We start from the raw sequence: 1,153,433 nt of genomic DNA on the forward strand, positions 1-1,153,433 counted from the left end.
ACCACGGCCAGACACGCAGGTCACCCGTTCAGGAGGTGTGTACCCCCAGTTTCACTTACTTCAAGGCAGAGAAGCGCGTTCACGTGGGGTTTCCTATGTTTGGCCCGTGGTATTTAGCCCGCCGCTCCTGATTCTATGGTTTTGGCCCGTGGTATTGTTTTATATTATTATTATTATTTTTGAGCCCCATGTTTTTGGGCCCCTGGTATTGGTTATCTATGGTATTGATCCATGATTTTAGGAGGAGCTTGCCTATATAAAGCAAAGGAGATCACTTGGCTATGCATCTTTTACAAATTGAATATCTTAAGATCTGAAATATTGGGTTATCGTCTTAAAAGTTTGATCTATATGAAAGTGAAGTTGAAAGCAAATCTGTGAAGGGTGATCTCTCACCCTTATGCAGGGTCCGCTAAGTGTAGCTCCAAATCTCACTCTTATGGTTTGTGATGCTGCACTTATGGCCTAGGGCAACCCCTCCTTCCAGACCTGGTCCAAAAATTTAAAAAACAGTGTTTTATTCCCTATACGCGACATTGCCCTGTGTTAAACGCTTGTACACGCGGGTCTGTCATACCCAACCCGTGTGTATCTATTAAAACACTTAAAAAAATAATAAATTCCTCTTTTTCGGGAGGGGATTGCGGGTTTACCTGCTGGATCACCTGTTAGTGCCCGTGGCCCAACTGTTCCCAACCAAATCCTAACTAAAAAACTACTTTGGAGAGGGTATAAAAAGACATCAAAGGGAAGGCCAAAGGGAGAAAAAGGAGAGAAAGATTATTATGCTGAGATTTTTCCCTTAGACCAGGTCTGAAGTCCTTGGTGCATTCTGCACTTCCCCCACTTTGCATAGGAAACCCTTGTTTCCATGTGTATTGGTGATCATTCATCCTTGATATCATCATTGAGTAAGACTTGGAAGGAGCTCTTGTTGGAGGCTTGAGGCTAGAACGAATCCGGGAGGAAGCTTGCTTGGAGCCTGCTGAAGGTGTTCAGGTGATATCTTTCCGATATATGTACTTTATTTGCCTTTATATATAAAGAAACACGTCTTTGTTCCCGAATAATCTTTCTTTATGCTTATGAGATTCTTGTGTTGAATTCTTATGAAAGTGGTTACTTAAAGATTTTTTATAACTAACTTTATAGCATAAAGATGATTTATACATAAGTATCTGTACATGTACTGTTGTGTTCTTTGATTTGTTTGTCTTGCAGGTCAAAGAAAGAAGAAGGGAACTCCAAGAAGGGTTTGGACCCTTAAGGTCTTCTCGAACGTAGGACCTTAGGTACGTACCCTTAACATTAGCATTTGCTTAAAAGTAAAAATGATGGCTGTGTGTGTGTGTTTCTTTGAATAAGCAATTTTTAGTCTGGTAGAGTCTTAGCCCAAAGGACCCTAGGGGTACTTTCCCTTCAACCAGAATTGGTGACTCCGCTGGGGACAACACTCTTGTTGTTCCTAGTTTGGGTAGTCCTCAAGCCAATCAAGGCTCAGCCCCTCTGTTTGTTGGCTCTGACTGTCTGATCTTTTCCTGAAATCCAAGCTTTTCCAGTTTTTCAGTCTGTGTTTTTTTATTTTTCTTGAAAGACTTCAGATACGCTCTTTGTCTGGATTACAGAAGCGTATATACACAAGTTTCACTAAGTGAACCCGCGTATATGCAGGTTTCCTTAGTTATAGTCGCGTGTACACGCATTCTGCAAATAATTGCAGGCGCGTATATTCCATAATTTTCAAGATTTATAATTTTTCTTTTTGCTGAATGTCTGTCTGGTGGTTTGGGTCAGTTTAAAGCAGTCAATTCCCAGTGACATTTTTCTGTTTAACAGGGGGCATCTTGTTCTGAACTCTCTCTAGTTATAAGGAGTACTAGTCTTGTTTTTTCGTTGATTGCAAGCGTCATTGATTTTTGACACACAAGATTTCTGTTTAAGAATCTTGATTGCCCTGTTTCGGCAGAGTGGGAAGATTGGGTTCAATCTTTGTGTCCATTTTGTTTTCATGACACTTTTGTTTGCTTAACGAAATCATTTTTATGACCATTTGCTCCTTCGTTTCGGGAAAGTTGTTTGTTACCATTTTCTTGAAACTTGTCTTTTGATATTTTGGACTTTCATTGCTGCTTTTGATTGTCAAAAGCGATTTCGAACACATTTTATTTTTGTTGAGTTTTCATCATTTGAAAGGTGTCAATTCACAAAAGTGTTTGGTTGCTTGTTTATCAATCATTGGTGTCAGTTTTTGAGAGCTTTCCTTTGAAAAAGACTTTTTGGTTTGATTGAAAGAAAATCTTTTGAAAGTTTTGAGTTTCGCTTTCTTAAACTTGCTTCTCATTTGATTTCCTTTTTGCGAAGTGAAAGTGCTTTGTTTTTATCTTAAAACTTGTTTTTATTGTTTGGACGAAATGATTGGTAACAAATCATCTTCTATCTAAGCATTTTAGTGGCAAGACAAAATTTGGTAAAGCAACAACTTTCCTTCTTTATTTTTAGAGTAGTCTTTGAATCTTGCATCCACATATAGTTCTTGCATTAGGGTAAGATTTGCATCTCTTTTTAGGCATATTTAGTTTTGTTAGTTTTTGTGAGTGTGGAGTCTGAAAAGAAAAAGGAAAAATTTTTGTTTATATTACAAGTGCCTCTGAACCTCATAGAAATTGCTCTTCATCGAAAACAAAAGTGCATGTGCATGTAGCTAAGTTTTATTAATTTCTTTTGCGTCCATAAAAACACCACAAGTTTCACCTCCATTACCTTTGACTTAAAGAATAGCCTAATAAAATCAAGCGCTTATTAAAATCCACTAGAACTTTTTGTTTTAGTTATTACACCAACAAGTTTAGGATTTTAGGGCCTTGGATTAGGCGAGTGGAGAGTTAACTCTCCAAGGCCACATAAAACGTCAAACATAAGAGTCTGATTAACGAGAGTAAATCCAATAGTGTTAGGAAGACCAGGAAAGCTCCGGATCTGGGAGTTAAGCACGAGGGTCTGTGAAGACAGGGAAGAGAGATACCCCCTCTCCTACTTGTCCGAACTTACCTCACGACTGTTCCGCCTGGCTTCTGCGACGAGTTGGTACCCATAGTTGCCTCTCCTAGGGATCTGCATAGGTGGCTGCGGAGGGGAATCCCGTGGCACCTGAGGTCGACGTTGTATCACTCTCGACAATACTTCCGGAGGGCACCCTTGCGAAGCTTGGGGGCTTGCACCGGTGCAGGCTGTTGTTAGGAGGTCAGCGTAACTTCCTCTGATACCTTCGCTGATAGGATTGGGCCCTCATCATCCCAGACTATCTTCGGAAGGCCCTTTGATTCACTTTCTCGTATTTTGGTGTCCGGTCCTAATCACCCGGAGCGGAAATACGTGGAAGTTGTTTGACTGGCTGTATCTTTAGGAACTTTATAGTGTGTGCTCTGTGCTCCTAGTTGGCCTAGATTTTGATTTTTTGAGTCTTTAGTTAAGATCATAACAAGAATTTCAAAGTGGCTGACCGGTCTCCAAGACAGTCTCGAAGACTTCGTGGTCTCTCGCCACCTAGTTTAGAGCCTTCTCCTAGAAGGCGCAGAGGGAATACTACCGGTGGGGTCCGTCCCACGCCGGTTGACGCATCGGGGATTGATCCTCCTCTCGGGGACATTAGCGGCCAAGCAAGGCCTGGTACTTCTGAGCAAGAGAGGGACACTCCAGTCCTTTCTCGAGTTCGCTTTCAAGCGGAGAATAACGTAGAGGTAGAAGAACTTTCAGAATCTCTAGTGATTCCAAATTCTCCACTACCATCTAGTTATCCGGACGTATTGCAGTACGTTGGGCCTCCATTATATAGACCATCGAGTCCAGGTTACGCTACGCGCTTACCTTTTATGATCACTACTGGAAGCATGGCTTCTACGAGTGCTGCGACTATGCAAACCCCAACATCGGTGCAAGGGGGAGGAACCATTTCCATCCCCTCCGCTTCCTTGTTTGGATCGTTTGCTAGCACATCTTTGGTGGGGTCTACTTCCATTCCGTCCACGAGTGGAAATGCCCAAACCAATGCTTTTAGTACTGGTTCCTTCCTTTTTGGCACTCAATCACAGGGTATTCCATCAGTTCCATTCAGTGCCGCTACGTCCATGATGGGCGGATCGGCTTCATTCCAGGGTTTTCCTTTTGGAAGTGGTCATATCCCACATTCCAACCCAACTGTAGGATCCATGCCTTTTTCTTCAATAGGACAAAGCAGCAATCCTTTCCAAGGTTGGAATAACCCTGGGGTTAGTAGCGCAGGAACTGCGAATCCATTTATTGGCCAACAAGGAAGTAGGCTGTATTCCACGGTTAGCATGTTTCAAAGTATTCCTCCCCTCACTTCGGCTTGGAACCCATATCAGGGGTTATCGACTCCTTACAATTCTTTAGGAGGAAACTTTGCAGGCTATGGAGGTTATACGGCAGGAGTTGGTCAAACTCCGAATTTTGCTGGACCACAAGGCTTGCCTTTTGGTTCAGCCGGTTCTACTGGTCACTTCGGGTAGCCTGGTGCCTCCCAAATCCCAGGACAATCTTTTCAGAACTTTGGGAGTTCTGCCCAGTCTGGGTGGAATCCCCTAGGTCCTCCTAGGCTTCCGTTTCTGGCAACGTTAAACTTGCCAGATCTCACTAAGCTAACAAACGACCCTATCAGATACAATCCGGCCTGGCCTCCGGTCCCAACCAAACTCCCTTCGGACATACCAAAATTCGAAGGGAAGAGTGGTGAAGATCCGGGCGACCATGTAACCACATTCCACTTGTGGTGCTCATCTAACTCCCTCGTCGAGGATTCGATAAGGTTGAGACTTTTTCAGCGCACCTTGACTGGTAATGTGGCTAAATGGTATATAGAGCTGCCAGGGGGTAGCTTTACATCATTCGCTGACTTAGCCAATATCTTCTTGAATCAATTCCAGTTGCCTGTCCGCTATGATGCCGGAACTGAACTTCTGGCTACCTTTCGTCAGGATAAGGCAACCCACATTTCTGATCACATCCAGGAATGGAGACGGAGAAAGAGGCTCATTAAAGCCAAAATCCCTCTGGAGTACCGTCTAGAGTGGTTTTTGAAGTCTTTGCAACCCGAGATCTCCAAGGATGTCTCCATGTCTGGGGTCTATTCTGAGGAGCAAGCCATTTTCAGGGCCCAGCAGTTAGAACTGATTTACTCTCAGTCTGGGATCCTCCAAAAGTACTTGCCAGATGCTCCTGGATCTAAGGTTGATTTAGCTAAGCCAAAGCCAGGTCCACACGCGGATGGTATCGTGGGGTCAGTAGACTTGGCTACAGTGAACTTGTTGAATCAATTGCAGCAGTTGTCATTACAAACTGCTCCTAACAACCAAGTCACAATGTCTAATCCTCCCGCTTCCCAAAATTCTTCCATTAACGCCGTCCAATCCGATAACCCCAAAGGAAATCAAAATTCCAATGGGAAAAAGAAAGGACGTGGTAAAAAGAAGAACTCGGATGGGAAGCCCGATGCAAATAAATCCGGCAACAACGCTGGTGGTGGTAAAGGTGAGTCGAGAAAGAAAGTTAAGTTTCCTTGCAAGTTATGCAGTGGGGACCATCTAACTCATCTTTGCCCTAGAATTGAAGACGCTCAGCGCTTGTTAGGACAGCAAGGGACTTCTAGTTCACAAGCTGTGTTGACTAACCCGTTTCCCCAAGGGCAGCAACTTCTTGCTGGCGCAAATTCGAATCCTGGGACCTCCTCAGGGGGCAACCAGGAAGGGGAAAAAGCATCAAATGTTTTTATGATGGGTTCAAACGTTAACGTGACTACTCGGTCTCGTGATTATGGTGAAGCCGAAACATCTAAGGATAAAACGGTTCCCGGAAGTAATGACCTTCATATTGAGCGACCTCTTGTTGAGACTATGCCTAGGATACCGAAAGGTTCCGCCAAATGCGCGACAATTAACCCTAATGCTAGGGCCGCCCAAAATTACTCCATTGTGGAGGATTTGGCTCAAAGCCCATGTGCTATGTCCGCTTTGGAAGTTCTCCAGTCGTGTCCGTCTCAGAGAAGTGCTTTACTCTCCGCCATTGGAGCAGTCGATCCAGCTAACTCTCTAGTGCTCTCTTTTGACATGTCAAATGTCAAAAAGAGACTCCCTCATCATATGGCTTTTCAGGTAAAGTCAACATACCGAAAAATCAATATTTTTCGCACCGTTATAGATGAAGGAGCTTCCACATGCGTCATGTCCATGTCATGTTGGAAGGCTATTGGTTCACCTTCGGCTGTTCCTTCACCAACCGTCTTAACTGCATTTGATGGCCATTCTCACAAGCCGCATGGGATTATCCCGGCCTTTCCTATATGTGTTGGAGGGAAGGTCGTTAATATCGAAGTTGAAGTCGTAGATGCTAACCTAGACTATAATCTCCTATTAGGAAGGAACTGGGTGTACGAGATGGAAGCCGTTGTTTCGACTCTGTTTCGTGTCATTTGCTTTCCTCATGAGGGGAAAATCGTTAAGGTTGATCAATTGGACTATGCTCCAATCGATCCTCAAGCAACCTCCGACTCTACTGTTCCTTTGGTGGATAACCCTCGCCCGCCGACTGAGAATTTAGGAGTAGGGATGTATTCCTCATTGATGGGTACGTTTGATCTTCCCTCTCCTTTTGCAAGAATCAATGCTATTTCATCATCCAAGGAGTCTTCTCGAGAAGAGTTCTTCCGAACTCATCATTTTTCCGACCCTTGGACCTTGCCTTCACCTACGACCACATTAGTTGAAGGGCAAGTTAATGGAATGGCGTTTCCTATATCTGCAGCTGAGCTTAGGTATCAGGCTATTGTAGACTCTGCAGATAACCATTATACTCCTATTTCCGAAGAGGAGTTAGATGGTCATGTGGCCCCCGCTTGGAGCTTTGATTCTAACTCTGCCTTGGATTGCTTAGATTCGGTTCTACCTTCTGAAGAAGCAATCCTCGAAATTATGATGGGTATAGATCGACCTTGGGAAGACTTACACCATCGCTCATATTTTCTTCCTCCATTGCAGGAAGTAGAATCTAGATTCTCCGAGCTCGTTGGTAGTGATGTTTGTACGGTGTCGAACCCTTTGGCTCCAACACACGTGCGTGCCGAAGGTAATATGTCGGTAATCTCAAAAACGATACCTATAAACATCTCTAAAGATCCTAACATCATCGAGAATATCTTCATCGGAAGTGAGTGTTCCCCTGAAGAAATTCAAATTTACACCGACCTATTCAAGGAATATCGTGATGTATTTGCTTGGTCTTATGAGGAAATGCCCGGCATTGATCCTTCTATAGTCCAACATGAGATCAAGACGTACGAAAACGCAAAACCGATTCGTCAAAGGCTTCGGCCAGTTAACCCTAGGAAAGCAGCAGCTATCAAAGCTGAGGTTGAGAAGCTGCTAAGGGCGGGTTTTATATACCCTGTTCCTCTTACGGATTGGGTTTCGAATCCAGTCCCTGTGGACAAAAAGCAAGGAACAATCCGCGTATGCATCGATTTTAGGGACTTGAACAAGGCTTGTCCAAAAGACAATTACCCCACGCCATTCATTGATCAGATTATCGATGAGTGTGCGGGTAATGAAATTTTTTCCTTCATGGACGGTTTTTCGGGTTATAATCAGATCTCCATCCGTCCTGAAGATCAGCATAAGACAGCCTTCATATGTCCCTGGGGTACCTTTGCATATCGAAAGATGCCTTTTGGTCTTAAAAATGCTGGAGCCACCTTTCAGCGGGCTATGTCTTACGCTTTCCACGACATCAAACATATCATCGAGGCATACTTAGATGATCTCGCTGCTCGTTCTCGAAAGAGAACTGATCATCCTAGTCATCTTCGATTAGTCTTTGAGCGATGTCGTTTTTACAAAATCCGGTTGAATCCTAATAAGTGCGTTTTCGCGGTTACATCGGGTCGGTTGTTAGGGTTTATAGTTTCCAATGAAGGGATTCGGGTTGATCCCTTCAAGGTTGAGGCAATAGTTCAGTTGCCTCCCCCGTCTTCAATTCGTCAACTTCAAAGTCTTCAAGGGAAGGCCAATTTCTTAAGAAGGTTTATAGCAAACTACGCCGAGATCACTAAAGGGTTCATGCGTTTGCTACGGAAAGGAGTTCCATTCTTGTGGGACGACTTTGCGCAGCGGTCGTTTGATGCTTTGAAAAAGGCATTAGTCTCTGCCCCGCTTTTGAGTCCACCGGATTATGGTAGAGACTTCCTTTTATATCTCGCTGCAGCAGAATCTACCATTGGTATGGTTCTAGTTCAGGAAGACGATGCTCTTGTCGAGCACGTGATTTATTATTTGAGCCGAGGCTTGATAGGCCCTGAACTCCGCTATTCTCCAGTTGAGAAGTTGGCCTTGGCAGCGGTCCATGCTGTCCAGAGGCTCCGTCATTACATTTTGCTACGCAAAACTTTTGTCTTAGCGGCGGTCAATCCATTCCAATTTGTCCTCAGTAGGCGAGTGATTGGGGGCAAATATAATAGATGGATAGTCATTTTACAAGAATTCGATCTCGAGTTCTTGTCCGCCAAGTCTAAGAAATCTATGGTCTTCGCGGAGCTAATTTCTGAGCTTCCTTGTGGAGAAGATATTTTTTATGAGGAAAGTTTACCCGACGAACATATATTCCTCATCTCTTCACAAGACCCTTGGTATGGAGATATCATTGTTTATCTCCAGACTTCGAAGTTTCCCTCTACTTTCTCCAAGGATGAACGTCGCAAATTACGTCACCTGGCTAAAAACTATGTTATCATTGGTGACACATTATACCGTCGAGGGGTTGATTCAATTCTTCGACGTTGTTTAACCTTAGAGGAAGCAGAGTCTGCTCTTAATGATTGCCACAGTGGAGCTTGTGGCGGTCATCTATCCGGGCTTGCTACAGCCCAGCGCATCTTACGTGCCGGCTACTTTTGGCCTTCACTCTTTAAGGACTGTGTGGAAGCGGTCAAACGCTGTCACCCGTGTCAAATTTTTACTCGCAAGATGCGCGCGCATCCAGCTCCCCTTTTTCCCGTTGTCACCGTCGGTCCCTTCACTAAGTGGGGTATTGATTTTACGACTTGTAATCCGCCTTCAGCGGCGAATCACAAGTACATTATCGTGGCTGTAGACTACTTCACGAAGTGGGCTGAGGCCATGCCTACTTATAAGAACGACAGTGACATGGCAGCTTTGTTTCTTTTCAATCAGGTTATCTCAAGATTCGGTATCCCAAGAGAGATTGTCACTGACCATGGCAGTCATTTCCAAAATCAGCTAATGTCCGAATTGGCTTTTAAATTAGGTTTCCGTCAGGAGCATTCATCTCCTTACTATCCTCAGGCCAATGGACAGGTCGAGGCGGTCAATAAAACTCTTAAGACGATACTCCAATGGACAATCGATAAAAATCGGTCCAATTGGCACATTATGTTGTATCCGGCTCTTTGGGCATACCGAACCTCCGTTAAAACGGCTACTGGTTTTACTCCTTTTCAGTTGGTTTACGGGATGGAATCTATCTTTCCGGTCGAATGTGAAATTCCATCTCTGAAATTGGCTGTCGAGCTTCTTCCTGAGACTTCGAGTCTCGAGGAGCGCCTAGTTCACCTGGAACATCTCGATGAGCAGCGTCGAGATGCCGCCACGATGAATGAGGCCCATAAGAAAAGGGTCAAAACTCAGTATGATAAGTCTGTCCGTCCTCGTGTCTTTTCTGAAGGTGACCTTGTCTTGGTCTATGACCAAGATAAGGACGCCTTGGGGGCAGGCAAATTTAAGCCTATGTGGTACGGTCCTTTCATTATAAAACGAGTCTTAGAAAAAGGATCGTATGAGTTAATTGATTTCGAAGGAAACAAGCTGGCGGAGCCCCGAAATGGGCTCTATTTAAAGAAGTATTTTGCTTAGTTTTACCAGGCAATGACTTCTTTGTATTTTATGTATATTTGTACATATCTTATCGAGCGTTTTCTGATATCAGCACTTTTTGGTCTGCTTCGGCAGGTGTTGATGGATGATTTGGTTTATTTTGGATTCGCCGATGGTGCTAGTCGGCACACTCGGAATCTTGCTTCCGCAGCTTGGGTACTTTATTACCCAACTGGTCAGTTGATGATATCGAGAGGCGTGTGTATCGGTCCTGCTTCAAACAATATGGCCGAGTATACAGCTGTTATCAATTTATTATCCAAGGCAATCTCTCATGGGATCGACTCGTTGGTAGTATATCTTGATTCTCAATTGATAGTGTCTCAGTTAAATAACATTTATCGGGTTAGAGATCCATCATTATATCGCCAATATTTAAGGGTGAGGTTGTTGCAAAGATCATTTATTTACATTAATTATTTGCACATTCCAAGATCTCAAAATTTGTTAGCTGATTCTATCGCTAATCAAGCATTAGACTGGCATATCAATCATTCAGCATCATAAAATCATGCATCAAAAAGTCAAACTGTATATATATATATATATATATATATATATATATATATATATATATATATAGATATATATATATATATATATATATATATATATATATATATCGCAAAGCGTCTCGAGTGTACATATGTGTGTCCAAAAATATACAAAATTGGGACTCAAATGCCCATAATCATGTCAGGCATATCTAATGCCTCGGCTCTGGATGAGTAGCTAAATAACTAACTATAGCATTGGCCACGCGCCGAAAAACGTGAACCCAGTCACGTGGCATCCCAACCACATGACGCTGCATATATGGAGGAAGGTCCTCTATCTCGGCCATCGGTACTTGGTAGCTCAGTCTCGCCAAGTGTCGCTGGACGTTGGCGAGGGTCCTTTCCGCATCCGCAGCCGCCTCTTCGGCTCCTCGGCCACGCCGTCCATGCCGTGGGAATCCATCTAGTCGCACGGGCCCAATGTCTGGAACATGATCATCATATTAGCCATTTGAATCTCATCAATTTTTTTTTTTTCAAAGTTCATCATTATATTTGAAAAATCCTAAAAATCCTAAAATCATAAAAATCAAAAATCTTACCAATCTCGCCCCATGCTGCATCCAGTGGTAACACTAGATCAGGATCTCCTCGGAAATCCAGTCCAGCATAGGGGTAGTCATCTATGGCGATGATCTGTTGCTCCCACCAAGCAAAAAAGTCATCGTCGAATGCATTCCTAGGTACTTCCCCACCCCCCAGACGTCTCATCAAGTCAGCCCACCGGCCCATGCGTGGATCACGTGGACTACTGATGGGAACTGCTACCCTGGGGCGGAGTGCGGGAACCTTCTCGAAGAAGAAAGTGCATAAAATGGTTCCGTACCCAAAGTTTTTGGTCTGTCCCCTCTTGATAGAAGCAAGTTGTTCCTTCATGTTGGCAAGAAGAGGAGTACACCAGTCAAACACCGTGGTGAGACAGTCCACTGCTACGCTCATGTTTACCCGTGATGCCTGATGTAGCGAGGATGATCCGTTCACTCGAGCTATGGTGAACAAGATTATCCGCAGTGACAAACTCGCCACGTGTGGGATAGAGATCTGGCTCCCGACCTTCCGATGACCTGGGCAGTAAATCTGAACATAGTCGTCTACACTGAGACTATTCCGGGTCCTGCCCCGGGAGTGTACTACCTCTCCCCTTCGGGAAAGGCCTGTGATGAAATATATATCTTCCACTTCTACCCTGAGTGGCATCTAATCAATCACAAAAGCTTCTTCCTCGACATCCCAATAATCAATGAGTCTCTCGAGCAGACGCACGTTTGCTTTCATATTTGGCAACTTGAAGAATTTTAGCAATCCGCATCCCCGTAGGGCATCTAATGCCTCATCATTGTTCATAACTTCATTATCTACGGTTGAGTGCTCTCTTTCACGCCATGTGACAGTCATCCTGGAAGAAAAAATCATTTTCATCCATTAGTTTTATGTATAAAAATTTTTCGCTGCGCACACGCGGGTTACCCTATACACAGTCGCGTGTAGGGCCGTCGTATACGCGATTTATATACATCCAACCCGCGTGTATGCCGCAGAACGATTTTTTGCAAAAGTCTAACGGTGAAACATTAATTAAACTTCCTAAAAACTATCACAATTGATTGCAAGACAAGTTTAGTGCTTACCTGGAAGTTTTCGGCAAGTTTGAACGGTTGAATAAGTCACGGGGAAGTTTGCTCCTTTTGCTCCACAATTTTTGCTCTCCAAGTCAAACGGTGAAAATGGTAAGTCCAAAATTTCTTTTTATAAGTTTTGAAAATGCAAAATTTTTTCAAAATTTTATTTTGTTTGGTTTCATGTCACTTTTAACTTGGGAGCTTGGAATGTCGAGATTGAGTTGTTTTTCAGGACATTTTGGACATTTTTCGACGGTTCGAGACGGTTCCATGACTGCTAACCCGTCATGGCAGGTATCGTGTTCTCACTGGCATATAGGTTAGGGACATCATTTTTTCCGTTGCACTATGCATACTAGCCTCCATTTGACTGATACATCTGCCGTAGGGCCGACCCCATCATGTTATGGTTCGCAAGCCATTTTCACTCGCCGATTCTTTAAATCATGACATGATGGTAGAGCCATCCTTTTACATGGGCATCCTAGTTAGCACCTCACTGACATTTGTTGCCCATGCTGCTTCATTTTGAGTAGGCTCGGGAGTCCTCTGTAGTCCCGCCTTGACTTATGCGTTGAAGACTCATTCTTCTTTGCTTCTTCGCTTCGTTCTGGCCTTATACCCTAGAGGCTCCTATGTGTGTTGAGTTGTACTTCTGCATTGCATGTTGACCATTTGCACCTTTTGGCCTATAGCCGGCTTCACTTGGACTCGTGTTTAAGCCAACTTTTGACCATGACATCTGCAAAATCAACCTTGCATACCCTTGACCTCTGCAGCTTGACATACCCAGATCCGTGGAAGGAACATACCTCTGAGTGTCACTGACCAGTTTTTCACCTCCCTGCATTGAGCATAGGAACGTTCCTTTCCCAGGAACTAGATCATCTGTTTCACCGACACTCGTTCTTTCCACTGTACCATAGCATTCTTTTATTCTTTTTCCGGCTTATCAGAAAAAGACAAAAAAATTAAATATTCCAAAAAGAGCAGGAACAGGGACATTATTTCCATTTATTGTTGGCAGCTAGAGTCAGTCGTGTCGCCCTTGAACAAAGCACTCAAAACAAAGTCTCCTCCACATGGGTGGGATTTAGTTTGACTTAGGTAAGCCATAACTTTGTTATCGAGTCAGTTCTCCCCCGATTGGTTATCTCTTCCAATCATATGGAGGGTTCGTTCGTGCCTCCTGCATGACGAACTTATACAGATTCATTATATGCTGCCACATAGTCACATTGAGTCGTGCTTTTGTTCAAGGGAAGTTAGCCTGAGTCGACCTTTCTGCGGTGTCTCTTGACTCATTTTTCAGTCGGCCATCCCTGGTTGTCAGTGTCATGTCTATCATCACATCAGTTATATTGGTCCTTCACTCGTGCCGGTTTGAGAAGGTCCCCATTGACTTCTTGCTGGCGGGTCTTGTCCTTATCGACGACGACACATTGCTCTGAGGGTAGACCTAGAGACCGCACCCTGGCCCTATTTTCATTATTGATAGGTCACCTTGTGCTCAGCATCGATCAGTATCATGGGTCTTTGACTGAGTGGTTTCCCTTGTGTTCGACATCAGCATACATTATCACACATTGGGATTCGTGCAGTACCTTGGTTTCCATTTGACCCTATTGGTGGATACCTCGCCTCTGTGTCAGCTTTCATTATTGGTTGGTTCAGAGGGTTTCTGCCGTGCGCTAGCCACATCTTGTGTACGCCGGAAACGTACTTTGGTTGGGTTACTACATCTTTTTCGTCTGATTCCTTCCACATTATTGGCCTACGGGTTACACTCGCGCTAGATTGATGGAGGATGCCTTAATGCCTTCCTTCTAGCGGATCTTTCCCTATCGACTCCGACTCGTTGCTCTGGGGCAAAGATCTAGAGTCCATTTGGCAGTACCTTGGGGTTTGCAGTCATTAGTGGCAGATTCCTCGCTATCGACAGTGGGAAACCATCATTGTCTCCTGATCGATAGATTCTTGCAGGTGTTCGACTTCAGCTCATCTATTCACACTTGTTAGATTGTACTGGGTACCTTGACGCTCATTATCATTATCGGTGAGTAGTCTCGCGTTTGTTAATGGTATACATCAATGACCGGTAATCAAACGATTTCTCACATGGTCGACTTCAGATCATTTATTCCCATGGTGTAGAAATGTACCACGGCGGTCGGTGAAGACCTCAGGTTGTATCAGCATTCATTGGTTCACTTGACAGTTGCTCCTGTTGCTGCTAGTTGATACTACTCCACCTTATATGTTGCAGTCAGTCATGACTACATTCTATATACTGGCACCTGAGTTTGCAGTGTAGTACCATCCTATTCCATCATGTTCAGTTGGTACCTTTTGGGATCAGTCTTTGATATCAGTGATCCGTTGCATCTTTCAGCATCATTGACAGTTTTATATGTGATATTCAGACATGTACTTACTCATTATGATCAGATGATCCATTATGTATCTTCCAGTCATTCATACTTGTATACTTAGTGGATCTGCTTGTATTTGATATGCGGACATGCTTTACTTTTCCTGAGCATGGGTATGCCCGCCTCAGACAGTGTTTCTTTCTGATCTCCTTTCGGTGGCTTGGCAGGTTGAATTTTGGTGAAGTCCTCCTCGGTTTTTCGGCAGAGTTCCTTTCCTTGTACTTACTTAATATATTTCAGCCATCATGTTCCCCTTCTGACCTCATACATTAGGGGGCATCTGTTATAGCTCCAAATCTCACTCTTATGGTTTGTGATGCTGCACTTATGGCCTAGGGCAACCCCTCCTTCCAGACCTGGTCCAAAAATTTAAAAAACAGTGTTTTTTAAATTTTTGGACCAGGTCTGGAAGGAGGGGTTGCCCTAGGCCATAAGTGCAGCATCACAAACCATAAGAGTGAGATTTGGAGCTATAACACTGGGTGCGTGCCTACAGTAACAGTACGCAGCGCTATTGAAGGAGCAGTGCGTGGGTACGCGGTGCAGCAGAAGGCTCTCTGCGTGTATATGCAGGGAAGCAGAAGGTGAAGTGCGACGCAGGCCAGAGAAAGAAAAACTGCATATTTGTCTTAAGATCTTTTGTTGACTGAATTTTTCTGTTGATAAGGTGTTCTGGTTTTAGTTCTGTTATTGTTGATCTGGTTACTGCAGTTGACTGTGTAATTTACATGTACTTGATGATCATTTGATCCAGTTTGAAAAGTGGTCCTTGTAAGAAAGGAAGTAGGGGGTTGTAGCTCCCTTCCAGGAGAAACTGGAAAACGAGAGAGAGTTGTAGCTCTCTGCAGGTTGCAGCCTGTGTACTGGTAAAGGACTGCACCAGTACAAAATCATTGTAAAAGGAGTTTCTAATTTGAAAGAAGATAGAGACATATTGCAGCAGGTGGTTTTCACCCACATTGGGTTTCCACCTTATATCTGGTGTTCTTTGGTGTGACTATCTGTTTTTCTTGTTCATGCTCATTATTTTATGGTACTGATATGCAAAAATAATTCAAAGTATAAATAAGGAAGATTTGTTAAAAGAACTTGATAATACTGATTCACCTCCCCCTCTCAGTATTATTTCCAACAATTGGTATCAGAGCAGGTCCTTCGGAGAAGCTTAATCGCTTGAAGGAAGATCATTCATCATGAGCAACTACGAGAGGGAAGCATCAATCAGGCCACCAATTTTTGATGGGACAAACTTCAATTATTGGAAGGTAAGGGTTACTGCCTATCTTCAATCTCTTGGTACAGAAGTTTGGGATATCATAGATACAGGTTACACTTTTCCTTCAGCTACTCCTATAGGTAGGGCCGAAAAGAAGAAATATGAAACAAATGCTAAAGCAGTCAATACTTTGCTGGGATGCTTATCTCAAATAGAATTCGTAAAGGTTATTCAATATAAATCCGCAAAAGAAATATGGGACAAGATTGTCTTGAGCTACGAAGGAGATGAACAGGTAAAGCGTGCTAAACTTCAAACTCTCAGGATTCAGTATGAGAATCTCAGGATGTATAATGATGAAAGTGTGGCTAACTATTTTCTTCGGGTAGATGAGATTGTTAATTGCATGAAAAACTTGGGTGAAGAAATAAAAGAGGCTATTGTGGTTGAAAAAGTTCTAAGATCATTGTCCCCCAAGTTTGAATCTAAAGTGTCTGCAATAGAAGAAAAGGAAAATCTACGAATTCTTACTATGTCTCAGCTACATGGAATACTAACTGCTTATGAAATGAGAAAGGGAGGTCCATCAGACAGAAGAGAAGCTTCTTTCAAGGCATCAGGCAAAGGAGATTATTATGAAGCAAGTCACGTGCCAGAAGAAGAAGAAGAAGAATCAAATTTTGTCAGAAATCTTCAAAGGGGTTCTGGAAGGTTCAGAGGTAAGTTACCTTTTAAATGCTTTGCTTGTGGAAGAGTAGGTCATTATGCTACAAAATGTCCTTATAAGGATAAAGGAAAGGAACCTGCTAGATGGAACAAGAAACAGGGTGCAAATAAGAAAAGCTACTACACTCATGAAGATAGTGATGGTCTATCAAATAGTGATGAAGATGAACGAGGTAATGACTATAAACTGTTAATGGCATTTGAAGATGATGATTATATGGATGCTATAGATGTGGATAGTGTCACACGGAATCAGTCAAGAGTGCGGACACAACCGACCTTCCTAGAAGTCTAAGACATTCTAATGACAAACAAAACAAACTGGAGCTATCCTTCTCTAAACATGCATTATGATATGAGAAATCAAGTTTTTCGTTCTTACCTTTGTCCAAACGCTGTTGTAGAAGTCCAAGCTTTGTTGATCTGGATGAGTTCCTCCTTTTCTCCAAAACCTGCAATCACCAACAGTCAAACAATTAAATAGCACCTGATTATAACATAAAACAAAGCATATTCAACATATAGACCAAGGAGTACATGAAATAACCCATAAACAACAAGTTATTGAGAAGAATGGACCAATTTGCATTAAAGGTAATCAAAAGGAACCATTACAACCTGAGCCTTGGTGTTGTGCAAGCTCCTTCCAGGGTCCACAAGAGTCTTCCTCTACTTTGACAAAGCTCACCCACTTCCAAATAGAACAAGCAAAGATGGCAATCTCTCCTCACAAGCTTCTAAATGGGAGTCCTAATTCCTGCAGCATTTACCCTTAGAAATGTATAGCTTTCAACCTCTCCTCCTTCTGGCCCAATGCCTATATTTATAGTGCTCAAGAGGAGGTTAATCAGGTCCACCATCAATGGGATAATCCCCTCTTTGGGTGGGATAACTCCCTTATTGATGGGATACGTTCCTCTTTGATAGGAGTGCATGAACCATCTGGAGGCGCGTAATACACGTCGAACAACCTTCTAGAATGCTCTAGAAATGACCACAAGTAACTTTTTAAAGATGAAACTTGCGCATTCTAACCTTTACAGGGGGACGCACCTGTCCCTTTACATACAGAGCGTCTTTGGACGCAGCTTTTGTGAACATTGGGAGCGTCCCCGCAGGTAAGGTTGAGAGAACCTGCGTCCCCAGAGATAAATACATTTATACAAGACTTTCTCTCTTTTTTGGAGTTTGACATGGAGAGCAGAGGCATAAGACTTGCCAAAGAGGGTAGCATGACTGTTGATTGAGCCATACTAACTGTAAATAGTCATGGTGACATTTTTTAGTGTAACAGATTGCCCCCTAAAGTGCGAAGCCTGGAATAGATTAGGGTTTGTAATATCTAGGAAGGGTGAAGTGCTTTATCATTTCAAGGATTATCTCGTGGAGAGCCTGGTTGGAACCTGCAATTTTCAACACAAAATACATGTATAAGATTATATCATCACTGAGGTAGGCATTCCCATACTCAGATTCAAAACTTTAACTAATGGACTAACTACTCTGATACAGGAATGATCTTGCAGTACATCATTTTTATAGACTTTTGTAGACACAGTATGGATGCAGCCATCTGTTTATGATTAGTCTACATAGATAATGAATACAAAACTCCTCGCAGCCTGGATGGTAGAAACTAGATCCAGGGTCTTCACTTCTACTTCCTGAATTGGTACGATTCTAGCCATGTGATTAAATGATTTGATGTCGAACATGTTAGAAACCACTTGATTACCAGTCGATGATGTAAACTGTTAACAAGCGTGAGAGAGACCACCAGTAATGTCAATGGTTCTCAAAGTACCAAGCACAACCCGTGAAATGTGAATAGATGTTTTGATGTCGAACACTTCGCGGAATCCTTTGATCGAAAGTCAATGATGTAAACTGACGTCAAAGGCGAGAAACCTGCCATTGATGCATGCAGACTTCAAGGTACTGTCAATTCCTAAGTCATCTTTCTAGATAATGTGTCGATGTCGATAGAAAGCGACCCGTTGCAGGCAAGCCTGCAACACGAAATCATTGTTCAAGTTGAAGAAATGTTGCTGTAAGGACTGACTCAGGGATGGTCAAATGGATGACAAGTATTTTGCAGATGAAAGTTTTGCTTGCAGACCTCTTGAACACATAACGACACGACAGATGGCTTGGTGACGAATAACTCAAAGTTAATCCCCGGAACCCGGTTAAAGACTTTCAAAGTGGTTTGATCAACTGTGAGGTAAAAGATTTCCCAACCCAGGTGAATGAAAAAGTGTCGTGTTCAAGAGTGGTAATAAAGTTTCTTTCGAGACAAAAGGTAACAAACAGGTTCATTCTTCTCTCTTTTCCCCCACCATTTCTGGCAAGTACCTCTTTATTTTTAACAAGCTTGAGGAGGATAACATATGCTTGATTATAAGCTCATCCTTCGGATGAGTCCAACCTAGTTTTGATTCGAACCCTAGGAAGGAGTGGTTCGTTCCTGTTTGTAATTGAACAGGTCCTTTACTGTGAAATGTTTAACGAGCCCAGTATAGGAGAAACTCGGTGTTTTTCAATTTTAGAGAGTCTGAAAAACTTAAGAAGACTCCAAGTTGAACTTTTTCGTAGATTTCTGTCCCTCAAGACCGAAAAAGTATAAAATAATACCTGGGGGAACCGCTTGATCTTGTGACCAAGGAGTACTTTCATAATTAGTGTCACTGACCTGAAAAGTAAAAAGCGATCAAGGACACGTCGTTTTATTTCCATATCGAGTTTGAAACGACAAAAACCCGGCAATCTTTTCCTGTTTTTACGGTCAGAAAAGGGCTATAAGGGGACCGTCTTTTAATTCCGTTTTAACGAGTGTAAAAGAAACGCTCGACAATCTTTTCATGTTTTAGGAGTCTGAAAAGGGCTTAAAAGAGAACTCCAAGGTTTCACTTTTTCGTAAGTTTTAACGAGTTCGAAAAAGGGATAAAAATGTACTCATGGTTTTCACTTTTTCATAAGTTTTAATGAGTTCGAAAAAATGATAAAAATGTACTCATATGGCCGACTTTCAATTTAATTTACGAGCAGGAAAAGACGGAAAGAACTCGGCATTTTCATTTGTTTTACGAGAATGAAAAATAGCAAAATAATCTCGGTATTTTCATGAGTTTAATGAGTCTTGAAAATAACTAAAATTGACTCGAGATAGGTTTCATTTTTACAAAAGCTTGAAACAGACAAAAACTATGCTTCAAAGTAGTTTCATTTTTTCACAAGCTTGAAACAAAGAGAAAACTGTGCTTGATGCCCCCTAAGCATAACTGCTAGAGCGCATTCCCCCCAGCTTCATTTCATTCAACCAGTTGGATGAAATGAGGTTTGAGTTACGAGATCATTTGAAAGACTCGACCTAAAACTGTAAAAACTGAAATAACTAACCTAAACATACAACCTAACATCTATGAGATCTAGTCAATCTCTCGACTCAAGTAGAGGAGGATTTGTTTCATTTTTTAACGAGCTTGACACAGGAAAAGAACTATGCTCGGATCCGATTTCATGTTTACGCAAGCTTGAAACGAAAAACTATGCTTGTTATAAGTTCACATGCCCCCAGCATAATGACGCAAAACAAGGTACATGCCCCCCAAGCTTCATTGCATTCAATGAGGTGGATGGAATGAAGCTTTACTTTCAAGATCTTGGAAAGATTTGACTTGAAAAGGGAGTTGTTTCATTTTTTAACGAGCTTGACACAAGACAAAGAACCATGCTCATAACTACACTCTACGATCTACCTAACAATAAACTCTACTCTAAAAATCTTGATTCATTTTTTAACGAGCTTGACACAAGACAAGGAACTATGCTCTTAAATCCTTGATTCATTTTTTAATGAGCTTGACACAAGACAAGGAACTATGCTCATGCCTACTATCTACAATCTACCTACTAAAAACTCTACTCTAAAAACCTTGATTCATTTTTTAACGAGCTTGACACAAGACAAGGAACTGTGCTCTAAAATCCTTGTTTCATTTTTTAATGAGCTTGACACAAGACAAGGAACTATGCTCATGACTACTCTCTACAATCTACCTACTTAACCTACCCTTGTTTCATTTTTTAACGAGCTTGACACAAGACAAGAAACTATGCTCAAAACGTTCGCATGCCCCCAGCATAATGACGCAAAGCGAGGTACATGCCTCCCAGGCTTCATGGCATTCAACCATATGGATGGAATGAAGGTTTACTTTCAATATTTAACTTGAAAAGGGAGTTGTTTCATTTTTTAAGGAGGTTGACACAAGAAAAGAACTATCCTCATACTTGATTCATTTTTTAACGAGGTTGACTCAGTAACAGGAACTATCCTCAAAAAGTCCTACTTTTTACAGTCTACCTACATAACCTAAAATCTACCTGATTCATTTTTTAATGAGGTTGACTCAGTAAAAGAACTATCCTCATTACAGCCTATTTCATTTTTTAATGAGGTTGATACAGGAAAAAAACTATCCTCGTAACATTGATCATGACTTCCAACTGGAAGAAAGACATGTCAATGGACACACCTTGATCATGGTGTCCAAGAGGTCTTCATCAGAAGGAAGAATAGTTTTTTGGAAGGAACACATGTCAAGGGACTCAAAAGGGATAAGAACATCGTGTTCAAATAATCCCATAGAGTTTTCCATGTCAATTACCGGATCTAAATCAACAGTGAGAGGCTCACTTACATCGGTAACTGAAAACATGGGACCAGTTGCCACATAATTAACCCGTGGCAGGGTAGATACCACTTTAGAATCAGGAACATTTAGGGGTGTCATATTATTGGTAGTTGAGACAAGACTAGGGAACGAAAGCTAGTCTACAGTCACAATACTGCCATTGTGAGGGAAATACATCACGTGAAAGAGTGTCGATACGACAACTTTCATTGCATAAACATAGTCTCGTCCAAGGAGTAAATTGAAATCCAAGGGACCTCGAACTACCATAAGATCAATACAGACAGTTTTACCTTCCAAGGTAATGGAAAAATTAGGAAGGATCCCTAAAGGTTCACTAATGGTTCTGTTAAAAGCTTTCAGATTCTATGTAATAGGCGCAAGTTGAGGGGAACCCAAAGCTTTCCAAACAGTTGAGGATAAAATACTAACAGAAGCACCTTCATCTACCTGTGTACGATGTATGTCCCTACCACCAGCCTTGACAATGATTTGGAAAGGGATGGAGGAAGGAAGACGAGGTTCTGTCAGTTTATTCCAATCAAAGGAAAAGACCTCAGTGCTTGGAGGGGGTTCTGTAGAAACAGGTGAAATGCCCCCCGGCATAGAAGAATCTGATGTAACAAGAAGAACATCAGCGGTATGAAATTTACTCTCGAAAGGGAGAGTGTGATCGACCGAATGTGAAATTGAATCGACCACTTGATCAACTAATGGATCATCAACCTGAGTGACATGAGTTTCACTCTCCAATGGAAGAGTGTGATCGACTGTACTTGAATTTAGATCAATCACTCCGTCAGTTGACGGTAGGTTGGGAGAAAGTTTACGGTAACCAGTTGGAAATTCTTGCTGTGGAACAGTAAGTTTTTCCAACAATTTGAGGCTTCATCCATGTGAGGGAAAATGTGAGTTTGATGACTCCCTTTGCATAACTTACAAGGAAACCTAACTTTACCCTTTTTCCCAGGAACCTGACTATCACTGGTTGATGGATCAATGGAAAGTTGATGAGATTTTTCTGACCATACTTCCAAGACCTTTGGAATACCAGGACAATTGACAAGGAAGTGGTCACCCTTACAAAGCCTACAAGGGTATTTGGGTTTACGGTGCATGTCGGAATTTTCCTCAACACAACTAACACTTACAACCATGGTTGGTTGGTTGACTTCTTTCTTATCCTGCTTCTTCTTCTTCTTCTTCTTCTTCCCTTTCTTCTTCTTCTTAGCCTCCTGGTTACTAGCATCAAGGCTTTTACCAGGCGAAGAGGAAGAAATGGAGGAAGAAAAATTAGGCGAAGAAGGTAAAGGGTCAACAGAAGGTTGGTGATGTTGAGATGGTGAACTCTGTTGAGGTGAAGCATCCGGTTGAGGTGGAACAATTGGAGTACTTTGGGCCAACGAAGTTGAAAATAACCATATCGGTAAACCTATTGTAAATCTAGGTAATGACAAAGTAGCCATATAAGGAGGACCAACATTTCCAAAGTAAGGAAAAGTACTAGGATTCTCATTAGGAGGGGTTCCTAGGTTGATAAATTCAGGAACATTTGCCATTATATTCAACTTCAGTGAATTTTATTAACAATTTAAAACTAAAATTAACAATGCACAATTCACACCTAACAATTAAAATTCACAATTCACACCTATGGTCTCTAAAAGTAAAAACAAACAAATTAACACGCACTATCAAATCTAGGAGTCAAACCACACACAAACAGTAGCCTTCCGGACCGAAAACACTAGTTGGTGATGAAATCCAACATCGCCGAATTCAGTACAGAAGTGGAGGGTGGAACAGTTACCCCGGCAACCTGCTTAATGAATAGACCGGCACAAGTTCCTCCACTTTAACCGTCTCGAAGTGAAGCGAACCCCCCGGAAAATCCAAGTGAGTATAACCGACGTCTGCTCCAGGTACAGTGGGATCTTCCCTCCACCGTCACCTTGGGTAGAATCCTAAAGATTATGGTCACTAAGGTTACCAACGGCCACAAGTACACCTGGGGGAACAGTCTAAACTCTGACAGCACGCAAGGGCAGAGTAGCAAGCTCAATCCCCTTACCGGCTCCTTGACAGTAATCCAAGGTTTACCGATAAGTGACCCCTGGCTCCTCGACAATGGTTAATCTGAGGTTTACCGTTTGTAATACGTACTGTCTGGCGTCGTTCCCAACGAGGGAGGATGGATCCCCTCACTGGTTCGGACACGAGCTCGTGCTTCTCCTTTAAGAGGAGCTTTCCCAGAGTGTAAATGTAACAATTGGATTTGATTCTATCACAAGATCAGCTACTTGTTTGGTTTTACTGTCTTGGAGAGTTAAGTACTCACCTACTCCAAGACACTAGCCTAAGCTATGTTGGTGCTTCAGAGCCCTAGAAATGTAAAAATTACTAGATGAATTTTAATTAAGCGCTGTGTTATTAAGGCTGTTATTACTCAAATGGGTAAATGGATACGAAACCAATGGTGTTATGACCCGACTCAACTGAATGCAATCGAATATGATAATGTAATCTTTTCAATTCGATGAATCCTAACTAAAGTAAGGAGAGAGTTTCCATTCACTTCCAACAATGCAAAAAATTGATCACTAAGAGAAAATATAACAAATTCTCTAATGCACTAATTTCATCAAGAAAAACTAATGCAAATCAATTCCAAACCAAATTTTTTTATTTTTATTTTTGTGTAAATTCAAATCAAAGAAATCTGATCTAAATCTACAATTGATTTTTCAGAATGTAAACTATGCAATGGTAATCTAAACACAATTCACTTGAAAAGTATGCAAATGTAATCTATGCACATTTTTCATTCATATTCTGAAAATGAGAATTCTAATTACGCAAATGTGATCTATGCAAGAGAATTCTCAAACACAAGATGATTCTAATGTAATCTAAGAACCAATCAAGTGCAAGTTGAGAAAATTGGTTGAGAGTTCCAAAGATCAAAAAATAAAAACACTCAAAGGCGATTAACACTCATACACAATTTAGCCCCCCCCGGCGAATGAGGGGGAAATGTTTTTGCAAAAACACAAGCAAAAAGATGCAAAATTGTGAAAGGACTGATAGAAACCTCCAAGTAATGACCAAAGGAAAATAAATCAAGAATTTCTCAAAAAAGAGACTCAAAACACCCAATTGATGAAAGCTTAAAGCAGGAATGCCAATGAAACAAGCTTAGGTGAAGATCTTTGACAGGAGACTAATGGATCTGGGCAGTAAAAACTAAGAAAAAGCAAAATCTAAGAGAAAAAATGCAAAAAATGGAATTTTCTTAAATTTTAGCAGGGGGACGCAGGCAACCCGTTAGAACAAGTGCGGGCCCGCTCTATGCACACAGCAAAAGTGCGTCCAGGGACGCACTGTGCAGCACTCAAAGGGTGCGTCCTACTGAAAAACTCAAGAAAAACTAAAAGGATTCTAACTCTAAGCTAACCCACCCAAAGACAAAGTCACAGAGCCAAAAACCAGAAAAATAAACTAATTTTCTCAGAGCAAAGTTCATTCAAAGGAAAAGACTTTAACATCAATGGAATCCCCAGTGGAGTCGCCAATTTGTCACACGAAATCAGTCAAGAGTGCGGACACAACCGACCTTCCTAGAAGTCTAAGACATTCTAATGACAAACAAAACAAACTGGAGCTATCCTTCTCTAAACATGCATTATGATATGAGAAATCAAGTGTTTCGTTCTTACCTTTGTCCAAACGCTGTTGTAGAAGTCCAAGCTTTGTTGATCTGGATGAGTTCCTCCTTTTCTCCAAAACCTGCAATCACCAACAGTCAAACAATTAAATAACACCTGATTATAACATAAAACAAAGCATATTCAACATATAGACCAAGGAGTACATGAAATAACCCATAAACAACAAGTTATTGAGAAGAATGGACCAATTTGCATTAAAGGTAATCAAAAGGAACCATTACAACCTGAGCCTTGGTGTTGTGCAAGCTCCTTCCAGGGTCCACAAGAGTCTTCCTCTACTTTGACAAAGCTCACCCACTTCCAAATAGAACAAGCAAAGATGGCAATCTCTCCTCACAAGCTTCTAAATGGGAGTCCTAATTCCTGCAGCATTTACCCTTAGAAATGTATAGCTTTCAACCTCTCCTCCTTCTGGCCCAATGCCTATATTTATAGTGCTCAAGAGGAGGTTAATCAGGTCCACCATCAATGGGATAATCCCCTCTTTGGGTGGGATAACTCCCTTATTGATGGGATAAGTTCCTCTTTGATAGGAGTGCATGAACCATCTAGAGGCACGCAATACATGTCGAACAACCTTCTAGAATGCTCTAGAAATGACCACAAGTAACTTTTTAAAGATGAAACTTGCGCATTCTAACATTTACAGGGGGACGCACCTGTCCCTTTACATACAGAGCGTCTTTGGACGCAGCTTTTGTGAACATTGGGAGCGTCCCCGCAGGTAAGGTTGAGAGAACCTACGTCCCCAGAGATAAATACATTTATACAAGACTTTCTCTCTTTTTTGGAGTTTGACATGGAGAGCAGAGGCATAAGACTTGCCTAAGAGGGTAGCATGACTGTTGATTGAGCCATACTAACTGTAAATAGTCATGGTGACATTTTTTAGTGTAACAGATAGCCTTTATGAAGAAATTACTAGACTCAAGAGATGTATAGAAGAAAAGAATATGATCATTGATACTCTACAATTTCAATTTGATGAAAAGGAAAAACACCTTGAAAAATTAGAAGGTGAAATTGTTGCTCTTAGAAAAGAGATTGAGAAAACAAAAGCTATTAATCTTAAGTTTGTCAAAGGATCTGAAACTCTGGATGAGATTATCAATGTTCAGCGTTCTCCTCTAAACAAGACAGGTCTGGGGTATAATGGAGAAACTTCTCAAGCATCCACTTCAAAAAGTTATCTTGATGCAGCAAAAAGGAATGAGAAAAAGCACAATGGAGACTATCAGGTAAAGCAGGGACGAATTGCAAACAAAGACTATCAGGGGCAATTCGTCTTAAGGGTGAACAAAAGCTACAACCAGCCACAGGTAAGATCTTCTCAATTTGGTTCAAGAATGGATGACAATAGAAATCACAATCACTTGGCTGGTAGATTTGATAACCGCAGAAGTTTCTTCAATGGACAATGTTTCTCTTGTCATAACTTTGGTCACAAAGCAGCTCAATGTGTTGCATATAAAACAATCATGACTAGAGAAGCTCAAAAACAAAGAAGTATGACCGGGATTACAAAAAGGACCTATAACAATTTTTCGGCTCTTGAAAATGAAGTTGAATGTTCTATTTGCAATAATTTTGGTCATGAAGATTCTGAATGCAGGAGAAGGTTTCAGCAGAAAAAGGAACAAGCCTCAAACACCAAAACATGGAGAATAAAGGAACCACAAACAGAAAGATGTGGGATAGAATTTTATGCAGAGGGACAGGAAAATCTATGGTACATTGACAGTGGATATTCGAAGCATATGACAAGTGGTAAAGAAAAACTTGAGTCATACTCTGCTCTTGAAAAAGGAAGAGAGTTTCTTTTGGAAATGATACTCCTGCAACTATAAAAGGAAAAGGCATTGCTCAGTTAAAAGAAAAGGTCAAGGCTGGAAATGTTTTGTATGTTGATGGATTGAAACATAATCTTCTAAGTGTCAGCCAGATGTGTGATCAAGGAACAGAGGTGATATTTAGATCAAACGGATGTCGTGTTCGTGATCTTGATACAGGGGAAACAGTGATCAAAGGTAGAAGAACTCCAAATAATCTATACATATTTGAAGAAGGAAAAAAACAATGCTATCTAAGCAAGGATGATGAACACTGGTTATGGCATCGAAGGTTGGGGCATCTAAGCTTTTCACAAATAAGGAAAGCATGCAAATATCAAGCAGTTCGCGATCTTCCAGATATCAAAATTCCAGACAACACCATATGCAAATCATGTTAGTTTGGAAAGAAAACCAGAACTAACTTTCCAGAAAAGGAAGGATCAACTAGCATGCCTCTTGAGCTAGTACATACAGATACATGTGGTCCATTCAGGAAAAGGACACCTCGAGGAGAAGAATACTTGATATTATTCATTGACGATTTCTCCAGGTTTTTTTTGTTAGGAATTATGAAGCACAAAGATGAAGCATTCGAAAAATTCAAATCCTTCAAAGCCTTGGTTGAAAATGAATCAGGATACAAAATTAAGTGCCTCAGATCTGACAGAGGTGGGGAGTTTACCTCAAATGAATTTTTCGATTTCTGTGAAGAACATGGCATAAGAAGAGAATTCTCTACAGCTAGAACTCCTCAGCAAAATGGAGTTGTGGAAAGAATGAACAGAACAGTTCAACAAATGGCTCGTGCTATGCTTGATGAGTCGAGAACTCGCGCAACTTTTTGGGGTGAAGCTGCACATGCTGCGGTTGTTATTCTCAACAAAACAAATGTCCGGGTGAACAACACTCAAACCCCTCATGAGCTCTGGAGTGATGAGACTCCTTCGGTAAGCACTTCAAAATCTTTGGGAGCAAATGCTATATTAAGAATACTGATGAGCAGCTTGGCAAACTTGAACCTAGAGCAGATGAAGGCATTCTCCTTGGTTATTCTCCACATAGCAAAGCATACAAGTGCTACAATAAAAGACTTGGCAGAATTGTTGACAGCATTGATGTAGTGGTTGATGAGAAGGGATACGTTCCTAGGCAAGTACATCATGAAGACATCGAAGAAGATGAAGGCTACCCTCAAAGACAGAATGATGAAGAAGAAGAACCTCAAGAAGAACCAGAGGAGCAGAAAAGAATAGAAGAGAAAACTCCATCCAGATATGTTCAGAAGAATCATCCAGAATCTCAGATTGTGGGGCAGAAAGAAGCAGGTGTACAAACAAGACGAGCAGTTGCAGAAGCTTCAAGCTATTTGGCATTACTCTCCTCCACTGAACCACAAAATGTGAAAGAAGCTTGCAAAGATGAATGTTGGGTGAAAGCAATGGATGAAGAACTTGAGCAGATCGAAAAGAACAACACTTGGGAGCTGGTCCCTAGACCAAAGGATAAGAATGTTATCGGAACAAAATGGGTCTTCAAAAATAAATTGAATGAAAATGGAGAAGTAATTAGAAACAAGGCCAGACTTGTTTGTAAAGGGTATGCACAGCAAGAAGGAATAGACTTTGAAGAAACCTTTGCTCCTGTTGCAAGACTTGAGGCCATCCGAATGTTCCTTGCTCTCTCAAGCTTTCAAAACTTCAAAGTATTTCAAATGGACGTGAAATCAGCCTTTCTGAATGGAGACTTGGAAGAAGAAGTATACATTGAGCAGCCAGATGGGTTCATTCTTGGAAATGATCCAAGTCTTGTATGCAGATTGAAAAAGGCTCTCTATGGTCTCAAACAAGCTCTAAGGGCTTGGTACTATCGTTTGGACAAATATCTTCATCAACAAGGTTTTTCAAAAGGATCAACAGATAGCAATCTTTATATAAAAGTTGAAAATGACAAATTACTAATACTTGTTGTGTATGTAGATGACATTATCTTTGGCAGCAATGAAGAAGCTATGAGTCAAAGCTTTGCCTTGGTGATGCAGAAATAATTCGAAATGTCCTTGCTGGGGGAACTGACATATTTTCTTGGTTTGCAAATCCAACAAAAATAAGGAGGAATCTTTTTGTCTCAAACCAAGTATCTCAAACAGATTTTGAAGAAATATGGCATGGAAGATGCAAAACCAGTATGTACACCCATGGTCACAGGATGTAGCCTCAGTGCAAATGATGAATCCGCAGCAGTGCATCAACCAACCTACAGATCTATGATTGGAAGTTTACTTTATTTGACAGGTACCCGACCGGACATCATGCATGCAGTTGGAATAGTTGGAAGATTTCAGGCAAATCCGAAGGAGACTCATCTTCAGGCAGTGAAGAGAATTTTCAAATATCTTCAAGGGACTCAAAATTATGGCTTATGGTATCCTAGAGATACAGATCTCACACTTCATGCTTATACAGATGCAGATTGGGCTGGAAGCGTGGATGACAGGAAGAGCACAAGTGGTGGTGCATTCTTTATGGGTTTCAGACTAGTATCTTGGTTCAGCAAGAAACAGAGTTCGATTGCCTTGTCTACAGCTGAAGCAGAATATGTTGCTACTGCATCTTGTTGTACTCAACTCCTTTGGATGATGCAGACCTTGCAGGATTTTCAAATCACTTGTACACCACCTATCTCCATCTTATGTGATAACACAAGTGCAATCAGCATCTCAAAGAACCCAGTCATGCATTCAAAAACCAAGCACATACCAATCAAGTATCATTTTCTCCGGGAACAAGTGCTTGAACAGAAGGTCAAGTTGGAGTATGTTCCTTCTAAGGAACAAGTTGCTGATATACTCACCAAACCATTGCCCAGGGAGACTTTTGAATACCTCAGGTAAAAGCTGGCGGTAGTTGATGCATCATCTTATTGTTGAAACTCTTCTGATTAATGGTTGTATGTATGGTTCATCTGGGGTATATGCGTACATATGCTGGGTTGCGGATTGATTGAATATTGAATGGCACAGGTTCAGGGGGAGCATATAATGCATTGTTGGCATTATGGAGGATGTACAGAAGGAGTTCATGGATGCTGGTCTGAATATAGCTGCAATATGTCTCTATCTCTTTCATGGTCATTTATGGTGTTAGGTGGATTATGGTTCTTCTTTGCAGATCTGGTTCATATTCAGGGGGAGCATGTTCTTAGGGGGAGCATAACCCTTTGCCCTTGATGTCAAAGGGGGAGAATGAAGTTGAAGATCTTGAGGTTGCCATCAAGTCCAAAGGGGGAGATTGTTGGCATTATGATTCTGGTATGGCTCTATGTTACAGATGTTGTACTTGATGGCAACACCCTCAAGTGGCAATGCTCTGATCAGGCTTTCAAAATGTTGAAAATTAAGAAGTACGCAGGAGAATAGTTCAGAAGGTGCGTATACGTAGGTACACCATGAAGGGACCGTGGCCAGACACGCAGGTCACCCGTTCAGGAGGTGCGTACCCCCAGTTTCACTTACTTCAAGGCAGAGAAGCGCATTCACGTGGGGTTTCCTATGTTTGGCCCGTGGTATTTAGCTCGCCGCTCCTGATTCTATGGTTTTAGCCCGTGGTATTGTTTTATATTATTATTATTATTTTTGAGCCCCATGTTTTTGGGCCCCTGGTATTGGTTATCTATGGTATTGATCCATGATTTTAGGAGGAGCTTGCCTATATAAAGCAAAGGAGATCACTTGGCTATGCATCTTTTACAAATTGAATATCTTAAGATCTGAAATATTGGGTTATCGTCTTAAAAGTTCGATCTATATGAAAGTGAAGTTGAAAGCAAATCTGTGAAGGGTGATCTCTCGAGCGCATGATCAGATCTGGGCATCCGACTAACTGTGGCACACTGGTGAACTGTCAATTCGGCCCTAATCAAAAGTACGCAGGTGATTAACGGTGCAAGTGCGTGGGTACGCAGAGGAGAAACAGGAGAGTTGCGTGGGTACGCAGAACAAAAGAAGGGGCACTGCGTGGGTACGCAGAGAAGAAGAAGGAGAACTGCGTGGGTACACAGAGCGACAGAGGTTCAGGTGCGTACGCACAGTAAAAGTACGCGGCGCGATAGTGTCTATGGGTGCGTGGCTACAATAGCAGTACGCGGCGCGATAGTGTATCTGGGTGCGTGCCTACAGTAACAGTACGCAACGCTATTGAAGGAGCAGTGCGTGGGTATGCGGTGCAGCAGAAGGCTCTCTGCGTGTATACGCAGGGAAGCAGAAGGTGAAGTGCGTAGCGACGCAGGCCAGAGAAAGAAAAACTGCATATCTATCTTAAGATCTTCTGTTGACTGAATTTTTCTATTGATAAGGTGTTCTGGTTTTAGTTCTGTTATTGTTGATCTGGTTACTGCAGTTGACTGTGTAATTTACATGTACTTGATGATCATTTGATCCAGTTTGAAAAGTGGTCCTTATAAGAAAGGAAGTAGGGGGTTGTAGCTCCCTTCCAGGAGAAACTGGAAAACGAGAGAGAGTTGTAGCTCTCTGCAGGTTGCAGCCTGTGTACTGGTAAAGGACTGCACCAGTACAAAATCATTGTAAAAGGAGTTTCTAATTTGAAAGAAGATAGAGACATATTGCAGCAGGTGGTTTTCACCCACATTGGGTTTCCACCTTATATCTGGTGTTCTTTGGTGTGACTATCTGTTTTTCTTGTTCATGCTCATTATTTTATGGTATTGATATGCAAAAATAATTCAAAGTATAAATAAGGAAGATTTGTTAAAAGAACTTGATAATACTGATTCACCCCCCCCCCTCTCAGTATTATTTCCAATAGATTGTGTGCCTCACATTCAGTATTGTTGAATGTATCAGGGGAAGATACGGTGAAGGCTTTGTGGGACAAGTTAGGGACTTTGTACCAATCTAAGTCTGTTATAGACATTTTTGTGCCTTACAGCTATAAGCATGAAATGTCCATAATCCAAGGGATCCAAAGTCCCTAAACATGTTGTTCCTACCAATAGAGGAACAAGGCTAGCAAACCACAACAATTCACAGAAGTTCTCCACCAGAAACTGCTCAAAAACAGTCAAATCAGGGATCATTTCAGTGGCTCCACTGGCCACCTGCGTTGCAAAGCACCCCAGTACACTAGCTAGGTGCATTGCAACGCACCCAGATGCACTACCAGGGTGCGTTGAGCGGGAAATGACAAATGGCAGGGTCTCTTATGCGAGGTGTAAAGACTGTGGAAGCTTCCAGAATCTTCCTCCATGACACTTGCCTTGCTGAGTTCGACTAAGTGATGAGTAAGAGGCTCTTAGTCTCCAAGTGGAAGCAAGAACTGACAGAGAGAGAGGACACTAGTCAGATCACAAGCTGACTCATCCTCTCTCCAAACATCTATATATGGATCTCTTCTCCATGAGATCCAGAGGCTGGAATTTTGTTATTGCAAAGAATTGCTGTTGGTTTGAGATTGAGATCATTGGGTGCTTAATGCTTTGAAGGGAGGTGAAGAAAGGATTTCATTTGCTGGGAGGTAGATGCTGGATTGGAACTCTCTTGGTTGTATCTCCTCCTGAACCTTGTTATTTCATCAATAAAGCTATTTGAGTTTCTCCTACATGCTGATGTGTCTTTGATGTATGATTGCATTAGTATGTTTAGTTTATTTCTAATCCTGAACTAGTTATGAATATGAATCTATGTCTTTGTGTAGTTTTCCCCTTGTTTGATCTTGCAGGAACTTGGTGAAGCTGGGCGAGCGAGAAGGAAAATAGCTGGGAGCTCTCAAAGAGAAGAGAAACTGGATCGAGGGACAAACAGAAGACACCGGTTAGTCCATCCCATCTCTCTTCATTCTCAATTCATAAAGGAAGAATACTAGAATAGTTGTTTCTGTTTGTTGCTAAGGCACTATCACACCTTAGGTGGATAGGATCGTCCTGCATAGGCATTTTTCCCCACAACAAATTGGCGACTCCACTGGGGAGATCTGCTTAATCATTTTATTTGTGTTTCTATCATTGTTTGTTTCATAGACTCAAGAGCAGCAATCGAACTGCATCTGCTATTTTCAGATGCAAAGTAGACAACTGCTGCTTTGATCCAATCACTGGATTTGTCTATGATCTGAACAATGGACTCACAAATGATTTGATGATCCTTTGTGATAGATCTTAGCCCTCCTTCAAATCATCCCTTTGATTGTACCTTGCTTGTTGCTTTTATTTGGCCTGAAACCGTAGGTTAATCAGCAGACCGTGACCCAGAACCCGGAGAAGAAATCTCGTTTCTGCTCCAGCGCAGGATCTGTGAAGAGACTCTGCATTTCAACACAGTTCCCGAGAGGGCCACCTGCGTTGCAATTCAGTTTCTCTGTTATACAGGTGCGCTGATCAGCTTATGCCTTGTGCAGCTGAGGTTCTTTGCTCTGTTTTGCCTTGTTTTGATCTCTGATTTTTTGCAGCCTGTAACCAGCATAGGTACCTGTCTGATAACCCCTTTTCTCTGCCTTAATTCTGCCTCCTTTGTACAAAAAGACTGTGAGTGTTTTTATGTGTTTGTGGCATCATTTACAGTTTTCCATTGCAAGAGTGAAATAGTCATCTTGTAGCCCTTGATTCAGATCTGTTGATTGTGATCTTAGGAGAGAGTTCATTGGCTGTTTACAGTTGATTATACGTTTACTTTTGCTTTTGGTTTGAGTTTGTCTCTTTTAAGTGTCGAAACAAGTGTCCATTTCGAAAATCGTTAAGTGTTGTAATCTCTTCTACCCTTTTTGATTTCGAAAAAGTAAGCTTGTTTGTATTAGTCATTTAAAAGCAAACTCAAAGTTGTACAAAAACTTTCTTTTTAGGCATCAATATTAAGAAAGCGAAAAACAAACACATGCATTGTGCATTTGCATATTGATAGTTTGCATGCTTGATTTAGGAAAAGTGCATTTAGAGTGTGCTGCTTTCTCTTTGAGAAAAGATGGTGTCTTTCTTTTCCCCTTGTAGCTAGGATTTTCATTGTTGAAAAAGAGATAAAGATTTGCTTATCATCTTTTAGATTGCATTTAGGAATTGTATCTACATCACGTGGTGAACCTCAAAAGGCAAACTTCTAAGAAAGATCAACATAAAATAAACTGAATGAACTTAATAACTCTTTGTAACATAACGCACAACACAGAGGTCTAGGCTAGAGACGTGTTCCGGCGTCGTAAAACCTGGTATCTGTTGGCCTCGCTGATGGTTGGGTGATTCCTCCTGAGGGACCAAAAGTGCCAGTATGGATTGTGCTCCCACGTACCATCGCGTATATATTGGGAGACCCCTATAGGCTTATAACCTTTATCCTTAGGAAGCCGTGTCGACCGCCCTACTGATTGCAATGCACCGAACACAGCATTCGGGATGATTGACTACCGTACCATAAAACGTATTCTGCAGTTTTGTGATTGGTTTGGCACACCCTCTACCTAGATCTCCAGAGCAGTTCCTTTTGGCCTTTTTCAGACTCTATAATGGAAAAAGTCCATCCGAGCATTTGTCACTTCGGGCTCGTTAAAACATCGAAGGAGACTAGAGTCATCTTTTGTTTTTCCTCGACTCTTTAAAACTGAAAAAACAAGTTATGTCTAAAAGTGTCTAAAATTCATTCAAAACGGAAACATACTTCCCCTTTTTATTTTAGTTGATCGAGTAATCCGCAATCATGGAAGAAATTCAATTGAAACCCCGTCGTTCGCGGAGACTTTCGAGTCAACCGTCTTTGTCTCCGGAATCGAAGCCAGTACGGACAAGGCGAACTCGTTTAACCGGTTCCAAATCTCCACTTAAAGTTAGAACAAGTGTTCCAACGACAACAGAGATTCCGGTTACTCCAAACATTTCTGGAACCCCTGCCTCTATAGAAGAAGTTCAACAGTCACAGAGGGACAGTGATACTGATCCTAGTTTGAGAATGAACACTTGTGTTACCGAACCAGTTCCATCAGTAACCGGTCCGGAGAGTCTTACTCTTCAAACATCTGTCGCTGTCGATTCAACCCCTTCTTCGGCACCAGAAATATTTTACGGACCTGACGGTCTTCCCCTTCCACCTGGTCTGATTGCGATTGAAGAAATTGTAGAAGATCCTCCAGCAAGTACTCCAACTCACTTTGGTGTCGGGGTCACTCTATATCCTTCGTTGGAAGTTAGTCTACCACCAGCGGAAGTTCCTGTAGAATCGTTAGGGAATCTCTTGGATAGACTACAGATGTCTGAACAACCGTCAACATCTAGGACTGTGGCACCTGACACAGCGACAGTAGAACTCCCTGCCGTCACTCCGACAATGTTCGCCGGCACACCATCTGTCCCGACTAGCTCTCAACCGCTAGAAGGAGCCCACTCAAGGGCTGTTACGACAGTATGGTCTGTTCCCATTTGTTCCTCCGGAATAATACCCGGCAACTCTTATGTTGAGACTCAATAAATTGATCCATTTGGAGGTCAATTTGGGCAATCCGGTCCCCAAGGGCAAACAATCCCCTTCAGTTCCGGATCACCGCCGTATGGGGGGCAGTATGCCCTTTCATTACCCCCTCCGGGAGGTTATCCATACGGGAGTTCACAACAAAGTTTAGGTTACACTGGAATTACTTCAAGTGGTTGGGTACCTATGCTACCTCAACAACCAAGGATTGTCTATTCAATGCAACAGTGTGTACCTATGTTGAACATCCCAACTACACCAGCTATTGTGACAGTGTCACAAGTTCAAGCGCTGCCTGTTGTATGCCAACCTCAGATTTCTCAGGTTGTAATGCAACAGCCCCTTGACCCTGCGACTCAACCACAATCGCCAACTAGTGGGGCGACACAGGTCCAGACGGGTACAATTACCCCACACCTTGGTCCAACAGTTAGTATGGCGCAACAACACATGGCTTCACAACCATGGCTGGTGCAATACCAACAACCACAATTCCAACAAGTGTACCAAGGTTCTGAGCAGTAGATCTTTGCGAACAGTGGACAACCGTACATTCAAAACGGTCAAAATAAACCATTTTACAATGGTCTTGTCCACCAACCTTACCAGTCATACCAACATCAACTACATTATGCTGGCATGCAAAGACCAACTGCTTAGGCGATCCCGTCGTATCCTGGGTATGCTTCGCCTAACCTGAGCCAACAGTTACCATTCGTGGCAACTCTAGAGTTATCGGATTTACACCGGTTAACAAACGATGCAATTGCTTACGCCCCTTGGTGGCCAGCGATTCCGCACAAACTTCCATCAGATATTCCTAAGTTTAATGGAAATCCGGGTGAAGATCCATCGAATCATGTGATGACATTCCATCTATGGTGTTCATCTAACACCTTAAATGATGATTTGATAAGACTTCACCTCTTTCAGAGGACGTTAACGGGTCCAGCGGCAAAATGGTATATTGAATTACCTAGAGCTTCGTTCGACAATTTCAATACCTTACCACAACCTTTTTAACCCATTTCCAATTACCTATAAGGTATGAAACGGGAACGGAAATCCTTACCAACTTCAAACAGACAACGACCACTCACATATCTGATCATATACATGAGTGGCGTCGTCGTCGTAGGATGGTAAAAACATACGTTCTCGATCAACTGCTAGCTGAATGGTTTATCAAGTCATTACTTCCTACCATCACGGAAGATGTGGCAAAGGGGGGAGTCGTAACGGAAGAGCAAGTTATAGCTCGTGTGCAATATCTGGACTTGGTCTATACCCAGTCCGGCATGCTCTACGACAAAATACCTGATGCCCCTAGACCGAAATTCTCAATTCCTCCTCCTCCTAAATCAAACAATGACTCTCATGCCGGCGATGGCGTGATTGGCACGACAAATGCGAAATCGACAAAGGCTACATCCAAGAAAGCCCGTAAGGTTTCAGATCAAGATGCAAAAGACAAAGTTCTTGCTTCGGAAGTAAATGCCGTATCGACAGATAAGGGCAAAGAAACCAAACAACCAGGAAGCAAGAAGAAACAAAACAAAGGGAAGAAGAAGAAACAGGATGAGTCATCACCTGAAAAACCTTCTTCAAACCCTCCTGGAAATAGGAAATATCCATGTCAGATATGTGACGAGGATCATTGGACGAGAGATTGTCCATACAAAGCTGAGCTTAAGAAATTCTTTAAGAGTTCGAAAACCTCAGCAGTGTTAACTGATCCGTTTCCAAATCCAGGAACAAATCTGGTTGATAGTGGAAATGCTTCCCCGTCTCAAGTGCTAATGTTGTCGGTTTCAAAACAGCAAAATGATGCTTTGATTTCGACAAGGAACAAAGATTACGGGAATCCGCAGCTGTCGAACAACAAGGATAAAGATCAACCAAGTAGTTCGACAACAACTTCGACAAAAGTTGTAACGCCACCAATAATACCTGAATTAACAATAAAACCGCCAAAGGGAGTAGTACACAAGTCGACATTTAATCCTCGCACTAGGGCAGCGCAGCATTATAACATAGTGGAAGATTTGGCCCAATCGCCATCCACTATGTCGACTCTTGAAGTACTACAGAATTGCCCATCCCAAAGGCAGGCTTTGTTATCAGCTATCGGTGGGGTTGACCCAAAGGATTCCAATCTTGTATCCTTCGATCATAAAGGATACGATCCTCAGTTACCAGCTCAACTAGTTTTCCTTATTCAAGTGAAAGCCCTCAACAAAATCGTTCATCGAACGATTATTGATGAGGGGGCATCCACATGTATTATGTCGATGAGTTGCTGGAAAACTTTAGGATCTCCAACCTTGTCGCGATCTTCGACAACATTAAAAGCATTTGATGGACGATCATATACCCCATATGGTATACTGAATAACTTAAAATTTGTACTAGGAGGGAAAACGGTAGAAATAGATGTCGAAGTCATTGATGGGAACCTTGACTACAACATCCTACTAGGAAGACCATGGATCTATGACATGGCAGATGTCGTGTCGACCTATTTCAGAAAGATTGCATTCCCTTTCCAAGGAGGGATTACGATCGTCGACCAGCAAAACTTCCTCCCTAACGGTTCTCAAGTTACGGGAAGCATTCCAATGATCCATGGAAGCACCCATTCGCTTCAAAATATCGGAGTAGGCCTACTGAAAGACCCCGTATTAATGGGAACTTTCGCACTTCCACCTCCAATCTATATAGGAGATATAGCGTTGGTAGGAACCTGCAACATGATATCTTCGACGCAAAAGATTTCAGAAGACGATATTGACATGGATCATGCAATGGTTTTGCCCCCAAGCCCAATGGAAATATTGTAGCAATCAATGTTCCTAGCATGGGAGGCAAACCCAAATCAACGCTCATCATGCGTTTGGGTAGATAGGTCTAGAGAATATGGTACCCCATTAGATCCTTGGTCGCGAGTGCATGGAACTGACGAAGGAATCATACAGTCAATGTTGATTGAGGGGGCACCATGGAATGATAGCCACCATCGTTCCCTTCTTGCGAATTGTGAAGAAGATACTCAAGATGACCTTTATCATCTTTCAGTCTTTGAATTCCTATCAAATACTGTAAATACGGTGGATTCCGAGCGAAACCTATCCAATATTGAAGAGACTATAGCCATAAATATCTCAGCCAAAACAGATGTTGTAGAGAATATTTATGTTGGCAAATGTTGTTCTCCTTCAGAACTGGAAATATATAACGCTCTTTTTCGCGAATTCAGAGATGTCTTTGCTTGGTCATATGATGAAATGCCAGGCATCGACTCGAATATCGTTGAACATGAAATTAAGATGTATCCTGATGTCAAACCGGTAAGACAACGACTACGGCAGGTGCACCCCAAGAAAGCCGCTGCCATTAAGGCAGAAGTTGAAAAACTTCTCCATGCTGGATTCATCTACCCGGTTCCCCTAACCGATTGGGTATCGAATATTGTCCCTGTTATGAAAAAACAAGGAACAATTAGAGTGTGCGTCGATTATAGGGATGTAAATCAAGCTTGTCCAAAGGACAACTACCCTACACCCTTCATCGACCAGATAATTGATGAATGCGCCGGATGTGAAATCTTTTCATTTATGGATGGATTCTCCGGGTATAATCAAATAAATATCCGCCCACAGGACCAGTCAAAGACTGCATTCATTTGTCCGTGGGGCACATTCGCATATAAAAAATTACCCTTTGGTTTAAAGAACACTGGGGCGACGTTTTAGAGGGCAATGAATTATGCCTTCCATGACATCAAGAACATCGTTCAACTGTACCTCGATGACCTTCCGGCTCACTCGCGAAAGCGGACTGATCATCCGCAGCATTTAAGAGCGATATTTCTACGTTGCCGACACTACAAGATACGACTCAATCCACACAAATGTGTATTTTGCGTCAGTTCTAGTTGTTTACTTGGCTTTGTAGTCTCCAAAGATGGGATTCGTCTCGACCCCTGTAAGGTTCAGGCAATCATAAATTTTACTCCACCTTCAAATCTGCTTCAGATTCAGAAACTCCAAGGGAAAGCAAACTTTCTGAGGAGGTTCATTCCAAATTACGCAGAACTTGCTAAAGGTTATACTCGTCTTTTGAAAAAGGAAGTACCTTTTGTCTGGGATCAGGTTGCGCAAGCTTCCTTTGATGCTTTGAAAGATTCCCTAGTAAAAGCATCATTAATGTATGCCCCTGACTATCAAAGTGACTTTAACCTGTATCTGGCTACAGCGGATACGACCATTGCAATGGTTTTAGTTCAAGAAGTCGATGGAATTGAACATCCAATATATTATTTAAGTAAAAACTTAAATGATATAGAAAGCAAATATTCTTACGTTGAAAAGCTAGCACTCGCTGCTGTTCAAGTGATACAGAGATTTCGACATTATGTCCTCTTTCGGAAAACTACCATTCTATCAGATTGCAACCCCATGACTTATATATTGTCGCGACAGTTGCTGGGGGGCAAATATTCAAAATGGATAGCAATCCTGCAAGAGTTCGATCTGGAATTTGTAAAATCTAAATCGAAGAAAGCTCTAGTTTTCGCAGAATTATTATGCGATCTCCCATCGTCGTCCAAGGATGAAACATCCCAAGAATCAATCGTGGACAAAAGTTTGTTTCTGATATCCACAAGCGATGAGTGGTATGGAGATATAATTGTTTATCTCCAAACCCAAAGATTTTGGCCAAACACCTCTCACTCAGAACAAAAACGTATTCGATACCAAGCAAAAGACTACATGATCGTCGGTGATACACTTTACCGTCGTGGTGTCGATACAATTCTGAGAAGGTGCCTCACCCATGAGGAAGCCGAAAAAGCCCTAAATGAGTGTCATTCAGGTGCCTGTGGGGGGCATCAATCTGGATATGCTACAGCACAAAAAATCTTACGAGCAGGATACTTCTGGCCAACCATGTTCAAAGATTGCATAACCGCAGTCAGAAGTTGCCATGCTTGTCAAATTTTTGATAGCAAAACCAGAAGACCACCCGCTCCGCTACAGCCAATAGTAGTTGTGGGGCCTTTCACTAAATGGGGCATCGATTTCATGACATGTAACCCCACCTCGACCGGGGGGCATGGGTATATCATAGTCGCGGTTGACTATTTTACCAAATGGGCTGAGGCGATGCCTACATTAGATAATACTGGTGAAACAGCTGCCCTATTCTTTTTCAATCATGTAGTCGCCAGATTCGGCGTACCACAGGCCATAGTTACAGATCATGGATCGCATTTTCGCAATCACATGATGGTCGAATTAGCTGCCAAACTAGGGTTGTCTCACGACAGCTCTACCCCTTATTATCCGCAAGCTAACAGACAAGTTGAAGCGATCAACAAAGTCCTGAAGCGCATGCTGCAAAGGATGATTGGGGTTCACAAAGGAAGATGGCACCTAATCCTGTACTCAGCTTTGTGGGCCTACCGAACATCGGTAAGGAATGCAACTGGATTCACACCTTTCCAACTGGTGTATGGCCTGGAAGCAGTCCTACCAATCTAGTGTGAAATCTCGTCTCTTAAACTCGCAATTGACCTCCTCCCCGGAACTTCGGAAGAAGAGGCTCGTTTCTTGGAGTTAATCCAATTGGATGAAACTCGTTGTGACGCCGCTTTGGCTAACGAAGCCCATAAGAAACGAGTCAAGGCGCAGTTCGACAAAAATGTCAAACCCCGTGTCTTCTCAGAAGGTGACTTGGTCTTGCTTTACGACCGAGAATCTGATAAATTGGGAGATGGTAAATTTAAGTCTTTATGGATGGGCCCCTATATTGTTAAAAGGGTATTAGCGAAAGGAGCCTACGAGTTAATGGATTATGACGGAATTCCACTGGCGCAACCTCGTAACGGGTTGTACCTCAAGCGTTACTATGCCTAATAGTAACCTGTATGCTTTTGTTATATTTTTGTTTTCACTAAAGTGTTTATTTTGGTCAAGTAATCCACTTTTACATTTATTGCAGATGTCAAACCCATTGGAACCGTGTGTTGGATATGCTGACGGAGCGAGTCGTAGTTTGTGGAACCTATCCGCCGCAGCCTGGGCCATCTTTGATCCATGTGGCGAGTTAGTAAGTTTCAGAGGCGTTTGTATTGGTCAATCAACAAATAACATCGCTGAGTATAGCACGTTGATAGAACTAATCTCTGATGCCATCACCCATGGTATACGCCGACTAGTTGTCAGGCTAGACTCACAACTCATAATACTACAACTCACTGGTATCTACTCTGTCCGAAATCCAGCTATTTATCGCATGTTCCTAAGGGTTAAGATTTTGGAAAGATGGTTTGATCTTATTCAATATCAACACATTTCCAGAAACTTAAACACATTAACCGAATCATTAGCAAACTATGTGTTAGATAGACATTTGCAAAATTTATAAAAAGAAACACATCATCAATGTTTCACATGTGGATCATATAAATCAACCAGAATAAAACTCCGAAAATAAAAAATGTATATAGCTGTTTATGGTTTACATATAATGTTCTGTAACCAAGACAAAATTGGTCACGCGACCCAAAAACTCAAAATGCTAGGGGGCACCCTAGTCTAATGATGCTCGTGATAGCAAGTCACGGCCTGTGCGATCATGCGTAAGAGACGAGTCCATCGTCTAGGCACACCAGTGGTATGCCGCTGTAACTGCAACGGCAGCTCGTCAATCCTCACATCTGGAATACCGAGAGTAAGGCTCTCAACCTGCTCCTGCACAGCTGTAAGGGTCTCGGCTACATCGAGGTCACGAAGAATAACTCTTCCGGCAGCCTCTCCTGCTGGGACGGCGGCTGGCGCTCTCAGTCGAACTACTGGACGAACAGGACCAACATCTGCATGTACACATGAGTTTGATTAAAGTCTTGATAGAGTAAAGCACAAGAACATTATAAGCAAAAACAGTAAACAGTGATATGGTCAGAGATTTTACCAATAGCACCCCACTGCTCACCAGCCGGCAGTACTAAATCTGGATCACCCCGGAAATCCATGCCAACATATGGATACTCGGCATAAAACATCTCCTGACGATCGAACCACCTGAAGAAGGTATCAGAAAATGAAATCTGAGACTGGCCTGCATGCCTAGACATGTGGTCAACCCATCTCTGCATACGTGGTTCAGTAGGAGAAGGTAAGTCGAGTGCAATGTACTGAGGCTGCATCAGTGGTATCTTCTCCAAGGCAAAGGCGGTCAAAATAGAACCAAACCCAAAGTTCTTCAACCGCCCGTTCTTTACCTTGGTCAACTGTTCTTTCATCACATGAAGCACTGCATCGCACCAGTTGAACACTTTCGGTTGGAGGCACTCCAAGGCATGCTGCATATAGGATCTGTTAGCTACATGAAGGGATGCACTACCAGCCATCCTACCAAAAATAAATAGGATAGCCCTAAGGGGCCTATCAGTGACATCGTGGATGATGATCTTGCCGTCTTTGCTCGGCTGAGATCCTTCCCTGCAGTACTGGCGGACATAATCTCTCACAGAATCGCTCCCCCGGACCGAACCTGACAAAGAGATGGGGGCACCTCGCCTCGACAAACCAGTCAAGAAATAGATGTCCACTGCTGTCAAGGGGATAGATTTTCCCCTAATCTGGAAAACTTGGTGGTCAGGATCCCAAGCATCGAGCAAATATTGCAGTAGGTTGATCTGCTGTCTCATGCTAGAAATGCGGAAGAACTTCAGCAAGCCACAGTTCCGCAGCGCGTTCACTGTAACTGGATCATGTAGGGCAATCATGTCCTCTTCTTCATGTTCTCGTTCTCGCCATGTAAGGGTCATTTTGCTCAAAGATCCCTGCAAAACAAACAAGAGAAGGAGTAAGATCCTGGTTTTGATGAGAAACAAGCAAAATTTTCATCAAAAACTGTGCAACAAATTCCTCTTTTTCGCCCAACGCACCTACAGTGGTGTTCCACCTGCGTTGAATGTCAAACTACCTTTATACTGGCCAACATTCAGCGCAGGTTTTGATAGGGACAGGGTGCGTTGATGGCAGAATGAACCCATCAAACCCCAGGGGCTCAGAAAAATAGGAAAAGAAGCATAGAATGCAAAAAGGAAACCATGAAATGAAAGAGCTCGGGTTTAGCTCCTACCTGGTCCAGATGGCGCCGAGAATCGTCCACAGAATCTCCCGAAATCACAGAATCGAAGGGGAAAAGCACCTCCAAAGCTCCAACAAACCAAGTTCAAATGAAATGGTAAAATGAGAGGTAAAAACACTTTTTAATTGCTTTTCACGTAGTTCAAAGTAAAATATTAGTGTTTTAGTCTCATTTTCAAACAAATATTGTTCATTTCTGACTAATTTGTTGAAGCAGTTGAATATGCAGTACTATCTCTGAAAGAACAAAGCTATTAATGGTAAAAATCAAAGCAAAACCATATAATCGAGCAGTTTTAGCACATAGTTCATGCTCGTTAAAAAATAAACGCAAGATTCGAGCAGTTTTAGCACACAGTTCATGCTCGTTAAAAAATAAACGCAAGATCCGAGCAGTTTTAGCGCATAGTTCATGCTCGTTAAAAAATAAACATAAGATCGAGCAAATGTTTCCACCCGCGTTTAAGCTCGTTAAAAAATGAACTATTTCGGTAAATGACCACCGTGAATGTAGCATCATCAGCCATTAAAGCCTTGGTTGTGTTTGCCCATCAGCTCCACTTTTCCATTGGCCGATCATTCACCTCCATATGATTGTTTACCCATTTTGAGGAACAGCTGCGAAGAGTGATTTCACTAGCCATCCTTGTGACACTGCCGTGATTTGGAAATTCCAATCCTTCCCTGGAATCAGCTGCTACCCATCTTATCACTCGTTCCTCAAAAGATGAGCCTTCTTTAAGCTCTTTTCATCTGACTCGTAAAATATGAAAAGATTGCCGAGTTTTGGCCTTCCAGCTTGTCAAAGTGACCGGAAGTGGTATCCCTCCTCTAGATTTTAATCTTTTTGGACCTGAGGGATTATTGCACAAGAAGATCGAGCGCTTGTTTTGTTCGGCTCGTTAAAGATATCGAAAATTCATCCCTTCTGTATTGTTTTATACTTTTTCGGACTTAAGGGATTAAGATGACGAAAAAGGACTTTTAGAGTTAACTTTACGTACCTTTTCAGACTCTCTAAAAATGAAAAGGACCGAGTTGTCTTTGTCGCTAGACTCGTTAAATGCATTAAATAGCGACAAACTTGTCTTTAGACGAGAACGAGTTTCACTATCGCTAGGCTCGTTAAAACATAGCGATGGGTTTGCCCGAAGGGAAAATTATAGAACAAGCATATGTTATCCTCCTCAAGCTTGACAAAAATAAAGAGGTACTGGTCAGCAATGACTGGGGAAAAATTGGGAGAAACTCAAAGAAACTTTGATGGTAGCAAGTCGCTCTTGAACATGACACTTTTCCTCCGTACCACAATCGGGTTGGGTTGTTTCATTCACCGATCACATCACCATGGTCTCGCCATACCATCCATATTTGGGGTAAATGCTACCAATCCATCGCATAAGTGTCGCCATATGTTCAAGAGAAGTCGTTCAGAGAAGTCACCTGTGTCCCATCCACTACCATACATTATACTCTTTCATGACCGCCACCCTGAATCATATATCATCAGATCGTTTTCACCTCCATCAAAATCATTAGCTCCATTCCGTGTCATTGATGTGGGATTCATCAAGGCCCTCCTTTGACGGATCGCTTCTTGTCGACATCAGCTCATTATCCAAGAAGTTGATCTAGGAACACCCCCTTCAGTACTTTGAAGCTTGCATGCCTCAATGGCAAGTTTCTCACTTCCGGCGACAGGTATACATCAATGACCTTCGACCGAAAGATTTTGCGTGGTGTTCGACACCAAGTCCTCTATTCACACCACGTGAATTGTACTGCAGTACCTTGAGGGTCATCATCATTATTGGTGATTCCTCTCGTGCTTGTTAACAGTTTACATCATTGACTGGTAATCAAGCGATGTCTTTCCATGTTCGACTTCAAAACAATTCTCACATGGATCGACTTGTACTTAGAGTGAAGATTGGACGAGATTGAAGACCCCAGATCTAGTTTCATCCATCCGGGTTGCGATATATATTCAGGAAAATAAAGACATGGAAATGTACAGCTTTGCAGCACGGATAATCATCCTACCAAAAGGATGATGGCTCTATCAGAATCATCAGTCTATCATCAGACGATTGTCTGTACTATGTACATGAAAATGAATTTATAAAGCTAAGCATGGGAATGCCTGCCTCAGCTAGATCATGAAAAAAGTATGAAAATAATGTATTGTATTGTATTTATTACAGGTCTCCTCCCGGCATTGAAAGAACCTCGGATCCTCCTAATAAAGCATTTCACCCGATAAATGGCCTCATACTTTAGGGGGCAACTGTTATAGACATTTTTGTGCCTTACAGCTATAAGCATGAAATGTCCATAATCCAAGGGATCCAAAGTCCCTAAACATGTTGTTCCTACCCCTAGAGGAACAAGGCCAGCAAACCAAAACAATTCACAGAAGTTCTCCACCAGAAATTGCTCAAAAACAGTCAAATCAGGGATCATTTCAGTGGCTCCACTGGCCACTTGCGTTGCAAAGCACCCCAGTACACTAGCTAGGTGTGTTGCAATGCACCCAGATGCACTACCAGGGTGCGTTGAGCGGGAAATGACAAATGGCAGGGTCTCTTGTGCGAGGTGTAAAGACTGTGGAAGCTTCCAGAATCTTCCTCCATGAAACTTACCTTGCTGAGTTTGACTAAGTGATGAGTAAGAGGCTCTTAGTCTCCAAGTGGAAGCAAGAACTGATAGAGAGAGAGGACACTAGTTAGATCACAAGATGACTCATCCTCTCTCCAAACATCTATATATGGATCTCTTCTCCATGAGATCTAGAGGCTGGAATTTTGTTATTACAAAGAATTGCTGTTGGTTTGAGATTGAGATCATTGGGTGCTTAATGCTTTTAAGGGAGGTGAAGAAAGGATTTCATTTGCTGGGAGGTAGATGCTGGATTGGATCTCTCTTGGTTGTATCTCCTCCTGAACCTTGTTATTTCATCAATAAAGCTATTTGAGTTTCTCCTACATGCTGATGTGTCTTTGATGTATGATTGCATTAGTATGTTTAGTTTATTTCTAATCCTGAACTAGTTATGAATATGAATCTATGTCTTTGTGTAGTTTTCCCCTTGTTTGATCTTGCAGGAACTTGGTGAAGCTAGGCGAGCGAGAAGGCAAATAGCTGGGAGCTCTCAAAGAGAAGAGAAACCGGATCGAGGGACAAACGGAAGACACCGGTTAGTCCATCCATCTCTCTTCATTCTCAATTCATAAAGGAAGAATACTAGAATAGCTGTTTCTGTTTGTTGCTAAGGCACTATCACACCTTAGGTGGATAGGATCGTCCTGCATAGGCATTTTTCCCCACAACAAAGTCTCTGGTGAATAAACTGTTCCTATGGAAAAAGTTGTATAACCTGAGGATGAAAGATGGAGACTTGGTGAAAGAGCATCTGAACGCATTTAATACTGTGGTAAGTTAGCTAGCATCTGTTGATATTAAAATTTCAGATGAAGATAAGTGCATTAGTTTGTTGTGTTCTCTACCAGATTCGCAGGATAGTCTGGTTATTGTAATAGGTAGCAATGCAACTGCCTTGCAGTTTGATGAAATAGTCTCATCCTTGCTGATGGAGGAGATGAGATGGAAAAATATGGAGATCCAGAATGGTGATGCCTTGTCTGTACGAGGACGGTCCCAGAATAGAAACAAAAATAAGTCATTGAGTGGGAGATCTAAATCTCCAGGAAAACCTGTAAAGGTTGTGTGCTAGAAATGCGGAAAGGAAGGACACTTCAAAAGGGACTGTAAATATAAAACTCCTGATAAAGGAAAGGGATCTAATGATGCTCCTTCTGTAGAGGCGAAAACCACCTCAAATGAAGGTGGGGATGTGTACTTGGCTTCTTCAAGTACACATGTAGATCATGAGGCATGGTTGATTGACTCAGGTGCATCCTTTCACTTCACTCCCCATAGAGAGTGGTTCTGCGAGTATGAGGAATACGATGGTGGGGATGTCTTCTTGGGGGATGACAGGAAGGCTAGAATCGTTGGTTGCGGAAAAGTAAAGTTGAAGTTGCAAGGTGGAAGGGTTAGAACACTTCCAAGTGTTCTGCATATTCCTGCATTGGCCAGAAATCTGATTTCTATAAGCAAGCTGGATGATGCAGGTGCAAAAACAATGTTTGAGAAGGATACCTACAAAATGGTTCGGGAAGCACTGGTATTGATGCAAGGAGTTCAAATTGGAACTCTGTACAAGCTGCAAGGTAGCACTGTTATTGATGGGTGCAAAAGTTTTGTGGTTCCTGAAAGTGGAACAAAAAATCTAGTGGTCTCTGGAGAGAAGACCATGTTGGGGCATCAAAGGCTTGGACATATTGGAGAGAAGGACCTTCGAATACTTCATGGTAAAGGTATGGTAGAAGGTATGAGTAATAGCTCTCTGGATTTTGATTTCTGTGAAAATTTTGTGTATGGGAAGCAGAATCGGGTTAGTTTCCACTCTGGTAGTAAGAGGGTGAAACAGATATTAGAACTTGTGCACAGTGATGTGTTTGGACCTGTGAAGGTTCCATCACTGGGTAAGTATGTGTACTATGTATCATTTATAGATGACTTCTCAAGGAATACATGGATATATTTCCTTAAGAAGAAATTTGAAGCCTTTGACAAGTTTAAAGAATTTAAGGCTCTCATGGAAAATCAGACAGAGAAGAAGATAAAGGTGTTGAGGATAGATAATGGTGGAGAGTTTTGCAGCACGGAATTTGAAGAATTCTGTAAGAAGTGTAGTATAGCATGACAGAAGACTACTCCATATACACCTCAACAAAATGGAGTTTCAGAAAGAATGAATAAGATGTTGATGGAAAGGGCAAGAAGCATGCTCAGTGGTGCCGGGGTGGGACAGGAATTCTGGGCAGAGACGGTGGATACTGCATGTTACCTGGTCAACAAGCCACCTTCATCAGCGTTGGAGGATAAGACTCCACAAGAGGTATGGACTGGTAAGAAACCCTCTCTTTCACATCTAAGGGTATTTGGATGTGATGCATATGTACATGTTCCAAAGGAGAAATGAACCAAGTTGGATAGTAAATCTGAAAAGTTCATCTTTATTGGGTATAAGGATGGTTTAAAGGGTTATAAGCTTTGGAACCCAGTCACACGGAAGGTTGTGTACAGCCGAGATGTGGTGTTCAGAGAGGTAAAAGATGTTATTAAACATGAAGTCCAACGAAAGGAACCTGAGAATATAGAGTTTGATCTAAAGGAGGAAGAATCATACTCTACAGCAGAGGAGGAATCAGAAGATGAAGAGCCACAAACTCCAGGTGTAAGAAGATTAGTTCGAGAAAGAAGGCAGCCAGAAAGGTATAGTCCATCTACTTTCTATTCAAATTTTGCTTTATCTATTACTGATGATGATCCCAGAACTGTGAAGGAAGCGGTAGATTCAGAGGATGGAAAACTTTGGAAAGAGGCCATGGTTGATGAAATGGCATCTTTGCACAAACATGAGGCTTGGGATCTGGGGGAGTTGCTGGCTGGAAGGAAACCCATTGGTAGTAAATGGTTGTTCAAGAAGAAGACAAATGCAAAAGGAAAGGTGGAGAAATACAAAGCTCGGTTGGTAGCAAAAGGTTATTTCCAAGTGTCGGGAATTGATTTTGGTGATATTTTTTCTCCTGTTGCTAAGGTAACTTCTATTAGGCTACTTTTATTTGTTGCTGCCGCTTTTGATTTTGAGATAGAAAAGATGGATGTGAAGACAACATTTCTTCACAGGGATCTGGAAGAGGAGATCTACATGAAGCAAACTAAAGGATTTGTGGTGAAGGGTAAGAAAGAACTGGTATGCAAGTTAAAGAATTCTCTGTATGGGTTAAAAAAGTCACCAAGGATGTGGTATCACAAATTTGATACATATATATGAGGTCTTGGCTTCACCAGAAGCAAGGAATATCACTGTGTGTATTTTAAATTAATTGATGGCCGTGTTATTTATCTAGTCTTGTATGTGGATGATCTGTTGCTGGTTGTAAATGATAAAGAAATTATCTAGGATTTTAAGACCCAATTGTCCGCTAAATTCGACATGAAGGATCTTGGTGCTGCAAACTATGTTTTGGGCATGGAAATTAAAAGAGATCGGGCAAAGAGGAAGCTCTGGTTAAACCAGAGGAAGTATGTCGAGAAAATATTGCAGAGGTTTAATATGCAGGATAGTAAACCGATGAAGGTTCCTATTTCTATAAGTGTGAGGTTATCTGCTAAACAGTGTTCCAAAACACGAGAAGAGGAAGAGGACATGTCCCGTGTTCCATATGCAAGTGCAGTCGGTAGCCTGATGTATGCAATGGTCTGTACTAGACTAGACATTGCACACGCAGTGGGAGCATTGAGTAGGTTTATGTCAAAACTAGGGAAGGAGCACTGGACAACAGTGAAGCGGGTTTTCAGGTACTTGCGTGGCACTAGTGATTATGGTTTGTGCTACCAAGGAAGATCAGGATTGGGCAGAATGTTTGATATTCATGGCTTTGTTGATGCAAACAGGGTTGGAGATCTGGATCAGAGAAGATCTACAAGTGGGTATGTGTTTAACCTATTTGGAGGTGCAGTCAGTTGGATGAGTAAGAAACAATCTGTAGTGACACTATCAACTACAGAGGCAGAATACATGGCAGCCACTCATGCAAGAAAGGAAGCAGTTTGGTTGCAGAGATTGTGTTCAAGTATGGGGTTATTACAGGGAACTATAAGGATAGACTGTGACAGCCAAAGTGCAATTTTCTTGGCAAAGAACCCTGCATATCATTCAAAGACAAGGAACATTGATGTTCAGTATCACTTTGTGAGGGATATGATAGAAGACAAAAAGGTGTTGCTGGTAAAGGTGGACACTTTGAAGAATACTGCAGATGCATTGACAAAATTTGTGAGCTCTGAGAAGTTCTCTGGGTGTAGAGAGACAATGTGCGTTTCAAGGTTGGAAAAATGACTAAGCTCTCTTGTGGCCCCCTGTGGAAAGAAAACAAAAAGTGGGATAATGTTGGGTTGTGTTATATTCTTTCCATGAATAGCCCACGTATTTAACCGGGGGGTTAGAGGGGGGGGGGGGGAGTCCCCCTTCGTTGCGTCGATTGTGGACGCGATGGTTTTCAGTTCATGGTATTGGATGCGATGGTTTTTCTGTCCATATCGGATGCTTCGGCATGTATAAATATGTATTATAACATTGAAAGGAACATAATGAAAAATCAAGCTGGTAGTCTTGGTTTTGGGATCCAAGGGAAAATCTCCGTGTATATGTGTTTTATGTGTTATGCTCTCGCATTGTTTATTTTCTGTGTTTTAGAATTCGTATGCAGGTAATTTCTGTACAGGGTTAAAACCTACAAAGCATAGTACATGGATTCTAGCTAAGAAGATTTTGAAGCTATTTGGATGAGGAACATTGTTGTTGGGTTATTTGGTCAGATGATGGATCCCACCGTGATTTACTATGACAACCATATTTTTATCAAACTCTTTGATAATCCAATTTTCATGATCGATCCAAGCATATCGACATTCGGTATCACCATCTACGAGATTATGTGTAGAGGAGAATCATGTTGTTGGAGTACAATCCTATAGAGGAACAAGATGTAGATATCTTCACAAAGAAATTGTCAAGACAAAAATCTGAGTTCCATAGAGGCAAGATTGGGGCAGTAGATAATCCCTTTGTTGTTGTGAGGGAGTGTTGAAAATGGAAACAAGAAAATCCTGATTTAATTTTCCCTTGAATTAAATTAGGAGAAAGTTGTAATTCCACATCACAAGATAATGTGAATGAGTTAACTAGGTTAATTTCACTTATTTGGATTAGTTAATTTGAGTTGAGGGTCTAACTTGAGTCATGTAGAGTGTTTCCTAAATTTTAGGAGCCTAAGTTGAGTTTAATTTGAGTTGTAATAGCTTAATTTAGTTAAACCAAGTTAATGTCAGTTAAACTAGTTCCAACTATTGAAGGAACTCGTAGGAGGTCTAGCAGTGGGGTGAAACTTCATGTGTTCAACCAGTTAGCTGGTAAATCAACCATAATTAACTCATGCATGCATGAAATTCGAGTTACCCGGTTGAGATTGGAGTTCAAGGGAAATGTACTATCAATTGTATAATTTTATGAGTTGTGCATGCAGTCAGAGAAGGGCCTATAGGGATTGAACAATTCAAGATGGGTATTTCCCTAATTAATAGGGGGGTAATTCCTTGATAAACAACACAAGGAAATAAGAGCTTGGTAGGTAGCAAAATTGGGTAATTATTGTCCAAAATCAGCTTTTGAGGTAGTGAGATAGAATATACTTGTGCAGAGATTGTTCAGGTTGAACAAGCATTGTATCTATTATCTATTTTTTCTAATCTAATGCAATATACAAATAGGAAGGGGTTTTGAGCAGCAAGATATCCCCTTAGATAAATCTTTGAGCATATGTGATTGAATCTTGTCTCATGTTTATGTTGTTATTTCTCGATAGATTAATTTCTTCCATTAATGAGTAGAGTAGATTCAAGTCTTTTGTTTTAGCATATTACATAAGTAGTTTGAATCTACAAGAAATTTCTACAAAAATGATAGTAGTATAAGGATAGATATGAGAAGAATTAAAGGAAAATGAACATGACAAAGGTTCACATAGAAGGAAGCATGGTCCTACAGGGAGATTAGACTGTCCGATCTGCAAGATATTTTAGGAAATGTTGGAGCCATTTGTAAGAGCTTATGTACAAAGAAAGCATGGTACCGTGGGAATACTTCATTAGTTTCATAGGAAAATTCACGAACATTTGGAAACTATTGGTAGTAACTTCCATATGAAGAACATAAGCATAGTGCCAAGGGGAAATGTATCAGGTCAACAGGGAAGGTTAGGAACAATCGAGAACATTGATAGGAAACATGGTTTTAGGGGGAGAATCCATCAAGTATATAATAAAGTTCTAAAGCAATTAGAGAATCTAGACATTGATAGACATGGTGTTATGAAACTAGCTCACAAAAAGATAGAAAGATAGATCCATGCCTTAGAATTCAGCCTCTTCGAGGGGGCAACCTCCTTTACATCACACAAATGAATGATTCTTTGATGATTCAAATGACAAAACCTCATTTCTATATATAGGAGTCTAAGGAGTCATAATATAACCCAGCCGACCTAACAATAATAATATAAAGCCACAAAAATAACAATAAAGGGATTCTATGGGGCACAGTAATAACAATATGGGGACAATAGGGGCACAACAATATTAATAAGGGATACAACTACAATAGTAATGGGGTAATCACTAGTATTATAGGAACCTAACATGCCCCTCTCCTTCAAAAAAGTGTTGTCCTCAACGCTTGAGTAGTTCTGGATGCTTATGTATAAAATTCTCATCCTCCCATGTGGAATATTCAGCGGATACGTTCTTCCACTTGATGAGATACTCCAAAATTGATCGATTTCGTAGCTGTCAAGTTCTTGTTTCTGTGACTACTTCCGGTTCCAATATAATTTTTCCTTCCGCGTCAAGTTCTGGCAGTATTGTTTGAACTGGGAGCTTGTCGCCTATAACCTTCTTTAAACATGAAACATGGAAAACTGGGTGCACTCAAGAAGCTACAGGAAGCTCCAATTTGTATGTGATCGTACCAATATTTTGCAACACCTTGTACAGACCATAATACTTTGGTGATAATTTATTATCCTTCTTAGCTTGCTTGAGGGACATATGTTTATATGGCTGTAGTCGTAGGAATACCCAATCACCTACATTAAAAATTCTTTCGCTGCGATGTTGATCTGCCTATTGTTTCATTCTATTCTGTGCCAACATGAGGTTATCCTTTAAGAGTTGGAGGACTTGTTTTTGATGTTCGATGTGATGTTCCACTACTTGAACCTTAGAATTTTCTCTTAAATATGATGTGATGGATGGTGGCTGATATCCATAAAGTGCCATAAATGGGGTCATTTTTGTTGTTGTATGGAAGGAAGTGTTATACCACCATTCAGCTAGAGGCAACCATTTGACCCATTGTGTTTGTTTATTAGATACAAAGCAACAAAGATATCCTTCCAAACATTTGTTTACTATCTCAGTTTGCCTATCAGATTGAGGATGATAAGATGAACTATGAGCTAACTGAGTACCAAGATAAGAAAATAATTCTGTCCAAAAATTTCCAGTGAAAATGGGATCTCTGTCACTTACAATAATCTTTGGATTTCCATGTAGCTTTTGAATTGTTTCCATAAATGCAGTAGAAACTGTACTGGCTTTAAATGGATGTGATAATGCGCAAAAACTGTGCATACATGGTAATTCTGTCAACTACCACCATGATGACACTCTTTCCCTCAGACTTGGGTAAACCTATGATAAAATCCATTGAAACCTCCTCCCAACATTGGCTTGGAATGGATAAGGGTTGTAATAGACTCGGGGTCGTAATTGTTTCAACTTTATTTTGTTGGCAAACCAAACATTCCACCACAAACTTTTGAATAACTGATTTAAGGCCATCCCAAAAAAATTCCTTCTTAACCCTGTGGTAAGTTTTCAAGAATCTCGAGTGCCCTCCTAAGGGAGAAGTGTGAAATTCCATAAGAATATTTTGTTTGAGTTGGGAATTCTTATAGAGGTATAAGTGATCTTTATACCATAACGAATCATTTTGCCAGCTAAATGTATCGTATGTACTGGAATCTTGTTGTAACTTTCGAATAAGTGCCCACACTTCTTCATCTTTCTTCCATTCCTCCCTTGCTTCATTTATCCAATCTGGTTGGATAATAGAAATGGCGCACAACAATGCTTCCACGTCCTCATCCTTTCTTGAGAGTACATCTACCACCACATTTTGCTTCCCTTTTTTGTAGGTGATTTCAAAGTCATAGCCCAACATCTTTGTGACCCACTTTTGTTGCTCTTCAGAGAATAATATTTGTTCTAAAAAGTATTTAAGGCTATCATGATCTGTTTTTATCTTGAAGTGTCTTCCCATTAGGTAGGGTCGCCATTTATTAAGTGCATGTAGTATTGCCAACATTTCCTTCTCATAAATAGCTTTGTGTAAAAACTTTCCCTTGATTGGACGACTTTCAAAAGCAATGGGTCTTTCATCTTGCATTAAAACAACACCAATTCCATTTCCTGAAGCATCACATTCCACAATAAAGGTTTTTGTGAAGTCCAGTGTAGCTAAGACCAGTGCTTGGCACATTGCCTCTTTAAGATGTTCGAAGGTCTTTGTTGCTTCCGGAGTCCATGAAAATTCATCTTTCTTCAATAATGTTGTTAGAGGTGCTGCTATTCTCCCATAATTCTTAACAAACTTGCGATAATACCCTGTCAACTCGAGAAATCCTCGCAGATGCTTTATGGATGTGGGGATTTTCCATTCCTTAATGGCTTTAATTTTTCTAGGGTCTACCTTAACTCCTTCATGAGATATAGTATGACCCAGATATTCCGCCTCTTGTACTCCAAAGAAACATTTGGATATTTTTGCATATAATTGTTTCTCCTCCAATAGTTGTAGCACCCTGTCAACATGTTCAACATGATCCTTCCAAGACTTGTTGTAGATTAGTATGTCATCAAAAAATACTAACACAAATTTTCTAAGGAAGGGTTTGAAAATGGAATTCATCAAACCTTGAAATGTAGAAGGTGCATTGGTAAGGCCAGAAGGCATGACCAAAATTTCATAATGATCCTCATGAGTTCTAAATGCTATTTTCAGAATGTCTTTAGTCTTCATTCTAATTTGATGATATCCTAAACGAAGATCCAACTTGGTGAAGTAAATTTATCCATGCAATTCATCCAGTAATTCATCAATGACAGGAATGGGAAACTTATCTTTAATAGTGAGCTTGTTGAGATCCCTATAATCCGGACACATGCGCCATGATCCATCCTTCTTGTGCACCAATACTACTGGAGCGGAGAAAGAACTTAGAATAGGTTTAATTATACCAGCCTCTAGCATTTCTGCAACCATACGTTCAATTTCACTCTTTTGGGCATAGGGATATATGTGCGCCCTGATGTTTGGAGGAACACTTCCTAGAATCAGATGAATAGCATGATCATGATCACAAATAGGTGGGAGACCTTTGGAAGTCTCAAATACCTTGGAATGATTGTCCAAGACTTTTTGGAGATCTAGAGAAATAGATGATTCCGATGTGGAAACATCTAGCAAACATAATTGTGCAATTACACCTCTTTGTTACTTTTTTAGAAGCTTTGTCATACCGTTAGAGTTGATTATCTTTCCCGGTTTCCCTGCAATACCCCTTAGTTCAACTTCCTTTCCTTCCATGGAAAATTTCATGAAAAGTTCTTGAAAATTAAAAGCTATTGTACCCAAGGATTGTAGCCATTGGATTCCTAGTACAACATCAGCACCTCCCATTTCTTCCATTGATGAATAGAGTAGATTCAAGTCTTTTGTTTTAGCATATTACATAAGTAGTTTGAATCTACAAGAAATTTCTACAAAAATGATAGTAGTATAAGGATAGATATTAGAAGAATTAAAGGAAAATGAACATGACAAAGGTTCACATAGAAGGAAGCATGGTCCTGCGTGGAGATTAGACTGTTCAATCTGCAAGATATTTTAGGAAATGTTGCAGCCATTTATAAGAGATTATGTACAAAGAAAGCATGGTATCATGGGAATACTTCATTAGTTTCATAGGAAAATTCACGAAAAATTGGAAAATATTGGTAGGAACTTCCATATGAAGAACATAAGCATAGTGCTAAGGGGAAATGTATCAGGTCAACAAGGAAGGTTAGGAACAATCGAGAACATTGATAGGAAACATGGTTTTAGGGGGGAGAATCCATCAAGTATATAATAAAGTTCTGAAGCAATTAGAGAATCTAGACATTGATAGACATGGCATGAGCTTGTATATGAATATAGAATTATCTCAGGGGAAGACTCTATTAACAATAGGATCAAGTGCACACATAGTCATGGAAGCATTCCATGTCCCTTTCCTATTGATGTCAAAGGGAGAGAGAGAGTAAAACCTCCCCACATTTACCCGCTTTTTCAAGCCCTCTGGGTAAATGTGAAGCGAAGTGCCACTATGACCTGACCTGACCTCCTATATCTAGTTAAGGAAGTGGGGTAGACAACTGAGACTTACTGAACACAAATTAACATCCTATAGGGCTTACAGGACACTCATGGACCAAAGAACCACCCCAAGTGATCAAACCCTGAGTTGGAGCTCGTTTTCACTGACCTAGACTCCTAGCCACATGCATAAGCCTCCAAGGGTGTGGTTATAGGGCTCCAACCACACGCATAACATTGCCTCCATGTGTTTATAGCCCAAATTTTCCAGTTTAGAGGGTACGGTCCCAAGATTTGATCCATAATTCCAGGCCAACCTCCAAACCCTTACCCATAACTGCTTGTAACTTTGCATAACAATAAATGACATAATGAAAATGTCATTCTTATAAAACTTGAATAAGAACTTGAGCTAACCATGCCTAACCATGACAATCATTTCGCCAAACATATGGTGAACATGTAAGCTACAATTCATGAATTCATATATGATCATAGGAGTCTCAAGCTTATATGAGAATCACCAAGAAGGTCTAATGCCCTCTCATAATAGTTGTAATAGCACTTGTTAGCCCATTCATTCATTAACCATCAAATACTCATCAAATCCTAAATAAGTCATAGCTAGAGCACATTACAAATCCCTTCTCATAACCAACATATAACCAGATTACTAACCATGACATAACAACCATCAAATAATCATAATAGCAAGTACAATTGCTCATAGATAGGATAAAAAATCTTATTAACTGATGAAAAAGCCAGCCAATTTAGGGACTTCCACGTACCACTCAACCATAGATTGGGCTGAACCAAAATTTTCTTTCATCCAATCACCCCCATGCCATATTACAAGCATGAATGTGGGATCTCAAGACATAAAAAGCAAGGGCTTCCCGAATATTAAACCACCTCCACCATCAGGCTACAATGATCTCCCAAAAACTGGCCAAGAGATCAAAAAGGCCAAAACAAGCTTGGATGCCTCATAGTTTCTTCACCAATACCTTTAGGAATTTTGTTATCTCCACCAATCCGTAAAGGGATTCCTAGAAATTAAACCACCTACACATTCGACCCTTGGGAATTTTTCTGAGACCACCTCATCTGGTTCCAAAACTTTCCAGTAATCTAAAGCTCAACTAAGAAAATAATCCCATCACACCATGGTTATCCAAGAAATGGCAAGGAAAGGTTGAACCCACTGTCAAACCAGGAAAAACCCATGTCAATTGTAATGAATGAACCAAATAAACAAATGAATGTAACATGCATTCACATGTTAGCTAGGAAATCACATATGCAACCTATCACCTATAAAATCCTCTTGCTAAAGTTGCTTGATCCAACCTTCCTTTCTTGTCCTTTTCCTTCCTTTACTTTCTTGCTTGATTTCTCCTCTTGGTGCTCTTCTATCTCTAAAAATAATTCCAAAGAAAAACTAACAAAAGTTGTGAACTAATCCTCAGAAGCCTTTTTATCATTGAGGCCTCTATTTTCTTCATTTTCCTCTATTTTCCTTCAGTTTCCCTTCCATACAAATATGTGACCCTTCATCTCCCTTTTCTCCCATTTCCTTTATTTTCATAATTAAATGCCAATTAATGCATCTTTTCCTTCGCTAATGTCTTTTCCAATTTCCTTAGCCATAAATAAACTGAAAATGACACCTAATAGGATTTTTTTGCCAATATTCAACTTGGAATATGTGTCTCATGACCTTGGTCTTATTTTTCTTTTATTAACTTTTATTACATGAACTTTTAACTTGGGGATGTTACAAAGAATGCAAACATTGACAAAAATTAACAAGGAAGAAATTAGGGGAAAGAATGCATATATTAACAAGGAATACATCAAAGCAAGGAAATATAGAAGGAGAAATCTTCGTATTTAGATAGGGGAAGTCCCCAACATTATGTTATGGATTTTTCAGTGCATGTAAATGAGAGTTTGTCCCATTTCCATCGATGACCATCGATGTTTGGTGGTGTTTCCATCAATGACAAAGGGGGAGATTGCTTCACATAGTATTGTCATTGATGACATGTGTCATTCATGTCAAAGGGAATACCTAAGGAAGTAGTAGTGTCATTCATGAATCAATATGATATTTGATATATGAATGACCTCATCAAGTTAAGTTAAAGAGGCTTGAATTTTAATGAGTTTTTATCAATGTTATGATGTCCTAATGATCATATGGATGACATGGTTATACAATCCTCTTTGAAACCTTCCAATGATATATCACACTCTGAGAAACACCTCTCAGATGAGAAATTATGAGAATTTGAAGTTGGTATCTATAATGAGGACCATAACCAACAAATTTATGTAAGGTCACCAAATTTTTTAAAGGTCGCACATTTTGATGGCTGATCTTGTTAAATTGTAGTAGGAAAATGCTTCATTTGACTTATTCCTTAGTCAAATGGAGAAATTTTAATTTACACATCAACAGGATGACTTGAGGTGCAGTTAGTAGGAGTGACATGGCCAAGTCACTTAGTTAAGTTTGTCAATTCAAGCTTGTGAGAAAGAAGTAGAGTTTTGCATGACTTTATTGCTAAGATCTAACAATCTAGTGGAGTAATAGTTAATGAAACTCATTTATCTTAGCTCTAGTCATGAATAGAGTCAATCTGAATTCATTTGAGTAGTTGTAACTATTGTTAACTCACTGATCTCTCAATTCACTAGTCAATTTACTAAAAATAGGCCTAGTCATGCATGCAATTCGAATTTCCTTGTTAAGTGGAATGAAAATGCATAATTGTAGTTATTGTTGTATACTAGAGAGTGTACAAAGTTTTCATGTACTAGGTGAGCTCATTCTCTTGGGATTGTGTAAGAAAATATGAGCTCTTCCTATTCTTTAGGAGTAGGAATTGTGCAAGGGAATAGGAGGAAACATGAGTCCTATTTTGGATAAGTATTGGCCAGAGAAAACTCAGGAGGAGATTGATATTGCAATGCAGGTTGAGATTCAAGGATTGAAGCGGTCATTGTAATAGATCTATATTCTTATCCGATATAATAAAAATAGAGAAGGGGTTTTTCCTAGTTGGGCTCCTCAGTAAAAATAGTGTGTTCATTATGATTGAATGATTGCATGCTTTTCTATTGTATGTTTTCCCTTCCACAAATTGAGTAGAAGAATTTTTTGTCTATTGTTTTTAGCATGAATTCATTCGCAACTGCAAATTTTGAATTATTTCTACATGGTATCCAAGCTATTGAAAACTACATAGAAACTAGGTTTCTAATCATCTCTCAAAGAAATTTTGAGTAACATATTTGTGGTGCAGGAATTTTCTTCAGTGTAGGAACAATGTCCTTCTATGGATTAAGGCTTAAGTATGCATTGGAGGGAAATTTTAATTTCATTGCTTGGAAAGACAAAATGGAAGTTGTTTTGGATGGCAATGGAGTATTGGATTACACAAAAATTGATATTCCAAAACCAGCAACATCAGATGCATGACAACTGGGTTAGCGGAAGAAAGATACTGCAAAATCCAAGAGGATTATCTTGGAGGGAGCTAGAGACCATGTGGTTTAGAGTTTGCATGGAAATAATATTGATTATGAAATGTGGAAAAACCTCATAGAGCTATTTGAAAGTAGCAGTGATGACAGGAAATTGGCATTGAAATATAAGCCCAAGAACATTCGAATGCAGAAAAATGAAACCATTATTCAGTGCCTATCCATATTCACTCAGGTTAGAGATATACTTGGAAGAGTAGGAGATTTTGCACCACCATTTGATCTTGTGAGCTTAGCACTCCTTGACCTTCCAAAATCCTAGCACCACTATCAGGATTTAGTTAATTGTAGAGACAAGCTCCCAAAATGGGAGAGGCTTTAGTTTGACTTGGTGCAGGAGGAGATTAGAAGAAACACTAAAGATGGAGTCTCATCTAAAACTAATGATGAAAAGTACTTTTCTCTAGTTGGCAAAGGAAAGTATGTCAAAGGAAAGAAGGCCCAAGGCAAGGCATAATCCATCCATAACCATGGAAAGAGGAAAGACCTCAATAAGATTAAATGCTTTCACTGCCATGAGTATGGACATTATGCAACCAAGTGTCCACATAAGAAATCCAGTAAGGAGCCTACAGAAGCAGTAGGAGGAGATGCTCTCACATCGCAATTTGAGTTTGATTTTACCCTCATTTCTTGCATGAAAATCATAGTAAGAGGGAGTGAGGGGTACCTAAGCTTTAGTGCTTCATATCATATGAAATGAAATAAGGAGTTCTTTAATAACCTAGAGGAGAAGTGCCTACAATTATCCATAGAGCTTGGAGGTGATGGGAGATATAATACCAAAGGATTGGCACTATCACCTTTAAGAGAGAGTAAAGCTCTCATCTTATCCTAAAGAATGTAAGGCATGTGCATAGTCTGAGGAGAAATTTGTTGAAAATAGCAACAAGAAATGATAAAAATAGAATCCAAAAATTCTAATTAAATTTGTCCTTGAATTAAAATGAGAATTAAAATCAAATTCTATTCTCATAGAAACTTGTAATAGTTAACTAGAGTGAACTAACTTAGTTAACTTAGGAATTTTGAGTTGGAAGTCTTTCTGAAGTCATGTATATGTTCTCCCTATATTATAGGGGTCCAGGGTGAGTTAAGTATGATTTGTAATTAGTTAACTCAATTTACTGAGTTAAGTCGAGTTAAATTAGTTCCAAACTATTTGAGGAACTAATAGTGAGTTAACAGTCAGTTGGTGCACTAATGAATCAACTAGTGCTACTCCAATTAACTGAAGATTCCCTCATCAGAAACTCATGCATGTCGATTACGAGAAATAACCAATTGAGACTAGAGCGCGTGGACAATGTACTATCTGTTGTATAATTTTCTAAGTTGTACAAATGGTTCATGCAATGAGGAATTGAACCTTGAAGGGATTTCATAGTTTTGGATGCACTAGTTTCCCTTTAAGATGGGATAATCAGCCATAGGAATTACGTAAGGAAATAGGAGGCTTGGAGAGGAGAGAAGAGGCGTAGATTTGGCTTGAACTTGCTTGTGATATGGATATTGATTTTACTGAGTGATGGGATTATTCTTGTGAGAAAAATTATTGTATTATCATATTAGAATTATGATTAATGCAATACAGATAGTGTGGTTTTGAGATGTGGCTTTCCCCGAATATTTATTGTGTTATGTGCCATTGATGTTCTTCCTCTTGTCGATTATTGTTTTCATCGATCTTTATGGGCTTCCACTGTAAAGAGTACAAGTAGATTCTTATCTCTTGTTTTAGTAGATTACACGATATTTTGAATCTATAGGATAATTCTTCTTGGTATCAGAGCAGAGAAAAATATACTAGAGGAGATTTCAAAGTTTTGATTTTGGGTTACAGGTGAAATTCAAATTTTCAATACATACTTCAAGATTGATAGATGGTGTTCTATGGTTTGCGGCTTGAGTATGCCTTGGGTGGTAGCTCAAATTATATAGCATGGAAGTACAATATGGAGGCCGTGTTGGAAGATAATGGATTGAAGGAATTCATTGATCATGACATTCCTAAGCCACCAGCATCAGATGCTTAGAATATGGCCAAATGGAAGATGTGTGTGGCAAGGGTGAGGCGAATAATCCTTGAGGGAGTTCAAGACCACATTTTCTCGAGTTTCCATGGGAAGGAAACTCTGCATGCTATGTGGAAAGCATTGAAGGACCTTTTCCAGAACATCAATGACCAAAGGAGGTTGGAACTGAAAGATAAACTTCAAAAAATCAATATGGAGGCGGGAGAATCAATTCCAAATTACTTGACCAAGTTCACTCAATGTCAGGATGAAATTAGAAGTGTTGGAATCACAGTTGTCGAGGATGATATGGTGAGTCTTGCTCTTCTATGACTCCCAAAGAGTTGGCATAGTTATATGGACTCTGTCAATGATTGGGAGAAGCTACTATATTGGGAACAACTGTGGTCGGACTTGATGTAGGAGGAAATCAGGAGGAACACCAGAGATGGACCTCTTCCAAGGAAGTGGAAGAGGATTTTTCCTTAGCGAGTAAGGCAAATAAAGCCAAGGGAAATAAGTCCCAAGGTGAGGAGGGTGGAAAGAAGATGGATTTGATGAAAGTCAAGTGTTTTCACTATCACGAGCATCGACATTATGCCAAGAACTGCCCACAGAAGAAAGCAAGCAAGAAGGAGCCGATAGTAGCAGCAACAGGTGAATCTCTAGCTACACAATTCGAACTTGAATTCACTCTCATTGCATGCATGGCCAACACTGCCATGCGAGGCGTGTTGTATCTTGACAATGGTGGCTCATTCCATATGAGGGAGAATAAATATCTCTTTAGTGATTTTGAGAAGAAAGACCTCAAGAAGAGCATAGAGTTTGGAGATGATGAGAGGTATAGATATATCGGGATTGGTACAACTACCTTTTAGAGGGAATCTAGCTCCCCTCTCAAGATCACATATGTGATATATGTTCCACGACTAAAGAAGAATCTTGTTTCGGTTGCGGTATTGGAAGACCATGTTTATGATGTGGTTTTTAGTAAGGGAAAGGGTTTCCTTAGGAACATCATTAAGGGACAGGTGAAACAGATCAGTGCACAGGTCAAGAACCTATATGCTTTGAGGTTCAAGATGCATGCAAAGCCTTGAGGAGCAAGGAAAAGTTTAGAGACTTGGTGGTTGAGAGGGAGAGTAAATTACCTCTCAACATGCATCCCCAGAAGAAGCCTTTGAAGCAGCTTCAGGAAGTTGTGGAGTAGCCACAACTAGAGAAGTTGAGAGGAGAAAAATTGGAGAGATCCACTTAAGCAGAGAAGAAGCAATCTCAGACAATTGTAGAGAAGCCAAAATTGTAGAAGATGAGAGAAGACTGAGTGGAGGCATCCAATCATGCAAAGACCTCCAGTAGGGGAAATTTCAAGCCAAGTGGGTAGAGGGATCACATGCAGCCATACCTCTAGGTGTGAGGTGGGGTGATGTGAAGTGAAGTCCCAATAGGATAGAAATTGGGCAGGGTCCATTGAGAGGTTTTATCTCATGGATCATACCTTGCTATAGGAGCCCAAAGTACATAGTACTGGGAGGAATCAATTGGATTCATGTAGTCATAGATCAAAGTGACAAAGGCTAGAGCAGTTAGATACTGAGGAAGCGTAGAGAAGGGTTGACAACAGTGAAGAATGGTACATTCAACAGAAGCACAGAGTTTTCAGTTGATAGAGGCAATATCAGTCAGAGACTTTGATGACAGAGGCATAATTCTGATTCAGGTTGGATGTTTTTTCGTTTCTGGAGTTGTTGGAGCAACAACACTAGAGAGAAGTGTTCTATGCAAAACATTCCAAAGGTTCAGGATCGAGATCGAGTTGGATTCCTTTATTGTTGAGAGGGAGTGTTGAAAATAGAATTAATAAATGATAAAAATAGAATCCAGAAATTCCAATTTAATTTGTCCTTGAATTAAACTGAGAATTAAAATCGAATTTTATTCCCATAGCAACTTGTAATAGTTAGCTAGAGTGAGTTGACTTAGTTAACTTAGGAATTTAGAGTTGGAAGTCTTTCTAAAGTCATGTATATGTTCTCCCTATATTATAAGGGTCCAGGATGAGTTAAGTATGAGTTGTTCAGTTAAAAAAGTTCCAAATTGTTTGAGGAACTAATAGTCAATTAACAGTCAGTTGGTGCACTAATGCAATAACTAGTTCTACTCTAGTTAACTGAAGATTCCCTTATCAGAAACTTATGCATGTCGATTTTGAGAAAGACCCAGTTGAGACTAGAGTGCAAGGACAATGTACTATTTATTGTATAATATCTTGAGTTTTATAGATGGTGCATATAGTCAAGAACTGAACCTTGAAGGGATTGCATAGTTTTCGATGCAATGGTTTCCCTTTAAGATGGGCTAATCAACCATAGCAATTGTGCAAGGAAATAGGAGGCTTGGAGAGAAGAGAAGAGGCCTAGATTTGACTTGAGCTTCTTGTGAGTTGGAGATTGATTTTACTGAGTGATGGGATTGTTCTTGTGAGAACACACATTGTATTATCATCTTGGATTTCTGATTAATGTAATACAGATAATGGGGTTTTGAGCTATGGCTTTCCCTAGATATTTATTGTGTTATGTCCCATTAATGTTCTTCCTCTTGTTGATTATTGTTTTCATCGATCTTTATGGGCTTCCACTGTAAAGAGTAGAAGTAGATTCTTGTCTCTTGTTTTAGTAGAGTACATGAGCTTGTGAATCTACATGATAATTCTACAAAAATTAGTTTCTTTAGCTGTACTTAAAGACCATGGATATGATGTGGTGTTTAGTAAAGAAAAATCTTATCTAAAGCATGTTGCTACTGGAAAAGTAAAACAAATTGGTGTTCGGGCTAAAAATATCTACAGGCTAGAGGTATATTTCGCCATGCATGCAACTATACCTCCAGGAATGAGATGTGGAAATGTAGATACTTAGTCTTAGAGTTGCAAAGATTTGGGAAGGGTCCATAGGATAGCAATAGAAGTTGTAGTATACTATTATCATGGACCTTACCCTTGCTACAAGAGCCCATAATATTCAGAAGCAAAAGGATTAGTGCCAGTTGATGCAGTCAGATCTTGAGTGATGGTGCAAAGGATGGTAGCAGTCAGAGACTCAAGAGATAGTTGCTGCTCAGAGACACAGTTTATTAAGTATTTGGGATGCTCTCATTTGCACTTTTTGCAGTAGTAACAACAACATTGAGAGGGATTTTTATTTGTGTTACAGTATATTCCTACATAGGAGAAGGATTGGGGTTGTGCATAACCCTTTTCTTGCTTAGAGGGAGTGTTAAATTGTAGCAATAAAAGGATTCATTTGAATTATGCCTTAGTCAAATGGAGAAATTTGAGTTTCCACATCAGCAGAATGACTTGAGCTTTAGTTAGTAGAATTGCAATGGCCAAGTCACTTAGTTAAGATAGTCAATTCGAGTTTGTGCGCAAGAAGTAGAGTTGTGCAAGAGTTTATTTCTAAGATCTAGTAATCCAATGGATTTATAGTTAGTGAAACTTAATTATCTAATCTCTAGTCATGAATAGAGTCAGTATGAGTTCAATTGAGTAGTTATAACTATTGTTAACTCATTGATATCTCGATTAAGTAGTCAAATTACTAAAAATATCCCTAGTATTGCATGCAATTCGAATTGCCTAGTTGAGTGGAGGGAAAAGGCATAATTATATTTATTGTTGTATACTAGAGAGAGTGCAGATTTTGAATGTAGCAGGTGAGCTCATTCTCTTGGGATTACACAAGAAAATATGATCTATTCCTATTATTTAGGAGAAGGAATTACGCAAGGAAATAGGAGGAAGCAAGAGGCTTAATTTGGCTAAGTATTGGCCATAGTAGACTTAGAAGGAGATCAATATTATAGTGTATATTGAGCTTCAAGGATTGAAGAAGTCATTGTACTAGATCTATATTCTCATCCGATATAATACAAACAAAGGAGGGTTTTTTTCCAGTTGGGTTCCCCAGTAAAAATATTGTGTTCATTGTGATTGAATGATTGCATGTGTTTATATTGCATGTTTTCCCTTCTATATATTGAGTAGAAGAAATTTGTGTCTATTGTTTTCAATATGAATTGATTAGCATCTGCAGCATTTCAAGTTATTTCTACAAATCCAACATTGGAAGATCAATCAATGGGTTTGTATGGGAAAAATTGTGCACTTTTAAACACAGTTAAACAACATGCATATTTTGGTTAATCTAACATGATAAAAAAACATAAATTTTGGATAATAAATAAAGATGCATGGCATTCAACTATTTTCATCAAACCAATAAGATGTTGACACATGGCAGGAATTCAAGGGAGGTAAAGGTGGCAAATCCAAGCGGCAGTTTTAGGACACATGGTGTCTCATGATAAGTCCACATGGAAGTGAAGGCTCACGTGGCGTAATGCATGATGTGGTACCCTAACATGTGGCATGCCAACAAGGCTTATTTGGTTGGCCAATAAGAATGAATTTGGATAACACATGGCCCACTCAAATTGAGCCACATGACATGTATATATCATGATGACATTAGCAATTAAAAGCACAATAACTCTTATCCCTTGGGTTTCATTGAATGGTTCTATGAGTTGGTTTTCTCCTTGATTTAACGGCTCCATTACACACACACACACACACACACACATATATATATAATGGCTTGGCTTGTGGTTCATATGCAACAAAGTGAACAAAGAGAAATAACAGAGAGTTTGACTATCATGGCTAGTCTATGGTGCGTTTGTTTGGTCGATTGCAAAGTTGAAACCCTAGAGAATGCCGAGGGCATGATGGTTGTTTGACTATGTGGATATGTTTGCTCACATTATATTGAATCAGATTGTCCATGTTGTGGATACCAACTAGAGTGTGTTGAAGGGCAAAAATTTTGTTTGATGTGGATATGATTGGATCACATTGTATTGCCTCGTACTCTCTGTGACATATCTTGTTTGACGTAGATATGATTGAATCACATTATATTGGCTCGGGCTCTCTATGACATGGAAGAAAACCTTTGTTTGACATGGCTATGACTGGATTGCATTGTATTGGTTCGAACTCTCTATGACAAATCCTATTTGATGAGGATATGATTGTCTTACATTGTACTGGCTTCGATTTTATGTCACATATCTTGTTTGGCATGTATATGATTGGATCATATTGTATTGTCTTGGAATCTCTGTGACGTATCTTGTTTGATGTGGATATGACTGACTCACATTGTATTGGCTCAAACTCTTTGTGACGTGGAAACAAATCTTGCTTGGCATGGATAATTAGCTCACATTATATTGGCTTGGTATCTCTATGACGTGGAAATGTTGGCTCGCATTGTATTAACTCAAACTCTCTATGAAATGGAAACAAACATTATTTGATATGGATATATTGGTTGACATTATATTTGATAAGACTCTCTATGACATGGAAACAAACCTTGTTTGATGTGGATGATGGGCCCCATAATTGTCTATTTTATTAGGTCCATTTGATTATTTATAGACAGTTAAAACATGTATTTGACCCCCTTACTTCCACATCATAGAGTTAATTTTTATTAGTAATGGGTCCTTTGGAATTTCATTTATCCTTTCTTATTATGTGCCTAATATTATTTATTTTTGTAGAAAATTGTGATAATATTGGCCAAATTATGAAGATTTGGAGGATGTGATCATTTAGGAACTTTCTCTCTACTACAAGAGGATCAAGATTGGATAATAAATCAACAGGATATGATGAAATTATTGCACAAATTCTGGAGCTCTAGTGATTGAGAAAATCTAGGAATGTGTTCCCTGTCATTTAATGCAGATTCCTAGTGTTGGGAACCAGATCCACTATTTGAGGGATTTTGGAGGGGAAAGCTTCCTCCTTTCAAGGAGAATGCTTCCTCATCATTTTGTATAAGTACCAATTCGAATTTTCCTCTAGAGGCATGTATTTCTTAGTCTTCTTGTGGATAAAACTTGTATTTTTGTAGCTCCACTTTCATTTCTAGCAGGGATGTACTTGGATTGATTCAAATAATGAAGTTTGGTGCCATTTTTAGCTTCTAAAGCTTGGTATCCTTCATAGGAATCTGAGTATCCTTGGGCTTGTCCATCCCAGGAGCCTTAGATCCCTTTTGTATAATTTTTTTTCTTATTTTCACTTCTTATTCACATGCATCTCTTATTCTTATTTTTCCTATTTCTGCATTTAGTATTGATGCTTCTTTTGTTGTAGGATTGGGTTAAATGATTGAAGTAAGTTATTTTGCAGGTTATTTATAGATTCAAAAGCATGATGCATCCTTATAACAACTTTGAAAAGTCATATTCATCATTGAGCTACTTGGATTGGTTTACTAGTTCACAAATCTAGAATTCCTAGAAATCTCTTGTAGCAAAATATTAGCTATTTTATGCTATTTTTTAGAATGTGTTAATGAGCTTCATTTGATTTTATTCTAATTGTATTAGGTCATAAAAAATTCAAGTTAATATCAGAATTTATCCCATTTCATCTTCACTTGATTAGGTTAGTCATTTGATAGGTTAACTAGCTCACTAGTTCTTGAATTTCCAATATTTAGAGTAGTAATTTTCTACTATTTTTTAGCACGTGTTAACAGGGGTTTTTTTGGAGTGATTCCACTTGGAATGGAGACCTAAGAAATCCTATTTAATAACAAAAAAATTTCCATCCCATTTTAATTTTATTTAGTTGGGCATTTAACAATATTCTCGCTCTTGTATCATTATAGGGCTCTTGTAGCAATCGCTTGTATCAAACCTGTAGCATCACTTTCCTTCATCAGTTTTGATTCCGACTACAACTTGTACTTAGTATAGATTAATAATGACCCATAGTATCTACATCCATGATTAGGTAGACATAAATACCACTCTAGATCCCTCCTTCCTCCACTGCAAGCACAAAACAAAGAATAGAGTTAGGAAGCCATTTTCACATTTGAAACTTTTCAATGCAAGTGAAGTAGAATTAGTTTCTAAATTTCCAAGTTATTTGTTGCGGATTAAATTTCTTTTTTCCAATAAATTTTCAATTATATTAATGATTTCCATTTTTCAAGTAGAATAATTGATTTGATTTGTTTGCAATTAGAGTAGCATGGTTTATTTATACAACTAGTTTAGGTTAGATTTTATGACATTCACTTCATTAGATCAATGAAAGAAGGACACGTTGCATGCCACACATACAATGTTGACACCTCTTAAGTTTGTATGAACCCAGGGTTGATAATTTAAGTTGGTATCCTTAGGAGTTGCAACATTCTTGTTGCAATATTGGGGCTCATCACTTTTTTTGTGTTGTTCTTGGGGAGGTGTCAAAGTACGCATCGTTTTCTTTCCTAATTGATTCATTTATTTTACTTTATACAAAAACATACAAAAAATGCATTAGGAATATTTCATTTCAAAAATATAAAATTGCATTGCATTAGTGTTTTCATTCAAAAAAATCATGAAAACAAAAAAATTCTTCAATACCACACCCCCCCTTATTTGATGACTCAGTGCAGTAAGAACCACATCACCATCCACTTTTGTAGGTAGAAGAAGAAGAGGTGGAAAAGAAGGTAGAAAAGATAGATGGAAATGATGGCAATGAAGAAGATCCTCATGGATTTCTCATTCAAGATACTGATATCATCGTTGATATAAAGAACATACCTTCATCCTTCCTTCCCAACTTCCATGGTATGAGGTCAGAGGATTTGGAAATCTTTTTCTTTGAATTTTAAATCCTTTGTAGATCTTATGGTTACTAACTAAACACTAAAAATTTGAGATTGCTTTTAGAAACATTGAAGGATAGAGCTCTTAAATGGTTCATGAGTTTAGGGAATAATTCAATAAGATCATGGAATGACATGCAACAGATATTTCTAGAAAAATATAAAGACCATGATATTATAGAAGAAATCTTTAGAATGAATAAAAAAGAAGATGTGAGCCTTGAGGATCTAATAGAGAGGTTCATGTATAATGTTAAGAGGAAAAACTACATTTTTTAGGATATGACACACAAAATTACCTCTTACTTTGAACAATTACGGATGAGTGGATTGATCTCCTTAATCTCATGAGTAGAGGTGATGTATACCAATTATCATTTGAAGAAATTTTTAAAACAAGCAAATACATATTAAGAGGAACGGAAATAGTAAGTAAATCAACATCAAGATCAGTAAGTCAAGCTGAACTTGGAAATTTTCTTGATAACTTTAAAACATCAATTCTTAGCAATCTAAGTGAACAGGTAGAAATGTTAAGAATGCAAGATGAGAAAAAAGAATATGTTGATATTTGTGTTGTCCATGCAGAATCATATTTCCCATCATTACCAAGTTTGAAGGAAGTTTACCAAGAAGACAATGGAGCAAGTTAATCACCAAAGAAGCTATGTTATGTAGCTCAAATAAGACCATGGTAGCCTAGTCAACCTGATATGATGCAAAAACCTAATTCACAATTTCAAGGTTATGCACATCCATCTCAAAGTAATTGGAATACACCCTTTCCTTGGCAACCTTGGTCATCTCAACCCCAAAATCAATCTTGGAAACAAGGTTGGAAAGGACCTTATGGGAGAAATCCACAATATCCTCAATATTTTTCCTCATTATCCTACATACCCAACTCCATGTTATCCCTACGATCCACCTCCACCACAACCACATCCTTCTCAAAGATCCACTCCCACTCAACTACCTATACCACCATTTCCAAACCCACATAAGGAAGTATCTCAACCCGCTTACAATGCTAAGGTACAACACTTCCTAACATCTCCTCTTGATCTCAATGATATTCATCTTAACTCAAGAATAGTATTGCAAAAAAGAGATTCTCTTGATGTCATTGAAGGACAACATTCAAAAAAATAAGATTCAAATGAGAAGACCAAATAATTGGGTTGCACTTGATGAAGAGTAGACATCATAATGAGAGATTGATGTTGGGTGTGGAGCCTGATTATCTTCTTTATTCAAAGGTATCAACATATTGGACCCTAGTTCATAATGTGGCGGCTACACCGCTCGTAATATTTGTGATGCAAGGGGGGTCCAGGTGGGCGGTTGCACTCTTTGGGAAGCCCCCCAACACGAGATCGGGGGAAGTGCCCCCAAAGCTAAAAATAGATGTAAATTTTCCTTGTAAAATGTTGTAATTTCATAGTCAATATGGGCCAATCATTATGCAGAGATTTGACGATAGAAGTTATGTTTAATTTAGGGTTTTTTTCCCTAGAAGACAACCCATTGCTATATGTGAGGAAATTGTATTGCGTCTATGTAGATCTGTATTCTGAGTGAGAAACAGAGAGGATACTGTGTGAGATCAAAGAGGGTATAATAGTAGATCTGTTGTAGGTTGTATCTCTTCAGTTTGCTGGATAATAAGGAAGGACTGGTTGTTTCTCCGTGGACATAGCCCAAATTGGGTGAACCACTTATATCTGTGTCTCTCTTGTTTTATGTGTTTTCTGTATTTATATTTCTGCAATATATTTTATGTGTTCCATTACTCTGTAATATATATAATTTTCTAACAATTGGTATCAGAGATGAAGGTCTATTTGGCTGATAAACTCGTAGGAGAGAAGGGTTCCTGGTTCGAGTGGGAGCAATGGCAGAAGATGGTAGGTTTAGGGTCAAAAAATTTAATGGAAAAAAAACTACTAGCAACGGAAGATATAGATGGAAGATTATTTGTATCAGAAAGATCTGTACCTACTGTTAGAGTCAATCTGATCATCCCTCCATCAGAGATCAAAACTTTTTTTGCATTTCATGTTTAGGTGTCCCATCTTTCTTGATTAGTTGCATTCCGTTAGGAGCATGCCATAAATCTGTCGGAAGGGCTTTTGTCATTCATCCCCCTCGTGCTTTACACTGCTGGATCAGGTCTGTTTATCAAAATCAAGTCTTAAAAGTCATTTGCAGTCCTGTTTCATTTTGTAGGTCATAAGAGTCATTTTAGTCATTAGGTCTAGGGTTAGTCAAGCTGTGTCTTCATAAGTTCTAATAAAGCCAACAGGCCAGAGGGAGGTTCTTGATAAGTTGTTATTTCAAAATGTTTTTATTGTCATATGGATGGATTATGACTTTTCTTCAAAACTTTGTTTTGAAGACAAGTCGACATTTTTCTATTTGTAATAATTTAAAAAAAAATTCAGTTCTTGAATTCTTCAGAAGCAACCCTGGTCTCCTTTGCAAAATCCCATGTCAGCTATCCCTGCAAAAAATTGCCAAGAAATTCATCATTTCAACCAAAAAATCAAGGAGGAAACAAAAAGTCAGAGTTCTATTAATTGTCAAAAAGTGCCAAATTCAAAACATTACAAAATGGGTTTGGAGAACCAAAAATCAAATTGATGTCTTTATAAAGGTTTTTCCATGAAGATGAATGTCATTCTACATACCAAGGTCGAGGAAAAGCTTTCAAAGCGAATTGAGTGAGCAAGTGTGTGTTTTGGGGCGAAAGAGCTTGCAGCTAACCAGCGCGGTGCACATAACAGGTGGCGCGGCACACTGGAAGCGCGCGACGCACTGGGAGTTTTCACCCAGTGTTATTTTGAATGGGCACGGTGCACAGAGAGCGCGCGGTGCACTGGGCTCTTGGCGCGGCGCATATAGTCCAAAGCCCGATATTGCATGAAACTTCACCAAATTGCTCATTCTTTGCGTGAATTTGCCAGGTAGGCTTGTTGTCTTGATGTTGCATCAAATTTTATGATAAGAGATGGTGGTGTAAGGGTGATAAAGGTTGAAACAAAACTTCAAACCCTCTTTCTATAAACATAAACAAATTTGATGCCAGGGTTTCAGAGCTCACAGTTTTTCCACCAAAATCATTTCTCCTTCCCCTTGTTCCCTTATCTTCACCAATCCCTAATTCCCTATCACCTAAATTCAATACTCCCTTCTCCTACATATTTTATCCCAAATCCTCCAACCTCACACCTCAAAACCTATACAATAATCCCAAACCCTAAACCCTATTCCCATACATCAAATCCCTCAAGCCCTCTCCCATATTTACCTATTAAATTTCTCCCAATAATTCTCATTCCTCACTATTGTTTCCCCTTCCTAACAATCCCTAACAGTCCCTATTGCATTTATTTTTCCCTTGGTGACAGAATTTGAATACAACACCAAAAAGAGCAGTCCAAGTACAGTTTATATACAGCAATAGCTTGGTCTTCAAGCTATTTTGTACAACAGTCATGGCATCTGAGCATTCATCGAATTATGAGGTGGAAATTCAAAGTGACTCTCCCTTGGAAGAATAGGCACCCCGTAGGCCTCATAAAAGTGGCAGACATGTTAGGGAAGAACCGATCACCCTAACCAAATTGCAGGCCTGCCCTCTTTCTATGCAATGTTTTCAGCATCAGTCATGCTATGAGTTTTGTCAAAAGGTGGCTAGTGTCCAATTTCCTCATGAGCTGGCTCATCTTTTTATGTTGCACTTGCACGGAAATCAAGCTATCTTGGCTGGTGTCACCTTCACACTTACACCAGAATCTGTCTCATTAGCAACCGGTAACATTGGTGAACCATGGCACAAGAAACAGAAGATTGACCGGTAGCATTATGAGCCATACATCAAAACCAGTTTCTTGAGGCAGCTCAAGAGAGTGTTCCCATTCCGGTATCTGAAAGATGAATATGCTCCGCTAATGAGATTGATCACGAAATATTTTAGCTGCGAGGGATGGTTCTCTCGTCTTTATGCTTATCACATCAGGTTTCTCATGCATTTCACCAGGGTACGGATGATGAACATTCCGTATTTCATTTTCCGGAACATAGAGAGGATGACCACCTTTATACAACATAAAACCCCTCAGCAACAACTTAATAGTGTTTATCATTTTTCTCTTATTAAGATTTTGGTGGTTCATCAGCTTGGATTGCAGGGCGTCACTTGGGATGATTTCATCTCTCGTGACTTCTTCAGAGCTTCACGGAGATTATTAGAGGTTAGGCATGAAGGTGAACCTTCTCATCGGTATGAGCGCCATGAGATTGCTAGTGTGCCAATATTCATCACATATCAGAAAGGCACTGGACATTTGTTTGCAGCGACAAAGCGAGTGTTATCTCCACCCGCGGTGGAAGGGGCCTCGATGCCTCCATTAGCATCATAGGTACAAGACAAAGGCAAGAGCCCAATGCAAGATGAGGGGCCATCAGGTGAACGAGAGACTGACTTCATTCTCCTTCATGATGATGATACAGATACGGATCCGCAAAGTGCGCAGCTCAAAAAGATCATTCAGGAGCAGCAAACAGAGATCCAAGCCTTATCCCTTGACTTGGAGAGAGCTAAATGGAATATGAAATGCCTGGAGCAGAGGAACAAACAACTTGAGGATCGGAAAGCTGAGATAGAGTTGCAACTGATCAAGGAAAACCGGCAACACATCATGGTAGCACAAGGTAGACCTATGGAGCAAAGAGATGAGGATCGGTAGGCCAATCTCAAGAGAGTTAACATGCACTTAGAGAGGCTATTGGAAAAGGCCGACAAAGACCATGCTTTTCTGAGACACATGGATTTCCACTACATGGCACAAAACAAGGTGTGCAAGGCCCGAATCAGGAATTTGAAGGCAAAATTGAGGAAGGCAACCAGGAAGCAAAAGAGGCAAAGGGAGCTCGATCGTCTTCAGATATTGGCCGAAGCCTCTTTAGCCCAGCATAACACTTGATGAAGAAGCTCTAGCCCAAATGTTAAGAAATTTGGGGCATTTTTGATAATTTTGTAAATTTTTGTGCAAAAAACAGCGTTTTGCTCCCTGTGTGCGCGCCACGTGGCGCGCGCTTACGATAGGAGGCTCCAAATGAAAAAAAGTTTATAGTTTTGGATTTTTCATGAAAAATCATGACTGTTGGTGCATGGCCAAGAAGTTTTGGCAAGTTTTGAGTCCTCAGGAGGTCAAAAACACCCTAAAAATGACCTCTTTGCCCCTAATTTCACACACAGGAAGCAGTCTTGGGAGATTGAGGTTTTGGAGGGGAAAATGGGCACCAAATCTAGAAATTCCACTTGGGTTGGAAAGTAGATAGGCAGGAATTTCCAACAAGCACACTTGGGCTCAATTTGGACTTCAGAAAGTTCCTCAAAAACAACATCAAAGTGGTGTGACGCATACAGAAATTGGTGCGACGCACAAAGGTTTTTTGACCAATTTTCCACCTTCCAGCTCAGAAATTCGGCCAGTTTGACTAGTTTTTCTTTGTGACGTAATTTTTGACTTATCTTGATGTAATTGGGTGAACATGATGTAATTTTGGTACTTGTTTACTTGTTCTAGAGGATTCATTCATAAAAAAGTGAAAATTTAATGAATGAATCAGTTTCCTACCTTATAGAGGCAAGTTGTTTTGACTGCCTAGATTTTAGTGCTTTGTTTAGAATTGGTTGAAACAGCTACTAGAATGATGAGCTCGACCCCTAGAGGCAATGGAATGGGTTGGGATAGTCTATATCATGTATTTTCTAAGTCATTGTCAGGGTTGGACACTTGGGATTGCTTTGGCATATCATTGTACATTCTATCTCTGCATTTTTAGCTAAGGAAAGACCAGGGTTTTGCAGCACTGTTTGGGATCCATGTGGCTTTATGTTTTGATGGTGTGCTTCTCTGAGTAATTGTAAGTTCATTAGTGTTATGTATAACATTTTCCTCTCTTTTCTTCTGAATTTGAACAAATGAGTGATTAAGGTGGAATCCATTAGCTGTTATGCTCTGCCTTTGAATTTGTTTAAATTTTCATGTTTTCATCTGTTTAAGGAGAATTCTTGAGACTCTCATGCTCTCCTTAGTTATTCACTAGTCTGATCTATTCATTCACTCAATTTAAAGCATCAAAAAAATTTCCTTCCTTGCCCCAATCAGAACTCTGCAGAAACTGTGCCTCATCCCCGGACCCAAATTTGCCTTTCCCTGTTTCCAACACAAAACCCCCAAAAAACTCAAAACAAATCCTTGTACTTAATACCTAGCCTAAAATTAGCCTTTATTTCAGTCATCTCGAGCCCCAACGCTTGTCTTTTGCTGAGATTGACCCAGAGAGAGCCCTCTCCTGTCGTCGTAGGGCTAGCTACGAGGCTGAGTGCAGTTTGATGTGGACCTAGAACCTTGTCTGTTCAGCCTGAGACAAATCTAGGCTCTAACATAGTGGCGACCATACTGGGCAAGAAAATGGTTTTCTTGTTGATGTCATTGGTTTTCTAAGCTGCAGACGGAGCCTGAAGTTATGCCAGGTAGCCTTTGAAACGCTTTTGCTTTGCATTAGCGCAAGTAGATAAATGCTGCTTCAGTCAATCTCTGGTCTATCTTGTAAACGTGACATCTAACTTGTTAATTGCCCCAGTACATGTATCAAGTTCAGATCTGATTGTTGATGGTGGACAACGATCAGACACAGCAAGGCTGAAATCATTCACCTGGCGACTTCATTTACTGCAAAATCCAGAAAGCAATGCTTCGTGGTGACTCCACTGTAGAGAAATCTGTAGCTTTGAGATTTTCAAGATGGATCGGGTTGCAAGAAGATACGCTCCCATGAGCCGAGATCACATCCCAGGTTTTCCAAATAAAATGCCCAAGGTGGATTGGCTTCAGAATTTGCCTTTGTTTAGAAATGTGGAAGGTAATGACGCTGCTCTTCATCTGGTGAAATTTCACATTCATGTGCATAAATTAAAGAGCAATTTTCTTGAAGACTGTTTGATGAAAATGTTTATGGCTACTCTGGAAGACGAAGCCTGATCTTGGTATGAAAGTTTTCCACTTTCTTCTATTCATTGTTTAAAATATTTTCATACAATATTCTTTGAAAGGTATAAAGAATCATATCCATCCTTGACTTTGGTTTAGAACTATTGTAGCCATGTTCATAGTTTTATTGAAGATCTTGAGAATTTTTATGGGCGTGATGACTTAATGGACGAAGAGATCATGGAAGTCCTGTATGAAAATCCATTTTAGCAGCACATAGAAATCTTAGAGGATACTTGCCAAGATCAGCAGGCTGAAGATTTCCATATGGTTGAAAGTGATGAAAGAGAAAATGTCGTTTCAGATATGTCCATAGAAGAAGACAACATGCAAGTAACGCAGGAAACTAATGTTCCAATCTCAGATAATGGGGATGATAAATCAGATCGAGAGACAGATTGTGATGAGGAAAAAGAGAGTTGCATGGTTGAGGCTGCTTCAAATGGAAAAAACAGAGTTACAGACCTAACTGCCCTTACCTCACCAGCACTAGATCTTCATGAGGAGGTAGTTCATTTCCTCTGTGAAAAACAAGATGAGATCTTTGTTCAAGTAAGTGAAACAGTTTTTCTGGATGAATTTATGGTAGATGATAGAAATGTTAGTGTTGGATTTCAAGAATCATCTGAAGTTTCTTTTCTCATGACTGATGAATGTGATGAATGTAATGAGAATCTGGCTGTCATATCATGTCAAGATGATCAGAAATATATTCAGACTATAGCCGATCAGACCATGCAGGATGCCATTTCAGATTTTTCTTCCTATGTTTCATGTTTTGAAATGTTCTTTGAGGAGGAAATATACTCATCTATTTGTTCAGAAGTTTTTGAAGACCAGGAACATGCTTTTACTGAAGTACATTATGAAGAAAGATCAGAATCAAAGGAGAAAGACACCTTTCTCTTTAAGCAAGAGGAAAGACTTCATGTTTTTTAGGATCTAATGGCAAATCTGTTGCAGCCAGCAGTGAAAGTGATTATTGTAGTATTCAGTGATGAAGGAGATCATGGTCAGCTGTGTTTTTGGATGCCTAGTTACCAGTATCTATTGTTGACCAGAAGATCTGATCGGAAGAATTAGTCAAGAAGCCATCTTCTTGATTGGTTACATTGGCATTTTGATATAGTTTGATGATATATTGTCTTGTAAGAAACACAGGTGGTCAAGTACTGCCACCAAGCTTTAAGTTTTAAGTTCAGGTCTTAGTATTTTGAGTTAGTTTGTTAGAGTCAAGTTTTTTCAGTCATTTCAGTATTGCATCGAGTTAGTTTGAGTCAGGTTTCAGTCAATAAATGAGTCAAATTCTTGTGTTGTTTGTCGAGATAATGACTCCATAACCCAATGGACGAAGGCATTGTCTAGCTCTTCCAAAGATCTGCCGTTCTTGGCACCTCCGAGGAGCTAAAATCCCCATTGGAGCCAATGTTAGAGTCGGTCTGGTCATCCCTCCGTCAGAGATCAAAACTCTTTTTGCATTTCATGTTTAGGTGTCCCATCTCGCTCGATCAGTTGCATTCCTTTAGGAGCATGCCATAAATCTGTCAGAAGGGATTTTGTCATTCATCCCCCTTGTGCTTTACACTGTTGGCTTAGGTCTGTTTATCAAAATCAAGTCTTAAAAGTCATTTGCAGTCTTGTTTCAGTTTCTAGCTCATAATAGTCATTTTAGTCATTAGGTCTAGGGTTAGTTAAGCTGTGTCTTCACAAGGTCTAATAAAGCCAGCAGGCTAGAGGGAGGTTCTTGATAAGTTTTTATTTCAAAATATTTTTATCGTCATATGGATGGATTATGACTTTTCTTCAAAACTCCGTTTTGAAGACAAGTTGACATTTTGCTATTTGTAATAATTTTCAAAAAAATTCAGTTCTTGAATTCTTCAAGCACAGCCCTGGTCTCCTTTTCCAAATCCCATGTCAGCTATCCCTGCAAAAAATTGCCAAGAAATTCATCATTTCAACCAAAAAATCAAGGAGGAAACAAAAAGTCAGAGTTCTCTTAATTGTCAAAAAGTGCCAAATTCAAAACATTACAAAATGGGTTTGGAGAACCAAAAATCAAATTGATGTCTTTATAAAGGTTTCTCCATGAAGATGAATTTCATTCTGCATACCAAGGTCGAGGAAAAGATTTCAAAGCGAATTGAGTGAGCAAGTGTGTGTTTTGGGGCGAAAGAGCTTGCAGCTAACCAGCGCGGCGCACATAATAGGTGGCACGGCGCACTGGGAGTTTTCTCCCAGTGTTATTTTGAACGGGCACGGTGCACAGAGAGTGCGCGGCACACTGGGTTCTTGGCGCGGTGCATATAGTCCAAAGCCCGATATTGCATGAAACTTCACCAAATTGCTCATTCCTTGCGTGAATTTTCTAGGTAGGCTTGTTGTCTTGATGTTGCATCAAATTTTATGATAAGAGATGGTGGTGTAAGGGTGATAAAGGTTGAAACAAAACTTAAAACCCTCTTTCTATAAACACAAACAAATTTTCTACTAGGGTTTCAGAGCTCACAGTTTTGCCACCAAAATCATTTCTCCTTCCCCTTGTTCCCTTATCTTCACCAATCCCTAATTCCCTATCACCTAAATTCATTACTCCCTTCTCCTACATACTCTATCCCAAATCCTCCAACCTCAAACCTCAAAACCTATACAATAATCCCAAACCCTAAACCCTATTCCCATACATCAAATCCCTCAAACCCTCTCTCATATTTCCCTATTAAATTTCTCCCAATAATTCTCATTCCTCACTATTGTTTCCCCTTCCTAAAAATCCCTAATAGTCCCTGTTGCATTTGTTTTTCCCTTGGTGGCTAAATTTGAATACAACACCAAAAAGATCAGTCCAAGTATAGTTTATATACAATAGTAGCTTGGTCTTCAGGGTATTTTGTACAGCAGTCATGGCATCTGAGCATTCATTGCATTATGAGGTGGAAACCCAAAGTGACTCTCCCTTGGAAGAACAGGCACCCTGTAGGCCTCATAAAACTGGCAGACATGTTAGGGAAGAACCAGTCACCCTTACCGAATTGCAGGCCTACCCTCTTGCTATGCAGTGTTTTCAGCATTAGTCATGCTATGAGTTTTGTCAAAAGGTGGCTAGTGTCCAATTTCATCATGAGCTGGCTCGTCTTTTTGTGTTGCACTTGCACGAAGATCAAGCTATCTTGGCTGGTGTCACCTTCACACGTACACCAGAATCTGTCTCATTAGCAACTGGTATACCGAACATTGGTGAACCATGGCACAAGAAACAAAAGATTGACTGGCAGCATTATGAGCCATACATCAAAACCAGTTTCTTGAGGTAGCTCAAGAGAGTGTTCCCATTCCGGTATCTAAAAGATGAATATGCTCCGCTAATGAGATTGATCATGAAATATTTTAGCTGTGAGGGACGGTTCTCTCGTCTTTATGCTTATCACATCAGGTTTCTCATGCATTTCACCAGGGTACGGATGGTGAACATTCCGTATTTCATTTTCTGGAACATAGAGAGGATGACCACCTTTATACAACATAAAACCCCTCAGCAGCAACTTAATAGTGTCTATCATTTTGCTCTTATTAAGATTTTGGTGGTTCATTAGCTTGGATTGCAGGGCATCACTTGGGATGATTTCATCTCTCGTGACTTCTTTAGAGCTTCACAGAGATTATCAGAGGTTAGTCATGAAGGTGAACCTTCTCATCGGTATGAGCACCATGAGACTGCTAGTGTGCTGATATTCATTACATATCAGAAAGGCACCAAACGTTTGTTTGCAGCGGCAAAGCGAGTGTTATCTCCACCCAGGGTGGAAGGGGCCTCGCTGCCTCCATCAGCATCAAAAGTACAAGACAAAGGCAAGATCCCAATGCAAGATGAGGGGCCATCAGGTGAGCGAGAGATCGACTTCATTCTCCTTCATGATGATGATACAGATACGGGTCCGCAAAGTGCGCAACTTAAAGAGATCATTCAGGAGCAGCAAACAGAGATCCAAGCCTTGTCCCTTGACTTGGAGAGGACTAAATGGAATATGAAATGCCTAGAGTAGAGGAACAAACAACTTGAGGATCGGCAAGCTGAGATAGAGTTGCAACTGATCAAGGAAAACCGGCAACACGTCATGCAGCACAAGGTAGACATATGGATAAAAGAGATGAGGATCAGGAGGCCAATCTCGAGAGAGTTAACATGCACTTAGAGAGGTTGTTGGACAAGGACAACAAAGACCATGCTTTGTTGAGACACATAGCTTTCCACTACATGGCACGAAACAAGGTGTGCAAGGCCCGAATCAGGAATTTGAAGGCAAAATTGAGGAAGGCAACCAGGAAGCAAAAGAGGCAAAGGGAGCTCGATCGTCTTTAGATATTGGCCGAACCCTCTTTAGCCTAGCATAACACTTGATGAAGAAGCTCCAGCCCAAATTTCAAGAAATTTGGGGCATTTTTGGTATTTTTGTAAATTTTTGTGCAAAAAACAACGTTTTGCTCCCTGTGCGCCGCGCCACGTGGCGTGCGCTGACGATAGGAGGCTCCAAATGCAAAAAAGTTTATAGTTTTGGATTTTTCATGAAAAATCATGACTGTTGGTGCATGGCCAAGAATTTTTTTCAAGTTTTGAGTCCTCAGGAGGTCAAAAACACCCTAAAAATGACCTCTCTGCCCCTAATTTCACACACAGGAAGCAGTCTTGGGAGATTGAGGTTTTGGAGGGGAAAATGGGCACCAAATCGAGAAATTCCACTTTGGTTGGAAAGTAGACAGGTAGGGATTTCCAACAAGCACACTTTGGCTCAATTTGTACTTCAGAAAGTGCCTCAAAAACAACATCAAAGTGGCACGACACATACAGAAATTGGCGCAACGCACAAAGGTTTTTTGACCAATTTTCCACCTTCCAGCTCAAAAATTCGGCCAGTTTGACTAGTTTTGCTTTGTGATGTAATTTTTGACTTATCTTGATGTAATTGGGTGAACATGATGTAATTTTGGTACTTATTTACTTGTTCTAGAGGATTCATTCATCAAAAAGTGAAAATTTAATGAATGAATCAGTTTCCTACCTTATAGAGGCAAGTTGTTTTGACTGCCTAGATTTTAGTGCTTTGTTTAGAATTGGTTGAAACAACTCCTAGAATGATGGGCTCGACCCCTAGAGGCAAGGGAATGGGTTGGGTTAGTCTATATCATGTATTTTCTAAGTCATTGTCAGGGTTGGACACTTCGGATTGCTTTGGCATATCATTGTACATTCTATCTCTACATTTTTGGCTAAGGAAAGACCAGGGTTTTGCAGCACTGTTTGGGATCCATGTGGCTTTATGTTTTCATGGTGTGCTTATCTGAGTAATTGTAAGTTCATTAGTGTTATGTATATCATTTTCCTCTCTTTTCCTCTGAATTTGAACAAATGAGTGATTAAGGTGGAATCCATTAGCTGTTATGCTCTGCCTTTGAATTTGTTTAAATTTTCATGTTTTCATATGTTTAAGGAGAATTCTTGAGACTCTCATGCTCTCCTTAGCTCCTCACCAGTCTGATCTATTCATTCACTCAATTTAAAGCATCAAAATGATTGCCTTCCTTGCCCCAATCAGAACTCTACAAAAACTGTGCCTCATCCCCGGACCCAAATTTGCCTTTCCTTGTTTCCAACACAAAACCCCCAAAAAACTCAAAAAAAATCCTTGTACTTAATACCTAGCCTAAAATTAGCTTTTATTTCAGTCGTCTCGAGCCCCAACACTTCTCTTTTTCCGGGATCGACCCGGAGAGAGCCCTCTCCTGTCTTCGTAGGGCTAGCTACGAGGCTGAGCGTGGTTTGATGTGGACCTAGAACCTTGTCTTTTCAGCCTGAGACAAATCTAGGCTCTAACACCTACCACCGAGCAAAAAAACAAAGAAGTCGACGAGTATGACAGACACAGAATGGGATATTCTCAACAGAAAGGCACTTGGAACAATACAATTGTGCCTAGCGGTGTTGACAGCCTTTAATATTTCAAAGGAAACAACAATAGAGGGTTTAATGTTGACATTAGCCAAAATATATGAAAAACCCTCGGCCTCAAATAAGGTATTTCTTATGAAGCATTTATTTAATATGAAGACGTTAGAAGGTGGATGTGTTGTTGATCATTTAAATGAATTTAATACAGTTACCAGTGAGTTAAGTTCTGTACAGGTAACTTTTGATGATGAAGTTAGGGCCCTGTTATGTTTGTGCTCATTGCCAGAAAGTTGTAATGGTTTAGTTATGGCCATTAGTAACTTTGTCTCTGGATCTAGTACTTTAAAGTTTGATGATGTTGTCAGTGCAATCCTTGGTGAGGAAATGCAATGGAAAATCTCCGGTGAGACATCAGGTAATGCTTTGACTGCAGAGACTAGGGGAAGAAAAATGGAAAGAGGAAAGAGCCGAAGATATCGCAGTAATTCAAGGAAAGGTAGATCCAAGTCCAAATTGGGGATAGTGTGCGGGAAATGTGGGAAGAAAGGACACCTAAAGAAAGACTGCAAGTCTTGGAAGGGAAAAGAAGGAGATGTGCAGTAAGAAAACAATCATGAATCGAATGTGACAGGTGATGTGTTGCAAGATGCTTTGGTTATTTCATTAGAAAATATTATTGATGCCTGGGTGGTAGATTCAGGGGCCTCATTCCATGCCACACTTGATAAGAAAAATTTTCATGATTATGTTCAAGGAGATTTTAGACAAGTTTGATTGGGTGATGATAAACCCTGTAAAATAATTGGAATTGGTACAATTTTCATAAAACAGTAGAATGGAAATTAATGGTTATTGAAGGAGGTAAGGCATGTTCTAGATCTGAAGAAAAATATGATTTCAACAGGGTAGTTGGGAGGTGAAGGTTGTGTAACAACTTTTACAGATAAAAATTGGAAGGTCACTAAAGGATCCCTAGTAATAGGAAAAGGAGAAAAGGTTGGTACATTGTATTTATGCAATGGTATATCTAATTTTGTTAATGCTTTAATATTTACAGGAGAAGATACAACATTGTGGCATCATAGGCTTGAGCACATGAGTGAGAAGAGGATGTAGATCTTCACTCCAGAAATTTGTTGCCAGGTTTGAAACATGTTGATTTAAAATTCTATGAAAATTGTGTTTATGGAAAATAGAAGAGAGTCAAATTCCTCAGAGTTGGGAAATAAAAGAAGAGCGAAAAATTAGAGCTTGTGCATATAGATGTATAGGAACCTTCTCAGGTATCATCTTTTGGTGGCTCTCGTTATTATGTTACTTTTGTTGATGACGCAACCAGAAAAACCTGGATTTATTGTATTCAAAATAAATATGATGTATTTGATAATTTCAAGAAATGGAAAGCTTTGGCTGAAAATGAGACATGAAAAGGTTGAAGTGTCTTAGATCATACAATGGAGGTGAATATTGCAGCAAAGAGTTTGATAGGTACTATTCAGAGAATGGAATTCGAAAAGAGAAGACAGTTCCAAGAACACCACAAGAAAATGGTGTGTCAGAAAGGATGAACAAGACAATCATGGAGTGTGCAAGGTGCATGAGATTGCATGCATGATTGCCTTTACAATTTTGGGCAGATGTTGTAGATATTGTTGTTTATCTAATAAAAAAAGGGCCTTCAAGTTCCTTGGATGGTGGTATTCCAGAGGAGGCATGGATAGGTAAAAAGGTAAACTACTCATTTTTAAAGACTTTTTGTTGTGAAGCCTTTGTCCACATTAATAAAGAAAATAGAACAAAGCTTGAGGAAAAATCAAAGAAATGTACATTGGATATGGTGTTAATGATTTTGGTTATCACTTTTATGATTATGAAAAACAAAAAATCATTAGGAGCATAGATGTCATATTCAATGAAAATGTTTTGTATAAGAATCAGATGCAAGGAAAGAAAAAGGAAAAGTAAAACATAGAATACACGGTTCTTGATGACATCACAGAAAAAGTGAAGGTGCCTAAAAATCATAATGATCAACAGGTAAAACAACAACAACAACCACAACAGCAACAAGCACCTAAAACACCTGAAAGTGGTGTTAGAAGATCTACTAGGATAAGTAGACCCCCTGAACGATACTCTCCTTCATTATATTATGTATTGTTGACTGATTCTGGTGAACCAAAATGTTATGAAGAAGCAGTGCAGGTAGAAACCAGGAAGAAGTGGGAGCAAGCAATGAAAGAAGAGATGGACTCCTTAGCACATAAAAAAACTTGGGACTTAGTCAGGTTGCCTACAGGTAAAACAACATTGCAGAATAAATGGGTTTATAGGTTGAAGAAAGAACATGGAGGTAGAAAAAGGTATAAAGTTGGACTTCTGGTGAAGGGGTTTGCACAGAAAAAGGGTATAGATTTTGATAAGATATTTTCATCTTGAGTAGTTAGATGTAAATACAACCTTTCTCCATGGGGATTTGGAGGAAGAGATATATATGCAACAACCACAAGGATATGAGGTAAAAGGGAAGGAGAAACTAGTGTGCAGGTTGAAGAAGAGTTTGTATGGCTTAAATAGGCTCCAAGGCAGTGGTATCTAAAATTTGACAAGTTTATGTCCGAACAAGGTTATACTAGATGTCACTCTAATCATTGTGTTTATCTCAAAAGGAAAAGTGATGGAAGCTATATTATATTGTTATTTTATGTAGATGACATGCTTGTTGCAGGTTCTAACATGTAAGAAATAAATGTTCTCAAAATAAAATTGGCAAAATCATTTGAAATGAAGGATTTGGGTGTTGTAAAACAAATCCTTAGTATGAGAATAACTAGAGACAGGAAGAATAAAAAATTAAAATTGTCTCAGAGTGAGTACATAAAAAAGGTGTTGAAAAGATTTAATAAGCAGAATGCAAAACCAGTTAGTATACCTTTGGCTAGCCATTTAAAAATAAGTAAGGAGGTGTGTCCCAAGGCTCAGGAAGAAATGGCCTATATGTCTAAAGTTCCATATGCATCAACAGTTGGAAACTTAATGTATGCAATTGAATATACAAGGCCTGATATTGCACATGCAATGGGAGTTGTAAGAAGGTACATGAAAAATCAAGGAAAAGAAAATTGGATGGCAGTGAAGTGGATTCTCAGGTATTTGAGAGGTACCACAAATCAAGCATTATGATTTGGTGGTTCAAACTTTGCTATTCAGGGATATTTTAATGCAGATATGGCAGGTGATAGAGATAACAGGAGGAGAACAACATGGTATGTGTTTGTTGTAGGTGGAACAGTTGTCAGTTGGGTTTCAAAACTGCAAAGTGTTGCCACACTCTCAACAATGGAAGCAGAGTATGCTACTGCTACAGAATCTAGTAAAGAAATGATTTGGTTACAAAGGTTTCTGGATGAATTGGCTAAGAAGCAGGAGTTGGGCAGGTTATATAGTGACAGCTAGAGTGCCATACACCTTGCAAATAACTCTGCATTTCATTCCAAGACAAAACATATACATATCAAGTATTATTTCATACGATTAGTGATGGAAGATGGACAATTGAAGCTAGAAAAGATACACACTAGCCAAAATCCTGCAGATATGTTAACAAAAATTGTAACCAGGGAGAAACTGAGATTTTGCTCAGTTTTAATTGGTCTTCAAGTATGATGAAGAAGCTGAGAAACAACTAGGTCCAAAGTGGATTCATTGTCCAACAAATGAAGCAGCGGTGGGTTTGCTATAATCAGTCTCCAAGTGGGAGCTTGTTGGGTTTGGAGCTTGATTATCTTCTTTATTCGAAGGTACCACCACATTGGACCCTAGTTCATAATGTGGCGGAAACATCGCCCGTAATATTTGTGCTACAAGGGGGGTCCAGGGGGGGCTGCAATCTTTGGGAGACTGCCCTTGGCGGGGAATCAGGGGCAATGCCCCCGAAGCTAAAAATAGATGTAAAATTGCCTTGTAAAATGTTGTAATTTCGTAGTTAATCTGGGTCGTTCATGAGGCAGAGATTTGACGGTAGAAGTTATGTTTAATTTAGTGGTTTTTTACCTATAAGGAAACCCCTCGCTATATATGAGGGAATTGTATTGCGTCTATGTAGATCTGTATTCTGAGTGAGAAAGAGAGAGGAGATTGTGTGAGAGTGAAGAGGGTATTACAGCGGATCTACTATAGGTTGTATCTCTTTAGTTTGCTAGATAATATAAAAGGAAGGACTAGTTGTTTCTTCGTGGATGTAGCCCAAATTGGGTGAACCATGTATATCTGTGTCTCTCTTGTTTTATGTGTTTTCTATGTTTATATTTCTGCAATATATTTTATGTGTTCCATTGCTCTGTAATATATAATTTTTTAACAATTAAGAAAGGTCCCTCATGTTTACCATCAGATCCTCCATGTGTTCAAGAAAAACAATCTGCAAAAAGAGGAAGATTTCAATGTCATGGTAGAAGAAGACATGAAGAATGATCCAGATGAGCAAGTGAACCAAGGGCATCAATGATATATTGAGGTTTGGTTCTAGAAAATCAACAGGATGGAGCATCACTCTCTTCTTCAACTATGCTTGATATCGTCAAATTCAAAGCATTTGGTATCTGAAATTAAGGTACATGTCAAAGCATATATTTCGAGCCAACACATCAGTATATCTATCATCTTGATGTGCACCAGGGAAAATTTTAAGAACCCCCCCTAAATTTACATGTATAATAAATGGGCGAATCTCCTTGGTATCTAGGAAAAATGGAAGGCGATTTTATCAATAATATGATATGTATCTATAATTTTTTAGCGAATCTCTCACTAGGCATGGCAAATATTTTACTCAATTATAAAATCTTGTGTTTATTGAATACACAAATGAAATCATTGCATTTATTTAAAATATCTTTTGAAATCAAAATTACCGAAATTACATATCGATAACCTAGTGGGTGTAGGATAAAATTCACCAGTGCCATTCACATAAAGCATGAGAAAAAACCTAATACTATATATAAAACCAAGAAAAATTCAAATTCATCACTTCTAGGGACCTCGTAACCACCCTGCCAATACACAAGTATGTTCCTGTTTGCAATTAGAAAAATTACCCAAATTACAATCTGTTTACTCCAGCATATGTTGGAAAGTTATAGAAGGATGATTAGTGCAATCAATCCATTCCTTTTAGCCATGGATTTGTTTCAGTTTAAAACAGAAGTATACAAATATACTTGTCCAATGTCTATGCTTTAACCATTCACCTTAAGATGTTTTTACAATATAATTTCCTAAGTCTATTTAATATCTTCATTATCATAAAAACCAACCTATATCCATCTTAACTCCACATCTACCACCCTTAGGGGGATGAAATCTCTATATCCATCTTAACTCCACATCTACCACCCTTAGGGGGATGAAATCTATTTATCCCTCTGAGCACTTGGTAGACCCAGAATTAAGATGGATCTAAGATGATAGAATTTCCCCTTTGAATAGTCTATGCTCACATGAATACCATGGTATTACCATGGGTTATCATAAACCTGGAGCTTAAAAATTACTATTAGTAATTTATAAAAATTAATAAAATTAAAAATTAATAAAATTAAAAGTTAATAAAATTAATAGTTGATTTTTATTTTATTTTTTATTTTAACCAAGCTAAAATGTTTAGCATACATTAAATTACAACATCCATTTTTACTCTTGATCGGATCAAATATTTTTTCACTCTATGCTAGTTTGCATATCATGATATTTGATACCTCTTGAGGGTTAGTAGATCCAGAGTAAAGATGGATCTATGTTGGTTTAATTCCCCCATTTAAATAGGCTACATTCCAAGTGAATACCATGGGTCAATACCATGTGCCATTTTGGTGAATACCATGTGCCATTTTTATTTTTATTAATACTAATATTAGGGTTAATAATGTTTTTTTCATGGTATTAATAACAATCTAGTCCACGGTATTTGTCCCATAGTATTTTTCCCGTAGGTTTCACCTAAATATAAGGCATTTTTTTAGTGTTCGTAAATATAAGGTGACTTATGGAGTAAATATAAAAAAAATAAAATTATTTGTTTACCATACCTCTCGTTTATTTATATTTTTATTAATTTACCATACCTCTTTTATAAATATGGTATTTGGCCCATAGGATTCACTTAAATAAAACCTCTTTCTTCAGCCTTCATAAATAGAACGAGGGTTATGGACTAGATATAAAAAGAGGTTTTATTTATTTACCATGCGTCTAGTTTATTTATATTTTTATTTATTTACCATACCTTTTGAGTAAGTATAAAAAGACGTTTTATTTATTTACCATACCTCCACTTTACTTATATTTTTATTTGTTTACACCCTTGCATGTATATAAGGTGACTTATTGAGTAAATATAAAAAAGTGTTTTATTTATTTACCATATCTCTCATTTATTTATATTTTTATTAATTTACCATACCTCTTTTATAAATATGGTATTTGGGCCTTTGGCCCATAGGATTCACTTAAATAAAACCTATTCTTGAAAATGGGTGAATGGATTCACTTAAATAAAACCTATTCTTGAAAATGGGCGAATGGAAGGTTGTAACTCCTAATTTCAAGGGCTAAATTTACCTTTTTTACCCTCTCCCTTAAAATAAGCTGGGCTATTTGAGGTGATTTGTAAAAATGTACTATGATACAAAATATTCGCCCACTAAAAATTTAAAACCCCTTAATTTCGCCAAAGGACGAACATTCGCCCCTAAAATTTTCTATGATGTGCACATGGCTCCATTGGAAGTATTCCTATACTTGAAAGAGATTTTGTTTTTTTCAAGTAGAGTAGGATAACGAAAAGAAATTTAAAAATGAAAAAGTAAGAGGAAAAATAAAATCTCAGGTGAAAACCTCCTTTGAGGTGCCTGAGATTGGCTCATTGATTGAAAACCTCCATGAGGTGGTTAATGAGTTGGAAAAAGAGAAAAAGAAAGAGAAAAAGAAAAATCCTAGGTGAAAACCTCCTTTGAGGCGCCTAGGCAGACCTACTAGTTGAAAACCTCATTGAGGCAACTAGTAGGCCTAAAAGAAAAAAATGAAAAAATTATTTTCTCCATGTATCTCTCTCTAATGAATGCAAGTGCTCTCCAACCTTTGCAAGCAACAAAAACAAGCTAGCACCAAAATAAAAAGTTCGTCAAACATCTAGTCAAAGGAAGTCAAACTTGGAATTTCTCCTACTTTTCTCAGATGCTCCAAAAGGACCAAGGTCATTTCAATCCATCACCCTCATCCATTTCCAGCATACACCCATTATTTCCAAGACTTTCCCATTCATTTTCCTCGTTGTCCTAAAATGCTACAAGAGGGTTAAGTTCCAAAATACATAGAGCATAAATTTTTTTAATCATATATTTAAAACCATGCATTCATTTTCCGAGATGTTTCATGGGGATATACATATGGATAATGGTAACATGCTCAAGCAATATCAACAAATTCCAGTGCACACTTTTTGAGAAATTGGTCTCCATCACCTATAACCATTTTAAAGTTTTCTCTAGATTTGTGCATCCATTGGCAAATATTTTTATAGGGAGGTGCATAAGGATGATGGAAAGATGCTCAAACAATTTTAGATCAATCCATTCTATCGTTTGAGAGATATGAATAAAACAATTCTACTACAGGAGATTGTCCTGAAATGCTATAAGAGGGACCATAATTTTTATAGAAGCTCACCTACAAGCTCTCCTTCATACTTAAATCCATACCATCTCATATACATATCCCTCATTCATATAACCATCTATCTCCACCCTCCAATCAACTAGAAAGTCAAATTTCACCTCCTCACTATAATGCTACAAGAAGGTCCTGTAATGCTACAAGAGGTCCTATAATGATACAAGAGGGAAATCCAATGGTAAGAAAAACCCAAAACGCCATTTTTCCTCTAGGAAATGATAAAGGGGGGTAATCCAATGATTCACTCATCACCCATCCATCACCTATCCATTCCATTTCACTAAAACTTTCTCAAAATTTCCACTTTGTCCTACCTCTAAAAAAAGACAGAGAGAAAAACCACAGAAGCCACTATTTTCTATTTTTCCAATGTCTACTCTACTCCCTCAGGAATCCAACCCTGTCCTCATGGATTTTCACCATTACCCTCAACACCATCATGCAATCTAAAGACTTAAAAGTAGGATTAAAAGGCTACTATAGGAAGAAAACTCCTCCAACAGCAACCTTTACAGTCACAATAGAATTATATGAGATCTTTTTTTCCACCAACATGAGCATGATGAAGCCATGTGTGCAACCAAGAAGGGACACATCATCCTTCAGAAGGAATTCCACCATCAGTAACTACCTATACATCATAGAGGCACCTACACACACACAACAAAGTTATCAGTCAAGGTATAATCAAGTTCTGAAGACATGCACCAGGAACAATAAAAAGAGTCAACTCCATCTGATATCATGATGTATATGGCCCAACTCCAACATGCAATCACCTCCAGCAATCTGATCCACAAGTAGGCAAGGTATGTAATCGAATACTTTGGGCTTCATGAGTGCTATGTAATTTCTCTTTTATGTGTCTAAGTATTGGGGGTCAATAAAGGCATTCATACACAAGCTAAATACTTCACCAAACTCAATATTTACCTAGCCTAATTTTTCGTCTCCCACTAGCCTCGTCTTCATCTAACTTTTTTTTCATCACCATTAGTCTCATTTTCATCTAGCCTCATTTTCATCACCCTTAACCTCCTTGAATGGTCCTCGTCAAAATTAAAGAGTTAGCTAGCCAACAAGAAACAAATTGGGGCCAAGAGAAGGGAAATTTGAGGAGAACACCTTCCTGAGCCAACGGTAAACAACCCTTGACATCCATGACAATCCCAACCACTAGATCAACCACAATTAAGAAACCAAAAGCAAAAACAACCTTTCTATAGGAGAAAGCAAGGGTGCTACAAGAGAAAGACATAGATGCTACAGGAAGGAAAATTTTTAGAAAAAGTGCTACAGGAGGAGGAAACAACATCAAAAGAGGTAGAAATAGGCCCCCAAGAACTCCAAGAGCTTGAAGCACAACCTAACCTAGAGTCCTATTATAAATTTGTGAAAGAAGGAAGGATTATTCCTGAGAAATTTGCAGTACCCCTCTTATTCAAATTGGAAAAAGAAAGGGGCATAACTCACAGATGGATGCACAAAATCAAAGAAGGTAGAGGATGTGGCACAACAACACCAAGTTTTCCCATCAAACTAGTATCAATATCATAGGTTCCACCTAGAGCAAGACAATCCATGGCTGAGTTCTATTCAGAAGAAACTTCCTCTACAACTGCCTAAGGAATTAAGAAGATACCAAAGGACACCATGACAAAGGAAGGAAAGAGGAAGAAGGTCATATTACTCAAGGGTGAGCAACGGTTTCAGTAGGGGGGAGATGATGGGCCCTAGAATTGTCTATTTTATTAGGCCCATTTGATTATTTATAGACACTTAAAACATGTATTTGACTCCCTTACTTGCACATCATAGATTTAATTTGTAGTATTAATGGGTCCTTAGAAATTTGGTTTATCCTTGATTATTATGTGCCTAATATTATTTATTTTTGTAGAAAATTGTGAGAATATTAGGTAGATTATGAAGATTTGGAGGATGAGATAATTTAGGGACTTACTTCCTATTACAGGAGGATCAATATTAGATGATAAATCAACATGATATTATGAAATTATTGCACAAATTCTTGAGGTCTAGTGATTGAGAAAATCTAGGAATGTGTTCCCTACCATTTAATGCAAATTCCTAGCGTTGGGAACTAGATCCACTATTTGAGGGATTTTGGAGGGGAAAGCTTCCTCCTTTCAAGGAGAATACTTCCTCATCATTTTGTATCAGTACCAATTCCAATTTTCCTCTAGAGTCATGTATTTCTTAGCCTTCTTGTGGAGAAAAATTCTATTTTTGCAGCTCCACTTTCATTTCTAACAGGGATGTACTTGGATTGATTCAAATAATGATGTTTGGTGCCATTTTTAGCTTTTAAATTTGGTATCCTTTATAAGACTCTAAGTATCCTTAGGCTTGGCCATCCCAAGAGCCTCATAGCCCTTTTGTATAAATTTATTTTCTTCTTTTCACTTCTTATTCACATGCATCTCTTATTCTTGTTTTTCCTATTTTTGCATTTAGTATTGATGCTTATTTTTCTATAGGATTGAGTTAAATGATTGAAGTAAGTTATTTTACAGGTTATTAACATAGTCATAAGCATGACATGTCCTTATAATAACTTTGAAAGGTCATATTCATCATTGAGCTACTTGGATTGGTTAACTAGTTCCAAATCTAGAATTTCTAGAACTCTCTTGTAGCAAAATAGTAGTAATTTTCTGCTATTTTTTAGAATGTGTTAATGAGTTTCATTTGAGTTAATTCCACTTGTATTAGGTCATAAAACATTCAAGTTAATAATTTTTTTTTATCCCATTTCATTTTCACTTGATTAGGTTAGGCATTTGATAGGTTAACTAGCTCATTAGTTCTTGAACTTCAAGTTTTTAGAATAGTAATTTTCTGCTATTTTTTAGCACGTGTTAACATGGGTATCTTGGGGTGATTCCACTTGGAATGGAGACCTAAGATATCCTACTTAATGAAAAAATAAATCCATCCCATTTTAATTTGATTTACTTGGGAATCTAGCAATATTCTCGCTTGTGTAGCAATCGCTTATAGCAAACATGTAGCATCACTTTCCTTCACAATTTTATATCCCCACTGTGGCTTTCACTTGGTCTAGATGAATAATGACCCCTAGGCTCTAAATCCATGATTAGGGAGACCTAAGGACCACTATAGACACCTACTTCCTCCACTACAATCACAAAACAACAAATAGAGTTAGGAAGCAATTTTCACATTTGAAACTCTTCAATGCAAGTGAAGTAAACTTAGTTTCTGAATTTCCTAATTGTGTTGTAGATTAACTTTATTATTTTGAAGAAATTTGCAATTAGATTAATGATTTCCATTTTTCAAGTAGAATAATTGATTTGATTTGCTTGCAATTGGAGTAGCATGGTTTATTTCTACAACTAGTTTAGGTTAGATTTTATGATATTCACTTCATTAGATCAATGAAAGAAGGACACATTGCATGTTGCACATACAGTGCTGACACCTCTTAAGTTTGTAGGAACCCCTGGTTGATAATTTAAGTTGGTAGCCTTAGGAGTTGTAACATTCTTTTTGAAATATTGGGGCTCATCAATGGATATGTTGGATCACGTTGTATTAGCTCAGATTCTTTGTGATGTGGATACATAATGAAGTTTGTCAACCATCCATTCGATCAGACATGGTGATGTAGTCATGGTGACATGGATATTAGTACAAGTAAAATTGTTTATCCTCCCTTTACATGAGATATTGTATAGCATAGTCAGTTGAAACATTGTTTGCTTCTTAGAAGGTCAGGGGTTCGGGCCTGCAGATGTTTTATTGTTTTTATTTCCAATGGGAATACTTTTTTTGAAAAATTTATTCAACCAACTATGGCCCTTTTGTAGAATGTTACTCTGATTTTATCCATTTTGTAGAGCACACCTAGATTGTGCCATTATGTTGATAATTTAAAGTTTTTTTTTTTTTTTTTTTTGTTTTTTTTTATGGTTTTGGGGGATTTTTGGGCTCATCAAAATAAAATTTGATTCCGGAAGAAGAATGGTGAACATTCTTGTAGGCATGAAAATCCTTGATGATGTATTTTTAATGTCCAGAATCAATGGTATGTGTTTTTAGGGCTTATGAGAAAGTTGTAGTAAGTCTCATGTACTTGATCACAATAGGTTTTAGATAGAGATTTATGTGACCAGATTGATGAAGTGGTTGTAACAGGGTATGGACATGATATGATGGGTGGATGAAAACATTGTGACAAATACATAATCAATTTTGATGACTTATATTGTTTGAAGAGCATATGGATGTAGTTTGAAATATTGTAAAAATGGTCCACATGATGTTAAAGAGGTAGGTGCCTCCACTGAGGTTCATGCCTCAATCAAGTTGAAGCCTATAGTAAATTGAAGCTTACACAACTCTAAGGTTGGTCCCTCAATTGGGTTGTATCCTATCGTGAGTGGTTACTTGTACTTTTCCAAGGTTGGTTCCTCAATCAAGTTGTAGCCTATTGCAAGTAGTTGCTTGCACATATTTGGGGTGGGTTCCTCCTCTAGGTTGATGCCTACAAATATATATAATTAATTGAATAAGAAGAAGAAAATAATTTGTGGTTTTCTCCTATAATGTTTTCCACATAAAAGCTTGTGTCCTCTTGCATCGATGTGATGATCACTTCTTGATGCATGGTTTTATTTATTGTTATGTTGCAAATGGTTATGGTACACTACTACAAGTTGTTCATTGATTTTGAAATAATGAGTTTTCCATTACACTAATCCACCTCCACTCTATGTGTGATCTTTTGTCTAACATGGGATTCACAATAGAATAAATTTTGGAATGTTTTAAAAGATGAAAGAAAAATTATACGAGGGAGATCCTAGTGGATCTACATTCTTGTGGGTACTAAAAATACTTAGCAAAGGATAAATTATTATATTAGAGATAGCAATAATTAGTTTCATACTTGAGTACTAGTTGTAGGGAGCATAAAATTTCCTACCATGGAAGGAAAGTGTTACCTTGTCGTTGAAGGAGAATGAAATTTGGAATATTGTGGATTAGGAGATCCAATGGCCATAATATATAGCATAGATGGAAGCCCACAAAAAGAAGAACATTATAGATCAGCGAATCATCATGGATAACATGAAGGATCACTTGATTCTTCACTTGGTATAGAAGAAGATGGATAGGGATATTTTCATGGCTTTAGTGGACCTATTCTAGAGCAACAATATGAATAGGAAGATGATCTTGAGAAACAATATTAGATCCATATAGATGCTAAGGTTTGATAATGTTACTAGTTACTTTATGAGGATAAACCAAACATAGGATCAACTTGCAACAATTTGGGAGAAGGTAGGGGACATAGAGCTCATGAATGTCGCACTGAATGGTCTTCCCAAGTTGCAAGGACCATTTTTTAAATGAATATACCTTTGGGAGCACCTTCCCAACTACAAGAACCTTTGGGATGACTAAATGCAGGAAAATACTTGAGAGCGGTCTAAGTTAAAAAAAAAAAAGGGGAAAAAAAAAAGACAAAGAGGAGAACATGGCCTTGGTTGATATGACCAAGAATGGAAAAGTAAAGGGTTCTAAAGGTAACAATGAAGGGGAAACCTCTTAGCTATGGAAGGATAAAGGACTTGAGTAAGATCGATAGCTTTAGTTTCCATAAGTTTGAACACTATCCATCATACTATTAAGAGAGGAAGAATGGGAAGGGGAAGTTGTAGCAAGCAACATCATCAATAGTGGTTTAATGCGATGATTTTGCAACGAATTTCAAGAAGGACTTCTCATCCGTCTCTTATCTATATATTGGCACCAACATTAGAAGTTCTTGGTACCTAGATAATGTTGTATCTCACTATGTGACAAAGGCATGAGATCTATTTTTCAATCTAAGGGAGAGTGGCAAATATTTACATGTGGATCTTGATAATGATGCCAAGTATGTAGTGAAGACAGTTGGAACTATTGAGTTTCAACTAGAGTCAGGAGTGATGTTGGAATTCAAGGACATGAAATTCATATTAGGATTGAAGAGGAAGTCCCTCTTAGTATAAATCATAGAGGATAAAGGATTTGAGATCATATTTAAGAATGGGAAATTTTTCATTCATCCAAAGGAGTCTAGCCCAGACATAACATAGGCCATTAAGGTTAGAGAGAGAAGTTTATATAGGTTGACATGAAAACCTGTTCAAACATTAAGGGATGCTTAGGAGCATGTGGAGGTGCATAGAAGTACATTCAAGGAGAGCAAGACTCTGAAGATGAATATTGTGCGAAGACTATATGGATAGCCAAATTTAGGTGGCTCTTTAGGAAATACCTCCCTTGCTAAGAGGGTGTGTTGATTTTTTTAGCTCGCATAGATACTTCTACACAAGTGTAAGTGTATAGGCATGGAGAAGTTTCCTAATACACCCTTAACACTAGCAATTAATTTATTGATTAAATTATTTTGTTTTATAAGAAAAAAGTGAGTTAAGTAGTGAATTAGATGAATCTCAATTGTCAATCTGAAGTGAGGTGAGCATGAGAGCTTCAATCAATGAACCTATGACATATTACGTGCATTCATGGCATATTAAACAATACCCATAATTTGACTACATATTGGAAAATACCTCTAAAAATCACATTATTTAACCCCATACCATTCAAACCCAATCACGGGGGCATCACTCAAAGAACCTCTGATATATCACGTGTGTTCATGACATACTAAAAAATACCTCTAATTTGACTACATATTGAAAACTACCTCTAAAAATCACATTATTTAACCCCTTACTAATATGAACCCAATACACCTTCCCAATTTATAAAACCCATAGTTTCACTAGATATTGTAGGTTTCCATTTTTTCATTAACATTTTTTATACTCCTTTATATTTTTTCATTAATTCTGAGGTCCATTTTTTATACCTTCCAATATAAAAACCCTTTACCCCCTAATATATGCTCAATATATTATGTCATTTTTTCCTCAATATATATCCCCCAATATGAATGCACGTGGTATGGTATTTCTCCCCCAATGAAGCCCTCGTGAACCCAATACACCTTCCCAATTAAAAAAAAAAAAACCCTACTTTCACTAGATATTTTAGGTATCCATTTTTCATTAACATTTTTTATACCCCTTTATATTTTTCCATTAACTTTAAGCTCCATTTTTTTATACCTGCCAATATAAAAATGCTTTATCCCCCTAATATATGCTCAATATATTATGTCAATTTTTCTTCAATATATATCCCCCAATATGAATGCATATGGTATGGTATTGCTCCCATAGTGAAACCCCCTTGGAGGTGAGATATGACTTTCTCAATCATCAATCGCTTTGGAGATTAGGGTTATGGATTTGGTCATAACTAAAGCTTATAAAAGAAAGGTTAGGGAAAAGGAGAAGACACATAAGATATTGAGTAAGCACAAGACATTGAGAGAAGAGCATCTCAATTATTGGGTGGAGGACTTCCATTCAAGTTTTCCAATTCAAGAAAGTGCAAGGAATAGTAATCCAGATCAACTAGTATAGATGAAAGGAGAAATCCCAGGCTTGATCACCTGGATCAAATCCATGGTACTATTGTATATAGAATTTCCTTAGAGGGCCATTTTTCAGAGTAAGGGAGCTTAAGTAGGTTCATAAGTTAAATTTAATGAAGAATTTTTTGATTGGTCAAAAATGGTGTATCATGTCTGATTGAAATTGGTTGTCATTTTTCTTTTATTGTTTGTGATTTATTAAGAGCTCACTCGTGCTTTTATTTTGTAGATTTGTAGTAATTTGCTAGGAAATAAATTAGTAGATTATTGAGTTCAAAGAAAGTTTAACAAAATTTATGTTAAACAAAGAAGTAATTATATATCTACTGCTTACTAAATCACCATTAAGATATTTTAACTATAAGCAATTTTCTACATTTAATTACCTCATATATATATATATATATATATATATATATATATATATATATATAAGTTAAAGTGAACATTGCAATTACACATTTTCTTCAAACTCAACTTTAAAAAGTCTTTATATCTATATATATATATATATATATATATATATATATATATTACTTTCCGTTTCTTTATATTTAAAATTAATATTATAATTATTTTCCATCACTAATATTCAATTTATAAATGATAATATTTTTTAATTTATAAATGATTTTTTTTCAATTATTTTATATATAAATAAATTTAAAATAAACATTAAAATAATTTATTTATATCTCACGTTATCATATTTATTTATTTATTTATGTTAACTATTATGTATCAACTATATATATAATTAGAATTGAAATAACTTTTCTATACCAACATATAACATCTACCCCATACTAAACTAAAAAACACCATTCAAACAATAACCTTATTAAATATTCAAATAGAACATACAAATATACACTTCTGAGTTTCAAAATATCCTAAATATCTACCTACACCTCCATATGAGGCCTCGTAATTTTTCTTGTGCCCAGATCAGATAAGAAGTTTGGCATAAAACAGTTCAAATTCCAAATATCTGAAAAATCAGTGCAATTATCAAAATCTGTGCAATCCTCAAATCAGTGAGTGTAATTTTTTATTTATCAAAAGTGTTAACATTTATATTTATATCTTTATCTTCATCTTATTTTTCCGAAACCTATTACTCAAAAAAAAACCTTATTATTAATCAAATTGACAACTCTTCTCTTATTATTATTTTTCTGAATATGCAAGTTGGCCTTATTATTAATCATACTGACAACTCTTCTCTTATTATTTTTTTTTTGAATATACAAGTTGCTCCCATTAGAATATGCAAGTTGGCCTTATTATTAATCATACTGACAACTCTTCTCTTATTATTATTTTTCTGAATATACAAGTTGCTCCCACTAGAAACCAAATTTGATCACTGATACAGAGTTACAATATCAGGCCATGTGTTTTAGTTCCATTTATTATGTTAATTCAGTTAGAGCATCATTTGGCCTAGTGAACTTCACTTTCACAAATCTCATCATTGCAGATTTAGAAACACCATTAATAACCATACTCGTTGGTTCGAAATGCGTTGACAAAAATTTTATGATGTGATTTCTCCAAAAATATTTCCATAAACTCAAATTATGAATCAAAGAAGCTTAAATTCAAATACCATTAATAACATTAAGGCTCCAGAGGGATTGACAACTGAGTATATATTAATGAATTCAAAGAAACAGGCCCAATAACAATTCCAAATTAGTTGTCATAGTTCATGCTACACCTCAGAATGAACAACTGATTCAAATGATTTGGTGTGGGACAAAGTTAGCGTAAAGGTAGTTCAAATTATTGCTAGTGCACAATGGGTAAGTTGGTATAAAGATTCTTATACCAACTTACCAATATCATTTCTATTATTGCTTGTGCACGATGGGAAGGTCACTTATGAAAGCAACTTTAATCATAGTCTCACTTGGTCTGGGAGGGCACAAGTGATGGCATATTCATGTAAATTTCACTATGCCACTATCTTCTCCAGGATGGAAGTGGCACTAAATTTCACTTTTGTGAATTTTTTTTTCTTCTAATATTTGTACATCAATTGATAGAATTGGTCTTGCAATTTTAGAATTAATTTGAAAGTTAGTTTTAATTATGAGATACTAATATGCCATGTCCAGGATGACATCTAAATATTTGGAATTTCACTCTGACTTTCAACTTTGACTTGTAATTTATAAACATTACATTTAACATATCTCAAACACTTCACTAATGATTTCTTGATACAGCTAACATTACAACTCCTTTCCCTTAAATGATGTGTTGATAAAGGGGTGCTATATTGCTTTAAAGAATTTGCAAAATTCAAATTTGTAACATTAAAGTAAAATACAAAAAGATAAAGCCTTGCATTCATGAATACAAATAAATCCCAACCCAGAAATAAAGCCTTGCATTCATGAATACAAATAAATCCCAACCCATGCAATGCACATATCAAATTGTTAAAGCACCTTTGAATTGACTAGGACTTGTTACGTCGCTTTAAAGACTCTTCAAGATTCAAATGTGTAGCATTAGAGTGATACAAAGAATGGAAATTATGTAATTAGAGACCACATAATTTCCAACTCATGCAATACATTTATCAATTTATTAGAGAATTTTTTTTGAATATTAGACTTTGCTGAAAATTTACTCTCAAATTAAGAAAAATTAATTTAAACACTTAAAAAAAATTTCAAATTAAGAAAAATTAATTTAAACACTTAAAAAAAATTAAACATAATTGATTAGTTGTTTTGAATATAATGCAGAAAAATAATTGTAAATATTAATCATGAACAATGTTTCTTTTTGTAAGTTTTATTGGTGAAATATGCCCAGGAAGATTGAAGGATTGAACTTTATCACTTAGATGGATTGAACTTGATCACTTAGATATACAAGGGGGATTGAACTTGATCACTTGGATATACAAGGGTTTGCCAACATGTTTTTTCCAATTGTGCTACAACCATAGATAACCATGAAAAATGTTTTAAATATAAAGTATTGGAATATTTAAAAATATAAACCTAGAATTAATGTTTACATGTGATTGTGAGTTTCTAGGTTACTATCTTTAGCTAATCATATCCACTTTCTTAGGATATATATATTGCTAGAAATATGTCATTTATAAGCTATATGCAACCTCTACTTGTCTATGGAGTATAGAGTGATTTGTGTTTGGCATGTAACTATGTTTGCTCTCTCATTTTCTAAGTTGGTATTAAAGTTGGTTTAACCCTAGCTCTCTCAAGAAAGGGGTTGTGATCATGCCAATTCTGCAAGTTTAAGTCCTGGTACATAGGTTAGCCTGTGAGATCAGATTAACTTAGTGTGTGACATTTTCATGTGTGCCTATATGTTTTGGTTTTGTATTAATCGTGGATTTGTGTGGAGGTGTAGAGTCTGTAGGCCTCTTGCAAAAGGAGTTCTGCATTCGACATGCATCTCTATGTTGCGACAAATACGTGAGAAGTTTCTTGTGACTCCAACAAGCAAGAATTCAAGCAAGGCCCAATTCTTGAAAATTAAATGGATCATTGATGATGACGATATTCACTAATAGTGTTATTGTGGCTACCTTGTCCTTCAAATCAAAATGACCCCTTTCGACTACTCCTCTTATGGGTCATTCTTTATCAGCATCGATGTGACAATCCAAAATTCGTATGATGTGGTGAACATTTTGATAACTCACAAATCATGTAGTATAGATTTAGCTAACGAGGATTTGGAATTGAAGCAATCCATTCACTCCTTTGGAGGGGCTAATTTTTTAAAAGAGAGGGAGCAGTGTTCCTAGTGTGTAGCAAAGAATGAAGTTTATTAAGCTAGGAAACAAAGAATGGCATTAAAATCAGTGTCAGAGATTATGCACTCTTTTAGGCTAGTAATGCACCACCTTTCATTGGTATTATTTGTTGGTTGACTTCAAGCATAACAAAGTAAAAAATAGATCAAAAGATCATATAGAATTTGTTGAAGCTAGAATTTTAATTGCAGTTTTATTATGTGGCGTGGGTTGCAATTTTCTTATGTTGTAGTATGTTATTATTATTATTGAAGTGTGCAAATATCAAAATGAAGAACCATTCAATGAACAAAGTAACATAATTAAGTTGGTAGTTCTCAAAGCCTCATGAACAAAATGTTGATTTAATTATGACTATAGTCTGTTATAAGCCAGTAGCCTCAGCTATAAGTTGTTTTTTGTACCTCTGTGAAGAAGGGCTAGTGGTTCTTGATATAATATGGAAGCTTCGGTTTTATGAACATGAATTCTTATGTTTGTGCGTTTAAGAGGTCAAGTTGTTTGATTGACTTTTGAATACATTCAATATCCATATTTCCTTCCTAGAAACTGACAGATATTCGTAAGCTAAGTATCCAACAAATTGAGCTATGTCCATAAAATGATTCAGTTACTTGACAACTTTTCTTACAAAATCCTTGATGAGCCGAGTATGTAAATATTATCAATTCTACAAGTACGTCAATGATGGTCATAAGCAGTTATATTTTAAATTAGTCAAGTGGTAGCTCAAAGTTGATGGTGAATAAAGAGCATTGCCTCTTAGATTCCAGAGTGGGTGTAATTGCTAATGAACACCAGTCATAAAAATATTTATGTTATTATTGTAATTTGTGATTTTAATATTTGTGATGTAAGCATTAAGGGAGAGACATAGAATTAATTCTTACATATGTGTTACATGTGATTGTGATTTTCTAAGTTACTACCTTTAGCTAATCAGATCCACTTTCTAATGATCTAGATTGCTAGAAATCCATAATATATAAGCTATATTATATCTAACCTCTACTTGTTTATGAAAAATAGAGTAATTTGTGTCTGGTGTGTAACTATGTTTGCTCTCTTGTTTTCTAAGTCATTGTAGCTTGATTAAAAGTGTCAGTTGAAACACATTTTAAGATGTTTTGTAATACAACCATCAACATTATTTTAAAATATATTTCAATACCAATTAATTTGAAAACTTAAAATCATGTTATTTAAATAATAATAATATATATTTAAAGTTAAGCTAAATATTAAATTGATGTTACGTGACTACTTTATTTTTGAAATAGAGAATTTTCCTCATACAACTATCTAATTGCTAATATATATATATATATATATAAATATATATATATATATAACTATAATCTTTTATAAAAAAACTCAAATTCTCAACTATTAACAATAATCAAATATTTTTCATTAGTTATACCATAAAAATATTCAATACTATAAAATTAATAAACCATCATAGAAACATAATTTCTTTAAAAAAATTAAAAGTTAATTAATGAAACTTCCTAATCTTCAGCAAAGAAATCTTATCACATGAGTGTAATCTTTGAATGAAGAGTCTCTCACCATTTTTCTAAATTTACGAAGATGATGAAAGGGCTTTCTAATGAATCGTCATCTCAAAGGAAGCTTAGATGACATGATTTAATGGAAAATAATAAATATATGTTTTTATATTTTTGGAAAGTGGTTAATTTAAGGTATTTTAATATTTGTTTTTAATATATTAATAAATTAATATTATTTTTTAAATATAATTATTATTTGAAATTATGTTTTTACGTTGCTCTCTATTTAAGTCTTTACCATGGTCTGCCTCTTCATATCTGGTCTTGATGATAAATCACACCTATTAGTTCGAAACGCATTGGCCAAAAATTTCTCTTATGTAATTCCTACCAAAAAACTTTACTTAAATATTACTTCTGTCACAATCTTATAAATCTATAGACTTTTTTCATAATTTAAAATACTAAATAATTAGTTAACCAAAAATTTGCATAATAACAATTTTTTAATTTAATAACATTTTTTATAAGTTAAAACTAAATAATTTGTTAACCAAAATTATAAAAAAAATGTTTTAAATCAAAATCTACTAATATTTTTCCTAAGTTAAATTAGGAAATAATTACTAACCAAAATTATAAATAAAAGGAATTTTTAAATAAAAGTCTAGTGTATGCGTAGGAGGTTGCTGTGCTCAAACTAACTGTTATGGGTTGGTATACTTTTTTGTCACCTAGGATTCCAAAATGCTAATCAGTGGTTACAAACTTTATAATTAGTTAAATGATTTTTACAAGTTTAATAATTAGTTAAATTATTTTAATCTAGAAAAAGAGTTTATTAGTCTTTGCATATTAAACCAAATACTTAGTATAAATATCAATTTTGCACAAAACTCAATTCGATTCTATATTAGATTTGGATGTAAAACAAACTTTACACCCTAAACAAAGTCAAGCTTTCTCTAAATTACTTTACACCCTAAACAAAGTCGAACTTTCTATAAATTAGTTTCATTTAAATTTAAGTAATAAATTAACAAAATCTATGATATGTAAATGTAATAAAACACAAAAACATTACATTTGTGAAACAAATTAACTTAATATTTCACCAACCAAAAATTAAAATAAAATACATTATCAAAAAAAGATAAGCTATGCATCATATCAAAATAGTCTCATAATATCAAAATAGTCTCATAAGGAATAAAATACACTGTTAAAAAAAAAACTATGCATCATATCAAAATAGTCTCATTCAACAATAAGGAATCATTCATTTGAAAAGGTAAATTCAAAAGAAAACAAATCATAATTAAAGAGGCTTCATTAAAAATTTAAAAATAAATCCTTATTTCAATCCAATCAACCTAGTGAGGCATTGAGTTCTCAAGAGATCATTGCAATAGAGTTGTTATATTGCATCTATAGGTCTTAATCATTGATTATAATGATATCAAAGGAATATATGGTTATTTATTCACAACATTTTTTTAATATATATATATATATATATATATATATATAAAGTTAATAAAAGCATTTTTTGTAAGCAAAGCATTTTTTATTAACTTATAAGAAGATTACATTGGGATGGCTCATATGTCATAGTGCTACGGCTTTGTTTTTACTAAATTTGTTGGCTAATATATATACATAGAAGTAAATTGATATGAACCTAACAAAACTAAAAGGCCATATGTTAATGGCCCAACAAGACTAAAATTGAGCAAAAAACAAAATACATCCAATATGGTTTATTACACATCTGCATTGTTGGGAGCTTGAGAAGCATTACTATCTTTGTCAGATTGACGAAAAAAAACATCATGAACATGAGATTCCATATAGGCCATATAGCCCTCGAAACTCTCCATCCAGTCTTGCAATCTCTTTTGGTTGCACCAAAGGGAGTCTTGAAGGTCCAAAATGTGCCATTGATTGTGCTATATATCATTGAGAAAGCTTATTACTTCATTCTAGTCATTGTGGCAGTCTTGTGCTTGTTGGTCAACCGCTGCTTGCACCAAATAAATTTGGGCTTTGATGGAGTCAAAGGAGGGCGGGGCGGGGGTTCAATCAACTCTCCCGGGTAAGCCACCGAGAGGCTGCTTCAACTCACCTTCATCAACTAGTGGCTACCCTTTTGAATGTTCTCCTTGGCCCCATTGGCCCTTACCCCGCTGAGGATGACCTCTTTGTATTTGCATGATGGACCCTCACAAGCGATGGTGCAGACACCTAAAAAAGAACCCCCTCACTGCACAACATACAACCTTTTGTCCCCATCGACACACATGCTTAGAAATGAGAGGCTAAACGAGTGCCACATAAGTCTTTGCAACACCGACGATAATACCACACTGAAAAAATAAAAAATAATCTATATATATATATATATATATATATAATAAAAAATAAAAAAGAAGAAGAAGAAGAAGAAGATTGCACTCACCACCCTTTTGGACAAGCTACAAAAGCTGAGAGATAGAACAACAAAGAAGTCCCAATGCAAGATTCCTTCCAAACTTTAACTTCACAAACTCTTTTGTGCTGCTACCCACTCGTCGAGCCTTGGCTATGGGCCAAAAAAAAAAGATGGCACTCACCACGCTTTTGGACGAGCTACAAAAGCTGAGAGATAGAACAACAAAGAAGCCCCAATGCAAGATTCCTTCCAAACTTTAACTTCACAAACTCTTTTGTACTGCTACCCACCCGTCGAGCCTTGGCTATGGGCCACCACCACTAACGTTGATAAGAACTTAAATAGGAATGCAACAAATTATAGATATAACCATAAATACAGAGATGCACTAGAAATAATAATTTATTTCATTAATATCAAAATATTGAAATATGCTTATAAACGAAGTGGAAATAAACTAGCTCAGGGGATGGTAGCTTATCTCTGAGAAGAGATGTGGCGGCTACATACCTTTGAACTATGTTACAATGAGGCTCAAGGGCCTATCTATTATTGAAAAATAAGATAAAATCCTAAACAACCAAAACCCTAACCCCAAGAGATGTAATGCCAAGAGTTTGTGGGCCTCGTTGGGGTTAGTTGGGAAGCCAACTTCCCAGGGTCGTAACTTAGTCATATTATCTCTGTTTAGCGCGTATGATACCTTGTTGGAAAAGTCTCTACGAGTACTAGAGGATTTATGGTAATGGACTTGTAGCATACCTCAAAAAAACGTTGTTTAGGGGGTCAAAAATGCTCTAGAGGTTTAGGACCCGAAAGATTGTTGAAAATAGTAAATGTTGAAATAAACAAGGAAATAGATGAAACCGGCAGGAGGTCTAGGTGGAATAGGCAGGTGGCCACCAATCTCCACCTGGATCAGACGTCCACTTCCAATACACTGTTGGGCAAAGGGAGCCACAAACACCCTTAAAGGAGACACAACATGAAAGGGAAGAAACTACACACTAGGGCCCCTCACACCAAGAATATAAAGCTATTCCAAACCAACTTAACCAACATGTTAGACATGCACACTGAGTAATCCATGCAAAAACTGTTATCGACCAGGTAGAGAATATGGTTACCTGTGTCAATTTGACCGTTGCCCACCCCAAACTACTTGTTGTTCTTCACACTACTAGCTGACGAAATTTCTTGCTCGACTCACCTACACTCGAGACAAATTTCACTCAAAAATTAGAATCCCAACTGCAGGATGAGCCCAAGTCCCAAATTGTCACTTGATAAATTATATACGACCACAATTCACAATCCTTCCACAACTAAAACACTAATGAGGTTGCACACCAACCAGGGTACAGGTTTGGCACTCCAGAGAAGCCACTTGTAATTCCTGTGGAGACAGATCCTCCCGCAAAGTGAATTTTCATCTCCCAAAGCCTGAGAATAATCACCATTAGCACAACCACCAAAATTAAAACTTGGTTTGCCTCAAGAATGTTCTGCCTCTCGCCTTGAGGCTTTTCTCTTATCACACATTTCGATGGCAAGAGCTAACGAGCCTGTCATAGGGCATTAAATGCCCGCTTAGCTGCAAGCTCGATAGCCATATAACTTTCGGTGGGGACGGAGTGTTCGGAAAGTCACTACGCGCGTGTGTTATATATGGCTATCAAGCTTGCAGCTAAGCGGGCATTTAATGCCCTATGGCAGGCTCGTTAGCTCCTGCCCATTTCGATACCATTATTGCCGTGTGGGAGGCAATAATTACCCCTGTCCCGGGATCCTCTACGTTTGTCACCGCAACAAGGATAATAAAATAATATTTTATAAATGAATTATATTAATATTTAATTATTAATAATTTTGTATAATAATATATATTTTTTGATAAAATGTATATTTATAAATGTGTCCATATGCTTTTATATAATCTATTATTCTTTTATTATTTAACTATTTGAATCTTTTGTTTTAGATTATTTATTTGAAGTATTGAGGGGTTTTCACAATGCATTATATTATGTTATATATCATTTTTGGGATTCAATTGTGTTAAGTAAGTCATTCATCTATGACCATTTCTATGAGAGGTAGTCGTAACTGACTAATTTATCATGATTTTTGAATAGTTCACTTGACACGCATTGCATTGGGTGATGGGTGAAGAAGTGGGATTGAAACTAGTGAAATGAATCACATAGCGTCAATCATCACTTTTGGGGCTTGCCCTCGGTAAACTAGGACTTCCTGGGGGGTCACCCATCCGAAATCGTCTGTGGCTCAAGTGCGCTTAACTGTGGAGTTTTCCCACAATCAAACTCACTTAACTTGCTACCCCAAAAATGCTATCTATTATTTATTTTATCATTTTAAAAATAAATTAATATTAAAATTCCTCATATATTTTTTATTTAAATATTTATTTTATTATATTTGAATTGAGTTTACATGGGTTAAAAATATATTTTCATATATGTCATAATGCAGTTCAATATCCTACTTTATCAACAGTTCGGTTACTAAGATTTTCAAATTAGTTAATAACTTTGGGAAAACTTAATTTGTGGAAAAATCGATCCTTTTCCGGTAAAGAGTTTCATTACAAATTTGGTAGAAAGTGCTTACAGTTATATCACCACTTCTCTTTGATAGAACTTCACTCATGGAATTCTTTATTATTAGTTTTATTTCGTCCAGAAATAATCTGGAATACCAAAATTCGAAAAAATTAATAAAGGTAAAGCAACGAATGTCCGTCCCAGAAAAATAAACTCGTTTGTTTGTTTGTTTGTTTTTTTTTTCTTCAAAAGGTGGAAAAACCTATCAAACTCAGTTTGTCAAACCAACATTGAGGACAGCCATCTTTGGCTGCTATCCGCGAATGTCAGTTGACACATCACTGTTATCAAGGAAAACCACGCCACCTGAAATAACCCGCTGGTGGTCCGTAAGGGAGCAGACTTTCACTCCTGCCAGATGCCTCTGGGTCTTGGGCCGTTAACCTGTTTCCTTACGTCCGAGGAAGACGAGCTCTTAGCCAAGCAGAAGCAGTTTTAGGGCATACTCCAGGCCCAAAAAATAAACTCGTTTAAAAGGTTCAGTGTATTCGTAAACTATTAAAATAAAGTTTTAAAAATATGTTAATATTATATCTATATCTATATATATATATATATATATATATATATATTTGTTATAATAATAATATTTGTGAGTGCTAAATTTATCTGGCATTAAAAACAATAATTTTATTAAGTCAAAATTCCAATTTTGATAAGAATTACATAATTAAATTTTGATGATAATATAATAAATAAATAAATTAAAAATTAATCATTAATATTAAAAATAAATAAATTAAATTTAAACTTATTTATGTGGTCTACGTTAACCTATATAATAATTAATTTATTAAATTTAATTAAATAAATAATAATAAAATAGTGTAATGAAGGTGATTAATATGGTAAATTACAAATAAATCGGCCTGGAGTATGCCGTAAAACTGCTTCTGCTTGGCTAAGAGCTCGTCTTCCTCGGACGTAAGGAAACAGGTTAACGGCCCAAGACCCAGAGGCATCTGGCAGGAGTGAAAGCCTGCTCCCTTACGGACCACCAGCGGGTTATTACAGGTGGCGTGGTTTTCCTTGATAACAGTGATGAGTCAAACCGACATTCGCGGATAGCAGCCAGAGATGGCTGTCCTCACTGTTGGTTTGACACCTGAATTTGATAGGTTTTGCCACCTTTGGAAAAAAAAAAAAAATTACAAATAAAAAGTCTTAAAGTCAAGTTCGACACTATGTTTATTTCATTAAATTTAATATATATAGATATATATAATAAAATTAAGAGGAGAGTAGAGTATGTATATCTCTATAGATTTTAGTAGTCAAATCATTGCATGAACGTGGGTTCCTTCTCCCACAAACAGGGGGTCCCACACACCAATTTGATATTTAGTTTTATTGTGACTTTAAAATTATATTATTATTATTATTATTATTTAGATGCAAAATCAGGTGTGGGAGGGGTTTCCCACTTACCACAAAGGAACAATGGGGTTTTAATAAGCTTGGAATCTAAGCTTTTCCTTGAAAAATTAGGCAGAATCCTATGCTTTATTTTAGAGAATAAATTTAGGTATCATCCTAAACATTAAAAAATATAATTATTGTCAGGGACTCCAAGAACATCATTACCCATCTACATGCAAGAAATTATCCTCAATACATCAAATTAGGTTCAATCTTTTGAATAATTCATTGTGGATTGAATGGTATACCTATTGTGGAATATTATCATGTGTTGCAAGGTAACAACACCCAAGTTGATTCGCTATCAGAAGTGTCACATTGATATGATGAAGGTCGGCAATGTAAAAGGTAAAGTGATAAGGATTACTATATCCTGCGCACTTGACAACCATACATACTAGTGGTGCATCCAACTACATTTATGAGAAGTTTCATGATGGTAGGTGTCTAGTTTAGTTATTTAGAAGCCTCAAAACTCATGGCCATTCATGCGAGTACTCTGTATATCATCCTTATAATAATAGAGGAGTAGGTAGAGGCTAGTCGGCTGGAAGGAAATTGATGGAATATGTGGAAATGGAAATATATGTTGAATTGAAATTACTATTTCCCTAGTATGCAACTTTTTTGGTCAATATGGCTATCTATTAATTTTGGTGCAAAGTTGGCAGTGATTTTATTGCAGTATTTTAGATATAGGCTAGGAAATGTTGTAGGAGATAGTTTTGCATATGGTTAAGTAACTTGGTGTTAAGGAAGTCTTGCTTTGCTTTCTATATGGGTTCCTTTTTCTTCTTCAAAAATATTATCACAAGCTACAATTCATAGAGTTCTCCTTGAAAGGATGGTTAGAGTGTTTTCCCCCTCCTTCATTTATATTTGGTTGTTGGTTTAACTGCTTTTCACTTGGCTCATTTCTATGTTGTCTAGTCTTTAGTTTATCATTGTGGACACCTTTGGGGGTAAGGATTTCACTGGGCCTAAACTCTTACTTTTTTTTGTTGAAGTGATCAATTTTCCTTCCTTATTTTTCATGAGTGTCTCGATTGGTTTGCTATTTTTTTTTGTTGTTGTTAGAGAAGCAAATGATCCAAGCTCCTAGTGTGTTACTCCTCTATGGCTTGCCCTTTTATATCATCTATATCCTTGTGGGAGGAAAAGGTTGGATCCACTTTTTCTAGTTGCTACATTCCCTTATCCCTAGTATTTTCTCTTTATGCTATTTGTCACAATGTGTAGGATCCATCATTCCTCTAGACATAGGGGTCTTCGTGGGGCCTAAATCCCCCCCCATCAAGAGCTCAATCTACAACTTAGCATTATGTTGCAACATATATAGCTAATATTCCTCTAAATATTCCTAGATAAATACACCAGGTAAAGGAAGAAGCTTGGGTTGAGAGACAGGGTGGAGAGACAGTCAATCCATGATGTTAAGATTCGAAAAGAACTAGTTTGATTTCTGAGATTGTAATACTCTTATTAGAAAAACTCATTATATGTGGACAATGGATTTGTGTTTCACAACTAAAAATGATGACAGGGAAGATTTTGGTGGAGAGGTTAGATATCCAGTAGGAAATAATTTTATTTATTAATAAAATTTAGAGACATATTTGGAAATTGGATGACAAGGTATCCATCTTAGCAGAGAAAATCACAAACCTACAATTCTACAATTCTAGGGAGGAATCTAAAGTTCCGACCACCATTTAGGTGGACTCTCCATCAACTTAAAATGTTTATCTTGTTAGCACATGTTTTTTGTCATAGAAGCAATAAGGATACCAATTGAAAACTAGATAAGGCTTCATTTCATGGTTTTAGTTCAGTCTCTATTAAACATTTTATTAGTTTTGAGAACTTGATATCATACTTCCTGCTAGCATGTACAAAATCAATATTTTATGCTATTGGTCTAGTTTTCCATGTGGCGAGCTAGTAGAAATACAATGGATTCAATGCCCTTTTTTTATTAATCATAATATAAAGCTTTGCATAGCCTTACAAAAGAATAAAAATAACACCTAATTTGATTTCCATGCCAATAAAGTGATAAAAGGAGAAGAGTGGGAAATCTCAATGAGCTCCAATATTTTCTATCAAACAATCCCTTAATTCTCTCCTTGATGAATCATGTGCATTCAATAGTAAGGAAATTCACTAGATTCCAAATGGATTGTTCATATTGGTTAACATGAATTAATGTAGGTCATATGATGTTCATACAAAATTAGCAATTTTATTGTGGGGTAATGATATCGATCTAGGTGATGGATTGGATTGTGTAGAGGGTTCATCATTTTAAAATGAGGGGAGTAAGTGCAGATGCTACTTTTACTAAGGGGGGGTTGAATTGATATGATCATATGGAATTTGTTAGGCTTTTACAGTTCTTTGTTCTTTAGGATCCATTTCATGCATTTCACTTTATTTTCTCGATTGTATGAGGTATTCCTCTATTTTCTAGTGGCATTTCCCTTACAATTTTGTTAATGGTTGACCATGATAGTTAGGAATTTTATGGGATTCTCTAGCAACATGAGGAACTTCTTGATGAGTTATATAAATTGATGGGGTGATTTCAAGTATGTGATGATAATTTATTAGCATAGGTTATGGCAACAATAAATATCCTCATTCAACAGAGGTAGAATCTTCACCAAGTGGAGGAATAATATGGGTTTCTATGCTGAAAATTGGATAACGTATTGGATCTCTAACTGGTTTATGGTATCCATTACCAAATTCTAATTCTAGACTTGGGAATATAGGGCACTCTATCACCCAACTTCTAGAGTTGAATGAGAAAACACTCGAGGGAGACCGAGAGGTAACCCAGAAGGTCAACAAACATTATGACCTAGGTTTCATTTGATGTGTTACACAATTTGTAGAATATTAGGTATATATTATTGGCTATATATATTTAGGTATTCCCATGAAACTTTGTTTCTCTTTCTTAGTCTTGGATCACTCTAAAAAAAAAGGTTGTGTCTTGGCATACTAAATGCTCTTAAACATTTATCTATATTTGTAACTTAGATATGTGATTTAGCCACAAATTTTAATCAATATATGTCCTTTGTTTATTATTATAAAAAATAGGACATAAAATACAAATCCAAATATCTTTTTCCTTTCCTTCAGATCCATATGAAAGTCATAAGTTTTAAAAGGGATAATTAATGGAGGAAACAACTTTTATGCTCATTTTGAATGTGACACTCACTATTCGAGATGAACAAGAAAATTACACCAAACAAGCACAATTATTGACTATATTGTCACCTTTGAACAATTGGAAATCTACAAAAAGGGTCTATTTAATGAAATTATTTAAGAATGTTTCATTAGTGCTCTCAAAGAAGAAATTAGAGAACACACCATGATGCAACACCAACAAAACATGGTTGCAAGATTGTGAATGAAATAAAGAATCTAAGATGGTGATAAATGTCTAAAATAGGAGACTTTATTCACTACTTGCACTATCCCCCTTGTGGAAACTACCCATAGTCCCTCTAAATCATAGTTAGTGAGAATCCACAAGTTATTTCGAAAGCAATAGTTGAATTCCAATATCTCTGCATTTTCTATGATGATGTTGAGTGAAATCTCAAAGGGAAATTTTTAAAGAAGATAAATTATTTCAAACAGATGTATCCCCATAAGAAAAATTGAAAGACATGTCCACTAAAGACGTTGTTGAACCAAATTTAGATGATGACACCCATACTCCAACCCCACAAGAAAAAGAGTACAAAACTTTGCAAACTCCTCGCAAGGAACCACAAATTTATTTACAAGCACTATTTAGTTTCTCAACATGCCAAACATTGAAGTTGATTAGTTATATCAAGCACTACAAAGTGATTGTATTGATTTACAATGGCAACACCCATAAGTGTATTCATAAGAAAGTGGATAAAGAAGCGCATTATTATGTCCATCCTATACCTAATTTTCAAATTAAGATTTCTAATGGTAGTATAATTAAATATGGTGGCTAATGTGAAAATTTCAAACTCCAAATGGGTGAGTATGATCTAAAAAATCATATGTTTTCTATTGAAATGGTTAGTTGTGATGTAGTTATTGGGGTATGTTACACAGTATTTTGTCACGCCTCCTGCACTTCCCTGTGTCATACCCCGAAGTGCCCGAAACTTAGCAATCATGCAATGTACCCATCTTGATATGCAACTCAGACTCCCTAAAACACTGATGGAAACATGCCTTGAGCCTTCTCTGAAGAAGTAATCTCTAAAACCCTAATTTCAGGACTAGAGCGAGCATGACGCTGGAAAATCATGATGATCGCTAGTTTCACTATAACAGCCTCGTGATGCTAGTGCAATTTTTGCTTAGATACTCACACTGATCCCTAAAAGGCAAGTTTTCCCAAAGAGGACAAGAAGCTTCATGATCTAGAGGCTTCCAGAACGACGAGCTGGAGGATGTTTGGTGTGGATGTGGTCAAATTTTCCTAATATTTCCTTTAGATCTTATCCCTATGAGCTACCTCCTCGAGATGAGGAACTTATCCTATCTTTGGAGAGATCCTAACTCCCTTTCCTTGCCTATATCTTCATCGTCTCCCATTCCCAAATGGTTGGTCTTTGGCTATTTTCACATAGTGCATACATGCTACTCATTTGGCTTGAAGAAGGAGTGCTTGGAGAGCTTGAGCTTGGACTTGGACATTCACTCAATGAGATCTTATTGACATAAAGGGTTGGTTGTATGCTTCCTCCTTTATTTTATTAATATATACAACTGTTGGTTCACTTTCCATAAAAGTTTGTGTTAATGCATCATTTATCTTAATACTCCTTGATCTGTTAAGTGGATTACTTTCGATTATGCTATTTGTACTTGTATGCTTCGTTGTGCATTTGATCCCTTGTGAAGTTATCCATACATTGTAAGCAATAGAACTGAGCTTGAGGTGCAGGTGATTCGAGGTCTTCAACAAAGTAGTACGCTATAGTATCAGAACGAGGTAGGCCATCTTCCTCTTCTCTCATTTCAATTGTAATTTAGGAAAGTGTCCTTGTAGATTGTCACGTAGGTTGCTAGTCCCACTCATTGGGCTAGAGGGATCATCTATGTCCGCAGAGAGGATTTGCCTAGACAACAGGGTAGAATCACTATGTAATTTGGGACCTATTACCGTGGATTTTAAGGTTTTGTTGGAGGGGTTATTTGACTTAATTTATTAAGCCCACAAGTTGAGTTATTCTACTAGGCTCTTAATCAAATATGTAAGTTAGGTCAGCCTTCCATTTGAATTGACCCTCTAGTTTAGTTGAATTCTTTGTCGGGTCAATTGATTTATTTAGTTTAGATAGATAATTAGTTCTAATTATAAAGATTATATTACAAATATAAATGTGCCTTATGAGAATGTATTGGATGATTATTGTGGATTAATACAAGAGGTGTTTTTTCTAGTCTACCACTTCTTTTTTCTCTTCCTACTCTATCTTATATCTTCTTGGCCTAAGGATATGCAAGTTACTAATGCATGAAATTCACTAGATTATAACATTGTTTTTCTTGCTAGTAGTTCCTGAGCTTGAGTTAATCCAAAATTCTTATCCGAACCTAAATAGGAATGCAACAAATTATGGATATAACCATAAATACATAGATGAAGTAGAAATAACACTTCATTTCATTATTATCAGAATACTAAAATATGCTTACAAACAAAATGGGAACAAACTAGCTTGGGCAATGGTAGCTTATCTATGAGAAGAGATGTGTTAGCTACATGCCTTTGAATTGTGTTACAATGAGGTTGAAGGGCCTATTTATTATTGGAAAACAAGGAAAAACCGTAAACAACCAAAACCCTAACCCTAGGAGATGTAAGGCCAAGAGTTTGTGGGCCACGTTGGGGTTAGTTAGCCAGCCAATTTCTTGGGGTCGCAACTTGGTAATATTATCTCTTGTTGGTACATATGATACCTTTTTGGAAAGGTCTCTCTGATTAATATAGGATTTGCATCAGGCCCCTGGCTATAACTATGGACCTATGGTGAACCTAAAAAAATGCCCTTTAAGGGGTCAAAACTACTCCAAAAGTTCAAAACTCGAAAAATTGCTAAAAATAGTAAATGTTGGAATAAACAAGGAAATATATGAAACTAACTAGAGGTCTAGGTGGAATAGGTGGCTGGCCACCAATATCCACTGGGATCAGTCCTCCCCACTTAGGAAGCAATGGTCCCCATTATGTGCAGATCCTCCATGGCATGAGGAATTTTTTTTTGAACCTAGTCCCTAGTGAACCACTTGCCCTAGTGAAGGAGTTGGCTTACTTTGAGCACTCGATATAGCTGAATCCTCTATTGGTGAGTGTTATTGATTTGTGTATCCATGATTTGATTAGTTGTGGCCTGTTCCATGAAGTATGGGTTTAGCTCTGTTTGTGTCAGTTGTTCTGTAATGTCGAATGTGTCGAACAATGGTGGAATGTATGGCTCAAGGCAATCTACATTGAACACTAGGTTCAGAGCAAGGAATGGTGGAATGCCAAGCTCGAAGGAATTTTCCCCCACAACCTTGGTGATTGTGTATGGCCCATATTGGAGCCAGAAAATCTTGCGGTGGGGTACAATGAGGTGCTCCTTTTGCAGATGTAGCCAAAATTTGTCACCCACTTGGAACTTGTGCGAAACCTGATGTTGATCATGGCACTGCTTGTACTTAGTATTGGCTCTATCCAATGTATCATGGACCTATTGGTGTATGTGTTAAATGCGCTCATTGAAGTTGTCATCCCTATCAACTTCAAATTGGACATGAGATGAATCTGCCTAAGTAGTTGCAAATGGTTTGTTCACATTAATGGGACATAGTGGCTGAAATCCCAGCCCGACCTGAAAGGGGTTCTGGCTTGTTGAGCTATGGAAAACTCTGTTGTAGCTGTGTTGGACATAAGGGAGGATTTCATCCCATGTGCACGGATACTTCGAGTTCTACATGCACAGAATGTGTATGATCATCTTGTTGACGACCTCTGTTTGGCCATCAGTTTGGGGATGGAAAGTCATGGACTTAGTAAGTTTGGCATCCAAAATCAACTAAGACTTGACCAAAATGTACTTAGGAATCTGTTGTCCTGATCTGAGACAATGGACTTTGGGATCCCAAAATTTACCCACACTCACTCAAATAAGATATTATTAGTGGCCTTTGTTGTGATACTCTTCTTACAGGTCGCCATAATGGCCATCTTAGAGAATCTGCCAACAACCATGAAAACACAATTGTTGTCATGCTTAGAAGAAGGAAGCCTTGACATGTAATCCATGGAGATGGATTACCAAGGTTGACTAGGAGTAGGAAGAGGAGTGTATAGGCCTTGCTTTTTATGGTTGGTTTGGAAATGGTGGAGGCAGTGCAGGATTTAGTGTACCTCCCAACATCCTGACAAAGGTTCGTCCAATAAAAAAAACTTCTCCATGACTACCACTATTTTCTATACTTCGAAATGTCAATGACCCGACTGTAGTGTGCCTCCAAAACCATGTTGGCACGCTCACTTGAAGTAACAAATATGTGTCCAAGGTGGCATAATAATGCATCCTGGAGTTGAAAATTTGGAACTTGCTTACCTTTCAGGAGTGTCTGGTATGTGTTGGTGAATTCTGGATCGCTCTTGTAAAGATGTGGCCACCACGAAGTCTCATGCCCATAGGAGTCGAGCATAGTGATCAATGCCATGATTGGCTATCGGTTGTGGCAGTCAATAACGTTATTGGTGTTGCCCTTCTTATACTTAATATTCAAATGGAATTGTTGTAGGTACGTGGACCACTTCTGATGGCGATCATTCTGCAACTTCCCTTATGTCTGTATCAACTGCAGGGACCAGTGGTCTGTGTGGATGACCATTTCCTTCCCCAGAATTTATTGCTTCCAGTGGCAACAGAACTGCACAATACATTTCTTTGTCATAGGTGGGATACTTTCAAATTGTGTTTGAAAGTGTCTCACTGTGATAAGCCACTCGATGCCCCTGCTGAATAAGAAATACACCAATAACATAGTCAGAGGCATTTGTCTCAATCTCAAATGGTCGTTGCAGGTATGGTAATGTGAGCACTGGTGCAAAGAAGATACACTGCTTCAACTCAGAAAACACCTTATGCTGGGTCTCGGACCAAAATAACTTTGCTTTCGCTTCACCCTTGGTGACTTGACTTAAAGGCTAAATGATATGAGAGAACCCCAACATGAACCTGCGATAGAAATTGGTAAGGCCCAGAAAGTTGCGGAGCTCTTTTAGAGTGGTTGGTGATGACCAACCCTGAATGACTTGCATCTTGACTAGGTCCACATGCACACCTTTCTCATCAATGATGTACCCCATATATTGAATCGGGTGTTCATTTGGAGTTATCTCCTTGTACGTCTCGGATTCTTCCTCGCCAGTTGTTTCCACCTATGGCTTCATAAGGTGAGATTTTAACCTCTCCTCAAGGTTCTCTAGAAGTCTTCACTACACACTCCTAATGTTGATGATGAGTCTGAATATGACTTCCCTCCGGAAGGATTACCTTATGTAGGAAGAGTTCCATCTCAATCATCTCCTGAAAATAGTGGGCCTATGCTTCCACTTGGTTATACAAACTTGGCTCAATTAGTTTTAGGAACTCCCAATGCTTCCTCTTTATACCAAAATCCCATTTGGTCATCAAATGCTATGCCTAGTTCTGGTCTATTTATTCCTTATGTGACCTCTCAGATACCTGTACAAATTGTCGTTACTTTAGTTTCGATTCAACCAACAATTCTATCACAACCATTACCTTCATTTCAACCTTCCATTCTGGTGCAACCAATTGTTTCATTTTATACATATCTAAGTTCCTCCATCCCTCCATCAAGTCGACAGAATGTACCACCGCCTCATTCACAGCCTGGGGGAAAATCCAAACTTTCCTCTTATGTCTGGTGGAACCCATGTGAGTGGATCACAACCTCACATGGTTGGAGTGAGTCAACCTAATCCTAGTGGTATTCCTAATCCATTTGGTCCATATGAGGTAGGTGATATCCAATATCAATAGCCTTACATGGCCCAGATACCCCTCCAGCAGTATTATGTTCCATATCACTCACAACCACTACAAAATCCACCTTATATTCCACAAGCAGGTCCTCAAGTACAACTTGGTCCAAATTCTATCCCTGGTGCATCTCTTCAAATCCCATTTGGAACTTACCAATACCCATAGGGAACCCTCAAGGAACTTTCCAACAACCTTTACTACAAAAGGGAAACCTTTACAGTAGCAAGGGAAACCTTTGCAGTAGCAGGGGCATCCTTTGCAACAGTTTCAATAGCCTTTGCAACAACAAACATAGTTTGTTCAACAACACAATCAACCCTTGAATCTTCAAGGTCAACCATTACAGCAACAAGGTCAACCCTTGCAGTAGCAAGCTCAACCTGTATACCAACAAGGTCAAACCTTGCAGTCACAAGGTAAACCCCTGCAACAACAGAGCTAGCAACTTTATTACCAGGGTCAGCAGGTGCAACAACCTCATAATAGATATGCCATGCATAATGTTTATCCTCCTTATGGTTACCAACATTCTATGGCAGGTCAATATCTACCCTACCCTGGACAGAATCCGCCTTATGGTCAAGGTACCCCTTAGTGGGGGAAAAATCAAGTCCCTTATGGTCAAAATCCCCCACTTTTGGGGTATAATCCTTACTAACAAGGTTGGAACCCACAAACTGGGCCTTATCAAAGGCCTTATATGCCTTTTAATCCACAATTTCCATTCTTAGTGACATTGGAACTACCTGATGTCTCAAGGCTTACTAGTGATCCAATTCTTCATTTACCTTATTGGCCTCCAATTCCCACTAAAATTCCAAGCGATTTCCCCAAATTTGAAGGAAACGCTAAAGAGGACCCTCAAGCCCATGTGATGACATATCACTTATGGTGTTCTTCCAATTCTTGCGTTAATGATTATGTTCATCTTCGCCTCTTTCAGCGAATCTTGACAGGTGTTGCCACAAAGTGGTACATCGAATTGCCTCAAGGTACCTATCCAGACTTCAACTCTTTGGCTATGGATTTTCTCACCCACTTCTAGCTAACAGTTCATTGTGAAATTGGTACTCATTTTCTCACATCTTTGAATCAAGATACGACGACTCATATTTCCAATCATATCCATGAATGGAGACGTCAGTGTCACCTCATCAAATTTGAAATCCCTGATGAGTTGTTGACTGAATGGTTTACCAAATCATTCGTAAAAAAAATTGCTAAAGATATAGTAATGGATGGTTGTGTTATCGAGGACTAATCTATTTTCCGTGCCCAGTATTTTTATTTGGTCTATTCCCAATCTAACAGGTTATATGAAATGTTGCCTGATTCTCCAAGAACATCTTCAGATCTGGCATCTTCAAAGTCTCCCGATGTACCACTTATTGATGGTATAATAAGATCAGTATCCTAAACTTCCACTAAAGCTTCTTCGAAGCAAAAATCTCTTTCGAATACTAGTTCTCATCATTCTTCGAACACCCCATCGAATCTTGGTAAAACCTCCGAGGTCAATACCATTTAGTCTACCATGACAAATAAAGCCTCGAAAGGTAAGAAGAAGGGTAAAGGTAAAGAAAAATCTGATACCTCGAAATAATATCCTCCTAAGAAAACTGTTGATGATGCCTCTAAACGAAAGCTGAAATATCCTTGCCTCCTTTGTGAGGAAGATCATTATATAAAGGATTGTCCCTGACGTGTAGAAGTTAGTCGTTTATTGAAAGGGACCTTGAATTTTTTGAAAGATCCTTTCCCATCTCGACAGACTCAATTGGTAGACCAACCAAAATCCTTTGCCTCATCTAGTTCTCAGGTTTACATGATGATGGGTTCATTACTTATCTCTATAGCCACTTGATCGAAAGATTATCAAACCCCTCAAAAGAAAACGGTGGAAAAGGAAGCCACTGATATACCTTCTACTTCTGCTCCACCCAGTTCTGGTCCTCTCCATATTGAGAATAGGCTAATAATTAATCCGTTATCTAACCACCTTCGAAAGGTGTGCTTCGGAAGTCCTCCTATAATCCAAATGCTAGAGTTGCTCAACATTACAGTATTGTCGAAGATTCAGGTCAAGCACCTTCGAGGATGTCTATTTTGGAATTTCTCCGAACATGTCCAATGCAACAGAAATCATTATTGTCTGCTATAGGAGGCATCGATCCTACTGATTCAAGCTTAATTAATTTCGATCTTGAAAACCATGTTCGTAGTCTTCCTCATCAGATTTACTTTTTGATTCAAGTCATTATAAAAGGAAAGGCGATCCATCAAACTGTCATTTATGAAGATGCTTCCACTTGCATCATGTATGTTTCATGTTCGAAAGCCATTGGCTCTCCACCTCTTAACTAGTCCCCGAACACCTTGGAGGCCTTTGATGGAAGAGGCTCCCATCCTTATGGTATTCTCACTAGTTTTCCCATAACTTTGGAAGGGAAGACTATTGAGCTAGAAGTGGAAGTTGTAGACCCGAATCTGAACTACAACCTTCTACTTGCGTGAAGTTTCACCCATGCCATGTTTTGTGTGGTTTCTTCTTTGTTACGGATGCTCTGTTTTCCTCACGAAGGAAAAATTGTCACCATCAATCAATTGTCGTTTTTCTCTTTTAGTGCCTCAAATGGCAACGTTCCATATGTGGGAAAGACCGATATTCCATATGAAAGTGTGTGGGCAGGTATTTTCAAATATTTTGCTTTAATGGGAGCTTTTTTTGTCCCACCTCCGCATGTTGTCTTGGTCAAAATTATCTCTATCTCCTCTGACCCGTGGATCATTCCTTCTCTGGATCAGGTTGATTTGTTTGGTGACGCTATGTCGCTAAGTCCTTTGGAACAAGATTATCATGAAATTGTCTTGGCTTCAGCGGCAACTTTGGAAAGTCATGTTGTTCTCAGTATGTACATAGATACTTATTCGCAATCTCCTTGGCTTGGTTCTTGGGATTCTCCAGATCCCTTGAACGAGATATTCCCCATCGACGAGAGTATTGTTGAGGTTATGTCTCTTGATGAAACTCCTTGGAATGATGTCCATCATCAGTCTTCGTTTCTTCCAAATCTAAGTGATATTCCTTCGTGTCTCAAAGATTTTGTTTCTCATAATCCAATGCACTCACTTCAAACACTTGTTTTGGTGCATGAAGTTTTGTCTGAAGGTAATGTAGAGCTTTGAAATTACACCTCTCCTACACACTTTCCTATAACTTTTTCCACTCACCTGGACATCCTAAGCTATCAAAATCATTGCATATTGATTCTAAAAGAGAATTTAACGTGGTTTTCTAACTATGTTTTTGTGTTTGTTGTTTGAACTAGATTTTTCTCATTAGCTATGGAATCTAGTCACTTTCCGCAGCTGTTTTTGTTGAACTCTATGTTGCAGGTGTCACCAGGCAAAACAAGCCACATGGGCAAGTTAGAAATGACCTGGACATGGATTAGGTCCTATTGGTTCAGCCGAATTCATCAAGGGAAGCTATGGTCAACGATGGTCCTACGTAAGAGTCCTACAGCAACCAGACTCTTTTTTCAAAAATGTGAAGGATTCTGAAGGATGCGTGGCCGTTCCTAACCCTCTGCGGTCTGTTGCCACCTGTAGAATGACCCGTGATGAGAATCTAACAACCACAAGTTGATAGATTTAATATTTTCGACAACCAGTACGCTAAATCCATGGACACTATCTTTTACGTGTCCCTTGTTCACGCAGTTCTACAAGAAAATAGTTATGTAAACTTTGTTACAAATAACGCGTTTCTATAACTTATAGTTTTAGTTTTTTGAATGTAATTTTTGTTGTTCAAGCCCACTGTGCAGTGACACTAGTTTTAATGTTGTAACTGTGTTATGAAATATATGAGAAGACTATGTTTCTACATGAATGCGTGAACATAATCTTGGATTGATAGCCTGTTGACCGAGGCTGTGCAGAGGTCCCTTGTATGCTGAGGTTTTGTTTCTCTTGTTGCTGTAAAGTTTCCTGCATTGTTTTCTTATTTCCATTTGCATATATTTCACCTGTGTATATTTCAATTGTCATGGTATTAACATTCCACTTTTGTTCATGATTTTACAGCTTTGTATAACACTGATCAGTGCATGTATGTTTCAAGATAGAGTAGGCAGCCTGGGCATCTGCATATAATTTTCACAATGACTAATGACATGGGATTAATTCTCTGTTGTCTTTGCTTTTCCTAGTTTTTAATTCTAGTTATGTTTTGTTGATTTCAGTTTTGTTTCCTTGCTTTATTAGTTAGCTTAGATTTTAAATTGCTCATAACATTGATGGTTACCTCCGAAAGCCATAGCTAGACTACTAGCGAGGGATCAAATTATGAATGTGTAATTTGATTTTAGTTTTACTTTTCTGCAATTAGATATTAAATTGCTCATATCATTGTCGGTTACCTTCGAAAGCCATAGTTGGTGATCCAGGTGGATGTTGGTGGCCACCCACCTATCCCATTTGGACCCCCACAACTGTCTCTTTCAGTTTTTCAGTTTCCTTAATTATAGCACAGTTTACTATTTTTAGCAATTTTTCATGTCCTAAACTTCCGGAGCCGTTTTGAGGCCCTAAACGACGTTTTTTGGGAAATCTACTGCCAACAATTTTTCTACCAAAAAATTGTCTTTTTCGTCGTAGTCCTTGGAGAGATCTTTCCAATGGGCTATCATGCGCGTCAAATGGAGATAATACGACCAATTCGCGACCCCGGGAAGTTGGTTGTCCAACTCACCCCAAAACAAGGCCCACAATTTGGCTTTTCATCTTCTAGGGTTAGGTTTTGGAATGTGAAGGGTTTTCCATTGTTTCTAAATAATAAATAGGCCTTCAAGCCTCATTGTAACACAGTTCAGAACAGTTCAGAGGCATGTAGCCACCACATCTCTTCTCAGAGATAAGCTACCATCGCCCTAGCTGGTTTATTTCCATTACTATTTGTAAGCATATTTCAGTGTTTTATATTAATGAAATGAAGTATTATTTTCGCTGCATATCTGTGTTTATGGTTATCTCTGTAATTTGTTGTGTTCCTGTTTAAATCCGGATCAGTGGTATCAGAGCGGTTTTCTTTTTCTTTGTTTTTCTTTGCATGTCCCCAACGAGGTCGGGATATAAGGAGTTAGGGCTTGAACTGGTCGAACCTTTGCAAGACCAGCCTCGAAAATCTCGACGGCCTCCCATGGCGGATGAAAAGAAAGATGAGGGGGCAGGAGATCCTATCAAAATCTTGCTCGAAGAAGCCCTCGAGTGGCAAAGGAACGTGATGATGGATAGCTTTGCGCAGATCCTTCAGCGGCTACCCAGAGGCGACGCATCGGCTTCCAACAGCTACTCTGGAAATGCCACACCATTTAAGGTACAAGTTAATTTTGAAATCCCCATCTTCAAGGGTGAAATAGACGCAGATGCCGTAGATAAATGGTTAAATCTCCTAGATGGGTATTTTTCTGTTCATGAATTTTCAAGTCGGGAAAAGATTGTTTTCGCTCTTCTCAAAGCAGCCCCCCACGTCAAGGACTGGTGGGAAACCTACTGCGAGTAGAAGGATGAAAGTACAGGCTCACTGTTTTCAGCCGCACCCACTTGGAATGACTTCCGGGATGCCATCAAGGAGTAGTACTACCCTGTCAAAAGCTATGAGGAAAAATACATCAAATGGACCACACTGCGACAGGGATGAGACCAAGGTGTGCCAGAGTTCACAAACATTTTCCATACCCTTCGCACACAGTTGGGTATCAAATATTCTGAGCTGCATCTGGTACTCAAATACCGCAACTGCCTACATAGATACATCCAGGAAGAGATGGAGTTCTTGAACATCTCCTCACTCGGCACAACATACTGATACGCTATCAAAATCGAGCAAAAGTTCAAACAGAAGAAGCGAGACTTTGGATCTGCAAATCCGAAGCCTAAAGGACAAATCCAAGGCAGGGTGACCTAAGACAACCCCTCGAAGCCACAAGAAAAGAACAACACCACGAAGCCGAAGAAGGACACAGGAAAGTGGTGTGAGTTCCACAAGAGTTCCACTCATAACACAAGTGAGTTTCAGACCAAGCAGTCGCTGGTGGCCGAGTTGAAGGCTTCCGAATCAGATGCATGTTCTGACCCTGAGCCAGAACCCGACAAGGGGAATGGCAAAGGGAAGCAGATCATTGATGCGGAGCCCAGCGCCACTGTTGCTACTACCAAGATCCAGAAGAATGAGCCAGAAGACCTAGAGGAGGGGGAACATCTTTTCCACTCACAGATGTGGGTGAAGGGTTTGCCGCTGCAATTCATTGTCGACAGTGGGAGCCAGAAGAACGTAGTTTCAGCAGAGGTCATGAAGCGGTTGGGCCTACCAACTACACCACACCCGCAGCCATACAGTATCGAGTGGCTTCACGAAGGACGAGATCTCAAAGTTCCCTAGCAGCGCCACCTTCCCTACAGCATCAAGCCCTTCACAGACGAGGTATTGTGTGATGTTACACCTCTGGATGTTTGTGATGTACTATTAGGCTAGCCATACTTGTGGAGGCGACATGCTGTGTATGAGTCAAGGCCTCGTGCTGTCATTATTTCTTTGGATAATTCATTATACAGGATACCGGAGGTAGCCCCACCTACTGCCACCTCTTTGATCACTGCTAAGAAAGGCCACAAGCTCATCTCACAGACTAGGAAATTTATTTTTTGTCTGGTTCGCTCCCAAAGTAAGGGGAAGATCGTTGCTACATCCATGACCCCAGCGAAGGGTTCCTCCACACAACAGCAACAACAGAGGGATACAGTCATGACAGAACACAAGAACAACTTCTCCTTACCCAGAGGGGTAGCACACAAGTTTCAGGTGGGCAACAAAGTTTGGTTACATTTGCAAAGGGAGCGCCTTACCAGAACCCATTAGAAACTCAGACCACTTCGACATGGTCCTTACACCAGTAACAAGGCTATGGGCAACAATGCTTTGAAGCAGAGCATTCCTCCATTCCTTCGCTTGCACCGAGTGTTCAATGTGGACCGTTGTCGACCATGCTCCCCACCATTTCTGGACACATCAAAGATTGAAGAATAGCTCACCAGAGACCCAGCTCAGCAGAAGCTCCCTCATCCCAGGGAGGAACTCAACGTAATGGGGACCATTGCTTTCTAAGGGGGGAGGAATGATCCAAGTGGATGTTGGTGGCCACCCACCTATCCCATTTGGACCCCCACAACTGTCCCTTTTAGTTTTTTAGTTTCCTTAATTATAGCATAGTTTACTATTTTTAGCAGTTTTTCGGGTCCTAAACTTCCGGAGCCGTTTTGAGGCCCTAAATGACGTTTTTTGGGAAATCTACCGCCAACAAATTTTCTATCAAAAAATCGTCTTTTCCGTCGTAGTCCTCGGAGAGATCTTTCCAATGAGCTATCATGCACGTCAAACGGAGACAATAGAACCAATTCGCGACCCCGGGAAGTTGGCTGTCCAACTCACCCAAAAACGAGGCCCACAATTTGGCGTTTCATCTTCTAGGGTTAGGTTTTGGGATGTGAAGGGTTTTCCATTGTTTCTCAATAATAAATATTCCTTCGAGCCTCATTGTAACACAGTTGGGAATAGTTCAGAGGCATGTAGCCTCCACATCTCTTCTCAGAGATAAGCTACCATCGCCTTAGCTGGTTTATTTCCATTTCTGTTTGTAAGCATATTTCAGTGTTTTACAGTAATGAAATGAAGTATTATTTCCGCTGCATATCTGTCTTTATGGTTATCTCTGTATTTTATTACATTCCTTTTTAAGTCCGGATCAACTGGACTACTGGCGAGGGATCGAATTATGAATGTGTAATTTGATTTTAGTTTTACTTTTCTACAATTAGATATTAAATTGCTCATATCATTGTCGGTTACCTCCAAAAGCCATAGCTGGACTACTGGCGAGGGATCGAATTATGAATGTGTAATTTGATTTTAGTTTTACTTCCCTTGCAATTTTTAATTTCTTTGAGTGCAGTAGCTTAAACCATTTTTCTGTATTTAGACAGCAGCAAAGATGATAGTTTCATGATCAGTAATTCATTATTTACATGTTTTAGATAACAACACATTATTTACTTGTTTTAAATAGCAGCACATTTTCATTCTTGTTCAAGTAATACTTTCATCACTAGTATGTTCTAAGACCTTCTGAAGTGTTAAGTTTTGGGAATCATTATAGAGGACACAATCGCCTTAAAATCTATAACCATACTTGCCTTCTAGGGACTCAGGAATAGGAATTCAATTCACACTATAAAAACCCCCAAAACAAAATAAAAATTGAAAAACGACAAAAACATAAGAAAGAGGCTATCTTGCACATATAGTGTGCCACACTTCATCAGTTTACGACTCCCAGATTGATAATTAATGTAGCAATGTAGGAAACACTAAATTGACCAAACATTTTGGCGCCGTTGCAGGGGAAGTGTAACTAGGTAGCCAATCTCTTAAAAAAAGGGGGAAAAAATTGATAACTTCTTGAAGTATGCTCTCCTCTTGCACCTAGTGTGTTCTGGAGGATCATAAAAGAGAGTTGTTAGTTTAATAATTTCTTGATTATGCTCTTTTCTTGCACCTAGTGTGACTTGGAAGATCAGAAAGAGAATTATTAGCCCGACTTTGAAAAATAAAAATAAAAAAATGACATGCAAAGGGCAAGAGATTCTAGGGGAAGGTTTATAGCTAGGGCCAAAAGTTCAATTTTTACAACTCCAACTACTTTAAGGCATAGACAAGATACACCTCCATCATCTCCAACTCACACTCCCAGCCTTAGGATTCCTGGAATTCAAGGGGCAACAACTGAATTAGGAGACTCTCCCACACTATCCATCAAATCTGACCTAGGGAAAGAACCTTTCTTCACTTCTACAGGGGAACATATTGTAATCAAAGAAGTAGAATCACCTGAAGAAGAAGAGGGAGAAATTCCTCCTCGTTCGCCATTAATAGAAGAACCAAAGGACTCTAAGAACTATGAGGAAACTATCATGACAGAGGAAGTAGTAAACGGATTTGGAGGAGGAGGTAGAGGTTGAGGTAGAGGAGGAGGAAACAATGGAGGAGGTAGAGGTAACAATGGGGGAAATAGGGATGGAGATAACTCATTTGGATTTCCTATAGCCGATAAGGAGACCCATACAACAATGAAAAATATTTCACCATCTGTCCTCCCAAACTTTTATGGGTTGCGAAGTGAGGATCCTGAAACATTTCTATTTGAGTTTGAAGTCTTGTGCTGAACCTACGACTATATGGAAGACTCTCAAAAACTCAAACTATTTCCTTCAACATTGAAAGGAGCGGCTTTGAAATGGTTCATGGGATTAGTCGCTCAATCTATTAGAACTTGGAATGATATGAAACAAACATTTTTGGATAGATACTTGGATTATTGTACGCCCACCAATCATAAGGATGAGGTATTCAAGATGATGCAAAAAGAAGATGAAAACTTGGAGGATCTACTTGAAAGATTTCAATACAACTTAAAGAGAGAAAAAATGAGTAATTTAGATGAGGAAACCTTGAAAGCCCTTCTATTGAAAGCCATTAGAGATGAATAGATAGATATTTTAAATATGATGGGGAAGGGAGATATTTCTCAACTTCCACTCCATGACATAGCAGAACTATGTGTCCATCTCTTAAGGGGAAAATCTAAAAATAGAAAAGGGCCTAGAGATCCTTCTCTTATTAGAGCAAACAAATCTGCAATCGGATCAGTAAGTAGGGCAGAAATTGGCAATATGCTTGATGAGTTCAAAACTGATATTCTAGGGAGCCTTAGTGAACAACTAGACACCCTTAAAATACAAAACAAGCAGAAAGCAAAAGCCGAAGCCTTAGCCATCTTTTGTCCAAAATGTAGAAAGAAACATGCTTTAAGGGAATGTCCCTTCGATGCAAAAGTTATAGAGACATGTGTGATTTGCTTAGAAAGCCACGAGACCAAGGATTGTCCTTCAATTCCTGGGCTCAAAGCTGTCTTTCAGGAAGATCCAAATTCAGTAGAATCCCTTTGTTTTGTTTCAAGAAGACCATGGCAGGGGCCACAAAATCAAGGATTTAACAATCCTATGAACTTTCAGCTCCCACCAAATTGGAATTCTTGGCAACAACCTTGGCCCCAATCTCAAAATCCATATCAATCATGGGCACAAGGGATGCAAAATCCTTATGGGAGATTTTCTCAATTTTATCAATATCCTCCATCTTTTCAAAATCAACAAAATCCACAAATTCCAAATCAAAACCCACAACTTTCATTACCATTTCCACAACAACAACCTTCTCAACAAAATCCAAATTCTCAACTCTTGCTTCCATTTCAACAAAAGACAAATCAACTACCAGCCCAGCCATTGCCAAATCCCAATAACAAAAATCCTCAGAATGCTTACATGGTAGAAGGACAACAATTTCCTACCTATATGATTGTTCCTCTCAATGATGTACAACTCAGGTCTGGTAGAGTTTTAGAAAAACCTTCTATAGATGTTCAAGAGCAAGATACCTCTGAGGAGGATTCTCTTAAAGCCAATAAAGGTTCTGAAGAAGCATCTCTTCAAAACCCAACCATTCAAAAAGAAAAATAAAAAGAGTCAACCCCCACAACTCCTGTAGTTGAGCAACCTACATCTTCATCCACACCTCCTTTCCCTAAAAGATTACAAATTGACAAAGGAGTGGAAAAACAAATCTTGTTGCCTGACTATGATTTCCTAGATGAATTAAAGAATGTCTGTATCAAGATTCCCTTGCTACAAGCCATTAGAGAGATTCCTATTCTAGCAAAAACAATAAAGAAGTTGAGTCTCAAAAGACCAGGAAGGAAACCAAGAGATACAAGAAGAATCCACCTGGTAGGAAAAATTGTAGATATCATGATGGGAAAAATTACCATGCAGAAATATGTAGATCCAGGAAGTCCAATTGTCAAGACACACATAAATGGGATATAAATTCCAAATAATTTGATTGACTTAGGGGCTGCTATCAACATTATGAGTAGACAGACTATGGAACAGATAAAACTTCCTAATCTTCTTTTTACATCTACCTTACTGCAACTTACAGATAGATCAATAATCAAACCGGATGGTGTATTAGAAGATATTTCAGTCTCCTTAGATTCTTGGGAATATCCAGTAGATTTCATGATTTTGACTCCCAAGAATAATTTAGGAGGACACCCACTCATCTTAGGAAGACCTTGGCTAGCCACAGCTGATGCTTTCATTAGTTGTAGATCTGGGGATATGTACATTTCTGATGGTAGTTCGACAAAGAAATTCAATTTGTATCCTCCAGAAAAGCAATTACAGAAGTAGGAGACAATGAATGGGTCGATGATGAGGACACTATACAACCTGTCTTTACCATTTCTGAAATCAATGAAGATAGTCAAATTCTGAACACATTAAAAAATTTTGACACATGTTCAGAATATGACCACAGACAATTTCAGTTAGATTTTGACATGGAGTATTTATCATCAAGACAAATGTCTCTTTACTCTATGGAAGAGTTTGGTAGTTCTACCATTGAGATTTTTCCAGGAAAAATATTGAATATCAACAAAACTTGGAAAAATCACAACAGGGAGAGCTAACCAAAATCTTGCAAAAACATTCTACTGCATTTGCATGGGAGTATACTGATATGAAAGGTATTGACACTAAGACTTGCATCCATCATATCTATATTGAGGAAAATATTAGACCAATCAGACAATCTTAGAGAAGGATGAATCCAAATCTTAAGGAGATAGTGAAAGAAGAGCTCCAAAAACTACTCAATGTAAACTTCATTTATCCATATTCAAATAGCCGATGGGTTTCTCCTTTGGTTATAGTACCCAAAAAGAATGGTAAATGGAGGGTATGCATTGATTACAGGGAATTGAACAAAGCAACCTTGAAGGATCACTTTCCTTTACCCTTTATCGATCAAGTATTAGATACATTAGCAGGCAAAAAGTACTTTTCATTTCTGGATGGTTTTAGTGGTTATAATCAAATTCGGGTAGCACCTGAGGATCAGGACAAGACCACATTTACCTGTCCATGGGGAAATTTTGCTTATCGAGTGCTTCCTTTTGGATTATGTAATGCACCCACAACATTCCAAAGAGCAGTACCAGGAATCTTTTCTAATCTAATCCATGATTGTGTAGAGGTTTATATGGATGATTTTACAGTTTATGGTAATTCGTTTTAAGAGGCATTAGAAAATTTGGAAAAAGTCCTTATAAGATGTAAAGAGACAAACCTTTCATTAAGCCATGAAAAATGCTTTATGATGTTTACTGAAGGTATTGTTTTAGGACATCATATTTCAGGGGATGGGATTAAAGTTGATAGATCAAAAGTTGAAGTCATCTTCAAATTTCCTATTCCAAATTGTCAAAAAGATGTTAGAAGTTTTCTAGGATTTACTGGATACTATAGAATATTGATAGAAAACTTCACTAAAATAGCATCTCCACTCTTCAAACTGCTTACAAAAGACTGTGAATTCAAATGGGATCCTGATTGTCAATCAACATTTGAAACTTTGAAAACAAGAATATCTGAAGTGCTTATCTTGAGAGGACTAAATTGGAAACTCCCTTTCCATATTTCTACAGATGCTTCAAATACAACTCTAGGAGCTATGTTGGGCCAAAAATATTTAATTCCTTATGCCATTTACTATACCAGTAAAAATTTGACTCCCACTGAGTTGAACTCTACTGTAACTGAAAAAGAATTCTTAGTTGTTGTTCATGCAATCAATAAGTTTAGACACTATATAATAGGCCATCAAACCTTTATTCATATTGATCATTTTGCGATTAGATATCTAATGAATAAACCTATTACTAATGGCAGAGTTACAAGATGGCTCCTACTTTTACAGGGATTCAATATTACTGTGTTGGATAGACCAGGGAAACAAAATACAATAGCTGATTTCTTGTCTAGGATTCAGAATACTAAAGAGGATTCTCCTGTAGAGGATAAGTTTCCTGATGAATATTTATTTGTAGTAACTACTAAGAATCTTTGGTATGCAGATATAGCTAACTATTTGGTTACAGGGAAACTACCTCCACATTTATTTCCTAGTGAAAGAAGAAAGATTATTCAAGAGAGTTCAAAATATTCATGGATTTCTAACGAATTGTTTAAAACAGGGCCAGATCTTGTGATCAGAAGATGTGTTAGGGAAGATGAAATGCCTGATATCATCAAAGCATTTCATGATGAACCATGTGGCGGACACTTTGCTGACAAAAGGACAGCCTATAAAATCCTCTCTTTAGGATATTTTTGGCCATCCCTCTTCAAAGATGCAAAACAATATGTCAAAAGGTGTGATAGCTACCAAAGAGTAGGGAAACCTACCCTTTCAAACGAAATGCCATTGCAACCACAGGTACTCATCGAGCCCTTTGAAAAATGGGCTTTAGATTTCATTGGACCTATTAATCCACCATCTAAACAAAGAAAGTATATATTGGTATGTACTGATTATGTCACTAAATGGGTAGAAGCCAAATCATTATTTTTTGCTACTGAAAATTTAGTTGTTAGTTTTCTTTATGAGGATATTTTTACTCGCTTTGGTATTCCAAGAGAAATTGTGACAGATCAGGGAAGTCAATTCACATCCAACCTGGTGGAGAAGTTGACGGAAGAATACAAAATCAAGCACGCAAAATCTACTCCTTACCATTCGCAAGCAAATGGTCAAGTGGAGTCTACAAACAAAGTTATTGAAGCCATCATTACCAAAATTGTTCATCTACACAGAAGAGATTGGGCAGAAAGGCTTCCTAAAGCCTTGTGGGCCTAGAGAACTACATGGAGAAATACAACAAGACATTCTCCCTATGAACTTGTTTATGGGAAAGAAGTCCTGCTCCCCATTAAGTTCCAAGTCAAAACTTTCAAGATGGCAGTTTAGTTGGGAATGGATCTATCAGAAGCCCAAAAGCATAGAATGGAGCAGTTGAATGAGCTAGATGAGATCAGACAAGAGGCAATCCTAAGAACTGATATAGTTCAATATCAAAGAGCTAAGTGGCATGACAAATACATCAAGGAGAAAAAGTTTCAAGAAGGAGATTGGCCATTGCTATTTGATTCCAAGTTCAAAGATTTTAAAGGAATATTTCAGACTCATTGGCTTGGGCCATATGAGATTGAAAAAATCTTTAGCAATGGAGTGGTAAGAATAAAAACCATTGACGAACATCAAACTGCTCTTATTGTGAATGGCCACAGATTAAAGATCTATCATAAGCCACTCTCAAAAGAGGAATTTGTCAAAATCTTTCAAGATAGTTCTGCAATGAGGCTGGTGAAGAAAAATCCTTCTTCTCCACCAGCCTAGCCTTTGTTCCTTTCTGTTTCTAAAAAAAAAAATATGTATAAGCCTGAAAACCAATCACTGATTGGCAGTCTTATACAGAAAATACAGGGCGAAATCAGGAACTCCTGACGCCCTATATTTTCCAAAAAAAAAATTCTCTCTCTCATTTCATAGTATTGTGATACTCCACTTCATTTCATTCCACTCCACTTCATTTCATTCCACTCCATTTCATCCATTTCATTTCATTCCGCCAATAAAAGTTTTTTTCATGACCATTTTCATTTAGTCAGTCATCATTTATCCATCTCCATTCAGTCATATGATTGTTGTGACAGTTTCCGCAGCCAGAAGCAGTTTTCGCAGCCATCACTCTGTTTTTCAAAACTGACAGTTAGATGTTAGTTAAATGATCATGAAAATCAAATGCAGGTATGACCAAGGACCTATTTTGAAGATATGAGGCACCTAAAAGCATCAACAAGGAGTAGCTGATCAAAGGTTAATGGACGAAAAGTGGCAAAAATTCCAAGGTATGGGTAAGATTTATTTCAAATAGCATTTAAAAACACATTTTACATAGTTTTGAAACCACGGCTCCATTATATGCAATGATTGGCGTTGATAGCTCCATAACCGTTCCACGACCTCTATATGATTCCTCCACAAGCCTTGCATTTATTTTCAAATGGCCTCATGATCAAGCCTCCGGTTTTAACTCGTGTTTGGCTGTACTTTGACACTCCACCTGTAATTATGGGACGTGGTTGATTTGATCACGGCTTTTCTCCGCCGCACAAATTCCGCAGCCATTTCTTGAGCATGTTTACGTCTACTTCAGTTTAAAACTCTGCCGGGCTCATTTTACTCCCCTACTATCCTATTCAAGTCACGTTTGTATTCCTACCCTATTCACATAAGCCTCTACTCTGCTGCATAAACTCACTCCCGCTACCTGTTCTCTGTTTTCCATCTACAGTCACTGGTTTTTCTCCATAAATCCTGTCCATTTCATGCTAACCCAGCCGTCTCACTTATGTTCATCCAATACCCACGCAGACGTGTTTAAGACAGGAGGAAAGAATGGATCCTCTGTTGAGAGTAGAACCAGAAGGGCCCAAATTTATGGAAGGGTATCTGCAAGTGAAAGGCATGCTAAGAAAGGCCCGGTGGTTACAATTTATTCAGAAGTTCAAAGGCTACAACAAGGAAGTTACGAAGACTTTTGCGAGGTCCTTTGACGGCATAGAAGCGGAGATTGGAGACATTAAATTCACAGTCATGGAGGCATCCATAGCAGCTGCAACCGAACTTCCATAGGAGGGAGAATGATGGTTCAAAAATAAGAGCTTTGACGAAAGGGCATGGAGGGTTATCCTATGAAATCCAGGTATGGATGTAAGCATCTTTAATAAAGGAATCCCTGTTTCTGCTTTACAAGAAAAATGGGCTAGTTTACTATTAATAATCTAGAAATTCATTACCTGTGAGGGATGATTTGGGTCAATGTACATGTATCACACCCAGCTGCTGATGAATTTTCTAGAGAACTAAACTCTTAATTTGCCCTATTTCTTGCTAAATAGCCTGAAGAAAATGTCCACCACAGTCCAAAAGAATCTGGGGGACATAGAACCCCACTTGTATCACCACAGCCTTATGAAAATCTTGATAGAAAAACAATTAAAAGAAAAGAAGGACACATGGGAGCAGTTTTTGGTCAGAAATTTCTTTAAAGATCCACAAGAAACCCCTAAAAGCAGCACATCAAGGAGAAGCAGAAGAAAGAGAACAAGTGATAAAATTCAAGGTACTCCTACTAACATAGTTGAAGAAACTAGTAGAGAAGAAAGACTATATGAAAGTAGGAAGGAAAAGACTGAGGGTAAGAAGCCAAGAAAATGAAAAGGGAAAAGAAGTATTGAGGCTGTCCATCAAACCCCAGAACCTTCCTCAGAAGAAGACCATCATGTAATGTCTGAAAGACTAGTTTACCTTCGGGAACAGTCAGCTGTAGCAAAGAAGAAAGGGAAAGAAAAACAGAGTGGGAAGAAAGAGGACACCAACTCACAAAACTTAAGGAGAAGTTCTAAACTTAAGGGGAAGTTGAGAAAAATACAAACTAAAGGACCCCACTTTATTGATTTAGGAGGAGAAACACTGGAGCAGCCTTCAGCAATCCCTCATGGCCATAGTCCCCACCATACTCCTATCTCCCAGCCAGATTTTGACGTGAGTCCTTCTCGGCCAGATTTTGAAATCAGCCCTTCTCAACAGGATTTTGGGGTCAACCCAAGAAAGACCGCACCTGAGATAGACCCGAACCAGCAAGAAATGTATGATTATATAGAGTCCTTGGAGAAAACAGCCAGAGACCCAGGCACTTCATCTACCCAGCCTAATACAACTCAAGAAGCTCAAATCTAATCACTGAAACAGGAAGTTTTTGAGTTGGAGGTCTTAAATAGACACATTAAAAATGAAAATGGAGCATTGAAGGAACAAAGCAGGTTAGATAAGATCATTCATGACAACACCATGTTGCATCTTGGGCTATGGTAGAAGAAAAATAGAAAATTAAAGAGAAAGAACAGAAGGTTGAACAGGGCTCTCATCAACCTCAAGTTCAGGTGTCTAATGAGGAAGCTAAGGATGGTAGTGGTCCCAAGGAAGAAGAAAAGAAGACTGGATGTATTGGCAGAGGTCTCAAAACACATGAACTGAAGGAGGATGATCAAAGTTTTGGTTGCATGGGGACATGCAACACCTTCACAGTGGGGGTATGTAGAGCTTTGAAATTACACCTCTCCTACACACTTTCCTAGAACTTTTTCCACTCACCTAGACATCCTAAGCTATCAAAATCATTGCATATTGATTCTAAAAGAGTATTTAATGTGGTTTTCTAACTATGTTTTTGTGTTTGTTGTTTGAACTAGATTTTGCTCATTAGCTGTGGAATCCAGTCACTTTCCACAACTGTTTTTGTTAAACTCTATGTTGTAGGTGTCACCAAGCAAAACAAGCCACATGGGCAAGTTAGAAATATCCTGGACATGGATCAAGTTCTATTGGTTCAGAAGAATTCATCAAGGGAAGTTGTGGTCAACGGTGGTCAAACGGTGGTCCTACGTAAGAGTCCTACGGTAGCCAGACTCTATTTTCCAGCACGTGAAGGATTCTGAAGGATGTGTGGTTGTTCCTAACTCTCTGGGGTCTGTTACCACCTATAGACTAACCCATGAGGAGAATCTAACAACCACAAGTTGATAGATTTAATATTTTGACAACCAATATGCTAAATCCATGGAAATTTTCTTTTACGTGTCCCCTGTTCACGCAGTTCTACAAGAAAATAGTTATGTAAACTTTGTTATAAATAACGCATTTCTATAACGCATAGTTTTAGTTTTTTAAATGTAATTTTTGTTGTTCAAGCCCACTGTGCTGTGACACTAGTTTTATTGTTGTAACTGTGTTATGAAATATATGAGAAGAATCTGTTTCTACATGATTGCGTGAACATAATATTGGATTGATAGCCTGTTGACCGAGGTTGTGCAGAGGGCCCTTGTATGCTGAGGTTTTGTTTTTCTTGTTGTTTTGTAAAGTTTCCTGCATTGTTTTCTTATTTCCATTTGCATATATTCCACCTGTGTATATTTCAATTGTCATGGTATTAACATTCCACTTTTGTTCATGATTTTACGGCTTTGTATAACACTGATCAGTGCATGTATGTTTCAGGATAGAGTAGGCAGCCCGGGCATCTGCATATAATTTTCACAATGACTAATGACATGGGATTAATTCTTTGCTGACTTTGCTTTTCCTAGTTTTTAATTCCAATTCTGTTTTGTTGATTTCAGTTTTGTTTCCTTGCTTTATTAGTTAGCTTAGATATTAGATTACTCATAACATTGATGGTTACCTCTAAAAGCCATAGCTAGACTACTAGTGAGGGATCGAATTATGAATGTGTAATTTGATTTTAGTTTTACTTTTCTAAAATTAGATATTAAATTGCTCATATCATTGTCGGTTACCTCCGAAAGCCATAGCTAGACTACTGGTGAGGGATCGAATTATGAATGTGTAATTTGATTTTAGTTTTACTTTTCTGCAATTAGATATTAAATTGCTCATATCATTGTCGGTTACCTCCGAAAGCCATAGCTGGACTACTGGCGAGGGATCAAATTATGAATGTGTAATTTTATTTTAGTTTTACTTTTCTGCAATTAGATATTAAATTGCTCATATCATTGTCGGTTACCTCCGAAAGCCATAGCTAGACTACTGGCGAGAATTATGAATGTGTAATTTGATTTTAGTTTTACTTCCCTTGCAATTTTTAATTTCTTTGAGTGCAGTAGCTTAAATCATTTTTCTGTATTTAGATAGCAGCAGAGATGATAGTTTCATGATCAGTGGTTCATTATTTACTTGTTTTAGATAACAGCACATTATTTACTTGTTTTAAATAGCCGCACATTTTCATTCTTGTTCAAGTAATACTTTCATCACTAGTATGTTCTAAGACCTTCTAAAGTGTTAAGTTTTGGGAATCATTATATAGGACACAATTGCCTTAAAATATATAACCATACTTGCCTTCTAGAGACTCAGGAACAGGAATTCCATTCACATTATAAAAACCCCCAAAACAAAATAAAAACTGAAAAACGACAAAAACATAAGAAAGAGGCTATCTTGCACATATAGTGCACCACACTTCATCAGTTTATGACTCCCGGATTGATAATTAATGTAGCAATTTAGGACACACTAAATTGACCAAATAGGTAATATGGGAAATATTACTCCAACCTTGCCCATTGACATTTTAGTTCCATCTGACACTGTCAAAATCTTCCAATTGGGGGCATCTTTTCCTTGTCATAAGGTTAAGATTTTCTCGCCTCCTTACATGAAATTTTCTCAATGAGTTTTTATCATTTTCCCATTATTGCAATGGGGTATTCTTCGTATGACTCGTAACCCTCACTTGCCCAGGGGGTATGGGAGCATAGCCATTTATGCATGTTATTCCATTATTTGGCCAAGTCGATGCTTACATGTCATGTCAATGGTGAAACTTCATTTTCATTCTCTGTTGATTGATTACCTGAGTCCGAAAATGGGCTCTATCTAAACTTTTTTATGCGTGAATTTCATGTAATTACTTTTGTACATTAGTGTGTGAATTCATTAGTGTGCAGTTTTAATTTTTGGTGTGATTGTTTACTTTGCAGAAATGTTCCTTCTGCTTACCTTGTGTTCCACTCGGTTTGCAAATGTCGTCAAACCATTATGTTGATTTTGCTAATGGTGTTTGTCAAAGCACACAAAACTTATCTACCACAACTTGGGAACTCTATCCCCCTGATGGTGAGTTGATTGATTTACAAGGTATTTTCCTGGGATGAAAAATGAATAATATTGCCGAGTACAGTGCAGTTATTAAGTTGTTATCAAAAGAAGTTTCTCTTTCCATTAGAAATTTAGTTGTTAAGTTGGATTCACAACTCGTTGTGTTACAATTAAATAATCATTATTCAGTAAGAAATCCACAAATTTTACGTATGTGTCTACATGTTCGGTTACTTGAAAGAAATTTTGATTATATCACATATCAACAGATTCCACGTAATTTGAATACATTAACAGATGCATTAGCAAATTGTGTTCTTGATAGACATTTCCGTAACTTATAAAACTGATTGCATCATCATGATACATGAACACATAAGTAGAAGATAAAACATACATACATACATACATACATACATACATACATATACATACATATATATATATATATATATATATATATATATATATATATATAGATAGATATAGTGTCTGTCAAAGTTTGTTCATCAAAATCTCAAAATAAGTGTTCTGGGACACATGGCTTTCAAAGCCTACAACAGTGCAAAAATCACGACTAGAAAAGGATATTTGCCCACATGATGCTCTCGATAGCATGAGACCACTCTAATCACTCATCCTAAAAGCCGACGCAATCTCGCAAACACTCCTACTATATGCCTCTAGTATCGCAGTGGCACATCATCTATAGTCGCATATTGTGGAATCCCTCAAGTGATCACTTCTAGATTTCATTCCATCCCCACAATAGGATCTGCTCCTTCCTCGTAAGGAACATCCTCTATCTAATGTGATATCCGTCGTGCTATTAGCGACACGCCAGGGGGACTTTCTGGTCCCACATCTACACATTTATCACAAGTAAACTTTCAGATTCACCTTAATAAAAACTCATAAAACTTGAAAATTTTCCAAAAAACAAGTTCTACTTGCATCAATCCACTGTTCACCCAGTGGTAGAGGTATCCCATCTAAATTATGTGTCTGCATAGGCATAGACATCCACAATGATCAGTTGTCGGTGCAACCAATCGAATAACTGTGGAGGAAAATGCATCCATTGACTCCCTCCTCCATGAGGCATGAGCTCACTCCATTTGACCAGCCTTAGATCTTGTGAAGCTGGATCTAACACCTTTGTCTAGTGATACCAAAATAGGGGCATGCGCTCCAAAAATAAAGTGACCAAAATCGAATCGAAGCTGAATTGCTTCAAGTTTCCCTGCTTTCCTTTGGTCAGTTGCCTCTTCATGTTAGCCAACAATCCCTCGCACCAGTTGAAAATCGTTAGAGTAAGGCAGTGTACCACATACTGGCATTGAGATTTTGAAACCTCGTACAAAGCCTACAACCCAGCTATACTAGCCATGGTGTGTAGAATTGTCCTCAAGGGAAGACTGTCGACAATTAATATCTTCACCTTCCCGCTCATTGTTGTCTATGTAACCAGACAATTCCTTTCGATTAGGGCATTGGTGATCTCACCTCCAGCATGAGGTCCGAAAAGTTGAACCCTTTCCCCTCTTTTGGAAAATCTAGTATTGAAGCAAATGTCTGCCACTTCCATCACCAATTCTTGGTCTCCAATGAGGAAGATCTCCTTATCAACATCCCATAAACTGATTAGATAGTGTCGCAGCTTGTTTTGGGCTCTGAGTCGTATGGTTTGAAATAATTTCAGTAGCCCACTGTTCCTCAAAGAATTGATGCATTCACAATCTTGGACAGCTTGGTGATTTTCTGCCTCATGGCCTCTTTCCTTCCATTCGATGACCATGTTGTTGAAATTTCCTGCAAAATAACCATTAACAATGATTAAATTCTTTTTCATGGGATAAAAACCTAGAAATTTCACTCGAGAGTGAGGATTTCTCTTCAATTTTTCAGCCAACTCAGCTATTTTAATTAATTGTGCGCTGTCAACATGAGAGCCTTTCCGGCTCAGGGGCGATCATGTGAACCTGATGAGAAAACCCACATTGATCGCCCCCGATTTAAAATTTTGAAATCCTCCCTTATGGTTGTTAAAAACCCTAAGAAATGGCATGAAATTAAAATGAAAAGTAGGGGAAAAGGAAGTGCTCTTACCTACAACTGACTGTTCGCAAATTGATGCCTTGGATCTCCCAGATTTCTTGCTTGAAGAATAAAGGAAAATAGGGAAAAATGTGCTCTCCAATTTCTCCAAGTGAAAATGGTAAAAATGTTTTTATTTTTAGTTTATTTATAAGTTTTAAATATATTTTTACCAATATTTTAGTATTTTCCTCGATATCAGTGATGTGTGGTTGTCTTTGTGCAGTTACAGGTATTTTTCGGTGATTATTTTTTTACTGATTTAACGAGTTTTTGTTTTATCTCTTTTTCGGACTTGTTAAAAATCAATGAAAAAGAAACCCCCCTGGAGTCATCTTTAAGCTCTTTTTTGACTCTCTAAATATGAAAATATTGTTGAGCACTTGTCTTTTCGAACTCATTAAATTAAATGAATTGATGTTGTCTTAGTATACGTTTACCCCTTTTTTCAGGTTGGAATTGACTGTTTACGAAAAAGGTACACCTTGGTCAACATGGTCAAGAGGTTCTGTCAGATATTGTTTTCTACCTTTTAGGATTCGAGAGACAAATTATGAAAAGGGACATGATGGAGTTTTATTTTTCATCTCTTTTTGAAACTCTCTAAATATGGAAAAGACACCGGATTATTCTTTCATTGGACTCGTTAAAAATTAAATGGTGAAAGACTTTTCACCATGACGAGATCCAATTTCTCCTTCCTAGGACTTGTGAAACTTACTAGGATGGATTCATTCAAAGAATGAACTTACACGACAAGCATATGCTATCCCCTTCAAAGCTTGTGAAAAAAAAAAATTGGGGTACTCGCTAGAAATAGCAAGGATAAATGAAAGTGAAACATTTCTTCTATAGGCAACATGTCACTCTTGAACATGACACTCATCTGCATCTCGTGTTAGGTTTGGGATATCCTCACTCAGTCACTTGTCTTCCCAGGTTTGGATGATCCATTTTTCCTCTCATCTGACTATTCTACTTCATCATCATGACCCATGGTCCTATGTTGAGTCAAATATTGCCACACTCCAGATTCTTGTCACCAATATGTTCAAGGGAAGTCCTATCTACAATTTTTTACATATACATTGTCTGACCTTTTGCTATAGTCTTGATCATACTCATTCATTTCACTTTATTCCTTGTTTCATGTCGATGATGGGGAATCATCATGGCCCTCCTTCGACTGGTCACTTCTTGTCGACTTCATCTCATTATCCAGGAAGATGACTTAGAAACTCCCTTTTAGTACCTAAGAGCTTGCATGCCTTAATGGAAATTTCTTCGCATTAGATGACAGGTTTTCACTATTGACCTTTGATCAGGTAACTCCACGAGTGTTCGACATCAACTTCATTTTCACATTCACAAATCGTATTATCATACCTTAAGGACCGTTATCATTATTGGCGATTCCTCTCTTGCTTGTTAGCGGTCCACACCATTGTCCGGTAATCAGGTGGTTTTATAGCATTTTCAACTTCGACATATTCATTCGCATGTTAGAATTCCTACTTTGATCAGGTTGGGATGGAGCGCAAGACCTTGAGTTTTGTGAGACATAGCTCAGGCTACGTGGAGTTATGTATTATTCATGATTGTACACATGTTTCTTCTATATGGACGGTTGTGACTATATCGTGGGACTTTATATTTATGATGATGATCCTTCTATATCGGATGGCTATGTCAATACCTTGGATCTTAGATTTATAGATGATCATTTTTCATTTGGATGGTTGCACCCATACCATGGATCCTTTCACATAGTCCTTTTTATTCGGATGGTTGCGTCCATACCTTGAATTCATGTTTTGACATCATATATGTATATGTATATGCGTCCTTGATTTGCACGTCTCCTGACAGTGTTTGTTCTCATCCTTGCAAAAGCTCGTAAAGCATCTCAACCAACACTCCTTGTTCTGCTTTCATGCTTTAGGGGCATATGTTAAACATTATTTTGTCACATCTCCTGCACTTCCCTGTGTCATACCTCAAAGTGCCTAAAACTTGGAAATCACGCAGTGTACCCATCCTTGTATGCAACTCAGATCCTCCCTAAAACACTGATGGAAACATGCCTTGAACCTTCCCTGAAGAAGCAAGCTCTAAAACCATAATTTCAGGATCAGCGCGACCCTGAAACTGGAAAATCGTGTTGATCGCTAGTTGCATTATACTAGCCTCACGATGCCAACGCAATTTTTGTTTTGATACCTGAGTTGATTCCTAAAAGACAAGTTTTCCCAAAGAGGACAAGAAGCTTCGTGATCTAGAGGCTTCCATAACAATGAGCTAGAGGTTGTTTGGTGTGGATGTGGTTGAATTCTCTCGATATTTCCCTTTTATCTTATCCCTATGAGCTACCTCCTTGAGATGAGGGCCTTCTCCTATATTTGGATAGATCCTAACTCCCTTTCCCTACCTATATATTCATCGTCTCCCATTCCTAAATGGATGGTCTTTGGCTATTTTCACCCTTATGCTGAGATAGTGCCTACATGATACTCATTTGGCTTGGAGAAGGAGTTTTTGGAGAGCTTGAGCTTGGACTTGGACATTCAATCAAGGAGAGCTTATTGACATCAAGGCTTGGTTATATGCTTCCTCCTTTATTTTATTAATATATACAACTATTTGTTCACTTTCCATAAATGTTTGTGTTAATGCATCATTTATCTTAATGCTCCTTGATCTATTAAGTGGATTACTTTTGATTATGTTATTTATAATTGTATGCTTTGTTGTGTCTTTGATCCCTTGTGCAAGTATCCGAATGTTGTAAGCAGTAGAGTTGAGCTTGAGGCGCAAGTGATTCAAGGTATTCAACAAAGGAGTACGTTATAGCATCAAAATGAGGTAGGCCATCTTCTTATTCTCTCATTTTGATTATAATTTAGGAAAGTGTCCTTGTAGATTTTCACGTAGGTTGCTAGTCCCACTCATTGGGCTAGAGGGATTGTCTCTGTCCGTAGAGAGGATTTTCCTAGACAATAGGGTAGAATCACTACGTAATTTGGGACCTATTACCGTGGATTTTAAGGCTTTGTTGGAGGGGCTATTTGACTTAATTTATTAAGCCTGCAAGTTGAGCTATTCCACTAGGCTCTTAATCCAATATGTAATTTAGGTCAGCCTTCCATTTGAATTGACCCTCTAGTTTAGTTGACTCCTTTGTCAGGTCAATTGATTTATTTAGTTTAGATAGTTATTTAGTTATAATTATAAAGATTATATTATAAATATAAATGTCCCTTATGAGAATGTATTAGATGATCATTGTGGATTAATACAAGAGGTGTTTTTTATAGTCTACCACTACTTTTTTCTCTTCCTACTATATCTTATATCTTCTTGGCATAAGGATATGCAAGTTACTAATGCATGAAATTCACTAGATTATAACATTGTTTTTTTTGCTAGTAGTTCCTGAGCTTGAGTTAATCCAAAATTCTGATCCAAACTTAAATAGGAATGCAACAAATTATGGATATAACCATAAATACAGAGATGTAGTAGAAATAACACTTCATTTCATTATTATGAGAATACTGAAATATGCTTACAAACAAAATGAAAACAAATTATCTTGGGCAATGGTAGCTTATCACTGAGAAGAAATGTGTTAGCTACATGCCTCTAAATTGTGTTACCATGAGGCTTAAGGGCCTATTTATTATTGAAAAGCAAGGGAAAACCCTAAACAACCAAAACCCTAACCCTATGAGATGTAAGGCCAAGAGTTTGTGGGCCACATTGGGGTTAGTTGGGTCACGAACTTCCTGGGGTCGCAACTTAGTCATATTATCTCCTATTGGCACGTACAATACCTTGTTGGAAAGTTCTCTTTGATTAATACAAGATTTGAGGTAGGCCTTTGGCTACAGTTATGGGCCTATGGCGAACCTAAAAAGACACCGTTTAGGGGGACAAACTATTTTGGAAGTTCATGACTCGAAAAATTGCTAAAAATAGTAAATGTTGGAATAAACAAGGAAATAGATGAAACTGACTGGAGGTCTAGGTGGAATAGGTAGGTGGCCACCAATATCCACCTGGATCAGTCCTCCCCCCTTAGGAAGAAATTATCCCCATTGCGTGCAGAGCCTCCATGAGGTGAGGAAATTTCTGTTGAACCTAGTCCCTAGTGAACCACTTGCCCTGGTGAAGGAGTTGGTCTACTTTGACAACTTGATATAGTTGGATCCCCTATTGGCGAGTGTTATTGATGTATGTATCCATGATCTGATCAGTTTTGGCTTGTTCCATGAAGTATGGGGGTCTAGCGAGTTCCTCCTTCTGCAAATGTAGCCAAACTGTGTCGCCCACTTGGAACTTGTACGGAACCTGATGCTAATCATGGCACTACTTGTACTTAACATTGACTCTATCCAATGTATCATGGACTTGCTAGCATATCTGTTGAATGCGCTCATTGAAGTTGTTAGCCCTGTCAGCTTCAGACTTGACTTGAGTCAAATCTGTGTGAGTGTTTACAAATGGTATGGACACATCAATGGGACATAGTGGTTGAAATCCTAGCTTGTCCTGAAAGGCATTGTGGCATGTTGAGCTGTGGTGAACACTATTGTAGCTGTGTTGGACATAAGGGAGGATTTCATCCCATTTGCGCCGATGCTTCAATTTTTACATGCATAGAATGTGTATGATCATCATGTTGAGGACCTTTGTTTGGCCATCATTTTAGGGATGGAAAGTCGTGGACTTAGTAAGTTTGGTATCCAATATCGGCTAGAGACTTGACCAAAATTCACTCAAGAATCTTTTGTCTTGATCTGAGACAATGGACTATGGGATCCCAAAGTGTACCCACACTCGCTCAAAGAAGAGATTATTGGTGGCTTCTGTTGTGATACTCTTCTTACAAGCCACCATAATGTCCATCTTAGAGAATCTGTTGACGACCATGAAAATTTAGTCGTTACCGTGCTTAGAAGAAGGAAGGCCCGACATGTAATTCATGGAGATGGATTACCAAGGTTGACTAGGAGTAGGAAGAGGAGTGTATAGGCCTTGTTTTTTGATGGTTGGTTTGGCAATGGTGCAGGAAGTGTAATATTTAATGTACCTCGCAACATATTGATAAAGATTCAGCCAATAAAAATACTTCTCCAAGACTTCCACTGTTTTCTCTACTTCAAAATGTCCAGTGAACCGATTGTAGTGTGCCTCCAAAATCATCTTGGCACACTCACTTGAAGTAACACAGATGTGTCCTAGGTGGCATAATAATGGATCCTGGACTTGAAAATTTGGAACTCACTTACCTTTTAGGAGTGTATGGTATGTGTTGCCGAATTCTGGATCACTCTTGTAAAGATGCAACCACCACAAAGTCTTGTGCCCACAGGAGTTGAGCATAGTTATCAACGCCATGACTAGTTGTCGATTGTGCCAGTTTGCAACATTATTGGTGCTGCCCTTCTTGTACTTAATGTTCAAATGGAATTATTTTAGGTATCTGGACCAGTTCTGATGGCAATCATTCTGCAAATTCCCTTGTGTCTATATGAACTGTAAGGGTTGGTGGTCTGTGTGGATGACTGTTTACCTCCCCAGAATGTATTTCTTCCATTGACAGCAGACTTGCACAATGGAATAAATTTATTTGTCATAGGTGGGATACTTTCATATTTTGTCTAAAAGTGTCTCACTGTTGGTAAGCCACTCGATACTCCTTCTGAGTAATAACTACACCAATAACATAGTTAGAGGCATTTGTCTCAATCTCAAATGGTTGCTGCAAGTATGGTAATGTGAGCACTGGTGCAGAGAAGAGGCACTACTTCAACTCAGAAAACTCCTTATGTTGGGTCTCGGGCCAAAACAAATTTTCTTTCACTCTACCCTTGGTGACTTTACTTAAAGGCCATGTGATATGAGATAACCCCAACATGAACCTATGGTAGAAATTGGCAAGGCCTAGAAAGTTGTGGAGCTCAGTTACAGTGGTTGGGGATGACCAATCCCAAATGACTTGTATCTTGTCTGGGTCCACATGCACACCCTATTCATCAATGTTGTACCCCAGATATTGAACCTGGGTCATGCTAAAAGTTCATTTTTCCAGATTGTCACATAAATTGTGTTGTCGTAGGGTTCGAAGGATCTGTTGAATATGGTGGAGGTTTTCTTCCAAACTATGGCTAAAGATAAAGATGTCATCTAAATACACCACCCACAAATTCATTGGTGAAGGGTCAAAATATGTCATCCATCAATCTCATGAAGGTTGCGCAGGATTTTTTCAACCCGAAAGGCATGACCAACCATTCAAAAAGGCCCTCCTTGGATTTGAAGGAAGTCTTCCACACATTAGAGGGTTTGATAAGCACCTGTTGATAATCGAAATTCAAATCAACCTTTCTGAAATATTTGGCCCCCTTGAGCTGGTCCAGAATGTCATCAATCTGTGGGATTGGGTATCTATTTCGGACAGTGATCTTGGTCAGTGCCTGATACTCAATACAAAGTCTCTAGGTTGCATCCTTCTTCTATACCAATACAATTGGGCTCCTACATGGTGATGAGATTGGCTTGATGTGACATTTCTGTAATAGCTCTTGAATCTGCCTCTTGATCTAATCATTCTCCAGAACGGAGTGTTGATAGATCAGTCCATTGGGCATTAGCGTGCCCAGGGTTAGATTGATGGGGTGCTTGACCTAATAGTGCAAAGGTATCCCTGCAAGTGAGGGGAAAATGTCCCTGTACTCATCCACTACATTTTCCATCTGCTGCTACTGTGTGGAGGAGCCCTGTCTGGAATTCATGGACACAAAATTCTTCTTGGCCTGAAAGCGAATCATAAGGAAAACAAATTTCCTAGTCTAGGAAATGATCTTACTGCATTTCTTTGTAGCGATCAAAGAGATGGATGTAGGTGGGGCTACCTCCGGTATACTTTACAACTTATTTCCCAAAGTAATAATTACATAGCGAGGTCTAGACTCATATACAACATATCGCTTCCACAAGTATGGTTGTCATAATAAAACATCACAAACTTCAATAGGAACAACATCACATAGCACCTCATCTGTGAAGGGCTTGATGCTGTAAGGAGGGTGACACTACTGGATGACGCAGAGATCTCGTCCTTGGTGAAGCCACCCGATGGTGTATGGTTGCGGATGTGTTGTTGTCGATAGGCCCAACCACTTCATGACCTCTGCTGAAATGAGGTTTTTTGGCTCCTATTGTTGACAATGAATTGCAGCAGAGAACCTACACCCACATCTGTGAGTAGAAGAGCCGTTCCCCCTCCTCTTGATCTTTAGGCTCGTTCTTTTAGATCTTGGTGGTGGCCACGGTGGCACTGGGCTCTGCGTCAATGATCTACTTCCCTTTGTCATTCCACTTGTTAGGTTCTGACTCAGAGTTGGAACATGTGTCTGATTCGGAAGCCTTCAACTCGACCACCAGTGACTACCGGGCCTGATACTCACTTGTGTTGTGAGTGGAGCTCTTATGGAACTTACACCATTTTCCCTTGTCCTTCTTTGTCTTCGTGGTGTTTTTCTTTTCTTGCGGCTTCAACGGTTTTTCCTAGGTCACCCCTCCTTGGCTTTGGCCTTTTCTCTGTGGTTTGGGGGCACCTTTTCCTTGCTTCAAATTCACAGATCCAAAGTATCTATTCTTCTGTTTAAACTTTTGTTCAATCTTGAAAACGCATCGATATGCCATGTTGAGAAAGGAGATGTCCAAGAACTCCATCTTACCCTAGATGTACTTGTTTAGACAACTATAGTACTTAAGTACCAAATTCCGCTCAGAATCCTTGATACCCAAATTTGTGTAGAGGGTATGGAAAACATTTGTGAACTCTGACACATCTTGGTCCCTTCCTTGCCGTAGTGTGGTCCACTTTATCTATTTATCTTCATATCTCCCGATAGGGTGATATTGTTTTTTGATGGTATCTCGAAAAGAATCACAAGTGGGTGCGGCTAAAAATAGTGAGGATTCCGTCCTTTTGTTCACATTAGGTTTCCCACCAGTCCTTGACGTGTGGGGCGACTTTGAGAAGTGCAAAAGTGATATTTTCTCGATTGGAAAAGTCATGAACATAAAAATATCCTTCCAATAGATTCAACCATTTATCTACCACGTCCGCATCTATTTGGCCCTAAAATATGGGAATATCAAAGTTAACTTGTACCTTAAAATGAGTGGTGCCTCCAAAGTCGCTGTTGGATGAAGATGTGTCGCCTATGGGTAGTAGTCGAAGGATCTAGGAAAATTTATCCATCATCGTGTTCCTCTGTCACTCAATGGCTTCCTCGAGCAATATTTTTATAGGATCTCCTCCCCCCTCATCTTAGTTTTCTTCCACCATGGGAGGCCATTGGGGTTTGCGAGGCCGGTCTTGCAAAGGTTTAACCAAATCGAACCCTAACTCCTTATACCCTAAGCTCTTTGTGGACATGCAAAGAAAAATAGAGGAAGAGCAAACCGCTCTGATGCCACTAATCCAAACTTAAACAGGAATGTAAAAAATTATAGATATAACCATAAATATAGAAATGCAATAGAAATAACACTTCATTTCATTAATATCATAATACTAAAATATGCTTACAAACAGAATGGAAACAAACTAGCTCGGGCAATGGTAGCTTATCTTTGAGAAGTGATGTGTCAGATACATGCCTCTAAACTATGTTACAATGAGGCTCAAGGGCCTATTTATTATTGAACAACAAGGGAAAAACCTAAACAACCCAAACCCTAACCCTAGGAGATGTAATGCCTAGAGTTTGTTGGCCTTGCTGGGGTTAGTTGGGAAACAAACTTCTCGGGGTCGTAACTTGGTCATATTATCTCCATTTGGCGCATATGATATCTTTTTCAAAATGTCTCTCTGAATACTATAGGATTTGCGGCAGGCCCTTGCCTATGGCTAGTGGCTAGAGGATATGAGAAAGTGGATTCCATGAAATCCCTTAGAACAATAGTGATGAATGATACTAAAAACAATCATTGATGGGTGAACCTAAAGGGAAAAAAATTATGGCTCAGATTATTATTCAGAATAGGTTAAAGGAAAGTAGACCATTGATGTAAAATCCATTGTTACCATTGTGACAATAAATATTCAACCAAAAGAGTCACAAGAGCTTTAGGAGAGGAGCACCTCTTCCATTCATAGATGTGGATGAAGTAGACCCCACTACATTTTATTGTTGAAAATGGGATCCATAAGAATTATATATAAGTTGAGATTATCAAGATATTGAAGCTACATATACACACGCCAAAGATACACCATTGGTTGGTTGAGGCACAGATGAGATATCCATGATGACTAGCAGTGATGCCTGTCTTACAAATCAAACACTTCAAAGATGAGGTATTATGTGAAATGGTTGCACCTGAAGTTTGTGATATTCTTTTTGGATACCATTATATGTGGAAACACCATGCTATCTATGATTCCCATCAACATAGTGTCATTATTACTTTAGGGGGTCAACTCTACATGGAACCAAAGGTAGTTCTTACTACCACAATTTAATTGATCTCAACAAAACAATGCTAAAAATTAATCTCTCAAACTGAAAGGTTTTCCCTCTTTATGGTTTGGTTAGAATATGAACAACAAGTCACTAAAACCACCATAACTTCAACACAAACACCATCTACAAAGCAAACACATGTGTTCAAGCTTGTAGAAGGGTCTAAAGACATATTCAACTCACATATGAGGGTACCTCTACACTTCCAGGTCAAGCATCCACATATATGGGATGAAAACATTATATATGCTTGAGATGGCTACAATAGATCTCTTTCCAACTCTATTAGCCATAGTTATTTTCATATGTGTTGGGGGTTCTAGCCAGCAATCCCCATAGATGTCACTTTTATGACTGCAACTTCACCAACAAAGTCCTCCCATGCTTAGGCCAAAGAAATTTGAACATCCAAAATTGTTGAAAAAATCCAACACTTCCAACAATAAGTTCATGATGCTCTTCCAAAAATGAATTCTAAGTGCAAACAATGATATGATTGGCATAGATTTCTAGATAAGTTTCAGGTTGGTGATAAAGTATGATTGCATCTATATAAATAGCACTTCATTAGCCCTCATAGAAAGCTCAAACCATTCCATTATGAGCCTTACAAAATAACAAAGCATGTGGGTGAAAATGATTTGGAATTGAATATTTCCCCTTTCCTTGGCTTGCACTTGTGTTTAATGTGGAGCTTCTTAACCCATATTTTCCACCTTTCTTGGACACCGCAGAGGAAGCTAAGAAATTTCCCCTATAAAACTCAATTCTTAATTTTTTGAACAAGATACAAATGACTAAATTTTGGAAACCAAGACAAAGGATACTTGCTAGTAAAACATACAACTCTATCAAGTTGTCAAAGTAGGGAAACTTCTTCACAAGGGAAAGTGGCTCACTAGGAGAAAATTTTAGTTGACATTTCTACATATGATGAGGGAACATGACGTAATGAAGACCAATTATTTTTAAGGTGGTAGGATTGATCTAGGTGGATATCGGTGTATCACCACAATAAATAATTGTTTTCTACTACTGGTAATTTACAATCGTATGCTTTTAGTAAATCGTGGTATGCACCAATGGTATTTGAGAGGTGCAAGAAAAAAATCTAAAAAAATATAATCATACAATTAGTTTTTACCATAGTGATTTATTGTATTCACCCATTGTTTTTTGTAACCCATCATATTTGAAATAGAATGAAACTGCATGACTCTAGGTGAAAAGGCACTCATAAATAATATAATTACAAGCCTTCACCATTATCAAAGCCATCAAGTTTCTCATGATGCAATCTCACGATATTGTTTACCATTTAATAAAACTTATTAAGCTTTTTTCATATTATTTCTTTAATTCACTGGTGATGTTTTTTGTTGCTAATATTTAGCCCCATTCCTTAAACAACTTGGATCACTTATGTTGGATATGTGATTTTAGATGTCAACTCAATCAACAAGATTGATATGAAATAGAACAAGTGGGTGTATGAGATTAGACATGTAGGTTAGTTGGCTTTTTGGAGAAGTTGATATGTGGGTGCAAGCATATGATGGGTTGGCTCAAGTTCAAAGAAGTAGACATGTGTGAGAGCACGTATAAATACATGAGCTGTGGTTGATTTGGATAAAGGAATTTTCAACCAAGCAAGGTCGCACAAGAGGTGCAAATGCGGAAATTGCAATTCACAAGTGATAAGTTCAGCGACCGAGGTGAGACAAGTCACAATACAAGTGGGTAAAAAATTTCCCGAGTGGGAAAACAAGTTTTTACACAAGGGAAATTAGTTGCACAAATTCTATCGTAGCTTGGAAATAGAAAGAGGTATGAGCTGTTGGGTGATACAAACAATAAGTAGGGAGAGGTTTGCATGGTAGTACCTTCCTTTGTGTGTGTAACCACCCAATACTAGCATTAGTTGGGTCAGTTGTATGGGGTATGTGACAATACAAGGGTTATACATTGAAAGGGAAGTTTTTTTGTATTTAGGAGTCACATGACTCTAGGGGATTATCATTTGTATGACCTTGAATCCTCATTGTACTATTTTCACTTGTGCAAGTGTTAGGCCATGTTGGGTCACCTAGTGATTAAAAGGACTCATGCACATATATGATCTTGTATATTGTGGTTATGTTGTCTATGGTGTGTTTTTTCATAAGATTGTTAATGATAAATACAATGAACATGATAACATTTGTAACAAGCTTAAGTGAGATTCAGTAGGCATAGCCTAAACTCCAGAAATATTAAATCAAACATTTTGACAAGATGAAACAAATTGTAGTGCCACACACCAACAATAATGAATGCCTCGAGAGCATAAAGCAAAATTAGGTACCTAGTGTGACTTTGAAAGCATGACAACAATCATAAAAGTCATGCAAATAATAATGAAGAAAAACTTAAAAAAATATATATAAAATAATCATAAAAATAGAAAAAATAATAATTATAAGCCAATCATCAAACATTGCCAAGGCCTAAACAATATAAAGTAATCTTTGAACATGGACAAAACAATGGCAATATAATGACAATATAAAGTAATCTTCAAACATGGACCAAACAATGGTGAAACAATCTTCAAACGTAGACCTTACGTTTTAGGATTCAAATAAGAATCTTAGTGACCTTAAGAACAACGGGCTGTAAGACTTACCAATTCTAATGAAATGTTCAAACAATACCTTTGAGTCTTTATTTATTTCATCTTTTAACAATTTAATGTAGCTTGGCATAATAATTTAATTTAAGATAATATCTCTCCGTAAATTTAATTATATATCTTTTCAGTGTGAACATATTCCATCTAGAATGTAAAATAAGTTCCGGTGTTTCATATTTAAGATTTTTTTCCAACTTGTACATATTCAAGCTTGTAATTTTCCCAAATCTACTAAGTTCAAAAGTTCTATATAGCAATTTTGTAAGATCTATGCACATTGAAAGACTTTCCCATATGGATTACTTTTTCTAAATTTTGCATAGCTACCGTAATTCTACAATTTCGTTTGCAGTGATATAACGCATGGTTACCAAATTTTCTCATTTGACGTCAATTACAATGGAAATTCAAAAGTGTGATTGGTGGCATAAATTATTTTGTTTAATTTCATTTTTTCTCATTCATCTCATTTTTTAATTCAGTTCTCATCCAATTTCTAAATTTAAGTCAGCGCAATTAATTTCCCAAGAAAACAGTAAAGGATGCTCACTCCGATCAACTTTCGCCAACTTTCTCGGCTGACTTGTCCAGTGACTCGACTCGTGTAAGACTAAAAGTCACCATAGATTTCTTGTATCTTCTCAAAGTTGGTCTAGTAATTTTTTGAGATGAGTTACATTACAGTATAGTTTTTGCCTATCACTAACTAATGAAATCAAAATTCCACATTTTTGTTTCCACACATGTTTCTTGTGCACACGCTCTTTCCACACACCTTTCTCCACACAACCATTTTCTACACATGTTTACTCTGCACAACCACCTCTACACATGCTTTCTCTGCATAGCCACGTTGCCACCAATGACTTATTCAATGTGTGAGTTACGTACTTTCATATTAGCGTTTAATTTGAAGTATGCAAGTTTTACAAATCAATTTACAAATACTTGCCCAATAGTTGACACTATGAAAAGATTTGTGAATCTTATGTATTGTTGTTATGTTGTTTACATTAAAATGTAAACATGAATTTATCGGTTCCTTATACATCATGTTTCATAATTACTTATTAATATATAATATGTTAATTTATTCTACGATAATAATATTATTCATATTACAATGTATAATTATCACTACTTATTAATATATGTATATCTAAAAAGGGTCTTCTCACACAACCAGGCATCTGGAATATGGAGGTAATTTTTGAAGCAGAGAGATTTCCTATTCAGGAATTCTCTCTCCCTGGTACATAGCACTTTTTTCATTCAAAAGCCCAGGTATGTTTATCCTATTTTCTATACTTTTGTATTTTGTATATGCCACTTTTTTGTCTTGCAAGTGGAAAACCAAACCTATATCTTCTTGAATTTTGATGATGTGGCATATTCTCCTCCATCATTCTATCATCAGTGTGTATCTTCATACACTGCATAAATGTTGTATTCTAACTATAGGCATATTGTGGATATATTGGATCAGTCCTATCTGGAGTTTATTGTATTCAGATTAGGCGAACTTATTACTCAGATATGATGTAATTATTGGTCATTATATATCTTATATAATACTATTGAGCTTTTTCTTCTGAAAAGAAATATTAAACTAACCCATGTAATTAGAATAGAACTATTACCCTATAAAAACACTTTCATATAGAGAAGTTACAATTTAAAAACACTTTCATATATTTGAAACTAATTATTCATACACGTCAACCGATTCTCTTAGAAAGTAATTCATATTATTAAACAAAAATATTATATCGTATGAAACTTTAAAATAGTGCGGGAGTGGTTCATTTGTTCTCCCCCACAAATAAACATATTCGGCGAAATAGATAGGTTTCCAATATTCATCATGGAGGTTTAAAATATTGCGAGAGAAATATCAAATAAGTCCCAACACTGTTGGAAGTTCAATGTTGCCGATGATTGCAATAAATGAAAGACGTGGGCATGAATATTAATTAAATTCTCGCACAAACCCCATGTTATAGTTATTGCTTTATAATTAATTGACAAATAATGTTAATTAATGGATAAAGAAACTTTTCAGTAAGAAAAAGCTTCATAGTATTATATTGAGACAATATAAAATATCCAGATGGTACAAAAATGGCTCAAAAAAGAAGCCAGAAGACCTAGATATAGAGACAATGTGGCCAAAACTTGAAGGAAGAGAACCTTCCAGGAAGCGGAAGCCTGTATCACTAATCCAGAAAAAGACAATCGGGAAAAACAAAAACCAGAGATATGAGCATCACATGACGAGTACATATTACATATGAGATTGAGTTTTAGGACAGCTAAAACTCATGATTTATACAAGAAAAGACAAAAAGGTTGAAGAAAAGAGAACCTGTAACAAAACCAAAGGAGTCTCAAAAACCAGGGATAGAGAAGTCCTGGATGAAGCAGGAATTCTCTCCATCTATAACCTTCATGAATGGATAAAGAAACTTATCCATTAAAGATTATATTATTTTGGATAAGGCTATCTATTGTCAACTATTATGATTAATTATAGTGCTATTAGTTTAGCTAGCTATACCCATAATAAAGTTAATCTAGGTAGTGACAATATCATATTAATGGGTTACTTATAGTTAATTAACCCATATATTAAACTATTAATGGTTTTTTATTTAACGTATTAGCTTATAATTACCACTAATCAACTTAAGGATTTCATTCGTTACCATTGTGGATGAACCTTGTTTCCCAAATCCAAATCCCTTTGTAATTAATGGTGGTGCTGAATTTAGCTCTGAATCGCTAAATTTTTCCAAGTGTCACTTTAAATGGTTGAATTTCTCCAAATTTAGCTCTAAGTAGCTAATTTCTTCAAGTTTAGCTCCAGACAGTGGAATTCTCCCACATTCACGTCTAAATTGCAAATTCCAATTCCAATATAGAGAATTGCAATTGATTTGTATTGTAACAACTCCAAGTGTTTTTCTGAGCTAAAACCATGTAAGTACACCCAACTAGTTCAAATATTGAATTTCGCAATGATTTCCACAACGACCATGGAGTAATTTACGTATTGGCTAATATTTCTAGCTCTCAATATTGAAGATTAGTAATAAAACTTATTGGAGACCATGCAACATTTTTTGAGTTCAAAATTTACCCTCACCAAGTATTTCAAGGGAAACTCATCCAGTGGCTCCAGAAATAGAAGTGGCCTTGAAAAAAAGCTCACATTTCAAAGTCATCATATTGAAGTGAAACTAGGACCAGATCATAGTGCTCGTCGCCCTAATTCAAACGGTGTGAATGACACTCAAATCTGAGTTTGTATGCTCAAGATATAGTCGGTCAAAGTTATGGTCAAACTAGGCCAAGTCGCAGTCACTAACGAGGCAACGATTTGGCAAAGAGATGGTGCATGGAATCCGGCGATCAGAACGAGTGAATTTTTCGCCTCTTTAATTTTTCCAATGACCCTTAAAATCCACCAACGAATTTTTTTCCATTATTATACAATGGGTTATTATCAAAATATTAAAAAAAATATGGGTCGGGCCACTGGGAGATCCAGGCCTACCCAAACGAATGGCATGAAGGCATGTGGAGAGGTCGGCAGGGTTTGAAGGCATGCGGAGAGGTCGGAGAGGTAGATAGATCAAGGTTTATTTCTGGATTTAGCAGATTAAGGAAGATGAGGCCAAGATCCAATTAGCATCTCTTCAAATGAGTGGCACCACTCTCATCTGGTGGGAGAGAAAGTTGCATCATGGCAACAAAAAATTGGGCAACCTCCTTTCTTCTTGGTCCAATTTTATTTTTGCATTAAAATATCAGTTGTATCCTTTGGGTTATCAGCAAAAGGATTTGATGGAATGGCAATATTTGAAGCAAGGAAAGGGTCAAAATGTACAAAGCTTCACAAAAGGGTTTAGAAAACAAGCTTTAAACTTGGTCATTTCACTTGATTCACCCGAAATGTAACAAAGTATATTGATTTTTTATATAGTTACATCATGAATTCTTTGTTTTTATTTGATCCTACTACTATTGGTGCGGTTAGTGTGAAGGCCATTCACCTTGAAAGTAGGGGAAAGAATGATAAATAAGAGCAACCGAAGAAATCATATTTCAAACCTCATAATGGCAAGTTCAAAGGAAAAGGCAAGGGAAAGGACAAGAAGGAAGCTACAACCAAGAAGGAGGAAGAAGAAAAGCCATCTTGTACACATTACAAGAAGGAAGGCCATGATGATGAACATTGTTGGAAGTTGCATCTGGAGTTGAAACCAAAGAGAATTGGTGGGAAGCAGAAGAAAAGATGGTGGCAACCATGCAAGAGGACCTTGGATCCGATTTTAGTGACAAGACACCAATCACAACAATGGGCATGCAAGGTACTCTTTCTCTTCATGCTAATGAAAATTTTGAATTGCACGCAAGTACAAGTTCTTCAAATGAGGCTCGTGTTAATGAATGGAAGAGAACTGAATTGTTCCACATTAGAGTCATAATGAAACATACTAAAGTGGAAACCTTGTTTGATTCGAACTCACAAGCAAATTTCATTTCAGAATCCTTGGTTAAGAAGTTAGGGTTAGAAACTAAGCCTCATATGAAACTCTACCCTCTTGGTTGGGTGTGTGATAAAGCCAAATTACATGTAACCAAATAGTGTAGCGCTAGATTTGTGATTGCATCCAAACTAGTAGATGAGGTTGATATTGATGTTGTACCCTTGGATATCTATGGTATTGTATTGGGGAGTCCATACTTGTAGGACAAGAAAGTAGTTTTCTTTCGCCATGAAAACAAGTATCATATCACAAAAGATGAGGTGGAATACATTGTTACATCTCATCGTGCCAAGATCAATGCCAGTCTTGTAAGTGCAGGTCAGATGAAGAGATTGATAAATTATAGCAAAGGGTGCATGTTCATGGTCGTGAGAGAAAAAGATGAAGAGGCATCTAAAGCTTTCCGAGGTTGTGATCCCACTCATAAAAAGGAATTGTATGAAATTTCTTCTAACAAGAATTGTTGAACCAAGTCATAGGGCCAAGTTCTTCTCCATGTGGCTCACCCATCGTGTTGGTGCCGAAGAAGGAATGACACATGGAGGATTTGCATGGACTACATGGCACTCAACAAAATAATAGTGAAGCATTGATACCCTCTCCCTCACATTGATTATTTATTAGATTAATTGAAAAGTGTTGTCTATTTCACAAAACTGGACTTGCACAATAGTTATCATCAGGTCACGATTGCAGAATAGGATATATGGAAGACTGCATTCAAGATGAAATAGGGGTTGTTTGAATGGTTGGTGATGTCATTCAGACTATGCAATGCTCTAGCCACATTCATAAGATCATCAAATATTTTTTGATGATTTTGTACTTGTGTATCTCAATGAAATTCTTGTTTTCAGTAGGACATGGGAAGATCATGTGAGTTATGTTAAAAAGGTGTTTGATGTTTTGAAAAAAGAGAAATTGTATTTCAATATGTCTAAGTGTGAATTTGGTAAGACCTCTTTGGTTTACTTGGGTCACATTGTTGGAGGTGGATGATTAAAAATAGATCCTTCTAAAATTGATTTGATTGTAAAGTGGCCTAAACCCACCAATGTTACAGAAGTGTGTAGATTTTTTGGTGCAGTAAAATACTAGAGAAGGTTCATTTCCAACTTCTTCATCATTGCATCCCCCTTACATGAATTGACAAGTGTGAAGAAAACCTTTCAGTGAGGAGGAAAGCAACAAAAATCCTTTGATACATGGAAGAGAAGATCAATACCGTACCAATTTTGGCCTTGCTTGACCTCTAGTAGCCTTTTGAGATCAAGACATATGCTAGTGGTTACGCCACGGGAGAAATGTTGATACAATAGAGGAAACATGTATGTTAGCATTCAAATACATTCTCCCAAGTTTATGTGAACTATCCCACATATGACAAGGAGTTGTATGCCTTGGTTCAAAGCGTGAAGAAGTGGAAGCACTATTTGATCGGAAAGAAGACCATCATTTAAACAAATCACTAGCCCTTGCAGTAACTCTAGTCGCAAACCAAGCTTCAACAAGCACATCATCTCAGATGGATGGGATTCCTTCAGCAGTTTCACTTGCTAATAAAATACAAGAAGGGCACCAGCAACAAAGTGGCATATATTCTTTCTCGCCCTCCTATTTCTGCATCTATAGTTTTTCAAAATGCTTCTTTGTTTTTTGAAAGTTATCATGAACAATATGTTGATGATGAATATTTTAAGGAGATTTTTCAAAGTTGACTCATGTATCGCAAGTGGACAATTACCATTTGTAGGGAAATTTGTTGTACCACCTTGGAAAACTTTGTATCCCCACCAATGAGAGAATACATGTAATCAGAGAGGCACATACCTCTCTTGTGTTAGGTAATTTTGGTGTAGGGAAAACTTTGTGTCATTTGCAGAGGTTGTGTTGTTGGCCTCTCAGGAAAAATATTGTGACTTGATATGTAAAGGGATGTGTGTTGTGTTCAATTAGCAAGCACAATAATAGAAAATTGGGGCTTTACACACCACTCCTTGTTCTAATTCATCCATGGGAAAGTGTGTCAATGGATTTTGTAGGTGGTTTTCCTTTGTCTAGGAGAGGTCATGACTATTTGTATGTTGTTGTGGATCGATTTAGAAAAATGTGTGTCTTAATGCCTTGTAAAAAGCAGGTCACTGCAGAGCAGACTATTCATCTCTTCTTCCAATTTGTATGGGTCCATTTTGGGTTGCCCACATCCATTGTGTCCGATCAAGACTCTCTCTTTCTTGGAGAGTTTTGGACTAGTTTTTGGAGAATGATGGACACCGAGCTTAAGAGGGGCACGACATTTCATCTATAGACTGACAGAAATACAAAGGTTATCAAATGCATAATGATACACTTACTTTGAGGCTATTGTGGCAAGCATCCCAAGGTGTGGGATGAGAAACTTCCCTATGTACAACATGCATACAACTAGGAAGTGCACTCATCCACTTAGAGATCACCGTTCGAGACATGATTTGGATATTTTCCAAAGGATCCCTTAGACATGGTCTTTGGGACAGATGAAAATTCCAGTTGGCAAGATGACAGGGACAAAGCACAAAATTTCATTCAGTGAATTCAGATGATTCACCAAGCAGTGTAAGAGTAGTTGGAGAAAAGTCAAGCTCAATACAAAGCTCGACATGACAAGCACTGAGTTGATCACCAATCCAAGGTTGGAGACAAAGTGTGGCTCAACATCAACAAAAACAAAATGAAAGGGGAAGGAAATAAGTTGAGACCAATCTGATATGGCCCATTCACCATATTAGAGAAGATTGGAGACAATTCTTTTTATCTCAATTTGCCAAAATATATGCAGATGTACTCAGTAGTGAATGTTGAAAACTTGAAGCTTTATGAGCCTTTGTTGATCATGGACACCAAAGAGGTTAGATAGATTCCTACAATGGACAACTTTACACCTAAATAATTGGACAAGCTACTTGAGGACATCATTCTTGATAGGAAGATCAAGACTTCACAATGGGGAGACGTGGAGTACCTTCATATATGTTTCAAAGGAATGCATCCAAGTAAGGCCCGATGGATTGAAAAGGGGAAAGTGAGGGAGAAATTCTTTCACCTGCCAATTGACTGATAAAGCTTTTGGCGACCCAAAAGCTCATTAGTGGGCAGGAATGATCCAGGTGGCTCCAGAAATAGAAGTGGCCTTGGAAAAAAATCTCAAAAATCAAAGTCATCGCATTAAAGTGAAACTAGGACCAGATCATAGTGCTCATCGTCCTGATTCGAACGACGTGAATGACACTCAAATCTGAGTTCGTATTCTCAAGATATAGTCAGTCAAAGTTCTAATCAAACTAGGCTAAATGGCAGTCACTAACGAGGCAACAATGTAACAACCCTAGTGAAAATTCCATGTATATATATATATATATATATATATATAGATATATATATATATATATATATATATATATATATATATATAGATGGACATGGTGATGGGACAAATATTCCAAGCTGAATGGTGGGGAAAACATCCTAGTTGGTGTTGATTCAGTGTATTATGGCTAAGGAAATTGGCAAAGGCAATGACTAAGGCTTTGAAAAGGCATGAGGCATTAATTGACATTTTATTTATGAAAATAATGGAAATTAGGAGAAAAGGAAGATAAAAAGCCACAGGTTTCATGTGAGGAGGAAAATGCAGGAAAATAATGGAAAATGAAGAAAATATAGGCCTCATTAATAAAAAGGCTTCCGAGGATCAGTTGGTAAGTTTTTGACAATTTTGGTGGAGCCCTCTTCTATTCTCTCTCTCTCATACTCTTGGATACTTAGAGTTTTCTTGGAGAACTCTTGGAGGGTGTGGAATACTTGGATTTTTGGAGCAAGAAGGAAAAGGAAGAGTAGGAAAGCGAAGGAAGGAAGTAGGATCAGCAACTACAACAAATTTTCTTGCAGGTGTCGAGTTGCATGTATATTTTCCTCACTAGTTTTGGCATGCATGGCACATGCATGTGGTTTCTTGCTTATGATCTGTCACTAGCATGGAGGATTGCCTAGATTGAGAGTGGATTTGCCTACCCTTCCCATTTCCTAGATGGCCATGGTGATTGTGGTTTTACTTTCATTGTTTGTTTTTGGTTGGTTCTCATGTTTCCTTAGCTTGGGTTGAGTTACTAGTTCCTAGAACCTTGGTTTGAAAAATTCTCTGGAGCCCTGTAACGGCTTGGGTTGAGTTACTAGTCCCATAGCCATGGTTGGACAAACTCTCTAGAAGCCCTATAACAACTTGGATTGAGTTATTAGTCCTCAAAGCCTTGGTTGGACAAACACTTTGGAAGCCCTTGGTGGGTTGAGTTACTAGTCCTAGAAGCCTTGGTTGGACAAACGCTCTGGAAGCCCGGTAGCAGTTGTGGCTTGAGTTACTAGTCCTAGAGCCTTGGTTGGACAAATGCTTTGGATCCTGGTAGCAGTTGTGGGTTGAGTTACTAGTCATGAAAGGCTTGGTTGGAACAAACTCTCTAGAGCCATGGAAGGCTTGGATAGAGACTAATCTGATGTTGGTTTTTTGATGTCCGACCATGAAGTGGAATCATTGTTTGATTAGTTGAGGTGGATGGCTTCTGGAAGCCCTGGATGAGTTTTGATTGATGTGTTCTATGAGATCCCACATTCATGCTTGGAATATGGCACATGGGTTAATGGTTGAAGAGAGATTTGGCTCAGCCATTCTACGGTCAAGTGGAACGTGGAAGTCCCATCCCGAGTTTAGTTTTTGCATCATTAATGACTATTATGATGGATTATATGTGCTTTATATGGCTGAGATTTCATTGGTTTTTGTGTCCCCATTATGTTGGTTATGTATGTATTTTATGACAACAACTATGTATGGAGCTCATCATGTTCTTAATTGTTATTGAATGATCAATGTATCTATGACCTAATGGATGAAATGGAAACTAATGTGATAAGGAGACAATGCTTCATAGAGAATCTCAGATAAGTATGAGACCCATATGCTCAAAACTATTAATTACACCTGTATATTACACATTTGTAATATGTTTGAAGAAATGTCTGTCATGGCTAGTAGGGGTCCAGTTAAGGTCTTGAACAAGTATTTTCTTTAGTATTGTCATTTCCATGTTATTTTATTGATCTAAAGAGATCTTTCAATTTTGGGAAGTGACTTGGGCTCTGGGCTTGAAAAAGTGGCCCAAATCCTGGAGTCGCTAGCATAACATTAACAATTTGGGTCTCTAGTCACTGGAAGACAAGCTGATGAGAGCGACTTTGAGTTTCTTGTCGTACTCGTGCCTATAGCATGGGAGTGACTAAGGCTTAATTTGTCCAAAAGTTTAGTGGGACCCCAAGGTAAGCTATCTAAAGTATTGGATTGGTTTTTGAGGGTCCTGTAGCTGATGATTAATGTCTATATGGTGTGTTTACGTCGGTTCCACTTCCTTAGCGTGACTTAGGAGTTTGAATCATATCATAGTGGCCTCTCGTCGCATGTTTACCTCGGCTAGCCGGTTGCTTGGGTAGATGTTGGAGGAGGGTGTTACAGAGTGGTATCAAAGTGTAGTTGTGCTCTCCTTAGGTGAAGGTGCTTGGTCATGCATGCATGTCAGTTACATTTCTATCTCTTACACTTGCATCCCATGTGCTTGTTTCATTGCATCATGTTGATCATGGTTGTAGTAAGGTTATCATGAGGAAATTGACGTTGATTTTGGTGGAATGAATCGTCATGAGTATATGATTGGTTACATGTTGTTATATGTCATTTGATTACATCCTTGTATGGTAGGTTGCATTATTGTATGCTCGATTACATGTATCAGTCTTGTAGGTTGGTTACAAGAATTGATCACTTATGGTCGACTACATGCAGTCATGCGTATGTGTAGTTGATTATGCATTGCTTATGCATGTCGATGGTTGCACGTGGAAATGTGTACAATGGAGTAATGGTTGTGTGATGCATGAGGTAATGGTTTGTGTAGTTGATATGGTCATGCATTGATGACTGGACTCTAGCTAGAATGAGGTGTATATGGTTTGGTACTTATATTTTATATCTCTATATGCAGTTGTTATGCATGTATGGTATTGGTTACAATTATGAATGAATAGTAGGTCAAACATGCCTTGTGAATTCATGGTATGCAATTTAGGTCGTCAGGGTGATATTGGTATGTTTTGATGCTAATGTGTTGGCTAATATAGAACATGAGATGCATATCATCATAATGAGGTTGCAACATTAGACTTTGGGGTAAGAGTAAATCTTCATACATGTATTGTATATTTGGAATGCAGTTATGTAAGTCAAGAATGGTTATATGCATTAGGTTTATATACATTAGGTTTATGTACATGTATTTTGATGTTATGGTTACATTCATGATAGATGTTAGTTGATTAGTGTAGCTATATCCACATGTGTCAGATAATCAAGAATGATAGTAACCTGTAGTTGTCTGCATTGTTATTGTTGTTTTATATTAGATAACCTGATGATTATGTCATATGTTATTGATGAAGTATCTTATAGGTTAACTTAGGGTTCTTTCATTGATATCTTGATGTTGTGATTTGGATTGGTCATATGCGTGATGGTTATGTTCATTGCATTGAAGATATTGATGTTATATGTATCGTGTTAACTTGGTTTGACCTGTGCAGATGGTTATGGTTACGATATTCAGGTATGAACTGGCATATTTATGATATGGTGTCATACTAATCTAGACTAATTGCACATATGTGATTTTTATGCATGAATGACAAACACTCATGAGCTTATGATGTGAACATGTTAGTTAGTTACTGTTATGGATATCTTGATTTATGTTTGAGTTGATATGTTGTGAAGTTATATCTTGCTAACTAGATTTATTGTGCAGACAAGACAACCTCCCCTCAGGTACACTAAGGTATGAGTTTCTTTATGTAGCATATTGGGTGCTTCATTATTGATTATGTCGTCTATTTGGTGTTTGAGTGTTGGTGCCTATTATGTCGTCTAGTTGATTTACCTGACATGGTGTGTTCAGAGCTTGCTTGAATTTTTTATGAGTTGCATAATACGAGTATGTGTTCCAATGATCTTGTTTGAAGATGATTGTACTAATACATATGTGTCAAGACAGTTAATATGTACTTGCGTGTAAGTAGGTGATAGTTGTAGCATTATGTCTAATGACTATGAGTTGACTATGGATTATGGCATGATTTTTAGTTGTGCTAAATGTTGATTTCAAATTGATAGATATGATTGTCTTGGTATTTTAAACATGTGGTTGACATGTGTGAGAAGTTGCAGGAAGCATGCTAGTATTAGCCTAACAAGGTAATAGTTTATGTGTTTATATCACTAACAGTCAATTGATGTGACAATGCATAGTAACACTCAATTGCAACAAGGAAAAGGTTAAAAAAAGGAATTGCGCAAGAATTCTTTTGGATATGTTTGGAAACCCTAATTCCATACAAATGAGTGCTTTGTATACATGGAGTCTTCTTAACCTTGATTTTGTTTGACATTATATGGATATGTGGTAGATTCATGAACATGTGATTGATAGGTATATTAGCGAGTCTTTAGTTATAGGTGGATCCATCAAAGGATTGGAATCCCTTGAGAGATGGTGTGGATGTGTTCAGTTTCAAGCAACATGCTTGGCACAACAAGATGAGGTAACTGGTGTATTGTTATGTTTATTTATGCACTAACAATTATGTGTTAATGACAACATGATGTAGGGAGTTGCATGGCAAGAGAGGTTTCCCTGAAATCTTGAAGAAGGCTCAAGCCGAGCTTTCCTTGGGAACCATGGGGATTGACTCATGGTGTCTATTGTTAGTCTTGCGCTTTTGGTATTTTGTGATTGTTACGCTTAATTTGCGATTTTGATTGTGTCTGGTGCATAGCTATGCCACTTTCTTGTTGATCCATGTGGATATTGTGTAGAAATTTTGAATAATATGACACTTATTCACAGAGATTATTCCGATTATACACTATTACGGAATACATGCATAATACATAACCTCCTCTACATTGATCATCAATTTAGCAGCATTAAAAACAATGAAACATCAGTCGCATGCGCACATTAACACAATATGTAACTCGGGGAAAGCATACAGCTGAAAACCCCACACTATCTGTATATTAATGATTGAGAACATGTAATAATACATAGTACAATACTCCTCACAAGTACTTAGTACTATCTCCACCCATTACACACAAAACTAGCTCAGATCCGAACAAGTCACAGGTTCAAATCTCCTCCGCTGCATTTCCTGCCTCCACTGCGCAATCTGCAAGAGAAATCATGTGAGCACAAGCTACAATTGCCTTCATATTGGCCCACACTGCGCAGTCCTCATTGGCATTACTCAATCCATGCATGTGCAAAATCTCATGCACAACTGATAGTCACAACTCACCCTTTCACTTACCTCTAACACCTGTCTCTGTTGAACTGTCCATGCACTGAGTTAACTGATGTATTCTTTAGTTTCTTTATGAGTTAATAATTAGTGAATTAATTAATAATCAATTCACACAACTCATCACTAGTGTATTCTTTAGTTAGACTAAATACAACTAGTTCAACTAAGTCAAACTGAACACAACTCCATCAACTCCACATCCAACTCCACAGAACTCACATGCATGAGTTCTAACTGAAGTCCTCCATGCAATAGCTCAACTAACGCATAAGAAACCACATGATTCCTTTTGTCAGCTGCATGTGCCACATCCGTAGCTCGAATTGAAGTGCTCCAAGAGAATAAGATAATGTTTAGAGTCCAAATATTACTAAGGGCTAATAATATTTGATTGTTTCTATTTTTAGCCTGGCAGTCTAAAAATAGACTCTGATCACTCCGCTGTGAACCAAAAATAGAAGTCCATCTATTTTTCCCAACATGACCAATCATCCATAAATAGCATCCTGCAACTCATAGACCATGATCCATATGTCTAAAAATAGACATAGTCTAAAAATAGGCTTTGCACCAAAAATAGCCTGCGGCCCACTTAGTGAAGGCGACTCCTTTCCACTAAGCTCCATCATCTTGTTGCATTCTCAACACTCCCTCTCAACAAGATATGGATTATCTGCAACCCCTATCCTGCAACTCTGGAATGTTCTGCATGCAACACATTTGCCTGGTCCACTTGCTCCAACAACACTTGGAACAAAAACACTCCCAACTAACATCTCTGTTGGGCTAGGAACATACTCTAATGCTGAAGCTCTACCTGCTGCTGACAAGTGCTCCCTCTCTGACATCTGCGCTACTGCAACATCTCCAGGTATCTTGCACCATTGCACACCTCTCTGTGCCACCTAGCACTGTGCAAAACACTTGTGTCTCTCGCATTGCTGCAGCCTGCTAGCTATGCGCTGTCCTGGGATTCCCTGCACTATCGCTCTCTGTGCCACTCCATCCGCATTTGTCTCTACCCAATCAGTCAGTTCCTGCTACTCCACATCGGGGCTCCCGTAGCAAGGTCTCATCCAAGAGGTTGGGTACCGCAAGGATCCTGCCCCTCCTCCTTGGGACGATCAATCCACATCACCCCACCTCCTACCTGGAGGTATGGTTGCATGCAATCCCTCTGCCCAGTTGGCTTGAAGTTTCCCCCTACTGGAGGTCTCTGCATGAGTAGATGTCTCTACTCGATCTCCTCTCAACTTCTCTAGCTGTGGCTGCTCCACAACCTCCTAAAGTTGCTGCACCAATCGTGGCTCCTCCACAATCATCTTAGAATTATTTTGGCTCTGCATGTTGAGAGGTAATATATGCTCCCTCTCAACCACCAAGTCTCCATCAGTTGCCTTGCTACTCAAGTCTTTGCATGCATCTACATGCAACTGATAAAGGTTCCTGACTCGAACACCTATCTTTCGGGTTTCTCCAGTTGTCTTGCTGTGCAGGAAAGCCTTTCCCTCGCTAAAGACAACATCATATCCCTTGTCTTCTTACATCGCCACAGAGATAAGATTCTTCTTTAATCCTGGAACATGCATCACTTCCTTCAATTTGAAGGGTTTACCAGACTCCCTCTCAAAGGAAATGGTACAGATACCAGTTGCACTGTATCTACCATCATCGCTCATCTCGATGTGCACTCTAAGATCTTTCTCATCTAGATCAGAAAACAAATCTTGATCTCCTGTCATGTGAGAAGATGCACCACTATCCAAGAACCATATTGATCCCATCACACTTGATACCAAGCATGCAATCAGTGAAAAATCCAGCTCAAACTGCAAGGCTAAGGCCTCTCCCGCTGCAGATCTAACAACTTGCTTATTTTTCTTCTTCTGTAGATAATCTGTGGCATCTCCATTCTCAGATTTGATGTTTCTGATTTTATCCTTGAGCGGCATTCCACCAGCTCAAAACTCAACTGCTTCTGATCTAAAATTCCTGAGAGCAAAGTGTTTCTTGTACAGAGATCAACTGTATGGGAATTCACCGGATATCTCACCTTCCAAAAGAAGGATGAATCCAGAAGCTACCTAGCTCGATTACAGACTCTGCCTGAAGAAATAAAATGTAAACACTTCTTGAATAATAGATCTAATGATCAACTCTGCTCTGATATCCTGTAGAACTTTTTCTGCAAATCAACCAGCTCCGATACCATGTAGAAATTTTGAATAATATGACACTTATTCACAGAGATTATCCTGATTATACACTATTACGGAATACATGCATAATACATAACCTCCTCTACGTTGATCATCAATTTAGCATCATTAAAAACAATGAAACATCAGTTGCATGTGCACATTAACACAGTATGTAACTCGAGGAAAGCATACAGCTGAAAACCCCACACTATCTGTATATTAATGATTGAGAACATGTAACAATACATAGTACAATACTCCTCACAAGTACTCAATACTATCTCCACCTGTTACACACAAAACTAGCTCAGATCCGAACAAGTCACAGGTTCAAATCTCCTCCGCTGCATTGCCTGCCTCCACTGCGCAATCTGCAAGAGAAATCATGTGAGAACAAGCTACAATTGGCTTCATATTGGCCCACACTACGCAGTCCTCATTGGCATTACTCAATCCATGCATGTGCAAAATCTCATGCACAACTGATAGTCACAACTCACCCTTTCACTTACCTCTAACACCTGTCTCTGTTGAACTATCCTTGCACTGAGTTAACTGATGTATTCTTTAGTTTCTTTATGAGTTAATAATTAGTGAATTAATTAATAATCAATTCACACAACTCATCACTAGTGTATTCTTTAGTTAGACTAAATACAACTAGTTCAACTAAGTCAAACTGAACATAACTCCATCAACTCCACATCCAACTCCACAGAACTCACATGCATGAGTTCTAATTGAAGTCCTCCATGTAATAGCTCAGCTAACACATAAGAAACCATGTGATTCCTTTTTTCGGCTGCATGTGCCACATCCGTAGCTCGAACTAAAGTGCTCCAAGAGAATAAGATAATGTTTAGAGTCCAAATATTACTAAGGGCTAATAATATTTGACTGTTTCTATTTTTAGCCTGGTAGTCTAAAAATAGACTCTGATCACTCTGATGTGAACCAAAAATAGAAGTCCATCTATTTTTCCCAACATGACCAATCATCCATAAATAGCATCCTGCAACTCATAGACCATGATCCATATGTCTAAAAATAGACATAGTCTAAAAATAGACTTTGTGCCAAAAATAGCCTGCGGACCCACTTAGTGAAGGCGACTCCTTTCCACTAAGCTCCATCATCTTGTTGCATTCTCAACATATTGGTGGCCACCCACCTATTCCACTTGGGCCCCCACCATTATTTCTTTCATTTTTTCAGTTTCCTTATTTACATCACAATTTACTATTTTTTGGCATTTTTTCGGGTCCTGAACTTCTGGAGTTGTTTTGAGGCCCTAAACAACGTTTTTTGGGGAAAATCAAGGCCAACATGGGCCATTCATTGATGTTGGCCACTCAGAAGTTATTTTCCTCGGATAGATATTTCTAACGAGGTATTATGCACATCAAACGGAGATTGTATGTCAAAGTTACAACCCCGGGAAGTTGATGTACCAATTTACCCAAAACAGGCCCATAGTTTGGTGCTTCATCTCCTAAGGTTAGGCTTTTGGATGTTTAGGGTTTTCCATTGTTTCTCAATAATAAATAGGCCTTTGAGCCTCATTGTAACACAGTTCAAAGGCATGTAGCCGCCACATCTCTTCTCAAAGATAAGCTACCATCGCCCGAGATAGTCTTATTTCCATTCTATTGTAAGCATATTTCAGTATTTGATATTAATGAAATGAAGTTTTATTTATGCTACATCTCTGTATTTATGGTTATATATGTAATTTGTTGCATTCATTTTTAAATAGGGATAAGTTGCGGTGTCGTATTGATTTTGGTTTTCATGGTCTTGTTGTTGTTGCTTCTATCATTTCCTTTTATTGTTTTGCCTTGGGAACTAGTTGGGAAAGAGGAAAGTTAATGGATCTCAGTAGAGTTGTGTGGTACCCAACAGATGATGTAAGACCTAGATGAATCTATGTGCTTGAGTAAGCACAGTGGAAGGTAAGACTATGATAGTTTGATTGGACTGGTTGGGTCCATTGTGGTAAATGGATGGTGGCAGTATAGACATAAGAAAGGTAACCATAAAAGGTAAAGTAAATATATCTAAGGTGTGAGATGCCTTGGTTATGTTGGGAACTGCTATTGTGCACAAATAAAGGTAGTTCTCTTAACCTTGACCTTGATATCTAGTAATTATGTTATAATCATGATTATGTTGATGTCTATATATGTATACATGTAGGTGTATATGTATGTCATGTTTGATAGGTTCGTCATGGATCATGATTATTAATGCTAACATTTATGTGTATATATATGTATGTATGCATATCGTTGTCTGACAGGATCATGCTTTTTTATGCTAATGTTTACGTATATGTATGTATGTATCAATGTATCTATGTCATTGTCTGACACATCATCAGCAACTGTTCTTGTGGTGGAATGATTGCTTATGCTATAAAATGACATGAAGAAGTTCTTGGATATGAGCAATCAAGTGGGAAGAGTGGTCATGACAAATATATAAGGTCAATATCATGTGAATATGAATTTATATTGTATGCTTGTATTAAGCCTATGTTTATGTTATGGACAGGTCACACCGAGGGATACAACAACGAAATGAAAGCAATGTGGTTTGCGACATGTTAGGACAAGCATGGATAAGACACTAGAAGTAGGGTTTCTTGGGAGTGTCAGTGTGGTTTTGGATGTGTGGTACTATTGTTGTGCATATGTTGTATATGTATGGTACATGTTTCATCTATGATGTTGTGTGTATGCAATATGGTGTATATTTAATGTGTGTACATGTGGTGTTGTGTGCATGTTTTACATTGGTATTGTGTACATATGGTGTGGTATGCATGATTGTACAAGTGATGTTGTGTGCATGTGGTATTGTGTACATGTTGTACAAGTGGCATTGTGTGAAGGTGGTGTTGTGTACATATCGTGCATATGACATTGTGTACAAGTGGCATCACATACATGTCATACGTGTGGTACTGTGTACATGTGGTATTGTGTAAACATTGTACAAGTGGTGCAGTGTACATATGGTGTTGTATACACGTTGTGCAAGTGGTGTTGTGTACATGTGATGTTGTGCACAAGTTGTGCAGATGGTTGCAGTGTACATATGGTAATGTGTACCTGTGGTACATATGGTACTGGTGTACATGTGGGATTGAGTACATGTCGTACATGCTGTGTTGTGGGAATGTGGTACTATGTATGTGCATCATGTAGTCATGGTATCATGACATATGCATTCATTGTGTTGTACTCTATGTGGGTACATGTATTGTGTGGCGTTGTACATCAGGTATAGATGTATGAGTTGTGTTGTATATCAAATGTATGTGTATGCATTTTGTGGTGTCTCACATTGTGTGCAGATGCATGTCTTGTGATGTACATTGTGTACATATACGTGATGTGTTGTGTTGTACACTGTGTGTAGGCGTATGTATTGTGTTGTGTTGTACACTGGCTGTAGGTGTATGTGTATGTATTGCATGGTGTTATATGTTGTGTGTGGTGGTATGGGTGTGATGCACACTATGTGTAGGTGCACATGCTTGAGGAGAAGGCACTGAGTGTTGTCGGGTGTGGAAATCGATCTGTTTTGTGTACAGAAAGAACAAAGGCAGAAGTAAGGATTGATGAAGGACAAGTATTGGTATTGTATTTCATTTTTATTATGCATGTGATCTATGATTTTGGTTTATGATGATTACATGTGATCTATGATTATGGTTTATGATGGTTACATGTGATTTGTGATTTTGATATACGGTGGTTGTGTTTTGAGCTAACATGATGCGATATGTTTATACATGATGATTTGATCAAAGATGCTAGTTTGACTTGTTGTGACAGGAAGTAAATAGGATTGCAAGTGTACCTTATTGACGAGCCACCAATGACGTATGACGTGAATTATTTTTAATCTATTTTGAATCTAATGGAAATTATTTTCTTGGTACAAGAATGCATGAACATCCCGAGTTGGGTGGTTGAAATCAACTGAAAGTATTAGCAGAAACAACAAAATAAATTGGAACATGCAGTAGTATGTTGGTAAAGCACTTCAGGAGTAGGGTCCATTATGGGACATTGGTACCCAATCGTGACCATTGATTTCCATTAGCATGCTATGACTGGTATGATGATTTTAAGTGAGGGATATGCCTTGGTTTTTGTATCTTCCGATGTGAGGAAGTCTTTCCAAGGGATGGACTACCCGGGATGGGGGTGCTAGTGAAACTTTGAAGGTGTGTGAATACACGGAAGGGGATGATCGGATTGCTCGAGGGACTATGTAGTAGAGAAGGGAAGATTGGGGATGGATTTGTTTTGGTCATTAGCATTGCTAGATGGAATCATATGCACATTGGGAGTGCACCCTAGAACAATGAGTCGAAAATTGTTCACTGAGAGGAAAGGTGGTGCAGGATTATAGCATTAGACATTGGATGCAGATTTGATTTTCAAATGGATTTTGGACTTCCTGGAAAGGAGGTGAATCCTAGTATTACTTCGAGGGTGGAGGTGTGCACCTCTGGATTCCCTTGTTGCTGATGAGGGCATTGTATCCTTTTTATTTGTTGGTTGATAAAATGTGCATATGCGTGTATTGTAAATATTGTATTGAGCTCAATTTATAAAGATCCATAGACAGTATGGTTATTTTCTAGTTGCAGAAAATGTGTATGTGTATATGTGGTTATTGTAAATATCGTAATGAGTTATGTTATAAAGCTCTAGTAAACAGTATGTTTGTCATGTTTCAGCAGTGGTCATTGTAAATACTACAATGAGCTATGTTATAAAACTCCAAGGGAAGTATGTTTTGTTTTTAGCAGTCTTGTTGGTTATAGGTGTCATTGAACACCGGGGACGGTGTTCCCCCAAGGGGAGGGTTCTATAACAGCCCTGGTGAAAATTCTAAGTAAAAATATATATATGGCCACAATGATGGGACACGTATTCCGAGATAAATGGTGGGGGAAACATCTTAGTGGTTGTTGATTCAGTTTATTATGACTAAGGAAATTGGCAAAAACGATGGCTAAGGATTTGGAAAGGCATGAGGCATTAATTGACATTTTATTTGTGAAAATAATGGAAATTAGGAGAAAAGGAAGGTGAAAGGTCACAGGTTGCATGTGAAGAGGAAAATAAATCAAAATAATGGAAATTGAAGAAAATAGAGGCCTCATTAATAAAAAGGCTTATGAGGATCAGTTGGTAAGCTTTTGAAAGGTTTTGGTGGAAGTCTCTTCTATTCTCTCTCTCTCTCTCTCTCATACTCTTGGATACTTAGAGTTTTCTTGGACCACTCTTGGAGGGTGTGGAATACTTGGATTTTTGGAGTAGGAAGGAAAAGGAAGAGCAGGAAAGCACAAGAGGGCATCAGGATCAACAACTACAACATTTTTTCTTGCAGGTAGCGAGTTGCATGTATGTTTTCCTCACTAGTTTTGGCATGCATGGTGTACATGTGATGATGTGCACAAGTTGTGCAGATGGTTGCAGTGTACAGATGGTATTGTGTACATGTGGTACATATTGTACTGGTGTACATGTGGGATTGAGTGCATGTTGTACATGTGGTGTTGCAGGAATGCGGTACTATGTATGTGCATTGTGTTGTCATGGTACCATGACATATGCATTCTTTGTGTTGTACTCTATGTGGGTATATGTATTGCGTGGCGTTGTACATCGGGTATAGATGTATGATTTGTGTTGTATATTGGATGTATGTGTATGCATTTTGTGGTGTCTCATGTTGTGTGCGGATTCATGTGCTGCAGGTAAGGGTAACACCCGCACACACCCATAGTATGCGTTTATCACAATAATGCATCCACAACTATCCTAGGATATTTAACTCAACGAAGGAGTTAAATCTTCAGACCTTAAATGGTCAAGTGGCCCTCTTATATAGTTCCTTTCTATAGGAACTTCAATCAACCCGCTTGAAACCTCCTCTCGGGAATCAAAACCCTTCAGAGAATTTCAAATCCTTTTGTCCACACATAAATATGTAACCAGCCCTCTCGACCTTGGTTAATATTAACACATAAACTCCTCATATATATATTTCCTTTTTAAACCCTTTGTTCCGTGTGGATTAACACACGAAAACACTATTGGCGCTTTTACCCTTATAATCCTTTTATAAAGGAAAACCTATGCAAACATGCCTTTTTCGCCTACCGTACAGTCTCACACAGATTCCGAGTTTAAAAACCTCTATCGCAATCGCTATCACTATTGGAACTTCCACAGGTCTTACCACATATCACCCCTTCGATTTCAATCCTTGACTATCGGAATCATTACACCACTTTTGTGTTAAAATCTTGACTCTATGTAAACTATCAGAATTATGAAACACTCGAAAATACAAAGGAATTCATGCCCAAACTCCATACACCAGATTTCAAATACTACCCACCCATATATATAATATCGTCGGTTCTGCCCCGACGCCGATCGTCGATAAGCCCGACGCCGATCGCCGATAAGCCCTGATGTCGATCGCCGATATATCGCTATCGGCGATATCGCAACATTCTTACACTGCTGACCCTTGGCGCCTCCGATCGCTGATATGCAACTAAATCATGGTCGTTGATCTTTGAAGATCCAACAGCTATTGAGCGTCGATTCTTTACTTATCTGCTCATCCCTTTACTTCAAATTTACGCCATTTTCAATGGTTTCTGTGGCTCTTTGGGTTCTTTAAAGGTTTCAGCCTTCTGCTCATTCGCAGCTCAATTCATTATCATTTGAGCTTAACTCTGCGGACTCCTTCTATCACTGTCCTTTGGGACATTAATCACTCCCTTGAATGGATTCAAAGGTCCATTATAAGTCTTTGTTTCGCTGCATCTCTAGAGCTTCCTCTGTCTCTTCACTTGGATTCGAAATCCATTGTGATTCCTATGAATCACTCTGTCCCTCTACGTCCTTTAGAATTCCGCCTACAACTTGCAGAGCCTACAAATTCATAGTACATCATTCATGTATGAAATACTTCAGTATTCTAACACAAACAGGAACCAATCTTGCATATATTAATAAAAAGCACGGATTACATTGAGACACTTCGGTCTCATCCACACACACATACACAGGCCAGATTCTACTATTGGTGGCCTCTTCTTATTGAATGCACAGGTTCACTTATTTATAAGAATGCATTGGATTGGATCATTGGAGGATCCGATCACCCCTCTAAGAAAAGCCCTAAATCTCTCTGCATGCATACATATGTGGCAGACTTTATCCACTCCATCTTTTCCCTCTGTTTTAAAGCAGAAAAGTCTCCTTATCAGCTCAATGGTCCATATCTACTCTAATTAATTCCTAAAAGCTCTCTCTTGCTCCTAGAGAGTTGGATTTGACTTCTACCACTCATGTTCTCATTTATTTATTTTGAGAGCATTTACATATTCTCCCATTATCTAATTAAATCACACTTTAAAGCCTGAATATTACATTGACTTGGAACTTAGGAAAACTATTTCCTAAATTGCATGACCCCCTATGTCTACTATTTACAATGGTTTTCCTTGGGCTGAATGCTCCCGCATCAGACTCCCAAAGTAGAAAATATTCATGATCTCCTGATCATGTGTCTTTTGGTCTTGGTCTTCCTGGATCCCACACTTTGTTCTGTAACTATCTAGATGCTTCGTTCATTTGCTGCTGCTGCACTTCTATTGTCTTTTGCTCCATTTTCTTCTTCCTGTCAATCAGGTTCAACTTCTAATTGATCTTTCTTGTTGTTGTTACATTCTCGTCCATTTGAATTCCTTCATCATCTGCTTTCATATTTCTTCAATTTCTATATCCAGCATATCTTTTGGCTAGTCCATATTCTACTCCTTACTTCTTTCTCTTTCTTTGTGTTCCAGGTTGTTGCTGCTGTATTCTACACTGGCTTTGCTTGCTGCCATTGTATACATTGCTATAGACTTTTCCTCCACATTTTCCTTGCTTTCTATGCTGACTCCTGCTTGGCTTGCTTCCATTTTTGCTGCCTCCCTATCTTCCTTACCCTCTTTCACGATTAAATCATGATTGTTCAGCATTCTTTCCAGCAAATTAACTTCTCTACTCCATGGATTGAATTCTTCCATAGAATCTCCTTTTTCCATCTTTATTTGGCTGTTTATCTGTGCCAAATATCCTTCAGCACTTGCAACAAAACCTGCGCTCACAAACCACTTGTTAGAATTAAAAACACAAGGTTGTTGTGCCTTGTTTTCTTTTGGTAACAATATAGTTTGCTTCTTTGTTTTCTCCTCCTCTGTCAACATATCAGTATGTTGATTTGAATTCTTAGTAGAATTTCTGAGACTATTAGTTAGTCTCTCTTCCACACCATCCGTTCTAATGATGTCTTCCTGCTTGGGTTCACAGTAGTGAACTTTTCCTCCTTTAACCTACTGCTGGTTATCTTCACTTTGAAATTGTTTGATTCCATCTTCAAACAATCTTTGCTCAATCTGTCTGATCACACACTCATACTCATTCATGCTTTTTAATGAACCTGCAAACAAATTATTGCATCTTCCTATCTCCATGGCTACTTGAGACACATCTTCTTCTTTAGAAACTATAACTGCAGCTTCCGTTCTACTTGTTATCATCCTAATATTTTTGTTTCTAAACTTTGGAAAGTTTTCCTTGTTTCTAGTCATAGTCTTATAATAGGTTTTGAGTCATCTCATCTCAATAGTGTCATTCTCTTTTCCAAATAAAGTTTGACAGCCTCATTCCATGTCCTAGAAGCCTCACCATGTGTTTAGAAGCCATATCTCACATCATTTTGAAGAAATTTTGGAATTAGCGACGCATCCACGTTTTTGTAGCGTAGACAGTGTAAAAATCCTGTTTTGTGCTACGAAATCACTGAACTAGGAGTTTTCATAGCGCGCTACGAAACCACTGAAAAGGCATGTTTCAGCATAAAAGACTCTGTTTTCTGCTTTTACTAGTCAACTTCACGGTTCCTGAGCAGTTGAGAACTCAATTTTGAAAACTAAAAGAGGCTTTCCTTCCTAACATACTTAAATACAAAAACCTCTTTTGGTTTCTTCAAATTCACTATGAGGTGGGATAAATTTATGGTTAAACTTGCGCTACAAAACTGCTGAAAGTCAAGCTTTGTCTTTTGGTTTTAGGAGTATTTTTCAAGATCAGTTTCTGGTCACAGGAAAAGGTATTTTGGAATTTTGAAGGAGTTTCTATTCATCAACTCTCCATCTACAATAACCTATCTCACTTTCTTCATAAGTGTTATCAGTTGGGAGATACTAAGCTTTCTTTGAAACCCTAATTTCAGAGAACAGATTTTTCCTGTTTTACATGTGTTTTTCAAGGACAGATTCTGGACAGCTGGAGAAGTGTTTTAAAAACCAAGAGAGTTTTTTGTTCTAGACAACATGTAATACAAAAACCTCCTTCAGTTTTGTAAAATATGTCATGGATGAGAAGATAAAGGCTCTGTCCCACGTGCTAATTTTCAAAGATCCTAAACCTAAAAACAGGGAAACATGTTCCCTAATTTCTAGGGTTTATCATCAGCAATAAGGTGACAACGTGGGAGGCTTCATCAAATTTGACCTCATGAGGTTGCAGCTGTCAAAGAATGCATTCAATGTTTAGTTAAGGTGGTTTAGTCATAATAAAGAGTTACACTCCTAGTTGTATTAGGTCTCTAGGACTGTTAGTTAACAACTAGTTGTAATTAATAGTTTGTTTTAAGTATGAGTAGGTGTCAGATCAAGCAAATTCGAATTCTCTTGATGAAGGATCATGGAATCCTTATTGTAAAAGCTATATATGAAGCAAGAGATGAAATTAGAAGGAGTTGGAAATTTTCAAAGAAACAAGAACATTGTGTTATTGTATGTGACTGTATGTTTTCAGGTTAATACAAAGAGTTGCTTTCACTACTTAAGATTCAGAAAGGGTTTTAATGTTCGATTTTCCTCATGGCTTCCTTCATATACTTACTTGCTGTGGTATAGACACATGTTACTTAGAATTCATTGATGATGCTCTAACTTCCTTCATGTGTTTGTAGGCTGTGTTCTTTACATTATATCTTTGTTTTGTTTTTATGTTAAAACCCTCTATGCCTTGACTTCCATGTGAAATTGATCTTACTGTTGTACTGAAACACACATTGACTCCATAGCCCAATGGAATTTTGTTAATTGGTATTTCAACCATTTATACATTGTTGTTCAAATTTTCCATAGAGTTAGCCATCAACCTTCAAAGTAAAATCTTTAACCCAGTGAGAGAGCCCTCTCAGGTTGAGGAGGCTAAGCCTCAGCCAAAAGTTTGGTTTGAAATAGTTACTCAAAGTCTTCCTGATCAACAGCCTATCAAGGTTGGGTTTTGTGATAACATTTTGGTGCGTCTGCCGGGAGTCTGAAGCTTAATCATTCCCAAAATCAAGAAGTTGAACTTTTGAAGGTAACAGGAGCTTAGAAATCTTTTTGAGGCTGCAAAACTACCTTGGCAATTCCATTGTTGAAGAATTCACAATTCATAGATTCATGGTGATTCCACTGGAGTTATGAAGAACTTAGATGCTACCATTCTTATTTCAAGGTATGCATGCATAAATTTTTCAAGAATTCATGGTTTCCCAAATCATTTTCCCAAGGATACATATTTTCTAAGGAATGGTCCAAAATTCAATGGAGAAGATTTGAGTTTAACTTTGAAGCATATATCAAATTTCTATGATTTTACTAAGCTTCTTAGAGTCAAACATGAGGATGTTTGCATTATGTTGTTCTATGATTCATTTCAAGGGAAATGTAAACAATGGATTGAAAGCTTTCCTGCCAAATCTATTAAGTCATTTGTAGACTTTTGGCTTATGGTTTTGGAGGAATGGATGGATAGATCAGATTTGGTGGCAAACTCTCCTTCAATTCAAGGTTTCAAACAATGGAATGATGATCATATTAATGAAGAAATAGATGAAAATTTTTCTTTGTCCTTGTCTTCTTATCTAAAATCATTTGAGTGCAAGACAGAAGATAAGATAAAATTTTTGGATGGAGTTGCTAAGAACATTGAGAAAGACATTGAAGGTTTACAAGGTCTAATTCAATCATATATTCTTCATGATCATGATCATACTTTTCAAAAGCTTTCTATGGAAGAATACAAAGAGAGGGTGTTGATTCCTTTCTCTTTTGAGATTGAGGAAGAATACATTATTTTTGAAAATCATTTTGAGGAGCAGTTTGAGAGCACACAGCTGAAGCCTTATGCAGATGATCAAAGTATTGGTGAGTTGTCCAAAGCTGCAGAATATCACAAGAAACATCAAACTCACCATGTGTTTTTTGACCCTATAGCTAACTACATGGAAAATATTTATTATTCAGGCTTCCAGTTATATTTTCATCTTGAAGAACAGTTACACCTCATGCTGCTTTGGTTATTTCAGTATCTAGTTTATTTTTTCTTCAAGCACAATCAGAAGATTCAAGTGTTAGATCAGATCGATGACTAGCTTCATTGGAAGTTTCATGTTCCTTGAGCTACAAGTGGAGATTGCAGCTGATAGGGTAGGTAGGAATGTGCAAATAAGCTCAGGGTAGGTTCACTGAGCATCTGTTTTAATAGGTGCAATTTGAATTCCTCTTACAGAAATCATTAAAAGCTTGAGGAGTAGATTGGGCAGAAGTTCAGAGTTTTATTCTAGAGGATGGATAGCGGCACTGGAGCTACAGGTTCTTAGTGTACCACAAGGGCACACTGTCCCCAGTGGAGCCACTGTTAACATCCTAAAATTTTTGTTTCTAAACTTTGGAAAGCTTGCCTTGTTTCTAGTCATAGTCTTATAATAGGTTTTGAGTCATCTCATCTCAATAGTGTCATTCTCTTTTCCAAATAAAGTTTGACAGCCTCATTCCATGTCCTAAAAGCCTCACCATGTGTTTAGAAGCCATATCTCGCATCATTTTGAAGAAATTTTGAAATTAGCTACAAATCCACGTTTTCATAGCGCAGACAGTGTAAAAAGCCTGTTTTGCACTATGAAATCACTGAACTAGGAGTTTTCGTAGCGCGCTATGAAACCACTGAAAAAGCCTGTTTCAGCATAAAAGACTCTGTTTTCTGCTTTTACTAGTCAACTTCCAGAAGGGTTCCTGAGCAGCTAAGAACTAAATTTTGAAAACTAAAAGAGTATTTCCTTCCTAACATACTTAACTACAAAAACCTCTTTCAGTTTCTTCAAATTCGCTAGGTGGGAGGAATTTATGGTTAAACTTGCGCTATGAAACTGCTGAAAGTCAAGCTTTGTCTTCTGGTTTTAGCAGTCTTTTTCAAGATCATTTTCTGGTCACAGGAAAAGGTATTTTGGAATTCTGAAGGAGGTTTCTCTTCATCAACTCTCCAGATATGATAACGTATCTCACTTTCTTCATAAGTGTTATAAGTTGGGAGATATTAAGCTTTTTTTGAAACCCTAATTTCAAAGAACAGATTTTTCCCGTTTTACACGTGTTTTTCAAGGACAGATTCTGGACAGCCGGAGAAGTGTTTTTAAAAATCAAGAGATTTTTTTATTCTAGACAGCATGCAATACAAAAACCTCCTTCAGTTTTGTAAAATATGTCATGGATGAGAAGATAAGGGCTCTGTCCCACGTGCTAATTTTCAAAGATCCTAAACCTAAAAACAGGGAAACATGTTCCCTAATTTCTAGGGTTTATCATCAGTAGTAAGGTGACAACGTGGGAAGCTTCATCAAATTCGACCTCATGAGGATGTAGCTATCAAAGAATGCATTCAATGTTTAGTTAAGGTGGTTTAGTCATAATAAGGAGTTACACTCCTAGTTGTATTAGGTCTCTAGGACTGTTAGTTAACAACTAGTTGTAATTAATAGTTTGTTTTAGGTATGAGTAGGTGTCAGATCAAGAAAATTCGAATTCTCTTGATGAAGGATCATGGAATCCTTATTGTAAAATCTATATATGAAGCAAGAGATGAAATTATAAGGAGTTGGCAATTTTCAAAGGAACAAGCACATTGTGTTATTGTATGTGACTGTATGTCTTCATGTTTATACAAAGAGTTGCTTTCACTACTCAAGATTCAAAAAGGTTTTTAATGTTTGATTTTCCTCATGGCTTCCTTCATATACTTACTTTTAGTGGTATAGACACATGTTACTTAGAATTCATTGATGATGCTCTAACTTCCTTCATGTGTTTGTAGGTTGTGTTCTTTACATTATATCTATGTTTTGCTTTTATGTTAAAACCCTCTATGCCCTGACCTCCATGTGAAATTGATCTTACTGTTGTACTGAAACACACTTTGACTCCATAGCCCAATGGAAGTTTGTTAATTGGTATTTCAACCATTTATACATTGTTTTTCGAATTTTCCATAGAGTTAGCCATCTAACCTTCAATGTAAAATCTTTAACCCAGTGAGAGAGCCCTCTCAGGTTGAGGAGGCTAAGCCTCAGCCAAAAGTTTGGTTTGAAATAGTTACTTAAAGTCTTCTAGATCAACAGCCTATCAGGGTTGGGTTTTGTGATAACACTACTGTCAGGTTCTCTCACCAGTTTCTCCAGCAATTTAATCTCTTCTTCACACTTAGCAAGCATTTCATCGCAATGCTCTCTTCTTCCAGCTTCATCCTTCACATGCTGTGTTACAGTATTAAAATATTGTCATCTTTTAACCCTTGTAATCTCAAGGTCTCTCTGTTGTATCAAATCACAACTTCCCTCATTCAAGAGGTCTTCTCCATTATACTATGTTCTCCTAGAGTACTTCTCTAGACTTTCAACATCTTCAAAAGACTGTCCATCCTCTTCAAACCACTCCTTTGTTAGTGTTCCTTTTCCCAAGGTTAAATCCTTTGCATAGGTTTCCTCCTTCTTAACATCTTTCAGTAGATGTCCTTCTTCCCTACTGTCTGTCTCAACAATTTCCAAGGCTATCTCCACTGTGCCTATCATCATAGTGAATTGATGATCCTTTACTATGTTTTCAGCTAACATAGTATCTTCTTCAAGTTTGCCTTCAATCCCTTGATGTTTATCTTCTCTGAAGTGTAGAAATTTTGAATAATATGACACTTATTCACAGAGATTATCCCGATTATACACTATTTGTAGAATGCATGCATAATACATAACCTCCTCTACGTTGATCATCAATTTGCAGAATCAAAACATTCGCATGCGCACATTGAAACACATCAATAACACATATCAACACAGTATGTAACCCGAGGAAAGCATACAGCTGAAAACCCCACACTATCTGTATATTATAATGATTGAGAACATGTAACAATACATAGTACAATACTCCTCACAAGTACTCAGTACTATCTCCACCTGTTACACACAAACTAGCTCAGATCTGAATCAATCACAGGTTCAAATCTCCTCCACTGCTTGCCTGCCTCCACTGCGCAATCCTGCATGAGAATAATGAGTATGGCTGATCCAAACTCGTATTTACCTTGGCTGAACCACACAATCCTCATTGGCAATACTCAATCCACTGATTGTGCAAATCTCATGCACAACTATAGTCACAACTGATAGTTGTCTTGCCCTTTCACTCACCTCTAACACTTGTCTCCACTGAACTGTCCATGCACTGAGTTAACTGATGTATTCTTTAGTTGCTTTATGATTTAATGATTAGTGAATTAATTAATAATTAATTCACATCACTCATCACTAGTGTATTCTGTAGTTAGACTAAATACAACTAGTTCAACTAAGTCAAACTGAACACAACTCCATCAACTCCTCAATCAACTCCACCAAAACTCAACCAATTGAGTTCTAATTGAAGTCCATCATGCAATAGCTCAACTGACCGATAATAAAAGCGTATTTCCTTCTGACAGCTGCATGTGCCACATCCGTAGCTCAAACTAAAGTGCTCCAAGAGGATAAGATAATGTTTATAGTCCAAATATTATTAAGAGCTAATAATATTCGACTGTTATATTTTTAGCCTGGCAGTCTAAAAATAGACTCCGCCCATATGTCTAAAAATAGAAGTCCATCTATTTTTACCAACATTACCAATCGTCCACAAATAGCTTCCTGAAACTCATAGACCATGATCCATATGTCTAAAAATAGACATAGTCTAAAAATAGACTTTGCGCAAAAATAGCTTGCGGGCCCACTTAGTGAAGGCGACTCCTTTCCACTAAGCTCCATCATCTTGTTACATTTTCAACACTCCCTCTCAACAAGATATGGATTATCTGCAACCCCTTATCCTGCAACTCTGGAATGTTCTGCATGCAACACATTTGCCCGGTCCACTTGCTCCAACAACAATTGGAACAAAAACACTCCCAATTGACCACTTTGTTGGGCTAGGAACATACTCTGATGTTGAAGCTCTACCTGCTGCTGACAAGTGCTCCCTCTCTGACATCTACACTACTCCAACATCTCCATGCATCTCGCACCATTGCACACCACTCTGTGCCACCTAGCACTGTGCAAAACACTTGTGCCTCTTGCATTGTTGCAGCCTGCTAGCTATGCGTTGTCCTGGGATTCCCTACACTGTCGCTCTCTCTGCCACTCCATCCGAATCTGTCTCTACCCAATCAATCAGTTCCTGCTACTCCACATTGGGGCTCCCGTAGCAAGGTCTCATCCAAGAGGTTGGGTACCTCAAGGATCCTGCCCCTCCTCCTTGGGACGATCAATCCACATCACCCCACCTCCTACCTGGAGGTATGGCTACATGCGATCCCTCAGCCCACCTAGCTCGAAGTTTCCCCCTACTGGAGGTCTTTGCATGAGTAGATGTCTCTACTCGATCTCCTCTCAGCTTCCTCTGTTGTGGCTGCTCCACAACCTCCTGAAGCTGTTGCACCAATCGTGGCTCCTCCACAATTGTCTGAGACTTCTTCTGGCTCTGCATGTTGAGAGGTAATATATGCTCCCTCTCAACCACCAAGTCTCCATCAGTTGCCTCACTGCTCAAGGCTTTGCATGCATCTTGAACCTCAAGAGCATACAGGTTCTTGACCCGTGAACCAATCCGCTTCACCTGTCTAGTGCTGATGTGTCTAAGGAAAACATTTCCCTTACTGAAGACTACATCATAGCCTCTGTATTCCAGCATCACGATCAACACCAAGTTTCTCTTCAGTCCTGGTACATACTTGACATCGGTCAAGGTAAGGCGAGCTCCATGCTCCCTCTGAAAAATAATCTTGCCTACACCTGAGACACTATACTTCTCATCATTACCCATCGCTATGAGTATCTGGAGATCTTTCTCCTCCAAGGTATTGAACAAACTCTTGTCACCTGTCATGTGGAAAGAAGCTCCACTATCAAGAAACCAACCACTTCCCACCATGGATGAAACCATGCATGTGAAGAGTGTGAAATCCAACTCAAACTGTGAAGCAAGTGCCTCACCTTGAGATCCTTCGCCGGATCCCTTCTTGGATTTCTTCTTTGGGCAATTAGTAGCATAATGGCCCAACTCATGACAATGAAAGCATCGCACTTTCGATTTGTCAACCTCCTTCCCATCATTGGAAGAACTGGATTCGGAAAGAGAACCCTTCTCCTTCCCCTTCTTTGCTTTGGCAGCCAAAGCATAATTTTCTTCATCAGATGCCTTTAATGAAGATCCGTCCCTAGTATTCTGCCTGATCTCCTCTTGCACAAGATCTGACCAAAGTCTCTCCCATCCTGGCAATTTCTCCTAACCATTAACAGAGTCCTCATAGGAACGCCAACTCTTCAGAAGACCAAGGAGAGCCAAGCTCACCAAGTCCTCATCATCAACAGTCACCCCCACACTTCCCAGCTCATCTCGGCATTGGGTGAACTTCGTAAGATACCTGGGCATACTGTCTCCATTCTCACACTTAATGTTTCTAAGTTTATCCTTGAGCGCCAACTTCCTCTAGTCGCTCTTGCTTTGGAATAAATTTGTCAACGCTTTCCACATCAAGTATGGAGAAGCCTTTCCATGCAGGTTGGACACAATGTGATCCTTCACGCCCTCCAACAGAATCCTTTGACACTTTGTTGTCTTCTTTTGCCAAGCCACAGCTTCAGCAGCATCAGTAGGCTTTGGGACCTCAGCCTCTATGAACTGCTTCAGCCCATTGTCATCTAACACCGCCTCCATCCTATCTTTCCATGCAATATAATTCGAGTTGCCCTCAAGAGCATACTCCAATCGCAATCCGTTGAAAGACATTTCAACTTTGACACCAAGAAAACACTGCTGCAAATTTGAATTCCACCAGCTCAAAACTCAACCGCTTCTGATCTAAAATTTGTGAGAACAAAGTATTTCTCGTACAGAGATTGACTGTATTGGCTTTTACCGGATATCTCACCTTCCAAAGTAAGGATGAATCTAGAGGCTACCTGGCCCGATTACAGACTCTGCCTGAAGAAATAAAATGTAAACACTTTCTGAATAATAGATCTGATGATCAACAGCTCCGATACCATGTAGAAATTTTGAATAATATGACACTTATTCACAAATATTATCCCGATTATACACTATTTGCGAAATTCATGCATAATACATAACCTCCTCTACGTTGATCATCAATTTGCAGAATCAAAACATTCGCATGTGCACATTGAAACACATCAATAACACATATCAACACAGTATGTAACCCGAGGAAAACATACAGCTGAAAACCCCACACTATCTGTATATTATAATGATTGAGAACATGTAACAATACATAGTACAATACTCCTCACAAGTACTCAGTACTATCTCCATCTGTTACACACAAACTAGCTCAGATATGAATCAATCACAGGTTCAAATCTCCTCCATTGCTTTCCTGCCTCCACCGCGCAATCCTGCATGAGAATAATGAGTATGGCTGATCCAAACTCGCATTTCCCTTGGCTGAACCACACAATCCTCATTGGCAATACTCAATCCACTAATTTTGCAAATCTCATGCACAACTATAGTCACAACTGACAGTTGTCTTGCCCTTTCACTCACCTCTAACACTTGTCTCCACTGAACTGTCCATGCACTGATTTAACTGATGTATTCTTTAGTTTCTTTATGAGTTAATAATTAGTTAATTAATTAATAATTAATTCACATCACTCATCACTAGTGTATTCTGCAGTTAGACTAAATACAACTAGTTCAACTAAGTCAAACTGAACACAACTCCATCAACTCCTCAATCAACTCCACCAAAACTCAACCACTTGAGTTCTAACTGAAGTCCATCATGCAATAGCTCAACTGACCCATAAGAAAAGCGTATTTCCTTTTGACAGCTGCATGTGCCACATCCGTAGCTCGAACTGAAGTGCTCCAAGAGGATAAGATAATGTTTATAGTCCAAATATTATTAAGAGCTAATAATATTCGACTGTTCTATTTTTAGCCTGGCAGTCTAAAAATATAAGTCCATCTATTTTTACCAACATGACCAATCATCCACAAATAGCATCCTGCAACTCATAGACCATGATCCATATGTCTAAAAATAGACATAGTCTAAAAATAGACATAGTCTAAAAATAGACTTTGCGCCAAAAATAGCCTGCGAGCCCACTTAGTGAAGGCGACTCCTTTCCAGTAAGCTCCATCATCTTGTTGCATTTTCAACATGAAGATATCTTCAAATGGTTTTTTTTCTCCTACAATATCTACTGTCATACACAAACTATTAGTTTTAAAAATATAAGACCCTATGGTCTCACTTGATGGTTCAGCCATCATATCTCCTTGTTGTTCTAAATCATTCATATGATTCAGAAATTCTTTGATAGTCTCTTCTTCAATCTCCTCAAGCCCTTAACTTGGTTGCTTGATATCTTTCTCCAGCTATATATGAGATCTATCTATCTCATCTTCTTCCAAAACAGAATTTTGATTCTGCTGGTCTTTTTCATTTCTATGAAAATATCAACGAATTGTCCTTCACTTGCAAACATACACAAATTATCAGATTTAAAATCAACAGACCTTTTGCTTTCACTTGAAGTTTTAGTCTTCAAGTCTTTATCTTCACCTTCTCCCAGAAATTCTCCTTGTTCTAGTTCACAAGTGGATTCTTCCATTTCTAACTCAACTTCCTTGAATTTTTCCTTTAGCCACCTCACTTGCTTTTGCTGTAGCCTTCTCTGCATCTCATGCCATTCCACTGGCTTCTTCCTCAAGACCCAACCTAGTCTCTGACTTTCGTCAAGCATTCTCCTTAATGCATTGATTTGTTCTTTTAATTCAACAACTTCCTTGTCAATTTATTCTTGACTCGTCCGCTTGCCATTTGCCTTGGCATCCTCTTTCTTATATCCTCTGTTGTGGCTTCTCTCTGAACCTCTGCTATGACTAAGCTCTCCTCACTCAGTCTTTTGGTAAGCATAGGTGCTCTGTCTGGAACCTCTCTTGAGCAACACCTTTGCTCCTTCTAAACTTCTACAATCTCTCACTTCCTCTTGAGAACACTTCAGTTGTCCTCTCCGTCTGATATCTTGTTGGATTCTTTAGGTTCACTGCCACTTCTTCTTTTAGAGTATTCTCCTTATTTTGTCTTCAAGAGCACACCTGGTTCTTCTCTCATAGCTTCTCTTGCTGTCACCTATGCATTAGTATAAAAACACACATTCTTAATTTAAATAGAACATATTACCTCACCTTCAAGATCTCAGCATGATCTTGTTTCACCCATTCTTCTGCACTTTGAATGGATTTTCCTTTGGTTGGTTTCCAAGTCCTCTGTTGGAACTGCAACAGTGTTCCAAGAACTTCAAAAGTTCTCCTTTTACAGATTACAATCTGCTCTAATACAAACTTATGCTCTGATACCACTAATGGTGCAGGGTAAATGTAACACCCACACACACCCACAGTATGCATTTATCACAATAATGCATCTACAATTTTCCCGGGATATTGAACTCAATGAAGGAGTTAAATCTTCAGACCTTAAATGGTCAAGTGGCCCTCTTATACAGTTCCTTTGTATAGTAACTTCAATCAACCCACCCGAAACCTCCTCGGGAATCAAAACCCTTTAGAACCTTTTAAATCCTTTTATCCACGCATATATATGTAACCAGTCCTCTCAAACTTGGTTAATATTAACACATAAACCCCTCATATATATTTCCTTTTTAAACCCTTTTTTGTGTGTGGATTAACACACGAAAACACTATCGACGCTTTTACCCTTATAATCCTTTTATAAAGGAAAACATACGTTTACAAAGGAAAACCTCTGCAAACATGCCTTTTCCGCCTACCGTACAGTCTCGCACAGATTCCAAGGTTAAAAACCTCTATCGCAATCGCTTTCGCTATCGGAACTTCCACAAGTCTTACCACATATCACCCCTCCGATTCTGATCCCCGACTATCGGAATCGTTACACCACTTTTGCGTTAAAATCTCGACTCTATGTAAACTATCAGAATTATGAAACACTCGGAAATACAAAGGAATTCATGCCTGAACTCCATACGCCGGATTTCAAATACTATTCACCCGTATATATAATATCATCGGTTCTGCCTAGATGCCGATCGCCGATATATCACTATCGGCGATATTGCAACATTCTTACATTGCTGACCCTTGGCGCCTCCGATCGCCGATATATCACTATCGGCGATATTGCAACATTCTTACATTGCTGACCCTTGGCGCCTCCGATCGCCGATATGCAACTAAACTGTGGCCATTGATCTTTGAAGATCCAACTACTGCTGAGCATCGATTCTTTATTTCTCTGCTCATCCCTTTACTTCGAATTTATGCCATTTTCAATGGTTTTTGCGGCTCTTTGGGTTCTTTAAAGGTTTTGGCCTTCTGCTCATTCGCAACTCAATTCATTCTCATTTGAGCTTAACTCTGCGGACTCCTTCTATCACTGTCCTTTGGGACTTTAATCGCTCCCTTGAATGGATTCAAATGTCCATTATAAGTCTCTGTTTCGCTGTTATAGACAATTTTGTGCCTTGCAGCATTAGGCATGAATTGTCAATAATCCAAGGGATCCAAAGTCCCTAAACATGATGTTCCTACCCCTAGAGGAACAAGGTCAGCAAACCAACAGCTCTCAGATCAGTTCTCCACCTGAAAACACTCAAAAACAAGCAATCCTGAAATCAAAGCAGGTGCTCCACTAGGCTTCTGCGCTGAAACTCAACTCCTCCATGGTGTACCTGCGTTGCAAAGCAGGTAGAACAAAGGCCACCTGCGCTGAGCGAGATGGGACAAGTGGCACACTGAGTCATTGCTCTGGAATCTTCCAAAAATGACACTTGGATCAGGGATTTCACCTTGTGATGAGTCAGAGGCTCTATTTCTCCAAGTGGAAGCAAAGTTCTCCAAGTGGATTCAAGAACTGAAGATCAACTGAAGAGAGAGAGGACACAAGGCAGCTACACATCAGTTGCAAGCTGACTCATCCTTTCTCAATTCATCTATATATTGAGCTCTCTCCTATGAGCTCAGGAGGCTGGAATTTTGTGCAAAGTAATGATATGCTGTTGGTTTCACTATAGAATTATTGGGTGATTGCTTGAAGGAGGTGAAGAGGAGAAATTCTTTCTGCTGGGAGGTGTTGCTGGATTGGGACCTTCAATGGTTTTAAACTTCTCAGAACTTTACTTCTTCCATTAATAAAAGCTATTGAGGTTCTTCTATATGCATTTGTTTCAATAATGTATTGTGATGATTGTATATTTGATTTATGCTAATCCTTGAATCAGTTATGAATGCATGCTTCTTGTAGTTTCCTTCTTTGTTATTTTGCAGGATCTCATTATAGCTGGGCCAGCAAAAGAGCAAAGAGCTAGGAGCAAGCAGCAAAGAGAAGAGATTGGAGCAAATATTAAGTGCAAGGCAACGGTTAGTGCATTTCTTCATTCTCTCTTGCTTTCATAAAGAAGTAAACCTTAAGTAGTTTTGTTTACAGTTGTTGCTGAGGTACTATCACCCTTAGAGTGGGATAGGGTCATCCGAATCGGATACTTTTCCCTACAACATTCGCTGCGTCTCCAGAGCTTCCTCTGTCTCTTCACTTGGATTCATATTCCATTGTGATTCCTATGAATCACTCCGTCCCTTTGCGTCCTTGAGAATTCTGCCTGCAACCTGCAGAGCCTACGAATTCATAGTACATCATTCATGTATGAACTACTTCAATATTCTGACACAGATAGGAACCAATCTTGCATATATTAATAAAAAGCATAAATTACATTGAGACACTTCGGTCTCATCCACACACACATACACAGGCTAGATTCTACTATTGGTGGCCTCTTCTTATTGAACGCACAGGTTCACTTATTTATAAGGATGCATTGGATTGGATCATTGGAGGATCCAATCACCTCTCTAAGAAAAGCCCTAAAGCTCTCTGCATGCATACATATGTGGCAGACTTTATCCACTCCATCTTTTCCCTCTATTTTAAAGCAGAAAAGTATCCTTATCAGCTCAATGGTCCATATCTACTCTAATTAATTCCTAAAAGCTCTCTCTTGCTCCTAGAGAGTTGGATTTGACTTCTACCTCTCATGTTCTCATTTATTTATTTTGAGAGCATTTACATATTCTCCCATTATCTAATTAAATCACACTTTAAAGCCTAAATATTGCATTGACTTGGAACTTAGGAAAACTATTTCCTAAAATGCATGACCCCCTGTGTCTACTATTTACAACGATTTTCCTTGGGCTGAATGCTCTTGCATCAACATGTCTTGTGATGTACATTTTGTATGTATGTGTGTTGTGTTGTGTTGTATAGTAGGTGCAGGCATATGTATTGTGTTGTTTTGTACACTCGGTAGAGGTGTATGTGTTGTATGTCAAGGTGTAGGTGCATGTATTGCATGGTATTGTATGTTGTGTGTGGTGGTATGGGTGTGATGCACACTATGTGTAGGTGCACATGGTTGAGGAGAAGAAATTGAGTGTTGTCGGGTATGACAATCGATCTGGTGTGTACACAAAGAACAAAGGAAGAAGTAAGGATCGATGAAGGACAAGTACCATATTGTATTTCAATTGTATTATGCATGTGATCTATGACTCTGGTTTATGATGATTACATGTGTTCTATGATTATGGTTTATGATGGTTACATGTGATTTGTGATTTTGATATACGATGGTTTTCTTTTGAGTTAACCTAATGTGATATGTTTATACATGATGATTTGATCAAAGATGCTAATTTGACTTGTTGTGACAGGAAGTAAATAGGATTGCAAGTGTACCTTATTGACGAGCCACCAATGAGGTATGATGTGAAGTTATTTCAATTTATTTTGAATCTAATGGAAATTATGTGCTTGGTACAAGAATGCATGAGCATGCCCGATTGGGTGATTGAAATTGACTGCAAGTATTAACATCAACAACAAAAGAAATTGGAACATGCAACAGTATGTTGGTAAAGCACTTCAGGAGTAGGGCCATTATGGGACACTGGTACCCAATGGTGACCATTGATTTCCATGAGCATGCTATGATCGGTATGATTATTTGTTAGGCCCCTATACTACTAGTGTAACCCCTTATTGTTATTAGTACAACCCACTTATTATATTGATGTACCCATGTAGTGCCCATATTGTTACTATTGTGCCCCATAGAAGCCCACTATTGTTATTATTGTGCCCCTACATTATTATTGTTATGTCGGCTCTGATTATGTTATGACCCCTTAGACTCCTATATATAAAAAGGAGGTCTTTTCATTTTTATCATCGAAGAATTGTTCATTTATGTAATGTAAAGGAGGTTGCCCCCTCGAAGAGGCTGAATTCTAAGGCGTTGATCTATCTTTTTGAATTCTAAGGCGTTGATCTATCTTTTCTTGAGCTGGTTTCATAACATTATTTTAAGTCAGGGATATGCCTTGGTTTTTGTATCTTCCAATGCGAGGAAGCCTTGTCAAGGGATGGACTACCTGGGATGGGGGTGCCAACGAAACTTGGAAGGTGTGTAACTACACAAAAGGGGATGACCGAATTTCCCGAGGGACTATGTAGCAGAGAAGGGAAGTTCTGGAATGGATTTTTTTTGGTCATTAACATTTCCAAATGGAATCATATGCACATTGGGAGTGCGCCCTGGAACAATGAGCCGAAAATTGTTCACTGAGAGGATAGGTGGCGCGGGATTATAGCGCTGGACATTAGATGAAGATTTGATTTTGTAGTGGATTCTGGACTTCCTTGAAAGGAGGTGAACCCTTTTATTAATTTGAGGGTGGAGGTTTGCACCTCTGGATTCCCTTATTGTGGATGTAGGTATCATATCCTTTTTATTTGTTGGTTGAGAAAATGTGCATGTGCATATTATTGTAAATATTCTATCGAACTGGATTTATAAAGATCCATAGATAGTATGGTTATTTGTTGGTTGAAGCAAATGTGTATGTGTATATATGGTTATTGTAAATACTGTAGTGAGTTGTGTTATAAAGCTCTAATAAATGGTATGTTTGTTATGTTTCAACAACGGTCATTGTAAATAGTGCAGCAAGCTATGTTATAAAGCTCCATGGGCAGTATGTTTTGTTTTCAACAAACTAGTTGGTTATAGTTGTCACTGAACACTGAGGATGGTGTTCCCCCAAGGGAGAGGGTTCTGTAGCAACCCTGGTGAAAATTCCATGTATATATATATGGCCACGGTGATGGGACATGTATTCCAAGCTGAATGGTGGGGGAAACATCCTAGTGGGTGTTGATTCAGTTTATTATGACTAAGGAAATTGGCAAAGACAATGGTTAACGATTTGGAAAGGCATGAGGCATTAATTGACATTTTATTTATGAAAATAATGGAAATTAGGAGAAAAGGAAGGTGAAAGGTCCCAGGTTGCATGTGAGGAGGAAAATGAAGGAAACTAATGGAAATTGAGGAAAATAGAGGCCTCATTACTAAAAATGCTTCCGAGGATCAGTTAGTAATCTTTTGATAGGTTTTGGTAGAGCTCTCTTCTATTCTCTCTCTCTCATACTCTTGGATAATTAGAGTCTTCATGGAGTACTCTTGGAGGGTGTGACATACTTGAATTTTTGGGGAAGGAAGGCAAAGGAAGAGCAGGAAAGCATAAGAGGGCATTGAGATTAGAAACTACAACATTTTTTCTTGCAGCTATCGAGTTGCATGTATGCTTTCCTCACTAGTTTTTTTATGCATGGCACATGCATGTGGTTTCTTGGTTATGATCTATCACTGACATGGAGGATTTCCTGAATTGGTAATCGATTTTCCTAGCCTTTCCATTTCCTCGATAGCCATGGTGATTTTGTGTTTACTTTCATTGTTTGTTTTTTGTTGGTTCTCATGTTTCCTTAGCTTGGGTTGAGTTACTAGTTCTTGGAGCCTTGGTTAGACAAATGATCTGGAGCCATGTAATGACTCAGGTTGAGTTACTAGTCCTATAGCCTTGGTTGGACAAATGCTCTGGAGGCCCTCTAACAACTTGGGTTGAGTTATTAGTCTTGGAAGCCTTGTTTGGACAAACACTCTAGAAGCCCTTGGTGGGTTGAGTTACTAGTCCTAGAAGCCTTGGTTGGACAAATGCTCTGGAAATATGGCAACAGGTGTGGGTTGAATTATTAGTCCTAGAGCCTTGGTTGGACAAACGCTCTGGAGCCCGATAGCGGCCATGGGTTGAGTTACTAGAACAAAAAGCCTTGGTTGGAACGAACGCTTCAAAGCCCTCGAAGGCTTGGATAGAGACAAATATGTTGTTGGTTTTGTGATTTCTGACTATGAGGTGGAATTATTGTTTGATGGGTTGAGGTGGATGGCCTCTGGAAGCCGTGCATGAGTTTTGATTGATGTGTTCTATGGGATCCCACATTCATGCTTGGAATATGGCACGGGGGTGAATGGCTAAATAAAGATTCGGCTCAACCATTCTATGGTCGGGTGGAACGTGGAAGTCCCATATTGGATTTGGATTTTGCATCATTAATGAAAGGTTATTTCTCCTGGTATTTCTATGAGTATTATTATGGATTATAAGTGGTTTATATGGCTAGATTCCATTGGTATTTTTGTCCCTATTATGCTAGTTATGTATGTATTATATGACAACAACTATGTATGGGCCTCATCATGTTCTTACTTGTTATTAAATGATCAATGTATCTATGATCTAATGGATGAAATGGAAGCTAATGTGATAAAGAGACAATGCTTCATAGCAAATCTTAGATAAGTATGAGACCCCTATACTAAGAACTGTTAATTACACCTATAGATTACACATTTGCAACATGTCTGAAGAAATGTTTGTCATGGCTAGTAGGGGTCCAGTCAAGGTCTTTAATGAGTATTTGCCTTAGTACTATCATTTCCATGTTATTTTACTGATATGAGGAGATGGTTCAATTCTGGGTAGTGACCTGGGATTTGAGCCTGAAAAGTGGCCCAAATCCCGAAATCGTTGGCATAGCACTGACAAGTTTGGTCTCTAGTCGCTGGGAGGCAAGTCTATGAGAGCGACTTTGGGTTTCTAGTTGCACTCATGCCTATAGCATGGGAGCGACTAAGGCTTAAGTTGTCCAAAAGTTCAGTGGTACCCCAAGGTAAACTGTCTAAAGTATTAGATTGGTTCTTGAGGGTCCTGTAACTGATGATTAATGTCTATATGGTGTGTTTCTGTTGGTTCCACTTCCTTAATGTGACTTAGGAGGTTGAATCATATCATAGTGTCCTCTCGTCGCATGTTTACCCCGACTGACCAGTTGCTTGGGTAGATGTGGGAGGAGGGTTTTACAAACAATTTGGGAAAGGGACAACGCACAGAATCTGACGGTCAGAACAAGTGAATTTGTCACCTCTTTAATTTTCCCTTGTGGTCCTTAAAAACTACAAATGGAATTTTATCCATTATTATATAAAAATAAAAGAAAATATAAAATTGGGTTGGCAGGCCTCCACCCCCATCACCCCACAACAATAATGGTTATTATAAAAATATAAAACAAATAAGGGTTTGGCCACCGGGAGACCCCGGCCCACTCAACCAAATGACACGAATACATTTGGAGAGGCTAATAGGGTTCGAACCCATCCGATTGAGGTGGGTCAGCCCGCCAATGGGCGGCCCCGAACTTAACAACGCCAACCGTGAAACATAACCACCGAACTATATAAATGTAAATGACATTAATTTGAAACAAAATCATGCCATATGGGGTGCAACAGGGGTTTGAACCCAATCCGCCCTTGTCCTAATTGGCTCGCCACCAACGAGCCAATGACTCATACATTGGTAACTCTGTCGACCACTTCTATATGAACCCAAACATTTTGTCATATGAGGGGAGGGCATGGCGGAACTGGGACAACAACGAAACGTTTTGTAGGTGGAACCAAGAGTGCCCATGCCTGAACTAAACATAGGTGGACACAAAATTCGAGAAATATTAGCAGGGAATCTTTGGGGAATTTTTTCGCAAGGAATCTAAAGATTCTTTGGAGATCCAGATATCACCTGCTCATAAATGGTCAAATTTATAGTCGTTTGACATGATTTCGCACCACGAATCCAATGGTGATGTTTGTTTCTACATCTGAGCTTTGTATTTTTCGTCCATGACAGAAATTGGAGGTATAAGGATAATTTATGTAAAGTTGATTGTAATTCATTTTTACTTTCATTTAATAAAAGAGGCATCCCCACTTTGAACAGGGCCCGGAGACATAGCCCACATTGGGTGAACTTTGTAATCAAATCGTTTTGTGCCTTTCATCTCATGGTTGCTTTATGATTTCCACTTCTTTTTCATGTGTTTAAGTTACTTGGTTACATGCACTTTTATATGAATCCATGAAGTAAAATATCTAGATCAACGACAAGGACAAATTAAGCATTAGATCCATGAAAAAGTTTATGAAAAGCAGAGAATTACACGTTGACAATTTCTCTTAGAAAGGAATATGCTTTTAGAAGGTGCTTATATAAATCTTATTATGAAATTTAGTTTTAATTGTTCATTGTGCGGGAGAATTTTGATTGTGCGGAGCTTCCACATAATGTTGGGGCCCACATTTTTGCATGCATCATATGTGTGTGTGTGTGTGTGTTAGTTGTGCAGGAGGAACTAATTATGTGGAGCTTCTATACTTCTGCACAATGAAAGGCACTAGAGAATGAAAACAAAAATATCATTATTAAACAAAAATAAAGGCATATTTGAGAAAGATGAACGAATTGATAGGAATTGACCAGTGGTAATTGAATCCAATTATGGGATGGATTCATCATCCTCCTCCTTTATCACAAGAAAAAAAGAAAAGATGATCTAGTGCTATTAATTTAGCTAGCTATACCCGTAATAACGTTAATCTAGGTAGTGACAATATCATATTAATGGGTTACTTATAGCTAATTATTCCACATATTAAACTAGTAATGGTATTGGTTTAACGTATTAGCCTATAATTACTGCTAACCACAATATTACCTTAATGGCGTCATTCGTTGCCATTATGGATGAAGCTCATTTCCCGAATCCAAATCCCTCTCTAATTAACAATCGTGTTGACTTTAGCAACCACTGAATTTCTCCAAATTTAGCTCTGAGTAGCTAACTTTCTTCAAATTTAGCTCTGAGTAGCTAACTTTCTTCAAATTTAGCTATAGAGAATGGAATTCTCCCAAGTTCACCTCTAAATCGCAAATTCCAAATCCAATATAAGCAATTGCAATCGATCCATCCTGTAACAACTACAAGCATTTTTATGAACTGAAACCATGTAAGTACTCCCAACTTCTTCAGATATTGAATTTTGCAATGATTTTCACAGAAACCACGGAATAATTTAAATATTGGTTGATATTTCTAGCTCTCAATATTGAAGATTAGTAATAAAACTTATTGGAAACCATAAAGTGTTTTTTGAGTTCAAAATTTACTCTGACTAAGTATTCTGAGTGCGACAAGGACATAAAACATTAGATCCATGCAAAAACTTATGAAAAACAGAGAATTACACGTTAGTCGATTCTCTTAAAAGTTGAAAAATAATTAATATTATGTTGTATTAATGGAGAAATGGTTATTGTATTAAGGGAGAAATGGTTACATGGTTGTAATGTAACTCCTTAAGTTAGGATTAGTTCCTAGGTTGTAGGAGTTTGTTCTCACCTCCCTATTCCTTTGTGATGTATTTATTGATTCATATTTGATTAATTGACGTGAGTATGTACGCTCTAGTTTGTGTAGCCTCTAGGTGCAGCTTGCTCACCTGTGAGCTGTTGGTTAATTTAGTTCATTTCTTTTCTTTCTAGTTTTCTAACATGTTATCGGAGCTGAGATCTAGTGAGCTTGATTTACCTACAGAGACTTATTGGATACATTAGAGCTCTAGTGGCTACAAAACCTTCGTGGCTACAGTGCTCCAGTGGCAACATCGGATCCTCGGTGCTCACAGTTTCGGAGTCTAGGTGGTCGGGAGTGGACATACCTTACTCACAGGAGAAATTTACTTTCTCACAGGTCTCAGCTAATCATCGTGGTTTTTGGAGTAACAAAAGTGATGATAATTGTGGATCTCAAGGTCTAAAGCGTGATGATCCCGCCATCACTTAGAGCAATTTTGTTCATTGCCCCCAAAAATCGCATTTTTCTGATATGAAGGAGTGGTGACTTATTTTTTATGGTTTTGTGCATGAGATCTTGCTAGATCGGTGGCAGATCTGAGTTAAAACACAAAGGTCATGGTAGATTGGTGGTGAATTTGTGATCGATTCGAAGGTTTTGGTATGTGTTGAGATTATTTTTTTTACTATAGCTTGTAATTGTTCACTTGGTTAGAATCAACTGAAGATTAGGGGATCTAGAATCCGATCAGTCGAAAATGAACAATTTCGCAGAAGCTTATCTCAACGAGACTAAGAAATTCGATGGGACCAATTATACCAATTGTCAATTCAAGCTACAAACATTGCTTGAGGGATCGAGCGCATGGTTGATCATCAGCGTTGATGAGCAAAAGCCGATCATTTCGGTAGGTGGTACAACAACACTAGTATAGGATTAGGATAAAAGGGAGAATAAGGCGAAAGTCTTATTGAAGATGTCTGTTAAAGACAACATTATCCCACATATCAGAGACTGTAAATCGTCTAGTGAGATATGGACTACACTCAAGAACCTTTACCAGATGCAGAACACCAATCGTGTCTTGTCGCTCAAAGGCAAGTTGTTTTCCATGAGGATGGAGGAGAATGAATCTGTCATTGGATTCATTGCATGGGTCAAGGACCTAAAGGACAGATTGGGTGACATCGGGGAGAAGGTGTCTAATTCCGATCTTGTCACAATTACATTGAATGGGATGATGGATGAATACCAGATGTTCATCACAGGCTTGTCTGCAAGGGAGAAAGCCCATGCATTTGAAGAGCTAACAGGAATCCTGATACAGGAAGAAGAGTGACGATAGAATTTGAGACCACAGAGTGCCGATCTTGCTCTGATGGCGAAGAAGAAGCCATACAAAGGGAAACAACCACAGGGACAGAAAGGTGACGAAGTTTTTCAAAAGAGACCATTTATAGGTATGTCTCCAAGTAACAGTGGTAACAAATCTAACATTAAATGTTTTTACTGTGGGAAAAGCGGCCATTTAGCTAAGTTTTGTTTTAAGAGACAGACAGATGAGGGTAGAAATAAACAGAGTAAGAACACTGGGCACTTTTCCGATGAAGGTCACAATCATGATCTTTGATTGTTTGTAGCTGACTATGCTCTTTCATCTCTTAAGGAGGATGAGGCCGAAACATGGTTCATAGATTCAGGCGCGTCATTACATATGACAAGTACTAGACACTAGTTCAAGAATTTTGAAGAAACTACTTGTGGAGCTAACATATATCTAAGTGATGACAAAGGTTATCAGATTAAGGAGTACAGTGATATTCCGGTGATTTTGCCTGATGGTAATATCAGATATATTAAAAATGTGATGTATGTACCCAAGATCAAGAAGAACTTGATCTCTGTTTCAATGATGGTAGATCAGGACCTACAAGTCGATCTCTTCAAAACATACTGTGTCATAAAGGACAACAAGAAGGAACCAGTTGCATCAGGAGTGCATGTGGGAGGCCTATATAGGTTGAACGTCAAGAGCATGCCACACCAAGCTCTGGCTTCAACAGGATTGACAGCCAAGAATCTTTGGCATCATAGATTTGGTCATCTTAACCTATAAGATCTCATGCTGCTAAAAAGAAAAGGTATGGTTGATGGACTACCTGCTTTTTAGAATGTTCATTTAGATTGTGATGGAAGTGCATTAGGGAAAATTCATAGGGAATAGTTTTCGTTGAATGCTGATAGGAAAAAAAGAGATATTCTGGAGCTTGTTCATACATATATATGCAGACCTACGCATACTAGGTCGTTAGGTGGTGCATATTATTTTTTACTCTTTACTGATGATTGCACTAGATTCTCTTGGGTATACTTTATCAGGAAAAATAGCCATACATTTCAATGCTTTAAAGAATTTAAGAATATGGTGGAGAAGAAGACACAAAAATTCATTAAGATTCTCCGCTTTGATCAGGCGGGAGAATACAAGTTGGGAAAGTTCATAAAATTCTTAAGGAATCATGGGATTATTCAACAATTCACAGTACCTCACACTCTGTAGCAGAATGGAGTTGTTGAACGAAAGAATAGAACCCTTGTGGAGTGTGCATGAAGTATGCTTCAAGGTAAGGGTCTATCCAATGGTTTTTGGGCTGAAGCCATCAACACTGCAGTATACTTGAAAAATAGGAGTCCAACTAAATGTCTCAATTTTAAAACTCCTTTTGAAGTGTTTTATGGATATAATTCTGCAGTGAATCATTTAAGGTTGGGTCAAAATCCTTTGCCCATATTCCCAAGGATGATAGGAAGAAGTTAGATCCTAATGCCACGAAATGCATCTTTGTAGGATACTACACTGAATTTAAAGCTTATAATTTATTTAATCCTTTAACTCATAAAGTTTTTGCGAGTCAAGATGTGCTATTTCATGAGCAGGCTAATGAAGGAAATAAGGAGAACAACGTTAAAGAATGGCACATTCCATTGTTGATGGAAGAAAGTAGTGAAGACAATTAGCAGCAGCAACAACAACAAAAAGAAGAAGAAGTAGGTGATGTAATCAGTGAGTCAAGCTCGCTAAGGTCTGAAGCAGACAGATTTGAGGTGAGTCCCCTACCAAGAAGATCAGGTAGGTAGACTCAACTACTAGCCAGATTGAAAGACTATGCTTTAATGTCAAACATTTTAAATATTATAGAGCCCACAAATTATAAAGAAGCTAGTCAATTTCATGAGTGGAGGGCTGTAATGAATTTGAATTTGAATTTATTATTAGAAACAATACTCGGGAACTAGTTGAATTGCTTGAAGGAAAAATACTCATAGGTTGCAAGTGGCTTTACAAACCTAAATTTAATGTTGATGGTAGTATAGAAAAGTTTAAAGCTAGATTCGTAGCAAAGGGTTATTCACAGAAAGAGGGAATTGACTATGAAGAAACCTTTGCTCCTGTAGCCAAACTGCATACTATTATAATGTTAATCATTGTAGCTACAAAACATCAGTGGAAGCTACACCAGTTAGATGTTAAGTCTACATTTCTAAATTGTGGTTTAAAGGAAGAGGTTTATTTAATGCAGCCTGAAGGGCTTGTTAAGCAAGGGCAAGGGTATTTAGTTTGTAGATTGAAAAAGGCCTTTTATGGTTTAAAATAGGCACCCAGGTCTTGGTACGAGAAGATTGATTCACTTTTCTTATAGCATGGTTTTCATATAAGTAAGAATGATCCAAATCTATATACCATGTATGATGATCACAGACAGATAATTTTGATTTCCTTGTATGTGGATGACATGATTATAACAGGTAATGCAAATGCATTAATCAAATAAATCAAATTGCAAATGTCACAGGTTTCTGAAATGAAAGACCTCAAAAGTTTACATTACTGTCTAGGTATGCAAGTGTGGAGAGACTCTGGGCAAACTTTCCTTACTCAAGGGAAGTATGTTAGAGGGTTGCTTAAAAAGTTCAGAATGGAACAGTATAAGACAACATCAATACATTTGCAGCAGAACCTGAAATTGTGCAAAGACGATGACTCTAAGGAGGTGGATGCTACTTTGTACATGCAACTAGTTGGTAGTCTGATATATCTAACTACAGGTAGACTAGACTTAACATACTTTGTTAGTGTGTTGAGCCAGTTTATGTCTAAGCCTCTTGAAAGTCATTGGGTGGCAGCAAAGAGTGTATTGAGGTATCTTCATGGTACTTGTGATTATGGTATTTTATACACTAATACATCTGATGTTACTTTAGCAGGTTTTTCAGACTCTGATTGGGTAGGTAACCTGGATGATCGACGATCTATCACGGGTTATGCATTCAGTGTTGGATCTGGAGTCATAGCATGGCGCAGTAAAAAGAAGAGCATTGTCTTTATCTTCATGTGAATCCAAGTACCAAACAGTATGCACAACCACATGTATCTAGTTGAGGAGGCTTCTCCATGATGCAAAAGAAGAGCAAAAAGAAGCGACCGCCATCAATTGTGACAATCAGAGTTCCATTAAGATGGCGAACAACCCTGTGTTTCATAAGAATACGAGACACATAGATACTCAGTGTCACTTTGTAAGAGAAAAAGTCTAGTCAAAAGAAATTTTTATTGAATATTGTAAAACATGTGGCAATGTGGCTGATATTTTTACAAAGCCTCTTGGGAAAGTGAAGTTTGAATTGTTTAGGGGGTGTTAGGACTTCAAGATAAAGTTTTCTTCATTAACGGGGACAGTTGAAAATAATTAATATTATATTGTATTAATGGGGAAATGGTTACATGGTTGTAAAGTAACTCCTTAAGTTAGGATTAGTTCCTAGGATGTAGGAGTTTGTTCTCACCTCCCTATTCTTTTGTGATGTATTTATTGATTCATCTTTGATTAATTGACATGAGTGTGTATGCTCCAGTTCCAAATGCAACTTGCTTGCTCACCTGTGAGTAGTTAGTTAATTTAATTCATTTATTTTCTTTCCAATTTTCTAACATTAAAAAAAATCCACTTTTAAACCGTGTTTTAAACGGTATTTATATAAATATTATTATGAAATTTAATTTTATGTATTCATTGTGCGATAGAGTTGATTGTGCTGAGCTTCCGCGCAATGTTGGGCGCACGAAAACAAAAATATCATTATCAAACAAAAAATAAAGGCATATTCGAGCAAGATGAACCGATTGATAGGAATTGACTAGTAGTAATCGACTCCAATTATGGGATGGATTCATCCTCCTCTTTAATCGCCAAAAAAAAAAAGTTATTCCACCATCGCCCAGCGACAGCTTACTTTCTAGCAGATGAGGTTGAGCGACCACTAGATCGGGGAAAACAAAGGTAGGAGCGTCCTTCCTTTCTTTCCGTGTCATAGCTGCGGACCTACACAAGAATCAGTGGTTGGTAAGGATATGCGCATAGCATCAATTTATTCAACGTGATCGAGACAAGATAAAACAAGAATCAGTGCTTGGTAAGGATATGCGCATAGCATCAATTTATTCAACGTGATCGAGACAAGATAAAGTAGCTCCATTCCAAGATGCATGCATATAGAGGTGCATATCCGTACTAATAGGTAGTAGATCCCATTCCGCCTAGGGCACAAGTGTCAGAGGCCAAAGGGGAAAAAAGGGAATTTGCATATATTACGTTAAGTTATAACTCATCAACAAAATTGGTTAGTGGATTGCATATCTGATGGAAATGGCGCGGTCAAAAAATCGACTGTACCCAATTCCGTCATTCTGGGATATTTAAAAAATCTGCAATCGACTTAACCTCAGGGTAAAATTCATCCCAAACTGAACAATAAATCTCAAGACGGGAGGCTTCTCTAAAATGTTATCCCAATCCCTACGGTAGCATGACAATCCAAGCTCAGGTGGATGTCTATTCCACCAAGCTCACAACTCAGGTGGATAAATAATCTAGTTGCTACTTATAGTGCACATTCAAGGTCAGCTCGAAAATGTCACCATCCGAGCTAATGGTTGGATCATTCAAATTCACAAATGAAAATGCCACGTCATTCGCTCAGGTGATATCCCCCCGGAACGAGAACAGTAGAAATTCTAGCTCGATTGAGGCATCTGAGAAGATAAATAGCTTCCAGATCGCTCAGTGTTTCGCCATTAGCGAATACAGGGTTTCGCTACGATCTTCAACTATCTGACTAAGGCAACTAATATTTACCAGTCTATCTACTGTAAATACATTGAGGTATATCTCCATTAATAAAATTGAAACAATTACATTATCCAACCGTCAACATATACTCCACCACTTATTAATAGTGCTCAGCTTATTAATGGTTGAATAGGCTGGTAAATATGCGTTGCCTCTGGCTCGTTTCCATTCTCTACCGGATTGACCCAGAATTAGTAAAGAGCTCATTAGCTCCTTACGACCGGCCTTTTGGCTTTCTCGGGCATTCAGCCCCGTTAGTGGGGGCTGCATAGTCTTTGTAATTTAATTAAAAAATAAACATATAATGTGAATAATTGATTTTTTTGGGTTCGTATTCAGGTGTAATATTCTAGAAAGGGTAGTCGATGTCCCCAAAACAACATCCAGGTTTACGTGAATATTGTTTAATACTTTGGCACTTTATCTGAATATTGTTAACATTTTGGTATTTTAATTTTGGAAAAGAATTTTGCATAGTGTTGGCGATTTGTTAGAGCGACTTCAATGTGGTGTTGTTTATCGTCGTGTGCGTGGTCAAGATGGGGCTTCACAAGACACACACAGGAGGGCTGGTGGAGGCTCAAGGGTTGCTCTTCTTTGGTGGCTAGATATGCACACGAAATAGACGATAAAAAAAAGCAATCACTTTGCTGGAAGTAAGCATGTCTTCCTTTCATTCTGTGTGTTAAGCTAACGCATAAAATAGGCGCTAGTCTAACGAATCAAAAGGACATTATTTATGTACGCGAAAACAACATTGCAGTAACTGAATGATTGAAGCAAAACATGCAGTCAAGTTCCATTCTGTAAACTACACTTGACCCTAGCTGTCGAAAACACATAGCTTATATGAATCACACAACTGTTCGGAAGCAATATGGTGTCGCCCCAGATAAAACCACAGTGCCCCTTCTCACGATGAAAAGAATATATAATCTGTTCATGATTTGTAGCGGCATAACTTTGACAGAACAGAAAGAGACAGCGCTTGGAATGGAAGAATGAAGGTTGTAAAACGACCCGATGAGACAACTTTGGTCACATCTTTGCTGGTTCATAATACTTACTGGGTGATATTGGTGATTCATTTAATTCTGGATTTAATATGAGCGGAAAGGGATCAAATTTTTTCTGGTGAATGTTTTTTAGAATATAAAATATAACTTGTAATTTCTCATTGTTTAAAATGTAATTTTAAATGCTATATAGATTACACAAAGTTAGATATCTTACTTGTACATATTTTTTACTTCTAATTATTCTACATGAAAATGTTGGAAAGTCCGAAGAGAGATAACACAAATTCCGGAATAAAACATGATACTTACAATGAACTCAGTGAAGGGTATTTATCCTTTTCCAAGTAGCGACTTGCCTAAAATATCTTGACATGCATCCACATTCAGCCACACACTAAAAGTTGTCTATCACTTAACTTGACTTAACACTCAATCACTCAATGAACTCACACTCTAAATATGGATTGCACTTAACACTTCATCCATCACTCAACTTGACTAAACGCTTAGTTAACTGACTCTCTAATTTTAGCCAACTCCTCATGCAAGAGTAATTACAATTTCTAACACACCCCTCAATTACCACTGTATGACTCAACATAACTCAAACATCACTCAACTATGCCTATTAGGTTTATAATAGAAATTGACTCAATTATCACTCAAACATGTATGCTAGTCTATGTCTCATCTAGGCTTACAATGACTCAAGGCTTTCACAATTTTGTATTTTATTTTTCTCTTCTTCCAAATTCTATATCTTCAAAATTGCCTCATTCTCTATTGAACTTTCTTGTTGTAGGCTTTGTTCACTTGCTGTTGCTGCAATTTTTCTTTGACTTGTTTTGAAATTGTGTTTAAATACAATTTGATTTGTCTACTACATCTACCTCTTCAATTAAACCATGGACTACTGCCATAACATTGCATTTTCAAACTGTCTTCTTTCCTTTGGTTCTCGTGCTTCATATTTCTGACTTTCTTTCTGCCATATTTCTTGATAACAAAATCTTATATCTCCTTGACTCGATTGCTGAAAAATGGTTTCAATGCATTCATCTTTGTCTTTCATATCATTCTTTTCACTTTCATCATCAGGTACTACTGCTTTTTTCCTATAATTTGCACACTCAAGATTATTATTCACCATTTCATTCAATTTTTTTATTCCAATTGTTGCTTTAAGAATCACATCAATTTTTTCTATTGGTTTCTTAATCCATTCTTCAATGAGCTTAAAATCTGCATCAAATTTATTAACAACCTTGTTTTCAACTTTTTCGCCCATGCTATTTTGAACACCTGCATATTCAAAAACAATGTTAAAAGCATCTTTATTATTCTCTTCAGTGAGAGTTTCTTGCTCTACATTTTCCTTCTTTTCAACTGCATGAAGGTTGTCTTCCACTGTTATGTTGTTGGTAAATATTCTATTAAAAAACACTTGAATCACTTTATCCTGTTCTTCATCATCAACTGCTACCAGATGACATACTGCTTCATGAGCAGTTCCAACTACTTCATATCTTGTTGCTACAGTGACAGCTTCAACCTTCAATGTTTAATCAAACATTGCGCTTACCATATTGTCACAATCAATTCTTATTTCAAAAAAGAAACCACACATATCATCAACATAATGTTCATCCACACTATGGTGGAATATCCAAGCATCCATGTGCTCATTATCAAATTCATTAACAATTTCAACTTCACCAAATCCACGAGTTGCCACTGGATTCACCAATTCACATATAACATTGCAGTCATCATCCACGTGTGTCTCATCACACGGGATTCACCATCATCTATATCATCCACATTACAGTGGATTCTTTGAGAATTAATTATCTCTTGCTCTGTTTCACACACAAAGGCTTCAACTTCTCTCTCTGCAATCTTTGTTGCATATTCTTCATCCATATGCATGCTTGCATAAGGGGTTTCAATTTTATGGTCTTGACAACCATCATCCACTTTTGAGTGGGATTCTCCAAGCTCTGTTTTCCTCTTAGAGTCTTTCTCATTTACTCTCAGATCTGTGGCTGACTTCTTTGCTTGTCACATAACCTGTTGTTGCATGTCACTCCCCCTTGCGCCAAATTCTTCTTCCAGGAACTTCCATGCTTCCTTGGAAGTTGCAGCCTTTGCTACCTTGCATAAACACTTCTCATCCAATGCGTGTTATATAAAATTCAATGTTAAAACATTGCATACTTCATCATATGGGTTATTAGAATCATACTCAATTAACTCTGTAACTCGAAGAAAAGCTAACATCTTGAAAACCCAATGATCAAAATATTTACCTGTAAACAATGGAGGTGGTAGCAAATCAAAGCTACACCAATCACCCTCAATTTCTTCTTTGTCTCCTGCAATACTTCTCAGTTCCTCAGCTACGGCCTGAACCTCTCTAACTATGGCAATGATCTTTGCCTCTTATTTTCAATTTATTTTCTTAATATACTTCAATTGCGCTTTGCCACCTGCCAAGTCCACTTGGACTCCCGCCATTTTTTCTCTCAGCATTTTCAGTTTCCTTAATTGTAGCACAACTTACTATTTTTAGCAGTTTTTTCGGGTCCTGAACTTCCAGAGCTGTTTTGAGGCCCTAAACGACATTTTTTGGGAAAACTGGGAGCAACATGGGTCCATGGACCGATGTGTCTCTTCCCAAAGTTGTAGTTCTCAGATAGATATTTCTAATGAGATATTGTGCACGTCAAACGGAGATCATATGCCAAAGTTACAACCCCAGGAAGTTGATGTACCAATTTACTCAAACAGGGCCCACAATTTGGCGTTTCATCTTCTAGGGTTAGTTGTTTGGATGTTTATGGTTTTCCATTGTTTCTCAACAATAAATAGGCCTTCAAGCCTCATTGTAAGACAGTTCAGAGGCATGTAGCCGCCACATCTCTTCTCAGAGATAAGCTACCATCGCCCTAGCTAGTTTATTTCCATTACTGTTTGTAAGAATATTTCAATATTTTACATTAATGAAATGAAGTATTATTTCCGCTGCATATCTGTGTTTATGGTTATCTCTGTAACTTGTTGCATTCCTATTTAAATCTGGATCAGTGGTATCAAAGCAGTTTGTTTTTTTTCTGTGTTTTTCTTTGCATGTCCCCAATGAGGTCGGGATATAAGGAGTTAGGGCTTGAACTGGTCGAACCTTTGCAAGACCAGCCTCCTGACAGCCTCCCATGGTGGATTAGAAGAAAGACGAGGGGGCAGGAGATCCTATCAAAATCTTGCTCGAAGAAGCCCTCGAGCGACAAAGGAATGCTATGATGGACTGCTTTGCCCAGATCCTTCAGCGACTACCTAGAAGCGACGCATCGGCTTCCAGAAGCTACTCAAGAAACACCACGCCCTTTATAGTACAGCTTAATTTTGAAATCCCCATATTCGAGGGTCAGATAGATGCAGATGTCGTAGATAAATGGTTAAATCTGCTAGAGGATTATTTTTCTGTTCATGAATTTTCAAGTCGGGAAAAGATTGTTTTCGCTCTTCTCAAAGTAGCCCCCCACGTCAAGGACTGGTGGGAAACCTACTGCGAGCAAAAAGATGAAAATACCGGCTCACTATTTTCAGCCACACCCACCTGGAATTTATTCTGGGATGCCATCAAGGACCAGTACTACCCTATTGAAAGCTATGAGGATCAATACATAAAGTGGACCATGTTGCGGTAGGGAAGGGACCAAGACGTGCCAGAGTTTACCAATCTTTTCCATACCCTTCGCACAAAGTTGGGTATCAAGGATTCGAAGCAACATTTGATATTAAACTACTGTGGTTTCCTGCACAAGTACGTACAGGAAAAAATAGAATTCCTGAACATCTCCTCACTCGACACAGCATACCGATATGTCGTCAAGGTCAAGCAAAAGTTTAAACAAGAGAAGCGAGACTTTGGATCTACGAATCCGAAGCAAGGGAAAGGTGCCCCTAAACCACAGAACAAAGGACAAAGCCAAGGCGGGGTAGACCAAAGCAACCCGCTAAAGCTGCAAGCAAAGGATAGCGCCGCGAAGCCGAAAAAGGACATGAGAAAATGGTGTGAGTTCCATAAGAGCTCCACTCACAACACAAGTGAGTGTCGAGCTAAGTAGTCACTGGTGGCTGAGCTAAAGGTTTCAGAATTAAATGCATGTTCCGACTCTGAGTCAGAACCCGACAAAGAGAATGACAAAGGGAGGCAGATTATCGATGAAAATCTCAACGCCACCGTTGCCACCATGAAGATACAAAAGGAGGAACCCGAAGATCCCGAGGAGGAGGAGCGTCTCTTCCACTCCCAGATGTGGGTAAAGGGCTCCCCGCTATAGTTCATTATTGATAGTGGAAGCCAAAAGAACCTCATTTCGGTAGAGGTCGTGAAGCGATTGGGCCTACCGACCACATCATATCTACAACCGTACACCATTGGGTGGCTTCACCAAGGACGGGATCTTCGCGTGAGTTGGCAGTGTCGCCTTCCATACAACATCAAGCCCTTCATGGATGAGGTATTGTGTGACATTGCTCCCCTTGAAGTTTGTGATGTATTATTAGGACAACCATACTTGTGGAAGCGACATGTTGTGTATGAATCATGACCCCGTGCTGTTATTGTTACATTGGGAAATAAGTTGTACAGGATACCGGAGGTAGCACTGCCTACCACCATCTCTTTGGTTACTGCAAAACAATGCAGTAAGCTCATTTCCAAAACTGGGAAATTTATTTTCCGCCCTCAAGGAAATAAGAAGACGGTGGCCACGACCTCCAGATAGGGCCCCTCCGCACGACAACTACAGATGGACAAGGTCATGGAGGAGTACGATGACATCTTCACCTCCCCCACATGGGTTCCTCCACACTGTCAGGTCAAGCACTCCATCAATCTGACCCCAAGTGCGCCGCTACCCAATGGACCAATCTATCGACACTCCATCATTAATCAAGAGGTAGATTCAGGAGCTACTGCAGAAAGTTCACATCTGTTCGATTTCATCGCATTGTGGGAGCCTAATCGTGTTGGTACAGAAGAATGATGGGACTTGGAGACTCTGTATTGACTATCGGGCGCTGAACAAGATCACTGTCTGTAATAGGTACCCAATCCCGCGGATTGATGACCTCCGGGAAAAATATTTTACTAAGATCCATATGAAGTCAGGATATCACCAGGTACCAATCGAACCCTCTGATGTGTGGAAGATTTCCTTCAAAGCCAAGGAGGGCCTTTTCGAATGATTGGTTATGCCTTTCGGATTGACGAATGCTCCTGCAACCTTCATGAGGCTAATGGATGACATCTTGCAGCAATTCACCAACTAATTTGTAGTGGTATACTTGGATGACATTCTGATCTTCAGCCAAAGTTGGGAAGAGCACCTCCACCACATCTGACAGGTTCTCCAAACACTGCAGCAACATAAGCTATGTGCCAATTTGGAGAAATGTACTTTTGGCATGACCCAGGTTCAGTATCTAGGATACATTATTGATGAACAGGGGGTGCATGTGGATCCAGCCAAGATCCAAGTCATTCAGGATTGGCCATCTCCAACCACTATGACAGAGCTCCGCAGCCTTCCAGGTCTTGCCAAATTCTACCGCAGATTTGTGTTGGGGTTTTCTCATATCACTTGGCTCTTGAGTCAAGTCACCAAGGGAGGAGCGAAAGCAAAATTCTTTTGGTATGAATCTCAACAAAAGGCATTCATAGAGTTGAAAGATTTCCTCTGCATGGCACCAGTGCTTGGGTTACTAGATTTGCAAAAACCATTTGAGGTCGAGACATATGCCTTTGACTATGCTATTGGGGTAGTCCTTACTCAACATGGGCATCCAGTGGCATATCACTCTGAGGCACTTTTAGACACAGTCCGGAAGTATCCCACTTATGACAAAGAAATGTATTTCATTGTGTAGGCCTGCCGACAATGGAAGCATTACATTTTGGGGAAGGAAACAGTCATCCACACAGACCACTGACCTTTGCAGTTCATACAGACCCAAGGGAAATTGCAGAATGATCGCCATCAGAAGTGGTCTACATGCCTGCAATAGTTCCATTTGAATATCAAGTATAAGAAGGGAAGCACCAATAATGTTGCAGATTGCCTCAGTCGACCACCGATCATGGCGTTAACCACCGTGCTCAACTCTTGTGGGCACGAGACTTCTAATTGGCCACTTCTCTACAAAAGCAACCCAGAATTCGGCCACACATACCAAACACTCTTGGAGGGTCACCATGTTCCAGATTTTCACCTCCAAGATGCCTTGTTATTCCACCTGGGTCACCTTTGTGTTCCTTCAAGAGAGCGTGCCAAGATGTTTTGGGAAGCACACTACAGTCGGGCTGCTGGGCATTTTGGGGTTGATAAAATGATGGCAGTACTGCAAAAGTATTTCTATTGGCCGAATCTTCGACAGGATGTCGGGAAGTACATCAGATCATGTATTGCCTGCGCCACTGCCGAACTGACCATCAAGAAGCAATGCCTCTATACCCCACTTCCTACCCCTAGTCGACCTTGGGAATCCATCTCCATGGATTACATGTCAGGCCTTCCTTCCACTAAGCATGGAAACGACTGTGTTTCTGTGGTCGTCGATAGGTTCTCAAAGATGGCCATTATGGCAGCCTGCAAGAAGAATATCATAGCAGAAGCCACTGTTAAACTCTTCTTTGAACGAGTGTGGGTGCACTTTGGGATCCCACAGTCTATCATCTCAGATCGGGACAGTCAGTTCCTCAGTACATTTTGGTCCAGTCTCTGGTCAATGCTGGACACCAATCTCACTAAGTCCACAGCCTTCCATCCTCAAACTGATGGCTAGACAGAGGTTGTCAACAGGATGTTTGTACACATTCTGCACATGTACAACTCAAAGCATCCACGCACATGGTATGAGAGCCTCCCCTATGTTCAGCACAGCTACAACTGAGCTCTTCACAACTCGACTACCCACATCCCTTTTCAGGTGGGCTTGGGATTCCAGCCACTATGCCCCATTGATGTGGCCATGCCACTTGCAGCTACTCACATAGATTTAGCTCATGTCCAATCCGAAACAGACAAGGCAACTAGCTTCATTGAGCACATCCAACATATTCGTCGGCAGGTCCATGACATTCTGGAGAAATCAAATGCCAAGTACAAGCAGCGACATGATCAACATCGGGTGCCACACAAGTTTCAGGTGGGCGACAAAGTATGGTTGCATTTGCAAAAGGAACGCCTTACTGGAGCCTATTGGAAACTGAGACCACTCTGATATGGTCCCTACACCATTACTAAGGCTGTGGGAGACAATGCATTTGAGCTCAGAATTCCCCCATTCCTTGGCTTGCACCCAGTGTTCAGTGTGGACCACCTTCGGCCATACTTTCCACCATTACTAGACACATCCGACATTGCAGAACATTTCACACCCACGGAATTAAATCTAGCTTGCATGGAACAAGCTGCAACTGATAGGATCATGGAAACATAAAACAAGAACACTCACCAACAGAATATCCAACTGTATCGAGGTTTCAAAGCAGGCTAACTCCTTCACTAGGGAAAGTGGCTCATAAGGACCAAGTTCAGCAAAAGTTTCCTCATCTCATGGAGGAACTCAACGCAATGGGGACCATTGCTTCCTAAGGGGGGAGGAATGATCTAGGTGGACATTGGTGGCCACCTGCCAAGTCCACTTAGACCCCCACCATTGATTCTCTTAGCATTTTTAGTTTCCTTAATTGTAGCACAATTTACTATTTTTAGCAGTTTTTTCAGGTCCTGAACTTCCATAACTGTTTTGAGGCCCTAAACGACATTTTTTGGGAAAAATGGGAGCAACATGGGCCCATGGACCGATGTTTCTCTTCCCAAAATTGTAGTTCTCGGATAGATCTTTCTAATGAGATATTGTGCACGTCAAACGAAGATCATATACCAAAGTTACGACCCCAGGAAGTTGATGTACCAATTTACCCAAATGGGGCCCACAGTTTGTCGTTTCATCTTCTATGGTTAGGTTTTTGGAAGTTTAGGGTTTTCCATTGTTTCTCAGTAATAAATAGGCCTTCAAGACTCATTGTAAGACAGTTCAGAGACATGTAGCCGCCACATCTCTTCTCAGAGATAAGCTACCATCACCCTAGCTAGTTTATTTCCATTACTGTTTGTAAGCATATTTCAGTATTTTACATTATTGAAATGAAGTATTATTTCCGTTGCATATCTGTGTTTATGGTTATCTCTGTAATTTGTTGCATTCTTGTTTAAATCCGGATCTCCCTCGAAAAAAAATATAATTTTCAATATGCGCCTCGTAAGGCAACATTCTTCACTAAAAAAATATCATGCTTGACAAAACATCAAAAAAATTCACTAATAGATGAACTTTAGCAAAGCCCTAAATTCTCTTGCCAATAAACCCCTTTTTTTTCTTAATTCTCTTTCAATCAAAGAATATCCAACTCTTATAATAAACTTTTATACCATATACTTTTTTTTAAATAACTTTTTTTTGTTTTTTTCCAAAAAACGTATGCCATATATCTTTTGACCCTTTAAAACAACATTCAAAAACTTCTTTAATTAAAACACCTTTGGAATAAGGTCAAACTTTGTGACTTAAAAAAAAAAAATCACATATCTCCTTAGGACTTGTGCATAGGAAGAATAGCATGCTAATTGACTTTTCATATCCTTCGATTGGTGAATGGTGAATTCAACTTATTCCTTCAGCGGCTAGTGTGAGAGGAGTTTGCAACCCACACGTGATGTCGACGGAAACTCGCGACTCTCTTAACCACCAGTTGTTGAAGATAATGGGGAATATCCTAGAATAGTGTGAGTTGGTTCACGTGACCTCAGAATAGGAATTAGTTTCTATTTCTTAGGTTATTGTTCTAACTTCCCTAAAACCATTATTACTATATAATGTGTGATGTACATGAACAATGTAGAGCATTCTGCAGAGCCAGACTCTCCTGGTTCAGACTCTCTTTCGTAGAGTTGACCAGTGGGTTTTATTTCTTTTAATACAACATTGCCATTTTTATCATGGTATCAGAGCGTCAAGGCCGAGGAACCTATACGCTAAGAGGAGGGTGTGACTCAACTGAAATAGTCGTAGGTTTCAGGAGAATAAATGTGACGATTCACCGTCTCTATATTAGGTGTATAGCTGCGATGACGTCGCAGATAAGTGGTGTACATCTGTGATGATTTCTCAGATAAGTGGTGTACATCTGCGACGATCGTGTAAACAAAAAAAAGGCTCCGTGGAGGCCAAGAGAAGGCTGCAGAGGCTGACAACAGAAGGTTGTCTAGAGGATGTGAAGGAAGCCACAATGATCTGCGGGTGTGCTGTGAGATCAAACAACCTTGAACATCAGTGATTTGTCTTTGTCACAGATCTGGGGTAAATCTAGCATCTTCTTTTACCTGTCGAATTTTTTTTATTTTTTAATTTTTTTAATTTTTTTTAATTTTTAATTTTTTAATTTTATTTAATTTTATTTAATTTTATTTTTTTTCTCTGTCTAAATCGCCAAGATGAATAATAATATGTTTGAAGCATGCTTGTATGAGCATAACAAGCTTGATGGTTCCAATTATGCAAATTGGAAATTCAAGATGCAGACTTTGTTAGAAGTGCAGAGTGCTTGGACAATTGTAAATGGGGATGAGTCGAAGCCAGCTGCTGGATCAACTTCGATCCCAGATTGGGAGAAGCGAGAAGATACAGCAAAAATGATGTTGAAGATGTTAGTGAAATACTGCATCATACCACACATCAGAGAGTTTAAGACAACTAACGAGATCTGGGGAATTCTGAAGGATCTGTATGAGATCAGGAATACAGTTCGTCTTTTGTTTCTGAAGAGCAAGATCTTATCCCTGAAGATGGAGGAGAATGAAATAGTTTTTGCCTTCATAGAAAGGATCAAAGATCTGAAGAACAAATTGGCAGACATTGGCCATACAATTGATGATACAGATCTTGTAACAATTACCATGAATGGTGTGATCAATGACTACCAAATGTTCATCACCGGGATAGAGAGAAAATCCCGAAGTTTGAAGAGCTAATAGAAATACTGATGCAAGAAGAAGAAAGAAGATCGACTCTGAAGCCCCAGAGTGTTGATCCTACATTTATGGCAAAGAAGAACTTCTTCAAAGGGAAAGGAAATCTGCAACAGCAAAATGGAGGACATTCACAGAAAAGACCAAATCAGACCCAAGGTATGCATCCGAATAGAAACAACTCTGAAATTAAATGATTTTATTGCAGAAAACTTGGTCATATTTCCAGGGAGTGCAAGAAGAAGAAATATCATGAAGAACAACAGAAGCAGAAATGACATGCAGGTCATCTCACGAATGAAAATCATGTGCAGAATTTTAGATTGTTGATGGTAGATTTTGATGAGAATGTTGATGTAGACATCTGGTATGTAGATTTGGGAGCATCAACAGTTCGAAGATTTTAAAGAAATCAACAAAGGAGCACAGATTTACCTAGGTGATGATAGAAGTCATTAGATCAAATGGTGTGGGAAAATTTCTGTCACTCTACCTAATGGTAATGTAAAACAAATTCATAATGTCATATATGTGCCTGGTGTAACAAAGAGCTTGATTTTTGTATCCATGATCACATATCAAGATTTTAAAGTTGATTTTTTAAAATCTAATTGTTATATTAAAGATCTTCTTGATGGCATGAAGACAATTGCTACAGGAATCCAAACAGGAGGTCTGCACAAGTTGGATGTAATACCTGCACCAGTTCAAGCCTTGACATCTGTGAGTTTGACTACAAAAGAGATATGGTATCAGAGATTTGGTCATATCAATTACAATGATTTGTTGTTACTACAGAAGAAGGAAATGGTAAGAGGTCTTCCTTTGCTAAAGTAAGTAATGATTGTGATGCATGTACATTAGGAAAAATGCATAAAGAAGAATTCCCTATTCGAGTAGAAAAGAAACAACGGGATATACTTGAATTAGTGCATACAAACCTATGTGGACCCATGCAAACAAAATCATTAGGAGGTGCACTATATTTTTTTACTCTTTATTGATGACTGCACAAAGTTTTCTTGGGTGTATTTCTTGAGTAAGAAGAGTCACACATTTGAATACTTTAAGTAGTTCAGGAATATTATTGAAAGGCAAACAGGGAAACAGATAAAACTTCTCTGGTCCGATCAAGGGGGAGAATACAGGAAAGATGAGCTTATTAGGTATTATAAAGACCATGGAATGCTGTAGTAGTTCACAGTACCCCATACTCCATAGCAAAATGGAGTAACTGAAAGAAAGAACAGAACACTGGTGGAATGTGCTAGGAGCATGTTGAAAGGTAAGAATCTTTCGAATGGTTTTTGGGTTGAAGCATTGAATACTGCAGTTTATTTGAAAAATAGGAGTCCTACAAAGAGTCTTGAGTTTAAAACTCCTTATGAAGCATTATATGAATTTAAGCCTGCATTAAAACACTTAATAGTTTGGATCTAAAGCATTTGCCCATATTCTAAAGGAAGACAGAAGAAAACTAGATTCAAAAGCCATCAGATGTACCTTTATAGGGTATTGTTCACAACATAAAGCTTATAGATTATTTAATCCCTCTACTCACAAAATTTTTGTTAGTAGAGATGTCAAATTCCATGAATAGGATCATGAAGAATCTGATGAGCACAATGAGGAAAGGGATATTCCATACTTGGTGGAAGAAGAAGCAGAAAACAATCAGGATCAGCAGTAGACAAAGGCAAAAGATGAACAACAGCAGTAGTAGCAGATACAACAATAGCAGCAACAGTGGAAAGAAAAAAAGAATGATGATTAGACAAGGTTTGAGGCTACCCCACCTCTCAGGAGATCAAGTAGGAAAGCTCAATTGCTTGCAAGATATAGGGAAAATGCTTTTATAACTAGTATGATGAATGTGGTTGAACCTTCTAGTTATAAAGAAGCAAATGAATGTAGAGAATGGAAAACAATCATGGAACAAGAATATGAATCAATAATCAGGAACAACACTTGGGAACTAGTTGAACTTCCTAAAGGAAAACAAACCATAGGTTGTAAATGGTTATATAAATCAAAGATTAATACAGATGGAACCATAGAAAAATTAAAAGCTAGATTGGTAGAAAAGGGGTATTCAAAAAAAGAAGGTATAGACTATGAATAAACCTTTGCCCTTGTAGCTAAACTAAACACTATCAGAATGTTAATTTCTTTAGCTACTAAGAAACATTGGATGATACACCAATTAGATGTAAAGTTTGCATTTTTAAATGGAGAACTAAAAGAGGAGGTTTATTTAGAGCAACTTGAAGGGTTTGTCCAGAAAGGGAAAGAACATTTAGTCTGTAGATTGAAGAAAGCACTTTATGGACTAAAGCAAGCACCCAGGTCTTGGTATGAAAAGATTGACTCATTTTTTCTGCAAGCTGGCTACAACAGAAGCAAAAATGACCCTAATCTTTACACCATGCAAGATGAACAAGAGAACATAGTGATGATTTCTCTGTATGTAGATGATTTGATCATTACAAGTGATGCTACATATCTGATCAAAGAAATCAAGCAACAGATGTCACAGGTATTCGAAATGAAACACCTTGGAGAATTAAGATATTGTTTGGGTCTTGAGATCTGGAGAGATTTAGGACAAACATTTATGTCCCAAGGAAAGTATGTCAAAGGCCTATTAGAGAGATTTAGGATGGATCAGTGTAAGCCTGCAACAATACCATTACAACAAAATATCAAACTACAGAGTGAAGATGGCTCAAAGGAGGTAAATGTGACACTTTACAGACATCTTGTTGGGAGTCTAATCTACCTAACCACCATTAGACCAGATTTGGCTTATGCAGTCAGTGTGCTAAGCCAATATATGTCCAAGCCACTTGAAAGCCATTGGAATGCAGCGAAAAGTGTTTTGAGGTATCTACAAGGTACTATAGATTACAGTATTATTTACAGTGACTCTTATGATGTTAGATTGACAGGATTTGCTGATTCAAATTGGCATGGAAATGTAGATGATCGCAGATCCATAACAGGTTATGCATTGAGCGTTGGATCCAGGGTGATCACATGGAGCAGCAAGAAGTAGAACACAATCTCCTTGTCCTTAGCGGAAGCAGAGTATCAAGCCATGTGTGCAGCAACGTGTAAGGCAGTTTGGTTGCAGAGACTTCTCCAGGATGTCAGGGAAGAACAGATAGACAACACAACAATCAAATGCGACAATTAGAGTTCAATCAAACTTGCTAATAATCCGGTGTTCCACAAAAACACTAAACATATTGATACACAATTCCACTTCGTGAGGGAGAGAGTGCAATCCAAAGAAATCCATTTGGTATATTGTAATACATGTGATAATGTTGTAGACATTTTCACTAAGCCTCTTGGTAGGATTAAGTTTGAAATGTTTAGGGAGATGTTAGGCATATTTGTGAACCCCTTCTCCATTAAGGGGGGGTGTTGAAGATAATGGAGAATATCCTAGAATAGTGTGAGTTGGTTCATGTGATCTTAGGATAGGAATTAGTTTCTATTTCTTAGGTTATTGTTCTAACTTCCCTAAAACCATGATTACTAGATAATGTGTGTCGTACATGGACAATGTAAAGTATTCTGCAGAGCCAGAATCTCCTAGTTCAAACTCTCCTTCGTAGAGCTGACTAGTGGGTTTTATTTCTTTTAATATAGCATTGCCATTTTATCACCAGCCACTGCTTTGCAGTTTATTAATGCTTATATTTTCTAGTCCTCCAACTTTGTTCATGATGGCGAGGATGGAGGATTAGTTGCTTACAATGGCGACTAGCACACATGGGATTTTCGTGATACGGTGGCATTGCAGGCCAATAAGGAATTCACAGCTCTTAAATAATAACAAAATAGTAAATTGTGCGACTCTTGTAGATTGGTGTTGCATTTCTCAGATACACAAAGGCCTAATAAACCTTGGCTCTTTCTCGACTCAGCTCCAATACTAATTTGTTGGAAAGGCAGAGAAGACAAAACAAAAATTCACACATAAAACACACGATCTGCAGCTCTTCTATTGATCACACAAAACATGTTACTTACAATGAACCCGGTGAAGGGTATTTATCCTTTTTCAACTAGCGACTTGCCTAAAATACTTTGACATGCATCCACACACTAAAAGTCGTCTATCACTTAACTTGACTTGACTCAACACTCAAACACTCAGTTAACTGACACTCTAAATATGGGTTGCACTTAACACTGCATCCATCACTTGACTTGACTCAACGCTTAGTTAACTGACTCTCTAATTTTAGCCAACTCATCGTGCAGGAGTAATTACAATTTCTAACAAAAAATATATTGTGTCATATGGAAAACTATCTAAACATACATCGCATATTCATTTTTATTTTTTATTATAGCCGATATTGATTTTTCATTTAGAAAAATATTTTATTTTTATTTTAAGAAGACAATTGTCAACTCCACAATGAGCACAGACATACTTACACATCACCATCACACTCGGTTGTAGAATGAACTATCAACTAAATGCTGAAAAAGACTAGTTGTCATCTATAGTTCAATCGACAAAAAAATACCTAGATTGAAAGTGGTGAATCCCTTGCCATCCTCAAACACGTTTTTGGATTCCTGTGCTTAACTTTCTCTTTGTTTGCCTCTATAAGGAAGGTAAAGCATAACATGAAGGCAATGCCATTCTTTGTGTCGTATGTGTGGAGCTCTCTTAGAGCTAAAGGCAGAGACACCTCTAGTAGATGAAGGCAAAAACCCTATTGATCATGTGTGGAGCTCTCTTAGACCTAAAGGCAGAGACACCTCTAGCAGATGAAGGCAAAAACCCTATTGATCCCGAAGTTTCAAAGCCAGTTGTTTGTGCTTTTCCTAAAGATGAGCATCGTGATAAACACATAGTCGACTTGCAGCCACCAAATCCTATAACTCTGTGATGAATTGCATTATACTCTTTGAAATGCAGTGAATTGTTTATTTGGAATGCATTAAACTTAATGACCGCAACTTAAACTCCATCAAGTCCACGTGTCCATTACGGTGATAGAACTGTTAGACTTGTGTGGTCAAGCCGTGTGAAGAGCTTAGCTTGTGTGGAGCTTTCTGTTTAGGTAGAAAGCTCAGCACAAGTGAAATTAATTGGTAAATTTTTGTGATTTAATAATTAAGATAACAAAAGAAAAATATATTGGGTAGTGTATCAAACATCATAATAATAATTGTAAATTTGTTCAGCCTGCAACTATTTCAGTTCTTGCACTATTGGCCAAAACAATAGCATCAAAGCACTCACTGATGGAATGATCAAAGTGCATCAAACATAATAATAATAATTGCAAATTTGTTCAGCTTCTTTCTTCAGCTTCCCTAAAGGCCTTGCAACTATTCCAGTTCTGACACCATTGGGCAAAGCAATAGAATAATAGTGTCAGTGTCAAAGAACTCACTGATAGAATGACCATTCACAAAATTATTATTTTTTTAATTTTAAAATTGAACGACCATTCACACATCTTTCTTTTTTTTTTATTATAAATTTTAAAATGAAATGACCATTCAGAAAATTAGTTTTTTTTTTTTTTTAATTTTAAAATGAATTGTCAAGACTCACAAATTGAGAAAATAAAAGGTAGTCTACTAGGGAAATTATGTCCCATCAAAGCTACTTTAGCCAATAATAAATTAGAATTTTTTTTTTTTTATTTTCTTTTCTTCAGAAAATTAGAAATATTATTTTTTACTTTACTTGAAAGTAGAAATATTAAGCATTTCCTTAAAACTTTGGTTAACCCGAAAATTGAAAATAGAAATATTAAGCATTTTCCTAAAACTTTGGTTAACCCAAACATAGAAATATTAAGCCTTTTTTTGAAAATATGGTTAAAATTACAAACCACATCAATATAATGCAAAGTCAACTCATTTTGAGAGCAAAGCCAATGCTATATCCCTAAAACTTTGGTTAACCCAAAAATAAAAATATTAAGAATTTTTTTGAAAAATAGAAATGAGAGCAAAGCCAATGCTATATCCCTAAAACTTTGGTTAACCCAAAAATAAAAATATTAAGCATTTTTTTGAAAAAAAGAAATATTAAGTATTTTTTTGAAAATGTGGTTAAATTACAAACCACATCAATATAATGCAGAGTCAACTCATTCTAAGGGCAAAGCCAATATTATAGTCCTCCCATAGTAATTGGAAAAATCATCAATGAATGTTCTAAAAATTGAATAATTAATATAATCATATAAATAATTTTAATTGTTCTAAAAATTGAATAATTTTTTTTTTTGTAAGGCTGGGGTGGGACTCTCCGATTTACATGTCCATTATGTACCCCTCTACGGGGGCAGGGTAGCCCAAGATTTGAACCCAAGACTTCCAGTTCCGTGAGACTTCATTTCCACGGCCCTTGCCGCTTGAGCTACCCCATGTGGACTGAATAATTAATATAATCATATAAATAATTTTAATTGTGGTTGATATGGGTTTATTCATATTATTTATCTCTTCAAATTAATGTTTCTCATTTCATTTATTATTTAAGACTTTGTATAATAAATATATAATGTATTAATGGGTGTGGAGTATGTCTTAAAATTGCTTCTATTTGGCTAAGAATTTGTCTTCTTGAGATGGGTTGAGATGGATTAACTACCAAGGTCAATATAAGTAGTGAAAGTTTTTCTCTTAGTTTTCCTTGAATAATGGTAATGAGTCTGTGATGAGTCGAGGAGTCTTCACAACTGATTTGATCACGAAAGAATTATAATAAATTTTCCTGCCGTATAAAAAATTATACAATTATATTAAATAAATGTTAAAAAAATAAAAATGAATAATAAATGTTAAAAAAAAATAAAAATGAATTTAAAAATACGAAATAGTTAATATTTGAAATTTAATTTGTGCATGTGAAGACAAAGACAATAAAAATATACCAAAAAATATTTTTTTAGTTATCATTATAATATAAAGACGTGCATCAAAAGAAAATTAATTTCATTATTTAATGAAAACGCGTATTGACCTAACTAAAAAAACTATAAAGATAATGGAATCACACAACACTCACAAAACATTGGAAAATGCAAGGTAGATTGTCAAGGCATCCTATTGGTTCACAATATTTTTCTGTTATCGCACCATTAAATTTAACTTTGATCGATTTATCCATGAACATAGTTTAGTTTATTTATAGAAACATGCACAAGTTTACATCTTGTGACTAGTCATAGAAGTTAAATTCAAACTGAATACCTATAACCAAATAATCAATTACATTCCAGGTGCATCCTGATATCTAACCATCTGATCCAAACGCCCATCCATTATCAACCCGTTTTGCGATGGCCCCTTCACCAGCTGCACCCAAAGCAACCAGCAATGGATAAAACCTCTGGCTAAATGGATGGATTTTTCGTGCATGACCGGGGCTTCTCCTTTCAAACTGAATAATGTTTTCAAATCTGCATACCAAGATATTCCAATAACCCAATAAGAACTCTATTCTGATTAATCAATTTCCAATATAGTAGTGCATGAATTATAGATATTCCAATAACCCAATAAGAACTCTATTCTGATTAATCAATTTCCAATATAGTAATGCATGAATTATTTTCCTTTACAGTCAAGAAATACCTGTTAGCAGTCAGGCAACAATTGAGCCAGTTATCAAAGGCCATAACGAATTTATCTGCAGAACCGTTGGTAGCTGAATTGCTGGGACCATTATTTTTTACAGCAGCAATGCCGGAAGCCAGAATGAGAACACCCTCCTGCTTTAATGGTGACAGCACCCGTCCTAGATTATAATGATAGACTCCATCTCTCTTTGATTGGACTGTTAATTGGCACACGGGTGTATCCCTGTAAATATTTGCAGGCACTTGTACTCCAGATGCAGCTTTTATTCCAGCTTTCAGTAACAATTCTTTCGCTCTTCTGACTAAATCAAGACCTGACTGCATGGCAAATTTTTCCTGCAAGGACAGTTTATATCAGTTGAAAGATTTCGATCAATTTAGAAACATTTCCCACACAAATAAGAAAATGTTAACCACCACGCAGACCAATTATTGGCTTATTGCTTTACATCTCAATAGTTAAATAAAAATAAAACAAGATTATTGGCTTATTGCTTTTACATCACAATAGTTAAATCGAGATAAAACAATAGTTAAATCGAAATAAAGCAAGATTTAATAGACAAGATGAAAATAAACTGAGATTTAATGAACAAATTGTATAAGCAGTAAGCTAATTACTACCTAGTATGGTATTAAATATTTCCACACAAGGTAGAAAATTAATTCATCAATAAGTTATATTATAAAATTATGAACAAAAAGTTAGAACGGGATCATTGAGCAGTGGCCAGATAAAATAAATATAAATTAATAAGTAGCAAGAAGATTATGAAATAGTAAAAAGATAAAAATAAATCAACTGAATAAGTTATATTATAAAATTATCTCCAAGAAGATAGAACTGGATCATTGAGCAGTGGCCAGATAAAATAAATATAAATTAATAAGTAGCAAAAAGATTATTAAATAGTAAAAAGATAAAAATAAATCAACTGAATAAATTAAGAAAGAATTATATATATAAAAGAATCAAACTAATTATGAGGTGTGAAGATTAATAACAAAATGAAAGGGGAAACGGGAGGGTACAGAATAATGGAAGGAGGGGTCATAAGGAAATATATTGTACAGTGTGCGCTAAAGAAAAGGATAAAAATGGGGATGAAAGAAATTAATGAGTAAGCAGGAAATAGTTCTACTAATGAAATTATCTAGCAATGAGTATCTAGAGATGATACTAATCTAGGAAACTTAACTTTAATCTAGGATGAGTTGAATCAAACTAATTATGAGGTGTGAAGATTAATAACAAAATGAAAGGGGAAACGGGAGGGGACAGAATAATGGAATGACTTTAATCTAGGAAACTTATAAATTAATAAGTAGCAAAAAGATTATTAAATAGTAAAAAGATAAAAATAAATCAACTGAATAAATTAAGAAAGAATTATATATATAAAAGAATCAAACTAATTATGAGGTGTGAAGATTAATAACAAAATGAAAGGGGAAACGGGAGGGTACAGAATAATGGAAGGAGGGGTCATAAGGAAATATATTGTACAGTGTGCGCTAAAGAAAAGGATAAAAATGGGGATGAAAGAAATTAATGAGTAAGCAGGAAATAGTTCTACTAATGAAATTATCTAGCAATGAGTATCTAGAGATGATACTAATCTAGGAAACTTAACTTTAATCTAGGATGAGTTGAATCAAACTAATTATGAGGTGTGAAGATTAATAACAAAATGAAAGGGGAAACGGGAGGGGACAGAATAATGGAATGACTTTAATCTAGGAAACTTATAAATTAATAAGTAGCAAAAAGATTATTAAATAGTAAAAAGATAAAAATAAATCAACTGAATAAATTAAGAAAGAATTATATATATAAAAGAATCAAACTAATTATGAGGTGTGAAGATTAATAACAAAATGAAAGGGGAAACGGGAGGGTACAGAATAATGGAAGGAGGGGTCATAAGGAAATATATTGTACAGTGAAGATTAATAACAAAATGAAAGGGGAAACGGGAGGGTACAGAATAATGGAAGGAGGGGTCATAAGGAAATATATTGTACAGTGTGCGCTAAAGAAAAGGATAAAAATGGGGATGAAAGAAATTAATGAGTAAGCAGGAAATAGTTCTACTAATGAAATTATCTAGCAATGAGTATCTAGAGATGATACTAATCTAGGAAACTTAACTTTAATCTAGGATGAGTTGAATCAAACTAATTATGAGGTGTGAAGATTAATAACAAAATGAAAGGGGAAACGGGAGGGGACAGAATAATGGAATGACTTTAATCTAGGAAACTTATAAATTAATAAGTAGCAAAAAGATTATTAAATAGTAAAAAGATAAAAATAAATCAACTGAATAAATTAAGAAAGAATTATATATATAAAAGAATCAAACTAATTATGAGGTGTGAAGATTAATAACAAAATGAAAGGGGAAACGGGAGGGTACAGAATAATGGAAGGAGGGGTCATAAGGAAATATATTGTACAGTGTGCGCTAAAGAAAAGGATAAAAATGGGGATGAAAGAAATTAATGAGTAAGCAGGAAATAGTTCTACTAATGAAATTATCTAGCAATGAGTATCTAGAGATGATACTAATCTAGGAAACTTAACTTTAATCTAGGATGAGTTGAATCAAACTAATTATGAGGTGTGAAGATTAATAACAAAATGAAAGGGGAAACGGGAGGGGACAGAATAATGGAATGACTTTAATCTAGGAAACTTATAAATTAATAAGTAGCAAAAAGATTATTAAATAGTAAAAAGATAAAAATAAATCAACTGAATAAATTAAGAAAGAATTATATATATAAAAGAATCAAACTAATTATGAGGTGTGAAGATTAATAACAAAATGAAAGGGGAAACGGGAGGGTACAGAATAATGGAAGGAGGGGTCATAAGGAAATATATTGTACAGTGTGCGCTAAAGAAAAGGATAAAAATGGGGATGAAAGAAATTAATGAGTAAGCAGGAAATAGTTCTACTAATGAAATTATCTAGCAATGAGTATCTAGAGATGATACTAATCTAGGAAACTTAACTTTAATCTAGGATGAGTTGAATCAAACTAATTATGAGGTGTGAAGATTAATAACAAAATGAAAGGGGAAACGGGAGGGGACAGAATAATGGAATGACTTTAATCTAGGAAACTTATAAATTAATAAGTAGCAAAAAGATTATTAAATAGTAAAAAGATAAAAATAAATCAACTGAATAAATTAAGAAAGAATTATATATATAAAAGAATCAAACTAATTATGAGGTGTGAAGATTAATAACAAAATGAAAGGGGAAACGGGAGGGTACAGAATAATGGAAGGAGGGGTCATAAGGAAATATATTGTACAGTGTGCGCTAAAGAAAAGGATAAAAATGGGGATGAAAGAAATTAATGAGTAAGCAGGAAATAGTTCTACTAATGAAATTATCTAGCAATGAGTATCTAGAGATGATACTAATCTAGGAAACTTAACTTTAATCTAGGATGAGTTGAATCAAACTAATTATGAGGTGTGAAGATTAATAACAAAATGAAAGGGGAAACGGGAGGGGACAGAATAATGGAATGACTTTAATCTAGGAAACTTAACTTTAATCTAGGACAGAATAATGGAATGACTTTAATCTAGGAAACTTAACTTTAATCTAGGATGAGTTGAATCAAACTAATTATGAGTTGTGAAGATTAATAACAAAATGAAAGGGGAAACTGGAGGGGACAGAATAATGGAAGGAGGGGTCATAAGGAAATATATTGTACAAGTGTGTGCTAAAGAAAAGGATAAAAATGGGGATGAAAGAAATTAATAAGCAGGAAATAGTTCTACTAATGAAATTATCTAGGGATGAGTATCTAGGGATGACTTTAATCTAGGAAACTTAACTTTAATCTAGGATGAGTTTCCTAAATGGTTCAAACATTAAAAATTATAAAATGAGATAGAAGTTAAAAATTATAAAATGAGGCAGAACATTAAAAATTATAAAATGAGACAGAAGTTAAAAATTATAAAATGAGGCAGAAGTTAGAATTTTAGATTGATGAAAACAAACCGAAATTTTATAAAATAAGGTAGAAGTTAGAATTTTAGATTGATCAAAACAAACCGGAATTTTAGATTGACCAAAATAAACAAGGTATTTGGAACTGAAGAGTGAAGGGTGTCTAGAGAGAGCACAGACTTTGATCCCATCTCTCTAGACTTTGAGACTTTGACACACTTACACCCCATGATGATTGGTATCCGCTATAGTTTTTTTCATTTATTTACCTACTACCATTATGAAATTACAATACTATTATAAAAGTTTAAATAAAAATTATTAAATAAACATCATGTAAATGAGAAAAAAATGAGGTCCATAAGTATATACCAGTACATTTGATTATGCTAATTTTTAGCTTGACAAAAAGTGTTTCTCACCATCCAAACATAAATTCACATAAATTCGAATTCTGACTACGATCGTGATCTTGCCCTTTTGCAGAGCTACTGCAAAACACGCAAACAAACAACAACGCAGAGATCGCTGCAGAGAAGACGAACGATAACACTGTCTTGCATATCATTTTCAAGCTAGCAGAATGTTGCTCACGTTTCATTTTTTAACTGAGACAAAATACCACTCGCAAATTTCCATAGAGATATCATTGGGAAATCTAAATATGCATGGGATAGGATTGGATTGTCTTGGGATATTATTAGCAGCATATGCATGTTCTGACTGCTGCCCAATGACCGTTGCCGAATCAAGGGTGATCCTTATTGAAAGGATTGTAACCTTAACCATACTAACATTAAATCCATGAAAATCAACATAGGTAATATACATAGATTAACGTATAGCAAGGATGTTTTAGCAGCTCAAACTATGTTACATTATGGAGAAACATGATAGTAAACATACACATAAAATCACTGCTTTAGAGTTTGAAAGAAAAGTTTGATTAACAATAAGAAATGTTTTAGGGTTGGCTTTTCATGCATATGAACTAATGATTAAAATGTATTTTCAACTATCAACATTCATACTATTCAAATTTATAAAATTAAAAGAGAGAGATCATATTCATTCTGAGGTCATGGTTCTTCCTAACCAAGATGATATACATCATGCGGATGTCAAAATCTGCATTGTTCATTGCAGTTAGTTATATGCACAATACAAATATCAAAATGTGCATCGTTCAGTGTAATTAGTTTTATGCAAACATTTGCTTCAACATTGTTGGTTATTTCCTATCCTCGCATCCTATAGCTATCCCAATCCTATCAGCTTGAACTAATATTTGGATGATAACATTTCATATCAGCCTCTCGGAGTGGGTAAAGGAGGTTAAAATTCAATGTTATTTTATTCCTATCCTCGCATCCTATAGCTATCCCAATCCTATCAGCTTGAACTAATATTTGGATGATAAAATTTCATATCAGCCTCTTGGAGTGGATAAAGGAGGTTGAATTGGATAAAGGAGGTTAAAATTCAATGTTATTTTATTCCTATCCTCGCATCCTATAGCTATCCCAATCCTATCAGCTTGAACTAATATTTGGATGATAAAATTTCATATCAGCCACTTGGAGTGGATAAAGGAGGTTAAAATTTCATAGCATCCTTTTGGAGTGGATAAAGAAAGACACCAGGCACCCCAATCCTATCAGCTTGAACTAATATTAGGATGTTCAAATTTCATGTCAGCCTCTTGCAGAGTGAATAGAGAAAGGCACTAGGCACCCCAATCACATCAGCTTTAACCCCAATCACATCAGCTTTAACTAATATTAGGATGTTCAAATTTAATGTCAGTCTCTTGGAGTGAATAACGGAAGGCACCAGGCACCCCAATCCCATCAGCTTGAACTAATATTAGTTTGTCCAAATTTCATGTCTGCCTCTGGGAGTGAATAAAGAAAGGCACCCTTTTGACCACCCTAAGTAATTGACCTACCGTTTTCTAACATCTTTTATGCTTTTGCCTTTAGTACTTCCAAATGCAGCTTATCCATGTGTTATGGATTTGTTTCAGTATTTCCAAAGGAAATTCATCTTTACCATCATCCTTAAAACTGACTTAATCTCATTGTAACAAGTTAGTTTCTTTGATGTCATTCTGAGTAAATATAATTTTGAGAATTCTGCGAGTTAGGTGAGTTAGGATAGATGAAGCAATACTCCCCTATTTTGCTCATTTTTCAATCGGTTAAAATATAAATCAACTAGTCACCTAGAGCTAGCATGGTTTAAAATTTAATTATATCTATAAACTTGGTCCTTCTCAGTTTGGCCATTTCTAGCCAGCCAGAACCCTGTGAAAAGGTAACGGATTCAAAATAAGAAATGAGACCAGAAACAGGTTTTTGGTGTAGTTTATTGGTGGTCCAATACCAAGAAATGAGCACCTGAGTTTTTGTTAGATGGGTCTATTCTAATACTAGAGTATTAATGAGAGAGAATTTTATAACACATTTCTGTATATGGAGCTCTTACTTGATCTTTTTCAGCAGCCAAGCCTCGAAAATCCATGCTTGTCACAATATTGCCGCTGCTAACATTGTGGGCAGTTGAAGTCTCTGAAGCTTGGCAATTGGGCAAGATCACTAGCACGGCCTTGGGTCTTCTGGGAGTCATCATGTTTAGCAAATTACCTAATAACTCTTTCGTTGGTGGCCGAGAAATGTAGTACGTGTTCATATCAGAATCCAAATTTCTCCCTTCTTTCTCCCTCACTGCTTGCACTGATTCCTCTGCTGCCAAATTCATTCTGATATCTTTCTCCATCATGATATCTGATTCTTCTACTGCAATCGGTCCAGACTCGCCCATCTCCACCAGCATCCAGTCATCTTGCAGGTCATAATTACAATTTTGCGCCATTATGAAATCCCTCAGTGTTCATATACAAATCAAACTCTGTAAATCTTCTCAGAATTCGCCATTCTTGGCCAAATACAGAGGTGCTTATATAACAAATATAATTATAAAGATGGAGGACTGGATAAAGATATATGAATTTTCAAATCAATGGTGACAGATGGAAACGTGGGTGATAATGCAATGTGCATGGCAAGAGCTATCTTGGGTGGTTGAGTCTAGATAGGAAACTACTAATTCCTATAAGTCAAGAATCCCTGCTGAAGAATTTTCAGGGACACTCTGGTTAAGGGAGTAACACGTATTAGCTTTAGCTTTTTCTGGGATGACACGGCAGTTCTAGAGGCCTCCTCGCAACACGTAGAAAGCGCATATGCGAGAAAAGCTCTTGTATAGCAATCCGAACAAGATTTTTGCTTTGGTGGCAAAACTATAGAGATAACATCTCCATCTTGACTTTTAAAAGGCATCGATATTTGGCAATCAACGTTTCGTACTGCTCCATTCTCCATTTGGCCACCCTCATTTGTTTGCCTCTTCCTAAAGTATTCGATATTTGTTTTCAACCTATACATTAATGATTCATGATTCAAGGTATGATTCATGATTCAAGTTAAAAGAACATGCAATTTATAATAATGTAATTTATAATATATACCATATATATTATTTATTTTATTTAAAAAATCAAATTATTAATAAAATATTAATTAATATTTAAAATAAAATTAATAATTTACTATAATTATTTAAAATAATAAATATATATATATATATATATATAACACTATTATATAACATTCACAATAAAATAACATTAGTTGTAACATTCATAATAAAATAACATTATTGCAAACTAGTTACCATTATTGTTAATGCTTTAATTTGTCCTCCTATATTTACCTAAAATGTCAAAGAGCTCACTAACATGAGTAAATATCGTTTTTGAAAAAGAATATGAAAAATTCTCACAATAAAAGAGTTGAGTATTTCTTAATAATTTGTTTAAGAAGTGTTTTTATTAAAGTTGATAAAAAGATAATGTCATTTTAATACTTATTTAGTATTATTAAAAAATTATATAAATAATTTTAATATTTACTTGATAAATTTTCTCAGAAATATTTAAGTATTTATTTCAAGGATGTCATTTCATTAAAGTATATTAAAAGTTTTATAAAGATTCAAGCAATTTAAGTTAGTGGTTATAAGGGATGTCAGTGGAATTTTAATTTATGGTTCATATAATATATTATGTTATCATTTTAATTATTGTACTAATTAAATATTATGGTTGAAGTTTTTTTTGGTATTGTGTTATAGTTATGATTGGGTGTGATTTATGTTATATGCATGGTATAATATGTTATTACAAAATTTGAAGTATGAAGTGAAATAAAAACATTATACTAAAAAAAAAATAGGGTTAATAATAAGAAATGTTTTTCTTTGGATTTAATAAGCAAAGTATTACTTTGAGCATTACTAGATAGGGTATTAAGAGAGAGAATGGTGGGTGCTACAACTTCATTAGAGGGAGTGATGGCATTGGAGAATGTAAAGGTGAGGAGGGGCTATTTAAGACTCACTAGCATTCATGAATCACCTACCTCCTAGCAACCTCTTTGAATGGTTGGTACTAGAACTATCACAATAGATCATGGAGTGACTTCTCCTTAAAGGCCACTACTCAAAATGATAATGGGTAGGGAAATGCATGAAAATAAGTTTGGCGTATCAAGTTTGAACAAAATGAGAGTGCATTTAGAAGGATTGGTGGTTTATATTCACTTGGAATGATGGTGGGGACGAGGGATTATCTTTCTCATGGTTTATTTTGTATTTATATCCTTGACCTACAACAAACCAATATTGGTTTGAAGGCCCTCGACATAGGGAAAAGTAGTGGGAAGGAAGATTAACAAATAGGTAAACAATCTAGATGTTGGGGATGAGAATAGAGAGGAAAATGACCCTCTTCTTGTAAGAAGAAGGAAAGGGGCATGAAATGATTATTTCTTCATAACAAATAATATTTAGAAGTTGTGAGAATAAAAGTTGAAACCATAGAAGATAGAGTATGAAAATGCGGAAACCCCCAATTATTGATGTAGATGAAAAAATTAGGACACTTATTCTATACATTGGATTATCTAGAAGTCAAGAATAAAAATATTATACTGAAATTGCATATTTGTATTGGCATACCAAGGGTTTACTGATGTGTGAAATTGGAGAAAAGGACCTCAATACAATGTTGTTCTTCATAGGTTGGAAAAACTAGAATCCAAGCATGATTTACTAATTCATGATATTTGGGGCATTGATGTACAAAATGATGAAGCAATGAATAAGTAGTAGAAACAAAAGTGAATGTAGAGGTAGAGGAATCAAAGAGATATAGAACAGTCGGTGAAGGAGCGTGTTGTTAAGGCGCTCCGTATGCAAAGGTCACTGGTTCTAGTCTGGCCGATACCAAAAAATCCAACATGGTTTCCGCTGGTGCAGCTCAGGCCGGGTGCGATCTCCGGGTGAATTTGACGGCTTAGATGCCCCTGAGTCGTGGCCTCTCAGCCACAGGGTAAGAGTGATTTTCAGGATTCACCCACTTATCAACAAAAAAAAGAATGTAGAGGTAGAGGAACCATCAATAATAAGTAAAGCTAATGCAATGATATTAGAGGAAGAAAATGAGGAAAAAGAAGTGACAAGCACTCCAATAACTCCAATCAATGTGGATTTAGATCCCAAAAAGTGATTCTTAAATATAAGATATTCTTATGCACATATTTTCTTTTACGTTTGATTAATACCTTAACATAATCTTAATAATCTCTTCTTAAAATAAAATTTAAAAACTTAAAATTTATTTAAAGTATATCTTAAAACTTTTATAATTACTTAAAATAATAAATAAACCTTCTATATATTTTTTAAAACTTAATAATAAACTTACAATCAGACACTTTCAATACTATTAACTAACTAATTAACTAAATCATCATTGCTTTATCAAATATTAATAATTTTATTATAACATTCTCATATATATTTTACGTTTACTTATAATGTAAAAAAAGCTCATCCATGTGATAATCAAACTTAAAAGTACCATAATCATCACACTTAGTGAAACAAGGGATGAAACAAGGGATTTAGGTTATGCTCATGATTTAAGTCTTCATGTGAATCTTATTATGTTCACATATTTTATCGATTGTTTTTTATAAAAATATTTTAAAACCAAATAAATAGAATTTTGTTTCGTTTTTAATTAAATTAACAAATATGGTTTAATTATAAAAAATGTTATTAAATGTAATTTTATTTTGAGATGGGAGGCTTTTGTGAGGAGAGAAATTTTGATTTTACATTTTTGAATGTTCACATAAATTTTTTATTTTTCATTTTTGGAATATTCACATTGAAATTTGTTTTTTCTATATTTCAACCCATTAAATATAATTTTAATAAAATTTAATTGTTAATATTTTTTAAATAAATTTGTTTTCTAAAAATAAATTATTTATAATGGTTTATTCACTCAAATTAAATTATTAATCATTTGGGAAATTTTGTTTGTAAATAACTAAAAATGGTTTAACCTAATTTATTCATCTAAATCAAAGTCATTAATTAAAAATGATTCTTAAAGAGTTATTATAATAAGTATTATTTGGTAAGGGTAATATGAAAATAAAGAAGTTGATTGATTTTATTTAAATAATAATAATATTTAAAAATAAATATTACTATTTATTTAATAGATTATTTGGTTTTTAAATATAAGTAAGTGTCATTAATGTTTAATTAAATTAATATAGGTTTTAAATTATTATTTTTAGTGTTTTATTAGCGAAGCCCTAAGAGTGTTCATAGAACTGAATCCATTACTTTTCAATAAAAAAAATATGTTTTAGTAACGAGGACTTAAACTATTGAGCCAACCTCTGGAATATTTTTTGATCATTTTTTTCTAATGTAATTCACTAATTCTACCGATCAGAGATGGTTAACATTTATAACAGAGAGACCCACTCAAAAAAATCACTTCCTATTTAAATAAATTTATGAGAACGCACATTCAATATTCAATATCCACGTAGACATCTACGACAGCACGAGTGCATTTTGTTTTTCTCTTCCATATGCCCACGAGGTACACACAACACGCTTACAAGGCTGGAAAGTCCGCGCTGCCGATCAGATTTCGATATGCTTCCGAGCGAAGAAATGGAGGCGAAAATATCTGATGATCAGAATTGTCATTCTGTACGTAGAAAAAAGAGCCTGCGTAGCTTGATAAAATTCTAACATTTCATCAACGAAGGTTATTTTTTATATTATCCTCTTTATTACTAGGTATCCTCTAGATCACATGTAGTCATTATCCTCGTATGGGGTGTGCTTTAGATCACATGTATTGACTTTTTTCACTTGATGTCTGTAGAATTATGTGACATGTTTGGAAAGAAATCTCACTAAAACTAAGGTCATCTGTAATCGTCACCTCTTGACTCGTGAACTTCAAAACAAGAGCGTTGGATAAGCAATTTGCAATTTGCCCGGTGTCTTTTAATAGGATAATAGTGTCGGTGTCTTTTAATAGGATAATAGAACACTGAATGTTGTTGTCATTTGAAAAGTTGGATGGATAACATATATTACACAATGTTATTTTGAAAATTTTTAATCCTAGCAATTGCATCACATGTTGCAATGGAAACGCCGTAAAACTGTAGTATATTATAAGAACTTTTAGAAATATTATAAGAACTTTTAGAAACTGGATAAATATTGAAAAGAAAATATTTAATTGAATCATCTATATGAAGTTTTCTTTGACTTCTTACTAAAAGAATATTTTTAAAAACTTATGAGGGATATAGCCAAGATTTTTATAAGTATTAAAAATGATGAGCTAAGCCATTATGGAGTAATTTAGTATGTTTTTGACTCGTGATTACATCGCTTGCTTGTATACTAAGTAATAATAAAGTTAAAAGGAAATCATAAATGTGGGCACATCAATTTTGTGGCCCATGATATTAGAGACCGTGGATTATATGTGATGAAGTTGTTAAAAGCTTGACAATTCTATATTGTAATATTCCTAAATTGAGTGGAGGGCTCACTTTGGTTGGTTTGGCTTCTTTTAAGCCATGAGAAATAGTAGATATATTATTCATGAGAAATAGTAGATATATTATTCAATTTTCTCGTAAGGGATTCTAGGGTAAAATATGGTGTTCATGTATTTTTAATTGTTTATGTGTTATCATGTATTATAAAAGGTATTTATTTCTATTTCATTTTTTACTGACAAGTGGTTTCAAAGCCAAGGGATTGTTACTTGTAGAAGGAGACTATGGTTGCAAATGTCGAAACATTATATGTTGAGGCTAAAACTAAAATAAAGAAGCATCATTAGGATTTTACCTACATACATGAATATTGTATGAGAGGAAATAGAGGTCTAGTAGGATGATATGCAACTACAAAAGTGAGATCTAGTGAGGAGATCAACTGTGTGTTAAAATGAGAGAATAGAGAATAGCGTACTGAATAATAATAACAAAAAAAGATCATTTTGGAAATGAACTTTGTAAATTATTGAATAGCAATAACAAAAAGAAATATTACTTTGGAGATGAAAATTGTAAATTACATGTATATGGGACCCAAATGTAAGATGGTTGCAAATGTCAAAGCATTATATGTTGAGGCTAAAACTAACATAGAGAATGGGGATTGGGATTTTACCTACATACATGAATATTGTATGAGAGGAAATAGAGGTCTAGTAGGGTGATATGCAACTACAAAAGAGAGATCTAGTGAGGAGAGCAAATGTGTGTTAAAATGAGAGCATAGTAGCATAAGTACTGAATAATAATAACAAAAAAATATTACTTTGGAAATGAAATTTGTAAATTATTGAATAGAAATAACAAAAATAAATATTACTTTGGAGATGAAAATTGTAAATTACATGTATATGGCACCCAAAAGTAAGACTTGGCCTATCCTTTCTTGTGAAGTCTTCGAGTAGACCTAGGTGATAGGAGAGAAGGGCATGCAAATGTTTAAAGGGGTGATTACATGAGAAGAATCAAATATTTTAATATCCTTTTTCGTGAAGTCTTGGAGTAGACCTAGGTGATTGTAAAGAAGGGCATGTAAATGTTTAAAGGGGTGATTTCATGAGAGGAATCAAATATTTTAATTAGTAAATATCTTTTTTTAAATGTTGTCATTCATATATATATATAATTTAATCTTATGTTGTTAATGGAGTAGATTTGTAGCCCTCAAACAACTCAACTAATGATGGTTGTGTAAGTAAATGAAGTATTATATGTGAAGAGGTTTTTGGTTCACATCACCCCAATTCACATATATATGCAGAATGGTCATATCTAAGCGCCTAGCCTAGAGGTTATAGTAGTAGTGGTTGGAAGATTGGTCCAATTGCCAATTCCTCTAGATACAAAGGAAAAAAGAAGAAGATAGATTAGATCTACATGTTTTTATTTTTTCAATATAATCTTATGATTGTTGAACTTTTTATGTAACATTATGTTTTCTTGAAAACTTCTCTCCATATTGAAAAACACCTAACCCCCTTAATTGTAATACACAATTAAAAGAAATATATTCTTTAAATATTTAGATATAAGAAATAGATCTTACACACTAAAAACACCCTACTAAGATTATTTGCAACCAAAAAACAAGAAAAAAAAAAACATAAAATTATTAGAATTATTCTTTCATTAATAATAAAACAAGTTATTCAATTATATAAAATTCCTTTTACAATGGTATAAAAATAATCTAATTATTTTATTACTCTTAAAGTTAAAAGAAATATAATATTTGATAAAATAATCTAATTATTTTATTACTCCTAAAGTTAAAAGAATTGACTAAATAAACAAAAATATAATTTAAAAACCAAATCCATATTAAAAGTATTAATAAAATTGCAATACATATACCAAAGTGTCAAAAATCCTAATATACTATATGATTTATATGATTTCTTACTATCTAAAGTAGAAATAGAAATCTCATAGAAATCTCTTAGCTAGAATGAGAAACAATGTACACTATAAATTCCAACAATCTAATATAATTTTTTTTTAAATATTCAAGAAAAAAATAATAAACAAATTGAGAAGAAAAAATAATAAATAACAATGTGCATTATAATTTATTACAATTTAATTTAGAAATTTCTTAGACCTGAATGAAGAAGAAACAACAAGGAAACACTATGCACTATAAATTCCAACAATTTAATATAAAATTATTTAAAAAATAATAAAAAAAATAATAATAATAAAAATAAAAATTGAGAAAAAAAATAATAAATAGCAATGTGCCTTATAATTTATTACAATTTAATTCAGAAATTCCATATACTTGAATGAAAAAGAAACAACGAAGGAAACCAATATTCGAAAAGAACAAACAATGCAATGTAAATCTGAAAAAGAATAGAAAAATAATATTTTAACATTGAAAAACCAATCCTTTGTGGTAAGTGTTTAATTTCTGAATTTTATTTTTAAACTTCTCTTTACATGATTTTTAAAATTTATTTTATTAAAAATAAATAATGCTAATTAGTCCTTTTAAAGGCATATATGCTAAACTGGCATAAAAAATTACTACCCTTAAAAATAAATAATGTTAATTAATCCACATCTATCTTTACATGATTTTTAAAATTTATTTTATTAAAAATAAATAATGCTAATTAGTCCTTTTAAAAACATATATGGTAAACTCGCATAAAAAATTACTGCCCTTAAAAATAAATAATGCTAATTAATCCACACCTATCACTGGCATATCCAAAAATTACACCTATTTTAATTTTAAAGCCTGCCTCATTTAAAATAAATAAATTATTCCAAAACCATCTAAACTAAAGTTTCTTCACAAGAAAATAGTAATAACTTTCCACATTGGAATTTGTTCCACCTTGGAATTTGTTTATTCAAATACTTCATTATAAAAAATATTCAAAAATTGCAATAACATTCCACGTTGGAATTTGTCTGTTCAAGTACTTCATCATAAAAAATATTCAAAAATTGCAAAAGAATAAAAAACGAATATTCCAGAAAAACAAACAATGGAATGTGAATCTGAAAAAGAATAGAAAAATAATATTTTAACATTGAAAAACCAATCCTTTGTGGTAAGTGTTTAATCTCTGAATTTTATTTTTAAACTTCTCTTTACATGATTTTTAAAATTTATTTTATTAAAAATAAATAATGTTAATTAGTCATTTTAAAAGCATATATGCTAAACTGGCATAAAAAATTACTACCCTTCAAAATAAATAATGTTAATTAATCCACACATATCTTTACATGATTTTTAAAATTTATTTTATTAAAAATAAATAATGCTAATTAGTCCTTTTTAAAGACATATATGGTAAACTAGTATAAAAAATTACTGCCCTTAAAAATAAATAATGCTAATTAATCCACACCTATCACTGGGATATCCAAAAATTACACCTATTTTAATCTTAAAGCCTGCCTCATTTAAAATAAATAAATTATTCCAAAAAACATCTAAACTAAACTAAACTTCACAAGAAAATAGTAATAACATTCCACCTTGGAATTTGTCTATTCAAATACTTCATCATAAAAAATATTCAAAAATTGCAATTACATTCCACCTTGGAATTTTTCTGTTCAAGTACTTCATCATAAAAAAAATTCAAAAATTTACAAAGTTTTAGAATAAAAAATGAGTATTCGAGAGGAACAAACAATGCAACGTAAATCTAAAAAAAATAGAAAAGTGTTTAATTTAAGAATTTTATTTTTAAACTTCTCTTTATATGATTTTTAAAATTTATTCTATTAAAAATAAATAATGCTAATTAGTCCTTTTAAAGGCATATATATGCTAAACTGGCATAAAAATTTATTACCCTTAAAAATAAATAATGTTCATTAATCCACACCTATCCTTACATGATTTTTATAATTTATTTTATTAAAAATAAACAATGCTAATTAGTCCTTTTAAAGACATACATCGTAAACTGGCATAAAAAATTACTGCCCTTTAAAAATAAATAATGCTAATTAATCCACACTTATCACTGGCATATCCAAAAATTACACCTATTTTAATTTTAAAGCCTGCCTCATTTAAAATAAATAAATTATTCCAAAACACATCTAAGCTAAAGTAAACTTCACAAGAAAATAGTAATAACATTCCACCTTGGAATTTGTCTGTTCAAATACTTCATCATAAAAAATATTCAAAAATTGCAATAACATTCCACGTTGAATTTGTCTGTTCAAGTACTTCATCATAAAAAATATTCAAAAATTGCAAAGTTTTAGAATAAAATATCTAGAAAGCTTATCAATTGTCTCAAAATGTGTCCAACTCACAACTTTTCATACTAAAAGCTTTCAATGAAATCATTTTCAGAGAGAAAAAACATGATGATATTATATTAAGGAAATATAATGAGCATATAAATATAAAGCCATATGGAGCTGGCCGGCACACAGGCCAAAAAAGGACTAGAGCTGTTGAGATCAAAACCAATACAATCCGAGAGAGTAGCATAGATTAGCATGAGACCATAACATTTTAACATAGAGGAGCTGTCCATAAAGAGATCAGACATAGAGCAGAAAAAGGCGATAAAAAAACAGCAGGATCAAGTTGGGTCGATCATAGCAGATATATGGATCAGAGTGGAGGAGATAGGAGCCTTGGACTCCTGGAAGATGCAAGCATTCCGCCATTTCCACAGGGTCCAGCACGTGTAAATGAATAAGTATCTCCATGCAGGCCGTTGATCCGACCACCATCTGAAAGCATCCTGAACAGAAGAGAATATCTGGTAAGGAAAACCATATGAAGAGGAAAGATCATACCAGATTTGGGACGATGCCGGGCATTGAAAAAACATATGGACGTTTGTCTCGGGCGCTTGACAGCACATGCAGCATCTTCCGGGGCTCGTCCAGCCTTTCCTTTGAAGAACCTCCCATGTGAGGTTCCTGTTATAGAAAACCAGCCAGGAGAATAAAAGAGCCTTGAGCTGAACTGTAGACTTCCATAATTTGAAAGGAAAAGGGGGGCCAGGAAGCGGCGGGAGAGAGGAAGAGACAGTTGCATATATGTCTTTGACGCGCGCGAGCTGGTTGGCGGTCCCCATCGACCAAACTACTTCATCTTTGAAACCTGTTTGAGAAATACCTTTCCCTTCGAAACAATTAACAGCAGCGGACCATGTGGACCGTAGAGGAAGGGGCAAACCAAGGTCATCCCCATCCCTCCAGATTGGCGAAGAAGACGACCAGGAGCGGATCAATTTATTCCAAGTAAAGATCCCCTTCGAGTGTAGAAATGATATGAGCTCAGGGGTGAGCGAGGACTCCAGTCCATAAACAGTCGGGTCGATACCAAGCAGGATGCCAGAACCAGAAAAAAAGGACCATTTTAAGAAAGACATAAAGAGCGGCTGAATCTTTCTAAGGCTGTGCCATATGGCGGACCCTCTTTTTGAGCCGAGGGACTGCCTTCTGAACCAATGAGCGATCGGCCTACCTTTCAAATATTTTTGCTTGATGATTGAGCTCCATATGCCGTCTCCGAAGATGCCTCTGTGCAAAGACTTACATAGGAGGGCCATGCCGAATGACCTCATATGTAATAGGCCCAACCACCATCCCGCTTCGGTCTTGTGATTTCAATGAAATCATAGCAAACTCAAAAACCTAATAAAAACTTTAAAACCCAAATCTCCCATTAAAAAATAAGATCTTTAAAACAAAGTAATAATAATAGTAGTAAATGTAAAATATATTTGTATAGCCAATGTGTTTAAAACAAAATAATAATAATAACAATAAATGTAAAAGAATTTTTTTATAAGCAATGTGAATGTAATTACTCTCTAGAGGAAAAATTGTTTAAAACAAACGCAATAATTGTGAAGTAAAATTATATAATATTAATACATAATATACAAATTTATAAGTGGAAATTGGCTTGAATTGGATTTAGTACTCATCCAATTTCAAGTTCAAACATTATGAAAAAAGATTGAAAATGAAATCCACATTTAAAATAAATAAATTATTCCAAAAAACATCCAAACTAAACACTCAATCTATTTAGAAAACAAAAAACACCCTCATAAAATTATTTATGAGTTTTAGTGTCAATAGTTTAAATGGGAAGCTAGCCAATCCCATTCAATTGTTTAAAAGAATATTTTAACATTGAAAAACCAATCCTTTGTGGGAAGTGTTTCTGAATTTTATTTTTAAACTACTCTTTACATGATTTTTAAAATTTATTTTATTAAAAATAAATAATGCTAATTAGTCTGTTTAAAGGCATATATGCTAAACTGGCATAAAACATTACTGCCCTTAAAAATAAACAATGTTAATTAATCCACACCTATCACTTGCAGATCCAAAAATTACACCTATTTTAATTTTAAAGCTCGCCTCATTTAAAATAAATAAATTATTCCAAAAAACATCTAAACTAAACTAAACTTTATAAGAACATAGTAATAACATTCTACTTTGGCATTTTTCTGTTCAAATACTTCATAAAAAATATTCAAAAATTGCAAAGTTATAGAATAAAATATCTGAGAGGCTTATCAATTGTCTCAAAATGTGTCTAATTCTTCATATTAAAAGCTATCAATAAAATCATAACAAACTCAAAACCCAAATCTCGTATTAACTCAAAACCTAATCTTATATTAAAAAATAAAATCTTTAAAACAAAGTAGTAATAATAACAGTGAATGTAAAAAGTTACAAAGTAGTAATAATAACAGTAAATGTAAAAAATAATTTTATAGCCAATGTGTTTAAAAAAAATAATAATAATAATAATTCCATTTATCTATGTGAGGACCAGTATAACCCCTAAAAGCAAAGGGAGGCTGGAGGAGCCATGGGCATTGTTGCTAATAATTACGGCCAATGGAGTTTTAGATGTTCGTCCAAAAGGATGTTGGACAGCTTCGCCTCGCAGTGAACCATGAAATATCGCAGTGAACTATAAAATTGTTGCAGCCGTGATAAAGGTACTCCAAAGCAAAAGCCATACCCCACTCCATAGGCTTGGCAGATGGGTGGATAAATGGTGTGGGAGGACACTGGGTTGTCGCAAAGCGGGAGATGGGCGGATAAATGGTGTGGGAGCGGACACTGGGTGTCACAGAGCGGGAGATGGGTGGATAAATGGTGTGGGAGCGCACACTGGGTTGTCGTAAAGCTGGAAATTTGAAGGGCTCTGTTTTAGCAGAACATTTTTTTATGCCAAGGGCAGCGGATTTGGTTATTGTCTTATTTTTTTTATAACTAACTCAACTATTTTCAATCTGATCGCGGAGACAACTGACTCAACTATTTTCAATTCGATGGCAGAGACCATTTCCATCGTCTAACAATGAAATCAATCATTTCAATCGTCTAACAATGAAATCAACGACGAATGAAATAATAGGTGGCATGGGAGGGAAGTGGGAAGTGTTTCCCAAAGGGAAACCTTTGGGAATATAATTAATTAGGAAAAAAATTTCCAATTACTTCAGAAAAATAATTAATGATGATAATGATAATAAGTTTGAACTAGATATTTTTTGAGATAATTTAATTTTCCCATAATTTCCATACTCAATTTCTCCACATATAATTTAAACCCAAAACTTAACATAACTCACACTAAAACCAGTGAAATTAACTCATCTACACCTTGTAATAAACAACTCTCCTTTTAAAATAATAACATTAAACTTAATTTAATTGTACATTTAAATAATATTTTAAAATTTAATAAAGAAACAAATCAATAATTTTTTTATACATAAAATTCTTAAATAATTCCAAAATCTATAATAAAAATAAAAATATTATATAAAATCACTTATCATTATAACTATTTTCATATATTAAATCGATCAGTACGGTGTCGGGAAAATGCGATTATGGATAAGAATAAAATAAATAATATCTATCACGACATGTTTAACATCATTGTTATCTTTCATTCTGTAAATCTTATTTTTTTTAATTGTATTTTAGTTGAACGGAATTTTAAAATTAAACTAAAAGTTGTTTTTAGTGATTTTTTGAATTTTTTAGTGCTTAAATCTATCTGAAAAATTTGAAGTGAAATTTTGATTTGTATTATTTAAATTATTTTTTGACTGTATATATAGATTAAGCACCCTAAAAACTTATGGGACACTTGGATTGTGCAAGGTTTACCCATCAAAGTTGTGATTTCAATAAATTCTTGTCCGATTTTAAAGAAATTTGACCAAAAAATCACACTAAAGACAACTCTTTAAACTAATATGTATTTGTATAGAGATGAAAATCAAAAAGAAAATCACTCCTGATAAAATAAAATTTGAGATTCATCATAAAAATGTTAAAAAATCTATCAATCTTCAGTTTTATTTTTATATATATATATATATATATAAAATATAAAAAAGTATTATTAAAAAAAATTATAAATTGAAAAAACATATTAATATATAATAAGTTTAATATATATTAAAAAAAAAATCATTCATTACTATTAATATAACTATGTTGAGTTTGATTCCAAAATGATAATTTACATCCTTTTATTTTAAATTTTCTTAAATAAGTCAAGATTGATGTGTCTCTATCTTCCAACAATTTTATTTTTATTTTTTTTTTATTTTTTTTTTCCTGGTCAAGTAAGAGTGGAGCCTTCAATTAACCGAAAAAAAGTTACATATAGTACACATTTTTACAAGTATAAAGACCAGCAAAAGACATACCCGTTGATGATAAACAAACCACAAGGTCAACAAAACCCAAAACATTATACACAAAAACAAAATTAAACTTCCTCGGTTCCTCTCTTTCCCAAGCCTTTCCGTTGTTCTTCAATCTCCGTCATTGATCAGCTTCACAATCCAACAGTCGACTCTTCATCACATTCTCGGCTTATCGCACATTGTAGTTTTCACAAGCCGCCAACACTTGATTCCTGCGAAATGCGAGAGTTAACCTTCGTCGTTCGATCAACCCTTTGATCTGACAGTCCATAGTCCATCACAACATCACAAACCTCAGCTCATCGCAATATCACAAATCTGGGTTTATCGCTGACCAGACTCTTTTACTGAATGTGATTTGCGATTAAATCTTCGTCATCGATCTGGTTCTTGATCTGACGGTTGTCACAACATCGCATCGAGAACTTGTGCGACACTTAACCACTTCCCGAAGCCGATATAGATTATAAACCTTGGTCTATAAAACTTCAGGTCCACTCTTAGACTTAACCTCCAACCACTTTAAAACCTTATATCCATTCGATAGCGGAGGCGCTTAAATCCTACGGTCTACGGCCTTTCAAATAGCACGCAGGTTACAAATAGCTGAACCCTCATAGTCACTTCTAACGTCAGCGTTTGGAAATAAGATCGACGGTCAGGATTTATTGTGGCACTTCAACCAAGCTCAAGGACTTCCACCCTCTCCTACTCCCGCTAATCTTTTCCACCATTTATGTTCGTTGATCTTACATGATCTAACGACTCCTGTGCATCGCTACCTCACCTCTTTGTCCTTCTCTTCACTTCGAGTTTATGTCATTCCTTCAACTCCCGCTAGTCTTCCTCCTGCTCATTATTCATGGTCTGGAGGTATGCCATGTCTTTGGCTGCCTGTCGTTGACAATCATCACACAGTTTACTAGAGGGTATAGACTCCCAGTCGTACCGAATATAGCTTTCCTTACATAGCACCATTTAATTCGCCAAACAATTAGCTAACATATTGTCTTTTCTTCGCACATGAACGAAGCTGACGGTTCTCAGGGTTTGCAAGTGGGAATGAATACGTTGTAAGACCTATGAGAGCCTCCAATGTTTCGACACTTTTCCAGGTGTTGTTCCATTACACATTTTCTTAGCTGCATTAATGACCAATTCAGAGTCAGCTTCAATGATGGCATTGTGTAAATTTGACTCCATCAGGATTTCCAGGCATTGCTCTAAGGCCATGAGCTCCGCCATGTTATTAGTGGCAGTCCCCAAATGACTGTGAAAGATATCCTTTATGCGCCCCTGCTCATCTCTTATGACACTGCCAAATCCAACCATCCCTGGGTTGCCCTTAGAGGCCCCGTCTATATTGATTTTCAAAAAACCATGAGGAGGAGGCTGCCATATATCTTTACCAGCAGTTGTTTTGCTCACACCCTTGACAGTGCCTTGGGGAACTAGAGAATGGAGACCCAACTGCAGCAGTATGTGAGCATCCTGGGGCGAAGGAGGGTCCTCAGGAATTTTCCACATAAGGGCTCCTACTGTATCTTGAGCTATCATAAAATTGGACAATGATGTTCTGGGTCGAGCCTGTTTTTTTCTTGAAAATTCAGCCATTGTGTTCTTTCCATACATCCCATATGATAAAGCCTGGAACCAGAGTCCAAGCCTTGTTAATGATTTCATTACCTGAGAAGTATTTCCTCCAATTCTTCAAAGTGTTGGTGATGCTGAGTCTATCCCTGTCGGTTTGCCTGAAGACTAAGGTCGCCCAATCCCACAGGGTAGAGGTGAAGGGGTAGAGGTTTAGTAAATGTTCCATCGTCTCCTCCTGTAAGCAAAGATAATTTTAGGGGCGAATGTTCGCCCTTTGGCGAAATTAAGGGGTTTTAAATTTTTAGTGGGCGAATATTTTGTATCATATTACATTTTTACAAATCACCTCAAATAGCCCACCTTATTTTAAGGGAGGGTAAAAAAGGTAAATTTAGCCCTTGAAATTAGGACTCACAACCTTCCATTCGCCCATTTTCAAGGATAGGTTTTATTTAAGTGAATCAATTCGCCCATTTTCAAGAATAGGTTTTATTTAAGTGAATCCTATGGGCCAAATACCATATTTATAAAAGAGGTATGGTAAATTACTAAAAATATAAATAAATGAGAGGTATGGTAAATAAATAAAACATTTTTTATATTTACTCCATAAGTCACCTTATATACATGTAAGGGTGTAAACAAATAAAAATATAAGTAAAGTGGAGGTATGGTAAATAAATAAAACGTCTTTTTATACTTACTCAAAAGGTATGGTAAATAAATAAAAATATAAATAAACTAGACGTATCGTAAATAAATAAAACGTCTTTTTATATTTAGTCCATAACCCTCATTCTATTTATGAAGGCTCAAGAAAGAGTTTTTATTTAAGTGAATCCTATGGGCCAAATACCATATTTGTAAAAGAGGTATGGTAAATTAATAAAAATATAAATAAACGAGAGGTATGGTAAACAAATAAAACATTTTTTTATATTTACTCCATAAGTCACCTTATATTTACGAACACTCAAAAAATGGGTTATATTTAGGTGAAACCTATGGCCAAAATACTATGGGACAAATACCATGGACTAGATTGTTATTAATACCATGCAAAAAACCATTATTAACCCTAATATTAGAATTAATAAAAATAAAAATGGCACATGGTATTGACCCTTGGTATTCACCAAAATGGCACATGGTATTGACCCATGGTATTCACCTGGAATGTAGCCTATTTAAATGGGGGAATTAAACCAGCATGTAGCCTATGCTAAGATTCACTAGGACTTTACAAAGTTTTATTATTTAGTGAAAGACTCGCCAAGATCTTACAAGATTTTATAATTGAGTAAAATATTCGCCATGCCTCGTGAGAGATTCGCCAAAAAATTATATATACATATTATATTATTGATAAAATCGCCTTCCATTTTTCCTATATACCATGGAGATTCACCCATTTATTATATTTATAAATTTAGGGAGGGTTCTTAAAATTTTCCCTGCCTGTAAGCCACATATATGGCATTCGAATGGGCCAACAAAGGCCCTTTTCAGAAGATTCTCCCATGTGAGAATTTTCCTTTCGTGAACTAACCACATAAACAACTTGATTTTCATCCACTGCGAGTTCTTCAAAGGTCATTCCAAACCTGATCAGGGTTTGGATAATCGAAACCTAGGGCCATGCATTTAGCTTCTTTGAGGTTGAGGTGCCTTCGATGTTTCGACTCCATCTCAGTTGGTCAGACGAGAATGACATCAAAATCTTCCTCTGCTTTAAGTCAAGAGCAAGAGACTCTGCCTAGGCCTTCAAAGGACTCTCTTCACTATAACCAAGATCCTTCCACATTCTCCATTTACCATTGTTCCTTAACTGATCCTAGAAGTCACTTACCATAAGTAAACCCTTTTTGTCAGTGTCATTTTTGAGAGAAGTTAGTCCTTCCCTAAACAAATTTGGTTCCTGATGCCAGTTATCCTCCCAAAACCATGCAATTTTCCCATCTCGGATCTCCCAGAAACTATGCTTCTGGACAATGGCTCTATTCTCCCAAGAAAGGTTCCAAATGTGGGAGCCCTTGATGAGCCCTGACATTTGTATATGATCCCTCTCCTGCCAATTATTTGCATATTTCTGCTTCCAAAGCTTGGCCCAAGGGGTGGCTGATTCCTTGAGCCACCTCCACCAAAGTTTGGCTCCCGAAACTCTACTAAGGATTTCAAGGTCATGTAGCCCCAAACCACCATGGGCCTTAGGTTTACAGAGCTTGTCCCAAGCTACCAAAGCCCACTTATTTTTCTCTTCCCCTTTGCCCCAAAGAAAATCTCGTTGAATACTCCTGATTTGTTGCATAACTCCTTTAGGAGTAGGAAGAGCTAAAAACATGAAAATGGGTATAGCTTGTAGGATAGCCTTAGTAAGCACAAGATGCCCCACCATATTCAAAAACCTGTAGGTCCATTTCTTGACTTTGTCCTGAAGTTTATTAGTTACCGGCTTCCACACTCCCTTGCTCAGAGGTTTGCTAGTAAAAGGCATTCCAAGGTACTTAGAAGGTAACTGGTCCCTTTGAAACCCAAGAATTATAGTGAGGTTCCTCTGAATAGCAATGTCAGTGTTAAAAAAGAACACCTTTGATTTGTCAAGGCTTACCTCTATACCAGCAAACAATGCAAAGTCGTTCAGGATTTCTTTAAAGGCTATGGCTTCCTTGACCATAGGAATGCCCTGTAGCATTGTGTCATCAACAAAGTGTTGATGAGTGGAAGCAACACCATCCAGAGTAAGTTTCAAACCCTGGATTTTTCCTTCAGAATTTTCCATATTGATTGTTCAGGATTTCTTTGAAGGCTATGGCTTCCTTGACCATAGGAATGCTCTGTAGCATTGTATCATCAACTAAGTGTTGATGAGTGGAAGCAACACCATCCAGAGTAAGTTTCAAACCCAGGATTTTTCCTTCAAAATTTTCCATATTTATCGCTCTGCCTAGCCCTTCCATCATGAGAACAAAGAGGAAGGGGGAGAGCGGATCCCCTTGTCTGAGACCCCTAGAAGGCATAAAGGTTCTAGAGGGAGAGCCGTTAAGCAGAAATGAAAAGTTGGTCGAGGATACAAGGACCATAACCCATCTTATCCAGTTGTGGTCTAAGCCATAAGATCTTAACACTGCCCTGATGTAAGACCAGCTTAGCTTATCATATGCTTTCACTAGGTAAAGTTGCATGATCATACTAGCATGCTTATTGCTCTTAAGAGAGTGTACCACCTCGTGAGCTTGTATGATGTTGTTGAGAATCTGTCTTCCTTCCACAAATCCAGTTTTCTCCTCTAAGACGAGAGCAAGAAGAAGAGGCTTAAGTCTATTAGCGATCACTTTGGAAATAATTTTGTACACCACATTACATAAGGTTATGGGTCTGAATCTGTCAGGTGTCATAGCTTTTTCCTGCGTTGGAATCAAAGTTATGAAAGAGGCATTAAGAGCCTTCAAAACAGTTTTGGATCTTCTAGAGTCTTCCACAACATCAAGGATATCTTGTTTGACTGTTTTCAAACAAGCTTTGAAGAAGTCCACATTGAAGCCATCAGGGCCAGGAGCTTTCCCATTTGGCATCTCATTGATAACTTCACTAACCTCCTCTTCAGACATTGGCCTGTTAATATTGTGGTTGTCTTCCCTGGTTACAAGCTTAGGAATGAACTTGGTGAATTTGTTAATGAACTAAGATCTATCAACGAGAGGCTCCTCTGTTATGCTAAGGAAGTGTTGAATTAGGACAGATTCCATTTCTTTGTGAGAGATTAGCTCTTTCCCTTGAGAATCTTTAAGTTTTGAAATTCTGTTATGAGATCTGCAATCCAAGGTTGATCTATTAAGAAACTTCATGTTTCTTTCTCCTTCTCTAATCCACTTCACCCTCGATTTCTGTCTCCATAAAATCTCCTCTTGCTTGCACCGATTGTCCCATTCATTCTAAAGAGAGTCAGCCTGAATTTTCCGTTCCTCAGTAAAACCTTCTGAGATGATGATCTGATTAATCTCCTGGAATTTCTGCTCAACTTCTCTTTTGGCTTTAAAAATATTACCAAACTCTTTTTTGTTCCAATCTTTAAGCCTAGATTTGATGTGTTTAAGTCTCGGCTGCAACATGAACATTTTAGTGCCATGAACAGGCATATCTTCCGCCCACCATTTGTCAATATTGCTAGTGAAGTCAGGGTGAGAGAGCCAGACATTTTCAAACCTAAAAGGAACGTTCCTTGGTGTACCCATGAAAGTAGCTTCAAGCTGGACATGCCAGTGGTCCGAGCCTCTAAAGGGAAGGATTGAAGTTGACATATCAAGGCCTTTGAGAAAGAGGTCCTCTGAGATTATGAATCTATCTCATTTAGAGGTGACTTGAAAATCTGCTCCCTCTTATTATTCCAAGTATAAGTGCCATTAACTGTTTCGGTGTCCACTAGCCCCATGTTATTCATGAAGTTCTGGAAGGCAATGGAATCTCTACCTAGTTTTCTGGTGCCGTCCTTTTTCTCTATAAGAGATCTGATCATATTGAAATCCCCAGCCAGAATCTAGGGCATATCAGGATATCTCTCTCTCAGCTTCTCAAGGGAGGTGAGAAGCTTAAGTTTGTCTTCTAGTTTTTGAGGACCGTAGACGTTAGTGATCATGTAGATCTCCTTATCACCCAAAGGTTGAATCACCAGCGATAGATAGTTCCTAGAAGCTTCAGCATGCAGGATTCCAAGTTTTTGGGGATCCCATAGAGTAAGAATCCCACCCGCCAAGTTATCCTCTTTAACCTCTGGATAATCATACTTGATTAACCATTTGTTGTGTATCTCTCTGATCTTGTCCATCAAACATTTTGTTTCCTGAATAAAAACCATATCTGATTTTTCTTCTTTCATTCTACTGCTAAGAGTTCTTTGTTTCCTTTTACTTCCTAGACCCCTAATGTTCTAGGTTGTAAGATTCATTAAGAAAGGTTTGTAAAGGAGTAACTGGTAAGATCCCTCATCTTACCTGAGTTAATCATAAGTTTCCCACATTCAGTCAGCAACTCATTTTGTGTTTTTCTTCCTCTTTTCCTACCCGGGTTCTTGGAAGAATGCATCAGTGTATCCTCCATCATTTTCACTCCCATATTCTCCTGGCTAACATGGTTTCTTTTGACTCCAGAACACTTCGTTTGTGATCTCCAGAGGAAGAGCTGTTGAACCCTGTCAAACTCCTCTTTTGGCAGAGAGTCTACCCCTTTGGTGATTCCCTGCTCCAGAAACTTTTCTAGATCTAAATTCTCCCTCTCTAGAATTTCCTGCAGTTCATGGTCTTCCGTTCCATCCTCACTTGGGTTCATCTCATGGTCCTTACTAAGCTCCATAATGCTTGACATATCATCCTTTTGTTTGTTGTTTCTGGTATATCCTCCATATTAATATCCCTTTCCTTCTTATTGGGAATATTCTCCGATTCCTAGTTTGTCCCATTGTTTTCTCCTTCTTCATCTAAGATCTTGAAACTATTGTGACTCGGTTTTCCATTTCCATTAAGTTTCTTTTGGTACCACTTTCCTCCTTTCCCTTTACCCCCAACCTTAGTAAAACCTTTGGGAGCCTTACCTGTAGTGGCTTTCGTATTGCTCTCCAGCTTGTTCAATGGGCAGTCCTTGTATAGGTGCCCGTGCTCATGGCACTTACGGCACCTAAATGGACGTGTTCATAGTCCACCGCCTCCACCCATTCCTTATCATACACTTCTAAAATGATTGCATCCGGAAATTCCCCAGATAATTCCATTTCCATACATATTCAGGTGAAGGAAGTGTATTTACCTCTTAGAGTAGCATCTGAGATCTTTATAAAATGCCCTAGCTTGTTGCCAATAGCCTTTAGAGACTCCAGCTGCCAATAATATAAAGGAAGGGAATAGAGTCTTATCTATACTGGCACCGAGGTGAAAGTTTCTTGTTCTGGGACAAAGTTCATTACCCATGGTCTCATATAAAGGTCTGCAAAAGCATAAAAATAGGGCCCTCCCTCGAACACTCTGTCTTTATCCTCTAAGTTTGTGAACACCACCGTGAAGAAGCCCTTGGACCCAAGGTGAAGGTCAATTTCCCCCTTTGGTTTCCAGTGGTTCCTTATCCATGCTTGCAAAGCCTTCTCTGTCGGCCAAATACCCATAAATTTACAAATAATAGCATACTCCAACATGTGGTCTCTATGTACCTACAATGCTGGGTCACTTAAAACGACTCGAGGAATAGTGGTCAAATTGGGTTTACAAACCCCTAATGTACTCATAGGAGCAATTTTTGGACTGCTAACCTCTTTCGTCTTCTCCTTACTAGCTTCCTCATGATTCTCTTCCTGTCCTTGAGGTCTAATAGTTTTCGATTTTTCTATATTTTGGGCCTCTGTTGGCTTCTTGAAGTGATGCAATCCAACTCCCTTGCCTCTATCCACAGTGACTTAACTATAGGAGGGAGCTGATCTCCCTCCTCCACGCCCCACCGTGGTGACCAGCGACAAAACCCTAAAGCAAAACCCTCATGGATCCCAACCTCTGAGCTTTCCCGCATACAAAAATAAAAACTTTCTATCTTCCAATAATTTTAATAGCTTACGACTCTAGATGATAATTTGTTACACATTAAAATAATCTCATAAATCTCTTATATATAACATTTTTATTATCTAAAAAATAAATCATATTATTTTAAATATATAAATCTTCTTCTTATATAAAAAAAAATTATTAAATTAACATATTATTACTATATTAATAAAGCCTTGGTCGTTACATGCAAGCAACCTTATTGTAACAATTTGTTGATTTTCTATATAAATAAAATAAAAAAACTAAGATCATGAGACACTTATTCCAAGGTGAATGGTGGACAAAGATTATAGTGGGCATCACTTGTGGTTTATTAATGACTATGGAAATTAGTAAATGCATTAGCAAGGGATAAGAGGCAATAATTGACATTTAATAATGAAAATAAAGGAAAATAAAGGAAAATAGGAGAAAAGGAGCATGAAGAGACACAAATTTTCATGCAAGGGAAATTAAAAGAAAAATGAAAGAAAATAAAGAAAAATGAGACATCAATAATAAAAAGGAATTAGAGAATCAGTTGCTAGTTTTTGGTCATTACAACTTTTGTCAGTTCAGTTTCAGTTCTCTCCTTCCACACTCTCATTCTCTCATACTCTTGCGCACTTAGAGAATTATTGGAGCATTCTAGATTCACTTGGATTTGGAGACAGAAAGCAAAGGAAAGCAAGAGAGCATAAGAGACAGTTGGATCAACAACTACAATAGGATTACTTTGTAGGTAATAGGTTGCATGTGTAATCTCCTTGTTGTTTCTTTCATGCATGGTATATGCATGTGGCTCCTTGGTTATGTGTTGTCATTGGCATGGAGATTTTCCTGGAGTGACAATGGTTTCAACATTTCATTTCCATTTCCTAGATAGTGATGGTGTATTTGTTGAAAATGGCAACAAGAAATGCTAAAAATAGCATTGTTATAAATAGCATTTCAGGATATACTCCGAATCTGTTGGAAATAGCAAAAAATAAAAATGCTAAAAATAGAATTGCTATAAATAGCATTTCGGGATATATTCCAATTTTAATTAGTCCCTGGATTTAAGTTGAGAATTAAAATTCGAATTTGGTCTCAGCAGTTGTTTGAAAAATAATTAATTAATTTATCTTGATTTAATTAGTTGGAGAAATTCAAACATGAATTCTTTGTGAAGACATGCAATAGTTATCCCTTTGATTGAGGAATTTATCCCTTAATTAAGGAGATAAGGATGAGTTGTATTTGAGTTGTAATTAGTTAGCTCAGTTAACTGAGTTAAGTCTAGTTAAATTAGTTCCAAACAGTTGGAGGAACTAATTATGAGTTCAGTCAGTTAATGCATGCATGCATGCAACTAGTGTACTCCAGATAACTGAATATTCTCTCATAAATAACTCATGCATGTCAGTTCAGACAAAGACCCAGTTGATATTAAAGACAGGGACATTGTACTACCATTTAGAGGAATTTTCCTATAAAGGAAACTCATCCATGTAGAAGGAATTATCTCCTTCAGGATTGCGTAGTTATTTCTGAGTTTGGTGAGTTGTGTGAGAGGTGAATTCACACAAGTGGCAGCCAGAGGACCCAGGAGAAACTACGCAAGGAAATAGGAGGCTTGGAGGACTGAAGGAAGGCATATGTGTTGTTTATTCTGTCTATGAGCACCAGTGAGGGATTGTACTGAGAGCTAGATAGCTTGTGAGCTAAAGCTTTGTGTAATCCTCAGATATTTCCACGTGTATGATAATACATATAGCGGGGTTTTTAGCTGAGGCTTTCCCCAGAGTATTCTTCTGTGTTCATGTGTGATTGATTTCTCATTCTCTGTTATATGTGTTCTATTTGATCTTGCTCAAAATCGATTAAGCTTCCGCAAGTTTGTTTGTAGAAGTAGATCAAGTATTTTGCTTTATTATATTGCATTATTAGGTGATCTACAGTGAGAATTTCTACATGCTATCAGAGCTAGCTAATTCATGGAGCTGAGTTTATCAGAGCAATGAACAATATACTAGAGGAGATTTCAAAGTTTTGAGTTTTGGGCCGCGAGTTTTCAGAGCAGATCTGAAAATTTTTGTGCAAAATTTTTAGAAACAAATAGCAGATCTGGATTCCTTGCAGAAAAAGACCCAAATTCAAAAAAAAAAATCGACTGAATCGGAGTTCGGATGAGGGAGATATCGCTGATTTAAAATCAGCTCTTTTTCCAGAAAATTTCATGACGACGGGAAAGATGAAACAGATTGGTGTGCTAGCCAAGAACCTGTATGCACTTGAGGTACAAGATGTATGCAAAGCCTTGAGGAGCAAGGCAAAGGTTATATACTTGGTGGTTGAGAGGGAGAGTAAATTACCTCTCAACATACAGCCCCAAAAGAAGTCTCAGACAATTGTGGAGGAGCCACAAGTGGAGATGCTAAGAGGAGACCAAGTGGAGGAATCCACTCATGTAGAGACCTCCAGTAGGGGGGAATTTCAAGCCAAGTGGGCAAAGGGAGCACATGCACCCATATCTCCAGGTGTGAGGTGGGGCGATGTGAAGTGATAGTTCCTGAAGGCTTAAATAGGGGCAGGATCATTGAGGTACCCAACCTTTTTTATTAGACCTTGCTACGAGAGCCCCGACAAGGAGTAGTAGGATTGGCTGAGTGGGTAGAGACAAATGTAGATGGAGCAACAAAGAGAGCTATACTGTAGGAGTCCCAAGACAGTGCAGAGCTAGCAGGCTGCAACAATGTGAGAGGCACAAAAGTGTTGTACCAGTGCAGGATGGCACAGAGAGGTGTGCAATGGGGCGAGATGCAGGGAGTTGTTGTAGCAGCACAGAGGTTAGAGATAGAGCACTTGTCAGTGGCAGAGGGAGCTTCAACATTAGAGGGTGTTTCTAGCCCAACAGGGAGGTCAGTTGGGAGATCAGTTACTTACTTCTCAGTAACTGAGTTGCAGTGCAGTAGTGGGCAACACGATGCAACATGATGAGAGGAGGTGCAGTGCTGGGAGATAGGACCAGCAGCAGCACGGATGCAGCAAGAGGAATCAGTGTGATTGATGCAGTCAGAGATCAAAGTGATAGAGGCTAGAGAAATCAGATACTGAAGAGCACAAAGGTGCAGAGTTTTCAGTTGACAGAGGAAATAGCAGTCAAAGACTTTGATGACAGAGGCATCATTCTGATTCAAGTTGGATATTTTTTGTTTCTGGAGTTGTTGGAGCAACAACACTTGAGAGAAGTGTTGCATGCAGAACATTCTAAAGGTTCAAGATCAGGTTCGAGTTGAATGCCTTTCTTGTTGAGAGGGAGTGTTGAAAATGGCAACAAGAAATGCTAAAAATAACATTGCTATAAATAGCATTTCAGGATATACTCCAACTCTATTGGAAATAGCAAAAAATAGAAATGCTAAAAATAACATTCCTATAAATAGCATTTCGGGATATATTCCAATTTTAATTAGTTAAAATTGAGAATTAAAATTTGAATTTGGTCTCAGCAATTGTTTGAAAAATAATTAATTAATTCATCTTGAGTTAATTAGTTGGAGTTCAATCAGTTAATGCATGCATGCATGCAACTAGTGTACTCCATATAACTGAATATTCTGTCATAAATAACTCATGCATGTCAGTTTAGAGAAAGACCCAATTGAGATTAAAGACAAGGAAATTGTACTATCATTTGGAGGAATTTCCTATAAAGAAACTCATCCATGCAGAAGGAATTATCTCCTTCACGATTGCGCAGTTATTTCTGAGTTTGGTGAGTTGTGTGAGAGGTGAATTCACATAGGTGGCAGTCAGAGGACCCAGGAGAAATTGCGCAAGGAAATAGGAGGCTTGGAGGACTGAAGGAAGGCATATGTGTTGTCTATTCTGTCTATGAGCAACGTTGAGGGATTGTACTGAGAGCTAGATAGCTTGTGAGCTAAAGCTTTATGTAATCCTCAGATATTTCCACTTGTATGATAATACAGATAGCGAGTTTTTTAGCTGAGGCTTTCCCCAGAGTATTCTTCTGTGTTCATGTGTGATTGATTTCTCATTCTATGTTATATGTGTTCTATTTGATCTTGCTCAAAATCGATTAAGCTTCCGCAAGTTTGTTTGTATAAGTAGATAAAATATTTTGCTTTAGTATATTGCATTATCACGTGATCTACAGTGAGAATTTCTACAGTATTGGATTCCCCATTTGGTTTTTTTTATTGGTTCTCAAATTTCCTATGGCTATGGGTTGGAACAAATTCCTTGGAGCCTTGAAACAACTTGGGTTCCCTGGAGGTTGTGGTTTGAGTTACTAGTCCCTGGAGCCTATGGGTTGGAATGAATTCTCTAGAGCCCTAAAACAACTTGGGTAGAGACCAATCTGGTTTATGTTAGTGATTTCTAGACAATATAGGTGAAATCATTGTGGTTGAGGGTTGAGGAGGTTTGGCCTCTAGAAGCCCTAGTTGGTTTATTTTGGTATAACCCTTGTAATATCACATTCATGCTTGGAATATGGTGCAAGGGTGATTGGTTGAAAGAAATATTTGGTTCTAGCCTATTCTATGGTCAAGTGGTACGTGGAAGTCCTTGACTTGGTCTGCATTTTCATATGTTAATATGAGTTATTTTTCCTATTATTATCCATGAGCACTTGTACTAGTTATTATGGTGACCTTATGGTTGATTTGTCATAGTTTCTATTCTAGTTATATGCATGGTTTTATGATGTGCTCTAGCTATGACTCTTGTTCATGATTTGATAAGTTACTAGATGGATGATAAATGCATGGGCTAACAAGTGTTGTTGCAGCTAGCTTAAGAGGGTATAAATTCTTCTTGGTGATTCTTATATGAAGTTTAGAAGTTTATGATTAGATATGCATTCATAACCAATAACTTTTTTGTTTACTATCTATTTGATGAAATGTTTATCTTTCATTAGGCATGTCTAGACCAAGATCTTGCTCAAGCTTTAATTGTTTAACATTGTTATCATCATTTTCATGATTCTAGAAAGTTAGAGATAGTTCTATGCAATGGTCTTGAGGATATCATGAAAAAGTGGCATAGATCTCTCGGCCGCATGGTCTGAACTGAGGAATTTGGTTCATAACTACATGCAAGCAAGCTTATGGGTGTGGTTGGAGCCTCATATCCGCATGTAAGGTGTGCCAAAGGTGCAGTCGAGGAGTAAACCTAGTGAAAATGAGTTCTATCTTAGGGATTGATCACCTGGGATTATTGGTAGGCTCTAGAGTGATTTGTAGTCTCTAAGGGATGGCAATTTACTTCTAGTTTGTAGGCCCCACTTCCATAACTGAAACTTGGAGGTAGGGTCATATCATAATGACACTGAACTCATGTTTACCCTGGATAGCTTGTAAAAGTGGGTAAATGTGGGAGGGGTATTTAAAGGGTGGTATAAGAACATGTTTTATTCTCTTTGGGTGATATCTGATACCACAGGGTGGTATCAGAGCTTCGACATTCAAACACTTGGATTGGATGGGATAAATGCATATTGTTATACATGCATGTTAATTGTATATGTGTCTACTATGCATGCATTGTGATGGTTATGGTTATTATGCATGTGACCATTATTATAGTTTTTTTTTATCACGCATGATGTTGATATGTTGATGTCATTATGTATCTTATTGTGCTAATTTGGATTCATTTTGCAGATGAGATAACCTCCCCTGAAACACACTAATGTATGATTTTTATTATGTCTTTATTTGGTTAATCTAACATTACATGTTTGCAAGAGATAGAAGATCGGAGATGAAGAGAAAAATGGTGGACTATAGTTCACATGACTCCCCTTACAGGCTTGATGTGAATTCTATGGAATGGGAAAGGTTAGTTGGGAAACAAGGAGAAGAGTACTCTCCTAATTTAGTAGATACACTGAGAAGTTTGAAGGAAGGGATCAAAAGTTGTAAGGAAGATAATAACATGATGATTAAGGCACGAGAAAGGTTTGTCTAAGCTCAGGAAAAGCAAGCAAAAGTTAATGCAATCATCCTACAGAGCCTTTCATATTTTCAGAAGTAGGGACAACTAGGGATCAGTCATGGATAGGAGGAGAAGACTAATGGGGTATATGGAAGTAGATATCATAGAGGTAATAGGTTGGATAGGGATGAAACAGTCAGAGGTGGCAGATATTTGGATAGATCTGACAAGCAAGCAAGCTAATGGATTTTATTCTGGTTCCATTTCTGAGAGAAAACATCATTATTACCACCAACATCCTTATAGGAGGAGTGAGAAGCAATATTTTCCAAAGGAGTTCAAGAAATCCAAGCCTCCTAAATTTGATGGGGATGTGAAGAAATCATTAGATGTAGAAGCATGACTATTTGGGATCAAGAAGTTCTTCAGATTGCATGATTATTAAAAGAATATGAAAGCAAAGATAGGTATCTTCAGTCTCAAGGGAAAAACATATTTTTGGTGTCAATTTGTGAAGCATGTCTGAGGCATCAGAGTAGAGGAGTTGAGTTAGAATGAGTTTAAAAGACTCTTCAGGAAGAAGTACTTGTCTGAGAGATATTATGACGAGAAGCCAAAGGAGTTTTATGAGCTTAAGATGGGTTCTATGATAGATGAAGAGTACACAACCAAGTTTTTATAGTTGTTGAGGTATGTGCCCTACCTCAAGGATGAGAAGACAAAGGTCCAAAGGTTAACGAGTGGATTTTGTTTAGCATTTAAAGATCAAATTGAGTATGATGATCCTCGATCATTAGAGAAATTCATCGAGAAGATGAAATACTGTTATGAGCAGTCTAAGTGCAAGTTTGAGCCTAATTAGGATTGGAGAAGTACTTAGAAGACTAAAGGAAAGTGGGCTAAGAAGAGAGGAAGATCTGAAGATGCAGGTAAAAAGGAGAACACAGTGTTGTACAAGAAGTTCAATGCAGTTGATAGAGGACATGGATTTCAGCCCGAGGAGAAGAATAAGGGTAATAATAGGAAGCCTTTAAGCTATTGTATTTGTGGTGGAGATCATTGCAGGAGCGAGTTCCCATTGTACTAGGGTGATAGGCCTTAGATTTAAAGTGCTTAGGAGGCATACACAATTGGAGATGTTGGGAAGAGTATTCCTCGGATTTATGCAGTAGTGGATACAGGAAGGATAATCATCAAGCATCCACTATTGAGATGGAAGGTAAGATTTGTGATCAAGTTGTTTCCATTTTGATCGATCTTGGATCTAATTATAGTTATATTTGTCATGACCCGGTGGAAAAGTGTTGCTTGAATAAAGAAGTGCATGCAGAATCTTGGTTGGTGTAGTTGGCTATAGGGACCAAGAGAAGAGTTCATCATTGGGTGAGATCTTTTGCATTTGAGTTGAATGGTATGCCTACATCAACACATCTAAATGTGCTTCCTTTGGGATCATATAGTATGCTTTTGGGCATGGATTGGTTGTTCATTCACAGGACCAAGGTAGACTACTATGACAAGGCTATTGAGTGTCTAGATGATGATGGAGAAAGGAGAGTCTTGCAAGGAAAGAAGAAGCCTACATCAATGAGAATTGTTACAACTATGCATGCAAAGCGCAGTTGCTGGAAGGGATGTGTATTGTTTTCAGTTCATATTTCTAGTGATAAAGGGAAGGATGTTGAGGATGATGAAGTCCTAAAGAGGTATCCTATTTTTTAGTAGTTTTAGGATGTGTTTCCTGTAAAGTTTTTATAGTTTCATCTTCATAGAGAGGTGGGATTTTCTATTGAGTTGATGTTGGGAGAAACGTGGGAGCAACACTAAAATCTAAGGCACCATACAGGATGAGCACTCTATAGTTGGTGTAATTGAACTTACAGGTTAAGGAAATGCTTGATAAAGGATATATAATGCCAAGTGTGTTGCCTTGGGGTGCACCAATATTGTTTGTAAAGAAGCAAGATGGTACTATTAGATTGTGCATTGATTACAAGAAGATAAACAAAATAACTATCAATAATAGGTATCAATTGTCCCGGATTGATGACTTATTTGATTAGTTGAAGAGAGAAATAGTGTTTTCAAATATTGATTTGAGATAAGGATATCAATAGATCTGCATCAAATAAGAAGACAGCTACAAGACGACATTCCACACAAGGTATGGACATTATGATTTTTTGGTGGTTCCTTATGGTCTTACCAATGATCTAGCCACCTTCATGTGTTTGATTAATAGTGTGTTGCATCCTTACCTAGACAAGTTTGTGATAGTGTTTATTGATGATATATTGATATAATCTAAGAATGAGGAAGAGCACGAAGAGTACCTGGCAGCAGTGTTGAGATTGTTGAAAGAGCATCAATTGTATGCCAAGCTCAACAAGTGTGGTTTCTTTCAATCTCAAATTCACTACTTAGGACATGTTGTTTCTAAGGATGGGATAAAATTGGACCCGAAAAATATTAAAGCTATCATGCAGTGGCCAACTCCTAGGAATGTGGATGAGGTCATATCATTCATGGGACTAGCAAGTTGTTATAGGCAGTTCATCAGGAACTACTCAAGGATTGGCTATCTTATTACATCTTTGCAAAGAAAAGGGTTCAAAAGGTTTGAATGGACTGAGGATTGTGCAACTAGTTTTGAGAAGTTGAATCATTTGCTTACAAATGCTCTAGTTTTGAAGATTTTAGATCCTAATAAGGAGTTTGTGGTTTGTACAAATTCTTGCAAGGAATGACTTGGTGGAGTCCTGATGTAGGAAGGGCAGGTAGTATTTTATGATTCAAGGAAGCTGAATGAGAACGAAAGGAACTATGTGACTCATGATCTTAAGTTGGAAGCTATCATTCATGCATTTAAGATATGGAGATATTATTTTCTTGGCAAGAGGTTCATCTTAATGAGTGATCATATTGGGTTGAGGTACTTGTTTGACCAACCAAATTTGAATGCTAGGAAAGCTAGATGGTTAGCTACCCTCAGTGAGTTTGACTTTGAGATTAAATACATCAAGGGTAAGGAGAACAAGGTTACATATTCTCTCAATAAGAGAGAGTAGGTGAATCATATTTCAATTGTGAGCTCTTATGGGATAGATTTATAGGAGCGAATCTTGTATGCATAGCACCATGATGAGAGGTATCAGTAGCTAGAGCAGATATTGCAACAAAAGGGTGAAGGTGATAGAGATGAGGATTATCACCTCATGGCATATGGCATGGTCATATTTAGGGAACAAGATTTATGTGGAAGATAATAGTCAGCTCAAGAAGCTTATCTTGAGGGAGTTTCATGTCAAACCATATTCAGGCCACCCAAGTTATCAGAAGACTTTGATAGTTGTTAAGAAGCTTTATCATTGGATAAATTTGAAGAAAGAGGTGGTTGAGTTTGTTGCAAGATTTGTGGACTGTTACCAAGTGAAAGTAGAGTGTAAGTATCCATCTGGTTTGTTACAGCCTATTTCGATTCTAGAATGGAAATGGAAGGTTATTTCCATGGAATTCTTATAGGTTTTCTAACAACATCAAAGTAGCATGATTCCATCATGGTTTTGGTTGACAAGTTGAGCAAGGTATCTCACTTCATTGTCATGAAATCTACTAATTCAACTAGTTAATTAGCTCAAATCTTCATCAGGGAGATAGTAATTTTTCATGGAGTTCCCAGGAAGATCATATCAGACAAATATGCTAACTTGACTTCCAAATTTTGGAAGGAGTTGTTTGCAGGCTTGGGGACATAGTTAGTCTTCAGCACAACTTATCATTTGCAGATAGATGGACACACATAGAGGGTTTACAGGGTTCTTGAGGATATGTTCAGGATGTATGTCATGCATCCATAGAGGAATTGAGAGGAGTATCTTCCACCAGTGGTGTTTGCATATAATAATGGGTATTGGGAATCCTTGATGATGAGTCCAATTGAGGTTCTTTATGGGCGAAGTTCTAATAATCGTATCAACTAGAGTGGTTCAGTGAATAGGGTGTTCATTGGACTAGATATGTTGGCTAAGATGGAGCAGGAGATGCAGGTTATTAAGAGGAACCTAAAGGCAACATAGGACATGCATAAGAATTATGTAGATCAACATAGAGAATTCAAGAATTTTTAGCTTCGAGAGAATGTGTACTTACGCATCAAGCCTAAGAGGAGGTCCTTGAGGGTTGGTCATGTGTCAAGTTGGCACCTTGGTATTGTGGGCCTTCTGAGATCCTGGAGAGGATTAGACTAGTGGCATACCAACTTGCACTATTGCCAATAGTGAAATTCCATGACGTTTTCCATTTTTCATTACTTAATAGATATGTCCAAGATGTTGATCATGTGATTGATTGGTTTGTATTCCGGATGGAACCAGACGGAGAATTCCAGCCAAATACTTAGTGCTTTATGTAGCGAAAATAGCTCATGCTCTCACATCCAAAAATAGAGCAAGTTAAAGTGTAGTGGAAGTACTTTGGGCTTGATGAAGCTACATAGGATATGGTTGATGGGATGGGGCTTTGCATCCTTCCTTATTTGCTAATTGATAAAATGTGTTTGGTTTATGTGTTTTGGTTTATATATATGTGTGTGTGTGTGTTGTAAACACTACAATGAGTTGTATTATAAAGCTCTAATAAGCATTATGTTGTAAGTATTTCATCACATTGTGTTATAAAGCTCCTATAAGCAGTATGGTGTTCATGGTTTGAGAAGTTTGGTATGATGTAAATGTTGCATCGAGTTGTGTTATGAAACTTCATGGGAAACATGTTTTTCTAGTTATAAGAGTCATAGAACACCAAGGATAGTGTTCCCCTAAGGGGGAGTGGTTTGTAATAGCCCCTGATTGACTTTCTATGTAAATAAAATTAAAAAAACCAAGGTCATGGGACACGTATTCCAAGATGAATGGTGGGAAAACATTATAGTCTCAATATCTTATGGTCTATTAATGGCTATGCAAATTGGTAAAGTCATTGTCAAGGGAAGAGATGCAATAATTGGCATTTAATTATGAAAATAAAGGAAAATAAGAGAAAATGAAGGTGAATAGACACAAATTTTCTTGCAAGGGAAATTAGAGGTAAAATGAAGGAAAATGAAGGAAATGGGGACATCAATAATAAAAAGGCATTAGAGAATAAATTGTTATCTTTTGGTCATTACAATTTTTGTCAGTTCAATATTGGTCTTCTCCTTCCAAACTCTTATTCGCTCATACTCTTGCAGACTTAGAGAATTCTTGGAGCATTTTAGCATTCACTTGGATTTGGAAACATCTCGGGTTCCATGTAGGCTGTGGGTTGAGTTACTAGTTCCTGAGGCCCTGGACATCTTAGGTAGAGACAAATTTGGTTGATGTTAGTTATTTCTAGACCATATAGGTGAAAACACTATGGTTGAGGGTTGAGGTGGTTTGGCCTTAGAATCCTTGATTGGTTTATTTTGGTTTAACCCTTATGATCCCACATTCATTCTTGGAATATGGCATGGGGGTGATTGGCTAAAAGAGAGATTTGGTTCATCTGAATCTATGGTCGGGTGGTACATGGAAGTACCTAACTTGGTTGGAATTTTAATATGTTAATATAAGTTATTTTTCCTATAGTGATCCATGAGCACTTGCACTGGTTATTATGGTGATCTTATGGCTAATTTGTCATAGTTTCTATTTTGGTTATATGTTGTATATATGCATGATTTTATGATGTGTTCTAGCTATGAATCTTGTTTATAATTTAATAAGTTATTGGATGGTTGATGAATGCATTGGATAACAAGTGTTGTTGCAGCTAGCTTAAGAGGGAATAGATTATTCTTGGTGATTCTTAGATGAAGTTCAAAAGTTTATGATCAAATATGCATTCATGACTTGTAGTTTCTTTGTTTACTGTCTGTTTGACGAAATTTCTAACTTGAATTAGGCATGTATAGGTAAAGGTCTTGCTCAAGATTTGATTGTTAGCATTGTTATCATCATTGTCATGTTTATGCAAAGTTGCAGACAATTCTGGGCAGTGGTCTGGAAGCTATCTTGAAAAATTAACATAGATCTCACGACTGGAATCTCTGAACTGGGGAATTTGGGTCATAACTGCATGTAGGTGGGCTTATGGGTGTGGTTGGAGATTGATAACTGCATGAACAGTGTATCAAGGGTGCAGTTGGGGAGTAAACCTAGTGAAAAAGAGTTTCAACTCATGGATTGATCACCTAGGGTGGTTGGCAGACTCCTAAGTGATATGTAGTCTCTAAGGGATGTCAGTTTACTTCCTCTTTGTAGGCCCCACTTCCATAACTAGAAATTGGAGGTCGGGTCATATCATAGTGACACTCAACTCATGTTTATCCTGGAGATCTTTTAAAAGTGGGTAAATGTGGGAGGGGTAGTTACACCCATGGTCCGAGAGGCAAAGGCTGTAAATAAAATTTGACATGACTTCATGTTGGCCTAAAGTATTTTGTCAACCCTTCTAAATCCCAAATATTTTTCTTCAACACTCATCCTACCATTCAAGCCCACTTTGCTCAAATCTTGGGTTTTTAGCGATCCTGTCTCTTCGTTATCTACCTCAGGGATCCTTTGGTTAACAACTCTCTAAACACAGTTAATTGGTAGCATCTTATTGATAAAGTTTCTACAAAATTAGACAACTTAACTTTCTTAACCACGTACATAGCTAGAAGGCTTGTCCCTCTTAATTCTATCCTACTATTGTCGTTGTGACAACACCCTCCAAAAATTTTTCAACACTTGAATTTTGGATCCTACTGTGGATCTTGTGATCGGTCATTCCATAGTCACTTATTAGTTGGTTGATGCTTGGTTAAGTCTTTGGTCTCCCCTCTTGAATTGTAAGCATCAAAGTCACCTGACCACGCATGCTCAATCCGCAACAAGTTCACGAACACATACTTTTATGCAAGTTGAACAAGACCAACATAGTCCATCAAGATAGTGTATGTGAAATGTTCAAACTAAGTCGATGGTCAGCATGCACTTTCAATTAAGTTTCTTTCACATTTTCTTGCGATCATCTCTCTATTTCGGGGAGTTTCTTCAATTGTTTATTTTTACGCACTTTCACCGTCGAAAGTGTCATTTTCACGTTTATGATTGTTTCTTTCACTTTATTTCACTTTACAAGTTTTTTTTTCATGTTATCCTTGCTCTAGAATGTGTCACTTTCACCGTGGTTCGCATATTGCAAGTGGTGTTCACCCTTTTATTTCCATATCACAAGTGTTGTCTTTTGGCATGGGAAATCATGCAAAGTGGAGTTCTAGCTTGTTTCAAAGGGTTAATTTGGTGTTGATGAGTCCTTCTAGTCATATAGACATGTTTCACACTCATTCCCAAACATTTATGCAATGTCCCACAAGTGTCGTCACTTTCGTCGCAAAGTGTATCTTTTGTGTCACACTTGGAGAGGTATGTTGTATTACTATTATATTGAGGGAATCATGTTGTTCTTATCTTATGAGTTATCAATGTTGTATCATCGAATGTTTCGAGTGTGTGATCATGATCTAGTTTTTTATTTTTTCACTTGAGCCTCACTGATCCCACACTTAGACTTATCCAAAAATTTTCACTTTTGAGCAACTTGACCTCACTTAACCTTCTTGAACTGCACACTACGTAGTCTCAACCCTCAATCCTTGACATTTCCTCTTCGAAATATGCACTCAGCAGTCTCAATGCCCAGTCCCAGTCCTTAAGTTCTATAACTATGAAATTATTGCCTTCAACAAGCCTTCTCTGCACACTATGCAGTCTGAAGCATCAAGCCTCAACCTTGAGCTCTTGAACTACACAACTGCATAGTCACTTCGTATTTGTCCCTCTAGAACTATGCATTGGGAAACTACAAGCCATAAGCTTCTATTTTGAGCCCTTTGAACCTGTCAACTAATTATTCTCCTAGATTGTTCTCCTTCCTGAATTGCGCATTGGGCAATTTCAAGCCTCAAGATTTAAATATCGAGTCCATCAATTGCGCAGTGCCTCTATCCAGACCCCCAAAACTATGCATTGCACAGTCTCAAGGTTGAAGCCTCCAGCCCGAGTCCTTGAGTCCTTCAACTATGCAATTATTTGACCCTGGCCATCCAGAACTGTGCATGGTGCAATCTCAAGCCTCAGTCCCACACCTTGGCCTCTAGAACTGTGCAATCTCTGAGTCAATCACTCAACCAGTCATCATTCCATCCCTAACAAGTGATTTCATGAAACATGTTAGACCATGGGTTTATCAGGCTGATGTTGTCTTGTCATGGGTGGATTGAAGTCACAATTATTCTATTATTTCATGACAGGATGATGATGAAGGAGATGGAGAAGGAGACTATGCTTGAAGACACCTAAGGAGCTGAGGAGATAAGATGATCACCAGGCAAGAAGATGAAAGAACACAGGATTATAACAGAAAATGGAAGATCAAGACTGCATGAAGACTTCATACTGATTCACAACCCTTTATATGGGGGATATAGAGAACAAATCATGTCGCTTACAAAGATGAAGTATTGGATACATCTCTTATCGAAAGAAGCAACAACAAAGAGTGGTCTAGCATTGCCATGTCATCATGCAGTCTATATCATCAGTTTCATGTCATGTCATGAGTCATCATGTGTCGCTTTTTTATGGATTATGTAAATTATATAATAGAGAAATATAATGTAAAGTGGAAGTCCAAGAGTCATTCATGTAATGTGAAAATTCATGTAGGAAGTCAAAAGGTCATAGAGAAGTCGAACAGTCATGAGGGTAGTCCAAGAGTCACAAGGGAGGTGAAGGATCACCCCATTTGTTATATATACACCCTCATTATACAAGAAAAGGAATTTTCACCTTGGCTCCTCCTACCAGGCATTGGAGAGGAAGATAGTTTTTTTGGAGGAGCAAGTGACTAATCTAATGCTCCACTATCAGGGATAGTGGTGTTCACTATCTTGATGTATCTTGGAACTTTTACTTAATTCAGAAGTTCATTGAGCCAACACGCTTTCATGCATATGTCGTGAATATTAGAAGACTATTCTTTGAATGTTTGTGATGTATGTTGTTTTCATTGGTACTAAGGAAATTGAACTATTTAGGTGGCTTTGGTACTTATCTTGTTGAAGGTATGTTGTATTTTCTTTAACAATCGTTGCTTCCTTGTGAACTATTTTACTGATTGATCAACGATTCATTCATATGTATATGCCCATGTGCCTTTTTAATATTATTACAATTAATTGTCTTTAAAGGGCCCACTTTTCTCTTCCCTTCAGTAGAAGTACCTTGATATTATTCACATCTGAACATTTCACAAGGCATACTCACTCGTTGATCCAAGATTACTTATGCATTACTCCCTTGTGCTCAAATTTGTAACCAAGGAAAATATATAAGAATATATGGCAGTTGGGCCAATACCTTGGATGGGGATCCTATTCCAGAAGGTGTGAGGTCTAATTGGGGCTTCACATCAAGGATACCCCCTTGGTTGATGGATTTCCATCACCCATCAACAAATGGAGCTAGAAGGAGGGCCATATGACAAGTTGTGCATGTTGATTATGTGTTTAATCTCTTTTCTTAAATGGCTCATCCTAAAATCATACTCTCGAGGTGTTTTTCTAACCTATCCCATGGTAAAATTTCAATCCCCGATGAGCATCTTTATCACTTGTCCCAATTGAAGTTTGATGGTGAGGATGGAATGTCCATAACTAAGCACATTTCTAATTTTCTTAAATTTTGTGAATATTACGAAATTTATGATGAAGATTTTGCAAGTGTGACTTTCTTCCTCACCCTTGAAGGTCATGTTAATTGATAGTTTCATACCTTACCATTTTCTTCCATCCATTATTTTAATCATTTCCTCCAGGAGATTTATCAAGCCTTCGATAGGTATGAGTACCTAGATGTTCTTTAATGAATTAATCAATTAAGAATGAAGCCTAATGAATAAATTGAGGATTTCTCTAATCGATTACTTCACCTTTGTTGTGAATTTCTTGAAGAAGATACAAATTTCTATTTCTTGAAACAAAAGTTTTAGTGTTTGGTTCATATGTCGTTGCATGATGAACCTGAACCCCCTGATGTTCCTACTCTTGTAAATAATGAGACACGTCTAATTTCATAGGAGGAATTTACTACTCCTTTTGTTCCTTTCCATCCTCCTTTTCCAGTTCCTCCGTGCAATGATAATAAAGTTGGGAAATATGCACATCAAATTCCTAATCCAGCTTCTCATCCTCCTTCCACTTTTCATGATTCAAATTAAATAGAGGAAATCTTGTAATGGCTCATGAAGCCTATGGTGAAAAACAATTTTTCCATTCCTCAAGATGGTATTAACACTCATAACTGTAGCCTTGAATATTATTTGGATTTTTGTTATCCTCTATCATCTACATGCCATAACTCTTTGTACCTTGATCCACTTGATCAATATGCTCCACCATCTAGTTTTTCACACTCTCTTGATTTTCAAGTTGTTGGTCCAAATAGTGATCAAGTTAAAGATATTCTCTTTCTTCTCTTTTTCAAAATCCTCCATCTGAAGATGGTGTTTCCTCATTCTTGGATGATATTGAATCTGGTAATCTTGGTAGTCAAACAAATGCAACCAGTTTGCATAATCAATCTCAAGTATTGGGCAAAAAACGTTCTAATGAGGATGACTTCATTAATATATATGATGACAGATGTCCAAGTGCACCAATTGATCTTCTAGTTCCTCAAGAAGATTTTAAATTCGAAGATTTAGATTTAGAATATGATCTGGTCAAAGGAGATGTTCTTACCAAAACATCCTCTTCATCCCACTATCCCTTGTGCCCTACTATTTGCGATGCATCTACCTGTGATGGAGACACTCCATGCTCTTCAAGTTTTTCATCCAATGAATTAACTTCTCAATTGGCATAAGGTGGTGAGGATATCCATGATAAAAGAGAAAACAATCAAATCATTGAGTATCCTTTCCATCCCTCATCATCTCTTGTTTTGCATAAAGGCATTCTTCAAATCATCTTGCTCAGAAAATTTCCCCGATTCATTCATCTTCGGATTTGTGATCAAAAAAATATTTCAACTTGAGTAATTTGGTTGTTGAAGCTGTAAAATCTGATCAAATCAGTGACATAGATGGTTTCCATCTAGTTAGTAGTAGTCTTATTGAAATCAATGGTAGTATTTATCCTCACACCATGCACGATCTGGTTCAATATTCAAAATGCGATTTTACAATCCTTGAAAGTTATGGGACTTTTCAGGGAGTCGAGGCACTTCAACTTCCAGTAGTTGTTATGACAGGATCTCGTGACCCTAATAAGGTCCCCGAACTAAGTCAGATCTAGTTTCTCTCATGAAATCCTTCTCTTTGCATGGTTTCACTCGATGAAAATGTCTTCTTGAAAGATTATTGGTATTTCATATGTAGTCTTTTGAGATTTCAAGGTTTCATTTCTGATCGGATTCAGGAACCTTCCTCATTTGATTCATCTTCATTAAAATATATCGTATCAAAATTGGGTTTGGAATGTGAATCTCTCATAGAATCATGTAACTATGAAGTTAATCATTTCAAAAATGAACTTTGGCCAAAGAAATCATGCCTATCAGATTCATTTCAAAATAATCAGCTCCTGTTTTTTCTTTTGAATGTTATATCACGAATATTTTTCTTCACCACACTTGAAATCCTCTTGAGTGCTAATGAATGCATGAGTTATTATGTGAATCAAACTCTTCTTCATTCATTGTATCGTGATTGGTCTCATGCATTTGTTTTATTGGTATTCCTTTTCACTTTTTTTTTATGATTACCATGTCAGTACAACATGCGACCAGTCACAATGAAATCATTTGTTACATTTATCATGTGAGCAAGATGATTCACATATTCAAGGAATTCAAAAATATGTTCAAACTAGTCTATATTTTTTATCTTCTAACAGAGAATCTCTTTCCACAAATGGCCCATTTGATCATAATATTAACTATCATTCATCTTATCATTTTCCCACCAGTATATTTGATGACATTTGTTTCACATAAATCAATCTTTATGGTTTATCTCACCATTCAGATACTTGTCAAGCAGCCGAGGAACTTCATCCTTCGCTTATGGTTATGTCATGCCTTCACTATCTTGACAAGCCTTCTGAATATGATCAGATTCATTTTCCCTTACAAGATTCTCATCCTGATCCAGTACTTTTAACTGCAAATTCATCTATTCAAATATTTTAGGATTCTCAAGAGAACCATTTCAAGTTTCATGATCCAATCGTTAAATGGTTGCAGTAATATTACCTAGCACAATTAGCCATAAATAACAAGTTTCAACCTTTTCTCATGCTTGCTAAGTAGTATAGTGCAAATGAAGATACATTTGTAAGAAGCCCCCAAGGTTTGTCTTCTTACAATTTTAAGAAAAAAAGTAAGAGTGAAAAATGGTTAGAAATAGTGGTTGTGACATATCTTTCTATTAACAGGAAATAACTTGAATTTGTTGTTCAGAATATTCAAGCTCTTATATTTTCTATTGCACATTGTTTTATCTCATTTTTAATCAATCATATATTTGTGATTACATGTTGGGAACAACTACGGTGGCTACATTGGAAATTTGATTATACGTGACCCTGACCTTCTAGCTAATTAGGTTAGGAGTAGGTCTAGTTGCATTTTAGTTTACTTTCACATTCATCTTGCATTCATTTTGTCATTTTGGTTTCACATAATCTTTTCAGTTAGCCTCCTTTTGTTTTGTCCTCCTAGTTTTGATTCCTTCTTTTGTTTTGTCTTTTGTGTTTTGTTTAATGAGACTTTGCATGAAGGGTGTCTTATTTGGGCTCGAAAGACAGTGTGGAAAACTAGAAAAGGACTTTGTGACGTTGAAACATTTGGATAACTCTCTATCCTTCTTCCTTGTCTTCGTTACACCATTTGGTCGATGATGTTCCAACGGAAAATATGATCCTTGCATAAGAAAAGCCTTGTGTCAAACCATGATCTCAATGTCTATTCTAGAAACCTCTTGCCTATGCTCGGGTCTTTATGTTTCAGTGTTTTCAGGATGATCCAATCATGTAAAGAAGGACAAGGGGAAAATATAAATGAGAAAACCAATATCAGAGGTATTATACATACTTCTATGAAGGGACAACCTATTTTTCTCTCAATAAGTCGGGATCCTCTTTTGTCCATGAAATAAAGAATTTCCAATGTACAGTTACATATAAAATAATTAAATAAAGGGTGAAAGAAGAGAAAGGCTTCCTATGCAGGGAGGTGAAATAAGCAACTCCTCCATGGTACTGTCCAGGCTCTTTAGCAGTGGAGCGATTCCTGTGTTCCTCAAGTGACTCCGTCGGGGTACTGTCTAGGCCTGTTGGTAGCGGAAAAACACTAGAGATGAAAAACTATACTCTAAATATCTAAAACTTGTGTGCTACATTACCCTTGCCTTATCTTCAAACATTGTGATACTGTTGGTTTTATGTTTGTGTTTAACCGAGGAGGAATGAAGGGGACTATGTTTATGCACATGGTAAGTGGGGAAGCAAGGGTAATCTTAATGATGAATCAATACTTCCTGAAGAACTAGACCCTACACAAATAATTTACCAAGGCAGAGAAGTTGGAGTTATACCAATGTGTCACCAAGTTTTGTCGCTGCAACAACACCATCCAAAAATTTTCCTACACTTGAATTTTGGAGCCTACTATAGATCCTGCAATCAATCGTTCCATAGTCACTTCTTGTTCAGTTAATTCTTGGTTAAGTCATTGGGCTCCCCTCTTGAATTGTAAGTGTCGAAGTCACTTCCTCACACATGCTCTGCCTGCAACAAGTTCATGAGCACATTCTTTTATGCAATATTGAACAAGAGTAACTATTGAGCCTCATTATTGAGTAATTATATGGGCCTTAATTGGCCTTAATTCACCTCCTAGCTTAGTCAAACCAACTATTCTCACAACTTATTGCATACTTTTGATTATATTTTGTTTATGAAATGAGTTAGAGTTGGATATTTGGCTTTATGGTCTAATGTGCATTCAATGCAGGAATAAAGGATAAAATCAAGGAGAAATGCAGGTATAAAGGATAAAAGCAAAGAACTATAGCAAAGACCTTGGTCAAGACTCGAATGGGACAAGGTAGAGGAATTATAGGAGGTTAATCATCCTCATCTACTACCCCTCCATTCAAATATTCCTCCATCATCTCGGAGTGTAAACAACCACATCATGAGGACTAAAAGACAGCCAAGCAAGTGAAAAGGACAGAAAGCAGTTTATTTTGAGTTGGGAGCCAAACCACCCTAATTTGGAAGGAAGTTGTTGGAGACTTCATATGTATAAATAGAGAGGCTTAGGACCTCACTAAGTTTCAGACTTCATTTGTAAAATTCTGTTTTATTTTTGAACTGCAAAGACATGTGAATTTGCTCTGTAATCCATGGTTTCTGTAATAAAGATGAGTTTTGTTTAAGCTAGCTCTGAGTTAAACTTCGAGGGCTGAAGCTCTTGGGTTAGGGTCCGACCCAAGTAGCCACAGCTCCTCTTTAATGTACTGTTATACTAGCATAGAGTTATGTTCTATTTATTTGTTTAAGTAGTTTCATGGTTTGTTGGTTCATTTTCTCAAGAAGTTTTTGGTTCTGTTCATTTGTTTGAATAGCTTCCTATTTCTGTTCATCTGTTTCGGTAGCTGCATTTGTTGTAGTTTACTTTCAGTTGTGTTTTTAATTCACAGGTTAGTTAGAGGAAAAGATTACTATCAGGTTGTGCACAGGTGTCTCGGCCTCATCTCCTCCCTCTAGGACCATGACTTGAGGCAGAGACCCTCCAGCAACCCCAAAAACACAGTCTCTAGTTCTCGCATGGGTTATGGAGTTCGTTGTTTAAGTGCAGTTAGCTGTTTACCCACACTGGTTTTCTCTGTCATTTTCCTTTGAAACCGCCTCCAGCACGTTCCCCCTCCATCGCTTCCTCATCGTTCGATCACCAACAAACCTTCACAATCACCATCCAATTCACTATTTTCTTCAACTTCCGCCTCATGTGGAGTCCACCATTCATTTTATGAACTTTAAGTCCCCACCGTCGATCTGCCTTGCCTGATCCGATGGTTTTCGCTTCACCCGATCACCAACTAGCTTGGTTGATCTCCACCGTTGATCAACCCCGCCTGATCCGACGGCCATCACGTGATATCATGTGGATTTCTGTCCAACCATTATTCGCCTGAGAGCATGCGAGAAAAGTGGTTTCTTTGTGCTACGTGTCGCCTAGTTAGGCTAATCGCATGAAATTTTAGAAAACATCTTACAGCTTTGAGGGCACATGAAATACAACTTACTTCCCTTTAAACCCGCTCCACCATTTCCACACATTGCTTTTTCCCACCTGTCGTCCATCTCTTGACTTCACCTACACGATAAGATCTTAGCTAATCATCGCTCCTGTTAACCTCGCCTGTCCATCTCTTGACCTCACCAGCGTGATTAAATCTCAGCCACTCATCTCCTTTGTTCCCTTGTTCGTCCATCCACTCACCTAAAACCTTCGCAATAAGATCTTAACCGTCCATCCCGTTAGTAACCATGTTCGCCCACCTACCTACATAACCTCCTGCGATCAAATATCTGTTGTTCATTACCTTTCACCTGACTGATCCAACAGTTCTTATGCGATGTTGCTCCCTCACATCCTCCTTTCACTGATTTCGACCTCCGATCGCTTTTTCCACCTAAAACCCTATTTAACCTAAGTTTATTTGTTACCCCTTAGTCTAGTTTTAATGTTTTTACTTCTGCAACATAGATGATTAGCATTAGGTTATGTTAAATTAGCAATTCTTCTTAGCGTAGTTTTTTGATTGATTATGTTAGGTTATGGTGCAAGTTTAGCATTTCATGTTGTTTTCTTCATTACTGCAGTAGAAGTATCTCTCTCTTAGAATAAGGTTTTCTCTCCTTCCATCAAAGAAATAAATCTTCTTTTGACTCTACAAACAGTGACAACAGGCAGGACCTTCACTTCTACTTGTGCATATAGCACTGTCACCTCCAAGTTTGTACGAACCCCAGGTTGATAAGTAAAGTTGGTAGCCCTCGGAGTTGAAGCATTATTCTTACAATACCTAGGCTCATCAGTAACACAATCCATCAAGATAATACCTGTGCAATGTTCAACCTATGTCGACAGTCAATGTGCACTTAAAATTGACAATCTCTCACTTTTCTTTGTGATCGTATTTATATTTCGGGGAGTTTCTCCAACTATCGTTGTTTACCCAATTTCACTGTCGCAAGTGTCATTTTCACATTTATGAATGTCAATTTTTCTTTCTTTCACTTTAACAAGTATCATTTTAATGTTATCCTCGCTTTGGCATGTGTCACTTTTACCGTGATTCACATATTGCAAGTGTCATCTTTTGCCATGAGAAGTGTCACTTATCCTAAAAAGTGGATTTATGGCTTTCTTCAAAGTTTAAATTTGGTGTTGATGAGTCCTTATAGCCATATAGACATATTTCAGAGTCATTCCTAGATATTTATGCATTGTCGCGCAAGTGTTGTCACCTTCGTCGCAAAGTGTATCTTTTGTGTCGCGCTTGGAGAGGTATGTTTTATCACCACTGTATTGAGGGCATCATGTTGTTCTTGTCTTTTGAGTGATCAATGTTGTATCATTTATTTTTTCAAGTGTGTGATCATGATATAGTTTTGTCTCTATTTAGCTTAGCTTCACCGATCCCACACATAGCCTTATCCGTAAAATTTCACTTCTGGGTAACTTGACCTCACTCAGCCTTCCTGAACTATGCACTGTGTAGTCTCAACCCTCAAGCCCTAACCTTGCCTCTTGGAACCGTGCACTGCACATTCTTTGTGCTCAATCCCAGTCATTGAGTTCCAGAAATGTACAATTCTTGCCTCCTGTAAGCCTTCTCTGTGCACTACGCAGTCTCAAGAATCAAGCCTTAGCCTTGAGCTCTTGAAATGCACAATAAATTGGTCTTTTTACCTCCAGAGCTATACATTGGGAAACTTCAAGCCTCAAGCTTGATCCCTTGAACCCCTCAACTGCATAATATCCTAACTTGCTCTCTTGCCTGAACTATGCATTGGGTAACTTCAAGCCTCAAGCTTAGCCTCCTTAGTCCCTCAACTGTGCAGTCCCTCTACCTAGGCCTCCAGAACTGCACATTGCGTAGTCTTAAGTCTCAAGCCTCCATCCTGAGTCCTTGATTCCCTCAACTATAAAATCCTTTGACCCTCACCATCCTGAACTACGCATTTTGCAATCTCAATCCTGAGTCCCACACTTTTGCCTCTAGAACTATTAAATCCTTAAGTTAGTCACACAACTATTCACAGATCTAGCCCTAACAAGTGATTTCATGAAGTATCGTAGGCCAGGGGTTTATTAGAATGATTTCTTCTTATCATGGGTGCATTGCAGTTGCAGGCATTATATTATGTCATGATAATATGATGATGAAGGAGATGGAGAAGGAGACCATGCTAGAAGACACCTAAGGAGATGAGGAGATAAGATGATCATCAGGTAAGAAGATGAAGGAACACTAGATTATAACAAAATATGGAAGATCAATGCCACATGAATACTCCATACTGATTCACAACCCTTTGGAGGGTAGATAGAAAGAACAAATCATATCTCTTACAAATATGAAGTATCAGATACATCTATTATCAAAAGAAACAACAGTGAAGAGTGATCTGACATTTCCATGTCATCATGTAGTATGTTTCTTCAGTGTCATGTCATGTGTCATCATGTGCAGCTTCATTTTGTGGATTATGTAAATTCTATGATGTATAAGTATAATGTAAAGTGGAAGCCCAAGACTCATTCATGTAATGTGAAAAGTCATGTAGGAAGTCAAAACTTCATAGAGAATTTAAACAATCATAAGGGTAGTCCAAGAGTCACAAGGAAGGTGAGGATGACCCCATTTGTTATATATACGCCCTAGTTGTACAAGAAAAGGACTTTTCACCTTGGCTCCTCCTACTAGGCATTGGAGAGGAAGATAGTTGTTTTGGAGGAGCAAGTGACTACTCTAATGCTCCACTATTGGGGCTAGTGGTGTTCATTGTCTTGATGTATCTTGGAACTTTTACTTAATTCAGAAGCTCATTGAGCCAACACGCTTTCATGCATATGTCGTGAATATTGTAAGACTATTCTTTGAATGTTTACGATGTATGTTGTTTTCATCTGTACTAAGGAAATTGAACTATTTCGGTGGCTTTGGTACTTATCTTGTTGAAGGTGTGTTGTATTTTATTTAACAATTGTTGCTTCCTTGTGAACTATTTCATTGGTTGATCAATGATTCATTCATATGTATATGCTCGTGTGCCTTTTCTAGATTAGTAATATTATTTTCCTTTAAAGGGACCATTTTTCTCTTCCCTTCAGTAGAAGGACCTTGATATTATCCACAAATGAACATTTCACAAGGAATACTCAGTTGCTAATATGAGATTACATGTGGATTACTCTCTTGTGTTGAACTTTGTAGCCAAGGAAAGTCTATAAGAATATATGGTAGTTGGGCCAATTCCCCATATGGAGATCCAATTCCAAACAGTGTGAGGTCCAATTGGGACTTCACAACAGGGAGACCCCCTTAGCTGACAGATTTCTAGCACTTGTCAACACCTACAATCCCTTCACATCTATAGGATATCTGTATTGGCATCCCCCAAGGGGGTTCTTCACTCCATTCACAATTTACATCACTCTTTCCTATCAAGTGGAGAAACACATGAATGCAAATGGGCCTTAGTCACATGGGATAAAATATTCTTTCCCAAACAGAGAGGAGGCCTTAATCTAAGATACCTAGAGATGCTTAGTAAATTTATCGGTCCCATGCTCTGGCAACAATGGCTCCAAGGGGGAATAAACCTCTCCAAAACTGTATGGAACAAAAGATACGTTCAGGGACTAAGTATGGTCTCCAAACTTTGAAGAAGGAACCATAATGTGGGTTGAGAAATTCGAAACCTAGTGGACTAGAATAGGACACTACTACATCAACACTTCTTTCAGGAAATCATAAATGGGGGTGTTGCCAAATTCTAGGACCAATCATGGTAGAAATTTTCAATGTTGGGCTCATAGGAGTAGTACTTTCAGTTGGAAAAGTTTATGAAAAATAAAGGTTATACCCAAGTTTCTCAGTATTGGAAACCTCAGGCAGAAAATTCCACTTGGCATTCATGGAAAACCAAGGAGGACTGGGGCTTTGAATTTCCTCAATATGAATGGTCTCTTCTCAAGGAAATCTTCAAATAGACAAAATCCCAACTATAGAAGGGGTATATAAGCTAAGGTGGTGATATAAGCCAACTGGGAAATTCTTTGTCAACGAAGATTACTTTCATGCATCATCTTTCTATCATTTCCTCAAAGGAAAAATATCAAATTATATTTGGTAGTAAAAAATTTGAGAAAAGTTGGTGTATTTCTTCTAGATGATAGCTAAAAAAGGAACATTAACTTCGGACCATATATAGTGCAGAGGATTTGAAGGTCCTTCCTATAATTACTTATGCAAAAATTCTCAAGAGATAGTAGACCGCCTTCTTAAAAATTCCTATTTGCAGAGGTGTAATATAACAATTTAGCCACAACTTTTGGAAAAATGGATTACTACTACATAGACATTCTGGAAACTATATCTTCTTGGAGTTCCTCCACCTTCGAAAATCCCATCCTAAACATAGCTTGTGCCAATTCCCCAACATCCATTCTTTGGGAACATTGCAAAGAGAGAAATAATCACATTTTCAAGGGAGCTTACATGGAAAGGTCCAATGGTCTTGTTATGGGAAGTTTTAGTGTCTACGGATAAACGCTTAAACCCCTAGACTAGTAGCTAAGTCTAGAAAAATAGTGCAAATCATTCTCTACTTTTTCTATGACCAACAGATTAAATAAGAGGTGAAGAAGCCTACCTGAAGCTTTCGCTTACTCCTTATATCCCTTGACCAATTTTGTCACTCCTTTCCATACTTAACCTGCTCGAAGAGTACATGCACACAGACAGAAGACAAAAGTCGATCAAAGCATATGATAATGATCTATTGATTAAACATAGCATGGAGTCAAGTACATAGTACACATACGAAATAATCAATGAATAAAACAAGCATATGGAAAAAGCTTTGAACACTTTGTTAGTAAAAGGAAGAGTTACAACCCAATTTGCTTGATTCAGTATCGCTCCTCCAGTTCAATCCCATCCTCTCCTCATAACAAGCAAGACATTTTTACATCATTACAATACTTGAAATCAACTCAAGTCTCATACTAAGAACATATCCCTATAATTCAATGATTTCCAGCCCCTGATCACTTAGATGAGTGGTCTTTTTATAAGTGAATGAAGGAAGTTATGCCATAAATGGTGACAATGAATGCCCTCCCAAACTTAGGATTTAGTTCCATGGAGGAAGGGATAAAGGGATTGATGTTCCTTAAATCCCTACCTCATCCAAATTCGAGCTCAAAGGAGTAGATAAACTTGGGAAACTTCTAGATGCATCCAATGGATAAGAATATTCCCAAACCCCAATGCAATTTCGCTCAAATTCGCCCAGCACAGGCCAAAGAGGGCTCAAGTGCACTGCATAGCACCCTAGCAGTGTACTAGACTGCACTGCAGTGCACCCTAATGAAGGCCTGCATGCACTGATCTTCTTAGAGGTAGTTTTTGGATGATTTCAATCATGGAACTTCTTGGGAAGCTAAGCATTCTGATGGTTGACTTATTTAGGGCATGTAACAACTGAATTATGGTTTGATGGGCCCTAATAGTACTGATCTGTAAGTTGGGGTTGATGTGCCCAAAAGGATTTGTAACAGGTCTATGGAGGACTGATATGGTACCCCCCTACTAAATCTCCTATCCTAAAGAAACCATATTTTCCAACCCTTTTATCTCTCTCATTGGGCCCTTGTCCCTTGGAAAAATCCTCCTATCTTGTGTCTTGTTCCCTCCCTCCCAGGATCTCAAGTTACAATGGCATCTTCAGAGACTATAAGGGGAACCCAATCCAAGTAATAACTGAATCATGGGGATAAACAAAAACAATGTATCAAAGCTTGATCTCATGATTGAAATGGGCCTTCATGTAGAAAAATCTCAAGGATTCAATAAATTATTGGTGGCATGGAATCTAACAATGTAATATCAATGTTAAAGAGGCTGTTGAATGGATCTTCATTTGAAATAATTTCATTGAGTTGGAAATTGGAAATCTTTATTCATAGAATAGAAATGTTGATGCCTCACATATATGTCATCATTTCCTCTCATGTTCGACATAGAGGAAATAAGGTATTTGATAGAATTGCAATGTCATTGCCTCACATATCTATTATCATTACCTCTCATGTTCGACATACAGGCAATAAGGTAGTTGATTGCTTAGCTAATTTTGGATGCACTAACTCTAATACGTCTATCTCATCCTCTTGGGGAAAAATTCACTCCTCCACCATGCTCTTTAACTGCAAAATGTTCATAGAGAAAGATATAAAGTAGACAACATCCTCCACAAAGAAATCACCCACAAACACCATTAATCAGGATAGTAATCTATAAAAATAGGTGATAGGGGCGGGGGGACTGGCCCTCTTCTGCCACCTCGCTCCATGGGAGGGTAGGGGTCATCCCACCCTCCACATACAAATTGTAATTAAATACCCATGCAAAAATTGGCATGCACATCAAGCTATCTAGTACTTGATTTGGTTGCGGAGGGAAGGGGAATTAAGTGAGTGAGTTTGGAAATGTAGTTGGTGTCATGACCAATCATTACCATTCCTGAGAGGGGAAGTAGGCAATTTTCCACCCTATGTCTAATTCTTTTCTTTGTGTTTCTATTTCCTTAATTTTGGGAGGGGAAGGCTTAGGTCCTTCTCACTTGGCCTTCCTTGTGCATAAGTCATCTACTATGAATTCCATTGTTTCTTTTCCAATGAACGCCACAAAAACAAGTTGGAAACAGAGGGCATACATTCCTACGAATGTTAGTATTTCGTGGCACATAGTAGATAGTGGAGAACATTGACTCTGAGCTCTATGACCGAGGTGACATTCCCAAATTGGAGGCACTTGGATTCAGGTGACTCCTTATCAATCATGACGTTTTATGCTTAATAGAAATTGGGTTGGATATTATTGTTACTATTATCTTTGTAAATTAAATTCTTACTCCTCTCTTCACTCTCTTGTATTTGGTAACATGTTGTGTCATTTTTTTTACACCTCCATCTAGTTACACAAAGGGTGTTAGGAATCTGCCTCATGTGCCCTATCGACATCCCAAAAAGTTTACAACTAATTCACTATCTCCCTCACTATGCCCTCCTACCTTGCATTTGGACTTCCTATTTCTCTCATCACCTATAGACTATATTTTTCAGTGATAGTCTCCCTAATCGTTGAATCCTTTTGCTTTTCCATATGAGGTTTACCTGGGTTTGGTTCTCAACACCCTTCTTTTTCCATAATATTTTCCCAGCCCATTCCATTAATCATGCATCACCAGTGCATGAGAAGCAGGTGTGGCTCCTCAAGCAGAGGCAAGGGGAGTTCTTGGGATTGCTTTAGGGCTCAAGTTGTTGCGTAGAGATTTTATGAGCACACCCCTGAGCACATTCATCATGCAATGAACGAGGCTATGATTGAAGCCATGCAGGAAATAAATGAGCACGTTGATGAGGAAATGATCCAGGTGGATTTTGGTGGCCACCCACCTATCCCACTTGGACCCCCACAACTGTCTCTTTCAATTTCTCAGTTTCCTTAATTGTAGCACAATTTACTATTTTTGGTAGTTTTTCGGGTCCTAAACTTCCGGAGCCGTTTTGAGGCCCTAAACGACGCTTTTTGGGAAAACCGAGAGCAACACATATTTTAAATTGATGTTGCTCACTCAAAAGTTGTAGTCCTCGGATAGATCTTTCTAACCAGGTATTGTGTGCGTCAAATGGAGATCGTATGCCAAAGTTATGACCCCGGGAAGTTGATGTACCAATTTATCCAAATGACGCCCACAGTTTGGCGTTTCATCTCGCAGGGTTAAGTTTTTGGATGTTTAGGGTTTTCCATTGTTTATCAACAATAAATAGGCCTTCGAGCCTCATTGTAACATAGTTCAGAGGCATGTAGCTACCACATCTCTTCTCAGAGATAAGCTACCATCGCCCGAGCTAGTCTTATTTCCATTTTGTTTGTAAGCATATTTCAGTATTTGATATTAATGAAATGAAGTGTTATTTCTATTGCATCTTTGTATTTATGGCTATTTCTGTAACTTGTTGCATTCCTGTTTAAATCTGGACCAAGAAATCCTTTCCTCAGTGGGTGAGTGGTTTCTAGATACATGCCACACTCATGGTAGACAAAACCATTACCTTTGCATGGTAGAACTATATTGGCACATTAAAACTCTTATCAGTAAAGCTCTTGAGGACAATGATGACACCAAACAGAAGCTCTCTCTTTAGCCCAGTGCTACTTAAGAAGAGAATTGGGCAATGTCACTCAAGCATAGGGACATGGCTCTTTGTGTAGCATGAATTGAGGCCCTCCTCTCAATAGAAAAGGCCTTACTTCACCAAGCACAATGACAACACCAATTGACGTGTCAACTTATACCTAACTATTTCATGACTCTCCTTTTTATTTACAACAACACTTTTACTTGGGCATGTAGACTGTAATGCCCCATAATAATAATAATAAATTAAATGATATTATGTATAAGTAAATAAATAATAAATAAAATAATAAATAAATAATGAAGAAAATATAATAATAGTAAATAATAAGCTAAAGTCTAATTAAATGTATATAAAAGTAAGCTATAAAAATAATAAGAATAAGTAAAGTTAACAAAAAGTAAAAAGGAATAAAATAAGAAAGAGTTAAATTAATAAAAATATTGAATTAAGTATACCTTAAAACAAAGAAATAAAAGTGGCATGTTGACACATGGATTGTGTGCATGCCGATCTCTTTCAATTTTTGGAACTATTTGTTCTATTTAATGGACGAAAAGGGGGATGAGAATCATTATCCATTCCTTTGGAAGAAAGTGTTGTAAGACAAAGGATCCCCTAGCAGTAGCAGTTGATTGAGGGCTCGAGGGTGGCCAACTATAGAAAGATTATGCGCAAATGTGTTAGGCCCCTATACTACTAGTGTAACCCTTTATTGTTATTATTACAACCCCTTATTATATTGTGTACCCATGTAATCCCCATATTTTTATTATTGTGCCCTTACATTATTGTTATTAGGTCGACTTGGTTATATTATGACCCCTTAGACTCTTATATATAGAAAGGAGGTCTTGTCATTTGTATCATCAAAGAATTGTTCATTTGTGTAATGTAAAGGAGGTTTCCCCCTCAAAGAGGCTGAATTCTAAGGCGTTGATCTATCTTTTTATCTTTTTGTGAGCTAGATTCTTAACATTTGGTATCAGAGCTGTGGATTTTAGGGTTTCGTTGCTCCAAATAGATCATCGTGGCATTTTCGCTATAACCTCTTTTTTGATATGTTTCAGAAGCGAAAAAAACAACCTATTTGAGATGAAATCGTGTTAAACCTCAGGTCCAAATTTCAGAGCTTGTCTCGCTATATTTTCGGAGATATGATTTGAGAAAGTTAGGGTTTTTGCAAGCTCCAAAATTTCAACTAAAACAGGTCAACATGAGATTTTTGCTATAACTCTTTCGTTGCAAAGTTTCAGAAGCTAAAACAAAAACCCATTTGAGAAGAAATCGCTCTGAACCTTGGCTCTGAATTTCAGATCTTGTTTCACTAGAGTTTCGGAGATATGGTCTGAGAAAGTTAGGGATTTTACAGACCCCCAAATTACATTCCAAACAGGTCACCTTGGGAAAATCGTCATAACTGTCTCTCTGAGCATCAGATTGAAATTTCGTAAGAGGTTACAGAAAGAGGACGAACTATATTTTCCTTTTTATATTTTTCAGATCTAAAGGTCAAAACAGTGACATGTGGCACTTCATACAAGTTCGCTTTTATGAAACGGCATATAATCAGGTCATCTTGGGCGATTGTGGATAACTCTTTCTTGGAGAATCCTATTTTGATCAAACTGGTGGCATTGGAAAGAGGACATAGAGGACTACTTCAGGTCACAATTTCAAAACTAGAAGAACTGAAATTACATATTTATAGTCGTTTGAATATCAAGCTCCTAAAATCAAGAAAAGGCGATATGAGGAAGTTTAATGGCAAGGATCCGGTAAATTGGATACGATAGATGAAGCAATATTTTGATCTACATGAGATGCAACTGTTACAAAAGGTATATATTGCATCTTCATATTTAGAACTGGATTAATTTTTATGGTATAAAGGGCTTTGTTCTCGTAAACCACTTGTTAGGTGGTCAATTTTCACGGAGGAAATGATAGCACATTATGAGGATACAAAGAGAAACACCTTCTTTAGCCAATTGATAAATCTCAAACAAAAGTGTTCAATGACAGAGCACATTGAGGACTTTCAAAAATTGAATATAAGAGTAAATGATATTCCAGAGAAGCAAAAAATTGATGTCTTCACAGGTACTTTAGAGGATAACATTGAACATGAGGTTTGTGTTTGGGAACCTGATTCATTGGAGAAGGCATTCAGGTGGGCAAGAAAAATTGAAAGAGAAATTATGGAAACAAGGAATCCCACCCCTCATGACTATCAGTATGGAAGTGTTTCTTCTCCTAGCCTTCCACAACCTACAAGGTTTGCACCACAACCTACAAGGTTTACACCACAACAATTGTAATAACAAATCCACTAAAGGTCATAAGTGTGCTGAGAAGAAATTATTTTACATAGAGTATGAAGAGGAGGAAGAAATTGATCAAGAAACATCAAAAGAAGAGGATATACACCAAGACCCAACCCCGGAGAAAGAAGAAATGAATCCGACCATATCTTGTAAAGCATTGGCAAGAATTACCACTCCTCAAACTCTCAAGATAGAAGGACATATCAAGAAGAAAAAGGTTCAAGAAGTGAAAGATCACATCGAGAAAGAAGAAATGAATCCAACCATATCTTGTAATGCATTGACTGGAATTACCACTCCTCAAACTATCAAGATAGAAGGACATATCAAGAAGAAAAATGTTCAAGAAGTGAAAGATCACATCAAGCATCAAGAAATGAATCCGACCATATCTTGTAAAGCATTGGAAGAAATTACCACTCCTCAAACTCTCAAGATAGAAGGACATATCAAGAATAAAAAGGTTCAAGAAGTGAAAGATCACATCGAGCATCAACAAAAAGTTCTCCAACTTTTAAAGGATAATGCCACTTTGGTACAGAATTGAATGAAACAACAAGTAGATCAACATCGCAGTGAAAAAAAATTGATGTAGGTGATTGGGTATTTTTACGGCTACATCTCAAGCAAGCTATTTATGAGAAGGAAATGTTGCAATACTACTTGCACTTAAGAAATGGCGACCTTATCCAATGGGAAAACACTTCAAGGTAAAAATGGATCATGATAGTATTAAATACTTCTTAGAACAAACATTATCTTTAGAAGAACAAAAAAAATGGGTCACAAATATGTTGGGTTATGACTTTGACATCATCTACAGAAAATGGAAGAAAATTTTTGTTGCAGATGCACTCTCAAGAAAGGATGAGGATGTGGAAGCATTGTTTTGTGTTATTTCTATTATCCAACCAGATTGGATAAATGAAACAAGGGATGAATGGAAAAAGGACAAAGAAGTGTGGCCACTCATTCAAAAGTTGCAGAATATCCCAATTCAAACAATATTGCGAGAACTTGAAGAGGAAGGAAAAATCATATTGGAACCTGGAGTAGTCACAGAAACAAGAACCCGACAGCTACGAAATCGATCAATTTCAGAGTATCTCATCAAGTGGAAGAACTTACCCATTTAAGATTCCACATGGGAGGACAAGAATCTTATACAAAAGCATCAATAACTACTCAAGCGTTGAGGACAACACTTTTTGAAGGAGAGGGGCATGTTAGGCCCCTATACTACTAGTGTAACCTCTTATTGTTATTAATACAACCCCCTTATTATATTGTTGTACCTATGTAGTCCCCATATTGTTATTATTGTGCCCTTACATTATTATTGTTATGTCGGCTCTGATTATATTATGACCCCTTAGACTCCTATGTATAGAAAGGAAGTCTTGTCATTTGTATCATCCAAGAATTGTTCATTTCTGTAATGTAAAGCAGGTTGCCCCCTGGAAGAGGCTGAATTCTAAGGTGTTGATCTATCTTTTTATCTTTTTGCGAGTTGGTTTCCTAACAAAATGAGCCTACGATTAGGTGGAGAGTCATCCTCAAAACTTTGTTGCGGTTAGCGAGTTCAAATAGTGTTACAACTCCGAAATCACAAGACATATTGTCGCTACATGTAAGTCTTCTCTGTTTGTAGTTTTCGAAACTCTATACTAATTCATTAAATAGTTTATGGAATGATTATTAGTCACATAAATTGATGTAATTAATTATATGTTTAAATTATGGATTATCACATATGATATCAAAGTGAAACTTCAACTTTTTTAGACATTTCGATTTGAATATTCTTATTTACTCATAATTATAAATTATATTGTATTTTTTTTTTTAAATATAATTCAAATTATTTTTATAACATAGTTTTATAATTTGAGATGGGAATTTAGCATGTGGAAATCGAAAGCATAATATAATTTTCCCTTTTATTGTTAAAAAAATAAACACAATTTATCTTTTAAAAAAAGGATGATTTTTTTAAAGAAATTAAAGTTATAATGATATGAATCTATTATAATTCTCAAAGCTTTTAGAAAAAAGGAAAAATGTATTTTAACGGACACATAGTGGTAAATTAATAAATATGGTTAATTCCTGTTTTAAAATCCCAAAATTAATAAAGTATTGTTAATTCCTGTTTTAAAATCCCAAAACATTACATATGCTTTTAGCACTAAATAGCAGTTTTTTACTATGCATATTTATTTTATTCAATTCTCTCCGGATATCGGATGGCTCTAGGCATATGATAAAGACACTAACAGATTTAAAAGTACGAGCCGCTGAATAATTATAATAGTGGAGAATAGTAATTATAATAATGAAAATTAGTGGATAATGGTTAGGGTTTGCTTGTGAGCAGATGACAGGAGTCAAAGTTGAAATTGGCAACTAGATTCAACCTTCATTCTTTATTCAAAATATCAATAATCGTATAAAATAAGTGTTGTTGTTTATTAGGAATGAGGTGCATATTTAGTGATAATTATGTAAAGATGTATAAATAGTTAAATATAAGGTATGGGATTATATATTTTAATTTTGATAATTTGTATAATAATATTTTGAATATTAGTTATATATATTATTAATATAATTTAACTTTAGGTTATGAAATTAGAATGTGAGGTTACGAAAGGGAATTTTAAAAATATATATGTTAACTATATTTTAATAAATATAAATATATAAAATGAAATTTAAGTATAAAAATGGTATAAATATATTATTAATAAAAAAATTATTAATAATAAATATTATATTATATTAATATATAGAATATTTAAAAGTGTATTATCAGATATATTAATTTTTTATATATTTTACGATTAAGTTAAAAAAAATTATATGAAATAATTTAAAAGTATGACTGAAAATCACGAGATTTTTTATATGAATATTTATGTATAGTTGTTGAGTTTGAACATATTTTTACTTGTGATGTTTAATTTTTGGGGAAAATAAATAGTAAACATATTTTTAGGATAAATAGTAAATATAGTGTAAAGGTAATCTAGATAAAAATAACAATTTTATGAGGTTATGATTTTAGTTATTTGTTACGTCAATATGGAATGCAGAAGTATAATATTGTATTGATGTTTCATGATGTGATGATTTGTGGGAATTGGAAATAGTTCTGATGAGAGGTTAATGATGACATGCATAAGTGGTGCTTATTTACTAATTTGTTATGATAATGATGTTGTATGCTCATGATGGATATGATATGCAAAATATGGCATATGGATTAAGATGTTATCATATGAGGTTATATTGACATGTGGATCCATTTATTTTGTGATGTCATGATATATTTTTGATATATATATGTTGATGTTATAACTAATGCATTGGTTGCATGTTGACATGTGGTGATTAATAGGAAATCCACAAATGGGAAGAGAGGGTCAATTTATTTGATGATCTTGTGGGAACCCATACCTGCGATGGAGAATATGTAACACCATATGGGTTGGGGACAGATTTAATCAACACTACATATGGTAGTGGCTTCTTTGTCTTGTATAACTCTAGATGAATAACTCTTGAGGGGCTATGGGACCATCTTGAGGAGGTTGAGTGTCTGATATTGGATTGGGATACCAAATGCTAGTGGAGCTGTAAGGACTTCGATGTCTAGGGCTATGCACCTGAGTGAGTGTGGAGGGAGTGGGTCAACCTTTCAAGATGCCTAGAGTACTGCTACATGGAGCACTTGTAGGTTTTAACCCTGTATAGAATTACCTACAGATGAATTCTAAAAAACAAAAAATAATAAATAACGAGAATATCAAAATAATACACAGAAATTTCCGTGGATCCCAAAACGGGACTACCAGATTGATTTTCCATTATGTTCCTTTCAATGTTACAATACATATATATACATGTCGAAATATTCATAAACCCAAATCCATTAACCCTGAATTAGAATGTAATTGTAGTTCTCTTGACCAGATCTACAAAATACCATAGTCAAAAAACCATCATGCCCAAAACCATGTGTAGAACCCATGCATAAAAATATAGGTAGGTTCGGCCACCTAATATAAGGTCCAAAAAAAAATTCCCAAGGCATTGCCCTAGACCTCGTGTAGGGGGGCTACCGTCACCCTTAAAACCTCCAACATGCGGGGTCATGCCCAGTGCAACGAACAGGGGGGGGTTTGAGCCCCCTACTGCACCTAATGCAACGAAAAGGGGGCGGACGGCTAGTCGTGGAAAGAATATAACACACACCCAACATTCTCCCACTTATTGTATTCTTTTCCACACAGGGGGTCACAGGAGAGCTCAGTCATTGTTCCAACCCTGCAACACCCATTGTTTCTCTACACCAATAAAACTTCTCAGTGCCCACAGACTTCATCAATGCATCTACAACATTCTTCAAAGTGTTTACCTTCACCAACAAAACCTTTTTGTCCTCAACCATATCCCTCACAAAGTGATACTGAACATAAATGTGCTTTGTCTTTAAATGATAAGCAGGGTTCTTTGCCAAGAAAATTCCACTTTGGTTGTCACAGTTTATCCTTATAGGTCGCTTTACTAGGCCCATAATTAAACAAAATCTCTGCAACCAAAGTGCTTCCTTGCTTACGTGAGTGGCTGCCATGTATTCTGCCTTTGTAGTTGAAAGTGCCACTATAGACTGTCTCTTGCTCATCCAACTAACTGCATCTCCAAATAGGTTAAACACATACCCACTTGTAGATATTCCCTAATCTAGATCTTCAGCCTAGTCTACATAAACAAAGCCACATATGTCCAAAACTCCATCCAATGTTGGTCTTCCTTGGTAGCACAAACCATAATCACTAGTTCCACGCAAATACCTGAAAACCCACTTTATTGTTGTCCAATGCTCCTTCCCTAGTTTTGACATAAACCTGCTCAATACTCCCACTGCATGTGCAATGTCTAGTCTACTACAGACCATTTCATACATCGGGCTACCAACTACACTTGCGTATGGAACACGGGACATGTCCTCTTCCTCTTCTTTTGTCTTGGGACACTATTGAACATATAACTTTACACCTACACGAATAAGAACCTTCACCGGTTTTCTATCCTGCATATTAAACCTCTACAACATTGTCTCGACATACTTCCTCTTGTTTAACCAGAGTTTCCTCTTTTCTTGATCTCATTTAATTTCCATGACCAAAATATAGTTTTTAGCACCAATATCCTTCATGTAGAATTTGGAGGACAATTGGTTCTTCAAATCCTCGATAGTTTCTTTTTCATTTCCAATCAACAACATATCATCCACATAGAAGACCAGATAAATAACATGGTCACCAATTAATTTAAAATACACACATTGATCTGCTTTGCTTCTGGTGAAACCAAGTCCTCATATATATGTATCAAATTTCTAACACCACATCCTTGATAACAATTTTAACCCATACTAAAACTTTTTAAACCTGCATACCAATTATTTCATTCCCTTCACCGAAAAGCCTTCAAGTTGCTTCATGTAGATCTCTTCTTCCACATCCTCATGAAGACATTAGGGGAATTTTGAGGTATAAAATGGGCCTCCTAAGAAAAATGTACAACCAAAATATAATTTATAAGAACCAATAGGATTCAAGATGATGATGTCAACTATGGGGGATGATTCACCATTTTTGGAGTAAAAAAATAAAAAGTTTAAAAAATAATAAAACTATTTTTTCAACTCGTATTTTCAACTTATCTCCTTAAGGTTTTACTCAAATTTCAATTAGGAGTACTCGTTAGATATAAAATGTAATTCCTCATCCAATGAGTACCCATGTTGCATACTTTTGATGAATCCCGCTACATGAAAAATAATAAATACATGAAAAAACATGATTGCAATAACGTTTTTCATGTATTTCTCATTTTTAGTGTAGTAGGGTCCATCGAAAGTATGCAACATGGGTACTCCTTGGATGAGGAATTACATTTTGCATCCAATGAGTGTTGTTTCTCGAAATTTGAGTAAACCCATAGAGAGATAAGTTGAAAATATGAGTTGATTTTTTTATTTTTTTTTCTCTCGAAAATTTGATGATGTAATCTACTCTTATTTTATTATTTCCACTATTATTTTATAATTTCCTTAGGAGGCCTATTTTAGACCTCAAAATTCCCTTAATGAATGTTTTTTTCACATCCATCTGTGCTACCTCAAAATAAAAAGTAGAAGCAAAAGATAAAAGTAATTTAATAGAAGCTACCTTGGTAACACGAGAAAAAATATCACCAAAATCAATTCCCGTCACCTAGGAATAAGCTTTTTCTACCAACCGAGCTTTGTATTTTTCCACCTTGCCTTCTCCATTCATCTTTTTCTTAAACACCCATTTTATTCCAATGGGATTCCTTCAAGCCCGTAACCCCTCCATATCCCAAACCTCATTTTTGTCCAAAGATAACATTTCATAAACCATGGCCTCTTTCTAGTGCTTTCCATCCTCTGAATCTACTGCCTCCCTGACAGTTTTGGGATCATCAACAGCACTAGATAAAGCAAAATTTGAACATAAAGCATATGGACTATAACCGTATTTCCTTCTTTCTCAAACTATTCTTCTCATAGCTAGAGTTTGTGGCTCTTCATATTCTAATTTCTATTATGATGTAGAGTTTGATTCTTCCTCCTTTATCTCAAACTCTATCTTATCAAGTTCCTTTGGTAGACCTTCATGTTTAATAACACATTTCACCTCTCTAAACACCACATCTTGGTTGTACACAACCTTCCTTGTTTCTGGGTTCCAAAACTTATAACCTTTTAAACCATCCTTATACCCAATAAAGGTGCACCTTTCAGATTTAATATCCAACTTGGTTCTTTTCTCCTTTGGAACATGTACATATGTATCACAACCAAATACCATTAGATGTGAAATAGATGGTTTCTTAGCAGTCCATACCTTATGTGTAGTCTTATCCTCCAACACTGACGAAGCTAATCTATTAACTAGGTAACATGCAGTCTCCACCACCTCTACCCAGAATTCATCTCCTAACCTGAAACCATTGAGCATGCTTCTTTCCTTTTCCATCAACGTGTTGTTCATTCTTTCTAGAACTCCGTTTTGCTAAGATGTGTATGGAATAGTATTTTTCCATGCTATACCACACTTCTTATATAACTCTTCAAATTCCTTCTTGTAAAACTCTCCATCATTATCTGTCCTCAGTACCTTTATCTTTTTCTTTGTTTGTTTTTCCACCAAAGCCTTTTTAAACTTGTCAAAGATTTCAGATTTCTTCCTAAGGAAATATATCCATGTATTCCTTAAGAAGTCATCAATAAATGACACATAAAACATATACTTACCCAGCGATGAAACCGACATAGGTCCAAACACATCATTGTGCACAAGATCTAATATCCCTTTCGCCCTCTTAACACCAAAGGGGAAACTCACCTGATTCTGTTTCCCATATACACAATGTTCATAGAAATCTAAATACAGAGAGAAATTAGACATACCTTCTACCATACCATTACCATGAAGTATTCAAAGGGTCTTCTCTACAATATTTCCAAGCCCTTCATGCCATAACATTGTTTTTTCTCTAGAGACCACTAGATTTTTTGCTCCACTTTCAGGAACCACATAATTGTTGCACCCATCAATAGCAGTACAACTAAAAAGCTTGTAAAGAGTTCCAATATGAACTCCCCACATCAATACCAGTGCTCCCGAAACCATCTTGTAGGTATCTTTGTCGAACACTATTTTTACACATGCATCATCCATCTTGCTTACATAAATCAGATTTATGGCCAATGCAAGAATATGCAGAACACCTAGAAGTGTTCTAATCCTTTCACCTTGAAACTTTGGCTTAACTTTTCTGCATACGATGATTCTAGCATTCATATCATCCCCCAGGAATACATCACCACCGTCATATTTCTCATACTCGCAAAACCACTCCCTATGGGGAGTGAAGTGAAAGGATGCACCTGAAAAAATAAACCATGCCTCATGATCCACATGTGTACTTGAAGAAGAAGGAAATTACACATCCCCACATTCATCTAAGGTGGTTTTTGCCTCTACAGAAGGAGCATCATAAGATCCCTTTCCTTTCTCAGGAGCTTTAGATCTACAAACCTTTTTGAAGTGCCCTTCCTTTCCGCATTTTCAGCACACCTTTACAGGTTTTCCTATAGATTTAGATCTCGCTCTAGATTTAGATCTCCCTCTCTAGGAATTATTTTTGTTTCTGTTATGGGACTGTCTTATTAAAGACAAGGCATCTCCATTCTGGCCCTCCATATTTTTACGTCTCATCTCCTCCGACAACAAAGATGAGACTATTTCATCAAACTTTAAGTAGTTGAATTGCTGGCTATTACAACAACCAGACTATCCCATGAATTTGCTAGAGAACACAACAAACTGATGCACTTATATTCATCTGAAATTTTAATATCAAAAGATAACAAATGTCTTACCACAATATCAAAGGCTTTCAGAAGCTTTGTCACTGAGTCTGATTCAATATTGTACGTCCACCCACGTAATATAAGGTCCAAATTTTTTTCTTGGTCTGTTGCCCCGGATCCTGTGCAAGGGGGCTATCGCACCCTTGAAACCCCTCGATAGGGAGGGTTGCTGTTATAGGGAAAAGTGTCTATATAGAACTGCTTTATCCCACTAAGGTGTGACAGCTACCTTAGAAACAAACAGAGAAAAGCTACTTATGTTTTTCCTTTATGGATTATAGATAGAGAGGAACAGAAAGACCAACCTCTGTCTTGCGCTAATCCTTCGATTCGATCCCTCTCTTCTTTGATAGTCCCCAGCTACCTGTTCCCTTGCACGCCCAGCTTCAAAAAGTACCTGTAAGATCACATAAGCATAGCACTATACAAAGACATGGATCTATAATCATAAACAATCTAGGATCAGATGTAAATTGACCATACAAATGTAACAAGCATCAATGATACAAAAGCATGGAGGAAAACTCAAATAGCTTTTATTGATAAACAAAAAAAGATCCAGGAGCAGTTACAACCAATTGTTCCGACCCAGCATCAACCTCCCAGCAAAGAAGCCCCTCTTCACCTCAAACAAAGCTTAGATCATCCAACAATCTGATGTTTGTCTCTAGAAACCAACAGCAATTCCTTACAATATGCAAAATTCCAGCCTCTGGATCTCTGGGATGAGGGATCCATATATAGATATCTGTAAGGGGGATGAGTCAGCTTGTGATTTGATTAGTGTCTTCTCTCTGACAGTTCTTGCTTCCACTTGGAGACTGAGGGCCTCTTACTCATCCTTGGTCGAATTCAATTAGGGAAGTGTCACAAGAGAAGATTCTGGAAGCTTCCATTGCCTCTCCACCTCGCGGAATGACACTGCCATTTGTCATTTCTTGCCCATCGCACCTCACAGAAAGGACTTTTGAAATGCAACGCACCCTCACAGTGTATTTGGGTGAGATGCAACGCACCTAGCCAGTGGAGCAGCTGCAATGATCCTGTTTTGACCAATTCTGAGTAGTTTCTCATGGAGAACTTCTGGGAGAAGCTGTAATCTGTTGACCTTGTTCCTTTAGGGGTTAGAACAACACATTTAAGGACTTAGGAGCCCTTTGTTTATGGACATTTCATGCTTGGGTTTGTAGGGCACAAAAATGTCTATAACAGTTGCCCCCTAAAGTATGAGGCCGTTAACCTTTTGGTGTCGGGTGAAATGCTTTATTATGAGGATCCGAAGTTCTTTCAATGTTGGGAGGAGACCTGTAATAAGATACAATACAATACATTATCTTCATAATATTTTCATGATCTAGCTGAGGCGGGCATTCCCATGCTCAACTTTATAAATTCATTTTCATGTACATAGGACAGACAACCGTCTGAGTGTAGACTGATGATTCTGATAGAGCCATCATCCTTTTGATAGGATGATTATCTGTGCTGCAATGATGTACATTTAATGTCTTTATTTCCCTGAATATATATCGCAGCCCGGATGGATGAAACTAGATCCGGGGTCTTCAATCTCGTCTGATCTTTACTCGAAGTACAAGTCGATCCATGTGAGAAATGTTCTGAAGTTGAACATGGAAAGACATCGCTTGATTACCAGTCGATGATGTAAACTGTTAACAAGCGCGAGAGGAATCACCGATAATGATAATGACCCTCAAGGTACTGCAGTACAATTCACGTGGTGTGAATAAAGGACTTGGCGTCGAACACCACGCAAAATCTTTCGGTCGAAGGCCATTGATGTAAACCTGTCGCCGGAAGTGAGAAACTTGCCATTGAGGCATGCAAGCTTCAAAGTACTGAATGGGGTGTTCCTAGATCAACTTCTTGGATAATGAGCTGATGTCGACAAGAAGTGATCCATCACAAGAGGGCCTTAATGAATCCCACATCAATGACACGGAACGGAGCAAATGATTTTAATGGAGGTGAAAACGATCTGGTGATATAAGGTTCAGGGTGGCGGTCATGAAAGAATGGAGTATAATGTATGGTAGTGGGTGAGACACAGGTGAATTCTCTGAATGACTTCTCTTGAACATATCGGTGACACTGATGTGATGGATTGGTAGCATTAACCCCAAATGTGGATGGTATTTTGTGACCATGGTGATGTGACCGGTGAATGAAACAACCCAACCCGACTTGGACACGGAGCGGAAGTGTCATGTTCAAGAGCGACTTGCTACCAACAAAGTTTCTTTGAGTTTTCTTCCCAATTTTTCCCCAGTCATTGCTGACCAGTACCTCTTTATTTTTGTCAAGCTTGAGGAGGATAACATATGCTTGTTCTATAATTTGCCCTTCGGGCAAACCCATCGCTATGTTTTAACGAGCTTAGTGATAGTGAAACTCGTTCTCGTCTATAGACAAGTTTGTCGCTATTAATCTTTTTAACGAGTTTAACGACAAAGATAACTCGGTCCTTTTCAATTTTAGAGAGTCTGAAAAGGAACGTAAAGGTAACTCCAAAATTCCTTTTTCGTCATCTAATCCCTTAAGTCCGAAAAAGTATAAAACAATACAGAAGGGATGGATTTTTGATACTTTTAACGAGCCGAACAAAACAAGCGCTCGATCTTTTTGTGTAATAATCCCTCAGGTCCAAAAAGATTAAAATCTAGAGGAAGGATAGCACTTCCTGTCCCTTTAACGAGCTGGAGAGGCCAATGGCTCGGCAATCTTTTCATATTTTACGAGTCAGTTGAAAAGAGCTTAAAGGAGACTCGTCTTTTGAGGAACGAGTGATAAAACGGGTAGCAGCCGATTCCAGGTAAGGTTTGGAATTTTCCAATCACGGAAGTGTCACAAGGATGGCTAGTGAAACCACTCTTCGCAGCTGTTCCTCAAAATGGGTAAACAATCAAATGGAGGTGAATGATCGGCCAATGCAAAAGTGTAGGTGACGGTGCAAACATAACCAAGGCTTTAACGGCTGAAGTACTACATTCACGATGGTTATTTACCGGGGAATAGTTCATTTTTTAACGAGCTTAAATGCGGGGGGAAACATTTGCTCATGTCTTATGTTTATTTTCTAACGAGCTTGAACTATGTGCTAAAACTGCTCGATTAGATGGTGCTATTTTGATTTTACCATAAATAGCTTTGTTCTTTCAAAGATTGTACTGTATTTTCAACTCCTTCATCAAACTAGTCAGAAATGAACAATATATGCTTGAAAACGAGTTAGGACACTAATATTTTACTTTGAACTACGTAAAAAGTAATGAAAAAGTGTTTTTACCTCTCATTTTACTATTTCATTTGAACTTTGGTTTGTTGGAGCTTTGGAGGTGCTTTCCCCCTTGATTTTCATCAGCTGATTTTCGGGAGATTCTGTAGACGATTCTCGGCGCCGTCTCGACCAGGTAGGAGCTATACCTGAGCTCTTTCATTTCATGGTTTCCATTTTGCATTTTGAGCTTGATTCCTAGCTTTTCTGAGCCCCTGGGGTTTGAAGAACTCGTTCTGCCTTCAGCGCACCCTCTGTGTATCGAAAGCTGGGTTGAATGTTGGCATGTCTAAAGGCTATCTGACATTCAACGCACCTAGAACACTGCTGCAGGTGCGTTGGGTGCAAAAAGGGAATTTGATGCACAATTTTTGATGGAAATTTTGCCTGTTTCTTACCAAAATCAGGATCTAACTCTTCTCTTGTTTGTTTTTCAGATATCTTTGGAGTAAGATGACCATTACATGGCGAGAACGTGAGCATGAAGAAGAGGACATGCTTGCCCTACATGATCCAGTTACAGTGAATGCACTGCGGAACTGTGGCTTGCTGAAGTTCTTCCGCATTTCTAGCATGAGACAGCAGATCAACTTACTGCAGTATTTGCTCGATGCTTGGGATCCTACCAATCAGGTTTTCCAGATCAGGGGAAAATCTATCCCCTTGACTGCAGTAGACATCTATTTCTTGACTGGCTTATCGAGGCGGGGTGCCCCCATCTCTTTGTCAGGTTCGGCCCGAGGAGGCGACTCTGTGAGAGATTATGTTCGCCGGTACTGCAGAGAAGGATCTCAGCCGAGTAAAGACGGCAAGATCATCATTCGTGATGTCACTGACAGGTCCCTCAGGACTATTCTGTTTACTTTTGGTAGGATGGCCGGTGGTGCGGCTCTTCATGTAGCCAACCGATCTTACATGCAGCATGCCTTGGAACGCCTCCAACCGAAGGTGTTCAACTGGTGCGACGCAGTACTTCTTGTGATGAAAGAACAGTTGACCAAGATAAAGAGTGGGAGGTTGAAGAACTTTGGGTACGGTTCTATTTTGACCGCCTTTGCCTTGGAGAAGATACCACTGATGCAGCCGCAGTATATTACACTCGATTTACCTTCTCCTACTGAACCACGTATGTAGAGATGGGTTGACCATATGTCTAGGCATGCTGGCCAGTCTCAGATTTCATTTTCTGATACCTTCTTCAGGTGGTTTGATCGTCAGGAGATGGTTTATTCTGAGTATCCATACGCTGGCATGGACTTCCGGGGTGATCCAGATTTAGTACTGCTGGATGGCGAACAGTGGGGCGCCATTGGTAAAATCTTTGACCATATCCCTGTTTATCGTTTTTTGTTTATAATGTCCTTGTGCTTTATTCTATCAAGACTTTAATCAAACTCATGTGTACATGCAGATGTTGGTCTTGTTCGTCCAGTAGTTCGCCTGAGAGTACCAGCTTCTGCTCCAGCAGGAGAGGCCGTCGGAAGGGCTATTCTTCGTGACCTCGATGTGGCCGAGGCTCTCACAGCATTACAGGAGCAGGTTGAGGGCCTCACTCTTGGTATTCCAGATGTGAGGACTGACGAGCTACCTTTGCGGTTACATCGGCATACTACTGGTGTGCCAAGACGATGGACTCGTCTCTTACGCATGATCGCATAGGTTGTGACTTGCTATCACGAGCATCATTAGACTAGGGTGCCCCCTAGCATTTTGAGTTTTTGGGTCATTTGACCGATTTTGTCTTGGTTACAGAACATTATGTGTAAACCATAAACAGTTATATATATTTTTGATTTTCGGAGTTTTACTTTAGTTAAGTTACATGATCCAAATGCAAACATTGATGGTGTGTTTCTTTTTATAAATGTTGCAAATGTCTATCTAACACATAATTTGCTAATGAGTCAGTTAATGTGTTTAAGTTTCTGGAAATATGTTGATATTAAATAAAATCAAATTGTCTTTCCAAAATCTTAACCCTTAGGAACATGCGATAAATAGTTGGGTTTCGGACGGAATATATACCATTGGGTTGTAGTATTACGAGCTATGAGTCTAGCTTGACAATTAGTCGGCATATACCATGTGTGATGGCATCAGAGAGAAGTTCTATCAACGCGCTATATTCAGCGATGTTATTTGTTGATCGACCAATACATACCCCTCTGAAACTTACTAACTCGCCGCTTGGATCAAAAATAGCCCAGGCTGCGGAGGATAGGTTCCGCGAACTACGACTCGCTCCGTCGGCATATCCAACACATGACTCCAATAGGTTTGACATCTGTAATAAATGTAAAAAGTGGATTACTTGACCAAAATAAACACTTTAGCGAAAACAAAAACATAACAAAAGCATACAGGTTACCATTACGCATAGTAACGCTTGAGGTACAACCCATTACGAGGTTGTGCCAGTGGGATTCCGTCATAATCCATTAACTCGTAGGCTCCTTTTGCTAACATTCGTTTAACAATATAGGGGCCCATCCATAAAGACTTAAATTTACCTACTCCCAATTTATCGGATTCTTGGTCATAAAGCAAGACCAAGTCACCTTCTGAGAAGACACGGGGTTTGACATTTTTGTTGAACTGCGCCTTTACTCGTTTCTTATGGGCTTCGTTAGCCAAAGCGGCATCACGACGGGTTTCATCCAATTGGATTAATTCCAAGAAACGAGCTTCTTCTTCTGAAGTTCCGGGGAGGAGATCAATTGCGAGTTTAAGAGACGAGATTTCACACTGGATTGGTAAGACTGCTTCCAGGCCATATACCAGTTGGAAAGGTGTAAACCCGGTTGCATTCCTTACTGATGTTCGGTAAGCCCACAAAGCTGAGTACAGGATTAGGTGCCATTTTCTCTTGTGAACTCCAATCATCCTTTGCAGCATGCGCTTTAGGACCTTGTTGATTGCTTCAACTTGTCCGTTGGCTTGCGGATAATATGGACTGGAGCTGTCGTGAGACAACCCTAGTTTGGCAGCTAATTCAACCATCATGTGATTGTGAAAATGCGATCCATGATCTGTGATTATAGCATGTGGTACGCCGAATCTAGCGACTACATGATTGAAAAAAAATAGGGCAGCTGTTTCACCAGTATTATCTAATGTAGGCATCGCCTCGGCCCATTTGGTAAAATAGTCAACTGCAACTATGATATACCCATGCCCCCCAGTCGAGGTGGGGTTACATGTCATGAAATCGCTGCCCCATTTGGCGAATGGCCCGACGGCAACTATTGGCTGCAGAGGTGCGGGTGGTCTTCTGGTTTTGCTATCGAAAATTTGACAAGCATGACAACTTCTGACTGCGGTTATGCAATCTTTGAACATTGTTGGCCAGAAGTATCCTGCTCGTAAGATTTTTGCACTGTAGCATATCCAGACTGATGCCCCCCACATGCGCCTGAATGACAATCATTCAGGACTTTTTCGGCCTCCTCATGGGTGAGGTACCTTCTCAGAACTGTATCGATACCACGACGGTAGAGCGTGTCAGCGACGATCATGTAGTCTTTTGCTTGGTATCGAATACGTTTTTGTTCGGAGTGTGAGGTGTTTGGCCTGTATTTTTGGGTTTGGAGATAAATGATTATATCTCCATACCACTCATTGCTTGCAGATATCAGAAACAAATTTTCGTCCACGATTGTTTCTTCGGATGTGTCATCGTTGGACGACGATGGGAGATCGCATAATAATTCTGTGAATACTAGAGCTTTCTTCGACTTGGATTTTACAAATTCCAGATCAAACTCTTGTAGGATTGCTATCCATTTTGAATATTTGCCCCCCAGCAACTGTCGTGACAATATATAAGTCATGGGGTTGCAATCTGACAGAATGGTAGTTTTCTGAAAGAGGACATAGTGTCGAAATCTCTGTATCGCTTGAACAGCTGCAAGTGCTAGCTTTTCAACGTAAGAATATTTGCTTTCTGTATCATTTAAGTTTTTACTTAAATAATATATAGGATGTTCAATTCCATCGACTTCTTGAACTAAAACCATTGCGATGGTTGTATCTGATGTAGCCAGATACAGGTTAAAATATTTTTGATAATCAGGAGCGTACATTAATGATGCTTTCATTAAAGATTCTTTTAAATCATCAAAGGAAGCTTGCGGGACCTGATCCCAGAGAAAGGGCACTTCCTTTTTCAAAAGACGTGTATAACCTTTAGCAAGTTCGGCATAATTTGGAATGAACCTCCTCAGAAAGTTTGCTTTCCCTTGGAGTTTCTCAATCTGAAGCAAATTCGAAGGTGGAGGCAAATTTATGATTGCCTGGACCTTACATGGGTCGAGACGAATTCCGTCCTTTGAGACTACAAAGCCAAGCAAACGACCAAAACTGACGCAAAACACACATTTGTGTGGATTGAGTCGTATCTTGTAGTGTCGGCAATGTAGAAATATCGCTCTTAAATGCTGCGGGTGATCAGTCCGTTTTCGCGAATGAGCCGGAAGGTCGTCGAGGTATGGTTGAACGATGTTTTTGATGTCGTGGAAGGCATAATTCATTGCCCTCTGAAACGTCGCCCCTGCGTTCTTCAAACCAAAGGGTAATTTTTGATATGCGAATGTGCCCCATGGACAAATAAATGCAGTCTTTGACTGGTCCTGTGGGCGGATATTTATTTGATTATACCAGGAGAATCCATCCATGAATGAAAAGATTTCACATCCGGCGCATTCATCAATTATTTGGTCAATGAAGGGTGTAGGGTAGTTGTCTTTTGGACAAGCCTGATTTACATCCCTATAATCGACGCATACTCTAATTGTTCCTTGTTTTTTCAACTTCTGCCTTAATGGCAGCGGATTTCTTGGGGTGCACCTGCCTTAGCCGTTGTCGTACTGGTTTGACATCTGGATACATCTTAATTTCGTGTTCAACGATACTCGAGTCAATGCCTGGCATTTCACTGTATGACCAAGCAAAGACATCTCTGAATTCGCGAAAAATAGCGTTATATATTTCCAGTTTTGAAGGAGAACAACATTTGCCAACATAAATATTCTCTACAACATCTGTTTTGGTCAAGATATTTATGGCGATTGTCTCTTCAATGTTGGACAAGTTTCGCTCGGAATCCACCGTGTTTACAGTATTTGATAGGAATTCAAAAACTGAAGGATGATAAAGGTCATCTTGAGTATCTTCTCCACAATCCGGAAGAAGGGAACGATGGTGGGAATCATTCCATGGTGCCCCTTCAATTACCATTGATTGGACTATTCCTTCGTCGGTGACATGCACTCGCGACCAAGGATCTGAAGGGGTACCATATTCTCTAGACCTATCTATCCAAACGCTTGATGAGCGCTGATTTGGATTTGCCTCCCATGCTAGGAACATTGATTGCTACAATATTTCCGTTGGGCTTGGGGGAAAAACCATTGCATGATCCATGTCGATATCGTTTTTTGAGATCTTTCTAGAAGATATCATGTTGCAGGTTCCTATCGACGCTACTTCCGCCAGATTGATTGGAGGTGGAAGGGTGAAAGTTCCCATTAATATAGGATCTTTTAGTAGGCCTACTCCGATATTTTGAAGCGAATGGGGGCTTCCATGGATCATGGGAATGCTTCCTATAACTTGAGAACCATTGGGGAGGAAGTTTTGTTGATCGACGATTGTAATCCCTCCTTGAAAGGGAATTGCAATCCTCCTAAAATAGGTCGGCACAACAGCCGCCATAGCATATATCCATGGTCTTCCTAGTAGGATGTTGTAATCAAGATTCCCATCGATGACTTCAACATCTATTTCTACCGTTTTCCCTCCTAGTTCAACTTTCAAGTTTCTTAGGATACCATATGGGGTATATGTCCTTCCATCGAAAGCTTTTAATGTCGTCAAAGATTGTGACATAAATTTTTCCAACAACTCATCGACATAATGCATGTAGATGCCCCCTCATCAATAATTTTTTCGATAAACAGTTTTGTTGAGGGCTTTCACTTGAACAAGGAAAGCTAGTTGAGCTGGTAATTGAGGATTGTATCCTTTATGATCGAAGAATACAAGATTGGAATCCTTTGGGTCTATCCCACCAATGGCTGATAATAAAGCCTGCCTTTGGGATGGGCAATTCTGTAGTAATTCAAGAGTCGACATAGGGGATGGCGATTGGGCCAAATCTTCCACTATATTATAATGATGTGTCGCTCTAGCACGGGGATTAAATGTCGACTTGTGTACTACTCCATTTGGCGGTTTTATCGTTAATTCAAGGATGATGGGTGGTGCAACTTCTGTCGAAGTTGTTGTCGAACTACTAGGTTGATCTTTATCCTTGTTGTTCGACAGCTATGGATTCCCATAATCTTTATTCCTTGTCGATATCAAAGCATCATTTTACTGTTTTGAAACCGACAACATGAGCACTTGAGATGGGGAAGCATTTTCAATTTCAACCAGATTTGTTCCTGGATTTGGAAACGGATCAGTTAACACTGCGGAGGTTTTCGAATTCTTGAAGAGTTTCTTAACTTCAGCTCTGTGTGGACAATTTGCGATCAAATGATCCTCATCGCATATACGGCATGGATTTTTTGGTTTCCTATCTCCAGGAGGGTTTGAAGAAGATTTTTCAAGTGATGATTCCTCATGTTTCTTCTTCTTCCCTTTGCCTTTTTTCTTGCTCCTTGGTTGTTTAGTTTCTTTGCCTTTATCTGTCAATACGGTGTTTACTTCCAAAGCAAGAAGTTCATATTTTGCATTTTGACCTGAAATCTTACGGGCCTTTTTGGATGTAGCCTTTGTCGATTTCGTGTCTGTTGTGCCAATCACGCCATCGCCGGCATGAGAGTCATTGTTCGATTTAGGAGGAGGAGGAATTGAGAATTCCGGTCTAGGGGCGTCAGGTATTTTATCATAGAGCGTGCCGGACTGAGTGTAAATCAAATCCAGATATTGCGCACGAGCGATAACTTGCTCTTCTGTTACGACTCCCCACTTTGCCACATCTTCCGTGATGGAAGGTAGTAATGACTTGATAAACCATTCAGCTAAGAGCTGATCGGGAACATACGTTTTTACCATTCTACGACGACGTCGCCATTCATGTATATGATCAGATATGTGAGTGGCCGTCATCTGTTTGAAATTGGTAAGAAGTTCTGTTCCCGTTTCGTACCTTATTGGTAACTGAAAATGGGTTAAAAAGGTTGTGGCTAAGGTGCTGAAGTTGTCGAACGAAGCTCTAGGCAATTCGATGTACCATTTTGCCGCCGGACTCGTTAACGTCCTCTGAAAGAGGCGAAGTCTTATCGAATCATCATTTAGGGTGTTTGATGAACACCATAGATGAAAGGTCATCACGTGATTCGATGGATCTTCACCCGGATTTCCATTAAATTTAGGAATATCTGATGGAAGTTTATGCAGAATCGCTGGCCACCAAGGGGCGTAAGCAATTGGATCGTTGGTTAACCGGTTTAAATCAGGTAACTCCAAAGTTGCCACAAAGGGTAACTGTTGATTCAGGTTAGGCGAAGCATACCCAGGATAAGATGGGATTGCCTGAGCAGTTGGTCTTTGCATACCGGCATAATGCATTTGATGCTGGTATGTTTGGTAAGGTTGGTGGACATGACCATTGTAAAATGGTTGATTTTGACCATTTTGAATGTACGGTTGTCCACTGTTAGCAAAGATTTGTTGCTCAGAACCTTGGTATAATTGTTGGAATTGCGGTTGTTGGTATTGCACCAGCCATGGTTGTGAAGCCATGTGCTGTTGCCCGATACTAATAGTTTGACCAAGATGAGGGGTAATTGTACCCGTTTGAACCTGTATCGTTCCACCGGTCAGCGATTGTGGTTGAGTCGCGGGGTCAAAGGGCTGTTGCATTACAACCTGAGATATCTGAGGTTGGCATACAACAGGCAGCGCTTGAACTTGCGACACTGTCACAATGGCTGGCGTAGTTGGAATATTTGACGTAGGTAAGCATTGTTGCATCGAGTATACAACTCTTGGTTGTTGAGGTAGTATAGGTACCCAACCGCTTGAGGTAATTCCAATATGACCTGAATGTTGTTGTGAACTCCTGTATGGATATCCTCCCGGAGGGGATAATGAAAGGTTATACTGCCCCCCATACGGTGGTATCCAGAACTCAAGGGAATTGTTTGCCCTTGGGGGCCGGACTACCCAAATTGACCTCCAAATGGATCAATTTGTTGAGACTCAACATAAGAGTTTCCGGATATTATTCTGGATGAACAAACAAGAACAGACCATACTGTCGAGATAGCCCCTAAGTGGACTCCTTCTAGTGGTTGAGAGCTAGTCGGGACAGATGGTATACCGGCGAACATTGTCGGAGTGATAGCAGGGAGTTCTGTCGTCGCTGTGTCAGATGACACAGTCCTAGATGTTGAAGGTTGTTCAGACATTTGTAGTCTATCCAAAAGATTACCTAGCGATTCTACAGGAGCTTCCGCTGGTGGTAGACTAACTTCTGACGAAGAAGGATATAGAGTGATCCCGACTCCAAATTGCGTTGGAGTACTTGTTTGAGGATCTTCTACAATTTCTTCTATGGAAATCAGACCAGGTGGAAGGGGAAGACCTTCAGGTCCGTAGAATATTTCTGGTGCCGAAGAAGGTGTGAAATCGGCAGCGACAGATGTTTGAAGAGCAAGACTCTCCGAACCAGTTGTAGATGGAACTGGTTTGGTAACACAAGTGTTTACTCTCATACTAGGATCAGTATCACTGTCCTTCTGTGGCTGCTGAACTTCTTCTATAGAGGCAGGGATTCCAAAAATGTTTGGAGTAACTGAAGTCTCTTGTCGTTGGAACACTTGTTCTAACTTTAATAGGAGATTTGGAACCGGTTAAACGAGTTTGCTTTGTTCGTACTGACTTTGATTCCGAAGACAAAGACGGTTGACTCGTAAGCCTCCGCGAACGACGGGGTTTCAATTAACTTTCTTCCACGATTGCGGATTACTCGATCAACTAAAATAAAGGGTAAGTATGTTTCCGAATTAAATGAATTTTAGACGCTTTGACACAACTTGTTTTTTCAATTTTTAAGAGTCGAGAAAAAACAAAAGATGACTCTAGTCACCTTCGATTTTTAATGAGCCTGAAGTGACAAGTGCTCAGATGGACCTTTTCCGTTAAGGAGTCTGAAAAGGAACGAAAGGGACTACTCTAGAAGTCTAGGTAGAGGGAGTACCAAACCAATCGCAAAACTGCAGAATACTTTTTATGGTACGGCAGTCAATCTTCCCGAATGTTGTGTTCAGTGCATTGCGATCGATAGGGCGGCAGACACAGCTTCCTATGGATAAAGGATTAAGCCTATTGGGGTCTCCCAAAATATACTCGACGGTACGTGGGAGCACAAGTCCGTACTGGCACTTATCGTCTCAAAGTGGAGGAATCACCCAACCATCAGTGAGAACAACAGTTACCATGCTTTACGACGCCAGAATACGTCTCTAGCCTAGACCTCTAAATGTTGTGCGTTAAGTTCCAAAGCGTTGTTAGATTCATTGAATTTATTTTAAGTTGATCTTGTTTATGAAGTTTGCCTTTTGGGTTCACCACGAGATGTAGATGTAATTCCTAAAATGCAATCTAAGATGATAAACAAACTTTTTATCTTCTTTATGCAATGAAAATCCTAGCTACTAGGGAAAAGAAAGACAGAATCTTTTCACAAAGAGCAAAGAGCACACTCTAAATGCACTTTTCCTAAATCAAGCCAATCAGACTGTCTATATGCAAATGCACATGCATGTATTTTTTTTCGACTTTCTTAGTATATGGATGCTAAAAAGAAAGTTGATGCACAAATCTGAATTTCTTTTCAAGCGACAAATATCAACAAGCTTCTTTTCGAAATCAAAAAATGGAGAAGATTACAACACCTTACGATTTTGAACTGAATACTTGTTCTTGACACTAGAAAATTACAAATTCAGACCAAAAGCAATAGTAACAGGATAATCGACCATCAATAGCAATCAAACTTTCTCCTATGATCGAAATTGACACTTGCGACAGATTCAAATCAAAGGATGACAGTACGACTATGCTACTTTTGCAAAGGAGAACTGTAAATGACTCAACAAACACACAAAAACATATACAGTTATTTTGTACAAAGGAGGCGGAATAACAGAAAAGAAAAGGGGTTTCAAACAGACATATACTGATCACAGGCAACAAAATTCAGGAATAGAACTGGAAAGAATGAATCACAGAAGCCACAACTGCACAGAGCTAGTCTAATCAGCGCACCTGTAACAAAGAGAATCTGAAATGCAGCGCAGGTTGTCCACTCGGGAAGTGCGCTGAAATTCAGAATCTCTGAACAGTACCTGCGCTAGGCCAGAAACGAGACTCTGTTTGGGTTCTGGGTCACAGTTTGCAGTTCAGTTCTTGGTTTTTGGCCGAGTAAAAAGCAATCAGTAATGCAACAATCATGGGTAGATCTAAGGAGGATCTAAGAGCTATCACAAGGGCAATAAGATAGTTTGTGAATCAGTTGTTTAAATCATAAACAGATCCAGTGGATGGATTGAAGCAGCAGTTATCTACTTTGCATTTGTTATGGCAAATGCAGTTCGAATGCTACTTATAAGTTTATGAAACGAACAACAAAGAATGATAAACAAACAAACTAATTATCTCCCCAGCGGAGTCGCCTTTTTGTTACAGGGAAAAGTGTCTATATAGAACTTCTCTATCCCACTAAGGTGTGACAGCTACCTTAGAAACAAACAGAGAAAGGCTACTTATGTTTTTCCTTTATGGATTATAGATAGAGAGGAACAGAAAGACCAACCTCTGTCTTGCGCTAATCCTTCAATTCGATCCCTCTCTTCTTTGATAGTCCCCAGCTACCTGTTCCCTTGCACGCCCAGCTTCACAAAGTACCTGTAAGATCACAGAAGCATAGCACTATACAAAGACATGGATCTATAATCATAAACAATCTAGGATCAGATGTAAATTGACCATACAAATGTAACAAGCATCAATGATACAAAAGCATGGAGGAAAACTCAAATAGCTTTTATTGATAAACAAGAAAAGATCCAGGAGGAGTTACAACCAGTTGTTTCGACCCAGCATCAACCTCCCATCAAAGAAGCCCCTCTTCACCTCAAACAAAGCTTAGATCACCCAACAATCTGATGTTTGTCTCTAGAAACCAACAGCAATTCCTTACAATATGCAAAATTCCAGCCTCTGGATCTCTGGGATGAGGGATCCATATATAGATATCTGTAAGGGGGATGATTCAGCTTGTGATTTGATTAGTGTCTTCTCTCTGACATTTCTTGCTTCCACTTGGAGACTAAGGGCCTTTTACTCATCCTTGGTCGAATTCAGTGAGGCAAGTGTCATAGGAGAAGATTCTGGAAGCTTCCATTGCCTCTCCACCTTGCGGAATGACACTGCCATTTGTCATTTCTCGCCCATCGCACCCCACATAAGGGACTTTTGAAATACAACGCACCCTCACAGTGTATTTGGGTGAGATGCAACGCACCTAGCTAGTGGAGCAGCTGCAATGATCCTGTTTTGACCAATTCTGAGTAGTTTCTCATGGAGAACTTCTGGGAGAAGCTGTAATCTGTTGACCTTGTTCCTTTAGGGGTTAGAACAACACTTTTAGGGACTTAGGAGCCCTTGGTTTATGGACATTTCATGCTTGGGTTTTTAGGGCACAAAAATGTCTATAGTAGTTGCGCTTCCCTAGTGACCCCCGTGTTACCCCCAATGTAACAAACAAGGGCGACAGACCCCCCTGATGTACCTGACACAACGAACAGGGAGGTATATATCCCCCTTGTGACCCCCCCACGTGTGCTAATAGTCATGGAAAGAATATAAAACACACCCAACATTATCCCACTTGTTGTTTTATTTTCCACACATGGGGTCACAGGAGAGCTTAGTCATTGATCCAACCCTGCAATGCCCATTTTTTCTCTACACCAAGAAAACTTCTCATTGATCATAGACTTCGTCAATGTATCTGCAGGATTCTTTAATGTGTCCACCTTTACCAACAACACCTTTTTGTCCACAGCCATATCCTTCTCAATGTGATACTGAACATCAATTTTCTTTGTCTTAGAATGATAAGTAGATTTATTTTCCAAGAAAATCTCACTTTGGTTGTCACAGTCTATCCTTATAGCTTGTTGTACTAACCCAATACTTGAACACAATCTATGTAACCAAAATTCTTCCTTGCTTGTATGAGTGGTTACTATGTATTCTTCCTTTGTAGTTGAAGTTTCACTACAGACTGTCTCTTTCTCATCCAATTGACTGCACCTCTAAATAGGTGAAACACATACCCACTTGGAGATCTTCTCTGATCTAGATCTCCAACCCAGTCTCCATCAACAAATACATGTATGTCCAAAACTTTTTCTAATCCTGGTCTTCCTTGGTAGCAAAAACTATAATCACTAGTGCCACACAAATACCTGAAAACTCGCTTTATTGTTGTCCAATGCTCCTTCCCTGATTTTGACATAAAGTTTCTCAATAATCCCACTGCATGTGAAATTTCTAGTCTAGTATAGACCATTGCACACATTAGGCTACCAAATGCACTTGCGTATCGAACACGGAAAATATCCCCTTCCTCTTCTTGTGCCTTGGGACACTATTCAGCAAATAACTTTACACCTACATGAATAGGAAACTTAACCAATTTACTATCATGGATATTAAACATCTGCGGTCTTACCTTGACATACGTCCTCTGGTTTAACCAGAGTTGTTTCTTTACCTGATCTCATTTAATTTCCATGCCAAAAATATAGTTTGCAGTACCAAGATCCTTCATGTCAAATTTGGACACTCAATTCTTCAAATCCTGGATTATTTATTTTTTCATTTCCAATCAGCAACATATCATCCACATACAAGACCAGGTAAATAACATGGTCACCAATTAATTTAAAATACACATAGTGATCCTGTTTTCTTCTGGTGAAGCAAAGTCCCCATATATATGTATCAAATTTCATATACCACATCCTTGGCAACTATTTTAATCCACTTGGTTTTTTTTAACTTGAATAACAATTATTTCGTTCCCTTCACCGCAAATCCTTAAGGTTTCTTCATGTAGATATCTTATCCCAAATCCTCGTGTCAACAGCGTTGGACCTACGAACATGTCAAGGGATCTCCCCGGTAAGAAGTCCCAACTAGACCCTAGACCATTGGGAGTAGGAGTCCCAACAGTGGGTAGTAAAGTTGTGCCTTGATTGTGGTACCACGCAGAGGTAAGTATGATAACTTTGTCGGAAGCAAGTGTGTGACCTTACAGCGAGTCAAGTGAGATGCATGGGGGATTCTAACACACATAGGTGAAAAGAAAGTGTGTCCCTTAGAAACCTGTAATAGTACGCATCCTGAAAGGAACACACGAGTGGAATGACATCACAGAATGGAAGCGGAATAGTCCACAATCCAAAGTGACAGGTTAATACAACAACATGTCTTCAACAAGATTCATAAAATAACATGCAAAATAGTTCATACACAAATGTGTAAGCTAAATAACATACATTGCTAAAGTAGCTAGAATAGTCAAACTACAATAACAACATATGCATGAAAATGTATTGGCTCAATTATATTATTAAGTGAAAGTTCCATCCATACATACACCATTGGTAGCCACTAGCCCCAATAGTGGAACATTACAGTCAACATCGCCTGCTCCTCCAAAGAGATGTACCCGCTCTATGTGTGGAGAAGCCAAGGCTCGTCACAATACACTTCAAGCCTTCTCTAAGCCATGCCTAGCCAAAATCTTGACTCCCCAAAAGCCTGTACTATGAGTTATGAGGTTATATTTATAACAAAGGGTGGGGTGACCCTTGACATCCCCCTTTGTGAATCTTTGACTACCCTCATGACTCTTCAACTTCCTTACAAATAACTCTTTACATTACATATTGACTGTTCACATTCCACTAATGACACTTGGATTTTCACTTACAACACAATTACAAATAATACACATTTTCAACGTACCCATGTGAGACAAAATAGGCTAAAGACAGCCTAACAAGACAAAACACTATGACTCCGGAGTTTGGAGAAAGACCAACTCAAAATCATCCACTTGATTCTTCTCAGTCATGTACTAATGCCAAGCTTGGTAATGTGCTATGATTTCCCCAAACTACTTTATGTTTTCTTGCTGAGAGCGGGCTCTTGCCTCCATGGCATCCGGTTATATGGTCATGGAACCTATGTCCAAATTGTCCTGAAGCATGTACAACATGGTGTAGACCATGATAGGACCACTAGTATGTTGCTGCATGTTTTGTGCGCTCAGCTCCATGTCATCCCTGGTGACCTCTCACCTTAGCTTCTCCATATACCTGTTGACCTCCAACCAAACTCAGTTCCTGTGCTTAGCTTTGGTGAGGGAACTTGCATCTATTCACTCTCTTCTTGAGCTGTTGGCTTGTCCAGCTCATCAACCTGTATTGGTGTTGTTTTCTATGTCATTACACCTTTCCTTTGTTCTTCTTCCTGTTTCTGCTTATTTTCCTGTTCTTCCTTCTCGACTCTCGTTCTTCCTTCAATTCCTATTCTACTTTCTATGATCTCAGTTCTACTCCCTGTAATATATGCTCTTCTCTCTTCCTCTACTCTACTATATGTGTCCTATACTTCCTTTTTCTTCTACTATCAAAGTCATTTGCATGAAAATTAAATCTTCTTTCACTCTGAAACTTTGTTTTTCCTTTATTATGTCAACAATTTCCTCTTTCCCTGATCCTGTATTGGCTTGCTGCTTTCTGCCACTACTGCTAGTTTCACTACCATGTTAGTGATGACTCCTTTTCTGTAAACAGTTGGGCATTTGTATATATTGGCAAGTAAACTAGCTCTTGCACAACTCCTTCCCCAGTACTACTTTCAGTGGTCACTCTTGAAACATCTCTCTTTGGTGCCATGGTGTAATGAATGTTGGAGAGAAGTGCTTCACAAGTGTGGTACCTATGGCAGAGAATAGATACTCATGGAAAGAAAACATTGGATCTTGTAAATCTAACTTCACAGCATGATCAAGCAGCAACTAGGGAATCTAATGATAGGAGCTGTGCAATTTTGACTAACAGGAGTGACTGAATGATTGTGGCAACTGTGCAGTGCATAGTCCCAACAGTCAGTTCAGAAGCTTGATGACTGGAACTATGAAATACGCAGTTCAACCTGGGTCAAGATTTGGGAGAGACTGCACATTGCGTAGTCTCAATGACCAAGTTGGGAAAATGGCTCTTGGAACCACAAAATGTGTAGTTGGAGCCAAGCTAGGATAGGCTTTGCATAATTATAGAAGCCAAGGCAGAGGCCTTGAGGTCCCAGATTGTGCAGTGCATGCAGTGAAGTGTGAGATCTGGGCAAGGGGAGCCTAGATCTGTCCATGGGGAGTGTGAAAACAAGAAGATATGAAGGATGATGTAAGGATGATTTTAGATCTAACTAAGTGTAGATGTATGTATGTAGAATAAGTGGAGTAATCGATTAATTTGAAGGAACATAAAGCATGTGAAGGGAGTCGCCACAACGACGACCATTGCTGAAAAAAAGAAGGAAAAATCATGTGACACTTGAGAAAGGCAATCTATAACTTGAAACAACACTTCTACAAGTTAAAACGCCAGCGATCGTTATACAAAACAAGTGAAACAACACTCTCACAAGTTAAAAAAGCAAAAGCGAATGAAAAAGTAGCAAAATGAAATAAAAGCAAAACTCACCCCGAAAAGTGATGACAATGCTCCAGAGGCTCCTTGATCTCCTAAGGAAGCTATATTTTGATGATCAAATGTATAAGTGAGCTCTAGATGCATCCATTACATAGATTGAGAAAATGGAGTTCACGACGTGTATGCTTGAGATCAAGGACAACAACGACACTTGGAAGAAAATTCTAAAGATGGAAATGTGACACCTTCAGGAAACTAATAATAGATCCCTACTTACTAGGGATGTTTTTCCTCTTAGCTTCTTACTTTTTTAGGAAAGACTACCATGCATGCATGGAGAAATTGTGCAGTTCTGGGGAGAACTTCTCAACTCACTGACACATGCATCAGACAATAGCTGAGGGAATTCTTTTGCGAAATTCCTGGGTTGAGTGGCTCTGGCTACCTCTCATGCTCTACACAATTTCCCAGCTGAAGACCATCTACCAGTTGGTTCTGTGAAATTTTAGAGCTGAAGGTTCACTTGTTGGTTTAGACTGTTATGCGCAATTTCCCAGCTAAAGCAAGCTGCCAAATGAGTCTGCACAATTATGGAGCTGAAGCTCATTGCTGGGTTGCATTGCACATTTCTAGAGAGAAAGGTTGGTTTCCCTCAAGGATTGTGCATATCATCAAGGTAGTGCTAGAACTGGTTTGGAACCAAGTCACGTGCAAGTCATCTTGTGGTTAATCAACAAAGAAAGTAAGCAAACACAAGATATAAGGCAAAAGATAAAATCAAATGAAAGCACAAGTACCTGGGCAGCGTAAGATAAGTTGTTTGGAATTTAGGAGGGAGGATCCAAAATGAATGGAACACAAAATTTTGGAGGGTAGTTGTATCCGCTACAACATTGGCGGCACACTGGTAGAACTCCAGCTCTATGTATGGACCTTGTCTAGTGTAAAGTGAGCTAACTCTTCTGGAAGTATTATTTGATTCTTTGATTGTCATGGATCCTTTACTAGCTTGAGTTAAATATATAGTCCTTGCCATTCTCTTGATCAGTCAACACACATACCAAGCCAAGCCAATTGATTTGTTTTGATTGGGAATGAGGGGTATATTGATGCACAAGTAAAATAAATAGTCAAAGTTTAAGTTTCATCTCTGGTGTTGCTCCACTGACAGTAGGCCTAGACAATACCCCAATGGAGTCACTTCAGGAACACAAGCATCACTCTGCTACCGATGAGCCTGGATAGTACCCCAACAGAATTACTTGCTTCACCTCTCTATGTAGGAAGCCTTTCTCTTATTTCTCCTTTAATTTGTTTTTTTCATTTTTTCAAAGAACTGTGCATATGCACTTATTTATTTTTCATGAGGTAGAAAAGGGATCCCGACTTGTTGAGAGAAGAAGTGGTTGACCCTTCAGAGAAGTATGTTATATATACCTTTGACATACTTGTTAAGTTTTTCCCCCTCACCTTACTCTACTTGACTGAGTTGACAAGGATTAACCAAAAATAGAATACTGATTAAAGTAGGTGGTACTAGTTAAGAGTGCAAGTGTTGTGTTTTCACCAAGACTCACTCTGAAAGGAACATATTTTCCATCAAGGCGTCAACATATTTTCCATTAGGGCGTCATCAATTGAAAGAAACACAAGATATTCATAAAGAGAGGGGATAAATAGATAACCAAATGTTGATATTTGTACAAGTCCTCTTGTATTTCACCCTACTTGTCTCAAGAAACCAAACACATTTTCATGGGAAACTAATCATATGGGTGCGTAAACAAGAAAACAAACAAGCAAGCAAAGGACACAAGTAAAATGAAATCAAAGCAAGTAAGCGAAAGAAAAACATGAAAGCAAAAGAAAACAAGAAAGAAAACACTAATCCTACTCCTAAGCTAAATAGTGCATGGGCCTACTCACGTGAAGTGATATTTCCAATGCATCCACTAGCACATTGGTTGGCCCATGTAGGTGAAGGCATTGTTGACAATAAAGATATTCAGGCAAACTAATAAGCAATAAAGATATAGCGATGAAAACCAACACACTCGAAGTTTAAATGCGTCCACGGAAAATAAAGAGTAAAAGCACATGACAAACACTCTATGAACGTATGATAGTGTTGCATCACATTGTGCGCAAATGACAAACATGCAAACTCTTTTGATATTGACAAATGAGAAAACATGCAGAAAGGAGAAAACTTTCTCTTAGCAGCATGACTTCCTATGTATGACTCCTATAATGCATGAGCAATAGGATCGTGAGATTCTGGTGGAGGATGTGAAATTTGTAGACTAGATTGATTTTTAATGTAGACAAGAGAGTGATGAGGATCTTGGCATGTTTCAACATATTTCTGATTGGTAGTGGACCTAACCTCAAAACAACAAGAACCTGACATAACCATCATCTCAAGTTGAAGTGCCTCAACAAATTGAGGGGTTTCCACTTCATTAGCAGGTAGATCATCAAAGACCGGTGGCTTGGAAATATCAACAACGAGTGAATCAAAATCGTGATCGAATGAAGGAGTGAATAGATCATGACATCCTCATGATTTGACGAATCATACAGAGGGGTCAATGAGAAACATAATTTTTCATGCTCTAAATTTCCAAAAAGAAAAGATTATAGATTGGGTGGATTCGGAAAGAAATATTTGTCCTCACTGCAATCATATGAGGGACTGACATCCTGCGTGTCCTATGAATGATCGAAAGTAGAAACATCCAGGAATGAATTTTCACAAGGAAAACAAGAAATGGCAGGATCACAGAAGATGTCAAGATAAAGCGAATGAGGTGCAAAGAGAAGGAGGTCATCCTTCACCGCGACTTCTTCGAATTCCCACACATACTCATCAAAAATGACTGCGTAGGTTGGTTGCTCAACACCAACTTTGTCGAAAAATTTATCCTCGTGAACTATAGATGTGGAGTCTGGAGCAGATGAACATAACACAGTACAATCTAGAGGATCAAAGGAACCATAGGATCGAGGTTAAGAATACAAGACCTTGTGAAAACCATAAGGGTTGGAGTCCAAATCTGCGCAAATGTTTAGAGAAGGTGGGGTGGGAGGATGTGACAGTTCAACAGATGGGTTCACAAATTCTCCCACCTCATCCTACAGAGCTAGAGATGTTTGATGAGAAGAGGATGGAAGATCACTTGTGACAGCAACCCTATCCGTCTTAGATTTGGAAGCTCTAACACTGAGGTATGCTGGGAGGGGTTTGAATGATTCCAACTCATGTGTATTTTTAGATACATGAAGAAGATATTGAAACCTTTCTTTGAGAAATTTCCAATCAATTTCATCTTCAGGGATTTGAAAAGCGAGATTACAGAAGCGATCCCAAAATTGTGCAATAGATTCTTCAGGTGCTTTCTGTAAGTTCTGATATTTTTTATGAGTGCTTTGCGGTCATAACAATAGAAAGCACGGATTAACTCTCTGATCATGTGACCATACGAGTGAATAAATATTGCAGGAAATGTGCGACACCTTTTCTCACCATGCCCTTCGAACGTGTAAGCAAACAACCCATAAGAAATATCATTCGAGCGGACTTCATTCCTCTCATAGAAGCCTAAGAAGGAAACTTCGTGTCTCAACAGGGTTGTTTCGACTTCACCATTATACTTGATTCATGACAAGTCATCGATGACATCCTTTGATGCTTTGTGCATGAGAAAAACACTCCGGAGTTGAGATTCTAATGAAAGTCATGAATTATGTGCAAATATTCAAAACAGACTTTGAGGGCTCAACTTGTCATCTGGCCCACATTCTAGCGCCAAAAAAGTTGACGATGTTGGACCTGCCAACATGTCAAGGGATATACCCAGTAAGAAGTCCCAACTAGGGATGTTAATTTTTGCAACTAGGGTGAAATTCCACATCGGACAACTTAGATGACCAATATGATGCTTGCATTAAAATCCTCTTTTTCAGAGGACCAAAATCAACCTAAAGATCACCTAATTTGGTCAAGATGAAGTTAAGCTTTGAATTATTGTATTCATATATTCATTATGGAACGGATCGGCCCTAACCACGTGGGTAATGACTTGGGTCAGTCTTAACACCAAGTAAACCCTCAAGAAAGCCTATAAATAAAAACGACCTCAATTTCATTAGAATAGGTCATTTTGGTCCCTGATCGTTGGCACAGAACAGGGTATTTTGGTCTCTGGTCGCCGGCACAAAATAAGGCATTTTGGTCCCTGGTCGCTGGCATAGAATAGGGCATTTTGGTCCCTTGTTGCTAGCGCAAAGTGGGAAAGAGAGTGACTAAGGCTCTCTGGTCGCTGGGAGATAGGCTTATGAGAGTGAATTTGAGTTTAGAAGCAGATTTGAAGGTTTAGGTCCCTGAATGCTCGCACATAGTAGTCCTGAGAGCATCCAGGCCATCTTGAACGCTCACACAACAACCGTAAGGGAGCGACTCAGGGTTTTAGGTGTATTTCACCTCGGTCACACGCATAGAGACTTCCTGAGTGTGACTATGTAGTCACAATCACCCTCATACAGTGTTTGAGAGAGCGACCCAGGAGTTTCGGTCGCACATAGACAGTTTTGGTGAGGGCGACCTGAGTTTAGATCTAGGGTTTAACATCTTGGCTTTAATTGACTTCAATGGCCTATTAGATCTGGGTTTCTCTCTGTTGTTATACAAATCTATTGATCTATAGATTTAATTTGTTATTATCTGCTGCAATCATATATATTGGGCTCATTGTACTCTCTACTAATATCTTTTTTATGAAGATCTACTAAAGAAGAAGATTTGAAAGGGTTTCCCCCTAGTGGGGTTTTTCCATGGTCTTGGACCAATATGTTGTCTCTTATGGTTGTGTTGTTGTCTTCTTTGCCACTATGTATATTGTTATTTCTTCAGTTATGTTTATGATTGATTATACTACTTATAATTGGATACATTGTTAATGAAAAGATAAATTGGGCTAAAGTAATTGATACAACATAGGACAATCAGAAAATTTAACACAAACAAGAAAAGGATTCTTTCGCTCAAATCAAGAAAGCTATTGTTGATGCACCTGCGTTATTCAGTCCTGACTATTAAAAACATTTCCTATTTTATACATTTTCTTTAGGTTCTTCTATTGCATTCGTATTGACTCAAAAGGATACCAAAGGAAATGAATGGCCTATTTATTTTATGAGTGCCAGCCTACAGGGGTCATAATTAAATTATCCTTCCATCGACAAACAAGCATATGTTGTATACAAGGCGATTAACTAGTTTAGGCCCTATCTTTTAAAAGATCACATGATTATTTTCATTCCTCATCTAGCAGTAAGAACACTCTTCATGCAACAGGATCTGAGCGAGAAGAGGCAAATTGGATGACCTTTTTACAAGATTATGATCTGGAATTTAAACTAGCTCATACCATAAAGGGTCATGGCCTCTGTAAGCTAGCAGCTGAAACAAAAGAAGCTCCTAAGCAAGATATTTTAGGTTGGGATTAGGAGATAGAAATGCATAATGTTGAACATGTTCCTTAGTCCATGTCTACAATGCCATGGTATTCCAATATATGGAAATTTCTAGAGCATGGCACCTTTCCCATGCAATTATCGAATAAAAAAAGAAGGGAAATTCGTTTAAAATGTTTATCCTACCAGCTAATTCCTAGAGTTTCAGAAAGCACCACAATGGTTTCCTGCTAAGATGCCTTGAGCCATAGGATACAGAGAATATACTTAGATATTTTCACGATGGACCAATAGGTGATCACAATGTGGGTGACAAAACATTGCATAAATTCATGAGGGTTGGTTATTATTGGCACACTCTATTAAAAAATTCTCACACTTATGTCTGCAAGTGCCTAGCTTCTTAGAGATATGTCAGTCGAGATCAGAGGTCAATCGCCCCACTATTACCAGTAGCAATTGAGGAACCTTTCCAACAGTAGGGCCTGGATGTTATTGAAGAAAATTTTCCTCACTCGTCAAAGAAACACTGATATATTTTAATAACAATAGAGTATTTTACTCAATGGTCAGAAGTAGTTCTCTTAACACAAGTAAATGACCAGGAAGTCATCCACTTTTGTGACAAAACATTATAACTAGGTTTGGCATTCCAACGTCACTTGTCTTTGATAATGTGACTTACTTTTCATCATTGAAACTTTATGAATTCACATTAGAAAATGGGATTGTATTAAAGCATGCATCTAATTATTACCCATAGGGAAATGGTTTGGCTGAATCAACAAATAAAAATATCATCCGCATAATCAAGAAAACCATCTTCTTTGAGAAAAGGAACTGGCACAATGCTTTGACCAAAGCATTATGGGGTAACCGTGTAACTCTTAGCCTTCCCTGAAGACCTTGTCATACTTTCTGGTTTAGGGTAAAGAAGTTATATTTCCCTCAAACCTATATCTCCTAGCCTTGCAACTCTCCCAACAGTCCCAAGGTAGACCTTAACTTTTGGTTCAATGAGAGATAGAGACTTTACTCGAACTAGAGGAAGAAAGGCTCAAAGCCAAAGAGAGATTTTTTGTTCACCAAAACCGCGTTAAGAATTGATTTGATAAGAAATCCATAGGGGCAAAGAGTTTCGATGTGGGTGACCTAGTACTGAAGTGGGATAAACCCCACGAAGAGAAAGGAAAACACACGAAGTTCCAATCTTTGTGGATTGGCCCATTCACTATCGAAGAAAAGCTCAGTCATAATACATTCAAGTTGAAATACTTATACGAGAGGATTGACCCCCTTCCCATAAATGGACGACTAAAACATTATTTTCAGTAGTAGGTACATGTTATGCTTCCTGTACAACTTATTATTTTCTTTCATTTTCTTATATGTCAATAATATGTGTATTATGTTAGTCATGTCCTCTCTTGTCGTGCTTGTTGATCGATGTTAAGTCCCTATACTACTAGTGTAACCCCTTATAGTTATTAGTACAACCCCCTTATTATATTGTTGTGCCCATGTAGTCCCCATATTGTTAATATTGTGCCCCATGGAAGCCCATTATTGTTATTATTGTGCCCTTACATTATTATTGTTATGTCGACTCTCATTATATTATGACCCCTTAGACTCCTATATATAGAAAGGAAGTCTTTTCATTTGTATCATCCGAGAATTGTTCATTTATGTAATGTAAAGGAGGTTTCCCCCTCGAAGAGGCTTATTTCTAAGGCTTTCATCTATCTTTTGTATCTTTTTGTGGGTTGGGTTCATAACATTTGGCATCAGAGCTTTTGATTCTAGGGTTTCGCTGCTCCGAACAGGTCATCATGGAATTTTCGCTATAACATTTTTTCTACAATGTTTCAGAAGCTAAAAACAAAACCCACTCAATACAACATCTCGCTGAACCTTGGGTCTAAATTTCAGAGCTTGTCTCGCTATATTGTCGGAGATATGATCTGAGGAAGTTAGGATTTTTGCAAGCTCCAGAATTTCATCTAAAATAGGTCATCATGGAATTTGCGCTATAACTATTTCGATACAAAATTTCAGAAGAGAAAAAAAAATCCATTTGAGAAGAAATCGTTCTGAATCTTGTCTCCGAATTTCAGATCCTATCTCGCTATATTTTCGGAGATATAATCTAAGGAAGTTAGGGTTTTTGCAAACCCCCAAATTACATTCCAAACATGTCACCTTGGGAAAATTGTCATAACTTTTGTTCTAAGCATCACATTGAAATTTCGTAAAAAGTTTCAGTAATAGGACTTCTTGTAGTTTTCTGTATATCAATTTCAGGTACTAAGGTTGAAACAGTGAGACGTGGCACGTCATACAAGTTCGCTCTATGAAACTAGTCTATAATCAGGTCACCGTGGGATATTTGGCATAACTCTTTCTTGGATAATCAAATTCTGATCACACTTGCGCGGTTAGAAAGAGAACTCAGAGAGCTACCGCAGGAAGAAATTTTAGAACTTTGAGATATGAAATTACAGAGTTACAGTCATTTCAAGATCGAGATCCTAAAATCAAGAAAAATCGAGATGAGGAGGTTTGATGGCAAGGATCCGGTAAATTGGATACTACAGATGGAGAAATATTTTGATCTACATGGTGTACCACTATTACAAAAGGTATTTATTGCATCTTCATATTTAGAACAAGATCAATTTTTATGGTATAAAGGGCTTTGTTCTCATAAACCACTTGTTACATGGTCAATTTTCACGGAGGAAATTATAACATATTATGAGGATACAAAGAGAAACACCTTCTTTAGAGAAACACCACAACAATTGGAATAAAAAAGAGAAAAATGGCTTTGTTACAAAGTGGAAAGAAAAATTATGGCAACAAGGAAGTATACCCTCACAACTCTAAAGATGGAAGTGTTGTTTCTCCTAGCCTTCCACAACCTACAAGGGTTACACCACAACAATTGGAAGAAAAAAGAGAAAAGGGCTTTGTTACAATTGTGATAAAAAATACATTAAAGGTCATAAGTGTGTTGAGAAGAAATTATTTTACATTGATTGTGGATAGGAGGAAGAAAAGGATCAAGAAACGTCAAAAGAAGAGTATATACATCAGGAACCAACCCCGAAGAAAGAAGAAATGAATCCGACCACATCTTGTAAAGCATTGGAAATAATTACTACTCCTCAAACTCTTAAGATAGAAGGACATATCAAGAAGAAAATGGTTCAAGAAGTGAAAGACCACATCAATAAATAAGAAATGAATTCGACCATATCTTGTAATGCAATGGCCAGAATTACCACTCCTCAAACTATCAAGATAGAAGGACATATCAAGAAGAAAAATGTTCAAGAAGTGAAAGATCACATAGAGCATCAAGAAATGAATCTGACCATATCTTGTAATGCACTGGAAGAAATTACCACTCCCCAAACTCTAAATATAGAAGGACATATCAAGAAGAAAAAGATTCAAGCAGTGAAAGATCACATCGAGCATCAACAACAAGTTCTCCAACTTTTAAAGGATAACGCCACTTCGATGTAGAATCAAATGAAACAACAGGCATATCAACATCGTAATGAAATAAGTTTTGATGTAGGTGATTGGGTATTTTTATGGTTACATACATATAAACAAATGTCCCTCAAGAAAGCTATTTATGAGAAGGAAATGTTGGCAATATTACACGCACTTAAGAAATGGCGACCTTACCTGATGGGAAGACACTTCAAGATAAAAACGGATCATGATAGTATTAAATACTTTTTAGAACAAAAATTATCCTCTAAAGAGCAACAAAAATGGGTCACAAAGATGTTGGGTTATGAATTTGAAATCATCTATAAAAAATGGAAGCAAAATGTTGTGTCAGATGCACTCTCAAGAAAGGATGAGGATGTGGAAGCATTGTTGTGCACCATTTCTATTATCCAACCAGATTGGATTAATGAAACAAGGTATGAATGGAAGAAGGATGAAGAAGTGTGGCAACTCATTCAAAAGTTGCAGAAGATCCCAATTCAAACAATATTGCCAGAACTTGACAAGGAAGGAAAAATCATATTGGAGCCTAGAGCAGTCACAAAAACAAGAACCTGACAGCTACGAAATCGATCAATTTCAGAGTATCTCATCAAGTGGAAGAACTTATCAGCTGAAGATTCCACATGGGAGGACAATAATTTTATACAGGAGCATCAAGAACTACTCAAGCATTGAGGACAACACTTTTTGAAGGAGATGGGCATGTTAGGTCCCTCTACTACTAGTGTAACCCCATATTGTTATTAGTACAACCCCCTTATTATATTGTTGTGCCCATGTAGTCCCCATATCGTTATTATTTTGCCCCATAGAAGCCCACTATTGTTATTATTGTGCCCTTACATTATTATTGTTATGTTGGCTCTGATTATATTATGACCCCTTACACTCCTATATATAGAAAGGAAGTCTTTTCATTTGTATCATCCAATAATTGTTCATTTGTGTAATGTAAAGGAGGTTGCCCCCTCGAAGAGGCTTATTTCTAAGGAATTCATCTATCTTTTGTATCTTTTTGTGAGTTGGGTTCATAACAATCGATGTACATAAATAAGAGCATGTTTAAAAGGTGTGTTATCACTATAAAATAAAAAAATAAAAAAAATTGGACAACTTGTATTGTTCCAAAGTTGTAACTCAGTCTTGGTCAATTCATTTTGATTGTTTTTGTTTAAGGAGTCTAAAACATAGAATAGAGTCTTGTTCCCATTGTCAAATGAGGTCAAAAATCTTGTTTCAACTATCATTAGTCCCACATTGGTTCATAGGTGTCATTTGTCAAGACTCTTTTAAAGATGGCATGCGCTACGAAATCAACTAGGAGTTTTCATAGCGCAAACTCATAAAAATACACTATGTGCACTACGAAAACAGGGATCCGTAATTAGGAGATTTCCTAGCGCAAAACCCAGAATTTGCACTAACTACGCTACGAAATCGAGGATTCGTGCTAGATCTTGTCTAGCTGTCTAATCCATCAAAATCCATTAATGTTTCATCACCATGTGTCATTCCATGAACCTTTCTTATCACATGTAGCCATTCTTTCTCATCATTAGATTCGTTAGGGGTCTTGTTCCCACTCTTTTCAAATTTCCAAAAAGTAAGGTGAGGTGAGTTAGTCTTGGTCTTTCCTATGTTCCTTTCATGCATAAAAAGACAATTGGCAAGCTTAGGGACGACATTCACCAGAACTTTTTGAAAGCTCAAGCGAGGCAGTTCTCTGTTTCAAATTCAAGCGAGGCAGTGTTCAAACCAACACAGTGCAGGTTTATCTTCAAGTTTCCTTGCAGGGGTTTCATAGACATGTCTGAGGAAAGGAAAAATCATAGATCAGGCCAGTGTCTTAGAGCTGAGCCTGAAGGTTTAGATGTGCTCATGAGAAACAGAGAGGTTGAACATGCATTCAAATAGGTGGGCTGTTGGAGATTCTGTGAAAAACTTCAGGGTGGTCACATTCAAGTAACCAAAGATTTTTCCTTCAATTTCACCGGTTTGAATTCAAGAGTCAGAGTGCTAGAAATACCATTTTCTTCTGAGTTTATATCTATAGTCACGGAGATACCCAGATGCCAGGAAAGATGGTTCAAGAATTTTAAATTTGAAATGGCACGCTGCCAAGAATATCTGAAGCTAGAATTCATAGGCTCAGACTTAACCAAATCAGTGCCCAGAAGCTATGTAAAAGATTCATATGCCAACTTGCTGACATGCATCCAAAGATATTTTACCTGTGAGGGGAGATACCATAAGGTGTACTCTTACCATTTTAAGCTCCTCTTACATTTCACTCGAAAAATATATCTTGATTTACCTTTTTATCTATTTCGTAGCTTAGGCAAAAATGTCTGATCAGGTTCAATTGAAGAAAGAAGCTTGTGAGACCTCCCTGTTCCATCATGGGTTGATCAAGTTGATTGTTTTACATGAGCTTCAGAAGATTGGAAGAGAATGGTCTGCTTTCTTGTTTATGACATGCTTTAAAACTGAAACAGGATTTACTCCTAAGGCTAAGGAGATTTCTTCACCAGCAGTAAGTCATTAGGAGGAAACAAGATCAAGTATATTTGTGAAATTGAAAGCCAGAAAGTAGGTGAAGGGGTCTATGACACCACTAGTAGTTCAAGGCACTCCTCAACAGTCATAGAGGAAGAAGGTTCAGATCAGTGAGGTGGTACAAGAGTAGTCCGTTGATAAAACTGTCCAAAGAAGAGTAACAAGAAGTCAACTAGCCAAGGAAAAGGGGAAGACTCTGATTGTTGATGGAAGCCCAGCTTCAAAGGGAAATTTGAATGATCTCCTCCAGGATATCGACATAGAAGAGACTCCTCTGGTCCAAGCAGATATACTTGAAGTAGGTAAGAACAAAACAAAAAGAGTTGAATCTTCTAAAAAGCTTCAACTTGATGACCAGGTCCCAGAGTTTGTGTTCAAGCCAAGAAGACCTATGACTAGTCATTTAAGAAGGTTACAAGAGGCAAAGCTAGAAGCAAGTGAGATAGGGGAGGTATTAGAATTCCTTGAAGAGCCTGTGGTTCCACCAATACAATCATCACTAGTTCACAAAGATGATAGAGGCAAGACAGTTATCACTCATGAGGAACAATGTAGCTTTGAGGAGGTAAAAAAGAAATTGGTGTCTGCCAATCTTGAGATTGCCCAACTCAAGGAAAGAGCAAGCAAACATGCAGCTTAAAAAGAAAATTTCAAAAGAGAAAAAGCCAGTTGGGAAGATGATAAAGTTTCAAGATATGAAGTAGTGGCTAGTCATGCTCAATATTTCACTTGGACCGTCCCTGTAATAAAAGAAGAAAGATATGTCATAAGGGTTAATGAAAAATTAAGAGCTAGAATCTGAATGATGAAAAGATAGATTGAATATTTGAAGATTAAACTGAATGAACCAGAAGAACAACCCCAACATAAATGAACCTAACAGTAAGTGAAGAAATTTTGAGACAACTTTGATGTGAAATTTACTTTTTGAAGATTGAAGATTCTTTTGGATAAACAATGTCAGTTTGTTTGGCTCATTAGCATGTGGAGAAGCCATCAAAAAATCCCAAAAAATGACAAAAAACTGTGTTCTTGATTCACACAACAGTTTCGTAGCGCGCTACAAAACTGCTAAAGATGACATATAATGCACAACAGTTTCGTAGCGCGCTACGAAACTGCTGAAGCTACCATTTTTGTTTTTTTGAATCAATTTTGAAATGAAAAGGGGAACCATTATGAAAGAATGTTGCTGCAGAAGACACAAAAGGGCCACCTCAGAAGTTTTGAATATAAAGCAAAGGAAAATTCAAAGAATGAGAAGCATATAATAACTCCAAACTCTGCGCTACGAAAACAGCAGTCATTTCGTAGCTCAGACAGATTGTCATGCTTCAGGCAACATCTAAGGGGTTTGTCTTAGCACGAGTATATGAGCAGGACCTTTGGATAAATTCAAGGCATCACATGTTATTAAAGGGGATAATATGGTTAGCAGAATTCGAGGAACCACTTTGGAGACCAAAACAGAAAATACAGGGGCAGTTTTCCTAGTATCCAGGGACAGTCAAAGAACAAGCAATCAAAGGCTAGCATGAAGTTTAAAGTCATCACTTAAGCCAAATATGAAGAGGGACAGATGTCAAAGAACAAGTTTATTTTCATAGTTAAGGTTGTTGCCAGCATAAATAAGGAGTTACACTCCTAGTCAAATTAGGTCTCTAGGACTGTTAGTTTACAGTCAGTTGTAATTAGTAGTTTGTTTAAAGATCAGTAGGTGTTAGGTCTAGAGAAATTTGAATTCCCCTCTTGATGGAGGAAGGAATCCAAGCTTGTAATGAAACTCTATATATGACAAGAGATGTAATGCACCAAGGGTTGGAAATTTTTGTGAAAAAACACTCATATTGTGTCATTGTAGAAGACTATGTTTTTATGAATACAGAGTTTGGCTTCACTTCTCAGGATTCAGAAAGAGTTCAATGCTTGATTTTTTGTCCTCATTTCCTCATTTGTAGTAGTATAAATGTATGTTACTTAGAACTCATTTTCAATGCTCTAACTTCCTTCATGCATTTGTAGGCTATGTTTCCTACATGTTCTCCTGTGTTAACTGATATATTGAACTCTTGATGCCTTGACTTCCATGTTAAGCTAATATTGTTGTCATATTAAACATTTTCTGACTCCACAAGCCCAATGGATGTTTATTGACTGTGTTTCAACCATTCACACTCCTTCATTTGTTTTATAGAGTTAGCCATCTAATCCTTAATTTAAATCTTTAACCTAGTGAGAGCGCCCTCTCAGGTTGAGGAGGTTAAGCCTCAGCCAAAAGTTTGGTTTGAAATAGTTACTCAAAGCCTCCCTGATTAGCAGCCTATCAGGGTTTGGTTTTGTGATAACAAGGTGCATGGCTCAAAAAAACTTTGCCATGGAATAAAACAAAATTGTGATAACCAAAACAATTGGATTTTTGTTTGTTCTCCTTCTTTGTTTGGGAAAATGCCATAGGTTGAGCTAAGTCTAGATGGAAAATATGATATGTCAAAAATGAGAACCTTGAGGGAACCTATTAGATCAATTCCTATGTTAGTATTTAAACTAATCAACTTGGTGTAAATCTACTTGTGTGTTAATTCTTGTCCAATGTAGTGGAGAAAGTATAAGGGTAAAATCTAAGGCAAGAAAAGTTATATCAGAGGTCTTAAAATACTTCTCTAAAGGGGCAACCTCCTCTACTCTTAATAAGTCGGGATCCCTCTTCCACCCATCGAAAATAATAAGTGTTGATCCATAGTCCCATTAAGTAAATAAATAAAGGGTGAAAGAAGAGAAAGGCTTCATGCACAGGGAGGTGAAGCAAGTGACTTCACCATGGTACTATCTAGGCCTACTACAAGCGAACCAATGTTTTTTCTCCTGAAGTGACTCCGTCGGGATACTATCCAGGCTTGCTGGAAATATAGAAACACCAGAGATGAAAAATCATACTCTGAATATCATAAACTCGTCGCACACATTACCTTTACCTAGATTGAAACAATTGTGATATGGTGTATCTTTGTGTGTTCAACCAAGTGGAAGAAAGTAATGTACTATATGATAACTGGGTCGAAAGGGGGAAGTCAAGGAAATCCAATTTGTGAATCAATACTTCCTAAAGGGTTGGCCCTTTAACTGAAAATTATTCCTATATAGAGAAGCTGAAGCTCGCCCACTGTGTCACCAAGTGTTGTCACAGTTGCTACAACACCCTCCAAACATTTTACTACAATCAAATTTTGGATCCTACTTTATAATTGTATCTAGTGTTGCCTTGGTCATCAAGTGTTATTTCTTGTAATTATATATGTTTCAAGTTCTCTTAAGTGTTTGCAAGTGTCATCACATTGATTAAAATATCTTTACTGCATTTCATGGTCGTAACACCTTTGTTGTTGTAAAACGACACTTTTTCATCACAGTCGGACACACTTCATCCGTTGTGCTTGGGGAATGTTTGTAAAGTGGCATTTTGATGTTTACTTATCATTGTTCAATCTTGTATAATTTTTCTTTATTAGTTGGTATGTGTCGCATTTTATTTTATGTCTAGACTCATCATACTTAAACAATTTTTGGTTGCAAAGTGAACCCATTGAGGCAAGAAGTGCATGAGTGCACTCTTAAGCCTTGATCGGGAATCCTTCATTGTTTTGAAGTGTGCCATGCACCCTCCAAGAGTGCAAAGTGCACTCCTTAATCCTTTCCCCCTTCCTTGTTCCAAACTGTGTCCTTTTAGAAACCAAGTCTTCCTTGAGCACATGAGCACACACGCGAAGGCCATAATCTCCACCATTCAACCTTCCACAATGTACCATGCTCCCTCTTGATCCCTTGAGTGCATGATCACACATCAAAGGTGCGAATCTTCATCCTTCAACCTCCAGATGTGTTCTACGCACCCTCCCAGGCCTCTTGAGCACATGAGCACACCTCGAAGGCCTGAAGCCTCAATCCTTCATCCTTCAAGAGTGCACTCTATGCCCTCCTTGTCTCCCATGTGCACACAACACACTTGGGAAGCCCAAAACATTTCCTTTCATCCTTCAAACTTGTGCCACACACCTTGCCTTGATTAACTCATTCTCTTGAGTGCATGAGTGCATGCCCAAACCCTAAAGCCTCTTCCCTTCAACCCTTCAACGTTTCAAAGTAAATCGTTCTGCCCATAACCTCTAATTGTCCCCTTCAAGTGCATTGATAAGGCATGAACATAAAATTTCCATAAAACATGTTAGAATAGGATATTTTCAAGTTGATGTTTCCTTGTCATGAGTGATTGTATATACATATATTCCAGTAATAACATGGCAAGAATGCATGAGGAAGATCAGGTAAAGAAGGCATACAAAGGAAGCATTGAATCATAAATAACACTTTGAAATTTTGATGATCAAAGCACCCGACTCCATCAAATCAAAGACCCTTTGGAGGGTGAATTCATCAATGACTAGAATCCACACAAAGAATGAAGACATGAGTGGCAACCATGTCACCAATGAATAAATTTCATGTCAATAGTCACTATTAGTCCTAGTCATTAGGATAGTGACACGTCACGTCTTCATCACATGATGATGTGGAAGTTATGATGTAATCATTTTAAGACAAATAAGTGGAAGTCCAAAAGTTATGTATAGACAAAAGAGTCATGGAAGTCCAAAGGACATGTAATACTAAGAGTCATATGTAATCCAAAAGTCATTTGGAAGTCAAAAGGTTGTAGAAGTCCAAAGGTCATTAGGAGTTAGAAAGTCAAGTGTCATGAGAATGTGAAAGGTCATGCCTGAAGTTATAAAAGGATCCTCATTACTCATGTAAAGGAATTTTAAACTTAGCTTCTCCCACAGGGAATTAGAGAGACAAAGTTAGTACTTTGGGGGAGCAAGTAGTAGCTTTAATGCTCCACTATTGGAGCTAGTGATGTTCATTATATTTATGTATCTCATAACTTTTTCTTAATATTGCAGCCTTTCAAGGTAGCACATTTTCACACATGGATTGTGGATGTTTCTAAGACTACTCTTTGGATGTTTATGATTCATGTTTTCTTTCACATGTACTGGAGTAATTGAACTATTTTGGTGACTTTGGTGCTTAAATTATTTGAAATCTTTTGTAATGTTTATAACGATCGTCGCATCTATGTGAACTATTTCGCTTGATGTTAGACGACCCTTTCTCATTCATGTGTGTCTCCAATAGGGTAGTACTATTACTTATTTCTTAGAGGCTCACTTTATTCCCCCACTACAGTAAATTAACCTTGATACATCTATAATCGAACATTTACAATGCACACTCGCTTGCTCATTCAAAAGCACATGTGTGCTTCTCTCTCGTGTTAACAACTAAAGCCATGGGATATCTTTAAGTAAACAAAAGTCGGGTCATATTCTAGATGGGGCTCCTACACCAAACAGTGTGAGGTCTAATTGGGACCTCATATCGGGGAGATCCCATGTATGTCGGTTGTATCTAGCACCAACATCAGATTCACAAGTAAATTTCAAGGCTAAAGAAAAATAAGATATAATAGTTTCCATTTTACATTTTTTAACATGGTATCAGAGCTAAGGTGAGCAAGGAGGATATTTGAAATGACACTATAAGGAGTTGTTACTTTTCATGGGGAAAGGAAAAAGGAAACTGTTATGAAACCAGCTCAAGAAAAGATAGAAAAGATAGATCAACGCCTTAGAATTCAGCCTCTTCGAGGGGGCAACCTCCTTTACATTACATAAATGAACAATTCTTAGATGATACAAATGACAAAACCTCCTTTCTATATATAGGAGTCTAAGGAGTCACAATATAATCCAGCCGACCTAACAATAATAATATAAAGCCACAAAAATAACAATAGAGGGATTCTATGGGGCACAAAAATAACAATATGGGGGTAATAGGGGCACAACAATATAAATAAGGGGTATAACTACAATAGTAATGGGGTAATCACTAGTATTATAGGGACCCAACATGCCCCTCTCCTTCAAAAAAGTGTTGTCCTCAACGCTTGAGTAGTTCTGGATACTTCTGCATAAAATTTTCATCCTCCCATGTGGAATCTTCAGCGGATAAGTTCTTCCACTTGATAAGATACTCTGAAATTGATCGATTTCGTAGCTGTCGAGTTCTTGTTTCTGTGACTGCTTCCGGTTCCAATATAATTTTTCCTTCCTCGTCAAGTTCTGGCAATATTGTTTGAACTGGGAGCTTGTCACCTATAACCTTCTTTAAACATGAAACATGGAAAACTGGGTGCAATCGAGAAGCTGCAGGAAGCTCCAATTTGTATGCCATAGTACCAATCTTTTGCAACACCTTGTACGGACCATAATACTTTGGTGATAATTTATTATCCTTCTTAGCTTGCTTTAGGGACATTTGCTTATATGGTTGTAGCCGTAGGAATACCCAATCACCTACATCAAAACTTCTTTCACTGCGATGTTGATCTGCCTGTTGTTTCATTCTATTTTGTGCCAACACGAGGTTATCCTTTAAGAGTTGGAGGACTTGTTGTTGATGTTCGATGTGATGTTCCACTGCCTGAACCTTAGAATTTTCTCTTAAATATGATGTGATGGATGGTGGTTGATACCCATAAAGTGCCATAAATGGGGTCATTTTTGTTGCTGTATGGAAGGAAGTGTTATACCACCATTCAGCCAGAGGCAACCATTTGACCCATTGTGTCTGTTTATCAGATACAAAGCAACGAAGATATCCTTCCAAACATTTGTTTACTATCTCAGTTTGCCCATCAGATTGAGGATGATAAGATGAGCTATGAGCTAACTGAGTACCAAGACAAGAAAATAATTCTGTCCAAAAATTTCCAGTGAAAATGGGATCTCTGTCACTTACAATAATCTTTGGGTTTCCATGTAGCTTTTGAATTGTTTCCATAAATGCAGTAGAAACTGTACTGGCTTTAAATGGATGTGATAATGCACAAAAGTGTGCATACTTGGTAAGTCTGTCAACTACCACCATGATGACACTCTTTCCCTCAGACTTGGGTAAACCTGTGATAAAATCCATTGAAACCTCCTCCCAACGTTGGCTTGGAATGGATAAAGGTTGTAATAGACCCGGTGTCTTAATTGTTTCAACTTTATTTTGTTGGCAAACCAAACATTCCGCCACAAACTTTTGAATATCTGATTTAAGGCCATCCCAAAAAAATTCCTTCTTAACCCTGTGGTAAGTTTTTAAAAATCCTGAGTGCCCTCCTAAGGGAGAAGTGTGCAATTCCATAAGAATCTTTTGTTTTAGCTGGGAATTCTTACAGAGGTATAAGCGATCTTTGTACCATAACGAATCATTTTTCCAGCTAAATGTATCAGACGTACTGGAATCTTGTTGTAGCTTTCGAATAAGTGCCCACACTTCTTCGTCATTCTTCCATTCCTCCCTTGCTTCGTTTATCCAATCTGGTTGGATAATAGAAATGGCGCACAACAATGCTTCCACATCCTCATCCTTTCTTGAGAGTGCATCTGCCACCACATTTTGCTTCCCTTTTTTGTAGATGATTTCAAAGTCATAACCCAACATCTTTGTGACCCACTTTTGTTGCTCTTCAGAGGATAATCTTTGTTCTAAAAAGTATTTAAGGCTATCATGATCCGTTTTTACCTTGAAGTGTCTTCCCATTAGGTAGGGTCGCCATTTCTTAAGTGCATGGAGTATTGCCAACATTTCCTTCTCATAAATAGCTTTGCTTAAAAACTTTCCCTTGATTGGACGACTTTCAAAAGCAATGGGTCTTTCATCTTGCATTAGAACAGCACCAATTCCATTTCCTGAAGCATCACATTCCACAATAAAGGTTTTTGTGAAGTCCGGTGTAGCTAAGACCGGTGCTTGGCACATTGCCTCTTTAAGATGTTCAAAGGCCTTTGTTGCTTCGGAGTCCATGAAAATGCATCTTTCTTCAATAATGTTGTTAGAGGTGCTGCTATTCTCCCATAATTCTTAACAAACTTGCGATAATACCCTGTCAACCCAAGAAATCCTCGCAGATGCTTTATGGATGTGGGATTTTCCATTCCTTAATGGCTTTAATTTTGCTAGGGTCTACCTTAACTCCTTCATGAGATACAATATGACCCAAATATTCCACCTCCTGGACTCCAAAGAAACATTTGGATCTTTTTGCATATAATTGTTTCTCCTCCAATAGTTGTAGCACCCTGTCAACATGTTCAACATGATCCTTCCAAGACTTGCTGTAGATTAGTATATCATCAAAAAATACTAACACAAATTTTCTAAGGAATGGTTTGAAAATTGAATTCATCAAACCTTGAAATGTTGAAGGTGCATTGGTAAGGCCAAAAGGCATGACCAAAAATTCATAATGACCCTCATGAGTTCTAAATGCCGTTTTCGGAATGTCTTCAATCTTCATTCTGATTTGATGATATCCCGAACGAAGATCCAACTTGGTGAAGTAAATTGATCCATGCAATTCATCCAGTAATTCATCAATGACAGGAATGGGGAACTTATCTTTAATAGTGAGCTTGTTGAGCTCCCTATAATCTGGACACATGCGCCATGATCCATCCTTCTTGTGCACCAATACTACTGGAGCAGAGAAAGAACTTTGACTTGGTTGAATTATACCAGCCTCTAGCATTTCTGCAACCATACGTTCAATTTCACTTTTTTGGACATAGGGATATCTGTACGGCCTGATGTTTGGAGGAACACTTCCTGGAATCAGATGAATAGCATGATCATGATCACGCATAGGTGGGAGACCTTTGGGAGTCTCAAATACCTTGGAATGATTGTCCAAGACTTTTTGGAGATCTGGAGAAATAGATGATTCCAATGTGGAAACATCTAGCGAACATAATTGTGCAATTACACCTCTTTGCTCCTTTTTTAGAAGCTTTGTCATACCATTAGAGCTGATTATCTTTCCTGGTTTCCCTGCAATACCCCTTAATTCAACTTCCTTTCCTTCCGTAGAAAATTTGATGAAAAGTTCTTGAAAATTAAAAGCTATTGTACCCAAGGATTGTAGCCATTGGACTCCTAGTACAACATCAGCACCTCCCATTGGAATGGAAAGCATTGGGCTAGTCAATACATATTCTCCCATGGATAGCTTGATATTATGGCACTTTCCAGAGCAATTTATTGTTCCTCCATTTGCAATCATCACTTGACACTCTGGTGCTGGATATAGGAAGCAATTCAATTCTTTTGCTACCCTACAATGAATAAAATTGTGGGTGCTTCCTGAATCAATCAACACTATTACCTTTTTCTTCTTGATTTGTCCTTCTATCTTGATGGTTTGAGGAGTGGTAATTCCCGCCAATGCATTACAAGATATGGTCGGATTTATTTGTTCTTCATCTAGGCTTTGTTCCTGGAGTATATCTTCTTCTTTTGACCTTTCTTGCTCCTTTTCTTCTTCCTCTTCACAATCTATGTAGAATAATTTCTTCTCAGCACACTTATGACCTTTAGTGTATTTGCTATCACAACTGTAACAAAGCCCTTTTGCTCTTTTTTCTTCCAATTGTTGTGGTGTCAACCTTATAGGTTGTGGAAGACTAGGGGCAACAACACTTCCGTCTTTATAGTTGTGAGTGGTATGCTTCCTGGTTGCCATAATTTTGCTTTCCATTTTTCTTGCTAACCTGAATGCCTTCTCTAATGAATCAGGTTCCCAAAGGCGAACATCATGTTGGATATTATCCTTTAAAGACCCTATGAACACATCAATCCTATGCTCCTCTGGAATATCTTTTACCCTTATGTTCAATTTTTGGAACTCCTCAATGTGCTCCATTATTGAACCCTTTTGTTTGAGACTTATCAATTGGCTAAAAAAAGTGTTGCTTTTTGTATCTTCATAATGTGCTATCAATTCTTCCGTAAAAATTGCCCAAGTGATAAATTGTTTACGAGAGCAAAGCCATTGATACCATACAAACTGATTTGGTTCCAAATATACAGTTGCCATACGTACCTTTTGTGTGTTTTGCACATTATTGAGATCGAAGAACTGCTCCATCTGTAATATCCATGTGGCGGGATCCTTGCCATCAAACTTCCTCATATCGATTTTTGGAATATGGTGGGTCTTCGATCCAACATTAGAGTCTATGGAATCATGATTAACATTTCTTTTGTTCGCATCATGAGTTTCCTTTACTACCTTTTCACCATTAGTAAGTATTTCTTGTAGAAAATTTGTCAAATCTGTCTTCAAATCTGCCATGTCTGTCTTCAAATCTGTCTTCAAATTTGCCATGTCTCTCTTCAAATCTGTCTTCAAATCTATCTTCAAATCGTCCATCTTAGCTTCCATGCCATTTATCTTAGATTCCACGACATTTATCTTAGATTCCACGCCATTTATCTTAGCTTCTGTTAGCTTTTGTGAGCGTGACATTTGTTGCACTTGTTCTTGTAATTTTGATATATCATGTAGCATTTCTTCCTCTTCTTCATGAGTCATGCTAGAGCTTTCAGGTTCCTTACTAGGTGTTTGCATTTTCTTTCCTCGGGGCATCAGTTACCGATAATAATGCTTTACTATGCCCTTTGAATTCCGTTAAACCAAGCTTACACAAAAATTTAAAAAAAACTACACACCTTTTTTCACTTTATAGAAGCCTGATATTGAATCTGATGTATCTCTGTAATTTCAGATCATCCAATTCTGAAATTGTGACCTGTAGTAGCCTTCTGTGTCCTCTTTCCAATGCCACAAGTCTGACCCAAATTGGATTCTCCAAGGAAGAGTTATGTGAAATCTCCCACAGTGACTTGCTTTTAGACTAGTTCAGTAGAGCGAACTTGTACGACGTGCCACGAGTCACTGTTTCAACCTTTGGATCTAAAACACACATACAAGAAACTACAGTCCGTCCTCTTTTTGTACCTTCTTACGAAATTTCAATCCGATCCCCAGAGAGAAAGTTATGACGATTTTCCCCAGGTCACCTGTTTTGAATGTAATTCAGGAGTCTGCAAAAAGACCAACTTCCTCAGATCATATCTCCGCAAATATCACGCGAAAAGCTCTGAAATTTGGACCCAAGGTTCAGCGCGATTTCTTCTCAAATGGGTTTTTTTTTCGACTTCTGAAACGTCACAGAAAAAAATTATAGCGAAAATGCCACGATGACCTGTTTGGAGCAGCGAAACCCTAGAATCCAAAGCTCTGATACCAAATGTTATGAAACCAGCTCAAGAAAAGATAGAAAAGATAGATCAACGCCTTAGAATTCAGCCTCTTCGAGGGGGCAACCTCCTTTACATTACATAAATGAACAATTCTTGGATGATACAAATGACAAAACCTCCTTTCTATATATAGGAGTCTAAGGAGTCACAATATAATCCAACCGACCTAACAATAATAATATAAAGCCACAAAAATAACAATAGAGGGATTCTATGGGGCACAGAAATAACAACATGTGGGTAATAGGGGCACAACAATATAAATAAGGGGTATAACTACAATAGTAATGGGGTAATCACTAGTATTATAGGGACCCAACAGAAACTCTCAAAATCCTGAAGAAGGATGACTACAAGGAAGATTATCTCTTAAAGGATTCTAGTTGAAGACTTATTGGTAGAAGACCATCTGGTCTAGGCTTTCTACATTGAAGAAGATCAAGTACTACATGAATCTCACAAGAAGGGTGTCGATCTTGCAAGAAGAATTTTGTTTTGAAGGCATCAATCTTGGAAGCTATTGGTGGAAGAATCCTAAGGGAACATCTTTCAAGGAAGTCTCCTCAAATATCTTGAAGCAATCAAGAAGGTTGGAGACATCATCAAGAATAATCTTGGTCATCAAGTAAGTATCATACTATTACAATGTGGTTGAATCTTTAATTGATGTGAGTTCTTTCTGCAAGGAGATCAATAAGATAAATGGGGCATCAAACTATCTAGTATGGAAGAAAAGAATTGACTTGACACTGATAGAACAAGAAGTTATGGAATATGTCACTGGGAAAATTATTGAACCTAGCAAATAAAGGACATAAGAACTAGAAAAGTACAAGAAACGGGAAGTAAAGGCACAAAGGATCATAATCAAATCAATCAAGGATTCTCTTGTTCCTTTTGTGGAAAATTTGAAGACTTCCAAATAAATGTATGATGATCTATTGAATTTGTACTTTGTAAGTACAACAGGTCAAAAGATGTATTTTCAAAACAAACTATATATAATGAAGAAATCAAAGGATGAATAGATGGCATACTTTCTCATGAGAGTATATTAGTTAAGAGACAACTTGCAAGGACTTGGGGAACTGATTACTAATTCAAGAGTAACCATATGTGTTATGAACGCATTGCCACCATAATGGAGTAACTTCGCAACAAGTATCTACTCCAATAAATATTCAACTCCATTTGATGAGTTTTGGGCACAATGCATTCTAGAAGAATCAATGATCAAGGTCAACGATGACATTGGATCTGATGAGAAAAATCAAGACTTTCTAGCCCAAGTCAAGAAGATGAAGAAGGAAAAGTTTGGCAAGTCCAAGAAGAAAGATATTTCTAAGATTCAATGCTTCATGTGCCATGAGTTTGGACATTACAAGAGGGACTATGCAAATCAATAGAACAATAAGAGAAAGGATATAATTGAAGACGTGAGAGACCCTAATAAGAAGGTAAAGAAGAAAGAAGTGAAGGATCTTTACTACTAAAGAAGGTTCACTAACTTCAAGGTTATCTAAAAATGTTAGTTTTTTTCTTTTGATATATTATGCATTAGCATCATATGATAGAAGCATATGATGATAGCATATTTTCAAGTTACATGATTAAGTTTCTTAGTATAAATCATCTAGGATAGAATGTTAGACCATTTTTCATAGTGGTTGTCCAAATATTATCTAACATTATGTTATAGGTTGCCATCTTGCTTAAATGGATCATTATGATACAAGAAGGACCATCATCTTGGAAATTCCTTGGGAAGAGCATCACAATAGGAATAATATGTATTCTATGTAATGTGGAATCATGCCAGTAAAAAGGGATGAAGGATTGAAATGGGTCAAGATACATACATTTTGTGAAACATATGGATATCTAGATGATTAGATGAAAAGCATGGGAATGCATGTTGTAAAGATAATTTTGGATAAGATTCATGTGTATGAGAATCTTGTGGAATAAAGTTGGTTAGAAATATATGCTTAAGTATTTATGATGCTGGAAAAGAATAAAACTTGACTTACTTAAGAATGTATAAAATATTAGTACTTTCTCTAGAATATGTATTTGGTATTGATTAACATCTAGTATAGTATCCAAAAGAAACATTGTAACTTGGTAATCAAATTTGATCCTTAGGAACTCTTATGCAAGAAGGAAAATTCAAGTGGAGACGGTCGATGAAGATGTTGATAGAACAAGAAGGTCACCATGGTGAGGTAAGTCTATTTCATTTTGGTTTGGTTATCTGATTAACATATTATTTTTCTACCTAGTATAATTTTGTAGAAATACATGATGACAGTTGAGGCAAGGTCAACTGTATGGATGAAAATTATTGAGGGAAGCTCAATATTTGGAACTTGGAAAATATGAAGTCAATATGTGTTCATCTTAGAAGGTATCAGTGCAAGAAGATAACCTAAATCTCAAGAACATCATATTCATAAATAAAACCACGATCAAGAAGTTTGGGAAGGCTCAATACAATTCATTCATGTCAAAGATGGAAAGTGATGAGCAAGGGAAATGTCATGGATCCTGTCATAAGAATGAAGAGTGGAGATGGTTTCATGATACCTCAAAAAGAAGTAGGATCGATGAAAAATATGTGAAGGGAAGAAGTATCCATGTACCTATGAAGAACTAATAGCTAATACTCTTCATGAAGACAAGCTATAAGGCTTGTGTTGTTGACTTTAATTTCCTCTAGATTTGAAAAGGATTAAGAGAGTCTCTTTGAATAAGGAGAAAAGTTATATTCTCAATATTAAGGGAGAATATGGATGTCCTCTCGGTTTGTCAAGGAGTGATATTTGATATCATATGTGCATTCTCCTCTTCAAGTGATGAAGACAGAATGACGAAGGATTCGATCAGCACATGTGGTTTCCTTGAGGATATAACTTCCAAGAAAGGAAAGGGGCCAACACTCTTTGAGGATATTACAAGAATCCAGTAGAAGAATGGTTGAAGTGGACCAATATTCTTTGAGGACTCAAGTATGGAGATCCAAGATAAGAATAGTCCTAAAACGACATACCTTTTGGACATTTGAATGGACTATGTGCCTTAGAGAGGTAGTGTGGTATCACACATAAATATTTCCAACATAATTCTCTTGAATAAAGAAGAGCTTGTCCAGTTATGCCTCAGGGACAATGTTGTTCATAATGATTCTTACATTATGTCTTATAAATCTGAATCTTCTTGAGATCTCTTCATCTTGAGATGTGAAGTTGTGCAATTATGAATACCTCCCTAATTAAGAGGGAGTGTTTAGAAATGTAGCAAGTCTTGGTCTTCATAAGTGTTGTACTCATTTCAATATGTATAATATGTAACAAACAAGTAAAATAAAGAAAAGAAGTCAACATCACGTTTATAGGACTCTTCCAAGCAATCTATAATTGTAAAATAAAAGAATTATTTTTTAGTCTAGAAATTCCTAGAATCATCAAGAGTACAAGTCTTCCCTAGGAACATCAAGTCGGCCTAGAGGAGGTAATCTGACCCCTTGAGAATACTATAAAAGGAAGCAATTCGACCTCATTTAGAGATACACACACTCACAAGTTCGATCTACAAGAAAGAGTTTGATCTATAGTTGGGTAACATGAAGAAGGAGAGAAAAGGTCAAGAAGAAGGAAGAAGGATGAAATTTCTTGGTTTTTGGGCTCTATATCTCTCACACGTGTGAAATTCTATATTTTCTTGGTTGCAGGAAGAGGCCAAATTTGCAAGACCAAATTACAGTAGGATGAAGTACAACATATTTTAGCTGGAAGGAAGGAAACTTTTTCTAGACCTTGTTGACCTTACGAAGAGTTGTCTTGCTCTTGGAAGATCTCAAGAGGAGGCTAAATTTGGGTTTCTTCAAGAGTTGCAAGGCTGAAAATTGCAGTGTCAAATTTTCATGTCGAGTAGCAGTGTTGTAGTTGGAAGATCGAAGTTGCAGTGTGTAGTACTTTGGTGCAAATTCAAGAAGGAATTGAGGAAGGGACGACTTGATGTTGGGAGGAGGACTTGGTCTAGGGTTTGGGTCTTTGTATCTCATTTGAAGAAAATTCTAATAAGAGGAGTTTTCAAGTTTTCCCCTTGTAGGGGTTTTTCCCTAGCTGAGAGGCTATATTTGTATCCTCTTTTGTTGTTGTTGTTTCTTGATATTGTTTGATGAAAAGATCTAACTAAATAACATAAAGAATATAATTAACATTCACAATCAAGTATCAAGGCTAAAGAGAATAAGATATAATAGTTTCCATTTTACATTTTCTAGCATGTTATTGCAAGGCTATTACGCAAAATATATGCAAGGGAAAATGATGACTAGAACTAATGAATTTGAAACTCAATCATTGTAATCACACTCTAAAAAATCAATAATTTGGTTGTTACGCTCTCAAAAAATAAACACATAACACAGAATAAAACCATTATGCCACACTATCACTCTTATTCAGAAAAAGGGAGTACTCATGGAAACCATTTTCTCAATAAATGTTGAAACACACATTCAAATGAAATGAACACACCAACAAACTATATTAGGAATTAAATAGATTTCAAACTAAAAAAGGGACTGGTCCATGACCTATGTTGTTACATAATACAGTGGTTAGAATTCAACAATTATTAAAGCATGAACAAGACTAATAATAACAATCACACTACACATCACACAAACTAGTCAATAGAGAGGTATGGTGCCACCAATGATTGAGACTAAATTAATGAAACATACATGATTAAAATGTTGGTGATCTCCCCTCTATCACTGTCTATACTCTTCTATATGTCTATCTCATGTGGGTAGAGAGTACGCCTCTTTATAATTTCAGATGGAAATGATAAGATCATCATGAGAATCTCTCGATTCTCATGTGATCTAATTCGAGAATACACATTAACAATTTGATAATAATTTCCAAGGCTAGGACAAAGTCATAATATCCTTTCCATATTACAATAATTATCAATAGAAAATCCTAATTGTTTCAAATTTGTTGTCCATAAACTTCTCCTTTGGCAATCGAACTATCTTTTGACCAGATTCTTTCCAAATTGATATTCATACCTAATTGAAGGAGGTCAGCAAGTCCAAAATATATCTTCATGTGTAACAACAATGCTTAGTGATTCCTTGTCCTATCATTGGTGAGGCAAAACTGGAAAGTGTAATCCTACATGAGCTTCTCAACAAACCACAAACCTTGTAACAACCCAATTTTTAGTTTTATGAGAGAAATAGCCTAAAACATTAGTTCTCATGTTAAATTGCAAGTAGAATTGGATCATAAGGATGGCATATAAAAAGAGACATACCTATCTTGATAATGGTTGTTATAGTGGCAAAGTATTGTATTGAGAATCAAAAAAGGTAAAGAAAAGGTAGGAAAATGAGTGCAAAAAGATGTCAATTTCACATCCCAACATCTCCCCCCAACTTAAGTATCACATGTCCATATCTGCATGATTTCACGTCCCAACATCTTCATCTCGCTCTACTTCAACAATTGGTTCTTGTGTAACAACAACATCTTCAATGAGTTCTTGTGGAGAAATGGTTTGGGATTCTTCATTTTTCTCTCCAACTCGAATTCTAACTAAAATAATGGTTGGCCTTTCATAACCTTCTTCCTCTGGCACTTCCTTACATCCATCACATAATCTAACTGGCATTACTTCAACCATTTCTGTCGGGGTTTCTAATCCATTTTTTTTCTAGACTGAAGTTTCCATTCAATCATGGTAAGTTGTTTCCTTAAATTATCATTTTCATCCTTTAATCTATTAATTTACTGAATAAGGAGGTCACTTTCAGAATTACTTGGAAAAGAGACATATTCTTGTTCCTTTTTTAGCTCCTTCTCTTTCTGTTGTTCCTCAGGTTCCTTTGATTCAGGTGGAATAGCATGAACTTCAGGTGCCAGGGTATGTTCTTTTACAAATTCTTCTTCTTTCTCTTCATTCTGTTATCCCTTAGACTCCTTTGATTATGTTGTATCTATACATTCCTTATATATTGGGGTAGTTGATGGTGTAATAATTACCTTCACTCTCTTCTTGGGATTCTTTCCACCGAATGGATTCTTCAATTTCTTCTTTTTCACCACAACTTGTATCGGAATAGATTTTTCAAATGCTTTCTTAGATTCCCCGAGAATTTATGTTTCAAGAACCCCTGCTTTAGTTGACTTGTTCCAAGTGCCCCTATTTAAACAGTCTTTTCTTTAGGCCCTTCTTCTTCAATAGGGCATTCATGATAACTATCCTCAAAGTTTCCACTAGATATACTTATAGGTTATTAGTGCGTGCTCTTTTTCCTTCAGTATATGTACTAGTACACATACTTATGGAACACCATCTCTTAGGGTTTTTGGAATGGGGTTTAGGAATTGTAACCACTCTTCTTTGTCTAGGAAGTGTAGCTACTGTACTTTTTCTGGGAGGTGTAACTTATATACCTTTTGGTGTTGTTACAACACTTACCTCCTATTTTTCGCTTTCTAACTTCTTTGTTTCCTATTTTTCACCGCAGTTTATATAGGAGTAGATTTTTTGGATACTTCCTTAGATTCCCCGAGTACTTTTGTTTCAGGAACCCCTACTTCAGCTAACGTTATTCTAGGTGCCCCTATTACAAAAATCTCTGGCTTAGACCCTTCTTCCTCAATAGGGCATCCATGATAACTATCCTTAAATTTTCCACAAGATATATCCATGAGCTCTTTAGTGCATGCTCTTTTTCCTTCAGTGGATGTACCAACAAATGTTCTTATGGAACTCCATCTCTTATTTTTTTCTACAATGAGGTCTAGGATGTGTAACCACTCTTCTTTTTCTAGGAAGTGTAGTTGCTCTACTTTGTCTCGGAGGTGTAATTTCTCTATCTTCTGGTGTTATTTCAACACTTAGCTCATGTTCTTCACTTTCACTTTCCTCTGTTACAATGGCTAGTGCATGTGACTTTTCCAATAAACTAGACCATGTGCTTCCCTGCTATTGCAGTGAATGAACTATGATCAAATTGATGAGCACACGGTTAGTTAAGAAACTCTTTTTATGTTTTTCCATGTGCACTTCCTCTGCCATATGTTGTAAATATTTTAGAAAATAATAGGAAAAATTATCACTTGTTCATTACGAAGATGTGCCAATAACTGAAAATGATAATTGAATATTATCCCAAAATGTCCCTCATAAGTAATGAACTTTTGAATAAAGAAATCCACATCATCCCAAGGGTGAGGAAGGGATGTTCTATCAATACCTTTCCTCTTTCTCCTTTTTTACTCTACTCACTGTAAAAATGTTGTCCTAGTTGTTGGAATTCTTATTCTCCTAAAAACCAACGAGCCCCTATCTGAGGTAAACTTGTTACCCTAGAAATTATGTCCTCTGTAACAACAATTTTGAATCCTCTAACCTCTTAATGTTGCTCCTGTAGAGCATGCGTGAATTCCATATCAATATGTTCTCTGAAACACCTGCAACTTCTTAAAATAGACTAACCACCCTGCATTCCTAAATATTTCTAGGGCTTATGGATGGTGTAGGAGCGCATTAATGGAGTTTGGTTCATGATGAATCACCACTCCTCCCATGGTTGTTTTAGAGACTATTACTACTCAAAACTACTGAAATATTGTTACAAGGTGGCACTTGGTCACTACAAACACTTGGGTAGAGAATATCAATCGAATGAAATTTGGCAATGGATAGGGCATAATAAGGTTTCCCTTTTAATGAATTTAGGCTTTCAATCATAAATGATAACTGCCAAGAATATTTCCAAGTAGTCATATTGAATTTCATGAACAATGGGTAATTATTGATTTATGACAAGTGTATTGTGCGTCCAACACATGGTAATTAACAAATATGGCTACAGTCATAATGTATCGTATGATACATGTCGTACACTCCTCCCCCCAACTTAGTTACAAAAGTTTTCCTCTACATGTGTAACAAAAAAATTCATATTCAATGCCATAACATGGAGCAAGATATAATGTTATATAGGCAACTAAAAACGAAGTTACAAAAGAAGCTAAAAAGGAATCTAAAGTGGATGCTAAAAATAATGCCATAACCAAGAGAAAAATATGATGTTGCATAGGAAGTTATACATGAAGCTACATTAGGAGCTAAAGAATAAGCTAAATTGGGCACTTTGGTCGGTGCTAAATAGCGTCAATTGTCTATGATCGACGGGAAAAATGCCAAAATTATCGCCTTCCCACTAAATAGCAATGATTTTTTCAAAAAGGTGGATAAAATACACTAAAACAATCAGTGGAAGCAAAAAAGGAACTAAAGACGAATCTAATTGCAGGGATTTATTGTAGTGAATCGATGAAAGAGGACACTCGAAATTTTACATAGTGTTACATGAAAAACTATAGTCCAAAAAATACCTCAAGTTTGCAAGAACTGTAGATTGGCTCCAGACACAACAATACAGAATCTTGTTGTGTCAACTAAAGAATATACATTTGATTCTATTGTAACTACAATTATATCATGTCACCAAAAAATAGAAAATTTGAACTGCATATCAAAAATGGTGAAACTGTAAATGATATAACAATTGTAAGTATGTCATTCTAGCAAATGCTCCTTAGTTTGTATTTCAAATCCATCAATAATTATCCCCATGATTTTCCTTTTGCTAACAACTCACATAGAAAAAAGATTCTCCTTTGAAACTTTTCAAATTAGTTAATACTCATACTCATGATCTTCTCTAACACAAAAAAATTACAATTGAATGAATATCGTAAAGAACATTTGCTAGCCATAAAAAATCTATTTATTCAAAAACATTGTTAGGATGGCCGAAAAGGATCCCAAGTGTTTCTATCTGCAATAGCAACATTCACTAATGTTCTCAATGATAAATGTGCAAAATCGCATTTGTTATCTCTCATCAAATCAAGAACACAAGTGTTTAGCAATTCTTTCTTTTTTCTTTTTCTTTTTTGAATTTAATATATACATAATTTTTCTCACAATACCATCATAGTACTCAATAATTACAGTTGCTTTTGAAACAAGTGCAAGGAATACTTAAAGCAAAATATGTTTTCACACCACCCTATCAACAAATATGCAGTAAGTGTGCAGATGTCATGCTTCCAAATAATTCAACTTGCACATTTTGTAAGGTAAGTACAAAATCTCGTTATTTTCTTAATGTGGAATGCACATTGGAAGCACATGATGGAAAAATAGATTGCATTATGCAAATGCCACAAGTACAAAAATATTTTCTAGCCATTATTGAGATAAGTTTTCAACAATACCTTGAAGAACATTTCATCCATAGTCTTTGCCCTTAGAAATCTTTCTGTCCAAGGGATTTTCACATTGACGCTCGATAACATCATCATTGAAATTAGGCCACTGCAAAGAATCGTTATAACATCATCAATTGTTCCAATTTCTTTGTTATCAATGTATATGTCCTCATAAAACACTTTGTTTCATAGTACATTTTATTTTCTTGTAAAACATTTTGAAATACATTATTCTTGCACTAAGATTAGTTTTATTTGACTAATATTTCTTTCATTACCCATTGCCACAAATTTTGTTCGAGTTACATGTGAACATATTGTTTCAATTACACTACAAGTCTATTGGCCCAACTACCAATACTATGCATATCTAGTATGTAATTTTTTTTTTTTCAAAATCTTGTACTTAATGTGCTCCTGCTTATGAAAAAAATGCAACAATAAAAAAACTTTTCATTTTTTTTTTTTGTATAAATTGAACAACGCATACAGTTTGTTTAGATTTATTTGCTTGTATTTTCGCTAGTAACAATGTCATTTTATTTTAAGATTCTTGAAATTTAAACTCTTATAATATTATGGTTTTTACATATATTTTATTTTTCTTTCTTCCATTTAACTCCACATGTCTAACATTTTAGTAATCAATGTCAATTTTTTATGTTTATTAACATTATTATCATTTTATACTAAAATGATATTCATATTACAAGTGAATCAATAATATATATTAAATTCATATATTTTTTTATTAAATTCATATATTTTTTACCACATAGTTCTGGTTTAATTAGATATAATTATAATATGGCATTTAAATGTAAACAAAGTTTTTTTCCACTTCCATGTATGTGAATGGAAGGATAGTTTGTATGGTAATTGTTAATTTTTTTTAGAGCTAGAGAAATTGTTTCTATTCTTTATTAGAAATCTTCTCTGACAGATGTAGAGAAGAAGGTGATTCTTTCAGTTTCTAATGATGGATCATGTCTTAGGCATTGTTGCACCAACTACATGATAAGGCTCGTGAGAGATACTAGCTTTATGTAAAATAACATGAAGAATTGTGGTTATCGATGGTCTCCACTGGATAATATTATGGGGGTTAACTATAAATCCATAAACATATTATTTTATAAAAGTCAATTACAACTTTCAACGTCATAATCACAAGTAGTGACCATGTGACTCTCATGGCCCACATGAATAGGGGCATGTGAATGGAACACCACTCCTTTATATATGCATTGAGAAGGTTGTGGTGCTATTTATTACATCTGCATAAATAAATGAGCAATGTAGGTTATATTTAATGATTTTATTTATTTTTAAAGTATTTGTTTGTATTTATCTATGTTATTGTAAAGAAAGAAACCAGAGTAAGAGTATAAGTGTTTTGTATTGGGGTTAGATTTGTGTTTTGTATGGTGTTAGATTAAAATTATTAAAGTATTTGTTTGTAGTTATCTATGTTATTGTAAAGAGTAAGAGTATAAGTGTTTTGTATTGTGAATAGATTAAAAGTATTAAAGTATTTGTTTGTAGTTATCTATGTTTTGGTAAAGAAAGAAATAAGAGTAAGAGTATAAGTGTTTTGTATTGTGGTTAGATTTGTGTTTTGTGTTGATGTTAGATTTGTGTTTTGTTTTGGATGATATAGTTTTTTTTTTTAATGAAATTGTAATTTTTAATTATTTAAAATATTTTTTTTGAATTTATAAATAAATTTAGTTTTTAGTATAAATTTTTTTAGATTTTGATAAATTTAAACAATGATATATAATAAAAAAAATATTTTTCAGTGTAAGTTAAAAAAATTATAAATTAATTCTTAAACTCAAAATAATAAGAATAATCATATTAAAAGAAATTGATATATTTAAGTAAAAAATTAGTAATACTCATTTTAAATTAATGGAAGTGCAAATATCAATTACTAATATTACAAAATTAAATTACTATAATGGTATTTGAAGTGTTTATCCAATTTTAAGATGAATAATTGTTATCTTCTTTATCTAAGTCTATTGTCTACACGTGATATGATAAAATCATATTAAAAAAATTGTTATATTGATTTCAAATCTTCTTGTTTCATGGCCTTGAACCTTAAAAATATTTCACCTTACCTACAAACTAAAGTGGGGTGTTTTATTTTATTTATATACATATATGGAATGAAAGCACGAGGATCCCCGCAGTATATATATATATATATATATATATATATATATATATATATATATATATATATATAACTTAGAATGAAAGCACGAGAAACCCCGAAGTACTTCTGTTGGGTCCGTATAATACTAGTGATTACCTCATTACTATTGTAGTTATACCCCTTATTTATATTGTTGTGCCCCTATTACCCCCATATTGTTATTTTTGTGCCCCATAGAATCCCTCTATTGTTATTTTTGTGGCTTTATATTATTATTGTTAGGTCGGCTGGATTATATTGTGACTCCTTAGACTCCTATATATAGAAAGGAGGTTTTGTCATTTAAATCATCCAAGAATTGTTCATTTATGTAATGTAAAGGAGGTTTCCCCCTCGAAGAGGCTGAATTCTAAGGCATTGATCTATCTTTTCTATCTTTTCTTGAGCTGGTTTCATAACATTTGGTATCAGAGCTTTGGATTCTAGGGTTTCGCTGCTCCAAACAGGTCATCGTGGCATTTTCGCTATAACTTTTTTTCTGTGACGTTTCAGAAGTCGCAAAAAGACCCATTTGAGAAGAAATCACGCTGAACCTTGGGTCTGAATTTCAGAGCTTTTCGCGCGATATTTTCAGAGATATGATCTGAGGAAGTTGGTCTTTTTGCAGACTCCTGAATTACATTCAAAACAGGTGACCTGGGGAAAATCGTCATAACTTTCTCTCTGAGGATCGGATTGAAATTTCGTAAGAAGGTACAGAAATAGGATGGACTATAGTTTCTTGTATGCATTTTTCAGATCCATAGGTCGAAACAATGACTCGTGGCACGTCGTACAAGTTTTCTCTACTGAACTAGTCTATAAGCAAGTCACTGTGGGAGATTTCGCATAACTCTTCCTTGGAGAAACCAATTTGGGTCAGACTTGTGGCATTGGAAAGAGGACTCAGAAGGCTACTATAGGTCAAAATTTCAGAACTGAATGATCCAAAATTACAGAGATACATCAGATTCAATATCAGGCTTCTACAAAGTGAAAAAAGTGTGTAGTTTTTTTTTTTTTTTTTTTTTGCATAAGCTTGGTTTGAAGGAATTCAAAGGGCATAGTAAAGCATTATTATCGGTAACTGATGCCCTGAGGAAAGAAAATGCAAACACCTAGTAAGGAACCTGAAAGCTCTAGCATGACTCATGAAGAAGAGGAAGAAATGCTACATGATATATCAAAATTACAAGAACAAGTGCAACAAATGTCACGCTCACAAAAGCTAACAGAAGCTAAGATAAATGGCGTGGAAGCTAAGATAAAGGGCTTGGAAGCTAAGATGGATGATTCAAACATAGATTTGAAGAGAGACATGGCAGATTTGAAGACAGACATGGACGAATTGAAGATAAATATGAATAAGTTGCTACAAGAAATGGGCACTAAGGATGAAAGGGTACTAAAGGAAACTCATGATGAGAATAAAATAAATGTTAATCATGATTCCATAGATGCTAATGTTGGATCGAAGACTCACCATATTCCAAAAATCGATATGAGGAAGTTTGATGGCAAGGATCCTGCCACATGGATATTACAGATGGAGCAATTCTTCGATCTCAATAATGTGCAAAACACACAAAAGGTACGTATGGCAACTGTATATTTGGAACCAAATCAGTTTGTATGGTATCAATGGCTTTGCTCTCGTAAACAATTTATCACTTGGGCAATTTTTACGGAAGAATTGATAGCACATTATGAAGATACAAAAAGCAACACTTTTTTTAGCCAATTGATAAGTCTCAAACAAAAGGGTTCAGTAATGGAGCACATTGAGGAGTTCCAAAAATTGAACATAAGGGTAAAAGATATTCCAGAGGAGCATAGGATTGATGTGTTCATAGGGTCTTTAAAGGATAATATCCAACATGATGTTCGCCTTTGGGAACCTGATTCATTAGAGAAGGCATTCAGGTTAGCAAGAAAAATGGAAAGCAAAATTATGGCAACCAGGAAGCATACCACTCACAACTATAAAGATGGAAGTGTTGTTGCCCCTAGTCTTCCACAACCTATAAGGTTGACACCACAACAATTGGAAGAAAAAAGAGCAAAAGGGCTTTGTTACAGTTGTGATAGCAAATACACTAAAGGTCATAAGTGTGCTGAGAAGAAATTATTCTACATAGATTGTGAAGAGGAAGAAGAAAAGGAGCAAGAAAGGTCAAAAGAAGAGGATATACTCCAGGAACAAAGCCTAGATGAAGAACAAATAAATCCGACCATATCTTGTAATGCATTGGCGGGAATTACCACTCCTCAAACCATCAAGATAGAAGGACAAATCAAGAAGAAAAAGGTAATAGTGTTGATTGATTCAGGAAGCACCCACAATTTTATTCATTGTAGGGTAGCAAAAGAATTGAATTGCTTCCTATATCCAGCACCAGAGTGTCAAGTGATGATTGCAAATGGAGGAACAATAAATTTCTCTGGAAAGTGCCATAATATCAAGCTATCCATGGGAGAATATGTATTGACTAGCCCAATGCTTTCCATTCCAATGGGAGGTGCTGATGTTGTACTAGGAGTCCAATGGCTACAATCCTTGGGTACAATAGCTTTTAATTTTCAAGAACTTTTCATCAAATTTTCTACGGAAGGAAAGGAAGTTGAATTAAGGGGTATTGCAGGGAAACCAGGAAAGATAATCAGCTCTAATGGTATGACAAAGCTTCTAAAAAAGGAGCAAAGAGGTGTAATTGCACAATTATGTTCGCTAGATGTTTCCACATCGGAATCATCTATTTCTCCAGATCTCCAAAAAGTCCTGGACAATCATTCCAAGGTATTTGAGACTCCCAAAGGTCTCCCACCTATGCGTGATCATGATCATGCTATTCATCTGATTCCAGGAAGTGTTCCTCCAAACATCAGGCCGTACAGATATCCCTATGTCCAAAAAAGTGAAATTGAACGTATGGTTGCAGAAATGCTAGAGGCTGGTATAATTCAACCGAGTCAAAGTTCTTTCTCTGCTCCAGTAGTATTGGTGCACAAGAAGGATGGATCATGGCGCATGTGTCCGGATTATAGGGAGCTCAACAAGCTCACTATTAAAGATAAGTTCCCCATTCCTGTCATTGATGAATTACTGGATGAATTGCATGGATCAATTTACTTCACCAAGTTGGATCTTCGTTCGGATATCATCAAATCAGAATGAAGATTGAAGACATTCCGAAAACAGCATTTAGAACTCATGAGGGTCATTATGAATTTTTGGTCATGCCTTTTGGCCTTACCAATGCACCTTCAACATTTCAAGGTTTGATGAATTCAATTTTCAAACCATTCCTTAGAAAATTTGTGTTAGTATTTTTTGATGATATACTAATCTACAACAAGTCTTGGAAGGATCATGTTGAACATGTTGACAGGGTGCTACAACTATTGGAGGAGAAACAATTATATGCAAAAAGATCCAAATGTTTCTTTGGAGTCCAGGAGGTGGAATATTTGGGTCATATTGTATCTCATGAAGGAGTTAAGGTAGACCCTAGCAAAATTAAAGCCATTAAGGAATGGAAAATCCCCACATCCATAAAGCATCTGCGAGGATTTCTTGGGTTGACAGGGTATTATCGCAAGTTTGTTAAGAATTATGGGAGAATAGCAGCACCTCTAACAACATTATTGAAGAAAGATGCATTTTCATGGACTCCGGAAGCAACAAAGGCCTTTGAACATCTTAAAGAGGCAATGTGCCAAGCACCGGTCTTAGCTACACCGGACTTCACAAAAACCTTTATTGTGGAATGTGATGCTTCAGGAAATGGAATTGGTGCTGTTCTAATGCAAGATGAAAGACCCATTGCTTTTGAAAGTCGTCCAATCAAGGGAAAGTTTTTAAGCAAAGCTATTTATGAGAAGGAAATGTTGGCAATACTCCATGCACTTAAGAAATGGCGACCCTACCTAATGGGAAGACACTTCAAGGTAAAAACGGATCATGATAGCCTTAAATACTTTTTAGAACAAAGATTATCCTCTGAAGAGCAACAAAAGTGGGTCACAAAGATGTTGGGTTATGACTTTGAAATCATCTACAAAAAAGGGAAGCAAAATGTGGTGGCAGATGCACTCTCAAGAAAGGATGAGGATGTGGAAGCATTGTTGTGCACCATTTCTATTATCCAACCAGATTGGATAAATGAAGCAAGGGAGGAATGGAAGAATGACGAAGAAGTGTGGGCACTTATTCGAAAGCTACAACAAGATTCCAGTACGTCTGATACATTTAGCTGGCAAAATGATTCGTTATGGTACAAAGATCGCTTATACCTCTGTAAGAATTCCCAGCTAAAACAAAAGATTCTTATGGAATTGCACACTTCTCCCTTAGGAGGGCACTCAGGATTTTTAAAAACTTACCACAGGGTTAAGAAGGAATTTTTTTGGGATGGCCTTAAATCAGATATTCAAAAGTTTGTGGCGGAATGTTTGGTTTGCCAACAAAATAAAGTTGAAACAATTAAGACACCGGGTCTATTACAACCTTTATCCATTCCAAGCCAACGTTGGGAGGAGGTTTCAATGGATTTTATCACAGGTTTACCCAAGTCTGAGGGAAAGAGTGTCATCATGGTGGTAGTTGACAGACTTACCAAGTATGCACACTTTTGTGCATTATCACATCCATTTAAAGCCAGTACAGTTTCTACTGCATTTATGGAAACAATTCAAAAGCTACATGGAAACCCAAAGATTATTGTAAGTGACAGAGATCCCATTTTCACTGGAAATTTTTGGACAGAATTATTTTCTTGTCTTGGTACTCAGTTAGCTCATAGCTCATCTTATCATCCTCAATCTGATGGGCAAACTGAGATAGTAAACAAATGTTTGGAAGGATATCTTCGTTGCTTTGTATCTGATAAACAGACACAATGGGTCAAATGGTTGCCTCTGGCTGAATGGTGGTATAACACTTCCTTCCATACAGCAACAAAAATGACCCCATTTATGGCACTTTATGGGTATCAACCACCATCCATCACATCATATTTAAGAGAAAATTCTAAGGTTCAGGCAGTGGAACATCACATCGAACATCAACAACAAGTCCTCCAACTCTTAAAGGATAACCTCGTGTTGGCACAAAATAGAATGAAACAACAGGCAGATCAACATCGCAGTGAAAGAAGTTTTGATGTAGGTGATTGGGTATTCCTACGGCTACAACCATATAAGCAAATGTCCCTAAAGCAAGCTAAGAAGGATAATAAATTATCACCAAAGTATTATGGTCCGTACAAGGTGTTGCAAAAGATTGGTACTATGGCATACAAATTGGAGCTTCCTGCAGCTTCTCGATTGCACCCAGTTTTCCATGTTTCATGTTTAAAGAAGGTTATAGGCGACAAGCTCCCAGTTCAAACAATATTGCCAGAACTTGACGAGGAAGGAAAAATTATATTGGAACCGGAAGCAGTCACAGAAACAAGAACTCGACAGCTACGAAATCGATCAATTTCAGAGTATCTTATCAAGTGGAAGAACTTATCCGCTGAAGATTCCACATGGGAGGATGAGAATTTTATGCAGAAGTATCCAGAACTACTCAAGCGTTGAGGACAACACTTTTTTGAAGGAGAGGGGCATGTTGGGTCCCTATAATACTAGTGATTACCCCATTACTATTGTAGTTATACCCTTTATTTATATTGTTGTGACCCTATTACCCCCATATTGTTATTTCTGTGCCCCATAGAATCCCTCTATTGTTATTTTTGTGGCTTTATATTATTATTGTTAGGTCGGCTGGGTTATATTGTGACTCCTTAGACTCCTATATATAGAAAGGAGGTTTTGTCATTTGAATCATCCAAGAATTGTTCATTTATGTAATGTAAAGGAGGTTGCCCCCTTGAAGAGGCTGAATTCTAAGGCATTGATCTATCTTTTCTATCTTTTCTTGAGCTGGTTTCATAACAACTTCCCCACATTTAGTGGATGGTAAACTAGGTAAATTGTCTACTTCTAATTAGAGAGCCTCACCCCAAGGAAATCGAAGAGAGTCAAACCTGTGATCAACAGCAACTAATAACAATATCATAGAACTTCATGTCTAGCTCTAAACCACTTGAGCTAACCCTTGGGACTACACACACACACGCACACACACACAGAATAATTTTAATTTATTATTTATTATTATGTTTAAAAAAATAATCGTAAATCTTTTAAGTAATGATAATTTTTTATATATATTTTTAATCTATTCTATGTTTCATTAATTTAGGATTAAAGTGAATTTATGTTAATATAAATATAATTCTTAGCTCTTGTTGTTTGATGCCATTGAACTCTAAGAAAGTAACTTGCTTTACCTATGAACTAGAAGGTATAGTGTTTTGTTTTATTCTTAAGCATTATTGTTGTCAAGGCTTGGAATTGATGAAATTCTCACTATCAATTGCCTATTTCAACAATCCATTCCTTGCACCTCAAATAGTACTAGAAGACAGGCAAATGGGGGAAGCTCTTGATGGAAATCAAGAGAAGTCGGTGGATGTTAAGAATGATGAAGGAGAAAATGTTTCAGCATATGAGGGTCATGATTCGTACATAGAGGATCCAAAGAGAACAAAGGAACCAGAGCCACAACCCTTCATCATAAAAAGAAGAGTAACTAAGAGCATGATGAAAGGAAATACCATCCCCTCATCCTCTTTTGCACCTTATGTAACCCTTACAGATTCCCCTAATAACTTTGTTCTTGTGGCCAAGTCATGTACGTCATCCCCTCCTCATTCAGTGAATAATTCATCCCTTTGCCTATACATCGTCCCTATACTTCACTTTCACCCCATTGTCCTAGTCAACCCTTGGATCTGGGTAATTTTTTCTCCTTAAGCCCAACTTTTATTGTTCATCTCTCCTCCTAAAAGAAAGAGCCCTTGCGGAAAAGGCATACGACAAGGTCAATAGTGTTCAAGACCACTGGTCCTAGTGCCTCTATGGTTTAATAACCCAATACTTTGAGTATTTTATCAACTTCGATGAGCCCATGAATCCTACCATGCCCTCTGTTGAGTCTTGAAAATGTCATTCATTTCCATTACACTTTCACTATTATGTCCACTATATCACCTCCATTTCACTACTATGTCACCACATTCATCCCACTTTCATTATCATTGGGCCACATTTATGTTTTTCCAATCTTTATTAATTCTAAGCCTTTTAAGTGAATTTGTGGTTAAAAATTAGAAAATAATGTGCATATGCTTATACCTAACAAATGGGTTGAGATTGTTGACATGTGTAGGTTGAAAGGAGGCTTCTAGAAGACCCTTATGTGGCACTCTAAGGCCAAATTCGAATTTGAGGGGAAAGAATCATGGGATCATGAGGATATGTGTCACATCTCCTAATTATATTGTAACTCTAAGAAGACATGTGTCTTATCAGTTCCTATTTTGATTAGGACTCTAGAGGTAGAGGGAGAGATTCATGAACTCTCATTAATGACATGGCTTCTCATCTTTTTGTATAAATAGGAGATCTCTCTCCTTCATTTGTTAGTCTTTTAGCTTGTGAGCGTATTAGCTTGGCTTGGCTTTTAGTTATTTAGCTTGGAGTTTGTAGTTCTTCCTCGATGGCTTTTGAAAGCTTTGGAGAACTTTGTTGTACTTTGTAATTTTGAAGAATTTGAATAAAGCTTTGATGTTCTCAACATGGAAGGAGATGTGAAGTAGATATCATGGAGCATATTAGAATGTAAGGTAGAGTAGATTTCATGCTGTAATTTTGCTTTGATTTCATTATGTCATTTGATTGCTTTCAAGTTTGATAGTTTAGATTTTCCATTCATGCAATTTTAATTCATGTAAGTGTGTTCAACCGGTTGATCATAGATTAGTTTCTTTTCTTTACATGTTTTTGCATCAAATAGTGACATGAGATTTGCCTCTCTGTTGACTTTGTTTTTTTTGCTTTTCAATTTCAGTTATGCTTTGATTTCAGTTTTATTTACTTGCTTTGTTAGTTAGTTTAGATATTAGATTGCTCATGTCATTTTCAGTTACCTCTTATAGCTAGAGCGATTCGAATGGTGAGGGATTGAAGTATGAATGCGTAGTTTGATATTAGTTTATTTTTCTGCAAGATAGTTATTGAATTGCTCATGTCATTTTCAGTTACCTCCTATAGCCAGAGTGAGTCGAATGGTGAGGGATTGAAGTATGAATGTGTAGTTTAATATTAGTTTTATTTTCTGCAAATTAGATATCAAATTGCTCAAGTTGTTTATGATTACCTCTGATAGCCAGAGTGAGTCGAATGGTGAGGGGTCAAAATATGAGTTGATGTAATGTGATTTAAGTTTACTTTCCTTGCAATTTTTGATTTGTTTGAGTGCAATAACTTAACTTTTATTTTCATACAAGCAGCAGAGACAGTGGTTTCATGCTCAATATTTCATCTTTTGTTTGATTGAAGTAGATGCATACCTACACTTTTGTTTAAGTACTAATTCCATCAATAACATGTTTTAAGATCTTTTGAAGTGCTAACTTTTGGAAGTTACCATTAGGGACATAGACTTTGTCTTGAAATCTACATCCATACTTGACCTTTAAAAGTATTCATAAGACCTTAGAATAGGATTTCCATTTGCATTAGATACTTTAGGAGATCAACAAGAACAAAACCGCAAAACAAAATAAAATCTATAAAACAATGAAGTAAGAAAAAGGTTAACTAAGCACATATGGTGCACCACACTTCATCAGCTTATGATACCCGGATTCATAATTTATGTAGCGCAATTTAAGACGTTAAATTGACTAGACACCCTCCATTATTCCTATTAAGTCTCAAGTTTAGAAGTTGAGGAAGGAAAACAAAAGGTTGAAAAGTTAAAACTGAAGATTGGAGAATTTAGAGTTCTTGACAAGTGTGTCAAGAACAAAAATATTGTTTTGAAGGCCAAGAATGAAGAGCGTAGGGAGGAAATTGCAATATTTTCTAAAGAGAACAAGAAATATCTCAAGTTAGCCAGAAAATGGCATGGGAAAAACTTCTACTTGCAGGTCTGAAATAGAAATCTGAGGAAGAAACATAAGGTTGTACAAAGGGAAAGTAAAACAAATGCCAATATGGATTTTCATGAGCTCAAAAAGGTATTTAAGTTATGGCTAATTTTGTTACAAGGACACCCACTAATGAATTTGGCTTTAACAGACATAGTCCTTTTTGTGTGAGGGCACACAAAAGTGTTTACTATTTTGAATGCATTTAAAGGACTTAATTATAATTAAAATCTTGCTAATGAAGGTTTGAGTAGGTTTTGTAACCTCAAGGGTTCCTACAACTAGGCTCCGCGTTGGAAATGGATATACATCCCTTGAATATAAATTGACAAATGAGTTCTCTAGAAAGTCGGCCTTGAGATGATTTTCTACCTACCAGATTAGATTTCTAGTTCATGTTGAGCATCCAATTTGTCTTCCACTTTAGTAGTCAACCCTAGCAAGATACAATTGAGAATGTGTTCCTTTGTATGAGATATCCTCAGTTTGGTTACAGTTGCTCGACCTCATTTTGGGTATTTTGTTACCTCTGCATTGTAGATTTGCAGAGATCATTAGATCTCCTAAAGCTTCACCCAAAATAAACTCTTATTCATGGAGGGTATCAAAATCATTTTGTATCTCATTATGTATAAAAACCAAACATTGGCTCTAAGCCAGTTTAGTGGTGGTAGTTTAAGACATTAGTTTTGTTTCATATTTATAATACCTCTCTCTATTGTGACCATTAGGGTCACTCATGTGTATTGCTCCTTATGTAATCTATGGGTTTTTAGTGGAAAGATTATTGCTAATGTTTGACCTCTACATTTCGTGTTGAATTGTGGTTTGAGTTAAATCTTAATCAAGGCAATGTTGCTAGTTGGCAAGGGCCCACTGACCCTGTGTGTTGCCTCGTTGTGCTATGTGATTTTGATGTGAAATTTGGTTTGTTTTTAAGATTTCATAAGTAGACTCTATCTCATTGTTGATTCATTTCATTTCATAAGAAGATTGCTCGATTAGTATCTAATGTGTGATTTTTATCTCTAATCATAGTTTGTGTTTTGGTATATGTGTGGATCGGCCATAGTATAGTCTCATTTAATTTATAAGCAAATATATGATCTATGTCATGTTGTTTTATATAACACAAAGGTGTTCCTTTACTATCATTAAGCTTTTCATTTTGATGGGTAACTTTCCTTATGATATGTCAATTTTATAAGTGCATGTCGGTTTCACTTGATCTGTAAAACATAGATCTATAGTCTTGATATTTGTTGCGTGAATTTTCACTTCGATAAAATCTTTGTTATGTATTCAATGTATAATCTGACTTGGTTATGGTCAAATCTCATTGATGGAGGTAGACCTGATTTATATTGGTTGCATTTCATATAGATCGTACCAAGATCTCTCCCTTGCAAAGAAACTCATCAAATTGATTAGAAATCTACCTTTATCAAATATATAAATTAGATGTGAATGGTTGCATTTGGTTTACAAAGCATAGGTCTGAATAGTGGATGGACGCTATATTAGTAAACATATCTAACTATCATTGTTTGTATTTTATGGAAATAATATAGAGATCTATTTCTCATCCAACAGACTTAACATATGGTTTTGTTTTGCCTTGCATTATAATTACTTGATATCACATGATATAATTTGCAACAATATTTTACCTGAGGAGTTAGGATTTATTTATATTGATATCTATACAATGGTGTTCCAAGCTTACTTTACATTTTTGTGATTGGAAACATTACACATAGATGACAATCTTAAGTTCTTTTAATGCCTTGATTCCTTCCTTTATTCCAAATTGTTTCAAGTTCATCGTAGATTGATCATTGAAGGATATCCTTGGAGCTTTGTAATATTTTGAGGTTATGGAAACATGGTCCTCCTTTGGGTGTGAAAAAACTTTGTCCTCAAAGGAAGGGCCTTACAACAGGAACCCAATGGTCCACTTAGCTTAGGTTTCTTGTTTGAGTAGAATAAGAAGTTTTTCCATTTAAGGTAGCTAAGTTGCTTTTAACTTTGCACAAGATGCTTGGTGATTGAGAGTGAACAATTGTCTAAGAGAAATATTTCTATGTGAGGAATTTGTAATAGGAGCCCAAAGGAATTCATATATTTTGTATTTCCTTTCCTTGTTTGAGTGTTGACAAGAATAGGAGTGAGGATTGTTGAAGACAAACCTAGGGATAGCCCGTAGGAATTGGTTTTATCCTCACATAAGCCACAAGTCCTTAAATCATTTTCCAATAATCAAACATCCTATCCTTGATATAGAGATTAGGATCCTCATTGCAACAAAATACTAGTTCCTAGGCCTCCACACATACAATGTAGTGCCTCAAAGTGTACATTCCCAGATTGAAAACTCATGTTATGAATTTGTTGTAAATAAATTCACCCAACAATTGTTTGATGGCATTGAACTCAAAAATATATTACCTTACCTACAAACTAAAAGGTGGAGTGTGTTGTTTCATGTTATATATATATATATAAACGAGAAAAAAAATTATTAGTTATTATCATATTTAAAAAAAATATATCTTATTTAATATCTTTTAAGTAATGAAAAATTTTATATGGTTTTTTATTCTACTTAACTTTCATTAATTTAAATTTAAAGTTAATCTATGTTTTTTTTTTTCTCAATCTTTCTACTCATATTATTTATACAAAAAAAATTACAGCAAGGCCACAGCCTTGAAAGTCTTGCCATGAAGTTGGCATTTTACAAAAATGATCATGATCTCAGTACACAGTAGACCTCCAGCAGTAATTTGACTTCACATAAGACTCGAAACAGTGCTGAACAAAAACTAAAACAAAACTTACACAGCTAGACAACGGTAGACATAAACGAAACATTGACAGACAGAGACCTGAAACATGCATTAACTTCGATATTCAAAACAGAGTCGAGCTCCTACTTCAGAAACTGCAAAGAGCGGAAACCCGGGTGGGATCAGTCATCCTCAGAGGTGTATGGCTCCTCAACGACCCTACACCCAAATTGTAGTGAGTCCTCCGAGTCAGAATGATGAACCGCCGAGCCTATAGGTTCTCCTCGAGCTGGCGCACTTGGACCTACAGGGACAGCCGGATTTACCATAGAGGGACCTCCCATGACCTGGCACTGATTGTCAGTCGGATTCACCATCCTCTAGTCTGCAAGAGCTCCATGATGGGCCACTCCCGAACCCTGGAAATCTTCACATTTCTCAATAGTGACTGAGACTATAAAGGTGGAGTTGGCGAGAGAACACAGGATGCGGTAGCGAACAGTGGGGTGGGATGCATGCTCACAATCAACCATCCTAACTCGCCCACGACCCCTGCCTCTGCCACTTCTGGTGACAGGGGGACTGCTTCGCCCAGGTTCCAGCGCGTCCGAGGAAGAGTAAGAAATGGGGGTGGACCGCTGAGAGGTGGCACGACCACGGGAGCCACCACGTCTGCTCCCCATCCTGGGCCGTTCGCGCGGCATGGCAATGTACAGAGAATTGTCGAGAGAGCGAATACACGGAGAGGAGTGCCCAAAGTGAGGCAAAAACGGAGCCCCAATTGGACCGTATGAACCTGGAACCAGAGCCTAGTGTTTGTGGAACGCTCTTGAGCCTAGAAAGGGAATGAGGGCCTAATCTCTCTTGTGGAATAGCTCAGAGAGACACACAACATTGCAATCCATAAAGCCGCAGAGGTATGCGACGAAGCCGCGGGAATGATGAGCTTATGGAGCGCCATAGCACAGTAAACCATGAAGCGAATGGAGGAAGTAAATGCCTGCATTAATAGGCTTGTACGAGACTAGCTCACCCGTCCTGCGCGATAACCCGTGGCGTGCTTGGGCTAACACTTGCCCATGTAATACGACATCTTCGTACCCTCTGATCTGTCAAGCACCCGCATCCAGGAAAAGTTAATCTATGTTAATACAAACATAATTCTTAATTAAGCTTGCTTAATGATATTTGATACATGTTTGAACTCATATTTTGTTAAAAGTACTTTGTTTATTTAGAATTGTGACCTACTTTGTTTCTTTGGCTAAAGCATAGACCTAGTTTTCTTTCATCCTTTCCCTAACTCACTTTGTGTTTTTGTTTCATTTATAGTCATGCCCCCCAAATAGTCCCTTTTGTTCCCTAACCAAAATTGGCTCTTGCCTTCATTCTACTTACATGGATAGGAATTGATTCACCTTCATATTTTGTCATTCAATTTTGAAGGAAGGTGTCACCTAGTGGTTGTGCAAAGATTGCATCCCTTTATGATAAATGGGTAGTGCCTCTAAAGGATGTGTGTCAACTATTGTGTACGAGTAATTTTCCACCTTTCTTAGTTTAATATTCCATAGAAGCTTCCCACCATACAAAGTAGGAAAAATCCTTGTCCTTATTAACCTTATTGGGGCTTCACTTTCTCCCACTAAATGCCTAATCATAGAGAAAATTACTTCAATTTTAGTTATTTCCTTTAGATAAAAGGTGTCTTGAGTTCCACCCCTTTTGCTAGATCATAATAACTCTATTCATAGGAATAAAGGCTAGTCACGTGGGTGTATTGTCAAACACACTAGTTTGTGTTTTGTCAAAGCATCTATATCCATGAGTAAAGTTTCTTGAGTTCTACTGGTAAGTAAAATTGTTTGGTCACAACAACTCCAATCATGAGATTAAAACACTAATAGTGTGGATACCTCACTAAACACCTTGGTCTAGTGTTTTGGTTAAGGATCCACATCCACAAGTATTTAAAGGTCTCCAATTCCACACCCAGCAATCTTGTTACATTGTAACAAATCCATTTATAAGAATATGAGGATAATGATGTGGATGCCATGTTGAACACTGCAACCTAATGTTTGTTTAGAGATCCATATCCATTTGTAAAAGACCTATGGTTCAATTTCCCTAAAATATCTTACTAAATTATAACAAATCATCTTACTAAATTAAAACTAATCTATTCATAAGAATAAAAAAACTAATAATATAAGATGTTATTGAATACTTCAATTAAATGAACACTCCAACTCAATATCTTGATTTAAAAATTATTTTCACAAACAAAAAAATATCAAATGCTACCCTTAAGTATTATTATTAAATTGCACAATTCATTTTGATAATTTAAATAAAATAATGATGAATATACCTTATTATGCTTGTGTAACGCCATCATTCCACATCTACCCAAGTAACCGCCCAACCAAGGTAAATATGCGGTGAGAGGCCACTATAATGGGATTCAACCTCCTAGGTGACCTTAGGGAAGTGGAATCAACGGAAACACACCATACAGACCTTCCACATTAGCAACAAAACTCTCAGGAGCCATCTCAACGACTCAGGTAACCAACCCCTCAAACCAACTGAAGTTTTAGACCATTAAAACTCTTGATGATCCCTTGATATGTGCATGCATGTGTCCAAGAGGCTTTGGATGCTCCCACAGCATGGGTATGCATGCGTCCAAGGAATTTTCTTCCCAGTGTTGTGCATGTGTCCCCAGGATTTGAGCCACTGCCCATAACTCAATGACACTTTCAGAAATGAATTTACGCAACATAACAATGATGCATTAAAAAAAACAATGATAAGGTCTAGACTAGACCCCTACTAGCCATGAAACGCATTTCGTCAAACATGTCGCAAATATGTAATCTACAAGTGTAAACAACAGATCTAAGCATAGGGGTCTCACACTTATCTGAGAATCGCTAAGAAGCATTGTTCCTTTATACCATTAGTTACATTATCATATATTAGGTCATAGATACATTATTCATTCATTTTAAAATCAAAACATGAGGAGAACCATACATCATCATTGTCATAAAACATGCTTATAACCACCATAATAACAACAAAAATGTTATATCTAAGACTTTTGTGATCCATAATGTAGAAATCAGTCTTTTAGAACTAATGTGATTAATCCTAACAATATGATTAATCTGAAAGACTGATTTTAACAACAGAAATATCAAGAATACATCAATCATAGAATACACATATAAACCAGTACATTTACACATGAGATGTCAAGGAAATAACTTCGTATTGATGAATGAAAAATCCAACCTGGTATGAGACTACCACATTCCACCCGACCATAGATTGGTTGAGCTAGATCTCTCTTCATCCAATCACCATCATGCCATATTCCAAGCATGAAGGTGGGACTCAAACCAAAAGAACCAACTAGGGAATCCTGAGACTAAACCACCTCACCCTCATCAATATAAACTAGGTTTTATGCAATCCACATAGGATCACTAGCCCAAAATAATAAACATGTAACAATAGGATTTACCATGATCTCAACCAGATCACTAGGCCAAAACAAGCATGGTTGCCACCTGATTTCTCCACCTACATCATGAGGAATTTTCTTGTCTCCTAGTCTCTCAAGATTTACCACAATCCACAGTCTGATCCAGGGATCATGAGGCCCTAAACCAAGACTCCACCCTCTAGGATTTACCATATATAATGTCATTAACTGATCAAGGATTCCTAGGCCCACCGAGGCACACAATACCTGGCTTTATCGTAATCCAGAGTCTGTTTTAGGGGTCACTAGGCTAGTGGATTTACCGCAATCCATAGTTTGGTTCAGGGATCACTAGGCCATGTGTTATTTCTTTCAGAGATCCATCTGGAAATCTTGATCAACCAAAACATGAAAACCCTATCACACCATGGCTAACCAGAAATGGAAAGGCTAGGCTAAAAACATTGTCACACCTAGAAAAACCCATGACATAATAGCAAAGAACCACATGCAATACCATGCATGTCAAATCTAGTAAGGAAATCACACATGAAAATCGACACCTGCAAATAATCTTGTTGTAGCTACTTGATCCTACTCTTCCTTGCTTTCTCCTTCTTTCCTCTTGCCTTCTTTGTCTATCTTGATCCAATGCCAAAGTGCTCCAAGAAAACCTCTAAGTGTCCAAGAGTGAGAGAGAGAATAATGAGAGAGCTCCAAAACTGAACTGACAAAATCTTGATCCAAAAGCCTATCAACTGATCCTCAAAAGCCCTTTTATCAATGAGGCCTCTATTTTCTTAATTTTCCATTGTTTTCCTTCATTTTCCTCCTCACATGCAACTTGTGACTTTTCACCTTCCTTTTCTCCTAATTTCCATTATTTTCATAAATAAATGTGCCTTTCCAAATCATTTTCCATTGCCTTTGCTAATTTATTTTAGCCATAATAACCGAAATGAACATCCACTAGGATGTCTTGCCCAACATTCAGGTTGGAATACATGTCCCATGACCTTGGTATTATATATTTTTACATGGATTTTTAACCAAGGTTGCTATAGAACCCTTCCCCTTGGGGGAACACTATCCTCGATGTTCAATAACACCTATAACTAGCAATACCATTGAAAATAAAACATACCACCCATGGAGCTTTATAACTTAGCTTGTTATAGTATTTACAATGACCACTGCTGAAACATGACAAACATACCATCTATTGGAGCTTTATAACATAGCTCATTACAATATTTACAATAACTACATATACACATACACATTTGCTTCAACCAACAAATAACTATATTGTCTATGGAGCTTTATAAATCCAACTCATTACAATATTTACAATAATACACACATATACACATATGCACATTTTCTCAACCAACAAATAAAAGGATACGGTTCCTGCATCCGCGACAAGGGAATCCAAAGGCTCACACCTCCACCCTCAAAGTAATACCAGGATTCACTTCCTTCCTAGGAAGTCCAAAATACACTGTCAAATTCAAAGATGCATCCAATGTCCATCACTACAATCATGTGCCACGTGTCCTCTCAGTGAACAATTATTGACTCATTGTTCCAAGGCACACTCCCAATGTGCATTTGATTCCATTTGGCAATGCTAATGACAAAAAAAAATCCATCGTCGGCCTTCCCTTCTTTGTTACGCTGTCCCTCGGCCAATCTGATCACCCCTTTCATGTAGCCACTCACCTTTCAAGTTCCCTGACATCCCCTATCCCAAGAAATACATCCCTTGGCAAGACTTCCTCGCATTGGAAGGTCAAACAACCAAGGCATATACCTACCTCAAAACCATCACCAATCATAGCATTCTCATGGAAATCAATGGACATTATTGGGTACCAATGTCCCACAATGGCCCTGCCCTAAATGTTTTACCAACATAGTACAGCGTATTCCAATTTCTTTCACAGTTGTTGCTAATTCTTGCAGTTAGTTTCAACCACCCAACCCAGGTATTTCCCATGATTTTTTATACCAGGCACATAGCTTCCATTAGATTTAAAATAAATTAAAATAAATTCACATCATACCTCATTGGTAGCTCGTTAATAAGGTACAATTGCAATCATATTTACTTCCTGTCACAACAAGTCAAACTAGAATATTTTACCAAATCATCATGTATAAACATATCACATTAGGTTAGCTCAAAGCACAACCATCATAGATCAAAATCATAAATCACATGTAACCATCATAAACCAAAATCATAGATCACATGTAATCATCATAGACCATAATCATAAATCACATGCATAATAAAATTGAAATAAAATTCCAATACTTATCCTTTAATCAATGCTTAGCTTCTACCTTTGTCTTTATTCTGTACGTACTTTGGATCGGTTACCACTCTCGAAAAACACCCAGTGCCTTCTCCTCAACCATGTGCACATACACATAGTGTGCATCACACACATCATAAAACACCATGCAATACATTCACCTACACCTAACATACAACACATACACCTACACCTAGTGTACAACACAACTCAATACATATGCTTGCGTCTGTTGTACACCACCACACAATACATACACCTACACCCAATGTACAACATAATACATACACACACACATAGAGTACAAAACAACGAATACACATGTCATGATACCATGACTACACAATGCACATACATAGTACCACATGTACACAACACAACATTTACGACATGCACATAATACCACATGTACACAACACAACATGTACGGCATGCACATAATACCACATGTACAACATGTACACAGTACAACCTATACATAGCACCACCTACACAATGTGTACACAACATCACATGTACACGACACCACCTGCACAATGTGTACACAATGCCACATGTACATCATACCCCTTGTACAATGTGTACACAATGTCATACGTACACAACAGCACATGCACGACATGTACAAGACACCACATGTACACAACACCATATGCACGACATGTACACAACACCACCTGCACACAACACCACATGTACAACATGTACATTGCACCACATTCTCACAACACCACTTGTAGAATCATGTGCACAACACCGTATGTACATACCACTCCATATCCAACATGTACATAGCACCCTATGTAAACAACACTGCATATCCAACATGCGCACAACACCATATCCACACAACACCGCATATCCATCATGTGTACAGTAAATATGTACACAACACCACATATCCAACATGTACACAACATCATCTATACCTAGCATTGCATATGCAATATTCACACAACACTATATGTACCACCCTATACATAACTTTGCATAAACAACATGTTCACACACTATTTATACACAACACTACATGTGCACAACATCACAAATGAAACATGTATAACATATGCACAACAATAGTACCACACATCCAAAACGACATGGTCTCTACCAGGCAACCTTGCTTCCAGTGTATTATCCATGTTTGCCTGCGTATGTCGCAAACCACACTGATTTCATTTCATTGATGTATCCCTCTGTATAGCATGTCCATAACATATACATAATATAATCACATAATATCAACTCATAACCACATGTTACTGACCTCGTAGATTTTTCAGGACTGCTCTTCCCACTTGATTCCTCATAAACCAGGAACCTCTTTATGTCATTTACCTGCATAACAAATCATTCCTCCACAAGAATGATTCCTAATGACCCTATCAGATAACAAGGTACATACATACATATATATACATATAAATATTAGCAATAAACAATGATTTTCTTGTCAGACAATAACATACATATATACATATGACATTAGCATAAAAAAAATCATGATCCATGATGACCCTATCAGAAATGACACACATACATACATGTATACATACATAGACACCAACATAATCATGATCACAACATAATTACTAGATATCATAAGGTCAAAGTTAAGAGAACGCTCTTTATTCATGCACAATGTGGAGAACAATAGTTCCTAACATAGCCAAGGCATTTGAAACCTCAAATCCATTTACTTTACCCTTTATGTTACCTTTCTCATGATTGTCCTATCACCATCCATTTACCTCAATGGACCTAACCAATCCAACTAGTTGTCATATGCTTGATTTTAGCTGCCCTTATACATGCATTGACCTTTATCAAGGCCTAACATCACATGTTGGGTACCACACAACTCTCCTCGAACTCCATTAACTTTCCTCTTTTCCAAACCAATTCCCAAGACTCAAAACATAAAAGGAAAGAGAAGAACGAACAAGAAGAAAACCATCAACATCAATAACAATACGACACCACAAACAAAGTGGCAAGGCCTTGCACTAGACATAACAAAGATGCAATCAAGTACAACCAAATCAAAAGCACAAAACTAGAAACAGATACCATGACTCCATCCCCATGGTTCCTAGTGCCTCCAAGTGAAAGCTCAACCCGAGCCTTCTTTAAGATTTCATGGCAATCTCTTTTGCCATGCAATCCCCTGCATCGTATTGCTATAAACACATAACTGTCAGTATGTAAACATAACAACATACTAATTACCTTACATTTCATACTAATGCCAAGCATGTTACCTTGCAACTGCTCATACATGTCAACCACATGTTCCAAATATCAAGACAATTGTATTTGTCAATTTGAAATAAACCTTTACCAAGACTAGCAATCATGCCATAATCCATAGTCAACTTATAGTCATTAGACATAATGCTTCAATTGTCATCTATTACACTCAAGTACATGTCACATATCTCAACGCATAATGTGTTAATACAACCATCTTAAAACAATACCACTTATTCATGCAATCTTACAAACACATACTTATATCATGCAAGTAATCAAACATTCAAAAAACAGATAGATAACATAATAAACACAAAACCCTTTAATATATATCTCTTTGTTTGACAAAAATCTCATTAAATTAAAATTCTTATTAATCAATTAAAATAATAAAGTATAACAAAAATCTTATTAAATTGATGAAAAATATATTTATTTATGATTAAACTAGGTAGTGACTCATTTACATGATTAAGGATTGTTTAATTAAATTAGAGTTGGTCAAAATGTTTACTCTTGCTTAATTTTCTTTATTATTTAAGTTGGTTGAAATAAATCTTATTTTATTTATCATTTAGTTGAAAGGTCAATTTTTTTTTTTAAATTTTAATGATTTGAATTGTTTTATAAATATTGCTTTCATCAATTTACTAAGATATTTTGTTAGACTTTATTATTTTACTTGATTAATAAGAATTTTAATTTAATGAGATTTTTGCCAAACCCTTTAAAATATATCTCTCTATACTTTAGACGGAAAATGTAAAACTTTCTAGAATAAGTTAAAATGGTAAAACTTTTTAATTTTCAATAAACACATTATCACAACAACAAGACATTATTATTGTAGTGAGTTAGGATTATATTCTCCACTACCACAATGCAAAACTACAATTAACAAAATACTTCAATAAGTAAAACTTAAATTGATTAAATTCTAAACCTTAATACTAATTTGAATTCAATATTTTTACTTTAATTTAGCTATATTTAAAATAAGTAGCAGGTACTAACTACTATATAGCACTTATTAAAGGTTCCATTTGTTAAAAATTACATTTTTTAAGAACCTACCTCCATCTTCCATTCCCACTCTAAATAATTTTATAAAAAAACTTTATCGAATACCTTATTATAAGATTTCGATTAAAAAAATATTTTTATAAACAATCAAATGCTACCCGCCCAACAATCTGACTCGATTTCATTAACTCTATTCACGTAAATAAAAGAGTAATGACATAACAACATTACCAAACACGATGAAATGATATTTTAATTAAGAATTTCATGTAAACAATTAGGAACTCTGTGTTGTTTGCAATTCCTATGTTTTGACATTAATAATCTCCTTACATGGTCATGGGTTAGGCATGCAATCAATCACCAAACGCCATGCCTTTTTTTGGGAATGCTTAGAGGAGACTCAAGACAAACATGGTACACCAAACCCAAGTTTTGTTCGTGTGGTTTCCTCTTCTTAGGAGAAGAACCATATGTCAGCAAACAAATAGTTTATTCTTAAAATCTACTTCACCTTTTTGCTTAACTTTCACATGAGCTATGGTTATGGCTTGTATTCACCCCCAACAAGGCACATGACCCCACATTGAAGCATGCTTTGTGTTTAACCTACCAAAGAGTTATAAAAATAATTTTATATAAAAGTCCCACAAAAAGGCAAAAGCAACCTACAAAAATTTGGATAATGGTGAACTTTATAAACCATATTGCTCAAAAAAATTGTATCATTGCTTAACTTTCACATGAGCTATGGTTATGGCTTGTATTCACCCCCATCAAGGCACATGACCCCACATTGAAGCATGCTTTGTGTTTAACCTACCAAAGAGTTATAAAAATAATTTTATATAAAAGTCCCACAAAAAAGGCAAAAGCAACCTACAAAAATTTGGATAATGATGAACTTTATAAACCATATTGCTCAAAAAAATTCTATCAATATAAAGTTATGTTTGGAAAAGGTTTTGCAAATTAAGGATGTGTTACAACTATAATCAATGTAAAATATCAAATTGTATTACTATAAATCAATTCACAATGTTATTAGATGCGGTTGGTGAAGGTGTTTTAGTGGTTGTACAGAGTCTATTCACATTTTACATATTTATAAGATTATTTATATATCTTTAATTCATATATTATTACAATATATTATTGGGTAATAATGAAATGCATACTGAATTTAAATTTAAATGAATTAATGTTTGATAATATTAAGAAATTTAAATCACAAAGCTATGCACTATTATTAAATTTAAATGATAAATAAATACTTACTCTCTTTTGATAACAATATTAAGGGATTTTTTTATTTTACTTGGTATTAAAAAAAATCATGGGGATAATTTTTGTTGTTGTTGTGATACACTCAAAATGTATTTATATAAAATAAATTAGTAAAAATATATATGAAAAATATTATTTTTCCAATAAAATTATATTTTAATAATATATTTGTTTTTTTAATCAATATATTTTTATATTAATACTGGTGGATTAAAAAAATACATCATAAGAGTTAAGTCAATTAAGCCAAATTGAAAATTACATACTAGTTTTATATGACAATTTACCTCTTAATAAATAAATATGAATAATCAAAATATAAATAAAACTCTCTATATTCATATCACAATCTTTGTATAATAAATAAAAAAAATTGTATATAAAAATAATAATTTTTTATTTTGTTTAATATTTTACTATATTTTTTATATTTATATTTATATATAAATATGTTTAGATGAAAATGATGATGATGATTAACCTCCAATAAAACTAATGAGGTATATCAGACTTTCAAAAGTAAGAGATTATTGGAGACTTTTTAATATTTATTTCTATGATTAAAGAGAAGAGAGGGAAGTATTCTTAGGTTACTATAGTTTCGCTGACTAAACAAGTCTAGAAGGTTGGTAGTGTGGCAAATGTTTCGGAAATGAGAACGGATGTGAGTAAGCTCTGGGCAATCTAAGACAGTTTTTTTCAGCTTCAACCCTCTTAGTATCACACAATTGACAAATTCTTTCATCCCAAGGTGTTTTGGGAATAGACCAACTCATAGTTTCACTTCAAAGCTCATGACAATTAAGTAATTCTAGTAGTGAGAATGGGGTTGATCACCTCCTTATAATACATTAGGTTCTTTTTCCCCTCTAGCTCCTTATCATCCCACAATTTATACTTAAATTTGAAAGTAATAGTATTTTTAATATTATCTTTATTCTCCAAGATTATCTCCTACTTATCATCTCAATGGAAATAATAATGTTAATATAAAGTCAAATGTGTGTGTGTGTCAATTGAGGTTATCATAGGTGGTTGGACAGAATGGTTATTATCTCATATTCTTGTATTGACGCTCACTCTTGCTCTCTGACTAACATAAAATGATTTGTTATATATATATATATATATATATATATATATATATATATATAACACGACTACATCTTCAACATGTCCAATATATCACCCCGATCGAGACGAGGAATTGAGCCAGTGACTTCACATCAAGGAGCACCTTAACAAAGCACCCAATCACCATCTATCCAAGACCCGTTGACTAATTTATAATAAATTTTAAATATAAATAAAGTGTGACTTCACATCAAGGAGTGCCTTAACAAAGCACCCACGGTCTATCCAAGACCCCATGAGCTATTTTATAATAAATTTTAAATATAAATAAATTTGAAAATAAATAATAATTTTGAAAATAATTTTCTTTATTATAATAAATTATTAATTAACATATTTTTTATTATTTCAAATGTTACATTAAATTAAAAAAGTTTAACTAAATAATTATGAATAAGCAAACTTTATTTTATAAAATTTGATTGAGAGTTATATATGGTTTCAATCAATACCTAAACATTAACATACATCCACATTAACGTAGATCCATCTTAACTCTGGATCTATCAAACGCCGAGAGGAATCAAACTTCTCGAGGTGCAAACATTTCCTTAAATTTTGCACTCAAAATAGAGGTTTGCACCTTGAGTGATTTGATCCCTCTCCTTAAGTTTTGCACTCAAAAAAGAGGTTTACACCTTGAGGGATTTGATCCCTTTGGACACTTGATGGATCCAAAGCTAAAATGAATCTACGTTGGTTAAATATTAATTCTATAAAATAAAGTCTATGTTTATAAGATACCTGATTGTTTAAATTTAAAAACTTTGCTATAAAATGCATAAAAAGCAACTATAAATTATAACTTAATATATGGGTTTTAAAAACTCATTACACATATAAGTAAGCATGTGGTTGATTGAATTCTTCCTAAATCACAACACTGGCCCTAAAATTATAACGTAATATAAGGGTTTTAAAAACTCAATATACATATAGCTCATAGTGTTTTTTACCTAAAATATGTGGTTGAAGTACAAGTTCTGAAACATGTGGCTAATGTATGAGTTTTGTTACAAAACTTGTCCTTCTATGACTTGCCTCCAAACTTGTTCGAAAACTTAGTTTATTTTTTTAATTACATATTTGATATTTAAAATCAAATTCATTTCTTTAATAAAAGTAAAATTCATTAAAATTTTATGCCTTTAAATATGTTACATTAAAGAAGAACATGTGGCTAATGTATGAGTTTTGTTACAAAACTTGTCCTTCTATGACTTGCCTCCAAACTTGTTCGAAAACTTAGTTTATTTTTTTAATTACATATTTGATATTTAAAATCAAATTCATTTCTTTAATAAAAGTAAAATTCATTAAAATTTTATGCCTTTAAATATGTTACATTAAAGAAGAATTACCATGGGAGAAGCATGGGTTGTCAAAATCATAGGAAAGGGTTTTGAAAAGTTGGATTTCTATAGTTTAATTTATTTAACTTTTTATTATAGTTAGAATTATAATTATTAGATAGACTACAAAGAGTACCACCTGGTAATTTACTTTATTCAACTTTGTAATTATATGGTGGAAATTATAATTATTTATTTTATTTTATATTTTCCGATGAGTGAAAATCTGGGCAGATCAACCCAAAGGGATCACATCCCCCAACTAAACTAGCAAGACCTAACCATAAAGGCATCAAGGAGAATTACCCAATAACCTCCCAATTGGAAAAGTACTTAGCAATGAAACCAATTGAGCTAACTCTTGGGGTTATTTTTTATAATTCTAATTATGCAAATATTTTTGTTTCTTATTTAAACTATGGGTTATCAAAACCATTGTGGGTTATCATAATTTTATTTTAAATTATGGTCTAATCTTTTTAATAAATATACCTTATTTAATTTAATTTCTTTATCTTTATTTTATTTTATTTAAAATTGTGGTTAAATCTTTTTATATTATGGTCAAATCCTTTAATATATTGTGTGTGAAAATTTCATCTATCATAACAATTAGAACTTATTTTCCTAATTGTTAATTTATTTAACAATTTATTTGCAGTTTTCTACAGTAAATATCAAATAATTCACATTGTGATTTTCACAAATAAATTATGCATAAGAAAAAATAGCACTGGAAACTGAGAAAATCTAACACACATGCACACATAAAATTTACATAGTTATTTTTGGATAAAAGTCCCCGGAAAAACCCAACTTAGGAAAACTAGTGCAACAACTAAGGGTTTTATTATTATGCAACAGTGAAATCTGAGTACAATCTATGGATGCCCAATAGGCAATCCAATCAGTGGGTATTTGACATAAATAATTATAGAGAAAATTCTCTCACCCCACAAGCAATCCTGGCAGTGGCTCCTTCAGAAAAATTGGTCATACAAACCCCAACATAGGCCCTTTGCTCAGTCCCTATGTTTCCTCTCACATGTGTGGCTCGAATCTGCCTTTGAGCAAGCCATCTATCCTATCTCTACTGCTCGAAGTGATTCTCCGAACCCTTTCGAAGACTTTCCCGACCTATGGAAGCTTAATCGACTTCCTTCCTAGTTAATTCAAACTGTCGTGCTCCAACTACTACGCAGTCTCTACACTACTTGTGCATAGATTACTTCTATCACTTGTCGTTACCTCTCTGGATATGGGAAACTTCCTTTGGATCACTGTCTCTACCCCTCATCGACTCTGCGTCCTCACTGAATCTCAAACCCTCCCACAACTAACTTCTACTACTCTGGAAAATCGAATTCTCCAAGTGTCTATGGTGAAGTGTCTTTTCCAAGTGCCCATCGAATTCTTCTTATAATCCTCTATTGGAGCGCCAACAACCAAGATTAAAAGTTAATCAAGGGTTAATATCATTTTGAAGTCGATCCGTGTGAATTTCTAGACTATTCTCACATTGACAAATAATTAGTTATAATTAATTAACCATATTCCCTAAGTTTAGACTTAGGAAATATTTAAAAATCGACTAATAATCTAATTAAGCCATCTCTAGATGGAATTTCCAGAAATGATTTCTAGGTTATAGAGATCTCATGTATCCTAGCCTCTTCACCAAGTTTCGTTTCTAGAACACATCCAATGCTACAAAAGCTAACACTCCCTCTTAGCGAGGATTGTATTCTAGTGTTGCACACCCTGCCACAACACCCTATCTTTGTATCATCTCCTGTCACATTGTTGATGTTTGGCTGCTACTTCCCACCAACCACTACGCAACTCTGGTGTTGTATCTATGTTGTTGTTGACAATGTTATACTGCTTCAAACTTTTCATTTTCACTACAACTCCATCTCATATGTTGTTGTTGCAACTGCAACTGAGAATCATCCAAAATACTAAATCATTTGTGTTCAGTATGATGCATTTGTCTCCTGAGTCTTGACTTCTACTATCTTCTCCACTGTCATTGAAGAATATGTGTTGTTTCTAACTCTACACTGAACCACCTGCTCTGTTGTCAACATTTCACTGCGCTCCTCAGCATCTGACTACTACTAGTTTGTAATTGTCACTTTGGTACTGAATGCATCAACTACCACTGATCCATCCTACTACTGAACACTGTGGGCCCCCCCATAGCCAGGTAATGATCCATGAGGTGGACTCCTCAAGGAACCTTCCCACTCTCTATAGCTCTCTAGGGCTACAACACCAAATCACCCCACCTCACTCCTGGAGGTATATCTGTGAACATAACAAACTCTCCCTCTAGCTTAGAGGAAAGCTTGTCTATTTCCACGGATCTACCCGTTGGTCTTGCTTCTTCTGCTTGTCCTTCTTCCCGAGAGGACACCGGGTATTGTAGTGGTTGAACTCACCACACTTGAAGCACTTGGCATTTGACCTATCCTTCTTCTTCTTCTTCTTCTTCTCCCTTTGCCCCTGATTGGGACCCTTCAATGCTAGAGCCACATTCTCCTCCTCCTTCACACCCTTTGATCTGTTGTCATTGTTTTTACTGATGGAGCTCTTAAGAAAGCTCACTTCATTTCCTCCTGCTGCAAATTGACCCACATCTTGTCCCATCTAGGTAGTGTGTCTCTGCCCAATATACTTTGGATGAAGACTTGCCAATCCTTCGAGACATTGTTTAGTGCCAACCATACTAGCTTTGGTGGTTGAGGCACTGCCCTAATAGCTACAAGTTGATATCGGACCTCCTGAATCTTGGTGAGGAAGGGACCTATGCCTTCTCCCTTTTGCATCTTGATGCATCTGAGCTTTTCTTCTAGGAACATCTTCCCCTGCTCGGAAGAATTCTAATATAGCGTGGAGAGAGTTATCCACATTTCTCTGGTTGTACCTTTGTCTTCCAAATGTGAGACTATATGATCTCAGACTCCATACAAGACCAATTACTTCACCCTTTCCATCTCCTTATTGTATTCTTTGAGCTAATCCACATCCTTGGTAGCTGCCACCACATTATATATGTAGGCTTTCAGGCCAGATTTCATCTAAAAGGAAGGACATCCTAGCCTTTCAGATGACATAGTTGGAAGCTCCATCCAACCTATCTCGATCTCTTAGCCCGACTGTGGCCGTATCTAGGTTTGATCTAGAAATTCCCTCTTCCTATGCTTGGCTATTTCTCTGCTACTAACACTCTTGGAATGCATAGATCTACTAGTTGCTACTACCAATCTGCAACTGGGAAAATCATATTTCTTGGCTAGAAACCCTCTGAGAGAAATCTCCCTCTATGTGTGCAATTTCTCTTCCACCTAACGTTGATTCTACTACTGCAAAACCTTCTGCGTCCAACCAAGGAATCTGCTTAGCGAAAATATAAATTGTTGCTGGTCCCTCTGACTGCTAGAATCACTATCCTTGGTAACTCAAATTTTTTGCCAACCTGCAACTAAAAATCAAATTTTTTCCCTAGCAATTCGGCCTGCCTATCAATGAACTGTGTAGCCTCTAGGAATTTTAGCCTACTATTCCCACTGAGCAACAAAATTTACTTCTTTGCTTCTAAGATTCCCAACTGATCACTCACGCTCCGATACCATGTGAATATTTCATCTATCACAACAAACTGGATATTATTTTCCTAATTGTTAATTTATTTAATAATTTATTTGTAGTTTGCTATGGGAAAAAACCAAATAATACACACTGTGATTTTCCAAAATAAGCACTATGGAAGAAAAATAGCATTGGAAACTTAGAAAATCTAATGCACACACACATAAAATTTACACAGTTAGTTTTGAATAAAAGCCCCGAAAAACCCAGCTTGGGAAAACCGATGCAACAATTAAGGGTTTTATTATTATGCAATAGTGAAATCTGAGTACAATCTATGGATGCCCAAATGGAAATCCAATCAACAAGTATATGACAAAAATAATTAGATAGAAAATTCTCTCACCCCATAAGAAATCCCGACATTGGCTCCTTTAGAAAAATTGGTCATCCAAACCCCAGTGTAGGCCCTCTGTTTAGTCCTTGCGCTGCCTCTCACATGTGTGGCTCGAATCTGTCTCTAAGCAAGTCGTCTAGCTTGTATTTGCTGTTGGAAGTGGTTCTCCAAGCCTCTGGAAGACTTTCTTGGCCTTTGGAAGTTGAATCGACTTCCTCCCCAACTAATTCAAATTTCTCTACTCCAGCTACTGCACAATCTCTGCTCTACTTCTGCGTGGATCACTTTTGTCACTTGTTACTACCTCTCCATATCTGGAAAACTTCCTCTGGATCACTGTCTCTGCCCCTCACTAACTTTGTTTCTTTAGTGAAGCTATAACTCTCCAACAACTGATTATTGTTACTCTCAAAAATCGAATTCTCCAAGTGTCTCTCGTGAAGTGTCTTCTCCAAGTGCCTATCGACTTCTTCTTATAATCCTCTGTTGGAGCACCAATGACTAATATTAAAACTTAATCAAGGGTTAGGATCACCTTGAAGTCGATCTATGTAAGTTTCTAGACTATCCTCAACTTGACTTAATTTTTTGTGATTAATTAACCATTATCCCTAAGTTTAGACTTAGGAAATATTTAAAAATAAGCTAAGAATCTAATTAATCTATCTCTAGGTGGAATTTCTAGAAACAATTTATGGGTTATGGAGATCTCATGTATTCTAGTCTCTCCACCAAATTTCGTGGCTAGAACACATCAAATGCTACAAAAACTAACATTATGGTCAAATATTTTTAATAGACATATTTTATTTCCTAAAAATATGTTTTAACGAAAATATTAACAGCCACGAGTTGATTATTTCTTTATATATACCCCATCACTCTTTTATGATCTATCGTGATTTACTTGAGCCCCTGGTGATGGGTGGTGAGACCACTCCAAATGTAGGACATCAGTAAACTCACACATAACATATATCCAAAAACTTATATCGACATATCAGGGTTGTCAAAACTTGGAGTCAAATAGTTAAAGAAGAATACCATGGCAGAAACCATGGGTTGTCAAAACCATGGTTGTGAAAATGTGGATTTCTATAGTTTAACTTATTTAACTTTATGATTGAATAGTTAAAGTTATAATTATTAAATAGGCTACATTAAAGAAGAAAACCATGGGAAAAGCTCGGAGTCCCATAATTTAATTTATTTAACTTTATATTTATATAGTTAACTAGTAGTCTTTAAGTGCGACTTTTTGGAAAGTTTTCCTGTTTATTTTTCGATCTCATTTGTTTAGAATCTGGCAGGGATTCATTGAAATCATAAGTTTAACAAATGAACACTTCACAATTGAAGTGCCCCTGGGATTTTTGAGGGTGTTAACACCATATATGCAATAATAAAAAAACTAGTTTAAACAACAAAAATCAAGATTTGACCACAATTTTTTCGTTGGATTCCAGTCAGAAATATGCCAAAAACTCCAAAAAGTGGAACTTAAAAACTACTCATATAGTTAAAATTCTAATTATTAATTTTATTTATGCAAATATATGTGTCTCGTATTTAAACTATGGGTTATCAAAACCATCCGGGTTGTAGAAAATTGGAATCCCATAGTTAAAGAAGAATACCATGGGAGAAACTATGAGTTGTCAAAACCATGGGAAAAGTTGGGCCGTGAAAAGTTGGGTCTTTGTAGTTTGATTTATTTAACTTTATGATTATATAGCTAAAATTATAATTATTGAATAGGCTACATTAAAGAAGAATGTTGTGGGAAAAACGACCATAATTTAATTTATTAAATAGGTTATATTGAAGAAGAATACCATGTGAGAAATCCAAACCATAATTTAATTTATTTAACTTTCTAATTATATAGTTAAAACTATAATTATTATTTTAATTTTTATAATTTAAATTATGCAAAGATTTGCACCTCTTTTTTTTAAAATGTAATTTGACCAAGAAAAAATGTTTATATAACATAACAATACAAGACAAGGCAACATCTCTTTCATACTGGGCTGAAGACTCGAGAGTGCTTCTTCACGCATTAAGCACAAACATCAACATTTACCTCTTTAGAAAAACTTCATGTCATTAAATGGATGCAAAACATTGAACTTGCCATATCCCTTATGAAACAGAACAAATGGTTATCGCTTTTCACATTATGTTATAAATAAAACTTGAAAATGTTAGGTTTTTTTGTTTTTCATTTTCATTTTCTCCTATTACAAAGCAATTACTAATGAGACATGTTTCTAGACTTTATAAATTCAAAGGTTACTTTTAATTTGATTTTTTTGCTAAATTATTATAGGCAAAAGACATGATTCCAATTGATGATGACGATGATTAATTATTCACTAAGATCTATATGGTTTACTAATGAGACATGTTTCTAGACTTTATAAATTCAAAGGTTACTTTTAATTTGATTTTTTTGCTAAATTATTATAGGCAAAAGACATGATTCTAATTGATGATGACGATGATTAATTATCCACTAAGATCTATATGGTTTATCATACTTTAAGAAGGTAATAGATTAATCAAAATTCTTTAACATTTTATTTCTATGCTTAAAGAAAAGTGAGAAAAGGGTTCCCAAATCACCATAGTTTTGTTGAATTAAATAGTCAAGATGGTTGGTAGTGTGACAAATATTTTGAAAATTAGATTGAAAGTGAGTATAAGATGGACAATCTAAGAGAGTTATTTTCATCTTCAACCTTCTTAGGATTGCACATGTGACAAACTCTTTCATCCAATAGAATTTTGGGAATTGACCAATGCCTGGTCTTTCTATGAAGCTCATGAGGATTAATTCTAATCTTGGCAATGTTCATTTTCTTCTTAACCCTATTCAAGACAGAGAGATAAGTTTGGTTTTTGAGATTGGAGTTGATCACTTCCTTATAATATCGTAGTTTACTGCCCCCCTCTAGCTCTTTGTTATCCCACAATTTCTCCTTAATTTTGGACATAATAATGTTTTTAATATTATCAAGATTCTCCAAGATTATATCCTCCTTTATTCCCCAATGCTCTAGACAAGACATGGCATCCTTATGTCATCCTCACTTGAGTCAAAGGTGGGGGATTTGGCTAGATTCAGAAGCAATTTTACAAAACCTCTTGGCATCCTTGTTGTACAACTTCTTATACATAAGATACCTAGTGAAATCATAATTACCCATCTCTTTAAAAGATATCATGTTATTAAAGAGATTTAATTTTTAGTGAGAGTAATAACATTTTATTTTTATAAATTTTCACTTCCTAAGACTATGTTCACCAAATTTAAAATCTTAATCATTTTGTTAAAATAATGTTTCTTCAATTGTCATTTATAGTCAAGTGTAACCTTTTTACATATAATAAGAACTAGTAGATATTTATACTATGTGATTTAAAAAGGTAGAGACTAGCATCAATCAACAATGATGCAAATAGGTTAGCGAGGATTGAAGCCTACAGTCACTTAATATTGCATATCCAAATTGTTAATTAGGGGAGGCAAAAGCTAGCTAGTAGATGTTCAAAATAAGTGTGTACATCTACTAGCTAGCTTTTGCCTCCCTTAATTAACAATTTTGGTCGATATGTAATATTAACTCATTATAGGCTTCAATCACACACACACACACACACACACACACACATATATATATTATAGGCTTCAATCCACACACACACACACACACATATATATCTTACAAAAAGACCCTAAAAAACGTAAAAGTACTTTATAGTACATTAGCTAGGAGGTGGAGGAGGAACACCAAAATTCTCTAATGTCCCTGTAAGATCCAATGAAAAAGAGCCCTTTCCTAAAACATTAAGGCTTGAAAGGTTGGATTGCTCTATTTTCTCTTCTACCTTGATGTCAGGATTGATTGGATGATTAGGGGACGAACTATATAATATTGGGATAGTGAGGTGATGATGGAGCAAAGAGTGGCACATTTAACTTCCATCTTGCTAACCTCCCTCTTGAGTTTGACCAACATATCCTTGACGATGCTATATTGTTTTGAGGTTGAGAAACCTTATTATTGAAACCACTTAGGAGAGTGACAAAAAAGAGGTGCAAATGTCCTTGATTTTGAAGTCATGATGTTGCAAAACTATCCACAGTCAATTCTAGATGTCCATGAATACCCACAACTAATTCTAGAAGTCATGTAGAGGAAATTTTAGCCTAAAAGTGCCCATGAAAATTTCATGTAATTTCCATGTCATAATATATAAACCAATAAAAATACTTTAAATTTAAAAAGAGGTACATGTAAATATTTTGGAGGGAAAAGAAGAAAAACTAATTTTTTTTTAGTTGTATTTTTGGCTTATTTCCCTATAGGTTTACTCAAATTTCAAGTGCAGACACTCATTGGATGCATAATTAAATTCTACATCCAACAAGTACCCATTATGCATACTTTTGAGAAGACCCACATTGATAAAAATTAAAGATACATTAAAAAACATTAAAAATCTTCAATTTTTATCAATGTGGGTCTTCTCAAAAGTATGCATAATGGGTACTCGTTGGATGTAGAATTTAATTTTGCATCCAACGAGTGTCTGCACTTGAAATTTGAGTAAACCTATAGGGAGATAAGCTAAAAATACAATTAAAAAAGTAGTTTTCTTCTTTTCCCTCCAAAATTCATCTCTTATTTTATTATTTTTCCTTAGGAGGCAACTTTTAGGCTAAAATTTCCTCTAATGATGAGGGTCCACTACAAAGGATTGCAACCTATATGAGGAGGCTTGAGAGAAGACTTGCGTGAGCTGCTAAAAATTGAGGAAAACTTGGGGGAGGTTGAGGTGGGCCATCTAGTCCAAACATAGAGTCAAAAGTTCTTTAGGATAAGGGGGCCTTGATGAAAGACCAACCAAATTTTGGATGAATAGGGGAGGGCCAACGATGAACCACAAAAAAACCAAGCCACCAAGGCATCTCTAAGAAAAACCACAAAATTGGTTACCCACCATCATGACCCATTGACAAGCCATCATCAAGGAAGCCACAAAATGGATGAGCCTCCATTGTAAGAGCCACCAAATAAAAAGGTCACCAAGGTACCTACACACATATTTTAATAAGATTGGGGGATAGACCATGAAAAGAAAACCATGAGGGAAGAGAACCTTAAATTGTTGGGGTAGTGGAGTAGACTGATGACTAAGGAGTGGGACACTCCCTCAACTAAAACCTTTTTGAACTTGCTTAGATCCCATCATAAACTAGATAAGTTGATTCTTTGCACTAAGGAGTTATGTTGTCATGCATCCCCAAAATAACCATCCCACTTGCATCATGCGAGCTAGGGACATCAAATTCATAATTAAGTTGATATTAGCATGACGTTAGAGGCATGAGAATTTTGTGTCACTCCTACTCTTACGAAGTCTCATTCATGGCATTGTATGGATGTCATTTGGTTCTTAAATTGTGATGTTATATTTTCTATGAGATCATTCATGCTTAGGGGATTGGATGATAATTATGCCTATCATTGGGATTAACTAAACCCTATTTTCCCTAATGCCTAAATTAACCTATAGATCTGATTTTTTGCTAATTTCTTAGTAAGTGTGAAAACCTTTACCTCAAGGATGCTGAACAATATCTATCTAGTCTAGGCAAGAATTATTGCTTCCCTATAGTCAATTGGATTTGTTTCAAGGACTATGTGTCAAATTTAGCCAATTTCCCACTATGATCAACTTGAGGATTTGGAGATAGGATGCAATTCAGACTCCCTGAAGGAGGGTGCAAGTTTATGCAAGTTTGTTTGAGGGGTTCCTAGCCTCCAAGAGTAGGTGCACTTGATTGTACCTCACAAGTCTAAGAGAACCCCACTTACACATACCACCCTAGATAGCTAGGTGTAACTTTTCCATAATACTTTTGTTGATTTTTTGCATTGGGGAGTTATATTGTCACGCATCCCCAAAATAACCACCCCACCTACATCGTGTGAGCCAAGGACATCAAATTCATAATTAAGTCAATGGATAGGCATGGCATCAAAGGCGTGTGAACTTTGCATCACTCTTAAGCATATGAAGTGTCATTCTTGGTATTGTATGGGTGCCATTTGGTTCTTAAATTGTGATGTGATATTGTTTATGAGACCATTCATGCTTAGGACATTGGATGATAATTATGCCTATCATTGAGACTAATTAAATCGTATTTTCCCTAATGACTAAATTAACATATAAATCTGATTTTTTGTTAATTTCTCAATAAGTGTGAAAATTTTTACGTCAAGAATTATTTGCAATACTTGTCCACTCTGGCATGAATTATTACTGCCCTATAGACATTTGGATTAGTTTCAAGGACCATGTGTCAAATTTATCCAATTTCCCACTATGATCAACTTGAGGATTTGCAAAAAGAATGCAATTCAAACTTCTTGAAGGAAGGTGCAAAGTTCAACTAGATTGTTTGAGGAGTTCCTAGGCTCCAAGTGTAAATGCAATTGATTATACCTCTTAAGCCTAAAAAAACCACACTTGCACCTACTACCCCAAATAGCCAATTGTAACTTATCCGTAATACTTTTATACCATTCTAATTAAACATGTAGTCCCATAACCACCCAACACACATTTATATAAACATAACTAAATGTTAATATACATACTTTTGAAAATGTGTACCTTTAAATAAACAAAATGTGTACCACAGTTAAGCGTGCTTGAGCCAGAGGAGTTCTGGGATGGGTGACCTCCTGGGAAGTCCTGGTTACCGGGTGCAAGCCCCGGAAGTGATGATTGATGCTATGTGATTCGTTCTCCACATTTCACTAGTTTCAATCCCACTTCTTCACCCCTGTGAGCATCACCCGATGCAATGAGTGCTTAGTGAACTATTCAAAAATCATGAGAAATTAGTCACTTTACGACTACCTCTCATGGAAATGGTCATACTTTGAATGACTTACTTAACGCAGTTGAATCCCAAAAATGATATCTAATATAATGCACTGCGAAAATCCCCCATACTTAAATTCAAAAAGAGTCAAGGGATCTCTACCTGAATGGTTCATGAGGCACAATACTTGCTAAGGTTTTGCAAATGGGGTAGCAAGCTAAGTGGGCTTAATTGTGGGGAAAAACTCCACAGTTAAGCGCGCTTGAGCCAGAGGAGTTCTGGGATGGGTGACCTCCTGGGAAGTCCTGGTTACCGGGTGCAAGCCCCGGAAGTGATGATTGATGCTATGTGATTCGTTCTCCACATTTCACTAGTTTCAATCCCACTTCTTCACCCCTGTGAGCATCACCCGATGCAATGAGTGCTTAGTGAACTATTCAAAAATCATGAGAAATTAGTCACTTTACGACTACCTCTCATGGAAATGGTCATACTTTGAATGACTTACTTAACGCAGTTGAATCCCAAAAATGATATCGCATGCTTAAATTGAGTGCTTGAAGTTCATGAACAATATTGCTAAAAACTTGGGTGACCTCCTGGGAAGTCCTGGTTACCGGGTGCAAGCCCCGGAAGTGATGATTGATGCTATGTGATTCGACATTTCACTAGGTGAGCATCACCCGATTTGAGTGCTTAGTGAACTTCAAAAATCATGAGAAATTAGTCACTTTACGACTACCTCTCATGGAAATGGTCATACTTTGAATGACTTACTTAACGCAGTTGAATCCCAAAAATGATATCTAATATAATTTTAATATAACAATCCAGCAATATACCAAATTATTAAAAAAAAAAACCATTTATTTATAGGACAAAAAACCCTATTTACATGATAATTTCATTGCTAAATTCTACCAATATATACATATCCTTCATTACTAAAGTCTACCCATATATACATACCCTACCACGTGAATTTGAACATAAAATTTCCTAAAATGAAACACCTACCTTTAAACATTAAAACACTCAAGTTATTCACGTTATCCCTTTGAAAAAAAAAAAGTAACTCTTAAGTGTAATTTAAAATAATGTAATACTTTTCAATAATTAATACACACAATTTAAATCCATGAAAATTAATTCATAATAATATATCACGGAATTCAAGCATTTACACTAACTGGTTAATCATAATATTTTTTGCCTCCTCCAGTAAGATGCAGACATTCCTTATTTAAATCAGATATTTTTTTCACTTAGGAGACAAAGTGATTCGAGTACTTGCACTAACTTGTTAATCATAATGATGTTTACCCACTTGGAAATATATTTCCTTATTAAAATCATAAAAAATATAGTGGTCATCTGTTCTACAATAAACCGACGGAAAATATGGTGGTCACTGACCAATTGATGTAACCGTTATAAACCTAATTATGACACCATGGATTAGAAGCCTAATCTCCGTGCACTCCACCGTATTCACAACCATTCCTACGCTGTATATACGTCACGAAACCCTTGCGTGCTAGTGCATGTTGCGGTATCTACTGTGTCTGTTGCCTAATGCAACGGTTACATGAAGCATATCCCAGACCAGACATTAATTACAGAAGGGCGGGGAGCCTTTATAACTGATTAGAGAATCGTTGTGCGAAGTATAAGCAGGGAGCTTGCATTGACCAGAGCTTTGTGGGTGAAAGGATTTACACAGAGATTGTGATAAAGTACATTCAGTGAGTGTTACCAGGACTCTGCAAAAATGTGTTGTGGCACTATTTGTAAGGTGTGTTCATGCCTTATTTTTCTGGCTGTTCTGATAGGTCTCTTGTTTGGTTTCGGTGTCTTCAAACGAGCGTTCCACCATGCAGAGCAATGCCTTCATGACTGCAGTGGCAAATATGAGGTAGCACTGGCTCCTAATGGAAGACCCTTTCTGAGACATCCATGATGCATTGATAGCCTCAGGGCTCAGAGATTTGCTCTGTATTTCAGTTTACAGTGTTGGATGCTTAGGTGTATATATATGTTAATAAAGTAAGAAGAGTACATCAGCTGAGACATCCCCATGATGGTTGAAAAGAGATTTGGCTTGCAGTCTATAGGGTTTGTTGATGGCCTGATGCATCTTCTCCTCCACAAGCTATGTGGGTATTGCTAAATCATTCTTTTTAGTCATTTTTTGGGTATTCATAGGACCATAAGAGCGGATCCATGGCTATATAGCTGGTTCACTTCCATGGATCAGTATATGAATTTTTTCTGTTATGTAACATGCTATTCAGTATTTGGGTTGTTTACTGACTCTGATTTTTCAAGAAGTATGATAAGTTTCGTGATGTCCATCAGTATGTCTTATTTGCTTATTCTAGTACTTTCATGGCAAATGCAATGGTTGATTTTGAGCATATGCGTTGTAAACATGTTGGGATGAGCTATATGATTCTAAATTCTTCAGACTGAATTCCTGTGCAATATTAGGAGCCAATAGCATATATCGAAGTCAAGAGTCAAGACAGGCATTCTTCTTCATCATTTGACGCCATCAATACCCGAAGAATATAGTTGATGCATTATAATATTGCTTAGGACGTTTTCCTTAAATCCACGGTTTCTGTTGTTTCGTTGACTCATGGCATGTTCTTTCATATATGTCTCTGTTGGAACTTGCAATCTGCAATTTGATAAATGCCTGTCATAGAATGGATGATATAGCTCAGTGGTGAGGCAACCTGAGGCGCCAGGGGCAGATCTTGGATTTGATTCTTATTTTGTTCAGTTTTCAAAAATATCCCCTAGGCTATATAGATCAAAAGCCCTGACTACAGAAATTGTTCCTCTACTCCACCCCTCCTTTTAAACTGTCTGCCTGTACATTGGCGTGATTATATTAATGGAAATAACTTCTCTACTAATATATATGAACAATGTGTAGTAAAAGTGTTTGGCATACCAACAGGAATCAAACAAAAAGATTCATTATATAAAACTGCTTTCTAAGTTTCTAACTAGCTCAATGAACACGGCACTTGGATCTTCTGTTATTATTATATACAAATCTGTCCGCTTAGAGCAGCAAATGTGATTCACGTTCTCCGTTCTCCATCTTAAAGGTAATCAGCCGAACAAATCAGACACAAAGTTAGTACAGGGATTTCAGATGATGGGTTGAAAGCTTTTGGGGTTGAGCGCCAGAGAGCATGTGTACTCTAGCCTCTCATTACCTGTCTCATCTGCAAAATCTGGCAGATTCTGTTAATTCTAGAGCTCACAAATTCTAACTGTGTGAGATGATAGAGAAATGTTATAATTCCGCATTCCAGGAATTAAGTATCAACCCTGAATTGTTCTGATTGTTTGATGCATAAAGTTGTGATTATTATTTATAGGTGACAACTGCGAGCTCTAGAGATATTTTCATTTTATGTAATGATATGTTCATTCATTTAAAAAAAAAATATCTGCTGAAATTCTAAATATAATTGCTCCCACTCTGAAAGGGAACCTGCCTGCTGAACTCCTGAAACAACCTTTTATATAGAGAATGTAATTAAAATAAGGCTATCAGCAAGCATTAAGCAGAGAATATAAATTGTGACGACTTAGTTTCCCCAAAGTTTGAAGTTAGTGCTTATTTTGTTGAAATCCCTTGAGCAGCAATCAAATGCTAATGAACCACCCTGTGACTCTAACAGACTTGTGGCTATACTTGCGAATTTTACCAATTTCAGTACTTGCTTATTAGGAAACTAGCACATAAATAAGGGATCAAAATAGTGGTAATTCTCAGAAGTCTGAGCATCTAAATATATGCCCATCACTCTGATCCATGGCATTCGGCAGGTATTCGAAACTCAAGTAACATAGACTACAGTGGATTCTACCAATTACATCCAGTCCTTTTACCTACCATATTCCATCCATGCAACCATTTTAAGCACTATAAACTGCCTTGCTGTGTAAAGATACAGAATGGAAATGACTACATCTTTATCCCTGGCCATTCATACAAAGCAGACCCTCCACAGAAAAATCACCATTTCCAACATAAGAGCATCAAATCCTATCCTCCCAACCATATTAGTCTTCGCAATATCGACTCACAATCCAAAATAGGTGGCATCATAGACAGGAATTGTATAAGAAGAACAGGCCTACAACTAAAAACATTTCATGTTCTCCGTGTTGATCCAATATGACCAAAGACTTCATAGAAAAATAAAAACACTGCTAGGAAATTGAATTTTTGGCTTTAAATGCCATCACTGTTGAAAGTCCTGTAATTTGTATTCCATAAACGCACAGAGATACAGCCATCCTTAGTACATAAGAGCAGGCCCTGGGAGCTCTGATTCCAGAATTCAAAGGTCAACCAACAGAGTGACAAGCATTGTCCGAGCATTAACCAGAGCATTAACCAGAGTGACAAGCATTGACCGAGCATTGGCCAAGGGAAATGGGTCAGCTGAAAATAATTCTGAGTATGCTTTTAATCATGACTGGTTGGTTAATATATTGGCCTAGTGCATATCAAGTTTCTCATGCAACCTTATTACTTCAAGATAACTCCACCAATACCTACTGAAAAAGGTGGCTAATCCTTTGCTTATAGGAAGCCCTGCCTGTGAGAAGTCGAATCACTCATTCACGTGAGTCCTCCCCTTGGCATTTCAAAAAGCATGCACGAGGGAGCAATATTTAGTCAATTTTGCCTAATTTTTGTTCGGCCATTGGAGCATCTTTGATAGTATGAACAAAATATAACACTCTTTGTTCAGAATCGTTCAGATGCATGAGAAGATATGATGCAGCTGAGTCATTGAGGTCGATTTCCTTTTTTGTATTAAGGGATGCACATTGCACATTGCACATTGTATCCAGATTCCAACTACAAATCCACGGATTAATCTATCTTGGTCCAATCCAAGAAGGGCTGCATAGATTAGTTCATGGAGTTGTAGTTGGATATAAAATGCAATGTGCATCCTTTTATACAATGTACAAATAGATAAATCAACCAAAACGAGTCCACTGTACCATATCTTCTTGTGTTGCATGCATCTAAACAAAGTGTGCTGCAGCCCTTCTTGGATTGGAGCGAGATGGATTAGTCCATGGAGTTGTGGTTGGATATAGAGTGCAATGGGTGAGATGTAACAAGGGATAGCATGAACAAAATATATATGTAACAAGGCGTTTGGAGCTTTTGATAATATGAACAAAATATAACACACTCACTTTGTTTGTGCAACATGAGAAGATGCAAAATGATGCACATTGCACTCTATATCCAACTACAACTCGATGGACTAATCTAATAGAGTATTTCTATAAGATGTAACAAACCCATCCCTCAAGGTCGCATCTCTGCCATTTTTCCTTCTTTATTAATTCAAAAACTTAAATCAACAGCATCCACAGCAGATGGGAATGGTCTGGCTACAAACAGCATGTAGAGTACAATCTCCGAAGCTCAGATGACAGCATGTCTCTTGTTTCGTTTCTTGGCCTTCTTGTTTAGTCAATTGGTTTTACACTGTCATTGTAATGGCCTAATACTGCAGTACAGTGAAGAGTACTAATTCTCCGCTGCGGTGCAGTTAAGAGTGGTAGTTCTTTAACTTCTTTAATAGTTAATAAAATTTTAATTGCACAATGAATTAGTGTCTGTGAGGTGCACTCATTTATTTGTGTACAAAACCACATAATACGCAAGGTTAGACCTGTTCTAAACATCAAGGAATAGCCACTCTGGTACGTTGATGTGGTGTATTTTGTTTGGCCACATCAATGCTTAAAAAGAGCTCATCCCCGTTAAATACTGTTGAACAATTGTATTCACTATGATCACGTAATATTCTAGTGGGTGCGACATGGTGACCCCTTTTAAGAGTCTTTGCAGGTGCCATTAATAATTGTCAAGTGATATATTTAATGGTATTCTTGAAAGTATGCCAATACTACTGGTGGGCACCATTCCTTGAACAGGCCTGATCTTGACTCAATTAATCTAGCTTTTTGCTCATGCAGTTTGAGCCCTTACCTATGCGTGAACTCACTAAAGGTGAGACATACATAGTTATTTCTTCACCAATGAACGAGTCTTCAAGAGCCTGGTCACGTCTTTTGCCTTGTGGACTTGTCGCCTGCATGAAGCAGTTCAGCTTCAGCGTAAATGTTGTAGGTATAAGACTTTTTTTTTTGTATTGCTTTGTATTGGTAATTCTTAATGGGGGATCCATAGTTCATCCAGCGAACGCTTTTCCCTATGATCCTAGTAGCAAAGCTCATTTCCCTTAACTATCAAGTCGCTTACCATTGGAAACAGAGTGGGAGATGTCAATGGGCATCCAATTCTGCAGGAGAAGGTGCAGCTGATCATTGAGGCCATCCTCATACCCAGGCGCAGGATTCCTATGTATGAATGTTGGTCTGAGTGACATGTCTAATGTAGGTCCCAGAACCTTCTTTGGAGGCCCTGTTGCCGGGGGCTATGAGTTTTCCTCAAGTCAGACTCACTACTACTTCTATACTTCTCTGTGGAAGGCCATTGGTTAGGTTCAGATCTGGCCATTTCCTCTTTGACATTAATTGCATACATTCTTATTCTGACCATTTTGATGATACAGGGATAAATGGGTAGGTTTGTTGAAAGTCCTTTTGTTTTAATATCAGAATGTGTATTAATTATATGGTTTTCAAGGCTTCCAGTTTGAATAGTTATGGACGATTCTCTTTCTTAACATATGTTCAAAACTTCTACATGGAACCCTGGAATCATATATTGATCAATGTATGAGTTTTCCTCAAGTCAGACTCACTACTACTTCTATACTTCTCTGTGGAAGGCCATTGGTTAGGTTCAGATCTGGCCATTTCCTCTTTGACATTAATTGCATACATTCTTATTCTGACCATTTTGATGATACAGGGATAAATGGGTAGGTTTGTTGAAAGTCCTTTTGTTTTAATATCAGAATGTGTATTAATTATATGGTTTTCAAGGCTTCCAGTTTGAATAGTTATGGACGATTCTCTTTCTTAACATATGTTCAAAACTTCTACATGGAACCCTGGAATCATATATCGATCAATGTATTGTTATGTGTGGCATACAGTTATGTGCAATGCAACTTTGAACGAGCATTCACTTTTGAACACCGATTTCATTTGCAGCTTGCCAAGATATTTTGCTTGCGGTCCCAGAAATAGCATAAAGAGGCTGGAAGCCTATTTGTGTCCGTGGCAGTTACATCCCTTCCCAAAATCTGTCTGCAGTGGTACAGTCTTTCTCCTAAGTTTGGCTCTTTACTTCTGCAAGTTAGTAGACCAAATCCTTCAAAGGCAGAACTCTCCTTCCATCGTATTTATGGTAAACCCCTTGCCCGTTCTAGTCACTGTAATTCTTCCCGTTACCACAGTAAGCCTGGACAAGCCCAAGAGAATACAATCACTATACTTACAAGGTGTTTTAAAATTCTCGAGTCATTCTTTCGTTAGACTACAATAGGGATTGTCAAGGTGAAAAATGGTCATATCAGGTTTATGTTATACTGGTACATGGAAGAAATTTGGTGGTTATTGGTCTTGTTACTTGTATAATGTTTCAATGCATTTGTCTTTTTGGTTACAGATTCCGGGAGCCCAAACACATGAGGAAATGAAATATATGAATTTTAGCTGTAATTGGAACCTAAACTCTGTTTTTCAACACTTCATTCTCGTGGAAATTGACCGTTAAAGTAAATCTAGAATGCGGAGCCTAATCCCCAGTCATGTAGTTCTGGTATGCTTTGATTACACTTCAATTCATTCATCCTATGATTGACCAACAAACATGTGTTAGTGTTCAGTAGTTGAAATAGGTTTGCCTTTTATAATGGTTGGGTTTGGTCATCAAGGTGGAAAGTCTTGCAGTTTTGGTATGATAACAAACAAACATGTGAAAATGAAGATGTAAATTTCAGTGTTAGTATCAGTAATTCAAATAGGTTAGGATTGGTACGGTCATCAAAGTGGAATCCCCGGGAGGATCTCAATATAAAATGTAAATAGTAAATCATGAAATGTTTTGAAAAGAAAACTGTTAATGTACCTTTCTGTCTTAAGATTTATGGCCTACGAGTAATGAAGGCCATACCTATAGACACCTTTTCCTCTAGATAACTGTTAGAGCAGGGTCGCGCATACATTGAGGAGAGTTGTAGAGCGTTTTGCAACTTATCTAATACATAGCTGCCATGATACAAAATTGTCCAAATGTGATGGACCTGTGATAGATGGCACGATAACAATGGCCAATACCATGTTATGTCATGCCCTGAATCTATTGTTATAGAAACGAAGCACTTTGAATTTTCAGAATACTAAATTCACCCAAAACTAGACATCTGATAGTCTTTTCTTCTCATCTTAGAGGGACCCTTCGATTTGCCTAGAGTTGTCTGCTGAACAGTCGGCAAAATTTGTCTATTTGAGAATCTCTCAGCATCCAATATGCTTGGGGTTGCAGTTACCTGGAGAACTATATGTCTATCTCTGTTAATGAACACAAAGAAGAACCTAGATGAATGAGAGAGGTAAACCGCGTATAGATATTGTGCTCATGTCTTATTGTCAACATATCCTAGATACACTAACGGTGAAGTTGGATGGAAGAGAGGAAGTCTTCTTACGATGTAGCATGAGTGACAGTTGTACTGCGTATATCTCTAGGCATTTGAAATTGTAGTTAAAAAATACAGTGGGCCTATTGGTCAAACACTTCATGTTCTTTAAGACCGGTTTATCATATCAATGACAACAATCAGTATTTTTTGTTTTTTGTTTTTTTTAATAAAGATTTAGAGGAATCGGTAACTTATCAGGATTCTTTGGGTGAGGTTCAGATTCAAAGTTGATTGACTGTTGCTATAAACTTTAGGTTACTGCTAACAGTCCACAAGCTAGCACACAGCAGGAAACTTATAACTTAGCAAGAGTCAAGGTGTCCAGAGGCACACTGGGGTCTGAACCTCTATTTAGGGCCATCTACCCTTCAAGCTTTATAACAAGGCAACATTTCACTTTGTAAGAATTGAAGCCATGCTATGTAGAGATGCACCCCCCATGCTTCTGACATTGCTGGGATGGGGATGTTCCCACACCCTCTGTGAAATTTGGTGAAATGTTGTGGGACATTTCCCTTTTGTGAGAAATTCTTGTGCAATACCTCTTTGAAAAGGGGATCCCTGGATATCTCCCTAAAATTTTTGTCCCATGGCTTTAGAAAATATATATATTTTTAAGATAGAAAATGAAAAACTTTAAAGTAATGTGAATAGTTGCTTCATGTTTTCATTGGTCATGTTTGTGACTTGTCATTGTTATCATATATATATTTATTTATTTTTTAGGCTTTTAGACAGAATCCCCTATATTTGGGACTCCAATGTTTTCCATGATGTTTCTTACCATTTGGGAGGTTTTTCCATACATCCATCAAACATGATTCCCTGTTTCCATCTCTTCCCTTTGCCTTGGAAACTTGGTGGAACATCATGATTAAGTTGAATTAACACATGTTTTGTTTCTACAAATTATTAAAGTGAATTAAATGAACATGTTTTGTTTCTACAAATTGTTAAAGTGAATTAAATGATGGTTATCAATGGTATGCAAAAAGGTCTAGTTCCATGGGGACGATAAGATATGTTGCGCCTATAAATTATTGGTCATTAAATGTAAACATTCTTATCATTGCAATGTGTATGACAAGCCATTGATGTGTAAATAGTGATGCCTCTAGAAAGTGAGCATGGAGTTTATCCTTGATAGCGAGGTAGGTCCTTGACACCTTATGATCACAATCAATGTGAGATTGTTAATTTCTTCATTATTTGTTCATGGCATGCGAATAGGTGGAACAAATGGAAAGACAAACTCATTTTGTTTATAGAAAAATTAAACCTTTTTGATATTTCTCTACTCAACTATTCAAATTTTGTTTGTTTTTGGGTGGCTTGTTTGGATTACTTCTTGACATGCGAACAAACCATTTTAAATCCATTTTCCTAGATTGTATTGCTTATGTTTTCATCTATAAGCATTGTATCTTGGAAAGTCTAAGACATATATCATTATTATAAGCCCTTGCGATTATGGTTGACATTGTTACCTTGACTTCTATTCATAGTTAGCTTTGTATAACACAACAAATAAATATGAAGCTAGGTATTCTATCAATAGTGTGATTATTTTTAGCCAAAGATAGAGCATCTCAATATTCCTTATGGAAAAATGATAGGTTATGCTAAATTTATAGATTGATTTAGTGATGTTTTCAAAAAATAAGTATTTTAGCTAAATATATAAAGGTTAAATTGCAAGTTGTATAACTAGTTCTTAGAATTTATTGATACATCATCATTTCCTTAATGTGATTTCAATGCTTATTATTTCAACCTGGTGCATAGGAAGTAGAAATGGTGCTAGAAGTAGGGGCATTGCATAGCTATTCATTGTGCATAGGAACAGGGATTTGTCACTCTTTAAGACAATGATCACATATGTTGCATAGAAACAAGGTCTATATCCATCTATGTCATGTTTGATTGGGTTCTGCAACATAGTGTATATCATGCATGTTTAGATTTTATGGATTATGTGTTAATTATGTGGCTCAAATGTCATAATATTCTTCTTCGTATAGAGTGAGATCTCCATTCTTTGTTTCAAACAAAAAAAGTTGTATTTTGAACTTCTTGATTTGTGCTTACAATTATAATGACTTTCTTTTCTTGTAAAATAAAATACTTGCTTCCATTAGCCTTCTTTACTTGTGATCTTTGTCGCACCATAAGCATGTTATAATCTAGGCTTTCGTTTCTTGTAATTACATTACCTATTCCCTTTGGGTTTTGTGATTAGCTTCACTTACCAATGTCAATTTCTCTTTGAAATCATTGTCATGCACATTGCCTTGCAAAGAAAACTAATGGTCAAAAGACTTGAGGTCTATGTGAAGTTATATCATACATTTTCTTTTTAATACAAAATTTCCATGATATATAGTGTGTCTCACATTGAAGTAATATGCATGATTTAAGGACAACAATGATAGAGCGAGTTTGAAATGGACCACTTTATGTTCATTGAATGATTATTTCATACATAGACAACAATAAAACCCTTTTGATAACTCAGACTAGTTGTACTAGTACAATATCAATTATACCGATTATAAGATATTTCACTAGGTTCCCATTTCAAATTTATTACACATCTTGATTAGCTTTAAGGTGCACTATTAGATGATCATATGATTTACACAAGCTCATAGTAAGCCATTGTAATCCTCAATCAACATATAAAGAGTAGACATGCATACACTAAAATGAAGGTTCCTTGAACTTGAATTCAAACCAAACATGTCATCAATCACAAGTCATTTTATTTTATTGTGACTTAAGAGTCAAACAATCTAATGATTAATCACTTACATAAATGTTCCCTCTATTCTCCTTGATGGTCCTTGCTTTCGAAATAGGGAAGATGACTCAATTTCAAGTGACTCTCAACAAGAGGAGCTCACCCCTACACTCACAAGTTAAGCCATGTTTCATCCTTTCACCTTGATGGTCCCTACATCCAAAGAAGGATGATGAATAAATTCCAAGATTGACACTTGAACCTATAATAATGTTGGGGAAGCTCATCCCTATGCTTATAGGTCGAAATCATGTTCCCTCCATTGGCATTGGTTGTCCTTACATATAAAGATGAGAAATGACTACTTTCAAAATTGACACTTGCATATATTCTAATGGGTTGAAGCCATGTTCCTTCTTGACCTTGATGATCCTTAGATCCAAAGAGGAGCCATTACTAAACTTTCAAGACTAACAAGACATAGTATATTAACCACCTTCCTACTAAGACAAATGTTCGTTAGGAAAGCAATTCAAACATGTTTTCATATCGTTATTGCCTTTCTCAAATCTCCTTGAGCTCTTTCATTTTCCCACTACCTTTTCTTGTACTCCCCTTAAATCCTTTATTGCTCCTTTCTATACTTTCTCTTGATTTTTTGAGCGCCATTGTTACTCTCTTGCATGTCTCTTCCATTTACATTGAATCGTTTCTTGTTCCCTATGCTACCTTCCTCTATTCTTCTAATATATTTCTCCTCTCATCTAACCCAATTAGTAGTTTCATATAGCCTTTGCATATGAGGATCTGCAATTTACAACTAAGATGAATTGAATTGTCCATGGTTGCTTGTGAAATATCATTAACTTTATCTTTTGAGAGTTTGAGAAATTTAGATAATGAGAAGTCCCATCAACATTAAGGCCCTCTATTCTTTAAATGTCTTCATGCTCTCCATTGTCAAGATAGCAATGAATCAATAGTGAGGGTTAAGAACTGGGTGGAATAAAAGGCATGGAAAGACTAATATTTTGTATTTTTTGGGGTAGTTTTCTACAATGAGTCAACATGCTTTGAGAATCAAGATGGACCACTTCTTATTGGGTTTGCTTCATTTTATATGGTTTGAGACTACTGTTATTTTCCTTGAATTTAGTCAATTGGATAGATATATGCTCCAAGCATTAGAAACAAATATAATTATGAAAATATATCACCAGAAGGAATCCAATTTCAAAGGCTAAGAAACCATAAAGATTAATTAAGCTTGTATGCAAAGTCTATGGGGCAATTCAAACTACCCTAATTTTTCATTTGATCTTCATCAAGGAGAATAAGTGCCCTTTGGCCAAGGGAAATGGGTGAGCTGAAAATAATTTCACTTATGCTTCTAATCATGACCATGGTTGGATAAGTTATTGGATGAATGTATATCACATTGCTCATGAAATCATAGTAACTAACTCTATCCATTGTTATTGATTATGTGACTAATCTTTTATTTATGGAAAACCTTACACAAATTCTTCTTTTTGCATTTCATGTAGTTCTTAGCCTTTAATGGTACCAACAAAAATTATATAATAGTCATTTTGTTTGGATGCATGCAACACAATAAGATATCGTAGCAACCTCAATGAAGTTTTTTCATGTCGAAAATACCTTTATATTCCATATGAGGAATATACATGTTCCCATCCTCTAGGATTCATTTTGAACAACACGGCTTGAAGCCATTACATCAAATCTCATCATGCATCCCAATCATTTCTTTGAACCACTTGAAATAAACCCAATTGATACCTCAATGAGGTTGGTTTCTCTATTTGTAAATTATCCAAAGAGATGCACCCACCATCTTGAAGTGGAACAAGATAGACAATTCCACTGAGTTTGTAATGACCAATCTTATAAAGTTGGTCAAAACCTATGTTAATTTTGTATTGCAGTTCACTAATTATTTATTTGGTCTAACCAGTGATAGAATTACGGTTGAAACCTATCTTAAATTTTTATTACTATTTACTAATTATTTATTTTTGAGTTCTATGAAAAGAAATAAGAATCCTTGTGTGCATTTAATTATGGGTATTACCTACATCAGTTTCATATAATCATTTGAAAATTGATAATTAAAATAGAGGTTAAGTAAGTAAATTCATCATTCAGAGAACTATTACCCACAAGGCTAGAGACAACGTAAAAAGACAAAACACTAGAACACCAAGGGAAAAAGATGGCGGAGCTCTAGGAATTTTACCCTAGCCGCGATCACGGTTAACTGTAGACATCTGTAACCTTCCACTGACCATCGCTGGCTCCCCCTACTACCGATTTCCCTCTTCCTGCACTCCTGCCTTCGCGATCCGACGATCAAGGTCTTCATTCCCAACTACAAGATGGAAGACATGAACCTCGAAACGGTCGACTACTCACCGGACCCTTACCCTGATCAAGCTGTTTTCTGGCGCCCTAACCCTACGCCGACCCTAGTTTCTTATCACTCTTCTGTTGCTCCATCGCTTCCGAACCCATCTCCAGTTGTCTCCCTCCCCAGGTTGTGTGCATCCACTCTCCATATTGCAACCTTATCCATCGATTCCCCGAGCCTCGTTTGGCCCCCGCTCTCTCCCGGGACCCTCAATCTTCTAGCCGCCTGCTTGCCCTCATCCCCATCTTTCGACCTTGTGCCTCCAGTGGATCACCTCTTCCCAGAAAACCATTCCCCTCCCTCAGGTCTCGACATTCCTATGGAGCCAATACGACAGTTCCAAGGTCACGGCTCCCCCATTGGCTCTGCGACGATGACCTCTTCGGCTCCTCCATCTGGATGCTTTGAAACCTCGGTCATCAAAGTAAGGACTGCGGCGCAACAAACTCAACAGGAGAATCTGAGTCCTTTGGATCCTTTGCAGGACCATCCAATCGCGCCCAGATCTGGGAAAAGGAAAATAAATTGTGTAAAGGCCCCCGGGAAAGACTTCAATATCAAATTTGGGGAAGGGCTCGCCATGGGGGAAGTAGCAGACACAACAGACAAAGTTCTGATGGGTAGGGTTCGTGGGAGAACCTATTCTGCGGAGCGACTTGGACCATGGGTAAAAGAGATATGGGGAAAAATCTTTAAAGAGTTACCTGAGGTGCAGATCTTACCTTGAGGATGGTTTGTGCTCCATTTCGCCATGGAAGAGTAAACAAACATGGCGTTTTCCAGGTATTAGCACATTGAAATGGCCCTAGTTCTGCTAAAACGATGGATTCCACACTTCGACTCGGAAAGAGAGCAGATTGGGGTAGGACCTCTTTGGGTAAGATTGCCTGGCATACCCCTTCAATATTGGTCTGAAGAGGTTTTTGTGCATATCGTGAATACCCTGGGCACCTACCTGGACTATGACAAGTCCTTTATACAGTAAAAAAATCACACTCCTGCTCACATCCTGGTGCACTTGGATACTAGGGAAGGTTTGGAGGAGAAAATAACCCTACAATGGCGGGACTTCACAGGATCCAAATCTTAGACTATGAGGGCATGTCGTTCAGATGCTGCCGGTGTCACAAAGTAGGGCATCTATTTAAAGAGTGCCCCTGATTCGAAAGTCTCCTGATCCGCTAGTGGGAAAAGATGGGGGGATGGGCAAGACTACTGCATCTACCCCTGAGAAGACTCCATCAAAAGCGGTTCCTTCGACCGGGAAGGATACCACAACTCAGCAGGCTCCTGTCAACTACCCTCGTCCACCATCTCTGTTGATGACTCGATCAAGGGCAACAGCAGAGGCTGCACACTCCTCAGGTAGTCCACTCTTTTCCCACCCTGTTTTTTCTTCTACTATTGCAAGTACCACACTCCATCTGCACAATGCATCAATTTTGGATTAGTCTGGCATCCTACCTCCCATCCCTTGCCCCCTGACCTTCCTCCAGCTTGTCTTCTCTACTACCTCCCCATCCCTCCCTCTTGAAACCCCCTTTGCTCCTCCCCCTCCACCCTTTGCACCATCTGACCCCCCCCCCCACTCATACAATCTTCAACCACGCTCTCTCTCATCTGAATCCTCCCCCTCCCACTCTGGATTGGGCCTTTCCACCCATTTGCTACCCCTCAAACCCCCCCGCGGCCGCAAATCCTTCCTCTCGAAAGCCATTCTTCAAGCAGGGGCCGAGGTGGTCTCTGGTAGACAATCATCCCTGGACCGGGTTCTTAGAGCTTTGAACACCCACGACCAATTACCTCCATGAAGTGGCCCTCGTTCAACTGTAGGGGCATGACTAGCTTGCCCAAAAAGTTAGCCCTCTGTAGAATTTTCGATTTTGAGCCTGTTGACATCATATTCCTACAAGAAACCCTTGGCAAGGTGGATTACATTACCCATATTCTGGGATCTCTGAAACCTGGTTGGACCTTCCTCTCCCTCGATGCATCTGGGAGATCTGAGGGTTTGGCTCTGGGATATAACCCTCGTTCCATTAACCTGAAGTCTACTTGGGGAGGCATGGGATTCATTGGGATAGACTTTTTCTCTGCTAAGCTTGGTATGGACCTCCGGGTCATTAATGTATATGGGCCCTGCCAAGGGCGAGAGGCCTTCTGGAATCACCTCTTAAACATCTCTATCACCTCAGTGGACAATCTCATCATTGGAGGAGATCTAAATTTCTCCTTAGGATATGGCGAGTCCTGCTCTCTGAATCCATGGAAGCTTTGTTGGAACTCACCCATATGACTGATATCCCATGAATAAAATGTTGCCCACTTGGAGAAATAGGAGAGTGGGGGAGGCGGCATTAGCCAGGAGATTGGAAATTTTTTGATCAAGACCCTGTTGTTACAGAAATTATCTCTCTATAGACAATGGGTTGGCTCTGGAGGTATCTCAGATCACTCCCCTATCTTCTTGGAAATCACTGGTCCTCCAAAAAAGCCCAAGGCACCATACAAATTCAATTCGACCTGGCTACAAGATCCGTCCTATTCCAAATTAATCATCAATTTTTGGCTGGCAAACCCTCCCTCTAGGGGACGCTCCCTGGCTGAAGGTTTCTGCTACAACCTTTCTCAGCTCAAGCGATTATCTATCCAATGGGCAAAGGAAAAAACCTTGAAGGATGACAACACCCTCGCCACTGTCGAGTCATCATTGGCTGCTCTGTTGGATGACTGGAATAGGGGCTTCATATCTGCAGATGCAAAGTCCCATCTTATAGAATTCGAAAATCAGAGATCCAAAATCCTAAAGAAAAGAGAGGAAACATGGCGTCTCAAGAGCAGAGTGACTTTGCTACAAGCTGGAGACGAGAATACTAAGTTCTTTGAAAATTATTCCAAGGGGAGAATAGTCTCCAACACCATCTAGAATATGCCCATGCATGATGGAGGTACTGCTAATACTTTCAGCCAACTTTCAAATTTCGGGAACTCTCACTTCCAACACCTCTACAAAGCATCACCCGCTACAAATCTTGCGGAAATTATTCGTTGGCGGGACATTTTCCTTGCTTCGTCGATATGGACACTGCTGAAGAGATCACTGCTCCAGTCTCCTTTGCAGAACTCGAAGGGACTATGAAATGGTTTAAAAAAGACAAAAGCCCTGGACCAGACAGATGGTGTATTGAATTCTATTTATCCTTTTATGAGCTTATAGGACAAGATCTCCTCAAAGTGGTCGAAGAATGTAGGATCACAGTTAAAATGTATGAGGCCATAAACTCCACTTTTATTGCCTTGATCCCAAAATCAGACTCTCCTACATCTTTCAATGATTTCTGCCCCATCTCCCTATGCAATTCTCTGTATAAAATCATTGCCAAGATAATTGCAAATAGGCTCCGCCCCATTCTCTCACACCATATATCTCCTGAGCAATTTGCTATCCTACAGGATCAACAGATCCACGAGGCCATTGGTATGACTAAGGAAGCATTACATTCTATCAAAGTTAAAAATTTGAAAGGCATAATCCTAAAGATTGACCTGGCAAAGGCTTTCGACCGGGTTAGTTGGCTCTATATAAAAATGATTCTTATCCACCTGGGTTTCCCCTCATCATTCACGCACTGGATCATGTGCTGTATCACCTCGACATCCTTCAACGTTCTCATAAATGGATCAGCCTCACATTTCTTTCATGCGAAACGGGGCCTTCGACAAGGATGCCCCCTCTCTCCCCTTCTATTCCCGATTGTGATGGAGGGCCTCAGTAGGCTCATTGCAACATCAAAAAGGGATGGTAGGCTAAAAGGTTTGAAAATGAGTGACCTCTGCTGTCTCACTCATCTCTTATTTGTTGACGATGTCCTTATCTTTCTTGATGGCAGCATCTGGGACTCCAACACATTCCATGAAATCTTATCACTCTTTGCACATGCCACGGGTATGGAAGCAAATCAAGCCCAGTCTACTATCACTCTATCTCACACCTCCCCACAGGAAGACAGAGCCACCCTTCAGTTTTTCCCATACCAACTGCATCCTCTAGCAAATGACCTAAAATATTTGGGGTTTGGATCAAACCACATAGCTACAGGATTGTAGACTGGATCTGGCTGGTGATCAAAATAGAAAAGAGATTGACAAATTGGAACCATAGATTCCTTTCCAGAGCTGGATGCCTTGTCCTCATCAAATCTGTTCTGGAGGCCACACTTGTGTACTAGATGTCGCTAGCTTGGATCCCTCGAGGAATTCTTACCAGCATCCAGAGGATATGTTGCAGATACCTCTGGAACAGACAAAAAGAAGGAAAAGTTTTTTGCTTGGGTTGGTTGGAAAAAAATTGCATTACCAAAAAGATGGGGAGGTTGGGTTTAAAGGATCTGAATGTCTTTGCACAAGCACTAGCAGCAAAGATGGGCTGGACTCTCCTCACTGCATAGAACCTTTGGATCACTGTCACATACCACAAATACATCTGGCCACAACAGATAATGGATTGGGTTCGTTTGCCAAACTGGCCTCACACTGGCATTTCTATTGTTTGGAAGGCAATACTGCAAACTATGCCTTTTATCAGAGCAGGCCTGGCATGGAGAATAAACAATGGCAATCAGGTGCGCATTGGTATGGATCCATGGACCGGGGGAGGCAAGAGATATCAACTCCCTCCTGACTTAATACACCATCTACATCAAAGAGACATCAAGGTGGTTGCACAAATTGCAGACATGGAACACATCTTTTTATTCGATCAAGCATGGTTATCAGCTCATAATATTGGAATCCCTGTACAATGGCAACAATCTTGGGGGGGATATTTAAATGCTCTGACCAAAGCGCATGTTCGTATAAAAGATGGACCAGACGAACTTGTTTGGACTCCGACAAAACAGGGAAAATACACCCCGAAAATCGGCTACCTCTCCCTCCTATCGGATCGCAAACTAGAGGAAGTACAAGAATGGTGGCGCCATCTTTGGAAGTTGAAAGCACCTCCTTGTGCTCGTCTGTTTATGTGGAGTGTACTTAGCAACAAAACACCCACGGGAGAATACCTCACCCACAGATCTATATATGGGTTGCATTGGTGTGTAATGTGTAAACAGGTATCTGAAACAAATGTGCATATGTTCCTTCACTGTCCTACTGTTGATCATCTGTGGCAACCGATTGTTCGCTCTCTATGCATCCAGGGAAGGTGGCAGGGACCCTCTATCAAACATGCTTGGAACTCCTAGTTTGCTGCTCACCATGGCGCTAAAAAATTATGCTTACCGCTCCCCCTGTGTTGGACCATTTGGCTTACCCGAAATGACATCATTTTCAATGGAGTTGTGGCTCGATGGTCTCTTATCATTGTGAGGGCAGTGGCATCATACCATGAAATCTCGGAGGTTGTCCATCCCCCCTCTCGGTGTACTCTCTGCCCGGGACCGATCGACAAATCCTGCCCATGGTCGTTTTTTGATGGCGCTGCCCAACCTCACGGTTGTGGAGGGGGTTTCATTTTGTATATATCAGAACAACATTCATATAAAGTCCAACTTGGTTTGGGGGAGGGGACAAACAATTTTTCCGAATTAATTACCCTCAGACACCTATTGCATTTTGCTTTAGCACATGAGTGCACAACCATACAGATTTTCTGGGACTCTAAACTCACTATAAATTGGTTCAACAACACAAATCTCTGTCATGCTCATACTCTTAGAAACATATTGGATGAAGTTACCACCTTCAAAGCAAATTTTAATTCAATTTCATGTCAACACATTTACAGGGAATATAACGAAAGTGTTGACAGGTTTTCCAAGGAGGCCACGACACTACCCTGAGGCCTGTGGATGATCCAGGAATAGGATGGTGCTGAACAGTACCAATATTATCATCGCCCATATATACATCAAGCATATCATAGGGTGGACAGGGCCTAAATTTTTTGTTTCTACATGTACATATTTATATGGCTCATTAGAGTGAACTAGTTTCGAAACACTCTGCGAGATGAACTTTGTATAGCTTTTTTTTTTGGCTATTTTTTTGGAAATGGCGATCGCCAAAACTTATCTACTGATATGTATCTAGTACTGGCCATGGACCAACAGTTAGGCATATGCCATGGACATCTACTATATGTAATTTTTTAACATGAATGAAAAATTACAATTTTTTCTTTAGAAAATAAATAAAAAAATTCATCATTAAAATAGTATTAAAAATTAACAATTTAAATAAATTAACAATTTAAATACTATATGGGAGTATTAAAATTCAACAATTTAATTATAAAAACTTCTAAATAGATAAAATAAATCATAATAGGTTACCTTTCCAACCAGAAAAACACCTTAAATCAAATTCTACAGCGCAATTAACCAATAAACATAAACAAATTTATCAACAATTCGGGGACATCTGACTATCCTCCTAGTCAAACCCTTAAATCAAAAGATTGAGGCCACTGCATCCATAGTCACAGAGGCTATACCAGGCTTCCCTCTTTTACACACAGTTTTCTCAATCCTTTCATTACATTGATCACATGGAAATTGCATGTTATAGGTTGGTTCTTAATCTTCTCCAATTTTCTTATTTTCCTTTTTTGTTTTCGTAACCGAATTATTAATTTCGGCTTTTATTTTCTACTTTCACATTTTCATAATTGAAATATTAATTCTGGTCAAAAGTTAGTGTAAAAAAGTATGTGAAGTAAATAATACTAAAATAAAAGGATGTCAATGTATTGAGGTTTTGTCATGGTTATCCAGTCAAGTTTGCTAAACAAAGAGTTAACGTGTTAAAAAGTTAAGAAAGAAAAGCCCTGAAGAAGAGAAGCACTTGGGGATATTCACCCAATAGTGGCACTGTCATGAACAGGTGGAATTAAGGTTAGAACAATTAGAATGGGAAACAGAAGCAACATGGGCATCTAACCGTCAAGACCTACCTAGCAAAAGGTCTCTACCATTGGTTGTTCTCTATTCCATCCCATCAAGTGGGACTTGTATCAAAATGAAGCCCAAGGAACAACAATCCTAAACTTCGGACAAATCTAAATTCTCTTTATAATGCATGTTTAAATACTGCTTTTTTGCCTTGAAAATCTTGGAAATTCCAGTAAAATTTTGATAAAATCTGGCAGGGATTTTTGTAAATTAAAGTAACAATCGTCAAGATTTTGGGTGGCCCATAAAATTTTTGATGCTACTGAATCCATTTCCGCTATCAAAAACATGATTTAAACACTGCTACTACAAAATCTTTTGAATTTTTTTGCCTCAATTCGAACCACTTTTAACTGTCGAATCAATTAGTCCACTCATTATCTTCTTCTTAAATGCACAGGTCATCCTCCCTCTTGGCCAGTATAAATATGACATCCGTTCTGTTCATTTGAAATATAATTCGCAAAGCAGAGAAGACATAATTCGTAGACCAGAGAAAACATAATTCACAGAACAGACGAGACATAATTCGTAGAAAAGAGGAGATATAATTCGTTAAACTAGAAGAAAGATATTTGCGGAGGTCTCCAGGTTCTTAGGTGAAAAGGCCGAGCTTTTTTCTCATGAATTCGTAATAATCAATTTAATCTGCGGAGAACAAACTCGTTCTGAGTTCGATGACTAGGATCATTGGCAGATGGAGACGTCCCTCAGAAATATGAATTAAGCTATTCATTGAGAAAGACCTTGACAGATTAATTAGAGAACTGCAATTTATGGATTGGATTGGATCAATTTATGTGAAATTTTTATTGCAGTTAATTTGGTAATTATTTTCTAATTTTTTAAAAGATTATTTGTCTCAGTGAATTAACTTATTATAATAAAAATATAAGTGTAAATTTTATTAGTCAAACAAATCATAGGAATCGAGAAAATACACACGACAGGGAAAATTCTAATATGGGAAAACTAATTTTGTAGTTGAGGGCTTTATTATTCTTCAGGGAAACTGTTTGCTATAAAATGTTACTGCTTGTTGTAAAATGGTAAGGCTTTGGAAAATTATTTTCTTCACTTCTGCAAGTTAATTCAACCTCCCTCTAGCTTTAAGAATTTCAAGGTCACTATGAAGAAATCTTTCGGACAAACCTCTCCTCAATCACTAATGAAACCCTCTTTTGATGTCCCAAGCTATCAATGAGCCCTTGCTCAATCAAATTGTCTTTGTCTCCAAGATGCCCATCCACTTCCTTTTATCCTTTTATAATCTTTCGTTGAGCAATCAACGACCAATATCCAATCTCGATTGATGGTTAAGATCATTTTGACTTCATCAAAGCACTTTTCTAGAAGTCACTAGAGAGAAATCAACTTGTCTCAATTAATGCTAATTAATTAACTATTTTCCCTAAGTTAGACCTTAGAAAAATAATTAAAAACTAGTTAATAATCTAATTAAGACATTTTTTCACTTAGAAGAATAAACCAAGTTTGGAGACAATTAATCCACTTGTGTTCTTAGCCTCATTTACACCTCTTGAGACTAGAACACCCATCTGAGCTACATAAACTAACACACTGTTGTAGCATTATGGGTGGGTAGAACTTACCCTGGTTGCCTAAATATATCCAAAAGGTTTCCATTCATGGTTTGGATCAGTGTTGGTGCACACTAGGCTTAGAGAACCAAATTATGCTTGATAAATTCGTAAGGACTCTGAAACTTAGCTTAGTTAATAAGGATGTTGTGATTTATGCACATTGGGCAGAGCATGTCCCTATAAAGGAAGTGTTGTTTTTTTAGGTAGTTGTGGGATCCTGTATTCCCCAGCTACATAGTGGGCTCATGAAATAAAATTAAAAGAAAGAAAAATTAAACTTGAATTGCTTAAGTCGGCCCCAAAAGTACATGTCAACCTAGCAAAGGGACATGCCCCTCGGGCACCTCATGAACACTATATATAGGCATTCGACCTTATCACTTGGACACTCACTCATCACTCACATTTTTCTCTCTCACATGTGGGAACCAATATGAGGAAGGGGCCGAATTGCTAAGCAGAAAAATTTATGAAGCTTGACCTATGTTGACTAGCGTTGACCTAGACTTTATGAGATCTATTTTGACTAGATTTGACCAAGTTTTCTAAGGTCTGTTTGACCTGAGTTAATCGAGCTGATTTGTGATTTGTTTGACCTGAGTTAATCGAGCTGATTTGTGATTTGTTTGACCTGAGTTGATCGAGCTGATCTCTGTTTTGTTTTACCTATAGTTGACTAAGTTTTACCTTGCACGTGTGGGCCACATTGTTTGAATGTTTGATCGACCATTTATGGGCAGTTTGATTGAGTTTATTTGTCGCTGAAAAAGGCCAAATATCAACCTATTTGACCAATTGTGTGATTTTGGTCTCGTTTGACCAAGTTTGATTTGAATTGAAAATTCTATCTTAGAAAATATTGTTAGGTTTTCTCCGAAGTTTGGGTTTCTTAAGGCAAAAATTTTGTGTCTCTTGTGCATGGCTATTCTACTATGATATTTACTTTTTTTCTATTGCATTTATAGTTAAATTTTATGAGTGTAATTGCTTAATGATGTTCTGGGGTTGATCCGGACTTAAACAGGAATGCAACAAATTACAGAGATGACCATAAACACAGATATGCAGCGGAAATAATACTTCATTTCATTAATGTAAAATACTGAAATATGCTTACAAACAATAATGGAAATAAACTAGCTAGGGCGATGGTAGCTTATCTCTGAGAAGAGATGTGGTGGCTACATGCCTCTGAACTATGTTACAATGAGGCTCGAAGGTCGATTTATTGTTGAGAAACAATGGAAAACTCTTAACATTCCAAAACCTAACCCTAGAAGATGAAATGCCAAACTGTGGACCCCGTTTGGGTAAATTGGTACACCAACTTCTCGGGGTCGTAACTTTGGCATACGAACTCTGTTTGACGCGTACAATAGCTCGTTAGAAAGATCTATCCGAGCAGTACCACTTTGGGAGGCAACATCGGTCCATGGACCCATTGATGAGCCCCAATTTTGGTACAATTCGGGCTCATTTTGGCCTATTCTATTTGCTCAAACCATTCACTTTTTACTGCTTATGCATGCATTTCTTAGTTTATTCGTGTTGTTTGTAGGAATAAGGGTAGACACTTTATCTACGTGACTAATGCATTATGATTTCAGGTTTTTTGCATTAAAAGGGAGAAAAGACCACGTGAAAAGGAGACAAGGAGGCAATGAGGTGGCACTGCTGGTTTTTAGGAGAGGATGTCCACGGTCTTGGGGACATTCCTCGTGATTCCCACCAAGAACTCCGAGCTCCAATCCATCTTCCCTCCAAGCTTAGAAGCAGCCAGCTGTTCTATAGGAACAACAGTTATAAACTGCTCTACAGGAACAACAGTTATGATCGTCCTACAGGATCTGCAGTTGAACTCTAGTTGGACAGCCGAGCTCCTAAAATCAAGGACACCTGTTGGATAGTCGTTTTTGCATAAATACTGAGGCCGTAGCCTTGTAGAGAGGCTTTTTTGAACCTTGTCATTACTCTTGTAATTGAAAAGTACGAGCTAGAGCTCAGTTTTTGTTCCTTTTTGTAAGCCAATTTGGCATAACATCAGATTATGAATAAAGAAGGCAGATTTTGATCTAGCTTTGAGTTTTCTTAAGGAGTCTATAGCTCTCAGGTTAGGGCCCAACCTGAGAGCCATAGATCCCCTCTGCTGTAGTGTTGTTTCCATTTCGTTTCAGCACTTTGAGTTTTCCTTTTCACATGCAATTCGAATTACAGGTTGCTAATTTAGTTGTTTTCATGAGTTTAGATAGGATTTGCTTATGGTGAATTGGTTTACAGTTGCTTAGGTTAGAAGAGGATAGATACAATCTATTGGAGCTCCAACAAAAAGGTTGTTAAGGCTCACTGCCATCTCATCTGGGATTGGAGTGCAGTCCATGACTAACCACCAAAAATACGCATTTCTTTATTCCATGATTGCTGCAAACACAGTCATGTTATGTTAGATGCTTCCACATGATTCACACCTGCACCACACTCCTTTACCACAACTTCATGCACATTCTCCTTCGCGTTTAGATTGCTGTTCATTGAATTTATAAGCACAAGTAGTCTAAGTTAATGCATTTTCGGTTTGGTGATAGTCACAAGCATTTGTTCCATTTACACTGCTTTCTCTCGTTCCATTACTTCGTCCTCCATCTTGATCACGCATTCAAACACATCTTTGACCTCTGCTCCACTCTGTTATCTCCCAAAGTCTTTCACTCCTCACGTACTTCCATTCTCTAGCCCTTTCGTTGACCTAGCCCTCTATCTTCCAACCTACTCCCTACATTTACTCCCTATCCCATTCCTCCACTTCTACAGCCATCACCAGCCTCATTCCTACCTTACACATCTCCCCCTACCATTTCATCACCCCTCCATCACGCCAAACACTCACGGTAGGTCATCCTGTAGCTGTTGGTAGACATCCTGTAGAAACCAGAGTATCCTGTAGGATCCCCTGCAGACTTCCTATAGGAGACCACTCACTCGGTTGCCGAGCTTCTGAATGTGAGGAACCTCTGTGGATGGATGCTAAGGATCCCTAGGGACCTCTCCTAGCCTCCCCAACCTGTCCCACGCTTTCCTTCCTTCTCCATCCCATCTGCACAACCAAACCCTAGTTAGCACAAGATCACAATCATTCCACACACTTAAAGGAAAAATACAAAAACATATCTTTCATGATGCAAGTAGTTTAGATCCATGCATTTGCACTTATTAGAGGTAACAGCAGCATTGGTAGAAGTTTCATTCACATTTTTTGCATTGTAGAGGTTAGACTAGTTAAATTAGGGTTTCCTAGGTTTACATGCTTCGATTTGCTTTCAGTCCATTTTGTCAAGTAGAGTAGTTTTCCTTTGAGAATAGCTTTCGTCCATCAATTAGCAAGCTTCTTCTGAGAGCCTATAGAAGTTGGCTTGAGCCCTAGCGGACTTGTGCCAGCTGACCAAGTGACAGCTGCGACAAGAGCTAGTACTTGTGCATATAGCACCGTCGCTTCCAAGTTTGTACGAACTACCGGGTTGATAAAATGAGAGACAGGAAGCCCCAGGAGTTGTAGCATTATTGCTACAATACTGGAGCTCACCATCTTTTTGGCGCCGTTGCCGGGGAAGCGACAGAGTATTAGTAATTGTTGCTTTTCTTCTACTTTCGTACTCTTACTTCTGCTCAGTAGTTTATTTCATTTCCATTCTACAAAAGTAGCTTAGCATTTCCTGCTTTCCTAGATTAGCATTTCCTGCTTTCATAGATTAGCATTTCCTGCTTTCCTAGATTAATATTTCTTGCTTTCCTAGACTAATATTTCTTGCTTTCCTAGAGTAATTTTTCTTGCTTTCCTAGATTAGCTTTCCAATTCTGCAATTTCATTTGAGCAATATAGTTAGTTGTAGATCACTTTGTTTCAGTTTTGCAGGTACCAAAGAAAAAGCAAAAGCACTCAAAAAAGAAAAGTCCTTTCCATTTCATGCCTCGTAGGAATCGAGATAGATCAGGCAAATTCCTACCAAACACCCCCACCACATCACTGAGTCACCCTTCTCTCTTCTTTGGTGACAGTGACCCAGAGGAACCTATAGGTGAACATCCTGAGATATACCAAGACCCTATAGAAGAAGAAGAGTTAGAAACCACTCCATCTGAAGCCATGGCTGATAATAGGAGAGAAGATGAGAGAATAGAAGGAGCTTTCCCCATCCGAGAGACCAATGGAGATATGAAAATGAAAAACATTAGCCCCTCCGCCTTGCCTCACTTCCATGGACTGACCACTGAGGATCCTGATACCTTCTTGTTTGAGTTTGCTGTCCTTTGTAGAACCTATGACTATACTGAAGATGAGCAAAAGCTGAAGCTTTTCCCTTCCACTCTTAAGGATGCAGCACTACGCTGGTTCATGGGATTACCTGGGAATAGCATCGCTACTTGGGCTCAGATGCAGCAAGCCTTCAATACCAAGTATAGGGATTATTGTAGGTCCAAGGAAACCAAGGGAGAGATCTTTCGAATGACCATGGGGAATGATGAGTCTTTAGAGGATTATGAGGAGAGGTTCCAACTTAGCTATAAACGGGCCAGGTGCACACTTGACCCTGAATCCCTCAAGTTGGTTCTACTCCGAGGAGTCCCTGAAGATCTCTTAGACACCCTTCACATGTTAGCTGGGGGGGACATTTACCAACTGCCTTATGAGGACATCAAGACTGTGTTTCGAAATCATTCCAGGGCAGCTAGAAAACGAGGTAGAGGAAATCTCCTCTCCACTGGTGTCCCTTTCTCCAAACATGAGTTTACAAACCAATTAGAAGATCTTAAGAGTGAGGTGAGACAGACCATTTCCATGCAGCTGGACACATTCAGGATCCAGCAGAAGAAAGAAGAAGCTGAGAGAGCCTTGGCTGTCTTCTGTCCTAGGTGCACCAGAAGACACCCTAAGAACGAATGTCCATTGCATTCAGTTGAAGTGTGTTTCGTTTGTGAGGAGGACCACCCAACAAATCAATGTCCAACCTTACCTGGGTTTAAAGCCATGTACCAAGGAACCGAAGCCCCCACTGAACCTCTCTACTTCATCAACCAAAGGAGGCCTCAAGGATCTAGACCTTATCAGCAGGGGATGCAAGGGGCATCTCAAGCTTATTACAACCCCAACCACTCGACTCCCATGCCTTCCTGGGGTCCCCCTGCTCATCCTTCTTGGTCCATGCCTCCTCCATGGTCTTATCCACCTCAGTACCCTACTCAACTTACTTCTCATCCATATCACTCACATACCCAGTCGCAGCCTCAATGGAGTGCTCCTCAGTCGGGGTGGAGGCCCCAATACAACACTCCTCCTGCCATTTTGCCTCCACCACCAGTTCAACCTCAGCCTTTACCTCCTGCTCCTCCAAGGCAACCTCAGATGCCTGCTCAACCGAACCCGAACCCCAACAATAGACAGGCTCAGCAGGTATATACTGGGGAGACCTCATGCCCTACCTATGCTGTGGAGATCCAGGAGATCAATCTTAGATCTGGAAAGACTCTTCCAGATCACCAACCTCCTCCCCCAGAGGATGAGGAAAACCATCAGGAGAGTGAACCAAAGCCTATTCCATCCTTTCCTGAGAGACTAACAGCCACCACACAGCCTAACCCAGAAGAAGATGAGCTTTTGGGTGAGCTCAAGCAGTTGTGTGTAAAAATCCCACTTCTCCAAGCCATCAAGGATGTGCCAATATATAACAAGCTGGTTAAGGAGAAGTGTTTCAAACACCCAGGCAGACGGAAGAAAGATGCCTCAATTATCAATGTCATAGGACAGCTGTCTGACCTTATGCTAGGACAAGTCATCTGCCCAAAGTACCTAGATCCTGGAAGTCCTGTAGTAGATGTTCACATCAATGGCACCATTATCCCCCACACCTTGATTGATCTGGGGGCGGCCATCAATGTGATGACCAGGGATACCATGCTTAAACTCAATCTTCAGGGTTCCTTGAGGAAGACCTCGACAGTACTGCAATTAGCAGATCGCTCCACCGTGACTCCCGAAGGGATTGTGGAGGATGTCTTGGTCTCTATCGATTCTTGGGAATACCCTGCAGACTTCCTGGTTCTGCAACCAAAGGCCAAGCTTACTGGATATCCTCTCATCTTGGGAAGGCCTTGGTTAGCTACTGCAGATGCTTACATAAGTTGTCGGGCAGGAAACATGACCATCAAAAATGGTCCCATGTCTAAGCAGCTAGTCCTATACCCTCCTGCCCAACCTTCTTTAGAGCATGATTTACCACTCTGGTTGGAGGAAGGAGAGGAAGACGAGGTGTACTCTGCACCTCTGTGCACCCTAGATACCACTAGAAGAGACCCTCCTACCGAGGATGATTTGATTGAGACCCTGATCCAGAATCCACCTTCCAGTGCACTATCTTTAGAGAAGTTGGTGGAGGATGCCCAAGCTAGCACCTTAGTGGACCTTTGTACAACCAGCCCTGTCACTCCCAGAGTCAAAAGTGTGGAGTTCGGCCCTGAGAGAGCATTAAAGATCAGCTCCTCCCTATCTCCTTCCCAGGAGAAGGAGTTGTGTAGCCTATTGGCCAGCCACTTAGATGCTTTTGCTTGGAGCTATAAGGAGATGAAAGGAGTCCATCCCTCGGTCTGTACCCATCATATATACATCAAAGAGGATTGTAAACCAGTTAGGCAACCCCAGAGGAGAATGAATCCAGCCCTTAAGGACATTGTCAAGGAAGAATTGCAGAAACTGTTGGATGCTGGATTCATCTACCCCATCTCAGATAGTGAGTGGGTGTCCCCTCTGGTCTTGGTTCCCAAGAAAAATGGGAAATGGAGAATCTGTGTAGACTACCGAGATCTGAACAAAGCTACCAAGAAAGACCATTTCCCTCTGCCTTTCATAGATCAAGTGTCGATGGACTGGCAGGAAAGAAGTTCTTCTCTTTCTTGGATGGGTTTAGCGGGTACAACCAGATTCAAATCAGCCCGGAAGACCAAGATAAGACCACCTTCACTTGTCCTTGGGGTACCTTTGCCTACCGTGTCCTTCCCTTTGGGCTATGCAATGCTCCTGCTACCTTCCAAAGAGCTGTCTTGAGCATCTTCTCGGAGTTGGTCCATGATGCAGTAGAAATCTATATGGATGACTTTACTCCTTATGGGGCTAACTTCCAGGAAGCATTGTCCAACTTGGGAAAGGTCCTAACCAAGTGCATCGAGATGAACTTGTCACTTAGCCCTGAAAAATGTGAATTCCTAATGACTGAAGGGACTGTGCTAGGCCATACCATCTCTCGCCAAGGGTTACAGGTGGATCTTAACAAAATCGCTCTAATAAAAAAGGTTCCACCTCCACAAAAGGTAAGGGATGTTAGGAGTTTCTTGGGATTAGCAGGATATTACCGAAGATTCATTAAAGATTTCAGCAAGCTAGCCTCGCCATTGTTCGGTCTGTTGGCAAAGGATGTGGAGTTTAATTGGACTGACGATTGCCAGAAGAGTTTGAATGAATTAAAAGACAAGTTAGTGTCAGCTCCAATCCTGAGAGGTCCAAACTGGGCCCTACCTTTCCACATCCACACTGATGCCTCGAACAAAGCCATAGGTGCAGCCTTAGGACAAGTTGAGCAAAAACTTCCATATGCCATTTACTTCGTTAGCAAAAACTTGTCCAAAGCAGAGCTGAATTACACTGTAACCGAGAAGGAATTCTTAGCTGTGGTCCATGCACTGAACAAGTTCCGACATTATATTACTGGTTACCAGACTTTTGTACATACTGACCATGCTGCTATTAGATATTTGATGAATAAACCAGATGTGAATGCTCGTATTATTAGATGGTTACTTTTATTGCAGCAGTTTGATCTAACCATTGTTGATAAACCAGGGAGAGAAAATGTTGTTGCTGACTTCTTGTCTAGATTGGATTTGTCTACAGATGAAGATGGGACGGTGGATGACCAAATGCCTGATGAGCATCTGTTTGCTATCTCAGTACTCTCTCCATGGTTTGCTGATATAGCAAACTACCTTGTTTCAGCTCAGTTCCCTCCGCACCTCTCTTCAAAAGAGAAGAGCAAAATCATCAGAAAGAGTGCCTCATTTACATGGATTGGGGGCAATCTGTTCAAGCTTGGCCCCGATCAGATCTTAAGGCGTTGTGTAAGGGAGGAGGAAGTCTTTGACATCCTCCTCACCTGTCATGATGGGCCTTGTGGAGGACATTTTGCAGCAAAGAGAACTGCCTTCAAGATCCTGCAGGCAGGCTACTATTGGCCCACACTTCATCAAGATGTCAGAAGATATGTCAGCCAGTGTGACCAATGCCAAAGAATGGGGAAACCGACCCAAAGGGATGAGATGCCTCTCCAACCTCAAGTGACTCTTGAGCCATTTGAGAAGTGGGGCATGGACTTTGTGGGTCCAATCAATCCCTCTTCGAGGCAAAGATCCTACATCATTGTGTGCACTGACTACCTGACGAAGTGGGCAGAGACCAAAGCAATCAAAGCAGCAACAGAAGAAAAAGTGGCTGAGTTCCTAAGAGAGAACATCTTCTATAAGTTTGGCTATCCAAGAGAGCTGGTCACCGATCAAGGGAGCCAGTTCACCTCCCACCTGGTTGAATATCTCCTAGCTCATCACAAGATCAAGCATAGAACCTCCACTCCCTATCATCCTCAAGCAAATGGGCAGGTGGAAGTCACCAATAGAGCATTAGAAGGGATCTTGACTAAAGTGGTGAGCAGCAGCAGAAAGGACTGGGCAGATCGCCTGGTTGAAGCCACATGGGCTTACAACACCACTTGGAAGACCACCACCGGCTTCACACCTTATGAGCTGGTCTATGGGAAGAAAGCTTTGCTGTCCATTGAGTTTGAGTATAACACTTTGAGGATGGCAGCTCAGCTGGATCTAGATCTCAGCCATGCACAACAAGAAAGGCTATTGCAGCTTAATGGACTGGATGAGCACCGCATGCAGGCCCTTCTTCACTCAGAAGTGGTTCAACTTCAGAGGAAGGTGTGGCATGACCAGCATCTCCATGACAAGCAATTTCAGCCGGGAGATTGGGCTTTGTTGTATGATTCCAGATACAAAGATTTCAAGGGGAAGCTGAGAACCAGATGGCTAGGGCCATATTCAGTGGAAAAATGTCATGACAATGGATCTGTTCTTATCCGGACCATTGATGAGGAAGCCATCCCCATGCTTGTCAACGGGCATCGATTGAAGATCTACAGGAGGCCTCCCTCCAGACAAGAGTTCATCAAAACTATGGAGAAAGCAGTATTGGTCATAGAGAAGGGTCCTGCCCCTGCTTTGGGCACACCCTGAAGAATCTAAAAAAAAAAAAAAAAAAAAAAAAAAAAAAAAAAAGAGGAAAAAATAATAAAGATCCTTGGGTGAAAACCTTCCTGAGGCGCCCAAGGTAGGTGGTAGGGGTGAAAACCTCATCTGAGGCGCCCCTGCTATCTTTAAAAAAAAAAAGAGAAAAAAGAAATAAAGATCCTTGAGTGAAAACCTCTCTGAGGCGCTTAAGGCAGGTGGTAAGGGTGAAAACCTCATTGAGGCGCCCCTGCTATCTTTCAAAAAAAAAAAAAAAAAAAAAAAAAGAGAAAAAAAACAAGATCAATAAGCTATTATGTGAAATTTGCATGCAGATTGCAGGTGTTCTATGGAGGAGAGGAAGCCTCTCAAGTCAAAGTCAAAGGTCCTTCTCATGCAGCCAGGACACCTCACAAGCTCCTCCTCCAAGAATGCTTATGTTTTTCAAGGTATGTGCAATTTTATCATGGTTTGAATCTTCTACAGGAAACTGCTGTCTTTCTACAGGAAGGCACAATTTTTCTACAGGAAGGCACGGATTCTCTACAGGAAAGTGCAGACTCTCTACAGGAAGGCCGAACTTTCTACAGGAAGCTCTGTGTCTACAGGAAACTTCCTGTAGGAGTTTTGGGCGGCCAGAATTCGTCGTAAAAGGAGATTTCGCGACCATGGCTTGGTTTGGATGCATGCAAGCCTCTGTTAAGCATCCTTGCACGTTGCTGTCACCATGCTCCACCACCTGTGTCGACATGCGGCCAAGTCCCTGCACAAACAAAGGAAATCGATGAGTTCTCGTGAGAAAGCCATTTCCAAATAGAAAAATGATGGGATCTCATACCACAGGCATCAAGAGCTCCGGGATCGTGATCAGAACCGACATCGTGCAGCATGCACCCAAGGAGAAAGGACTGTTACGAGACCCCTCGCGGGGATCCTGTAACAGTTCAACCTGCTCAAGTGGATGCCATTCACAGCACCGTCATCTGAGATGAAACGCGGGCGCATGCAAGCAAATCCGTCTACTCCAGCGTTGGCATCCGGTTACCACGAGCTTCCGGGTCTGTGTACGCCGCATGCAGCAGGTAGATCCGCTCCCCGTCGTCCAAAAACCGAAAAATCGTGTGCAGCCGCACGCAGGTAAGTGTCTTCCCCTTCATTCCATCAAATCGCATGAATCTAACTTTGAATTTGTTTGCAAAGCGTAAAATTGAATGGTTGAGCGGCCGTATGGCCAGTCGACTGGCCACGTCGGCTAGTTAAAGTGTAATTGGGTGATTGGGTGGCGGACATGACAAAGAGAATGAACGACATGCACGTGGGAGCACTCTCGTCAGAAGCATGAGTTTAACAGGAAAGGCGGCGGCAAATCTGAGGAAATGAATGCAGCAGTGAGTGAGAACGCAGGCGGAGGATGGATGACGTCGCCCAACGGTCCACGGGGACAGCTCATCCCCCGCGCCATGGATTGCGCCGGTTCAAAATCCAATCGGCTAAATCAATCGCACGCATTTATCATCCAACACTTCAACTCGGCTAAGCCATTCTGATTTCTTCTGCATTTTGATACGCCGAGTTGTTGGCTACCAGAACGCTGGTCAAGCACACAGTGAGCGCGGCCAACTACAGTCCTCCCCGAGAATTGCGCGTGGCTTCTACAGGAACGCAGTCCTACAGGAAGCAGTCTCTACAGGAACGCGGTTCTACAGGAAGAGGAATTCCTCACGTAAGAAAAGGTGGCAGAAAAAAGGTAACCCTAAAACTCCTTCCGCAATTGGCTTTCAAAGGTGGCAAGATCATTATTCACAGTCTGGTCATAAAAATATCGGATTGCTGTGCCTATACTATCGCTTCTACAGGATAGCAGTATCATTAGACTGTGTTTTGTGAATTGTATGCATGCTCTGCCTGGAATAGACCGAATCTCCTTTGCATTTGTCACCTTTAGTCAAAACCCCCGTGTCCATCATGCCGGGTGGGTTTATAAGACGAGAGCCCACTGATTCAAATACATTAAGGAGAAACCCGACAGTGGTTGAGCTCTTCACCAGAGCACAATGGATGCCTTTTTGTGATAAGCTACAGGGCTACGATGATGAAGTAGCTGAGGAATTCTTGCAGGCTCTGCAGCCTAAGTCCCAGACACTGGCCACAGTAACCTTCAGAGGTCTAAGCCTCAAACTCACCCCAGAACACATCAGTCGGATCACAGAACTTCCTATGGGCCTGCCGTGGGACAAAGACGAGAGAAAGCTGAGTCAGCAAGCCAAGAAGGAGTTCTTCCCACCTGAGGAAGAATTCTCTGAGGATAAAAACGGGGTGAGGAGGACCAGCCTGTCACCACCATGGAACGAAGTCAGTTTGCACATTATGAAATATATCACTTGTGAGGGGCGTTACAGCATCATATATGCATATCACTTCCGGCTGCTCAGTGAGCTAAGACATCGGCTTGATCTTCCCGCAGAGCAGAGACTGAGCATTCCTTACTTTTTACTGCAGTCCCTAATGGAGTGTGCTACAAAGCTAAGACAATGCATCCCTGATCAGATAGCCCATCATGGGTTAATAAAATTGCTTGTGGAGGATGCACTGCACTCATATAAAGTTCCCCTCTCCTGGGAGTCATTTAGGAATCTAACACGAGATGGGGACATTAAAATGTTGATCGAAGATAGTGGCTCCTCCAGCACTGAAGACAAGGAAGCGGTGGCTGAGGAAAAGAAGGCTGAAGAAAAAGCTGACTCCCCCATCCTGTCAGCAAGAGAAATAAGGTCAAAAAGCAGAAGAGACAAAGTTGGGGCAGGCCATGTCAGCCCAATTACCTCTTCAGCACTCACAAGCAAACAAAAGGATCAAACCCCTACAGCAAAGCAAGTAAAAGTAAAGACACCTGCCACTACAGGAAAGAAGAAGCGAGCTTCTACAGGAAGCCAGACAACACAAACTCAGGCTTCTACAGGAAGCCCAAAAATCATTGAAAAGCAGGCTTCTACAGGAAGCCCAAAAGCAAAGACCAAGGCTTCTACAGGAAGCCCGAAAATCGTTGGAGAAAAGGCTTCTACAGGAAGCCCGAAAGTGCAACCATAGGCTTCCACAGGAAGCCCGAAATCTGAAAAAGAGGGACCCTCTACAAGGAGCTCTGAGAGAGAAAAACGCAAAAAAGAGAGGGCTGGCATTCTCGAAAAGAAGGCTGCAGCGGCGCTGGCTGCCCTCAGTACACCTCCGAAACCGAAGGAGAAAAGAGAGAGGGAGACCCCTCTATAATCTGAAGCCAGGAGAAGCAAGAGGATGACCACGGGCAAGCCACAGCCTCCACCCAGCAGCCAAACCACTTCAGGGGACGTCCCTACTTCACCCAGTGCAAGAACCCCTTCTAAAACATCAGCCACCCCCGAAAAGGGGAGCCCAAAAATAACTTTCTGGACACGAAGGATAGGCCAGTCGCCTTCCGAAGCCAGGCTCAAGGAAATAGGAAAGGGGAAGGAAGCATCACCTTCGTCACCACCAGGGGCAGCAAAGGCAGGGCAGCCAAAAACGAGAAAAGAAGAAGCGCCACCCTCGGCAGAGAAGGCAGCACCACCAAAATCAGGGAAGGAAAAGCATGCTCCGGGCTCTAGTTCTCGGCCAAAGACGAGGAGCCAGGGCAAGGTTGCTCAAGGATGAGCAAATGGTTCAGCTGGGGGGTGATGATGAGCCCCAATTTTGGTACAATTCGGGCTCATTTTGGCCTATTCTATTTGCTCAAACCATTCACTTTTTACTGCTTATGCATGCATTTCTTAGTTTATTCGTGTTGTTTGTAGGAATAAGGGTAGACACTTTATCTACGTGACTAATGCATTATGATTTCAGGTTTTTTGCATTAAAAGGGAGAAAAGACCACGTGAAAAGGAGACAAGGAGGCAATGAGGTGGCACTGCTGGTTTTTAGGAGAGGATGTCCACGGTCTTGGGGACATTCCTCGTGATTCCCACCAAGAACTCCGAGCTCCAATCCATCTTCCCTCCGAGCTTAGAAGCAGCCAGCTGTTCTACAGGAACAACAGTTATAAATTGCTCTACAGGAATAGCAGTTATGACCGTCCTACAGGATCTGCAGTTGAACTCTAGTTGGACAGCCGAGCTCCTAAAATCAAGGACACCTGTTGGATAGTCGTTTTTGCATAAATACTGAGGCCGTAGCCTTGTAGAGAAGCTTTTTTGAACCTTGGCATTACTCTTGTAATTGAAAAGTACGAGCTAGAGCTCAGTTTTTGTTCCTTTTTGTAAGCCAATTTGGCATAACATCAGATTATGAATAAAGAAGGCAGATTTTGATCTAGCTCTGAGTTTTCTTAAGGAGTCTATAGCTCTCAGGTTAGGGCCCAACCTGAGAGCCATAGATCCCCTCTGCTGTAGTGTTGTTTCCATTTCGTTTCAGCACTTTGAGTTTTCCTTTTCACATGCAATTCGAATTACAGGTTGCTAATTTAGTTGTTTTCATGAGTTTAGATAGGATTTGCTTATGGTGAATTGGTTTACAGTTGCTTAGGTTAGAAGAGGATAGATACAATCTATTGGAGCTCCAACAAAAAGGTTGTTAAGGCTCACTGCCATCTCATCTGGGATTGGAGTGCAGTCCATGACTAACCACCAAAAATACGCATTTCTTTATTCCATGATTGCTGCAAACACAGTCACGTTATGTTAGATGCTTCCACATGATTCACACCTGCACCACACTCCTTTACCACAGCTTCATGCACATTCTCCTTCGCGTTTAGATTGCTGTTCATTGAATTTATAAGCACAAGTAGTCTAAGTTAATGCATTTTCGGTTTGGTGATAGTCACAAGCATTTGTTCCATTTACACTGCTTTCTCTCGTTCCATTACTTCGTCCTCCATCTTGATCACGCATGCAAACACATCTTTGACCTCTGCTCCGCTCTGTTATCTCCCAAAGTCTTTCACTCCTCAAGTACTTCCATTCTCTAGCCCTTTCATTGACCTAGCCCTCTATCTTCCAACCTACTCCCTACATTCACTCCCTATCCCATTCCTCCACTTCTACAGCCATCACCAGCCTCATTCCTACCTTACACATCTCCCCCTACCATTTCATCACCCCTCCATCACGCCAAACACTCACGGTAGGTCATCCTGTAGCTGTTGGTAGACATCCTGTAGAAACCAGAGTATCCTGTAGGATCCCCTGCAGACTTCCTGTAGGAGACCACTCACTCGGTTGCCGAGCTTCTGAATGTGAGGAACCTCTGTGGATGGATGCTAAGGATCCCTAGGGACCTCTCCTAGCCTCCCCAACCTGTCCCACGCTTTCCTTCCTTCTCCATCCCATCTGCACAACCAAACCCTAGTTAGCACAAGATCACAATCATTCCACACACTTAAAGGAAAAATACAAAAACATATCTTTCATGATGCAAGTAGTTTAGATCCATGCATTTGCACTTATTAGAGGTAACAGCAGCATTGGTAGAAGTTTCATTCACATTTTTTGCATTGTAGAGGTTAGACTAGTTAAATTAGGGTTTCCTAGGTTTACATGCTTCGATTTGCTTTCAGTCCATTTTGTCAAGTAGAGTAGTTTTCCTTTGAGAATAGCTTTCGTCCATCAATTAGCAAGCTTCTTCTGAGAGCCTATAGAAGTTGGCTTGAGCCCTAGCGGACTTGTGCCAGCTGACCAAGTGACAGCTGCGACAAGAGCTAGTACTTGTGCATATAGCACCGTCGCTTCCAAGTTTGTACGAACTACCGGGTTGATAAAATGAGAGACAGGAAGCCCCAGGAGTTGTAGCATTATTGCTACAATACTGGAGCTCACCACCCATGTTGCTCCAGATTTCCCAAAAAACGTCGTTTAGGGCCTCAAAACGACTCTGGAAGTTCAGGACCTGAAAAACTGCTAAAAATAGTAAGTTGTGCTACAATTAAGGAAACTGAAAATGCTGATAGAAACAATGGTGGGGGTCCAGGTGGACACCAATATCCACCTGGATCATTCCTCCCTCCTTAGGAAGCAATGGTCCCCATTGCGTTGAGTTCCTCCATGAGATGAGGAAACTTTTGCTGAACTTGTTCCCTGGTGAACCACTTGCCCTGGTGAAGGAGTTGGCCTGCTTTGACAACTCAATACAGTTGGATATTCTGTTGGCGAGTGTTCTTGATCTGTGTGTCCATGATCCGATCAGCTGCAGCTTGTTCCATGCAATCTGGATTTAGTTCTGTGGGTGTGCGCTGTTCTGCAATGTCAGATGTGTCTAGCAATGGTGGAAAGTATGGCCGAAGGCGGTCCACATTGAACACTAGGTCCAGGCCAAGGAATGGGGGAATGTTGAGCTCAAATGCATTATCTCCCACAGCCTTAGTAATGGTGTAAGGACCATATCAGAGTGGTCTCAGTTTCCGATAGGCTCCAGTAAGGCGTTCCTTTTGCAAATGCAACCACACTTTGTCGCCCACCTGAAACTTATGTGGCACCCGATGTTGATCATGTCGCTGCTTGTACTTGGCATTTGATTTCTCCAGAATTTCATGGACCTGCTGGCGAATATGTTGGATGCGGTCAATGAAGCTGGTGGCCTTATTTGTTTCGGACTGGACATGAGATGAATTTATGTGAGTAGCTGCAAGTGGCATGGCCACATCAATGGGGCATAGTGGCTGGAATCCCAAACCCACCTGAAAAGGGATGTGGCCAGTCGAGCTGTGAAGAGCTCGGTTGCAGCTGTGCTGAACATAGGGGAGGCTCTCGTCCCATGTGCGTGGATGCTTTGAGTTATACATGTGCAGAATGTGCACAATCATCCTATTGACGACCTCTGTCTGGCCATCAGTTTGAGGATGGAAGGCTGTGGATTTAGTGAGTTTGGTGTCCAGCATTGACCAGAGACTGGACCAAAATATACTGAGGAACCGACTATCCCGATCTGAGATGATAGACTGTGGGATCCCAAAGTGCACCCACACTCGTTCAAAGAAGAGTTTAGCAATGGCTTCTGCTGTGATATTCTTCTTGCAGGCCACCATAATGGCCATCTTCGAGAACCTGTCGACGACCACAAAAACACAGTCATTTCCATGCTTAGTGGAAGGAAAGCCTAACATGTAATCCATGGAGATGGATTCCCAAGGTCGACTAGGGGTAGGCAACGGGCATAGAGGCCTTGCTTCTTGATGGTCAGTTTGGCAATGGCACAGGCAGTACATGATCTGATGTACTTCCCAACATCTTGTCGAAGATTCGGCCAATAGAAATAATTTTGCAGTACTGCCACTGTTTTCTCGACCCCGAAATGCCCAGCAGCCCGACTGTAGTGTGCTTCCCAAATCATCTTGGCACGCTCGCTTGAAGGAACACAAAGGTGACCCAGGTGGCATAATAGGGCATCTGGAGGTGAAAATCTGGAACATGCTGACCCTCCAAGAGTGTTTGGTATGTGTGGTTGAATTCTGGGTCGCTTTTGTAGAGAAGTGGCCAATCAGAAGCCTCGTGCCCACAAGAGTTGAGCACGGTGGTTAACGCCATGATCGGTGGTCGACTGAGGCAATCTGCAACATTATTGGTGCTGCCCTTCTTATACTTGATATTCAAGTGGAACTGTTGCAGGTATGTAGATCACTTCTGATGGCGATCATTCTGCAATTTCCGTTGGGTCTGTATGAACTGCAGGGGTTGGTGGTCTGTGTGGATGACCATTTCCTTCCCCAAAATGTAATGCTTCCATTGTCGGCAGGCCTGTACAATGGAATACATCTCTTTATCATAAGTGGGGTACTTCCGGACTGTGTCTGAAAGTGTTTCACTGTGATATGCCACTGGATGTCCATGTTGAGTAAGGACTGACCCAATAGCATAGTCAGAGGCATCTGTCTCGACCTCAAATGGTTGTTGTAAATCTGGTAACGCGAGCACTGGTGCAGTGCAGAGGTGATCCTTCAACTCTATGAATGCCTTCTGTTGAGATTCAGACCAAAAGAATTTTGCTTTCGCCCCTCCCTTGGTGACTTGACTCAAGGGCCAAGTAATATGAGAAAACCCTAGCACGAAACTGCGGTAGAAGTTGGCAAGACCTAGAAAGATGCGAAGCTCTGTTAGAGTGGTTGGAGATGGCCAATCCCGAATGACTTGGATCTTGGCTGGATCCACATGCACCCGCTGTTCATCAATGATGTATCCCAGATACTGAACCTGGGTCATGCAAAAAGTGCATTTCTCCAAATTGGCACATAGCTTGTGTTGCCGCAGTGTTTGGAGAACCTGTCGGATGTGGTGGAGGTGCTCTTCCCAACTCTGGTTGAAGATCAGAATGTCATCCAAGTATACTGCTACAAATGAGTTGGTGAATGGCCGCAAGATGTCATCCATTAGCCTCATGAAGGTTGCAGGAGCATTCGTCAATCCGAAAGGCATAACCAACCATTCGAAAAGGCCCTCGTTGGATTTGAAGGCAGTCTTCCACACATCAAAGGGTTCGATTGGTACTTGGTGATATCCTGACTTTAGATCGATCTTGCTGAAATATTTTGCCCCCTTTAGTTGGTCCAGGAGGTCATCAATCCGCGGGATCGGGTACCTATTACAGACAGTGATCTTGCTCAGCACCCGATAGTCAATACAAAGTCTCCACGTTCCATCCTTATTCTGTACCAACACGATCGGGCTCCCACAAGGCGATGAACTCGGATGGATGTGACCTTTCTGCAGGAGCTCCTGAATCTGCCTCTTGATTTCATCGTTCTCCAGAATGGAGCACCGATAAATTGGTCCATTGGGTAGCGGCGTGCCTGGGGTCTGATCGATGGAGTGCTTGACCTGACAGTGCATAGGAACCCCTGCTGGGGAGGTGAAGATGTCCTCGTACTCCTCCATGACCTTGTCCATCTGTAGTTGTCATGCAGAGGGGCCCTGTTTGGAGGCCGCGACCACAGTCTTCTTCCTTCCTTGAGGGCGTATCATCAGGAAAACAAATTTCCTGGTTTTGGAAATGAGCTTACTGCATTGTTTTGCAGTAATCAAAGAGATGGCGGTAGGTGGTGCTACCTCTGGTATCCTGTACAACTTATTTCCCAATGTAATAATAACAGCACGGGGCCTTGATTCATACACAGCATGTCGCTTCCACAAGTATGGTTGTCCTAATAATACATCACAAACTTCAAGGGGAGCAATGTCACACAATACCTCATCCGTGAAGGGCTTGATGTTGTATGGAAGGCGAAACTGCTGGCTCACGCGAAGATCTCGTCCTTGGTGAAGCCACCCAATGGTGTACGGTTGTGGATGTGCTGTGGTCGGTAAGCCCAATCGCTTCACGACCTCTGCCGAAATGAGGTTCTTTTGGCTCCCGCTATCAACAATGAACTGTATCGGGGAGCCCTTTACCCACATCTGGGAGTGGAAGAGACGCTCCTCCTCCTCAGGATATTCAGGTTCATTTTTCTGGATCTTGGCGGTAGCAACAGTGGCGTTGGAATCTGCATCAATGATCTGCTTCCCTTTGTCATTCCCCTTATCGGGTTCTGACTCAGAGTCGGAACATGCATCTGATTCTGAAACCTTTAGCTCAGCCACCAGTGACTGCTTTGCCCGACATTCACTTGTGTTGTGAGTGGAGCTCTTATGGAACTCACACCATTTTCCCGTGTCCTTTTTCGGCTTCGCGGCACTGTTCTTTGCTTGCAGCTTCGATGGGTTGTCTTGGGCTGCCCCACCTTGGCTTTGTCCTTTGTTCTGTGGTTTAGGGGCACCTTTCCCCTGCTTTGGATTCGCAGATCCAAAGTCTCGCTTCTTTTGTTTAAACTTCTGCTCGACCTTGACGGCATATCGGTACTCTGTGTCGAGCGAGGAGATGTTCAGGAATCATATTTCTTCCTGGATGTACTTGTGCAGGCAGCCACGGTATTTGAGTATCAAATGATGCTCCGAATCCTTGATACCCAACTTTGTGCGAAGGGTATGGAAAAGATTGGTGAACTTCGGCACGTCTTGGTCCCTTCCTTGCCGCAGCGTGGTCCACTTTATGTATTCATCCTCATAGCTTCCGACAGGGTAGTACTACTCCTTGATGGCATCCCGGAATGAATTCCAGGTGGGTGTGGCTTAAAATTGTGAGCCAATACTTTCATCCTTCTGCTCGCAGTAGGTTTCCCACCAGTTCTTGACGTGGGGGGCTGCTTTGAGAAGAGCGAACACAATCTTTTCCTAACTCGAAAATTCATGAATAGAAAAATAACCCTCTAGCAGATTTAACCATTTATCTACGGCATATGCGTCTATCTGACCCTCGAATATGGGGATTTCAAAATTAACTTGTACCTTAAAGGGCGTGGCGTTTCCAGAGTAGTTGCTGGAAGCCGATGCGTCGCTTCTGCGTAGCCGCTAAAGGATCTGGGCAAAGTTGTCCATCATTGCGTTTCGTTGTCGCTCGAGGGCTTCTTCGAGCAAGATTTTGATAGGATCTCCTGCCCCCTCGTCTTTCTTCTCATCCGCCATGGGAGGCCGTCGGGATTTGCGAGGTTGGTCTTGCAAAGGTTCGTCCAGTTCAAGCCCTAACTCCTTATATCCCGACCTTGTTGGAGACATGCAAAGAAAAACAGAGAAAAAGCAGACCGCTCTGATACCACTGATCCGGACTTAAACATGAACGCAACAAATTACAGAGATGACCATAAACATAGATATGCAGCGGAAATAATACTTCATTTCATTAATGTAAAATACTGAAATATGCTTACAAACAATAATGGAAATAAACTAGCTAGGGCGATGGTAGCTTATCTCTGAGAAGAGATGTGGTGGCTACATGCGTTTGAACTGTGTTACAATGAGGCTCGAAGGCCTATTTATTGTTGAGAAATAATGGAAAACCCTTAACATTCCAAAACCTAACCCTAGAAGATGAAATGCCAAACTGTGGGCCCCGTTTGGGTAAATTGTACACCAACTTCCCGGGGTCGTAACTTTGGCATACGAACTCCGTTTGACGCGTACAATAGCTCGTTAGAAAGATCTATCTGAGCACTACCACTTTGGGAGGCAACATCAATCCATGGACCCATGTTGCCCCAGATTTCCCAAAAAATGTCGTTTAGGGCCTCAAAACGGCTCCGGAAGTTCAGGACCTGAAAAACTGCTAAAAATAGTAAGTTGTGCTACAATTAAGGAAACTGAAAATGCTGAGAGAAACAATGGTGGGGGTCCAGGTAAACTTGGCAGGTGGCCACCAATATCCACCTGGATTAGGGGCGTGCTAAAATAATATTATATATCATTGAAAGTAATTATCAGTTGCAGAAAATTATGCTTGTCAAATTAACACTAGAAAATCAACATGGTATCAAAGCTTTGGTGAAGAAAGACAATTGAGATAACCCCTTGAAGACACCTATTCTATAATTTGATTTGTGATTAGATCCTTGACTAAATGGATCCCTCTATCAATCCTGAAGATAGGCTAGAAGCTGCAACAAATTTTAGGGGTTGGAGGACCAAAATGGATCTCATTCTTGAAGAGAATGATTCCATGGAATATGTGGAAGGCAAGATTGCCGAATCTCAGGATGATGAGGGAAAGGCCAAGAACAAAAAGGAAACTAAGGCCAAGAGGATTCTTGTTGAATCCATCAAAGACCATTTGATTCCAGTTGTTATTGGGATGAAGGCTTCAAAGAAAATATATGATGCCTTAGTAGGGCTATATGCAATCAACAACATTGGTCAGAAGATGACATTGAGGAATCAAATTCGTGATATTTGGATGTCTGGATTAAATATTATGGCTTCCTACTTCATGAGGATCTTTCAGCTGAGAGATCATCTCAAATCCATTGGAAAAAATATTGATGAACCAGAACTTGTGACTATAACCCTGAATGGGTTTCCATATTCATAGGATTCATTTGTATCAAGCATTTGTGGTAATGCGTATATTCCAAAATTTGATTAGTTATGAGCTTTCTATACCCAACAGGAGTCTAGGCTAGTATCAAGGGAGAAGTTTTAGAGACCTCGAGATGGTAAGTCCGAAGCATTTGTAACTCATACGAAGAATGGTAAAGGAAGAAGAGATTTTGGAAAATTTCTTAAAAGGAATATAGGTAGAAGAATTGCTCCCATTTAAGATCAAAAGAAGGATATGTAAAAGATTCCAATGTTTCGATTGTCACAAGTTTGATCACTATAAAAACAAGTGTCCTGAAGGGAAGAATGATAAGAAGAGGAAGGGCATGCAACATGCTTCAACAAAAAATATTGATGATGATGAGCATCAACATCAGAAGATATCTAGGAATGATAGTACATATGCTACATACTATTTCTTCTTTTCTGCCCTTATAGGCACTGTTGTAGATCACAGTGACATTTGGTTAGTGGATAGTGGTTCCTCCAGACATATAATGGGAAACCATGACAGTCTCACAAAATTGGTAGAAAGGAAGTCAACAAAGAAATTGGAACTTGTTGAAAATACCAGGTATGCAATCAAAGGTGTTGAGTCAACATATTTCTAGTTGCAGTCAAGAGAAAATATTCATATGAATGATGTGTTGTATGTACTAGGTTTGAAAAAGAACCTGGTCTCTATTTTATCCCTAGAAGGCAAAGGGTATAGAGTTGCACTTTTTGATGAATAAGTCCTTGTATGGCATAAGGGCTCAAGAATAGATTCTACAAAGGTGTTTGGTGTTCGAGAGGGAGGCTTATATAGACTCTTGGGATGATCAACTCAAGCATTGGTACATGATAATACCAATCTATGTGAGTTATGGCATCGAATATTTGCTCACACACTACAAAGATTTTCCAACATTGAGGAATATGGTTACAGGTCTTCTAGAGCTCTAGGTAGAGCATGAAGGAGTTTACAAGGGTTGTGCACTTGGAAATAATGTCAAGGGATCTTTTCTGGGTAGTAACAATAGGTCTAAGGGGATCCTAATTCTAATACATTTAGATGTATGCAAACTAGTGACAATATCATCTTTGGATGGTTTCCTGTATTATGTGACATGCATCAATTATTTCTCCTAGAAAACATGGATCTACTTCATGAAGACCAAGGTTGGCACCTTCCGCAGGTTCCAAGAGTTCAAGGCTTAGGTAGAGAACTTGCAGGGAAGAAGATCAAGGTTTCGGGGTCAGATAATGGAGGTGCGTATACTTCAGACGAACTCATTTCCTTCTACAAGGAAGCATGGATTATGAGGGAGTTAATAGTACCTTACAACCCTCAACAAAATGGGGTTGTTGAAAGGATGAACATGTCCATTGTGGAGGCTACTAAGGTAATGAATAATGATCCAAATTTACCCAAGTTCTTATGAGAAGATGATCCAAAACAACAATTTATGTTCATAATATAAGTCCTCACTGAATTTTGGAGAATGAGACTGTTGAAGACACTTTCATAGGTGAGAAACCAGAGGTCGGGACTTTGAGGATATTTGGTTGTCTAGTCCAAATTCATGTACCCAAGGAGAAGAAGATGAAACTAGAGCCTTCATGGAAGAAGGGAACATTTTTCGGATACAATGAGACATCAAAGGCTTACAAGATCTATGTTTTAGGACAATGACAAGTTGAGATAAGCCAGGACGCTAACTTTTATGAGGATGAAAACTACTAGAGATCCAAAGGATATCACATGGATATTGATGATGAGGAGCAAGAGCCTCCTAAGAATGTGGGTTCAAGTCCTTCTGTACTTGTGGAACATCCTTTAGATCATCAGGAAGAGCTAGAAACACCCATTAAGCCAATGGACCCACATATGGTCATTGTTCTAGAATCTAAGAAGAGGTCGACATGGCTTCAAATTACATTGCAGGATGTAGAGGGGAATGAAATTCCCCATGGAACTTTCAAGGAAAGAAAAATCCCTAAGACTTACTTAGGATATGTAGCACTAATGATTCACATCATTTATTCTGAGCCATCCAACTATGAGGAAGCAACAAGGGAGCAAGTTTGGAAGGATGCCATGATGGAGCAATATCAATCAGTCATGATGTGTGGGAAATTGTGCTGAGACTTGAGGGGAAGTCAGTGGTGACTTACAAGTGGATCTATATGATCAAGAATGTGGTGGATGGAAGCATAAAGAAGAAAAAACTGAGATTCGTGGCAAGAGGGTTCTCCCAAAAATAGGAAGAGAACTATGAAGAGACATTTTCTCCTGTTGCCAGGTACACTTCTATTAAAACTATTATTTCTAATGCTTTTGTTACGGGTTGGAGGTTACATCAGATGGATGTAAAGAAAATTTTCCTCAATGGATTAATTGAAGAAGAAGTGTACGTAGAACAACCTCTAGGATTTGAGGTACATGAGAGGGAGTTTCATGTCTACAGATCGAAGAAGGATTTGTATAAACTCAAGCAGTCACCTCAAGCTTGGTATTCTCAGATTGATGGATCCCTGATGAGTCTTGATTTCACTAAGGGTGATGCCAATCCAAATATTTACTACAAGGTTGTTAAAGGTGAGCCTATGATCTTGTTATATGTTGATGACTTTTATTTGACAGGAGCAAAAAATCTGATTGTTTAGTGTAAGAGGTGTTGGCCTCTGACTTCGAGATGAAGGATCTAGGTTTGATGCATTACCTCTTGGGATTGAAAGTGTAAAAAAATCTAGGTGAGATATTCTTTGGTCAAGGGAAGTATATTATTATGATCCTTCAAATATTTGGGATGATGGAAAACAAGTCCATGGCCACTCCCATGGTGACCAATCTAAAGAAGCTAAGGGACTCTAACTCAGATTTAGTGGATCACTCTATGCATCAATGGTTGATTAGATCCTTGATGTATTTAACTAATACCAGACCTAATATTTGCTTTGAAGTGAAAACTCTAAGCCAGTTCGTGGTGGAACCTAGGCATGTGTGTTGAATTGTGGCAAAACATGTGTTGAGATATCTGCATGGTGCAGTTAATTATGGATTGAGATATGTCTCAAATGGTGAAGTACAACTACAAAGATACACAAATTTCGATTAGGACGATAGTGTTTGATCTGAACTTAAACAAGAATGCAACAAATTACATATATAACCATAAATACAGAGATGCAACAGAGATAACGCTTCATTCCATTAATATCAAATAATGAAATATGCTTACAAACAAAAAGGAAATAAAACTAGCTCGGGCGATGGTAGCTTATCTCTGAGGAGATATGTGGTGGCCACATGCCTCTCAATTGTGTTACAATGAGGCTAGAAGGCCTATTTATTATTGAGAAACAATGGAAAACCCTAAACATCCAAAAACCTAACCCTAGGAGATGAAGCACCAAAACTATGGGCCCCGTTTGGGTAAATTAGTACATCAACTTTTCGGGGTCGTAACTTTGGCATATGATCTCCGTTTGACGCGCACAATACCTCGTTAGAAAGATCTATCTGAGGAATGCAAATTTCGAATGCAAACATGAGGCAAAGACTCATGTTTGCTCAATTTTCCACAAAAAACGTCATTTAGGGCCTCAAAACTGCTCCGGAAGTTTAGGACCCAAAAAAACTGCCAAAAATAGTAAACTGTGCTACAATTAACGAAACCGAAAAATTGAAAGAGATAGTGGTGGGGGTCCAAGTGGAATAGGTGGGTGGCCACCAATATCCACCTGGATCAGTGTTGAAGGCAGGAAGAGCACATCAAGATTTCATTTCAATTTGGATATTGTTGTGATGTCATGGATGAGAATGAAGCAAACATTTGTCGCACTCAACACTTCAGAGGCTGAGTATATTCTAGCTAGTCAGGCGAGTTGTGAAGTAGTGTAGTTTTAGAATCTACTCACATGATTATTTGATTAGGTGTTGGTAATGACCATGATACATTGTGACAATAAAAGTTGTGTGAAGCTTTCATAAAATCCAATTTTCCATGACAGGCCGAAGCACTTTGAGATCAAGTACCACTACATCTGAGACATGGTACAAAAGGGACGAGTAAGGCTCCAATAAATTTCTATGTATGCGAAGGTTTATAACATTCTCACAAAGTCTTTGTCCCAAATGAAGTTTGTATACTTCAGGGACAAGTTTGGAGTGGTTGAGAATGTCTCCCTTGTTGAGAGGGAGTGTTGATGTTGTAGCATCAAGTAGGACATTCTCCCTAGGTCAAGGGTATTGACCAGGTGCCATGTAATGTGGCTAGGAGGAATGGCTCATATAACATCAATTCTCAGAGTGCTCCCCTAGTCAAAAGGTTCTAACTATATTTCCAAGGGTTACTTGGCTAGTGGGTAGAGTGATTTCCTCAAAGCATCAGGAAAGTAGTTTTACCATTCAAGTGCCATGTGATGACATGGAGGAATGGTAAATGGGTCAAGGTTTCACCACTAGTCAGGGAGATTTGACCTAGTTCCAAGTGAATCCTTGGTTAGTTGGTGACCTAGGGCTAGTTTTTTTTTTACCCCGATCACTATGTACTTTACCATATTGCCAAAGTTTATTTGGCTAGTGGGTGACTAGATCCTTTGCATGATGCTAATGCAAGATTCTTTACACATGGTTCTAGGATGGAACATGAAGTGGATGGATAAATTAACATAGCAGGCTCATTTAATATTTATTGGGATGGAGAAATTTTCCGCAAAAGTGGACATCTGAGTAAGTCAAGGTGAATACCTCCCTAGCTAAGAGGGAGTGTTGATTTTTTAGGTAGATGTGGGAGGTATTCCTTATCTACACAAAGTCGTATCATGAAAGAAAATTAAAATAGAGAAAGATTAAATTTGAATTTCTCAAGTTGGCCCCAAAAGTATAGGTTGGCCCAACAAAGGGATGTTCTCCTCAGGGATCGCATGAAGACTATATATAGGAATTTGACTTCCTCACTTGGAAACTCACTCATCTCTCACATTTTTCTCTCTCACATGTGGGAAGAAATTTTAGGAAGTTATAAGGAACTGAATTTTTGAAGTTTGACCAACGTTGAGCAATGTTGGCCGAGACTTTTTGAGATATGTTTTGACCAATTTTGATCAAGTTTTTTGAGGTATGTTTGACCTATGTTGATCGAGCTACTCTATTATTTGTTTGAACTATGGTTGACTGAGTTTTACATCACACATGTGGGCCACATTGTATGACTATTTGACCAATCATTTTAGGGCAATTTGACGAAGCTAATTTGTTGTCGCAGAAGGTCAAATTTCGGCCTATTTCACCAAGTTTGACTAGTGCTGTGATTTTGGTTTGGGTTGACCAAGTTTGACTTGAAAATATCAGATTGTACTTTTGCTAAATTGAATAATTTCTCCTAGAAAATATTGTTGGGTTTTCTCCTAGTTTGGGTTTCCGAGGGAACACTTTTGGTGTCTAATGCGCATGGCTATTCTACTATGATCTTTACTCTTTCTATTGCATTTACATTAGAACTTATTAAGTTGTAATTTCTTAATGATGTTCTGGGGTGTGCTAAAATAAATATCATATATCATTGGCAGTAACTATCAGTTGTAGAAAATTGTGCTTGTCAAATTAGCACTAGAAAGTCAATAGGATGAAAGTTTGTGATCAAGGGACCTGTTCAAGGATCATTTGGAGAGGATCTCCCGATTCTATCACGGGACTAAATTTTGAAGATCAGGTTAAGGTATGTAGCAAGTGAAAATGACAAGTTCATATTGAAGAAACAAAGATAAGGATGTAGGTTGAAAAGAGCTGATGGCAGGAGATGACAAAGTAAAGGACTAGTGGTTGAGTAGAAGCCTGAGCTAAAAAGGACTGAAAAAATAGAAGACTAGATCAAGGATCAAAACAAGAAGTTGTAGCTTGGTGCCTATGAAGTTTCTAAGTTGGTGCTCAACTAGAAGATTGGTGTCTCCTATGGGTTGGTGCCCACAAATTTTCTAAGTTGGTGCTCAGCTGGGGGATTGGTGTCTCCAATAGGTTAGTGCCTACAAAAGTTTCAGTTGGAGCTGATAAACTTGATTGTAATTTTTATATTAAGAAAAGTGAAATGATCTTCTTCTATTTATAAATATTCAATGTTTGTATATTTGATATCTAATGATTAATGTGGTGATTTATTGATTAAAAATTAGTTAATTGACTAAATATTGATTCACCCCACCTCTTAGTATTTACAACAATTGGAATCAGAGAAATTTCCTTCGAGCATAACCTAATAGCTAGAAGGTATACCCCATGAACATAGATGGAAAGGTCAAGAATGAAATCCTCCAAACCCTCTGAAGAAACATCCTTAGTCATGAATTCAAAATTCAATTGGGTTGGTAAAACCCCCTTGCTTAATGGAACAAACTATGTATCATGAAGCACACGAATGCAGTTCTATTGCTACTTATAGGATATGGAGTCTATGATTCAATTGTTATAAGGTACACTATAAAAAAAAATCCATCAATAGATGTAGCTGCAAAAGAGTCAAGGGAAAACAACACAAAAGGATTGAAATTCATCTTGAATGTCCTGTTAGATTTTGCGAGAGTCAAAGTGGGACAATTCTAATCAACCAAAGAAATTTGGAAAAAGCTTCAAAATATCTAATTGAAGGAATCCTCTCTTGTGGCCATAGAACCAGAACGTGTGGATCAAGAATACAAGGATGAAGGAAAAAGTGAAAACACCAAAAACATGGAAGTCTATGAAAATGAAGAAGACTCTGAAGAAGAGGCTAAAGATGATGCTAAACCAGAGCTTGTGGATTCTCTAAAAGAAATAAATAGACTGAGAAGAAAATAAACATCTTAAGAAGTTGATGCAATACGTTGAAGAAAATAATCATGACATTGCTGGTACAAAAAAAGTTGTCCTCCTAAGCCTCGAATTAGAAGAACAAGAAATAAGAGAATGAATTTTGACAAGTCATCTCAAAGAAAAGTCAGAGGACTTGAACAAACTTGAAGCAAAATTTGTTCACCAAGAGAAAAATTTAAAGAAGAAACTATTTTTCTTGAATACCCAAATTGAAGAAGGATGAAGAGCCGAAGATGTAATGAAAATCCAAATGTTGAATAAAGAATAAGGTTGCGAGAAATGTGAGAAAGTTGTCTCACTAAGGGTTGAGGTTGACAAGATCAATAAAAATATGAATAACACACAAGTATTAGATGACATACTTATTCACTGGAGATCACAATGTGACAAAAAAGGTCTTGGTTTTACAGGTGAGGTAAGCTCCAATTTTTGAAAGGTTAAATATGAATATAAATAAGAAGCCATCATCCATCGTAAGAGACCTAGGAGTGACATTACATACAATACATTACTTCTTATTTTTTTGCCTTATAGGATTTTTTATTGATCATAGTGAAATTTAGTTAGTGGACAATGGTGCCTCCAGACACATGACAAGTAATTATGACAATCTCATAGAATTGGTAGAAAGGAAGTCAACGCAGAAAGTGAAACTTGGTGACAATACCAAGTATTCAATCAAAGGTGTTGAGTTAACATCTTTCCAGTTGGATTGAGAAGAAAATATTCATATAAATGATGTGTTGTATTTAGCAGGTTTGTAAAGGAACATGATCGCTATTTCATCCTTGGGAAGAGAAAGGGTATATAGTTGAATTTTTTGATGGACAAGTCCTTGTATGGAATAAGGGCTCAAATGTAGATTCTGTAAAAGTGATTGGTGTTTGAGAGGGAGGTTTGTTCAAACTATTGGGATGATTATCTCAAGCACTGATACATGACAACACTAATATTTCTGAGTTATGGAATCACATATTTTCTCATGTACGCTACAAAGCTTTGCCAACATTGAAGAATATGGTTAAAGGTCTTCTAGAGCTCTAGGTAGAGCACGAAGAACTTTGCAAGAGTTGTTCAGTTGGAAATAATGTCAAGGCATATTTTTCGAGCAGTCACATCAGGTGTAAGGGTATCTTGGATCTAATACATTTATATGTATGCAGACTGTTGATAGTATCATCTTTAGGTGGTTTATTGTACTATGTGACATTCAATGATGATTTGTCTCGGAAAGCATGGATCTACTTCATGAAGACTAAGGATGAGGTCTTCAGCAGGTTTCAAGAGTCTAAGGCTCAGGTAGAGAACTTGATAGGGAAGGAGATCAAGGTTCTAAGGTTATATAATGGAGGAGATTGTACTCCCGAGGACCTCATTGCCTTCGACACATAAGCATGGATTTAGAGGTAGTTAATAGTTCCTTACAACCATCAACAAAATGGGGTTGTTGAAAGTAAGAGCAGGTCCATTATGGAGGCTACTAATGCAATGATTCATGATCAATATTTACCCAAGTTCTTATGGGGAGAGAAATCCAAAAGTATAGTTTATGTTCATAACAAAAATTCTCACTAGATTTTGGGGAATAAGACACCTAAAGAGCTTTCACAGGCAAGAAACCAGAGGTTGAGAATTTGAGGATCTTTGGTTGTCTAGACTACATTCATGTACCCAAGGAGAAGAGAAAAAAGCTAGAGCCTTATGGGAAAAAGGGAACATTTTTTCAAATACAATGAGACATCAAAGCCTTACAATATCTATGTTCCAGGATAGCCACATGTTGATATTAGCTGGGACATTACCTTTGATGAGGATGAAACCTATTGGAGATGCAAATGATCTCACATAGATATTGATGATGGGGAGCAAGAGGCTCCCAAGGATGGGGGTTCAAGTCCTTTTGTACATGTGGAACATCCTTTAGATCATCAGGAAGAGCTAGAAGGGCCCATTAAGCCAATGGATCCACTTAGGGTCGTTTTTCTAGAACCAAAGAAGAGTTCAGAATGGATTTGAAGTACATTGTAGGATCTAGAGGAGAATGCAGCTCCATGTGGAAATTTCAGGGAAAGAAAATGTCATAATTATTACTCAGGAGATGCATCATTGATGATTCGCATCATTGATTTCGACCCATCCAAATATGAGGAAGCAGCATGCTGAAAAGTTTGGAAGAATGCCAATATGGAGGAATATCAGTCAATCATGATGAGTGGGAAATTGTACTGAGACTTGAGGGGAAGTTAATGGTGACTTCCAAGTGTACACTTCTATTAGAACTATTATTTCTATTACTTTTGTTATGGGTTGGAGATTACAATAGATGGATGTAAATACTGCTTTCCTCAATGGAGTAATTGACAAAGAAGTGTACATAGAACAAACTCAGGGATTTGAGGCGCATGAGAGGGAGTCTCATGTTTTCAGACTGAAGAAGGCTTTCTATATACTCAAGCAAGCAGCCCAGGCTCAGTATTCTTGGATTGATGGATATTTGATGAGTCTTGGTTTCACAAAGAGTGATTTCAATCCCAATGTTTACTACAAGGTTGTTAATGGTGAGCATGTGATCTTGTTGTTATTTGTTGATGACATGTTTTTGACAAGAGCAAAAAATCTCATTGTTTAGTGTAAGTGGGAGTTGACCTCTGAGTCCGAGATGAAGGATCTAGGTTTGATGCATTACTTCTTTGGATTATAAGTGTGGCAGAAGTTGGGTAAGATCTTCCTTGGTCAAGGGTAGCATAATATTAGTATCTTTAGAGTTTTAGGATGATGGATTGCAAGTCCATTTCCACTCCCATAGTGACCAATCTGAAAAAGCTAAGAGACTTTATCTCATATTTGGTGGATCCCTCTATGGATTGATGATTGATCAGATCCTTGAAGTATCTGGTTAGTACAAGACTTGATGTTTTCTTTGAAGTGAACACTCTAATCTAGTTCATGGTGAAACCTAGGCATGTACATTGGATGGTGATAAAGCATGTGTTGACATATCTACATGGTACAATCAGTTATGGATTTAGATATGTCTGAAATGGTGAAGTACAACTCCAAGGATACACAAGTTTCTATTGGGTAGAAAGTGTTGAAGACATGAACAACGCATTCGGATGTTGATTTAGTTTGGGTTTTGCTATGATATCCTGGATGAGCAAGAAGTAGAAATTTGTTAAACTCAACACTGCAGAGGCTAAGTATATTTTGTAGCTAGTCTGGATAGTTGTGAAGTAGTGTGGTTTCAAAAGCTACTCACAAGATTGTTTGATTAGGTGTTGGAGACGACCGTGATAGATTGTGACAATCAAAGTTGTGTGAAGCTTCAAAAAATCTAGTTTCCCATGATAGGTCGAAGCACACTGAGATCAAGTACCACTACATCCAAGACATGGTATAGAAGGGAGCTGTAAGGCTCCAATACATTTCTACACATGAGCAAGTTGTTAACATTCTCAAAAAGCCTCTGTCTTGGATGAAGTTATTTTACTTTAGGGACAAGATTGGAGTGGTTGAGAATGCCTCCCTCATTGAGAGGGAATGTTGATGTTGTAGCATCAAGGAAGACATGCTCCCTAGTTTAAGGTTATTGATTGGGTGCCATGTAATGTGGCTAGGGAGAATGGCCCATATAGCATTAGGGCCTGGAGTGCTCCCCCAATTAAAATGTTCTGACCATATTTCCAAGGGTTACTTGGCTAGTGGTAGAGTGAGTACCTCAAAGAATCGAGTAAGTATTTTTACCGTTCAAGTGTCACGTGACAACATCGGGAAATGGTACATGGGCCTAGATGCTCACAGTATATTTTGATTAGGTGTTGGAGATGACCATGATACATTGTGATAATCAAAGTTGTGGGAAGCTTCAAAAAATCTAGTTTTCCATGATAGGTCGAGGCACATTGAGATCAAGTACCACTACATCCAAGACATGGTATAGAAGGGAGTAGTTCGGATCCAATACATTTCTACAGATGAGTAGGTTGCTGACATTCCCATGAAGCCTTTGTCCTGGATGAAGTTTGTATACTTCAAGGACAAGATTGGAGTGGTTGAGAATGCCTCCCTCATTGAGAGGGAATGCTGATGTTGTACCATCAAGGAAGACATGCTCCCTAGGTCAAGGGTATTGAATGGATGCCATGTAATGTGGCTTGGGAGAATGGTCCATATAGCACCAGGGCCCGAATTTATCCCTCGATTAAAAGGTTCTAACCATATTTCCAAGGGTTACTTGGCCAGTGGTTAGAGTGAGTGACTCAAAGCATCAGGTAAGTATTTTTACTATTCAAGTGCCATGTTATGACATGGGGGAATGGTAAATGGGCCTAGGGCTTCACCATTTTTTAGGGAGATTTGATGTGGTTCCAAGTGATGACTTGGTCAGTTGGTGACCTAGGACTGGTTTTTTTTTTTACCTCGATCAGGGATTACTTGACCATATTTCCAAAGGGTATTTGGATAGTGGGTGACTAGATCCTTTGCACGATGTTGATGCAATATGATTTACACATGGTTTTAGGAAAGAACATGAAGTGGATGGATACATTAACATAATAGGGCCATTCAATATTTTCTTGGGATGGAGAAATTTTCATCAAAAGTGGACATTTGAGTAAGTCAAGGTGAATACCTCCTTAGCTAAGAGGGAGTGTTGATTTTTTGGGTAGATTCGGGAGGTATTCCCGAGCTGCACAAAATTGGCTCATGAAAGAAAATTAAAATAGAAAAATAAAGTTTGAATTCCTCAAGTTAGCCCAGCAAAGGGATGTACCCCTTGGGTACCTGATGAACACTATATATAGGCATTTGACCTCCTCACTTGGACACTCACTCATCACTCAAATTTTTCTCTCTCACACGTGCGAAACAATCTAGGGAATATGTCAAAGTTCTAAGGAGCTAAACTTATGAAGTTTGACCAGCATTGACCAATGTTAACTGAGACTTTCTGAGATTTGTTTTGACCAAATTTGATTAAGTTTTCTAAGGTTTTTTTGACCTACATTGATTGAGATTCTTTGTGATTTGTTTGGCCTAAAGCTTACTAAGTTTGACCTTGCACGTGTGGGCTACATTGTTTAACTGTTTGACCGAGCATTTACAAGCAGTTTGACTGAGCTAATCTATTACTGCAAAAGGTTGAATTTCAGCTTGTTTGACTAGGTTTGACCAGTGCTATGATTTTGGTTTGGGTTGACCAAGTTTGACTTGAAAATATCATATTATACTTTTTCTAAACTAAACTATTTATCCAAGAAAATATTGTTGGGTTTTCTCCCGAGTTTGGGTTTCCTAGGGAAAATGTTTGGTGTACACTGTGCATGGCTATTCTATTTTGATCTTTACTATTTCTATTACATTTATAGTTGAATTTTCTGAGTGTAATTTCTTAACGATTTTCTAGTGTGTGCTAAAATAATATCATATATCATTGGAGTTAATTATCAGTAGTAGAAATTTGTGCTTGTCAAATTAGCACTAGAAAATCAATAGGAAGAAGGCATCAGCTAAAAGCTACTGATCAAGGGACTTGTTGAAGGATTAGTTTGAGAGGATCTATTGAGTCTATCACTTGAATAAATTGTGAATATCAAGCTAAGGCATGTAGCAAGTGAAAAGGACAAGTGCATGTTGAATAAATAAAGAGAAGGATGAAAGCTGAGAAGTGCTATTGGCAGAAGAGGATAAAGTAAAGGACTAGTGGTTGAGCAGAAACCTACGCTAAAAAGGATTGACAAATAAGAATACAAAATCAAGGACCAGAACAATAAGGTGTAGGTTGGTGCCTACGAAGTTGCTAAGTTGGTGCTCAACTAGGAGATTGGTGTCTCCTATGGGTTGGTGTCCACAAGTTCAATGAGTTGGTGCTCAACTAGGAGATTGGTGTCTCCCATAGGTTGGTGCGTATGAAAATTTTAATTGGAGATGATAAGCTTGATTGTAATTTTTATATTAGGAAAAGTGAAGTGATTTTATTTTAGTTATAAATATTTGATGTTAGTGTGTTTAATATCTAATGATTAATGTGGTAATTTATTAATTAAAAATTAGTTAATTCTCTAAATACAAATTCATCCCCCTCTCAGTATTTACAACAATCAGAATCAGATCAAGTTCCTTCAAGCATAACTTAATAGTTGGAAGGTAGATCCAAGGAACATAGATGGAAATATAAAGAAGGAAATCCTCCAAACCCTCTAAAGGAACATCCTCAGCCATGAATTCATAAGTCAATCACATTGGAAAAGACTCCTTGTTCGATGGAAGAAACTATGTATCATGGAGCACAAGAATGGAGCTCTATTTGATGGCTCTAGGATATGAAGTATGGGATTCAATTGTTACAAGGTACACAACGTCAAAAAATCTATTAATATATGCAACTACAAAAGATTCAAGTGAAAGCAACACAAAAGCATTGATATTCGTCTTGAATGGCCTATCAAATTCTGTGAGAGCCAAAGTGGGACAATGCTCATAAGCCAAAGAGCTTTGGAAAAAGCTTCAAAATATCTACTCAAAAGAATCCTCTCTCATGACCATAGAACCAATGCATGTGGATCAAGAATACAAGGATGAAGGAAAAAATGAAAACACCAAAAACATTGAAGAATATGAAAATGAAGAAGACTATGAAGAAGAGGCTAAAGAAGATGCTAAAATAGAGCTTGCGACTACTATAAAAGAAATAACAATATTTAAAGAAGAAAATAAAGATATTAAGAAGCATATGCAAGACGTTTAAGAGAATAATCATGATATTGATGGTAAAAACGAAGAATTTGTTCTCTTAAGACTCCAATTAGAAGAACTAGAAAGAAGAGAAGGAATTTTGATAAGTCATCTCAGAGAAAAATCTAAGGACTTGAACAAACTTGAAGAAAAAATTGTTTGCCAAGAGAAAAAGAATTTGAAGATGAAATTAATTCCTTGAAGAAGAAAGAAGAGTCGAATAAGTAATGAAAATATAAATTTTGAATAAAGAAGAGGATTGTGGGAAATGTGAGAAAGAAATTGTCTCACTAAGGGTTGAGGTTGACAAGCTCAATAAAAATTTGAAGAGAACACAAGTATTAGATGACATACTTAGTCAGTAGAGATCACCATGAAAAAACAAAGATCTTGGTTATACAGGTGAGGCAAGCTCCAAGTTTCCAAAGGTTAAATATGAAGATAAACCAGAAGTTATGGTCCTTTAAAGGCAAAATCTCAATGAAAGCTTGAATAAGGATGAAAGTATTACTAGTCCAAGAAATTATGTTGATGCTCTCAAGGGATCCATACACAATGCAAGAAGTAGTAGAAGATTAAACCTCCTCCAACGCAGAACAACTTTAGAGAATAATGCTCATCTAGGTACCCAAGGATATTGTCTGCATATTGTTATTCATGCACTAATTTTATTCAAAAAACAAGAGATTGTAGGGTGTACTACATGAAAGATTATAAAGGTTATCATCAAAATCCTAGAAGTAAGATTACAGACAAACAAGACAAAATCCCTAAAGGCTATGACAATAGAAATTACAACTTAGTTGCACCATTATTCAAGATTGAATGCTATCAATGTCATAATTTTTTACATATAGCATGAGATTGTAGAAGTAGAATGAAGTGGGCTCCTAAGAAATTCGAAGAAAAAAAGTTATCTGAAAATTCCTGCAAAGTTTGGAGAAGAAAACAAGAAGTATATGCATCCCACCACAAACACTTTGAATCTGAGTTAAATCCATAAAAATTGCTTCCTATAGTAGTGGTTATTTCACTTGACAGAGATGATTAAAATATTCTTGAAAGTAAGGACACCAATAGACAACATAGTAATCAAAGCTCATCTACAAAAGTGCTTACTTATAAGTGTTTATCTAGTAAGTAAGTTACAAAAGACAGTGAACAACCAAACCATGGTCATTTTAGCATCGTTCCAAAAGTTGAAGTTCAACCAATCCGAATTCAGTGTGAGTGGGAGTCACAAGAGTGAAATAATTAGCAGACAAGTTGACAATGGAAGAAAATTAGAAAGGTCAAAAAATTCATAGGATAAGGGTTTCAATTAAAAGGGAAGCAAGCAAATGTTGAAAATTTGTATAATAACAATAAAGAGTAGGTTGATTGTTCTTCCAAAGTCACCCCTTACGAGTGATGATTGATCATTGTCATGATATAGGGTTGCTGGTTGCATCTTGAATAGCGTTATCTAGAAGGGGTAGACCTAGAGTTCTACTTGATGTAATGTTGATGTTTGATATATGCATTTTCTCGGCTGATATTGGAAGACATTGATGGAAACTTAACTAAATTAAGAGGGGGATGAATCAATTTAGTACATTCATGGATGAATTTTTCTTTTCTTCTTCATGTTTATTTGAACTATTTAGTGAGCAATTTAACACCATATAAAATGCAAATTTAATCTATGAATAGTATTTAATATGTGAACCATAACATAACAACTTTCATGGCAACACAAAATCAACACAAAATCATCACATATGGACACTAGATATAAGTGGAAACCTATAAAGTGAGAATATCGTGACTTTGTTATTGTTATGATGCAAAGTCAAGCTCCTACTCCCTTATTACATCTAATTTTCTGTAGGCTTCAACCTACAGGAGGCTACTGGCTCAATTTTTTTGCAAGCTACAACATGCAAAGAAGCTCCAACTCCCATAAGTTCTCTATAGGATACAACCCTCCTACCTCAACAAGATCCAACATGTTATTCATCAAGCTACAACTTGAAATGAGACTACAATCTGTTGATACAGACAAGAAACAAAAATTTGTTAGTTACCTGGTTTATAAACATGCATACCTCCATCTCTATTCCTTCTTCTTCTCCTCAAATGCTTCACATCATCTCTCTATATGTGCTAAGTAATTAATAACGAACACTTAATCAAATCTCACATTCTCTAACTCTCTAAAAATTCAACTCTCCAACCTCACACACTTTTATAATTTAAATTTGATGATTGTTAGTATTCTACACGCATTAATATGAAATGACAAAACTTGTCTCTTTGCATTCCAGAGGTGTCTCTTCAATTCCAAAACCATTTAACCTCTTGAATACATAAAAATAATTTCATCATATTCAAATGACATGCATTCATATTCTTCAATATAAATTTCAACATATTCAAATAACATGAATTAATATAGTCCAATATTAATGCAAGTGCTCCAAGAAAACCATGTCATCAAAGAAACCCATATGAAAACAAGCTCCAATGAGTTGTTCTCCTTCACCTCCACTACCTACATCAACAAAATAATGCCATCAACAATATTTGTTCAATTTTACATATATTAACTGAGTTATCATACTTTTTTGTTATTTTCCTTCACCCTTAGCATTATAACTTCTTCAACATTTTGAACTTAACCTCTGCAAACATGACATATTAAACATAATTTGTTGTTGCTCCATTGCCATCATCCTTTGCATCACAACTTCTTCATGCCTTTGCCTTAGCCTTGCATCACAACATCTCACTCATCATATGCATACATGTTTACCATTAGCCACTAATCCACATGCACATAATCTTCCTCACTAATAAGCACTAATCAACATATGTAAGAACAAACAACCTTTCACCAACACCCTTTGCAACACAACAAACATATGGTTCAGCAAGCTTTAATAATCAATTCTCCTTCACCTCCAAGGCATAACAATACCTTCTCACATGCATATGGTGATCACACTTCATGTTGCTCCTTTGTCATAACAAATCAACGCAACAACAATATAACCATATATGCAATCAACAATATAATCAACCATATAGCAATATAATCAACAACATATATGCAAGCATCAATAGGTTGCCTTACTGCTACTTCTTTGTTGTTCCTTTTCTATTCATATTTCCTTCATCTCTCGTTTCTCCTTCTACTAATCAATCTCTGGCTCAACAACAAAGTTCCATGTAGACAGAATGTACAATTCAACATGCCATATCTATGTTTTGTTTTTGTTACTCCTTTGTTGTTCCTCAACCGCTCCTTTTCTTATCCTTTGCCTTTGCTGCTCCTTCTCCTTTGTTGTTATTTTTCCATCAATGACAACAATGCCATCAATCTCCTACTTTGGCATTGATGGAAACACACTCCTTTCCTTAGCTTACCTACCCTTTTGACATCAATGACAAGGGTACAATAAGAGATTTATCTCTATTTATTATGTAGAAGACTATATGCTCAATCAATGTGACACTCAACCTTCTTACCACTCACCACATAATGAGAGCCCTCAATAGTTATGGAAATTTACTCCTCTTCCTATGACTTCACTTCACTTATAAGGATGTGCTTACCGAGAAGCATTTCTCTAGTGGTTTTTCTTAAGAGCTACATATAATGTTTGCATAAAGTCTCTAGGAAGTGATGCATGATTATTCTTCCCATCAAACTTTGAAGCAATCTTAAGGCTTACTTTGAACAATTTCTCATCTTTGCCACATGCTCCTCCTCAACAATTAAAACCACATAATTGATGGGCTTCAACATTAAGTGCCAAAATTCCTTTGCTAGATAAAGAAACAATGAAATCCACTTTCTCCTTTTAAAATTCAACAACATTGTATAACATCTTTAGACCAACAAAAGCCATCTTTAAAGAGCATTGAATAAAAGGTCAGAGTTCTTTTCAACTAATTTGAATCCTCCTTTGGTAGTTGTGATCCAACCATTCAGAAGGGAATTGAGTGAATGTACAACAATTAATTCAAATGTACAACAATTAATTCAAGTAAAGAATAGAACTGAGCCTTTAGACCAACAAAAGCCATCTTTAAAGACCATTGAATAAAAGGTCAGAGTTCTTTTCAACTAATTTGAATCCTCCTTTGGTAGTTGTGATCCAACCATTCAGAAGGGAATTGAGATGAATGTACAACAATTAATTCAAATGTACAACAATTAATTCAAGTAAAGAATAGAACTGAGCGTATCACTAATGATTCTATTACATTGAAGTTATCTGTAAGTGGTCATCAATAGAGCATACAAATCAATGTTTAATATAAACGAATAGAAGGTGAAGCAAACTCTTTGGATGTGGTAATATATCAATCAACATATAATAACCATTACAATTGGTCATCAATAGAGCATACAAATCAATGTTTAATATAAACGAATAGAAGGTGAAGCAAACTCTTTGGGTGTGGTAATATATCAATCAACATATAATAACCATTACAATTCATGCTGATCACTTTGGTCAAATAGCACGAAATTAAGGCACAAAACCCTAATTCACAAAAAGCACCAACTATTAAAGGGCAACAAAATTTTACATTTTGTTACCATTTTACCATTCATTTTCATTAGTTCTCTGCATCAAATTCCATCTAAATCCATCATACTATGCTGGTATTATAATAAACAAAATTTTACATTTTGTTACCATTTTACCATTCATTTTCATTAGTTCTCTCCATCAAATTCCATCTAAATCCATCATACTATGCTGGTAACGCAAATGTTATAATGGTGTCACAATGTATTTAATGAACATGAAATATATATGCATGAAATATAAATTCCAGCATGGCCAACAGAAGCCAGAAAATCTTTGGTCTTGGAATTGCCATTGTTTGAATAAATCCCATTGCATGGATAATTTCCAGCACCAAACACATGATATTTTATTGGGTGCGAAGGTATCTGAGGTATATAATCTATCCAGTACAATTATATTGGTGACCTAAGTGCATTCCATCGATGGCTTTGAGCTGGCTAAATATAAAAGGGCAATGGCCCTTCAAACGATAAAGGTCTGTAATCATTTGTGGGTCTATGTCAATGCCAACGCCATATCTATTATCGGACCTACTCATGTTATTCACCAATGCATTTAATAAAAAATTCATAATTGTATTGGTAATATATTGCCATTGTAATAACATTGTCGCACTGTCATAACATTGCACTTGGTAATAACATTTCCGCACTTGTAATAGCATTGACAAACTGCATTGGTAATATATGCCGCAGACTGAACGGACTGTATTTTTGGCAGGAAAATAGATTTTTTTTTTAAATTTAGATAAATTTTGGTAGAGATTTTTATAAATTTAAGTTACAAATGGTAAAACTTCAAAATCGTAAATGCCCAAATTTTTTTTAATAATACTAAATCTAATTTTTAATAGTACTAAATCTATTTCCACAAGAAAAAAAATATGATTTAAACACATCCACAACAAAATTTTTAATTTTTTTTGCACAGTCCGAACTCCTAGTCCCGCTATCATTCTTCGTAATATATTGCCATTGTAATATGTATCAAGCATCAAATGTATTTTAGCACCAGATCAACCATCGAAGATATCCACCAGCAAATATGCCAACATATATCGCATAGGCAACGTATATGTCATGATATAATCCAATACATAACACTGTCACTATTCGCTACCAGCACCATAATTCAACGCGCCATAATCTGACAAGATGCCACACCAATACAATCATTAACCACACCAGGAATATTATTAGCCAAATATAACGCTTGTGGAAATTATATCTGTGGAATATATGCAGAGCAACACTGTATTGTCATTGTCATAAAGCTGTCAGATACACTATTAGCATGCGGTTCGCACTACACTGACCTTCCAAATATCCTCAACTCAAGAAATCCTTTCTGGTGCAGTGTCAAGTAACCTTCGTTCCACTCATCTATGCCATAGATCTGTACTATCACTGGCATATTCGTGTATGCTATATGTCAGAGACTCCTCAAGTATGTAACTGATCATGTAACATATGCCAGTGTTCATGAATTCAAAGCACATGTCATACTGCTTGGAAATATTGTCAACGCCAATATTCTACAGAGTAATGCCAATGAAACTAATCATTTAAACCTCCAACTCATTTCGGCCATCCACCAATCAATGCGAATAATTAAGCCAGGCCTTAATTCAGTGATGAATGCCAATCCCCCAAATAAAAAAATTATTGAATTGTCATCGAGAATTCCTTAATGTCAAATGCCACCATGTATTTAATAACATATGAGCGCACATATGAATACTTTCATTTCATTATGGGCCAGTCTTCTCCATTTACGATACTAACTGGAGCGACAATTGGAATGCTTCCAGTGAATCATCTTAATAGTATATATTGATCCAATGAGGAATTGGTGATTTGGGATGTCCCATTGGAGTCTGCTGCAATTATTTTGTAGAATGAAGAATGCCTTTTAAATCTTCAGTCTATGTTTCTTAGAATGGAAACCAGGTTGAGGATGAAAGCATGATCACAAAAGGATTTCTGATTTGATCAATGGAATTTGAAACCTCTAGAGAAAGTTGGCACTCTGGAATCTGGGTTAACTGTTCCGCCTACAGATAGTTCCCATAAAATTTTCTAAATCAAGGTGGCAGGGAAAGGAGGATGGTGCAATGAGAAAATTTCCAAATGGATCATTCCATCTTTAGTGTGCCATTTGTAATAATATTCATAGTATTAGTAATTATATGTTATGCGCATGTTCACGAAATGTAGTGAGACATAAGATCCTTTGTACATTGACATTAATGATTTTGGATATATAACCACACTCTTCTTCCCTATACTGATTGCTTTGTGTTTGTTTCAGGGTTCGAGCTTCTCAATTTCATGTCTTCCCTGATCATATAATCAGTATAATGTTAATGCGCTATTTCCAGTGTTGGCTTCATCACTCTTTCTCAGGTGATTGATTACTCGGGATTTTTCATAATAGTTGTAAAGCTATGCACGCAATCTCTCTTCCTGTACACAACCATTCTTGCCACGAAACCTGTAATTTTGAACTTTATACACCTTTGGACGTCCTGAATTTGTACCAAGAAAATCTTGTCATCTTGAATCTCCACAAAGAAACTTGCAATTCAAAGAGTCATTTAAGTATGTGCCCATTATTTCATTTGTATGAACCCTGTAAGAGTGGCTTTCATCTCTTGTCTAGGGTTCTTTAGGGTATATGACAACTTACAATCTTTGGCTTTGTGTCCAAAGTGATCACGCACATAACATCTTGTGTTGCCAAGAAATGCAAGAAATAGTGTGTTTGTTCTTGAGTTAATTCTTTTCTTTGGTTACAATTTGCATTCAATAGTGTTATGTCCAAATTCATTGCAAAACCAACCTTAACTATAAATGGAATCTCCCAAATTTGATCAATTCATCTCTTGGAGAAATTGGTCTTTTTTCAAAGAACATTTTCTTTAAACCATTCTTTTCATTTTGATTCTGCTGCTTGTCTTGATTTTCTTCCTTGCTATTCATGTTGTTTGTCCCTTCTCCTACATGTATTTTTTGTGTTGTGTTATCTTTAATGGTTGCCTTATCTGTCATGGAGACAATCTCGTCTTGTATCATTTTACAAAGTCTATTCTTTTCATCTAGTTCATTCCTTCCTGAACCAAACTCATCTTCTAATCTTTCATATTTTTCTTCTCTCTCTTTTAGCCAGGTGTTGATCATTTCTTCAATTTTTCGTGATTCTTCCAATTGTATTAGAATAATAATTTCTTCCTTGTACTCATGCTCCCTTTCATCACATATCTGCACCAGTTTCTTCAGATATTTTTTTTCATTCCTTAGTCTTTCTATTTCATCTAGGATTGAGTCAATCTCGACTAGCTTTTCACACATGAAGAGGTCTCATTCAAATGAACACTTTCCTTTTGAAAGGGATTTTTCTTCTTCCTCTATCTTTTCTCTTTTTCTAGATTACCACCACTATTATCTCCTTCATGCATGAGCTACAACCTTAAGGTCTATAACCGTCACAAGATCCTTATTATGGAGACTATTATACATTGCACATTATGCCTTAGCATTCCACTGTTGTTCTTGAATAGAGGGGGTGATCTGTAAACTGTAGTTGATATTCCACTGGATATTTCGCCACAAAAGATATGATAATATTATTGTTACACATCATTTTGTCACTGTCCCTGTACTCCTCATTCCTTGATCCTGGAGGACCTCTACAGTGAACCCTACATGCTTTCCCTTCACCCCCATTGTGTCCCTCTTTTGCCCAGTTTAAAAGATCGGTGCTAATGGCCCTTGTCTTCCTCACACCGATATGTAGGGATTAGCATTGTCCCTAGCATCGACCAGAGCGACTAAGCTTTGTTTCAGTCACGCCGATCCTCTTATGGAAATTTTTTTAAATAAGGAGCTAAAGCTTCCAGCTTTAGAAGCTTTGTAACAGAAGTCTGGTAAATGGTTTGGCTAGATGGGGTCGAGGATGTCACTTTGGGCTCATTTCCCCTATAATAATGGAACTACCTCAAGGGATAAGATCTTATCCCCTGAGAAGAGGATCCATCTCCCATCCATTCATCCTATATAAACCTCCTTTTTTTCCCTAGCACAAGCTAGTGTTAATGTTGGTGTGCTAGTGCTAATTAAGTTTGGAGTAAACAACAAGCTATTCATAGTTGTAGCTCTCTATTTATGTGAGGAAGAAGTGTGAATTTGGTTTGGAGTGAAACCTAAAGGGAGGAGCCTTAAAATTGTTGTTGCTAAAGCCATCATGGAATGCTAGCAGAAGTGTGTGGGAACCTGGTCTTGTCAGAGGAGAACAACAACATCAAGGCAATGGTTGTAATCTCTTCTTGATTCAATATATATGCAACTATCCATTGATTTCCTACATGGTTTGTCATCTTACATATTCATGGCTTAATGTTTCTTGAATTGTTAAGTAGATTGAATTACAATTTGTCTATTATCAGTTGTTGTTTGTTGTTGTTTACTTGTTTTAGGTGTTTGAAGAAGGAAAACGAGAGATAGCTGGTGCAAGCAAGCAAGGACATCATCAAACAGGATAAGCGTACTAAGAGGTAGGTCCTCTTAATTGGTTCTAACCTAAGGAAATATTCCATAGAATGTATCAGTTGTGGCTAGACCCATTGTCAAGCTAGAGGAATTTGTTTGTGTTCGCATTTATAATTTTACTTCACCACAAATATATTAAAAATTTGAAATTCTACACTATTTCAATTTTATTAAATTTCTACAATTCTAGAGAATGAAAAAATAAAATTTCACACACTCACATAAAATACAAAATATTCCCTGTGAAACCCTTTCCAAAGAAAACTTGTCTAGAAGGTGAGGTCACTCCACTCTCTTTCTCTGTCTCCAAATATGGCTGTAGGTACAAAGAAGTGTGGCTTGTGGCCCATGGACTATTACAAAGAACAAATCCTCTCTGTGTGCTCTACCTCCTATCCCTCTTAGCTATGGAACAAATGCACTCGAAAGAATGGAATGCCTCTTCCTCTTAGTGGGTCGGTTATAACACAGCTCGATAGCCTACTAGTGGTTATGTTTGACTACCTAAACTCCTAACCAAAGTTACAATATAGAATCTTCTAGAGTATTTTACATCAAAATCACCTGGCTAGCCATTTTTCCATGAATAATGGGGGCTAGTGCAACATCTTCCCGAACCATGGTGGTGAAAACATGAAGGTCAACTTCTAAGTGGCATAACTTTTGCATACAAACTATGATTGACGTGCTTCTTGCACCATTGGAAAGATATATGTGTGTAGATTAGCATGAAAATGTGTGATGATAAAGTCCCCAAAAACATCATTTGATACCTCAACACTCCTGGAAGGTTTCAGACCCCATTTTACCAAACTGGGTTCCGCTGGTAAAAACAATCTTGTGAGTTGATTCCTCCACTTTTTCCACTCTGAAAGCACCAAGATGGATGAAAAATAATATAATGATCTAATCTAGATTAGGGGGATAATATTTGTTGTATCCATCACATAAAAGCTTCCAAACACTAGGTCCATAAGCTAGTTTTGTTTTAACCTTATTCATGAAAGTTTGTTGTATTAAACACATGTACACTTTGATAGTCCATGAATCTACCAGATCTACCTTCAAGTTGTTATGCTTACAAAGAAATAACCTTCTTTGACACCAATTGATGGAAACTTAACTAAACTAACAAGGTGGGTGAATCAATTTAGTACATTCATGGGAAAATTTTTCTTTTCTTCTTAATGTTTATCTGAACTATTCAATGATAAGTTTAACACCATGTAAAATGTATATTTAATATGTGAACAATATGTAGTATGTGAACCATAACATAATAACTTTCATGGAAACATAAAATCATCACATACGGAGACTAGATATAAGTGGAAGCCCATAAAGGGAGAAAACCATGCCTTTGTTATTGTTGTGATACAAAGGCAAGCTCCTACTACCTTATTACATCTAATTTTATGTAGGTTCCAACCTACAAGAGGCTATGTGACACCACCTCCTCATAGGTCCACCCAAGCAACCTACCAATCGGGGTGAACATGCAACGTGAGAGGATACTATAAGAGATTCAACTTTCTTGGTGACCTTAAGGTAATGGAACCGACGGAACATATCAAACAACCTCATCCACATCAATAACAACACCCTCAAGGGACATGTCAGCCACTCAGACATCCTGTCCCTGAGTCCCACTGATGATTTAAGCCTTTTAACGCAGAGTTGCTCTCCTGCTATAGGCATGACAACATCTAACAACCTGAAGTCGCTCTCATAGGCCTATGCACTAGTGACAGTGGACTTTTCTCAATAGACTTGTGCCAACGACCCCAAGATTTGAGCCACTTTTCCAGCCTAGAATCCCGACCTCTTCCCATAACTTGCTACAACCTTTAGAATCCATCAAAGACATGATAAAAATGCAGATAAATCAAAATCAACCTCAGGACTAGGCCTAAGCATCCCCAATCGGGACTGACATTCTGTCAAACACTTGGCACCAATGCAACCTACAGGTCTAGGATACAAGATAGAGCATAAATGACTTATAGAACTTATGAAACATAACTAGAAGGATCACCTCCTTCTCAATTGAGCTAGTACATCATCAATTAGGTCTTGCATCCATTCATTTAATAGTTACAAGTAAATAAATGAATAACCATGACATAAACCAATCATTAAACCATGCTTATAACCAACATAAAACCATATAAATATTAGAGATATGACAATCATTAAATCCACATATAAACTAGTGCAAAAGCAAGGGAACTTAGCTTTTATTATTCATAGGAAAGTATGACCAGGTTCGGGACTTCCATGTATCACCCGACCATAGACATGGCTGAACCAAATCTCTCTTTCAACTAGTCACCCCCGTGCCATATTCCAAGCATGAATGTGGGATCTCATAGAAAAAACAATCCAAGAACAACTAAGGGAATACAGAGGTTAAACCACATCCACCCTCATGAAACTATTGTCACACCAAAACCACTGCTCCAATCACAACTGAACCAAACTTGGAATCCATCTGGAATCCATCACTATCCTTGAGGAATTTTCCGTCTCCTTGTCTCTCAGGCTTTACCGCAATCCAACCTCAGATCACTAGACCCTAAACTAAGACTAGTTCCTCAGGATTTACCGCAATCCACCCAGATCACTGGGCCCTATACCGAGACTTCTCCCTCAGGCTTTACTGTGTATCCCGCCAAAACCGGTCAAGGGATTCCTAGGCCTTTGGCAATGAAATTGAGACCACCTCTGCCCCGGATTTCGAAATCCATACAACAAGCCAAAGCTCAAAATCGAGATAAACATATGAAAATACCATGGAATCTAGAAAAATGCAAGGTTAGACTGAAAACCACTGTCATAACCTAACAAAAGCATGCCACCGACTGCAAGAGAACCATACACCGACATGCAAATCCATGCATGTCCAAACGAGCTAGGAAATCACACATGAAAAAGGTTACCTGCAAGTATTCCTGCTGAAGCTACTTGATCCTGCTTTCCTTTCTTTGATCCTTTCTTTCCTTCTTTTCCCTTTGTTGGCTTTTCCTTCCTAGATCCAAAGCTAGAGTGCTCCAAGAAAACTATAAGTGACCAAGAGTGTGAGAGAGAGATAAAATAATGAAAGAGCTCCAAGCTTGAACTGAAAAAAAGTTAGCAAAAGACTACCCACTAATCCTCAAAAGCCTTTTTATTAATGAGGCCTCTATTTTCTTCATTTTCCACTATTTTCCTTCAATTTCCTCCTAGCATGCAACATGTGACCTTTCACCTTCCTTTTCTCCCTTTTTCCTTTATTTTCATAAATAAATGTGCCAAAAATATTTTTTTTGCGTTTTAATGCCTTTGCCTTAGACTTTACCAGTTTTCCTTATACACAACACACATCCAAGGATGCCCACTAGGATAGCTTTGCCCAACATTCATCTTGGAATAATTTCCCCTTAACCGTGGTCTTATTTTACCTTTATTAACTTTTATTACATGAACTTTTCACTAGGGCTGTTATAGAACCATCCCCCTTAGGGAACACCGTCCTTGGTGTTAAACCACACCATGACCTCAGCAAAACCGCTGACAAGAAAACATACTACCCATGGAGCTTTATAACTTAGCTCATTTCAATATTTGCAATGAAAGACGTGCTCAAAAGAAAAACATCATTAAAACATGGCAATATAACAACCATAATAACATGACACCCATATAGCTTATTGGAGCTTTATAACTTAGTTCATTACAGTATTTACATCCGTATACATATACATACACATACCAAAAAATCAATGAAACATATGCCAAATATATACCAACATTAATCCAAAACCTCTTTGCCTCAACCGATAAACAATGAAGAATATAGGGCTTGCATCTGATCCACCATCTCCCATGTAACTTCTTGAGGCCCAAAGTGCTTCTACTACACTTTAACTTGTTCTATGGCTCTCTTCCTGAGCATGAGATGTTTCCACTGCAATATGCGCTGAGGCTCTGGTGGGAACTCGCCTTCTTGCTCCACCTACAATACAGACCAATCAATAACATGCTCAACATCCTTTATATACTTCTTAAGTAATGAAATATGGAAAACTGTCAGGCCAGGAGGTAACTCCTCAAATGAGATTATTATTATTCATTTAGGCTGTTCATTATTATATACACGAGGGAGTGGCTATTGAGTTTCATCTCCCAATGACTCTCCATTTTCTCTATTACTTATTTACACTATTTAAAGTTGTTCACCCAATCCCTGTGATTAGGTGTCAGCATTCCCCCCCTTAATCTGAAGGGATGTTGGTGAGTCCAAGCATCGTTTTGAATCTTTCAAGCTTTTCTATTTAAAGTGTTTTGGTGAAGATGTCTGCAATTTTCTCGTTCATGGAACAATGCCGAAGATGGATTGTTTTGGCCTCAACATAATGTCGAATCAGATGATATTTTGTATTGGTGTGATTCTTTCGATCATGAAACTTTGGGTACGAGTGGATTCGAATGTACTTGTTTTACCTGCAAATCTTCTAGAATTTTCCTAAGCCACACAATTTCTTTTGTTGCCTCAACTGCTGCCACATATTCTACCTCTATTGTGGAATCTTCTGGAACTGATTGTTTGCGTGATCTCTAAGAGACAGCTCCTAATCCAAGATTCATAGCATAACTTGAAGTAGATGCCCCAGTTTCTTTGTCTCTATTGAAGTCTAAATCAGAGTATCCAATCAAGCTGAAGTCGCCCACCTGTGTATACTTGAGTCAAAAGTCTTGAGTTCCCTTCAAGTACTTTAGAACTCTTTTTGCAGCAGACTAATGTCCCTCACAATGATTTTGAATAAACATGGAGAGGATTCCAACAACAAATGAAATGTCTGGTCTGGTAGTATTCAAGTAGTTGAGACTTCCTACAAGCTGTCTATACTTTGTTGCATCCTCAAATTCTTTTCCTTCAATGGATGTTACCTTTAAGTTTTGTTCCATTGGAGTAGTCATAGGATTGCATTCAAGCATGCCAAACTTGTTTAACATATATCCAATGTACTTCTTTTGAGAAAGGAATATGGACTTCGGATGTTGAGTTTCTTCAATACCAGGATAGTAATGAACATAGCCCAAATCAGTCATTTCAAAACCTTTCCTCAATTCCTTCTTTATGGATGCAATGTAGCTCTCATTATTCCCTGTCATCAAAAGATCATCTACATATACCACAAGATATACAACTGTTTTTCCAACTTTATTGACAAGCAAAGTTACATCATCAAAATCACAATGTTTGAAATTGAGTTTCAGAAGATGCTCAGTTAGTTTTTCATACCAGGCTCATGGTGCTTGTTTCAAGTCATACAAGGATTTCACAAGTTTGCATACTTTATGTTCATGTCCTTTCACAGCAAATCGTTCAGGATGGGACATAAAAACATTCTATTTTAGATCTCCATTCAAGAAATCAATTTTTACATCCATTTGATGGACATTCCAACCATTCTGAGCTACTAGGGAAAAGAGTGTCTGGATGGTAGCTCATTTTGTTGTGGGGGCAAAAGTATCCTCATAATAGACCCCTTCCTTCTGTGCAAAACCTTTTGCCACAAGCTTGGCTTTGTGCTTGTCAAGTGAGCCATCAGCTTTATACTTTTTCTTGTAGACCCACTTGTAGCCAATTGGTTTGGTTTCCAATGGAGGATCAACTAGTTTCCAAGTGCCATTCTTTATAAAGGAATCATACTCCTTTTGCATCGCTTCTTTCCATTCATCGTGAGAAGAAACTTCTTTGAAGGATGTTGGTTCAAAATCTGTAGACAAATTCAATTCACAATCATAAGAAACATCCATATCAACAGGTGAATCAAAGTCATCTACATCACCTCTATTTTGCCGAGTTGAATTTCTAGTTCCTGTCTTTCCAACCTCATCAGGATGAACACTTTCAAGTGTCTTTGTAAGCCACTTTGGGGGACCTTTCTGAGATGGTCCATATTTCTTAGTTGACTGAGTTAGGACTGAATCAAGATTGAGTCTCCCAATTCTGTCAATCACATCACCCAAAGTATCATCCATTGTTGAAGGTTCATGCGGGGGAGAGAGTGCTTCAGAATGAGATTCCACAGGTTGATATAGTATAGGAATCCCCCCTTCAAGATGTGGAATCTGATTATCAAATTCTTGAAATTATTTTGCATTTGTGAATCTATCCAAGCGATCAAGTTGCCACTCAACAACATTGTCAGATTTGGATGTTCAAGAAAGATTACATCTCTAGATACAACAAACTTTTTATTGACTTCATCATAGATACGGTATGCTTTGGATGTGTTTGAATACCCGAGGAAGATACACTTACGACTTCTTGCACCATGTTTGTTTCTATGTACCTTCAATATCAAGGCATAACATGTGGAACCAAAGACCCTGAGATGCTTTACCGAAGGAATGTGTCTATACCACATTTCATAAGGAGTCTTGTTTCTAATAGAATTAGATGGACATCTATTCTTTACATATATAGCACATAGAACTGCATCAGCCCAAAACAACAATTTTAAATTTTTGAAAAAAATCATGGAGCGCATCATATTTAAGATTGTCTTATTCATTCTTTCAGCTACTCCGTTCTGTTGGGGATTATAAGGCACAATTTTTTGATGTTTCCCATGTTGGCGAAGATAGTTTTCAAATTCATTTGAAGTGTATTCTTTTCCATTATCAGTCCAATAGAGGCAATATGAGATTGTGCATCATTTTCAATCCATGAATGAAATTTCTTGAATGTTTGAAAAACATCAGATTTGTTCTTCAATAAATGAACCCAACACATTCTGGTGTAGTCATCAATAAATGTCATCATATATTTATTTCCATTTGTAGAAGGAACATGCATTGGACCATATAAATATGAATGAATGAGTTCTAGTTTTCTATGTGCCCTGGAATGTGAATCATAAAATGATTGTTTGCTATGCTTTCCTAGAATGCAAACATCACATTGCTTAAGTTTCCTAGGAATTGTAGGCAAACCAGTAACACCATTTTTCTTCAACAAGCGGAGGCTGTCATAGTTCAAGTTTCCAAATCTAGCATGCCATAATAAACTTGATGGAAATGTACCTTCATCATAATGAGAATTGTATCAGAAATTTTGTGCACGAGCAGAGGTACCCTACAACTTGAGAAGCATTTCTTCTTCTATCCCCGTCATGACAAGTGAGTGGTATGATGCTTTTCTCACCTCAACCTTGACATTAAACATGTGAATGGAGTGTCCTTGCTGGCAGATGTGGACCAAAGACAACAAGTTTCTCCTCAGTTGTGGGAGATATAAAACATGATGCAGAAGAAAGGCTGGAAGACCAGGCAATTTAAGCCTAATTGTACCAAGCCCTGATGGCTTGAGTTTTGATTTGTTTGCAAAGTATATTTCTCCATCAATATTGTCAGTAAATTCTTGAAAAAAATCTCTTCTAAAAGTCATGTGGCAATTTGTTCCTCAATCAAGCAACCAATCATTTTTCCAAGAAGCGAGCGAACATTAAATAAGTCTTCATTTACTCCAATATTATAATGTGCCACAACATAGTGAGTGGATTCAGGTGCTTTATCTTTCTCTTTGTCATTAGTTTTACCCTTGGGTTGGTTTCTTTCCTGCTCAATTCTGTCCCAAGGCAACTTGCATGTGGATGCATCATGTGATCCATCTCTTTTGCAACGTATGCAATGTATATATGGCTTTTCTCCTTGAGAGTGTGGTAGAGGGAATTACTCCCCTAGGGCTTTTTGGGTGAAACCCTAGCAGACTGAAAGTTGTCTATTCAAAGAAACATGCATTCATACAACCATTATGCTATTATAAGCAAATTCTATGATAAGGGTACGTACCTTCGGTCCTACGTTTGAGAAGACCTTTAGGGTGCAAACCCTTCTTGGAGTTCCCTTCTTCTCTTTTGTCCTGCAAAACAAACCATTCAAAGAACACAGTAGTACATGGACAAAAACTTATAAAGAAACCATCTTCATGTTATAAAGAAAGGTAGTTAGTTATGAAATTCAAACAACCATTTACACATGAATTCAAAACATGAATATCATTAACATAAAGAAGATTCATTTCGGGAACCAAGACATGTGTTTCTTTTATTATAGACAAATAAAGTACATAAAAAGGAATATGTTCACCTGAGTTACCTTCAGCAGGCTCCAAGCAAAGCTTCCTTCCGGATCTGTTCCAGCCTCAAGCCTCTAACAAAACTCCTTCCATGCCTCTCTCCATGATGTCATAAATGGTGGATGAACATCAACACACAAGGAAACAAAGGTTTCCTGTACAAAATGGGGGAAGTGCAGAAGGCACAAGGGACTTCAGACCTGGTCAAGGAAAAAATCTCAGCATAATAACCTTTCTCTCTATTCTCTCCTTTCTTAGGCCTTCCCTTTGAGGTCTTTTTATACCATCTCCAAAATAGTTTTTTAGTTAGGAGTTGGTTGGGAACAGTTGGGCCACGGGCACTAACAGGTGATCAGTAGGTAAAACCCGCGATCTCCACCCGAAAAGAAGGAATTTTATATTTTTTTAAGTGTTTTAATACATACACGTGGGTTGGATATACACAGACCCGCGTATACACGCGTTTAACTCAGGGCAATGTCGCGTATAAGGGATAAAACACTGTTTTTTAAATTTTAGGACCAGGTCTGGAAGGAGGGGTTGCCCTAGGCCATGAGTACAGCATCACAAACCATAAGAGTGAGATTTGGAGCTATAACAGATGCCCCCTAATATATGAGGTCAGAAGGGGTACATGATGGCCGAAATATATTATGCGAGTACATGGAAAGGAAGTCTGTCAAAAACCGAGAAGGACTTCACCAGAATTCAGCCTGCCAAGCCACCAAAGGAGATCAGAAAGAAACTCTGTCTGAGGCGGGCATACCCATGCTCAAAAAAAGTAAAGCATGTCCGCATATCAAGTACAAGCGGATCCACTAAGTATACAAGTATAAATGACTGAAAGATACATAATGGATCATCTGATCATAATGAACAAGTACATGTCTGAATATCACATATAAGACTGTCAATGATGTTGAAAGATGCAACGAATCACTGATATCAAAAACTGATCCCAAAAGATACCAACTGAACATGATGGAATAGGATGGTACTACACTGCAAACTGAGGTGCCAGCATATAGAATGTCGCCATGACTGACTGCAACATATAAAGTGGAGTGGTATCAACTAGCAGCAACAGGAGCAACTGTCAAGTGAACCAACGAATGCTGATACAACCTGAGGTCTTCACCGACCACCGTGGTACATTTCTACACCATGGGAATAAATGATCTGAAGTCGACCATGTGAGAAATCGTTTGATTACCGGTCATTGATGTATACCGTTAACAAACGCGAGACTACTCACCGATAATGATAATGAGCGTCAAGGTACCCAGTACAATCTAACAAGTGTGAATAGATGAGCTGGAGTCGAACACCTGTAAGAATCTATCGATCAAGAGACAATGGTGGTTTCCCACTGTCGATAGCGAAGGATCTGCCACTAATGACTGCAAACCCCAAGGTACTACCAAATGGACTCTAGATCTTTGCCCCAGAGCAATGAGTCGGAGTCGATAGGGAAAGATCCGCTAGAAGGAAGGCATTAAGGCATCCTCCATCAATCTAGCGCGAGTGTAACCCGTAGGCCAATAATGTGGAAGGAATCAGACGAAAAAGATGTAGTAACCCAACCAAAGTACGTTTCCGGCGTACACAAGATGTGGCTAGCGCACGGCAGAAACCCTCTGAACCAACCAATAATGAAAGCCGACACAGAGGCGAGGTATCCACCAATAGGGTCAAATGGAAACCAAGGTACTGCATGAATCCCAATGTGTGATAATGTAAGCTGATGTCGAACACAAGGGAAACCACTCAGTCAAAGACCCATGATACTGATCGATGCTGAGCACAAGGTGACCTATCAATAATGAAAATAGGGCCAGGGTGCGGCTCTAGGCCTGTCCTCAGAGCAAGGTGTCGTCGTCGATAAGGACAAGACCCGCCAGCAAGAAGTCAATGGGGACCTTCTCAAACCGGCACGAGTAAAGGACCAATATAACTGATGTGATGATAGACATGACACTGACAACCAGGGATGGCCGACTGAAAAATGAGTCAAGAGACACCGCAGAGAGGCCGACTCAGGCTAACTTCCCTTGAACAAAAGCACGACTCAATGTGACTGTGTGGCAGCATATGATGACTCTGTATAAGTTCGCCATGCAGGAGGCACGAACGAACCCTCCATATGATTGGAAGAGATAACCAATCGGGGGAGAACTGACTCAATAACAAGGTTATGGCATACCTAAGTCAAACTAAATCCCACCCATGCGGAGGAGACTTTGTTTTGAGTGCTTTGTTCAAGGGCGACACGACTGACTCTAGCTGCCAACAATAAATGGAAATAATGTCCCGTTCCCGCTCTTTTTGGAATATTTAATTTTTTTTGTCTTTTTTTGTTAAGCCGGAAAAAGAATAAAAGAATGTTATGGTACAGTGGAAAGAACGAGTGTCGGTGAAACAGATGATCTAGTTCCCGGAAAAGGAACGTTCCTATGCTCAATGCAGGGAGGTGAAAACTGGTCAGTGACACTCAAAGGTATGTTCCTTCCACGGGTCAAGGTGTGTCAAGCTGCAGAAGTCAAAGGTATGCAAGGTTGATTTTGCAGATGTCATGGTCAAAAGTTGGCTTAAACACGAGTCCAAGTGAAGCCGGCTCCAGGCCAAAAGGTGCAAGTGGTCAACATGCAATGCAGTAGTACAACTCAACACAAAGGAGCCTCTAGGGTAAAAAGGCCAGAACAAAGCGGAGAAGCTAAGAGGAATGAGTCTTCAACGCATAAGTCATGGCGGGACTACAGAGGACTCCCGAGCCTACTCAAATCAGAGCAGCATGGGCAACAAATGTTAGTGAGGTGCTAACTAGGATGCCCATGTAAAGGATGGCTCTACCATCGTGTCATGATTTAAAGAATCGGCGAGTGAAGATGGCTTGCGAACCATAACACGATGGGATCGACCCTATGGCAGATGTATCGGTCAAATGGAGGCTAGTATTCATAATGCAACGGAAAAATGGTGTCCCTAACCTATATGCCAGTGAGAACACGATACCTGCCATGACGGGTCAGCAGTCATGGAACCGTCTCGAACTGTCGAAAAACGTGCAAAATGTCCTGAAAAATAAACCAATCTCGACATTCCAAGCTCCCAAGTTAAAAGTCACACGAGGCCAAACAAACTAATATTTTGAAAAAATTTTGCATTTTCAAAACTTATAAAAAGCATTTTGGACTCACCATTTTTACCATTTGAGTTTGAGAGCAAAAGATTTGGAGCAAAAGGAGCAAACTTCCCACAGCCAGATTCAACCGTTCAAATTCGTCGAATACCTCCAGGTAACCCTTATACTTAGCTTGCAATTGATTGTGATAGGTTTTAAGATTTTTGGTTGATGTTTCACCGTTAAACTTTTGTCAAAAATTCGCTCGCGGCGTATACGCGGGTTGGTAATATTGAACCCGCGTATACGCGAGCCCTACACGCGATTGTGTGTACAGGGACCCGCGTATTCGCCGCGAATCACATTTAAACAAAAACTAACAGTTTAAACTTGTTTTTTTCTCAGGATGCCTATCACGTGGCATGAAAGAGAACATGCAGCGGTAGACAATGAAGTTATGAACATTCCAGAAGCATTAGATGCACTCCGGGGATGCGGTTTGCTTAAATTTTTCAAATTGCCAAATATGAAAGCGAACACGCGATTGCTTGAGATGCTCATTGATTATTGGGATGTTGATGAGGAAGCTTTTATGATAGATCAGATGCCGCTCAGGGTAGAAGTGGAGGACATCTATTTTATCACGGGCCTTTCCCGAAGGGGAGAGGTAGTACAGTCCCGGGGCAGGTCACGGAGTGCCCTCTCGATAGAGGACTATGTACAGATATACTGCCCTGGACATCCCAGGAAGGTTGGGAGCCAGATTTCCATCACACATGTGGCGAGTTTGTCACTTAGGATAATCCTGTTCACCATGGCTCGGGTGAACGGATCATCCTCTCTGCATCAGGCATCACGGCAAAACATGAGCGTGGCAGTTGACTGTCTCACTACTGTGTTCGACTGGTGTACTCCTCTTCTGGCCAACATGAAGAGCCAACTCACTTCTATCAGGAGGGGTCAGACTAAAAACTTTGGATATGGAAGCATCTTGTGTACTTTCTTTTTCGAGAAGGTTCCCGCACTCCGCCCCAGGGTAGCAGTTTCCATCAGCACCCCACACGATCCACGCATGGGCCGGTGGGCTGATCTGATGAAACGTCTTGGGGTGGGGAGGTCCCAAGGACTGCCTTCGACGATGACTTCTTCACCTGGTGGGATCAGCAGATCATCGCCGTGGATGACTACCCCTATGCTGGACTGGATTTCCGAGGAGATCCTGATTTAGTGTTACCACCGAATGCAGCATGGGGCGAGATTGGTAAGATTTTTGATTTTATGATTTTTTGGATTTTTCAAATATAATGATGAATTTTAAAAAATATTTTTTGATGAGATTCAAATGACTGATATAATGATCATGTTCCGAACATTGGGCCTGTACGACCAGATGGATTCCCGCGGCATGGACGGCGTGGCCGAGGAGCCGAAGAGGCGGCTGCTGATACAGAACGGACTCTAAACAACGTCCAGCGACACTTGGCGAGACTGAGCTGCCGAGTACCGATGGCCGTCATAGAGGACCTTCCTGAGGATATGCAGCGTCATGTGGTTGGCATGCCACGTGACTGGGTTCGCATCTTTCGGCGCGTGGCCAATGCTATAGTGACATATTTAGACGCTCATCCTGAGCCGAGGCATTAGATATGCCGGACATGATTATGGGCATTTGAGTCCCAATTTTGTATATTTTTTGGACACACATATGTACACTCGAGATGCTTTACGATATATATATATATATATATATATATATATATATATATATATATATATATATATATATATATATACAGTTTGACTTTTTGATGCTTGATTTTATTGTGATGAATGATTAATATGCCAGTTTAATGCTTGATTAGCGATAGAACCAGCTAACCAATTATGAGATCTTGGAATATGAAAATAATTAATATAAGTAAATGATCTTTGCAACAACCTCACCCTTAAATACTGGCGATATAAAGATGGATCCCGTACCCGATAAATGTTATTTAATTGAGACACTATCAATTGAGAATCAAGATAAACTACCAACGAGTCGATCCCATAAGAGATTGCCTCGGATAATAAATTAATAACAGCAGTATACTCGGCCATATTGTTTGAAGCAGGACCGATGCACACGCCTCTTGATGCCATCAATTGACCAGTTGGATAATAGAGTACCCAAGCTGCGGAAGCAAGATTCCGAGTGTGCCGACTAGCACCATCGGCGAACCCAAAATAAACCAAATCATCCATCAACACCTGCCAAAGTAGACCAAAAAGTGCTGATATCAGAAAACTCTCGATGATATATGTACAAATATACATAAAATACAAAGAAGCCATTGCCTGGCCAAAACTAAGCAAAGTACTTCTTTAGGTAGAGCCCGTCAGGGGGCTCCGCCAACTTACTCCTAGGGATGTTTATAGGTACGATGATCGAACCAATCAATATACTCTCTTCGGCAAATGAATGTGTTGGAGCCAAAGGGACCGTACAAACATCACTAGTCGAACTGGAGGACCGAGATTCGACTTCATGCACAGGGGAATGAAAGTGTAACCGACGATGTAAATCTTCCAAAGGTCGACCTACGACCGTCATTGCTTCGAATACCACTTCATCCGATGGAAAAACAATATCCGAGCAATCCGATGCAGAGGTGGAATCAAGGGTCCGAAAATGAGCCACATCACCATCTATCTCCTTCCCAGAGGAAGAAGTAGAATGGTTATCTGCAGAGTTATCTATAGATTCACATCTAAGCTCTACTGCAGATATAAGAGATTCTATTCCACCCACCTCGTCGTCACCTGATGTGGTCACAGATGAAGCTAAGGTTCCAGGATTCGAAGAATAAGGAGTTTGGATAAACTCTCTCCGTAAAGGATCCCTGGAGGATGAAATTGTATCTATACCAGCTGCAGGAGGGGGAAGATTAAACGTACCCATCAATGAAGAGTACATCCCGACTCCTAAACTCTCAGTAGGTGGACGGGGGTTACCCACTAAAGGAATAGTAGAGTCAGAGTTTGCTTGAGGATCAACTGGGCAATAGTCCAACTGATCAACCTTAACGATTTTCCCCTCATGAGGAAAGCAAATGACGCGAAACATATTCGAAACAACGGCATCCATCTCGTATACCCAATTCCTTCCTAAGAGGAGATTATAGTCTAGGTTAGCATCTATGACCTCTACTTCAATATTCACGACCTTTCCTCCAACACATATAGGAAAGGCTGGGATAATCCCGTATGGCCTATGAGAATGACCATCAAATGCTGTCAATAGGGTGGGTGAAGGAGCAACCGACGGTGATCCAATGGCCTTCCAGCATGACATAGACATGACACACGTGGAAGCTCCCTCATCTACAACCATTCGAAAAATATTCGTTTTCTGGTAGGTAGACTTTATCTGGAAAGCCATGTGATGAGGAAGTCTCTTTTTGACATTACTCATATCAAAAGTGAGAGCTAAGGAATTACTTGGATCGGCTGCCCCCATTGCCGATAGCAAGGCACTTCGTTGAGCAGGACATGACTGGAGAACCTCTAACGCGGACATAGAACATGGACTCTGAGCCAGATCCTCAACAATGGAGTAATTCTGGGCTGCCCTAATATTAGGGTTGATAGTCGCGCATTTTGCGGAACCTTTCGGTACCCGAGGTATAGTCTCAACAGAAGGTCGCTCAATATGAAGCGGGTTGTTAGTTTCAGGAACTGATTTACCCTTGGAAGTTTCACCTTCACCATAATCACGTGACCGAGTGGTCACATTAGCGTGAGCACCCATCATGAAGACATTTGATGACTTGTCCCCTTCCTGGTTGCCCCCTGCGGAGGTACCAGGGTTTGAACTCGCGCCAGCAAGAAGTTGCTGCCCGTGGGGAAATGGGTTAGTTAACACAGCTTGAGAACTAGAAGTCCCTTGCTGTCCTAACAAGCGCTCAACGTCTTCAATCTTGGGGCAGAGATGAGTTAGATGGTCTCCATTGCACAACTTGCATGGAAACTTGACTTTCTTTCTCGACTCATTTCCACCACCACCGGCGTTGTTGTCGGATTTATTTGCATCAGGCTTCCCATCCTGGTTCTTTTTCTTACCTCGTCCTTTCTTTTTCCCATTGGAATTTTGATTTCCTTTGGGATTATCAGATTGTACGACATTTATTGAAGAAGTTTGGGAAGCAGGGGGATTAGACGATGTGACTTGGTTGTTAGAAGCAGTTTGCAAGGACAACTGCTGCAATTGATTCAACAAGTTCACGGTAGTTGTGTCTACTGACCCGACGATACCATCCGCGTGCGGACCTGGCTTCGACTTAGCTACATCAACCTTAGATCCAGGAGCATCTGGCAAGTACTTTTGTAGGATCCCAGACTGAGAGTAGATCAATTCTAATTGCTGGGCCCTAAAAATGGCTTGCTCTTCAGAATAGACCCCAGACATGGAGACATCCTTGGAGATCTCGAGTTGTAAAGACTTCAAAAACCACTCGAGACGATACTCCGGAGGGATTTCAGCTTTAAGGAGCCTCTTTCTCCGTCTCCATTCCTGAATATGGTCAGAAATGTGGGTTGCCTTATCCTGACGAAAGGTGGCCAGAAGTTCAGTTCCGGCATCATAGCGGACAGGCAACTGGAAGTGATTTAAGAAAATATTGGCTAAGTCAGCGAACGATGTAAAGCTGCGCCCTGGCAACTCTATATACCATTTGGATGCATTACCAGTCAAGGTGCGCTGAAAGAGTCTCAACCTAATCGAGTCATCGATAAGGGAGTTAGATGAGCACCACAAATGGAATGTGGTTACATGGTCGCCTGGGTCTTCACCACTCTTCCCTTCGAATTTTGGAATGTCCGAAGGGAGTTTGGTTGGGACTGGAGGCCAGGCCGGATTGTACTTGATTGGGTCATTTGTTAACTTAGTGAGATCTGGCAAGTTTAACGTTGCCAGAAATGGAAGCCTAGGAGGACCTTGGGGATTCCACCCAGACTGGGCAGAACTCCCAAAGCTCTGAAAAGATTGTCCTGGAATTTGGGAGGCACCAGGCTGCCCGAAGTAACCAGTAGAACCGGCTGAACCAAAAGGCAAGCCTTGTGGTCCAGCAAAATTCGGAGTTTGACCAACTCCAACCGTATGACCTCCATAACCAGCAAAGTTTCCTCCTAAAGGATTGTAGGGAGTTGATAACCCCTGATACGGATTCCAAGCCGAAGCAAGGGGAGGAATACTTTGGAACATGCTAACCGTGGAGTACGGCCTATTCCCTTGTTGGCCGATAAACGGATTCCCAGTTCCCGCGCTACTAACCCCAGGGTTATTCCAACCATGGAAAGGATTGCTGCTTTGTCCTACAGAAGAAAAAGGCATGGATCCTACCGTCGGGTTGGAATGTGGTATATGACCACTTCCGAAAGGAAAACCCTGGAATGAAGCCGATCCGCCCATCATGGACGTAGCGGCACTAAACGGAACCGATGGAATACCCTGTGATTGGGTGCCAAAAGGGAAGGATCCAGTACCAAAAGCATTGGTTTGGGCATTTCCGCTCGTGGACGGAATGGAGGTAGACCCAACTAAAGATGTGCTAGCAAAATATCCAAACAAGGAAGTAGAGGAGATGGAAATGGTTCCTCCCCCTTGCACCGATGTTGGGGTTTGCATAGTCGTAGCACTCGTAGAAGCCATGCTTCCAATAGTGGTCATCGATGGTAAGCGCGTAGCGTAACCTGGACTTGACAGTCTATGTGTCGGAGTCCCAACGTATTGTAATACGTCTGGATGACTAGATGGTAGTGGAGAATTTGGAGCCACTAATGACTCTGAAAGTTCTTCTACCTCAACGTTATTCTCCGCTTGAAAGAGAACTCGAGAAAGGACTGGAGTGTCCCTCTCTTGCTCAGAAGTGCCAGGCTTCGCTTGGCCGCTAATGCCCCCGAGAGGAGGATCAATCCCAAATGCGTCAACCGGCGTGGGATGGAACCCACCGGTAGTATTGCCTCTGCGCCTTCTAGGAGAAGGTTCTAAACTTGGTGGCGAGAGACCACGAAGTCTTCGAGACCGTCTTGGAGATCGGTCAGCCACTTTGAATTTTTTGTTATGATCTAACTAAAGACTCAAAAAATTGAAAGCTAGGCCAACTAGGAGCACAGAGCACACACTATAAAGTCCCTAAAGATACAGCCAGTCAAAGAACTTCCAAGTATTTCCGCTCCAGGTGATTAAGACCGGACACCAAAATACGAGAAAGTGAAATAAGGGGCCTTCCGAAGATAGTCTGGGATGATGAGGGCCCAGTCTTATCAGCAAAGGTATTAGAGGAAGTTACACTGACCTCCTAACAACAGCCTGCGCCGGTGCAAGCCCCCAAGCTTCGCAAGGGTGCCCTCCAGTAGTACTGTCGAGAGTGATGCAACGTCAACCTCAAGTGCCACGGGATTCCCCTCCGCAGCCACCTGTTTAGTTCCCTAGGAGAAGCAACTATGGATACCAACTCGTCGCAGAAGCCAGGCGGAACAGTCGTGAGGTAAGTTCGGACAAGTAGGAGAGGGGGTATCTCTCTTCCCTGTCTTCACAGACCCTCGTGCTTAACTCCCAGATCCGGAGCTTTCCTGGTCTTCCTAACGCTATTGGATTTTCTCTCATTATTCAGACTCCTATGTTTGACGTTTATATGGCCTTGGAGAGTTAACTCTCCACTCGCCTAATCTAAGGCCCTAAAATCCTAATCTTGTTGGTGTAACTGACTAAAACAAAAAGTTCTAGTGAATTTTAGTTAGCGCTTGATTTTATTAGGCTGTTCTTTAAGTCACAAGGTAACGGAAGTGAAACTAGTGGTGTTTTTTTTGACGCAAAAGAAATTAATAAAAACTTAACTACATGCACATGCACTTTTTCATTTTTCGATGAAGAGCAATTTCTATAGGGTTCAGAGGTACTTCTAATAAAAAAAATTTCCTTTTCTTTTCGTTAATGCACACTTCACACTCACAAAAGCTACCAAAGCTATGTATGCCTAAAAGGGGATGCAAATCTATCTTAATGCAACAACTATATGTGGATGCAAGATTCAAAACTACTCTAAAAACAAAAATGAAAGTTGCTTGCTTATCAAACTTTATCTTGCCACTTAAGATGCCTAGATGGAATATGAGATGTTTCCATTCATTTCGTCTAAACACTAAAAACAAGTTCTAAGACAAACATAAAGCACTTGCACTTCTCTAAAAGGAAACCAAATGAAAAGCAAGTTCAAGAAAGCAAAACTAAGATTTTCAAAAGGTTTTCTTCAAAGCAACAAACAAAAAAGTCTTTTCAAAAAATGCTCTCAACAACACTGAAACTTGTGATTGAAGAATAGGCAATTAAACACTTTTGCGAATCAACACCACTTAATGGATGAAAACCCAACAAAAATAAATGTGTTTGAAATCGCTCTTAACAATCAAAATCAGCAATGAAAGCCTTGGCAATGAAAACCAAAAAGATCAAAAAGACAAATTCCAAGAAAGTGTCAAACAACAACTTTCATGAAACAAAGAAGTAGATGGTCACAAAAAGCGATTTTGTCAAGCAAACAAAAAGTCACCAAAAGCAAAATTAACACAAAGATTGAATTCAATCTTCCTACCCTGATGAAACAGAGCAGCCAAGATTCCTAGCAAGAAATCTTGCGTGCTTTAGCCAAAAACGATGACGCTTGCAATCAACAAAACACAAGACCAACACTCCTTATAATCAGAGAGAATTCTGAACGAGATGCTTGCTGTAAAAAAAATAACTGATACTGGAAAATCATTGTTTCAGACTGACTCAAACCACAAGACAAACCTTCAGAGGCCAAAAAGATTTACAAATCTTGAAAATTGGAATATATACGCGACTGTACTGTAGTACAGATTGCGTGTATACGCGACTGTTTTTGAGGAAACTTGTGTATACGCGGGTTCACTCAAAGAAACAAGCGTATATACGCCTCTGTATCTAAGAAAAACATCATATATGAAAAGCTTCAAGAAAAATAAAAAAGACAAACTGAAGAAACTGGCAAAGCTTAAAGTTCAAGAATAGACCAGACAGTAACAGCAAGCAGACAAGGCAGCTGAGCCCTGATTGGCTTGAAAAATACCCAAACTAGGAACAACAAGAGTGTTGTCCCCAGCGGAGTCGCCAATTCTGGTAGAGGGAATTACTCCCCTAGGGCTTTTTGGGTGAAACCCTAGCAGACTGAAAGTTGTCTATTCAAAGAAACATGCATTCATACAGCCATTATGCTATTATAAGCAAATTCTATGATAAGGGTACGTACCTTCGGTCCTACGTTTGAGAAGACCTTTAGGGTGCAAACCCTTCTTGGAGTTCCCTTCTTCTCTTTTGTCTTGCAAAACAAACCATTCAAAGAACACAGTAGTACATGGACAAAAACTTATAAAGAAACCATCTTCATGTTATAAATAAAGGTAGTTAGTTATGAAATTCAAACAACCATTTACACATGAATTCAAAACATGAATATCATTAACATAAAGAAGATTCATTTTGGGAACCAAGACATGTGTTTCTTTTATTATAGACAAATAAAGTACATAAAAAGGAATATGTTCACCTGAGTCACCTTCAGCAGGCTCCAAGCAAAGCTTCCTTCCGGATCCGTTCCAGCCTCAAGCCTCTAACAAAACTCCTTCCATGCCTCTCTCCATGATGTCATAAATGGTGGATGAACATCAACACACAAGGAAACAAAGGTTTCCTGTACAAAATGGGGGAAGTGCAGAAGGCACAAGGGACTTCAGACCTGGTCAAGGGAAAAATCTCAGCATAATAACCTTTCTCTCTATTCTCTCCTTTCTTAGGCCTTCCCTTTGAGGTCTTTTTATACCATCTCCAAAGTAGTTTTTTAGTTAGGAGTTGGTTGGGAACAGTTGGGCCACGGGCACTAACAGGTGATCAGCAGGTAAAACCCGCGATCTCCGCCCGAAAAGAAGGAATTTTATATTTTTTTAAGTGTTTTAATACATACACGCGGGTTGGATATACACAGACCCGCGTATACACGCGTTTAACTCAGGGCAATGTCGCGTATAAGGGATAAAACAATGTTTTTTAAATTTTAGGACCAGGTCTGGAAGGAGGGGTTTCCCTAGGCCATGAGTATAGCATCACAAACCATAAGAGTGAGATTTGGAGCTATAACAGAGTGTCTGCCCCCCCTGCGTCTGAAATTTATTCTTCCTCTTCCTCTTCAAACACCTCTTTCTGTAGAAGAATCTTGAGTAAGATTCTTCTCTCTATGTGAAAGACACACAACCTCTTCAGAAGACTAAGGAGTTGCCTTCTTCCCAAAAGCTTTCTATCTTTCAACAAATTTTTTCACGAGTCAAAGGTAATATCTTTGAGGTTTCCATTTGCTTGCAATGACTCAAGATAATTTGAGTAAGTGGGATAAAGTGCCTTGAAAAAATCTATCAAAGGAACGTCCAGTTCAACATTAGCGACTTTGATATATCATGCATAATATATTTTACTTATGATGCAAGAGCAAGAATATCATCATTTTGTAATTCAAGGATGAACAATTTAATCATGGGTTGAACAACTTCAAGTGCAGAGTGTAAGTCATAGAGTTCCTTCAGTTTTTGTAAGGCTTCGGAAGCATTTGAAAATGGTGAAATATGGCGACTCACCTCTTCATTTACTGATGCTGCAATCAATGCATAAGCCTTGCTGTTCTTATTTTCCAAAATGGCGAATTCCTTGTCTGAGGTAGGTGTTTTGGGAAGTTTTAGTTTCTATGGATAAATGCCTAAACCCCTAGACTAGTAGCTAAGTCTAGAACAATAGTGAAAAGCATTCTCTACTTTTTCTATAACCAATAGATTAAATAAGACAGTAAAGAAACCTACCTGAAGCTTTCACTTACTCCTTATCTCCCTTGACCAATTATGTCGCTCCTTTCCGTACTTAATCCGCTTGAAATGTACCTGCACACATAAAGAAGACAAAAACCGATCAAAGCATATGATAATTATCTATTGATTAAACATAAAATGGAATCAAGTGCATAATACACATATGGAAGCATCAATAAACAATACAAACATATGGAAAAAACTTTGAACACTTTATTAGTAAAAGGAAGAGTTACAACCCAATTTGCTTGATTCAGTGCCACTCCTCCAGTTCAATCCCATCCTCTCCTCATAACAAGCAAGACATTTTGACATCATTACAATACTTGAAACCAACTCAAGTCTCATACTAACAACATCTCCCTATAATTCAATGATTTCCAGCCCCTGATCACTTAGATGAGTGGTCTTTTTATAGGTGAATGAAGGAAGTTATGCCATAAATGGTGACAATGAATGCCCTCCCAAACTTAGGATTTAGTTCCATGGAGGAAGGGATAAAGGGATTGATGTTCCTTAACTTCCTCCCTCATCCAATTTCGAGCCCAAAGGAGTGGATAACCTTGGGAAACTTCTAGAAGCATCCTATGGATAAGAATATTCCAAACCCTAATGCATATTTCACTCAAATTCGCCCAGCGTAGGCCAAAGAGGGCTCAAGTGCGCTGCAATGCACCCTGGAAGTGTACTGGGCTGCACTGCAGTGCACCCTGATAAAGGCCTACCTGCATTGATATTCTTAGAGGTAGTTTTTGGATGATTTCAATCATGGAATCTCTTGGGAAGGAGGCATTTTGATGGTTGACTTCATTAGGGCATGTAACAATTGAATTAGGGTTTGATGGGCCCTAATAGTACTGATCTGTAAGTCGGGGTTGATGTGCCCAAATGGATCTGTAACAGTTGCCCCCTAAAGCATGAAGTCGTAAATATGTATGTCGAGTGAAATACTTTACTATGTGGAGAGGAGGTTTCGAAGTGGAAGGTGACCTGCATCAACTACAATACATATGTCATGATAATTTGATTTTTTCTCATGAAATTGTTGAGGGGAGGCATACCCATGTTCAGCTTATAAACTTTCATTACATGTACAAATATTGTCGTCTACAGATATAGACCCATGAATGGATGACCATGAATTTAAGGCCATTGTAAATTTGATTTAGTACTCCTGAAAATATCGTAGCTCGGATGGATGAAACTAGATCTGAGGTCTTTAATATCGTTCAATCTTTCGGTCAAGTACAAGTCTAACCATGTTAATAGATGATCTGAAGTCGAACATGGGAAGACATCGTCTGATTACCAGCCAATGATATAAGTCGTTAACGGACGCGAGATGAATCACCGATAATGATAATGACCCTCAAGGTACTATAGTACATTTCACATGGTGTGAATAAATGATTTGATGTCGAACACCATACAAAGTCTTTCGGTCGAAGGCCAATGATGTCAACCTATCGCCTGAAGCGAGAAACCTGCCATTGATGTATGCAAGCCTCAAGGTACTGAAGGGGTGTTTCTAAGTCAACTTCTTGGATAATGTGCTAATGTTAACAAGAAGAGAGTCGTCGCAGGAGGGCCTTGATGTATCCTACATCAACGATATGAAACGAGGTAAATGATTTTGGAGATGAAAATCAACCGACGATAGAAGGTTCAGGAATGACAGTCATGAAAATGAAGGTTTATGGTATTGCAAAGGATGAAGTTTGAAATGAATGACTTCTCTTGAACATGTTGGCGACACTAAAATGAATTGATAACATTGACCCAAAACAAAGTAATGGATGGTATGATAGACCAACAGTGTGATAACCATCAAGCTGAATGACCCAACCCACATAGTCATGGTGATGAGGTGAAAGTGTCATATTCAAGACTGACTTGCTAAAATAAAGTGTTCTCCCCTTTTTCCCATTTTCCCCAGTCATCGCTCACTAGTACCTCTTTATTCTTATCAAGCTTGAGGAGGATAACATATGCTTGTTGTATAATTCCACCCTGCGGGTGAATCCATCGCTATTTGATGCTTTAATGAGTCTAGAAAAAGTGAAACTCAGTCTTGTCTAGAGGGACAAGTTTGTCGCTATTTGATGTTTTTAACGAGTTTAACGACAAAGATAACTCGGTCCTTTTCATGTTTAGAGAGTTTGACAAAGGACGAAAAGGAAACTCCAAAAGTTCTTTTTTGTAGATTTTTCTCTCAAGTCCAAAAAAGCATAAAACAATATGAGAGAGAACCTATTGACCATGTTCGACCAACGTATTCCTTTTTCGTAGTTAATCTATCTTAGCCCGAAAAAGTGGTTAAACTTATAGTGAGTAGATATCAATTCCAATCCGTTAACGAGCTGGAAATGACAAGCGCTCGAAAAATTTTTCATGTTTAGAGAGTCTGAAAAGAGCTTAAAGAGGACTCCATTTTGAGAAATGAGTGGTGTCTAGGGTAGAAACTGGTTCCGATGATGTTGGAACTTCTCAAAACATGTTTATTTATGTGAAGAGGCTGGCTAATAAGACCACTCATTGCAACTATTCCTCAAAAAGGGTAAAACAACCAAGTGAAAGCGTATGATCGGCCAAACGGATGGTGGTGATGGGATGAAAACAACCAAGGCTCATCTGATGAAAAAGGCTGATAGAATGGAAATCATGAGGGTTAAAATGGAAATGGGTTCATTTTTAGACAAGCTTGAACCATAGGGAACTGTGCTTGGATTCAGTTTCATGTTTACACAAGCTTGAAATGAAAAACTATGCTTGGATTCAATTTCATTTTTACACAAGCTTAAAATGAAAAACTATGCTTGAGATTAGTTTACATGCCCCCAACATGATGAAAGGAAGAGTCTTCTATAACCAGATGGAAGTCCCTGCGGTGAAGCAGGATGGTTATCCAACACCTTTTTGGCTTCATCTAGATAGGGACAAAGGTGAATGGGGTGATTCCCTTCACATAACCTATAGGGAAACTTAACTTTACCATTAGGTGCATGCCCCCCAAGCTTCATTACATTCACCTAAGTAGACTACTCATGGCTATCAGGTGGATGGAATGAAGGTTCTTTTACGAGATCAAGTGAAAGACTCTACCGGGATGTTACGAGATCTAATCAAATACTCGACTTGGAACTTGGGACCTTGTTTCATTTTTTAAATAAGCTTAACAAAAGACAAGGAGCTATGTTCATACTCCTTGTTTCATTTTTTAACGAGGTTGACACAAGACCAGGATCTATCCTCATATTCTTTGTTTCATTTTTTAACGAGGTTGACACAAGACAAGGAACTATCCTCATGGACCTGTTTCATTTTTTAATGAGGTTGACACAGTAAAAGAACTATCCTCATACCCTTGGTTTCATTTTTTAATGAGGTTGACACAAGACAAGGAACTATCCTCGTACTCCTGGGTTTCAAAACTCATAAGAGGTCATGAAGGAGATATTTGGTTCCAATGCCCTCAGTACATGATGTACAACATCACTGAATTGGTCGTCAGTTGATGTAGGTATGGAATAGGTTTCCACATAATTAACCCGTCGTGGGGATGATACCATTGGTACAAAAGGAACATTTAGGGAAGATGGTTGACTGGAAGCCATATTTGGACTGGGAAATGAAAGCTGGTCAATGGTGACAATTCTTCCTTCATGCAGGAAAAAAATCACTCAAAAGAGTGTTGAAAAAATAGCTCCCATGCCATAAACATAGTTACGCCCAAGAAGTAAATAGTAATCTAAAGGTCCTGGGAATACCATAACGTTCAGATAAATGATTTTTCCTCCCAAAGTAATATGTAACTGAGGGAGGATCCATAATGGTTGACTGGTTCCTTTGTTAAAAGCCAACAAATTCTGGGTAACAGGCACTAGCAGCGGAGATCCAAGCGCTTGCCAAGCAATTGAGGAAAGGATACTCACAGATGCACCTTCATCTATAATAGTGCCTGATACAATCATATTACAAACCTATACTATGACCTCGAAAGGCACATATGAAGGAAGACGAAATCCTGCCAGTCGATTTGAATCAAAGGAAGTGGCTAGACTACTTGGAGGGGGTACCGCAAGAATGGGAGAATTAACCCCTTGAGTTACGAGAGCGGGAGGATTTTCCTCCTGTCTTGATGGAACAGGAGGATTCCCCCCAATCTCATTTGAATCTGAAGAAACAAAAATAAGTCGAGTGGTATCATATTCACTCTTTTCGGGAAAGGTATGATTTACTGAAGGTGAAATCAGGTCAACTATTACCTTGACCTGTTGATTTGGTTCGGGTATAGACTCTTAGGATTCACTTTCAGAGAGAGTGGGTTTGACCGACAATTGATTTTGTTCAGTGAATTCCTCAACTAATGAAGGATTTATGGAGAGTTTCCTGTAACTAGATGGAAGTCGCCGCGATGAAGCAGGATGGTTATCCAACACTCTTTTGGCTTCATCCAGATAGGGACAAAGGTGAATGGGGTGATTCCCTTCACATAACCTACAGGGAAACTTAACTTTACCCTTATGTCCATGAAATTTACTACCACTAGTTGATGGTGTGTCACCAACATGATCTCCAGAAGTTGATGACATAGGATGATGTGAACAGGAAGACCATTCTTCTAAGATCTTAGGAATATCAAGACAATTTCAAAGAGGATGGTATCCCGCACAAAGTTTGCATGGATATCGAAATTTTTGAGGCTTGTTGGATGGTTTCTCATCATATGTTGCATTCAAAGCAATGTCCCTCTGTTGAATTTGCTTCTTCTTCTTCTTCTTCCCTTTATTCTTCTTCTTAGCCACCTGGTTACTAGTACCATACTTTCACTAGGTGAAGAGGAAGAAGGGGAGGAAGAAATGACTGAGAAAGAAGGCAAAGGGTCAACCTTAAGATCAACTGGAGGTTGATTTTGTCCAGTTGGAGGAGTATTCAATTGCAGAGAAATCATGACATTTTTGAACCAAGGAGGTTGAAAAAAACCATATTGGCAAGCCAACGGTAAGTCCCGGTAGGGATAATGTAGCCATATATGGAGCACCAATATTTCAAAAAGAAGGAAAAGGAGTATGATTCCCATCAAAAGGAATTCCTTGGTTGGTGGACTCCGGATTTGTTGCCATATGTTTCAACCTAAGATCAACTAAGGAGCGAGCATGGAGGATGTTATCAACGATCAATTAAATTTGTTTTAATCAAATTAACATAACAAAACAAAAGAGGGATAATTTAGGCAAAAGGTTTACCAAGTAACTGTGAACTGTAGATTACCTCCTAGCGAACGGAGAAGTACGAGCAGGCAATCTCCCCGAATGCTATGTTCGGTGTAACACAGTGTACAAGGTGGCTGACTCGGTTACCTAAGGATGGATAGCAACCTAGTGTGGTCCTCCCATATATACCCAGAAGTACGTGGAGGCCCAATCCGTATAAGCATTGTCTAATGCAAAACCGCACAGTGAGAGCATTCCCATATACTTTATGTATTGTAACACTGTCCTATAAACCTGAAGGTACGCGGATGAGCTATGATATACTCACATACGTGGAATGAGGTATCACACTTGGGATGTATTGCAAACAAGTTAGTGACAACTGCTTTGTTTTACGACACCGAAACATGTCTCTAACCTAGACCTCTAAATGTTTTTCGTAGGTGACAATGCTCCATTAGGTAAATTCAGATAAATTTTAAGTTAATCTTCTTTATAATTTTCCTTTCAAGGTTCACCACGTGATGTATGTTTGCAATTCCTAAAATGCAACTAATATGATAAGCATTCTTTCCATTCAATTGAACATTGAAAATCCTTAGCTAGTAGGGATAAAGCAATCATATTTTTGACAAAGAGAAAAGAGCACATCTAATTCAATTTCCCTAGCTATTCCTTTCAAGCATTCACAAACTACAATATCTATAATGAAAAATGCATGTATTTCTTTTTTATTTCCCTTAATGAATAAAAAGGAAAACTAATGCACAATCGATCAATAAACTCTTTTCATAAAAATGATGATTTTGCGACAATTTCTTTTCAAGGAAAGGAATACTTTATGACAATTTTGTTTTCAAAGAAATGAGGAACTACGACACTTTCAATGAAAATACTAGTCATATGCACACATCAATCAATCGATCTTTCATGAATGAAGACTTTACAACAATTCAATTTTCGAAGGAAAAGACGATTTTATGACACTTTCTTTCGACAAAGATCAATCGACCAAAAAACTAACTTTCGACTATAGATTGAAAATGACAAAGTAAATACATAAGAAACATTTATCAATCCTAGTCTAAGTAGGGCCAGCTAAGGAGATGAAAAACTATTTTCAAAGACAAGACATCATTGACATTCAGCAAATCATTCAAACAGGAGAAAATTGGCAAAAAACTTCAGCTCCTAGATGGGAAACTGACCCTCAAGGGATCAACGCAGGCTGCAGTGAGAGACAGTGTGCTTTAGTGCACTGGCTCTATGTGGGAAGTGCATTGCAGTGCACTGTGTCCTTCACTGGGCTGCACTGGTGATAGTAAGCCATTTTTGAAGGCAATTTGACACAATTTTGACTCAATTTTCAATGAAATAAGATTGAAATTCAATCAACGACCACAAGTACAGTATGTAAAAATATCTTAAGAGGCTGATAAGCTACTAAGATGGATAATCGATCCCCAGTGGAGTCACCAATTTGTTTTGGGAAGTTTTAGTGTCTATGGATAAATGCCTAAACCCCTAGACTAGTAGCTAAGTCTAGAACAACAGTGCAAAGAATTCTCTACTTTTTCTATAACCAATAGATTAAATAAGACAGTAAAGAAGCCTACCTGAAGCTTTTTCTTACTCCTTATCTCCCTTGACCAATTATGTCGCTCCTTTCCGTACTTAATCCACTTGAAAAGTCCCTGCACATAGACAGAAGAAAAAAACCGATCAAAGCATATGATAATGATCTATTGATTAAACATAAAATGGAATCAAGTGCATAATACACATATCAAAGAATCAATAAACAATACAAACATGTGGAAAAAGATTTGAACACTTTATTAGTAAAAGGAAGAGATACACCCAATTTGCTTGATTCAGTGCCACTCCTCGAGTTCAATCCCATCCTCTCCTCATAACAAGCAAGACATTTTGACATCATTACAATACTTGAAACCAACTCAAGTCTCATACTAACAACATATCCCTATAATTCAATGATTTCCAGCCCGTGATCACTTAGATGAGTGGTATTTTTATAGGTGAATGAAGGAAGTTATGCCATAAATGGTGACAATGAATGCCCTCCCAAACATAGTATTTAGTTCCATGGAGGAAGGGATAAAGGGATTGATGTTCCTTAACTTCCTCCCTCATCCAATTTCGAGCCCAAAGGAGTGGATAGCCTTGGGAAACTTCTAGAAGCATCTTATGGATAAGAATATTCCAAACCCCAATGCATATTTTGCTCAAATTCACCCAGCGTAGGCCAAAGAGGGCTCAAGTGCACTGCAATGCACCCTGGCAGTGTACTGGGCTGCACTGTAGTGCACCCTGATAAAGGCCTGCCTGTGCTGATCTTCTTAGAGGCAGTTTTTGGATGATTTCAATCATGGAATCTCTTGGGAAGGAGGCTGGTTGACTTCATTAGGGCATGTAACAACTAAATTAGGGTTTGATGGGCCCTAATAGTACTGATATGTAAGTCAGGGTGGATGTGCCCAAATGGATCTGTAACAGTAGGTTGTTTTGGTTCTTTGTCTCCTTCTCCAACACACACTCCTTTCCACAACTCATTAAAAATGAGAGTGTGTTTGATTTTCCGAGAGCAGGAAAAAAAACTCAATGTTTGTGTACACGTTGAATTATATGACTGCACCTCTTACCAAATGCCAAACAACGTGATTAGGAAATATGAACATCATGTTCCCATCTTTGAAGGAGGCAATGGTCATTCAACGCACAGTCTCCCCATTGCTACTCTCTCAATGCTAATACTAGTCTTTCAATTCTGTCACTCTTCAATTGTAACGCTGTTGTTGGTCTTCTTAAGCAGGAAGAGAGTTGCAACACGCCCGAACTGAAGATAATTTCTAGCCAGTTGTACACTCTTTATAGCCAATAAATCACTTCATAAAATCAGTCCCTTAGTGAGGTAGGTTCAGTGTCACACTCAGAATTTAATATGGCTCTCAATAGTGATAGAATCTTATCCCTTCAGCCATAAACTCAACTAAGAACTAAGGTGATTCTTCCCATAATAAAAGTGTTTTTCATTTATTCTTAGAGAACCACATCTAGACTGTAGTAAATAGTTGCGCTAATACAAGAGGGAGATTAGATTTCCTTTAAGGGAGAACTGGTGCCATCAGAAACTAGAACTCGGCCTTGTCTCTTTACCCAAAATATGACCTCTATTCTCAAGATTCGACTAATAGAACTAAAAGGGAATGCTGCCATGAAAAATATAGTAGAGTGGCCATGGAGTTCAACGCATTTTAATGCATGACATTCAATGCACAATCCAACATCCAACGTACACAACAAACTGGCAAGCAACACGTTCAATATTAAGCTAAAAGAGCATTCAATAGACAAAGAATATGGCAGGGATTTTAGGAGTTACAAAAAGCCTAAATCTAAATTTGGGAGTTGGTGTAGTGGGAGGAGGTGGACTGCAAGGACAGAGAAGGAATGTCAGAGTGCACTGAACATAATAATACAACATCCAATTAATGCAACACAGAGAAGTAATTTGGCTAGAGGACAGATAGAATAATGGTAGATATGACAGATTAGGAGTTACAAGGTAGAGAGGGAAGCCAAATAATGACCATGGCTCTGATACCATGTCAGGCCAGGAGGTAACTCCTCAAATGAGATTATTATTATTCATTTAGGCTGTTCATTATGATATACATGAGGAAGTGACTGTTGAGTTTCATCTCCCGACGACTCTCCATTTTCTCTATTATTTATTTACACTATTTACAGTTGTTCACCCAATCCCTATGATTAGGTGTCAATAAAAACATCCTGGAATTTCACTGTTGGAGTTAGTGCAAATTGATATGCCATTGGTCCAATCCTCTCAAGGATCTTGAAAGGCTCGGAATACCATGGTTCCAACTTGGCACATGAACCAATCCTCAAAGAGATTTTCTTGGGCTTGATGTGCAAATACACATTCTCCCCAACCTAGAAACTCCTTGAACACCCCGTGTTGATCCACATAAATCTTATGTATATATTGTGCTGCCTTCAATTTCTTCCTTATAACCTGCATTTCCTCCTCCATGTTTTCCAACATTTCTGGTCCATTAAGTACTCTATTCATTGGATCACTATAGCTGATGGAAGTGTTACAACTCTGCCCATGTAATGCCTCGAAAGGAATCATCCTTAATGATTCCTGATAATCATTTTTGTATGTGAACTCAACCAATGTAATATACTCCTCCCATTTCCTTTGCTAGTGCGTCACGTACATCCTCAACATATCCTCCAAGATCCTGTTGACCCTCTCTATTTTTCCATATGTCTGTGGATGATAAGTTGTACTGAAAGCCAACTTTGTACCCAAGCCTGGAAATAGCTTCTTCCAAAACTTGGAAGTGAACTTTGCATCCCTATCTGACACAATTTTCTTTGGAACACCATGCAGTCTCACTATCTCTTTGATGAAGACCTGTGCTACATCATTATCTAAATATGTAGTCTTTACTGGAATGAAGTGAGCTACCTTGATCAAACTGTCAACCACGACCATAATAGAGTCATGTTGCCTCACTATCCTCAGAAGATCTGTGATGAAATTCATGGAAATGACCTCCCATTTCCATTCCAGAATTGCTATAGGCTGTAGTAAACCACTTGGATGCTTGCATTATGCCTTGAACTGCCTACAATCTAAACATCTAGCCACAAAGTCTGCCACTTCCTTCTTCAGATTCGGCCAATAATAGAACTTCTTAACCGCCGTCAATGTCTTCTGATATCCTGGATGACCCGAGTATGGATTTATGTGAAACTCCCTCAAGATAAGCTTCTTGAGCTCATTGTAATTCGCCACATAGATCATGTCTCTAAATCTCACCAAACCATTTGCCGTGAGAAGATAGTCTGCATCCCGATCACTTGTACCTATACATGTAACTGTGGTCTACTGTAACCTGTGCATAATCTCCATATATTTTTCATCCCATTATCCTATCTGCAAGATCCTATCTTGTAACTCTGTACCATAAGAGCTCATAGCTACTATATGATTTACCTGTACCTTCCTGCTAATAACATCTGCAACTCGGTTCTCCTTCCCTTTGATGTATTTGATCTCAAAGTCGAACTCACTAAGGGTAGCGAACCATCTAGATTCCCTAGATTTTAAATTTGACTGATCAAACAAATACCTCAACCCACTGTGATCGCTCATCAATGTAAACCTCCTGCCAAGAAGATAGTGCCTCCACTTCTTCAATGCATGTATAATCGCTGCTAGATCAATATTGTGCGTTGGATGGCTCTACTCATGAGAAATCCACCAAGTTATATCTTGCAAGAATTTGTACACACTACAAACTCCTTGTCTGGATCCATAATATTTAGCATTGGTGCATGTGTCAACAATTGCTAATGCTGATAAAAACTAGCCTCACATTCTTTTGTCCATTCGAACTTCTTACCTTCCCACTGTAATGACGAGATATGATATGAAATGTGTGAGAATTTCTTGATGAACCTCCTATAGTAACTTTCCAATCCCATAAATGATCTCATCCCATCCACATTCTTGGGATTTTCCCACTCCATGATGGCCCTTATCTTCTCTGGATCCACTGCTATGCCATCCTTGGAGAAAACATGCCCCAAATAATGTACCTCAGTTTGAAAGAAGCTGAACTTGCTAATTTTAGCATACAACTGATGCTCTCTATGTAATCTTGATATTGTTTCTAAATGTTCGACGTGTTCTTCCTCATTCTTAGAATATACCAGTATGTCATCAATGAATAGGATAAAAAACTTGTCCAGATAAAGAAGCAACACACTATTCATCAAAGACATAAATGTAGTTGGAGCGTTAGTCAAACCGAATGGAACAATGACAAACTCATAATGCCCATACCTGGTCTTAAATGCAGTCTTGAAGATATCCTCTTCCTTGATGTGTACCTGACGGTATCTTGATCTCAAGTCGATCTTAGAGAACACTGCCGCTCACTTCTACTGATAAAAAAACTCATCAATCCTTGGAAAAGTGTACATATTCTTTATCATTACCTTGTTCAACTGCTTGTAGTCAATGAACAATCTAAGAGTACCATATTTCTTCTTCATGAACAACACGGGTGCACCACAAGGTGATACACTTGGCCTAATGTACCCCTTTTCCAACATTTCCTTCAGTTGCAACTTTAATTCAACCAAGTCAGGTGTGCTCATCCTGTAAGGTTCTTTTGATGTTGGGGCTGCCCCTAGCACCAACTCAATAGAAACGTCTACCTCCCTATGAGGTGGAAACTCTATAATTTCCTTAGGAAGTACATCATTAAATTTCTGCAAAACTGGGTACCTTCTCAATACATTTGCATCCTTAACCTCCTTACCCTTGTCACTAGAAATGTGTACTTCAACCATCACACAACCTTTTCTGCAACTACGTTTAGCTTGCATAGCAGTAACCATCCTCACTAATGTAGGCTTCTTATTCCCATGAAAATTCCTATTTTCTCCACTATCATCCAGACACTCAATGGCCTTGTCGAAGCAATCCACTTTGGTTCTGTGAAGGTATAGCCAATCCATACCTAAAAGCATACTATATGATCCCAATCACAATACATTCAAATGTGCCACTTTACGCATACCATTTAACTCAAATGCACAAGCTCTTATCCAATGGTGAACTCACTTCTTTGTACCTATAGCCAACTGTACCAACCAAGATTCTGAATGCACTTCTTTTCTCAAATCACACTTATTCACGAGGTCAGGGTTAATATAACTATAGTTATATCCATGATCAATCCAAATAGAAACAAATTGATCACAAAGCTTACCATCCATCTCAATGATCGATGCTTGATGATCCACTTGCCTGTTGTCCACAACTGCATAGATCCAAGGAATGTTGCGAAGAACATCACCAATTGTATGCACTTCCTGAGCACTATAAGATCTAGGGTCTACCACCACTTTGATACTACGGACAATCCCTCTTATGATGATCCTTACAACATATCGAACACTGTAATGGTTCCCTACCAATACCTCTAGCTTGCTGCTCTCCACGTCATTTCTCAGTTGTATTGAACCTCTTGTAAGGAACTTCATTTTATTTCTCACTTGCATCTTGAGGTCTTCCTCTCTTTGGTGGCCATTTTCCTTTATATTTCTCATTTCTTTTCAAGTCATGCTTAGGCTCAACTTTGCGCTTCGACTACTCATAATAATGCTTCAACTTTAATATGGCCTCCTCCAACGATCTAGGCTCATCGAACTCAATCTGATCTTTGCATGCAACTGGATGTCCACTGATGAATCTTTGAACCTTGGCCTTCTCCTCCCTAAGGTAAGGCACATATATCAACAACTCCAAAAATCTTCTAGTATACTCATCATCTGTCATAGAACCCATCTGCAACTCATAAAACTCCTTAGCTCGATCATCATAGTACCCCTTAGAAAAGTAATTCTTCTTGAAGATCCTTTCAAATGCATGCCAAGTCAAATCTTCCTCATGTATACCTTTGACATTCTTCACGTCTTCCCACCAAATATACGCTTTAGCTTTGAGACTGAAAGTTGAATCTTTGCTTTTATATTTTCTAAATAATCTTGCAATCTAAAGAATTTCCGCATACCATGCAACCATGCTTCTGCATCTTATGACTTCTTCATCTCTCCATTAAAGGTAGGTGGCTTTGCCTTCTTAAACTCATATGGAAAGTATCCCCTATCATTTCTCCTATAAGGATGATGATGATGATGATCATGATTCCTGTCATAAACAGAGCTGGAATAGTACATGTAGCTATAACCTCTCCTATCATTGTTTCCAACAACCTGCCATCTTTGATCATGTAAGATCTATCTGACCTATGTCTACTACGATACCTACTGCCATATGTCCCATTAGTTATGTCCTCATTTCTATATCTAATTCGAAGTTGTCTATGTTGCTGCAAATCTGACAAACTTTGAAGTAGTATCACATTCAACTCTTCTTGTTTCTCGTATGCATGCATGATTTTGCCATTGTCTGCTTTGAAACTCCTTATTTATCCCTTCAGGCTTCTCAATGTGTCTGCCAAGTCAGAAGAGTGCCCCACACCACGTTGACCATCTCTTGCATAGGGAGATTCTATGTGGTCTACCACCTTGCTAGCCATCTGATCTCTTTCCTGCAAGACATACTATGTTAGCTAAACCAAATCACAATAAACCAACGTACCTTAGCATAATTTAGGGAGGATACCTTGTTTGCAAGATTATCAAATCAACGTGATACATGTATAACATAATCATAACATCTATAGAAATATATCAAATAAGTGTATCAATGCATAAACATCATTCTAGTTAGGGTCCAGTCAGCAATGCAAGGTCATATCAACAATGCATGCTATGACCTCATGCATGAAAACAACCATTACTCCATTTCACACATTGCCACATGAAACTATCTACATGCACAAACAATGCCTAATCAACTACACATATGTATGAACACATGTAGTCGAGCATAAGCAATCAATTCTCGTAATCAACCTACAAGACTGATACATGTAATAAAAAATTCAAGAATGCACCTGACCTACAAGGATGTAGTCAAGTGACATATAATCAACATGTAAGCAACACATAACAATATGTAACCAGTCATATACTTCTGATGGTGCATCCCACGAAATCACATCAAGTTCCTCATGACAACCTTACTATAATCTTGATCGACATGATGAAATGCAACAAGCACATGGAATGCAAGTGTAAGATACACACATGCAACTGGCATGCATGCATGACCAACACTCTCACCCAAGGAGAGTGCAACCATGCTTTGATAGCAATCTATAAACCCCCTCCTCCCAGGTCCACCCAAGCAACCTGCCAGCCAAGGTAAACATGTGATGAGAAAGGATACTATAAGGGATTCAACTTCCTTGGTGACCTTAAGGAAATGGAACCGACAAAACATATTAAACAACTTCATCCACATTAGCAAAACCACCGTCAAGAGACATGTTAGCCACTTGGACATCCTGTCCCTGAGTCCCACTAATGATTTAAGCCTTTAAACCTAGAGTCACTCTCATGCTATAGGCATGAAAACATCTAGCAACCCAAAGTTTCTCTCATGATATAGGCATGACAACGTCCAACAATCCAATTTTGCTCTCATAGGCCTATGTGCGAGTGACTGTGGACTTTTCTCAACAGACCTGTGCTAGCGACCTCGATATTTGAGCCATTTTTGTAGCCTAGAATCCTAGCATATACACATAACTTGCTACAACCTTTAGAATCCATCAACGACATGATAACAATGCTAATAAATCAAAATCAACCTCGGGACTAGGCCTGAGCATCGCTAATTGGGACTAACATTCTGTCAAACACTTGGCACCAATGCAACATACAGGTCTAGGATACAAGACATAGCATAAATGACTGATAAAACTTATGAAACATAACCAGAAGGATCACCTCCTTCTCAATTGAACTATTACATCATCATTTAGGTTTTTCATCCATTCATTTAACATTTACAAGTAAATACATGAAATAACCATGACATAAACTAGTCATTCAACCATGCTTATAACGAACATAAAACCATATAAATATCATAGATATGACGACCATTAAATCCACATATAAACCAATGAAAAATTAAGAGAATTTAGCTTTTATTATTCATAGGAAAATTCGACCAGGTTTGGGACTTCCACGTACCACCCGACCATAGACATGGCTGAACCAAATCTCTCTTTCAGCTAGTCACCCCTGTGCTATATTCCAACCATGAATGTGGGATCTCATAGAACAACCAAGAGAATCCAGAGGTTAAACCACCTCCACCCTCATCAAAATGTGATCACACTAAAACCGATGCTCTGATCACAACTAAACCGAACTTGGAATGCCTTCCGAAATCCATCACTATCCTTGAGGAATTTTCTGTCTCCTCATCTCTCAGGCTTTACTCAATCCAACCCCCAATCACTAGGCCTTAAACTGAGACCAGTCTCTCAGGATTTATTGCAATCCAAACCAGGATCACTAGGCACTAAACTGAGACTTCTCCCTCAGGATTTACTGTGTATCCTGCCAAAACCGGTCAAGGGATTCCTAGGCCTTTGGGAATGAAACTTGAAATCACCTCCACCCCGAATTCCGAAATACATTCGGAAAACCAAAGCTAAAAAATGAGATAAACATCCTAACATAACATTGCATCTAGAAAAAGGCAAGGCTAGGCTGGAAACCACTGTCATAACCCAGAAAAACCATGCCACCGACAACAAGAGAAACATACACCAACATGCAAAGCCATGCATTTCCAAACCAACTAGCAAATCACATATGCAAAAGGTTACCTACAAGTATTCCTACTAAAGCTGCTTGATCATGCTTTCCTTTCCTTGATCCTTTCTTTCCTTCCTTTCCCTTTGCTTGCTTTTCCTTCCCTGATCCAAAGTGAGAGTGCTCCAAGAAAAATAAGTGACCAAGAGTGTGAGAGAGAGATAAAATAATGAGAGAGCTCCAAACTTGAACTGGCACAAAGTTAGCAAAAGCTTGCCCACTAATCCTCAGAAGCCTTTTTACTAATTAGGCCTTTATTTTCTTCATTTTCCACTATCTTCCTTCAATTTCCTCCTCAAATGAAACTTGTGACCTTTCACCTTCCTTTTCTCCTATTTTCCTTTATTTTCATAAATAAATGTTCCGAAAATGCCTTTTTTCCTTTTATTTTATTTTCCTTAGCCTTTACCAATTTTCATTATCCACAACACACATCGAGTTATGCCCACTAGGATATCTATGCCCAACATTCAACTTGGAATAAGTGCCCCTTAATCATGGTCTTATTTTTCTTTTATTAACTTTTATTACATGAACTTTTCACTAGGGCTATTACAGGCTACTATCTCAATTTTTCTGCAAGCTAAAACATACAAGGAAGAACCAACTCCCCTAAGTTTTCTGCAAGCTACAACCCACAAGAGGCTCCTACCTCAAGAAACTCCGACATGTTATTTATCAAGATACAACTTGAAAGAAGACTATAATCCCTTGATACAAACAAGAAAGAAAAATGTGTTGGTTACATGGTCTATAAATTTGCATATCTCCATCTTTGTTCTTACTTCTTCTTCTCCTCAAATTTGCTTCACATCAGCTCTATATATGTGCCAGGTAATTAATGAAGAACACTTCAATCAACTCTCACATTCTCTATCTCTCTAACAATTCATCTCTCCAACCTCACACACTTTTATAGTTGAACTTTGATGGTCGTTAGTATTCCACACACGAATCTGAAATGGAAAAACTTGTCTCTTTGCATTCCAAAGGTGTCTCTTCAATTCCAAAATTGTTTAAACTCTTGAATACATAAAAATAATTTCATCATACTCAAATGACGTGCATTCATATTCTTCAACATATTCAAATAACATGTATTAATATAGTCCAATACTAATGCAAGTGCTCCAAGAAAACCATGTCATCAATGACACCCATATGAAAGCAAGCTCTAACAAGTTGTTCTCCTTCACCTCCAATACCTACATCAACAAAAGAATTCCAAACAAAAATATCTTTTCAATTGTACATATATTGACTGAGGCATCATACTTTGTTGTTATTTTCCTTCACCATTAGAATTACAACTTCTTCAACATTTACAGCTTAACCTCTACAAACATGACATATCAGACATACTTTTCTGATTCTCCTTTGCCATCATCCTTTGCATCACAACTTATTCATGCCTTAGCCTTGAATCGTTCATCTTGCCTTGCCTTGCATCATGTCTTTGCCTTGCTTTTTCCTTGCATCTCAACAATTTTTTTGCATCACACAATCTCACTCATCATATGCATATGTGTTTACCATTAGCCACTACTCCATACGCACACAATTGATCCGAATTGGATCCTAAACACTCTCTAAGTTTTCTTAAACTCTTTCAAATTATGCCAAAATATTCAAGTCCTAGAAAGATCGAGCTATCAGAAGGAAACCTCGTGACATTTGCAATTTGTGATCAGCGTGGAGCAACGAGGACCCTCGATTGAGTGCGCAAACTGTTGGCCCATGGTAACGCGCACTGACGCAAATTGGAAAAACCAGAGGCTAATTCAAGAAACGGGGGTAGTTTTTGTTAACGTTAAACCGCTAATCATGTATCGCAAGGCGTCCCCCTTAGTGAAGGAAAGCCTCGAGCGCCCAGACCCGAAATGACTATGAAATACGAAAAAGTAATTAATTCGGTTCCGTAGAGTGGGATTCCACAAAATCGGCAGGATATCGAAAGGCCTCGAGGCGGTAAGCAGTTTCAACCGAGTCCCGCCCGATGCCACACATTGAGTGACATGCGTAGAGTGGAAGAGAGAGAAAACCACTCACATCGGATGGGTAAACTTTGTGCTACTTACCCGCCCAATATGAACGACGACTGTAGGATTTGGGGGACCCAGATCAACGACAGAGGCACGTCCCGATAAATGACTGGATTTGACAAGGTTATAAAGAAAGATTACATGGCATTTGAAGTCCGACATTGATGATGAGTTGGCAAAAGATTCGTGTTTCGCGGGTGATCTTGGATCAAACAGAAATAATGGCCGTTCAAATGTGTCCAAGAAACTTGACACACTCACCCGTTATAGAATAGGTGGCCACCTTCCTGTGAAGCGTTACACAGTGATGATGATGCAGAACAGGGGAATTCAAACGGACAGAGGAAGAAGAACCAGAATGTTAGGAAGCGGAAACGAACAGTTAGAAAGCAGATTGGCTTTAAAGCCACGAACTGACAGAGACAAAGTAAGCAACTAGAAAAGAGAAAAGCCAGTAAGAAACCTAAGAGCAGAGAACAGAGAAAGTAAGTCGAGCTGACCTGCAGAGCAAAGGCAGCATCTAGACAGATCTAGAGAGAGTCAGAGAGTCTGTGCACTCCAGAGAAGGCTTGAGAGGTTCAAGCGAACTCCTCGACATAGGCCTGTCTTGTATGAGTCTCAGTTTGGGCTCATACTACTGTGACCATCAGTGGTCAAGTTTTAGTAAGGAGAATTTGTGTACTCCGGTCCTATTGATTTATATTTGTTAAGTGAGACTCAAATTGAGCTCACTGCTTTAAAAACTCTGCTTCGAAAACATAATAGAGAGGCCACCACTGAAGGCTGGACCAGGAGACGTAGCCCAGGAGTATTGGGTGAACTCCTCATTAAACTTGTTGTATTTACATGTTTTCCTGTTGTGTTTTCTCTAACTGCTTCAATGTCTATGTATTTTGCAATCTTATCTATCCGTTGCATAAAGTAACATAGGCACATACATGCACATGAGTCTATAATAGCTCTAATTCTTTGTTTTGGATAAATTCTAGATCAAGTGGTATCAGAGCTCTAGGTTACTAAGGTTAGACAAGATTGTGCTGGATTTTGTTGTTGAATGCTAACTAGATCAAAGCCTAGATTAGGGAAGGAGAGTTGGTTGAAACTAACCCTGAAATTGGAAGAGTCTATCCTAAGAGGAAAATGTCAGAAGAAAGTTCCTTGGAATCAGACCCTCAATTTATGGATAGTTTCATGACCATGAGAGCCATGGTAGAGGAAATGTATAGATAATTTAAGAAAGGTAGAGAGGAAGATGCATCAAACTCCAAATGAGATAAAGGAGCAGAAGAATCTCTCCTCCATGACCACTCTAAAGGCAAAGGGAAAGAAGAAAAAATTCCCACTCCTCCTAGTAGCCTTGAAAACAAAAAGAAGACATATTTGATTAAATTAGATGTTAAATTTGATTTACCAATATATGATGGAGATTTGAATGCAGAGAAGCTGGATAATTGGATTAGACATATTGATGTTTATTGCAGAGTGCAGAGCATTCATTCAGACATTAGTAAGATTCATCTGGCCATCCTACGCCTTGGAGGCACAACCTTGGTATGGTGGGAAGGAAGGACGCAAGCTGACTTGAAGAAACATGGTAAGATTCTTTCTATCTGGAGTGAATTTGTTTCTGCAATTAAAAAGAAATTCTATCCATTAGCCTATATGCAGCAAGCCATGATGAGCTGGAAAACTCTTCACTAGTTAAAAGGGCAAAGTGTACAAAGTTACACTCAAGAATTTAGGAAAAGAGCTTTGATTCTAGGGATTTATTTAGACTCACCTAAAACTCTGCTGAAGTATATAGGTGGTCTACATAGCGACTTAAGGCACACTATCCTCATGTTTAATCCCATTAGCATAGATGAGGTATTTGTTCAAGCTACACATCTAGAGGCTAGAGGTAAGAATGTGAACCCAAAAGTTGGGGGATCATCAAAACCCATTGCAAGCAAGAATAAGGAGAAAAGAAAATAGAAATGGAAAGAGAGGAAGACAAATACTGTACAAAAGACCAAGCCTTCATGCACCCACTGCAAGAAGGATGGGCATGATGATGAACACTGCTGGATTCTGCATCCAGAGCTGAAACCCAAGAAGTACGATGGTAAGAAGAAGAAGAATTTGCAGCTATTCAAAAGGATTTGGGGTCAAACTCAGGAGATGAAACAATAATTGTGGCCATAGGTATAAAGGGTAAAAATTATGAAGCATCTACTAGTAATTCTACACAATCTACTGATAATGAAGAAAATGAGAGGAAAAGACATGAGCTTTTTCATATTAGAGTTGTTTCCAAGCATCAAAAGATTGATACTTTGTTTGATAGTGGCTCACAAGTAAATTTAATTTGTGAAGCAATTATAAAGAAGTTGGGATTACTAACTACACCTCAAAAAAAGCCATATCCATTAGGTTGGTTATGTGATAAAGCATAGCTACAAGTGACTAGACAATGTAAACTTAGGTTTTCTTTTGGGTCAGCATTTGTAGATGAGGTTGAGTTAGATATTGTTCCCTTGGATATATGTGGAATTGTTTTAGGAAGTCCTTACTTGTATGATAGAAATGCCATTTTCTATAGAGCTAAAAAAAAGTACCAACTCGTTAAAGATGGAATTGAATATATTGTAAGAGCTCATAAGCTCAAGAATTATTATACTCTCATAAACTTAGGACAGATGAAAAGAATTGTAAATTCATGCAAACAACTTTTACTAATGGTTGTAAAGGAAAAGAAACCTGATAAAACCAATGTATTTGAGGGTTGTGATGCTAAATAGCAAGTTGATTTAGAAAAATTTGTTTCAGAATATGATATATTATTTCAAGAACCTAAAGCTCTGCCACCGAAAAAGGAAATAGTAAATGATATTAATTTACAGCAAGATGCTCCATTGCCTAACATCGGAATGTACAGGTTGTCTGCTTTAGAGAATGAAGAAATCAAGAAGAAGGTACAGGAGCTGCTCAAAAAAGGGTTCATAAGACCTAGCACATTGCCATGTGGGTCTCCAATTGTCTTGGTGAGAAAAAAAGATGGCTCATGGAGAATGTGCATTTATTATCGAGCATTGAATAAAATAACGATAAAAAATCGTTATCCTCTTCCTCGCATAGATGATCTATTAGATCAGTTGAAAGAAGCTGTTTATTTTTCCAAGTTGGACTTGCATAGTGGATATCATCAGGTTAGAGTTGCAGAGCAAGATGCATGGAAGGCTGCTTTCAAAACAAAGCAGGGATTGTATGAGTGGTTGGTTATGCCTTTTGGATTTAACTAATGATCCTGCTACTTTCATGAGAGTAATGAATGATGTACTTAGACCTTTTATTGATGATTTTGTCATTGTATATTTGGATGACATTCTTATATTCAATAAAACATGGGAAGAACATTTAAAGCATGTTAAGCAGACTCTAGACGTTTTGAAAAGAGAAAACCTTTATGTTAAAATCTCAAAATGTGAATTTGGCAAAACATATTTGAATTATTTGGGTCACATAGTAGGGGGTGGTGAATTGAAGATGGATCCCTCTAAGGTTGCAATCATTGTAAACTGGCCTAAACCCAAATCTGCTATGGAAGTTAGAAGCTTACTAGGAGCAACACAATACTAGAGAAAGTTTATTTCTAACTTTTCCTTAATTGCAGCTCCCTCACATGCTTTAACAGGATTGAACAAGGTGTTTTAGTGGGGAGGCAAACAGTAGAAAGCCTTTGATACCTTGAAAGAAAAGATTAGTACAACACCAGTACTAGCACTGCCCAATCTTCAAAGACCATTTGAGATTGAAATGGATGCCAGTGACTATGCCATGGGAGCAGTGTTGATGAAGCACCATAAACCCATATGTTATCATTCTGAGACATTTAATTCTACAGTAGTTAATTATCCCACATATGATAAAGAATTGTATGCACTAGTACAAAGTGTGAAAAAGTGGAAACATTACTTAATGGGCAAAGAAACAATTATACACACTGATCATCAACCACTTCAATATTTACACTCCCAAACTAAGTTGCAGTATTCAAGACACTATAGGTGGATGGGTTTTCTACAACAGTTTCATCTTGTCATCAGATATAAAAAGGGAATACACAATAAAGTTGCAGACATGTTGTCCAGACCAATCATAAATGCATCTACTATACTTATGCATAATTCAGTATTGCATGAAAGCTACATTGAACAATTTCTCAAGGTATAGATTTTAAATATGTATATGCAACTTTAAGTCAAGGAAAACAAGTAGGAGAATTGGATTATCATGTGAAGGACCAGTGCTTGTATCATTTTGGGAAGCTATGGATTCCTCAAACAGAAGAGTAAAGATAACTCGAGAAGCACACACTTCTCTAATATCAGGTCAGTTTGGGGTAAGTAAAATAGTTGCACAGCTGCAAATATTTTGTTATTGGCCAAAAATGAATGAGATAGTTTCTAGATATGTAAGAGGGTGTACCATGTGTGCTAAAAGCAAGCCCAACAATAGAAAACTAGGCTTGTACACTCCACTACCAATTCCTTCTCATCCTTGGGAAAGTGTTTCTATGGATTTTGTTGGGGGACTGCCTGTTGGACCGTTAATATGCCATTGTTATTATCAGTTTTGAACACTTATTCCACCCATTTCTACTAAATCTTCATCATGTCATTTATTATAATTTATTATATAAATCCATTTTATGATGATTTATGCTCTTATAAACAAATGTTATTTATTCTCCTTTATTTCTAATAAATTGATGATTATGCATGATTTTATCAATGATAGTTTTAATAAATCAGTTGTAACATTATCCACCATTTTTAGCCTCCAAGATAATTTCCAGATTGAAGATTTGATCATTAAAAGTGCCAACTCAGAAATTCGCTAGAATAAGAAGTGACGGTTTTGCGGTTGAGATTCTAAGCAAATGAAGCAGAATCTGGAAAATCCGGAACATGGGTTTTGTCCAGAACGGACCCAATTAACTTATTTAAAGAACGGTTTTCCCAAATTCGGCTTGTATTGAGAGAAACGCAGGGTTCTTTGAGCACGATTTTCTTATATTTGTTGTTGCGGCCGTCCTCCAAATCTCAGCTGCAAAGCCAAATTTGTCTTGCTCTTGTTGAAAGCTGGATGGAAATATATCTTTTTGTTTATCAATTGGTTGGAAACAATCCAATTTTGTAATGGAAATCATGTTGTAGTTATCTCTATTGTAACTGCTCTCTGATCTCTCTCTATTTAAATTAGAACAGAGATCAGAGATGGGGATGATTGGGGGATGAAAAATGATGGAAAAATGATGAAGAATGATGGTGGATTATTCATGATAGGATAGGGATTGTTGCATGTTGTAATTCTCAAGCTTTTGTTGTTGTAATGATTCCACAATTTGTTGATTGATACATGATTTGGGAGTTGCTGTTCATTCTTTTCATTCTGAAGTAATCCAGCAGCGTCTGCTGGCGGATAAGGGCCCAGCCTCTGGTGGAGTACGCTGCTGCTGTTGTGTATCATATCTTTACAATTGCTTTCGTGTGATGGTTTGATTCCCTTTTCATTTCTTTAAATTGTTTTGTTCAGTAATCTTTTGTTTATGAACATTTCATTGAAATCATAATTGGATTGCGTCAGTGATAGAATTCTTAATTATAACTTGAAATGTCCTGCTGATAATTCTAATCTAATGCTGCGCTATCTAATTAAGACTATGGTTCATTTAATTGTTGCTCATTTATAATTGCAATGGATGTTCAATTAAGTTACTATTCAATTATAACTACGATTGTTGTTGCTTCAATAACTGTGATTAATGTTCATGCTGATAGGTTGCTGATTCAATTACATTTATAGTTGATGTGTCTTTCTAATTACTTAGTTTTTTTGTTCGGTTCCATTTAAGATTGTTGTTTAATTCTAGTATTTTAGCATTGCTATTCCTTTCCATTAATAAATCATTTTTGTTAGATGAAGCTTTGCTGTTCATTTCTATTGATTCATTGCAAGAGTGCTTTTAAAGAGTTTTCCTAGTTTACTTTCAATAGCAGCTTTAATTCAATTTCGATTTCCTTTTAATTGCTTTAAAGCAGGACTCTCAACTGTAGAGAACATTGTTTATTGCTTCCTCGTTCCCAGATTGATTGTCTTGTTCTGGTTTGATTTCAATTGCATCAATCTCTAGAGGAATGAGTTATCGCTACTGTATCCTCGATTGATGGTTGTTTGAGTGAATGATTTAGTTTAAGAACATTCCAGTTTCTTGCTATTCCATTTCTTAATTGTTGTTCCATTTCTTATCTGCCGTTCCATTTCCTGTTATTCGCATTATCTTTGCTTTGGTGTGAAGAACGATCTGAAACTGTAGTGGGCATTGGCATTTGCTGTCTAGTCCCCAGATTGATGATCTGTTCCTTGATTACTTTTGGTTACATCAGTTTCCAAAGGGATGACTTATTGCTACTGGACCCTTGACTGATACATTGCTTATTTTTCCAAATGCATGATTTAAGTCTTAAAGTGCTTTGTTGTAAGTAGATTTTATTTCCATCTTTCATTTACTTTTGGATTTTGAGCACTATACTACAAAACATTACTCTTGAGTAAATAGCCGCCTCAGACTGAGTACACTCTTGAAATAAAAAGTCATCCCTGGGTTGATAATTAATGTGAAGGTAATTAGGAGTTCAAAAGACACCTTTTTATCGCTCCACACTGCCTAAATATAGAAAAGGTCATGACTATTTATATGTTGTTGTGGATAGGTTCAATAAAATGTGTATTTTAATACCTTGTAACAAACAGATTACAGCTGAACAAACTACAAAGTTGTTCTTTCAGCATGTATGGGTTCATTTTGGATTACCCACTTCCATTATATCTAATCGAGATACCCGATTTGTTGGGAAATTTTGGTCAAGTTTGTGGGAACTGATGGACACCAGACTAAATAAGAGCACAACTTTTCATCCGCAAATAGATGGCCAAGAAGAAGTGGTCAACAAGACAGTGATCCAATTGCTCAGAGGCTATTGCAGCAAGCATCCCAAGCTTTGGGATGAACATTTATGTTATGTGCAACATGCTTACAACCAAGCTAAACATTCTTCTACACAGAGATCTCCTTTAGAGACCTGTTTTGGTTTCACACCAAGGTCTCCCTTGGATTTTCTCTTTGGTAAAGACATAGTGGTTGATGGACATGGTGATGTGGACAAGGCAACCAAGTTCATTGAACAATCCAACAGATTCACCAGGCAGTATAGGAATAGCTGGAAAAGAGCCAAGCCATGTACAAGGCAAGGCATGACAAGCATCAGATGGAGCATAGTTTCCAAGTTGGTGATCAAGTCTGGTTGTACATCAGCAAAGACAAAATGCAAGGTGAAGATAAGAAGCTGAAGCCAATAAGGTATGGACCTTTCAATATACTTGAGAAAATTGGTGAGAATGCTTTTCGCCTTGATTTACCAGCATACATGCACATCTACTTAGTTGTTAATGCAAACAACTTGAGACTATTTGAACCTTCATTAATTGAAGATCCCGAAGAGCGGAGTAAATTTCCTTCTATTGATGATCTGTTGCCTGAATATCTTAATGAGTTGTAGGAAGATATAGTTCTGGATAGGAAGGTGAGAACCACGTGCAGAGGGGATGTTGAGTACCTCAGGATTGGACTCAAAGGTTCAAAACCAAGCAGTGCAAAATGGATAGAAATTGGTCAAGCGAGGAATCTGTACCCTCACTTGATTGATGCTTAAAAACCAACTTTTGGTGGTCCAAAAGCTTTTTCAGTGGGAAGGCCATCCGAATTGGATCCTAAACACTCTCTAAGTTTTCATAAACTCTTTCAAATTATGCCAAAAGATTCAAGTATTATAAAGATCGAGCTATCAGAAGGAATCCTCGTGACAGTTGCAATTTGTGATCAGCGCGGAGCAATGAGGACCCTCGGTCGAGCGCACAGACTGTTGGCCCATGGTAACACGCACTGGCGCAAATTGGCAAAACCAGAGGCTAATTCAAGAAACAGGGGCAGTTTCTGATGCGTGATTAGCGCTATCATAGGGGGTCCCCCTCAGTGAAGGAAAGCCCCGAGTGCTCAGACTTGAAATGACTATGAAATGTGGAAAAGTAATTAATTCAGTTCCGTAGAGCGGGATTCCACAAAACCGACGAGATATCGGAAGGCCTCAAGGTGGTAAGCAGTTTCAATCGAGTCCTGCCCAATGCCACACATTGATTGACACACGTCCGGCGGAAGAGAGAGAAAATCGTTCACATCGGATGGGTAAACATCATGCTACTTACCTGCCTGATATGAACGACGACCATAGGATTTGGGGGGCTAAGATCAACGACAAAGGCATGTCCCAATAAATGACCAGATTTGACAAGGTTATAAAGCAAGATTACAGGGATTTGAAGTCCGACATGGATGATGAGTTGGAAAAATATTCGTGTTTCGCAGGCGATCTTGGAGCAAATGGAAATAACAGCCATTCAAATGTGTCCAAGTAACCTGACACACTCACCCGTTGCAGAATAAGTGGCCACCTCCCTGTGAAGCGTTACACAGTGATGATGACGTAGAACAAGGAAATTCAAACGGACAGAGGCAGAAGAACCAGAACACCGAGAAGCAGAAACGAATAGTCAGAAAGCAGATTGGCTTTAAAGCCACAAACTGACAGAGACAAAGTAAGCAACTAGAAAGGAGAAAAGCCAGTAAGAAAGCTGAGAGCAGAGAATAGAGAAAGTAAGTCAAGTTGACTTGCAGAGCAAAGGCAACATCGAGACAAAGCCAAAGATATTTAGAGAGTTTGTGCACTCCAGAGAAGGCTTGAGAGATTCAAGCGAACTCCTCGACATAGGCCTGTCATGTATGAGCCTCAGTTTGGGCTCATACTACTTTGACCATCAATGGTCGAGTTTTAGTAAGGAGAGTCTATGTACTCCGTCCTACTGATTTATATATGTTAAGTGAGACTCAAATTGAGCTCACTGTTATAAAAAATATGCTTCGAAAACATAATAGAGAGGCCACCACTGAAGGCTGGACCAGGAGATGTAGCCCAGGAGTATTGGGTGAACTCCTTATTAAACTTGTTGTATTTACATGTTTTCCTGTTGTGTTTTCTCTAACTACTTCAATGTCTATGTATTTCGCAATCTTATCGATATGTTGCATAAAGTAACATAGGCACATACATGCACATGAGTCTATAATACCTTTAATTCTTTGTTCTGGATAAAGTCCAGATCAACAATTTGCCTCACTAATCAACACTAATCAACATACGTAAGCACATCAACCTTTAATCAACACCCTTTGCAACATAACAAACATATGGAAGCAAGATTTAACAATCATTTCTCCTTCATCTCCAAGGAATAACAATACCTTCTCACACACATATGGTGTTCACACTTCATGGTGCTCCTTTGTCACAACAATAATATAACCATACATGTAGTCAACAATATAATCAACCATATAACAATATAATCAACATCATATACATAAGAATCAACATGTTCTCTTGTTGTTGCTCCTTTATTGTTCCTTTCTACTACTCCTTTGATGTTCCTGTGCTGTTCATATCACATTCATCTCTTGTTTCTCCTTTTGTCAATCAATCTTTTGCTCACCAGCACAATGCCATGTATACAAATTGTACAAATCAACATGCCATATATATGTTATATTATTGTTTTGATACGGATTTAAATTGGAATGCAACAAATTACATATATAACCATAAATACAGAGATGCAACAGAAATAACACTTCCTTTGAATAATATCAAATAATGAAATATGCTTTCAAACAGTATGGAAATGATACTAGCTCAACGATGGTAGCTCATCTATGAGAAGAGATGTGGTGGCTACATGCCTCTGAACCGCTTTACAATGAGGCCCAAGGGCCTTTTTATTATTGAACAATAAGAGCAAACCCTAAACAAACAAAACCATAACTCTAGGAGATGTAACACCAAGAGTTTATGGGCCCTGTTAGGGTTAGTTGGGCAACCAACTTCCTAGGGTCGTGACTTGGTCATATTATCTCCATTCAACTGCATGTTTCCTCATTGGAAATATCTGTCCGAGAAATAAAATGGAAAAAATGACTTGCCAACAATTCGTTGGCAGTAGATTTCCAAAAAAATGTCATTTAGGGCCTTAAAACAACTTCGTAAGTTTAGGACCCGAAAAACTGCTAAAAATAGTAAACTGTGCTACAATTAAGGAAACTGAAAAACTAAAAGAGATAGTTGTGGGGGTCCAAGTGGGATAGGTGGGTGGCCACCAACATCCACATGGATCATTCCCCCCCCCCCTTAGGAAGCAATAATCCCCATTATGTTGAGTGCCTCCATGAGATGGAGAAACTTCTACTGAACTTGGTCCCTAGTGAGTTGTTCTGCAATCTCTGATGTGTCCAGTAATGGTGGGAAGCATGGTTGAGGGTGGTCCACATTGAACAATCGGTGCAAGCCAGGGAATGGGGGAATTATTTGCTCCAAAGAATTATTTCCCACAACCTAGGTAATGGTGTAAGGACCATATCGGAGTGGTCTGAGCTTCCGATGGGCTTTTGTAAGGTGTTATTTCTATATATGCAACCAGACTTTGCTGCCCACTTGAAACTTGTGTGGCACACGATGTTAATCATGTCATTACTTGTACTTGGAATTTTATAGAATGGAGTGATGATATATTAGCCCGTTGGGTAGAGGTGCTCTGAGAGTCAGATCGAAAAAGTGCTTAACCTGATAGTGTAATGATACCCTGTGGGTGAGGAGAATATGTCCCTGTATTCTTTCATGATCGTATCCACCTTCTTCTGCTGCATGGAGGAACCCTTCCCAAGGGCCATGGATGTTGCTACGATCTTCCCCTTACTTCGAGAGCGAACCAGAAAGAAAATGAATTTCCTAGTTTGGGAGATGATCTTACTACATTTCTTAGTAGAGATCAAAGAGGTGGCGGTAGATGGGGCTACCTTCGGTATCCTGTATAATGAATTACCCAAAGAAATAATCACAAGAGGTCTAGACTCATATATAGCATGTCGCTTCCACAAGTATGGTTATCCTAATAATACATCACAAACATCGAGAGGAGAAACATCACACAATACCTCATGTGTGAAGGGTTTGATGTTGTATGGAAGGCGACACTGCTAGCTGACTTGGAGATCTCGTCCTTCGTGAAGCCACCCGATGATGTACAATTGCAGGTGTGATATGGTCGATAGGCCCAACCGCTTCATGACCTGTGCTAAAATGAGGTTCTTTTGGCTACCACTGTCGACAATGAATTGGAGCAGTGAAACCTTCACCCACATTTGTGAGTGGAAGAGATGCCCCCCCTCCTCTGGATCTTGGTGGTGGCAGCAGTGGCACTGGGATTCGCGTCAATGATCTTATTCCCTTTGTCATTCCTCTTGTTGGGTTTTGACTCAAGTTTGGAACATGCATATGATTTTGAAGCCTTCAACTCGGCCACCAATGACTACTTGGTCCAACACTCACTTGTGTTGTGAGTGGGGCTCTTATGGAACTCACACCACTTTCTTGTGTCCTTTTTTGACTTCGTGGTGTTGTTCTTTTCTTGCGGCTTCGACGAGTTGTCTTGGGTCACCCCACCTTGGCTTTGTCCTTTGTTCATTGGATTCACAGATCCAAAGCCTCACTTCTTTTGTTTCAACTTCTGCTTGATCTTGACAGCGTATTGGTATGTCGTGCTAAGTGAGGAGATATCTAGGAAATCCATTTCATCCTCGATGTACTTGTGTAGGTAGCCATGGTATTTGAGTACCAAATTCCGCTAAGAATCCTTGATACCCAACTTTGTGAGAAGGGTATGAAAAATGTTGGTAAACTCTGGCACGTCTTGGTCCCTTCCCTGTCGTAGTGTGGTCCACTTTATGTATTTTTCTGCATAGCTCCTGACAGGGTAGTACTGCTCCTTGATGGCATCCTAGAACGAATTGCAAGTGGGAGCGACTAAAAACAGTGAGTTCATACTTTCATCCTTCTGCTCAAAATAAGTTTCCCACCAGTCCTTGACGTGCAGGGCTACTTTCAGAAGTGAAAAAGTGTCTTTTACCGAATGGAAAAATCATGAATGAAAAATATCCTTCTAGCAGATTTAACCATTTATCTACAACGTTTTCATCTATCTAACCCTCAAATACGGCAATGTCAAAATTAACTTGTACCTTAAAGGGTGTGGCGCGTCCAGAGTAGTTGCTGGAAGTAGATGTGTCGCCCCTGGGTAGCCACTGAAGGATCTGGGGAAAGTTTCCATCATCGCGTTCCTTTGTCACTCGAGGGCTTCTTCAAGAAAGATTTTGATAGGATCTCTTGCCCCCTCATCTTTCTTTTATTCTACCATGGGAGGCCGTCGGGATTTGCGAGGCTGCTCTTGCAAAGGTTCAACCAGTTCAAGCCCTAACTCCTTATATCTCGACCTCGTTGGACATGCAAAGAAAAACATAGAAAGAGAAGACCCCTCTGATACCATTGATTTGGATTTAAACAGGAATGCAACAAGTTATAGATATAACCATAAATACAAAGATGCAACAGAAATAACACTTCCTTTGGTTAATATCAAATAATGAAATATGCTTACAAATAGTATGGAAATGAGATTATCTCGGCGATGGTAGCTTATCTTTGAGAAGAGATGTGGTGGCTACATGCCTCTGAATCGCGTTATAATGAGGCTCAAGGGCCTTTTTATTATTGAACAATAAGATCAAACCCTAAACAACCAAAACCCTAACCCGAGGAGATGTAACACCAAGAGTTTATGGGCCCTGCTGGGGTTAGTTGGGCAGCCAACTTCCCGGGGTCATGACTTGGTCATATTATCTCCATTCGACTGCATGATACCCCGTTGGAAAGGTCTCTCCAAGGACTACAACAAAAAAAAATGACTTTCCATCAGGTCGTTGGTGGTTGATTGCCAAAAAAACGTCGTTCAGGGCCTCAAAACGGCTCCGGAAGTTTAGGACCCGAAAAAACTGCTAAAAATAGTAAATTGTGCTACAATTAAGGAAACTGAAAAACTGAAAGAGACAATTTTTGGGGTCCAAGTGGGATAGGCAGGTGGCCACCAACATCCACCTGTATCATGTTTCTCCTTTGTTGTTTCTCTGTCGCTCCTTTTCTCCTTCATCTGCCTTGTGTTTTGGGTTTCAATATGGTTTCTAGATTGTATGGTTATTGTCTTGGAATGCTAAATATGAGATGCTTAGAAATTATATTTGACACTTATTATTTCCAATGCGATGCATTGTTTTGAAGACCACATCGAAGTTCTTAAACATAATATTTTAAAAAAGGTTGATCCCCAACAAGTTTTTGAATTGTCAGTAGAGATAAAAAAATATCAAAACATTTCACAAGTCCCCTCAAAACAATATAAATGCATTTTTACAATTAAATGCACAGGTCAACCTCCCTCTTGGCTGGTATAAATATGACCTCCATTCTATTCATTTGAGACATAATTTGTAGAATAGATTAGAAATATTTCACAGAATAAAGGAAACATAATTCACAAAATTTAGGAGATTTAATTTACATAATACAAGAGATACAATTCATTGAATTAGAGGAAAAATATGTATGGTGGCATCAGGATTTTTACGTGAAAAGTCAAAGATTTATTCTCATGATTTCGTAATGATCAATTTAATGTGTTGAAAAAACTCATTCTGAGTACGACTATTTGGGATCATTGGTAGATAGTGATGTCCCTTGAACTTTTGAATTAAGATATACATTGAGAGACTCCATGACAAACCAATCTAGAGGACTTCCATTCACGGATTGAACCAGTGGTCATTGTTGTAGCATTATGGGTGGGTAGAACCTAATATGGTTGCCTAAATATGTACAAAAGGTTTCCATTTGTGGGTTGGACCAATGTTGGTGCACACTACGCTTAGAGAACTCGAACTCTACTTGCTAAATTCATAAGGACTTTGAAAATTAGTTAAGTTAAGGATGTTGTAATTTATGCACATTGGGAAGAGTATGTCCCTATAAAGAAGGAAGGAAACAAAAGTAATCTAGTGATCAAGGGACTTGTTAAAGGATTAGTTGGAGAGGATCTGTTGAGTCTATCATAGGACTAAATTGTTAATATCATGCTAAGGTACGTAGCAAGTCAAAAGGATAACTTCAGTCTAAAGAAACAAAGATAAGGATGTAAACTAATAAGATCTACTGGCAAAAGAGGATAAGGTAAAGGACTTGTGGTTGAGTGGAAAACTGAGTTAAAAAGTACTGACAAAAAATAATACTAGATCAAGGAGCAAAACAAGAAGGTGTAGGTTGGTTGCTACGAAGTTGTTGAGTTGGTGCTCAGCTAGGAGATTGGTGTCTCCTGTGGGTTGGTGCCCACAAATTAGTTGATTTGGTGCTCAACTAGGGGATTGGTGTCTCACTTAGGTTGGTTCCTTCAAAAGTTTCAGTTGAAGTTGATAAACTTGATTACAGTTTTTATATTAAGAAAAGTGAAATGATTTTCTTCTAGTTATAAATTTTTGATGTTCATGTGTTTAATATCTAATGACTAATGTGGTAATTTATTAATTAAAAATTAGTTAATTGAATAAATACTAATTCACTCCCCCTCTTATTATTTACAATACATTATAAAAATTAAAATAGCTTATGACCAACTTGCAATGTTGGTCATTACATCTGGTATCAAATCGCAAGTGTATGAACCTCACTTAGATTGGTGTTGGTCATTTTTGTTGCACGTGTGTGAATGGACATTCTAGATTGTTAAGTTGCTTTGGCCCATTGGTAAGGCACACTTCAAATAGACACCTTGGCATATTAACAAGGTGTATCTTGGGTAATTAGTTTCCTTGACCTGCGGCAAGGCACACTTTCAATGGTGGCACATTTTGGTTTAATGGCAAGATGAACTATGGATAGAACACCATAGATGGACTTGGCTGCACTTGTGTACAAACAAGGAACATTATAGAGAAAGGCAAGACAAACATACCAAAGGAGTTGGAGTGAGTTGGCTAGAAGAAAAATAGGTTGTTGCGGGCAACCTTGTCGGTAGCATGTACTTAACATGATGGACATGTTGGACTAGACAACTTGATGATTTGGGTGTCTAGAATTATACAAATTAATGCAATTAGGCAATCTGAACTTGGGGTTTATGACAAATAGTTGAGATTCATTTAGAAACAAGTAGATTTGTATATGAACATTGGGGGGAAATCATCTATCATGCTCCATTGGGAACACATCCATCTTTTGAATGTTTGAAATACCTTTAACATAGTTAAATTGACTTGGGAAATTGGGCATGGACACACAAACTTGGATGAGTTGTATGCATTTGGGAAAATTGCATTAACTAAGTGGATGGAGTTTCCTTCGAATGACTTGATATGGATCGATCACATCAACCCACTTGGGCTCACTTGGGCATATGGATGACTAAAACAATTTGATAGACAAGAAAAACTTGGTGGGCTTGAGATGATCTGGGTGAATAAAATTACCTAGGTAGGCAAGATGACTCAGTGGGCTTGATGACTTGAGTGGACCCAACATTATTTGGATTGATGTGATGAAACAAGATGGGTTGAGTTGAACTTAGGTCCACATGGAATAATGTTACTTGCTAACTACATGGTAAGGCTTATATAAGTAAGTGGATGCCTCATTGTGCCAAGGAATACAAACAAATGGAGATAAGAAGATATCACACAAAAAGGAGAATAAGGAGTTCTATGATTTTTCCAAGTTCAAGTTTGGGCAAAATGTAATGAATCCCTTGGTGAGACAAAGAGTGGAATGGGACTTATAGGAGACAATCCTGCAGAATGTTGTTGACAATCTTGGAAAAAGGAAGTTTGTATTTCTTTCTTTGTACTATGTAATTGAGTTGTAGGTTATAGTACGAGCTCCCCCATTGTATCATGTAAACATTATTTGTATAATGAAGTGTTTAGGAACATATCTTGGGTGTCGATCATCATAATCTTGTTATTTATTGTAGATACTTTATTGTCTATTGGATGTTGCATACTATTATAGTAAAATTGTTGTATTGCACAATGTTTTATGGTTGTGGTTGGATTCATGCATATGTTCTCATTTGATGAACTAAGTGTCTTAGTCTTGGTTGGGAATCTAACTTGTTGTATCCTAATGTGTATTCATGGGCATACCTTAGGTGAGAAGAGGCGCAATTTGGTTGTATTAGGCAACTTGCAAAATAATGTGGCTAAGGAAAGATAATGTCACACAACCATAGGTGTTCAGATGAGTTGGGTTCACCCAAGTTGCAAGAAAAAATCTAGGAAGATTATAGATCAATGACATTAGGGCTTTAAAAGTAGGGTTTATAGACCTTTCAAACCAAAAAAAAAAATTATATACACTAAAATGAGAGAGATGACATAGGAAGACTAAACCCATGATCTCTAGTGTTGTTAATAGGAGAAAACGTTACAAATAAAATTCTGAATGGAATGTATGAATAAGTGTTGGTATTTGAACCCAAATCTCTTGAAAATTAGTTAGGGCCTTTCTTACGCCACAACCATGAATAAAGGGAAATTAATAAGAGCCTTTCTTAGGACACACCCATGAATAGAGAAGAAAATTAAAAATAAATCTTATGGACATAGTCTACCCATGAAATGATACTTTGGAATGGCTCCACACCTTACCAATGAAAAGAAGGGGGGAAACCAGAAATGAAAATAAATGGACTTGAAGGCCCCACTTTGAGCCCACCTACATAGTTTTCATGGCCCAATTCTACCATCCAGGTGTTTCTAATAAGTGTACATTTATGTGAAGCCATTAAAATAAATTAGGAAGTAAATTAAACATGTGAACATTCCTACAATTAAGAAGAGAAAATCCCTATAATAAATAATAGAGATAAACTAGTAAAACAAACAAAAGTAGTGAATAAATAAGAAAATAGTAAACAATGGTTACCTATGGTTGCCATAATATCCATGGAAGCCTCATAGAAGCCCCGTAAAATGAAATTGAATAAACCTTAGAAGGAGAGGAGGAGAGAAAATGAGAGTAAAATGAAGATTTATAGTTTTTAATCCTTTTTCAATGGCGACATACTCTAATTTACTTCAGTAAATCATTAGTAAATAGTAATTTAGAAGTTCAAATAGGTTATAGAGTTGTGGTTGGATATAGAGTGTTTCTTGCATGTTGTAACAATGTACCCACACCCACCCATATTGCAACAACAAGAAACATTTAGATTACAATTTCTAAAGTTCTCAATGGAAAGCAATTGTAGTGTTGTTATAATGCTTAGAGGACTACATGTCTCTTACCTTTAATTTTTTTCTCTTATGCTTAGTCAAAAGGTTTTAGAATTTTTTTATAATGATGTATTACACCAATGCAATCAAGAATTAATAAAATTTTAACTTCACAAATTACCAAGTTTGTGAAGGTGCACCAACTCTACCAAAATTAGGGAAAGGGGCCAATGGTTATGCACCCATTGTTTATGAATGTATAATTCCATATCAAATGAAATGCAATGTTGGAATTGTTTTAAGCATTAGTGAATAAATTCTAGTATGTTAATGTGTCATATTTCATATTTTCATGTTTATATAAAATATTGATGGACAATTGTATTAAACACAAACACGTTAGATATTAGCGGGTGTGACACAATAAACTACTTAATAATTTTTGGATGAGCCACCAATAATGGCCATGTATTAGTGTTAATTATATTCAATTATTCCAATGCATGCCTGGTAGGCACCATTCATCACATATTATTGATCTTGGGTCAATTATTCTAGTGCTTTACTCATGTAGAGTTGATACTTTAATTATGCGCGAACTCACAAAGGCCATGATGGAGATAGCGATTTATTCAGTGTATAATAACAAGTAGGTAGACACATATTATCAAGGTTTTGAGACCTTAGTAACCTTTTTTTCCTCATACACTTGTTCCCCACATGAAGTAGTACAATGTCATTGTTTAAAACATGCTCAACTTCAACATTACAAGTATTAGAGCTTGGTTTTTGTATTTCATGTGTAGACTTGATTCTTAATGGGGATCCCTAGTTCATTTAGCTAATACCTTCCTATTATATTACTAGTAGGGAAATCCCATTTCCCTCTTGCTACACCTCATTGGTGATTTTAATCTAACTTTATAGGGGAGAGTGTCAAAGGTAGTCAATGAGGCTAGCACCATTTACAAGTTCATGATTTAAATGGCATGTCTAATGTAGGTCTTAGAACATGGTTTAGAGGCCTAATTTCCAGTGCTACTGTTTTTTTCATGTTAGAGCCTCTATTGCTCCATTTAGTAATTCTTTAGTACCATATAGGCCATTACTATTTTTTTTTTTGGTTTCTTTGAATGATTTTTTTTGGATCTTGTATGTTACAACAATTTTATTGTCATATATAAAGATCTCCATCATTGTATCATACATAAAAAAAATTTGAGCTTGTTGATTTGTAATTACACTTCTAATAATTTTTTTTGCTTATAAAATACTTATACTACTAGTAGGTTTCTTTACTTCTTATGTTGTTTCCACCATATAAAATAGGCATATCATAACCTAGGCTTTCTTTGAATGTAATTATATTGGTCTGGGACATTGTTATCCAATCCATTGTAATACCTTTTTCTCTTTTGGTTCTGAGAATACCATTTCCCCATTGCTACACCTCATTGGTCATTTTCATCTAAATTTATAGGAGAGAGTGTCAAAGGTAGTCAATGAGGCTAGAACCATTTCCAAGCTCATGATTTAAGTGGCATGTCTAATGCAGGTCTTAGAACATGGTTTAGAGGCCTAATTTCTAGTGCTACTAATTTTTTTCATGTTAGAACCTCTATTGCTTCACTTAGTAATTCTTTTGTTCCATGAAGGCCATTACTTTTTGATTTTTTTGGTTTCTTTGCATGATTTTTTGGATCATGTATGTTACAACAATTTTATTGTCATATATAAAGATCTCCATCTTTCTATCATACATAATATGTGTTTTGAGCTTGTTGATTTGTACTTACACTTCTAATAGTTTTTTTTTCTTATAAAATACTTATACTACTAGTAGCTTTCTTTAATTCTTATGTTGTTTCCACCATATAAAATAGGCATGTCATAACCTAGGCTTTCTTTGATTGTAATTATATTTGCCTTTGAAATTATTATCCAATCTATTGTAATAGCTTTTCTCTTTTGGTTCTCAGATTAGTTTCACTAACCATTGCTAATTTCTCTTTAAGGTAATTGTCGTGTACACTACTTTCCATAGAAAGGTGTTGGTCGAAAGTTTTGAGGTCTATTAGAATTCTTTCAATTCATCTCACATGGAAATTATGCATGATTCAAATATGAAAATTATAGAGAAAGAGTTTGGAATGTATCACTTTATGTTCATTGAATAATAGTATGCCTAGACAATAGAAAAACCCTTTAAGTTTCTCTAACTTTGTATTTTTACTAGTATAATATATATTATATTAGTAAAAAAGAATTAAAATTATATGGTATTTCACTGTTTTTCATCTCAAATTTGTTATTAGTATCCATGAACTTTGAGGTTTAGTATTTTTAGTATTGGTGTTTAGCTTATATGGAAGTTGTTCTTCACACCAAATTTCAACTTGTAAACATGGTCACACTTAAAACAAACTTTTCCAAATTGTTTAGTAATAGAACCTCATTAAACTATCACATGATTCAAAATAAGTTTATTATAGGCAATTATAATACTCAATCAAATAGCTCCTTTGAGGGAACCTATGGCTACACAAAATTCATAATAATAATAAAAAATGGATAGTGATACATAACACCAAAGATGTCTTAGAACTCATAGTTGAACAAAAACATGTCATCCATTGAATACATTTCATAATTGAAACCACAGAGTCCAACACAATAATGATTGATTATTTAAATTTCCTTATTGAAATGCCCCCTCTATTGGTCTTGATGATCATTGCTTCCAAATTGACATTATTATTAAATTTCCTAATTAGTACTTGAACATAAAATAGTGTTGGACATGTTAAGATCTACACTCACAAGTGGAAGACATGTTTCCTCGTTTATCCTTCATGGTCCTTAATTATAAAAAGGACAAATCACTAAAGTTTCAAATGACTCTTGCACCCACAATTGTATTAGTGGAGTTTATCATACTGCCATTGGTTGAGGCCATCCATATGCAAGACATAGTATACTAATAAGCTTCCTAATAATGTGTTTATTAGTCAAAAAGTTCAAACATGTTCTTGTATTCAAGTTACTTTTCCAAATATATTTGTAATCTTTCAATTTCACTTTGCATTCCAATGTGCTCCCACTAGATCCTTTCTTGCTCCATGTTATCACTCATACTCTCTCTAAAGGAAAATATTTGACATCGCTCAAGGGGAAATCCTAAGGACACATCAAGAAGGTCACTATTTGTCACTTAGTGACTCATTCCAATCTTTAGGCCTAGAAAAATTACAAATCCAAGGGGGGTTCCCTTAACTAGTCCTAATCTTGTCACAAGTATAAAGGGAAGAACACCCAGGATTAGTTTCTACCTAACTATCTCACCTTGAAATATGGTATTCAAAGACATCTACATACTAGGAAAATTTCATGGGGTGAAAAGATCCAAATTTCAAATGGTGACTTTATATATGAGTGAAATTTGTATAGGATTATGGTGTTTCTAATGCATTTATTATTCATTAAAAAGGTAGAAAAGGGGTGATATTGATTATTATGGTGTTTCTAATGCATTTATTTATTATTATGTCATACCATGAAATGTTCAACCATAAATGTCCCTTGAGAGATTGTAAATTTAAATTTCCAGCAAATATTGTTAATACATGGACAAGCATTCATGTTTGTGAAATGTGGTCTATGGTGCATATCATGACAACATTACAAGCAACATTGAACCAAATTTCAAGTAATTCAAAATGTAAACTTATGAAAATGTTGAATATTGTAAATGTTAAATAGAAAGTCTCAAATTTGTTTATCATGCCATGAACATCCACATTTATAGGAATAATACCATCATCAAAATAGAACCATAGGCCCTGTTGTCCCTTAAGGAACCAATTTCTTGGCTGTGTAGAAATTGTGCTTAAGAAATTAATGTTTATTATTCTTGTCACTTATTTGTTTGATGTATCCTCAAGTGAAGGGCCTAAAGGACCTAACTAGTAACCCTTAATACTTAGGTGAATGAAAGTCTCAGAATGCCATATGATTGCTAAATATAAATACTGAGTGAAGAATGCATTGAGAAGTTAGAGACAATATGATGTTTTTCACATAAACTATTATATGTAACGCTTTGAGAAGTTAAAGACAATATGTTGCTTTTCACATAAACTATTATCTATAACTTAGAAGAAATGTAGAAGTAGGGACTTTAAGTACATGAGCGCTCTTTTAAGGAATTTTAATTTCATTCACACAAGTAAACAAATACTTGCAGCTTCATTAGCATACTTAAAGAAAGGAAGATACATGATGACACATAATAGAGAAATTACAAATGATACCCAACAATGTCTGGAAAACTCCCGATTCTTTCATTAATCATCAATTTTATCAAGAATACAATAGCCTAGTTGTGATGTTCTTCAAAATTCGCACCCTTTTTCTATAATTTTTCCTATTTTTATACATCATGGGATAGTTGGTAATCACCAAAAGTGTCAAACTGCTTAACTATCTCCTAACTGTCTAAAGTAAAAGTCATTACAGAATATTACATTTGAGGGTAAAAGACACCTCATTCTTCTCAAGAAAACAAAATAAAAAGAAGTAACATAAATTAGAATATGATTGGTGATGGCTGCTCGTTGTTCGAATCTATGGCTTAAGTATCTGCAAGTTGTAATCTTGTAGATGTCTGATGACAACTAAACTGCTTTAACACAACAAAGTTGCATCTTTACAAAATTATGTGCATGGACTTATGGATTACGGGCCCATGTATATATCAGAAATGTTTCGGATTGGCAGAAACACAAAGAAACCCATATGGCCCAAGTATATATCGAAATTGTTTTGATTGGCAGAAACACAAAGAAACCCGACTAATCACCGTTCCTTTGGAGTTTCAGTCATCCGCCTTTTAGTTATTCTACTAAAACAATGAAATTGATTGATTTATGTGGAATATGGCAAACCTTCAGTTACCACGGAACCGAAAGGAAACAAGAGTCTGGCTCATAATCTTATCGCATCCGCCTTTTCCAAAAACCTTTGCCTTCCCCACGGAACCAAAAAAAACAAAATTGTAATTCAAAGACTTCTCAGGTCCGAAATTTATAATAAAACCTGTGCACTTTTTAATGCGATATCCGTCGGATCTCGTCCCTTCCAAATGAGCGACTGTGATTGATCTAGACTTCAACAAATTAAATCACATTCCATAAACCATCACGTCTGTTTTCTGGATTAAACCTTGTCCTTGTTAACCACATGATTACTATCGGATCTGAATTCTTCAAGCGGACAACCCTAATTAATTGAGGTTTTAACTTGGTTTAATAACTTCTCGTGTCCGATTTTGGAGTAAACCTCGTCCTTGTTAACCACACGATTACCATTAGATCTGTTGCCTGTCGATCGGATGGCTCAGATCTTCTCCTCGTTTTCTCATGTTCAAAAGCCATCAATAATATAAAATACATCATTTCTTTTGGATTTCCACATTTTATTTTAATTCTGTTAGAACATAATATTTTATTTTATTTTTCATTTTTGCGATAAAACTAAAAATAAAATTAAAATGACAATGGATGTTACAACAGGACCATCAATAATTTAGTGTTTTTCATGCTTTTTGAACCATAGAATAGATAATAACAACATTAATCATGAGATTTATGCACTATAAGGTAATAACCACAATTATGAAAAAAGTAAAATACCATTCACACATTAGTAATCAATCAAAATATTGTTCATTTTGATCTTAAGAAAGGAGAATAAGTGCCCTTTGTCCAAGGTAAATGGGTAAGATGAAAATTATTTTAATTATGTTTTTAATCATGATTAGTGTTGTGTAATTATTAACTAACTCTAGATCACCTTGTTCATAAAATCTCATAATTCAATGCAGTCCCACCCATGCATTTCTAATAGTTGTCTAATCCCATGCTTATGGAAAACCCTATGTAAATTATCCCTTTGACATTTCAAAAATCATGCTTAGGAAGAAATGTTTTGTTTATTTTATATAGTTTCACTTTGGAAATTAGTGCATCTTTGATAGTAAGAACAACCAATAACACATTTATTTTGTTTGGATGTATGCAACACAATATGATATGGGGCTGGGCTCATTAAGGTTGTTTTCTCTAGTTGTAAATTGTACAAAAGGATGCACCCACCCTTTTTGGATTGAAGTGAGATAGATTAGTAGATGGAGTTGTAGTTATTTGTAGAGTGTTTCCTACAAGACATAAATCCATATCCCTAAAGGTGGCATCATTATTATTTTTACCTTCTTTTTTATATTTAAGAGGCTAAATTGACAATGAGCAAGTGTTCTAACTACATGCAACATGTGGACTATAATATTTGAAGCTCTCAAATGATAATGTTTATATTGTTCTTATAATGCTCAAAGGACTACATGTCTTGCGTTTCCTTTCTTTTCATTTGTTTTTAGTCAATGTATTTTAAAATGTTCAGGTAATGGCTTAGTACAATAGTGCAATTAAGAGTGAAAAACTTGTAAATTTTATAATAATTAATCAATTTTAACTTCACAAAGAATATGTGCTTGTGAGATGCCCAAGTACAACCAAATCAGCAAGAGGACCTAATGGTTGCACATTCATTGTTTATGGTTTAGTAATGTTGTATAATATGCAAGGTTCTTTTTTTTTCTAAGCATCGATTTATATCTACTAGTACATTGAATTGACATATCTGTATTGTTAATCAATGCTCTAAAAAAATATCTTTTGCATAAAATATTGATAACCAATTGTGTTTACCACAAACACATAACATTATAGCATGTGTAACATGGTGACCCCCTTATAGTATTTGAATGTGCTATTAATATTTCCCATATATCATCCTTAATGGTATTTAAGTGTGGCAATATTTGGGTACCATTAATCGAACATTCATGATTTTGGGTTGATTAGTCTAGTGCTTTTCTCATAGAGTTTGAGTGTTTAAATGTGCATGAAAAACTAAGGGTTAGATATTAATAACCTTTATTCTCCACCAATCAATAGATAGGTGCACATATCTTCTAAGATTTTTAAGACCAGACTCATGTTTTTTTGTCTTGTATGCTTGTTGCTACATGAAACAACCAAGTTATATTGTCAAAAACTTGTTCAACTTCGACTTCTGAGGTAAAACATGATAAGTATAAGGATTTGGTTTGTGTATTATTATGTATTGATTTGACTCTTAATGGGGGATCCATAGTTCCTTCAACCATTCCCTTCCCCTATGATCCTAATGGAAGGAAAAACCCGTTACTTTGTTGCAACACTTTATTGGCCATTTGAGATAGGCATCTAACTTTGTAGAGGAAAGTGAAGCAACTAGTCAATGAGGTTAACACCATCCATAAGTTCATGTTCTTGAGCATGAATGATGGTCTAAGTGGTGTGTCTAATGCAAGCCTTAGAAAATGTTTTGGAATCAAAATACTTATAGTTACTGGTTTTCCTCAAATCAAACTCTCAGTTGCTCCCTTCAATACTTTATCACAATATTGTTGGAAGAATTCTTGTTATTAATGTTAAAGGAGACACCATCTTGAGAACATTTTGGCATATGCTTGTAAAGGACTTCAAGCCCTTTCCAATTAGTATTTACTCACCCTCTATCTCCTATTTGTTGAAGAGATATTAAATTTCTAAGTCAAAGAACCATATTTTTTTGTCTCCATTAATGTGTTGGAAATAATACTGAGGGGGGGGGGGGTGAATCAGTATTATCAGATCAGTAAAACCTTTCCAATTTCATACTCAGAAACATATACGCTACTTCAATTAAGTGAACCCGCGTGTACACGCTACTGTGTCTAATGCAACCAGCGTATATCTAGAGATCTTATAATTCAGTTAGCTTAATCTTCAGTAAATGCATCAGAACATTATTAAGCATATTAACAGTAAACAGGTGCAGTATAACAGAACAGAACATCACACAAGAGCCACACACATGAACACCATGATATAAGGTGGAAACCCAATGTGGGTGAAAACCACCTGCTGCAATTCGTCTCTTTCTTCTTTAATAAGAAACTTCTTTTACAATGTATTGGTGCAGTCCTTTACCAGTACGCAGGCTACAACCTGCAGAGGGCTACAACCCTCTCTCGTTTTCCAACTACTTCTGGAAGGGAGCTACAACCCCCTCAGCTCTTGTACTAGCCGATCCATTTACTAGTACGTAGGTGCTGACCCTACAACCTTATTTCCTTCAGGGACCACGTTTCATCAATTTTCAGACTGGATCCAAGAGTACAAAACAAACATTACAGCAATACAATCATCAACTTATACTTGCATCATAATTCATTAAACAACCCAATACTGAATCACTGAAACCTTGTCATCAAGAACACAGAACCCAAACCAGAGCCCAGAACTCTGCAACAACCACCAGAATCAACAGCAACCTGAAATATCAAATCTTATTATGCATACGTTACTTCACTGTACCAAAACCGCGTGTATACGCGCTTTCTCCAAAGGTAACCCGCGTGCAGATCTAGAAATAATTACTTATGCCTTCGCTGTCAGATCTGACCCTTGCCAAGCATCCCGAACAGATAAACAGCAATACCAGATCTTCTCACTTAGTCAGACACACCTTGCTTACATCGACTTGCCTAATGATCTTCTCCTTATATAGCCTTAGGCCCTTTACAATACCATGGTCCAAAACCATAGTAACACAATACCATCAGCTTCAAAACTAGGGATCAACACGTCCGTCGAGACACCATGGTCCAAAACTATAGGCACAACTTCCAAGGAATAACCGCCACGGACCAAAGATAAGTTTTCCACATACACGCTCTTTTACTGAAGCCAACCTGCGTGTACACGCGACTTGGTATATAGCGAACCTGCGTATACGCGACTTGGTATATAGTGAACCTTCTTATATACGCGACTTGGTATATAGTGAACCAGCGTGTATATATTTTCTCTTCATACTTGTAGTTTGATCATCAATTCCTTCTGCACTATGATTTGTCATCAGTGTGAGTTGCCATCAAGGACAACACTTGTCTCATAATGCCAACATAATGTCAGCCTACATGAACTCGAGTCGACCCCTCCAAGAGACATGTTTATTCAAATTATGGTCAAATGAGTATAAATATAAGCAATACATCCTCCATTCAACCATCTAGCTTGGCCAAGAAAAGGAATACAAGCATTTGAATTGAAGTGAAGAATAAGCTCATAACTCATGAACTTGGTGAAAAGCTAAAAGAAGAATTCATTTTTGGAGTTGGATCTGATTTTTTCCTGTATAATTTTGGTTTCTCTTTTTGAAGATTAATTGTACTAGTTTCATTAATTTTCTAGCCTCCTTTTGGATCGAAAGTTTACCCTTTTTAACAAGAATTTTAGAGAAAATTATTGGCCCTCCCTTGATAAAATTGTAGACCTTGCGAAAAGCTAATTTTTTGTAGCTCGTAGAAAGTCAATTTTCTATACCTCATACACCTTAGAGAAAGGCGATTTTTCTGTAGTTCACAGACCTCACAGAAATATGATTTTCTATAGCTCACAAACCTAAGAGAAAATAGACTTTTTGTAACTCACAAACCTTAGATAAAGGTGATTTTCTATATCTCATAGACCTCATATAAAGAAACTTCTGTATCTCGCCGACCTCAGAAAAAAGTGAAGTTCTATAATTTGCATAGTTTAGAGAAAGACAAGTTTCGGTAGCTCGCAGACCTTAGAAAAATGTGACTTTCTATATCCCGCAGAAACATGACTTTCTATCTTGGCGTTGTCATAAGGGTGAAAGCTTGAATATGGGTTATACTTTTGGGCCAAATGTGGCAATGAAATTTCAAGTTTTTCCTCTTCTATTGAATTGAAACCCTCAAAATTCATATAAGCACTGTGAATTTTGAATGAGAGTAAAAAGATAAATTTTGGAGAATCTTGTTGTTGTCCTAATGATATTTTTTTCAAAAATATTTACTATCGTATATGATCCGAACTTAAACAAGAACACAAAAAATTACAAAAATAACCATAAATGTAGAGATGCAGCAAAAATAACACTTCATTTCATTAATATCAAAATACTTAAATATGCTTACAAACAAAATGGAAATAAACTAGCTCAGGCGATGGTATCTTATCTCTCAAAAGAGATGTGTCAACTACACGCCTCTGAACCATGTTACAATGATGCTCATGGGCGTATTTATTATTGAACAACTAGGGAAAACCCTAAACAACCAAAACCCTAACCCCAGCAGATGGAACACCAAGAGTTTGTGGGCTCCATTAGGGTTAGTTGGGTAGCCAACTTCCCAGGGTCGTAACTTGGTCATACTATCTATGTTTGGCGCGTATGATACCTTTTTGGAAAGATATATTTGATTACTACAGGGTTTGTGGTAGGCCCTTACTTATGGCTATGTGACTGATGCAGACCTCAAAAAATGTCGTTTAGGGGGTCAAAATTGCTCTAGAAGTGCAAGACCTAAAAAAATGCTAAAAATAGTAAACGCTGCAATAAACAAGGAAACATATGAAACCAAATGGAGGCCTAGGTGGAATAGGTGGGTGACCACAAATATCCACTTGGATCATTCCTCCCCCCTTAGGAAGCAATGGTCTCCATTGTGTGTAGAGCCTCCATGAGGTGAGGAAATTTTTGTTGAGCCTAGTCCCTAGTGAACCACTTGCCTTGGTGAAGGAGTTGGTCTACTTTGACAACTCGATATAGATGGATCCTCTGTTGGCGGGTGTTATTGGTTTGTTTATTGTGATTTGATCAATTGTGTCTTATTCCATGCAGTCTAGGTTTAGCTCGATTGGTGTGAGTTGTTCTGCAATATCAGATGTGTCCAACAATGGTGGAAAGTATGGCCGAAGGTAGTCTACATTGAACACTGGGTGCAGACCAAGGAATGGTCGAATGCTGAGCTCAAAGGAATTTTCCCCTACAACCTTGATGATGGTTTATGGCCCATATCAGAGCGAGGAAAGCTAGCAGTGGGTTTCAACAAGGCGATCCTTTTGCAAATGTAGCCAAACTTTGTCACCCACCAAGAACTTGTGCGGAACCCAATGTTGATCATGGCGCTACTTGTACTTAGCATTAGATCTATCCAATATATCATGGACCTGCTAATGGATGTGTTGAATATGCCCAATGAAGTTGTTAGCCCTGTCGGCTTCGGACTGGATGTGAGATGAATCTGCATGAGTAGCTGCAAATGGTATGACCACATCAATGGGACATAATGGCTAAAATCCCAGCCCTCCCTGAAAGGGCCTATGGCCCGTGGAGCTGTCGAGGGCCCTGTCGCAGTTGTGCTAGACATAAGGAAGGATTTCATCTCATATGCATGGATGCTTCGAGTTGTACATGCGTAGAATGTGTATGATCATCCTATTGATGACCTATGTTTGGCCATCAGTTTGAGGATGAAAAGACAGGGACTTAGTAAGTTTGGTATCTAGCATCGACCAAAGACTTGACCAAAATGCACATAGGAATCTATTGTTCAGATTTGAGACAATGGATTGTGGGATCCCAAAGTGTACCCACACTCGCTCAAAGAAGATCTTAGCAGTGGCCTTTGCTGTGATACTCCTCCTGTAGGCCGTCGTAATGCCCATCTTAGAGAATATATCAATGACCATGAAAACGCAGTCGTTGTCGTGCTTAGAAGAAGGAAGGCCCGACATGTAGTCCATGGATATGGACTCCCAAGGTCGACTAGGATTAGGAAGAGGAGTATATAGGCCTTGCTTCTTGATGGTTGGTTTGGCCATGGAATACGAAGTGTAGGATTTAATGTACCTCCCAACATCCTGATGAAGGGTTGACCAATAAAATACTTTTGTAGTATTGCCATTGTTTTCTCTACTTTGAAATGTCCAACGACCCGACTGTAGTGCACCTCCAAAATCATCTCGACATTGTTTCTTGAAGGAACACAGATGTGTCCTAGGTGGCATAATAGTGCATCTTGGAGGTGAAAATTTGGAACTTGCTTACCTTCTAGGAGTTTCTGGTATTTTCTTCCAAATTATGGATTTCTCTTGTAAATATGTGTCCACCCCGAAGTCTCATGCCCACAGGAATCGAGCACAGTGATCAACGCCAAGACTGGTGGTCAGATGAGGTAGTCTGCAACATTATTGGTGTTTCCCTTCTTGTACTTAATGTTCAAATGGAATTGTTGTGGGTATGTGGACCATTTTAGATGACGATCATTTTGTAACTTCCTTTGTGTTTATATGAACTGCAGGGGTCGATGGTGTATGAATATGGTCATTTCCTTCCTTGGAATGTAATGTTTCCATTAATGGCAAACATGTACAATGGAATACATTTCTTTGTCATAACTAGGATACTTTCGGACTGTGTCTAAAAGTGTCTCACTGTGGTAAGCCACTGGATTCCCTTGTTGAGTAAGAACTACACCAATAGCATAGTCAGAGGCATCTATCTCAATCTCAAGTGGTTGTTGTAGGTCTGGTAATGTGATCACTTGTGTAGAACAAAGGTGATGCTTCAACTCAGAAAATGCCTTTTGTTGGGTTTCAAATTTTTTCTTTTCTTTTCTTTTTCTTTGCCCTTAGTGACTTGACTTAAAGGTTAAGTGATATGAGAGAACCCCAACATGAACCTGTGATAGAAATTAGAAAGACCCAGAAAGTTGCGGAGCTTTGTTAGAGTGGTTGGGGTTGGCCAATCCCGAGTGAATTGTATCTTGGCTAGGTCCACATGCACACCCTTCTCATCAATGATGTACCCCAGATATTGAACATGGGTCATGCCAAAGGTGAATTTCTTTAGATTGGCGCACGGCTTGTGCTTTCGTAAGGTTTCAAGGACCTTTTGAATATGGTGGAGGTGCTCTTTTTAACTCTGGTTGAAGATCAAGGTGTCATCTAAATAAACCCCCACGAATGCATTGGTGAAGGGGCACAGGATTTCATCCATCAACCTCATGAAGGTTGCGAGGGAATTCATCAACCTAAAATGCATAACCAACCATTCGAAAAGGCCCTCCTTGGACTTGAAGGCAATCTTCCACACATCAGAGGGTTCGATAAGAAGTTGGTGATAGCCAAACTTCAAGTCAATCTTGCTGAAATATTTGGGCCCCTTGAGTTGGTCCATAAGGTCATCAATACTTGGGATTGGGTACCTATTCTGGATAGTGATCTTGTTCAACACTTAATAATCAATGTAGAGTCTCCAGGTCCCATCCTTCTTCTATACCAATACAATCGAGCTCCCACAAGGTGACGAGCTTGGCCTGTTGTGCCCTTTTTGCAACAACTCTTGAATCTGCCTCTTGATCTCATCATTCTCCAGAACAAAGCATCAATAGATCATTCCATTGGGTAGCAGTGTGCCGGGGGTCATATCGATAGAGTTCTTGGCCTGACAAAGTAGAGGTATCCCCATAGTTGAGGCGAAAATTTCCCTGTACTCCTCCATGAACTTGTCCATCTACTGTTATTGTGCGAAGGAGCCCTAGCTGGAAGTTGTGACCACAATCTTGTTATTTTCCTAAGGGTGAATCATATGGAAAACAAATTTCCTGGTCTGTGCAATGATCTCATTACATTTCTTTGTAGAGTCAAATAGATGGCGGTAGAGGGGGCTACCTCCGATATCCTATACAACTTGTTTCCCGATCACAGAGCATGGTCTAGACTCATATATAACATGTTGCTTCCACAAGTATGGTTGTCCTAATAATACATCACAAACATCAAGAAGATCAACATCACATAGTACTTCATCTGTGAAGGGTTTGATGTTGTAGGGAAGGTGACATTAGTGCCTAATGTGGAGATCTCATTGTTGGGAGGCCCAGTTGCTTCACACGCTTTGCTAAAATGAGGTTCTTTTAGCTCCCGTTTTCGATAATGAATTGTAGTGGAGAATCCTTCACCCACTTATGTGAGTGGAAGGGGCGATCCCCCTCCTCTAGATCTTCAGGCTCATTCTTTTGGACCATGGTAGTGGCCATAGTGGCAGTGGGGTCCATGTAAATGATTTGCTTCCATTTTTCATTCCCCTTATCAGGTTCTGACTCAAAATCAGAACACGCAACTGATTCAAACACCTTCAGCTCGACCACCAGTGACTGCTTGGCTCGGCACTCACTAGTGTTATGAGTGGAGCTCTTGTGGAACTCAAACCATTTTTCCGTGTCCTTCTTTGTCTTCATGGTATTTTTCTTTTCTTGTGGCTTTGGTGTGTTGTCCTAGGTTGCCCAACCTTGGCTTTTTCCTTTAATCTGTGGTTTGGGGGCACCTTTTCCTTACTTTAGATTCACAAATCCAAAGTATCACTCCTTCTATTTAAACTTCTACTCAATCTTGATAGCGTATTGGTATGTCGTGCCAAGCAACGAGATGTCCAAAAACTCCATCTCGTCCTATATGTACTTGTATAGACAACCATGATACTTCAGTACCAAATGCCACTCATAATCATTGATACCCATCTTTGTACGAATAGCATGGAAAACATTCGTGAAATTCGCATATCTTGGTCCCTTCCCTACCGTAGGGTGGTCCACTTGATGTATTTATATTCATAGCTCCCGATAGGGTAATATTGTTCCTTGATGGTGTATCGGAAATAATCCCAAGTGGGTGTGACTAAAAATAGTTAGGATTCCCTCTTGTCCTTTTGTTCACAGTAGGTTTCCCACCAACCCTTGATGTGTGGGGCTAATTTAAGAAGTGAAAAAGTAATATTTTCCCGATTGGAAAAGTCACAAACTAAAAAATATCCTTCCAACAGATTTAACCATTTATCTACGACGTCTGCATCTATCTAGCCCTTTGATGTATGCTTTCTGCTCCTGATGTGTGGCTTGTTTTCTATGTGCAGGTTCCTTCGTGGCTGGATCTAATCTTCAGGAATCTGCTTCAACCTTCAGATTTGCACCCTCATGCTGCTAATGCTAGAATTTAATGGGACAATGACTTGTTTTGTTCATTTCTCCCAAACAGTAGACTGGATTGACCTAAAATTTTCTAAGCATGTTTCCATCGTCATTATGCACCTCCCCATGAAACAGTTTTTTGAATGGATGCACGATTTTCAAGTTAAGGAAAAAAACAAATTTCTGCTCTATGTATTTTTGTATCACAACATCCTACAATTTTTGGACAGTAAGAAAAATGAGCTTGGGGTGTGATGCAAGCTTGGAAATGACGGAAGAGAGGTTTGAAGACTACAAGAGGATTTATAACCCCTTTATGAAGCTTCCCTATTCCCCAAATTGCTTTTAAAATCCATTTCTAGCTCTCTATAATTTCTACAGGAGCCTCCTGTAGAAAACACAATTTTCAGAAAAGAAGCATAGTGAGGTGGGAAGAATGTCAAGAATGATGGGGTAAGGTGAGGGAAGGTAGGATAGGTGTTCTTATTGGTTTCAGAGCTCTTTTGGCACCTGCTGCTACTTCCTGAAGTTCTCTTGCAAACCTGCAAGACAACTGGAAATTCATTTTTTATTTTTATTTTGAAAACAACTAGGGCGCCTCAAGGAGGTTTTCACCCTAATTTCCTATCGTGGGCACCTCCAAGGGAGGTTTTCACCCAGGGATCTTATTCTCTTTTATTTTCTCTTCTTTCCAACCCATTGACTGCCTCATGGAGGTTTTCAATCAATGAGCCAATCTAAGGCGCCTCCGAGGAGGTTTTCACCTTAGATTTTTATTTTTTTTCCTCTTATTTTTCATTTTTCATTTTTTTTTTTTTTTGTTACCCTACCGTACTTGAAAAACAAAATCATTTTCAAGTATAATAATACTTCCAATGGAGCCATGTGCACATCAAGATGATAGACAAAATAATGTGGAGGCTTGAAATGTATGCTTTGACATGTATCCGGATTTCAAAGACCAAATGATTTGACTTTGAAGGGATCAAGCATAGTTGAGGAAGAGAGTACTAATACAACTTAATGGGTTTCCGGAATCATATTTGAATATAGTTGTTATGTCCTTGGTACTTTTGTTGATCTAGATCATTCTTCATGTCTTCTCCTAGCATGACCTTCACATCTTCCTCTTTTTGTTGATATTTCTATTGAATACATGGAGGATTTGATGGTAACCATGAGAGAGCTCTCTTGAGCTCTGATTCTGATGTCTTCTCTTCATCAAGTGTAGCCCATGGTTCTTTGATCTCTTCTTTTGCATCTTCTTCTGCGAGATGTGGTCCTTCAATGATATCAATATAATCTCTTTTTTTCCATACTCTTCCTGAGCTATGGTGAATATCATTGAGCTCAAGAGGAGTTGTTTGGAAGTCTTGTACCTCAGCATTGTAGTTGGGTTGAGTTACTCCAATGTGCGGGGTTGGAAATGGTGGTTCCACACTATATACTTGTTGGGCCTATCCGTTGTTCAGGTTCGAGTTCGGTTGGGCAGGCATTTGGGGTTGCCTTAGTGGAGCAGGAGGCAATGGTTGTGGTTGAACAGGTGGTGGACGAAAAAGAGCAGGAGGAGAGGTGTATTGGGGCCTCCATCCCTGGTAAGATGCATTCCACTGAGGTTGCAGCTGAGCATATGGTTGAAATGAATGGGTGGCTGGTTGGGAATGATATGGAGATGTGAAGGACCAAGGAGGAGGTGTAGACCAGGAAGGATGAGCACGGGGGCCCCAAGAAGGTATGAATGTGACTTGGTTAGGGTTGTAGTATGCCTGAGATGTCCCTTGCATCCCTTGCTGGTATGGTCTAGGTCCATGTGGCCCCCTTTGGTTTATGTAATAGATTTGTTCAGTGACTCCTTCGACCCCTTGGTATACATCTTTAAGTCTGGGCAAGGACGGGCACTTGTCTGTAGAATGATCTTTTTCACATATTAAACAAACCTCTATAGATTTCAATGGGAATTCATTCCTAGGATGCCTCCTGGTGCATCTAGGGAAAAAAATGGCCAAAGCCCTCTCTACTTCCTCTTGTTTTCTTTTGATATGCATGGCAAAAATCTGCAGCATCTCACTCTTGAAGTCTTCCCACATGTTTCCAATTTCACCTTTAATAGATGATTTGGAAGAAAAGGAACTGCTCCCAACATTTCTGTTTTCAGCTATTGGCTCCAGATGAATGTTTTATTCTTCTTATTCCCCTATAGGTTCTTTAAATATGTCTGACCGTTACCTTAGGGTGTTTCTTGATTGCAGCCACCGAAGAAGAGAGAAGGTTGGTTGTGTGAAGCAGTGGGAGTGTTGGGAAAACATTTTTTTGAATTATCTCTACTCCTACAAGGCATGAAAGGAAATCTTTTTGGGTGGTTTTTGTTTTTTCTGCTTGTACCTGCAAAACTGAAATTGAATGAACAAAGAAATTGCAACTAATCTGAAATGAACTTGCTGAAACGAAATTGCAGAATTGAAATGAAAGCAAGGAAATGACTAATCTACTTTTGCTGGAATGGAAATTGCAGAATTGAAATGAAAGCAAGGAAATGACTAATCTACTTTTGCTGAAATGGAAATTGTGGAATTGAAAGGACTAATTTACTTTTCCTACAATGGAAATTGCAGAATTGAAATGAAAGCAAGGAAATGACTAATCTACTTGTGTTGGAATGGAAATTTGAAAATTGAAAGGACTAATCTACTTTTGCGGAAATGGAAATTGCAGAATTTAAATGAAAGCAGGGAAATGCCTAATCTACTTTTGCATAATTGAAAAGAAACAACTACTCTACTTTTGCTTAAATAAACTACTTAGCATAATGTTGCAGTAGAAAATAGAAGAAAAGCAGTAATCACAAAATACTCTGACGTTTCCCCAGCAACGGTGCCAAAAAGTGGTGAGCACCAGTATTGCAGCAATAATTCTGCAACTCCTGGGGCTTCCTACTTTACTTTTATCAACCCGGTAGTTCGTAACAAACTTGGAAGCGACGGTGCTGTATGCACAAGTACTAGCTCTTACTGCAGGTTGTCACTTGGTCAACTGGTGCAAGATCACTAGCATCAAAGCCAACTTCTATGAATTCTCAAAATAATCTTTTAACTGTGATGAAAGAAAGCTAACTCTATGGAGGCTATTCTATTTGCAGAAAGAGAAAGAAGACTGGAATGTAAGGCAAACCCTAGCAAACCCTAATTTATCCAACTAACCCTACCTTTGCAGAAAAAGAGATAGAAACTAATGCGATGAGTGCCATTGACTATTGAAAAAGGTAAATTACATTTATTCAAGCTACCTCTGAAAAGAAATGAGAAGAAAACATATTTTTGTGCTTTTAAGTGTTTTTATGTGAAATTATTATGCTTGTAATTTATCTGATTGTGATTGTGCAGAGGTTTGGTGGTGAAGGAAGATGGACTTGGTTTTTTCAAAGGTGGAGGAAGGTGTGGAGAGGTCCTAAGAAGCCCCTAGTACGCTTCTAAAGACTTCCATTGCAATCAGATTTCGAAAAACCACTTACAGGGAATTCTACAGGAGGCTACAGGGGATCTACAGGAGGATCTATAGGAGGAGGCCAAGAGATATTTTTGGAGGTTTTGAAGATGGAAAAATGATGGGAAAGGGTAACTGAAGGCTAGATGAAGGTGTTGAGGTTTCTGGAGCTTGTCAAGGAAGATCAAGAGGGAACATGATCGTTGGATTTGTTCAAATGGCAAGAGGGAAGCTTATGGAGAAAAATGCATAAATTAGGGCAGATTGGCGAAATGTTGCGAATGACTTGGGAAATCTATGGGAAGTGAGCTGGTGCTGGTTTCTTTATGGATGTATGGTGATCTGAGGTGTCCTTCAAGAGATCTGCACATCTACTTACCAAAACTGATCAAAGAAAGGACTAACTATACCATGAAAACAAATCTTTTTCTAGCTTAACCTAATTTCTGACCTACAAACAGAAAATGTTGAACAGTAAACTTTGAACAGAAAAGCATGTAGAGAGATCTATTGTAAAAGAACAGGAAATGATCTAGGCAACTGAATCTGAAGCAATACATTAATCTTTCCAAACCAAGTCATCACACTAGAAATTGCACGGGAGAACAAAACTGTGTTTTTGGTGGCAGCAGTAGTGCCTTGACGTCCAATCATAGTCCCAAAAAGGGAGAAGGAGATCAGGGCCTGCTATTGGCCTTTTTGAACCTTAGTTTTTCACTGCATTAACCTACTTGAGCAACTGAAACAAAAACAGTTATGCAACCCATCAAAAGCAACCTAATCTAAACAAGGTAAAATGAATCTATGTAACAGAAATTAACTTATGAACTGAAGCAAAAACATATAAGTACAAAGAAAGAGGTGTTGGGCAGCTTGGGTTGGGCCCTAACCCAAGAGATTCAGCCCTCTGAAAGAGATCAGAACTAGCTTAGGAAATATTTCATCTTCATTATAAAAAATAATAGTCGCAATACATGAGTTGTTCTAAAAAAGAAACTCGAAAATGAGCTGAACAAGTGGTGCACAAAAGTACGAAGATTCTACTAATGACTAGCTAAAATCCAACTAAAAAACTGAGCACCTAAGCCCTACTATTTATACAACTTGAGCCTCCAACAGCTCTCCTAAAATCAAGGGGCTCAGCTTCCCAAAACTACAGATAAACAACAGTTCTTCTTTACTTGCTCGGCTGCCCCTTGCATGCACTCACGTGGCTGCTTATGCTCTGAGTTTCTGATGGAGAATTCAAGGTAAGGGTTCATAAATGAAGGGGACATCCCCCTACAAATCCTCTTTCCTATTTTCCTCAAATATTAGCTGCCCAATGCTCATAAATCCTTTGAATTTGTCCAAAATTGACCAAAAAATCTGCATAAAGCACACATTAGACTACATAGCAAAATGACTAACCCAATTCACTCTATTAGCATAAATATAATTAAAAACATGCAATAAACTAATGAGAATGGTGGATTAAGTCAAATTAAGAGGAAAAATGAGCCCATATAATTACCCATTTCAGGAGCTCATCACGTAGCATGGTCCACTCGATGTATTTATCTTCATAGCTCTCGAAGGGGTAATATTGTTGCTTGATGGTATATCAGAAAGAATCCCAAGTGGGTCCAGCTGAAAACGGTGAGGATTCCCTCTCGTCCTTTTTTTCACAATAGGTTTCCCACTAGTCGTTGTCGTGTGGAGTGGCCTAGAGAAGTGAAAAACTAGTCTTTTCCTGATTGGGAAAGTCATGAACTGAGAAATATCCTTCCAATAGATTTAACCATTTATTTATGGCATCTGCATCATTCTAGCCCTCAAAGATGGGAATATTAAATTTAACTTGCACCTTAAAAGGAGTGGCTACTGGATGAAGATGTGTTTCCTGTGGGTAGTCATCGGAGGATCTGGGAAAAATTATCCACCATCATGTTCCTTTGTTGCTTGAGGGCTTCCTCGAGCAGTAAATTGATAGGCTCTCCTGCCCCCTCGTCTTTATTTTCTTCCACCATGGGAGGCCATTAAGGTTTGTGAGGTTGGTCTTGCAAAGGTTCAACTAGTTCGAGCGCTAGCTCCTCATACCCTGACCTCGTTGGGGACATGCAAAGAAAAACAGAGAAAGAACAGACCACTCTGATACCATTGATCTAAACTTAAATAGGAACACAAAAAATTACAGAAATAACCATAAATGCATAGATGCAGTAGAAATAACACTTCATTTCATTAATATCAAAATATTGAATCATGCTTACAAACATAATGGAAATAAACTAGCTCGGGTGATGGTAGCTTATCTCTGAGAAGATATGTGTCCGCTATATGCCTCTGAACTGTGTTACAATGAGGCTCAGGGGCCTATTTATTATTGAACAACCATGGAAAACCCTAAATAACCAAAACCCTAACCCCAAGAGATGGAACGCCAAGAATTTGTGGGCCTTGTTAGGGTTAGTTGGGCACCCAACTTCTCGGGGTCATAACTTGGTCATACTATCTCCTTTTGGTGGGTACGATACCTTGTTGGAAAGTTATCTCTGAATACTACAGGATTTGCGAAAGGCCCTTGCTTATGGCATTGGGGTGGCTGAAAACCTCAAAAAAACGTCGTTTAGGGGGTCAAAACTGCTCTGAAAGTCTAGGACCTGAAAAACTGCTAAAAATAGTAAATTCTGCAATAAAAAAGGAAATAGGTGAGAGAAGCTAAAGGCCTAGGTGGAATAGGTGGTTGGCCACGAATACAAAACTTGATCATTCCTCTCCCCTTAGGAACCAATGGTCCCCATTTCGTGTAGAGCCTTCATGAGGTGAGGAAATTCCTATTGAACTTGGTCCCTAGTCAACCACTTTCCCTAGTGGAGGAGTTGGCCTACTTTGACAACTCGATATAGTTGGGTCCTATGTGGTTGAATGTTCTTGATATGTGTATCCATGATATTATTAGTTGTGGTCTGTTCCATGCAGTATGGGTTTAGCTCTGTTAATGTGATTTGTTTTGCAATATTGGATGTGTCCAGCAATGGTGGAAAGTATGGCTAAAGGTGGTCTACATTGAACACTAGGTGCAAACCAAGGAATGGTGGAATTCTTAGCTCAAAGTCATTGTCCCCTACAACCTTGGTGATGGTGTATGGCCCATATCGAAGAAGGAGAAGATTGCAGTGGGGTTTAGTGAGGCACTCCTTCTGCAAATGTAACCAAAATTTGTCACCCGCCTGGAACTTGTGTGGAACCCGATGTTGACCATGGCGTAGCTTGTACATAGCATTGGCTCTATCCAATATATCATGGACCTGCTGGTGGATGTGTTGAATGTGCTCAATGAAGTTGTTAGCCCTATCGGCTTTGGACTGGACATGAGCTGAATTTGCCTGAGTAGCCGCAAATGGCATGGCCACATCAATGGGACATAATGGTTGAAATCATAGCCCTACTTGAAAGGGGCTATGTCCTGTTGATCTATGGAGAGCTCTATTGTAGTTGTACTGGAAAAAGGTAGAATTTCATCCCATGTGGGTGGATTCTTCGAGTTGTACATGAACAGAATGTGTAAAATCATCTTGTTGATGACCTCTGTTTGGCCATTAGTTTGGGGATGGAAAGTTGTGGACATAGTATATTTGGTCTCCAACATTGACAAGAGACTTGAAAAAAAATCACTTAGGAAACTATTGATCTGATTTGAGACAATGGAATGTGGGATCCCAAAGTGTACCCACACTCACTCAAATAAGAGCTTAGCAGTGGCCTCTGCTGTGATAGTCTTCTTACAGACCGCCATAATGGCCATGTTAAAGAATCTGTAGATGACCATGAAAACGCAGTTGTTGTCATGCTTAGAAGAATGAAGGCTCGACATGTAATCCATGTATATGGATTCCCAAGGCCGACTAGGAGTAGGAAGAGGATTATATAGGCCTTGCTTCTTGATGGTTGGTTTGGAAATGGCATAGGTAGTGCAGGATTTAATGTACCTCCCAACATCTTGACGAAGGATCGACCAATAAAAATACTTCTGCAGTACTCCCATTGTTTTCTCTACTCTGAAATGTCTAGCACCCAAGTGTACTGTGCCTCCCAAAAAATCTTGGCATGCTTGCTTGAAGGAACAAAAATATGTCCCACGTGGTATAGAAATGCATCCTAGAGGTGAAAATTTGGAACTTACTTACCTTCTAGGAGTGTTTGGTATGTGCTCCTAAATTCTGGATCGCTCTTGTAAAGATGTGGCCACCTCCAAGTCTCGTGCCCACACGATTCGAGCATAATGATCAACGCCATGACTATTGGTTAGCTAAGGTAGTTTGCAATATTATTAGTGTTTCCTTTCTTGTATTTAATGCTAAAATTGAATTGTTACAGGTATGTGGACTATTTCTAATGGCGATCACCCTGCAACTTCCCTTGTGGTTGTATGAACTATAGGGGTCAGTGATCTATGTGGATGAGTGTTTCTTTCCCCATAATATAATGCTTTCATTGACCAAAAACTTACACAATGGAATACATTTATTTGTTGTAAGTGGGATACTTTTGGACTATGTCTAAAAGTGTCACTATGGTAAGCCATTAGATGCCATTGCTAAGTAAGAACTACACCAATAGCATAGTCAAAGGCATTTATCTCAATCTCAAATGGTTGTTGTAGGTATGGTAATGTGAGAATTGCTATAGAACAGAGGTGATGCTTCAACATAGAAAACACCTTCTGTTTGGTTTCGAACCAATTTTTTTTTCCTTCGCTCTGTCCTTGCTGACTTGACTTAAAGGCCGAGTGATATGAGAGAACCCCAACATGAACCTTCAATAGAAATTGACAAGATCCAAAAAGTTGTGGAGCTCTACTAGAGTGTTTTGGGATGGCTAATCCCAAATAACTTGTATCTTGGCTGGGTCCACATGCACACCCTACTCATCAATGATGTACCCCAAATATTGAACCTGGGTTATGCGAAAGGTGCATTTATCCAGATTGGTACACAACTTGTATTTCCACAGGGTTCTAAGGACCTGTCGAATATGGTGGAGGTGCTCTTCCCAACTCTAGATGAAGATCAAGATGTCATCTAAATACACCACCATGAAGGCATTGGTGAAGGGGCACAAGATGTCATCCATCAACCTCATGAAGGTTACGGGGGCATTTGTTAACCTAAAAGGCATGACCAACCATTAAAAAATGTCCTCCTTGGATTTGAAGGCAGACTTCCACACGTCGGAGGGTTCAATAAGTGCCTGGTGATAGCTGGACTTCAAGTCAATCTTGCTTAAGGTCATCAATCTATAGGATTGAGTACCTATTCCGGATAGTGATCTTGTTCAATGCCCAATAGTCAATACAGTGTCTCCAGTTCCTGTCCTTCTTCTTTACTAATACAATCAGGCTCCCACATGGTGATGAGCTTGGCCTGATGTGCCTTTTTTGCAACAACTTCTAAATCTGCCTCTTGATCTCATCATTCTCCAAAATAGATTATCGACAAATCGGTCCATCAGATAATAATGCACCCAGGGTCAGATCGATGGAGTGATTGACCTGACAGTGCAAAGTTATCCCCATAGGTGAGGCGAAAATGTCCCTTTACTCCTCCATGACCTTGTCCATCTGTTGTGGTTGTGAGTAGGAGGCATGTTTGCAAGTCGTGGCCACAATATTCTTATTGTGCTGAGGGCGAATCATAAGGAAAAAAAAAATTCCTGGTTTGTGTAATGATCTTACTACATTTCTTTGCAAATATCAAATATATGGAGGTAGGCGGGGCTACCTCTAGTATTATGTACAACATATTTCCCAAAGTAATAATCACAGAGTGAGGTGTAGACTCATCTACATCATGTCGCTTCCACAAGTATGGTTTTCCTAATTATACATCATAAACATCAAGAGGAGAAAATCATACAATACCTCATTCTTGAAGGGCTTGATGCTATAGGGAAGGCGACACTACTGGCTGACACAAATATCTCATCCTTGGTGAAGCCACCTCATGGTGTACAATTGCAGATGTATTGTAGTCCGGAGGCCTAGACGCTTCACGATCTCTGCTGAAATGAGGTTCTTTTGGCACCCGTTGTCGAAAATGAATTGTAGCAGAGAAACCTTCACTCACATCTATGAGTGGAATAGGCGTCCCCCCTCCTCTAGACCTTCAGGTTCATTATTCTAGATCTTGGTAGTGGCCATGGTGACACTAGGCTTTGCGTCAACAATATTCTTCCCTTTTCTCATTCCCCTTGTCGGGTTCTGACTTAGAGTCGGAACATGCATCTGATTTAGAAGCCTTCAACTACTCCACCAGTGATTACTTGGCTCAGCACTCACTGGTGTTGTGAGTGGATATCTTATTGAAATCACACAATTTTCCCATGTCCTTCTTTCTCTTCGTGGTGTTTTTCTTTGCTTACGGCTTCGGTGGGTTGTCCTGGGTCGCCCTACGTTGGCTTTGTCCTTTGATCTTTGGTTTGGGGGCATATTTTCCTTTCTTCTGATTCGCAGATCCGAAGTCTCGCTTCTTATATTAAAACTTATGCTCAATCTTGACAACGTATCGATACGTCGTGATGAGTGAGGAGATGTCCAAGAAGTCCATCTCGTCCTAGATGTACTTTTGTAGATAGCCACAGTACTTGAGTACCGAATTTCACTAAGAATCCTCAATACCCAGCTTCGTACGAAGAGTATGGAAAACATTTGTGAACTCTCACACATCTTGGTCCCTTCCCTACTATAGCGTGGTGAAAATTAGGGGAATTGTGAGGTCTAAAATGGGTCTCCTATGGAAATTATAAAATAATAGTGGAAATAATAAAATAAGATTAGATTACATCTTCAAATTTTAGAGGGAAAAAAAAAACAAAAAATATTTTTATCAACTCATATTTTCAACTTATCTCCCTATGGGTTTACTCAAATTTCAAGCAAAAACACTCTAAGGATGTAGAATTTGATTCCTCATCCAACGAGTACCCATGTTGCATACTTTCAATGGACCCCGCTACATGAAAAATGACAAATACATGAAAAAGATTATTTCAATCACATTTTTTCATGTATTTATCATTTTTCGTGTAGAAAGGTCCATCAAATGTATGCAACATGGGTAGTCATTGGATGAGGAATCAAATTTTGCATCCAATGAGTACTCCTGCTCGAAATTTGGGTAAAAACCTTATGGAGATAAGTTGAAAACACGAGTTGAAAAAGTAGTTTTATTATTTTATTATTTTTTAATGTTTTTCCTTTTCTACTCCAAAAATGGTGAATCATCCCCCATCATTGACATCATCATCTTGAATCTTATAAATTTTATTTTGTTTGTACATTTTTCTTAGGAGGCCCATTTTAGACCTCAAAATTCCCCTAAAGCTTGATGTATTTATCTTCATAGCTCCCGATAGGGTAATATTGTTCCTTGATGGCGACTCGAAAAGAATCCCAAGTAGGTGTGGCTAAAAATAGTGAGGATTCCCTCTCGAACTTTTGATAACAGTAGGTTTCCCACCAATACTTGACGTGTGGAGTGACTTTGGGAAGTGAAAAAGTAACCTTTTCCCGATTGGAAAAGTCATTAACTGAAAAATATGCTTCCAACATATCTAACCATTTATCTACGACATCTACATCTATCCAAATATGTAGTAGAAATAACAATTCATTTCATTAATATCAAAATACTGAAATATGCTTACAAACAAAATGGAAATAAGCTAGCTTGGGCAATGGTAGCTTATCTCTTAGAAGAGATGTGCTGTCTACATGCCCCTAAACTGTGTTACAATGAGGCTCAAGGGCCTATTTATTATTAAACAACCACGAAAAACCCTAAACATCCAAAACCCTAACCCTAGAAGATGGAATGGCAAGAGTTTGTGGGCCCTATTGAGGTTAGTTGAGCAACTAAATTCCCAAGGTCGTAACTTGGTCATAGTATCTTCGTTTGGTGCATACGATACCTTGTTGGAAGGATATCTCTGAGTACTATAGGATTTGGGGCATGCCCATCATCGCTACTGCGAACCTAAAAAAACGTCGTTTAGGGGGTCAAAACTGCTCCAGAATTTCAGGACCCGAAAAAACTGCTAAAAATAGTAAATGCTACAATAAATAAGGAAATATATGAAACCAACTGGAGGCCTAGGTGGAATAGGTGGGTGGCCACCAATACCCACCTATATCATTCCTCGCCACTTAGGAAGCAATGATACCCATTGCATGCAAAGCCTCCAAGAGGTGAGGAAATTTCTATTGAACTTGGTCCCTAGTGAACCACTTGCCTTGGTGAAGGAGTTGGCCTACTTTGGCAACTTGATAAAGTTGGATCCTTTGTTGGCGAGTGTTCTTGATCTGTGTATCTATTAAATGATTAGTTGTGGCATGTTCCATATAACCTGGTTTTATCTCTTTTGGTGTGAGTTATTCTGCAATATCGGATGTGTCCATAAATGGTGGAAAGTATGGCCGAAGGCTGTCTACATTGAACACTCGGTGCAGACCAAGGAAAGGTGGAATGTTGAGCTCGAAGGCATTTTTCGGTACAACCTTGGTGATAGTGTATGGCCCATATTAGAGTGGGGGAAGCTTGTGGTGGGGTCTAGCGAGGTGGTCCTTCTGCAAATGTAGCCAAACTTTGTTGCCCAGCTGGAACTTGTGTGAAACCCGATGCTGATCATGGCATTTCTTGTACTTAGCATTGACTTTGTCCAATATATCATGGACCTACTAGTGGATGTGTTGAATGCGCTCAATGAAGTTTTAGCCCTATCAGATTCAGACTGGACGTGAGCCTAATCTGCCTAAGTAGCTGCAAATGGTATGGTGCGGCTAAAAATAATGAGGATTCCTTCTCATCCTTTCATTCATAGTAGTTTTCCCACCAATCCTTGACATGTGGGGTGGCTTTGAGAAGTGAAAAATTAATATTTTCCTGATTAGAAAAGTCATGAAATGAAAAATATCCTTCCAACATATTTAACCATTTATCTACGACATTTGCATCTATCTACCCTCAAAGATGGGAATATCAAAGTTAACTTGTACCTTAAAAGGAGTGGCACCTCCAAAGTGGATGCTAGATGAATATGTGTTGAATGTGGGTAGCCATCAAAAGATCTGGGAAAAGTTATCCATCATCGCGTTCCTCTGTCACTTGAGGGATTCCTTGAGCAATATTTTGGTAGTATTTCCTCCCCCCTCGTCTTTCTTTTCTTCTGCCATGGGAGGTTGTCAGGGTTTGTGAGGTTGGTCTTGCAAAGGTTCAACTAGTTGGAGCCCTAACTCCTTATACCGTGACCTAGTTGGGGACATGCATAGGAAAACATAGAAAGAGCAAACCGCTCTGATACTACTGATCCAAACTTAAATAGGAACACAACAAATTATAGAAATGACCATAAATGCAGATATGAAGCAGAAATAACACTTCATTTCATTAATATACATATACTAAAATATGGTTACAAAGAAAATGGAATAAACTAGCTCGGGCGATGGTAGCTTATATCCTAGAAGAGATGTGTCAGCGACATGCCTCTGAACTATGTTACAATGAGGCTCAAGGGCCTATTTATTATTGAACAACAAGGGAAAACCCTAAACAACCAAAACCCTAACCCTAGGAGATGGAACACCAAGAGTTTGTGGGCCCTGTTGGGGTTAGTTGGGAAACCAACTTCCCGAGGTCATAACTTGGTCATATTATCTTTGTTTGGTGCGTACAATACCTTGTTGGAAATATATCTCTAAGTACTACGGGATTTGTGGCAGGCCCTTGCCTATGGCAATGGGCCTGTTGCAAAACTCAAAAAAAGGTCGTTCAGGGGGGTCAAAATTGCTTCAGAAGTTCAAGACCTAAAAAACTGCTAAACAATTATAAATGTTGTAATAAACAAGGAAACATATGAAACCAACTAGATGCCACAATGGAATAGGTGGGTGACCACCAATACCCACCTAGATCAGTAGAATATGTCAATTTTCCATTAAATGAAATGCTTGTCCTTGTAACTTTTCGCACATTTTAAGAGGTATGTGTGTGTTCAGGTAGCACAACTTAGTCTAAAATGTGTATATATTTATATATATATATATATATATATATATATATATATATATATATATATATATATATATATATATATATATATATATATATGAGCATGATCTAAACAAAGAGAGCTGAGTTTTTCATATTAAAAAAAAATATGCAAAAATATGTGTTTCGTTATTTTTCGAAGTTGGTGAAGTAATATTTAAATTGCATTTTGTATGCACATGTGTTCACATAAAGTTTTTTTCCACTTTTAAATAAATTGAAAAAACAAAAGTACCCATTTGAAGAGGACTCGTAAACAAAGATGTTCGTGTTTTTGAAATTTTTTAATTGTGTATATTTTACGATATTGACTTTTTATTCAACCTCTTTAAAACAGTTTCAAAAAATTCAAGCATTATGTTTAAAAGAAATTAGATGAAAAATATCATATGAATTCAAAAATGTCAAACTTGGATGCCATTGGATAGAGGATTCTTTCATGAAACCAACATGATCAACTTCGCCACCTGAGGACAAATTTATCCCTAAGTTCGCTAGGGTACAAAATGTAGTTGCAGAAATTTTTGCGGAAGGGGTGCTAAAATCGCTGATTTTAGGACTTAATAGGCTCGATCGAGCTCTTAAAGTGCTCGATCAAGTGCATAAATTTGAAATTTAAATAGCTCAATCGAGGGTTTTGTAAACCCTTGATCGAGTCATTTACAGAGCTAACAGGAAGTCAATCGAGCCTCTAAAAGTTGTTTTTTGAATAATCTAAAATTAAGCTTTTACCTCATTTTAAAATTCCAAATCTTATTAGAATTTTTGTTATAATTTCATGTAAAAACCTTATTCAATCTATTATTATATTAAATGAATATAAGTTTATTATATTAAATTAAGTGATAAAATTATATTAATATAAAAATATATTAATATACTTTAATGTTAATACTAAATTTATTAATTTTGGATTAATACAATATTATTAACTTTAATATAATATAAACTTTCTTATATTATAACATATATATATATATTAGCACAACCACATTAATATAGGAATCAACAAAAGAGTCATTAACGCAAAAAGAGTCATACAAGTTGACTCAATATATATGTTACTAATTTTATTTAACCTAATTTTTTATAGATCTAACATAATAAAATATATATAGATCTAACATAATAAAATATATATTATTTTTAAAATCTTAACGTAATCATAACCTAAAGCTACCTTTAAATAAATAAAACCTAAACAGTTTCAATTGGAAGACATGAAGCATTGTATGTATATTTTATGGAGGTAGTTGGAGCATTAATATATTAGAAACTTTTAGATAATATTTCCAAGGAAAATTATCATTTTCCCTCAAGGTGAATGTACAACACACATTTTAAAGATGTATTATGTAAAAAAATTAAATTGTTGTACGATATATGTATTATATAAAAAAATTAAATTGTTGTACGATATATATATATATATATATATATATATATATTAATTGTCAAAGTATTTTAAATTTTTTGAAATATAGAGTGAGCAAGAGTGGGAGAGAAGGGTAAGAGAGAGACACACACACAAATATGGAGAGAGGGAGAGGAGGAGAGAGTCTCCGAGAAAGAGAGGGAACTCGAGAGGTGGAGTTGGAGGAAAATATAGGGAAGGAAGAAGTTCAAGACATATAGAGAGAGAAACATGGAGAGAGAGAGAGAGAGAGAGAGAGAGAGAGAGAGAGAGTATGTTTGGGGGTGAGATAGAAGGACAAACAAGGACTCTAGATGGAGAGAAGGGTGAGAGAGAATGAGAGAGGGAGGGAGATAGTCAACGGAGTTGCAGGACGAAGTTCGAGAGAGAGAGAGAGAGAGGGAAGGAAGAAGTTCAAGAAATATAGAGAGAGAAACATGGAGAGAGAGAGAGAGAGTATGTTTGGGGGTGAGATAGAAGGACAAACAAGGACTCTAGGTGGAGAGAAGGGTGAAAGAGAATGAGAGAGGGAGGGAGATAGTCAGCAGAGTTGCAGGACGAAGTTCGAGAGAGAGAGAGAGAGAGAGTGACGTGGGGGAGAGACAAAGGGAGGTGGGATAGAAAGGAAGAGAGAGAGAGGACTTGAGAGGGAGGGAGAGAGAGAGATGGAGTTGGAGTTGGAGGAGGAGAGAGAGGGAGGTAAGAAGAAATACATATAGAGAGACAAAGGAGGAGAGAGAGAGAGGGGGAGTGGCAAAGGAGATGTGGAGAGAGAGGGAGTGACAAGGGATATGGAGGGAGAGGGATAGAAGAGATTAGGAGGGAAGAGAGATATAAGGGGAGACAAAGGGAGAGAAGGGGAAGAGAGAGAGAGAGAGAGAGAGAGAGAGAGAGAGAGAGAGAGGGAGGGAGATATAGATAGATATGGAGAAATAATGTTGTTTGCACGATGATGTAGAGAAATGAATAAGGAGAGATAGAGGGAGATAGAGATATAGATGGAAGGGGGAGTGAGGGAAGAAGATAATTTCCCTTCATATTTTAGTTTTTAAAAATTGAATGAAACTTAAATTTCCATCATAAGGAATTGATTGAAATACTTGGATAATTACTTGTAAATTTAAGAATGTTGATACCATTATATAAAATTATAGAAATGTTGTCATATATTGTTGTTTGAACTTTATATTAAATTTCAATATGATTGAATTATATCACGTTATGACTAAGCTCTTGTAGATAATCTCAAAATAAGTAATGCTAAATAAAACCTATTTGTTGTTTACATGACATTTTTTAATATTAAAATTGAATAAAACTTATTTTAATCATATTTGTGTTTTGTAATTGAACCTTGAGATAAGAAATTGATTGAAATACTTAAAAAGGTCGTCCATGCAATGGTATATGGGTGGGTCACAAAATTTTTCATATATAATGACTTTATAATTCAAATCATTTATTTTTAAAATTGAATTGTAGTAACATACATGTTGATTGCACTAAAAGACACTTTCTACAAGCCAATATGAAGCATGATTGGAATTATTCCCATGTTAAATATTAAATTGATACATGATATATTTTAGTTCATTTTAAGTATCAAAATGATTTACATCATAACTTTTAATATTGTACTTATTTTCTTAGTTTATGAAACTAGAAATCAAAATTGAACATATATTTTACTAATAAAAGTTATAGTATATAGAAAAATGATTAAATTAGTGAAATAATTTTAACAGATTCATTTAAAATTCAAAAATTAATGAGCATCCATAAAAGGAATTAGTACAAATCGATAAATTGAAATAGTGAATACATGTACCAATAAACTATCCATATGAAAATATATACAAATTAGAAATATCACAGGAACATCCATAAACTGAAATAATAAGCATCCATAAAGTAAAATTATGTCCATGATGTACATCCATAAACTGTCCATGTATGAAAATATACAAATTCGGTATCACACATGTGAATATGCCATATGAAATGAGCATGAAAATATACAAACTATGACACTCTAAGTACCACCAAAACTCCTATGTGAGTTTTTTCGCGCAAGGTAAGTGCCCGTAAGAGGGTATTGCAATATAACACATTCAAATTCAAACTAATTAGATCATTATTTGTACAAAATAAACAATAAGGAAATAAATTATATTGAACCAAATTTTTAATTACATATGTACATGAATCTACAAACCTTAGTCAAGTCCAAATGCAAGGCTGGTAGGATGGGAGTCTATTCGTGAATCTAGGTTTGGTGCTCCCCTTCCTGTGGCTTGATGATTGGGGTCTGCATCGATGGACCTGCATCATCAGTGCTTCTAAATCCATCATCTCACTCATGTCTCCAGATAACAATAGCATCAACGACACTCTTCATATGGGCCTGTGTACACAATGGCAAGGAGAAATTATAATTAGTCTACAAATTAATTAACATATTTATGTAATTCAATCAAAGAAAATGTTGAAATATTAGGAATAATTTTTTTTACCTCAATTGTTGGTCCATGTGGTTGTACACACTGACTCTCCTCCACATTAGTGAAAATATTATAGGGTGGAGGTGGAGGTGGAGGATAATCCATGAGGATGCCCTAATTGCTCAACTGCCTCATCAGATGACCTCATAAGCTCATCCATGTAGTTGGTACATGTCTACATGTTATCATGAAGTTATTAATATAAATTCTATCTAATACAGATTAGAAATTTTAATATAAATAATTATGCATAATTTGAAAATAAGAGTCAAAATTTTTGTATATATATGTACTTGGACTGTGTCACGCAGGCCATGCATTGTCCAAGTCTCGCGAATGGCATCACGATACATACATGTATGTGTCAAAAGATAATAAAATGGTAAACTCGCGAGAAATCTGTCATCATATAAGGGAATTGTTCGGTCACGAGGAAATTGTGGTGGTATCCTAATCTCTCCATGTAATGCAACATGCACACTAGCCAATGACGCCCGCATGCTGTCTGCAATAGTCTCCCATCTCTCACCACTGAGTTGCGACAAATCATGTAGCTCTTCTAGTAATATCAAGCTCCGAGATGGTAGTGGGAAGAATCTCGGAGGTGGTGGTACATGCCTAGGGTTCCTATGAGCTCCCTCGCACTCATAGGTACATCCCATGCTGGTACGATAAAACGAGATCTGGCATCAGTGTAATACAAAGTTATTTGTAACAAAAAATCATCATATAAATGTTTAGCAAATTAAATGGAAACCTAGTCATGGTTGGGGAACTTGCCCCAAGCTCCAATGAATCTATCATACACGAAAGGGGTTGCATGAACATTACTAAAATATTTATGTGGGAGGAGACCTTTTTTTAGCAAGGGGATTCATAGGGATGTCAAACAACTCCCCCGAACATCAATGTCCTTGGTAGCCTCTTTCACCACCTCCAAAGAATCTGGGCCTCTAACCTCATGCCTCTTGACCCTATGTATGAAAGTTAATATGTGGCTATGTGGGCCCAACCTATGGTATGTCTCAATCAACCTAGTCATGCTATCTAGCAGCAAACACAATGCAAGATGAGTAAGTGAATTGACAAGCATATTTTGTATCTCTGTTGTGATCCATGTATTATAGCTCATAACATCCTCTAATGTGACCTGAGTTGTAGCATCATCCCACGAAGGGATTGATGTTGCACTCTGATCCTCAGCTTAGGCCTGTTAAGGACCTGTAAATCATAAACTTAATTTAACATATATATAATTAACAAACTAGAAGAATAATAACATATACATTAAATTCAGACACATGAGTTGAAGACAATTTAAAGACAAACACATAATGTTTAAAAAGGATTAAAAAATGCAGGAGGTGTACCTGAAATGGGTGAAGAAGGTCCATTGGATGTAGCATGGTCATGAACAGAGATAGAAACACTGCCTCTGACACTTGGACTGGCGTTGGAGGTAGACTTTACAATGGGAACATGAACTCTCTGTGGGTTACGTGATCTATCATGAGCCTGACCGCGTATAAGAGAACCTCTCGCACTATGATTCCTGTAGTTGGGGCGCGTTTATGGGATAACTCATCATATTACATATAATACATATAAACTAATACAAGAAAAAAATGTTCACCAAAAAACCGTTTCTAAACTCAAGAAGAATAATCTAGCCTGTAGTCCTATACTTTAGAGCCAATTTTTTGATAATTTATCAACCAAAGTACATTGAGTTCCATGTAAACACAATCGAAAGAAGTGATCAAATCTAACCTCACATTGTTTTGTTTCTAAATAATGCATTTTATTCATAGCGCATAAATATGTAAATAATTGAAATAAACCTATTTACAAAACTAATAAAATTTCATGCCAACTAAATACTACAATACACTTTAAGTTCTTAATTTTTGACATTGACACATGACATGTACTAGGTGCAAGCACATAGAGACGATGTTTCTTGTACAACACACTACATAATCAAACAGTATGGTACAAATTAGAAACTTGAGTCTAAATGCTTTTATTTACTATACCAAATACACTTTTCATGATGGATTTAATGTATTTATCAATGATGCATTGTTGAAACATATATATATTAAATAACTTTATATTATTATGATAAATAGTTATAGTTACATGTTATGTTACGTTATATTATTTTATGTTATGTTATCTATATATATATATATATATATATATATATATATATATATAACATAACATGTAACTATATATATATATGATGTTATAGTTAAATATATAACTACATGTTATGTAAATTGTTATAGTTATATATACTTGCTGACATGATGTTATATATAAATAATAAATAACAAAATATTATTTTTTAGATTTTAACTTTAAATATTAATATTTTATTTTTAAAAATAGAATCGTACTATATTTATTATTAAAAAAATTTAAAATATAAATTAAATTTAAATTTAAAATAATAAAATAAATTAAAATTTCTTATTTTATACATAGAGGTTCATTATGAGCAACCATATTCATCATGTCAATCTCAAGCTCATAATTTACTTATTTATTGGTTATAGTTTCATTTTTTATGTTTTGGAGTTTTTTGAGGTATATTTTTTGTCAAATTTGCTAGAATTTTTTTTTTTTTTTTTTTTGTAAGCTTCGGTAGGACCCAATTACATCATTTTCCACTATTTTACAACCTCGCAGGATTCGAACTTCGGTGGGGGGTGTGAAAGCCATCCGCCCCAGCCATTACATCATGCACGTCATGTGCAAATTTGCTAGAATTTTAAAATGCATTTTAGATAACAAAAAACTAAAAAAAAATGAAAATTTATTTCACAAATTTCAGAAAGAATTAAAACCTAAAATAATTAAAAAAAAAATGTTTAAATTACCATTCAAAATCAGAAAATGTGCATTTAATACACAAAACATTGCAAGTAAGAAACAACTGTAAAACCTAAATTATAGTTTTTTTTGTGGTTTCAAAGTGTTTTCTAGGTTTTTTTTTAAGGGTTTTTTTTTTATGATTTTCTAGGTTGGTTTTGTAGTTTTCTAAGTTGTCTTGAAGGGTTTTTTAATGGTTTTATTGGTTGGTTTTGTGATTTTTTAAGTTTTTTTAAGGGTTTTTTCGTAGTTTTTGTATGGTTTTTATTTTTACTTTTTAATTAATTGGTTTTCATGGTCCCCCCCTCCCAAAGGAAAAATCGTAATTTTCAATATGATAAAAGTTGAAAATTACTTGTTGTATGGTTCATATGACATAATAAAAAAATTTGATTGGTATCATCCGAATCAGTTCCATCATCCTAGCATATAACAAAAATATATACATCATGTTAACAGAGTTTTGGAAGTAGAATCCAGTATATGGGTGTTGTCACTGATATCAAATATGAAGATCATCTGTGTTGGTGGTCCATAAGTGCCAAAAAGGATCCAAAAAATATGTTCAAACATGTGTGACTGCATCTGCCTATTGACTGTTCATGAATGTGTTAGCACATCATAAATTTTGGCAAAATTTATGCCCTGGACATGATTAGTTTGGTATGCAGAGTTTCAAGCTCATTTATGAGGGTCTGGCTAAATAAACAAAATTTGCTTTTATACCCAATTTTTAATTGCCCTCTTTAAAGTTTTATTCAAGTTTATATTAATTTTATTTGGGATATAAAATCATTATGGAAATGTTATTTAAAATCTATATTTTTCCCCAAATGTTTTGTGACAATAATGAAGTATTCAAAAGATGATGAAAGGTAAAAACGATAGAAATAGAACTCAAAGGGTCAACTAGTTACTACAAATGATAGAGCAATCAGATTTAAGAGGGAAGTTAGTAGATTTTGTGAAGACAATTTCAACCTTTTTCTAGATTTCAAGGGCATAAAGATATCTAAGACACCTAGCAGCATAATATCAACATATTGAGGATCATATTGCATATTTACAACATTCATAAACTTAATTCCAGAGTTTAATGAACAATTCAATGTTTCTAACAAATAAATTGGAGATATTACTGTATTCTTAATTATTATTCAGGATTTTATTCCAGAATTACTGTAATAGTTTAGGAGAGTTTTATTCTATATATTGTTTCATTTGTAATAAACAAAGTGTTGGGATTTGTACTGAGAAAGACTACCATTAGTTGTAAAGTTGTTCACTGAGTTTAAGTGGCCATTTTCATTAATACAAGAAAGTTGTTTACAGGATTCATGTGTCATAACTATATGGTGAAGTGCTTCTTGTTGTAACCTTGGTTTTCTTTTGTTTTCATATGTCATTCAGTTCTTTATTGTTTTTAAGAAAAATTAGTTCATAATTTGTTTCAATACACTATGCGCTGGCTTAAAGCAATATCAATGTTTTCCACTAAAATTTAAATATAGCGCTCTATATTTACAGTGAATCTTTATCTATTCTTCCTCCTCCATTTAACAAATTTCAAAGATCCAGTAGCGTGCCTACCTTTCCCTGTTACACTTAAGCTTGATATTTCCGCAAATTAATCATTCTAAGCCCCTTTGACTCCATTTCCCAATTACTTTCCATGCTTTTAACCAAACCATTTTAAAAACCAAACTCTGAATTTCACATCTAACCTAAAATCTTACAAAGAAAAGAAAGCTAAATCTGACAAAGAGTGATGAGCCCTAGTATTGCAACAAGGATGTTGCAACTCCCAGGGTGACCAACTTTACTTTGTCAACTCGTGGTTCATACAAGCTTGGAGGTGATAGTGCTATATGCACAACAGATGCAACAAACTACTCTTGTCACTTCTCAACTGGGGTGATAGACTACTAGGGTTTTTCAAACCAATCTTATATTGACTAGAAGGAGGCTCAGTACTGAAAATGAATGTAAATCTATCTTTAATGTGGAAAGTAAATGCTTTCCTATGTTAAGGAAATGAAAGTGGTGAATAGAAAGTGCTATGAAAATGACAGGAAATCACCTAGCTAGGAATTAACACACATTGCCTGCAAAAGAGACCTAATTTAACCTTGCATTCTACCATCTAGTTATCTAGACTAGTAGGCATGGAAATGATCCTAATATTGTTAAGACTAGTATATGCATGCACTAGCTAAATATTGTAGAAAAAAATATTTTGGTTTTCAATTTAGAAATGTAAATGTTAAACTAATCAAGCTAATATTTTGTAGGGGAGAAAGGTATGGGAAAACTAGTAAAAAAAAGTATTGAGGGGTATGGAGGTCAAGTAGCAGGCCTACCCTAGGCTTTGATCATTATTCCTACCCAAAACCATCTAAAACAGGTTGCTACAGGGTTTCTTGTTGTTGCTACAGGATTTCCTGTAGTTACTATAGGATGTCCTAGTTTACTACAGGAAACCTAGCTGAAAGTTATAGGAAGGTAGGGAAGGTGAAAGGAAGTGTTGAGAAGGTGGATGATCATGGAATAAGGTATGGAGAAGGTGCACACTACCCAAGGATCATCCCAACTCTTCAGGATGGTTGGATTTTCTCAAGGTGGTTTTCCACGGTGGGCTACAAAACAAAAATCCGAATTGATGGTTGGTAGGGTTTGGCAAGAGATGGTGAAGACTTAGGTGAGGATAGTGGAATGATTTCACCCTGTAGATCAACAACTCCCACAACAACACATATTCATTTCTTTAATTATGCACGGCTTTATGTAAATGTGGATAAGATGAGTTGAATTTAAGAAACTGATTTATTGATGGCTAGTGGATCAATTCTATGGAATGGAATGCTTTCTAACCTACAAAAAACTTAATAAGCCAAAATAACGATTGCAAGTGATTCTAAGAAATCATGAACAATGACCTACTCAACAAGAAACCCTAAGTTATGCAATAATCAAAAGATAACTTTGTTTTTGAGACTGTGAGAGTGGGGTCTTCAAACCATGATCCCATGAGGGAGATGAGTATGAGTCCATTGTCACAAGATTTTCTAAAGTCTTTCATTTCCCTACTGTAGCACTGATCTACTTCTCCAACTAATGGAAGAAAAACTAACCAATCATTCAAATACTTACAAATTAAATAAAATAGAAATAACTTCAATAGCTAATCTATGATTCTAATCTAAGAATACATGTACAAAAAGAAGAGGAAAATATGCTGCTAGGTTTGGGCCCTAACCCAAGAGCTTAATCCCTCTGATTCAACTCAGTGCTTATCAAAGAAACACTTTTCATTATCACCAAAATGTCAAAAAATTCACATGAGAATAATAGTCACAATATCTTAAGCTCAAAATTACCTCTTGGCTACAATAAAAAGTCGCATCCTAATGAGGCCCTGGGCATTCTTATTTATACAACAGAATCTACCAGCAAATTCCTTAAAATTAGGAGGATTGGCTTCCAAACTCGAGATTAACTTCTCTTAAAATTCATTGGCTTGGCTGCCAATGAACTCGGTGGGCTTGGCTGCTTGTAACTTCGAGCTGATGAGATCTAGTGGAGGAATATTCTAGTGGTTGAGGAGTTAAGGAGTGAGGCCCAAGCTCCTAAGATCCCTCTTTCTTGTCTACTTTGAGTCCCTACACTTAAATTATCCAAAAACGGCTCCAAATCCTGCAATAGACCACATGACATAACATCTCACCTTTACCCTTCTCACTAAGCAAAATATAATAAAATATGTAAATAAATGTGAGAAAAATTGATTTTAATAAGCTGGAAAGTGGAATTAAGGTCTATATAATTTACCTATTGATGAGCCTCATCATCACCCCCTACTGAAAGTGTTTCTCATCCTCTAAGAAACTTAGTCTATGTCCATGTATTTCATAGATCTTGTGGCCTCTCTGACATCCCAGGCCTTTGTTGATGGAGTTTCCTCTTGTGGATAAAATCTTGCATGCTTGTCTATTTCCTCCCACTTATTTCTTTCCTCTTCCTCCTTTCTGCCTTCTAGAATACCCAATAGCAAGGGTGGACTGAGTTTCAAACCAATCCAGTTGATTTTGAGTCTCTATAGTGCCTTCTTATACAATGGGGTCCTTTCTATTTCATCTCTCATTCTTTCAAGGGAATGATACTCCCCGATCGTTAGGTTGTATGATAGGGTGCACCATCTCCTTTGGCATGCTTGCTAGCTTTCATCCCCTAGAAATCTCAAGGTGTCTTCAAAATGTGTGATTTCTTGCTCTGGTGTAGTTATGTATCTTGGTGCAAGATGGGGATCACTGGAGATCCGGATTTAAACAAGAATGCAACAAATTACAAAGATAACCATAAACGCAGAGATGCAATAGAAATAATACTTCATTTCATTAATGTAAAATACTAAAATATGCTTACAAACAGGAATGGAAATAAACTAGCTAGGGCGATGGTAGCTTATCTCTGAGAAGAGATGTGGCAACTACATGCCACTGAACTACCTTATAATGAGGCTCAAAGGCCTTTTATTATTGAAAAATAAGAGCTATCCCTAAACAACCAAAACCCTAACCCAAGGAGATGTAACACCAAGAGTTTATGGGCCCCATTGGGGTGAGTTTGACAACCAACTTCCCAAGGTCGTTACTTGGTCATATTATCTCCATTTGACGTGCATGATAACCAATTGGAAAGATATCTCCGAGGTCTACGATGAAAAAGGAGTTTTTTGGCAGAAAATTGTTGGCATTAGATTTCCCAAAAAATGTCATTTAGGGTCTCAAAACGCTCAAAACGGCTCTGGAAGTTTAGGACCCGAAAAAACTGCTAAAAATAGTAAATTGTGCTACAATTAAGGAAACTGAAAAACTAAAAGAAGAAATGGTGGGGGTCCAAGTGGAATTGGTGGGTGGCCACCAATATCCGCTTGGATCATTCCTCCCCCCTTAGGAAGCAATATTCCCCATTCAATTGAATTTCTCCATGAGATGAGGAAACCTTTGTTGAACTTGGTCCCTAGTGAGCCACTTGCCCTGGTGAAGGAGTTGGCCTGCTTTGACAACTTGATACAGTTGGATATTCTACTGACGAGTGTGCTTGATCTGTGTGTCCATGATCTGATCAATTGCAGCTTGTTCCATGCAATATAGATTTAACTCTGTGGGTGTGAGCTGTTCTACAATGTCGGATGTGTCTAGTAATGGTGAAAAGTATGGCCGAAGGCGGTCCACATTGAACACTGGGAGCAGGACAAGGAATGAGGGAAGGTTGAGCTCAAATGCATTGCCTCCCACAACCTTGGTAATGGCGTAAGGACCATATCGAAATGGTCTGAGTTTCTGATAGGATCCAATAAGGCATTCCTTTTGCAAATGCAACCAGACTTTGTCGACCACCTGAAACTTGTGTGGCACCCGATATTGATCATGTCGCTGCTTGTACTTGGCATTTGATTTCTCCATAATTTCATGTACCTACTGGAGAATATGTTGGATGTGATCAATGAAGCTATTTGCCTTATATGTTTCGGACTGGACATGAGCTGAATCTACGTGAGTAGCTACAAATGGCATGGCCATATCAATGGGACATAGTGGCTAGAATCCCAAGCCCACTTGAAAAGGGTTGTGGCCAGTCGAGCTGTGGAGAGCCCGGTTGTAGCTATGCTGAACATAGGGGAGGCTCTCATCCCATGTGCGTGGATGCTTTGATTTGTACATGCGTAGAAAGTGTACGATCATCCTATTGACAATCTCTGTCTGGCCATCGGTTTAAGGATGGAAGGTTGTGGACTTAGTGAGTTTGGTGTCCAGCATTGACCAGAGACTAGACCAAAATGTACTGAGGAACCTACTGTCCCGATCTGAGATGATAAACTGTGGGATCCCAAAGTGTACCCACACTCGTTCAAAAAAGAGTTTAGCAGTGACTTTGGCTTTGATATTCTTCTTGCAGGCCACCATAATGACCATCTTCGAGAACCTATTGATGAACACAAAAACACAATTGTTTCCATGCTTAGTGGAAGGAAGGACTGACATGTAATCCATGGAGATGGATTCCCAAGGTCGACTAGGGGTAGGCAGCGGGGTATAGAGGCCTTGATTTTTGATGGTCAGTTTGGCAATGGCATAGGCAGTGCATGATATGATGTACTTCCTGACATCTTGTCAAAGATTCGGCCAATAGAAATAATTCTACAGCAATGCCACCATTTTCTCGGCCCCGAAATGGCCAGCAGCCTGACTGTAGTGTGCTTCCCAAATCATCTTGGCACGCTCGCTCGAATGAAGACAAAGGTGACCCAGGTGGCATAACAGGGTATCCTGTAAGTGAAAATCTGGAACATGCTGACCCTCCAAGAGTGTCTGGTATGTGTGGCCGAATTCTAGGTCACTTTTGTAGAGAAGTGGCGAATCAGAAGTATCGTGCCCACAAGAGTTGAGCACGGTGGTTAACGCCATGATCGATGGTCGACTGAGACAATCTACAACATTATTGGTGCTGCCCTTCTTATACTTGATATTCAAATGGAACTATTGCAGGTATATGGACCACTTCGGATGGCAATCATTCTGCAATTTCCCTTGGGTCTGTATGAACTGCAGGGGTCGGTGGTCTGTGTGGATGATCGTTTCCTTCCCCAAAATTTAATGCTTCCATTGTCAGCAAGCCTACACAATGGAATACATCTCTTTGTCATAAGTGGGGTACTTCCGGCCTGTGTCTGAAAGTGTCTCACTGTGATATGCCACTGGATGCCCATGTTGAGTAAGGACTGCCCCAATAGCATAGTCAAAGGCATTTGTCTCAACCTCAAATGGTTGTTGCAAGTCTGGTAATGCGAGCACTGGTGCCAAGCAGAGGCAATCTTTCAACTCTGTGAATGCCTTCCTTTGAGATTTAGACCAAAATAATTTTTCTTTCGCTCCTCCCTTGGTGACTTGACTCAAGGGCCAAGTGATATGAGAAAATCCCAACACGAACCTGCGGTAGAAGTTGGCAAGACTTAGAAAGCTGCGGATCTCTGTCAAAGTGGTTAGAGATGGCCAATCCCGAATGACTTAGATCTTGGTTGGATCTTCATGCACCTCCTATTCATCAATAATGTATCCCAGATACTAAACCTGGGTCATGCCAAAAGTTCATTTCTCCAAATTGGCACATAACTTGTGTTGCCAAAGTGTTTGGAGAACCTGTCAGATGTGGTGGAGGTGCTCTTCCCAACTCTGGTTGAAGATCAGGATGTCATCCAAGTATACCACTACAAATGAGTTGGTGAATGGCTGCAAGATATCATCCATTAGCCTCATGAAGGTTGCAGGAGCATTCGTCAATCCAAAAGGCATAACCAACCATTCAAAAAGGCCCTCCTTGGCTTTGAAGGCAGTCTTCCACACATCAGAGGTTTCGATTGGTGCCTGATGATATCCTGACTTCAAATCGATCTTGCTGAAATATTTTTCCCCCTTCAAATGGTCCAAGAGGTCGTCAATCCGTGGGATTGGGTACCTATTATGGACAGTGATCTTGTTCAGTGTCCGATAGTCAATACAAAGTCTCCAAGTCCCATCCTTCTTCTGTACCAACACGATCGATCTCCACAGGGTGATGAACTTAGATGGATGTGACCTTTCTGTAGCAGCTCCTGAATCTGCCTCTTGCTTTCATCGTTCTCCAGAACGGAGCACCAATAGATTGGTCCATTGGGCAGCGGCGCACCTAGGGTCAGATCAATGGAATGCTTGACCTGATAGTGCAAAGGAACCCCTGCAGGGGAGGTGAAGATGTCCTCGTACTCCTCCACAACCTTGTCCATCTGTAGTTATCGTGCAGAGGGGCCTTGTCTAGAGGTCGTGGCCACCGTCTTCTTCTCTCCTTGAGGGCGTATCATCAGGAAAACAAATTTTCCAGTTTTGGAAATGAGCTTACTACATTTTTTTGCAGTAACCAAAGAGATGGTGGTAGGCAGTGCTACCTCTGGTATCCTGTACAACTTATTTCCCAAAGTAACAATAACAGCTCGGGGCCTTGATTCATACACAGCATGCCGCTTCGATAAGTATGGTTTTCCTAATAATACATCACAAACTTCAAGGGGAGCAATGTCACACAATACCTCATCCGTGAAGGGCTTGATGTTGTATGGAAGGTGACACTGCTGGCTCACGCGAAGATCTTGTCCTTGGTGAAGCCACCCGATGGTGTATGGTTGTGGATGTGTTGTGGTCGCTAAGCCCAACCGCTTCACGACCTCTGTCGAAATGAGGTTCTTTTGGCTCCCATTATCGACAATGAAATGTAGCAGGGAGCCCTTTACCCACATCTGGGAGTGGAAGAGACACTCCTCCTCCTCTAGATCTTCAAGTTCCTCCTTCTGGATCTTCGTGGTGGAAATGGTGGTGTTGGGCTCTGCATCGATAATCTGCTTCCCTTTGTCATTCCCCTTGTCGGGTTTTGACTCAGAGTTGGAACATGCATAATATTCTAAAACCTTTAGCTCGGCAACCAGTGACTGCTTGGCCCGAAACTCACTTGTGTTGTGAGTGGAGCTCTTATGGAACTCACACCATTTTCCTGTGTCCTTTTTTAGCAGCGCAACACTGTTCTTTTCTTGCAGCTTTAGCGGGTTTTCTTGGGTCTCCCCAACTTGGTTTTGTCCTTTATTCTGCGGTTTGGGGGCACCTTTCCCTTGCTTCAGATTCACAGATCCAAAGTCTCGCTTCTCCTGTTTAAACTTTTACTTGACCTTGATGGCATATCGATATGTCGTGCCAAGTGAGGAGATGATCAGGAATTCTATTTCTTCATGGATGTACTTGTGCACGTAATCGTAGTATTTGAGTACCAAATGCTGCTCTAAATCCTTTATACCCAACTTTGTGCGAAGGGTATAGAAAATATTGGTAAACTTTGACACATCTTGGTCCCTTCCCTGCCACAGCATGGTCCACTTTATGTATTGATCCTCATAGCTTCCAACAGGGTAGTACTGCTCCTTAATGGCATCCCAGAATGAATTCCAAGTGGGTGCAGCTGAAAATAGTGAGCCTGTACTTTTATCCTTCTACTCGCAGTAGGTTTCCCGCCAGTCTTGGACATGGGGGATTGCTTTGAGAAGAGCGAAAATAATCTTTTCCCGACTAGAAAAATCATGAACAGAAAAATAAACCTCTATCAAATTTAACCATTTATCAACAACATCCGCGTCTATCTAATCCTCGAATATGGGGATTTCAAAATTAACTTGTATGTCAAATGGTGTGGCGTTTCCAGAATAGCTGTTGGAAGCCAATGTGTCTTCCCTGGGTAGCCGCTGAAGGATCTAGGCAAAGTTGTCCATCATCGTGTTCCTTTGTCACTCGAGGGCTACTTCTAGAAAGATTTTGATAAGATCTCCTACCCTCTCGTCTTTCTTTTAATCCGCCATGGGAGGCCGTTAGGATTTGCGAGGCTGGTCTTGCAAAGGTTCGACCAGTTCAAGCCCTAACTTCTTATATCTCGACCTTGTTGGGGACATGCAAAGAAAAATAGAGAAAAAAAGCGTATTGCTCTGATACCACTGATCCAGATTTAAACAGGAATGCAACAAATTACATAGATAACCATAAACACAAAGATGCAATGGAAATAATACTTCATTTCATTAATGTAAAATACTGAAATATGCTTACAAACAGGAATGGAAATAAACCAGCTAGGGCGATGGTAGCTTATCTCTGAGAAGAGATGTGGTAGCTATGTGCCTCTAAACTACCTTTCAATGAGGCTCAAGGGCCTTTTTATTATTGAACAATAAGAGTAAACCCTAAAAAACCAAAACCCTAACTCGACGAGATGTAACACCAAGAGCTTATGGGCCCTGTTGGGGTGAGTTGGATAGCCAACTTCCCGGGGTTGTGACCTGGTCATATTATCTTCGTTTGACGTGCATGATAACCCATTGGAAATATATCTCTAAGGACTATGACGGAAAAGATGATTTTAGACAGAAAATCGTTGGCAGTAGATTTCCCAAAAAATATCATTAGGGCCTCAAAATGGCTCCAGAAGTTGAGGACCCGAAAAACTAATAAAAATAGTAAATTGTGCTATAATTAAGGAAATTGAAAAACTGAAAGAAGAAATGTTGTGGGTCCAAGTGGAATTGGTGGGTGGCCACTAATATCCACCTGGATAAATTGGTGATGATGTTGTGGGTGCTAATGATAACCATAGAATTTATTTGTTCTGCTCTGATGTAAAGAGGCTCTTTTTCTTCTCTTTCCAACACTCCCTTCACCTCCTTAGCCCTAGCCTCCTCTTGACTCATCCATGATGCAAGGGCCATTAGTTGTAATTCCCCCAACTTTGCATTGGGGTCCCACACATTCAAGTCAGTTAAGGCCAAGTTGTGCAAGTAGAATTCAGATATCTTGGCCTTATCCTCTAGGGTGCTTTGGTCACATAGCTCAATTAATTTCCTATAATATTGGAAAGCCATATTCCCCCATAGTGCTAGTGTTTTTATCTGAAATTGTAGCCATTGATCTTTGAGGTACAAGGAATATGAATTTTGTGGCATCCTACACTGGAGTGCCTCCATGGAGAGGCTTACCATGGTGGCCAATTGGCTCCCTTTTCCCTGTACTTGCCTCCTTATCCATGTGTTTTCTGCCTCTATTTGAGATCTCATAGTTCGTTCCCTGTCCCTTATCCTACTCAACTCTTTGCCCATATCTATTAGCTTCTCTTCCATATGACCCACATCCTCTACATTCTTTGATTTAGAAATTTGCATCCATCGATGTGTCCTTCCTCTCTCCTTCTCAATCTCAAAGAAGAGAGGGATGACAAATTTCTGTGATATTACTCTGCCTCCCTCGATGAATATGTAATAAGAGTTTAGATTGCGTTGTGGGCTAGGTACATGCAGCTCTTGTGATTCTCCCTTAGATGTCTTTGGAGAATCTACCTCCTCTTGCACTTGTGTTGCAACTTCCTTGCCTTTCCTCTGTCCTTGTTGTCCTTTCTATTGCTCTTTCTGTGTTTCCTATAGTGCTGGCAGAGTTATTGTAGGACTTTCTGAGTTTCCTATAGGAGGATTTTTCCTTTCTGAAATGGGATCAAAGGTGTCATGTTTTGCTTTGTTGATTCTGACCTGGTGATAGGCCTCGTAACATAAGTGATGGGAGACTTTGGGGAAGCCTATTTTGAGGTGCCCTCTTCACCTTTTGTTTTGGTGGAGACTAGATTTTCTTGCTCTTTTGGTGAGTCCTCAATAATGATAGGAGTCCTAGTGGGTTTTTGTGGTTTCTCTTGTTTGATCCTAGCGCTCCTCCTTGTTTTGAAATATAGGGGAGTCTACCTCTGTCTCTTCACTTTTGATTTGACAGGTGTGCTTAGGGAAGTCAAGGTAGTAGTTGCCTCTGTCTAATTTGGTTTAGGAGATAACCTTGGAGATTCCTCCCTTTCCTCAGTGTGTTCCTTGGGGCTTACCTCTTCCTCCTTCTCTTTCTCTTCACATTTCTCCTCTTCTCCTTATTATTTTTCTTCCTCTTCCTATGTTTTCTCTGTTTCTACCTCTTGTTCTTACTATGGTTCTTCTCCTTCCTCTTCAGGTTCTTCTTCTTCCTCTTCAGGTTCTTCTCCTTCCTCTTCAGGTTCTTCTTCTTCCTCTTCAGGTTCTTCTTCTGCCTCCTCTTCAACACTAGAGGCATTTTCCCTATCATATTCAATGGCTTGTATATCAATCACATCCTCTCTGTCCATGTCTCTGAATGTGGATGATTGAATGGGGATTATGAGTTGGCTTAGGGCATCCTCTAGTTTTAGCTTAATAAGTCCATGGTGTGCCAATTGTTGATGTTTTCCCTCTTGGAATTTTAAGCTCATGTCTATTATTGATTGCAGCAAGAAGTAGGGTATATTGAGTCTTTTTTCATTGGGTATCCCCTCTCCAAATCTCAACTCATGGAAGAACCTAAATGGATAGCCATAGACTATATTGAGCCTCCCTTCACAAGAGATATATTTGAGAGTATGATAGCTTACCTCGTTCCAAGGGTAGGGGAGGATTTCCCTTCTTATCCCATTTTTATCCTCAACTAGCTCTTCATCCCTTAAGAATTTTTTCTTTGCAAAATTGCTTGCAGCCTTATCCTCCTTTCTCCATGGCATCCCTTGAGGAATTGTGGTGATTCTGCTAATTACTTCTGGAGTAATTGTAATAGACAGTCCTCTTATCACCGTGGTAGCACTAATCCTAGCCTAAGGGTTAAGTGTCATGGCAAACTCTTGAGCTACATCATCATCATACCCTTTGAGCAGCTCAAATAATCCCAACCAATTATGTCTTCTGAATATTTCTACCACAGGGGGATGGAGGTGTATCCTGGATGTCTCTGTGGGTTCCCTTTTGTTAAACCCTCCTGTCATGTTCCTTTTCTAGTTGGATGATTGTAAGGAGTCTAGTAGGCTTAGCTTTAGTTATTAGGGTGACTAAGGGTGGTGAATGGCTGCAATTTTTCCCCTATCTCCACTCACTTTCAAATTGTTCACATTGTTTTTAACTCCCAGGCCCGCTGTAATCAATTAAAAACCCAATTTTTTCTGTTCCTAGCTATCAATTCAAAGCATAGGAGATATGGGTCACTTACCTTTCACTGTGATGCTTTGGATGAGGAGAATTTCTTAGTAGCTAGACCCTATGCACCTCCTTTTAGAATTCTCTATGAATTTCCACTATTTATTGTAGTTGTTGTTTCTTGTGGTTGAAATAGGTTTGCCACCTTGATGGATCTCCAAGGTGGGTCCGGTCCTCTTTGATCTCGAAATGAACAAGTGGTGCATGAGATTTCATAATATTTTCCTTTTATGGTCAATTCCTTGGAGCGTTGTATTGGCTCGCAATATATGAGAATTCCTCTTATGGATCATTGGCCCACCGTTCGCTATCATGCAACCTCTCCTCGTAATCATCACCGACTCTCCCACAAATTAACTTGACCACCTTCTCAACTCATTTCTCTTTAATGAGATGGTTCCACATGTCAGGCTGAATAGGAGTTCACCTTTTATTTTCGAGATGAGGGAGGCCAAGTTAACTGGCCACCTCCAGCTTATAAAATCGACTTTTTCATATTCCTACACGTCTACTATATCGTAACAAGGAAGAACTCGAATGAGGTGCCATACATGTGCCTTCCTTGGTTTGGTTGCTGCATGCTGGAGGATGGTTTTGTTGTGCCTCTTTTTGTTCAAGTAAGTGATTTTCCTTTGGTCAGTTTCTGCATATTTCTTCCTATTGATGTGGTTTTCCTCTTTGTTGTTGTGTACAGGTGCTTGGTCTTGTTGTTGCTATTGCTGAGCTCTAGATGGGAGACATAGTGTTTCCAGGGGTGTTTGAGCTCCTTTCTTTCCTTGGTGCTGAAGGAGAGTGCATGGAGAGCTGTCGTTGTGAGAGTAAAAGCTGCTAAAGGGGTTTCCTGTAATCTCTATAGGAAACTTGTAGCTGCCTTTTTCATCAATTTTTTTGTTTTTTTTTTTCACTTGGAGGAGGAATAGGTGGTGATGTAGGAGTGGAAAGGGTGGAAATGGGGGAGATGGAGTGGTAGGTGAGTGAGGCCAATGATGGCATGGCCCTTGGACTTTTCTATATTCTTTTTTTTTTGTGTATATATATATATATATATATATATATATATATATATATATATATATATATATATATATATATAGATATATAGATATTATGAGTGGTTTTTGATGGACATAGAGGGTGGTATGGTCATGAGTTGGTGTTGGGTGAGAGGTGGTGAGGTGTATGGTCCCCTCTTTCAACCCATAACAAGTCTGCATCATCATTTCCCAACCATAATTCCATTCTTATAGAGTTTGAGGACATCCTGTAGTACTATAGGAAACTCCTGTAGTGCTATAGGAAACTCCTGTAGTGTACAAGAAATCCTGTGGAAGTTAGAAAAATACCTGCAAACTGGTTTTTGATGCCTAGAAGTGAGGACGGATGATGGAGACATGGTAGGCATGGGAGATATGAAGTGAATGTAGGAAGAATGGGGTGCTTCTTGGCTTTCTTTCCTCTGAACTTTGTGTCCTCTGTTTCCTTTAAAAAACTGCAAAAATCACAGAATTGTATTAGTGGGTAGGTCCTTGCCATGTTATTTTTCTTTTCTTTTCTCATTTTCTCATTTTTTTTAAAGACACACAGGTCGCCTCAAAGGAGGTTTTCAACCTGTCTTCCTGCCCTAGGCACCTCAAGGGAGGTTTTCCCATGGATCTTTTGATTTTCATTTTTTTTTCACTCTTGGGCTACCTTAAGGAGGTTTTCAACCAAAAAGTTGGTCGCGGGTGCCTCATACAGGTTTTCACCTAAGTCCTTTATCATTTTTTTTTTTATTTTTTTCAAAACTTAAATAGTCTTCAAGAATTTGGTGAGTTGGAAGCTCAGACGCTTCCAAGCACATTCACTTCCTTCCTCATGTTATTGATGAACTCTTCCCTTGACAGAGTGTTGTAGCAGCTACAACCACCCTCCAAAATTTTTCCTTAGCTTCATTTTGGAGCCTCCATATGGACCATCCTTAGTAGCATGTCTTGAAATGAAAAGTACATATGCTTCAGTTGAATTTCAGTGGCTTACCAACATTTGCTTTTTAGCTTGTTTGCCTCCCACCCGCAGGTTGACATTTCGAAGCTTGGTCACTTTCTGGCTATTATGTTCACCTGGAAAATTGTGCAATTCTAGAGGGGAACCAACCTTCCTCTCCAAAATTGTGCAATCCATATAGGCTACCTGTTGCTCTCGAGAAATGCATAGAACAGGCAGGTAGCCTTCCCTGTGGAAATTGAGCAAAGAAACCCATCACTAGGCTTGCTCTCAAATATTTCGAAATTCTGACTGACATCCAGGGATTTAGTCCAGAAATTTCACAGAGCCTCAGGGACAACCAGACTTGCTCAGCCCAAAAATTTTGTAAAATTCACTCCAAGGCTTGCAGGCTATTGCATGTGTTCCCAAGTTCACTGATTCCCTCCAGGACTAAGAAATCTTGGTTTGCATGCATGGGCTGCTTTTCTTGAAAAAGAAAAAAAATTAGAAAGCATCTGTTGATTTAAGGGATCCATTTTTAGCAGCTGGGGGTTAGATGCAAAAGTCATTTTAGAAACCTCCCGCTAAGTGTTGTTTTTCCTAGATTTGTGGCATGCGCATCATAAGCCTCGATCTTATCAAACTTATGTATTCTACACTTAAGATCTCATTCCTCACATCGACCTTAGAGCTTCGGAATCCCACATCGCATTTAGGAGCATTCGACACATTCAACAACTATTTTTCTTGGTAAGTCTGCTTTTCATGTCTTTTTTTGCTTTTCTTTCGCTCTTTGTATTTCAATTTTTGTGAGTGTTGTTTACTTGGTTTTCTTGAACACTTGTTGTCATTTTAATGCATGTTAGCCTGTAGAAGCTCTATTTCAAGTTTTCATTGCATCTCACTGTTGTCGCATGCATGACACTATTTCTGCATTGACGGTTGTCGTTGCGGCGACTTGCTTCACACTCTTTCTTGTTTTCCAATTTTTTGAATCTTGCACTCACTATTTTCATGCATGATCATTCACTCTTTCCTGCACTCAAATTCACCATGCATTCAGACTTTACATGTTTTCAGTCGCTCGTCAGCGGGTCTGAGCTGCCTTGGCCCAGACCTTGCCTTGCCCGACTTCCACTATGAATTTATGAGAGTGAAGGTTCAACCTTCCTCCCATAAATTGTGCAGAGTTGGCCCAACACTGGAATCTAGGCTTTCTCTATGTAATTCTGAGAGGCAATGCCTTTCTGGCTCCCGAAATTGAGAAAATGCACTTTCTGGGTTGTAGTCATTGCTGACTGAAACTGCACATTACATAGTTTTAGTCCTCAACAAGCAAATCTACAATGTGCATTGCGCTATTTCAATAGTCAATCAGCCCACTGAAAGTCTAAAGTGTGCTTTGCACAATTTTGGGAGTCAGTCTCCCAGCCTCCTGATGAAAATTGCGCAATCTTTCTAGTTAGTCACCCAGGTGTGTTGCATGTTAGGCCTCAAGTTGTTTTGGTTTTCAAATGATAGATTGCTTTCCATGAGTGTTTCTCTATCTCCAGGTATCATAGGTGTTCGTCTATTTCTCAGCAGTACAGGTACAATGGCTTCCAAGAGAGCAGGGTCAAAGGACACCGTCGAGAGTGCAACTAGAGATGTAGTTGAGAAAGTGTCTATGAGCTTGCCCATCTATGAAGACACTAAGATGTTCATAGAAAAGGATATCAAGATGAAATGATAGGACATCAATGACACCTTTTTAGGCACATTTGAGGAGAATTTGGAAGACCATGGGTCTATGTCAACATACAAAAGTATGGCTTGTACCGAATTGCATGCAAGTATCCCACATTTCCATGCATGAACATGGTCCACTGGATGGTCTCACATATTGATCCAAATACATGGTGTTGAGCAGTGTCAGTGGAACAAAACTTTCTACCTTTAGGGCAAATGATTTTTAGGAGATAAATCACTTGCCACATTCAGTGATCACGATGGATACACCCCTCACCAGACCGAGCAATAGTGCAAACTCAATGGACATCTTGAAGAGTTGGGTGGAAGAGCCATCCAAGTTCAGGAAAACACCCAATCACATTTACAAGACAAGGATATTGCGAAAGGAATATGATCTCCTGGTCATCTTTGCATGCCGCTTATACAGCCAAGAGAGCATAGAAATCTTCCCTCAGAGTTGGGTGATTGTATTAGATTAACTGACGAGCGAAGGAAGACCTTGTAATTGGTCCAACATATTGGCTCTCAAGTTGAAGGAATAGGTAACAGAATCCCGGCATTTGCCCAAGGGTTAGTAAGTGAAGATATACATGTGTGCTTACATACTTAATGCAGTTTGTGCCTGTCAATAGTTCCCAGGCTTGGGTTGGGCATGGACACCTTCAGAAATATCTGTGCACACTTATTACAGGTTTTTCTTTGAATGCAACTTTCGTGGAGTTATCATACAATTATCATACCACTTCGTCACCCCAGTATATAGGATGATATTTGAGTAGGGTCCACCTTTCATGTTGGAGGCAGCGATGGAGGCATTGATCAACATAGCAGATTGGTATGCCTCACCCCTTGGCACCTTCATCCGAATGTATAATGCAGAGAAGGCTCTACATGTTTTACTGAATTTTTCCATGGATAAGCTTGTCATGCAAGAAGTGCCATATCATATCTTGAGAGGGTTGTCAGCGTGCTTGCATAGGAAGAAGAAAGCACCTTGGCCTACTCTTCCTTTGTGGATCGGGTTGTATGAGATCCAGAATCTCAAGCATACTAAGGTTGAGATGGAGGAATTCAAGATATTCACCTTCAGCACCTGAAGTTTCAATACGTATGACCTGCATTGCTTAGTGAAGCACCACTGTGTAAGAGTGAAACATCCTTGGATCCACGGGGAGTGTCATTGGCTTGAGGAAGACCCGTGAAGATACTACTATCACTTCTCAAGGCTCAATGAACCAGTTAACATAGTTGTAGAGTGGTTAGCAAAGAAGAAGGCAACAACATAATCATCAATAGCAGAGGATAGTAGACCTACATGTGACAAAGGAAAGAGGAAGGTTGTTGACAGTGCAGAGATAGAGCAAAGCTACAAGTTCAAAGTAGATCCACTTGTGTTGAAAGAAGCTTTGGAGATTGAGGCCAAAAGGTGACAACGCAACAGAATGATCATGCAAAGGAAAATAGAGAAGAATAAGCTAGAAGAAGCAAAAAAGGAGTTGTAGGAGTTGAAGCAGCAACTTAGGGAAGAATAGGAGCTACGCAGAAGAGAGAAGGAATCACAACAGGGAGAAGAATAGCAGGAGGCACAATGTGCATAGATTGATGAAATTTCACCCATATAGGTTATTGACTCATCATATTCGAGCAGCTAGCACATCACTGACAGGGTGAGCAGTCGCAGGAGAAGGACTTGGCTCAAGAGATTGAACATATGCTAGAGAAGATGGACATGGATATGGTTCAGTTAGAGCAGACCAGGATATTGACCTCATGCCTCAGAACCAAGAGGCCACCCCATTGGCTTCACCAGATCCAGAAGAAGAGCAAGTCCCGAGCGATCAAGGAGACACAAAAATCCTTGAAGACAATCTGGAAGCAGAGATGCACAACATATCTTTCGACGAGTCACAACACAGAGTTGTGTGGTCACGCATAGTGCCTACTCTGGATGTCCATATATCTCCTGCGCAATTTGAAGAACGAGTGATCATGTCTGATGTTCGTAGACATTCAGCTGCATTTTCAGATGCTACCAAATCATATGCCAAAGCCACCAGCTCAAGTGTTAGATTCTTAATATCTAAGAATGAACGCATGGCTAAGGAGTTACAAGCGGCTAAGCAAGGATGAGAGTAGGTTATAACATCCGTCAGAGCAGAGTTGAGGGGAGCGATACTAGATGAAGTATCATATCTCGAGACAATCATGTGGAAGTTGTACTCCAGATTTGTCACCGTAGATAAGTCAGTTGTCCATCTCAATAGTTGGCAGCAGCGTTGTGCTAGGAGAGCATGCATCCTGTCAGATCTGCACACCGTTGTCAATCACATGCAAATATGGACAATGAGGTACAGAGAAGCCCCATTGCACTTGCCAAATATGATGAAGCCAAAGGCGGTAGAGTTGAAGGCACACATCCAGAGTTAGATCTAGAACTATGAGGAACTCTTGTAGTTCATCACCAGTTTGTAGGCTTCACATGCACGAGTGTTCAGGAGCATGGATGTCATTGTGTGCATGCATGTGATCCCATCCATTGGCACACTCACTAAGGAAAATTCAAAGAACCAAGTCCTACTAGAGCTACACGTGTAATTTAATCAGTTGATGCGCATAGCCACTAGCACATACTTGCAGATGAGTGCAGACACCATGCATTAGTATGTTGCTAGTCCGACTGCACTCAAGACTATGATGCACATGTTATCTGATGAGTTGGACAAAGGTGTCAAATCAGTGTACCCAGATACAACATAGGTAAGAGTTCTCTTTCAGAAGGATGTCACCACAGAGTACACAGACACGATAACAGAACACCAAGCTTGGCATCAGTTTGCCACCATCGATCATCGTGAGGCTGTCAAAGAGTTAGTCTTCCCACAAATGTCTGAGTCTTAGTGATGTCTTGCATGGATTAGTCAAGCCTATTTTGTCTCACATGGGTACATGTGTGATCCAAGTGGATATTGGTGGCCACCTGCCAAGTCCACATGGACCCCCACCATTGTTTCTCTCATCATTTTCAGTTTCCTTAATTGTAGCACAACTTACTATTTCTAGCAATTTTTTGGGTCCTGAACTTCTGGAGCCATTTTGAGGCCCTAAACGACGTTTTTTGGGAAATCTGGGGGCAACATGGGTCCATGGACTAACATTGCCCTTCTCAAAGTGGTAGTGCTTAGATAGATCTTTCTAACGAGCTATTGTATGCGTCAAATGGAGATCGTATGCCAAATTTACGACCCCGGGAAGTTGATGTACCAATTTACCCAAACGAAGCCCACAGTTTGGCATTTCATCTTCTAGGGTTAGGTTTTGGAATGTTAAGGGTTTTCCATTGTTTCTAAACAATAAATAGGCCTTTGAGCCTCATTGTAACACAGTTCAGAGGCATGTAGCCACCACATCTCTTCTTAGAGATAAGCTACCATCGTCGTAGCTGGTTTATTTCCATTACTATTTGTAAGCATATTTCAGTATTTTATGTTAATGAAGTATTATTTCCGTTTCATATATGTGTTTATGGTTATCTTTGTAATTTGTTGCGTTCATGTTTAAATCCGGATCAGTGGTACCAGAGGGGGTATAATTTTTCTCTGTTTTTCTTTGTATGTCCCCAACGAGGTTGGGATATAAGGAGTTAGGGCTTGAACTGGTTGAACCTTTGCAAGACCAGCCTCACAAATCCCGACAGCCTCCCATGGCGGATGAGAAGAAAGACGAGGGTGCAGGAGATCCTATCAAAATCTTGCTCGAAGAAGCCCTCGAGAGACAACGGAACGCGATGATGGACAGCTTTTCCCAGATCCTTCAACGGCTACCCAGAAGCGACGCATCGGCTTCCAGCAGCTACTCTGGAAATGCCACGCCCTTTAAGGTACAAGTTAATTTTGAAAACCCCATATTCGAGGGTTAGATAGACGCAGATGCCATAGATAAATGGTTAAATCTACTAGAGGGTTATTTTTCTGTTCATGAATTTTCAAGTTGAGAAAAGATTGTTTTCGCTCTTCTCAAAGCAGTCCCCCATGTCAAGGACTGGTGGGAAACCTACTACGAGAAGAAGGATGAAAATGCCGGCTCACTATTTTCAGCCACACCACCTGGAATTCATTCTGGGATGCCATCAAGGAGTAGTACTACCCTGTCGGAAGCTATGATGATGAATACATAAAGTGGACCACGCTGCGGCAGGGAAGGGACCAAGACGTGTCGGAGTTCACCAATATTTTCCATAACCTTCGCACAAAGTTGGGTATTAAGGATTCAGAGCAGCATTTGATACTCAAATACGCAGCTGCCTGCACAAGTACATCTAGGAAGAAATAGAATTCTTGAACATCTCCTCGCTCAGCTCAACATACTAATATGCTGTCAAGGTCGAGCAGAAGTTTAAACAAAAGAAGCGAGACTTTGGATCTGTGAATCTGAAGCAAGGGAAAGGTGCCCCTAAACCACAGAACAAAGGACAAAGCCAAGGCAGGGTAGCCAAGACAACCCACCAAACTTGCAAGCAAATAACAACTCCGTGAAGCCAAAAAGGGACACGGGAAAATGGTGTTAGTTCCATAAGAGCTCCACTCACAACACAAGTGAGTGTCGGGCCAAGCAGTCACTAGTGGCAGAACTAAAGGTTTCAGAATCAGATGCATGTTCTGACTCTGAGTCAGAACCCGACAAGGGAAATGACAAAGGGAAGTAGATCATTGATGTGGATCCCAACGCCACTGTTGCTGCCGCCAAGATCCAGAAAAATGAACCCGAAGATCCAAAGGAGGAGGAGCGTCTCTTCCACTCCCACATGTGGGTAAAGGGCTCCCCGCTACAGTTCGTTGTCGATGTCGGGAGCCAAAATAACCTCATTTCGGCAGAGGTTGTGAAGTGGTTGGGCTTACCGACCACAGCACATCCACAACCGTACACCATCGGGTGGCTTCACCAAGGACGGGATCTTCACGTGAGCCAGAAGTGTCGCCTTCCATACAACATCAAGCCCTTCACGGATGAGCTATTGTGTGACATTGCTCCCCTTGAAGTTTGTGATGTATTATTAGGACAACCATACTTGTGGAAACGACATGCTGCGTATGAATCAAGGCCCCGTTCTGTTATTATTACATTGGGAAATGAGTTGTATAGGATACCAGAGGTAGCACTGCCTACTGCCATCTCTTTGATTACTGCAAAACAATGCAGTAAGCTCATTTCCAAAACCGAGAAGTTTGTTTCCTGATGATAAGCCCTCAAGGAAAGGAGAAGACGGTGGCCACGGCCTCCAGACAGGGCCCCTCCACACGACACCTATAGATGGTCAAGGTCGTGGAGGAGTACGAGGACATCTTCACCTCCCCCGCAGGGGTTCCTATGCACTATCAAGTCAGGCACTCCATCGATCTTACCCCAGGTGCGCTACTACCCAATGGACCAATTTATCAGTGCTCTGTTCTGGAGAACGATGAAATCAAGAGGCAGATTCAGGAGCTGCTGCAAAAAGGTCACATCTGTCCGAGTTCATCACCTTGTGGGAGCCCGATCGTGTTGGTACAAAACAAGGATGGGACTTGGAGACTCTGTATTGATTATCAAGCGTTGAACAAGATCATTGTCCGTAATAGGTACCTGATCCCACGGATTGATGACCTCCTTGACCAACTAAAGGGGGCAAAATATTTCAGCAAGATCGATCTGAAGTTAGGATATCACCAGGTACCAATCGAACCCTCCGATGTGTGGAAGACTGCCTTCAAAGCCAAGGAGGGCCTTTTCAAATGGTTGGTTCTACCTTTCGAATTGACGAATGCTCCTGCAACCTTCATGAGGCTAATGGATGACATCTTGCGGCCATTCACCAACTTAGTTGTAGTGGTATACTTGGATGATATTCTGATCTTCAGCCAGAGTTGGGAAGAGCACCTCCACTACATCCGACAAGTTCTCCATACACTGTGGCAACACAAGCTATGTGCCAATTTGGAGAAATGCACTTTTAGCATGACCCAGGTTCAGTATCTGGGATACATTATTGATGAACAGGGGGTGCATGTGGATCCATCCAAGATCCAAGTCATTCGGGATTGGCCATCTCCAACCACTCTGACAGAGTTCCACAGCTTTCTAGGTCTTGCCAACTTCTACCGCAAGTTCGTGTTGGGGTTTTCTCATATCACTTGGCCCCAGAGTCAAGTCACCAAGGGAGGAGCGAAAGAAAAATTCTTTTGGTCTAAATCTCAACAAAAGGCATTCATAGAGTTGAAATATCGCCTTCACACGACACCAGTGCTCGTGTTACCAGATTTACAACAACCATTTGAGGTCGAGACAGATGCCTCTGACTATGCTATTGGGGTAGTCCTTACTCAACACGGGCATCTAGTGGCATATCACAGTGAAACACTTTCAGACACAGTTCGGAAGTATCACACTTATGATAAAGAGACGTATTCCATTATGCAAGCCTGTCGACAATGGAAGCATTACATTTTGGGAAGGAAACGGTTATCCACACAGACCACCGACCCCTGCAGTTCATACAGACCCAAGGGAAATTACAAAATGATCGCCATCAGAAGTGGTCTACATACCTGCAACTGTTACATTTGAATATCAAGTATAAGAAGGGAAGCACCAATAATGTTGCAGATTGCCTCAGTCGACCACCGATCCTGGCATTTACCATTGTGATCAACTCTTATGGGCACGAGACTTCTGATTGGCCACTTCTCTACAAAAGCAACCCAGAATTAGGCCACACATACCAGACACTCTTGGAGGGTTGGCATGTTCCATATTTTCACCTCCAGGATGCCCTGTTATGCCACCTGGGTCACCTTTGTGTTCCTTCAAGCGAGCGTGCCAAGATGATTTGGGAAGCACACTACAGTCGAGTTGTTGGGCATTTCGGAGTCGAGAAAATGGTGGTAGTACTGCAAAAGTATTTCTATTGGCCGAATCTTCGACAGGATGTCGGGAAGTACATCAGACCATGTATTTCCTATGCCATTGCCAAACTGACCATCAAGAAGCAAGGCCTCTATACCCTGTTGCCTACCCCTAGTCGACCTTGGGAATCCATCTCCATGGATTACATGTGAGGCCTTCCTTCCACTAAGCATGGAAATGACTGTGTTTTTGTGGTCAGCAACAGGTTCTCGAAGATGGCCTGATCAGGTTCTCATGTCCTAAGTGTCGTAAAATGCTCAAAATTTAAAATGCTCAGAACTAGTTCAAAGTGGAATGACTGGAAATTGCTCATCCTCCTGATTCCAGCGCCATGAACGGTTCGAAAAACGGTCGCCGTATGAGAAAGTTATGGCAAAAAGAAGAATTTCTCAGTAACATTGGAAAGTTGAATTTTTCAAAAAAAATTAAAAAAAAAAGAGAATATTCCATGGAATATTCCAAGGAATATTCCTTTTGGGCAGCCAATCACAGGTTGCCACGTGGCAGGCCCAGAGGCGCCACGTGGCCCAAGGTAACGTCATCAAGGGTATGGGCGCATATTAAAATTTGTTGGTGAAATTGTGGTTTGAACTCGTGACCAACTCTACACAAATGTCAAGCCTTACCAACGTGCCAGCCCCCCCATTTGATTTGTATTGGGCGGGGCCCAAATGGGGCCAGCCCCCCCATGCCATACGACCAGCGCCCAAAACCATGGGCCTAAACCCCCACCGCCCGGCGCGAAATCCAATGTTAACCGCCAACCGGATTTTGTGGTCACATGCGCATTTATTGTAACTGCAGTCAAGTTGGCGGGAATAATGGCAGAGCGCCAAATTTGGCGGCCGCTCCAAAATTGGCGGGTTTATCTGGCCTCCAACTATAGTTAGCTGGAGTTTTTCTAGGGGCAGACTGGAGAAACTTTAATTGGCCATAACTTTGGCTAGGAAAAGCGGTTTTGGACGATTTTTTTTTTTTATTTGGGTATTTTCGACCTTCTGAAGCCATTGGTGTAGGTCTTACAGCCATTTGAGGTCATTTGCAGAGGTGTTGGAGCCGTGAAAGTTCTAGGAGCCACCAGGGCCTATTATTGTGAAGACTGTATAGGGTTGCAGGTATCCATTGGAGGTGAACCAGTAGTCAATCCTGAAGGATTCAAGTGTTATGAATCAATTTTTACCATCTATTCCACCTATAGATGATTCTATTCAGCTGTATATTCAATTTGAGCATTTAATTAAAACAAGGACAGGCCCAGTTGGGAGCTTTGGACCCAGCAGACGTAGCCCAGGAGGGGTGAACTGCTTTATCAACTTCTTTTGCATCTGTGGTTGATTTATTTTGCAGAAAAAATTCGTTTTAGTGTGTTAAACAGTAAAAGGAAATAAATCTGCTAAGCTTAAATGGGTCATGAACAGCTGAAATTTTCATTTGTTTTCTTTCTGTAAGACATGGACATCTTTTAAATATTTATATATCTGAATTGAATACCTTGCAAACCATTTACAAGTAGTTTCAAATTCAGATCAAGTTGGTATCAGAGCTTGGTTTTGTGCAAATATCTTCTAACTGTCTTGCAAGTATTGATGCTTACCAGGTTGAAACTTAAAAGAGGGGAAGGACAGTTGACTAGAGAAGGAGAGAATCCTCAGTCAAGGAAGGCCAGAGAGACATCACCTCCACCTTCAATTTCACCCTCAAGAGTCTCAGCAGAAGCTTCAAGAATGTCTGCACATGAAGGAGAAATTATTGTAGATATGGATCCAAAAGAAGAAGAAAGAGTCTTCAGAAAGGCTTTCTTGGACCTCACTGAAATGGTGAGGATATTGTATCAAGAAAGAAATGAGAAATTGGATGGAGAAGGGTCCAAACATCCACAGGAAGGAGAGGGATCTTCAGGAGGTAAGAAGGATGATGATCATTCCAAGAAAGGACATGGAGGTAATGGTGATCCACCACCCCCATCGTCACCTTCTTCCTCTTCATCCTCGTCTTCTTCTTCTATGCATAAGCATAGATCCTCTGGAAAAAGTCCTTTTTTGAAGCTTGATGTAAAATTCGAATTACCTATGTTTAATGTTGAAGTGAATGCAGAAAAGCTTGACAACTGGATTAGGCAGTTGGAAGTTTACTTGAGGATCCAGAATATGCATGATGATGCCACCAAGATTCAGTTGGCTTCTTTGAGAATGGATGGAGCAGCATTGGTTTGGTGGGAGGCCAAGACTAAAGAGGAGATCAAGAAATTTGGTAAGGTTACCTTAACATGGCCTGAATTTCTGTTAGCCATTAAAAAACAGTTTTATCCTCTTGCTCAGATGCAGAAAGCCATTATGAACTGGCAAAATTTCAGACAACTTAAGGGTCAGAGTGTCCAAGACTACACCCAAGAATTCAGGAGAAGAGCTCTCTTGTTAGGGGTAGATTTACAGACCCAGGAAACCTTGTTGAAATATATTGGTGGCTTGCATAGCTACCTTAGACACACCATCTTGATGTTTAACCCTACTAGCTTGGACGAGGTTTGTGTGCAAGCTACCGATTTAGAGGCAAGGGGAAAAAACACATTTGAAGAGGGTAGAAACAATCCCCCCAAGGGGAAAAACAAAGAGAAAACCTCCAAGGGAAAGGGCAAAAAGAATGCATCTGTCAAACAGGAGAGTGAGAAAGTGATCTGTAAACATTGTTCTAAACCAGGCCATGAGGAGAAAAACTGCTGGAAATTACATCCTGAAAAAAGACCTCAATTTAACAAATCCAAAGGGAAACAGAAAACTGTTGCTACTACATCTACACCATAGGATTTAGGGGATGATTCAGGTGATGAAACCAAAATTGTAGCCATGGGTTTGAAAAACTTGAAGGGAAAATAAATTGAAACTCAAGTCAGCACTAGTACCTCAAACTGCCATGTACAAGCTCCTAATGAGGAAGAAAGAATTGAACTGTTTCATGTGAGGGTGATTTCAAAACATACTAAAATTGACACACTTTTTGATAGTGGGTCACAAGCAAACCTTATATCAGAGGACTTGGTCAAGCAGCTTAAACTTGAGACCGTTCCACATCCGAAGCCATATCCACTTGGATGGATTTGCAAGGATGCAAATTTGCAAGTTTCAAGAAAGTGCACATTGCACTTTGCAATTACTGCACATTTTATTGACACAGTTGAACTTGATGTGGTACCTTTTGATATAGCAGGAATTGTTTTAGGAAGACCTTACTTGTTTGACAGGAAAGCTATCTTTCATCGCCATGAAAACAAATATCATCTTTTCAAAGATGGCAAGGAGTTCATTGTTAGAGCTCATCGCAAGAAGACAAATATAGCAATGGTGAATGCAGGACATGTAAAAAGGCTAGTCAATTCAAGTAATAATTTTGTTCTTCTTATGATTAAGCCCAAGGTTGATGTGAATCATGAGTCATTTGACAACTGTGATCCAAAACTTAAGTCAGAACTGTATGATGTAGTTGATGCATATCATGAGATGTTTCAGGAGCCAACAGGTTTGCCTCCTAAGAGGGAGATTCAGCATGAAATCCATTTGCATCCAAATTGTCCTCTTCCAAACATAGGCATGTACCGCATGTCTATTATGGAGAATGCTGAAATAAAGAAGCAAATCAAGGACTTGTTGGAAAAGGGTTTCATAAGGCCAAGTATATCGCCATGTGGGTCACCGATTGTATTGATTCCAAAGAAAGATGGCACTTGGCGTATGTGTGTTGATTTCAGGGCCTTGAACAAGATAACGGTAAAGAATCGTTACCCACTCCCAAGGATAGATGATTTGCTAGACCAGCTGAAAGATGCTCGATATTTCACTAAGCTAGACTTGCGCAGTGGATATCATCAAGTAAGAATTGAAGAAAGTGACATTTGGAAGAGAGCATTTAAAATCAAACAAGGACTCTTTGAGTGGCTTGTGATGCCGTTTGGTTTGTGCAATGCACCTGCAACTTTCATGCGGGTAATGGATGATGTCTTGCGTCCTTTTCTTGATGATTTCGTTATTGTCTACTTAGATGACATCTTAATTTTCAGCAAGTCTAGAGAAGATCATGTCATGCATGTTAGGAAAGTACTTGATGTTTTGAAGAAGAATCAGTTATTTCTTAAAATGTCAAAGTGTGAATTTGGAAAGACTTCTTTGGTTTATTTGGGACACATAGTAGGAGGAGGTGCTTTGAGAATTGATCCTGCTAAGATCGAGGCTATTGTGAAGTGGCCTACTCCCAAATCCATAACAGAGGTAAGAAGTTTTTTGGGTGCAGCTCAATATTGGAGGAAGTTCATCTCTAACTTCTCTTCTATAGCAGCTCCTATGCATGCGGTGACAAGTGTGAAGCATGCTTTCCAATGGGGAGGAAAACAGCAAAAAGCTTTCGAATCTTTGAAAGAAAAGATTAGTTCAGCTCCGGTCCTTGCATTACCGGATTTGAGACAGCCATTTGAGATACAAACCGATGCTAGTGATTATGCCATGGGTGCAGTTCTTCTACAGCATGGTAAGCCTATTGCTTTTCATTCTGAAACTTTTAATGGTGTTGTTGTAAATTATCCTACATATGATAAGGAGTTGTATGCGTTGGTACAAAGCATCAAAAAGTGGAAACACTATTTGATGGGAAAAGAAACTGTTATACATACCAACCATCAGCCCTTACAGTACTTGCAATCACAAAGCAAGTTACAACAGTCACGACACTTTAGATGGATGGGCTTCTTGCAACAATTCCATTTGGTAATAAGGTACAAGAAAGGTACTCTGAATAAAGTTGTTGATATGCTTTCAAGGCCTATTATTGGTGCTGTTAATTTACTTAAGAATGATTCCATTGTACATGATAGTTACATAGAACAATATGCATCTGATGATGACTTTAAAGATGTGTATGCTAACTTGAGTAAAGGGAATCATGTAGAGGAAAATGACTATCACATGCATAACAATTCGCTGTTTCATTTGGGCAAGTTGTGTATACCACAGGGGGAGAGAATAAATGTCATAAGAGAATCTCATTCTTCTCTTATTGCTGGCCATTTTGGGGTAAGCAAAACAGTTTCACATCTACAAAGGTATTGCTATTGGCCTCGCATGGTAGATTCTGTTTCAAGGTTCATAAGAGGATGTTCATTATGTGCTACAAGCAAGCCTAGTAATAGGAAGCTTGGCTTGTATACTCCTTTTCCGGTACCTTCTAGACCATGGGAGAGCATCTCTATGGATTTTGTAGGAGGTTTGCCAAAATCTAGAAAGCAACATGATTATTTATATGTAGTAGTTGATCGTTTCAGCAAAATGTGTATACTTATGCCTTGTAAGAAAACTATAACTGCTGAACAAATTGCTGAATTATTTTTTCATCATGTATGGATTCACTTTGGTTTGCCTACTTCCATTATTAGTGACAGGGATTCCAGATTTGTGGGGAATTTTTGGTCCAACCTATGGGAGATGATGGACACAAAGTTGAAGAAAAGTACTGCTTTCCATCCGCAAACAGATGGACAAACAGAAGTTGTGAACAGATCCATTGTGCACCTCTTGAGAGGATATTGCAGCAAGCGTCCCAAGCTGTGGGATGAACATTTGCACTACATACAGCATGCTTACAATCGTGCCAAGCACTCTTCCACAAACACCTCACCGTTTGAAGCTTGTTTTGGTTACTTGTCAAAATCACCTCTTGATTTCATTCTTGAGAAAGATGTTGCCATTGAGGGACATAGTGATATTGACAAAACTCGTTCATTCATTGAAAGAATTCAGCAAATTCAAGAACAGCTTGAGAAGAGTCAAGGCAAGTACAAGGAAAGACACGACAAGCATAGAGTTGATCACAAGTTTCAAGAAGGGGATGAGGTATGGTTGTACATTAGTAAGGAAAGGATGCAAGGAGAAGGTAAAAAGCTGAAGCCTATTCGTTATGGTCCATTCAAAATCCTCAAGAAGGTTGGAAATAATTCTTTTCAATTAGATTTGCCTTCCTACATGCAAATGTATTATGTTGTCAATGTGGAGAACTTACGTTTGTATGAACCTCCTTTGATTGCTGATCATGAAAGTGTTGTTCAGCTTCCATCTATAGGAGATTTCTCGCCAGAATTCTTAGATGAGCTGAAAGAAGATACAATCCTTGACAGAAGGACACACACTTCAAGGAGGGGTAATGTAGATTATGTTCGGGTTGGTTTCAAAGGCAGCAAACCGAACAAGGCAAAGTGGATGGAGGTGGACAGAGTGAGGGAGCTGTACCCTCACCTCTTTAACATGTAGTTGAAGGCTTTTGGGGTCCAAAAGCTTCCCAATGGGGAGGCGTGATCAGGTGCTCATGTCCTAAGTGCCGTAAAATGCTCAAAATTTAAAATGCTAAAAACTAGTTCAAAGTGGAATGATTGGAAATTTCTCATCCTCCTGATTCCGGCACTACAAACGGTTCGAAAAACGGTCGTCGTATGAGAAAGTTATGGCAAAAAGAAGAATTTCTCAGTAACATTGGAAATTTGAATTTTTCAAAAAAATTTAAAAAAAGAATATTCCATGGAATATTCTTTGGAATATTCCAAGGAATATTCCTTTTGGGCAGTTAATCACAGGCCGCCACGTGGCCCAAGGTGACGTCATCAAGGGTATGGGCGCATATTAAAATTTGTTGGTGAAATTGTGGTTTGAACCCGCAACCAACTCTACACAAATGCCAAGCCTTACCAACACGCCACAGGGATGAGATTTGTCATATGGGTGGCATAAACTTAATTTGAACTTTGATTTGTGTTGGGTGGGGCCCAAATGGGGCCAGCCCCTAAGGACCAGCCCCCCCATGCCATACGACCAGCGCCCAAAACCATGGGCCTAAACCCCCACCGCCCGGCGCGAAATCCAATGTTAACCGCCAACCGGATTTTGTGGTCACGTGCGCATTTATTGTAACTGTAGTCAAGTTGATGGGAATAATGACGGAGCGCCAAATTTTGCGGCCGCTCCAAAATTGGCGGGCTTATCTGGCCTCCAACTATAGTTAGCTGGAGTTTTTCTAGGGGCAAACTGGAGAAACTTAAATTGGCCATAACTTTGGCTAGGAAAAGCGGTTTTGGACGAATTTTTTCTTTATTTTGGGTGTTTTCGACCTTCTGAAGCCATTGGTGTAGGTCTTATAGCCAGGTCATTTGCAAAGGTTTTGGAGCCGTGAAAGTTCTAGGAGCCACCAGGGCCCAGTAGTGTGAAGACTGTATAGGGTTGCAGGTATCCATTGGAGGTGAACCAGTAGTCAATCCTGAAGGATTCAAGTGTTTTGAATCCATTTTTACAACATTGAGCATGAAATGTCCATAATCTAAGGGATCCAAAGTCCCTAAACACGTTGTTCCTACCCCTAGAGGAACAAGGCTAACAAACCACAGCAATTCACAGAAGTTCTCCACCAGAAACTGCTCAAAAACAAGTCAATTCAGGATCAATTCAGTGGCTCCACTAGCTGTCTGCGCTGAATGTCAAAGCCAACACTGGCTACCTGCGCTGAATGTCAAAGCCAACACTGCTACCTGCGCTGAGTGAGAGTGGACATGTGGCAAGTTCATTCCACAAGGTGTCAAAACCCAGGAAGCTTCCAAAATGACACTTGCCTCAGGGAATTCGACTGGTGATGAGTAAGAGGTTCCAAATCTCCAAGTGGAAGCAAGAACCTCCAAGTGGAATCAAGAACTGACAGAGGGAGAGGACACTAGTCAGATCTCAAGTTGACTCATCCTCTCTCCAAACATCTATATGGATCTCTCCTCCATGAGATCTAGGAGGCTGGAATTTTGTTATTGCAAAGAATTGTTGTTGGTTTGAGATTGAAATCATTGGGTGCTTAATGCTTTGAAGGGGGTGAAGATAGGAATTCCATTTGCTGGGAAGGAGATGCTGGATTGGAGCCCTCTGGGTTGTATCTCTTCCTGAACCTTGTTATTCATCAATAAAGCTATCTTGGTTTCTCCTATATACTGATGTATTTTTGATGTATGATTGCATTAGTATATTTAGTTTGTTTCTAATCCTGAACTAGTTATGAATATGAATCCATGTCTTATGTAGTGTTCTCTTCTTGTGATCTTGCAGAAACCTCTTGAAGCTGGGCGAGCGAGAAGGCAAGTAGCTGGGAACTCTCCAAGAGAAGAGAAATCGGATCGAGGGACAAACGGAAGACACCGGTTAGTCCATATATCTCTCTTCATTCTTAATTCATAAAGGAAGAATACTAGAATAGTTGTCTCTGTTTGTTGCTAAGGCACTGTCACACCTTAGGTGGATAGGATCGTCCTGCATAGGCATTTTTCCCCACAACAAATTGGCGACTCCGCTGGGGAGATTTGTTTAGTCATTTTATATGTGTTTCTATCATTGTTTGTTTCATAGACTCGACAGCAACAATCGAACTGCATCTGTTATTCCCAGATGCAAAGTAGACAGTTGCTGCTTTGATCCAATCACTGGACTTGTCTATGATCTGAACAATGGATTCACAAATGATTTGATGATCCTTTGTGATAGATCTTAGTACCCCCTCAAAGCATCCCTTTGATTGCACCTTGCTTGTTGCTTTTATTTGGCCTGAAACAGTGGATTAAATAGCAATCTGTGACCCAGAACCAGTGAGAAACGAGAGTTTCTCCTTCAGCGCAGACCCAGTGAAGGGATTCTGCATTTCAACACAGATCCCGTGAAGGCTACCTGCACTGAATGTCAAAACCCCTGTGTTGAGGTTGCGCTGAACCAGTTTGGCCTTGTGCAGCTGGGGTTCTCTGCTCTGTTTTGCCTTGTTTTGATCTCTGATTTTTTGCAGCCTGTAACCAGCATAGGTACCAGCCTGATAACTCCTTTTCTCTGCTTAGATTCCGCCTCCTTTTGTACAAAAAGACTGTGAGTGTTTTTATGTGTTTGTGACATCATTTACAGTTTTCCTTTGCATGAGTGAAATAATCATCCTGTAGCCCTTGATTCAGATCTGTTGATTGTGATCTTAGAAGAGAGTTCATTGGCTGTTTGCAGTTGATTATACATTTAGTTTTGCTTATTGGTTTGAGTTTGTCTCTTTTAAGTGTCGAAACAAGTCTTCATTTCGAAAATTGTTAAGTGTTGTAATCTCTTCTACCCTCTCTGATTTCGAAAAAGTAAACTTGTTTGTATTTGTCATTTAAAAGCGAATTCAAAGTTGTACAAAAAGCTTTATTTGTAGGCATCAATACTAAGAAACCGGAAAACAAACACCTGCATTGTGCATTTGCATCTTGATAGTTTGCATGTTGGATTTAGGAAAAGTGCATTAGAGTGTGCTGATTGCTCTTTGAGAAAAGATGGTGTCTTTCTTTTCCCTTAGTAGCTAGGATTTTCTAAGTTGAAAAGATATAAAGCTTGCTTATCATCTTTAGACTGCATTTAGGAATTGTATCATACATCTCGTGGTGAACCTCAAAAGGCAAACTTCTAAAAAGATCAACCTAAAATAAATTGAATGAACTTAACAACGCTTTGCAACATAATGCACAACATAGAGGTCTAGGCTAGAGACGTGTTCCGGCGTCGTAAAGCCTGGTGACTGTCGATCTCGTTGATGGTGGGTGATTCCTCCTGAGGGACGATAGCGCCAATATGGATTGTGCTCCCACGTACCGTCGCGTATATATTGGGAGACCCCTATAGGCATAAAACCTTTATCCTTAGGAAGCCGTGTCGGCTGCCCTACTGATCGCAATGCACTGAACACAGCATTCAGGAAGATCGACCGCCCGTACCCTAAAAAGTATTCTGCGGTTTTGCGAAAAGTTTGGCACACCCTCTGCCTAGAACTCCAGAGCAGTTCCTTTTGGCCTTTTTCAGACTCTATAACGGAAAAAGTCCATCCGAGCATTTGTCACTTCGGGCTCATTAAAACATCGAAGGAGACTAGAGCCATCTTTAGCTTTTCCTCGACTCTTTAAAATTTAAAAAGCAAGTTGTGTCTAAAGCGTCGTTAAAATTTATTTTAAACGGAATAATCATCACCTTTTCCTCGTTGATCTTTGAAGTTAGTCTCCCTTCATCACAAGTTCTTGTAGAATCGCTAAGAAATCTTTTGGATAGACTAGATATGTCTGAACAACCGTCGACATCTAGGACTGTGTCATCCGACACAGCAGTGGCACAGCCTCCTACTGCTACTCCAACGATGTTCAATGGTATACCATCTGTCCCGTCAAGTTATCAACAACAAGCTGGGGTCCCACCAGGGACTGCTTTGACGACATGGTTAGTTCCTATTTCTTCATCCGGATTATCATCTGGTATTTCTTATGTTGAAACTCAATAAATTGATCCAATGTGTCTTCAAAGGCCAATCTACCCTTTAAGTACTGGATTGCCACCATATGGAGGCCAGTATGCCTTTTCATTGTTCCCTCCCAGAGAACAACCATATGAGAGTTTACAACAAAGTTCAGGTCAAACTGGAATTACATCCAGCGGTTGGGTACCAATACTGCCTCAGCAACCAAGGGTTGTATATTCAACGCAACCAGTCCACCCTGTGTCGAATATTCCCACTATACCTACTATGGTGACTGCGTCGCAAGTACAAGCGCTACCTGTTGTATGTCAACCCCAAGTTTCTCAGGTTGCAATACAATAGCCTCTTGTCTCAACGACTCAATCACAACCTCAGGTAGTGACTCCTTATCTGGAGCGACTCAGGCTCAAACAAGTACTATGACTCCTCATCTTGGTCAATCATCCAGTATTGGACAACAGCAAATGGTCCAACAACCAAGGCTGGTTCAATCTCAACAACCGCCATTCTAGCAATCATATCGAGGACCTGAGCAACAAGTCTTTGTAAGTAATGGGCAACCATATTATAGTGGTTATGCCCATCAACCTTGTCAAAGTTGCCAGCATTATGCTGGTATGCAAAGACCCACTGCTCAGGCGATTCCATCTTATCCTGGGTATGCTTCGCCTAACCTGAATCAACAGTTGCCCTTTGTAGCAACTCTAGAATTACCAGATCTAAACCGGCTGACGAATGATCCAATTGCTTATGCCCCTTGGTGGCCAGCGATTCCACATAAACTTCCGTCAGATATTCCTAAATTTAATGGAAATCCAGGTGAAGATCCATCTAATCACGTGATGACATTTCATCTATGGTGTTCATCAAACACCCTAAACGATGACTCGATAAGGCTTCGCCTTTTTCAGAGGACGTTAACGGGTCCAGTGGCAAAATGGTATATTGAATTGCCTAGAGCTTCATTTGACAACTTCAGTACCTTGGCCACGACTTTCTTAACCCATTTTCAATTACCGATAAGGTATGAAACGGGAACGGAACTCCTAACCAACTTCAAACAGACAACGGCCACTCACATATCTGATCATATACATGAGTGGCGACGTCGTCGTAGGATGGTGAAAACGTACGTTCCCGATCAGCTATTAGCTGAATGGTTTATCAAATCCTTACTTCCTACAATCACGGAAGATGTGGCAAAGGGGGGAGTCGTAACAGAAGAGCAAGTCATCACTCGTGCGCAATATCTGGACTTGGTCTATACTCAGTCTGGCACGCTCTACGACAAGATACTTGACGCCCCTAGACCGGAATTCTCAATTCCTCCTCCTCCTAAATCAAACAATGACTCTCACGCCGGCGATGGCGTGATTGGCACGACAGACACGAAATCGACAAAGGCTACATCTAAAAAAGCCCGTAAGATTTCCAGTCAAAATGAAAATGAGGAACTTCTTGCCTCGGAAGTAAATGCCGTGTCGACCGAAAAAGGCAAACAACTGAAGCAACCGGGGGGCAAGAAGAAAAAGAAAGGGAGAAAAAGGAAACCCCCTGCGGGGTGTCATATATGCGATGAGGATCATTGGACGAGAGATTGTCCACATATAGCTGAAGTTAAGAAACTCTTTAAGAGTTCAAAACCCTCAGCATTATTGACTGATCCGTTTCCAAACCCGGGAACCAAACTGGTTGCTAATCAAAATACTTCCCGATCCCAAGTGCTTATGTTGTCTGTCTCAAAGCAGCAAAATGATGCTTTGACAAGGAATAAAGATTACGGGAATCCATAGCTGTCGAATAACAAGGCTAATGAACAACCTAGTAGTTCGACGACAACTTTGACCGAAGTTGTGCCACCCATCATTCCTGAACCAATGATAAAGTCACCAAAGGGAGGAGTACACAAATCGACATTTAATCCTCATGCCAAAGTAGCACAGAATTATAATATAGTAGAGGACCTGGCCCAATCGCCGTCCGCTATGTCGACACTTGAGGTACCGCAAAATTGCCTCTCCCAAGAGCAAGCTTTATTATCAGCAATAGGTGGGATTGGCCCAAGGGATTCCAATCTTGTGGCCTTTGATTATAAAGGATATGACCCTCAGTTACCAGCTCAACTAGCTTTCCTTATTCAAGTGAAAGCCCTCAACAAAACTGTTCATCGAACAATTATTGATGAGGGGGCATCTACGTGTATTATGTCGATGAGTTGCTGGAAGAATTTAGGCTCACCACCCTTGTCGAGATCGTCAATGACGTTAAAAGCATTTAATGGACAATCATACACTCCATACGGGATTTTAAGTAACTTGCAAGTTGAACTAGGGGGCAAAACAGTAGGAATTGATTTTGAAGTAATTGATGGAAACCTCGATTACAACATCCTACTGGGAAGGCCCTGGATATATGCCATGGCTACAGTTGTGTCGACCTACTTCAGGAAGATTGCATTTCCCTTTCAAGGAGGAATTACAGTCGTCGACCAACAAACTTTCCTCCCCGACAGTTCACAAGTTACGGGAAGCATTCCAATGATCCATGGGAGCAATCATTCGCTTCAAAATATTGGAGTAGGTCTCCTAAAAGACCCTGCCTTAATGGGTACTTTTGCCCTACCGCCTGCAAGTAATCTGGCGGAAATGGCCACAGTGGAAACCTACAATATGAAATCTTCTATATCTAATGGATTTGGAAGATTCCTAAACATTTTGTCAGCATGGATCATCGCCCTAATAGAAATACTGTAAATACAGTGGGCTTCAAGGATGGTTCTTATCTCATGTCGACCTCGTTAAAAAATGAAACAAGGAGTCTTGAGGATGGTTCTTTTACTGTGTCAACCTCATTAAAAAATGAAACAAATTCCCTTTCCAAATCTCAAAGGTAAACCTTCATTCCAACCACCGAGTTGAATGCAATGAAGCTTGGGGGGCATGCAAACTTATCGAGCAGTTTTAGCACATAGTTCATGCTCGTTAAAAAATAAACATAAGTTCGAGCAGTTTTAGCACATAGTTCATGCTCGTTAAAAAATAAACATAAGACCGAGCAAATGTTTCCACCCGCGTTTAAGCTCGTTAAAAAATGAACTATCCTAGTAAATAACCACTGTGAATGTAATATCATCAGCCATTAAAGCCTTGGTCGTGTTTGCACCATCACCTCCACTTTTCAATTGGCCGATCGTTCACCTCCATATGTTTGTTTACCCCATTTTGAGGAACAGCTGCGAAGAGTGATTTCACTAGCCATCCTTGTGACACTGCCGTGATTGGAAAATTCCAACCTGTACCTGGAATCAGCTGCTAGCCTGTTTCATCACTCGTTCCTCAAAAGACGAGTCTTCTTTAAGCTCTTTTCAACTGACTCGTAAAATATGAAAAGGTTGCCGAGTCCTTGGCCTTCCAGCTCGTTAAAGGGACAGGAAGTGCTATCCCTCCTCTAGATTTGAATCTTTTTGGACCTGAGGGATTATTGCACAAAAAGATCGAGCGCTTGTTTGTTCGGCTCGTTAAAACTATCGAAAACTCATCCCTTCTGTATTGTTTTATACTTTTTTGGACTTAAGGGATTAGATGACGAAAAAGGACTTTTGGAGTTAACTTTATGTACCTTTTCAGACTCTCTAAAAATGAAAAGGACCGAGTTATCCTTGTCGTTAGACTCGTTAAAATCATTAAATAGCGACAAACTTGTCTTTAGACGAGAACGAGTTTCACTATCGCTAGGCTCGTTAAAACATAGCGATGGGCTTGCCCGAAGGGCAGGTTATAGAACAAGCATATGTTATCCTCCTCAAGCTTGACAAAAATAAAGAGGTACTGGTCAGCAATGACTGGGGAAAAATTGGGAGAAACTCAAGAAAACTTTGATGGTAGCAAGTCGCTCTTGAACATGACACTTTTCCTCCGTACCACAATCGGGTTGGGTTGTTTCATTCACCAGTCACATCCATGGTCTCGCCATACCATCCATATTTGGGGTAATGCTACCGATCCATCACATCAGTGTCGCCATATGTTCAAGAGAAGTCGTTCAGAAAAGTCAACCGTGTCTCATCCACTGCCGTACATTACCTTTCATCCTTTCATGACCGCCACCCTGAATCATATGTCACAGATCGTTTTCACCTCCATTAAAATCATTAGCTCCGTTCCGTGTCACTGATGTGGGATTCATTAAGGCCCTCCTTTGATGGATCGCTTCTTGTCGACATCAGCTCATTATCCAAGAAGTTGATCTAGGAACAACCCCTTCAGTACTTTGAAGCTTGCATGCCTCAATGGCAATTTTCTCACTTCCGGCGACAGGTATACATCAATGACCTTCGACCGAAAGATTTGTGTGGTGTTCGACGCCAAGTCCTTTATTCACACCACGTGAATTGTACTGCAGTACCTTGAGGGTCATTATCATTATCGGTGATTCCTCTCGCGCTTGTTAACGGTTTACCTCATTGACCGGTAATCAAGCGATGTCTTTCCATGTTCGACTTCAGAACATTTCTCACATGGATCGAATTGTACTTAGAGTGAAGATCGAATGAGTTTGAAGACCCCGGATCTAGTTTCATCCATCCGGGCTGCGATATATATTCAGGAAAGATAAAGACATTGACATGTACATCATTGCAGCAGATAATCATCCTACCCCAAAGGATGATAATTTCATCAAAATTATCAGTCTACCACCAGACGATTGTCTGTTCTATGTACAGAAAAATGAATTTATAAAGCTGAGCATGGGAATGCTCGCCTCAGCTAGATCATGAAAGCAGTATGAAAAATAATGTATTGTATTGTATCTTATTACAGGTCTCCTCCCAGCATTGGATGAACTTCGGATCCCCCTGATAAAGCATTTCACCCGATAAACGGCCTCATACTTTAGGGGGCAACTGTTATAGACATTTTTGTGCCTTACAGCATTGAGCATGAAATGTCCATAATATAAGGGATCCAAAGTCCCTAAACATGTTGTTCCTACCCCTAGAGGAACAAGGCTAACAAACCACAGCAATTCACAGAAGTTCTCCACCAGAAACTGCTCAAAAACAAGTCAATTCAGGATCAATTCAGTGGCTCCACTAGCTGTCTGCGTTGAATGTCAAAGCCAACACTGGCTACCTGCGCTGAATGTCAAAGCCAACACTGGCTACCTGCGCTGAATGTCAAAGCCAACACTGGCTACCTACGCTGAGCGAGAGTGGACATGTGGCAAGTTCATTCCACAAGGTGTCAAAACTCAGGAAGCTTCCAAAATGACACTTGCCTCAGGGAATTCGACTGGTGATGAGTAAGAGGTTCCAAATCTCCAAGTGGAAGCAAGAACCTCCAAGTGGAATCAAGAACTGACAGAGGGAGAGGACACTAGTCAGATCTCAAGCTGACTCATCCTCTCTCCAAACATCTATATGGATCTCTCCTCCATGAGATCTAGGAGGCTGGAATTTTGTTATTGCAAAGAATTGTTGTTGGTTTGAGATTGAAATCATTGGGTGCTTAATGCTTTGAAGGGGGTGAAGATAGGAATTCCATTTGCTGGGAAGGAGATGCTGGATTGGAGCCCTCTGGGTTGTATCTCTTCCTGAACCTTGTTATTCATCAATAAAGCTATCTTGGTTTCTCCTATATACTGATGTATTTTTGATGTATGATTGCATTAGTATATTTAGTTTGTTTCTAATCCTGAACTAGTTATGAATATGAATCCATGTCTTGTGTAGTGTTCTCTTCTTGTGATCTTGCAGAAACCTCTTGAAGCTGGGCGAGCGAGAAGGCAAGTAGCTGGGAACTCTCCAAGAGAAGAGAAATCGGATCGAGGGACAAACGGAAGACACCGGTTAGTCCATCTATCTCTCTTCATTCTTAATTCATAAAGGAAGAATACTAGAATAGATGTCTCTGTTTGTTGCTAAGGCATTGTCACACCTTAGGTGGATAGGATCGTCCTGCATAGGCATTTTTCCCCACAACACTATTCCACCTGTAGATGCTTCTATTCAGCTGTATATTCAATTTGAGCATTTAATTAAAACAAGGACAGGCCCAGTTGGGAGCTTTGGACCCAGCAGACGTAGCCCAGGAGGGGTGAACTGCTTTATCAACTTCTTTTGCATCTGTGGTTGATTTATTTTGCAGAACAAATTCGTTTTAGTGTGTTAAACAGTAAAAGGAAATAAATCTACTATGCTTAAATGGGTCATGAACAGCTGAAATTTTCATTTGTTTTCTTTCTGCAAGACATGGACATCTTTTAAATATGTATATATCTGAATTGAATACCTTGCAAACCATTTACAAGTAGTTTCAAATTCAGATCATGGCCATTATGGCAACCTGCAAGAAGAATATCACAGTAGAAGCCACTGCTAAACTCTTCTTTGAACGAGTGTGGGTGCACGTAGGGATCCCACAGTCTATCATCTCAGATCGGGACAGTCAGTTCCTCAGTACATTTTGGTCTAGTCTCTGGTCAATGCTAGACACCAAACTCACTAAGTCCACAGCCTTCCATCCTCAAACTAATGGCCAGACAGAGGTTGTCAATAGGATGATTGTACACATTTTGCACATTTACAACTCAAAGCATCCATGCACATGGGATGAGAGCCTCCCCTGTGTTTAGCACAGCAACAACCGAGCTCTTCACAGCTCGACTGGCAACAGACCTTTTCAGGTGGGCTTGGGATTCCAGCCACTATGCCCCATTGATGTGGTCATGCCACTTGCAGCTACTCACACAGATTCAGCTCATATCCAATCCAAAACAAACAAGGAAACCAAATTCATTGAGCACATCCAACATATTCACCAGCAGGTCCATGACATTCTAGAGAAATCAAATGCCAAGTACAAGCAGCGACATGATCAGCATCGGTTGCAACACAAGTTTCAGGTGGGCGACAAAGTTTGGTTGCATTTGCAAAAGGAACACCTTACTGGAACCTATTGGAAATTGAGACCAATCTGCTATGGTCCTTACCGCATTACTAAGGTTGTGGGAGATAATGCATTTGAGCTCAGCATTCCCCCATTCCTTGGCCTACACCCAATGTTCAATGTGGACCGCCTTTGGCCATACTTTCCATCATTGCTAGACACATCCGACATTGCAAAACAGCTCACACCCACAGAATTAAATCTAGATTGCATGGAACAAGCTGCAACTGATCGGATCATGGACACACAGATCAATAACAATTGCCAATAGAATATCCAACTGTATCTAGTTGTCAAAGCAGGCCAACTCCTTCACCAGGGCAAGTGGCTCACCAGGGACCAAGTTTAGCAAAAGTTTCCTCATCTCATGGAGGAACTCAACGCAATGGTGACCATTGCTTCCTAAGGGGGGAGGAATGATCCAAGTGGATATTTGTGGCCACTTGCCAAGTCCACCTAGACCCCCACCATTGTTTCTCTCAGCATTTTCAGTTTCCTTAATTGTAGGACAACTTACTATTTTTAGTAGTTTTTCAGGTCCTGAACTTCCGGAGCCGTTTTGAGGCCCTAAATGACGTTTTTTGGGAAATATGGGGGCAACATGGGTCCATGGACCAATTTTTCCCTTCCCAAAGTGGTAGTGCTTGGATAGATCTTTCTAACGAGCTATTGTATGCATCAAATGGAGATCGTATGCCAAAGTTACGACCCCGGGAAGTTGATGTACCAATTTACCCAAACGAAGCCCACAATTTGGCATTTCATCTTCTAGGGTTAGGTTTTGGAATGTTAAGGGTTTTCCATTGTCTCTCAACAATAAATAGGCCTTCGAGCCTAATTGTAACACAGTTTAGAGGCATGTAGCCACCACATCTCTTCTTAGAGATAAGCTACCATCGCCCTGGCTGGTTTATTTCCATTACTTTTTGTAAGCATATTTCAGTATTTTATATTAATTAAGTATTATTTCCAGTGCATATATGTGCTTATGGTTATCTCTGTAATTTTTTGCATTCCTATTTAAGTCCAGATCAATGTGCAAATTGTAATGTAAACCTGTTGTAAAAGTGAAAGACCAAGTGTCGATAGTAGAATGTAACAGTCATGTAGTAGTTGAAGAGTCATGAGGTAGGTGAAGAGTCACAAAGCGATAGGTCAAGGGCCACCCCACCCTTTGATATTTATAGAACCTCATAGCTCATTGTACTTGCTTTTGGGTGCCAAGATTTGTATAGGTGTAACTTAGAAAAGGCTTGGTGTGTATTGTAACGAGCCTTGGCTTCTGCATAGTGCAGAGCTAGTACATCTCTTTGGAGGAGCAGGTGGCAGTGACTGTAATGTTCCACTATCGGGGCTAGTGGAAGTCATGGTTGTATGTATGATTGCATCTTTCACTCTTTAATATAACAGAGCTAAAAAATTTCATGCATATATTGTTATTATAGTTTAGTTATCCTAGTTACTCTAATGATGTATGTAGCTGTAATTTACGCATGTATGTATGGACTATTATGTATGTGTTTGTATGAATCTTATAGAAGTGTGTTGTTGATATAACCCATCACTTTGGATCATCAGTTATCCTTCTTTCCATATCATGACGTCTTTCTACTCATGTGTTCCCTTTCAAGCGATGTGTTATCATAGGTTTCTAAGCGTGCACTCACTCCCCCTTCCGTGTGTTAGAGCCTTTCATGCACCTTCTATTGGGTTGTGTTATATTCTTTCCACGACTAGTCCACGTAGTTTATCAGGCGGTTAGAGGGGGGGCGGAGCCCCCCCTTCGTTGCACCGATTGTGTAGCGGGGGGTCACAGGGGGTGCAGGTAGCCCCCCTCTATGGGGTCTGGGGTAGCGCCCCGAGAAAAAAAAAAAAATTGGACCCTATATTAGGTTGGGCGGACCTACCTATGGTTTTGTACGCGATGGTTTTTGGTCCATGGTTTTGGATAAGATGGTTTTCGGTTCATGGTATTGGATGCTTCGGCATTTATAAATATGTATTGTAACATTGAAAGGAATATAATGAAAAATCAAACTAGTAGTCCCGGTTTTGGGATCCAAGGGAAAATCTCTGTGTATATGTGTTTTATGTGTTATGCTCTCGCATTGTTTATTTTTTGTGTTTTAGAATTCGTATGCAGGTAATTTACGTATGGGGTTAAAACCCACATTTGGTATCAGAGTTGTTTTGGCTTCAAGGGGACGCCTTTGTTACTGAGGGGTTTCGCTCAGGCCTGTGGTAGACCCTGTTGAGTGGGAGATTTGTGAGATCAATTCTGGTGGTGAAAAAAGATGGCGAGTAGTGGAAAGATAGAGATCGAGAAATTTAATGGTCGAAGTTTTTAGTTGTGGAAACTCAAGATGGAGGATCTGTTGGTGGATAAAGATTAGTGGATCACAGTAGATCTGGGTACTAAACCAACAGGAGTGTCCAGTGAAGAATGGAAGAAGTTGGATCATAAGGCAAAGAGCACAATATGATTGTGTGTCTCAGATTTAGTATTGCTTAATGTATCAAGGGAAGCTATGACTAAGGATTTGTGGGACAAGTTAGGGAATTTGTACCAATCTAAGTCTTTGGTGAATAAACTATTCCTACATAAAAATATGTATAACCTAAGGATGAAAGATGGAGACTCGGTGACAGAGCATCTGAACGCATTTAATACTATGGTAAGTCCGTTATTATCTATTGATATTAAAATTTCAGATGAAGATAAGTACATCAATTTGTTGTGTTTTCTACTGGATTCATGGAATACTCTGCTTATTGCAATAGGTAGCAATGCAACTACCTTGCAGTTTGATGAAATAGTCTCATTCTTGTTGACGGAGGAGATGAGACAGAAAAATATGGAGATCCAAAATGGTGATAAGCTCCTGACAAAGGAAAGTGATCTGATGATGCTCCTTCTGCAGAGACGAAAATCACCTCAGTTGAAGGTGGGGATGTGTACTTGGCTTCTTCAAGTACACATGTAGATCATGAGGCATGGTTGATTGACTCAGGTGCATCCTTTCACTTCACTCCCCATATAGAGTGGTTCTACGAGTATAAAAAATATGATGGTGGTGATGTCTTCTTGGGATATGACAGGAAGGCTAGAATCATTGGTCGCGGAAAAGTAAAGTTGAAGTTGCAAGGTGGAAGGCTTAGAACGCTTCCAGGTGTTCTGCATATTCCTGCATTGGCCAAAAAGTTGATTTCTGTGAGCACGCTGGATGATGTAGGTGTAAAAATAGTGTTCAAGAAGGATACCTGAAAGATGGTTCAGGGAGCACTGGTATTGATGTGGGGAGTTTGGATTGGAACTATGTACAAGCTGCAAGGTAGCATTGTTGTTGATGGGTGCAATAGTTCTGTGGTTCCTAAAAGTGGAGCAGAAAATCTAGTGGTCTCTGGAGAGAAGACCATGTTGTGGCATCAAAGGCTTGGACATATTGTAGAGAAAGGCCTTTGAATACTTCATGGTAAAGGTATGGTAGACGATATGAGTAATAGCTCTCTGGATTTTGATTTCTCTGAATATTGTGTATATGGGAAGCAGAATCAGGTGATTTTCCCCTCTGGTGATAAGAGGGAGAAACAAATATTAGAGCTTGTGCACAGTGATGTGTTTGGACCTGTGAAGATTCCATCACTGGGTAAGTCTGTGTACTATGTATCATTTATAGATTACTTCTCAAGGAATACATGGATATATTTCCTTAAGAAGAAATATGAAGCCTTTGACAAGTTTAAATAATTTAAGGCTCCGGTGGAAAACCAAACAAAGAAGAAGATAAATATGTTGAAGATAGATAACAGTGGAGAGTTTTGCAGTAAGGAATTTGAAGAATTCTATAAGAAGTGTGGTATAGCACGGCAGAAGACTACTCCATACACACCTGAGAAAAATGGAGTTGCAGAAAGAATGAACAAGACGTTCATGGAAAGGGCAAGAAGCATGCTCAGTTGTGCCGAGTTAGGACATGAATTCTGGGTAGAGGCGATGGAGACAACATGTTACCTAGTCAACAAATCACCTTCATCAGCGTTGAGGATAAGACTGCACAAGGGGTATGGACTAGTAAGAAACCCTCTCTTTCACATTTGAGGGTATTTGGATGTGATGCATATGCACATCTTCCAAAGGAGAAGAGAACCAAGTTGGATAGTAAATCTGAAAAGTGCATCTTTATTGGGTATAAGGATGGTAAAAAAGGGTTATAAGCTTTGGAGCCCAGTAACAAGGAAGATTATGTACAGCCGAGATGTGGTGTTCAAAGAGGCAAAAGATGTTATTAAACATGAATTCCAACAAAAGGAACCTGAGAAGATAGAGTTTGAGCTTAAGGAGGAAAAATCAGACTCGACAATAGAGGAGGAATCAGAAGATGAAGATCCACAAACTCTAGGTGTGAGAAAATCATTTGAGAAAGAAGGCAGCCAGAAAGGTATAGTACATCTGCTTTCTATTCAATTTTTTCTTTATTTATTACTGATGATGATCCAAGAACTGTGAAAGAAGCAGTAGATTGAAAGGATGGAAAACTCTGGAAAGAGGCCATGGTTGATAAAATGGCATCTTTGCACAAAAATGAGGCATGGGATTTGGTGGAGTTGTCGGCTGGAAGGAAACCCATTGGTAGCAAATGGGTGTTCAAGAAGAAGACAAATGTAGAAGGAAAGGTGGAGAAATACAAGGATCGGTTGGTAGCAAAAGTTTATTCCCAGGTGTCGGGAATTGATTTTGGTGACATTTTTTCTCCTGTTGCCAAGGTAGCTTCTATTATATTACTTTTATATGTTGCTACTTCTTTTGATTTTGAGGTAGAACAGATGGATGTGAAGACAAAATTTCTTCATGGGCATCTGGAAGAGGAGATCTACATGAAGCAACCTAAAGTCTTTGCGGTGAAGGGTAAAAAAGAACTGGTATGCAAGTTAAAGAAGTCTTTGTATGGGTTAAAACAGTCACCAAGGATGTGGTATCAAAAATTTGATACATTTATACGAGGACTTGGCTTCACCAGAAGCAAAGCAAATCAATGTGTGTATTTTAAATTAAGTGGTGACCGTGTTATTTATCTAGTCTTGTATGTGGATGATATGTTGTTGGTTGGAAATGATAAAGAAATTATCCAGGATTTGAAGACACAATTGTCCTCCAAATTCGACATGAAAGATCTTGGTGCTGCAAACTATATTTTGGGCATGGAAATTAGAAGAGATCGGGCAAAGAGGAAGCTCTGGTTAAACCAGAGGAAGTATGTCGAGACAATATTGCAAAGGTTTAATATGTAGGATAGTAAACGGTGAAGGTTCCTACGTAAAGCTATCTCTGAACAATGTCCCAAGACACAAGAAGAGGAAGAGGACATGCGTCGTGTTCCATATGCAAGTGCAGTTGGTAGCCTAATGTATGCGATGGTCTGTACTAGACCAGAAATTGCACATACAGTGGGAGTATTGAGTAGGTTTATGTTAAAACCAGGGAAGGAGCACTGGACAATAGTGAAGTGTGTCTTCAGGTATTTGCGTGGCACTATTGATTATGGTTTGTGCTACCAAGGAAGACTAGGATTAGACAAAGTGTTGGATATTTGTGGCTTTTTTTATGTAGACTAGGCTGGAGATTTGGATCAGAGAAGATCTACAAGTGGGTATGTGTTTAACCTATTTTGAGGTGCAGTCAGTTGGATGAGTAAGAAACAATCTGCAGTGGCACTATCAACTACAGAGGCAGAATACATGGCAGCCACTCATGTAAGCAAGGAAGTAGTTTGGTTGCAAAGATTGTCTTCAAGTATGGGGTTAGTACATGGAGCTATAAGGATAGACTATGACAGCCAAAGTGCAATTTTCTTGGCAAAGAACCCTGCTTAGCACTCAAGTACAAGGCATATCGATGTTCAGTATCACTTTGTGAGGGATATGATATAAGACAAAAAGGTGTTGTTGGTAAAGGTGGACACTTTGAAGAATACTGAAGATGCATTGACAAAATCTGTGAGCTCTGATAAGTTCTCTTAGTGTAGAGAAACAATAGGCATTGCATGGCCAAATAAATGACTAAGCTCTCCTGTGGCCCCCTGTGGAAAGAAAACAACAAGTGGGAGGATGGTGGGTTGTGTTATATTCTTTCCATGACTAGCCGACGTAGTTTACCGGGGGATTAGAGGGGGGGCGGAGCCCCCCCTTGGTTGCACAACAGGGGGGTAGCAACCCCCCCTATCCGAGGGATTTGAGGGGGGCAGGCAGCCCCCCTCTACGGGGTCTGGGGTAGCGCCTCGAGAAAAAAAAAAATTTGGACCCTATATTAGGTTGGGGAAACCTACCTATGGTTTTGGACGTGGTGGTTTTTGGTCCATGGTTTTGGACATGATGGCTTTTGGTCCATGGTATTGGATGCTTCGGCATGTATAAATATGTATTATAACATTGAAAGGAATATAATGAAAAATCAAGTTGGTAGTCTCGGTTTTGGGATCCAGGGGAAAATCTCTGTATATATGTGTTTTATGTGTTATGATCTTGCATTGTTTCTTTTCTATATTTTAGAATTTGTATGTAGGTAATTTTTGTACAAGGTTAAAACCTACACCTTCCTTGGCTTGCTACAAGGTCACACCCTTGCTACCAACAAGGACATATTACTTACCTCTACACGCAACCACATTAAAGGTGATACTGTACTACCCACTGCTAGGAATGCTACTCCAAATAGTCTGAGGTTTAGTTGGGACTTCTTATCGAGGAGATCCCCTGACATGTTGGTGGGTCCAACACCGTTAACCTCTCTGGCACTAGAAGGAGGGCCAGATTACAAGTTGAGTCCTCACATCCTGTTTTGAATCGTCACACATCTATCATGTATATTATTAGAGTCCACTCTCCACGATGTCTATCTAATGCACATCCCTTCAATATCATGAAGGATTTTTATGATCTCTTGTCCGAATTGACATATGATGGTGGAGGCGAAGTGGCCTGGATTGAGCACTTACATGACTTCCTTGCATTTTTGGAGGATTCAGAGGAGTTTGATGAAGAAGAAGTCAGCATGTTGCTTTCAACCACGCTTCGCGAATCCCCACAATGATGGTGTGCAACCTACCTCACAATTGTGTGCACTCATTTAAGCAGTTCAGTGATATAATCGAATCTGGTTTCCATCATTTTGATCCTTAACCTCTTGACAAAAACTATTAAAACAATGGAAGGACCCTTATGAATCATCTATGGATTTTTGGCAGCGCTTCTATGTACTCTAGTTTGAAGCTCCGAAAAACCAAATGAAATTCCAATATATTTGGGACAGATTTGAATATTGCCTTCACAAACCATTCTATCCCAAAATTAAGTTAAATTTCAAACTCCACTCAACATACCTCGGTGATGGATCTGCGCAATCAAAAGCAGACATAGTTTCCGTCACAAGTGATTGTCCACCTTCCCCTTATCAAACAGCCCCACCCTTGTAGAGTGATGTGGGAGAACATGCACACACTTTTGTTCAACTGTCACACCCTCCCATCGTCACCACTCTTAATTTTGCGCAGATTCGGTTGGCAAGCCCATGAGTTGTCACATGCACTTGTTGCCTTAACCTCCGTCTTCGTGTTCTGCTGATCCTTCGAATTATACTATCTTGTGTTCTTTCGTTCTGGACTCTACACCTGTTGTGAACAAGGATCAAGCCATCGAAGGAGTTGATGTTGCACAACCAACTTGCGTTGTCACTTATGACGAGTGTGACTGGGGATCTGAACATCAACCTGCGGTGAAGGAAGATCTCCTTCTATCCACTCCTCCTATGCTTTTTCCTAATATATTTGGTGATTCTGCTATCTCTGATTTTCCTTGTGTAAATCCATCCACAGATGTATCTACCTCTGATCATTCGCAAGACACGCTCGATATCAGTACATCATTCGGTAGTAGAGAGGATAAATTCTTCATTGAAAATCCACTTGATTTTTCATCTAAATTTTCTAGAAAAGCAGAGGGTGAACATTCTTGCTTCTCATCTACCCCTCTATTTGATTTATCTGATCATGAGGATGTCGATGAACTCATTGACTTTTCTGATCGTAGCTTTCATGATATTTTTATTCTCGTATTCGATCACGATGTTGATTTTATCGTTATTGATCTTTTAAAGCCACTTATTTATGATGATCTATCTTTCGATGAAGTTGAACCTTGCAAGCTGCCAAGGCACTTCAACCCAAGCTGATGGTTATGTCAGGCCCTCATTGTTCTAAGGTTAGTTTCACTTCTGATCTGGAAATTTTTGAAACACCCAAGGCTCCTCATCACTCATCTGTATGCATTGAAGATCAACCCAACACACAGATTTCACTTCCCCCACCTAAATTAGATGATCCCATCACTCATGCATTGGAGGAGCCTTACACAATCGTAAGTTGTCTATGTTTCTCATGTTTTCTTGCATGTCACATTCAAGAGAGTGCATATGCTTAACATCTGCACGTAGTGTATTACAACACCATGGTAAGTCCACAAAGTGCATGTCGTGCACTTTCACTTTTTTCTTTTTTGTGGATGCATTTAAAATCGAAGTGTGTTTATCTTCATTGCTATATCTTTCATGTTTTCTGGTTCACCTAACTGTATTGTTCGCGAACCATGCCTTCACCAACATGATTCAACCAATGCACCGGTGGTTGCATTGGAAATATCACTTTACGTGGTTCGGCCCATGCACTATTAGCTTAGGAGTAGTAGTGTTTTCTTTATGTTGGTTTGTTTGCATGAATGTTTGCTTTCTTGCTTTGTTTATTTGTTTTCTTGGCTGCTTTCTTTTCTTAGTCGCTTTTCTTTCGCATTTTCTTTTTCTTTATGTTTTATTTTGTTTGCTTGCTTACACCCGCAGGTTAGTTTCACATGAAACCGTGCCCAACTCTTGAAACAAGTAGGGTAAATTACAAGAGGACTTGTTCAGCTATCAATACTTAGTTTTATGTTGTCTTCTCTCTTTATGTTGAACTTTTTGTCTTCAATCAATGATACGCTAATGGAAAATACGTTCTATTCGAATTAAACCTTGATGAAAACACAACGCTTGGGCAATAACTAGTACCACCTACTCTAGTCGGTTGTTTTGGGTTAACCCCTGTCAGCTCAGTCAAGTAGAATAAGGCAAGGGGGAAAACCTTAACAAGTATGTCAGAGATATATAAAAAATACTTCTCTAAAGGAAAAACCTCTTATGCTCTCAATAAGTCGGGATCCCTCTTCCGCCTCTGAAATAAAGAAGTGTTTATGCACAGTTCTTGAAAAAAAAAAAATGAAAAAAATGAAAATGTGAAATTTTTTGAAAATGAATAAGGTGAAAGAAGAGAAAGGCTTCCTACGCAGAGAGGTTATGCAATTAACTCCTTCGGGGTACTGACCAGGCTCGCTGGCAGTAGAGCAATTCTTGTGTTCCTGCGTGACCCCATCGGGGTACTATCCAGGCCTGCTGGTAGCAGAACAACACTAGAGATGAAACTTAAACTCTGACAGTCATATTTCTTATGTACCAATATAACCCTCATCCCCACTCGAAACAACTTTGTTGACTTGGCTTGGAATGTGTGTTGACAGATCAAGAGCATGGTAGGTGCTACATCTTTCAATCAAGCTAGTGTGGAAACCAAGATGATCAAAGAACCGAACAATACTTCTGGAGGAGTTAGACTTTATTTTCATGAAACAAGGTCCATTCAGAGAGATGGAGTTCTACCAGTGTGTCACCAAGTGTTGTAGCATCTAAAAACCACCCTCCAAAATTTTTCCTTAGTTTCAATTTAGAGCCTCCCTACCAACCATCCTTAGCAGCATGTCTTGCACTAACAAGTACATATGCTTCAATTGAGTTTCAGTGGCTTAGCAACATTTTTTTTTCAGCTTGTTTGCCTCCCACCCGCAAGCTGTCATTCTGGAGCTTGGTCACTTTCTGGTTGTTATGTTCACTTGGAAAATTGCGCAATTCTAGAGGGGAACCAATCTTCCTCTCCAAAATCGTGCAACTCATATAGGTTGCCTGTTACTCTCCAGAAATGCATAGAACAACCAAGCAGTCTTCCCTTTGGAAATTGCGTAAAGCAGCCCATCACTGGGCTTTCTCTAAAAAATTGTGCAATTCTGACTAACATCTAGGGATTTAGTCCAGAAATTGCGTAGAGCTTCAGGGATAGCCAGAGTTGCGCAACCCATAAATTATGCAAAAGTCACTCCAAGGCTTGTAGGTTGTTGCATGTGCTCCCAAGCTGACCAGTTCCCTCCAAGATTGAGCAATATTGGTTTGCATGCATGGGATGCTTTCCCGAAAAAGAAAAAATAAAAAAATCAGATAGCATACCTTGATTAGGGATCCATTTTTATTGGATAGAGGTTACATGCAAAATCCATTTTAGAGACCTCCCTCCAAGTGTCGCTTTTTCCTAGATTTGTGGCATGCGTGTCAAAAGCCTCAATCTTATCAAACTTATTTATTCGATGCATCAGAGCTCATTCTTCACATCAATCTTGGAGCTTTGGCATCCCACATCACATCTAGGAGAAATCAGCACATTGAGCTCAATGTTTTCCCGGTAAGTCCGCTTTTCATGTCTTTTGCTGCTTTTCTATTGCATTTTGTATTTTGGTTTGTGTGAGTTTTGTTTGCTTAGTTTTGTTGAATGCTTGCTATCTTTTTAATGCATGTTATCCTGTAGAAGAATCATTTCAAGTTCTCATTGCATCTCACTGTCATCGCATGCATGACATTGTTTCTGCACCGACGGTTGTCATTGCGGCAAATTTCTTCACACACTTGCTTGTTTTCCCGTTTTTTGAATCTTGCACTCACTGTTTTCATACATTATTTTCACTCTTTTCTGCACTCAGCTTCACCATGCATTTAGACTTTACATGTTTTCAATCGCCCATCGGTGGGTCTGGGCTGCCTTGGCCTAGACCTTGCCTTGCCCGACTTACACTATGCATTTCTAAGGGTGAAGGCTCAACCTTCCTCCCAGAAATTGTGTTGAGCTGGCCCAACAATGGCCTCCAGGCTTGCTCTGCACAATCTGAAAGGTAGTGCCTTACTGGCCCCTAGAATTTCACAAATGCGCTTTCTGGGTTGCAGTCATTGCTGATTGAAACTGCGCATTGCATAGTTTCAGTCCTTAGCAGACCAAGCTAGACTATGCATTACGCAGTTTCAGCAGTCAATCAGCCCACTGACAGTCTAAACTGTGCTTTGCATAGTTTTGGCAGTCATTTTTTCATGTCGCTCATACGACCAAGAGCACACAGAAACCTTCCCATGGAGTTGGGTGATTGTGTTGGATCAACTGGCGAGTGAAGGAGGACCTTGCAACTAGTCCAACAAATTGGCTCTTAGGTTGAAGGAACAAGTAAGTGTTGTAGTGGCTATAACCACCCTCCAAATTTTTGCCTGCACCAATTTCGGAGCCTCCCCTAAAGAGTTTCACTTGATGACTGCACACACTCAGGTTCACATCGTGAGCTCATGTGAGTCTTTACATCCGCCTTGCCTATTTATCGCATTCAAGTCTCTGCATGCTGATGTCTAAGTCATGCTTGCGACCATGTTCTAGTTATGCTTAAAGTCTTTGCTTCATATGTGCTTGTTGTGTTCGCTATGAAATCATCTGCCGCGCTCACACACGGAGTTACGTTCACTGTCGCACAAGCATTGTCTTGATCAATGAACGATCAATCATGAGTGTCACGCTTGTCACTTACACCATCGGTCAATCTTGTTGAGCATGTGTGTCTGATGGTTTGGCCGTTTCATTGTCAAGTCATGCGAGTGTGTATTCATATGATCACCTATGCATCTTTCGATTACTCACACACTTAGCCATTTTTTCTTAAGGTTCTGATGACCTGACTCCCATCTGACAGTTGGACCATCACCCTGCCATCCACTCAATTGATTGTCAACTAGAACAGCGCAGAAGCACCACGATGGTCTTTTCAAGCTATGCTTCCCGCAAGTAATCCAATCAACTCTCATGTTGGTCACCCAGACAGTCAGATCTGGTAGTCACCTGGGACCGACTCCCCTCAAAAATTACGTAGAGGCCACTAACCCCAACCGCTCAACTGACTGAGGAAATATCACAGTTTTCCCAGTCATTCATCCTGATAGTTGACCAAATGTTCATCTTAGAAATTGTGCAATGTTCATAAGAAATCCTTTCATTGCCCATCAATCATCTTAGCTCAGAAATTGCGCAGAGATGATCAGCATGTCAGCCTCCTAGCCTCAATGCATTTTTCCTTCCCAGACCTTGTAGATAGCCACTGTCGACTCAGATTGCCTGTCTCCATCTCTCAGTGACTCTTGTGCAGTTTTCATCAGCTGTTGCCCGGAGCCATAATCCTGCATCACAGCCTTGCTGCCTCTCCCAGTCACCTGCACCCGAATGATCATGTGTCATGGTAGACTAGGAGGTTTTGAATTTGATGTCGTCTCCGTCATGAGTGACTGCAGGTACAGGTACACCAACGAACATGGCAAGATGACGAATGGGATGAACGAAGAGAGCACATGTAGAATGATAGGTTCACCAACGGATGAACAAACGAAGCATGCGAAGCAGACGAATGTGACGAACAAGCACCTTCGCGAACAGATGAGACTTTCAAGCCTTCCAACATGCAAGCAAGGAACAACATGCTAAAGCTTCATCAAGTGAACCAAGGACCATTGAAGACTCCGCGCACTTCGCCATGTGGAGGTGAAGCTATGATACACCATGAAGACATCCATCACCTAGCATCACTATAGCTCGACATGCACTCCAATAGAAACATGAATGTACCAACATTATTAGGTCGAGTCACATCATGAGTCATGTCGCCCACATCCACACTGTGGGTTTGTTGTCAATCAATGTGATGTAACATGGAAGTCCCAGAGGCCCACTTATTGAACAAAGAGTCGTGCAAGTTGAAGATTCATGGAAGTCAAATGGTCATGAGGGTAGTTGAACAACCACAAGGGTTAGTCTCACCCTTGGCTATAAATACCCCCTCATTTGTACATGAAAAATACTTTTTCACCTCAGCTCCTCCCATATAGCCAAGAGATTCTGTAATCTTTTCTTTGAGGAGTAAGTAGTGGCTCCAACGCCCCACTGATGGGGTTAGTGATGTATGGTGTAACGATGTGTCTTGGATCTTTTACTTAATCCAGAATCCTATTAATAGGCCAACATGTTTTCACACATGTATTGTATCTATTGTAAGACTAATATTTAACACTTGTAATGCATAATGCTTTAACTTGTGTTCTACATATGAACTATTTCATTTTTTGTAGTGCATAATCTATTAATGGAAATGTGTTGTATATGTTGTTAATGTTGTCATGTCCATGTTGACTACTCTGACAGACATTAGACGGACCTTTCACCTAGACCTTGTTGTAACAACCATTGCATTCATTCGGACTGTTCTGTGAGTGTTGTACGTGTTATCTTACCTTGTATGTTGTGATTTCCGCATTTGAGTGGACTGCTCCACTGAAAGCTATGTATGTCCTATTGTGTTGTGTGTTCCTAGCTAAGTTGGGACTGATCCCTTTCAACCTGGAACTCACCTTCACCTTCTTCCGCTCATAGTGAAAGAACCATTTACACAAGTACACTTACACTCACCAGGCACACGGACCTCACTTCTCGAAGACAAAGCGAACCACTCTCCTGTGCTTACAAGCAAGAGTTGAGGCAAATCCTTAAGACAATGGCAACTAAGCCATCATACTGAATGGGACTCCCACACCAAATGGTGTGAGGTCCAACACCGTCAACATTTCTGGCACTAGAAGGAGGGAAGCCAATTATACACGATTGAAATTCCCCTCACACTCACTCATCAATCATCTAGTCAAGGTTGTAACTCGCACTCCCTCTCACATGACTCTGCAGTTGGTTACTCCTCACCTCCCAGAATTGAACATGATATTCTATATCAATACCTTCGCTCCATCTGTCCCATCACTTGCCAGTTTGCGAAAGCATTCAGACTAATCCCAAGCATACAACACCTTCCATACGCATCAAATAAGTTAAAATCCACTCTCACGGGAGTTGTTGTGTCATCGGTGGAAGAAGAAGTCCTTGCCACACTTGAAGGTTTGGTAGAAGCCATCGAAGATAGAGAGGAACCTATGGTATTCTCGCAAGGCGAACAGGACACTCTTATGATATTGGGATCAGACTTCGGTATAGGAGTCAGAGGCAAAGGCAGCGAAGGAGGTGGAGGTGGAGACAAACCAACAGACTCAGAGTCGAAACCATCAGACTCCAAAAGAGAGGAAGAGGATGAAGAAGAGGAAGAGATGGTTGACCCAAATCTTGAATGGATGACTCAGGGACCATTGGCTCTCCCTTCCGTCTTGCATAAGATGCCGAGGCGAGCGGAGAGAATGAACATCAAGTTCGACCCTGACAACACGGTAAAGGCTGAAGACCACTTAGACAATTTCTACTTACAGCTGTAGACCCTTGAGGTACGTTATGATGATGTAGCATGTAGATTGCTCCCATGTACCTTGGATGGTGGCATAGCTGCCTAGTATCACAGCCTTCCACCCAACTCCATACAGAATTTGGGTTCATTCAAACGAATGTTCCTTGAAAGGTTTTTTGATGACAAGACCCCAGCTATGCTGCTCAAAGAATTGGGGAGCCTCGAGATGGAGGGAAAAGAGAAAGTAAAAAATTTCAATCAGAGTTTTATATGTATATTGAATAAGTTCACAGCAGACACTGATCCTCATGACTCCATCGCCACTAGGTACTGCACGTCCACACTGCCAACCAGGATTGTGTATTTCGTCAAGCGAGCTGCGAAACCAACACTATTGGAAAACTATGAAGAGGTTGTCAGTGTTGAAAAATACCTGTGTGCAATCAGAGTAATAAATGATGATGAATTGGAAAAAGACTCCAAGGATGCGAGAAGGAAGTCACAAGCAACGGCGAGCAAGGGTAGAGACAAGGAAGCAATTGACATTGAGATCCTCACTCGTCTTGTCAAGAGTTTATCCATTGAGATGTATTAACTTGAACAACGTAAGACGCACACATTTGCAAGCAGTCACCCGCCTAGGCAGAGACAGGAAAGTAGCACATCAAGAAACACCTTGTTCGTTTCAAAAGCTACGCAGAATCCTGTGTTCCAACTCGAACAGTGTGCTAATCCAAAAAAAAAATCCTTCCATAAAGATCATCATCTTGAGAACTTTTGTTCGGGCTGGAAGCAAGTCGCAAATGCTTTTTATAGTCGTACACTTGAGGTGGGGAGAAATATGTATGAGCAACCGGAAGACACAACAATGATGAAGAGGTTGCACCTGATGGGCCACCAAGCTCTTAGCATGTCCTGAACACGTATCATTGCTCACAAACAATGGTAAAGATGAACACTGAGAAGAAGCCCCGAAAGCGAACTAACCATTACAATATTATACGTAAAGGGGTTCCCCCCACACTTGGGGAGATGCAAGAAAAGATCAAGCTACTGATTAGGAAGACCGATCCACTGGCCGGACCAAAGCAAAAAACACAAAGCAAGTCTAGGAGGACAGCAGCGGACAAAAACACATCCATGAGCAATAAGCTGCAAAACACTCCGTCAGATAACATGAACACTCATTTCACCCCGGACACCTCGGTAAGTCTACCAACTCTAGATTACAAAATTGTTGATGATATGAAGAAAACTCAGGCAAACATCAGTTTGTTTGAGTTGGCTAAGATCCAGAGCCAGTGAGATATCCTGTTGCGCGCGTTGGGACAGACAGGGACAGACAACGCAACCTCTACCAAAAGGGAAGCAAGCGCACCTCCCAGATCACTTTTCATTTTCTGTATACACTCCAGATGGAATAAAAACACTCAAGTTGCCCTTCATTTCTGCTATCTTTTGAAATTTTCAACTGCAATGTTCACAACTATTTGGTTGCTTTTGGCGTGGCAGCCAATGTTATGCTACTCTCCATTGCCAAGAAGATCAATGCATGGTGGAGCGAAACATCTGTGAGAATCATCCAACTTGATAGAATTTTAGTACCAGCGATTGGTGAACTACGAGACGTGATCATCTGACTATCCCATGACAGTCGAGTCCACCAATGCATCAACATAATTGTTGTGGACATACCGGAAGCATATGGCCTGCTACTCAGCAAAGACTGGTCCGGCAAGCTAGATGGATATTTTGCTATAGACATGTCTTACATGTGGCTTCCATACAAGGGAAAGTGGAACCAAATATGGGTAGAATTTGAGAGGTACATGAATCATAATGTCACTCCCATCAATAGCGAGAATGAACCATTGGCTTTCGCAGAACTCATGTTTGGTAGCTACCTTCTTGAGAAAACATTGGGGTGTTATCCTACACGGCCAGCTCCAACCCCACCAGACGCATAGTTGGGACTCCTTCCTTTCCCAACTGATGGTAATGAAACTTGTACAACACATTGTACCAATAGTAGTAGTGGTAGCAGCAACATCACTAGCACATTAAGTGGTCCTTGTATAGATGAGTTTTGGACCATGTACTTCGACTGGTCAAAGACATAAGACAGCTTAGGAGTCATGTGTGTCCTAATCGACCCTTGCAATAGGAAGCATTTTTTGTCAAGCCGCTTGGAGTTTAAGTGCATGCACAATGTAGCAGAATATGAAGCACTGGTATTGGGCTTGCAGAAAGCCATCAACCTCAATGTGGTTATGCCCAAAGGGGTAGGTGATTCAAAGATAGTGGTATGATAGGTACATAACACCATTCACTATTTATCACTGCATCTCAAAGGTTAAAAAGAAGATTTATGGCGACTAACTTCAAATTTCCAAGCATTTAATATCATTGTTGTACCATGTGCGTGTAATGCAGCTGCTAATGCACTAGCAAATGCAGCCTCAAGAATGTCACCGATTAAGGGTAGATTTACTATTGAAATTTTTTATAAACCATGTATCCCGAACAACATAACTAACTTAAGTGTGTTTAATGACGATCAACAGATACTACATTTTATGGTCAACGCTAACGTTTTCAAAGATGCAACAATAGATGATGACGAGCACAAATGCTCTCTGTAAGCAGAAGTTGGTGAGATGAAGGGCCACATTATCACAAAAGGTGTGGCATCATTGGAAAAGCTATATGACTTGCAAGAACAGTTCCAAGGGCTAAGGAACAGTAAGACCCACAGTTCAACCATGAGGCACGAACTGATAAACCTGGGAATAGAATAGGATCTGAAGTTTGTCAATATTGGTACATGTTGTACACAGTAAGAATGACAAGACTTTATCCGCTTGTTCAAACAATATTGAGATGTGTTCGTGTGGACGTACAATGATCTGAAAGCTTACGACACGCGAATCATCCAACATATCATTCCAATCAAGGAAGGGGTCAAGCCATGTCAACGGAAGCTGAGAAAAGTACATCCGTTGCTTGAACCCCTTATACAAAAGGAGTTTACTAAACTGTTGGATGCATGGATCATATGCAAAGTTTGACATTTTACTTGGGTCTCCAACCTTGTGCCTATACAAAAGAAGCCCGAGAAAATCTGCTTGTGTTTTGATTTCTGGAACATAAATGATTGAAGTGGATGTTGGTGGCCACCCAACTATCCCATTTGGACCCCCACAACTGTCTCTTTCAGCTTTTTAGTTTCCTTATTTGTAGCACAATTTACTATTTTTAGCAGTTTTTCGAGTCTTGAACTTTCGGAGCCATTTTGAGGCCCTAAACGATGTTTTTTGGGAAATCTTTGAGCAACATGGGTCCATGGACCGATTTTTTTCTTCCCAAAATTATAGTTCTCGGATAGATCTTTCTAACGAGTTATTGTACGCGTCAAACGAAGATTGGGTGCCAAAGTTACGACCCCGGGAAATTGATGTACCAATTTACCCAAATGGGGCCCACAATTTGGCGTTTCATCTTCTAGGGTTAGGTTTTGGGATGTTAATGGTTTTCCATTATTTCTCAATAATAAATAGGCCTTTGAGCCTCATTGTAACACAGTTCAAAGGCATGTAGCTGCCACATCTCTTCTAAGAGATAAGCTACCATCGCCATAGCTGTTTTATTTCCATTTCTATTTGTAAGCATATTTCAGTATTTTACATTAATGAAATAAAGTATTATTTCCACTGCATCTTTATGTATATGGTTATCTCTGTATTTTTTGTTGCGTTCCTGTTTAAATCCGAATCAGTGGTATCCGAGCAGTCTGTTTTTTCTTTGTTTTTCTTTGCATGTCCCCAACGAGGTCGAGATATAAGGAGTTAGGGCTTGAACTAGTCGAACCTTTGCAAGACCAGCCTCGCAAATCCCGACGGCCTTCCATGGCGGATGAAAAGAAAGACGAGGAGGCAGGAGATTCTATCAAAATCTTGCTCGAAGAAGCCCTCGGGCGGCAAAGGAACGCGATGATGGATAGCTTTGCGCAGATCCTTCAGCGGCTACCTAGAGGCAACGCATCAGCTTCCAACAGCTACTCTAGAAATGCCACACCAGTTAAGGTACAAGTTAATTTTGAAATCCCCATCTTCGAGGGTCAAATAGATGCAGATGCCGTAGATAAATGGTTAAATATGCTAGATGGGTATTTTTCTGTTCATGAATTTTCAATTCGGGAAAAGATTGCTTTCACTCTTCTCAAAGCAGCCCCCCACGTCAAGGACTGGTGGGAAACCTACCGCGAGCACAAGAATGAAAATACAGGTTCACTATTTTTAGCTGCACCCACTTGGGATTCATTCCAGGATGCCTTCAAGGAGTAGTACTACCCTATCAAAAGCTATGAGGACAAATACATCAAATGCACCACCCTACGGTAGGGAAGGGACCAAGATGTGCTGGGGTTCACAAACATTTTTCATATCCTTCGCACACAGTTGGGTATCAAGGACTCTGAACTGCATTTGGTACTCAAATACCACGGCTACCTACACAGATACGTCTAGGAAGAGATGGAGTTCCTGAACATATCCTCTCTTGGCACGGCGTATCGATATGCTGTCAAAATCCAGGAAAAGTTCAAACAGAAGAAGCGAGACTTTGGATCTGCAAATCCGAAGACCAAAGGACAAAGCTAAGGTAGGGTGACCCAAGACAACCCGTTGAAGCCACAAGAAAAGAACAACACCGCGAAATCGAAGAAGGACACAGGAAAGTGGTGTGAGTTCCACAAGAGTCCCACTCATAACACATGTGAGTTTCGCACCAAGCAGTCACTGGTGGCCAAGTTGAAGGCTTCAGAATCAGATGCATGTTCCGACCCTGAGTCAGAACTGGACAGGGGGAATGGCAAAGGGAAGCAGATCATTGGTGCGGAGCCCAGCGTCATTGTTGCCACCACCAAGATCCAGAAGAATGAGCCCGAAGACCTAGAGGAGGGGGAGCATCTTTTCCACTCACAGATGTGGGTGAAGGGTTTGCCATTGCAATTCATTTTCAACAGTGGCAGCCAAAAGAGCCTTATTTCAGCAGAAGTCGTGAAGCGGTTAGGCCTACCGAATACACCACACCCATAGCCGTACAGTATCGAGTGGCTTCATGAAGGATGAGATCTCAAATTTTTCCAGCAGTGTCGCCTTGCCTATAGCATCATGCCCTTCAAAGACGAGGCATTGTGTGATGTTACACCTCTGGATGTTTGTGATGTATTATTAGGCCAGCCATACTTGTGGAGGCGACATGTTGTGTATGAGTCAATGCCTCGTGTTGTCATTATTTCTTTGGATAAATCATTATACAGGATACCGGAGGTAGCCCCACCTACCGCCACCTCTTTGATCTCTACTAAGAAAGGCAGCAAGCTCATCTCCTAGACTAGGAAACTCATGTTTCTCTTTGATTCGCTCCCAAAGTAAGGGGACGATCATCACCACATCCATGACCCCCGCGAAGGGTTCCTCCATGCAGCAATAGCAGCAAAGGTATACGGTCATGACGGAACACAGGAACAACTTCTCCTCACCCATAGGAGTACCACACAAGCTTCAGGTGGGCAAAAAAGTTTTGTTGCATCTGCAGAAAGAATGCCTTACAAGAGCCCATAAGAAGCTTCGACCACGTCGACATGGTCCTTACACCATTACTAAGGTTGTGGGAAATAATGCTTTGGAGCATAGCATTCCTCCATTCCTTCTCCTGCACCAAGTGTTCAATGTGTACCGCCCTCGACCATGCTTCCCATGATTACTGGACACATCCGAGATTGCAGAACAGCTCACCAGGGACAAATTTCAACAAATGGAGGAACTCAACATAATGGGGACCATTGCTTCCTAAGGGGGGAGGAATGATCCAGGTGGATGTTGGTGGCCACCCACCTATCCCATTTGGACCCCCACAACTATCTATTTCAGTTTTTCAGTTTCCTTATTTGTAGCATAATTTACTATTTTTAGCAATTTTTCGGGTCGTGAACTTCCGGAGCCATTTTTAGGCCCTAAATGACGTTTTTGGGAAATCTGGGACCAACATGGGTCCATGGACTAATTTTTCTCTACCCAAAGTTATATTTCTCATATAGATCTTTCTAAGGATCTATTATATGCATTAAACGGAGATCGGGTGCCAAAGTTATGACTGCAGGAAATTGATGTACCAATTTACCCAAACGGGGCCCACAATTTGGTGTTTCATCTTCTCGGGTTAGGTTTTGGGATGTTAAGGATTTTCCATTGTTTCTCAACAATAAATAGGCCTTCGAGCCTCATTGTAACATAGTTCAGAGGGATGTAGCAGCCACATCTCTTCTCATAGATAAGCTACCATTGCCCTAGCTGGTTTATTTCCATTTCTGTTTGTAAGCATATTTCAGTATTTTACATTAATGAAATGAAGTATTATTTCCACTGCATCTTTGTGTATATGGTTATCTCTGTATTTTGTTGCGTTCCTATTTAAATCTGGATCAGTAAACTACGCCTCAAACAAAGACAACTACCCCATACAATATATGGACCATATTTTTCAAACAGTATCTGGGGCACATATGCTCTCTCTCCTTGACGGTTTCTCAGGATACAATCAAGTTCTCATAGCAGAACTTGACAAACTCAAAACCACTTTTCATATCAAGTGGGGTACGTTCGCTTATAGACGAATGTTGTTTGGGATTATAAATGCAGGCACAACATTTCAGCATGATATGGACATCGATTTCCACGGACTCATTGGGAAAAGTGTGGTAGTATACCTCGATGATGTGATTGTGTTCTCCAGAAAACGAGAATACCACGTACGCCATCTTAAGAAAAATTTGAGCGATGCCGAAGATACGGGATTTCCTTGAATCCCAAGAAGAGCATATTTTCCGTGTCAGAAGGAAACCTCCTCGGACACATCATTTCCAAAAGCGGGATCAAGGTGGATCTGGACCAAGTCCAAGCCATCATACAGATTCCTTTCCCAATCCACAAGAAAGCCATGTAGTCCTTCTTGGGCAAGATAAACTTCCTTTGGAATTTCATCTCAAATTATGCACAGATAGTCAAGCCTATACAGGACATGATCAAGAAAGATGTAGTTTACACCTGGGGTAAGAAAGAAAATCATGCATTCGCCTAGATTAAGCAGACCATTGCTGAAGCACCTGCACTTTACAACCCTGATTTCAAGAAGGATTTCATGCTATACACCTTCGCTTCTGATAAATCACTAGTTGTGGTACTCACTCAGAAAGATGAATCTAATAATGAACGTACCATCTATTTCATGAGTGAAAGCATGCAAGGACCAAAGCTTAACTATCCTGCCATTGACAAACAAGCTTATGCAGTTTACAAGGTGGTAAAACACTTTAGGCCCTAATTGTTTAAGAACCATTGCGTAGTCTTTGTCCCCCACCCAGCAATCCGTACGTTGCTAGTATAACAAGAGCTGGGAGAACGACATGTGAACTGGATGGCAGGTTTGCAAGAATATGATCTTGAAATCAATTCAATGCACACGATCAAAGGAAATGGGCTCTGTAGACTTGAAGCTAAAGTAGTGCACGCTCTGGAGAACGAAGAAGAGCTCGAGGGTTGGGAGAAGGAGATTGAAATGTACAACATAAGGTGAGAAACACCCATGGAAAACGGAAACCTCTTGGTACATAGATGTATGCCAGTACCTTGAGCATGGCACCATACCCTCTCACTTTTCTATCAGACAGAAGATGGCATTGTGCCTTAAATCCTTATCATATCAGTCGGTACATGGAGTGCTCTACAGAAAGCACAGTAATGGAGTTTTACTTAGGTGTTTGGAGGCACAAGAATCAGAAAAGGTACTTCAAGATCTGCATGACGGACCCGTCGAGGGTCACTTTGCGGGAAATACCACTACACACAAGGTTATGCCAGCCGGCTTTTACTAGCCCACATTGTTCAAAGGTGCGCATGCTTATGCTCACAAGTGCCCGGCTTGTCAGCGATGTTCTGACAAGACACGAAGATCAGCTACCCCGCTACACCCTGTTGGAATGACTGAACCATTCCAACAGTGGGGCCTGGACATTATTGGGGAAATTTTCCCTCATTCGTTAAAACAACACCACTATATCCTAACAACAACTGACTAATTTACATGGTGGACAGAAGCAGTTCCACTCAAACAAGTGAACGATCAGGAGGTCATTGTCTTCCTCCAGCAGAATATCATCTCACACTTCGGTGTTCCGGTATCACTTGTTTTTTGATAATGTAACTTGTTTTTCGTCCTTGAAACTCTATGACTTTGCATTACAGAATGATGTTGTGCTACAACATTCTTCGAATTATTATCCGCAAGGAAACGGTCTAGAAAAGTCTACAAATAAAAACCTCATTCGTATAATCAAGAAGACCATTTTCTCTGAGCAGCGTAACTGGCATACCACCCTGACGAATGCACTATGGGTTGACCATGTAACACCTAAACCCTCTCTGAATACCTCACCATACTTCCTGGTTTACAGTAAAGAATCCATCCTCCCGCCAAATATCTACTTGCCTGCTCTTCAGCTTTCCCATGAATCCCAAGGCAAACCTTGCTAGCCAGTTCGACATAGGATGGATGCTCTCCATAAGCTTCAGCAAGAAAGGATGAAAGCAAAGGAAAAATTCACACTCCACCTGAACCATATCAAGAGGTTGTTCGATAAGAATTCTGCAGGGAAAGCTAGCTTCGATGTGGGTGACTTAGTTATGAAATGGGATAAGCCCCATGAAGACAAAGGCAAACATACGAAGTTCCAGTCCCTGTGGATTGGCCTGTACACAGTCCATGAGAAGCTTTGCCCACACATGTATCATTTGCGATCATGTAGCATTATTTTTAGTAGGCTCGGCCACGCCCGTGCCATGTACATAGTCTGCTCGCTACTTGTTGTTTTCATCATGCTTTCTTTTCTTATTATCTTTGTTTTTGATTTGTTGGATTATGTTTAATATTTTTGTTCACGTTCATTTTGTTTGTTTGATATATTACAATTTTTGTTTCTGGAAATAAGTGTTTCCAACTACTAAGCCCTTGCATTTGAATAGAGTATGTGGCTGGAATTTTAGGAAACTCGTGACACTGCAACACTTGGCCAATATTGTGCTCGTCTTCTTTGTGCTTGGTTGTAACATTTGGCCAATGAATTATTAATGGAAAATACAAACCATTTGCAAGGGAATTTTTGGTCCAACCATGAACCTGTGTCCACACTAGGAAGCACCATGCCTGTACTCAACCTTCTGCTCTGTGTGTTCAAGCTCATCTAAATAGTAGAAACGATGAAGGGGAAAATATAGACGAGAAAACCTATGTCAGAGATATTACATGCTTCTCTGAAGGAACAACCTCTTCTGCTCTCAATAAGTTGGGATCCCTCTTCTGCCCCAAAAATAAATAAGTGCCTATGTACAGTCCTCTTGAAAAATACAAAGGCGAAATAAGAGAAAGGTTGCGCGGAGAGGTGTTGCATGCAACTCCATTGGGGCACTGACCAGGCTCACTGGTAGTGGAGAAATATGTGTTTTCCTGCGCAACTCCACCAGGGTACTGTCCAGGCCTGCTGGCAACAGAGCAACACTAGAGATGAAAATTTATACTCTAAAAATCTTCAACTTCCGAGCTAAACTACCCTTCCCAGATTCGAAACATTGAGATCTAAGTTGAACTTTTGATTGTGTTTGACTGAGTTGGCAAAGGGTGAACCACGTATGTCCATGGGGTAAGTGGCGAAACTGAAGTAACCTACAAAATGATTCAATACTCCCCGAAAGACCAAGGCCCTGTGCTAGAAATGAACCGAAATAGAGAAGCTAGAGTTCTACTAGTGTGTCGCCAAGTGTTGTAGTGGCTACAACCACCCTCCAAATTTTGGCATGCACCAATTTTGGAGCCTCACCTGAAGAGTTTCACTAGATGACTGTACACACCCGGGTTCACTCTGTGAGCTTGTGTGAGTCTTTACATCAGCCTTGCTTGTTTATTCCATTCAAGTCTTTGCATGTTTACGTTTAAGTCATGTTTGCGACCATGTTTTGGTTATGCTCAAAGTCTTCGCTTCGTATGTGCTTGTTGTGTTTGCTATGAAAGAATCTGTCACACTCACACATAGAGTCACATTCACTATCATGCAAGTGTCGTCTTGATCAATGAACGATCAATCATGAGTGTCACCCTTGTTACTTACACCATCAGTCAGTCTTATTGAACATGTGTGTCTGATGGTTTGGTCATCTTTCAATTTCTTACACACTTAGCCATTTTTTCTTAAGGTTTTGACGGCCTGAGTCCCCTCTGACAGTCAAACCATCACCGTGCCATTGGCTTGATCGACTGTCAACCAGAACAGTGTAGAAGCATCAAGCTAGTCTTTTCAAGTTGTGTTGCCCGCAAGCAATCCAATCAACTCTCATGCTAGTCACCTGGACAGTCGAACTCGACAGTCATCCCGAGACTGACTCCCCTCAAAAATTGTGTAGAGGCCACTGACCTCACTTGCTCAACTGATTGAGGAAATTGCGCAGACATGCCGGAGAAACACCAAGTTCCCATCCCTATCTCCCTTAGAAAATTGTGCAGTTTTCCCAGTCAGTCATCCTGATAGTTGACCAACTGTTCATCTCAAAAATTGCGCAATGTTCATAAGCAAGCCTTCCGCTTCCCATCAGTCAGCTCAGCTCAGAAATTGCATAGAGATGATTAGCAGGCTGGCCACCTAGCCTTAGTGGAGTTTTCCTTACCAACAGCCCCTAGCAGCAAATTGTTGGTTCCCTCTTGGAATTGTGCAGTTTCTGTTGTCAGTCTCCTGGGAAGCCAACTAGCATTTCCCTCTGGGAATTGCACAGTTTTGGCTACTAATGACCCTAGTAGCCAACTGGCAATTCCCTCTTGGAATTGCGCAGTTTTGGCTGCTAGTGACCCGAGCAATTCCCTCGAAAAAATGTGCAATCCCTGCATGTTGACCCTTCATACAGCCCAGCCCATTCCTCTGGAGAATTATGCAAATTTGTTTGTCCATCCCCGCCACCCATTCATTCTGAAAAATGCATGGAGCATTCTTGCCTTTCCTTCCAGTAGCCTGATTTGTTCCTCCCAAAATTTGTGCTTCTTTTCCTCCCAGCTGAGCTAGTCCTTGCAGACACTCACTGTCGACTAAGATTGCATGTCTCCATCTCTCAGTGACTCTTGCACATTTTTCATCAACAGTTTGCCAGAGCCATCATCCTACATCATAGTCTTGCTGCCTCTTCTGGTCACCTGCACTCAAATGATCATGTGTCATGGTAGACTAGGAGGTTTTGGATTTGATATCATCTTGTCATGAGTGACTGCAGATATAGGTACACCAATGAACATGGAAAGACGATGAACAGGATGAATGAAGAGAGCACATGTAGAATGACAGGCTCACAAACAAACGAACGAACGAGGCATGCGAAGCGAACAAAAGCAATGAATAAGCACCTTCGCAAACAGATGAGCCTGTCAAGCCTTCCAACATGCAAGCAAGGAACAACATGTTAAGCTTCATCAAGCAAACCAAGGACCATCGAAGACTCTGCGCACTTCGCCATGCAGAGGTGAAGCTATGATACACCATGAAGACATCCATCACCCAGCAACACTATAGCTCTAAATGCACTCCAGCAGCAGCACAAATGTACTAGCGTTATCATGTCAAGTCATGTCGAGTCACATCATGAGTCTGTAATATTTTCTTTGAGGAGTAATTAGTGGCTCCAATGCCCCACTAATGGGGCTAGTGATGTATGGTGTAACAATGTTTCTTGGATCTTTCACTTAATTCAGAATCTTATTAATAAGACAACACGTTTTGACACATGTATTGTATCTGTTGTAAGACTGATCTTTAACACTTGTAATATGTGTTTCTTTAACCTGTGTTCTACATCTCAACTGTTTCATTTGTTGTAATGCATAATATATTAATGGAAATGTGTTGTATATGTTGTTAATGTTGTCCCATCCACATCGACTATTCCGCCAGACATCAAACAGACCTTTCACCTGAACCTTGTTGTAACAATTGTTGCACTTTTTTAGACTGTTCCATGAGTGTTGTATGTGTTATCTTACCTTGTATGTTGTGACTACCGCATCTGAGTGGACTTCTCTACTGTAAGCTGGGTATGTCCTTTTGTGTTGTGTGTTCCTAGCCAAGTTGGGACTGATCCCTTTCAACTGGAACTCACCTTCACCTTCTTCCACTCATGGTGAAGAACCATTAACACAAGTGCACTTACACTCACCAGGCATGTGAACCTCACTTCTCAAAGACAAAGTGAACCACTCTCCTATGCTGACAAGAAAGAGTTGAGGCAAATCCTTAAGACAATGGCAACCGGTCCATCATACCGGATGGGACTCCCACACCAAACAGTGTGAGGTCTAGTTGGGAATTCATACCAGGGTGATCCCCTAAACTTTGGCAGGTCCAACACTGTCAACAGTAAGAGAATCCCAACATCCACCCAAGGGTCAACAAGTGAAGATATACATGTTCGCATACATACTTGATGCAGTCTGTGCCCGTCAACAGTTCCCAGGCTTGGGTTGGGCATGGACACCTTTGGTAACCTCTGTGAACATTTATTGCATGTTTTTCTCCGAATACATCTTCTGTGGAGTTACCATACAGTTACCATTCCACTTTGTCACCCTAGTATACAGCATGTGAGCAGGATCCACCTTGCATGTCACAGGTAGCGATGGAGGCATTGATCAACATAGAAGATTGGTATGCCTTACCCCTTGGAACCTTCATCCGAAGGTACAACGCGAAGAATGCTCTGCATGTTTTACCGGAATTTTCCATGGATAAGCTCATCACGCAAGAAGTTTCATATCACATCTCTACAGGGTTGTCAATGAGACTTCATAGGAAGAAGAAGGCACCTTGGCCCACTCTTCCTTTGCGGATCGGGTTGTATGAGATCCAAAATCTCAAGCATGCTAAGGCCGAGATGGAGGAATTCAAGAGATTCACCTTTGGCACCAGAAGTTTCAATCTGTATCACCCACATTTCTTAGTGAAGGACCACTATGTGAGAGTGCAACATCCTTGGATCCACGAGCATGTTATTGGCCTGAGGAAGACTAATCTAAAATGATCATAGACTAAAACTAATGTAGAATTGCTTAACCATTAATGAATTGAATGTTAGCTGAAAGTGTGGAAAACGAGGAAAACTTCTTGAGAAGAAGAATTTATGACAACTGATTAAACACAAGAAATATGCATAATAAAAGTGAAAATAGTAAAAACACAGTGATACCAGACAACAAAGTTGATTACAGAGTTCATCCCTGATGGACTACATCTCTGGGTCCGCTTTCAAGATGGGTGAACGCTTTGTTAGGATTGAAATAGTAGAGGTCAATCACACAAATATTTGATTAGACTGAATATGCATACATGCACCTCTGATCATTGTCAACATATATCTCTTTGAACCAATGCTTGTCATGGTTCCCAATTCCAACTCCAAATGCTCCTGTTACACTGAAAACAAAACTACCTATGACCTCCATAATTTGCATACAAAAACTAAAAACCACTCTCCCCCTGATCAATGAAGAAAAACCACCTCTTATAGGCCTGCAAGTACATCAAAACCTCTTTTGGCTAAGTTCGAGGTGAATTGGTTGCATCTAGATGAGTTTTGGAGCTCGTTCTAACTAGAATTTGACACATAGTATTAAGTTACATGGTGGAGGAATTAAATAACCAAAACTTTTAATACAAAACCCAAAAATAACCATATGATATAATTGAACCCACTGGCGGTCAGGTTAACTGGGCAGAGTTTGGACAACTCATGTGAGCAAGTGTTATCACTACAGTTAACTCGCCAACGGTTTCGCTAACAGTGCTCCGAGACTTGGAGGTTACCACTCGACGGTCAACACATGACTGGTTCAACAGCAGCGAGGGCCGGCAGTTAGACCTGGCGGTCATCTGTTAACTGTGCAGTGAAGTTCCGATCACATGCCTCCATATTTGCTACGGTTAAGACTGCAATCAATGCTAACCCGACGGCTATCCCTGATCTGATCACATGTCTTATTACCTCCGATGCGGTTAGGCTGCCCGCGCAGTCAGAGGTGATGGTTAGGGCCTGTGGATTATGATTTATGCAATGTTTTATATGTAATTAAGGCCGAGAGCTAATACAAATAGGTTTTGGACTTAGGCAAATAGATTTTGATGTTAGGATTTTTGTATTAACACATATTTTTGGTGATGTGATAGGTTAGCACTTAGGTTTTAGATGGTTTAGAACTTAGGATAGGCTTAATGTATTTTTAATACATTTTTTTAATGTTGCATTTAATTCTAGGTTTAGGGTTTACAATACATTGTGTAGGTTTTTATAACACATTTGTGACAATGTGACATAAAACCAAATGCACATTGTCGACACAAGTGACATTTGCGACAAAAATCCTGACGACAAACCATATTGAACCCCTACAACGGATGACACAACCCAAATCCTGAGAAGTGAACGACAAATACATGTCAACGACCAATCCTGGCGGAGCTGACAATAAACTCATGTCAACAACCAGGTGTTAAACCATCTCAACTAAATGCCATGAAAAACCATAAACATTACCTAGACAACCTGATCCATAACCAACACTTTCGAAACTGTTGAAATTGAACTGAATGCTGACGATGACACAGAACACTGACGATGACACTGAACACTAACGATGACTTTTGCAACTGATCTGACAAGATTCTCTAGGATCAATCCTCTCCACTTGAAATATTTTGGACCACAAAAGTTTTGACTAAACAAATAGTCGATGAGTGTAGAATTCCCTCATTTTCCACCTTGACTTGATGATGTACCAACACATTCGAACAATCACCTGCAAGTGATGACCCTGATGATGTTGACCATGACACATTTTGAGTCGGTGACCTGTTCCATCCATCTTCATTATGAACAACTTGTGATGATGGGAAAACAACATGTTATGAACATGACAATTGATTTCTTTCCACGAAGAACCATGAGTTAGAGATTCATAATCATCTTTGAAAACAATCCCTACTGGATATTGTTCAATACCATCAACATGTATTAACAATCTATTTTGTGGAATGACAGAGACAATCAAAGATATTCTTGACATCAATCTAGCTATACTTTCCTGATTCCTGATTACTAAGTGAACTTGGTGCCATAAACCCATCAAACTGGAATATGGAAATTGTTGCAACTTAGTTTGTCTTCGAAAGTATTGAATTAGTTGTTGATTTTTTTGAATAACCTTTTCCTTATTCATTAATTGATGTTTCCATTGATTAGCACTTTCCCCGGATGCATAAGTTTCCCTTAGATACTTTGACACTTCTTTAGAAAAAGGCTTTGATATGAAAACAAACAAATTTACTCTCCAATTGAAAAGAGGTTTCCAAACTGTTCAAAACATGAAATGGCGACACAATACAAGAGAAATTGGACACTGACTTTCCCCAATACTGACCTATATCCCTGTAACTGTTAATTTCCAAACTTGAACTAGTTTGATTCATTCTGACATTAGGAAGAGGAGCTCTAGGCACAAATTGTATTTCATGTTGTATTCGCTGCTTATGAGTAAGATGTTTGGTTTTACATAGAACTGGAATAGTTTTTATCTCTTTAATCAAATCATTTTTAAGCTGAGTCTCATAACTTAAATAAGCATCATGTTGATTGTTATGTTGCTCCTTTACACACATGATTACAAATCTCTTGTTTGAACTTATTAATCGCTTCATCTTATTAACATTAACTGAATTCAAGTGATTTTTGTTTTGATGTGCCCTAACAATAAATTCAACCCCATCTTTCTTAAGGTTATATTTATGTTCTCTCTTGTAAAATACTATATCACGATCATAAAGATAAGGACTTCCTAAGACAAATCCACATATGTCTGTTGGAACCACATCTAATTCCAGTTCATCAATGTAATTAGTTGTTATGGCAAATCTTAATCAACACTATTTGGTGACTTTTGTTTGAGTTGATTTATTTAGCCATCCTAATGGGTAAGGTCTTCGATGATTCTGTGTTTCCAAACCCAAACTTTTAACTAAATATTCAGATATTATATTGGCCTATGATCCACTGTCAAACATTGTATCTATCTTTGTATTCTTAGAAGTTATCCTTACGTTAAAAAATTCAACTCTTTTATCCTCATTTGAAGGATTTATGTTTGGTGAAGGTGCAATAGTTTTCGAACTTGAACCAGTGTCAGAAGTTTTACCTATCGTAACCATGGAGATTATCCTCCTTTCATCACCTGAATTTGAACCTAGATCTTACTAGACTGCTGCAATTTCCTTCTTTTCATCCTTCTCCTTAAAGAACTTTTTGGGCTTAAGTTCTGGATGAAGTTTCCAACACTTAGATTCATCATGATCGATTCTCTGGCAATGAGAACAAGTAGGTCTTTCCTTCTGAACAATCATTGATTTCTTTCTCTTCGAATTGTTCTTTCCGTTACTGTCACTGGAATATTTGATTTCCAACTCTTTGGATGACTGCAATGAAAACTTGAATGGTTTGCCACCTGATTCAATAAGTATGGCCTGAACACACACTTCATCAAAATCATTAGGATTAAACATCAATAATGTATGATGCAAATATGAATGTAAACTGTCGATGTGTTTTAACAAAGTTTCATGTGTATCCAATGAAATACCAAGTGCCAATGCTTTCTTTCTGAGCTCCTGAGTAAACTCTTGAACACTCTGCCCTTTACCTTGCCTCAGATGGTACCAATCAATAACAACTTGTTGCATGTATCCTAAATGATAGAATTGTTTCCTAAGAGCTTTTAAAAACTTAGACCATGAAGAGATGACTTTTCCTTTACGCTTTACATCTATCTGAGTTTTACTTTCCCACCATATTAAAGTTGTTCCCCCATTCTAAGTGTAGCTAACTAAATTTTAGTTTTATCGCTAGAAATGTTCTAAATGCAATAATACACTTCTAACTACTTAATCCAGTTATCTATATTTTCAGGATTCATTTTTCCATCATAAATAGGTAACTCAAATTTTACATCAAGTTTCAAAAGAGATGTTTTCTTAGGTTTCTTATCTATTTCAGATTCTGCACTGGAAGAAGAAGAAGAAGATGATGATGATGATGGAGATGTTGGAGGTGAAGGTGTTTTATCAGCCTTTCCTTTACCTTTGTCCTTCTTTGATGTCTTTGAAGAAGAAGCAGCATCTCTCACCTTATTGTCTTCGTACAGTTCTCCCAACATCTATTGCATAGTCAAGAATGCTTGCTGAAACTGTTCATTTCTCATCTTAGTTTCAGTGTTTTCACCTACATCAGATCCTGTCATGGTCGACTTATGAATGAATCATCGCTTTCCAATCTATGGACTGATCTGCTGAAGGATTCCTTCTCCTCGTTGTGACTTTGACCTGGTTAACATTCAATGGAAAATTCTACAAATGCAACCTGCTCTAATACCAAACTATATGATCTGGAAATATCATAGAATAAAACTGATGTAGAATTAATTAACCATTAATGAATTGAATGTTAGTTGAAAGTGCGGAAAACGAGGAAAATGGCTTGAGAAGAATACTATACGACAGTTGATTAAACACAAGAAAGATGCATAATAGAAGTGAAAACATTAAAAACATAGTGATGCCAGACATCAAAGTTGATTACGGAGTTCATCCCTGATGGACTACGTCTCCGGGTCCACTTTCAAGATGGGCAACCGCTTTATTAGGATTGAAACAGTAGAAATTACACAGAGATTTGATCAAACTGAATGTGCACACAGGAACCTCTTATCATCGTTAACAGATAGCTCTCTAAACCAAAACTACCTATGACCTCTAGAATCTGCGTAAAAAAACTAAAAACCACTCTCCCCCTAATCAATGACCGGTTCCGCTGCAGTGAGGTCCCGTGGTTAGATTTGGAAGTCATCTGTTAACTGTGCGGAGATTTTCCGATCACATTCCACCGTAGCCGTTGTGGTTAAGGCTGTAGTCAATGGTAACCCAATGGCTATCCCTACTTTGATCACATGTATTATGACCTCTGATGCGGTTAGGCTGCCCGTGCAGTCAGAGGTGATGGTTAGGGCCTTTGGATTATGATTTATGCAATGTTTTATATGTAATTAAGGCTGAGAGCTAATACAAATAGGTTTTGGACTTAGGCAAATAGGTTTTGATGTTAGGTTTTTTGTATTAACACATAGTTTTGGTGATGCAATAGGTTAGGACTTAGGTTTTAGATGGTTTAGAACTTAGGATAGGCTTAATGTATTTTTAATACATTTTTGAATGTTGCATTTAATTCTAGGTTTAGGGTTTACAATACATTGTGTAGGTTTTTATAACAGATTTGTCATAATGTGACATAAAATGAAATGTACATTGTCGATACAAGTGACATTTGTGATGACAACCCTGACGAAAAACCATATCGAACCCCTGTAATGGACAACACAGCCCAAATCCTGAGAATCAAATGACAAACACATGTTGATGACCAATCTTGGTGGAGCTGTCGACAACCAGGTGTTAAACAATCTCTATTGAACACCCTGAAAAATCATAAACATTACCTGGACAACCTGATCCATAACCAACATTGTCGAAACTCAACTGAATGTTGACGATGACACAGAACACTAACAACAACACTGAACACTGACGATGACCTGTGAAACCAATTTGACGAGATCCTCCTAGATCAAAGACCCATGGAGATACTACTATCACTTCTCAAGGCTCAATGAACTGGTAATAATAGCTGTAGAATGGTTAGCAAAGCCGAAGGTAGCAACATTGCAAAGAGCAGCATCATCATTAGCAGCAGAGGGTAGCAGCCCTGTGCATGACAAAGGCCAGACGAAGGTTGTTGACAGTGCAGAGGCAGAGCAAAGCTGCAAGTTGAAAATAGATCCACTTGTGTTGAAATTAGCTTTGGTGATTGAGGCTAAGAGATGACAGTTTAGCATAAGGATCGCGCAAAGGCAAAGAGAGAAGCAGAAGCTGGAGGAAGCAGAAAAGGAGTTGCAGGAGTTGAAGTAGCAACTCAGGGAAGAACAGGAGTTACACAAAAGAGAGAATGAACCACATCAGGGACAGGAATAACAGGAGTCACATAATGTAAAGATTGATAAAACTATGCCCATACAGGTTATTGACTCATACAATCAGTTCACACAGAGCAGACAGTGTGAGAAGTCGCAGGAGCAAGAATTGGCTCAAGAGATTGAACAGATGGACACAGATATGGTTCAGCCAGATTCATATCAAGATATTGACCTCATGCCTCAAAACCAAGAGGTCACCCCACCGGCTTCACCAGATCTGGAAGCAGAGCAAGTCCCAAGCGATCAACATATCTTTCGATGAGTCACAACAAAAATATGCATTCATGCAGAGTGCCTACTCCAGACTTCCATGTATCTCCTGCACAGTTTGAAGAGTGAGTGATCGTGTCTGATGTGCACAAACATCCAATCACATTGGCTGATGCTACCAATCCATATGCCGAAGCCACTAGCTCGAGTGTTATATTCTTGATATCTGAGAACAAGCACATGGCTAAGAAGTTACAAGCGACCAAGCAGGGAGGAGAGAAGGTTACAACATTCGCCAAATCAGAGTTGAGGAGAGTGATACTAGATGAAGTATCATCTTTAGACATTCATGAGGAATTTTTGTCATCGTGCACAAGTTAGTTGTCCATCTCAATGGTTGGAAGCAGCGTTGTGCTAGGAGAGCACACATCTTGTTAGATCTTCACACTGTTGTCAATCACATGCAAATATGGACAATGAGGTGCAAAGGAGCCCCATTGCACTTGCCAAAGATGATGAAGCCAAAGGCAGTAGAGTTGAAGGCACGCATCTAGAGTTAGATCCAGAACTATGAGTAACTCCCACAGTTCATCACCATTTTGCAGGCTTCACATGCACGAGTGTTCAAGATAATTGATGTCATTGCCTGCACACATCCGATCACATCCATTGGCACACTCACTGAGGTGAAGTCAAAGAAACAAGATCAACTAGAGTTGGACATGTACTTTGATAAGTTGATGCGTGTAGCCGCCAACACAGACTTGCAGATGATCGCAGACACCATGCATCAATAAGTTGTTGGTCCAGCTGCACTCAAGACTATGATGCACATGTTATCTAATGAGTTGGACAAAGGTGCCAAATCAATGTACCCAATTGCAACGAAGACAAGAAATCCCTTTTAGAAGGATGTCACCACAGAGTATGCAGACACCATAACAGACTAACAAGATTGGCATCAGTTCACCACCATCGATCATCACGAGGATGTCAAAGAGTTAGTCTTCCCACAGCTGTCTGAGCCTTAGTGATGTCTTGCATGGCTTACTCAAGCCTATTTTGTCTTGCATGGGTAAATGTGCAGATTGTAATGTAAACCTGTTGTAAAAGTGAAATACCAAGTGTCGATAGTAGAATGTAACAGTCATGTAGTAGTTGAAGAGTCATGAGGGTAGATGAAGAGTCACAAATGGAAATGTCAAGGGTCACCCCACCCTTTGTTATTTATAGAACCTCATAATTAATTGTACTGGCTTTTGGGAGCCAAGATTTCTATAGGTGTAACTTAGAGAAAACTTGGAGTGTATTGTAACAAGCCTTGGCTTCTCCATAGTGCAAAGCTAGCACATCTCTTTGGAGGAGCAGGCGACAGTGACTGTAATGTTCCACTATAGGGGCTAGTGGAAGTCACGATTGTATGTATGATTGGATCTTTCACTTTTTAATATAACAGAGCCAACACATTTCATGCATATATTGTTATTATAGTTTGGTTATCCTCGTTACTCTAATGATGTATGTAGTTGTAATTTACGCATGTATGTATGGACTATTCTATAGGTGTTTGTATGAAATCTTATCGAAGTGTGTTGTTGATATAACCCATCACTTTGGATCATTGGCTATCCTGCTTTCCATCTCATGATGTCTTTCTGCTCGTGTGTTCCATTTCAAGCTGTGTATTACCATAGGTTTCTAAGCGTGCACTCACTCCCCCTTCCGTTTGTTAGAGCCTTTCATGCACCTTCCTTAGCTTGCTGCAAGGTCACACCCTTGTTGCCAACAAGGAAATATTACTTACCTCTGCACGCAACCACATTAAAGGAGATACCATACTACCCACTGCTGGGACTCCTACTCCAAATAGACTGAGGTCTACTTGGGACTTCTTACTGGGGAGATCCCTTACACGTTGGTGGGTCTAGCACCATAAACACAAAGGTATTTTATAGGATTTCAATCTATATCCATTAACCAGCAAGGGGATACCTTCTTCATAAATGGTCCTTACTTGCACAAACCCATTGTCATGGAATTATCGTATATGGGCCTAGCCACCTGGAATTTTCCTTTGAAGTCCTTGAACCTGGAGTCATATAGCAGAGTCCAATCACCTTCTTGAAAAACTTTTTCTTTGAACCGTATCAAGAGGTTGTTCGATAAGAATTCTGCAGGGAAAGCTAGCTTCGATGTGGGTGACTTAGTTATGAAATGGGATAAGCCTCATGAAGAAAAAGGCAAACATACGAAGTTCCAGTCCCTATGGATTGGCCTGTACACAGTCCATGAGAAGCTTTGCCCACACATGTATCATTTGCGATCATGTAGCATTATTTTTAGTAGGCTCGGCCACGCCCGTGCCATGTACATAGTCTGCTCGCTACTTGTTGTTTTCATCATGCTTTCTTTTCTTATTATCTTTGTTTTTTATTTGTTGGATTATGTTTACTATTTTTGTTCACGTTCATTTTGTTTGTTTGATATATTACAATTTTTGTTTATGGAAATAAGTGTTTCCAACTACTAAGCCCTTGCATTTGAATAGAGTATGTGGCTGGAATTTTAGGAAACTCGTGACACTGCAACACTTGGCCAATATTGTGCCCGTCTTCTTTGTGCTTGGTTGTAACATTTGGCCAATGAATTATTAATGGAAAATACAAACCATTTGCAAGGGAATTTTTGGTCCAACCATGAACCTGTGTCCACACTAGGAAGCACCATGCCTGTACTCAACCTTCTGCACTGTGTGTTCAAGCTCATCTAAATAGTAGAAACGATGAAGGGGAAAATATAAACGAGAAAACCTATGTCAGAGATATTACATGCTTCTCTGAAGGAACAACCTCTTCTACTCTCAATAAGTTGGGATCCCTCTTCTGCCCCAAAAATAAATAAGTGCCTATGTACAGTCCTCTTGAAAAATACAAAGGCGAAATAAGAGAAAGGTTGCGCGGAGAGGTGTTGCATACAACTCCATTGGGGCACTGACCAGGCTCACTGGTAGTGGAGAAATATGTGTTTTCCTGCGCAACTCCACCAGGGTACTGTCCAGGCCTGCTGGCAACAGAGCAACACTAGAGATGAAAATTTATACTCTAAAAATCTTCAACTTCCGAGCTAAACTACCCTTCCCAGATTCGAAACATTGAGATCTAAGTTGAACTTTTGATTGTGTTTGACTAAGTTGGCAAAGGGTGAACCACGTATGTCCATGGGGTAAGTGGGGAAACTGAAGTAACCTACACAATGATTCAATACTCCCCGAAAGACCAAGGCCCTGTGCTAGAAATGAACCGAAATAGAGAAGCTAGAGTTCTACTAGTGTGTCGCCAAGTGTTGTAGTGGCTACAACCACCCTCCAAATTTTGGCATGCACCAATTTTGGAGCCTCCCCTGAAGAGTTTCACTAGATGACTGTACACACCCGGGTTCACTCCATGAGCTTGTGTGAGTCTTTACATCAGCCTTGCTTGTTTATTCCATTCAAGTCTTTGCATGTTTATGTTTAAGTCATGTTTGCGACCATGTTTTGGTTATGCTCAAAGTCTTCGCTTCGTATGTGCTTGTTGTGTTTGCTATGAAAGAATCTGTCACACTCACACATAGAGTCACATTCACTATCATGCAAGTGTCGTCTTGATCAATGAACGATCAATCATGAGTGTCACCCTTGTTACTTACACCATCGGTCAGTCTTATTGAACATGTGTGTCTGATGGTTTGGTCATCTTTCAATTTCTTACACACTTAGCCATTTTTTCTTAAGGTTTTGACGGCCTGAGTCCCCTCTGACAGTCAAACCATCACCGTGCCATTGACTTGATCGACTGTCAACCAGAACAGTGTAGAAGCATCAAGCTAGTCTTTTCAAGTTGTGTTGCCCGCAAGCAATCCAATCAACTCTCATGCTAGTCACCTGGACAGTCGAACTCGACAGTCATCCCGGGACTGACTCCCCTCAAAAATTGCGCAGAGGCCACTGACCTCACTTGCTCAACTGATTGAGGAAATTGCGCAGACATGCCGGAGAAACACCAAGTTCCCATCCTTATCTCCCTCAGAAAATTGTGCAGTTTTCCCAGTCAGTCATCCTGATAGTCGACCAACTGTTCATCTCAAAAATTGCGCAATGTTCATAAGTAAGCCTTGCGCTTCCCATCAGTCAGCTCAGCTCAGAAATTGCATAGAGATGATTAGCAGGCTGGCCACCTAGCCTTAGTGGAGTTTTCCTTACCAACAGCCCCTAGCAGCAAATTGTTGGTTCCCTCTTGGAATTGTGCAGTTTCTATTGTCAGTCTCCTGGGAAGCCAACTAGCATTTCCCTCTGGGAATTGCACAGTTTTGGCTGCTAATGACCCTAGTAGCCAACTGGCAATTCCCTCTTGGAATTGCGCAGTTTTGGCTGCTAGTGACCCGGGCAATTCCCTCGAAAAACTATGCAATCCCTGCATGTTGACCCTTCATACAGCCCAGCCCATTCCTCTGGAGAATTATGCAAATTTGTTTGTCCATCCCTGCCACCCATTCATTCTGAAAAATGCATGGAGCATGCCTGCCTTTCCTTCCAGTAGCCTGATTTGTTCCTCCCAAAATTTGTGCTTTTTTTCCTCCCAGCCGAGCTAGTCCTTGCAGACACTCACTGTCGACTAAGATTGCCTGTCTCCATCTCTCAGTGACTCTTGCACATTTTTCATCAGCAGTTTGCCAGAGCCATCATCCTGCATCATAGTCTTGCTGCCTCTCCTGGTCACCTGCACTCAAATGATCATGTGTCATGGTAGACTAGGAGGTTTTGGATTTGATGTCATCTTGTCATGAGTGACTGCAGATATAGGTACACCAATTAACATGGAAAGACGATGAACAGGATGAATGAAGAGAGCACATGTAGAATGACAGGCTCACAAACAAACGAACGAACGAAGCATGCGAAGCGAACAAAAGCAATGAATAAGCACCTTCGCAAACAGATGAGCCTGTCAAGCCTTCCAACATGCAAGCAAGGAACAACATGTTAAGCTTCATCAAGCAAACCAAGGACCATCGAAGACTCTGTGCACTTCGCCATGCAGAGGTGAAGCTATGATACACCATGAAGACATCCATCACCCAGCAACACTATAGCTCTAAATGCACTCCAGCAGCAGCACAAATGTACTAGCATTATCATGTCAAGTCATGTCGAGTCACATCATGAGTCTGTAATATTTTCTTTGAGGAGTAATTAGTGGCTCCAATGCCCCACTAATGGGGCTAGTGATGTATGGTGTAACAATGTTTCTTGGATCTTTCACTTAATTCAGAATCTTATTAATAAGATAGCACGTTTTGACACATGTATTGTATCTGTTGTAAGACTGATCTTTAACACTTGTAATATGTGTTTCTTTAACCTGTGTTCTACATCTCAACTGTTTCATTTGTTGTAATGCATAATATATTAATGGAAATGTGTTGTATATGTTGTTAATGTTGTCCCATCCACATCGACTATTCCGCCAGACATCAAACAGACCTTTCACCTGAACCTTGTTGTAACAATTGTTGCACTTGTTTAGACTGTTCCATGAGTGTTGTATGTGTTATCTTACCTTGTATGTTGTGACTACCGCATCTGAGTGGACTTCTCTACCGTAAGCTGGGTATGTCCTTTTGTGTTGTGTGTTCCTAGCCAAGTTGGGACTGATCCCTTTCAACCTGGAACTCACCTTCACCTTCTTCCACTCACGGTGAAGAACCATTAACACAAGTGCACTTACACTCACCAGGCATGTGAACCTCACTTCTCAAAGACAAAGTGAACCACTCTCCTATGCTGACAAGAAAGAGTTGAGGCAAATCCTTAAGACAATGGCAACCGGTCCATCATACCGAATGGGACTCCCACACCAAACAGTGTGAGGTCTAGTTGGGAATTCATACTAGGGTGATCCCCTAAACGTTGGCAGGTCCAACACTGTCAACAGTAAGAGAATCCCAACATCCACCCAAGGGTCAACAAGTGAAGATATACATGTTCGCATACATACTTGATGCAGTTTGTGCCCGTCAACAGTTCCCAGGCTTGGGTTGGGCATGGACACCTTTGGTAACCTCTGTGAACATTTATTGCATGTTTTTCTCCGAATGCAGCTTCTGTGGAGTTACCATACAGTTACCATTCCACTTTGTCACCCTAGTATATAGCATGTGAGCAGGATCCACCTTGCATGTCACAGGTAGCGATGGAGGCATTGATCAACATAGAAGATTGGTATGCCTTACCCCTTGGAACCTTCATCCGAAGGTACAACGCGAAGAAGGCTCTGCATGTTTTACCGGAATTTTCCATGGATAAGCTCATCACGCAAGAAGTTTCATATCACATCTCTACAGGGTTGTCAATGAGACTTCATAGGAAGAAGAAGGCACCTTGGCCCACTCTTCCTTTGCGGATCGGGTTGTGTGAGATCCAAAATCTCAAGCATGCTAAGGTCGAGACGGAGGAATTCAAGAGATTCACCTTTGGCACCAGAAGTTTCAATCCGTATCACCCACATTTCTTAGTGAAGGACCACTATGTGAGAGTGCAACATCCTTGGATCCACGGGCATGTTATTGGCCTGAGGAAGACTAATCTAAAATGATCATAGACTAAAACTAATGTAGAATTGATTAACCATTAATGAATTGAATGTTAGCTGAAAGTGTGGAAAACGAGGAAAACTTCTTGAGAAGAAGAATTTATGACAACTGATTAAACACAAGAAATATGCATAATAAAAGTGAAAATAGTAAAAACACAGTGATACCAGACAACAAAGTTGATTACAGAGTTCATCCCTGATGGACTACATCTCTGGGTCCGCTTTCAAGATGGGTGAACGCTTTGTTAGGATTGAAATAGTAGAGGTCAATCACACAAAGATTTGATTAGACTGAATATGCATACATGCACCTCTGATCATTGTCAACATATATCTCTTTGAACCAATGCTTGTCATGGTTCCCAATTCCAACTCCAAATGCTCCTGTTACACTGAAAACAAAACTACCTATGACCTCCATAATTTGCATACAAAAACTAAAAACCACTCTCCCCCTGATCAATGAAGAAAAACCACCTCTTATAGGCCTGCAAGTACATCAAAACCTCTTTTGGCTAAGTTCGAGGTGAATTGGTTGCTTCTAGATGAGTTTTGGAGCTCGTTCTAACTAGAATTCGACACATAGTATTAAGTTACATGGTGGAGGAATTAAATAACCAAAACTTTTAATACAAAACCCAAAAATAACCATATGATATAATTGAACCCACTGGCGGTCAGGTTAACTGGGCAGAGTTTGGACAACTCATGTGAGCAGGTGTTATCACTGCAGTTAACTCGCCAACGGTTTTGCTAACGGTGCTCCGAGACTTGGAGGTTACCACTCGACGGTCAACACATGACTGGTTCAACAGCAGCGAGGGCCGGCAGTTAGATCTGGCGGTCATCAGTTAACTGTGCAGTGAAGTTCCGATCACATGCCTCCATATTTGCTACGGTTAAGACTGCAATCAATGCTAACCCGATGGCTATCCCTAATCTGATCACATGTCTTATTACCTCCGATGCGGTTAGGCTGCCCGCGCGGTCAGAGGTGATGGTTAGGGCCTGTGGATTATGATTTATGCAATGTTTTATATGTAATTAAGGCCGAGAGCTAATACAAATAGGTTTTGGACTTAGGCAAATAGATTTTGATGTTAGGATTTTTGTATTAACACATATTTTTGGTGATGCGATAGGTTAGGACTTAGGTTTTAGATGGTTTAGAACTTAGGATAGGCTTAATGTATTTTTAATACATTTTTTTAATGTTGCATTTAATTCTAGGTTTAGGGTTTACAATACATTGTGTAGGTTTTTATAACACATTTGTGACAATGTGACATAAAACCAAATGCACATTGTCGACACAAGTGACATTTGCGACAAAAATCCTGATGACAAACCATATTGAATCCCTACAACGGATGACACAACCCAAATCCTGAGAATTGAACGACAAATACATGTCAACGACCAATCCTGGCGGAGCTGACAATAAACTCATGTCGACAACCAGGTGTTAAACCATCTCAACTAAATGCCATGAAAAACCATAAACATTACCTAGACAACCTGATCCATAACCAACACTTTCGAAACTGTTGAAATTGAAATGAATGCTGACGATGACACAGAACACTGACGATGACACTGAACACTAACGATGACTTGTGCAAATGATCTGACAAGATTCTCTAGGATCAATCCTCTCCACTTGAAATATTTTGGACCACAAAAGTTTTGACTAAACAAATAGTCGATGAGGGTAGAATTCCCTCATTTTCCACCTTGACTTGATGATGTACCAACACATTCGAACAATCACATGCAAGTGATGACCCTGATGATGTTGACCATGACACATTTTGAGTCGGTGACCTGTTCCATCCATCTACATTATGAACAACTTGTGATGATGGGAAAACAACATGTTATGAACATGACAATTGATTTTTTTCCACGAAGAACCATGAGTTAGAGATTCATAATCATCTTTGAAAACAATCCCTACTGGATATTGTTCAATACCATCAACATGTATTAACAATATATTTTGTGGAATGACAAAGACAATCAAAGATATTCTTGACATCAATCTAGCTATACTTTCCTGATTCCTGATTACTAAGTGAACTTGGTGCCATAAACCCATCAAACTGGAATATGGAAATTGTTGCAACTTAGTTTGTCTTCGAAAGTATTGAATTAGTTGTTGATTTTTTTGAATAACTTTTTCCTTATTCATTAATTGATGTTTCCATTGATTGGCACTTTCCCCTGATGCATAAGTTTCCCTTAGATACTTTGACACTTCTTTAGAAAAGGCTTTGATATGAAAACAAACAAATTTACTCTCCAATTGAAAAGAGGTTTCCAAACTGTTCAAAACATGAAATGGCGACACAATACAAGAGAAATTGGACACTGACTTTCCCCAATACTGACCTATATCCCTGTAACTGTTAATTTCCAAACTTGAACTAGTTTGATTCATTCTGACATTAGGAAGAGGAGCTCTAGGCACAAATTGTATTTCATGTTGTATTCGCTGCTTATGAGTAAGATGTTTGGTTTTACATAGAACTGGAATAGTTTTTATCTCTTTAATCAAATCATTTTTAAGCTGAGTCTCATAACTTAAATAAGCATCATGTTGATTGTTATGTTGCTCCTTTACACACATGATTACAAATCTCTTGTTTGAACTTATTAATCGCTTCATCTTATTAACATTAACTGAATTCAAGTGATTTTTGTTTTGATGTGCCCTAACAATAAATTCAACCCCATCTTTCTTAAGGTTATATTTATGTTCTCTCTTGTAAAATACTATATCACGATCATAAAGATAAGGACTTCCTAAGACAAATCCACATATGTCTGTTGGAACCACATCTAATTCCAGTTCATCAATGTAATTAGCTGTTATGGCAAATCTTAATCAACACTATTTGGTGACTTTTGTTTGAGTTGATTTATTTAGCCATCCTAATGGGTAAGGTCTTGGATGATTCTGTGTTTCCAAACCCAAACTTTTAACTAAATATTCAGATATTATATTGGCCTATGATCCACTGTCAAACATTGTATCTATCTTTGTATTCTTAGAAGTTATCCTTACGTTAAAAAATTCAACTCTTTTATCCTCATTTGAAGGATTTATGTTTGGTGAAGGTGCAATAGTTTTCGAACTTGAACCAGTGTCAGAAGTTTTACCTATCGTAACCATGGAGATTATCCTCCTTTCATCACCTGAATTTGAACCTAGATCTTACTAGACTGCTGCAATTTCCTTCTTTTCATCCTTCTCCTTAAAGAACTTTTTGGGCTTAAGTTCTGGATGAAGTTTCCAACACTTAGATTCATCATGATCGATTCTCTGGCAATGAGAACAAGTAGGTCTTTCCTTCTGAACAATCATTGATTTCTTTCTCTTCGAATTGTTCTTTCCGTTACTGTCACTGGAATATTTGATTTCCAACTCTTTGGATGACTGCAATGAAAACTTGAATGGTTTGCCACCTGATTCAATAAGTATGGCCTGAACACACACTTCATCAAAATCATTAGGATTAAACATCAATAATGTATGATGCAAATATGAATGTAAACTGTCGATGTGTTTTAACAAAGTTTCATGTGTATCCAATGAAATACCAAGTGCCAATGCTTTCTTTCTGAGCTCCTCAGTAAACTCTTGAACACTCTGCCCTTTACCTTGCCTCAGATGGTACCAATCAATAACAACTTGTTGCATGTATCCTAAATGATCGAATTGTTTCCTAAGAGCTTTTAAAAACTTAGACCATGAAGAGATGACTTTTCCTTTACGCTTTACATCTATCTGAGTTTTACTTTCCCACCATATTAAAGTTGTTCCCCCATTCTAAGTGTAGCTAACTAAATTTTAGTTTTATCGCTAGAAATGTTCTAAATGCAATAATACACTTCTAACTACTTAATCCAGTTATCTATATTTTCAGGATTCATTTTTCCATCATAAATAGGTAACTCAAATTTTACATCAAGTTTCAAAAGAGATGTTTTCTTAGGTTTCTTATCTATTTCAGATTCTGCACTGGAAGAAGAAGAAGAAGATGATGATGATGATGGAGATGTTGGAGGTGAAGGTGGTTTATCAGCCTTTCCTTTACCTTTGTCCTTCTTTGATGTCTTTGAAGAAGAAGCAGCATCTCTCACCTTATTGTCTTCGTACAGTTCTCCCAACATCTATTGCATAGTCAAGAATGCTTGCTGAAACTGTTCATTTCTCATCTTAGTTTCATTGTTTTCACCTACATCAGATCCTGTCATGGTAGATTTATGAATGAATCATCGCTTTCCAATCTATGGACTGATCTGCTGAAGGATTCCTTCTCCTCGTTGTGACTTTGACCTGGTTAACATTCAATGGAAAATTCTACAAATGCAACCTGCTCTAATACCAAACTATATGATCTGGAAAGATCATAGAATAAAACTGATGTAGAATTAATTAACCATTAATGAATTGAATGTTAGTTGAAAGTGCGGAAAACGAGGAAAATGGCTTGAGAAGAATACTATACGACAGTTGATTAAACACAAGAAAGATGCATAATGGAAGTGAAAACATTAAAAAAATAGTGATGCCAGACATCAAAGTTGATTACGGAGTTCATCCCTGATGGACTACGTCTCCGGGTCCACTTTCAAGATGGGCAACCGCTTTATTAGGATTGAAACAGTAGAGGTAAATTACACAGAGATTTGATCAAACTGAATGTGCACACAGGAACCTCTTATCATCGTTAACAGATAGCTCTCTAAACCAGCTTTCCAACACCTCTCATGGTTCCCAATTTCGACTACGGATGCTCCTGTTACACTAAAAACAAAACTACCTATGACCTCTAGAATCTGCGTAAAAAAACTAAAAACCACTCTCCCCCTAATCAATGACAGGTTCCGCTGCAGTGAGGGCCCGTGGTTAGATTTGGAAGTCATCTGTTAACTGTGCGGTGATTTTCCGATCACATTCCACCGTAGCCGTTGTGGTTAAGGCTGTAGTCAATGGTAACCCAATGGCTATCCCTACTTTGATCACATGTATTATGACCTCTGATGCGGTTAGGCTGCCCATGCAGTCAGAGGTGATGGTTAGGGCCTTTGGATTATGATTTATGCAATGTTTTATATGTAATTAAGGCCGAGAGCTAATACAAATAGGTTTTGGACTTAGGCAAATAGGTTTTGATGTTAGGTTTTTTGTATTAACACATAGTTTTGGTGATGCAATAGGTTAGGACTTAGGTTTTAGATGGTTTAGAACTTAGGATAGGCTTAATGTATTTTTAATACATTTTTTGAATGTTGCATTTAATTCTAGGTTTAGGGTTTACAATACATTGTGTAGGTTTTTATAACAGATTTGTCATAATGTGACATAAAATGAAATGTACATTGTCGATACAAGTGACATTTGTGATGACAACCCTGACGAAAAACCATATCGAACCCTTGTAATGGACAACACAGCCCAAATCCTGAGAATCAAATGACAAACACATGTTGATGACCAATCTTGGTGGAGCTGTCGACAACCAGGTGTTAAACAATCTCTATTGAACACCCTGAAAAATCATAAACATTACCTGGACAACCTGATCCATAACCAACACTGTCGAAACTCAACTGAATGTTGACGATGACACAGAACACTAACAACAACACCAAACACTGACGATGACCTGTGAAACTAATTTGACGACATCCTCCTAGATCAAAGACCCATGGAGATACTACTATCACTTCTCAAGGCTCAATGAACTGGTAATAATAGCTGTAGAATGGTTAGCAAAGCCGAAGGTAGCAACATTGCAAAGAGCAGCATCATCATTAGCAGCAGAGGGTAGCAGCCCTGTGCATGACAAAGGCCAGACGAAGGTTGTTGACAGTGCAGAGGCAGAGCAAAGCTGCAAGTTGAAAATAGATCCACTTGTGTTGAAAGTAGCTTTGGTGATTGAGGCTAAGAGATGACAGTTTAGCATAAGGATCGCGCAAAGGCAAAGAGAGAAGCAGAAGCTAGAGGAAGCAGAAAAGGAGTTGCAGGAGTTGAAGTAGCAACTCAGGGAAGAACAGGAGTTACACAAAAGAGAGAATGAACCACATCAGGGACAGGAATAACAGGAGTCACATAATGTAAAGATTGATGAAACTATGCCCATACAGGTTATTGACTCATACAATCAGTTCACACAGAGCAGACAGTGTGAGAAGTCGCAGGAGCAAGAATTGGCTCAAGAGATTGAACAGATGGACACAGATATGGTTCAGCCAGATTCATATCAAGATATTGACCTCATGCCTCAAAACCAAGAGGTCACCCCACCGGCTTCACCAGATCTGGAAGCAGAGCAAGTCCCAAGCGATCAACATATCTTTCGATGAGTCACAACAAAAATGTGCATTCATGCAGAGTGCCTACTCCAGACTTCCATGTATCTCCTGCACAGTTTGAAGAGTGAGTGATCGTGTCTGATGTGCACAAACATCCAATCACATTGGCAGATGCTACCAATCCATATGTCGAAGCCACTAGCTCGAGTGTTATATTCTTGATATCTGAGAACAAGCACATGGCTAAGAAGTTACAAGCGGCCAAGCAGGGAGGAGAGAAGGTTACAACATTCGCCAAATCAGAGTTGAGGAGAGTGATACTAGATGAAGTATCATCTTTAGACATTCATGAGGAATTTTTGTCATCGTGCACAAGTTAGTTGTCCATCTCAATGGTTGGAAGCAGCGTTGTGCTAGGAGAGCACACATCTTGTTAGATCTTCACACTGTTGTCAATCACATGCAAATATGGACAATGAGGTGCAAAGGAGCCCCATTGCACTTGCCAAAGATGATGAAGCCAAAGGCAGTAGAGTTGAAGGCACGCATCTAGAGTTAGATCCAGAACTATGAGTAACTCCCACAGTTCATCACCATTTTGCAGGCTTCACATGCACGAGTGTTCAAGATAATTGATGTCATTGCCTGCACACATCCGATCACATCCATTGGCACACTCACTGAGGTGAAGTCAAAGAAACAAGATCAACTAGAGTTGGACATGTACTTTGATAAGTTGATGCGCGTAGCCGCCAACGCAGACTTGCAGATGATCGCAGACACCATGCATCAATAAGTTGTTGGTCCAGCTGCACTCAAGACTATGATGCACATGTTATCTAATGAGTTGGACAAAGGTGCCAAATCAATGTACCCAAATGCAACGAAGACAAGAAATCCCTTTTAGAAGGATGTCACCACAAAGTATGCAGACACCATAACAGACTAACAAGATTGGCATCAGTTCACCACCATCGATCATCACGAGGATGTCAAAGAGTTAGTCTTCCCACAGCTGTCTGAGCCTTAGTGATGTCTTGCATGGCTTACTCAAGCCTATTTTGTCTTGCATGGGTAAATGTGCAGATTGTAATGTAAACCTGTTGTAAAAGTGAAATACCAAGTGTCGATAGTAGAATGTAACAGTCATGTAGTAGTTGAAGAGTCATGAGGGTAGATGAAGAGTCACAAATGGAAATGTCAAGGGTCACCCCACCCTTTGTTATTTATAGAACCTCATAACTAATTGTACTGGCTTTTGGGAGCCAAGATTTTTATAGGTGTAACTTAGAGAAAACTTGGAGTGTATTGTAACAAGCCTTGGCTTCTCCATAGTGCAAAGCTAGCACATCTCTTTGGAGGAGCAGGCGACAGTGACTGTAATGTTCCACTATCGGGGCTAGTGGAAGTCACGATTGTATGTATGATTGGATCTTTCACTTTTTAATATAACAGAGCCAACACATTTCATGCATATATTGTTATTATAGTTTAGTTATCCTCGTTACTCTAATGATGTATGTAATTGTAATTTACGCATGTATGTATGGACTATTCTATAGGTGTTTGTATGAAATCTTATCGAAGTGTGTTGTTGATATAACCCATCACTTTGGATCATTGGCTATCCTGCTTTCCATCTCATGATGTCTTTCTGCTCGTGTGTTCCATTTCAAGCTGTGTATTACCATAGGTTTCTAAGCGTGCACTCACTCCCCCTTCCGTTTGTTAGAGCCTTTCATGCACCTTCCTTAGCTTGCTGCAAGGTCACACCCTTGTTGCCAACAAGGAAATATTACTTACCTCTGCACGCAACCACATTAAAGGAGATACCATACTACCCACTGCTGGGACTCCTACTCCAAATAGTCTGAGGTCTACTTGGGACTTCTTACTGGGGAGATCCCTTACACGTTGGTGGGTCTAGCACCATAAACACAAAGGTATTTTATAGGATTTCAATCTATATCCATTAACCAGCAAGGGGATACCTTCTTCATAAATGGTCCTTACTTGCACAAACCCATTGTCATGGCATTTTCGTATATGGGCCTAGCCACCTGGTCATCAATTTTCCTTTGAAGTCCTTGAACCTGGAGTCATATAGCAGAGTCCAATCACCTTCTTGAAAAACTTTTTCTTTGATGTTTTTGTCATGACAAACCTTTCTTTGTACTTGAGTCACATCAATGTGTAGGAGGGTCTGCATCCTGAATTCATCTAAACCATTGAGCTAGAGCAGCCTCTCTTGTTGTGCCCTTGTAACATCTAAATCCAACTATGGTACCATTCTCAAAGTGTTGTATTCAACCCCAATGGAGAGCAAATCTTTCTTCCAATAGACCAAATCATAAGGGGTGAAGTCAGTGCTTGTCTTCCAAGTTGTATTATAGACCCAAGTAGCCTCCACTAGTTTTTCAGCCCAATATTTTTTGTTGTTGCTCACAACCTTTGTGAGAATTCCTTCCAATGATCTGTTGGTAACCTTTACTTGTCCATCGGCCTAAGGATGGTAAGAATTTGACTTCTTGTGCTTGATTTATGCCAACTCAACAAATTCTCAATCAGGTGTGAGGTCAATTGAGCGCCTTGATCAATGACTAGTTCTCTAGGGCACCCAAAATTGTAAAACACATTCTCCCTTAATAAATCAGCCACTTTCTCTTCTATTGCTACCTTTAAAGCCTTGGTTTCAGTCCATTTTTTCAAGTAATCAATGCACACAATTATGTACTTTTTCTGCCCTATTGGTGTATCAATGGACCTAAGGAAATCCATGCCCCACTTGTCAAATGGCACAAGAGTCACTTCAAGTTGCAAAGGCATTTCATCCCTGGGAGTAGGTTGTTGGGTCTCAGGACACCACATATCTCCACAATGGTATGATATTGTCCAATTTGGGCCTAAGCCCTTATGGGTTTGTTTTTGGGCTTTACCCCAAAAGGCCTCATTCCAATGGAGATATTTGTTTATCTTTATATACCCATGATCCTTCCCACTTATACCACTTCTAATAAATGTGGGACTTTGTTCGTATACCCAACAATCCTCCCCTCGAACAAAGGACCATCAAGCCTCCCCTTAAACCATACGCAGGATTCTCCCCTCTCTACCAACTAGGATTCTCCGCTCCAATGCGTTGGAAGCACACGCCTTACATGGTAGCACCACCTGTCTCGAGAGCTTGCTCCATCCCAGGTCAACTCCTCTTCACCGTGTTGGTAGGCAAGACACGTCCATGAAGAATCCGGAGCACACCGCCTGTTTAACCGAGCTCATCCTCAGGCTTACGGGGGCTCACCATCTTTGTTTCGGCATTCCGAGGATTCATCCACTTGGGTAACCTCGAACTTGGCTCTGATACCACTTGTTGGGTCTCAGGACACCACATATCTCCACAATGGTATGATATTGTCCAATTTGGGCCTAAGCCCTTATGGGTTTGTTTTTGGGCTTTACCCCAAAAGGCCTCAGTCCAATGGAGATATTTGTTCATCCTTATATACCCATGATCCTTCTCACTTCTACCACTTCTAATAAATGTGGGACTTTGTTCGTATACCCAACATAGGTTTCCCCATTCTTTGGCACTGGTCACATCGACTGGTATATCTTCTTGCATCTTGGTGGAGAGTGGGCCAGTAGTAGCTAGCTTGCAGTACCTTGAAGGTTGTCCTCTTGGCTACAAAGTGACCTCCACAAGGCCCATCATGACAAGCTAAAAGGATGTCAAATACTTCCTCCTCTCTGACACATCTCCTCAAAATTTGATATGGGCTTAGCTTGAGAGATTTCCCCCAATCCAAGTGAATGGTGTGCTCTTTCTTATAATTCTACTCTTTTCCTTGGAGGAAATATTTGGAGGGAACTATGCAGCCACTAAGTATTTGGCTATGTCAAAAAGCCATGGGGAGAGAACTGAAATAGAAAATATATGCCCATTTGGCAGTTGATCATTAACCAATCCTTTCTCACTTGCAAGCAAAGCAAGTCTAGACAAAAAATCTGCAACTACATTTTCTCTACCAGGCTTATCAATGATTATTATATCAAATTGTTGTAATAAAAGTAACCATCTTTTAATTTTGGCATTCAAATCAACCTTTTTAATCAAATATTTAATAGCATCATTGGCAGTATGTACAAAGGTCTGGTAACCAGCGATGTAATGTCGAATTTTATTCAAGGAATGGACAATAGCTAGGATCTCTTTTTCAATCACAGTATAGTTCAATTCAGCCTTGGACATATTTTTCTTGATGAAATAAATGGCATAAGGCAACTTGTCATCTACCTAACCTAGAGTTTCTCCTATAGCTTTGTCAAAGGCATCATCATGGATGTGGAATGGAAGAGCCCAATTTGGGCCTCAGAGTATAGGTGCAGTAGTCAACTTGTCCTTTAGGGTTTCTAAGGCCTCTTGGCAGCTTTCTGACTAGAAAAATTCAGAGTCCTTGGCCAATAGTCCAAACAAAGGTGAGGCTACTTCGCTGAAGTCCTTTATGAATCTCCTGTAATATCCAGCTAAGCCCAAGAAACTTTTGACATCCCTCTACTTCTGAGTAGGGACCATCTTTATGATAGCAATTTTATTTGGGTCCACTTGCAGTCCTTCCTGGGATATTGAGTGACCTAGAACAATCCCTGCATTCATCAATAACTCACACTCCACAGGACTAAGGGATAAGTTCATTTCAATGCATTTGTTTAATACTTTCCCCAGTAAGAGAGAGCCTCCAGGAAATCACACCCATAGGGAGTGAAATCATCCATATAAATTTCTATAGAGCCATGGACTAGCTCCGAAAGACGCTCAGGACTGCCCTCTGAAAAGTGGTAGGGGCATTACATAATCCAAAAGGAAGGACCCTATAAGAAAAGGTACCACAATTATAAGTGAAAGTGGTTTTATCTCGGTCCTCTAGGCTAATATAGATATGATTGTAACCACGGAATCCATCTAGGAAAGAGAAGAACTTATTTACTGCAAGACCATCCAAGACTTGGTCAATGAAAGGTAGAGGGAAATGGTGTTTTTTGGTGGCTTCGTTTAGCTCTATTTAGTCCACACGGATCCTCCATTTTACATTATTCTTTGGGACCAAAACCAGAGGAGATACCCACTCACTATCTAAGATGGGGTAAATGAACTGTACATCCAACAACTTTTGTAGTTCTTCTTTAATTATATCTTTGAGGGCTAGGTTAATTCTCCTCTGAGGTTGGTGCACTAGATTGCAACCTTCGTTGATGTAAATGTGGTGAGTACACACCGAAGGGTGCAGTCCCTTCATTTCCTTATAACTCCAGGCAAAGGCATCCAGATGCTCTCTTAGCATGTCACATAACTCCTTTTCCTGATGTGCACAGAGAGAGGGGTTTATTTTCAATGTTCTTCTAGACCAAATTCTATCATCTTGACATATGTAGGAGTTGAGTCAGCTCAGCGAAAATTAGTCCAAGGGTTATCTTCAACTGTTGAGAATGCAACAAGATGATGGAGCTTAGTGGAAAGAAGTCGCCTTCACTAAGTGGGCCCGCAGGCTATTTTTGGCGCAAAGTCTATTTTTAGACTATGTCTATTTTTAGACATATGGATCATGGTCTATGAGTTGCACGATGCTATTTGCGGATGATTGGTCATGTCAGTAAAAATAGATGGACTTATATTTTTAGACATATGGGCGGTTTCTATTTTTAGACTGCTAGGCTAAAAATAGAACAGTCGAATATTATTGTCTCATAATAATATTTGGAATATAAACATTATCTTATCCTCTTGGAGCACTTCAGTTTGAGCTACAAATGTGGCACATGCAGCTGTCAGAAGGAAATACACTTTCTTTGTGGGTCAATTGAGCTATTGCATGTAGGACTTCAGTTAGAACTCATGTAGTTGAGTTTGGTGGAGTTGATTGTGGAGTTGATGGAGTTGTGTTCAGTTTGACTTGGTTGAACTAGTTGTATTTTAGTCTAACTAAAGAATAGTCTAGTGATGAGTTGTGTGAATTAATTATTAATTAATGCACTAATTATTAACTCATAAAGCAACTAAAGAATACATCAGTTAACTCATTGCATGTACAGTTCAGTGGAGATAGGTGTTAGAGGTTGAGATTGATATCAGTTGTGACTATAGATGTGCATGAGATTTGCACCTGCATGGATGGAGATTTCCCATGAGGCTTGCGTAGTATAACCAAAGGAATTCGATTTCACAGAGTGATTGATTCTCTTGCAGGATTGCGTAGTGGAGCCAGGCAAAGCAGTGGAGGAGATTTGAGCTGCGATTGATCAGATCTAAGCTAGTTTTGTGTGTAACAGGTGGAGATAGTACTGAGTACTTGTGAGGAGTATTGTACTATGTATTGTTACATGTTCTCTATCATTATAATATACAGATAGTGTGGGGTTTTCAACTGTATCCTTTCCCCGGGTTACATATTGTGTTAATGTGTGCATGCGATTGATGTTTCATTGTTTTTGATGTTGCTAAATTGATGATCAACGTAGAGGAGATTATGTATTGTGCATGTATTCCGCAATAGTGTATGATCGGGATAATCTCTGTGAATAAGTGTCATATTATTCAAAATTTCTACATGGCATCAGAGCTATTGATCATCAGATCTATTATTCAGAAAGTGTTTACATTTTATTTCTTCAGGCAGAGTCTATAATCAGGCCAGGTAGCCTCTGGATTCATCCTTCCTTTGGAAGGTGAGATATCCGAGAAAATCCCATACAGTCAATCTTTGTATTAGAAATACCTTGTTCTCACGAATTCTAGATTAGAGGCGGTTCAGTTTGAGCTGGTGGAATTCGAATTTACAGTAGTGTTTTCTTGGTATCATCGTTGTAATGCCTTTCAACGAATTGCGATTGGAGTATGCTCTTGAGGGCAGCTCGAACTATATTGCATGGAAGGACAGGATGGAGGTGGTGTTAGATGATAATGGGCTGAAGGAGTTCATAGAGGCTGAGGTCCCAAAGCCTACTGATACTGCGCAAGTTGATGCTTGGTAAAAGAATACAGCAAAGTGTTGAAGGATTCTGTTGGAGGGCATGAAGGATCACATTGTGTCTAGCCTACATGGAAAGGCTTCTCCATACTTGATGTGGAAAGCATTGAAAGATTTATTCCAAAGCAAGAGCAATCAGAGGAAGCTAGCGCTCAAGGATAAACTCAGAAACATTAAATGCGAGAAGGGAGACAGTATGCCCAAGTATCTCACGAAGTTCACTCAATGCAGGGATGAGTTGGGAAGTGTGGGGGTGACTGTCGATGATAAGGACTTGGTGAGCTTAGCTCTCCTTGGTATTCCGAAGAGTTGGCATTCCTATTAGGACTCTGTCAATGGTCGGGAGAAATTGCTAGGATGGGAGAGACTTTGGTCAGATCTTGTGCAGGAGGAGATCAGGCGGAATACCAAGGACGGATCTTCATCAAAGGGAACTGATGAAGAAAATTGTGCTTTGGCTACCAAAGTAAAGAAGGGAAAGAACAAGAAATCTTCTCATTCCGGTGCGAAAGGCAAGAAGAAGGACATGTCCAAGGTGAAGTTCTTTCACTATCACCAGCACGGACACTATGCCACAAATTGTCCGCAGAAGAAGAAGAACAAGCAAGTTGCTGGATCTACAGCAGGAGAGGCTCTAGCCTCGCAGTTTGAACTTGATTTTTCATTGATCACATGCTTGGTTTCAATTGTGATGGGATCTGTGTGGTTCTTGGACAGTGGTGTGTCTTTTCACATGACAGGAGATCAATATTTATTTTCTGATCCAGAGGAGAAAGATCTTGGAGTGCACATCGAGATGGGCGATGATGGTAGATACAGTGCGACCGGTATCGGTACCATTTCCTTTGAGAGGGAGTCTGGTAAACCCTTCATATTGAAGGAAGTGATGCATGTTCCAAGATTGAAGAAGAATCTTATCTCTGTGGCGATGTTAGAAGACAAGGGATATGATGTTGTTTTCAGCGAGGGAAAGGCTTTCCTGCGCAGTAAGACAACTGGAGAAACCCGGAAGATAGGGGTTTGAGTTAGGAATCTTTATCAGTTGCATGTAGATGGTTGCGCAGAAATGGCATGCAAGGCAGAAGGATTGGTGAGCCGAGATGATGGTGAGCTGTGGCACAAGAGATTGGGTCACCTTCACCATGGAGCCTTGAAGATACTGCAACAGATCACTACTGGGCTTCCTAAAGGCACTCTTGAGCAGTCAGATCAGTGCAAGGGGTGTAATTTTGGAAAGTTTGTGAAAGCCACCTTTCATGAGAAGGATAGTCACGCCACGACAATCCTTGAGAGAATTCACACAGACGTGTGTGGACCTTTCTCAGTAGCTTTGACAGCAAAACACAGGTATTATGTGATCTTTGTTGATGATTTCTCTCGTAAGTGCTGGATCTTCTTCATGCAGAAGAAGAGCGAGACATACTCAAAGTTCTGTGAGTTCAAAGCACTGGTCGAGAAGGATTCAAGGAAGAAGGTGAAGGCTCTTAGGAGCGACAATAGTGGCGAATACATCTCTAGCGAGTTCAAGTATTTCTGCAGTGCAGAAGGGATTCGAAGAGAGCTCATAGCTCCCCATAATCCACAGCAGAACGGGGTTGCTGAGTGGAAGAACAGAACGATCGTGGGTGCTGCACGGGCGATGTTGCATGATCAGGGCCTACCCCTTCACTTGTGGGCGGAAGCATGCAATACTGCAGTATATGTGCAGAACTGTTGTCCTCACTGGATACTTGGCATGAGTACAACTGAGGAGGCTTATTCTGGTAAGAAGCCTGATCTTTCTCATTTGAGGATTTTTGGTGCTAACATTTACATGCATGTGATGAAGGATGCCAGGAAGAAGTTGGAGCCGACCACAGAGGTTGGGATATTTGTGGGGTACACTGATACGCCCCACAACTATCCTGTGTATTTTCCAGACAGTGGCAAGACTGTTTTGCGACGGGACATAAAATTTCAAGAGGAGAAAGCCATGAAGTGTTCGCTTAACAGGGAGCCACACTTGCATGCAGATGAGGAGCTATTAGTTCTTAAATATGAGCTTCAGGACGTGGATCAGCCACAGGACGAAGTTCATGGAGTGGAAGAAAACACTCATGCAGCGCCAACCATCAGAGGGCGAAAGTGCTTGACAAAAGCTGAGCGATTGGCTCAAGATGCAAAGAAGGTTGTAGGACCACCTACAGCTCAACGTAGAAAAAGACAGTCACCTGATCAGTACACTGGATACATGACTCTTGTGAGTAAATGTGTTGTCACTGAGCCATCCTCTTTCGAGGAAGCTATGGAGGATCCCGCATGGGTAGATGCCATGGTGGAAGAGTATGATTCGATTGTTAGAAACAGTGCATGGGAGATTGTCCCAAGACCTGAAGGGAAATCAGTGGTGGGTTTGAGATGGATCTACAAAGTTAAGCAGGCAGCTGACGGGAGTGTGGAGAAGTACAAGGCAAGATTTGTTGCCCGAGGCTTTTCACAGATAGAGGGGATCGATTATGAGGAGACCTTTGCACCTGTCGCAAGGTATTCTTCCATATAGACGATTCTTGCTCTCTTAGCATAGATGGGGTGGCACATTCATCAGATGGATGTGAAGACTGCGTTCCTCAATGGAGTCATTGAGGAGGAGGTGTACATAGAACAACCCGAAGGCTTTGAGATCTTCAGTAGCGAGTCGCATGTGTGCAGGCTCAAGAGAGTGCTATATGGGTTGAAACAAGCACCATGTGCTTGGTACACACGGATAGACAGTTATTTCACCGGACTTGGATTCTCCAAGAGTGAGGCGGATCCTAACCTATACCAGATTGTGGTGGAGGGTAAGTTTCTTATCATTGTACTTTATGTAGATGATTTGATTCTAACAGGTGGTGATCTATTGATACTTTCATGCAAGGATGATCTTGCTAAGGAGTTTGAGATGAAGGACTTGGGCCTCCTTCATTATTTCCTGGGATTGGAAATTTGGCAGCGCAGTGATGGACTATTTGTTTCTTAGGGTAAGTATGCTCGGGAGATACTGGAGAAGTTAAACATGCATGGCTGCAAGCCTGTTGATACTCCTCTTCCTAAAGGTTGGAGGAAGGAGGATGCCACTTCAGCAGAAGAAGTGGGTGCCACTGTTTATCGACAGTTGGTGGGGTCTCTTATGTATCTGGTCAATACACGACCTGATATATGTTATGTTGTTAACCAGCTTTCACAAGCTATGGTTAAGCCAACCAAGCTCTTCTGGAAGGCAGGCAAGCATGTATTGCATTATCTCAGATGCACATCGGGATATGGTTTTTGGTATAGACAGGAGGATGAGGTGAAGCTATGTGGCTTCACGGATGCAGATTGGGTAGGGAGCCCAACGGACAGAAAGAGCACATCTGGAGGGGTCTTCAGTATCAGGTCGACAACAGTTCCTTGGTACAGCAGGAAGTAGAGATCCGTGGCACTCAGTTCAGTAGAGGCCGAGTATATGGTAGCAAGTTTGGCTGCATGCGAGGCTATATGGATGAGGAAGATCCTGGTCGGGTTGTTCGGTTCATACTTGGAGCCTACTGTGATTTACTGTGATAACTAGAGTTGCATTAAACTCTCAGCTAATCCTGTATTTCATGATAGATCTAAGCACATTGACATCAGGTACCATCATATCAGAGATTGTGTGCAGCGGAGAATCATGTTACTTTCATACATTCCAACGAAGGATTAGGATGCTGATATCTTGACAAAGGCGCTCAGCAGGAGAAATTTCGAATACCACCAAGGCAGGATAGGGGTAGCTGATAATCCATATCTTGTTGAGAGGTAGTGTTGAGAATGCAACAAGATGATGGAGCTTAGTGGAAAGAAATCACCTTCACTAAGTGGGCCCACAGGCTATTTTTGGCGCAAAGTCTATTTTTAGACTATGTCTATTTTTAGGCATATGGATCATGGTCTATCAGTTGCAGGATGCTATTTGTGGATGATTGGTCATGTTGGTAAAAATAGATGGACTTCTATTTTTAAACATATGGGTGGTTTCTATTTTTAGACTGCCAGGTTAAAAATAGAACAATCGAATATTATTGTCTCATAATAATATTTGGACTATAAACATTATCTTATCCTCTTGGAGCACTTTAGTTTGAGCTACAGATGTGGCACATGCAGCTATCAGAAGGAAATACGCTTTCTTTGTGGGTCAGTTGAGCTATTTCATGCAGGACTTCAGTTAGAACTCATGTGGTTGAGTTTGGTGGAGTTGATTGTGGAGTTGATGGAGTTGTGTTCAGTTTGACTTGGTTGAACTAGTTGTATTTTGGTCTAACTAAAGAATAGTCTAGTGATGAGTTGTGTGAGTTAATTATTAGTTAATTCACTAATTATTAACTCATAAAGCAACTGAAGAATACATCAGTTAAATCAGTGCATGTACAGTTCAATGGAGACAGGTGTTAGAGGTTGAGATTGCTATCAATTGTGACTATAGTTGTGACTATAGATGTGCATGAGATTTGCACATGCATGGATGGAGATTGCCCATGAGGCTTGCGTAGTATAACCAAAGGAATTCAATTTCATAGAGCGATTGATTCTCTTGTAGGATTGCACAGTGGAGGCAAGCAAACCAGTGGAGGAGATTTGAGTTGTGATTGATCAGATCTGAGCTAGTTTTGTGTGTAATAGGTGGAGATAGTATTGAGTACTTGTGAGGACTATTGTACTATGTATTGTTACATGTTCTCTATCATTATAATATACAGATAGTGTGGGGCTTTCAGCTGTATGCTTTCCCCGGGTTACATATTGTGTTAATGTGTGCATGTGATTGATGTTTCATTTTTTTGCTGCTGCTAAATTGATGATCAACATAGAGGATATTATGTATTGTGCATGTATTCTGCAATAGTGTATGATCGGGATAATCTCTGTGAATAAGTGTCATATTATTCAAAATTTCTACATCAACTTTCTTTACTAACTCATCAAGGGACATGGTGTTGGGGAGTTGATTATGGAGGATTTAATCAATCAGGTCATCTTCATCATGTTTCCCCCCTCCTACAGTAGCATCTGGGGTACAGACTGGATAGAGGTGGTAGATTAGACTTCATCTTCCTCCTCCTCTTCTAACCATAAATGTAATTCATGCTTTAGAGATGGTTGAGCAGGGGGGTACAAGACCAATTGTTTGGGAAGATGCCCATTTTTAATGGTCGTATTCCCAGCCTTACAACTCATGTAAGCATTAGCAATGGCTAACCATGGCCTTCCAAGGATGAGAGGATAACCATTGAGCTTGGTATTAGGTTGGAGAACTAAGATTTCAGCATGGTATTCCCAAGAATCAATGGGGACCATCACATCCTCAACAACTCCCTCAAGAGCTACAGTGGATCTGTCTACAAGCTGCAAGACTATTTTGGTCTTCTTTAATGATCCTTGGAGATTCAGTTTAAGCATAGTCTCCTTAGTCATCACATTGATGGAAGCCCCAAGATAAGTCAACGTATGGGGGAAAATGATACCATCGATGTCCGCATCTACCATCGGACTTCCAGGGTCTAAATACTACGGGGAAATCACCCGTCCCAACATTAAGTTAGACAATTGTCCAATGACATTAATGGTAGGGGTGTATTTCTTTCACCTCACAGGATGTTTGAAGCATTTCTCCTTTATTAACTTGTTATAGATGGGGACATACCTGATAGCTTAGAGAAGTGGGATTTTAACACACAATCTTTTCAATACACCCAGGAGTTCAGTCTCTTCTAGGGTGTGATGGATAGGATGGATTAATCTCTCAGGAAAAGGGGGTAGATTAGCTTGAGGAATACTCTCCTCATTTTCCTCTTCAAGCTCCTCAAGTGGAGATGGAGGTTGATTATCTTGAAGCACTCTTCCAGACCTGAGGTTGATTTCTTGAATTTCGACAGCATAGGTAGGGTAAGATGTCTCTCCACTATAGACATGTTGTGTATGTTTATTGTTCATGTTCGTATTTGGTTGAGCAGGCATTTGAGGTTGCTTAGGTGGAAGGGTGAAAGAGATGTGGTTGAGATGGAGGTGGAGGCAGTAAGGTTGAAGATTGATTATATGGGGGCCTCCACCCCTATGATGGTGTATTCCACTGAGGTTGTGGGGGAGCATATGGCTAAAATGATTGATTGGCAAGTTAGGAATGGTAATGAGGTGCAAAAGACCAGGGAGAAGGTGTGGACCATGAAGGATGAGCAGGAGGACACCAAGGGGGAATGGATGCATTCTGTTTAGGGTTGTAATATGAATAGGATGCCCCTTACATGCCTTGATTGTATGGTCAAGGTCCTTGAGGCCTCCTTTGGTTGATATAGTAGAGTTTTTCAGTCACACCTTCAGTTCCTTGATACACTTATTTCAATCCAGGCATAGAAGGGAACTTGTCTGTGGAGTGGTTCTCCTCACAGACTGAGCATACCTCTATAAGATTCAATGGACATTCATTTCTAGGGTGCCTCCTGGGTTCATCTAGAGAAAAAGATAGCTAAGGCTCTTTTTGCTTCCTCCTACTTCCTCTTGATCTAAATGATGTCCATTTTCCGAGCAAGGGTATGCAACATTTCACTCTTGAAGTCTTCCAACATGTTCCCAATTTCATTTTTGAAGGATGCGTTGGAGGAGGATGAACTGGCCAAAGCTTGACTATCCCTACCCTTCTTTCTGGCTTCCCTAGAATGATTTTTGAAAGCTGTCTTGATATCATCATAGTATAATTGGTAGATGTTCCCTCCTGATAACATGTTTAGGGTTTCTAGGAGATATTCCCTAATCCCTCTAAGAATGACTAGCCTGAGTGATTCAGGATCGAAGGTGCATCTAGCCCTTTTGTAGCTGAGTTGGAACCTTTCCTCATAATCTTCCAAAGACTCATCATGTCCCAAGGTCATTTTAAAGATTTCCTCTTTAGTGTCTTTGGACCGATAATAATCCACGTACTTATTGTTGAAGGCTTGTTGCATTCGATCCCAAGTAGTGATGTTGTCCCCAGGTAAACCCATGAACCAGCGCAAGGCTGCATCCTTAAGGGTGGATGGGAACAATTTCAACTTTTGGTTGTCAGAGGTATAATCATAAGTTATGCATATGAAAACAAACTCAAATAAAAAGGTATCAGGTTCCTCTAAGGTTAAGTCATGGAAGTGAGGAACGACAGAGGTGCTTACGTTTTTCATCCTAGCATCTCCATTAGTTTCTCTGATGGGAAAATCACCCTCAATTATGTTTTCAGCTCCATTTCTGTTTTCAATCCCATTTCTATTTTCAGCCATGGTGTAGGTTGGTGTAATGGTTTCTTCTTCTTCTTCCCCAAAACACTCTTCAAAGATCTTTGGTTGTTCGCCTAATAGCTCGTCTAGCTCAAAACCATCGAAGAAGAGGGAAGGTTGGATTTTAGATGGTGTGGGGGTATTTTGCAAAAATTTCCTAAGTTGTCTTTACTCCTACAAGGCATGAAAGGAATTTGTTTTTTTTCCTTTTTTAGGTTTTTTTCAGAACTACTTGTAGAATGGAAAGAAAGAAAAATTTGCAACTATTTGTTGAATGGAACTACTTACAGAATGGAAAGAAAGAAAAAATTGAAATTATCTGTGGAATGCAAAACAAAAGGAAAATAGGAATTACATCTTTTTATTGAATGTTAAATGGAAAGGAAAGAAAAAATCACATCTACCTAGACACATCCCTAGCAACGATGCCAAAAAGTGATGAGCCCCAATATTGCAGCAAGGATATTGCAACTCCTAAGGCAACCAACTTTACTTTATCAACCTGGGGTTCGGACAAACTTGGAGGTGACAGTGTTATGTGCACAGCAAATGCAACAGTTTACTCTTGTCACTTCTCAACTGGGGTGATAGACCACTAGGGTTTTTCAACCCAGTATTATATTAACTAGAAGGAGGCTGACTATTGACAGTGAATGTATGTATCTTTAATGCAGAAAGTAAATGCTTTCCCATTTAAAAAAAATGAAAGTGGTGAATAGAAAGTGCTATGAAAATAACAGGAAATCACCTAGCTAGGAATTAACACACATTGCTTGCAAAAGAGACCTAATTTAACCTTGCATTCTACCATCTAGTTATCTGGACTAAGTAGGCATGGAAATGATCCTAATATTGTTAAGACTATTATATGCATGCACTGGCTAAATATTGCAAAAAAGAATCCTTTGGTTTTCAATTTAGAAATGTAAATGTTAAAATAATCAAGATGATATTTTACAGGGGAGAAAGATATGGGAAAACTGGTCAAAAATGGTTTTGAGGGGTATGGATCTCAAGTGGCAGGCCTAACCTAGGCTCTGATCATTATTTCTACCCAAAACTGTCTAAAACAGACTACTACAGGGTTTCTTGTAGTTGCTACAGGATTTCCTGTAGTTACTACAAGATGTCCTAGTTTACTACAGGAAACCTAGTTGAAAGATATATGTAGGTAGGGAAGGTGAAAGGAAGTGTTGGGAAGGTGGATTATGGTGGAATAAGGTATGACAAAGGTGCACACTACCCAAGGATCAACCCAACTCTTCAGGGTAGTTGGATTTGCTCAAGGTGGTTGTCCATGGTGGGCTACAAAATAGATTTATGAATTAATGGTTGGTGGCTTGGCTCCCAAAATCAAGATTAACTTGTCCTCAATTATCACTGGCTTTACTGCCAATGAATGCAATGGGCTTGGCTACTTCTAACTCTGAGATGACAAGATCTGGTGGAGGAACCTTCAAGTGATTGAGGAGTTAAGGAGGGATAGCCAATCTCCTAATATCCCTCTTGATTGTCTACTTCGAGTCTCTGCACTTAAATTGGCCAAAAACTACCCCAAATGCTACAATTAATGCACATTAGACCACATGACATAACATCTCACCTTTACCCTTCTCACTAAGAAAAATATAATAAAATATGTAAATAAATGTGAGAAAATTTGATTTTAATAAGATGGAGAGTGGCATTAAGGCCCATATAATTTACCTATTGATGAGCCTCATCAAAGAGATCCCTCTTTGAAGCTGGTAGGGCTAGATCCCAACTTCCAAAGTGGTTTTGTGGTTACCTCTGGATTTCTTTTGTAGCCTTAAGAAATTATGGAGTGCTAACATAATGGTCAATGATAATATTGGTACTGGATATTGTTATTGACCTTTGTCACGTGCCAAGTACCAAACATCTGTTGTGTTCCTTCTTTGTATAGTTGGTCTGAGGTATGGTTCCGCTCCCTGTAAATGTGATGACAAGATAGGAAGTCAAAACGTGACTTGAGCGGCATTACTTCATCTAATATACTTTTAAGAGTGTGTGTATAACATGTGGATTGTGATGAGACCAAATCAATCACTAGTATTGAGTCACCAAAATTTGAAGATTTGGGCATTGTTTCTCAAGTGCAAAGAGCAGTAGGAGCTTAAGGCTATGTAATTCTGCATAATTGTTGGTGCCTTGACCCAAAATTAAAATAATGATGATCAATAAGATATAGAACAACCCCTCCACCACATGATCCTTACTATGAGGATCCATCGAAATGTGCCCAGGGGTATGATCAATCGATGTTTTCCAATGATATGATGTGAGGGATAGAAGTGGTCTCATCTTGTAAGAGCAAGGAATATATGGCTAATACCTATTCTGTTATTCTCTTTGGGAAAAAGGGATAGTCATGAAAGATTTTTTGGTTGCGCCCAATCCATATACCCCACCACGCAAGCAAAGGTATATTTTTGAGTTTATTTGATGTTGTTTTATTCCACCATAGGGCCCATGCTTGTGATATGGAGTTATCTTTCCATCTAGTCGATGAAGAGAGATCAAGATAAATGAAATTCCATACCGTGGAAGCCACTTGACAAGATAGAAATATGTGCTTTTTGGATTCTTCATATTATCGAATAACAAGCACCATGAGGGGCCATGAAAGGCATGCTTCTTTATATTTTCTCCAACTGGTAATTTTTTTTCCATAATGCACGAGAATAACAATTTCACTTTTTCCAACCCCTTGAGATTTCATAAGTGTTTCCACCACCAGTTGGGCGTGTCAGGTTCTCTTGTGCCAATGGTTATGAGGTAACCCTCCTTAGGAGTGTAAGCACCATGTTTAGAGAGAACCCACAATAGTTCATCTTCTTGTTCAGTTAGTCTAGTATGAGATGAGGACATAAATCTAAGATAATTTCCCCATAATTCATGCCACTATTCAAGGATCTGTATCTCCTTAGTTCATATCCAGTGATATCCGCAGATGTCCGATCTAATTGGGTCCCCAATCTGATTTAAGAATTTTATCCAGTGTTCAGCGAGGAAAGTGATTAAATCGTGAGGGAGGATATGTTTGTTATCACATCCCGACCATGGGTCAATACTAATGCACACATGATGTCTAGATCCAAATGTGCCAAGATAATCCCATGGCGATGAGAGGAAAATACTTTAGGACAACTTTCCATATGGTGCAAATGTTTGCTTTCGATTGGCTGGGGAATCGAATCCACTCTTCAATAGATAGGGGGGAGATATATTTCTGTTGGGCCACTTCTGTCCATAGGTTTTTTGTAGTAATCTCCATCCAACCATTAATGCAAGTGCTTGTGAAAAACTGTGAAGGTCCTTTAGACCCCATCCCCCCATGCCTTTGGCAGGGAAATTTTGTCCCATCTAACCCAAGAAAAAGTGTGTCTGTCCTTTTCCCCGCACTAGAGGAAACCACAACATATCCTTTGTATGATGTTTAGGATGCCCTTTGGTATCCAAGATAGGGACATCCAAAACATTGGAGTGGCTTCAATGATCGATTTAATGAGAACAAGTTCTCCAGCTATAGAGATCCACTTGTGGCACTAGGATTTAATTTTGTTCTCAACTTTGGCCACTAACCACATCCAATATTCCTTCCGATAGTCATTAGGCTTGAGTTAAAAATTGAGATATTTTATCCCATCTTCAAAGTTAAGTAATGTGAATGGAAAGATATTTCAAGAATGAGAGATTTCGATAGCAATACATTCACAGCAGGTGATAGTAGATTTTTGTTGATTTGGAAACATACCTATAGCATCACAGAAGGAATCCAGGATGACTATGAATGCATTCACATCACCGAGCGAGCCATCCAGAAAGATAAGTACATCGTCAACGAACAGTAGATGAGAGAGAAGTGTATATCCTCCTATGTGAATCCCTTTGAGAGTGCCCCTCGTAATGGAACTATGCATAAGTCTTCTTAATCCATCCATAATTAGAAGGAAAAGTAAAGGGGAGAGCGGGAACCCTTGCCTGAGTCCCCGCTCTGCATGAAAGAAATTTGATGCAACACCATTTATGAGAACAAAGAAGGATGCAGTGGAGATACAACACATGATCCATTTTATAAAAGATATAAGGAATCCCAAGTGAGTGAGGAGTAATATGATGTAGAGCCAATTGGCTCTGTCAAAAGCCTTAGATAGGTCAATATTGAGGAGAATTCCTTTTAGTTTCAGGGTCTTGAGACTGTGAAGGCTCTCTTGAGAAATTCCTATGGCTTCATTAATTTGTTGGTCTTCTAGAAAAGAAAATTGTTCCTTAGATATGTGACGAGAAAGAATGGGCCAAATTCTATTGGCTATGATCTTGGAAATGATCTTGTAGATAACATTTCATAGAGAAATCAGGCGGTAGTCTGCAAAGGAGGATGGATCATACGATTTAGGGATAAGAGAAATGAAAGTAGAGTTGAAAGAATCATAAAGTTGACCAGTGGTTCGACATTCCTCGATAATAATCAATAAATATCATCCAATGATTTCATAAAAATTGAGGAAGAATTTGATGGTCCAACCATCAAGTTCAGGGCTCTTCTCTTTCTTGAACCACCAAAGAAAAATTCCAATTCCTTGAGGTGAAATCCTATTGCAGTTCTTCAGATTCTTCCTCGATGACAAACTGATGAAATTCCTGGATGATGTGCATGACACCGCCAAGGGATGATTGTTGAGGGGCTTTGAATAACATTCGGAAATGTTGTATCCCCATTCTAGCCAAGTCCTTAAAATTTGAGGTGGTATTTCCAGAGTCATCTTTAAGGGACCATATAGCGTTGAATTCCTTCCTCATCTTTGCATATTGATGGAATAATTTTGTGTTGTCATCCCCTGCCTAGAGCCAGATGACCCTACTCTTAAGTCTCCATGTTTCTTCTCTAGCTTCTGAAATTTTTCATTTTTCCATTTCCAAATGTATAATTTGTAGCTTTCATTCTTGACTCTGGTAACCCCCACCTTCTGGTTGTTCCAATCGTTCCAGGGTGGCCTCAATCTGAGTTAAAGATTCCTCATCTCAACTTTGTTTCCCTTTAAGCTGTACTAGGGTTTTACTTTTAATATTATTCAAGTTATCGTTGAATTGAGAGGCCATGATTTGATTCTCCAGTTGTTCACATCTCTTCCAATGTTCGATCACTATCTTCCTAAATGCTTCCTCCTTAAGCCAGGTGGAGTTGAATTTGAAGGGGGATCTAGGATTTTCAAAATGGCCAAACATCTGGAGATATATGGGGTGGTGGTTAGAGTTCCCACCTTGACCCACCTAATGCTTATAACATGATAGATGCTCCAGGAAGTGCTCCTTGATCAAGAACCGATCCAGTCTATGATCAATAGCTTCATCCCCCACCCTCTGGTTCCCCCAAGTCAAGAGGGATTTTTCCATATCGATGTTGATGATATTATGAGATTCCATGAATCGGGCGAATAAATCACACCTCAAGTGCCTTACTACCCCAACACTCAATCCTTCCAATAGAAAATTTTAGATCACCCCCAATGATGAGATTATCCGCGTTCATGAAGGACTTATTCATCAGGGAATTCCAGAAAGTGGCACGATTGTGAGAGGGCCATATATGTTGATCAGTCTAATAGAGGTGCCTAGTTCTTCTGAGTGAATACTGGCGGCAATATAGTTATGAGATCCCCAAATATTGTGCACCAGTATAGATTTAGGGTTGTATGCAAAAGAAATGCCCCCGGATCTACCCATAGCATCAATCGTATGAAATATCTAGCCTTTAAATAAATATGATAGAGTGTGTTCTACTTCCAAGTGCGCCCCTAGTGTTTTTTGAAGAAGGATTATATAGAGACAATCAAACAGGACCAGTTGTTTAAGAGCAAAATTTTTGGAGGGGCCAGTTATCACCAAAAAATTGATCATCTAACCATGATTTACTATATGGATCAAAATACACCATGTAAAGCCAATTTTACCATACTAAAATTGCTTTCACTATAAGAAATTACTTAATAAACCACATTTGTTAAGTCAATTCTGATCAAATCCATGAAGAATAATTAAATAAATCACTATTTATTTAATTATCTTCTAGGAATAATTAATTAAACCATTGTTTAACTAATATTCCTTGTCATATTTGACCCAGTTATGAGAAATAAATAGATAAATCATTAATTATCTTATTTTTCTCTAGGAATAATTATTTAATCACTAATCAGTTATTATTGTTTGTCAAGTTTGACTAAATCCCCTAGGAATACTTAAATAAATCATTATTTGTGTATTATTCCTTAACCATATTTCTTGAGATAATAAATCATTTATTTATTTATTATTTCTAAATAAAAGTATTTAACCAAATTAAATACTTTTTCCCTCCAAACAAATATAATAAAATATTCCATATGGTTAATTATAGAATTTGGTTAATAATATTTTATTATTTCCCATTATTCTAGAATAACCTAATATTTTGTTATAAATAGAAAGGTTTTACATTCATTCTTCACTTTTGATCATTTAAATTGTTGCACTCACTATTGTAGCTCTAATTGTTATCATTGTGGCACACCATCTTCTTTTTCATCTGAGTTCTCATTGAACTCAAACACTTTTTTGTTTGCTAGGTTTTACACATTATAGAGGAGAGAGACTCTACAAAAGCTAAAGACATTGAGGATAACCAAGAATCCATCCCATAGAGGGGGACTAGTAACATTATTTGTTCCCTTCACAAGTGTCGTTTAATAAAATATTATTTATATACCTAGTTTCCATTGGATTATTGCAGTTACTTGCGCTTATTTTTCTTATTCCATTATGCTGTTTAACTATTTATGTTGCATAGATCAGCGCTTTGGCAGGTTTTGTTTCTATCATTTGTTGTAGATCTATATTGTTTAACAACCATTTTTACTGTTGAGGTTGTTTGTCATCCATATTCTAAATTGATTTATTTTTGTATACCTTCGATAAGAAAAAACCCCAACAGATGGCGACACCACTAGGGATTTTCTTATTGTCGCTAATAGATGGCTACTCCACTGTGTTTAATTCTAATTCAGAAACCTGGGTGACCTTCACTTTTCAGCTTAGGGTTTTTCTTTTTTCAATCTATTAATGTTGTTTACTAGCATTCTAACCCTATATCAGTCATATTTCTGACTTCCGCAAGTTTTCTGGTTATTTCCATAAGTCACAGGAACTAGTTGCAACAGAGACGAAAAGTTTTTCCGAGACTTGCCACCCGAGAATTGAGGCAAAGAAATCACACTTTTCTTCCCCAAACCTAATATATGGAGGTCCAGAGCACACTTTCTGGCCCAAAAAGTGTGATATCTTAGGAATCAGATCAGTACCTGCTATTTTAGGGTTTTCTAGGAATTTTTCTAATCTTTTCCTAGGTTTTTCCGAGAGTTGTCTATTGGGTTGGTTGACCATTGTCTTAGCCCACTTAGGCCTTGATCTACTCTTTCTCTCTTTTCGAAGTGGAATTTATCCCCTTAGGGATTCTAGTACACTTCCACCTTTACATGAGGAGTTTATTTGAGTAAGAAGTCTGAGTTTTTGCAGAGATTTCAACCAAATTTTCTAGACATATACCTTACTTCTTCATATCTTCAAACATAGGTTGTTTCCATCCAAAGTACCCTCTTGAACCTTGTTTGGTCATTTGCATTAGGGTGCCACTATTTTCCCTAGGTTTCAGACCCATCTCCCTATCTTGTGCAACGATTTTCCTCACTAGTTTGTTGTTGTTGCTACACCACTTTCCAAAAGCATAGTGTCATTTGATCCTAATCACACCAACGCTTAGATCTCTTGGCCTTTTTTGTGTGTTTTTAGTCAATTTCACCACCAACGAGCACAATGTTTGCAAACCCAATTTGGGTGGGGTTTTATATAGTTGATTTGTTATTCATTTTATGTTTCTAATTTCAATTTATTTCAAAAATATTTTTCTTTCTTCAAACACGATCTGGGCTTAATTAATAAACACACTTGCACACATAAGAACACCTTAAGCGAAGGGGGCTTGGTTTACACTGCCAAGCCAATACATAACTTAATTAATTTATCTCCCCAAATAGAGACAGAGACATTTCATTTTTCTCCCTTCACCATTTCCATGTCCCTTGTATCTTGTAACCATTGCACCACCATGGCATTTTTCGCAGAGACTCTTAGGCCTTCATCCCCAGTTTCTGCTTGGTTGTATTACTCCTCCCTATAGGGTTCGATTTATTCATCTTTTGAGTCCCCATACCAACTCTTCTTCTGGTTCACCTGATTCACCATCCAATTACGAGCCTGCTTCACCACATACCGTCATCATGTCAGGACCCACGGCAGGTGCAGGAAGCCAACCTGGTGTTAGCTTCGATTCTACCTCGGTCGTCACATCTAGTGGAACCATTACAGGAACCATTCCGGCAGCTCTATTGCTACCTTTGATGGCTGGGTTAAGTCTCTCAGATTTTAGCCACTTGATTAACAACCCTATACACCACGATGTTGGTTGGCCAGCTATGTCGACTAAGCTTCCCTAAGATATTCCCAAGTTAGAGGGTAACTCTGGAGAGGACCCAATTAATCATGTCTGCTCCTCTCATAGGTGATGTTCGTCTAATTCCATCACTGATGACTCCATTCATCTTCAATTGTTCCAACGCATGCTCACTGGAGATGTTGCGAAGTGGTACATTGACCAGCCCTTTCTAAAGTGTTCCTTTCATATTTCCAACTACCTCTCTGATACAACACTAGTACGTAGCTCTTGACCTCATTGCTTCAATCCTCTACCACCTGTCTTTTCGATCATGTCGAGGAATGGCATAGAAGGAGGAGCATGTGTCGTGCTCCGCCCTTCGAAAACCATTTCTACCTCGATTGGTTTCTTAGGACTCTTTGAGTGCATATTTCCAAATATGTCGTGTCTCATTTTTCTCATACAGAGGAAGATGCTCTCGAAACCACTCTGAGATATGACTTGATTTATGCTCAATTCGGTTATGTCTATCCTATTATACCAAACCTCCTTCGTCCTAGTGGTGTCAATGCACTAGGGGCATCTCACGCCGTCGATGGTATCATTGGAGCTATTTCGCATCCTTCACCATATACTCAGTAGAGTTATGGCTATCTGCAAGGGGACACCAGCTCCTCCAACACTCATACCCCTCCTATCAACAACGTGTATTCAGGACAAAGCACATCATATGCATTCACCCAACCACATCAGCAGATGTCAGGGCCAGCAAGTGCTCAACTTGTCTGCCAGGTCGTTTCCCTCACCATCTTACACATATGCACCACTGAATGCTCCAGCCCCTCAGACATTAGCGCAACAGCCTCCCATGCATCCTCAGCCCCATCAGCCACCGCCCCCTCAGGGTTAAGTGTATGCACATCTAAGTGCGACCAATCCCCAAAATGTGAAGAAAAATATAAGTGGAAGTGTAACAAGGGTAACTACGGTAACTACGGTAATCAACCTAATGAACCTTAGGGGAACCAGCCTAACACCAACAACCAACAACAGGGCAACCATCCCAAGCAAAACAAGGCTATTCATATGAACAAGCATTATGCATGTTGTGGTGTACATGGCCATCATACTCATGAGTGTCCCCTCTTACCTCAGATTTGCAAAATGTGGGAAGCCCAAGAAGATTCTAGAGGTCAACCACCCATGCAACAATCACCTCAGAATCCTGCACCATCTCAATTGGTCATGCTCACAAATCCTTTCTCTCAGCAAGGATTTTTGGTTACTCAACCTCAGTAAGGTCAAGCAGCCCACCCTTATGAACCTTCTAGTCCTGGTGATTACCATATCCTCATGATGAATTCTGACGAGATTAATACCTCCGATTTCAACTTGCAAACTTCGTCGCATCAATATGACAAGCCATCCTCTTCATCCACAATTGAGACCAAAACCAAAGAATTTAATGAGCCTCTTATGACACCAAATGATTTGTTACATATCCCTCATCCTAAATTTGATTCAATTCCCAAGATCCCCAAGGGGCCATTATGTTGTAACGTGGATTCTAACCGAGCTTCCCATACATATAGTATAGTAGATGACTTGGCACAATCACTTGTTGCCATGTTGACGCTAGAGGTCCTCCAGTCATGCCCATCTAAAAATAAAGCTCTACTAACTACTTTGGGCATAGTAGATCCTTCAGATGATCATTTGATTGTCTTTCCTATTGATGTGTTAGAACTTCCTCCATTAACTCCATCCATTTCCTCACAAATACCAGTTCGAGTCCGTAATTCCATAATTTCTTGATGCATTCTCAACGAAGGCTCATCCACCTCTGTGATGTCTATTGTTGTTTGGAAGCAACTCAAGTCACCTGAATTGTCCCCATCCACCATCACTTTGCGTGCTTGGGACAGTCACCCCTCCCAGCCTGTCGACAATTATCGTAATGGTCCCCACCGAGCTTATTCTATGTGGCAGTGTCATCAAGTCACGCTTGTTCAGAGAATCTGATATTAGTCAACTTTGCATCCATGGAGTCTGTTTCATATCCCATTAGATCATGTCACAGTATTCCATCCATCTTTGCATACCATTCATCCTATGTTTCCCATTTTTTCCTTTAGTGATACTGTCCACCATCCCCTCCAAAGTCGAGTCAATCGCTACCAGGTCAACCATGCACTTTCTGCTCTGACAAGGGAAGTCATATGTTTGTCCCTCGGTCCCATTTTCCCTTTTGTCCTAGTATCAGTCCATCAGTCACATTACTATTCTCCCTCATGCCTTAGCTAAGGATCCTCATTTCCTCACCTATGGCGGGCCCTATTCTGTAGACATCAACACATCTATTCTAGAAGAACAACCTAGAGGGCGTGTATCTGGGTTCCAGCTTCCACTCTTGGTCGATGCTCAGATCAAGCAAAGAGAATCATCATTACCCTTTGACTTGGTTGTTTCACACTCGTGATTCATACACTTGATGGTCCATTGATGTAGCAGATTGTACCAGTGATTCTCGAGTGTGTGTGAGATGATTCAAACCTCATGAGGTGGTGGCCCTTTAGGTAACCTGCCACATGCTCGGATGACTTCATATTATGCTACAACGTTAGATGTAGTTCCACAGATTTTATGGGTTCAGTTCATGCTGCTTGTAGTGTTCATAGAATGCATGTCTCCTTTAGATGATCCATTTAGTTTTGTAGGGCCCTTTCCTGTTCAATAGGGCTTCTTTGGTTGTTCTACCCCCCCTGCCACCCATTTTTTGAGGGAAAGGCCATTATATCTCATGTACTAAGATGTTATTGTATTCATCCTTAGCTCATGTTTTTTCCAGATGCATTATGTATATGGGACACATTGTATTATTTTCTGGCTTATTTATGCCAGCATGTCATGTACCATTCAGCATGTACTTTATTGCTCAGTTTCATCAGCATAAAAAGAGACTTACATCAGTTAGTTGGTCTCGCCCCCTCTGCCATTATCCTCTTTTGATTCAAATCCATTGTTATATCTCTCTCTCTGACTCCCTTCGGTGTCTAGTGATTGTGTCCTTACAATGTACTTCGATCATACGTTTTTCTCCTAACACTCGTACATTTGGGGGAACTCTATTATCACCGAAAAAGTGATCATCTAACCATGATTTACTAGATGGATCGAAATACACCATGTAAGGCCAATTTCACCATAGTAAAATTGCTTTCACTATAAAAAATCACTTAATAAACCACATTTGTTAAGTCATTTTTTATTAAACCCATGAAGAATAATTAAATAAATCACTATTTATTTAATTATCTTCTAGGAATAATGAATTAAACCATTGTTTAACTAATATTCCTTGTCATATTTGACCCAGTTATGAGAAATAAATAGATAAATAATTAATTATTTTATTTTTCTTTAGGAGTAATTAATTAATCACTAAATAGTTATTATTCCTTGTCAAGTTTGACTAAATCACCAAGGAATACTTAAATATATCATTATTTGTTTATTATTCCTTAACCATATTTCTTGAGATAATAAATAAATCATTTATTTATTTAAATTTCTAAATAAAAATATTTAATCAATTTAAATACTTTTTCCCTCCAACCAAATATAATAAAATATTCTAAATGGTTAACTCTAGAATTTGGTTAATAATATTTTATTATTTCCCATTATTCGATAATAACCTAATATTTTGTTATAAATATAAGGGTTTTACATTCATTGTTCACTTTTGATCATTTTCATTGTTGCACTCACTGTTGTAGCTCTGATTATTATCATTGTCGCACACCATCTTCTTTTTCATTTGAGTTCTCATTAAGCTCAAACATTTTTTTGTTTGCTGGTTTTTACACATTATAGAGGAGAGAGACTCTATAAAAGCTGAAGACATTGAGGATAGCCAAGAACCCATCCCATAAGGGCGGACTGGTAACATTATTTGTTCCCTTCATAGGTGTCATTTAATAAAACATATTCTTTATATATCTGGTTTCCATTGGATTATTGGAGTTACTTACGCTTATTTTTTGTATTTCATTATGTTGTTTAACTATTTTTGTTGCATAGATCAGGGCTTTGGCAGGTTTTGTTTCTATCATTTGTTGCAGATCTATATCGTTTAACAGCCATTTTTACTATTGAGGTTCTTTGTCATCCACAGTATAAAGTGATTTATTTTCGTACACTCTCAATAAGAAAAAAAACCCCAACAAGGTCAGCCAACCCTCGATAGTTGAAAGATAACCACTTCATGGGGGAATGGTAGATGGGGCATGTATGGCTCTAAGGACCCTTTCCAGTGATAGTTTCTTACCAGTTGTTATCTCTAGGCTCGCTCGGTTCACAGCTTTGGATATTTGAGACTTCCTTCCTCAGGTAATCTTGGGGATCCTAGACGAGGAGAGAGGTCCCACACTAGTCCCAAGATTAGAGAGGCTAACAGGGCCTGGGCGAGGATGGGATGTAGACCAGAGGAAATATTTGTTTCCCTGGCCCGAAATAGATGAGGTATCTCTGTGAGCATGAATAGAGGGTGAATAAGGTGGGTAACATACAAGGAGAGTCAGAACTAGGCAAGAAATAGGATCAAGATGTTGCATGGTAAGATGACAATGCGAAAGAGTAGCATCTAAAGACATCAATTGATCAGAAATAAGTGATATAGTATAGGAAGATAAAAGAGGTAAGGAGGAATAAATCCCCAGTGAGGTAGTAGCAGCATGATGGTATGTCATCATGTCGATGTCCTTATTGCGCCCGCTAGTAGGTTGAGAGATCTCCCTAACGACTTGATATTTTGCCCCGAAAGAAACCAGACCGGATGAGGCCGACATACCTTTGGAAGAACCTATTGTGGGAGTTTATCCGCCAAATCCCTGAACACCCACTAGGCTATGGTCCCGATTCTTCTGTAGAAGTGGACATAATTTATAAACATGACCCACCTAATGGCACCAGTGGCACCTGAAGGGTACCCCTTCATAGTCAAATATTTGATTTCTAATATTCCCTTTGTAATGTAAGATTAGGTTCTCCACCAACCCCTCACGCATATCCATAGAAACCAATATCATGGCATAGGTCATTCTACCAGTCTCTAGATAGGATTTGTCATATTCCAGATATTGATCCAGGTCATTTCCAATGAGGTGAAAGATGTCCCCGGACCAGAGTTGCATCGATAATCCTAGAAGACGTACCCATACCGGGCCTATGCCCAATTTCTCATGTTTAAGATCAAATAATGGATTCCAACGCTTTAAGAGAACCGAAGCCATCTCAATATTCTAGTAGAGAGTGAGGACCCAGCTGGCATGTTCTTCTTATGCAAATCTAAAGGTTAACCATTCCTTTTGTAGGATTCAAATCACTGGGAGGGTTTCCCAGGCCTGTCCTTAGATTTCATGTGCCCATTTACGTAGATGAGAGACAGAATAATTCCTTCCCCTGATTCTTCCAACCAAAACCCTTGCAATCGTCTCCATAATTTCGTCAAGGTGAATGTCATCACCTACCACCAATAATTGATTCTTGTCTTTACCCTTGGGACACTTTGTTTTCTTTGATTTCTTCTAGTGGATTTCATCAGACTCCTTTGTAGTTTTGCCCTCCTATGCAATCATCTCATCTATTTGATGATCGGAGCAAGCTTGAGATCCAAAATCACTACCAAAACCCACCCCAGGGGGCATCCTAGATACACTTGGAGATGTTTTCGGGTCAGAGAGGCTGAGGGAGGCTAGGGGAGCATCTCTGGTACTTCGCAAGGGAGGTGATGCCTCAAGTGCAAAGAGCCCAAAATGGGGTATGGAGCTACTAGGGTTAAGATATGACTCAGGAAAAAAAGGGTTGCAGGGGAAGAAGCCTCCAGGGATCGGGGTTCCGGGGTAGGCGACCAAGTGGCTGGAGGGTTTTCAGAAGAGGAGGTGAAGACCGTAAAACCACAGGAGGAAGAGTAAGAATATGGATCATGGAGGACAGTAGGGGAAAGAGAGTTGGCTACCGGCAAGGTCGACAAGGAGATGAATATTCTGAGTTGTGTGTCACCAGATGTCAAGATATTCTCCATCCTGAGAAGCTAATGTGGAGGGTTAGAATAGATGGAAGACTCTGGGATGGGATCTTCGAAATAATCAACAATTTCCTCATCCATCCTGAATAACCACTCTGTAAATTCCAAAAAACCCTTGAGAAACCAAATAAAAAAAACCTGCCTTCGAGAAACTGATGTTAGTCGGTCATAGCAAGAATTTCAGAGGATGTCGAGGGAAGAATAACAGGGTGAGTCAAGGCAAGTGCACTAGGAGGAGACCGTAGGAAAACCTATCATGCAGGTGAGGAAAGTGACAGGGTAGGGAGGAGACAATGGAACCCTAACCGTCGCTGGCAGGGAAGCCCTAATCACCTTCTAACAAAAAAACAGATCACACCGCAGAGCCATTCTGAAATCTCTATCGGACTCCAATATAATCAATTCATTATCATTTGACTAAAATTTAGATAATTCAAGTGAAGAACCAAGAAATACTAGAGGTTATCTGTTTTCATGGTTTTTGTACATGGTTGATTTTTTTTTTAGTTAATTATTTGTTACATTTTGCAAAAAAAAAAAAGACAAAGGATAGAGTACCTACCTTCGTTTGGGCCTCTGCGATGTTGGCGGGGTGGTTGGCGAAATTGATTTGAATGCTCCATTGCTCGGTCAAGCTACTTTTAAACTCTCAGTTGAGCTCCCGCGGTTTGTGCAAATGGCACGTGCAGACCACATGAGTGATATATATATATGTGTGTGTGTGTGTGTGTGTGTGTGTGTGTGTGTGTGTGTGTGTGTGTGTGTATGTAGATAAAGGCTCGATCGAGCCATTGATTTTTCCACCCAACTCCATGCTTTCACCCTTAATTAGACACTTTTGGAGAAGACTTTTAAGGGCAATATCTTTTCATCTTTTAAAGACTGGAATTGGTTCTTGAAGCTTATTGAATACATCTTTGGAGCAGCCTTGTTGAAGCATTGTTGAAGCTTATTGAAGACATCTTTGGAGCAGGCTTGTTGAAGCATTGTTGAGGCCTATTAAAAACATCCTTTGTAGCAACCTTTTTTAGAGCAATCTTGGAGCATTATTGAGGAAATTTTGAAAATATTGAAGAATCTCTTGTAAAGTTTTGGTTTGACCATGTTGGAGCTTGGGGTTGTTGAGAGGATTGGAGTCCTCATTTTTACCAAGCCAAAGCTTAGAATTGTTGAGAGATTAGTGTCCTCATTTTGACCAAGTAGGAGCTTGGATTTGTTCAAGGTTGGAGCCTTGAAAAGGTTAAAGATTTTGTTATATAGGTTGGGGCCTGATTTGTTGTAAAAATGATTGAAGTCCTCTCTATTTTTATTAGTAAAATGATTTTTGTACTATCTCTTGTGTTTTCGTTTATTTTGTGACAAAAATCTTAATTAACATAAAATAACAATTGAAATAAATATTAATTCACCCCCTTTCAGTGTTTCTAACCAATATATATTATATGTATTTGATTTACATACATTATTTACATAAATTCCATAAATCATGTATGTTATAACAATTATTTTCATATACATAGATTTACATATTTATTATATATAATTGTGAATTTGTAATTACGCTTTCAAGATATGTACTTACACTTTATCAATTTCTTTATTTAATAATTTTATTCTCACTTTAAATATATTACAATTTAAATTTCCTTTATTAATAGTTATGTTAACTTTAATTGATTTATCACTTTCATAAATATACTTACACTTTATAAATTTCTTTATTTAATTTTATTCTCACTATAAATATGTCATAATCTAAATTTCTTTTCTGATAAATATGTTAATTTTAATTAATTTATTTATTCCATATTTTCCTCTAACTTCAAGTTCACTTTTTATAATAATATTGTAATACTCAATGCGTTGGATAAAAAGTGACCGTTCAAAAGTAAGTTTGAAGTCTACTTAAAGTTTAAGCTTATTCCTTCTTTATCAAATTTTCCACGATAAGGAATTTGTGTACTATAATATAAATGCAATTTGTCTCGCTTTAAGTTTTATGAATAATTTAAAGAGAATTTGAATAAATTACGTACTAATAATATTGTCCATACTCTTGTTTTTATCTTTTAAATTTAATATCAAATGTTATAAAAAAAATTAAATCTTTAACATGAAATATTCATTAAATTTAATGGTTGAGAGGGTTTAAAGACATTAAATTTAATGGTGGAGAATTTGTGTGTTGTCTTAATAATATTTTTTGTAAAAATATTTAATATCATATAATATGTAAATTTTTCATTAAATGAAATGTTTGTCTTTGTAAATTTCACACATTTTAAGAGGTATGCATATGTTCACGTAGCATAACTTAGTCCAAAATGTGTAATATATATATATATATAAGCATGATATACATAGGGAGAGCTAAGTTCTTCACAATAATATTTTTTTTCATGCAAAAATATATTTCTTATTATTTTTCGAAGTTGGTGAAGTAATATTTCAATTGCATTTTGCAAACACATGTGTTCATGTAAGGTTTTTTTCAACTATTTAAATAAATTGAAAAACCAAAAGTACCCTTTTGAAGAGGACTTATAAATGAAGATAGTGGTATTTTTTGAAAAAAAATTGTTGTGTATATTTTACGATATTGATTTTTTATTCAACCTCTTTAAAACAGTTCAAAAAAATTCAAGCATTATGTTTAAAAGAAATTAGATGAAAAATATCATATGAATTTGAAAATTTCAAACTCATATACCATTGGATAGAGGATTCCTTCATGAATCCAATGTGATCAACTACGCCACCTGAGAACAAATTTAGCCCTAAGTCCACTAAGGTACAAAATAGAGTTGTAGAATATTTGCAAAAGGGGTGCTGAAATTGTTGATTTTAGGACTTGAGAGGCTTGATCGAGCGCCTAAATTTGAAATTAAATAGCTCGATCGAGGGTTTCATAAACCCTCGATCGATCCATTTACATGGTTAACAGGAGCTCGATCGTGCTATGTAGCTCGATTAAACCTCTATAAAAAAAAATGAATAATCTAAAATTAAATTTTTACGTCATTTTAAAATTCCAAATCTTATTAGAATTTTTGTTATAATGTCATGTAAAAACCTTATTAAATTTAATATTATATTAAAAAAACATTATTTTTATTATATTAAATTAAATGATAAACTGAAATTAATAAGAAAAATTAATATTAATATATTTTAATGTTAATATTAAATTTATTAATTTTGGATTAATATAACATTATTAACTTTAATATAATATAAAATTTCTTATATTATAGTATATATCAGCATGACCACATTAATAAATGTGGTTTATATATGTCATAGGCATCAACAAAAGAGTCATTAACACAAAAAGAGTCATAAAGCTGACTCAATATTTAATTTTATAAATATAACATAACATTCTACAAAATCAACAATTTTGACACCCCTCTGTAATTGTTGTTTTTTTATAGATATAACATAATAAAATATATAATATTTTTGAAATCTTGAAGTAATCATAAACTAAATCTACCTTTCAATAAATAAAACCTAAATAGTTTCAATTGGAAGACATGAAGCACTCTATGTATCTTTGATGGAGGTAGCTGGAATATTAATATTTTGGAAAATTATTATTTTCCCTCTAGGTGAATGTACAACACACCTTTGAAATATTACATATATATATATATATATATATATATATATATATATATATATATATGTTGTGGTTCACAGACACCCTGGTCAACAGGTAGCGCTACGTCCACAGAAAAATCTGGGTTGATCGACCTCGAAGGGAATCTAACCACACGGCCCACTAGCAAGGCCTGATCCCAAGGGCTTCGGGGAGATTGGACCCTGTGACCTCCTAACGGTGAGGCACTGATTTTTGACCAACTGAGCTAACCCTTGAGGCTATATCTATATATATATATATATATATATATTCAAAGTATTTTAAAAATTTTGAAAAATAGAGTGAGAGAGAGTGAGAGATAAGGGTAAGAGAGAGAGGGGGGGGGACACAAATATAGAGAGAGGGAGAGGAGGAGAGAGTTTCTAAGAAAGAGAGGGAACTCGAGAGATGGAGTTGGAGGAAAATACAAGGAAGGAAGAAGTTCAAGGCATATAGAGAGAGAAAGGTGGAGAGAGAGTGTGTATGATTGAGGTGAGATAGAAAGACAAATAAATACTCTAGATGGAGAGAAGGGGGAGAGAGAATGAGAGAGGGAGGGAGATAGTCAACAGAGTTGCATGATGAAGATTGAGAGAGAGAGAGTGAGTGGTGTGGGGGAGAGACAAAGGGAGGTGGGAGAGAAAGGAAGAGAGAGAGGAATTGAGAGGGAGGGGGAGAGAGAGATGGAGTTAGAGGAGGAGAGAGAGGGAGGTAAGAAGAAAGACATATAGCTCGAGAGAAAGGTGGACAGAGAGAGAGGGAGAGAGGAGAGTAGGAGGGAAGAAAGATAGAAGGGGAGATAGAGGTAGAGAAAGGGAAGAGAAATAGAAGGGGAGACAGAGGGAGATAAGGGGAAGATAGAGAGAGAGAGAGGGAGGGAGATATAGATAGATATGGAGAAACAATGCGTATGTTTACGAGGTGATATAGAGAGATGAAGAAGAAGAGACACAGGGAGATAGAGATATAGATGGAAGGGAAAGAGAGGGAAGAAGATAAATTCCCATCATATTTGAGTTTTTAAAAATTGAATAAAACTTAAATTTCCATCATAAGGAATTTATTGAGATACTTGGATAACTACTTGTAAATTTAGGAAAGTTGATACCATTATATAAAATTATAGAATTTTTTTCATATATTGTTGTTTGAACTTTATATTAAATTCCAATATGATTGACTTATATCATGTTATGACTAAGCTCTTGTAGATAATCTCAAAATAAATAATGTTGAATAAAACCTACTTGTTGTTTACATGACATCGTTTATTATTAAAATTGAATAAAACATATTTCAATCATATTTGTGTTTTGTAATTGAACCTTGACATAAGAAATTTATTGAAATACTTAAAAATATTGTCCATGAAATGGTATATGGGTGGGTCACAAAAATTCTCATATATATATATATATATATATGTATGTATGTATGTATGTATGTATGTATGTATGACTTTATAATTCAAATAATTTACTTTTAAAATTGTATTGTAATAACATACATGTTGATTGCACTAAAAGGCACTTTCTAAAAGTCAATATGAAGCATGATTGGAATTATTTCCATGTTCAGTATTAAATCGATACATGATATATCTTAGTTCATTTTAAGTATCAAAGTGACTTGCATCATAACTTTTAAGATTGTACTTATTTTCTTAGTGTATGAATCTGGAAATCAAAATTGAACATATATTTTACTAATAAAGTTATATTATATAACAAATCCATTTAAACTTCAAAAATTAATGAGCACCCATAAACAAGATTAATACAAATCCATAACTAAAATAGTGAATATAGGATCAGGTGCTCGGTATTTAACTCAAAAATTAAAGTTCTCATAATGGCTCTAAACCTAAACGACCGCATCCGTCTCGACAAAACTATCCTAACACAACTCATTTCACTGAAAACTGAGTTCGTGTGAGGAAGTTATTGAGTTATGTCCGCTTTATCAAACACGAGAAATTAAAAAAAAATCATAGTCACTGCACAGTCCAGACTGTATTGTTGATGTGGGAGGTGACTGTGCAAGGTCAATAGTGGTCAACATCCAGTCAGAGCTCGCTAAGTGTTAGATTTTGGTTGATTGTCAGGTGCGGTGACATGGCATATTTTGGTTGGTTAATGGAGGAGCAATGAGGAGGGGACAAGTGGCAAGCTTGGAGGCCTCCATGTGTCCCTCCCCAAAGGTTGGGCTATGGTGCGCATCAAAATATTTATGGAGGTGCTAGGGTTCAACCCCGCGACCTCCTCTGCACAGGCCAAGGACTTAACCATCTCTGCTACCCGTTGTGTCTTAACCATAACGTTCATTGCGTAAACTTAAAGTTCAATGGTTTATGGTTTGGGGGTTAGGAGGGAGCCAACCTGCGGGCCAGCCCCCTCCATGTGAACACATCACCTTAACCGCAAGCCCACAGTTTGGAGACCGTGCGGAGATTGCAACAACTGTCGGCTTAATGTAATGGTTAATGTCACTGTGTGACTACACCATGTCAAACCACCAGATTAACAGTTAGAGTAACCACGCAATTTGCACTAATCCGCAATTAATTGATAGTTAATCATGCTTAACTTTAATTAAACTCTAGTTTAATTCAGCTGAATTCTTGGAGGTACCATCAATTTCAGCCTTAACTCCAAAAATAATGAGCTTAATTGGAGTTCCTCCAGTTTTGGAGGAGGTTTTCTAGGGAAAAATAGTTTGGGTCATAACTAGAGCAAATTTTGACCAAACTGAGCTCAGGAAAAGGTGTTCCTAGCTAATTTCGACATTCAGAACACATTGAAACAGGTTTCAAGAGCAGTAGAGCTTTGTAAATAGCATTTTTCCATATTGAGTTAATATAGAGGCCTAAGCCATGGAAGATGGACCAAGGAGACGTAGCATAGGACGGGTGATCTCCTTCATCAAAACATTGTGTTAAGTGTTCAAATTAATGGTTTGCTATACTTTTCATTGTTGTTTTCCAACACTTGTTGATGCTATTTTTCTCATGTATTTCACATAAAAATTAATAAAATTTACCTGTTTACATCCACAAACAACCTAAGGCAACCTATGCAAAGGAAGAAATGGACAAGAATTTGTTTATAAATTTGTAATTGAAATTAGCACATGAAAACTAAAATTCAATCACAGATCAAGTTGGTATCAGAGCAAAGGTTTATTTTCTTGATTGCTTGAGTTCTGTGAAAGTAGGGTTTTAATGGTTGCAAAATCGTGATGCTTACAAGGTTAAAGTTGTAGAGAGGAGAAGGGAAATTGTTGGTTGTAACTCCTAAGGTAATGCCTAGAATAAGGAGAGCCACAAGGCCACAATCTCCACCGAAAGTTCCAATTCCAGCTGCACTTGAAACACCTCAAGTTTTTCCTTCAATTGTGGTTGAAGAGGTACAAGCAATACCAGAAACTGAGCTTGAATCCATAGCCATCATGTCAGGAGCAAGAGAGCTTGAAGGTATTTCTTAAAAAGAGGAAACATTCAAGAAAACTTTCTATAATTTAATTGAGATGGTTAAATTCCTCTATGAAGAGAGGAACACTAGAATGGATGGAGAGAGTTCTAAGCCTCCACATGGAGAAGGAAGCTTAGGAGATAAAAAAGATGATATGAAGGATTCAATGGTAATGGAGGAGAGCCTCCTCCATCTCCACCATATTCATCATCTTCCTCATCATCTTCATCATCCTCAACATCTCAAACAACAACATCTTCCACTTCTACCACAAAAACTGCCCATACTTATTCCCAAACTCCAAAAGGAAAATCTCCCTTACTCAAATTGGACATTAAGTTTGAAATTCCCATGTATAGTGGTGAGGTGAATGCAGAAAAGTTAGACAATTGGATTCGACAATTGGAGGTATACTACAGAATTCAGAACCTTCAAGAAGATGACATAAAGATCCAGTTGGCTTCATTGAGGCTTGAAGGAGCAGCATTAGTCTGGTGGGAAGCAAAGGCTCAAGAAGAGATGAGAATTCATGGTAAGATATCCATTTCTTGGGTTGAATTTGTTTCTGCAATTAAAATACAGTTTTATCCTTTAGCCTATTGCAAAAATCCATTATGATTTGGAAAAAATTTAGGCAACTTAAAGGCCAAACAGTCCAAGACTATATCCAGGAGTTTAGAAAGAGGGCTTTGTTGTTAGGAGTAAATTTGAATTCCCAAGATACACTGTTAAAATATATTGGGGGTTTACATTCCTATTTAAAACATACTATCCTTATGTTCAATCCAAGCAATTTGGATGAGGTATGTGTGCAAGCCATGCACCTTGAAGCAAGAGGAAAGAACATTCAGGAGGAGGGTAGTAAGAAGAAGCCTTTCAAGGGAAAGGAGAAGGAGAAGGGAGGAAAATGGAAGGGAAAGAAGAATGCAAGTGTGAAGAAAGAAGGGGAGAAAACCATATGCCAACATTGTTCCAAAGTTGGGCATGATGAAGCCCATTGTTGGAAATTACATCCCGAACTAAGGCCTAAGAAACAAAACAATAAGGGAAAACAAAAATGACCGCTACCACACAACATGATCTTGGATCAAATTCTGGTGATGAAACCATGATTTCAACCATGGTCACAAAAGGAAAAGAATTTGTTGCAAGCACTAGTTCCCACACAACCACAAAAACACTCCAAATGAAGAATCAAGAATAGAGTTGTTTCATGTAAGGGTAATTTCAAATCATACAAAAATTGATGCATTATTCTATAGTGGGTCACAATCAAACTTAATTTCAAAAGACTTGTTCAAAAATTTTAACGTTGAAACTCTACCTCATCATAAGCCATATCCATTGGGTTGGATAGTCAATAATGAAAATTTATAGGTTACAAGGAAGTGCTTATTCAAGTTCGCCATTACTGAAAAGTTCATTGATGAAGTTGAGTTAGATGTAGTTCCACTTGACATATCAGGAATCATTTTGGGTAGTCCTTATTTGTATGATAGGAAAGCAATATTTTATCGCCATGAGAACAAATACTTATTGCTCAAGAATGGGGTGGATTACATTGTGAGAGCCCATAGCAAAATGCTGAACATCTCTTTGGTTAATGCAGGGCATATGAAGAGACTAGTAAATGCAAGTATAAATTTTGTGCTTCTCATGATCAATACAAAGAATGATATTGATTATGAATATTTTGAAGGTTGTGATGACAAATTGAAATCTGATTTGTTTGATGTGGTAAGCAAGCATGGCGAGATGTTTAAGGAACCAAAGGGGTTACCTCCCAAGAGGGAAATTCAGCATGAGATACAGCTTCAGCAGGATGTTCCACTTCCAAATATTGGCATGTATCACATGTTGATTATGGAGAGCATGGAAATCAAGAAGCAAATTCAAGAATTTATGAACAAAGGTATCATATGCCCATCTACTTTTCCATGTGGTTCACCCATTGCCTTGGTGCCAAAGAAGGACGAGACTTGGCACATGTGTGTGGATTTCCATGCACTAAGCAAAATCACAGTAAATAACTGTTATCCACTCCCAAGAATTGATGATTTGCTTGATCAATTGAGGTGTGCAAAGTATTTCACTAAGTTAGACTTACAAAGTGGTTATCATCAAGTTAGAATAGTTGAAGAGGACATTTGGAAAACCACATTTAAAACTAAACAAGGATTTTTTGAGTGGCTTGTTATGCCTTTCGGTCTTACAAATGCTCCAGCTACTTTCATGAGAGTTATGAATGATGTATTGAGACCATTTCTAGATGACTTTTTCATTGTGTACTTAGACGATATTCTCATATTCAGAAAATCCATAGATGAACATGTCATGCATGTAAACAATGTACTTCATGTCTTGAGAAAATAACAGTTGTTTTTAAAGATGTCAAAGTGTGAATTTGGCAAGACTTCTTTACTGTATTTGGGACACATTGTTGGAGGAGGTGAGTTGAAGATAGACCCCTCTAAGGTTGAGGCCATTCTGAATTGGCCCAAGCCCAATATAGTTACAGAGGTAAGAAACTTTTTAAGGGTAGCACAATATTGGAGGAAATTTATTCCTAATTTTTCTTCCATTGCAGCTCCATTACATGCATTGACTAGTGTAAAGAAAGTCTTCCATTGGGGAGATGTACAACGGAAATCATTTGATGCGTTGAAGCAAAAGATCAGTTCAACATCAGTATTGGCTCTTCCGGATCTTAGACGGCCATTTGAGATTCAAATGCATGCTAGTGATTACACCATGGGAGCAGTTCTTATGTAGCATGGTAAGCCCATTTCATTTATTTTTGAAATTTTTAATGGAGCTGTAACTAACTAACCCACTTATGACAAAGAACTTTACTCATTTGTACAAAGTGTCAAAAAATGGAAACACTACTTGATGGGGAAGGAGACCATTATCCATACCGACCATCAACCATTCCAGTACTTACAGTCACAGTCAAAGTTGCAGCAATCATGACACTTTAGATGGATGGGTTTTCTACAGCAGTTTCATTTGGTCATCAAGTACAAAAATGGAAACTACAATAAGTTTTTATTCCACAAGGATAAATAAAAAGTATCATAAGGGAGGCACACACTTCATTGATTTCTGGACACTTTGGTGTAGCCAAGACAATAGCAAATCTCCAAAGGTATTATTATTGGCCACACATGTTTGATAATGTATCTCATTTATAAGAGGATGTTCTTTGTGTGCACCAAGTAAGCCTAGCAATAGGAAACTAGGATTGTACACTCCACTTCCAGTACCTTCATGTCCATGGGAGAGTATCTGAATGGATTTTGTAGGAGGTATTCCATTGTCAAGGAAAGGTCATGATTACTTATATGTAGTTGTAGACAAGTTCAACAAAATGTGTATACTAACACCATGTAAAAAGAAAATTATAGCTAAACAAACAGCTCATCTCAAATATTGATGGAAGAGTGATCAGGATGGTGATCCGAATCGACGAGAGAAAAGGGTAGCGAGGCTCTGCAAGCTCAGCCATGGAACCCTACTGACAGGGGTTTGCAGGCCGATCTACGGCCCTGTGAACCCCCACATACCCGTACCCATCTCCCGGTTTTTTTATTAGCTTTCGAGCCGGCTTTCGGATCCCCGCGTCCCGTGACTCCCTTACCTTTTTTACCTTGGCTCCCTCGTATCCGCCTTTTTACCTTGGATTTTTTACTCCACTGTTTAATCTGCCCTCCCCGCATCGGAACGGAGCCTCCCCCACAGATCGGCCGACAGCTCGAAGGAGTCGTTTTCACTGTTAACGGAGAGCGTGACCTTCAGCAAGAACATTCACCAGCACAGCTCAAACGGCTACCCCCGCTGTCGGTGCCAACGCTAAACGGTTACCAGGTTTCGAGGAGAATTCTTTCGGGCGGTTACCAGTTTTACGAGGAGGGCACCCTGCAGCTGTCGACATGGATTCTGAGGAAGTGGATTATTCGGAGTCCCCGCTGGCGGAAAGCTCCATCTGGTGCTCCACGTTTTCTTCATCAGGAGGTTTGCACAGTGGGAATTTATCTGCTAGTTTTGAGCATCTGTCGCCCACTATTGACCCGTCGCTCCCCACCTCTCTTTACCCTGGACAGCCCTCCTCCTGGAACTCCTTCGCGGTCCCCTCACCGGCTTCTTTGGGTTTCCTGGCGAACTACCTACAATCCTCCCCGATCGGAGTTTCCCCCCAAGCGCCGGATTTACCCTCCCTCCCCCCTCTCCCGATAACCTCTTCGGAGATCCCGTCCCTCTCGGCAGCAAACCCTCCCCTCTCGGTTTCAAACCCTCCCTCGGCCCCACCCGCTCCCTCCGGTAGCTATCACGCGGTCCCCCCTCTCCCTGAAGCCATCCCCTCTTTTGGGACTAACCCTCTCCCCCCCCCCTATTCCCCCCCCCTGAGGGCTCTCAGGCTACTGTCAATCCAGGCCGCATGTCATCCCGCCCTGCCAAGAAGCAGCGTTGTTTCAAATCCACTGCGGAGGACGTTTTCCTGCGTCTGGAAGAGGATATCCAGTGGGGAGACACCATGGATCTGGCGGACTGTGTTCTTGTGGGCCGGATTAGAGGCAGACACACCTCGGCGGAAAAAATTAAGCAATGGGCGACCGAGATATGGGGGCAATACCTCGCGGAGATTCCATCGGTTCAGACGTTTGTGCGAGGATGGTTTGCGCTCATATTTGCACGGGCGGACCACACGAGTTGGGTTCTTTCTTCGTTTTGGCACTTTGAGAAAGCCTCGGTCCTCCTCAAGCGGTGGACGCCCCTTTTCGACCCGGAGACGGAGCTGTTAGGCATCGGACCAGTTTGGGTCAGACTACCGGGCTTGCCCCTGCAGTACTGGTCGGAAGATATCTTCAAGAGAATTGGGAATGCGCTCGGCACCTTCATGGAAACAGATAAATCCTACATCTCGACGGGCTCAATGGCATTTGCTAGAATCCTAGTGCACATGGACACCAGAGGGGGAGTACCTGAAAATATCACTATTCAATGGAAAGCCACTTCAAGGAAGCAGAAACTGGATTATGAGGGTATCCCCTACAGATGCAGAAGGTGCCACCAGGTGGGACATCTATATAAGGACTGCCCCCTCCTCCAGAAGACCCAGCAGACAGCTACGGGCCAGGATCTACCCTCCACTGAAGGGATTCCTGACCCTCCGGCAGCTATGGCACCAAGAACGGACCATATCATCACATCGGACACGGTGGAAGCGCCTCCAGCTCCTCGCCGCAAGAAGCAAGCCTCGAACGCGGCCCGGCCTCCATCTCCTCCTCTGACGCGTTCAAAAGTTGCAAAGGCAGTGGTCTTCTCCTCGGGTATGTCCTCTACTTCGTCTGCCTCTGTTTCACATTTTGCAACATTGAGTTTATCTTCCGCTGGCATGCCCCCCCCCTATAAGACTCCCCCCTCCCTCATCCCCGTCTGCCCAGGACCTGGTTAAGGTTGCTTGCACCCCCCAGCCCCCCCCCCCCGGCTCGCTATATGTATCTTGCCCTATCCCTAGGCCTACTGGCCTACCCTCATCCTCCTCGTTCCCCTTTCCCCCCCCCTCCTTCCCCTCGCCTTCCCCCTCTGTAAACTCTTCCCCGAGATATCCTACCCGTTCGACCACAAAGCTGAAAGTCTCGGACTCCATTGGGATGTCGGTAGAACCCCAATTCCTCTCTCCCAAGCAGGGGCGCGGTCGACCTTCCTCAAAATCGATTGCTCAGAAACAAACGGAGGAAGAGGTCCTCCTTGGCAAACAACAAACACTTCACAGGGCCCTTAGAGCGCAGGACACCCTCCCCCACCCCCCTCCATGAAAATCTTGTCCTTCAACTGTAGAGGGTTGGCCAGCCCGGATAAAAAATCGGCCCTGAAGCGTCTCTTACTCACAAACCCTGTGGACATCATCTTTTTACAAGAAACCTTATGCAAAGCGGACTCTGCATCCTCCATCCTTGGCTTATGGCTGCCTGGGTGGACCTTTACAGCCATTGATGTATCAGGCCGCTCTGGAGGCAGCGCTATGGGCTTCAAGAACAACTCTATTTTGCTAAAAAACATCTGGGGCGGAGGGGGTTTTCTGGGGGCAGATATATACTCAAAAGACATGGAAGAAAACCTTAAAATTATAAATGTTTATGGCCCCTGTCTAAACAGAGAGCTTTTCTGGCAAAAGCTCCTTGGCTCCCCACTTCTCCAAGCTGATAACATTATACTGGGGGGAGATTTAAATTTCTCAATAGGTTTTTCTGAATCATGGGGACATCTGGCACAAATTGACCCCCTCTCTGATTTCTTTGGGCAACTGCTAGAAGATCATCATTGGATTGATCTCCCTTCTGCAAAACTCCAATACACTTGGAAGAACAATAGAACAGGGGACCAAAGCCTAGCGAGAAGGCTAGATCGGTTCATCATGAAGGAAGGGCTCTGCACCCAATATCCTATATCTCGACAATGGGTGGGAAGTGGAGGGATCTCGGACCATAGACCCATATTTCTGGAATTAGAAGCAAGACAACAGGCCCAAAACGCCCCCTTCAAATTCAATGCAACTTGGCTCCGGGATCCTACTTACATCAAATTGATAACGGACTTCTGGAAAGCACATCCGATTCCTGAGAATGTGGACCCAGCCACGGGCTTTGTTAGGAACCTCTCAGAAATCAAAGTGATATCAAGAGAATGGGCGAAATCGAAGAGAAAACAGGATGATCAGACTATATCTCTGGCGGAACAAGCAATTGAGGTTCTTGAAGCCAACTCAGATGGAACTTTTTTATCCCCCGATCAGAAATCCTTGTATGAAGACCTAATCAAAAGGAGGACCCTGATTCTCAGAGACAGGGAGGACTCCTGGAGACTAAGAAGCAGAGCCATATGGCTCAAGGAGGGGGATGAGAACACAAAAATTTTCCACCGTTTTGCAAATGGGCGAAAGGCGATCAACACTATCTGGGAGCTGCAAGATGAACAAGGACATCAGGTTAGCAGTCAAGGGGAACTTGCTTATCTAGCCTCTTCGCACTTCAGGAACATATACAAAGCTCCAGGGCAAGCAAATCTGTTAGAAATAATGAGGGTTGCAGAACTATTCCCCAGATTTGTGGATGAGGAAGACGCGGGGGATCTCACCAAAGATATTTCATTGGAGGAACTGGAAGCCACCATCAAAGGATTCCAAAAGGACAAGAGCCCGGGACCAGATGGCTGGACCATTGAGTTCTATATAGCTTTTTATGAGCTGTTAGGACAAGACCTTCTCAAAGCCATCAACCACTGCTGCCTAAATGGATCAATCCCCTCAAGCATCAAAGCCACCTTCATTGCCCTCATCCCCAAATCTGATAAGCCTGTGTCTTTTAATGAATTTAGGCCTATCTCGCTCTGCAATTGTCTCTATAAGATATTGGCCAAAATCCTAGCAAACAGAATCAAGCCCATCCTCTCAGCCAATATTTCCTCTGAACAATTTGCTTTCCTCCACAAGCGCCAGATCCATGAAGCTATTGGTATAGCACAAGAGCTTCTTCACTCTATGCACAGTAAAAATCTGAAAGGAATGATCCTCAAGGTGGATCTCTCAAAAGCCTTCGATAGGGTAAACCTGTTATACATCAGAATGCTCCTCACCCACTTGGGCTTCCCTTTCCTCTTCATTAAAAGAATCATGAGCTGTATCACAGATGTACCTTTCAGTGTCCTCCTAAATGGCTCCCCCACCCCTTTCTTCACTGCTGAAAGAGGCCTCAGGCAAGGCTGCCCCCTATCCCCCCTCCTTTTTTTACTCATTATGGAAGGGCTAAGCAGGTTGATTGCATCTGAACACAGAAGGGGACGCATAAAAGGGATCAAAATCACGGACAACTGCTTCCTTACACATCTTCTGTTTGTAGATGATGTTCTGATCTTCTTAAATGGAAGTATGGCTGACTCATCGGCATTACAACATGTTTTTGATCTCTTCCAGAAAGCAACAGGGATGGTAATAAATGTACAAAAATCTACTCTAACGGCGTTTGGTTGCTCCCCACAAGAAGTCATCTACACAAAAAATCGCTTTCCTTTTCAGATTCACCCTATGGAGGAAGGACTGAAGTATCTGGGCTTCAGGGTAAAACATGGAGGTTACAGAATTGCAGATTGGATATGGTTAATCACAAAAGTGGAGAAAAGGATCAATGTCTGGTACAATAGATACCTCACAAGGGCAGGCAGACTCACTCTTATAAAAGCAGTGCTGGAAGCAACGCCGGTGTACTGGATGTCCCTGGCTTGGATACCACGAGGGATCTTAACTAGGCTACAAAGAATTTGTTGCAGATTCTTATGGAAGGGATCAAAACAAGGAAATCTCTATGCCTGGGTTAAATGGGACACCATAGCTAGACCAAAAAAATGGGGAGGATGGGGAATAAAGAGACTAGATTTATTTGCAAATGCTCTGGCTGCAAAATTGGGATGGAAACTTCTCACATCAAATAGCCTCTGGCAGAAAGTAGTGATGGAAAAATATATTGCTCCGGAAAATATATTCAGCTGGATTCGGAGGGAACACAGGGGAAGTGGAAGACACTCCATCATATGGAAAGCAGTCCTAAATTCTCTTCCCCTTATTCGGGAGGGACTGACATGGAGAATTAAACAGGGAAACTCTGTCCGCATAGGCGTCGACCCCTGGATTGGGTGTGGAAACATGCAAAGTCTATCTGGGCAGCTCCTAACACACCTAAGGGATCAAGGTGCCACGCATATTGTTCACATTGCAGACCAAGAAAACTCCAGTTTTCTCCATCAGGCCTGGAGGACCTCACAAGATCTCCTTATACCGGAACAATGGAGACAAGAATGGGAATCATACACAGAGGCTCTCACTCAAGCTCACATCAGGATATCGGAGGGAGATGATGAGATAGTCTGGGCTCTAGCTAAAAATGGTTCATACTCCCCAAAGGAGGGATACCTGCAGCTTATGCAAACTCATCAGCCAGAAAACTCTCAGCAATGGTGGAGAACAATTTGGCATCTAAAAGCAGCCCCCAGGACGAGGCTTCTTATGTGGGCTATTCTATTCAACAAGATTCCTACTGGGGCAAACTTGAAAAAAAGATCCTTCTATGGACCTTTCTGGTGCCATCTATGCAGAAATAATGATGAAGATACTGAACACCTCTTCCTTACCTGTCCGGTTGTACAAGAACAATGGTCTCTCCTCTCCTCACGTTCCCCCTCCCTCCACCAATGGCATGGCCAATCCATTTTTGAGGCTTGGAAAAACTGGCAGGAACAGCACTCTGGAAAAGACAAGAATATCCCTCTTCTCATGAGCTGGTCGATATGGATAGCAAGAAACCGTGCAATTTTTGACCAAAAACCTCCACACTGGCCTATCATTATTGCCCACATATTTGCAGACCTTGCTCTCATCCCTGACGATCCTCCTCCAGCCCCCCTCGGACCATAACCCCAGAACTCATAGATAAATCTATCCCCTGGGCATACTTTGATGGTTCAGCCCAAGAGGAAGGCTGTGGGGGGGGAGGCCTCCTTTATCTGCGAGAAAATCACTATTTCACGCTCCAAATTCCCCTGGGAAGAGGCACAAATAACTTCGCTGAGCTCTCCACTGCAAAACACCTTATTTCTTTTGCACTTGAGAAAGGCTGTTCAAAACTTCAACTGTTTGGAGATTCAAAGATTGTATGCAATTGGCTCACCAAAAAATCATCTTGCACTACTTTCTCTTTGAGACACATTCTGGATGAGGCACTCAGACTAACATATGCTTTTGAAAAATTTGATTGTCGCCATATATACAAGGAGCGCAACACTCGGGCGGACCACCTATCCAAGCAAGCAGCGCAGAGGCAAGAAGAGGACTGGTTAATACAAGAAGATCTGGATGGAACCTACTTTCAACACTATCACAGACCCTTTGATGACTATTAGGCTCAAAGGGATGCTCATATCTGAAAGGGGTCCCAACATGCACAATTTACAATTTTTTCTTTTCACATGTTTTTATATATAAATGGTTTTATAAGACAGTATGGACTATGGTGGACAATCACAGCTATTTTGATGTATTTTTTTTGGGCAGCGAGCTACAGCTGCACAGCAATGACTGAAACAATGGAAAACATATCTTGTATATGTTAATTTTCTCTGCTTTCTTTTTGGATATATACCTCTCCAAACTCCCTGCGTGGATAAACAGTTTGGGGAGAGGAATGACTACTGTTTATTTTATCTGGTTTAGTTGTTTTGGAACAATTAACAGTCTCTTTTAGAAGTTTTTTTGAGAGGCAACCAGCCTCAGTATGCATATGCTCAGCATCTACAAAATGTAATTTCTTTTGACTTAATAGAAATTACGACTTTTTCTACGGGAAAAAAAAAAAAAAACAGCTCATCTTTTCTTCCAAAAAATTTGGGTTCATTTTGGTCTTCTTACTTCCATTGTAAGTGATCTAGATTCTCTATTTGTTGGGAATTTTTGGTCAAATTTGTGGGACATAATGGACACAAAGTTGAAGAAGATTACAACCTTTCATCCACAAACAAATGGAAAAATCTAGGTGGTTAACCGAACGGTCATTCATTGTCTTAGAGGATATTGCAGCAAACATCCCAAGTTGTGGGATGAATAGTTGCATTACATACAACATGCATACAACAGGGCAAAAGTTATTCCACAAACACATCGCCATTTGAGGCATGTTTGGGTACTTGCCAAGATCGCCATTGGACTTCATCTTTGAGAAAGATGTCTCCATCCATGGTCATAGTGACATCGATAGGGCAAGGAAGTTCATAGAGCAAATTCAGTTGATACCTCACACAGTGCAGGAACAACTGGAAAAGAGTCAAAGCAGCTACAAGGCAAGGCATGAAAAACACCGTATTGATCACAATTTTCAAGTTGGAGACGAAGTTTAGTTATATATTAGTAAAGAGAGACTTCAAGGGGAAGGTAAAAATATTAAGCCAATCCATTATGGTCCTTTTAAAATTCTAGAAAAACTGGTAACAATGCATTTAAGTTTGAATTGCCTCCTTATATGCAAATATACTCTATTGTTAATGTTGAGAATTTGAGATTGTTTGAGCCTCCTTTGATTGATTATCAAGGAGAACATGTTTAGCTGCCATCAATAGATGATTTCTTGCCAGAATATCTTGATGAACTTCAATAGGATCTCATGCTTAACAGAAGAACCAGAACTTCGAAGAGAGGGAATGTCGAATACCTTAGAGTGGGACTCAAGGGACAAAAGCCTTCTCAAGCCAAATGGTTGCAGATCGAGAAGTTGAGGGAGTTGTACCCTCACCTGTTGAACAATTGATAATATCTTTTGGGGTCCAAAAGGCTTCCAGTGGGGAGGAATGATCAGGCACTCAGTATTTAGCTCAAAAATTGAAATTCTCATAATGGCTCGAAACCTAAAAGACCACATCTATCTCGGAGAAACGATCCTAATGCAACTTGTTTCACTGAAAACCGAGTTCATATGAGGAATTTATTGAGTTATGTCTGCTTTGCCAAACACGATAAATTTTAAAAAAAATGCATAGTCACTGCACAGTCAGTAGTCCATACTGCTGACGTGGTAGGTGACTGTGCAAGGTCAACAGTGGTCAACATCCAGTCAGAGCTCACCAAGTGTCATGTTTTGGTTCGTTGTCAGGTGCAATGACGTGGCATATTTTGGTTGGTTAATGGAGGACCAATGAGGAGGGGACAAGTGGCAAGCCTGAAGGCCGCCATGTGTCCCTCCCCAAAGGTCGAGTTATGGCGCGCATCAAAATTTTTATGGAGGTGTCGGGGTTCGATCCTACGACCTCCTCTGCACAGGCCAAGGACTTAACCATATCCAATACCCATTGTGTCTTAACCATAATGTTCATCACATAAACTTAAAGTTCAATGGTTTATGGTTTAGGGGTTATGAGGCAGCCAACCCGTGGGCCAGCCCCTTCCATGTGAACACATCACCTTAACCGCAAGCCCACAGTTTGGAGACCACGTGCAGATTGTAACAACCGTTGGCTTAACGTAATGGTTAATTTCACTATGTGACTACACCATGTCAAACCGCCAGATTAACGATTAGACTAACCACACAATTAGCGCTAATCCATAGTTAACTGATAGTTAATTACGCTTAACTTTAATTAAACTCCATTTTAATTCAGCGACATTCTTTGTGGTACAACCAATTTCAGCCTTAACTCCAAAAATAGTGGGCTTGACTGAAGTTCCTCTATTTTTGGAGGAGGTTTTCTAGGGAAAAACAGTTTGGGTCATAACTGGAGCAAATTCTGGCCAAATTGAGGTCAAGAAAAGGTGTTCCTAGCTGATTTCGAAATTCAAAACACCCTTAAATAGGTTTCAAGAGCAGTAGAGATTTGTAAACATTAGTTTCTCCATATTGAGCTAATACAAAGGCCCAAGCCATGAAATCTGGACCAAGGAGATGTAGCCCAGGAGGGGTGAACTCCATCAAAACACTATGTTAAGTCTTCAAATTGATAGTTTGCTATACTTTTCATTGTTGTTGTTCAACACTTGTTTTTTATGCTATTTTGCTCTTGTATTTCACATAAAACTTGATAAAATTTACCTGTTTACATCCACAAACAACCTAAGGCAACCTATGCACAAGAAACAATGGACAAGCATTTGTTTATAAATTTGTAATTGAAATTAGCACAACAAAACTAACATACAATAAGAGATAAATACATGTATCAATAAACTATCCCTATGAAAATATATACAAATTTCAAATATCACATGAACATCCATAAACTGAAATAATAAGCATCCATAAAATAAAATAATGTCCATGATGTACATTCATAAATTGTCCATGAATGAAAATATACAAAGTCTATATCACACATGTGAATATGCCATATGAAATGAGCCTAAAAATATACAAACTATGACACTCTAAGTACCACCAGAACTCCTATGTGAGTTATGTCGTGCAAGGTAAGTGTCCATAAGTTGGTACTGCAATATAACACATTCAAATTCAAACTAATTAGATCATTATTTGTACAAAATAAACAATATGGAAATAAATTATATTGAACCACATTTTTAATTACATATATACATGAATCTACTAACCTCATTCGAGTCCAAATGCAAGTCCGATAGGATGGGGGTCTGATCATGAATCTAGGTTTGGTGCTCCCCTACCTGTGGCTCGATGATTGGGGCCTGCATCAATGGACCTGCATCATCAGTGCCTCTAAACCTAGCATCCCACTCATGTCTCCACATAACATTGGCATCAACAACACTCTACATATGGGCCTATGTACACAATGGCAAGGACAAATTATAATTAGTCTACAAATTAATTAGCATATTTATGTAACTTAAAAAAAGAAAAGGTTGAAATCTTAGGAATAAAAAAGTTTACCTAAACTGTTGGTCCCTATGGTTGTACATACTGACTATCCTCCACATTAGTTAACATATTATAAGGTGCAAGTGGAGGTGAATCCATGGAAACATGTTGTGGTTCAGGATGCCCTAGATGATCAAATACCTCATTGGATGTCCTCATAAGCTCATCCATGTAACTAGGACACGTCTACATGTTATCATGAACTTATTAATATAAATGCAAACTAATAGAACTAGAAATTTTAATATAATGATTATGCATAATTTGACAATAAGAGTCAAAATTTTCATATATATATGTACCTAGTCTGTGTCACATGGGCCATGCACCCTCCAAGTCTCACGTATGGCATCACGATACATACATGTATGTGTCAAAAGTTGATCAAAGGGTAAACTTGTGAGAAATTCACCATCATATAAGGGCACTGGTGGGTCACGAGGAAGTGGTAGTGGTATCCTAATCACTCCATGTAATGCAACATGTGCACTAGCCAATGACGCATGCATGTTGTTTGCAATAGTATCCTATGTCTCACCACTGAGTTGCGACAACTCCTCTAGCTCTCCAAGTAATACCAAGCTTCAAGACAGTTGTGGCAAGAATCTCAGAGGTGGTGGTACATGCCTAGGGTCCCTACGAGCCCCATCGCACTCATAGGTACATCCCATGCCAGTACCATAAAAATGAGATCCAATATTAATGTAATCCAACCTCATATGTAACACAAACTTTGCATATAAATGTTTAGAAAAATAAATGGTGACCTGGTCATGGTTGGGGAACTTGCCCCAAGCTCCAATGAATCTATCATACATGAAAGGGGTTGCATGAACATTACTAAAATATTTCAGTGGGATCATACCTTTATGTCTAGCAGGGAGATTTAAAGGGATGTCAAACAACTCCCCCCAAACAGCAATGTCCTTGGTGGCCTCTTTCACCACCTCCCAATAATCTGGGCCTCTAACCTCATGCCTCTTAACCCTATGTATGAACTATAATATGTGGCTATGTGGGCTCGACCTCCAGTATGTCTTGATCAACCTAGTCATGTTATCTAGCGTCAAAGGCAATGCAAGAAGAGTCAGTGAATTGGTAGGGATATTTTATATCTTTGTTGTGATCCGTTTATGACAGGTCATGACATCCTCTAATGTTATCTGAGTTGTATCATCATCCCACGAAGGGATCGATTTTTGACTTTGATCCTCAACTTCGGCATACTGAGGACCTTTAAATCATTGATATAATTTAACTATATATAATTAGCAAACTAGAAGCAAAATAACATGTACATTAAATTCAATCACATCAGTTGAAGACAATTTAAAAATTAAAGACAATTTCAAGATGTAAACACATAAAGTTTAAAGAGGATCTAAAAATGCATGAGGTGTACCTGAAATGGGTGAAGAAGGTCCATCTGATGTAGCATGGTCATGAACAAAGACAGAAACATTTCCTCTGACACTCCGACTAGCATAAGAGGCAGGCTCTACAATGGCAACATGAACTCTCGTGGGCTATGTGATCTATCACGAGCCTGACCATGTATAAGAGAACCTCTCACATTATGATGGCCTACAGTTGGGGTGCATATATGGGATGCCTAAACATATTACATATAATACATATAAATAAATCCAAGAAAAAAATGTTGACAAAAAAACCATTTCTAAACTCGAGCAGAATAATCTAGCCTGAAGTCCTAAGCTTTAGAGTCCATTTTTAATAATTTATCAACCAAAGCACATTGAGTTCCATGTAAACACAATTGAAAGAAGTGATAATGGTTGGTTTTATGATTTTCTAAGATTTTCTCAAGGGTTTTTTGTGGTTTTCGTAGTTTTTGTATGGTTGTTTGTTTTTTTTTAATTAATTGGTTTGCATGATTTTTGTACATGGTTGTTCTTTTTAAATTAATTATTTGTTACATTTTGAAAAAAAAATAAGAAAGACAAAGGATAGAGTACCTATCTTCGTTTGAGCCTATGTGATGTTGGAGGGGTGGTTGGCAAGATTGATTTGAACGCTCCATTACTCGGTCAAGCTCCAATAACCTCGTTCGAGCTACTCTTAAACTCTCGATCGAGCTCCTGCGGTCTGTGCAAATGGCGTTCATAGACCGCGGGAGTGGTATATATAAAAAAGGGCTCGATCGAGCCCTAAAGCTCGATTGAGTGTTATAGCTTGACCAAGGGTTAGTTTTTAACCCTCAATTGAGATACCTTTTTAGCACCCAAGGAGCTCGATCGAGTGCTTAAAAAAGATTCGATCGAGCACTTACATGGCTCGATCGAGCCATTGTTTTTTCCACCCAAACACGCCCTCTTTCACCAAAAAGTGTAATCCAGTTCCATGCTTTTTCCCTCAGTCTAACACTTTTGGAGAAGACTTTTGAGGGAAATTCCTTTGCATATTTTAAAGATTGGAATTGGTTCTTAAAGCTTATTGAAGACATCTTTGGAGCAGTCTTGTTGAAGCACTGTTGAGGCCTATTAAAGAAATCATTTGGAGTAACCTTGTTGAAGCACTGTTGAGGCCTATTAAAGACATCCTTTAGAGTAACCTTGTTGAGAGCAATCTTGTAGCATTATTGAGGAAATTTTGAGAATTTTTGAAGTATCTCTTGTAAAGTTTTGGTTTGACCAAGTTGGAGCTTGGAGTTGTTGAGAGAATTGGAGTCCTCGTTTTTTACCAAGTCAAAGCTTAGAATTGTGGAGAGATTGGAGTCCTCATTTTGACCAAGTAGGAGCTTGGATTTGTTCAAGGTTGGAGCCTTGAAAAGGTAAAAGATTTTTTTGTACAGGTTGGGACCTGATTTGTTGTAAAAAGAATGAGTCCTCTCTATTTTTTTTTTGTAAGGTTAGGCATTCTTCATTCCATAAACATCAAAATACAATTAAACTAGAGTTTGGGTGGCTGGCCTGCCCGAGGGAAACCAGACCGCCACCTTTTGGCTTGAAAGCCGGACCAAAATTTAAAAATGTTTAACTCTTTCTTCCTATCATAACCACTGTTCTACTTATTCAAAGCGAGGCTAACTACTGTAACAGAGAAAGGTACCCAGATATAGTTCAAATTCATTACAAAACAGTATAGAAAATAAACACACCACTAATCTTCATCCGACAGATTCACGGGGCTGGCTTAGAGTCGTTGTCACCCGGCTTCGGGATCTTCTGCTCAATGGCCCATTTGAGCTCCAGCGTCAATTGCTCCATGTTTTTTAGCAGCAGATGGTTTCTGGAAACTTGAACTTGGACCGTCGCAAGTTCTTTCAAGAGAATGTTCTTTATGGAGGTTGATTCTTCCGTCAGTTGGCATTTGAGGAGTTCCTCTGCTTGCTTGCGTTCTTCATCTTCCTCTTCGCGCACCGCTTGGTTCAACTCCATGGCCCTGCCAACCACATGCTTCATGATCCAGTAGAATTGTAATGTTCTATTGAATAATGAGTCTCTGCCTCTGGAAGTGCCTGGGTCGGAGATTATAGCCCAGTCCTCATGGGGGATCTCCTAGTTCGCACTTATTTCCCTCAGCTTGCGTTCCCATTCATGGATGAGAGCGTGGACCTTAGGAGAAATACCAGTCATGTACCCGTCAATCAGGTGAAGTAGTTTATCGAAGTCAGGCTTCCTGCCTCTTTTATTAGGGTGACTACTGGTGCTGGCTTCCTTCTTCTGTTTAGGAGTGGTATTTCTTGGAGCCATTTTCCCTCTGGTCCTACCTGTTACAACAGAAAGCCGAGAGTTAGTGTAAGAGATATAGAACCTGGTCGGGGTTTGGTCCATTTTGGCGACGAGCTTAGCATGGGAAGTCTCACGTGACATTAGAACAGGGCCATTATGTTCACGTTGGTTAACGACCCGCCACCTTCTTACATGAGTTCGGAGATCCCCCCAACCAAAAGAGCAAAGAGACTAGACGGCCTTGGTCAGCGGAGGGGAGGAACAGAATTGAAGCCAAGCATGGTAGAAAACCAGAGAAAAGAAAATAACAGGGGTGCTAGGACCCTCCAGAAGCATGGCGAAACCTGGCGAAGCCCCCCAAACTGCCTGACTCTTGGAGCAGGACATAGCACTACCATAAATCAAATCTTCCCCATCCAGGGACTGGGAAAGGAGGAACCAGAAGGAGCCCGAGGGACCTTTAGCATCGCAGCGATAGGGGGTCTGCTTACAGGGGCAAAGCATATCCAGCCAAACCAAGAGACCAGAAAAACAAGCATGCATGCCTGAGGGACAAGGACAGAAGGAAACCCTTTTCTTGTTGAGGCCGATGAGGAGGGTTGGTCGCAGAGATGAGTAGGCATCTCTCCGTTCTTTGTCATTCTTCTTGCTGATCGGAATGAGCCTGCCATCTGTTTTCTCGGGTTTATTAACTCGATGTCGTGTCGAGCATGCCGCCACTTGGCTTATAGAAATTCCAGCCTCCGCTTGTCCATTTATTTTTCCGTCACGCCAACCGGTTTTTCCATCTCGGAAAGTGGCGTGGATTGTCCTTTCCACTTCATGCATCATCATTCCTTTCTCTGTCCATCTGCTCTTGCCGTAGCCTAACTTGACTCCTGTTTCCACCTTTCGTCCTTCCCCTACTCATTATCTCGAGTTCCGGAGCTGGTTCTAGATTTTTCTTTAATGATGCCTCAGCTCGCATGTCCCCTCCACTTGCTCGGCCATTCTGGTCATGCCCCGTCACCTTCTTTTCATGTGCCTGCCTTACCCCTCTGCCCTTTCCCACGTAGGAGCTATCCGAGCCTTGCTGATGAGGATTATCTCCGCCTCCGCTGCGTGTCGCCTGATCTTGGTCATTCGTTTTCCCCATGCTTTTCCTTCCTGCATCATCGTTTAGAAGTTGCTGGAGTTGGTTTTTCTCCTCCTGATGCAAATGAGGCAGACCCTCGCTATCAATTTCCTTGCCCCGGTTCCGGCAGCCCCAATTCGCAAGCCAATCTGCCGGCTTGTTACCTGTGCGCCTGGTGTGGGTTGGGAGGAGATAGTCAATTTTTGGAATGAGCTTTCCAATTTCGCTTACCAGCCAAGCGGTTCTCCAGCTTTTGCTGATTCTTTCCGCTGGAATTTGCTTCTGGAGCTTCCTGACCATGTCAATTACCAGCTTTGAGTCCCCCTCGATTTGGAGTCATTTAAAGTTTTCCCGAAGAGCTATTTCCAGTCCTCTTTTCAAGGTGTGCAGCTCTGCTTCGTTGTTCGAAGCTTCTCCACAGTCCATCGCGAAATTTCTAAGAGTGTTTCCCTCTGCGTCTCTAAAGACTCTGCCAATGCCGGCCTCACCAGGGTTGTGCTTTGCAACTCCGTCGAAGTTCAATTTTGTGAATCCATGTGGAGGGCATCTATACTGGTTTCTTTCAGTCACCTCTTTGGCCTTATCGGCTCGAGAATCCCCACAGTTTACCATACTCTGTCTGACCTCTAATTTTTCCAGGATGGTTTCTTCCGTATTCGAGACTTTCCAATCTTCGTCCTTCCAGCATTCCGAAAGGATTGTTTCCTGGAGGTTTCTGATGACTTGCTCCCAGATTGCTGCAGTAGTTCTGGTTTCTGCTTTGAAAATGGCCCTTCTAGGCTTTCCAGATATTCCAGAGGAGGAATCCAGCAGAGAGGAGCCAGGCACAGTTAACGACCGGGTTCAGGTAAGGCTTCTTTAGCCAATTGATGATTGTGCTTACAATATTTTGCTAGTGACGGTGTTGTCGCTCAAACAAATTACGGTGGTTGTTCCACTAGGAGGAGCTGATGGAACAGCGGTTCAACAAGTGCTCCATGGTTTCCTCTTGGGCGAGGCAAAGGGCGCAGCGGGACGGGCCTTGGCTACCTTTCTGCAAAATTTGGTCCCAGGTGAGCACTCTACCTTGTAGAACTGTCCAAATGAAGAAAGAAATTTTAGGCCAATGCTTAATTTCCCAAAGATTTTTCCATTAATTGTTTTTCGGATGAAGGTTGCTGTTGATATGAAGGTGGTAGGCTTCTGTTGTAGTGAAATTTCCTTGTATGCGTTTTCCCCGCTTGAGAATGTCAGACCCCATTTTCTTTGCTATTTTCCACGAAGCCATCTCTGTGTATTAATCCTGCCATCTGTCGGTTTCTGGTGCTCCTGCCTAGTCTTCTTTAAATTTCCAATTTCGCCAGTATCCTGCCTCGTCAGGCTTCCAGAAGTTGCCAACAGTTGAAGCCCCTGCCTGGGTCGAAAAGGTAAGGATGGCATGGAGGTTGTCTTTTTGAATGAGACGGTCTCTTTGCTGCCAGGATTCCTCCCAGAATCTGGCTTTGTCTCCTTCCCGGATTTCCCAGAAACTGTGCTCCCTTATCAGATCCTTGTTGCCTCTAGCCAGGTTCCATATTGCAGAACCTCTGGTCTCTGTCGTGCTTCTCAGTTTGTCTTCAATTTCCCATGTCTCGTCGTATTTTCTTTCCCAGAGTTTCTTCCACAGGTCAGGGCCCCCCTGAAGCCACCGCCACCAGAGCTTCGCGCCCATTACTTGATTGAGGACGAAGGGGTCGCGAAGTCCAAGACCGCCATCTTTAGGGTGCCGGCAGAGCCACTCCCATGAGATAAGGGCCCACTTTCTAGTTTTGCTAGTCCCTTGCCAGAGGAAATTTTTGAACAGGGAGACCAGCTTTTGGCTCGCAGCCTTAGGAATTGCTTGGCAAGAGAGCTGGTAGTTTGGGATGGCCTGCAAAACAGATTTCAATAAGGTTACCCGACTTGGGGCATTTAGTGCGCATTGGGTCCAGTTCTCCATTCTATTGCGGATTTTCTTAATTAGCATATTCCAGTTGGTCAACCGGAATTGGTGCTCATTTAACATGATTCCTAGGTATTTGGAGGGGAAGGATCCTCTGTTGAAGTCTAGAGTATGAGCCAGGAACCTTTGGACTGCCAAGGAGGTGTTGAAGAAGAACACTTCTGATTTATCTTTATTTATTTCCATCCTGGAGGCTCTACTAAATTGAGATATGGATTTGATAATTCTTTGGGCTTCCTTTAGGGTGGCCTGACCGTAAAGCATTACGTCATCCACAAACTGTTGGTGTGAGACCAGAATATCTTCTCCGCAGATGCAGAGGCCTTTTATCTGATCTTTGGAAACCTGAGTGTTAATCAGTCTGCCTAGGTTGTCTGCAGCCAGGATGAAGAGGAAAGGAGACAGGGGGTCTCCCTGCCTTAGCCCACGGGAAGGAGTGAAAGCTTCAGAGGGGGAGCCATTTAGGAGAATTGACATGACTGGGGAGCTAACCATAGGCAGGATCCCCTTTATCCATCGTTGATCAAACCCATAGGCTTTTAGGATACCTTCCAGATGGGTCCAGCTAAGCCTGTCAAACGCCTTGGCCAGATCCAGTTTGATAAGCATTCCTGGGGCTCGGGAGCTTTTCAGGGAATGGATCATTTCCTGGGTGACTATGATGCCATCGGTGATCTGCCTTCCTTGGACAAGGCCTGTTTTCTCTGGGGCAATGAGATCCGGCAGGATAGGCTTAAGCCTGTTGACAATGATAGTTGCAATGATTTTGTAGACCACATTACATAGGGAGATGGGCCTAAAACCCTGCGGTTCATCTGAGCAGCCAAAATTTGGAATTAACGCCAGGAAGGTGGCATTCAAACCTTGGTGCATGCGTTTGGAGCATCTGGATTCCTCCACTAGATCAAGTAGATCATTTCCTATGAAGCTCCAAGTGGCCTGATAGAATTCAATGGTGAATCCATCGGGTCCTGGGGCCTTATTTTTAGCCATTTTGTTTATTGCTTCCTCCAGTTCATCCTTGGAGATTATCCAAAGAAGGGCCAGGTTTTGATCTCTAGAGACTTTCTTAAGAATATGGTGTCTGATTTTGTCTATGTCCTTGGCTCTATTGATATTAGGTTCAGAGAGAATACCTTTGAAATGCTCCACCAAAAGATGTTCAATTTCATCTCGCTGAGTCACTCTGTTTCCTTCCTTTCCTTCAAGGAGAATATTCTGTTGTGTTGGTGGTGATTTAACATGGCTTTGTGGAAGAATTTGGAGTTCTTGTCGCCTTCTTTGAGCCATTGGATTCTGGATTTTTGTTTCCACAGGATTTCCTCCTGTTTTCTCCTTTCCTCTAATTGGGTGATTACTCTACCTTCCTCCTCTGCCAGAGCCTGACTTCGGCCGTCCAAGATGATTTGCTGCTGGATTCTTTCCATTCTGGCTTGGAGTTTGCCCTGTTCCTGCTGGATATTGCCAAATTCTTCCTTGTTCCACTTTTTAATTTTGCTTTTAATTTCTTTGAGCCTTTGCTGAAATGAGCGCATTTTGTTGAGGCCCTCCTTTCCACTTTTGTTGTCTTGCCACCAGCCTCTTACTTTGTCTAGGAAGTCAGGGGCTCGGAGCCAAAAGGACTCGAACCGGAAGGGTCTCCTTTTGCTCTGATTATTTAAGGCTATTTCCAGCTTTATTGGCCAGTGATCCGACCCTGCTGAGGGTAGGATAGAGGCTTCATAGAAGATATCCAGCTCAATTATGTGTTCTGAGATGAGGAATCTATCCAATCTTGAAGCAATCTGTTTGGAACCACCTCTTCTGTTATTCCATGTGTATTTTCCGTTGATGGTTGGGATATCCACTACTTTTAATTCTGTTTGCACTTCTCTGAATCTTTCCATTTTTGTGTCTTCCCTACTTATTCCACCTTTTTTCTCTTCTCAAGAAGAAATTAAGTTGAAGTCTCCAGCCAGGATCCATCTCTATTCTTGGTGTAAACTTCGGATCTTAGTCAGCTGAGTGAGGAACAGGTCCCTGTCTGCACGGGTGTGGGGCCCATAGACAGCTGAGATTGCAACCCATTCACTTTGTCCTATTAGTCTGAATCGCCCAGTGAGGATTCTTGGCATTCCTATCCACCAGTCAGCGAGGACTTCAACTGGGTTCCAGAGGATAGCTATTCCTCCTGTACTGCTTTTGGGGTCTATACTGACATGTTCGTATCTTGGTTTTATTTTATTTAGGATTTCCTCCATTTTCTTTCCGGGGATTTCTTGGAGAAGCATGATCTTAGGTTTGTCTTGTTTGAGTCTTGCTGCCAGATATCTCTATTTTCCTTTACTATTTAAACCTCTGATATTCCATGAGGTCAAAATCATTGATTAACTTGAGAGAGGGTTTGGAACGTCGCTAAAAGCGAAACTACTTTTCCAGTGTTGACTAGGGTTTCTCCCATAAGTTGTATGGTTTCCTTGATGTTTCTTCTTCCTCTCTTTTTTCACCCCTTTATTTTGACCAGTCTGATTTAATCTGGTTTCTTTTTTAGTCTCTTGGTTTTCTGCTGTTGGGGCTTTGCCTTTTTCTAATTTGGATTTGTATTGTTGGAAGGTTTCAGTATACAGCTTCTTTTGATCTTCGGGGATAAACCTCTCATCCAGGTTCATCCATTCATGCAGCAAATTTTCCAACACTTCCTCTTCCTAGCTTAGGTCCTCCCTACAGGACTCTTGGTCTGTCTCCATCTGATCCGTTTGTTCCTCTATTTGCTTCTCCTGTTCTTGTGTCTCACTCGGGGTCTTTCTTTTAGCTAGGATCCTTTCACTAGTTTTCACTATAGTCTGAGCCTTTATCCTCCTGATGTTCCATGTGTTGATCTTCCTCATCCTCTTCTACCTGCAGTATAGCGAAACTGTTTGGTTTCGCTGCGTCAGGTTGTTTTCCTTTCCTATCTTTCTAGGGGGGTTCCTTGTTGGCTTTCTTTTTATTTCTCACCTCTTGGAATTCCTCCTGATCCGATTCTCTCTTGTTTCTTTGGGGCCCTCTGATTTCTTCTTCCTCCCGGGTTATTGGGCATTCCTTTGCTAGATGACCATGGGTATGGCATCTACGACACCTAGATGGAATGTGCTCATAGTCTATGCTTTGCTGCCAGATCTCTTCGTGGTATTCAAGCTCTATAGTGTCGTGGATGGGGTTTGCAAGGTTCATGTAGACACAAATCCTGGCATATGAGGTGTATCTGCCTTTCTTTGTAGTATCTGTTATCTTCACGAAGCTTCCTATTGAGTTGCCTATTCCTTCCAGGATATCCGGGTCCCAGAAGTCGGTGGGAGCCCAAATAGACAGACCCAGACAGGAGCAGCCAGAAAGGTTTCTTTGTCTGGGTTATAACAGTCTTCCCAGAAGCGCAAGAACAGACCGGCATTATTATAGAAATATGGGCCATTATCAAAAACTTGTTCTCTATCTTTCAGGTTAAAGAAGATTACCGTAAAGAATCCTTTCGCTCCCAGCTTGAGCTCGATGTGGCCTTGAGGCTACCATTTCTGTTGTATCCACTTGGTGAGGTCCCTTTCCGACAGCCAGACTCCGACAAACTTGCAAATAAGGGCATGGTCCCTCATGTAACTTCGGTACTTTTCCAGCTTGTTCGTTGGGATCACATGTCTGGGTTTCTCTGTTGTACATGGCAAGCACATTCCTCCGCGGCCTGACTGCCTGGCTGCTCCTAGCACCGGCCCCATGCTCTTCCGTTCCTCTAACTCCTGGTTGCTTTGTCTATCTCCTGCCGCCACTTCTCGGTAGGAGGGGATCTCTCCCCTCCTGACATTTTATGTCATTCCTTTTCTGCTTTGGCCGCTAACAGTTCTGCTGGACTAGACTGCGTCGGTTTTCCACACTTTCGTTCTGATTTCCTTAGGTTTTCACCGCTTTGCCACCATTAGGGTTTGAGTTGCAGAGCTCCCAAGTGCGGTTTTTTTTGAAACCGAGCCCTATGTTAAAGCTAAGTGTGAGTCCTCTCTATTTTTATCAATAAAATTATTTTTGTATTATCTCTTGTTTTTTGGTTTATTTTGTGATACAAACGTTAACTAACATAAAATAACAATTGAAAGAAATATTGGGTCTCCCCCCTCTCAGTATTTCGAACAAATATATGTTATGTGTATTTGATTTACATTGATTATTTGTTGGGAATCACGATTGTCGTTAGACCAAAACCCGTAGGTCTTAGTCAATGATCACATCACTAGAGATACGGATCCATGAGAGGTGGTTAGTCCATGTTGGAAACACACGGGGAGCATTGGTTTATCCAATATCCAACAATATCTCCCCCCCCCCAATGCGAGTCGACTGTGTATCAAACTCGTGACCTATGCTTTGATACCACTTGTAAGGAATCACGATTGTTATTAGATCAAAAGCCGCAGGTGTTAGTCAACGATCACATTACCAAAGATAAAAATCCACGAGAGATTGTTAGTCCATGTCAAAAAATACACGAGGAACATTAGTTTTTCCGATATCCAACATTATTTACATGAATTCCATAAATCATATATAACAATACTATTTTCATATACATAAATTTACATATTTATCTCGGAAAAAATAAAATTAAAAATTAAAAATTAAAAAATTAAAAATAAAAAATAAAAATAAAATAAAATAAAATACATATCTATATATATATATATATATATTAATTTATAATTACACTTTCAATATAAGTAATTACCCTTTATAAATTTCTTTATTTAATAATTTTATTCTCACTATAAATATATTATAAATTAAATTTTATTTATTAATAATTAGGTTAAATTTATCGCTTTCATATATATATATACTTACACTATAAATTTCTTTATTTAATATTTTTATTCTCACTATAAATATGACATAATCTATATTTCCTTTCTTAGTAATATTAATTTATTTATCCCTTATTTTATATAATTTCAAATTAACTTTTTATACAAATGCAAAATTTCCATTGAGAATATTGTAATACAAAATGCGTTGGATAAGAAGTGACAGTGCAAAAGTAAGTTTGAAGTCTACCTAAAGTTTAAAGTCATGTTAATATTAATTTATTTATCCCATATTTTATTATAATTTCAAATTAACTTTTTATACCAATGCAAAATTTCCTTTGAGAATATTGTAATACAAAATGCGTTGGATAAAAAGTCACAGTGCAAAAGTAAGTTCGAAGTCTACTTAAAGTTTAAATTTTCCACAATACGGAATTTGTGTATTATAATATATATGCAATTTGTCTCGCTTCAATTTTTATGTATATTTTATGTATAATTTATAGAGAGTTTGGAATAAATTACTTACTAATAATACTGTCCATACTTGTTGTTTTTTCTTTAATTTAATTTAGTATAAAATATTATATATATATATAGATTTAAATCTTTAATCTGAAATATTTAGGTTTAATGACATTAAATATAGTGAAAAACTATGAGTATTATTAGATAAAGTTTAATTTTAATGAAGGCATACTCAAGAGAGAAGAGACTTAGCAAAGCAAACTACTGTAGCACTATTGTAGCAAGCTTCGTTGAAGCCTTTGCTCAAAAATTGAGCAGCACTGTAGCACTACTGTAGCAAGCTTCGTTGAAGCCTTTGCTCAAAAATTGAGCAGCACTGTAGCACTACTGTAGCAAGCTTCGTTGAAGCCCCTGCTCAAAAATTGGTATCAGAGTGAGTGACGTCTGGTTCGCCCAGTAAGTACTCAACAAATATCACTCTTTCATTTTTCAGTGTATAATGGATCCCTTCCGCAAATCTGTTTCATTTCGAGATATTGAAGAGTATGAAAAATCCACTCAAGGAAATCCCTTGCGAGATATGTTTGCCACTGCCTCCAGTCAGGTTGTTAATTTTGCCGAACTTGCATATGAGGAAAGTCAACCCACTACTAGATGGCGATTACCTATCATTAATGCTTCACAAGTCTATGCAGATCTGTCTGCATTTCATAGACTAGTTACTGCTACCCGTATTAGTATAAAGGAGTCCATAAGTCAGATACAAGAAAATTCTGACTGTGTATAGAGTATATCCCTTCTTGATCCCAAAACATTACAGGCCAAGGCTAAACGGCTAAAAACTCAATATCTTCATCTGGGTTGTATAAGAATAGGGATACATGCACTTTTTTTTTTCCAAGGAAAAAAACGGTAACTTTTTATTAAAGAAATAATGAAAAGTTACACTAGTAGATGCATTGAAGCATTCCGTAAGCTGCCCCAAGGGCTCGAGTGCTTTCGCACCCCACGCAACGTTAGAAGACTAAACGTGCACAAAGAATAAGAAGAGAGAGGAGAGGAGAGAGAGAAAAAGAGGCAAAAAACTGAATTCCGGCTGTGAGTAAGACTCACGCTTCAAATTTTTCTCCCCTTTTTCTTTTCGACCTTGCGCCACTCTCCTTGAGTGGGCTCGATCGAAGCAATGACTAGCTGTGTTTCTGCATTCTGTGGACCTGTTTCTTTGTCTGAGTCTGAAGTATCTGAGTGGTGATGCCGTTTGATGCCTCCCATGCTAGGATCCACGCTTGTCATCTCTGCCTTGTTGTCTGATGTGGTTTCCTTCTGATTCTCCATTTCTTGAGGTACCTCGGTCTTCTCTGGTGCGTCTGTGGGTTCCGTGTTCAGATCTTCTTCCTCCAGTGGTTTGGTGTGCTGCCAACCTTTTGGTTTTTTCTGTTGTTTCTTGTTGCCTTTAGGCTCCCTACTAGATAGTGGACATGCATTTTGAAGGTGCCCAGTCTGCAAGCAGCTGCGACATCTGAATGTCGTGTTCTCATAATCAAGTTGTTGCGTCCACAGTGAATTATTAAAATTCAATGTGATGTGATCTGGGAGTCCTTGACTTAGGTCCACCTCTACACATATTCTGGCATATGTGAAGATGCCTTGGTTAACTCTGTCCTCATCTATTTTAAGATGTTTTCCTAAGGAGTTCCCAATGGCTGTTAAAGCTTTTCGATGCCAGAAATGCAGTGGGAGGTTATGTAGCCTTACCCAAACTGGCATCGTCGAAACTACCATGGTATTGGCATCAAATTCCTGGAACCAGGGGGTGATAAAGAGACCCGCATTACCCCAAAACCAAGGCCCCTGATTGATGATATTGTCTTTTTCCAGTGCTGTGCTAAATCTGACTATGAAGAACCCTTTAGGGCATAGATATATTTCACATTTGGGTGTCCATGAAGTGAAAACCCATTGATGCAGTGCATCAGCTTTGGGCCAAAAACCATTAAATCTGCATATAACAGCATTTTGAATTAAATCTGTGTATAGATCTATTACCTTCGGCATTGTTACCGTAAGCACAGGTGATTCTGGCCTCTGTTCCACAATGTAGGGCCCTGGAATCTCCGATGTGGGTGCTGGTCTGTGTTGTAGTGGTTCCTTTCCTTTGACTGCATCGCGGAAAGAGCCTGTATTCTTTGAGCTAGTTCCCTGGCATCCGCCTCGAAGTCTCAGATTAAGGATAACGGTTGAATCTTTTGCTATTCCATAGTGCTGGAGCGTGTGTTGGTCCTGCATGCAGAGTCCTGAAAATAAAAGATTTTGGTATATTGTCGGAGTGCCCATTTTTATCTGGATCTGCTTTTTTAATTCCAGAACACCCATCCCTTCCTTGATTTGTATACATTGGTGTTTGCCTTCTACCGATCTGATGAATATTTGTTTCAGATCTGCCGGATCAGGCTTAGCCAAACCCTGATTTATCTGTTTGAGCTCCGGATCTGACGGATCCATGGTGATTCTAGGGTTTGAAAGCCTACCCTCCTCGCTAAAGAGCTTCCTTTCTTTTTTTTCCAGATGCAGCCGTAGTAGATCCAGATGCATCCGTAGTAGATCTGGTGCGCCCGCGGTCTCTAACGGCCAGATCGCTGCTCCCTTGCCTTTGTGCTTACTTGATAGCTCAAAACCAGATTGGTTATGTATTTTGGTTAGCAGATCTGGGCGGTGATAGTCTGCGGCGTCCTTGCCCTGTCCTGATGAATGAAAAGCAGACGAGAGGCCCTTGTGTAGGCAAAGAGGGCCCATCCATAACCTGGGGGATGTTCGAGCTGCCACCAGAGACCGATCCGCCGTGGAGGGGAGCCAGATCCATGGCAATGAGACCGATTCAGTTGATCTGGCGCGTGGTATTGTGCAGATACTCCCTGCATTTGCTGCGTCCTCGGTGAAGAGCTTTGTGTCGGCGGTGCTGAGAACAGCGTTTACCCTAGCCATCGTAGAACCACTGAACATAGAATAGGGATACATGCACTTACTCATCAAGGTCTAAATACATTTGTATTAGCTACTGTCCATGACCTTACCCACAATAAATACACAGATTCCTTAATAGGTGGGATAGTCGCACCTCTATCAAACAGGCCAGTATGTTTTGATTGCTATCCAAATTTCTCTGTTTATGTCTTTGATGAAACCATAAAAGACATCCTTCAATTACAAATCCAGACCACTGGATTTGATATGAACAGAAAACGACATAATATAGCAATCCAAACCCGAGGATGTTTTATACATACTAATACATTATATCCAGCAGTTCTGCATGCCCCAAGCAAGGATTCAAAACCAGAAGATTGAGCACCAAACAATCAAATGGGAAGATCTAACTTTCCCCGAACACTGGGCTGTCTCGAATCCCAAGCCTCCTTCTGTCAATAAAACAACCTCTGCAGATATTCATGAAGAATCATCCAAAGCCATGCTCTCCTTTCCCCGTAGATCCACAATTGATAGAAAAAGGATTGATGAAGACTACAAAATGTCTCGTTTTTATGTTTCTCCAGAACTGGCTGATACTGCTTCCTCTAGTTCATGTAAATTCTTGTAGGCATATTTCTCTTTTTGAGTTAGCCCAGCTTGTGAATTTTAATTCTTTAGAAGTCAAATGTCCTGAGTGTCAAAATATTATCAGTTTAAGCCAACTTGCAAATTTGGTCCTACATGAGAACCATAATCCCAAAATAGGTGAAGCACCTCCTTCTACTTCTGTTACTCCCTGTCCAAATCCTAAATGCTCTGAAATTCCATTCCTGCATGAATCTGAGCATGTTCTCATGATACATACAGTTCCTACCTTAGAAGAAGAAGATCCAAGGCTTACAGAACTGTTTTCATATATGAGACCAGTAAAACCAAGATATGGACTTGGTTATCTTGAAAAATCAAAAGGATTGATTCCTAACTGCAGATTTGGTCGAGTTCCGGAAGATTGTAAAAAGCCTAGTACAATAGAGATGCATAAGTTCTTTACGCTTATGGATGGTTGTCCAAAAACCAAAATCCCAGAAAAATGGATGAAAGCAATGTTGGATTGGGATATTTTCACAAACCCCAAAGCTAAAGAATTTGGAAGTAGTTATATTGTTCCTCAGAAAATAGCACTGTCTGTAGAATGGAAAAACCACATGGAATCCACTAATACTTGGATTTCTTTCTATACCTGGTTAGAAAGAAGACAGGCTGCTAATGTTTTAATCACTGACTCATTAGCATCCTCTCCATCTCAACATCTCTGGCAAGCTCTAGATGGCCTTAAGGTTGCGACTCCAACCACATTTCCACCTTATAAGGGAATTGTGCTTGGAGAAGGACAAAGTTCTGCCAAAGCAGTTCCTTTAGTCATAAAGGATGATAATGCAATCGACACTGAAGGAAGAATTCAAAAAACAGCAGAGCAGTTGAACTGGACGAATACTGCTTTGAAAGGCCTTGAAATGAATATTGCCAAAGCTTCCATAGTCAAAGATCAGTTTGATACTGTACAGGTTTCCCTAAATACTGTAAATAATGCTCTAGATAAAGTACGATTTGATAATTTAGTCGTCAAGACTTATATGAGAGAATCTCTAAACAAATTAGAGGACATAGAAGACAAAGTGATAGAGCATATTGATTCTACATCAAGTCAATTAACAAAATTGGTAAATAAAGTAGACAGATTATCTATTGGCAAAACAGAGAAACCAATTCCAGCAGCATTTATGCACAAAGGATCTGCGCGAATACAAGACCCTGTCAAACCCATCGATAGATTTCCATTCTTATTCCCCAAGGAGTATGCATCCCAAGAAATAAAAGAGGAAACAGACAAAGAAGAATCATCTAAGGTTGTAGAAACACCAAAAGATGAGCATATCACATTATCAACTTTATTTAAAGAAGAAGAGAAGACAGAAGTTTTACCTATATATGAGCCACCAGAAAGTCAATACACTAGGTATGTTACGCCTGATATATGTGGTAAGGGTAAAATTCCATAAACTCACACATTCTTTGCTGATTCTCATAGAGAATGGTCTATAGACAACCTCATTGTAGGACAAATTAGAGAATTAATAGATATGATGTACACAGAGTATAAACTTATGTGTCTCAGAGGAAAACCTGAGGTAGATGCTTGTAAGACCATTATCTAGTGCTTTACAAGCACACTCCTGAGATGGTGGGAAACAGAATCTTCTCTTGCTTTGATTAAACAAATGGAAGATCAATTGCTCAAAGATGAGCAAGGTAACATAATCCACAATCCAGATGGACGGTCCAAAACAATATGATTGGAGCTCTAACCTCCATCATTGTTGAACATTGGTGTGGTTCAGAAGCTGATATAGCTAATAAAAATGAAGTTGTTCTAATGAACCTCAAATTTTACAAGATCTCTCAATAGGAATACTTCCATAGAGACTGGATGCAGAGGATATATGAGACAAAGGATTCCAAAGATCTATTATGGAAATAGGTTTACTTGGCAGCACTTCCATCAAAGTTTATAGACTATCTTCGATTACAAGAAGTCTTCCAGATGCCATTTGAGTCCTATACATGGGGACATATTTACAGTTTGATTACTAAAACATTGGTTGGCCTTTGTACTAGTGCAAAGGTAAATAGTCCATTAGAAAAGTTGTCTAGATTTCTGGATAGCAAATCTTTTTGCAGCAAATATGGCCTATCTCTAGAAGATCCACTAGTTAAGAAAAGGAAGCTCAAAAGAAGAGCTAAGAAAGAAAAGTTGCACATGACCAAAAAAAATTATAATAGATTTAGTAAGAAAAGGCCTCCATCTAGGCCCTGTGCACAATAGAAAAGAAAGGGATATTACAGATATATCCCCAAAACACACTATTACAGGCCATCTGATATCCACTTACATAGTCATAAACAAGAAAAGTGGAACAAACTAACTTGTTGGCTTTGTGGCCAAACAGGACACACTACAAATAATTGTCCTGTAGGAGAAGAGTCGAAAAAGAATCGTGGCAAGAAATCTCAGCCACAAAATAAAAAATTAAAACAAGTCAAGACTGAGACCCAATATTTTTTCATGAAATGTGGGTCCAAATCTCATAGGATAGAGCATTGTCCTAATGTTACAATTGGTGATCGCCCCCAAATTCAACAGCAAGAATTGTTGTACTCATCTAATGAATTCTCAAATTCAAATAATAGTCTTGTCTATTCATCTAAAGAATTTGAAGAAATAAATCTTCATGCTAATGCCTGTAATTGCTCAGATTCAGACAATTGTAAATGCATTTTTACTTACAATGAATCTGATTCTACATAATCATCTTTAGAAGAAGAGGCACAGTATAAGAAACTCAGAGAAAAAGTTCTTATGGCTCGAACAGAGGAAGATGAAATAAAAATATTATCTCAGATCCGTGCAATGGAGGATGGAGAAATGAAGACCTGCCTCACAGAAGCTTTCATGGATCAACTGGAGATTTCAAATAACAGCAAAAATTCTAGTAAGAAGCCACTTTTTATTGATGCCTCATATGCAAGAAATGCAAAATCTTTTCAAAGACAAAGACAACAAGACAAAGTCCGCCCACTTACCTTGGGGGAAGTAAGCCATGAAATACACAATCTCAAATCTGAAATTTCCTAGCTAAAAATTCAGGTTCAGGGATTAGAAAAAGGAAAAATGCATAAAGAAACAAAACCAGAAGAAGAATCTGATCCAGAAGATTACTATAAAGCAAATGTCCATATCTATGAAGGAATAAAAGATAATGATTCTGGTTTTCAAGAAATGCAGATACTCGTAGTCGAGTATCAACAACACCACGTACAGGTACAAATTTGTATACAGAATGAAATTTTTAATTTGACTGCACTTATTGATTCTGGAGCAGATGTGAATATACTCAACAATAAAGTTATCCCAGCAAAATTTTGGATGGCAGCTAAAAGAGAAGTTATTGGTCTAGGCAATAAGACGTTGAATTATGAAGTGCCCAAAGCTTCTATATGTTTTGACAGACATTGTATAAAATTGAAATTTGCTATTGTTGACATCCCAGTTGATTGCATCCTAGGAAACATTTTTCTAGCTGTTGTAGAACCTCATGGTTCATACAGGACAAAGAACAACAGAGGTGGATATTTTATCACTCTGCCTACTTCCAGTGGCCAATCCAGAAGGATAGAATTGCCATATGTATCGACCCCAAGAATCTCGACAATGGTCCAAACTATGAAAGAACTGGAAAAAGCAGAAGCCAAGTTATCAGACTTAAAAGATCTGAAATCCACTCTCAGCATCTCAAAGCAGTTAACTTCTCCAGCAGTACAGAAAAAGATTTCAGAGCTAAAAGTCCAGATTGAAAATGAATGTTGCGCTGAAGAACCAAATGCATTTTGGCACAGGAAGCAACATTCAGTTGAGCTCCCATACAAAGCAGAATACACAGGCAGACCTTGTAAAAGCAAGGCAATCCCAATGAATAAAGAATATAGAGAACTCTGCCAGAAAGAGGTCCAGAACCTGCTAGACAAAAAAATGATCAGAGAATCAACCAGTCCATGGAACTGCTATGGGTTTTATGTCAATAAAAGATCAGAACAAATCAGAGGAATCCCGAGACTGGTCATAAATTACAAGCCTCTGAATGCAGTATTATCAGATGATACATATCCAATCCCCCACAAGGGTGATCTAATCAGCAGAATTGCAGGAGCTAAAGTATTTTCAAAATTTGATATGAAATCAAGTTTTTGGCAAGTCGCCATTTCGGAGAAAGATAAATTTAAGACCGCCTTCAGTATCCTAGCAGGGCACTATGAATGGAATGTTATGCCATTTCGCCTCAAACATGCTCCGTCAAAATTTCAGAAGGTAATGGATAACATTTTTAAATCATTCTTTGATTGGTTAATCGTGTACATAGATGACATTCTGATATTTTCCAAGAACTTGCAAGATCATTTTAGGCATATCCAGATCTTTGTAAGTACCATCAAAAGAAATGGTTTAGTCCTAAGTAAGAAGAAGATTGAGGTTTTCCAAACCTCCATTAAGTTTTTAGGCCACAATATTTTTAATGGCCAAATTTCACTGCAGAAACATGCTCTTGAATTTTCAAGCAAGTTTCTAGATATAATAACTGACAAGACTCAGCTGCAGCGTTTTCTTGGCTGCCTAAATTATGTCAGTAATTTCTATCAAGATTGCGCAAAGGACAGAAGTCTGTTGAACCAACGTCTGCGCAAGAATCCTGAACCCTAGACTCCAGCTCATACCAGAGCTGTACAAAATATCAAGTTTAAGGTAAAAACTCTCCCCATATTATACATATCAGATGATGCTGCATTCAAAATCGTGGAGTCAGATGCCAGCAATATTGGTTGGGGAGGTATTTTGAAACAAAGAAAAGGGTCAGAAGAGCAAATTATTCAATTTGCTTCAGGAACATGGAACCCTACTGAGAAGAATTATTCCACCATTGAAAAAGAAGTTAAAGCTGCATGGAATTGCATTGATAAATTTGAAATTCATCTTATCAACAGAACATTCCTCCTCAGGACTGATGCATCAGCATTAAATAAAGTCTTGACAAAAAAGATCAAAAAACCTGGGGAAGCTAAATTCGCAAGATGGCAAGCATTGTTTTCAAATTTTGATTTTTAGGTGGAACATATAAAGGGTAATGAAAATTGTATCCCTGGATTTTTAAGTAGGGAACACCTTCAAAACATCCAGCACCAAGAACAAGATCATATTATGGTCATAGTAACTGAATGGGATCCAACTCAAAACCAAGAAGTCCTCAGAACAATTAATGAAGATCAAAGTTGGACTGAATACAGAAAAAATTGGAAACCCACATGGCAGCTCTGAAGCGTAAAAGTCTTGGATGCTAATCTACAGCGACACACCGATCTCCTTCATCTTGTGTCGGAAATAAGAGTCTTCCCAAAAGGCAATAAATGGATACATGACATGATTTATTCAGATAGTATGGTTAGAGCATAGAGGGCGGAAGAAGTACTACAAAATGTCTTTAAAGATATAACAATGATATGGAATGAAGGAGGTGACAGAAGAAAAATTTATCATAGATACTTCACTATAAACAGAACCCGGAATACAGAATCGCCAATTACTAATCCAGTCTTATGGCCCCAAAATGATCCTAAGCTTATTTTCCCTGACACAGTGTTTGATTTTGCAAGTTATAAGCAGCTATGGTGGGATATGCTTAATGTAGATGGAAGAAATGAGACACACTACACTAAGCTTAAGTTTGGAACTATCAAAACTGCACAAAGATCACAACAGTCAAAATGGCTAGAGGATTGGTGGGATGACTATGGTGTTAACCGTACAACCATTGATCCAATCTGCTATGAGGCCTATTTCCGCTTAAATTGTGATAAATGTTTTCACAAAAATAACATGGAATGTATTCATGAACCATTTAGAGATGTAAGACACATGTATAATTACCCAAACCATCATATCTTACAACAATTCATGTGTCGTCATGATGAATGGTTGGTAATGACAAAGATAAAACACCAATTTGTGCTTAATAAACCTATGATTGTAAGAAGGATCTTTACCAAAGCCTGGGATGGTATATTATATCCCAGAGTTTATCCCGGAATAATGGCCCTTGGTGGCCCCAGTACTTTTGGTTCCCGTGGGCTTATGCCATAAAGCTCCACATTGTACAATGGTCCAGTCATGAGGACTATTCATGACCAGTTTTCTCATGGGCCTTCACTGGTTAAAAGGCATCCACAGTGTACAAAGTTTTTACGATTGATTCCATAAGTCACGAGACTCGGAGCACTTCTCCGACTTTTGGTGGATATTGAACCACATCTCGTACTGACAGATTCCTTCGTACTTCAGTTTGTCAGTCCAACTGTCGAATGGTTGTCCCCTCCTTTTGCTATATATGCAAGGAGTCTAGGCTCATTTGGGCATCAATTGTTAGTCATTGTGAGTTTGTAAGTCTTATATTTTGGAGTCTGAGCTCTTTGCCTGCTTTGCAACTGCAGACGATCTGTCTGATCTGCTTGCATCACGTAAAGAACTCAAGTCTTTAGGTGTTCTGAGAAGCCTGCGCATCAGTGTAACCCACTGGTGAGAACCTAAAGTGGCCAGAACATTAGAGTGTCGAGGTATATGTGTGTGGTATATGTGTGTGTTGAGTCTTTGTTCACAGACAGAGCCTGTGTATTCGCCAGGTAGCCTCCAGTAAAGCTCGTCCAACATTGGACAGCTCAAGTCTGGTAAACGCGAACACAGTCAAACTCTGGTTTGAACAGATTTGTTATTATTGTAATCCATTTTGAGATCAATAAAGAGTGTTATTTCATTTTCCGCTTCCGAGTACTGTGTGCTTTAATTTGTGCTGCTGAGATAGTAATTCTTGCATAAAAGTTCGTCACTACATCAACTAGCTGAAGGGACGCCAAAGACTGTGGAAGGCCAGGAGTGTCGTTGTGAAGGTCTTAGAGTGTGTGAAAGGTTACTGATAGTTTTGAGTTCATAACAGCAAGGAAGAAGAGGCTCAACAAGGCCAAGAGAGAAGAGACTCAGTAGAGCACACTACTGTAGCAGCATTGTAGCACTACTATAGCAAGCTGCTCAAAAAACATATTAAATGGTCTTGTGACATATATATACATGAGTGGATCAAAATCCATCCCTATGTCTTTTACTAAAAGACAACTCACAAGATGTAAAATAGTTGATGACAAGGTGTTTTGTTAAGGCACTCTTTGTGTTAAGGTTGCCTATTCAAAACCTCATGGGTACAAAAAATATAGCCATGCTAAAGGTTGGTGTGACCTAGATGGGTGCAATCCCTGAGTGATTTTGACAACTCAGAGGTTATTGGATCGCAGTTTCTCAACCAAAATCTAGTCCCACAAATCACATACAAACTAGCAAAAAAATAAGATGAAATATTTATGTACAAACTAAATGATTGCATTACAAATTAGTTTTATTCAAAGAAAATTTTATTAAAATATCATTTAATTTATACAATTATTTTTAAAAGTGGACAAATTCATGGTAATTTATTATTTATTGATAGAAAGGATAACCATATATTAATTGTTATTCTTGAAGGTATGTGAGTTTATTATTGTATTCAAAGAAATCCATGCCACCTAAAATAATTTGTTAATAGTCTACAAGAGAATAGATTTTCACCAAATGCTTTTACTTCTTACACCATTATTACTTGTATTTAAAAAATATAAAGTTTCATTAATTACAAATAATTTTAGATCTTACTCAAAAATTAAAAATAATTTTTTTTAATAAAAGCCTTATCCTATTACTAACACTCTAGAAATAGAGATTAACATTTAATTTTTATTTTATATATGAACTAATCTCAATTATAATTAATTTTTTTATTAAAATTAATTTATATAACCTTATTCTTATAAATAAAAAACAAATACTATTCTCAATTATGATTAAATCTCTTAATTAACAAATATGATTGACATGTGTATTAGAAATCATCCTAATAGGACGTAAGTATAAATTGAAGAAAATGAAGAATAGTCTCAAAAAAAATCTACGAAGATAAAAAAATAATTGCAACTATATTACTACACCTCCTAGATAGTGTGGTTGGAAATCTTGATATTGCTAGGTCACCTTAACATATTATATCCCAAAGACCCCAATCCTAACCGTCCAATCCTAATCCTAGGTTAGTTTAACTGAGGGGCCCTGAGCGCGACGAGGATTTTGAAAGAAACGAAAGTATAAGTGAAAAGGCCGAGGAGAACTGTTAAAAGTTGTCAGAAGTGGGATTTGAACCCACGCCCCCTTTCGAAGACCAGAACTTGAGTCTGGCGCCTTAGACCACTCGGCCATCCTGACAGTCATGCCAAAATTCCGGATCGATACTTAATTATATAAACTTTAATTGGACGTCAAATATTTTGTTATTTTCCAAAGATCTCAAGTCAAATTGTCAAAGAGTTTTCCTGTGTGCATAAAGATTTCCATTTAAATTGTCAAAGAGATCTCCAATGTGTATAAAGATTTCAATTTACACATACAGAGATCTTGTCTAGCTGAGTCGTAAATGGTGTATGCTTTATTGAAATTTGGTAACAAAATAAGAATTGAGAAATCTCAGGCTTTTAAAACATATAATTTTTTTCGAGTAATTTGGATTTAGTTAAAATGCATGTAATTTTAATTATATTAATTTTTTTTTTTTTTTTTTTTTTAATAAATTAGGAGATTTATTTTTTATATTTAAAAAAAGCGAGCAGTTTATGGGAAAGATGATATTTTTTCTATATATTTGGTGTATTTAAAGAAAGTTTTCTATTTTTCAAAGTTATACATTATGATTTAGTTATAAATAAAATTAGATTTGAAGTTATATTTCATATTATTTGAAAAATGTTAGTTTTGTATATATATTTACTAAAAGAAAAATGTAAAATTAGTTAAATCTCACTTTTCACATAACACAATGACAACCAAAAAGATATAGTATTGTGAAACAAATGTCTAATACATAAGGCTTACCTAAGAAATTTCATCATATCATACAAGTGAAACACTCAAAATGAAAAACATGGAACTTACAGTAAATAAGGTTGATTTTCACTTGTTTGAATTTCATTGTTGAATTTGCATCAAATCCCTAATAGTGACATGGATACAAAATTTCTTCTCCACATTCAATTGTCACAATTATGTTTAATTAAACAAGTTTCTCCTTGCACATCTTACCCAATTCTCATCATGTGTACAAGTGAGAAAAGCCAAAGTTAGATGTGTTTTGGTTGAGACCCAACCAAAACAAGAAATGTAAGTGTTTTGGTTAAATAGCAAGAAATGTAATTATTGCAATGATGTGTTTTTGGAAAATATGAATTTGAATTATAAAACAAATATGAGGCAAATCAAAATATTTATTGACAAGATGATGTGTTTTTGGAAAATATGAATTTGAATTATAAAATAAATATGAGGCAAGTCAAAATTATATTGATTCTATTTGAGTTGAGTAACCATGCATTTCCTTTATTTAATCCAAATATGGGGGGATTTCAGTGGACTCATATCCAAAACAAGATTTGTATCAGAATCTCTAATTCAACCAAAATTCACTAGTATTATAACATTAGACTTTTATGTTCGTATAAAACAATGTGATGTATTAGAGACAAAGAAAAGACAATGTCGATCGAGCATAGCCACAAAGTGGAACCAAGGGTCAATTGTGTGGATCCAAAAAGGATATGATTCAAAACTCTTCTTTTCCTTACACTAAGAGTGGTGAGAACAACTAAAAAAGAAGATATAAGGTAGAGAGTGGTGATAATGGATTCTGAAAAACTAAGTAGAGCTCCTTAACAAATTCCCGCAATTTGTATGTATCTAAGCAATTTCTCATGAATTTTGAATATTCCACTTAGCACTCATTGCATCAAGGAATACTCATACGTGTGAAAAAATGGAATGGAGACTATTGAAATGAATCTCATTGTATTAATAGAACTTACTCTCAGTAACCAAGACTTTCGAGGAAGGTCACCCATATGAATATTACTTTGATTTAAGCACACTTAACCATGGGTCTTTTCCTTATAGTTAATCCCACTTAGCTTACTATTCCATTTGTAAAGTTGGAACAAATATTGTGCCTTATGAAAGTCCTCATTTAGAGTTCCATTAAACACAAAATTATTCTCTCTCTCTCTCTTCAATACCTACCTGAAGGGTACATGAATTGATCTATTTCCCTTATCATAGGTCACATGTATACCTTGCAACATTGTGTATAACTTGCATAAGTTTGGAAGTGGTTAGACTTGTTTCATAATTTGCTCCATAAAGGTTTTTATTGAAAAAAAAAAAGAAAATGTACGCTCAATTTTTTTCATATTGAGAAAATGGAAAGAAGTATTTGTGTCACTTCTAGAAAAGTTGTATTATTTACTAGACAAGGTTTTATTCATGAATGGGAAAAGAAACAAAGCATATAGTTATATCACTATGGTCAACCCAAGATCTACTTCAAGCAATTGTTTTAGTGATGGTCCAACTATTAGCCTTGGTGTCCATGGCCCCTTTTCATTTCCTCAAGAAAAAAATTAAATTTTACAACCTATAATGTCTCATGATATTCCCTTTATGGGGGCATATGCATTTACTATGAATATTGCAACCCTTATACCATTAAGGGGGAATTGATTGATATTCCTTTAAATGTTCCAAATTAGACTCCTGCATGAATGGGTGTTGCACCACTAGAAAATATTTTCAAACCCTTGCTTTTCTTTGGGAAATAGACTCTAGGCACTCTTGTGTCCCCCTTTTGTAGATGAATCAACTCCCATGGTTTTTTACTTGTACAAGCTAGAGAAATTCTTTCTAAGGAGGATTTGGCTATCACTAGTCATATTGAAACACCACATTCTCATTCCTTATTCACTTTATTATTAAGAATGTTATTTCTCTTACCATTTCACTCACGGGGACTTCACTAGGGGAGCAATACCATACCACGTGCATTCATATTGGGGGATTTATATTGAGGAAAAAATGACGTAATATATTGAGCATATAATAGGGGGTAAAGGGTTTTTATATTGGAAGGTATAAAAAAAGGAGCTCAAAGTTAATGAAAAAATATAAAGGGGTATTAAAAAATGTTAACAAAAAAATGGATACCTATAATATCTAGTGAAGTAGGGGTTTTTTAAATTGGAAAGGTGTATTGGGTTTGTATTGGTAGGGGGTTAATTAATGTAATTTTTAGAGGTATTTTCCAATATGTAGTCAAATTATGAGTATTGTTTAGTATGTCGTGAACGCACGCGCTATGTCAAAGGTTCATTGAGTGAAGCCCCCGTGATTTCACTTAGCTAGGAAGAACTATAATAATAAGAAATTTATTGTGCCACTGAATATGTCATTTTAATGATTTTATATCTCATCTTTGAGGCCCACATTAATGGTTATTTTAAAAACTTACATTTTACCCAAGTGTCCATGGGTCCCTCATTATGGAGATACTCTATTAAGGATAGGGAATGCATCTTTCACTCTAGGCCTTGGATTTTTGGACATGTTGGATTATTGATGAATCCCTAATATACAACCTTCAATTGCTTTGAAATGCCCTTAATTTTCTCAGACCCAATATGGGTTTCACTTTTTAACCTACCTTTGTAGTGATGGAAACTTATATTGGAGATGCTTTAGGGAAGTTTTATACTAGATTCCTTGAAACCATTAAAAGGAATATCATAAATTGTATACGGTTGTGCATTGAAATGGGTTTGGGAAGTTGTCTACATAAATTCAATGTGGTTGATAGGATAGACAAGAAAAAATTGGATTAAATATACATTGTCATGGTGGATGTATATCACGTTTTTCCCATAGGTACCATCCAAATTATTGTAATAACCATGTTAATAATCCCAATAAACCTTCCATGAGGGGTGGGGGATTTAAATTAGGATTCATGAATGCTCACTTGGTTGCAATGTGTTGAGAAACATATAATTTGGTGAAGATTGCAAACCCTATCAATGATAAAGGCCCTACAATATTGAATCGATCAATATATTAAGCATCCACAACTTAGCAAAGGAAAATCTTGGTGCTGATATCTAATATCAATATTTATTGCCCCCTATACTTGTCATCCCTCCTTAGGGATATCAATAGAGGTAATAAAATGGAAAGGGGTTAATTCCTACTAAAATGTTGATAATTTGCAATTGAGAACATAAGAAGAACAAATTACTTTGAAATTCACATAAAAGGGGTCAACTAAAGTATATTGAAATAATTATTACTAGTGAGAAACAAGAAGAAGCATGGTGGTGGTCTAAGATTTGGAAGATAAATCCCTCCCAAAAGACCAACATCTTTTTATGATTAATTCTTTGAAATAGGGTTTTCACTTGGGACCTATTACAAAAAGGGTGCAAAAATGGACCAAACATTTGCTATCTATGTATGGGAGTAGAAGAGAGCATTGGACATCCTATGAACTACTGTCATGTTGCTTAGTAAATTTGGAAGGATGAAAAAAAATGGCATGTTATCCACATGTTTGGAATGACACCGCAGTTGAATAGTGTTTGATATGTTGATTTAGAAAGAAAGAGTTAAAGGAATTCATAGAATTATTGTGCTTAATTATTTGGGCTATCTAGCTTGTTTACAATGATATTGTATGCTTATTAAGCATAATCCACCTTTTCATGTATTCTCATTAATATACAAATTTTTTCAAGGATGTAAGGTGGAGATAAAGGGAAGCCATTCGAGGCTAATAGATTTGTTGATTGACAAATCTCTTCCATTGGGTTTCATTGATGGGACAAAGCAATGTACACCTAATTAACATAGTGTTATATGTGTACTATTTATTTTTTATATTCATGTTATCAGGTTTAAAGTGGGTTTTGGACCTAGCTCCAACAATTTAGCTAAGCTTATCGCATTATTACGTCTTCTTAAATTGACAAGTGAAAAAGAGATCATCTACTTATAAGTTTATTAAAACTCATCTCTTGTCATTAAGTGGATGAGAGGAGACAATCACATATAAAACATTGTGTTGGGCCTTATTTGACTAGTTAAAAGAAGCATCATCACCATTTTAATGCACATCATATAAACATGTATAATAAACACAATCATTGATGGGTTGTCAAAGGAGGGTCAACAAATTGAAAGTGGAGTTATGCATTTTGGAAAATCTTTGGATGGAGCCTTCACTATTTCTACACAATCTATTTTAAAGTTTCCTAATTTTTAAAGTTTTTTTTTTGGGTGAATTCGAACAAGGAAATTTTATGTCTATATCAAGTCTAAGAAGCTAGAAGCTAGGAAATTCTATGTCTATATCAATTTATTTATGTAGGATATGTGGGGTAGAGGAATTTTTTGTAAATGAAATATTTGAAATATATGTTTAGGATATGTAACAACCCCATTTTTTATCCCTAGATTAGTAATGTATATATGTATATACAATGAGTATCTAAGATCTAATTGATGTAATATTTAAATGACACACTAAATAATAATAAAAATACACCTCAAAAGCTACGGGTATACATGGACAAGTACATGGTGACCTATGATTCCATAATAGAGGAAATAAAGGGGCCTTAAGGGGATCAAAGGGACAAAAGCAAGATAATATTACTTTATTCCTAAGCTTAAGTATTTTTCTTTGTGTCATCTTAAGTCATATTAACCTTAGAGTTAGCTGGGAAGTGAGATACATGGGTTTTTTTATCAAGGCACGAGGCTTCTTCCACTCATGGAAATATAATCCGTAAATTTTGGTTATGCAAGAGAGATTTGTCCATCACTCTTCCTAGAGGTTATCTATGAGCCTCAACTACCATAGGTTTGGTGGAATAGAATGATGGGTATGGTTGTTATGAAAACTAAGTAGGAATTATGCCTATGATAATGAAAAATTATTATAATTGAGTAAACTAATTACAATTGAGGATTTCTATAGCCCCTAATTAAGATATTCCCTGGTCAGTATATGCTAGAATCCTAGGAGGGGAGTGGGATACCCCAAGGGACTACATGGTAGAAAAGATGATCTCATTCCTTGGTTTGTGTAAATTGAAGGAGATAGAGAGATGGTGGACCGGGAATGCTATGAGAGTTTACAGATTATGAGTTCTAGAAAGTTTGGGTAATATAAGAGGATTAGAGTTATCCATAAGTGATTTTTCCCCTATGCACTCATACCCTTACCTTGAGGGTGGCCCTATTGTAGAAATTTTATAGAAAACATAGATATTATGGTTGGGTGGAATGTCCTTTGTTTGGAGACAATTGGTATTTTAATTCAAGAAAGATAAGGACTATGGTTTATTGATTATTATATTGATATAATCTTTTAAAGTTATAAACTAAATGTTGTTCTATTTATATTCATAGTCTGATATATTTTGTAAATGATTTAATTGTGTTTGCATTGTTAGGGTAGCTAGGGTAAATGTGACTAGGACATAGAGCCAATTTAACATGGGTAGTTTACATGGTCAAGTTGTTTGTAACCCATGGTTTTTCTGTAACAGTCCAAAAATAAATATCTAATTAACTTTTCTAATTAACATTAAATTCAACTAAGAATAGTTCTTACCTGTCGAAGAAGTAGGCTTACCGCAACAAGGTTTTGGGGATGACTCTCCACCCAACCGTAGGCTCAATTGTGCAAGGATTCTGCTACAACTGGCCACCCCCGAGCCCTCAATCAACGTACTACTGCCAGTGACTCCTAAGTCCTAGAATACCATTCTCCCAAGAGAATGAAAGATAGAATCTCGGAATGATGGAATGCAGGAATGCCTCTCATCTTCCTCACCATCTATTAAATAGAACAAACATTGGAAGGGAGAACCACATGCACACACTCCATGTGTCTACATGCAACTTTCTTTCTTGTTTTATTTCTTTACTTTACTTTTGATTTTTAACTTTTTTGTTTTATTTACTTCTTTTTTATAGTTTTCTTGTTTTATTTATTCTTATCTAGAGCTTTAGTATGGTTATTACTATTTTTATTTTTATTTTATTTATTTATTTTCTTTGTATATATTTTTTTAATATAATTTATGATCCAGGTGGATATTGGTGGCCACCTGCCAAGTCCACCTGGACCCCCACCATTGTCTTTCTCAGCATTTTCAGTTTCCTTAATTGTAGCACAACTTACTATTTTTAGCAGTTTTTCGGGTCCTGAACTTCCGGAGCCGTTTTGAGGCCCTAAACGACGTTTTTTGGGGAATCCGGGGGCAACATGGATCCATGGAATGGACTGATGTTGCCCGTTCCAACAATGATAGTGCTCGGATAGATCTTTCTAATGAGCTATTGTACGTGTCAAACGGAGATCATATGCCAAAGTTACGACCCCGGGAAGTTGATGTACCAATTTACCCCAAACGGGGCCCACAGTTTGGTGTTTCATCTCCTAGGGTTAGGTTTTGGAATGTTAAGGGTTTTCCATTGTTTCTCAACAATAAATAGGCCTTCGAGCCTCATTGTAACACATTTCAGAGGCATGTAGCCATCACATCTCTTCTCAGAGACAAGCTACCATCGCCCTAGCTGGTTTATTTCCATTTCTGATTGTAAGCATATTTCAGTATTTTCCATTAATGAAATGAAGTATTATTTCCACTGCATCTTTGTGTATATGGTTATCTCTGTAATTTGTTGAGTTCCTGTTTAAATACGGATCAGTGGTATCAGAGCGGTCTGCTTTTTCTCTGTTTTTCTTTGCATGTCCCCAACAAGGTCGGGATATAAGGAGTTAGGGCTTGAACTGGTTGAACCTTTGTAAGACCAGCCTCGCAAATCCCGACGGCCTCCCATGGCGGACGAGAAGAAAGACGAGGGGGCAGGAGATCCCATCAAAATCTTGCTCGAAGAAGCCCTCGAGCGACAACGGAATGCGATGATGGACAGCTTTGCCCAGATCCTTCAGCGGCTACCCAGAAGCGACGCATCGGCTTCCAGCAGCTACTCTGGAAACGCCACACCCTTTAAGGTACAAGTTACTTTTGAAATCCCCATATTCGAGGGTCAGATAGACGCAGATGTCGTAGATAAATGGTTAAATCTGCTAGAGGGTTATTTTTCTGTTCATGAATTTTCGAGTCGGGAAAAGATTGTTTTTGCTCTTCTCAAAGCAGCCCCCCACGTCAAGGACTGGTGGGAAACCTACTGCGAGCAAAAGGATGAAAGTACTGGCTCACTATTTTCAGCCGTACCCACCTGGGATTCGTTCCGGGATGCCGTCAAGGAGCAGTACTACCCTGTCGGAAGCTATGAGGATGAATACATAAAGTGGACCACGTTGCGGCAGGGAAGGGACCAAGACGTGCCGGAGTTCACCAATCTTTTCCATACCCTTCGCACAAAGTTGGGTATCAAGGATTCGGAGCAACATTTGATACTCAAATACCGTGGCTGCCTGCACAAGTACATCCAGGAAGAAATGCAATTCCTAAACATCCCCTCACTCGGCACAGCATACCGATATGTCGTCAAGGTCGAACAAAAGTTTAAACAAAAGAAGCGAGACTTTGGATCTGCGAATCTAAAGCAGGGGAAAGGTGCCCCTAAACCACAGAACAAAGGACAAAGCCAAGGCGGGACAGCCCAAGACAACCAGCTGAAGCCGCAAGCAAAGAACAGCGCCGCGAAGTCGAGAAAGGACACTGGAAAATGGTGCGAGTTCCATAAGAGCTCCACTCACAACACAAGTGAGTTTCGGGCCAAGCAGTCACTGGTGGCTGAGCTAAAGGTTTCAGAATCAGATGCATGTTCCGACTCTGAGTCAGAACCCGATAAGGGGTATGAAAAAGGGAAGCAGATCATTGATGCGGATCCCAGCGCCACTGTTGCTACCGCAAAGATCCAGAAAAATGAACCCGAAGATCCAGAGGAGGAGGAGCGTCTCTTCCACTCCCAGATGTGGGTAAAGGGCTCCCCGATACAGTTCATTGTTGATAGCGGGAGTCAAAAGAACCTCATTTTGGCAGAGGTCGTGAAGCGGTTGGGCTTACTGACCACAGCACATCCACAACCATACACCATTGGTTGGCTTCACCAAGGACGAGATCTTCGCGTGAGCCAGCAGTGTCGCCTTCCATACAACATCAAGCCCTTCACGGATGAGGTATTGTGTGACATTGCTCCCCTTGAAGTTTGTGATGTATTACTAGGACAACCATACTTGTGGAAGCGACATGCTGTGTATGAATCAAGGCCCCGTGCTGTTATTATTACATTGGGAAATAAGTTGTTCAGGATACCAGAGGTAGCACCACCTGCCGCCATCTCTTTGATTACTGCAAAACAATGCAGTAAGATCATTTCCAAAACCAGGAAATTTGTTTTCCTGATGATACGCCCTCAAGGAAAGAAGAAGACAGTGGCCGCGGCCTCCAAACGGGGTCCCTCTGCACGACAACTACAGATGGACAAGATTGTGGAGGAGTACGAGGACATCTTCACCTCCCCGGCAGGGGTTCCTCTGCACTGTCAAGTCAAGCACTCCATCGATCTAACCCCAGGTGTGCCGCTGCCCAATGGACCAATTTATCGGCGCTCCGTTCTGGAGAACAATGAAATCAAGAGGCAGATTCAGGAGCTCCTGCAGAAAGGTCACATCCGTCCGAGTTCATCGCCCCGTGGGAGCCCGATCGTGTTGGTACAGAAGAAGGATGGGACGTGGAGACTCTGTATTGACTATCGGGCGCTGAACAAGATCACTATCCGTAATAGGTACCCGATCCCACGGATTGATGACCTCCTAGACCAACTAAAGGGGGCGAAATATTTCAGCAAGATCGATCTGAAATCAGGATATCACCAGGTACCAATCGAACCCTCCGATGTGTGGAAGACTGCCTTCAAATCCAAGGAGGGCCTCTTCGAATGGTTGGTCATGCCTTTTGGATTGACGAATGCTCCTGCAACCTTTATGAGGCTAATGGATGACATCTTGCGGCCATTCACCAACTCCTTTGTAGTAGTATACTTGGATGACATTCTGATCTTCAGCCAGAGTTGGGAAGAGCACCTCCACCACATCCGACAGGTTCTCCAAACACTGCGGCAACACAAGCTATGTGCCAATTTGGAGAAATGCACTTTTGGCATGACCCAGGTTCAGTATCTGGGATACATCATTGATGAACAGGGGGTGCATGTCGATCCAGCCAAGGTCCAAGTCATTCGGGATTGGCCCTCTCCAACCACTCTAACAGAGCTCTGCAGCTTTCTAGGTCTTGCCAACTTCTACCGCAGGTTTGTGTTGGGGTTTTCTCATATTTCTTGGCCCTTGAGTCAAGTCACCAAGGGAGGGGCGAAAGCAAAATTCTTTTGGTCTGAATCTCAACAGAAGGCATTCAGGGAGTTGAAGGATCGCCTCTGAACGGCACCAGTGCTCGCGTCACTAGATTTACAACAACCATTTGAGGTCGAGACAGATGCCTCTGACTATGCTATTGGGGCAGTCCTTACTCAACATGGACATCCAGTGGCATATCACAGTGAAACACTTTCAGACACAGTCTGGAAGTACCCCACTTATGATAAAGAGATGTATTCCATTGTACAGGCCTGCCGACAATGGAAGCATTACATTTTGGGGAAGGAAATGGTCATCCACACAGACCACCGACCCCTGCAGTTCATACAGACCCAAGGGAAATTGCAGAATGATCGCCATCAGAAGTGGTCTACATACCTGCAACAGTTTCACTTGAATATCAAGTATAAAAAGGGCAGCACCAATAATGTTGCAGATTGCCTCAGTCGACCACCGATCATGGCGCTAACCACCGTGCTCAACTCTTGTGGGCACGAGACTTCTGATTGGCCACTTCTCTACAAAAGCGACCCAGAATTCGGCCCCACCTACCAGACACTCTTGGAGGGTCGGCATGTTGCAGATTTTCACCTCCAGGATGCCCTATTATGCCACCTCGGTCACCTTTGTGTTCCTTCAAGCGAGCGTGCCAAGATGATCTGGGAAGCACACTACAGTCGGGCTGTTGGGCATTTCAGGGTCGAGAAAACAGTGGCAGTACTGCAGAATTATTTCTATTGGCCAAATCTTCGACAGGATGTTGGGAAGTACATCCGATCATGTACTGCCTGTGCCATTGCCAAACCGACCATTAAGAAGCACGGCCTCTATACCCCGTTGCCTACCCCTAGTCGACCTTGGGAATCCATCTCCATGGATTACATGTTAGGCCTTCCTTCCACTAAGCATGGAAATGACTGTGTTTTTGTGGTCGTCGACAGGTTCTCGAAGATGGCCATTATGGTGGCTTGCAAGAAGAATATCACAGCAGAAGCCATTGCTAAACTCTTCTTTGAACGAGTGTGGGTGCACTTTGGGATCCCACAGTCTATCATCTCAGATCGGGAGAGTCGGTTTCTCAGCACATTTCGGTCTAGTCTCTGGTCAATGCTGGACACCAAACTCACGAAGTCCACAGCCTTCCATCCTCAAACTGATGGCCAGACAGAGGTTGTCAATAGGATGATTGTGCACATTCTGCGCATGTATAACTCAAAGCATCCACGCACATGGGACGAGAGCCTCCCCTATGTTCAGCACAGCTACAACCGAGCTCTTCACAGCTCCACTGGCCATAGCCCTTTTTAGGTGGGTTTGGGATTCCAGCCACTATGCCCCATTGATGTGGCCATGCCACTTGCAGCTACTCACATGAATTCAGCTCATGTCCAGTCCGAAACAGATAAGGCCACCAGCTTCATTGAGCGCATCCAACATATTCGCCAGCAGGTCCATGACATTCTTGAGAAATCAAATGCCAAGTACAAGCAGCGACATGATCAACATCGGGTGCCACACAAGTTTCAGGTGGGCGACAAAGTCTGGTTGCATTTGCAAAAGGAACGCCTTACTGGAGCCTATCGGAAATTGAGACCACTCCGATATGGTCCTTACACCATTACTAAGGCTATGGGAGACAATGCATTTGAGCTCAGCATTCCCCCATTCCTTGGCCTGCACCCAGTGTTCAATGTGGACCGCCTTCGGCCATACTTTCCACCATTGCTAGACACATCCGACATTGCAGAACAGCTCAAACCCACAGAATTAAATCCAGATTGCATGGAACAAGCTGCAACTGATCGGATCATGGACACACAGATCAAGAAGACTCGCCAACAGAATATCCAACTGTATCGAGTTGTCAAAGCAGGCCAACTCCTTCAGCAGGGCAAGTGGCTCACCAGGGAACAAGTTCAGCAGAAGTTTCCTCATCTCATGGAGGAGCTCAACGCAATGGAGACCATTGCTTCCTAAGGGGGGAGGAATGATCCAGGTGGATATTGGTGGCCACCTTCCAAGTCCACCTGGACCCCCACCATTGTCTTTCTCAGCATTTTCAGTTTCCTTAATTGTAGCACAACTTACTATTTTTAGCAGTTTTTCGGGTCCTGAACTTCCGGAGCCGTTTTGAGGCCCTAAACGACGTTTTTTGGGGAATCCGGGGGCAACATGGGTCCATGGAATTGACCGATGTTGCCCGTTCCAATAATGATAGTGCTCGGATATATCTTTCTAATGAGCTATTGTACGCATCAAACGGAGATCATATGCCAAAGTTACGACCCCGGGAAGTTGATGTACCAATTTACCCCAAACGGGGCCCACAGTTTGGTGTTTCATCTCCTAGGGTTAGGTTTTGGAATGTTAAGGGTTTTCCATTGTTTCTCAACAATAAATAGGCCTTCGAGCCTCATTGTAACACAGTTCAGAGGCATGTAGCCATCACATCTCTTCTCAGAGATAAGCTACCATCGCCCTAGCTAGTTTATTTCCATTTCTGATTGTAAGCATATTTCAGTATTTTCCATTAATGAAATGACGTATTATTTCCGCTGCATCTTTGTGTATATGGTTATCTCTGTAATTTGTTGCGTTCCTGTTTAAATCCGGATCAATTTATTATTTAACATTTATGATTTATTATTTTTATTGTTTATTATTAAGTGATTTATTTATTATTATTTATTATTTCTATTATTAATTATTATTTTTGTATTATTTATTATTAATGGGAGGGATATTACATACTCTCCCACTTTAAGGAACTTTGTCCCGAAGTTAAGTTGAATTATTTATTATTTTTATTATTTATTATTTATTTACTTCACGTTGCCAACACCCTCTGCTGAACTAGTATAACCAACAGGCATCCAAAGTCCCCAACACCCCGGGAAATCTCAAGGAATCTCTGTCCTTTTTCCCACTTTCGGCACCAGGCATAAGCCTGACCCAGTCTGTATCCTAGTCCAAGGATAGCCCCAAGGCTCGCGCTTGACTCAGACCTCATCTGCCCCAAGGCAGGCATCCGGTCTGATACTCAATGACCCCGGGCATCTCGCAAGGCTGGCCCACTCCCTCCACAACTACTTAGGCACACAGCCCCAATCCAATAACAGGCACCTAGCCTAGAACATCAAACACTTGGCCTCCTCAAGATGGTCCCGTAGCTCTTCAAGAGCTATCCATCAAGAGCTATACACAAGACAAAGGAACCACTAGCATATGTAGTGTTGATTGAGTTTTGTCCCCAGCCCATATGGTGTTACTTATTCTCCCTCATGCGTATGGGCTCGCACGAGATCATCAAATAAACCGGCCCTCTCAGCCCATTTGTGGAGTCCTGTGAATCATCACATCTCAACATGCATCCAATGCATTAACCATACCATCATAGTATCATAGGAACTAATCCACATGCCAACTCTTGCATGTCATCATAAGAACGTTCATCTTTGTTAATCGCAACATTATGAATAATAAGGAACTGCATGCTCATGCATGTCATAAATTTGTACGCAACGATCACATGCTTCACCTCATGAAACACCATCATAAGTTATAACATCAACATATTTGCATCAAAGACATATCATGATTTCACATAATAAATGAACCACATGTCAATAAACCTCATATTATAGCATCATAATTCCTATGCCATGTTTATGCATATCATATCCATCATGAGTATTCAACATTAAATACCTATCATCACGTAGTAAATGAATATGTCAATATACCTTGACCTAACATCATAATGCCTATGCATATCATCATCCTCCTAAGGATACATCATCACTATTGTAACAACTATATAAATATGAACCACATGTGCATGATCACCCTTATACCATCATATCATGAACCATCATCAATATGAGAAACATCTCAATACTTATCAAATATAGAATAATAGTCTATAAGCATTCTTATCATGATTCATCAGAAAAATCAATTTCATTTACTTATATAAACAATGATTACTAACTATGCATTAAGATTATTCAACATCCTTCTAGGATGTATGTTATTTCATGAGTACTATTAGTGTCATTTTTTCATCAAGGTACCAATTAATTTTTAATAATCATTTCTTGTTCTTTCTATTAGGAAGTTAACTATTTACATTGTATGTATACTCATATAAGTACATCTTAAATTTTAAATGATCACTAACTTTTAGCCATGTATTCTTCTTTCTCAATGAAATTTAGTGAAATTCATCATTAAGATGTTTTTAAATCTTCAACACCAAAATTAAAATTCCATGATCACTATTCATATTTTGCTTATCCATTATACATCCTCAAATACCTACTTATCTCATCAAGTTCTCATCTCAATACCACTTGATTTCACCTTTTTTGTTTTTTAATTTGTGCATATTCTTATTGAAGTATCATTTAGAATTTCCAACAACATATGTTCTTATGCTTCATGTTCAATGTTTTCTCATTAATCCACCTAGTTTATCGCTTGTCATTTCTCACCAATTACAAGTATTCACAAATTCCAATGTTGACACTTCAATTTTGTAGGTCATCATTATGACCCTTACCAATCATGTTGCTCAATCCACTCATCAACATCTTAGAAACAATGTCATAACATCTTGAATTCTATTCTATATGCACTTTAAATACATTCTACATCCACTTTAAATACTTCCCACATAAAACTCCAAATTCTTTATGGATTGTATATTGTACTAATATTTTCCCTTTAATAAGAAAACATGATAATTAATAAACATTACCTCCCTTCATTTATATCACTAAATTATCACTTCCAAATTACATCATTCCTAGTAGGTTGTCATAGTAATCATCACCCCATAGTTTCATCATAAATAAGTTTGAAAAGTTTGTTTTGGATTGGTCCTCATCTCATTGGGATATAAAAATTTTAAACACTTCAACCTTCCCATATTTCATTAAGTTTCCACAATGCATCATTCTAAAAGATGTGCCTCTTAAGAAGTGCAAACATAAAGATCTTAGTGACAATGCAATTCCTATAGTTATATATATCTATATATATCTATCTCTCTCTCTCTCTCTATATATATATATATATATATATATATATATATACAACCTCTTTAAGATATGTGATTGTGTGGCATTTGATGCGCTATAATTAGATATACAAACCTTCTTTGGAAAAAAAAAGGATTTGTGTATTTGTAACATAATTCAAATGCTTCATTTTTACTAAATAATTAAACTATATGAAAATTTTAAATGCATTCCAAATCGAAATCTAGAAAAAAGCAATCTTTCGACCACATTGAATATTCTATTGGATCTTCTTGGAAAACGGATATACATCCTTAGTGTGTCTTTTCAACAACGGAGAAACATAAAAGGAAGGCAACGAAATTTCAACTAAAATAAGATATTAGTTTATTGATTTTCGTAGTTTGTTTGAATATACAAGTAAGATAATGTTGCAATAAAGTACGAGATAATAATATTTCTTAATCGAAAGTTGTAGAAAATTAATATGGACCTATGGTTAAGATTAAAGAGTAGAAACTATTATGTCATCAGGACCAAACTCTGATAGACATTCAAGAAGAACCACAGGCCAGTGTAAGAATCTGACATGATTTAATCGAATACAGGCCAGTGTAAGAATCTGACATGATTTAATCGAATACAGGGGAAAATCACCTACCTTTGGATGAGATTAATCGTAAACGATTAGTGAACTTGATCGGTTTTTGTTGTGAAGGAGATGAAAGGCTACTGGTCGCGGAATATATGCCCTATGATACTCTTTCCAAGCATCTCTTTCATTGGGAGAAGCAGCCTATGCCATGGGTAATGCGTTTGAGAGTTGCATACTATATTGCTCAAGCACTAGACCACTGTAATAGTGAAGATCATCGGATTTATCATCATTTAAATACTTACAGGGTCCTCTTTGATGAGGTGAGACCTAGAAAATAGACAAATCTTTTGATTGTGAATAAAAAGTGTACCTGTTACATGTTTATTTCAATTCATATACAGCTCACAATAAGGGAGAATATTAAAATTTCATGTGTGTTACCTTCAGAGTTCTCAAAATTTTGGCACCCTCCCACTTCAAAGGGCCAAAACATGTTTGCTGCTGTTGCTGGGCCTCTACTTGTGGGGATTCTATAATAGTGCGATTATCCACCAATGTATAGAGGATGTTGCTCTAATTACACTTAATATCACCTGCTTGCAATCCAAAGTTCAGAAGCAACCCACAACGGCTAGCATGAACAAATAAATTGTCCGTAAACACTGACACCAATAATTGAGAATGGGTGCCAACAGAAGCAGCAATGGACAGCCAACTTATGAAATGCTCATGCCTAAATACTAAATCTTATGGGCTGACCAGATTGCGGTTTTGAGAGAGGTAACAGCCCTCTGCTCTTATTGACCTACAAAAAGGCACAATACCAATGACGAGAACCCAGGCTGTATTAGGAGGAGTGCCCAGGTCTGCGAAGGCCAAAAACCCGTGGCTCACAAAGAGCTCACACTGTCTCAACTCACTGTCCAAAGTAAATATTATTGGAGATCAAAAAGAGAGTTGCCCCCAATCGTCATTGAAGAAGGTCGCGGCCAGAAAATAGGAGTGGCGATAGAATGAAACCATTGTGTAGATGTCCAAGCAAAATATGATGCAAAGAATCAAGAGGCTCTTAGTAACGAATGAGCTACTTCTTGACGGTCAAGATGGTAATGATGCATGAGTCATGTGGGGAATCTACAAGAGATGCATGAAAGCTCAGAAAAAAGAAATTGGCTTCTATGAAAAGCCCTAGCAAGCAAGCCTTCACCAAATCGATTTGAAGAAATTTCTGTATAAATTTTGTCAAATTAAATTTCCTGAAGTTAATTCTTTTTCTGAGCAAGGATTAAGCTTAAATGGGCCTGCATCTTTGAGAGAAAGCCCTCAATTACGCCTTCGCCCTAAAAAAAAATTTGAACGTAAGTGTATACAAGTATATGCATCAACTATCCATATACTATCCATGCATATGCAAACTTCTGTTGGAGGTGCCTTCACCTTCCCGCTGTAAAAATATGCCAACAATATCCTGAAGGCCTCATACCCAACATTTCCCTCTGTCAGCCAGTCTTTCAATTCATACCGTAACTTTGCACTCGCTGCCTGAGACTCCGGACGGGTGCACCGGTGAACGGGCACAGCCCGGTCCTGGACCATAATTTCGGCATCACTGCAATCAAGATCGGCAATAGACAGAAGAGACTCCATGCTTTCACTAAGTTTTTCAAGGGCAGCGATATCTGAACTTTTGGAAGGATGGACTGGAGACGAATCGGCTGAACAAGCCCCCAGTTCACCACCTCCACTGGAAATTGACCTATAGGAATTGTTATTGGAGATATTTGAAAAGGAATTGAAGCTTGGGGAGAACTGGGAAAGGCTCACCTGAGCCATTATCATAAATATGCAAGGGCTTCAGAGGCTAAACAGCTAACATTTGCTAGGGTATCAATGGCTCCTAAGATAGATTTAGCAAAAGCCGGCTCAATAAGCCTTCATACAGATCCGCAGATTTGTCTAAAATTTCCAGACGGAATAAGAATGAATGCCTTCCAAAAAGCTTCCGGGACAAAACAACCTTCATTTGTAGGGTTTGAACGATTCCTGACTTAGAATTAACGCAATTCAGTTAACAACTCTTCATACAGTTCGTCAGATTTATCTGAATTTGACAGACTGAATAAGAATGATAACATACAAAGGTGTTTCGGGGAAAAATATTATGGCCAGGGCTTTAAGGGTTTCAGAGTATGATTCAACGATTCAGTTGAATAGGTGTTATTACAGACAATAAAAATAATCACCAGAATGAAGAAAAGTGAAGACATACAAAAGGGTTTCAGGATTGAGGATTGAACATCATTTCTAGGGTTTCAGCGCCTAATTTAATAGAGTTTAGCTTTATGGGCTTTCGCACAAACAGAACGATTAATCTAATTACGCGAGCAAGAAGATCTGCACAGGTTTTTCAGAGCCAAACCGAGCAATTTCGACGCGGGATTAAACGCGGGTTGATTATAAAATTCAATAACAGCACATCAAATTCTTTTTATCTTATTCCAGAATCATAATATTATTACTAACTAGATGCAAAATCTCACTCAATGATTACAAATCAATTTCTTTCAATGTTAATAAATCTGAAATTAACTTACTAAAATCTATTAATACGATAAAAATAACTAAAATTTATTAATACCGATTAAAAAAAATTAAAAATCATATCTTAAAATCTCTGATTCTAATTTATAATACCGTAAAAAAAAAAAAAAAAAAAAAAAAATATATATATATATATATATATCTTAAAATCTCTGATTCCAATTATTGACCATACTACTTAAAAATTAAAGAGTTTACACTCTTGTAATATTTATCACAATTTAGAATATAATATAATAAATTGGGGGTTGTGACGGAGCCATGGCTAGGGTTTCAGGAAACGGGGTCCATGCCGCCGCCACTCTGCAAACCAAGCAAGGGAGAATCCCGGGCTCAGATCGCAGCCCTTACGCAGATGGGCGAACTAATCTGGAACTACATCTGAGAGCAAGCGGGAGGAATGGAGGACTCGCGATCGAAACCAGGGAACTCAAAGAAACCCCTCTCAGCAATGTAAGAAAGCGGCACAGAAGGAGCTTCGTTAGGGAGATCAGAGATCCATGGAGGATAGTACGAGTGTGGCCTGGCACATTCGTCACAGCAGTGAAGGCACTCCATGCATGCCATAACACCGACTGGGTCCTGCGAAGAGCAAAAAGAAAGGCATATTTCGCTCCCGCCATCGAAGACTGGGCCTCTGCTGCGCCTGCTCGGAAGCGTAACCCTCGGTGGAGTCGACTGCTGATCCCTCAGCAGCAGAAGCTTAAAAAGCCCAAAGCCAGGGCTCAGGCTTTGCTTCCTTCAGGGCCGTCCTTGGAAACAAGCAAGGGAGAGCCGGAAAATGCTTCATCCGCAGGGTCTTTGCCTGGATCTGAGGCATCCTCTTGCTGTCCGAATCGTAGTCTCTGTTTTAGATCAGACAAAGATCTGCCAGATCTGGTAATCCAGAAGGCAGAAGAACCTGTGCTCTGGCCAGATCCAGAGCCTTGCATGGGGTTAAAGCCCTCATCTGACTCCTTTCAGATCCAGATTTTGCAGCCTGCAGGCAGAACCATCATGCAATGGGTTCGCCCTTCAGATCTGGTGCAGGACCTCACACAGAATTTAGAGCGCAGAATGGGGATCCCATCTAGCCTTCTGCGACTTCTCTTTCAAGGTAAACAACTTGAAAACCCTCTATCCCTCTCTGCTTACAGCATTTCCAGGAACAGCTCGGTGGTGGCTACCCTTCGTTTGAGAGGAGGTGCAGCGGGACAAACTTCCTCTACTCGGCCTTTCTCATACAAGGACGCAGTCCACTCAGAGAACCCCAAACCCCCGGAAGCCCTTAAATCTAAGGCTTTCCTGGTTGAAAAAGTTGAAGAAGTTCCCTCTGTTGAACTCATGCATGAAGAACTGGCTTCCCAGCATCAAGATTTTGCAGAAAGAGCCATCATTTGCAGATTTAATGGTCTGTGGCCCCGATCTCAGGATCTCTATGCATGGATCCATGAAAACTGGACACATCATTGTAAGATCTTTTTTTGCTCGAAAGGTTATTTCATTGTTCTCTTTGATAACATTAAGCACTATGAAAAGGCCTTAGAAGAGGGTCCTTGGTTCATGGGAACTGCAGGGCTTTTTCTGACTCCCTGGTTCCCAGATTTTGATCCAGCCACTGCAGTCATTACCAAGACACCGGTATGGATTCGGCTTCCAAACTTACCTGCTCATCTATGGAATACTCGTGTCTTCAGAGCAATAGGAGACACATTGGGCAGCTTCATCCATGGAGATTCGTGGCGGGTATCCAAAGGTCTCTACTCATATGCAAGAGTGTGTGTGGAGTTAGACCTGAGCAAAGGTCTTCCAGAACAAATTAATCTCAAGATAAATGACTTTGTCTGGACCCAGACGCTAGATTACGAGAACACTGCTTTTCGATGCCGACATTGCCAACAATCTGGACACTTGCAGAATACTTACCCATCTCGCCCGACAAAAAAGAACAAGGCCAACGACTCCAAGCCTAAGTCCAAACGATGGGCTCCATGCTCTCCCCCCCCAGTAGGGGTTTCTGATTCCTCCAGTTCTGAAGATGAAGATAGCGATGAAGAATTGAATCAGGCCCCTCATTCGGTGGCCCCTTCCACCGATGGCCTGGCACCTTCTTCTGATTCAGCCATTGCTCAGAAACGTGTCCATTTGTCCTCTTCCTCGGACTCAGAAAAGGAGGGCCCCCCTGTGGAGGACCCCAATCTGCAAGTTGTAATCGCCCATCCACCCCAAAGTGGCTGGGTTGAAGTTAAAAAAAGGAAAGGGAAAAAGATTCGTGTTGAAACCCCTACTCTTTTAGGGTAGCATTCAAGGCTTCTTAAGCTTTCAGTGACTAGTTGTAACTCCTTGCTTGCTTAACTCTTTTCCCGGAACCGAGGTTGATAGTCCTATCATTTCCGGTTGCCGGTATCTTGCTTCTCTGGAATGTATCCTCTTGTACAATATTTTACTGCTTAATAGAATTAGTCTTATCGAGAAAAAAATATTTATCACAATTTAAAAGTAATTCTGGACTACCAAAATTAGGGCCAGACCAAACTTGCATCATGACTTCCTTGTGTCGACTAGTGTCAATTGCGATCAACCCGTGAAAATTAAAGCATATGGCCCTAAAGATGCAGCTAAAGAAGAATGAAGAAAGCCCTACTAATAAGACAGGCCTGACCTGTGAGATACAACGAGAGAATTATCAAAAGCTTTATGATCTTTAATACCTTCATTTTAATTGATCAGGCCTAATTTATCCACTGTTCTTGACAAATGTGATTACAGGAACAAATGAAAACCAGAATCAAGTTATTATGGGCTGCTCAGGGAGATTTAGGAAACTCTAACAAGAAGGCTCAAGACAATGTGGAAATCAAGAAGAAGAAAATCTTCAAGGGGAATTGCTGGAGTATTTTGGTCTCACGGAACAGGAAACAAACATAGTGGAATTACAAAAACCACTCCAACTAAACACGGTTAAGATTGAAATGCTCAATTTAAAACTGAATTCTTTGGAAACTCAAAAGAAAAAACTTGAAGAGGAAGTAGAGAAATCTTCCCTAGTGAAGAAAGAGCTTGAATCTGCCAGAGCAATGATTAAAAAACTTCGGGGATAGATACAAATGGAAACTATGCAGACAAAAGAGCAACTTCTTATACCCAATCAACAAGTTGCAGTTCTTTAAGATACTGAGAAAAAATATTCTGAAAAGAAATTCGAGATTGAGAAGAAACTGCAGACTTTGAAAGATCTGGAAATCGAAGTGGTGGAATTAAGAAGGGCCAACAAAGAGTTGCAACATGAGAAGCAGAAGCTGATGCTGAAACTAGACAATGTGGAAACCCAAATTGCTTCCCTCTCTAAAATAACAGAGACAGATATAATGCGAAATATAAAATATCAAAAATATAAAAAATCCAAAGGTCCAAAGGTCCAACAGAGTGGAAACCTGCTCTAATACCATATGTAACAGTCCAAAAATAAATATCTAATTAACTTTTCTAATTAACATTAAATTCAACTAAGAATAGTTCTTACCTGTCGAAGAAGTAGGCTTACCGCAACAAGGTTTTGGGGACGACTCTCCACCCAACCGTAGGCTCAATTGTGCAAGGATTCTGCTACAACTGGCCACCCTCGAGCCCTCAATCAACGTACTACTGCCAGTGACTCCTAAGTCTTAAAACACCATTCTCCCAAGAGAATGAAAGATAGAATATCGGAATGATGGAATGCAGGAATGCCTCTCATCTTCCTCACCATCTATTAAATAGAACAAACATTGGAAGGGAGAACCACATGCACACACTCCATGTGTCTACAAGCAACTTTCTTTCTTGTTTTATTTCTTTACTTTTCTTTTGATTTTTAACTTTTTTGTTTTATTTACTTCTTTTTGATAGTTTTCTTGTTTTATTTATTCTTATCTAGAGCTTTAGTATGGTTATTACTATTTTTATTTTTATTTATTTTATTTATTTTCTTTGTATATATTTTTTTAATATCATTTATTATTTAACATTTATGATTTATTATTTTTATTGTTTATTATTAAGTGATTTATTTATTATTATTTATTATTTCTATTATTAATTATTATTTTTGTATTATTTATTATTTATTATTTATTATTATTTGTTATTTATTATTAAGGGGAGGGATATTACATTTTCCCATGGTATTTTCATCCAATGTAGCCTTTTTAATCACATGATGAGTCTATTTTAATTTACTTTTGGGCCATAGAAAAATAGATTTATTATATATATTTGGTTTTACCACAAGGGTTTCTAGGATATTTTATGGTGTCCATGTATTATTATTGTTATGTGTTTATTATGTATTTATTTCTCTCTCTTTTTATAAAATTTGATACAAATTGGATCATTATATTATTTTCCATCCATATTGATGTTTTAGAGAGGAATAAGTGGAGGAATGATCTCACATGACCATTTTTACCGACATGTCCCATTTCGGCAAATTGCGGTTTGAAACCTTCTAAAAGTAGTTTGAGGCATAAAATAATGTTTTTTTTTGGGGGGGGGAATCTTCCACTTAAGTGTCACACCCTATAGCACGAGTATGCACACATATAAATTCCCAAAAACATAAGAATCACATTAATCAGAGTCCAAATGAAAAATGTATTCCACCTAGAAGTTGACCTTCTAGTTTTGACCACCATGATTAAAGAAGATGCCACATTATCCCCATTATTCACGGAAAAGGGCATAGGAACATGATCATGATGAAGAAGTCTATATAAGAGTTTAATTTATAACTCTAGTTAATACTTGGAGTCAAACTTAACCACTAATATGCTATCAAGTTGTGTTATAACTAGGACACTGGGATAAAAAAGGGTTCCATTCTATCGGAATGTTTTTTGTTCCATAGATGAGATAGTCACTAAGAGTGGATATAGAGAGAAAATAGAGAAGCTTTGTTTACTATAACAACTTATGGGCCATAGGTGTCACTTCTTTGTACTTGCATCCATTTCGATTCAGAGAAAGAGAGAGTGGAGCAACCTCACCTTCTACTAGCTTTTCTCCAGTAAGGGTTTCCCAAGTAATATCTTGTGTTATTATGGTTGTGAGTGATTTTATTTATGTATATTTTATATTTTTTGTATTTCATATGTTGTATGCATAATTATAACACAATAATTAGCAAATACAAAAGTCTGAGGGAAAATTAACCCTCATAACATAGATTTTGGATTTTCATTATATCTTTAGTAGACCTATTTCAACGAATTGTCAAATGGATTATCCACAATAGTTTACCAATCATATTAATGTAAGAGCAGGTTTATTTTCTTATAGTGTGGGGAGTTGCATGAGATCTATATCGATTAAGCCATAATTCATAAAACCCCAACCATGGCTAATGAAAATATTAATAACCCTCAAGATCCTGTAGAGGAGAGGTTTGCACAGTTGTAAGCACAATCATAGATTAAAAAATGTAACTTGAGCCTCCTCATGCAACCATGACCAATAATATTAGGTTATTCAAAGAAGAGATTCCAATACATAAGTCAAATTAGAGGGGATATTAGGAGACCGGGAAGAACCAGAGAGGGAGACTAAAAAAGAACCCAAAATGGATCAACCCATTTTGAGTGTTGTGAAATATTCACAGTCCTCATTCAAGATGGAAAAAAAAGTTAACATTAAGACATATCAAGGTGAGATGTATGCTTTGAAGTTAAATAACTAGGTGTAGCAGTTAGAAGTTTATTTATTATTCATCATATAGAGGAAGAACAAAAAAAATTGTTTGCTTGGCTGAAATTAGAGGGTCATGCCTTGAATTGGTAGTAAAGCCACACAAAAACCCAAGGTTGGAGGGTGATCATATATTGACTATGTGGGAGTATTTCAAAACTCTCATAAAGTTGCAGTTCTACCCTGTCAAGTATGTAGAGGACTAGAAAATTTGATGGAATTACCGCAGGAAAAGACAAAGGATGAGTGTATAGGAGTACACCACATAATTTATAACTATAGCAATAATGTGAGGTGTTTACATAGCCATTTGTCGAAGCAATTAGCCAGAACGGTGGAAAATAATTATGTATAGGCACAATAATTAGAGAACATAGGTGAGAAGAAAGGGAAATCAAGTTGATTAAAGAAGAAGGAACATCAGGAAGCTTCCAAAGAGGAGAATAAGAAGTGGAAATGGGGAAAAAACAAAAATACAACCAAAACACACTAGCACAAAGATCCTAGCAACCACTGCAACCATTGTAACATTGATGGTCATATAGAGGAGAAGTGTTGGAAGTTACATCCAAAGAATAGAAAGAAATATGCCTAGGAGAAAAATATCATGGCCATAGATTTAAGTAATTAAGTGGAAAGAAGCTCGGACGTGGATGAGAATATTGTTTGTACATTAGTACAAAAGCGGGCTAATCTGATTAGCCTTCAACAATAGGAAGAGAAAGAAATGAATATATTATTACATTGAAGATATAGGTCAAGGAGATGAAAATTGATACTCTATTCAACTCAAGATCATAGGTGTATCTCATAGCAACAAATCTAGTCAAGAAATTAGGACTGGAGATTCATGAACATCCTAGCCCATTACTGGGCCTCCAAAATATGTAAAATATAAGGCCCATATATCCACTCCTATGCACATAAAAATGATATTAAACCTACTTTTTGCACTTAATTACACACTTTCCTAGATTAATGAGTTCTTAGGAGAGTCAATGAATTTCTTCATATTTTATGTGCCTTAGCATGTTTATTGTGCAGGATTTGAAGAGATATTGCAAAAAAATCAAGAATATCTAGCTAACGATGTTCGTGGGGCTTGTTATCTACTATAGGAGAGTCTCAACTTGGTTGGCTAAGGGCATTTAATGCCCCATCCTAATGGTGCGAGGTGGTCGAGGAGAAATATCCCCTTTTCTAGGGATTTTTATAGGGAAATGCAGTCCTCCCCTCAAGGAGGTTTCTCCCTACTCATTGTATAAATAATAGGCTCGAGTAGCCTAGTAGACATGTAGAGAAGAGAGTGAGGAATAGGAGAAAAGTCTAAATTAATGTTTCCAAGAAAGTTTTATAACTATGTACTGTACAAGCAATTTTTCAGTTAATGTTGTGGTGTCCTATTTCAACTCCTAGTTTGGATTTCCTCTAATGGATTATGAGTTTCCTTGGGTTAATTCCCACCCCAGGTGCTCCAAATCCCATTATTTATGTTAATATTTATCATCTATTTACTTTTGCAAAACATTTCTGAAAGTTATTTGTTATAGCACTCATGCATGGTTAAAATAAAAGGTTTTCATGAACAATCCTTTCTTGTAGGTTATTTGAGAAATTGGTTATAATATTTAAAGTATTTAATGACATTTCAACTTTGCATTTACTTCATTTCCTTTGCTTTCACACATTTTTTGTTGATTGTTCATGTTTTCCTGCATTGTATAACCAATTTTGCAGCTACAAGAAACACACAAAGCTGAGTTTTGTTGGGTTAAACTTACAACAAGTTGTTTTGAAGTTTTGAATAGGTTTATTTTATTAGTGTATAACTTATTCATAGCTACCTTCCTTCTCAATGTTGCAATTTTCTTGGTTACCTGCTCGCTAAACTATCTCCTATAGAAAAACAATGACTCCTATGTTAATTTGTAACCAACCTTTCAACCTCACATAATTTTTCAATAAATTCATTATTTGTCTTCTTTGGTATATTAGAACACTCTTGTAACCCTCATAATGGAACTTGGAGGTATAGATACCTTGTAGATACTTTTTATTGGTTTGCTTTAAATCTAGTTTTTCCTGTAAAATAAAGTTTTTAATTTACCGTCTTTCATTTGAGGAGTGTGCTTTTCGTTTCCTTGCAAGATAGCATAGAAGTGTGTAATTGTGCTTTCATTTCATTACATATAACATATAAGTCTACAAGTTTGCTTTCCTTTATTGCAAGTATATTATATTTGCATGTCATTTTCCTTTTAACAAGTTATTTCCTGTAATTGCAATTTTCCTGTAGCATAGATTAGTCAACTCGATCTATATACATCTAGATTTCCTTTCAATTTTTCCAGCTACATAAAAATCAATAAGAGAAGGAGATGGTGCCTACTGAACATACACTTCCAACCCCTCTTAAGTTTGTACCAACCTTGGGTTTATAATTAAATCAGAGACGCTTGGGACTTGCAACATTATTATTGCAACACTAAGGGCCATCACTTTTTGGCGTCGTTGCTGGGGAAGTGTCTAAAGTATGTCTTGCCTTTTTATTTAATTGAATTTATCTTTCTTTCATTTCATCTCCTGCAAAAAGAAAAAAGAAAAATAACAATGGCATCTTCTTTTTAGAAAATACAAAAGAAAAAAGAAAAAAACACCTCCTTTGCTTTTATGCCTCGAAGAATTAGGGACAAAATATGAAAATTTCTACCAAAAATCCCCCACTTCCACTAGAATCCAACCCTTTTTAGTTGATTATGAGCCTCCTACCCTGCCCATAGAGGCCTTTAAGGCCCTTTTTGGTGGGAAATCAAGGATCAAGCATTAGCTTGCAGAAGGAAAAATACCTTCACACTCCACCAACATTATAGTTGAAGATAAACAACCAAAATGTTTTCATTTCTCATTAGGTAAATAAATGGGGAAGCTAGAATGAAAAAATTAATCCATCTATCCTCCCACACTTCTATGGTTTGATTATTCCCTTCCAACCTTAAGGTTGCAACCCTTTTATGGTTCATGAGCCTACAAGGAAATAACATCACCACATGGGAAAAATGCAGTAAGCCTTCAATACCAAATATTGGTATTACTACAGAGCAAGAGATATTAGAGATGAAATATTTAGAATGGTCCAAGGAGAAAATGAGTCTCTAGAAGACTTTGAGGAGAGATTCAAGTTGAGTTATGTAAGGGCACATAATTGCACCTTGGATATAGACACCTTGAAGCTAGTTCTACTCCGAGGAGTCAAGGAAGATCTAATGGAAACACTCAACCTACTGGAAAATGGAGACATATACCAACTCACTTTTAATGATATCAAATAAGTATTCAAAAATCACTCAACTACTAGAAAAAGAGGTAGAGCAAGAAAAATCTTGAAAAGTCCTTCTTCCTCCTCCCTGATTACTAAAAATGAGATAGGAGGTATGTTAGAAGACATGAATACTAAGATATTACATACATTTTCCATGCAGATGGACACCTTACAGATCAAAAGAAAATAGGAGGAAGTTGAAAAAAAATTAGCCATATTTTATCCTCAATGCACTAAACGACATCCTAGGAATGAATGTCCTTCAAATATCATAGAAATATGATATGTATGTGAGTAGAACCATTCCGCTGATAAATGCACATGTTATAATTTTAACTCTCATTATAATCCACAATTTCCATCATTTTATGACTGATGTTTCAAATGTATGTCAAGGTTCATCATCTTGAAGATGAATCTTGATATAGATTGGAAACGTCGATCATAGAACAATGGAAACTATGGATTGTAATCCAAGTCAAAATTCTAACAACACCAACCAAAGGAATCTACAAATAGCTAGTTTCCATGTTTTATAAGTCTGAAGGCTATGAACCAGGGAGCAGAAGGGGGCATGGAGTAATTGTGCTTTTCCAACCAAAAGAGGCCACAAGCTCCAAGGAAATTCCAACAAGGTATGAACTTTCCCTATCCTTTCAATGTTTATGATAATTCTCATTATCAATATTGATGCCTCCTAAGCCTTCACCCTAGCCTATACCCATTCCTTGGTTGTATCATCCTCAAATTGTTGTTCCTCCCTTCCAGCCATATCATAATCAAGCTCCTTAGTGGGGTAAACCATCACAAGGATGCAGGCCTCAGGTGGCCCAACCACTTGCCTTGATGCCTCCTCCTCAATAACCACAAATACCCTAGAAAATTCTTCCAAATCAACCTCATATGGCTTCCCAACCAAATCAAAATGCAAACAATGACTAGGCTCAACCAGTTTATAGTGGAGAAACTACCTACCAAATTTATGTTGTAGAAATTAAAGAAATCAACCTTAGGATTACGAATATCCTTACAAATGTTCACCCACCTTCTCCAATAGAAAATACAAAGGATGAGAAGGAGGATTTAGTACCTTAAGTCACCCAAACAAAACCTCCCTGTCAGAAAAGGTTGATAACCCAAAAATCACACGCCCTAGAAGAAGATGAACTTCTGGGAGAACTGCAGAAATTGTGTCTCAAAATCCCTCTCTTTCAATCCATCAAATATATTCCTATCTATAAAAAATTCATTAAATAGGAATGTCTAATATGGCTTGAGAGAAAGAAAAGGGATGCCCATGCTATTAATGTCATAGGGAAGTTAACTCATTTAATGCTTGGGAGAGAAATCATCCCCAAGTACCTTGATCCTAGAAGCCTAGTAGTAGATGTACACATCAATGAAATTTTAGTTCCAAACACTCATCATTGACTTGGAAGTTTCAATCAATGTCATGGCCAATGAAAAAAATGCTCAAACTTAATCTCCAAGGATCTCTAATAAAGACCAGTATTGTGCTACAACTTTTTGGTAGATCCACAATAGCACATGAAGGTATCATAGAAGATGTAATTCTATCTATTGATTCTTCGGTGTATCCCATTGAATTCCTTGTCTTCCAGCCCAGTACCAAGTTTAATGGCTATCCACTCATCTGTTGGGAATCACAATTATCATTAAACCAAAACCCGCAGGTGTTAGTCAATGATCGCATCACCAGAGATAAGGATCCATGAGAGGTGGTTAGTCCATGTCACGAAACACAAAGAGAGCATTGGTTTATCCAATGTCCAAAAATATCCCTCCCAACGCGAGTTGGGTGTGCATCAAACTCGTGATCTATGCTCTGATACCACTTGTTTGGAATCACGATTGTCGTTAGACCAAAACCCGCAGGTGTTAGTCAACGATTGCATCGCTAGAGATAAGGATCCATGAGAGGAGGTTAGTCCATGTCTCAAAACACATGGGGAGCGTTGGTTTATCCAATGTCCAACATCATCTTAAGGAGACCATGGTTAGCTATTGATGATGCATACATCAACTGTAGGGATATAAATATGACAATCACCAATAGGAAATATAGAAAATAGCTTGTATTATACTCACTGAATCAACCTCGTATTGAGAATGACTTTCCTACATGGGTAGACTAAGAAGAAGAGGATTCTCTTCACTCATCATCCTACCTTGTATGTACATTAGAAACCACACTTAGCAATAGACATAGATGATCTGATTGATATATTTATACAAAACTAATATCTTGTTGCCATCAATATTAATGGATTAAAAGAAGAAGCATTCATAGGACAAGTTAGTTGTTCCTAGGAGAGTTGATGGGAAGATTTGTTGACTACTGGTTATGAGAAAAATAGTGTAAAAACAATAGAAATCAACCTCTCTAAAACACTAAAAATTAACCCCTCTCTTTCGATTGACCAAGAAGACCAACTGCTCACTATCTCAAAACAACATATTGTTGCATTTGCATGGGAATACAAGGGGATGAAAGGAGTACATACTTATATGTGCACTCACCATATATACATGAAGGAGGATAATAAACTTGTTCTCCAACCACAAAGGTCAATGAATCCTACATTGAAAGGTATTCTGAAAGAATAATTGTAGAAATTGTTAGATGCAAGATTCATCTATATGATATTGGATAGTGAATGGGTGTCCCCCATAATCATTATTTCCAAGAGAAATGACAAGTGGAGAATCTTTTTTGATTGAAAATAAATTAAAAGTGGCACCAGGAAGGATCATTTCCCCTTTCTTTTCATTGACCAAGTCTTCGATGTGCTTGCAAGGAAAAGGTTCTTCTCCTCTTTGGATGGATTTAGTGGGTACAACCAGATCTAGATCAGTCGTGAGCATCAAGATAAGACCATCTTCACATGTCCTTGGGGGACCTTTTTTACAGAGTCCTCCCATTTGTCTTGTGCAATGCCCCTACCACCTTCCAAAGGAATCTACTGAGTATATTCTTTGATCTTGTGCATTATTCTATGGAAATTTATGTAGATGACTTCACACAAGCAATTTTTCCACGACACTTAAGAATCAAGTTGATTTCTAAAATCATGATCACAAACACACTCAAATGCCACAACACAAGAACTTTTCATAGCATAATAAGTTACAAAAATGAATCAACTAGTACACAAGACATTTTTTAACCCAAAACTTGTTATATTACAAATCTTAATACAAAAAATGTAGGGATCACATACTAGGGATCATGGCCCTTTCATACAACCTTGATACAAGAAAAAACTAGGTCTTGGTGTCAACAACTATGACCACCAATATTTCCCTGAAAAAAGCAAACTTGACTTCCTTGTTAAAAGAGCACTCTACTCATCCCTTTTGGTCCATGTACCTTGAACACATCTGGTAGGTCCTTGTCCACCTCTTCTGTTGATCACTACAACTTATGCAACTTTAGAATGTTTGGATCTCCAGCCAATAGAACTGCCAATATCAATATTCTAGTTGCCTCTAGAATAAGCTCACTGATCTGCCTACTAGCATCCCTCTTGCTCCTCCAAGATGTATTCTCTTAGGGACTTCACCAAAGCTACCCTCTAGCAATGATATGGCTCCTCCAACATCACTTCTCTTAGGGACTTCCAAGATGACCACTAATGATGTCCTCTGCTACTCCAAAGAATCATGTTCTTAGGGTATTTTAAAAACTTCCCTCTTATCAGTGAGATGCCTCCCTGCAATCACTGAACTAGGGCATGCATGCACTTCACACTTACAACCATTATACAACCCTCAATATATTTGATCTAGGACATTTTAGATAGGCCACACAAAAGTGACAAGAATACCCTTGGTCATTGTACTTAGGTCTTCCAAATCCATTGTCCAATACACTTAAGAAAAACCTACCACCATAGAAAATCGTCAACCATAACATAAGAAACTTACCTTCTTGAAGATTCAACCTAGCTCCAAGAATCCACAGTTTTGGACACCTCTTCTTGAATGCCATCCTTAGCCTCACTTATAGATCTATATGACCCCACAATAGGGTTACTTAAACCCATCAAAGATTCACCAAACATGTTGTAACATGATCCCATACAACCTAAATTCTTTTGCTGACCTGGTAGATAAATTCAACCTTAACTTGACCTCCATTTCCACCTGAGTCAAGGGTCTCAACCCTCACTTTAAGCACTAAAATAGGCTTGAATGTCATAGAGGTTTACACATAAATTGTGCCCTGAATTTTTCATGAACATACATATCAATCTCGGCCTTGCCTTCCAAACTCGGCTACTCTTATCTTCTTGTCATGAGATGCTCTTGTGGTTTTCTAGAAAAGTTTATCCTAAAATCCACATTGAACAGACCACACTTCTCCATGAATATGCTTACTTCAGCCCCTCTTCCTCCATGTTAACAAAAACCTAACTTTTGTCCAACCAAATGATAATTATGTGCACAAATTAGAGCATTCACAACCCTCTTTAGGTGATATCAACACCTAGAAATCCCTGCACATTTACACTTAGGTCTGCAACCCTCATTGTAGGGATAAACCACATGTTTCAACACCATCTTGGGGTCTCGACCCTTCTTTTCATGATCAGAACTTGAGTGAGTAGTTTTAGATTCCTGGAAAAAACAAAATAAGGGCAACATATCCTTAGGAGGAAGCCCTAACTAAGGCACAAATGCGCATAAGAAAGTCCGTCCAAAACCCTTGCTCAACAAACCTACACAAGGAGAAAATAACATGAGGAAATCATCCTCAAACCTGAGCAGAAATCAAACTTCCCATAGACTATAGAATACCACACTTGCTCCAAAATTCATCCTTGATTAGGTGTTGTGGCTTCCTGAGGTACTCGGGGTATTTAGACCTCCTTCTATGGCAGGTTCACATGAGATAATTCCTCTTGTGATGATCCATGAGTTCCTTCTTCATCTCTACTTATAGATTTCTATGGTGGTGCCAACCTTCACCAAAGATCATTACCTTTACTCAAGCTAACTTGAGTTTTCTTGTCAAAACCCATCTAACATAACATAAAATTCTTTCATTGGTTCTTTCACCACACCATCAAATCCTCAGCATCCCCTTATCCCTTTAAGGGTGCCCCACATGCTCGTAGTAATCAAACCATCAAAAAATATCCTCTTGGTTTCACACCCACAACTTTGAGTGCAAAACCCAGTGCTTGGCTACGTTGCCCACAAAGTCCATGTGGATCAAACGTCTCCCAAACCCAACACCCTAGGGTGTGGGAGTACCTCATAAGATAGACAAATTAACATTCTCTCCTAGTGAGGGAGGTACTTCCACTGCATGGAAATAACCATCATCATTAACGACACTAGCCCACTCTCTGACATTCACCACTGCAACATACCCTGTAGAATGAACCACACTATCTTGGTAGTTTCTCTACCTCATCTCATAAGAGCATGAATATTCAAACTCCTATAGGGAATCTCCCTATAAATATAGACTCCCTTTGATTCTACTCAACCTCCACTAGTTCACACTGCTATTGAACTTGTGTCTTACAAGGTGAATTTGAGATGTGCTTAAACAAGGGCTACATCACCACTGCAACCCAACTCAATAAGCGATCTCATCCTCCTGGGTCAAACATGAGTTGCATCACCGCCACAACCCGACTCAACAAGCGATATCATCCTCCTGGGTCAAACACCACATGTGCACATGGCTCCAATATCAAATGTGCAACATCACTGCGCAATGAAGATACTAGCCTACCATCATCTCATCCTTCACATGAATCCAAATCGTTCATGCCAAAGTAACCCCCTTGAGTAGTCTCAATAATCCATGACAATTAATCGAAAGTCCATGGTAAAAAACAATCCTACAACAAACTGTTGGTCACCAAGTTGACTGCCAATCCATTAGAACTCATAGCCTATCTCACCAACTAGCGAGTTGAGACCACATCTTCATGTCCTCATATGAACTTTCTGCACCATGATTTAGACAATATCTCAATTCCCTTTTGAGTTGCTTCAATGTGCACACTCTAATCCACTGGCCCTTCAAAGTAGCTATGATATCATGTTGATTTTTCTACGACACTTAAGAATTAGGTTTATGTCTAAAATCACGATCACAAACACACTCAAATTCCACAACACAAGCACTTTTCACAATGAAATAAGGTACAACAATGAATCAACTAGTACACAAGACATTTTTTAACCCAAAACTTGTTATATTACAAATCTTAATACAACAAATGTAGGGCTCCCATATAAGGGATCATGGTCGTTACATATAACCCTGATACAAGACACAACTAGGGCTTGGTGTCAACAACTATGACCACCAATATTTCCCTGAATAAATTACACTTGAATTACTTGTAAAATAACACTCTACTCAACCCTTTCAGTTCATGTGCCTTGAATGCATCTGAAATATCCTTTGTCACCTATTTTACTAATCACTGTAACTTCTGCAACTTTAGAATGCTTTCATCTCCAGCTTAAAAAACTGCCACTATCAATCTTCCAGATGCCTCTAGAATGACTAAACATAGACTCACTGATATGCCCACTAGTAGCAATATTTCTTCTCCAATATGTCTTCTCTTAGGGACTTCACCAAAGTTTCCCTCTAGCACTGATATGGCTCCTCCAACATCACTACTTTTAGGGACTTCCAAGCTACCCACTAACAATGTCCTATGCTTCTCCAAAGGATCATGTGTTGGGTCTTGAAAATGTCATTCACTTCCATTACACTTTCACTATTATGTCCATTATATCACCTCCATTTCACCTCCATTTCACTACTATGTCACGACATTCATCCCACTTTCATTATCATTGGGCCACATTTATGTTTTTCCAAACTTTATTAATTCTAAGCCTTTTAAGTGAATTTATGGTTAAAAATTAGAAAATAATGTGCATATGCTTATACTTAACAAGTGGGTTGAGATTGTTGACATGTGTAGGTCAAAAGGAGGCTTCTAGAAGACCCTTATGTGACACTCTAAGGCCAAATTCGAATTTGAGTGGAGAGAATCATGGGATCATGAGGATATGTGTCACATCTCCTAATTGTATTGAAACTCTAAAAAGACGTGTCTTACCAGTTCCTATTTTGATTAGGACTCTAGAGGTAGAGGGAGAGATTCATGGACTCTCATTAATAAGATGGCTTCTCATCTTTTTGTATAAATAGGAGATCTCTCTCCTTCATTTGTTAGTCTTGGCTTGTTAGTTCTTAAGCTTGTTAGCTTGTGAGATGGATTTGGAAAGCTTTGGAGAGCTTTGTTGTACTTTGTAATTTTGAAGAATTTGAATAAAGCTTTGATGTTCTCAACATGGAAGGAGATGTGAAGTAGATGTCATGGAGCATATTAGAATGTAAGGTAGAGTAGATTTCATTTTGTAATTTTGCTTTGATTTCATTATGTCATTTGATTGCTTTCAAGTTTGATAGATTAGATTTTTCATTCATGCAATTTTAATTCAAGTAAGTGTGTTCAACCGATTGATTGTAGATTAGTTTTTATTTACATGTTTTTGCATCAAATAGTGACATGAGATTTACCTCTCTGCTGACTTTGGTTTTTTTAGCTTTTTAATTTAAGTTATGCTTTGATTTCAGTCTTATTCATTTTCTTTGTTAGTTAGTTTAGATATCAACTTTCTCATATCATTGACGTTATCTCCGAAAGCCATAGCTTAGACTACCTGGCAAGGTATCAAACTATGAATGATGTGATTTGATTTTAGTTTTACTTTTCTGCAATTAGATATCAACTTGCTCATATCATTGACGTTATATCCAAAAGCTGTAGCTTAGACTACCTGGCGAGGTCTCGGACTATGAATGATGTAATTTGATTTTACTTTTGTTAGTTTGAAGTTTTTGATTTGTTTGAGTGCAACAGCTTAACTTTTATTTTCGTATTTAGATAAGCAGCAGAGGCAGTGATTTCATGATCAGTCTTTCATCTTTTTTTTTATTTAAGTAGCTGCATATTTACACTTTTGCTCAAGTACTGATTTGATCAATAGAATTTTTTGAGATCATTTGAAGTGCTAAGTTTTGGAAGTTACCATTAGGGACATAAACCTTCTCTTGAAATCTCTATCCATACTTGACCTTTAAAAGTATTCTTAAGACCTTAGAATAGGATTTCCATTTTCATTAAAAACTTTAGGAAACCAACAAGAACAAAACCCCAAAAACAACATAAACTATAAAACAACGAAGTAAGAAAAAGGTTAACTAAGCACATATGGTGCACCACGCTTCATCAGTTTACGATACCCGAATTGATAATTTATGTAGAGCAATTTAAGACGTTAAATTGACTAGACATCATGTTCATAGGGTCTTTGTCAAACAACCTTCTTATCACTGAGATTCCTCCTTACAATCACTGAACTAGGGCACACATGCAATTCCCACTTAAAACCACTATATGACCCTAAAGATACCTTATTTAGGGAATTTCATATAACCTGCACAATAGTGACAAGGCTACCCTCTATCACTACACTTAGGGATTCCAAAATTATTATCCAATACACTTAAGATAGGCCTACCACCATAATAAATTATCAATCATAATATAAACAATTTTCCTTCTTAAAGACTCAACTTAGCTCAAAGAATCCACATTTTTGGACACCTCTTCTTGACTGTTATCCTCGACCTCACTTTCATATCTTTGCAACTCCATAGTAGGGTTACTTTAGCCCATCAAATAGTCACCAAAAATGATCTAAACTTAAATAGGAACGCAACAACTTACAAATATAATCATAAACATAGAGATGCAACAGAAAAACACTTCATTTCATTAAAACAAAAATATTGAACTATGCTTACAAATAAAATGGAAATAAGATAGCTCGAGCGATGGGAGCTTATCTCTGAGAAGAGATGTGGTGGCTACATGCCTCTGAACTATGTTACAATGAGGCTCAAGGGCTTGGAAAACATGAGAAAACCCTAAACAAGCAAAACCCTAACCCCAGGAGATGTAACACCAAGAGTTTGTGGTCCCGTTGGGGTTAGTTGGGTAGCCAACTTCCTAGGGTCGTAACTTGGTCTTATTATCTCTATTTTGCGCGTATGATACCTTGTTGGAAAGGTCTCACTGAGTACAACAATTTTCATCACAGGCCCTTGTCTATGGTTATGGGCCTGCTGCAGACCCCCAAAAAATGTCGTTTAGGGGGTCAAAATTACTGCGGAAGTTTAGGACCCAAAAAACTGCTAAAAATAGTAAACACTGAAATGAAAAGGGAAACAGATGAAACTGACTGGGGGGGCTAGGTGGAATATGCGGGTGGCCACCAATATCCACCTGGATCATTCCTCCCCCCTTAGGAAGAAATGGTCCCCATTGTGTGCAGAGCCTCCATGAGGTGAGGAAATTTCTATTGAACCTAGTCCTTGGTGAACCACTTGCCCTGGTGAAGGAGTTGGCCTTCTTTGACAATTCGATATAACTGTATCCTCCATTGGTGAGTGTTCTTGATCTATGATTCCATGATCTGATCAGTTGTGGCATGTTCCATGCAGTCGAGGTTGAGCTCTGTTCATGTGAGTTATTCTGCAATGTCATATGTGTCCAACAATGGTGGAAAGTATGGTCGAAGGTGATCTACATTGAACACTAGGTGCATATCAAGGAACAGTGGGATGCTGAGATCGAAGGAATTGTCATCAATGACCTTGGTGATGGTGTATGGCCCATATGGGAGTGGGCAAAGTTTGCGATGGGGTCCAACAAGGTGCTCCTTCTGCAAATGTAGCCAAACTTTGTCATCCACCTAGAACTTGTGCGACACTCGATGTTGATCATGTCGTTGCTTTTGCTTAGCATTGGCTCTATCCAATATATCATGGACCTATTGGCAGATGTTTTGAATGCACTCAATGAAGCGGTTAACCCTTTCAGCTTCGGACTGAACGTGAGTCGAATATTCCTGAGTGGCTGCAAATGGTATGACCACATCAATGGGGCACAATGGCTAAAATCCCAGCCATACCTGAAAGGAGTTGTCGCCTATTGAGATCTAGAGAGCTTTGTTGTAGCTACGATGGACATAGGGGAGAATTTCATCCCATGTGCATGGATTATTTGAGTTGTACATGTGCAGAATGTGTACGATCATCCTGTTGACAACCTCTGTTTGGCCATCAGTTTGAGGATGGAAAGTCGTGGACTTAGTAAGTTTTGTATCCAGCATCAAATAGAGACTTAACCAAAATGCACTTAGGAATCTGTTGTCCCGATCTGGGACAATGGAATGCAGGATCCCAAAGTGTACCCACACTCACTCAAAGAAGAGCTTAGCAATGGCCTTGGTTGTGATATTCTTCTTGCAGGCCTCCATGATGGCCATCTTAGAGAATCTGTTGATGACCACAAAAACACAATCATTGCTATGCTTAGTAGAAGGAAGGCCCAACATGTAATCCATGGAGATAGATTCCCAAGGCCGACTAGGAGTAGGTAGAGGAGTATACAGGCCTTGCTTCTTTATGGTTGGTTTGGAAATGGGGCAGGCAACACAATATCTAATGTAATTCTCAACATCCTGACGAAGTTTTGGCCATTAAAAATACTTTTGCAATACCACCACTACTTTCTCTACTCCGAAATGTCCAACGACCTGAATGTAGTGCACCTCCCAAAACATCTTGGCATGCTCACTTGAAGGAACACAGATGTGTCCCAGGTGGTATAACAGTGCATCTTGAAGGTGAAAATTTGGAACTTGCTTCCCTTCTAGGAGTGTCTACTATATGCTTCCAAATTCTGGATCACTCTTGTAAAGATGCAGCCACCCCAATGTCTCGTGCCCACAGGAGTTGACCACAGTGATCAGTGCCATGATCGGTGGTCGGTTGAGGCAATCAATGATGTTATTGGTGTTTCCCTTCTTATACTTAATGTTCAAATGGAACTATTGCAGATGGGTGGACCATTTCTGATGGTGGTCATTCCACAACATTCCTTGTGTCTGTATGAACTATAGAGGTTGGTGGTCTATGTGGATGACCGTTTCCTTCCCCATAATGTAATGCTTCCATTGATGAAAGACCTACACAATGGAATACATTTCTTTATAGTAAGTGGGGTACTTTCAGATTGCATTTGGAAGTGTCTCACTATGGTAATCCACTAGATGCCCATGCTGAGTAAGAACTACACCAATAGCATAGTCAGAGGCATTTGTCTCAATCTCAAATTATTGTTGCAGGTCTGGTAATGTGAGCACTGGTGCTTGTTAGAGTCGGTATGGTCGGTCCTCCGTTAGAGATCAAAAATCTTATGCATTTCATTTTTAGGAGTCTCGCTCCATTTACCCAGCTGCATTCCTCTAGGAGCATGCCATAATCTAATGGAAAAGGTCATGCTAGTCATTTCCCCTCATGTCTGGCTCCTGCTGGCTTAGGTCTTTTGTCAATCATCACTAAAGTCCATGACAGTCAAGTTCTGGTCCTTTAACGGACAAAAGTAATTTTCGATAATTAGGTCTAGGGATTAATCAATTTGGTCTTCAACCATGTCCAATAAAGCCATGCAGGCCAGAGTGGGGCCCTTACAAAGTTATGATTCAGAGAGTTTCATCGTCATGTGGACAAATTTCGACTGTTCTTCAAAACTCTGTTTTGAAGAAAAAGTCAAACAGTGTGTCATTTGTGATAAAATTTTCAAAAGGTCGCCAATTGATTTCTTCAGATGCAGTCATGGTTTCCGTGGCCAAATGCCTTGTCATGCAACCCCTGCAAAAAGTGCCGAAAATTTCATCATTCTAGCTAAAAATTCAAAGGGAAGAAAGAAATTCAGTGTTGCTTTAAGTCAGTGAAAAGTGTCAAAAGGAAACATTAGCAAAGTGGGTTTTTGAAGAAGCAAAAATTTAACCCATGACTTCAAAGTCTTTATATAAGAATTTCCACAAGGAAACAAGGTCATTGTGCAAATCAAGGTTATTGAGAAACATAGCAAAGTGTTTGAGAGTGCAAAGCACGCGTTTGGAGGGAGTTGGAGTCATTTTCAGGAGCGTGGCACACACGCAGAGGAGCGCAGCGCACACAGAGCCACCCCACAGTGCAAAGTTTACAAGGGCGCGACGCACTGGGTTTGTCGCGCGGCGCACACCCACAAAGGCCCGAAATCGTGCCAAATTGCCTTTGAAACCCCTCAAATCGACAGGTAGGCTCTAAATCTTGATGGCTCATGTATTTTTGTGAAAGTTATGGTGGTTCATGGCTAGTTATAGTGGCAACTAAAATTCTTAAAACCAACCACTAGAAAACACCAAAGCCATTGTTGCTAGGGTTGCAAAATTGTGGTGTTGATGCCAAGGCTCCTCTTTCACCTCTCATCTTTTCCCTCCTCTCCATTTTTCCCTTCCCCCCTATCTCATTTTTCCCTATTACCCCTACCCTAAAATATTACCAAACTCCATTCCCTATCCCCTCCTCTTATTTATCAACATAACACCCCAAAACCCTACCTTATCAAAACCCAAAAACCCTACTTTATCAAATCCCCAAACCTCCCTACATATCCCTAAACAAAACTTCTCCCAATAACCCCTATTCCCATCATATTATTCCCCTCCTAATAATCCCTTTTTTTCATTGTTCCCCTTGGTGGCAGATATCACAACAACACCTAGTTTCACACCATCATCACAGGACAACCCAAGTACAATACACACAGCAGTCATGGCATCTGAGCATTCATCAGAGTATGAGATGGAGACACAAAGTGATTCATCCTCGGAAGAACAGGCTCCTCGGAGACATCATAAAAGTGGAAAACATGTCAGGGATGAGCCAACCACCCTCACAGAATTGCAGGCATGCCCTCTTGCTATGTCATGTTTCCAGCATCTATCATGTTTTGAATTTTGTCAAAGAGTGGCTAATGTTCGAGTTCATCATGAGTTGGCTCGTCTTTTTGTGCTTCACCTACATGGAGATCACTCTATCTTGGCCGAGGTCACCTTCACACTGCCACCCGAAACTGTCTCATTAGCAACCGGTATACGGAATTTTAGAGAACCATGGCACAAGAAACAGAAAGTTGATTGGCAACATTATGAGCCTTACATTAAGGCCAGTTGCTTGAGGCAGCTCCCAAGAGTATTTCCATTCAGATATTTGAAAGATGAATATGCTCCACTCATGAAGTTGATCATGAAGTACTTCAGCTGTGAGGGGAGGTTCTCTCGTCTATATGCCTATCACATCAGGTTGCTCATGCACTTTACCAGGGTACGGATGATGAACATCCCATTTTTCATTTGCAGGAACATAGAGAGGATGAACACCTTCATGCAGCACAAGACCCCTCAGCAACAACTTAACAGTGTTTATCACTTAACTCTTATTAAGGTTTTGGTGGTTCATCAGGTGGGATTGCAGGGCATTACTTGGGATGATTTCATCTCCCGTGACCTCTTCAGCACTTCACAGGTATTATCAGAGGTTAAGCATGAGGGTGAACCTTCTCATCGGTATGAGCGCCATGAGACTGCTAGTGTGTCGGTTTTCATCACATATCAGAGGGGTGCTAGACATTTGTTTGCAGCAGCAAAGCGAGTGTTATCTCCACCCAGGGTGGAAGGGGCCTTGCTTCCGACATCAGAACTACAGGTACAGGACAGAGGTAAGGAGCTAATGCATGATGAGGGGCTTTCAGGTGAACGAGAGACCGAATTCGTTCTCCTTCATGATGATGATACAGATACAGAACCAACAAGTGCACAGCTCAAAGAGATCATCCAGGAGCAGCAATTAGAGATCGAAGCCTTATCCCTTGACTTGGAGAGGGCTAAGTGGAACATGAAATATATGGAGCAGAGGGACAAAAATCTTGAGGATCAGCAAGCGATCATGGAGCTACAAAACATTCGTGAGCATCGCCAAGCTGCACAAAGGAGAAGAGTTGAGCTCACGTCATTGGAGCAAGAGATTAATGAGGATCGGGAGGCCAACCTCGAGAGAGTTAACATGCACTTGGAGAGGCTGTTGTACAAGGCCAACAAGGACCATGCACTGCTGAGACACATGGCTTTCCACTACATGGTGCGAAACAAAGTATGCAAGGCACGAATCAGGAATTTGAAGGCGAAATTGAGGAAGGCAATCAAGAAGCAAAAGATGCAAAGGGAGATAGATCGACTTCAGATATTGGCTTAAGCCTCTTTGGCCCAGCATAACACTTGATAAGGAAGCTCCAGCCCAAATTTCAAGAAATTTGGGGCAATTTTGGTCACATGGCAAATTTTTGGTCACAACACAGGTTTTTTCTCCCTCTGCGGCGCGACGCTTAGGATTGGGAGCTCCAAATCACAAATGGTTTGCATTTTTGGATTCAGCATGAAAAATCACGACTATTGGTGCTTGGACAAGAAATTTGGGCATGATTTGAGTCTCCAGGAGGTCAAAAACACTCAAAAAATGACCTCTCTGCCCCTATTTTGACACACAGGAAGCAGTCTTGGGAGAATGAAGATTTGGAAGGACAAATGAGCACCAAATTCAGAAATTCCACTTGGGTTGGAAAGTAGACAGGCTAGGCTTTCCAAGAAGCACACTTGAGCACATTTTGGACTCCTACAGGTACCTCAAAATCGCCTCCAAAGTGGCGCGGCACATATAGAGAAAAAGGCCAAAATCGCGCACATTTCGTGAAATTTCGATTCGCGACTTTCTCCAAGTGGGCCCGCTCATTTACACTATATTTTTCTCGGCAACTAAGGCAATGTTTAAAAATCATTTTCACTAAAGGTGGGCTCTTATCCAAGTGGTAAAGGAAGGCGAGCAGTCACCCAAGCCATTTGTCATTTTTGTAACGCTGCACCTGTAACTAATGGTTGGCTTTCCACTTCCACTTTGTAATGATTCAAAAAACTCCCCAACTCTTGGAAATTCTATTTACTCATGGCATAGTCTATTTATTGTATGCAAACCATTTGCAAAGGGTTGGTTGGCTTGTAATTTCTGGGAGACTGTGGGAGAGAAACTCAGTTCTTCATTGTATATTTTGACAGAGGATTAATGAAAGACAGCAGCTCTGTTTCATGAGATTCATGTGGTTGTGAGTGTAGCAAATATGTCTCTTATGTTTCTATGTATTTCGTAATGTTTCACAGTTCATTTCATATCCATTTCCAGTGAAATTTTCTAAGTTGGATGAGGTAGAATTCATTTTTATTGCTCTACCTGTGGGAAAATTTCATGTTCAGTGTTCTTCTTCTGTTGAAAAGGATTCATGTACTTATGCCCTTTTCACCCTCCTAAGCAATTCCTCCATTCCGCGTTATTTCAAACTAAATTGCTAGACTTTCCGCCTGTCCTGCCTCACGAAGTAATCTGTGCCTTTGTATTAAATTCTTTGCTCATTGCTGTCCGTTGGTCCCATACCATCCCAGAAACTCAGTCATTCATAAAAAATTGCTTCTTGTATCCATATTTACTTACTAGCCTAAGATCAATATTTCACTGTTAGTCATCTCAGACCATTCTATTTACTTATCGCTGAGCGTGACTCGGAGAGAGCCCTCTCCTGTTCTGGTAGGGCTAGCTACCAGACTGAGCGTGGTTTGTGGTTACCCTAAATTTTGTCTTCCTTCAGCCTAAGGCAGATTTAGGTGCTAACAGTGCTTATTCAACTCAGAGAATGCTTTTTGTTGGTTTTCTGACCCAAAAAAAAAACTTTCGCTCCACCCTTGTTGACTTGACTTAAAGGCCAAGTGAAATGAGAGAACCCCAACATGAACCTACAGTAGAAATTGGCAAGACCCAAAAAGTTGCGGAGCTCTGTTAGAGTGGTTGGGGCTAGCCAATCCCGAATGAATTGTATCTTGGATGGGTCCAGATGTACACCCTTCTCATCAATGATGTATCCCAGATATTGAACCTGGGTCAGGTAAAAGGTACATTTCTCCAAGTTAGCACACAACTTGTGTTGTCGCAGGGTTTGAAGGACCTGTCGAATATGGTGGAGGTGCTCTTCCCAACTCTGGCTGAAGATCAAGATGTCATCTAAATACACCACCACAAATGTATTGGTGAAGGGTCGCAAGATGTCATCCATCTATCTCATGAAGGTTGCAGGGGTGTTCGCCAATCTGAAGGGCATGACCAACTATTCGAAAAGGCCCTCCTTGGATTTGAAGGAAATCTTCCACGCATCGGAGGGTTGGATAGGCACCTGGTGACAACCCAACTTCAAGTCAATCTTCCTGAAATATTTGGCCCCTTTGAGATGGCCTAGAAGGTCATCAATCCATGGGACTAGGTACTTATTCTGGACATTTATCTTGTTCAGTGCACGATAGTCAATACAGAGCCTCCAAGTCCCTTCCTTCTTCTGTACTAATAGAATTGGGCTACCACAAGGTGATGAGATTGGCCTAATGTGCCTTTTCTAAAATAGTTCCTGAATCGTCCTCTTGATCTCATCGTTCTCCAGAATAGAGGGTCGATAGATCGATCCATTGGGGAGTGGCATGCTCGGGGTCAGATCGATGGAGTGATTGACTTGACAGTGCAGAGGTACCCCTGTGGGTGAGGCGAACATATCCTTGTACTCCTCCACAACCTTGTCCATCTATTGTTGTTGTGTAAAGGAGCCCTGCCTGGAAGCTGTGGCCACAACCTTCTTCTTTCCCTAGGGGCAAATCATAAGGAAAAAAAATTTCCTGGTCTGCGAAATGATCTTACTGCATTGCTTTGCAGTGATCCAAGAGATGGCGATAAGTAGGGCTACCTCTAGTATCCTGTACAACTTATTAGCCAAAGTAATAATCACAGAGCGAGGTATAGACTCATATACAACATTTCACTTCCACAAGTATGGTTGTCCTAACAATACATCACAAACTTCGAGAGGAGCAACATCACAGAGTACCTCATACGTGAAGGGCTTGATGTTGTAGGGAAAGCAACACTACTGGCTAACACCAAGATCTCGTCCTTGGTGAAGCCACCCAATGGTGTACGACTGTGCATGTGTTGTAGTATTTAGGCCCAACCGCTTCACAACCTCTGATGAAATGAGGTTCTTTTGGCTCCCATTGTCAATAATGTACTGCAGCAGAGAACCCTTCACCCACATCTATGAGTGGAAGAGGCATTCCCCTCTTCTGGATCTTCAGGCTCAATCTTATGGATCTTGGTGGTGGCCACAATGGCACTGTGATCCACATCAATGATTTGCTTCCCTTTGTCAGTTCCCTTATCGGGTTCTGATTCAGAGTCGGAACCTGTGTCTGGTTCGAAAGCCTTCAGCTCAGCCACTAGTGACTGTTGGCCTGACACTCACTTGTATTATGAGTGGAGCCCTTATGGAACTCACACCATTTTTCTGTGTCCTTCTTCGTCTTCATGGTGTTGTTCTTTACTTGTGGCTTTGGCGAGCTATCTTGGGTAGCCCTGCCTTGGCTTGGTCCTTTGTTCTGTGGTTTGGGGGCGCCTTTTCCTTGCTTTGGATTTACAGATCCAAAGTCCTGCTTCTTCTATTTAAAATTTTTCTCAATATTGACAACATACCGATACACTATGCCGAGCGAGGAAATGTCCAGGAACTGCATCTCATCCTAGATGTACTTGTGTAGATAGTGGTGGTACTTGAACACCAAATGCAGCTCAATATCCTTGATACCCATCTTCATGCGAAGGGTATGGAAAATATTTGTGAAATTTGGCACATCTTAGTCCCTTCCCTGGCGTAGTGTGGTCTACTTTATGTATTTGTATTCATAGCTCCCGACAAGGTAATATTGTTTCTTGATGGCGTCTCAGAAAGAATTCCAAGTGGGTGTAGCTTAGTACAATTTTTTGCAGTAACCAAAGAGATGGCGGTAGGTGGTGCTACCTCCGGTATCCTATACAACTTATTTCCCAAGGTAACAATAACATCTTGAGGCCTTGACTCATACACAACATGTCGCTTCCATAAGTATGGTTATCCTAATAATACATCACAAACATCAAGAGGAGCAATGTCACATAATACCTCATCCGTGAAGGGCTTGATGTTGTATGGAATGTGACACTGCTGGTTGATGCGAAGATCCCATCCTTGGTGAAGCCACCCGATGGTGTATGGTTCTAGGTGTATTGTGGTAGGTAATCCCAGCCGCTTCATGACCTCTACTGAAATCAGGTTCTTTTGGCTCTCGTTGTCGACAATGAACTGTAGCGGGGAACCCTTTACTCACATCTAGGAGTGGGAGAGGCACTCCTCCTCCTCTAGATCTTCAGGTTCCTCCTTCTGGATATTCATGGTGGCAGCAGTGGCGTTGGTCTCCGCATCAATAATCTGCTTCCCTTTGTCATTCCCCTTGTCAGGTTTTGACTCAAAGTCGGAATATGCATCTGATTCAAAAGCCTTCAGCTCGGCCACCAGTGACTGCTTGTCTCGACACTCACTTATGTTGTGAGTGGAGCTCTTATGGAACTCACACCACTTTCCCATGTCCTTCTTCGGCTTCACGGTGTTGTTCTTTTCTTGCAGCTTTGGCGGGTTGTCCTAGGCCGTCCCGCCTTGGCTTTGTCCTTTGTTCTATAGTTTTGGGGCACCTTTCCCTTGCTTCAGATTCATAAATAAAGTCTTGCTTTTTCTGTTTAAGCTTCTACATGATCTTGAAAACATATCGGTACGGCATTCTGAATGAGGAGATATCCATGAACTCCATCTCATCCTAGATGTACCTGCGTAGGCAGCCGTGATACTTGAGTACCAAATGTTTCTCAAAATCCTTGATACCCAACTTCGTGTGAAGGGTATGAAAAACATTGGTAAACTCTGGCACATATTGGTCCCTTCCCTGCCGCAGTGTGGTCCACTTTATGTATTTAACCTCATAGCTCCCGACAGGGTAGTACTACTCATTTATGGCATCCCGGAATGAATTCCAAGTGGGTGTGGCTAAAAACAGTGAGGGTGCACTTTCATCCTTTTGATCACAGTAGGTTTCCCACTAGTCCTTGAAGTGGGGGGCGGCTTTGAGAAGAGAAAAAGTAATATTTTCCCAGCTGGAAAAATCATGAACAAAAAAATATCCTTCTAGCATATTTAACCATTTATCTACAGCATCTGCATCTATTTGGCCCTAAAATATGGGAATGTCAAAGTTTACTTGTACTTAAAAGGAGTGGCGGCTCCAGAGTGGTTGTTGGATGTGGATGCGTTGCCGGTGGGCAACCATTGAAGGATCTTAGAAAATTTATCCATCATCGCGTTCCTTTGTTTCTCGAGGGCCTCCTCGAGCAATATTTTGATAGGATCTCCTGCGACCTTGTCTTTCTTTTCTTCCCCCATGGGCGGTCATTGGGGTTTGCGAGGCTGATCTTGTAAAGGTTCAACTAGATCAAGACCTAACTCCTTATACCCCTACCACATTGGGGACATGCAAAGAAAGACAGAGAAAGAGCAGACCGCTCTTATACCACTGATCTGGATTTAAACAAGAATGCAACAAATGACAGATATAACCATAAATACTGAGATGCGGCAGAAATAACACTTCATTTTACAAATATCAAATACTGAAATATGCTTACAAACAGAATGGAAATAAGACTAGCTCGGGCGATGGTAGCTTATCTTTGAGAAGAGATGTGGCGGCTACATGCCTCTTAATTGTGTTACAATGAAGCTTGAAGACCTATTTATTATTGAGAAACAACGGAAAACCCTAAACATCGAAAAACCTAACCCTAGGAGATGAAACACCAAACTATGAGCCCCGTTGGGGTAAGTTGGTACATCAACTTCACGGGGTTGTAACTTTGGCATACGATCTTTGTTTGACGCACACGATACCTCGTTAGAAAGATCTATCTGAGGATTACAACTACTAATATGGAATAGTTAGTTAAAACTTATATTCACCATCAGTGGTTTTCCCAAAAAACATCGTTTAGGGCCTCAAAATGGCTCTAGAAGTATAGGACCTGAAAAATTGCCAAAAATAGTAAATTGTGCTACAATTAAGGAAAACTAAATAATAATAATAATAATAAAATGGTGGGGGTCCAAGTAGAATAGGTGGGTGGCCACCAATATCCACCTGGATCATCACTATTGTCAGTGTCTCTGATAACCTGGGTGACCTGAATATGGTTTCACATGAAACTCTCTTAAGATCACCTTCTTGAGCTCACTATTGTCCAACACATATATCCTACCTCTAAATCTAACCAATTCGTCTATTGTGAGATGATAGTCCTCATATTGTGTACCTACACTTGTACCTATACATTTACTACTACCTGTACCTATACTTGTACCATTGCCTGTACCTATACCTATACTACCACCTATACTTTGCTGCAACCTCTGCATAATCTCCATATACTTATCATCCTATTGACCTGCCTACAAGATCCTATCATATAAGTCTATCCCATAGGAGCTCATAGTTGCTAAGTGATTTACATGTATCTACCTGCTAAGAGCATCTACCACCTTGTTCTCTTTACGTTTGATATATCTTCTCTCAAAATTGAACTCACTGATCATGGCCAACCACTCAGCCTGCCTGCCATTCAGATTCGGTTGGTAAAATAATATTGTAAACCATTGTGATCACTCATCAATACAAACCTCCTGCCTAGAAGATAGTGCCTCCACATCTTTAATGCATGTATGATCATTGCCAAGTAAAGATCATGTGTGGGATAGTTCTACTCGTGCGCTTTCAATTTTCGTGACTCATAGCATACCACCTGTCCATCCTGCATAAGGACTCTACCAAGTCTTGTCTTTCAAGCATTTGTACATACTACAAACTCCTTGTTTGGATCCGCAATCTTTAACATTGGTGCATGTGTCAAAAATTGCTTAAGCTTCTCAAAACTAGTCGCACACTCCTCTGTCCATTCAAACTTCTTCAATTTTCTCTACAATGATGTGATATGATAAGAAATATGCAAGAAGTTCCTAATGAACCTCCTGTAATAGTCTGCTAAACCCATCAAGGATATCACCTCATCTACATTTCTAGGAGCCGCCCACTCCATGATAGCTATTATCTTCTCTGGGTCCATTGTTATGCCATCCTTGGAAACAACATGTCCTAAGTAGTGTACCCCGGTCAAAAAGAACTACACTTGTTGAGCTTAGCATACAACTTATGCTCTCTCAACAACCTCAACATTGTTCCTAAATGCTCGACATGCTCTTCCTCATTTTTAGAATATACAAATATCTCATCAATGAGTACATTAACAAACTTATCCAAATACAGATGCAACACACTATTCATCAAGCATATAAATGTAGTTGGAGCATTAGTCAAACCGAATGGAACTACAAAAAACTCATAATGCCCGTACCTGGTCCAAAAAATTGTCTTGTAAATGTCCTCCTCTTTGATGCATACCAGGTGGTATACGAATCTCATATCAATCTTTGAGAACACTACTGCTCCCTCCAACTGATCTAACAAGTCATCAATCCTTGATAACAGATACCTGTTCTTAATGGTCACTTTGTTCAACTACATGTAGTCTGTTATCACTTAGAACTAAAAATTTGATGCATATAATTTTCTATCCTAGCCCGATGACAAAGGTCCTTGTTAGTTTAATTTCGTTTTAATTTTCTTCCCCTAGGATTTGGAGTTTTAAAGAGTTTCTTAACTCAAGTCATTCTCAACTCCCATTGGTTCTCCTCCACCCATCAGTGTTCTATAGCCACATCTTGTCTTATCCGAGTCACCATGTCTTTTAGTAATTTCCCAGCTTAATTCCCATTCGCCAGTTTCGCAGCGCATCATTAAAATTTAAAACTAATAGCGCTGCGAAATCATGGATTCGTGCATTCCGCAGCGAATATTTCCCGAAATGTCAAGTCCGTTAGGTGAGTCATCAGTCATGTCCTCTCATGTCAGCTCATGTACCTCTCTTATCACGTCTGAATGCTCATTGCCACTATCACCACCACTAGATCTGTTGATATGCACGAAGTATCATTCCCAAGAAATTTTACTGTGCATAAACCTTAATGATGGCCGTAGGTTCTGCATGAGTGACAAATCTACAAGATTATGTATTGAAAGGTTTTAAATGGAAGAGTTTAAATTTCAAGCGAGGCTGATAATCAAGCAAGGCTGATAATCAAGCGAGGTTGACAATCAAGCGAGGCTGAATTAAAAAGAAGCTGAATCACAATTTCAACCGGAGCTGTTAGTCTTTGTGTGCGAAGATTTGGAAGAATCCATGGAGAAAAAAGAGCACAGATCCGGCAAATGTCTAAGGACTGAACCTGAGGGCCTGGATATAACGCTGAGAGATGAAGGGGTGAAGAAAGCGTTTAAAAACGCCGGGTGCTGGAACTTTTGCAAAAAGCTACAAGGAGGGCATGCACAGGTAACTAAAGAATTTGCACTAAACTTCACTGGTCTGAATTCAAAGGTAGCCATGTTAGAAGTGCAGGTTTCTCCAGAAGCGATTTCTGCTGTGACAGAGATCCCAAGAGGACAAGAGGAATGGTTTAAAAATTTCAAATTTGACATGAATCCTTGTAAGGAGTTTTTAAAAGATGCATATGTAAATGAAGATTTAACTAAGGCAGTGCCCAGGAATTATGTCAAGGAACATTATGCTCTTTTACTCACCTGCATACAGAAATATTTGACTTGTGAAGGAAGGTATAACAAGGTATATTCTTACCATTTCAAACTGCTTTTGCATTTCACTGGGAAAGTCTCCATAGACCTACCTTTTTATTTGTTCCGTAGCTTGAGTAAGATGTGTGATAAGGTGCAGCTGAGGAAAGAGGACTGTGAAACCTCTTTGTTTCATCATGGTTTGATCAAGCTGCTGGTTTTAGATGGCCTCCAGAAGATAGACAGAGACTGGAATTCTTTTATTTTTATGGCTGGATTCCAAAGCAAGACTGGCCTCACTCCTCAACCGGCCAGAGATTTCACAATAGCTGAGCTCCAAAAAGAGGCAAGAGCCAAAAGGGTTCCAAAGTCACAGCTAAGAAAACCAGTGAAGCCTCTCATCATCCAAGATCAACCTCAGCAAATAACTAAGGAAAAATCTCACGGTAAGAAGACTATACCTGAAACAAGCACATCGAAAATAGTCTCAAGGGTAAGAACAAGAAGTCAAATAAATAAGGAGAAAGGTAAAGCTATAGCAGTCGAAGACAGTCCAGTATCCAAGGCAAGTTTGAATGATTTATTACATGCTATTGAATTCGAGCAGTCTCTACCAGTTCAAATCGACTTGATGCAGTCAGAACAGGAAAGCACCAAGAAATCCAAGGCCTCAAAAAGGCTTAGATTTGATGTGCCAGCTGAAGAGTTCGTTTTCAAACCTAGAAGACCTATGACAAGGAGATTCCAGCAAGTACAGGAGACACTGCCAAGAACAGAGGAAACAGGGGAAGAGATACAAAAAGACACGGGCAAAACAACCATTGCATCTCAAGAAGATAATATAGCAGCCATACAGAGACAATTGGAATCAGCTAAGTATGAAATTGCTAAATTGAGGAAAGCCGCTAGAAAACATGCAGCCATACATGCAAAATATTATAAAACCCTATGGAAAGGGAATGCTGCTGTAGAAGCTCAGCTGAATTCAGTGGTTGATGGCCATTCACAATTTCACACATGGACAGTACCAGCAATCAAAGAAGCCAAATACATAAGAAGAATCAATATGAAATTGAGAGCTGGGAATAGAGCTATGAGGAAACAAATTGAAGATTTGAAGACACAGCTAAGCCGGCTGCCTGCTAAATGAGTTTTTCACTTCAAGTAAGGTTTTGTTTCAAATTTTTGACAAATTTGCTTAATCTTATTTCTCTGAGGAAATATAAATCCCTGTTCAACATGTGGAAAGTCGAAGGGAGTTTTTGGCAATCAAATATTCGGTTGATAAAGATCTCGGGTCAAAGGCAAACTGTTTTAAATAACTCAGCAGTTTCGTAGCGCGCTACGAAACTGCTGAATATGATGATTTTAACGTAAATCAAACAGTTTGAATTATGAGCGGGAATTTTGAAAAGGAAACGCCTAAAGGGAATGCAAGAGATCATCTGGAGCTGTCAACAGTCAATCAGGTCAAGACAGGTGGATACTTTAAAAGGTTGAATATTCAAATTCAATTTTAAATTTTTGTTATAAAGTCCCTTGATCACCGTTCAAGATATATCAAACGGTTTGCCTACAACAAACTTTTGCCTGCACGCATGTTCATGGACAAAGCTTACAGCGCATAAAAAACGTGGCAGTCTTCCACATTTTGGGTAATTAAAGGCTAAAGAACGTGCTTCTGTGCATTCGAAGATTTTGGAAAAAACTGAAGCCGAGAAGCAAGGGTAACCTCCTAATATTTCTGAGCAGTTAAAAAGTTTCAACATCCAAGGTCAACATGGGGCATTAAATACCCATCTCAGCCATCTCAGCCAAACTGAAAGAGGACCAACTGTCAAAGAACGAGGAGAAGCCATCATGCATATAATATGGAGTTAGAGTCATAGTAGATTTAGAACTCTAAAAAAGCTCCAGTCAGCACTTTATTGTATTTATTAGTTAGTTAAATAGTTGATAGGTGTCATTAGAGGTAGTTATCGAATTCCCCTCATGCTGGAGGAGGAATCTCGAACAGTTAGAATAAGAATTCTATATATAGCTGAAACAGCAATGTAATGAGGGTGGGAAAACTTTATGACAGAGCATTGTATTTGGCTTATGTAAAGACAGAGTTTCAGTAATATAATTTGGCTTTACTTCTCAGGATTCATGAAGGATTTCTATGTTCAGAATGTGTGATCTTGTCCTTTCCTTAATTTTTACAGTTGTATAGATGTATAATCACTCAGAATTCACTGATTGTGCTCTGATTTCCTGTATGCATTTATAAACTGTGGTTCCATATGAGTTGTGTTCTGAATATTTAAATGCAGAATGCCCTGACTTCTATGTAAAGTCAAGATCATTGTTTATTAAGGTGTTGTTGACTCCATAGGCCCAATGGATACTTGTTTAATGTATTTCCAGCAGTCATATTTGTCATAGTTATTCTACAAGAGTTAGCCATCTTACTTTAAATCAAAATTATTAACACATCCAGAGAGAGCCCTCTCAGGTTGAGGAGGCTAAGCCTCAGCCTAAAGTAGGTTTGAAATAGTTACTTAAATTCAACCTAACCAGCAGCCTATCAAGGTCTGATTTTGAGATAACATTTTGGTGCGTCTGCCGGGAGTCTGAAGATTACTCATTCCCGAAATCATGAAGCTGAACTTCTGAAGGTAGCAGGAGCTCAGAAGGTTTTCGAGGCTGCATTCTACCTTGGTGACTCCATACAATCTTAAAGTTAAAAAGGTGGCTTCGAGAGGAAGATATACAAGGAGTAATCCTGACCCAAATCCACCTACTCCTGTGGATAATCCAAACACCATTTCAAGGAGCAGGCAAAGATTTCCTGATATACCAGGTACTTCATCTGTATCAAAATCTTTGTTCCCTGAATTTTCTAGAAGTCCTGAAGATAAAATTGTAGATGATAAAATTCATGAGGTATTGTTGAGGTCTGAGAACGAAGAAGAGCTTATTGGAATTATTTTAGATTTACAAAAAAGAGGCATTGATACTTCATCTTTAGTGTCACAAAAGGATAAGGAAGAGTTTTGGGAGGTTGTTACTTCAGAATTATTATTAGAGGAAGAAGATTTGAATCAACTCAAAGAACTTGATCCTTTTGAAGTTTTGCTCAAGTCTAAAACTGGTTTGCCTCTCCCAAATTGGAGTTCCTTTGTCAGTGGTTTGCAAAGTCCAAATAGTCCTTTTCGTACCCATACTTTATCTTCTGCCTCTGCTAGTCCAAATAGTCCTCAGACACTATCTCACACTAGTTCTGGTCACACTGGTCATACAATACCTGTTATCACTGCTCCTCCATTCATTATGGCTATACCTGCTAGGTATGCTCCTCTAGCTCTCCCTGCTGTTTTACATGATCTTCCTAGCAAATATGCTGCCAGAATTCCAACATGGGGAGGAGATGAAGATATTACAGCAGAGGAACACGTGGATAGGTTCAATGATTTTGTTGACAGGGAAGAAGTGGATGATGAAGATGTAAAACTAAGATTGTTTGCTCAAACTTTCATTGGGGAAGTCAGAAAATGGTTTAAAGCCCTTAGAGCCGGAAGCATTCATAGTTGGGCTGAATTTGAAGACAGCTTTCTAAGGAAATGGGGAAACAGAACCAACCCTGTCCAAGCCCTTACTGAATACAACAATCTTAGGAGAGCTCCAGAGGAAACTGTCCAAAACTTCTCTAAGAGGTTTAATAAAATATACAATTCCATTCCAGCTCATTTGAAACCTCCTGGAGCTTTGGCACAGTTGAGATATGCTGAATCATTTGATTCAGATTTTTCTCTTTTACTCAGAGAGAGAGAGTCTGCCTCTCTTGCTGACATGCAAAATGATGCAATTAAAGTGGAGGTGAACATGCTTGCTGCTAAGAAATCAAAGATGGAAAAGACTAAGCTAAAGGAAGAAGAGAAACCTTCTACTTCTGCTCAAGAAGACAAGTTTGAAACAATGATGAAAACCATGGAGAAATTGATGGACCGACTAGCTCTTGGGAATGCTTCTGCCCCTCCAGCACAGCAAGGACCTCAATTCAGGAACCCTCAGTTCAGAAGACCTCAGAATCAGCAAAGGCCAAGAGACAACAGAAATCAGCAGGCAGATCCTCCAGTGAGACCTCCCTTCCAACAAAATTTGGTAGATGAAGAGGAAGAAGATGAGCCTGAAGTCCCTGAGGAATCAATTCATTGTTTTGATGAAGAAATGTCAGGAATTTTCTTGACTAAGGAGGAACACGATGAGTCCAGCATGATGAAATCAGGAGAAGAGCCTTCAGATTTTTTAAAGGGCTATCAGCACGCTATCTTTGAGATGCAAAAGCAGTACAATCTTAGGAACAGAGATGTTCCTATTACAGCAAATAAAGCACAGCCCAAGAAGAATATCTCAAAGACAGCTGAAGATAAAAAGGAAAAATCAAAGGCGGTTGAAGGTAAGGATGAGTCTCCTCTTGTCAAAAAGGATATTCAAATTCTTCCTCCTCCTAAAGAAATTGACAAGACTACTTCTGTTTTTAATCTTGAGAATGAGATTGCAAAAATTAAGATATCAGTCCCTTTTAATGAAATTCTCAAGGTAGATAAATACAGAAGCAAAATTGTGGAGATGCTTAATTCACAACCAGGAGTGGCTGATATCCTAAATGTACAAGAGGATAATCCTATTATCTGTTTGGGTCCAAGACTAGAGGATGAACAAAATGAAGAGTTTCCCCCTTTTTACATAAGCATTAGCATTCATGAGATGACTCTACATAATGCTATGTTAGACTTAGGGGCATCACATAATCTCATGCCTAAGGTAATCATGGAAAGGCTGGGGTTAGAAGTAACTAGGCCATATAAGGATTTATTTTCCTTTGATTCAAAAAGAGTCCATTGCATTGGTTTGATAAAAGATGTTGTTGTGGGGCTCACACAAATTCCAGCAAAAACAACTGTTATGGACATTGTTGTTGCAGACATTCCACCAAAGTTTGGGATGCTTCTTTCAAGGTCATGGGCAGCAAAAATCAAGGGCACAATGCAGATGGATCTTACATATGCTACCATCCCAGTGTTTGGGGAACAGAGAAGGTTGTATCGCGAAACAAGGATGGCCTATATGGTAAGCAGCAAAGACAAGCCTCAGAATTTTCCTATTTACTCATGTGATACTGGCCTTGGATCAGCTATCCTTTTCAATGAATCAGTTGGAAAAGAATCACAAGATGAACCTGCAGAAAATCAATGTCAAGAAGGGCAGCAAGGAGATGAAAGAGATATCATGGGCTGCTGGTCATTATACTTTGATGGATCGGCAGGAAAAGAAGGGGCAGGAGCTGGGATTTGGATCACTAGTCCAACTGAAGAAAGTAAGTTTCTCTCATACAAATTAAACTTTGATTGTACCAACAACATGGCTGAGTACGAATCTCTGGTTTTAGGTTTGGAAACCTTGATAAAGTTGAAAGCAAAAAACATTGCTGTTTGTGGAGATTCTGAATTGGTAATTAAACAAGTAGAAGGTACATATCAAACTAAGGATGCAAGGATGAGAGCATACAGAAATTTAGTGTTGGAAATGTTAGAAAAATTTCAATCCTATTCCTTCAGCATCAAAACTAGAGATCAAAACTCTATTGCAGATTCTCTTGCTGTTTCAACCAGTCTCTTCATTATTCCTAAGCATTCTTCTGAAAGCTATGAAGTGGAGGTTCGCCATAGACCAGTCATACCGGATAATATCACAAATTGGCAAGTTTTTGAGGATGATTAGCAGGTAAGGAACTTCATTGAATTAAAAGAAGAGTTTGAGCACAATCAGATAGATCAGCAGAATATGTTAATAGAGTCAAAGGAAAGTTCTGAAGTCTTACAATTACAAAACAACTTAATCCCTAAAGGCCTCATTCCCCTTGAAAAATTATTTGATCAAAATGATGTATTCAAAGCACCAAGACTACAAGCTAATGAAGAGGAAGTAGAAAACTGCAATTTAGGTGACTCGGTTGTGCCTAAAATAGTCAAGATTTCCAAATTCCTTTCAGCTGATATGAAGACTAAATATGTTGAGATGATGAAAAGATTCATTGATGTTTTTGCATGGAGCTATGCTGACTTGAAACAATATGACTCTTCAATCATACAACATACCATTCCTATTAAGCAGAATGAAAAGCCTTTTAAGCAGAAGCTAAGAAGAATTAATCTTCTTCTAATGCCACTGATTGAAAAAGAAGTGAAAAAGCTCTTTGATGCTAAAATTATTGTTCCAATCAGATTCTCAAATTGGCTTGCTAACTTGGTACCAGTCAGAAAAAAGAATGGAGAGATCAGAATTTGTATAGACTTTAGGAACTTAAACAAGGCTTCATTGAAAGATAATTACCCCCTCCCCAAAATGGATTTCATTCTGCAAAACATTGTTGGTTCACAAAGGATGTCTATGCTCGATGGTTTCTCAGGGTATAATCAGATTCTTGTTCACTCAGATGATCAGGAGAAAACAGCTTTCACTACACCATGGGGAACATTCATGTCTGCAAAGATGCCCTTTGGCCTCGTGAACGCAGGAGCGACTTTCCAGAGAGCAATGGATATTGCTTTTGCTGAAGAAAAGGACAAATCAGTGGTGGTTTATCTTGATGATATCACAGTTTTTTCAAAAAAAGAAGAAGACCACTTAAGGCACCTTGAAAGGGTCCTACTGAAGTGTAGGAGGTTTGGTATTTCTCTAAACCCAACCAAAAGTATTTTTGCTCTAACTTCTGGCAAACTGCTTGGTCATATTATTTCTGAAGAAGGAATTAGGATTGATCCTAATAGAGTTAGTGCAATTCAAAAGTTAGATCTACCAAGGAGTAACAAGGAGATTCAATCCTTTCTTGGGAAAGTGAACTTTGTTAGAAGATTCATTCCTAATTTTGCTGAAGTTGTCAAGAACATAACAAAAATGTTAAAGAAAGGAGCGGATTTTAAATGGACAGCTGAAGCAAAGAAATCATTTGAAGAGATCAAGAAGGCACTTACTGAAGCACCAGTACTCATCAGCCCAGATTTTACCAAGGAGTTCCTTATCTTCACATTCGCTTCTGAAGACACAATTGCTGGAGTTTTATTGCAAAAAGGAAGTCAAGGTACTGAACAACCCATTTCTTTCTTTAGCAAGACATTGGCCAATGCTGAATTGAAATATAATATCTTAGAGAAGCAAGCCTATGCATTGGTGAAAGCAATTAAAGATTTCAGAATTTATGTTTTGCACTCTCACATTGTTGCATACGTGCCAAATGCTGTTATAAAAGATATTCTTACACAAGCTGATCCAGATGGAAAAAGGGGAAAATGGATAGAAAAACTGTTGGAGTATGACATTGAGATCAAACCCACCAAGTTGGTAAAGGGTCAAGGCCTAGCCAAATTGTTGACTCAGTCAAATTTGGACTGTATTGATATTAATTTAAGCACAGAAATCTCAGAAATTTCTGAAAATGAAGAAGAATTGGTCCAGATAAATGAAAAATTCTTGATCTCAGAATGGTACAAGGATATAGCATTTGTTTTGCAGCATAATAGAGCTCCTGATAATCTTTCAAAATCCAAAGCTCGGTTTACCAAATTGAAATCTCTCAGATATTTTGTGTATGACCAAAATTTGTTTTGGAAAGATGCAGGAGGAATATTGTTAAACTGCCTCATTGAAGAAGAAGCTGATAAGGTAATTGATGAGTTTCATAAAGGAGATTATGGAGGACATCACTATTGGAAAGCCACTGCAAACAAGGTCTTGAGAGCTGGCTATTTTTGGCCAACTATGTTTAGAGATATCTATAAAAAGATAGCCACATGCCACGAATGTCAGGTGTTTGAAGGAAAGAGAAAGCTTATGCCAATGCCCTTGGTTCCTATTTATGTTGAAGCACCTTTCCAGCAGTGGGGATTAGACTTTATAGGGGAAATCCATCCTCCTTCACCAGGACAGCATCGTTGGATTCTCACAGCCACCGATTACTTTACAAAATGGATAGAGGCAATACCCATAAGGCAAGCAAATGATTCAGTGATTATTTCTTTCTTAGAAAACAATATATTATCAAGATTTGGTTGCCCAATCAAGATCATTACAGACAATGCTCAAGCTTTCAAGTCAAAAAGAATGATTAATTTTTGTCATCAGTATCACATCTCCCTTGGACATTCTACTGCTTATTATCCACAGGGAAATGGTTTGGCTGAGTCATCAAACAAAAGTCTTGTGAGAATCATTAAGAAGCTGTTGCAAGAAAATAAGAAAGCTTGGCATTTGAAACTGAAATATGCTTTGTGGGCTGACCGGATTTGCACAAAGAGGTCCATTGGAACATCACCATATGAGCTAGTATATGGGGCAGAGGCTATATTTCCCACATCCCTCGGAGTACCAGTAATGAAGTTGATTCAAGGACTAGAAGAGGAACCAAATGCTATACAACGAAGGATCAACCAGCTAATAGCTTTACAAGAGAAAATAAATGAGGTGTTTGACAGTCATCAACAAAACTAGAACAGGATCAAGAGAGCATTTGACAAAAAGATCAAAGAAGTTACATTCCAGATTCATGATAAAGTCTTGAAATGGGAAGCTAGAATTGAGGAGAAAGGTAAACATGGTAAATTTGAAAATTTGTGGAAAGGGCCATATCAAATTTCTGCTTTCCATGGGAATAACACCTACATTCTACAAGAGATTGATGGAACACCATATGCTGGAGGACCTGTTAATGGCAGGTTCCTAAAGCATTACAATTGATTGAATTTCTGCCAAGTATCTCACAAACATTGTATATAACCGTTTTATTAGTCTTTCTTTGTTGCAAATAAATGACAAGCTGAACAGGAAGCTCAAGCCCGAGGTGAAGGCTCACAAAGCTAGAAAGGGATGCTTGTCAATTCTGTTTACGTTTTCATAAATTGGACAAAGCACTGGACCTGCGAGTTCTTAGTGTACTACAGGAGCACACTATCCCAAGTGGAGCCACTGTTATCACTTAGAACTAAAAATTTGATGCATATAATTTTCTATCCTAGCCCGATGACAAAGGTCCTTGTTAGTTTAATTTCGTTTTAATTTTCTTCCCCTAGGATTTGGAGTTTTAAAGAGTTTCTTAACTCAAGTCATTCTCAACTCCCATTGGTTCTCCTCCACCCATCAGTGTTCTATAGCCACATCTTGTCTTATCCGAGTCACCATGTCTTTTAGTAATTTCCCAGCATAATTCCAATTCGCCAGTTTCGCAGCGCAATCATGATTAAGCAATTTCGTAGCGCATCATGATTAGGCAGTTTCGCAGCGCATCATTAAAATTTAAAACTAACAGCGCTGCGAAATCATGGATTCGTGCATTCCGCAGCGAATCTTTCCCGAAATGTCAAGTCTGTTAGGTGAGTCATCAGTCATGTCCTCTCATGTCAGCTCATGTACCTCTCTTATCATGTCTGAATGCTCATTGCCACTATCACCACCACTAGATCTGTTGATATGCACGAAGTATCATTCCCAAGAAATTTTACCGTGCATAAACCTTAATGATGGCCGTAGGTTCTGCATGAGTGACAAATCTGCAAGATTATGTATTGAAAGGTTTTAAATGGAAGAGTTTAAATTTCAAGAGAGGCTGATAATTAAGCGAGGCTGACAATCAAGCGAGGCTGAATTAAAAAGAAGCTGAATCACAATTTCAACCGGAGCTGTTAGTCTTTGTGTGTGAAGATTTGGAAGAATCCCTGGAGAAAAAAGAGCACAGATCCGGCAAATGTCTAAGGACTGAACTTGAGGGCCTGGATATAACGCTGAGAGATGAAGGGGTGAAGAAAGCGTTTAAAAACGCCGGGTGCTGGAACTTTTGCAAAAAGCTACAAGGAGGGCATGCACAGGTAACTAAAGAATTTGCACTAAACTTCACTGGTCTGAATTCAAAGGTAGCCATGTTAGAAGTGCAGGTTTCTCCAGAAGTGATTTCTGCTGTGACAGAGATCCCAAGAGGACAAGAGGAATGGTTTAAAAATTTCAAATTTGACATGAATCCTTGTAAGGAGTTTTTAAAAGATGCATATGTAAATGAAGATTTAACTAAGGCAGTGCCCAGGAATTATGTCAAGGAACATTATGCTCTTTTACTCACCTGCATACAGAAATATTTGACTTGTGAAGGAAGGTATAACAAGGTTTATTCTTACCATTTCAAACTGCTTTTGCATTTCACTGGGAAAGTCTCCATAGACCTACCTTTTTATTTGTTCCGTAGCTTGAGTAAGAAGTGTGATAAGGTGCAGCTGAGGAAAGAGGACTGTGAAACCTCTTTGTTTCATCATGGTTTGATCAAGCTGCTGGTTTTAGATGGCCTCCAGAAGATAGACAGAGACTGGAATTCTTTTATTTTTATGGCTGGATTCCAAAGCAAGACTGGCCTCACTCCTCAACCGGCCAGAGATTTCACAATAGCTGAGCTCCAAAAAGAGGCAAGAGCCAAAAGGGTTCCAAAGTCACAGCTAAGAAAACCAGTGAAGCCTCTCATCATCCAAGATCAACCTCAGCAAATAACTAAGGAAAAAGCTCACGGTAAGAAGACTATACCTGAAACAAGCACATCGAAAATAGTCTCAAGGGTAAGAACAAGAAGTCAAATAAATAAGGAAAAAGGTAAAGCTATAGCAGTCGAAGACAGTCCAGTATCCAAGGCAAGTTTGAATGATTTATTACATGCTATTGAATTCGAGCAGTCTCTACCAGTTCAAATCGACTTGATGCAGTCAGAACAGGAAAGCACCAAGAAATCCAAGGCCTCAAAAAGGCTTAGATTTGATGTGCCAGCTGAAGAGTTCGTTTTCAAACCTAGAAGACCTATGACAAGGAGATTCCAGCAAGTACAGGAGACACTGCCAAGAACAGAGGAAACAGGGGAAGAGATACAAAAAGACACGGGCAAAACAACCATTGCATCTCAAGAAGATAATATAGCAGCCATACAGAGACAATTGGAATCAGCTAAGTATGAAATTGCTAAATTGAGGAAAGCCGCTAGAAAACATGCAGCCATACATGCAAAATATTATAAAACCCTATGGAAAGGGAATGCTGCTGTAGAAGCTCAGCTGAATTCAGTGGTTGATGGCCATTCACAATTTCACACATGGACAGTACCAGCAATCAAAGAAGCCAAATACATAAGAAGAATCAATATGAAATTGAGAGCTGGGAATAGAGCTATGAGGAAACAAATTGAAGATTTGAAGACACGGCTAAGCCGGCTGCCTGCTAAATGAGTTTTTCACTTCAAGTAAGGTTTTGTTTCAAATTTTTGACAAATTTGCTTAATCTTATTTCTCTGAGGAAATATAAATCCCTGTTCAACATGTGGAAAGTCGAAGGGAGTTTTTGGCAATCAAATATTCGGTTGATAAAGATCTCGGGTCAAAGGCAAACTGTTTTAAATAACTCAGCAGTTTCGTAGCGCGCTACGAAACTGCTGAATATGATGATTTTAACGTAAATCAAACAGTTTGAATTATGAGCGGGAATTTTGAAAAGGAAACGCCTAAAGGGAATGCAAGAGATCATCTGGAGCTGTCAACAGTCAATCAGGTCAAGGCAGGTGGATACTTTAAAAGGTTGAATATTCAAATTCAATTTTAAATTTTTGTTATAAAGTCCCTTGATCACCGTTCAAGATATATCAAACGGTTTGCCTACAACAAACTTTTGCCTGCACGCATGTTCATGGAAAAAGCTTACAGCGCATCAAAAACGTGGCAGTCTTCCACATTTTGGGTAATTAAAGGCTAAAGAACGTGCTATGACTACATAACTGTCACCATCCTAACTGATGTCACTTTCCTCTTACCCCGCAAAACTCTTGGTTCTCCATTGTCATCCAAGCACTCAATAGCTTTTTCATAACAATCCACATTGGTTCTATGAAGGTACAACAAATCCATGCCCAACAACATAGTGTATGATCCCAATGGTAATACATTCAAATGTGTTGCAGTAGGCATACCATTCAAATCAAATGCACAAGCTCTTACCCAATGGTGAACTTGCTTATTTGTACCTGTATCCAATTGCACTAGCCAAGACTCTGCATGCACTTCCTTATTCAATCCACACTTATCCACCAGGTCAGGACTAACATAACTATAATTAGATTCAGGGTCAATCAAAATAGAAACAACTTGATCAAAAAGCTTATTGTCCATCTCAATGATAGATGCATGATGGTTTTCCTATCTGTTATCCAGCACTGTATATATACGAGGAACACTCTGACCAACATCTGCCATAGTCTGTGCCTCTTGTGCACTATATATTTGAGGCCTACCACCCTGATTCTACGGACAATTGTTGATTTTTAATGTACCTTGGATAAGTGGTTTCCCATGGGTTAGTCTCTACCTAGGGAAAAGTGTCCAAAATTATTATTTTCCTAAGTGTGACTTTATAAAGTGAAAGTGACTTTAGACATAAAGTGAAAAGTAACTTTAGACATAAAGTACATTGTAGGTACTTTATTTAATAGGTGAGTTAAAAAATAGAAAGTGAAAATTAAATGCACATTTATTTTCATCCCTTGATCTAAATGAATCTAAGCCATTAGATCTTAGGATTGCCCAAAAGTCATTTAGGGAAACAAAAGGGGGAAAAGAAAATAGAGTCTGCATTCATTCTTCATGACCATATTGGAGAAAGGAGGTTTAGAGTTGGAGAAAAGTTCTGAAAGAGAAATTTGTTGCAGCGAGTTGAAGGAGTGATTTCTGGGAAAAGTTGGGCACAGAAATCAAGGCATAAAAGACAACATAAGGTACAGTACGAAAAAAATTGAAAAAATTATACAATCTGTATGAAATCTGTACAGTAAAGTCTGTATCTGTACAGTACATATTTTCAGCTTCAAGTGGGCACGGAAATCGAGGCAAAGTGGGCATGATTTTCAAGGAGTTTTGGGTTGAAGAAATAAGTTGTATTTTGCTGTGATTTTTTATCTGCAAATGTATTTTTCCTGAACTTGAAAGATAAATAAATTTGAAGAGCTCTCTAACAGGTTTTCCTCAAGAAGATTGAAAGGGTTTGGCGTGTGTCTAAGTTGACCAAAAATCTGTGTGTATTTTTTATGTGTGTTGCTGGCCTGGTTATGTCCATATTTATTTTTGTCATGTGTTGACAGACCCATGTGTTTTAATCTGAAAATTTCATTTCCAGAATTCTAAATGTTGAATGTATGTTTATGGGAAAGGGCATTTAATTGAATGGGAGTGATAAGGTGAAATTAAAATCAGGTTGGGATTGCAGGAAACTTTTTAGTCATTAAATTTCAACATGGTATCAGAGCCACAGGCTGAAAATTATAGTTTGAACAACAGACAGTATTTTGGGACAACAAACTGTGGTTTGGACAATAAACTGATATTTTGGGGCAACAAGGAGAAATTTCACACAGAATGAACTTTTGGGACAGCAAGGTGTGCTGGAAATTTCATTTCTCCATTTTCTTGGTTTTGTAGATTTTGGACAACGGTCATGGCCATGTTCTTAAGGATCGAGGATAGATTGAATGGGATATCCAACTATGTTGTTTGGAAAGATAGAATTCAGATAGTGTTTGAGGAGGTAGCAGTTTTGGACATAGTGTGGTAAGTGGTTGTGCCTCCTACTACTGCAGATGAATTTTTTGAATTCACAAAAAATAATGCAAAGGAAAAAAGGATTTTGATGGGCAGTTTGAAGGATCATGTGGTTCCTCGGGTGAGAGGAAACACATATGCATATCAGATGTGGACAACTCTAACCACTCTCTATCAGAGTACCAACAAGAGCAGGAATATGGTACTCAAAGAACAATTGAAGAACATCAGGATGACAAAGGTTGAAAGTGTAGTTCATTATCTTGGTAGGGTCAAATAGGTACGTGATGATTTGACTGCTATTGGTGAGGCATTTGCACCCATAGAGTTAGTCAGGATAGATGTAGTGGAACTTACTGAGTCTTGGGAGGTCTTTGGAGATGTTGTTACCTCTAGGGAGAATCTTCCCAGTTGGGACATATTCTGGGATGATTGTGTGCAACATGAGATACAGAAGACTGACAGTGGTGGGGTGAAGATAACAGATGAGGAGGATGTAACCTTGACAACTAGGGGGGAGAAGAAAGGGAAGGCCAAGAAAGGGGCCTCATCAGATGGGGCTAGGGAAAGGAGAATAAGAAGAAGAAAGATATGGATATGTCCAAAGTCAAATGTTGGGCATGTCAGAAGATGGGACACTATGTTGCTATGTGTCCTGAGAGGAATAACAAGGGGAAGAAGGGTACTACAGCTTCAATAGAGGTGGAGCAGCTTTCTTCACAGTTTGACAAGGACTTTGCATTTATTACTTCTACATCTAGTAGGAGTACATTATCCAATGTGTGGCACATAGACAACAGGGCTTCCCGCCATAGGACAGGTGCACGGGAGTTATTTTCAGAGCTTGCAGAGAGGGCACTTGATATTGAGATTGTACTAGGAGATGACCGCACTGTGAGAGATGTTGGTGTGGGGACTGTGACCTTTGAGAGGGAGTCTTTGCCTCCTTTGAAGGTAATGGATGTTTTGTATGTTCCAAGGATGAAGAAGAACTTGATTTCAGCGTCTGCTATGGGGGAGAAGGGGTTTGGCATCACTTTCTCAGGAGGGAAGGTATTGATGCATCCCAGGGGAGCTTCCATCACTTTGGCCAAAGTGATTGGAGTCTACTCTGGGAAACTATACAAGTTCAGTTTTCAATCGGCAGGAGCATTGGTGAGTAGCACATCTAGTAGCACTCACACTAATACCACAAGCAGTAGAGACTTGTGCAAGTTATGGGTCTGGAGGATGGTGCATATGCATCACGGAGCTTTGAGAGTACTGAGGGAGATCACTATTGGAGTTCTTGATTTCAGTTTCGAGCATTATGAGGTCTGCAGAGGGTGTGCTTTGGGCAAGTACACCAAGTTACCATTACTGGCGAATGACAACAAATCTACAGGTATACTAGACTTGATTCATATTGATGTTAGTGGTCGTATGTCTAATGTGTCTTTGGGTGGTTATGAGTATTGTGTTATGTTCATTGATGACTACTCTAGGAGGACTTGGATATATTTCCTGAAGACCAAGGGTGAGGTCTTCAGTCACTTTAAAGAGTTCAAATCTCTTGTGGAAAAGTAGACAGGTAGGAAGATTTTGGCCTTGAGGTCAGACAATGGTGGTGAGTAAACCGATGATGGGTTTTCTAACTTCCATGCACATGAGGGCAATAGGAGAGAGTTCACGGTTCCTTACAAGCCCCAACAAAATGGGGTGTCTGGAAGGAAGAACATAGCTATTGTTGGGACTTCTAGAGCAATGATTCATGATCAGGGGTTGCCTTTGTTTTTTTGGGCTGAGGCCTACAATATTGTTGTTTATCTTCATAATAGGAATCCTCACAGAGTATTGGGGAATATGACTCTGGAGGAGGCTTTCACTAGAGAGAAGCCTCATGTGGGACATCTTCGTATCTTTAGATGTCTCACATATTCTTATATACCCAAGGAGAAGAGGACAAAGCTCGAACCCATGGCAGAGAAAGGTATTTTTATGGGTTACAACGAGACTTCGAAGGTCTATCGAATCTTCATTCCTTCTAAATGGAGAGTGGTGATTAGGAGGGATGTGAAGTTCGAGGAGGAAAGGGCCTATCAGATATCATGGGAGTATGATGAGAGAGAGTCACTGAATTCTCCTCAGCAAGGAGGTCAGGTACAGGGAGCAGGACCTCATGGTTTTGGATCGACTAGTACAGGAGGTACTTCAGTGTCAGTGACATTTGGGGCACCAGTGGCGATTTCACCAAGCACTTCTTTAGGGAGTCCACTGATACAGAGTTCACATGGCACTTCAGCTAACACAGGCACAAGTTCTTCGAGGACATGTGTTGGTACAAGCACACCAGGGTCAGTTGGCAGACCTTCAGGTTCACTAGACTGGGGGTAGAGGATGAGGTTACCTATGGGGAAGCTTCTTCAGGGAAGAGGAGGTCCAAGTGGCTTCAAGACACCTTGAAGGAAGCGGAGTCCATTGGTCCTTCGAAGAGGGTGAACAGGGAGAGTGTGCCACCCGAGAGATTTTGTAGTTATGTAGCCAAGGATACCAACATTGTTGACTCTGAGCCTACTAGCTATGAGGAGGATACCAACCAGGAGGTATGGAGAGAGGCTATGGTGGACGAGTATGTGTCTATCATTAAGAACAATGTCTAAGAAGTGGTTCCTAGGCCTGAGGGAAAGTCAATTGTAACTTCCAGGTGGCTCTACAAGATCACGCATGTTGTGGATGGCAGCATTGAGAATTTTAAGGCGAGGTTTGTGGCTAGAGGGTTCTCACAAATAGAGGAGTTGACTATGATGAGACCTTATCTCCCGTAGCTCAGTACACTTCTATCCGGTCCCTTATTTCTATTGCTGCAGAAATGGGTTGGCAAATCCATCAGATGGATGTGCAGATCGCATTTTTGAATGGAGTTATAGAGGATGAGGTGTATGTTGAGCAGCCATAGGGATTTGAGGTACTTAGGCAGGAAACTCATGTATGTTGCTTGAGGCGAGCACTCTACGGACTTAAGCAAACTCCGAGAGCTTGGTATTCAAGGATTGATACTTACTTGCAGCAGATGGGTTTCAGGAAGAGTGATGGAGATCCGAACCTATATTACATTGTTATGGGGGATGATCCGCTCATTCTTGTGTTGTTTGCTGGTTACTTGTTCATTACTAGGGTAGAGAGACTGATTAGTGGTTGCAAGGAGGATCTTGCTATGGGATTCAGGATGAAGGACATTGGACTGATGCATTACTTTTTGGGGCTTGAGGTGTGGCAGAAGGAGGGGCATATCTTTCTAGGGCAAGGGCAGTATGTTGTGGATGTGTTGAGAATATTTCACATGGAAGACTGTAGACCCATGTCTACACCTATGATCACCAACTGGAAGAAGCTTCATGCTTTATATTCTAGGTTGGTGGATACCACATTGTATAGGCAACTTATTAGGTCCTTGATGTATCTGGTCAACACTAGGCCAGATATATGCTTTGTAGTGAACACACTTACCCAGTTCATGGTTGAGCCCAGGATGGTGCACTAGGTCGCTGCAAAGCACATTCTTCGCTACGTGCAGGGGACTGTTGATTAGGGTATGGACTATTGACGGGGAGATGGAGTGAGGTTGGCAGGTTACACAGATTCAGATTGGGCAGGGTGTGCTTCTGATAGGAAAAGCACTTTAGGGTGTTGCTTCGAATTGGGTTCAACAGTTGTGTCATGGTTCAGTCGAAAGCAAAAGTTAGTTTCTTTGAGATCTTCTAAGGCTGAGTATATGGTTGCTAGCCAGGCTAGTTGTGAGGCCTTTTGGCTTCGCAAGTTGTTGTATGGACTATTTGATCAGGAGTTGAGACCGACGGTTATTCAGTGTGATAATCATAGCTGCATTAAACTCACGAAGAATAGTGTTTCATGACAAGTTAAAACACATTGACATCATATATCATTTCATCATGGACTATGTTTAGAAGGGGGTAGTGAAGTTGGAGTATATATTGACAAATGAGCAGGTGGTCAATGTTCTCATAAAGTCCTTACCAAGAGGCAAGCATGTCCATTTCAGGGACAAGATGGGTGTGGTGAGAAACACTTTCATCATTAAGAGGGAGTGTTGATTTTTAATGTACCTTGGATAAGTGGTTTCCCATGGGTTAGTCTCTATCTAGGGAAAAGTGTCCAAAATAATTCTTTTCCTAAGTGTCACTGTATAAAGTGAAAGTGACTTTATAAGTGGTAAAGTCAATGTTAAATTATAAAGTGAAAAGTGACTTTAGAATAAAGTACAATGTGGGTACTTTATTTAATGGGTGAGTTAAAAAATAGAAAGTGAGAATTAAATGCACATTTATTCTCATCCCTTGATTTAAATGAATCTGAGCCATTAGATCTTAGGGTTGCCCAAAAGTCATTTAGGGAAACAAAAGGGAGAAAAGAAAAGAGAGAATGCATTCATTCTTCATGAGCAGATTAGAGAAAGGATGCTGAGAGCTGGAGAAAAGTTCTGAAGGAGAAATTTGTTGCAGCAAGCTGAAGGAGTGATTTTGGACAAAATTGGCATGGAAATCAAGGCATAGAAGACAACAAAAGTTACAATACGAACATCATTTAATGTTGTGAGTTGCATGTCATTCGAGAGAAGTTTAAAAAAAAAATTGAAAAATACATATAGTTCGTACAGCGGTACAGAAATCCATACAGTCTGTACGGAATCCGTACAGTACATTCCGTATATGTACAGTGCATATTTTCAGCTTCAAGTGGGCATGGAAATTGAGGCAAAGTGGGCACAATTTTCAAGGAGTTTTGGGAAAAAGATATAAGCTGTATTTTGTTGTTTTGTTTTGTCTACAAATTTATTTTTACTAAACTTGAAAGACAAATAAATTTGAAGAGAACTCTAACAGGTTTTCCCTGGAGAATATTGAAGGGGTTTTGCCTAGGTCTAAGTGGACCAAAAATCTGTGTGTATTTTTTATGTGTGTTGCTGGTCTGTTTATGTCCATATGTATTTCCAACATGTGTTGACAGTCCCATGTGTTTTAATCTGAAAATTTTATTTCTAGAATTATATATGTTGAATGTATGTTTATGGGAAAGGGAATTTAACTAAATGGGAGTGATGAGGTGAAATTAAAACTAGGTTGGTATTGTAGGAAACTTTTTAGTCATCAAATTTCAACTACAATCTCTCCTACGATGATCTCTGCCACAAGTCCAAGACTCTATAGGCTTCTAGCCTACATCCTTATTCTGCTCCTTAGATCTCCCTATCCTCTGTCTGATGCACTGAATTTCTTAGATGGCACTAAAGTCTCTTTATTACTTGTACCCTAAGTTCTTGCTCGCTTATTGTCCCATTTTCCTTTGTTCTTTGCATTACCTTTCTAGTCCTTCTTAGTCTCAACCATGCGCTTCGATTGTTCATAACAGTGTTTTAACTTTCAAATGGCCTCTTCCAATGATCTAGGTTCATCGAACTCAATCATGTCTTTGAATACAATCGACAATCCACTAATGAATATCTAAATCTTGGTCCTCTCCTCCTTGAGGTAAGGCACATACCTCCGTAGTTTCAAGAACCTACTAGTGTACTCCTCATCTATCATCGGTCCCATCTTTAACTCATAGAACTCTTTTTCCCTGTCATCAAAGTATCTCTTCAATAGGTACTTCTTCTTGAATAATATCTCGAACTCACTCCAAGTCAAGTCCTTCTCATGAATACATCTGACATTCTTCATGCCTTCCCACCAAATGCCTGCTTTACCTTTGAGACTGAATATAGCTATTTTGGCTTTCATGTTCTCTGAATAATCATGTAACCTGAAGAAACTTACTCATACCAAGCAACCATGCCTCTACATCCTCTGATTTCTTCATCTCTCCATAAAAGGTAGGTGGCTTTGCTTTCTTAAACTCGCCCGACGAATATCCCTTATCAATCCTCTTGTAAGGATGATAACGATGACGATCATAGTTCCCATCTGAACCAGAACTAGAATAGTGCCTGTGTCCATCCCCTCTCCTATCCAAAGTGTCCAACAACCTACCATCTCTCACTATGTCATCTCTATTTGACCTATGACCACCATGAGACCTACTACCATATGCCCCATTAGTTCTGTTCTCCTGCTCATGGATGAACCGAAGTGGTCCCTATCACTGCAAATATGACAAACTCTGAAGTATCATTGCATTTACCTCTGCTTTTTTCTCTTGTGCCTATATGATTCTATCATTATATGCCTTGCAACTCCTTATTTACGCCTTTAAGCTTCTATATTTTTCTACCAAATCAGAAGAGTCTCCAACACCACGCTGTTCATCTGATCCATAGGAGAGTCTCAGAAACTATAGTATACCATCTTGCTAGTCATCTTTGATATTTCTTTATGCAAAGAATATCATGTCAGCTAAACTAAATCACAATAAAACAATGTACCTTAGTATAGTGCGGGGAGGATATCTCGTCTGCAAGATCAAAAAATTAGTGTGATACATGTATAACATAATCATGACAACATATAGAAACATAACACATAAGCATATAACCATGTACCCATCATTCTAGCTAGAGTCCAGTCATCAATGCATGACCATATCAACTACACATACCATGACCTCATGCATGACAACAACCACCACATCACTGTACACTTGACCTCATGTGAACATTAACATGCATAAGAAATGCATAATCAACCACACACTCATAACAACACACTCAACAACAACACCATCAACTTTCCATGGAAACATCACTACAACCATGACTCATACCATAGAAATGAAACAACCACATGGTCCTACAACACAACAGACACACATGCAACTGACATGAATGCATGACAAACCCACAACCCATCCAGTTCGAGGGTTGAACCATGCTCTGATACCACTCTGTAACATTCTCCTCCCACATCTACCCAAGTAATCGACCAACCGGGCTAATCATGTGACGAGAAGTTACTATGATATGATTCGACCTCCTAAGTCACGTTAAGGAAGTGGAACTGATGGAAACACACCATATAGACCTTCAACATCAGCAACGGGACTCTTAAGAACCATCCCAACCTTTCTGGTAACTAGTCCCTGGGTCCCATTGAGGTTTTAGACCACTTGATCCCTGGAGGCTCCCGTGCTATGGACCTGACAACGTCCAAGAGGCTCTGGACACTCTCATGACAAGGCATGCTAGTATCTAGAGACTATTTTTCTCAGTGTTGTGCTAGTGTCCCCATGATTTGAGCCACTTTTTCAGACCCAAAGCTCAGGTCACTACCCAGAATTGAATGAAACATTCAAAACAGAAAGATAATCAAGAAATGATGACACAAGTGAAATTACTTAAACAAGCCCTTGACTGGACCCCTACTAGCCATGACAGGAATTTCGTCAAACATATCACAAATATGTAATCTACAGGTGTAAATAACAGATCTAAGAATAGGGGTCTGATACTCAATTGAGAATCGCCAATAAGCATTGATCCCTCAACACATTAGCTGTAATTTCATCCATCAGGTCGTAGATACATTTTTCATCCGTTTACAAGTAAAAGCATGATAAGAGCCATACATATCTATTGTCATAAAACATATACATAACCAACATAATAGCAACAGAAATACCAAAGAAATCACATCCATGTGATCCACATATAAACTAGTATAATATCATAGAAATATAAGGAGAAATAACCTCATATTGATGACTCAAAATCCAAACCCAGGATGGGGCTACCAAGTTCCACTTGACCGTAGAATGGTTAAGCCAAATCTCTCTTCATCCATTCACCCACGTGCCATATTCTAAGCATGAATGTGGGATCTCATAAAACACAACAATCCAAAACCATCAAGGGCTTCCAGAGGCCAACCACCTCAACCCATCAAACAATGATTCCACCTCAAGATCAGACATCACAAAACCATCATTAGATTGGTCTCTACCCAATCCTTCCAAGGCTCTAGAGTGTTTTTTGTTAGGATATTCTGACACATAGGAAGTAGTTAATTATAACTTGGTCTAGTGTATAGTTAGGTAAAGTGTTTCTTTAGTATGTACTTTTTGTAACTTACAATTCGACAGTCACGATATGTTCTAGACATGAAGTGATTCGATGGTTCGTTCTCTCCTCGGTATTACCGACACTTGATCCATGGCTTAACACCCGATTGGTCCATGATATCTATTTAAAGAGCATAGAGGGCCATTTGTAAGGTGACCATTCATGAGAGAAGCTTATGTAAATTTTCTTTCTTTTACATTACTAAATTGTCTGAAGTGGCTGCATTGGCTTAGGTCGTGGACTGTTTCCTTCTTTGAGGGTTTTAACCACATCAAGAATACTGGTGTATTAATATGTGATCTGTTTGTGAGCAGTGTCTTTTAATGTTCTATCTAAGGAACTTACCCTGTAAATTTCCTACATGGTATTGGAGCTCTTTGAGAGCCGCATCTGTTGGTGATCCAAATTGAAAGTTGGTACAACTGCATATGGTTGTCGTTTCGTAGATCTATTGTTTCTGACTACTTTCAGGCTGAGAGGACTACTCTATTGTGTTAGGAGCATCTGTTCCAATGAGGAACCCCTTTTGTTTCACACGAAAAGGTTTTCGGTAGCCCTAGCTACGTCATTTTTAAGATCTGGAGGTATACAGTCTTTATTTGCAGTTTTAGTTATTTATCTCTCTATTTATTTCGGTTTATTTATCTCTTTGTTTTTTATTACCAGATCCATAACTTTCATTTCTACGTATGCTCTTTGCCCGACAACTCTATGTGATCTGGGCAAATCAGAAAGAAAAAGTAAGGATTTTTCTCATGCGTATGCTCTTTTCCACTGCGTCTTAGTGTGATCTCAGAAAATCAGAAGCATTGAAGAAAATATTTAGTTTCCAACGACATCTAACTTCAAGCAGTAAGTTTTGATTTTTTTTGCAAGTCCGTTTTGGGTTGTGTGGTTTTCTGTTTTGTAGACAAAAAGTTCTCTCTCAAGTAAGCACACACTCCAAAGCTTCAGTGACTAAAAAAAAACTCCCTTCCTCTTTTCCAAGAATTACTAACCTTTTAAACTAGCTCACTTGGTCCAAAGTTACTTTATGAGAATAGAGGTCTTGGGTTCAAGTCTTTCTTTTTGTTGAGTTACTTTTTCAGAAAGCACATGTAACTTATGTTTTAAAGTTACTTTATGTAAAAGTGTTCTCACCCATTATAAAAAGTGAGTCACTTATAATTCTAAAGTCTTTTTATCTTTTATTTAAGTTACAATTTAGTGGGTAGCTCATAAAGTACCATTGTAAAAGTAATTTTCACTTATTTATAAAAGTGGGCCACATAATTTATTTTTTTAAGTGAGCTAATTAAATTAAGTTTGGAAGGGGGGGGGGCGGTTTAAATATAACATTATCATTCACTTCCGCGCATTCATGTACTTCATTGGCATCTTCAACAACTTTTCTTCAAAAAGTCATAACTTCTTCATCCGGAAGCTGTTTTCAGAGCCGTTTTTTTGAATCGGCCTAATTTTTTGAGATTTTTCCATTAAAACAATTAGTTTCAACATCTACAGCTTCAGTTTCTGTTAAAATGGAAAGTCCATACCAGGTTATTCTTAACAACACCAACTACTTCCAATGGTGGTCCTACATTGTGGATTTACTTAGAAGTAAAGGTCTTTATAGAATAGCCCCAAGCCAATAATCTAAACCTAAAGATGAAGATAAGACAGTCAAATGAGAAAATAAGCAAGATCAAGCATGTGGATTGATAGGGATGTTTATTTCTCCAGACCTTAGATTCCATATCATAGAACTTGATACCCCTGATGAAGCAATGAAACAACTCAATAAAGTTTTTGGAATTAAAAATGAAATTAGAGCCCATCAACTCGAAAATGAGTTGCTTACGTTGGACCCCAATAATTTTTCTTCCATTGAATATTTTTCGTCTAAGTTCAAGACCCTTAAACTTCTCTTAGAAGGAGCTAAGGTTAAGAAAGAAGATGGTAGCCTTATCTATTCCATTCTTAATAAGTTAGGACCAGCCTACTTGATGAGCCCCAAATTTGGTAACATTTTGGGCTCATTTGGCCTAATTATCCTTGTTCAATCCTTCATTTTTCATAACTTATGCATTATTTTTTAGTATGTTTATGTCATTTGTACGAATAAGGGTAGTCACTCTTCCTAGGTGGCTAACACGTGCTCATTTCAGGTTTTTTGACACATGTTGGAGCAAAACTGAGCATTCATGGGCTAGGAGACAGCCAAGCTTGGGTTGAGGATCCGTAGGGGGGTTGTCTATGGCATTAAATAGCCTCCCTCGGGATCTTCACCCCCAACTCCGAGCTCCAAAGGCCACCAAAACCGGATCTAGAAGGCAGCCAAACAAATTTTTGGAAGGAGCTGTTCACTCACAGTTTGGGCAGCCAAGTCCCATAGATTTAGGAGGCCAGCTAGGGCCTCGTGGTGTATAAATGTTAAGGCCTCAGCCTTCGTGAGGGACTTTTGGAAACTCTTGCATACTTTGCACTACAGTGCTGCTAGCTCCATTTTGTTCTCTTGTAGCCATTGTTGGCATAACTCTTGACTTATGATTATTTTTTGATAATGAGAAGCAGTCAGATTTGATATCAGCTCTGAGTTTTCTATAGGAGCCATAGCTCTTGGGGTTGGGCCCAACCTGAGAGCCTAGGGCCTCCTTCTTTGTATTGTTATCTTTTCTTTATGCATTGTGATTTTCCTTTTATGCATTTGAAACGTGTTTCTGTTGAGCAAGATTTAGTTGTGTTGGTTAAATAGGTCACTGTTGATAAATAGAATTGCTTCAGATGTGTAGAGTAGATTGGTAGGATAATAACAGATAAAGCTCCAAGAAAAAGGGTTGACAACACTCTCAGTTTCACCTCTCCCTTATTAGATCAGGGGCTGGAATTGCAGAAACAGTGCTACCCAACAAAAACACTAGTTTGCTTGACTATGCAATCTTTGGTGTAATGTTTTCATTTGTAGAAGTTGGTTATGCGTTCAAGCCTTTGAAATGTTTCTTTGCTTAAGTACTGTACATGGTTCTCTTTATAAATAAAGCTATTGTTCATTTGTTTCATTAACAGTTAGATTAGATTAGCTAAGATTTCGATTGTGTGCAGGACTTAGTTGATTCGGTTAAGTGTACACTGTGCAGGGCATCTCCACCTCTCTCTCATCCACCTAAGCTTCGTCCAGGCTAGCTGCTCCATCTCCTAATTAGGTTCCTCGTCTCACAACTGTTCTTCTGCCCACATAACCCTACCTTCTTGCTCCTCCATTGTCTTAGCCTTCTTTAAGCCAAGCCAACTTTCCACACCCTCTCACCACTCCATCCATCAGTCCCTGGGTCATTTCAGGCCCCTACCCTACCTCCCTATCCATTCATGCACCTTACTTCACTCACCCATCCTCCAAAATCCAATTTTAAAACATCCTGTAGAAATTCCTGAACATCCTGTAGAAATCCCTGAAACATCCTGTAGAACCCCTGCAGACTTCCTGTAGAAGCTCACAAATGAGGTTGCTGGATAGCCAAACTTTGTGAAACTCTCTGGAAGAGTGTTAGGTACTCCTTAAACCCTCTCTGAACCTTCCCAACCTTTTCCAAGCATTTCTCTTCCTTGATCCACCCCTGCACAGAAAAAAACCAGTTAAAACACATGCATGATAATTCTGATAACTTATTCAAAAATACAAAAAGATGTTTCCTTCAGATAGAGGTAGCCTAGACATGTGCATTTTACCTTCATAGAAGTAATGGCATCTCTTTAAATAGTTTGCATTCTCTCCTTTGCATCGGTAGGACTAGCTGGTAGAATCAGGGTTTGTTAGGGTTTATGTTACTTTTTGGCTTTCAGTTTGTTCCTGCAAGTAGATCAGCTTCCTTTGAGTTAGCTTCCATCCATCAGTTAAAAAGCTTCTTCTAAGAGCTCATAGAAGTTGGCTTAAGCCCCTAATGGACTTGTGCCAGTTGACCAAGTGACAGCTGCGGCAAGAGCTAGTACTTGTGCATACAGCACCGTCGCTTCCAAGTTTGTTACGAACTACCGGGTTGATAAAAGTAAAGAAGGGAGTCCCAGGAGTTGCAGCATTATTGCTGCAATACTGGAGCCCACCACCACTCTGTGTTTTTTTCCACCTTCCATTCTACTAGACAAGCCTTAATTTCTCAAGGACAATCCTACAAGTTCCCCTCTTTTGATGCCTTCTGTGATTCTTTAATAAGAGAACAAGAAAAACTCTTACATTTTGGTCTTCTTAATACTGAAAGCCCTTCTAAGAAAGCCTTTGCAGCCCAACAACAACCAAATTCAAAGAATCCTAAGAACTAGTATCCTAAAAAGAATGGTCCTAAACCAAATAAGGGTCCTAAGCAATTTCAGTCTCAAAATGAAAAATCAATTCAACAAAATGATAAGGCAAATAAAAACAAAGGGAAGAACACTGATAGACATTGCAAATTTTGTAATCAAGATGGCCACTTAGAATCCAAATGATTTAAAAAGATGGAAGCCTTGGAAGCAGCAATGAAGAAGCATAATATCCATTTGGAGCACTCTTCAACTTCATCTTCAGGAATAACACTTTCTGCATGTGGTTGTCAAGCATCTCGGTCTGGATATGCACTAAATGTATCTTCTTCTTCTTATTCTCGTGAGTGGCTCATTGATTCTGGAGCTTCTTATCACATGACCAAAAACAAAGCCATGTTTTCTTATTTAAATGATTGTAACACCAAAAATATATATGTCGGTGATGATAGATCTCTTAGTGTTTTAGGGACTAGAACTATTCATCTAAACAATGGTCAATTTAATGATGTATTATGTGTTCCTACTTTATCCTGCAACCTTTTATCTGTATATCAGATAACTCATTTAGGTGAAGATAAAATCTTTGAATTTTCACCTCATGATGTTGTAATTAAGGACCTAAGAGATCCTAGACATATTTTAGCTACTGGCATTACTGATGATTCTACAAGGTTGTATAAGTTTAACAACTATGGGTCATCAAATCTTCCCTTGGTATTTGTTGCTCATAATGATGAAGTGAGCAAACTCTGGCATGAGCGATTTGGTCACTCAAATTATCGCTCCCTTCAAAATCTATGTAAGGAAAATATGGTGACAGGTCTTCCTATGGTATCTTGCAGAGATGGTGTTTGTTATGTTGGCATTATGATTCAGGTTTGGCGCTATGGCACAGGTGTTGTACTTGATGGCAACTCACTCAAGTGGCAGATCTCTGTTCAGGCTCTCAAAATCATAGAAAATGAGATACCTGCAGGTGATCCTAAGAGAAGCTGCGGACCCACAGGTATGCCGATTAAGAAGTGTGGACATACCCGCAGGTGCTCCGTTCAGAAGGTGCGGACCCCAGTTCACTCACTCCAATGCAGAGAAGCGCACACACGTGGGAATTCTTATGTTTGGCCCTTGGTATTTAGCCCGTCGTTCATGATCCTATGGTTTTGGTCTGTGGTATAGGATCTAAATTATTGAACCCTGGTTTGGATCCCTTGTATTGGTTTTTGATGGTTTTGTCGCATGGTTTGAATAAGGGCTTGCCTATAAAAAGGAAAGGAGATCACTTGGCTAGACACTTGTGAAATTTGAATATCTTAAGATATGAAATTTCAGGTAATCGGTTTAAAAAGCTATATCTAAATCAAGGTGAAATCTGTAAAGTGTGAGGTGGATCTGGTGATAGGTTGTGATCTCTTGGGCGAGTGATCAGATCTCTGGATCTGACAATCTGTGGCACATTGGAGGACTGTTAATTTGGCTCTATTTGGAGGTCCGCAGGCGATCCACAGCTCAGGTGCAGAGGTACGCAGCGCAGCAGAAGGCGCAGGTGCGGAGGTACGCAGCGCAGCAGAAGGCGCAGGTGCGGAGGTACGCAACGCAGCAGAAGGCACAATGCGGGGGTACGCAAAGAAACAGAAGGATCAGGTGTGGAGGTGCGTTGTCAGGCAGACAGTGCAGGTGTGGATTTGAGCAGAGGTACGCAGCTCAGCAGAAGGGCTAAGTGCGGAGGTACGCAGAGCAGAAGAAGGATCAGGTGTGGATCTGCGCAGTCTAGACACAGAGGAACTGCGGATATTTGCAAGCTTCTATTGGTGAAGTTGCGGACCCCTTTTGAAATAATTATTGGCTGCCTTTTATCTATTGTTGCAGAGTTCTAGGTTTAGATTACTGTCTGAAAATTAATGAAACGTGGTCCTTAAATAAGTAGAAGAGCTAAGGGGGTTGTAGCTCCCTTCCAGGAGAGATTGGAAAACAAGAGAGGGTTGTAGCTCTCTGTAGGTTGCAGCCTGCGTACTGGTAAAGGACTGCACCAGTACAAAATCATTGTAAAAGAAGTTTCTAATTGAAAGAAGATAGAGACATATTGCAGCAGGTGGTTTTCACCCACATTGGGTTTCCACCTTATATCTGGTGTTCTTTGGTGTGATTATTTGTTTTTCATGTTCTTGCTCATTATTATATGGTACTGACATACAAACTAATGATCAATATCTGAAGAATAAATTAAAGTATAAATCTGGAAGATATATTGAAAAGAATTTGATAATACTGATTCACCCCCCCCCCCTCTCAGTATTATTTCCAACAATTGGTATCAGAGCAGGTCCTTTTGAAGAAGCTTGATCGCTTGAAGATCCATCATCATGAGCAACTACGAGAGGGAAGCATCAATCAGGCCACCGATTTTTGATGGGACAAACTTCGTATATTGGAAGGTAAGAGTTACTGCCTATCTTCAATCTCTTGGTACAGAAGTCTGGGATATCATAGATACAGGGTACACTTTTCCATCAACCACTCCTACAGGTCCGGCTGAGAAGAAGAAATATGAAACAAATGCAAAGGTTGTCAATACTCTTCTAGGATGTCTATCTCAATCAGAATTCGTGAAGGTTATGCAGTGTAAATCCGCAAAAGAAATATGGGACAAGATTGTTCTAAGCTATGAAGGAGATGGACAGGTAAAACGAGCAAAACTTCAAACCCTCAGGATTCAGTATGAAAATCTCAGAATGCACAATGATGAAAGTGTGGCTAACTATTTCCTTCGTGTAGATGAGATTGTTAATTGTATGAAAAAATTGGGTGAAGAAATAAAAGAGGCTGTTGTGGTTGAAAAAGTTCTAAGATCTTTGTCCCCTAGGTTTGAATCTAAAGTTTCTGCAATAGAAGAAAAGGAGAATCTTCGAAACCTTACCATGTCACAGCTACACGGGATTCTAACTGCTTATGAAATGAGGAAAGGAGGACCATCAGACAGGAGAGAAGCAACTTTCAAGGCTTCAGGCAAAGGAGACTACTATGAGTTAGGACATGCGTCAGAAGAGGAAGAAGAATCAAATTTTGTCAAAAACCTTCAACGGGGTACTGGAAGATTCAGAGGTAAGTTACCTTTCAAATGTTTTGCTTCTGGGAGTCGGTCGCTATGCTGCCAAATGTCCTCATAAGGATAAAACCGAAAAAGGGAAGGAACCTATTAGATGGAACAAGAAACAGAATGTAACTAAGAAAAGTTACTACACTCATGAAGATAGTGATGGTCTTCCAAATAGTGATGAAGATGAATGAGGTAATAACTATAAACTTTTAATGGCTTTTGGAGATGATGATTACATGGATACTATAGATGTGGATGGCTTTTATGAAGAGATTTCAAGACTCAAAACATGTTTAGAAGAAAAGAATGTGATCATTGATACTCTGCAATTCCAACTTGATGAAAAAGAAAAATGTCTTGAGAAGTTAGAATGTGAAATTGTTGGCCTTAGAAAAGAAATTGAGAAAACAAAGGCTCTCAATCTTAAATTTGTTAAAGGATCTGAAACTCTGGATGAGATTATCAATGTACAGCATTCTCCACTAATCAAGACAGGTCTGGGGTATAATGGAGAATCCTCTCAAGCATCCACCTCAAAGAGTTATCTCAATGCAACAAGGAGGAATGAGCAAAATCCCAATGGAGATCACCAGGTAAAACAGGGACGAATTACATCAAGAATAAACAAAGACTACCAGGTAAATCAGAGGCAATCCACCTTAAGGATGAACAAAAGCTACAACCAGCCACAGGTAAATCTTCTCAATTTGCCTCAAGAATGGATGACAATAGAAACTACAATCATTTGGTAGGTAGATTTGATAATCGCAGAAGTTTCTTCAATGGCCAATGTTTCTCTTGCCATAACTTTGGCCACAAAGCAACTCAATGTGTTGCCTATAAAACAATCATGACTAGAGAAGCTCAAAAACAAAGGAGTATGACTGGGATCACGAAAAGGACCTATAACAACTTTTCGGCCCTTGAAAATGAAATTGAATGTTCTATTTGTAATAACTTTGGTCATGAAGATTCTGAATGCAGGAGCAGGTTTTGGCAGACAAAGGAACAAGCCTCAAGTACCAGAACATGGAGAATAAAGGAACCACAACCAGAAAGATGTGGGATAGCTTTTTATGCAGAAGGACAGGAAAATCAATGGTACATCGACAGCAGATGTTTGAAGCATATGACAGGTGATAAAGAAAAACTTGAATCATTAGTGCTTTAGAAAAGGGAAAGAAAGTTTATTTTGGAAATGATACCCCTGCAGTCATAAAAGGAAGAGGCACTGCTCAGTTGAAAGAAAAGGTCAAAGCTGGAAATGTTTTGTATGTTGATGGCTTGAAGCATAATCTACTGAGTGTCAATCAGATGTGCGATCAAGGAACCGAGGTAATATTTCGATCAAATGGATGTAGTGTTCGTGATCTTGATACAGGAAAAACAATGATCAAAGGCAGAAGAATTCCAAATAATTTATACATATTTGAAGAAGGACAACAACAATGCTATTTGAGCAAGGATGATGAACACTGATTATGGCACCGAAGGTTGGGGCATCTAAGCTTTTCAAATAAGGAAAGCATGCAAATACCAGGCAGTCCGTGGTCTTCCAGATATCAAAATTCCAGACAACACCATATGCAAATCATGTCAGTTTGGTAAGCAAACCAGAACTAATTTCCTTGAAAAGGAAGGATCAGCCAGCAGGCCTCTTGAACTAGTCCATACAGATGTATGTGGTCCATTTAGGACAAGATTACCTCGAGGAGAAGAATACTTTATATTATTCATTGACGACTTCTCCAGGATGGTTTGGTTAGGACTTATGAAACACAAAGATGAAGCATTCAAAAAATTCAAATCTTTCAAAGCCTTGGCTGAAAACGAATCAGATCACAAAATTAAGTGCCTCAGGTCTGACAGAGGTGGGGAGTTTACCTCAAATGAATTTTTCGATTTCTGTGAAGAACATGGAATAAGAAGGGAATTCTCTACAGCTAGGACTCCTCAGCAAAATGGAGTAGTGGAAAGGATGAACAGAACGGTTCAACAAATGGCTTGTGCTATGCTTGATGAGTCTGGAACACCCGCAACCTTCTGGGGTGAAGCTGCATTTGCTGTGGTTGTTATTCTCAACAAAACAAATGTCCGAGTGAACAACACTCAAACTCCTCATGAGCTCTGGTATGGTAAGACTCCTTCGGTAAAGCACTTCAAAAATTTTGGAAGCAAATGCTATATTAAGAATAATGAACAGCTTGGCAAACTTGAACCTAGAGCAGATGAAGGAATTCTCCTTGGTTATTCTCCCCACAGCAAAGCATATAAGTGTTACAATAAAATACTTGGAAGAATTGTTGACAGCATTGATGTGGTGGTTGATGAAAAAGGAAACATTCCTAGGCAAGTAAATTATGAAAATATCGAAGAGGATGAAGACTACCCTCCAAATCAGACTGAAGATGAAGAAGAACCTCAAGAGGCACCAGAGGAACATACAAGGATAGAAGAGAAGACTCCATCCAGGTATGTTCAAAAGAATCATCCAGAATCTCAAATCTTGGGGCAAAAGGAGGCAGGCGTACAAACAAGGAGAACAATTGCAGATGATTCAAGCTATTTGGCATTACTCTCCTCCACCGAACCACAAAATGTAAGAGAGGCATGCAAAGATGAATGCTAGGTCAAGGCAATGGATGAAGAACTTGAGCAGATTGAAAAGAACAACACTTGGGAGTTGGTTCCTAGACCAAAAGATAAGAATGTCATAGGGACAAAATGGATCTTCAAAAATAAGTTGAATGAAAATGGGGAAGTAATTAGAAACAAGGCCAGACTTGTTTGTAAAGGGTATGCTCAACAAGAAGGAATAGACTTTGAAGAAAATTTTGCTCCTATTGCAAGACTTGAGGCCATCCGAATGTTCCTTGCTCTCTCAAGCTTTCAGAAGTTCAAAGTATTTCAAACGGACGTGAAATCAACCTTTCTGAATGGAGACTTAGAAGAAGAAGTATACATTGAGCAGCCAGATGGTTTCATTCTTGGGAATGATCCAAATCTTGTATGCAGACTGAAAAAGGATCTCTATGGTCTTAAACAGGCTCCAAGGGCTTGGTACTACCGTTTGGACAAATATCTTCATCAACAAGGTTTTTCAAAAGGATCAGCAGATAGCAATCTTTATATAAAAATTGAAAATGACAAATTGCTAATACTTGTTGTGTATGTAGATGATATTATCTTTGGCAGCAATGAAGAAGCCATGAGTCAAAGCTTTGCCTTGGTGATGCAGAAAGAATTCGAAATGTCTTTGCTTGGAGAACTGACATATTTTCTTGGTTTGCAAATCCAACAAAATGAAGATGGTATCTTTTTGTCTCAAACCAAGTATCTCAAGCAGATCTTGAAGAAATATGGCATGGAAGATGCAAAACCAGTATGTACCCCCATGGTTACAGGATGCAGCCTCAGTGCAAATGATGAATCAGCAGCAGTGCATCAGCCAACCTATAGATCTATGATTGGAAGTCTACTTTATTTGACAGGTACCCGACCAGACATCATGCATGCAGTGGGAATAGTTGGAAGATTTCAGGCAAACCCAAAGGAAACTCATCTTCAGGCAGTAAAGAGAATTTTCAAGTATCTTCAAGGAACTCAAAACTATGGCTTATGGTATCCTAGAAATACAGATCTCACTCTTCATGCTTATACAGATGCAGATTGGGTTGGAAGCGTGGATGACAGAAAGAGCACAAGTGGTGGTGCATTCTTTACGGGTTCCAGATTAGTATCTTGGTTCAGCAAGAAATAGAGTTCGATTGCTTTATCTATAGCTGAAGCGGAATATGTGGCGGCTACATCTTGCTGCACTCAACTTATTAGGATGATGCAGACCTTGCAGGATTTTCAAATCACTTGTACACCACCTATCTCCATCTTTTGTGATAATACAAGTGCAATCAGCATTTCAAAGAACCTAGTCATGCATTCAAAAACCAAGCACATACTGATCAAGTATCACTTTCTCCGGGAACAAGTGTTGGAACAAAAGGTCAAATTGGAGTATGTTCCTTCTAAGGAACAAGTTGTTGATATTCTCACCAAACCACTGCCCAGGTAAACGTTTGAATACCTCAAGCAAAAGCTGGGGGTAGTTGATGCATCATCTTGTTGTTGAATCTCATCTGTTTCAGAGATTGTTGGTTGTACGCGAGTTTCATATGGGATATACGCGTACATTTTTTGGGTTATGGATTGGTCGAAGATCGAATGGCACAGGTTCAGGGGGAGCATATATTCTTCTAATAATACATTGTTGGCATTATGGTAGAAGATCTTGGAGGAGAAAGTATAGAAGGAGAACATGGATGCTGATCTGAATATTGCTGCTAATATGTCTCTATCTCTTTTGTCAAGGTCATGTATGGTGTATGGTAGATTATGGTTCTTCTTGAAGAATTTTTCTTTTGCAGATCTGGTCTATAGTCAGGGGAAGCTCATTCAGAAATTTCAGCAGGCACTTAGGGGGAGTATGGACAGCAAAGGAAGAGAATATCTTGGTTCGCCCTTTGCCCTTGATGTCAAAGGGGGAGAATGAATTTGAGGATCTTGGGGTTGCCATCAAGTCCAAAGGGGGAGATTGTTGGCATTATGATTCAAGTTTGGCGCTATGGCATGGGTGTTGTACTTGATGGCAACTCACTCAAGTGGTAGATCTCTGTTCAGGCTCTCAAAATCATAGAAAATGAGATACCTGCAGGTGATCCTAAGAGAAGCTGCGGACCCGTAGGTACGCCGACCAAGAAGTGCGAACATACCCACAGGTGATCCGTTCAGAAGGTGCGGACCCCAGTTCACTCACTCCAATGCAGAGAAGCGCGCACACATGGGAATTCTTATGTTTGGCCCTTGGTATTTAGCCCGTCGTTCATGATCCTATGGTTTTGGTCCGTGGTATAGGATCTAAATTATTGAACCCCAGTTTGGATCCCTTGTATTGGTTTTTGATGGTTTTGTCCCATGGTTTGAATAAGGGCTTGCCTATAAAAAGGAAAGGAGATCACTTGGCTAGACACTTGTGAAATTTGAATATCTTAAGATCTGAAATTTTGGGTAATCGGTTTAAAAAGCTAGATCTAAATCAAGGTGAAATCTGTAAAGTGTAAGGTGGATCTGGTGATAGGTTGTGATCTCTTGGGCGAGTGATCAGATCTGTGGATCTGACAATCTGTGGCACATTGGAGGACTGTTAATTTGGCTCTATTTGGAGGTCCGCAGGCGATCCACAGCTCAGGTGCGGAGGTACGCAGCGCAGCAGAAGGTGCAGGTGCGGAGGTACGCAGCGCAGCAGAAGGCGCAGGTGCGGAGGTACGCAGCGCAGCAGAAGGCGCAGGTGCAGAGGTACGCAGTGCAGCAGAAGGCACAGTGCGGGGGTACGCAGAGAAACAGAAGGATCAGGTGCGGAGGTGCGCTGTCGGGTAGACAGTGCAGGTGCGGATCTGGGCAGAGGTACGCAGCTCAGCAGAAGGGCTAGGTGCGGAGGTACGCAGAGCAGAAGAAGGATCAGGTGCGGATCTGCGCAGTCTAGACACAGAGGAACTGCGGATATTCGCAGGCTTCTATTGGTGAAGTTGCGGACCCCTTTTGAAATAATTATTGGCTGCCTTTTATCTATTGCTGCAGAGTTCTGGGTTTAGATTACTGTCTGAAAATTAATGAAACGTGGTCCTTAAAGAAGTAGAAGAGCTAAGGGGATTGTAGCTCCCTTCCAAGAGAAACTGGAAAATGAGAGAGGGTTGTAGCTCTCTACAGGTTGCAGCCTGCGTACTGGTAAAGGACTGCACCAGTACAAAATCATTGTAAAAGAAGTTTCTAATTGAAAGAAGATAGAGAAATATTGCAGCAGGTGGTTTTCACCCACATTGGGTTTCCACCTTATATCCGGTGTTCTTTGGTGTGATTATCTGTTTTTCATGTTCTTGCTCATTATTATATGGTACTGACATACAAACTAATGATCAATATCTGAATAATAAATTAAAGTATAAATCTGGAAGATATATTGAAAAGAATTTGATAATACTGATTCACCCCCCCTCTCAGTATTATTTCCAACATGTTCCGGATGTGTACTCGGAAAACAACATCGAGATAGTTTTGAAAAACATGCCTCTTGGAACGCCTCAGTCCCTTTACAGCTTGTGCATAATGATTTATGTGGTCCACTTCTAGTTGTTTCATTCTCTGGCTACAAGTATTTCTCCAGACGCACTTGGGTATACTTCTTAAAACTCAAGAGTGAAGTCTTTAACATGTTATTGGCTTTTAAGGCCTTTGCTGAGAAATAATTTGGACATCAAATTCTTAAGCTAGATTTGATAATGGCGGAGAATATGTTAACAACAAATTCATCAACTTTTGCACTAAGCATGGAATTCAATTGCAACATATTGTTCCATATACTCCACCACAAAACGGTGTAGCTGAAAGGAAGAATCACACCTTAAAGGAAATGCTTAATTGTATGATTCAATATAAAGGGATTAGTCTTAATTTTTGGGCAGAAGCAATTAACTGCGCAAATTACATAGTAAATCGCACTCCTACTAAGGTCTTAAATAATATCATTCCAGAAGAAGCATGGAGATCAATTAAACTAGATGTAAGTCACTTTCGTGTTTTTGGAAGTGAAGCATGGGCCCATATTCCTGATGAGAAACATAAAGCCTTAGAACCTATTGTAACATGCATTTTTGTTGCTTGTAGTATTCATTTTTCATTCAAGAACTTGAAAATATTTCAAAAAATAGATAAAATCAAGAGGAAGAAGTGATAATGGTATATCGGAAATCGCCAAAGGAACAAGTAAGAATAAAAGAATCGGCCCCAGTATAGCCAAGGATCAAATCAAATCATAATATAAATGGTTATATGTAGCCATAACCAATATATATATATATATATGTACATATATCTATATATATATATAGATATATGTACATATATATGTACATATATCTATAGATATATGTACATATATATGTACATATATCTATAGATATATGTACATATATATGTACATATATCTATATATATATATAGATATATGTACATATATATGTACATATATCTATATATATATATAGATATATGTACATATATCTATATATATATATATATATATATATATATATATAGATATATGTACATATATATATATATATATATATATATATATATATATATATATATATATATATGTTAGTGATGTGATTAAATCGCAATCGCAAATCACAGTGGGCAGTTATAACATAGCACCTCAGCTTTGGCCGATTGCGATTCGTGATAGTCGGACCCGAAACACATATATATTATGTTTTAAAGCCTCGGAACCACAAGATACTGAAGAAATGGCACAAAGTCAAAGTGAGTGGACAGATGAAGAATGAACGCACAGGAACCGTTGGATCTTGGAGATCAACGGATAAGGTCGAAGGAAATGAACGATCCAGATTAAATCATGTAGATTGGAATCAAGGAATGAACGGCGGAGATTAACCAGAAGCGCTGGTGGAAGAGAAATCCGAAGGTGCGTCGCCATTGTCGATGGTCGAAGATCTACGGTCATCGGGCACGAACAAGTCCAGGCGTTAACCAAGACGAAGGGCAGATTTAAAACTATAAGCGAGATTTCAGGCGGATGCAAAGTGGTAAATGGTATTTAGAGGAAAGCGCCCAATTCCATTCAATGGTTGACACGTAGCACTAAAGGAGAGAGAAAAACTGCTCATTTCGGGCGGGTAACTCTCGTGCAAATAGCCCACCCGAAATTGATATCAGCCGTCGGATCTTGGGTTGAAATCTACGGTGGAGAATGGTCGAACCCGAAAATATATGCATTATGTTTTAAACTCTCAGCACGTCCGCCTTATCGCGTATTGTAAAGGTTTACATTGATATAACATTTGAAAGGGCCGATTGTGATTTGCGATGCAAAGTCAATGGAGTGTTGAACGAGCGGATCCGATGGATTTATGGAGCAAGATTAATTCTTTTTGAGTTCTGTATTAATCAAAGGTTCGCGTTGATTTCGCTGTGTAAAGAGGAAAATCAGTGTTAGAGCCGAATCTGAAGAGGAAGACAATCGGGTATGTTTTCTTTGTATTTTGGCCAATCAAAATGCCCGATACATATGTAAGCCTAGGTTTACACAAGTCAAACACATTTCATTACGGCTAAAACAAATTAAACATCATTAAGGCATATACAGAGGAACTCAGCAGTGGATTAACAGAGCAAGCTAGCAGTTATCGTCCTCTTCTAAATTCAGTTATTTTCCTATTATTTCATGTTCTTTGAGGTGTCTTTTACCCTCTGTAAAATTCTGTAATAGTTTTACTTCAGATAGTTAGAGAAGCAGTTAAATAATTTGACAGTTTCAGAAATCAACAACTGTTCCACAATGTATAAAAAGATGAAAATTTACAAAGAAGGGGTTGGAATTTTGGAGAACTTGGAGACTAAGCCACTGTATTCCTGATATAGTTGTTGATTAATGAAAGAATCAGAAGTTTCCATGAATTGTTGGGTATAATTTTGTAACTTCTCTATCATGTGTCATCTTATGTTTTCTTCTTTCAAGTAAAGTAATGAAGCTGTAGGTCTTTATTTTCTTATGTAGATAAAGTTAAAATCCCTTAAAAGAGCGCTCCTATACTTGAAGTTTTCATCTTCCTTTCTAAGTTATAGATAATAGCTTCTGTGTAAGGCAACATATTATCTTTAATTTCTCCAAGGGTTGCAGATAATAGTTTCTGTGTCAAGCAGCATATTGTCTATAATTCAGTTCTCATTTTCATAATTATTCTAAGTGATGGATAGTAGGTTTTGTGTTAAGCAACATATTATCTTTAACTTCTCCTTCTAGCTTTCTTCATTCACCATTTATATCTAGCAACAAATGGCATTTTGAGATTTTCCGGTCACACATGTTTTAAGGGTTAAAGACCAATTTTTCCAGGTCCTTCATTTGAGAACATAGCAAACAATAAAGTGACAAATAAGTGACAACAAACAATAATCATTAATGCCTTAAGCACAATTTCTCCACAGCCAAGAAATTGGTTTCTTAAGGTACAACAGAACCTAAGAGTGAAAAACGTATTTTTGTTGGATATTCTGAAGATGTCAAAGGATATAGACTTCTTCCACCTAAATCCAAAAATGTTATCATTAGAAGATATGTAAAGTTTGCTGAAAATATATTGGTGTATGAGCCTAGTTTGGTGGATGTGCCACCTCTCTCTATCCCTTATACTTTTGAAAACATTTCTTCTTCAGATGATGACAACAAGGATGACAATCCTTCCCCACCTTCTTGGGATCCTCCTTCAGCTCCTCAACTTCCAAAATGGGTTTGTGCTACTCGGGGTGCAACAGGTTCTCTTGCAGGTGATCCTACAGATCAGCGATGTACACATTCTCAGTTTGATAGAGCCTCTTCTTTACTGGCTCAAGCTTCAATAAATTACGATCCTGACACCTTTGCAGAAGCTTCAGGCCATCCAGATTGGGACGTAGCTATGAATGAATAATATCATTCATTATTGGCAAATGATACATGGGATCTTGTTCCTCTTCCAAAGGGACGAAAACTTATTAGATGCAAATGGGTTTACAGAACCAAGTTTGGACCAGAGGGAAAAGTTGATAAACATAAAGCTTGTTTTGTTGCTAAGGGTTTTTCACAAGTTGAAGGCATTGACTATACTGAAACCTTCTCCCCTGTTGCCAAAATGAACTCTATCCACCTTGTTCTTTCCCTTGTTGCCTCTTTCAAATGGGAAGTCCATCATATGGATGTTAAATCTGCCTTCTTGCATGAATAAATCTATATGGAACAACCTATTGGCTTTATACAAACAGACTCTAGCCTTGTATGTCAGCTTAAGAAATCACTTTATGGTCTCAAGCAAGCCCCTCAGGCTTGGTATGCCAAAATGGATAGCTTTCTTTTAGATATTGGCTTTTCTAGGTGTCATTCTGACAATACTATCTACACCAAGAAAGTGGGTAAGTCTCTTATCATTCTTGTTCCTTAAGTTGATGATCTATTCCTTACTGGTAGTGATCCCAACCTTATAAACCACTTGAAGTCTAGCCTTAAAAAGAAGTTTGAAATGACAGACTTAGGACACTTGCATTATTTTCTTAGTCTTCAAGTCTTGCAATCCAAGGAAGGTGTTTCCCTTTCCCAGTCCCAATATGCATGTGATCTTCTATGCCACTTTCACATGGAAGACTGTAAGCCAGCCCTTTCTCCCTCTCAGTTTGGAGCTAAACTTTCAGTCACTTGTACTTCCCCTGAAGTTGATGCTACCTTATATCGCCAGCTTGTAGGAAAACTTGTGTATCCGACCCATACCCGTCATGACATTTCCTTTGTTGTTGGCCTTATTGCTTGGTTTACGCAAAACCCACATGAAATTCATTCGAAAGCAGCTAAAAAGAATACTTCGTTATGTTTTGTGTACAGTTCAGTTTGGGATTCATTACAGTGTAGAAGCATCTCCTCTATTGGTTGGTTTCACTGATTCTGATTGGGCTGGTGACCCTCATGATCGGAAGTCTACTGCAGGTTATGTCTTCACTCTTGGTTATGTACCTATTACATGGGATTGCAAGAAACAAAGTGTCATTTCTCTTTCTCCAGCAAAATTAGAGTATCGTGGTGTCATAGAAGCTAGTAAGGAAGCCCTGTGGCTTCGTCAGATCCTGTCAGAGTTTGGCTTTCAGCAGCAGCATCTGACTACACTTTGGTGTGATAATCAGATTGCCATTCAACTATGCAAAGATCCAGTCCAACATCAGTGCAACAAACACATTGAATTACACATGCACTTCATCAGAAAGTCCATTCATGACCATGTTCTTGAAGCGCAATATTGTTCAACCAATGATCAAGTTGCGGACATATTTATAAAGGCTCTCACAGAGGCAAAGTTTAATAAACTTTGATTTATGGTTGGAGTTCAGGAAGTTGTCACTAAGGGGGATAGGTTCTAATGCCCCCTTCCTTCTCGTATTGTGTCATATTTGTACATCCTTCAATCCTATCCCAAGTTGTTCTTAAGGGGGGATGTTAGGATATTCCACACATAGGAAATAGTTAAGTATAACTTGGTCTAGCATATAGTTAGGTAAAGTGTGTTTCTTTAGTATGTACTTTTTGTAACTTACAATCCGACGGTCATGATATGTTCTAGACATGAAGTGATCTGACGGTTCATTCTCTCCGTATTATCGAAACTTGATTTGTGGCTTAACACCCAATTGGTCCATGATCTCTATTTAAAGAGCATGGAGGATCATTTGTAATGTGATCGTTCATGAGAGAAGCTTATGTAAATTTTATTTCTTTTACATTAATAAATTTCCAGAAGTGGCCGCGTTGGCTCAGGCCGTGGATTGTTTCCCTCTTTCAGGGTTTTAACCATGTCAAAATACTGGATATTGATCTGTGATCTGTTTGTGAGCGGTGTCCTTTGGTGTTCTATTTGAGGAACTTACCCTGTAAATTCCTACATTTTTTCTAACCAAGGCTTCAATGACTAGTAACTCAACCCACAACTATCGCCGAGCTTCAAGAGCATTTGTCCAACCAGGGCTTCTAAGACTAGTAACTCAACCCATCAAGGGCTTCCAGAGCGTTTATCCAAGCAAGGTTTCCAGGACTTGTAACTCAACCCAAGCTGTTATAGGGATTCCATAGCGTTTGTCCAACCAGGGCTTCCAGGAACTAATAACTCAACCCAAGCTAAAGGAAACATGAGAACCAACCAGAAAACAAAGAAATAAATCCACAACAGCATGGTTATCCAGGAAATGGTAAGGCTAGGAAAATCCATTGTCAATCTAGGAAATCCTACATGCCAGTGACAGATCATGACCAATAAACCACATGCATATGCCATGCAAGCCAAAACTAGTGAGAAAAACATAAATGCAACTTGGTACCTGTTGAAATGTGGCAACAAGAATATTCCAATTTTAATTTGTCCTTGAATTAAAATTCGAATTTAGTCTCACTAGCTGCTTGGAAATAATTAATCAATTCATTATGGATTAATTAGTTGGAGAAATTCAAGTTAGAAGTCTCTCTAAAGTCATGCAACAATTATCCCTTAAATTAAGGAGATTATCCCTTAATTAAGGAGATAAGATTGAGTTTTTTTTGAGTTGTAATTAGTTCTCAGTTTACTGAGTTAAGTCCAGTTAAATTAGTTCCAAATTGTTTGAGGAAATAATTGTGAGTTATCAATCAGTTGATGTATGCATGCACTCAACCATTGTACTCCAGATAACTAAAGATTCCCTCATCAGTAACTCATGCATGTCTATTATGAGAAAGACACAGTTGAGCTAAATGTCAAGGACAATGTACTATCAGTTGCATGTGTTTTCCTATAAAGGAAACTCATGCATGCAGAAGGATCAAGCACAGGAGAATTGCACAGTTCTGAAAATGCATGAGAGCAGTGTTACACTAGGTGAAGGAGATCATCCCAGAGGTAACTGCGCAAGGAAATAGGAGCTTGGAGGATAGAGGAGAAGGCTTGTGAGAAGCCAAGTTTGCCTGTGAGCATCCAAGAGGATTGTATCGAGAGCTGGCTAGCTATGAGAGCTAAGGTTTTGTATAATTCTAATGTATTTAAATCTTATATGATAATACAGATAGTGGGTTTTTAGCTGAGGCTTTCCCCTGAGTATTTTCTGTGTTTCATGTGCATTGATTCTTCTTCTTCTGGTTATATGTGTTCAGCTCGATCTTGCTCAATTTTAAGCTTCCACAAATTGATAGTAGAAGTAGATTATAGTATTTTTCTTTGGTTATATTGCATTATCAGGTTAATCTACAGTCAGATTTTCTACAGAGGTCTCAAAGCGAGATTAGTAAAGAATTTGCAGAATTTATACATGGTATCAGAGCCAAGTTCATCGGAGCTGTGAACAGTATACGGAGAAGAGAATTCGAAGTTTGAAGTTTGGGGTTGCAGGTTCAAATCGAATTCATATCATACTTCAAACTTAGATGGGCATTATGCGACTAATTGCCCATCGAAGAAGTCCATGAAGGGATCCTCGGATGGACCGGAAGGTGAGGCATTAGCTTCTCAGTTCGAAATGGACTTTACCCTCATTGCATGCATAGTTTCATCGATGATGGGTTGTGTTTGGTATATTGACAGTGGAGCCTCATTCCACATGACCGGCGATAAAAGTTTACTCAGTGCCTTGGAGGAGAAAGACCTCAAGATGCGCATAGAGATGGGTGACGATGGAAAGTATAGTGTTTCAGGAGTGGGCACAGTTGCTTTTTAGAGGGAGCATTGATCTCCTCTCACCTTGACAAATGTGATGTATGTGCCTGGACTGAAGAAGAACTTGGTATCAGTCGCAATGTTGGAGGACAAAGGCTACGATGTTGTCTTCAGTGAAGGAAAGGCGTTCTTAAGACACATAGACACGGGTCAGACCAAGAGGATAGGGATTTGGGTGAAGAATCTCTATAAACTAGAGGCAAATGATTGTGCAGCATTGAGTACGAAAGCAGAATTGGTGCAAAGCCAAGACATTGGCAAGTTGTGGCACAGGTGGTTGGGCCATTTGCATCATGGGGCTTTGAAGATAATGCAACAGATATCTACAAGACTTCCCAAAGGTAAACTTGAGCAAGTTGACACATGCAAAGGTTATACCTTGGGAAAGTACACTAAGTCTTCCTTTCATTATTAAGACAGTCGAGCAAAGGCTATCTTAGAGCGAGTTCATATAGATGTGTGTGGACCATTCTCGACGGCATCCACAGCAAAGCAAAGGTATTATGTGATTTTCATTGATGATTTTTCTCATAAATGTTGGATTTATTTCATGCAGAAGAAGGACCAAAACTTCTTAAAGTTTTGTGAGTTCAAAGCTTTGGTCGAGAAAGAGTCAGGGAAGAAGATCAAGGCCTTGAGAAGTGACAATGGTGGAGAATATGTCTCTCGAGAGTTTAAAGACTTCTGTTCAGTTGAAGGAATTAAATGAGAGTTGACAACACCTCATAACCCACAGTAGAATGGGGTGGCTGAGAGGAAGAACAGAACTATTGTAGGGGCAGCACGGGCGATGCTGCATGACCAAGGCCTACCACTTCATTTGTGGGCTGAGGCATGCAACACAATGGTCTATTTGCAGAATAGAAGCCCGCATCACATACTTGGGATGAAGACACTAGAGGAAGCTTTCTCTGGTAAGAGACCAGATGTGGGTCACTTCAGGATCTTTGGCTCATCGGTATATTGCCATGTGATAAAGGATGCATGGAAGAAGCTTGAGCCAACAACAAAGTTGGGGATACTTGTGGGGTACACTGATACACCTCACAACTATCGGGTGTACTTGCCTACCAGTCGGAGGACAGTGGTTCGCAGAGATCTCAAGTTTGATGAGTAGAAGGCCATGCGAGTTTCCCTTGAGAGGGAGCTACGACTACAGGCTATGGAGGAACTGGTGGTTCTTAAGGAGGAGGAGCCTTAGACTAATGTGAAGCAGTCACATGCAGAGGTTCCACGAGTGGAGACATCCACTCAAGTAGAGTCTTCCAGAGATGGACGGAAGCGCACAAAAGAAGCTGACAGATTGTTGCAGGATGCGAGAAAGAATGTGGGAGCACCATCTTCTCAGCGCAGATAGAGAAGGTCACTTGAGAGGTACACTAGATACATGGCCCTTGCTGGGGAATGTGTTGAGATCGAGCCATCTTCCTTTGAGGAAGCAGTGCAACAACCGATTTGGGTTGATGCTATGGTGGAGGAGTATGGCTCCATAGTTCGTAACAGTGTTTGGGACGTGGTTCAAAGACCAGAGAACAAGTCAGTTGTGAGTTCCTGTTGGCTTTACAAGGTAAAGCAAACTGCTGATGGTAGTGTGGAGAAGCATAAGGCAATATTTGTTTCCCGTGGCTTTTCACAGGTCAAGGGGATTGACTATGATGAGACTTTTGCAGCTGTCACAAGGTACTCATCTATCAAATCAATGTTGGCACTATCAACACATATGGGTTGGAAGATCCATCAGATGGATGTGAAGACTCCATTCCTCAATGGCGAGATTGAGGAAGAGGTGTACATAGAGTAGCTGGAATGTTTTGAGACCTTCGATCGTGAGTCACATGTGTTCCGACTCAAGAGAGCGTTGTAGGGGCTGAAGCAAGCACCTCGTGCTTGGTACACCAGGATAGACAACTAATTCACTGGGTTGGGCTTCACAAAGAGTGAAGCGGATGCTAACCTTTACAACATCGTGGTGGAAGGTAAGTTGTTGATCATTGTTCTTTATGTTGATGATCTCATATTGACTGGTGATGATCAGGTTATCGTGTCTTGCAAAGAGGACCTTGCAAGAGAATTCGAGATGAAAGACATGGGTCTCATGCATTACTTCCTTGGTATGGAAGTGTGGTAGAAGGATGGGGAGTTGTTTGTGTCTCAAGGCAAGTATGCCAACAAGATACTCAGGAGATTCCACATGGAGAAGTGCAAGCCCATGCAGACTCCTCTAGTAGGTAACTGGAGGCAGGAGGATACTACTTCAAGAGAAGTAGTAGAGGCTACTGTGTACAGGCATCTTGTGGGTTCACTGATGTACTTAGTGAACACACGACAAGATTTGTGCTATGCAGTGAACCAGTTGAGTCAAGAAATGGTTCAGCCTACCAAGATGTTTTGGAAGGCAACAAAGCATGTATTGAGATACCTCAGAGGCACATCTCAGTATGGATTATGGTACAGATGAACAGAGGGAGTGAAGCTACAGGGCTTCACTGATGCAGATTGGGTAGGGAGTCCATCAGATTGGAAGAGCACATCAGGAGGGATTTTCAACCTTGGGTCAGCGGTAGTTTCTTGGTACAACAGGAAATAGAGGTTGGTTGCACTCAGCTCGGCAGAGGCTGAATACATGGCTGCAAGTTAGGCAACATGTGAGGCCATCTAGATGCAGAAAATCCTAGTTGGTTTGTTTGATCAGAGGATGGATCCAACTGTGATCTATTGTGATAATCAAAGTTGTATCAAACTCTCTGAGAATCTAGTATTTCATGATAGGTCCAAGCACATTGACATCCGATATCATCATCTCAGAGACTGTGTAGTGAGGAGGATCATGTTGCTGCAGTATATTTCGACAGAGGAGCAAGATGTTGACATTTTGACAAAGGCATTGTCAAAGTGTAAATTCGAGTTCCATAGAGACAAGATCGGGGTGGAAGATAATCCATTTCTTGTTGAGAGGGAGTGTTGAAATGTGGCAACAAGAATATTCCAATTTTAAATTGTCCTTGAATTAAAATTCGAATTTAGTCTCACCAGCTGCTTGGAAATAATTAATTAATTCATTATGGATTAATTAGTTGGAGAAATTCAAGTCTTTCTGAAGTCATGCAATTATTATCCCTTAAATTAAGGAGATTATCCCTTAATTAAGGAGATAAGATTGAGTTATATTTGAGTTGTAATTAGTTAGCTCAGTTTACTGAGTTAAGTCCAGTTAAATTAGTTCCAAACTATTTGAGGAACTAATTGTGAGTTATCAATCAGTTGATGCATGCATGCACTCAACCAGTGTACTCTAGATAATTGAAGATTCCCTCATCAGTAACTCATGCATGTCTATTATGAGAAAGACACAGTTGAGCTAAATGTCAAGGACAGTGTACTATCAGTGGTATGTGTTTTCCTATAAAGGAAACTCATGCATGCAGAAGGATCAAGCACAGGAGAATTGCGTAGTTCTAATAATGTGTTAGAGCAATGTGTGAGAGCAATGTTACACTGGGTGAAGGAGATCATCCGAGAGGTAACTGCGCAAGGAAATAGGAGCTTGGAGGGTAGAGGAGAAGGCTTGTGAGAAGCCAAGTTTGCCTGTGAGCATCCAGGAGGATTGTACTGAGAGCTGGCTAGTTGTGAGAGCTAAGGCTTTGTATAATTTTGATGTATTTCCACCTTGTATGATAATACAGATAGTGGGGTTTTTAGCTGAGGCTTTCCCCTGAGTATTTTCTTTGTTTCATGTGCATTGATTCTTCTTCTTCTTCTGGTTATATGTGTTCAGCTCAATCTTGCTCAATTTTAAGCTTCCGCAAATTGATAATAGAAGTAGATTATAGTATTTTGCTTTGGTTATATTGCATTATCGAGTTAATCTACAGTCAGATTTTCTACAGAGGTCTCAGAGAAAGATTAGTAGAGAATTTGTAGAATTTCTACAGTACCTACAAGCCAAATCCATTGTAACTATTGATCCTGATGTCCTATTGCGCTTTCTTGCTCTTCCTTTGCCTTTTTGCTCCATACTTCCAATTATGCCACACTACTCCAAGAGTTCTCCAAGAAACTCTAAGTTTCCAAGAGTGTGAGAGAGAGAGAATAGAGAGAGAGCTCCAAAACTGAACTGAAAAAAAAATTGTGAATTGATCCTCAGAAGCCTTTTTATCAATGAGGCTTCTATTTTCTTCATTTTCCATTATTTTCCTTCATTTTCCTCCTCACATGCAACTTGTGACCTTTCACCTCTTTTTTCTCCTAATTGCCATTATTTTCATAAATAAACGTGCCAAAAATGCCATTTTGCCTTTCCAAATCCGTATCCATTTCCTTTGCCAATTTCCTTAGCCATATTAACCGAAATGAACACCCACACTAGGATGTTTTGCCCAACATTTAGCTTGGAATAAGTGTCCCAACAACGGTGGTTATTATTTTGACTTTATTAAATTTTATTACATGGAATTTTCACCAGGGTTGTTACAGAGAGCTCAAGAGGTATTTTTGGAGGAATTATTTGTATGTACAAGTTTTGAAGTCTTTTGGTAGTAGAAGGCAGCTCTAGGTTTGGCCACTCTTTTTAATAGAGCATTATACAAATTCCTCTTTGAAGAAAGACAATAAAAGTGATTCGACCTGTGGAGGTGAATCTAGAGACGTAGCCTAGTGGAGGGGGTGAACTCCATTATCAACCTTGATGCTTCATGTTTTTCTTATTCATGGTTTGATCAAGTTCTTTTATATGCATTTTAAGTTACAAGTTTATGTTGATATTTACATGTTTATGTGACAAATTGTAACTTAATTTTACAAGCCCTTATGGTCAATTAAAAGGACTTTGTTGCAAGTTTTAGGTGCTCTCAAGTTTTCAAATCAATAAATCAAGAACCCTAGATCTCTAAAAACATAACCCTAAAAGGTGAAACACCAAAAGGTTTGCGGGCCCCTATCAGATTAGTTGGTACATCAACTTCCTGGGGTCATAACTTTTGCATACTATCTTCGTTTAGCATGCTCAGTAGTTTGTTGAAAAGGTCATGTCGAGAATTACACATTCTTATGAAGGCATAAGCCAAAGTTTGTGGCTATAACCTAGGCCCCCACCATGTCAAAAAAACATCATTTAGGACCAAAAAATGACTGTGAAAGTTCAAGAACCAAAAATAATGTAGAAAAACTGCCAAGATGGAGAACTATGCTTTAAGAAAGTGGAGTAGGTGGATGGCCAGCGATATCCACCTGGATCAATCCTCTTCCCTTAAAAATAAATGGCTTCCATTGCGTTGAGTTCCCCCATTTTATGGGGAAACTTCTGTTGAATTTGGCTCCTAGTGAACCACTTGCTTTAGTGAAGAAATTGCCCTGCTTTCAGGCCCGTAGAGTTGTATGAGTTGCTGGCGAGTATCCTTTATCTCGGTGTCCATGGTATGATCCACTATATCCTATTTAATGTATTCATGATTGAGTTCTGTGGGGGGGAATTTCTTAGCTACCTATGAGGTGTCCAATAGAGATGGAAAATATGGCAAAGAAGTTCCACATTAAACATTGGTTGCAAGCCAAGGAAAGGGGTAATGCTTAATTCAAAAGAATTGTTACCCACCGCCTTTGTGATTATGTAAGGCCCATATTAGAGTGTTCTAAGCTTCTGATTCGAGCCCATGAGGTTCTCTTTCTATAATTTAACCACATCTTATTACCAACCTGAAACTTATTTGTAACCATGTGTTGGTCATGTCACTGTTCATACTTAGCATTGGATTTTTGTAGGATATCATGGACCTATTGTTGGAGATGTTAGATCTTCTCAACAATTTTGGCTGCCCTATCTACCTCAAACTACGCATAGGAGGAATTTGTGGGTGTAGATGCAATGGTCATAGCTACATCAATTGTGTCCAATGGTTGTAACCCCAACCACACCTAAAAAGGACTATGGTCGATAAAGCTATGGAGGGCTATGTTATAGCTATGTTGAGCACATGGAAGGATTTTATCCCATGCACATGGGTGCTTGGATTTGTACAGGTGTAAGATATGCACAATCATCGTATTGACCACTTATGTTTTTCCATCTGATTGGGGATGAAAGGTAGTCAATTTGGCTAACTTGGCATCGATGAGATACCATAGGTTGGACCAAAAGGTGCAAAAGAACGTGTTATACCTATATGAAATAGTGGTTCAAGGTAGCCCAAAATGAACCCAAAACTTCTTAAAGAATATTTTAATAGTGGATTCAACTACGATACTGTTCTTATAGGATGTCAAAATGACTATCTTAGAGAACCAATCGACAAACACAAACACACAATCATTACCATGCTTGGTGTATAGAAAATCTAACATGTAATCCATGGATATTGACTCCCGGTGCTTATCCTAGGTAGGTAGAGGAGTGTACAACCCCTTCTTTTTGATGGTTAGTTTAGCAATGACACACGCAGTGCATGATCTAATATACCATTGGACATCTTATCAAAGATTTGACCAATAGAAATACCATTGAAGTACTACTATTGTCTTGTCCACACCAGAGTTCCCTACCACTCAACTGTAATGTGCCTCCCAAATAAGCTTGGCACACTTGCTTGAAGAAACACAAAGGTGGCATGGGTAGCACAAGAGTGCATCTTACAGGTGGAAAGTATGGAACTTTCTTGTCTTCCATCAACATTTGGTATGTGGCACTGAATTCAGAGTCATTGTTGTATAATTGTGGCCACCTAGAGGTCTTGTTCCCACAAGAGTTAAGAATTGTGGTTAGTGCCACAACTAGAGGTCGACTGAGGCAATGTGCGAAATGATTGGTGCTACCCTTCTTATATTTGATGTTCAAATGGAATTTTTGTAGTATGTGGACCGCTTTTTATGGCAATCATTACTATAACTTTCCTTGTGTTTGCATAAATTGCAAAGGCTTGTGATCAATGTGGAAGATCATCTCCTTCCCCAGAATATAATGCTTCCATTGTCAATAGGCCTATATAATGGAGTACATCTCCTTCCATAGGTGGTGTATATTTGAATAGTATCAAAGAGTGTTTCACTGTAATAGACTACCATATGTCCTTGTTGAGTGAGGAATGCACTAATAACATAGTTAGAGGCATCTGTCTCAATATCAAATGGTTGTTGTAGGTTTGCTAGGGTGAGGACTAGTGCAAAGAAAAGGAAGTGTTTTAGATCCTTGAATGCATTTTTCTATGAATCAAACTAGAAGAAATTTACTTTTGTTCCTCCCTTGGTCACTTGACTCAAAGGCCAAGCATTGTAAGAGAATCCCACAAGTAGTCCATTTGGTGAACTTGGTATCCATGAGACACCATATGTTGGACCAAAAGGTGCTAAGGAACATGCTATCCCTATATGAAATAATGGTTCAAGGTAGCAAAATATTAACCAAAAACTGCTCAAATAATAGTTTAGAAGTGGCTTTAACTATGATACTCTTCTTATAGGATGCCAAAATGACCATCTTAGAGAAATGGTCTACAACCACAAACACACAATCATTACCATGCTTGGTGGATGGAAAATTTAACATGTAATCCATGGCTATTGACTCCCAGGGCTTATCTTGGGTCAGTATAGGAGTGTACAACCCCTTCTTCTTGATGGTTAGTTTAGAAATGGAATAGGCAGTGCATGATCTAATATACCATTGGACATCCTATCAAAGATTTGGCTAATATAAATACTGTTGAAGTGCTACTATTGTCTTCTCCACACCAAAATTCCCTACCATTCAACTATAATGTGCCTCCCAAATCAGCTTGGCACACTTGCTTGAGCAAACACAAAGGTGGCTTGGGTAGCACAAGAGTGCATCATGGAGGTGGAAAGTAAGAAACTTTCTTGCCTTCCATCAACATATGGTATGTGGCAGTGAATTCAGAGTCATTGTTGTATAATTGTGGCCACTTGGAGGTCTTGTTCCCACAAGAGTTAAGAATTGTGGTTAGCGCCACAACTGGTGGCCAACTAAGGCAATCTGCGACATGATTGGTGCTACCCTTCTTATATTTGATGTTCAAATGGACTTGTTGTAGTATGTAGACTGATTTTTATGGCAATCATTACCATGAATTTCCTTGTGCCTGCATAAATTGCAAAGGCCTATGATTAATGTGGATGATAATCTCCTTCCCTAGAATATAATGCTTCCATTGTCGAAAAACCTACAGAATGGAGTACATATCCTTACCATAGGTGGTGTATATTTGAATAGTACCAAAGAGTGTTTCACTATGATAGGCCACGAGATGTCCTTATTGAGGGAGGAATGCATCGATAACATAGTTAGAGGCACCTGTCTCAGTCTCAAATGGTTGTTGTAGGTTTGGCAGGGTGAGGACTAATGCAAAGCAAATTTAGTGTTTTAAGATCCTCGAATGCCTTTTGCCATGACTCAGATCATTTTTTTTTTTTTAACTTTTTTTCCTCCCTTGGTCACTTGACTCAAAGGCCAAACAATATAAGAGAATCCCAACATGAATCTTCAGTAGAATTTAGCAAGGACCAAGAAGCTGCGAAGCTCTGTTAGATTCGCCAAGGTTGGCCAATCCTGAATGACTTGGATCTTAGCTAGGTCCATATGCACCTCATGCTCATCTATAATGTAGCCCAAGTATTGAATCATTTAAATGCCAAATGACCATTTTTCTAAATTGGCATACAACTTGTGTTGTTGCAGGGTGCTCAAGATCTGTTGAATGTGCTACAAATGTTCCACGTAGGTTCTACTAAAGATGAGGATGCCATCCAATAATAGACCATACAAGAGTTTGTGAACCACCATAGGATATCATCCACCATCCCCATGAACATTTTTGGAGCATTAGTCATGCCAAAGGGCATGATCAACCATTCGAAAAGGACTTCTTTAGATTTGAATGTTGTCTTCCATACATCAGTTTGTTCAATTAGAACCTAGTGGTAGCCCGAGTTCATATTAATCCTACTAAAGAACTTGGCACCCTTGAGATGGTCAAGAAGATATTCAATCATGGGGATCAGGTATTTTTTCTTAACAATGATTTTGTTTAGGGCCCGATAATCAATACAGAGTCTCCATGTCTCGTCCTTCTTCAACTCCAATACAATTGAACTCCCTCAATGTGAGGAACTCGATCGAATGTAGCCCTTTTGGATGAGCTCATGAATCTGACGTTTTATTTCCTCATTCTCTACAAGATATCTTATACATATTTACCATCAGGTAAAGGAGCACCAAGTATCAAGTCAAATGAGTGTTTGAGTTGCAATGTAGAGGCACCCCTATAGGTGGAGTGAATATATCTATGTATTTCTCTACAATGTTGTCCACTTTCTTTTGTTTTGTAGAGAGGCCTCGTGCAGAAGATGTGGTGGTTGCAGTGACCTTCCTTTCACCTTCTGACCTAACCATGAAGAGAACAAACTTTGCATTATGAGATATTACCTTTTGGCACTATTTTGTTGAGATCAATGAAATTTTAGTAGTTGGCACTACCTCTAGTATCTTGTAGGGATGAACTTTTAGAGTAACAATGACACTACGAGGACACGACTCATAAACAACATGATGTTTCAACATATAAGGTTGTCCTAAAAGAACATAACAAAATTCAAGTGGGGCAAAATCACACAATACCTCATCTTTTAAGGGCTTGTTGCCATAGGATAGGCAACACTGATGGTTGACACGGGTGTCGTCCTTGGCTCAACCAACCATTGGTGCATGATTGGGGGTGTGGAACTGTTAGCAACTTCAATCTCTTGATGACATTAGCTAATATTAGGTTCTTTTGTCCCCTAATACCAATGATGAATTGGAGTGGGTTCCCCTTCACTGATATATGTGAGTGGAAGAGGAGCTCCCCCTCTTCATGCTCCCCTTACTCGTCTGGTTGGATATTTTTGGTCATGATAGTAGCATTGAGTTGTGCATCAATTATTTGATTCCCTTTATCCTCTTCTAAGTCAGAACTAGAGCTAGAGTATATTACCTTTTCTTTCATCTCCATCGACAATGATTATTTCGAGTGACATTCATTAGTGTTGTACCAATGGATTTTGTGAATCTCACACCACTTTCCAATGTCCTTTTTTGACTTTCCATCACCCTTTTTGCCCACAACTTGGGTTGGTTGTCTTGTGGTTGAATCTCCTTGCTTCATCTATTATTTTCTGAGTTAGGGTTTCCTTTTCCAGCCTTCTATTGGAGCAGATTCACAAGCTAGAACTCTACCTTATTTTGCTGCTTTAATTTCTGTTCAATTTTGACAACATATCAATAAGTTGCTCCTAATAAGGAGATGTCCAGAAAATACATCTCCTTTTGGATGTAACTATGTAGACCATTATGATACTTCAAGACCAGGTGCCACTCAGAGTCTTCGACACCCAACTTTGAGGATAAGGTATGGCAATTATTGGTGTACTTTGGCACTGTCTGGTCTCTCTCCTATCATAGATTTTTCCATCTCGTGTATTAGTCACCATAGTTCCCCAGAGGGTAGAATTCCTCCTTAAGGGAATAAATAAAAGTGGCCCAAGTTGGTCCTACATTGAACATTGCAGACTCATCTTAATTATGTCTCTCATAGTAACCTCCCCACCAATGTTTGGCAGGGGGGATGACTTTCAGTAGCATGAAGGTGATCCTCTCAATGTTAGAAAATTTATGGATATAGTAATAGCCCTCTAAAAAATTTAACCATTTTTCCATGGCATTTGCATTTATTTGGCCTTCAAATAAGGGGATATCAAAGTTAACTTGTACCTTGAAGGGTGCCACACCTCCAAAATTATTGCTTGTTGAAGGGGCCTTGTCTGTTGCTGGTAGTTGTCAAAGGATCTAAAAAAAATTGTCCATCATCTCATTCCTTTGTCACGCGAGTGCTTCCTTGAGCAACAACTTGATAGGATCTCTTGCTCCATCATCTCTCTTTTATTCTTTCATGGGAGGTCACTTGGGTTTGTGAGAGAAATCATTCCCAAGTGAAACTAGTTCGAGACTCAACTTTTTGTATCGTGACCTCATCAGGGACATGCACATATAAACATCAAGGAATAAGTTTCTCTAATACCATTGGTTTGTGTCATACAAGGAATGAAATGAAATGCAAGAAAATAAATGGAGCACACACATATAAATATAACATGTAATATACTAATATGGTGAAATTCCAACTTCTATTAATAAATGAAATACATAATACTATAGAACATAAACTGGCTAGAATGGTGGAAACTATCTCTCAACATAAAGAGATGGCAGTTATGCACATTCATAAAAGCTATTACAAGAGGTCAAGAGAATGCAATTTTAACATAAAGCAAGAACCATAGAGTTCCAAAAATCTATCAGAAGATGAAACACCAAAAGGTATGTGGGCCCCTATGGGGTTAGTTGGCATATCAACTTCCTAGGGTTGTAATTTTTGCATACAATCTTTGGTTGGTGCGCTCAGTAGCACATTGGAAAGTTCTAGTTGAGAGTTACACATTTTGACTAGGGCCTAGGATAGAACCAATAACTATTGCCTAGGCCATCGCCGCATCAAAAAAACATTTTTAGGGCCTTAAAACGACCCTAGAAGATCAGGACCTGAAAAAATAAAGAAAAAATGCCAAGATGGAGAATTGTGCTTTGAGAAAGCGGAGTAGGTGGATGGCCATTAATATCCACTTGGATAATTTTTTTTTTGGAGGAATTAGCTCACAAGACCATTTTTATCAACAAGCCCTAGTTTGGTAAATTAGGGTCTAAAAAATTCCAAAAGCTCTTTGAGTCATCAAATGACATTTTTTGGGCATAAAACTTTGCCTTTGAGTTCCATAGATACCTAGATACCTTTCAAACTTGCAAGAATCGCCTCAATCAAAGTCTATATGCAAAATTTATTCCAATCGGAAGTTGACCTTCCTTTGACCATAATGATTTGGGAGGATGCCACATCATCCCCCATTATTCATGGAAAAGGGCTAGCCATGTGATCATGATGAAGAAGAATCTAGAAGATTTGATATTGCAACTCTAGTTAAGAGTTGAAGGATTCAAACTTAATCACTAGTAGGCTATCGATTTGTATTATAATTGGGCGACTAGGAGGAAAAGGGGTCCATTCCATTCAAGTGCATTTTGTTCCATAAATGAGCAGAGTAGTTGAGAGTAGATAAAGAGAGAGAAAACAAAGATGATTTTTGTAACTATAGTAGCCCATGGGCCACAAGTTCCACTCCTTTGCAGTTGCATCCATTTCCATTTAGAGAAAGAGAGAACAAAGCGACCTCACCTTCCAACTGGGTTTTCTCTTGTAAGGGTTTCCTAGATCATATCTTGTGTTCATTTTCATTTGTGATTTTTATTTCGTTGTTCTATATTTTCCATATTTTATCTATTTCATGCATAAGCACAACACAACAATTAACAAATCCAGAAATCTAAGGAAAAAGTAACCCTCATAATGTAGAATTCAAATTTTCGAACATATTTTAGTAGATCTATTGTGATGAGCTACCAAGTGGAATATCCATGATAATTTACAAATTTCTTTGACCACATAAATACTTGCAATGTTCCTTTGATTAAAACTTTCCAAGTGTTAACAAGCCATACCTCTATTATACTAGGAGATGACCACAATCCAAGGAATTTCCCTATCAAACCTCTTTTACGAGAGTTAGCACCTTAAGACTAATTTCCATTGGTGCCAAAGAGACCTATGGAATATTCTCAAATTTATCAACATGTGAATCAAGATGGAGTGATTCCAAGCTTGGAAGGTATCATAATTGAAGCCACCAAGGCTTGAAAGTCACGACCTCAAGAGAGGGAGGAGGGGGTTCCTCCCACTCAATGCTATGAAAATCACAGTAAAGGAGTTGAGCTAGGGTTTGCCTAAGCTCTATTAAAATCTTAATCCATGTTATTAGTATAGAACGAGCTTTGCTAGCATGATTTTTGCACAACATCCTTATGAAAGCTTCACTAACATGATTTATATGTGGCATCTTTACATGAGGTTCACAAGTTTGATTTGTGTGATCCATCCTTGCATGAGTTTTGCTAGCTCAATTTCTTTATGACGTGTTTGCATGAGCTTTCCTTGTGTGATTTTTGCATGCCATTCCTATATAAGCTTCACCAAATTACTAATGTGAGTGGTATCCTTGAACAAGATTTGTTGGCTCAATTTTTCCTTATCATCCTTCCATGAACTTTGCCAACATGATTTGCGTGCAACATTTTAATTTGTATATATCATCCTCGCACAAGCTTCACCAACTTAGTTTGCATGATCATGTTGGCATGAGCTTCACTAACTTGATTTATGCACATCATCCTTACATAAGCTTCACTGACTCAATTTTGTGTATCATCTTAGCATAAGCTTCACCAAAGCAATTGTACATGTCATCCTTACATAGGCTTCCCCAGGTCCATAAGCATTGCCTACTCCATCTATGCATGTAATGCTTGCACAAGCTTTGCCAACTTGATTTGCATGTGTCATCCTTAGGCAAGATTCATCCCTGCCACCCTTGCATGAGTTTACCCACTCAATTTGTGTGTGTCATCCTTGTATAAAATCCACTAGCTTGATTTGTGCATGCCTTTATTGCACAATGTTGTTAGATCAATTTGAGCATGCCATCCTTACATGAGATTTGTCAATTCAAATTGTTTTTGTCATTATCACACAAACTTCCCCAACTTAATTTGTGCATGACATCATTGTCTAAGCTTTGCCAATTCAATTTGTGCATGCCATTTGTATAAACTTTGCAAAATAATTTATGCACGTCATCCTTGCAAAAGCCTGATCAGTGCAATTTTTGTATGCAAGTCTTGCACGGGATTCACCCACTTGATTTCCACAAGTCATCCTTGTAAGAGCTTTACAATCTGATTTATGGATGTCATCCACACACACGAACTCTCTCAACGCAATTTTGTAAATAAGTCTTGCACAAAATTCACCTACTCGATTTCTCCATGTCATCCTTGCATAAGCTTTGTCAATATGATTTGTACAAGTCATCCTTATACAAACTTTGCTAGTATGATTTATGCATATCATCTTCGCTAATAATACAACTTGAGTGGGGCTAATGGTTAAGAGTATGTATTTCCTTCTAAGAGCTCACAAGGTCAAATCCAGAGGAAGGTTGAGTATGTGTGGCTTCAAAGACTTTAACATTCAAATCGTTACGTGTAGGTGGATCCCTTTTCCCACAAACAAAAGGGCCTCACATACCAATTTGATGTCTAACTTTAAACTCCACCCTTAAAATTAGATTATTACTAGCATTAACACACAATTTATACATGTCATCCTTATACAAACTTTCACATTTAAATTTTTAGAGGTAGATCCCTGTTCTCACAAATAAAAAGATCTGATACACCAATTTAATATCGAACTTTAAACTCCACCCTTAAAATTAAATTATTACTAAATTAACACTCAATTTATACATATAATCCTTATACAAACTTTTAGATTTAAAATTTTACTTCATTAGATTAGATTGTCACTGACATAAGCACTCCATTTGTAAATGTTATCCTTACACAAACTTTCACACTTTGATTTTTACCTCTACTCTTTATATAAATATCACCAACATGATTTGTGCTCTCCTTGCCCCAAATTTATCATTACAATTATAAATATCATTCAAATAACCTATTTGAATGTGAACTCTTAACCAAAATGTTAAACATTTTTTTTTTTTCGTTTTATAATAGATTATCATTACAATTATAAATATCATTCAAATAACCTATTTGAATGTGAACTCTTAACCAAAATGTAACATTTTTTTTTTTTCGTTTTATAATAGAAGTATCAAAACGTGTAAGCAAATCTATCTTGCAAGGGTAATGGAAGTATACGCGTAATACAATGAATATACACATTAAAAATATTTTATATTAAAAAGAAACCAAACCTCAGCTAACCTATTATGGATTCTGAAATTATTTATACCTATCTCCCGTCCCGTCCAGAAGGATAGAACTCGTGACCTCTTCCTTGTAAACATAAATCCGACACAGAACTCAGGTTGTTCGGCACCGTAACCACTTTCGAAGTACAGATGAGCTTTTTCTTTTGTTTTGTCTCAAGGTTACAGTGCAAAATTGTTCCAAGCTTACAATGAACTTCAACAGCTCCAAATTCACTTCCTCTTCCTTTCTTGAATATTCTCAAGGTCGGCTGCTCTTAACTCGCCACGTGTAAATTCTTCGCATCTACGACTCTTAGGTTGCCAAGTGTAGCTTTTTTTTTTTACCATCGACGGCTGAAATTTCGTCGTTCTCTCAGAATGCTATGTATGTACAGTATGTTACATTAAACCTTCACGCCATTGGATTGCCTGTTATTCGATTTTTTCTTTCATTCCCCTCCGAATCGGCCCCAATCGATTCCAAATCGTCGTTTGCCGTCTCAGGCCGGGCAAATACATGTCTTGAAAGCCCGGTTTCGACCGTTTCGATCTCGAGATCTCAAGATGTGTTAACCCTAGTCTGCCAGGGTTTGCCTCGCCGGCGTTCATGGCTGCTGAAGATGGCAAGGTAAGAATTACCAAATAAATGAAAAAAATTACATAAACTGCGTCTTGATCTGTTCATTTTTACATATGGGTATCTACCCTTAAATTTGTGCGGACGAATTTATGTTGTCCTCGCAGCAGGAGATGCTGGTGTTTGCAGAGCTTCTCGATTCTGTGATCGTTGATGTGGCCGTGGAGAGCCACCGTGCGGCGCGCTTGGGATTGGATCGCAGGTTCGATAATAAAGAGGAAGAAGAGTTTAGGGCTTCAGTGGAGGCTAGGTCAATGTTAGCAGACCCGAGCAGTAGCAATAGTGGGGAAAATAACAGTAAACATACTGTTGATATATTTGGGCAAACCCATCCTGCCGTGGCCGGTGAGATTTTTAGTTGTATGAACTGTGGGCGACCGATCGTGGCCGGAAGATTTGCCCCCCATCTTGAAAAATGCATGGGAAAGGTTAGATTTCCGTGGACATGTAAATAAGTTTTTTATTTTAATTTTAGACTCTTTCGTTTTTTATGTTAATTTTTTTGAAAATTTATTCAAGTGGGTCCTTTAAATTCCATTCAGCATCACATTCGGACCAAATTCCGATTACGTCCGGCACCACAAGCTGCCCATTTTCCGGGAGGGCGATTAAGGGATAAACCATTATTGACAAGCACTTTCCCCGTTTTCCCTGCAAGATGACCTTAGAAGAGCAGACCATTATTTACAAGCATTTCGTTGGCAAGAAATATGTACCCGAAGTAAGATAAAAGCCTACGTCATGCACCTTCTCCAACGTCTTTTTCCGGTGCCTTGTTGGATTAGTGATACCCAGTTGGTGAGATCGAGTCTTTGGAGAGCCCTGGGTTTTTCAGCTGATTTTAGTTTTGAGTTGCCCTGGGCTTGCGAGATTCCAGCGAGGCCTCGTCAGAAAAGGTGAATTTTACTGGCTAGTTATCCTGTCACAGTGCATTAATGATGGGTATATTAGGTTAAAGACAAGCATATATGCATTCTTTCATGCAATCTTGCTGGGTGCATAACTGATGCTCATTTTTGTTCGATTAAGTTGTCTATGACAGAGGTACTCCTCTGTCAAAATCACTCAGAAACTTGTACCTGCACCTTTGCTTTGTCGTACCTATGGGGAATTGAACACTGTGCCACTGCCTTCACATATTATCAATGATTCCATTGACCAATTTTGGTTGCGAGGTTCCATTGAGCAATTTTGGTTACCATTTTAGGGTTCTCAAAGCCATGGCAACAAAGCTTATCACGTTACTTCTAGGAATTGACTCTAGGAATTGATTCTGGATGGGAGGATAACAATTTCTTTCCACATCCTACCAAAAATAAACCCAATTAACAATCTTATAACCAGGAACCCAATTAACAATCTTATAACCAGCTAAGGGGGTCGGCAAACATCCGTACACATACATTGATTTGGTATCTTGAAATAGTTTCTAGCACTAAAACTCTCCTTATCTAAAGTTTATTCACAGATCAACATGTTTGCATTAGATGTATTTCAACACAAAGCTTTTAAAAATTGAGCATTATAAAACTTTGAGAATTTTTAGATTTATGTCTGTTTTTATGACTTGGAAAGTATAATGACAGTATCTCCATTAGTGCTGATGATATTTTGCTGGTCGGTAAGGTTGCCTTGGACTTGGAGTTCAAAATATCTCAGTTAGCCCATTAGTGAATATATATCCGAGGAATATGAAGACCAAGTTTGGGGGCTATTTCTCCTACATGTGCAATTTTTGTGTTTGCTGGTCCTTTAACAATGCTGTCCCTGTATTGTAGGTTTTGCTTGAGTGTAGTATCATGTTTCACTAGAGTTTGGTTTATTTGTTGAATACCAGGCCTTGGGTTAATGATATGCTTTTTGCTATGAAATGATTTTTTTTTCTGAAATATTCTTGTTTGCCATTGAATTGTTCCTATAAAACATCATACCCAAAAACTGCAATTTTTATGAGACAAGATAATGAAATGAAGAAGGCTCATTTTATTGTGCACGATTGGACGGTTGAAGAATTAAAGTAAATAACAGTTGTTTCGGCTTCCGTGAAGTGACTCATAAATGTAGTTGATGTGGCTAAACTATGTGTCTTACGTGTGAGTTACAGGGTCGGAAGACTCGCCTCAAAGCTACTAGGAATAATACTTCTTTGCAACAGCGTCGTGCCCGCACTAACCCCATTCCATTATACAACACATCCCTGAGTTCAGGTGGAACTTTCAATGCAAACAGGACACCAAACAGGACTTCAGCCACAAACATAGAGGATTTTCAGAAAACAGCAGCAGATTTCACAGGAGGCACTTCTTAAGAAAGAATCAAGGATCATGTAAAGGTTCTAAATCTTTTTTCTCCTTTTTATTTCATTTGTGTTCGTGGAAAGAAAGTTCCTCTGCAAAGCTTATCAACTTCTTGCATTTAAACCAAAATGATTGGCAATAAAGTGCAGGCTTTGAATAACTTTCATTTGTTTTAAACATACAGGTTGCTTGATATGTTTTTGAAAATCATCCAGCCGGTAGTCCATCTCAAGACTTACACCCGGTGGAAAATGGTTTCCAACAATTTTTCTCATCTCAATGTTCTATGGGAAGTGAACCATTGGCATGATAAAGCTATCTATACCCAAATCTTACATTCATTTTTACCATATTCTTTTACAGAATAGCAGATTGTTAAAAATTGGAAGATTGATTATACCTCAAGATCATTCTGCGTGACTTGAGAACTGGACCTAATTGAAATGGCGTGGTAAAGAACCAATGCTGAGGACAGGATAAACACTGAAAATTCCTGTTGCCTTGTTAGAATTGTGGATAATGAGCTGTCCCTCAGATGAGGGAAGAGGCAAACTTCATGTAAACCATGACTAGAAAGCTATGGCCAAGATGTTTTTAATCCTTTTAACTGTTATCAACAGAATGAAGGTACTTCTATAGCCTTGGTAGTGATAACACCTTACGGACGAGGTTCTGGATTCATGTCCTTTGGAACAAGTTGGCTATGGAGCATTTTCTATTAGTTGCCATTGTACGGAAATTGCACACCAGGACAATGGTGTATGGAAGCATATCGACCTAGCTACAACAATAAAATTGCCATACCTTATTAAAAAATTGTACAGTAGAGAATTCAGATGAATTAGTATACCATTATTTCTTTTCTTTATTTTGTCCTTGAGTGTTGCCTTCATTTTACATGAACACCCATTATTCTTGATCATTGGAACAAAATGTTTGGATTGGGCATAGAAAAGAATATTTCTTCGTTCTTTGCTCTCGAACTTGGCATTTTTGGTATACATCATCTCCATTTCTTAATGTAATTTCGAAATAACTCCCCATCCATTTCCATGTTTCTTCGAATTTTGGTTCATGATTATACAAGAAAGTTTGAAACCAGGTTTGGAAATCATTGTGCTTAGTCAATAGACGTTGATATTGTGATTTACTTCTGCTCTTAAAAACAACAGAGTTTTAAGGAAAATAGTTTTATTTGAGAAGTGAGCTGCATAGCTAATAATAATAATAATAATAATAATCATCTAATTTTAAGGTCACGTCTAAGCCAGACACCAAATTCGTCTATGACACGACCAAGTCAAACACCAAATTGGTGTATGAGACCTTTTATTTGTGTAACAAGGGATCCACCTCCACCTAGCGATTTCACTGCTAAAGTCTACAGGAATGTACGTTCTCCACCCCTGGATTTGAACTTGTGAGCTCTTAGGAAGAAACACAAGCTCTTAACCATTAGACCCATGAAGCTTATATAAAAATGGGACATCATATACTAGCCAATTACAAGATATAATTGATTGGAAAGTAATATGATAACATTAAGTATCACTTGTTGCTGTGGTTGTTGAAAATAGTAGCAAGGTCTTCTTTGACTTGTGTCTTAGTCAAAGAGACCACAAGCAGTCTTTCTTTACCATGCATAAGTTCATATAAGTTAAGACGAGTTGATGAAGCAGTTTAACTCAAGTGAATAGTTGTAGGTTCAATTGTTTGTCTCCTAGTGCGAGTTAGAAGTTTCAATGGTTATTTGTGGCTAGAACAAGTTACATGAGTCAGACTTAGTGAACTTAGCAATCACAAGACCGAGTTCCAGAAATAAACTTGCCAGATTTAGCTGATGCGAATTGCTTATAAGGAGGACGAAGGCACATAATTGTATCATTGTTTTTTGTGAGCACGAGGTTGTGAGACAAGACAATATAGAGCACGACTTTGTGTCTGAGAGTTAGCCAGAGCTAGGAAGAGTGTAAAGGAGAGGCCTATACGCGGTGTTTTGGCGGAGGAAATTCTTGCTGGTATGCGCTAGGAAATAGGAGGAAATTTCCAGGGCCAGTGCACGGATTTAGGAGCCAAGGACAGGGTTCTTGCAAGCAGGGTTTCGAGCTAAGTACTAGCAGGGAGAACGAGCTTGTTCTCTAGTGAAATAAATCGCCTTGTAATCAATTCTATTTGCTCAAACTTTGTCAATAAAATCTACAGCTAGCGGACGGTTTTCCCAGTTGGGTTCCCTAGAAAAATCTTATGTTTTTGCTATCGTGTGATTGTGTTTTATTTTTATTCTATTCCACTGCAAATTAGTAGATAAATTCTGTGTCTTGGTGTTACAAATTAGTTTCAGATTTGTTCATTCAAACAGCAGCAGAATTTCAAGGAAATTCTACAGTGGTCCCTTGCATTCTGGTTGCTCTCTCTTTCATGTATAGTGTTTTGGTTGGCCAGCATCAGTTTTCTTGGCATATGATTTTTTGTGTTAGGGTATTTCCTTGTTTGACAGTGTTGAAATTTGGTGCGTTAAGTTTTTTTATGATGGTGTTGCGCCTTCAAGTATCTTAATAAAGTTGTTTGATCTTTGGACAGTAATGTCAAGGTGCAATGTATTAGTTCTTGCAATAATAATTGTCCAGTTGTACTTTTCAGATGCATTTGCCTGCGCTTCTCAAGTCCCTTGGCCTTTTTCCCCTTGAGAAAAATCCAGATACAGATAAAATGTGAAATTGAACCTCTTTTTTTCAGAGAGAAAAAGCTTGATTGTATTATATTGAGTCAATATAAAAGGCTCCAGATGATACAAAAAAGTGGTGCAAAAGATGCAGCCACGATTAGAAGCACCGAGGACATATACAACATCACAGATCCATAAAAAAGACATCATAAGAAACCATAGACAGACATCTGTACATCACAAGCCAAATCATGACAGATTTGAACTGAGGATCTTTTACAAGTCAGCCATAAAGCATGTCAAATGCACCAACAAAAGGATAAAACCAAAAAACATGTCAAAAGACTAAGGAGCATCAAGATTTAATAACCAGGGATAAAGAAATCCTGGACAAAACAGGGATTCTCTCCCTCTCTTACTTCCATAGACCATGACCCTGTGTCTAAGATCAGACCCTTTTTAGATAGGCAATCAGCTTGGAGATTCTGAGCACGACAAATGTGTTGAATGGAACAGTCTCTTGTGAGCCCCCATAAGAACATTATCCTGTCCATCCAGCCTGCCAGGTGAGGGCTTCTTATGTGGCAAGCTCCATTTACATGATCGATCACTGATTTGGAATCACCATAGATTGAAATAGCCTGTAAATCAAAAAACACACAGAAGACCCGCTAGAGCTCTTGCCTCAGCCATACTATTAGAGCCTGTTTCATCCTAACCAAGTTGCTACTAGAAACATGCGCAAACAATGTTATAATTCAAGATACGTGACAATGTTTTAAGTCACAAGATATGTGCAGTATGTGGTGACAGAAACTGTAAAACCATGTGATGGCAATTCTCCACGGATGGACGCCACTTGATGGATTACCTATCAGCTGATAAACACCATTTGCTTGTCAGCGGGAATGCATAAGAGCACGATTACAATTTCTTGTTTTAGTGCATGGACAGACTGTGGGCCAGGTGATTGCTAATGTGCAACAGGCCAGAAACTAGGCCGGTTATTGTTTAGATATTCTGCTGGGGCGGGGTCAATATTTAGGTTAGCCGTCGTTCAGATTGTCTTTTGGGTCTCTTCTATGGGTTTTACACCAATTCCCGCCTTCGTATAAATTGATATCTTATGCTCGCTGAGATAGCAATCAGAATACAAATATATATGTGTGATAGCAATCAGAATACGAATATATATGTGTGTGGGGGAGAAGGAGAATCTCATATTTGATATATATGTGTGTGATAGCAATCAGAATACGAATATATATGTGTGTGGGGGAGAAGGAGAATCTCATATTTGTTACCAACTGACAACTTAAAGGTACATGATTGGATTTGATTCTGAGACTAGAACCTCAGAACTAGAGTATCTACTGATCCAATTAAGTTCCGAAATTCTGATATAACTTTTTCTATTTATTTAAAACATAGTTTTATTTACTTATTTGATGGAAAAAATTGTTTATATTTAATAATTTATATTCTCTTGAATTTATTTTATAGTGTATCTTTCACTCCGTCCCCTGTTTTAACTTATGCACGATACTCTGTTTTACTACTTTCGACCTCCCCTATTTTAACTTTTGCATGAAACTCTGGTTTACTACTCTTGATCTCCCCTATACTAATACTTTAACCTCTCTGTGGGAAACTTTCCAACCTCCCCTGCGGTTTTGGAGATCTAATTCTGTAACAGCAATTGGAAATGCTTTTGGAAAGTTGTATGTTTCCAGAAACTAATAAAGACTTTACAACCCACCAAGGTTATGAGAAATTAGCCTTAAAAAATTGGTTAAAGATGGCTAATGATAAGTGGAAGTAAAAATTGAACTTTTATATCACAAACATTTAGTTTTCAGATGCAAGTCCTGCTCCTAAAGGCATTTTGCAGAGACTCATACCTGAGAATAATACATTACCTTTCAGGTGCAAGTCCTACTTTTGGTAAAGTTCTCTGAGCACGATACTTGGATGTAAAAATTGAATTATTCTATCGAAAGCATTTAGCTTTCAGATGCAGGTCCTGCTTTGCCTAAGGTCATACTCCTATCAAAGAATGATACATTTAACTTTCAGATGCAAGTCCTGCTTTTGGCAAAGACTCTTATCCAAGAATGATATATAAAAGTTAGAAGTTAACTATTCTATCGTAAACTTTCAGATGCAAGTCCTGCGTTTGGCAAAAACTCTTATCCAGAAATGATACATGAAAGTTAAAACTGAACTATTCTATCATAAATATGCAAGTCTTGTTTTGCCTAAAGGCATTTGGCAAAGCTCTAATCTATCTGCTTTTGGAAGGTTTTTTTTGGCTTATTTTCAGGTTTATCATATATATTTAGCTTGTAGGTTCAAGTTTTGTTTTGTCTAAAAGGCCTTTGAAAAAGCTGTAATCTATCTGGTAGATGTTCTGAATGTTTGCTTAGAATTTGATAGAGATTTGTTGGAATTACAAATTTAAGTTGTAAATTCTTCATAATCCCAGTATTCAGGGTTCTTCAAAGCTCTGAACCCATATATGCGAAAAAAAAACCCATTTTAAACAACAAAAATCAAGATTTAACCATTTTTTTTTAAACCAAATTTCAACCCCAAACTTGAAAACTTCTAAGAACCAGCCCACTCTTATGGTTCTTATTTGAATTGCAGTGCTGCCCAAGTACACTACTTGGATTATGGACGAGAAACTCTTTTACCTTAAAGTCTGGACCACTGCCAAAAAGACATTCATCATGATATGTTCGACTGTTACGCAGTACTTTACGGGAAGTCATTGATAGGGACGTTATTAAAAACAAAAAAAGTGATCAAGTACAAAATCGCTCCATTAGTGCGATATTTTCGAGGCGTGGGCTAATCAATTAAGTCGTCTGTCGTTCGGCATGTTTCTCGCTCAAATCCGGCCGCTGAAATGACCAGAATTACACAATTGAAATTCAATAGCTTTGAAAATTTAATAAATTGAAAATGTGATTTTTTCCCTGGTTGCAAAAGAGGCTCAGTTTTGGATGAAAGAATCATTTTTTCATCAGTAGGTTCTAATGGTGTATGAGAATATGACCAGAATTACACAATTGAAACTTTAAAAGTTTTGAAAATTTAATAAATTATTGAAAATGTAATTTTTCCCGTTGTTGCAAACGAGGCTTAGTTTTGGATGGAAAAATCATTTTTTCTTTGGTAGGTTTTAATGGTGTATGATAATGTTAGGTTTAATGGTGTATGATAATGTTATTAAGATGGTGTAAGTTTTGGTAAAGTTAAAATTTTTATTTAATAATTTTTATTCTCTACAAATAACTCTTATTCTCAACCATTTTTTATAAAAATTTCATAAAAACTACTATAATAATAATAATAAAATAATGTTTACAAACATAAACATTACTACATCAATAAAAAGAGAATATCTTTGTGAAAAAAACATAATAATAATAATAAAATAATGTTTACAAACATAAACATTACTAAATCAATAAAAAGAGAATATCTTTGTGAAAAAAACATATCATCAAGTTCCGTATTTTTTTAATCTATACCACTTCCTACTTTATAATCACAAATGATTAGAGAACTTTTACTTGAACTTTTACATTGATAATGTGTTTATAAATACATATCACTTATCAATCTGCATGAAGAGAATAAAATATTTTATTCTATATCTTAGGGCTTTATATTTTTTTAAATTCATATCACTTTAGGTTGATTTTTTTAGTTCATATCATCTCATGCTCTCATTAGTGTTATTTGTATGAATTTATATATATATATATATATATATATATATATATATATATTTATTAAATTTATTTATTGATATTATTTTATGTGTCATTATAATGGCATAAGTTTTGGTCTAACTTAAAGTCTTATAGAACAATTTTTATTCCCCACAAATAACCCCTATGCTCAACCATTCTTGATAAAAGTTTAAATCAAACCAATATAATTTAATTCCTAAAAAACCTTACATAAAAAAGAAAAAAGAAAATATGTTTATAAATATAAACATCACTGAATCAATAAAAAAGTGAATATATTTATGAAAAAGACCAGTCATTAAGCTCCATATTTTTTAATTTATACCACTTCCTAATCTATACATCACTGAATCAATAAAAAAGTGAATATATTTATGAAAAATACCAGTCATTAAGCTCCATATTTTTTTAATTTATACCACTTCCTAATCTATACCACTGATTAGAGAACTTTTACATATTTTTTAATTTATACCACTTCCTAATCTATACATCACTGAATCAATAAAAAAGTGAATATATTTATGAAAAAGACCAGTCATTAAGCTCCATATTTTTTTAATTTATACCACTTCCTAATCTATACAACTGATTAGAGAACTTTTACATTGACGATGTGTTTATAAATATCACTTATCAATTTGCATGGAGGGGAAAAGATATTTTAGGTAAAGAAACACCACATCAGAGTGCTTTATAGTTTTTAAATTTATATCACCTCATGTTTTGTGATTTAATTTTTTTAATTCATAGCACTTCATGTTGTCATGAATGTCATTTGTATGATTTTTAGAGTGAATGATTTTTTTTTTATCAAATTTATTTATTATCACATCATGGGCTTGATATTATTTTAAATGTTATATAATTATAATTATTTATTAATGTTATCTGTATGTAAATTTTTCTCCAGTAGAGTTATGTTTTATTAAATTCATCTTTTATATTTTTCAATTCTTTGTATGTATAAGGAAAAATGGTTTTTATGGTTGTTCATAAATCTATTTTTACACATTTAAGTGAAGAATATGATTTGTTAATACTTTGTTGACAATTTACCTAAAGACTACATTAACACTTTGAGATAATTGACAATTACATCAAATACACCTTGAGCAAGGAAGAAACATGCAAGCTAGAATAAGTCATCGTCACAATGATCAACTCCAAGTCGCTCCCAAACCATAACTTAATGGAGAGTGTTCTTCAATATGATTTGAATGTATATTCCATTTTAAGTAGTTTTTTATTTTAGTGGAGCGACCTAAGAGATTTCATCTTGGAAGCATTGAAAGATGACATCACTAATAAGGTTCCATGTCCTATGGGAAACATTACTAATAAGATTTAATGTCTTGTGGGAAGCACAAAGCAAATGAGAGCTTTGTGTTTGTCGGGTAATGTAAGTAAACATGGATTGACAAAGATGTTAACTCAAAATATGGTTTGGCCTAATGTAGCAAATGTTTATATGACTTGTGGAGTTGAAACATTGACTTACTAGGGTCAATGAAGAGATTTTTGAAGGGTAGCTCCTGGGTATCTGGCATGACGAATCTATTGCCAATTGAATACTATCAATTATTCAATCTTTACAATCATGTTGATGTTAGGCCTTGAACATCTTTCAAGTGAATTATTTTGGTACTAGTCTTCAACCCAAATGTATGGTTGGTTTCTAGTTGGTATATTGTCCCAAATCACAGTGTTACAATTGTTAAGAGGACCATCAACATTTTATTTTGAGAACACCATTCATTTTTTGTATTTAGAGATGTCCACATTTGGCATAGTCCACTAACATTTTGGGCTTCTTTGTAATACTATCTCGAGTAGTGATTTTGTCCACTTATGCTTTTTAAGCTTGCTTTGATATTCGTGATTATGAGAGTTTACATGTCTTCTTTTGGCAGTGACTTAGAGACTGAAAGTCTCAATGCTAGAATTTTGTTGGAGTACATTTTGTTTCAAAAACCTCATCTTTTGGATTGCATCACGTTGAATGGTGTTATAGCCTTTCAACAACTTGTTTGGCAGAAGAATTTCAATTGGTTTTGAGTATTCATCTAATCAATATAGTTTTGTGTTTTAGGTCTTTGACTCACCAACGTTGTCATAAATTTACCACTTTTTGCATTACCAACATTAACAACATCAACTACAACAACATTTTCTATCTCACATGAAACTATTGGGGGCACTGCTTCTATGGTTGGGAGGAATGATAGGGATTTTAGTTCCTAGTATTTGCATATTTGTATGTATATTATTATTTGTATGATATGATCATTATGAGATTGTCATTGTTAAGACCTTTTGGTTTCCTAGTCTCAAAGGTTAGTTAAGATCTTCATGGATATGCTTGATATAGTTTCTCATCCTCTTTTTTATTTTGGTGTATAGATTCTAATTTGTTGAATATCGAGCGTCTTTTCCTCATAATTTATTCAGGTAGTTTTCTTTATGTAAAATTATAAAAATTGTTATGAGAGAATACTTCTAGTAAATCACATCTCAATTTTTGTTGTTGACCCGTTTCGAACCACTAAGTATGGTTCATCATTAGGAGTTGGATGAAAATACCGATCCAACACAACCATTATATATACCATAGAGATGGACAACGATTAGAGAAATGAATAATGAAGGAAACAATAAAATCATTAAAATAGACGTTAAGAAATTTTATTTCGACCTAATTTTAAAAATTATTATTTAGATTTGAAGTTGTTACTTTGACCTAGTACTTTGAAATAAAAATAATTCCAAAAAAGAAGTTTCTAAATCTAACCTTAAAAATATTTAATGATATGTTATTAATATCTTAATATAATGTCAAAAATGATTTAATATTACTTCTTTGACTTAATAATAATTATTTGATATATTAGTACTAATTTCAAAAAATAATAAATAAATAAATGATGTTATTATACTATTAACATAATCTTATTACTAAAAATTCATACTAACATGTTTTTAATACCTTAATATAATATTAGACTTATAACTAATAAATTTTTCGTAATATAATATCAAAATTGATTTAATATTACTTCTTTGATTTAATAATTAAGAGATTCTTAATATCTTAATATAATATTAGACTTATAACTAATCCAATGTTCTTAATATATAATATCAAAATTAATTTAATATTACTTCTTTGACTTAATAATAATGGGATATATTAGTATTAATTTCAAAATAAATAAATGATATTATTATATTTATGACCTAATCTTATTACTCAAACTTCATGTTAATATTCAAAATAAATAAATAAAATATAGTATTATACTAAGACTTAGACCTAAAAAAAATTAAGAAAAAGAGAAAAAAAGAAATCAAAGGAACAATGAAAAAATGAATAAAGAAAAGAAAATACACAGGAATCAACCTAAAGGAAGGGAGAACGATACTCAAAATGAAATCAGAAGGGCAGAGCACAAACCTAGGGAAAAAGAGAAAGGATCCAACAACTACTATTTTCCACCCATCATCCCTATTCAAGGTTATATACCTCTTTTCAATTTCGATACCTTGTTTAATAAAAAATGACCAAAAATGAAATCAAAAAGGCAGAGCACAAACCTAGGGAAAAAGAGAAAGGATCCAACAACTACTATTTTCCACCCATCATCCCTATTCAGGTCTATATACCTCTTTTCAATTTCGATAACTTGTTTAATAAAAAATGACCAAAATTTATATCATTCCGGTTGCCTATGAACTCTTCTTTTGCGAGTGAAATTTTCTACTTCATTGGAAAATCCCACATTATTTATAGTTAATAACAACAATTTAAAACAACAAATGTAGCTACTATTACAATTAAGAAATGTGAAAATTGTCTATGTGACACTTGAAAAGTTTTATATATTATAAATGAGAATGATAATATGATTATGAAAAGAAGAGTTATGCATTTTATTGTTTAGATGATAGACATTCACTACTCTTTTCTTCTTCTTCTTCTTTTTTTATTTATTTTCCGAAAGAAAAAATCTGTAATTTTATTAAAAAAATAAAATTACATTTTGTATGTGCTTAAAATTGCCCAAACCGGATTTACCTTTATGCAGATAAACTAAATTTCTCTTTTTTACTTTTCCTCTTTTGAATTTTTTCCAACCCTAGAGTTTGAGTTGGAAATTACTATTGCCATTTCTTCTCCTTCTATCTTCAAAGACACTTCTTTGTCTAAGTCAGAACTCTTAGATATATGTATTCACTTTGTTCCACTCACTCCTTGATTGCCGCATATTTTCTGCTTTTCTTAAACTTTGATCAGTGCTAAGTCATATCCTTTCTCAACTTGATGGAGAATTATGCCTATTTTCACCCTCTTTTCTCTCATTTTTTTGACGATTCTCTTCCATTTCTTCATCTTCATCTTATGAAAGATGCAGATCTAAAAATTGCCACCCCTTTGACTTTTGGGTTCCTTTCTTTGTCTTTTTTTTTGCTTGGGGACAAGTGTTTTGTAGATGCCTTGTTTGAAGACAAATCCAATTTCTCCCCTTTGACTTTTGGGGTCCTTTCTTTGTCTTTTTTTTTTGCTTGGGGACAAGTGTTCTGTAGATGCCTTGTTCGAAGACAAATCCAACATCAGAATGTCGTGTTTTCAAAATCTACTATTTGAGTCCACTTAAAATCTTTATGAGCCATATGGATGTTATTTGGTAGACTTTTACTAAGATCTACCTCTACACAAATCTTGGCAAAAGTAAAAATACTTTTTTCTATTCTTTCTTGATCAATTTTTAGAAATCTCCCTAATGTGTTTCCAATACCCTCTAAAACTTGGTGGTGCCAGAAATGGAGAGGAAGATTGTGTAGTCTCACTCATACCAACATCTTTGTAACCACCATTGTCATAGCATCAAAATATGGAAACCATGGGCCTGCCCTACCCCAGAACCATGGTACCATGGTCCATCGTTTAAAACATATTCTAGATCTGCTTGATTATCGTACTATACCACAAAAAATCCCTTCACACACAAGTAAATATCACACTTATTGGTCCAATTGGTGAAGACCCATTGATGAAGATCTTCTGATTTGGGCAAAAAACAATCAAATTTACATAAGAGAGCTCTAGCTTGGAGGATTCTGAAAAGACCGCTTACCTCTGCCAAATTTTTTGACATATCTTGTACTTTTTCCATTTGTTCAACAATGTAAGGACCTGGGATTGACATATTTGGTTCTGTCCATTTGGTATGGGGGCTTTCCTTTCATTCATCCTTAAAAGATGTTGGTCCTTTTGGATTTCTAGCTGATTGAGCTAATCCAGATGGGGTACTCATTCCTACAGCATCACCCTGCAATCTCAAATTTATGATTGCGTGAGAGGCTCTCTCCAACCTACTATGTAAGAGATGTTGTAATGCCCAATCCTAAAAACATTTTGATTAGGTCAAAATAAAATAAAAATAACCTTTTGTTAAAATAAAAATTCTACATTATTATTTTTTAAATCAATTTTTGTTGGGTAGTTAAAGTAAATTGAAATAAAAATAAAAATAATCTTATGTTAAAATAAAAATTCGATGTTATTATTATTTTTAATTGATTTTTGTTTGGTAGTTATGGTTAAGATAAACTTTACTTGGGCAAGTTACCGATGGATTTTGAGGCCCAGGTTTATGAGAACTCATGGTATTGCCCATGGTATTCATGTGTAACATAACCTATTTAAAAGGAGAATTAAACTAGCCTAGATCCATTTTAACTTTGGGTCCACAAGTGCTGAGAGGGATAAAATCATTTTGCATCTTAAGATATTTGCCTCTCAAGATATTTGATCCCTCTTGGAGCTTGGTAGATCCGAAATTAAAATGGAACTAGGCGGGTAATAATAGTGTTATAATTAATACTGAAGTCTTTTAACTGGTTGAAATTTCGTATCGATTTTCCTGCATAAATCAAATTCTGGAGACTTGCCATATACCCAACTTATGCAAAACCTTATTTTTCATATCTTTCACTAAATCGGATGTCCAAACCCCTAAAAAAGAATATTTCCCATTTAAAATTTTCACCAAAAATTGAAAAAACTCTTACCGATCCAAAATTGTATAGTCAAGAGTGTGCCTCTGAGCAAAAATAGGGGGAGGAATCCAGATCTGAGTTCTGGACTGGATTTGGGGCAAGTTCCTTTGGCCGATTTCATAATGTGACTGCGAGTTGCAACAATTTGAAACCAGATCTTTAGGATGATCAAGAAAAAATTCTACAAACCCTCCATCCTTGTGGAGTGCCGTATCTGTGAATCGTCGACCATGTAGTCACAGCTCCAAGATGGTGAGCAGGATATTCTTTAGAGTTGTAAAGACGATCCAAAGAAATTCCTCCAAATCTATGGTTTTATGGTGTGTCTCTGTCAAATCAGTGGGGATATAGAGTGGATCTACATGCTGGGTGGCTTTGTTTACCGGACTCCGAATTAGTTAGGTGGATTTCTGCTTTTGAGTCTCCACATGGTAAATCTGAAAATTATATTCTTAAAATATGGAAAGATATATAACTTTAATTTTGGATTTATTAGGATGATGATTGATAGTTACTAAGATTTATATGGTCAACTGGACTTAAAGAAGGTAAGAGATGGATTAGAAATTTTGAACATTTTATTTCTATCTTCAAAAAAATTGAGAAACTCTCCCACATCATCTTAGTTTTGTTGGGTTAAAAGGTCAACAAAGTTAGTAGCTGGACAAATAGTTAAATTAAGTTGAATGTGAGTATAAAATGATAATCTAATAGAAAGTGATTTTTATCTTCAACCATCCTAGGATCGCACAAGTGATAAAATTTCATTCCATGGTGTTTTGGGAATCAATCAATGCCAAATTTCATTATGAAGCTCATGAACATTAGTTTTAATTTTGGCAATGTTCATTTTCTTAACACTAATCACGACAGAGAAATAATTTTGGTTTTCGAGTTTTGAGTTAATCACCTCTTTATAATATCATAGTTTCCTTTCTCCCTCCAGCTCTTTATTCTCCCACAATTTCTTGTTAAATTTGGAAGTAATAATATTTTTACATTATCATAATTTTGCAAGATGGTCTCCTATATTCCCCAATGGTCTAGCCAAGACTAGACATCTTTATGCCACCCTTGCTTGAGGCAAAGGTGGGTTTCGGCTAGAGTTAGAAGTATTTTTAGGAAACCTCTTCACATCCATGTTGTTTAACTTATTATACATAAGGTACCTAGTCATAGCCATGCTTTCAATAGGGGAAAACCTTGCTCCAATCAGGAGGATAAGGTAGGGAGTATTTCCTTTAATCTTGAGTTTGTAGGTTATACACTGTTTTTGGATTTGTTCAATCTTCCTCCATGGATCTCTGAATATATTATGACCCCAAGCCTCACATTTATATAAAATAACAAGAGTGAACAAAATCTCAAAAAGGAGCTTCCTTTTATCCCAAATTCAAAGACCTGTTGACTTACAATTTTTTTCAGACCTATAGTAAGCTTTCCAACTTCTATTTATCCTTTTTTGAAAATAATAATACCAATTGAGCTTATGATGGATGTAAATTCCTAAATATTTATTTGAAGGAACTTCATCAAGAAGCTATTGTCATAAATGAAAATATTATAGGCGATATTTTTAGATTTAATTATTATGAATTTAATTTTGTTGGTATTTACAATTATTCTGAATTTAATTTTGTTGGTATTTACAATCATATCCATTTTTGGTGATTTGAATTACTTGCCAAGATTATAATTCTTCAAAAAAAAATTTATTTTAAAATTAAATAATTTTTATTTTGAAGAATTATAAATTTAAAATTCAGATAAATTTACATTAATTTATTATATTTTAAATAAAATAAAATTAACAAAATGATATTTTTTTTTCTCGTTAAAGCTAGACTATTCTATTATAATATGTACAGTAAAACATTACATTCAGAATGACATGTGGCCCAAGGCCAACTGTGGCAGTTCACGACTCAGAGTAGGCCCGCGCAGGGGCTTCGTAACCAGACTTACTTGCTTCCAGCCTATGACAAAATTCAAAACTGTACTCACTTCTTGCATCAGCGACCCACGCAGGGGCTTCCAAACAAAAACAGAAATGTACCCACGCAGGGGTGACAGAGGATCATTGACTATGACAACCACTAACATTAGTCGAACTGGCAGGACTATGATAACCATAACATAAGGAAAAACAAACAAGACCCAGACAGAGATTCTTGGCCTATATCCGACATAGATGAAAACAAAGAGCTGATACCGGACCTGAACAAAAGAAGATGAGGACGGAGCTTGCCGAGGGTTGTTATTCCTCAGGCTTCTCCTCGAGGATTCGGCACCATCCATCTCCTTCAGGGCGGCCTTCCCACACGTCCACTTCAGCCTGTTTGGAGGTCGACGCCTCATTCTTGTGTGGATGGGAAGGAATCTGCTCCAGAACTCCCACTTGTGCTTCCTCAATAATTTCTGGTATGTCCTCTGAGGGCACCTCCTTGCTGCCTGAGCCCCCCTCCCCATCCTGAGGGTCCTCCATGAATAGAACTGATATATGTGCATTGATACGAGCGTTATTTCTTGAGCCACCCAGAGTGAAAACGGCAGTGCCAAACGCTGGCAGCGGGGGCGGTCCAGCACTGGGACTGCCTGAATCCATATATTGGCTGACCTGTAAGGGATTGGCGCCTGACCTCCTATGGCAATATTGACAACAACAATGGTGATGAGAGTCTGCGACAGGGTAGCGTGAAGAGCCTCCGCGAGCAGAGCCCCGCCTGCTAAGCAATCTTTGTCTTGGACGGACCATTTTTGCCTTAACGCTTGAAGGGAGGAGCGGAGCGTCTGAGGAATTGAGACCTCCTCTGTCAACTCCGGGACCGAATTCAAACGAATGGCACTCAACCGGGAGTTCCCACTGAAATTGTTCCACCGCTTCGTGCTGGCTAACTGCAACAGCAGTAGCTGAAGCTTGAAGGGAACGGACGCCCACCAGACCGAAATTCTCCAGAGCCAGCACCATACAACCCTCACAATGCGAATGAGCCTGCAGTGCTCCTTTGCCGCTCTTAATCCTTCCAACATTCTCTCGAAAGTAGCCCGCCATAACTGCACTCTGCAGCACCAGCTCTTCACCCTGTGCGGCATTGAATGCATAGAGCACGATTAACCAGTCTTCAATCCTCGGCGGCAGTGTGTAATGCCTGCCTTAAATTAACACGGGGCGGCACATGCTCGGCATGTGGCCCGTCCCTGGCTATCGCGTTGGCACCCGCATCCGGGGAATTAACAAAATGATATTAGACAATTTAGATTAAGTAATTTTATTGAATTAATCTATTTAATAACAAAAAAAATCATTAATATATTATAATCACTATTATAATAATTTTTTTAATACAGCATATATATATTTTTATTATTTTTTAAATTATTAATTTTTTTTTAAATTTTTTTTTCATTCTTTTGTTTCGATGTTGAATTTGATTATTATTCCTCTGCACGGCAGAATCTAAAGCGTTCGTAAATGCGTTAACTTTACATTTTTTGATTTGACTAAAAAATTAAAGTCGTAAGTATAATGTTAATTTTAAAATTAAAAAATAATTTATTTTTTGAATTATTTTAAATCTAATCTTTTAAATTGTGATTGGTTGCATCGGCTCTCGTCTCGTTGAATAATCATTGTACCTTTATATTAATGTTGAATTTGATTATTATTCATGTCGCGAAAAGATATAACACCTTAGTAAATGCGTCGACTTCACATTTTTTATTTAACTAAAAGAATTAAAATTGTAAATATAATGTTTAATTTTAAAATAATTTATTTTTGACATTATTTTAAATCTAATTTTTAAAATCGTGATTAGTTGCCTCGACTCTCGTCTTATTGAATAATCATTGTACCCTTATACTCCGCCGGCCGGCGTGAACTCGTAGTGCCGACTACAACATTCATTAACGAGACTGGGGCATTGTTAAGGTGCAGAGCTCCATTTCCACTTTGCATTTGCAATTAATCTTGCATATAATTATGAGTGATATCGTTTTAATTTCATTGTGAATTGATATTATATCATTCATATTTGTGAAAGGATTTCATTGTGAATTGATATTATATTATTTATATTTGTGAAAGGAATGATGTTTTATTGAGATTGAAAACAATTAAAATATTTTAATTTTTTGAAATTTAAATTCATAATTTCATAAATTCCGAAATCAATAAACAATTTTTTTTGACAAATATTTAAAACAATCCACTCATATTAATGATATAGTTTCATAAAAATTCAAGAGAATTTTTTTTCAGCCAAACTACTTGACCTATCGCAAGGAGTGCCTTAACAAGGCACCCATTCACCGTCAATCCAAAGCCCCGTGGGCTCAGCCAAACTACTTTTCATCTATTAGAAGTTGCCATAATTTTTTTTATTGATCTCAAAATATTGTGAGGAAATATCGTACTCATCCCAAAGTTATTTCTTACACATATTATACATTTTATATGATATAAAATAGGTATAAAGTTTTTATGTTACAAATTATTGATTACAAATTGGTGTGTAATATGAATGGTTAAAATCATCTTGAAAAGTAATTAAATTTTTTAACAATGGCATATTTTTTTATATAGGTAAAAATAAACAAAATTTTATATAATTTATTTATTTGTTAAATATTTGAATTAAATTAGGTTAAATTTATTTTATAATTTTAAAAAGTATATATCTATATATATATATAAGTAACCATTTAGAAAATGAAACACCAGAAGTAGTGATTTAGAAAATGAAACACCAACTGAAACATTAGTGCAAGGAGACACGGGGACCCTCTGAGGATGGAGCTTCGGTGAATTTTTTGGCCAAAGCCTGATACGAGTTAGGGTTTCGGTTTTGTTCACACTGCAGTGCCTGATCCTTCTGCCCCGCGCCTGACCCTTCTATCATGGTTTTGCATCTTGCCTACATAATCCGTTGTCGTTATCACTCTTGCAACCGTGGATGCACCTGTTCCATTCACTCCCCTTGGCTGTGCAGCGTTACCACAGGCAACGGCTTAACGGGGATTCTTGGTAGCTGGCACGTCTTTTTCGGGCGGTTAAGAAATGGAACTTGACTAGGTCGATTACTCCAAGGACCCATTCACCTCTGTCTCCATCTGGATGACGTCTCCTCCCCCGATATCGGAAGGGTAGTTTCCCTAAACCTTTGGCCTATACGATGTCCTTTTGTCCTCGCCATGAGCTTCGGGTCCCTCCTATCTGGCCGCTTCCCTGCCCGATGACCCTCTCTCCTGGCCATTTCTGCTACACCCCCTCCATCGTCGGAAACCCTACAGTTTATGGCTAGCTGCATTAGCACAAACCACTCCATTTACCCCCCGGGTTATGCACTTGACCCTCAGGTTGACATTTCCTCTCATTTACCCACATCTGCTCCTATTGGAGGACCCCCTGATTTACCTGATGGACCACCTCTATCTCATTATTCAACGCCTACCTCCTTAGGTTGTTTTACGAGCATTTCATCTGAATTTGAAGAGCATCCCTCAGAGCCTGGTCCAAAATTTTAGAATCCCCCTCTGGGAACTCAACAGGTTGAAGTTTCTGCAAAGGGCCACAAGCAAGGGAAAAAGGCTAAGTGTGTAAAGGTTAGGAATTAGAACATTGGTCTTAGCCTGGGCAAGGACATACAGATGGGAGAAGCTTTGGACACCGTTGATAGTGTTTTGGTGGGGTAGGTGCGCGGACAGAACTACTCCACAACCAAGCTCAGGCAATGGACTGCAGAGATTTGGGGGCACTATTTGACTGAATTTCCTTTTGTCCAAACCCTCGTAAGGGGATGGTTTGTGCTGTGCTTTGCAAGGGCCGAACATACCACATGGGTTTTATCTAGTTTCTGGCATATTGAGCACACCCTTGTGCTTCTCAAAAGATGGAGCCCTCTCTTCGACCCTGAGAGGGAGCAGTTGGGTGCAAGGCCATTGTGGGTCAGATTACCAGGTTTCCCCTTCACTTCTGGTCCGAGGATATTTTTCGGCGCATTGGGAACGCCTTGGGAACCTATCTGGAGCATGACAATTCATACCTGTCCTCGAGCAACATGTCCCTTGCAAGGATTCTGGTTCACCTTGACACAAGGGAGGGTTTGGAAGAGCACATTACTCTGCACTGGAAACATTACACTCACATCTAGATTCTTGATTATGAGGGGGTTCCTTTCCGGTGCAGGAGGTGCCACAAGGTTGGGCATTTATTCAAGGAATTCCCTTTGAACGGGACAACTAAAGCAACAGACCATCGGAAGACAGAACCCATCAAAGACACAGGGGCACCTGAACAACGAGCCAACACCGATGTTGATCAGAACAAGGTGGCCACAGAGAATCTAAAGAAGCGCGACAATGCTCCCATTCAGCCACCCTCTCCTCCTATGACTAGGGCTCGGGGCAGTTGCGCTCTCTTCAGGTATGTCTAAATTTACATCTTGCTCTTTTAATTTCACTTCTTCGTCTTGTGTTTCTATTATTATCTCTTCTGGCCATCATTATTTTGTATCTACCTTCCCGACTTGCTCCATGGCCTACTCTTTACAGCCACCCCCTCCCTTTATCTTGTGCACCCCACCATCCTTCCCTGAGGTGACATTCCCTGCATACTTCTATGACTTTGATTAACGGTCTCGCTCACACTATTACCATCTCAGATCACACTCTCGGACAATGCCACTTGACTCTATTGGCATTGGAATCATATCCCCTCCCATCCCTCCCAAACCTCCCTAGGGCAGACCCTCATCCCTCTCTAAGGCCAAGCAGTAGGCGGGTATGGAGGTCGTTGCGGGTCACCAACTAGCTATTGACCAGGTTCTTAGAGCACATAACACCCTGGTGTCCTCTCCCTCATGAAGCTGCTCTCCTACAATTGTTGTGGGTTAGCTAGTCTCGAAAAAAAACTAGCATTTTGGAGGCTCCTAAGCACCGAGCGGGTGGATGTCATTTTTCTTCAGGAGACTTTGGGTTTAGTGGAATCCATTACTCACCTCCTTGAATCCATGCTTCCCGAATGTAATTTCATGCCTTAGATGTACACGGGAGATCTAGAGGCATTGCGATGGGGTACAACTCCAGGACTATCAAATTATATAACATTTGGGGGGGATTTGGTTTCATGGGGCCGGACATCTATACATCTGAATTAGGCACTCATATAAGATTAATCAATGTTTATGGTCCTTGCCAAAATTGGGGCCCTTTCTGGGAGCATTTGCTCAGCTCTAGCCTCCTGCAAGTGGATAATCTCATTTTGGGAGGAGATCTAAATTTCTCAATTGGATATTCTGAATCATGGGGCCATAACGCTCATATTGATTCACTATCAGACTACTTCAAGAAAATTTTGGAGGACCATGGCCTTATAGATATACCATCTGCTAAACTGCAACCCACCTGGAGGAACAGAAGGACTGGGGATGCTAGGCTGGCCAGAAGACTAGATCGCTTCCTCCTTAAAGAGCGACTCCTGGGTATGGGGTGTAACTATAGGTAGTGGGTTGGATCGGGGGGTTTGTCAGATCACTCACCCATATACCTTGAAATCAGTGGATGTGTGAACAAGCCTAAAGTGCCATATAAGTTTAATGCAACATGGTTAAAATATGCTGACTACATTAAGCTTGTTACTGATTACTGGAAGTCCCATCCTCCTGCAGTGGGAGGAAACATAGCAAAAGGATTTTCCCACAATTTAAGAAATCTAAAGCGACTATCCAAAAGATGGGCTCACAACAAGAGACTGATAGATGATCAAACCTTGAGAAGTACTGTAGCTAAGATAGCTTATATGGAAGATGAACATGGAAGGGGATATATATCTCCTGAGTAGCAAAAAGGGACAAAATTCTAAAAGATAAAGAAGAATCATGGATGTTGTGGAGTAGAGCCATTTGGCTACAAGAAGGTGATGATAACACAAAATTATACCATAAATTTTCCAATGGAAGAAAAACAATCAATACCATTTTGAACATGAAAAATGAACATGGAATCAGAGTAAACTCCTTTCAGGATTTAGCCTCCCTCAGTACCTCACACTTCAAGCAACTATACAAGGCCCCCCCTAATGCATCATTGGCTGAAAGCATCAGAGTGGCACAATTATTCCCCCGGTTTGTTGATTAGGAGGATGCTGAGGATCTCAATAAGGTTGTCACTTTGGGGGAGCTTGAAGCCACTCTGAAATGGTTCAAGAAAGACAAGAGCCATGGACCAGATGGATGGATGGTTGAGTTCTATACTTCTTTTTTCGAAATTCTTGGAGAGGACCTTCTCAAGGTCATTGAAGATTGTAGAACCTATGGGCAAATGTACGAGGCCTTCAAATCCACCTTCATCGTGCTCATCACCAAATCTGACAACCCCAGCTCCTTCGATGATTTCCACCCCATCTTCCTCTGTAATTGTATTTATAAAATCATTGCCAAAATTATAGAAAATTGCCTCCATCCCATCTTATCCTCCCACATTTTCTTCGAACAATTTTCTTTCCTACAGGACCGACAGATTCATGAAGTTGTAGGAACTGCTCAGGAGGTCTTGCATTCCATTCAGACAAAGAAATTGAAAGGTATGATACTCAAAGTAGATCTCTCAAAAGCTTTTGATCGTGCTAGCTGGTTATATATCAGAATGCTATTAACTCATCTCGGCTTCCCCATAGAGTTCATAAATTGGATTATGTGTTGTATAACAAACATATCTTTCAGTGTCCTTATCAATGGATCGACGTCCCCTTTTTTCACTTGGAAAGGGGCCTTAGGCAAGGATGCCCTCTCTCCCCTCTATTATTTTTGCTCATAATGGAGGGACTTAGCAGACTCATCTTGGAAGACCACAGGATGGGGAGATTTCAGGGAATCAGGATAACAGATAATTGCATTCTGACCCATCTTCTCTTTGTTGATGATGTCCTGATTTTCCTTAACGGAGGTATTGGGGACCTGACAGATTTGAAAAACATCATGGCCATTTTCAAAACAACAACAGGAATGGAGATCAACTGCATAAAGTCCACCATCACTACTTCGGGGTGCTCACCTCATGAAATACAATTTTCTATTCTCAGATTTCCATCCACTCTTCAAAATCTGGATGATGGACTTAGATATTTGGGTTACAGACTAAAACCTCACTGTTACAATATTGTCGATTGGATATGGCTGGTATCCAAGCTTTAGAGAAGACTTAACATATGGCATCATAAATACCTTTCCAGAGCGGGACGACTGGTCCTTATTAAATCCGTTCTCGAAGCCACATCTGTATGGCTTGATAGTTTCAAACTCCCCTACAACAATTGGAACTTGAGTACAATATACTCTACTTCCATTGTTGAAATTGAAACAATTTTTTGAAATTTTGAAACCCAACTGACATTTGTTCCACCTAAAGTAAACACATACCCTATGGTGCTCCTCCTGTTATATCTGTCACTTTTCATATATTTATCAACATATTCCTGTAGACAAATGTTTGAAACACCAAAACATAATGCTTGATTTGTGGTACCTCTCAAATATTTGAGAATCCACTTCACTTCCATCTAATGCTCTTTTTTGTATTGTTCATATACTTGGTTACAACTCCCAATACATGTGAAATATCATGCCTTGTGCAGACCATTTCATACATTAAGCTTCCAACTGCTGATGTGTATGGAATTTTACACACATAATCCATCTCTTCCTGGGTCTTGGGACACATCTCCTTACTTATTTTGAAATGGCTAGCCAAATGTGTACTAACTGGTTTTGCATTCTGCATATCAAATATTTCCAACACCTTTTCTACGTACTCACTCTAATACAATGTTAATTTGCGATTTTTCCTACCTCTAGTTATTCTCATACCAAGGATTTTTTTTGCAGCACCCAAATACTTCATTGCAAATGAATTTGTCAATTTTCCTTTGAGAACATTTATTTCCTGCATGTTAGACCCTACAACAAGCATGTAATCTACTTACAATAGCAATATAATATAGCTTCCATCATTTTGTTTCTTAAGATAAACAAAATGATTAGAAAGACATCTAGTATAACCTTGTTTCGAAATAAAATTGTCAAATTTTAGATACCATTGCCTTGGAGCACTTTTTAGGCCATACAAGCTCTTCTTCAACCTGCACACTAATTTCTCATTCTGTTTGACCTCATACCCTTGTGGTTGCTACATATATTTCCTCCAAATCCCCATGGAGAAAGGATGCCTTTACATCTAACTACTCAAGATTTAAATCTTTTGCTGCCACTCGACTTAAAATAGTTTTGATTGAAGTCATTTTAACAATAGGAGAAAAAAATTCATCAAAGTCTATATCTTTATTTTGTGAAAGCACCTTCACCACAAGTCTAGCCTTATACCTCTGTTTTCCTCCATCTTCTTCCTTCAACCTGTAAACCCATTTATTCTGCAATCTTATTTTACCTGCAAGGAACTTAACTAAGTCCCAAGTTTGGTTATGCATCAAGGAGTCCATCTATTCTTCCATGTCTTTCTCCCACTTCTTCCTGGTTTCTATCTGCATTGCTTCTTCATATCTTTCTGTTTCACCAGAATCAATCAACAATACATAATATAATGAAGGAGAGTATTGTTCAGGGGGTCTACTTATTCTAGTATATATTCTAACACCACTTTCAAGTGTTTGAGGTGCATGTTGTTGTTGCGGTTGTTTTTTTGTTGTGACTGCTGATCAATATGATTTTTGGGCACCTTAAATTTTACTGTGATCTCATCAAGCACTGCATATCCCTTGTTTTCCTTTTCCTATTTCTTTTCTTGCATTAGATCCTTATACAAGACCTTTTCATTGAATATGACATCTCTGCTCCTAATAATTTTGTTATTTTCATAATCATATAAGCGATAACCAAAATCATTAACACCATATCCAATAAAGGTGTAACATTTCTTTGATTTTTCCTCAAGCTTTGTTCTATTTTCTTTATTGACGTGTACAAAGGATTCACAACCAAAGGTATTTAAAAATAAGTAGTTTACCTTTTTACCTGTCCATGCCTCTTATGGAATACCATCATCCAAGGAACTTGAAGGCCCTCTGTTTATTGGATAAACAACAATATCTACAACATCTGCCCAAAAATGTAAGGGAAATCCTGCATGCAATCTCATGCACCTTGCACGCTCCATGATTGCCCTATTCATCCTTTCTGACACACCATTTTCTCGTGGTTTTCCTGGAGTTGTCTTCTCTCTTTGAATCCCATGCTCTGAACAATAGTTATCAAACTCTCTGTTGCAGTATTCACCTCCATTGTTTGATCCGAGACACTTCAAGTTATTTCCTGTCTCATTCTCAACCAAAACTTTCCATTTATTGAAAGTATAAAATACATCAGATTTATTTCGAATACAATAAATCCACATTTTCCTAGTTGCATCATCAATAAAAGTAACATAATAACGAGAGACATCGAGAGATGATACCTGAGCAGGTCCCCATACATCTGTATGCACGAGCTCTAATTTTTTTCTCTTCTTTTCCTTCCCAAATTTGATAAACCTGTCTCTCTTATGTTTTCCATAAACACAATTTTCATAGAGATCCAAATAAACATGCTTCAAACTTGGAAACAAATTTCTTGAATGAAGAATCTACATCCTATTCTCATTCATGTGCCTAAGCCTATGACGTGAGAGTGTCATATCTTCTCTTGTGGAGGTTAAATCATTAACAAAATTGGAAATACTATTGCATAAATACAATGTACCAACCTTTTCTCCTTTTGCATTACCAAGGATCCTTTAGTGACCTTCCAGGTTTTATCTGTAAAAGTAGTTACAAAACCTTCACCTCCCAACTGCCCTATTGAAATTACATTTTTATTCATATTTGGAACATTCCTTACCTCCTTCAATATCCATTGGTTTCCATTTTGTTTCTTTATAAAAACCTTACCCATTCCAATGATTTTATAGGGTTTATCATCACCCAAACAAACTTTTCCAAAATCTCCTTGCACATAGTCATGTAAATGTTTCTTATCAGGTGTAGCATGGAATGAATCCCCTGAATCAACCACCCATGCATCAATAATATTTTCTAATGAAAAAATCAAAGCATCTTTCAACACATCAGTTGTCACATTTGCTTCATGATTGTTCTCTTGTTGTTCATCTCTTTCTTTTACTTTCTGAGATTTGTAGCATTTCTTCAGGTGCCCTTTCTTCCCACATTTCTAGCACATCATCCATGATCTGGATTTGGATATGCCTTTTATTGACTTACTTCGTTTTTTTAGGCTCCTTCTTCTTTCCATTTTTCTTCCCCTAGACTCTGCAGTCAAAGCATTACCTTATGTCTCACCAGAGCTTTTCTGTCGCATTTCCTCGCTAAGGATGGAGCAAATAACATAATCACACTTTAAAGTACTATATCCAGAGACAAGTTACCGATAGCCATAACTAATCCATTCCAAATTTTTGGAAATGAGCACAAAAACAATAGATCCCTAACTTCATCATCAAAATTTACCCCTACAAAACTTAACTTAACTGACTGGTAATCATATTAAACTCATTTAAATGATCAAAAGCATATCCATTTTCTAATAACTTGATATTAATCAACACTTCATAAGAAATACCTTATTCGAGGCTGAGGGTTTTTCATATAGTTTGGCCAATGCTACCATTAAACCTTCGGTTGTCACTTCCTTTGAATTGTTGAGGGACACTGATGCTTCCAGGCACAACTATATTGTTCCCAATGCCTTTCTATCAACAACCTCCCATTTTGCATCCATCATACTCATCAACTTCTTTTTTTTTCCACTCAATGGTAGGTGCAAATACTTCTAGTAGATATAATCTTCCATCTGCATCTTCCACCACTGGTAGTTTTGGTGGTTTAATTTCTCAACCTTAAACCTACCATCTTCCACCATTGCTCCCACTCGAACTAGGAACCCTTCTCTCTTGTGAGTTTATTAGCTAAATAAACCTTCAGCTCTGATACCAGTTATTAGAGAATTATATATTACAGAGTAATGGAACAAATAAAATATTGTGAAAGAACAAATACAAAAATGCATAAAACAAGAGAGACACAAATATACGACGTGGTTCACCCAATTTGGACTACATCCACAGAGAAACAAACAATCCTTCCTTTTATATTGTCAGCAAAATGAAGAGATACAACCTACAACAGATCCGCTGTAATTCCCTTTTCGCTCTCACACAACATCCTTTCTTTCTCTCTCTCAAAATAATCATACACAAACGCAGTACAATTCCCTCATATAAATTGAGGGTTTCCTTCTAGGGAAAAAAACCCTAAACTAACATAACTTCTACCATCAAATAATTCACCTAATGAGCAACCCAGATTGACTACGAAATTACAATATTTTAGAAGGAAAAATTTCATTTATTTTTAGCTTCAGGGGCGTAGCCCCCGAACCCCTGCCAGGAGAGGGGGGTGGGGTGGGGTGGATATTTAAAAGTAGTTGTCACCACCCCTGGTGGCTATCATACGAGTGGCATTGTCACCCTATTTAGGAACCAAGGTCCAACGCAGCTGAGACCTATGGATCAAGAATATAATTAGGCTCCACACACAACAACAACAATAAATATATGGGGGCTACACTAGTATTATAGGGACTTAACATGCCCCTCTCCTTCAAAAAAACTATTGTCCTTAATGCTTGAGTAGTTTTGGATGCTTCTGTATAAAATTATCATCCTCCCACGTGGAATATTCAATGGGTAAGTTCTTCCACTTATGAGATACTTTGAAATTAATCAATTTCGTCGCCACTAGTTTCTTGTTTCCATGACTGGTTCAAGCTCCAATATGATTTTTATTTCTTCGTCAAGTTCTGGAAATAATTTTTGAATTGGGAGCTTGTCACTGATAACCTTCTTTAAGCATGAAACATGGAAAATTGGGTGTACTCGAGAAGATGACAACAAATCCAATTTGTATGCCATAGTACAAATCTTTTTGCAACACCTTGTAATGACCATAGTACTTTGGTGATAATTTATTATCCTTCTTAGCTTGCTTGAGGGACATTTGTTTGTATGGTTGTAGCCGAGAAAATACCCAGTTGCCTACATCAAAACTTCTTTCATTGTGGTTTTGATCTCCCTGTTGTTTCATTCAATTTTGTGCCAGAGTCAGGTTATCCTTCAAGAGTTGGAGAACTTGTTGTTGATGCTCGATGTGATCTTCCACTGCTTGAACCTTAGAAGTCTCTTAAAGATGATGTTATCCTCTTGACCTGTGAGAAATTCCAGAATGCCAAGTATGCGAAGAAATACAACCCAGAACACAAAATAAAATGAGAAAAACAACCAATATTTTATTATTAAGAGATAAAAGAAATATCCACTTGCCTCTTTGAGGGGGCAACCTCCAGTAGAGAAGAGCTCAACTACAAAATAAGGCTAGATGATCTTTCCCTTCTAACTACGACTATTAATAGCTAAATTACATTCAACAACCTAACGACTAGTTGTCCTTTTCATAACCTGGGTTAACCACTTTATTTATTAATTGTGACCGTTGCAACTAACTGTGGTCCCTTTCTTAAATGCGGGTCAACCACTTACAATTATTAATACAGGCTTTATTGACTTTTTAACTAACTATAACTATGACTCGACCCTATTACATAAATAAAGGGGTTAGGGTTGGACCCTAACATGCCCTCCCCCATGAAAAGCAACCTTGTCCTCAAGGCTGAAGCTGCGGAAACTGGTGAAGAATAGTGGCTGGTTCCTAGGTCACATCTTCTAGATAGGTGTCTTTCCACTTAACAAGGACTTCCTTGATTGTTCAACCGCACAAATGTCATTCTCGCGTATTGAGGATCTGTTCAGGTTGGAGCCATAGTGAACCTTCTTCATCCAATTCAGGTAGACTGGTTTGAATTTTGTAATTGTTCCCCACCACTTTCTTGAGGCATGATACATGGAAGACTGGAAGGATTTTTGAAGTTGGTGGCAAGGCCAGCTTGTAGGCTACTACTCCAATGTGCTGAAGTATTTGATAAGGTTCGTATAATTTTGGAGCTAATTTCTGGCAGCCCTTTTCTTTGAGTGATGTTTTCTTATATGGTTGCAACCATAGTAATACCTGATCCACTTCTTGAAATGTGTGCTCTAAAAAATGTTGGTCTGCCTGCTGTTTCATTCGATTCTGAGCTTGATGGAGATTATCTTTGAGATGAGCTAGCATGGCTGCACGGTTCTATAGGAGTTGATCAACTGCTTGCATATTAGAGCATCTAAGGATATAAGAAATAGGTGTAGGTGGGAGTTGGCCATACACTGCTTCATATGGAGTCATCTTGGTGGCTTCATGATAGCTAGTATTATACCACCATTTAGCTAAAGGTAGCCACTGCACCCATTGATGCTTCTTTTATGAAGTGAAGCACCTTAGGTATGTTTCCAAACATTTGTTGACTACTTCAGTTTGACCATCAGTTTGGGGATGATAGGAAGTACTTAGTTGGAGTTGGGTGCTTTGTAGCTTGAAAATTTCTTGCCAAAAGTTACTGGTGAAAGTCAGGTCACGAACAGACACAATGGAATTGGGCATGCCATGTAGTTTGAAGATCTAGTCCATGAAAGCTTGAGCCACCAAAGTGGGGATAAATGAGTGGGGTAGAGCGCAAAATGAGAATATTTACAAATTCTGTCCACGACCACCATGATGATTGATTTGTTGCCCAACTTCAGGAGACTAGTAATGAAATCCATAGAAACATTTGTCCAGACAGAGGTAGGGATTGGAAATGATTGTAAGGTGCCTGGTAACTCTATTGTTTCTCCTTTGTGGCGTTGACACACATCACATTCAGCTACAAAAGTAAGAATGTTAGTGTTCATGCCCGTCCAAAAGAAAGAACGACGAGTGCGAGCATAAGTCTTCTAAAAGCCTGCATGGCCTGTAGTGGGAGATGAGTGAAACTCTGCCAAAATGCGCGTTTTGAGGGTGGATTTCGGCGATATAACTACTCTATCCTTGTAGTGAAGAATCTCATCCTTCCGAGAGTATCCAACTGAGGAATTAGGATCTTCTCTCAATTTATTAATGAGGCTAGAGAGAGAGTGGTGTGAAAACCATTCCTTGCGGGATTCTTCAATCCAATCTGGTATGGGAAGAGAGATTGATAGCAGGGTGATTTCATCCTCAAATTGGCATGATAAAGCATCTGTTACTACATTGTCATGCCATTTCTTGTAAATTATCTCATAATCATATCCCAAAATTTTGGCCAGCCATTTATTTTGATGTGGCGAGGATAGATGTTGCTCCAAAAAATATTTGAGGATTTGATGGTTTGTGCGGATTTGGAAATGCTGCCCCAATAAGTATGGTCACTAGGTATCTATTGCATGTAAGATGGCCATCATATCTTTCTCATAGATAGATTGTCCCAGATGTTTCCTAGTTAGTTGTTGGCTGGTGAAAGACAAGGGTCAACCTTCCTGTATTAAGACAGCACCAATACCAGTACCTGAAGCATCACATTCAATCACAAAAGATTTGGTGAAGTCGGGTAGTGCCAATACTAGAGTGGAACACATGGCTTGTTTGAGAGCCATAAACGCATGTTGTGCTGCATCAGTCCATAGGAATTAATTTTTCTTGATAAGGTTAGTGAAGGGTCTAGTAATGCGACCATAATTGCGAACAAATTTGCGATTGTAGCCGGTGAGGCTCAAGAATCACCTCAAACTCTTCAAGGTTTTGGGTTGGGGCCAATCTTACATTGCCTGTATCTTTTTGGGAACCACCCAGACACCTTCATGACCCACAATGTGTCCCAAAATACTTGACTTCTTCCGTGCCAAAAGAGCATTTGGACAATTTGACAAATAATTTGTGATTCCGGAGCAGTTGCAAGAGCAGGTCTACATGCTGAAGATGTTTTTACTAGGTTAGGCTGTAGATGAGAATGCCATCAAAGAAAATAAGGACAAATTTTCATATTTATGGTTTCAGCAAGTGATTCATGAGGCTTTGAAAATTTGATGGGGTATTACCGAGACCAAATGGCATGACCAAGAATTCATAGTGGCCTTCATGAGTTCAGAAAGCAGTCTTGGGAATGTTTACTTCTTTCATGCGTATTTGGTGATAGCCAGAGTGAAGATCCAACTTAGTAAATAATTGAGCACCATGTAGTTCATCAAGAAGATCATCAACAACCGGGATATGGAATTTGTCTTTGACAGTGAGCTTGTTGAGGGCCTGAAAGTCTGGACACATGCGCCATTCCCTATCTTTCTTGAGCACCATGACCACTGGTGATGAATAAGGATTGATGCTAGGACGAATAACATTGGCTTCAAGGAGTTCCTTGATGATTTTTTCAATTTCATTCTTTTGGGTTAAAGGATATCGATATGGGTGCACATTCAGCGGTTGTGCCCCTAGGATCAAAGTGATGTTAGGATCATGTTCCCCTCTAGAGGGTGGAATCTCTTTAGGTTTATCAAATACCTGTTGGTGGCGTTTTAAGACCTGTTGCATATCAGGATGAATATGAAGAGTAGTGGTTTCTATGACCTAGATGGCATTAAACTGGGCGATAACTCCATGACGACCCTTTCTCAACAACTTTTCCATTCGATGCGAGCTGATGATAGAAGGAGCACCTTCTTGGAGTCCACAAAGGGTATGCATGTGGTCATTCTTCTTAAAGCTCATATATAACTCCTGGAAATCCATTGTGATTGGGCCTAGTATGCGAAGCCATTCAACACCCAAGACAATGTCAAAACCACCCATGTTAGTCGCAAACATGTGGGCCTTTAGGTGGTAGTCTCCCATTCGAAGTTTAATATTTTCGTGGTGGCATTCACATTTCATCATCCCCCCATCAGCAATCAGGACCTGGAAATTAGAGACTGCCCTTACAAAATAATGAACACCTTGTTGGGTGTGGAGCCTGATTATCTTCTGTATTCAAAGGTTTTAGCCGGATGCATACCCTAGGAAGACTGTACACCCCTCCACGTGGGGGGGACTTGCCCCCCCTGCGGGGGTCTGGGGGGATAATTCCCCCCGACTGGGGGGTTTGGGGGCCAGTGGTCCCCGGCGGGGGTTCAGGGGCAATGCCCCTGAAGCTAAAAATAGATGTAAAATTGCCTTGTAAAAGTCTAGTAATTTCTAGTCAATCTGGGCTGTTCATTAGGCGGATGATCTGATGGTAGAAGTTATGTTTAATTTAAGGTTTTTTGCCCTAGAAGGAAACCCCTCACTATATATGAGGGAATTATATTGCGTCTATGTAGATTTGTATTCTGAGTGAGGAAGAGAGAGGAGATTGGGAGTGAAGAGGGAGTTACAACGGATCTGCTGTAGGTTGTATCTATTCAGTTTGCTGGATAATATACTAAAACAAGGACTGGCTGTTTCTCTGTGGATGTAGAGAAAACTGGGTGAACCACGTATATCTGCGTCTCTCTTGTTTTATGCGTTTTCCGTGTTTATATTTCTGCAATATTTTATGTGTTGCATTGCTCCGTAATATATAATTTTCTAAAAATTGGTATTAGAGCCGAAGGTCTATTTGGTTGATAAACTTGCAGGAGAGAAGGGTTCCTAGTTCGAGTGGGAGCAATGGTGGAAGATGGTAGGTTTAGGGTCGAAAAATTTAACGACCAAAACTACTAGATGTGGAAGATGCAGATGGAAGATTATCTATATCAGAGAGATCTGTACCTACCATTGAGCGGAAAGACAAAGAAGCCGACGAGTATGATAGACACAGAATGGGATATTCTCGACAGAAAGGCACTTGGAACAATATGGTTGTGCCTAGCGGCATCGGTAGCGTTTAATATTTCAAAGGAAACGACAATAGAGGGTTTAATGTTGGCATTGGCCAAACTATATGAAAAACCCTCGGCCTCAAATAAGGTATTTCTTATGAAGCGTTTATTCAATATGAAAATGTCAGAAGGTGGATCTATTGCATACCATTTAAATTATTTTAATACAGTTACAAGTTAGTTAAGTTCTGTAGGGGTAAATTTTGATGACGAAGTTAGGGCTCTGTTATTTCTATGCTCATTACTAGAAAGTTGGAATGGCTTAGTTATGGCCATTAGTAACTTTGTCTCTGGATCTAGTACTTTAAAGTTTGATGATGTTGTCAGTGCAATCCTTAGTGAGGAAATGCGATGGAAAAGCTCCGGTGAGACATCAGGTAATGCTTTGACTGCAAAGACTAGGGGAAGAAAAATGGAAAGAGGAAAGAGCCTAGGATATCGTAGTAAGTCAAGAAAAGGTAGATCCAAGTCCAGATCGGGGATAGTGTGCTGGAAATGCGAGAAGAAAGGACACCTGAAGAAACACTGCAAGTATCGGAAGGGAAAATAAGGAGATGCGCAACAAGAAACTAATCATGAAGCGAATGTAACATGTGATGTGTTACAAGATGTTCATATTCTTTCTTTAGAAAATATTATTGATGTCTCGGTGGTAGATTCAGGGGCCTCATTCCATGCCCCACCTGATAAGAAACATTTTCATGATTATGTTCAAGGAGATTTTGGACAGGTTCGATTGGGTGATGATAAACCCTGTAAAATCGTTGGAATGGGTGCAATTTTCATAAAACAACAAAATGGAAATCAGTGGCTATTAAAGGAGTTAAGGCATGTTCTAGATCTGAAGAAAAATATGATTTCAACAGAGCAATTGGGAGGTGAAGGTTGCGTAACTACTTTCACAGATAAAACTTGGAAGGTCACTAAAGGATCCCTGGTAATAGCGAAAGGAGAAAAGGTTGGTACATTGTATTTATGCAATGGTATTTCTAATTATGTTAATGATTTAACCTCTACAGGAGAAGATACGACATTGTGGCATCACAAGCTCGGACACATGAGTGAGAAGGGGATGAAGATTCTTCACTCAAGGAATTTGTTGCTAGGTTTGAAGAATGTTGATTTGGACTTATGTGAGAATTGCATTTATGGAAAACAGAAGAGAGTCAGATTTCTTAGAGTTGGGAAAGAAAAGAAGAGTGAAAAATTAGAGCTTGTGCATACAGATGTATGGGGACCTACTCAGGTATCATCTCTTGGTGGATCTCATTATTATGTTACTTTTATTGATGATGCAACTAGAAAAACTTGGATTTATTGTATTAAGAATAAATCCGATGTATTTGATACTTTCAAGAAATGGAAAGCTTTGGTTGAGATTGAGACAAGAAAGAAATTGAAGTGTCTCAGATCAGACAATGGAGGTGAATATTGCAGCAAAGAGTTTGATAGGTACTTTTCAGAGCATGGAATTCACAGAGAGAAGACAATTTCAAGAACACCACAAGAAAATGGTGTGTTAGAAAGGATGAACAGAACAATCATGGAGCGTGCAAGGTGCATGAGATTGCATGCAGGATTGCCTTTACAATTTTGGGTAAATGCTGTAGACACTATTGTTTATCTAATAAACAGAGGGCCTTCAAGTTCCTTGGATGGTGGTATTCCAGAGGAGGCATGGACAGGTAAAAAGGTAAACTACTCATTTTTAAAGACTTTTGGTTGTGAAGCCTTTGTCCACATTAATAAAGAAAATAGAACAAAGCTTGAGGCAAAATCAAAGAAATGTACCTTTATTGGATATGGTGTTAATGATTTTGGTTATCGCTTATATGATTATGAAAATCACAAAATCATTAGGAGCAGAGATGTAATATTCAATGAAAAGATCTTGTATAAGAATCAGTTGCAGGAAAAGAAACAGGAAAAAGAAAATAGAGAATACACAGTGCTTGACGATATCACAGGAAAAGTGATGGTGCCTGAAAATCATAATGATCAACAGCTAGAACAACAACCACAACAGTAACAAGCACCTCAAACACTTGAAAGTGGTGTTAGAATATCTACCAGGATAAGTAGACCCCCTGAACGATACTCTCCTTCATTATATTATATATTGTTGACTGATTCTGGTGAACCAAAATGTTATGAAGAAGCAGTGCAGGTAGAAACCAGGAAGAGGTGGGAGCAAGCCATGAAAGAAGAGATGGAATCCTTAGCACATAACTAGACTTGGGACTTAGTTAGGTTGCCTGCAGGTAAAACAACATTGCAGAATAAATGGGTTTACAAGTTGAAGTAAGAATATGGAGGTAGAAAAAGGAATAAAGCTAGACTTGTGGTGAAAGGGTTTGCACAAAAAAAGGGTATAGATTTTGATGAAATATTTTCTCCTGTTGTTAAAATGACTTCAATCAGAACTATTTTAAGTCTAGTAGCAGTTGAAGATTTGCATCTTGCGCAGTTAGATGTAAAGACAACCTTTCTCCATGGGGATTTGGAGGAAGAGATATATATGCAGCAACCACAAGGATATGAGGTAAAAGGGAAGGAGAAACTAGTGTGTAGGTTGATGAAGAGCTTGTATGGCTTAAAACAGGCTCTAAGGCAGTGGTATCTAAAATTTGACAGGTTTATGCCTGAACAAGATTATACTAGATGTCACTCTGATCATTGTGTTTATCTTAAAAGGCAAAAGGATGGCAACTATATTATATTGTCATTGTATGTAGATGACATGCTTGTTGCAGGTTCTAACATGCAGGAAATAAATGTTCTCAAAAGGAAATTGACAAACTCATTTGCAATGAAGGATTTGGGTGCTGCAAAACAAATCCTTGGTATGGGAATAACTAGAGACAGGAAGAATATCAAATTAACATTGTCTCAAAGTGAGTACATATAAAATGTGTTGAAAAGGTTTAATATGCAGAATGCAAAATCAGTTAGTATACCTTTGGCTAGCCATTTCAAATTAAGTAAGGAGGCGTGTCCCAAGCCTCAGGAAGAAATGGCTCATATGTCTAAAGTTCCATATGCATCAACAGTTGGAAGCTTAATGTATGCAATGGTTTGCACAAGGCCTGATATTGCACATGCGGTGGGAGTTGTAAGCAGGTACATGAACAATCCAGGAAAAGAACATTGGATGGCAGTGAAGAGGATTCTCAGGTACTTGAGAGGTACCACAAATCAAGCATTATGCTTTGGTGGTTGTCAGGCGGAAAGAGTCGATAGTGCGGACACAAATCAACCTCCCTAGGAGCCTAAGACTCTCTAGTGACAAACAAGACAAACAAGAGCAATCCTTCTCTAAACATGAATTTATTATACGAGAAATCAAGTGTTTAGATCCTACCTGTAGTCCAACGCTGTTGTAGTAGTCCAGCCTCGCCGATCTGGATGAGCTCCTCCTTCACTTCGAAACCTGCATCCACTAACAATCAAATGATTAAATAACACTTGATAATCTCATAAGATAAAACATATTTAACATATAGACCAAGGAGTATATGAAACAACTCATAAACAACAAGTTATTGAGAAGAATGGACTCATTTGCATTAATAGGAAACAAAAGGAACAATTACAACCTGAGCCTTGGTGTTGTGCAAGTCCCTCCCAGGGTCCATCAAGAGTTCTCCTTTACTTTGACAAAGCTCACCCACTTCCAAATAGAACAAGCAAAGATGACAATCTATCCTCACAAGCTTCTAAATGGGAGTCCTAATTCCTGCAGCATCTACCCTTAGAAATGTTTAGCTTTCAACCTCCCCTCCTTCTGGCCCAATGCCTGTATTTATAGTGGTCTAGAGGAAGTTATTCAGGTCCACCATCAATGGGATAATCCCCTCTTTGGATGGGATAGCTCCCTCATTGATGGGATAAGTTCCTCTTTGGTAGGGGTACATGAACCATCTGGAGGCGCTCAATACACGTCGAACAACCTTCTAGAATGCTCTAGAAATGACCACAAGTAACTTTTTAAAGATGAAACTTGCGCATTTTGACCTTTACAGGGGTACGCACCTACCCCTTTACATACAGAGCATACAAGTACGCAGCTTTTGTGAACATTGGGTGCGTACCCACAGGCAAGGTTGAGAGAACCTGCGTACCCAGAGATAAATACATTTATAAAGACTTTCTCTCTCTTTTGGAGTTTGACATGGAGAGAAGAGGCTTAAGACTTGCCCAGGAGGATAACATGACTGTTGATAGAGCCATACTAACTGTACATAGCCATGGTGACATTTTTTAGTGTAACAAATTGCCCCCTAAAGTGCGAAGCCTGTAGTAGATTAGGGTTTTGTAAATCTAGGAAGGGTGAAGCGCTTTATCATTTCAAGGATTATCTCGTGGAGAGCCTGGTCAGAACCTGCAATTTTCAACACAAAATATATGTATAAGATTATATCATCACTGAGGTAGGCATTCCCATACTCAGATCAAAACTTTAACTAACAGACTAACTACTCTGATACATGAATGATCTTGCAGTACATCATAATCATAGACTTTTGTAGACACAGTATGGGCGCAGCCATCTGTTTATGATTAGTCTACTTAGATAATGAATACAAAACTCCTCGCAGCCTGGATGGTGGAAACTAGATCCAGGGTCTTCATTTCTGCTTCCCGAATTGGTACGATTCTAGCCATGCGAATAAATGAGTTGTGTCGAACATGGTAGAAACCAATTGATTACTAGTCGATGATGTAAACTGTTAACAAGTGTGAGAGAGACCACCAGTAATGTCAATGGTTCTCAAAGTACCCATTACAATCCATGAGATGTGAATGAATGAGTTGATGTCGAACATTTCACGGAATTCTTCGATCGAAAGTCAATGATGTAAACTGACGTCAAAGGCGAGAAACCTGCCATTGATGCATGCAGACTTCAAGGTACTGACGATTTCTAAGTCATCTTTCTAGATAATGTGTTGATGTCGATAGAAAGCGACCCGTTGTAGGCAAGCCCACAACACGAAATCATTTGTTCAAGTTGAAGAAATGTTGCTGTAAGGACTGACTCAGGGATGGTCAAATGGATGACAAGTATTTTGCAGATGAAAGTTTTGCTTGCAGACCTCTTGAACACATAACGACACAACAGATGGTTTGGTGACGAATGACTCAAAGTTAATCCCCGGAACCCGGCTGAAGTCTTTCAAAGTGGTTTGATCAACTGTGAGGTAAAGGATTTCCCAACCCAGGTGAATGAAAAGTGTCGTGTCCAAGAGTGGTAATAAAGTTTCTTCTGAGACAACAAATAGGCTCATTCTTCTCTCTTTTCCCCCACCATTTCTGGCAAGTACCTCTTTATTTTTAACAAGCTTGAGGAGGATAACATATGCTTGATTATAAGCTCATCCTTCGGATGAGTCCAACCTAGTTTTGATTCGAACCCTAGGAAGGAGTGGTTCGTTCCTGTTTGTAATTGAACAGGTCCTTTACTGTGAAATTTTAACGAGTCCAGTATAGGAGAAACTCGGCATTTTTCAGTTTTAGAGAGTCTGAAAAACTTAAGAAGACTCCAAGTTGAACTTTTTCATAAATTTGTGTCCCTCAAGCCCGAAAAAGTATAAAATAATACCTGGAGGAACCGCTTGATCTTGCGACCAAGGAGTACTTTCATAATTAGTGCCACTGACCTGAAAAGTAAAAAGCGATCAAGGACACGTCGTTTTATTTCCAGTATCGAGTTTGAAACGACAAAAACCCGGCAACCTTTTCCTGTTTTTACGGTCAGAAAAGGGCTATAAGGGGACCGTCTTTTAATTCCGTTTTAACGAGTGTAAAAGAAACGCTCGGCAATCTTTTCATTTTTTAGGAGTCAGAAAAGGGCTTAAAAGATGACTCTGATATTTTGGTTCGTGAAAAACGACAATTTTCCCTCTAAATCCCTTTGTCCTGCACAAAAACGACACATTACTCATACCTGTTTAAGATAGGCAAAAATACATTGAAAAATATCCTTCCATGGTGAAAAATAAACAAACCTAGCATTCATTCATCCAAAAAACCTATAAAAAGACTTTTTACCATGTCATTTTTACCATTTTACTGTTGAGGTTGAGAAAAGGGCTTTTGGCAAGAAACTTCCCGTGGTCGTTGCGGAGAATCCGACCATCAGAATCGAACGCCGTCTCTTCCAGGTATTTCACAACATCCTCCTCTTCAATTTCATCCGATTAAAATTTTGTTTTAGGTTTTAGTTTTGGTTTTTGGGGGGTTTTAGGTTTTAAAAACCACTCTGCGGGGTACGCAGGTGCCCTAAGGGTGACCTGCGTACCCCGACCTTTTCCTACACAGGAAAAAGGTCGGGGTACGCAGCCCACCTTTAGGCCAGCTGCGTACCAGCGCTCTGTGTCCTAAACGCGGGGTGCGTCCCCCGCGAAGGGCGGAATTTGAAACCCCAAACCCCAAAAATAAACATTTAAATTTTCCCAAATTAATTCTAATCTTTATTTCTTGGTGTGTAGGGCACTCACCATGTTGGATTGGAGAGAAAGAGAGCACGAGGACGTTGATTTAGCCGCAATTGGTCACCAACCTTCCATTGATGCCCTAAAAGCATGCGGATTATATAAATACTGGGCCATACCTGGCATGAGGGCTCAGGTGAGATTCTTGGAGTGGCTGGTTGAGAGATGGAACATTCATGAGCAATGCTTTTACATCGGAGGGCACCAGCTCGAGATAGAGCCCTCTGACATATACTTTCTCACTGGCTTGCCAAATAGGGGCGAGCAACTCAATCTAGCCGGGACTAGGCCGGGTGGCCAATCCCTTGCTAGTCTCCGGGCAGACTGGTGCACAACCAATCAAAACCACGCGAAAGGCATAGAAATCAAATACATTTCTCGGCGTGAACTCATGGTTATATCTTTCACGGTTACCAGAATTTGCAGTGCAGCCGCTTTACATATTGCCACCGGGTCCCAAATGCGGATGGCGATTGACTGTTTTCGAGGCACCATCTTCAACTGGTGCGATGCTGTGTCGGCCAACATGAAGGCCCAACTGACTAGGGCAAAGAACGGACAACTGAAGACCTTTGGATATGGGCCTCTAGTTGTGAGCTTTGCCTTAGAGAGAGTTCCGATGCTGATCCCTCAGCATCTCACTGTTGATATCTTGGGTCCTCGGGAGCCAAAGCTGATACGATGGGTTACGGTGATGGCCCGACATCCTGACGAGGGCGCGACAGTTGTTCGATTCCCTGCTGGTTATTTTCACTGGTTAGAGGACCAGGTCTTTGCTATTCAGGACTTTCCTTATGCCGGAATGGATTTTCGGAATGACCCGGACATGGTTCTTCCACAGGGAGAACAATGGGATGACAGAGGTACTTTATTTTTCACAAGTTTTTAAGTTATCTATTTTTTTTTGTTTTTTATATATATCGTCTCAAAACTGACAGTGGCAAATTTTCAAAATGCAGATGTAGGTCCACGGCGTCTGGCCAATCTCCGGGCTTTTGAGAGAAGAGTACCAGCTGTACCAGCACCCACCCCACAGGATGCGGCCGCAGAGGCCTTAGTCGAGCTGGAACGGGATCTAGAGCGTCTGACGGCGAATATACCAGAGACCACCATAGATGACATTCCTATTCGACTTCAACGCTATGTGGTTGCAGTCCCAGGACCTATCAGAGGGTTCCTGTGTAGGGTAGCGCGGGCAGTGGTCTCGTATAGAGAGCACCACCAGTGATTGGCTAGTCACTTTGTAGACACATATGTCATTTTTGGTTTTTTGTACTTATCATTTTGCCGATCATAAGGTGTTTTTCAACCTATGATCGAAGACGATGTATATTTTTTGACACACTCCTATCTATATATATATATCATTATTACCGGCTTATCTTGTTTAACATATGTGATGAAATGTTTTTAAATTTACTTGTATGATTATCGCAAATGTCTGTCCAACATTCGAGAAGCAATTGCATCTGCTAATGTATTTAAAGACCTTGGAATATGCTGATATTCAATGTAATCAAATTCACGTTCCAAGAGACGCACTCTCAAAAACAACCTTAATAACACAGGATTTCTAATGGCATATACTCTATTAAGTTGTAATACAACGAGTTCAAAATCTAACCTCACTATCAAACGTCGAATTCCGAATGAAATAGATTCAGACAATAATTCAACCACTGCACTATATTCTGCAATGTTGTTCGTTGTTTGACCGAGGCTCACCCCATGCATAGAAACTAACTCGTCAGAGGGCGAATAGATAACCCAAGCTGCGGAAGAGATATTCCGTGTACTACGACAAGCACTATCAGCAAATCCAATGTACGTTTGGAGAGACATCGACATCTGCAACATTAAGAGTAAAACCAAGATAAGCCAGAATAACGACAAAAACACACTATCTAAGCTAAGCACACCATCTAAACTAACAAACATACTATCTAGAAAGAAAACCTAACCTAACTAAAATTCTCCATACCCACCATTTAAGCATAATACCTCTTTAGATAAATTCCATTTCTCGGTTTTCCCAAAGAGTCCCCATCAAAATCTACTAGCTCATAGGCCCCTTTTGCTAGCTTTCGCTTTACAATGTAGGGTCCATGCCACATAGGAACGAATTTTCCAACACCTAGCTTATCATTAGCTTGATCATATAATAACACTAGGTCTACCTCCGAAAAACTTCGAGGGGTCACATTTCTATCATACTGAGCTTTCATTCGCTTTGCGTGAGTCTCGATTGCCAATGCAGCGTCACGTCGAGTCTCATCTAATTGAGCTAAGTATAATAAACGTTTCTCCTCTTCAGAAGTAGCTGGGAGTAATTCGACAGCCATTTGAAGTGATGGGATTTCGCATTCAATGGGTAACACGGCTTCCAAACCATAAACTAGCTGGAAAGGAGTGAACCCTGTAGAAGTTTTCACTGAAGTTCGATATGCCCATAGCGCTAAAAATAAAATGTTGTGCCAATTCGACCAATGAATGCCAATGATTCGTCGGATCATGATAACGAGAACTTTGTTGATAGACTCAACCAAACCGTTGGCTTGTGGATAATAAGGAGTAGAGCTATCGTGGCGCAAACCAAGCTGGCTTGTAAGCTCAGTCATCATGATGTTTCGAAAATGGCTCCCATGGTCAGTGATGATTGCTTGTGGGACACCAAACCTAGTTATAATATGATTGAATACGAAAACTGCAGCTGTTTTGCCGCTTGCGTCGAATGTAGGCATCACCTCGGCCCATTTAGTAAAATAATCAACCGCGAGGATGATATACGCATGCCCCCCGGCTGAGTGAGGGTTACAAGTTATAAAATCCATACCCCATTTGGCGAAAGGACCAACGACAATTATAGGGTGGAGAGGAGCAGGTGGTGCGCGCATCTTGTGATCAAACACTTGAAAGTTGTGGCATTTTCAGACCGCAATGATGCAATCTTTAAACATGGATGGCCAGAAATAGCCAGCACGCAACACCTTCTGAGCTGTGGCATACCTAGACATATGAACGCCACATGCTCCAGAGTGACAATCATTCAAAACTCTCTCAGCTTCTTCGTGAGTTAAACAACGTCGAAAAACCAAGTCTGCCCCCCGGTGATAAAGTGTATCTCCAATAATTTTGTATTGCTGGGACTGGAATCGAATTTTTCGACGCTCTGACTTTGAAGCTTCAGGCTGAAAGGTTTGGGTTTGGAGATAGATGATTATATCCCCATACCACGGATCTAAAGTACTGATAAGAAACAAAGATTCGTCCGCAATGGACTCCTCTGCCACAGTTTCTGTGTCAGCATGCGGGAAATCACACATCAATTCTGCAAAAACTAAGGATTTCTTAGACTTGGACTTTTCAAACTCCAAGTCGAACTCTTGCAGGATAACGATCCATTTAGAGTACTTGCCCCCTAGCAGTTGTTTTGTCAAAATGTAAATCATAGGGTTGCAATCCGAAATAACTGTAGTTTTACGGAGAAGAATGTAGTGACGAAAATGCTGGACAGCTTGAACGGCTGTCAGGGCCAATTTCTTCACATGCGAATATTTTAGCTCAGTGGGGTTTAATGTCCTACTAAGATAATATATCACATGTTCCGCTCCGAATTCATCTTCTTGAACTAACACCATTCCAATAGTGGAATGCGAAGCCGCGAGGTATAAGAAGTAGTCTTGGTTGTAGTTGGGAGGATGCAGCAACGGTGCATGGGTCAATGCGTGCTTAAGTGCATCAAAAGATTGTTGGGCAATCTCGTCCCAAAAGAATTGAGCGTTCTGTTTCAACAACCGTGTAAAACCTTTAGTGACCTCGGCGTAATTTGGAATGAATCAGCATAAAAAGTTCGCTTTCCTTTGCAAACTTTGGAGTTGGCACAAACTCGAGGGAGGAGGCAATTTGATGATAGCTTCGACCTTCGAGGGATCAACGCGAATTCCGGCTTTTGAAACAACAAATCCCAGCAATCGACCCGCCTTTATACAAAATACACACTTGTGTGGATTCAACCGAATACGATAATGCCTACACCTCATGAAGATTGCTCGTAAGTGGACAAGGTGATCAGCTCGGTGTAAAGAATGAGCAGGCAAATCATCGAGGTACGGTTGCACAATGTGTTTGATTTCATGAAATGCATAAGACATCACCCGTTGAAAAGTGGCTCCGGCATTCTTAAGCCCAAAAGGTAATTTGCAATAAGCAAATGTCCCCCATGGACAAATGAATGCCGTTTTTGGTTGATCGGCAGGTAGAATATTGATTTGATTATAGCCCGAAAAACCATCCATAAAGGAAAACATTTCACTTCCGGCACAATCATCAATTATTTGATCGATATAGGGCGTAGGATAGTTGTCTTTTGGACAAAATCGATTGATATCCCTATAGTCGATACAGATTCTTATTGTTCCTTGTTTCTTGTTAACCAGAACAATATTCGATACCCAATCCGTTAACGGGATCGGATAAATGAAACCTGCTTTCAACAGCTTTTCGACTTCTGCTTTAATGGCAGCTGCTTTTCGAGGGTGAATCTGACGCAACCGTTGCCGAACGGGTTTAGCGTCCGGGTAGGTCTTGATTTCATGGACAACAATAGCGGGATCGATTCCTGGCATTTCCTCGTAGGACCAGGCAAACACGTCGCGGAATTCTTGGAATAGGGCCTTGTAACTTTGAATTTCCTCATCTGTACACGAGGCACCTATATGAATGTTCTCCACAATTCCGAGCTTCACTGAAATGTCAATGGGAATAGTACGAGAAATATTCCCTAGATTCAACTCTGAATCAGGATGTTTCGTTGGATTTTGAGCTTCTTTGACATATTCAGCGGTAAAGATTAATGAAAAATCATTTTCAAAGACATCGCCCTCAGGTAAAAACGAAGATCTATGATGAAGATCTTCCCATGGTAGATCATCTACACTTAGGATTTCGCGAAGTTGCTCGTCAGATGACACGACTTCGGGAAATGCTATCCGTTCCGAGGTTGGTGTGAAAAGTGATTCCTCACTGACCACATTCATTTGGTCGATTTGGGTTGACAGTGAGTCGGTAAAAGACACGACGACTTCATAAGCAATCTCATATGGACTCAAAGGCATAGCATCACCGAATGAGTCTATCTTAGATTCAGATGGGACAATCCAAGGATCGTCGTAAATAATGGTGTCTGATGTAATCATATGAATTGATGCAAACGAAGGGTCTGCATTGATTGAAGGAAAAGGAAAAGTTCCCAGTAAACCGGAATCTTTAACTAAACCTACGCCAATGTCCCTATAAGGGATTGTTGTTTTACCGACATGCTGGATACTCTCTGAAGAGGCTGGGTCGGATGAAAAGTATGTCAGCTGATCAATTGTCACGATCTTGCCGTTATGTGGAAACTTGATTACTCTGAAGACCGATGACACGACCGCTGTCATAGCATATGACCAACTTCGACCCAAAAGAAGGTTGTAGTCTAGAGGGGCATCAACCACCTCCACATCCAGATTAATGGTTTTACCTTCTACCCCTATAGGCAATTCCTGTAGAATACCAAACGGACGGAACCCACGGCCATCAAATGCCTTAAGGATGGTCGGGGATTGGTTCAGTGAAGGAGAACCAAGCGATCTCCAACACTGAATCGACATAATACACGTAGAAGCTCCTTCATCAATTACAGTCCGATGAATAGGCCTGTTTTTTACTATCACTGGAATCTGGAAAGCCATCTGATGAGGGAGACGCGGTGTACTATTTTCTAGATCGAAGATTATCAGGTTCGGGTCCTGAATATCAACAGCTCCTATAGCCGACAAAAGTAATTTTCGTTGTGCTGGGCATGATTGCAGCACTTCTAAAGCCGACATTGCTGAGGGTGAAACAGCTAAGTCCTCAACAATGTTGTAATTCTGGGCTGCTCTCGCATGTGGATTGAAAGCAGACCTCCGAAGTACACCCTTGGCGGGCGGTTTAATTACTAAGTCCGGGTTAGGTTTTTCGATCTGTAGAGGATCTGAACCAGGAGCTGAGGTTGATGGATTAGAATGAGAAGATTCTGCTTCTTTACCATCAACAAGATTCTTACTACCATAATCTTGCGACCGAGTCGCAATCCTCACATGAGACATCATCAAAATGGGTTCTTCACTGGCAGTCGAGGAAGAACCTATCATCTTACTCTCCTGCTTTGGAAAAGGATCTTTCAACACAGCAGGAGTGGAAGAACCTTTGACTATTTTCGCAACCTCGCCCGATGCGGGCAATCTCTTGTGAAATGTGTTAGTGTCAGTCTTTCCAGCCTTCCTCCAGTGATCAAATGTGCTCTTACAAAGTGATTTTGAAGTGTCAAGGTCAAATTTTGTCATTTCAGTGAGTCTTCAAGCAAAATTTGGTCACTAGGCATTAGGTCTAGGGTTTGCCTAAATGTCAGTCCATGTCATCATTCAGCTGAGCCTATCATCATTCAGAGGGTTGTCATTATCATGTCAGTGTCTAATGAGTCATTTCACACCTTTTTCATGCTTCAGTTGCACCTAGGCAAGGTCATTTCCCTCTCCTAGGGTTTTGAAGGCAATTTCACTTGGATGGTCAAATCACCGGCAAAACTTGTTTCCTGATGTTCATACACCTTTCCCTATCCTTAAAGTACCTTATCAAACACTTCCCATCCCTTAGATCCGCCAAATTCCTCATTTTTGCACAAACCCTAGTTTCTAGCTACAACATGGCAATTTTCTAGGTTTGGCCTGTGTTTTGTCCTTTTCGACCCCTTCCCCTCACTCAATCTCTGAGATTCCACTTTCCCCTGCTTCCTAACATCCCTCCCCACTCCCAAAAATTTCCCCAAGAATTTAGAAGCCCCCTATCCCCTTCATCTCGCTCCATTTCGACAAAATTCCTTGCTTCACACATCGGGACAAGTCGCACTCAAATGATGTTCCAGAGAAATCAAAGATGAATTTTGCAAAAATGAGAGAGGTTTTTGTCCACAACATGCCAAGGAAGAAAAGCCTCTTTCACTTTTTACACAGGTGTCATGGTTTGAGAGAAATGTCAAAAATACCGGCGAGAACGAAGGTGCTCCAAGGACGGTTGGCCAAAGCACAAAAACGAAGGAAAACGCCCGATCCACTCCAAATTTTGGCCAAAGCCTATTTGACTGAGCATGGTACTTGATTGGGAGCTCCCAGCCCAAATTTCAAGAAATTTGGAGAAAATTTTGTCATTTGTGAATTTTTTGTGCAATTTACAGGTTTTTCCCGTGGAATGGTCTCACCCCGGGTGAGACCATTTTGGAGGACTGCTCGGAATTTTGAAAACTTGGCATTTTTGGAAAGGGCATGCAAAGAGAAAAATTACCAATACTTGGGAGAAGCCTGATTTTGAGATTTGAGCCTCCAAAAGCTCAAAATACATAAAAAAAAATGACTTTCTGCCCACTTTTTGAGTTGCAGAAAGTGACCTTGGGAGAAATGGTTTTTGAAGGGGCAAAACAACTCCAAATTCAGAAATTCCACTTGGGATGGAAAGTAAACAGACCAAGCTTTCCAATGAGCCATCTTGCACCTGATGTGGACCAGTGGAACCCACTCAAAAACAGCTGTGAAGGGGCGCGACCAGAACTTCCAGGGGCGCGACCAGAACTTCCAGATTTGCCAGAATTCACATTTTTGGTCAAAAAACACTGTTTTGACTATGGTTGACTATTTTTACTTGTAGATGATGGATAAATGTAATATTTTCATGGCACTTTGGTAGATTTTATCTTTCTTTACCCTTCTAGAAGCTTCCATGATGTAAAAAGTGAAAAATTAATGCATGGATGAGTTAGCTAAGTAATAGAGGCAAGTTGTTGGGCTGCCTATTTTCTAGTTCTTAGTTTAGAATTAGTTCAAACTGCTCCTAGGAAGCTGAGCTCGACCCCTAGAGGTGGGGAAAGGAGTTAGATGGTCTAGATGGTCTATATTATGCTCTCTCCTTCTCATTTTCATGGTTGGACTCTTGTGTAAGGAAGCTTTATTGTATATTGTGCATCTATTTCTGCAATTGAAGGCAAGGAAAGCCAGGGTTTTACAGACATCTTTGAGGATTCTTGTGGATCTGATTGTTGATGGTGTGTTCTCTACATGTTCTTGTAAGTTTGTTTATGTGTTTCACATCTCTCTTATGCTTCTAAATTGGACAGATGAAGTGGTAAAGTTTGAACTCATGTTTTGACATGCTCAGCTTTTTAGTTTGTTCAATTTTAATGTTTTCTACTGTCTAGAGAGGATTCGAATTGTGTGTTTGCCCTCTTTAGCTTCTCCTCTATCATCTCTGATCATCCATCTCAGATTAAAGCATCAGCACTCATTCCTACCTTGCCCCTTAGATCCCCCTGTGAAAACTGTGCTCAATCCCCGCACCTTGAATTGCACTTCCACCAATTGCCACCAAAAACCCAAAAAAATCATTAAATCAACCCCCCTCTATCAATTTACTAGCCTAATATCTTTGATCCTAATTGGTCAGCCTAATTATATTATAAGATCTATCAAATCTGACCCGAGAGAGCCTTCTCATACCTCGTAGGGCTAGCTACGAGGTGAAATGGTTTGATGTAGCCTTGAGAGTTTGTCTATCTCAGCCTAGGTGAATTCCAAGCGCTAACAAAATGATCTTCTTCACAAATAAGACAAGGATATCGAGGTTTGCGCTTTTCGTCATTGGTTTCCGACTTTTCTGTTTTCTCCTTCGGAGCCTTGTCAGCTTTAGCCTTCTTCTTTCCTTTCTTCTTTCTACCGTTTTTTGATTTGGCCGTAGATGACTCTACAACATGAATATCGGCGGAAAGTTCAGGAGAAGACTCTCCCGTCGGGGAATCAGGCAAGGTGATTATAGGAGTAGTAGAATTCTTGGAAGACTTCTTCTTTCTCTTTATGTTCACCGTACCAATCATACCATCAGCAACATGAGATCCCGAAGGAGCAGCAGCGATTTGATTTGATTTTGGAAGATCTGGGATCTTCTCGTGTAACGTACCCGACTGAGTATAAACTAAGTCAAGATACTGGGCTTGAGCAATGACTTGCTCCTCAGTAACTACTCCGACCTTAGCTACATCTTCAGTAATCTTCGATAACAATGATTTGACAAACCATTCAGCTAAGATTTGGTCCGGGATAAAAACTTTCACTAACCTTCTTCGACGTCTCCACTCATGAATGTGATCAGAAATATACGTGGACGTCGATTGTTTTAGTGAAGTTAATAACTCCGTGCCATTATCGTATCTGACCGGCAACTGAAAGTGAGTTAAGAACGAGGTAGCTAACTGGCTGAAATTGTAAAAAGAGGCCCGTGGTAACTCAATGTACCACTTGGCCGCGAGACCAATGAGTGTACGCTGGAAAAGACGTAAGCGGATCGAATCATCCGAGATAGAATTTGAAGCACACCAGAGGTGGTAAGTCATCACGTGATTTGATGGATCCTCTCCAGACTTACCTTCGAACTTGGGTATATCACTGGGCAACTTATTTGGCATTGGCGGCCAGAACGAAAGATAATTTATTGGATTGTTCGTTAGGCGCGTCAAGTTGGGTAAATCCAAAGTTGCAATAAACGGCAATTGCCAGTTAGGATCTCTAAAACTCTGGGTCACAAGACCAGCTCCAGGAGGAGGATATCCAGGATAACTTGGAACAGGAATCGCATTCGGGATATTATATCCTCCTGGAAAACCAGGATTAACCGGACCGTACTGGGGTTGCTGAGGTTGTTGATAAGTATAGCCAGGATACGGTTGATACTGGTAAACCGGTTGTCGGACAGCAGGCCCATATTGGTACTGTCCCTGGTGCTGTTGATACGTATATTGTGGTTGACTTGTTACAACAGTACTTAAACCAGGTTGCCCTACAGGCATCTGGACCGTGGTTTGAATCGTGGATCCAGACAACGGTACAGATGTCTGAGGGGTGGTTGCAAAGACAGTAGAAACCGGAGCTGTCGATACTCCAGAAGTAAGTGGGGTAGATGTTGCGGTAGTTGCAGCAGCCGGCTGAGATGGAGTACTAGGTGCGATTGGCGGCTGAGTAACTACCGAAGTTACAGAAGATTGAACACTTGACTGGACAGGTTGCGGTTGCTGGGGTGGACCAGAAACTACAGGTTGTCCAGTTTGAGGTAACGACTGTATACTTGGCTGCAACACCTGTTGACCTTGTGAAGGATTCCACACTATCATTCCGGGGTATTGACCCGTAACAGGTTGAGGATACTGAGATCCATAACCGGATTGAGGATAGGATTGATAATTGAAAGGTGCAGTTCCCATACCTTGAACATATGACTGACCTTGAGGTGGTTGATAACCTTGACCCGAGTATTGACCTTGGGGTTGATAACCTTGAGGTAAATACGGATACTGGGGTTGACCTTGACCCTGAGGTTGATACCCTTGGGGTTGATACCCTTGGGGTTGATACCCTTGGGGTAAATATTGATACTGAGGTTGACCTTGGGGTACATATTGAGGCTGGGGTTGGCCTTGAGGCATGTATTGCACCATAGGCACATACTGACCTTGAGGTTGCCCCCTAGACACAATTTGTGTACCTTGAGGTTGCCCCCCAGGCATTAACTGAGGCTGCCCCCCAGGCGGAAATTGACCACCTTGAGGTTGAGAACTGGGAACTGAACCTGACATCATGTAAATGTCTCCTACACCCAATGGTATATTACCATTGTTTCCAGCTAATAACCCATGATCAATGGGTTGAGGAGATGCTCCCGCAAAGGTACCAGAAAGTGATTGATACCCAGTAGGAACAGAAGGACCACCATACAAGAAAGTTTCAGGAGATGGAGTAGACACGGACGACGAACTAGACATATTTACAGGAGTATAAATACCTCCGGGTGGATAAGGAGTACGAGGTGGAGAAAAACTTATCCCTGAGTTGTCAAGATAATTAGTTAACGAAAGATACCAAGTAGTACTCCTAGGTGGACTGTAAAAGATAGATTCACGCTCTCTTAAGTCAAGAGTAGGTTGATCTTCAAGAACAGGGCCTACTTCTTCTTCTGGAGTAAGTTCTTCAATAGCTATCAAACCAGAAGGAAGATTCTCGGTTATGACTCTTTCAATCCTAGGTGAATCAGGAACACTAGAAGTTGGAGTAACAGGTTCGGATATTTCAGGTTCTTCGCCTATATCACTGGTAGACGAAAAACTATCAACAAGCTCAGAAACTGCAACAGCTTCAGGATTGTAACCTGTCTCTAAACCTTGGTAATCTGGATGGACTACCAACGAAGACTCTCCTTCTTCAGGTGAAGCTACTCTACTGCCACTAGGAGGAGTTACAAGGACCTTCAAACCTTCTAGATTACTGGGGTCGTCTCGAGGAGTTTCACCCCGAAGTCTACGGGATCTTCTCAACAATTCGGCCATAGAAACAACTTCAGGAGACTGGCCCCGAAGTCTATGGGACTGTCTCGGTAATTCCGCCACAGCTAAAAACTTTTAACTACTACACACGAAAACAAAGTAAAATCTCAAATCAAAACCACCTAAAGTCTCTAAAGAACCAAACAAATTTGAATCACACGCCTAAAGAATCTAGGGCGTCAAACCAAGCACAAACAGTAGCCTTCCAGACCGAAAACGCTAGTTGGAGATGAAACCCAACATCGCCGGATTCAGTACAGAAGTGGCGGGTGGAACAGTTACCCCGACAACCTACTTAATGAATAGACCGGCACAAGTTCCTCCACTTTAACCGTCTCGAGTGAAGTGAATCCCCTGGAAAATCCAAGTGAGTCTAGCCGACGTCTGCTCCAGGTACAGTGGGATCTTCCCTCCACCGTCACCTCGGTAGAATCCTAAAGATAATGGTCACTAAGGTTACCAACCGCAACAAATGCACCTGGGGGAACAGTCTACACTCCGACAGCACGCAAGGGCATAGTATCAAGCTCAATCCCCTTGCCGGTTCCTTGACAATAATCCAAGGTTTACCGACAAGTGACCCCTGGCTCCTCGACAATGGTTAATCCGAGGTTTACCGTTTGTAATACGTGCATGTCTGGCGTCGTTCCCAACGAGGGAGGATTGATCCCCTCACTGGTTCGGACACGAGCTCGTGCTTCTCCTTTAAGAGGAGCTTTCCCAGAGTACAAATGAGACAATTGGATTTATTCTATCACAAGATAAGCTACTTGTTTGGTTTTGTTGTCTTGGAGAGTTATCTCCTACTCCAAGACACTAGCCTGATCTAAATTGGTGTTTCAGAGCCCTAGTAAATAAAAGTTACTACGTTGATTTTACTTTAAGCGTTAATTTTATGGTTTCCTTAAGACGAAAGGTAGCGGAAATGAAACCAATGGTGTGTAGACTCGACTCAACCACTATAAAGATGCACTTAGGATGATTTACACTATCTTTCTCTTTCGATGAAACTCCTAACTAAGAGAGTTGGAAGATGCAAATTTTATAGAAAACAACTTTCTTAGTAAAGACAATCAAAGAAACAATTCTCTTTATCTTTCAAAGCATACAAACATGACCACTCATTACGTGCATGAAAAAACTCTTTTTCTTTCAAAACCCCTCAAAGCTACTTGAAACAAAACTTTTCAAAGGAGATGTTCTTGTATTTTCTCTTATTTAATAAAGCATATAAATCTATTTTAATGAAAATTAATCTCAAAAGCTATAAAATTTATGAAACATTGACTCACAAGTAAATCAAAAGGAAATTTACTCTAAAGCAAACCTAACGAGGCAAAAGCCTACAAGGATGATTCTAGGTTGTTTTACTTGACCACAATCAAGTCAAGGACCAGCTAATGCAGAATCAAAAGACCAGTCAAAACAAAACTCAAATCTTTTTGTTCTTTTTGTAAAATGGAATTCAATACTTAATCAACAAGCACTTCGAAATTTGCCAAAGAGACCACTCAAAGGTAAGTTGCTCTCACAGGTAGACTTTATGACAGGTCCGACTTCTAAGAAGGCTGACAAAACCAGAGAGATCTAAGGCTTGACAACTTCTACCGCCAAAGTCACTACAGGACCTACTCAAAAATCAAACCCTAGGGCTTAAACTTCTATGAAATCCACTAAAACACTCAATGCTATCGAAACAAGTTCAGGTGAAGATCTTTGACAAGAGACTAATGGATCTGGGCAGTAAAATCTAAGAAAAAGAAAAATCTAAGAGGAAAAATGCAAAAAATGGAAATTTCTTAATTTTTAGCAGGGTACGCAGGCAACCTGTTAAGCCAGGTGCGGGCCCGCTCTGTGCACACAGAAACAGTGCGTACAAGTACGCACTGTGCAATACTCAGAGGGTGCGTACTACTGAAAAAGCCAAGAAAAACTAAATTCAATCTAACCCTAAGCTAACCCACCCAAATACAAAGTCACAGAGCCAAAAACCAGAAAATAAATGACTTTTCTCAGATCAAAGTTGCATACAAAGGAAAAAACTTTCTCATCAATGGATTCCCCAGCGGAGTCGCCATTTTGTCAGGCGGAAAGAGTCGATAGTGCGGACACAAATCAACCTCCCTAGGAGCCTAAGACTCTCTAGTGACAAACAAGACAAACAAGAGCAATCCTTCTCTAAACATGCATTTATTATACGAGAAATCAAGTGTTTAGATCCTACCTGTAGTCCAACGCTGTTGTAGTAGTCCAGCCTCGCCGATCCGGATGAGCTCCTCCTTCACTTCGAAACCTGCATCCACTAACAATCAAACGATTAAATAGCACTTGATAATCTCACAAGATAAAACATATTTAACATATAGACCAAGGAGTATATGAAACAACTCATAAAAAACAAGTTATTGAGAAGAATGGACTCATTTGCATTAATAGGAAACAAAAGGAACAATTACAACCTGAGCCTTGGTGTTGTGCAAGTCCCTCCCAGGGTCCATCAAGAGTTCTCCTTTACTTTGACAAAGCTCACCCACTTCCAAATAGAACAAGCAAAGATGACAATCTCTCCTCACAAGCTTCTAAATGGGAGTCCTAATTCCTGCAGCATCTACCCTTAGAAATGTTTAGCTTTCAACCTCCCCTCCTTCTGGCCCAATGCCTGTATTTATAGTGGTCTAGAGGAAGTTATTCAGGTCCACCATCAATGGGATAATCCCCTCTTTGTATGGGATAGCTCCCTCATTGATGGGATAAGTTCCTCTTTGGTAGGGGTACATCAACCATCTGGAGGCGCTCAATACACGTCGAACAACCTTCTAGAATGCTCTAGAAATGACCACAAGTAACTTTTTAAAGATGAAACTTGCGCATTTTTACCTTTACAGGGGTACGCACCTGCCCCTTTACATACAAAGCGTACAAGTATGCAGCTTTTGTGAACATTGGGTGCGTACCCACAGGCAAGGTTGAGAGAACCTGCGTACCCAGAGATAAATACATTTATAAAGACTTTCTCTCTCTTTTGGAGTTTGACATGGAGAGCAGAGGCTTAAGACTTTCCTAGGAGGATAACATGACTGTTGATAGAGCCATACTAACTGTACATAGCCATGGTGACATTTTTTAGTGTAACAGTGGTTCAAACATTGCTCTACAGGGATATGTTGATGCAGATGTGGCAGGTGACAGAGATAACAAGAGGAGCACTACAGGATATGTATTTACTTTAGGTGGAACAATTGTCAGTTGGGGTTCAAAAATCCAAAGTGTTGTTGCACTTTCAACAACAGAAGCAGAGTATGTTGCTGCTACTGAGGCTAGTAAAGAAATGATTTGGTTACAAAGGTTTCTGGATGAATTGGGTAAGAAGCAGGAGTTGGGTAGGTTATACAGTGACAACCAGAGTGCCATACATCTTGCAAAGAACTTTGCATTTCATTCCAAGACTAAACATATATAGCTCAAGTACCATTTCATACGGTCAGCATTGGAAGATGGATAGTTGAAGCTGGAAAAGATACACACTAGCCATAATCCTGCAGGTATGCTAACAAAAGTTGTAACCAGGGAGAAACTGAGAATCTGCTCAGTTTCAATTGGTCTTCAAGTATGATGAAGAAGATGAGAAACATCCAGGTCCAAAGTGGAGTCATTGTCTAGCAAATGAAGCAGCGGTGGAGTTGCTATAATCAGTCTCCAAGTGGGAGATTGTTGGGTGTGGAGCTTGATTATCTTCTGTATTCAAAGGTTTCAGCCGGATGTATACCCCAGGAAGACTGTACACCCCTCCACGTGGGGGGGTGCGGGGGGGACTTGTCCCCCCCGTGGGGGTCTGGGGGCCAGCGGTCCCCTGGCGAGGGTTCGGGGGCAGTGCCCCCGAAGCTAAAAATAGATGTAAAATTGCCTTGTAAAAGTCTAGTAATTTCTAGTCAATCTGGGCCATTCATTAGGCAGATGATCTAACGGTATAAGTTATGTTTAATTTAGGGTTATTTGCCCTAGAAGGTAACCCCTCACTATATATGAGGGAATTTTATTGCGTCTATGTAGATCTGTATTATGAGTGAGGAAGAGAGAGGAGATTGAGAGTGAAGAGGGAGTTACAATGCATCTGCTGTAGGTTGTATCTCTTCAAGTTGTTGGATAATATAATAAAAGAAGGACTGGCTGTTTCTCCGTGGATGTAGCCCAAACTAGGTGAACCATGTATATTTGTGTCTCTCTTGTTTTATGCATTTTCTATAGTATTTTATGTGTTCCATTGCTTCGCAATATATAATTTTCTAACGCACCTTTGGCAACTCGCTAATGGATAACGTTATGAGTGCTGCCACTATTGATCAATACTACTACAGGGTGATGTTTAATAAAGCCTCTGATTTTGAGAGTTTGGGGCACAAAAATGCCTGCCAAAGCATGTAGTGAGAGAACTCATTCCTTCGGAGTAGCTGTTAGCTCATTGTCCTACTGGGTTTCCTCAACTTCGTCCTCTGGCCCCCCCAAGGGGTGGGGCTTCCTCAGATGAGAAGTGATTAGTAACATCAATTTGAAAGAATTTTGGTTCCTTGAATTTATTACCTGGGGAGTATTTATCATCACAGTAGTAGCACAATCCTTGTTTTCTTCTTTCAACCATTTCTGCAAGAGACACCTTTTGAACCTTAAGTGTTTGGGTAGGGCCCTGAGACTGGGTGGAGCATCCCATGGCTATGAAATTTATACGAGGAGACTGGGTAGCTAAAGCAGGTTCCACTTCGACAACCTTTATGCAAGCGTGTATCCATGTCGGTGGGTGGTGCATCTGAACATGTGCTTGGATGGCTTCTTTGAGACCACTTATAAAACATTCCACTTAAAATTCATCTCCTAGACCTTTTGTTCGGATGACCAATGTATCAAAGGCTGCAATGTAGTATTTTATTGTGCCTGTCTGTCAGAGCTTACTAAGATGACCCAAAAAATTAGATTCTCTGTCAAAGCAGTCACAAAAGGATTTTGAGAACACCTGCCAAGTTATGTTCCCAGGATAGAATTTCCGATGCCACTGCCACCATTGCCATCTCTCTTGGTCCAAGTAAAGGGATCCAACATATAGTTTAGCTAGATCATCGCAAATATCATTCAGAATGAAATATTGTTCCATTTGTGCTACCCATACTGCCAGATTAGAGCCATCAAATTTATACATGTACAGTTTGGGTGGCCGAGGGTGGGAATGTTGGTGATTTCCATGGAAGTGAATATGATGGCTAGATTCTCCTTCAAGGTGTTCATCAATACTATGTCCCTCTTGATGCAACCCCGACGTCCTCTTAGTGGCGTTGTCAATGAATTGTGTAATTTTCTGCAGTTCTTCATGGAAAGAATCCAACCTTTGTTCAAGGCGCTCGATCTTCTCATTGGCCATGACTTGAGCTCTAGTTTCTACCATACACAGATCTTGGTCACTTGACATCACCTCGAAAAAATTTGGGACTGCCAGAAAATTGAAGCTGACAAGTGAATGGTACCATTGCGATCAGCTCGTCATCCTGAATCTTATGGGCTAAGTCTCTTGTAAGCATCCCAGAAGGCCTCAGATTTATTTATTTTTTAATTTATTTTTATTATTATTTTTACTCCAAATAGAGTTTTTCTCCTCGATGATCAATACTGCAGTGGCCAAATTCTAGAAAACTTGATCCTACCCAATGTACTACGAAAATCGTGCCTAGACTATAGGAGCCACAAGCCTCACTATGCAGAGGGTCAAATCTACGTACGAAACCCCAATGGATGAATGTGAGTTGGACTGCGGCAGCGACAGAACCCCAACTGCTAGATCTGAATGGTACTGTGGCGGTAGAACCTCAACGGGTGGATCTGATTATTGCGGTGGTGACAGAACCCCAATTGCTAGATCTGATTCGTTCTGCAATGATAGAACACCAACTGGTGGATCTGATCTGGAAAATAAGATAATGAGAAATCTTCAGAGAGTCGAAGGAACTATGGTCTCAAAGGAGTGTTAGGTGCTACAAATCACAATAGACATAAGGGTCCAACAATAGTACTCGACCCAATCTTTCAGGGCACTAACTAAGGAGGATCAATCGTACCCTTAGCGGTACTACTCGACTACCCTATCGAACACGCGAGTAATCTCCCCGAGTGTTGTTCTCAGTGTACTGTAGCAGCAAGATGACCGATGGCTTATCTAAGGCGAGGTTTGAGGTGAGCCTATGGGGATTTCAATATACCAAGAGGGTACGTGGAAGGCAGTTCATGCACGATTCTTTCTAATGCACTACTAATCGAAGGGGTACCCACAGGAGTTACAAGGGAGTCCAACAAGTGTGACCACCTCTTGTATTTCCCGCGTGCATGCCTCCCCAAATCTGTAGGTTTACGCGCTCAATAACAGATCCCATGGTTTAAAGACGCCGGAACACATCTCTAGCCTATTTTTTTTTTTTTGCCAAAAATGGAGGTACCATCGACCCTAGAAAGTGCTTTGATACCACTTGTTATGCTCTTGACCTGCGAAAAATTCCAGAATGCCAAATATGCGAAGAAATACGACCCAGAACATAGAATAAAATGAGAAAAACAACCAGTATTTTATTATTTAGAGATAAAAGTAATGTTCACTTGCCTCTTCGAGGGGGAAACCTCTAGCAGAGCAGAGCTCGATTACAAAATAAGACTTGATGATATTTCCCTTCTAACTATGACTATTTATAGCTAAACGACATTCAACAACCTAATGACTAGTGGTCCTTTGCATAACCTGGGTTAACCACTTTATTTATTAATTATGGCCTGTTGCAACTAACTGTGGTCCCTTTCTTAAAATCGTGTCAACCACATACAATTATTAATATGGGCTTTATTGAATCTTGAACTAACTATAACTATGACTCGACCTTATTATATAAATAAAGGGGTTAGGGTTGGACCTTAATAGATGATGTGATGGATGGTGTATGATATCCATAAAGTACCATAAATGACATCATTTTTGTTGTAGTATGGAAGGAAGTGTTATACCACCATTTAGCCAGAGGTAACCACTTGACCCACTGTGTTTGTTTATAAGATATAAAGCAACAAAGATATCCTTCCAAACATTTGTTCACTATATCTATTTTCCCGTCAGATTGAGGATGATAAGATGAGCTATGAGCTAATTAAGTACCAAGACACTAAAATAATTCCGTTCAAAAATTTCTAGTGAAAATGGGATCTCTATCACTTACAATAATCTTTGGGTTTCCATGTAGCCGCTTTAATTGTTTCCATAAATGAAATAGAAATTGTACTAGCCTTAAAAGGATGAGATAATGCACAAAAGTGTGCATACTTGGTAAGTCTATCAACTACCACCATGATGAAACCCTTTCCTTTAGACTTAGGTAAACCTATGATAAAATCCATTGAGACCTCCTCCCAAAGCTGACTTGGAATGGATAAAGGTTGTAACGAAACAAGGATCTTGATTGTCTCTACTTTATTTTGTTGGAAAACCAAACATTATACCACAAACATGTGAATATCAGATTTAAGGCCATCCCAAAAAAATTCCTTCTTGACCCTGTGGTAAGTTTTTAAAAATCCTGAGTTCCCTCCTAAGGGGGAGGTTTGCAATTCCAAAAGAATATTTTGTTTGAGTTGGGAATTCTTACAAAGATATAAGTAATCTTTGTACCATAATGAATTATTTTTCTAGATAAATGTATCTGATATACTAGGATGTTTTCCCAAATTTTTACTAAATGTCCACGTCTCTTTGTCATTCTTCCATTCATCCCTTTCTTCAGTTATCCAATCAGGTTGGATAATAGAAATGGCACAACGAAATGCTTCCAAATCCTCATGCTTTCTTAAGAGTGCATTTGCAATAAAAAAATTCTTTCCTTTTTTGTAGATGATTTCAAAGTTGTAGCCCAACATTTTGTGACTCATTTTTGTCACTCTTATGACAAAAATATTTGTTCTAAAAAGTATTTAAGACTATCGTGATCTATTTTTACCTTGAAGTGTCTTCCCATTAGGTAAGGTCACCATTTCTTTAGTGGATATAGTATTGCCATTATTTCCTTCTCATAAATAGGTTTGTGTAAATACTTTCCTTTGATTGGATAACTTTCAAAAGAAATGGGTCTTCCTTCTTGCATTATAAAAGCACAAAGTCCATTTCATGAGGCATCACATTCCACAATAAAGGTTTTTGTGAAGTCTGGTATAGATAAGACCAGTGCTTGGAACATTGCCTCTTTAAGATGTTCAAAAACCTTAGTTGCTTCCGGAGTCCAAGAAAATGCATATTTATTCAGTAATGTTGTTAGAGGCAATTCTATTCTCCCATAATTCTTAACAAACTTATGATAATACCTTGTCAGCTTGAGAAATCCTTTAAGATGCTTTAGAGTTGTGGGGATTTTCCATTCCTTAATGGATTTAAGTTTGTTATGGTCTACCTTAACCCCCTCATGAGATACAATATGACCCAAATATTCCACCTCATGTATTCCAAAGAAACATTTGGAGGTTTTTGCATCTAATTATTTCTCCTCCAATAGTTTGAGCACCCTGTCAACATGTTGAACACGATCCTTCCAAGACTTGTTGTAGATTAGTATATCATCAAAAAGTACTCACACAAATTTTCTAAGGAAGGGTTTGAAAATGGAATTCATCAAACCTTGAAATGTGGAAGGTGCATTAGTAAGGTCAAAAGGCATAACCAAAAATTCATAATGACCTTCATGAGTTCTAAATGTTGTTTTTAGAATGTCTTTAGTCTTCATTCTAATTTGATGATATCCTAAACGAAGATCCAGCTTGGTGAAGTAAATTGCTCGATGTAATTCATCCAACAATTCATCAATGACAATAATGGGAAATTTATCTTTAATAGTGAGCTTGTTGAGCTCCCTATAATCTGGACACATACGCCATGATCCATCCTTATTATGCACCAACACTACTGGAGCAGAGAAATAACTTTGACTTGGTTGAATTATACTGAACTGTAGCAACTATACATTTAATTTCACTCTTTTGGGCATAGGGGTATCTGTAAGGCCTTATGTTTTGAGGAACACTTCCTGGAATTAAGTGAATAACATGATCATAATCAGAAATTGGTGGGAGGCCTTTGGGAGTCTCAAACACCTTGGAATGATTGTCCAAGGCTTTAGGATATCTAGAGAAATAGATGATATCGATGTTTGAACCTCTAGTGAGATTAACTTTGAAATTATGCCCCATTGTTCTTTCTTAAAAATATTTGTCATGTTGTTAGAGCTGATTATCTTCCCTGGTTTCACTGCGATACCCCTTAATTCAATTTCCTTTCCTTCCAAAAAAAATCAAGAAACATTCTTGAAAATTAAAAGTTATCGTCCCCAAATATTGTGACCATTGGAATCCTAATACAATATCAGCACCACCCATTGGAATGGAAAGCATTGGACTATTCAATACATATTATCCCATGGTTAGATTGGTATTATGACACCTTTTAGAGAAATTTAGAGTTCCTCCATTTGCAACTATCACTTGAAACTCTGGTGTCAGATATAGAAAGCAATTCAATTCCTTAGCTATCTTACAATGAATAAAATTATGGGTACTACCCAAATCAATAAGAATTGTTACCTTTTTCTTCTTGATATATCCTTTTATCTTAAGATTTTAAGGAGTGGTAATTCCCACCAATGCATTACAAGATATCGTTAGACTCATTTCTTCTTTTTCTAGGGTTGGTTCTTGGTGTATATCATCTTCTTTTGATGCTTCTTGTTCCTTTTCTTCCTCCTCTTCACAATCTATGTACAATGATTTCTTCTCAATACACTTATGACCTTTAGTGTATTTTCTATCACAACTATAACAAAGGCCTTTTGCTCTTTTATCCTCTAATTGTTGGTGTCCACCTTGTAGGTTGTGGAAGGCTAGTAGCAACAACATTTCCATCTTTATAGTTGTGAGTGCTAGACTTACTTTTTGCCATAATTTTGATTTCAACTTTTATTACCACCTTAAATGCCTTCTCCAATGAATCAAGGTCCCAAAGGAGACCTTCGTGTTGGATGTTATCCTTTAAAGTCCCTACGAAGACCTTAATCCCTAATGACAACTTGATGATTGGTCAAACTTGGGCTTGATGATTGATTTAAGTTGGAATTAATATAATGGTTTTGGATTTTATAATTAAGCTCTTCAAATGTGATGTCTTTCATCATAAAACCAATCTCAAATAATGGATAAAGTTCGCTCCCTAAAAAATATTCTTGAAGATCAAGTTGGATATAAACAAAATTGAAACTTTTAGGCTTGATTAAGGTTGTGTCAATGGGCTCATGTGCTAGTAAGACCCCCCTTTAAGAGCCCCTATTTCTCATATATATAAAGACTCGAATCTCTCCAAAAGGGCATCAATTTCTCACAACAAATTGTGTGGTATGTGTTCATCAATTCACTAAAGAAGTCTGGTTTGGTGAAGAGAAAGGATCAAGGATAATTGGAAAAGTATTTCACTGATCTGAAACAAGAATCCAAGACCTCAGTTAAGGCTTATTTTTAGAGTTTTTGTCATGTCATTTGTTTGGAAAAATCTGAGTTGATCATCAACAATTTGTTCTAAGGTAGACCAAGTTTTTGTTTTATCCGACCTGAGGTTTCCTTAAATAATTTTGGGCTACTTGGAGCCCATTTTGGACCTATACATGAGATAGAGTTTGGAACTGTCTTAAATTTTTTTTACAAGTTCAAGACAAACCTATTTAAAGACGAATTTTGGATGATTAAATCGCTAGAAAAAGCACTAATCTGAGGCCTAGTTTTAATTATCTGAGGAAGACCTTCTGTGGCTGATCCAAAATTCTCTAAGGAAGAATTCAAGGCTCTCTGTAATAGGTACTATTATAAGAAATGTTTGAATCTGTGAGGCCTATTAGTCATAAGGCGAATTTAGTATGTTTGTATCTTCTTTTGCTAGTGAAGGAAGTCCTACTGAAGCAGATCCAAGGATCCCTTTATGTGACTTATTTCAAGCCTGTTTGAAGTAACTTTCAGCTTTGGTTAGGAAAGTCTTGAATGAACCTTCAAAGATAGTCTTGAGATCATTCCTTGTGCTTGTTTGAAGAATACTTTGTGGGAAATCAATTTACTGGTTAGGACAAGTCAGAGGCAACACTTTGAAGCAAATCTTGAAGTTATCTATGTAGGAGACCTTAATATCAGTTATGTAGAAGGTTGAAGTTCTTAATACTTATAGAAGTATTAAAGTGAAATCCTTGAAGAAACCCTTTGATGAAGTTTTCGAGAATATTTTTGAGAAAAATTTGAAGAACTTGTGAGGAAAATCAACGGCAAAGTAAGGGAACTTGTATTGATGATCTAAGGTATGCATTTTATTATTTAATTTTCTACAGATTGAGTTAATGCAACATGAAAGTTGGACATGACAAAGGGGCAATACTGAAGTTGTAAATAACTAGTGTTTGAATGTTGTTGTAATTGGGTAATTGTCCCTAGTATAGGAGCCCAAGAAGTTTTTGTTTATATTTTATTCTATAGGGTGGCAGGGTGGTGTTAGGGAAGGAAGTTGTAACTACCTTCAGGAGGTTATTGTCTCCTTCCAATGGGAGCTGGTAAATCTTGGGGATGTAGCCCTTGTAGTTGTAGCTTACCTCTAATATAAATAAATTGTTCATTTATATATCTTTTCTTCCTTTGATGTGACATTATTGGTAAATTCTCTTGATACTAAATTGTAAAGAAAAGTGAAATAATGATTCACCCCCCCGTCATTATTTCCAACAATTGGTATCAGAGTAGGTTACCCTCTAACAATATAATCACTGGAGGGAAGATCGTAAACAATCATGGACCTTATGGAAGGCATCTCTTGAAGGACAATTCCAATATTTGATGGAAATAATTATCCACTATGGAGCAGTTGCATGGAAACCTACTTGAAGGATATGGGAGAGGGTGTTTGGCTATCCATTGTAAAGGCTACAATGGTTCCTAAAAATTCTCCAATTGAACTTAACGAGAAGAAGTTGTTCAAATGCAATTCAAAATCTCTTCATGCCATCACAGGTGGATTGTTAAGAATTTTTAAGACCAAGGTAAAGATTTGAACCACAACCAAAGATGTTTAGGATAAAATTAAAAATATTTATGAAGGTGATGATTAGGTCAAGTAGATCAAACTTCAAAAGTATATAGATCAGTTTGAAAATATGAAAATGGATGAAAAAGAAGATATTGTGAATCAATTACTTAGATTAAGTTGTCAACTCCATAGAATAAAGTAAATATTCATAGATCGTATAAAAAGTACTAAGATCACTTCCCTTGATATATGATGCCAACGTATCTGCCATAGAAAAAACCAAGGACTTGACCAAGATGGAAATGGAAGAATTACATAGCACTCTTACATCATGCAGAATGAGAATAGATACAAAAGATGGAAAATCAAACAAAGAATCAACCTTTAAAGCCACAAAGAATAGAAGAAAAAAAAAATCAAACTATAAGACACACAAGGTGATGCATCAAATGTAGAAGAAGCAAATTTTATCAGGAAGCTCAAAAGAGGAATTGGAAAAAAAAAATGTAAGTTACCTTTTAAATGTGTCAATTGTGGAAGAATAGTTCATTATTCTAAGAGATGTCCTTTTAGGAAAAATAAAAGCTCCAATAATAAAAAAATTTATTCTAAAGAATATAGTAGTTCTTTAGATAAAAGTTACAGAGAAGAGGGTGATGCAAGAGAAGTTCTCTTCATAACCCAAGAAAATCAAGATAATGATAATGATGATGAAGAGGTTAATTATTCAGATGAAGAAGAATAAAATATGAGAATATATCCTTTTTGGGACCCAGAAAAGATTCAGAGACCGAACATGAAGATGAAGATCTTCAAGAAAAAATGAAGAATAATGAAAAGGAAAATGCTAGGCTCAGAAGAAAAAAATAGATAATTGAAAATCCTACTTGAAAAGAATGATAACTAAAATATCTACTTAAAGATACAACTTGAAGAAGAAAAAATAATTGAGGAAATAATGAAGATCCAAATGAAGAATAAATAAGAAGATTGTAAGAAGCTTGAAGACAAATTTGTTTCATTGAGATCTAAAGTTGATAAGATCAATAATAAGTTGAACATATCACTAGTACTAGATAACATTCTCAGCTATCAAATACCATCAAACGATAAAATTGATCTTGGCTATATATGTGCATCCTCAAGCAATGAAGACACGATCTCCAAGCCCCCAAAGGAATAAACCCAAAGAGAGTCTAGAAATGCTTCTACTTATTCTAATAAACAATGGATTGAACCTCCTATGAGGTAGAAGAACTTCAAAATATCATCCTACTCTCCCAAGTATGACAACATTTTTCTTAGCCATTGTTACTCTTGCAGAAATTTTGGACATAAAGAAATCCATTGTAAAATCAATAAAAGATATAATTATGTAAGAAATAGGAATGAATACGGATTTACAAGAAATGAACATAGGTCAAGGACTGTTCATGGATCTGTGAACAAAAACTAAAATCCATTTCAACGACTAATGAATATAAACATTGCATGCTACAGGGTAAATAATATTGGTCACACGACACAAGATTTGAAGCTTGAAAATGGTCCAACTGTTGAAAATAGCAACAAGAAATGCTAAAAATAGAAGTGCTAAAATCAGCACTTCTATAAATATCATTTCGGGATACATTCCAATTTTAATTAGTCCCTAAACTAAAATTGAGAATTAAAATTCGAATTTGATCTTAGCAGCTTTTTGTAAAATAATTAATTAATTCATCTTGAGTTAATTAGTTGTAGAAAATCAAACATGAAGTCTATGTGAAAACATGCAACACTTTCTCCATTGATTGAGGAAGTTATCCCTTGATTAAAGGAGATTAGGATGAGTTGTACTTTGAATTTTAATTAGTTAGCTCAGTTAAATGAGTTAAGTCCAGCTAGATTAGTTCAAATAGTTTGTTGAACTAATTGTGAATTCAGTTAGTTAATGCATGCATGCATGTAACTGCTGCACTTCAAATAACTGAATATTCTCTTATAAATAACTCATACATGTCAGTTCATATAGAGACCTAGTTGAGATCAGATGATGGGAAAATGTACTATTAGTTGCAGGAATATTCTGTGGAGGATATCTCTTGCATGCAGAAGGAATTCATTCCTTGGAGATTGCGAAGTTCCTTTTGGGTTTGATGAGTGTGTGATGAGGCCAATTCACATAGGTGGCAACATTGGATCCCAAGGAAAACTGCGCAAGGAAATAGGAGGCTTGGAGGGCTGAGAGAAGGCATATCTTGTGTCTATTCAGTCTGTGAGCTGAATTGTTCGATTTTACAGAGGGAAGGATAGCTTGTGAGTTGATGCTTTGTGTAATTTGAACATATTTCCACTTGTATAATAATACATAGAGCGAGGTTTTTAGCCGAGGCTTTCCCCAAAGTATTCTTCTGTGTTCATGTGTGATTGATTTCTCATTCTCAGTTATATATGTTCTATTTAATCTTGCTCAAATTTGATTAAGCTTCCGCAAGTTTGTTTATAGAAGTAGATCAAGTATTTTGCTTTAGTATATTGCATTATCAAGTGATCTACAGTGGGAATTTCTACATGGTATCAGAGCAAATGTGATCAAAGTGAAGAACAATATACAAAGAAGGGAGAAGTTTGAAGTTTGAAGTCACTGATTATAGAATTCAAATTCTTATCACATCTCAAATTACCTCAATGGCGTTCAACAGTTTAAGACTCGAGTATGCCCTTGATGGAAACTTGAATTATATAGCTTGGAAGGATCACATGGAAGCAGTATTAGAGGACAATGGTCTAAAGGACTTCATTGATCAAGAAGTCCCCAAGCTAGCAGCGACTAATGCTACAGAATTGGTAGAATGGAAGAAATGTGTGGCTAGAGCAAGGAGAATCCTCCTGGAGGGAGTTCGAGATCACATTGTCTTGAGCCTCCATGGGAAGGAGAAACCATTTTCAATGTGGAAAATGTTGAAAGATCTATATCAGAACAACAATGATTAGAGGAAGCTGGCGCTGAAAGAAAAGCTTCGGAAAATCAAGTGTGAAAAGGGCGACACAATCTCTACATATATAAACAAGCTCACCACCTGCAGGGATGAGCTTGGAAGTGTAGGGATCACAATAGCTGATGATGAAATGGTGAGTCTCACTCTCCTCGGTCTTCCTACGAGCTGGAATAGCTATCAAGAATCGGTTAATGGAAGAGAGAAACTGCTAGATTAGGAACAACTTTGGTCAGATTTGATGCAGGAGGAGATAAGGAGAAGCACCAGAGATGGATCTTCATAAAAGAAAGATGATGAAGAAAATTTAGCCATAGTGAGTAAGGAGAGGAAAGGGAAAGGGAAGGCATCCCAACTCGAATCCAGTTCTTCCCATGGTGGAAAGAAGTGTGACAAGTCGAAAGTGCGATGCTTTCATTGTCATGAGGTGGGCCATTATGCTTCGAATTGTCCACAGAAGAAATCCAAGAAGGGATCCTCGAAGAGATTAGATGGTGAGGACTGGCCTCATAGTTCGAGTTGGATTTCTCTCTCATTGCATGCATGGTTTAATCCATGGTGATGTTATCACTCAGGTTTTTCCCAAAAGTTGTAAGAAAGGGAATACGGCCGAGGTAACCACAGACCAATCTTTTAGATACAGATTCTAACCATTCTGCATCCAGAGAGGGCTCTCTCTTTATGATTTAGCTTTGTTTTGAAAGGTATTAGGCTAGTTATGAAGTTCAAGGGTTTTGTTTTGAGTTTGGGTGGTGAGATTCAATAAAACAGTGAGGTAAAACTAAAGAGTTCAGTCCATTGGGCATGATGGAGTCAAAAGAAACAGGCTTCCTGGATTTGGTTTCTAATAGAGGATGGCATCACGGAGCAAGGTGGTTAAACATGGAACAATTTAAAGGCTGGAATCAGATGGAATGGGCTCAAATGGATGAAGGGCAGTTAAGAATCCTTCAACATATTGACAGAGGGAAAATGGATGATTACTGTTAAAAAGCAGTTAAGGATTCCTTAGAAAATAATCAACATGAAAGAATTAGGGGAAACAGGAGCGATTAAGAATTCACTGTTTAAACTAATTCTGAAGAAAACACAGAGAATAATAAATACTGAAAATAGAGTGCAGTCAAGCAAATTATGAATTAATCTTTTGCTTTATCATTCAGATTTATGGAACACAGATGATATAACAGACAAGAAACTGTAAAACACAAGGTAGAAAGTACTCATTGATCCATGGGTTGATTAAAGAATTTTGTGACAAGTCCTCTGCATCAATTCCTCTTCCAGTAAACCAGACAACAGTTTGATTCCAACAGCGTTTTTATTCCAAAGTTCAATGTTACAGCAAAGTCTAGGAAATCTACACATACCCAACGTCCTCAAAACTCTGATGAAGAGGGTATTTATACAAAAAAATATGTACAACAAGTATCTCATAAAATCTCTAAGATAATATCTAAGTTTAACCTAAAATAATTTACAAGAGAAGATAGAAACGGCTCAGAAAAGATATTTGATGTTGCGCTGGATGTAGGCCCTTTAGGGTTCAGCTTGTAGGTGTCCTTTGTAGCTCTGTGCCGAATACTTGTTTTAACTGGTCTTAACTTCTGATCTACTTTTCTTTTTCGGCTCTGATACTCTTTAATTCTGATTTGATTTGCCTTTAATTCTCCACTGATACTCTTTATGGCTCCTCTGATACTCTTTGACTTGTTTTGTACCCTGTTAAATGCTGAACCGACCCTGCTCACCGCTGTCTGGCAAAAATAGAACTGCAACGTGTCTTTACACCGCCTCTCCTCTGTAATTGATGTCTCTGCTGGTTTCCACTGGCTGGGGTAGCAAAACATCCTATATATCTCTTCTGCGAACTGGGAATCCTTCGGCGCTGCCTCGAACTGTATTTAAAAGGAAGAAGACTGTACAATGGCAACTTTGGTTGAGGCCGTGAGCTCGTCGGTGCAGCCTTTCCTGGTCGGGAGGTGGAAATGCAACCTCAATGACTTTACTCTGCAGGAGAGCGCAGGGCGCTGAATGCAAAAAACTATAGAAAAAACGACATTTTTACCCTCTTTTGACAAAATGATTTTTGGCGGGAAAAATTGATTTTTCGGATGGGTGACGTAAGCATGACGTCAGCGGGGGTACGATATGGATGACATGGTAGGTGACATCAATGAGGGGTCAACGGGAGGGTGGTAAGCTATTTTTCCCGCACTGCTTTTGGGCTTGGGCGGAGGGGCAGCGAACAAGCTGAGAGGTCGACGCGTGGCAAATGTACGGGACCAAAAACCGCCAATCCCCGGGACTTAACTTTCGGCAGCGAAGGGGGTTGCAAAATAATCGTAGACCGTCGGATGTGAGGGCACCGATCCGATGGATGGCGCTTTGCGGAGACGGTGGGAGGTTAACGTGCGGGGGATGTATTTAAACAATGTTTTATAATGGTGTCGGGGCGGATTCTATTGGTTCGCGGGGTTGATTAAGTTTATTAATTAACGTGAGGTTAATTAATATTTGGAAGGCGCGGGGAATGGTTATTAAAAGGTTTCAAATAAACCTTTAATTCCATTTAAAACAACGATATATGGTTATAGTTTAGCCGGGGGCGGGAATAATAAATTTTTGGGGTTTTTATATATTCAATATAATACGGGAAAGGGAACAATCTATATCAGAATTATATAATAATGTTAGGAGTTAATATGAATTTTTTGAAGTGAAAAGTGTTAAGTCATATAAAAATATTTTAACTTTTGTAGTTAAAAATTAGGCTAGAGTTTGAAAAGGGTTTTTATGGAGAATTGTTGCCATTTTCCTAAGCAAAACAGAGTTTCACTTAGGTAATGTTTTGTGAAATGAGATGGAGTGGCTTTAGTGATATTAAGCAGATCTCAATATCATTAGGGGAAATTAGTAAGTGATTGGGAAAACGGTATGAATGGGAGATTAGTCATGCCTCACTTGAGCTGCTCCAAAATATTTGCCTTACACTTGTGATAGAGATAAGATTAACATTTTGAGAGACAAAATTTATCACAAGTCTCATTCTGCAACTTCAAAAACTGCCTACCCTGCCTACTTTGCCTAACATTTTTTCTTCTCTTTCTCTTGGGTGCAATTGGACTAGCAAACCCTCATCAACTTTTCTTTTCTTTGCATGATAAGCCTATCTAAGTCTGCACTTATTTCTTCCAAGGGCTTAGTTTAAACAGTTGAGCTCCTTTGCTTCTCTACCTATCTACTTATCTGCCAAGTTTAAACAATTTGGACAGACTTTATTATCTATATCTAAAACATGAAATTGAAACATGAACTGGCCAAGATTAAGCTGTTTGATCATTCATCAATTTTGGCATGAAGTTAACAAGCTGCACACAATGCTTTATCTTGCAAAAATGGAATAGTAGTGGCATTTAGACTTGCACAGTTTCCTAGTCTTTTTTATTTTGGGGTTCATTTCTTTTCATTTTTTTCTTTTGACCATTTATTTTTTTCATCCTTTGATTTTTCTTTTAGGGTATACCCTCTTTATATTTTTTAATTTTTTGATTTTTTCATAATATGGAAACATTTACAACAAGGGAAGGTATGAACATATTACAGAGCTCAACCAGTCAATCATGAAATATGACACCTATTACTATAGGAGTATATCACTGGCTCCACATAGGGATGGATTTCCCTAGTGGAAATTCAAGAACAGCAGGTCAGAGAGCCTTGTGAAATAACTTTTGCTGTGCCCTGAAATCTTCCTTTGCTGAATGTAAAAACTGTACAAAAAAACATGATGTAAAATATGTACACATCTTTTGAGCTGATTGCAAACAACTATACATCTGTTTCTGGATAGCTTTCACTTGGATTATTTGTTGCTGCTCACAAGTCTTCTTCTGCAATCTCTGATAAACTGGAAAGAGGCTTAAACAAAAAATGATAAAGTTCCTTCATTGATTTCTGAATTTTCTGTACTTTCCTCCTCATTCTAATTGCTGCAATAAACAAGCTGATTACTATCTTCAAGATGCTGAAACTGAATTTCCTTATGTACATGTTAGAGTCAGAATATATCAAAAAACTTGATCAAAGTAGTGTTTCAACATTCAACCATTCACTGGTCCCTCTTCTGCTTCTGTACCATCCAGGCTCTTCAGAAAGTAAGTATTGTTCCTTTGTAGTGCATGGATGATCAATGGCCCTTTCTACAGGAAGTCAAACTTCCCATGTTTTCCTTTGTCTTCTCTCCCTGAATCCCACTTTATAACTTTGTCACCAATGTAAAAATATTCTGCTTTGGTCCTTTTATCAAATATTTTCTTGAGTTTTTCTTGTAACACTTGGGATCTTCAGTGCACTTCTTCTCTGGTTTGTTGCAAGTGGATGGTCTGGTTTATTCTTCTTTGAATAGCATTGGGTTCCACTTGAGTTTCTTGCAGCAATTTCATCACAGGAACTCCTAAAGATGAAGGAAACATAGCCTCCATGCCATAAACTAGCTCATAAGGGCTGGTTCCAATTGATCTTTTTGTAGTAAGTCTGTTTGCCCATAGTGCATTTGTAAGCTTCTTGTGCCAGTTTTTCTTGTTCTCCTCCAACAGTTTCTTACTGATATTGATCAAGATTTTCTTGGAAGACTCAGCTAGACCATTACCTTGAGGGTAATAGGCTGTGGAATGGCCTAAAGTGATATGGTATTTGCTGCAAAAATTTATTAGTTTCTTGGATTTGAAGGTAGCAACATTATCGGTTATGATATTTTCAAGACAACCAAACCTAGACAAGATGTTGGTTTCTAGGAATCCTATAATCACTGTATCATTGGCTTGTCTACAAGGAATGGCTTCTATCCATTTGGTGAAATAGTCTGTGGCCGTAAGGATCCATTTATGTTAGCCAGAAGAGGGAGGATGAATTTCTCCAATGAAGTCTAAACCCCATTGTTGAAATAGTTTTTTAGTGGAAATTGGTCTCAATGGAAAGGGCAACAGTTTCCTTTTTCCTTCAAAAATTTGGCATTTGTGGCAAGCAGTGACAAACTTCTTTACATCAGTGAACAAGGTTGGCCAGTAAAATCCAGCCCTTAGGATTTTGTCTGTAGTTGATTTCCAGTACAGGTTTCCACCATAGTCCCCTGCATGAAATTCTTTGAGAACTTTGTCAGCTTCTTCCTTTATTAAACAATTCAATAAAATACATTCATGATTTTTCCAAAAAAGAGCATTATCTAAAACACAAAATTTTGAAGCTTTCATCTTTAAAAATCTTTTCTTTGTTCTGGATAACCCTGTAGGAGCCTACAGGTTTAATAATACATGAATTATGTCAGCATACCAAGGTGATTCTAAGAAGGCCTGGCTGATCTGTGGAGTTGCCATCTCCTGTTCATTATCTAGTTCATTGATGTCCAGGGCTTGAAAGTTTGTTTCAGTCATGAGTTTAGCTAATCCCTGTCCTTTTATCAGCTTTGTAGGTTTTATTTCAATGTCATACTCCAATATTTTAGCTATCCATTTACCTCGTTTGCCTTCAATTCCATCCTGAGTCAAGATGTCTTTAACAACAGCATTTGGCACATAACTTATTACATGTGAGTACAATATATAGACTCTGAAGTCTTTAATGGCTTTCACAAGTGCAAAGGCATGTTTTTCCATGATTTTGTAATTAAGGGGTGCATCTCTGAGTGCTTTACTGAAAAAGGCTATGGGTTTCTCACATCCTTGATCATCTTTTTGAAGTAAAACAGATGCTATGGTGTGTTCTGATGCAAAAGAGAAAATCATAAAGTCTCTGTCAAACTTTGGACTTGTGAGGACTGGTGTTTTGGTCAAAGCCATTTTAATTTCTTCAAATTCTTGTTTGGCTTCTATTGTCCATTTTTCCTTTGAATCCTTTCTTAACATGTTGTTCAACAATCTGATTAATTCAGCCAAGTTAGGTATGAATCTTCTCAAAAAGTTAATCTTCCCTAGGAAAGCTTGAAGTTCTTTGAGATTTCTGGGGTGAGGTATTTGTAGAATAGCTTTTATTCTAGCAGGATCAATTCTGATGCCATCTTTGGAGATGATATGGCATAAGAGTTTACCTTCTTCTAGATCGAACAAAGATTTTTTAGGATTCAATAAAATACCATATTTTTTGCATTTAAAAAACACTTGTCTCAAATGATCTAAATGTTGCTGGTTTGTTTTGGAAAACACAATGAGGTCATCTAAATATACAACCAAAAAATCGTGAATTTCTTTGGCAAAAGCTATGTCCATTGCTCGTTGAAAGGTTTCCCCTGCGTTCTTAAGTCCAAATGGAATTTTAACATATTTGAAGGCACCCCATGGCGTTGTAAATGCAGTTTTGTCTTGGTCATCAGGATGAACTAGAATCTGATTGAAACCTAAGAACCCATCCAAAAGTGAAATCCTAGAAGCACCTACTACCCTTTGTAAAATATGATCCATTTTGGGTAAAGGGTAATTGTACTTCTAAGAAACCTCGTTTAAATTTCTTAAGTCAACACACAATCTAATTTCCTCTGTTTTCTTCCTGGTAGGCACTAAATTAGATACCCATTTTGAAAATCTGATTGGTGCAATTATTCCTGCATCATGCATTCGTCTGATTTCTTTTTCAATTAAAGGAAGGAGTACAGGGTTGATTCTTCTAATCTTCTATTTGAATGGTTTTTGATTTTCTTTGAGGGGTATTGTATGCTGAATTACAGAGGTGTCATAAGACTTTAGGTCTTCATAGCTCTAGGCAAAAACATCTTGGAATTCTTTGATCAGTTCAACATACTTTAGCTTTCGATCAGGGGGCAAAGATTTGGACATTTTTATCATTTTTGGATTCTGTTTGGTTTCTATGTTGTAGTCTTCAATGTCTTTTTTTGGAGGTTCCATCTGAGGTTTCTTTGGAATATCATTGAAATCAAAGAGATCTTCCAAAGGAGTTAATCCTTTAGGTAAATGATTGTCTTTCAAATTAATAATTTCAGATTCTTCTTCAATAATTTCATCAATGTGTGTTTGTTTGAGCTCTTGTATTTCCTCTTTGGTGAATTTTGTTGGATGAAGCATTTGATTTGTATTTTCTGCTGAAATGTCTGTTTGTATTTGATTGGCTGGATCAAACTCACTAACTATATCTTCATCTGCGTTAGTGTTGGAAAATTCCTCTTCTAGGGTCAAAAAATTGTTGATCTATTTATCACTGTCAAACACTTGCCAGTTCTTCAAATTATCAGGTATGGCTGGCCTGTGTCTGATTTCTGCTGTGAATTGATGATTTGGTTCAAATGGAAATTTACAGGTGCTGGCAAACATTGCTAGGTTATGAGCTTGCAAGTTATGTTTTCTTGGGATTTTAGCAAGCTGGGTTTCCAAAAATGTGTTGAGGATTTCTATGGCTGCTGCTATGTATTCTTTTAATCTGGGATCATTTGTCAAGAAATTCCCTTTTATTTGTTGGATGATCAAATTAGAATCTCCTAGGACTGACACTCTAGTTGCTCCTAACTTCTTCAGTAGTTTAAGACCTAGCAGTAGAGCTTCATATTCAGCCATATTATTAGTGCATCTAAAGTTTAACTTGTAGGCATGACCTTCAGCATGTTTGTTTTCAAGGTTGTGCACCTAGACCCCTGCTCCAGCTCCTAATTTGTTTACTGAACCATCAAATTCTAAGTACCACAGGATTTCGTGTTTATGATTTGTATCTGGACTTTCAAGGATCTGTTCAGCAAGGAGATCTGGTTTTTCAGACTGTTTTGGTTTATCCAACGTTTCATGATTTTTAGCAATTTCTTGGATTCAGACACTAGACTTGTCATTTGCTATTTCTTCTGTTTCATCTGCCAGAACTTTTATTTCATGTGGGGAATCAATTTCAGCATTGTACAAGATACAAGAATCCATGTCTGAATGTACTGAGTAGATAGGGAAATTTTGAGGTTTCTCTTGACTACTTACCACATACTTCATTAAGGTTTCTCTATATAGTCTCTTTGGTTGACCAAACATTGAAATAGTAGTGTAAGACATGTCGAACTGCAGAGATCCTTGGAGCTTTGCATCCCAAGATCTGGACAATAACATACCATACTTTGGAGGAATATCTGCTACTACTATGTCCATTAAGATGGCTTTGGCAGGATATTGGACTAGTGACACACACAAATCTTTGATTAAACCCAAACATTTGACCTGACTTGAATCAAAAGAGAAAAGATCTTTATATGGCCTGGTGATGTTAAGGTAAAGTTTTTCCATTACAGATTTAGGCATTAAGTTATGGGAAGCACCAGAATCGAAGATGGCATTATGGAGTATCTTATCATGAATTTTTAAAGGCACATAAAAAGCAGGAACTTGTCCCTCTGCTGTTTTTCCATTTACTTCAGGGCCGAATATCAATTCAGGCTGGTCATCAAAAATGTTTATTGAATCTTCGTTGATAGAAATTTTGACCGATCTGCTGATTTGACTTCTGTAGACCTCATGTTTAGCTAATTCTGATAAGGGAACAACTATCTTTAGTTTGCCTACTTCTGTCTCAAAATTGAAAGGTTTTTCGGTTTGAGTTTTTGTATTTCGGACAACTGAATTTTCTGCGTTTTTCTCTTCTTCAGGTGTGGGATTATGTGTTGCAACTATTTCCAAATCATGTTCTAGAGGCTCTTCTTCTTTTCCTTTTGCAGGAATAGCAGTGGAAGACTGTCTGTTAGGTGGCTGATTGTCTGATATATCTTCAATGATTGGATTATTTGGGTTAGGGTCTGTTTTAGAAAGAATATGTACAGGGGTGTTATTGATCTTACCTTTGTTAGGCTACTTGGTATCTTTCTGTTTGCTGATTTCAGGGACATCTATTCTTCTTCTCCTCAGATTGTATTGTTTGTGGACTTCATAAATGGCTGTATCATATCCCTCCCTAAAGTCAAATAATTCACCTGACTGAGTTTGGAATTGTTCACAAATGTTAGCTTCTTGATCCTCTTGGGTCAAGAAAACTTGTTGTACATTGTTGATTCCCATCAGATTGATTTGAGTGTCTTCTATTGGTTCATCAGATGTTGAGGCTTGAGCATAATTCTCTTGAAATTGGGGCCTAATGTTTTGGTCAGGCCCCGTCTTTCCGGTGATAAGATTTTGATTCTTCTTGAAATTTTGATTTCTCACAGTGTTGTTTGGTTGACCATCCCAAGGGGATTTTCTCTCAATTGTTTCCACTCTATCTCCCAGTCTATCCATTCCTTTAATGGTTGCATCTAAATTCTGTTCAACGGCGGAAGGTTCTTCTTTGAAAGGTATCCTTCTTTCAGCTCTGGCTCTAGACCGTTTAGATATCAAATTGGCTTCAACACTGACAGCTATGATCTGCATTTCTTCTAAGTTTCTAGGAGCTCTTTCCCTAAGTTGGTATGCCATATCAGAATCAAATGCATCAGGGAATTTGATTAAGGCCAAATCTGGAGGAGGTATGAGATTCTGAGGGATGGTTTAAGGATCACCAACAAATTTGGAATGCTTAATGCAATTCCTGGAACTCTTCCAAATCTAGCAAGAAGCTGGTGTCTTCTGCTAGAGGAAGTGTCCTCAATTTTGTTCCTGGAATTCTTCCAAAACTGGCAAGAAGCTGAAGTCTTCTGCTAGAGGAAGTGTCCCAGATTACCAACTGAAGGCATGCTCATGGGCATCTTTGTCTCTGGCTACAACTCTGAAACTGGTGTTGTAGGTTGTGGCTCAGGCTCGCTTGATGTGACTTTGAAGCTTGTATATGACCATCATTTCCCCCCCTGTCAGATACAAGGTGAGATGATGGATTAAAATCAACTGCAAGACTATTCAATACTCTAGAACAAGTTCTGACATGTGTTTGGAATATCTTCTTGGCTGTTGATGCCCATTGCCAAGAAGCGATCCATCCAAGATGAATCTTTGTTCTTGTAGGGTGTTTTTTTTTTGAAGCATCTGTGTGAAGAATGACTGGTTTTATGACAGTGCTTACATGGATGAAGATCAAAACAATGATCTTTCAAATGGCCAACTCGGTCACAGTGTTGGCATTTTACGATCTGTTGTTGTTGTTGTTGTTGTTGCTGTGGAAGAGGGGCAGAATCTGGAACAATTGAAGTTGAACTGTCATGATGAGCAGGTGAACTATCATGAATCAATCCAGCACTCTGAAACTGAATGGGCTTTGAGTAATCTGGAATATGAAAGGACAAGTCCTTGTCATATCGAAGACCATTTTTGTGCTTGTTGTGGACAAGCTGTTCCCAAGGTCTGATGATGGGCTTGGGAAGTGCAAGCTGAACTTTTGCATCTGCATGTAACCTTGCTGCTTTATCTGAATGAACTGTAACATTATTGACTTGCTGCTGATGGGTGGTTGTCTCAATGTTCTAAACAAAAATAGGTTCAGAATGATGTCTATTTTGATGTAGCTCTTCTTGCTGTAGCTGTGATTCAAGCTGCAAAAAATTGATCTTTTCCTGTGCATATTGTAAAGATTTTTGAATATCTCTGAGAGTGTTTTTGTTGACTTTAACTGTACTTCCATCAGTAGATGAGATTAGAGTGCTTAATAACTCTAATAATCCATGATTTTTCTCCATTATTCAGACAATCAAATCAACAATTTATTTGTAAAAAACAATCAAATGACCAAAAATGCAGTCCCTTTTTTTTTTTACACAGAAAATTAGTCCACTAGACAATCACTTAAATGAATTTATACAACCGAAATAGAAGTGTTTCTGCGGAGTTTTGTTGAGCTCAAAAATAGCGCCGAGGAGATAGTGTTATATCCAACAGAACAACGTTCATTTTTTAAATAACACCATGATTTTAATCTTCAACATATTTGTATAAACACGACCACACTGCTCCAAATCTCGTTCGTTGTTCTGCAAATCTGATACACGATGTTTACATCCAGTTGCTTTACAACAATGGGGTATCAAATAAAGGAAACCCACAATGTTGTTACTCTTCTCTATTTTGATCAGTGATATTTTTTTTTGAACATTCCAACGCATAGTAGACTAAGTCCATTGTACATAGCAGATTCATGTTTACAGCCTTCAACTCAAAATAGGAGTAACGCAATCCATTACACGGTCTTTCCGCAGAACTTTAACACTCAAAACAGATTCTATAGCTCGTGACTTTTATCAAAGCACATTCCAGAATTGAATTGAAATGACCATCGCACTATCTTCAAATTGTTCAACTTTTAACACAAATGGAATACACCGTCAAGCACCACGATCCAGTAGAAAGCATTCATATACATTGAATGGCATAGAAATGAATACAACCTCAAACAGAATATGACAACGAGCTATTGAAGTCGTTGGAAGAATAACTTAGCTTCTAAGTGCCTGGATTGTGTATACCCCTTTGCTGGTGATGAATTATCTTTGAGCACAGTAAAATGGCTGCAATATGAGATTCGTTGATGAACAATTCTCAAGATTTATTTTGCGTCTTCACAACAAAGACCATATGCTTAATTCCAACGCTCATATTTGCCATCACTTCATTTACAACCTTTCAAAGGCTTATCAACGCATCAAAAAAACATATACCATGACTTTCAACGTTCATAGTGCACCGAACATGTTTCCTGGAGTAATACATTGTCATATGCCACACCATACACTGTCATATACCACAATTCAATAACTATAATATAATATGTATACCTACAGCCCAATACATATGTACATCACTGCCTTTTTTACAACGACCAATTTCAAACAATAGATACTAGAGATGGAGTGCAGAAATAATGGTAATGGCTCATGGGTCTCAATGCTTCTCAATCGCATTTAATACTAAGCCATGTATGTCCACCATCCACAAAATCCAACATCAATCCATCGTTTTAATTTCTGACATGAGTCTTATACAAGCGCAACATTTAGCATACAACAAAATTTGACATTAATTCGCATAAGAATGCAACACAAATACCGATTTCGACATATCAAATTTCTCCTATTCATTTGTCAAAATACCCACTCAATGGTCATGGTGAATAACATTGTACCAAAACAGTGATGGCATGTCAAAATATTCAACGCAAATGATTTGCTGCTCAAACTCACATATCAGATTGTAGGCTCCTCTCTGTGGCGATGATTCAGAATTCTGATGAATCAATAAATGCTACCATGCATCTCTATCGTGAGTTCATTGGACTATATTGAAATTTGGACAGATTTTTGATAGAGGTAATGGACGGATTTCAGCGTTAGTTCAGGCGCATAGAGAAAATAGGGAAAAATTGGCAAGAGTTACAGCGGAAAAAGGATTCCAAATTTGGACATGTGAACCTCAGTATGAGGGAGCGTGCACAGTGGAGGGAAGTACCAAAAATGGTCCAGGGTCACCGCAAGTTGTACCAATCACATCAAATTCACCCCTGCATTTACTTCACTAACGACATGATGCATGTGGACAATAGTAAAAGGAACGACCTCCTGGGGGAAGTCCGACAGGAACGAAACACCGATGGGCTGTCACGTCGGGGTGCGTAAACCAAAACTTACGTTTTGGTACCAAAATCCTCCACCGCAGACAACAATAGGAATGGGACTGTGCGTACAAAAGAGTTTAAGCATTTAAGAGACGAGATTAAGTTGTCAAAGCATAAATACAGCGTTGTCAATGATGCCGAGTCAAGACATCAGTTTTCTTCAAGCATAACAGAAATGCAGTTACAAATAATGGCGCTCCTTTTTTTTTTTGACTGAGAATAAATGCATCTTTATTGAAACAATTAAAGATGAGAGGAGAATAGAATACCAAGTTCGTCTTTTCCGAAAAATGGTTAATATTCCACACATGTGGAGTTTTCATCTGAAACTTACGACCAAAAGTAACACATGAATTAACTCCTGCTAACTTGAGGTCTCCAGTTTAAAGCTTGTTGAATGAAGATTCAATACTGCTCGCTCACCTCTTCCGCCCTTGAATCAATAGACAACCTTCAATCACACAGCATTGAAGGGTATACAACATTCAATGTTTCAATGTCAGGCCAACATTCAATGTCAGGGAGTGCTCAAACATTTCAATGTCAGGCCAGCGCTCAAGCGTTTCAATGTCAGGCCAGCTCTCAACTATTTATAGTATGACAACACAAACGTTTCAAACCAGGTTAGGATGACAACGCAACAGAAGAGCAGGGCATAGGTTTTATAAATGGTATATGGCAAACAGACAAACATTCATGGACATACACCTTCTAGCTGACAGAGAGCCAGGTAAAAGGAATATGGCACACAGAGGTCAGGTAACGCAGAACTGACATATATATAGAGACCCAAAACAAGTGGCTCAAATTGGAGCAGGACCAGCAATCGCCCGCTCTGATACCATGTTAAACACACATGTACAACAAGAGAAATATGAATGATAAATCATGAGAGTACAATTTTTATTGACAAATGATATACATTTATAGTACATTGTTTGACCGTTGGGTTTCACATCCCAAGGTCTCTTGGACTCCTTTTGTCCATTCAGCTATCACACTAACCCATTGAGGATTAGGTGTCCAACAATAGAATTGTAAATATTGTTGAATTTGGTACAATAATCTTGGACAGTTTCTTGTGTGCCTCTTCTTAGGTTCTCATATTCTGACAAAATGTGTAGAGGATCTTTCTTCTTTTCCCATCTGTTCAAGAAGGTCTGATAAAGAGCTTGTGGGTCATTGATACTATTTATAGGGAGGGCTCTAAACCAGGTTCTAACATCTCCAGTTAAAATTTGAACAAATACTTTCATTTATTGAATTGAGACTTCTGTGATCCATATCAAATTTTTGAAGAATTCTTCGGCGAAAATCACATGGAGAAATTTTTGTCGACGCGTTTCGAACCAACCAGTGTGGTTCATCGTCAGGACAAGTTGAATGAGCAGATCTGGCATATGCACTTTAAATAGACCGGGCAGAATATCCAATGACTCAGATTACTTGATAAGGTAACAGCTAGAAAGACAACAGCTCGATTTGGCCTGATAACGGCTAGTTTGACCATTATATTAATTTATATTATTTATTTATTTTATTTATATAACAGAAATTTTAGTTATAAAAAAATTAATTTTAAATATATTAATAAACTTACATTAATTTAAATTTGTTAGAAATGTATACTATAATAGGTAAAATTATAATAAGTAAATTACTAAAAATAAATAAATAATTTCAAATATATTAATTTTGAACTGTTAAATAAAAATATTAGTTAGTTATAACGGCTAGTTTGACCATGATAAGGGCTAGTTTGATAAGGCGAATTTATTTATTTATTTACTTATTTTATTTCAAAAATGGAATTAATAAATTATAATAGGTAAATCATAAAATATATTAATTTCAAATATATTAATATATTAATAAATTTAAATTAACTTATATTGTTTGAAATATAGAATAAGTAATAATAAACATAAATAATTTCAAATATATTAACTAATGAGAATAAAATTAATTTCAAATTGTTAGATAAAAATATTAGTTAGTAAAAATTTAATTCAAGGTCTATGTAATGGTTAAAATAGTATTTTAAAATTAACTTTATGCAAATACTTTCATTCTGACATCATCATCATCAATCTCATAGTTCTCAAAATAGTCGGTCATTTTCTTGGTATGTTGTTGAGCTGTGTATGTGCCAGTACAGTCAAAATAAGTGATTTTTCTTTGATAATCTTGAGGCATAGCACCTGGATTGGCTGGTAAGTTCAGGGGAGTATATCGGTTTTCCATGGTTGCAGCAATAAGTGTGACAACTGGAAGAGCCGGGATAATAGTGGGAATGTATGTTGTAGGTGGAGGAGTGGAAAAGGTAGCTTGAGGCGCTGATGGGGAACTTGGAGTAGTAGTGGCAGAAAGGTTTGGTGTTTTTCCAGAGGTAAGCTCAGATTGGATGGAGTTCTGCAAATGTTTGTCAAGGTGTGAACTAGCAGAATTTTCTTGGCTTTCTTGGCTTCTAAGGATCCTAGGAATTAGATTAGGATTTTCAAACACAGGCAGGGGATTAGGATTTGGATTTGATATAGTGTAATGAACCTTTTTGAAGCCAGTTTCTAGGTATGTTTTTGGTTTTTTCTTGGAATAGTTTTGACAATACAAATTTAATAGTCTCTTCTAGGAAGTTTTAGATATGGGAGTTTTGAACCTTCCTAAATATTTATTGAAAGGAGGAACTAATCAAGTATTTGCAACCAACTGTTCAATACATAAACTAGACCGGAGATAGATTGAAGTAGCATTTATTTATTTATGCAATTGCAAAGCAAAAGCAATTTCAAAGGCTAACTGGCTAACTTCGGGCTCCATCTATAGCTTATGGAATAAACAATAGCAACAGACAATTGTTCACTCCCCAATGGAGTCGCCAATGATGTTATCACTCAGGTTGTTCCCAAAAGTTGTAAGAAAGGGAATACGGCCAAGGTAACCACAGATCAATCTTTTAGATACAGATTCTAGCCAGTCTGCATCCAGAGAGGGCTCTCTCTTTATGATTTAGCTTTTTTTTGAAAGGTATTAGGCTAGTTATGAAGTTCAAGGGCTTTGTTTTGAGTTTGGGTAGTGAGATTCAATAGAACAGTGAGGTAAAAATGAAGATTTCAGTCCATTGGGCATGATGAAGTGAAAAAAAACAGGCTTCCTGGATTTGGTTTCTAATAGAGGATGGCATCGCAGAGCAAGGTGGTCAAACATGGAACAATTTAAAGGCTGGAATCAGATGGAATGGACTCAAATGAATGAAGGGCAGTTAAGAATCCTTCAACATATTGACAGAGGGAAAATGGATGATTAATGTAAAGAAGCAGTTAAGGATTCCTTAGCAAATAATCAACATGACAGAATCAGGGGAAAAAGGAGCAATTAAGAATTCACTGTTTAAACTAAATCTGAAGAAAACATAGAGAATAATAAAGACTGAAAACAGAGTGCAGTCAAGCAAATTCTGAATTAATCTTTTGCTTTATCATTCAGATTTATGGAACACAGATGATATAACAGACAAGAAACTGTAAAACACAAGATAGAAAGTACTCATTGATCCATGGGTTGATTCAAGAACTGTGTGACAAGTCCTCTGCATCAATTCCTCTTCCAGTAAACCAGACAATAGTTTGATTCCAACATCTTTTTTATTCCAAAGTTCAATGTTACAACAAAGTCTAGGAAATCTACACATACCCAACCTCCTCAAAAATCTGATGAAGAGGGTATTTATACAACAAAATATGTACAATAGGTATCTCATAAAAGCTCTGAGATAATATCTAAGTTTAACCTAAAATAATTTACAAGAGAAGATAGAAACAGCTCAGAAAAGATATCTGATGTTGCGCTGGATGCAGGCCCTTTAGGGTTCGGCTTGCAGGTGTCCTTTGTAGCTCTATGCCGACTATTTGTCTTAACTACTCTTAACTTCTGATCTGCTTTTCTTTGTCGGCTCTGATACTCTTTAATTCTGATTTGATTCGCCTTTAATTCTCCACTGATACTCTTTATGGCTACTCTGATACTCTTTGACTTGTTTTATACCCTGTTAAATGCTGAACCGACCCTGCACACCGCTATCTGGCAAAAATAGAACTGTAACGTGTCTTTACACCGCCTCTCATCTGTAATTGATGTCTCTGCCAGTTTCCACTGGCTGGGCTAGCAAAACATCCTATATATCTCTTCTGTGAACTAGGAATCCTTCGGCACTGCCTCGAAAAAGGAAGAAGACTATACAATGGCAACTTTGGTTGAGGCCGTTAGCTTGTCGGTGCAGCCTTTCCCGGTCGGGAGGCGGAAATGTGACCTCAATGACTTTACTCTGCAGGAGAGTGCAGGGCACTGAATGCAAAAAACTATAGAAAAACAACATTTTTACCCTCTTTTAATAAAATGATTTTTGGCGGGAAAAATTGGTTTTTCGAATGGGTGACGTAAGCATGATGTCAGCAGGGGTATGGTATGGATGATGTGGCAGGTGACATTAGTGAGGGGTCAGTGGGAGGGTGGTAAGCTGTTTTTCCCGCACCACTTTCGGGCTTGGGAGGCTTTTGGCGGAGGGGCAGCGAACAAGCTGAGAGGTCGATGCATGGCAAAGGTACGGGACCAAAAATCGCCAATCCCCAGGAATTAACTTTCGGTAGCGGAGGGGGGTGAAAAATAATCGTAGACTGTCGGATGTGAGGGCACCGTTCCGCTGGATGGTTCTTTGCGGAGACTGTGGGAGGTTAACGCGCGGGGGATGTATATAAACAATGTTTTATAATGGTGTCGGGGCGGATTCTATTGGTTCGTGGGTTGATTAAGTTTATTAATTAACATGAGGTTAATTAATATTTGGAAGGTGCGGGGAATGGTTATTAAAAGGTTTCAAATAAACCTTTAATTCCATTTAAAACAACGATATATGGCTATAGTTTAGCCGGGGGCGGGAATAATAAAGTTTTGGGGTTTTTATATATTCAATATAATACGGGAAAGGGAACAATTTATATGGGAATTATATAATAATGTTAGGAGTTAATATGAATTTTTTGAAGTGAAAAGTGCTAAGTCATATAAAAATATTTTAACTTTTGTAGTTAAAACTTAGGCTAGAGTTTGAAAAGGGTTTTTATGGAGAATTGTTGCCATTTTCCTAAGCAAAACAGAGTTTCACTTAGGTGATGTTTTGTGAAATGAGATGGAGTGGCTTTAGTGATATTAAGCAGATCTCAATATCATTGGGGGAAATTAGTAAGTGATTGGGGAAACAGTATGAAGGGGAGATTAGTCATGCCTCGCTTGAGCTGCTCCAAAATATTTGCCTTGCACTTGTGATAGAGATAAGATTAACATTTGAGAGACAAAATTTATTACAAGTCTCATTCTGCAACTTCAAAAACTACTTACCCTGCCTACTTTGCCTAACATTTTTTCTTCTCTTTCTCTTGGGTGCACTTGGACTGGCAAACCCTCATTAAATTTTCTTTTCTTTGCATGATAAATCTATCTAAGTCTGCACTTATTTTTTCCAAGGGCTTAGTTTAAACAGTTGAGCTCCTTTGCTTCTCTACCTATCTACTTATCTGCCAAGTATAAACAGTTTGGACAGACTTTATTCTCTATCTCTAAAACATGAACTGGCCAAGATTAAGCTGTTTGACCATTCATCAATTGTGGCATGAAGTTAACAAGCTGCACATAATGCTTTATTTTGCAAAAATGGAATAGTAGTGGCATTTAGACTTGCAAAGTTTCCTGGTATTTTTTATTTTGGGGTTCATTTCTTTTCATTTTTTTCTTTTGACCATTTATTTTTTTCACCCTTTGATTTTTCTTTTAGGGTATACCCTCTTTACATTTTTTAATTTTTTGATTTTTTCATAATATGGAAACCTTTACAGCAAGGAAAGGTATGAACATATTACAGAGCTCAACCAGTCAATCATGAAATATGACACCTATTACTATAGGAGTATAACAGGTGGTATGTGTGTGGTACCTAGACAGTGGAGCCTCTTCCCACATATTTGGCGACAAGAATATTTTTAGTACGCTGGAGGAGAAGGATCTCCAGATGCAGATCGAGATGGGTAATGATGGAGAGTACCATGTTTCAGGTGAAGGTACGGTTGTGTTTCAGAGGGAGCATGGAGCTCCTCTCACTCCGATTGATGTAAAGTATGCACTGATTCTGAAGAAGAATATTGTGTTTGTCGCTATGCTAGAAGATAAAGGCTATGATGTAGTCTTTAGTAAAGGAAAGGTATTCCTGAGGCATATCGGTACTTGACAGACAAAGAGGATTGGGATTCGAGTTAAGAATCTCTACAAGATGGAGGTAGACGACTGTGCTGCATTGAGTTCCAAAGAAGAGGTCGTGAAAAGCCAAGATGTTGGTGAAATATGGCATAGAATATTGGGCCAATTGCACCATGGGGCCTTGAAGATCATGCAATAGATTTCTACTAGACTTCCCAAGGGAAAACTGGAGCATACAGATACATGAAAGGGTTGTACCTTGGGTAAGTATGCAAAATTCTCCTTTCAGGATCGAGACAGTAGAGCTGGAACAATCCTGGAGCGAGTTCACTCAGATGTTTGTGGCCATTCTCTACAACCTCTACCACTAAACAAAGGTACTATGTTATTTTTATTGATGATTTTTCTCATAGATGCTCGATCTACTTTATGCAAAGGAAGGATCAGACCTTCTTGAGGTTTTGTGAGTTTAAAGCCTTGGCAGAGAAAGAATCTGAAAAGAAAATAAAAGCCTTGCGTAGCGACAATGGTGGAGAGTATGTCTCCTAACAATTTAAAGACTTCTACGCTGCAAAAGGAATTAAATGGGAGTTGACCGCACCCCATAACCCACAATAGAATGGGGTGGCCGAAAGGAAGAATAGATTGATTGTGGGAGCAACTCGAGAGATGTTGCATGACCAAAGCCTACCACTTCATTTGTGGGTTGAGGCATGAAATACAACAATATACTTGCAGAACAAAAGTCTGCACCGTATACTGGGAATGAAGACACCTATGGAGGCCTTTTCTGGGAAGCGACCATATGTGAGTCACTTCAGGATCTTTGGATCATTGATTTATTTCCATGTGACCAAAGATGCTCAGAAGAAGCTCGATCCAATAGCTGAGTTGGGGATACTTATGGGGTACATTGATACACCCCAAAACTATTGGGTATTTCTACCTAGCAGTCAGAGGATAGTGGTATGCAGAGATCTAAAGTTCGACCAACAGAAATCCATGTGAGTATCACTTAAGAGGGAGCTCAAGTTGCATGCAGAGGAGAAACTTTTAGTTCCTAAGGAGGAGGAGCCTCGGATTGACATGGAGCGGCCGAATGCAGAGGATCCGGGAGTGGAGACATCCACTCATGCTGAGTCTTCCAGAGATGGGCAAAAATGCTCAAGGGAAGCTGACAGGTTGATGCTAGATGCATGAGAGAATGTGGGACAACCATCTTGTCAACGCAGACAGAGGAGGTCACCCGAGCGGTACACTGGTTACATGGCCCTGGTTGGGGAGTGTGTAGAGTCTGAACCTTCTTCATTCATGGAGGCAGTGCAACAACCAGTTTGGGTTGATGTAATGGTAGAGGAGTACGACTCTGTGATTCGGAACAATGTGTGCGATGTTGTCCCAAGACCTCATGACAAGTCAGTGGTGAGTTCCAGATGGCTTTACAAGGTAAAGTAGGAAGCTGATGGCAGTATTGAGAAACATAAGGCAATGTTTGTTGCCCGTGGTTTCTCATAGGTTGAGGGGATCGACTACAATGAGAACTTTTATCCTGTAGCAAGGTACTCATCTTTCATATCGATGTTGGCACTATCAACTCAAATGGGTTGGAAGATCCATTAGATGGATGTGAAGACAACATTCCTCAATGGGAAGATTGAGGAAGAGGTGTACATTGAGCAGCTGGAAGGTTTTGAGACCTTGGATCGTGAGTCGCATGTGTTGCCGACTCAAGAGGGCTTTGTATGGGTTGAAGCAAGCACCTCGTGCTTGGTACACCAGGATCAACAACTATTTCACCGGGTTGGGCTTCACTAAGAGTGAAGCAGATGTGAATCTTTACCACATCATGGTAGAAGGTAAGCCATTGATCATTGTTCTTTATGTCGATGATCTAATTTTGATAGGTGATGATTAGTTGATCAAGTCTTTCAAGGAGGACCTTGCAAGAGAGTTCGAGATGAAAGACATGGGTCTTATGCACTACTTTCTAGGCATGAAAGTGTGGCAAAAGGATGGGGAAGTGTTTGTGTCTCAAGGTAAGTATGCCAATGAGATACTCAAGTGGTTCCACATGGAGAAGTGCAAGCCCATGCAGACTCCTCTAGTTGGTAACTGGAGGAAGGAGGATGCTACTTCAGGTGAGGTAGTAGTTGCTACTGTTTATCGGCAGCTTGTGGGTTCACTAATGTATCTAGTGAACACACGACGAACCAGCTGAGTCAAGCTATGGTTCAGCCTACCAAGTTGTTTTGGAAGGTAGCGAAGCATGTGATGAGATACCTCATAGGGAAATCTCAATATGGATTGTGGTACAAATAGAAAGAGGGAGTGAAGCTTTAGGGCTTCATAGATGCAGATTGGGCAGGGAGTCCATCAGACCGGAAGAGCACTTCTGGAGGAATATTCAACCTTGGTTCAGTGACAGTTTTTTGGTGCAACAAGAAACAGAGGTCAGTTACACTTATCTCAATAGAGGCTGAATACATGGCTACCAGTTAGGCAACATGCAAGGGCATTTGGATGCAGAAGATTCTAGTGGGATTGTTTGGTTAGAGGATGGATCCAACTATGATCTACTGCGATAATCAGAGTTGTATCAAACTCTCTGAGGATCCAGTTTTTCATGACAGGTCCAAGCACATTGATATCCAGTATCACCATCTTCGAGATTGTGTGTTCAAGAGGATCATGTTGTTGCTGTATGTTTCGCCCAAGGAACAAGATGCAGATATTTTGACTAAGGCATTGTCAAAATGTAAGTTTGAGTTCCACAGAGACAGGATTGGGGTTACTGATAATCCCTTTCTTGTTGAGAGGGAGCGTTGAAAATAGCAACAAGAAATGATAAAAATAGAAGTGCTAAAATTAGCACTGCTATAAATAACATTTCAGGATACATTCCAATTTTAGTTAGTCCCTAAACTAAAATTGAGAATTAAAATTCGAATTTGATCTTAGCAGTTGTTTGTAAATTAATTAATTAATTCATCTTGAGTTAATTAATTGTAGAAAATCAAACATGAAGTCTATGTGAAGACATGCAACAATTTCTCCATTGATTGAGGAAGTTATCCCTTAATTAAAGGAGATCACGATGAGCTATACTTTGAGTTGTAATTAGTTAGCTCAATTAACTAAGTTAAGTCCAGTTAGATTAGTTCAAATAGTTTGTTGAACTAATTGTGAGTTCAGTTAGTTAATGCATGCATGCATGTAACTGCTGCACTTTAGATAACTGAATATTCTCTCATAAATAACTCATGCATGTCAGTTCAGACAGAGACCCAGTTGAGATAAGATGATGGGACAATGTGCTATCAGTTGCAGGAATATTCCATGGAGGATATCTCTTGCATGTAGAAGGAATTCATTCCTTAGAGATTGCGCAACTACTTTTAGGTTTGATGAGTGTGTGATGAGGCCAATTCACACAGGTGGCAGCATTGGACCCCAAGGAAAACTACACGAGGAAATAGGAGGCTTGGAGGGCTGAGGGAAGGCATATATTGTGTCTATTCTGTCTGTGAGCTGAATTGTTCGATTGTACTGAGAGTAGGATAGCTTGTGAGCTGATGCTTTGTGTAATATGAACATATTTCCACTTGTATGTTAATATAGAGATCGGGGTTTTTAGCTGAGGATTTCCCCAAAGTATTCTTCTATGTTCATGTGTGATTGATTTCTCATTCTCAGTTATATGTGTTCTATTTGATCTTGCTCAAATTCGATTAAGCTTCCACAAGTTTGTTTGTAGAAGTAGATCAAGTATTTTGCTTTAGTATATTGCATTATTAGGTGATCTACAGTGGGAATTTCTACACCAACCATAAAGACAGAGAGGCTAACTATGAAATTGGAAAGGAAAAATAAGGAAGATTGCAATATAGCATTGATCTCTGAAGACAAATAAGATGAGTGGTACATATACTATGGATGTTTGACACATATGGCAGAAGCTCAAAACAAATTTCTCACCCTAAAAGAAAAAGTAGTTGTCTTATGTTTGTAGATAACTCATTTGTCAAGATACTTGGAAATTGTGTAGTAAGTCTTGGAAGCCAAAATATGAAAGCACAAAATGTTTTGTGGGTTAAGGATTTGAAGCACAGTCTTCTGAGTGTCAGGAAAATGTGTGATTAGGGGTATAATGTTATGTTTGACTTCTGGAAGTGCGAAATCATAGAAGAAGATTCAAGATGATTGGTTGCAATAGCCACAAGAAGACCAAAAAACATATATATTCTAGATCAAGCAAAAGCAAAATAAAATTGCAGCCAAGCAAAAGAGGCATAAGGACAAAAAAGAAGGGAAGGATAAGAAGACACCAATATGATTGAGTGCCATATGTTCAGGGAGAGTAGCCCCAAATAAGTGAATCACCCTTTTCCATTGATGTCAAAGGGGGAGAGAAAAGGAAGTGCGACATGGAGTCAAAGGAAATGAAGAGTGAAGATACGGGGAGCACAAGTGTTGACATCAGTGACAAATGGGTAGATATTTAGAATAATTTGTCATTGATGTCAAAGGGTGAATGTGCCAATATTTGTTTGGTGATTTACATGCACAAATAAAGTGAATTTGGGTACAAGGACCCTCTAGATAAGTAACTCTTGTCATGCCATTTTGTTTGAGAGGTGGCATGCCTTGTGGGTCCTCTTGGTTGGAGAGATATTGAAGTATGCACTTTGATGCCCCAAGGATGGATTTAGCACTAGTACCTTTTCCCAAAATTGAGATGCAAATGGCAGATTGATGGTTTGTCTAACTTGGGATTGATGATTGATTTAAGTTGGCATTCATTTATTAGTTTTGAACTGTCTAAGTTAGCCATCCAAATGTGATATATTTTATCATGAAACCAATCTCAAATAATGAATCAATTTCGCTCCCTAACTTTTTCCCTTGAAGATAAAGTTAGCTCTCAACAAAATCGAAATTTTTAGGCTTAATTATGGTTGACTCTATGGGGTTATGGGATAGTCCCCCCCCCCCCCCCCCCCCCCCTTTAAGACCTCATCTTTCTCATATAAATAGAGACTCAAATCTCTCCAAAAGGGCATCAATTTTTCACAACAAATTATGTGGTATATGTTCATCAATTCACTAAAGAATTCTGAGGTCTAATGAAGAGCAAGGATCAAGGATAATTAGACAAGTATTTCATTGATCTAAAATAGGAATATGAGGCCTCAATTATGGAACCTTTGTTGGAAAATCGATTGTGAAAGTAATTAAATTTAACTTTTCCTTACTTGACAGTTACTTATGACATTATGTTCTTCTTTATTATTGTTCTTATGTTATTATCATCAAATAAACGTAAAAAACATGAAGATAAAAATCATAGAAAGGTGAACACAAGACATAGGCTCCAAGCAAGGGAAAAATTGTTACGGGATAAAACACCCTAGGGTTTGGGTTGAGAACCCTAATGATAGAAGAGCATACACCAACAAGAAGTAAGAAAACAAGTAGTCCTAATGCTTAAACTACTAAAGTGGGATGAAGAGATAGTACTCGTAGGTCCTACATTTGAGGATATTCCCGTAGTGTCCAAACCATCTGCTTCCTCCAATGCTTCAAAACTTGCAACTCATTCGAGAAAAGCATATATACTAGCAGTAGTTCAAGGTATGTTCAAGATATGAATGTTAGATCATATAAGAATATAGATATAAAACATGAGATCATACATAATTAGATCATAACATGAGTTAAAGCATAAAGATAATCACATCAGGAACAAGACAAAGCTTCTTTATTAATGTTTGCAAAGAATGTGGAAGAATACAACCTGATTCAACCATGGCTCCAAGCGAAACCTTCCTCTAGATCCGTCTAGAACAAGCCTCAACAATCTTCTTTCAAATGCATACACATAGATGCCATATAAAGGAGATGGAGATATCTATGAGGAAACAAGGGTTTCCCATAACTGGGAGTGTAGGAGGCATAGGGATAAATCAGACTTGATCAGGGACCAATTGGATATAATATCAATATCCTATCCTTCTCTCCCCTTAGTCCTTCCCATGAGGTGTATTTATACCACCTCAAAACAATTGTTTCAGTTGGGACATAGTTAGACTAGGGGCTCCCGTAGGTGGGCTTCTGGTGTAACCTGTAAACCCCGCCCATAAAATAGGGATTTTATATTTTTTTAATATTTCAAATTATATACGCGGGTTGGGTATAGCTGGACCCGCATGTGCACATGCTTTTTGAAGGGCAGAGTCACATATGGAATTTAAAATAATTTTTTTTAGTAAAAGGACCAAGTCTGAAGGGAAAGGGTTGCCCAAGGCCATGACTCAGAGCATCAAGTATACAAGGGTGATAAATGATGCTATAACAAAAACCCCTCCAAGGGGAAAACCAAAAAAGAACTTCTCTTCTTATGGAATCAATTCAAAGGAGACTTCCAGGACCAAAACCTAGACCAGGCCCAACATCAAGAATCAATTCAACTCGCCATTCTTTTGTCTTCAATGCAAGACAAAGTCTCCAAGGGAAATGAAACAATATTTCTTCAATATTGACGTCTCTTTTAGCCTTTCGTGCTCACCAAGGAAACTTGCAACATCTCCAACAGTTTTGGACCTGAGGAAACCCTAGAAACCTTAGGATACTCGCAGATGTGAACAGTAGAAGACAAATTACAAACTTCCAAATTCTTCGAGGGCTTTTTCCTTCCTTCACTAGCCTTCTCTTTTCTTTTCTAGGACTTTCACACTTCTCTCCATTTGTAGATAGAAATCATGGATGTGTGCTTGATGTCTCCCTCAATAGGTTGAAGATACACCTTTATATAGCCTTTCCAAGGGGCTCCATTAGCCCTCTTTTAGGAAATAATTTCCTTGGTTGGCTGACTTGGTTTTGGGAGCCTTCTAGACATTTCTAATTTGAAAATATTTTTTCTTTCCATGATACAAGTTCCCGAAAGGGTCTTTTATAATATGACAATGATACTTTGATCATGAAAAACCCTAGGAGCATTCAATGGATGCTTGAACTAATGACAAAATGACTTGAGCATGAAAGCCATGCTTTACAAAACTCATTTTCTTTATTCTTTTGTATATACATAGAAATCACATCATGGCATGAGTCAAATGACAATTATGGAGACTGAAACTAGTTCAATTTCCAACACTTGTCACATCATTTGTTTGGATAACTCTGAGTTGATCATGGGAAATTTTTTCCAAGGTAGACCAAGTTTTTATTTTTGCAGATCGAACTTGAGGTTTCCTTCAATAATTTTAGGCTTCTTGAGGCCTATTTTAGACTGGTACCTGAGGCAGAGTTCGACCCTGTATTAAGGAAAATTTATGAGTTCAAAATAAACCTATTTAAAGATGAAATTTGGATGATTAACTTGTTCGATAGAGAACTAATCTGAGGCCTAATTTCACTTATCTAAGGCATACTTTTTGTGGTTGATCCAAATTATTCTAACTTTGAATTCAAGGTTCTTCGTAATAGGTCATATTTTAAGAAAGGTTTGAATTAGTGAGACCTATTATCAGAACATGAATTAAAGTATGCTTGTATCTTATTTTTCTAGCCGAGGAAGTCATCCTAAAGCATATTTGAGGCTCCCTTTCTAAGACTTATTTCAAGCCTGTCTGAAGTAACTTTCAACCCTATCCAAGGAAGTCCTGAAGCCACCTTCATAGATAATATAAAGATCATTCCTCATGCAATTTCAATCTTATCTAATGAATACTTTATAGAAAATCAATTTACTGGTTAGGGTAAGTCAGAGACATCACTTTGAAGCAGTTCTTGAAGTTGTCTATGTAGAAAACCTTAATATCAATCCTATAGAAGGTTGAAGTATAGATTAGTGCATGTCTTGATAGTTGTATAAGTATTAAAGCAAAACCCTTGAAGCAACCCACTAATGAAGTTGTGGAGCATAGTTTTGAGAAAACCTTGAAGAAATTGTGAGGAAAATCAAAGGAAAAGTAAGGGAACTTGTAATGACGATCTAAGGTATGATTTTTTTTTGGATTGTCTATAGATTGAGTTAATCTAGCATGAAAGTTGGACATGACAAAGGGTAGTACTACAATTGTAAATAACTAGTGCTTGAAAGTTGTTGTAATTCATTCATTGTCGTTGGTATGAGAGCCCAATAAGTTTTTGTTTTCTTTTATTCTATAGGGTGGTAGGGTGGTGCTAAGGAAGGAAGTTTTAGCTTCCTTTAGGAGGTTTTTGCCTCCTCCTAGTGGGAGCTAGTAAATATTGGGATTGTAGCCCTTATAATTGTAGCTAGAAAACTAGAAGTTGTAGATTACCTCTAATATAAATAAATTTCTCATTGATATATCTTGTGTTCCTTTTATGTCGAATTATTGGTTAATTATTTTGATATTAAATTGTAAGCAAAAGTGAATGTTGGGATGGGGTCCCCTAGGTCAGTTTTGGGGTTAAAAGCCCAATTTTTGTTGTAAATTTTGATGAAAAAATGTAAAGTCTCCGCGAATTGTGGATGCGGAGTGTGTAGGTAGTTGGGAGTCAAAAAGGGTTTTTACCCTCGTTTATGTAAAGTTGAGTTAGTTTGGAGATCTACCCATGGTCCATGGACCATGGGATTGTATAAATAGGTGTGTCTTATGGAGTCTAAGGCAGATCTATGTCTATGTCTGTGGGTACAAACAGATGGAGTCTTAGAGAGATAATGTAGAGAAGTAAGTATTAGAGGGGGAAAAGGCTTTGCTGCTGAGTGCGTAGAGGCCTAGAGTAGTGTCCATAGATGAGTGCGCAGACCCCTACAACTGAGTGCGAAGGGAAGTTTTGAGTATGTAACCTGATGCTAGAGATCAATAAAGAAGATTGTTGAAGGATTTCATTTCTTTTATCTGTTTACCTCTGTTGTTTATTTTTGCGATATATGTTGTGATTAAATAATGAATTTATGAAAGAATGATGTATTGATGCGCGAATCTACTGGATAAGTCTTATTAACTGAACTCAATACATGTTAAGTATTTACACAAAGATCATAATACCTTATGCTACGTTTATCAAGCACTTAAGCAAATCTGAGTAGATCCTGATCTGAAGATAACTTACGGTGTGCATAAGTAGATTTTTCATCTGTTCAGTGTCTGCAAAAGATGATTTTAGACCTTCGCGAAGGTCTAGGGAGCATGCAAAGGAAGTTATAGTCCCAAGCCCTAAGGGTTTATAGATCTGTGCAAAGGTAGATCTAGGGCATAAAAAGACATCATACTGATCTCTAGATGCAGAAACTTGGTTCCAACGTCCCCCCATACTACTTCGAGTGAGAATTCAATCTGCGCTAAGTGGATTTATGCCGAACGGGCCAGTAGTGTAGGGTTTTGTTTGGCGCAACTAACTCTGAACCTTAGTCAGGACCCACTAAGCCAACAAATGGTTCCGTTGTCGAGACTAGGATCTGCATAAAGAGATGTGTGATTTCTCATCACTGAAATCTGACCAAGAAGGAAATTGAGAAGTGGTTTGATAGGAGGATCCATGAATTTGTGGCACAAGAGAACATAAATCCATGCCTATCAAAAGATCAGTGGTTGGATAGATATTTGTACATGGAAATACATGAAATTTTCTTCTACACCTTCCTGATCAAGTTATACGAGTGGATAGCTAAGTTGGAAGACGATCAAGAAAGGTGGAGGCTTGATGAACCAATAGTGTGGACTCCAGAGCTAGTGTGGAGGCTGGAAGATTCTTAAGATAATATCATGTGCACTATTTATCATTGGCTTGATTGGGTTATAGGAGGATTTGTTATAGCATTCGCGGTTGATACCTCAGTCAGCTACAACAAAGCAGAGCGACGTTTCTTCAAAAGACTACGAGGTAATTAACTAAAATATTTGAATACATGGATTAAGATGATGTTGTGTAAAAAATGGGTTATGCCATTGCCTTGAAGTTCGGAGCTACGCGAAGTGGAAAAATCTTCAGGGATTGAGGGAAAACAAGTCCTGAATATAGCCCACTGATTGGACCTCCATCGAGTGATGACGGAGTGGTACATGCCTCACCGTGGAGCATAGTCCAGCAGATAAGACAAGGTTTTTCACGGATGCGTCATCCATCCACTCCACCGCCACCTTCACCTCCACAACATACACCTTTTCCCACACCACCACCACCACCGCTGTTCAACATGTCGAACTCAGTAAAGCTGTCGATTTTCAAGGGTATAGGGAGTGAAGACACATATCAATTCTGGTTCGTTGTGACTGTTGTATGGGATGCATAACAGATCACTAATGACAGTATAAAGAAAGCGCAGTTGGTTACCGCTCTGCAGGATCGCGCGTTGACTTGGTACATTAAGTATTTCACTGATAACCCTTTGGCATCGTTAGCAGACACTAAGGCCACTTTGAACAAAGAATTTAGTAAACCTAAGTCTAACTCACAATCAGTAGTTGGGTTCAAGGAAATCACGATGAAGGTTGGTGAAACACCCTAGGATTTAGATCAAAGATTGAAGTGTGTGGTCCGTGAAGCTAACACGCAACTCACAGATAGTCAGTACCGCGAGTGGTTTATAGCGTCGCTCCTGCCCCACATGAGGATTGCTTTATCACAACAGAAGATAGGGACTTAGGTGGAAGCCTTGGAAGTCGTGATGAGATTGCATGAAATGGCTATTCAGGACACGTCTTTAGGAGTTCAACAAATTCACTCGTAGTTGCAAAATATCTGCTTGGAATTGGAGAGGTTGCAAAAAGAAAAGCAGGTTAGGTTGGAGGTACTGACGAAATCTGGTGCCTAAACTGTAAGAGCCAGAGGCATGATAAATATTACTGCCCTATCTTCGTGAATTATATCACAAGGGGGGGACCAATGCCCCTGAGGCAGGAAGCTCCAACAGGACCAAGTACGGGGCCTACACTATGGTGTGCCTTTTCTCAGGTGGCTAGAAAACCTGTAACAAATAACTGTTATTGGCTGCAAAATTTCATTCAAACACCACAACAATTGTTCTGTGATTTTTTCAAATCGGTGGGCCACGATGAGTGCCACTGTTGTAGCTACGAATTAATGATGGAAAGAACACGTACCTATTGAATGCAAGAAAAAACTTGGCCTCCGGATTAGGGCACTAGGGGAGCAGGCGGAGGATATCAGGGGTGTAGACGAGGCCGGGGAGGAGGACCTGGTAGAGGTCATGGATAGGTTAGTTTCTATAATTGCGGGATGCCAGGGCACTTATACGCGTGGGAGTGTTAGAATTAGATTCGCCTGTCATGCCAATATTGCACTCAGTTTGACCATACGATATAAGAATGCCTTGTGTTTATAGCCAAGTTGCAGGAGAAGAAGGCACAACCTCAACACCCTAAAAAAACTTATAGATGATGAGGGCTGAGCCCTAGAAGGAGGATCCAAATGTGAATATAGTGTTGAGAAGCAGAGTAATGACTGGGGATGACAAGGGAAAATAGCTTGAAGAGAATGGATGGGTTCGCAAGGCCCCATAAAAGGAATTCGACTTCGATCTAGAACGCATGAAGGAGACATTTATGGAAGCAAAGAAAAGCTTCACTGAGGCATCTACCTCAGGAAGTTAGGACAAACTACCAAAAATCAGCGCACCAATAGAGATTGATCCCTCTGTACTCACCACGTTCTTGGAAACCCACATGAAACTTCTACACGATAGCAAGGCTATGAAGGGCTATAGGAGTTGATAAATAAGTGTGTTGGTAAGGAAAATAGTCCTGGTGGACACCACATAGTTAGAAAGATTGGAAAGCATAACGCAAGAACTGGGTGCAAAATTAGGCTCACTGTGCAGATAGAAAATTATGAGATGGACCAGGTTATTTTGGATCTAGGATCTGACGCGAACGTTTTGCCTAAATAGACATGGGAGAGAATGGGAGACCTGCACTTCACTGGTCTCCAATTCAATTGAGAATGACGAAGGAGCAGACGATTATCCCTATGGGATGAATACATGGAGTCATCGTCGATATAGAAGGTGCGAGCACGCTGGCTAATTTTGAAGTAATGGAGATCATTGATGATAGTAATGCATATCCCAACTTCCTCAGAATTGATTGGGCCATTGATATGAATGGAATCATCAACTTGAAGAAGCGGACAATGTTGTTTGAAATAAAGGCATTCCACGTTGTAGTGCCATTAGACCCTGCAGAAGGGCCACGTTATACTGAACCGGTCCGTGACTACGAAAAAATGATGATGACTTGGATCAGATTTACAAAATAACAACACGAAATGAAGACTAGATTAATCCAACAGCTGATGGACGGATTGCATGGGACCGTGAAAGCTCATATACCTCGGTTTCAGATGAGGAGTTGGAGCACAATTTAGCATTTTTTGGTTTTGATAAGATAGAATATTTAAAAAAATGTTAAGTTAGGATATGGACATAACAATAGTGAATAAAATGTTAGTAAAATAAAATATCTTGATGATAGTGTCCATATCAAAGAAAATGTTAGGGTAGATTCTCTAAAAAATCAAGGCAAAAAGAAAATGTTAGGTTAGAAAGAAAAGAAAAGAAATAAACTTTGAAAGTGAGCAAGTCTAAATGCTACTACTCTTTTTCTGCAAAATAATGGTTGTGTATAGCTTGTCTTAAATGCCACAACCCATGATAGTAAAAAAGTTTAATCTTGACTGTTTCATGCTTTAAATTTAATGTTATCGTTAGAGAATAAAGATCTAGCCAAACTGTTTGATCTTGGCAGATCAGTAGTTAGGTAGAGAATAATAAGGTGTTCATCAATTTAATCTGAGCCTTTGGAGGTTATAAGGGTAGATTTAGATAGTTTGTTTTTGTAAAATAAAAAGAAAGGAAAAGGGTTTGCTAGCTTAAATGCACCCATTAAGTGAAGAAAAAATGATAGGATAAGCAAAGGGTTAGTAGAGAAAGGTTGTAGCAGTTTGATTATTGATTGGACAAAATGTACATTTATCATGTTTTTGTGTCCATGATACAATTACACAAAGCAAATGAAGGTCTACTAGATCAATTAATTAACTTCCCATTCATCCTCATTCATCCCTATATTCACTAATTTTCCCTTCTTACCTTCATACATTCATATTCATTCATTTTCCATAAAAACCTCTTTTCCTAAGGTCAAAACCCATTTTGCCTAGGAAAAGTAAAAAACCCTATGTAAAATCCCTTTTACCCGAAAAACCCATAAAAATGTGTTTTAGCCTAAGTATTGATGCATATGAGAAAAGCAAATAAACCATGAAAAAACATAATAGTTAGTATTTCCCCTTTTCACATATATTTACCCTTTTTGCTCATATTCATATTAATGCTAACTTAATGTATTAAAACCCTTCAAAGTTTCCTTTTCCCATATATATTAACTCCTTTATTTAAATATACCCGAAACCCTTAGTTTTATTATAGAAACTATATATTCAAAAAATATCGCATCGGCAAATCACAAGCCTTTCAACATGAATACGCTCTCCCCACATTGCGATATGTGATTGTGATGGGCCCAGACCCAACGCAAATATATACCGGAATTCAATGCCATATCGCATCCGCCCCTCATCGTAAGTTCCAACTAAACCACACCATCCGCTATTGCGATCTCCGATTGCGATGCGTGACGAATCCAATGCAATACCTATCACAGTCCATTCCCATATTGCATCCCTCCCTTATCACAAGTCCTGTTAAAGCATATACCCTACGCCATTTGTGATCTCTGATATGCGACGGGAACCTGGACCTGAAGCAATATTAACATGTTTTATTCCATGTTGCGTCCGACCCCTATCGCATTCCTTTGCAATGAGCCTTCCTCCGCTAAACTGCAATTGCGATATGCGATAGGAAACCTGGACCCGACGTTATTATCTGCTCGAGTTAATAAAATTTCAAGTCTGCCATATGTCTTTTGTGAAGGTTTTCTTTGTTAAATCATTTTTACGATTTAAACGAAGAGTTAACCTTAAACCTCCATTTCACCACTAATCTGGGTTTTTAACCATAATAAATCCATTAGCACCATATTTAATTGTTCGTACGCTCCACTATAGTCTGATCTAATCCATCCAAATCCAACGACCCCCGGCAAATTTCGGGTTGACTCTCTATACGGGCATTACCCACCCAAAAAGTGGTATTCCACTAACTTCCCTTGCTATGTGTCAATCTCAGATCATTTCGGGTGAATCTTCCCAAAACTGCCCACACCTTATAAGCGGTACAACAAAAACCGCCTTCTGCAAAATGACAAAATGGTTAATGTTCACTGAGGAGCCATATTTTAAAAGAAAACTGTTTTTCTCGTTTAAATGCCAAACTGACCATTTTGCTCTGTTTTTGCCCATTTTACACAACGAAGCCTCCATAAGCCTCTGCGACCATATAAACCATCATTTTACCTTCCAATATGCTATGGACTCCTTCCAATAGCCTTTCAAGCTCAAATAAAGCCATTGAAGACCTTCTTTGTCACCTTTTTTTTCTTAACAGTTTCTGTGTTTTGCAGGTAAAGACCCCTATTCTAGGCTTACAAAGAAAAGACTGTATACAGTTAGAAGATAAATACGAAGATCATACCAAGTCACTTTACTCTGGAACAAAAAAATCTAAAGGGTTTACTGTTAAAAAACACAGTAAAAACTAGAAATGCACCGTAAAGGTAAAAAGACACAGTAAAGGCTGCTAAGCAGGGTTAAAGGATATTTATAGAGTTTAAAGAGTATCAGATGAAATATTAAATGAAGGAATCAACCAACGTGAAGGATACAAACAATAAAGAAACTTAAAGGGCAAAATATCAGACAATAAAGCTAGCACAACTTGAATAAAAGGGATAGCTGCCCCTATCTTCTTGCATGAAGATCTTTTCCTTTCCTAGAATAAATCTTAATCAGTTTTAGGATATTTTTTAGTTTCATAATTGTATAAATAACTCTCTTCTCGAGTTGTTAATGGTTCAAAGTTCAAGGTTCATAGCTCATTGCTTATTAAGTTGTGACTGTTTATTCTACTTTGAACCTGGAAGCCACCTTTGAAGGAAGCTTTTCTATACACTTGATGTACTCAGTATTTTTGGAACCTTAATACAAAGCAGAGGATTCTAAATCTGGTTTACACAGTTTGTGTTATCTTGTAAGTTTTTCTAGTTATCAATCATTATGTTTTTATTCATATGCTTATGACTTATAGAGAAATCTAGGTAGGAATAATTGTGTCTCAATTACTTCCTATAAGCTCCTGCAGTGATCATCTATTAAGAGAATGGATTAATGAACTGACTGTTTAGCTAATCCCCTTTAATCAATAAACCATCGGCATCTTGTGTAAGCATTAAGTATACTGCCTTGAACCTTTGGAACATAGTTTAGAAGGTTTTCCTACTTATGATTGTTCTATTTTAAGGTTTTCCTACTTATGTAGTATACCTAGGGGGGATAATATGGGGTACAAAGAGAGGTACCCAAGGGAATAATGTTATAATGGGATGGGCCATAGTAATAAATAAGGTGGTTAACCCGTATCATGTAAGGGACCACAAGTAGTTAGCAATAATGTAACAAGCCCATGGTATTAGATAGATGGTATTGAGGGAACCATGGTAATGACCCATGGTATTATATGTATGAGGCCTATATAAAGGCTAAATACTCCCCATTGAGAGACATCAAGGAATATTGTATGAATAGGCATATGGCTTGTGGAGTGTTCTCCTTCCTTAAGGAGTGAATGTATGTTGTTGCCCTACCTTAAGGGTTTGATATTAATAAAGTGAAGAATTTCTATATTGAGATCTTGTTCTTTCTTGAGTTATTTGCATTGTCTTATATTTTCAGTTCAGATCTATAACAAGTGGTATTATAGCACTTTCTTGAGCAAAGCAGAGAATTTTTATTTTTTATTTTTTTAGGAACTTTTTTGGGCGACGAGTTTGCAAATCAGATCTGTATGTTTTGGTGCAAAATATGCAAAATCTAAGTGCATATCTTATTGTTTGTGAAAAAATACCCAAGTTCAAAAAAAATCAGTCGAATGGGAGTCTGGATGAGGGAGATATTGCTAATTTAAAATCAGCTCTTTTTTAAGAATTTTTTGTGACGGCGGGACAATTGCAATGCGGATCTGAATTTCAGTGCCTAGATAGAGATTTCTACCACATGGGAAGATGTAGAATGGTTTTTCCATTTCTGAAGATAGGTAATAATTATAGGGATTTTGAGTAATATTGATGGAATTGTGGCCATTCAAATTTTCTCCAAGTAAGTGAAATTTTTCCAAAACACTCTTCATGGCGGTTCTTATTTTTACAGGGAAAGATAATGGCCCTACTATTGAAGAATTCATAGCAAAAGAAAAGTCATTATGGCCAAAAAATTAGAAAAGATTCCTAGGGATTAGTATGAAAGAAGAGGCTGCCATATGGGGAACTCACATGCCAACAAGCAGTTGTTCGAACTTTCAGATGAAGAATTTGAAAGAGTCCTTTTAGAGAAATGGTCTCATGCTAGAAAATAGGAGAATGAGACATGTAGGGGGTTATTTTCTACTGGTGTCTCCTTATTGCAGGTTCATGGATTCATTTAGAAGGAGAATATCATTGTGTCTATAAATCCGAGTTGTAAGCATAATTTTATCAATGTTAATTTGGCAAAAAAATTGCAAGTTCCAACAAAACACATGGAGGACACACAGGTTAAAAATGAGCAGGTGCAAGTTTATAAAGATTTGAAGGTTTCTATGGACAAGTATGTATTGTATTCTGATTTTTATGCTTCAGATATGGCTAATGAGGATGTTGTTTTGGGATACCCTTGGATGGAATCGGTGGGTACTATAAATATTAATGTGCAGAAGAAATTCTTGAAGCTCTGGTATAAAAATAAGAAAATTACATTACAAGATATTTCCATCAATAAACAGGTAGAGTCCAAGGAGGCTGAAGCAGAAGATGTTCTAGGACTAACATATCAGATGATGAGCCATTAATGGTCGACAACCAAACAAAAACATCAAACCAGGTACCAGAAAAACAGGTAGAGTCCAAGGAGGCTGAAGCAGAAAACGTTACATAGGATGAGGACTTAGTGGTGGAAGTAATATTGGAAGATAAGAAACTGTTATAGACATTTTTGTGCCTTACAACATTGAGCATGAAATGTCCATAATCTAAGGGATCCAAAGTCCCTAAACATGTTGTTCCTACCCCTAGAGGAACAAAGTTAACAAACCACAGCAATTCACAGAAGTTCTCCACCAGAAACTGCTCAAAAACAAGTCAATTCAGGATCAATTCAGTGGCTCCACTAGCTGTCTGCGCTGAAATGCAAAGTCAACACTGGCTACCTGCACTGCAACCCAGGTAGAAGCACTACCAGGGTGCGCTGAGCGAGAGTTGACATGTGGCAAGTTCATTCAACAAGGTGTCAAGACCCAGGAAGCTTCCAGAATCTTCCTCAATGACACTTGCCTCAATGAATTCGACTATGATGAGTAAGAGGTTCCAATCTCCAAGTGGAAGCAAGAACCTCCAAGTGGAATCAAGAACTGACAGAGGGAGAGGACACTAGTCAGATCTCAAGCTGACTCATCCTCTCTCCAAACATCTATATATGGATCTCTCCTCCATGAGATCTGGAGGCTGGAATTTTGTTATTGCAAAGAATTGCTGTTGGTTTGAGATTGAAATCATTGGGTGCTTAATGCTTTGAAGGGAGGTGAAGATAGGAATTCCATTTGCTGGGAAGGAGATGCTGGATTGGAGCCTTCTTGGTTGTATCTCTTCCTGAACCTTGTTATTCATCAATAAATCTATCTTGGTTTTTCCTATATACTAATGTATCTTTGATGTATGATTGCATTAGTATGTTTAGTTTATTTCTAATCCTGAACTAGTTATGAATATGAATCTATGTCTTTGTGTAGTATTCTCTTCTTGTGATCTTGCAGAAACCTGTTGAAGCTGGGCGAGCGAGAAGGCAAGTAGCTGGGAAATCTCAAAGAGAAAGGAAACCGGATCAAGGGACAAACGGAAGACACCAGTTAGTCCATCCATCTCTCTTCATTCTTAATTCATAAAGGAAGAATACTAGAATAGTTGTCTCTGTTTGTTGCTAAGGCACTGTCACACCTTAGGTGGATAGGATCGTCCTGCATAGGCATTTTTCCCCACAACAAATTGGCGACTCCACTGGGGAGATCTGTTTAGTCATTTTATTTGTGTCTCTATCATTGTTTGTTTCATAGACTCAACAACAACAATCGAACTGCATCTGCTCTTCTCAGATGCAAAGTAGACAGTTGCTGCTTTGATCCAATCACTGGATTTGTCTATGATCTGAACAATGGACTCACAAATGATTTGATGATCCTTTGTGGTAGATCTTAGTACTCCCTCAAAGCATCCCTTTGATTGTACCTTGCTTGTTGCTTTTATTTGGCCTGAAACCGTTGATTAATCAGCAAACTGTGACCCAGAACCCAGAGAGAAACTCTCGTTTCTCCTTGAGCGCGAACCCTGTGAAGAGGTTCTGCATTTCAACGCAGGTCCCGTGAAGGCTACTTGCGCTGAATGTCAAAACCCCTGTGTTGAGGTTGCACTGATCCAGTTAGGCCTTGTGCAACTGGGGTTCTCTGCTCTGTTTTGCCTTGTTTTGATCTCTGTTTTTTGCAGCCTGTAACCAGCATAGGTACCAGTCTGATAACTCCTTTTCTCTGCTTAAATTCCGCCTCCTTTTGTACAAAAAGACTGTGAGTATTTCTATGTGTTTGTGGCGCCATTTACAGTTTTCCTTTGCATAACTGAAATAATCATCCTGTAGCCCTTGATTCAGATCGGTCGATTGTGATCTTAGGAGAGAGTTCATTGGCTGATTACAGTTGATTATACATTCACTTTTGCTTGTGGTTTGAATTTGTCTCTTTTAAGTGTCGAAACAAGTGTTCATTTCGAAAAGTCGTAAAGTGTTGTATTCTCTTCTACCCTTTCTGATTTCGAAAAAGTAAACTTGTTTGTATTTGTCATTTAAAAGCAAATTCAAAGTTGTACAAAAAGCTTTCTTTGTAGGCATCAATACTAAGAAAGCGGAAAACAAACACCTGCATTGTGCATTTGCATCTTGATAGTTTGCATGTTTGATTTAGGAAAAGTGCATTAGAGTGTGCTGATTGCTCTTTGAGAAAAGATGGTGTCTTTCTTTCCCCTTAGTAGCTAGGATTTTCAAAGTTGAAAAGATATAAAGCTTGCTTATCATCTTTAGACTGCATTTAGGAATCGTATCATACATCTCGTGGTGATCCAGAAAGGCAAACTTCTAAAAATATCAACTTAAAATAAACTGAATGAACTTAACAACGCTTTGCAACATAACGCACAACATAGAGGTCTAGGCTAGAGACGTGTTCCGGCGTCGTAAAGCCTGGTGACTGTCGATCTCGTTGATGGTGGGTGATTCCTCCTGAGGGATGATAGCACCAGTACGGATTGTGCTCCCAAGTACCGTCGCGTATATATTGGGAGACCCCTATAGGAATATAACCTTTATCCATAGGAAGCCATGTCGGCCGCCCTACTGATCGCAATGCGCTGAACAAAACATTCAGGAAGATCGACCGCCCGTACCCTAAAAAGTATTCTGCGGTTTTGCGAAAAGTTTGGCACACCCTCTGCCTAGAACTCCAGAGCAGTTCCTTTTGGCCTTTTTCAGACTCTATAACGGAAAAAGTCCATCCGAGCATTTGTCACTTCGGGCTCATTAAAACATCGAAGGAGACTAGAGTCATCTTTAGCTTTTTCTCGACTCTTTAAAATTGAAAAAGCAAGTTGTGTCTAAGCGTCGTTAAAAATTTATTTTAAACGGAACAATCACCCTTTATTCCTGCGTTGATCTTTAGGTTGAAAAGATGGAGCCCACCAACCAAGGAATTCCCCTTGGTGGAAATCCTAGTCCCTTCTCCTCTTGGGGAGATGTTGGTGCTCCCCATATGGCCACATTGTCGCTTCCAGGACTGACAATTGGCCTACCGGTCTGGCTCTTTTCAACCAATGTCGTTCAGAACACCACTATTCCTGAACAGTCGAGTCAACAGTTAGACCAGACCATAGTTGCTCACCAGCCTTCTACTTCATCTAATTCTTCCTCTCCTCCTTCCTCTTCGCTTGACGGAACTGGTAGAACAAAAAACCAAGTTCCTAAGGAGAAGAAGGAAAAGAAGAAGAAAGAGAAGAAGAAGAAGGAGCCAAAAGTGACTGGGGGCAAACAAATGTCGTCTGACAAAAATCCACACACAACACTGACTAGGCCTAAATCGCCATGTGTCATATGCAAGGGAGACCACTTCCACAGAGATTGTCCCTGCATCCCTCGGATACTAAAGGACTGGTCTCCCCGTTTGCACAATTCGGTGGCGTCGACCTCTGATAGCCATGTTGACAGCACACCGTCAACTAGTGGAAGTGAAGCCCCAGGACAGAGAGGGAAAGCTAGATTTCCCTGCAAACTGTGTGAAGGCGATCATGCCATCCACCGTTGTCCCTTCTTAGATGAGGCTAAAAGAGTTTTGGAAGATCGCCCGATCTTACGAGTGCAACTTCCTCCTGGATATCAAAAACTCCTGCCAAGTCCTTCACTAGTTGAGAACCCAGCTGGCCCGCTCAGGTGGTCAGCCGAAGCACCTATCATTGAAGATGAACCGTCTGAATCCATACCCGACGAAAGTCAAAAGGTTGAGGCGGCAGTTGACCCTGTTTTGCCTTCAGAGGCTCTATCTTTGAATGATACCATCACAGAGGAGAATAAAGACGACACCGTCCAAATTCTCTTCATCAACACGGACTCCGACGAACAAGGGGGCAATGCACCCATTCCTTTATCGCAGGAAGGAAGTTCGTCAGAGCGATATCCGGCCGTTTATTCGGTCCCACCACCAAGCAACCTAGTTGTGTCCTTCGACTGGAACCAACTAGGCAGACCCCGGTTGCCAGCAAGCATACCATTCAGAATTATCGTTCAAATATACAGAATGGTAGTGGCTGGCACTATCATTGATGAGGGGGCATCTGTGAGTATCCTTTCCTCTATTTCTTGGAAAGCGCTTGGTTCGCCAGCGCTTTTGCCTGAAATGAGAAATCTATTAGGCTTTGATAAAGGAACCAGTCGACCTTTAGGGATCCTCCCCAATGTGCCTATAACATTGAAAGGGAAGACCGTTCAAATGAACGTGATGGTCGTTCAAGGACCCTTGGATTATAACCTACTCCTTGGACGAGACTATATATATTGCATGGGAGCCATCGTCTCCTCACTCTTTAGAGTAATGTGTTTTCCGCACGAAGGAAGAGTGGTCAAGCTCGTGGACCAACTTTCATTTCCCGGATCACACATCGCAAATAGTCATGTACCATCCCTAAATGGTCTCTTCGTGCAAGAAGTGTCTCAACCCACGGTCCGTCCTCCTGATGAGCGCGAGTAATCCGGGAGGATATGACTAGAACCCAGGGGGCATGCGTCCTGGTCTGCTTCGGCAGGAAAACTTTGGGTATAGGGTAGGTTTCCGCGGGAGAATATGACTAGTCCGTACCCCGTTCGTCTAGGAAGAGGGGTTGTTCTAGAATAAGATTCTTTTGTCAAAGTTATGTGAGTTGGCGGGCATCGTCACTCACCTTTGTCTATTTCGGTAGACATTGCCGAGGAAGTGTTTTGTTTGAAAGATTAACGAGACAATCTTTGGGTAACCTGAAAGAGGTAAGCCTCTCTCGGTAAAACAATTGTTTTGGCGGAAAAGAAGTAGAGGTAACCTTGAAACTCTGTTTTATACCTGGGGGCATGCAAACCTTTTGGAGTGCAAGCGAGGGGCGGCTATTTATTTTTTTAAATTTTTAGGACCTCTAACCCTTTAAACTCGTAGGATTAGTCGTTTCCGAACTTGCATAACGAAAGGATGCGGGGCATAGCTTTGGTAAGGCGCAAGCTCCATAAAAAATGGAATCTTACATGAGACATTCTTATCATATGACTGGATATAATCGAGCAGTTTTAGAACACAGTTCATGCTCGTTAAAAAATAAACGCAAGATCCGAGCAGTTTTAACGCGGACTTGATGCTCGTTAAAAAATAAACATAAGCAATGAGCAAGTGTTTCCACCAGCGTTTAAGCTCATTCTAAAATAAAAAATGAACCAATTTCCGGTAAATAACCACTGTGAATGTAATTTATCAGCCATTAAAGCCTTGGTCGTGTTTGCACCGTCACCTCCATTTTTGCATTGGCCGATCGTTTACCTCCATTTGATTGTTTACCCATTTTGAGGAACAGCTGCGAAGAGTGATTTCACCTAGCCATCCTTGTGACACTGCCGTGATTGGAAAATTCCAACCTGTACCTGGAATCAACTGCTAACCTGTTTCATCACTCGTTCCTCAAAAGACGAGTCTTCTTTAAGCTCTTTTCAACTGACTCGTAAAATATGAAAAGATTGCCGAGTCCTTGGCCTTCCACCTCGTTAAAGGGACAGGAAGTGATATCCCCCCTCTAGATTTTAATCTTTTTGGACCTGAGGGATTATTGCACAAAAAGATCGAGCGCTTTTTTTGTTCGGCTCGTTAAAACTATCGAAAACTCATCCCTTCTGTATTGTTTTATACTTTTTCGGACTAAAGGGATTAGATGACGAAAAAGGACTTTCGGAGTTAACTTTATGTACCTTTTCAGACTCTCTAAAAATGAAAAGGACTGAGTTATCTTTGTCGTTAGACTCGTTAAAATCATTAAATAGCGACAAACTTGTCTTTAGACGAGAACGAGTTTCACTATCGCTAGGCTCGTTAAAACATAGCGATGGGCTTGCCTGAAGGGCAGGTTATAGAACAAGCATATGTTATCCTCCTCAAGCTTGACAAAAATAAAGAGGTACTGGTCAGCAATGACTGGGGAATAATTGGGAGAAACTCAAGAAAACTTTGATGGTAGCAAGTCGCTCTTGAACATGACACTTTTCCTCCGTACCACAATCAGGTTGGGTTGTTTCATTCACCGGTCACATCACCATGGTCTCGCCATACCATCCATATTTGGGGTAATGCTACCGATCCATCGCATCAGTGTCGCCATATGTTCAAGAGAAGTCGTTCAGAAAAGTCAACCGTGTCCCATCCACTGCCGTACATTATCCTTCATCCTTTCATGACCGCCACCCTGAATCATATGTCACAGATCGTTTTCACCTCCATCAAAATCATTAGCTCCGTTCCGTGTCATTGATGTGGGATTCATTAAGGCCCTCCTTTGACGGATCGCTTCTTGTCGACATCAGCTCATTATCCAAGAAGTTGATCTAGGAACAACCCCTTCAGTACTTTGAAGCTTGCATGCCTCAATGGCAAGTTTCTCACTTCCGGCGACAGGTATACATCAATGACCTTCGACCGAAAGATTTTGCGTGGTGTTCGACGCCAAGTCCTTTATTCACACCACGTGAATTGTACTGCCGTACCTTGAGGGTCATTATCATTATCGGTGATTCCTCTCGCGCTTGTTAACAGTTTACCTCATTGACCGGTAATCAAGCGATGTCTTTCCATGTTCGACTTCAGGACATTTCTCACATGGATCGACTTGTACTTAGAGTGAAGATCGAACAAGTTTGAAGACCCCGGATCTAGTTTCATCCATCCGGGCTGCGATATATATTCAGGAAAGATAAAGACATTGACATGTACATCATTGCAGCAGATAATCATCCTATCCAAAGGATGATAATTTCATCAAAATTATCAGTCTACCATCAGACGGTTGTCTGTTCTATGTACAGAAAAATGAATTTATAAAGCTGAGCATGGGAATGCCCGCCTCAGCTAGATCATGAAAGCAGTATGAAAAATAATGTATTGTATTGTATCTTATTACAGGTCTCCTCCCAGCATTGGATGAACTTCAGATCCTCCTGATAAAGCATTTCACCCGATAAACGGCCTCATAATTTAGGGGGTAACTGTTATAGACATTTTTGTGCCTTACAACATTGAGCATGAAATGTCCATAATCTAAGGGATCCAAAGTCCCTAAACATGTTGTTCCTACCCCTAGAGGAACAAGGCTAACAAACCACAGCAATTCACAGAAGTTCTCCACCAGAAACTGCTCAAAAACAAGTCAATTTAGGATCAATTCAGCGGCTCCACTAGCTGTCTGCGCTGAAATGCAAAGTCAACACTGGCTACCTGCACTGCAACGCAGGTAGAAGCACTACCAGGGTGCGCTGAGCGAGAGTTGACATGTGGCAAGTTCATTGAACAAGGTGTCAAGACCCAGGAAGCTTCCAGAATCTTCCTCAATGATACTTGCCTCAGTGAATTCGACTATGATGAGTAAGAGGTTCCCAATCTCCAAGTGGAAGCAAGAACCTCCAAGTGGAATCAAGAACTGACAGAGGGAGATGACACTAGTCAGATCTCAAGATGACTCATCCTCTCTCCAAACATCTATATATGGATCTCTCCTCCATGAGATCTGGAGGCTAGAATTTTGTTATTGCAAAGAATTGCTGTTGGTTTGAGATTGGAATCATTGGGTGCTTAATGCTTTGAAGGGAGGTGAAGATAGGAATTCCATTTGCTGGGAAGGAGATGCTGGATTGGAGCCTTCTTGGTTGTATCTCTTCCTGAACCTTGTTATTCATCAATAAAGCTATCTTGGTTTTTCCTATATACTGATGTATCTTTGATGTATGATTGCATTAGTATGTTTAGTTTATTTCTAATCCTGAACTAGTTATGAATATGAATCTATGTCTTTGTGTAGTATTCTCTTCTTGTGATCTTGCAGAAACCTGTTGAAGCTGGGCGAGCGAGAAGGTAAGTAGCTGGGAACTCTCAAAGAGAAGAGAAACCGGATCGAGGGACAAATGGAAGACACCGGTTAGTCCATCCATCTCTCTTCATTCTTAATTCATAAAGGAAGAGTACTAGAATAGCTGTCTCTGTTTTTCGCTAAGGCACTGTCACACCTTAGGTGGATAGGATCGTCCTGCATAGGCATTTTTCCCCACAACAGAAACAACAGCAGGCACTGCAACATGTACCAGATACCAATCAGGCTCCATTAGGTGGTAAATTAAAGAAAGATCCACTGTTGGTTAAAAATTCATCATATCACCACCCACATCACCCAGCAAGAGAAAAACCAACAAGATGGCAACAAATTAGCTACAAGGACAACAACCCCTGCATGATAGTTAGAGAGGAGCGATGATCCACCTACTACACATAGAAGATCCGCAAAGGTCAGCTTCCATCTCAAGTGAGCGAGGCACCAACGAGATCGAGGGTTCACCTTTCTCTGGAATGGCTAGATGCACATGCATGGTACCAGTGGACTACTCTCTTGAGTAGATCTTATTATTTGTGTTCTTCCCATGTTTCGGGGACGAAACATGTTAAGGGGTGTGGAATGTAGTATACCTAGGGGGGATAATATGGGGTACAGAAGGAGTTACCCAAGGGAATAATGTAATAATGGGATGGGCCATAGTAATAAATAAGGTGGTTAACCCGTATCATGTAAGGGACCACAAGTAGTTAGCAATAATGTAATAAGCCCATGGTATTAGATAGATGGTATTGAGGGAACCATGGTAATCACCCATGGTATTGTATGTATGAGGCCTATATAGAGGCTAAAGACTCCCCATTGAGAGACGTCAAGGAATATTGTATGAATAAGCATATGGCTTGTGGAGTGTTCTCCTTCCTTAAGGAGTGAATGTATGGTGTTGCCCTACCTTAAGGGTTTGATATTAATAAAGTGAAGCATTTATATATTCAGATCTTGTTCTTTTCTGGGTTTATTTCTTGGGTTATTTGCATTGTCTTATATTTTCAGATCAGATCTGTAACACACAGTTTGTGTTATCCTGTAAGTTTTTCTAGTTAGCAATCATTACTTTTTTCTTCATATGCTTATGACTTATAGAGATATCTAGGTAGGAATAATTGTGTCTCAATTACTTCCTATAAGCTCCTGAAGTGATCATCTATTAAGAGAATGGGTTAATGAACTGTTTGTTTAGCTAATCCCCTTTAATCAATAAATCATCAGCATCTTGTGTCAACATTAAGTATATTGCCTTAAGCCTTTGGAATGTAGTTTAGAAGGTTTTCCTACTTATGATTGTTTTGTTCTACAGTTTGGAAACTGTGATAATCATATTTTTTTCTGTCTTCTACTCGCCACGATTTTTGATCTATATCACTGTGTAAAGTCTTATAGCAGCCCTTTGCTGAGATATTAATATAACCCAAAGGATTAATTACTTCAATTCTAAATCTGTCTTCATTCATTGGTCTTCCAAAATTAAAACCAAAAACCACAAAACAATTATTTTAGATGCTCTGGCATTGGTAGCTGACCTACTACTATCTCAAAGGTACAACAGAGCACTGGCAGAATAGGCTACATGAATTATCTACACTGCACTACAACATGATGACTAAATCACTGCGATGTGTGTCGTAAGAGGTAAGAAATTTATCTTATTATGATGGTTTAACTGATGTAGATAAATTTTTGGATGCCTTTGAAAGAGAAGTCCTTGAAGATCATCACTTCCAAGCACTGGATTTGGCATTGCCTGCTACGCCCGAATGGTGGTGGGGTACACACAAGGATGAATTTGATGAATGGTGCGATTACAGGAGAATGATGAGGTTGCACTTTGGTCGTACTAAATTGCGATTAACTGAAAAATATGATGGGATCATTTGGCGAAATGGATTAAAGTCTACGGAACATAGCTGCAACCAAAGTGGGTGCACTTATTCTATCATACTTTGGATATAATCCCTATGAATTGGTACCTAGAAATCGAGCTCCACCATGGCACCGTGGAGTGGGATATCTTAAGGTAAGGTTTCTTAATAACCTTTAGTTTTGAAGATGGGTTCGAAAGCATTGATGAATCTCTATAGGAGATTAAGGCGATGATCTTCAAAATTCCACAGGATACTTTGGAGTTGGTTCAACCAGATTGGAGCACCTAGTTATGCCATGCATTGGAATGCTATAATGTGACTGCTGAGGGGGAGGATGAATATCCAAGAAATATTAATATCCTAGAGGCCAATGGTCACCACGTGGTCGAGGGTCCGCAGATAGAAAATTTGGACATCACCGCACTGCTTAAAACCAAGCAAGTGAACATTGGTACTAAAGTAGAGCCAAAATTTTCAAAGATCGAAGATTACTGGGATGATGCCACAGTGGAAAGTTGCTGAGTTACTCTGTGAGTACTAGGATCTTTTTCCTACGAAATTTTCGGACCTGAACGACATCATAGGCAACCTGGGGGTGATGAAAATTAATTTCAAGCCGGATGTAAAGCCTATCAAGCAGAGACCATATCACCTTAATCCCAAATACAAGGAAAAGGATTGTTTAGAGCTGGATAAGATGCTAGAAGAAGGGTGGAAGAAGGCATCATCGAACAAATTGAAGAGTTTGATTGGGTAAGCCCAATGGTGGTTCGGGAAAAGAAACAAAAGGGATAAATAAGGATTTACATAGATCTAAGAAAGCTTAACAATTCCTGCATCCATGATCCTTTTCCGACACCGTTTACAGATGAGGTGTTGGATAATGTTGGAGGGCAAGAAGCCTACTTGTTCACTGATGGATTCTTTGGATACCATCAGATTAAGATCGTGCTAAAAGATAGGAGGAAAACAACCTTCACGATAGAATGGGGTTGTTTTTAGTATACAATGATGCCATTTGGACTCAAGAATGCACCAACGATATTCTCTCGCAGTCATCGTGACTTTCAAAGGAATTTATTCGCAAGTTCTTGGAGGTGTATTTTGACGACTGGACAATGTTTGGGTTAGTAAAGCACCATGTATCTAGTGTACACTTAATGTTGGATACATGCCGAAGATACCAGATGCACTGAACCCAAAGAAGTGTTTGTTCTGTGTCCCCTTCAAAATTTTACTGGGCGATGTGGTATGCAAGAAAAGGCTGATGGTGGACCCTGCCAAGATCGCGGTGATAGTAAATTTGGAGACCTTGAGGAGTGTCAAACAGTTGCACGCAACGCTGGGCCATACTGGATAATATTGGAAGTTCATCAAGGCTTATGCTCAGATTATTGCACCTACGGAGAAGCTATTGAGGAAGGATGCTACATTATGTTGGGATGGAGAATGTCAGCGCATTCTGGATGTATTGAAAGAAAAGATGGTTACTGCACCGATTTTTGTCTTCCCAGCATGGAAGAAGGAATTCGACATGCACGTTGATCCCTCATGTATTGCATTGGGAGTAGTGCTAACACATGCCAGTGAAGGAGAGATGGACCACCCTATAGCATTTGCAAGTAGGAAATTATCCAAGGCTGAGAAGAATTACTCAATGACAGAGTGTGAGGGATTGGCTATGGTGTACATGCTTCAAAAGTTTAGGCATTATCTGCTGGGCAGACATTTCAAAATGTACACTGACCATTCCACCTTGAAATACCTGGTCAATAAGCCTGTGTTGGGGGGGAATATCTGCCGATGGCTATTTCTATTTCAAGAATATGACTTTGAAGTAATTGTGAAGCCAGGAAGGTTGAATGTAGGACCTAACCATCTGTCGCGAATTGAAACAGGGGAGGAGCCTACTAATTTGGAGGAGGGATTTCCCGACGCGCAGCTCTTCACGGTGCACATAGCAGATAATCATTTTTCAGATATTATCCACTTCTTGACTACTGGAGTGGCTCCAGAAGGATATACCAATCAGAAAAAGAAGGAACTAGTGGTGCGTGTGGGTGATTTTTCGGTGATCACCGACCATTTGTATAAGATGGGTGTTGATGAGATATTGCGAAGATATGTGCCTAATTTTGAACGCAGTAGAATCCTAACTAGAGCTCATGGTGGGGTTGCAGGAGGACATTATGTAGGAAAGGAAACAACACAAAATATGTTGCGCACAGGGTTGTGGTGGCCTACGTTGCATAAGGATACCAAAACATATTGTAAAGCATGTGATGCATGTTAGAGAATAGGTAGACCATCACAGAGGGACAAGTTGCCCCTTAATCCTCAGGTATCATTGCAGCCATTTGAAAAATGGGAAATTGACTTTGTGGGGCTAATCCAACCTCCATGAAAGTAGACTGGTGTGTGCTATATCATCACCGAGGCCTGTGAAGGATTGTGCAAGAGCCACAATAGCTAAATTCATGTTTGAGTATGTGTTAACCAGGTTTGGCTTCCCAAAAGTGTTTATGAGAGATTTTGGGTACGCACTTCCTCAATGAAACGATCAATGTGCTAACTAAGGAATTCCAAGTTTATCATCAAAAGAGCACACCGTATCATCCTTAGGCTAATGGAACAATTGAGGCCTTCAATAAAATCTTGGAGAACGAACTAACAAATATTTTCAATGCACAGCGAAATGATTGAGACATGCGTGTACCTGCAGTTTTATGCATGTACAAGACTACTTTCAAAAAGCTAATAGGTCAGACACCTTTTAGATTGGTCTATGGCATAGAAAATATGATGCCTATGGAATATATCATGCCTAGTCTACTCATAGTAGCTTTCACAGGAATGGCGGATCGCGGAGCCTTGGAAGAGCGGCTTGCGTAGATGATGGAGCTCAAAGAAGACAGATTCTTAGCTAGATTCCATCAGCAAGTGCAAAAGGAGCGTGAAAAATCATGGCACGATCGACACATCAAGCTACACACGTTCAAGGTAAATGATTTTTTTTATTATATGATAGTAAGTTCGTTAAGTTTCCAGGAAAGTTTCAGATGCACTAGCTGGGGCCATATGTCATCAAAGAGAAGGGTAAATGGAAGCCGATTGAAGACATATACTAGAGATCCAGCTCAAGGACTATATGATGGTAGGACAGTCTTAGCACTCCAGGCATCTATAAGGGAGCACAGGACTATAAACTACACTACCTGAATTGAAGGACTATGTGGTAAGAAGAATGCACGCAAAAGGGTGACGTTATAGTATCAGAAGTTGCACGAAGGGAGCTGTGCTATGAAAGAAGATACTGCACAACATAGCCAAAAAGTGACCATTAGAGTCACTATTCATGATTTTACGGCTAGGAGATGGTTAAGAGGAGAGGGTGGGCGAAATTTAAGGCTAAAATCTTTGAATATCTGCCGCCAAACCAACATTAATGATCGAATTTTGGGGGGAACGGTCAGATTTGAATTCAAAAACCCCTATAAATTACGCGTGCTGGTCCAACAGAGAACACTTTGCACACTTAGAGTTTTTGAGCCAAGTTGTCTGTTGCTTATGAGCCACTCGTTCTTTGAGGATTTGGTCACGAGCCCTACATTTTCCAATTTACTCGAGTTAAATTAGAAATTTATCCTGAAAACCATGTTGGGTCCAAACCCTGCTGAGACTGTGAGCACTAGGGGAGACATTTCATCCAAAGGAGCTACTCTAGAGGTGGTGAGCATGGAAGCTCCGGCTCCTATGCCTATGGCGTCGAGGTCACCTTGGTCGAATCCTACACATGTGCGAGAAACCTAGAAGACGAAGAAGGACAAGTAGAAGAGGCTGGTGCCAGTGGGCAAGTCTCCTAGGAAACATGTTTCCGATCAGACACAGAAGAAGGAAAAGTAGCCCAAGAAGATGGTGGATTTAGAAGCTGAACAAGGCACTGAGGATATTGACATTGTGGGAGTAGAGCCCCTCACCAAGTTACCTAAGTATATCCCTCTACGAAAAGGGAAGGTGAAGGTCCTCAAGGACCTCGACTCAGATAAGTTCCTTATTCATACACCCTATTGCCGAAGCAGATACCTTTTGAAGGTTTGCGCCTTGTGCATGTTCCCCTGTTAAAAATGGAGGATTGGGACCTGGATGACCATGAGCAATTCCCTCACCTAGAGATAGAAACTTATACGAGGCACGTGTATTACCCAGACTCAGGTGTCATTGAGTTGGAGGTAGTTGAATGGATCCGCGGAGTGGAGAAATCTGGGTTGTTGAACCTGCTATAGGTGCCCCACTACCACCGCACTAATATTAACACTAGTTGTTTGCGGCAACTACTTACTCTAGTGCACAATGGGTGCTTATGGCTTGGCACGCCTATACGCATCATGGATATGCTCATCCATAGGATCACACACCTACTGCATGAGGGTTTCAATTTGGCCAAGGATTTTGGCAGAAAAGCAGATGAAAGAGACTTGGTGGAGAAGATGAAAAAGAAATTTGAGCTTGTCAAAAAGCTGCGTGGCTATTCCTTCACGTCCATCAACGATCCCACGATGAAAATTTCCACCTAAATACTCACTCGAAAGGTTGTGAGGAAGTGCCATGCAGATGAGGTTCTAGCGCCTATGATATTGTTAGCTGCACAATGCGTGGAGGGTGTGCAGTTTAACTAGTCATGATACTTATGCAGTTAATTCCCTGCGAATTGTCGCGAGGTCCAGGATGAGAGAAAGCCCTTCCACTATGTGTGGTTGCTTCTCTCCATCATGATGGTCACCTGGGACCTGCCGGAGGACAGTTAGTTTCCTCCGTTGAAGAAAGGATTGCTGGAGGCCACATAGTTTGCCTCCTTCTAGGCCATAAAGGACCCCGAGCAGGTCACATAAACAAAGATTTTCTGGGTGTGGATGGAAGTGAGCTTCCGCATGGCCATAAACTAGTTCCCAAGGTTGTCCCCAACCTTGTATTAGCAGATGTTCGCGTATGCTGCATTTAAGGCATATTTCCACTGCGTCTACATTCAAATGCGGAAGGACCCACAACAAAAGTGGTTCTATTTTCCATATTTGGTCACTAATGATGCCATACAGGAAGTGATTAAGTGATGTCTGGTAGATTGACAGACCCCATCCGACTTAGATGCAGGTACCAGCAAAGACGCGGGGAGTTCAGCTGAGAAGAAATGGAAGGATGCAACAAAATAGGTGGCACAAAAGTTGGCCTCGCAGCGGAAGAAGGAAGCCAAAGAGAAAGCACGAATGGAAAAAGAGTGCACTGCAAAGGAGCAGGCCGAACAAGAATAAATTGACTCTGAGCAAAGTGAAAATATTCGTGACTCGAAACTGAGGATGAAGAGAAATTTGAATAGGGTGGAGGCGGTGATGAGGGGTAGAGCTACCCATTTCGGCTGAGGAAGTGCATAGACCAGTAGCATGAGGGTTCCCGCAAAATGCAGAAATTGGCTAAAGCACAGGTAGATCTCATCACACTCACAGAGGGTGATCTCGACGAGATTGCTGACAAAGTGTGGGATGCTACATCCAAACTGTTGCAACAATTCGAGCAACAGTACATGCAGTCGCTGGGGAATGTCTAGAAATATCTGCATGAACTACAGATCCAAACTAGCAGGATACAGGTGGGCATAGGTCAAGCGAGCACCACACAAACGAGCTTGGCACTAGGGACAAGTCAAGCTACAGAACTGGTAAGGACAATGGAACTTCAAACAATTTCTTTACTAGAGGGGTCCCTGAGTGCAAAATCGGACGATGACAAGATCATCATAAGTACCCTTAAGAACATTGGCCTAAATATTGGAACGCTACCCAATGAATTCCTTCATGCACTGCAGACAAGAGTGACATCAGAATTGAGAGCTCGGGAGCAGCATGCTTTTAGTTTAATCGTTAAGTACCAGGTAAAAAATGAACAAATTTTCATCGAAAAGACACAGGCCCTGAAGGAAAGAGATATTATCCAGGCATAGAGCTCCATGATGGTCGCTGTAGCTGTAGAGGCATGCAGAATAGTGCCAGAGTTGCACATACCCGAGGATGTGCAACCAGAGGCCATGATCCGAAAATTAGCTGCAAGCGTCCATGAGGTAAAGGCTGAAATTGCGAGAGTTCAATTTGATCTCAACATGAATATCATGGAGTTGCAGCTCAAATCATAGCCTTCAACTCCCCCCAAAGTTAGGGAAAAACGTGGAGACACGATCGCAGAAGGAATGACCATGTTGGATGCCGTAGCTGTTGATTGTTCGACCTTATTTGAACAAATAATGGAATTGGTTACGACTCTGTAGGAAGACCCAAACTTGTAGATGCTCAATACAGATGTTCGCGAGCTCCAACAACAGTATGATGAGGTCAAGGCGACGACATGCTCAATTGCTCCAGTGCAACGCCTTGCCAAGCTGTAGGAGGGGCAACAACTCCGTGCGCAGGTTGAAGCAGCTCAGAGGAAGGAGGCCATGCTGAAGGCAAGGTTGGGACCTTGGTTAGATGAGGCTTACCAGGTTACCACCAACATTCAAGAGAAGTTGATGGGCTTGCAAATGACTCAACAAACTATGAATCTCGCCGTGGAAGGACCAGCTACATAATAGCTCATCGAGAAAGTCAAGCAGGCAGCTACACAGAGTGCTGTTGAGGTCACAGTTGTGCAGGTAGAGATGGGGATCTTCACAGCAAGATCACTGCGTTAGCTGAGTGAATCGAGGGTGAGTCACGACCTTTGTGTTGGGGGCCTATTGGGATGGGGTCCCCAGGGTCAATTTTGGGGTTAAAAAGCCAAGTTTTGTTGTAAATTTTGATGAAAAGATGTAAAGTCTTCGCGAATTGTGGATGCAGAGCGTGTAAGTAGTTAAGAGCCAAAAAATGGTTTTTACCCTCATTTATGTAAAGTTGAGTCAGTTTGGAGATCTACCCATGGTTTGCAGACCATGGGATTGTATAAATAGGTGTTTCTTCGAGAGTCTAAAGAAAATCTATGTCTATGGGTACAAACAGATGGAGTCTTAGAGAGATAGAGTAGAGAAGTAAGTCTTAGAAGGGGAAAAGTCTTTGCAGCTAAGTGCGTAGAGGCCTAGAGTAGTGTCTGTAGTGTAGACCCCTGCAGTTGAGTGCGTAAGGATGTTTTGAGTCTATAACCTAATGCTGGAGATCAATAAAGAAGACTGTTGAAGAAATTGATGTGTTTTATTTGTTTACCTCTATTGTTTATGTTTTTTATATATGTTGTGATGAAATAATGTATTTATGAAATAATGATGTATTGATGCGCGAATCTATTGGATAAGTCTTATTAACTGAACGCAATACATGTTAAGTATTTACGCAAAGATCATAATACCTTCTGCTACATTTATCAAGCACTTAAGTAGATTTGAGTAGATCCTGATCTGAAGATAACTTATGGTGCACATAAGTAGATAATTCATCTGTTTAGGGTCCGCAAAAGCTGATCGTAGACCTTTGTGGAGGTCTAGGGAGCATTCAAAGGAAGTTATAGTCCCAAGCCCTAAGGGTTTATAGATCTGTGCGGAGGCAGATCTAGGGCATAAAAAGACATCACACTGATCTCTGGATGCAGAAACTTGGTTCCAGCATCCCCCCATACTACTTCGGGTGAGACTTCAGTCCGCGTTAAGTGGATTGATGTTGAAAGGGCCAGTAGTGTAGGGTTTTCTTCGGCGCAACTAACTCTGAGCCTGGGTTAGGACCCACTAAGCCAACAATGAAATATATATTCACTCCCCCTCTAAGTATTTACAATAGGCATTAGAAAAGTACAAAAATAAAATTAACCACTACATAAAAGCCCCCAACCACTAATCCATCTGCAAAACAAGACCTTATGAATTAAAAAGAAAGATGCTAAAGAACTTATTCAGTAAAGGATAGCATGCCATCACAAAGATCTTCTCAAATCCTTGACCATGATAAAAAATAATTACTAGGGAGGAATATTCATTAGAGAAGCTAGACATACATGAAGAAGATCCACAAAAATAAAACCTAGAAGTTCCTTCTGTTAGAAACTTATATATTACAGAGAAATGGAACACATAAAATATTGTTGAAACACAAACATAGAAAATGCATTAAACAAGATAGAGACATAGATATACTTTTTTCACCCAATTTGGGCAAAGTCCACGAAGAAACAACTAGTCCTTCCTTTTATATTATCTAGCAAAATGAAGAGATACAACCTACAACTAATTTGTTGTTATTTCCTCTTCTCTCTCACACAATATCCTCTCTCTTTCTTGCTTAGAATACACATATATTTAGTTGCAATACAATTACCTCATGTATAGCGAGGGGTTTCCTTCTAGGGAAAAAAACCCTAAATTTAACATAACTTCTATCGCCAGATCATTCGCCTAATGAACGACCCATATTGAATATGAAATTACAATATTTTAGAAGGCTTTAGCCCTTGATCTCCCGGCAGCATTGCCACCCCAGTACGAACTGGGGTCCAATGCGGCGATACCTATAAAGAAGATAATCAAGCTCCACTCCAAAGAATATCCCACTTGGAGATTGATTATAGCAACTCGACCGCTGAGTCATTTGCTAGACAATGAAACCACTTTGGACCTGGCTATTTCTCATCTTCATCATCATACTTGAAGACCAATGGAAATCGCACAGATCCTATGTTTCTTCTTGGTTACAACTTTTGTTAACATATCTGCAGGATTTTGGCTAGTGTGTATCTTTTCCAGCTTCAACTATCCATCTTCCAACACTAATCATATAAAATGGTTCTTGATTTGTATATGTTTAGTCTTGGAATGAAATGCATATTTCTTTGCAAGATGAATGGCACTCTGGTTGTCACTGTATAACTCGCCTAACTCCTACTTATTACCCAATTCATCCACAAACCTTTGTAACCAAATCATTTCTTTACTAGCCTCTGTAGTAGCAACATACTCTGCTTCCATCGTTGAGAGTGCAACAACACTATGCAATTTTGGAACCCAACTAATAGTTGTTCCACCTACAGTATACACATACCCTATGGTGCTCCTCTTATCTCTATCACTTGCCATATCTACATCAACATATCCATGTAGAGAAATGTTTGAACCACCAAAGCATAATGCTTGATTTGTGGTACCTCTAAAATACCTAAGAATCTACTTCATTACCTTCCATTGTTCTTTTCCTGGATTGTTCATGTACCTGCTACAACCAAGGAAAATTTTAAGGATGGAAAATTTTCTTGAAGTTTAAAACATTGGCGAATCTCACTAATCCCTAATATGCAAATTATAAATGTTTATTGATATATTTGTAAAATTAATCAAATTTATAATTATTTTATATATAGTCTCTCTATAATGTTGGCGATTTTTAAGGTAAAATAATTTTATATTCTAAAATTTGGGCGAATCGTCTTTTATAAAATTGGAAATTGGCGAATCTTTTTTGTGGAAAAATCATGGAAAATTAGCCCACTGGGCGAACATTAGCCCCTAAAATTTTCCATGGCTACAACTCCCACTACATTTGGAATATCATGCATTGTGCAGACCATTGAATACATTAAGCTTCCAACTTCTGATGCATATGGAAATTTAGATATATAATCCATCTCTTCCTGAGTCTTGGGACACATCTCCTTACTTAGTTTGGAATGGCTAGCCAAAGGTGTAGTAACTAGTTTTGCATTATGCATATTAGATATTTCGAACACCTTTTGTATGTACTCTTAGAGACAATGTTAATTTGCAATTTTTCATGTCTTTAGTTATTCTCATACCAAGGATTTGTTTTGAAGCACCCAAATCCTTCATTTTAAATGAATTTGCCAATTTTCCTTTGAGCACATTTATTTCCTACATGTTAGAACCCGCAACAAGCATGTCATCTACATAAAATAACAATATAATATAGTTTCCATCATTTTTCCTTTTGAGATAAACACAATGATCAGAGTGACATCTAGTATAACCATGTTCAGTCATAAACCTGTCAAATTTTAGATACCACTGCCTTGGAGCCTGTTTTAAGCCATACAAAATCTTCTTCAAACTACACACTAGTTTCTCCTTCCCTTTTACCTCATATACTTATGGCTGCTACAGATATATCTCTTCCTCCAAATCCCCATGGAGAAAGGTCGTCTTTACATCTAACTGCTCAAGATGCAAATCTTCTACTACTACTAGACTTAAAATAGTTCTGATTGAAGTCATTTTAACAATAGGAGAAAATATCTCATAAATGTCTATACCTTTTTTTTTGTGAAAACTCCTTCACCACAAGTCTAGCTTTATATCTTTTTCTACCTCCATCTTCTTGCTTCAACCTGTAAACCCATTTAATCTGCAACACTATTTTACCTGCATGCAACTTGACTAAGTCCCAAGTCTGGTTATGTACCAAGGAGTCCATCTCTTCTTTCATAGCTAGCTCCCACTTCTTCCTAGTTTCTACCTGCACTGCTTCTTCATGACATTTTGGTCCACCAAAATCAGTCAACAATACATAATATAATGAAGGAGAGTATACTTCAGGGGGTATACTTATCCTGGTAGATATTCTAACACCACTTTCAAATGTTTGAGGTGCCTGTTGTTGTTCTAGTTGTTGTTGTTGTTCTAGCTGTTGATCATTATGATTTTCAGGCACCTTTACTTTTTTATGTGATCTCATCAAGCACTTGTATTCTCTATTTTCTTTTTCCTGTTTCTTTTCATGCATTTGGTCCTTATACAAAACATTTTTTTTGAATATGACATCTCTGCTCATAATGATTTTTTGTTTTTCATAATCATAAAAGCAATAACCAAAATCATTAACACCGTATCCAATAAAGGTACATTTCTTTGATTATGCCTCAAGCTTTGTTCTATATTCTTTATTAATGTGGACACAGGCTTCACAATCAAAAGTATTTAAAAATGAGTAGTTTACCTTTTTTCCTGTCCATGCCTCCTCTAGAATACAACCATCCAAGGAGCTTGAAAGCCATATGTTTATTAGATAGACAACAATGTCTACAACATCTGCCCAAAATTGTAAATGCAATCCTGCATGCAATCTCATGCACCTTGTGCTCTCCATGATTGTCCTGTTCATCCTTTCTGACACACCATTTTCTTGTGGTGTTCCTGGAATTGTCTTCTTTGTGAATTCCATGCTCTGAACAATACTTATCAAACTCTTTGCTGTAATTTTCTCCTCCATTGTCTAATCTGAGACACTTCAACCTTTTTCTTGTCTCATTCTCAACCAAAGGTTTCCATTTCTTGAAAGTATCAAATACATCAGATTTATTTCAAATACAGTAAATCGAGGTTTTTTCAGGTTGCATCATTAATAAAAGTAACATAATATTGAGAGCCACTGAGAGATGATACCTGAGCAGGTCTCCATACGTATGTATGCACAAGATATAATTTTCACTCTTCTTTTCTCTCCCAACTTTGAGGAATTTGACTCTCTTCTGTTTTCCATAAACACAATTCTCACATAATTCTAAATCAACATGCTTCAAACCTAGAAACAAATTTCTTGAGTGAAGAATTTGCATCCACTTCTCACTCATGTGCCGAGCCTATGATGTGACAATGTTGTATCTTCTCCTGTACAAGTTAAAGCATTAAAAATAATAGAAATACCATTACATAAATACAATGTAACAACTTAACACTCTATATTTCCTAAGACTGTGAAAGAAATACAAAAGTAACCACTTTGGAAGCTGGGATCTAGCCCTGCCAGCTCCAGAGAGGGATCTCTCTTTCAGATTTAGATTTGTTTATATTGAGATATTAGGTTAGTTATGAAAGTTCAATGGTTTGGTTTAGTTATTTGGTTGATAATGTAATAGTGCACCATTGGGTAATGGAGTCAATATAATTCGAATGGATTTATTTCAACATTTATAGACAAATCTAACAGGGCAAGGTAGGTAGATTTATTGGATATTATATGTTGGAGGAGATGGAAAAACAAGAAATGATTAAGTGTCCATTAAGTAGAGAGAAATTAAGAATTCTATTGCTTGAATTTATTAGAAAAACATTGATATTGTTTTAAGCCAGAACAAGGTGCTTTTGAAACAAATCCTAAACTTAATTTTATTTAAAACAATAGAGAAAAGAAACACATGAAAAACAAAGAAAACACAATAACAAAAAAGAATATCACTTCATGAAAAAACCTAACACAAGAATCTTGAAAAATCTTCTGTATTACTGAAATGTGTCCACTGGAATTCTGTGGAACAACTTTACATCAATGGTCCTTTCTTTTACATAAACATCAACCTCTACTACTTTGAATTATGAAGTATTTATAGAAAAATAATTTACAAAATATCTTGATGTCAAAAGATTAAGACAAAATACTCAAAGATCTAAAACAAATTACATAAATAGTAAAAAAATTTAGGAATTCAAAACTGTTGGAGCTATTGGCACTATTGTCGAGGATGGTTGTCGATGTCTGGCCCCAAAAAGGTGTTTCCTTGCTGTCTTAGATGAAATTTTTTTCACTCAATTAATTCACACAAGTGATCCCATCGATCTTCAGTGGGGATAGAAAATTTTATTTGCTTCCTATATGTTTCATCAACTTCGGTATATTTCTCAAAGGTAGGTTTGTTGATGAAAATATGTTTAATCTCATGTTTGATAATGAGATCAAAATCTAGAGCCTCCAAGAAATATTTTCTTGTCATACTTCCTTTTACTCGTGCAAACTTGGATTTATCTCTGGCAATAGTGTAAAGTTTTTTTATAGTAGTCACTCAAGCTGATTAACCTGTCATTCAAAGCCACTAAACCTTGTAGACCTCTCTGATTTAGTAGATTAAACCTAGTATGAAATCTCTGGACAAAAGTTTACAGAGTTTGGCATTTGTTCTCTAATTGAACCATCAAGTTTCTCTTTTGCAAAACCTTCTTGATTTCTAAGATGGTTTCAATCCTATCTTCAATCTGTAGCTCCTCTAATTATTCTCTGGTTTTAAAATTTAGGACTTTTATCAATGCTGTGGCTTCACCTGGTCTTTTCCCAACATTTCCCTAACTTCTTATATCAATGTTTTTGACCTCTATAACAACTATTCTTGCTCGAAACTGATTTGGATTGATGGAAAAATCTTAGTTATAACTTTATTTATATATGTACATATGTTTTCTTTAGCTTGTGCTAGAGTTTGAGCCATTACTGACTCGCTCTCTATAAAATATATTCTCTGAGTAAGCCTGTGAGTTTTTTGTAACTCTGCTAAATAAGCATTATCATTCTTCAACTTCTATTCCTGTAAATTCTTCAACTGTTCTTTCAACTTCTCAATCTCCTTTCCCTGAAGGGACATATCCTTCATGGCCCTAATTAATTCATTGGATGAATATGAAGTCTATCCTGGTATTGTTGTTGATGTTGAAGCCTCTGTTGCTCCTGCAACTGCAATTGGTACTGTTGTAAGTGGAACAATGGCTAGTTGTGAGGATTTCTCCTTTTCCTTGAGCAACTTTTCTAATTCTATCTCCATCTTTCTGATCTGTACATTTTTTTCAATTATTATTTTAAACATGTCCTCCTTCTGTTGTTCAATTTCTCCCAACTCCTTGGCTTGTGGATCCTCTGTAGATGGCAGCTTGAGCTATTTTTTCAATGCTGCTATGTCAGCATTCTTTTTTCTTATAACTTCCTCTACTACCTTTACATCACTGGGGTCATAACCCAACTTAATAACTAAATCCTCCAGTGATTTAATTTTAGTATCCTTTGCCAAAGATGATATTTTCTCCAGCTTCAATTGTGACTATATGTTGTTGATGGAGGCCTGCAATTTTGAAGCTATCATGGTAGTGTTAGTCAATGTAGAATACAACATCTCTCCAGTCTATTTGTGCATGTCCATCTGATCAATCAGATGGATCTGATTTGTATCAAAGGAGAAGATGGTCTTCTTGTAATCTGTTGATGATTTAGGAAAAGGAACATGTGCTTGCAAGAAATCCATTTGCATTCTCCCTTTTTCAGTGTCAAATGATGACAAGAGCCTATGTTGAGATGAAGCAGTCTTCTTCCAAAATTGAGTGTAAGTGTTGGCCTTCAACATTTCATTCTTCTGCTTGATTTATTTATACTTTGCAAATATGTTGGGCTCTATTTGGCCTTGAGCCAACTTTGTTGTCTAAGTTACATCTAGAAGGTCCCGTGAGGTTGAGGAAGATGAAGAGCCTATAAAAATATCTTCTTGTCTTGTACCTGAAAAATGTCTTTTGGTGTTGTTGAAACATGTGTACTTGTCATGACTATAGTAGCCTGTGCTTCTTCATCCTGCATAAAAAAATAGTTTTAGATTTTTTTTAGGCTTCCTTGTATACATTAAGAACTGCTTGGCTCCAATTTCTGTCACTGGAGAAGACTCTTCTTCTCTAGGCATTTTTCCATGCTTCTCCTAAGGGACTGGTGTCTATGAGGTGGTTGTAGATAAAATCTTCTCCTCAGTTTACTGCAAGGTGTTCTCCTCCCATTGATCTTTGTTCATAAACTTCAAAAATTCAGGCCTGGGAGTATGAGAATAAGGAGTGGTCTTCTGCTCCACTCTTAGATTGGAAATTATGCCGAAGGTGTTATGGGACCAATTGAAACTTAACTGAAAGTTCATCTACTTGAGAAGTGTATCTGCCTCAGTACCTATTGCCCTGCTGTTGCATATAAATGGTCCCACCTATTTTTGATCTTGAATTAGGCCTTCTTCTTGGTTGAGACAAAATGAAAATCATCCATCTTGATCATTTGCGCGATATACTCCAATGAGAAAATTATCATAGGAACATATTTTAGCAATCTGTATGGTGACAAATCACAACCATACATTTTGATTTTTGTGTAGTTTTGGGGCATGTGCCAGTCTCTTATTTTGGCTTGATCATTGAGGTGTAAGGTTATTTGAATGTCGTAACCTATTATGGGTTCTACATTGTTGTATGTAAGACACACCACTGTATAGATAATCTGGTCAATGAAGTCACTGAAGGTAAAATCACTTGAATTCTTCCTTACTAAAGAGGTCCACTGTATAACTGACTGTGCATTACCTTGATCATCCAATTTCTGCAAGGTCATTGGAAACCTGTCTCCATGATGAAACAAAAACATGTACACTAACACTGATGAATGTTTAAATATTCCTTTTGATCTTGAGGAATTGGTCATGGATGTTGTCTGCAAGGAATTGACTAAAATTAAATATTACAAAAGGTTTTTCTTTTGTGGAAAAGATGGATAGAAAACCTAAAATAGGTTCATCTACCCATTGATTTGAGTGGTATCCTAGTAGACAAGACACTAATGACACAATTTGTTTATTTTTTTCAGGAAACATAGAGGCTGGGTATGGTGGATTCTTCTTTGGGAGTTGAACATCTTCTGGTAGGAAAATATCAAATATCCTAGCTCTCTGAGGGAAGGTCAACTTCTGGTAGAGTTCCATGAGGGAATCTATAGAAAAATGGCTCAAAGAGTCATTATGGGGGACTTGCAGCATTTGGTTAATGGACTCTGGGGTTATGGTCAGTAGAATGTCACCATTCTGGGCCACAATGGCTCTTTGGCTAGGAATATATCTGGATTGACACCATACGAAAAAATTTGAGAAAGGGTGAGTCTAGGGAAAATAAAATTGAGGCAAAATGGATTCCCATAGGTTTATTTCATCACTGTGGTCCAAGAAGATTTGCTTGAACCAATTGTGAAGTTCAAATAAGCTGAAATCACAATTGGTCTTTGCAATTTTGTAGTGTTGTTATGCTAATGGTATATGGTCTTAGTCAATTGCAGGAGGGATCATTGGAGTTTCACTGGTTTGCTTCGATTTTCCTTTAGGTTCCATTTCTCAGAATATCAGGAACAAAGATGAGGGTTTGTTATTTACCCAAGAAAATTTGAATGTCCGATGAGGAATTTGGTCGTTGCGACAGGTACATGGTTGAAAATGGCTGACTAGAATCCGTAGGGGTGACCGAGCAATCAAGCGGATGAGGTGGCAGTTTAAAATCATATACCTGTTTATCTGAAATGGAAGGGGAGAAGAAAGGATCCATAGTGATCAATTTTGGGATTTTTATAGATAATTAGGATTTTGACGTTACTTCTGGTGCGTTATGGAGCAAGTGGTGAACGTTTAGATGGTAATGGTTGTTGTGTAATGGAACTGGCTAGGTGTCAATGAGAAAAAAACATGTGGCAGCAGGGATATGCAACATTATATTGGAGGGGGGAGGCCATGTGGTTGAATAGGAGTGGCGGGAAAAGTAGGGACATGGTGGAGGAATGATGTGATGGGTGCAGATAAACTTTGGTGGGGAGATGGGTGGTTTTTTTTTGGGGGGGGTGCAAAGTGACGCGTGCCTACCACGTATCGTTGGGTCCGTGAATAGGAATACTAATTTTTGGACCCCCTGATAAGGATAGAATGGGCAGGGGGTCTGAACTTGATTCCCCACAGTTGATCCAGGTGGGTAAGATCTCAACCACTGATCTGTGCATGTCCAATACTAGAAACCGACAAAAGAAGTCTCGTCGCTTATTTGACTTTATTATCAAACCATAACTTTAGTGCCGGAGGGTTTTATTACATATTAATTAATCGTGTTTAAATTACACGATTAACTTTATTAAATCATGATTAATCTATGGTAAACATAATTAATTTAATCCTAAGGGTGCGTTTTGATTAGCAAGCCAATATTATTTTCCTAAGGTTTCTTTTACAACTAGTCTAATGCATATTTATGAAAATAACCAATTTTCAACACTTTGATCGATATTTCTCTAATCTACCTATTTTTTTCAACCCTAATTTAGCTTAATGGTTGATTTATTATCTAATCTATGCAACCTTTTTAACTTAGTTTAATCGTGATTACGCAGTATGATTAAACTATGCAATTTATTTCTCTATGGCATTTAAACAAGTTGCACACTTTTATTTGAAATAATTTTATATTAACTTTAATGAATTTTTTTTTTTTTGGTGGCATTTCAACTTGCTCACCTGCATACATTTTTTCATGGGGTTTTTCCATTTTTTTTTCCTTTTATTCTATTTTTTATTTTTCTTGTACACATTTTTTTATACCCTCTTTTCATCATTTTTTTATGTAAATCCTTTGCAGAATACAATATTATTTACAATTTCATCAACTGAAAGGAAATAACCAATCATCAATTGAAACTATGAATCATAGGACCCTAACACCAACCTTTTCTCCTTTTTCTATTACCACGGTTCCTTTAGTGACCTTCTAGATTTTATCCGTAAAAGTAGTTACAAAACCTTCACCTCCTAACTGCCCTGTTGAAATTATATTTTTCTTCAGATCTGGAACATGCCTTACCTTCTTTAATAGCCATTAGTTTCCATTTTTCATTTTTATGAAACTTTACCCATTCCAATGATTTTACAGGGTTTATCATCACCCAAATGAACCTGTCCAAAATCTCCTTGAACATAATCATGAAAATGTTTCCTATTAGGTGTGGCATGGAGTGAGGCTCCTTAATATACCACCCAGGAATCAATAATATTTTCTAAAGAAAGAACCAAAGCATATTGGAACAAATCACCTGTCATATTTACTTCATGATTATTTTCTTGCTGCGTGTCTCCTTCTTTTCCCTTCCGAGACTTACAATCTTTCTTCAGGTGTCCTTTCTTCCCTCATTTCTAGCACACTATCCCTGATCTATACTTGGATCTGCCTTTCCTTGACTTACTGCGATATCCTGGTCTCTTTCCTCTTTCCATTTTTCTTCCCCTAGTCTCTGTAGTCAAAGCATTACCTGATGTCTCACCAGAGCTTTTGTGTCGCATTTCCTCGCTAAGGATTTCACCGACAACATCATCAAACTTTAAAGTACTAGATCCAGAGATAGGGTTACTAATGGCCATAACTAAACTATTCCAACTTTCTCGAAATGAGCACAATAATAATATAGCCCTAACTTCATCATCAAAAGTTACCCCTACAGGACTTAACTCACTGGTAGCCATAGTAAATTCATTTAAATGATCAGAAACATATCCACCTTCTGACATTTTTATATTAAATAAACGCTTTATAAGAAATACCTTATTTGAGGTCTAGGGTTTTTATATAGTTTGGCTAATTCCAACATTAAACTCTCTGTTGTTGTTTCCTTTGAAATATTAAAGGCTATCGACGCTGTTAGGCGCAACTGTATTGTTCCAAGTTCCTTTCTATCGAGAATATCCTTTTCTTTGTCTATCATACTCATCGACTTCTTTGTCTTTATGCTCAATGGTAGGTACAGATATTTCTCATATAAATAATCTTTCATCTGCATCTTCCACAACTGGTAGTTTTGGCCATTAAAATTTTCGACCCTAAACCTACCATCTTCCACCATTTCTCGCAATCGAACCAGCAACCCTTCCCTCCTGCGAGTTTATTAGCCAAATAGACCTTTGGCTCTGATACCAGTTGTTAGAACATGATATATTAGAGAGCAATGGAACACATAAAATATTGTAGATACACAAACACAAAAAATGCATAAAACAATAGAGAGACATAGATATATGTGGTTCACCCAATTTGGGCTTGTTACACAACATTTTGTCACTGTCCCTGTACTCCCTGTTCCTTGATCCTGGAGGACCTCTACAATGAACCCTACATGCTTTCCATTCATGAAGAAACTCCCATTGTGTCCCTCTTCATGAGCATAACAATTCCCCTTTGCACCATTTTCCCAAAATCTTCTGTTTTTCCCAGTTTAAAAGACTGAAACTAATGACCCTTGTCCTCCTTGCGCTGATATGCAGGGATTAACATCGTCCCTATCCAGTTGGAGTGACTGAGACTTTTTCTATTCATGCCGATCCTCTTTTGGAATTTTTTTAAATAAGGAGCCGAAGCTTCTAGCTCTAGAAGCTTCGTAACAGAAGTCTCGTAAATGGTTGCGCTGTATGGAGTCGAGGGTGTCAGTTTGGGCTCCTTTCCCCTATAAGGATGGAACTACCTCAAGAGATAAGACCTTCTCCCATGAGAAGAGGAACCATCTCCCATCCATTCATGCTATATAAACCTCTCGTTTTCCCAAGCACAAGCTAGTGTTGAAATGTTAATGTTGGTGTGATAGTGCTAATTATGTTTGGAGTAAACAACAAGCTATTCATAGTTGTAGATCTCTAGTTGTGTGTGAGGGAGAAGTGTGAATTTGGTTTAGTGTGAAGCCTAAAGAGAAGAGCCTTAAAACTATCATTGTTGAGGCCATCATGGAATGCTAACGGAAGTGTGTGCGAACCTGGTTTTGTCGGAGGAGAACGACAACGTTAAGACAATGATTGTAATATCTTCTTGATTCAATATATATTCAACTATCGATTGATTTCCTACATAATATGTCATCTCACATGTTTATGGCTTAATGTTTCTTGACTTGTTAAGTAGGATGAATTACAATTTTTCTATTATTACAATTGTTGTTTGCTGTTATTTACTTGTTTTAGGTTTTTGAAGAAGGAAACGAGAGATAGCTGGAGCGAGAAAGCAAGGTCATCACCGAACAGGATAAGCGTACTAAGTGGCAGGCCCTCTTAATTGGTTCTAACATAAGGAAATATTCCATAGAATATATCGATTGTAGCTAGACCCATTATCGGGCTAGAGGAATTGTTTATGTCTGCACTCATAATTTTACTTCACCACAAATTGGTGGTTCTAGTGGGGATCCAATCCTTCTATTTGTTTTCTTGGAATTTCATGGTTTTGTGTAAACTTTCCTAGTTTCCCCATTTCCCTTTAGTTCTGTTTGTGTTCCTTTTCTTACTAGTCTAGGTTTAAAATTCATAATAGCAAGTCTGTTCTAAACTTTTGGAAATTTTCATTTTTTTCTTAGCATCCTTGCTCAGCGCACTTACTTTGCTGACAGTCACGCCGATCATCGCGATATGCTAAGAAAAAGTCATGCTGCTTGTTGTCAGTTAGGCAGTCACGCTGATGCTTGTAGGTGAATATTAGGGTTCACCCTAGATCTTGACCAGTGTGTCTTGCTCTTTTGTTTTCTGCCTCTGAGCTTGTTTTGGCTATGTTCTCCCTGACTAGAGAGCTTCATTTAGCTTGGTTTGTGTGCTTACTTGGTTTAGCCCACCCTCTGATGTGTTAAGTTTTGCCTTGTGTGAAGTTCCTTTTTATTTTTTCTTTGAATACTTCGATCAACGCTAGTTTTCAGTTAGGCAGTCATGCCGATCAGGTCATCGACGCTAGTTGTAGTACTGGTAAGTCATGCCAGTCGTGCCTATTGATGCTAGTTGTCAGTTAGGAAGTCACTCTAGTCTCTGAGTTAAGAAAAAATTAGAATTTCTCCCATTCCAGTGCTAGTGTGTCTTGATCCTCAGACTCTCTTCTTCCTCCCAGAAGTGAATAGGATGCTTTGTTTGCTTCATTTCAATTGAATGAGTGAAAGAGTCTTGTTTTTTCTCTTATTTCAAGTGTCTCTTTTCTCATTTCGAGCATAGATTACATTGCTTGGTTTGTCGATTGAAGCTTTTATGTGTTTGGTTTGTTCGATTTAGGGAAGAAGTTGCTTTTAGTTTCATTTATCATGTTTTGGATTTGATTGATGCTTGTTTGTTCAGAACTATGAAATTTTCATTAATTTAGCATTTTATGAAAAGAATATCATCATTCTAGTTTACTTAAGTGAAGATATTACATTAGTAGTGTCATTAAGAATCTAGAATTGCATCATCATAGGCATGGAAATGGAATGGAACTTATTTTGTTGTTAAGGGAGGATTAAGTGCATTTAGGGCATATATTAGTGAAGGGTTTCATTCTTCGATTGTTGCATTAATTTTGTGTTCTCTATCTCTCAATTAGTGATAACTTTCATCGAAGACAAAGATCTATTTTCTCATATAGCTGCATGTAGGAGTTTTTTCAGATGACAGCGGTAGGGCCTTGTAATTGAAACCTAATTCAAGATCAACCATTAAAATTTATTGAATTAACCTAAGGAAGCATTGAAACTTAACACTCACATTTAGTGGTCTAGGCTAGAGACATGTTCTGACGTCTTTAAACCTAGTAGCTATTGTTCGCTTCGGCACTAGACAATGCTAGTACGGACTTGTGCTCCCCGTACCATTGAGTATATAAAGGGAGACCCCACTAGGCTGTAATCCTTTATCCATAGGAAGCCGAGTTTGTTGCCTTGTAAATGTGATACACCAAACACAACATTCGGGGAGATTGCCTACCCATACTTCTTGGTTCATCGGGAGGTATTCTGTAACTCACGATTACATAGTAAACCTTTTGCCTAGAATACCCCGAGTAGTCATTTTTGATCTTTACTAACTCTTTGAATTTGAAAATATCATCGAGTACTTATCCTTTCTAGCTCATTAATTTCAAAAGCAACTAGAGGTTTCATCCTTTTCTCAACTCTTAAAATATGAAAGGCAAAGTTTTGTTTAAGTGTCTTAAAATTAACTTCCCATGAAATATTCCTGGTTAAAGTTATATTCCTTTGTAATTCTTTAGGGTCCATTCCAATGGAAAAATTTCCAGAATCTACCAGTTAGGGATTTCTCTCAGATGGGAATCCTGGTCCTTTTCCTTCTTTTGAAAACACTAGTGCTCCTTATATGGTGATGTTGTCCCTTCCTAGGTTAACCATTGGTCTACCTGTCTGGTTATTTTCGACCTTGCTGGTCCCGAGTGTCTCGACTCCTGTCCAAACGTCCCCTTCATTCAAATCACGTCACGATGATTCTAAGGTTTACCTCTCCCCCTTTTCCCCTGTTTCTTCCTCTTCCTCTTCTACTTCACCTAGTGAAAGTTTGAAATCCAGTAACCAGGAGGCTAAGAAGAAGAAGAAGAAGAAGATGATGAAGAAGAAGAAGTCAGATAAGCAAGAGGCCAACCGTGTAGCTATTGCTCTAAATGAACTTCCTGTAGACAAGACCTATGATCCTCCATGGAAGGTTAGATTCCTTGCAATCTATGTAAGGGTGATCATCTCCTTCGAGATTGTCCTGGCATTCCTAGAGTCCTAGAGGTATGGTCTCAAGACCTGAACCGACCATCCCTGTCGACCTCCAAAGATCATGTCGATGCTACACCTTCAGCGAGTGATGGTAAGAAGAAAGGGAAGACTATATTCCCTGTAAGTTATATGAAGGAGAGCATCTTCTTCACCTTCGTCCTCTTATGGATAAATATTCCAAAGTTTTGGAAATCCTTGCATCTCCTCAACCCTGAGTTCCTGTTGGTTATCGGAGGCTTTCTTCTAACCCGCTCCCGGTTGGTCAAGAGATTGAATTAGGTTCATCTCTTGCCCATCGTGCACTTCCTAAGTGAGACTCTCTTGTGTCTATTCTTGACCAACCATTGGTCGAAAAGAGTGACGACTTGGTTCCACCACTAGTTTCTCACACTGTTCTAGGATAGAGTGGTGATCGTACTGCTCATGTTCTTCTTGTTTCCTCAGATTCTCATGAATTGAAGAGTGACCCTCCTGTCTCGGTTGTTCAGGAGAGTCCTTATCCTATTCCTCTAGAGCATGGGGGAAATCATATGATACCCCCACCAAGTAGTTTTGTTGCTTTTTTTTTATTGGAGTCAATTGAGTGCATTCCACCTCCCATCTTATGTTCCATATCACAGTACAAGCTTATAATATGGTAGTACATGGCACTCTATTAGATGAAGGAGTGTCTGTTAACATCATGTATTCTACTACTTGGCAAGCTTTGGGTTCCCCAAAACTTGTATCTGTCACTCAGAATTTGTTGGCCTTCAATGGAGGAACCAGTCAACCCTTAGGGATCCTTCTGAAGTTCCCTATTACTTTGGGAGGAAAGACCGTCTATATAGATGTGATGGTAGTCCAAGGTCCCTTAGATTTCAATCTTCTCCTTGGACATGACTATGTTTATGTCATGGGAGCTCTTGTTTCTTTGCTTTTCCATGTGGTTTTTTTCCACACGAAGGGAGAATAGTGATCATTGATCAATTATCATTAATTGGTCCCTAGGTGCTTCCTTTGAAACCATCATCCCTTATTGGTTCTTGTTTTCAAGCATTACCATCCTCGCCACATTTCAATTATGTGGCTACCTGTTCCATCTCCACATCTGTTAATGATCACACATATGGTATATTACATCATGTACTGGGGGAATTGGAACCCGATCTGTCTATGGTACCAATTGACATGTATTCCTCCCAGAGTATGGTTCTTCCGTCTTGTGAAGACCTCTTGGGAGCCAAGTTCTCGTATGGTTCATAAACAGATGTGATGAGGATAGTTCCTGTTCCTGTGCCAACCTCATTAAAAGATGAAACAAAGGGTGTGAGCATAGTTCCTTGTCTTGTGTCAAGCTCGTTAAAAAATGAATCAAGGAGTCCTGATGACAGTTTCTTCCTACCTCAACCTCGTTAAAAAATGAAACAAATGCCCGAGGATAGTTCTTTTGTCGTGTCAACCTCGTTCAAAAAATGAAACAACTCCTTTTTCCAAATCGAGTCTTTTATTAAGATCTCGTAAAATCCTAGTTTAGTATTTCCTAGATCTCGAGAGTGAACCTTCGTTCTATCCACCTTGTTGAATGAAATGAAGCTTGGGGGGCATGTACCTCGATTGAGTCATTATGTTGGGGGCATACAAACTTATAACAAGCATAGTTTTTTGTTTCAAGCTTGTGTAAACATGAAACGAATCCAAGCAGAGTTCTACATGGTTCAAGCTTGTGTAAAAATGAACCCATGCCCAATTTAAATCTCGTGATTGTCATTTTTATCAGCTAATTTCTGCTAGACGAGCCTTGGTTGTTTCATCCCATTGCCACCATCTCTTTGGCCAATCAGATGCTTTCACTTGGTTGTTTTTCCTTTCTCGAGGGACTGCAACGATGAGTGGTTTTATTAGCCATCCTCTTGACCATTACATGTTTTGAGCAGTTCCATAATTTTTGGAACCAGTTACTACCCTTTATACCACTCATTCCTCTAGGACAAGTCATCTTTAAGCTCTTTTCTGACTCATAAAAATTGAAAAGATCGCCGAGTATTTTTCCCTTTTTTTACTCGTTAAAAGAAAATAAAAACAAGGGGTATGCTTTCAACTCTTTTTCGAATCTTTAAACACGAAAATATTGCCGAGCTCTTGTCATTCTGAACTCATTAAAGGCTATGAAATGTCATTTACCCAGTATATGTTTACCCCTTTTTCAGGCTGGGATGCACTATTTACGAAAAAGGTACTCCTTGACTGAAATGGTCAAGTGGTTCTCTCAAGTATCGTTTTCTACCTTTTCAGGCTCGAGAGACACAAATGTATGAAAAGGGATCTTGTGGAGTTTTCTTTTTTGTGTCTTTTTCAAACTCTCTAAACATGAAAAAGATATCGAGTTACACCTTTGTCAAACTCGTTAAAATATTAAACGACATCGGATTCATCACCATGATGAACATGAGCTTCTCCTTCCTAGGGCTCGTTAAAATTACTAGGTTGGATTCGTCCAAAGGATGACCTTACAGTGCAAGCATATGCTATCCCCTTCAAGATTGTGATTAAAAAATAATTGGGGTACCTGCTAGAAATGGTGGAGGAAAATATGGAAATCTAATCTGTTGTGTCAACAACTCACTCTTGAACATGACACTTTCTGCTTCATGTCGGGATGGGATATCCTCCTTTGTATCGTTGACCTCCCTAGGTTGGGCCGTTCATTTTTCCTTCAATTTGATCTCTGCCACGTCATCATGACAACCAATCTTATGGACCCAAAAGCTGCCAAACTTCCTGTCCTGTCACCGATATGTTCAAGAGTTGTCCTTCTGTAGATACACTTACCTTTGATTCTCTGTATCATCCAAAATAATTTTGAATTCCTTTGTCTCATGTCGATGATGTGGGATACATTATGGCCCTCCTTCAACACGGTCACTTCTTGTCAACTTCAGCTCATTATCTAGGAAGTTGACCAATAGATTCCCTTCTAGTACCTTAGAGCTTGCATGCCCTAATGGCAAGTTCTTTGCACTCAATGACAAGTTCACATCATTGGCTTTCAATTGGGTGATTTCATGGGCGTTCAACTTAGTTCCTCTATTCACATTTAGTGGATTGTGCTGCTAGTACCTTGAGGACTATTATCATTATTGGTGGTTTCTCTCATGCTTGTTAACAGTTTACATCATTGACTGGTAATCAAGTGATTTTATAGCATGTTCGACGTTAACACATCTATTCACATGTTAGAATTTGTACTTTGATCAGATTGTGTTGGATCGCAAGACCTTGGGCTCAGAATACAAAAGTCCAGGTTGCAAGGTGGTGTGACATGGTTATGTTGATATGCATGTCTCTCTCAGATGGATGGTTATAGCCATATCATGAGTTATCATATGTGATCCTTCTCATTATTGGATGGCTACGACCATACCTTGGTTTCATTATGATCCTATTTATCGGATGGCTATGCCCATTCATGGATCCATTTACATGATCATTCTTTGGATGGCTGTGTCCATACCACGATTCATGTACTATTTTACAGGGTTTTCAGTTATGTCTATGTATCTTTACTTGCTTGTAGGTTTTCTGACAACAAACTCTGGTTCCCTGCACTGATTCATAAAGCATTTCATCCCTCACTCTAGTTCAGCCTTCACGCTTTAGGGGGCACCTGTTACACAAAATTTTGTCACTATCCCTATGCTCCCCATTCCTTGATCTTGGAGGACCTCTACAGTGAACCGTACATTCTTTCCATTCACGAAGAAACTCCTATTTTGTCCCTCTTCATGAGCAGAACAATTCCCCTTTGCACAATTTTCCCAAAATCTTCTGTTTTTCCCAGTTTACAAGACCGGGGCTAATGACCCTTGTCCTCCTCGTGCTGATATGCAGGGATTAACACTATCCCTAGTGCCAACTAGAGTGACTGAGCCTTGTTCCAGTCACATCGATCCTCTTTTGGAAAGGCTTTTAAATAAGGAGCTGAAGCTTCTAGCTCTAGAAGCTTCATAACGGAAGCCTAGTAAATGGTTGAGCCAGATGGAGTTGAGGATGTTAGTTTGGGCTCCTTTCCCCTATAAGGATGGAACTACCTCAAGAGATAATACCTTCTCCCATGAGAAGAGGAACCATCTCCCATCCATTCATGCTATATAAACCTCCATTTTTCCCAAGCACAAGCTAGTGTTGAAGTGTTAATGTTGGTGTGCTAGTGCTAATTAAGTTTGGAGTAAACAACAAGCTATTCATAGTTGTAGCTCTCTAGTTGTGTGTGAGGGAGAAGTGTGAATTTGGTTTAGTGTGAAGCCTAAAGGGAAGAGCCTTAAAACTATCATTGTTGAGGCCATCATGGAACGCTAACAAAAGTGTGTGGAACCTGGTTTTGTTGGAGGAGAATGAGAACATCAAGATAATGGTTACAATCTCTTCTTAATTCAATATATATGCAACTATCGATCGCTTTCCTACATAATGTTTCATATCACATGTTTATGGCTTAATGTTTCTTGACTTGTTAAGTAGGTTGAATTACAATTTGTCTATTATCACAGTTGTTATTTGCTATTGTTTACTTGTTTCAGGTGTTCGAAGAAGGAAACAGGAAATAGATGGAGCGACCAAGCAAGGTAATCACCAAACAAGATAAGCTTACGAAGAGGTAGGCCCTCTTAATTGGTTCTAGCCTAAGAAAATCTTCCATAGAATGTATCAGTTGTGGCTAGACCCATTATCGGGCTAGAGGAATTGTTTGTGTCCACACTCATAATTTTACTTCATCATAGGGCTATTTCCATGAAGAAATAACTATTTATTCCTTTTATATTATCCAAAAAAATGAAGAAATACAACCTACATCTGATCTGTTGTAATTTCCTCTTTTCTCTCACACAATATCCTCTCTCTTTCTCGCTTAGAATACACATATATTAAGCCGCAATACAATTCCCTCATATATAGCGAGGGTAGCCTTCTAGGGTAAAAAACGCTAAATTAAACATAACTTCTATTGTCAGATCATCCTCCTAACGAACATCCCAGATTGACTACAAAATTACAATATTTTACAAGGCTTCGGCCATGGACTCCCCTGGCAGCAAACAAACGGGCAACAACGAACTGGGGTCCAATGTGGTGATACCTCTAAAGAGGTTAATCAGGATCCACACTCAACACCTTCTAATTATCCTTTTCAATAGATTGAGACATGGGCCATTTTGATGAATATCAGACATTAGAGCCAAAAATTGAAGAGTTTTTTGTATCCTTATCACAATATCACTTGTGCATTTAGAATTGTAATAAAAAAATTTCAGAACCTTATGGCATGACCATCAACTTGGAAAAACAAGGATACAAAAATCATATCAAAAAATGGTTCCAAACAATATTTAGGCCACAATACCACTCCATTTTTCGATACTTTTTTAGCATCAAATCTATATGAACAATTGACATCTCATGTCCAGGCATTTGTAAAAGTATGTTTTTCAAACTTGGATATGAGTTTACTAATGATCTTGTTACACATATGGATGCATTGGAAATTCTCATATACTTGAAGAAATGACTTCTTTTTCTAAAATAGTGTAAGGTAATATAAATTAATTAATTCGAATATTAAAGGAATTTTTTCATAATAAAATTGGTTCAATGTTGCATGAAAAAACATTCAAATCATTGTTCAATACTCATTTTGAGAGGATTGTATGAAAAAATGCAGCAACAACAATCCTATTTTGAAAGATCATATGAGATCATTCTTAAAACCTATTTCTATAAAAATTATCCCTTGAAACCTAATATCTAACCAATTTTGAATTTTTCAATTTTGATCTCAAATGAAAAATATATGGTCAAAATAATTATTAGGTCTCAAGTGGAAAATTGAAGGACAAAGTTAGGAAAATAATAATTTGAGGGACTTAATGGGAATATTTTTACAAGTTGTTTCTAAGGGAGATAATCCTTGAAATCTAGTTTGCAAGCGAGTTTGAATCACCTCAATCCAACATCATATGAAAAAGTTATGCTCATATTACTAACTGCTTGTTGAAAAATTTGCATCCTGATAATTTTAGGTCTTTGACTGTTCATAGGCATATTTCACATATCAAAGCATATTATTTTCATAACCTGTTTCTACATAATATAAAAATTCAAGTCTAATTTAAGTGACAATTTGAATCATTTCATAATTATAGTTATTGATGTTTTCATTCATAGATGGCATAGAGAGGGCAAAGCACCTAGGTGTTATAAAGTATTTTGGAGGTAGGGGAGATCGAGACTCTACCGTAAAATCCTTTTGAGAAAAGTTATGATGAAAGGGGCTCTGATGTGCTGTTGGTGATTGGTTATAGGGAATCAAAAGAACCAAATGGCGAGAGAAAGTACACTAAGAGATAGGCTCCCAACAGGATTTCAAATACTTTAGCACCTGATCTCCAAGCCTTCAGTCACAACACATGGTCCCATGGAGGAGATATAGGAAGGGGAGTTAAGAGAAAAGGGGATGAAGGCATGAAAGTTTTATGACTTTGTAAAATTTGTTTTAATAGATTTACAATATGAGAAAGCTCTGATACTATGATATAGAGAGCATGAAGGATGAATGGGTCGACAACTAATTACATGTGTGCATAAGGTTGGTGTCACAGGAGTAATGCCGACCACACAGATCCCTGGTTCAAGGAAAGAAGGACCACGATTTGTAGGGAAAATCTTGGTCCTGTCTCATGCTGGGAAGTAAGGCATCCATGATATCGCATGTGCATTACAGGGGATTAAATGAAGAACAAAGCCATTAGTTCAGAGAAGCCATGTTGCTGTACATTTTGATATTTGTGTAATGTGATTGAGAAATAATTCTCAGTATGGAGATCACTCAAAGGCCCATTATGAGAGGATAATGATGCATAAATGTGATCATTTCATTAATTCCCCACTAATCCATATCATCATCCCACCACAAGTCCAGATAAGGGAGCCCGAGTCCACCCTAGGAAATAAGAGGAATTTGAAATGGAGATATTTTTCTATTTCAATCATGACACATCATGTTTTCTTTATTCTTTGTAAAGATTTAATTTCAAAGAGGAACCAAAATCTGTTAGGACAACTAGGCCATTGGCATGCTCAGAGAGTTGGGTAGTTTGGACAATTGTAGCATTCACGATATTTTGTAATTGTTTATTTGAATCTTATCCCTGTAAAAGGGAAGAGGGACTTAATAGAAGGGTTCAATTTTCCTAGTTCCAAGACGCTCTTATTGTCTTGCAAATCCCACAAGTCTGGGTTGTGACATGTATTTCATTATGGAAGATTAATAAATAAGTCCTGGTGATTCTAAGAATTTGGGATATGTAGTATGTGTTCTTCATCTATATTCCACTTCATGTGTGTTTTCTTCTTTAGAATTTGTGTAATTGTGGTTATTGGATTCACTCTTAATTCACAAATTTACTTAGGTTATGTGATAGCGGGTTGAACTTGTGAAATTGTAGATTTATCTATGTTATGTATTAGTAGATCATACATATGAAATTTCATAGCTTCCTATGTTATGAAATACTTGATAATGCCTGTGAGAGATAGAGTTGAAAGCCTTAAAATGCGCTCCATAATTTCTTCACCTCACTCCTTTTACCTTTTCATGAACTTGTCAGGATTCGTTGCCTAGGATTTTATGTTTATCTAGCCCTCTGCACTAGGTTCTCGTCTTATATTTCTCCTCTCCACCCTTACTCCAACGTCAAAATTTAAGTTGCATTCTCTATGTGTTAGCCACTAGACCTGAAACATTTATTCTTGGGAATGATACCTTTTTCATGTGTATACTGAATCTACCTCTAAGAAAGGAAATTAAACCAACATCTAAATAATTTTACATTCATCTCTTGAGTTGCACCGAATTATCTTCAAGAGAGACTAAGATGTCCTAGGTACTGACCTCCCCTCAATATGGGGGTTGTCTCTAGGAGCTACAAAATATTCTGGTGCTATTATCGGGGAACGAATCAGAATATTTTTCCCTGGGTATGACACTTGTACACCCCTCGGTTAGGTTAGAAATATGGGGTGTGGGTTGAATATCTCTTACCTTGGCGAATCCATTATTTAAATCTTCGTTTGATCATCTTGAATTTAAAAAGGCATCATACTCACTCTAACACTTCTTGACAGAAAACTCCCCCTGAATTTGACCCTGAGATCTCTCACCTAAAGGGGTTTTCAAAATGGCTCTTCCTGCATTCTTGGCCAACAAATTTTCCCCATTAGATTTTTCTTCCATCATTGGTTACCCCCATCATGTTCCTCCATTTCAAGGATGGTCTTCATATTTGCTTAGATTCAATGAAAGCATAGATGGAAGCCCAAACCAACACCTTAAGGAAATTCATGAATGCATGGAGAAACAGGGTGTTCTTCATGAGGATGTGAAAGTGAAATTGTTCATGGATTCTTTGGATACAGATGCTAGGGTTTGGTACAGAACACTACCTCATGGAAGCATATATTCTTTGAGGAGCTTTCACATAGCATTACATAATTTTTATAAAATATTATATGCACTAGTTTCTTTTTTTAAAGATTGTTGTGAATATTTTAATGTTGAAAATATTTTCAAGACTAATGATGTCGTTGAAGATATTTGTGGAGATTAACTGCAAGAAGACATATACTTGCATCAAGAAGCACTTCCCAACAATCAAGAAAAATAAGAAGGAGACATTGTTAAGTTGCAAATAAACCCTCATATATCATATTTTGTTGAACATGATGGTTCTACTTTATATTATTTGTATGAATCAGTTGGAGAGTTGGGTGTTGTAGAACAACAACAGTCCTAGTTATTAGAAGATGCAAAAAAGGAGGAAGATGACAATGGGGTTAACAAAGAGGATCTAGTTTATGATTTACATCCTCCAGATGGAGAACAAGGTGTTAGCATATGCCCAAGACAACCACAAGAAGAAAATTATTCCCATCAATTAAAGACAACCTCTTCTTCTGAGTATATATCAATGGTTGTCGATTAGTTTTACTGGCCCATGTTTATACCTACCTTTATTTTTTAAGATCAAGAAGCTAGTAACAAAGGTGATTAAGATTCTTTGATTTATGATTCATATGATTTAGAGGAGGATGATATTTTTGCATATTTTAAAAGGGATTTTCTTACCAGCAAGTGGGGAGAATATTAGCAGCAACAACTTCTTCAAGAAGAGCCCAAAGTTGAAGAGCCAAACAGTGTCTGTGGCTACCTTTTGCAGAAATATTCCATCCTAGAAAATGTTCAAGAAAGAGGGGTGACTGTGATTTTTTCTCATCAGTTATATGATCCAGTAGTGGAGTATATGACATCTTTATTTGGCCAACAACATGTCTCAATTATGGGGTATGTATAAGATGTTTTACCTGAAAATTCCACATGGTGCCTATTTTAATTGCTAAATTTCTAGAGAAAAATGACATAAGCTCTAGTACTCAGATGTTGGGTTGGTATCATTAGAAGGTTGAATTCACTTGGGTGAATTAAGCCTTGGACATAAGTAGGAGTTGTACATAAATAAGCTCATTATGTGAGTGTTTAATTTCTAATTTTTATAAGTTGTAGTTCTCCATTTGAAGTATTGTAAGGAGAGGACTCCCAAAAAATAAAGTTCCAGAGATATTTTCCAGTTTTATAGGTTCCATATATCTTTGACTCCATGACCAATGGTGAAAGCTACTAGTTTACATGTTCTTAGCACCTTTCCAGCAAGGCACTGTCCCCAATTGGAGCCGATGTTGTCACCTATCGTACCATATTTTATTTGTGTCAAACGGTCCTATTTTTCATCCCTAGTGCATAGAAGGACAAGTTCTTTCTTGTTGAGTAATGGGGAAGACGAAAAGGAGAGCTAAAAATCAGAGGCTAAAATTGAAGGGAGAACCAAAATTTTGGGAGTCAAAATTCAGAACGATGGATATCAGAGATAGACTCAGAATATCAGGAGCTGATATCAGAAGGACTGACAGAAAGGAATATAGAGAATTCAGGATTTTGGAGGTTGGAACATAAGAGACCTCGATGATCTATTTAAAAGGTAGACCCAAAATTGAATATCGGAGTAGGAAATCAAAAGGAGAGGCAGAGAGCATATTAGAGCCTCAACATTTCAGAACCTGATATCGGAAGGAGAAGACCTCAAAGCAGAGTGGTATCAAAATATAAGAGTTTGTAAGTCCTTAAAAATTAGATTTCTTTAGAGGCACCAAAGTAGCGAGGAGTATAGGAAATACAAAGGAAATCATCATGAAACCAAGTACCCCAAGGATCCCTTCTCTCTCCTCATGGGAGACACATGGAAACATGTGATTGGCCTCGCGGAGCAGGCATGGCATATAAAGTCAGCATGATGTGGCCGTACTATTTACACATGGGAATTAGTTTCAGCATTTTCGGGGACCTAATAGGGAAAATCTGGGTGACATGTGTCATCATCCAGGGGCGCCATGTGGTAGTGATGATGTTGGTATAACGTCATTTCAGAGGTCGGTCTTTCAGAGAATGGAGTTTTTGTAACTCCTGTTCATTTTTTTTTTTGAAAATTTCTAATCCGATGAAAGGGGATCTGATGTGGAGTATCATTTGGTCATGAGGACTCAAAGGACTAAGGGCATAGAGAGGGCAGAGCACCTTTTTGAAGAAACAAGAGAGATTGCGTGTAGTAGGATTCTTCTTGGCTTGATAACAATTTGTGAAGCTCTTTTACAATTTATGTTGTTAGCTTATTCTTCTTCTTCTTCTTCTTATTAATGCATGTGTGTTTACTTCATCAAAATTCTACCAAAAACATAATAACAAGAACACAAGATGTTGGTTCTCTTCCATGGCAACACCTATCTCTCTTAGAGAGGAAAACCCTTTCATAAATTTCTCTTATTGAAGCTTCTTATTGATCAATGCCAAACCCTAGACCCTTGACAATAATATCCTCCAAGCACAATTCAAGTCCTTCCTTCTTCCTGCACTTTGTCTCCCGGTACTTCATCCTCCTCCTTCCAACACTTCGTTCCCCGACACTTCGTCCTCCTTCTTCTTCTGGAAATTGGTAATAGACCTTGTTATTTGAAGTCTAGAAGAGAGACTTATCTTTGATCCTCAGTGAGATACTTCACCTATGAAGATACTTTCCTTCTCTTGTCCAACCAAGCTTCTTCTTGATGTGTAGTTGCAGACTTGATGTGATAGCACTGCATCCCTAGTTTCTTGCATGTGTGGAAGGTTACCCTTATACTTTTGGCTCCTTTCTCCTTCACTTGAGTAGGAGGCCTTATAGGCCTAAGTTACTAGTCCAAACGATAATATATGTATGATGTGATATTACTGTTGTTATGACCGCAGAATGCCCTTCTTTTCTCGCACATGTGACTATTTTTCACCCTCAAAAAATTCCCTTCAACTTCGGTTAGACTTCTCCTTCTTCACTGCACTAGAGGCTCCTTAAACTCTCTTTCCATTCACCCCTAACTCATCTTGCTTCTCACTGATTTCAGAGGTATTGTAGGCTTGTCATTGGAGGAGTGGACAACCTCTATATATAGATGAATGTCCCTCCTTTAGGTCGAATTGAGGACATTAGGCCTACTTCACTTCTTTTGCATCAAAATTGCTTCTTTGATGATTTCGTTGCATGGAGAGGACTTTGAATTTGCTTAGAGAGATATTATTTGACTCTTATAAAAATATATACATGGTGTAACATGACCTTAAGGTCTTTAACATTTTCTTTTGACTCTTCGACTCATCTATAGCAATTTAACATGTGTTATACCTATTTTAGTGAGCAAGAAACTGATTGATAAATATAAAAAAAATAATATTTCTTTTCTTGAATAAATACAAATATCAAAAGTACATTTATAAAGACCGAACCTAGTTACACTTTCTTCAACATTCCCTCTTAACTAGGGATGTATTCATAAATCATTACAATGTGTTTGGCTATTTTTCAATATTGAATAATTCACATAAGAGAAATCGGATTGGCAATCCATCTGTCATAGCATCACAGTAACCAACATTATTCATAGTAGGGCCTTTGACTAATAACACTATATCTCATAAGATCGGAGCACAATGTTGGCGAGACCAATGAATTATAGACACCTTAATCATTGTCTATCAAGGTATATACCCACCCGGGTGTTCACTGAGTATGACCTTCTAGGATTATTCTTGTCTTGGGTTCCCAACCCTCAAAGAATATTGGTCCTCTTGCCTACTCTTGTCTTGGATGCCTCAAAGAACATCGAATGCTAGATGATTACCCAATACTCCCATTCTTTCTTGCCAAGTGAAGACACAAATGTTGTGTCTATGCCCAAGTTTCATATGACAAGGAACTTTCCCAAGTTCCTTTGTAATTGGGAACTTGTTAGAACTCCCTCTTAGCTAGGGACTTTTCCATTTATCAGCAACTTGTTCTTCGTGGGTCCTTTATCTTCTTGATCTCCTTATTTCCTTTGATGTCTTAAAGTATTTGTTCGAACTTCTTCTTAGTAGGGCACTGACCATCAATCACTTTCCTTCCTGGTTTTTGATGTCATTTCTTCCTTCGTGGAAAGTTGCCTTCTTGATATATATCAAGTCCTCTTGTTGTCTGGCTACTCCTTTGTCATCTTGTCTATTCTTCGTAATATTTTTCACATGGATGCGTAGTTGTACTTGATTGTTCCCATACTTCGATCTAGTAGCCCTTCATGACTTCATCCTCATATTGCTTCAACATCAAATAGTTCTTTTGTTGGATGGTTTCTTCATCATGACATATTTGTAGAGTTAAACCAATTGTCTGCTTCTTCATATCTCCAAGGCCTTCATAGGTGTCAAGGGTCCTTTGATATTTTTCTTCCTTTTTTAGAGTTGTCATGTCTTCTTTCGAGAGATGTCTTTAATGGATCTTGTCAGCTAGTGATTCTTTGTGACCATGGTGTTCTTCACATGCTTGATCTCTTTCTTCATTTGATTCTTCTTGGATAGATTAGTTAACCACCTTATACTCCTTATGGGATAAATTCTTCATGTTGGCCTTCATTGCATTGTAGTACATGCCTTCGAGCATGTCATTGGTGAAAGATATCCTTTTATACTTTATCATGTCATAGAACTATTCCCTTGACTCAATAATATATATATGATTACATGAATTAACTTTGATGCATACATACCTTATCTTGATTCTCCTTTGATCATCTTGACTTCAGTTGATTTTCCTTGGTGTGGCACTTCTTTCTTCATATTTTCTTGCCAGCATATCATCCTTTTCTTGAATCCCATGAATGGGACTCCCAGTGAGACATATGCTCTTGTTTATGAATCTTCTTTTGAAGGTTCCATAAGAGGATCTTGAATACCCTTACCCTGCAAATGCTTCTTCCTTTTTATGATAGATGCATTTTAATTTTTTTAATCATGATCAAATATTATTTCATTATGGATGAGGTCCTATAATAGGTATTCTCCTTCTACATGAATACCTTGAGCTATATCTACCATACTCCTATATTCTAGAAGATATCTTTAACCATGCATTCTATTCTATTTCTACAAGCTCCTATACTACACAAAACTTTGAAAGAAGACTTTAACTAAAGAGTTTGACTTAGTCATAGTAGAGATCTAGAGGACCTTCCTTCTTTTGCTTCTTGTATTCTTCTTTCACCTCTTGAGTCACATGAGCTTATCCATTTTTTTTGTCCTTCTTAAGTTGAGAAAAATCGCTTTTATAGTGTCCATATTCTTGGCATCCAAAGCATTGGACTTTGGACACATCTCTATTGCTTGTTCTTTGTGGACAAAATTTTCCAAATTTACCTTTTCTCTTGGCCATGGTTACAAATTCTTGTTCCTTTTATCCCAAATCATCCTCTGCTTTGAGTATAGTTTCCTCTATCTTGCATAGAGACCATAGTTCAATTAGTGGGGTAACTTCCTTCTAGGAATATATGCTTGATGTGAAGTTGCCCCAATCCTTAGGTAGAGTATTGAGTACTACAATTTTCATTTCTCTTTTAGACATGACTTCACCTAGTTCTTGAAGTTGATCCCTCATCTCAGAGATCCTCATGAAGTATGGAGATATTCTTTCCTTTGATATCTTCATCTTGTACAAAGCATTTCATAGAGATATCGCTTCTCCAATTGTGCTTACTGAGAATATCTATATTAGTTTATCATATATTTCTTTTGATGTTTCAAGTTTATAGACATAAGGAATGAGAGAGTCCTTGATAGATTCTATTAGAATCCTTTGAGCTCTTATCTCATCCTTATTGTACTTGGCTAAGGCTTTAGTTTTTTACTTAGAAGGAATAGTGATATTCCCTTTGATGTGATCTAGAAGTTAATTCTCTTTGAGAAGTAAATAAGCCCTCTTCTTCCATGCAAGGAAGTTATTGGTCCCAACCAATTTGTTGATTTCATTTAAAAATGACACTGAGGTATATTCATAAGGGGACATATACTTACTTGATATAGTTTGAGATGTAGTGGACTTGCTCTCTTCTTGAAGACTTGATGGCTTGCCCTTCTTAGATCTTGATGTTCTTCAAGTTGATTTCTCCAAGTGGACTTGCTTGATGATGATATTTGCTTGATGACTTGTAGCTTGATGTAGTTCCCTCTTTGATTTTCTCTTCTTGTAGGTGCCTTTATATAAGGATTTTATTCTTTCTTTGTAGTCTTCCTTGATGAATGATAGATGGTAGAAATTATTGTCCTTGATGTGGTTGATACTTCTTGTCTTGATTCTTCAACCTTGTAGATGTTCTTCCTTGATGAGTCACCTTATGAGTGTTTTTGAGATGACCTTTCCTTGATGTGTCACCTTAGCTCTGATATCATGTTGAAGAATCAAGGGAAATTATGTATAGTAGGATTCTTATTGACTTGATAACAATTTTTGAATCTCTTTTACAATTTATATTGTTAGCTTAATATTGTTCTTCTTATTATTAGTATATGTGTGTTTACTTCATCAAACTACTACCAAAAACATAAGACCAAGAACACAAGATGCTGACTCTTTTCCAGGGAGAAACCTCTCTCCCTTAGAGAGGAAAACCCTTTGTAAATTTCTCTTATTGAAGCTTCTTATTGGTCAATGCCAAACCCTATACCCTTGACAAGAATATACTACAAGAAAAAGTCAAGTCCTTCCTTCTTCCTTCACTTTGTCTCCCGACACTTTGTCCTCCTCCTTCCGGCACTTCGTTCCCCGACACTTTGTCCTCCCACTTTTGGCACTTCATTCCCCATAAATTTTTCCTCCTTCTTTCAACAACTGGTGATAGACCTTCTTATGTGAGCTCTAGAAGGGAGTCTTATCTTTGATCCTTAGTGAGATCCTTCACCTATGAAGATAATTTCCTTCTATTATCCAATTGAGCTTCTTCTTGATGTGTAGTTGCATACTTGATGTGACAGCACTGCAACCCTAGTTTCTCACACATGTGGTAGGTTCCCCTTATACTTTTGGCTTCTTTCTCCTTCGCTTGAGACACCCTATTCTTCGCTTGAGTAGGAGGCCTTATATTCCTAATTTACTAACCCAAACAATAAGATATGAATGACTGTGATCTTGCTGCTATTATGATTGCAGACTGCCCTTCGTTTCTCGCACATGTGACTATTTTTCACCCTAAAAATAGTCCCTTCAACTTTGGTTAGACTTCTCCTTCTTCGCTGCCCTAGAGTCTCCTTAAACTCGCTTTCCCTTCACCCCTAACTCATATTCCTTCTCGCTGATTTTAGAGGTATTGTAGGCTTGTCGTTGGAGGAGTGGACAACCTCTATATATAGAAGATTGTCCCTTCTTTAGGCCAACTTGAGGATAGTAGGCCGACTTCACTTCTTTTGCATCAGAATTGCTTCTTTGATGATGTCGTTGCATGGAGAGGACTTTGAATTTTCCTGGAGAGATATTCTTTGACTCTTATACAAATATATGCATGGTGTAACATGCCCTTAAGGTCTTCATTTTGACTCTTTGACTCATCTATAGCACTTTAACATGTGCTAGACCTATTTAAATTAGCAAGAAACTCATTGATAACTATAACAAAAATAATATTTATTTTCTTGAATAAATACAAATATCAAAAGTACATTTATGAAGACCAAACCTAGTTACACTTTCTTCAACACACTTAGGCCCTGTAAAGTATTTCAGAGGTAGGCGAGATCGGGACTCTACCGTATAAGAATTTTGAGAAAAGTTACAATAAAAGGGGCTCTGATGCACTATTGGAGCTTGGTTATAGGGACCAAAAATAAAAAAAGTGTGAGAGAAAGTATGCTAAGGGATAGGCCCCCGATAGGGTTTCAAATACCTTAGCACCTGAGCTCTAAGCCTCCGGTCACAACACATGGTCCCATAAAGGAGAGATAGGAAGGGAGGTTAAGAGCGAAGAGGCTAAAGGAATCAAAGCGTTATGACTTTGTAGCATTTTTTTTAATAGAGTTATGATATGAGAAAGCTTTGACACTACGATACAGAGAGCATGAAGGATGAATGGGTCGACACCTAATTAAATGCGTGTAGAAGGTTGGTGTCATAGTAGTAATGGTGACTGTAGAGATCGTTGGGTCAAGGCGAGAAGGATCACTATTTGTAGGGAAAAAATTTGTCCCGTCTCATGTTGCAAAGTAAGCCATCCTTGATATAAAGTACACATTACAAGGGATTAAATGAAGAATAGTGCCATCAGTTTAGAGAAGCCATGTTGTTGTACATTTTGATCTTTGTGCAATGTGATTGAGAATTAATTCTCATTATGGAGATTACTCAAAGACCCATTCCCAGAGGTTAAAAATGCATAAATGTGATCAGTTCGTCAATGCCCCACTACTCCAGATCATTAGCCCACCACGAGTCTAGATAAGGGAGCCTGATTCCACCCCAGGAAATAAGAGGAATTACAATGGAGATATTTTTCTATGTCAATCATGACACATCATGTTTTGGTGATGATTTGTAAAGATTTCATTTCAAAGAGGAGTCAACATATGTTAGGATAGCTACATCACTAGCATGCTTTGATAATTGGGAAGTTCAGACAAATGGAGCATTCAAGACATTTTGTAATTGCTTGTTTGAATCATCTCCCTATAAAAGGGAAGAGGGACTTAACATAAGGGTTCAATTTTCTTGGTTCCAAGAGGTTGTTATTGTCTTACAAATCCCATAAGTCTGGGTTGTGACATGCGTTTCATTTCAAGAGATTAATGAAGAAGTCTTGGTGATTCCAAGCATTTGGGATATGTAGTATGTGTTCTTCCTCTGTATTCCACTTCATGTGTGTTTTCTTCTTCATAATTTGTGTAATTGTAGCTATTGGATTCACTCTTAATTCACATATTTACTTAGGTTATGTGATAGCGGGTTGAACCTGTGAAATCATAGATTTATCTATGTTATGTATTAACAGATGATATCTATGAAATTGCAGAACTACCTGTGTTATGAAATAGATAATAGTACCTGTAAGAGATAGAGTTGAAAGCCTTAAAATTCTCTCCATAATTTCTACATCTCACTCCTTTTATCTTTTCATGGTCTTGCTAGGATTTGTTGCCTAGGATTTTGTGTTTATCCAGCCTCCTACACCAGCTTACTCTCTTATATTTCTCCTCTCCACCCTTACTATAATGATAAAATTTAAGTTGCATTCTCTGCGTTTCAGCCATGAGACTTGAAACATTTATTCCTGGGAATGATACCTTGTTCATGTGTATACTAAATCTGTCTCTAAGAAAGGAAATTAAACCAACATATAAATAATTTTACTTTCATCTCTTGACCTATTGTGAAGCTAGGAGGTATCTCCTTAATGAAAAAAGTGCTTATTCATTAAGATTTCTCATGGTTATATACAAGGAGGGAGAGACTCTTGGGCGTCACCTCCCAATGTCTCTTCATTTTCCTATTCTCCATTATTTATTGTTTACATTATTTACAAATGTTCACCTAATCCCAATGATTAGGTGTCAAAATTCCCCCACTTAATCTGAAGGGATGTTGGTGAGTCCAAGAAGTGTTCATAATCTTTCAAACTTTTCTCTTCTAAGCGCTTTGGTGAAGATGTTTCCAATTTTCTCATTAGCGGAACAATGACATAGATGGATTTTCTTGCCCACAACATGATGTCGAATCAGATGGTATTTTGTATTGATGTGCTTCGTTCGATCATGGAACTTTGAGTTCTTGGCCAATATTATTGCAGAGGTGTTGTCAATCATAAGTGTAGTTGAATGTACTTGTTTTAGCTGCAAAGATTCCATAATTTTCCCGAGACACACAATTTATTTTGTTACCTCAGTTGCTGCCACCTGTTCTTCCTCTGTTGTGGAATCTACTGAAACTGATTTTTTGCGTGATCTCCGGGAAACAACTCCTGATCCAAGACTCATAATATAACCTAAAGTAGATACCCCAATTTATTTGTCTCCATCAAAGTTTGAATCAAAATATCCAATCAAGCTGAAGTCACCCATATGTGTATACTTGAGTCCAAAGTCTTTGGTTCCCTTCAAGTACTTTAGAACTCTTTTTGCATTAGACCAATGTCCTTCACAAGGCTTTTGCATAAACCTAGAGAGGATTCCAACAACAAATGAAATATCTGGCCTGGTAGTAGTCAGGTAGTTGAGACTTCCTACAAGCTGTCTATACTGTGTTGCATCCTCAAATTATTTTCCTTCAATGGATGTGAACTTTAAGTTTTATTCCATTAGAGTAGTCAAAGGATTGCACTCATCCATGAAAAACCTATTTAACGTATCTCCAATGTACTTCTTTTGAGAGAGGAATATATACTTCGGATGTTGAGCTACTTCAATACCAAGATAGTAATGAACATAGCCCAAGTCAGTAATTTCAAAACATTTCCTCAATTCCTTATTTATGGATGCAATGTAGCTCTAATTTTTTCATGTCATAAAAAGATCATCTAGATATGCCACAAGATATACAACTGTTTTGCCAACTTTCTTGACAAACAAAGTTGCATCATCAAGATCATAATGTTTGAAGTTGAGTTTCAGAAGATGCTTAGTTAAATTTTCAGACCAGGCTCGTGGTGCTTGCTTGAGGCCCTACAAAGATTTCACAAGTTTGCATACTTTATGTTCATGTCCCTTCACAACAAATCCTTCTTCCTGGGACATAAAAACGTTTTCTTTCGGATCTCCATTCAAGAAATCAATCCATTTGATGGAATTTCCAATCATTCTAAGCTGCTAAGGCAAAGAGTGTTTGGATGGTATCCCATTTTGATATGGGGGAAAAAGTCTCGTCATAATCGACCCCTTCTTGTTGTGAAAAACATTTTTCCACAAGCCTAGATTTGTGCTTGTGAAGTGAGCCATCAACTTTATACGTGTCTTGTAGACCCACTTGCAGCCAGTTGGTTTGGTTCCCAATGGAGGATCAACCAGTTTCCAAGTGCCATTCTTTATCAAGGCATCATAATCCTTTTTCATCGCTTATTTCCATTCATCATAAGAAGAGACTTCTTTGAAGGAAGTTGGTTCAAAATATGTAGACAAATTCAGTTCACAATCATAAGAAACATCCATATCAATAGGTGAGTCATAATCATCTACATCACCTCCATTTTCCCTGGTTGAATTTCTTGTTCCTGTCTTTTCAACCTCAACAGGATGAACACTTTAAAGTGTCTTTGTCAACCATTTTGGGGGACCTCTCTGAGATGGTCCAGTATTCTCAGTTGACTGAGTTGGGACTAAATCAAGATTGAGACTCCCAATTATGTCAATCACTTCACTCAAAGTATCATCAATGGTTGGAGCTCCATGTGGGGAGCGAGTGCTTCAGAAGAAGATTCCACAGATTGATCTAGTATAGGAATCCCCCCTTCAAGATGTGGAATCAAATTATCAAATTATTGAAATGATTTTTCATGTCCGAATCTATCCAAGTGATCAAGCTTCCACTCAACAACATTGTCAGCTTTAGAAGATTCAATAAAGATTACATCTCTAGATACACCAAACTTCTTATTAACTTCATCATAGAGATGGTATGATTTGGAGGTATTTGAAAACCCCAAGAAGATACACTTGCGACTCCTTGCACCAAGCTTTTTTCTTTGTACCTTTGGTATCAACGCATAACAGGAAGAACCAAAGAACCTAAGATGCTTTACCAAAGGAATGTGGCCATACCACATTTCATAAGGAGTCTTGTTTCTAATAGAATTAGATGGACATTTATTCTTTACATATACATCACATAGAACTACATCAGCCCAAAACATCAATTTCTCATTCTTGAAAACATCATAGAACGTACGATATTTAAGATTGTCCTATTCAATCTTTCAACTACTTCATTTTGTTGGGGATTATAAAGCACAATTGTTTGATGTTTGATCCCATGTTGGCGAAGATAGTTTTCAAATTCATTTGAAGTGTATTCTTTTCCATTATCAATGCGAATAGAGCCAATATGAGATTGTGCATCATTTTCAATCCATATATGAAAGTTATTGAATGCTTGAAAAGCATCAGATTTGTTCTTCAATAGATAAACCCAACACATTCTGGTGTAGTAATCAATAAATGCCATCATATATTTATTTCCATTTATAGAAGGAATAGGCATTGGACCACATAAATCTGAATGAATGAGTTCAAGTTTTCTATGTTCTCTGGAATGTGAATCATGAAAATACTGTTTGCTATGCTTTCCTAGAATACACGCATCACATTGCTTAAGTTTCCTACGAATTGTAGGCAAACCAATAAAACCATTTTTCTTCAACAAGCGAAGGGTGTCATAGTTCAAGTATCAAAGTCTAGCATGACATAAAAGACTTGATGGAAATATACCTTCATCATAATGAGAACTGTATGAGAATTTTTTTTGTAGGAGAATAGGTACCTTGCAACTTCAGAAGTCTTTCTTCTTCTATCCCTGTCATGACAAGTGAGTGATTTGATGATTTTTTGACCTCAACCTTGCCATCAAACATATGAATGGAGTGTCCTTGCTGGCGGATGTGGACCATGGATAGCAAGTTTCTCCTTAGCATAAGAAAGTCTGGAAAAGTAGGAAATTTGAGCCTGATTGTGCCAAGCCCTCATGGCTTGAGTTTTGATTTATCTGCAAAGTATACCGCTCCATCAAAATTATCAGTAAATTCTTCAAAAAAATATCTTCTAAAAGTCGTGTGGAAAGTTGCTCCTGAATCAAGCAACCAATCACATTTCCAAGAATCAAGTGAAGCATTAAACAAGTCTTCATTTACTCTAATATTACAATGTGCCACAACATAGTGAGCATACTAAGGTGCTTTATCTTTCTCTTTGTCATTGGTTTTACCTTTGGCTTGATTTATTTCTTTCTTAATTTTGTCTTGTTGTGCTATTCAACAATCCCCCCCATTTGTTAACATGATAGCTAATATTATGTTAATAAATGGGGACCTTTAAAAAATCCTTCCAAAAAATAAATTTAACATTTAGCCATTTTCTTGTTAATTTTTGGAATAAAGCAAGATATCAAGATAAAACTCTTTATGAAGCTAACAAATGCTCACCTTTTCGCATATCTCACAATAAAGCATGTCAAAAGCCTTGTTAATGAACGGAATTCATGAAAATCGATCAAAAGGGATTACCGCGCTTAACCTCGAAACTATTAGGCTTTTTCATTTAAACTAAGTCCTAAGGCATTTCTTATTAAAATAAGGCCCGCATCGCATATCACCACTTACAAAGGGCGCACCCTCACAAAGTATCTTTAACCATGCGATATGCGATATTGCGATGGCACAGTCACCCTTATCGCATTGCATTAGAAACAATTAAGAAAGCCCCAAAACCTTACGAACCATGCAATATTGTGAAATGCGATAGAAGCCCAGACCCGATTTCCAACTATGTTATAAAAAACACTTAAGTTCGACTTGCAATTAAAAAAGGATTTATAAAGAAAATCCTATCAAACAAGCTGTGCTTTGAAAACAATAAAGAGCATCTTGCATTTCGCATCCCACAGAAACCAAATAAATGTTAAAGAAAGTGCACACACGAAATGTGATAATGTGATTTGTGATATTGCATCGCAATCACAAAATCAGAATTTTCGCAGTTAAAAGATCGCCACACTAAAAACGTTTCTTTCCGAACTTACGATGCAAAACATTAATGAGAAATAAAGCTAGGGATAAGGAACAATTAGTGGGCATTTAGTACGGGTTAACGACATTTACATTTGAAAAGCCGCTTGACGTGATACGATATCTTCTCACTTGCATATAATAAAAACTCCTTTTTTGTCACCTTTTCAAGGTTATATGTATCATTCATTCTTATTTTCATTCTTACTTGTGTCTATCCGATAACTTTTGCTTTGCCACATTTTCAGGGAAAATGCGCAGCAAGAGTCACTGGGAGCAATGACAAAGAGGGGAAAGATATCCGCGCATGGAAAATAAGAAATGATCCCTCTATTCTCTGATACTACGTGCAACAGAGACAGAGGAACCTTAACGTGGGAAGCCATGTATGATTTATTAGAAGAAGATAAACCAATGACTTTGGTAACAAAGGCCACAACCGATGGTCATGTTTCCTCCGACACCTCCTTCTTCGAGACAACATGCTCATGTCTGCATCGCATAGCCGCAAGATCAAATATTATTCCATATAAAGAAATGGTTAAGTGGATAATTGATCAGGTGGACGTCTCAGACAGAGAATTCAAGAATAGTAAGCAGGAGGTTATGGGATCTTTTTCACCAGACAACCTGCAGCTTATGTATAATCTACCAGAGCCACACAATATCTACAATAAACAATTCCTCAAAAAATTTACTAAAGAGAATGAAGACCCAGCAGATGTCACGTGGACCTGGATAGAAAACAAAGGCAAGATCAGAAAGGATAAGACGGGTATGTATTCTACAACATCTATCTCTCCCCCATCATAGTTTTGCAGCAGCCATGCTATGTATATTATTCAGCAAGCCCGATAGTACCAAATTTTCCACAGAATGGATGCCATTAATAGATGCAGCCGTAAACGCAACAATAATGAATCGGGCCCAAATTTTGTCTAATAGTTTGGAAAAAGATATTATGGAGTATAGGAGATAGAGGAGTCCCTCTTCAAGGGTTTACCCTCCATTTTTCATGAGTGCCTATGTAATGGATGCAATCTGTTTTGGCACCAAATTTCCTATCAAGGGATGGAAGTGGACTGCTCAAGACCCGCTTCCTATCCATATATATCATAAGAGTATGTAGGAGTCTCAGTTTCATCCCCATTTTTACAAAATTTGTCAAGGAGTTATGTTTCCTATCCATAAACAAGTCTACAATAGAAATGCCCCTAGGTTTTCTAGAGAAGCTGAAGTAGATATCCTACCTGTAGCCAGATGGTTTTGGGAGGAGACATTTACGTATATCAGTGTATTTGGGAGCATTGATTCACCGCATTTCATCCCATACTATGTCCTTGACATGTTAATGGCCAGGGAGATAGCCTACCAAACAATAGGGAAGGTGGGTTGAGCAAAGGATTGAAGGAACAAAAAAAGGCCATTTGGAGTACATTTCCGTCGTAATGTGGTGCGTTTGCACTACACGATTTTGGACATGCATGCAAAGAAGTGGAGATTATGAAATATTTAAAATTAACTACATTCCCAGGAAAACAATATGACCCAAATGGCACCATCAAAGGCTTCACAACTATGGTGAAAGTGAAACCATTCACCCATGAGGAAGATGCCTTCAATGACCTCTTCCTATAAAAATAAACATTTTCAGAAGTGACGCATATGGCATGACTACTTTTTTCCCCAGATGATCTTGAAGCCTTCCATGAATATAGGGAGAGGAGATTATTAAAGGTCCCATTGGACCTGCTATAGATTAAACCAATAAGGGAGCCAAATCCCAATGTAAGCTTAGAGGAAAGCTCCAGAGAAAATTTCAAAGAAGATTTTGAAGTAGAGTCCCAGGAGAAGTCTACTCGTGAGTCAGAGCACTCACATTAGCAGTCTCAAAATGGGGGCAATAAAAACAAAGAGTCCGAAAGGGACAAAACCGAGACTACAGAAAAAGCAACCGAGCAAACCTCGTCAAAGAAATAGGCTGAAATTCACTCTACCTCCACCGAGTCGGAAAAAACCCCAGTTATTGATTTAGAAAAATAATGGGAACATTTTAATAAGAAGCTCCATACAGAGAAACACAAATATGAGATACAGACTCCACAACATAAATCAACTCAAGAAATTACAGTGGAGAAGACTGTATGCACTCAGGATGTGGAGCTCATTCCTATCACCCCCACTTCTGAAATTATTTTGAGAATTGAGGAAATTCCTCCATTAGATGTGTTTTATAGCCCTACCCAAAAAGTTTTCGTGAAAATGTAGAGGAAGAAAAGAAAGTTAGATGTTGCATCTATTACCACTCCCGAAAATGAATCGATGGACATTGTCTGGAAAGATTTTCCCATGGACCCATTAGAAAACCCTATGAAATTGTCGCAATTTGTAGGAGCCTATGCCACGAAAACTATTAATAAAGAAACAAAGGTCCAAATGTCGCTGAGAGAAAAGGAACAAAAGATTCTGTTGTTGGAACAACAATTAGAGCAGGAAAAACCTAACCAACAAGCAGAGTTACAGGTAGCCAAGCTTCAACAGGAGTTTGAATAGATGCAAATACAACATCAAGCCAGCCTAGTAGAAAGAGATGTGTGGATACAAGCTATCAAAGATTAGTATAAAGGCAGTTCGCAAATTGATCAGTTCATAAAAGAAACACTCAACCTTAATTCCCAACTAATGCAACAAAAGGAAGTTGTATACCAGAAAATCTCGCAAATAAGTCCTGATTGCGAGGTCAGTGATAAGCTATCAAGCCAACTCATCGACATGAGGCTTGAGTATGACAAAATCCATAAAAGGATTTCTAACTTTATCACCTGGCAAGAATCAGAAGATGGGAGGAAGGATGATTTGCCAAAACTGGAGGAATCGCATAAAGAAATTTTGTTCACAGAATCAGATTCTTCGCAAGCAAGCAGAAAGGGCAATGACGGTGGAAACAACAACAACAAACAACATCATTGAAGCCATCAACAAAAATCTACATGGCGCCAACCTGGTTGCAGAATCTATACCAGGATTTCTTCCAAATGCCAAACAACTAGAGCAATAGTGGAGACAGGTGACAAAGGAAAGGGAGGAGGTGATTAGACAAACGAGCAAGCTGAACTAGGAAGCATATTGGAAATTATTAGTCAAACCATATAGCTAATGGATGACCTTGCGATGCCTAACTACCTCCACACAAAAAATGGTGTCAGCACTGACTGACACTGTATTTACTGGACAGTTGAAATCTGCGATCGACCAACCGATGTAACTCAAGCCAATGATAGATACCTACGATCTTAAAGATTGAATGCAAAGGAGTTAGTCACTTTATTTTATTTCTATTTAATTTTTATTTCGATTAATTTGAGGAAGGTCGTTTAAACCTCCTCATTTATTTTTTTGTAATGATCTATTTTAGGACCTATAGTTTAGTATTTAAACCCCTCTCATGCATTTGGAGAGGGGTCTAGAAATTTTATCAGAAACATTCTTCAAAACGTGCACTTTTGTACCTTTGAGGAGGTTTTGATGGAATGCATGTAACACTATCTATTTTCTTTTGAATATCTGGCATGCTCTATTGAAATTACACTTTTGTACTCTTATATGATGTTGGATTGATTGGAATTAGGTCGATATTGATGAAACAAATGAGCAAAACTTATCATATCTGGTACTTTTATCTTGTGATTCTATTTTATTTATGTATCACACAATAATTTTTCTTCAAATTGTTTTATGTATGAAAGTTTGAATTACAGTTAGCATTATTGCACTTTTGTATGGTGTTGGCTTTAAACTTTATGCTAAATACATGAATGATTCCATATGCGATATATCTTTCACAATCATTTTGGCTAACTATTTATCCAAAATGATTACTGTTAAATGATTTCGCTTCTTGTTGCAGTTGAATGATCTTTATTACCAATTGCTATATGACATTATTGTAGATCGCATGCTTTACTTTATTCCTAGGCATATTTATAGTTAAATAGTGTTCAAACTAGGATATATGCATGTTTTTGATAGTTTAGATTAGATTACACTTAGCTTAATCATTCCCCCATTACATCATATATCACCGCATCAATAGTATCAAAATCTCTTTTGTGAAATTAGTCCCATTATCCCTAGTTGGAGCCACTACACCAAACGGAAAAGGAGCTGCTAACCAAGGTCCAGACTAGGTGGTTTTCCCCCATGTTGTAGCAACGGTTTTTGAGGCTTCAACATTTTGGTGCTAGAAGGAGGGCCTAACTATGAATGATAAGTAAATTCAGACCAACAGACCATTCTAAGAGTAAAACTCCCTCACCCTCACCTCCAACTTATCGATCGCATTCCAAATCTCTAAATACTAAGCAAGCAATTGTAAAGAAACCCTTAGAATCCACTACTGAAATTCCAAAGAAGCCATATCATTCTTCTTCTATAGAAACCCTTGAAGTCCAATATTTGATTCATAAGTTACAAGGGATTTCGATATCTCAAGAATAATCTGAGTTATCCCAATATAATGTTACTTCTCAATTTCCCTCATCTCAAAGGTTAACTAGAGCACAGAGTGAAAATTTTGGGATCCCCCCATTCGAATTCCCTCTACCAAATCGTAAGAGAGCTAAGAAGACACCATCTGAATCCCATAGTGAGGTTCTCTCATCATCACTTCAAGCATCCTCATTCATTCCATCTATTTCATCACAAGATCAATCATCCACCTCACAACTCCAGATCATGATTTACATAGGTAGTCGAGCACAAACCTCCTCTACCCAATCACCTTCAACCACTAGAATATCTTCCTCTACGTAGATACCAACGATGGCTCAAAACCCTCGAAGGCCATGGAAAAATCCAGGAGTTGTACGGATCGTAGGGCCTTTACATCAATTGCCATCACATCCCGAAAAGTGGCTACCAAAGTTCAATCCTGACAATGGCCTACCAGTTGAGGAACACATAATTTTTTTTTTTATGTTGTCCATTAACCTAAGTGAAGTAGTAGAAGAAGATGTAGTTGTAATATTATTTCCTTATACCTTACAGGGATCAACATGATCATGGTACTTTTCATTACCATCAGGTTCTATTAATAGTTGGGATGCCTTTCAAGAGCAGTTCCTAACCAAATTTGGAGATGACATATCCACGACTACGCTTCTCAATGTCCTCTCCAATTTGAAAGCTGAACCTAAAGAACCAATCGAAGACTTCAATTCTCATTTCAATAAGTTATTGAATAAAATACCAACGACATCCAAGCCCAACAATGAAGTCCAAAATGAATGGTACATTTATGCTCTCCCTTCAAACACAACTATTTTCATCGATAGAGTTGCCAAACCAACTTTGGCAGAAAACATGAAAGAAGCAATAGTTGTAGAAAAACAAATTCTAGCCTTAGATAAGAAAAATGCATTAGAAGAATGAAAATCCAAGAAAGTGACTTTTAGGGATGAATCCAAGAAAAACCCACCTAAATATCCTTTTGATATTGAATATTTATAGAAAGTCCTTAAAAACAAGTCCAATGAAATGGTTGATATCAAGAAACAAGTAGCAGAGACTTCCTCAAAGAAATATTTCAGACCATATAAAAGGAATCCCTCCACTGGTCCTAAGCCTCCAAGCACTATACCAAATGCTAAATTAGATGTGGAGGAAGATGAAGTCTCAATAATTGAAGAACAAAAACATGATAAGGAAGTGGTTGAATTACAAGGAAGGGATTTTATCCTTTCCAATGAAGAAACACAAGAAGTGCTACCTTTTTCAACCCAGAGTAGAAGCCTTGTTGATTTGCCACAAACAAATCCAAAATAGAAGGTATCAACTCCAACTCCCAACGACAAAACAACAGGTAAGAAATCTTCATCTAAATCTACCCAAACCTTTCCTCTTCAATCAAATTATTCACCTCCAGCTAAAACCCTTACAATATCTAATGAAATGGAATATAACATTGTGGATGATATGAAAAAGACTAGGGAAAACATTAACTTTCATGAGCTTAGAAAATTGAAACATCAACAGAAGCTATTGCTCAAAGAACTAAAAGCAGTCCCTACTTTTCCTCTTCCTGCTACTGTAATATCGCAAGATGCCAAGAAATGGGAAGTCCCCCTAACACCTCACTAAACATGATCCTACCAATATTGCTCTAATTGGAGGAAGATATAAATCCCATACTCCTCCATTTCTGTTGACTTACGAAGTTTTTAATAAAAATATACAAAACTATTTAGTTGACTCTGGAGCCTCATTTAACATTTCCCCCCGAATAGTTTGTGCGAAGTTAAATGTTTAGCCTCAAAAATCTGCTATGTGCATTGTGCAGTTAGACTGATCCAAAGTCGAAGTTATAGGGGAACTCAATCAAGTCACCATTAGACTCTCATCAAATCCTAAAGTATGTCAAGTCATTGACATTCTTGTGGCTGATATTCCCAAGTTCTATGGCTTTATCCTTAGTAGAGACTAGTCAGAAAATCTCCATGGCTATTTTTCAACTGACTAGTCTCACATGTGGCTCCCCTATAATGGCAAGCCAAATCAAATAAGGGTTGATCGCAAAAAACATCAAAAGTATATTGTTATAGAACTAGAAGGAGAGAATGAACCAGTTGCGTATAGCAGCAACATCATCAGAAACTACTCATTCGAATCATTTCTAGGAAATTTTAATGCAAATACTTCACCTTTCTTGGAAAATTCTGTTGTATTGCAAGTTGAAAACTTTTCTCAAACAGATATTTTTAAGTGTATAAATTTTGTAGATAAACCTGTAGTTAGCTCTTTATTTTGGAATTTTTTTTTGACAGATCTAAATCCAATGATGGAACAGGAGGAGGATGCATATTAGTTAGTCAAAAAGGGGAAAAAACTATGTTAGCATGCAGACTTGAATTTGATTGCACAAACAACATTGCTGATTATGAAGCATTAGTTCAAGGCTTGTATAAAGCCATCAGCCTTAATATCAAGCACCTTCAAGTGTTTGGAGATTTAGAAATTGTGATAAAACAGGTACGAAATACTATACGCTGTTTGTCTGGATATTTGAAACATTATCAATCGTTAGTCCAAGACCTTACTTCTCACCTTTACAACATTTAATATTTCCCCTATCCCAAGACTCCAAAACACAAGCGCTGATCTTTTGGCTAATGTGGCTTCCAAGCTTATTCCAGCAGGGGATTACAGTACCAATCGCCTTTCTATTGAATTGATTTTTAGGCCTTCTATTCCTGAAAATGTCACCAATTGGCAAGTCTTCAATAATGATCCGGATATCATAAGCTTTTTGACATCAGAAGGCTCTTATGATGACCAGATAATTGATGAATATCAACATGACAGCCAGCTTAAGCAAGAAGCAACTATGAATGCCATACCTAAGTCCATGGTTAAGTTGGAAGATTTATATGACCTTAAGGACAGATTCAAGAAACCCACCAACTCAAAACTTCAGAGTTCAACTTTGAGGTTTGAATTAGTTAACCTTGGAACTGACCTTAAACCACAAAATATCAACCTAGGTCTTGGTCTTACGTTTGATGAAAAATCAGCCCTCATTCATTTGTTGAAGAAATATAAGGATGTTTTTGCTTGGAACTATGAAGATATTAAAACATATGACACTTCTATAATTCAACCTACCATCTCCATGGCATTTGATGAAAAGTCTGTGCAGAAGAAATTGAGAAAGATCCACCCCAATTTTGAAAATCAGATTAAATCTAGATTGAATAAACTGTTGAAAGCCAAGATTATCTTCCCTATCACACATTCAAGGTGGGTCTCCAACCTTGTCCTAGTAAGAAAAAAGAATGGTGATATTCGAATATGTATAGACTTCCGCAATCTCAACAAAGCTTGTCAGAAGGACAATTTTCCATTTCCTCCTATGGATACTGCAATCAGTTGCAGGCTCAGAACTAATGTCTTTCCTGGAAGGATTTTTAGGTTATAATCAGATTCTAGTACACCCAGATGACCGGTTAAAGATTACATTTAGAACCAAATGGGGCATCTATGCCTATCAGAAGGTGCCATTTGGATTAATCAATGTTGGTAAACCGTTTCAAAGAGCCATGGACATAGCTTTCAAAGGTTTGGTAAACAAATAAGTGGTAATATATTTAGATGATATAATTGTATACTCTAAAAAGCGCAGTAATCATTTGAAAGATTTAAAACAAATATTTGAGTGGTGTCAAAGGTATGGAATTTCTCTTAATCCCAAGAAATATTTCTTTGCCCTAAGTGAAGGAAAACTTCTTAGATTCATTGTATCCAAAGAAGGGATTCATATTGACCCTTATAGAATAAGAGAAATTTCTGAAATTCCTTTACCTCATAACAAAAAATCTATGCAATCTTTCCTAGGTCAGATAAATTTTGTCAAAAGATTTGTCCCTGACTTTTCACGAATTTTTTTAGCTCTTCAATCCATGATTAAGAAAAGTTATTTTTTTAAAATGGGGACATACAGAGCATCAATCCTTTAATCTAATTAAACAAGCAATCATAAACACTCCCTCTTTAGCAACTACGAATTTCTCTAATCATTTCATTTTATATACTTTTGCTTTCGAGAAATCATATGTAGCTATATTAACATAGGTCAATGATGACAAAGCTGAAGCACCAATTTCTTTCTTTAGCTCCAATTTATAGGGGGCTGAATTGAACTGCTCAAATGCTGAAAAACAAGATTTCGCTGTTTTCAAATCAATAAAGCATTTCAGACCCTTTCTCCTCAAAACCCACACCAAGGTAGTAGTCCCATTCTCAACAGTGAGAAATCTGTTAATACAAAGGGATGTAGGTGAGAAGAGGGCAAATTGGGTAACAACACTGCAAGAATATGACATTGAAATCAAACTAGCTAAAATTGTAAAAGGTCAAGGTTTTTGTAGAATGTTAGCAGGAGCATCCAACTTATCAGTGCTACAAGATTCAGGTAATGATATACAAGTATACGAGGTAAGCCTTAATGATACTGAATCCAGATATGTTGATATCATCTTTTATTTAAGAAATGTGTATGCCCCTACACAACTAAGCTACAAAAGAAAAAGGGCTTTGAGGTTAAAACCTAGACAATACAAAATCATCAATAATGTGTTGTTTAGAATAAATTATGATTCTCTTTTGCTTAGATGTGTTGAAAAATCTAAGGCAGAAAAGGTTTTGTAGGAACTCCATGATAGACTAGCTAGTGGACATTTTGGAGGGGACACAACCGCACATAAAATCCTACATGCTGGCTATTATTGGCCAACCTTATTTAAGGATACACACAATTATGTAAGGAAATGTAAAGTTTGTCAAACAACTACTGGGAGATAGAGGAAACCCGCATTACCATTGCAACCAGTCAACATTGAACAACCATTTGAACAATGGGGATAGAACATAATAGGTGAGATCATTCCTCACTCCTCTAAGCAGCATAGATATATCCTTAAATCAACTGATTACTTCACAAAATGGGTGGATGCCATTCTACTTAAGGTAGTCAATTCTATAAACATCATTGAATTCATTGATCAATTTATTATTACCAGATTTGGTCTGCCATTTGCCCTTATGTTTGATAATGCATCTTATTTTTTAGGTAATGCTATGACATAATTTTCTATTAAAAGAGGTTTTAAACTCAAATACTCTTCTAACTATTATCCTCAAGGAAATGGCTTAGCCGAATCTAGAAACAAAAATCTTATAAGATTTATTAAACGAACCATTGATCAAAGTCATAAAAACTAGCATAAATATTTAATATTTGCTCTATGGGCAGATCGAATAACACAGAAGGCCTCAATAGGCACTTTCCTTTTAATTTGGTCTATGGGAAAGAACCTATCCTCCCTAAAAATGCATCTATTCCCTCTCTATCCCTAGTTCAATTTATTGAAGAAACCCTTCCTCTTCTATGCAAGGAATACAATTACAAATCCTTAAGCTCAAAGAAGAAAGGGAAAAGGTCAAAATTTCACATGCACATCATCAACAGTTAGTCAAAGCTTCCTTTGATGAAAATTCTGTAAGTTCAAAATCCTTTCAGCTTGGAGACTTGTTATTGAAATGGGATAAATCACATGAGGAAAAAGGTAAGCATACCAAGTTCCAACAAATGTGGCTTGGCTCGTTTCAAATTGTGGAACAAATAGGCCCATCAACCTTTTTATTGCAAGATTTATCAGGCAAGAGAGAATCTCTACCTATTAATGGGCAAATCCTAAAGAAATATTTTTCATAGAAGATAACCTCTTCTATTCCTTGTATATTATTGCTTTTACTTTTTAGAAAAAATAAAAGTTGAGTAGCATTTACCTTTGGCTTTACAAATAATAGTCTCTTTTATATTTTGACTCTTCACTTGTATAAGTAGGGATTGTTAAGAAGATGATTTTCGCATTTGAAACATGGGTTAAGCTCTATTACTCTGAAATTGCTTGTTCTTTGCTGAAATTATTTGTCCTTTGATAAAACTTGACTTTATAAAGAAACCTTTGATCTACCATTAGTCAAGAAAAGTATCTCTAACAAAGAAGAGCCTCTCTACATAAAATCATCTTTAAACTCTACAATTGTCATCCAGAAACTCTTAAGGAGTCAATGATTCTCCCCATTTAGTAAGCTTTCATTTTTTAAAGTGTAATTGTAAAATATGCTTAAACTTAAAGCATAAGAGGCCTCATCAAGAGCCAACTTACCATGATCATAGGGAAATAACTAACTGACATTACCAATACTGCATATTAAAACAGGGTGATGACTCAAGATTGTATCGATCAAAGGACAAGGAGTCTCATTAAGAGCCAGCTTGCTCAGTTAAGTCACAACAAGTATATAAATATGAACATATCTTTAAAAATTTCGTTCTTATCTAGATGGGATACTGAATCATTTCTGGTTAAAAGGTAACCTATGACAACTGAGTACACCTAAATGATGACTTGTGAGAGTCCCCTGTTTTTATCTTTAAAACCAAGTAATGACTGATGTAGACAAAGCAACTTTCATATTGAAGAGGATGATCAAAAGGATGATAGTTAGGTAGATTTTGTTTTTTTTATTCAGAGTAATGTTATTTATCTTATATTTCATGTATTTTTATTTTCTAAACTACCTTTATTTTGGAAGTTTTTAGAAATTTCAAAAAATTGCTAGAGATAACTGGTTCTTCCAGTGAATCGCCAATTATTGTGCTATTCAACAACCCCCCCATTTGTTAACATGATAGCTAATATTATGTTAATAAATGGGGACCCTTAAAAATTCCTTCCAAAAAATAAATTTAGCATTTAGGCATTTTCTTGTTAATTTTTGGAATAAAGCAAGATATCAAGATAAAACTCTTTATAAAGCTAGCAAATGCTCGCCTTTTCGCATATCGCACGATCAAGCGTGTCAAAAGCCTTGTTAACGAACAAAACTTGCAAAAAGCGATAAAAAAGAATTACTGCGCTTAACCTTGAAACTATTTGGATTTTTCATTTAAACTAAGTCCTAAGGAATTTATTATTAAAAGAAGGCCCGCATCGCATATCGCCACTTACAAAGGGTGCACCCTCAAAAAGTATCTTTAACCATGTGATATGTGATATTGTGATGACACGATTACCCTTATCACATCGAATTGGAAACACTTAAGAAAGGCCCGAAACCTTACCAACCATGCGATATTGCGAAATGTGATAGAAGCCCAAACCCGATTGCCAACTGTGTTATAAAAAATACTTAAGTCCACCATGCAATTAAAAAATGCTTTATAAAGAAAATCCTATTGAACAAGCTGTGATTTGAAAAAAATAAAGAACGTCCCGCATTTCATATCCCTCAGAAACCAAAGAAATGTTAAAGAAAGCGCACACACGAAATGCGATAATGCGAATTGCGCTATAATTTGCATTGTAATCGCAAAATCGACATTTTCACAGTTAAAATATCGCCACCCTAAAAAAGTTTCTTTCCCGACTTATGATGAAAAAAATTAATGCGCAATAAAGCTAGGGGTAAGGAACCATTAGTGGGAATTTAGTATGGGTTAATGGAATTTACATTTGAAAAGCCGCTCGACGTGATACGTGTTATGCTCCTATACCAATAGGTGTCATATTTCATGATTGATTGGTAAAATCCCAAATATGTTCATCCTTTCCCTGCTGCAAAGGTTCCATATTTTGAAAAAATCAAAAGCTTAAAAAATATAAAGAGGGTATGCACTAAAAGAAAGATCAAAGGGCAAAAAGAATGAAATGGTCAAAAAACAAAAGAAATGAACCCCAAATAAAAAGGACCATGAAAGTGTGCTAGTCCAAAATGCCACTACTATACTATTTTTTCAAAGAATCTCATTGTGTGTAGTTAGTTTCAGTCTTGCCACAATTGATGGATGGCCAAATAGTTTAATCTTGGCCAGTTCATGTTTGAATTTCTTGTTTTAGAGATAGAGAATAAAATCTATCCAAACTGTTCAATCTTAGTAGATAAATAGATAGGTAGAGAAGCAAAGGAGCTCAACTGCTAAATCTGAGCCCTCGGAAGAAATAAGGGCAGACTTAGATAGGATTCCCATGAAAAGAAAAGAAAATTTGTAAGGGTTTGCTAGTCCAAGTGCACCCATGGAAGAAAAATAAAAATGTTAGGTATAATAGGCTGGGTAGGAAGTTTTGGTGTTGCAGAAGCATGCTTATGATTAATCTTTGTTTCTCAAGAGGTTCATCTTATTGTTATCATAAGTACAATGGCAATTGTTTGGCTACAAATCAAGTGATGCATGTCTAACTTCCCTTCACACTTCTCCCAAAAAACATTCACTAATTCCCCCCAAGGATATTGAGATCTGCTCAATACTCTTAAATTACTCCATTTCATGAAAAAGCATGAGTAAAATAACATTCTTGCTTTAGGAAAAGAAGCCACATTCCTTGTGTAAAACCTCTATTTTCTCCTAGGTCTAAGTTTTTGAACTTTATAACTTGGCGCCTACCTTTCATATATCCATTTTGACCATTAACATTATTATATAAATCCCTATATCCCTTCCCCTTCCCCCGTATTATATAAATAAATAATAACCCCCAAACATTAATATCCCGCCCCGATTTTATTATAAATCATAACGTTGCTCATCGGGAATTAATGATTTATCTGAAATACATTAAGAACCCTCCCCTGCGCTCATAAGGAGTTAATTAACCTAACGTTAATTAAAAAACCTAATCACAATCCCGCAACTTTGCAAACCTATGATAAATAACCCCGATGCAATATAAAACTTCAAATACTTTGTATGGGCCCCGCGCCGTAACCCTTCGTCCCCTCCAGAGCGCGCCGACCGTTTGATCGGCACCCTCCCATAAGACGGCTCCAGATCATATCACACACTCCCCTCCATCCGTAGTTTACCGCCCAGGGAGCCGTCGGTATTGCTGCCGTACCTGGGACATGCGGCGTCCTCCCGCCATGCTTGCGACCCCTTCTCCCAAAACCACCTTGGCTCATAAGAGGTGCGGGCCGATACCGCTTACCGCCCTCCCGCTGACCCCGTCCGCTGACATCATTTCCATGTCACCTCCACATCAGCATCCGTACTCTCGCATCACGAAAAAACATCACATCCCGATGACGTCAGCCGACCCAAAAGCGCCAAAAAGCCCCGCGAAGCCAATTTTTTGTTAAAAAACTCGTAAAAACTGTCATTTTCGCCCATTTTACTCGTTGTTTTCGCGAGACTGTTGCATGCAAATTACGTCCAAGCAACTGCAGAAGCTCCAGTCTGCCACCCGACCAAGCAAAGACCAGCATTCTGCTCCTCAACTCGTCAGTCAACTTGCAAATTACACTGGTTCGCTTCCAAAACACAGGTATTTACCTCGTCCCACCTCCCGAACCTGTAATTTTGGTTTTCCTCTGCAAAAGTATACCCTTAGGAGCCAAATTCAAGCCGAAATAGTCCATAATTGCCATACCAACCGATCCAGATTGCTCTTTTGCCCGTTTTTCTACAGAAATTTAACCTCCAGTTAAAAACACAGAGAATTGAAGATTGAAGCCCCTGTGGCCCTCAATGTAGCGCCCCTCAATGTACCTCATATAGACTAGCATCATTTACCCTTGGCTGACAAAGATTTCCAAATAAAAGACCCGATTGGTTGCCAAAATCATCTTCATAATTTCTTCCTAATCAGAAACAATCATCTGAACAACTCTGATATCTATGGAATATGGGAATCTAATCTCCCCAGGTATTACCTTCCCTCAGTCAATGTGTTCCCAGATATTGTTCGCCACTACTGTGCCAATTATGACTGTGTTAGTAAAGCAATTATGATTCCATCCCAAAATGTTCTTTTCTACATAACTGCTGAGTCTATCAATGAAATTTTGCACTTCCTTCCAGCTCAACCTCTTACTCCTCTTTCCATGGGATTTTTGCTTGAGCAAGGTTCTCAACTGTCCAGTGCATAAATAACCCGGATTGCTAAGATATTCATGAGACCAGATTGCCAGCCCCAAGGCCCACCTCCTTATTTGTATGTCTTGTTCAATGAGACTGGAAGAATTATTCTTGACATGATATCAATGATCTTGGGATTGAGGTCCAGTGAATATGTGGATGTGATGGTCCTAATTCTGTTATCCACCTTTACTCCAGAACGACCCCCTGCTATTAATTATGACTATGCCTCTTTCATTGCTAACAAAATCCATGCTCAATTTCTCTAGTATAGACCAAAGCAGCAGAGATTCCTGCGCTACAAACTCCTCTAAATGAGGAAAAAAGCAAGAAAAGGGACAGAGAAGAGGCCACACTCATCAGTGGACCTACTGAACATCCAGGTTCAAAAGGTAAAGACTAAATCCTCTATCTATAGAGTATATCATTGAAGAGACAATAGAAAGCCTAAGAGGTGAGAGGGAAACCAACCCATAGACCTCCCCAGTGATAGACACATCAATCAACTCACACAGACAGGAGCTAGAAAGGTAGCATAGTGTGGAAGTTTCATCCACAAGGCCACCACGCAAGTAGACCTCTGATATCAAAAGAACATTCACAGAGATAAAGGCTAGAAATGATACATTGAGGCTACAAATTTATAACCAATATCTAAAGATGGCCCCCATAAAACAACAAAGATTAATGTCAGCATATGAAATAAAGGAGGGAAAAATGATCATGAGCTATTTCAAGCCCAAGGTGCAGCAACCACAATCGGCAGCTGATTATATCAGGACGAATTTGGAAGTCTTGGCCAAAGACATTCATCCAATAGACCAAATTGAGTTGCACAAACAGACGGGAGAGATGGTGTATTCCAAACTGGCTGATAAAGTAATGTTGGCTCATAAATTGCAAAACTCATTAGAGAATACCTCTGCTCAGTTAGATTTAGAGAAAGCTTCTTCCCTAGCAAAGGACAACAGGATAAAATCCTTGGAGGATATTATCATTGAACTGGGACATGATCCCAAAGATGCCAAAGGCATAAAAGAACTAATAAGGAAAAAGGAAGAGGACATTTCTGCCCTCAGAAAACAGCTCAAATTGTCTCCTTATATGCATCCACAAATAGTAGATGTTGTGCAGCAGAAGTTAGAAGAGGACATGATGGACCTGCTCATGAGGTTGAATGAGAGATTGAGTGAGACAGAGCAGGCATTGGAGAAAGCACTACAAGAAAAGTAGGGAGAGTCAACCTACCAGCCACCTCAAGTAGCTCCAACAGTCACAACCGCCCCTTCCACAGTTATAACAGTAGTTCCTTCCACTGTCCCGGCACCTACAACAGAAATCACTACAGGTACCTCAGCAGTAACAGCACCAGGCAGCAGTATGTTATGAAACCAGCTCACAAAAAGATAGAAAAGAGAGATCCACGCCTTAGAATTCAGCCTCTTCGAGGAGGCAACCTCCTTTACATTACATAAATGAACAATTCTTGGATGATACAAATCACAAAACCTCCTTTCTATATATAGGAGTCTAAGGAGTCACAATATAATCCAGCCGACCTAATAATAATAATATAAAGCCACAAAAATAACAATAGAGGGATTCTATGGGGCACAGAAATAACAATATAGGGGTAATAGGGGCACAACAATATAAATAAGGGGTTAACTACAATAGTAATGGGGTAATTACTAGTATTATAGGGACCCAACATGCCCCTCTCCTTCAAAAAAGTGTTGTCCTCAACGCTTGAGCAGTTATGGGTACTTCTGCATAAAATTCTCATCCTCCCATGTGTAATCTTCAGCGGATAAGTTCTTCCACTTGATAAGATACTCTGAAATTGATCGATTTCGTAGCTGTCGAGTTCTTGTTTCTGTGATTGCTTCCGGTTCCAATATAATTTTTCCTTCCTCGTCAAGTTCTGGCAATATTGTTTGAACTGGGAGCTTGTTGCCTATGACCTTCTTTAAATGTTAAACATGGAAAACTGGGTGCAATCGAGAAGCTGCAGGAAGCTCCAATTTGTATGCCATAGTACCAATCTTTTCCAACACCTTGTACGGACCATAATACTTTGGTGATAATTTATTATCCTTCTTAACTTGCTTTAGGGACATTTGCTTATATGGTTGTAGCCGTAGGAATACCCAATCACCTACATCAAAACTTCTTTCACTGCGATGTTGATCTGCCTGTTGTTTCATTCTATTTTGTGCCAACACGAGGTTATCCTTTAAGAGTTGGAGGACTTGTTGTTGATGTTTGATGTGATGTTCCACTGCCTGAACCTTAGAATTTTCTCTTAAATATGATGTGATTGATGGTGGTTGGTACCCATAAAGTGCCATAAATGGGGTCATTTTTGTTGCTGTATGGAAGGAAGTGTTATACCACCATTCAGCCAGAGGCAACCATTTGACCCATTGTGTCTGTTTATCAGATACAAAGCAACGAAGATATCCTTCCAAACATTTGTTTACTATCTCAGTTTGCCCATCAGATTGAGGATGATAAGATGAGCTATGAGCTAACTGAGTACCAAGACAAGAAAATAATTCTGTCCAAAAATTTCCAGTGAAAATGGGATCTCTGTCACTTACAATAATCTTTGGGTTTCCATGTAGCTTTTGAACTGTTTCCATAAATGCAGTAGAAACTGTACTGGCTTTAAATGGATGTGATAATGCACAAAAGTGTGCATACTTGGTAATTCTGTCAACTACCACCATGATGACACTCTTTCCCTCAGACTTGGGTAAACCTATGATAAAATCCATTGAAACCTCCTCCCAACGTTGGCTTGGAATGGATAAAGGTTGTAATAGACCCGGTGTCTTAATTGTTTCAACTTTATTTTGTTGGCAAACCAAACATTCCGCCACAAACTTTTGAATATCTGATTTAAGGCCATCCCAAAAAAATTCCTTCTTAACCCTGTGGTAAGTTTTTAAAAATCCTGAGTGCCCTCCTAAGGGAGAAGTGTGCAATTCCATAAGAATCTTTTGTTTTAGCTGGGAATTCTTACAGAGGTATAAGCGATCTTTGTACCATAACGAATCATTTTTCCAGCTAAATGTATCAGAAGTACTGGAATCTTGTTGTAGCTTTCGAATAAGTGCCCACACTTCTTCGTCATTCTTCCATTCCTCCTTTGCTTCGTTTATCCAATCTGGTTGGATAATAGAAATGGCACACAACAATGCTTCCATATCCTCATCCTTTCTTGAGAGTGCATCTGCCACCACATTTTGCTTCCCTTTTTTGTAGATGATTTCAAAGTCATAACCCAACATCTTTGTGACCCACTTTTGTTGCTCTTCAGAGGATAATCTTTGTTCTAAAAAGTATTTAAGGCTATCATGATCCGTTTTTACCTTGAAGTGTCTTCCCATTAGGTAGGGTCGCCATTTCTTAAGTGCATGGAGTATTGCCAACATTTCCTTCTCATAAATAGCTTTGCTTAAAAACTTTCCCTTGATTGGACGACTTTCAAAAGCAATGGGTCTTTCATCTTGCATTAGAACAGCACCAATTCCATTTCCTGAAGCATCACATTCCACAATAAAGGTTTTTGTGAAGTCCGGTGTAGCTAAGACCGGTGCTTGGCACATTGCCTCTTTAAGATGTTTAAAGGCCTTTGTTGCTTCCGGAGTCCATGAAAATGAATCTTTCTTCAATAATGTTGTTAGAGGTGCTGCTATTCTCCCATAATTCTTAACAAACTTGCGATAATACCCTGTCAACCCAAGAAATCCTCGCAGATGCTTTATGGATGTGGGGATTTTCCATTCCTTAATGGCTTTAATTTTGCTAGGGTCTACCTTAACTCCTTCATGAGATACAATATGACCCAAATATTCCACCTCCTGGACTCCAAAGAAACATTTGGATCTTTTTGCATATAATTGTTTCTCCTCCAATAGTTGTAGCACCTTGTCAACATGTTCAACATGATCCTTCCAAGACTTGCTGTAGATTAGTATATCATCAAAAAATACTAACACAAATTTTCTAAGGAATGGTTTGAAAATTGAATTCATCAAACCTTGAAATGTTGAAGGTGCATTGGTAAGGCCAAAAGGCATGACCAAAAATTCATAATGACCCTCATGAGTTCTAAATGCCGTTTTTGGAATGTCTTCAATCTTCATTCTGATTTGATGATATCCCGAACGAAGATCCAACTTGGTGAAGTAAATTGATCCATGCAATTCATCCAGTAATTCATCAATGACAGGAATGGGGAACTTATCTTTAATAGTGAGCTTGTTGAGCTCCCTATAATCTGGACACATGCGCCATGATCCATCCTTCTTGTGCACCAATACTACTGGAGCTGAGAAAGAACTTTGACTCGGTTGAATTATACCAGCCTCTAGCATTTCTGCAACCATACGTTCAATTTCACTTTTTTGGACATATGGATATCTGTACGGCCTGATGTTTGGAGGAACACTTCCTGGAATCAGATGAATAGCATGATCATGATCACGCATAGGTGGGAGACCTTTGGGAGTCTCAAATACCTTGGAATGATTGTCCAGGACTTTTTGGAGATCTGGAGAAATAGATGATTCCAATGTGGAAACATCTAGCGAACATAATTGTGCAATTACACCTCTTTGCTCCTTTTTTAGAAGCTTTGTCATGCCATTAGAGCTGATTATCTTTCCTGGTTTCCCTGCAATACCCCTTAATTCAACTTCCTTTCCTTCCACAGAAAATTTCATGAAAAGTTCTTGAAAATTAAAAGCTATTGTACCCAAGGATTGTAGCCATTGGACTCCTAGTACAACATCAGCACCTCCCATTGGAATGGAAAGCATTGGGCTAGTCAATACATATTCTCCCATGGATAGCTTGATATTATGGCACTTTCCAGAACAATTTATTGTTCCTCCATTTGCAATCATCACTTGACACTCTGGTGCTGGATATAGGAAGCAATTCAATTCTTTTGCTACCCTACAATGAATAAAATTGTGGGTGCTTCCTGAATCAATCAACACTATTACCTTTTTCTTCTTGATTTGTCCTTCTATCTTGATGGTTTGAGGAGTGGTAATTCCCACCAATGCATTACAAGATATGGTCAGATTTATTTGTTCTTCATCTAGGCTTTGTTCCTGGAATATATCCTCTTCTTTTGACCTTTCTTGCTCCTTTTCTTCTTCCTCTTCACAATCTATGTAGAATAATTTCTTCTCACCACACTTATGACCCTTTGTGTATTTGCTATCACAATTGTAACAAAGCCCTTTTGCTCTTTTTTCTTCCAATTGTTGTGGTGTCAACCTTGTAGGTTGTGGAAGACTATGGGCAACAACACTTCCATCTTTATAGTTGTGAATGGTATGCTTCCTAGTTGCCATAATTTTGCTTTCCATTTTTCTTGCTAACCTGAATGCCTTCTCTAATGAATCAGGTTCCCAAAGGCGCACATCATGTTGGATATTATCCTTTAAAGACCCTATGAACACATCAATCCTATGCTCCTCTGGAATATCTTTTACCCTTATGTTCAATTTTTGGAACTCCTCAATGTGCTCCATTATTGAACCCTTTTGTTTGAGTCTTATCAATTGGCTAAAAAAAGTGTTGCTTTTTGTATCCTCATAATGTGCTATCAATTCTTCCGTAAAAATTGCCCAAGTGATAAATTGTTTACGAGAACAAAGCCATTGATACCATACAAACTGATTTGGTTCCAAATATAAAGTTGCCATACGTACCTTTTGTGTGTTTGCATTTTATTTCATCGGGGCATCAATTACCAATAATAATGCTTTACTATGCCCTTTTAATTCCTTCAAACCAAGCTTATGCAAAAATTTAAAAAAACTACACACCTTTTTTTTACTTTGTAGAAGCCTCATATTGAATCTGATGTATCTCTGTAATTTCGAATCATCCAATTCTAAAATTGTGACCTGTAGTAGCCTTCTATGTCCTCTTTCCAATGCCACTAGTCTGATCCAAATTGGATTCTCCAAGAAAGAGTTATGCACAATCTCCCGCAGTGACCTGATTATAGACTAGTTAAGTAGAGCGAACTTGTATGAAGTGCCACGTGTCACTGTTTTAACCTTTGACTCTGAAAAATATATAAAAGAAAACTACAGTCCGTCCTCTTTCTGTACCTTCTTACGAAATTTCAATCCGATGCTCAGAAAGAAAGTTATGATGATTTTCCCCAGGTCACCTGTTTTGAGTGTAATTCAGGAGTCTGCAAAAAGACCAACTTCCTCAAATCATATCTCTGAAAATATCGCGCGAAAAGCTCTGAAATTTGGACCCAAGGTTCAGCGCGATTTCTTCTCAAATGGGTTTTTTTTGCGACTTCTGAAACGTCACAGAAAAAACGTTATAGCGAAAATTCCACGATGACCTGTTTGGAGCAGCGAAACCCTAGAATCCAAAGCTCTGATACCAAATGTTATGAAACCAGCTCACAAAAAGATAGAAAAGAGAGATCCACGCCTTATAATTCAGCCTCTTCGAGGGGGCAACCTCCTTTACATTACATAAATGAACAATTCTTGGATGATACAAATGACAAAACCTCCTTTCTATATATAGGAGTCTAAGGAGTCACAATATAATCCAGCCGACCTAACAATAATAATATAAAGCCACAAAAATAACAATAGAGGGATTCTATGGGGCACAGAAATAACAATATAGGGGTAATAGGGGCACAACAATATAAATAAGGGGTATAACTACAATAGTAATGGGGTAATTACTAGTATTATAGGGACCCAATAGACCAAATTGAGTTGCAAAAACAGACGGGAGAGATGGTGTATTCCAAACTGGCTGATAAAGTAATGTTGGCTCATAAATTGCAAAACTCATTAGAGAATACCTCTGCTCAGCTAGATTTAGAGAAAGCTTCTTCCCTAGCAAAGGACAGCAGGATAAAATCCTTGGAGGATATTATCATTGAACTGGGACATGATCCCAAAGATGCCAAAGGCATAAAATAACTAATAAGGAAAAAGGAAGAGGACATTTCTGCCCTCAGAAAATAGCTCAAATTGTCTCCTTATATGCATCCAAAAATAGTAGATGTTGTGCAGCAGAAGTTAGAAGAGGACATGATGGAACTGCTCATGAGGTTAAATGAGAGATTGAGTGAGACAGAGCAGGCATTGGAGAAAGCACTACAAGAAAAGTAGGGAGAGTCAACCTACCAGCCATCTCAAGTAGCTCCAACAGTCACAACCGCCCCTTTCACAGTTATAACAGTAGTTCCTTCCACTGTCCCGGCACCTACAACAGAAATCACTACAGGTACCTCAGCAGTAACAACACCAGGCAGCAGTACTACTATGACTACAGAGCAATTAATAAAAGCCAAGGAGGAGTTGAAACTCCAAGTATCTGAGCTGAAGCAAGTCAAAGAAATATTGGCAAAGGTTAAGCAGAGCTATGATAAATCCAAGATGAATATGGTAGAGAAAACAAGGGAGGTCAAAGCATTGGAGAACAAGGTAAGAGCCTTAGAAAAGGATCTATCTCTGCATAAGCCTTTGGCAGAAATCAGAGGAATTTTGTGGACCAACATAATTCAATCCCTTAGTGATGTATGGAGGTTTATTCAGACCATTTATGAATAGATTGATTTGATAAGAGTAGCCCAAGTAGAAATTCAGAAAACGAGAGCCTTATTGGGACAAATGCCTGAGCAAGCTAACAGGCTAATACATTTCTTGAATACCAAGACCAGTGAAGAACTGGAAGCACTGGATATTAGAGGCAGAACAAATACCATTTTGGACATCAAGAGATTTTTAACCATGAGAACTCTAATGCAAAACTTGGACAAAAGATGCCAGGACATGCAGGTAGAAATTGATTCTTTCACAGACAAATTTACAGTCCTGCAACAAAAAGGTTTTCCAAGTCCTTTGGGAGATAATGATCATCTGATAAAGCACAAGGACTATGCATATAAATTAAATACATATGCTGTCAATCAAGCTAATGCATCTTCAAGTAATTCAGGAGAAATACCACTTCCATCTGGCCAGTCCCTTTATGACAGCCTGGAAAATCTATTCTACATAGAGCCTGAGGTGAAGCATCTGTTCACGATCCCACCTAATTTCTTCAGGTACACAGAGACTGACGAGACTTTAAGGAAGCTGCAGAGACATAAAATATTAGGACCAGAGTGGTGGCAGAGCATGCTAGAGATCTTGTAAACTTATCTTTGGACAAAAACAAAATTGTGCACCATCTATTATAATGCGCAGAACAGAAGTGAATTACGGTCCTGCGGGTCAAAACACATTACATTAGAGTTAAAGAAAATCCAGCCAAGGTAGATTAGCCAACACAGAGGATCAGTGGAAAACAGCTGGGAAACCGACTTGCAACACCTACCTCCAGTACTTCTCATAAAGACGGATCAACCAGCACAGCACGAATTTATTGCATCCATTTATTGTGTCCCTTTTTTTGAGACTGTCTGTCTCTATCTATGTAAAAGAAACATTAATTGTCAGCAGATATTATTTTCTATCAGATATTTTGCATAATATCTTGAAATTTTGTATAAATACCCCTCCAGACAAAGTATTTGGGGTTGGTTGGTGGTGGATGTTCATAGTTTTGATTGTAATACTAAACAATTTTTGGAGTAAAAGGCTGTTGGAACCATTTTTGTTAAGCTCACTGGATGAAGAATTGATGCTAAGTGCCATGTTGCAGAATTCTTGAATCGTTTATGGATCAATAAGTCTCTTCTAACTTGTGTTTTAGAGTTTCTATGCTTACTATATCATATATGTTTCATGATCTAAATAATAGAGAAAAATAATAACTCAGGATTTGCTTGTTTGCACTCTGCGTTCAATCTCTGTTATTATTAATGTTTTCTTCAGAATCAGAATAAACAATGAATTCTTAATTGCTCCTGTTTCCCTTGGTTCTTTCATCTTGAATATTAGCTGAGGAATTCTTAATTGCTCCTTAGCAGTAATCATCCATTTTCCCTCTATCAAAATGATGAAGGATTCTTAGTTGCCCTTCACCCATTGACTCCATTCCATCTGATTCCAGCCTATAAATTGTTCCATATTCGAGTACCTTGCTTTGTGATAAATTCTCTGATAAGAAACCTAACCCAGGAGGCCCTCCCTCTTTGACTCCATCATGCCCGATGGACCGAAATGCTTCAGCTTTACCTCACTGTTCTATTGACTCCCCACCCTTCCAACCAAAACTCAAAACAAAACCCTTGTACTTCATAACTAGCCTAATATATCTCAAAACAAAGCTAAATCATAAAGAGAGAGCCCTCTTTAGATGCAGATTGGATAGAATATGTATCTAAAAGATTGGTCTGTGGTTTCCTCAGCCGTATTCCCTTTCTTACAACTTTTGGGAAAAACCTGAGTGATAACATCATTGGCGACTCCACTGGGGACTCTGAATAATTGTTTGATACTGTTGTTTAAATTTTTAAAAGCTACAAATGGACCCTAAAGTTGGCCAGGTAGCCTTTGAAACTGCTTTTGCTATGCAATAGCAGGAGTAAATAAAATCTGCTTCAGTCTATCTCCAGTCTAGTTTTAGGCTTTGAACAGTTGTCTCGAATTCTTGATCAGTTCCCTGTTTCAACAGATCTTTAGGAAAATTCAAAACTCCCATATTTCAAAAACTTCCTAGAAAGATACTATCAAAAGTTGTATCCTTCAATATTTCAAGAAAAACCAAAAAATATTCAGAAGCTGGCTCTAAAGAATAAAATCCGTTACACTAGATCAAATCCAGATCCAAATCCCCCACATGTGTTTCAAAATCCTAATCTGATCCCTAATGTTGTGGGGAAAAATGCCTATGCAGGACAATCCTATCCACCTAAGGTGTGACAGTGCCTTAGCAACAAACAGAGACAACTATTCTAGTATTCTTCCTTTATGAATTAAGAATGAAGAGAGATGGATGGACTAATCGGTGTCTTCCGTTTGTCCCTCGATCCGGTTTCTCTTCTCTTTGGGTGTTCGCAGCTACTTGCCTTCTCGCTTGCCCAGCTTCAACAGGTCTCTGCAAGATCACAAGAGAAGAACACTACACAAAGACATAGATTCATAATCATAACTAGTTCAGGATTAGAAGTAAACTAAACATACTAATGCAATCATACATCAAAGATACATCAGTATATAGGAGAAACCAAGATAGCTTTATTGATGAATAACAAGGTTCAGGAAGAGATACAACCCAGAGGGCTCCAATCCAGCATCTCCTTCCCAGCAGAATGGAATTCCTATCTTCACCTCCCTTCAAAGCATTAAGCACCCAATGATTCTAGTCTCAAACCAACAACAATTCTTTGCAATAACAAAATTCCCGCCTCCAGATCTCATGGAGGAGAGATCCATATATAGATGTTTTGGAGAGAGGATGAGTCAGCTTGAGATCTGACTAGTGTCCTCTCCCTCTGTCAGTTCTTGATTCCACTTGGAGGTTCTTGCTTCCACTTGGATATTTGGAACCTCTTACTCATCACCAGTCGAATTCCCTGAGGCAAGTGTCATTTTGGAAGCTTCCTGGGTTTTGACACCTTGAGAAATGAGCTTGCCACATGTCCACTCTCGCTCAGCGCAGGTAGCCAGTGGTGGCTTTGACATTCAGCGCAGGTAGCCAGTGTTGCCATTGACATTCAGCGCAGACAGTCAGTGGAGCCATTGACATGATCCTGAATTGACTTGTTTTTGAGCAGTTTTTGGTGGAGAACTTCTGTGAATTGCTGTGGTTTGTTAGCCTTGTTCCTCTAGGGGTAGGAAAAACATGTTTAGGGACTTTGGATCCCTTAGATTATGGACATTTCATGCTCAGTGCTGTAAGGCAAAAAAATTTCTATAACAGTTGCCCCCTAAAGTATGAGGCCGTTTATCGGGTGAAATGCTTTACCCAGGAGGGTCCGAAGTTCATCCAATGCTGGGAGGAGACCTGTAATAAGATACAATACAATACATTATTTTTCATACTGCTTTCATGATCTAGCTGAGGCGGGCATTCCCATGCTCAGCTTTATAAATTCATTTTCTGTACATAGAACAGATAATCGTCTGATGGTAGACTGATAATTTTGATGAAATTATCATCCTTTGAGTAGGATGATCATCTGCCGCAATGATGTACATGTCAAATGTCTTTATCTTTCCTGAATATATATCGCAGCTCGGATGGATGAAACTAGATCCGGGGTCTTCAAACTCGTTCGATCTTCACTCTAAGTACAAGTCGATCCATGTGAGAATTGTTCTGAAGTCGAACATGGAAAGACATCGCTTGATTACCGGTCAATGAGGTAAACCGTTAACAAGCGCGAGAGGAATCACCGATAATGATAATGACCCTCAAGGTACTGTAGTACAATTCACGTGGTGTGAATAAAGGACTTGGCGTCGAACACCACGCAAAATCTTCTGGTCGAAGGTCATTGATGTATACCTGTCGCCGGAAGTGAGAAACTTGCCATTGAGGCATGCAAGCTTCAAAGTACTGAAGGGGTTGTTCCTAGATCAACTTCTTGGATAATGAGCTGATGTCGACAAGAAGCGATCCGTCAAAGTAGGGCCTTAATGAATCCCACATCAATGAAATGGAACGGAGCTAATGATTTTGATGGAGGTGAAAACGATCTGTGACATATGATTCAGGGTGGCGGTCATGAAAGGATGAAGGACAATGTATGGCAGTGGATGGGACACGGTTGACTCTTTTTGAACGACTTCTCTTGAACATATGGCGACACTGATGCGATGGATCGGTAGCATTACCCCAATTATGGATGGTATGGCGAGACCATGGTGATGTGACCGGTGAATGAAACAACCCAACCCGATTGTGGTACGGAGGAAAAGTGTCATGTTCAAGAGCGACTTGCTACCATCAAAGTTTTCTTGAGTTTCTCCCAATTTTTCCCCAGTCATTGCTGACCAGTACCTCTTTATTTTTGTCAAGCTTGAGGAGAATAACATATGCTTGTTCTATAACCTGCCCTTCGGGCAAGCCCATCGCTATGTTTTAATGAGCCTAGCGATAGTGAAACTCGTTCTCGTCTAAAGACAAGTTTGTCGCTATTTAGTGATTTTAACGAGTCTAACGACAAAGATAACTCGGTCCTTTTCATTTTTAGAGAGTCTGAAAAGGTACATAAAGTTAACTCCAAAAGTCCTTTTTCGTCATCTAATCCCTTAGGTCTGAAAAAGTATAAAACAATATAGAAGGGATGAGTTTTCGATAGTTTTAACGAGCCGAAGAAACAAGCGCTCGATCTTTTTGTGCAATAATCCCTCAGGTCCAAAAAGATTAAAATCTAGAGGAGGGATAGCACTTCCTGTCCCTTTAACGAGCTGGAAGGCCAAGGACTCGGCAATCTTTTCATATTTTATGAGTCAATTGAAAAGAGCTTAAAGAAGACTCGTCTTTTGAGGAACGAGTGATAAACAGGGTTAGCAGCTGATTCCAGGTATAGGTTGGAATTTTCCAATCACGGCAGTGTCACAAGAATGGCTAGGTGAAATTACTCTTCGCAGCTGTTCCTCAAAATGGATAAACAATCATATGGAGGTGAACGATCGGCCAAATGAAAAGTGGAGGTGATGGTGCAAACACGACCAAGGCTTTTGTTATCACTTAGAACTATAAACATTTGTATATATAGTCTTTTGTCCAAATTAAAGTTCAAAAGTTGGTGTCAAATTGTTTTTATTCTATGTTTCTTACTTAGGTTTGGAGTTTTAAAGGGGTTTGATGTAAAGCGTGCTCTAATCTTATTGGTCATCCTCCGCCATCATGGTTTCATAAGTCATGTCTTGTCTCATTCATATCACCAATCCTTTCCATAATTTTGTAGCGCAGCCTCCTATTGGTTAGTTTTGCAGCGTATTTCCGTAATTTTGCAACGCAATTTCTTATTGGTCAATTTCGCTGCATAATCATGGTTTAGCCATTCCGCAACATGTCACCATCAAGCCGTTTCGCAGCACATTTTGACAATTCTAAACTAGCCGCGCTGCGAAATCGCGGATTCCTGCGTTTTGCAGCAAATATTTTTCAAAGTGTCAAGTCAGTTGTTGAGTCATCGTTCCCGTCCGTTCATGTCAGTTGGCGTACCTCCCAAATACTCATAAACCATCACTCCACCAATAGGTTTGTAGGCATGCACATTAATATTATTCAAATTGGTTTTGTCGTGCATAGGTTTTTCATGATGATCTTAAATGCTGCGTAAACGGCCAGCCTGGGTAATGAGATATTTGAATTGCAAGCGAGCCCGAGTTTTTCAAGTGAGCCTGAATTGCAAGCGAGCCTGAGTGAAAAAGAATTGAAACATCAGTTTAGTTGAAGCTGTTGGTAATTGACTGTGCGGAAATTTCAAAGGCAAAATGGAGAGGAAGGGGCATAGGTCTGGGAAATGTCAGAGAACAGAGCCTGAAGGTTTGGACCTCGCACTAAGAGATGAAGGCGTGAAGAAAGCCTTCAAGGATGCCGGCTGTTGGAATTTCTGTGAGAAGCTGCAGGGTGGCCATGCTCAGGTAACAAAGGATTTTGCCTTAAATTTCACCGGTTTGAATTCTAAAGTTGCTATGCTAGAGGTTCAAGTGTCCCCTGAGGCCATTGCTGCTGTAACTGAGATTCCAAGGGGGGGACAAGAGTGGTTTAAGAACTTTAAATTTGATATGAACCCCTGCAAAGAATTTCTAAAGGAAGCATATGTGAATGAGGATCTAACAAAGGCAGTACCTAGGAACTATGTTAAGGAGCACTATGCTCTTCTTCTCACATGTATTCAGAAGTACTTAACCTGTGAGGGTAGATATAACAAGGTCTACTCCTATCATTTTAAGTTGCTGTTGCATTTTACTGGTAAAGCATCCATAGATATTCCATTCTACTTGTTTCGTAGTCTCAGCAAAATGTGTGACAAAGTTCAATTAAGAAAGGATGACTGTGAAACATCGTTATTTCACCATGGTTTGGTTAAATTGCTAGTGCTGGATGGTCTTCAGAAAATTGGTAGAGACTGGAACTCTTTCATCTTCATGGCTGGTTTCCAAAGTAAAACAGGTCTTACTCCACAGCCAGTTAGGGAAGTAGAAAAATCAGTTGATGAAGAGCCCACAATAGCCCAGCTTCGAAAGGAGGCAAAAGATAAAAAGAAGGCCAAGTCACAGTTGAGTAAATCAGTAAAGCCACTGATTATTGAAGAGCAGCCTCAGCCATCATCAAAAGAGGAAGCTAAGCATAAGAAAACTGTACCTGGACCAAGTGGATCTAAAACAGTGTCTAGAGCTAGAACAAGGAGTCAAGTAAGCAAAGAAAAAGGCAAAGCATTGGCTGTTGAGGAAAGCCCAACATCTAAAGCCAGCTTGAGTGATTTGCTTGAGGCCATTGAGTTTGAGCAGGTTGAGCCAGTACATATTGAGCCAATGCACATTGATTTGACTCAATCATCACCGGAAAGCACTAAGAAATCTAAAGCTTCAAAAAGACTAAGGTTTGATGAACCAGGTGATGAATTTGTCCTCAAACCAAGAAGACCTGTTACAAGAAAACAAGCAAGGGAAGCCTCTAAACTGCCTAGAACAGAGGAAGCTGAAAAATTGCCTAGAACAGAGGTGGCAGAGAAAATCAAGCAAAAGCACTCCAGTAGAACAGTCATTATTTCCCAAGGAGGCAATGTAATAGCCATAAAGGACCAGCTGGAGGCAGAAAAGATTGAAATTGATAAGGTGAAGAAAGCCACTAGGGAGGTTGCAGTCAGATATGCAAACTATCGGAAAGCTGTGTTGAAAGGAAGTAAAAATCTAGTAAGCCAGGTGGATTCAGTAGCTGATGTCTACACATGGACAGTTCCAGCTCTCAAACAGGCCCAATCCATCAGAAAAATAAACATGTGTTTAAAGGCCGAGAACAAAGCCATGAAGAGGAGGATTGAAGACTTGGAATCACAGCTAGGTCAGTGGAAGAAGGTGGAAGACTTAAAGGCTCAGCTAGATCAATTAGCTGATAAATAAGGTTGCTACTCAAAGAGAGGTATTGTTCTAAGTTTTGTAAAATTTTGGCTTAGTTTCATTATTTTGAAGGCATCCAGACCCCTGCCATATATAAAGGAGTTTTAACAATTGGAGGTATAAGCAGTAAAAAACTCAGAACAAATACAAGCTGTTTAAACAAAAACAACAGTTTCGTAGCGCACTACGAAACTGCTGTAGGTGCTGTTTTTGAACAAAGACAAACAGTTTGATGGGAGGATCAAATATTTGCCAAAGGAAATACCTAAGGAACATTAAGAAGACCGCATGAAGTTAACATAAGCCATTCAAATGATGACAGGTGTGCTTCTTTTGTAAAGTGAAGTGTGTTTGTCTCAAGTTAAAGTTTTCATCATAAAGGCACTTTATGTTCGGTTATTAGGGTTTGGAAGGAGGTGCATACGAGGAGTATTGTTTTGGCTTGTACACATGTTCATCAACGAAGCCTCCAACACATCTGAAATATGGTGATGCTCATCATTTTTGGGGTATTAAAGAGCTGGAGACATGCTGCTACATTTTCGAAGAGTGGTGGAAGACAAGGACCGGAAAATCAGGGGTTTTCTTTCCTAATATTATTGAACCGTTAATGCATCCAGTATCCAAAGCTCGCTTGGAGCATTGCATCCTCTTCTCAGCTATCTCGGCCAAACTGAAAGGAGACAGGTGTCAAAGAGCAAAGAAGAATCATCCTACAAGGAAGACAAAATTAGAGATATAGTTTAATTAGGACTCTTTGTAATTCCAGTTCAGCATTTAATGTATTTAATGAGTCAGTTAAATAGCAGATAGGGGTAATTAGTAGCAGTCATCGAGCTCCCCTCATGCTGGAGGAGGAAGCTCAAGGTAGTTAAGGATATGTTTCTATATATAGAGAAAACTTTGATGTAATGGGGGTTGGAGACTTGAGAAAACAGAGTTTATTTTTGGCTTGGGTACAAACTTATTTTCAGTAATACAAGTGACTGCTTTTTCTTCTCAGGATTCATACAGTGTTTCAAATGCTCAAGATATGTGGTTTTGTTTTATCCTTTATGTTTTACAACTGTATAGATACACAATCACTCAGAACTCACTTTGCTGCTCTGATTTCCTGTGTGTATTTGTAAGTTGAGGTTTCTATGAGAGGTATTTTGAGTGTTTAAACATTACATGCCCTGACTTCTATGAATGAGTAGTTTTGTAGTTTGCTGAAATGATGATTAACTCCATGAGCCCAATGGAAGTCTTTGTAATGTCTGTCCAGCCAACATATGTGTTAAATTTACTTTGCAAGAGTTAGCCATCTCATCAATATTTAAAATCAATAACCCTTTGAGAGAGCCCTCTCAGGCTAAGGAGGCTAAGCCTTAGTCAAAAGTCTGGTTTGAAATAGTTACACAGAGTCTAACTGATCAGCAGCCTTTCAGTGCTTGATTTTGTGATAACAACTTTAATGGCTGATAAGGTTACATTCACAGTGGTTATTTACCAGGTGGTGGTTCATTTTTTATTTTAAAATGAGCTTAAACACTGGTGGAAACACTTGCTCATTGCTTATGTTTATTTTTTAATGAGCATGAAGTCCGCGTTAAAACTGCTCGGATCTTGCGTTTATTTTTTAACGAGCATGAACTTTGTGCTAAAACTGCTCGATTATACCAGTCATATGATAAGAGTGTCTCATTGAGATTCTATTTTTTATGGAGCTTCATCTCACAAAGCTTTGCCCCGCACCTTTCTTTATGCAAGTTAGGAAACGGCTAACCCAAAAAACAGATAAATAACCGCTCTTTGCTTGCACTCCAAAAGGTTTGCATGCCCCCAGGTATAAAACAGAGTTTCAAGGTTACCTCTACTTCTTTTCCGTCAAAACATTTGTTTTAACGAGAGAGGCTTACCTCTTTCAGGTTACCCAAAGATTGTCTCGTTCGCGGCTACGAATAAAACACTTCTTCGGCGATGTCTACCGAAATAAACAAAGGTGAGTGACGATGCCCGCCAACTCACATAACTTTGACAAAAGAATCTTATTCTAGAACAACCCCTCTTCCAATCACGGACGGGGTACGGACTAGTCATATTCTCCCGCGGAAACCTACTCTATACCCAAAGTTTTCCTGCCGAAGCAGACCAGGACGCATGCCCCCTGGGTTCCAGTCATATCCTCCCGGATTACTCGCGCTCATCAGGAGGACGGACCGTGGGTTGAGACACTTCTTGCATGAATAGACCATTTAGGGATGGTTCATGACTATTTGCGATGCGTGATCCGGGAAATGAAAGTTGGTCTACGAGCTTGACCATTCTTCCTTCATGCGGAAAACACATTACTCTAAAGAGTGAGGAGATGAGGGCTCCCATGCAATATATATAGTCTCGTCCAAGGAGTAGGTTATAATCCAAGGGTCCTTGAACGACCATCACGTTCATTTGAACGGTCTTCCCTTTCAATGTTATGGGCACATTGGGGAGGATCCCTAAAGGTCGACTGGTTCCTTTATCAAAGCCTGATAGATTCCTCATTTCAGGCAGAAGCGTTGGCGAACCAAGCGCTTTCCAAGCAATAGAGGAAAGGATACTCACAGATGCCCCCTCATCAATAATAGTGCCAGCCATTACCATTCTATATATTTGAACGATAATTCTGAATGGTATACTGGCTGGCAACCGGGGTCTGCCTAGTTGGTTCCAGTCGAACGAGACAACTAGGTTGCTTGGTGGTGGGACAGAATAGACGGCCGGATATCGTTCTGACGAACTTCCTTCCTGCGATAAAGGAATGGGGGCATTGCCCCCTTGTTCATCAGAGTCATTGTTGATGAAGAGAATTTGGACGGTGTCGTCTTTATTCTCTTATGTGATGGTATCATTCGAAGATAGAGCCTCTGAAGGCAAAACCGGGTCAACTGCCGCCTCAACCTTTCGACTTTCGTCAGGTATGGATTCAGACGGTTCATCTTCAATGATAGGTGCTTCGGCTGACCACCTGGGTGGGTCAGCCGGGTTCTCAACTAGCGAAGGACTTGGCAGGAGTCTTTGATATCCAGGAGGAAGTCGCGCTCGTAATCGGGCGATCTTCCAGAACTCTTTTTGCCTCGTCTAAGAAGGGACAACGGTGGATGGCATGATCGCCTTCACACAGTCTGCAGGGAAATTTAGCTTTCCCTCTCTGTCCTGGGGCTTCACTCCCGCTAGTTGACGGTGAGCAGTCAACATGGTTATCAGAGGTCGACGCTACCGAATTGTACAAACGGGGAGACCAGTCCCTTAGTATCCGAGGGATGCAGGGAAAATCTCTGTGGAAGTGGTCTCCCTTGCATATGACACATGGCGACTTAGGCCTAGTCAGTGCTGTGTGTGGATTTTTGTCAGACGACACTTGTTTGCCCCCAGTCGCCTTTGGCTCCTTCTTCTTCTTCTCTTTCTTCTTCTTCTCCTTCTTCTCCTTAGGAACTCGGTTTTTTGTTCTACCAGTTCCGTCAAGCGAAGAGGAAGGAGGAGAGGAAGAATTATATGAAGTCGAAGGCTGGTGGGCAACTCTTGTCTGGTCTAACTGTTGACTCGACTGTTCAGGAATAGTGGTGTTCTGAACGACATTGGTTGAAAAGAGCCAGACCGGCAGGCCAATTGTCAATCCTGGAAGTGACAAAGTGGCCATGTGGGGCGCACCAACATCTCCCCAAGAGGAGAAGGGACTAGGATTTCCACCAAGGGGAATTCCTTGGTTGGTGTGCTCCATTTTTTCAACCTAAAGATCAACGCGGGAATAAAGGGTGATTGTTCCGTTTAAAATAAATTGTTAACGACGCTTAGACACAACTTGCTTTTTCACTTTTAAAGAGTCGAGAAAAAGCTAAAGATGACTCTAGTCTCCTTCGATGTTTTAACGAGCCCGAAGTGACAAATGCTCGGATGGACTTTTTCTGTTATAGAGTCTGAAAAAGGCCAAAAGAAACTGCTCTGGAGTTCTAGGCAGAGGGTGTGCCAAACTTTTCGCAAAACCGCAGAATACTTTTTAAGGTATGGGCGGTCGATCTTCCTGAATGCTGTGTTCAGTGCATTGCGATCAGTAGGGCGGCCGACATGGCTTCCTAAGGATAAAATTAAATTCCTATAGGCATCTCCCAATATATACGCGATGGTACGTGGGAGCACAATCCGCACTGGCGCTATCGTCCCTCAGGAGGAATCACCCACCTTCCACGAGATCGACAGTCACCAGGCTTAACGACGCTGGAACACGTCTCTAGCCTAGACCTCTATGTTGTGCGTTATGTTGTAAAGCGTTGTTAAGTTCATTCAGTTTATTTTAAGTTGATCTTTTTAGAAGTTTGCCTTTCTGGATCACCACGAGATGTATGGTACAATTCCTAAATGCAGTCTAAGATGATAAGCAAGCTTTATATCTTTTCAACTTTGAAAATCCTAGCTACTAAGGGAAAAGAAAGACACCATCTTTTCTCAAAGAGCAATCAGCACACTCTAATGCACTTTTCCTAAATCAAGCATGCAAACTATCAAAATGCAAATGCACAATTCACGTGTTTGTTTTCCGCTTTCTTAGTATTGATGCCTACAAAGAAAGCTTTTTGTACAACTTTGAATTTGCTTTTAAATGACAAATACAAAGAAGTTTACTTTTTCGAAATCAGAAAGGGTAGAAGAGAATACAACACTTTACGACTTTTCGAAATGAACACTTGTTTCGACACTTAAAAGAGACAAACTCAAACCAATAAGCAAAAGCAAATGTATAATCAACTGTAAACAGCCAATGAACTCTCTCCTAAGATCACAATCAACAGATCTGAATCAAGGGCTACAGGATGATTATTTCACTCATGCAAAGGAAAACTGTAAATGACGCCAAAAACACATAAAAACACTCACAGTCTTTTTGTACAAAAGGAGGCGGAATTTAAGCAGAGAAAAGGAGTTATCAGACTGGTACCTATGCTGGTTACAGGCTGCAAAAATCAGAGATCAAAACAGGGCAACAGAGAGCAGAGAACCCCAGCTGCACAAGGAAAAACTGGATCAGCGCAACCTCAACACTGTGGTTTTGACATTCAGCGCAGGTAGCCTTCACGGGACCTGCGTTGAAATGCAGAATGCCTTCATACGGTTCGCGCTGAACGAGAAACGAGAGTTTCTCACTGGGTTCTGGGTCACAGATTGCTAATTAATCAACGGTTTTAGGCCAAATAAAAGCAACAAGCAAGGTACAATCAAAGGGATGCTTTGAGGGGGTACTAAGATCTATCACAAAGGATCATCAAATCATTTGTGAGTCCATTGTTCAGATCATAGACAAATCCAGTGATTGGATCAAGGCAACAACTGTCTACTTTGCAACTGAGAATAGCAGAAGCAGTTCGATTGTTGCTGTTGAGTCTATGAAACAAAAAATGATAGAGACACAAATAAAATGACTAAAACAAATCTCCCCAGTGGAGTCGCCAATTTGTTGTGGGGAAAAATGCCTATGCAGGACGATCCTATCCACCTAAGGTGTGACAGTGCCTTAGCAACAAACAGAGACAACTATTCTAGTATTCTTCCTTTATGAATTAAGAATGAAGAGAGATGGATGGACTAACCGGTGTCTTCCGTTTGTCCCTCGATCCAGTTTCTCTTCTCTTTGGGTGTTCGCAGCTACTTGCCTTCTCACTCGCCCAGCTTCAAGAAGTCTCTGCAAGATCACAAGAGAAGAACACTACACAAAGACATAGATTCATAATCATAACTAGTTCAGGATTAGAAGTAAACTAAACATACTAATGCAATCATACATCAAAGATACATCAGTATATAGGAGAAACCAAGATAGCTTTATTGATGAATAACAAGGTTCAAGAAGAGATACAACCCAGAGGGCTCCAATCCAGCATCTCCTTCCCAACAGAATGGAATTCCTATCTTCACCTCCCTTCAAAGCATTAAGCACCTAATGATTCCAGTCTCAAACCAACAACAATTCTTTGTAATAACAAAATTCCCGCCTCCAGATCTCATGGAGGAGAGATCCATATATAGATGTTTTGGAGAGAGGATGAGTCAGCTTGAGATCTGACTAGTGTCCTCTCCCTCTGTCAGTTCTTGATTCCACTTGGAGGTTCTTACTTCCACTTGGAGATTTGGAACCTCTTACTCATCACCAGTCGAATTCCCTGAGGCAAGTGTCATTTTGGAAGCTTCCTGGGTTTTGACACCTTGAGAAATGAGCTTGCCACATGTCCACTCTCGCTCAGCGCAGGTAGCCAGTGTTGCCATTGACATTCAGCGCAGACAGTCAGTGGAGCCATTGACATGATCCTGAATTGACTTGTTTTTGAGCAGTTTTTGGTGGAGAACTTCTGTGAATTGCTGTGGTTTGTTAGCCTTGTTCCTCCAGGGGTAGGAACAACATGTTTAGGGACTTTGGATCCCTTAGATTATGGACATTTCATGCTCAGTGTTGTAAGGCACAAAAATGTCTATAACACCTAAGCACCTTAAAGGCCAGAAGAACCTTATCCAATCTGAGCTTTCTCCTGGAAAAGCACCAGTCCTTTCTGCCATTACTGTTGCTACTCCTAGTTCACCATCAACACTTCAAACCATCTTTTCTACTCCCCCATCCATAGCACATATATCAACTGGTATTCCTGTTCTTCCAGCTGTTACACTTATCTCTGTAAATATGGCAAACCGATATGCTCCCCTGCAATTAATTGCAAATCCAGGGGCTATGCCTCAAGATTATCAAAGAAAAATTACCTATTTTGATGGTACTGGCACTTACACAGCTCAACATCATGCCAAGAAAATGATGGATTGTTTTGAAAACTATGAGATTGATGATGATGATGATGTAAGAATGAAAGTCTTTTTCCAAAACTTAACTGGATGTTAGAACTTGGTTTAGAGCACTCCTTGCAAACACCATCAATGATCCTGAAGCTCTTTATCATACCTTCTTAAATAGATGGGAGAATAAAAAAGATCCTCTCCACATTTTATCAAAGTGTGAAAACTTAAAGAGAGGTCCACAATAAATGATTCAAGATTACTGCACCAGATTTAACAATGTTTATAATGCTATTCCTTAGAATCTTAGGCCTCCACCAGACTTGGCCTTGATCAAATTCCCTGATGCATTTGACTCTGACATGGAATACCAGCTTAGGGAGAGAGCTCCTCAAAACCTAGAAGACATGCAGAGTATAGCTGTCAGTGTTGAGGCCAACTTGATTTATAAATGAGCTCAAGCTAGAGGCTAAAGGAGAATGCCCATTAAAGAAGAACCTTCTGCATTTGAGCAGAAATTAGATGCTATCATTAAAGGAATGGATAGACTTGGTGATAGGGTAGAAACAATTGAGAGAAAGTCCCCTTGGGATGGTTAACCAAGCAACACTGCAAGGAACCCAAATTTCAGAAAAAATCAGAATCCCAATACTGGAAAGGTCGGCCCTGACCAAAACATTAGACCTACATTCCAAGAAAACTATGCTGAAGCTTCAACTTCTAGTGAACCAACAGAAGACACTAAAATTAACTTAATGGGGCTCAGTAATGAACAACAAATTTTCTTAACCCAAGAAGACCAAGAGGCTCACACTCTTAATCAGTTTCAAATCCAATCAGGGGAATCATTTGATTTTAGGGAGGGATATGACATAGGCATCTATGAAGTTCACAAGCAATATAATATGAGAAGTAGGAGAATAGATGTCCCTGATGATAATAAACAAAAAGAAACCAAGCAACCTACCAAAGCCAAAATCAAGCACCCTCATATACAAACTCCTCCTAAAGCAGTTCCTAACCCAAATAGTCCAATAGTTGAAGATGTTTCAGATAATCAACAACCTAATAAACAGCCTTCAGCTTCCATTTCTTCCAAAGAAATTGCTGGAGAACTTCCAGAGATTGACATAGAGGTAACTTCAGCCCATAACACTACTCCTGATAAAGGAAAAAGCATTGAAAGAACGGCTAAAAAAGAAAATATCATTGCCCGAAATGAAAAAATTCAAACAGAAAAACCTTTCAACCTTGAGACCGAAATAGGCAAATTAAAGATAGCAATTCCATTGTCAGAATTGGCTAAGCATGATGTCTATAGGGAACAAATCAGCAGATCACTTCAAATTTCAGAAAATAGAGATGTAGTAAATGTCCTTGACGACCAACCAAAACTAATTTTTGGTCCTGAAGTAAATGGTAAATCAGTAGATGGAGGGGTTCCTCCTTTCTATGTAAGTCTCAACATTCATGATAAAATACTGCACAATGAAATGTTTGATTCTGGATCTTCCCATAATTTAATGCCCAAATCTGTAATGGAAAAGTTGGACCTAGATATCACCAGGCCATACAAAGACTTGTTCTCTTTTGATTCAAGCCAGGTCAAACGTCTACGATTGATCAAAGATTTATGTGTATCATTAATTCAATACCCTGCCAAGACAATTTTTATGGATGTAGTGGTAGCCGATATTCCACCAAAATATGGCATGTTGTTGGCTAGATCTTGGGGTGCAAAGCTCCAGGGATCATTACAGTTGGACATGTCCTATGCTACCATTTCAGTATTTGGCCAACCAAAGAGATTGTACCGTGAAACTTTGATGAAATACGTGGCGAGCAGCCAAGAGAATCCCCAGAATTTTCCCATCTATTCCATGCATTCTGATATGGACTCCTTCATCCTATACAATGCTGAAAGTTACCCTCCAAATGATGGCATGGTTCTAGCATTAGCACAAGAAGAAATCATAGATGTAAAATCTAGTGGTCAGATTCAAGAAATTTCTGTGACCAATGATATAACACACACACAATGGAAAGCACATGAAACTGAAAATCCAAATCTGCCTAGTAAGCAAATTTCTAAGACCCCTGATACTAGTTGTAATCATGAAATCCTATGGTACTTGGAATTTGATGGATCTATCAATAAACTAGGGGTCGGAGTAGGAATTTGGATACATAATATGGAAAATGATTAAGCTGAAGGACATGCATACAGGTTGAATTTTAGATGCACTAATAACATGGCTGAATATGAAGCCCTCTTGCTAGGACTTAAATTGATCAAAAGTCTAGGAGCAGTTAGGGTATCAATTTTAGGAGACTCTGATTTAGTTATTCAACAAATGAAAGGAAAATTCCTTACAAATGATCTCAGATTAAGGTCTCATAGAGGAGCAGCAATTGAAATACTCAATACCTTTCTAGAAACACAGCTTGCCAAAATTCCAAGGAAACACAATTTGCATGCTCACAGTTTGGCAACTTTTGCCAGCACTTGTAAACTACCATTTGAGCCTAATCATAATTTTACAGCTGAGATTAAACATAGGCCAACTGTACCTGACAATGTAAAAAATTTGCAAGTGTTTGACAATGACACTCAGATTAATAATTTCCTGACCTTGAAAGAAGAATTTTCCAGCACTGATATAGACACAGGCACTGTGGGAGAAGTTGATCAAACAGACAAAGTTGAAATGCACATCTCAGCTGAAACAACAACTCAAATACTACATCCAACAGAATTTACCAAAAAAGAGCCGCAAGAGCTTAAAGAAATAGACTTTGATGAAACTATTGGAGGAGAATCTGAAGTTATTGATTTAAAAAACAATTTTTTACCCATAGGATTAACTCCTCTGGAAGACATTTTTGATTCTAATGATATCCCAAGGAAACCAAAATGAAACCATCAAACACAGACATTGAAGACTGTAATATAGGGACTGAACAGAATCCTAAAATGATAATATTGTCCAAAACTTTGCCTCATGACCAAAAGCTTAAATATGTTGAACTGTTCAAAGAATTCCAGGACGTTTTTGCATGGAGCTATGAAGATCTCAAATCCTATGACACTTCTGTGATTCAACATATAATACCCCTCAAAGAAAATAAAAATCCTTTCAAGCAAAAACTCAAAAGGGTCAACCCTATACTCCTCCCTCTAATTGAAAAGGAAGTCAAAAGAATGTATGAAGCTGGGATAATTGCACCCATTAGGTTTTCAGAATGGGTCTTCAATTTAGTACCCACTAGGAAGAAAACAGGAGAAATCAGACTGTGTGTTGATTTAAGAAATCTAAATAAAGTCTCTTTAAAAGACCACTACCCCTTACCTAAGATGGACGACATTTTACAAAGGGTAGTAGGTGCCTCTAGAATTTCACTGCTAGATGGGTTTTCAGGCTTCAACCAAATTTTAGTTCACCCTGATGATCAAGAAAAAATTGCGTTTACAACTCCATGGGGAACTTTCAAATATGTGAAAATTCCATTTGGACTCAAGAATGCAGGGGCAACCTTCCAGCGTGCAATGGACATAGCTTTTGCTAAAGAAATTCATGATTTCCTGGTTATATACCTGGATGATCTCACAGTGTTTTCCAAATCAGATCAACAACACCTAGATCATCTCAAACAAGTGTTTTTAACTTGCAGAAAATATGGTATATCACTAAATCCAAAGAAGTCATTATTTGGCCTAGAAGAAGGCAAACTGTTAGGTCACATAATCTCAAGAGATGGCATCAAAATTGATCCTGACCGAATACAAGCCATTTTGCAAATTCCACATCCCAGAAATGTCAAAGAACTCCAAGCTTTCTTAGGGAAAATTAATTTTTTAAGAAGATTCATACCCAACTTGGTTGAACTAATAAGATTGTTGAATAATATGCTGAAAAACGATTCCAAGGTCAAGTGGACATTAGAAGCCAAATAGGCATTTGAAGAAATCAAGATAGCTTTAACCAAAACACCAGTCCTTACAAGCCCAAAATTTGACAGAGACTTCATGATATTTTCATTTGCATCAGAACACACTATTGCCGCTGTTTTTCTATAGAAAGATGATCAAGGATGTGAAAAAACCATAGCTTTCTTTAGCAAAGCACTGAGGGACGCACCTCTAAAATACCCAATCATGGAAAAACAGGCCTATGCACTTGTGAAAGCCATCAAAGATTTCAGAGTCTACATACTATACTCTCATATAATAGCTTATGTGCCAAGCAATGTTGTCAAAGATATCCTGACCCAAGAGGGGATTGAAGGAAAGAAAAGTAAATGGATTGATACTATATTAGAATATGATATCGAAATAAAACCTACAAAGCTTATAAAAGGACAGGGATTGGCTAAACTCTTGACTGAAACCAATTACCAAGCCCTAGATATTAATGAACTGGATAATGAACAGGAGATGGTGACTCCACAAATCAGCCAGGCCTTCTTAGAATCACCTTGGTATGCTGATATATGTCATGTATTATTAAACCTGCAGGCTCCTCCAGGGTTATCCAGAACAAAGAAAAGGCTTATAAAAATGAAAGCTTTGAAGTTTTGTATTTTAGGTGGTGCTCTCTTTTGGAAAAATCATGAAGGTGTTCTATTAACTTGTCTAATGAAGGATGAAACTGACAAAGTGCTCAAAGAATTTCATGCAGGGGACTGTGGTGGACATTTGTATTGGAAATCAACTGCTGATAAAATCCTAAGGGTTGGATTTTACTGGCCCACCTTGTTTGCTGATGTCAAAAAATTTGTTACTGCTTGCCATAAATGTCAAATCTTTGAAGGCAAGAGGAAACTTTTGCCTCTACCCCTTAGACCAATTTCCACCGAAAGACCATTTCAACAATGGGGTTTAGATTTCATTGGGGAAATTCACCCTCCCTCTTCTGGCCAGCATAAATGGATTTTGACTGCCACAGATTATTTCACCAAGTGGATAGAGGCCATCCCTTGTAGACAAGCCAATGATTCAGTGATCATGCAATTCTTAGAAACCAACATCCTGTCTAGATTTGGCTGTCCTGAAAAAATTATAACAGACAATGACGCTGCTTTTAAATCCAAGAGAATGATCAATTTCTGTCACAAATACTACATTACCTTAGGCCACTCCACAGCCTATTACCCCTAAGGTAATGGTCTAGCTGAGTCATCCAATAAAATCCTGATGAATATCATTAAGAAAATATTGGAAGAAAACAAGAAAAATTGGCATAGGAAGCTTATAAATGCATTATGGGCAGACAGGTTAACTACCAAGACGTCCATTTGAACTCGTCCCTATGAGCTTGTATATGGTATGGAGGTTGTATTTCCCTCCTCCTTGGGAATACCTGTAATGAAATTATTGCAAGAAGTGCAAATACAACCCAATGACATTCAAAGAAGGATAAATCAGACTATACATTTGCAGCAGACTAGAGAAGAGGTATATCAAAGATCTCAAGTGCTACAAGAAAAACTCAAGATGATATTTGATAAGAGGACTAAGGTAGAGGATTTTTTCATAGGAGACAAAGTTCTGAAATGGGACTCCAGAAGAGAAGATAAAGGAAAACATGCGAAGTTTGACTTCCTGTGGAAGGGACCTTTTATTATTCAGGTCTCACAGGGAAACAATACCTACTTTTTGAAAAGCTTGGATGGTACAGAAGCAGAAGATGGACCGGTTAATGGTCGGATGCTGAAACATTATTTTGATCCAGTTTATTGATATGTCAGGACTCTAACTTGTACATAATGGTGCTTAGTTTTTGCAGTTTATTACATCAATAAGAATGGGAAGGAATGTGTAGGAAATTTTGAGGAACAGTCAAGGAACTTTACCACCTTTTTCTGTTACCTTTTTTAGTTTACCAGAAATTGTAAAATACTTGAGTGCTGAAAATATGAGGACAAACATTTAGACAAAGTATCCAAAATAGAGGTGTAATTGTTTGGATCAGCTCATGGGGGATGTGTATATTTTACATCATCCTCTGTACAGTTTGTTTACCTACAACAAAGGAAAATTTCAGAATGCGGCAAGAATTGTACATAAGGCCATCTCACCTGCTGTTCTTGACTTTTCACCAGGAAAAGCCATCCCCAAGTGGAGCCAGTGTTATGCTCCTATACCAATAGGTGTCATATTTGAGGAAATTTCTCCATTAGATGTGTTTTATAGCCCTACCCACAAAGTTGTTGTCAAAAGGTAGAGGAAGAAAAGAAAGTTAGATGCTGCAGCTATTACCACTCCCAATAATGAATAAATGGACATTGTCTGGAAAGATTCGCCCATGGACCCATCAGAAAACCTTATGAGATTGTTGCAATTTACAGGAGCCTATGCCATGACAACTATTGATAAAGTGACAGAGGTCCAAATGCTGCTGAGAGAAAAGGAACAAAATATTATGTTTTTGGAACAACAATTAGAGGAGGAAAAATCTAACCAACAAGCAAAGTTACAAGTAGCCAAGCTTCAACAAGAGTTTGAATAGATGCAAATAAAACATCAAGCTAGCCTAGCAGAAAGAGATGCATGAATACAAACTATGACATATAAGTATAAAGACAGTCCGCAAATTGACCAATTCATAAAAGAAGCATTCAGGCTTAACTCCCAACTAATGCAGCAAAAGGAAGTTCTAAGCTAGAAAATATCGCAAATTTGTCCTTATTGTGAGATCAGTGATAAGCTAACAAGCCAAGTGGTCGACATGAGGCTTGAGTATGACAAAATCCATAAAAGGAATTCTGACTTTATCACCTGGCAAGAATCAGAAGATAGGAGGAAGGTTGATTTGCCAAAACTAGATGAATCACATAAAGAAATTTTGTTCACATACTGGGATTCTCGGCTCAAGCAAGTAGAAAGGGCAACGACAGTGACGGCAACAACAACAAACAACATCATTGAAGCCATCAACGAAAACATACATGGAGCCAACCTGGTTGCAGAATCTATACGAGGATTTCTTCCAAATGCTAAACAACTAGAGCAACAATGGAGATAGGCGACAAAGGAAAGGGAGGAGGTGATCAAACAAACGAGCAAGCTAAATTGGGAAGCATACTAGCAATTCTTAGTCAAACCATATAGCCAGTGGATGACCTTGGGATGCCTAACTACCTCCACACAAAAAATGGTGCCAGCACTGACGAACACTATATTTACTGGACAATTGAAATAAAAAATCGACCAACCAACATAGCTCAAGCCAATGACAGATATCGGCAATATTAAGGATCGAATGCAAAGGAGTTAGTCACTTTGTTTTATTTCTATTTTAGTTTTATTTTGCATAATCTAAGGAAGGTTGTTTAAACCTCCTCAACGATTTTTTTGTAATAATCTATTTTAGGACCTCTAATTTAGTATTTAAACCCCTCTCATGCATTTAGAGCGGGGTCCAGAAATTTTATCAAAAACATTCTTCAAAACATGCACTTCTGTACCTTTGCACAGGTTTTGATGGAATGAATGGAACGTGATCTATTTTCTTTTGAATATTTGGCATGCTCTATTGAAATTACACTTCTGTACTCTTAGATGATGTTGGATTGATTGGAATTAGGTAGATATTGTTGAAACACATGAGCAAAACTTATCATATATGGTACTTTTATCTTGTGATTCTGTTTTATTTATGTATCATGCAATAACTTTTCTTCAAATCATTTTATAAGTTTGAATTACGGTTAGAATTATTTCAATTTTGTATGGTGTCAGCTTTAAAATTTATGCTGAATACGTGAACAATTCCATATGTGATATATCTTTCACAATCATTTTGGCTAACTATTTATCCAAAACAATCACTGTTAAACAATTTCACTTCTTGTTGCAGTTGAATGATCTTTATTACCAATTACTACAGGACATTATTGTAGATCACATACTTTACTTTATTCCCGGGCATATTTATAGTTAAATAGTGTTCAAAATAGGATATATGAATGCTTTTGATAGTTTAGATTAGATTACACGCAGCTTAATCATTCCCCCATTACATCATATATCACCCCATCAACACTATCAAAATTTCTTTTCGGAAAATGGTCCCGTTGTCCCCAGTTAGAGACACTACACCAAATAGAAAAGGAGCTGCTAACCAAGGTTTGGACTGGGTGGTTTTCGCCCATGTTGTAGTAATGATTTTCGAGGCTTCAAAATGTCCCAAGGAAACTTGCATGTGGATGCATCATGTGATCCGTCTCTATTGCAACGTATGCAATGAAGATCATTTTTTTCTCCTTGAGAGTGTCTGCCCCCCTACCTCTTGAAATTTATTCTTCCTCTTCCTCTTCGACCACCTCTTCCTCTAGAAGAATCTTGAGCATGATCCTTATATCTATGTGCAAGACATGTTGGGTTGTGTTCTATTATTTCCACGACTACCCTAGGTGTGGGGGGGTCACAGGGGGGATGGTATCCCACCCTGTACATTAGCGAGCACTACCAGGGGGTCACAGGGGGGCAGCTTCCACCCCATGTCAGGGAGTAAGCAGGGAGGTAGCAGCCCCCCTGCACGGGGTTCACAAAAATGCCCCAGGAATTTTTTTAGACCATATATTAGGTGGGTGGACCTACCTATGGTTTTGTGCATGGATTTCACACATGGTTTTGGGTATGATGGTTTTCTGTCCATAGTATTTTGTAGATCCGATCAAGGGAACTATGGTTATGTTCTAATCCAAGGTTAATGGATTAGGGTTTATAGATGCTTCAGCATGTATATATATGTATTGTAACATTAAAATGAACATAATGAAAAATCAATATAGTAGTCTCGGTTTTGGGATCCAGGGGAAAATCTCTATGTATATCTCTCCATTGTTTATTTTGTATTTTTTAGAAATTGTATACAAGTAATTTCTGTACAGGGTTAAAACCTACATTTGGTATCAGAGATGTTTTGGCTTGAAGGGGATGCCTTTGCTGCTGATGGGTTTTTCTTGGGCCTGTGGTAGACCCTGTTCAGTGGGAGATCTACGGGATAAATTCTTGTGGAGAAAGAATATGAAGAGAAGTGGAAAGATAGAGATCGATAAATTTAATGGTCAGAGTTTTTAGTTGTGGAAACTTAAGATAAAGGATCTACTGATGGATAAAAATCAATGGTTCGTGGTAGATCTGGGTACTAAACCAACAACAACGACAACTGAAGACTAGGCAAAGTTGGATTGGAAGGCAAAGAGCACAATACGATTGTGTGTCTCAGATTCAGTATTGCTAAATGTATCAGGGGAAGCTTCAATGAAGGCTTTGTGGGACAAGTTAGGGAATTTGTACCAATCTAAGTCTATGGTGAAAAAATTGTTCCTACGGAAAAATTTGTATAACCTTAGGATGAAAGATGGAGACTCAGTGACAGAGCATCTGAATGCCTTTAATACTGCGGTAAGCAAGTTATTATTTGTTGATATTAAAATTTCAAATGAGGATAAGTGTATCAGTTTGTTGTGTTCTCTACCAAATTCATGGGATAGTCTGGGTGTTGTAATAGGTAGCAATGTAACTACCTTGCAGTTTGATGAAATAGTCTCATCCTTGCTGTCGGAGGAGATGAGACATAAAAATATGGAGGGCCAGAATAGTGATGCCTTGTCTGTATGAGGACGGTCCCAGAACATAAACAAAAAAATTTCCTCGAGTGGGAGATCTTAATCTAGAGGGAGATCTAAATCTCTAGGAAAGCCTATAAAGGTGTGCTAGAAATGTGGAAAGGAAGGGAACTTCAAAAGGGACTGTAAATCTAAATCTCTTGAGAAAGGAAAGGGATCTGATGATGATCCTTCTGCAAAAGCGAAAACCACCTCAGATGAAGGTGGGGATGTGTACTTGGCTTCCTCTTCAAGTACACATGTAGATCATGAGGCATGGTTGATTGACTTAGGTGCATCCTTTCACTTCACTCCCCATAAAGAGTGGTTCTACGAGTATGAGAAATATAATGGCGGTGATGTCTTCTTAGGGGATGATAGGAAGGCTATAATTGTTGGTCACGGAAAAGTCAAGTTGAAGTTGCTATTTGGAAGGATTAGAACACTTCCGAGTGTTCTGCATATTCTTGCATTGGCTAGAAATTTGATTTCTATAAGCAAACTAAATGATGCAGGTGTAAAAATAGTGTTCAAGAAAGATACCTGTAAGATGGTTTAGGGAGCACTGGTATTGATGTGGGGAGTTTGGATTGGAACTCTGTTATTGATGGGTGCAATAGTTTTGTGGTTCCTGAAAGTGGAGTAGAAAATATAGTGGTCTTTGGAGAAAAGACCATGCTATGGCATCAAAGGTTTGGACATATTGGAGAGAAGGGCCATCGAATACTTCATGCTAATGGCATGGTAGAAGGTATGTCTAATTTCTCTCTGGATTTTGAATTCTATGAAAATTGTGTATATGGGAAGCAGAATCAGGGGAGTTTCCCCTCTGGTGGTAAGAGGGAGAAACATATATTAGATCTTGTGCATAGTGATGTTTTTGGACCTGTGTTGGTTCCATCACTAGGAAAGTCTATGTACTATGTATCATTTATAGATGACTTACCTTGACCCTTAACTATCAATGAATTGTAAATATTAGGCATATTACATGGAGGAAAAGATACATCCATTACTGGGCCAATGATTTTAGCAATACGTCCCACATTTTTTTCTACACGTGCGGAAACCCCAAGAACAAGAGGCCGCCATCACCCGGTAGGGGGCTCGACCGAGGTTACGAGGGAGAGGAGCAACTCTCTTTTGGGGGAGGGGCCCCAAAAGCCGCCATCAACTTGAAGAACTATAAGGCCGCCATCGACTCACCGATTCATATAGGTGAGGACCGGCAGGGTGCGTAGCACGCTCGACTAATAAGGCCACCATCGGCTCGACTACTAAGGAGAGGCCCGGTAGGGACTCAACATTCCGATGGTGAGGGCTGGCAGGGAATATAAGGATATATTTCCTCAGGAAAAAAATTGAAGTCTTTGATAGGTTCAAAGAATTTAAGGCTCTCGTGGAAAACCAGACAGAGAAGAAGATAACAGTGTTGAGGACAGATCATTGTGGAGAGTTTTGCAAGAAGGAATTTGAAGAGTTTTGTAAGAAGTGTGGTATATCACGATAGAATACTATTCCATACACACCTGAGAAAAATGGAGTTGTAGAAATAATGAACAAGTCGTTGATGGAAAGGGCAAGAAGCATGCTCAGTGTTGTCGAGCTAGGATAGGAATTCTGGGCAGAGGTGGTGGAGACTGCATGTTACATAGTCAATGGATCACCTTCATCAACGTTGCAAGATATGAATCCTCAAGAGGTATGGACTAGTAAGAAACCTTCTCTTTCACATCTCATGGTATTTGGATGTTATTCATATGTACAAGTTCCAAAGGAGAAAAGAACAAAGTTGGATAGTAACTATAAAAAGTGCATTTTTATTAGGTATAAGGATGGTTTAAAAGGTTATAAGCTTTGGAACCCAGAAACAAGGAAGGTTGTGTACAACTGAGATGTGGTGTTTAGAGAGGTGAAAGATGCTATTAAAGATGAAGTCCTACCAAAGGAACCTGAGAATATAGAGTTTGAGCTAAAGGAGGAAGAATTAGACTCTACAACAAAAGAGGAATAAGAAGATTAAGAGCCACAAACTCCGGTTGTGAGAAGATTAGTCCGAGAAAGAAGGGAGCCAAAAAGGTATAGTCCATTTGCTTTCTGTTCAAATTTTTATTTATCTATTACTAATGATGATCCCATAAATGTGAGGGAAGTAATAGATTCAGAGGATGGAAAACTCTGGAAATAGGCCATGGTTGATGAAATGGCATCTTTGCACAAAAATGAGGCTTGGGATCTAGTGGAGTTGCTAGCTGGAAGGAAACCCATTGGCAGAAAATGGGTGTTCAAGAAGAATATGAATGTAGAAGGAAAGGTGGAGAAATAAAAAACTCGGTTGATAGAAAAAGGTTATTCCCAAGTGTCGATAATTTATTTTGGTGATATTTTTTCTCCTATTTCCAAGGTAGCTTCTATTAGATTAATTTTATCTGTTGCTACTACTTTTTATTTTCGGGTAGAATAGATGGATGTGAAGACACGATTTCTTCACAAGGATCTAGAAGAAGAGATCTACATGAAGCAACCTAAAGGCTTTGCGGTCAAGGGTAAGAAAAAACTGGTATGAAAGTTAAAAAAGTCTCTATATGGGTTAAAACAGTCACCAAGGATGTGGTATCAGAAATTTGATACATTTATATGGGGACTTGGCTTCACCAGAAGAAAATAATATCACTATGTGTATTTTAAATTAATTGGTGAATGTGCTATTTATCTAGTCTTGTATGTGGATGATATGTTGCTGGTTGAAAATGAAAAAGAAATTATCCAAGATTTGAAGACCCAATTGTCCTCCAAATTCGACATGAAATATCTTGGTGTCAAAAACTATATTTTGGGCATGGAAATTAAACGAGATCAGGCAAAGAGGAAGCTCTAGTTAAACTAGAGGAAGTATGTCGAGAAAATACTGCAAAGGTTTAATATGCAGGATAGTAAACCGGTGAAGGTTCCTATTCATGTAGGTGTAAAGTTATCTGCTGAAAAGTGTCCCAAGACACAAGAAGAGTAAGAGGACATGTCTCGTGTTCCATACACAAGTGCAGTCAATATCCTAATGTATGAAATGGTCTGTACTAGACCAGGAATTGCACATGCAGTGGGAGTATTGAGAAGGTTTATGTCAAAACCAAGGAATGAGAAATGGAGAGTAGTGAAGTGGGTTTTCAAGTATTTGCGTGGCACTAGTGATTATGGTTTGTGCTACCAAGGAAGACCAGGATTGGATAGAGTTTTGGACATCCATGGCTTTGTTGATACAGACTGGGATGGAGATCTAAATCCGAGAAGATATACAAGTGGTGTTAGATTTTAGACTTCTGTGGGAGTTTTTTGATTCATGATCCGGATTGACCACAGTTCTTAGTTCATTCTGCCAACGTTTCAAACCCCAAAGGGGGTCCATCATCAGGACAATTATGAAAGAATAAGAATGAGAGATAATTGAGAGAGAAGAGAATGCGACCTGGAAATAAATACAAGAACCCTAAACTCATAAATAGAGGCCGACATATAATTTATTATTTTCCAATTTATTAGAACAGTTTTTATTAATTAGATTAGGGACACAAATTAAATTAAAATTTTATTATAATTAATATACCAATATAAATTGTATTTAATTTGTATAATTTTCTTAATTCATATTAATTTATACAATCCTTGTGATTTTATATTAAAAGATATACTATAATTCATCTATATAAATTATATTTATTATCATATATAATATAATATAATTAATATAAACACATTATAATTAATTTATATAATTAATAAAATTAAAATAATTTAATTAAAATATTAATATAGTTTGATTATAAATTAATATCATTATAAGATTTTTATAAAATGATATAATTACTGTAAATTAATTAATAAGATTTATATGATTAATATAATTAATTAATATGAATTAATTTATATTAATATTAATAATATTAATATAATAAATATAATTATAAACTTATGAAATAATATAATTTAATAAAGATTAATTAATAAATTAATATAATTTAATAAAGTTAATTAATATAGTAATATAATTTAAAATTTTTTCAATTAATTAATATAATTTATAGGATTTAATAAGATTTTAATATAATTCATAATATAATTAATAAGATTATTTAAAATTAATTAGAATGATTAATAGAATTAATTAATATAAATTAATTTTTACTTAATTAATATTAATATAATTAATATAATTATTATATACCTATATAAATTTTTTGCTTACCAGTTTTAAGTGAACTCCCGGTACGTAAAGTCCTTTATTTCCGATCCTGAGCTTCCAAGGTTTCGGGGGGGGTTTTTATTTGCTTTATCAGGGGAAGCCAATTTCCACTGATTTCATTCCCATTGTCCCTGTTGAGGTTCCGAGGGTGTTTCATAATTTCAATGGCCTCCCTGATTTTTCTTTTATGATAGTTGTCTTCTCTTGCAATAACCCTGGCGTTTTCCAAGCACACCTGATGTTTGGTTTTGGATGAGTGTTCAGCAAGGGCTGATGTGCGGGATCTTTCCTTCTTTATGTCAGCGGCATGTTCTTTAAGCCTTATTTTCAGAGATCGCCCTGTTTCCCCGATATAACTCTTGCCACAGGAGCAATCGATCTTGTACACACCCTTGAGCTGTTGACGATCAATGTTATCCTTAACCGACCTCATTATTTGCCTTATTGTTCCACATGTTGTAAATTGAGTGTGAATGTTCCTCCTCCTTAAAATTTTTGCAATCTTGTCTGTAATCCCTTGGATGTATGGGAGGTAAACCTTCCCTTGATTATCTTCTTTGTCTCCAGGGGGATGCTCAGAGAGGGCCCTATCCCGTGCCTTTCTTATAGCTTTCGTGATACTCCCCTCTTTGTATCCAATGTTTTTGAAGACAGAGATCAAGTGATGAATCTCATCCTTTATGTGATCAGGGTCAGAGATCCTAAAAGCCCTCACAGCAAGGGTGTTTAAGACGCCGGACTTTTGGGAGGGATGATGATAAGAGTCAGCGTGAAGATAGCTATCAGTATGAGTTTTCTTCCTGTAGACCTGGTGTCCCAAAGTACCATCCTCCTTTCTACTGATCAGGACGTCCAGAAAGGGGATCTTACCATTCTCCTCAAGCTCCATCGTAAATTTGATTTCGGGAAGGTTTACCTCCCATACATCCAAGGGATTACAGACAAGATTGCAAAAATTTTAAGGAGGAGGAACATTCACACTCAATTTACAACATGTGGAACAATAAGGCAAATAATGAGGTCGGTTAAGGATAACATTGATCGTCAACAGCTCAAGGGTGTGTACAAGATCGATTGCTCCTGTGGCAAGAGTTATATCGGGGAAACAGGGCGATCTCTGAAAATAAGGCTTAAAGAACATGCCGCTGACATAAAGAAGGAAAGATCCCGCACATCAGCCCTTGCTGAACACTCATCCAAAACCAAACATCAGGTGTGCTTGGAAAACGCCAGGGTTATTGCAAGAGAAGACAACTATCATAAAAGAAAAATCAGGGAGGCCATTGAAATTATGAAACACCCTCGGAACCTCAACAGGGACAATGGGAATGAAATCAGTGGAAATTGGCTTCCCCTGATAAAGCAAATAAAACCCCCCCCCCGAAACCTTGGAAGCTCAGGATCGGAAATAAAGGACTTTACGTACCGGGAGTTCACTTAAAACTGGTAAGCAAAAAATTTATATAGGTATATAATAATTATATTAATTATATTAATATTAATTAAGTAAAAATTAATTTATATTAATTAATTCTATTAATCATTCTAATTAATTTTAAATAATCTTATTAATTATATTATGAATTATATTAAAATCTTATTAAATCCTATAAATTATATTAATTAATTGAGAAATTTTTAAATTATATTACTATATTAATTAACTTTATTAAATTATATTAATTTATTAATTAATCTTTATTAAATTATATTATTTCATAAGTTTATAATTATATTTATTATATTAATATTATTAATATTAATATAAATTAATTCATATTAATTAATTATATTAATCATATAAATCTTATTAATTAATTTACAGTAATTATATCATTTTATAAAAATCTTATAATGATATTAATTTATAATCAAACTATATTAATATTTTAATTAAATTATTTTAATTTTATTAATTATATAAATTAATTATAATGTGTTTATATTAATTATATTAATTATATTATATTATATATGATAATAAATATAATTTATATAGATGAATTATAGTATATCTTTTAATATAAAATCACAAGGATTGTATAAATTAATATGAATTAAGAAAATTATACAAATTAAATACAATTTATATTGGTATATTAATTATAATAAAATTTTAATTTAATTTGTGTCCCTAATCTAATTAATAAAAACTGTTCTAATAAATTGGAAAATAATAAATTATATGTCGGCCTCTATTTATGAGTTTAGGGTTCTTGTATTTATTTCCAGGTCGCATTCTCTTCTCTCTCAATTATCTCTCATTCTTATTCTTTCATAATTGTCCTGATGATGGACCCCCTTTGGGGTTTGAAACGTTGGCAGAATGAACTAAGAACTGTGGTCAATCCGGATCATGAATCAAAATATACAAGTGGGTATGTGTTTAAGCTATTTGGAGGTGCATTTAGTTGGATTAGTAAAAGACATTATGTAGTGGCACTTTCAACTACAAAGGTAGAATACATGGCAACCACTCAAGCAAGAAAGGAAGCAGTTTGGTTGCAAAGATTGTGTTCAAGTATGGGGTTAGTACATCGAGCTATAAGGATAGATTGTGATATCCAAAGTGCAATTTTATTGGCAAATAACCCTGCTTATCATTCAAAGAAAAATCGCATTGATGTTCAGTATCACTTTGTGAGGGATATGGTTGAGGACAAAAAGGTGTTGCTGGTAAAGGTGGACACTTTGAAGAATACTACAGATGCATTGACAAAGTTTGTGAGCACTGAGAAGTTCTCTTGGTGTAGAGAAATAATGGGTGTTACAGGGCTAGATCAATGACCAAGCTCTCCTATTGCCCCCTATGGAAATAAAACAACAAGTGGGAGAATGTTGAGTTGTGTTATATTCTTTCCCCAACTACCCCACGTACGGGGGGTGGAAATTCACCCTATACGTTGTGCCCGGGCATTGCAAAGGGGTCATAGGGGGCAGCAGCCCCCCATGATAGCAGGGGCGCAGTAGCCCCCTTGCATGGGGTTCGGGGTAGTGCCCCGACAAAATTGTTTTGGACCCTATATTTGGTGGGAAAACCTACCTATGGTTTTGTGCATGGATTTCACACATGGTTTTGGGCATGATGGTTTTCTGTCCATGGTATTTTGTAGATTTGGTCAAGGGAACTACAATTATGTTAGATCTAAGACTTTTGTGATCCATCAATTTAGAGAAAGGTCTTCTGGATTAATCACATCGTAAGGAAGGATTGGGTCGACGTTTCGAACCAACTAATGTGGTTCATCCTCAGGACAAGATGAGAAAGCAATCGATATGAGAGAATAAATAGTATGGATTCATCATTGTCCAGTGGTAGCCGTTGGTGAAATAAAATCAATTGGTTAATTTTTTCGTTGTTATGTAATAAATAATTATTTGTTATTGAGAAAGTCACAACTTATTAATTAAATAATAATATAATCTAATAGAATAATATTAAAGGCAAGGTTAACCTAGCCAATAGAACTTAGGAGGAAAACTAGCCATTGAATAGTAATATTATGTAGGAAACTAGCCATTATAATTAATTTATATAATAATAATATTAGGTAAAAACTCGTGTGATGAATAAGATGTTAATTGATAAATATATTCAAGATTAAATTATAATATTAATAGTGAAAAACCATTGCTTATAATAAAAATAATTAATGTCTAAGGTAATAAAACTAGGTAGAAACTGGTTGTTATGTAAGGAATTAGATGTTGAGTAATAAATAAGTGGTGATAATATTACAATTAATTCATATAACAATTCAAATAATATACAAGGATAATTTATAATATTCATATTCATTTCAGATAATAATATTCAAGCATAATTTATAATATTAATAGTTAGAGACTAGTGGTTAGGATATAAATGGGTTATTGATTTATTAATTCAAATAGGTAATAATTATTTTTTTATAATATTATGACCTAAAATAACTATTTAAAATGATTAAAACCTATATTAGATCTAGATATATTTCATAACCTAAACTATAAGAACTAAACTTTATCAAAACCACAAAGAGGGCTAAAAGTAAGAGGAAAGCTCCATTATTGAAGGGAGGAAAGCAAAGAAGGAAAAGCCAACAGTAGGAGGAGAGAGAACACCAGAAACGAAGAAAGAAAAGGAGAAGGAGAGGGCAGAAGAGCTAATGGGCGAGAAATGGAATCCAGATCCTACTTAATTTCCAGCCATCATCCCTATTAAGGTTTTTGGCATGCCTCTCAATCTCAATCGCTTCCCTGAGCTTCCTGTGGTGGAAATGACCAATTTTAGCAATGACCTTAGATTCTTCAATGCAGACATGGTGCTTTGATTTCTCAACATGTTCTGCAAGGGCTGATGTGTGGGAGTGGTTGTGTCTGATGTCAGTCGTGTGCTCACTGATCCTCTGCTTAATAGATCTTCAAGTTTCTATTAGATTATATTATTATTTCACCAATGACTAATTTCAAATGGCTAACACTAGACAATGATGCATCCATGCTATTTATTATCTTAGATAGATTGATTTCTCACCTTGTCCTGAGGATGAACCACATTAGTTGGTTCTTAACGTTGACCCAATCCTTCCTTATGATGTGATTAATCTGGAAGACCTTTCTCTACAATTATGTTTTAATCCAGGTTTAATGGATTGGGGTTTATGGATGCTTCGGCATGTATATATATGTATTGTAACATTGAAAGGAACATAATGAAAAATCAATATGGTAGCCCCGGTTTTGGGATCCAAGGGAAAACCTTTGTGTATATATTTTTTTATGTTTTATTCTCTCGCCATTGTTTATTTTCTGGTTTTTAGAATTCGTATGCAGGTAATTTCTATACATGGTTAAAATCTACAAGACACACATCTTCTTCAGAAGACCGAGGAGTTGTCTTTTTCCCAAAATCCTTCTCTCTCAGCAAACTTTTTCACAAGGGAGTCAAAGGTAATCTCTTTGAGGTTTCCATTTGCTTGCAATGAATCAAGATAATTTGAATAAGTGGGATAAAGTTCCTTGAAAAAAGCTATAAGAGGAATGTCTAGTTCAACATTAGTGACTTTGATATCATGCATAATAGATCTTACTTCCGATGCCAAAGCAAGAGGATCATCATTTTTTAATTCAAGATTGAACAATTTAATCATCAATTGGACAACTTTAAGTTCAGAATGTGAGTCATAGAGTTCCTTCAACTTTTGTAAGGTTTCAAAAGAATTTGAAAATGGTGAAATATGGCGAGTCGTGACTCACCTCTTTATTTACAGATGTTGCAATAAATGCATAGGCCTTGTTGTTCTTGTTTTCCCAAATGGCAAACTCCTTATCTAAGGTGGGCTTTACAAGTTCATTATCTCCTTCTCCCACACAAACTCCTTTCCATAAATCATTGAAAATGAGAGTGTCTTTTATCTTCTAAGACCACTTTAGATAGTTCTCCTTGCCCGTGAGAACCACTCCCATGATAGATATCAATGAATGCATTTTAAAATTTATGTACTGTAAAAAAATATGTACTTTTGCTCTTGCTGTGTAAAAAAAATTGCGTTGTAGTAGTAATACCGTGAAAATATAATTCTGATATGTATATAACTGTTGGGCGTGGAATCCCCCCCAAGGCATGTTTTGGGGCTTAAATCCCAAGTTTTGACCAAGTCCATTGTAAATACTCTGCGATTTGTGTTAGAGTCACAGAGTTGTCCGCCCTTGTTTTTGTAATGTAATGTCGGTTTGAAAGATCTACCCATGGTTCGCAGACCATGGGATTGTATAAATAGAGTAAGGCTCTAAGTGTAGAAAATAGTTAAAATAAAAAAATAAAAAAGCATGATGAGTCTAAGGAAGTGATTAAGTCGAAGTGTAAGTAGTGTCTTTGAGTCATAGAGTAGGAGAAGGCGCTGCAGCTGAGTGTGCAGAGGCCTAGTAGTCCACAGCTGAGTGCGTGGACCCCTGCAGCTGAGTGTGTGGACCCCTGCAGCTGAGTGCGCAGGGCAAGTCAAGTCTGTAACCAAGGGAAGAATTAATAAAAGATAAGTTATACCTTATTTCTGTGTATCTTTTCCTGTCTTATGTATCATTATGTATGAATTGAAAATTTACTGTTCATTTGCTACGCAAACTCATATGAATGTGTTGTATAAATAAATATAACATAAGGCACCCATTTACGCAAGGATAAATAACTCGTGTAAGAAGATAAGTAAGATCTAGGGTGTGACTTAGGGAAATAGTACAAAGCGCTGCTCCAGCAGCGGGGAACCCCACAACCCCTGGTTAGGGCTGTGCAAAGGTGAATATATCAGGGCGCGAGGGACATAGAAGTTCGCAACAATTGGAACAAATAAAACCCTCAAACATCTCAAGGGTGCAGAAACTTGGTTCCAACACCCCCTAATACTACTTCAGGTGAGACCTCAGTTTGTGCTCCATAGATTATTTCCAAAAGGTCTAGTAGTACATGGATTTGTTTGGCTAATTAACTCTGAACCTGGGTTAGGCCCTAACAAGCCAACAAATGGTTCTGTTACTGGGACCAAGATCTGCATAGAGATGTCTGATGTCATATTGATAGAATCCATCTAAGAAAGGAATTGAAGATTGGTTGGATAGGAATATTCACAAGTTCGCGGTGCAGGAAAATAGGAATTCGCGACTATCAAAAGAAGAGTGGTTAGACTGCTACTTGTACATAGAGATCCATGAAATTTTCTTCGTATCTTTCCCTACTGAGCTATACAAGTGGATCACAAAGCTAATAGATAGCCAAGGAAGGTGAAAGCTCGATAGACTTATTATTTGGACCCCAGAATTGGTGTGCATATTGGAAGCATCAGAGGATAAGATCGCATGCGCTGTTGACCATTGGATCAATCGAGTTATAGGAGGATTCATCATTGAGTTCACGGTAGATACTTCAGTCAGCTATAGCAAGGTAGAGAGACGCTTCCTCAAGGTAAGTACATTAAGTCTTTGAACACTTGGATTAAAATGTTACTGTGTGAAAAGTAGGTTATGTGAATAAATTGATGTTTGGGGCTATGCGAAGTGGGAGAATTTACAGAAACGAAGGTAGTGCAGAACTAGAAACTAGCCCCTTGATTTCACCTCCGCGAGGGGACGAGGAAGAGGTCGCGAAGGTCTCACCAAGAAGTGCAATAAATTTGATAAGACAAAGGATTCCACACATACCACCCCCACCCACACCACCGCCAGTTTCACCATCTTCACCCCCATCTTCGCCCATACCACCTCCACCACCACCACGAGTCAATATGGCAAGCACGATAAAGTTGTCAGTGTTCAAGGGAGTAGGAAATGAAGATCCAGACCAGTTTTGGTTCATGATAAAAGTTGTATGGGAAGTACAGGGAGTTACAGATGACAATATAAAGAAAACAACATTGGTCAATGCTCTGCAAGATCACACGCTGACCTGGTACATTAAGCATTCCAATGAAAATCCGAATAGGGGGATCGCGGATATCCAAACTATGCTAAACAAATAATTTAGCAGGCTGAAGTCAGAGGCGCAGTCAATAATTGGGTTCAAGGAAATCACAATGCTACTAGGTGAGAACCCTTGGGAGTTGGATCAAAGATTGAAGTGAAAAATTCGCGAAGCTAACATGATGTTGACAGATGGACAACATCACAAATGGTTTGTAGCATCATTAACGCCACATCTAAGGATGCTCTGTCACAACAGAGGCTAACAACTCAGGCGTAGGCCTTGGATATCGTGATGAGACGACACAAAACCCCAATACAGGATCCAAACTTGGGAGTTCAGTAGATTCACGTGTAGTTGAAAAACTTGTGCCTTGAGATGTAGATTCTGAAGCAAGACAGGACAGGTCACCCAGAAGTGCATGACAAGGTATGGTGCGTAAAGTGCAAGGGTCAGGGACATGACAAGGACCACTACTTGGTGTTCATGAATTACCTCATGGGAGGAGGACCACTACCATTGAGGTCAGAGGAACAAGTAGGACCTAGTGCAATGCCTGCATTGCGGTGTGTGATTTTTCAGGTAGGAGAAAATCATGCTACGAATAACTGCCATCTGTTGCAAAAGTACACACAAAATTCATAACAGTTGTTCTGTAATTTCTGTAGATCAGTGGGACATGATGAGCGCACATGTAGAAGTTATGAGCTGATGATGGATAGGACTCTTACCTACAGAGTTCAAGCCGAAACATGGCCCTTTGAGCAGAATGTAGGGATAGCGCAAACCAAATTTCAGGGGTGTGAACGAGGCCGAGGTGGAGGAGGACCTGGAAGAGGTCGCAGACAGCTGATATGTTACAATTGTGGAGGGCTAGGGAATTATTCCTACGATTGTACAAACCCAATGCATGCATCATGCTTGTATTATACATTGTTTGATCATGAGAGGGAGGATTGTCCCACACTAATAGTGTGGCTGCGCGATAAAGGAGCGCTCAAACCTCCCCCGACTCAGAACATGCAAATGATGAGGTTTGAGCTACGCAAGGAAGAGCCTAATGTGAATATTGTGCTCCGAAGTGGAATTACAATAAGGGATGACAAAGGCAAGTATCCTGAAGATAGTACTTGGGTTCAAAAGGCTCCAACAATAGAACCAGATTTTGATTTGGAGCACGCTAAGAAAACCTTCATGGAAGCTAGGAAGAGCTTCACAAATGCCTCCACTTAAGGAAGCAAAGATAGAACAGAGCTGGAAATGGACCCGTCGATGCTCACAACATTCCTGGAAAGATGTATGAAGTTGTTTCGCGACAACAAGGCTATAAAGGCACTGCAAGAACTTATAAATAGATGAGATGGGACCGCGCCAGGAGAACAGTGCGTAGTCTAGAAGATCAGAAAGCACACGACGTGGACAGGAAGGGAGGTGAGATTGACCGCACAAATCAGAGAATATGAGATGGACCAAGTGATTCTGAACCTAGTATTAGACACGAACGTTGTTACGAAGCAGACATGGGAGCGCATGGGGAGGCCTACACTGCAGTGGTCTCCTATCCAACTATGAATGGCGAACCAACAAAAGATCCCACCTATAGGAAGATTGCAGGGAATCACAATGGATAACGAAGGAGAAAGTGTGATAGAAGATTTCAAAGTGATAGAGATTGTTGATGACAACAATCCCTACCCTGTGCTATTAGGAATAGATTGGTCCACTGACATGAATGGGGTGATAAATCTGAACAAGCACAAGATGATTTTTGAGAAACATCCTCTGCATGTAGTTGTACTGTTGGACCCTATAGAAGGATCGCACTACACGGAGCCAGTTCATGACTATGAAAGTGACGACGACTTGGACTGCATCTACAAGATAACCATGAGAGAACAAGACTGGGTGAATCCCACTGCGGATGGACGAATCTCATGGGAGTGTGAAATCTCCTATACATTGGATTCTGACAAAGAAGTAAAGCGATGGTTGAACCAGTTACACGAGGTAAGCAAGCTGAACTGTAACATGATGACGAGATAGCTGCACTGGATATCAACAGAGGTAAGGGATCTACCTACGTATGATGTGTTAAGTGAGGTAGATGACTTCCTTAATAGATTTGAAGGAGAGGTGCTAGAACATCAACATTTTGAAGCTTTGAAATGGGTACTGCACGCTACGCCTGCGAGGTGGTGGGGTATGCACCAAGGAAGCTTTGAGGATTGGCACGAATGTAGGATAATGATGCACATATGGTTTGGGAAGCCTAAGATGTGATTCACAAATAAGAATGCCAGAAGGAGCGATCCACACATGCACCTTTCCAGATGGGTGCAGGCATATGTTACAAAACCTGCGCGGATGCATACAGACTCCGCGTTAAGAAACACGGTCAGTAAGCATGTGTGGGTGAGGCAATTGAGCAAACGACCACTTAATAAGGAACAACATAGTATGGAAAGAGTGGGTGGCCAGAAAGTTATCCACATAGAAGCCTTTGAAAAAATATGCGAAACGCTGAAAAAAGTACACTATGCGTAGGGAACTGATTGGGACCTGTGCGTACCAGCGGTTCTGTGGGCTTATAGGACAATGTGTAAGAAACTAACGGAGTAGGCACCTCCGAGGCTGGAGTATGGAGCGAACACTGTAATCCCCATAGAATATAAAATGCCTTGTCCGTGCATAGAAACACTAGTAGATATGATAGTTTACGGAGCCTTGGAAGAAGGGATCACATAACTGAACGAAGCCAAATGCTTGGGACTTGAGGAAGAAAGCCGACAGGGTGATCTTAGGCTCCAAGAACTTATGAAAGATAGGGTGTGATTAAGGGAGAAAAGAACTCTGTTGGAAGCGGAAGCCAAGAAGCTTGAGGACGGGATCAAGAAGGATTTTCTCGATAAAGAACCCAGGGTGATAAAACAACGCGCACATGATCACATCGATGAATTTGGGGACTATCGCTGAGAATTGATCAGCCCGATGCCTTGGATTGTACTGAATATTACTAAACGGATTAACCATGGTGGTGCAATACCGATGATAAAGTGTACGACGCAGCCAATAACAATAAAAGGTGGGTATTTTCCAAGAAAAGTGATGGATAACCAGATGAAACCCTATACAGGTGGTGCGACCACTTGAATAGCCATGGGAAATACAGCCTTAGTTCTCCAAGCAGTTGAAACAAGGCATGGGACTATAAAATACTATGCCCAGGAGCTGCGCGATGTTGGAGCTTCGCGTAGAAGCAAAGTGTCACAAGGTCCGCGACTGCGCAAGGGGGGCTATGATGCCATGCGGGTTGGCTGGAAAGTGACCGTTGGAGTCACTATTCATGATGTGATGCTCGATTTGAGACCAAATGGAGTGGGCGACAGGCATTTAAGACATGCTTTATGGGCAAGATTTGGGAAAATCTGCCGCCCATGGAGTATTAATGAACCAGATTTGGGGGGAACAGTTGAATTCAAATTCAAAAGGTGCTATAAATTACAAAGGGTTTCCCAGCAAACAACACTTGGTCATTTGCGAATTAAGCTGTTGTATTCCCCACGTATTCTGAGACGAGATCTGTTTGCCCTATGCCAAGCATTGATTTTGCCCCTAATTACGCGATTGAGAGATTTTTTGGAGCAGCAAGATGGTAGCATCACAATAAGTTAGGGAAATTGCAAAGATGACCACTGAAGAGGCCGCGCAGGCCCTGACTATGGGGGATGCCCCTGAAGGTGCCAGGATTGTGGTAGAAATCCCTAAATCACCACGTACACCGAGGCCAAAGAAAGACAAACTACTGATGATTCCTGTACGTGTGTCCCCTCGAAACCCGCTGCGCACCAGGTTAACGATGGAGGAGAAAGGGAAAGCAGTTAACTTGGAAACCGACAAGGAGGAGGAAGACCTGGAGGACCTTATAATTGAAGAAGATGAATACAAAGGCATGGAAGAAGAAACTAAACCTACGCACCCTCCAAGAAACCTACCCACCTATATCCCCCCGCGAAAGGGGAAGTCAAAAGTGCCCAAGGATCTCGACGAGAGCAAGAGCTCTCTCCAGACTCCACTCCTCCTTAACGACATCATCTTTGAGGGCACGCACCTGGGGTGGGTGCATAACTTGAAGTTTGAAGATTTGGATCTCGCTGACCACAAGAAATTCCCTCATCTAGAGATCACACAACTCATGAAGCCCAAGAAAAACGCCGTGGCAGGGCTTATTGAATTGGAGCAGCGAAAGTGGTTACGTGGAGTGGGAAAGGAAGGGTTATTAAACCTACTCTAGGTGTCGCATTTCCATCGTGCCCCAATAACAATATTCATCATCAAGAAGCTACTCTACCTAGTGCATGGTGGGTGTTTATGGCTGGAGGAGCCCATCCCCATCACAGACCACTTAATCCATCGCATTACCCGGCTTTTGTGCAAAGGAGAGGACCCCGCAGACATCTTGGAGTGGAAGAGAAATGATTTGGCCATCGCGGAGGCCATGAAGAAGAAATACAAGCTGGAGAAAAAGAAACGGGGCTACATGATCTCCAGTATCAACAACAAAGCAATCAGGGTGGCAACTCAGATACTGGCAGGAAAGGTCATGCGGAAGTGCTGCACGGATGAGGTCCCCACGCCGGTGGTGGCACTTGCTGAGCAATGTGCAGAGGGGGTATAGTTCAATTGGCCTAAGTTGTTATGTAAAGAGTTCCTGGAAGATTTCTGCGAGGCCCAGGAACAAGGAAAAATGTTCCACTATGCATGGCTTCTACTGTCCATAGTGCTTGTGGCAGGGGAATTGCCGGAGGATAGTCAGTTCCAAACAATTGACAGGGATCTGCTGGAGGCCGCAAAGTACTCTTCACTGTGGGCCATGAAAGATGTGAAACAGATCCATGATATAAAGATATTGTGGGTGTTCATGGAAATGAACATCAGAATGGGGATTAACGCAAGCCGCGATTTTCACCCACTATTCACAGCAGCCTGTAAATTTTTTCAGAATTTAAAGCAGACCTCCACAAAATATATATCAGAGCGTGCAAAGACCCGACCAAGAAATGGAGCGAGCTACCCTTTGTAGCCACATATGATGTAATTTTCAATGTACTGGAGGCATGACCGTCGGAGTGGCATGCCCCAGACATCGTGGTAGTGGGGAAGTTTGTAATGTAGAAGAAGAAAGAGGAGGCCAAATTGTGCATGGTGTAGTTGGTAGAGAAGAGAAGGCAAGAAGCAGCGGCAGAAAAAGCGTAGGAGGCATGGGATGCTATGCAGACAATAACAAAATAGAAAAGGCCACAACAACAACAACAACATAGGAGGTAGTTGAGAAGGCGCATGAGGGTTAGGAGTCGCCTTCGCATGGGCAGGAAAAGGAAATGGAAACAGAGGAAAAGCAGGGCAGCGCGGACCAACAAACCGCGTCAACACAACTGAAGCACCAATGCCTAAGCGAGCGGAAGGTGCCGCGCAAGAAGGTCAAGGCATTAAAGTTGTATATCGACCCGATCACCCTTACTGAGGGTGATCTGCACGAGATCGACGAGATGATGCACAATGTCACCTCCGAGGCCATCTAGAACTTCGCAAAAGAGAATCAGATTGTGTTGGGGGCCCTTAGAGTGCAACTTCAGGAGTTGCAGGTGCATACTCCTCAGGTTAGTACCCTTTCAACCAAACTCACAGTAGGGACAACTGCAGCAGAGCGAATGTTGCGCGCTCAGACAAAAAACACAATAGTGCTACCAAAAGAGGCATTGGTTACAACAAATGAGGCTGACAGGCCTACGATTAGCGCACTGAAAGGTATCAAGATCGACATGGGTGCACTCCTGCGGGAGCTACTATATGTTCTATAGGATGGGATTACTGTAGAACTGTGGGTTAGGGAGAGCCACGCACTGCAAGTGTTGAGCGAGCAAAAGATCAACATGGAGTAGTTGAGCTTGTAGCACGACGAAGTGGTGTCGCAAAACAGGCAGATGGTATAGGTACTAGAAGAAGCCTGTCAGATGGTCCCTGAGCTGACCATCCCAGCAGATGCACCAGCAAAGATGCACATCCACAGACTAGCAGTAGGGGTGTGTGAGGCACGAGATAAAATCACTAAGGTTAAGCTGGCGCTAAACCTTCAGATAACAGAGCTACAGTTGAAGGCACATCCATCCACCCCTCTAGAGGTAAGAGAACAACGCACCAGCGCTATTACATTGGGGATGGAAGAGATCAACAATGCAGTAAGGGACTGCACCAGAATGTTGGAGGAGTCGTTTCAGGTCCTCACTAATCTGCAGGAGGAACCTAATTATTGGGTTGTGTTATATTCTTTCCACGACTAGCCCATGTAGTTAACGGGGGGATTAGACCGGGGGGGGGGGGGGGGGGGGGGGTTGGGGGCGGTCACAGGGGGTTTGAGGCGTACCTGTAACCCCACTTTATGGGGTCCGGGGTAGCACCCCAGAAAATTTCGGTTTTGGACCATATGTTAGGTTGGGCAGACCCACCTATGGTTTTGTGCATCATTTTTGCACATGTTTTTGGACGCGATGGTTTTTAGTCCATGATATTGGATGCTTCGACATGTATAAATATGTATTATAACATTGAAAGGAACATAATGAAAAATCAATCCGGTAGTCTCGGTTTTGGGATCCAAGGGAAAATCTCTGTGTATATGTGTTTTTATGTGTTATGCTCTTGCATTGTTTATTTTCTATGTTTTAGAATTTGTATGCAAGTAATTTCTGTATGGGGTTAAAACCTACATTTGGTAATAGAGTTGTTTTGGTTTCAAGGGGACGCCTTTGTTGCTGAGGGGTTTTGCTCGAGTCTGTGGTAGACCCTATTCAGTGGGAGATATGCGAGATTAATTCTGGTGGTGAAAGAAGATGGCGAGAAGTGGAAAGATAGAGATTGAGAAATTTAATGGTCAGAGTTTTGAGTTGTGGAAACTTAAGATGGAAGATTTGTTGGTGGATAAAGATCAGTGGATCATGGTAGATCCAGGTACTAAACCAACAGGATTGTCTGATGAAGAATGGAAGAAGTTGGATCGGAAGGAAAAGAGCACAATATTATTGTGTGTCTTAGATTCAGTGTTGCTGAATGTATCAGGGGAAGCTACGACAAAGGCTTTGTGGGACAAGTTAGGGACTTTGTACCAATCTAAGTCTCTGGTGAATAAATTGTTCCTACGGAAAAAGTTGTATAACCTGAGGATGAAAGATGGAGACTTAGTGACAAAGCATCTGAATGCATTTAATACTGTGGTAAGTCAGCTAGCATCTGTTGATATTAAAATTTCAGATGAAGATAAGTGCATCAGTTTGTTGTGTTCTCTACCAGATTCATGGGATAGTCTGGTTATTGCAGTAGGTAGCAATGCAACTGCCTTGCAATTTGAAGAGATAGTCTCATCCTTGCTGATGGAGGAGATGAGACAGAAAAATATGGAGAGCCAAAATGGTGATTCCTTGTCTGTACGAGGATGGTCCCAGAATATAAACAAAAATAAGTCATCGAGTGGGAGATCTAAATCTAGAGGGAGATCTGAATCTCCAGGAAAACCTATAAAGGTGTTATGCTGGAAATGTGGAAAGGAAGGCCACTTCAAAAGGGACTGTAAATCTAAAGCTCCTGACAAAGGAAAGGGATCTGATGAGGCTCCTTCCGCAGAGGTGAAAACCACCTTAGATGAAGGTGGGGATGTGTACTTGGCTTCTTCAAATACACATGTAGATCAGGAGGCATGGTTGATTGACTCAAGTGCATCCTTTCACTTCACTCCCCATAGAGAGTGGTTCTGCGAGTATGAGAAATATGATGGTGGTGACGTGTTCTTGGGGAACGACAGGAAGGCTAGAATCATTGGTCATGGAAAAGTAAAGTTGAAGTTGCAAGGTGGAAGGATTAGAACACTTCCAGATGTTCTACATATTCCTGCATTAGCCAGAAATCTAATTTATATAAGCAAGCTGGATGATGCAGGTGTAAAAACAGTGTTCGAGGAGGATACCTGCAAAATGGGCACTAGTATTGATGTGGGGAGTTCAAGTTGGAACTCTATACAAGTTTCAAGGTATCACTGTTATTGATGGATGCAATAGTTCTGTGGTTCCTAAAAGTGGAGCAGAGAATCTAGTGGTCTCTGGAGAGAAGACCATGTTAGGGCATCAAAATCTTGGACATATTGGAGAGAAGGGCTTTGAATACTTCATGGTAAAGGTATGGTAGAAGGTATGAGTAATAGCTCTCTAGATTTTGATTTTTGTGAAAATTGTGTATATGGGAAGCAAAATCAGGTGAGTTTCCCCTCTGGTAGTAAGAGGGCGAAACAAATATTAGAACTTGTGCACAGTGATGTGTTTGGACTTGTGAAGGTTCCATCACTAGGTAAGTCTGTGTACTATGTATCATTTATAGATGAATTCTCAAGGAATACATGGATATATTTCCTTAAGAAGAAATCTAAAGTCTTTGACAGGTTTAAAGAATTTAAGGCTCTCATCGAAAATCAGACAGAGAAGAAGATAAAGGTGCTAAGGACAGATAATGATGGAGAGTTTTGCAACAAGGAATTTTAAGAATTCTGTAAGAAGTGTGGTATATCACGACAGAAGACTACTTCATATACACCTCAACAAAATGGAGTTGTAGAAAGAATGAACAAGACGTTGATCGAAAGGGCAAGAAGCATGCTCAGTGGTGCCGGGTTAGGGCAGGAATTCTGGCAAAGAAGGTGGATATTGCATGTTACCTGGTGAACAGGTCACCTTCATTAGCATTGGAGGATAAGACTCCACAAGAGGTATGGACAAACCATCTCTTTCACATCTGAGGGTATTTGGATGTGATGCATATGTACATGTTCCAAAGGAGAAAAGAACCAAGTTAGATAGTAAATCTGAAAAGTGCATCTTTATTGGGTATAAGGATGGTTTAAAGGGTTATAAGCTTTGGAACCCAATAACAAGGAAGGTTGTGTACAACCTAGAAGTGGTGTTCAGAGAGGTGAAAGATGTTATTAAAAATGAAGTCCAACCAAAGGAACCTGAGAAGATAGAGTTTGAGTTAAAGGAGGAATAATCTGACTCTACAACAGAGGAGGAATCAAAAGATGAAGAGCCACAAACTCCAGGTGTGAGAAGATCAGTTCGAGAAAGAAGGCAGCCAAAAAGGTATATTCCATTTGCTTTCTGTTCAAATTTTTCTTTTTTTGTTACTAATGATGATCCCATAACTGTGAAGGAAGCAGCAGATTCAGAGGATGAAAAGCTCTAGAAAGAGGCCATGGTTGATGAAATGGCATCTCTGCACAAAAATGAGGCTTGGGATCTGGTGGAGTTGCTGGCTGGAAGGAAACCCATTGGTAGAAAATGGGTGTTCAAGAAGAAGACAAATGCAGAAGGAAAGATGGAGAAATACAAAGCTCGGTTGGTAGCAAAAGGTTATTCCCAAGTGCCAGGAATTGATTTTGGTGATATTTTTCCTCCTGTTGCCAAGGTAACTTCTATTAGATTACTTTTATCTGTTGCTGCTACTTTTGATTTTGAGGTAGAACAGATGGATGTGAAGACAAAATTTCTTCACGGGGATCTGAAAGAGGAAATATACATGAAGCAACCTGAAGGCTTTGCGGTGAAGGGTAAGAAAGAACTGGTATGCAAGTTAAAGAAGTCTCTGTATGGGTTAAAATAGTCACCAAGGATGGGGTATCAGAAATTTGATACATTTATACAGGGACTTGACTTCACTAGAAGCAAGGAAGATCACTATGTGTATTTTAAATTAATTGGTGACCATGTTATTTATTTGGTCTTGTATGTGGATGATATGTTGTTGGTTGGAAATGACAAAGAAATTATCCAGGATTTGAAGACCCAATTGTCCTCCAAATTCGACATGAAAGATCTTGGTGTTGCAAACTATATTTTGGGCATGGAAATTAAAAGAGATCGGGCAAAGAGGAAGCTCTGGTTAAACTAGAGGAAGTATGTTAAGAAAATATTGTAGAGGTTTAATATGCAGGATAGTAAATCGGTGAAGGTTCCTATTCCTATAGGTGTGAATTTATTTGCTGAACAGTGCCCCAAGACACAAGAAGAGGAAGAGGACATGTCCCTTGTTCCATATGCAAGTGCCTTCAGTAGCCTAATGTATGCAATGGTCTATAATAGACCAGACATTACACATGCAGTGGGAGTATTGAGCAGGTTTGTGTCAAAACTAGGGAAGGAGCACTAGACAATAGTGAAGCGGGTTTTCAGGTATTTGCATGGCACTAGTGATTATGGTTTGTGCTACCAAGGAAGACCAGGATTGAATAGAGTGTTGGATATTCGTGGCTTTGTTGATGTAGACTGGGCTAGAGATCTAGATCAGAGAAGATCTACAAGTGGGTATGTGTTTATCCTATTTGGAGGTGCAATTAGTTGGATGAGTAAGAAACAATCTGTAGTGGCACTATCAACTATAGAGGTAGAATACATGGCAACTACTCATGGAAGCAAGGAAGAAGTTTGGTTGCAGAGATTGTGTTCAAGTATGGGGTTAGTACAGGGAGCTATAAGGATAGACTGTGATAGCCAAAGTGTAATTTTCTTGGCAAAGAACCCTGCATATCATTCAAAGACAAAGCACATTGATGTTCAGTATCACTTTGTGAGGGATATGATAGAAGACAAAAAGGCGTTGCTGGTAAAGGTGGACACTTTGAAGAATACTGCAGATGCATTGAAAAAATCTGTGAGCTCTGAGAAGTTCTCTTGGTGTAGAGAGACAATGGGCATTTCAGGGCTAGAAAAATGACTAAGCTCTTTTGTGGCCCCCTGTGGAAAGAAAACAACAAGTGGGAGAATGTTGGGTTGTGTTATATTCTTTCCACGACTAACCCACGTAGTTAACCGGGGGGTTAGAGGGAGGGGAGGTGGGGTGGTCATAGTGGGTTTGAGGCATACCTGTAACCCCACTTTATGGGGTCTGGGGGAGCGCCCTGAAATTTTTTGGTTTTGGACCCTATGTTAGGTTGGGCAGACCCACCTATGGTTTTGTGCATCATTTTCGCACATGTTTTTGGACGTGATGGTTTTCGGCCCATGGTATTGGATGCAATGGTTTTCGGTCCATGATATTGGATGCTTTGACATGTATAAATACATATTACAACATTGAAAAGAACATAATGAAAAATCAAGCTGGTAGTCCCAGTTTTGGGATCCAGGGAAAGTCTCTGTGTATATGTGTTTTTTATGTGTTATGCTCTCGAATTGTTTATTTTCTATGTTTTAGAATTCGTATACAGGTAATTTATGTACGGGGTTAAAACCTACACTAATATCTAGTGCTTAGAGATAAAGGTGCATGAGATCCAACAGCAATATGACAACGTCAAAGGGACTATGCAGACGGTGGCCCTCACTCAGAGGCTCGCACGAATGCAATAGGCCAAAGCGCTGAAAGAGCAAGTGGATGCCACATGACACCGAGAAGCAGTTCTGAAGGTGCGTGTTCAGCCTTGAATCAACGAGGCCTTCATCATTACAACAACAATTGAAGGAAAGCTCGCACAAATGCAGTGGACGCGGGAACAGTTCCAGGGAAACAGTTCCGACACCACGGTCTCAGAACAACGGGTATAGGAGATTCAGCAAGTAGCCACTCAGTGTGCTGCTGACCTTGCAGCTGTTCGAGCAAAGTTGGAGGGACTCTGCACGAAGATCTCCGCACCCACAGAGTGACTCGAGCGAGTCACGATGTTTGTGTTGGGGGCCTGTTGGGTGTGGAATCCCCCCCAAGGCATGTTTTGGTGCTTAAAGCCCAAGTTTTGACCAATGTAAAGACTCCGCGACTTTTGGGTGTAGAGCGCAAAGTCATAATAGAGTCACAGGGTTGTCCACCCTTGTTTTTGTAATGTAATGTTGGTTTGAAAGATCTACCCATGGTCTGTGAACCATGGGATTGTGTAAATAGAGCGATTAAATCAAAGTGTAAGTAGTGTCTTTGGGTTGTAGAGTAGGAGAAGGCTCTGCAACTGAGTGCGCAAACCCCTGCAGTTGAGTGCGCAGGGTAGGTCGAGTCTGTAACTGAGGGAAGACTTAATAAAAGAGAAGTTATACCTTATTTATGTGTATCTTTTCCTGTCTTATGTATCATTGGGTATCAATTGCAAGTTTACTATTTATTTGCTACGCGAACTCAAATGAATGTGCTGTATAAATAAATATAGCATAAGGCATCCGTTTACTCGAAGATAACTAACTGCTGTAAGAAGATAAGTAAGATCTTGGGTGTGACTTAGGGAAATAGTTCAGGGCGCTGCTCCAGCAACGCGGAAGTCTCACAACCCCTAGGTAGGTCTGCGTGAAGGAGAATATATCAAGGTGCAAGGGACATGGAAGTGCGTGAAGGGACTAATATTTGGACCAAATAAAACCCTCAGACATCTCAAGGGTGTGGAAACCTAGTTCCAACACCTCCCCATACTACTTCGGGTGAGACCTCAGTCTGCGCTCTGTGAAATATTGCTGAAAGGGCCAGTAGTACAGGGATTTGTTTGGCTAATTAACTTCGAACCTAGGTCAAGCCCCGACAAGACAACAATAACATAGGTATATTTGGAGAAGGGGTTATATGGGAAGAGTGTATATGAGGGAGGTGTTATTTTAAAAGGGGGGAATGGTTCATTGGAGTGGTTTGTTAATGAGCCCATGGAGGGCGGTTTAGGGATAGCGGATAACATAATATTTTGGGAAGATATATATATATATATATATATATATATATATATATATATATATATATATATATATATCTGTAGTGTTAATTTTGGCGACAATGTTATATAGTGGAGCGGATAGGCTTGATGATGTGGGGATAGGTTATATCCAGAGTATGGAGGAAGGTATTACCAGGCATATGGCAGTGACAACATGTGCGTGGACTTTGCATTTGGAGGCTGAGGGAGGGCTGAAGCTGAGTGGGAGTGTGGGAGCCACATATGGCAGTGACGAAGTTTGCAGTTGGGAGGTATTACAGAGTGTATGACCGAAAGTTATTAGCCGTGAGATATTGGGGGAGGCGGTTTGGAGGTAGTTCAAAGCATATAACCAACAAACCTCTGATACAGTGGGGAGGGCCGAGGTATTATAGTGGGGAGGTCAATGGTATATGTATAACATATGTAATATATGGGCAACATCGTATGGGTGTGTATGGGGGTGGGGTTATACAATATTAAAATCATTGGGTCATGAGTGTTGTAATGCCAATGGTGGTTTAGTCACACCACTATTTGAGAGCAGACAAAAAAAAATTAAAATTAACATAGTATACGCACAGGTCGGACCATCAAATCATCACATAGTGATATGGAGCTAATACATAGTCACGTATGCCATTAAAACAAACATCAGGGTTACTCCTCTTCTCCTTTGCAACAATCACAGAGGTTATGCATAAACTTGATACAACACAGTGCTTCTAGGTATCACAACAACTAGTAATTCTTGTTTTCCAGTCTCCCACAAAACAAACAAAGACGACCCCAGAAAATCCAATGAGGAGGCAAAAAAAAATAAAAAAAATTAAATTGCAAGACAGTCTTCAGATTAGAGATTATGCATGGTAGGACAAATTGTTTTCAAAGGAGAGGGGTAGAGGACAGACTGCAGAGAAAAAAATGGAAAAAGGGAGTTACAAGGACATACTGGAATGCCAAAAGTGGAGCTGGCTTTGATGCCATGTCAAGCTAGGAGGTAACTCCTCAATTCATATTGTGTTTATTCATTAAGATTTCTCATGGGTATATAAAAGGAGGGAGAGACTCTTGGGCTTCACCTCCGAGTGTCTCTTCATTTTCCTATTCTCCATTATTTACTATTTACATTATTTACAAATGTTAACCCAATCCCAATGATTAAGTGTCAACAACTACACTGAATTATCTTCAAGAGAGACTAAGATGTCCTAGGCATTGACCTGTCCTCAACTCGGGGGTTGTCTCTAGGAGCTACAACATTACCATTCCTATTTTTCTCATTAATTTGTTATTAAATAGATAGCCATTCTCTATTTACCTTCTTACCTTAGCTTATAACCACATATAATAAATTTTTTCAAAAAGAGTTTGATATCATTGTTTCGGGTAGAATCACCCTAGGGCCTTGGGTTGGGAACCCCAACAGAGCGGAGGGAATACAACATAATAGACACACAAACAAGAAGTGATAATACTTAAACAATTAAACTTGGTACAAAAGGTCTTACCCGTAGGTCCTACATTTGAGGTCGTTCCCATAGGGTTCAAACCCTCTACTTCTCCCTTGCACTTTAAGACCTGTAATTCATTCAAGGAAAAACATATACATCAAAAATAACTAAAATCATGTTCATGATATCAAGGTTAGATCATATAAGAATGTAAGTAAATAATCATTAACGTGAGATTTTATAAGCAAATCATGACATAAATTAATGCATAAAAACCATAATCATCAGGAACAAGACAACACCTATTTATTAATGTAAGCTAAAGAAAATACGGAAGAACTACAACCTAAGCCATCCACCAAATGCAAGAGAAACCGTCCTCCAGATCCATCCTACCCATGCCTCAACAATCCTCCTCCATAAGTATACACAGTGATGTCATGAAGGGATAATGAACATCTCAAGAAGGAAATAGGGCTTTCCTATGACTGGGAGTGCAGAAGGCACAGAGATATATTCAAAATTGATCAGGGATGTGATCGACTATAATATCAATATCTAATATTTCTCCTCCTCTCTTAGGCCTTCCCATTGAGATTTATTTATACTTCACCCAATTAGTTTTTTCAGTTGGGAAATAGTTGGGCCACGAGCTATAGTAGTTGGGTATCTTGTCAAACCCATAAACCCCGCTTAAATTGAGGGAGATTATATATTTTTTAATTTTTTAACACATATACGTGGGTTGGGTATAGGATGACCCAAGTGTACACACACTTTAGATAGGGAATAATCATGTATGGGATTTAAAATATTGTTTTTAGAAAATGGACCAAGTCTGGTAGGGAAGGGTCTCCCTAGGCCATATCATAGAGCATCAAATCTACTAAGGGTGGTAAATGGTGCTATTACAGATGCCCCCTAATATATGAGGTTAGAAGGGGTACATGATGGCTGAAATGTATTAAGTGTATAGAAAGAATCATGCAAGGAACTGAGATGCTTTCACCAAATTTCAGCTTGCCAAGCCAGTGGAAGAGATAACAAAGAAAGTTGTTGTCTGAGGCAGGCATACCCATGCTCAGAGATAATAAAGCATGCCCGCATATCAAATAAAAAATCAGACCCAATACGTATACAAGTATAAAATAACCGAAAATACATAGTGGATCGTCTGATCATATCCATAGAAGTACATGTCACAATATCACATATAAAGAACCAATCAATTATGTTGAAGTAGAAAGATGATCACTGAAGTCATAAAGTTGATCCAAAAAGTACCAAGTCAAATAGTGGAACAAATGGTACTGCACGAAACTCGGGTGCCAACATATAGGATGTCGCTGTGATGAACTGCAACATATAAGGTAGATGATGTCACTGGCAGAAACAAGAGGAACTGGCAAGTGAAACAACAAATGTTAATGCAAACCCGAGGTCTTCACCGACCACCATGGTACATTTCTACACAATGGGAATAAATGATATGAAGTTAACCATGTGAGAAATTGTTTGATTACCAGTCATTGATGTGTACCATTAACAAACACGAGACTACTCACTGATAATGATGATGAGAGACAAGGTACCCAGTACAATATAACAAGTGAGAATAAATGATATGAAGTTGAACACTTGGAAGAATCTATCAATTAGGAGATTATGATGTATTCCCATTGTTGATAGCAAAGGAATCTACCACTCATGACTGCAAACACTAAGGTATTGCCAAATGGACTCTAGACCTTGTTCCCAGAGAAATGAGTTGAAGTCGATGGGAAAAGATCTGTTGGAAGGAAGGAATTAAGGCATCCTTCATCAATTCGGTGCGAGTGTAACCCGTAGGAAAATAATGTGGAAGGAATCAAATGAAGAAAGATGTAGTAACTAAACCGAAGCACGTTTCCGGTGTACACAAGATGTAGCTAGCGCACAACAGAAACCCTTTGTACCAACCAATAATGAAAGCTGACATAGAGGCGAGGAATCCACCAATGAGGTCAAATGGAAACCAAGGTACTGAATGAATCCCAATGTGTGATAATGAAAGCTGACTTCAAACACAATGGGAAGAAATCAGTTAAAGACCCATGATACTAATCAATCTTGAGCACAAGGTCAGATATCAATGATGGAAATAGGGCGGGGTGCAGCTCTAGGTCTACTCTTAGAGCAATTTGTCATAGTCAATAAGAGCAAGACCCACCAACAAGAAGTCAATGGAGACCTTCTCAAACTAGCACGAGCAAAGGACCAAATAGTTGATGTGATAGTGAACATGACTCTGACAACCAAGGATGGCCAACTGAAAATAAGTCAAGAGACACCACAGAAAGGCCGACTCAGGTTTACTTCCCTTGAACAAAAGCACGACTCAAATGTGACAATATGGCAACATATGATAACTTTGTATAAGTTTTTCATGCAAGAGGCACAAACAAACTCTCCATATGATTGGAATAGATAACCAACTGGAGGAGTAGTCACTCAAAAACAAGGTTAAAGATCTCCTAAGTCAAGCTAAAGCCCATCCCAATGGAGAAACGACTTAATTTTGAGTGCTTTGTTCAAGGGCAACACAACAGACTCGAGCTGCCATCAATCATGGAAGTAATGTCCCGTTCTCGCTCTTTTTGGATTTTTTTTTTTTTGTATTTTTCATATTTAGAAAGCTTGAAAAATAATAAAAGAATGGTTATAATACAGTGGAAATAACGAGTGTCGAAGTACAAATGTTCTAGTTCTTGGGAGTGGAACATGCCTATGCTCAATGCAAGGTGATGAAATTGGTCAATGGCACTCAAAGGAATGTTCTTTCCACGAACAAAAGGTGTCGAGCTGCAAAGGCTAAGTGATTGCAAGGTTGATTTTGTAAAAATACATGGTCAAAAATTGGCTTATACATGAGTCCAAGTGAAGCCGACTTAAGGCCAAAAGGTACACATAGTCAACATGCAATGAAGGAGAATGAAGCTTCATCGCAAATGTCATGGCGGGACTAAAGACGACTCCCGAGCCTAAGAACAAAAGTCCAGTATGCGTGCCAAGTGACAACAAGGTATTATCGAGGGTGCCCATGATAAGGTAGGCTCTACCACACAAGTTATGACACTTCTCAGCAATGAGAAGGTTCTGCGTCATATCTTGGTGGTGTCAATCCTAAGGTAAAAATGGGAAAGGAAACTGATAAATGCATAATGCAGGTGAAAAACCTAACCTGTATGCCAGTTTTGAGAACCAATACCTATCAGAGCGGATCAACCATAAAAATGCACAAAGGAAAAGTCTTCCAAGTTATGTAGACATAACAAGAAGTTAATACATCCCATATATAGACTTCAGATAAAATCTTGTGTTATAGAATACAAAATTTGAAAATTCTTACCTTATATGTACAATATGGTATAGGGAACCATGCAGCCTTGCAGCTTACACATAATAGTTCTTCAGGACAAGCCCCTTGTGGGGCTCAGGCCAAGGCTTCATTTGGTAGTTCAAACTCATGGATTTAAAAACTTCCTGCTGTGAAGGAAACTCAACTTCCAAGAAATCATGAGAACTAGAAGGATCAAAAGAGGGAATTAAGAGGTCCCATGTCCCCATAGGAGAAATCAATCAGTCAACTGTCGGGACCAAGTCACGAGAAGGAAAATAATAGTTCAAAGGATCCTTCTCAGAAGCAATTGAACGTTGAGGATACAATGGCACATAGTTCACCCGTGGTCAGGTAGGGTCTACTTGAACACTTGGAACATACCAAGGGGTATTCTGTAGTAAATTCAAATTACGAGGGTGATTATCAGATGCAAGTTGATCAATAGTGACAATATTTTCGTTACAAAAATACATCACTCGAAAGAGTGAATACACCACAACATTCATATCATAGAAAAAATCACACCCAAGTAGCATATTAAAGTCTAAAGGGTGATCAACCACCATCATATCGATTAAGAAAAATCTTCCCACCTAAAGTAATAGGCAATTGAGGAAGAACGCCCATAGATTCATCAGGTCTTCTATCATAGGCTAACAAATGGTTATCAGCTGCCAACAACTTTGGAGAACCCAAAGATTTCCAAGTCAAATAGGATATATAGTTGCAGAGGATCCTTCATCCACCATACTTAGATAGAAATTTTTGGAATTAACTCTAACCCTTATTTGGAAAGTTGCATTAGAAGGAAGAAGAGGCTCGACAAGATTATCCAAATCAAAGGAGACACTCCTAGAACTTGGAGGGGGTACACTCGAAGAGACCCGAATCCCCCCTAGACTAGAAGACTCTGTACTAGAAATTAAGAAGACTCTGTTGTTAGGCACGTCACCCCCCAGAGAGGAGTGGAATCAGCCAAATATTTCACTGGCTCAACCACTTCATCAACCAATGGTTGATGAGATTGTTGAGAAACTATAACAGAGTTAGGAGTAGAAGAATCTTCAGACTGGGACCATATCCTTTGTACCACTGGAATACCAGGGCACAAATGAGTAAGATGGTCTCCCTTACATATCTTACAAGGGAAATTAGGTTTAAATCTTCTACGCCTAGGTTTCTGATCAACATCCATTCTGCCAACATGACTAGTAGTGGTTGGTGGAGAGTCCCCAACATGACTCGTAGAGGTTAGTGACTCTTTCCCAAGAGAGATATGACTTGTGCCCCCAGCCCTACTCACAGAAGTAGGTGAGTCAATAGAAATATGACTCATAGAGGTAGGTGACCCATTGCTAGTATGACTTGCAGTGACTAGACTTATGCCCCCAGCATGACTTGCAGTGGCTGAAATCTCATCTCCAACATGACTTGCAGGGGTTGGTGATGATTCATGGATAGAACTATTTTTCTTCTTATTTCTCCTCTTTCTCTTCTTTTTAGATATCTTATTACAAGAGGGAGGAGAAAGAGGAATCTTAGATTTCTCTTTTGAAGAAGATGAAAAATTAACACCCATTTGATGCCCTTGAAATAAAGCATTCATCTTATAAGTTTCAAGAACATTTGGAATATTCGGAGTGGACCATAACAAAACTCAGAGTCCAACATTCAATCCAAGAATATTCAAAGTGGCCATCAAGGGGGTACCAACGTTTCCAAAGAAAGGAAAATCACAAGGATCCCCTTTTGAAAGGGTCCCTTGGTTGGCCACTGTAGGAATATTGGCCATACCCAACTTATACTCAAATCCTTCCCTTATGGGATTGTACAAATGAATTTCCAAGGAAGAGAGATGCACAATCAAACCTTTTCCCTTAAGGAGACAACTCCACAAATTTCAAAATAAAGATCAAAAGCCTTTCAAGACCAGTGGAGTGGTTGGTCAATCACTCAGAATATACGGTCCAAAAGTGACAAGTCAAATCCACCTAAAGGCAACTAAATATAAAGAGAAAAGATAACTCCACTATAAAGTCCTTAAAGATGTAACTAATCAAGAAACCACCAAGTATTTCCACTCTGGGTGATGAGCATCGGACACCAAAATACAAGAGAGTGAAGTAAGGGACCTTCCGAATATAGTTTGGGATAATTACAGCCTAAGCCTACCAGCGAAGGTAACAGAAACAATTATGCTGACCCCCATACAAAAGCCTTTGTTGGCAAAAGTACCCAAGCGTCACAAGGGTACCCTCCAAAAGTACTAATCAATGTGATGCAACATCTGCCTTAGGTGCCGCGGGATTCCCCTCCGTAGTGACCTATGTTGTCCCTAGGAATAGAAACTATGAACACCATTTCGTATCAAAAGTTAGGCGGAACAGTCTTGGGGCAAGATCCAACAAGTAGGAGAGGGATATCTCTCTTTCCTTGCCTTCACTCTCCCTCGTGCTTGACTCCCAGTATAAAGGAGCTTTCCTAATCTTTCTAATGACACTGGATTTCACTCATTATTCAATATCTATGTTTAACAGTTTGAGTGGCCTTGGAGAGTTAACTCTCCACTCACCTCTTCCAAGGCCCAAAAGAGCTAGACTTGTTGATGTAATTAATGAAAAATAAAAAAATGTTCTAGTTCTTTTTAATTAAGCGCTTGATTTTAAAAAGGTTGTTGTTTAGGTCATGGGTAAAATGAGAGTGCAACTTGTGGTGTTTTGACGCAAAATAAATCAATAGAAACTTAGCTATATGAAAATGTAGCAAGTTTCTTTGATGAAAAGATATTTCTATAAGGTTCTACACATAAACCTGTAAAGGTTTTTTTTGGCAGAAAACACGCTCCACGCACTCAAAATCTAAAAAAAGACTAAAATGCCTTAATGAAAACTATAATGATAGTGTAGGATTCCATCGATGCTCATACAATAAGCAAATGTGTTCCTTCACAAGATCAATAGGCCAACTTGACTATAAGGAGGGCACAAATTCAATGACAAACTTCCCTCGAAACCAAGCAAAATCAATCGAAAAAAGTTCACATAATTTCCCAAAATTAATGAAGAAACCAAAAACAAAAATTGAAAAGAAAAAGAAAGGCAAGAACGATGTTTTTGTCTTTTTCTTTTTTAAAGAATCCAAAGAAGTTTTTGAGAACACAAAGACTACTAAAATTCCAAGACCAAAAACAAGCATAAAGAGTCCCAAAATTCACAAGTTATAATAAAACTTGAAATGACAAAGGAATATAGACTTGAATAGATTGATATGAACAACAGTATAAAGGACTTCAGCAAACCAAAATAACGCCAAGAAAGAATTTCAAAATCACCAAAGAGGCACTCAAAAACCATGAAAAACAAAATAGGTCAACCAAAAAAGGAAATCAAAGCAAATAAATCTGAAAGTTGGGTTATAAACAAAACTGCAACTAATTTCTTGTTCCGCAAAGTCTCAACAACCAAAAAATTCTACAAGAAGCCTTGAACCCAAAGCCTAGACTGAAACTTTATTGAAAAAGAAAACCTTAGGTTGACTATTTTTTTCAATAAGAAGAAGATTAGAAACTGAAAACTTGCATGAAAGCAGAGCTTTGCGGAGAGTGAATGACCAGAAAACAACAAAAACCACTAGGCAACAATCTTAACTCGGTCCAATATTTTGAAAATTTTATTCAAAATAAGGTATATGCGATTGTGCAAAGACAAAGAAGCATGTATATGCAACTAAAACAGAGGAAAATCACGTATACACGAGCTTCTTTGAAGAAACTAGCATGTATACGTTATTGTATCCTCTGAAAAGCGCGTATATAAAGATCAATAAATAAAAACATAAAATCCAGGCTTGATCCAAAAGATCAGACTTGATGCCCAAGAAGAAAATAGGTCACATACACTATAAAAGTAAGAAATGAATCAAGCAGACCCTCATCAAGAAGAAGCAACTCAATCTAGGAATAACAAGAATGATTTCCCTAGTGGAGGCGCCAATTTTGTTTCGAGTAGAATCAACCTAGGGTCTTGGGTTGGGAACACCAATAGAGAAGAGGGTGTACAACATAAAGAGACACACAAACAAGTAGTCTTAATACTTAAGTAGTTAAACTTCGTACATAAGGTCTTACCATAATAGGTCCTACGTTTGAGGTCGTTCCTATAGGGTTCAAACCCTTTGCTTCTTCCTTGCACTTTAAGACCTGTAATTCATTCAAGGCAAAGCATATACACCAAAAATAACTGAAATAATGTCCATGATATCAAGGTTAGATCATATAAGCATGTAAGGAAATAAGAATTAATGTGAGATTTTATAAGAAAATCATGACATAAATTAATGCATAAAGACCATAATCATAAGGAACAAGACAACAACTCTTTATTAATGTAAGCTAAAGAAAATACGAAAGAACTACAACCTAAGTCATCTTTCGGCTCCAAGCGAAACCGTCCTCTGGATCCATCCTTCCCAGGCCTTAGCAATCCTCCTCCATAAGTATACACAAGGATGTCATGAAGGGATGATGAACAACTCAACAAGGAAACATGGGTTTCCTATGACTAGGAGTACAGAAGGCACATGGATATATTCAAACTTGATCAGGGATGTGATCGACTATAATATCATTATCTATCTTTCTCTTCCTCTCTTAGGCCTTCCCATGGAGATGTATTTATACTTCTCCAAATTAGTTTTTTCAATTGGGAAATAGTTGGGCCACGAGCTATAGTAGGTGGGTATTCGGGAAAACCCTTAAACCCCACCTGAATTAAGGAAGATTATATTTTTTTTAATGTTGTAACACATATAAGTGGGTTGGGTATATGCTAGCCCCCGTGTACATGCATTTTATATAGGGAATAATCGTATATTGGATTTAAAACATTGTTTTTTAGAAAATGGACTAAGTGTTGGCAGCGGGATCCCCCAAGGGTAGTTTTGGGGCTAAAAGCCCATGTTTAAGTCAAATTTTTGTAATATTATTGTAAAGACTCCACATTTTTTGGTTGCGGAGCATGAAGGTGTTATGTGTCACAAAGGGTATTTTGCCCTTAGTTTTGTAAAGAAAAGTCGACTGTAAGATATCTATCCATGGTCTGCGGATCATGGGATTGTATAAAAATATCTAAGCTTTAAGTAGTTGGAGAGATGGAATATGTAAGAGAGTCATAGCTTTAGAACAAGAAGTCCAAGTCTTGGGTTGTAGTGTAGGTAGAGGCTCTATAGCTGTGTGTGTAGAGGCCTAGGGTAGAAGTCCACGGCTGAGTGCGCGGACCCCTGCAACCGTGTGCATAGGGTGGACAAAGTCTGTAAACACTTGGAAGCTATTAATAAAAGGAGTTATTTTGCAATTTCTGTGTCTTTGTTCTGTCAACACATTTGGATATTTTATGTATGATTTTCCTTTATTATGCTTATACGATTCATGAACGAATGCCACCACATTGAATAGTTGAACACAATTACGAATATCTGCTTGCGTGGTGATAAATTTAAGTAGTTGACAAGATAAGCAAGTCACTTAGGGTAATTAAGGAATCTGCACAGCGCGCTGCCATAACAGCGCGAAAGTATTTGAGCCCTAGTTTAGGGCTACATGAAGGTCGATCGTATACTTCCACGAAGGTATTGAAAGCCTGAATAGAGAGTTTGTCTTACAAGCCCTAGAACAGGACCACCTGCACGAAGGCAGGGATAGAAGAAAGAAAATGACATCACAACCATCTCAAGGTGTGGAAACTTGGTTCCAGCATCCCCCCATACTACTTCGGGTGAGAATTCGGTCTGTGCTCCGCGAGGTAATGCCAAAAGGGCTAGTAGTGTAGGGATCTATTTGGCTAATTAAGACTAAACTTGGGTCAGGCCCCCTCAAGCCAACAAATGGTTCCGTTTCCAAGACCAAAATCTGAATAAGAGATGTGTGATGTCATATCACTGGAATCCAACTAAGAAGGATATTGGAGATTGGTTGGATAGAAAACTCCATGGATTTGTGGCACAAGAGAACAGAAACCCATGACTGACAAAAGAACAGTGGTTGGACATATACCTATATACAGAGAGCCACAAGATATTTTTTTGCTCCTTCCCTATTGAGCTATATGAGTGGATCGCGAAGCTAGCAGATAGCCAGGGAAGGTGGAAACTTAACGGTCCTATTGTGTGGACCTCGGAGCTAGTGCGAAGGTTGGAAACATTAGAGGATAAGATCACTCGCACTATCGATCATTGGCTCAATCGTGTTATAGGAGGATTTGTGACTAAATTCACGGTCAACACCTTTGTCAGCTATAGCGAGGTAGAGCGACACTTTTTCAAAGGACTGCGAGGTAAGTATATAAAGTCTTTGAATACTTGGATTAAAATGTTGTTGTGTGAAAAATGGGTTATGCAGATACCTTGATGTTTGGGACTACGTGAAGCAGAAACACTTATAGAAACAGAGGAAAAAAGGATCCGGAGTATAGCACTTTGATTTCACATCCGTGAAGTGACAAAGAAGGGATAGTGAAGGTTTCTCTGTGAAGTTATATTCAGTTAATAAGACAAGGATTCCCATGAATACCACCTCTGCCCACACCCTGTCCAACTTTACCACCCTCACCTCCAACTTTACCCATACCACCTCCACCTCCACCACGGTTTAATATGGAAAATACAGTGAACTTGCCTTTGTTCAAAGGTTTGGGAAATGAGGACCTGAACCAATTCTGGTTCGTTGTGAGAGTTGTATGGGAAGCTCAAGGTGTTACAAATGATCATATAAAGAAGATGACACTAGTTAGTGATTTTCAAGATCGCGGGCTAACCTGGTATATTGAGTACTCTAACGATAACCTGAATGCTGGAGTAGCAGACATCCAGGTAGCATTAAATAGGAATTTAGTAGGCCTAAATCTGAAGCACAGTCGATTGTGGGATTCAAAGAGATCACGACGCAACTAGGCGAGATGCCTTGGGAACTAGACCAGAGGCTGAAATGTACAATCCGTGAAGCCAGCATTAATTTGACAAATAGAAATCATTGTGAGTGGTTTGTGGCTTCACTACTACCACACTTAAGGAGTGCGCTATCACAGCAGAAGATAAAAACTCAAGCAGAGGCCTTGGAGATTTCCATGAGACTACATGAGACTCTGATGCAAGATCCTAATCTAGGAGTTCAACAGGTCCATGCACATCTAAAGAATCTGTGCCTTGAGATGCAAGGTCTGAAGCAGGACAGAACGGTTCGACTGGAGGTATGCGATGAGATATGGTGCTTAAAATGAAAGAGCGAGGGTCATGACAAAGACCATTTCCCGGTCTTTGCAAATTACATTGCAAGAGGAGGACCAATGCCTTTAAGGCGAGAAGCACAAGCAGGACCTAGCGTGGGGCTTGCATTATGGTGCACTATTTGTCAGGTAGCCAGAAAACATGCCACAGATAACTGTCAATTGCTACAGAAGTATCTACAAGCACTGCAAAAAATATTCTGCAACTTTTGTAGGTTGGTAGGACATGATGAGCGTACTTGTAGGATCTATGAATTGATGATGGATAGAACTCCCCCCATAGGGTTCAGGCCGAATCACAACCCCTTGACCAGAACACAGGAATAGCGCAGAGAGGATTTCAGAGACGCAAAAGAGGCCAAGGTGGAGGAGAACCTAGTAGAGGTCGAGGGCAGTTTATTTCCTACAATTGCAGAGGACTAGGACACTATGCCCATAATTGCACTAATACAACACATCTCTCGTACAAGTATTTCACACTGTTTGACGATGAAATGGAAGACTGTCCTACGTTGATATCTAGGATACGTGACAAAGGGACACTCCCACCTCCGCCGACTTAGAACCTACAAATGATGAGGTCTGAGCCGCGCAAGGAAGATCCAAATGTAAATATAGTGCTGAGAAGTGGAATCGAGACAAGAGATGACAAGGGGAAACAACCAGAAGATAGTACATGGGTTCTTAAAGCCCTGACAAAGGAGGCTGAGTTCGAATTGGAGCATGCTCGTGAAGCCTTCATGGAAGCTAAGAAGAGCTTCATTAAGGCCTCCACCTCAGGAATAAAGGATAATCCTGAGCTGGAGATGGACCCCTCTATGCTCACAACTTTCTTGGAAACCTATATGAACTTACTGTGTGACAATAAGGCTGTAAAAGGGTTACAAGAACTCATTAATAGATCCACTGGAACCACACCAGGTGAGCCGTGTGTAGTACGAAAGATTGGCAAGAATAAAACAAGGACATGACAAGAGATGAGACTAACCGCGCAGATAGGAGAATATGAAATGGATCAGGTCATTTTAGACCTAGGGTCAGATGCGAATGTCCTACCAAAATAGACTTGGGAGCGAAGGGGGGACTTGTGCTGCAATGGTCTCTGATTCAGCAAAGAATGGAAAATTGGCAGAAAATCATCCCCATGGGGCAACTGTAGGGTGTGACCATGGATATTGAGGGAGCAAGCGCGCTGGCTGAGTTTGAAGTAATAGAGATAGTGGATGACAACAATCCCTATCCTGCGCTCCTAGGAATTGACTGGGCTACTGATTTGAATGAGGTAATCAATCTGAAGAAGAAGAAGATGATCTTTGAGAAGAAATCACTGCGCGTAATAGTACCCCTTGATCTTGCTGAAGGATTGCGCTATACTGAACCTGTTCACGACTATGAGAGTGATGAAAACCTGGAATGTATCTATAAGATAACAACACAAGACCAAGATTGGGTGAATCCCACCACGAATGGATAGATTACCTAGGATTGCAAGATTTCCTATGCTTCAGACTCTGATGAAGAAATAAAACGCTATCAGAATCGATTACATGAAGTAACTATGTTGAATTGCAACATGATGGTCTGGTCGCTATGATGTGTGTCGTCAGAGGTAAGAAATCTACCTACTTATGATGGTTTGAATTAGGTAGATATATTTTTGGATGTATTTGAAAGGGATGTGCCAGAAAAGCAATGCTTCCAGGCCTTAGACTAGGCACTACGCGAGACGCCCACAATATGGTGGGGTACACACAAGGGAATATTTGACGATTGGCGTGAATGTAGGAGGTTGATGAGAACATGATTTTGGAAGCCTAAGATGAAACTGACAGACAAATACGATGTACAAAACGATCCATGTGCACATCTGGCCAAATGGACATAGGCTTATGGAGAAAATCCCCAACCTGAGTGGGTGCACCTATTCTGTCATACCCTGGATGTTATCCCAATGAATTGGTATATAGAAACAGAGCTCTGCCATGGGAAAGGTGAATGGAATATCTTGCGCAAAGGATTCATGATGACATTTAGTTTTGAGGATGGGTTTGACAGTATTGATGAAGTGCTACAGGAGGTAAAAACAACAATCTTTAGGATACCACAGGATCCTTTAGACTTGATTCAGTCTGAATGGGATACTCAAATGAGTCGCGCACTAGAATGTTATAATGTAATTGCTAAAGAAGAGGACGAGGATCTGTGAAAGATTAACATTCCATAAACATAAGGCCACCACACGGTTCAAGGACTGCAAATTGAGAACCTTGACATAACCACGATGTTGAAAATGAAACAAGTGAACATTGGTACAAACGTAGAACCCAAATTTGCGAAGATTGGAGGCTGCTGGAATGACGCAACAATGGATAAGGTCATTGAATTGTTCCTTGAATACCAGGACTTATTCCCTACCAAGTTTACAAATCTAAAAGGAATAATTAGGGACCTAGGAATAATGAAGATCATGTTAAAGCCCAACGCGAAGCCAATTAAGCAAAGGCCTTACTGTCTCAATCCAAAATATAAGGAGAAGGTTCACTTAGAGCTAGACAAGATGCTAACGGCATGCATCTTGAGCTTGTGGAAGAATCTTATTGGGTAAGCCCAATGGTGGTGCAAGAGAAGAAGCAAAAGGATAAGATAAGGATATGCATGGACTCAGAAAACTAAATGACGCTTGTGTGCATGATCCTTTCCCGAATCCATTCATGGATGAAGTGTTAGACAATGTAGGCAGCCAGGAAGTATATTCCTTCACTAATGGGTTCTCTCGGTACCACCAAATAAAATTGCACCAAAGGATAGGAGCAAGACAACCTTCACAACTGAGTGGGATTGTTTTCAATACACTGTAATGGCGTTTGGATTAAAGAATGCGCCTGCAATCTTTTCACGCGTGGTTGTTGTGACATTCAAGGAATTTATTCATAAGTTCCTAGAGGTATATTTTGATGACTGGACTATATTTGGGCTAGTGAAGCACCATGTAGCAAGCTTGCGCCTGATAATGGATACCTGTCAAAACTACCAGATCATGATCGACCTTAAGAAGTGTCTATTTTGCATTCCTTTTGGGAACCTATTGGGGCATGTGGTTTGTGGAGAAGGACTGATGGTAGACCCCGCAAAGGTCACGGTGATCCTAAACTTGGAAGCGTCGAGGAGTGTGAAACAACTACGCGCTACTCTGGGACATACGAGATATTACAGAAAGTTTATCAAAAGTTATGCCCTGATAACCGTGCCTATGGAAAAATTGTTGAGGAAGGATGTCACTTCTGTTGGAACAATGACTGTAAGAAGAGCTTGGATATATAGAAAGAAAAGATGGCTACCATGCTGATTCTAGTCTTCCTAGGCTGGAAGAAAGAGTTCCATGTACATGTCGACGCGTCATGTATAGTGCTGGGAGAAATACTAACATAGGCTAGCGAGAAGTCTTGGACCACCCTATTGCTTTCAAAAACTACAGATTATCCAAAGTAGAAAAGAACTATTCTACCACTGAACACGAGGGGCTAGCTATGGTGTATGCGCTCCAGAAGTACTGGCACTACTTGCTAGGAGGCCATTTTAAGATGTATACGGATCATTCTGCGCTGAAGTACCTAGCCAATAAGCTTGTGTTAAGGGGACGAATCTGCCGATGGCTCTTATTGTTTCAAGAGTATGATTTTGAAGTTGTTGTGAAGCCAGGACGATTGAACATGGGACCAGACCACCTGTCATGCATCCAAATAGTGGAGGAACCCACTAACTTGAAGGAAGGATTGCCTGATACATAGCTATTTGCAGTGCGTGTCATGGATGGTAATTTTGAGGATATAATACACGTCCTAACTATAGGAACGACACTGGAAGGATACATTGTCGAGCAAAAGAAGGAATTAGTGGTGCGCACAGTAGATTTCTCTGTCATTGTTGGGAATCTGTACTAAATGGGTATTGATGAGATATTGTGATGGTATGTCCTGGAGTTTGAGAGAAGCAGCATTCTCGCGGACGCTCATGGGGGCATCGTGGGAGGACATTATGCAGTGAGAGCAATTGTGCAGAAGATTCTACGTGTAGGGTTGTGGTGGCCAACCCTTCATCAGGATTCAAAAGTATATTGCAAGGCGTGTGATGTATGTCAAAGAATGGGCAGGCCATCACGGAGGGATGAAATGCCTTTGAATCCACAAATGACATTGCAACCCTTCGAGAAGTGGGCGATAGATTTTGTAGGACCCATTCAGCCACAAGGGAAGACATGAGCAAGGTACATTATCACTGCGACAGAGTATTTGACTCATTGGGTAGAAGCACAGCCAGTGAAGGATTGCATGGGTGCGACGACCACGAAGTTCCTATTTGAGCATGTACTAACGTGATTTGGATGTCCAAGGATCTTAATGAGTGATCGTGGTACACACTTCCTGAATGAGATGATCAACGCACTAACAAAGGAATTTCAGGTATATCACCATAAGAGAACACCTTATCAGCCACAGGCCAATTCGACAGTGGAGGCATTCAACAAAGTGCTTGAAAATGCACTGACCAAGTTTTTCAATGCTCAGCAAAGTGATTGGGATATATGCATACCTACAATATTGTCGGCTTATCGAACGACATGCAATAAGTTGACGGGACAAAACCCTTTCAGGTTTGTCTACGGTGTGGAAGTCATAATTCCTATGGAATACAACATGCCTAATCTGCGCATAGCAGCACTCATAGGTATGATAGATGATGGAGCCCTAGAATAGAGGCTTGCGCAACTGGATGAGATCAAAGAAGAATGATTTTTGGATGGATTTCACCAGCAGGTCCAAAGAAGCGCAAAAAGGCATGGCATGATTGACACATCAAGCTGTGCAATTTAAGGTAAATGATCTAGTTTTTTTGTATGATAGTAAGTTTGATAAATTTCCAAGAAAATTCAGGATGCACTAGTTAGGGCCTTATGTTATTAAGGAGATTACCGACAGAGGAGCGATACAACTGGTCAAGTTAAATGAAGAACCCTTCCCAAGAAAGGTGAATGGCAGTCGTTTGAAGCCATACATCGGTGGTTTGGCCATGTGACTAAATGAAAGTGGCACAGTCTTAGTGCTCCAGGAAGTTGAAAGGAGGCATGAGACTATAAACTACACTGCACGAGTGGGGGAGTTGCACGATGGGACGATGGTGCGAAGTAAGGACATGTCACTGGGTCCATGGCAGTGCGAAGGGAGCTATGCTACCCAGGGAGAAATCGCACAGGTCGGCTGGAAAGTGACTGTTAAAGTCACTGTTGATGAAAAGACGATAGAAGTGAGGCCAAATGGAGCAGGCGACTGGCATTTAATACAAAATTTGTGGCTTATATCCTTCAAAATATGCCGCCAATTCAGCGTTAATGAACTGGTTTAGGGGGAAGGTGGGATTTGAATTCAAATTGCCCTATAAATTACAAGTGGCTACTCAGCGAAAAACACTTGGCATTTTGAGTATTCAGTAGTTGAGCTCTCAAGCGCCTATGAATCATGAGCAATACGAGCTTCTGATAGTTTCTAGGGTATTTGCAAATTTGTTGGTGGACACACAGGAATTCTTGCGGAAGATCATATTTGCACCCCCAGAAGTTATCAATACACAACAAGTAGTAGAAGAGCCAGCACAGGGAACGGAGAAAGAGGCCAAAGTAGCTACCCTGGAAGTAGCCGAAGTATTAGCAGAGGTCCTTAAATCTCCGAGAATGCCGAGACCGAAGCCAACCGCAACCAAGGAGACCATGAAAGACAAGAAGGGAAAGCATCCTACCATACCGGTGTGTGCATTGCCAAGACAAAACCCACCAAAGCCCACTATCCAGGAGAAAGGCAAGGCTATAAACCTAAAAGCAGAAGAGGAGGATGTTGAAGACATCCCCATGGATGATGAGGATGTGGAAGTGGAAATAGAGGAGTTTGAAGCCCAGGGTGTGGACCCTATTACACGGTTGCCGGAGTATGTACCTCCACTCAAGCCTAAGTCCAAGGTCCCAAAGGACATTGATGAATGTAAGACTCCCCTGCAAAACCCTTTGCTACCAGATGAAATCACTTTTGACGATCCGATTTTGGCATGGGTACCGATTTTGAAGCTCGAAGACTAGGACTTGGAAAAGCATGAGAAGTTCCCACACCTGGCGACCAAACAATTGATGCACCGCATCATAGACATGAATACAGGGATGACTTCACTAGAGCCATGGAAGTGGCTCAGAGGAGTAGAAAAGGTAGGATTACTCAACCTGCTCTGGGTGCCGCACTATCACCGCACCCTTGTGACAGTTTTGGTTATCAAGCAGCTGTTGTGCTTGGTACATGATGGGTGTCTGTGGCTGGAGGAGCTGATACCCATCACCAATATGTTGATTCACCACATAACACGCTTACTGTATATAGGCAAAAACCCAGCTATGATCTTTGGCGGTAAGGGTGGTGAGCTGGCGCTTGCAGAATCAATGAAAGAGAAGTTCAAACTGGTAAAGAAGCCACGCGGGTACGCTATCTCCAACATCTACGACCCTGCTGTGAAGGTGGCGACACAGATCCTTGCAGGGAAGGTGATGCAAAAGTGCCACATTGATAAGGTACTAGTGCCTGTCGTCGCATTCGCACAACAGTGAGCGGAAGGAATCTAGTTTAACTAGTCAGACTACCTTCGCGGAGAGTTCCTGGAAAACTGCTGCGAAGCGCAAGAGCAAAGCAATATGCTCCACTACACGTGGCTCTTGCTGTTGATTGTGCTTGTAGCGTGGGAGCTACCAGCGGAGAGACAATTCCCTCGGTCGCACCAAAGCTTCCTGAAGCAGCGAAGTACGCTTCGCTGTGGGCGACCAAGGATGCAGAGCGTGTTCAATACAACAAGATCTTCTAGATCTTGATGGAAATGAATATCAGGATGGCTATCAATCAGAAGCCATCATTGTTGCCCATGGTATATGCTAACCTACAGAGCTATGCCAAGTTTAAGGCTGATTTCCATCGGATTTCGATTAGGGCACTGAAGGACCCTTCGCAGAAGTGGTATGATTTGTCGTACCTAGCCACAGATGACGCCATCGATGCTATGTTGGATAAATGGTTGGCGAAGTGGCGCACCTCGACGAACTTGGCGGTGGGTGGAAGCAAGTCCGCCACACAAAAGGGGAAGGAAGAGGCCAAGTTGAAGATGGTGCAGCTAGTTGAAAAGAGGAAGAAGGAGGCTACTGAGAAGGCCTAGGTAGAATAGACAGGAAAGGAGGCAGGAAAATAGACAAGTGTTATAGAGCGGGGCTCTAACAAATGTGCGCGATCGCCTTCACTGGAAACTGAAAAGGAGGACACAGAGCAACACGGTGCAGACCCTCAGGAGATGTCCAACTGCATTAAGAACCTAAGAGAGCTGGAAAAGGGCGGTTCCAGAAATAAATCCAAGGAAACCAAGACCTCGGTGGACCCCATCACATTGACGGAGGGCGACTTATATGACATTGGTGACACAGTTAGAGATGTCACCGTAGAAGCCCTCCAACAATTTGATAAGCAACAGCAGGTCCTTCTAGGGGCCATCCAGACCAGGTTGCAAGAGTTACAGACCCACGTGTCGCAAGTTGGTATGCTATCCACCAACTTGGCTATTAGCACGCCATAGGCTATTGATACGCTGTGCACGAAGTCTTCTAGTGCGCTAGTGCTGCCGAATGGAGCACTGACAATAGAAAATGAGGCTGACAGGCCCATTGTCAGTGCATTGAAGGGAGTGGGGTTGAACCTGGCAGTGCTCCTGTGCGAAGAGCTCCACCTCTTGCAGGATGGAGTCATTGCAGAGTTGAGGGCCCATGAGCACCACGCCCTCCAAGTGATCAGTGAACATAAGATAAACAACAAGCAGATGGCCTTGCAAAGGAATGCTACCATCACCGCCGAGGTTGAGGTGACCAGCCAGAATAAGAAGATCATATAGGTTGTGGAGGAGGCCTGTAAAATGGTCCCGGAATTGGCCATTTCAGAGGAGGAGCCAGTCGAGGTCCACATCCGCAAATTGGCCACAGGGGTGCGCGACACTTAGACAGAGATGGCGTGCATTCAGTTAGAGATGAACCTGTAGATTAAAAATCTCCAGTTGAGGGCTCATCCTTCAACACCACCAGAGGTAAAGGAACACCGGGCGACCGTTGTCACAAAAGCAGTTGCGACAGTGCAGAGTCAAGTAGTAGACTACACACAGTTGTTCGAACAATCGTTTGAGGTCATGACCAGCTTTTAGGAGGACCCAAACATCCAGAGGCTAGAAACGAAAGTGCACAAACTCCAAGAGCGCTATGACGAAGTTAAGGGCACAACGTGATCCATCGCACAGACATTGTTTTCTAAGTTGCAGGAAGCCAAGCAGTTGAAGGAACAAGTGGATGCAGTGCTACACAAGCGAGCAGTGCTGAAGGTGCGACTAAAGCCCTGGCTGGAGGAAGCTTATGTAGTCACAGGAAAAATTGAAGACAAGCTTGTGACTCTACAAGCGATGCAACAACAACTTTAGGCTGATGGTGCAGGGGTGGTAACCGAGAAGACAATTGAAGATGCAAAGCAGGCAGTAACTCAGTGCACAACCGAAGTTTCAGTCATTAGGGTCGAGCTGGATAGGCTTTGCGAAAAGATCTCCGTGCCTACTGAGTGACTCGAGGGTGAGTCACAATGTTTATGTTGGGGGCCTATTGGGAGTGGGATTCCCCAAGGGCAGTTTTGGGGCTAAAAGCCCATGTTTAAGTCAAATTTTTGTAATATTATTGTAAAGACTCTATATTTTGTGGTTGCAGAGCGCGAAGGTGTTATGTGTCACAAAGGGTATTCCACCCTTAGTTTTGTAAAGTAAATTCGGCTGTAAGAGATCTACCCATGGTCCACAGACCATGGGATTGTATAAAAAGAGCTAAGCTCTAAGTAGTTGGAGAGATGGAACATGTAAGAGAATCGTAGCTTTAGAGCAAGAAGTCTAAGTCTTGGGTTGTAGTGTAGGTAGAGGCTCTGCAGCTGAGCATGCAGAGGCCTAGGGTAGAAGTCCGTAGCTGAGTGCCCAGACCCCTGCACTTGTGTGTGCAGGGTGGACAGAGTCTATAAACACTTGCAAGATATTAATAAAAGGAGTTACTCTGCAATTTCCGTGTCTTTGTTCTGTCAATGCATTTGGATATTTTATGTATGATTTTCATTTATTATTCTTATACGATGTGTAAATGAATGCCACAACATTGAATAATTGAAAACAATTATGAATATCTACTTGCATGGTGATAACTTTAAGTAGTTGACAAGATAAGCAAGTCACTTAAGGTAATTGAGGGTGACGTGCTGCCATAATGGCGTGAAAGTACCTGAGCCCTAGGTTAGGGCTATGTGAAGGTCGATCATATACTTTCATGAAGGTATTGAAATCCAGAATAGAGAGTTTGTCTTATAAGCCCTAGAACGGAACCACCTACGCGAAGGCAGGGATAGAAGAAATCAAATGACATCACAACCATCTTCGGGTTTGGAAACTTGGTTCCAACATCCCCGAATACTGCTTCAGGTGAGACTTTGGTCCGCGCTCCATAGGCTGATGCCGAGAGGGCCAATAGTGTAGGGATTTGTTTGGATAATTAACATTGAACCTAGGTTAGGCCCACTCAAGCCAACACCAAGTTTGGTAGGGAAGGGTTGCCCTAGGCCATATCATAGAGCATTAAATTTACCAAGGGTGGTAAATGTTTCTATAACAATCATGAGATCACATCAAAGGTTTCCAAGTGTCAAAGTCAATTTTTGAGAAGAGGAATCACACAAGTCAGTTAAGATACAAAGCACTGAGCCTAATCATGACACAAGAAATGGGAATGAAATGGTGTTATAATGATTCATTGGGGAGTTCATACATATTACAAGTTTGAAAATACAAATTTTATCATGATAAAATAGCAATGAAGCTAGGGAATCGAGCTTCACTCAAAGGAGAAAACTATACTTTGGCTTCGAAAACTACATTGTTTTTTACAACTCAAGTGTTAAAAATCACATGTTATTCTGCTTAAATGAGGGTTATATCTTGCGGAAAAACAAAATCTAGTAAATTCAAGTGTCAAGGCTGATTTTTGAGGGTTCAATTGGTCTTTATTTTAGAGAAAACTGAGTTAGGAATGAACCCCTATGATATACTCTGTTTTTTTTTTAGAGATTAAGGTTGCAAAACAAAGTCTTGATAAGATTAAGTTTTTGAATGTTTAATGGTCATGAAAAACAAATAAATTCTTTGTTAAAAGCATGGAAATAGCACCACAATATCTAACATTTAAATGTAAGCACAAGAGAAATAATAAAACATTGTTTTGAAGCTCTATTTTAAAAGAATATATAGAGAAACTCAGTGAGATTCTTTGTCATAAGAAAATTCCTTTTTTTGAAATATATCAGGGCTTAATATTGTAGGTTTTAACCCTATACAGAAATTACCTGCATACGAATTCTAAAACACAAAAAATAAAAAATGCGAGAGGATAACACATAAAACACATATACACAGAGATTTTCCCCTGGATCCCAAAACTGGGACTACCAACCTGATTTTTCATTATGTTCCTTTCAATGTTACAATACATATTTATACATGTCGAAGCATCCAATACCATGGACCAAAAACCATCGCATCCAAAACCATGGACCAAAAACCATCACATCCAAAACCATGTGCGAAAATCATGCACAAAACCATAGGTAGGTCTGCCCAACCTAACATAGGGTCCAAAACCAAAATTTTCTGGGGTTACCTGCACCCCTCAAACCCCCTGTGACTCCCCCTGCTACGCAATCGGCGCAACGAAGGGGGGGTTCCGCCCCCCTTATAACCCCCCACTTAACTACGTGGGCTAGTCGTGGAAAAAATATAACACAACCCAACATTCTCCCACTTGTTGTTTTCTTTCCACAGGGGGCCACAAGAGAGCTTAGTCATTTATCCAACCCTGCAATGCCCATTGTTTCTCTACACCAAGAGAACTTCTCATATCTCAAAAATTTTGTCAATGCATCTGCAGTATTCTTCAAAGTGTCCACCTTTACCAACAACACCTTTTTGTCTTCTATCATATCCCTCACAAAGTGATACTGAACATCAATTTTCTTTGTCTTTGAATGGTAAGCAGGGTTCTTTGCCAAGAAAATTGCACTTTGGTTGCCACAGTCTATCCTTATAGCTCCCTATACTAACCCCATACTTGAACACAATCTCTACAAACAAACTGCTTCCTTGCTTGCATGAGTGGCTACCATGTATTCTGCCTCTGTAGTTGATAGTGCCACTATAGATTGTTTCTTACTCATTCAACTGACTGCACCTCCAAATAGGTTAAACACATACCCACTTGTAGATCTTCTCTAATCCAGATCTCCAGCCCATTTCGCATCAACAAAACCATGGATATCCAAAACTCTGTCCAATCCTGGTCTTCCTTGGTGGCAAAAACAATAATCACTAGTGCCACACAAATACCTGAAAACCCGCTTCACTGATGTCCAATGCTCCTTCACTAGTTTTGACATAAACCTATTCAATACGCCCACTGCATGTGCAATGTCTGGGCTAGTATAGACCATCGCATACATTAGGCTACTAACTGCACTTTCATATGGAACACGGGACATATCCTCTTCCTCTTCTTGTGCCTTGGGACACTATTCAGTAGATAAATTTACACCTACAGGAATAGGAACCTTCATCAATTTACTATCCTGCATATTAAACTTCTGCAATATTGTCTCGACATACTTCCTCTGGTTTAACCAAAGCTTCCTCTTTTTCCAATCTCTTTTAATTTCCATGACCAAAATATAGTTTGCAGCACCAAGATATTTCATGTAAAAATTGGAGGACAATTGGGTCTTCAATTACTGGATAATTTCTTTGTCATTTCCAACCAACAACATATCATCGACATACAAGACTAGATAAATAACACGGTCACCAATTAATTTAAAATACACACAGTGATATGCTTTGCTTCTAGTGAAGCCAAGTACCGTATAAATGTATCAAATTTCTGATACCACATCCCTAGTGACTGTTTCAACCCATACAGAGACTTCTTTAAGTTGCATACCAGTTCTTTCTTACCCTTCATCGCAAAACCTTTAGGTTTCTTTATGTAGATATCATCTTCCAGATCCCCGTGAAGAAATGTCGTCTTCACATCCATCTGCTCTACCTCAAAATCAAAAGTAGTAGCAAGAGATAGAAGTAATCTAATAAAATCTACCTTGGAAACAGGAGAAAAAATATCACCAAAATCAATTCCCAGCACTTGGGAATAACCTTTTGCTACCAATTGAAATTTGTATTTCTCCACCTTTCCTTCTGCATTTGTCTTCTTGTTGAACACCCATTTGCTGCCAATGGGTTTCCTTCCAGCCGAAAACTCCACCAGATCCCATGCTTCATTTTTGTGCAAAGATTCCATTTCATAAACCATGGCCATTTTCCAGAGTTTGTCATCCTTTGAATCTACTGCTTCCTTCACAGTTCTAGGATCATCATCAGTAATAAATAAAGAAAAATTTGAACAAAAAGCAGATGGACTATACCTTTCTGGCTACCTTCTTTCTTGAACTGATGTTCTCACACTTAGAGTTTGTGGCTCTTCATCTTCTGATTCTTCCTCTATTGTAGAGTCTGAATCTCCCTCCTTAAGATCAAACTCTATCTTCCGAGGTTCCTTTGGTTGGAATTCATGTTTAATAACATCTTTCACCTCTCTAAACACCACATCTCGACTTTACACATCCTTCCTTGTTACTAGGTTCCAAAGCTTATAACCCTTTAAACCATCCTAATACCCAATAAAGATGCACTTTTCTAATTTACTATCCAACTTTGTTCTTTTCTCCTTTGGAAAATGTACATATGCATCACATCCAAATACCCTCATATGTGAAAGATAGGGTTTCTTACCAGTCCATAGCTCTTGTGGAGTCTTATCCTCCAACATTGATGAAGGTGATCTATTGACCAGGTAACATGCAGTCTCCACTGCCTCTGCCTAGAATTCTTGTCCTAACCCAACACCACTGAGCATGCTTCTTTCCCTTTCCATCAACGTCTTGTTCATTCTTTTTGCAACTCCATTTTGTTGAGGTGTATATGGAGTAGTATTCTACCATGCTATACCACACTTCTTATAGAATTCTTCAAATTCCTTACTACAAAACTCTCCACCGTTATCTGTCCTCAACACCTTTATCTTCTTCTCTGTTTGGTTTTCCACTAGAGCCTTAAATTCTTTAAACCTGTCAAAGACTTTATATTTCTTCTTAAGGAAATATATCCATGTATTCCTTGAGAAGCCATCTATAAATGATACATAGTACATAGACTTACCCAATGATGGAACCTTCCCAGGTCCAAACACAACACTGTGCACAAGCTCTAATATCTATTTCACCCTCTTACCACCAGAGAGGAAACTCACTCGATTCTGCTTCCCATATATAGAATTTTCATAGAAATAAAAATCCAGAGAGATATTACTCATACCTTCTACCCTACCTTTACCATGAAGTATTCGAAGGCCCTTCTCTCCAATATTTCCAAGCCTTTGATGCCACAACATGGTCTTCTCTCCAGAGACCACTAGATTTTCTGCTCCACTTCCAAGAACCACAAAACTATTGCACCCATCAACAACAGTGCTATATTGTAGCTTGTACAGAATTCTAATCTAAACTCCCCACATCAATACTAGTGCTCCCCGAACCATCTTGCAGGTATCCTTCTCGAACACTGTTTTTACACCTGCATCATCTAGCTTGCTTACAGAAATCAGATTTTTAGCCAATACAGGAATATGCAGAACACCTGAAAGTGTTCTAACCCTTCCACCTTGCAACTTCAAATTTACTTTTCAGTGACCAATGATTCTTGCCTTCCTATCATCCGCTAAGAAGACATCACCACCATCATATTTCTCATACTCGCAGAACCACTCTCTATGGGGAGTGAAGTGAAAGGATGCACCTGAGTCAATCAACCATGCCTCATGATCTACATGTATAGTTGAAGAAGCCAAGTACACATCCCCACCTTTATCTACGGTGGTTTTCACCTCTGTAGAAGGAGCATCATCAGATCCCTTTCCTTTGTTAAGAGCTTTAGATTTACAGTCCCTTTTGTAGTGCCCTTCCTTTCCACATTTCTAGCAAACCACCTTTACAAGTTTTCTTGGAGATTTAGATCTGCCTCTAGATTTAGATCTCCCACTCGATGACTTATTTTTGTTTCTGTTTTGGGACCGTCCTTGTATAGACAAGGCATCACCATTCCGGCTCTCCATATTTTTCCGTCTCATCTCCTCCGTCAGCAAGGATGAGACTATTTCATCAAACTGCAAGGCTATTGCATTGCTACCTATTGCAATAACCAGACTATCCCACGAATCTGGTAAAGAACACCACAAACTAATGCACTTATCTTTATCTGAAATTTTGATATCAACATATGATAACTGACTTACCATAGTATTAAATGCATTCAGATGCTATATCACCGAGTCTCCATCTTTCATCCTCAGGTTATACAACTTTTTCCGTAGGAACAGTTTATTCACTAGAGACTTAGATTGGTACAAAGTCCCTAACTTGTCCCACAAAGCCTTCATCGTAGCTTCCCCTGATACATTCAACAATACTAAATCTGAGACACACAATCGTATTGTGGTCTTTGCCTTCCAACTTAACTTCTTCCATTCTTCATCGGACACTCCCGTTGGTTTAGTATCCAGATCTACTGCGATCCACTGATCTCTATCCACCAACAGATCCTCCATCTTGAGTTTCCACAACTCAAAACTTTGACCATTAAATTTCTTGATCTCTATCTTTCCACTGCTCTCCATCTTCTTTCACCACCAGAATCGATCTCGCAAATCTCCCACTGAACAGGGTCTACCACAGGCCCGAGCGAAACCCCTCAGCAACAAAGGCGTCCCCTTGAAGACAAAACAACTCTGATACCAAATGTAGGTTTAAACCTTGTACAAAAATTACTTGCATACAAATTCTAAAACACAGAAAATAAAAAATGTGAGAGCATAACACATAAAACACATATACACAAAGATTTTCCCCTGGATCCCAAAACGGGGACTACCAACTTGATTTTTCATTATGTTCCTTTCAATGTTACAATACATATCTATACATGCCAAAGAATCCAATACCATGGACCGAAAACCATCACGTCCAAAACCATAGGTAGGTCCGCCCAACCTAACATAGGGTCCAAAACCAAAATTTTCGAGGGCGCTACCTCGGACCCCATAGAGTGGGGTTACCTGTACCCCTCAAACCCCCTGTGACTTCCCCCGCTACGCAATCGGCGCAACGAAGGGGCGTCTCCACCCCCCTTCTAACCCCCCCCCGTTAACGACGTGGGCTAGTCATGGAAAAAATAACACAACCCAACAAATACAATTCATGTCAACCAATAAAAATACCTGAAATTGAGATAGAGAAAATATGTTGAGAGAATCCAGTTGCATTTCTCATAAAGGTAAAGGCATTAGAATATGCATGATTTTAACTAAAAAACTATTTTCATACACAAAGGTCAAAAGTTTTGTTTGCTTACCATTCAAAATTATGTCTAAGTCAAGGAAATATATGACTCATGTGTCAAACATCGTAGTAAATCCTACAACATATGGATTCAGTGCTTTTATGAAGAAATTGGTTAGAAAAGAGGCGAGAGGGACACTCAACAAACTATCTATACGAGCATAGAGGTAAGTAACTATGAGAAAACCATTTATTTTTTTTACAACATATATCAGCACTAGTTTTGAAAATGTATTTTCATTTTGTTTCCATATGTATGCCAAAGGAAGAAAACATAGTTTTGCAAGCCAAAAAAGTTATAGTTTAAGAAATTTGATGGCAAAAAAGACTACATTCACCACTTAGGAAACCATTCATCACAAAGAAACAATTTGTGAAGTGATTTCTCTTTTCAGCAATTAAAATTAGGGTTTACAAAATTTATGGAAAATTGGAAATTGAATTGTCTTCTGAATATTTGAAATTAGGGTTCAAAAAAATGATTTTTTTCCAAAATTGTGCTACCTATATTGTATTGGTTAAAATTCTCTTGAGAAATGAATGACACAAAACCATTAAAACAATTTATTTCCGTAAATTTATCATTTATGAGTGGAATTTTGTGGTTTAATTTTATTTTTTTAGAGCAATCAATGTTCAAAACTGAGAATCAAACAATGGTCTAGATATCAGAGGTTTGGTTATTAATTTTTTTGTTATCAGTGTCAATGAAATGAGGATATTTTAATTTTTTTTATGAGAAGAATATTTCAGAGACATAATTTATTCCAACTCAGTGAATATATGTGTAGGTAAACATCAGAGAAAACATCAATGTTTTTATAATCATAATATCAGGGAAATTTCTAAGAGTCACTGTCTTAGACTTGAAAAAACTCTCTTGCTCTAGAAATCAAGTATTCCAAACATAAAGAGGTTTGAAAAATACAAATGAAATAGATTAGATTTTAAGTCAAAACATTTAATAATTTTATATTGATTGATATTGTATAAATTGATAGGGTAAATTGGCATATACTGACAAAACAATGAACCTAATTGTAATGTTCCAAATATAAATTTAGTAGGAAATTTCTTCAAAAAAATTAGTCATGGACTCCATAAACAAATTAAACCATAAAATTAATGGCAAAACTAGAAATATATTTTGTAACTGAAGAACAGACAATATAAATGTGCAGAAGAATATCAACCTTATTTGACTAAATATAGATAAGTTGGTTCAAAGAGTAGGAATATGGGTGAGGTGGTGCTCTCAAAACATAAACAATATTGTTGCAATGGGCCTCCAAAATTGATATGTTGAAGCACCTATGAATTCAACAAGGGGAGGGATGGGTACTCATCCAATATCACTAAATCAACCGAGGGTTTTCATCCTGGGGCTACTGCTGAAGCTAGGAACTCTCATTTCTCCAAACCTCTCCACGACAAAGAAAACTCAACTCGAACATGTCTCAAATGATCTCCTCCTTTTAAAGACTCCATAGATAGATGTTCAAGCCTCTAGAAGAATCTTATTTTATTATTTTATTATTATTCTAGAAGCTCCTTTCTTGACGTTATCTTAAGTAGCTTTTTAATTTAATTTTATTTCACTTAAGTCACTTTTGACATTTTTTCCTCCAATTAATAATTTCTCTCTCTTTTAATTAAATGACTAATTAAAGTCATTTTTAATATGGGAAAATGGTAAGTCACCCACCATACTCTCTCTGACCACTGGAATTCACTTCTTAGCATCCCATTCTGTAGATATTATTGTTTTGGTTCTAACAAGCTATTACACTAAGGTATTCCATGAAATATTCCTCCTGGAATGCCACATATGTTAGAAAATTATATATTATGGAGCAATGGAACACATAAAATATTGCAGAAATATAAACACAGAAAACACACAAAACAAGAGAGACACAGATATACGTGGTTCACCCAGTTTGGGCTACGTCCACCCCGAACAGCCAGTCCTTCCTTTCTATTATCCAGCAAAATGAAGAGACACAACCTACAACAAATCTGTTGTAATATCCTCTGTTTTCTCTCAGTCTCACCTCTCTGTTTCTCGCTCACAAAATACACATCTATATCTCAGCCTCCAATACAATGCCCTCATACAAAGAGAGGGGTTTCCTTCTAGGGAAAAAAACCCTAAACTAAACATAAGTTCTACCGTCAGATCATCTGCCTAATGAACGACCCAGATTGACTAGAAATTACTATACTTTTACAAGGGGGACAAGTTCCCCCCGGACCCCCACGAGGGGGACAAGTTCCCCCCGCACCCCCCGCGTGGAGGGGTGTACAAACTTCCTGGGGTATACATCCGGCTGAAACAAAGACCTCTGAACAATCATGCTCCACACACAACAACATAAAGAGTAATTAATTAAGTCAAGTCCATTAATAACCTCATTTTATGAAAGTTGTCAGAATGCAATGGAACAAAAGGAAAGTTGTGAAGATGATGGAATATGCCAAGAGAATGCCATCAAATCCCATAAAACCTCAAAAAATCTCGCTCGAGACTCATGATACATAATCCTGCTCCTCTACCCTCACCATCCCATGCCCTAGAAATCCAACCTGGCTATACTATAGAGGAAAATAAAAATGGGGACATGACACTATAGGACCAATAAGAACAGTGCACATACCATAATGATAAGGAATTGTGCAAGAAGAGAATTAAAGGGGCATTAAATAGAAGAATAATATGATTGATTGGATAGAACAATATTGTTTTGAAATGAATAAATACCATCATGAGACAACTAAAACATTAGAGGAAAGATTGGGTTTATTTTCTCCTAAATTTTCAAGGCTGCGACAAAAATGTCTCAAAATAATTTTCATTAACATTCGATGGTAATTCCCTGATGGGGGTGGAGGATTAATGGTAGGAAGGTATTGGGGATGGCACCTACCATTTACCTTGGCAATTAAGGAGGGGTGGCATGGTGCCCCTAATCCATGCAACATATGCGTGGGGGAGTTAAGTGGTAGGTGAATGCAAGTTATATTTATGTTTGGCCTTTAACTTGAGGAGATGGTGTAACATGCTATACATGCAGTTTGCTGGAGGTTGGGTTTGTGACCCAGTGACTTGATGTTGGATGACAGTGTATGTGTGCACTGGGTTGGTTCGGCTCTTGCATGGTTTGTAACGAAATTTTGGTTCAAGGAGTGTTTTGGGTGGCACAGAGTAAGGATTAAGTTGTTTTAGACCTTGGTGCAATTTAGTTGGGACCTTGACACTTGGTATTGTATGAAATAATGGTTATGGTCTAGTTCAGGTTGTGCAAAGGTGGTGGTGCTAACATCTTAGTGGATTGGAAGTGAAGCTCTCTCTAGCAGGTCTAGTGCTAGTTTGAGGTAATTGGGTTCTATTCTCTAGTCTGACTTATCGTATTCTCCATAACAGTAGTTAGTTGGTGTTTTTTGTCTTACAAGGCCACCCCTAGATGTTATGGTGGGTGTGGTTTCTTTGGCCTTAGGGTTCTGTTGTAATTATTTGGATCTCGAGTCTTTCTTGTATACATTCTCTCAGGTGGGTGTGGTGTGAAATGGAGGGCACCGACTGTCATTAGACTATCCCAACATTTCTGTACCTGTTGGTGCTTAAAGGATATGTTGTATGGCTCTTTGTGTTTCTGGAGTACCCATTCTTTTACCTATTCATGAGAGTTTATTTTGTGGTTTTGGTTCAACCATTGGGATATTCTATGTGTTTCTGGTTGGGGACTTGTGTATTCCCTAGTGCATTGGTTCAGTCGATGTGGGTGGGGGTTCTATTGGGAGTTGGGGTTTATTTGGCCATCTGAGAATGGTCATTGGGGTTTATGGCTCAGTCAATTTAGTTTTCTTTTGATAGGTAGTTGCTCTAGGTTCTTAGCCTTTTTCTTGTAGTGATTTTTTTGATGTCAATACAGCGTGGTAGAGTAACACAAGGATTAGGGGAGCAAGGAAATTCTAGCAAGTCTTACCTGGATACTCATGGAAGAGAAGAGACAATTGACCCCATTCTTGTTAACCCTCCTGACCCTACTATATAACTGGACAAGACAACATTAGCATCCAACTTCATCAACTAAAAATGCTAATTAAGAAGCTAATTAGGGATAGGAATGAGGACAGGAATGCCATCATATATTTTATGAATGATCTTTATAGGAACCAATGGTAAATGCAAGACAATCTTATGACTCTATAAAGCAGGAAATGACACATGCAGGAAAAATTAAATGGCATAGAAGGAAAAATGGTGCACATGGAACAACATGTCCATTGTGAGTTTCAACCTCCAACATCACCTTGTTCAAGACTAGAAAACCCAACCTCAGTCACTTCTTCAAATGTCTAATGAGTCATGGTTTCTGTTATCTCAAAATCAGACCCTGATAGGCTGCTGGTCAGGTTGACTCTAAGTAACTATTTCAAACCTACTTTAGGCTGAGGCCTAGCCTCTCCTCAACTTGAGAGGGCTCTCTCTTGATGGATTAATGATTTTGATTAAAGATAAGATGGCTAACTCCTATAGAACAACTGTGAAAAATATGAATGCTGGAAACACATTAAACAATTATCCATTGGGCTTATGGAGTCAACAACACCTCAATATAACATTGAACTTAACCTTACATGGAAGTCAGGGCATTCAGCATTTAGACCTTCAGAACATCAACTCATATGGGAACACATAGTTTATAAATGTATACAGGAAATCAGAGCACATTCAGTGAATTCTGAGTGATTATACATCTATACCACTGTAAAAATTAAGAAAAGGACAACATCACATATTCTGAACATAAGAAATCCTTCATGAATCTTGAGAAGTAAAGTCAAAATTATATTACTGAAAATGAGTCTTACATAAGCCAAATACAAGCTTTGTTATAAAGTTTTCCAACCTTGATTACATTTATGTTTCAGCTATATATAGAGCTCTTATTCTAACTGATCGAGATTCCTCCTCCAGCATGAGGGGAATTCGAAAACTACTTCTAATGACACCTATTAACCCTTTAACTAACTAATAAATACAACAAAGTGTTGACTGGAGTTTTTTTAGAGATCTAAATCAACTATGACTCTAACTCCATATTACATGCATGATGGCTTTAATTAAAATGATTCCTCATTCTTTGACATCTGGTTCCCTTCTAGTTTAGTTGTGATGGTCTTCAAGGCTCCATGGTTGTCTTCAATGACACATGTTTTCCAATGCCCTGAAAGATAGGAAACTACCCCTGTTTACTGGTCTTTAGTTTTCCCCAAAATATTCGAATGCAAATAAGCATGTCCTTTATCCTTTAATTACCCAAAATGGAGCAGACTGCCACGTCCTTGATGTGTTGTAAGCTTTTTCCCATGTACATGTGTGCAGGCAAAAGTTTCTTGTAAACTGTTTGATATATCCTGAACTGTGGTAAATGTGCTCACTTTACGACAAAAATTTAAAGTTGGATTTGAATATATATTTTCTCCACCTGTCTTGACCTGGTTGACTGTTGATAGCTTCAGATGATGCCTTGTATGCCTTTTAGATGTTTCCCTTTCAAAATTCCCGCTTATAATTCAAAACTGCTTGATTTACGTTGAAATCATTACTTTCAGCAGTTTCGTAGCGCGCTACGAAACTGCTGAGTTATTTAAAACAGCTTGTTTTTAACCTGAGACCTTTATTAGCCAAGTGCTTGATTTCCAAAAACTTCTTTAGACTTTCCACAGGTCGAATAGGAATTTATATTTCTTCAGAAAGATAAGATCAAGCAAACTTGTCAAAATTTTGAAACAAAATCTTACTTGAAATGAAAACTCATTTAGCAGGTCCTTTAAGCTGGCTTAGCTGTGCCTTCAGATCTTCAATTTGTTTCTTCATAGCCTTATTCCCAGCTCTCAGTTGCATATTGATCCTTCTGATGTACTTGGTTTCTTTGATTGCTGGTACTATCCAGGTGTGAAATTGTGAATGGCCATCAACCACTGAATTCAGCTGGGCTTCTACAACTGCATTCCCTTCCCATAGAGTTTTATAATACTTTGCGTGTATGACTGCATGTCTTCTAACGGTTTTCTTCAATTTGGAAATCTCATACTTAGCTGATTCTAATTGGCTCTTCAGGGCTACTATATTATTTTCTTTAGGTGTAATGACCGTTTTGCCTGCGTTTTCCTGTGTCTCTTCCCCTGTTTCCTCTGTTCTTGGCAGTACTTCCTGTACTTGCTGGAATCTCCTTGTCATAGGTCTTCTAGGTTTAAAAATGAACTCTTCAGTTGGCTCATCAAATTTAAGCCTTTTTGAGGCCTTGGATTTCTTGGTGCTTTCTTGTTCTGACTGTATTAACTCGATTTGAACTGGTAGAGACTGCTCAAATTCAATAGCCTGTAATAAGTCATTTAAACTTGCCTTGGACACTGGACTTTCTTCGACTGCTATAGCTTTACCTTTTTCCTTATTCATCTGGCTTCTTGTTCTTATCCTTGAGACTACTTCAGATGTGCTTGTTTCAGGTACAGTCTTTTTACCATGAGCTTTTTCCTTAGTTGATTGTTGAGGTTGATCTTGGATGGCGAGTGGCTTCACTTGTTTTCTTACTTGTGACTTTGGAACTCTTTTAGCTCTTGCTTCTGTTTGGAGCTCAGCTATTGTAAAATCTTTAGCAGGTGGAGGAGTGAGGCCAGTCTGGCTTTTGAAGCCAGCCATAAAAATGAATGAATTCCAATCTCTTTCTATCTTTTGGAGTCCATCTAAAACCAGTAGTTTGATCAAACCATGATGAAACAAAGAGGTTTCACAATCCTCTTTCCTCAGCTGTACCTTATCACACATCTTACTCAAACTACGGAACAGATAAAAAGGTAAGTCTATGGAGACCTTCCCGGTGAAATGCAAAAGGAGTTTAAAATGGTAAGAGTAAACCTTGTTATACCTTCCTTCACAAGTCAGATATTTCTGTATGCAGGTGAGTAAGTGAGCATAATATTCTTTGACATAATTCCTGGGCACTGCCTTACTTAAATCTTCATTTACAAATTCATCCTTCAAAAACTCCTTACAAGGATTCATGTCAAATTTGAAGTTTTTAAACCATTCCTCTTGTCCTCGTGGGATCTCTGTCATAGTAGATATCACTTCTGGCGAAACCTGCAATTCTAACATGGCTACTTTTGAATTCAAGCCTGTGTAGTTAAGTGCAAATTCTTTAGTTACCTGTGCGTGTCCTCCTTGTAACTTTTTGCAAAACTTCCAACACCCGGCCTTTTTAAATGCTTTCTTCACCTCTTCATTTCTCAGCGTTATATCCAGGCCTTCAGGCTCAGTCCTTAGACATTTGCCGGATCTGTGCTCCTTTTTCTCCATTAATTCTTCCAAATCCTCGCAAACAATAACTACCAGCTCCGGTTGGAATTGTGTTTCAGCTTCTATTTGAATTCAGCCTCGCTTGATTATCAGCCTCGCTTGATTATCAACCTCGCTTGAATTTTAAATTTTTCCGTTTAAAATCTTTCAAGATGTAATCTTGCAGATTTTTCATTCATGCAAGACTTACGACCATCATTAAGATTTATGCACAGTTGTCTTTCTTGGGAATGATAATTCGTGCGTATCAACAGATCTAGTGGTGGTGATAGTGGCAATGAGTGGTAAAATGTGATAAGAGAGGTACATGAGCTGACATGAGAAGACATGGCCTATGACTCACCTAACGGACTTGACATTTCGGGAAAGACTCGCTGCGAAATGTACGAATCCATGATTTCGCAGCGCTGTTAGTTTTAAATTTTAATGATGCACTGCGAAATTGCCTAATCATGATGCGCTGCGAAACTGCCTAATCATGATTGCGCTGCGAAATTGCAAACAGGCACGGTGACTGACATAAGATAACAAGTGGCTATAGAACAATGGTAGATGGAGTGGAACCAACGGGAGCTGAGAATAACTTGACTCAAAAACTCTTCAAAACTCCAGATTCTAAGGGAAAAAATTAAAACAAAATTAAACTAGCACTGACCTTTGTCATCGGGCTAGGATAAAAAGTTACATGTATCAATTTTAGTTCTAAGTGATAACAGTTTCATTCCAATTTTTTCTGTCTTATGGGCTTATGTGCCCTATAACTTCTGGTGTTCGCGGTATGCATGGTAGCCTATTGTATTTTTGTTAAATTATCTATTGGCCAATAAATCCAGTAGAAGTGAGGCTAATAGGATGTTGGTAAATTGATATCCATGATGTAATATTTCTTTGTGAATTCAAATCTGATTTACAAAAACTACATTTGATGGTAATTCTATTACTCGTATCTTCCAAATCGTATACCCACTTGCTATGAAATTTGGAGGGGAGATGAAGAAATGTGAGATTAATAAACAAAACAAATTTCAAGTCAAATCAATTTGCATTTTTCAAAAATCAGTCGCCATCATCTACAACTATTTCCCATTTTTCTTTAAATCCATGCATCAAATGTCATGACATTTGGCAGGTGGATGCATATGGTAAGGGGAATAAGTAGTACAAATTTTAGCTTAAATGGTTTCATATTTCGTTAAAAAATAGATACCATAATATTTAGCCATTTTTCATTTTTCTTGATATTCATGCATCTGTTCGTTATGAAATTCAATGAGCAGGCACATTAAGATGATACCAATAGCCTCAGGAAATTTCATGGGAAATCGGTTTGTAGTTTGGGAGAAAATGGATTATCAAGTCTATTATAGAAACATTGAAAACTTATAATAATTTGTTTATCTACATACTATTATGTCCTAAGTAAAAAAATCCAGAAGATAAATTTTGTTTTTATATGCTTTGAGATGGTTCTATGTTTTTTATATCAACTCCAGGTTGAAAGAGGTAAGCACTAACTCATCATATGACATGGAGAAAAGTGAAAGTTGAAGTGTTACACACACAAGAACCAATACACAAACTTGTGGTTGTTACACAAGAACTAACCACAAGAAGCTCATATTTTAGTTAATAATTATAAAGTTAGGGTTTGTTATTTTAAATTTAACCAACCGCAAGTACATTTTGAATAATCACATGTATACTTTGAGTAGTCACAAATACATTTTGAGGAGAGTGTAAAGTTTGAAGAGAAAGTAAATTTTAAAATTAAGGACCATATAAAAGGATGAAGATAATTGTGAAAGAAACCATGATGCAATTTATGATAATTGGAACATATTGAGGACATGATTTATTATTAGCTTGGGGGGATGTCAGTCCTCTTGTGGCTAAAAATATTGCTATGTTTTTTGACTTAATTTTCCTTTAAAAACACCTATTTTCATCATTTATGACAATATTTGTTGGCAATGAGGAAAAACTGCGGAGGGGAGGGGGGTGAATGAGTAATTTACAATTTTTCTTTCTTTATGTTAAGCACTTAAAATTTTAATTGTAAATATTCAATTAGCACATGAGAGGCCAACAATCACATAACATTTGAACACAATGATATAACATGGAAACCCTTTCGAGAGAAAAACCACCAAATCTCATTTCAATATTATGATGTGAATCTAAAGCGCCTACTCAAATTACATCACTAGTTTGTGAGCACCTACTCATAAGAGTTCCCAATCCACTTCAAATTAGCAAGCCCCAACATGCTTAGATGAACCAACCTCTTATAATTGCAGGCCCCTACCTACTTCAGCCAAGTGTTCTACTTTTCAAACAATTTTGAAACTGATAACAATGGCCTACCTTTGTATTACAAATAGAAATAATGACCCCAATATGTTGCCTCTCTACAACCTCCTCTTCTTTGCTCTGTGCACACACTTGGTTGCCGTTGTCTCAACTACTTTAATTCTTGTTATAGGCCATTTTGTCACATCTGATTAGTCAACCTCCTAGTGGGATCAATCAACATCCTATTACCCATTGTGACCATCTTGCACAAATCCATAAGCATGTACACATTTTCCAAAATTTCAGCCCTAAACTACATCATTTGAACCAGTTTTAGGACCAACACTCCCTATAATACTACTGGTGTACGCTCACTAGCAGTTTGCTCCACTATGGCATTTGTTGGTCACTAACATGTTACTCCCCTTTGCGCCTATGTTGGTCACCAACAAGTTTCTCCCCTTTGCACCTATGTTGGTTCTATAAATATGGGAGAATGATCAAGATTCCAGAAGCTTCCCCTTCTAGGAGTTTCCAAAATTTGTTTCAACCACTTACCTTGGATAAAACATTCATATCATATCCATCCCTATATTGGAGTATTCACCACTTATCCATTGATCCTATCCCTCCATCAAAGGTGGATCTCTTACCCTAGATTGTAATTGGATAAGAACTCGAAACTTACCTTCTCTATATATTCTCATCCTTCAATGTGGTTGAGGATTGGATTTTAGAGAGTGATTATTCCCTTATGTTGTTGTAGTGAGTGCTTATCATCTCATACATTTAGGGTGATTGGAGGTGCATATTGTGACAAGGAAAGGACAAGCCAACAACTTGGAGGAGCTATTCTAGAAGATCAATTGCTACTTGTGGTTGTAATCTCCTTCCATTTATATTAATGCAAATAATTTATTGTTTTCCTATATGTGATGTTTTTATTTCACCTATTCCAATACCATGTTGATATATTGAATGAAGTACTTAGATGATACTGCATAGATCTCGTAGTTTCTTGTCTTATGTTATCTTACTGTGCAGGTTCTAATTTGGCAATCAGAGATGGAATTGGATATTCCAAGCTAAATAATGAGCGAAGTGTGTGAATTATTCCAGGTAGGCCTCACTCCATCATCTATTTACTTTAAGGAAAAGCATTGTGTTCCTTGTCTCTCTTTTTTCTAGGTTAGCCACCAACCTAGGGGATATACTTTTGTCCATAATCGTAAATCATGTATAACAAATTGGCAACCATACTAGGGAGCGAAGTATTCCCTTGGTGGTTTCCTTGTCCATTGTGTTTGATTACCACCTTGACAGACCTTTGTTGTATCATCCAACGAAGAATAGAACTAGGAAGTGATTTCATTGAGCCTTTTTTGAATTTTTTGTGCCAAAATCTCCTTTCCCAGGCCTAATGCTCCCCTAGTGCCTTTGAAAAAGTGTTGCACCTCACCCAGGCCCACTCTGTACCTGCATTGCAATGCATTAGTGCCTCTCTCACTAGCATTGGTCCCTATTTTAAAATAAAATTTTCTTTGGTTCTAGAGCCTCTCTTTGGTCAGCCTACTTCCAGTTGAACTTCCCTAAGTCTTGAGTGTCTTGTGGTCTCTTTAAAGCCTCCATTTGGTTTTCATTTGTGTTGTTTGACTTTGGTAAGAATTGGTTTTGATTTTTCTTTGTTCTTATCATTTGGTCACTTGCAAACTGTTTTCGCTCAGATGAATTGTTGTTCTAGTCCTCTGTTCATGAAATCCGAGATTATGTTTGATTTCATTGGAATCCTCTTGTGTTTGTTTTGAAGAATTCCCTTGAAAACATCACATTTCCATAGGTAGAATTCCCATTTTCATAGTTGGAAAGGAAATTGTGCATAGATTACATTTGCATAGTTTTCAGGGGAATCATGCATAGATGCATAGATGCATGGTTTGGAATCTTTTAATCCTTTGAGTTGAATTGGAAGAGTGAAATTGAATTATCTAGTTAGGAAGCTCTTGTTGGATGCATATTTGATTGTTGCATCATTGTTTGCACCTCTTCCCTACACTATATATCTTTCATTGAAATTAAAAAGAGTTCATTTTTTTCATATTAGTTGCATCATATGTGTGTTCAGGTGACAGTGATTTTTGATCCTTGAAACTGAAATATAATTCAAGATCAACTTTAAAATTCATCTCAATTAACCTAAGGAGAATTTGAAACTTAACGACGCTCATAGAGGTCTAGTCTATAGATGTGTTCCATTGTCATTAAATGTAGGATCTGTTGTTGTATTCCAGCATTGTATCCCGGGGGTGAAATCTTGTTCCATGTGTGTAAGTGTATAGGGTTGTTCCACACATACCTTCGGGTATATCGGATGGCACTCCACGCATGATAAGTATATCAGAATGCTCTCATCCAATGGTTACACATTAGACAACACTACTATGCACCACACTCCCACGTACTATCAAGTATATTTTGGAAGTCCCCTATAAGTTACTATCCATCCATAGGTAACTGAGTATGTCGCCTTGTATACCGTGATACATCGAACACAACATTCGAGTAGATTTCCTACGCATATGTTAAGTCCTTGGTTTGCCAAGGTGTATATTGCAGTTCAAGTTTGCTTGGTAAACCTTTATGCCTAGTTACCCCTTTTTTGTTTGTGTCTTTAATTTGAAAAAGAAATTAATTAACCATGGAACAACATCCTCCCAATTGAACAACTCCTTAGTGGATATTAGTTTGAGAGTAATGGTAGTAGTTCCAGAGTCTACCAATCAAGGGAACCCCTCTAATAGGAATCTTGATCCTTTTCCATCTTTTGGAAATATTGGTGTTTCTTATATGACAATGTTGTCCCTTCCCAGATTTACCATTGGTTTTCCAATTTGGTTATTTTCGACCACTATGGTTTCTAATTTCCAAACTGCTTCTCAACCGAGTTCTCCTCCACCTGGAAAACATCAAACTCATGTTGATCCTAAAGTTTACCCTTTGCCTTCTTCACCTATTGTTTCTTCATCCCTTTCTTCCTCTTCACCTAATGAAAGTCTTGATTCTAGAAACCATGAAGGTAAGAATAATAAGAAAAGGATGAAGAAGAAGAAGCAAAATAAGCAGGGGTGAAACCAAGAAACCATTGCTATGGATGCAACTAGTATGGAGAAATCTTCCAATCAGCCCCACAAAGTTAAATTCCCTTCCATGCTTTGTAAGGGTGATCACCTTCTTAGAGATTGTCCTGGTATTTCCTAAGGTATTGGAAGTCTTGTCCATATGCTCACATAAGCCTTTGTCATCAACCTCTAAAGATCATGCTAGTGATAAACCATCCACTAATAATAGTAAGGTCCATGGGAAAAAGGGTAAAGTTAAATTTCCCTATAAGTTATGTGAAGGGAATCATCATATTCACCTTTGTCCTTATATGGATGAAGCCTCAAAAATGTTGGAAAAAATTACAGCTTCTCAACCCGAATTCTAGCTGGTTATCGAAATCTTTCTTTGAATCCTCCACTAGTAGATGAAGTGATTGATCAGAATCCATCTCCAGTCAATCCCACTGTCTCTGAACATGAATCCCATGAGTCCATTCCCAACCAACCTGTTGACAATCTTGGACCCGCCAACATTCAAGGGAATCTCCCTGGTAAGAAGTCCCAACTAGACCTCAGACCTTTTGGAGTAGGAGTCGTAGCAGTGGGTGGTAATGTAGTTCCTTGATCGCAGTAGTGCGCAAAGATAAGTATGATGACTTTGGTCGAAAGCAAGTGTGTGACCTTGCAGTGAGTTAAGTAAGATGCATGGGGCTTCTAACATGCATAGGGGACAAGGAAGTGTGTCCCTCAGAAGCCTGTAATAGTATGCAGCCTGAAAGGAACACACGAGCGGAATGACATCACAAGCTGGAAAGTGGAATAGTCCACAGACCAAAGTAACGGGACAATCCAACAACATGCTTTCAATTAGATTCATACAATTGCATAATAAATAGCTCATAAGAAAATTTGCAAGTTAAACAACATACATTTCTAAAGTAACCAAAATATTTGAACTACAATAAAAACATATGCATGAAAACATGTTGGCTCAGTTGCATTATTATTAAGTGAAATTTCCATCCATACATACACCATTGACAACCACTAGCCTCAATAGTGGAACATTATAGTCAACAAATCCTGCTTCTCCAAAGAAGTGTACTCGCTCTACGTTGTGGAGAAGCCAAGGCTTGTCATAATATTCCCAAGCCTTCTTTAAGCCTAAGCCTAGCCAAAATCTTAGCTCCCAAAAATCTTGTTCTATGATTTATGAGGCTCTATTTATAATAAAGGGTGGGTGACCCTTTACATTCCCCTTTGACTCTTTAACTACTCTCGTGAATATTCAACTTATTTACAAATAACTCATTACATTACATAGTGACTGTTCTCATTCCCCTAATGACACTTGGAATTTCACTTACAATATATTCACAAATAATATACAATTTCCACATGTACCCATGTGAGACAAAATAGGCTAGAGACAAACAGAAAAGACACAACACTATGACTAAGAAGTCTCGGGGAAGACCAACTTGGCAACATCCACCTGATGAATGTTGGTGACACATTGATACAAAGCTTGGTACTATACTATTGTGTTCCATACTACTTGATGGTGTCTTTTTGGAAGAGAACTCTTCCCTCCATATCTTGTGGGTATATGATTTGGGAACCTTTTTCCAACTCATTCTAAAGCATGCGAAACATGGTCTTGACTCCGACAAGACCACCGATGTACTTCTGCATGTTCTCTATGCTCATCTCCAACTCAACGTTGGTGACCTCTTTCCTAAGCTACTCCATCTACTTGTCAATATCCAATCAGACTTGTTTCTTCTCCCTAGATACAGTGATGTAACTGATTGACGAGATCCTATGTGTCCTCACCATCTCATCTAAACTCTTGAACAACTGTGCATATGAAGCATGTATGTTACTGACAAACGAGGCAAATTTCTCATAGTTCTGGATCTGCATCCAAATATTTGCTTTATTTAGCTCTTCCTATGGCTTCATCATCTTGGGCAAGTGAAGTGAGGCTGCTTTGTATTTCATTTTCCACTCTTGCACATGGGTGATAACAATGTGTATGTCTCTAAGAGTTTGGATAATATTTCTGCTCTAGTGTTAGGTCCCTATAATACTAGTGATTCCCCCATTACTATTGTCATTGTAGCCCCTTATTGTTATTTTTGTGCCACATTTGTCCCCACATTATTATTCTTGTGCACTGTAGAAGCCCACTATTGTTATCATTTTTCCATTATATTCAATTTTCTTTTCCTTCCCAACAAAATTTCAAGAAAAGTTCTTGAAAATTAAAATCTATCGTACCCAAAGATTGTATCCATTGGACTCCTAGTACAACATTAGTGCCACCAATTGGAATAGAAAGCATAGAACTATTCAATACATATTCTCCCATGGATAGCTTGATATTATGGCACTTTCCAGAGCAATTTTATAGTTACAACACTTTTTTTAAAGAGAAGGGCATGTTAGGTCCGTATAATACTAGTGATTCCCCCATTAATATTATCATTGTAGCCCATTATTGTTATTGTTGCACCCCAATTTTCCCCACATTATTATTATTGTGCCCCATAGAAGCCCACTATTGTTATTGTTATGCCATTATATTATTATTGTTATGTCAGCTTTGATTATATTGTGACCCCTTAGACTCCTATGTATAGAAGGGTTTTGTCATTTGAATCATTGAAGAATTGTTCATTTGTGTAATGTAAAAGAAGTTGCCCCCTTGAAGAGGTTGATTTTGAAGTCGTTTACCTATCTTTTCTTCTATTTTGTGAGCTGGTTGCATAACATTCGTTGATGAAGACCAAATAGATGGACAACTGCTTATGCATAGTGGAAAATTTGTCATAAAGTTTATGCATGGTGGCCTCAAGAGCTAATTCTTCAGCAAGTATTGCCTTCCTCATTTCTTCCATTGCGGATCCTGTGGATGGTTGTGCTTTCTGCCTATCCTCTTTCAAGTTCTTAGCCATATGTTCATTCTCTACTAACAAGAACTTGACATTTGATCTTGTGGCTCATGCATAAGCCATTGTGGCATTGGCCATGGTGACTAGATGCTTCCTAACATTTGGCATTATCACCCTTTCCTTCATAAATGCAGGTGACATGTAATCGTCCAGGATATTATTTCTTTGCACTTGTACAGTCCTCTACTGCAACTCATCAAATAACAAATTGTACACATCTATCACCGGATCATTATCAACGAGAACAACCTCTCCTTGTTCATTTGGGACTGGTTCTGATACTGGAGGTGCTAGAGACTAAGGGGTGACCTCAGATTCTCTTGGCATGGGGTCGGTATCTTGGTCCTGTGGCTCCTATCCCAAATCCATGTCCATGGTCTCAACCATTTTCTCAATCTGCTGAGCAAGCTTCGAAACCTGCATGTGCTCACCCTCTTCTTCATCTGCTAGTTGTTCTGAATCCTCAACCTGTATGGGTGTAACTTGTTCTATGATCACACCTTTCCCTTCCTCATGTTCTTACTTTTGCTTCTCTTCCCTCTTTTTCCTTCTTAGCTCCTATTCTTATTTCATCTTCTTCTTTGTTTCCTACAACTTCCTTTATGCTTCCTCCGACATTTGGTTATCTCTCTTCCTCCATTCTTCTCTCTTTATGCATATTTGCCTCTTTGCCTTCACTACCAAAGTTGCTTTCTCAATTGGAGGATATTCTATGAAATTTTAGCTTTGATCAGCCTATGGGTTCTCGGCAATATTCCTCTTACCCTTATCCTACATCGGTTTTCTTCTTATTATTTTTGTTGTTGTTGCTTCTTGCGGTGCTGCTGCCTGTAGAGAAGCTTTCCATTCTGTGGCTATGCTGACTGGTTCATTAAGCTTGGAGTGGTTGTAACAATATCTCCAAGGGTCCTCCTCTACCCAATGACATGCCCTGTGGATCCATGGATAATACACTCTCACATAGTGGTTCTTGCAAATCTCGTGGAGATCATACATATTGTAATCTCTAGTACTGAACTCATACTTCACTATCTCCTTGGCTTCGACATCCACAAATTTCAATCTCTTAATCTTGTACAATCCAATTTGCAAAGGAAGAGAAAGCCATGGTGCCTTATTCATCCTATGTAACCCTACTGATAACCCCGTGGAGATGTTATATGCAACCTCTTGCATGACTAACTTGTGCATGGGAAACCTTGGTAAAACATGCAGAGGCTTCTCTCCACCAAACATCCTGATGGAGGTACCACCGAGTGAGGCATACCAATATGAAATGTTAAGTAATGCCTCCATCGCTTCTTGGTACATGAAAGGTGGATCCTGCTCAAAGATCAACTTGTACACTGGGGTGATGAAATGGTCATCTAGCCTTTCCATAACTCCTCAGTAGCTGCAATCAGAAAGAAAATTGCAATAAATATTGATGGCATGCTCATGTGGTGTCAACATCCAACCCATTCTAGGAAACTGATGTTGGGCATAGATTACATCAAGTAAATAAGAAGACATGTAGAATCTCACTTGCTCATCCTTTGGCGGATTCTGGGTGTTAGCCACATGGACTTTCAAATAATAAGCCAATATATCCGACTAGTTAAATTGTTTTCCATCACTCACCAATTGGTCCAACACAACAACCTAATTCTACAGAAAGGTCTTCGCACTCTCTTGACCATCCAACCTGCATGCAAAGATGATCAAGAAATAGTAGGCCTTTCTGAGTGACTTCATCTTGTAAACATGATTGGGGCATGGATCTAAACTTTGACGACTCCTTCACCCAACGCTTTATAATATCCATGATGTTTACATAGTTGTGGATGGCACAGAAAAGTTCATCCATTCAGTTCACCAGCCGAGGTAAGTGATACATCTAATGATAGTTCTCTGTCCTGAAGGTAGCAAGTTACGTTCCACTAGCACTGCTCAATGTCACCATCTTGGGATCTATATGTGAGATAATCTAGTGGATGATGCCCGCAAATGGGAATGCGGGGTACCTACATGCAACCTTATGTAAGCTTAATCGATGGATATTGACATACATCTACCGATTTTCTAGATCCTCCTTGAAGTCTCCTGCAAAGATATCCTTAATTTCTTGCCATGTTATCTTCATGCCCTTCTCAATGAACATCTTAATGTCTGCATAAATTGGTAAACTCACTAACACCTACTCAAATGCATCCCCAATGCTACTTTCAATAACATCCTTTGATGCAGCTCTCTTGGAAGCCATATTACTTGTAACTGTGGAGATTTGATCAACAACTATTGTACCTGGAGAAATAAAGGACACTCATGGCATGAAAATATTAGCATGAAACCAAAAGCACTTCAAGAACAAACAAAAGAACAACCTGGGCAACTGCTGGGAAGAATTACGCAATACTGGCTCTCATAGGTGACTGGCTTCCAACTAGTTCTACGCATTGTGCAATCCCAGCTACCAGTGGGTAGGTGCTGCTGACTAGAATTGTGCAATGTGCAGTTCAGTTAGGCTTAGGCCAACTAGGACTGCGCATTGTGCAATCCCAGTGACCAAGGCTCAGGATTGGATCCTGGAACTACGCAATGCATAGTTGGAGTCAAGCCTTGGTATCCTCTGCGTAATTTCAGAAGCCAAGGGAGAGACTTGAGATCCAGAAATGCGTAGTGCATGCCGAGAAGAGCTAGATCCGGGCCAAGGAAACCTAGATCCGCCCAAAGACAACATGAAAACAAGCATGTCTACAATTAAAAGTGAAGGTGGGTGCAAATCTAAGTGATTGATGATGCATGCAAACAAAACAAGTGCATGAATCAATAAAAATGAAGAACAATAAAGCATGTGGAGAGAGTCGCCGCAATGGCAACTATTAGAGAAAAACTAGGTTATGCATGTGAAACTTGGTAAAGGCAATGAAAAACTTAAAACAACACTTCTACAATCTAACACAAATAAAAATTCTTGTGGTCATTCGATAAAACGGGTAAAACAACACTCTCACAAGCCAGACAAACAAAAGCGACAGAAAAAGAAGCAAAATACTACAAAAGCAAGAATTACCTGGAAAAGTTGGGACAACCGTGTCGAATGTTCCTATATCTCCTCAGAAATGCGAGAGCTCCAAGATCAAATGTGAAAATGAGCTATGGTGGCATCCATTAAATAGTTTTGCTCGATTTAGGGTTTATGAAGCAAAGGCCACAAATCTAAGAAAAAGAGACACATGGCGGCTATTTCCAAAATAACTCAAGTGTAACTCCAACTGCTGAAAATAGATCCCTATTTTTAGGGATGCTTTTTCACTTTTTTCTTTTTTTTCTTTTCATGAAAAAATTTCCAAGCATGCATAGAGAGATTGTGCAGTTCCCAAGGAAACTAGAAAACTCAATAGCTCATGCATTGGGCAACTGTTGAGAGAAATCTTATGCGCAATTCCTAGGATGAGGAGCTTCAGGTTGCCTCTCACCCTCTGTGCAGTTTCCTAGATGAAGGAAAGTTGTCAGCTGGCTCTGTGCAATTTTGGAGCCGAAGGTACACCGTGGGCTTGCACTGCAATTCTTGGATCGAAGGTTGGTTTCCCTCAAGGATTGCACAGTTCACTAAGGTAGGCCTGGAACCGGGTTGAAATCGGGTTGAGAGATTGGCTTGTGGGTTAGAAAACAAAGCAAGTTAGAAAATGCAACATGTAAGCATAATATAAAACTCAATTAAAGCACAAGCACCTGGGTCAGAGTGAGATGAGCTATTGTGATTTAGGGAGGGAGGCTCCAAAGTGAAGCATAGGCAAAATTTTGGAGGGTGGTTGTATCTGCTACAACACAACCATTGATTGAGAAAATTGTTGACCCAATTCCACCTTCAGTGGATTTTACTTTTCCCGTAGAGAGTAAGGGTCATAAGCTCAAGTTCTTCTTGTTTCTTCATATTTCAATGAATTGGGGGGAAATCCTCCCTTTCCAATGGCACAAGAGGACAATCCTTTCATTCCCCTGGCACAAGGGAGAAATTCTCTTATTCCCATGGCACCCCCTCCAAGTAGCATGGTCACTTCCTTTGATTGGAGTCGACTGACAGGATATCGTGTTCCTCCTTATGTAACCTTCTAGATCATAGTACAAGCTTATAATGTGGTTCTACCTGATATAATTATAAATGAAGGTGCATCTATTAGTGTTCTATCCTCAACTACTTGGAAAGATTTAGGTTCTCTGCAATTTATGCTCGTTACCCAGAATTTATTGGCTTTTAACAAAGGAACCAATCCATCGTTAGGCATCCTTCCTAAGTTTCCTATTACTTTGGGAGAAAATATTGTCTGTATCGATGTGATGGTAGTCCAAGGACCTTTTGATTTTAATTTAATCCTTGGGTGTGACTATGTGTATGTCAATGGAGCTCTTGTCTCATCACTCTTTCGTGTGATGTGTTTCTCACATGAAGGAAGAATCGTGACTATTGACCAGCTTTCATTCGTTGGTTCTAATTTGGCTCCCAATCAGCAAGCTTCACTAAATGGTCCTTATATGCAAGTGGTGTCTTCCCCACCAAAGGTTAATTATGTGGCAACCTATCCCATTCACGTACCTACTTTTGAAGATGAGCCTTTCATTGTCTACTCAATTTATTTCGACCTAGATCTGGTAGGTGATATGGTGAATCATTTACTAGGGGAATTTGAGTTTGATCTTTCCATTGGATCCTGTGATCCCTTCCAGATCATGGTTCTCCAATCTGATGAGAACGTCTTGGAATCAATGGTCTCTTGGAGGCCATGACTTTATTTTGGAGCAGAGTTCCCTTTCTTGTGTCAATCTCCTTAAAAAATGAAACAAGGTCTCTGGAGTAGAGTTCCTCTTCTTGTGTCAAGCTCCTTAAAAAATGAAACAAGATATTTGGAGCAGATTTCCTTTTCTTGTGTAAATCTCCTTAAAAAATGAAACAAGGTCTCTAGAGTAGAGTTCCTCTTCTTGTGTCAAGCTCCTTAAAAAATGAAACAAGGTCTTTGCAGCAGAGTTCCTTTTTTTGTGTCAAGCTCCTTAAAAAATGAAACAAGGTTCCCTAAGCATAGTTCCTTGTCTTGTGTTAATTTCGTTAAAAAATGAAACAAGGTGTCATGAGCATAGTTATTTTCCTGTGTCTAGCTCATTAAAAAATGAAACAAATCCCCTTCCAATTAAAGTCTTTGATTAGATCTCGTAAATTCTCGGTTGAGTCTTTCACTTGATATCGTAAATGAATCGTCATTCCATCCACCTATTAGTACCCAATAGTCTACTCAGGTGCATGAAATGAAGCTTGGGGGGCATGTACCTTGAATTGAATCATTATGTTGGGGGCATGCAAACTTATTTCAAGCACAGTTTCCCTTGTTTCAAGCTTGTGTAAAATTTAAACCATTCTCATTTTTTCGTTCTAATTGCCATTTTTTATTAGTCTGTTTTTCCATATGAGCCTTGGTTTTTTTATTCCATCGTCATCATCTGCTTGGACGATTATAAGTTTTCACTTGGTTGTTTTACCCTTTCGTAAGGAATTGTTGCGATGAGCGGTATTATTAGCCAACTTCATGACCTTTGCATGTTTTTTTGTAGTTCCATCATGACTTGAACTAGTTTCTACTCTTTAAACCACTCATTACTCCAGGGGGAGTCCTCTTTCAACTCTTTTCAGACTCCCAAAATATGAGAATATTGTCGAGCACTTGTCTTTTCGAACTCATAAAAGTAAATGAAAATAAGTTTACTCAATATAAATTTAACCCTTTTCCAGACTGAGATAGACTAACTATGAAAAAGGAATACCTTAGTAGAACATGGTTAAGAGGTTCTCTTAGGTGTTTTCTTCTACCTTTTCAGACCTAAGGAACTACCTACGAAAAGGGACATATGGAGTTTTATTTTTTGCCTCTTTTTAAAGCTCTCTAAACATGAAAAAGATGTTGAGTTTTACCTTCATTGGACTCGATAAAACATCCAACATCGATGGACTTGTCGAACATGATGTGGCCTAGCCACTTCTTCTCAGGGTTCGTTAAATATACTCTGAGGGATTCATCTAAACAATGAACTTACAGATCAAGCATATGTTATCCTCCTCAAGCTTGTTAAAAAATAAAGAGGTACTGACCAATATGGTTTGGGAAATTGGGAAAACAAGGGATTCTGTTTCGCTAAGGACAATGAGTCACTCTTGAACACGACACTTTTCCACTTCATCTCTGTGGTTGTTGGGTTGGTTCATCTACTTGTATTTTGGTTACCATACCATTTTCAGAGCCTCCATTTCGGTTTTGGGTCACTGCTGCCAAGTCCATTCAGTGTCACCAGTGTGTTCATGAGAAGTCATTCAATTGATCTTTGCTACGATACTCTTAAGCCTTCATTTCATGTCTGCCTTTCCTTATCCAGTTCCATATCAGCATCATTCTGATAATTCTGTCTCAATCTTCATACCCATTTCGTGTCGTTGATGGGGGATACATCAATGCCATCCTGCGATGGGTCACTTCCTATTGACATCAACGAATCATCCTGGAAGACTTATAAACACCCCTTGGTCCTTGGTGCTTTCATACATCAATGGAAATTTTCCATGCTCTTGGAAATAGGTTTACATTAATGGCCTTTGATCAAAATATTTTGTGTGGTGTTCAACATCAACTCATTCATTCACACCATATGAATTGTAATATAGTACCTTGAGAGCCATTAAAATCATCTCACATCTGTTAAGGACTTACATCATTGGTCAGCAATCAGATGGTTTCTAACATGCTTGACTCTACCTCATTGATTCACATGGTTAGACTTGTACATTGGTTGGTCATGTGGATGAGATAGAAGACCCCTGATCTACTTTCAGCCATTTAGGCTAGGATTTGAAGATTATGCAAAGATCATAATGTATAATGGTCGTGATCATATAGATATTCATCCAGTGATGGGTCCACCAGTTGCATCTGTGGACGTGTCTTTTGATCATTATGCATGTTATGTTAGCTTATGAGCTAACTATGGGAACGCCTCCCTCAACAAACAAATATTTCATGTTGTAAATGTATTGTAACAGATGAAGCTCGTCAATTATCCTTGATTCCTTCTTGTCACAAGGTAAAGCACTTCAGTCATCAATCATCATCTCTGACTTTGTGCTTGAGGGGGGATTTTGTTATAGGAAATTTTGTCACATCTGATCAGTCAACCTCCTAATGGGATCAATCAACATCCTATTCCCCCTTACCACCATCTTGCACAAAGTCCTAAGCATGTACCTTTAATTTCCCATAATTTTAGCCCTAAACTACATCATCTAAGCCATTTTTAGGACCAACATTCCTTGTAAGCCTACTGGGGTGTGTTCACCAGCAGGTTGCTCCCCTTTGCACCTGTGTTGGTTCTAGAAATCCAGGAGAATGATTGGGATTTTGGAAGCTTCCCCTTCTAGGATTTTCCAGAAGTCGTTTAAACTACTTACCTTAGATAAAACATTCGGATCCTATCCATCCCTACATTGGATTTTTCACCGCTTATCGTTTGATCCTATCCCTCCATCAAAGGTGGATCTCTTACCCTAGATTGGTGATTGGATAAGAACTCCCAACTTACCTTGCTTCTCTATACATTCCCAACCTTTTATGTGGTTGGGGGTTGGATTTTAGAGAGTGACTATGCTCTTATGCTGTTGTAGAGATCATCTCATGCATTTAGGGTTATTGGAGGTGCATATTGTGACAAGGAAATGACAAGTCAAAAACTTGGAGGAGCTCTTCTACAAGATCAACCGCTACTTATGGTTGTAATCTCCTTTCATTTATATTAATGCAAAGAATTCATTTTTTTCCTATATGTGATGTTGTTATTTCACCTATTTCAATACCATGTTGATTTGTTGAATGAAGTACTTAAATGATACTGAATAGAAGTCATAGTTTCTTGGATTATGTTATATGAATGTGTAGGTTCTAATTTTGGCAATCGGAGTTGGAATTGGAGCTTCCAAGCTAAAGAAGGAGTGAAGTGTGCGAAGGATTCCAAGTAGGCCTCACTCTATCATCTATTCAATTTAAAGAAAAGCATTGTTTTCCTTTTCTATATGTTGTTCTAGGTTAGCCACTGACCTAGGGGAGATACTTTTGTCTGCAATAGTAAATCTTGTATAATAGTTAAGTTTCACCCTCTACTCCTCACTACTCATACTCAACAATGGAATATATCCATATATATTATTCTATGCAAATCACTCTGTTGTTCCTGTCTATTTTAGCTCACATGCAACTCTCACACACACAACCCCCATCACTCTCTTCACAATCATCCCCCATGCCTTACAATCTCACTAAAACACTATATAGAGAGTATCGTCCTCTCATATCGTGTAGTTTCAAAACATACATTAAATGAATTGAAGCTTGCAAAAAAGTGAAAATGGATCATGAAACCAATAATAATAATTACACAAAATGGCTTCTTGCATGATACTGATAACCCTTAAATTCTAAATATGACTTCCCTTACCAATTAATTAACCACAATACCTAATCAGAGTTTTCAACTAAGACTGCATTCTTATTCTGAATGCTCTGAAACTTATTCTCCATTATCATCTATTGAAGACTAGAAGAAACCCATCACCAAAACAAATGTGCTACACCAACCTTGACATTTAAGGAGGGGTGGTGTGGTGCCCCTACTCCATGCATTTTAAGCATGGGAGAGTTAATTCGTTGGTGATTGCAAGATATATTGATGTTTTTTCTTCGACTTGAGGAGATGGTGCAGCATGGTATACAAGTGGTTTGATAGAGGCTGGGTCTTCGACCCAAACACTTGGTGTTGCACGACAGTGTATTTGTGCATAGGGTTGGTTCAAATCCTGCATTGTATGGAACTAAATTGTGGTTTGAGAAGTTTTTTGGGTGGTGAGTGTAGGGATTAAGTTTTTTTGGACCTTGTTGCAATTCAATTGGGTCCCCAGAAACTTGGTATTGTTAGAAACAAGGGTTATAGTGTAGTTCAAGCTGTGTGAAGGCGGTGGTTCTTGGTGTCTCAATGGATTGGAAGCAAATCTCTCTCCAGGAGGTCCAACACCAGTTTGAGGTAATTGGTTTTTATTCTCTAGTTTCGCTGAAAGTATTCTCCACAGAAGTAGTTAGTTGGTATTATTTTTCTTATAGGGCCAACCCTGGATGTTATGGTGGGCATGGTTTCTTTAGCCTTAGGGTTCTGTTGCAATGCTTTGGCTCTCAGGTGTTTCTTGTATACATTTTTTGGGGTGGGTGAATTCTTAAAGGGAGGGAACTAGCCACCATTAGACTACCCTTATTTCTCTATACCTGTTGGTGCTCAAAGGATATGATTTATGGCTTTTTATGGTTTTGGGGCACCCATCATTTTACATGTTCATGAGAGTCTAGTTTGTGGTTTTGGTTTAGCCATTAGTATATCCTATGTATTTTTTGTTGGGAACTTTTGGACACCTTGGTGCATTGGTTTAGTTTTTCTAGTTGGGGATTATGTTGGGAGTCAAGTTTTATATGACCATCTAAGAATGGTGGTTGGGGTTTACAGCCCAATCATTTCAATGTGTTTTTTAATGGTATTTGCTCCAGTATCTTAGCCTTTTGTTCTGTAGTTAATTTTTTGATGTCAATAAAGTGTGGTGGAGGATGACATGGAGTACGGGAGTGAAGGAATTCTAGCAGGCCTTACCTGTGTTGAGAAACCAATAGGCTATCAAATTAGGGTTGATTTCTCTTACTTGATAATTTCTTGTGAATATATGTTGGATTCTTATTACTATTATTATGTTATATTCAATAAATAATTATCAAAAAATAAACCATGAAGATATGAAAAGACAATGAACACATGATATAGTCTCCAACCCAGGGAAAAACCCCATAAGCGGGAAAACCCACCAATATTCTCTTCTTATAGAATCAGATCAAAGTGAGAAATCCAAGACCTAAAAACTAAGACCAAGACCTTCCACAAGACCCAATTCAACCATCCTTGAAGCCTTCTTCAACCAATTCAAGTCCAACCAAGTCAATGATGTTAAAATCTCTTAAAATTAGGTCAAACTCTGGTTTCGGCCCTTGCAACAGCCTAAATTTTTTTTCCCCTGCAACAGTCTAAAATTTCACATGTGTGACAAAAATAAGGGAAAAAACTTCAAACGTGTGGCAAAATTCTCTCTCTTTGACCTTCGCTCTCTCCTTTGACTTTTTCTCTTCTCTTCTCTTTCATTGGTTTTCTCTGTCTTCTTGGCACAAAAATCAAAGTTGTGAGTGAGTGAACAAACGAGGTCAATTTTCACTGTATTTATACTCACCTAGGAGGTTGAATAGGTCCCTTCCAGGAATGACTTTTCCAAGTATGGCCAACATGGACTTGTGAGGACAAAATTGACTTTTTGACTCAAAATAAAATTTTCTTTCTTTTACAAAATAGTCCAAATGGGACTTTGACTCATGAATTTTATTTCTTTTGACTAAATAAACCTTAGAAGGCTGAAAAACATGCTTGAATAAATAAATAATAATAATAATAATAATAAACTGTTTTTCTTCTTTTGTTTTTTCATGAAATACATAAAGATACAAGTACATTGATTTTTATGAAGATCGAACCTAGTTAAGTTTTTCAAAACTCCCTCTTAACTAGGAAGGTATTCATAATTACATAAATGGATACAAGGATACTCTCAAATTGAAATATTTTCATAAGAATAATTCAGATTAATAAGAATCATCAAGCATCAACATCATAACTATCATTTCCAATTGAAAAATAGCAAGGCCTTAACAAAAAAGCTCTCAGAGCATAATGATAGGAGGCATACATTTGAGCACCACCACTACCACCTCTCAAAGCACATACCCCATCTGAATGTTCACTAGGTATGTCCTTATAGGACTATTCTTATCTTGGATTCCTAATCCTCAAATAATATCAGTCCTCTTCAACTACTCTTATCTTAGATTCCTGGTCCTATCCTCAAAGAGTATTGGTCCTATGGACTACTCTAACACCCTCCTCCCACATTTACCCAATTTAACTGGTCTGCTGGGGTAAACATGTGACAAGAGGCTACTATGATCTGATTCAAGCCCCCATGTACAGTTAAGGAAGTGGAACCGGCAAAAAAAAAAACAAATTTACCTTCCACACAGGCTATAAAACCTCTACGAGCGAACCAACCTTTCCAGGTGACCAACCCTTAAGGAAACTTAACATTTTACTGACCTAGGGCCTCATTCTCTCCCATGACATAGGCATGCATGCAACTGGGACCCCCCATTCACCCTCACAACAAGGGCATGCAAGCAACTAGGGTCTTTTTCAACTAGTTCTGAGCTTGCGACCCGAATTTTGTGCCACTTTTTTAGGGCTAGGACTCAAGCCACTACCCAGAACTCCATGGAAATTCCAGAAATGAAAAGTAACATCGAAACAATGATACCAATAAAAATACTTGAATAAGGACTTGAATGGACCCCTGTTAAATTATGATATGTTCTATGCTTAGAGCAGTTTACTTATTTTTCTTCTTATTATCCATAGATTAGAAATCTCATATACATTAAGTAAAGTGCAGATAGAACATTAAATGATCAACAGAAAACAAGCCAAGACAAGAGACACAAGATGTGGCGGCTAGCCATGGACAAACCCCAATGCGGGGAAACCCTTTGATCAAATCTTCTTTTATCTTCAATAGTTCAGCAAAGAGAAATAGTACAAAATCTGAATTCTATAGTTTTATATCAATAGCAGGAAACCCTAGATCAGCAAAGTCAAACCTGGTCAAACTAGTTAAAATTAACCTCTGAAATACTTGGTCAATTTCCAGTCAACTTGTCCTCGAACAGCCTGAAGAACAACCCTTGAACAACCCCAAAAGTACAATCAATTTGCATATTTCTAAAGTCAACTTGCAGCCCTAAACTAGGGCCGTCAACACCAGTCAAACCAGAGGTCAGATCACATCGATTTTCATGCCAAAAATTGCGGCCTACCTAGGAGAGGCAACCACACCCAATCCACACTTTTGAATGGTCAATGCTGGTCAAAGAGACGACTTGTTGTCCTAGCATCCTTCTTTCTGCGTCTTCCTTGCCCTAGGAAGTCTTCTTTTTAGCCACACTTGTGAGATAGAGAGAGGCTCCTTTTATGCATAGGGGAGAGAGAGAGAAGATGAGTGAATGAATTGTCCAAATGAGGAGGAGGCTCCTTGTATTTATATCCAAATGTTGAGCGTGAATAGACGTGACTATTGGGCTTCTGAGCCTACATAAGTTTGTTGTCCAACCTTGACAATTTGTCCATAATAAAAATAAATTCATATCTCCATAAATATATAACATAATCAGATGATCTTTAGATCAATCCTACACCTCTCGATGAGAGGAATCTAGGAAAAATATTAGAAGCCACAAATAAGGTGATCCACATGGAGTTTGGCCCTAGTTGCTAATTTTAACACTCCCAACTAGGGAGAACTTCATTTTCAATCTGTCGGACCGTCACTACTATCCATCCATCAAATGCATTGTCATGTACAGCTTGACCCCACTCTGCTCTACTTGGCTTTTCTCTACTCTGCTCTGCTCGAACTATGAAGAAGAAGAAATGATCGAGGATGTATCATACCATCCTCCACTGACCCGAAGTCAGTCGTAGAGTGTGAAACACTCTCATTGATCCCAGATCAATTGAGGTCATCCTAGCATAGGGAGTACAGTAGATACAGCGATGCGTCCATTGATAGTACTACTATGGTACCTATCCTCATTTCCCTGCTCATTGATCAGAGGAGAGGTACTTCCCATGAGTCCCAGACTACATGGGTAGGATGCCTCGACAGGAGAACTAATCATCCTGCTCCACAGTCTCCATGGAGAATGAATCATCCTAGCCCATAAGAGAACTAATCATCATGTTCCACAGTCGCCAGGAGGTGTCACAAGGGAAGGTTGAACCTTTACCCTGTACATAGTGCACAACCAAGGGATGGTGAGTCGCCCTGTGATCACATGTCACTCCAACAAGTACCCAAAACCCCCTGGAGCTCCCAGAGCTCAATACATCATAGTCAACCCTCATAAGAGGGTCTCTGAATGACACCAAGTCATTCTCGGAAAGTCAGGAATTTGACCTTTCCTAGGGGCTTTGTCAAAATGTCGGCGACCTGTTCATCTATATCGATATGTTGGAGCCTTATTGCTCCTCACTGCACCCTATCTCGAATATAGTGGTACCTAATATTGATATGCTTGGAGCAATCATGAAATACTGGATTCTCTGATAAACGGATCCTGTTGTGGTTGTCACACAGGATCACGGTGGTATCCAATGTAAATCCAAATAGCTCACTGAAGAGCTTTTGCAACCAGATTGCCTTAGAGGAGGCCATGCCAGCAGAAACATACTCTTCCTCAGTAGTGCTTACAGCCACCGACTTCTGCTTCCTGTTCATCTAGGATATCGAGGTAGATCCCAAAGAGAAACAACACCTGAAAATTATCTTTCGGTCCACCACACTGCATGCCCAATCAACATCAGTATATCCAAGTAGTCTCACATTTCCAGCAGTGTATCTCAACCCATGAGTGATTGTGCCACGAAGATATCTCAATAGATTCTTGGCACCAATCCAATGTAAGTGGTGAGACTCAACCATATGTTGACTCAATGTGTTGACTATAAATCATATATCTGGACAGCAGTTCACCAAGAACATTAATGCTTCGACGAGTTGACGATACTCGGTAGCATTTCGTAAAACAGGTCTGGAAGCACTACCGCTTAACTTCTTGAAGTCAAGCTCCATCAGGATAGTTACGGGCTTGCAGTCCACCATGCCGAATCTCTCCAATATCTTCACCACATATTTTCCTTGGGATAGGAAAATCTCCCCTAGTTTCTTCCATACTTCCAGTCCTAGGAAATAATGCATAAGTCCTAGGTATTTCATTTCGAACTCAAAAACCAGCTTCCTCTTACATTCATGAATGAGAGGGTCTGCACCTATTAGAAAGAGGTTGTCAACATATAGCACTAGTATGAGAGGCTTGTCATCTATAACCTTAAAGTAAAGGTTAGAATCAGCTTCACTCCTAGTGAATCCCAACTTCATCAAGTAGCTATTGATCCTATCATACCATGCTCGGGGTGCTTGCTTTATCCTATAGAGGGCCTTCTTCAACCTTCACACATGAGATTCTCGATCATAAATTTCAAATCCTTTGGGTTGCTCCACATAGACCTCCTCTTTTATCGAACCATGTAAGAACATAGTCTTGATATCCATCTAATGAAGGTTCCATCCTTGTGAAGCAACAAGGGCTATGATCGAGCGGATGGTGGTATATCGGGAAATAGGTGCAAATATCTCATCATAGTCTATACCTTCCTTCTAGGAGAAGCCATGAGCGACAAAACGAGCCTTATACTTTTCTACACTTCCATCAACTGCATGCTTTATATTGTAAAACCATTTTGAAGTGACAACTGCTTTGTGTTGGGATATGGGGACCACATCTAAAACATCTTTTTTCATTATGGACTCATATTCCTTGATCATGGCATCCTTCCATACTTGATGCTTGACAGCATCTATGAATAACGAAGGCTCATTTTGGATGATCATGCTCATGATGGTCAGGTATCCCTGATACCTGTTCGGCTTCTTACTTTCACGGAAGGTTCCTCTGGGTGCAATGTGTCCTTCAGCATCATCAAGTGTCCCCCTAAGCCATGAAGGCCTCTTCCTAGAATAGGAAGGCTCTTGCGGAGGAGGATCAATAATATCCATAGGTTCTTCCACATCGGGCAACGTCTCATCTTCCTTTTCCTTCGATTCCCCGGTGTTAGTGTCTTTAGATCCCCTTAAAGTAGGAAGATTTCCTACTTTGCTAAGAGCCATATCTTCGTCAAAGGTGACATCATAACTAATCTCGACTTCCCTTTGACCAGCTACATAGATTCTATATCCCTCAGTATTTTCGCTATAGCCCACGACGATTCCTTTCTTTCCAGATGCACCCAATTTATTCCTTTTCTCTTTTGGCACATGAAAATATACAAGGCTTCCAAAAATTCTAAAATGAGATATGTCAGGTTTCTTACTGGTGAACATTTCTTCGGGAGTCTTGGAACCTAATGCTTGATGAGGGCATCGGTTTTGTACATATACGGTGGTATTTTCAGCTTCGGCCTATAAAAACTTTGAAAGTCTTTGATCATGGAGGATAGCATGGACAGTTTCCACAATTGTATGATTCTTCCTTTCTGCCACACCATTCTGCTCAGGTGTATATGGTGTAGTAGTCTCCCTCTTAATGCCAACCTCTTTGTAAAAGTCATGAAACTCATTGGAGTCATATTCAGCCCCATTATCAGTCCTTAAGGTCTTAATATTCTTTTCGATTTGATTCTCGATCAAGGCTTTGAAGTGTCGAAACCAGGAGAACACTTCATCCTTCTTTTTCAAGAAGTATATCCAAGTCTTGCGAGAATAATCATCTGTAAAAGTGAGGTAATATAAATATCCTCCCAAGGAGTTCACAGGCATCATACCAGAAATATCTGAGTGAACCAACTGCAATATATCGAAGGTCTTGCTTTGGCTTGAGGGGAATGGTCCCCTTTTGAGCTTTCCTTCGGCACATCCTGGACATACACCTTCTTGCTCTAATCTGAACTCGGGCATCCCGGTCACCATTTGCCTTACATCGGGTAGAGCTTTATAATGAAGGTGAGCAAACCTCTGATGCCATAGTTCAGACTGAAGAGATGTGTCACAAGACATGACACCCAATGGACTTCCTCCGACCTGATATAATGAATCAACTCTAAACCGAAGATTAAAAGCATCTTTAAAGTTCTTTTTCCATACACGTACCTTGCCATCGCTGAAGGCCACCTTGTAGCCTTTGTCTTCCATTTCCAAAATGGACACCATGTTCTTTTTTAGATCAAGTACATATAATAAATCTTGTAAGTGGATGGTATTACCCTGATTCAATTGAAGCATGACATTTCCTACGCCTTTCACAGGATATTTTGAATTTCCAGGTTGGTTTCTTTCTCTATCAGATTATAGAGAGCTTCTTTGTAACCAGTGAAGTGCCTTGAGGCACCACTATAAATAAGCCAATTTCCTAGTGAGTCCGAGGGAGCAGTAGTAGATAGAGTTGTTGGTAGATAATATTCATCTTGCTTATTGTTAACAATGTTAGATTCATGCCTGGAATTTCTTGCCTTCTTGAATGGTTGTCCTCTTCCTTGACTTCCGACACTTCTTTTACCTTTTCCATTTGACCTGCCATTCCTTTGATTGCCTTGAGAGGGATTTTGATCATCATCCTGGTGTGAGTCCCTTTTATCAGGGCACTCCCTTGCATAGTGACCAGATTTATTGCAATTGTAACATCGTCCTTTTCTTCCACCCTTTGGTCCAGCCTTTCCTTTGAATTTAGCCCCGAAATTGTTTCTTCTTTTAGTATGAGAAGAAAAGGCAAAGGGATGACCTTTAAGTATGGGCATTTCTTGCTCTTCCATCCTCATTTCTTCTTGAATGCATCTAGCCATTAATTCCTCAAATCCAAGAATTACGTGATTGTTGAGAATAGTAGTCCTGAATATACACCATTCAGATGGTAGTCCTCCAAGAGTTGTGAGTATCGTTTCCCTGTCAGGAATTACTTCCCCAATAGATAGGAGATCATTCTTGATCTCGGTGATCCTTAAGAAATATGCTTGCATATTCTCATCTTTACCCTTCTTAATTTCCTTCAGCTTATTTCTAAGAAACAAGACTTCATTTGCATCATTGACTTTAAATAAACTCACCAGTATATCATAGATTTTCTTGGAGGTGTTCAGCTCGGAAACATAGGCCACAAAGCACTTGTCGATAGAGTCCCGAATGATCTTCATTGCTTTGACTTCTCCCTTGGTCCATTTGTTCCTAGCAGCAACGGATGCATGTGATGGAGGCTCAAAAATTCCACCTCTCACATGGTCCAACACTTCTTGTTCTTCTAATGTTAGATCAAGAGACATCTTCCATCCGTGATAGTCAAACTTCTCACGGAGTTTGTATTCAACAGGGAAGTGTGTTGAGGACCCCATGATTTATTTCAAATAGCCTTGTCAATATTCTCTTCGGTGATTGCTTTTTCTTGGGCTTTGTCTTCACCTCAGCTCTGATACCATGTTAAATTATGGTATGTTCTATGCTTAGAGCAGTTTACTTATTTTTCTTCTTATTATCCACAGATTAGCAATCTCATATACATTAAGTAAAGTGCATATAGAACATTAAATGATCAACATAAAACAAGCCAAGACAAGAGACACAAGATGTGGCGACTAGCCAAGGACAAACCCCAATGTGGGGAAACCCTTTAATCAAATCTTCTTTTATATTCAATAGTTCAGCAGAGAGAAATAGTACAAAATCTGAATTCTGTAGTTTTGTATTAGTAGCAACAAACCCTAGATCAGCAATGTCAAACTTGGTCAAACTATTTGAAATTGACCTCTGAAACACTTGGTCAATTTCCGGTAAACTTGTCCTCGAACGGCCTGAAGAAACAACCCTTGAATAGCCCCAAAAGTACAGTCAATTTGTAGATTTCTGAAGTCAACTTGTAGCCCTAAACTAGGGCAGTCAACACCGATCAAACCAAAGGTCAGATCACCTTGATTTTTGTGCCAAAAATTGCGGCCTGCCTAGGAGAGGCAACCACACCCAATTCACACTTCTGGATAGTCAACTCTTGGTCAACAGTGGTCAAAGAGATGACCTGCTATCCTAGCATCCTTCTTTATGCGTCTTCCTTGCCCTAAGACATCTTCTTTTCAGCCACACGTGTAAGAGAGAGAGAGAGAGGCTCCTTTTATGCGTAGGAGAGAGAGAGAAGGTGAGTGAATGAATTGTCCAAGTGAGGATGAGGCTCCTTGTATTTATATGCAAACGTTGAGTGTGAATAGACGTGACCGTTGCGCTTCTGAGCCTACATAAGTTTGCTGACCGACCTTGACAATTTGTCCATAATCAAAATAAATTCATATCTCCATAAATATATATCGGAATCGGATGATATTTAGATCAATCCTACACCTCTCGATGAGAGGAATCTAGAAAAAATATCAGAAGCCACAAATAAAGTGATCCACATAGAGTTTGGACCTAGTTGCCAATTTTAACAACCCCTACTAGCCATGAAAGGCATTTCATCAAACATATCACAAATATGCATTCTACAAGTCATAACAATATATCTGAGCTTAGGGGTCTCATACTTATCTGAGAATTTCTAAGGAGCGTTGATGCTCTATCATATTAGTTGCATTATCATCTATTAGTTCATATATTCATTTTTTATTCATTTATAAATCAAAACATGATGAGATCCATACATCATCACTGTCATAAAACATACTCATAACCAACATAAATCATAAGGATACAATAGCCATAAAATCCACATATAAATTAATACATTTACACATGAAATACCAAGGATAAGGAACTCTTATTAATGAATTAATAATCCAACCAAGCATGTGACTTCCACGAACCACCTGACCATAGATTTCCTAGACCAATTATTTCTTTCAGCCAATCACCCCCGTGCCATATTCCAAGAATGAATGTGGGACTCTTAACTAAAATCAACCAGGGCTTCCCGAGGCTACACCACCTCACCCTCATCAATAGAACTAGGCTTTACCACAATCCCACCATATCACTAGGACCTAAATAAGAATGGATGCCACTAGATTTCTCCACCTACACCATGAGGAATTTTCCTGTCTCCTAGTCTCTAGGATTTACCGTACATCCTTCCATACAACGGTCGAGGATCCCTAGGCCTAATCAAGACTCCACCCTCCAGGATTTACCGTATATCCTTCCATTCACCAACCAAGGATTCCTAGGCCTGATCAAGAGCACCCATCTCTAGGCTTTACCATATATCCCGCCATTCACTGGTCGAGGATTCATAGGCCCATGGAGGTAACACAAAATTCGGCTTTACTACAACCAACAGTCTGGTTCAGGGGTTTCTAGGCCAAGGCATTACCGCAATCCACATTCTGATTTAACGATCACTAGGCCATGTGTTATTTCTTTCGGAGACCACCTCACTCAATTTCGAATCCATTCGGAAATCCAACTCAACCAAAACATGAGAACCTCATCACACCATGGCTATCTGGAAATGGAAAGACAAGGCTGAAGAACATTGTCACACCTAGAAAGAGGAAAGAGGCTCTACAACTGTGTGCACAGAGGCCTGAAAGAGTCCACAGCTGTGTGCACGGACCCTTGTAGTTGAGTGCATAGGGAAGATCTGGATGTAGTGGTGGTAAACTGGAAATAAAGATAAGTTTCTTCTGAATTTCTGTGGCAAATCTGAATTATCGCGAATCTTCTTTTGTATGGTTAATACAACTGTTTTTATTTATGCGCATTACCGAATACTTGTGAATCTGGGTTTGATCTTAACTTGCGAACTAGATAACTATGATAAATGTTTGCTTAAAGACCTCTCTAAGTAGATTTGGGTTATAATACTTAAAAAAATAAATTAGATTTGTAATCAGCGTGGTAAGAGAAAGCTAAGGTTATTTGGGTCTGCGCAGATCTAGCGCAGTGCGAGGCTGCAGGATGGCACACGAACCTCTCAGACCACATCTAGACATCTCAAGGGTGTGGAAACCTGGTTCTAGCACCCTTCCTTGCTACCTTGGGTGAGACCTCGGTCCGCGCTTCACAAGCTATTGCCAAAAGGGTCAGTAGCTGCGAGATTTGCTTGGCTAAATAATTCTTTCGAACCTGGGTCAGGCCCATATAAGCCAAAAAATGGTTCCATTGCTAGGACTGGGATCTTCCTGAGGAGTGTCTGACATGGAATGCAGAGAGAAAAATGTTGAAGCATTGAAGGGATTAGGGACAGTAATAAATCAAGGGTAATTATGGCAAGCACGATTCAATTGTCGGTATTCAAGGGAGCAGGAGGTGAAGACCCAAAGCAATTATGGTTTGTGCTAACATCAGTATGGAATGCGCAGTAAATTGCAGATGATAATATCAAGAAAGCTACCTTAGTCAACGCACTGCAAGACCGAGCGCTGACATGGTACATGAAGTATTCAAGCAGTAACCCAACGACAGGGGTAGCGGAAATCCAGACCGAATTAAAAAAGGAATTTAGCCAGCCGAAGTCAGGAAAACAGTTGGTCGTAGGGTTCAAAGAGATTGTAATGATGCCAGGTGAAACTCCATGGGATTTGGATCAGAGGTTGAAAAGTGCTATCCGCGAGGCCAACATGACACTGACAGATGAGCAGCATTGTGCTTGGTTCATCGCATCATTAACGCCATATCTGAAGTCGGCTCTATTACAACAAAATATCTCAACCCAAGCTGAAGCGCTGGAGGCAGCAATGCGGCTGCACGAAACCCTGATACTAGACCCAAGGTTGGGAGTTCAGCAAATTCAAGCACAGGTCCAAAATTTATGCTTGGAAATGCAGAAGTTAAAACAAGAACAGACATTGCACTCAGAAGTCTGGGAGGAAGTATGGTGTGTAAGGTGTAAGAGCCAGGGACACGATAAAGATCATTGTCTGGTCTCGGTGAATTTTGTGGTAACAGGGGGACCAACACCATTGCAACCAGAGGCACAGGCAGGGCCGAGCACAACCACCCCACTCTAGTGCGCAATCTATCAAGTGGGAGGAAAGCACAACACTGATAATTGTCATCTATTACCAAAATACAACCAGACCCCCCACTAACTCTTTTGCAACTTTTTTAGATCAATGGGCCACGAAGAAAGGGATTGGCGTAGCTAACAAATGTTGATGGATCAATCATCTGCCTATAGAATGCAGACAGAGGCACGAAGTCAAGATCCAGCCATGGCGATTGCGCGTGGTTGGTTCCAAGGGCGCGGTTGAGGATGGGGTGGAATGGGACCAGGAAGGGGTCATAGGCAGCTAATCTGTTACAACTATGGAGGACCAGGACATTACGCACGAGATTGTACCAACCCAACTAGAATTTCATGCAGCTATTGTGAGCAATTTGATCATGAGCTACTAGACTGTCCTTCGCTGATAGCGCAGATTCGGGAAAAGAGGGCAGTGCAACCAACAACGACCTAGAATGTGCAAATGATGAGGTCCAAACCCCGCGAGGAAGATCCCAAAATCAACATGGTACGGAGAAGTGGCACAACTACAAGAATGGATAAGAGGGGCTTGAGTACGGATGACGCAAGGGTGGGTAAGGAGACATATCTGGAAGCTCGGGAGAGCTTCGCAGAAGTCTCTACTCCAGGTAGTAAGGATCAACCTGAACCGGTCAGGGATCCCTCGATGATAACTACCTTTTTAGAGACATGTATAAAGTTGCTTCATGACAATAGGGCAGTTAGAGGCTTACAAGAACTGATAAATAGATGTGCAGGATGGAGTGAGCCTTGTGTAGTTCGAAAGCTGGGAAGACATGTGTCACAAATTGGGAGGGAAATACGACTAACTGCTCAGATCGGTGATTATGAGATGGATCAGGTCATTCTGGATCTAGGCTCAGATGCCAACGTACTGCCTAAACAAACTTGGGAGTGCATGGGTAAGCCTACACTACAATGGTACCCCGTCCAACTGCGAATAGAAAATCAGCAAAAGGTGCTACTTATGGGAAGGCTGCAAGGAGTTATGGTAGACCTTGATGGCACAAGTACTCAGATGGACTTTGAAGTTATTGAGCTCATGGATGAAAGTACGCCCTATCTGGCATTGTTAGGAATAGACTAGGCTACCGACATGAACAAGGTTATTAACCTAAAGAAGTGGACAATGGTATTTGAAACAAAGTCGCTCCGCGTAGTCATTCCGTTAGATCCGACTGAAGGACCGTGCTATTTGGAACCTGTGCGCAACGACAAAAGAAACGATGACGCAGATTGTAGCTACAGAATGACTGCACAAAGGTGAGCATGGGTCAATGCAACGGAGGACAGCAGAACCCCACGAGGCTATGAAGTATCCTGCACTTCCGATTCAGATGAGGAAGACGAGCAGTGGCGCACTAGGTCGAGCAGAGTAACCACACTGCATTGTAACATGATGACAAAATCTTTGTACTGCATAAAAGCCCAGGATCGAGAATTGCCGACATATGATGGGCTGACAATGATAGATGAATTCCTGACCAAGTTTGAAATCGTAGTACCAGAGCACCAACGGTTTGATACAATGAGGTGGGCGTTGCGCGCAACACCTGTGCGATGGTGGGGAACACATGAAGGGACTTTCGAGGATTGGCACGCCTGCAGGTGTATGATGAAGATCAGATTTGGGAAGCCGGAAGTACGCATAATAGAGAAATACGATGGACGTGATGACCTGCGCATGCACCTTACCAGATGGACCAAAGCCTACGAAGAGGAACCTCAGCCAGAATGGGTGCACTTATTCTATCACACCCTAGATGTCATTCCCAGAAACTGGTATACTAAAGCAGAGCTCCGACACGACACAAGAAAGTGGGATATCTTCTGTGAAGGGTTCTTAGCGACATTCCTATTTGAAGATCAATGGATGGACCCTATAGATGAAGCGCTCCAGCTAGTAAAGGCCACCATTTTCAAGACGCCAATAGAACCAGAAAAACTTGTGCAGCCCGACTGGTTGTGGCAAGTCAGCCAGACCCTTGCATGCTATAATGTATAGGTAGAAGATGATGAGGATGATCCGCGAAATGTCAATATTCTAGAATCAGAGGGAAGCCGCGAGGTGCGTGGACCCGAAATCGAAGATCCTAATATTATGGCGCCATTAAAAATAAAACAAGTCAAAATAGAAACCGTGTAGAAATTTTGAATAATATGACACTTATTCACAAAGATTATCCCGATTATACACTATTGCGGAATACATGCATAATACATAACCTCCTTTACGTTGATCATCAATTTTGCGGAATTAAAAACAATGAAACATCAATCGCATGCACACATTAACATAGTATGTAACCCGGGGAAAGCATATAGCTGAAAACCCCACACTATCTGTATATTATAATGATTGAGAACATGTAACAATACATAGTACAATACTCCTCAAAAGTACTCAGTACTATCTCCACCTGTTACACACAAACTAGCTCAGATCTGATGCCTCAAATCTCCTCCACTGTTTGCCTGCCTCCACTGTGCAATCCTGCATGAGAATAATGATGAATGGCTGATCCAAGCTCGTATTTCCTTGGCTGAACCACGCAATCCTCATTGGCATTACTCAATCCCATTTATTATGCAAGATCTCATGCACAACTATAGTCACAACTAATAGCAATCTCAACCTCTAACACCTGTCTCCACTGAACTGTCCATGCACTGAGTTAACTGATGTATTCTTTAGTTGCTTTATGAGTTAATAATTAGTGAATTAATTAATAATTAATTCACATCACTCATCACTAGTGCATTTTTCAGTTGGACTAAATACAACTAGTTTAACCAAGTCAAACTGAACACAACTCCATCAACTCCTCAATCAACTCCACCAAACTCAATCACTTGAGTTCTAACTGAAGTCCATCATGCAATAGCTCAACTAACCCATAAGAAAAGTGTATTTCCTTCTGACAGTTGCATGTGCCACATCCGTAGCTCAAACTGAAGTGCTCCAAGAGGATAAGATAGTGTTTATAGTCCAAATATTATTATGAGCTAATAATATTCGACTGTTTTATTTTAGCCTGGCAGTCTAAAAATAGACTTCGCCCATATGTCTAAAAAAAGAAGTCCATCTATTTTTACCAACATGACCAATCATCCACAAATAGCATCCTGCAACTCATAGACCATGATCCATATATCTAAAAATAGACTTTGCGCCAAAAATAGCCTGCGGGCCCACTTAGTGAAGGCAACTCCTTTCCACTAAGCTCCATCATCTTGTTGCATTTTCAACACTCCCTCTCAACAAGATGTGTATTATCTGCAACCCCTATCCTGCAACTCTGGAATGTTCTACATGCAGCACATTTTCCCGGTCCACTTGCTCCAACAACACTTGGAACAAAAACACTCCAAACTGACCACTCTGTTGGGCTAGGAACATACTCTAATGTTGAATCTCTACCTACTGCTGACAAGTGCTCCCTCTCTGACATCTATGCTACTGCAACATCTCCATGCATCTCGCACCATTGCACACTTCTCTGTGCCACCTAGCACCGTGAAAAACACTTGTGCCTCTCGCATTGCTGCAGCCTGCTAGCTATGCATTGTCCTGGGATTCCCTACACTGTCGCTCTCTCTGCCGCTCCATCCGCATCTGTCTCTAGCCAATCAGTCAGTTCTTGCTACTCCACATCGGGGCTCTTGTAGCAAGGTCTCATCCAAGAGGTTGGGTACCTCAAGGATCCTGCCCCTCCTCCTTAGGACGATCAATCCACATCACCCCACTTCCTACCTGGAGGTATGGTTGCATGCGATCCCTCAGCCCACCTGGCTCGAAGTTTCCCATACTATAGGTCTCTGCATGAGTAGATGTCTCTACTCGATCTCCTCTCAGCTTCCCTTGTTGTGGCTGCTCCACAACCTCCTGAAGTTGCTGCACCGATCGTGGCTCCTCCACAATCGTCTGATACTTCTTCTGGCTCTGCATGTTGAGAGGTAATATACGCTCCCTCTCAACCACCAAGTCTCCATCAGTTGCCTCGCTGCTCAAGGTTTTGCATGCATCTTTAACCTCAAGAGCATATAGGTGCTTGATCCATGAACCAATCTGCTTCACCTATCTAGTGATGATGTGTCTAAGGAAAACCTTTCCCTTACTGAAGACTACATCACAACCTCTATCTTCCAGCATCGCGATTGACACCAAGTTTCTCTTTAGTCCTGGTAAATACTTGACATCGATCAAGGTAAGGCAAGCTCCATGCTCCCTCTGAAAATAACCGTGCCTACACCTGAGACATTATACTTCTCATCATTACCCATCGCTATGAGTATCTGGAGATCTTTCTCCTCCAAATTATTGAACAAAATTTTGTCACCGGTCATGTGGAAAGAAGCTCCACTGTCAAGAAACCAACCACTTCCCACCATGGTTGAAACCATGCATGTGAAGAGTGTGAAATCCAACTCAAACTGTGAAGCAAGTGCCTCACCTTCAGATCCTTCCCTGGATCCCTTCTTGGACTTCTTCTTTGGGCAATTAGTAGCATAATGGCCCAACTCATGACAACGAAAGCATCTCACCTTCGACTTGTCAACCTTCTTCCCATCATTGGAAGAACTAGATTCGGAAAGAGAACCCTTCTCCTTCCCCTTCTTTTCTTTGGCAGCCAAAGCACAATATTCTTCATCAGATGCCTTTGATGAAGATTCATCCCTGGTATTCCACCTGATCTCCTCTTGCACAAGATCTGACCAAAGTCTCTCCCATCCTGGCAATTTCTCCCGACCATTGACAGAGTCCTAATAGGAATGCCAACTCTTCGGAAGACCAAGGAGAGCCAAACTCACCAAGTCCTCATCATCGACAGCCTCCCCCACACTTTCCAGCTCATCCTGGCATTGGGTGAACTTTGTGAGATACTTGGGCATACTGTCTCCGTTCTCACACTTAATGTTTCTGAGTTTATCCTTCAGCACCAGCTTCTTTTGATTTCTCTTGTTTTGGAATAAATTTGTCAATGCTTTCCACATCAAGTATGGAGAAGCCTTTCCATGCAGGCTGGATACAATGTGATCCTTCACGCCCTCCAACAGAATCCTTCGACATTTTGTTGTCTTCTTTTTCCAAGCCACAACTTCAGCAACATCAGTATGCTTTGGGACCTCAACCTCTATGAACTCCTTCAGCCCATTGTCATCTAACACCGCCTCCATGCTGTCTTTCCATGCAATATAATTCGAGCTGCTCTCAAGAGCATGCTCCAATCGTAATCCGTTGAAAGAGATTTCAACTTTGACACCAAGAAAACACTGCTGCAAATTCTAATTCCACCAGCTCAAAACTCAACTGCTTCTGATCTAAAATTCGTGAGAACAAATTATTTCTCGTACAGAGATTGACTGTATGGGCATTCACTGGATACCTCACCTTCCAAAAGAAGGATGAATCCAGAGGCTACCTGGCCCGATTACAGACTCTGCTTGAAGAAATAAAATATAAACACTTTCTGAATAATAGATCTAGTGATCAACTTCGCTCTGATACCATGTAGAAATTTTGAATAATATGAAACTTATTCACAGAGATTATCCCGATTATACACTATTGCAGAATACATGCATAATACATAACCTCCTCTATGTTGATCATCAATTTTGCGGAATTAAAAACAATGAAACATCAATCACATGCACACATTAACACAGTATGTAACCCAGGGAAAGCATACAGCTGAAAACCCCACACTATCTATATATTATAATAATTGAGAACATGTAACAATACATAGTACAATACTCCTCACAAGTACTCAGTACTATCTCCACCTGTTACACACAAACTAGCTCAGATCTGATGCTTCAAATCTCCTCCACTGTTTGCCTGCCTCCACTGCGCAATCCTGCATGAGAATAATGATGAATGGCTGATCCAAGCTCGTATTTCCTTGGCTAAACCACACAATCCTCATTGGAATTACTCAATCCCATTGATTGTGCAATATCTCATGCACAACTATAGTCACAACTGATAGCAATCTCAACCTCTAACACCTGTCTCCACTGAACTGTCCATGCACTGAGTTAACTGATGTATTATTTAGTTGCTTTATGAGTTAATAATTAGTGAATTAATTAATAATTAATTCACATCACTCATCACTAGTGTATTTTGCAGTTAGACTAAACACAACTAGTTTAACCAAGTCAAACTGAACACAACTCCATCAACTCCTCAATCAACTCCACCAAACTCAATCACTTGAGTTCTAACTAAAGTCCATCATGCAATAGCTCAACTAACCCATAAGAAAAGCGTATTTCCTTCTGACAGTTGCATGTGCCACATTCGTAGCTCGAACCGAAGTGCTCCAAGAGGATAAGATAATGTTTATAGTCCAAATATTATTATGAGCTAATAATATTCGACTATTCTATTTTTAGCCTGGCAGTCTAAAAATAGACTCCACCCATATGTCTAAAAATAGAAGTCCATCTATTTTTACCAACATGACCAATCATCCACAAATAGCATCCTGCAACCCATAGACCATGATGCATATGTCTAAAAATAGACTTTGCGCCAAAAATAGCCTGCGGGCCCACTTAGTGAAGGCAACTCCTTTCCACTAAGCTCCATCATCTTGTTGCATTTTCAACAAACCGAAGAAGAGCTGAAGTATGCAACGCTCGGAGACTCTTGGGACAACGCTACAGTAGAAAAGGTCGTCGAATTGCTCCACGAATATTGAGACTTGTTTCCAACAAAGATCACGAAACTAAAAGGGATCCTAGGGGACTTGGGAGTGATGAAGATAACATTGAAGCCAGACACAAAACTAGTGAAGCAAAGACCCTCCTGATTGAATCCAAAATATAAAGCAAAGGTTTGTAAAGAACTGGACAAGATGCTGGCAGCAAGAATCATTGAGCCCGTCGAGGAGTCCGATTGGGTAAGTCCAATGGTTGTGCAGGAAAAGAAATAGAAAGAATAAATTCAGATCTGCATGGATCTCAGGAAGCTCAATTATGCCTGCGTTAACGACCCATTTCCAACACCGTTTACAGATGAGGTACTGGAAAATGTAGGGGGGTAGGAAGCCTACTCGTTCATGGATGGGTTCTCAGGATACCACCAGATCAAGATCGCACTAGAAGACACGAGTAAAACAACGTTCACCACCGAATGGGGTTGTTTTCAGTACACAGTGATGCCCTTTGGTCTAAAGAACACGCCAAAGATATTTTCATGAATAGTGGTAGCAACATTCAAAGAATTTATACACAAGTTCTTAGAGGTCTATCTGGATGACTAGACCGTGTTTGGACTAGTCAAGAAGCATGTAGCGAGCTTACGGTTAATGTTGGATACTTGTCACCGACACCAGATTGCGCTGAATCTCAAGAAGTGTACTTTCCTTGTCCAATTTAGAAACCTACTGGGCCATGTGGTTTGTATGCAAGGCTTAATGGTGTATCTAGAAAATATCGTCGTCATACTCAATCTGCAAGCACCACAAAGTGTCAAACAATTATGCACCACTCTGGGTCACACGGGCTACTATCGGAAGTTCATCAAAAGTTACACCCAGATCATGGCTCCGATGGAACAATTGCTGAAGAAGGATGCTACTTATTGCTAGAATGAGGAATGCAACAAAAGCCTGGAGACGCTTAAGGAGAAGATGGCTTCAGCCCCTATATTGGTCTTTCCGAAATGGGACGTCAAGTTTCATGTGCATGTTGATGCATCATGTATCGCGCTAGGGGCGGTACTTACTCAACCAAGAGCGAAGGGACTGGACCATCCGATTGCATTCGCAAGTCGCTGGTTGTCAAAAGCTGAAAATAATTACTCCACCACTGAGCATGAGGGATTAGCAATGGTATACGTGCTTCAAAAATTCTACCACTATTTGCTTGGAGGCCACTTTAAGATGTATACCGATCACTCGACATTAAAATACCTAGTGAACAAGCCTATGTTTGGGGGTGCATTTGTCAATGGTCACTCTTATTTCAAGAGTTTGACTTTAAGGTCGTCGTAAAGCCAGGACGCCTCAACGTAGGCCCAAATCACCTGTCCCAAATTGAGACTGGTGAAGAACCCACAAATATAGAGGACGGACTCCCATATGCACAACTATTTGCGATACATGTCATGGATGTACATTTTGAGGATATCATCCATTTCTTAACTACATGAACCATGCCACAGGGATATTATGTTCAGTAGAAGAAAGAATTAGTGATATGTGTCACAGACTTCACTGTGATTGCAGGACATCTCTACAAAATGGGCAACGATGAGATATTGTGTCGGTATGTCCAGAGTTTGAGCGAGGATAGATCCTGGCAGAAGCACATGCAGGGGTTGCTGGCGGACATTATGTAGGGCACGCCACAACCCACAAGATTCTTCACGTAGGATTGTGGTGGCCCACTTTGCATCAAGATTCGAAAGCTCATTATCGGGCCAACAACGTATGTCAACAGACGGGAAAACCCTTGCGGAGGGATGAAATGCCACTCCAGCCACAGATGATGCTACAACCATTCGAGAAGTGGGCAATCGACTTCGTGGGACCCATCGAACCACGAGGGAAGACAGGTGCACGCTCTATCATCACCGGACCGAATATTTGACCCAATGGGCGAAGGCACTGCCGGTTAAGGACTGCACGACTGCGACAGCTGCAAAGTTTTGTTCGAAAATGCACTCACAAGGTTTGGATGTCCCAAAATTCTCATGAGAGATTAGGGAACGCATTTTCTTGAATGAAAAAATTAGCACGCTCATAAAGAAATTCCATATTTATCACCAACATAGTACGCCATACCACCTGCAAGCAAATGGGACCGTGGAAGCATTCAAACAAATCTTGGAGACCGCATTAACCAAGGTCTGTAACGCACAGCGCAATGACTGGGACTTGTGCATCCCTGTTGTGCTATGGGCATACCAAACTACATGCAAGAAGTTGACGGGCTAGACACCATTTCAGTTAATATATGGCAAAGAGGCCATTATGCCTATGGAATATATTGTGCCTAATCTGCAGATCACGACAATCACAGGTATGGCAGACCATGGGACTTTGGAGGAATAACTCGCAAAACTAGAGGAACTGGAAGAGGAATGGTTTTTGGTTGGGTTCCATCAGCAAGTATAGAAACAACGTGAGAGTTCGCGTAACAGTTTTGGGACAGAAAGCCTAGAAATCAGGATTAAATTATTGTAAAAACTCCGAAGTATGCGGAGCAAAAAATGTAAAAGGTCAAGTCAAAGGGTTATCTGCCCAAGAAATAATGTAAAATAACAGGAGGTAAGTCAGTCCATAGACCATAGATAGGTATAAATAGAGAATGACTCTATGGGGGGGAAGGCGGTTCAGTTTTGAGTATGATTTTGGAATCTGAGATGTAATGGGTGATTGAGGGAAGCAGTCTGAAAGCGTCTATAAGTCTGAGTCAAGGGTTTGGGTAGAGGAAAGAGGCTCTGCAGCTGTGTGCACAGAGGCCTGAAAGAGTCTGCAGCTGTGTGTGCGGACCCCTGCAACTGAGTGCACAGGGCAGATCTAGATGTAGTGGTGGTAAATTGGAAATAAAGATAAGTTTCTTCTGAATTTCTGTGGCAAATCTGAATTATCGCGAATCTTCTTTTGTATGGTTAATACAATTGTTTTGATTTATGCGCATTACCAAATACTTGTGAATCTAGGTTTGATCTTAACCTACGAACTAGATAACTGTGATAAATGTTTGCTTAAAGACCTCTCTAAGTAGATCTGGGTTATAATACTTAATCAAATAAATTAGATCTGTAATCAGCGCAGTAAGAGAAAGCTAAGGTTATCTGGATCTGCGCGGATCTAGCGCAGTGTGAGGTTGCATGATGGCACGTGAACCTCTCAAACCACATATAAACATCCTAAGGGTGCGGAAACCTGGTTCCAGCACCCCCCCCCACTACCTCAGGTGAGACCTCAGTCTGTGCTTCGCGGGCTGTTGCCAAAAGGGTCAGTAGCTATGAGACTTGCTTGGCTAAATAATTCTTTCAAACTTGGGTCAATCCCATATAAGCCAACAATGCCCTTCACCTACATAAGCAATCATTCCTCCATACAATGATCCCTGACAACCCTATAAGAAAGTGAAATACATACATAGATATATACATGTATATAAACATTAACAATAAAATAATCATGATTCCATTAGAAAATGACATACTTACATACATACATACATATATACATATAGATATTAGCATTAAACAATCATGATTTTTTACGACCTTGTCAAACAATGACATACATACATACATTTATACATATATACACATCAACATAATCATGATCACAACATAATTACTAAATAGCATAAGATCAAGGTTATGAAAACTCCCTTTATCTGTTCACAACCTGCACAACATTGAGAACAATGATTCCCAACATAGCCAAGGCATATGATGCCTCAAATGCATTTACTTTACCTTTTTGGTTACCTTTCTCATGTTCATTGTCCATTTATCATGATGGACCAAACCAGTCCAAATGACTATCATATTCTTACCTTCAATTGCCCTTACTCATGCACTAAGCTTTATCTAGGCCTTACATTACCTGCCAGGTATCACACAACTCTCCCCGAGATCCATTAACTTCCTCCTTCCCAACCAATTCCCAAGACCCTCAAAACATAAAAGGAAAGAACAAGAAACAAATAAAAAGAAAACCATGAAACACTAATAGCAACACGACACCACAAACAAAGTGGCAAGGCCTTGCACCAAACGCAATTGAAACCCATAAATCAAGCTAAACAATTCACAAAATACTGAAGGCACCAAACTCCCAACAAACACCATGACTCAACCCCATGGGTTGCCAATGCCTCCAAGGGAAATTCAACCTAAGCCTTCTTCAATATTTCATGACAGTTTCTTTTTCCATGTAATCCCTTGCATCATACTTCCATAAACACACAACTATTAGTGCATAAGTAAAGATAACAATATACCAATTATCTTAACTTGTTGTGCCAAGCACGTTGCCACATTGTACACCTGCACATATCATTCCTTAAGGGATTCCAATTCTCTCAACAAACCCAACTATAACTAGAAGCTAGCAAATATATTTGTCAAATACATGTTTAGGAATATAACATATATCCACATAATGTCAGAAAAAATCTACGTTAAGAATACTTCATGTATTTAAAGAATTCATTTGTTTGGAATTGTGGTTTCCAAACATAGCCAAAGGAATCCTCACCCAATTCCTTTCTTTTATTTTTTTACCTTGCAGCAATAAAGTCTTATTATGTACTGTCACATCACCCTGTTGTTAGTTATATAAACAATTCAACTATTACCTTATCATGCTAATACCAAGCATGTTTCCATGCAATTATTTACACATGTCAATCACATGTTACAAAGATCAAGACATCATGTATATTAATTTTAAATCAACCTTTACCGACATGAAAAATCATGGCATAACCAACAGTCAACTCACAGTCATCAATCATAAAACATAATGCTACAACTATCACCTACTTACACTCAAGTACATATCAGTTGTCCTCAACGCATATTTGTTAGTACAAATGTCTTAAAAAAGATCATTCCTTCATGAAATCTTATAGATACAAACTCATATCATGCAATTAATCAAACATTCAAACAACAGATAGATGACATAATAGACACCAAACACTCAAACACCAAATAGATGACATAATAAAACATTCAAGCACCAAGTAGACAATGTAAGAAAACTCATACCATATTGTATATCAAGGGAGGTTATCTTGTCTGCTCAATCAATCTAGATTAGCACGATATAACTTCAAAACACATCAAATCAAACACAAATAAGGTCATGATATCCATAACAATAACTATCTAACATGTTCACCTCATAAACTCATAAACAATTGTCATTCATGCATAACATTCACATAGGCACAATTAGTCTAGATTAGTGCAACACACTATCATAATTAGGTCGACTCATACATGAATGTCATAACCCTACCCATCTGCATAGGCCAATCCAAATTAGTGTGATACATATAACATCAAGATCTTAGTTGCAATGACCATAACCATTATGCATATTATTAGGGTCCTATATTTCATAGGATGAGTTGCTTTTACCTAATGATTTATATTTGAAAAATGTAAATAATGTATCATGTTTGGAATTTATTTCCAAATATATATCTATCTATATATATATATATATATATATATATATATATATATATATATATATATATATATATATATATATATATATATATATATATATATATATATATATATATATATATATATATATATATATATATATATACATATAAAGAAAAATAAAAATAAATTGTAGGGGACAAAAAAAATAGAATAAAGAAAGAAATGAAAGAAAATAAAAGAAAAACAAAAAGAGAAAAAATATATGAAAATGTCCTAGTAGGTGAGCAAGTCTAAATACCACCAAGAAAAATCAAAATTGCATGAAAGCATACTTCAGGAATTTTTGTAAATAAAGTGGGCAACTTGTTTAAATGCCACATTGTAAATAGGAGAATTAGAGATAGTTAGTTTGATCACAATGTTTAAATGTGATTACGCTGAAAATAAGTTTAATTAGGTGTGTGAATAAATAAATCACACAATATAATCATGATTGAGCTTGATTAGTGGAATTAATCACACCATTTAATCGTGGTTAACTAACAAAGGAAAAAATAATCAAAAACCTTAGAAAAATGAATAAAAGGGGCTTGCAAAATCAAATCGTCGTAGATTTGATTAATTTGGGTTAGATTAGTTAATTTTTTTTTAAATAAAGTAATCATGTGGTTAAACATGATTAATTATTTGTAATAACATATTTTATTTATAGATGTTTCAAAAGGTTTTAATAAATTTTGAATATAAAAAATAATTTTTGTCAACATGTTATTATCAATAGTGCAAGACTCAACGGTTGAGATCTCCCCCGCCCGGATAAATGGTGGGGGAGTTCTTTCGGGTCCCCCCGAGCTCCATCCCACTTTACCCATGGGTGGGGGGGGGGGGGGGGGGGGGGGGGGTCTAAAAGACTTCGCTATGTGTCACCCTCACCATTTTTCACACCCCCCCTTTGCATTTTCATTCATCGTGTCCCCCCCCACAAAAAAAAAGTCATCCGATGTTGACCACCTACTCCCATGCCAATGATCACTCGCCACCTCAGCTGACCTTCCCTCCACTCATCATTTTCTAACTCACCACTACGGACCCCACTCCCCCAAACTTTCGTCTGTCAAAATTTTCCAAATACCATCTACCAATCATAATCAAAACTTTCCATCTGGCACTCCCTCACCCACATCAACAAACCGACTTTCCATCTGGCACTCCCTCACCCACATCAACAAACCGATACACCAATTAAATCTCTGCAGCTCCCTTTGCAATAGACCCGCTCCTGGTAATGATAAAAATAAAACGATTACTTCAAAATTACCTTATTAAGCACCATTAAGCCACATAATTCCTTTCCTTCATTGTTTTGCATGACTTGTTCAAGTTTTCAATCTTCCACGTTGTTGCAGTAACCAAAAAATTTCTCGGTGACAATAATCCAATCGCTATCAGAGACTCCACTTTGACATTTTGTAGTCAGTTTCTTGTTCCAGGTAATCCCTGTGTCATCGTCCCTATGTGTTTGATTTTAAAAATCGGCAAAAAACTATAACCCTGAAGGACAAGGGAAAGAAACTAGAGGAAAATCCCATGTTACCCCCTCCTATTGACCTGGATCATCTACCCTTAGTCGATCTACAATATAAAATTACTGAGATAAACTGTGAATTCGACTTCTTCAAAATTCACAGTTGGTAGAAGAAAAAAATATTAGATCACAATTGTTGGGTGTGGAATCCCCCCCAAGGCATGTTTTGGGGCTTAAAGCCCAAATTTTGACCAAGTCCATTGTAAAGACTCCGTGATTTGTGGGCACAGAGCACGAAGTCATAATAGAGTCACAAGGTTGTCCACCCTTGGTTTTGTAATGTAATGTCGGTTTGAAAGATCCATCCATGGTCCGTGAACCATGGGATTGTATAAATAGAGCGAGGCTCAAAGTGTAGAAGAGATCAGCAAATAGCATATAAGCATGATGAGTCTAAGGAAGTGATTGGGTCGAAGTGTAAAGTGTGTCGTTGGGTCGTGGAGTAGGAGAAGGATTCGCAGCTGAGTGCACAGAGGCCTAGTAGTCCACAGCTGAGTGCGCAGACCCCTGCAGCTGAGTGCGCAAGGAAAATCAAGTCTGTAACCATTGGAAGCATTAATAAAGAGAAGTTGTATCATATTTCTGTGTATCTTTTCTTGTTTTATGTATTATTGGGTATAAATTTCAAGTTTACTATTTATTTGCTATGCAAACTCATATGAATGTGTTGTATAAATAAACATAATATAACGCATCCATTTACGTTAAGATACTAACTAGTGTAAGAAGATAAGTAAGATCTCAGGTGTGATGTAGGGAAATAGTGCAGATCGCTTCCTTAAAGGACCATGAGGTAAGTACATTAACTCTTTGAACACTTGGATTAAAATGCTACTGTGTGAAAAGTGGGTTATGCAAATAAATTGATGTTTGGGGCTACACGAAGTGGGAGAATCTACAGAAACGAAGGTAGTACAAAACTAGAAACTAGCCCCTTGATTTCACCTCTGCAAGGGGACAAGGAAGAGCTCGTGAAGGTCTCACCAAGAAGTACGATCAATTTTATAAAGCAGAGGATTCCGCGCATACCAGCCCCACCCACACCACTGCCAGTTTCAATGTCTTCACCCCCATCTTAGTCCATACCACGTCCGCCACCACCGCAAGTCAATATGGCAAGCGCGATAAAGTTGCCAGTGTTTAAGGGAGTAGGAAATGAAGATTCAGACCAGTTTTGGTTTGTGATAAAAGTTGTATGGGAAGCGAAGGGAGCTATGGATGACAACATAAAGAAGGCAATGTTGGTCAGCGCTCTGCAGGATCGCGTGCTGACTTGGTACATTAAGCATTCCAATGACAATCCGAATTCAGGGATTGTGGATATCCAAATTGCGCTAAACAAAGAATTTAGCAGAACGAAGTCAGAGGCACAATCGATCATTGGGATCAAGGAAATCACAATGCTACTAGGCGAGACCCCTTGGGAGTTGGATAAGAGATTGAAGTGCACAATTCGAGAAGCTAACATGGCATTGACGAATGGACAACACTACGAATGGTTTGTAGCATCATTAACGCCACATCTAAAGATCGCGATATCACAACAAAGGCTAGAAACTCAGGCCGAGGCCTTGGAGATCACAATGAGACTACACGAGACCTCGATATAGGATCCCAACCTAGAAGTTCAACATATTCATGCACAGTTGAAAAACTTGTGCCTTGAGATGCAGAGTCTGAAACAAGACAGGACAGCTCACTCAGAAGTGTGCGACAAGGTGTGGTGCGTAAAGTGCAAGGGTCAGGGACATGACAAGTACCACTGCCCGGTGTTCGCGAATCACCTCGCGGGAGGATGACCAATTCCATTGAGACCAAAGGCACAAGTAGGACCTACCGTAGCGCCTACATTTTGGTGCACAATTTGTCAAATAGGAGGAAAGAATGCTATGGACAACTATCATTTGTTGCAAAAGTACACACAAAATTCACAACAATTGTTCTGTAATTTTTGTAAATCATTGGGACATGATGAGCATGCCTGTAGAAGTTATGAGATGATGGTGGATAGGACTCCTACCTACATAGTTTAGGCTGAAACACGGCCCCTGGACCAGAACGTAGGGATGGCACGAACTAGATTTCAGGGGCGTGGACGAGGTTGAGGTGGAGGAGGACCTGGAAGAGGTTGTGGACAGCTGATATGTTTCAATTTCGAAGGGCCAAGACATTATGCCCGTGACTGTATGAATCCGACGCGTCCATCATGCTTGCATTGTACATTGTTTGATCATGAGATGGAGGATTTTTCCACACTGATAGCAGGGTTGTACGATAAAGGAGCGCTCCAACCTCCCTCGACTGAGAACCTGCAAATGATGAGGTCTGAGCCACACGAGGAAGACGCTAATGTGAATATTGTGCTCCGAAGTGGAATTACGACAGGGGATGACAAAGGCAAGCAACCTAAAGATAGTACTTGGGTTCACAAGGATCTGACGCAAGAACAAAAGTTTGATTTGGAGTGCGCTAAGCAAACCTTCATGGAAGCCAGGAAGAGCTTCGTTGATGCCTCCACTTCGGGAAGCAAAGATAGACCAGAGCCAGAAATGGACCCACCGATGCTCACAGCATTCCTGGAAACATGCATGAAGCTATTGCGTGACAGCAAGGCTATAAAGGGGCTATAGGGACTCATAAATAGATGCATTGGGACCGCGCCAGGAGAACCGTGCGTAGTCTGGAAGCTCGAAAAGCACACGACAAGGACAGAAAGGGAGATGAGATTGAATACACATATTGGAGAATATGAGATGGACTAAGTGATTCTGGACCTAGGATCAGACGTGAACATTCTGCCGAAGCATACATGGGAGCACATGGGAAGGCCTATACTGCAATGGTCTCCTATCCAGCTACGAATGGCAAACTAGCAAAAGATCCTACTTATGGGAAGATTGCAGTGAATCACAATGGATATCGAAGGAGCAAGCACACTAGCATATTTTGAAGTGATAGAGATTGTTGATGACAAAAATCCCTACCCTGTGCTATTAGGAATAGATTGGGCCACTGACACGAATGGGGTGATAAATCTAAAGAAGCGCAAGATGATTTTTGAGAAAAATTCTCTACTCGTAGTTGTACCTTTGGACCCTACAGAAGGATCGCGCTACATAGAGCCAGTGCACGACAATGAAAGCGATGATGACTTGGATGGCATCTACAAGATATTCGCGAAAGAAAAAGACTGTCCAACCGCAAATGGACGAATCTCAAGGGAGTGCGAAAGATCCTGCACATCAGATTCTGACAAGGAGATAGAACAATGGCAGAATCGGTTACACGAGGTAACCACGCTGAACTTTAACATGATGACAAGATCATTGCGCTTCGTATCAATGGAGGTAAGGGATCTGCCTATGCATGATGGGTTAAGTGAGGTAGATGACTTCCTAAATAGATTTGAAAGTGAGGTGCCAAAACATCAACGTTTCGAAGCTTTGAAATGTGTATTGCGTACTACGCCCACGAGGTGGTGGAGTACACACCAAGGAATCTTTTAGGAATGGCACGAATGCAGGAGAATAATGTTCATGCGGTTTGGGAGGCCTCAAATGTGATTAACAAACAACATTACCGGATGAAACAGTCTGTGTGCCCACCTATTCAGATGAATACAGACATGTGGTACGAAACCTACGCGGATGCACAGAGTCTTCGTGCTAGGAGACATGGTCAGTAAGAAGGTGCAGGCAAGGCAATGGAGTGAACGACCCCCCCCCCCCCCCCCCCCCCCCGATTGGAACCACGGAGTATGGAAATACCAAGTGCGCAAAAGGTTATCTGCGTAGAAGCCTTTAACGAAGTATGTGAAGCGCTAAACAAGGTACACAATGGACAACGCACTGATTGGGACCTACACGTACCAGTGGTTCTATGGGCTTATAGAACCATGTGCAAGAAACTGAAGGTGCAGATGCCTCCAAGGTTGGAGTATGGAGCGAATGCTGTAATCCCTATAAAATTCCTAGTTCGCGCATAGCAGCACCGGTAGATAGGATGGCTCACGGAGCCTTGGAAGAAGGGATCATGTAGCTGAACGAAGCAGAATGCTTGGGACCTGAGGAAGAAATCAAACAGGGTGACCTTAGGCTCCAATAATTTGGGAAATAAAGGGTGCGATTAAGGGAGAAAAGTGCTCTGGTGGAAGTGAAAGCCAAGAAGCTGGAGGACGGGATCAAGAAGGATTTTCTCGATAAAGAACCCGGGGTGATAAAACAAGGTACGCATGATCACATTGACAAATTTGTGGAATATCTCCAAGAATTGATCAGCCCGATGCCTTGGATTGGACTGCATATTACTAAATGGATCAACCATGGTGGTGTGCTACAGATGATAAGATGCACAACGCAGCCAGTAACAATAAAAGGTGGGAATTTTCCAGGAAAAGTGATGGATGACTGGATGAAACACTATACAGGTGGTGCGGCCACCTGACTAGACATGGGAGGTATAGCCTTAGCGCTCCAGGCAGTTGAAAGGAGGTACGAGACTATAAACTACTCTACCCGGCAGCTGTGCGTAGAAGCAAAGTGTCACAAGGTCTGTGACTGTGCAAGGCGGGCTGCGTTGCCGCGTAGGTTGGCTGGAAAGTGACCATTAGAGTCACTATTCACGATGTGATGCTCAACTTGAGACTAAATGGACCAGGTGGCAGGCATTTAAGATGTGATTTATGGGCAAGATTTGGGGAAATATGTCGCTAAGGGAGCATTAATGAACTACATTTGGGGGGAACGGTCGAATTCAAATTCAAAAGGCATTATAAATTACAAAGGGTTGCCCAGCAAACAACACTTGGTCATTTGTGAATTGAGTTGTTGTATGCCCTGTGTATCCTGAGCCGAGATCTGTTTGCCCTGTGCTGAGCATTGATTGAGCCCCTGAGTATGCGATTAAAGGATTTATGGACCAGCAAGATGGTAGTGTCACAAGAAGTTAGGGAAATTGCAGAGATGACCGCTAAAGAGGTCGCGCAGGCCTTGACTGTGGGGGATGCCCCTGAAGGCACCAGGATTGTGGCAGAAATCCCTAAATCACCGCGCATGCCAAGGCTGAAGAAAGACAAACAACCAATGATTCTTGTACGTGTGTCCCCTTGAAACTCATTGCGCACCAAGTTAACGATGGAAGAGAAAGGGAAAGTAGTTAACTTGGAAACTGACCAGGAGGACCTTATAATTTAAGAAGACGAGGATGAAGGCATGGAGGAAGAAACTAAGCCTGCGCACCCTCCAACAAAGTTTCCCACCTATATCCCCCCACGGAAGGGGAAGGAAAAAGTGCCCAAGGATCTCGACAAGAGCAAGAGCTCTCTCCAGACTCCGCTCCTCCCGAACGACATCACCTTTGAGGGCACGCACCTAGGACAGGTGCCTAACTTGAAGTTTGAAGATTTGGATCTCGCTGACCACGAGAAATTCCCTCATCTAGAGACTACACAGCTCATGAAGCCCAAGCAAAACACCCCGACGTGAGTTATCGAATTGTAGCCATGAAAATTGTTATGCGGAGTGGAAAAGGCAGGGTTATTAAACCTGCTCTGGGTGCCACATTTCCACCGCACCCCAATAACAATATTCATCATCAGGCAGCTACTCTGCCTAGTGCATGGTGGATGTTTGTGGTTGGAGGAGCCCATCCCCATCACGAACCACTTAATCCACCGCATTACCCGACTCCCATGCAAAGGAGAGGACCCCGCAGACATCTTGGAGGGGAAGAGCAGTGACTTGGCCATTACGGAGGCCATGAAGAAAAAATACAAAATGGAGAAGAAGAAAAGGGGATACACCATATCCAACATCAACAACAAAGTAGTTAAAGTGACAACCTAGATACTTTTGAGTAAAGTTATAAGCAAGTGTTGCATGGATGAGATACCCGCATCAGTGGTGGCACTTACTGAGTAGTGCGCGGAGGGGGTCCGGTTCGACTGGTCCGATTTCTTAGGTAAATAGTTCTTGGAAAATTTCACGAGGCCCAAGAACAAGGAAAAATGTTCCACTATGCATGGCTTCTGCTATCCATAGTGCTCATGGCAGGGGAATTGCCGGAGGATAGTCAGTTCCCCACAATTGATAGGGATCTACCGGAGGCTGCGAAGTACACTTTTTTGTGGGCCACGAAAGATGCAAACCAAATCCACGGTAGCAAGATATTCTGGGTGTTCATGGAAATGAACATCAGAATGGGGATTAACCACAAGCCGCAGTTATCACCCACTGTCTACAACAACCTGCACATTGCAAAATTTAAAGTGGACCTCCACATCATATATGTTAGAGCGCGCAAGGACCCTACCAAGAAATGGAGCGAGCTACCCTTTGTAGCCATAGATGATGTAATTTTCGATGTATTGCAAACATGGCCACCGGATTGGCATGCCCAGACATCGTGGCGATGGATAAGTCTACGACACAAAAGAAGAAAGAGGAGGCCAAACTGCACATGGCGCAGTTGGCAGAGAAGAGAAGCCAAGAAGTAGCGGCAGCACAAGCGCATGAGGCACGGGATGCTGTGTAGATAGCAGCAGAACAGAAAAAGGCCGCAGCAGCACAGGAGGCAACCGAGAAGGCACGCAAGGGCAAGAAGTCACCTTCGCATGGGCAGGAAACAAAGGAAGAAGAGGGCAGCGCAGACCCATAAACCGCATCAACACAACTCAAACGCGAATGCCCAAGTGAGCAGATAGGGCCGCACAAGAAGGTCAAGGCATCAAAGTTGTTTATCGACCCAATCACCCTTACTGAGGGTGATCTCCATGACATTGATGAGACGATGTGTGACGTCACCTCCGAGACCCTCCAAAACTTCATGCAAGAGAATCAGATTGTGTTAGGGGCCCTCAGAGCACAACTTCAGGAGTTGCAGGTGTGCACTCCTTGGGCTGGTACCCTTTCGACCAGCCTTGCAGTAGGGACAACTACAACAAAGCATATGCTATGTGCTCGAGAAACAAACACAATAGTGCTACCAGAAGGGGCAATGGTTACAACAAATGAGGCTGACAGGCCTACGATTAGCACATTGAAAGGTACCAAGATCAACATGGATGCACCCCTGCGGGAGACGCTATATGTTCTACGGGATGGGATTACTACAGAACTACGGTCTAGGGAGAGCTGCGTGCTGCAAGTGCTAAGCAAGAAAAATATCAACATGGAGTAGTTGAGCTTGCAGCACGACCAATTGGTGTCGCAAAACAGGCAAATGGTACAGTTACTGGAAGAAGCCTGTTAGATGGTCCCTGAGCTGGCTATCCCAACAACCGCACTAGCAAAGGCACGCATCCACAGACTAGTAGCAGGGGTGCATGAGGTGCAAGAGGTTCAGCTGGAGCTGAACCTTCAAATAGTAGAGCTGTGGTTGAAGGCATAACCATCCACCCCTCTAGAGGTAAGAGAATAGTGCACCAGTACTATTACATCGGGGATAGAAGAGATCAACAGTGCAGTAAGGGACTGCACCAGAATGTTGGAAGAGTCATTTGAGGTCTTCACTAATCTGGAAGAGGACCCTAACATCCGGTGCTTAGAGATAGAGGCGCGTGAGCTCCAGCAACAGTACGACAACATCAAAGGGACCATGCAAATGATGGCCCTCACTCAGAGGCTCACGCGAATGCAACATGCCAAAGCTTTGAAAGAGCAAGTGGACATAGCACAGCACAAAGAAGTAGTCTTGAAGGCACGCATTCAGCCTTGGATCGACGAGGCCTTCACCATTATAGTAACAATTGAAGGCAAGCTCACACAAATGCAGGGGTCGCAGGAACAGATGCACGGAAGTAGTTCCGCAACCTTGGTCTCAGAACAACGAGTACAGGAGATTCAATAGGCAGTCGCTCAGTGCGCTGCCGACCTTGCAACGGTTCAAGCAGAGTTGGAGGGACTTCACACGAAGATCTTCACATCGATAGAGTGACTCGAGGGCAAGTCACAGTGTTTGTGTTGGGGACCTGTTGGGCATGGAATCCCCCCCAAGGCATGTTTTGGGGCTTAAAGTCCAAATTTTGACCAAGTCCGTTGTAAAGACTCCATGATTTGTGGGCGCGAAGTGCAAAGTCATAATATAGTCACAGGGTTGTCTGCCTTTTTTTTGTAATGTAATGTCATTTTGAAAGATCCACCAATGGTCTGCAGACCATGGGATTGTATAAATAGAGAGAGACTCTAAGTGTAGAAGATATCAAAAAATAGCAAAGAAGAATGATGAGTCTATGGAAGTGATTAGGTCAAAGTGTAAAGTGTGTCATTGGGTCATAGAGTAGGAGAAGGCTCAGCAGCTGAGTGCGCAAAGGCCAAGTAGTCCACATCTGATTGCGCAGACCCCTGCAGCTGAGTGCACAGGGAAGGTTGAGTCTATAACCGTTGGAAGCATTAATAAAGAGAAGTTGTATCATATTTCTGTGTATCTTTTCCTGTTTTATGTATTATTGGGTATAAATTGCAAGTTTACTATTTATTTGTTGTGCGAACTCATATGAATGTGTTGTATAAATAAATATAACATCAGGAAACCATTTATGTGAAGATACTAAATGGTGCAAGAAGATAAGCAAGATCTCAGGTGTGACGTAGGGAAATAGTGTAGAGCACTACTCCAGCAGCACGGAAGCCCCACATCCCCTAGTTAGGGCTACACGAAGGCAATTATATAAGGGCGCGAGGGACATGGAAGTGTGTGAAGTAACCTATGTGAAGGGACTAACAGTTGGACCGAATTAACCCCTTAGACATCTCAAGGGTGCGGAAACCTAGTTCCAGCACCCCCCCATACTACTTCGAGTGAGACCTCAGTCTGTGCTCCGCAGATTATTGCCAAAAAGGCCAGTAGTACAGGGATTTGTTTGGCTAATTAACTCTGAACCTGGGTGAGGCCCCAACAAGCCAACAACAGTGATTAATTGAATCTATGGGAGTCTACCCTCCCTCAATTCATGTTCCCACAAACCCATCATTTCCCTGAGTGAGTCTCCTGGTGTCAATTGAGCTATGTACCCTCCCAAAGAGAAATTATGAGTCAAAATGGTGAATTTTTTATCACCATCACAGCGGAAGCCATATCTCAAATGCTCCAAGTAATAAGTCCAGAGTCTTCCCAGCCACTGTTAGTAGACTCTCTCACTGAGTTCTATAAGAATTTAACCTTCCCACAGAGAGCTAATATATTTGAAATCTTTCTTCCCAAAGATTCCAAATTACCTAAAACAAACCCTCCATATTCCTCTTCTATGCTCCCTGAGGTAACCAAGAAAATAATCAACATCATCTCTTACCTACTTGGTTATCACTCTAATCGGTAGGTTGATGAGGCCATTGTTATCTTGTTGTCAATTTTTACCACTGGTGAGAAACCTGTTATTTTTAATTATAGTGAATTTATTGTAGATGAAATGCATGATCAATTCATGAAGTTTCCTAAAGAGGGAGCTTTCAAATATTTGGTTTTCTTATTTTACATGTTTATTTATCATCAAGCAAACAGGTTTCCATTTAATTTGCAAAAGATGGATGAGTAGGGTAATGCTCAATCAGTCATACATTGGACCTCTCTAGTTAGGAAAAACTCCACAGAGTTTACTTTCACGGACTATGTTGATCAGTTCTTGTACACAATTATTTTTCTGATACATAGTGATTTTGAGCCTAGGATAGTAGCAGATATTCAAAATGTTTTGCATCTTAGTGACCAGGTGAAGAAAGGTGACTGGTAGTTATACCATAACTACACCGAGATCAAAATCTATGGGTGTGAATTGCCACCCTATAGGCTACCAAAAATTGTTCCCATGAGATTGTTCTCATAAGAGCACATAAGACAAATGATACATATGGATGACTTGTCTTTTCTTAGAAAGGATGTTGAAAATAGCACAGTTTAAAATCAAAGCACAGGTGGGAAATGTTGTGTGAAATACCAGAACAACTGGTAAAGAAGTTGATTTTCTATTGAAGCAATTATATTTCAAATTGATCTTTACTTGGTATCATGACCCTTTTGGTATAATTTCAAAGGTAAGAGTGGAGAAAAATACTACTCCCTACACACATACTCGTCGGCCAGAGATCGAGCAATACATGAACAAAAATTAGTGTGAGGAGAACACCCTGTAGGAAGAAGAGGAGCAGATTTTATCTACAACCACCTCTCAAACACTAGTCCCTCAGGAGAAGCATGATAAAAGGGCCAGAGAAGAAGAGTCTTCTCTAGTGACAGAAATTGAAGCCAAGAAATTCTTAATTTATACAAAGAAGCCTAAAAAGAATCCACCACCAGTTTTTATACAGGAGGATGAAGGGCAGACTACTATAGTCATGACAGGTAAACATGTTTCAACAACTCCAGAAGACATTTTTGCAGGTACAAGACAAGAGGAAATTTTTTTAGGTTATCCATTTTCCTCAATTTCACAAGATCCTCTAGAAACACCAAAAACAATTGACTTGGCTCAAGACAATGCTAGCCTAATATTTTTTCCAAGTACAGGGCAATCAAAAAGAGGAATGAGATGCTGAAAGCCACAACCTACACACAATTTTGGAAGCAGATAGGTGCATCACAGCACAAGCTCCTTTCATCATTTGACACAGAAAAGGACAAAATACAAATTGCAGCCCTTGAAGCTAAATTGCCATCCCCAAGGACACTAGTAGATTATAAAGAATCTTTGTTTAGTTTTGATACATAGAAAATTCATCCAATAGATCAAATGGACATGCACAAACAAACTAGTGAAATGATGTACTCTACACTAACTAATGTTGCCAGGTAAGCTTCTAGGTTGCAAGTATCATTAAACAACACAGCCATAGCTAAATATGGAAATCATTTCATCCTTAACCAAGGATACCAAGATCAAGTCACTAGAAGACTTGGTGATCAAACTAGGATATAATCCCAAAGATGTAAAGGTGGAAAAAGAGCTAGTGAAAAGAAAGGATGTTGATATAGAACCATTTAGGAAGCAACTAAAATGTCCTACCACATAAGATCCATAGGCTAAGGACGTCAGAGAGATGGAAAAGAATAAAGAGGATATATTTTGAATAGTGATTGAATAAAACAGCCAGATCCGAGACATGGAAGTAGAACTGGAGAAACTACTCAAAGAAAAAGAGCACGCAGCACAATTGGCCATAGTTTCACTTACAGTAGTCCCAATTTCAGTGACCACAACCCTAAGAGCATCTACATCAACTTCAGCACCAACACAGACATCGGATTCTGCAAGTGAACTTGTTAAAGCCATGGATGATATGTCCATTTAGGAACTAGAAATTGCTAAGTTAAAAGCTCAGCTCAAGACACTGTCAGAACATAAATTAAAAATTGATAATTCTTATGTGGCAAGGTTTTAAAAAACCCACTAGATTAATATAAAAATTGAACAGTTGCATAGTGAATTAGTTATGGATCAAACTATGGCCCCATCTAGAGAAAACATATGAACAAAAATCAGTGAAGCCATCACAGAAATATGACCTTCCATGCAGATTATTTTTTAGCAACAAGAATTAATACATAGGTCCAAAGAGGTAATAAGGAAAATCAAAATAGACTTAGGACAGAAACCTGGGGAAGCAACAACAATTATCCAAATCTTGAATTCCAAAAACAAAGAACAATTAAAGAAATTGGGAATTCAAGATAGGACAAAGACTATTCTAAAAGTGAGGAGGATGCACACCAAAAGGAACCTTTTGCTACAACTGGACAATAACTGTCAAAATATAGAAACCAACATACAAAGATTTCATAAGAAGATGCAGGTACTGAACAGGAAAGGTCTACCCAGACTGATTGGTAAGGAAGATAAACTCATGAGCTTGATAGAGTACTAGGAGAAAGTATGCATTATTGCCCAAGACAAGTCAAGATTTGTAGGTATAAAGCGGCATATAATAGGGAAAGAATTCCTGGAGGCTTTAGATTTCAACTTGTTCATCGCTTATGAGCTTAGATATTTGTTCATCATCAAACCAACTTTCCAGAAGTACACAAATGTGGATGAGGCCTATAGAAAATTAGTTAAATTATATATCCTGAGTGAAGACATATGGCACAATATGTGTGAATTACTTGAGTAATTTTTTTATCTTCGACAGCAAGGCAAGCGGCGCAAAAAATTTGGAGGCTCAGTGATCAACAGCCATCCTCAACAATAGGGCCAACAATTCGAGTAGCTCAAAAATTCCTAAATTTTTGTACTACTTTTGTAGTCAATTTTTATATATTATTAGGATCTTATATTGATCTTTAGAATCAATATATGTTGTAATATTTTCTATAAGTACTTCATAATTCGAAGTATGAAGGGTTGGGACTTGTTTGAAAAAAAGGACCTCTATTGTAAAGCAGCTCACAAAGCCACCATTGATTAGATTTTTAGTAATACAATGCAATCATTATAGGATTCTTTTGTCATTTTTATTGGTGAAGTGCATCTCTCTTTGTCAATTTTTTTTTTCTTTTTATTCTCATATGTGATTCTAAAATCTAGATTATTCTATGAAGATAAAGAATAGAATTTGTTTGAATGTACACTCCGTCTCCGGCTTAAGAATATTTTTAATGTTTTTCGCTGAAGATTAAAATCAGAATTCTTAAGTGCTCTATTTTTTAATTGGATCTCTCAATATTTTCCTCTCCTTCACACCATAGATCTTAAAGGATCCATTGAATTTTCTTAATTTGCCTTGTAAGTTGAGCTTGTAAACTCTATATTTAATCATCCCAAACCTGTGACTCCTTTTTCCCAATGGCATTTCTTCCTAGTTTCAACCCAACAACACAAAAAACCCAAACCTGAACTTAATAGCTAGCCTAATACCTTCAGTCAATCAAAACTAAATCACAAAGATAGATGCCTCTTTGAAACTTGAAGGGCTAGATTACCAGCTTCCAAAGTGGTTTTGTGGTTACCTCAAAAATTACAGAGTGATAACATCCTGGCGACCATACTGGGGAAATACATACCTTGGTTTGAAATTTTATTTCCTTGGTTCAAAAACTTTATTTGAAGAACATTTAAGATTTATATTTCAGAAATAAATGTTTTGAGGTTGTAAAATTTGTGCATAGTTGAAATTATGTATTTAATACTATATATATCTGGCTCCTAAAAGGATTCATACTAGATCTCATCCTCCCAATATCCTAGATAATCTTGAAAAATTGTTAAGGAAGAAAATCTTGATAGAAAGTCAAGGGAGTAACAATCCTCTGCCAAGAGCCAATTCTTTTCCAAAGAGCTTTGTCACCATAGGAAAAATTCAATTTGATCTACCCTTTGAACTTAGTTTTTTTAGAACCAAATCTGAAAGCTTTGCAGCTAAAATTGTCACTAATGAGTCGGTGTTGAGACCATACATATCTAAACATGAGTTTGTAGACTAGGATTTTGACAAACAAGCTCTCCAACAGTTTGAAAAATTAGAAGACCTAGTGACATACCTAGACAAAGCTATCCATAAAGCTTGCATCCAGCAATCAATTGAACTTTCATCCCTATCAATCCCTATTTCCTCTCCCATTACACAATCTTTACATCATGTTTCCACTAGTTCCATATCTTCAACAATTTCCACTACCTCCCCTTCAACATCACAAACTGTAATTCAAATTGTTTTAATTCCTTCCACATCTACACCTCTTACAGGTTCATCTATTTTTCATCCCCATATACCAATCATGGCAGCTCGATATGCTCCCATCTTTCTACCTACCTAATTACATAACATGCCTCAAGCCTATCAAAGTAGGATTCCTCAGTTTGATGGCACTAGGTCCATCACTGCACAACAACATGTAGACAAAATGAATGACTACTTTGACCTTCAGGAGGTTGATGAAGAAGATGTGAAGATGAGGCTTTACGACCAAAGCCTTAATGGAGAGCTAAGAAAATGGTTTAAATCTTTACCAGCAGCTACCATAAATGACCTTATTGTGTTTCATCAATCTTTTCTTAATAGATGGGAAACTAAAAAGAATCCCCTACAGATTTTAAATGAATATAAAAAACTAAAAAGAAGCTTAATGAAACTGTTCAAGAATACTATGATAGGTTTAATCGAGTCTATAATTCCATTCGAGGTGCTGTAAACCCCCCACCAGGGTTAGCCCTCATTCATTTCCCTGAAGGATTTGATGTTGACCCTACCAATTAAGAGAAAGAGACCCTACCACACTTGAATAAATGACAAGTAACATTGTCAAAGTAGAGGCTAATTTATTAGCCAAAAAAGCCAAGCTTAAGACTGAAGGAAGGTTTACCATTAAGGAGGAATGTCCGTCCTCTTCATTAGACTTAAAACTAGACAACCTAGTCAAAACCATGGAAAGAATGATGGAGAGGATGACAGTGGTTGATAGAACCCCTCCTAGGGATAACCAAGGAAATTCTCAAAATAGAAATCAGAATCTCAGGAGAAATCCACCTCTGATAAAATAAAGGGAATAGAGGGGCCCTAATGATCAGCAACTTAGGCCTCCTTTCCAGGAAAACTATGTCGAAGAAGAAGTGGAACTAGAAGAATATTTAGAGGAAAACCAAATTAATTTGTTTGGGGAGACAAAAATTGATCATATCTTTTTTACCAAAGAAGAGAAAGATCAATTTCTGCTTTCACAACTAGAAACAATTCCATTAGAGTCTAAAGAATGCAAATACGGTTATTGGAATGCCATAATGGAAGTGCATAGGCAATATAACCTCAATAGTAGAAAAATTGTTGATACTCCTCCGAAGAAAATTCATAATACTCCTTCCAAAAAGACTATTTATAATTGACCCAAAAAAACTTGGACTGATTCCCTTCTTCCAATCAAACTAAATATGTTCCTTCCTCCAGTCAATCCAAAGAAGATGCTCAAAAAGAAAACCTTAAAAAACAAAATCAAATATCAAGGAAACAAAGAAGCCACAAACCTCTTTCAGCATAGAAAATGAACTAGCTAAAGTTAAAATTTCAATCCCCCTCATTGAACTAATGAATAAGAATGCATAATGACACAAGTAATAAAAGCCTTGAAAGTAGGAGAAGGAACAGATACTGTAAACCTCGTTGATGATAAGCCTGAACTATTGTTTGGTATAGAGGTAGAAGGTAAACCCCAATATGGAATTGTTACCCCTTTCTACATCAGTCTCAATATCCTTGATAAAATCCTTCACAATTCGATGCTCGACTTTGGTGCCTCACACAATTTAATGCCCCAAGACATAATGGAGAAATTGAATCTTGACATCACTAGGCCATATAAAGACTTGTATTCATTTGATTCCACCAAGGTAAGATGCCTTGGTCTCATCAAAGATCTTGTGTCACCCTAGCTCAACTCTCTACCAGAAGCCTAGTTATGGATGTCGTAGTGGTAGAGATACCCCCAAAGTATGGAATGCTACTCTCTAGATCAGGGGGGGCAAAGCTGCAAGGCATCCTACAAATGGATATGAGTTATGCTACCATACCTTTGCTTGGCCAGCCTAGGATACTTTACAGAGAAACACTAATGAAATACATGATTAGGAATCAAGATAGACCAAACAACCATCCCTTGTATTCAGTCCATTCAGACCTGGACTCTTTTATCTTGTATAATGATGGAGGTATAGAATAAAAAATCCTTAACCTAGACACTTATTTGTGTAAGATGAAAGAAATCAAAACACACATTGTAAAACTGGATGAAGAAAATGAGTCTTTATGGTGGATTTTGATGGAGTTGTAAGAAAGGAAGGATCAAGAGCAGGTGTGTGGGTTTTCAATTCACAAACAAATATATCAAAAGGACATTCATATAAACTAAATTTTCAATGTAGCAATAATATAGCTGAGTATGAAGCCTTAATCCTAGGATTGCATCTTTTGAGAAGATTAGGTGCCAAAATAATTTCAGTTCATGGAGATTCTAAACTCATAATTAAATAAATAAAAGGGGAATACTTAGCTAAACATCCAAGGTTAAGGGCTTATAGGAATTTTGTTCTAGATTTCCTTGAACATTTTGTTGAGTATGAGTTATCCGTAATTCCAGGAGGTCAAAATAGCATAGATGATGGTCTGGCTAATTCAGCTAGTCCTTGCAAAATTCCCTATCACCCAAGTCATCAGTACATAGTTGAAGTTAAAAACAGACTAGTTGTTCTAGATAATATCAAGTACTAGAAAGTTTTTGGTAATGATGAACAGATTGAAAAATTTTTGCAGTCAAAAGATAAATTCGAGTGTGCCAATATAGACATAGATTATGATATAGATAATAATGTAGATAAGATGATGAATAAAGTAGAATTGAATGAATTAGATACAGATCAAGAAGAGTTAGAAATTTTGCAATTGGAGGATAATGTTTTTCCTAGAAGGTTAGTTCCCGTAGAAGAGTTATTTGATTTTAATGATGTGGCTAAAGAAACTAAAATAGAACCTACTGGAGCTGATGTGGAAGAATGTAACACAAGAAACAAATAAAATCCTAAAATAGCTAAATTCTCCAAATCTTTGCCTTCTGTTGAAAGACAGAAATACATAGAGATTTTCAAGGAATTCATAGATGCATTTGCCTGGAGTTATGAGGATTTAAATTCTTATGACACCAACATTATTCAACATAAAATTCCTATAAAAGAGGACCATAAACCTTTTAAACAGAAACTAAAAAGGATCAACCCAATGCATTTTCCCATAGTTGAGAAAGAAGTTAAAAATATGTATGATGCAAAAATCATTGTACCCTTGTGGTTTTCAAAATGGGTATCAAACTTAGTTCCTAGTAGAAAAAAGACTAGGGAGATTAGCCTATGTATTGATTTTAGAAATCTCAGTAAAGCTTCTTTGAAAGACGCTTATCCTTTGCCCAAAATGGACCACATCCTCTAGAAGTTAGTTAGATCGGCAATAATTTCCTTATTAGATGGATTTTCTAGTTACAACCAGGTTCGAGTACATCCAGATGACCAAGAGAAAACAACGCTTACAACACCCTAGGGAACTTTCATGTATGTGAAAATGCCTTTCGGGCTAATGAATGTTGGTGCTACATTCCAAAGAGAAATGGATATTTCCTTTGCAGATGAATTACATAGGTTTATATTCATTTATTTAGATGATATCATTGTCTTCTCAAAGACAAATGAGGAGCATTTTCTCCATTTAAGGAGAATTTTCAAAAAGTGTAGAAAATTTGGTATCTCTCTTACGCCTATGAAAACACTATTTAGCTTAGAAGAGGGAAAACTTCTAGGACACATCATCTCAAAGGATGGCATAAAAATTGACCCTAGCAAAGTGGAAGCAATATTTAAAATATATCCCCCTAGGAACAAAAAAGAAGTCCAATCCTTTATTGGAAAAATAAACTTCCTTTGGATATTTATACCAAATTTGGTTGAAATCTTAAAACCAATAATTGACATGTTAAAGAAGGATACTTAAATCAAATGGCATAATGATGTAAAGGATTCTTTGAATAAGGTCAAGAAGGCATTAGCAATTATACCAATTCTAATAAGTCTCGATTTTACAAAATATTTCATGATATTCTCTTTTGCATCTGATCATACAATAACAGTTGTGTTGTTGCAGAAGAATGTTGAAGGACATGAACAACCAATTTCCTTTTTCAGCAAAGAATTCAGAGATGCATCGCTGAAATACAACATCATGGAAAATCATTCATTCCAATTCGTAAAGGAACTTAAAGATTTTAGGGTTTATATTTTGCATTCACACATTATTTCTTTTGTCCCGAGCGCAGTTATCAAGGGCATACTCACTCAAACAGATCTAAATGACAGAAGGGGAAAATGGATTGCAATTATTCTGGAATATGATATTGAAATCAGACCAAAAAGTCTTATCAAGGATCAAAGGTTAGAAAAACTCATGGCAGAGTCTAAATTTAATGTGTTAGACATCAATTTTATTGCAAAATTATATGAACAGGAAGAGCAACCGACTCCACTGATGTAAGAATTTTTTAACACATCACCATGATATGTAGACATAATTTTTGCCTTACAGAACTTATATGATCCTCCGAGTTTAACAAAAACCAATGCAAGGTTCCTTAAAATGAAATCTATAAAATTTGGCATTCTTGATAAGAATTTATATTGGAAAGATGTTGGAGGGATGTTACTCAAGTGTTTTTTGAAAGATGAATCAAACAGGGTCCTGGAGGAATTTCAACAAGGAGACTGTGGTGGCCATCTATACTAGAAATCTACAACCAAAAAAATCCTTAGAGCTAGTTTTTACTAGCCAACCTTATTCTCTGATGTACTTAAAAAGGTCACCTCCTGCCATCAGTGCCAAATATTTGAAGGAAAAATAAATCTGCTATCTTTACCTTTAAAACCAATTTCAGTAGAATTCCCTTTTCAACAACGGGGTTTAGACTTCAATGGTGAAATCCACCCTTGTTCCTCAGGCAAACACAAATGGATTTTGATAGCAACAAGCTACTTTACCAAAGGGATAGAATCTGTTCCCACTAGACAAGCCATTAACACCATTATAATTATCCAATTTCTAGAAGGAAATATATTGTCTAGGTTTGGTTGCCCCCATAAAATTATAACTAACAATGTTGCTACTTTCAAGTCCAAGAAAATGATAGATTTTTGTAACAAATATCAGATTACGTTAGGGCACTCTACTGCTTATTACCCCCAAGGTAATGGGTTAGATGAGTCCTCAAACAAGAGTTTGGTTAACATTATAAAGAAGTTATTGAAGGAGAACAATAATTCATGGCACAAAAAATTAGTGAATGCACTATGGCCTGATCGAGTTACTACTAAGAAGTCCATTCGAATGTCACCATTCCAGATAGTGTATGGGATAGATGTAGCTTTCCCAACTTCTTTGGGAATTCCAATGCTCAAACTTCTGCAGGAAACACAAGTGGAGACCAATGATATGCAAAGAAGGATAAACCAGACTATTCAGTTACAACAGTCAAGGGAGGAAGTCTATCATAAAACTCAAGTCATCCAAGAAAATATTAAAAATATTTATGATAGAAGGACTAAAGCAAATGATTTTCAACTCAATGATCTTGTTTTGAAATGGGATTCCAAAAATGAGGATAAGGGAAAACATGGTAAATTTGACAACTTATGGAAAGGACCTTTTAAGATTGATGCTTTCAGAGGTAACAATGCATTCCTTCTGTTAGATTTGAAAGGAGAAGAGTTGTCAAGTGGACCAATGAATGGTAGACATTTAAAGCATTATTTCCTACCTAATTAGATCAATTCATTCATCAACATTGTAAAATATCATTTTACTTTTATATTGCAAGAGTGCAGGTGACTCTCAGTAGAAGTTGAAGCCCGCAAAGAAGGCCCTAAGCTTCTGATGGTGTGTTACCATAGGTATGAATAATACACATGTATAAAAGTTCAGTTGGAATATTTTTTAAACAGACCCAAGGGATCAGATTACTAGCCTACGATTTTCTTTGGCACCTCACTCGGAGGATGCCATCCGCAGTTGGAGCCAATGTTAGGGTCCTATATTTCACAAGATGAGTTGTTTTTGCCTGATGATTTATATTTGAAAAATGTAAATAATGTATCATGTTTGGAATTTATTTCCCTATATATATATATATATATATATATATATATATATATATAGAGAGAGAGAGAGAGAGAGAGAGAGAGAGAGAGGAAAAAGAAAAATAAATTGTATGGGACAGAAAAAATAGAATAAAGAAAGAAATGAAAGAAAAGAAAAGAAAAGCAAAAAGAGAAAATATATGAAAATGTTCAAGTCTAAATTCCACTGAAGAAAAATCAAAATTGCATGGAAGCATACTTCAAGAATTTTTGTAAATAAAGTGTGCAACTTGTTTAAATGCCACATTGTAAATAGGAGAATTAGAGATAGTTAGTATGATCACATTGTTTAAACGAGATTATGCTGAAAATAAATTTAATTAGGTGTGTGAATAAATAAATCACAATTTAATCGTGGTTGAGCTTGATTAGTGGAGTTAATCACACCAACTAATCATGCTTAACTGACAAAAGGAAAAAATAATCGAAAACCTTAGAAATATGAATAAAAGGGGCTTGCAAAATCAAATGTGCCCTAGATTTGATTAATTTGGGTTAGATTAGTTAATTTGATTTGAAATAAATTAATCATGTGGTTAAACGTGATTAATTATTTGTAATAACATATATTGTTTATAAACATTTCAAAAGGTTTTAATAAATTTTGAATACAACAAATATTTTTTGTCAGCATGTGATTATCAATGGCGCAAGACTCAACAGTTGAGATCGTGCTTTCATGCCCACCCCCCCCGAGCTCCATCCCACTTTACCCACGTGGGGGGGGGGGGGGGGGCTGGTCTGAAAGGCTCTGCTACGTGTCACCCTCACCATGTTCCGCACCCTCCCACCCCCCCCCCGAAAAGGCATCCGACGTTGACCACCTACTCCCGCACCAACCATCACTCACCACCTCAATTGGCCTTCCCTCCCCTCATCGTCTGCTAACTCACCACTACAGACACCACTCCCCCAAACTTTCATCCATCAAAATATTCCAAATACACTCTACCACTCCCAATCAAAACTTTCTATCTGGAACTCCCTCACCCATGTCAGCAAACCATTACACCAATTAAATCTCTCTCACTCCCTTTGCAATGAACCCACTCCCGATAACAGTAAAAATAAAATGGTAACTTCAAAATTACCTTATTAAGCACTGTTAAGCCACAAAATTCCTTTCCTTCACTGTTTTGCACGACCTGTTCAAGTTTTCAATCTTCCACTTTGTCGCAATAGCCAAAAAATTGCCCGGAGACAATAATCCAATCGCTATCAGAGACCCCAGTTCAAACATTTTGAATTAGTTTCCTGTTCCAGATAATCCTAGTGTCATCGTCCCTCTGTGTTTTCTTTTAAAAATTGACAATGCATCCTAAAAGTAGAACCCTTAAGGACAAGGGAAAGAAACTAGAGGAAAATCCCATGTTACCCCCTCTTATTGACCTGGATCATCTACCCTTAGTCGATCTATAGTATAAAATCACTGAGACAAACTATGAATTCGACTTGTTCGAACTTAACAGTTGGTTGAACAAGAAATTCTTAGATCAAACTGATGAATTGAATCTAGGGGAGTCTACCCTCCCTCAATTCATGTTCCCATAAACCCATCATTTCCCTAAGCGAGTCTCCTAGTGTCAATTGAGTTATGTACCCTCCCAAAGAGAAATTATGAGTTGAAATGGTGAAATTCTAATCACAATCATAGCCAAAGCCATATCTCAAATGCTCCAAGTAATAATTCCAGAGTATTTCCTGCCACTTTCAATAGACTCTCTCACTGAGTTCTACAAGAATTTAACCTTCCCATAGAGAGCTAAGATATTTGAAATATTTCTCCCCAAAGATGCCTAATTACCTAAAACAAACCCTCCATATTCCTCTTCTATGTTCCCTAAGGTAACCAAGCAAATAATCAACATCATCTCGTACCTACTTGGTTATCACTCTGATCAGTGGGTTGATGAGGCCATTGTTGGCTTCTTATCAATTTTTACCATTGGTGAGAAACCTGTTATTTTTAATTACAATGAATTTATTGTAGATGCAATGCATGATCAAATCATGAATTTTCCTACAGAGGGAGCTTTCAAATATTCTAATGTCTTAGTTTACATGTTTATTTATCATCAAGCAGACAAGCTTCTCTTTACTTTGCAGAAGATGGATGAGCTAGATAATGCTCAATCAGTCATACATTGGATCTCTCTGGTTAGGAAACACTCCACAGAGTTTACTTTCACAGACTATGTTTATCAGTTCTTGTACATAGTTATTTTTCTGCTACATAATGATTTGGAGCCTAGGGTAGGAGCAAATATTCAAAAGGTTTTGCATCTTAGTGACGAGGTGAAGATAGGTGACTAGTATTTATACCAGAACTACACCGAGATCAGAACCTATGGGTGTTAATTGCCACCCTATAGGCTACCAAAATTTGTTCCCATGAGACTAGTCTCATTAGAGTACATCAAACAAATGATACATATGGATGACTTACATTTTGTGGCAACTAAGAAGACAGAACGACTTAAAATCAAAGCACGGGTTGGACCTTTTGTGTGCAATACCAAAATAGTTGGTAAAGAAGATGATTTGTTGTTGCAACAATTAAATTTCAAATTGAGCTTTACTTGGTCTTATTGACACTTTTGGTATAATTTCAACGCTGAGGGTGGAGCAAAAGATTACTCCCTACATGCATATTCCTCGACCAGAGATCGAAAAATACATGAACAAAGATCAGTGGGAGGAGAACACCTTGTAGGAAGTGAAGGAGTAGATTTTATCTACAGCCACCTCTCAGACACCGGTCCCTCAGGAGAAGCATGATAAAAGGCCCAGAGAAGAAGAGTCTTCTCCAGTGACAGAAATTGAAGCCAAACAATCCTTAATTTATACAAAGAAACCTAAAAAGAATCCACCACTATTGTTTATACAGGAGGATGAAGGGTAGACTACTATAGTCATGACAGATAAACATGTTTCAACAACAATAGAAGACATTTTCACAAATACAAGACAAGAGGACATTTTTGTAGGCTCTCAATTTTCCTCTGTTTCACAATATCCTCCTGAAACACCATAAAGAGTTGACTTAGCTCGAGACAATGTTAAGCCTAATATTTTTGAAAAATACAGGGCAATCAAAAAGAGAAATGACATGATGAAAGCCACAACCTACACACAATTTTGGAAGCAGAAAACCACATCACAGCACAAGCTCCTTTCAGCATTTGACATAGAAAAGGGAAAAATGAAAATTGCATTCCTTGAAGCTAAAGTGTCAGCCCCAAGGACACCAACAGATTATAAAGAATTTGTGTTTAGTTTTGATACACAGCAAATTCATCCAATAGATCAAATGGACATGCACAAAAAAACTAGTGAAATGATGTATTCTACACTAACTAATGTTTCCATGTCCACTTCTAGGTTGCAAGTATCATTAAAAAACACACAGTCACAGCTAAAGTTGGAAAGGATTTCATCCTTAGCCAAGGATACCAAGATTAAGCCACTGGAAGACTTGGTGATCAAACTAGGATATAATCCCAAAGAAGTAAAGGCAACATAAGAGCTGGTGAAAAGAAAGGATGCTGATATAGCAGCATTGAGGAAGAAACTAAAATTTCCTACCATAGAAGATACATAGGCTAAGGAATTCGGAGAGATGGAAAAGAAGAAAGAGGATATATTCTAAATATTGGTCGAACAAAATAGCCAAATCGGGACATGGAAGTAGAACTGGAGAAACTTCTCAAAGAAAAAGACCATGCATCACAATTGGCCATAGTTCCACTTAGAGCAGTCCCAATTTCAGTGACAACAACCCTAGGAGCATCTACATCAATTTCAACACCATCACAAAGATCGGATTGTGCAACTGAACTTGTTAAATCCATTGGCGATCCGTCCATTCAGATCTAGAAATTGCTAAGTGAAAAGCTCAGCTCAAGGCACTGTCAGAATAGAAATTAAAAATTGATAATTATTATGTGGCAGAGTTGCAGAAAACCCATCATCTTAATTTAAAAATTGAACAGTTGCAAAGTGAATCAGTTATGGCTCAAACTTTGGCCCCAACTAGAGAAAACATATGGACATAAATCATTGAAGCAGTCACATAAATATGGCCTTCCATACAGATTATTTTTTAGCAACAAGAATTAATACAGAGGTCCAAAGAGGTAATAAGGCAAACCAAAATAGACTTAGGATAGAAGCATGGGGATGCAACAACAATTATCAAAATATTGAATTCCAAAAACAGAGAAGAATTAGAGAAGTTGGGAATTCAAGACAGGAAATAGACTATTCTAGAGGTGAGGAGGATGCACACCAAAAGGAAGCTTATGCTACAACTGGACAATAAATGTCAAAAACTAGAAACCAACATATAGAGATTTCATAAGAAGATGCAGGTATTGAACAGGAAAGGTCTACCCAGACTAATTGGTAGGGAAGATAAACTCATGAGATTAATAGAGTACCAGGAGAAACTATGCACTATTGCCTAAGACAAGTCAAGGTTTACAGATATAAAGGGGAATATAACAAGGAAAGCATTGTTGGAGGCTTTAGATTTCTACTTGTTCATCAGTCATGAGCTCAGACATTTGTTCATCATCAAAACAACTTTCCAGAAGTACATAGATGTGGATGAGGCCCATAAAAAATTAGTTAAATTTCTATCCCGAGTGAAGACAGAGGGGACTAGCTATGTGAATTAGTTAAGTAATTTTTTTATCTTAAACAATAAGGCAAACAACGCAAGCACATTTGGGGGCTCAGTCATCAACAGTCATCCTCAATAATAGGGCTAGCAGTTCGAAAATTCCTAAAATTTTGTGCTACTTTTGTAATCAGTTTTTAGATAATATTAGGATCTTATATTGATCTTTAGAATCAAGATATTTTGTAATATTTTCTATAATTACTTCATAATTCGAAGTATGAAGGGTTGGGACTTGTTTGAAGAAAAGGACTTGTATTGTAAAGCAGCTCACAGAGCCACCATTGATCAAATTTTCAGTAATATAGTGAAATCATTACAGGATTCTTGTGTCATTTTTATTGGTGAAGTGCACCTCTCTTTGTCAATTTTTTTTCCTTTTATTCTCATATGTGATTCTAAAATATGAATTATTACAAGAAGATAAAGAACATAATTTGTTTGAATGTACACTCTATCTCTGGCTTAAGAATATTTTTATGTTTTCTGCAGAAGATTAAAATCAGAATTCTTAACTGCTCTGTTTTTTAATTGGATATCTAAATATTTTCCTCTCCTTCACACCATAGATCTTAAAATTTCCAATGAATTTTCCTAACGTGCCCTATAATTTTATCCTTTAAACTATGTATTTGATCATCCCAAACTTTCAACTTCATTTTCCCAACGACCTTTCTTCCTAGTTTCAACCCAACAACACAAAAAACCCAAACCTGAACTTAATAGCTAGCCTAATACCTTCATTCAAACAAAGCTAAATCATAAATAAAGTTCCCTCTCTGAAATTGGAAGGGCTAGATTCCCAGTTTCCAAAGTGGTTTTGTGGTTACCTCTGTGATTTTTTCCACAACCTCAAAAATTACGAAGTGATAACACATATGACCAAAATTCATACAACAACAAGTTACTATCATTCATGATTATCTATTACATGTGCATATGACTACACTAATAAACTATAATTTATCATATATGTAACTATAATAATAGAATGATAAGCATATAAGTAACCCTAATTCTTATAACAACCATTAACCACATACCTTCATGCCAAATATACAAACCTATGTTACGCCTTTCTCTTACCTTGAATTCTAGTGTTGCAACCTCGCTTTGATGATTTGCATCTCATGCTCTATCTTAGCCAACACATTATCATCATAACATACCAATAGCATCATGATGACCTAACTACATACGATGACCTCACAATGCATGTCTAACCTACTATACATGCATAATTGTAACCATGACAATGCACGCATAACAACATATAGACATTGACATGCATAACAAATGCATATACAACTGACATGCATTCATGACTAAAACATCCCAACAACAACATCATCAACTTCCACATGGAAACACAATTGTAACAATGACCACTACCATGCATACATAACAAGCACATATACAACCTACATGCATGCATGACAAACACATTCCGCACATCCAGTCCAAGTGTTGAACCATGCTCTGATACCACTTTATGGTATCAAATAACACCCAAATAGAATAGAAATGAGACATTCCCCAAAGAGAACGAAACCCACTCTGATACCACTCTGCAACACCCTCCTCCCACATTTACCCAAGTTAACTAGTCTGTTAGGTTAAACATGTGATGAGAGGATACTATGATCTGATTCAACTCACCATGTACAGTTAAGGAAGTAGAAGCAACAAAATGAAATGAAATTGACCTTCCACACAAGCTACAAAACCTCCAAGAACCAACCAACCTTTCTAGTTGACCAACCCCTAAGGAAATTTAACATTTTACTGACCTAGGGCCTTATTCCCTCCCATGACATGGACATGCATGTGACTAGGACCCTCCAGTCGCTCTCACATCAAGGGAATGCAAGCAACTGGGGTCCTTTTCAACTAGTTCTGAGCCTGCAACCCTGAATTTTGCGCCACTTTTCAGGGACAGGACTTTGGCCACTTCCCAGAACTCCATGGATCTTCCAAAAATGAAAAGTAACATCAAAGAAATTATACTAATACAAATACTTGAATAAGTATTTGACTAGAACCCTAATATCCATGACAAGCATTCATCAAACATATCACAAATATGCATTCTACAAGTCATAACAATATATCTGAGGATAGGGGTCTCATACTTATCTAAGAATTGCTAAGGAACATTGATTCCCTATCATATTATATGCATAATCATATATTAGGTCATATATTCATTGTTCATTCATTTAAAAATCAAAACATGATGAGAGCCATACATCATCACAGTCATAAAACATACTCAAAACCAGAATATAAACAATAGAAATCATAAGCATACAACAGCCATAAAATCCACATATAAACCAGTCCATTTACACATGAAATACCAAGGAGAAGGAAATATTATTAATGAATGCATAAGACAACCAGGTATGGGACTTCCATAAACCACTCGACCATAGATTGGATGAACCAAAATTTTCTTTCAACCAATCACCCTAATGCCATATTCCAAGAATGAATGTGGGACTCATAACCAAAATAAACCAGGGCTTCATGAACCCTCATCAATAGAACTAGGCTTTACTGCAATCCCCACCATATCACTAGGCCTTAAATAAGCATGGAAGCCACCAAATTTCTCCACTTACACTGTGAGGAATTTTCATGTCTCCTATTATCTAAGCTTTACCATACATCCCTCCATACAACAATTGAGGATCCCTAGGCATAATCAAGAATCCACCCTCCAAGCTTTATCATATATCCTTCCATTCACCAGCCAAGGATTCCTAGGCCTGATTGAGGGCACCCACCTCTAGGCTTTACTGTATATCCTCCCTTTCACCGGTCAAGGATTCCTAGACTCACTTAAGTAACACAAAATATGGATTTACCATAACCCACAATCTGGTCTAGGGGTTACTAGGCCAAGGATTTATTGCAATCCACAGTCTAATTCAGGGATCACTAATCCATGTGTTATTTCTTTAAGAGACCACCTCACTCATTTTTTAATCCATCCAAGAATCTAGCTCAACCAAAACATGAGAACCCCATCACATCATGGCTATCCAGAAATGGCAAGGCAAGGCTGAAGAACACTATCACACCTAGAAAAACCCATGCCAATGGCAACAAGAGAACCAAGAACACACATGCATAACCATGCATGCCAAAAAGAGCAAGGTAATCATACATGCAATTCGATACCTGCAAATAATCATGTTGTAGCCACTTGATCTTGCTCTTCCTTGCTTGATATTTACTTCCTCTTTCCTCTTTTGTTTTTCTTTATCCAATGCTAGAGTTCTCCAAGAAAATCTAAGTGCCCAAGAGTGTGAGAGAGAGAATAGAAAGAGAGATTCAAAACTAAACTGACAAAAGTCTATGAACTTATCCTCATAAGCCTTTTTATCATTGAGGCTTCTATTTTATTTATTTTCCTTTATTTTCTTCCTCACATGAAACCAATGACATTTTACCTCCCTCTTCTCCTAATTTCCTTTATTTTCATAAATAAAATTCCAATTAATGCCCCTGCCTTTCCAAAGCCTTTTCCATTTAATTTAGCCATAATAACCGAAATGAACACCCACTAGGATGTTTTTCCCAACGTTCAACTTGGAATACGTGTCCTATTACCTTGGTCATATATATTTTTTTACATGGATTTTTAACAAAGGATTTTTCAACTAATCCTATCTTTGATTTCAAATCCTTAAGAAGTATCTATCCCAAATGCTTATCCAAACCTCCATTTTCCCTACCAATGCATTCACTAGAATTACATATGTTAGTACTGGCCTAGTGCATGACAAATGGAGAATATGGTGTCCATCATCACTCCCTGTCAAATAGGGAGGATATCCTTACTCCCTATCAACTAGGGAGACACAACCACAAACCTTAGCTTGTCTCAATCATCAACTATTTGTTCTTATGTGGAGATCTATTTGTAGTTGTAGGGATCCTATCTCATAGAACATCATACTGAGTTTCAACCTTCGTGGATGTCTAACATTTTATGGAGCCAAACTCTTTCACAATCCATCTTTATGACATGTTTTTTCCATGGTCCTTTTATATCACTTTCCATTAACCATCAATAGTATCTATCAAACCAATCAATGTAGATCCAATTATAGCTCCCTTTATCGATCTAAGGAAAGTGAACTTCTAGATCAATATTTAATCCATCATACCATCAAGTGATCAACAAACTATCTCATGAATTCCTATATCTAATTGTTGCCTTTCCTTCCTTTATAGTGTACACACTTTTTCCATGTCAGATTCGTGGAAGTCATACCCTATTCCAAACATCTTTTATCATCAAGGGAAGCTACTTCAAATTTCAAACTATAATTTCCTTCAAGCCACTTTGTGCTTCTAACTCCCTCTGAAGTTATCATTATTATCTTCGTTACGTTCTTCAAGAGACCATATCAGATGTCGATTTATATCAACATGGGTTTTTCCCATCTTTCATGCTATTATATATGAAATAATCATGTGGAAGAGTCTTGACTTTCCAATATTATCAAGACATATCATGCTTATGCTTACAAGTATATTCTACATCCAACTCTTCCTTCAATATTGTCTGAAGATATGAATCTATTTCTAATGAATAACCCTTTTCTAAATATATGCATACCTCTTCCTTTCATATTTCCATCTATTTAACTTCATTTTGAATTAACTGCTTCTTTAAATTTCTTTGAAGATTTTGTCCATGAATGATGTGATTCCTTCCTTAAAATTCTCCATTTACACCTTCATGCTACTTCTAGATTATCTTCATACCTTCAAACTTCTAGATTTATTTGAGTCTACTTCCATAATATTCTAGTGGAATATACTTTTTCCATGTTACTGTGATTGTTCCATACACTAAAGAAACTTTTGTAATGTTGCATAATGTCTTTGATCCTACTAATGGTTCAGCTTCTATAGTAGATCCTTTTTCTCCCTTTTCTGCTAAATGACAACTTCTAGATCATCATGATACAATAGTAGTTGTTGCATGAACTATAAGGTGCCTAATGGTCCAAATCCTACTATATTTTCTTTGTCAGATGTTTAGATGACTGATTCCAACCTTTTGATAAGATGCAACTGACAATGTAGACTCTATCTCTTACAATGCTATATGCTTCCTTCCACAATTTCATAATTTGTAAATCACAACACTCTTCTATAAAAATGAAATTACTATTCTAACTTCCATCTTCTAATAAAAAATAACTACTTATAGACCTGGTAGCAGTAAATTCCTTCAATAATAGATATCCTTATTGTATTACATGATAATTGTTTGTGAATATATTTTGGCTTCTTATTACTTTTATTATGTTCTCTTCATAAAAAAATAATCAAAAAATAAACCATGAAGATCACAAAAGACAATGAACACAATATATAGGCACTAAGTCAAGGAAAAAACCCACAAGGGAGAAAACCCAACCAATCTTCTCTTCTTATAGAATCAGATCAAAGTGAGAAATCCAAGACCCAAAAGCTAAGACCAAGACCTTCCACAAGATCCAAATCAGCACTCCTTCAAGCCTTCTTCAACCAATTCAACGATGGTAAAAGTTCTTCAAATCTAGTCATACTCTGATTTTCGACCCCTGAAACTTGATGTGAAAATTTTGACTCCTACAACAGTTAGAATTTTTGCACGTGCGATAAAAATTAGGGCAAAAACTTCTCACATGTGGCATAATTCTCTCTCAACTTACCTTCGTACTCTCTCCTTTGATTTTTTCTCTTCTTCTCTTGTCTTTCATTGGTTTTCTCTCTCTTCTTGGAACAAAAAATGAATTTGTGAGTGAGTGAACAAACGAGGTCGAGTTTCATTATATTTATACTCATTTAGGATGTCGAATAGGTCCCTTCCAAGGTCAACTTGTCCAGGCAAGGGCGACTTGGTCTTGTGGGGACAAAATTCACTTTTTGACTCAAAATAAAATTTTCTTTCTTTTACAAAATAGTCTAAATGGAACTTTAACTCATGATAAATTTTTCTTTTGACCCAATAAACCATAGAAGCATGAAGAAAATGCTTGACTAATGAAATAATAATAATAATAATAATAAAATACATAATGATACAAGTACAATGACAATTATGAAGACCGAACCAAATTACATTTTTCAATTGTTGGGTTGTGTTATATTCTTTCCATGACTAGCCCCCCCTTCATTGCGTTGATGCGTAGCGGGGGGTTTGAGGGGGGCAAAATCCCCCCCTACGAGGTTCGAGGCAGCGCCTTAGGAATTTCTTTTTTTTGGACCCTATATTAGGTGGGCGAACCTACCTATGGTTTTGTGCATGGTTTTTGCACATGGTTTTGGGCGCAATGGTTTTTGGTCCATGGTATTTTGTAGATCTAGTCAAGGGAACTACGATTATGTTCTAATCTAGGGTTCATGGTTTTGGGTTTATGGATTCTTTGGCATGTATATATATATGTATTGTAATATTGAAATGAATATAATGAAAAATCAATCTGGTAGTCACGATTTTGGGATCCAGAGGAAAATCACTATGTATATTTGTTTTATGTGTTATTATCTCACCATTATTTATTTTTTATTTTTTAGAATTCGTATGCAGGTAATTTCTGTACAGGGTCAAAACCTACATCAATAACCTGGAGGCTCATGGAAGAGAAGAGATAATTGACCCCATTCTTGTTAACACTCACGACCCTTCCAACTTTGTAGCTAGACAAGACAACATTGGTAGCCAACTTCATTAACTGAAAAGGCTAATTGAGCAACTGAATAGAATATGCATGAGAATAATAATGCAATCATATATTTTATGGATGATCTTTAGAGGAACCAATGGTACATGCAAGACAATCTTGTGACTGTGCAAATGGGACAATGGCACATGGAGGAAAAATTAGATCGTATGGAAGGAAAAATGGTGCACATGGAGAAACATGTCCTTTATGAGTTTCGACCTCCATCATCACCTGGTTGAATATTGGACAACCTATCCCCGGTAACTTCTTTAGATATCTAATGAGTCATGGTTGCATTATAATTTTGTTTGTCTTCTGGGCTTATGTTCCCTATAGCTTATGGTGTTCCTCTCATGCATGGAAGTCTATTGTATTTTTGGGAAACTATCTACTAGCCAATAAATCATGTAGAAGTGAGGCCAATAGGATGTTGGTAAATTGATATCAATGATGTAATCCATCTGTGTGAATGAAAAACTAATTTACAAAAAAAACATTCAATGGTAATTGTATTGCTCATATCTTCCAAATCGTATATTAGTTTGTTGTGAAATTTAGAGGGGAGTTGCATCAGTATGAGATGAATAAACACAAAAAATTTCATGTCAAACTAATTTGTATTTTTCGAAAAATTAGCCACCACACCTACAACTATTTCCCATTTTTCTTGAAATCCATGGATCGGATTGCCATGAAATTTGGCAAGTAGACGCATATGGTAAGGGAAATAAGTAGTCAATTTTGTAGGTTAAACAGATTCATATTTTGTTAAAAAAATGGATGCCCTAATATTCAACCATTTTCCATTTTTCTCGATATTCATGCATCTATTAGTTATGAAATTTAGTGAGTAGACACATTAAGATGATACCAACAACCTCAGAAAAATTCATGGGAAACTGGTTTGTATTTTGGGAGATAATAGATTATCAAGTTTATTATAAAAACATTGAAAACTTATAATCATTTGTTTATCTATATACTAATATGTCTTAAGGAAAAAATCCACCATATAATTTTTGTTTCTAGATGCTTTGAGATGGTTCTATGTTGTTTATATCAGCTCCAAGTTGAAAGAGGTCAATACTAGCTCATCATACTACTAGGAGAAAAGTGGAAGGTGAAGTGCTACAGACACAAGAACCAACATTGACAAACTTTTGGTTGTCACACAAGAACCAACCAAGGGAAGCTCAACTTCTTAGTTAATAATTATAAGGTTAGGATTTGTTCTGTTAAATTCAACCAACCACAAGTACATTTTGAACAATCACATGTAGTCACAAATACAATTTGACGAGAGGGAAAAGTTTGAAGAGAAAGTAAATTTTAAACACTGAAAGATGATATAAAAGGATGAAGATAATTGTGAAAGCAACACATGATGAAATTTATGATAGTTGGAACAATGTGAGGACATACTCCATCATTATTTGGGGGGGTATCAGTACTCATTTTGGCTAAAAATATTGCTATGGTTTTTTACTTACTTTTCCTTTAAAAACACCTATTTTCATCATTTATCACAATATTTATTGGGAATCGGGAATCACTAGGGGCGCAAGGGGTAAATTAGTAATTTACATTTTTTTTATTTAAGTTAAGCACTTGAACTTTTAATTGTGAATATTCAATGTGCACATTAGAGGCTAGGAATCACATAACATTTCAACACAATCATATAATGTGGAAACCCTTTCGAGATAAAAACCACCAAAGTTCTTTTTAGTATTATGATGTGAATCTAAATCATGTACTCAAATTACATCACTAGTTTTTGAGCACCTACTCGCAATAGGTTCCAACTCCCTTCAAATTAGCAAGACCCAACTTTCCTAGAGGCACTAACCTCTTATAATTGTAGGCCCCTACTTGCTTCAACCAAGTGTTCTACTTTTCATACAATTTTCAAACTAAGAAAAATGGCCTACCTTTGTATAACAAATGGAAACAATGACCCTAATTTGTTGTCTCTCTACAACTTCCTCTTCTTTTCTTTGCACACACACTTGGCTACCCTTGTCTCAGTTGCTTTAGTTCAACTGCACCCTCTTCTCCCCACTGCTCATACTCAACAATGGCTTACAGAGATACATATTCTTCTATGTAGTTCACTTTGTTGTTCCTCTCTGTTTAAACTCACATGTAGCTCTCTCACACACAACCCCCATCACACTCTTCACAATCAACCCCCAAGACTTACAATCTCACTACAACACTATACAGAGAGTATTTTCCTCTCCTATCATGTAGTTCAAGAACATACATTAAATGAATGAGAGTTTGCATAGAAGTAAACAATGGAGCATGAAACTAGTAATCATAATTATACAAAATGGTTTCTTACACAATACCAGTGATCCTTAAATTTTGAGTATGATTTCCCTTGCCAATTAATTGACCACAATACCTTATCATAGTTTTCAACTGAGATTGCATTCTTATTTGGAACTATGAATCTTGTCCCCCATTATCATCTTTCCAATACTAAAGGAAACCCATCACCAAAACAAATGTGCTACACTAATTGAATTAATTGTGATCTGTTGCATTCAACCAATATAATACAATTCCATGTCTTTTTTTCTATTCTAGCATCAATTTCTTATTCAATATAATTGATTCAATAATGTCCTTAATAACTTGGCATCATTTTCCCAATGGGCTAGGATCAAAGGCCTAACTAATGATCACTTAAATCCACAACTTGGGGGTCAAGAGGTCTTTTAGTTTTCAGGTGGTCTAACTACCTGATTGTCGACTAGCCAACATCTCGTGCACTTGTGTCTTCTTGCAATTGGTACCATAGTAGTCAAAAGTTTGGGGATCAAACCACTTCCTTTCTATGCACCAACACTTGCTCTTGACTAGCCCAAAGGCCCAAGTAGATCAAGACACCCAACTTTGGGCCATTTTTATGTTTTGGCCCTAGACTAAGACTTATTTCCAAACCGATAACATAGGAAACTTCACTAAAACACACCCTTGGCAGGAACCTCAAAGTCTTTTCCACATCATCATGCTGACATCACCTATGAATTATGTCCCCTATTGGTAGTGCCACATGTCACCCAGAAATAGGCCACATAGTCACCTAAAGAGTCTAAATCTACATACCACATGCCCCATGCCTTGGGTGTCACATCACCCTATGCTGACATCATCTCGCCACCATGGCTTGTGTGCAAAATCATATAAGCCTAGAACCTTGAGTTGTTGTCCCTTTAACATGTGGGAATTTTACCAGCCATAACTTTTGATCCCTTGGGATTTTTTCAAGTTGCCTTATACAATTGGAAAATTCTTTCCAAGTTCTATCAATTTGGGCACATTATAAAAGCAAATGAGTAGATCCAGGCATAAATGCCTTCAAATATTTTTTAGTTTCCTCACTTAACTTGCTACTATGATAGTTCTCTAGTAAAAGTTGCAATTACCAAAAGATTCCCCTTGAACTTGACACTCTTTGGCAAGCTCCATGGAACCACCATGTTTGACATCAATGACAACATTTTGCACAACAATATTTTCTTATACTTTTCCCATAATAATAGTTGTAGTTTTATTAAATTTCTAATTTTTGAAATTCATTTAATCAAATGCATTGTGAGAAACAAATCACAGATTCTAGCAGATTTTGTAATTCATCGTTCGTTGTCATATTTATAAGAAAAAAAAGACGCAGGTTTTTATCATATGTATCCCAGGATAGTAAATACCTATTTGTTCAAGCTAAATCTACCTTGGGATGCCCATTCAGCACGGGTAGATGGGAAGTTAAAACATAGAATAAATTGCTAATAATGACCAAATTCATGTTTTGAAGATCAGATCCAATATTTGAGCAACCATAAAGGATATTAGGAACAAATATTAGTGTTAAAATAGCTAGCAATCAATTCTGAACATGATTTATGCATATTTTGTTAAAAATTTGCCTATAAAGGCAAGAGACTTGACTTGCCAAAACACATGTTATATTTTATTTTTATCAAAGACTTAGATTCAGACCTATGAGGTTAACATTAGAATGTAGACCCATTAATAGTTGTTTTCATCAAGTAATGAAGTGTTGTTGAAGTCTTAACTCCTGGTTTTAGTTTTGTATGCTTGTTTGCGCTATGGAGGGCCCCCATATCTTGAGTTAGTACACCTTCTATTTTCTTGTGCTAATATCTTAGTAAATTATTGCTTATCCATATTTCATGTTTATATTCATTACTTACATCCCATTACATTTAGATTTAAATCATGTTATAAATTGGTTCATTAGATAGTGTGTAGATAGACTTAAAAGCTAGTTTCTAAGTTGTTGTTTATATTTGTTTTTCCTTCTTGTTTTATGACTGTAATCTTCATTTCTTAAAGCTATTATCGTTATTTCAACATGATTTTTATCAGTTGGTTATTTGGTAGAGTAGTTAGTATAGTATTCCTAGTCTTCTAATGTTGCATAAGCATTCATACTTATTTAATTTTGTTTCAATGGAATATATCACTTGTTGAAGTATAAATGATCTAGATTTATGCAAGAACGAAATGAAATATATAATTAAAAATAAAAATAGATCTACAATGAAAATTTAGCTTCAATTAATTAATAAAAAAATACTCAAAGTTGTTTACATGCAAAATGGAAATAAAGTAGCTCGAGCGATGGTGGTTTATCTCTAAGAAGAGATGTGACAGTTACATGCCTTCTGAATTGTGTTCCAATGAAGCTCAGAGACCTTTTTATTATTGAGAAACAATTTAAAACCATAAGCATCTAGAAACATAACCCTAGGATATAAAGGGCCAATTTAACATTTGTGAGCCTCGTTGGCATTAGTTGGAACACTAACTTCCCAAAGTCGTAATTCAGCCATATGATCTTTGTTTGGTGTGCATGATACCTTGTTTGAAATATCTATCTAAGGGGAAAAAAAATTGATAAGTCTATTCGCATGGAATATGGGTTTGGTTTTTTTTCAAAAAAATGTCACTTAGGGCCTTAAAATGGCTCCAAGAGTTTAGGACCTGAAAACTGCCAAAAATAGAAATTTATTCTAGAATTAAGGAAACTGAAAGGAAATAGTGTTGGGAGTCCAAGTGGAATAGGCAGGTGGCCACCGATATCCACTTGGATCACTCCTCCCCTCTTTAGGAAGCAATGGTCCTCATTGCATTGAGTGCCTCCATGAGATGAGGAAACTTTTGCTAAACTTGGTCCCTAGTGAGCCACTTGCCCTTGTGTAGGAGTTGGCTGGCTTTGAAAACCTAATACAATTGAATCCTTTGTTAGTGACTGTTATTGATATTTGTGTCTATGATATGATCAGTTGTGGCCTGTTCCATGCAGTCTGGGTTGAGGTCTGCTGGTGTCAAATGTGTGACAATCTCTAATGTGTCTAGAAATGGTGGGAAGTATGGCCAAAGGCAGTGCACATTGAACATTGGTTGCAAGCTAAGGAATGGGGGAATGTTGACCTCGAAATCATTGTCTCCCATAGCCTTCGTGATGGTGCAAATATTGTATCAAAGTGGTTGAATCTTTTGATGGCTCTATCAAAGCATTCTTTCTCCAAATGCAACCAAACTTTGTCGCTCACCTGAAATTTATGTGGCACCCAATGTTGATCATGTTGTTGTTTGTACTTGGCATTGGATTGATCCAAGTTGTCGTCAACCTATTGGTGAATGTATTGGATGCATTCAATAAACGTGGTTACTTTATCAGCCTCATATTGTACATGTGTATATTTTTCCTATGCATTTGCATGAGGCATGGTAACATCAATTAGACACAATGGTTGAAATCCTAGACGCATTTGAAAGCGACTATGACTAGTCGAGTTATGGATAGATCTGTTATAACTATGCTACACATAGGGAAGGATCTCATCCTAGGTTCATGGATTCTTGGAGTTTTACATGCATTGTATGTGCACTATCACCCTATTGACAACCTCTGTCTGGCCATCAATATGTGGATGGAATGCAGTCGACTTGGTGAGCTTGGTGTCCAATAATGACCAAATACTTTACTAGAATGTGCTTAGGAACCTGCTATCTCGATTGGATATAATGGTCTGCGGGATCCTAAAATGTACCCACACTCATTCAAATAAGAGTTTGGCAGTGTCCTCTGTTGTGATACTCTTCTTGCAGGCCGCCAATATAGCCATCTTAGAAAATATATCCACAACCACAAATACACATTCATTTCCATGCTTGATAGAAGGGAGGTCAAACAGATAGTTCATGGAGATGGAATCCTAGTGATGGTTGGGAATAGGAAAAGGAGTGTACAGTCCTTGCTTATTGATGGTTGTCTTGGTGATGGCCCAAGCAGTGCAAGATTTGATATATTTTCCAACATCCTGTCGGAGTTTTAGCCAATAAAATTACTTCTGCAATAGTGCCATAGTTTTCTCCACACCAAAGTGTCTTATGAACTAACTGTAGGGTGCATCCTAGAGGTATCTTGGCACACTCACTTGAAGGAACACAAAGGTGGCCCAAGTTTCATAATAATGTGTCCTAGAGGTGGAAGTCAGACAGTTGATATGCAGATGAGTGCAAGGGGGAGGGGCCTCATAGTTCTTACAAGGAAGAAATTTGAGTTGTGAGCCTACTAGGAATTTGAAAATTTGTATTTCTTTGTTTAATAAATTTTTTATGTTTATTCATGTGATGAAATTCCTGATGGGATTGGAAGGATTCCTTGCATAGTTGTATTAGAGGGAATATGTGGATAAAGGATCAGTCAAGGAGGACTTGATTGGGTCAATATGAACCAAATGGACAATGAAGTCATAATTGTGAAAATGGCTTAAGAAGGGAGTTTCCCTTAACTGAAAATTGTGCTTGGCTGATATATTTTATTTATGAAAATAATATGAATGCATGAATGGTAAGAAAATAGAAATTGGTACTTGTTATGTTTTGAGTAATACAATAAGGTTACTTAATGAATTCTATGTCACATGGTAATTTCATGTGGCAAGTGTGCAAGAGTGATCTATTATTGTTAACTACCACATGAAAAAAAGTAATATGTCTATGCTTATGCTTATGAGACTTGTCATGTGAATGATTGAAATAAGAGAGGTTAAAAATTAAATTTAAAAATAAATGTGTATAAATATGATGGAATATGTACAAGTATGGAACATGCATGACAAGAACTATATGCACATGTTTAAGTGAATTATTGAAGGAATTGTTTGAATGTGTATATTAGATACATAGTGGAAATGCACTTTATGAATATTCATTGAAACATGTGTGTAAACATATGAAATAATCGAGTTGTGACTAATATGTGATGTTGAGATCATTTTAGAGGTTGTTAAATGTTGTAACATCAAGTATTCAATGAATTCAACTGAACTCCTTGAAAATATTTAGTTGAGAATGAATGTGACGGTAGCCAAGTAAGTAGGAAAAGTAGCAAACAAAGGTAAAAGGTAAAGGAATTGGATAAGAATTATTTTTAGCTAAAATTAACTCTTTTGTTTTTCAAATTAATGCATGTATTGCATGGATTCCTAGAGAAGGGGTATGGTTAAGGCAGAAAATTGTTAGCACAAAATTATTTAGTAAAATCTTAATATTAGGTGCATGCATTTAACTACCATATTGAACAATGATTAAATGAATTAATAATACGCTTATTAGATAAAATATGTTTTCCAAATGCATTGAGAGAATTCATGAAAATCTGGGATGTATGAAGCAAATGTAGGGGCTGCAATTGTGTTCATGAGTCCATGAGTATTGGCCCAATAGTTTCTAAGCTTGAGACACGTGATTATATCAAATAATATTGAGTTTATTAGTAAGGAACATGTAATTGAATGATTGTTTTTTCCCAGTAAATGTAAAATTGTATGGAATTGTTGATATATGAAAATAAGTTTGTCATGAATACCTCGTGTGTCATGAAAAAGGAAATACTTCTTTGTGTAAAGGTTTCTATAATCTTTATGATCCATCCATGAGTTAATATGGTATGAATTGGTCATGACACTCGTATTATGAATCATGAGGGTACATACTCTTTCTATATTGAGTGCATGCATGCTTCTACAAGACAATCAATTACATGATTGAATGTCATGAAAAGAAATAAATTCTAATAATTTTGAGGATTTTTTTAATAGTGGATTGGGTGGCATGAATCCCTCATCCTGCAAAACAAAGTGGAAGCAATTTAATCATGAATTTAGAGATATGTATCTTTTAGTTTTGACCCTTTAGTTGTCAAAATAAATGTTTGAATGCATTATGGAATGATTAGATGATTTTTATGGAAATAAATAATGCAATAATAGCTTCATTTCAATATATTTTTTAAATAAATTGAAAGTTATTGAATTATTATGTGTATAATAATTCTGAGATCACTTCAGGGGGTGCTATAAATATTGCAATGAAAATATTTTATATATGAACACTTATCACTATTTGGAAGATTTAAAATATAGATTATAGTTTAAATGGCCTTGTTTATGATAATGAACCTCAGTACTACCACATGCAAGAGTCAAACATCATGAGAAGAATCTCATATTTATGAAATCCAATTCCTATATGAAGCAAGTTTGGATAATAAAAGAAAAAGTAAGAATTTTTCTTTCAAATTATTATGATTAATCTCATGGAACATATGTTCTTGTGATATAAGTGAGATGATGACTTATTCAGGAAGGATAGATGAAGTTACAAAGCTGGAAAACCTAGGGACAATGCCATTGTGGTGACACCGGAACCCTATGTCATATGTTGATCACCATGAGTTATGTTATGATAAATGTGTTGTGTTATTTAGAGTAATCTAGAGGGATGCTTTGGTCATAAAAATCCATAAGTCTCAAGACTCTTCCTATGTGAGGAATCCTTGCCAAGGAATGGATTGCCATAGGGAATGGGGAGGCAAAGAAGGGGATGCCTAAACTTGGAAGGTGTGCGATTGCAAGGAATGGGATACTTGAATGGATTGGTTTTCAAATATTTAGGTACATACTCATTGGGACCATGAATTCATTGGGTGTGTCCAATAAGATGATGAGTTGAACTTGTTCCCTATGAAAGCCTTGCGAAGCAAGGGAAAACCATGCATGAATGTGCTAGAATGCTAAAATGTCTAGAGGTAACTAGATCATGAAAAATGAGTGAAATTATTTAAGTGCAAACTAAGGACATGGAAAATTTTGTTGATATGAAAGTGGCATATCCCTCCTTCTGAATAGAATGGTTCTACAAATAGTAGAACATTGAAGACATTATTCCTTAAGGTTGGGGTGGGGGGAGGGGGGGGGTTGCGATTTTCACACCCCTTTCATTACCCCCAGATTTTGTAATGTAATTAAGAACATGTAATGTTAGAGTGCCAACATTGATGATATGATGTCAAAACCTATTATATGATGTAATTTTTATTTTTATTAATAAAAATGCTATAGTTGAAGCAATGGGACAACCAACAAATTATAATGCCTTGGTAGGGGGGAAAATTTGACTTAAGAGGAAAAAAATACCTTGGGTAAATATTTCCCTTTGATGTGATGCTTAGTCTTCCCAAGAAGTTGAAAGGTTTGGAAGATGAAGGGTTAAGGTGTGATTATAAAAATAAGAGGGAGGAGCAATCAAGGGGTTCTTCTTTTTGGTTTTTAAGCTTCTAGTTTTTCTCTTTTCTATTACTCTCTCATACATCTCTCTCTCTCACTCAAAAATTTGAATTGCCATGATAATTGGTGATAGCTTGTATAATAGGAATTGAATGTGCTGCAACACTTTTTCTTTGGATTAGATGCTTCTGAGGACTAGGAATGGTCATGGTTTTGTGTGGCACATATAGCACTAAAGAGGGGAGATTCGAGGGACTTCAAAGCTCATAGAAGGTGGTGTATAGTCTTGCATGGTATTTTTGTGAATGTGAGTTTGGTCAAAGATGGAAAGGATGATCATCGATTTTTCCTATGTTTGTGAAGGATAATGGCCTTCACTTCTAGTGTTAAAATTTGGCATAAATATAAGTGTGTGAAATATCCCTAAGTTAATTTCTCATCAACGCATAAATATTTGGCATGGGGCCAGCCAATCATGAGAAAAATTGCAGCACAATTGAGCCTATGGTGGGGTGGAACATGGCTCGTCCTACTTCAGTTTCCAATATATTTTTATCTACAAAAGATAAATATTTCTTTATGTGTTAATTATATTTCTAACATAGATAGTTTACTAATATGCATGATTATTTTCAATTTCTCTTTTCAACAATTTTATATGTACATGCATTTTCCCTTCAATAAATATATCATGGTTATAGTTTTTATACTATTTGGTTGTAGATTTTTATATGTATTAAATTTTGTAACAACATTGGTTGAGTAAGAAATGCTTCCTAAATTTTTCTTTAAATAGGTCATATTGGAATTTACGCTATAAATTTTCTTTTGGGAGATTCGAGAAGCTAAAACTTGGGCCATATTAAGGGGAAATATTGATGATCCTCTGGTCCAGTTTTCAAATCTTGGTTGGTGAAATTTTATGAAATATGATCAAAGGAATTTTGGATTCCTAAATGCATATTTAAACAGGTCATGTTGGAATTATGCTATAAAATTTATTTCAGGAGGTTCTGAAAGCTGAAACTTATACCATAGTGAGGGGAAATATTGTTGATTATTTGATCCAAATTTTATATCTTGGGTCACAATATTTTAGGATATATGATTATAGGAAGTTGAGTTTCCTAGATGCTCCTAAAATCATGCATCAAATGGGTCATGTTGAAATTTTTGCTCTAAGTTTTCATCCGGGAGGTTCCAGAGGCTAAAAATTGGACCATAGTGATGAAAACTCCCACTAATCATCTGGTTCAATTTTTCGAACATGGACATATATAA

The 1,153,433-nt window shown here is 38.6% G+C and overlaps 3 protein-coding genes and 1 non-coding gene across 7 annotated transcripts; 2 read left to right on the forward strand and 2 right to left on the reverse strand.

Moving 5' to 3' along the window:
* Positions 1-221,860: 221,860 nt before the first annotated feature.
* Positions 221,861-229,305, reverse strand: LOC149172888 (4,5-DOPA dioxygenase extradiol-like). The gene is made up of 3 exons (XM_089424457.1): positions 228,815-229,305; positions 222,337-222,677; positions 221,861-222,161 (listed from the first exon to the last, which is right to left on the reverse strand). The coding sequence occupies exons 1-3, from the start codon at positions 229,199-229,201 to the stop codon at positions 221,996-221,998; spliced, it is 894 nt and encodes a 297-aa protein (XP_089280583.1). The 5' UTR covers positions 229,202-229,305; the 3' UTR covers positions 221,861-221,995.
* Positions 229,306-665,973: 436,668 nt separating this feature from the next.
* Positions 665,974-671,001, forward strand: LOC149172889 (uncharacterized). The gene is made up of 3 exons (XM_089426501.1): positions 665,974-666,865; positions 667,526-668,783; positions 669,369-671,001. The coding sequence occupies exons 1-3, from the start codon at positions 665,974-665,976 to the stop codon at positions 670,999-671,001; spliced, it is 3,783 nt and encodes a 1,260-aa protein (XP_089282627.1).
* Positions 671,002-698,831: 27,830 nt separating this feature from the next.
* Positions 698,832-698,915, reverse strand: TRNAL-CAA (transfer RNA leucine (anticodon CAA)). Its single transcript has one exon. It is a non-coding gene; the product is annotated as a tRNA-Leu (tRNA).
* A 107,239-nt stretch (positions 698,916-806,154) lies between these two features.
* LOC149172891 (SAGA-associated factor-like protein) lies at positions 806,155-809,937 on the forward strand. Of its 4 annotated transcripts, none has more exons than XR_016259097.1 (4): positions 806,155-806,765; positions 806,882-807,202; positions 807,317-807,670; positions 808,879-809,022. XR_016259097.1 is itself a non-coding variant. In XM_089424459.1 (4 exons), the coding sequence occupies exons 1-3, from the start codon at positions 806,745-806,747 to the stop codon at positions 809,080-809,082; spliced, it is 546 nt and encodes a 181-aa protein (XP_089280585.1). In that variant the 5' UTR covers positions 806,166-806,744; the 3' UTR covers positions 809,083-809,106; positions 809,256-809,937. The 4 variants fall into 4 exon arrangements, 3 of the variants coding, with proteins under 3 accessions (XP_089280585.1, XP_089280586.1, XP_089280584.1); XM_089424459.1 differs by lacking the exon at positions 807,317-807,670 and adding an exon at positions 809,256-809,937 and having other exon boundaries at positions 806,166-806,765; positions 808,879-809,106; XM_089424460.1 differs by lacking the exon at positions 807,317-807,670 and adding an exon at positions 809,256-809,937 and having other exon boundaries at positions 806,166-806,765; positions 806,885-807,202; positions 808,879-809,100.
* Positions 809,938-1,153,433: the final 343,496 nt, after the last annotated feature.

The sequence above is a fragment of the Pinus tabuliformis genome, chromosome 4_2 (genome assembly GCF_031772625.1).
Source record: "Pinus tabuliformis cultivar Carrire ecotype Pingquan chromosome 4_2, CPIR1, whole genome shotgun sequence".
Classification (NCBI taxonomy): Eukaryota; Viridiplantae; Streptophyta; class Pinopsida; order Pinales; family Pinaceae; genus Pinus; species Pinus tabuliformis.

What these genes read in the sequence shown, in the direction of transcription:
- LOC149172888 (XM_089424457.1), bottom strand. Translation starts at nt 229,201, where the DNA reads ATGGCGCAAAATTGTAATTATGACCTGCAAGATGACTGGATGCTGGTG. An exon ending in TGGCTGCTGAAAAAGATCAA is followed by an intron (nt 222,678 to 228,814) that starts GTAAGAGCTCCA and finishes CTGTCCTTGCAG; the next exon opens with GAAAAATTTGCCATGCAGTC. An exon ending in TGTTGCCTGACTGCTAACAG is followed by an intron (nt 222,162 to 222,336) that starts GTATTTCTTGAC and finishes CTTGGTATGCAG; the next exon opens with ATTTGAAAACATTATTCAGT.
- LOC149172889 (XM_089426501.1), top strand. Translation starts at nt 665,974, where the DNA reads ATGTCATCCCGCCCTGCCAAGAAGCAGCGTTGTTTCAAATCCACTGCG. An exon ending in GGCAGTGGTCTTCTCCTCGG is followed by an intron (nt 666,866 to 667,525) that starts GTATGTCCTCTA and finishes GGACCTTTACAG; the next exon opens with CCATTGATGTATCAGGCCGC. An exon ending in TATATAGCTTTTTATGAGCT is followed by an intron (nt 668,784 to 669,368) that starts GTTAGGACAAGA and finishes ATCTGAACACAG; the next exon opens with AAGGGGACGCATAAAAGGGA.
- LOC149172891 (XM_089424459.1), top strand. Translation starts at nt 806,745, where the DNA reads ATGGCTGCTGAAGATGGCAAG. An exon ending in TGGCTGCTGAAGATGGCAAG is followed by an intron (nt 806,766 to 806,881) that starts GTAAGAATTACC and finishes TTGTCCTCGCAG; the next exon opens with CAGGAGATGCTGGTGTTTGC. An exon ending in TTGAAAAATGCATGGGAAAG is followed by an intron (nt 807,203 to 808,878) that starts GTTAGATTTCCG and finishes TGTGAGTTACAG; the next exon opens with GGTCGGAAGACTCGCCTCAA.